The following is a 987,873-nucleotide window of genomic DNA, read 5'->3' as shown; positions in this document are numbered from 1 at the left end:
CGTGCGTAAATCAAGTACTTGTTTAGGTTAATTTATTTGTTGATCTTCAGTGGCCCCCCCGGAGGGGGGGGGGGGGCAGTATAAGTAGGTCCGTACGCAGTCTAAGAAGCGATAGAGCAGGCAACAAGCATTGCAAGCATCAGCAGCCTGGATGGAGCCTGCTCACCCATGGCTTTGATGGGAATAATCTCGATTGGTCAGCCTGGGTGGTGGTGTAAACAGAGATAAGCGGACAACGACTAGCCAGCTAAGCCTTTACCAGTCGCCCGTTATCGTTGTCTCGGCACCACCGCTACCAGAGTATTCAACCCCTAATATGTGCGAGAAGTAGGATAGTGCGGGTATATTGGAAAGAGCTCTTATACTGGTCGTAAAGAGCGAAAAATACAGGAACAGCATACTACTGAGTGAGTTAAAACAGGCACATCTTTTCCACACCGAGAAATTCGAGATTTCAGTCCCAACATCCCACCGTCTGGTTGCTATCTCAGAGCTCTCTGTCGCCCCCTTTTATAGTGTTAAATTCCTGCAATTGACCATGTCTTGAGAGCAAGAGATACCGATACCCAGACACCAAGTAACCAGAGGGCCATCAAATTCAATGCGAGTGACACGAAACGACTACCATAACATCAATGAAGTGCTATACTTCCACCTCAACGCCAACAGGTAGTTGAGTTCATGTGTTCAGACATGAAGGGTGGCATCCAAATTCCGATCGGAACAAGTAAAGTGATGCTGGACAGTGCAGCTCAGGTGAGCAAACACCAGTCAGTTGCGGTCTTCCACCGCAAGCCAATTCCATGTCAGTCTATCAAAGAAGCTTTAAGTTTAATTGAGATAGAAGAATTGGCATATTTTTATACTTAGGACGGCTGAGACCTCCACGGGAGTTCAGTTTATTCTACAACATTTACGTACCAATGTTACCCTGTACATCACAAAAGGGCAATATTAGGGATCTACTAATATCAGGGACCATTGATCTTCAAGTTCTTTCAAGTAGACTCTCCGAGCACGGATCTCAAACTGAGGGTTCGCCCCTCCATCAGCTAACTTTACCCCTTTCGTCATCCGCTCATCGCGATTTGCCTTTCGGTCCTGCAGGCTGCGTTCATCTTTACTCACCAACACAAACTCTACCACCGAAGTTCGCCCAATGCCGGAACACTCTGCAAAGTAAAATCCCCCAAGGGTCCATCTGGAAGAGCAGGAAGTCTTTCTCAACCGGAGTGGGCATAGTTTGGAATTTGGAGTTTGTCGATTGACGGGTTAAGTTCCCTGTGAGACAAGTTCCCTGTGAGACAGGTCCTTTCCACGCCATCGACATGGCGTTAGACTAGAGCGACTGGAAACATTCCAATATTGCATCGCCGTAGGCTCATTACCGAAGTACATCTTATATTATCAAAAAGAAGGAAAAGGCCATGTTGGTGATCTGGGGGCTTGGCTGCTTATATCTACTCATTGCTTCCATTTACCAACAGCCACGCCGATCACTCATTCCGTGGAGCAATGTACCGAGGCATACTTTGCCACTGATAAATGTGTAATAAGCCAGTTCCTTTCCAATCAGAAAGTATCGGAGAATAAGCTTATTCGATGAAGAGCGAATCGCATTCGAAATGTGTGTCGTGAGGTCAAAGCAGATGTCCTGTCACCTACCTATTTCTTCAGCCTTCTCCACAATGGAAGCCACAATGACAGTTTCATTCCACGAAAACCATCTGCCAACTACCCTAGAACTCCGCTCGTACCTCTGGAGAAGTGTTCGACTTCAAAGCGCGTGGACGTCTGATCTGGCCAGTGAAAAAACAAGCTCTAAATATCCATTCTGGGCAATACTCGGCCTAAGAAAAAAATAAAGAGGACAAGGTAATCAGCAGAACTTTCTTGATCAGGCAAGAAGATTGTGAAATGATGCAGCATGATGCAGCTCAAAAACTCCCCTGCGGAGTCAAACATTTTGGGCAAATAGGGTCCGGACTACCAAGGGTCCGGACCTTTGAGACCATGAGCTACACCGGACTGTTAGGATAGTGGTCTTTGAGACCGAGAAGGTTCTGGTGGAATCGGATGTGATGAATCCGCGGTCCAAGCCAGGCAGCCTCGGTGATTCGCCATTCTTAGCCCAGGCTCGTGAACCAGCCAACTTGGGGGCACAGCGCTCCGCTGTATCCTGTTTGAAAACATCGGACATCGAACGAGGGATGGACATCGAGTGAGAGGTACCAGCTGTCTCTCACGCGTCCCCTCCCGTTCCGGAGACCACTTGGTGGTCCACGATCACTTGGCCACTGGCATCCACAAATCCTGTTGCCATCCGACGAACTGACCTGGGGGAAGGACCAGTTGATGCCACCACCATGACAATGACAGATTCAGTCATTCATGTCCATGTCGGGATAACCCAACCTCAGCCACCCCCGTCCCAGAAACAAATTTGGTGACAGGGTTGCAGCTTCAGAGTCCTAGCCAGGCGCGGCTATGCGCCTGGCACGGACCTCTGCAGAGGAAACCTGCGGCGAAGTGACATATGGCAGACATTTGTCAACTGTGTCACTGTCTCGGATGGGGCACAGGATGCTGAGTCGAATCCGAATGCGCGGCTTTTGATTGCTTGGCACTGGCCGGGATCGTTGCCACAGTTATTGGGACATTGGGCGCTAAGACGTCGTGGAGGCTCTCATCGAGACGTGAACGCACGATGACACTCAGTGCTGCACTAGCGGCTGCCAAACAGGAGACAAAGTGTCTCTGTAAGATGCCTGTCTAGCGCTACTCCGCCTTGCTAGGCACTAGAGGCAATTGACACACATAACGCTAACATGTTATGTGCAGGCGGAACACCCCGAGGTGCTGCTGCGTGCTAGCCTTCCCGCACCAGTTACCTGAAGTTCTGCAGGAGTGAAGTCAACTCAGTCTGCGCCACTGATTAGTCTGCTGAATACTTGAACCATTAAGTAAGCTTATTGCGTTAGTTTGGAGAGAATATGCGGGCCGAGAGGTGCGACAGTGTGCAGTACGTTTGCCAAGACCGCCAGCCTGATATCGAAACCCAGGCTCTCAGTGTTACCTCGGAGCCATCATAGCTGTCGAGCAGAAACATTTGACACGACATCTTGACAAATTTAGGGGAAAGAAAGTAATGATTTGTGCCATCTGAAATGCTTCGGTAGGTATCGCAGCTTGCCGCGATCGCAGTGTGGTCTAGGCGGTGAGATTCATGAACGCACACACCATGGGAAATGAACAGCACCGCTGCCGGAGGATGAAAATAGAAGGGATCACCCTTTTCAGGTTCAGGGTCGCCATGCAGACTGAATGTAAAAGCCCACCACTTTCTGCCCGGGTCGAGAGACTGACGCTTCTAGTGGGGGTCCGTGAATCCACATTTCGTTTCGTCTGACCGTGAAAGCCGTGATCTTTGGTCGACGACCGAACCACGCTGCATGGCGTGCCGTCTGCGCGCGTTTCAAGGGTTCATCCTCGGCCGTGACTACACTCAGCCGGATGAGGCTCCCGCGGCGCCAATTGCAACAGCTTAGGCAAGTACTGGCAGATTCTGACGATGGTTACTGTGAGAGAAGTCGGTTTTGCGTACCGCAAGTCTAGGTACAGAGGATACAGGCTGATGAGCCGTATGGTATTCGATGCTTCTTGGGCTGAGACTGCAATGGCTCGGATGAAGTCTCTGTGACGGGAATGCAAAGACCAAGTTGACTCGTCGTCAATGTCCAGAAGCTGGTATATTAAGACGGTGGATTTCCAGGTCTAGGTCAGGTTTCCCTTCCATCTCATCAGCATCCAGAATTCTCAGCTTGCAACGATATTCTAACACTTTCCTAAATAACTTTCATCCTTCACGTCAATCAAATCAAGCATTCGCTTACCGAATACCAATCAAAATGCACTTCACCAACGTCTTCGTCCAGGCCCTGCTTGCCGGCTCCGCCGTTGCAGCTCCCGCTTCTCTCGCCAGCAAGCGTCAACTTCAGCCCATCCAGGCTGCCTTGACCAACGTTCAGGACTCTCTTACCGGGCTCGACACCGCTGTCAAGGTACGAGAAGATGACTAGAGCATTATTCAGTGACCGAAGCTAACCCGCTCTTGCGTAGGCTCTCAACGCCGCGGATCCCAACACCGCCGCCAACCTGCTTGATGCTTCCAACAAGGTCCAGACCTCGCTGAAGCAAGGTACCACGCAGATTCAGGGCGCCCAGGAGCTTTCCCTCACCGATGCCCTCACCCTCCAGCAGTCAGCCGGTGGCTTGACCACCGCTGTCCAGACCTCCGTTGATGACTTGGTCGCCAAGAAGCCGGAGCTTGACAAGCTTGGCGCCACCTCCATCGCCGTTGACCAGCTCAAGCAGCAGAAGGCGACTGCCGGTGACTTCAGCAGTGCCATCGTTTCCAAGGTCCCCGCGATCGGCCAGGGTATTGCTCAGCAGTCTGTTGACCAGGTTACTCAGTCTCTGGACGGTGGTATTCAGAAGCTCGGCGGTGATGCCGCCGGTGGTGCCGCCGGTGGTGCCGCGCCTGCTGCCCCCGCTGCCCCTGCCGCTCCCGCCGCCCCTGCTGGCGCACAAGAGCAATTCCACGCTGAGGTCATGGCCTAAGCAGCGGTTATTCTGAGGAGAAAGATGGTACAGGATCCAACCATGGAGATCTGATGATTATATGAAGATTTTTAGCGAGTTTCCTTTTGTGTAGTGTATTGATAGGTGAAGACAGAATGGTTAGCTGAGCTGCCGGAGCAGCTGCGCTGCATAGTCTGTTCTGTTGAAATGAACTTGAAATCTTACATTTATTTTGCCTTTGGAAATGTGATAGAGCTTGAACTCTAGCTAACAGTCATTGATAGGTTCCCTTACCTTTAATGTTGTGCCTATTCCTGCAACAAGGTGACAGTAAAGATCACCGAGACTCGCTCAAGTCCCTCAGCATTAGGCTGTGTTGCTACGATGAATTAGTGACAAAACCCATTCGTTCTCGAGAATCTCGACGCTGGGCCACGTCGAAGACAATTTCCACAAGTAACACGACTTTCATTGATGCCGTGAAGGCGGGTTTAACCGGTACCACAGTCCTCATTGAGGCCATCGTATTCCCAACCCAGCTTGCTTGACTGGGCGGAAAGCTTTCGTTGAACTGTGTACCTGCATTGAGACCATCACGGATATTCCAGTACGGTAATACGCGGCATGCTCGAGGCCAGTCTTGCAAAGCGCCTGTGTTGTCCAATGCCGCTTCGAGATAGACACCAATGTATCTGCCGGTTTCTCCAAGTCCGGAGCTCTTTTCCTTGAATACAAGAAGGCCGCGACCCTCTTCATCATATTTTCCTTGGCCAAGCATGACCATCATACTAGTATTTTCATCCAGTGTCTCAGGTGGGTCTGATGCGTAAAGACGATGGCCAAAAAGGCCACGGGGGAATGTGACGAAGCAAAAGACCCTTGCGCTCTCTCCCACCATTTGTTCGAAATGACCAAAGCCCCAGGTCGAGAGGTATTCCCGTTGCACCGGACGTAGCATGGAGATCATGATGTTCGTTGATTCTTCGGGTGTAAGATCCGAGCACCAATCACTGTGATGGGTCCCGTCTTCTTCATGCTTGGGAAGAAGGGAGTTTACCGAAGACAGACTCAGTGATATCCATGGAGCAGGAAGCGATACTCGAAGGTACTGGCGCCGGTAACGGCTGACGTGAGATGATAAAGGTAGGCAAATACAGTTGTCGATAGACCCCTGAAGCGTTCTGCAGTTCAAAACGCCCAGAACCAACATGGATGACAAGGTCTGGATTAATGGCAAGGATATCGAAAGACCAGCGTGAGTCATCGTATGCAATTGTGGCATCGTGTCCATCGGAGTTATCAGACGGGGCCTGCGGCCGACGTCCAGAGAATCAGCGAAGAGCGCAGGTGAATTGGCCAAGGGTGCCGTCATAGACAGGGTGGGTATGTCGTAGACGAAGATGCTCTGGTCATCAGAGACCCTGATTATCTCCTCTTGAAGCCTCAGGAAAGCCTTGCCGCCCTCTCCGTAGAGAAGCGGCATGTTGACACCGAAGAGACCGAGGAGACAGTACGCTTGATCTTCGAAGCGAGTTGTAACACGGCTAGCGGCCCAAGACATGATTGCGGCAACACTGAAGTCGGAAGGGGATGCATGGCCTAAGAGACATTCTTTATTAATTCCGGTTGCTCGATGTATTACGTCAAGCAAACTTCGTTTTGTTCCAAGAAGTGTCCAATCCTGAGTGTAAAAGTTGATGCGGCGGGGGGCAATAAGCTCCTGCAAAGTCCAGCCACGAGTAAACCATTTGCTGTTTAGAAACTGGATCTTCAGGTCGCGCTGATCAATGGTCTTGCTTGAGATTGATACGTCGGCCATATAAACGTAACAAAACGCTGCTTCTCGGTACCAGGCAAACATAGAGTTGATAGCTTCCGATAACTCGGCGGAGCTGCGCTTGTCGATGCAGTTGGTGTCTACCCAAGCATGGGTGTATCCGTTCTGCGAGGCTAGCTGGCAGAACGATTCGATCTTGAGAAAGCCCTTCTTTTCTTTCCTAGTCTCAAGGTGGTCCCATTCTTGGAACGATACTTCTCCGTCCTCCCAGGTGTGGGAAAGAATGGCATACGGTGGGGTGCGAGCACGGTCAAAAAAACTCCTCGAGCTCCAATGTCGCCGTGTTGATCAGATGCATGATGAGCTAGATTGGGAGCACTCATAAGAGCAGCTCACATCTAGATAACGAGAAGGCCACCATGAAATCCACGGTGAGAAGGTGAGGTGTCAGAAGTGAGGTGTGTTTGGGATGAGGGGTATCCCCGGCATCCATCAGTTGGGAGAGCCTGATCACTTGGAAGCTATGGTGAGATGACTAAGCGGCAAGACCATGTTTATCTTATCTTTTGGAAAGTCCTTAATACCTTCTGTTTGGGCAGTGCTTTCATCGCATTATGCCAATTGTACTCGAAGGAAGCATCAGCCAACGTCCCTTTCCGCGTGTTGACGGCCACCTCCGCTGCGAATCGGGCAAGGTCCCAAGATTGACCGTCCAGAGCCGGTACGACCGACCTGATCGTGTCTGAAATGCTCTCACGTGCCTAAGTTGGACGAACATGGAAGCTTCTCAGTTTTGCCACAGGATTCATTCTGACATCATCCCTGAATCCCCGGCGGAGCCTCTGCTCCTAGGCCCCCCGAATGTCACCACCCGACATCTCTCGTCCAGCAAATGAAGCCTTAGATCCTTCTATCTACCTTTGTCAGTTGTGGATCCTCGTCAGTTAGCCTGTACGATCAGTATGACTTTCCGTTGGAAGTCCCGGAAAGTCATGATCGTCTCCCTCTGAGGTCTTGGCGACGTGATGTCTTGCTACCTGTTTTGATTTACTGCTTGACTATCCTCATGGAATCTATGATGGCCAGCTTTTCTTCGCAAAATCTTTCTTCACAGGCGTTGTATCCTGTTTCCGTTCAGTAGATATCTACGATCTCCCTGGCTTCTGACAGTGATGGACGAGAAAGCAGCTCCTGGGGCCGACAGCCCCCCTGGTCCGAGGCATCCGCGCGCCCGTGATGCCAACGTTGAAAATCGCCATGCTCATCAGTATGACCCTACCGCATTTGGTCGTCATAGTCTACAGATCAGTCAGGCTTCACAGCCTGCTTCGGAGTTTCAGCCTGAAGGTCAACGACAGTATGGGATCGTTCCTAGCACAAGAGATGGAGACGTGCTCGATGAGAAGAGGTCACAACCACAGAGTCCGCCAGACATCGACACATCCCGCCGCCCGGCCTCAGCACCACACCACCAACCATCATCCCCACGATCTCCAAAGAAACACACCACCAGACCAAGCCATGACTTTGACCGTCGCTACGACGGCCCCTTCAGCCGGCCAAGTCTCGCCATGACCCGGCGAAGCTCGCTCTCACCCACGCGACCGTCAACGGACCCAAACACACCCCACACCAGCGAAGCCCGCGGCACGGCCGGTGACCCTCCCCGAACCCTCCCGGCCTTCCATCCAACTCCCCCACCACTAAACTACACCCTCCGCACCCGAAAGACAGCAATCGCTTTGTTCTGGACCCTCATACTCATCGACTCCATCGCCATGCCGATAGCCCTTTACTTTGGCCTCTGGTACGGCGTCGGCCCAGGGACGAACACCCCCGTGGAAAAGAAGGAGAAACTCTCCCCCAACGCCGTCTTTTCCATTGTCACCGCGGCCGTGGGTGGCGCCAGCATTGTAGAGTACTTTGTGCGTTTCTGGCGACTTTGGCGCAAGAGGAGCAAGTGTCGTGTCATCGGGGCGCATAGGTGGTACCTCGACTGGTTTCATTGGAACTTTTCGTTTGCGTGGATAATCATCATGATTGAACTCATCGTGTAAGTGTCCACCCCCCTCGCATCAATCTCATAGTTACCTCAAGTCACACATTATTGACACCATCCAAGAGGCACCGTCCCAAGAAACCCCCCAATCCGCCTCCTCTCCATGCCCGTCCCAACAATGCTCCTCGTCTTCGGCACCCAACTCCTCCTAATCGACGCCCTACGCGCCCTCCACATCCCCTCCCCTCTCCGCATCTCCTCTGTGCCCCGCAGAGCCCAGCTCCGACCAGGCATCTACTCCCTCATCGAAGACGTCTGCGCAGTCGACGGGTCCGGCGGCACGGACTTCCGCGTCGCGCTGGATAGGCGGTACGAGGCGAGCCACGTCTTTCGCGCGATGCTGAGGCGGTTGGGTGTGTTTTGGGCTGTTGGCGCTGAGGGCTGTGCTGTGCTTTGTACGGCGCTGATTTTCGGTTTGAGGAGCGGGGAGGCGGCGTATGTTGTTGGGTGGTCGGTGCCGTTCGTGTGGGCTGGTGTCTGGACGGTCGCGACGTTTTGGTATGTGAAGAGAGAGTTGAGGCGAGAGGCTGAGGCTTGGAGTGAGGAGGTCGCGAGGAAGGGGGTGGCAGCGTCCATGTCCATGGCGTCGGTTTGAAAGGACTGAGGTTCACGTAGACATGTAATGAGGTACCACAAATCACGTACACGAAGAGTGACAAATTACAGATGCTTGGAGATTTATCTTGATATTTTTGCTCTCGTCCATGTCTATGCTTCCATGGGGACCTTCCCTCATCAACCCAAAACGCCTCGTTCACGGCCAAAGTCCTCTGAGACGCCGTTTTCTTCCCCTCCCAGCAATACATACATGCAAAGGTCTATTCCTCGAGACCATCTCGAAAGAGAACCATATAATACAGAAAAGGAAAGCAATCGTCCAATTACACAAGGTGCCGCCCTTCTACACACAGCCTACCGCTTCCGCGTGTCGCGACCCTTCTTTTTACTCTTCTTCTTGTCCTTGGGCAGGTCTAGCGCCGTGCCCTTGAGCTGCTCCGCCATCGTCCGGAGCATGTACTCGTCCACATTATATATTCTCTCGCCCCACGCGTTATGTTCAATTTCTACCGCTTCATCCGGTGCGACGGACTCTGAGAACCGACCTAGCCCAGAGGGTCCCGGGCCGCCGCCTGACTGACCGGCGACATCCTCCCGCGGCGTGCCTTGGCGGGTGCTAGAGGCGCCAGAAGGTGCGCCGCTCTTTTCGTTGAACTCTGCGTCGTCGTCCTGAATCTCCTTCTCGGCGGCCTTGGCGGCTTCTACGTCTTCCTGGTCTTCGGCCTGCTTAAGGTCCTCGGCCACGGTTCTCGACGCTCCGCTGTCTCCTCCACCCAAAAGGCGGTCCATGGCGGCATTAGCGGCATCATCGACCAGGTCTGTTCCCTCAGTGCCGAGAACGTCCCGCACGGAAAGTTTGTTGAAGTAGTCCGTGGTGAAGCTACCCTCCTGAATGACCACGTCGTCCAGCATCTGCTTCTGCGACGCTTTACGAAGAATGTTGGCTTCAATTGTGTGCTCGCTGACGAGTCGGTAGATGTGAACATCTCGTGTCTGACCGATACGATGGCATCGATCCTGGCACTGCTTGTCCATGGCTGGGTTCCAGTCTTGGTCGTAAAAGATGACGGTATCGGCCCCAGTAAGGTTGATGCCCAATCCACCGGAACGTGTAGACAAGATGAAGCACAGGATGCGTGGGTCATGGTTGAACCTGTCCGTAAGGATTTGCCGCTGCTCAATCTTTGTTTGTCCATCAAGTCGAAGGTACTTGTGGCCGTGGATATTGAGGAACTGCTCGAGAATATCCAGAACCTTGGTCATCTGTGTGAAGATCAAGGCACGATGGCCGCCGGCTTGAAGCTTGCGAAGAAGTTTGTCCAAGGCTTGAAGCTTTCCACAGTCGTATTGAAGCAGACGCTTGTCTGGGAACTGGATGCTGTGACGCATGCGAGACTCGTGCCATGGGTCAATGGGTGGCTGCTTGGGCATGAAAGGAGCCCACCGGACAGGCGCTGAGAGCTTGAGATCCTCGTCCGTAAAGGCCTGAGCCGCCTTTCTTCCCAGTATCACCTCGTTCATGTCGCGAGTGATGACGGCGGGAGTGACGCATGTGAACTTTTGAATGATCGTCTGCATCGCATCGGCTCGTTCGTCAGCTGGATGGATGACGGCACGGAGGAAGTCAGAATCCTCCGCAAACCAATTCAAGATCTGGTTAGGAACTCTTGGCTTGGGTTTCCGGGGTCTGCCGTCTAACCCGAGCGTCAGGAAATCAATCAGGCGCTTGCCATAGATGGGCCGACGTTGGCCGCGGAGAGCGTTCAGGTACACGCTATGCTGCAATTCCTCGAAGCGGCGCCAGCGAGCCAGGCTGTCCAGATACATAATGTTCGACTCAACTGTTGAAGGGTCGAGGTTTGTACGAGCCAGATGAGCTCTGGTATTCTGTGCCTCTCTCAGTTCCATCAGTACCCTGTGGAGGCTGAGCTGCGAAATACGCTCCGCCGTTGTGTTGGACATATTCTCGTGTTGTGTAGGAATCATGTTGAGAACGCCCAGGCTAACAATGGACATAGGCTCTACTGCAAGTAAAGATCGGTGTAGGAACTGATCGGTAACCTGAAATTCTGCTGGAACGGATTTCTGCATCCTAAAGGACGTCATGATGGGGCGGTCCACGAAAAGGTCGGGATGGTTGCAGACTTTCCGCAACTGCATCAGACAATTGATGATGGAAAGGTAGTTGCCAGAGGACAGCGTCTCCCGGGTGTCTGTGCGAGCCAAGAAGCCATCATACAACTCGCGCTGACGTTTCGACAGGCGACAGAACTCTACGTGTTCGTACTTGGCCGGCATTTGCTTTTCGACGTCGGCCTTGAGTCTTCGTAGTAGATACGGTCGCAAGACCTTGTGTAATTTGGAAATGATCGCTCGCGCTTCCTCGTCCATCGTCTCGCGGCCGTTTTCCAGGATTTGAGACTCTGGCTTGTGGAACCAATCGTGAAACTCTTGCAAGTCTGCGAATCCACCCACGCCATTTTCGGCTGGCATGAGGAAGAACAGCAACGACCACAACTCGGTGAGATTGTTTTGGAGCGGGGTGCCTGTAAGTAGAAGCCTTGCCCGAGTATTGAAACCGAGGAGCGTCTGCCACCGCTGTGATTTGAAGTTCTTGATGTTGTGGGCCTCGTCGAGAATCATGTAGTGCCACCTCCGACGTTTGAAGACCTGCTGGTCCTGGATGACAAGCTGGTAAGATGTTATGCAGACGTTCCATACGTCATCATTGTTCCATCCCTGTCGCTTGCGTTTCCTCTCCTCTTGAGTGCCGTAGTAGGAAAGAATCTTGAAACCAGGACACCATTTCTTGAACTCCATCTCCCAGTTGAGCATGACACTTGTTGGTACGATCACCAGATGCGGTCCCCAAACCTCGTGATGGCAAGCAAGATGAGCGAGTAGCGAGATGGTCTGGATGGTTTTGCCAAGACCCATCTCATCTGCAAGAATGCCATTGGTGTTGTTGGCATACAGTCCCGCCAGCCAGTCCAGTCCATGATGCTGATATTCACGCAGAGTACCACGAAGCAAAAACGGGATTTGCGTCTGTTGTGAATTGGGGTTTGGTGAAGCTGACCGACTGACAACATCCTTTGCCCCTGGGGTCGCCAAAGACATTGTGTCCACATCTGAAGGCTTTGTGTCGGATGTAGGGGGCGAATGACTTTGTTCTCGACTTGGCGGGACGGTAATGATATCGGTATCAGGAGTGACATGTTTCGTTGCGACCGTAGCAGCGGTAGATGGCGCCGGGGGCATTGACGCCTCTGATGTTTTCGATGGCGCATCTTGCATTTCCGTATCAGCAGATTCCACTGCCTCTGGTATCCCGTTGGTGGCAGCTACTACCCTCGTGAATGTTGGTTCCTTATGTATGCCATTGACTAAGGCCTCATCTGACATGAGCGACTGTACGGGCAAGGTGAGCTCCTTCTCTGAGGCTGCAATTTCGACACCTTCATCCTGGTCGCCAGCGCTTGGTAGCACAGTAGCTTGCCGTTCTGTGTCAACCTCCATCTCGTCACCGTCCAAGAAGATACCGGGGTGTTGAATTAGAGACACTTCATCATCATCATCATCCTCAACAATGTCGTCCCTAAAGTTCGATGATGCCTCTGCTTGTGGGGATGCGCCATCAGCCACCAAGGCTGTAGTGTTTTCATGTGGCTCCTTGTCATCGGGCGGCGCCTCATCCTTAATTTTCTTCAACTCGGATTTCCCAAAGAGCATGCCCAACAATCCAGATGGCTCCTCGTCGCCGTCTTCCTCTTCCGACTCTTCATCTGCGGCAGAGCCGTCATCACTGTCGTCCATATCGGTGGACCCCATGTCGTCATCCATGTCAACGGACTCATCGCTGGTCTCTTCTCCGGGGCTCGTTGCCACAACTTTTGAGTCTGCCTCGGACTCGACGCCATTGGTGAGTTTCTTTTCGGCTTGTTCGTCGGGAGGAAGCTCAGGTAGATTGGCGTATTTGGCGCGAAGCTGTTCCATAGTGAGCTTCTCATCGCCAGCATCGCCGGTGTGATCTTCGCCTGCTTCCTCCTCTTCTGAAGATGACATGACATCGTCGTCATCGTTGCCGGAGTCATCATCATCCGCATCTACCGACATCGCTTGGCTGTTCTCTAGGTCGCTGTCGAGGTCATCCAGGCCGTCCTCATTGTCGTCGTCGTCATCGTCGTCGAGATCATCCTCATCGGATATGTCCGAATCTGCCTGTGTTCTTCTTGCCTGCAGCTTCTGCTCTGACAAATTGACGGCCTCCTGAAGCGCAGCCTTGACCCGGCGCTGCTCCTCTGCCTCCCATTCTTGAATCCTCCGCCGATTGATCTCGTACCGAACATTCTCCCAGGTTCCAAACATGCTTTTGACAACCACTCTGTATCGCCCGATCCACACAAAGCGCGCCTCGGCCTCGAGTTCTTCTGCTGACTTTGGTTGGCGCCGGAGCCAAGCGTCCTTGCATGCTTCGGCAATCTTCTTGGCCTGCGCTCGATGTCTCTGCTGCTCTGCTACCATCAGCTTGCGGAAGTTGGTAACAGCCTTGGCCATGTGGTCTGCATGAGCCCATTGGCGAGGTGGTTCCTCTTCCGCCTCGGGAACAAAAAGGGTGCAGCGCTCTTGTGAAAGAATACCGCCAGGCTCCACAGCCTCTTCAATGCGCAAGACAATTTGAGCATCCTTCTGGGCCATCTCATCAGTGTAGCTAGGCCCCTCCTCTGGGATGTACATGCCACCATCCTCAACGGGTATTGCCTGCGCCTTTTCCCAGTATTCTTCAAAGTTGGGTCCGATTCTTAGCCTCTTGCTGACTTGTCCCGGATGTACAACGGGTAGCTCGGTCGCGCGCACACGTAACTTAATCCGCGTACGGTTCGGGCTACCCGCCGATGTTGTCGCTACCTCATCGTCGATGGAGCTGCGACGGCCCCGCCTTGTCCGCGTTGACTGCCTAGTTGGTTGAGCAGATGGGGAAGGGCTTCGCTTGCGTGTGGATCGGGAGGTGGATTTGGTCTCGTTCGCAGCCGACTTTCGGTTGGAGGTCTTGGGCGGAGGCGGTGCGGGCTTTGCTGCTGATGGTTTTCGCGAGGGAGTCTTGGACTTGGAGGTTCCGTTTGGGGTGGGGGTCGCGGCATGGCCGTTGGTAGAAGCATACTTGTTCTTGGAGGGCGGACTGCTGTTAAGAGCTCCTCTCGTCATTCGCTTGCCGGATGGCGGATGGAACTCAAGGGGGATAGTGTTGATTCGACCAGACTTGCGTCTGCCATTGTCGATAAAAGACGTCGGGCCCTCGGCGGTGATCTTCTTCCATGGCGGAGAGATTTGCTTCTTTTTCTGACCAGATCCAGGCGCGGATGGCGTGGAGACGCGACGTCGTTTCGAAGGGCGTTCATCATCGATGTCGGAGGAGGGCACGGGAGGGGGAGGCGAGGGCGAGGGTGTTGACGGAGATAATGGTGATGTAGGTGATGGTGAGCGGAGGGGTAGTCCGATGAAGTCGTTACCGTTGGGGGTCAGTTGGCCTTCGAAATCGTCGGATCCAAGGGATTCGAGCGGTGATGAGGGCGGATCGGTATCATATTGAGGTACAGTCGCGGTTTGTTCGTCGCGTTGGGATTCGATGGCCTCGTTGGTGGGTTGCGCAGGGTCGGGCGACGCGGTCTTGTTCATAATAGCAACGGGGGGCGGACGCGAGATGGGGCCGTGATCTCGACGGGGCCGGCATCTGAAGCGTCAAATTTAACGTCTATAGAATGGTGTATGCTCAGAGAATTCTAGTTTCGAGTTTGAACATGATGACACGTCTTGGTGGCCGGCTGCGTTGGAAAAAGGATGCAAAACCAGCGTCGCCAGCAAAAAGTTTGATGATAGATTTTTTTGCAAAGATGCAGCTCCGGCCTTGCCTGGGCTAACCGAAAGGAGAACGTTGGTACTTGGCCTCAGACCTCAAGACTCGGGGGGCGCAGGGGCGTAGAGGCCGTTCGGGTGGTGACGGCGGACGATTGATGCTGCCCTGAGGTACAGGCAGGCAGCTACACACCACTGTGACTCGAACCACCAATGAATGACGACCGCTGTTTGGGGGACTTTGCTCCCTTGAATCAACGAAATGGGTGACAGGAGTCAGGGCAAGTCCATCCAACCAGACGTCCGGATTCGACCAAAGTGCCCCACATTTGTCTTTGGCTGGCGCGCACCTCAAAAAAGTGACCAGTTCTGAACGTTGCACGCCTCAGGCATTCACCCCATCCAGACTGGCCAACCACAATCGAGGGATTTGGCTAGCAATCATCAATCGACCGAAGCTTCGGCTCAGACCTGCGACGACATCACATCCAAAAATACCAAGCAATTGGGCCCGCATCGGAACCACAACTTCGGCCACGGTATGCCCATTCCACCCTCAATTGACTCGTAGACTATCGTGACAATCTAACTCGCCTCTTTCGCAGATGCTGTCCCAACGATTTGCGCGGGCCTCGACGGTCCGCGGCGCCGTCCAGGCCGCCCGACGAACCCCGATTGTCCAGCAACGTACCTTCTTCCCTCCTCAGTTCAACGACCGCAAAGTTCTCGAGGAGAAGTACCCCGAGTACCCGACTCTGTCTGACGCAGAGGACCCCAACATGGTCAGTGACACGGCAATTGGCGGCGAGAGAGGAAGGAAAGAGTGAGAGAGGCTCGATAGCCGTGGCTAACTCGAAGACGCGCAGAACGGCGGATACATCAACCCTCCCTTCATCAAGAGACAGTTCCGCGATCCCCACGGCGATTGGTGGGACAAGCAGGAGCGCCGCAACTTTGGCGAGCCTGTCCACGAAGACCACGACTTGCTCGGCATGTTCTCCCCTTTCGAGTACACCTGGACCACCACCGGCAAGGGCCTGGCCCAGATCGGTGCCTTTATCGTCGTCTTCCTCGGTGTCTGCGGTGTTGTCAAGGCCAGCTACCCCGACAAGGCTTCATACCCGAGAGAATTCCCCGACGGACTCGAGAGGGAGTTGGGAGGTGCTAGCGCTCTGCGGGTAGGTCATGCGGCAGATATATGAGATCAAGACTGCGAGACTAACATAATGACAGGCGAGAAAGGCTGGCGACGCTGACCCATGAAAAGTGTGACATGTCGGGGGTTACGAATGGAGACGCATGTGTGTATTTTAGAGCAGAAGAAGAAATCCTTTGGGAACCCCACCAGCAACAAGTTCATATGTCTTCAGTCAACGTTCCAGTCAGAATCATCCGCAGTGAAATCAACCATGCTAGCCTGACAACCAAGGTGGTCGCATCTGACAGGCGTAGTGGGACGCAGACGCGACAGCTTTGCCGCCAAGAATGGCAAGAACGCAAGGTACCTAGTTGGCTATTCCTCGGTCAGTTCTTCACGATAGAAGGGCAAGTGCCCGGCTGGCGTCGGCCTCTTGGTGTAGAATGGCGTAGAAATGTATGGCAGCTCCTTCTTTCCGCGAGGCAACTCAGTTTCATCCCTGCTTGCCCCTTGGACGAAAGGGGTACGGTACCTTGCCGTGCCAAAGTCGTCTTCTCTGTCTACCATCCGTCAGTAGACGGGCTCGACGTCAAACAACACAACTACAATATTCAGTGTTCCCAGCATACTAATCTCGATCATCGGACTCGACCTTTGTTGTACCCGTCATCGTCTGCTCGCGTTTCTGCTAACAACAAAGATTTCACCCATTGTCGCGCTCGACTAGATACTGTGGGGGGTTTCGACATGCGTTACGATAATTGGGACGTCCTACTGTTCCCCAGCAGTGGATCGGTGCCGCTGAAGGAGTTCAAGACAGACTGCTCCGTCATTCCGGACCTTGGTCAGTCTTGACGAGCTCAGTGGTCATGGACGTTTCTTTGCTGATCAATGGATGCCCTGACAGAATCGAAACTAGCATCATCTCCGGGGTCTTTTGGCTTACCGGTTGTTCATGGCTTCGTCCCCAGTCTTCCCCGCAACATGCCGCTCACGGTTTCCATCTTTTCTTGGACAATCCCTTCTATCAGCAACCCGAATCAAAACGCCAACCTTGTAGTCTTTGCGGCGAGGGTTTACATCGATGGAGAACTCGTTGCGTAAGAACTTTGCCGTCGACATCGGTGTCGCTTACAGCTTCTAACGGACTTTCAGCGAGGACGTATTCGACCAAGGTCGGCGGACGCCTCTTCCCATCTCTCAAAGTCTCAGTAAGTCGACACAGTTGCCGATGCATGAACTCGCCGAGGAATATGCCGCTGATCTGACTCTTTACAGAACCAAACAAACACGGTGACCGCGATCTGATCAGGTTCCCTGCATTCAACGAGAAATATTTACGAGAATACTCCTGGAATCCTGCCGCAACCCTTGGCCGCATCCAAGTTATCGTCACGGAAGCAGTCCAGCGTGACCCGACGACTCTTTCCTTGGACCACATCAAAAATATCGCCGCATTTTCTTTCTGCCACGCTCCACTCGGTCGGTAGCACCTAGTGACTCAGTTCGCTGTCTGGACTGCGGGCTAATCATTTCTAATGCAATAGAGACGCTCGAGGAAGCTGCCATTGCCTGGCCGAACCGACGCATGTGGGAGAGTGCCACGCCGGCACATGGCTTTCCCTCAGCAGTCTATCCAACAGGCCACGATCTATCTTCTCAGCAATGGCCTACAAGACCTGTGAGAGATCCGCCTCAACAGCCTTTGTCTTCAACTCCAGCGCCCACGACTCTGCCAGTCTTCCAAATAGAGGCGAGTCCGTCAGACCCGCTTCGTTCGACTGGAGATTCCGTTCAGCGTGCCATAGAAGGGTCCCATGGTTGCGCTATCCGTCGGAATCCGTCACGCACTGGTGTTCTGTCGGCCTCAGTCAGCGCAGCGCATCCATCCCTCATGCTTCAAGATACCACCAATCTAATCGGCCACAACCCAGGGCCATTAAATCCTGTTCATTGGGATTACCCGGTTGGCGAAGCCCTTTATGGCGACCTTAACCCAAGCAGTTTCTCCACCCAGAGCCAACAAATACGTGGTGCAGCACCATTGAGTTCATTGGAGGCTTCAGACTCTACAACCGACAAGTTTGTCTCTTGTACGCTATCTCGTTTCTCACTCTTGGTTGGAGATTGTGCTGACCTTCAGCAGCCGTCCACGATGCGAGGTCGCAGGCTGCCTCGGCCGCGAAGTGGAGCATGTCAGTGCTTGGTCTGCCAGTCTCTCATGGCAATGGTCCTCAACCTCGACGGGAGCTCTACGCTCCAATCCCCGCAACAGAGGTCAAGTCTCGCAAAGAGTGCCAGCCTCAGCACAACATCTCGAAGCCATTGGCATCAACATTTCCCAAATCAACATCAGACCCGGAGCTGTTGAAAAGGGTGAAAGGTCGGGCGCTCTCGACCCTGAACACGCCTCAGGCCAGGTTCATGTTGATTGATCCTGCCAACACCGCCAGGCGCGCTCCGTCGTTGGGCACGCTGGGCACGCCATCGAAGAAGCGGTCTTCGGCGGCGAAGAGTATCCGGCGATCCGTATCATTTGGTCCAGTCGTCAAGGACATTGAGATTGAGCGGCCGCAACCTGGCATAAAGCCGAGTCAGTGTAAACGCGACTTCACGCCTCTCGGTGTTGTAGAAGTTGTCGCCCAATCTGACCAAGGCCATTCCAGCCCCATCCTTTGATCATCTACTGCACTGTCAGGAAGTATTGGGTGCCGAGATATCAAGAGACACGCACGTTGAGCATGACTAAACTAATCAAGAGAAGTCGCTCGGCAGAAAGAGTTTCGGCTTTGGGTGGATGGTTATGTACCAACGTATGAGACTCTACCGGCGAAGATCATGTATTGTTTACGCTGTGAAGTCTTGGGCCATGGATTACTTTCCACGAAGCACGTGTAGTGTTTACCAAAATGGCAACGATTCCGACAAGTAGCATTCCTTGCCACTAGCAGTGAATAGAACTGTAATACGTTAATCGAAGCTTATCGTTGTTTTGAAGTACAGTCGGCCTCAAGCTTGATCCGTTGTCATGTTACGAGCATGTGCCTCTTTAGCCACACAGTATGATAAGGTTATTGAAACTTATTCAGAAGCTCACAAGTTACCACAGCTCGGCTGATGGTTCGGGGAGAAATTCTTGGATATTCCGGAGGTAGGGGAGCTTCGATCCACTTTAGGGCCGATTGAATACGCGGGTGATGTATGGATTCGCGGATGGATATCCATGGTGGCCATCCTCCTCGGCTCGGACTATGACAGGTCAGTGCATCATCTACCTGTTCATCCCATGAACCGCTCCGTTCCATGGGTAGATCTCGATTTTCTCTCTCGTGTTAGTTTTTCCGAATCTCTCATAGCTGGACATCCGCTTCTTGTAACTCTTCAATGAGTCGCTAATCTGTAGATTGTTGTTTCTGAAGTTCTGTTAGAAGGGGCATCATTGTCCATTCCTTACCCATCATGGCTCGAATTTCAATTCCATAGTAAGTCAATACGTCAGACTCGCACGGGGAGACTGACACCTTCGGGTTCCTGGCGCTGGAAGACGCCTCCCGAACCGAAAGCCGGGATGGAGTACTCGCCGGGATGGGTTGCAAAGGTACTCCAGACCCCAGATCTCGCACTCCGCAAGTGACCCATTGTGACCTGCAATTCGTTGGTTTACATGGCCTAATGCAGCTAATCATCGTTTGCATGTGCGGGGATTTGGGGAACTGATCAAAGTGTGGGGTGTAAAGGAAATTGGCATTGGAACGTCGGGATATCCGGTCGACAGCATGAATACGGTTGTTCCTGGCAGGCTTTGGGCAATAGTGCCTCAATTGATCTGGTATATAAGAGACTTCATGTCCAGATTTCCATATCACGTTCGCCCCGATGGCTGATGTCCTGCAAGCTCAATTGCGTTGCAAGTAGTCAGTCAAACAGAGATCTTGACAATGCTGCAAGCATATCTAGGTCTAGCAGCAGTCTCCCTGACTGGGGCGTATGCCGCTGCGCTCGAGACTTCCGGTGCTCCATCGACAACCGCCCGGCTAACTGCCGTAGCTTCGTGGTCCTACAGCACCTTTACGTATGAACAGCTGACGGTAAACCGGTACCCGACGCCGCTGCCATCTCCTCTGACCATCGCGACCCCATACGCACCACACTTTACCGAGGTTTCGACATTGTTGCCAGAGAATGTCACTTACACGACGTATTCCCTCAACCCGTCGGCTACAGCGTCCCCCGATGGCCAGTACGGCCAGAGCGCCTACGCCGCTCTCTGGGCAAACTACACTTACACGCATGAGCCTCCCTTCACGACAACCGCATCCCCGACACCCATCCCGCCCAGCGAGCTGGTATACCCCCCTCAACTGCCCGCCAGACCCCTAAATGACAACACCGACCTCAAGTTCCCTTCCGACTTTGTATGGGGCGTGGCTGCCAGCGCATGGCAGATCGAGGGAGGTCTCCAAATCGAGGGTCGCGGCCCTGCTGTGCTTGACGTTGTTGGCGTCAACGGCCAGGGATTGCTCGGTACCAATGACTCGAATGTGGCAGACATGCACTACTTCCTGTACAAGCAGGACATCGCGAGGCTCGCGGCTCTTGGCGTGCCGTACTTCTCCTTCTCCATCTCCTGGACTCGTGTCGTGCCGTTTGGCAGGGCAGGTTCGCCGGTCAACCAGCAGGCGTTGGACCACTACGACGACGTGATCAATACTTGTATAGAGTACGGCATCACTCCGGTCGCAACGTTGATGCACATAGATAACCCCGTTGGCATCTTTGACAATCTCGACGAGTTCCCAAATCACTACGCCTACTATGCCAAGCAAGTCATGGCGCGGTATGCGGATAGAGTGCCGTACTGGGTCACCTTTAACGAGCCAAACATTGCTGTGCAATTCACCCTGCCCAGCTACGATGGATTAACGGCGTTCCTCCTCGCCCACGCGGACGTCTACCGCTGGTACAGAGACGTCCTCGGCGGAACCGGCAAGATCACCATGAAGTTCGCGAACAACCTCGCCGTGCCTCTGGACCCGGGCAACCCAGACGATATTGCAGCCTCCTACCGCTACCAGGACTTCATCCTCGGCATCATGAGCAATCCGCTATTCCTGGGGAACCAGTTCCCCGAAGTCGTCCTCAACACGCCCAAGATGAATACCACGCTCACAAAGTCCCTGACCGACGAGCAACTCGCCCACATCAACGGCACCATGGACTACTGGGCTTTTGACCCCTACGGCGCCCAATACGCAACAAATCCACCAGGCGGCTACGAAGCCTGCGCGGCCAACTCCTCAGACCCCCTCTGGCCCTCATGCGTGACGCTCACCACAATTCAAGCCAACGGCTGGGCAATGGGCGCGATCTCCGAAGGCGGCGCCCTCATCGCCCCGTCCTACGTGAGAGAGCAATTCGGCTTTGTCTGGAACACGTACCGGCCGTCGGGCATCATGGTCACGGAGTTTGGGTTCCCGCAGCTGGCGGACGCGGAGACGTCGCACGATGCGCAGCGGTATGACTTCGAGAGGACAATGTATTATCAGAACTTCTTGACCGAGACGTTGAGGGCTATTCACGAGGACGGGGTGAATGTTATTGGGGCGCTGGCGTGGAGCTGGATTGATAATAATGAGTTTGGGAGCTTCGAGGCACAGTATGGAATGATGGGTGTGAATCGGTCGGATCCAGGGTTGGCAAGGTGGGTGAAGAGGAGCTTTTTTGACTATGTGGACTTTTTTCAGAGTCACATCTAGCTTGTGTAGATACTGTTGAGGAAAGTCGTAAATACTACTCAACGATGACTGGACAATTAATTTAGTACGATTTCGAGGTTTTGAGGTGTTAGTGCAACAGGTGACATCGGTTCTAGTAAGCGGCTATTGCGGCTCGTTTATGTCAGAGTCTCCGGCCAGTCCTGGCCTATCCACGTTTTCATCATGTCAGACTTGATGACGATCTTTCGGAGCCCCGTCCAATCTGGACGTTACCGGCCGCTAGACGAAGCTAAGCTTACGACCTTTGCATTGGTAGGCATTGGTAGGCTAACCCCAGAAATTGCCTTTGTCTTCCAAAATTCCCAAATGCCCCAAGTTTTGATTGATTAGTGGGCTAATGCACCACCTAGCTGACGTGAGAGGAATGTGGGCTAGGAGGATTGAAATCCGTGATGACAACTTCCTTCTCCACATAGTGTTCATGATGTATAAAGCAGATAGGTTACCTTGGCATCTGGATGTCCACTTGAGATCTTCTTGGCATGCTTCTTACAACCCATATTTTAGTGTGCTCAATTCATCCAAGTTGGCAGCAACACCGGCTTCATGACAATGGCAGACGAAAGTACCCACCGCCTCATTCCACATGTTGTGGCCGAGCAGGTTGCGCGGGACCCAGATCGCATTTGGGCTTCATACGCCATCAGTAAGGACATCGCCAAAGACGGGTTCCGCGATGTCACCATCCGTCAGCTATCAAGAGCAGTAGACAGAGTGGCGTGGCACATCGAGGCCAACATCGGAAAGAGCACAACATTCAACACGTTGCTCTACTTTGGCCTCCCCGACATCAGATACGCAATCAACGTCATCGCCGCCATGAAGACGGGCCACCAGATCCTGCTGTGTTCTCACTTCAACAGCCTCATTTACAACTTGAGTCTCTGCGAGAAGAAGGATTGTCACTATGTGATGCGGAGCGAGGGCGTAGACGCCATGGTCGATCCGCTGTTGGCGGCGAGACCGATGAAGACCTTTCCCGCACCATCTCTAGACAGCCTTCTCGATGACAATGGCGATGTAGACCCGTACCCTTACACGCGGACCTACGAGGAAGGCATCGACGATCCGGCGGCCGTGGGACACACCTCGGGCACGACGGGACTGCCTAAGCCTGTCACCTGGACACAGAGGTCCTTTGTCGTCGTCGATACCGTCTGGCGCTTCCTCCCAGATCTCGATGGCCGACCGTCCTATCACAAGGTTCTCTCAAAGGGGACGCGCTGCTACCAGACCATGCCCATCTTCCACCCCTTTGGCTTCTTCTCAGCCGTTACCGACCCCCTCTTCCGGAAAAAAGTCCTTGTCTTGGGCCCCAACACCCTCGGTCCCATCCCGCCATCGACACTTGAACTGATGTTTGAGCACGGCGACTTTGACTGCTTGGCTGGAGTACCGATTTACCTAGAAATGGTGGCAAAATCGCCCGTGTGCCTCGCCTCCGTCGAAAAGAAACTAAAGTTCATCTTTTACGCGGGTGGCGCGCTCAGCAAACCCGCCGGCGACGCGCTCTCAGCCCGTACAAAGCTTGACCAGCTCATCGGGTCCACCGAGGCCGGCGCCGCCCTAGGTCACGAGACGGACCGCGAGGACTGGGACTGGTTCTGCCTCAACGACGAAGAGAGCGGGATCGTCTGGGAAGCCTGCGAGGTCAAGGGGTCCGGGTCTGAAGGTGAGCCGCAAGAACAGGTTTACGAGATGACGTTTGTGAGAAACCCCAAGGTGGAGAAGCAGCAGCACGTCTTCTGGCACAGCAACGTCGTCGACGGTGTCTTTCGGAGCAACGACTTGTTTGTGAAGCATCCCACCAAGGCGCACCATTGGAAGTTTTACTCGAGGAGGGACGATATTGTGGTGACCAAGTTTGGTTGGAATGTCAATCCCATGTTATTGGAGAGGGAGATTGCGCAGCATCCGGCGGTGAAGCATGTTGTTGTCGGCGGAACGGGGAGGCGGCATATTTGTGCTGTCATTGATCTTGCCGATGACGGTCAAGGGATGTCGGAAGAGGAGATGTTGGATAGTATCTGGCCCTTCGTGCAAAAGGGTAACGAGATCTTGGATGCGGCTGGTCAGTTGGCCAAGCAGAGGATCTTGTTTAGTCGAAAGGCAAAGCCGTTCCCCATTGCCGGGAAGGGCAATGTACAGAGGGTGGCGGTTCTCAAGTTGTATCAGGACGATATTGATGACATGTATGCCAGAGTTGGGGATGGACCTGGATTGTAGGTGGGCAAAAGATTGATCCTAAGCAGTTTGAAGAGGCTCCCGGCTGATGTACTTAGCTTCCATGTCTTTCCAGCAATATTGAGGGCATATAACTAGTGAATTGGTTGATACTGCCATTCTTCCTGACGCCTGTCAGAGTCAGATAACCCCGTACCGCAAGATTGTATCTCTATGTTGCGGTTAAATAATAATGCCAGGAGACTTGTTGGAACGAACAAAAAGTCCGTACTAATTGATGTGGTTGTATATGATATGGCTTAAGCCAGAGTATTAACTTCGGTATCTACGATGTTGAAGTCCAATTGGCTTACAAACAGACTCAAGGTGAGTGTAGGAATACGCCAATTTTGAGTTGCTCTTATTGTTAGATAAAGGCACAATACTAACAATGACTTAGTACTAAGGCGCCGGGGCTCTAGGGCGTTGGATTGTTCCGGATTTCCAAAACTAGCATCAACTGATACAGGTAAAATTCTGTTAACTAACGATGCATTCACTAGAAAGCGAGACCGAGATTTGTCTCAACTATCCGACTTCATAACGATAGATGACTAAAGTAGCGGAGTTCGGGCAGCGGACTTTCGCACTCACCTAGTGGGTGCAACATTGCCGGACTTTGGATTTGTAATCCGTACAGAAGCCTATGCTCTGCCCCTCATCTCCTCATCTGAAGTGTTGGACTGTGGGTGCGATCACCACACACGGGGCGGGGACCCGGGCGGGGCCCTTTGGAAGCGGCTCGCCCGGACCTGTGTTTCCCTGCGCCGAAGCGAGGCCCCCGTGTTTGATTGGAAGAGTATTGAAGATGTTTAGGAGGGGGACCATGTGGTTGTAGCGGGTGTTCCCTTGTCCGAGGGAGAAATGGAACCTAATGCCTTGTACAGTGGTGTAAGGAATTGGGAGGTATCCTCTTTTCGGGAACGTATTCGGGATGGAGACTGGATGCATGGAATCTAGAAGTACAAAGAAGAGCTTCAGGTCCCGGAAGTCTTGACGTCACTGGCTTCGATATTAGAGCTTCAATTCTTATACATTACAGAACGATTCTTTACCTCGACAGTATTCCAAACTTTAGGGATCGTCAAGTCTCATCCGAACAAAACTTACGCCACTCTATCATAAGCAAAGCACATCATTACTCACCATGAAAGAAGCCATCGTCAACGCCGACCTCTCGGTCGACATCAAGGACTCCCCCATCCCCGAACCGGGCCCAGGCGAGCTCCTCGTCAAAGTCATCGTCTCCGGCACGAACCCAAAGGACTGGAAACTCCCCTTTTGGTTCCAAGCCGCCTCCAACTCGGGCGATGACGTAGCCGGCACAGTCGAGAAGGTCGGCGCCGAGGTCTACGAGTTCGCAAAGGGCGATCGCGTCGCCGGGTTCCACATCATGCGCACAGCCAACGGCAGCTTCGCAGAGTACGCCATTGTTCCCGCCTACACCACCTTCCACCTCCCCGCCAGCGTGTCCTACGAGGAGGCCGCGACGGTGCCGCTGGCGGCGTATACCGCTGCTGTCGCGTTGTTTCACTCGCTTGAGATCCCCTCGCCCTGGGATCGCAAGAGGGAGACCAAGGCGCCGGTGGTGATTTACGGCGCCAGCACGGCGATTGGGGCGTTTGGTATCAAGCTTGCCAAGAAGGCGGGCGTGCACCCCCTCATCGCCATCGGAAGCAAGAACAGCGCGTTCGTCACGCCTCTGCTAGAGGAAGCTAAGGGCGACGTGTTCTTGGATTACACGCAGTTCGATTCGCAGGACAAGTTGGCCGAGAAGCTAAGGGAGGTGATCAAGGCGACCGGACAGCGATCGTTCAGGGTCTTTGACACGGTCAGCGAGAAGGGATCGTTCCAGATGCTTAGCAAGGCCATCGCCGGCCCGCCCGAGGATGGCACGGGGTTCAAGCCGAGAGTCACGACGGTGTTGCCCGGTAACGACTTTAGCGACGTCGATCCTACCGTCGAGGTCGTTGTCACGAGCGTCGGATTCGTGCACGAGGAGGAGGGTCAGGGTAGGCTGTTTGGCCTGATTTGGGCGCGGGTGTTTGCCGAGGCGCTGAGGACGGGGTGGATGAAGGCGCACCCGTATGAGGTTGTTAAGGGCCTCGAGGGCGTCAAGACGGCTCTCGATGGGTTGAAGAATGGTACCGTCCGTGCCAAGAAGATGGTTATCCGTGTTGCGGATGGCAATTAGTTGGCGAGATGTGAGTGGTAGTGTAGTTGACAACATGAAGATCAAAAAATTGCTTGGCTTATTTAAGGTGCTTACGGCTTACAGGACAGCTTTCGCCACGTGGGATCGCAGATGATGACTGACATGTAATATATTTTTATTCTTCTTCCGCATTCAATCGGAGGATTCTCCAAAAGATGCGGCATGCTATCCCGAGTAGACGGATGTTCCCCGCCAATACCGCCATTCAGTTCCGATCAAATCAAGCAAATGCTCCTAACCCGTAACGCCTCCCAATTCATAGCTTACATTCTGAAATCACGCCAAGGAACATAGGGAAATGATGAGCTCTGGACGCGAAAGTCCCCGAGCTGAAGGAGTGAAATCGCCGAGAAGCTCGACTACATCTCCGAGCCTCGACTACGCCATGCCTACGTGGACATCCTTGCCCTTGACACTCTTCCACTCCACAAACACGGAGCCGATGATGGTCGCCGAGGCCGTCACAGCACTCACTAGGAACGCCTGTGCTAGGGCGTCGCTGTAGGCGTGCTCTACCGCGGGCAGGAGGGACGGATCGATGGTCTTGCGGATAGCTGTCACACCCGCGGCGATGACGGAGTGGGGGTCAATGGTCGGGATGTACTCGACTAGGCTCTCCACGAGCTTGTTGGTAAAGACTGTCTGGCCGATGGCGACAAAGATGGCACCGCCAACCGTTTGTGTGAAGATGATGATGGCGGTTCCCGTGGGCACGTCGGCCATGTCGAGGACCACCTGCACAGCCATTAAAGGCTGCTGCATAGCGGCGCCGACTCCGGCACCGGCGAGAATCTGGTAGCCGATCCACATCGCGGAGGATGTGTTGGGGTTGAAGGTGGAGATGAGGCCGTATCCGATTCCCATGAGAATCGAGCCAAGAATCATCCACGGGGTGTACAGGCCCCAGATAGTGACAGCGGCACCGGCAACGAGTGAAGCGATGATGTTGCTGACCAGCATGGGCAAGTTTCTGACTCCCGAGTTGACGGCGGAGACACCCTGAACGGACTGGAACCAGATGGGCAGGAAGTAGACAGACAAAAGAAAGGCGGCGCCGGTGTTGAAGGCGAAGAAGGAGGACGACCAGACTGAGCGCTGCTTGAAAATGCGCGGCGGGACTGTGGCGTTTTCCTGGCCAAGGTACTGCAAGTAGAGGAAGCCCGCCATGCCGAAGCCGAAAATCAGGAAGAGAACGATGACGCGGGCAGAGGCCCAGGGGTATGTGACGCCACCCCAGTGAAGAGCGAGAAGGAGGCAGATGATGGCCGGCATGAAGAGCATGTTTCCGAGAGGGTCCATCTGGATGAAGCGTGTTCGCCATGTCTCTTGGGGAATGGAGCGGACGGGATCAGGGAAGAAGAAGAGAATGACAAAGATGGTGACGGCTCCCTATCTACGGCGTTAGCACGGTGGCATCAAAGACGTGGAATCGAAATCAACTTACAATCGGCAGGTTAATGTAGAAACACCACCGCCACGTCAGACTATCTGTAAAGACACCACCCAGCAAAGGACCAGCAACGGATGAGATACCCCACATGCTACCAACGGCACCAGTGTAGATGGGACGCTTCTCGAGAGGCACGCTATAGGCGAGGATGATGAGTGCTCCGGCAAAAATGCCGGCTGAACCTACTCCCGCGATGGCGCGGCCAATGATCAGAGCGATACTGTTGGGTGCGACACCGCAGATCAAGCTGCCCAGCTCGAAGATGGCGATGGTGATCAAATACACCCACTTAATGCTGAAGAAGCTGTAAAACTTGCCAAAGAGCAGCTGGAGAGAGGCTGTTGTGAGGAGGTAGGCACTGCCGTACCAGCCGACGTCGTTCAAGCTCTTGAACTCATCCGTGATACGCGGGATGGCGGTGGCGATGATGGAGTTGTCTAGGTGGTGGTTATGGTCAGCTGTAGCTCTACCCTATTGAATGAGTGTGGAAATTGGGGAGACGGTTCCTTACCGAGAGCCATCAAAAACACACTGAAACACAATGCCATGACAATCAAAGCCAGCTTCATTCCCTTGGGATATTCGAGATCATCTTCGTTATTTACGATCTCGGCTTGTTCTGACTTGGCGGAAGGTATTCTCGATAGCTCGCTATACGGGACAGGAGGGAGTAGGATGGGATCGATTCGTATATCTTGAAACGATGCGGCAGAGCTCGCGATGTCCTTTTCCATCTCATCGTAGTTTGAGCTCGAGTCGCTTGGTGTCAGGGTTGACGCTCTTGACTGCAGGAATGTCGGAGGAGCCATGAAGGACGGCACTGCGGCCTTCTGAGCGTCGAACATGTTGGCGATGACGACGAGACGGTCGAATGCTGTAGAGAGGGTTGAGAGGTCTACAAGTGCCAGTGAAGTAGAGTCGGGTACTCGGGATGGAGCAGTGACACGATGCGGAAGGCAGCTGAGATGGCAGCGCTACTCTGTTGATCTTGTTTGTTTATCCTGATGAGGAGACTGGGAAACAAGGATACTGTAGGGGAGAAGATCACGGATTCTATATAGATCAAGTTACGTGTGTTGAACGTGTCAGTCCTTTGGGGGAACTTCCGACCAAGACCATGGCCTTGCCGAGGACGTGGATGCTGGGGTCGGAAGCAGACGGTGATGGTCGCGCTGGGAGAGTAGAGAGCGCAAGTCCCCGAAACACTTGTCTGGGCTCCCATGTTACACCGGCTTGCTTCCGGTAAGGGCAGGAGTACAGAAGATGAGGTCGCGCTGCCTCTGACTCTGCCTGGTGAACGAGAAGCGGACGCCAAGTATCGGTCCCTTGGTGTTGTACAAGAGACGGTACCCTGGGAGGGGGCCAGACGTTGTCTCAGCTGTCTTGGGGGCTCTTCCTCCATGCGTCGAACGGTGTGCTGTGTAAGCTGGAGCCATACCTGGTGGCGTAGTCGGGATGATGATGACGAACTAGTACAGGATGCAGTAAGTGGACGTTAGCCAACAAGGCAACTTAGCAAGCGCCGGCACTGGGCATGCACACGGTACTTGGACTGGGGTAGGAGAACATCATCCCTCCCCGTCGCACTTAAGACTAGGCAGTAAGGGCAGCGGAAGGACGCGACACCCACACGGAATGGCAAAAGACGGGAGGCTCCAAGACCAGAGACGGGTAGAGAGCGTCATTGGCGGGTCCCTCGTAAGCTCCGAGCCATTGGATGCTGGCGGATGAAGACTAGACCAGACGAGATAGAATCGATAAGGGGCTTCCAGGAGAGACGAGACGGGTCAGGGTTCAAGACAATTGCTCAGTGAGGTGATGCGATGGGCGAGGGCATCTCCAAGTCGCACAATGAGGGCCTCAAGTAGTGAGAAAGGGCGGCAGGCTGCTTCTTCTGCACGATGCTGCAATCAGTTCGAGGGTCTTAGATGCCGCTCATTTGATGCATCCAGCCTGACGTTGAACTGTTGAATGCAAGTGCCCGATAGATTGATCAAAGGCTGTTGACGTGCAGTTTGATGGACGTGAATGGCAACGCGCGACGTCCTCCGTTTGCTCTGCGTCCATTTCCGGGAGATAAGTACGTACCGCCGCTCCAACCAGTCTGGTCACGTGCTGATCCTTGGTGTTAGTCATCACTCGAATGATGACTAAGGTAAGGTGAGGGATGTTCCCTCCGCGCGCCTTGAACAACTCCGTCGATATTGCTTTGCACAAGCTCTACTTTCTCCTTGACTTCTCCATTCGGACCTCAAAATTGGACTGTCTCGAATCTTCTCAGTGTTTTCCTTCGGTATCTTCGAATGGCCCGCCAGGAAGCGAGAAACTGCGCCGCACGAGACCAACACGAACAGGTTCTAGCGAAGCCGTTAGATCCAAGCGGCCAGACGGAGCCCCCCCAGTTCTCGTTCGGCGGTGAGGCTTAGCATCACGGAGGGAGTCCTCCAAGTAATCAAGGACCACAGTTACGCTCGCCCATCTCTTGTCACTTGTCAGATTTAGTCGCACCACAGACTCAACACCCCAGATTGTCCAACTATTGGAACAGTTTCCAGAGTTTCGGTTGCGACCGGGGGAACCCTCGCTGCCTTCGCGGGACCAAAATGCATTCCTGCCGCTCTGTCAACCTGACTTGGGTCGTTTGGGTCTCCGACTTGGGTTCGATTGTTCCTCAATGTGCCACCCCGTTGTGCGACAACTGTCGCCATCTCCTCTTCAAGTTTCTCTGATAATCGTTGGTGTCTCCTTTGTTCCATCGATATTCTAGGTCTCCTTGACAAGGATCTACCCCTCGCCCTGCCTGCCATCAAGCTATCAATGGGAAAGGCAGCCAGGCTTGCGCTTCTCGCATCAATACTGTCAACTTGGCGCTCCAACCCCTCATCAAAGCACGTCTGTTATTTCTACGAAAAGACAAGGGAGCATGTCCATAAACACGGTGACGCACGTGGCTCGAGATCGATGGGAGGTTACGTTCACAACACCATGACACCACAACACGCGCTTCTGCTACTGAGATGGGATCGGCGCTACGTTTCCTTTTGACACAAACGCGATTGCTGACATGTTCATGCATTTAGTCCGCTCAGTGCTCATATTCAGACAATCTTGCCCCGTTCTGTCCTTATCTTCCCGCGTGGGGCATGGTACTCGACATTCACTCTATGCCGTCTCCCCCACAAGTCCGCGAGACACGACACCTCGATCGAGGCACATACCTCGAATGTTTGCGTCGTAATTTCAACATGTAACCGATTTCCCGGTCCTTACGCTCCGCCACGAGTCTCTACGCCGTCTCATTGCACCAACTCCACGCCATCAACGTCGACAAGCCCTCTGTCGTGGACCGACTCGGCCTCCGGGGTACCTACACCATCAAATCAACGTTGCCTTTACTCCAAGACGCTATCGTCGACGGCCGGCACTACCCCAGTACCAGAACTAGGAATGTCTCGGGAGTCAAAGACACCATTGGCGCCGCCACAAAGTTTTCAACAAATTCGAGGTCGTCTACATCTCTACCTTCGAAGCTGGCCTCTCGCTCTATCGCCCCTATTCAGCTCTAGCTCAACCCGTCCCCCTGTTCACAAAGCCGTTGACACCATGCGAGGGTTCAGCCAGAGGCGTTTCGAAACAAGTGGCTGCTGTCGCTGCGCTACTTCGCAGGCGCACCTGTCAAAACCACCGCCGTATTGATCCTTCGTCCAGTTATTGCGGCTGATCTGAGACATGATCGAGCAATGTATTCGGCGACGAGACTGTTCCAGAACTCGGCTCTTTGCGGGCATTTGACGAGAATCCACTGAGGGACATCAGCATCGACAGCGACATCAACCTCGGCTGCCGGCATGCCCGCCGTTGTCCTTGACTGACGAGCAAACAAATAATCCGATGAGGCAATGGTGGTCGCACTTGAATGTGCGTGTGGAACACTCGGTCGTCGGTTGTATCCGCTGGATGCAGTTTGCACGGCGAGGTTTGACAAGCATCACTTGCAGCGCATACGCGGACATCGGTGTTATCTCTCGTCGCTTGAAGCGTTTGCTTCATCTCAGTCAATGTTTTTGATTTGCGTATCCGGCCCGCTAATGTTTGTGCCAGCTACATACCGAGATCGAGGTTCTGGGCCACGGTCCCAGGACTGTTCAACCGCTTCGGAGCTTGAATATCGTTTAGGGTATTACCGACCTCGCTTGCCATCCATGCTGACTAGGAGACGGGCGTATCGTGGTCATTCGCCTGTCTTATCCTCGATAGTCGGCATATTTTCGTCGAAACCCGTCGGAACACACCTCGTCTATCGCGTGCGTTCTGGCAGAATTGTAATGAACAGCTTTGTCTTCTGTGTTTGTTTCTATATGCCCGGCGTGAGGGGCCTATGGCTTCTTCGTCAAATCTATGTGCAGACTGATAATGCTATGCCATGCTCCCGTTTCTATCTATTAGTCTATCTATTATAATAACACTCTACAGGAATTTTCTCATGCAACTATGGTCCTTATCCATGAATCGACTCTGGTTCGAGGTAGACCGATAGCAACTAAGTTCAAGCCGTTACTTCCCTCTTGATACACCCTGTACTCCATATCATTTCGATGCCCAGCGATTGGAATCGGGCATTCATAGTGTCTACGCAATGCACATCAAGGTCGCTTTTCTCTCTGAAGTCGTCATAGTTGACCTGAACAACCTTCAGATTGGGTAACGTGAACAAAGATTCTTCGGCAAGCCGCCTGAGCTTTTCCTTGCAGTTTTGGTCTGCATGCAAGATCTCAACCCGACGAATGGACGCTGGCAAGACTTCGGCCAACCTCCATTCGGTGTATAGATCCACTCCATATTCCAAGAGAACTGCTCTTGGGGTATTGTCGATTGCCGCTTGATCAAATACAAGCTCCTCTAGATGCTCAAAGGAGCGGAAAGACCAAGCTATCCCGCCAGACGCAACTTGCCGGGAGTCTGCCCTAGACGACCGACTACAATCGTGAGAAAGACGCAGTTTCCGTAGAGTATGGCGAACCGGGTCAAATGCCTGAAGCAATTTTGACATATCCCAATAGTCGAATCCCGAGTTGCGGTAGATTTCTTTGGCTGTGACTGCCAGCTCCTCCAAACTCGGGCAGCACTTCACCAATAGATTGAGATCTTCAAAGCCTATCTCGCTCAGCGACAATCTCCGAAGATTGCCCAACTTCAGCGTCCAAGGCTTCACGAGAGTCCAAGGACTTTGACCGTCGAAGAGACTGCAATGCATTGAATGCAAGTTTTCAAGATTTGGCGCCGCGGCGAAGAGCGCAGAGGCCTCATAAATGTGATGATTCTTCCTGACGCCCCTGAGAGCAATTGATCGGAGTGCAGGGAAGGAAGCCCGACTATCTCTGATATGCTCATAGTCCACAAAGCTATCACGGGCTATGAGAAGCATAGCGAGGTTCGGCGATAGCAGAATTGCCAACTCCCCGAGCCAGTGGTGAATCTTCCGTCGCTGGATTCGCAACAAAGCTTCTGGCTGACCGGAGAACCCACTCCATGTTTTCGTTTGGAGATAGCCCCTGCTCGGAGCGTGCCGTAGCGCGCCAGCATCTTCGGTCGCTTTGATGAGGAGTGGAGCTAGTTCTGGCGTGCACCCTCTGATCACGTCGTTCTCTACCAGCTGTAGCATTCTGATGTGAGATGCTAGATCCGGACGCTGTATGATGCTGCGCAGGAAGACGGGCAGCTTGTCTTCGTATTCGTCGTCTTGTGAGGGCTTGCTAGGTTGTGCTCCGATACCGCAACCATGCCTTTGAAGTAGCCCGCCCGTGGCGTAGTCGTGGAAAAGGAACGGCTGGGCAACAGCGCAAAATCCTCTGGAAACGCGACAAAGTCGTGATAGTGCCCTTTTGCTGAGTCGATAGTCGTCGCTTTCGGCGTCAGAAAAAGTCCCTGGGTGTTGACAGTGGAAGCAGAGTAATGAGCAGATTTGCTCCACGAGCTCGAGAGGCAGCGAAGCCATTTTCTGGAGTGTTTGTCGAGTCTGACTGTTTTACAGGCAAGGTGTTTGCTTCAACACTCTCCACCGCTCAGGGTTCGCCATGATGATAACAAGTGCGAAGTCGGCCATGGGCCGATTGAAGTGCGCAATTATATCTTGCGATTAGCATGCTCGACTTTTTTAATAACGCGTTCGGGCGGGCGTGGCGGACGTGTACTACAGGGATGCCGGCTTGACAAGGTTCACCTGTGTTGTCAAAAGTCTGCTGTTTATATATGGGTGATGGTAATTACCGGCCCATTTCGCGGCGAGCCTTGCCCTCTGTGAAGCTCTCGGGAAAGAGTCATGAGATTTAAGCTTTTACGATAGCAGACCGAACGCTTCGTACAGTGATATCATTCCGGGTCTTCCGGTACATTTTCATGCTCTGAGCGACGGCAAAATGGCACGCCAGCGCCGGCGCCGGCGCCGGCTTTCCACGGAGGCCGGCTTAACGCCCCGCAACGTACAATAAAATCGCGATGCGTCCATGATTCTCTGCGTAGACTTGATCTGGTGGAGAGGCTGTTGAGATCCTGATTTCTGCTTTGTTCTTGGAGGAAAGTATTTGGAGCTTTAACTTAACGACTCTTATTCTTTTGACCCAGCAACGTCGTTTCCATTGTGAAGGACGCAGTGACACTATTTATCCGTCACTATCAGTGTCAACTGCAATGCGTAAGCGCAGCTACGGCCCAGCATTTGAATATCAAGATGCACATGCATCAGACATTGACAACGAGCTTCACCAACTCGCTGACTACCCAGACACTGGACTACGCTTTACTCTATTGCCCGCACCAGACGGTTGCATTACTCATGTTCTCTGAGAGAAAAGTAAAGCCGAACTCCGTCAAGCCGCCCAGGAGACTTTGACAAGAACTTCCATGACGACTAAATTCGTGTATGTTGGTCATAATTTGCGTGGTGATTCTCAAATTGGTCATGCAACTTTAAGATCAAACCTACTCAGCTTCTGAAGTTGGCAGCCCGTCGTCAATGGCCGGAATTGTGCCCTTTTACCAGTAAGATGCATCATTCGAAGCAAAGGTTTCGTCACTCTCCAAGTGCAGATTTATACACAAGTAGGGCCGCCGTTGCGCCGGTGCAAAGCTCAATATCCTGGTATCAAACTGCCGATGTGCACGAAAGGAAGAAAGAGGCGAAGCCTATTGCTTGCACCGAAGTAGAAATAAATTGATAGAAGAGCTTTTTGTAGCGCCAATACCACCTACGAACCAAGAAGAATGTTCCTAGATTGAGAGATCCAGTCGGAAACTCGGGGGACAAGCCGCGAGCAAAGTCTACCTAGTAAGTTGAGTGCGAATTCCTCGGCGAATCAGTCTATTCAAGGATCTTCCCCAAAGACAGCTTTTACCACACAAGCGATCATCAATTCAAGCAGCAACACAGAGAGCGCCTTTGCCAGTTTCGTCGCGCCAACCATCAACCGCTATAAAGGCAACGTGTGCGGCGGTTTCGAAATCCATCTATACGAGCGAATGACTGGCAAACAGTCAAGAGCGCGCCAGCCCAAGCACGGCCCCGAGTCAAGATCTAAGATAAACGCGTACAAATGATGCCTTGCGGTCTCTACGCCGCAGCATACGTAGCGTCGAGAGACCCCTTAAACCCTTGGTCAGCAATCTGGAATCTACCTATGCGCCTTCTTAAAGCCTCGAGCCAAGCAATCGGGTCATGCATGCCACGCGGCAACTTTAATTATGGGCGTTACGGGTAATCGCGCTTTAGCTAGTCGGCTTTAATCTCACCTGTAATACTCGATGTAGCATCTGGGGTGTGGAGTTCCTCAGCCATTGTCTCGAGTTATTGTGGCGATGCAACTGGCGTTCGAACCTTATACGCGTATACGTCCTCACTAAACTCCGCGTATATGTCAAAAACCAGTTGCCGAGCCATAACGAATACATGTAAACAAAAGTCGAAGAATATACAAGATGAATTGTTCAGTTTCAAATCTTCTACAAATTTCCAACTTCACCACCTCATCAGACCTAGAACCGCACTCATCGATCATCTACAATCAGACCGAAATCCGATCCACCGCCCGTCAAAACCGCCGACTCAGCACGAAGATCTTACAGTAAACATAAGGAAAACGATTATCGTCACCATGGGCATCCGCGACTTCTTTGACGGTCGATTTTTCGATACCAGATACAAGACCAAAATCCACATCGCGCAAGTCGCCCTAATGGCACTGGCCATCATCCTCACCATCTGGCGCATGGCCATGCCGGTCCCCTTCACTCGCGGCAACATCATGGCCCTTACAATGGTGAGTTCTTCGTGGCGGGGGAAACTTTGCAACGTTCCTTTTCGCAATCATTGTTGTCGAGAATGAGACTAATACCAGACGATTACAGGGTTTCAAGTCTCTTATCATTATCGGCTACCAACTTCTGACGACTCATAAGGAGCGCTTCAAGAAGTGGGCTTCGCTCAAAGCCAACGCTATCCTCAATACAATGGAGATTTTGTTCTGGTTCGTCGCCTTTGGTCTGTTGTGCCAGGCGAATGGAAGGTTCTGCACTGGTGGAAGCTGTGCTCTCAGCTGGATTGTGACTCTCATCGTCATGGTGTTGATGTAGGTTTCTTTGCCTCTGCCCAAAGGCAGATCCGGCTCTGTTTAATATCAAAACGCTGACATATTCGCACCAGTGTCCTTGCCTTCCAGACATCGGTCGTGTCCATCAAGGACTACCGGTACTGGAAACACTTTGGCATCAACCGAGAGACGGAGACTAAAGCAGCTTACCCGAGACCTCAAGTCTGAGATCTCGGATTTACACTAGGTGCAGGTAGCACTACGATAAGGATCGCCTTGAAAAGGCCACAGTTGAAGGATTGCTGTACGGCGTGCTTCGCTTTGCCTTGAAGCGGACTAGTGTGGGAAGAAAGTACTCCGCTGGTTGTCACCACGGACAGGCTGATCGGAGGTGCAAAGTTCATGAGTGATGGAACGTGAATCACGGAATTACGGCTGCGCCTAACATTAGGGAAAATATGGGTTGACTCGGTGGTTGGTTTTATGGCCGGGGGTCTCGGCTGATCCGTATCTTCGGGTCTTCTTAACATTAGCGATCAGAATGCGGGGCCGAGCCCGGAGCAGGCGTTGTTTTCATATCCACAAAACAAGACCGCCCATCCGGAATTCGCCAATTCTTAACATTAGGGGAACGGAATCGAACTAAATAGGCGGGGTAAACCGCCAATGACTCAACAACAAAGGTCTCGTTTGATTTGGAGGGGATTTGATTCGTCTTGATCTGTCCTTATCTGCCCCGATTTTACCGTTCTTCCCCAGCCGACCTCGCGGCAAAGCTGTATTATTATTACGGGGTATTTATGTTCAGCATCATTCCCAACCCTTACAAATTGGCGTGATTGATACTTGACATTTCACAGCAAGGCAGTGCTACCAGCAACGACAACTTGCATCATGTTATTGAACCCGCTCTCTGTGGCGGCTATTCTTGGAGCCCTTTTGGTGTTCTACCTAGCACGCTGCTATTCATCCCCCTTGTGGAGAATCCCCGGGCCAGCACTGTCCAAAATCACCTCAATCGCCCTGAGATGGCACGAATTCGGCGCAAATCGAACGCTATACATCCACTCTTTGCACTTGAAGTATGGCCCGGTCGTGCGAATCGCGCCCAATGAAGTTTCATATACGTCTTATGAGGCTGTCAAGGAGATTTACGGATCACTCGGAAGTGGTTATGACAAGCATCGTTTCTACAACCTCTTCAAGGTTTTCGGGCGCAGGTAAGTGCCGATATTACATGGAAAATCTTGAGACGGCGCTGACCGTGAGTTTTGCGCTCGTGATTTAGAACCATGTTTTCAACCCTTGTGAAGGGCGATGTAAGTTACCTAGCTTTATGACTTGTCTGAGACAAAAAATCTAACTTTTACTCAGCACGCGAAGCGCAAGCGTATCATTGCCGACCGCTATGCCAATAGCAATGTGGTGAAGCCCATAGCGCTGAGCGGTATTGAGAAGCGTGCGGAAGAGTTTGTCAGGCAGTGTGCTGATGCAGCAAGTAGAAGTGTGAATGTCTATGTAAGTTCAAATCTTCAAGCACGAAGAAATGGCGGCGAGTCCTGTATCAGTAACACTGACACTGTTGTCCCTGATCACCAGGTCAAGCTTCACTCTTACGCTTGTGACTGCGTGACCCATCACTTGTTCCACCCCTACGGAACCAATAGTCTTCAGAAACAGGAAGACACGGACATGATGGAGCAAGTCACGACGGACGATAGTCTACGAAGTGAGGTTTCCCGAGTTGATATGCAGTGGGTGCTTGCTAACCCTCAACTTACCAATCAGACCGCCTTATCCAGCATCACTACCCCGTCTTTTACCAGTACTTCTCTAAGATTCTTGACCTGTTCTTCGATCCACGAACCACGCCCCTTGCTAAGGACTTCGTTGTTAATGCTACCTCCAAAATTGATCCCGCGCCGTTCACTCTGTTAAGCCGCCTTCAAGACAAGAGGGAAAGCGGCAGCAGCGTCAACCAGATGGACGCCATTGACATCGCCGCGGAATGTACGGATCACATGGTAGCTGGCATCGATACAACGGGTGATTCGCTGTGTTTCTTGTTGTGGGAACTGTCACAGCCGGCATCTCTTGAGATTCAACGGAAACTCCGGGAGGAAATTCGAGAGAATCCAGACGCCTCTTTTGACAAGCTTTCTTACCTTGACGCCGTGGTTCAAGAAGGCCTCCGATGCTATCCTGCGATTCCAATGTCCCTACCTCGCGTGGTCCCACCGGGAGGAAAGACCGTCGATGGCTACTTTGTTTCTGAGGGTACCATCGTGAGCAGCCAGGCATACTCGGTTCACCGCAACAACGATGCAGTCTTCCCCAACCCTGACACCTTCAGCCCTGAACGCTGGCTATCTCCCACCGGAGAAGCCGAGAGGAAGAGACACATGTTTGCCTTTGCTCATGGTGGAAGAGGTTGTGTCGGAAAACAGTAAGGGCTTACACTACCTTCCCACGGACTATGGGCGCGAGCTTATGCTAATCCCGAAACAGTCTTGCATTGGCAGAGATGAAAATCTTACTCCGTGGCATATACGGACGATATTCCACTGTACCAGATCCTTCCATCACTCCCGAGAGTATGCGATCTCACGACCAGATCATTTCTGCCCGGCCATACGGACAACGTTGTCTCTTGCGATTCGTTCCTATTGCGAATGAAGAGGCTGTATAAGCGACTGCTGGTCACTCCTCTTTGAACTGACATGACGGGAACATGTTTGAAATCGCGAGATGAGTGACTAATGCTCAAGTCGTGAAGAGGCGGACTGGAGATGATTGTAGTAGCGTTCTGAACAGTTGTTGGTCAACAGCGCTAGAGCTAGACCAAGCTGAGGTCGTCTCTGTACAAACGGACGCTACAAAAAACTTTTTCTAGTACGAGTTGATCACCTCCAGCACGAATCACTTCCAAGCTATCCGTGACCCGTCCACCATTACTTCTTGACTGAACTAGGATTTCTGATTATCTTGTCAAGTTCTTGGCGAGACAATCTCTCCTGAAAAGCGACCTTGGGTTTCATCCTTCTGAACGATGTATTTCGTTCAAGTTGTACTCAAGTCTCTTACCCCATTGCGTCGTCAAAACCCGAGGCGGGAGGCGGGGCGTGAACGCAACGGTTGTGAGTCAAATCATCCTTCAAGAGTGGAGTTGGGGTCTGAAAATCACGGTGGCCTTGGCCACCGGGTAATCCCACCGAGTCAGTGTCGGCTGTTCATTGGAACCTTATTCATTGCTGGCGCTGTTGCCATGGATGGTGCAAATTGCGTAGGATCTCTTTTCAGCGTCGGTGCCTTTTGCTTCATGGCTCACGGCCAAGCGTGACGAAATCCGACTTGATAGTGGATCACCAGTGTCAAATACAATTCATCGCCTTGCGAAAGAGTTTGAACCAGCGGTGAAGGCACAGCTTCGAAGGCAGCGTACAGAGGTTCAAAATCCAGCTGCTCAACGAAAAATATCGCGCATTCAATGCGAGAGCGAGCGCCTTTGATCAAAAGTTCGAAAATGACTTCTCGTGACTATTCACAATAATGAGTTGACGTGACGATGTGAAAGCTTGTCTCGGACGGAGAATTGCGCTCGCGAGGCCGGCGGAAATAGCGGGCGCATGCAAAGGTTTTTGTAATGAGTTCAGGCTCATTTTACTCAGCCCACCTTGGTCGCAAACTAGTAAATTGGCATTTCTTTCTCTAGCTGTCACTCAGCCCTGGTAAATCAAAGCGTTGAACTCTAAGAGAGAGCCTTGACCTAATCCTTGCTCAATAAGGTTGTGATCCACCGGACGGTCCGGGATGCAGTGCCTTTCGAAGCACACAATCATGGCCAACATGCTGCAACGGGACCATAATGTAGTCTGTATCTCGACCAGGGCAAACGGTATGAGAAAGACGATCAAATCAGTAGAGGCAGGATTGTACTCCGTAGTAACCAAATACCCGCAGAGTCCGGGCCCGACCTTGGACTCAGAAGATGTTCGTCTGTTGATGTGGAGCCGGTTATTCAGAGTTCGTGCCCTTTAATCAATTTGACTTCATTACCTCTTTGAGTCAAACTCTCCTTGGTGATTGGCCTTGGCTCCCAACTTTACCGGACCGCCGGGCTCAGTCGGCACCTTTTGCCTTGGAATACGGCATGTACGGATATATAGCTTCTATAGTCACCACGCCTTAATAATGCGGTCTTGGAAAGAAGCACATCTCCAGTCACTCCTTTGATTACCCAGTCATTCTTTTTCCACAACTCCTCTTTGCAATGCGTTCTCACCTTTTGTCGCTGTGCGCTTTCAGCGCCACATTGATTAGTGCTGCTCCCTCCGGCCTCGGCTGTTATGACGAGTCCGCCTTCAAACCCGAGGACATCATCCAACGCGACGTTCTCGTTGTCGGAGGTGGAGCTACCGGAACCTACGCCGCCGTCCGTCTTCGGGACCAGAACAAGACCGTCGCTGTCGTAGAGCGCGCCGACAAACTCGGAGGCCACGTTAACACCTTCCGCGACCCCGCGACCGGCGCACCTATCGATTACGGCGTGCAGGCATTCATTCAGAATGACCAGACAACACAGTTCTTCGAGCGCTTCAACGTCCAGCTGAACGCCTCCGCTCTGTCTCCTTTCCCGAGCAAGATTGTCGACTTCAAGACCGGTTTCGTCGTCCCCAACGCCACGGCCGTCGACCCCAATACCCTCGTCGGGCCCCTGGCGAACTACCTTTTCGCCACTCTCAACTTTGACTTCTTGGCTGAAGGCGCCTACGATATCCCCGAGAACGTTCCTGAGGATCTTCTTCTGCCCTTTGGTCAATTCGTCCAGAAGTACAACCTGACCGAGGTTGTCCAAGTCGTCTGGATCTTCGCTCACGGTGTTGGCAACCTTCTCGAGACCCCGACTCTGTATGTCTTGCAGAACTTTGGCCAACCCCATCTTCTCGGTCTCTCCAGCGGCTACCTGTACGCTCCTGGTGGCAACCAGCAGGTGTACGACAAGGCCGGCGCTTTCCTCGGAAACGACGTCCTGTACTCCAGCACTGTCGTTGCCTCCAAGCGCTCTGATGATGGCGTCAAGGCCGTCGTTGCCACCTCCACGGGCCGCAAGCTCATCAAGGCCAAGAAGCTCCTGATCACCATCCCTCCTACCATCCAGAACCTCGCGCCCTTCGACCTCGACGACTCTGAGACTTCCGTCTTCAACCAGTGGGAGAACGTCCCCTACTACGTTGGTGTCGTCTCTGACTCTGGTCTTCCTGACCTGACCAACTTCCTTAACGTCGATATTACGGCCCCTGATGCCCTCCCCTCCAAGCCCTTCGTCTGGCGCCTGGAGACCGTCGGCGTTCCTGGCTACCAGACCGTCAAGGTCATCGGTGAGGCTGACTCTACCAAGGCCCAGGGCTTGGTCACCGATGCCGTTCGTAAGGTCGGAGCCTCTTCCAACAGCACCTCTGCGACTGGCGGCGAGTTTGCCGCTTGGGAGGAGCACTCCAACCTCCAGCTTCACGTTTCTACGGAGGCTGTCAAGGCCGGTTTCTACCGCGACTTGTACGCTCTTCAGGGAAAGAGAAGCACATACTACACCGGCAACGCTTGGTGCTCTGACTACTCTCCCCTGCTTTGGCAGTTCACTGAGAAGAGAATTCTCCCCTCTCTGTAAAGGAGATTTTGTTCATAGAACAGCGTAATTAGTAATTTGACATACCACTGCTGCGAACACCTTTCTTGGTCTGGTCAAACCAATGAACCTCTATCATCCATCTTTAGTGCTATCACCCACTGAGCCTTGACACCTGAATAACTTACAGTTTGAGTGACTACTTAGTCTCCAAGAAGAATGTTTTTTGGCTCATGGCTCTTAATGTCACGCCGCGACATTATATACGTGAATGGATGCTAGTACGGACATGTGACTAAAAGTTGGCCCCCTGCCATGTTTCTCTGCACGAGTTTCGAATTGAGTAATTAGAGCAGCGCCCCTATAGTATACTCCATTGAGCTCACAGAGATACAAATAGGTCCCTGCCAAACCAGCCTTGAGGATAGGTGCAAGGTCTGAAATCTTCCCGTCAAAAGTTTAAAATAGCTTTTTTCGTCCTGCTTCTTCAATATTCAATGAGTTTTCAAGTCTAACAAGAATGCTCAGTGGAGTTGACCTGATACTCTACTCGTAAGAAAGAACTCAAGATTTGGTCTTATGGTATGCGAATATTGTTGTCCAGGTCCTCTGGCTTATATTGGCATTATAGAAGTGACCGAACGTTAGACATAGAATGGCCCTCAAAAAGGGGTGCCCCGTTTATGGATGAGCATCAGACATATGTACACATTAGGGCAAATGAATATATCGGCCAGCTAGTTGACTCTAATGTTTCTAACAAAATGTGCAGTCATAAGATCTTCTATCCTGCTCAACATCGGTTAGTCGCATTCTCCCATGTTTCTGGCCCCGGCGATGCTTCACCAACAGGGGATTTAGTTTAGTAATCCATTCACACACGAGTACCGGAGCTTTTAGTCAACGTGCTCCAGGAATTGCGATTTTGAGGTGGATTAGCTAGAGTGTAGCATTATCGATCTAAATCTAGGCTCTCGTCGCTGATTATCGTCTTCGTGAAATGGGAATTTGTGCACCTTGCCTAGGTAGGGCACTTATGTCGTAGTCACGGTGACCTGGTCGTTCTAGTACACCAGAATAGAAGCTATTACCGTGATACGTCATCGTCAAGCATGGAGGGGCTCTGCTTGAGGCTTCGTCGCCACTCGTTCAAGTGAGAGGCTTCAAGACCAAGTGTAGGTGCCAAGCTCTCATCTTCCCACCTCTGAGACATGTGTGGGGTGGTCGAGGCCCTTGCTGTATTTTGGGGCACCGTATTAATGCTGCAGTGATCACATTGTTATGCCTTAAGCACAAGCCTACTACGCCCCTCTAGAGATCTTTGAATTAGCACCAACCCCAACTTTACAGACTCTAACGGCGAGAGGGAGAACTCAATGCTCAAAGCAACGAATTGCTCACATTGCAGAACAGAGCACTCGGCATTCAAAAGAAACATCAATCCTGTTCCAAGAAATTGGACACCCAGTCCAAGAGGCCATAGGAGACGCCGAGTTTCATGATGGCACTCGACTAAGCCTGTTCCTGCAGCCTGGGAAAACCTTGAGGCTGAAGTGATCTTGGCAGTCGGCCTGTCTCCGAGAGGTCGGCCTCTGATTTTACGATTAGTTGGCGGCGCTGCGGACAGTCCCGTCCCCCGGACTCCGTGAACCGGCCGAAATGGTGTTGTGGGGAGCTTCAAAAGCCACGACCAATAGAAATACCGATGCCGGCCTTCGGGGAGTTTTCATTGGTTCTTTCCATCAACGCATGAAAGGCGCGCCTAATCCATGAAGCATCAAGTCGCAAATACACCGCTGCCAAGGCCCCCTGTCAGAAGGTTGGGGGCTGGGTCAAGCTTGGTCACCAATAATTCCACGATCCGCCGGCGGCCTAATATTCCCCGAATGAGCCTATTTGGGAGGTGGGCAGTGGTCTAGAATGGCTGCTCGAGTCAGTGAGCATACTTTCTTTAGCAACCTGTCAGCAGTTTTGGTTGTAAGCGAGGAAGCACGTGTTTCAGTCCAAGCCCGCAAACTCCGACAGAAACAACCAAAAAATTGTTTCGGGTGGCCTTTGATGGGAAACCTCAGAAGATGGACAGACTTTCTTCAGCGGCTATGATTTGATGATTTGACTGTAAGTAGCAAAGGCTTATCCAGTATGATAAAATATCGCAAGGCAATTATGTCAGAGTAACATGGTCATTCGCATATGCTATCCGAAGAATATGTCGATTTATTGAAGAAAACGAAAAGGCAGCCACCACTTTCTTCTCTTAGTTCCACATCGCTCGTGACCCAAAATAGCATGTTTTAAAACCACTTTACGGAATAGCATACCATCTCTCATATATGTCGTCCGTTAAGGTCACCCTGTCTGACATGGATACATAGTCTAAACATGGGGCTCTCGAGCCATTTAAAGTATTTAGTAGGGCTGGGTGCGTGCGGGGGACGTAACATACACAGAGGGGCAAAGTGCCAAGAAACAATGCATTGAGTGACTGGCCTTGACATGTTCAGCTCTTTACTGCAGGGCCAGGTAGTATGGTTCAGCTCTACAAAGCAGGATTAGGTAGGTAGTATTATCGGCCTTGTTCAGAATGACCGTCCGCCGAGCTGCACCAGCCCCAAATGGCCTTGAGATAGTCTTGGATCAATCAATATGAGGTTCATGGAGCCATCTAACCGAAGGGTGTTCGGACGTCACGAGCAATCGAAACCCGCGCCGAGAGTCCGGTAAGACTGACGACCTTGTCTTCATTGCCTTAGAGGGCCTTCAATAAGACCTTCATACTTTTCCCCTGAATATTCACTGCCCCCAATATGGAGTCTTGAACGTCAAGATCAGACAGGCCTCAATCTCGGAAGGCTTGGTTAAACATCGTGGTCTGGCGACTGGTTGGCCTTGATGCCACTCACGGCCCTCAACTTGGTCAGGCCAACTAAAGACGTCTAGAAGTTTGTTTAATTGCTATTTTCAACGTGAGACGAGGATTATAAATGCTCAGCTGCTTGGCAGATGCTTTGGTGATCTTCAAGATAGTAATCAAGACATCATACAAGCAAAGCATCATCATCATCAGATATTCGAGTATAAAGAGCAAGCCTTCGTCCTTTTCCAAAGCTATCATTCCTTCTTCATTCATCGCATCAGTTTCCTTCCTTTCACTCAGACTCAACTTTCATTCGCTTTACAGCACACCCACATTCACTTTTCATTCATTTGATTCCTAACTTTCACAATGGTTTCTTTCAAGGTCTCAAACATCCTGGCCCTCGCTGCCGCCGTTGCAGCCGCGCCTACTGAGCTCCTTCAATCCCGCGCCGTTGTGGCTCACGACTCCATCAGCCCCGTCGCCCAGAGAATCCAGACTGGCGGCCTCGGCAAGGTCATCGAGACCTTCAACCCCCTTCTCCACATCGCCCACGGTTGCCAGCCATATCCCGCCGTTGCCGATAACGGTGATACCAGCGGTGGTCTTCAGGATACCGGCAGCTCCACCGGCGGCTGCCGCGATCAGTCTAAGGGCCAAACGTATGCCCGCGCCGGCACAGTCGACGGCAAGACGGTCATCATGTACTCTTGGTACTTTCCCAAGGACCACCCCACCGGCGGTGACGTCGCCGGAGGCCACCGCCACGACTGGGAGAACATTGTCCTCCAGATCGACGACCCAGCCGCGGCTACTCCCAAGATCATCGGCGGAGCTGCCTCCAGCCACAGCGGCTACAGCAAGGCCAACGGCGCTCCGCCCATGGACGGTAACAGCGCCAAGGTTGAATACTTCACCACCTTCCCGACCAACCACGAGCTTCAGTTCACTCAAACCAAGGGCAAGACTTACCCCATCTCCGACTGGGATGCTCTCCCCGCCGCCGCCAAGACCGCTCTTCAAGACACCAACTTCGGAAAGGCCAACGTTCCCTTCAAGGATGGCAGCTTCGAGAGCAAGGTCCGCGAGGCTCTCAAATAGATGGGCATTATGTGCATGGCACAACAGCTTTATGGGTGCTCCATTACGATTTTTACGAATGTGTTCTCTGGCCAACCATTGTTGCGAATTTGGGTTCATTTTTCATTAGCTAGCTATTTCTGATTTATCTTTCCAATACTATGAGTCTGAGTTGTTCTTTCAAAAATTTGCAATGTAACGATTGGCGTTGATTTGTTGTGACATGCTGGACTCTCATACTCTATCAGGAGTACAATACATGCCAAGTATGGGCTTCGTTGAGTTCTTAAACTCAAATTTCTCTTATCTATAATGTTTTAGTTCCAAAAAAGCGCCTTCGGTTGACGCGTGTAGAGACGCTGTTCCGAGATCTTGAAATGCCAGTGTCGATTATCAGAGGCTGGCAAATTGTCAGCAGCGTTTTCTGCCCTCCATTGACTTCATGCGCTGTGCATGAGACACGAGATGGCCCGACCTCTCGGCCTGTATCCACATAGCATAGGGAACTTGAGCGCGAAGATCCGTTATCTTGCCGATCTCAGACGGGAGTCGATTGACTTTCCGAAGTGTTTGGTTGATCTAAATTCTGCTCACTTTCTCCGTGGATTTTATGCCCAACAGTTGAAACGAAGCCTTCAACTATCCGATGTTGAAGGATCGCAACCTATTTATCTACGTAACGCTCAAAGGAAACTAAATTCGATACTGCAACGACTAAGCTTCAGTATTTCATTTTCATCACTCTTCATAAAATCATGTTAATTTCTGACAATATGACTTTCGGTATTCTCTCTCGGCCTGGACGAATTGAGCTGGCCCCTATTCCTAGGTAACTCATCGTAATATCAAACAATCACGGCCAGAAATCTACAACTGTCGATTCAATCTCTGATCCTTCAGTAGCTTCATTAGCCTCACTCTTCGTTCATCACAAGATAGTTCTTCCGACATGCTGAGCCCAGCTCATACTTTCGGATAATCACAGTCAGCCTGACAATTGATTCAAGGAACTTTGACATTACACAGGCTATTTTTGACAATTTCGTACATCAGACATCTCGATACACAAACAATGCTGATTGGCCCAGACAATTGAAATTCCGTCGGCTCGGTCTTCATTAATGCCGAGAACATCAATTCCCCATGCCGGGTGGATCTACGTCTTCCGACGAGTCAGTCCCGCCCTTCATCCCATCTTCGGCGGAGGAGTTTACTTCCTCTTATTTCTCAACTTCATCACCCGTCTTGAAGCACGGATCGATTGCAATTCCTAATTCTATCTCATGATCTCACGGCTTTTTTGAGATGTCAATTAATGGTGTGGTGGCTTACAATGTGGCCGTCTTCGTCAGCACCCTCTTCCTTCTCGAGGCCGGCGCCGACAAGTTCGTGGACAACACGGCCATCGTCGCTCGGCGCACCGGCATCCCGGACACCCTCATCGCCCTAATCACCGCCGGCGCCGAGTGGGAAGAAGTAAGCCCCGCCGCATCCTGACTCTCTTTACATCTTGTCAACCACATCATCCTCTCGGAGAACAGCCTAGACTTACAATACATCTCCAGCTCGCCGTGGTCGTCAGCGCGCTGGCGCAAGGCCGCGCCTCACTCGCACTCGGCAACATTGTCGGCTCAGCCATCTCCAACATCCTCGGCGCCTTTTCGCTGGGTCTCATTTTCCGCAAGCAAGGGGACGCGGTGGAGTTTGATCGCAGCGCGCGCATCTATTCGCTGCTGTTGCTCGGTATTACGACTGCTGTCATTCCTATCACGTACTTGCCACGTACGTTCCTTTGGCAGGTCACCGGCATCGTCTTGATTGTTGTATTTGTGGTCTACCTACTATCGATAGGATGGGCAATTAGCCGAGGAACGCTGGTAGCACCAGAAGGTTCAGACAGCGATAGCTCCAGCGATGGAGATGACACTTCATCCAGTTCTTCAGACTTTTCAAATTCTTCTCGGAGAAATAGCCGCGCTCCAGCATCGCAACCTGTACCAGAAACTAACGACACCGACGGCGAGCGACAGCCCCTCCTCCGTCCCTCGGACCGATTCCTGCGCCGTCGCCGCGGGCTAACTTACCACATCGCCTACCTCTTCGCCGGCTTCCTCGCAATCTGCCTCTCAGGCTACATCCTCTCCCACGCAGCGACCAACATTGCCGACGCCCTCGGTGCCTCCGAAGTGCTCTTCGGTATCGTCGTCCTCGCCATTGGCACAACCCTGCCGGAGAAGTTCATCGCCGTGCTCGGCGGCCAGCGCGGGCACGGCGGCATCTTGGTTGCTAACACGGTAGGCAGCAACGTCTTCTTGCTGACTCTCTGCCTGGGTATCGTCATGGTTGGCACGGAGGGGGCTTTGGGGAGCGCGGGGAGCGTATCGGGCGCTGAGTTAGCTGTTCTATGGGGTAGTACTGCACTATTTACGGGGTCGATGTGGTTGAATAGGACTATTCAGCGGGTGGTGGGTGGTATTATGTTGATTGGATATGTTGGGTTTATTGTTGCGGAGTTTACTGTGTTGCGTAGATCGGGAGATTTGTAGGCTGATCATAGGTAGAGTCGTCTGTGAACATAGTTGTGTCGTGATGATACTTTAGGATGACTGTCCTTATTCTCTTCGTCTAAAGCACGTCAGAATGTGAGGATGAGTCTTCGGAAATTATCTTTCAAAAACAACTACGTCAACCATCTCACTCCAGCCGTGCCTTCATCCATAGATCAGGGGAGATAGAACCACCTTTCTCTGCACCAGCTGTAACTCAATCCTAGCAACGGTCTGCTTCGCTGTCCGGGTACCCAGAGTGGCAACCCATTTGACCGGTCAGTTTTCAACTTGAAGGTGGTGTTCATAATACACGCATTTCAGGCAAAACCTGTCTTGGCATGACCATCGTCACTTACCAAAGGAGCTTTTTCCGCTCCAAGGGGTCATCTGCTCTTTGACCTAGCACTCAGATCCGTTTCATTGGGTCATTCTACACCGCAATGCCATCAAACCTGTTGACATCCATGACAATAAGGTAGCCTCACCTGGACTCAGTCTGGCACTTTGCCGTTTCAAAGATCGAGTTCATCCGGCGCACACGTCTACTATGCCGCGCGAAACTGTCACAATCCGACGATTGCTGGTCTTCTACACTCATAGTTGCTATAACTATTCGCCTCTAGCTTAAATGCGGGATGGGTACACTTCAATGTAGCATCGGAACTTTCGATATATGAAGTCCCGGCAAATATCTGCAGGTGAACAACCGGTTGGCATATAGAGATCCTCGTCTTGGCGCCTCCCCATTTCAATTTGAGAACCCCCAACTTGTCCTGAACGTTTTGGCGAATTGCCGTTTGCGGTAGCTCATAAATGAACCATGATAGATGAACTGTCTCTGGGAATATGAAAGAGGCCATAGGCTAAATCCCCGCAAACTCGGTAGTTGAACGTTACCACCAGCTCAATCCCGCATACTCGCTTGGCCGGCGTGAGCCGTAATGCTAATTGCGTTTAAGGATCTGACAGCCATATCTTGAGTCTCCATAATTTTGAGTATAAATAGAGTGTTCAAGCGTCTTGAGACAGATGATAAAAAGCCTTCACCAAAACCACAAGCCATGAAGTCCATCATCATCGCAGCCACCATCTCAGGCGCCCTCGCCTCCCTCAACTGTACGGCCACAGCCGAAGTCAAAACCTACTGCTGCCCGGACACCAAGTCCGAGCTCGTCAAGACAGGGCCCGCTGGTACCCTCATCATGATGGGCTGCGCTGCCGACAACACCAATAAGTACATCATAGTCTTCCTGACCTTGGCTCAATAGCTCTGAGATTACTGATGAGAAAATAAGGAATTGGTATTGGAACTACAACGGCCTCTACACGGCCTACTCGACCCAGTTCAAAGATTGCTACCTTAACACCATCCCTTTCAACGACCTCAAGGGTAAGCCCAACCAGATTCCTACGAATTCAATGCCTACATCCTCATATGTCCTAAAATATGCTGTTTGCTAACGATACTCACAATGACACAGTTCTCCCCGATTGCAAGGACGATACATACGTTCTCGACCTCACCCGCGGCAAGTCTGGACCCCTCGACAAGTGTAACCCCAACTGCGTCAGCCAGAACAAGTTCCCGGCCAACACCTATTTTGGCGACCGGCAGAAGGAGACCAACATGGCGTCTGATTTTCCGCGTCCCAATCCGAGCCCGGGATGGCCTGGAGTTCGTAGAGGGCGCAGAGTCTAGACTTCGACCCCTTTCAGTAATGAGGCGGAAGACCTCGAGTTCGATGTTGCGAGATGTGAGGTCACGAAATGAAATTGCAACGAGATTTGTACTTTCTTTTAGTTAAGGTAGCAGCGATATTGTGAAATTCAATTATAGTCGATCTTGCAGACCATCCAGTCTCTGATCCAAGTTAAGCAATGTCCAAAGACGGGGAATATCCAAGTATAAATAGTCAACGCCGTACCGTTGCGGTCAATCCAAACTCAAAAGGTATCAAAGATATAACGTCAAAAAAACCCATAACCTAACCCCTACCATTAATGAGCCGTCGAACTCTCCCCTCCCCCATGATGCCCCGGCTTCAGCATCCTCTTCAGACTACTCGGGTCCTCCAACGCATCAAGTGCCTTCTGCGTCGTACTCTTGACCGGCTCGCCATCATATCCCGCCTGGTCCATGTGCTCCAGCGCGCTCTCGTTGGAGCTGAGCGAGCTCGAGCTGGGACTCCGCGCCACCATGTTGATCATCTTGCCCTCCTTCTTCTTGGCCTCGACCTGCTCCTTCTTGAGCTTCTGCAGCTTCTCGTCCTCGCAGTGCATCACCACGATGCCCAGCCCGGGGAAGTTTGCCTCGAGGAATTCTTTGAGTTTGGGGAGGATCGACTTGTCTGGCCGGTAGGTGCCCGAGTCGTTATCGATGTAGAGCTGGTAGTACGACGGATTATGCGGCGGGTGCTCGTTCGGCGGGCCGTTGGGCAGCTCCTCCGTCGGGTGCGTCCGCTCAGGCGGGTCCGCCTCCTCCGACGCATCGGGCTTCTCGAGCCGCCGAATGAAGAACTCGCCCGAGCAGGCGATGTACGTCTCGACGTCGCTGTGCATGGTATGCTTGCTAAGCATGTCGATGCTAAACTCCTTACCCGTCTCCGTAAACCGGAACATGCCGTCGAGGGTCAGCACGTAGGTGAAGATGCGGCCGCCCTGGTCAAAGTGGACGAGCTTGAGGAACTGCAGCGCGGCCTCCTCGGAGCGGGCCTTGAAGACGCCGTACTCTGTCGAGCTGTCAAAGTTGTAGACGCGGCTGTGCTGCTTGTGCAGGGCCTTGTTGAGGATGCGGCCGCGCAGGCCGCTCTTTGCGAACATGAGGCCGATCATGGGGCGGAACTCGACGTAGCGGTGGTAGAGTTCGGGAGGGACGGGGCCTGAGAGCTGCATCTCGTTCGATTGGAAGCTGTGACGGCGTGTTAACAACGTGTTTGGCAGGACGGTGTCGGGCGATGAAACCTACTCGTATTTCTGGGTCTTGTTGTCCTTTTCCTTGTTTTCGGCCTCGTCAAACAAATCGGACCGGGCGTCGTTCTCCTCGTCCCGGTTGACCTTGATACCAGTAAGACGGCCAATCATGGGACTAAAGTGCTTAAAGTAGGTGGTCGGCCCGAGTGTGCACATCTGCGCGTGCGGCGGGTCAGACTGTCCTAGGAGCTCCATACTAATCCACAGCCTAGGGGACATATCAACGCGCGGGTCAAAGTGGCTGGTGATGGCCTTGACAAAGTAAGCCCGCTTGCTTCCCATGCGCTTCTTGGCCGTGAACTCCTGGCCGGGGCGCGGATACCCCTTCCAGTCCGGACCGACGTGGGGCACCCTGACGGTGACGTTGCCGAGACGGTCGTCGTGGTCGGGCCAGTCCTCATCATAGAGGCGGCATTTGAGGATGAAGCCGTCGGCGGGGACGTTGGCCACCACCCACTCGGTATCCCAGACGGGCTCCGTCGTCTTCCGGATGGTTTGGGTGCGGAGGGTGAGGTCTGGGTCTTCCTTGTGGCGCTTCGGAACGGCGGCGCGGAGGGTGACGTGGATAAAGGGGTCGGAGGACTGGGTGCCAATGTCGGCGGCGGGGAGGTTGCTCGCCTTGTGGAAGATGAATCGCACGGTGTAGCCGGGAGGCGCGTTGGGTAAGGGTGTCGGGTCGAAGCCGCCAGAGGGCTTGGTCTTGTCCTTGACCTTTTCTTTGCCCTCGGAGTAGAGGCCCTTGAGATCGCTAGAGTGGTGATGGGGCTTCTCGTGGGGCGGCTTGTGACCGTTAGCATCCGGGTTCTGTACGCCCTCGATCTTGTTCTCGAGGGCTGCTCCCTCTCCGTGCTTGGGCTCATGTTCGTTGGTTGGCGGCCCACCGTTTGTTGTTGTTGCTGATGGGACTGTGCCATCATTGATCTGCTCGCTAGCGGCGGCCGGGGCGCCGTTGGGCGAGGATGAAGGTGACGAGTGCCCGTTCAGGTCCGGCGCATCGTGGGTGGTGGCATTGCCGTTAAGGGCCGCCGGGGAGTGAGTTGTGCCATTGGGTGCGTGGCTGTTTGTCGAGGGACCGTCGGCTGCGGTGCCATTCACCGTGTGACCGTTGAGGTTCTCAATCGGCTCAGAGGTTGTTGCTGTTGTTGTCGCAGGCTGGGCGGCGCCGAGATCTGTTGGTGGCGCCGAAGTTGTGGCCGTGGTGGTGGAAGTTTCGGCGGCGGCGGCAGAGGTGGACGGGTCGGCGGAATGTGGGCGTCCGTTGGGCCTTTGTTCGTCGGCGGCCGACATGGTGCGGATGGTGGTTATAGTGCGCAATTGAAATAAGAAATACTTTGATTGGAATTACGGGAGAATGTCTGCGATCGCGACACAGACAGCGACAGCAGCGACGGCGATGGTGGCTTGAAATGCGCCCGTCGGGGGGGGCCGGAGACAGGCGTTGGGAACCCCGGCAAGTGTTGGCTTGCGGAAGAGACAAGTCCCTGTGTCTCTCTCTCTCGTGTATCTCAATTTCTCAGGATCTGTAGGGCGCAGATGGAGCGAACAGAATAGCGCCAGATCCTGTCAGAAAAACCCTGCAGCGCCGTGGTGGCCGTTGCCAAGACCCGAGAGTGTCGATCCCCCCAAATCGTGGAGGGGCAGCGCGCTGCTGTGTCTTTCTTCAGTGCGAGTGCGAGCTCTAGGTCACTCTGTCTCTCTCTCAAAGCTGGGCTAAGCTTCACTTCACTTCTACGATGAGCTTGAGCTTGAACCGGGAACTGAGTTTGGGTTTGGAGAGCTGTGTCCAATGATGTCTTTGGGGGGGATCACCAAAAGCTTGGCATGGGGTCCGTGGTGTCCGCTTGCAAACGAAACGAAGCTTTGGCGGCGGGCGGGAGGAACGTTGGTTTGTTGAAGAAGATGCGCTGGCCGAGGTGACAAGGGGATTTGAGGTACTAGGTAGGTAAGGTAAGGTAGATGGCGCTTATTCGTCTGTTATGTTTGAAGGAGAAGTATCTATGCTGACGGCCAAGGGGGTATCCAAAAGAACAAGATATGACGATGGCAGGAGAAAGTTGTTTGGAGGAAGGAAAAAGAGAAAAGAAGCTTTGAAATGGCAGGTAACCGGATGGAGCGAGAAGAAAGAGAAAGACTCAGACGACCAGACCACCACCACTGACCAGACAGACAAGACGATGCGAGGGGCTGGGGGGGTAACAGAGACGGGGTCCGAGGGAAATCACAGGCCGCAGTCCAAACCATCAAAATTGCCCTCTTTCGGGTTAGACGTGATCCTTGACTCTTGCGCGAGCTAGCTAGCTACTCCGTTTGTGTAGGCATAGTTCGAATAGAGACTAGGACTCTTTGCGAAAAACAAGGGACCCTGCCCCCTGTTCATATCCTCAGCCTCTGTTCCCCTGTACAGACAGATCATCATTAGAGGCATGGCATGGGTACGGAGTAAAGGGAAAGAGAGAGAGAGAGAGAGAGAGAGAGAGAGAGAGAGAGAGAAACCGAGCCAACATCTCAGCATAGTGAGCACCTACACACCCACTCCGCATCACACAATACGAAAAGAATAAGATACGGAACCATAGAACGCAGCAAGATCAACAAAGCGTCGCAAGCAACATGCAACTCGCGCCTGCGCCTGACGTCATGGCCCCCTCCAAGATTTGGCGTCGAGGGTGCGGCTAGAAGATGCCGAAGCCGGGGTCATGCTGCCCAGCTTGAGCCAATTGCCATCCTAATCTCGAGCCCCCATTCCGGCCATCAGCAAGCATAAGTTCCTTGAGCCTTGAGCCTTGAGCCTTGAAGTACCGCTAAGGTAAAGTACAGTAAGCTCCCATGCGCCATAGCCGGCCATGTCCGGGATGCTGCCGCCAGCACTCGCAGCGTTTCACCATCACGAGCCTTTTCCAACTTTGCCTATTCTTATTACCCTACAGTAAACCTGCAAGACTTGGTCAACATTGTGCCGCTCCCCTTGCATGACAGGTACTGCAGTCGCCCACCGGGACCACCAGTACGTAAGAAGACCAGCATCTGCGCAAATCTTATGTGGAGAGATGATGGCAACAACCAAGATAAGGTGAACAAGCGTGACACAAGGTCTCACCAGCTTGCCGACCATCCGGCTTCCCGTCCAATTTTTTTCCTGTCTCTTTTCTTGAGCCCTGCCAAGATTTAAGGTAGGACCACTTGATTAGCTGATCTGCCGCCTGGGGCCCTGCGCTGCATTCCCGTCTCCGGCACAGTCCGTTCCGATTGTCTCGGCGCTGCTCCACTGAAACTCGGCCAGGCCACTCCGCTCCGCTCCGGGTTCTTGTTGACACCGACACTCCTACAGCATGCTGATTGAGACGTCTATACACGTTGAAGATTGCTTTGAGCATTTATTCTTGAGTTTCTTGATGTTGTCTCATCCATTCATGAGCTCAAATGGCGAGACGCCCCAACAAATCCATCTCATGTCAAATTAGCCAATTGCAGGATGGCGCATAGGTACCTTACTATAGTACTTGTATCCTCCACAGAATATCGCAACATCAGGATTACAGAGGCATCTCAAGTGTATTTTTGATAAGCTTCATGTCATCATATCAATAAAGGAGATATCATCATCATCTTTGACTCACTCCAAGACACCATTTCTTTCTAGCCCAGACTCGAACCTTCGAGGTCATGTCCACTTTTCTTCAACATGATGTGCCCTGATCTCTTTCAACTCACCTTCGTACCTGGAAAGGACTTGACCATTCGATTCCCTTTCAGGTGAATAGAATCTCTATCTTGCCCCCATCCAACTATTCCTCTCTACTAAGTTTCTTTGCAGGATCTTGCACTCATTTCCCTAGCCCTGTCCAGAGTTGTTCACCCTATTAATACAGCAATTCACAAACAAGCAAGTGATAATGGCAGTTCTCACCAATGCAAATAAGCTTACAACTATCTTTGAAAGCCGTTACCCAGATCAATCTCATTCCAAAGTTACAGCTCTTTCCCTAGTCCGGGCCCGACGGTGCCAATGATGAACTTCCGGGAGATAGAAATTTCCCTCTTTCTCCCCGGCCCGTCCCATCCATAAGGTATATCGCTGCCTGACAACCATCTCTGAAAGCTACCATTCTTTGAGACCATTCTTCTCAATTTGACCTTGCAGTGTCTCAATATCAAGCCTAACTATTACTTTCACTGCCTAGTAATAGTTTCCGGGAGCTCCCTCTCTCATCGGAATCCTTCTACCCGCCTCGCGCTCACTTTAGACCATACCCTAAGATAATTTTCATTACCTGATGATGTCTGGCAACAGCTCTCCAAGCTCCCACCATTCGAAGTGCCTTGCCCCCATGTGTTTTTCACTGCCTGCACACCCTCATCAAGACTGCTCTGCTTATACAAAGCCTCATGATGCACTTTATGGATTTGAGAGGAATCGAATTTTCTTGTCAGTCATGACCGCCTCGCTATAGCCTCGGAAAGCCTTCTTTCTCATCAATTATTGTCCTTTATGGCTGTCTAGCTCTCGATCTTGCTCATGATATGATTGGTAACCTGGCAGCCGCCTGCGAAATGATCTCTGCCTGTCATGGGAATAGGTCTTCCTGCACCGAACAAGTCCTCAAATCGGCTTCAGGTTAAGGCATGGCAGATCGGCCACTTGCTCTAGACCCACTGCATATCTAATGTGATTTCTCACGGCCTGGCAACAGTCCTGTCTGGCTCCCACTCTTGAGAATCACTCGACCCTCCCACTTCTCGCCCTGTAAGGCTATGCTACCTATGCTTAATGATGCTATTCACTGCCTTGGACCAGCCTTTGGAAGCTCTCGCCCTCTGCGTTCTCCTAAATCTTATCCTATTTCTCATGCTGTCTTTTTCTCCCCATTTGCCGTGCTGCCTTCTCGTGCCCCTTTTCCGTACTGCCTTTCCTGTACTGGAATCTTCTCGCGCTGTCTCTCTTGTCCTGCCTCTCTGATATTATCTCTCTCTTGTGCTATTTCTCTCACTTACGATGTTATCCTTATGATATCTCTCTTATGCTGTCTCTCTTGTGTTATCTCTCTTGTGCGGTCTCGCTTATACTATCTCATTTATACCACCTCTTCCTTCTAGTCCCTCTGTTGCTACCTTTCGTATACTACGTCATTGATATCGTCTCTCTCCTTAACTTCAATGCTCTCTCTTGCGTTGTCTCTCTAGTTTTATCTTAATCTCCCGTGCTGCCTCTCTCTATTATAGTGTCTCTTCCTCTAATCCCGTACTATCTCTCCTTTTTACGCTAAATCTCTCTCCCATAGTATCTCTTTCTCTTATAATACCTCTCTTTCTTTCACTATCTCTATCTCCCGTACTGCCTCTCTCTCTTATAGTATTTTTCTCTATTGTGTTACCTCTTTCTCTTGTAGTGTCTTTCTCTCTCGTGCTGTCTTGGTCTACTATGTTGCCTCTTTCTTTAATGCTATCTCTCTCTCCTGTGCTGCCTCTATTCCCCGTGCTGCCTCTGTCTCCCGTGCTGCCTTTCTCGTCCACCCCTCTTCCCTTCCTAGCTCCCGCCCCTTTCGATCTCGCCCTATCCCGTAGCCCATGATATTATCCACAACGAATACGGCGAGAGCTAGGCGGGGCGAGCGGTCATGAAGGGCTTTCTTTCCCTTTCAGCCTTGTCAACAAAACTTCTCCTCCACATCCACATCAAAAAGTCCATTCAAGATGGACCAGCAGTACCATGAGGGTAAGTCTGCCAACCTTTCTTTCATTCCAGTGTTTCTGGACCCCTCAAAATTCTGGTCGAGGGCATTGGGCCCCTAGTTCACTGCCTCTGAGGCTTCCACCTCGATCGCGGTATAAAAGGAACCCTCTTCTCCCTCCTCGCAGCTCGATCCTTGGCTACCAGATACCGGTCTCTCGGCCCCAGAGGCCATGGGAGATTGGCCCCCCGTCGCTTTGAGGTGCAAGAAGAGATGCTGATGATGTATGTTAGAGGAGCGCAAGCGCCTGGAGTACTACCAGGCGGACAGGGCCAGAATGGCTGGTGCTTACCAGTACGTCCCGTAAGTTCACCCCGAGTCTCGCTCAAGATATCCTCTTCTGATGCTAGAAATATAGGCCCGAGGAAGCGTACCCGGCCGAGGCTCTGGCGGACCACAACGAGATCGAGGATCCCCGTCTTCACGACAACTACCACGAGGCCGCTCAAGGCGCCCACGAGAATCCGTTCTATGTCGAGCACCTAGGCCAGAACGTCGTGCTTCCCCAGCAAGCCAACAACGCTGTCGAGGGACCGTTTTCTCAGCAGGGCCAGAATGACGCCATCCAAGCCGAGCATTATGCTCCCATCGACCCCGAGCTCCAGAACCAGGTCATTATTGCCGTTCAGCCGGCCGGAAACGCTCTCAGTGAGCCTCACGTTGCTCCCGCAGGCGATTTCGCGCACCCGAATTTCAACGATCTGCTTCCCGATTACATCTATGACTTTCAGACTGGCGCTGCGAACATCCAGCCAGGTCACGCCGGCCAGATCGACAACTTGCTCCAGGACGGCTTCAACATCCCGCACCCTGACTTGGGCCCGATCCCTGCACCCTTCCCCGACTTTGGCGATCCCGCGATGTTCCTTCAAGAGCACGAGCAATGGCAGCATTACAACAACCAGGGATTCGAGCAGTATGGGCAGCAAATGGTCGACATGCAGGCTCAGGAGATACCTTATCAGGACGTACAGCTCCAGTATCGTGAGGAACAGCACAATGAGGGCCAGGAGTATCAGCGGATGCCTTTCCAGCAGTACGCGCAAGACAATGGATATCATATTCATGGACAGGGCCATCACGACCAAGATCTTCACCAGCAGCATGATCACCATGTCCACCAGAACCACGCATTCGATCAGCCGCAGCAGGAGCAGCACCATCATGACCACAACGAGGATGCCCCTCTACAGCAAGACGACGCCCAGGACGCCGCCGCCGCTCCCGACCCGCTCGCACAGGACAATAGCCCTCAGCCAGCCGCCAACGTTCAAGCTCCTCGGGCCAGAAATGGAAGACGGTCCCATAACAGGAACATTGAGTATTGTCAGTTCAACGACGGAACGCCAGACCCTGAACCCGAGCACTATGGCCTGAGAAGGGTCTCTCCAAGACCCCCTTGCCAGGAGCTCCCGAGAATGGTGAATGGCGTCCAGAAGGTCGCGATCGAATGTAATCGATGCGACAAAGTTCTTTCGCGTAAGGACGAAATGCGTTGGCATCTTCGCCTTACTCACTACGGCAAAAGATACGGAAAGAAGGGGGTCCACATTGAGAAGGGCCGCCAACAGGCCCTTCTCGATTGTCCCCAGTGATTGTACTTAGGATGGAAGGACTTGGGGATGGTTCTGGAGTTTGTTTGGTAGCTAAATAAAGAAGTGCTAGCTGAGAACTCGATGAATTTAATATGGTTTCCCGTAGACACTCGTCAGTAGATTTAACGTGACGATTCGTCAGAGAATAAAGAAAGCGTGACTAAGCGATCATAGAGGAGAGCAATCAATGGAAAAAAGAGGTGCCACATTGAGAAGGGCCTGCTGGTGCCCCTTCTCGAATTGCCCCTAGCAATTGTCATTTGGGGGGGGGGGGGGGGAAGGACTTGGGAATGGCTCTGGAACTGGTTTGGTAGTCTGGTAGTTAAACAAAGGAGTGTCAAATTAGAACTTACTAAACTTCATAGAATTGTGGTCTGTATATTCTATGTGACGATTCGCCAGCGAATAAACTAAGCGTGAGCGAGCGATCACAGAAGGGGCCAAAGAGGGTTAAAGTGCGGGCTTAAAGAAAACATCTTATACAATCCATACCAAGATATCCTCTTTTGAATAAATGTCTTTCCCGTAAAGATGAGATGCGCTGGCATCTTCGCCGCGGCCACTATGGAGAACATTATCGCGCAGAGGGATTCCATATCGAGATGGACCGCCAGAAGACCCCTTTTCATTGCCCTCACGAACGCAGTATTCTGGTAGGATAGAGTCGGTAGTCAATCCAGACGTGCTGACTGGGCAGTCCAGGAGATAGTGACACATTGGCCAGGGTCAAGATCAGGTCTTGCCAGAAGGCTCCAGAGATGGTTATTGACCCCCTTTGGGCGAACTGGTGTCGAGGACTAGAACGGGCTTAATAGTTAATAAGTGGGCCTTGCTTAAGAACTCATCAACTTAACCACTTGATGTACGGACCGTACGGTAAACGGTGCGGGAGAGATGATGAGCTGAGTGAGAACAAAGCACCAAATACACGAAGCTATTCCGAAGGTTCTAAGTGAAAACAAGGAGCAAGTGATTGACGACTTGAGCTGTAAATGCTTGCCCTTGAGTCGGACTCCAGTCATCGACTAAGACCAACTCTACCTACTCAAGGGATTCCATAGAAAGCGGTTTTGTGAGCAGGACTTACTGGGATGTCTAGCCGATGAACGATCGTGCCACATGTAAGTAGAAGGTAATTGAAGAGACTAGAAAGATACGGGGGTTCCGTCAACTGTATCTGTAAAGAAACTTGTTTAAAAGAATCCAAGAAATACCATCGGACATATGAGTGTCCCTCAACCTTGGAAGCACGTTCTACGTGAGGATTCGATGGCGAATAAACAACGCGAGATTGAGCGTTCACAGAGGAGAAAACTGCTATGGTTGGATATATGTAGTCTAAGCGGTCGACAGACCTTCCAGTGAATGGCGCCCAGAAGGTCGTAATCGAGTGTAACCGATGCAACAAGATTCTTTCGCGCAAAGATGAGATGCGGTGTCTGTTACAGGCAGTAAGACGTTTAAGTAGCTGGTAGGAATTACCAGATAATGCCTTTGAGTAAGGGCAAGAGCAGGCCTTGCTGGCCTGCCCCAGGAGCGATTGATTGCAATCAGGTCGGCCGAGTCTGGTGCGTTGGAATCCTTGGAACTTGATAGGATCATCTCTAGTGTATGCAGAACCGGACGATAGCTTCCAGCTGAGCCTACGTTCTCTGCACATCTCATGTGCCTCGGTATCAACTGTTGAGAGAGACCAAAGGAGACATCAGAATACTGGAAGAGTTGCGCCAGATATTCAGGCAAACGTCAGATTCTTATTCTTGAAGGGAATCAGAGCTAGAATGACAGCGTGGTGATAGTAGGACGTCCGATCAATGACACCATCCGTCAACATGCCAACAGACCCCTTGCTCTGCTTGTTGTTCGTCTGGCCAAAGATTAAATCATCCGCATGCCCCAACTCCATGCCCTGGCGCAGTAGCGCAGCACTCTCCTCGGGGAGGTAATACGCGCCGGTCCTTGCCTTGCCCACGCGTCCGTCGCGGCTGATGACGACAATCCAGGCAAAGTTCATGATGGGGGCGCTCTGGTCGGCCGGCATGTCGATGCCGCCCTCGAGGCCGATCCAGTAGTCTGCGTCCTTTTCGACCTCCCGGGCGTTGCGGGCCCGGTTCAGGGCTCCGCGGAGGGTCTCTTCGTCGGTGAGGGGCTGGTCTGGGACGCCGGAGGGGACGCTGATGCCGCGGACGGTGTAGGTTGCGTCTGGGAGGGCTGATTCGAAGCCGAGTTTTGCGGCTTGAACTTTGACGGGGTTCTTAGAGGCTACAATGATTAAGATGGGGGATGCCATGTTTGCTGTGGTGGTTGGTGGTGTAATATGGAAGAAGGTACGCTGGCTGAAATGCTGAGATTTGTGTTCACAATGGAGACTCAAAAAGATTGTAGTATGCTGGTATGGAATCAACTGAGAATGAGGTTGCTATTGAGTTTCTTATGAGATATCTAGAGTTGAGGCTGAGAAAATGAGTCATCCGGGGAACATCTGGTGGAGCGAATTGCTTTGGTTAGTAGATAGCTGCATTTTCATGAGGCTAAAATGAGTGGATTTTGTACCTTTGAACGTGCAATTGGCAATTGCAGCTTACCTTAAGGTACCTTACTGGAGACGGCGGGCGGGAAGGTCGCCGGCACCCCTGGCCGCTGCCAGGCGTTAGGGGAGTGGAGTGGGCCCGAATATCAAAGTTAAGGGGTAGCACACTGCACGGGCCTGGGATCCCACAGGGCTGGGCCGATTCAATCAGCGACCGTCAGCGACCATGACCCCTACCGTCGGTGGCATTAGATAAGCAAATCTTGGAGCGAGCTGGAGGGGAACCTAACCCAACATGAGGAGACACCTCTGGGGCTCTGAGAGATGGGATTTTGGGGGGCCATTTGGAGCATCTGGAGCAATTTGGGGGGCATCCATGTGCTATGAAATCTCACCACTGCGGCGGACTGCGCCAGGGGCCATGCGACAGGTGGCACTACGCTCAAACTGCGGCGACGGGATTGGCGGCAGCAAAATAGCCTCGTCTGACAACCCCTGCGCCGTGGGCCGACCAAATGTCCCCTTAGCTTCCTGAAAGTCTGAAAGATGAACCACCCCCCTGGTCGAACCTGTCGTCCCTCGCCGAATCTCCCCTCCTCGTCGGTGATTATTTGGGGAGGGTTTCTTCCTGGCCCTGGTCAGCTCAGATAACCTAACCAAAAAGCTGCCAGAACGACGCGATTTCCGTCCGAGGTTTCGCATCCTCCTTTTTGCGGGAGATTCTTTCTTCTCTTCAGTCCTTTCCTCCACCCTTTTGTTACCTTCTACCGACCGTATCACTTACCTCTGCGCATACTTCGACTTTCGCAAACTCGTCCCCAAAGAGTTAAGCGACAGCCAATCGCCCACCATGGCGCGGAGACAACACCTCACGCTCATGGTCCTCCTGGCCGTCGTCGCCTTCTTCAGCATCTCCTACCTCTTCTCGAGCGGCACCAGCGAACCCTCATCCCCCGCGCCCCCGGCCGCCGCCGTACCCCTAAAGGGCGATTCCGTGTCGTCGAGCGGCGACACCCCCGATCTTGGCCACATCTCGAGCAGCATCCTGTCCGGCGAATCCATTGCGCCCAAGTTGGAGAATGCGACGGCAAAGTAAGCCTCCCGCCCTCTTGCATGAGAAGGATACCTACATCCCAGGACCGTTCCCTCGGGTCTTCCTGGTTCTCAAGGTTATGCTAACACAGTCTCCTCCCCGCAGAGCCGAGCTCGGCCGCGCTTCGTGGAAGCTCTTCCACACCATGATGGCCCGCTTCCCCGAGAAGCCCACTCCCGACGACAGCCTCGCTCTCAAGACGTACATCCAGCTCTTTGCCCGCCTCTACCCCTGCGGCGACTGCGCCTCCCACTTCCGCAAGCTGCTGGCAAAGTACCCGCCCCAGACGAGCAGCCGCAACGCTGCCGCGGGCTGGGCCTGCTTCGTACACAACGAGGTCAACACCCGGTTGAAGAAGGAGCTGTTTGACTGTAACAAGATTGGCGACTTTTACGACTGTGGGTGCGGCGATGAGGATAAGAAGAAGACGGAGGGCGGTGGTGATAAGCCCAGCGCTGAGCTGGCCAAGGACGGGTGAGTTATGTTGCTTGTGGCAATGACTTTGGGATTGCTCTACATGGAGCTTCTTTCGCTGACATTATGGCAGTCTGACCAAGGGCGGTTAAAGTGTTGATTGATCGATATGTTTTGGATATCCGAGGCGCGTGACTGTTGTACCATATCTACAAGAATACCTGTACAAAGATGCATTTCCTGGGCTGGCGTTGTGGATGACCACCGGATCCAGCGGAACAAATTGAGTTTGAAGGTTTGGACGCATTTGCTCTGATCTGTGTTGGAACGGAAATCGTCTATATTGGGGTTAAATTTCACATGCCAGTCTCTATGGTTCGTGGCAGAATCTCCATCCCAGAAGCTATCGTCCTCACGTGGGCCTCTCTGGAATAGCATTGAACAGCTATTGAAAGGGTGATACTGTGACCCTAACAGCCAAGCCATAAGATGAATTTTCCGTAAAAGGATATGAATTTTGTTAAACGATCACATTTTTCGTTGAATTGAAATCAGCTCAGTATCTTCCAATGCGCATGGCATCGTTGCGCGCGTCACCAATGACTGATTATGTCAGCAGTCACGTGGCCCATCCAATCGTCCCGGGCGGGCAAGGCCAACGCGTTCTGGAGCTGCCTGAGCTTCGTTAAGCTCCATTCAGCCTTCCACCGACGACACATCAAACCAATCCACCCCCCTTCGGTATCTACGCCGAATCCTCCCCCCTCCCTCCGACCTCCAATCCTCGACAAAACGAATTTTCACACGAAGTAACGAGATACACACCACACATAAGTCATCAAAATGGAGTTCACCACCACCGGACAGCTGAACGAAGGTACGGGCGGGCAGAAGCTTGGATGATGCTATTGCGGGACCACACACCCCAGAACGGAACACTGAAGCTGATGATTGCGGGCGGACAGACGGCATTCACATCGACATGGAGAGATTAAAGAAAGGAGAGGTCAAGTGAGTGAAGATACTACATTCTCGGTCTCCCACAGAACCACAGCTAACCTATGTCGTAGCCTCGGAACCTCAATGTAAGCTACCCCTCCGATCGCCCCTCCCCTCCCGCATACATCTGACACCTCGCGATAGTATGGCAGTCACCTTCAAGGACGGTGTTATTCTCGGTACGTCAGATTTACCCATACATGTCTTCCCAAACGCATACGCCCCCACGGCGGCCACAGTATACTTTGGTCACTTTTGGAGGGGCAAACAAACAGTGACCATACGAGGAACGTACAACTGACGACGAGTCACTCCATCTAGGTGCTGATTCCAGAACAACGACGGGCGCCTACATTGCCAACCGAGTCACCGACAAGCTCACACAAGTCCACGACACCATCTGGTGCTGCCGGTCAGGCTCCGCCGCCGACACCCAGGCCGTCGCCGACATTGTCCAGTACCAGCTCGGCCTGTACGCCATGCGCAACGGAAAGCCTCCCATGACCCAGACCGCCGCCGCCATCTTCCAGGAGGTCTGTTACGCCAACAAGGATCGCTTGACGTAAGTTCTCTTGCCTTCTGCTCTCGCGCAAGTGTCTCCGAGCGACCATGGGACACAGGGACGCTAGCATCTGGATGAAAACTAACTCGAAACGATTCACAGCGCCGGTCTCATCATTGCCGGCTGGGACGAGCGACACGGCGGCCAGGTCTATTCCATCCCCCTCGGCGGATCCCTACACAAGCAGTCATATGCCATTGGCGGCTCGGGTTCGACGTACATTTACGGATACTGTGACGAGCACTGGAAGGAGGGCATGGAGGAGAAGGAGGCCGTCGACTTTGTCAAAGGATCGCTCAAGGAGGCCATCAAGTGGGATGGCAGCTCTGGTGGTGTCATTCGCATGGTCGTCCTGACCGCCAAGGGCGCCGTGCGGCATCTGTACCTCCCCGACGAGGACTACAAAGTGCAGCACTAGGTGGGAGCAGTTGAATGTGGGAAAGCCAGAGGAAGAGGCAGACAAAGGGAGACGTTTATTGTGATGTGGCTTGAGGAAAGCCAACTGGTCGCCTGCATCGACACCGGCCGGGCATGATGAGCAGCAAGACGTCACACAGGCTAGTTTGCCCGCGGTCACGAAATTGCCCCCCGAGTCCCGAGGAGAGAAGACAGAGCGAAGAACTTCCATGCCGGGACGAGATCTCGGGCTTGGCGACAAACGATGAATGTACAATAAATAGATTACCCGCAAGACGAGATTTCTTCACGAGAGGCTTGGGGGTTACTCCATGGGCTGTGACACTGTGACACCCCAGAAGATTGCGATAACGTACGGTACTACACACAGCACGGAACGGGAGTAGGTACGGGTAGTTCGCGTGGTCGATATGATAAGATGCGATTGCGTGCGATGCGCTGCAACGCCACAACGGACGGGGGAGAGAACAAGAGTCTGGGGGTAAGGTAAAAATTTAAAAGTTTAAGTCCTGGCATTGGTAGGGAGTGACTGAAGGAGATGCCGGCACGCGAACGCTGCCACCCGTATGCACGATGCAGGGAGGACGGCACAGTCACTCTACGGACTACCTACATAATAGATTAAAAAGAAATAAGGGGTGTCAGAGTGTCACTGTCGCTATCACTGTCGAAGCCTCGGATTCGGAGGCGGTGAGGGATGGTATGGGGGAGGAAGGGGACTTAGCGCTGCTCGGTTCTGCGGGATGGTGAGTGATGAGCGGGAACAAATCAGCGGCGGGTGCGGGGGAGGACGGGGGCGGGAGGTGCCTTTAGCTTCTCGTTGGAGGATTTGCGATGTGATGGTGCTGTGTAGGTTAGCTTAACCTGTAGGTGAGGTTAAAGATGAGTTTGTCTACCCGAGGCACGCTTGATGGCATAGTGTGTTACTTAGGCAAAGGTATCCGGAAGTTGAGTACGCAGTATGGTTCTTAGGAATCTTGACGCTGAGAGAGAATATCGACTACACAGTACCCGGTCGACACGAAGCAAAGCCATCCAAGTTGTAACATACGGAGTACGAGCAAGTCAAGTGCATGACTAAGTTGGAGAATGATGACGGAAGGGTGATAGCAAGTCGTTGGCCGTCGGTAACGATTTAGGAAAGGTCATGGAAGGGCGGTGGATAGGAACGTGGGACGGGGCTGTCGGGCTGTGGGCTGCGGGTGTGCCACGATGGCTGCCATGGGCTGCAATATCTGGCGATTGCGCGATATGCCTTGCTCCGTCCAGATTGATCATTAGGGTATCCGTACCTGGGGGCCGGGGCGGTATTGCGGTGAAGGCCTCATTATGTGTGTTGTACCTATCCATAAGGTATGGAGTAGTGTTGATTAATAGATGGGGGAATTTCTTGGAAACAAACCCCAAGATCCCAAGACCTCGTGCCGGAGGGAACGCCGGGTATTGGCCGGGAGTCACCATCCGTGCAGGCCCCGGGGGGGCGTCAAGGTGTCTTGGAAGGGGGAAAGGGGGGGGGGCCCGGCCAGCCAACATCGTACAAGGCCCTTGGTGCCGTGGTGGTGCTACTGCTGGGGAGCAGCTGGGCGTGGGATGGATGATGATGAAAGCTTGTTTTTGTGTTGCCCCTTTTGGCCGTGTTGGTATTGGCAATGGGCATTGCCGTTGAATAAGGTATCTTACTCTTAGTGTAGTAGGTAGGTAATGGGTGTCAGGAGGTGGGGATAGCGCCAGCTGAGTGTTTGTAGATTGCTAGCGGTGTAAGCAGCAGACAACCCTTTGGCGCGAATGCAACAATCCGGCGGGCATTTGGTCGTCTCATGTGCCGTTAGTCAACATTCGGTCGGTGTTGACAGGTATCTCGCGTTGGACGGGCCCGGCGGGTACCTGGGATAGGTAGGCGACCAGGAACGACGGCCGGTCTGTTTCTATTTTCTGAGCCCCGAAATGACCGGTCGTCAAAGTCGCCGTGGCCTCCGTGTCCATTGTCAGAGCCCGAGACAGCTTTCTTTTTGAAAGGGTGCGATACTCTGTGGAAAGGGGGAAATAATGGGGAGAGCGTGGCTGGCTATGCGATTATGGAGTCAACAACGACGATGTTGCTTGATTTGGACGGGAGTGAGGTCCAGATTCGGCCGGGACTTGAGCGGGGGATACTGGAATAGAAATCCAGGATACCAGAGGGGCATGGAGTGCCACTGCGCGGTGTTTGCGAATTTGCAGTACGTAAAATGGGAGAAGCTTGTCGATGTTTCCTCCGAGATCCATTTTGTGCCATGGCCAAAGTTGCATGCTGCAGTTATTTTGGTGGAGCTGGAAGGCATCTCGGGTCCAGCGTGTCGTATTACGGCAGGCAATTGGCGATTGGAATTACGATGCGAATGCTCCGTACCCAGGTATCTATCTTACTGTGGTAGGTACCTTACTGCTACTCGATTGGTTCCATTGGGTGTTCAGGTCACCTCAGGCCAGAAAGGGAGGTGGCAGGGCTGGCGGGCGGAGAGGAGGGGAGAGGGGAGGAGAGGAAGATACGTACCTTATCTTATCCGATAAGACATCAGAACGGCAGAACGTGCCAGGGGGTGAAAGTGTCGAAAAGTCGAGGTTCCAGGTTCCCCTGCCGGGCTCAGGTGGCCCCCTGCTCGCCAAATCTCTTATCAGCGGTATCGCGTATCTGAGAGACCAATGGGAGAAGGGCATGGGCACACCCTCTCCTCCCGACGATGCGGATGGGTCGTCTGTCTTTCCGCCGCGTGTCAGTTCCAGTGGTCCGCCGTCTGTTGCAAGCGCTCTCTCTATTATTTCTTTTCATTTTGCGTTTTTCTATGCAGACGCTCCGACTCGAGGCTGTTGCCAACTTGCTTGAACGTGCTGCGAGTGCGACCTGTCAGGTCAGTCAGTCTCTGTTGAGGCGAAGTTGAAGCACGGCTGCGGGCTGGGGAAGCATCCAAGCCTTTCAAGGTCTGAGGCACAAGGCAGAGGTTAGAGTTGCTCTGTGGCGAGAATAGTATTCGTTGGGCAGCCATCCATCCCATCGGGAAATGTTGGAGACTTTGATACTCCCCAAGTTGGGATTGCTCGGGAATGCTTAAGCAAGGACCGGGGCTCGTGGGGTTGCGGCTGGAGAGGAGCGCAATTTAGGTCCATGTCGAGGTGAAGCTCCAGCCTCAGGACCTCGGCGCGAGGGACGAAAGAGTGAGAGAGAGAGAGAGCAAGAGAAGAGTGAGAGCTGGATCATGGATGGAAAATGGCGAGAGCAGGATCGCAATGAGGCTGTGCTTGATTCGGTTGGGCCCGCCGACTAGGAACTGGGAGTTTCCGACTTGCAACGATGGCACGAGCAGAAATCCAGATTCGGGGGGCAGCCTGGGAGGCACGGAGGACCCTTGGATTTCTTGGCCCACAGGTGACGGGTGTTGTTGCTGTTGCGGGAGCTGTGAGTGGCTGCTACCTCACCTTACCTTGCCTTCCATTGCTTGCTTGCTCGTGGGAGTGGCACAGTCGGGTGTTGGTGGCTAGCGCGGGCTTCTGTCATGTCATGTTTCGGGTGGCTCCTCATCTTTTTTTGCCATGCCGCCACACGAGATGCAGTGAGACAATCAGTCAAGATGAGATTCATGATGGTCACTAGCTGTACAGGTAGACCTTCTGCAGATTTCGAGCAAAGACGGAAGAGGTGATGAGTGGAGAGTTTTAAGACTTGGGTTTCCATTGCTGAGAATAACTCACTCACTGCTCACTGAATTCTCACCGAGTCTTAGAGTGAATCTCAGAGTGAAGCTCACATGCCTGTGAATGACAACTCATGCGCGGATCCAAGACACGCGGGGAACCACGGCCGTGGCATCGCAACTGAGCGTGCATGCTGCCAGCTGCGCTGCGCTGTAATGAAAATGGAACAGTTCGCTGCACGGCACTACTTACTTTTGAACCCGTCAGCCACCATGAGTGACGAGCGACAGACGGTTTGGAGTCCGGAAACAGTCTACAGTGTAACAGTCTGAGGGAGAGAGTCTGGAGTCTGGAGTCTGGAGTGATGCATCTGTGCAGTGTGCCGTCATTTGGGGAGCTGCTACACATCAACAGGTGGTAAGGTCCTCTCAATGCTCTCTCATCCACTCATCCATGAATCGACTTAACCCAGCTGAGCCTTCTGGCGGTCATCTTTTTGCCATCTACCTCATCCGTCTCCACCAGACCGCCAATCTCATCAAGGGTCCCCCTCTAACCATCTCACTCACCTCACTCTGAGTATCTATCCTCTCTCATCAGGTCACAAAAGTAAGAGAGCTGTTTCCCTTCTCATACATCTCGAGTAAAGACCAACCAAGCCACACAAGTAACTCACATTCATGACCTGATACCATCGTCTTTACTCGATATCTCATCCAGATAGGTGAAGCAAGGTGCCCATTCTCAACAACAACAGCATCCACTCCCCAAGTTCCAGGCCCAGTCCATCGGCCATTGCGTCTCCAGCGCTCTCTCCACCAGCCCGCTGCCCCCTCTACCGTCCCTCTAAGGTCCCGCTGCTCAGGTACCTAAGCATTGAGCGCTGTTTCCTGCCTTCACCAAGTTTCCCCCTCCATCGCTCCTGCGCAGTAAAGGGCCACCCACCTGCCTGCCGCCTGCCACCCACCGCCGCCGCCGTCGCGCCCAAATCCTCCCGCCGTTCTTCTTTTCCCATCCCCCCCCCCCCATCTCTATTACCCGTCGCCCATTTTGCCAACCCACGCCAGCTTCTCCCCCGATTCATCCTTCATCCACCATCCATCCATCCATCCACACACACCCGTCCAACCCGCTCTCCTCCGACCCTTTTTCTCTCTTCCTCCTTTCCTCCCCCCGTCTGCTGTTCTGTTCTTGCTTGTCTCGTCCTTCCTCTAGACTGGACGTCTTTTCAACAAGGGGGGCTTCTTTCGACGACTTCCTCTTCCTTTGATCTCGCCGACTCCCCCCTCCATCGGTACCTTGATTGTTTCTTGGTACTCGACATCGCAGACGCTCTGCGAAACAGAACAGAAACAGATTCTCGAGTCGCATAGTCGGACGAGCCCTCTTACCGCCTCAAGATTCCTGCTCCGCCAAAAGGTCGCCATCGCCGCCTCCTTCGACACCACCCAACCGTCTCTGTCAGGCCTAACGCGTCTCGTTGTGAGCCTACTGCCCTTCGACCCGATCCGACTAGACCTTGTCTACCTACGACCTTTTCGCACTCGACACCTCGTTGCTATCTCCGACGAATACTTCCTGCGACCGCGGCAAAGATACACCGTTGCCCCTTCATCGCGTCGACCTTCCCGCCTCTCTACCCAAAGACTCAGTATCTAGTAGATCCATCGCCTGTCGACAGGCCCTTCCGCCTCTTTGTTGGACGACTTAGGTGAGTTCGTTCCGTCTTGCCTTCCGCCTCGGCGATTCTCCATCTTCCCTGCCTTTTCCCTACAACCCATGTCGCACTTCACTTGATTCGTCCTGGCAATGAGAGGCGCCCCTGTGACGTCGCTCGAGCCTGCGCGCGATGCTCACGGCTGCCATCAGCTCTGCACCCAAGGCTGCTGCCATCACGATCAAGACGTTGGGCTGTGGTCTCAGCACGCTTGTCTGTGTCGTTGTTTCCCTGCTGGTGGATTCCGGCTGTTCATCTGCCATCGAGCTGCCCTTCTCATGCCTTGACCTGCATGTGCAAACACTCAGCCTTGCTTGCCCACCCTCCGCTGCCCATACGCACTCCCCTTCTCCTTCCCCACGATCACGGCTCTTGCCTCACGTCACCGCCCTCGCACAAGCTCTTGAGTCAGCCTGAGGTTCGAAAAAATCGGCCTTGTGCCGCGCTCGTTTTCTCGGTCGGGAGTCTTGGGCGCCAATGTCATCACACGGCAACCGTTGCTGCCCCAATACTACTTTGGCCTCGTATAAACGCAAACCACAAGATGCAATTTAGACATGATGCTAACTCGTCGTTCCTGCAGTTGCCTGTTCCAACCATCCTAATTGTAATTCAGTCTTGCTGGAATAATACGATGCTATGGCAGCTGTAATCGGTGACTACGTCTCTGATCCCTCCCGTTTCCATAACATGATTGCCAACCCGGGCATTCAACACCAACACTCGCACGATTCTCACTACCGATCCTCAAGTCGGTCAAGAGACGTCCCTGCACACCACGCATCTGCGAGCCCGAGATACCAACATTCTACGAGCGCCCCGTCCACGCGTCAAAAGCGCCCCGAACAAGACTCGGCCGAGAAGCCCGCGCCCCCTAGCGCAGGTGCATCTCGCTTCCCCTCGCCTCCATCATCTTCGTCGCCAACAGGTGCCAGGCCCCAGCATGCTGATAGCCCCGCATACATGGCAACCGACTCTCGCGATGCCGGCCATGCTGGTTCCGTAGTCGCCTCTGAACAGGCTCACCCCGCTCCTAGCCAAGACTCGCAACCCCAGCAACCTTCGCCCGCATCCGATGGAAATGGTGTTGCCGGCGCCACAAACTCATACCCTCTCTCCGATGCCTCATCTCCCGTACAGCAACCCCAAGGACAGACAATTCACATTCGCGACTTGGCCCATATCCAGAGTCTCGCTAAGGCCGACCTATTATCGGGTAATGGGCCGGGGATACTGAACGATCCGCCGCTGCAGGCGATGAAGTACGAGATCAGTGCGATGCCCATTGGCGACATCATTGAAATGGTCGCTGCCCTTCTCACCAAGATCACCACCACCAACGACCTGCAGCATGATGCCATGCAGCGCAACGTTGCGCATCAGCAGCAGGCGAGCCAGAACAGCGAGTCAGGCAATGGCTCGCAAATGAGCCCGTTGAGCACGTCTGTGCTTGCTTTCCATGGCAAAAACATCCCTGCTATCACAATTCTGAGCTACTTGTCCCGCATTCACAAATACTGCCCGACCACCTATGAGGTCTTTTTGAGTTTGCTAGTCTACTTTGACCGCATGACGGAGCGAGTCAATGAGATGGTGGTCAAGCACGAGGAGGCGCGGAGGTTGTCTACTTCGCAGTCAACTCCAAAGGCACAGTCGGCCGACGTCGAAATGCGTGACGAGGACGACGAAACCGATTCGGATCTTGCCGACGATGACGATGCGGACGAACAGAACACCAAGACGAGCGAGAGTACCGGTAGCATTGTACCTCAGCCGACACCTCCTGGCGCGCCCCCGGCGGCTACGTACTTTGTTGTCGACAGCTTCAATATCCATAGACTGGTCATTGCGGGCGTAACTTGCGCGAGCAAGTTCTTCTCAGACGTCTTTTACACCAATTCCAGATACGCCAAGGTATGTAAATGGTTGAACTTGACCGATTTGTCTCGCCCAGTGCTCATTCTCATGTCTTAGGTCGGTGGTCTTCCGTTAGCCGAACTCAACCATCTCGAGCTTCAGTTCCTCCTGTTGAACGATTTCCGCCTAGCGGTTCCCGTCGAAGATCTCGAGGCGTACGCGACCATGCTGGTCGAGTTTTACGCGCGGGAAGTGGTGGCACAGCGATCACGCCCTGCTGCTGTGACCGGCGGTGATTCCTAAGCAAATTTGCAATATTGCAATACTATGAGATTGATACCCTAAACTACGCTGATTTGGGGTCGAAGTGGTCTGCTATGGCTTGCTGGTACCTTTTACTAGCATCGCATCCTAGTAGAACCAACTTTTATACGTTTGGCTCGTTGGCACCTCAGAGCTTGGGAGGGATATTGGACATCTACTCATCCGACTAGGCACCAGAGGCTCGGAGCAGATTACAATTCTTAGGCGAACGGTGCGCACCGTTTCGTCAGGGCGTGTTTGGTATGACGTCGAGCGACCAATGGACCGATGACCAAGGAGAATGGATCAGTTTTTTTCCTTGAAATACCCGGATAGAACGGGTCTGTATGGAGTTTTCGTGGGCGGTATTATATTGCAAGTTCTGGTGGAGCGCATTTGAAGGCGACTTCATACGTTGATCTCATTACGAGTGGTGGATTTCGCGCGCGAGCTGTACATGGGCAACCAGACAGACGAAAGACGGAAGACGGGTTCTGTGATGAACGGGCAGGGGTTGGACTAGGCTACACTACACGCTACGCTACGTTCTAGACTTTGCGCGGGCATACTTGGGACAAGGCGTTTGGTGTTCCGAGACTGACATAGATGGCGAGCATAATGAAATGTCCTGAGTACGAGAAATTTAATTGGAAGCTGGGAACTGCTGTCGTTGACTGATTTGTGATGAGCATTTGAGAGTTTTTTCACCCAAATTCTACGATGAGATGGTAGGGAGGCCAAGGAAGTACCATCTGCGTCTTCTGGTTCCTACCAAGCCTAACGTTGAGCAAGGACAGAGCAAAGAAAAGGCCGAGGGTTGTTGAAGGGCTATGCATGACGGACGTGGGCTTATCCACACAGGTTGAGTTAGGAATGCAGTGAACGCGTGATAATGGCAAAGTTGCGCCACTGTTTGAACGGGGGCTGAATAGAGGTAGTGACTGACCTTCAGGTGACTTCCGTTGTCTTGATAGACTCCTCATCCCGTAGATTAATCTATACCCTGGGCCGCCGTATCATCCTGTTTGCGCCTGGGGATTTTGCGATGCCTGAATTGGATGGTGACTAGAAAGTCGAATCAAGACGAAGGGAAGTCACCGTAAGAGAGTACTGGGTTGATTCAGGACGTTATTAGGTAAAGTAATTCGGTACGCACCGTCATCAGAGATGGAACTTCGAAAACTTGGCGGAGGATGTTGTACATCCTTCGTAAGTGAGAACTCATGGGTGCTGAGATAAAGGTACGAGAAAGGCTAGCATATCGGGCGTTTATGGCTCATAGACAGCTTTCCTTAGCTAGGAAAACTGAAGAATTCGGATGTGTCAGCTGCTGCTCCCGATGCCTTCGACTCGACACGAGGCAGTGTAAGTATGGCCTATATCACCAAGGCGATCGTAAGAATGGTTAAAACAGATCGAATGGCACGTTTCATTAATGCTGAAGCAAATTGTAACCCAAGGCTGGCTTTTCTTGGTTGTGGTGTTATGCTTGGCTATGTAATGATAGCTGCGCAAGAGGATGTGTGGCTAGGCTTGTACCAGTGGGTGGAAGGGAAAATGGGCAGACGATGAAAGTTCGGGATGGGTTAAAAATGCAGTGTATCTGCAGGTCGTATCATGTGACAAAATCAAAAGATTCATGTTCTCTACAACTGCCGCACGCGTATGAGCAATGTTTTTTTTATGGCCCACCTCAAGCTCTTTTGGCCTCGTAACCCGCCAATTCTCATGGAAGCAAGAACGACTGTATTATCTCTCTCGAAGCGCATTGGTAGATCACATTAGGCTGAACGACAACTAGCTTCTTATCGCGAAAGATGTGTCCATGGACCATTCCAGCCCTGCTCGGAACGGAAGGCTCTCCCATGTTGATATCATAAAGCCATTACCTCGCGGTGGAATGAAACACCAAGCACCCCATCCTCGATCTTTTACTCTGTCGCTTCCGGCATGTGGCAGACAACCTCGACATTATTCCCCGAAGGATCAATCACAAATGCGCCGTAGTAGTCGGGATGATACTGCGGCCGCAACCCAGGCGCCCCATTATCTTTCCCCCCCGCCGCAAGAGCAGCCTTGTGAAACTCGTCAATCACTTTGCGGTCTATGTTGAGGGTATATGATCAGCCAAAACCTTCTATAGCGTTACGAACTCCCGGCCACCAAGTACATAGTGAAGAACTTACTATCCGCCTTGAAGCCAATGTGGAGCGGGATATTCGCCTTGTCGACCTGGTGACAGGCGATCCAGAAATCGGGCCGTTGTACGCCGAGGCCGCAAGCGTATTCGTTTGGTTCGACGAACTTTTTGAAGCCGAGGGGGGCCAGGGCGGCGAGGTACCAGTCTACTGTTTCCTTGTAGATTGAGGCGGGGACGTAGAGGCCGATGTGATCGATGGACATGTTGAGTGTAGTGGACGAGTACGCACTATGTGTATTAAGGGATGAGAGAGACAAGATTGTCGGATTTGTATGTTCGTATTGGGTTGAAGCTTTTGATAGTAGAGGAGGAGAAGAGAGGAGGGGAGGTTGGCGGGGTATTTTGTAGACAATGGCGGTTTCCCTCTCTACACGTTATCGCGTGGACTAGTTCGCGGGTATTGGAAAGTTCCGTCTTGGAATTGCGGCGCGAATGAGGCGCGAGTACACGTGCAAGAAGGGGGAATTGGGGGACCAGGTATCACCGCAAGCAGCCGCCGGGTCTAGGAGGAGCACAGGAGTTACACTAGAGTCGTGCCGGTCTGACTCAGATGGGAGCTACCGATGCCAAGCAATTAGGATAGTAGGTTTGCTGGGTAAGGCGCACGAGAATGTTTGCTATCTTTGCGCATTCAGATCATGTCTGTCAGCAACGTTGCCTGTTCAGGATGGACTTTGGGAAGCTGTTGTATCTTAACACGGGAGATCCCCGCCCGGGGCTATCGGCGGGCTGAAGGCGCCAAGTGGGGCCGCGTAGGCAGCAGCTGCGCCGGGGCCGATGATTCTCGCCTTGTCTGAGGTGGATCGTGCGGGGAAGATAAGTTTGGACGAATGGCGAGTGAAGAGATACCAGGAAGTTTTCACGGGTGCCTGCTGAGAGTCTGGTGTCTTTGCGTGAATCAAGGGTTCGATGAATACGAGACGGTAGAGGCTGATGTCACATTCACCGCCCCTTTGCATCACTCGCCGGCCGGCCGGTCTACGGTGTCTATGAGTACTGTTCATCCGGCCGGACTTTCGGCCAACGCCTGTCCTGGAAGGAGGTTACTGGTGATGAATCTGGAAACATGCTTTCCATCGTGTTACTACAATTTTGGTACAGGGTGCTATGCAACAGCGACGTTGCCATTCACGTCATTCTCAAATCTTTGCCAAGATCCTGCTGTTTATGCGGAACCTGACCATGGCGACTAGGCCAGCCGCCGCCAATGACAGAGAGCCAGCGTAGAACATGGCCGGACGGTACGCTTGAAGACCTCCCTCGGCGCCGCCATAGGCTTCAAGAAGATATCCGGCAATCGGCGAGCCCTACGTCGACCGCATCAGTGTACCATACTTTTGAAAGGTAGCCAACATTGAAATTGTGCAACTCACCATGAGATAGCCGCCTGCCCATCCAGTCACAATCATGCTCATAGCGACAGAGACCCTCGCAGATCCAAACGTGTTCCCGACCACCGTAGGCATAGTCGAGAAGAAACCACCGTTCGAGACGCCATTGATAATGACAAAGGCAACCATGGGACCGAGCGACGTCGAGACGGGCCAAATGGCCAGGATACTGACCGCAGACAGGAACAGGGAGACGAAGAGCACGTTGAGCGCGCCAAATGCGTCGCAAAAGGCACCGCAGCAGATGCGGCCGATGGCAGAAGAGAAGTTGAACCCCGCTACCAGGCCGGCGCCCGTCGAGGAGGAGAGGCCGATGGATTTGGAGTAGAGGGGGAGAAAGAAGGGAGGGACGAAGAGGGGGAAGGTCCCGACTGCGCCGGCTAGGAAGACAAGGACGAAAGTGAGGGATTTGAAGAGACGCCTGCATTTCTGTGTTAGTGGCTGATACATGTTCCATCTTGGAGATCATGGCGAGAACGGGAAAAGAGGGCTTCTTACCACTCGACGAAGCCAGTGTTACGGACGGGAACGCGCTCTTTGATGAGCCATGCTGCTGGGAGTCCAGTGGCCAGGGTGACAAGGGCAAGGACGCGGTAGGCCCATGCGGATCCGAGATGGTTGAGGAGGGCGTCGAGGGCGAAGCTGTTTACTGCGCCGCCGAGACCACCGCCGGCGAAGACGATGCCATTGGCAAGGCCGCGCTTGCGGCTGAAGTACTGTGCCGGGACCACAGAGACGATCTGTATAATCTCGTCAGCAAAAAAGCTCAAAGCATTGGGCTAGTTTGAGGAGCTCAGCTCACCGTGAAACATAAGCTTGACGATTTGTTAGCATATAAAATTCGCAATGAAGCTTCACGAAAGGACGACGTACCTCATTCCCAGGCCCATGATGACACCGCTCGTTGCAAACATGGCGCCCACATTCTTGACCGCGAAACTACTCAGCAACTCACTAACCCCCAACAGCGAAATCCCCAATAACCCCGTCTTCCTCGGCCCGATCCGCCTCATGATGCGCGAGTTGACAATAGCCAACGCCGAGATGAGCGCCGCGGCCAGCGACCCGACGAACGAGAGCACGGCGGGCGTGCCGAGACCATCTTCGATGAGGGCGCCCTGGATGACGCCCCACGAGTACGAGGTGCCGATGATCCACCAGGCGACGACGAAGCAGCCCCCCACGACGACCCAGCCGTAGCCGCCTTCGGGGACGGTGGAGTCTGCTTCGCGGGAGGCTTGGAGGATTGGATCTGTGGCGTCGTCGACGTTCTGGGATGTGGATGTGAAGGGGGAGGGCTTTTGGGATACGTTGGCGGGGAGGGGATGGAGTTCTATGCCTGAGGTGGAGGCTGAGGCTGATGCCGTTGCTGTTGTTGTGGTTGTTGACATGACGGCGAGTATTGGCTTGGATTGAGCTTTCCGGTGAATAATGCGAAGAATCGACAGCCTTGTCTCTCAGTGGGATTGTGCTCTTCTTGAATGAAGACTATGCGATGAGCCAAGAAATTGAATTGGTGTTAGAGGCGAAAAGCGAGGTCATCAATGGATGTCAAAAGTCAATGTGCCCCACCGACGCCCAGCGCGCCCTTCCGTTGACAGGCTCCGTTTCGATTAGCTTCCGGCTCGGCGGGGGAGTGCCGGACGCCGAGTGAATTTGACCGTGGGCCCGCCAAGGTCCGTTGAACTGTGTTTCCCATCTTCCGGGGTGCCGGGACTGGAGCACGGATTTAGTTGACGGAGCCAAGATGTCGTTAGTATTCAGCACCACACTAGTGTCGCGATGGATGCATGCAGCTTGGGACATGTGCTTGTGGGTACAGTTATCGATACCGAGCTCAGGGAGCCGGTGTAAGTGAGAGGCATCCATCTTTCCTGGGAAAATTACTCGAGCTCCTAAAGAAACGACTCTTATTCTACCACTGAATGTTTGAGTTGCAACGCTATTTAGAGAGAGAAAACCCCCCCACCATTATCTGTATTCGTACGGATATACGAAGTACATGATCCAGAAAGCTTGTCTATGAGATCGCCATCCTGCGGGGAAAGATGGCGAGGGCGGGGTTCTTCAGATTCGTCACCAATTAAAGTTAAATGACGTTGCATCAGCCCAAAGAGCAGCCCCATTCCGCTCGGAAATCGGCTAGGGAGGGCTCGGAGGACCCCTGCTAACCGCCAGGACAGGAGCGGGAGCTAGGAAACTGTAACTTGCGCCGGCCAGTCTCTGGGGTTGCAACTTGACATGGCGCTGTTGTGATGAACGCAGTGGAAAGTATCATTGAGCTTTCTTGGGTTTCTTGGGTCTTGTTGATAGAATCATGATCGATCAAGTGGGGATGGTCTTGGTCTCGTGCTGTTCCTCACTGACTACCTGTAAAAACCAGAATTAAGGGCAGGTGCAATTCATATGCAAGTTGACGTGGTATTACACACAGAAATCGTCAAAACATGACCTTGAATGTGAGAATTCACATGTCCATACAGATACTATGGAAAGTCTAATCCACAAAGGGGCGTTGGGAGACAGAATCTGCCGGTGGGATGAAGAGGTTTGGGCCGGGCAAGAACGAGTTAGACCGACAGCATCAATTACATGGAGTAAATCCTAGCGCATCTGAAGTAAGATCTTCCCCATGATCTGAGAGCGGATGAGATGGGATGACAGAACCTTGAGCCCGTGGCAGCATCCGTACTCCATACTACATAATGTATGAGCTTCACGGTTGGATATGATCTCATGCTGCGCGTCTCAACCTCTGAATGAATTAGGCGAGTGCTGATTGGATTGAATTGGAGGACGGCCGTTTTGCGGTGTCATCCGGTTTGTGACGGAATCTGGAAGCGAGATTGAGGTACCTGCCCTGGTTACCTCAGGTAAAGGTAGGAGGAATACGGAATACGGAATACGGAGTACGTATGAGATACGGGTATGCTAAACCCAGCAAGTCCCATCCCGTCTTGGCATTCGGCAGGCGCGCTTGCCAGTCACGATGCTTCCATTTCTTCCAGGTACCTTATCTTCTGTGACCAGTTTGCAGCAAGAGGGGTATTTCGTACCTTCTTCAAGTTGTGCGTGGCTTCCCTTTCTCGGGCCAGTGACGTACCACATCACGGGATGCTTGGGGCATTGGATGAAGCAAGGGAAGGTACGAGATTATTGAGGGAGGCACCAAAGGGAGAAAGAGCAGGAGAGGAAGGGGTGAGTAAAAATACACGGAAGTTGCTGCCGGTGGCTCTTGGCAGCTGGAATTAGGTGTGTTAGTCAGCCAGAAGTCGTCGTAATGCTTTCCCAAATTTTTCTCCAGGTGTGGATCCCCTCGGACCCTCCTCCTCCTCCATTGTCCCAGTCACCACCCGCGCCTTGCCCGCGTCTCCGCTGGCCTCGCCTTTCCTCTTCCCGCCCCAAAGGACCCCAAGACCAACGAGGACCCAAGACCCCAAGACTTTCTTGTTTCCCCCCCATTCCCGACTTACTCGGACACACACACACATACTCACCCCTCCAAGCGTCAAGACTTGCAACGTCCCGCCGCGCGTTCAACTCTTTCTTCCTCTTTCTCTTGTCCTCGTTCTCGTCTTGATCGCGCCGGCCCCGGATTCAGTCTCACCCTTAACCTAATCTCATCTTATTCTACCAGAGATCAGGTAGTCTCTCTATCTGTCTATCAGATCTCCCTTTCCGGTCCGAACCTTGTTTTGCGCACCTCGCCCTTCCTGGAACTACACCCACCAAGTACACGCTCTACACACTTCGCTTCACTTCACCTACACCAACTATGGCTGCCTCCTCTTCTTCCCAGCAATCCAAGGTCCTCATCCTCGATGGTGGCCTCGGCACTTCCTTGGAAGACAAGTACGGCATCAAGTTCGAGTCAGCCACCACGCCTCTCTGGTCTACCCATCTTCTCGTCGATGGCCAGGACACCCTGCTCGCCTGCCAGAAAGACTTTGGAGATGTACCCGTTGACATCATCCTCACTGCCACCTACCAGTTATCCATTCACGGCTTTGCCAACACCCGCACTGCCCAGTTCCCCAACGGCATCGACAAAGCCAACATTGGCAACTTCATCCAGGACGCCATTCGTATTGCCGATGAGGCGGGACGTTCCCAAGGGAGCAAGACAGCTCTCAGCATCGGTCCCTATGGAGCTTGCATGATCCCTGGCCAAGAGTACAGCGGCGCTTATGACGCCGACCACGATAGTCTCGAGAAGCTCCGTGACTGGCATGCCGAGCGGCTCCAGCTGTTCCAATCTGCCGCCGCCTTCTCTTCCCCCGTCAGCTATGTCGCCATTGAAACGATCCCACGCACAGATGAGATCAAGGCCGTGAGGCAGGCCCTGGATAAGACCCAAATCCTGGCTTCAGAGACCCCCATTCCTTTCTGGATCGCGACGCTTTTCCCGAGAGGAGACGGCCTTCTGCCCGATGGTTCTTCCATCAAGGAGGCTGTGACGGCTATGCTCAGCCCTGACGTTGCCACGAGCCATCCCTGGGGTATCGGCATCAACTGCACCAAGGTGTGGAAGTTGGAGTCTCTCATTCAGAGCTACGAATCCGCTGTCAAGGAACTCATCCAGGAGGGCGCCGTCGACGCCGCTCCGGCCCTTATTCTCTACCCGGATGGCACCAACGGTGAAGTCTACAACACGACGACCCAAAAGTGGGAGCTTCCCCAAGGATCACAACACCCAAACACTTCATGGGAAGCCCAACTCTCACAAGTGGTCTCTAACGCCGAATCTCGAGGATTGTGGAAACAGATTGTTGTGGGTGGATGCTGCAAGGCAAGCCACGCTGACATTGCTCGGCTCCGAACTGCAGTAGAAGGCCTATCTCGGTAGAAAAAAAGAGGACCAACATTTCTTGACCGGCTTCCACCTCCGACTCCGACTCCGTTCTCGGCGTTCGGTACCGTGCCGAACGCCTCTCTCCCGGCCCTCCGAGATCGACCGCCGCCGGCCTGGTTGTACCATGCACCATGCACCTTGCACCATGCTCCAAAGCAAAAAAAAGACGTATCCCAAAAGGAAGCCCTCTATCCGGTGGTATCGCTGCCCAATGCAAAAGAGGGAGTCTCCCCTCTAGTGGCCAGTACGGCCAAAGCAAAAGAAAAAAAAAGAAAAGGCATTTCATGTCATCATTCCAAGTTGTCTTTTTTCCCTCATTTCTTCCAACCTTGTCTCGTTGTTATCGCTTGGGCTTTCCAGTCGTCGAAGCGCTTCTGTCTCTTTTGCTGTTCCTTCTCGTTCCACGCCGCGATCGGCTGGATGGGTAGCCTGGCGAGCATCTCGTCCAGGTCGAAATGACGTCTGAGTTCGCCGTTGACGCGGATCTGAATGGTCCCGATGCCTTCGTACAGGGCGGCGCCGAAGTCGGCCCAATCACGATACATGGATAGGAGACCTCCGATCTGGCAGCACATGAAGAAAGCCAGCTTCTCGGCCGGGATGAGGTGCTCCTTGCCTTGTGGCGGACGGGGCCAAGTGATCCCTCGGCTCTCTCGCTTTTCCGCGTCCATGACCATGGTGGTGAACCTTTCAAACATGTCATGGGCGGGCGGCCGCGGTGCACCGCCGGAGACGAGCCGATCGTGCTTCTGGCCAGGGGGCGGTGGCAGAACGTCGAGCACGAGGTTCTTGATGGTGAATTTTGCCGGGTCGGCGACGATACTACTGAAGGCGGTCGGGCCATACTGCAAATACCCAGACAGCATGGCGTAGAAATTCCAGACGATGAAGGGCGGACCGCCGCTACCGCCTCGAAACTGTTCCTCGTTCTTCCAGTCAGGGTTGACATCGGAGGGGGGGTCGAAAATTCGAAATTGGACTCGGACGCTGTCGGCATGGCGGGTCGCTCTTGGCACCGCGAGCCAAGTCGGCCACAAGCCACATTCTTTGACATACATTACATCGAGACGGCAATGCGTCCCCCTTGTCGCAAGCAGCGCCTTGGCTTCGGCGTGTATCTGTCGATTGACGAGGAATATGTTGGTGTTGGGGGAGCCGGAGGGCGGGGAGCGAACCTTCTTCTCAACCCAAATGTCGTGGCCATCGAAAAAACCTTTGCCCTTGTACTCGCGCCTCTTGCGGTCCTGGCTGACTGAGGGATTGGGCGGCGGTTGGCGGTCGGGAAGGAAGATGCATTCGCCGAGGATCAAGTCGCGAATTTCCCGCGGGATGCTGAGCAAACCGACGACCATGTTTGTTGTTGTGATGTTGTGCGATTTTGATGTTTGCTGCAAAAAAGGGAATTTGCCTATACAAACGCAACCGCACAACTGGAGAGACGAACAGACACTTTGGGTGAGAGTGTCGCACAGAGAGGGGGTGAGCAGTGGGCAGTGGTGGTGGGCAGGGAACAGGACTAATCGACAGAAATTCGATGGGGTCGGGTGGCAACGGCGGGCAGCAAATGGAAACAGATGGGATGCAGGAAGAACAGCAGTCTGGAAGCCAACGACGACTGACTGGCTGGCTAGTACAAAGGTATAGTACAAAGGTACGGTGACCCTGACTGACCTACTGACTACCAGGTATCACCTGCAGCAGCAAGCAGCAGGGCAGCCAAAAAGAAGGTCGAGTCGTGGAGGGCGAAAATTTACTCGAAAAAGGCACCACAGAAAAGTCGGGGTTCGAGGTCGAGTGAGGCGCAGCACGCAGCTCGCAGCGGCAGCGGAGTCGGCCCTTTGACCAACGACGTCATTCGATGGTGCGAAGGCGGGCCAAGAGGAGGAGAAAAAAAAAAGAGGAAGTTGGGGAGAATTTCGAGGAGCCGACGAGAGACCAAAAAAGCCGGATACCAAATCAACAAAAAAGGCGCGATGAAAGTCAAAAAGTAATGGGGAATTTTCGGATACCTGGACACGACAGGAGACGGTAGACGGGAACGGGAGGATGGCTGACGGATGGGGTGGGCCGGGTAAGGTATTGTGTGTGTGCGTGTCGGTGTCGGTGTTGTGCACGAGGCCATCTACCAGTTCCCAGGAATTATCTGGGAGAGGGGATCGGATAAATGGGCTGCCATGCGATGCGTGTTGTAGTAAGTTGCAGCGCCACTGACTGACTAATTGTGAGATGCAGGGCAACTTCTTTCTTTCGTTCTGGATTTGAGTTTTTGGGTGCTGCTTCGTGCTGCTTCTTTCGCGCTGAAAAAGTTGATGGCGAAGAGGGCGAGGTTGCGTACGCGCGAGTGCGTGTGCGTGCTTGTGCTTTTGCTTGATTCAGCTTGGGTTCTTTTGCTCCAGGGAGTGCAGCTGTAAGTAAGTAAGGTAAGGTAAATGTAGGTCAACTCGGTCTGGAGCGCGCCGAGCTGACCATATGGGAGAAATGTCAATGGATGATGGATGATGCTACGCCTCACTCGAGCCCATGTCCATGCGACTGACTGACTGATGAACTGTCTACCTAATTCCAAGTAATTACCTACTACAAAGCAAAGCGGCAGCAAGAGAAGAGAGAGCATTGACCGACGGGCCAGACGTAAAGAGTTGTGGCCCGTGGCGCGGAACCAGAGTCATCGGTAGCCTCCCCGTTAGCTCCCCGAGACAGACACAGACAGAAACAGGAACAAAAGAAATTTTGGGAAATAAAAATAAATAAAAATCATACACCAGTGCCAGTACCAGTCCAGTTCAGTCCAGTCAGTCTCCAGTGAGTGAGTGAATAGTGGCCAGTCATCAAAGGAGAAACCGGGAGCGGAGCGAGTGCGTGCGGGCGTTTCTGCGGTGTGTGGTTGTCAAATGCAGTGCAGTGCCGTACCTTTTACCCCATATCTTCTCGTCTCTCCATCCGGAAGAGAGGGGGGAAAGCCCATGACTGGATGGGGGGATGGATCGGGGATCCATTACGCTGCTGCTGATGCAGAAACCAGCGGCCGGACTGACTAAGAGCAAGAAAGAAAGGAAAAGAGAGAGACGGCCAGGCCCAAGCCAGTTTCTCTACTGTGAAGCTGCTGCGCCTCGGTGGTTGTTATATAGCGCTGCCTGTGAGTACGTAAGTATACTTGATGTATGTCTGCTTCAGTACGGCGTTCTACATCTGTGCCCGAATTTCTGCGTATGTAGGCGCATGTCTTGACCGGTTTGGGGTTGCTGATGGCTCATACTCGTGGCTGGGTTTGCTGGGCATCGGCATCCAGGGTTCTTGGTCCTGCTCTGTTCTGTCGGGTCCGTTCCCCCTCTCACTCACGCGAGCTGCCGAGGGTTTGCTCAGGGTTCTCTTGCCAGGCCCTGCTGCTGTTTCCTCTGCGTTGCCCGGGCTCTACGTAGTATGCATTTCTGATGGGGGATCCTCTGGCACACAGAATGGAGGATGGAGCCCCCGGGATCGGTAGCTGGTTGCTGAAGGGGGTTTAGTAAGAGGGATTTTGTGTCCGGGGCATGTGCTTCGTGCCGCCGCTGCTGGTGCTCGTGAGACGTGGAGACCATCCCCATCAGCCAAACCAACGGGCGCGGGCGCGACGATGAAGAGAACTGGGATGAGCCATGGTTGAGAAGCTGGAGGCCGCCTACGGACTGGGTCTACCGGCCTTGAACTTTTTTCTAACTCTCGCAGGACGCACTATCTTTGCAGTGAAGACCAGTTTTGGAGGGGGCGCGCGTAATGGGATCGACACTACCTTAGTCCAGCGGGTTTATCACTCACTCTCACTCTTACACCTCACTGGGGGGGGGGGGGGGGTTCCCAGTCTGAGGGAAATGCCGTTGATTGTGGTCAACGTCAAACGAAGCCAAATTAACAGCGCGAAAAAAAATAAACCCCCCATCCAAATTAAGCGCGGCCGAGGAGGGAACAGCACGAGTGCTCTATACTCCGTACGCAGTAGCTAGATTCTTTCCCCTTCCTTCCAGGGTTTCGGCGCCGACCAGTACACACACACTCCTGGGCAGCAGAATGAGAGTGAGAGTGAGAGTGAGAGCGAGAGCAACGGGGCAAGCCTGACTTCGGCTTGACAGGTTTTTTCTGTCTGCCCAGTGCAGTTATTACAATGATGAACGGGCACAGCCCCAGGCCCTAAAGTCGGCACTCACTACTGGCACATACGCAGGACGGAGTAGGGCGCGGCGGTGATTTGTATTGATTGGAGACTCTTCGTGGTCGATCGCCGGTCAGAGACCAGATTTGGGTGTATCTTGAGCGGCCGTTTTGGATCTCTCTCGTTTTCGCCTTTCTTTGAATGACTGAGGTGCAAATGCGGCAAGCATCGCCTTACGGTAGATGAACAATAAAGGCTTGGATATCGCAGGCGAGTGGCAGTGTAAGTACGTACACACTGATTTGCCATCGAGACATGTAAATCAGTTACCCAGTACTCAGTACGTCTCTATTTCGCTCTTCAAGTCGCGCCCGGGGGCTTGCTTCTGGTAGAAAGAACAAGAATAGAAGCAGGCATTGAACTAAATAACAAAGGAGTCGGCACATGGGAATGTAGGTAGGTAGGCGGCAAGCCAGGCCGGTTTAACAAGCGGCAGACTAACAGACCGCCGAAGAAGCGGGATGAGCTTGTTTGACGATGCGATGCGGCATCACCGCCTCTTTACTGTGGGAGAGCGCAATAAACAAGCATCGACGGATCATGGAAAGACGGGCTGGAGGGCAATGCGTGGTGGCCGCCGCAGCCTCTAGAAGTTGGCTATCGCCTCAGACACCTCACTGAGTTAGGGTGGCTCTGCTTCTCCAAATAATCTCCCCAAAAGTCGGCACATGCCGACTTCAAAGTGCTTGAAAATGTAAGATTGATGGCCGGCATGGGCGCCGGCGAAAGGGCCGGGTTGGATTTGGAGTGTGGTCCCGGGGGCTGTGGAGTCACACAAAGATGAGTTCGTGAAGAGCAAATGAGTATCCGTAATCCCTCGGGTATCCGTATCCCAGAGTGAACAGAAAAAGGCGCACAGCGAAGATGACGAGAGAAAAACATGAGGATAGCTAGCTTGAGCTGCACTGGAGCTGGCTCCTGGATACTCTCCAATTGGACAAATGACGCGACGCGGGATGTTGAAGCTGAGCAGACAAAATTTGGGGGTGAGGGAGGAGGACTGGATTCGGCATGCGTCTCGTCTTAGCTCCCCCAGCTTTCTTGTGTAACGAATGTCGCATTGGAATGTTGCGATCATGACTGGCACTTTGAAAGCAGCGACCTGGGCGCGCATCTGCAAGCTCAGAGACGAAAGAGGATGCAGCCAGGCCAGCCAGCCCTGAGCCAGCAGCTCTCTGGATGTGGGCATCCCGGACGCGGGCACCGCTAACTGCTTGCAGCAAACCGAGACATGGCCACTGTTTTCTCCACACCTCACAACTCACATTGCAGCGGCGGTCAGCTCCTGCGCTGTGCCTGTTCGGCCGGTCCCCCGTGGTGGTGGGTGGGTGGGTGTTACTGGTGATGGGAATGCGTTGTTGTTGGAGAAACGGTGAAAGAAGAAGCATGTCGAGCACTTGCACCAGAAGGGGACTGATGGATTGTGGCAGTGCCAGCGTAGCAAGCTCTCGAGTCTCCCCTCCTGCATTTCGTTCCTCTCTGATCGCCTTTCGACTGCTTTGCAGCGGCACTGCAGCAGTGTCTCTTGCATGTTCCCATATAGAACCTATAAGCCAGCGGCGGCAGACCGACAATCATCGGGAATGGAAACTTGTAGCGGGACCAATCTTGTTGGTTCTCTGCCCTCAATCTATCAAAGGTACTCGAGTAGCGAAGCTGGTAGCAAAGCTGGATTCAAGCTACACGGTAAGCTAGCTGAGAGGATCTCGAATGGACGGATGGATCGATGGTTCGGCCAGTGAGATGAGTGCAAAAGCTAGATGCAGGGCTGTAGAGGAGGGCAGACGGTAACGGGTTCTGCGGGCAAGGGAAGGGAGGGGCGTGAACGTGGACTCTCGAAGGGGGTAGGGGGTAGGGGGGCATTTGGAGGGTAAGGGGACCTTTCCTGTGTGTCTCAGTGAGTCTTGTCATGGACTACTCATGGCTCTGGGACTCGGGAGAGATGATGGAGGCCGAGGGAGGTCAAGAGACAAGAACAGAAACAAGAACAAGATCAGAGGATGGATCATGGACCAGGACGCACATGGGCGCGGGAGCCCTCTTCCTCCTCCTCCACACATCCTCTCCACAACCCGCACCAAAGCCAAGCCGAGTAATAAGTGGTCAGCATCGCCAACCTGGTCAACCATCTCTGGTCAGTGGAAGGTATCCATACCTACTCCGTCTCCGTAGTGTAACTGTCTATAGTACGGATCCAGGAAGGGCTAGGTAGGTAAATAAACCAAAGGACCAAGGGACCAAGGACCCAAGGCAAGGTAGAGGACGGGTATCGAGCGTAGTGCCGCGAGCACGGGGCAGGATGCGCCAAAACCTTGATTGGTTGTCACTGGCAAAGTCCTTTGAGAGCCTCTCTTGCGCCAAGAGATACTTGGATATCCAACTCTCAAGACTTCACCAACGTGTAATTTCGCATCAACGCCTCCAACCCTTTCTATGAGCGATTTATCACCCTCAATACTTGCACCCTTTTCCCTCCTTTCATTAACTTTTTCAACCAGGCCCGCTGTTTACCTACCATAGCCGCTCTCTTTCAGTTCTGCGGCTCCCATTTTTATTTTATTTTTCCTTTTCCCGTTCTAAACGCCCTCCCCCCCCCCTAGCCAGACAACCAACCATCCCCCGTCCACCTCATCATCGTCTCCTCCAAAGCGCAACCGAGCTTCCTCCTGGCAGTGCCCTTCTCCCCCTTGGTCCTTGGTGCGGCCGCACGCAACGTTGTTTCTGTGACACGCCTCTCGCTCTTGATTTGGACACCTCTCGTCTGCTCGCTGGCCCTGCTCATTTCAAAACAGCCCGGCCTGGCTTAGCCGCGCCGGAGCAAAAAACAAAAAAATCTTGCGCATGAGGCATGAGATTCCCGTGTCCCCGTAGGCTGTCAGACTTGTCGGCCACAGTACGCTCGGCACGTTGGATTCTCAGTGCCATTTCACCGCCTCCTGGCGCCGTAGATACAACCGCCGTCCAACCTCCATCCTTCTTCGCACGTCGCCCGTCGGCTCTGCTTGTCGAGTCGTTCGTCTAGTGCTCCGTAAGAGTAGTTGCTGATGTTGCCTTTAACGGCCAGGTCTTGGCCCTTGGGGCCTTGTTCCTGTTTGTCATTGCTCACCACATTCGTGCTCGTCTCCTCGCCCATGCCTTGTCTTGTCTCTTGTATCGTCTGCCCTGAACTGGGGAACGCGACTTGTGAACTTGCACCCCCATTCCCTCCTCCTTCTCTTGACTATACGCCCTGCCCATCCCATCCCATCCCATCCAACCGACTCCTCGGGAGTTAGAAGAAAAAGCCGCTCGCTTGGTGTTTCCCGTGTCTCCCCCCCTCCCTTTCCTGCGACCAAAACAGGCTCTTATTGTGTTCCTCTTACTTGACACCATCCCAAGTCGATCCAAGTCAAGCAAAGCGTCGAGTCCCAGCCCATGCCATGTGATGGAATAAATGCGGATGCCGCAATCTCCGCAATGGCGGTGCGGCGTGTACGGTACCGTACCTTTTAGGAGAGGCTGATTGTCTCTCGTAAACATTTGCATACACAAATGCCAAGAGCTCATGATAGACATGAGGGTTAAGACGGATACCCTCTTCTGGACTTCCCGTCCCGTCTATTGTCTCGTGGCCCTGCCTTGTCCATTTCGTATATAAGACCCTGAATGTTTTGCAGGACGTTGCAGTGCAGATCTGCTCACAGACTCGCTCACTTTTCACTTCCCTTCCTTTTCTCCCTCTCCTCTGAGTGAGGCCTCCCTCCTATTGTTGTCGTTGTTACTCTGAGCTGTCCTGACAACCCGGAAAACCCTATTCTACCCTACCCTTATTCTTATCTTGAGATCACGTTGCACAAAACTTGCCCACCCGAAAGAAAAACACCGCATAGAAAAAATGGACGACGAATCTGAGCTCAAACACCAGAAGGAGGCGGCCGGAGACCGCATTCGCTGGGACGCCGACGAGGAGGCCGGCAGGAAGGCTCACCGCTCTAACGCTGATCCGGCTCTTCATCATGCCCGGTCAAACACGTCAATGTCTATACACTCCGTCCGGTCGAGACGCAACTCCATTGACGCTGCTGCTGAGCTTCCTATCCAGTACCGCACGGTGTAAGTGTGGAACAACATGCGACAAATCAATGACAAGAAATGCCTCATCAACATCTTTCTCTCGGCTAACAACCCTCTTCGAAAAGTTCCTTTGAAATTGAAGAGTACAAGACAAAGACTGAAGCCGTCAAGAAGGCCAAAAACGTCGCAACAGGTTCGTGAAGCAGTCTAAAAAAGCCCTCGTCTTGATCTATTGTGTTTCGAAATCGACGTGAACTACAGCGACTAATACCATCTGCATCTCTGCAGAACTCTCGGAACTCGAATGGCACACCCTCTCCGTCGACGAGCTTCTCAGACGCCAGTCGTCCTCCCTCGCCGACGGCCTATCCGCGGACCAAGTCCAGCGCCGCACAGCACACTATGGCAAGAACGCCCCCTCGCCGGCCCCGACAAACCACACAAAACGCATTCTCGGATACTTCTTCAAGGGCTTCGGTACAGTTCTCCTCGTGGCTTCCATCCTCGTCTTCATCGCATGGAAGCCCCTGGGAAGCCCGCCCGCCGTGGCTAACTTGGCGCTGGCCATCGTGCTGCTTGCCGTCTTCTTCATCCAGGCTGCCTTTAACATGTGGCAGGACTGGTCTTCTTCGCGCGTGATGAACTCCATCAAGACTATGTTGCCTGAGAACTGCATGGTTATTCGTGATGGCAACCAGGTTGAGCTCATGGCTGAGAACATTGTCCCTGGTGACATTCTCATTGTCAAGTCAGGCAACAAATTGCCTGCTGATGTGCGTTTCCTCAAGGTCTCTTCGGACGCAAAGTTTGACAGAGCCATCTTGACTGGTAAGTTATTTTCTTCTTGTGGCTTTCGTTAAATTAGGCACTGGTGGTCCAGAGGTTCCCTTTCATTCTGACGTTGGGAAACATCACTGACAAAGTACAAAACAACAGGAGAGTCTGTCCCTTTGCCCGCTTCGGTTGACTCGACCGATAACAACTACCTCGAGACTCGATGCATCGGTCTTCAGGGCACACATTGTGTCTCGGGCACTTGCACTGGTGTTGTCGTGGCCACCGGTGACAACACTATTTTCGGACGCATCGCCAAGCTGACCAACGAGCCCAAAAAGGGGTTGACAACTCTGGAACGCGAAGTTCTGCACTTTGTGTTGATCATCTGCTCCATCATGTTCCTCATGATTGTGCTTGTTTTGATTGTTTGGTATGCCATCAGGCCAGATACATGTTTTTTTTTGTACAAAAAGTAAACGCTAACTCCTAATTTCCATTGACAGGGGTGCATGGCTTAGGAAACAGTATCCTAACTGGATCAACGTTCCCAATTTGATCATCTCTTGCGTCTCTGTCGCTGTGGCATTCATTCCTGAGGGTTTGCCTGTTGCTTTGACGGCCAGCATGACCATCAGCGCCAACATGATGCGGAAGAACAAGATTCTGTGCAAGTCGCTCAAGACTGTCGAAACACTTGGTTCTGTCTCGATTATTTGTTCCGATAAGACGGGTACACTGACCCAGGTAAGTTGCATAATTATCCATACCTAGTTCGTTATAGTATGGGAACTAACCAATCACCTTGCAGAACAAGATGATTGTGACCGAGTGTGCCATCGGTACCATGAAGATGACGGCCGACGGTGCCCGGGACAAGATCGCAGTCGACAGACACAACCACCCCAATAACAACTCCTTGGAGCAGCTTCGTGCGCTCGCTGGTCTCTGCAACGCCGGCCAGTTCGATGCCGCGACCGTCCGCTTGCCGCTCCACGAGCGCGTCATCCACGGTGATGCCACGGACCAGGCCATCCTGCGCTTCTCTGAGAGCCTGGGGCAGACCGCTGAGCTGCGCCGTTGCTGGCAGACAAAGTACGAACTTGCCTTCAACAGCAAGAACAAGTACATGATTCGCGTTCTCGGCATGTCACACCCTGATGGACTGTCGCTTGCTTTGCCTTCCGATACTGCTTCAGTCTTCCAGCCGGGCGATGTGTAAGTTTCCACGTCGAACAGGATTTCAAACAAAGGGCATAATCTAACAGTGCAACCAGCTTGTTGACCATTAAGGGTGCTCCTGATGTGCTCATGCCGCGACTGAGCAACTACGTTAACCCTGCCGGATACACTACCGCTCTGGACCCTTCAACTCGTGCATCCATCGAGCAGATCAAGGACGAATGGTCAGCTCAGGGGCGTCGTGTGCTGTTGCTCGCTCGCAAGGCCATCTCAAGATCTGCTCTCAAGGGTCACCCGTCTGACAGCGCGTACGAGATGGAAATCAATAACCAGGCGAAATCCGGTCTTACGCTCGTCGGTCTTGTCGGAATTGTCGATCCTCCTCGTCCCGAGATCCCCGAGGTTATGAACACCCTCCGTGGCGCAGGCATCCGCATCTTCATGGTAAGCTTCTCCCGGTACTCTGCACTTCTAGGTTACGCAGAAGACTAACAACGTGTAGGTTACTGGTGACTTCGCTCTTACTGCCCAGGCCATCGCAGCCGAATGCAACATTATCAGTGTTCCTCGCTCGCAAGTCGACGACATCTCGGCTCTCCAACGCATCAACCACGTCGACCCCTCGATCAAACACATCGTGGACGACCTCGAGTCCTCCCCGCGTCAAGCCCTCGTCCTCTCCGGCCCCGAGTTGATGACCCTCAACGAAGAGCAGTGGGACCAGCTGGCTCGATACCAAGAAATCGTCTTCGCCCGTACGACGCCGGAGCAGAAACTCCGCATCGTCCGCGAACTCCAGTCCCGTCACGAGATCGTAGGCATGACCGGTGACGGCGTCAACGATGCACCCTCTCTTCGCGCCGCTGATGTCGGTATCGCCCTCGGTTCCGGAAGCGATATTGCCATCGAGGCCGCCGACATGGTTCTGCTTGACTCCTTCTCCAGCGTCGTCGAGGCCCTGCGGTATGGACGCATGATGTTTGACAACCTCAAGAAGACCGTCGCCTACCTCCTCCCGGCTGGTAGTTTCTCCGAGTTCTGGCCCGTCATGACCAACGTTCTCTTCGGCATTCCCCAGATCCTCAGCAGTTTCCTCATGATCATCATCTGTCTCTTCACCGACGCCGCCGCCGCCATCGCCATGGCCTACGAGGCGCCCGAGGCCGACGTGCTTCTTCGCAAGCCTCGTGTGCCCGGAAAGGACCGCCTCGTTGATTGGCAGCTCGTCGTACAGTCTTACGGCCTGGTGGGTGTCTTGGAGACCCTGTCTTCGTTTGCCATGTCCTACTGGTACCTGGAGCGGAACGGCATCAAGTTCAGCGATATCTGGTTCTCCTTTGGCAACTTGCCGTCATCGATCGACCCAGACTACTATCAGCAGAAGCTCAATGTCGCCAGTTCAATCTACTTTGTCAACCTTGTCGTCATGCAGTGGTTCAACCTCCTAGCCATCCGCACCCGTCGGTTGTCGCTGTTCCAGCACCCGCCCATCGGCAACAAGCGCACGCAGAATTTGTACCTCTTCCCCGCCATTATCTTTGCGCTCCTGATGGCCATCTTCTGGCTGTACGTTCCTGAGTTCCAGGCGACGCTCGCCACGGCCCCTGTCCCTGTCGAGTACTGGTTCCTGCCGATGACTTTTGGTCTGGGTATTCTTCTCATTGACGAGGCGAGAAAGTTTGCTGTGCGGAAGTGGCCTACGGGTATCATTGCAAAGTGTGCGTGGTAGATGTAGATATCGGCGTTGGATTCGGAGGCTTGGGTCGGGGATCGTCTACTGCAAAGGAAATACCCCTGGGCTGAAGGTTCTTCCTAGTGGGTGTCAAAGGGAAGGCATATTGATGTAATATTGTTTTTCCATACAGCAAGCGAGCCAGCGTTGACTCTGCAAGCGAATTTTGTATCTTTTTGTGTCAAAATTAATATGACGTTTTGCGCCTGTCTTAGATCCCGTCGCTCAATAACCAATGTTGAGAACCGTCTTCACACATATTTCAACACCTATAGCTTGAGGTGTGAGTAGTCAGGACACCATGCAAAATGATATTGGCAGCCAATACCATGGCGCTGCTGGAGATGCAGTAAATATCTCTAATATCACATCGTCACGTCGTCCACGAGACGATATTGGATAATTTACAATCGGCCCATATGGTCAGCCTTCCTCAAGGCCTTGATCATGTCACAAAAAGCGGGCTCACTCAATGTGGGCAGCATTAACCACATCCATATCTTGTGACAGATCAAGACCTAATCGTAATTCTTGCCGTTCACGCATAGCGGTCACCTTTTCACACCTCATCTCTTCTTTGGATATTTCAATTTCCATCCATGATCAGCGGAATTGGGCATTTATAGCTTAGCTCTGAAAGAGCACCTTTTGATGCATGAGTCTACAGGGGCCACAGGACGTGCCACTGTCGAAATCCAGGCATTGCAATCATCTTTCTTTTCCCAGTGGATGACGAGCTGTTCGGAATTCTACCATACGACCAGACTTTTGAGTAGGAAGATGTCATTCTAGCGCAGTTTGGGTCGCTCAAGGTTCAAGACGAGCTGTGGTGTCGTTTGCAATTGAGTTCTGTCCTGCCAATAATCCGGAACTTCTGAAGAAGGTTCGTCCTATCGGTGGTAGTCAATCAATAAGTGCCTCTGTAAGCTCCGGTACTTATTGCGTTTCAAGTGGGTTAGATCCGGCAATGATTCCTGAATTCCAACCTGTCGCTTGATAGTTGCGGCTATAAGATGTTGAGCGAGGTTTGACCTCAAGCCGAATTCTTCCGAATTGTTCTGGAAGATGATCAGATTGAGTGAGTTGCAGCCTCCGCGCGGCCGCTGATGACAGTGCGTCGCTAGCTGAAGCATTGCATCTTGGAGTTACGAGTTGTTGCCGCTTCTGGAAAGGCTGCCTTTCGAACCGAGCGACCCCGACCTTGGCATACGGCGCCGATCTATAGGCGATCTTGGCGACGCAGGCCTGGCACGCCTAGCGACTGGGATGAGGTAGATGGCGTAGACTTGACACGGACATTGCTGACGCGCTGTCGAACCAGCGTGAATCTTTCCCGTCTGCATTTACGAGCGACTTTGATGTACAGCGGTTTCGTGAAGCTCGTGCCAGATAACGTCAGCACTAAATCAATCCTTCGTGAGGGACAAATTGTACGTGTCACACGTTCTGAGCGTTCAAACTAAAGTGCCTCCTATGGCTATGGCCGTTGATCAAGTAGATTTAGCCAGTAGCAAGTAAATCCTTCAACCCCAGACAAAGCAAGGATGGGATGAAGGAAATATAAAGCCGCCGTCAATGCACTTTGGAATTTTCTAGTCTGCGAAAAGGTACCCAGAACTATTTGAAACCCCACGCCACCGCCCGGATGAAGTCTCCGAGTTTATTTCGTGCTGCCTTCAACCCGTTCGAGGCGCCCAACGACACGGCAGGAAACCTGCAGGGAACTGGATTTCGACCCACAATCATGGGTTCAAGTTGGGCACGCATCAACAACGGCTGGGACGCAGCAGAGCTGCTCTTTGAGAAGCACCACGTCTTTCTCGAAATCTTCTGGATTTCGAGCACGTACCTGCGTTTTCTAGTCCCAAGTTGGAGGAAGGTTTCGACGCCGACTCATGCAAAGTATACGGCGCTGCCATGGATTCCTCTCATGATCCATGTCATTCTCGGGACCATCGAGCTGGCCCGATACTACTACCCTCTCGTCATCACCGGTGAACCTCCAGTGCCAAACTTGATCGACCTCGTTCTAGGACTGGCTTTCTCGGCCGGAAGCTTCCATCTGGCTGGGTATGTCCGCGAGGGGAATATTCCCTTCATTAGAGCCACGTTCCAGGCAACGTCTTTCCAGCGCGCGCTCGCCTCCACGTTGGGGTACGTGCATGGTGACGCGCAGTGGCACCGAGCGTCCATCAAGCTGCTGAACAACTTCACTTGGGTCCGATGGCTCTCCACGTTCGGGAAGCATCTCCAGGGATTCAGAACGTACGGGGAAACCTTTACGGCCACCGTGGTCATGGCTCACCCGCTTTCTTTGTGGGAGGGAGACTACCCCGCGGGGATTCCTCTCTATGCCTCCATCGTGCTCGCGTTGCTGGCCGTCGACAAGTGGGCATCACGAAAACTAGACGGAAAGTGAGTTGCGCTAGAAGACCGGACGATCCAATACCGCCGTCCGAAAATGTGGTTTTTGGGCTGACCTGAACGTCACAGACCAGGGTTCGTCCCCCGCGTTCTCGCGCATTGCGGACTTGTCACCGTGAAGAAAGCGTATTTCGAAACATCGACGTCTGGGGAAAAGCTGGAGTAGCTTGGTTGCGCGAACATGAGTGTTGGAGGTTGGAAGAAGGAAGCTTTCTGGGCACGTCACGGATTCCGCGAAAGGTTTTGCTTTCGGCTGCACCCATTACAGATACGCACGCCTAGATTCATCACGGAACAGGGTGGAACCATGGCTCGCAATTGACACATTGTTTACAGTCACATCAGACTGATTACTTACTCACAGAATTCAACGTTTCAAGTTCTCAGACTCTTGGCTGCTCCTTGTTGAGTAACGTGGTCGTAAAGAGTTTGCAATGAGTATTGGCAAAACAGTCACAAGAGAGCCGCAACCGCAGGAACAATGTGGACTCGGTAAACCTCCGAAGCGCGGATGGATCACCGAATCTCGCATGCAGGTTACGGACCCAATCCCAAGTGCCGCAGCTAGTGGTCATACACCTGCATTGGGCAACGCTCGCCGTGAAAAGGGAGAGCGAAGCCGATCGGCTCGTCGCATTCGTAGCGAGTGCCGTCACCCGCCAGGGTCCGGCCGGCGAGGTAAGGAACACGAGGGCCGTCCTGAGACTTATATGCTTCCAAGATTCCACACCGCACCAATGGCCCCTTTCCATACATGAGATCTGATCGAAGGGGAAGGGAGAGGAAACGGGCGCGGGCCTTATGCCGTTATCTTATTGCGCGCCTTCTAGAAGGCATAGCGCGTCTTACTAAGTTACGCCGTGTATTACGCCGTCGTCACTATCCCCGTTCGCGCCGTGTTCTCAGAGGCCGCGAGTCAGCAAGCCGTTCGTGACGTGGGGGTCTTTTCGGTTCGCACATCCACTGATAGTGGTCCTTTTGGTCAACTCTTGGCCTACGTTGGGGCCTTGGCATCGCATGCTGCCGTCTTGGCTGCTGTTGCTTAATTTTCGCCGCATTGCATGGCATCGTTATCAGTGCTGGGCGGATCATCTTCAACGGTTCAATCGTTCAACGACACTTCAACAGAAGCGCCGTGTGTTTGTAGGTGGATCCCTTTTCCCACAATCCATACACCGAACCATCCATTGCATCCGTAGTATTCTAAGGCCTGCATCTAGGCTCGTACGACCAAGCTTCTTTGGCTTTTTCTGCCCCCCTTAGCCGCCATGTACCATAGGCCGGTTCCGCAGCTTGCTTGCTGGATGGTGGGAGGGATTTAAGCAGCAAGGCGGGACCTGGAAGGGTCGTCATGAGCGAAGGCGGCGAATAGGTGGAACGACAATTCGTCTGAGCGTCTCCACGGGGGAGGTGTGATGAAGCTATCGCCCTCAAGGAAACGGGACGGGTGTGCCTGGCTCGGTCGACTTCCGTCCTAGCCCTGGCCGAGTCAACCGGGCCACGCACAACGGAGCGTAGTCGGCATTGACGACACAGGAAGGCCCGCCGTCGCCCGTACGAATACTTCGTAGCTTTGGTTCACCTTACGCTGCGGCTGGGTTACTCCGTCCTACTCCATGGTACACTCGATACCTTGTCGAGCCCTCTCCAAGACTCCCCAGGCCCGCCAGGGCCATCTCCCCTCTCCTTCTTTTCTCCATCTTTTGCTCGCAGCCCCTCCACATTGCTGACCCTTACCTCAACGGAGAGGCAAGCTCGTTTGGAGTTTGGATTATGAATCTGCCTTTGCGGTCAGAATCCCGCGGGGTCTCCGCAGACCTTTCCCCACAAGGGACAGTCACATTGAGATGAACGCGGTCCGCTAGATGAAATTCCTTAAGAACAAGGTCGCCTCGCCTCTCTGTCGTGTGCCCTTAGTCTGGCTTCCCTATCCCATCCCTCGTCGACTGTCTGTTCTCATTCTTACCGTGCGGACATACTCTCAGGCTGAACCTTCACCCGTCACCTGAAGAATTCGGATCACAGCCGTGCGTGCGCCCACAAACATCAGTCCTGATAATGGGTGCAAACTACTTCGGCCAGACAGGCAATGCCCTGAGCGTTATCCAGATCGCTCTCGTCGTCTGCCCGGCCTTTATCCTCTTCGGATACAACCAGGCTGGCCTCGGTGGCCTCCTGACTACTGAGGACTGGGTCAAGACCTTCCCTCAGATCGATACCGTCAACACCACCGGCGAGACCAAGAACGCCAACTCAACCCTCCAGGGTTTCGTCGTTGCTACTTTTACTATTGGTGCCCTCTTTGGCTCTCTCTCATGCTCCTGGTCTGGTAACGCTTTCGGACGACGCAATGTCATCTTCTTCGCCGGTGTCTGCACTCTCATCGGAGAGATCCTCGAGTGTGCTTCCTTCCACCTGGCACAGCTTATCGTCGGTCGCCTCATCGTTGGTCTCGGAGTTGGCCAGCTCAGCTCTATTGTGCCCGTGTGGCAGAGTGAGACCTCCGGCGCCAAGAACCGTGGTCGCCAGGTCGTCCTGACTGGTCTCTTCACCTGCGTCGGTTACGTCTTGGAGAGCTGGATTAACCTTGGTTTCTGGGAGTTCAAGACTGGCCCCGTCACATGGCGTCCTCCTATCGCGATTGCCATTCTCTTCTCCTTGATGCTGATGGGTAGCATCTACTTCCTTCCCGAGTCGCCCAGATGGCTCGTCATGAAGGCTCGCTCTGCCGAGGCCCGTTCCATCATCGCTGCTTTCCGTGGCCTGCCTGAGGACTCCCTTGAAGTCCAGGCCGAGGTTGCTGGTATCGAGCACTCTCTCGAGGAGACTACGCAGAACGCCGCCAAGCTCTCCGACATGCTCAAGATGGGCGATGACAAGCTCGCCTACCGATTCGGACTCTGCATCCTGCTCCAGTTCTACCAGCAGATGTCGGGAAGCAACCTCGTTTCCGTCTACGCTCCCATCCTGTTCCAGCAGAACTTGGGTATGGAGCCCGAGCAGTCCAAGGCCCTCGCTGGTGGTGCTCTGACCTGGAAGTTCCTCTCGTCATTCCTGGCCTTCTTCGCCATTGATCGATTCGGTCGCCGTGCTGTCTTCATCTTCAGCGGTTTCGGAATGGCTGCCTGCATGACCTGCTTGGCCATCACCACATCCTTCCCCAAGGACAACACTGCTGCCCAGATCGCCGCTGGTTGCTTCATCTACCTGTTCAACACCTTCGTGCCTATCGGCTTCTTGGGTGCCAACTTCCTGTACTGCACCGAGATTGCGCCCATCCGTCTCCGCATGGCCATGTCTTCCATCTCTACTGCCAACCACTGGCTCTGGTAAGTCGCAACTATGTTTCTCGTTCTCCATCATCTCTTCTTACTAACGGTTGCCCAGGAACTTCATTGTTGTCATGGTCACCCCCGTTGCCCTCAACACGATCGGCTACCAATATTACATTGTCTACGCCGTCATCTCGGCCTGCATTCCCGTCAGCGTCTACTTCCTCTTCCCCGAGACTATGGGCCGCAACTTGGAGGAGATCGAAATGCTGTTCAAGGACTCTCCTTCCGTGTTTGCCACGGTCAAGTTTGCCAAGAACCGGCCTATCGCTATGCCCCAGGAGTTCGAGAGCGACAAGCCATCACAGAAGGCCGACTATGTTGAGAAGCAGACCGATGACTCTGCGTAATGTGGAATCGAAGGATATTACGGCCGGGAATTTGCAGGATGGACACTACAGGAACAGTTCAGCATTAGCAAGCGGAAGTCTTTTTTTAGCGAAATGAATCAATCGTCATGATCTTGGTATCTGCGAATACCACACCCAATTACTGTTACTCTTTCCCTGATTATACGTGAATATGCCCCAGCCTCAAAGGCGATCTTAATAATTCATTGAACCACCCACTACAGAATCAAATGAGGAATAATCGAGACTGCCGACAGAATGACGAAGCCAGTCGGCAGTGGTGCAAGAGTGGCGTTCGTGTTCCCTTGAACGTTGTTGTGTTGGTTGTTATTCCCGGGCCCACTCAAAGATTGCCCTTCCTCTCCAGCTTACCTTTCCTGGGACTTGAAAGCAAGGCAGATGCAGCTCACCTAGGTAGACACTGACATCACCCCATCGCGTGTCGTTCAGGTGACTCGTACCCAGTGCGAAGTCTTTAAGCCGGGAAAGATACTATCACTGGCGTTCGCTGTGACTGTGTTGTTGATGAGGGGGTGGGCCGGTGAGAGACAGTGCTGAGCGCTCATGATGCGTATGTGAGAATGGCGAATAAACCCCGAACGAAGGCCAGCCTTGGTCGAATGCTTTTTGAAATCAAAAGAGGGGCGGATGAAAAAACTCAATTGAGTTTTCCGTAAACCTCGTCGCGTCAAGCAAGACCAACCACATCAGCGTGTTCATGTGGGAGAGTCAATAGTGCTTATCTATGCATATTGGATGCCCTTGATCTTGTGAGATTGCAGAGGTCAGACGCGTACCTGTCCGGGCCGCATCTGATAGTGGTCACCAACATTTCCCTGGTCTTACTTGCAGGTACACTAAGCCCCAATCTGGCAGGAAACACAGGCTCGGACGTAACATCAACAGGGCTGATATGCTGGGGTAAGACCGCTGTGCCTACTGGAGTGCTATCCTCCAGTTGGCCATGGGACGATCGAGGCCTCTGCCGCCTGTTGGCCGCAGAATATTAATCACCGCGACATCATTTAAGCTTGCAACGGACGACCTGTCAGCGACGCAATGCAACAGCAATGCAGCATCTCGTATTCGTCTATGTCTTGGCAGCCTCTGCACCGTTGGGGTGCGATAAGTTTCAGGGCTTATTATATCGAGCCTCCGCGCTCTCCGGGTAGAGGGTAATTCGGGTCTTTGCAGGTAGACTTCACTTTTCAGACATTTGCTTGATTAAATCCAGCGACAAGATGCTTGGCTCAATTCTCAAGACTGTGCTATCGGCTGCGGCTGTCGTATCAGCGTGCACCCCTCCGACGGAACCTCCCTCGAACAACATCACCGAGGGTTTCGGAATCCAGGTTCAGAACGCTTCGGTGCCCATCATTCACAATCGCTACATCAACTTGTGGTCAGCAGGCGGTGGTGACCAGCATCTCTATTTGAGCCCAGCTGGAGACTCTGCTTTCAACTTGACCCTAGTCAACGGCGTGCTGTCGAGGGGCATCATCCATGCCGTCATTAACGGAGAAGTAAGTTGATCGATCGCAGTTTGGCGTTGGCGTTGGCGTTTTATTGACACTTCGTAGTACACCGCAGACGACAACACGACCAAGATGTTCATGACGGAACGTGGAGACCCCAAGGCCTTCTTCCAGCCGGTGTATGGATGCAACCCAGACACGGATGCTGTGCAGGTCGAGTTGGACTTTGTTTCCAGAGCCGCCGTGCCAGGTGGTTTTATCTGCTTCAGAAGTGCTTCCGGCGAGAGGCACGAGGCCAGATACTCTCCTCCCGGTAACACTGGTGAGTTTCTGGCTTCCTATCCTTCGATCTATGATTCTCCTCATACCAAGCCTTTTTCTATGATATCGAAGCTAACTAAATATCTTAACCCAGTCGTCAGAGCAGACCGTCCTTGCTACGAGGTAACCTTGGCTGTGGTTCCTGCCCCGACAGCTTGAGAGGAACTGAACGCGATTGTGACCACGTTAGGAAGAGAACCATGTAGTTCGTATAAGAATGTAGCACATCTTAGTCGATGACTGTTCAAGTAATTTCAGAACTTTTCAAATCGCAACGACCTGATATTCGAGTCTGTGATGTCTCCGAATAGAGAATTGCTCCTCCATGATTCAATGACTCCAGCTCAAAGTTGTTGACCAGAAGTGCGCAACGTATCCCATCGGGTGCTTGATAGCGTCAGCATATCTCTACTTGGAATAATAGCAAATTTGGAATTATTCCTTTCAATCCATACTGTTGCCGTTCTAATCCTTTTCGATACGCCTAATTGGAAAATTCGAAAAGAGATCAGCGTTAGGGAAAATAGAAGGTCAATGTACTGACGCTATCCAGCATGTTGAAATAAGTCCACAAATCAATCCTTGTGAACTATGACGGCAGGTACTAAAAACTTCGGATTGATATTCTTGAGTGTCAATCCAACTTTGGGTTAAGTACTAATTCATATGGCTTAGTGGTAACTGGCTGGCACCTATTATGAAGCTTGATGTACTGTTTACTCACGTGAAACATGCACGCTGAAAGCGCTGCGGAATCCTTGCCGAGGTCCAACTCGCTTGTTTGGTAGCGACCTTTGGACTTCTAGGTAGCAACTCATCGCCAATTTCGCGTTCAATACACAACAGCAACGCCTGTGCCTTTACTACTCTACAAAAGGAGCTTTGTTTCATCATGAGTCGAAACCAGATTGACGGAAACTTACCGGAGACGGTCGCTGAACTAGAGGCCCTCCCTTGGTGTCGCGCACTCCTCAAAAACCCGTCAGTCGTCACTTTCATTCCGCCATCCCGGGTACCAGAAAACGCCAACCCACACGACAGGTTCTTCGGTAAAACACTCAATAACTCGACCGGTATACCAGCTTGTATCAGCTTTCACACCGAGGCCCCGGGTCGATCTGTCATCACCGAACTATCGTCCCTATTCGCGCTTTCAAGAGGGGTTGATGGCTATCCCAACATCGCGCACGGTGGCATGACTGCAGTTTTGATCGACGAGGTCCTTGGCGTCTTGATTCAGAGGAACATGGACACGGAGAGGGACGACCCGATCTTCAAGATGAACACAGTCACTTCTTCGATGAACATCAAATACCTCAAACCCATCAAAACGCCTAGTGTTGTGCTAGGAACCGGGCAAATCAAGGAAATCCGTGGAAAAAAGATCCTACTCAAAGCTGTCCTCAAAGACGCGGATGGTATGGAGCTAGTGATCTGCGACTCAATATGGATCGGGATTCCCAGAGTCAAGATGTAATATTCTATCGAAAAGAATTGGAGACTCGGAGAGACATCTAAATACACTTGCGCCATTGAGGGATCGGTCTACACAACTTCAGGCCACATTCATTTCTTGGAAGTTATTCGAACCTTGACGGGGCTTTGTATCTGCAGACATGATAGTCCACATGACTGTGAGATAGTTTTAGTTTCTTTCAAAGAGAGGCACATGTTAAGCTTCTAGCTTTTGAACCTCCATAAGTATGCACAAATTCATTTGAATTTCGAACTTGTAGATCCCCGTTCCCTGACATCGCACCGCGACTCTTTGTAAGTTCAAGCCTTCCAAGCAGTTTCCAGGATTTCCTTCACAGTCCAAGCCTTAATGTCAGGGAAGATCTGGTTAAGTGTTCTCTTTCCAGCCGGGGGGATATCGAAGCTTCCATTCTCGAACCAGAGACCAAATACCGAGGCCATGCCCTGGTATGCTTCTTTGGGAAAGAATTGATATGCAGGCACTTGGCTGGGAAGTTCTGTCGTCTGGCCAGTCTTGAGTTTCTCAACGCTGTCATACGCAACGTTGAATTTGGTGCCTGTTTGTATCGTGAGTTAGCCTGGGACCGTGCCTCCTTGAGTTGTGCATCCAATATGAAAGTACCTTTGGCAGCTTCCGCAAGCTGAACAAACTGGTTAAAAGTAACCTTGTCGCCAACGATGAAAGTGTCAGGCTCCCACTTGTCCAAGTCCAGGGCAGCCGCTACAAACTTCCCCACATCTTTAGTGTGAGTGAAGGCTGAAGGCGTGTTTCCCGAGCCCGGGATAGCTGCGGCATTGCCTGGAATATCGATAAAGAGTGTAAAAGGGCTCATATACGAGGGGACAATAGGTGTCGCCCAGTAGTCAAGGAAGAAGCCGTTGTGGACGACGGTGTACTCGAGATCCTTGGTCTCTTTCAAGAGAGCGGCGGCGCGAAGTTTGTTGGGCACAGAACCCAGTTGGCTGCCTTGACTTCATTGATAGTTAGTATCAGGGTGCAATTCTGAAACTCTGGATATCATCCGCGTTCGATCTAAACTAACCTCTCGTTGTGAGGGACGCCCCATCCGCTAGAAATCATTCTCTTGGTCGATGCTGATGCGTCGGCGGCGCGAATTAGCTCAAACTCAAGGGGAGTCTCTCCTGGTGGCGGCATCATGTTGATAGCTGAAATGACCGTATGGACATTGTGCTCCTCCAAAATCTTGGTAGTCGCTCCTACATCGGCGTAGTCAACTACGACGATCGAAGCTCCGAGTTTCTTTTCCAACTCGGGGTTTGCCTAAAGAAATAAATTAGTACTAATTCTAGTAGAATGACGATTCCTTAGCATTGTGCCCTACCTTTCTTGCGAGAATTTTGACCTCATGCTTGCCAGTGGCCACGATTGCCTCGACCAAAGTTCGGCCCACGTTTCCGGTGCCTCCGGCAACTGCAATGACTGCCATTTTTGCGTGTGGTGCTTTCGGAACACAAGACTAGATGAAAGTTTTCAAAGTAATCATGCGAGTGAGTAAAGGTAGAGTTGCTGTCTGATTGATAGCTCTACGATAATAATCATGGCCGTGGTGGCACTGGCTCTTATAGAGGTCCATCATTTATTCTACGAGCACACAATTGCAGTCCCATCAATACCCCGCTAGTAGTTAGCGGAGTTTGTAGTGGTGTATCCCTATCCATATCCCCTCATTATCCTGGCGGCGGAAGCAAACAAGGTTTTCGGACTTTGTATTCGTAAAGGCGGATTCAATCGACACAGTTGTTAACTTATCGTGGACGTGGTGGAGTTAAATATTCGTACTTCGTACCCCGTACTGAATCCCATCCAGATATCTCGGTAACAATTTGCTTCCGTGAAGCCATTGAAGGATCCATAAGTCTAGTGTGCAGACTCCAGAGTGCCCAAAGCGGTTGTGTCCCCATACGGCATAGATTACTTGCGGAAAGTTCCCTTTGCGGCGGTTTAACTGAGTCGGACCTGAGCAGCCTCCTTACCTAACCCTTTAGCACGGATGCATTTTACTTCCGGAAATTACGTGACCGGGCCAATCATGAAACTACTTCCTCTTCCTCTCTCATCTACTGTGAAAGTTTTCCTGCATTTTGTCCGATTCGATCCTGGAGCCTTAGTCGGATTCTCAATCTACTTCTCTTTTGCGGACTGCCGGCTGCTATTCGGAGCCGAGGTGTCATTAGCATATCGTAACGCGCCGCCTGGCCGAGTGGGTCGCTCAGTCCGGACTCATTCCCGAAACAGCCGTCCGATTCTCAACTGAACCGTCCGGGGTGTTGGCGGTCCGGTATCCCCACACCCCCGCGCACCGGCGTGGCACACCAACATACATGCTTTGCCATGGACGCTATGGATACTGAGTCCGTCCAGAGCGGACGGACCCAAGACAAAGCTTCTCGCATTGCGAAGGTTTGTGAGACCCTGAGAAGTAAGGACGTTCAACGACAGAGACTTACACGTGGAAACAAAGGCCTGTCTCCGATGCCAATCGAAGAAGATCAAATGCGATGGAAGGACTCCATCATGTACACCTTGCGTCAATCGCAGTCAGGAGTGCGTGTACCAGCAAGTACAGAGGCGCCGTGGACCTGGTCGAAGGTACGATCATCTCGTAGCCTGCTCACTTACATGACTCTTGCCTTTCTCAATTGAATATTGAAATTGACTTGAATATCAAAGCAAAATGTACATCCAAGCTTTAGAAGAACGACTATCCAAAATGGAAGCCGTGCTCAATCAAGCTGGGCTTCCAAGACCAGGAGCACCGCCGACAAGAATATCGCCGTCAGAAACTGATGCCGCCTCCGTCTCCGTGTTTGCAGGCCCGGCCATACCAAACAGCACAGTCCCGATAACGAACCACCGACTTGATGCGCCGCAAGCTGCAGCCAGTCATGTTCCGTCAGATCATCCCATGGGTGATGAAGCGGTATTGTCGGCGCCTAATTCAAGAAGCAGTCAGACACCCGTCCCTCAGCCTCGAGAGATCCCCGAACCGCCGTCACAACTTTCGGGGAAGATGCCAGTTTTTGCCGTAATTGCAAGCCGTATGAGAGAGGTCAATTCCGCCTCTTACTGCTCTACATTCAACAGACAAGTCTTCACTCCTCGACTCGAAAGGGAGGAAGCCATCACTATTTTGATGCCTCTGTACGACGACGTCATCAGCAATTACCCGCTTTTGAACTTTCATTACTTCGTGCGTCATTTCGAAACATTACCGGAAGCGGATGACACTTTCAATAGTACGTCGGGATGGGCATACATGAACGCCGTCATCTCTGTAGGGACGCGGTGGAAAACCATCAACAGCGCGTTCCAAGAAGTTTGTCAACTTGCCTGGCCTTTCTTCAAAAATGCATTTTCTGTCCTGACAGAGCTGATGGTGAAGGGTGGCGACTTGCTCTCTGTACAGGCCATTGTCGCCATGGCGGTTTTCATGCAAGGAACTACATGCACCAGAACTGCGACTCTGCTATCTTCTGCGGCAGTGAGACTGTCTCAAAACATCGGGCTACATCGGCAGCCTTGTACAATGATGTCCATGTGTGCTCAGGATGTTGAAGCACGGAGTCGGGTGTTCTGGGCGGCCTACATACTGGATAAAGAAACGGGTCTCAACCATGGCCTGGATTCGATACAAGACGATGACGACATTGAGACTGAATTGCCCAGCGGTTGGGGAGAAGGTGTTGACATATTGAACCTCAGAGCGAAGCTTGCGATGGTAGAGTCTTCAATCCGAAGACGATTGTACACGGCGAAAGGACTCCGCCTTACCGACGCCGATCTGGTTAAGGCCATCATCGATTTAGATGCTCTCCTTGAAGAGTGGAGATCAAGTATGCCCGCAAACCTCCAGCCATCATATGAAGCCCCTGCATTGGGGTCAGACATTGCACCAGACATCCTCAACCTGCAGTTGGCATTCTATAGGTGCACAATGATGGTCCACTGGGCGGCTAGACGGCATGACCAATACTCGACTGTAGCTGTTCTCATGGGAACGCCCGCTGGTTTCGAAATGCCCTACATTCAGCTGTCCTTTTCGCAGAAGCGATGCCGCATGGCGGCGCACGCGACCTTGGGATTATTCAGGACCATTTCAACGCCCCAATATGCAGACCTATGGTAAGTCTCCGCGCACGAAGCTGTCACCCTTGGTCTGAGACACTCGACTCACATTTGCAGGCGAATCTTGTGCTACCCCCTTTGCGCAAGCATTACTCTTTTGACGGATGTGCTCGAGACTCCAGGCTCTGCTCGTGCTCGAGGGGACTTAGCAGCAACAAGGAATTTCGCCCATTTCCTTCAAAAGTTTGAAAAATCTGAAGGTTGCGACTTGAAGCGTGTCTTGACGGCGTGCGCCATGATGCAACGGACAGCGCAATATGCCGTCGATGATGCCCAGAATATAATGCGCGCCCAGAATTTGGTCGGCAACAACGGCGGTGGTGTGCCACTCATCCCGGGTTTTAGTCTCGGTGAAGATGCACAGGTGAGACATGATCTGAAGTGCGAGCTTTGAAGCCACGACCACAGACTAACGTTTCTTTTCTTTTGATACTCAGGTTTTGCAATCTTTGCTCGGCACGGCAACACATCCGATGTATCTCGTCCAAGGACTGATGGGGAACTTGCCCAACCGAGACCAGAATCTCACAATGAGGCTTGCGCAACTTCTTGGTACTCCCTTTGAGAGTGGCAAGCCTGGTAGCCCACTCGGATCTCAACCTTTACAACCGGAGACGTACGGTTTTGGGTTTGGTCAAGGCCAGGCTGGTAATGACCCGACGGCCAACTGGTCTTGAGATTGGTAAATTTCGCCCAGCAGACTGGAGCAGACCCATGCTGCACGAGTTTACCACATTGAACGATGGGAATTATCCGGAGCTATACGTGCTCGCTTCGGAAAATGAAAGGTGCCTGAGAGATGCCGAGACACTGTTGCACAACCATCAGGGACTTGAGCTGAGCTAGTCTACCGGCGTTCCATCAGGCAAGGGTCCGGAATCTTAGATGGGAATTGAGGCCAAGATGTGGCTGTTATTTTATATACGTCCCGCGCCGCAGACTTTCTTAAGTGTGTGCCCGGGTACGAGCCTGATGTTGAACCTCGGTTGACTTCTGATCAGTACATATTCGCATTTTGCCCTCGAGTTGCGCTTCTTGCGAAACTTGCGACGTAAAGCTCTCAGTAGCTTTCTATTAGACAATGCATTTTATGATCATGTATCACTGCATAATTTGCAACAATCATTAAGATAGCATGAAAAACAAGTTGACCAAGCCGTCTTAATCTCTTAGATAACCCAAAAGCCAAGTGTCTCTGCCAAGTTGCGGGCTGCCGTCAGCCGCCACAGCATCCCAACGTCGGGGTGTAAGGGCCTCTTCCGGTCACTGTGCGGCGTGCCTTATCGTCGACGGCCCATCATTTCTTCAATATCATACAAAAATTCTTTCCAAGGCGAGCCAGAGCCCCTTGGCACACGATTTTCTCCTATGAGGAGGCGGATCGGCCACACAATTTCGGCTTCTTGCCGCCTCGGCTTGACTTGTTTTAAGCCTAATCGCAGGGCAAACGCCACGTCACCTCATCTTCCTAGGGAGCAAGCAATTCAGCAAGGAATATCTGTGAATGAGATAAATTTCACTTTGCCTGATGTCTTGCATGCGTACTGTATCAATATCATATCAGACTGATCGCAACCCGGGTTGACTGGTTCGATAAAGAGGCCCCTCTTCTTCATTTCTCCCCATCAAGCGTTTAGTCCAGTTGCGTTCTTATTAGCTTGGACTCTTTACACACTCTCTTTACACTTGCCTGGACTTTCGATCATTCCTAACAATCTTTCTCAGCAAGTATCCCGGAATGTCGGTCCTCAAGGATGTAGCATTTGGCATCATGGCGTGGACGAGGACGCCGCGCAACCAGACCTACAGAAAGCTCAACGCCGAGATTGATGCTGAAGCATTACGATCCCCCAGGTCATATGATAAGCAAAGCTCCTCAAATAGACTCCATAGGACGTCCCCTAAGGCTTTGGTAAAGCTTATTGTTCCTGTCATCCTTTTCTCTGGACTACTATTTGCCGTTGTTAGTATCCCTCTGCCTCGCCAGGTGACAGCACAAGCCCTGACACATACAGAGTCACACAGATATCACACAATACATACCCGATTCGACCAGAGACGCACTATCATCGTTGCCGCCTGTGGAGAAAGGTGGTCAGCGACGTCTCAGAATCATCGTGCCGGCCGATGGTCCATCTCCAGGATTGTGCAAGATGCTCATGTCGGGTGTTGCATCCGGCTATCCCAGCTCGGTCATTGTGAACTGGGGCCGCGACTTTCAAAAGTCTCCTGGATGGTTCGGAGGCTCTCATCTTGGCAAGATCGATGGCACCCTCGAGTTTCTTGATTCAATCACTTCTGAAGAAGCCCCAGACGATGAACGCCTTGGACCAGATGACCTCATTCTCCTCGTCGACGCCTACGATGTCTGGTTTCAGCTGCCGCCATCCGTCCTTATTCGACGATATATGGCGCAGAATTACGCTGCAGACGAACGCATTCGAAAGGAGTGGATAGGAAGCCCTTCTCGGTTCTCGTCAAACTCAGGAAACAATCTCATACCGCGGCAGACTATCATCATCTCGACCCAGAAGAAATGCTGGCCCGATGCTAGTCTTGGCTCTGACCCCCACTGCGACGATCTTCCCGAGTCTAGTGCACGGGAGGACATGTACGGGCCCCATACGGACGAAGATCCTAAGCAAATGCACGACCTCCGCCCACGGTATGTCAACAGCGGCAGTCTTATGGGCCCCGTCGGAGATATGAAGCGTATGTTCCGTCGTGCCCAAGAGAAAGTCGATGAAAAACAGTCTGCCGGTGCAGGTATATTCAGCGACCAAGGTATTTTTGCGGAGATCTTCGGCGAGCAAGAGATTTGGCGGACTTCTAAGCGGCAAAACCACGATGAATGGGTGAAACTCCAAGCTGATCAGCCTGAAAAGTCTGCTCAGGAACTTCAGCAAAATGACTTCAGTGTCGGTCTAGACTATATCCAAGACCTTTTCACCCCTACCGTTTTCGAAGAAGATGATGGGCTATACATTGCGTCGTCAGATGGTCCTGGACTCCGACAAGCCGCGGCCGATAGAGGCATTGATCCACCAAGGGTAGCTGGCATCCCAGGAGACATGCTTGGTTTACGCAGTCCTATCCAAGAGACTGCCATTGACAAGAATATGGGATGGCAAGATCTTCCGCTTTACACCGATTTCTGGAGTACTTCAGTGCCAGTTGTGGTACACCATAATGCCCATCGTAATGGCTTAAAAGGCCAGAGACTGCGCAATTGGTGGAAGAACAACTGGTTCTTTCCTTATCTCCGAAGTTTATTAAAGCTGCACTCAAAACCACGAGAGGCCCTGGAGCCGCTGCTCAGAGTTCCGGGTCGCAATGGAGTGGAAGACTTGGTTTACACAGCACCGGCATCAGATGCTCGGAAGAGGAAGCCTCGCATCTTCAAGAAACAGGATCTCAAAGAACAAGGGTTGGCAGAAGCAGACTGGGACAGTCTGTGTAAGTCTGAGGGTCATGACGAGTGGTGGAACGATGTTTTGCAGGACGGTGACGGACCTCTCTAGGTCAAAGGGTCGATGTGCTGTACGATATTACTTTCATTCCAATTGCATTTTCCGATACAATTTCTTCAACGAATGTACATAGTTCCGAATCATTACACCTTGCTTTAGCATTCAATTGAGTTCGTGCTGTTATCAGCAATGAATTGATCTGAGGGGGAAGACACATGGACAAGCAGGGATACTCAATCATCTTGATTGCTATTCTCTTACCTCTTCATCTCGTCACAGATATTTCGCCACACTTTCACTCCAATGATCGATGATACCATGTTGACTGACAAGCTGTGGACAACGAGATACACATGACGCCCTGACAGATTCATGTTCTATATGAATTGAGCTGGACTCGGGGAGAGGTTCAGTTTACAAAAATGATATCACGTTTTTTTTTTTTTTTTCTTTTTTTTTGCTTCACAGTCTTCAACTTACTTCATTGGCTCCAGTTTGTAATTTCAGATCAATCTCCACGGCATCAGGAGCGTTCCACTCCCATGCACGATTGATACGAGGAAGAAATACGTCTTGGCAGCATGTGTATGGCTTTAGGCTAGACCCAAAACATAGCCTGCATCCTCGGGCCCGAGGCCACGAGCCATGGCAGACCGTTAGAGGCCGCGTCAGCTCTCCCCATCAACAAAGAAATGGATCGATAAAGTATAGAGCTAGGTCTGTCACTCTGACTTTGATTCTCATACCAGCGGCTAGCCTCTTTCAAGTTTGACAAGGCTACCTCCATCCACTGTCAGAAACTGTGTCTCGTCGAGCCCCTTTCATATAGCATTTAAAAACAATGTTCTTACCCCAAACACTACTTGTACGTCTCTGTACTTCCTTGAGTACGTCAGGGTCCACTTTGTTAGACAATGCCTAGTAATCATTGTCACGAGGCCTCATGGCCACGGACCACAGACCCTCAAAAGCATCTCCAACCAGGGTTTTTGAAGTGCGGAGAGCCATATCCCAGGAATTCTGAATCCTCATTGATATCCAAGCCGGTTCAATCCACTAAATCATAGTTCCTGTATGGCTGTGGAACTGAAGACGGATTCGGCGATCGGCAGGGAGGGAACACGAGCTCTGGGTGCTATTTTGAGACGGCCAGGCAGCAGCATTTAGAGCGCTACATTTCCCCGAAGGATTCGACTGCCAAAACGGGGAACGGGCTCATAGTAACGAATGAGGCAACCTTGTTGGCACAGGTCTATTTTGCTGGCCAACAGTGTCTCTGCCACGATGTAATTGGTTCCTATTGATAATGCCGGACAACATGGCTGGTAGAGCCTTAACAATGACTTACAGCGATGCATTCGGCGATATGCAGCTGACGTCTGGTAGACTACAGATGGCAGGTTCCGAGTTTCATCAAAGGAACTATCCCACAGCTGCCGTGATTATTGGTCAACGGGGTTGATATCCGTTGGTTAGGTTCCATGTTATTCGAGTGTGTGTTCCATGTCTATATGAATGCCTTTTTCCCGGGCCCTTGATGATAACTCCTCATCAGTTATCTCATCCAATCTCAACCGAATACAATACTCTTTTTAGTTGCAATCCCAGGCATGAGCAAAAGTGAATTTGGTAAGATATATCATCTCTAGGCAGTTTCCACGACTGAGGCTAATTGGGACCATTAGAAACGATGTCGAACGCTCCCGAAGATTTCAGTATCCGATCTCCAGTTCCTCAATACCAAGCAATGCATACTCCCGCGTCAACTGCCATCGGCAGCCATGATATCGCCGGACCTAATGTCAAATACTGTCACGTTGTCCACTGCAACCATGGCGAATCTCTTGGTGAAGGCTCCCGGGCAAACGTCGTGCCTGTTGCCCTCGTTGAGAGATGGCCTGCCTTGATCGAGTGCCCTGCTTGCAAGGGCGTCACTCCCACTACAACGGACCATACCATTGGCAAAGGAGCGCAGTACGTCGTTCCCATGTCGTGCATCTCATAATTACTTGAAACTTTTGACTGATACTTTTATTTCTGTAGCTGGATGGCCGTCATGCTGTTTTTCACCACTGGTGTTGGCGTATTCGCTCCGTATGCCATGAGGCCTTTTAAGGACGTCGTTCACAGCTGCCAGCGATGCGGACGAAAGGTAGCGACTCGGCGATTCGGCGGTGGCACTAAGGCGCACCTTATGTGAAGTGGAAATCATAAGCAGACGCAGGGACCATGATGCCATTATGTCATATCCTGCTACGATTCTTCTTTTTGTTTGGGCATACGGTGTAAATGAGACACGACTGGTTCGTCAAACACTATCTTCTACCTAAATAAATCTAAGCTTCATTCCATCCCGTTCCAAAGATGGACCTTTGTCATCGTCAAGTCTTAAGCGTCCCAATGAAAGTCCGCCTGGGGATTTGTCCCATGCAGCCTTCTTATCGCGAGATGCAGGGGAGTTGACAACTGCCGCACGGCAGAAGGCAGACGAGGTTCTGAATTTGGGTCAGGATACATTCACACGTTGCATCCTGGTATCAATGAACTGGCGGGGCAGATTCCGTTCGAACATCACTGATAAAGTAGGGTGACTTCAGATGGATGAAGATTAGCTGATCCTGGTCGAGATTTGTTCAACTTCCTGAAATGGATTATGGGGCACGACCGTTGCAACCGCCCATGGCACCATCCCGATTTTCTGTGAGACTGGTTGCAGAAGATGTCAGAATAAGTTCGTAATCTTTAGGCATAAAAGGCCTAGGCAAGTACAGCATCTGGGTACATCACTTCGTCTCGTCTCAGTGGGTAGAGGACATTGCGGCTTTCATCCTCGGCTTGAGAGATCTAACCCAACATCAATACACCGCCAAAATGCATCGCGCAATTTTCGCCCTCCCTCTACTCTTTCTGGCCAATCCAGTATCGGCGGTGACCTGGTATTTCCTCCGTTACTACCCCGCTTCAGGTCAGAAGTTCACCTCTCTCTCGGGCGAGATGGCGATCCCGTCACTACCGCGCGCCGGCGTTTACTACCTCTGGCCAGGCTTGCAACCGACCGATAACAGCGGCGTATACCAAAACGTACTCGACGGCCGTAGCGGAACATGGTGGCTCGGCTCCGGGTGGTGCTGCTCCAACCCGAGTCTCCCTTGGGCCGGAGGCTTCAACACGTACGGCGGGGAGACGATTTCGTTTCAGAACATCCTGAAATCGGACAATTCGGCGTGGACCAGCACTGTGACGAGGCAAACTGGTGGCCAGGTTGTTACCAATGACTTCGCTTTGGGTAAGCCACCATTGGATGATGGGGGAGGCCGTGTAGCAATACTGACTTGAGGTGCCTACTCCAGCCGATAAATCTTTCAATCAAGTGCTCTTTGCTATTGAATTGTGAGCTTCACCCGATGTCAAACAACGGATTGTCGACTCATGTTCTTTAGGTACGACGTCTCATGGGACTTTGGTCCACTAGCATTCGACAACGTTGTAATTGTATGTCCAACTATATCCCAGCGTCAATCAGGGAACCCAACTGACAACCTTCAGACCTCCACTGGCAGTTCAGATTCAAGTTGGTGCACCAGCTTGCCGCAGAATTACAACTCCGCGACCAACTATACCATCACCGGCACGAGTGCAAGTGTGAGCGGCGACACAGTCACTTGCAGTATTCAGTCAGTTGTGCTCAATGCACCGGTGTGAGAGACAAGCCTAGGTATTGCGACCATAATTGGTGATATTATGTTATTCTAGGAGGAACGATCCTCTGCGCTCAACATAAGGGGATATCAAGAAAACCCAGCTCAACGCTACATATCAGCCCGCAGGCTCATCCATCTCGCTCTCTCATATCTGTCTTAGTCATGATTAGACGTTATTCAACGAGTGTATGTGAATCAAAGGATTGATCTGACGGAAGACCCGCCGCGGCTCACATCATTGCGTGCCCAACAGAAGCAGTAAACGCCCAGTGGGACAAGCAGCGATGAAGCAGCTCAGGGGGCGGGAACCTGGGAGGGGTTCCACCAAGGGTAGAAGCGTTCGCCCTCGGCCAGGGACTTGAGAGTACATGCGGAACCCTCGCAGCCGGCGCCGATCTGAGAGGTGCCCCACCAGTTGACTTCCGCGCCGAGCCACTGCACAGTGAAGAGCATGAGAATGCCCGAAAGTGCAATGCCGGCGGAGAAAGAGGCCGACAGGACAAAGTTATACTTGGACCAGAAGGCCAAGTAACGGGTTCGGACGTAGATCCAGGACAGCCAGGCGATGGGGACGGCGGGCCAGGCGTAGGAGAAGCTGTACGGAGCCCAGTTGATGCCTCCGTAGAAGAGAGCAACAGGGTGGAACTGGCGGAGGTAGCGGTTCTTGGGGTAGAACTTGATGAGGTAGTAGAATAGGACCGGCAGAATGATGCCCAAGGGGAATCCGAGCAGAAGGTAGTTGTACTGTCCCTGGTGACCGAAGACTTTGATGGGCCCAATGGTACCCCAGAGCACGGCAGCGGTGAAGAAGGTGTTGGGACCGGGGCAGAAGAAGCGCATGGGCGCATCGGGAGTGCAGACGTTGGGGATGTTGATCTGGAAGTTCATCACACCGGTGCAGACGAACGTGGAGATGAGAGTAGCGACCATCTGGCAGGCAAAGGTCTGACGGGGGGGGATCTTAAGGTAGTGAGCCACCTTTAAGTCGTTGGCGAAGTGGACGGCATGGGCGCATGTCACGTAACTAATCAAACGCTATTAGAATCAGGCGTAATCAAAAGGATTGAGAGACTTTAGGACTTACCCGAAAGACTTGAAGAAGTTCATGGCCAGGGCATTGCCCTGTACCCACATACCACCGATGAACTCAGCCAGAACATTGAGGGTAACCTCAATACCTGTCATGGCCTTGATGATTCCGATGGGAATGACGAAGATAACAGCTAAGAAGATACCGTAGGGAACAACGCCTGGCGTGGTGTAGGTAGGCCACGCCGCAACACCCGCAAAACCGAAGCCCGCAGCGACGATGAGCGTGCCAAGGTACCACCACTCGGAAACTAGAGAAATAGTCAGTGTTTGCCGCATTGAGTTGCTGTCGGAAGCACTTGCCTTCGGGGTATGCAGCCATGAGACGGTTGTGGACATCCTTGTACTCGCCAGAGTCCTCGCCCTCGGCAACGGTCTTCTTCTGGCGGCGGATGCTCGCCCACATGTTCTTGAAGCCCATCACAATCTCGTAGCGGTGGAAAATCGCAACGTGGGTGACAGCAGCAGCGTATAGGGCAAAGAACGCGCCATAGACCAAGGTGTTGGCGGCTGCGAGGTAGGCAGCTGAGTAGTTCATGTACTTCTCGTGGTCATACATGCCGCGGTCATCGAGAGCGCGCGAGACGTTGTAGAGGTTTCCGAAATGGTCAAAGACACGGTTTGAGTTGATTGGGAGGTAAGCGGTGTTCCAGGCGTTCGTGTAGTAGAGACCCATAATCACGAATCCAAGCAGCCACATGCCGAGGGTACGGTTGAAAGTGGAAAAGGCAGGGACCATCTATTTAACATCAGCGAAGCCCGGAATAAGACGTCATGAGAGGACCAAATAGCACTTACCAAGGGATCGACACTATCGAAAAGCCTATACCGAGGTAATCAAGTCAGCGAGAAGTTCATTTGGATAAGAGTAGTGCATGGTGAGCCGAGAAGAGTCCACTCACATGACGTTCCAGTCAAAGGTAGGCCAGGGGTTGAACATTCCCAAGCCATTGCGGAAACCTGTCAAAATCTCCAAGTTGTGGTTGTCGGGCGAGATCCAAGTCATCCAGCTGAAGAAGGTGAGGACTTCAAAGATATAGTTGGGGAACCAGAAGTACACAAACATTGCGGCAAAGGACCACAGAAAGAACTTGTATCGAGTCATCGAGTACAGTCTCTTGAATGGTCCCGGGACCGCAATATTGTTTTCGTTGTGGAGCGCCGAGTTGAGGGCGATGGTGACGAGAGACGCCGGCCACACGCAGTACGAAGGGTACACGATGAACCGACGGGTGAGGCCTGCTCTGCTGTTAGCATAAAATGTCCCTTAAAAGTACGCCGCTGCATCACTCACCAGCGAGACCGTAGCCAATGAAGTTTGTAGAGAGCGCAATCAGGATCTGGTAGGCAAAGCTCTTGGCGTATGGCTGGTTGAAGTACTGGGGCAAAACTTGAGTCCACACGATGTACTGGGTGTACGGCAGACTCTTGGCAGTGTTGGCCATAATGGCAATAAGCATGTGCTCCTTCTTATTGAATCGGCCTGGGTTGAGGGGGATCTTGTAACCAAAGACGTTGAAGATAGTGTTCGGCATGAACTTCTCCCATGCCTTACCAAGGGGGAATGCGAGAAGTTGGGCAACGTTGGATTCGATGCTGATGAGGGGCTGACGGATACTGAATAACTGTTCCTGTCGTTAGCATTGTGGTGCGGACTGGCGGAGCGGCAACTTACCTGGTTGATGAAGGCCAGGAAGACCGAGAAGAAGACGCCAATGGTCCACGCTCGGATCGTTCCACACGGAAGGGAAGGGTCGTCCTTGTTGTCAACGACGGCTCGCACCTCGGCGTAGGGGCTGTTATTTGTGATCAAAGCAGCCTCGAGCTTCATCTCCCAAATCAGTTGCTCGTGCTTCTCGGGCCTCTCGAAGACGTCCTGGTTGTCTGCCGCTGTGTCAGTCTCACTGGCGCCGAAAGTCGCCATCGTTGCGCGTGCTTTACTCACCAAGGAACTCGTGGATTTTCATGAGAACACTGTGAGGAAAGTTCGGGTCTCGGTTATGGATTCTCAGGACAGTCTCCATCATCTGTGTCCTGTGTCAACGACTTCTTGGTGCTATTTAGGTCGTATCTAGACATACCTTGCGCACTCCCTCCAAGGAGAGGGTGGCAGCAACGGCCTTGGCCTCAATTAGATCGTCTTCTGTGACATTGAGGTGCCTTGAGAATTCGTCAGCTCTAGCTAGTTATGGGGATGATCAAGGCGTTTGTTAAGAAACTCACGATTCAAAGGCTTCTTCCTCGGAATTGAGACGGTGGAGCTCCTCGGTATGTGCGCCCTTCATAAGTTGGTTAACTTAATCCGCACTGTTTCTTGCTATTAGAACTTACAGCAGCAAGTTTCTCATCAGTCAAGACGCCCTGGTCCCTCCCAATGTCAATGGGAGAGACCGGCGAGTCGTTCTTCTCGTCGTTCGCCATCACGCTTTGGGCGGCTGTGAAGTTGGACCTGGGTGTAGAGCAAGAGGCCACGACACAAGACCCAAACCCGGCAGCGTGGGACGCAGCGATAAATAAACATTTTCGAGGAGACTGAAGACGGCCAGGTCGCTTATCAGCGGTACCACATGGTCGGCGCCCAGATGCCAACCGGGTACCTCACACATGATGGGCTGCCACATCTGGATGATGCGAACAGGTCGGCAGGTGGCAAGGTATCCAAGATGATTTTCGGAGGCAGTCCCAGTCTAGGCCGGCTGGGCAACATCTTGGCTGTCTGGTCGAAAGGATCGACCTTCTCGGTCAGGCAGAGAACCGATGAGATGGGGTGGACAGCAGATATGCAAGAGAACGAGGATTGGTCCGTAGCGCCAGACCACTGGTTTCCAGTCGCGAAGACGGCGACCACAAAGTCTCGGCGCGCGGTGCCACCAGACCAGGAGGCAGGGGAAGCATTCGGGTTGCCAGACGACAGCCCAACCGTTGGTTCCTTTGATGGAACAGAGGGACAGGGAAGGGTGGTCGCAGAAGAAGCAGGGTCTTGGACGAGATCCTTGCACAGTACTGTCGGATACGTGGGGGAGGGTCAAAATTGGTAGGTTAACGACAAGGCTGGTGGTACGCGCTTGTTGCTTGCCACGTTCTGTGCACACGGGGAAGATACGGGTCTAACCATGCTCTCGTACTTTGTAATCAGAGAGTGAAGGTGTGTTTAGTGTGACTTGGGCGAAATTTGTTGTTCGATTATAGATTCTTTTCAGAGACTTGCAGCGAGCAGGAGTACCAAAGACTACATTTGTCGTGATCAGCCTCCGGCATCAACATGAGAAATCGAGGGTCTCTGACGACAGGTCACGGTGATGTTGAGTAAGAACCTGCTATGCCGTCATCATAGCAAAGAATGAGTCCATTCTAATGGGCCCAGTCTGCCTGGCAGAGGCAGAGGAGTAGGTTGACTTAGACGCCCAATCGGTCGCGCTATCTTTCCTTGCCGCGCTCCAATTGCCCCTTACGTTGCACATTGTAAATAGGGAGGCCTTTGCAAGTCTGATGGTTCCCATAGAAGCGTGTCAAGGTTCGAAGTATGAGAGACGGGAAGGAGCCCAATGTTCAAATGGAGCAGCGATTCAGCCACAAGACGCAGAGAAGTGGTTAGCTCGAAAGGGTGCATGCTTGAAATGAGTTAAATGCAGTTCTGCCCAGCCTTACAAAAGGCCGACGGGTACTTTTGTCTTTCTTGGACAATCATATAAGCCGGAACGAAATCCGTAGGTTAGGAGGAAATGGAAGAGAGCACTCACAGCACAATAGAGAAAGAAGAGGGAAAAGGGACGAAAAGCAGCCCCCAAAATGGGCACTGAGCATTGTCACGTGTGGCTGTGTGGGGGAAATTAAGGTTAAATCGGCGCTAGCACGGATCACCTACGTACCGATCCGGCTCTTTTTCTGTGGCGGATTGTTCATATGTGGCTGGTGCAGTCTACGTACGGATTGGTGACAGCCGTCGCCTTTTCCCAGCTGCATCCATCTCTACCTATGTTCTCCGTCCAGATTCACTGCTTGCGATAACACGACCAACTTGTCGAGATTCCGTCTCGATACGAGACTTGTCCGCCGACGACGCTAATGATACGATCCTCCTCGCAATCCTCAATTAGGCGCCATGTCGGGAACTTTTGCCAGTCACTCACGAGCTTACTTTATCTAGGGAGGCCTTCCTCGCATCGCAATGACTGTGAAGAGCGGGGAATAAACATTGTATGACAGGCCAATGCCGTCTTCATGGAAGGCAAGCCGCAAAAGGGTCTCGTTCTCGGTGGTTTTTCTTCTAGCGGCCGTTGCTGGACCCCTGCTTCACACCCTGTCTCTCCCACTCCTCGAGACTCCTTGTCGGCAGTGCCCAGATCTCGCTCGGGGCCAGTCGAATCATCTCGTTGCGCGCAAGTTGTCCAGCCGTACCTTCAACGTCCCATTCAGGCAGGAGGATAACACCCGCTTTATATAAGAACGGCACCACCACTCTCTTGGCTTTCCTTGGTTTCTCTTGGAATTTGCTTGGAACAAAGCCACCGTCGGCGATTAATCCTCGTCCACTCTCGCTATCAGCCATTTTCTTCGTCCTTGGCTCCTTGGCACGTTCTGCTATCATTCTCCTCTTCGCCAGAAACTCTCCTCTGCGCGATACCCCTCACGACTCACGAGCGGTGCACACGATCCCTCTTCCCACCCACTTCAAAGTCAAACACCATCAGCACCAACCGGAACAGGCACCAACTTGCGCCTCGCAGTTACATCGATCAACATCTCGGATAGCTGACGTCTCCCGTCTTGCCCTGCTGCAAGTGGCGTTTCTTAGCTTCTTCGCAGAAAAAGGAAGGTTTTCTGGAAGAATTCAAGGAGAGAGGCGAGTTCAGCTGACGTCGACCGCGGTTGTTGTATTATTCGTCAATCACCCCGGGCTTATCGCAATCTCTCGCCAAGCAATCAAGACCCCTGATGCTCCAGACTGAGCGGGTTTCCCTTTGTTGGAGTCGTCGTATCCCGGTTCACAATTGCCATAGTACGACCCAACCTCCGATGGCAACGAATTTGCGGTACGGTTGCTGCAGCTGATCTCAGTGGCCCCCTCCTGCTGTTCCACGAGCTTCCTACCTCAGGTAGCTCCATGCAGTCCAATCCTGGCGTCGACTTTGTCAGATTGTGAGCGCCAACTTCGAGAGTGTCGCCCCACATCCCGCGTCCTTGCGTGCCGGTTGAGGACGAATGCTCTTGGGTTCTGAAGCAGATACCTTGCAGATTACGAAAGGACGTTTCTTGACCCGCGCCAGACGGAGCCAATTCTCACGATGTGGACTGTCGAATTAGCATTTGCCCACCATCATCACAAATTTCGTGTGGACCACCTCTTCTTCTGCAGGCAGGAACATCCGAATAGTCCATTCGAGATGCAAAAGGACAGAGCTGTATTAGCCGACATACTGTGGATGGTGGCGCCTTGATACCTTTTTCAATATTGCCACATCGATCTTCAATCAAAACGTTACGCGAGACGAAACGGCAATGATGGTGTTGGCTGCAGTTGCGTCTACACAGAAGGTCGTCGCTTGAGTAGTCTCGCCGATTTCCACCATCAAATCGTGTTGCGAACTGGCCAATCCGAACGACCTACCTACACGAGAGACGGAGCAGACTTCCTGTTCTAGCAGTCGTGGGATTCTAGTCCAGAGGCCACATCACGCAGACATTCAGCTGCGCCGCAGGTGCAGCGGTCTGCGTTCAATTTTCTCAACCAACGCTCTTCTCTTTGGACCTCGGTATCGTACAGCTGTACGGTGTCAATGCAGTCTGGTGGTGCCATAGTCAAAATTTACTAACATGTATAGATGATAACAGGATACCGTCGGCTCGAAACGCTCTGCAACACTCGGCCATTTGAATGGCGCCCCCAAGCTGATGCTTACACCAGCCAGCAAAGTCTCCACGGATGATAAACTCCTCATTGGTTGTAACAACAGATGAGACGAAGTCGTTGCCACCAGCTGTGTAGCCCCTTGCTCATGTATCACTGCAACGAGTTTGTGGTATACGAGAGCTCGATAAACGACACATGCTGCTTGGCTTTGATCAGGCGCCATGGCATCAGAGCTGCACGGCGAGTTATGCCAGCCCATCAAGAGACTGTCACTGTTTCCTCTGGAAATGTACCAGCAAAAGAAGGTGAATCCAGGAAAGTAGACCCGGCTGGTTGGTACCATTGTGGTATTGCAGAGACAGACGCACATGACATCCACGTCCCTCCGAACCCCCCAGTCTCTTGCCTTCCTCGACCCTGACATACTGTGCCACTCTTGGATCGGCTCGGGTTACCGATGATAAGAGTGTATTCAGACCCAGACAAGTAGGTGAAGGGGTGGAAAGTTAAGTACGGTAATTGGACCGGTTCTAGAGGAACTTAACCGAGAACGGGGGACAAAACTCAAGATTGTCAAAACCGAAGCAACCCGATGATTTTCGACGCAGTCCAACCGACTAACACGATGTTCTGTTTCATGCGCCGAGGCTGTGGCAAGTTTGTCTTCGCCGCCGCCTTTCACACAGATATGCATGCTGCAGCCCGCAGCTCAATCCTCTTCTAAGCCAAGAAGTAGTAGAATCGGTCGGTTACTCCAGCAGACGTGTGAATGCCACTGTCATTGCATGCGCGTCGTACGGTTGCTCTCGGAGATCCGCAATGTCGGAATATCGCTGGCGTTCGTCGTCAAGAATCAGAGACATCTCCCTTTTGTTCCTTATCATAGACGAGCTTGGCTTAGCAGCACACAGGGCGGGATATGATATCAGATGTGCCGAGTTGAGCATGATTTCTCATTCTCTCGCCTCATATCTACTCTCGTTCCAGTCACTTGAATTCTATGGCCGAATGGTAATGTCATCAATTCTAGCGCCACGTTGTCTTCTATCGTCTTACTTTGGTGCCAAAATCTTCCGATCATTGATGATTCTTTACAATATAAGGGTCCTACCAGCTGTACCGGTGGTTCACCTCTCCATGCCGTTCTCACTGACTTGGAAATCAGTCTTGTGTTACGTCTTATTGAACAGCATCTCACTCAATAGTCAGAGATTATTGTTCTAGTATTGTCATTCACTCCTCCAAATCTTCCTCTACTATCTGGCACTCTATTCTCAACTTATGTCAAGGACTATGAGGTCATCGTCTACGATTTCACTTTACGGATGATATTGCCTAGCCATATGGAAATGAGAGTTTGTTGAGCAGGTTCCCCAAAAAGTACCAAAAGGCCACACTTACCTTCAACTTGAAAGAACAATAACAATATGTGAAATCCTATCTGACGACATTTGATCGCGGTCTCAAGTTAACAACTCGCTGTTGCTGACCAGCTTTACGTGGGAATATGCGCAGAGGGCTCTTGGTGATCGCTACCTCTCATGTAATTGTCGTCATGCTTGCTTCCCATATCTAAATAGAAGGATGAAGACCCCATTGAGCCACGTCCTCCCTCTCGTCTCGTCTGATTCATTCTTCTCTTGCTAAGAAGTAGACAGAACGTGAGAACGGCTGTGAGGTAGTACCCTTCGAGAGCCATAGGAGTCATTCAGCCGAAACGTTGAAAGTTCTACCGGTCGACGATAACTATTGAAGTTCTTTCGAAAGCATTAGCAAGCACTACCGTTTCCAATTGAGACGCATCTCTGCAACTGTCCATCGGGAATCCCGTCAACAAAGAAAGATAAACCACCAGTCTTTCTCTCGACATCATGACGTTGACAGGTCCCCCCAGAGCCCTCTTTAGACCTGCACTGGCCGTCATTGACGAAGTAGTAAGAGAGCTACAGCAGCGCAGGACTTCGATTCCTCGGCTTGGGCCACGACAGTAACAACGTCACATTACGAATGCTGGCTCTCAGCTTCAGGCGACGAGATATATCTGAGTGGCTGATATACTCAACCTTTCAAGGTCTGCCGCATGATGGAGTCAAGATTGCGGCCGTGCCTCATGCCGATGGGCCGATGAGGAGGTCTCGCAGGAATAATATATACTTGATGGGTGAAAGGCTGACTGCTGTCTCCGGCTGGATTTCCGGCGAGAGACAAATCCTTGGAAGGCTGGAAGGCCCGAAGCCACGCTATATGTTCATGGCACAGATGGATCCCTTGGGGGGACATCACCATCACAGCGCTGTCGGCTTCCAAGAGAGAATTGGGATGGAAGGCTTCGAACCCGACGTGGGCTCGACCATGTGGCACGGAGCGGCAGACTTCGGGCTCATCTTACTCACTCTCTGCACGCAGGCCTGGCTGTGGTATGCCGAAATGCTTGTCTGAACAGAAGCTGAGGAGCACAATAGCGGAAGGTGTTCTTGCCGGTCCCGCCCACCTGGGCGGGTTTCCGTAATGAGATGTAGTCTCATCGTACCTTGAAGGCCCGGACTTTGTCCTATCATTCTCGTCTCTAGAAACCCGCTGTCTCAGTCTTTACCAGTAATAGACCTGACAGCCTGCCGCCCTCCTTGCTGCATTGTATATTCAGAGACTGAGCAATTTCCGATGGGTGTAGTATTAGCAGAGCACAGTAGACATGGGGAAGCAAACAGGTGCCCAGGATATTCATCATCCCCAATACTGCGAGATGAGTCTACATTGTGCGAACATCTTCATCTAGTGCTTTGCCATGAAGCTACACGGCCGGGAGGGGAACGATGGCGAATGCGGGGCACGGAGGCGGGAACGAATGATTTAGACGGAGGGAGAGGCCACTTGATGGAGGCTCGAAGAGAGCTCATACGAAGTTACGGCGCCTAGTCAGTTGGAGTGACGAAGATCTGGTCAACTACCAATTGATACATGCTCTGTCACATCTAGAGAGAAGAGGTCCGGATCCGCTGAAGAGGAGGATGGCCAGGATCTCGCCGAAGAGGCCGTTTCGTGTAACATTGACGAGGCACATGGTATTCGCACTCGCAAAGGATGTTGAGAAATGCTGATGGGCCCATAGTACTCGGGGGCAGATCAAAAGCGTACGACCGATGTAAGTGGTGTATGTGTCATGAGGGTTTACATCCTGTCATTGATTGACCAAACACTGCAATTCGGAAAGCTCGTCACGAACCTGAAGTACTTCTTCAGCCGGTACTCATCCAATGATGAGTGAAGTTACACACATAATATTCCGACAAGCTGAAGGCGCTTCTTGAATGCTGCGAGACCTAACTGCGATTAAGCTTGAAATCATTCCGTCCGTTGCACGCGCCGTGTGTTCCCAACTGCTGTGCTCCCACAGCTATGAGAAATGCCATTCATGTTAGTCTGTCTCAGCCCTTTCTTCATTCACGTTTCAGCGGTGGCTACGGTGTTGAGATCTTTGTCCTTGTAAAACCCTCATCTTTCACCAGCGCTGGGTGTTAGATGCCCCTGGAGATGTCGTCAAGTAGCCCATGTCGATAATTGAGGCTGCGCACGCCAGATCTCGTGACTGTCGCGAAGGGATGTGGCTGAGTTTCTTATGTCACAGAGAAGTGTTTGAATACACACACCCGCGAGACAGTAACCATAGATTTTCCGGTGTCACCGGGAACATGGACTTTGAGATTTGGGTGGATTGAATATAGGATCCCCTTTCCATTAGACTGCACACCTGGATCACGACCACGGATATGGTGGAGGGGCGCACACACACCACACACATCTGTCGCTCGGCCCAGTTCGTCCCGCAGATCGTCATCAAGGTCAGGGTCCCGGCCAACTAAGCTAGATCTCAAAAGTATTTTGTCGCACAGAATTCTTCAGTAGAAATAAATGATCTTTTGATTCAGATCTGCTGAATTCGTTCTCTGACTGGTGAGACACACGCATCAATTGGGAGAGTTGCCTTGTGAACCGGCTAGCTCGGGGCATGGGGAATGCAATATCTGGTTATTAATAGCATTGTATAAAAAAGAAGGAAGAATGAGAATGAGGCGCCTAAATTGATTGTTGTGCCATCCGCCAACCTAATCTTGCTCGACTTGCTTCCGCGACTTGGATGGAATGCTGGCCAGGCATGTCTCATATTCGATGTCATTATTGTCATTATCACCTGAGGAGAGCCGCACCTGAGAGGTTCTGGCAGTGCCGGTAGTACCATTCACTGTGGCCCTGGCGACGATGTCGCGACAGCTGACTGGTAGCCTGACAATGTGACCAACACTGCGAGCTAGGATTGATGCCTAGGTAACGTTAAACATCATTACTGGGTACGGCCATGAAGTAGGTCCTCGACCAAGGCCAATAGTTATCAATGCTGATGCTGCGGAATACTCTGAAACACTTCAAGCTGCTCTGGAATATGGCGAAGATGTAGGCTGATTCGTTGTTCACCAGAAACATGAGAGATGGATTGAATTCCTCAACGAAGGCGCCGCTTCCTGCCAATGCAAGTTTCGGTGGCCGACTCTGACAGCTCGTGGTGATGTGTCTAGCCCATTGCCCTGCATGCATCAGCAACGTCACGGAGGACAGCTGGCATATGCAGAGAACGTGTCCCGCTAGTCGTTAGAGACGCCTTGACATTCGCGTCTTGGGAGCTCGGCCGGTAGTGGTTTTCAGCCACCGCAATGCGAAAGACTTGAGAAACCAACACAATTTTTTTTTAAGCCTGATGGGGAAGCGCGATGCCGGCAGCTCTAGCGGCGATTTCCATAGAACCAAGTACGGATAAGCGCTGGCGGTCTGCAGTAACCCTTTCAACGGCGTTGCGCCTGGCTCGGGTTGGTGCAGCGCTTATCGACACCATTGGAAGGCACTTGCCGAGAAGCTTGGGTACTGTCAGCATAGGTAGCTTTCATTCAACTGTTTCTGAGGAGGCTGGGGCCAGAACCCAGGAACTTCAGGAGCTTCAGAAACGTTGGTGTTGATGATGACCCCGAGGTCGCCGACAGCCATGTTCGCGGGTCTTCTCAGCATGTGCTAGGCCGTGCTTCATAATGTTTTGACCCTACGTTACCAAGAAAAGATAAGGGCGGGTGAGGATGACTCGGGGCATGAAGATGGGATGAAGGTGCTGCGGCTGGCTGGACGTCATTGTGCCCGGGACAGATGGCAAGAATAATCATGTGCCATTGCTTCGGATGACCAGAGCCAAGTGCACTGACACTGCAAAGATATACTGGAAGAGGTTGAGGACGAGAAGTTACCTTAAAGAGAGTGAGCCGAGGAAATGATGCCGTCATGGCGATTGGTCGTGTTTGGTGCAGGCGCTTACTGAGGTCATCGCGGCGGTTACTTTATGCCCAAGGTCGTATCAGACGCGAATGAGTAGTCGATCCAGATGGACGATACCGATGGTGAGGGCAATCCACGTCTCGCGTTGCGGACTCACTGTTCGGATGAGATGAAATGCGGCAGCATTGAACAATTGTGAGAGGAAAAAGAAAAGAGGCGTGTTCGAGGAACCGTCGCATCACAGGATAAGGTTAGTTGGATGATGTGCAATGACGGCAGGCCTCCAAAGTCCTCAGCGCGAGAAACAATCAGAAACGGCCGGGGCGTTTCAATTGACGTGCCCTCCAGTTCGTGGTGAGTCTGACGGTGCTCGACCATCGTCTGAGGTTTTGTTAGGTAAGCACCCGAGAAGGGAGGAAGACGTGCATGAACTCAGTGTCATGTCACAGAGGTGTGGACTGTGAGTGACATGAGTGTGCGTGTGGCAGTGGCCAGTGAGTGAGAGTATGGATGGGAGCGGCACTTGCGAGGTGAGAGTAAGCAGTCACTCAGAGTCTCAGGTGCAGTGAAAGTGAGTGAGGGGACGGGAAATGACACTGGAGACGGGAGATGAGTGGATCGGACCTCCGATGGGTCCGAGTGAGGCAGTGAGCGGGCGGTCGATAGTAAACCCGGGCCTGGTTCGACGCCGGGCCGTTGATCTCAGCTGAAGTGTGGTGACAATCACAGCTGGACAGGCGGCGATGGGCAGGGCGAGCAGGCAGGAACCCGACAGCTTTTTTGACGGTTGAGAGACTTGTGGGTGCCGTAGATGCGTTGTTACTGGTGCAAATGGTGTGCGTCTTGTCGACTCTGGCGAGTGACTGAGTCGTGAGAGGTGGAGGTACACGGGGGGAGGTATCCTTGCGGACCCGAGCCAGATTGACGTGGGTGGAGTCCCCGGTGGGCGGTACTTGCGATCTTGTACCTAAGCGAGAATTACATCTGCAGCTGTGGGCGGATTTGGAGGTCTCGACTCATCTGGCCACTGTCTACAGCATTTCCTTTCCATTTCCTTTTGATTGTTGCCCTCTGCAGAGTGCAGACCGACAGTTGGATTGACAGCCTGCGCACAGCTGGCCAATTTTGGCAGTGCATATTCTCTCAATGTCAGAAGCTCGATCTCTCAGAGCTCACTCGAGTAAGGTAATCCTGGACGTCGGGCCAGACCACGGCTGCCGTCTGCATGCTGATATTTGACAATGTCCGGGTGGATCAAGGACATTGTCTCCCCGTTGCCATGGCGGCCTCTGAGTGGTTCAAGGTCCAGGATTAACCTCCCACCCTCCCATGCAACTTCACAGTGAGGTCGAGTGCTGGTGCGTGACTGTGACTGACTGTGTGTGCGTGTGTGTGTGTGTCCCCTGGCGGTGCCATGTTTCGCGCGAGGTTCTGCAGCCAGAGAGCCTGTTCTTTTCTTCGGTTTCCCAGCTGGATGGCTGCAGTGATGATCCAGGGCCAGCACACCCACTTTGACACAGCCTGCATTCGTCCAATCTGCCGCCTGCATAAACTGAGATCATGATTGCAACTCTTGTTTATCACGCTGGTGGGAGTCAGGATTTCTGGGATTCATGGAAGGAGTATTCTCTCATAGGACATGTTAGTGTTGTGTACATGCACCACGGACATTGCGCTCTGCAGTCGTTTTGATCACTAGCAGAGTACGTACCCGATGTGGAAATAGAACCTGTCGAGATACCTCACAGATAGTACCTCAAGGTAAGTACCTGCCGTACAGAATACCTGGAAGGAGAGACCTTTGCATTGCGGGAAGTGAGGAAGGAAGGGGGAGAAAAGGTACGTCCCCTCCAGGTACCGCCGACATCTCCGCCCCCAATCAGAAAGGGGAAGAAAATCTTCTCCACGTCCACCACCTCTCAGGCTCTCCCTCAACCGCGAGTCTCCGTGTCTCTTCAAACTCCTCCCATCCATGATCCCTATCCCGTCCCTCTCTCTCTCTCTCCTTGATTCTTCCCCATTGGCATCTGCATCGGATCCTGTTTTCCCTCCCCCCCTTTTGCCCCGTTTTGCCCTGGTTTTTTCTTCGACAACACCGCCGGAAGGTTGTTCGTCCTGTCTCGTCCGCTGTCTTCCCTGTCCCTGCTCACTTCACTCTTGTCTGCTGTATGCGTAGCTCAACTCATCGTTGATTTGCCGCTCATTTGCTTGCTCTCTCCAATCTGCCGTCATTTCGGCTCTACCCAATTGCCCATTGCGTCTTCACCCCTCCTCATCTCCCGTCATCTGTTTTTTTTTTTTCTCTCACTATCCTTTGCCATTTCGAAAGTCTTGGACTCGGCTCGTCATCTACCTACCTCGAGTCTCCTCTGGCATCCCATCCATCATCCCACGCTCGCTACTTTTACCTTGCCTTAGTATTCTTTGGATCCCTTTCGTTTCACTCACCCCTCCAGCCCTATCCCGTCCGTGCCTATCAATTGACACCTCTGCATTATTGTCCGGGTCTTCATACACTATTACATGCCGTCGCTCGCTACCTCACCTTGCCAACAACGCATCCATACCTTAGACCTCGACATACCGCACCAGTAACTGTTACCGCTCTTCTTACCGCTAGATTGTCGCCGTTCACGGACTTTACATCGCTGTTTCCTCTATCCGTACCCGTACATTCGTTCACTCGTCTGCACCGCACCAACAATCGCCAACACGTACATTCTTCCATCACGTATCATACTATACAACAAGTCCCGTATAATATCAATAACCGGACCCGAGGTCAACGCTTTCGACTGCCATCATCCCATTTTGTCCTGATTAACGACGCATACTCCCATCACTGCGTGCTGTCCATACAACACGTCCTGTGACCTTGACAACCGGCCACCCCGCCGTCACTATCCCAGCCATTTCGAGACACTTCACCTGGGCTTTCGTACACGCTGAGCATCAAGGGGTCCCTCCCCACAGACAGTCTGCCTTCGTCTCGTCTCATCATCCCTCGTCAGAAAGACAAGACGACCAAGCACCAGCCAAGCCCTGAGCCAGGGATTGCCCGCTACGCATAATTGCGCCTTGCGAACCACCCGCGCAACCCGCAACCACTCTCCCACCTCAAGGTTCCAACGCCCAGATCCCAGCAATCATTACAGCATAGCCTGGTCCATTTCCCTTGCTCCACCAACCCGCACCCAGACCCAGGTTCCGACTCCCAAGCAACCTGCCCAAGGGGCCCTCCACCATCCACCCTATTCTGGACTGTTGCCCCGTCCTTCCAAGGCCTGGCCACGACAATCTCGACCAGAGATACCGCCAAACAAGCTTTTTGTCTTGTTTTCTCTTCCTCCCTTTCGTTTCCTTCCTTTTCCTTCTCCTCGATACTCGGCGATGCAATGATGATATACGGGCATCAAGACGTTGATCTCGCGGGTCCCAGTCCAGGTTCACCGCCAGGTATGACGTCCTCAAAGTCGTCAAAGTCCTCTTCCTTCAAGTCCTTCCATTCCGACGACAACAGCGTCCTGGACGACGCTAGCCATTTTGAAGAAATCGGTCTAGATGACGATGCTTCTCATTACGACACACAACGCGTTCGCGAGCCCCATTCGAAGCCCTCTCAACCTTACTCGAGATCCTACGCCAACGACTTCCGCCCTCCGTCATGGAAACCACCCCATTCCCGCTCTCCGCCGGTAACACGAGACCTCGCGAAGCCTAGAAGCTCAGGTCCCACGGCAGACCTCGCTCCCCACTCTCGCGGTTCCTCTCGACCCCCTTTCTTGAGCTTGAAGACCGACAGCCACGTTCTCAACCGCCGCAGCCCAAGCGCTGGCCGCCTTCCCGATCCCCGTCGAAGCCCGGTGAACCCGGTAAACCCTCGAGGTTTCGCGAGCCACTCGACGACTTCCCTTCAATTCCCTCGCAAGAACCGCAGCCCGAGCCCGAACTTCTCACTATTGCCGAGAGACCCCAATGTACCCCTGAAACCGCGTCGGGGCAGCTGGCAGTCAAACCAAGACAGAAAATCCACATTTGAGTTGGAAAAAGAGTGCGACGAGGATGACACGGACGACATTCCCGACGGCCTTATTCTCGACAATGTTCCCATCTCTCCTCGACCCAAGCTTGAGCGGACGCCGAGCAGGCCAACTTCCTCTGGAGCATCTCCTAACCGGCCGCCAAAGGAACGTGTTCGCAGTGTTGGCAACGGGACATCTCCAATCCCAGTTGAGACGGGATGCCTGCGTTCACCGTCGTGGAAGTCCGACACTGCGCTGTCCTCGATTGGAGAACGTGGCCCTGAACCGCTCAAGACTCGGGCAAGAAGCTGGAATCTCGCACTGGCAGAACTCAATGCCGATGCCAAGGACTTGACGGAGAAGCTCGAGGAGCACTCGGATTATGTGCGTGAAAAGGCCGCTGAAAATGCCAACCCTACAGGACGTCACACGTGGAATGGCAAATCTCTCGAACAACACGCCCAGAAGCCCCGCGTCAAGTCCGCTCTTCCCGAACTTCCTTCACTCCGGAGTCAAACCAACATCATGATCGACCCACTCCCAGTTTCCAAGGAAAAGGAGGCTGTGCTCAGTCGCACCAGACCATCGTGGCTTCCTCCCAAGGATCCCGCGGAAGAGAAGCGTCATCTGCGTGAATATAAGAAGATGATGGCACGCAGCGCCGAGGCAGATCGCCGCCGTGAGGCTTCGCGTCTCGCGCGGAAATCTTCACGCGATCTGAAGGTCGACAGCTTGATGCATATTTGGGAGGACGACATCATTCCGAGATGGACCGACGCAATCCGCGAACGTCGCACCCGTGAGCTGTGGTGGAAGGGAATCGCTCCGCGCAGTAGAGGTCAGGTCTGGTCCAGGGCCATTGGCAACGAACTTGGCCTGTCGGGAAAGTCCTACAAGGCCGCCCTCGGCCGGTCCCAGGAGCTCGAGGAGCGAGTCAAGGCTGGCAAGGGCGATTCGGAGGATATCCAGAGAGCCGCATGGCTGTCAGCTATCCGCAAAGACGTGGCCGAACACACATGGCAGGATCTTCGAATTTTCCAAGTCGGCGGGCCACTTCACCAGAGCCTCGTTGACGTCCTGTTCGCCTATGCGCTGTACCGGAGCGATATCGGCTACGTCAAGGGCTGCAACGTAAGTCCATCTCAAGTCTCACAAACATCGTTTGGGGTGCTATCATGAACTAACTCCCTTCGCAGACCGTCGCCGCCCTTCTGTTACTGAACCTTCCCTCGCCGTCCGCGACATTTATCGCCCTGGCCAACGTCCTAAACCGCCCGTTGCCTCTGAGCTTTTACTCAGAAGATCCCGGTGCGAAGGCTTCAGCCTACAACCTCGTGATGCAGACTTTGAGCGTCAAGGCTCCACGTCTTCACGAGCACCTGACCAAAGATATTTCCGAGGGTGACGCAGATTTCTACCTCGGCAACTTCTTCATGGGACTCGGAACCACACATCTGGCTATGGACGAAGCCGCTCGCCTGTGGGACGTCTACGTCTTTGAGGGCGATGCGGTCTTGGTGCGAGCAGCTGTGGCCACGCTCATGCGTCACGAAATGGCACTCCTTGGCGCCAAGTCGGCTGGAGAAGCCAAGAAGCTGGTCGAAAGCAGCGCCAACAAGGATGGCCGTAAGGCTGTAGTTGGCGACGATGGTGCCGAAGACCAGTGGATGCGATCCGTTCGGGAAGCGGGCAAAGCCTAGTCTATTCCGAACGGTCTCGTATTGAAAAGTCCTTTTACGCTTGATGAATATTTCGGCTTTGGAAAAATACGACATGATCCTAACTGTTTATATCTAATCTCCTGGGCCGGTGTCGTACCGGCCCTTCCATCGGAGGCAATCGCACATACACCGAAAAACCAACAGCACTCAACTCAGCTCACATAAGGCAGTCGGCTGCAAGCTGTCTACTAGTGGGCGTGTATAAAGAGCAACCGGCGTCTGCGGCGCGATGGACATTACCTGTGGGAGCTGGTTTTTTGTAGCAACCCTTTTTGTTTTTTTTTCGTCTCTTTACCTGTACGGGATATATACTATTCTCATCTGTCGCCTGGAAGTTTCGCAGTGCGCGAGCATCCTCATGGGCAAAGACAGACATTCTTATTGTGGCATGTAGATATACAGACGCTGGGCGCCGAGGAACTTGACCATGCGGAACGTGGCAGGCCCGGCTTTCCCTGCGGATAAAACAATGTTCATGTTTCTCCTGGGACGAGAGACGATCCCGGATAGAGGATGTAACCTGTATTGGTTCTACACCGTCGTCGTGTAGGGGCGCGTCGTTTACCCCGTAAGACAGACGACCCAGGGGTTGGATTTTAGCATCAAACATTTTCTGGCGTCGCTAGCGATCCGCATCTTGCTTTATTTTCTTGAACCGGGCGGGGTTCATGGCTTTATTTTTTCCCCAGAGGTGTCGATCACCTCTTTGATATCCCATTCGTATCATAGTCGTATTGTAGAAGAACCCATGTGTGCTAGTATTACAACTTAAATCTGCGTCTATGGTCCATCAAGACAGTGAGACAATCGCGACAACTACTGTGACGTAGCTTTACAAGGACTATCAAGGTCTTTCACAAGGCGAATATGACTTGTCAAAGACTTTATCTGAGCTAAGATATACTTCGATGTTATGTGACGTTCGATTACCATTGGCTCTACAAGAGCATCGTCCATCTCGCATATCAAGCAGGATACCTTGGGCTGTATCGTCGTGCATGCCATCACCGAGATACCCCCAAACATTTAGTCACGATAGACATCATGAACAGCTTGACTTCAGCTGCACTCACGAGCGTCATGCAATACGTGTGTCTTCAAATCCGTGAATTAACCTTCCTGTGCAGATGCCTCAACCTCACCTAACCGCCCAAATGGGAAAACAACTGGGAAAGGCTTGTTGTGACGGGCCCCCTTTAGACTTTCCACTCCTCATCATGGCCCCCTTTTTGGCTACTTTTCCCAGGAACTGCGACGACAACTTGTGGGCGGACGATGGCTGGTTTGCTTCCGTCCTCATCTAAAAAACACAACGAAAAATATCACCCAACCTCTTCATGTGTCATCTCTTGCCTTAACTAACCCTTTTAGTTGACAATCTCCTCCGTCTCCTCGAGAACCTCCTCCACAATCTCCTCAATGATCTGCTCCTCGCCCTCGCTGGCCTGCGTCTTCTGGGAGAGGAGGTAGGCGACAATGTCCAAGGGCAGGCCGAGGTCCTTGCGCTCCTCGGCGACCTCCTCCTCGATGGACTCGCGCCAGGCGACCCACTCGGCGAGCTGGCGACGGCGGGCCTCGACGACCTCGCGGTCGGCAGAGGCACCACGGTCCATATCCTCCTGCTCGAAGACGCGACTGTACTCGCGCAGGTTCTTGCGGATCTGCTTCTGCTCCTCCTTGGTGAGCAGCGTCGGGGGGCGAGGGCGCCACGCGAGCTGCTTGAACTTCTCGACGGGCTCCTCGCGGAGAGCCTCACCCTTGAAGTCGTAGATGTGGTATCCGTTTTCCATCTATAGTCCGTTTCGTTAGTAATTGCGTTCATTTGGTCAGGGAAAAAGCATGACCACATACAGAGTGCTTCCAGGCGGAGGCCCAGGTGGCGACGAAACGTCCTGAGGGGTCCCACTCAATGTCGGTGACACCGTAGTGGTCGCCGGTGTTCATGAGCTGGAGGTTGGCGGTCAGGTCCTTGTCTGACTCGGGCTTCTCACCCTCAAAGTCGAGGTCGAAGAAGTCAAGGTCGGAGCTCTGCTGGTTGTGGACGGTGGCGATCACGACGAATCTACCGCGGGGGGACCAGTAGATGGCGTTGCTGTTCTTCTTCTCCAGGGTGCGGAGGTGCTTGAAGTTACCAACGACGTTGCCCTTGGCCTTCTCGGGGCAGAAGAAGGAGACGGAGGTCTTGGGGGCGACGGCGACAGCGCCGACGGGCTCCGTTGTCGTGATGATGACGAATCTGTCACCCTTGGGCTCCCAGGCAAAGTTAATGACTGTGTCCTTGATGGTGTCGACAACCTCGACGGGAACGCCCTTCTCCTTGATGCGGAAGATCTCGAGAGTGGTGGCCTGGGACTTCTTGGACTTGGAGTGACGATCGACCTTGACGCAGAGGTATGAGGCATCGGATTGCCAGTGGAGCTTGGCGTCAGAGACGCTGAAGAGGGGCAGTTGACGGACAACCTCCTTGCTGGGGATGCTCATAAGACCAACCTTGGCGGGGTTGCTGCCAATTTCGGGTGTCCAGTAGGTAAGAAGCTGCTCATATGTCTTGATACCATCTCTTTGGACGCTAGCCGGGGCCCAGTCGAACTCCATGATACCCTCGATCTTGATGGAAGTCTTGTCGAGGAGGTTCATGCGGGGGAGCTCGTAGACGGAGATACCGGTCTGGTAGTTGAGACGCGCGACGTACTTGTCATCGGCGGACCACTTGAAAGCGGGCCAGAGCAGCTTGCGCTGCTTCGCCTCGTCCATACCCTCCATATCCAGGTTGGCGAAGGAACGAATGGGCTTGCCAGACTCGACACTCCAGATAACGTAGTTCTTGCCATCATCATCGACAGACAAGGCTGGGTGGCCCTCGTCGGGGATGGAGATGGGGCGAGCAGACCATGTCACCAGGTACTTCTCGGAAGGAGACCAGTCGACAAAGGTGACAAAGGGGTGAGGGAAACGCTTCTGCCTTGACCATGACGGGCCACCCCAAGTCTGAACACCCTGGGCGTGGACCGAGGTGAGGTAGGTTCCCTGTGGTGACCAGCGGATGAAGCTGTCTGTCCAGTTTTGACGGTCAACAACGTTCTCGGGGACGTCCTTCTCGTTGTTCCAGAAGACGCCAACGGTGTCGCCGCGGTACATGGCGAACTGGTCTCTTCCACGTCCGCTAGGGTCCTTCATGAATGATCTCAGGTGCTCGGTCTCGGTGAACTCCTCAATGTGAGGCGGGGTGTACTCCTCGTGGACCTTGCCTTCGCGGCCGTAGCGGTCGACATCGGTGAGCTTGTTGACGCGGAGGGTGTGCTTCTTGTCGAGAGGGACCTGGTCGAGTCCACGAACGGCAGCGGCGGCTTCACTGGGGGAGGAGTACTCGACAAAGGCAAATCTGAGCGGTCATCGTCAGCATCGCTGTCTTGTCTCGAGCGCGATCTCCATCTCTCTGGGTCAATCCGAGACGGTGATCCACTAGGCCAAACGTACCTCAGCGACTTTCCATTGTCGCCCATGGGCATGTAAATCAGATCCTCTCTCGTCTTTCCAACAGAGTTCAGCTTCTTCAGCAAGAACTTGACCAGCTTGGGCTTCTGGTCCTCATTGACTTCGGGAAGGCCATCGATGACCACGAAGGTGTCGTATCCCTGCTCCAGCTGAACCTCGTACTTCTCGCGCAGGTCGGAGATGTCGATCTCCTCCTCATCGTACTCGTCGTCGTCGAGATCTGCCTCGCGCAGATGGTCGAAAGAAGGCGCCATGATTGCGACGACTGGATCAGTCAACAGTCGAGGTGTGGCGGTTGTGAATTCTTCGGATCGGAGGACGGAAGGGGAAGGGGGTGCGTGTCTCTCGGCGAGGAAGCGTTGCGATGGCCTTTCTGTGGTGGGAAGGAAAAAAAGAGGTGCCAAATAGAGTGGGGTTGGGGTGGCTTTCCAGTGGTTGAAAAGTGCCCCGCGATTTTCTCGGTTTTTTTGTGAGGGTTTGCGGCTTGCGGAGCGCTTCAATGTGGCTCTGGGTGCAGGGCAAATTCGGTGCAAACTCTACGAAACAGCTCTGGAGATTTGGATGCTAGCGGCTTATCGACTGAATGGATTTCACGTCTTGAAGGGGAGTTCTACAGGGGGTGGCAAAGGGGACCAAACAACTATCACGCACACAATTTGGACCTCGTTTTGGAAAGTTTTTGGTGATATGGCACATTCGTGTGGGCTGGATTATTTGGTTGTTCCGGTCCCGAGAAAGCCCCTCGCTACTGCCTGGGGCCTTGGGTAAGGTACTTCAATACCTCGTCGCAACGGCCACCTCTAGGAGAGTCACGTGTGAATTCTGCCGGCCGTCACCGTCAGGTACACTTTCCCAATCGGACTGCGTCAGGGTCACGTCTCTCACCGCCCAGAGAAGCTCCCGCCATAAGATGTACCCCGCCAGGTGCCCAATTGCTGCCATGAGCGCGCACTGACCACTAGTAATTGCTACAGTGGAGGATGGACGTCTGTAGAAACACCACAGCAGCTCTGCTTCGCTGACCACACTGCCTGGAAGCTCCTGTCCAGCACACCCCACTTCGCCAGGCTGAACCCCCCCAAATTTTCTACGACGATTTTCTCGGTGAAGCTCTCCCAAGGCTGAGGATTGTACAACCCAGATACCTTTGCTTTCCCCCCACCTACCCAGTCACCGATTCGACTTTCGATACAGAGTGTTTGCATAATACACATTCACCATGGTTCGTCTCAAACACCCATACCCCCTTGGATGTGGCCCAAGATGCTAACAAATGGGTGCCCCTCCAGTCGTCCTTCAGCCCGACACAAATCTTCGAGGACGGAACTACCGAGGAGAAGGGAGAGAATGCCCGTCTCTCCGCCTTCGTTGGCGCCATCGCCGTCGGTGACCTCGTCAAGAGCACTCTCGGCCCCAAGGGTATGGACAAGATTCTGCAGTCTGCGTATGTTGAACCCCGCCAAATTCAATAACCCCCCATCTACCGCCTTGATCCACTGACATGGCTGACAAACGTCCAGATCGACTGGCGAGATCATGGTCACGAACGACGGCGCTACCATTCTGAAGTCCATTGCTCTCGACAACGCGGCGGCCAAGGTGCTGGTCAACATCTCCAAGGTCCAGGACGATGAAGTCGGTGATGGTACCACCTCCGTTGCCGTCCTTGCGGCGGAGCTTCTGCGCGAAGCTGAGAAGCTCGTCGACAAGAAGATCCACCCCCAGACCATTATCGAGGGATACCGGATAGCAAGCCAGGCCGCCCTCAAGGCCCTGAAGGAGTCAGCCGTCGACCGCAGCAACACTCCCGAGGCATTCAGAAAAGACCTACAGGCCATTGCCCGCACAACCCTCAGCTCCAAGGTCCTGGCCCAGGACCGCGACCATTTCTCCAAGCTCGCCTGCGATGCCGTGCTGCGACTCAAGAACTCCTCCGACCTGAGCCATATCCAAATCATCAAGAAGGCCGGTGGCAAGTTGAGCGACTCGTACCTCGACGAGGGTTTCATTCTCGACAAGAAAATTGGTGTCAACCAGCCCAAGCGCCTCGAGAAGGCCAAGATCCTGGTCGCCAACACCTCTATGGACACAGACAAGATCAAGATCTTTGGCGCTCGCGTCAAGGTGTCAACGACGAGCAAGCTGGCCGACCTCGAGAAGGCCGAGAAGGAGAAGATGAAGGCAAAGGTGGAGAAGATTAAGTCGCACGGCATCAACTGCTTCATCAACAGACAACTCATCTACAACTGGCCCGAGCAGCTTTTCACGGACGCCGGCATCATGTCTATCGAGCACGCCGATTTTGATGGTATTGAGAGATTGGCGTTGGTGACGGGTGGTGAGATTGCCTCAACTTTTGACCACCCTGACCAGGTCAAGTTGGGACAATGCGAGCTTATTGAGGAGGTCATCATTGGCGAGGACACCTTGATCAAGTTCTCTGGTGTCGCTGCTGGCGAGGCATGCACCATTGTGCTGCGTGGTGCCACAGATCAGCTTCTGGACGAGGCAGAGCGCAGTCTGCACGACGCGCTTGCCGTCCTGTCACAGACGGTGAAGGAGCCATGGACCACTCTGGGTGGTGGATGTGCTGAGATGGTTATGGCCAAGGCTGTCGAGGGTGCCGCCACTCGCGTTGAGGGCAAGAAGCAGATGGCTGTCAGCAGCTTTGCGACTGCGCTGCGCCAGCTGCCCACCATTTTGGCCGACAACGCAGGTCTCGACTCTGGCGAGCTTGTGGCCCGTCTGAGAAAGGCGATTTACGACGGCATGACGAATTATGGTTTGGACCTGCTGTCGCCCGGCGGTGGTATCACCGACATGCGCGACTTGGGTGTCGTCGAGAGTTACAAGCTGAAGAGAGCGGTTGTTTCGTCTGCCAGTGAGGCAGCAGAGGTACGTGCCATACCCGCCTAGCAACGCCTTTGGTGTTGATTGAGAGATGATGTCTGGGATGAATGACTAACACACAGTAGCTTCTTCTCCGCGTAGACGACATCATTCGCGCTGCTCCTAGACAACGGCAGCGCGCTTAAACGACATGCCAGTGATGGCAGCACATGAGGGTTTTCTCGGCAGGAATGGGAGGTCAAGAGAGAGCAAGAAAAAAGTCATATTTGCATGTTGACGTTGGGTCAAAAGACAAAAAGTGAATACCATAGACCGGAGGGGATCAATCTTGGGCTGAATGAATCAATGGCAGTGTCATGAACGATTTGAGCGTCCATTGGTGGATTTCGATGATTGCAGCGTGACTTGACAGGATGTCGACACTGTTTGTGATGGCCGAATAAGGTGGTATTCACAGATTTGATGCTCCCGATGAGAGCAAGAGACCGGCATCGGACAAGACGAGGTCAGGAGCTGACATGTGGCTGAAATGTGAGGCTTCCTTCGTCTTACCGTATCGGACGGTAAGGTATGGTGTATATCTCACATGGGAAAGATGCGGCTTAGAATTGGACGACAATAAGCTTTGCGGTGCCGTTGGCTGGCGAGGAAGAGGAAGGTTTCCTTGAGCATGATCGACGCGGAAAGCCGATGACAGCTAGGGGTCCCACGGTAATTGAAATAGGCAGAAGGATTAATGACTTGATTTCTCCGCACGACATTGGTTGAGAAGTTGAGTTTCTGGGTGTCCGTGCAAGTTGCAAAAGTACCAGGAACTCGTGTTTGTATCAGCAAATGAATGGTGAGTTCTTGGAATTTCGTCCTTCCATCCTTTGCGCTCATGACATCCGAACTCTGGCCAACGTCGTTCATCTCAATCTTGCCAGCCGTACTAGCATTCCTTTCCGTCTCTTGTATTCTCCCAAAACCACGGCTCCGGATTTCTGGTCCAAAAAGATGAGAAAAAGATGGCAGCATCAAAGGTCAGGTCCACCGGGCCCGCAGATCGGAATGTCGAGGGATGGAGCCGGAGGGCAAGCATTGTCCATGAGTCGCATTGATTCCGTTCTTTTTTCTCCACACACAACCACAGCCGCTTTCACCAAGGACCAGTATGTGCGGTACGAGGTACACGTACGACTGTGGCCGTGCAGAAAGCATCCCTCCGGATCGAAGTCAGGAGTAAGGCGTACGAAGTAAGGATTCGACTCCTATTCATATTCTCTCTGCCGGTTCCAGTTACTTGGGCATGGCTTGATGAACCCGTCAGCTAAGGTAAGGTACGGACCTGAGTACTTACGCATCCCGTTCCTGGGAAAGCCACATCAACCGTTACAGAAAGCTGCGCCCATGACGCCATGCTTTCGTCTGTTTGTGTTTCCCGTTTTTTTCCCCTGGTACTCCATACTCCGTACGACTTCTTCGTGTTCTTCAACCCCAGTATACAAACGGCCCCGTTTGTACGCAGTCTCTGTAGCGAAGCGACAACACAGGTCCAGGCCCAGGCCCAGGCCAAGGCCCATAAGCATCCCAACCCGTCGCGTCCAACGCCACGTTCCTTGGACGACCATGGACCATGGACCAGTGTCCAACACGATACGGGCCAGAGAGTCGGAGAGACTACTACCTACTCCGTACCAGACGGGGATTTGCAGCTTCCAACCAAGGTTCTTGGTGCACCCTCGTGTGTGGACCGGCTGTACGGCACAATGACGGTAGAATGCTACGCCGTACTGGACGGGAGGCCCGCTAGAACATGATTGGCCCGTACCTTGGTCAGAGATAGAAAGAAGGCACAGCAAACGCTGGATGGACTCTCCCAGCCCCTCCAAGTTCCCCGAATTCTAACTAAAGGGTGAGAAAGAGGAAAGGTTTGGCACTTGGCAGTCGTCGTTGGTGCCATGGTGGTTGCTTGCTTCCCTTCCCGTCTGCTTGTTTGCCTCGTGTTACCTACCTACCTCTCTCTGTAATTACCTTATACAGCAATCACAACAATTAAGTGCCTCATTCGACACGTCTTGGGTGTGTGTAGCGACAGTAGCGACTGCAGCCAAGCAGGCCCCCCATTGCCCCAAGATACCAGATACCTTAGTATTACCTGATAGTCTCCGTATCGAAGTATCCCATCGGGTGGACGTCTCTGTTTGTCACTCGTGTGTGTGTCGGGCGTACGCTAGCCATTCTTCAGAAAGCACTATCCTCGAGCCGGCCTTGTCTTGCATGTTTCTTCTATTCCTTCTTCCCCCATTCCCCCCCGTCTTTGTCCTTGTTCCCTCTCTTCCATTTCTCTATTTCTGATCTTGGCTTGGTTCAGCTTTGACCTTGCTTTAGCCTTAAACCCCTCCGTCAGCTTACCTAGCTACAAGTACTTACCTCCCCTTGGGTTGTCTTGTCACCTTGCCTGCCGCTTCCATCCTTTTCATAGGCGCGCGCCGCGACACCACACTAAAGCAAAGTCCTGTTTGCCTCGGAGTGTAGGAATTAGACCAAGGAACGTCATGGTCGCATTGGACTTTGCTTACCTCACAGTAGCATGATCCTTTTGGCATTCTTCTTTGGTTCTTCTTCGCGCATCCCAGATCACTTCCCCGTCATCAATTTATCCCGTTACATCTGGAGTCGACGTCTCTCTGCTTGCCAAGCCGGCGCTGGGTAGGGCAAGTTGACAAAGGCCGATGGCGGCCCCGCTGAAGAGACATGGCATCTTGGCGGCTTGGTGAGTAAACGCCCTCATTCCTTGCTGCACTATGTGTACCTTCTACCTGCTATGCGGTCTCAGATGGCATCAGAAAAAGTCTCAAAACCTGCAGCTTTTTGACACAATTTCTCCCATGTCTCGCCTAATTGTATTTGGATTTGCGCCAGTGACATTGCTGACATTAAATCCGTTCCAAGTATTCTACTACTTGCATGCACAGCATGGATATCCTCACGGTTTAACAGCAGCGCTGCTTTTGGTCAGTAAACCCACGGACTCTCTCTACCTCGCCTTGCTTACAGATTGCGACATAACCATTGCATGGACGACAATTACTAACACCAAGCAGAGCGGCCAATACACTTCTCCATCTTGACGCTCCTCGAGTCCGGTCTACTCATTGCGATATGGTGCAGACAGATCTCGCCCTGGAAAAGTGCAAGCAGCAGCGGGTATCAACTGGCAACCTTTTCAACCTCGAAAAATGGCTGGCGAAAACGACTCCAAGCTGGCATCGATGTCGCGCGCAACCCTCGGTTCTTGTTGTCGCCCTATTTCTTCCTAGGATGCGCTATTGTACTGCGATCGCTGCTCTTTTGGCGCACTATCCGCACGATTCACTGCTCTTGGGAGAGCTTCGAGGTTCGTAGACCGAGAGCTATCGCAATGCTGAAGAATTCCCATGGCCGCGAAGAACTAACACGCCGCGCACAGGTATTCCTCCCAGCTCTTGTCGTCCTTTACACAACGTTTTCTCCCTCCACCATACGACTCCAACAACACAACGGTGACCAAGCTCGATCTCGACGCTGCTGTAATGTTGCTCACTTGCGCTACTTCGTCATCGCCATCGCTTGGGCCTGCGCCACGAGGGCCACTCTCGCCCTATCAACACAGTCGGCTGGCGCAATATGTCCAGCAGGCTTTCTTCGGTGGGAGAGACAGATCCCCATAGCCCAGGTCGTTACTGTCATTTTGGATGCGCTGCTGCTGTTTTACCTGTCGAAATGGCGGCAGGACACCGTGGATGATGCACCGCAGGCTTGGGGATTCGTGTCAAAACTCTTTCTAGGGTCCGCAGGTGTTCTGGCTTTGCTTGCCTGTTTCTCCCTCCATAACGCTCGAAACACCCGCTGGGCGTTTGGACTTCACTTTGTCGAGATCAGAGATCTACTGACGGACAGCACAGTGGCGTCGCTGGGGCTGATATTGGGATTTTATGTCATGAGTGACATGCATCCTAGCACGTTGGGCATGATTGTCACTGCTTCAGGCGTTTATGCCCATCAGCTCGTCCGCATGCTGCAAACCGCGCTACCCATGGACGGCTCTCTGCCCTACATGATAGCTAGTGGTCTTACGATAGTCGGCGTCGGCCTCCTTTTGCGATACGAGAAGGATATCGCCAGCGCTTCTGGATCTTCGCCGGGAGATCCACGGCTCATTAGGTTTCTCTTGATGTGGTACGTCGTCCTGGTTGGCGTCCTCTGCGGAACCTACCTTATCTTTTACCCGGACTTTAACTCCACCGATACTCTATCCTTCCCTGATCTTCTCTCTACGGCCAATACCAAATCCGACGCCTGGATCGCGAGAGCGAATCAGAGCTCCACCCTCGAGGTCGCGGCGAAAGAATATCAACAGCGTTATGGTGTGGCACCACCTCCCAACTTTGATAAGTGGTACGAGTACGCTGTCACCAACGGTTCGCCCATCATCGACGATTTCACCCAGATAAACGACGATTTACTCCCGTTTTGGGGCGTTGAGCCGAAGGTCCTGCGAGATCGTACCAAGCATTCCTTGGAGATACCGTGGCTTGGCATTGGAGGCATTCGGATTCGTGGGGGAAAGGTCAATGTGGCTCCCGGTACGCCTGGATCCCACATGTGGATGATGACATCTATGAAGAACATGATTGAGGACTTTGCCGAGCATCTCCCCGACATGGACCTTGCCATCAACCTGAACGACGAGCCTCGCGTGGCGATCCCTTTCGAAGACATGTCTGGACTTCACGGCGTTGGCTTGGAATCGAGGACGAGGCTCCTCAATTCGGAGGATCGAAAGACGTTTGACAGATCCAAGTCAGCAGTTTGGGGTGACGACGATGCTGTTAAGGGACCTGAGCAGCGGTCACCCTTCTTCGAAGACCGCATCCGAGATCAAAACTACTACGACTTTGTTGCTCCAACCTGTCCGCCTGACTCGGCCGCCCGGAACACGAGATGGTGGAGCCGCAAAGAGGCGTGCCGTGGGTGTCTCCTGCCACATGCTATCCGCGTCTTTGAGGCGCTCGAGAACCCCGTCGTCTCGAACTGGACCTCAGCTACAGACCTCTGCCACCAGCCGGACTTGGCATACCTTCACGGATTTCTATTGTCTCCGGCGCCGGCCCTTTTCACCAGAGATGCGTTTCCCGTGTTCAGTCAAAGCAGAACGTCGGGGTTTGCTGATATATTGGTGCCTTCGCCTTGGAATTACGACGACAAGGCCGCGTACGATGAGAACGAGGACGTGGAATGGAGCAAGAAGAAGAACACCATGTTCTGGAGGGGGTCATCGTCGGATGGGTATGCAGCCTGGGGCTCGTGGCAGGGTTTCCTCAGGGCTCGGTTCGTCCAAGCTGCAAATTCGATTATGAGGGTTACCAAACTCCAACAGGATGGTCGGACACTGGTCTTGGGACCGGATGATCTGCCAAATTTTGATGTTGGCTTCGTGAGCAGATGGACCAAGTGTCACCGAGAGGACTGCCAAAGCGAAAAGGATACCTTCTGGGGCATCGGCCAGGACTCACCCGACAAGTCCCAGGTCCCCTTCACCGACCATTGGAAGTACGCACACCTGATGGACCTCGACGGCGCGGGATTCAGCGGGCGCTTCATCCCCTTCCTCCGCAGCAAGAGTCTCGTATACCGCTCCGGCCTCTTCCGGACTTGGTTCAACGAGAGGGTCCACGCGTGGCGTCACTACGTCCCGGTCGATGTGCGACTCCACGAGCTGTGGGATCTCCTTTCGTACTTTGGAATTGACACGGAAGGCAAGAGGCGAGCAGAGGCCATTGCGGAAGAGGGCAGGGCGTGGAGCCGCAAAGCGCTCCGTAGAGAAGACATGCGTATCTACATGTTTCGGCTACTGCTGGAATGGGGACGACTTGTGGACGATGAGCGAGATCAACTTGGTTTTGCGGTTTGATGAAATACCCCTTTTTTCTTGATCTTCATTGCAACACCGGTTCGATAGCATTGGATGCATGGCGTAACTTGGATAAGAACTGGGCATCCGGCGTTGGGTTGATCAGAAGGCTGGCTCATGCTTGACATCCCGTTGATAGAGCATCTAGGGATAACGAGGAACGAACACGATTACAGGTAGCGGCTTTTGGCCACCTTAGGTACATAAATGAGGACATCGCTGTCATGTGGCACTTCAAGTTGGTTCTGTTCAGATTCATCATTTTGAACTGCTAATTTCTGCTCATCAGAGTTGTTACTGTCGGCTTTCGGTTCAACCTCAGTTGGTTGTGTATAACTACTTCAGTATCGACAACAATCACCTCGCCATCGATGCGCAACTGTGAGTATACCTCGAGATCGATATGGCTAAAGCTCATGGGCCTTGGACTCAGCCATCCTCCATGTACTCAGACCGAAATGACACCACCCACTCAATTCGTCGGTGTCAAGTATCAAAGCCTGTCTAATCGTCATTGTATGGAACGTTATGATTGGGTGGCTGGGCTTGCCGCCCATGCAGAAATGACAGGATAAGCGCCTGCCCAGCCTGCCTTAAACGTGCCTGGTTCCTCCTCCTCCTCCTCGCCATAATGTCACTCAACACTGAGGCAACCGCAGCAGGCAATACTCTCGGCAGGCTCTCAACGCCATGTAATAAAATTATGCGACAGGGGGTTTAGCTTCGCTCCTGCACCGTGTTGCCCTGGGCGGTGCAAAGACACCCCAAGCGGGCAGTTTGTTGGTTCCTTTTTTGTAGCCGAACTTCAGCCTGGTCACATTTTTTGATTCCTCTTCAGAGCGATGCTCTACCAGAGTCGCAAATAATCATACTTCTTGCTGAGTTTCTGATCATGGGCCTCAGATCGCGGGTATCGGCACTGTTCAAGTCTAACAAGTCCTCTCCCGAAAACAACGACACTCATCCAGATGCTGGCACCGATTTTCAGACGAGTAGTCCGTACCCCGAGGACACTGCAGGATCGACAGAGGACGATCTTCGGAGCAACTTGAACGCATCATCGAGGCGAGATATCGACTCTACACGAGATCCGGGTAGACGCATTGCACAAGCCGCTGCGAGGAAACAAGATGCATCTCGTTACGGCCTTAAGATCCTCGTCCCGCAGCCGTCGGACAGGACAGGATGCGTGGACATTGTAGCTATTCACGGGCTCAATGGTCACCACGAAGAGACATGGATGGATGCCGATACGAGACTGCAGTGGCTGAGCGACTCTTCATGCCTGCCAAAAGACATACCCACGGCACGAATTTTGACATTCGGCTACAACTCCAAGACCTATTTCAGTCGATCCGAATCAGATATACCAGACTTTGCCTCCGAATTGCTTTGGGCACTAAAAGCCCAGCGTACAAGCGAAGAAGAAAAACAGCGCCGTATTGTTTTCATTTGCCATAGTCTTGGGGGTCTGGTTTTCAAACAAGTATACGCAGTGTCTTTCTCTTACCCTATCCTCTCTCCTCATTTCCTATGTCACATTTCGCAGGATTTCGCGGCCCTCCCAAATCGCGTAAAACCTTTTGCTGACTGTTTCAGGCCGTAATCATGGCCCATGAGCAACGTCGCCACTACTCCTGTATATTGGACCATATCTGCGGTGTGGTTTTCTTCGGTACACCGCATCGTGGCTCCAGCCTGGCCGCATGGGACGAAATCGGCACTCTCATTGTCAAAGCTAGTACACTTGGATACACAACCAATAGCAAATTATCGAGCAGTTTGAAGGTCGATTCAAAGTTTCTGAGGCGCATATCCGAGTCATTCGCAGCTCGTGGGGATAACTTCGAAGTTAGAAGCTTCTATGAGAATTTGCGCATGAAGGGGTTAAATTGCAAGGTATGGTGGTCAGCCAGACATCAGAAGCCTCCCTACCATGCATTGTGGGTGGAAACTGACAAGAAGACTTCAGGTCGTCGAGAAGGAATCGGCCATATTGAACTGGCCTAAAGAATTACACATTGCCTCGAACGCCAACCACTCAGCCATCTGCAAGTTTCCGTCACCAGAAGACTCAAGATACAAGGCTGCTTCTCTAGCTATTCGCGAGGCGGTGGGAACATTGGGGTCAAGAAGTGATGTTCGTGAGTATAACTAACGACAAATGCCATTGACCATCGACACATCGACTAATGGAACCCGAGGGTTCGATCTGCCGGCAGCAATAGATTGTCTAAGGGAACTGAACTCAGAATACGAATACCATCTTGACCAGATCGACGATCCGATACCCAAGACTTGCGAGTGGGTTACTTCACATGAGATATGGACTCTATGGGACTCGGTACCAGGCTCAGCCCTTCTATGGATCTCAGCCGATGCTGGCTGTGGAAAGTCGGTAGTAGCGAAGTATCTCGTCGACTTTTTCCAAAAACGAACCTTCAGCGCACATCTCCACACCCATGTCTGCTACTTCTTCTTCAAGGAAGGACTAGAAAACCAGGACAATGCTTCGTCAGCTGTTTCGGCGGTCCTTCACCAGCTACTCTCCAAACAAAGTCGGATAATGCATCATGCCTTGGCCAAATACCTCAGCATGCCGAAGAGTAGTTTCAATCGCTTTCCCACACTTTGGTCTATTCTGCTAGCGACAATGGATGATGTAAACACAAAAAGGATGGTGTTTATACTAGATGGTCTAGATGAGTGCGAAGAGAAGTCCTTGGATGAGCTCGTCAAAGCTCTGGCGGACTTCTTCCAGTCTCGCAAAGAATTGACCGTCGAATCGAGGCCAGCCTGTAAAATCGTTCTCCTAAGCCGACCGCTCAACTCAGTCGAACGCAGGTTCGGACTCCGGTCGGGTAACGGTAATCTTAACATTGTCTCACAGTACAGCAAGAATGGTTGCAGTTTCAGGCTTAGTGCCGAGGAAGAGAGTGTCTCCGTTGCGAAGGATATCGCTCAATTCGTGATATCGAAAGTTTCAGATCTTGGTCAGCAGTCAGAATTGTCTACCGAAATTCTTGATCGACTGAAAAAGCGGCTTATCAGCAATGCCGATTACACTTTCCTCTGGGTGTCTTTGGTCTTGAACATCGTAAAAGAAGCTGAAGTGGACGGAATTTCAATGGATCAGATCGAAGCCATCTTGGCTACTACCAAGCTCGAAGACGTTTACGAAAAGCTTTTGTCCGGTCGAGCATCACCTTTGAAGACTAGAAAGGTTTTACTACTCATCCTTGCCGCCGTTCGCCCATTGACTTTAGATGAGTTATGCGGAGCTGTGGAAGTCAATCAAGACCACCACCAACAGCCAGATACAAAAGAGTCAAAACGAGCTTTGAACCACTCAGAATTGAGACTCTCTGCGGAACACCTCGGTCAGCAGAAGGTGTCAGAGCTCGAGGCCTTCCAAAAGCCTGGAACTGCCAGGGCCACGACGGTCTTATCATCAAACTCCTCATCTTCCGCAGTCAGACCAGTGAAGGAGAGTACGAAACGAAGAGTCATCACTAGAAACGGAAGCATAATGGGATCAACAAACCTTACGCCGAAGCTGACAAATATCGAAAGACGAGGTATGACGGCTGCTTCCCTCTGGCCTGAGGCGAATCACACTATCATCAACCGACAGCCAGCAACGCAGATGCGAACGGTTTCTAATTTGCAAGAGCTGCAAAGTCTTGTGCACAGGCCGTTCGTAAATCATCTACGGCAAATTTGCGGCCATTTTGTCAGAATTCGCAATCAGAAAATATATCTAGTCCACCAGACAGCCCGCCAATTCCTTCTGGATAGAGACAGCGAGCTCGATTTCAAGATGGTTTTCCGATGGAAAAGGCATTCTCTAGCCACAGACCAAGACAGGCAGAGGTCGGGAAGCTTGGAGTTTGTCTCGCAATGGCAACATTCAATCAGTCTGGCGGATGCAAATATGTACATGCTTCAACTTTGCGCTGACTACATCAATTTGATCCAGTTAGCGGAGCCATTCAATGAGACTATCTTGGATCATCACGAAGCGAGCGTTTATCTCAAAGAGTGTCGCAACAATCCTCATCGGGCATTCCTGAGATACGTTTCACGTCACTGGTTAGACCATTATCGACCTGTACGGGAAGATTTGGAGCGCTCCTACGACTACCTCCTCCAACCAAACACTTCTCACTTTAACGCATGGATTATTTCCCATGTTTCCTGGGTGCCGGAAGAGCAACGGAGAGGCCTAGAAGCATCGGGTCTCTCCTACCAGACGGGCCCTGGCAGAGTCGAACTACGCCAGGATGATGCCAACGCCGGCCCTTCGGAGAAGAAAGAACGGGAACTCCAAGCGGCTCTGCAACATTTCAATCTCATGGGCAACGAGAGTGATTTGTACGATGAAGAGTATATTCATGGGAAACGATACTGGAAAGCAAAGGATTACACGGATTCAGGCGATGCCAGCACCTCAGACGAAGATGAGGAACTTGACAAGCACTTGAAGGAATCGAAGGCAACCATTCCTGATCGTATGCAGTACTATCGCCAACAGCAGAGTCAGCGGGTGGTCGAAAGCATTGACGAGGGTCGACGCGCAACCTCAGCTTCCATGGCAAATCCGACATCGTCTCGTTCCTGGCTGACATGACGATCCCATCGAACTTGGATGCTCACCACCAGACCAGCCGTGGAATAGCTGTAGATATCCAAGCTACTAAACGATGAATGGAGAGGCATGGCTTCTTCAAGTCAAACCTGATCATTCTGACGGCCAAATTTAAGCTGCTGCTAGTTTACGAAACCTCATAGGGGAGTCGTCAGGTAAATGAAGGGATATGAGGAAGTGAACGAAGGCGGTTCAAACAATCGTGATGCCCGCTATTTCCACACATGAACCAAGTCGTGATAGGACCAATGGAATGATTCATTATAGAGCACATTCATCACTCGCGGCTGCGAATATGAATTTCACTTCATTCAGAGGTTGAGAGTACCTATACAATCCATCTTACGGTCAACTTTTGCCTACCAAATATCACGACCTACGTGCGATACGTACCATCTACCACACCAGCTCTGCTTCAATCGGGGTTGTACTCAACGGCTTTCCCCCTGGCTATTGCAGAGCAGCGCCTCCCGAGCTGCCCATCCATCTCCCAGCGCCGGCAGTCATACGGAAGCACTGGGAGCTACATATAAACAGCAACTCTGCCTGACCCAGCGCAAGAAGTGGAATACTTCAACACCCCAAGAGATCCAAGATACCTACACTTCAGTGACTTCCTGTCAAACTCTCCTCTGTGACTCGGGGATGGCGTCTCTGAGACGCGGGGTTGGATTGTTGGGTGTCTCAGCCGCGACGGATGGGGCTGGCGCTGTCTGGCAGGAGGCGCGACTCTGAGTGCTTCTGATAGGTAGGTATACCGGTGACGCCTTGCAGAGGGTGTCAGGTAAGGTGGTAAGCTACAGATCGCACTTCGGACCTGTGCTGAGGTCTCGTCTACAGAAAGTCATGCGAATCTACTTGCGGAGCAAGCCGGGAGATATCAAGCGTATTGCAGTACCTGACGATGAAGCTGTTGAGAACGGCGGCATGTCAGGGTGACACGAGTGACATCAGAGACATGATATTCGGGCATTTCCTTGGGGAGGGAAGTGTATTTTCACATGTCTTTAATATGATCTGCGTTTCTTTCGAGAGGTAAGGCAGCCCAACAGCAACGCAGGTTAGTCGGATACCGTGACATTGAGCCTGCGCTAGGTATTGTTCTGCAGGCTGTCACGAGGCCCTGGACGACAGGTATTCTTGATAAGGATATGAATGATAATAGGTGTCGAAGAGGGGCTTATTTGTTATGCAGCAGGCTGTCTGGGTGAGAAATGGTATTCGTGTATCGTGTGATTGGCGGTCAGGGAAGCGTTGTTCCACGTCTCGGGACTGAGGCGGTGAATAGGAGGCCAAATATGGACCTGACTGAGACTTGGGGGGATCCTCCGTAGTGGTAATCTGTGACAAGATTCGCTGCGATTTTGAACCGGTTTCAACAAGTTCGATTACCTACTTCAAGTGATCAAGTGAAGACAGCATGTGAGTAATTAGTGGTAGGCAAGACTGAGAGAAGTATGAGTAAGGTAGGTATGCTCGAGGCTGTGGCTCTCGCGGATGTCTCATCGAAGACTCGCAACTCGTAAACTCTCCTCGAGTGACATGCTGGAGCTAGAGCTGTCAGTCATCCGGACTAGTACTGGGGTAACCGAGACAAAAGTGTCGTCAGCTGAAAGCCCTACGAGACATGGTCATCTATAACCGCAACAAGCCAAATCTTTCACAAGCTACTATTGATTGGCGCTACTACGAATCTTCTCCTCTTCTTCCTCGAAGAGACGATGCGAAGCAGATACGGAGTAGGTACACAACCCTGAATTTCCTCCAAAAAAAGCTAGGGTGAGTAAACCTGCTTGAGCGTTAGCCCTCCGCGGCCAGACGGGATGAAGGGAATGTTCCGCCTCCAGCCAGTGGCACTGCTAGGCAAACGATCTCTCGCCCCCGAGTCGTGCTTGGTCCGTCAACTCGCAGGACACTTTGCCGAGATGGGGAGGTATCAGCAGAGTGCCAATACCATCGTTCCCTGATTCCTCTGCAAAGCTAACGGAACGGATAGAAGTGCTAGCAAGGGGTGAAAAGAAATGTCGTGACCTTTGGAGTAGGTTGTGGCGCCTGTCAGTGGTCACTGCCGCCTCTTCTCGCTATCCTATGGAGGGGAGCAAATCACATGTGAAGGAGGTCGGCCCTGTGGTTCGTGAAAAAGGGCCCGGCCTCGGGTTCGTTAGGAATGAGAAGCGGACGGCACCACACCACAAGTCCACGACAGTAGGCGACGGTGGGCCCGACTTGCACGAGTGCCACGATGAGCAGTGGATGAGCAGTGCAGATTGCAGAAGCGTCGTGCGAATAGCCGTTGTCTGTGAGCCGTGGCCTCTGAGTGATGGATTGAGGAGGCATACTTTTGCCCCTGGCGTGCTCTTCGTCTACTGCCAGAACGGATATCATTCCAGGCTGGGCGGGAGACGGAGCAGGATCAATATCGAACAATTACCATGTGATAATTGAAAATTGGCTGTAAGCAGCAGAGAGACCTTACCAACAAGCTACTTGCCAGCCTGTCCCAATCCTTGTCCCCCGTGTAATTGAGTATGTTGGGATTGGTCCTTGGGGATCTCGATGGTCTCAGCGTTAGGTGGAACTGAAACCTCGATAGAAGGTCTCCACGATAATCGGGATTCTGAAAAGGCGATGGAGCTTTGTTTCCCAGTCCACTGAATATCATAATGACCGGCATTGCTGTGTGCTTTCACCGCAAGGTATCCATCGGATGTGAAGATTCAAGGCTCAAGAAGGAATCAAGACTGGCGTGTGCTAAAGTTCCCGAGGTACGTATCCCTAGGAAGAGAGCAGGAACTCACGACTTGTGAGAGCAAAGACCGGGGATACATCCATCTGAGTGGGGTTCTGTCAGTACGTACCAATGAAGCTCTGCCATCGCGACAAGGCCCTGCCCTGGACTGCAACCATCTCAACAAATTTGAACCCCAACAGAAAATTTCAAGGGCAGCAAATGAAAAATGAAAATCAAAGAGTAATAGAGGGGGGGGAAAGGGAGTGACTGATCTTCACAGCGCTACCTACAGAAGCGAAGCAGGCAAAAACCGGACCCTGGAATGCCATGATGCTTCCAGAAAACGGCGTTCCCACCCTTGTTTCAGGGTCTTTACGTCCTGTTCAAGCTGTGAGCTGTGGAGGTCGTCGAGCGACTCGATCCTGGGTCGTTTCATCCTCTGTCTCGCGGGTTTGCCCGAGGCAAGTCGAGTAAAGTCCAGTCCAATTGCCGTATTCTCTATCATCGGTCTTCCCTTGTGCATTGCAAAATTCCGGTGTGGAAATTGAATGCCATGCGAAGCGATTCATAAATGTTGCCAGCTGGTGAGAGGCTCATCTTTGGCCACTTTCTTTCCTTGGACGTCGTCGACGAAAGCGAGGGCGTCAATTCAAGATTCAAATCCCTTCCCCAGCTGCGGGCCCTTGATTGGCTAGCCGCGTCAGCAACTTTCTCTACTCCCGATTGGCTGGAGCAGGCCTGGCCAATCGTGAGGCTCCAGTCTGTCGCGTCTTCCCAGTCCGCTCTGCTTTCCGCTGCTTCGTTCGTGGGGTTGAAAGAATGGGAACAGAAAACATGGAGGACCACTTCCTTGCGTGCAGAGGTACGTATACTTTGCTCATCCCTGTCATCCCACCAAGAAGCGTGGGGAACCCGGGTACGTACTGCCGTCCCTGAAGGCTGAACGACGGCGGGCACCTTTTATCGATCGTATCCCCAACTATGCCTGGATCCTGTCAACATTTCGAAATCCAGCATGTTGGCCCTGGCCTACTGCGACGCAAGAGGAGTCTCCGCCGTGTACTTATATCAAGTCTCGCCCCAGAGACATCCCACAATGAAGTAAAATCTCCTGATCGCGAATTAGTTGGAGGAAGTCGGCGGAAAGGACTTCTCAACGCACGGCAACCAATGTACAGAGTGACTGCTGCGGTGCGATTTTCGGGCATGTGGTGAGATCAAAACGGACCAGAATTGCGGTCGCTGGTCGAATGGTGCAGGGTTGGGGGCGGTTGTTGATCTGACTCGATATCGGCTAAGCTGCCACACCACCGCCGTCTACGACTGGAGGATTTTCCGATCTGAATCTTGCCCCGAACAAGCGCCATCTTCACATGCACGGACGAACGCCGGTTTGTGCCAAACGTAGGCGACATTTGCGTGAGTGACTGGTGGGCGCGCGGTGACTGCACCACCTTCAAGAACAAGGCCAATCGACAGTCTGCGTGTTGCATGTTTGCTACGAGACAAGACGTCAGAGAGCGCAAGTATGACCCGGGAGGAGGCATAACGGGAGCGGCAGGACGCCTGATGCATCTTGGGCGGCAAATCAGCTTCAACTTACATGGTTGTGTCTTGGATACTGCCAGCCCGTAGGTTGAAGGCCTGGGTACCACAGCAGTGACAGCATAGGCTGTCTTGCGCAAGATATGTCCAACTCGGGTCTCCAAAAGAGGCTGTCCTAGGATCTGCAGGCCTCCGATGGAAACGGTAGATACAGTAGGTATTGTGGTTGAGTCCGGCGTCAAACTATCGAGGCCATCCGGGATCGTTTGAGGGATCTGGCATTCTGCTGCTGCTGCTGCTGCTGCTGCTGGTGATGAACCAAATTGACTTTGCCACAGTCTGGCTCTGATCTGCCTCTCAAGCTCCAGAGTTCAGCCGGCTAGCTCGAAGGGCGGTGAAGTTGGAGCATGGCCAGGGTGGACCACAGGTAAGGGTGCATCAGCATGAGCCAGGCGGTAGTGAAGCACGAGGAGGCAAGCCGCAAAGTGCCAGAGTGCTTGAGAAACGGAGGGCTGAGGGGGAGGCATGGGGCGAAGAGATACGGTTCAAAGTATCGGTACTCCTAACCCCGTCGAGGCATGTCGGTGCCGAAAGGTACGGGTACCTGGTAAGAGCTTCAGAAGAGAGCTCCAAAGTCCAGACACCAGTGACCAAAGAGACAGCGGATATGGTGCCTGTCTCGCGTTGCAATGGAGCGGTCCATGTGTTGCCCTGCCAGGCATGAATTCGCCTCCCAATAGGGGTAGATTTGCTGCCGGGAGCTGGAACATGACCCAGATGCAAACAGTGGCAATGGCGGGGACGGCGAGAGGATCTAGACTGATGCAAATACCGTCGCGTGTCAATAGCGGCTCCAAGAGGAAGGGGAAGAGAAAGAGGGCGAAATTCAGCACGGTCAATGGAAGACTCAGAATGCCTTCCCTCGAGTCTGTGCGGTAAATGCAGCATTGCAGCGTGGGTGAGGAACGGTCAGTCAAAGGCACTTTTCCATTGCTTCAGGTCTCCAAGTACCTTACCGTACCTCACTGCAAGCTGCCTCTGATGCAGGTGGACTGCATAGGTTGGGTTAGAAGGTAGCGGCTACAATGTGTCTAGGCAAAGGAAAGTCAGAATCTGGGCGGGAAGAATCTTGATGGATGTAGATGTACATCAAAGCACGACTGATGCATTCCCAACTCCCATTCCTTCCTTCCTTTTCGCCTTACCTTATACTACCTTATGTAGAGCCGGGTACGTACCGAACCAAGACCCTTCAGACCGCCGACTTCGTCCCAAAAATTCTTTTTCAGCCGATCTTTTGCCTTCCCCTCTGGCGCGGAAAGAAAAAAAAAAAGGTGTGTCTTCTCCAAAAAGGTTTGGGAAAGCTGCAAGAATTTTGTTCATATTCGGCATCGCCAAGCTATTCATCCACAAAAAAAACGGTACGCCGGGTTTTGGCTTGTGAGTGTCGAGTTGTTGCTGCTGTGGGAAGGCGAGCAACTCCCGTTATCAAGAATAGCCGAGGAAGAGGAAGTATCTCACAAAGTATGCTGTGATCCATCGATATAATGAGTACTTGAATAAGGTAAGGTATTCAATGGCATTTGGCATAACCAAAGCCCGGTGTCTAAATGTTTGAACGCCGTCTAGATGCGCCCCTCCTGCCTTCCAGTGATATGAATTGCAATGCCTTCCTTACCTAATGATACTCCGTATGGGAAGGAATAGATCCAAATACTTGACCAGGCACAGCTTCCCGCTTCGGTATTTCCTTCCGTCCGGCCTCTCATGGGATTCGGAAAGGCTACCTGAGGTAAAGTAAGGTACTCGCATAGATGGAAGGTAGTGACGTTACGGAGTACCTTAGCCCATAGACGGAAGGAGGTGGAGAGGAAAGATACCTCCCAGCACATGATAATTGGTGCAACAATCTTGTACCTCGCCCAAACAGTGGATGTACGGGTTACTTGACTTAGGTTTCTTGCCTCCTCCTTCCTCCACATCGTCCTCCTTTGGTGGGTAACTCAATCAACATCAAGGCCCAGCAGAAAAATCCAACAGCAATTGGGATTGGAAAGGAAGGAAATCAACCGACCACCACACGGCACGACTTGACACGAACACATTTCATTGCTTTCACACCCCCCGGTGCCCCGGTGGCCCCCCATCCCTCGTTCCCTGCCACGCATTTCGTCCCTCCCGTCCCTGGTCCTGCTCTTTCTCCCCTTGCACCGTGCCCTGCAAATCCCCGCAGGCCACAAGCAACGGAGCTACCTCTCTTTCCCTCTCCAGTTTGTCCCCAACAAAAACGGAACCGAGGCCAGACAGACAGCACACAGCATACCTTACACGGTAAGGTAGAGCACAGAACACCACCACTACTCCGTACGGATACCAAGCAGACCTCACCTCAGTTTATTACAGATGGTCCAGTTTACCTGCACACCACTCACTCCTCCGAAAAAAAAAGTCACAGGGATCTCCTTTCGCTCCATCCGTTACGGTACCTGACCGGCCACTTGTTACTACTCGGTACTAGCGAGCCAAGGCCCTGGAGAGACACAGTTGACAACGGGCTCCGTCCCGACCCATCGTTTGCTAACTATTTTGTCTTTTCGCCTCCGCCACGACCCGATACCGACCTGAGGTTTTTCCCAGAGTGCCTTCATTTATTACTCCCCTCCCCTCCTCCTTTTTCCCGCTCGTGATTCTTGATTCCTGTTCCCTCCTCGCGACCCAATTGGTATCCCTCTCTCTTCTCCCAAGGGCCATTGGAACTTGTCAACCGTTCCTCTGAGTGTATTCATCCAATACCGAGGCAACATCACCAAGCTGCTCTCATAGTCCCTCTTCTCTTCCCTAGCAGCAGCAGCACAATAATACCAGCCGCTATGGCTTCTACCACTTCGTCTGCGCCGGCCGGCCAGAACCCCGTTCTCCGCCGCACTGTCACCAGCAACACCGCCGAGACCGATGCTTCGGTTCCTTCTACTGCGATGGCTTCGCCCGTGGATTCGCCCCGTCCTTCTGCTTCGTCGACGTCCTTGTCGTCTATGGCTTCTGACGATGCCGTCCTCGAAAAGAAGGCCAACTACACCAAGCTGTACGACACCTACGGCAACGAGTTCACCCCTCCCGATTTCACCATCAAGGACATCCACAACGCTATCCCCAAGCACTGCTTCGAGCGTTCTGCTCTCAAGGGATACGCCTACATCGCCCGCGATATCCTCTGCCTCACCACCACCTTCTTGATCTTCCACAACTTCGCTACCCCTGAGTACGTGCCTTCCAAGGCTGCTCGCGTCGTTCTCTGGGCCGTCTACACCATTCTCCAGGGTCTCTTCGGAACCGGTCTTTGGGTCATTGCCCACGAGTGCGGTCACCAGGCCTTTTCTCCCTCCAAGACCATCAACCACGCCACCGGCTGGGTTCTTCACTCGGCTCTGCTCGTTCCCTACTTCAGCTGGCAGATCTCCCACAGCAAGCACCACAAGGCCACTGGCCACATGGAGCGTGACATGGTTTTCGTGCCCCGCACTCGCGAGCAGCAGGCCACCCGTGCTGGCCGCTTGGCCCACGAAGTCGGCGAGCTGGCTGAGGAGACCCCCATCTACACCCTCCTCATGCTTATTGCCCAGCAGCTCGTTGGCTGGCCCAACTACCTTATGACCAACGTCACCGGCCACAACTTCCACGAGCGCCAGCGCGAGGGCCGCGGCAAGGGCAAGCACAACGGTGCCGGCGGTGGTGTCAACCACTTCGACCCCAGCAGTCCCATCTTCGAGGCCAAGGACGCCAAGCTCATCATCGCTTCTGACATTGGTGTTGGCATCACTATGACCGTCCTCGCTCTCCTCGGCAACAAGTTCGGCTGGTCCAACCTTCTGGTCTGGTACTTCATTCCCTACCTCTGGGTTAACCACTGGCTTGGTAAGTGTCAAAAGGCTCGTTTCGATCCTATGACTGTCAGCTAACTTTTCTTCCCAGTCGCCATCACCTTCCTTCAGCACACCGACCCTACTCTTCCTCACTACACCGCTGGTGAGTGGAACTTCGTCCGTGGCGCCGCTGCCACCATCGACCGCGAGATGGGCTTCATCGGACGCCACCTCCTCCATGGCATTATCGAGACCCACGTCCTTCATCACTACATCAGCACCATTCCCTTCTACAACGCCGACGAGGCCTCCGACGCCATCAAGCCCGTTATGGGCAAGCACTACCGTGCTGACGTCAAGGATGGCCCGGTTGGCTTCATCAAGGCCTTGTACAAGTCTGCGCGTATGTGCCAGTGGGTTGAGCCCAGTGCTGAGGCCCAGGGCGAGGGCAAGGGTGTCTTGTTCTTCCGCAACCACAATGGTCTCGGTACCGCGCCTATCAAGGGTGCGGTGAACTAAGTTACGGAGACGAGCGACTGAAAGAAAAACAGAAAGAAAGGTCGTGTCTTCTCATGAGCTGGTCCACGATGGCCCTCTCTGCATATGCTAGTGTAGGATTTTGGCGATTCGTATCGCCGAGTGCTTCGGGCTCTGGGCCTGGCCGTCGAGTCTCGTTTAATGTGCGATCTTCGAGGACGCCGTGGTAATGTTGAATCGAGCACGGGAGCCCAGGGTGGCCTGGAGACGGTACAGAAGATATAGTGCAAAAAAACTGGCAAGGCGTTAGCATTTTTATACCTGCACCGAATGAATAGATCCATAGACACAGAAGTCAAGGAGAGAGATCAAGCAATAGAATGATAGCTTCCGAGCATTCCGATCACACCGCCACCTCTTGACAAGCGTGTCCAACGTGGTGAGCATGGCAGCCACATTCAGCGCCATCAACCGGGAGAAGGTCTGATCCGCGATCACTTCGTCTGTCACGAATCCTTGTACCGGTGTTCTGCTGCTTTGGGGTTGCTTCTTCGAGGTGATGTGAATCTGGGAAATAGCCCAGGAGCTAAGAGAATACGCAAGGTTCGGCTCAATTCATCCTGATCGTGGAGAGAATGCGGGGTGCGCACGCGATCTTGCGGACGCCGGGACACCGGACACCCTCGAACCCGGACGGACCAATGAGTGACCATCCGATGGTAACAAAAGGCAGGCAGACAAGACCTGGGGTCCCAGGCGGGAGGCTTAGGGGGAGGGGAATAGGGACCGTGAGCGCGCGTCTACGCGGTACTCGGCGTTAGTGCGCATGCGTGTATCTCGTGGGTATTTGCTAACCGAGATGACATTGTACCTCTGCCGTACTGCCGTTCCGACCGCTCCGGGTCGCGCGGATCCGAAGGTGGAGAGAAAAGAGGGGGCCGGAGTGCCGTTTAAGGATCCGAGGCCGGTGGTATGGGGGTGTTGTTATCTTGACGTCTTGCTCGACTTTTTGACGTGCGCCGTATGTTTGCCGTTGTATTGGTACCGGCTTTGGGTAAAATCTGTTTCACGTATCGAATATGATGTATTGGTGTGATCAGTTTAGTTGTCGAGGCTCTTTGGGTGAATGTATGCACTACCCGTCACCTCGATGCTTGTATCTGCCTACCTTATTAGCCTAAAGTTGCTCCTTGAGATTTAGACACCCTGATTGTATGAAACCCTGCAGCAAAACTTAGAAACGCAGTCTATGTTGATCCACCTGAAGGAATGACATAAACTCGTTCTCAGAGTGGGAAGGTTTCCATCTCGACATTGTATTCAAGAAGACGGTGCTTTGCTCGCGAGGGCCGGCATGAAACATTTTCGTAATGACTTGTCTCTCGCTACTTCATGGATCGGTCAATGTGAAGTCAAGATATGAGGCACCTTGGGCTTCAATCGACTTTGTCGTGTCACGCGGTTTCAAGGTACAGGAGAACCTCCCCAATCCCGACTACCTTTTCCACGTAGGGAGCACACGATGCATATAATTACGGAGTGTGGCTTCTCTCTCTGCCTTAGTAATCTTCCTACCACTCATTCTCTCCCCGAGGCCTTTGAGCTCTGGTCTTACCACGCCGACCTCTGATTCCACTCTGAATACCTAATAACCTATCCCAAGGGCGATGTTTGCAAATTTCAACGCCGGTCTATTGATTATATCACTGGATTCAATGTGGATATGCGTCAGTAGTTCTCCAGTTGTCTTGCCTCACGCAGTGCATTCGTGACGGTACTGAACTGCCACAATGCGAGACAACTTCAGCTACCTTGATGAACAAGTCCTCTGCTGTGATAGACTAAATAAAGAACACCAATATATGGAAGAATGTTCCTGAATATCGGAAGAGTACTGTCATCCTACTTTACGTATAATACTGAGAAACAGGTCAGCCTTGAAGTCTGGATACGATATCTGAGTTGATCCCCTCGGTGGTACTTGTCGTGGTTTCAAGTTAGTATTTCGCAGCCGAGACTGAGATTGACTTATTTCTGATAGCTGAGGATACGTGTATACTTGTAAGGCTGTTGTGACTCTTCGTTTTGACAACATCAAGCAAGATTGGGAAGTTAAGAGAGGGGGTATAATCATTGTAGGTGGAGATATTGCTTCAGCAGAGAAAAGCTTTACGTTTATGAGCATTCGGCGCGAAACTTTAACAGGTAATTCGAAGATTTAGAGGTTTGAAGACCACTGGTCTGGTCTGGTCTGGTCGTGATGGTGTGTGATCTGAACCTAGGTCTTGCAGGGCATTGATACTGGTGGGTTCCGCGCTATCGTAACAGGTTTTACTAGATACGACCGTAATAGTAATTGAGTGCTCGACTAGAAAAGGATACTGCAAAGAGACAAGTTCGAAAGAGACTAGGGGCTAGTTGGGCGTATACCTGATAAATTTGAAATATACTGTAGTGCCAGTTACATTGAGTTGCTAACCGTCACACTTGACGAAAACAACCTGCAGCAAGACCTTGGACTCTCTGTCTAAACCCGCTACGCCATAAGCTAGTGAACCCCAACTTCAAGCACATATCAAATTTAAGCAAGAGACTTCGTCGTCAATGTTCTCGACTCTGGTCTGCGTGGTGTCTCAGTCACGGCAGTTGAAGCCGTGGACCGCGTGGACTTGTGCTGGAAGAAATTCTCCGTCTTCAACGATGCTCGTGGTCCTTTTGCGTAGGTCTAGCCTCGGAGCGCCGTGAACGTGGAAGACGCGTGAAGGTGTTTGATGGATGCGGAAAGAGAGTACGTCTTGGGACAACATATCGTTTTTTCTAAAGTAACGGCCCTACTCTAGGGAGGGGGCCAACGCCCGTCAAATCCACGGCACGTCGGAGTGGGTTCCGAATTCTCCAGGGTCCGGACCTACGTTCGACCTCTCTAGTCTGTGGAACCGTGATGGTCTTTTGATCAGTATTGAAGGGGGATGAAGGACACATTTGAACTGCATGCGGAAGTTGTAAAAGCCATGCTTACGACCCTCATGGCAGCAGAGAAAGAGGATGCCATTCGGAGAAAGCGTTTTCTCACGAGGGACTAACGTGGTCCACACGAGGCGGGACCGAGTCTCGACCGTCCCATTGCTGACAGCGATGTGGCGAGAAGAGCCAGGGCCCTTTGGTATTAGCAGTCTACCAACAGAAGAGAACGGCGGACGGGCAGTGTGGGCGGGGGCATGAACGACAGCACCGAGACATTGGGGCCGGCGGGCTTCCAGTCTCGAGGCCGTCGATTTGTTAGATTGGCCGCTTTGTCCGAAGAGGCAACGTCTCTCCGGGCTCTAAAGGTTCGGTAGTTGTTTGGCGCCTTGTTGATATTGCCTCTACAGGTGCTAAAGTCGACTACTGGAGTGTTGTCGTCCACGATCCACGGGAATCGGAGCGGGATACCTAGTTGTTGGCGGTGATCTGAGACTATCTTCCCGTCCACCCCGGGCATCGGCTGATGTGACTTAGATTGAAGCCGAAATCCTGCTCCCGAGAGTCGGCAAGGAGAGGAAGGACAAGATGAAGGGCACACGGGCGCGAGGACTTTAGCCCAGCCTCAAAGAAGAGAAATGGGGTAAGGTACCTCCCGATCCTAGAAGAGTTAGAGCTAGCTAGTCCGAACACGGCATATTCCTCTGAGACATCCTGACTTGGACGTTTCCTATGCTTACTTACACAGGCCCTTCCAGAACAATGTGATTTGCCTCGTCGTCACACTCAGCTGGTCGGCCAGGTTCCCCCGTAGACCATGCCCAGGCCACGTTTTCGAGACACGTTATTTTGACGTTTGCAAAGAAGCTCTCGCGTGACAGGGTGCCTGGATTTGACAAACGGACGTATGCTTAGGACTAGGTCACGATAGGAATATCATACTGAATCAGATAGGGAGGAAGGAGGAAGTGAATCCACAGTTTGCAATAGTTTGACAGGTGGTGTAACGAGGAAACGAGAAAATATCGATATCGTGTGACTTGACTAACTTGCCGAGACGTCCTAACCAATCGTGACATCGATCGTCTCACTTTCGAATTCACCCGTCAAGACCCCTTCGCCAAACTGCAACTTCTCGAGCGTTGCCTGGCTAAGCTTGTCCGCCGTCGTGGGCCAAACAACCTGCCACTTGCCCTTGACAGCCACCCGTGCCGTCTTGCCGAGCGAATCGAGCGCCACAATGGGCTCCTTGAGGACAATCTCCTGCTCCTGGCTCTCACCGGGCTGGAGGGTGACGAGGTCTTCTGGGCGCGGCGGCATGATCCGGCGGAGCTGAACAGTGTGTACCTCGATCGGTTCGCTCTTGCCCTCGGGCGTGATGGAGACGAGGCCTACCTGGATGGCGAGGGAGTCGAGGGGCGTGTTCCAGCGGAGGATGGTCAGCGGGGCGTCGTGCTTGTTTTCCACGGAGAAGGATAGGGTGGGAGGTTTTTCCGACGTCTGACGGATGCGGAGGGCGAGCTTGGATAGCGCGCCGGCGTGCTGGTCCTCTTCCGCCATGGTGTCTCGGGAGGAACCGCTGCGATTCCAGGTTGAGAGGACGAAGATAAGGGCTACGATGAGGACGATGGGCCGAAAGAGCGAGCGGGCTTGGAGGTTACTCATCGATCTTGGCGGCTGGCTGGTAAGATGGCGGTAGGTGAAGGCGTGAGCGAGTATCGGGGGTTTGTTGCAAGGACTTTTTCTTCTCTCTCAAAGGTGTGTTATGTGGGATTGAGAGAAATAAAGCTACCCTTCCCAAGGCAGGCGAAGTGGACGTGGTCAGCAGGATGCGCCTGAAGCGGAACAGCTTCCTAAGGCGGGCAAGTGGCATGGAAGATTCCGGCTGACGTCAATTGATCAAATGCGGCCGCCTACCGCTGCCGCTGGGAGGATGGCTTTTGTTGTTTGAATGTGTGGTAAAACTAAGAGGCAACGTGGGTGAATTGGAATGAGTTTTGTCGCGAGAACGCGCGCACTAAGCTTGAAATAGGAGAAGAAGCCGTCTGCCGAGGAATGCCCAGCGGCTTCAGCCACGCAAGTTTGGTTCCGTTCCTTTGGGACGGACGAAATACCACGCTTGCCACGATCCATGACTTGGAGCTACGAATTGCCATAGCCTTCTTGCGATGGTGTCAGCGGCGTAGTTGAAGTGTTCTACGGGAGAGTTCCGATGTAGGCGGCGATGCGATTCATGGTGGACCAAGCTCCCATCTAGAGAACCCGGCAGATCGGGTTTGCGCTTCTATCCGCGACGGAGGCTACCCTATCGCCAGCTAAACTCGCCTACTTGCGATGGACTACCTTAACTAGATGACAGATTCGGCCGGACGGCGGGAGACCCCGCACTCTGCAGGGTATCGAAGGAAGAGATGCGCCTTACTATCCCCTGCTCTTACACCCCTCTTAGAGACCACCTACCTAGACTCTAAATCGGTTGAGCTGGCGGCACAACTTCAGACGACGCTACATTGGCATGATGGAAACGCAATCCTTCGGCTCCAAGCTTGGTGCAGGAAAAACTTCGCGCTGGTCTACGGACGAAAGAGGAAGGTCGCCAAAATGCTGCAGGTAAGCAGTGATACGGGGACACGGCGCCGGTGACCCATAATTTCGGCAGACCCACTCCGAACGGCAGTTGCTTGCGCGACCACCGGTCTCAGGGTCGAGGCCCTTCGGTGATGTTTCCGTTCTGCTGCCGACGTCATCTCGAACGAGGAAAACGTGAAGACCGTTTCTAGACTCCAACCCATCACAGCTTGTCTCAGTTGATATGCCGGCATTTCGGGTCACACTTCAATCGATAAGAGTACTTTACTTGCTGCTAGATTGGTCCCCCCCCCCCTGGGGCACGGAGAATTCCTGTCTTACTCGTCAGCCAAACCGTGTCTCGCAGCGGCCTAGGGCCAACCTTTGGTGCCAGCCATGTCTCACTCTCGCTCCTTGTCTCTAGGAGACATACAGCAAGGCGCGGTGCGGTTAGCATCTACAGAAGAGGCTACGGCTCCCCGGGCTCCTTGCACCGGTCTTTATCCCCACGATCCCGGAGGCCGTTTGCGGATAGTGGACCTGCTGGCCTAGAGAGAGCCCCATGTAGCCCGCTCTGACCGTAGGATTGGGTCTGTCGGAAAACCTTTCACCCAAGGGGCACGGCAGTTGAAGACTCGTGGTCCTCGTGGCGACTTGCTGATCACTTGCTGATCGGCAAGAGCGCGTCTTTGCTCGGTCGTTAGGTGTCCTCGCCTCCTGGTCTCCTAGCACAATCACACGCGTGGTGCTTTCATCAACTTCCAAAGAAATTGGAAGACAACATGGGACACATGTCTAGTGGCGCCAGATGTCTCGTCCATCACCTCAATGAAGTTTCCGCATCTGCTCTTCGTGGCTTACACCAGCCAGGCTTACCCATCGAGTTGGAACCCATAGGTTTCCTCTGCTAGACCGCTTGAGTCCGACGCCTTTGCCGATTCTAGGCACTGCCCAACTCGTCGTGGAGGATGTAGGTCCGCAGCCGCGCTCCAGCCTGCTATGCTTTGGGATCATGATACACCCACCCTCCTTCTTAGGGGTCTCCTGTTGATCACAACCAAGGTGTGTCTGTCAATTCTTTAGCTCCGACAATGGGCAGAAGCGCCTCCCGCCCCATGGACTCTTCTTAGCCATCGGACCATCCTTTGGAGCCTCCAATTCCTTCCAGACAGCGATTCTCCGTGGCTTGAACCACGGCCGCTCTGCTCCCTAGACCGGATCGGGAAGAGAAGTCCAGGTTTCATGTCACCTCGGAGTGGCATCGTGGGCTGAACGGTGAGATCCGTTGAAGCCTTGATTTCCTGTATAAAGACGATGAGAATTCCATCGACTGAATGGCTTTCTGTTTTGGATCATCACTCTCAACTCCAAACAGCCCTCTCTCAACTTCTCAACTCCTCAGCTTCAACAACCGAGACACTCTCCGCTTTGCAAAAGTCAATATGAAGTTCTTCACCGGTCTCACTCTCCTGGCCTCCCTCGTGAGCGCCTCTCCCATCGAGCTCGCACAGAGGGACACTGCGACTCCGCTCCAAGCCAACATCACCAAGAACGGCAACACAGCAGTCAAGATCGCCTTGAAGAACATTGGCAAGACCGATCTCAAGCTCTTCACTCCGGGTACCGTTTTGGACACGGCTGCCGTTGAGAAAGTCGCCGTCTTCAATGGAGGTAAGTAGTAGTACTCTCCCACAATTCAATATCAAAGTGCTGACTCAACCTACAAGACGACCGCCTCCCCTTCGATGGCGTCCGCCTGCGCATGGCACCTCAAAACCTCCTCACCGACGCCTCCTTCCGAACAATCAAGGCCGGCGAGACAATCGAATCGGCAGTCGACTTTGCCGAGCTGCACGACCTGGGTGAGGCCGACGCCTTCAAAGTGAGAGTCAACGGCGGCATCCCCTACGCCCAGGCCGGCTCGACCACCATTGCCGGCGTCTTCAGCATCGCCAGCAACACGCTCAACATCAACAACGTCAACGTCACAAAGGCCGCCATCGTCCGCACCTCGTACAAGCAGATGATCAAGCGCACCATTGTCCAGTCCGACTGCAAGGGTACCCAGAACACCACCGTCACCAACGCCCTCGCCAGCTGCTCCAAGCTCGCCCGCGCCGCCGCCGACTACGTCTCCAAGGACGACAAGCGCTTGAACGAGTACTTCAAGTCGACGACCGCCGCCAGCAAGAAGATTGTCGTCGACACCTTCAACAAGGTCGCTTCCGAATGCGGTAGCCGCAACACGGGCGTCTCCAAGCAGTACTGCAGCGACGTCTACAAGTCTTGCTCGCCTGGTGTCTTGGCTTACACCGTCCCGGCTTACAAGTACATGGTCAACTGCCCCTTGTACTTCACCGCGCTTCCTCTGCTCACCACTGGTTGCCACAACCAGGACCAGTCGACCACCACTCTGGTAAGTACAGCACTTTACTGAAGATCATCGAGCTTGAGCTGACCAGTTTGACTTTTTCAGCACGAGATGACCCACTTGCTCGAGGTCAAGGGAACACTGGACTATGGCATCTACGGCTACACTGCCTTGAAGACTCTCACGAGCGCTCAGAACCTCAACCACGCTGACACCTATGCGGTCTATGCCAATGGTAAGTCGATTCAGCTCTCAAAACACAATAAAGAAAGCCATGGCTAACAATGAGATTTCCAGCTGTCAACCAGGGCAAGACTTGCTAGTCGCAATAAGGAGTTGAGAGTTTTCGTACATATCCACCACAAAGACTATCCAGTTCTTCTGTGCATATTCAACGGGACCGACTACGCTAGGAGTTTACACTGCTCCATGTATGGGCGCCGGTTCCTCTTAATGGTTAATTACTAGTATCAGGGTTTGGGATCGGGAATTAGAGGGCATTTAGATCTGCCATTTTCAATCTTTTCCATAGAAACGAAATCACGATTCATTCAGCTTTAACAAGTGCCCGATTAAATGATTAATGACTCCAATGTGATAGGGATTATTGAAAGACTATGTAACTATTCGCAGATGGCCTCAAATTGAAGCAGAAGAGCTAAGCAGGGCGTTTGTTTGCTCTAAAGCCTCCCAAGGCGACACAAGATAGTTTCGTTTTACGAAGCAATGCGGACCGAAAGGTCTGTGGCTCATTCTTTGCAGTACACACATAATAGACATTAGCTTATCAGGGACTCTATACTAACCATAAACGAGGTTGATGAATCGTTCAAACAAGGTCTTTGGAGAAGAGTAGTAAGAATAGAGCTACATACAAGACCACCGATTAGTGCCTGCCTGAACTTCTCCGTCAGTTACGTTCCATGTAAACCGTTCCGTTGGGGAAGGAAACGAGCAGAGACAAGTCTTTGCCAGAGACATGTAAGCCGGTATATTCTCAGGTGTTGCACCAAACATGACTGACCATGGTCTCACTTGGTAACTCGCTGTGTTGCATTCCAAAGTCCCAACGTTCAACCAACGACAAGTCTGACACACAGCCCTGGGCCCTCGTACCCGTTGGAACCGAGACCTTTAGCGACCCAGGGGGTGCCCATCCGATTTTGGGGGTTAGGGGCGGCACTTGGACACAGATAACACGTCCGACAGGGGAGAGACAGTGACGTGCAGAACGACCCGATCCTCGCCTGCTGGGAATGGAAGCTTTGGAAGCTCGTCCCTGTTTGTGAGCCGCAGTTTTTGCAAATTCCGACTGGGGGGCCGGCTCTACAGGATGCTCCGGGCGGCGGTCGGGTTGGGCATACGTATAGTCCCCGGGCGCTAACGGCAAGGCGCAGTAGCACAGTAGACGCAAGCTTGACATTTGTTGTAAGATGTCTTCTTCTACGGAAGTACGGATACCTTAGAATGAGATGAAGTCCCGTTCTTAGTTCCTCAATTTTGAATATCAAAGGCGGGCCCGGCCTTGGGGTCCGAGAGGGGCGAAGCTCAATAATTCACTCGACAATTTCACATGGAATTGAATAGTTGGAAACAAGTTCGGAGTCCGGGCTGGAAACTCGCAAAGACTCGAAATAACATCGTATCAATCCCGACCCGCTGGGACATTGGACCGGGGGTCGCCGGAGCCAGCCGTTGGCCTGAACCTGAGATCCAAATCACACAATATTGAGCCCCGCTGAGTGGGATCGTCGACCGTTTGTTCGCACTCGGGCCCATCAGCGGGTGCCGGCAATCGAACCTTCGAATGACTCCTCAATGCTCACAGTGTCGCACTTTGTACTCAGGAATCCGTAAGTGGATATTGCGAGATGCGTACGCATCGATCTATAGGCATTCGGGTGCCACTACTGTTTGCTCTGCTCGCCTTGGATGCGCAAAAGCCACAGACGCAAGATAGGTACGAGGTCTGCAGACTTAAGGCTGTCGTCGTGGGGGTCTTTTGATACGTGCTAGTCCTGCAGGACGAAAAGTATGCCGAGTCGTGGGCTGCATCTTGTCCGTGCATTATTACACGCGCGGGCGTCAGAGCCTCGAAAGGTGAAGGAGCAGAGGCAAGGTTTGCTGGAATGTTCCGTGAGCCTGTTTGGTCTTTTTGGTGCGTTTGGTACAATCTTTTTTTATTAGGTATCATTGCGGCGGACCGAGGAACGGCGCAGGGCACCCGCGTAGAGTTTTGGGCCGTTCGGACTGGGAAAAGTGTAAAGCTTGCGAAGAAAGCACCGAAGCAAGGGATATGGGATGAGCTTGCGTTGCAGGTCGGCACGTTGCGAAGGGAGACGGTCGCAGTGGGAGGAAGGGCCAAGACGAAAGGGATGGCGGGATGTCTGGGATGTCGCGTCTTGTCACTTGTCAAGTTCCAGATGGAGGAAAGATTCCGTACGAAGGCGAAGGCTGAGGGGTTGATCAAATTTGGGAAGATTTCGTCGGCTGAAAGTGAGAGAGCATGACAGTTCTTGTCGCGATTTGAGCCCAAATACCAGCAGAAAAGATGGTTGCAGATGTTCAAGCCATCAAGACTCGACAATCCATCCAGTCAGTCTCTGTATCCATACTGTATGCCGTGCAAAACACCTTGGGGGATAGCAACATGTTTGTTTGCGTGCGTTCTTGTCGTGATTTGGGAGGTGGGCTGTGGACAAGTATCAGGGGGTGGCGAGTTACGTAGTGGGGTGGTCTTCCATGTGCCGACAGGATATATCTTCTTGTGTGTCTTGCGAAAAAGGTACGAACGAATGCTGCAGCTCTGGGGCGATGCCGACACAGTGTGATAGGGCCGGTTCGGCTATTCTCCCGTGGCATGCCGCACCGAATTCTGGGTGTCCGTCGTCGTCGCTTGCTTCCCGCACCTCCATCCGCTCCTATTTTGCCAACCAGTGACGACAAAGCTGCAGGAACAGCCGGCGTCGAATGACGACGATCAGATAGCGGCGGTGCTAAAGAGAAGCATCCCTTGAGGACACTGTGTCTGACACACCTGATCCGCTGGATCAGCGATTCCGTCAATCAAGAATCCAAGATGGTCCTCCGCATCGACAGACTCGGCGAGTGATCCGTTGCTCGACGGGCTCGACGGGCTTGAGGGCGGCGTTGGATAGGTTCCGATTCGGCAGCCAACCATGGAAACGAATGGGGGAAACCCACCACTGACCTCAGACAGCCACGATCTCTCCAAGACACTGAAGACAGTGACGGGACCACCTGGCGCCGTGTACACTGTAGACCGAGCCTTTGAGTGTCTGTGCTGCGTGGTGCGTGTGTACTATGTATTCGTATGCAGCACAGTGGACAGCAGCAGGCCGGCCAGCAGCTAGCTCCCGGGAGCGGTGGAGAGTCGAGGTCGCAGTCCAGTCGGGTCTTGTGGATCGTCGTCTTCAAGAACGCAGGTCCAGCCACATTCGCAGGCTCGCAACCCGTCACAGAAGTTCCCCGGTGGTAAGGTACGGCGTAATGGTGGAGGACTCGATGGCGACGGGCATTTTTTGCTTGGTGAGGAAGTGTGGAATGCCGGTACTGAGTATCCGTACGGAGTCCAGCAGTGCACTGTGCTGAGCTGACCTCATCCCTTTGCAGCGAGCGGGCGAAACCTTGTAACAGAAAGCCTGGCAACTGCAGGATTGCGACACCGGCCACTAGGCAACTCGGGTCAAGACCGGAAAGCCATGTCGATTCGGACTGGGCGAGCGGCTAGGGGGGCTGGCACAAGGGTTCGGGACGCGGAGCCCTAACAAGGACCCTGAATTCTCTGTGTTGAATATCGGGAGGTTATGGTAGCATTGGTGGTATTGGTGATGGCTGAATCTAGGTAGGTAGTCGAAGGCTCGAAGCTACACTGCGTGTCTGGTTAGTAGATGGGGCGGTAGCACAGAGACTAAGGTAAGGTATGGAGGTTTGTTGGACGAACCTGATCACCAAGCTGGTGTTCCGCTTTTCCACCGGTTGTTATGGAGTGGCAGATCATGCTGTTTGGGTTAGAAAACTTGGGAAATCCCCGCGATTTCAGTTTGCCACGGTTTGAGGCTTCCAAGGGGTGGTTCTGGTGTCGCGAGAGTCTACCACGAAGTATTCGTAGCGGGAGGAGGAGAAGTTAGGTGGATGTACGTACTCCGTACTCCGTCGAGGAATAGAAGTGGTGGTGGTGGTGGTGGTGGCAGGTGAAGGCAGTGGTGCAGTGGTGCGCTCTTTCCCCTCCCTTTTGAAACTGGGGGAGAAGTTGCGAGCCCTGAGTGGCCGAGGTGAGGTGGTGGGTGGGGCTCGCCTGACGGGAATGGCGGGGCTGGACAGTGCAAAAGCCTCTCATCGTGTCTAGCACAGTATACATGGCCTCTCCAGTGGTTTGTCTGCCCAGTGCTGTGCGCGTAGCCCGTGGTGTTTCCTCTCTCTCATCTCCTGGCCTTGCACAAGCCTGCAAAGGCCCCAAGGCCTCCCCTTTCGGTCAAAGGTGATCCCAGTCAGCCGGGCGCTGCCCTGGTCGTACGACGGACGCCCACAAACTGTTTCTGTACAGCACTGTGTACTTGCAATACCCCCAAGAGCTTCCCTTGCCTTCCATCCAGAACCCGCCTGTCGCCAGTTCGACCGGGTCTTTCTGACTTCCCACTCATTGGCATGGGGCAAGGTACGGATTGCGGGCACTGGGCTGGCTGACAGAGACCCCAACTTCCTCCCTCCTTCCTCGAGGAACCGACCTTCGAGACTCAAAGTGACTTCCATACTTGGCTTACCCCCGGTGCGTGTGCGTGTACCTTTGCTTCACCCCCCCAAAAAACCCAAAGCTGACAGGGTCAAAAAAAGAAGAGAAAGTGAGCAAGAGCATTCAAACCATCTGCTCCTACTCCCTCTTCCCGAACGAACCACCACTTCTTCCCCCCATCTTCAACTCCATCTTCATCTTCATCTTCACTTCCGTCCAACGAATTCTCACATCCATCAACAAACCTTTGGTTGATACCCCAGACGCATCCACAGCTGCATCCATCCCACTTGTTGTGTGTGTACCTACTCTTCCTCGTTGTGGGCTCCGATTTACTTCGCTAGCCCAACCCACATTCACATGGTCCTCTGCCGCCGTCGGACCATCGACACCACCACCTCGAACACGACCTCGCCGACGCCCTCAGCTGCTCCTATGTCTCGCCTGCTCTGTAAACAACACTGGGAAGCGTTGATGTAAATCCCTTCCGCATAAAACACACACAGATCATGCTGCGACGGCCTCCAGGCGACGGGAGGCGCGTTGCTCGTCAGCGAACCTACCTCCTTGCTCTCGCTGTACTCGCCATCTCATGCCTCCCACTCGTCGATGCTCAACAACAGCAAAAACCCATCGAGCCGGTAGCTCAGATACATAGAATCCATCAACACCAAACCCCTGCTGGAAGCAGTCAACACGAAGCTGTTCGTGATGCCCTCCCCGACGCTGCCGCCCGCAACTGGGCCGCGACCAACATCAAGGCCGACAATGCTGTCGAGTCTTCGAGGCGCCGAAACTCCGTAACCTCGAAGCAACCCCAACCTCAACCCAATAATAAACAACCACACGACCGTCGGTCCAACCCCGACAACATACTTATTCCTCACGATGCGAGCGCCATCGCAACTTTGGCTCCGGCTCAGTCCGTCCGAGCACCTCCTTCTGGACATCGACCCATTGCCTCCCGCGTTGGCGGTGGTGGGATCTCTACGCAGCACCATGCGCGGAGTCTGAAGGATTGGGAAGTAGAAGACTTCGTTCTTATGGCGACCGTCGATGGACACCTCTATGCCACTGATCGCAACCACGCCACCGAACGCTGGCATCTCGAGGTTGACCAGTCCATGGTTGAGACCAAACATTACCGTCTCAACGCCTCCGACCTGGACGACGACTACAACCACATCGATCACTACATCTGGGCCATCGAGCCCAATCGCGATGGAGACATTTACTACTGGTCTCCAGCTGGCTCCACCGAGCCCAGACTACTATCCACGGGCTTGACCATGAAACAGATGGTCGACGAGGGCGCCTCAGCCCTCGACAATCCGCCAATCGTCTATACTGGTACCAAGAAGACTACCATGATTACACTCGATGCCGCTACAGGCCGTGTGCTCAAGTGGTTTGGCTCTGGCGGCTCACACGTCAACGAAGCAGAGAGCTGCCTACGCCCGAATGCACTGTACGACCAGAATAACGAAGAGTGTAGCTCGACTGGTACGATCACGCTTGGTCGTACCGAGTACGAGGTTGGCATTGCCCGCAGAGACGGTCGCCCGATCGCTACACTCAAGTTCTTTGACTGGACTCCCAACACAAACGACTACGACCTGCTTAACCAACACCACCAGTCCATCGACCAGCGCTACCATACCACCACCCACGATGGCAAGATTTATGGTGTTGACTACGCCAATGCCCACAAGGACAAACTGCCCATTTTTTGCAACGCGCAGTTTGCTTCGCCTGTAGTCAAGGTTTTCGACGTCTGCAGGCCCGTGGGATTGGAACCGTTGAGCAACCCCGACCTCATCGTCCTTCCTCAGCCTGTCCCACCAGCCAAGGATGACAGTAACGCTCGTATCCGAAGTCAGCGTATATTCGTCAACCAGACAGACATGGGCAACTGGTACGCCTTGTCTGGGCGCTCCTATCCTCTCATCTTGGATGCTCCCGTAGCCAAGACCTCGTCGCCAGACTGGCTGCAGCTTGCTCAGCCATGGGGCAAGTTAAACGAGACGCAGCGGGTCGGCGCAATGGTTGGAACCCACTACATGGATGGTGTCATCAGGGGCAAGATCTATCAGCCTCCCAGTCTACCCGGACGCGCAGAAGCGTCTGATGCAGTGGTGGACCCTGAAAGTCACCCAGTGCTGCCCACTACTGTGCCGCACGACGATCCTGTCGAGACGCCCACCATCGTCAACAAAGTCAAGTCGATTCCTCATCACGTTTCCAACAGTGTAATCGACTTTTTCTCCAACCCTGTCTTGATTGTGCTCATTGTTTCTGTTCTGTTTTACTATCAGAAGGATCTACGTCGGTGGTACAAAACTAAGACGACAAAATGGTATATGCGAGACGAGGCTGCTTCCGATACAGAGGATATGGGTGCCGATGCCACTCCTGAGCAAACGGTACATGACGAGATCCCACCATCCGCTCCTCAGCGGGCGGCCGCACCTTTAGTACCAGAAGAGCCTGTTGTCGACAAGAAGCCAGTATCCGAGGATGGGGTTCCCTCTGTTGAGCCTGCCCCTGAGAAAGAGAAGGATGATGACAAGATGCCTATCGCGGATCCATCGGCTCCCGGTGCCGAGACCCAGACTTCTGCCACCCCCCCTGAACCTGGCACCCCTGAGGTCAAGAAGAAGAAGCCCGCTCACCGTGGCCGTCGCGGAGGCACGAAGCACCGCAAGGGGAAGAAGAGAGAAGAAATGTCTCAATCTCGCGATGACGAGCCACGTGCTTCCGTTGAGGAAGCTGTCAATAAGGCAAAGAAGTTGGGTGTACAGGCTACTGGTCTGGAGCCCGATGTCATGACCATGACAAACGACATGCAAACTGTGGGAGAATCGATCATCAAGATGGGCGGCATCGAAGTTGACACCGAGAACCAACTCGGCACAGGCAGCAATGGTACCCTGGTCTTTGCCGGTCGATTCGATGGCCGCGAAGTAGCTGTCAAGCGGATGCTTATCCAGTTCTACGACATTGCCTCCCAGGAGACAAAGTTGCTGCGAGAGAGCGACGACCATCCCAATGGTAAGACAGAAACATGGCTGCTTTCAAGGAAGTATCTGACAATCAATTCTAGTCATTCGATACTACGCTCAACAGCAACGCGATGGGTTCCTGTACATTGCTCTCGAGCGCTGTGCAGCCTCTCTGGCTGATGTCATTGAGAAGCCTCATCACTTCACCCGACTGGCTCAAGCAGGCAAGATGGATTTGCCAGGTGTCTTGTACCAAATCACTAACGGCATCCACCATCTACACAATCTTCGCATTGTCCACCGCGATCTCAAGCCTCAGAACATTTTGGTCAACATGGGCAAGGATGGACGACCGCGCCTTCTTGTATCCGATTTTGGTCTCTGCAAAAAGCTGGAGGGTGGTCAGTCCTCCTTCGGTGCCACTACTGGCCGCGCTGCGGGAACGTCTGGCTGGCGAGCCCCTGAATTGCTACTCGACGACGACGCCAGGGACACTGCCACTATGGAGTCCAGTATCCAGAGTGGATCGGGCTCTATCCTGGTTGGTTCCGACATGATGTCCAACCGTCGTGCTACTCGCTCCATTGACATATTCAGCTTGGGCTTGGTGTTTTTCTATGTTCTGACGAATGGTTCCCATCCTTTCGACTGTGGCGATCGCTACATGAGGGAGGTGAACATCCGCAAGGGCAATTACAACTTGGCGCCACTGGATGCTCTTGGCGACTTTGCCTACGAGGCAAAGCATCTCATCGGCTCCATGTTGGATGCGAATCCGAAGGAGCGCCCTACAGCTCGCGATGTCATGGCTCATCCGTTCTTCTGGTCTGCCAAGAAGCGCCTTGCTTTCTTGTGCGACGTTTCGGATCACTTCGAGAAGGAACCTAGAGATCCCCCAAGCGATCATCTTGTTCATCTGGAGAAGCATGCTCCGGCGATCACCAAGGGAGATTTCCTTCGGCTTCTGCCACGAGACTTCGTGGACTCTTTGGGCAAGCAGCGCAAATACACCGGGTCCAAGCTGCTTGATCTGTTGAGAGCTCTGCGCAATAAGAAGAACCATTACGAGGATATGCCCGACGCGCTAAAGCGGGCAGTTGGTCCTTTGCCAGAAGGTTACTTGGCGTTCTGGACAGTCAAGTTTCCTAGACTTTTGCTGGATTGTTGGAACGTGGTGTGGACCGTGGAATGGGATAATACTGATCGGTTCCGGGAGTACTATGAGCCAGCCGGTCTTTGAGATGTCGATACGCATAAAAGTCAATGATTTTGCCATGCTTTCAAACTTATTCTACTTTTCCGTGACCTGATAAGCGCCCCGAGTAAAATTGCAAGAAATGTTGGAGAGCCTCCTGATACATACTCAGAATCTTTTATTCCAATGCTGTAGTAATAAGTATACTGCAAAAAGTAGTCTACTTTTCGTAACCCGAAGTTATATGTATCAGATCCACTACTTGCCCTTGCACAGACAGACGCGTAAGAAAATTACCTTTGGCAGGTCGCCAGGTCTATCCGGGCCCTCACTGCTCGAGACGATCTACAAGGTGCATGTCATGACCCAGAGCGGTAGGTAGCCACACATTTGCTCTATTCATTGAAGACCTGTTACTTTTCTCTGGTCTATTCTGTCTGTTACTCTTTCTTTTCTTTATACCTCCTGAAGATTGCAGGCCACCCACGTATGGCCAACTCCTTTGAGTGTTCAGCAATCTTTTACACGCTGCGAGGCTCGATGTACCGTCAAACAGTGTCGTTCATCACCCCCATCTCAGAACGCCTTGTGAGGCATCTCCCAGCTTCTCAACCCCACTGGACAAGCACCTTCTTGCCCTTCTTCTTCTTACCACCTGTGCTCTGACCAGCTTCCTCGTCTTCCCTCTCCGATACATTCTCGCTCGCGGCTCCGCTTCCTGGGGCCGATCCCCAGCTGAAGTTACTGGCAGCGCCGCCCAGATCGCGTCGCACACCTCGTCCCGATCCATAGCCAAAGATTGTTGTGAGGGGCTTCTGTGCCGGAGGCAACGCGGGGAAAGCAGATGATGGTGGCGGTCGACCGGCCGGCGTCGAGCGCACGGGTCCTGCGGAGCCCGAGGATCTTGAAGCGGAGGGGTTGTTCGGCCCAATCCAGGATGGCTGTGGTGCCGACGACTTGGAGGACGAGGCCGCGGGGAGGGCAGGGAAGGCCGATGGCGCTGGAGGGCGAGAGGAGCCCGACGTGGAAACCCAGTTCGCCGAAGCGGCCGGGGCCACCGGTTTAGGCCCCGAGGCGCCGGCTCGGGTGCTGTTCTTCAGCCTCAACACGCGGTTGGAGTGCTTCTGGTTCGAGCTCGGTGCGGCAGCTGGCGCAGTGGGGGACGGCGAGGCTGCACTAGCCCAGCCGCTTGAAGCCGTCGTCGCGCCGTGCATACCGCCCAAGCCAGGCAGAGACGGGTAGTCTTCGTTGATGGCTCTCCAGTCCTGCCACGCTTTGTGCAGAGCCGCGACCTTGCTCTTATCCTCGAATAGGTCAGCAACTTCACGGACCAATGTACCCAATGCGTTTGACGATGTATCAGCGAAGAGCGAGAAGAAGGCATCGACCAGTTGAGGGGCGGTCAAACTTCCTTTTCGGAAATTTGAAATGTAATCGCGGAACTCCTTCATCTTAGACTGGTCGTGGCCAAGCAGGTTTGAAGCGCGCTCAACGACGCCTTGGTGGCGCAGCATCACCGCTCTCTCCTGAGGAGGCAATGATGCAATGTCAGTCACATTGAGCTGCTCCATCTCGGCCGTAGGCAGCGCAGGCGCAGGTACGGCTGCAGCTGCAGGGGCTTGACGTGATGAACCTCCAGGCGCCGGCGCACCATTACCTCGGCGAGACGAAGAAGCGGGTGTCGTACTCGCTGGCTGGGAGAGCGAACCGCCAAAGGTACGGTTGGAAACTGACTGTGCCGAGTGGATTGCCATTTGTCTTTGGAAGGCAAGCTCATCCCGGCGGAGCGGTTGCGCAGAGCTATGAGGTATGGGTTCGGCATTGGGATCCCGGCCACGGCCACGGCCTTGGCGTCCGCTGGAGGGGCCATCACCACCGCCGCCGCCGCTTCTACCGCCGCCACCTCCTCCACGTCTCTCGGTCTCGTATGTCGATCTGTAGTCAAAGCCTGACATGTTGACTATCCTCGCATCTCTCCGAACATCCTTGGACAGAGAGTTGGCATGCTCTTCCAGTTGATGCGCCTTCAAGTCCATTTCCGACTCAAAGACGACGAATTTCTTCTCTAGGCATTCCTTGTCCAGACAGGGGAAATGGTCTTTTTCAAAGTGCTTCTCCAAAGCATTGTAGTTGACAAAGTAGTGGGGGTGTCTCGAGTCTCTCCGATCGCAGATGAAACATCTTTCGTGCTTTTCGCGGCAGTGATCAAAGAGCTTATCGTCGTCATAAAAGCGCGATCCGCAGAACCCGCATAGGGGATGTCCCTTGAAGCCCGTCTGGTCAATGGCACCTGGCCTGTCGTCTCCGTGCCTCATGTGCTTCTCGAGCTCCTTGTCCGCAAAGAGTTCATGCTCATGGGTAAAGACCTTCTTGTTTCTGGTACACAGGTCGCACATCTTCATGTGATGCGTTGACCGAACGTGTCTATGAAGATCTGGCCAGCCTAAACCGGCAAAGACACAGTCTTCCGCAGGGCAGTTGTATCGCAGGAGCACGACAGTGTCGCCGACAATTTCCTCATTGGTATATCGGATGCCAATGTTGCTGTCGAAGCTCGTGATGTCGGCGTCGGTATAGTCCTCGTATCGCTTGTTCGCATCGTCCGTGAAAACGACAAAGGGAGAGGCAGTCTTGCTTGAAGTTAGTCTCGGCGTATCAATGGCGCGTCAGTGGAAGTAAGACTTACTCGACAATGAGGACAGTCCTTGGTCTTGTACAGGGCTCTCATGCGTAGACCACAGATGTGGCAGGTCTTATGGTTGCATGGTGCAATCGAGTGGAACTTGATGGGCTCTGCGCAAATGAAGCACACCTCGCCGTCGCTGCTCGCGGTATCATCGTCCGCTGCAGCCGTACGTGTGAGCACCTTGTTATCGGCTTTGGTGACGGGGGCCTGTGATGCGCTCGAGGTTTCTGGCTGGGTTGACGCAGCAGCGTTATTACCGCCTCTGCCACGTCCTCCTCTTCCTCTTCCACGGGTTCCAGCGTTGGCTCCTCCACCTCCACCACCGCCGCCGCGACCTCTTCCACGGTTGCGATTACCCCTCGAGGGGTTCGAGTCGCCGCCGGCAGCGTGAGTATCGGCCATCGGGACAGTCGTCTTTCTCGTAGATAATGAGACTGTCGAGTCGGCTGGACAATACTGTCGAGACCAACGGTCTTACACTGGCAGTGCCTTTCTTGGATGCGCGGAAATTGGTCCTCCACTTGAGCTTGCTTGTGGGCCGGTGTAGCTGCAACTGAATAGCTCGTTCCAGATTGCGTGTAGTGACTTGAAGAGGTAGCGTGAATTGGTAAGAGAGTAGGAAAAGGCCGGGATACAGACGGGCAACCCGGTACTTTTAATCGGGCGCTGCGAGACGATGTACGTCGAAATTAATGATTATGTGTGGCTCCCAAGGGAACCGCGAGTGGGTTGGATTGGCTCTGGCATTGGTGGGTGGAGGGAACACATGGCGGGGTCCATTTGCGCAAAAAAGTCCCCTTCCATTGCTCGTTGAGGTGGCAGCTACTGCCACTGTGGGTGCTAACTTCCATTCTGGTCAGCGACCGCCGACCGGGGTTTCTCCGTGCTCTCGGTGTGCGTCATTCACCCCTGCAACCGCCATACCGCCATGCCGCCATCTGAAGAAGCTTCGAGGCTTACATAACACAGCAACAACCACAAGCTGACAGCTGAGCTTCGCGGAGTCACCAGCCGGTTCCAGGCCACATTTGTGGCTTTGCACTCGACTCATCGAGGCGGTGCAAGAGGCATTCGAAGCCTTTCTCAATGGATGTCAGATATCTCGATTTAGAATCGCCTCTGCCTTACCTCAGGTAGCCCAATATGAGTTGCATACAAAATGACTCATCTGTAATCATCGTTTCTCTGCTGTAGCTGAAGCATTGTTCTGCGGTGCCAGTTTCTCTCTCATTCGATGCCTATGGTCTTGCATCATTGACTTCCCAAAATATGTTGCGTCATTGGACCGGCAGAGGACTAAACCAGTATCTTAATAGAGTGTATTTCAAGGGAGACTAGTCTCGACCGATTCCAAAGGCCGAGCTAGCCTAGATTCTCTACCTCAGGTAGCGTAAAGCCTGCAGTTGCAGCCACAGCTGCAACATCCAGCATGGCCAAATACTAAGTATGTAAAGATGCCATGTCGACAACGAACCCACCCTCTACTGATATCCTCCTCCAACGACCACACTAGAAGGCACTTCGCGATTCGCCATCCATTTGCTGCCTGTACCCGGATGTCCAACCAAACCGCCCGGAAAGTTCTGATTGCCCATCCCAAACCAGAAAGACGCCATTGCTTTAAATCGCACCGCTTGTCCGTGTTATTTTCATCCTTGGACCATGTCCCTCCTTAAATATGCTCTCACTGCTCCTCAACCGGGTAAAGATGGGCCCCGATCATCTTGTTCATTTGGAACATATCCACCTTGGATTGTTTGAAAATCGCGTGCATCTTGTCGTCGCAAATGATTTGTCTCTTGTTTTCCGGATCCTGTAGGTCGTTGCCCTTGATGTGTTCCCAGAGCTTCTTGACAACCTGCGGGCGAGAGAGCTGGGGTAAAAAGTCAGCATGTTATTGTCAGACAGCATGTCATCCCGGAAAAATCATACCTGAGGTTCGCCAAGCAACTCTGACAACGGCTCGCTCAAGTTGAAGGGCTTTTGGAATCCACCACCAGCCTTGCGTTTCGGCGCTTCGCCGCTGTCCTCGACGTCGCTGTCGTCAATCTTCTTGTCGCTCTTCTTGCGGGGCGCCTTCTTCTTCTTCTTGGCCGCTTTGCTACCCTTACTGCTTGCGCCATTGCCGCCTCGAGTTGTCCTTCCTCTTGCCATTTGGTTTTCCTGAGCTTGTAGCTTCGCAGCGAGCTTGGCATCGGCGTCTTCAGACGAGTCCTCACGCTTCTGTCTCTTCCGGACAGGCGCGACGGACACCTCAATCTCGCCATCAATATCATCGTCGTGGCCGTTGGCTTCGCGCTTCGGGGCGGGACTTGCGGAGTACGAGTCGGGGGCTGCGTCGTTGGAACCCGAGATGGCGTCGAATCGCTCTTCTATCAGCGCCTTGATGGCATCCTGCAAGCATCTGTGTTAGCTTTGACCCAGGTTATTGGTAGGTGTATGTCTGCAGCTGGCAGTGGGATTACTGGGTATATAATTACCTTCTGAGCAGTCAGGTCCTTCCCGCCAAGAGCTTTCTCCAGACCCAAACGGATCTTCTTGCGAGTGATGGTCGTCAAGTCCGCGGTCGCAAGGATGCCATCTATGATGGCCGTGTAGTTATCCTCATCTTCAGAGCTCACTGCAGAAATCAGTTTAGCGACAGCGTTGCAGGCAACAAGACCTAAAGCGCAGGAACATACGGGGAAGAGACATATTGCTGCCAGAGTGTATGATGTTCCTGGAGTAGTGTTTTGTAGATGTGTCGATATTCGATCCGGAGCGACCGATAGTCGCAGGTGCACGGTCGGTTGGAGTTGTTGCGCAAGAGTATGGTGAAGCACTTGGAGACGCAGCTGGCCGGTCGATTGTGGAAGAAGCTGAGGGATCGGCAAGAAGAGAGTTGGTAGGTGGATTGTTTGGTTGGCCTCGAATCAGAGCATATCTTTGACGATCCGTACCTCAGCTTGGCATCAGTGGGAAGGCGCGAGGGGCATGAGAATTCGAATTCGAATGGAAGATGCAAAGTGGGACAGCACGATCCACGCCTCTGGCTTCTTTATATCGCGGCGGAGTGCATCAACGTGCCGGCACACACACACGCACAAGGCTGAAGAGAGGACGATCTCTTGGTGGGGCGTGGCTGCCAAGGCGGGAGTCGCGAAAGAGAGCTGATGCACCTGATGGGTATAACGTGTCGCTGGGAGACGTGGAAGTTGATCTGGGGGTGTGAGAATGGACCGGCGAGGTTTTGTCCCAAACGACCAGTTGCGACGGATGTGCGGTGTCGGTGCAGTGTGCAGTGTGCAGTGTGTGGTGCGATCTGTGGCCCGGGCAAGAAAAGGTGAGGCTCACACTTTCCGATGTTTGGTTCTTGTTCGGTCGGCACCTTAGCGTGTGGTCTGTTCTGAAGACCGGGTAGTCTGTTGGTAGTGTATCTGTACGTAGTACGGGAACTCCGTAAGGTGAGGTAAGGTAAGGTATCCGCAGCAGGGGAGAATGAGATACCTCAGCAACCAAAACAACGCCGACGAATAGAAAGCCCAAGTGCGGGTTATGTGTGGCTGAAAGGACGGAAAGACAGAAAAAAAAGTGGTCTTTGGGTTCTTTCTTGTCTTGCAGTTGTGCATTAGACGTTGGCTCGTGCTGCCATCAGTTCCAGACCTCGACGCCGTGCCAATCACATTGCCGAATTGACTCCCGGCTGATGTTCCTTCGGCAGCCCCACCCCACACCGGTCGCCTGACAAGCATCACGTGGCTCGGCTTGCATTATACGGCTGGGGAAGGCGCCTCTGGAGTTTTCACCCAGTCTTATCTTATTGTCATGGTATATCTATCTTAGTAAGCAAATCAGGTAGTCATATTCAGTCATATTCAAGTAAGATAATTACCATATATCAAGATGACTTCAAGTGCCTATAGAGAGTATTTTCAACCTACCTACCTTGCTAAGTATTGATTATGTCTTATGACGACTTCGATCGCATGTCAGCACCTTGTCTGGCCGGTGGGATTCTTTTTCGGTGTGTAAGCCAATCAGAAACTAGATTAAGTCTCGGTGAGGTCTAGAGCGGTTCCCAAATCGGCAAAGGCGCACTCCACTATTCCAAGTTAGCTTCGGGCCAATGAAGTCTCTGGCGGTCACTGCTTGACCATCTTCTGCAGACTATCAGTCTATCTACTGCGCTTGTGTCTAACCGTTGGATTGGTGACGTTGGTCTCTCTGATCGCACTTGAGTTATTCCATATTCTTATTATTCTCACTACTTCTGTCCTACATTATCTAGGTTACGCCGTTTCTTGCTTCGAGATTGCTATAAGGGAGGCAAGTCAGGATGCTCAACCCTTTCAGCATCTTCACCCAGGCCTTTCCGCCGCGGCCGCAATTCACAGAGAAGGATATTCCCGATCTCTCTGGCAGAGTCAGTATCTCACGTAATACCCTCATCATGACTCGCTTGATACTTACACGTCGCAGATCTGCATCGTTACAGGAGCAAACACCGGTGTTGGCAAGGAAGTCGCACAAATTCTGTACTCCAAGAACGCCACTGTCTACGCTACCTCTCGTTCGGAAGAAAAGGGCCGTTCAGCCATCAACGCTATCAAGGAGGCGGTACCTAATTCTACAGGAAAGCTGGATCTCCTCACTCTGGATCTGGCCGACCTCACCACCATCAAACCCGCAGCAGATGCCTTTCTCGCCAAGGAGACGCAACTGCATCTTCTCATCAACAATGCCGGTGTCATGATGCCGCCTCAGGGAAGCAAGACAGCCCAGGGGTACGAATTACAGCTCGGAACAAATTGTGTCGGCCCGTTCCTCTTCACCAAGTTGCTGACGCCGACTCTGGTGCAAACGGCCAGGACGGCACCCAAAGACAGTTGTCGTGTTGTCTGGGTCTCCAGCTCAGCCGCGGAGGTCTTGTCGCCCAACCCTGCCATCGAGATCGATAATCTCGACTACAGTAGAGATAGAATCAAGGAGTTCAAGTACGGCATCAGCAAGGCAGGCAACTACTTCCACTCTACTGAGTTCGCCAAGCGACACAAAGCCGACGGCGTCATCAGTCTAGTAAGTTTTGGCAAATATCTGGTCAAGAACATGTGAAATGGGTAACTAACTATCCAAAGGCCTTGAATCCGGGAAACCTTTCATCAGAGCTGGATCGCCACATCACGGCGCTGATCCCGACGCTGTTCAGAAAAGCCACCACATATCCTGCCATTAATGGCGCTTACACGGAATTATTTGCGGCGTTATCTCCCGATGTGACAATTGAGAAGACGGGCGATTGGGGTGCGTCCGACCTTGTCTGCTGAATTTTATGAGTTGCTAATCAGACGTCTTACAGTTGTTCCCTGGGGTCGTTTTTATGCCATTCGGGATGACCTTGTCCAGGGCTCCAAGTCCCGCGAAGATGGCGGTACGGGTCTCGCCGAAGACTTTTGGAAATGGACTGAAGAGCAGGTAGCAAAGTATCTCTAGTGTACGAGCTTGTTCAGTCACCTAAGAAGGTCCAAAAATCTGCCAAATTTCGTCGTTCACCACTTGTTACTAGAGGCAAATCCAGCAATACAACATAGCCAGGGAATCGTCAAGTGGTGAGTCACTAGTTCTTCATCGCAGTTCAGACATCAAAAGAGCGGGCAGCTTTGGTATCGTACACTGAAGAATATATTCAAAACTAAGTCCAATAGGCACAGTGACAAGTCTTATATGCAAAAATGATATGTACATCAGAAGTGGTCCTATCCTTGCCTCGGAGTCCAAAGGGACACCCAAGCAGCGTTCGTTCTCCTCAAGCTCCAATCAACAGCGGAAACGCTTAGTTGCGCTTGGCGTGGTTGCGGCGGCGGCGGCGACGGCACGCGGGCTTGGCGCTAGCAGAGGCAGCGGGAGCAGAGCTGGTGGTGGCAGCAGCCGGGGTAGTGGCAGCGGGAGCGGAGGGCTCCTCGGAGACAACGGGAGCGGCAGAGGAAACGGGGGTGGCGACGGGAGCAGAGGAGGAAGCGGGCTCAGACTCGACGGGAGCGGCGGAGGATACGGGGGCAGCGCTGGTGGTAGGGACGGCGGTGGTGGTAGGAGCCGCAGTGGTAGGGGCGGCAGCAGCGGGAGCAGAGGAGGAGGCGGCGGCGGCCGAGGTGGCGGCGGGGGCAGCAGAGGAGGCAGGGGCGGAGGAGCCGGTGTCGGAAGATCCGGAGCCGACGGCCTTGGTGATCTCGCCGTTCTCAATGTAGACGCCGGAGAAGTAGAAGTCCTCGGTCTCGTCGGCGTAGCCGTCACGGGGGAGCTCGAGGACACCGACGTGCCAGTCGGCACCGTTGCTGGAGGCGGAGGCAGTGACGGGGGCAACGACCTGAGTCAGGGCCTCGGCGCCGGTAGAGTGCCAGAAGCCGACGGAGCCGCCGTCAAAGTCGATCTCGTAGGCAACGTTGTGCCAGACGTCAGCGTCCCAGTTGACGCTCCACTCGGTCTTGCCGCCGACGACCCAACGGAGGAGGGGGTCCTCGGTGCCGGTGGCGCCGCTCTGCCAGCCAGACTTCATCTCGACGAAGTGGCTCTCGAAGAAGGCGATCTGGTGCTCCTTGTTGAGGGAAGGGGCGTTGGTGTCGCTGCGCTTCAGGGAGAAGTGGTAGAAGAGCTTGCCCTTGCCGATGGCGGCGGTGGTCTGGGGGATGAGCTCGGTACGGCGCATGGTCTGGCCGTTCCAGAAGGAGGTGCTGGTCAGGGAGATCTTGGCACCCTGCTTGGAGCCCGTGTCGGCCGGGTTCTTGAAGTCGGAAGAGAGGTTGACGTAGTCGGTGGTGGCGCCGGAACCGTGGATGTAGTACTGGTAGGGGCCGACCTGGCTGCTCCAGGACCACTTGTCGAGGTCAGTGGCAGAGGTCATGTCGTTGAAACGACCATCCCAAAGGATCTCGCACTGGGCGCGGGTGGCCAGCAGAGCCGCGCTGGCGATGCTCCATGTGAACTTCATTCTTGCGGGTTGGTTGTGTGGTTGGCTTGGGAGTTTGGGGTGTAAGTGAGCGTGTATATGCCTAAACCGACCGGGCGGCTTGGAGAAAGCTTGAATTCAAGGGTTTGAGCGAATGGAATGTTTCGAAAAGAAAGAGAGGACGCAGGTCGCAGCAATCGATGCCTTGGCCTTGCTTGAGGAAGTTCAATGTACGATAGAGAATGTAGCTAAGCTCAAACGAAACGAGGCATGCATTACGCGTTGGCAGACCAGCTCCTTTATGTAGGTCTCCTTCGGCTTCCTGGACTCTAACCCTTGGGATGAAGATTCAACTCCATCCTCGCTCCGTGGTTCCTGGAAAGGAGATGACCCCGCAGGTTTAGCTGCGAGGAATAGAGTAGAAGGCTCCTTTGGGGAGATGGGCCTTGCAGAAGCACTTTGTTTCACGGCAAGGTTTCCCGGTTCAGCGGATGCATCTTGCAAGCCTCTGTCAAGCGAATTAGGCCTGTACGCACTACTACGTACTCCGTCCGCAGTGAGTGGGATTAGATTGCGGAGTTGTCCCTGACTTCAGGTGAGGCCATGGTTGATGAGGCCACGCCTTTTCCGTACGTGTGCGGCCTGCAGGTCCCAGGTTGCGGCGGCAAGGCAAGGCAAGGCAAGGCAAGGCATGCCCCATACACAGTAGCAACTTTGGCTAGGAGCAAAGAAGCAGAAACTGCAGGATCCCGCAGCGAAAGGAGTCATGGAAAGACCAGGGCCTGGGCTCGGGTGGGAGAGGCGGACCAACACAGCCAGAGAGAAATGAACAGGGTGTTGAGTGGGCGCTTGATATTAATGAAGTCGAGCCCACATCTCGTTTGCATCTTGTATGGATGACGATGCAGGGGGTGCTACAAGACTGCGAGAACGCACGTTGAAGTCGAGAGAGAGCCGCCCAGGTGCGAAGCTTCTGCTGGTGGGAAATTTGCACACGGGGCTCGGGGTGGGCCCGCTAGGCCGGATCGGGGCCGTCTCCAAACGAGCAAGCCGCAAGCGCCCCTTTTCGGCACAACCGGGAATACCCTTCTTTGGGCCTTCGCCGTAGTGTACAATTGCCAATATTCAAGCACCCAAGTTCATCCCAAAAAAACTCAATTTGAGAAAGCCACCGCCCGCCTGTCAAACTGCAAGCCTTTTTGCCGCCTTCATCGGCTACCACCGTCGGGTTGTGGGCGACGGCGTGGCGGCGGGAAAGACTTCCAATGACGTGATGTGTTATACCCGAAATAACGTTCTTTTTTTCGGCTATCACTCACCTTAATTCACCTTAAGTATGTAATAGAACACAAGGGTACGGATACACTGCTTATTGGGATTGAATGTTAAGAAGTGCGAATAAGGCGGGAGATCTCCCGAGATAGGCATGCATACCCGGGCCCGAGACTGTGGACTGTCCGCAAGCCGCCCCGATTTTCTTCCTAGGGCTTCAGATCAGCCCTGATCAATAGACAAGCAACATATGCAAGACAACAATCATCATTATGGAGAGAGGACAGCTATGTCAGGTCGAGAAAGGGCAGCAACCGTTGAATTGGTTCATCATTCCTGCTCTCCAGATACTTTCATCAGTCCATCTTATATTCCTGGCTAACCGACCAAAAACCCGCTTCTTCATCTTCGATAGTCCTGGCTCCCATCACGACCTGAGGTACTCACAAACACTTTTGCCCCAACGCGACGCCCCCTTGTATACCCACATGCCAGGCGCATTACCCGTCTTCAACCCTTCTATGGCGTCCGCAAGTATGAGCCCGCACCCCTCCTTCTTCACCTCTTCTATGGGCGTGAGATACGTCTTGAATGAGAACATGATCGCTCCCGTCTTGGGAAGTCTGGTCAAGGTTTGTAGTTCTTGGCGCAAACAAGCCTGAGTGGGTGGTATGAGCTTCCTGGTAAATGGTACATTGAGTTTCAAGGAAGGCCATCTCACCTTTGAAATATCGACATCCTCATCCTCTTCTGTCTTGTCGCCTTCATAAATGTGCAAGTTGCTCGGGCTAAAGAGGTTCTCATGCGTCGAAACAGACCACTATATCAATTCATCAGCGGAACGCCTCCGTATCCAAGAATAAGCAAGCTCACGTTCATCCGCTTGACGCTCTTCCCAACCTGTAATCGAGAGAAGAAGCGCTCCATGCTTGCACCAATCTTCTCATATGACGGCACCGGGGTGTGAATGTCCTTCATCAGCTTTCCGAGCTTGTTGGACGGATCGAATCCAGCAGGATGGCAGCAAACGAACGCCACGCAACGATGGCCCTCTGGTGTCTCAACGAGCAAAAAGATGTCGTCTTCCACGGTCTCTCCAAGAGCTTTGAGGGCAGTCACGGGGTCCTCCGGCGGCGCGAGGGGCAGTGATGTCTTGGTAACATGGTTATGGAACTTAGTCTTGTCCTCGGACAAGGAGAACATGGTTGGATATCGCTTCGGCAGATACTCTGAGAGTATATAAGTCCAGGCCTCATGAAGGGCAGGTAGGCCTTCTGGCACAGCGCCCGCTACCGTTGACGTATGCTCATCCAGAAGCTGACGACGCTCGGTCACTCGATCAAGGTAGTTGTTGTCTATAATGATGAGGTCTTCTGGCGGACTTGCTTGGATGGCTAATATGATAATCCGTTAGAATGTAAGCAAGATTCATGTGCAAGGGTCGTGGTACCCATGGTGATGTGATAGACTGGTTTGAATGGCCGGTGCTTGGCAGGATCGATGTCCTGCCAGTCAAAATCTTTCAGAGGCATTATGTCGGTCTTTTCGTCTGATTTCTCCTGCAAGCTAGTCCCGACGAGCTTTTCCTTAACACAGTCAGACGTTTCCGTGGGATCTTTGAAAGATAAGGAGACACACCTTTGTGGCATATCGCCACTTCCACCTCCATGCGGAGAATAGCAGTACAGCTACAGCCAAAGCCGAGAGGAGGAACATATCGGCGTTTGGAAATAATGTGAGAGGCGAAGTCTAGAAGGCAAGATGTTTAATGTGGCTATAAGAAGATGGGATAAGTTGAATCGTTTCAGCGCAGTAACGAACTCTTGACCTGACTCAGGATAACAGCAAACTTATACGGCGAGGATCCCTGATACAAGTCGAGGAGCCGAGAGGAGACCGTTATCGGCCCAGACAGCCGGACACGTTAAGTCTCCGCTAGTACTGGGTAGACTTTCCGAATCGTGGGAACCCGCCCCAGAGCCACGATACCTCTTTTGGGCAATAGATTGAGACCACCGGCAATCATCTGGCCTCGATTGGCTGGGCCAATAAGATGCACCTCATTTGGGCAGTGGAAAGAGACCCTACCCTACAACGCATGCCGTGTTCTCCAACTTTGCATGCATACATCAGACCCAGCGTAAATAGCGTATCAAGCACATAGCGTGGCATTCTACCACGCAGTAGGTCTCCCGCCTGGAATGTTGACTTGACTCCGATGCTTCCCCGCAAACGCCTTGGCTTGCCACCCCACAAGACGACTCCAAAGTATCTGATGATGTCGGGCTGTAGTGTCGCGATGTCAGGTTTTTGATCAGATTATACGTAATAGAACCTGAGCATCGCAATGCTTCAACCATCGGCTCGACCTTCCTGCCCCAGCCACATGTAGTTCACCCAAAGGGGTCATTTCCCTGGCTGTAGCGCACGCAACGTCAATATCCATCCTCACATACCTTTAGTCAGTTCCCGAACTGACGGAAACAGGGCCTAAGAGGTCTCAAAGAGATACGAAGGTGAGTAAGTAATGCAGCTAGCTTCACATTCTCATGTCACTGAGTACTAGGATCGCTTATGGCATGTCTCCGCACAATCGAGTATTTGAGGAATCCTCACCAAGCAGAGCCAGGACATAGTTATCAGACAATACATCTCACTGCCAGTAGTGGTGGACTCGAAAGACTCTTGTAAACAATGAAGCTGATGATGGGGAGTGAATGCCTCCCTGCCTAAGGTAGTGGTGACTATGCATGACTCTAAAGATAACGTACATAAGGTACCCCGCAATCGGACCTGACATGCCGGCAATCGATAAGAGTATGAGAAGATAAGATAAAGAAACCAAGGATTCTGAGATTAGTCATCATTCTTCAAGGTCGTGAGTGCTTCAGAGAGCTCATAAGTCAGCAAGAGCTTATCTCTTCAGCTACGTAATCACGCAAGCTCTGGCAAGGGTGAGCTCCTCATTCGACTCCACGCTCTCACCATCATCCATGTCATTGACCACTCACGTTGCCGAAGTCGCGACCGAAGAGAAGCGATCACTTCCCCGTGTGCCCCTCCAGATACTCCCAAAGCTCATTGTCGTCGGCGATGTCTGCGCTCTGGGTTTGAAACGTCGGCCGATAATCCAGCCGAACCGTCAGTCACCTTCTTGATTGGGCCAAGGGCTCCCCCAAGGAACCCAATCCTCAGAGCTTTGGGGCCAGTATAACATATCCCTTGCTCCTAGAACTTTTCAACGTCTGCTATTTGATCTTTTTTGCTTCAAACAACACCAAAACGTTAGGTGTTGTCATGGATTCGGAAAAGAGCGGCATGTTGCCGCCGTACAGCGCCGCAGACCTCCCGCCGCCCTCGGCCCCCCGGCACTCTCATCATCACAAACGATGGCTACGACCCAGACGCAGCATGAAGCTCATCGTGGGATGTCTGGCGTTCATTGCTTTTGCTCAGTGGAAACAGATCTCGATACTGCCTTCCCGCGAGCCATCCTCCTCACTTTCTGCGGAGCGTTTGCAGCAGGACTTGGCGACCTGTGCAAAATTGCGACACAAGCCACAGGATCCAATTGGTCTCGGTCGAGAGAAGAATGCTCGTTTCGTCGACGGCCAGCGCCCGACGCTCATCCGTAACGCCACAATCTGGGTTGGCGAGGCCGCTGAGGGAACATCTCCAGAAGATGCGCGTGCCGGCAAAGGGTACTCGTGGATCACTGCCGACGTTCTCATCGATTACGGCCTGATCCAAAAGGTCGAAGCCGACATCTCCCTCGACTCCCTTCCTAAGGATACCCAGATTTGGGACGCCAAGGGCCGCCAACTGACCAGCGGTGTTATTGACATGCACTCCCACGCCGGTGTTGGTGCCCTACCCGAGCTCGTCGGCAACCAAGATGTAAATGAGATGTCCAACGACATTACTCCCTACGTCCGTTCAATCGATGGACTCAACCCCCTCGACCCACAGATCCAGGTCATCAAGTCTGGAGGTGTAACTACCTCGCTGGTTCTGCCGGGCTCTGGCAATAACATGGGAGGCGAGGCCTTTGTCATTAAACATGCCGTTGGCAAGCCCGACGGCCGCACCGAGCTTTCTGCCGAGGATATGCTGGCGGACCCGGATCGCAACTGGCGGTACATGAAGATGGCATGCGGAGAGAACGCGAAGCGCGTCTACGGAAAGGTTGGGCACAGCCCCTTTTCCCGTCTCGGCGAGAGCTGGGAGTTCCGCCATGCCTTTGAGCAGGCAGCAAAGCTTGTGCAAGAGCAGGACGACTGGTGTGCGGCCGCCGACAAGTTTGGAGTGGAGAGCCAGTCATCCTACTTACCCCAGGACCTCAAGTGGGAGAGTCTCAGTGCTGCCTTGCGAGGCCAAGTGCACATCAACACCCACTGCTACACGATTCCGGACCTTGAAGCATTCGTTGACCACACCAACGAGTTCAAGTTCCCGGTGCGGGCTTTCCACCACGCCCATCAGACCTTCTTGGTTCCCGAGGTGCGTCTTTCTACCCTCTTTGCGTGTGATCCTCCCATCACTAATAAGCTTATGTAGATCCTGAAGCGCGTCTGGGGTGGTCGCCCCCCTGCTTCTGCGCTGTTTGCCGACAACATGTATTACAAGTCCGAGTCGTACGTTGGCTCCGAGTACGCTGGCAAGATCCTTTGGGAGAACGGTCTTACTCCCGTATACGTCAGTGATAACCCTGTCTTGAACGCCCAGCATGTCCTCTTCGAGGCCGCCAAGGCTTACAGATATGGCCTTCCTTACCATGCAGCTCTGTCCGGTGTGACATCTGCCCCTGCCGAGTTGCTGGGTTTGGGCCAGCGCATTGGCAAGATCAAGCCCGGATTCGATGCCGACATTGCTGTGTGGGATAGCGATCCTCTGAGTGTTGGTGCCGCGCCTGTGCAAGTGTGGATTGATGGAGCTGCTCAATTCTCTGATCCTTTTGAGCTTAAGAAGCCTCTTGACGGCCCTATCATTCCCGACCCCAAGCTAGCCAATACTACCGAGGACATCACCGACCTTAAGGAGGTCGTTTTCACTGGCGTTTCCAACGTTTGGCTGTCGGGCGAGGAGGCCAACACAGCCAACAGCGAGACGGTGAACGTTGTGTTCTCAAACGGCGATATCAAGTGCATCGGCGCCTGCACCGAGGAGGTTGCAGCTGCCAAGTCCTCGTCTAAGAAGGTCATTGACCTGAAGAATGGCCACATCACCGAGACTTTCACTGCATTCGGTTCTCTCATTGGCCTCAACGAGATCGACAACGAGGCGGACACGGACAACGGCCGTAACCCCACCGGGTTCAGTCGTGGTCTTGACGGCCTTGTGCTCGACAACAAGAAGCTGCACATAGCTAAGAAATACGGCGTTACCAAGGCAATCTCGGCGCCCAAGTTCACAGGTGGATTGACGCACTCTGGAACCAGTGTTGGCTTTAACACTGATGCCAAGCACTCGCTCGAGAAGGGTGCTGTTTGGGCCGAGGACGTTGCCGTTCATCGTACATTGACTCTCGCCGCGAAGAGAGGTGACAACCCGTCCATCTCTGATGCCATTGGCAAGCTCCGACACACCCTCTTGGAGGCAGTTGCGACCAACGACACCGGATCGGATCCTTTCTCAGAGGCGGCCTACCTCAAGAAGGTGGTCAATGGAGAGCTGCCCTTGGTCCTGACAGTCCATAGTGCGGACACCATTGTCGCCGCTCTCAGAGTCAAGGCCACAGTCGAGGAGGCCTTGGCTGCAAAGAGTCAGTCCAAGGAGTCTCCCAAGCTCCGTGTCTCCATCATTGGAGGCGCTGAGTCTCATCTCGTCGCTTCAGAGCTAGCCGACGCCGGTGTTGGTGTGCTTCTTGCACCTTTTCAGTCGTACTCATACACCTGGGACCAAAGACGTTCTCTGACCGGCGCTCCTCTCACGAACGGTACCGCCATTGACACTCTCCTAGACGCTGGTGTCGTCACTGCCATTGGATTGGAGGAGGATTGGTTGATCCGTGACTTGGGACTACTCGCCGGTATTGCGCAGAAGAATGGCAATGGTCGGTTGAGCGAGAAGAAGGCGCTGGATCTGGTTTCCTCCAACGTCTACAAGATTCTTGGCATTGAAGAGTCGCAGTCGAGGAAGGCTCGCCACTTTGCTGTGTACGAGGGCAGCCCGCTTGAGATTGGAGGCAGAATTCGTGCTGTCGGCAGCGGCCGTGACACCGTGTCTGTTTTCGTGTAAACGAATCGTGGGAAGGTTCCAGGCCTACTTTTACAACGGGTAGTTCATATTCACCGAAACCTGAAAGACCCATTTAATGACTCGGAAACTATTCCGATCCCGGTTCCGAGCCGCGCGGGGAAGACAGTAATACAACGCATGATCAAACTGCACTGGCGGCTCACTTGACAACAGATAGTGATACTGAAAATGGTCCATTCTAAGCACATTAGATCCAGCTGAATCAGCTCTAGCCGTTATGATTTGCCGCAGGGTCGTGGCGTTGATTCCTTTGCCATTGTGGTCCCGCGCGGGTATTACCAATCTGATCCCGGACGGTGACAATCCCGGCGTATCATACTTTGACCAATGAGAAAGGATCAAATCGAAGCCAACTAAACGGATGCCGTTGCTATTTGAGCCTCCTGGTCCCCCCACCGTCCGTTGGTTTAGTAAGGGTCTTAATAGCACTTGAATAGCATCGGATGACAACAGAAACAAGAACTCTGTCCTATTTGACTAGAACTCTACGACTTTCAAAAATCAATTGGATCAACAGACGAAAACTCAGAACATCATCATCTACAATGACACGCGCTGCAGCAATTTGCGTCGCGCACGGCGGAGGTACGTTGAGCTCCATTGAAGACCGATGAAACCCGCAGTGCTGACTTACACGTCTTAGGTCCCATGCCTGTTCTTGGAGACCCTGGTCACGCTTCCATCACCGCATCACTCCAAAAGCGCGTGCCCAAGATTCTGAAGCTCAACACACCAGACGCACCCAGAGCTATCGTGGTTGTGACAGCACATTGGTCAGAGGGTGCACCGACCATCTCATCAGGGGATCATCATGACCTGTACTATGATTACGGCGGTTTCCCGCGGGAGGCATACGCACTCAAATATCCCGCTCCGGGATCGCCAAATATCGCAAATGAGTTGAAGCAGGCTCTCGAGAAAGAGGGTCTCTCACCGGTAATGAACTCACGTCGTGGTAAGTACAAGCAATGGCACGCAAGCTGTAGTAAACCTAGATTAACGTTCAACCCAGGTTGGGATCATGGCGTCTTCATTCCACTCCTCCTCATTCACCCAGCCGCCGACATTCCAGTCATTCAGCTTTCAGTACTGGCCTCTGAGGATCCCGAGGAGCACTTCCGCATGGGTCGGGCCCTCTCAGCTCTGCGCGACACCAACGTCGCCGTCGTCGGGTCGGGTTTTGCTTCGCTTCACAACATGGGGAAGTTGCGGTCACTCATGATGGGAGACCCGTCAACGGCAAAGAGGATCGGGACGCAGGTCAATGAGTGGAACAAGGAGTTGACGGGCGCCGCACTCCTAGAGAAGCGGGAAGACCGGATCAAGGCGCTATCCAACTGGCGAAAATTCTCTCACAGTTACGAAATGCACCCTCGTTATGGCGCGGAGCACTTCATGCCTCTGCTGGTATGCGCGGGTGCTGCTGACGACGAGGTTGGCCGGGAGTACAATGACGACTTCCTTGGGGCGGATATCAAGACATACTATTGGGGAGATGTACGTGTCTGAAATTATTCTAACTAGCACCTTGTTCCATCTATATGCCCATTCCGAAGCGCCAGTTCCAAATCCGCATCTATCCAAGCGGATTGTGGAGAGGGCGAGATACTTCTCAGCCCTTCTATCCCATAATACATTTAACTCGTTATATCATGATTCTTTCAATGTCCTCCTAGCCAAAGAACCCCGACACCCAATGCTAATGGAGAAATAAAACAGTCCCCTGAGTGGGAATACCCGCGAACACCCTCCAGCCCCGTCCCACTGAAACATCTTTTGTGAGCGATAAGAGTACAGAAAGTGGTGTAAAACATTACAAATTAGGGGGCCACGCTAGCGTAGACCAGGTCAGACAAGATTGTTAAAACTTGCCTCCAATGCCCATGGCATCGACGACGTGGGCCTCTTTTTCGACGACCCAGCCGGTTTGCACGTAGTTGGAGAGCCAACTGACCTCGCGTCCACGGTGGCCATCACAGTCACGGCATCCGCGTCTCGCCATCTCGAGTCCGGTGACACCGTCCATGACGCCGCTTCTGCCGCCGACAGTCGCTCCCAGGCCAGTCCAGCTGAGGCGGCGGCTGTCCTTCCGGGATCGGCGCGTCTGCGCGTAGTTTGCCATGGCAGCGAGCTCGCGCTTCTCAGCAATATCGCGGTCGATCATCATGACGTAGTCGAGGATACTGCTGGGTGCTTGCGGCGATGAAGGGTCGGGGAAGAGGGCCGAGAGGTAGTCTGTCAGAAGCATCACGGGTCGCTGGTCGGGAACCCAGTGGCCAGAGGGTTGGGGAACCTGGTTCTGGATCACGAAAACGCCGCCGCAGAATCGGCCGTCAAGCTTCTTTTGAACAGAACGGAGCACACCCATTTGCGCAAAGGGGTCATTCGCATAGGCGAAGTGCTCGATGTGAGGACCACGCTCTTCAACCACCGCGGTGGATCCATCCTCAAAGCGGGTGACCTTGCGGCTGGTTTCTCCGAGAGGCGCCACAAATTCCGAAGCCGCAGCACCAAAGGTGTAGATCTCCAGTTTGGAGAGCTTTTCCGCTTGGATGTCGGAGCAGAGGCGAGCGAGAACGTGCGCAACGGGCAGAGAGCCGTTGTTGTGGGCGAGTACGGCGACTCGGTGGACGGCGGCGTCGAGGAGGGCTGTGCGGAGCTCGGTGTAGAGGGCGCGCGAGGCTTGGGTGTCGAAAGGGAAGCACCGCTGGATGGCGAGGAGGAGCATGTCGAAGGGGAGTCCGTAGGTGGCCATCTGAATACCGCTGAAAGAGCGTCCGAAAAGGCGGGCGAGTCGAGGAATTGTGCATTGTTTGAGGTGTGTTGAGCTTCGTGAGTGTTAGTTTCCGTAGGATCGCTTCCAAAAGAGATGAAAGAGAAGGGGACTTACCTCGTGCCCATCCCGCCAATGAAGATCCATCTCTCCTCATCATCGTCAATGTCTGTTGTGCTGTTTCCAAACTCGTCGCAGTTGATCATAACTTCGTTTCCGTTCATCAACCAACTCAGACCCAGGACCATGCTCATTGAGATTCCTAGCCAAGCTCCGAACAAGATCCCCGGAAGAATAATGAACAAGGGAACGGCAAGCGTCACTATCCCAACTTCAACAATGGCCAGACTGAGTTGGATGACGATGTCCTTGAGGTGGCTCTTGGAAAGGTGCTGACGATGGTTGGCGACGTGTGTTCTTAGCGAAGCCATCAAACCCGGCATCATCTGCCACATTTCCCGTAGATCTTCATGAAGCAATGGCAAAGTCGGCTTCTGTGCTAGTGGTACGGTTCCACAAGCTCCATCTATAAGTGGTGGTATGTATGTTACTGAAGGTCCGCATGTCTTGATCGGTCCGCATGTGCTGTTCCTTGGTGATGTGCGTGGTGAGCCGGTGGGTGACTGATACGATGGTGATCTCGATAGCCACGGCATGACAGGCGAGGTCGTGGGAGATCTTTTTGCTGCTATGAACGGCATCGAAGCAACCTCTCTGGGAAAATCCAAAACGCAGAATGAAAGAAGGATATAGAGAAAGATGGCGGATTGAGGTAAGGATGTAGCTAGTGAGCTCGGAACGAAAGCAAGGGGGTTCGATCAAGAAGTTAAGGTTACACCCATGAAGATTCACATGCAATCCGGTGTTCTTTAATCTTCGTTTCGTTGTTGTTGTTGATGTCTCGTCGTTCACGCCGAGTTTTAGTGCTCCCTCTCCCTTATCATTCCTGTTGCCGCTCGGGCAATCTTGTTGCAGACACCGGCGCAAAACGCTTGTTCGGTGGCGCATTCCTCGGCCAAATTCGCCCCGTGCCTTGACCATCTCGAATTAAATCGTACCCTATTTGAGCCAGAGTGAAAAATTGGTTTAGGAAGTCTGTTTGGGTTCTCGTCGAAGCTGGTTTGTTTACTTTCGAGCTCATCCTACTTACAAGACTTGTTGCGATCTCACGAGGGGTTCGTTGGACATTGTCTTCAAGAAAGCTGATTGGTGATGTTTTACACGATAAGTTAATGGTAATAATAGGAGAACAAGATCCCCCAAAAGCTAGCCTCCCTCAACCTTACAGCCTTCAAAGACCTTGCAGCGGTCCGTCGATTCTCGTCCGAACTCTGAGCACAATTCAGATGGCATTGATCACCCCGGCTACTCGGGTTCCAGAGCCGGGTCGATCCCGTTGCGGCTGGAAGCCAGGGTCTTGCAGGAATTTCTTTGGAGTGAGTGGTGCACTGAGCAACAGACTTCCACCTTGCAGCCCTAAGAGAAAGAGGCGCACAGATGGGCCATTATTTCTGCCCGCTCTTCTTCCACTAAGCCGCTTGAGCTCAGGGTTCTGGTTAGCCTCAGGAGAACTAAAAGGCGAGAAGGCGACGGATTGTAAGCCCGGTATTTTCGTCTAGGCTTTAGTAGCGGACTTTAGCCGCATGCTCCCTTGCATGTGAAGTTCTGACGTAAGTTCGTCTAGTCTCCCGCGCCCCCGGCAGAGCACGTTTTCCTTTGTGCCCGGATGGTGAGCTTCGATCTCCGATGGGGCCGTGATTCCGGCGTAAGACTCCAGTCAAGCTTCAGCCCACCACCCAGCGATGGGGAAAATGCGGGAGGACGAGGACCTCTTACACACTAAGTAAAACCAATTGAGGGTTGATCCCCAATATGATGGAGCCATTCAACCGTTTCAAGATCCCGAGGTTCCCATTTGGCACGGTATCTGCGGGTTAGGAATGGAACACTAATAACCCTGTGCATATATGGGTCCCGAGACCCTCGACGACGCATTACAGAGCAGCGCTTCCAAGGCGACCACATGCATTCTTTAGTAAGCTGGCCCGACTACTATCTTTGCCCAGGCACAGAGATATCTTTATCCAGGTGAAAGTTTACCTGGAATAGGAGGATTGGATTGAGATCTTTCTTGCCCTGGAGGTCAACGCCCACTTTCAAACATGAGGCGTTCAGCTTCTGCCCATGAAGGATTGAAAGCACGGACTGAACGTGGCAGAGGATTGCTATAGGCTGACCGTTATCTGTTTATCATTGATGGACTTGAAACTGTTTCTTTGAGACTGTCTGGTGCGTTGCAAACAGATTGTGCATACGGAGTAGTCTTATGGGCGTCAGCCTGTGTTACTATGGCACTGAAGCTTGCGTGGTAGGGGTAGAAGCTTGGTGGCCACGCCGCCTCACACGAGGCGTCTCTGCGATGGTCTTGTCTAGCCTTCCTGCCTCCGTGAAGAATGGCATTGTAAGTGGCAAAGAGAATCAGCCACGCTAATCAGCCACTCGAAGCCACATTTTCATCATGTCCGACAAATCCAACGCCGTTTAATCAGATAGGGGTTGCAGCTCTAGCAACCCCGTTGTCAGAGACGACAATCTCGAATAAGGACAAAATCACGGGTGTCGAGATTTTTTCGCTATCACCATGACAAATATGTAGCGAAAGATACGCATGTCTGAATACACCCAACCTGCGAAATTCTTTACATAAATATGGAGAGACGATGAACCTTCCACTTCCCGAAGCCCATGAAGCTACAAGCACCATCCTTGTCTTAATGCCCCATCCGATCTTGAGATCGAGGTTCTGGATCAAGCATTGCATTCCTTTTTTCTTCGGCAGTCCTTTACTTTAAGATTGTTAGTTGCTTAAATCCGAGATTCTCGCGAGTCGTACGAAATCTATGTAAAACCCTGTCGGTGATTTATGCTCAGTGTCACAGCAATACTCGACAGGACAACGAACCACGATCTACAAGTGTCTATCGAGAGTTCCTTTCGTGTGAATGACAATTAATAGTTTGGCTCTACTCAGAACCCACAACTCGTTTGGATGATCTCTTTGTCCATGAAGATGATATCGATCACAAGGTCGAACGGAGTTACGGCAATACGCGTGTCAGCAAGTGGCATCTTACAAATTAAGTCAGAAACTAAGGCTATTGGCTGATAGTTACGGGGACAGTGTGACAATACCACAAAGTAAGGTAATTTGGGTGACCTGAAAGTTTATTGGACGATCAGCAACAGCCATATGAAATACACCATAAAAACATGGATCTTGAGTCAATATCCTTCCTTGTCTCCTTTCCTTGGCAGATCTAATTGCGACATTCTTTAGCTTCCCGATCTGGCCCTCGATAAGACCAGCACCAAACTGTAACGGCAATTGATGGTTTAATATGCGAAGCCAGTAGCTTGCCCCCGAGGCCCTCATCGCCTGTGGGATGCCCGCACAACTTTGTTGATGCCGGCTCCTTACCTTAGTGGGCTGACATGATCTTACTGGGGTGGTCGAAGCAAATTTTGCTATTAGGGGCATTCATGTGGATTTGCAGAGTCATGAACTACGAAAGAAAACGCGAATGTATCAAACAACCCGCTCCGTGTCCTCAACTGGGCCGTCGACTGCTCACGGTGGCCACTGGGAGAAACGTCGTCTAGAAAATTCACTTAGTATTAGAACGCTGAAATTTTGGTATATGCAGGCTTAATGCTATTCAAGGTACTATGTACAGGAATGCAGAAGTGAGGTCGAGTTCCAAAAGACGGAAACTCGTGCCTCTAGAACCGTGCACCGGGCATGACACAGTAAGCCTGGATTGCACATCTGGTGTCTATGATAAAAAGAACTCCAACTTGAGACTCGTGAGACCATCATGATTGAAAGGACCATCTATGACCGCTTAGTCTTACAACTCTATCTCTTCTCCATGGCTCGTTGCGCAACACCAATTTAGTGAGCAGAGCGGCGGGCCTTGCGGGAGCGGCGGCGCTTGCAGCCGGCACTGGGGGCCTTGGTAGGAGTAGCGACGGGAGCAGCAGCGGAGCTGGAGCTGGCAACGGGAGCAGCAGAGCTGACAGCGGTGGAGAGGGTGGTAGGCTTGGCAGCAGCGGCGGAGGTGGCGATGGGAGCAGCAGTGGTGGTGGCAGCAGCGGAGGTGGCGGCGGCGGCGGCGGTGGAAGAAGCAGCGGGAGCGGCAGAGGAGGCGGGGGAAGAGCCAGAGCCGGAGCCGCCGGTCCAGACCTCAGGGCCGGGAGCCTTGTAGGTGGAGGCATCGGCGTTGTAGAGGTTGAAGTGGATGCCGGCGTCGGTGTACTTGTAGCCGGTGGTGAAGTCGAAGTTCTGGGGAGGAACATCGGAGCCGGTACCAGTGATCTCGAACTGAGCGCAGGCGGGGTAGAACTGAGCACCGCGGGCAGGGTTGACATCGTAGGTGGTGTCGGACTCGTGGTGGGCAATGATCTCCTGGCGGACGAGGTACTTGCCAGCCTTCAGGGTAGAAGGAATGGTGACTGAGGGAGACATACCCTTGTTGGCAACAAGAGTCTCAACAGCCCACTTGCCGCCCTCGTAGGTAGACTCCTGGATCTTGGTCCAGATGGCCTCGGCACCGCTGCCCTCGGTGTAGGGGGCGATCCAGGTGCTGATGGGACCCTTGTGGGAAAGGTCGATGATGTCGTCACCACGGCTGTTGTGGTACCACTCGAACTTGAACTCGTCACCGGCAGCGGCCTTGACGAAGCCAGTCTGGGCCTTGGCACCGTTGACGTTGCAGACAATGGCGTCGCTGGTGATGTCCTTGACGGGGTTGTTGTTATCGGGGGAACGGATGTACTTGGTGGTACCGGTGCCGGTGGAACGGCCATCGCCCTGGTCGGCACCGTTGACCCAGACGTCAATGGTGAGGGTGTGGGCGGCAGAGTAGCCGACGAGGGTGGCAAGAGCCGCGGCGGTGAATGAGAACTGCATCTTGATGGTGATGGGGGGAGTTTTCGGTTGAAAAGTGGTTGGATTTGAAGTGAAAGTGTTACTGAGGTTGTGCTTAGTGAGCGTGGGCGAACGTCTAGTTCGTAAATGAGTGTATGGCACAGCCAACAAGAGAGAGACTTGAGTACAGGGAAAGAATGACACCGATGTGATGATGAAGAAGGAGGAGAGCAACAAGATGGTGTTCTGAAGCAGGACGAGGGACTTTTATAAGACGTGTCTATGCTGCTACGGTTGTATGTAATTAGAGCCCCATCCACAACATCTCCCGAGCCGTAGGGTAGGCCAGTAGCCCTTCTTTCCTGCTTCAATCTCGAATCATCTATGCCCATCTCCGACCCAGGCCCATCTAACCGCACTAAGTCGAGGTAGGCAGCCAATCTAGGATTGCATCTCGCCCCCCTCATCGCGCGGCTAGAGCTGGCGATTCCGTCAGTTGCCCAGCAAGACAGCCTGCTAGGGCCCCTGACCACTCCAAGTGGTCTTACACAGTAGTCCGCAATACAAAGTGTTGATGTGGACTCGTGGAGGGCAGGGATTTGCCCTGGCAGTGCGTATACTTCGATGGAGTCTTTCGTCTCATCCTCCTCTCCTGCCAAGAGCTGCAGGAACGCTGCAAGACGTAGAGAATGAGATGAGGCTAATGGGTCCGTGGGGTGTTCTGCCCGTGGATAACGTGTTGGATCCCGCCAGGCCCTGTCAAGCCCTGCTATTCGGCCGCAACCGAGGATGGATTCATTAATGAAGCCGTTGCGATTAAAGTGAGGATGGGGTCGTGAAACATGCAAACAGGGTGGTAGTGGATCGTGACGAGGCCCCTTGCAGCGGCGCGGCTAACCCAAACAACCTTCTTAGGCCTTGATTCCCGGGGTTGGAGCGACAGGAAGGCCCGGTCGAGTGGCCACACCCCCTCCAGGTCTCCGACAGGGGCACCCTCGAAGGACCATCATTCCCAAGCTGGTCAAGCACTCGCTTGAGAAACATGGTCGAAGAAATGGAGACTTTCTCGTTGGTGGCTGACTGCCCACTGGTGGACTTTGGAGCCACTTGACGGCTTGTCAACTCTGTAATCAGGCTTCTTGGGGAGCAGTGGGGAGGTGGCATTAATAAAGTAGAATGCAGAAGGAAGCAGATAATCGCCCAGTTTCAGGTCGTTGATGTACGACGCGGCGCTAGCATCGGCCATCACAAGTTGACCATAACCCTCAGAGCCTCAGAGTGCTACGTCGAATAGCATTGGACCAGTCTTGAGAGGCTAGATCTGGAATTTGACCTGCTTGCCAGATGCCTCCAGTATGGAATCTAAAGGGCTGATGAGAATTGGATACGGAATAATGGCAGAATCATTCGCAAGGGCAGCTCGCCCGCCACGGTAAGGGTACCCAAAGCGCGATCTCCATGAGATAGGTACTCCGTACATAAGAGTGTGATGGTTGAAGCAAAAATCAAGACCTGGGGAATGGGTGGGGAGAGTGGCACAGACAAGAGAAAGGGATCATTGGGAGATCGAGAGGATAGGAGAGAGCAAGAGAGAAAGCAGCGGAGATTATGGCGTGAAAATTGTGTCGGAGCCGGACCCGGACATGCACGTCAATCAATTTAGGGACCAGTTCTGGGAAGCTGGCTGGGACTCCGGGAGCCTTTGTTGAACCGAGCTGAGAAGCCAACCTGATCTGAGACGAACCGTGAGGCCGGTCTCTTGGTGAGTTGGTCCCACCACCAACTTCCGAGCCATAAAGCATGAGCTTTAGCCACTTGACTCGGGGATTGGACGAATTGTATTGTGTCTGTGGACGAGGGACGGGAAGTGGAGGTTGAAAAATACTGTGACGATGATGGCATGTATGGTTCAACAATCGTATGTTGCATGATCTTGCTGCTGACCACAGAACATCATTGCGACTCTGAGGTGTCTGCACTGTGCTGGGGGTCCAGTCAAGAGGGCTGGCCGTTGGATAGTCTAGCCGCTACGGCGAGCTAAGCGGCGAGAACCACACTCGCCTGTTTCCCTGTTCGGGTTCCTGGTGCCAGTGGCCGTCGAAGAATTAAACATACGGGCCAACATACTTCGTACAAGAAAGATTTGTCGAAGCGATAGAAGGAAACTGTGGGGGGTTTTTGCTACTCGACTGAAGAGCAAACTCGATAAAAAGGGGCCAATCCCTCCCAGGCTGGTATGTAGAGACCAGTGTCCATTTAGGCATGTGGCGGTGGAGATTGAGTACAAGTACGGAGTAGTGTAGAAGAAAACCATACTGGGTTCGGGAGACGGGCCAACTCGGGGGGCATGGCAAACTCATTTCGCAAGAACCTGGCAGATCCGCCCGATGTTGGTGGTGATGCCTGCTAGCAGGACTGCGGCGGTGCAGGTTTATTGAGTGACCTGCGGTAGGCATCGGAGTATTTGCGTCCCGTCTGCAATTTTCTCCCGTCCACCGCTCAATTCTTTGCGGTGTGCGTTAATAGGGGGCGGCCGAGGTGAGTAAGGTATGAGTTGTGATTGTGGGAACTTTGGAAGCTCGGAAAGATTCCAGGCCCCGGTTCTGCTGAATAAGGAAAACATCATCCGCGGGATCCGTAGACGGGGAGTCGCGGCAGTCCTTTACACGCGACGCACTCATACCCGTACCAAGACTTTAATATGCCTTCCAGGTTCGAAGTGAGGTGGACGTGTAAGGTATTAATAAGTTGCCAAAACTCTTCAGTCAGCCAAAAACGTAGTGTCACTGTGTCAGTCAAGCCTCGTGCCGGACTAAGACACGGGACCTGACAGCGCTTCTGAACCGAGCTTGTGTTAGATTGGCGATTGGTGTGGCTCTCAAAAGCAACGGTGTGTCTCTCTTACAGTTGCCCTCCACATGACGGTTCTTGGCAGCGACAAATAAACAACGTGTATCTCTCGTGCCGGTGGGTGCCGGTGGGAGGTGGAACTTGGGAGTGGACGTATGGGCAGCGCGGTGGTGTCCAACCAGGGAGAAAAAAAGACCAAAAAGGGGGGATATTGACAGCTCTGTCCCTATTCCGTGTGTCTGTGTACAAAATGGCGTAATAAGAGGGGGAAAGAGAGATAGGAGGATGAATGCAGGTGGATTATCAACAAAGAAGCATCGTGGACACGCACTATTGTCGACGTGGAAAAAGAGGGACGAATGTGGTCAAAATAAACACCATGCACAAGAGCACCACTTGTTATCCAGAAAAGCGGTTTACGGATACCTTAACGATAGAGTTATAGAAAACCTTGAACTCTATTGAGGAAAGACCTCTGTTTGTCGGCAAAATCGGCCAGGCACGGCAGGCGTTGCCGGATTCCCACCCTTTAACGCAGTATTTGTCGACGGCAAAAATGAGCCGGTGCGTGGACACTGGGCAGTCAATCATAGAAGCGGATCTTAAGGTTCTCTCGCTGCTGGGCATTGCCCTGTGCTCGCTTCAAATCGCATTCTGCTGCTCATTGCACTTAGGCTTTTTTTTCCATTTCTTCTTCTTGGCAGCCGGGGGGATATTCACTTATTCTTGCCTTAGTCAGCGAATGGGCGATTGAAGAGAGGTCATCATAGATGCCTTAAAATAGAACCCCAAGTCGCCAGGCACCAAACAGCTCTTATCTTATCGCAACCAGAACCTTCTCCAATCGTAACGTCACCGACGCAAATGTTCGTCGCGTACCGCCAACACCAATTCCCGGCGCATCGCACCTTCAATCGTTCTACGAATTGACCGAGAATAACCGAATATCAAGCCCCGAAAATCCTGCGGAATTCGAAAGAATACCTTTTATCGAAATGTCGGAACCTCAGAAGACTGCGACGGCCGCACCCGAAAAGGTCGACGAGACCTACACCGAGAGCAAGGCCAAGTTTGAAGGGTAGGCCGGCCTGCGTGTCACGTTCAACCTCGTGACAATCGCTCAAACATATTGCGTAGGAAGGCGAAGAGCGAGTACTTTGATCCTTGTCAAGAGCTTGCGCAGAAGAGCATCAAATGCCTGCACCGGAATGGGGGAGACAGGGCCATGTGCGGAGATTACTTTCAGTAAGTGGGAGTTGCTACCTTTTCTCTGTTGTTCAAGGCTCTTGGCCGCCTTCTGAGCTGCGCGAGAATACTGGACTGACTTGATATCCCAGAGCATACCGAGATTGCAAGAAGGCTTGGGTACGCTACCTTCCCTCCTCACTCCGTTGGCGCAGCTAGCCGTATTCTCAGACACTAATTCTATAGCAGTTCGACAAGCTCAAGGCAGACCGAAAGGCGCAGGGTGCTTGGTGGTGATGTGATGTGAATGGGTGTAAACGACGTTCGCCAATGCCGATATGATACCGAGACGATCCGAACCGAATCTAGTCGACAAACTTTTTGCGGGTGCAAGAAGATACGACATTGTACATTTTGTAAAACAACATGCATGCATGGAAAGGAGTATTCATGTGTATGAGTAATTCGGTCATGTTTCAAGATAGATACCAGCTCTTCTCTTTGTGTCTCGATGGCTGCCCTTAGACCAAATCTGCCATGTGTCTGCAGGCTAAGGTATCCAAGTCCAGGTAGTGCCCTGTAGAGACTTAGTCACTGCATGCTCGACAACGTGCGGAAGATGCGCCTCGTTTGATGATAGATTATGTGTCCCATCCAGTAGTCGACATGTCTCACTAGAAACCATAGCCAGCCCCGATCCGGGCTTGGAGGTTAATCGGCGACGTCGGCCGGATCGGCGTCGGGCTATCGGGAGGAGCGCGGCCGGCCAACGGCGCCGGAATCCCAAACGTGGGGGGTCGGCATTTCGGGAAGAGTATTTACCCGAGCAACCAATCAAGCAACACAATGCCCATCCCTAAACGTCTCACAAGCTCCTGCTGCACTCTTACAGCACAGTGCCCCTCCAAGCTAATTCTGCCCCGCCATCCGATCAGAAGCATCACCATGTCCTGGAACCGGCCTCAGCTGAGGAGCGGCACCGATCTGCAGCTGCAGTCGGCTTTCAATAACGGACAATGGGCCAACGCCATCCGTCTCGCGGAGCAGCGATTCCGGACCTTCAAGGATCCTTATTTTGAGGTTTGCTCTCACCTCACCGCCAAATGTGAACCCTAAAATAGAACTAACCGCATCATTCAGGCTGTCAAAATATGCGCAGAAAGTCAGTTGGACTCACCGTTGGAGAAGGCATCGCCCTTCATTGCTATCCGCAAGCTGGTTCAGGATCCGACTGCCGTGAGAGATCCTGACACTTTGGAGTTGCTTGAGTGGGCTTCAGAGGAGTTTATTGAGGACCGAGACTTTTCCGAGACCTTTGGCCCCCTGAAGCTGCGCTACGTAAAAGCCAAGCCCAAGGACAAAAATGGTGGAACGAGATGCTTGGAGTCATGTCTGCTACACTGGGATCTGGTTAGCGCACAGCAAGTGAGTTCATCTCTGTCCTGAGCCCATGAAGGATTGAAGATGCTGATGCAGGCAAACAGATTGCAGCAGTGCTCGACAAGTCATTCCCTCAAGAAAGGAGCTTCCTTTTCTGGAACATCGCCATTACGCATCTGCTAGCAGTGAGTTCTTGATACCCTCTCAACGCCAAGAAGCACGCTAATTCTGTGTGAGACCAATGAGCAATGTCCAGCTGGAAAGAAGCAGCTCTATGGTATGCTCGCTCTGAAGCAAATGCAGCGTGCCGCGCAATTTGCAGAACAGGTAAGATTGATGGCAGTAATCCATGATGGCGGCTAATCTAGCTGATAGAGCGGTGCCGAGAAGAACGGCGAAGTCTCCGACCGAGCCATCAAGACGGAAGAAGAGATCCTTCTCTTCTACCGCATTCTCGAGGCTCATGGTTCTACGGCTGAATGGGAGGCGGCTCTGAAGGGCCCAACCCTCAACCCTGTCTACCAATTCAGGAAAGGACGCAAAGACTTGTTTTTACAAGCGATAGAAGTTCTCGAGCGGAAGGGCCAGTGGAAAACTGTCTACGACCTGTGCAAGGACTGCCTGTCAACGACAGACGAAAACCAGAAATTGAGCCTCCTCGCCTGTGACTATGCGGTGTGGAAGAAATTCCTCAATGCCGCTGGCCAGATAGGACAGACCCAAGAGTAAGTTGGACACCTTTGATCGATGACAACTTTGGCTGATGGTAGCAGGGCTTCGATCGAGGTTTCCGAACTCATTAACCGCTTCCTGACTCAAGAGGGTGTACGATCCATCTATAAGCGCAACGTCCGTCTGGCCAAGGTTGAAGCAGCTTTCCTCTTCCCCAAGAGCACGCAGTCTAGCTCTGATGCCGCATCGAATGAATTCGAGGAATTGCGCCAATACATTGAGGTTGAGTGCGAATCGCCCGCCTGTTTCGACGACGTCAAGGGCTTTGTCGAGCGGTTGCCACCACAGGAGATCAAAGCACTGGCATACGAATTCCTCATTGGATTGTCAGAAGAGTCTCAGGACTCCGCGAGATCAGCATCTGTGAAGGCGCTTGCGTACAAGCTGCAGTACCTCGGACTATCTTCACCCAAGACCCTCGTTCGTGTCCCGAATGAGGATGTAAAGAAACCAAATGATTGGAAGTGTATAACTTGCAACACCACCAACAAGTCATCTACCTGCACCACCTGCGTCAAGAAACTCCTGGAGTCGACCTTGACTTTGTACTCCTCTCTCCTCAACTCTACTGAAATAGGCCACCTCGATTGTGTCCCGGAACTTGCTATCCTTGCAGCATCATGCTGTGTGAGGCTGAGCGGCGTGCACGAGCGTGGTATCGACAACCCTACTTCTCTTTCGAAGAACGGTAGACCTGACCGCTTGCTTCAAGCTGCCCTCATCATCGAAGACCAGCTCACCAGAACACCAAAGCACACCCGACTCACGTTGGTCCTTGTACGCATCTATCTTGTGCTTGGATGTGCTTCTCGTGCTCGCGAAGTGTGGGATACCGCAGACGTGAAGCGTACTATTATTGATTCGCTTGGCCCCTACTTCTTTGACCGTCTATCAACCATTGCGCCCACTTTAGTTCTACCACCAAATAGACCTGAGAGAGGGCTGATGCAGGGACTGAAATCCCACTACCGGGCGTCTCTCAAGCTGAGAATGCCTAGAAGGCTGGCTGATGCTTTCGAGGCCGAGAGCTACACTGCCATTCTCGATATCCCTAGCTACACCGAGCGGTTGAGGTCAAGCTGCACCCTGGTGATGGGATATGTGGAGGAGTCCCAAGCTGCTCGAGCGCTGGATATCCGCAGCGACTCGATCTTTGAAGAGCCGGCGATTGGTAAGTCATGACCAGGCTAACTTGGTTTCCCACGTCGTTCCACACGTCGTTCCCTCGTGCTGACTATTATTCGTAGAGGAAGTCACCGACAACTCTGTGCTGAACGAAGTCATCGACTACGGATCTGTGCCTAACCTCGAAGCTGCCTCGGGCCGCCCGATATACGACGTCCTGCGGCTAGGCCCTGATCCATCGGTATGTCCCCTTCCACTGTACTAGGTACCATTTCTAACGTCTCATCCAGAACCTGCGTTCCCACTTAGCCCTCGCCGCAGAAAAGTTCTTTGAGGTTATGACCTTCAAGCCCGCATCGTCTTACAAAGTGGCCAACGTTGCGCAGACGACCGCGGCAGAGCTGGCCTTCGTCCTGGAATCCCTTCAGAGGTTGGGCAACACCTTCAGCAGATTCCTCCACACTCGCGGAAAGAATCTCACTCAACAGGAGGAAACCTACTACGAAGTCGTTTCACTTCTGATCACCCTGATTCCCCTCTCCGTCTCCGCCAGTCGCAGCCCACCACCTCCCGAGCTTCTGGCAAGCATTGTGTCCGCGATCAAGTCTGGCCTGGAGGTCCTTCGCGCGCAAGCGCTATCGACGCCAGCTGATGCAGAAGGGTCCAAGACACTAATGATGCTGGGTTCACTCCACGGTCTGTCGATTCTTCGCGACGCTGCCGCCGCCGTGAAGCTAGCGACGTCTTACATAGTGACTTTCAATGACCGTGAGAAGGAGAGGGACCGTTCTGGGCAGAGTAACGTGCCCAAGGACGTGATGGCGCAAGTCAAGGCTCTCGAGAATGCGGCTAGCACTGCCTTCACGGAAGGCAAGGCACGGGTGGCTCTCCTGAAGCAGGAAAGCAACACACTGAATGCGAAACTGGGCTCTTGGACGTTTGAGACGGATTCTGGGGACGACTTGTCAAAACAGATACGCGAGGTGGCAGGTTCTCACGTTGGTGTTTGGTCACAGCGGGTGACCGACAGCTGGCGGACGAACGTGAAGGGTTGGGAATCGGTGCGATGGGAGTAAACGGCTCATTGCATTCATGATGTAGCCTATATCAACTCATTATTCTGTTTCAAGTTACCTAGAGTAGGAGGCTATCACTCATAAGCTCGGGAGCCCAAAAATAGAAAACCGTCATGTCGCACATCAAATGATTATTACGCCGAGTATGCCATTTTTGTAGCGCCTGCCATCCCAAAACTCCACGCAATGCTAAAGGGGCCACGCAAGCGGCCCGGGCCTTCCGGTAGCGCGGAAGCATATTCGTCTGATCGCTCCCGTGGTTGGGTGAACGCAACGCCTTCAATGCCTCCAGCGAACGGCTTAGTACACTCGATAAGCCTGTCGCTCAGTTGTACCCTGACTGACTTCCTCTCCTCTTGTGTTGGTTCTTACGCTGGAACTCTTCCTGCTCCTCGCGCAGGGTCATCCAGACCCAGAACCAGCATAACATCTCGAGGAAGGCAAAGGTCAAGAACACACGGTTCTTGAGGCCGTCACCGCCCCAAGTCGAAGGTGTATAGCGCGGATTATTCGACTGGACGGAGGGATGGGCGAAGCGACTGCCGCCTTTCGAGGTTCCGCCATAAAGGGGGGATGAAGGGCCGAAGAGGAAGGTGTAGAGGACAAAACCGAAGGACATGACCATACGAGTTGGTGCTATAATTGGGTTGTGAGAAACTGCTTCGAACTACCAGCATAAGAAGGAAAAGCACGTTGCTTACCCTGTGTTCCCCAGTGGTAGATCAACCAGACTTCTTCGGGCATGCTGAGGGTAACGAGGTCGCTGATGCCTAGTATCCCAAGCACGGCGGCGAGGAAAGCGAGGGCGGGAGACCTGTTTTCGAAGCTTCGCGCATGGGGCTTAAGAGGAGATGTTAGCGCTCGACCTTGTTACGAATGGACCATGAAGTGAAGCTTTGGAGACTTGCCATGCCCATCGACTCGCCCAGCACGTACACCATCGCCTGGTCTGCGATGGTCGCCGGGTTCGTCAGAAAGAAGTATGCGAGGGTGACATGGAAGAGGGAGAGGGAGGTAATGATTGTTTTCGCTGATATGATCGCCATGGTTACGGTTCCTTGCGATGCGCTGTATTCATCAAGGTGAGGGAACTAAAGCAAGCTCGTTGAGAAAGAGAGGGGGACAATTGACGTCGCAGTCGTAGGCGCAGTCGCGTCGGACAAGAAAAGAAATGGACCACCAGTCCAGCGCATGTCTTATCAGCAAGCAAACGAAGCGAAGTACCCAGGTAACCCTGTGGCTACGAGGCTTATCGATCTGGAGCTTCTCATTCGTCCCATCTACTGAGACGGGGCGAGGCTTCAGCGCCGTTCAGCGGTCTTCTAGTGGACCTCCTCCCTGCTAGCGCTGTCGTTCTTTCCAGCAGCTCGCTGAGCTAAACTTGCTTAAGCTGAAGGTGCAGCTTTGGTGGGGGGTGGGGTCCGTTCCTGATTGTGTCCTATGCCGGCCTGGGGGTTGAGGAGGGATGGAAGGTCCTGCAAACCATCGGGGGATTTTGTTCACTTGACCAAACGTCCCGGAGCTAGGTAACAAACCCCACCAACACTCTTCCCACCCGACTGCGATCCTCGAATCCATCACGGCCAAGATGGCAGCCGACACAGTCATGCCGCTCGAGAAAGCGAGGCACATCAAATACTGGCAACGCTGCCACAAGACCTTCCTCCCGCACCAGTATACGTCGTCCGACAGCACGCGCATAGCTCTCAGCTTCTTCATCCTCGCCGCCCTCGACATACTCTCCCCCTCCGAGCCGACCAAGGATGCCCCCCATCTCCTCACACCCGCCGACCGAGCTGCCGCGCGCAAGTTCGTTCTGGGTCTCTACCACCCCGGCGGCGGCTTCTGCGGCTCTCCGAACCATGCTCTGCCAAGCGACTTATACGCCGGCTGGGACTTTGAAAAGGCAACGCCTAGAACGAGGAATGCGAGCTCGGCGAATCTGGCCTCGACATACTTTGCATTGTTGATCTTGGCCATTGTCGCGGACGGGCCAGAGGAAGCCAAGAGCGCCTTTGCGGGCGTGGATCGCGTTGCGACGTTGCGGTGGTTGAGGCGGCTGCAGAGGACCGATGGCAGCTTTGGCGAGCTCGTGCTGGACGACGGGGCCATTGCTGGCGGGAGGGACATGCGGCTATGCTTTCTGGCCGCCACGATACGGTGGGCTCTACGGGGCGATGCCAAGGAGGGAGACGAGGACTGGGTGGAGGACATTGACGTTGATGGCCTCGTTCGGCACATCCGCCAAGGACAGACCTATGACGGTGGAGTCGCTGAGAGCTCCCATGCAAACGAGTCTCATGGTACGCTCCTGCTACAATGGTGATGATGCTGAATACGTGAAGCTGATATGAGGTTTGAAGCTGGCTACGCATGGTGCGCCGTCAGCGCGCTGGTCCTCCTCGATCGACCCCCAGACCAGAGTGGAACTCCACACGACAGCCAGATACTTCAGCAAGGCGTCCCTGATGCGTCCCTGTTGGTCAAGTTCCTGGTGTACCGCCAGTTCGAATACCTCGAGAAAGAAGACGACTCGGACGATCCCGACCATGCCAACTTTGCGCTGCCCGCGTCGTTGAGCGAGCTGACATTGGATCCAAACCTGCGCTTCGTTGGGTTCAATGGAAGGTGTAACAAGGTCGCGGACACATGCTATTGCTGGTGGGTAGGAGGGACACTACAGGTACAAGGAATATAGATTGTCGACTGCCAAGGGCCACGGTTTGCTGACGTTTTTAAGATGCTTGGTCACACCGATCTCATTGACGCCGAGCCGTCACGACGCTTCATCACCAAAAAAACACAACATCTCATCGGTGGGTTCTCTAAGTATCCTGGAGGCCCGCCAGACATTTTCCACGGATTCCTTGGACTAGCTGCACTCGCCATCATGGGAGACGCAGACCTAAAGCCATTCGATGCGTCCGTATGCGCGACAGACGCGACTATGCGTAATATCATATTTGCGAGAAACGGGCTCATCGAGACTACCAAGGCCATCAAGAAGACCTGAACTTGATAGACGCTATATCTCGGCGTAATGTGATCTACTTGCGCGCATTCGCTGACGGGAGGCTGGGAACTAACGCAAAGCACAATGACAGAATAACAGCGAGGTTTAGACATCGTTATAGAGAAATACATCAAGCGTTGACTCGAGGTTTTATCTTCACTGCAAAAGAAATATCAACACCCTTTGTTTGGTACAAGGTATCCTCTAAGTATAGTACAAGTCGCCAAAGGGGAATATACAGAAAAGAAGAAAAAAACACTATGAAAGCTTTTGCCTGGACTCGTTCCTTGGAGCGTGTTTGATCAAACTCGCAGTAAACATTGTATTTGAGGAGAAAAAAGTGGCCATCATCCTCCTTGATGGACGGCAGAAAGGGTAGTTGGGGTTGATCATGTCGGGACAGGGGCGGCTGATGCTTTTGGCGTTACCGGAGGAGCATCTTCCTCCTTCTCCTCCGCCTGCTCTGCCAGTGCCTCTGTCTCGCTGTCTTCAATAATTTGCTCCTCGATGCGCTCTCCTGGCCCCCCAACAACGGGGCTGAAAGCGTCAACCTCCTCGATTTCTTCTTCCGCTTCTTCGCCTTCTTCCTCTTCCTGGATGGGAGCTTCGCCCGACCGTCGTCCGAGTCCAGAAGCACTTGCACTGCGTGAATGGTTGGAACTTGTGCTTCGAGAGCTGCCGCCCCCTCCTCCGCCACCGCCTGCGCTGCCACCTCCGCCAAAGGCCAGCATCGGACCCTTGAAGATGTTCCGCTTTCGCTTGGCAAATTGGATGCCCCCTCCCAGGGCAAAGGGATTAGGCGAGCCTGGAGCCTGCATTCCTGACGTTACCGGTGGGGGAGGCATGCCCTCATTGAATAGAGCAAGGGGAGCCGGGGGACCTGGCCCTCGAACTAGACGGATATTCGACGGGAAGGCGGTCGCGGTGGGAGTCGCTGGAAGAACTTTGACAGAGTGATGAGGCGACTGCCCGCGCTGGAGAGTGTTCTTGGACATGGAAGTCGAGACCGATCCGTTTGAGCTTGTTGATGAAGCTTTGGAATGAGAGTGATGATGATGAGGCATCGAACGAATGGACGAGACCGATGAAGAAGTGGACTTTCGGCCTCTCAACCCTGCCGAAGAGCGCCGCATCGTAGTTCGTGGGGTCATGGGAGACGGCGACAGCGATTGTCGCTTGTAAGATGTTGTGATTCGGGACGGTACCCGCGAGGGGACGGAGCCTCCACCCGAGGCCGGACTGCTGAAGCCTCCAGACCCTCCGTGGCTTGGCAGTGCCTTGTTGGCATGGCCATTAGCCACTACGCCACGAGGCAATCCGGCCTTTCCTTGAGGTACGCCAGCATCCGTTGTTGGGTACTTGCTCGTCTGCGGCCGAGGACTCGTGTCCTTGGAGTGTTTACTGCTGCTGCCGGCAACACTGCCGTTTTTATCGACCAGGTTAGGCGTTGAGTGACTCCCTCTCTTATTCGCGTGCCGTCCCCTACGGGTGTTCTCGAAGAACCAGTGTGTCCAGTTCTTCCAATGCGCAATGATGGCCTGTGAGGGCTTCTTGCGAACCTTTTGTTGTTGTTCAGGTGGTCGCTCTGGCGTCCCATTAGCCGCCAAAGCTTCCGAAGTGGTCACTAGATGAAGGGTCGAACCCCGAGATCGTGCGCTGCGGATCACGCCCTCCTTAGGGGGCGGAACCGGGCGACGATGTCTAGACGTACTGGCAGACCGGATTGAGTCCTTATCGATTGGTGGAGGTGGTTCCTCTGTATCTGGACTTCCGTTTTCCTTGCTGTGCTCGGGCAGGCCGGGCAAGTCCCCCAAGTCGGCGTAATGCGCGCTTCTTCTCTCTGACCGGCCTCTTGTCCGTGGTGTGATAGGGCCGTCTTCAAGTCTGATGAAGCGGTTTGTCAGCCCGCCGTCCTCATCGACCTCTTGCAACACAGGCGCAATCCGCTCGAGTCTGCTGGATGCGGCGGACAGACGGCGCAAGCTCCTATTCTCGGCCTCTCTTTCCCGCCGTTTCCTCTCTCTTCTCTTGACTTTTCGCTGCTCCTTTTCAATAAGCAGCGTCCACCAGCCAGCCAAAGCGTCACAGCGCTGCGCAAGCACGCTTTCGATGACGGAGTCAATATCGACACCTGCTCCCCGCATGCGCTGAAGAGTCTCCTTCTCTAGATGCGTTGAAAAAGGCGGAGGCCTTTGCAGTTTTAGGATCGCTTGTTGTGCTGGGGAATGTTCGGCAAGGAAAGGATTGGTGAGGATGTCGGGGAGGGAGGGTCGGAGTAGGGGTCGCTTAGAGAGCAAAGACTTGAGTAACGGAATGGCGGCAGTTGGGAGATGGTCGGGGAACTTCGGTTCCTCGCTGAGGATCTTTGTACGTGTAACGTTGTCGTCGTCATCGTCGAACGGTAGCTCTCCGCATAGTAGGGCATATAGGATAACGCCAAGACTCCAGACATCGACCTTTTCTCCAGCGTACTTTTCGCCTTTCAGCATTTCGGGTGCCGAGTAGCATATTGTGCCGCAGAATGTCTGCAAATAGTTCGCTTTCCCCTCGTATTCTCTTGTGAAACCAAAATCTACAAGCTTGACGTTTTCGTGCTTGTCGAACAGGATGTTTTCCAGCTTGAGGTCGCGGTGGACACATGATTGTTGATGTACGTATGCCACAGCGCCAACGAGTTGGGCAAAAATCTTCTGGACTTTGTGGACGGGAAGGGGGCCATGTTCGAGGAGGTAGTTGTAAAGCTCGTCGCCTATCGAGTCTTTGTCAATCATCGTTTCTGTATTAGCAATAAAACGATAAAGCCTACCAGCACAGTATTCCAATACCAGCCACACCAGATTCTCCGTGACTATGACCTCGTACAACCTGGCAATATGTGGATGGACGAATTGTCGATGGTGATGTATTTCGCGTGCGAGATTCGAGTCGCCTTTATTTGCGGATTTGAGGACGACCTATACCCCAGTCAATGAGTATAACCAGCCCAGACTCGACAGTATTGCCCCAGCACGCATGTCGGCCGTTGCCTACCTTGGAGCCATTGGTGAGCTTGTGGGAGGCCAAGTAAACCTTGCCAAAGGAACCCTTTCCGATGAGACGACCGAGAGTGTAGTTGCCGACGGAGCTGAGGTCTTTGTTGGAGAACTCGCTGGAAGCAGCAGAGGTTAGCCTAGGATTCACACCGGAGCGGGCGGATAGTGGAACTCACTCGAGGAGCTCCTGGTACGAGCGAGCAAGCTGTCATAGTAGTATTAGCCAAATGGCCGACTTGGTGGAACACGACGCAGGGCGATTGGGAGGACTGCGAAACAAAAAGATGGGTGGCATGATGGATAGTGGTATTTTTTGGGCGACGCACCTTGGCCTTGCGACCCAGGGCCTCAGCGTTTCCTCTGTTGGCCTGCATCCCTCCGCAAGGCGATGACCAGGCACGTCAAAGCCGACCGAAGCGAAGCCGGGCAAAGTGGGCGGACGGGCTCAGGCGAGACTCGACAGACTTATGGAATCGGGGTTTGGGTCCGGGCAAGCGTGAGGAGGTTTAGGATCGACTTTCGGGAGCCCACGGTGGCGCGCAAAGAGTGCAAGCTGCATCTAGAAGGGACAAGATGGGCGGAACAGATCGAATGGGCCTGCGAGGAGTCGAGTGCGCGTGGGAAAGATCGGTGGAAGGGATCACGGGGTAGCAATTGAAGCTGTTGGTGAGCGCAAGTTGAGGTTGGTAGCTCCAGGATCGTGGAATGCAATGGCTGGGGAAGTTTGCTGGGTTCACGAACGACCCCTGTCTGCAAAGGTAGTGTACTACTACCTTAGGCGGTGCTCATCAATCGGTTGCTGGATTGCTGCTAAGGAGCGTTAGGTATGGCGAGGCAATGCGAGCAAGAAGTGAGGACGGGGAACGAAACAGACCAGGTACCTGGGGGAGGTACCCCCATTTCAGCGCTCCAATCCAACTGCGTCCCAGAGAGGCAAGGTGCAGCGGCCAAGTGGGTCGCCCAGCGGTGGACACACGACCAAAGGCACATCACCTCGAGCAGATATCTACTGCACAGTAGGTACCTTGATACATACTAAGGAATCCTTGGTAGGCACCTCAAGACGAGGAAAGAGTTGCAACATTTACATCAACGATAAGGTAAAATCCTGGTGGGGTGCAGACTGGAACTCGATGTCCACTGAGTTTGCCCAAGATTGGCAGATCCGGGGAAAGAGCGGGCGGACCTGTTCCCTCAGCGGCGTGGAATTCTGCAAAGGTAAGGAATATCTAGCACTGCCAACTGCCATTGAACTCCCCAGATTGGACACTCCCGTCTACGCATCCCCGTATCTCGTTCTTGACTGGGCTTTGGTAATTGGTTTTCAGTGTCTCGGACCGCCTGGATTAACCATTAAAGACAGCTGTGCTCAACGTCATTACCTAGGTATAAGAAGGATAGTATTTGGCCGTTTGCAAATAAGAGATGGTCACGTTGGCCACATCTTAAAACGTTTCGTTTCAGTCGCTTTGCACAGATTGCAACAAGAGCTTTGATACTACCGGTAGAGGCTGGTTAAGGTAGACTAAGTACCTAAGATGGGCGGCTCATAATTAGGTAGGTACCTAAAACCAGGCACATTGCTTGCTACCACTAATGATATTCTTCACCATTGGGAGCCTGACGCGGGAGAAACAGCACCTCAGCTAGACGGCAGCAGTGCAGTCAAGTGGATTGCGAGCACTTCAGTGTCCAAATGTGTGTAAGCATCACTATCCCCAAGTCTACCTCGTTTGTCTGAGACGCTCGCTGAGACTGCACTGATGAAGCTCTCTCCCCCCCACCGCCATCTCATTGGATCGAGGGACCAACCTGGAAAGCTTGGATCATCTCCCGCCCCTGCGGGAACATGGGGGTGGCTGACGGGGAACAGTCCGTGCTCGTGGCTGGAGCCAATGACGGGAGCTTGGGATGGAATGACCTCATTCTCAGACCTCGCACCTCAGCCTGCACTCTGCAGATATCTGACTCTTATCACTCATATCGCTCACTTTATCGCACTTCCCGTCACCGTGATTGAGGCTTGAGCTCCCAGGCTTACCTTACCAGGTCGATCTCCGCCCACTTCGTTCCGACACCGCTCCGTTTGCGGTTGCACCATAGCCAAGTCTCCGGGAAACTCTCGCGCCCGCCGCCGGCCATTGATGATTTGTAGCGGCGACCAATCTCTCCAATTGAGACCTACATCCTTTGATCAATGCTTGTGAGCCGTCAAAAGCAGCCAAATTTTCTATAGGCTTGAAGCTCCGCCACCACCATGCGTGTTTCTCAGCTCATGACCTTGAGCTCTGTGCTCTCCCTTGCCGCCGCCTCTCGCATCCAGCAGCCCATCGGCGTCGAATCTTCCCCGCCAACGCCTCACTCACCCTCATCCGCCGCTCCTTCCTGGCGCGACAACCTCATCTCTTTACATCGATCCCTCATTGAGATCCCCTCCATCTCAGGCAATGAGAGCGCCGCCGGGAAGTTCTTGGTCGATTATCTGACCGGCCGCGGCTATGTCTCCTCTCTGCAATTCCTGCCACCGCGCAACAACAACACGGAAGAGACCCCGAGGTTCAATGTCCTGGCCTGGAAGACGAACCGACGCCAGCCCACAACTCGCGTTGTAGTCACTTCGCACTACGATGTTGTGCCGCCTCATATTCCTTACGGCATATCCGATGACAAAATCACTCCCGACACTCGTATTAGTGGAAGAGGAAGCGTTGACGCCAAGGCTAGTGTTGCGGCTCAGATCATTGCTCTCGAGGACCTGTTCGAGGCCGGCAAAGTCAACCCCGAAGATGCCATGCTCTTATTTGTGATTGGTGAGGAGGACACTGGCGATGGAATGCGTTTCTTTTCCGATTCCCTCCAGGCAGCCGACCCGCCGGTGCAATTTGAATCCGTCATCTTCGGAGAGCCTACAGAGAATAAGCTCGCTTGCGGTCACAAGGGCGGTGTCTTTTGCGATATCTCGGCCAAGGGCGTCGCTGGACACTCTGGCTACCCATGGCTCGGCAAGTCGGCCAACGAAATCATGATCAAGGCCCTCGCCAAGATTATCACGACAGATCTCGGAAGCACTGACAAGTGGGGCAACACCACCGTCAATGTTGGCCAGTTCAACGGCGGCGTTGCTCAGAATGTCATTCCTGCCTCTGCTCTGGCAAGGATCGCGGTTCGGGTTGCCATTGGCCCCGAAAAGGACGGCGGCAACATTGTCAAACAGAGAATCCAGAAGATTCTCGACGAAACCGATGCCGAGTCCCTCGAGTTGACCTGCACCCACGGATATGGCGTGGTGGAGGCCAACTGTGACGTTGATGGTGAGACCCATGCACTTTAACCAAGCAACCTGTGCAGTCTGAATAATTACTGACGACTCATCATCCAGGATTTGACACCCTTGTGGCCAACTATGGAACTGACATTCCTAACCTCAAGGGCTCGCACACTCGCTACCTGTATGGACCAGGCACGATTTTGGTTGCACATGGCCGCAACGAAAATATCACCGTTGCCGAGCTTGAGGAATCCGTGGGAGGTTACCAAAAGTTGATCCTGCATGCTCTCAAGGACTCTGCTTAGTATCATGCGACAATCTTGAAGCAGTGTCCTGCTAATACGCTATATCCCCTATAGACAAAATTCAATTTTGAACATACATCGGGCTCCAGCTTCAGCTCCAGTCTCTAACGCAAAACAAATATCATCACCATCTACGCTTGAAAGGAGAGATTCCCATCACTGGGCGACCACCTGTGCCCATCTCTCAGGCATGATGTGACGGAAATCAAATTGACCCTCGTCGTTCTTGACAACAGCACCCTTCTCCGTAACAACAGCATCGATCAGGTCGTGCGGAGTAACATCAAAAGCAGGGTTCCAGACGTTAATGCGCTGGTCCGCCGTCGCCACACGCGCTGTACGAGCGATATCGACGTTGCCATCAGCCTGGACGATAGCACCGGAAATCTGCGTGAGCTCCTCCCCCTTGCGTTCCTCAATTTTGATGCCGGCGCCGGTCTGGGTCTCGAGGTCGATGCTGGTGGTGGGAGCCGCAACAATGAACTTGACGCCGTGATGCTTGGCCAAGACGGCGAGTTGGTAGGTTCCAATCTTGTTGGCAGTGTCACCGTTGCGAACGACACGATCGGCACCTACAATGACAGCAGCAATGTTCATCTTGTCCTTTTGCAAGTTGAACAGCGCGGCAGCCATGGAGTCTGTGATGAGAGTGCTGGGGATGGTCTCGTAAACAAGCTCAAAGGCGGTCAGCCTGCTACCCTGGTTGTAGGGTCTCGTCTCGGTGCAGTAGGCGTGCTTCAGAAGGTTGTTGGACCAAAGTGTTCTGATGATACCGAGGGCGGTTCCGTGACCAGATGTTGCCAGAGAGCCAGTGTTGCAGTGAGTGAGGACAGATACTTTGGCATCAGGTGAAGCACCAGCGACCTCTCTCAACCATTGCGCTCCATGGTCACCAATAGACAGGTTGGTCTGAAGGTCTTTTTGCAGAATCTTCTCGGCTTCCTCAATGTATGCAGCAATGACCGTCTTGGAATCATCCTGAGGCGCGCTCCTAACGCGGGCCTTTAGTTGGTTGATAGCATTGGTCAAGTCGACAGCAGTCGGTCTGCTTTCCTTGAGGTAATCCAAACGCGAGTCGATGTAAGTGACGGCATCTTGAGATGAAGAGGCGGTGCAGCTGCCGTTGTGTAGCTCGACAGCGTGGGCGAGGGCGGCGACGATAGCAATGGCGGGGGCACCACGAACTCTCATCGACTTGATGCAGTCAAAGGCCTCCTCGCTGGTGGACACCTCATCGTAGTGGAATTCATGAGGCAGTCTCAGTTGGTCCAGGACTTCGAGACGACCCCGAGTGTACTTGACGGCTTGGAGTCCAGACATGGCGAAAACAGAGAAATTACGATGATGCTGTTGGAGAAAGAAGTAAAGCTAAAGTCTTTTACTTCAAGAAATATAGGGCACTTTATCGCTTCCTGATCCAAGGCAGAGGAGGGGCATTTCTCCCCAAAGCAAAACCATAAAAGATTCTGCCGTGCCCCTCCATTGACGTTCAGCAAGCAGCGTCATCTTGGGCCAATCATTCCAGCACTGGGTAGCACACCGCTCTCGGGGAATCATCGGAGGCAGAGCTACCTTTGTACCTACCTTACATTATCGAGGTTCCTAGGTACCTCTAGGCCGGGGCCGACTAGAGGATCCCGCCGTTGGCTGGCGCATTTCGCCAGCTCCCATCCTCCCGCCCAGTGCTCCAAGGCTCCAATTCCGACAAACGGGACCGAACCCCTTTGATGTTCCAGCTCCAAGCTTGCTGAATTGCGCCCAGCGTCTCCACCGAAGCTAGAACCTCACCGAGGCGAGTTGTACACCTTGCATTCGACCGGCACCCACCCGCCGCGCAATTTAGTAAATGAAGCTGCGACGGACCATGTAATTTAAAAGTCCAAATTGGAGGAGCCGTTCAAGATGGAGCGGCCTTTTTCAACCTCCAAAGTCACAGGTAAGCTCTACCCGTCTCATGATCCCGTTGTTATCTCGTCGGCCTACTAGTCGTACCTTGACTGCGCTTCCCCCCAACTGACCAAGCATGCTATTCGCAGTCGAGTACTTCGATCCCCACGACGTTTACAAGCTCGTCACCCCGGGCCTCATTCCACGACTGCCCCTTCGAAATCTCCATTGGCAGTCGCATGCTGGACCTTTGCGCTCGATCGATACCCTCCACGTAGAGCTCACGCCCGCTGGCGGAGACCCAGCTGCCCCAATCTCGCCAACCATCTCCCCTTCGCTCCGCCGGTCAGTAAGCGCCGGCGCAAAGGACGATGGCTTCCAAACGCAGTCTATCGGAGGCAAAAGCACGTCTTCAGATATTTCCGATACCCCAACGATAGCGGCGCGACAGCCTGGCAAGGAACGGCGCCACCAAATACCCGGCCTGAGGCGGACCCCTTACCTCAAAGTCCTGCTCGTTCGATGCGACGACAGCGATACCTACAAGTCCCAAACAAGGGCAGAAATCAGAGAATGGATCAAGAAGAATACACCGCCTTCGCAGTCTACCCGGAAGCTGAACACACAAGAGAACCATGATGCATATGAGTTCCTGATTATTCATGTCGTAATACCCAACACTTTTGCGGCAAATCAACCTAGGGTCAGCGGAAAGGGCCTCGATGCTGCCGAGAAAGCAAGATCGTCAAGATGGGGCTCCGGATCCTCCACGTTATTGGAGAAGCTTCGGTCCGACTTCAACAGCTCTAGCAAGGGCGCGATCGATCGTGTGGCCCAGATCCGTATCGGCATCAACGACGTTCCATACGATGTACTGCCTCGAGTTGTTCCTGCCACGCCAACCGGTTATACCGAGTCGCGTCAGGATGCCGAAAACGCATGGGATGACCTCGTCGGCAAATTCAAGGAGCTGATTCTGTCATCCTTTGACATGAGGGTGTCCCAGTACGAGGAAGACATCAAGGAGAAGGATGCTCAGCGGGCTCTACCGGGTTGGAACTTCTGTACCTTCTTCATACTCAAGGAGGGTCTTGCGCGTGGGTTCGAGAGTGTCGGTCTTGTAGAGGATGCCTTAGTTGGCTACGACGAGCTCAGTGTCGGTCTCGACACAGTCATCCAAGAACAGGCCACCTCCGGAGATCCCCAGACCCATGGGGGCTCTCTATTGAGTCACACGCAAGACCTCGTGAAGCGAGCTGAAGCTGCCGTTGCCGCACTGGGTGCTGAGGACGGCTCTCTAGAGGATGACCAGCCTGTTGATCTACAGGCCACGGATGCCTCCAAAACCGACAAGTTCGACGATATCCCTATTAGCGCCACAAAGAAGCCGTACCGCGAAATGATAGTAGCCAATAATGTGTCAGTCTTTGACTTTCGCTGCTACATCTTTGCGAGACAGATATCGCTGCTGCTCCGCCTTGGCAACGCCTGGTCAACTAGGGAAGATCTCCTGGCAAAGCTTAGAGAGCAACAGGAGTCTGTCCTTCACGGCGTTGCACCGCAAGCGCCGCCCCCAAAGCAGACAGATGAAGCCGAAAACCTGTCCATGTTGGCTGAGATCTGCCGAAGGACCCTAGAATTCGTACCGGCTGTCTCGCAAGTTATGAGAGCCGACATCTTGGCTGCGCTGAAGAACAAGCTTACCGAGGAAGATTCCCCGATTCTCAACCCCGTCCTGGCGGAGGCTATTGATAATCTTGTTGCATCATTCGCATTCTCCGTCGCGCAGCAGATTCTTGCTCAAACGTCGAGCAAAGCACTGCCCATCCCCCCATCGAGTTTGACTCCCTCCGACGGCCATGAGCCAAAGTCATCAATTCCAGAGTTGAAAACCATGCTACACCCGGCTCGAAACTCGTCTTTGCGTGTAGGAACGGGTTCCAATACAAGTACCAGGCCACCGCCCAGTCCTGGAGTGTTTCCCGGGGGAACAGGCCCCAACCCTGATGACAATACAGCACCCAACGCCCAATTTCTCAAAGCTGGCCTAGAGGAACTCGCTGCGCGTCGGGCAGAGCTCTATGCTCTGTCTAGGAACGTCCTCCAAGGCAGCGGAAAAAAACGAGGCTGGGATATTGGATGGACATCTGCGCCGGTACTAGGGGAAATGGATGGCAACGACTTTGAAGACGTTGATCTCGACGGGGATGATCACAAGTCTCAGACAGATAACCCGGATCCGCTCTGTATAGGGCTGGCTGGTATCGAGAACGGTCTTCTCCACACTGCCCTCGACAATCGGGACGACTTCTATCGCCTGTACGAAACACTCACGGACAAGGCCTTGCGTCATTACACCGTGGCCAACCACACTCATGCAGTCAAGACAAGCATGGCCGACCTCGCCGTGCTCAAGTATCACCTTGGCGAGTACGGCCCGGCCGCTTCTTACTTCTACATGACCACTCCATTTTTCGGGGAGAACAGCTGGAGCCTATTGGAGCTTTCCATGCTTGTCATGTACTCTCGATGTCTGAAAGAGCTTCAGCGTAAGGATGAATTTGTTCGTGTGGGACTGAAGCTCTTGACGAAGGCAGCAGCCGCAGAAAATGAGAGGCTTCAACAGAAGAAGCCCTCGCTTGTAGCTCACTCGGAGGTTCAGTACCCCGAGAAAAGTGCCATCGCTGGCTTTCTCGATGAGGTATTGAGTGTAGCTAAGACCCTTTCCAACGAGGTCAGGGTGCCTCTGGGGCATCTCTTCACCCAAGTCGAAGTTGTCGGGCATCCAGCCTACCACACCGGCAAAGATTGCTTCTCTCTTACCATTAAACTAAGAAGCTTGCTCATAGATGACTTAAGCCTGGAGAAGGCCGCCATACGCTTGTCCAGGACGTCATCCGGGGGGACAAAGGAGGTTTGGTTACACACTTCCGAAGCGAACATTCTCAAGCCAGGGATCAACGAGTTGCGGCTTACCAGCACTGTAAGTAGTATGCTGACGATACGAGAAAAACTGAACTAACAGATGCTAGACCAATGTCGCCGGTCACTACAGGATTGACCGGGCAGATTTGATTTGCAACAAAGTTGACTTACACTGGGAGCGGGATGTTAACCAAACACCCAGCAAGACGGCGCAGATCTTCCGTCTTCCCGACCTGGAACTCTATCGCCCCACTGGCGGTTTGAGTTGTCGCTTAACGGCGGCAAGAGACATTCAATTGGACAAGAACAATTCACTTGATTTGGAACTCTTGACGGGATGGAACACTATCAAGTCCTGTGAGCTTTCGGTCAAGCCATCGACTGGCGGTCTTCGAATCATTTCAACCGAAGCAACGTTTCTTGGACCTGCACTAGAATACGAGAAGCCTTTGGAGGCCGGGCTTTTCCGCTTCGGAAGCATCTCCGCGTCGTCCGCCATCAAAATGCGTTTCCCGTACACCATCGAGCAAGATGTTCCGAGCATATCGGCTAGAGTCGAAATAACGTACACTACAGACGAGGGCACTTTCACATACTCCAATGTGTTCTCAGTCCCAGTGGCACTCGCCTTGGGCGTCAATGTACAGGACGTTTTCAAGCACAACGCCTTATTCTCCCGCTTCAGCGTCTCAACAGCCTCGTTGAGCCCACTCAGAGTGTTCAAAACACATCTGATCGACTCAGATGTCTTTGCTGCCCATTCTGCAGCTCCACCAAACAAGTCCATCATGGTGTTTCCGAAGCAGCCTGCCAGTTTGCTTTACAAGATCACACGCAAAGCTTCAGGCAACACCACACCCAAGACCCAGCGGACCCTGTATCTTAAGCTTCATTACAGCGTTGTCTTGGATGAGATCACTGCCCTTGTTGAAGATTCCCTGTCAAAGTACATCGAAGAATCTCCTCTTTCCTCGTTCTCAGGCCTTTTGATCAACCGCGTACTGGCAGAGGTGCGGTCTAGCCTTTCGGCTTATGACTTGGAGCGAGCTGCTCTCCTCGGCGAGGTTTCTACGGTCTTCGTATCGCCTTTGCTAACAGGGAATATCTTCAGAGGTCTGGGCACAGTCCCGGGCGGCAAAGAAGACGCCTCTAAAGCTCTTCAAGCATTCCTTGTTTCCTGGCAGTCAACGTATCCAACGTTGACCATCAAAGGAATCGAGTCGATCAGTCGATCAATCCTCATCCCTGTCGACGTCCCCTCCATTCCCGTTTTCCACTCGGTCGACATTCAGCTTCCGCCACCCGACGAACAAATAGCAGGTTCGACTCTGGCCGTCAACCAGTTGCTGTCTGCTAATCTACGTTTGCGCTGGACTCGCATCTGGGACACGGCTGTCAGTGATGGCAAAGGCATCAATAGGGACTACGAGTTCAGCTTTGATGTGACTGGTCCAGGTGACACATGGCTCATCGGCGGCCGGAAGCGCGGCAACTTCAAGAGTCTGGGAGTAGACAAGTCGGACGCCAAGTTTGGAGAATCCGAGTTGCATGTTCCCGTGCTCATCGTACCGCTGCGTGAAGGACGGCTGCCATACCCCAATGTGGAGATTCGCGAGGTCAAGAAGGAGGAGAATGACGAGACAGCTGGTCATCATGAGATCGATTACCAAAACATTGGCGAGACAGTACGGGTCGTTGCTGACTTGCAGCGGGTGACCCTAAGTCTAGATGCTAGCGGACCCAGTGGTGGTCCATTGGTTCTCGAGAGCGAGCGGCGCGAGTTCCATCATCGGATCTTACTGTGATGATGCGATAGATGTCTTTCTCCAGCCATTGACCTGGCTGTGTATGATAGATAATGAAGAATACAACGTGAATAAGTCGAAGCCAATCCGCATTGGATTCCATAAATAGTGAGCTGAGATAATGTTTATGGCCATGCCGGCAAGCGCGCTGCCGCTCTTCTCGGGGTTGCCGTTCTCCCCCTATCAGCTTGCGACAACTTCACGTTGCCCGACGAATCCATGTGACTGCCCGCTCGTTCCACTTTGAGGCTCCGCGATGGCTACCAAGCTAATACGTGTTTGCAAGCGACCAGCATATCCACTTCGAGCCCAGGACAGGAAGGTGCTTGAGCTGTGCCTCAGTCCTCGTGACCAGCTGGGCGTTGCTCCCCGCTGCGCCGTAAAGTAGTCAACTAACAAGGCCTCATTCGTCACCACGGAAGTGGCCGGCACTTTATTCACTGTGTCAATGCACCTTGGCGACTGGAAGATCCAGTTATAATTATCGGCTACGACAACGCCTCTAGAGAGAGGATACATGTATTCAACTTGAGTCTACAACAAATCAAAACAATAATTACTTGGCGCCAAGAAAAGACGATTTGTGCCAGCACATCACTCGAAGACTGTTAATCGATTGTCCTCTGCTCAGAACCAAATCATATTAAGACTGCCTTCCGCCTACACTTACTCTGAACGAAACTCCCGGTATCAGGATTGAGAGCTGTCTACAAACTATTTTCTCTGAAGCACACACGGTCAGATCAACATGTCTGATCAACTCAGCAAAACCGACAGTCAAACGCCGCTTATAAAGCACGAAACTTCCGAGTCTATGCCAATATCCACGCCGAAGAAAAGATCACTCTATCAACGCATGCAAGACCGAAACCGAGTTGAGATTTCAGAGGAGGAATTGCAAAAGTACACGGGAATGAGCAAGGCGGGTCTGCAGGATTGGGCCAAGGACCGCCCGGGGGTTGGAGCAAAGACACCGGCTAACACGGGGAAGAAATTTGAGTCTTGGGAATCTATGCATGTCACTACAGGGATTATGTGACGTTAGTGATTTGTATTGGTTGGGTTTGAGTATATAGTAACTGAGTTGCATTGGGTAGGTCTGAGGATATAGTAACTGAGTTGCATCTTTTGATGATAGTCAACCCAAAACACTAAGTGAATACGTAACAAACGGTATGAAATTCGTTGTAAAGTCAACGGCTGGAATACATGTTTTGAGATGGGCTTATGATGCTCCTGGTGCCGAGTATGTGGCAAAAGATTTTCAGACCACATAAACTTCCATATTGAAATTTGATTCATCTCCCCAACGACTAGGGTACGACAATGGCACAAAGACCTTCTGATCTCATGATCTACCTGGAGTCATTCTAGACCCACTACGTACTCAGGACCTTTCAACTCAACGACAGGCCATCGTCAGAATTGATTTAGCATATTGATGCTTTCGATATCTTCCTCGAAGGTCACAGAGTTGCTATTCTTGCATCATATTCAAGCACTGTGGGTGTGGTGTAATGCCTATCTGATTTCCAAAGAGAGAGGTTAAATGCGCATTAAATAGGCTTCGATGAGTTTGTATGTAAGAAGTGAGTATGTGCTTGACTAGGCCATCCCATATTGCTTCTTTGATATCCGCAGAAGCTGCTTAGTTTCTTAATTTTGTTCCCCCAGTAGCTTTAACTAATAACCCTCGAGCGAGTTGCAGTGTGGTCTCATCATTGACCCCGGGTCCGAGCAAATTTATCTCAGACCACCCCTTCAGACGATACCAGGTGAGGCACGTCGGAGGGACGACGCAACTATTCTGCCGTATTGCTTGAGGACCCGAACGGCGGAACGGCAAGTGGACTCCACGCCATCCCCCACTTTCCGTGCCGGGATTCGATACCACGTCGGCAGTGGGTTTGAGGGGCGGGAGCGGGGGATCGACACGAGCCGGGGCAAGCGACCATCGTGGTTCTGGGCTGAATAATACGAGGTTCATGTGTGTTACAACTTGAGAAGGTCCCAAATGATGCTGTCAAACATTTCAAAATTGAGTACTGCTAGTATTTACATAAAGTCCGCTTATCAGATTGCGAATCTGCCTGGAACCACACCCTTCCCCATTCAAGCTCAACCCTCATGGCCGCAAACCAGAGTCTCGCGGGCAAGATTGCCGTGGTTTCCGGTAGTTGCAGTGGTATTGGGCATGCAATAGCGAAGGAGCTCAGCGCTCGAGGAGCCTACGCCGTAATCAACTACCCAAACGCCTCCCTAGCAGATGAAGCGGCCGCAGCAGTGGCGGCACTTTCCACCCCAGGAATCGCGATCGAAGCCAACATTAGCACTGTGGACGGACCGAGGAAGTTGATAGAAGGTGCAGTTGAGGCTTATGGTCACATTGACATTCTTGTCAATAACGCCGCAATTGCCATCAATTTGCCATTTGAGGAACAAACGCTCGATCACTGGGATTCTTTGGTCAATCTCAACGGTCGTGGAACATTTCTCTTGACGCAGCAGGCTCTGCCATACCTTACTCGTGGAAGTGGACGCATCGTCAACATTTGTTCCATTAGCTCCCGCGCTGCCCCTCCTCTACAAACTATTTACGCCGGGACCAAGGGGATGGTGGATTCTTTCACCCGGGTTTGGGCAAAAGAGCTTCCCCCAAAATATGGATGCACCGTCAATGCTGTGTCCCCTGGCCCTACCGCGACACACGGGTTCTTGAGTGCCGGAGAGGAAGCCATGAAGGTCCTAGGGCCTACAATTGAAGCAACGCCGGCGGCAAAAAGGCTAGGCAAGCCAGAAGAAATAGCGGATGCTGTGGCGTTTCTTTGCGAAGAACGATCCCGATGGGTCAATGGAGAACACATGTTCGTCAATGGGGGGCTATACATGGACTGAAAGTGACGAGGTTGTCGGAAAAGCCATATAAAATTGTCACGTTAACCTAAGGCATATATGTTGAAACAAAGCGAACAACTCTCTAGTTCCCTCTTGCCTTCGTCCTTCCAAGTATCGCCCGAGTATCTACCTACAGCGACGAAGGATGTTGCGGGCACTGAATGAAGCGCTTACTACAGTAGCCTATTCGCCGACCTCCCGATCTGGGTGCCAGTGCAGGAACTGCCTGGAAAACTTCCACTTCCATGTTGCCTGTCGCATTCGATTTCCAAAAAAGTAAAAGGGTATGGTTGACAAGAACACAGCCGCCGATATACCCGCTAAGGTTCCAAATACGGAGAGATATCCTGACTCTTGGACCCAAACATTCACGTAAAAGCTGAGAAGAAATCCAAAAACGGCTACTGGAACATCAGCTACATGAACCCAAAGAAACGCCCCCTCAAGAGTCGTATCTCACACAAATATGCCATAGGCACATCTCAGGAATTGGCTCACCTTTGAAGAAAGACTGCGTTACTATAACCTCACCGGCTATGGGCCGATAAGAATCAAGAATATACACAAGAGCCACGTTGTTTGATTGAACAGTGGTGAAGTTTACTATCCAAGTTAGCTTGTGACGCCCCAATATCCCTTCCATAACATATGCGTATCTAAAGAGACCGAGAGGAAGGCGGATAAACGTACCAAGGCCGATACCAATAGTGGGACAAATCCAATGTAATTTCTTCTCGAAGCCTGCCCCGTATAAGATGCATGATAATGGACCCGTGATCAAGCTGATTATCATTGCAGGTAGCCGCATTTCGGGGATCCTGGTTCCGCCACTCCGAATCGTCAGTTTGTCTGCCATCCAATCTGTGAAGTGTCCCCCGCAGAAGATGGCTAAGAAGGAGCCAAATATCGTAGAGAGATACGTTAAACCGGATTGCCAGGTATGAAAACCGTAGACCGTCGAGAAAGCGTTCGAGAAGTTCGCGGATATCACAACGATCATGCCAGTGGTGATTGCGTTGATTAAGGTCGCCCAGAATACGGCTGGCAAAGTAATGGCGACAAGAGGACGGAACATCAGAGCCAGTAGAGGTTCGCTAGTGTAAGTCCCCGAGAAGACTCTCATAGTCGCCAAATAGGTCTTCCACGTCGATGGAGATGACGTGTGCGACGAAGAAGGAGGGTTCTCAAGACACTGAGAAGACGGCTTGGTGGATTCGTGTCTGGATGGTACCACCTCTAGCTCCGTTGCATATCGCCTTCGATAGTGTGTTTCGGGGAAGGTGAACAGTACTAGGACCGTACAAGTTCCGACGAAGGCAGAAAATACCCAGAATATCATCCTCCAGCTGTAAGTTTGTGTGATCAGGCCCGAAAACACCACGCCCACACCCACACCCGCAGATAAGGAACATGTGTAGATACTAATGCAGATTGTCAGAATCGGTTCATCCTAATTGAGGCGCTCCTGGGATGTAAGCAAAGAAGGATAGACTGACACCATGGCACGCCCGCGTTGGTGCAAGAAGAACAAGTCAGTGATTGTCAAGGGTGCGACGATTTCTGCAGCAGCACAAGCAAAGCCGAGAAAGAGCCTGCCAACAAGTGCACTGCCAAAAGAAGCCGCTGCGCCACTCCATATACAACTTGCCGTAAGTAAAAGGTAGGACGCGATGTAAACGGGCCTTCTGCCGTATTTGATTGCCAAAGGCACCCAAATAAGATTGCCCGCACCAATCATGAGTGAACACCCGGTTTGAAGGTATGATGCTTTGGCAATGTTGTTTGGCACAGTGTCAGGTCCAGGACCGAAGAATTCGATAGTGATCAACTCTAGGGCAACAGCAGGCCCGACAATGACGGCATGGGCGAAGAAAATTCCAAAGCATGTCAGCGAAAAAATGTAGTATTTGCGTGTTGGTGACCTGGTACGTTATGATTCAGCGCAAGTCTCCCCCAACTCGTGGTATTCGTAACAATTTGGAATGAATCAACACTCACCAGTTTAAAGGATCGTTGGGGTCATTTGAGGGCGTGGGTACCAGAATGATTTCATTAGTTTCATTGTGGCGAAGCTGAACTGTTCCCAGCGTTTGTTCTTTAAACTTAGTGTCCACATCTTCTTGCAGCCGAATCTCTTGAACGGGCAAGATCGACATCGTGTTACTTTTGCATAGAATACCACGATAGTCGAGAGCAGAAACGAAGTGAGATGGATGATGTGATCACGGGTGAGGGAAAGGGGTCTCAAAAACGTCCCAGGCTCGCCCAAATGGCTCATATTTAAAGACAGAAACCACCACGACCGAACCCTGAGAGGTATTTAGTTGCACATTTTCCAAAAAAAACGTTGTATAAAGGCCCCGGGACCACCATGAGGTTTCATTGAAAAAGCATGAGGAGTGTCGGGATGTCCTGCTGAAATGCGGGGGTGGGGCCTCGGGGCGGGATAGCTGAGGTACGTTCTGTGTTGGTGGCGACAGGATATGTGATTGGGAGTAGCCACCAAGGAGGAAGTACCTAGGAAAAATAACATTTCTTGTCACCAATCTGAGAAAAATGAGGTATAGTTGGCAGGTTACTACGGCAAAGTCACCGGCACGGCGACACCCACTTTACCGAGAGGCTCCAAGAAGCGCCGTATCCCAAACGCATGAGACATTGCGAGTCTCCTGGCATAGTGCCCTAGACAACGAGTGACTCTTCGCGAATATTGTCATTGCTCATCCGGGAAAAAAGGCTGCCTGTATCGAATTGCCATCATCAAGGACTGCGTGATACCAACGTTCGAGCTTGAGGTATGCTGAAGGAATGTGCCTACCATAGTTGACAACCTTTTAACTAGATTGAAACAAATCGATCTTCGGAGAAGCACTAGTGGGGGGACGATTCAATTACAAATGTAAGTGATTAAATGTGGATACGTCTCTATGCTCCCCATACGCAAGGAGTCAACGATAGAAGCTCTATCCATGTTCCATAGGAGGGCAAGATTCATTCTGTGAATCCACCCCAAAAGCGTAGGGGCCGAGATACCGTCCTATCATTCAGAGCCTCAAAACAAGGATCAATAAATGAATTATACGCCAAGTTCGAAATGCTTCAACTGTCAGCACGTCGCTATTATACTGAAACTGCGTAATTGGTGAATATCTGAAAACTTCTTCAATAGGTTGCGTCGTGTCAACTTGAAGCTTGAGTTGCTCGTTCATCTTAAGAGTTGAGTTGTAATTTGAACGTCAGTTGTGTTGATTATTTATGAAAGCTAATTTCGACTTTTGAATAAGCAAAGACTCATGAATCCAGGAGCACAAACTTCGAGTTTGCGACATTCTGATGCAATACAGAGGCCTCAGCGTCAACTTGATTTCAATATTGGCATCGACAGGTTCAGAATCTAACCAAATAGGCAAAAAATGGGCAAGTCACAGGGCTCGCAATAGCCAGATATAGCATTTGAAATAGCTTCTCAAAAATCGTTCCTCATCGGTCTTGAGGTTTGGACTCATCGAAAGAAAAATCTTTCATATTTAAGCAACCAACTCAAGCAATTTGACCAATCCGCCAAGGCATTTTGAACCATCATATGGACTTGTCATTGCATATTGATTCATGCGGTGCAATCGATTGCTACTAGTAGGTCTGAAAGAGTGTGAAAATTGCCTCAATCGCTCACCATTTACTCCTTGAGATCCTGAGGCGTACGGAAATACTCGAATCCAACATCTAGAGGGTATAACCCCGCGAGAAGTCAAGGTTTACCCAACGTGTGGAAATGCATTCCATGCTTTACTACCCCTGTTCGAGAAACGGTCCATTATTACCCTGTTCCACATCGCAGCGCGTATTTTCCACCTCCCCGGAACTAAGATGGGAAAAGCAGCGTGGCGAGGCTATCGTATTTTTTCGGCATACATCCTATTTCGTCTATGGGTTTCTCGCCTAGAAATCACTTTGCCGATCTTGCGAGCACAACCCTGATATTGATACAACCTGTCAATCAAGAAGAGAGGGGCAGTTGGGGGCTAGGGAAACAGCGGTGAACGATCGAGGGCCACGCGAGGGGCGCCGAGGAAGTGGATAGTTTCATTCGACTGTTGCAGGGTTATGCACGGCTTTCAACCCGGACTGAATGTCGGCCTCGATCGGAGGTCGGTGGAGCAAGCAGACAGTGGAGATGGTAGAACGTGGCTAGACCCGCTCCTTGATACGCCGAGACTCGTAGTCTCATCCACATACATGATATTCAGGGTCTTCCAGAAGGAAACTTGAGACGACGTTTTGTATATGAATAACTCAAACTTTGAGCACGGTTGGCTCGGTCCGGGGATTGCTCCCAAGACAGCAATCCCAACCGTCCAGCGAACTTTGAGCTCTGGCATTTATGCCTGACTACTGTCGAGCTTTGTGAGGGATGGGACACCGGACGAAGATGTTGATTTTGCCCGACTCCCTTTAGAAATTGAGTTTTGCTTTGTGATTAGTGACACGCCCCGTATTGTGTGGGAGCCGGGGTAGACACCGCGGGGAAGATAACTTAGGGGACTCATGTTTGGCAACCCGGACCTCGGTCTATCATGATAGCCGCTGTCATGGCGCCATCCCGTGATGTGGGATATTCGTGTTTTGAGCCTGGTCCGGACCACTGGGTCCCAGTGGACAAAGCGACTCGACAAGTGGTACGAGAATAATGCGAATCTGGGATTCTTCATCCTGAAATGACCGCGCGAAGGAAACTTTATTTAGAGTTCAACGCTAGGAATAAAGTTCATCACCTTCTATCTCAAGACATTCAGCGGAGACGCAGCTTAGACCAGAGTTACATCAATGGACAAGGCACCCTGCATTCCTCGGACTCCGCCTCACGACATGCAGATGGTGTCTATCGAGCTTTCAGATGGTTCAAATTGGAGATATTCTGCTCCAGAATGTGGTGATATCGTTCATCTAGTCCCAACTTACCGAAAACTTTCTGAGTTAAGACGCAGAACTCGACTCTCTCGACATGTTTGCGACGCTTCGAACCGAAGACCGAGATGGAGAGGTCGTATGCATTTCAAGTACACATCAACTACCGCAACCGGGTCAGAACACAAACCATTTTGCTTGTGACGGCTGCCGAGCAAAGAAGGTATAATCGATTGAACCTCATGAGAAACCGCGCTGACCTGCTCACTCAGTTGAAATGCACTGGACACAGATTTGGCTGTCAACGATGCCGAGACCGAAATCTAGCTTGCACATATTCGAATACTCTACCACAAAGGCGTCGCAAAGGTGGAAGGCCCCCAGCGCCGCACAAAAGCGCAACGCCTCGCGAGATCACGCCGTCTACGTCAGAAGAACCGCCGATGATGGCCCCTTCTGATTCACCCAAAGAGCGATTACAATCGGCGTATCCGGAGCAGTTGTCTGAACCCAAATGTGTGTCAAAGGGTGCTGCATCGGATCAAATCTTGTCACCGGAGCGAGCCGAGATTGACATGGACTCCCAGTCAACCAATTTGCTCATCCAAACCCCGACATTAGTTGGCTCGGGCCAATCACCAAGCACCCTGCTGGAGGAGGAGTCGTCTGGCACACCGCCTGACTTTGAGGATCTGGCCCTTCCAGATTACATGGAGTCAGACTTGCATGAGTTTGACATGGACGACTTACAATTACTCGATGCCGAGATAAACCTGTCTGAACAGGAAGCTGAAGGCCATGACTTAAGCAAAGCATTTGCATCCAGTACAACCCCATTCAACGTCCAAATCACACGGGAAACTAGCTTTGCTAGGAGCAGTTCGTCGTCAGGTGAGTTAAAGCTCTCCAGCTTTCAGCTACGCAACACTGCTCCTGAAAGCTTCAGCCATTGTCTAAATCAAATGATTGATGCTAAGCGGATGTAGATGATTCTCAATGGAATGCTATTCAGCGGTCCAAGAGCAATCACATAAGGGATGACACCTCTCATGATATCTCTCATGATTTCGTTGCCCCTAAACGGGCGCCGTCCAGTCTCTCATCGCACGGTATCAGCTCCACGGTGCCTTTCACCCCTCACCACCACCCAAACAGCTTTTCTTTAAATGCTCCAAGTCCGTTGCTTGTTAACCGTAGCCATGGCAGCCCAATCACTGGGCCGGGGTCACAGACGAGCGTCGCAGCCACAGCGCCTTGCCGCTGTGTTGGCGTAACGCTGAATTTGCTTGAAAAAATGCAGACGCAGAGCAAAGTAACAACCTTTTGTGTGGCGGAAACCTCCCTACATATGCTTAAAAAGTCGATATCCCAATGCCGATCTATAAGTCATTGCTCTTCGTGCCGGAATCGTTCTAGGGTAATGACATTCTCAATATTGCTAGCCGAGAAGATTATGGCTATATTAGAGGATATTGCATCTGTGTGGGAATGTGCTTCTCAAGCCTCAAATCTCGGAGATGACGGCAGAATTGAGGCATACGGACATGCACACCGTTGGATTCCTGTATTGCTGGGACAGTATCAGATTGATACTGTCCATGAACGTTGCGAGATTTTTGGTTTCTTGATTCTGCTGCAAGTACGGCAGCTTGGAGGCTTCTTGGAATCTTTGCGCAATTCAGTTGACAGACAGAGGTGGGCGCCACACCAGAATTCGCTACGGCCCATCTGTCTCCGTCTCGAGGAGCTACAAGAAGCTTTGAACGGGCATACATGAGACGTATCTACCTTCTATCTTGAGCAGCTTCTTCTACCTACATCTTCGAACAAGAAAGTGGAATCTTGAAATACACATCATGAGATGAATCGAATATTCTGAATCGAAAGCTAAACGAGTGCAAATTACACTTATGTGAACCAATCAACCTCTGCCCGCCTCGGGATTACAGACACCACTTTCTTTGGTTACCTCAGGGTTACGGACATATTTCGCCAAGCTTTTACAGAATCTCCCTTCTCCTGGCCTCGGTCTCAGCCGCTACCCGATGATCTATCCGAAGATGATCGGACCGTTTCTTCTTATAGAGACCTCTTCCCCGTAGATTAGCCGATAATCCTGGCAGCAGCCGAGAGAGCGAGTCATTCGACTTGAAGATCTGATTGGACTCCAAAACAATTGTGGATGTATTGGCTTCAAGACGGGTTCAAGGTTTCCGAGCCCGAAACCTTATTTCTGACTTCCCCGGTCCCAAATGCATTCGCAAAAGCTTAAACATACGAGCGTTACGCTTGATGAGCCACAACCGCCGGAGCACTGTAACAGGTCTAGCGTTCCATCAATGAGAAACACACCCTGAAATTGAATAGCTGTGTCAGCCTCAAGTTTGCTAAAATGGAACGTCGCCGAGAGGCCTAGATCTTGGCTATTCGCCAGAGTATCAGTACGCCCACGAGTCAACATTAATATGTATTGCGCACACGCTATAGAAGTTGTCCAGACGCTCGCTCTTCCTCCATCTTATGCACAGGCCGTAGCCACTTCTCACCTTATGACTAGGGCTGTTTCCAAGCGCTGCTGGGGTTCATGAGTGCGGCTTCCCCGGCTCAACTACCCTACAGCGCATCCACTTCAGTTACAACACATTCTGGGGTCAGCTACGCCGGAGCAACGGCTTATGCATGTCGCTTAAAGTAAAAGTTGGCTATGTGGCAGAAATTCTCCAGGGAACAGCCACGATAACTAAGAAGACATGGTTTGGTACACGTGGTCAAAAGGTTCCTCGCCATATCTGTCGCAGTACTGCGTACAGGAAGATAAATCGGACACACCCAACACGGAAAGGTTCCGATGGAGATTGTTCTGCCCCGTTGAAAATTTGGAATCCAGCCGTGACACAATGACTGCTGCCACTGTCTGATGTGGCGTGCATGCGACAGACTTGTTGTCGCAACGACTCGAGCACGGAGCTCCCTTACGCTGTCAAAAAACTCAGACCACTGGTCAGTGGGTGGACATCCAGATTCCAGGAAGTCACTCGAAGGCTAGTATATGATGAGAAATTGCTTGGGAACTTGGAGCTTGTTGTATCAGAAATATATCGGCTTTAGGTTGAGCCCTCCTTGAGTGAACTTGTAGTGGGCGACAGACTGGAAAAAAAGGAAAACGCGTTGAGAAGATTAGTCGGTTCCATCCAGTGCACATCCAAGCGGTTCATTGCCACGCTGGAACTATCTAAGTATTCGCTCTAGAGTCTCTTCTTGAACTCCACAGTCGCCCATGGGTCCGGTAGATATTGTGTTTCCGCTCGTACACTTTGCGGGCGTCCCTGTCCATGTGTAAATCGCATCTCGTAATTTTTCAACAGATGGGCCATTATGGCTTTGATCTCATGAGCCGCAAAGAAGCGTCCTGGACAAGCATGGCGCCCGTAGCCAAAACTCAAAGATGTCGGATTCGACGCGACATACTGGGCGCGACCGTCCATATCCGAGCGCTCTTCTCTCATCCTGGCGAAACGAAACGCATCAAAAGTTTCAGGGTCCGGATAAAGAGATTCATCCATTGTGATAGCTTGTGTTGGAATCCCAATGGTGGTATGAGCTGGAATTGTAAACCCGGAGGATAGTGTAAAAGGCCGGTGAACCACTCTCTCGAATGTGACTGCACACGTTGATGTATTAGGTGACCACTGTGAAAGGCCAAAACTCATCAGGGTGAACGTACTTAGAAGGAGAGGATTAAACCTTTGGCTCTCTTTCATGAAACTATCCATCTTCGCCATTTTCAAGAAGCCCGATTTTGTTATCAAATCATCGTTGCCAGTAAGGCTCTCGACTTCGTCCCGCAATGTTTCAATGATTTCAGGACGTTCGCATAGGTCGTAAATGAGCTGTGCAGGTGCAGCTGCACTCGTGTGTATCGCAGCAAAGCTTACCTTCAAGAGAATACTGGCCAGGAATGCCATGTCACGCTCTTCGCCTTTCGCCTGCTCGGCCATCCAATATAGAAGATCTTCAGCTTTATCTCCAGTGCGAAGGCGACTTTCGAGCAGTGGAATAGCTGCAGCTTCTGCAGCGGCGTAATGGCCGGCGATCTTGGTAATCTCCGGAATGAAACGAGCTGCAAATGGCTTTAGGACCTCGGGATATCTTTTCAGCTTCTGAGCGCCAATGAAGCCGTCAATGGCGAAGTCGATAGATGATTGTACCCATTCTCGATTGTGAGATAGAGTGGTGCCACCGAACATACAACTCGAGACTCTTGCCACAATCTGCGTCAATGTGTGGACGACAGGGACGGGCGTCCAATCTGTTCAGGTTAGCCGAGCAAAATCATTCGTCAAGGCCATGATTGCAAACCTTCACAAGCAGGAAATGTGTCATTGAATGCGTCAACTATTTCCTTCTGCACTGCCGGCATTACGTCGGCTACAAACGTGTTAGAAAAAACCATATCAACTCTAATGACTTGTGTAGAACCGCCTACCGAGATGATGATTCAATTGCGCCTTAACAACGCGAGGATGCAGGGTCGACCTACTCCCCATGGTGGTGTACTTACCCTCGAACATCTTTCCGGCATTAGTGAATGAATCAACTTGGTGGAAGGATGATTACCTCGATAAACGTAGCAACAAAGTCTACCTGGTCGATTGGGGCCGTCTTGAGCTCCTCTAAGTATTTCGAGGGAATCATCAGACGTTCTCCTAGTGGACTGGGGACGTAGAAGAAGTCGCCTTTCGCCTAAACACTGTGAGAATGACTCGGTAAAACTGTCTTTTAGGAGGTAACATACGCGCTTGTACCCTTCTTGAAGCATCTCCTTTGCATTTTGGCGAAACCGCTCTCGATTTGCCTTGATGCTGTGTTTAGCATTCCCACCAACGACTAGAACACCAGGAACGAGTTTTTGTTTGTCTGGCAAGAGTGCGCATAGCAAAACGATTAATCCTACGGTGAGGCCCAAAAAGGTCATTGCCAAGCCGTGGTTTCCATTGGTATAGTCGCGAGCATAATGCCAGAGTAGAAGACTATCGAGATCAAAGAACGATTTCATCGTGATGTGTTAACGGCTTCATGAAAATCTAAATCAAATCACCCGTATGGAGAACCGTAGCTGCTTGGGAATATCGGCTCATACGTCGCGGATACCGCCTGGCATAAAGCTCGGAGCCTGCGAGGTTTGAATCGTTGGGCTCGGGCTTTTCCCAAAGTATGCGAGTTCCGAGGTGCCGGCCGCCGCAACTCCCAACAGGGAAGGCAGCCGAAGCCCGAATGAGAGTGACTGAGATCTCAACAACACCATTAGCTAATACCGGGATAATTCTAGGCTTAAAGTATGGATATTTAACACTTGCGGCTCTAGTTGCCTGACATTCCTCCAAAACATCAATTTCTAAACCACCTTTTCACTATGGGAGAACCAATCCATGATATTCCGTTGGCGAGCTCAGCCCCAGTCTCTCTTAGCGTTTTACCTGAGGGGCACGATGCTTTCCAGCCCTACAAAGTCGAAAAGTTTGACGACGGTCTTCGATATGATACTCTCCAAGTTCACGGAGGACACCGACCGGACATAGAGACACATGCCCGAGCAGTCCCAATCTACAACAGCGTGGTGAGCTTCTATATCCGATTGTTTCCGATGATGGGCCGTGGTCAACTAACTCAAGTACTATCTCAGTCATTCATATTCACAGATAGTGAGCATGCCAAGAGGGTGTGTGCCACTCAAGAAGCAGGTTACTTCTACAGCAGAGTATCTAATGTAAGCCTTTCATGCCTGCTATCTTGGATATTGTCTCAATTTTACTGAAACTTATTCGCAGCCAACGGTTGCAGTTTTCGAAAAACGGGCCGCCGCTTTGGAAGGAGGCACTGCTGCTGTAGCCACAGCCTCAGGACAGGCAGCTATTTTCAACACCATCATCGGCCTAGCAGGAGCCGGTGATAATGTTGTGGCCTCAATCAACTTATATGGAGGCACCTACAGCCTTTTCAAGACACTGCTTCCGCGACTTGGTATCACTGTGAAGTGGGCCAAACAAGAGACCAGAGAAGAGTTTGCCAGACACATTGATGAAAATACCAAGCTCCTATTCGTCGAAAGTATTGGAAATCCTCGCTGCAGCATTCCCGATCTTCAGGGATTGGCAGATGTGGCACATGAAAACCACGTTCCATTTGTGGTAAGTAGCAAGAAATTTAGAACGAATGGCCAATCCCAAAATCTGACACAGTGAAAGGTCGACAACACATTCGGAGCCTGTGGCACATGGTGTCGCCCTATTGAATTTGGCGCCGACATCATCTTGCATTCCGCCACGAAATGGATGGGTGGTCATGGTACCACCGTCGGTGGAGTCATCATTGACTGTGGCACTTTCGACTGGGGAGCAGCGGGTCACCGGTTTCCTCGAATGATCAAGAAAGATGGTCCAATGAGCTTCTCATACTGGAAAGCCTTCGGCAATATCTCGTTTGCGATGGCGATGAGGATTGATATCTTGATGGAGGTTGGGTCAATACTGAGTCCAGCCTCAGCACAGCAGCTGCTCATCGGAATGGAGACACTGAGTCTACGCTGTGAGAGACACACCAAAAATACCATGGCTGTGGCTCAGTTCTTGGAATCACATCCAAGAATTGCGTGGGTTAACTACCCCGGTAAGTTAGCACGTTAAATTTGTCGGCACAAACTCATCATTTGCATGTCCTAACAAATCGGCTAGGCCTGGAAAAGAATCAGTATCACGGCAACGCCAAAAAGTACCTCAGAAATGGTTACGGAGGCGTCCTTTCATTTGGCCCCAAGGGAGGAGACGTCGCTAGCAAGATGCTTATGAATTTTGTCAAGGTTATATCCCATCAAACAAAGTGAGTAAAGATCGGCGTCTTTAAGGAACAGAAGATTTACTAAATTGTACGCATTAGTGTTGGAGACTCAAAGACTCTGGCCACCCACCCTTGGAATTCCACTCATGTCATCATGTCTGAGAAGGATAGAAGAGAGGCTGGAATCACCCCGGTGAGTATTACGCATTAAATCAACCGTTTATATTGCATTGACTGATCTGATCTCGCGCAGGCATTCATTCGATTCTCGGTTGGAACAGAGGATGTTCGAGATATTATCGAGGATCTTGACCAAGCCTTGGCACGGCTGCCGGATGACATTGTCCACGTCCATGATGAGCGATTGGAAGCTAAGCTGGCGGCTGCTAATAATGGTTCAACTTCCGCTGCATCCATGGACAGCGCCGATTTTATGGACGCAGATGTTTCCTTGTCCAAAGCCAACGTCCCGCTTGGACGTCAGACGGCAGTTGGAAACTGGTGAAAGAAAGTCATATTAGATAGGAAGGCATAAGGAGTTACCCGGCCTTACAAATTATACATATTTAGCCTGGAACTAGCATGATTAAGTTCATTTAGAGCCTTGTTCTTACTCTATCTCAGTGGCTCGTATGACAAAGGACCTATTACTTCTCCATTGTAGGTTCATCTAAACTTGGCCAAAAGTAGGGTCTATGCTATTGAAAAGGGAACATCGATATCGAAAAGAAAATACATGGCGTCTCTCAGTATGTCATATGCCTTATACCATTGTAATCTCACGGATGAAAATAGAAGCTGGCATGCACAACATCATATAAAGTTCGAATGTAGACTACAGCCTACAAAATTTTAGGTGAGGGAGGTGAAGTACGTAGATACTATAACAAATTAATCTGGAGTACCGAAACTGAAGTAGGACCCGACGTTGAATTGTAAAGAAAAACTTGATCGAACTCTTTTCTATTTTGAATTCATGTTCAATGTTGATCTAAACCGAATGGTATCTCGGTGTAATGCTGCTCCACGCCTCATTCCCACTCATTTGATACTCCAAGCCTTTTATAAACGCCTGCAAGTCTGAACCACAGCCCCCAGCACTGGAAATTCTACTAGTGGCCAGCTTACTATGAAGAAGCTCCCATTCGCGACACATTATCCACAAGATGCGCTTCGACGCCGAATAGTCCAGGCTAGTCTCCGAAGCCAAGACTGACACGGATGAACATAAGGCGGACCCTTCTTTATGGCCTATATGGGAAGCCTTCAACTCCTTTTCCCAGCTATAGATATCGTTGACAACAGAGATATGTTTTGAACAGTTAAGCTCAATATCTTCGACCGAACTCAGGTCTTCAGGGCTGAGATGTAGGCTCATGCTAAACCTCATGAGAGCAGATAGCAATCTAGACAATTGTGAATTCTTGAACAAAAGGGGAATAAAAGATATTCGAGTAGACTTACGCTTTACCAACGTCCTTTTCTCGATACTTCAAATAGTGCCCCAACTCCTTGATTTGTAGTCGCGTCTTGTCAGTTTGAGCGCGCATGAACGTAAATACTGGTTCAAGGATCTCATTGGCAAGGACTTCATCGCAAGTCCTCATATCATTCCACAGGTCATAAGTTATCCATTCGACTGGGACACTGCGATCTGGCAACGACTCTCCCTTGGAGAGTAGTATGAGTCTCTCGTTGTAAGAAGAGCCTGCTTCAAAAGACATGTCTTCCAGGAGGTCTATCATAGCACAGAGTTAGCAGATTTGGCCATGGAAGCATTTCAAGACATTCAATTGGTCTGTTGCTCAAGCTTGTGGAAGAACGTGACTCACCATCAATTAAGAACAAAAGCGTTAGAAGATAACAGGCGAAAGAAATCCTGTCGTTCAACGCGGTAGGATAGTAGAAGCAGGTGACTTGTGGGAAACCCGCAGCCACGAACTTCTTTCTGGATTTCGCATCTGCAAATGGCCAGTGATTGAGGAAAAACCCGTTCACTTCCGCCGAAACCTCTCGCTCTCGAGGGTGTATCTTGGCGGTAAAATGCGCCGCAGGTGGCGGCTCGCTAGGATTGTAAGACCTCTGACCAGATTTGGCTGGCTGGTCAAAAACTCTCAGCGACGTTGACTGAGCAGGTAGAATAAAAGACGCCAACGCATGCAGGGAAATCATTTTGACGCCGGTGGAAGGATCGCCAGTGGATGATGGATCTCGAACGAACTGAGAGGGGAGAATTGGTGACCGAAGACAAGTTAAATGCTACGTCTGAACCCTTTCCAGCGCGGTTGTCGTAGGTGCCGTACTTGAGATGAAAGTATTTGCCATTGATCTATGATCTTGTTCCCTTGCTTGGGCGTGTGGGTCATACACATTGACCACCAAAGGATAGATTGGGAAACTTTGCGAGGAGACCGCGACTCGGGCTCCATTCAAATCGGGCAATAAAGCGAGGCCGGCAACCGACAGAGAACCATTAACTCCACTATCCCGGGATGGAAGGGAATACTGCGCTCGGATTAAAGTTGTCTCAAGTCGTGCAAGTATGATGTTGATATCCAGTCAATTGTGAAAAATAAATTGGCCAATTAAGCAAGCAAAAGCACTATGAACAGTGACGAAGATGATGTCTCACGCGATGTTGTGTATCATGTTGCTGAGGCGGTTGGTTAGAGCCAAGGCACCATGATTCTTGCTGGACGCAGAAGTAGGAATGATTTTACGCATCATTACCTGTTCGTGGCTGACATCACGTCTCATGTCATGTTCACGGCAAAGGAACAATAGATTCATAGTTGCAATCAACTCACAGTAAATGTGAGATATGATGAATGACGGTTGATCCTCTCCACAGTTTGTTGGCCTTGAATTAGCCGAGTCCCCAATATGTTTTCAAATGTGGAATTTGAGAGCGTTTGGTGCCCCCAACTTGGAGATTTGAGAATTTCAGAGGCATGACTCAGAGCATCACATTGCTACTTTTCCAGGCCTGCCGCCAGAAACATGGAAGATTGACGAGTTGGGGAACTCGATCTAGACATACGTGCCCGGATAGGACTATGGAATATAGTTTTCTTTACAGACAATTTCTGAAATCTGTTGCAGCTTGCTGCAGCCTAGTCTCTTGCAAGTTTGCCGCACCAATCCATGTGTTACGACAATCTGCCAAAGGTTCCTCCAACTCGGTGTACCTCTCACCCAACGTAAGAATGACTCTGCCATTCCAGCGGCCACTCGTTTCTCTCCACTCGGCAGTATCTGATCCATATGCTTGAACCTTCTTGGCTTCCATGGCAACAGCGGAATACACCACTGCAAGCCCCACGAAATGTGCAGAGCTCACTGGCAAGCCAGCAGCCATTATCGGAGCAGCAAGCTTCGCCGGCAATAGTCCGGTGATAGTTGCGGCTGGCGCGACAGCATTGATCGTAATACCAGTGTCTCGCAAATTCGAGCGCATCGCACGCAGGTAATTAATCAGCTTATTCAATTAGTCTTGTATTCAGTCTCGGTCAGCTTCTACTTACTGCAGCCTTTGTCCCACTGTATACCGGGAGTGACTGTTCCGGGGAATAAGCAGTTGCGCTTGATGTCAGCACAATGCTTCCCTGTACGCCGTTTCTTTTCATGCTGTGCAGTGCAAGCTTTACGAAATTCAGAGTGCCTCGGAAGTTTACATCAACCACATCGTAATTTGGTTCGAGCAGATCGCCATTGTCGTTGTACGCATCGTTCAGATATGTTCCGTCTTCATCTACTCCCGCATTTGCAATGGCGATATGGACTCGTCCTATCTGAGAGAACGCATCGGAAAGCTCAAGCCAGCGTCTGATGTCGCATTTGCGAAATTGTACAGATAATGGCAGTGTCTCTGTGGGCTGGCAGACATCGAGAATCACTACGCCAGCTCCTCGAGATGCTAGGATCTTTGCAGTCGCCAATCCAATGCCAGACGAGCCACCTAAAGTGTTCATGGTAATTAGTAATGAGAACCAAGTGGAATGACTCAAAGTTATTTACCCGTGACAATTGCAGTCTGCCCTTGCAAACTTGGGATGTCCGTTTCTTTGATATTGAGTGTAGTCATTGCGAAGTTGTGGCGAAGGTGCTGCCAAATGTCGTCACAGCTGCAAGGTCGAGCGACAGAGTGGAGGTTTAACCTGAGCCTTCAATCAGGTCTTGGGCGTATGTGACTGAGAGGTGGAGTGTAGAGCTCTTACCTTATCGTAGGGAAGAGTGCATTCGCTCTGTCCCCGAGACGTGCCTTGAGGTTCGGTGCGGAGTATTGCCATTTTCGGCATTTCTAGTTTGTCTCGTAATCCTTCGTGTCACAAAAAGCGGGCCCACTCAATGTGGGCAGCATTAACCACATCCATATCTCGTGACACTTCGGTAGCGATTCAGCTCCTGTTCCATAGGTGACTCAAAAAATACTAGTAGAAACGCTTTTTTCCTTTCTTCGGTTGCTGTCGACAGCTCCCGTTGTTTTTGATGCCCCTGGCTTCTAACAATCTGATAATCTTGGTGTTCATATGATATTTCAGTATCTGTCCTTGCTCCAATTCACTGGTTTTTTTTTATTTTTTCCTAAGCAAGAGAAAATCAACTCCTGTTGATACTATTCAAAGCTAGAGGCACTCTCTATCTAGAAGCTAGAGGCAATCTCTATCTATGAGTACCTTAATTTAAACATACCTTACGTCAGGCAAGAATGAATGCAAGACATTGTGATATATATCTATCTCCATATGATGGTTCACTTGATAATTGTCAAAGCCCTCAAGCCATATTTATAAGCTACTTCATCTCATGATATGTATCAGGTATCGGATAATGGGGAATTCCCGTGTGCCTGCTTTCGTGATAAATCATTGTGCCTTGTTCAATCAGAAACACAGCTTTAAATGCTTGCGAAGTACCTTATTGCAAACTTTGTTTCCAGCATGAGCTAGAGAATAACTACGAACATGGCTTATATCATAGCATACAAGTAGTCACGACATGTTAACGAAACAACCACCAAATGGCAGGATGTCACCGCCAATTGAAGCAGGCGGCAACCTATGGCAAGAAACTCAAGCTGAGAGGGCTTCTGCTTCTGCAATTATTTGGCATACTGAAAAAAGACGGATCAAGCAAAATGGGAAGAAAAGGAAAGCAATAATCCCAAGGATTTTGGCCTTCCGCTGTCGCCTGCAACTTTGAATTGAAGTCCACGGATCGCGTTAATGAGGTAGGGTTGTCTGAGTACTCTTTCGATATACAATAATCACACCGGTTCTTGATGCCCTAAATCATGCCATTCTTGTCGATCGAACGCAGGACAGAGTAGTCACTCCATCTGATCCCCAACTATACCATGATAGTTTCACTCTCCTTATCCACCTCCGGATCCCAATAGCCAACATATCCTTCTCTTCCAGTCAAGTAAGTCCCCTTGGCTTGCTCCTCGGCTGTTGCACGAAACACGGCATGTTTCTTGTTCGTCCAGTCGAGGCCCTTCCAAGTAACACCTTCCGAGTCAACGAACTCTGCATCCATTTCAGGTCGCAAGAGGTAAACAATAGAATACTTGTGACGCGTGACTTCGTCCTTATGGGGAATTATGCGGTGCAAGCTCGACTCCAAAACTCCCCCAGAAATGAAGCGAAGCGCATCGCCAACGTTCACAACTGCATGCCCGGGCTTGGGCGCAATGTAGTACCACTGATCCTCATTTGGCTTTAGCACCTGGAGACCACCAACCTCGGTGAAGACGATTGAGAGACTTCCAGCATCAGTATGAGCAATCTGGCCCACTTTGTCAGGTTCAACGTCTGCGAGGGTGTACTTGAGAAGACCTAAGGCTGTTGGGCAAACGGCGTTTTTACGGTGATATTGCTGATAAGCAAGCTCTTCATTCAAACCCAAAGCGGCAGAAAGTCGAGACAGTAAGAGAATGCTGATTTCCCGGAAGTTTGCTGTAGCACCTTTCAACACGTCGAGCTGTGTTGCGATCACACTAGGTCCTGGAAAAGTCGAAGGATCGCTGACCTTCGAGATTGGATGTTCGAAAAGCTTCTCAAGTCAGGTTTTGCTTATATGAATTGGAGTACGAGACGTTGGAATTTGAACGGAGCCTCACCATAAGCCCTTCGAACCCGTCCTTCTTTCCTTCGACTGGCCCGTTGCCATGCCCTGCTGGTTTGTATCTATTGCAGCAGAAGGCAACCCATCGTCAGATTGAGAAATGCAGTGCACTAGTAGGAGATCGAACTGACCCCATGACTAAGTGCTCATCATGATCCCGGTCCACAAGCCACGCCATCTTTTCATCTTGAGGTAGATCATAGAAGCTTATGGCTAGGTCATACATGGATTGTACATTTCCCATGACCTGGCCAGAAGCAACCTCCCGACAGTCAAGATAGAAAAACCCGAGATCGGTACATGCTTTCAGCAAATGCTCACGGCACACCTCATCTCCATCGATGAGTTGCTGGAGGGAGATGACGCGCAAAGGAGCATTCTCCTCAGCAACCCTGTCAGGCAGCGACTCGGGATTCGGCATATTGAAATAAAGAGGTACTGTGAATCGCAAACTAACTGAACAGACTGAAAGCCAGACGAATGAGACAGAAGACGGACACAACGTCGGAAATGAATCACGAGGCTAAAGTAAAAAGCACAATGCTCATGGGTGGCTTTCGGCGGGTTACTACTTCGGGCGAATCCCGACTGTCGAATGCTCGGGCCACCATTTGTCAAGACCTCAGGCCCTTAGTAGTGTGGGTGAATTTTATGGGGCATCAATAAGTTATGAGACCAAAGGTGCAATATCTGGCAGAACATCGGTACAGGTATTGGGCTTTGCGAGAGCGGAATTAGGACAGCTGGTGTGATTTTTGATGCACCATCTGTGGCACCAACAAATTTGATATATTCACACACTTACTAAATAACTTTTGCTAGCATAAAATACAACGACTGACTCTCATTAGCGAGGAGAGCCTTGGCGGATAACTTACCTCTCCAATGTTTGGGGAATATTACTCGTTGTAATGTGACTCGATGCATCAGCCGCTCGAAAGTTCTAGCACACATGGATGGACGTTGGGATTTTGCGACTCATCTGTGCTGACCGACGAAGGCCCTCGTTGCTCTGATTGCCAGGTTGACGGAAGCGAAATAGGCCAAATGAGGCGGGAACTTCAAGAGCGATGGAACAGAACGGGAATTTACTTATTTAGACTTTACTCATGTCTTCCTCATGGAAAGTAAGCACCCTAACCTCGATACTCTGTCTTGGGTCTTTGTCAACCATTTCCGCATCCGTAAATGCGGCATGTGGGACCCTGCGAGCGCGCCCATCCGCCTTCCAGTCATAACACTTGATAAGCATCACCTCTTCTGGTGTTTGAAAGCTTTTATAGTACCAGCGATGCCTGCTGTTGGGAAGAATCGTACATGGTTCGCCTACCCAGTCCGGGTAAATGAGCTTGACCGGCAAGATGTCTGTGTCCAACACGGAATGAGAGTCACAAACCGCGAGAGGATCTTTGTAGATTGTCTTGATTGGTCGCCAAACATTGATAACCTGGAATCGTGATTGCAATAGTCGAGGCGCTTCTTCGCCCAAGTGACGTTTAACTTGGTTCATAGCCCCCCACTCTGACTGGTCGATGTGAGCTCTTTTCACTGGTCGGCGTTCATCATCAGAGTGCACGGCTGAGGGATTCGGTCTCCGAATGGTGTGGTCGAAAATGTGCAACCGTGAGGCGCCAGTGCTAGGTATGGATTAAGGATGTTCCCGATTACGACGGCCTAAAGGAATACTTACATTTGCGATAGAAGCTTTTCGATCTCGGGGTAATAAACGTCTTTTATTTCTTGATCACTCGCAAAATCCACTAACTGACTAGCGTGGCGACAGAACTGAAAGCCATGGCTGTCGAGAGTGAAGCTGCTTTCGTTCCCAGTGATATCGTGAATAACAGTGGCAAAGTCGACTGATGGCTGGGTGAATGTGCTTCGTTTTCCCGCAATGCTTGGTGCATGCTCACTTCCATCGCCGGGATCTCGATAGTAATTGATGGTGGTTTCCACATTGCGTGGACTGGCCAGTCTGGTCATGGCAGGAATGTTCAAGGTGTAGAGAAATTCTGAAATGTCGGGTGACCGTACTTGATTCTACCGGAACAGCCAAACTTTATCTGAATACTTAGGCATGGAGTTGGGGGTGGCACGAGAAAATAAAGTTCCTCGCAGAAAAAAAAAAGAAAAGAAAAAGGGGGGACAAGAAATACGCCCTCGTATCCAGCAAGTCCCAAAAGGGGAAAAGGCCGAACTCCGCGTGCGTAAAAGCCATTAAACATCTGAACAATACAATACGTAAGGCCCACCCATTTGCGAATATCAAGGCTCTTGGGATTCAACAATAAACAAAACAAAACTCAGCATCGAGGAATTTGGAGAACAGTGAACCATCTACAATAAAATTAACGTAATAGGATTCTAGCATCTCGATTGTGTATCGTTCTGCGTCTTGGGCTTATTCGGCGATCTGCAGACTTGATTTGGCTCGCCCAGTTAGCTACAATTGAAACTCCAGAGTTCATTTAAGTTATGAATGAACAGTTTCGTAAAGATCGTGGGTCAAGGACTTCTAGACATTCGTCCTTTGTATAGCCGATGCTGAATACATACTAATTCAAAGACTCTGAGACGTTGAGAACCTGGAACACAGTGTCCGAAGCGTTATGGCAACGAAAAAGAGTCAGTAGGAAACATAATATTCATTTGAGTGTCGCAATTAGGATGGCTTTGCAGACCGAAAGCGAATTATAGTCGTATCTATGTGCAGCCACGTGAAGGATTCGGGATCGGTGCATAATTGTGCTCTTCATGCTGCAACCCGAGGAAGTCACGAATCAGTCGGAACTAGGCTAGTAGAGATAATGGCTACAATCCTCCAGCAAGATGAGATCGCATCGGCCGCAGAGATTTTGGCTCACGCAGGAGCTGTCAAGCCCATCAATGCGCTCCAAGCTCTACAAAGTGACAGAAAGAAGTCCCACTCGGAACAGAATGTCGAGACAATAATCATGGCGGGCCAGGTATCCAGGCTCCGTTGGTTGATTGATCTTCGCTGAGATAATATTATAGGAATGCCATATGACTCCCTTGCTACAGCAGTGCTCGACTTCCATCTGCATACGCTGCGATTTCTCCTTGATCAAGGGCTGAACATCGAAGCAACCAGCCAATTCGGGACACCAATACGTGCTGCAAGTTCAAAGAGGCACGAAAAGATTGTCGAAACGTTGTTAAGCTATGGTGCAAACATTGTGAGTACAAGAGAGTTGAAGCAGCTGCAAGGAATGGCCATCTCTCAACATTGCAAGTTTTGGCGAAGGTAGCGGAAAAGGGGTCACATGTCGGGTATGATTCCGACGTCGATCTCGCGCTAAAAGCCGGGACTGCACATGGTCACTTGGCTATTGTCGAGCTTTTCTTTGGATCTTGTTCTGAGTCCAAGCGACAGTATTATCGATACGGCTTGCGAGGCCGGGCACGGGCATATTGTGGAAGGGTTTGATGATCCTAAGGTAATGATCACTTCTCAGACATTCCAACATACAAACGGTCATTAGACCTGAGTGAGAAGGAGGGCTCACATCTACTGAGATTGCTACTAGCCTCTGAAAAATAGACAATTTGCATCTTTCTCAGTTCCAATCTTTTTCCGTCAAGTGAAAATTAACCGCAAGTGAAAACAAGGTAGACAAAACTTGAGAAAGCTATCAACGTACCAAACCGAGGTAACTTACCAAGCCTGAGCTCATGTTAGGCTTGGAAATGGTTACTGTCTACGTTCCAGAGTGGCGCTATATTTCATCTCTTAACTTGGTCTCCTTTTGTTTGATCAACGGTCATCTGTACAACTGCACAGATGACTTTCAGGACATCAATATGACAACATGCTGGAGTCAAGCATCACAAGCTACTTCATCATTGACAAGTCACGTATGTTTGAATGACAGGAAGCTTTGAATCTGAAACTGAGCCAAACCATCAATCTTCCATCTAGTGAGGCGAACGGCAAGCTTTGCAAAATAGAGAATGTAGGCGCTTGCCCCTGAGAACAGTTGACCATAAGAAGAAACGCATCGTCCTAACATGGCCGACTTGACTGAGTCTGACGATCACTGTTCGCACGGATTTTGATTGAGGTAGAACAAGAAGATACTTAGATGAAATTGATTACACTCTTCTCTCATGCGTTGGCCAGCCTTCGCGTCAACATTCTGACCTAAGCTTTGGCATGAAGACCAAAGATCATTGTACCGTACGCCTAGGTCTGTGGGTATCGTTGCACTCAAGATATCAGCAGACCCATAGTTCTTAAAGTGCCCGTAATTACTTTGGATAGCTTGGAAAACGCGTGCACCGAAATAAGCGAATCCATTCTCTACTTCTTCTGAATACTTATGTCCGTGTATGGTCTACCATCTTGTGCCTTGCAATCAGACTGGAAGCATACTTTTGAGTATGACTCGGTTGAAGCCATGAACCCAGCATGCGTGCAAACGTTTGATTGATAATTGCTCAAAAAATAGTTGATGTAGGCTTCGCCTGACACGCCTACCAATTCGACTAATATCACAAGATTCCTTGGCCAAGCCAAGCCCCAAATCGTCTTGCCAGACGCCCGCAATGAAAGCTGATCTCGTAACGTGTTGAGATAAGGCTAGAATTCCCCCTATGGCCGGTAGTATGCTGAAACCATCGTCGAGGGCCGTAAGACAAAGCTCTCGACTATATTCGAAATCCACCTTAGTATCACATCATTGGACCCTGGCAGTGTTGTCGGGCGCAATGGCAAAGGGAATAACATCCCTGCTGGACACCGGGCACATGCAGATTATCGGGGCCCCACACCTCCATCCAGAACGAGTCCAATGTAGTTTAGCGTTCGGGTCAAAGCTCACTTCCCTGCAGACATCAGCCTTATGGGCCTAGAGGAAGTCTATGGTAAGTTCTTTGGACCCATGACTAAGGCACGGGCCTAAGCTTTGCGGAATGGACACAGGCCTGGCCACGAAAATTGTTTGACCTTATTCGCTTGACAGTTTTCCTCTGTATGGCGGCAATTGGACGTCGAAGCTGCTGATGCGGATTGCTCCTTGATCAAATGTACGTTGCGATAGATGAACGCTGTCAGTCAAGATTCTTGTGGCTTATTACGATGCGAATATGGTACTGAACGAAGGAGATAGTATGTAATGTTTAGAGACATTCCATGTGACGTGCGGCTATCATGTCTTGCAGAACTACATTACTTTTCGGCCAATGACCGGGATGAAACCGAGCCTATCTAGAAAATTATAGTTTGCCCGGGATCACATTACTTGGCATAGTTCCCGTTGCCAATCCTGCGACAGATTACGATGAACTTGTATGCTTCTGGCGCCTTGAATTAAGGTAGATGACCTCAAATCAATACAGGATCCGATACCGAACGGCAAGATACAAATCTACATAATAGCTACCTGTCAATACTGGTAGCTTATGGCCTCCCCCACATGTGACAAGATCCATTATAGAGGAAGTCTATTTATAGTGTTCCAGTTCACATGCCACTGCACGGACGATAGCATACTGTGCAGATTAGGAAACCCCTCTTCGATTAACCCACCCTTACCTTGTGCCAGGACCCTTGAGGGTCGGGGTATTTCGGCCTGATCGGCCCGTCTCGATCAAGTCTCGCGGCTCGCCCAATGGCCCTATCCACATCAGCGGGTCTAAAATGAATCGGAAACTGTCGTTCCTAGTCAACCTTACGACTATATATACTTTAACAAGTTAGCGCAAACACGGCCCGCAGGAGGGCTCATCCGCTGCACCGGTTATCGGGAGAATATCATCCCCATGTACCTAATCGCACGGCAACTGCATTCCAGACTCTTATGTCTAACTTTAATAGCCGCTCCTATCGCTGTATGATCTGCTGACAGTGCCGGGGACCCCGGAAACACAGATCTGACAGTTTGAGCATGCCTTGGCAGGACAATAATTCATCCAGATACATGAATTTCCTCGCCAAGACCCGGAACTAGGCCTGGTCGAGAATCTCATGTAGGAAGCTCTGGTCCTTCTGAATTCTGCCTCCTTTGAGAGTTCATCTTTCGTCGCAGCCAAGACTCATAGTCACGAGGCACTATACAGAGTAGTGCATAGGGCAGAAGAATCGGTCTTGCCGTGTTGTTACGTCTTGAGATGTTGAAGGGACAACATGCGAGTGATCTCGTACTGGCCATTGGACCATACGAAAGACACTAGAATGAGGTGGACTTGGAAAGTATAAAGGATCAAGTTATTCTCCCGTCCAAAGATGCATACTTCTCTCCTCATCACGATCATTTTACACTACAATACCATTCAGCTCATTCCTTCAAACATTCATTACCTACACTCATTCAAAACCAACCCTCATTTTACCAACACCAACAACACCACCAACACCACCAACACCAACACTATCAAGATGCACGCCTCTGCCATCCTCGTCACTCTCCTTGCCGCCACTAGCATGGCTGCCCCTAGCCCCGCCATTGCCAACCACGAGGGGGCGGGCGCCGGTCAGTTCATCGCCCGCCAGGACCCTAAGCTCAAGCAGGCTCAAGACAGACTCACGGGAGCTCGCAATGCTGCCATGGAGGCCATCGAGAATGGCGGTGGCAAAGGCCGCAAGCTCGGAGAGATGAACTGTGGCACTCTCTGCAGCCAATGCCAGACTGGCGCCGTCACGTCTGCTGTAGGAAAGATTGCAATCTGCGGTACCGCTGCGCTGGGTCTTGCTGTCGTTAGCGGCCCTATCGGGATCTTCCTCGACGTTGTCGGATTTGCCGGCTGCGAGGCCGAGGCTATCGGAGAGCTGAACAAGTCTGAGGCCGAGTGCCAGACCATCGTCGGCTAAGGGACATGGAGAGGTCGGTCACAGGAAGCTCGCTATCTTATGTAACAGTAGATTGTACACGGTTCGAATTTGTTTTGCTTTTTGTTTATAGAAATTGGGATCCCATTTGTGTTTTACTTTTCGGTGGTCTACCTATGTGAATGCGTGATTGTCTTCCTCCCATGAACGGCCGGGCTGTAGTTCCATCATTTGCGTCGTGTGCATTGCTTGAGATGGAGCGGTGTTAGAGAGTACGTGTAATGCCAAACTAATGTTTAAGCAACATCTCGGGTTGAGTAGAGAGAATACGGAAGGTAAGACGCTACCCAGCAATTTCTCGACGCGTGCATCAATATAACCTGAGTAACAACTAGTCTTGTGAAGGTTTGTGCATCTTTGCACTCACCTATAGTAACAGAGCCGCAATTCTATCAATAATATTCCCTTTTACCGTTCTACCTAGTTTATCTTCGAGCTATTTGGCCATATACTCCCCATCAGGCCTCTCATATTATTCTTTATCCAGTCTTCTACTTCATCCAGAATATTGAGCATCCATTTTCCTAGCTTCTCGCACTCGTCATCCAGTTTACTAGTATAAAAAGCCAAAGACTCAATATTATCCGTAGTCTCGACTTGACGATTTACAGCATGCGTAGTTGGTTTGAGAATAGAAAAAGCAGATCAGATATCCTATCCCGCAAATATTTTCGCTCTGTACACTGGTCATTCAGACTCGTCCCCCTGAGAAGTATGACCTGCACCAAAGAACAGGATTCAGCTTCATTGGGCGCAAGCGGGGTTTACTTTTCTGAAATGTGTTTAAGTTCCCAAGTTCTAGTTCTTTCTGTATTTTGGAAACTAAAGGATGCCGTCGACGGGATTGGGCTTTAGGCCTTTTGGGTGTCTATAACCTAGCTAGAGATATAGGTAGAGCTGGCCGTTTCAGAGGTGGCTCGGTTATTGGTCTACAGCATCTGACAACACTCCGAGGGCAGTCCATCTACGGTGATGATTTCACCTGTGTATAACGCTATGCAACAACCAAGGCAAAATAGTGACTCCAGTGTGTCGCCGCGACGGTGCAGTACGGGCGAAGTAGATAATGGTGTCTCATGTAATCTTTCATCCCAGCTACCTTAGAAGTAGACATTGCTTACACTATCAACGATTCCATCCCGCAGAGTCCTCCATCCCTCCTGACCTGCCCATTTCTTCAACAAGCTAAGGCCTTCACTCTGGTCAATCGACACAGCAAGATGGAAAGTCTCTAGATAGTCTTCTATGAAGGCGTGGTCTGGCCGCGTCTCTCTTAAAATAGCCAAAAACTCGTTCCAATGAGCGCTGTTGCCCCAAGCCTGCACACGGGCTTTCTGAACAGCCGGGTCAAGCATGGCTGCCACGTGGAGCAATGCAACGTCCTTGACATCTACATAATAGGCTGTTGCCTGTCAATAATTTCCTTGATCCGTGTCAATATGCTCCATGTTACTCACCGGCAGGGTAGGGATCCAGGAGGCTCCTTTTATTGTTCCAAATGTGGTTGAGCCAGTTGGACTTTGCCTCAGCATGCTTTCTGTGCAAAGGCTCCCCTAACACACCAGACGGATTGATCGAGTTGACGTTGTAATGAGGCTGTTTTTCGCTGACAAAATTCCAGACAGCTTTCTCAGCAGTGACCTTGCTTGCCGCGTATGTGGACATGCTGCGAGAAGCCTCGTAGGGAGGTGGCGCCCACGCAGCTTCGACGGCGGCTTCGTTCCAGGTATGTTGTGTAACATGCGTCGTATCCCGAGCCCGCGGCAAAATGAGGGCCACAAAAGAGCTGGTATACACAACCTCCTTGACGGATGGCTCTTCGGCGGCTGCCTTCAGCACCGATAATGCTCCATCAACAGTTCCAGGAATGACCTTCCTCGGGTCGGGGTCGAGACTGGTAATAGTTGCCAGGTGAATGATTCCAGAAACTCCTTTCACAGCTTCGTCGAAAGCACCTTTCGCGCCTAAGTCAGGGACTTCAACGAGTTCAAATTCGCCTCGATCAACATGTGACTTGAAGAGCTGATCAATAAGCCACGATGCCTGGACTAGGTTCCGAACCGAACCGCGGACTTTGTAATTGCGCTTCAAGAGTTGACGGGCTACATGGCAGGCGATAAAGCCTGTAGCGCCGGTAATGAGCACCCAGGAGCCGGCGGGGATGGTTGTGTCCTTGGTCGATTGATGCATATTGAGAGGTTGGATTGACTGTTCCGGCTGGACGCAGCGGATAGAAGGCAGTTAGATGCCACATAAAGACAGTCTGAAAAGAAAAAAAGTTCTTTAAATGGACATAACTACTCGCGCAAGAAAATAATGACACCATCGGGGAATTGAAACGGTACAATACCGAAGCTAACCTCCAAGAAAGCAAAGAACCCGACATTCGGCCCTACAGGTATATGAGCCCAAGTGCCTTCCTGAAGCGATTATTCTTCGCGCTGAAAGCTAGGGGGACAATTTATCCTAGTAGCCGTTTTTAGCAAATCCAGGATCTGATTTTTATGTATCGTTCGTCCTCGCATGCTTCCCTGAGGCCGAAGGCGGGCCTCACTTTTTCGCCCGAGCCCGTTATAAAATGTTCGCTGTTCAGTACGGAGTTTAGAGTCCTAGATCCGGTAGTGGATCTTTCCACTAATTTGGCACGCTATGTGCTATGAGGCTCGCACAAATTACGTAGTGGATCATTACGCAGACCGTACATTCTGTGACGGATGGCAGCCGTACTGCCAGAAGCTGGAACTGTACCGTTGAGCGATGTATTCAAAAGAGAGCCCCTAACTTGTGTGGGGCTATTCCGAGTAAGGTACATATGTAGTTCCGTCACGTAGCAACTTGTGTACCATAGCCGAAGCTATAGGAAAAGGTTGTGCTTGACGAAAGGTCGTGTTTGTTGTCACTGTCTTTGGCCTAATTCCTCCATAACCTTGGAGATAATGACAAATAGGTTCTTTGCTTGGTATGTATGGTGCTTTTTTGCTTAGATTTCAGACATTGAATTTGAGGTCTCTTGCTGTCCGAGTCCAGATTTATGGGCAACGTTAAACTACTCAGAGTGCTTGGCTGAAGTTGGGATATATTACCAGCAGTGTTGACAGGTCTACTGTTGACGGAATTTGGCTATCCAAAATGCCTTCCGAAAGCCGCTTCCACCCTTGACGGCATTTTGGCTGCTGCTGACGTGGCTAATGGTGTTTAAGACCGCAATGCATCGCCGCTAGTGAGGCCGATCTCATCTGGTTCCCTTTCGATCACCCACTCAAGTCTTCACCTGAGCCGTAGCTTCTTTCACAGCAGGAGTGTCGACTTTAAACCGTAACCAAAATGGTTATGGCATGCTTTCATGACTCTTCAAGCTTGGCCAACGATTATTGGTGTTGTGTCATTCTTGTACTTACTGCTGCGGACTGCTACCGGCTCAAGCTGGCAGTCTGCCTGACATAATTTCAAGCACGTTGAATTTTCATGGATACTTCTACATGATGAGTTTGCTCTTTGAATTTGTCTGAGATGTAGAAGCGTTAGCATATGTACAACGCCAAGTGGACGTATCAGGAACGCCCCTCGTATCATCTGAAGGCCTCTGCGCATCTAAAACAGCGTGTCGAGTTAGATAAACGCACCTCAGGCATTACGATGCTGGCTCATCACTTTCCGGCAGTTCCATAACGCCTTGTCATGCTTCAAACTCCTCTTGCTGATAGTTATGACACTTGCCAGTTGGCGAGCTTCTTCTGCCAAGCCCATGGCAAACTTTGCATCACAAAAGCCCAACATGCATCTAAAGACGCTCCAATTTTATCGTTTGACTCTGATTTGAGCATGAAGCGATTCGTTTCCCACATAGTCTCCGGTCATTCGGTCAGAAATTCGAACTCAGACGTGTCGTGACTCTATCTTAAACGAGCCTAAAACCCCCGCTTTCACTGCTCGACGACAAAATTGAGACGATGGCCGTGAGGAACGATCATTATTTGAACCAGGTTACACTTGTTTATGGTTTAATACCATCTTTCACTTCGATAATCAAATATATTGACCAGGGCGGACACGTAAAACAAGTAGCCGTCAGCGGTGACAAATGTGGCTGATGTGCGAAAGTGTGGTACACACGCGTTGGTCCCGTTGGCCCCGTTGGCGATGGGAACTCCATTATGATATTCTTGCCCGACTTCCTAATACTCGCACTTCAATCAAGCGTCCAAACGGTCTTTGCACACAACTGTCTTCTTGTCGCCAGATTGGCTATCTGCTCTGTCATTTGCTCTTGAGTAAAAGCAGATACTTGCAGACCATCAAGCTGACAGGCTTCGTTGGAGTACCCGTTCCGCGTGCTCCCACGCATTATGTTGATTGGCATAAGCAGTCCATCCTCGAAACTCATTGGCTGATTGGGTTAGTTGGGATCACAATTTCGGGCATACAGTACGTACGAGTGGGCTGGCCTCTTTGCGAGTCGCCTGCATCTTGTCCATTTCTACGAGCGTAATCTTGAATGCGGTCAGCTCTTTCTTTGCGACAGACCTGCAGCAACTTGAGCCGCTCTGGGACCTCTTCTGCCAGAGTGCCCCGCCGTAGCAGAATAGCGAGGGTGACAGCATCTTCAATTGCCATTGCAGCGCCCTGACCCATAACTTGTCTTGTCAGCCGATAGTCGTTCAACTTTTGATCGAGTACACTCACACGGTGTGAAGGGGTGGCAAGCATCGCCTATGAGGGCGAGGCGACCTTCAGACCATTTCTCAAGGGGTTCCATGTCCAACAAAGGCCACACCTTCAGATCTTCCTCGGGGGCCTGTTCCAGAACAGCTTTGGCTCCGTCACCGAAAGTCTCAAACGACTTCAGCATCCCCTTCTTCTTGTGCTGAGGAGATTCCGCTTCTGAGGCCCGTTAGTGAACACGCACCATACACTTGAGAAGATAACCAACCAATGGCAGCCGCCTCCACCTCTTCGCTCGGTACAATGGCGACCAGGTTCAACATCTCGCCATCGGCACAAGGATAGCAGATGATACGGCGATCATTTCCCATCCATTCCGTCAAGGAAATACCGAGTTTGGCATACTCCGATGTTCGGTTGTCATCGGCCATGGTGCTCCTCGGAGATAGCCAACGGTAGCAATGCTTTCGAAAAGGGAATACCTTCTTGTGAGCATCGATGTACTGCCGGGTGAATGACTGCCTTTCATTAGTCGCGACGCCACTTTTGGTACACAGAGTTCTTACGTGGACACCATCAGCGCCGATAATCGCGTCGCCATGATACTTCCGTCCGTCGGACAGCGTCAGCTGGCCGTTCTGGATATCTAGAGATGTAATGTCACAACTGAGGTGTAGCTGAACCAGCTCGCTGCCGGTATCTCCTTGTTGCAGGACTTGGTGCTTAAGGGCTGAGTGGAGATGCGCTCGGTGGATGAAGTAAAACCTCTATTCTCATCAGTTTTCGACTCTTCATGCGAGCAGGTGCGCGCAACTCACCTCCGATTGGAGTTTGGACGGAATTTCCTGCTTGACGAGGCACTTGCCAGCCGAATTGTACATAGTCCACTGTTTATACCCATTTAGCAACGTCTTCTGCAGGATATGACCAAAGTTGACCAAAGTACAAACCAGGTTGCAGATGCTGGACCCGTGTTCCTCCGGCTCGAAACCAATCTTTCGCAGGATAGAGGTACAGTTTGCTGCTAGCCCAATGGCTGCACCGATTTCCGCGGCGAACTTTGACTTCTCGAACACCTGAAAGCATCTGGTTAGATAATAGACCGCGCCGGAAGAGAGGTCGATGACAAACCAAGACTTCGTGGCCTTCGCGGCTCAATGCCAACGCGGCGGTGAGACCGCCTATACCGGCTCCAACGATGAGAACACGAAGCTTTTGGCCTTCCATGATGACACTGTGCTTACTGCGCAACTTGTTGGACGTCGCAATTGCCCTGCAGTCTGGTTTATTCACATCCTACTCCAGTTCTTATATCGATTTGTATGCCGCATTGCAATTCAGGGACATATCTGAAATGTACCTGGGGTGGATATCTCTCATGTCAAAAATTCGACTCGTTGGGAACAAGACTTTGTCGGACCGATTGCCACCGCTTCATATCGGTGTACACTTGTTTCCACCTTCCCGTAACACCTCCGCCTGATCCTGAATACCGGAAATTGCGTGCAATGGGAACCTAATCAATTCTTGACTTTGTGCCTTTCCAGAAGCTGTTGAAACGACCCTGATTGGAGGCCGGTTTGGGAGCATTTCAGGCCATGCCGTTACTATAGATGCAGGTGCATGAGAACCGCGCAACCTCAAGCTAGCAGCTCGGTTTCGCGAAATCCTAGTCATAAGAAGTGGAGTGGATAGATTTGCTCTCTCCTCTTGTAAGCTCGCCTTCTCGATAGAAAAGCATTGTAATATTAACTGCCTAATTAGGTAGTTATAACCCCGTTGGGAGCGCCTCTGAAACCTGAATAGGGAAATTTTTAAGAAAGAACAGCGAGGCTCATTCCTGTAAATACCTGGACGCCTGGTCGTCTCGTGTCTGTCTGGTGGCACTAGGGTTCCACAGGTGACTACAGGGGCTGAAATCATTGAACGTGCGTCACGTACCTTAACCCACCGTCGCGTAGCCTAGATCACCGCCTCGGTGCTAATCACAGTGAAGACCCACCATGGGCCATGATTAACCAATTGCCAGGATCAAAGTTGATCGACAAGATCCTGGCTAGCGCGGCGAAAGTCTAGAGCCATCTTGATGGAGTAGCGTGGCGGAGATAGCTTCATATATTCCCGCTTAGTCACGTATGTATGTGTTCCAAAGCCAATGACTGAGACCTGCGAGCGCGACGTTGCGAGCAAATGGAGATAACAACTATGTCCGGCTTTCAACGGCTAGACACGAAAATGGTCTCAAGTTGGCGATGTTGCATATATCACAAAGCACTCGCACGACTTTGCTATAGTCCAATGACCAATTACCCATACTATGACAGCCGATCACACTTGACGCCTTCGTCGTTGTTCACTTTCCTTCATCCTCACCTCCGCCCCTATCCACCATGATGAATGGTGAACGGGATGTCGAAAAGGCGGCCTCTGCGACCAACCACAAGGCGTTTCTTTCTTACCTATACGATGCTGCTGGCGTTACCCAAGAAGTGTCAGATTGGTCTTACCAGGGTCATGGCACCCAAAGCGACCCTTTTGTTGTCGAATTCCTGGTAGCGGATTCTGCCAACCCATTACAGTTGCCAAGCTGGAGGAAATGGTCTATCACATTCCTCCTAGCGTTTGCAGTTCTAGCTGTAAGCTTTGCATCTAGTTCATTTTCTAGCGGCATACCATACATCGTCGATGAGTTCAACGTTAGCCGCATGGTGGCTCTACTCGGAGTGTCCTTGTTCGTTATAGGCTTTGCTTTGGGGTGAAGTATTGCCAGCTGCATACCATTGAATTCAAATGACTAACCAGCCTCATATTGTTGCAGACCACTTGTATTCGCACCCCTCTCGGAAATGTTCGGCAGACAACTCATATTCGTTATTACCTTTGGTGCGCTGACGGCGTTCAATGCTGGCGCCGCTGGATCGAAGAACATTGAAACTCTGCTCATTTTGCGCTTTCTAGCTGGGACGATTGGGTCGGCACCTCTGACAAATGCCGGCGGAGTGATTGCTGATATGTTCTCGGCGGACGAACGAGGCTTGGCCAATGCTCTCTTCGCAACGGTGCGTCTAGATAATCCCTGTATGACCCGCTTGACTGGCCTGCTCGGTTATGTGCTTTGTTCATTGTGCTTGCCTTTATTTTCACCTGCTGACGCCAATGTGAGCCAGGCCCCTTTTCTTGGACCGGCTGTAGGCCCAATCGCAGGTGGCTTCCTGAGCCAGGCCAAGGGCTGGCGATGGCTTCAAGGCCTGATGGCCATCTTCACTGGTGTTCTTTGGATCCTCGGTTCACTTTGGGTTCCTGAGACTTACGCCGCCGTAATCCTGCGTCGCAGGGCAGAAGTTCTGTCCAAAATTACCGGCCATGTTTACGTCTCTAAATTCGATGTTGGTCACCCCAACAAAGCATTGCTCGCAGAGCTAAGAAAGGCTCTGCTACGACCATGGCAACTCTTGTTTTTGGAGCCTATCGTTCTGCTCTGTTCTATCTTCCAAGCTGTCGTTTTTGGGACCTTATACATGATGTTCGCCGCTTTTCCGATTGTTTTCCAGCAAACCCGTGGTTGGTCCAACGGCGTTGGTGGTCTTGCATTTCTGGGTGTCGCCATAGGCATGATGTTTGCTGTTGGGTATAGCGGCTACGACAATATTCGTTACATCAAAGTCAACAAAAGCTATGATGGCGGTGCACCTCCGGAAATGAGACTACCCCCTGCTCTGATTGGATCAGTTCTCCTACCTATCGGCCTGTTCTGGTTCGCCTGGACGAACGGACCAAACATTCACTGGATCGTTCCCATTGTCGGATCGGGCTTTTTCGCGGCTGGTCTTGTCCTGGTTTTTTTAAGCCTGATGAACTACCTGGTCGACTCTTGTGAGTATTCGGTCTTTTTGTACATTTTCCCACGAAATGGAGACGTCTAACGTTGTAGATGTCATATACGCTGCCTCCGTTCTCGCCGCGAGCTCCGTCTTGCGAAGTCTTTTTGCCGCAGCGTTCCCTCTTTTCACCACCAATATGTACCATAGCCTTGGCATCCATTGGGCAAGTTCTGTTCCGGCTTTTCTCTCCCTTGCCTGCGTTCTGTTTCCGTTTCTGTTTTTCAGGTACGGAAAGTCGATTCGGTTGCGATGCAAATATGCAGCTCAAGTTGCCTGATGTTGTGTCCCTTGAGGGTTGAGGCGAAAACAACTCGACTTCGAGGTCTAAGTTGAATTAATTGAGGGCAAAACCGCAAAGTTGACCAAGTTCATCGTAACTTGGGTATAAGGAAATAATCAAGCGTGGGGCGACCCCTTTTCACTCAAAAAGGGAGACTTCTCCGAATGGTATATGTAAATATTCTATAATCAGTCTAGACAACTTGTACAATTGAGCTTAGCCTAGAATTTGAGTTGGTCAAGAGCGGGTTTCTGCACGCTGACTGTATTGATGACGAAGTTGATTATTGAGGTTGTAGTGAGTGAAGTGTTGAGGAGGCTGATGAATGAGTCGATAAGCTTTGACTTTCGAGTTTGTCGTTTGCATTTTATCAACGCCCTTTAATTCATGAGGCATATCGCCGTTACTAAAACATGCCTAGGCTAGGACACAGCTGAGTTTTAGCCTACCGCCACATTCACCAGCTGAATAAGCTTGGGATTGGCTGCGCCATCATCAAGATTCCAACCGGACTGGCTTGGAAACAGAACATAATTACCGGCGCGGTAATGCCTTATTAGTATTAGCTTCTTCTCACATCGCAAAATGCGAATCTCATGAGAGTCAGATCAGTGATGTCGCGCAAACCTTGTCATGCACTTGAACGAATCACAGCCCCCCAGTCCGCTGGAAAAGAGTCGCAAGAGCACCACTAGCCAGCTATGCCATTCCACAAGCTCCGACGCCGTTGCTGCGAAAGATATAGATCAATTATAGTTCTCTATCGTCGAACATGTTACAAGGGCTGAGGTATGCTGCGCCATCTTCCGGTATAGCGAGATGTACCGACTAAACTAGGCAACCGCTGCAAAGCCAACCCTTAGACCTGTTCTTAGAACGATAGCTGCAATATACTGATGAAGGATATTAGACATTGACTTGAAGGCATTCGCAGGCGTATTTCTGACTTTGCCTGGCCAAGAGGATCAATCTGAGATGCTAGTAGCCATATTCAAGACTATTTATTTACTTAAACCCTCTCAACTTCCCTCTTCCACGTAGAGTTAGTACACTTTATAGAACAGAATTTAGGTCCAAGTCTTGAATCCCTGACTAGACCGTGATGTCTCAGATAATTCTACGCCTAGGCCCAGAACGACCAGTGTGGCAAAAAGCAAAATCGTTGGTAATGATGAATCAGTCATTCTCTATCCCTATTCTGCGCTATGCAATTACCCCTGAAACAGTCCAAACGGCCTGTGCATAGTATATAAGAGTTTTAAAGGTATGATTTGCTCTAAAGGCTTAACCCGCACTTTCTACTTTTGTGCCTTTTAGTAGGGAGATTGAGAGTTTTATGCGAATTTTTTAAGTTTTACTTCCCTTAGTCCGTATTAAAAGTAAGAACGAAGCTATATAACTAGCCGCTAACTAACTATAAACCGACCTTATTTAATATAAAGCTTACTTCGGTTTTTGTGCCTATTCTCGTTTCCGGGGCAACGTTATTGTTACTCCCGAGGGACGAGTCTTCTACAGCGAGTTATTGTGCTTTCAAGTCTTTGAGTACATGGCCTGTTTGGTCTTGTGCTACAATGAAAAATAGGTCGCAGGGTCCTAGTATGGGAAAGATACAGGAGGCGAATGATGAGCGACGGTGCCACGGGCGACTATGAGCTAATAATTTAAGATAGAATGCCTATATGAGTATCACCTATTATGGTTAATAACGATAGATTAGACAGCCAGCACTATTACTAATAGATTAATATGCTACTAATGTATATATCTTTCTACACCCGGCGGATAACAATATCGTCTAAGAGAGTATAAAGATTAATAAAGGAGGTTATAAATAGCATACAAGTGTTCCTAGACTATAGCTATTGAGGAGGTAGACATTATAAAAGGAAGTATAGAAACTAACGCGATTAGGTAAAACTAGCCCGTAAATATCGTTTATTTTTAGGAAAAATTATAAGTAATATAACTAATACGGGTATTAATATAGTTAAATAAAACTAAGGTATAAGTGTTACTTATTTTTACGAAACGTAATAGATAGCGGAGCCGCTGCGGATACTAATATAACGGGGTGAAACTAGCCTATGAGTATCGCCCATTTCTAAGTAGTAATTGATGTCTAAAAGTGTGAGAAAGTTAAACTAATAATATAACCCCAGTGTATAAGTATTGCTTATTCTTGTGAATATTATGAAGGATAAGGCCCGGAAGCTAAGATAATGATATAGACTGCGCTAGTAAGTAGCGCCGATACGATAATTAGAGCGCAGAAGCTAACTAGTTAGCATAGGTCCAGGACGTAAGTGTGCTCCCCTATGAGAAAATGATCGACACAGACGGTGTCGAAGCTAATATGATGGGTTAAAAGAAGCCGGTAAGTTTGGTGTTGTCCGCAGATAGTACGGACACTAACAGTGTTATTATAGCCTCGAGTAAGTATCGTGTCAAGTCTCGCTGCTGAAATGTCTTACTGTGTCTTGATCCGAGACTTCTCCTTTATTCCCTACGTAGTAGGTTGCTTTTGTAAATGTCTACGTACAGAGTTGTGCACCATTATTTCCCAGGGAAGGCGGGGCTTCCGGTGAAGGGAGGTATCCTCGCTGGGTTCTGAACCTTTCTGCCTCTTTCTCTAATTATTGTGTCTTTGTCGCTCTGTCGTTTTGGGAATGCGACTCCGCCGGTAAACGGCGGGACTTTGGCTGCGTTCTTGACGCGACTAACACTCTCAACCCCACTGGACATAGAATTAGCACAAATATACTCTACCTGGAGCTTTCGCCAGACTTACATTGACTCAACGGGAAGTGCGCTAGCCTCGAAAAGAGATACAGCGATCACAAGTGTAGAGAAAAACTTCATGATTACTATCGTTTAGCTGCGACGTAAGTAGTTTGTTTTGGGTAAAGACAACTCTTTCTCAGCCGTTAGCGAAGTTCGTGAGACTTTATAGTATTCTTAAACATTAGATCGGCCTCGGTGTTTTACATAAACCCCTTAAAGACCGTGTTGCTGGTGCACACAAGGTTCAAGGCGACGTTTCTGTGTGTTTGGGAAACACGACTCGCGCTCCAATGTCGTTTCTAGTCGCCCGGAACGGCCGTTTTTCGCCGAGTGATCTCGAAATAAAGACGCCGGATAAACTTTAAGGCCTGATTCAGAAAGCACGCCAAGCCCAAAAATAGGTCTTGCAAACCATCCGAACTTTTGGGTGACCTCTGGAGATCATTGTAGGCCCAATATATCATTCCGGGCTGGTACACGTGATACAAGTACGACGAATCTTGGGTTTTTGATCCATCATGTCTTGGATGTCACCTCGAATGTCCGTTCAACACAGGGTTTGAACCCGGTCCGATCCTGATCCTCTGGGAAACATCTATAGAAGACAGACGCGATGATCGATCAATACTATTACCTCCATTACTTGGCACACTTGAATTGTAAATCATTAGTTGATCCTCAAGAACACGCCTTTTCATCCATAGTTCAATCGGATTGCATCGATGCTGTATCTACCACTACTTTTTGCCTGACATGCCATTTAAGCAAGTGACCTTGCTCGTTCTAGAAGCTCAATATAAGACATCAACCGCCTAGGCAGCTTCAGCGGCGGCAACTCCAGCACCCGTGGACAAGTTGGCTTTCTTGCCAGTTTCTTTGCCGTTACCTCCGTTCTTCTTCTTGCCGTCGTCAACCGCTGTACCGTTGTTCTTGTTTCCAGCCTGGTTTCCCTTGCCGTTATCCTTGCCCTTATTCTTATCGGCATTCGCGTTTCCATTGTTCTTCTTGCCATCCTTATCGTTGTTATTTTTGTTGGTGCCGGCATTGGCGCCGGCGTTGGCAGTTCCATTCGCCTTGCCATTGTTGTCCTTCTTGCCGTCGTTATTGTTCTTGCCGTTGTTCTTCTTCCCATCGTTGTTCTTCCCCTTTCCGTTGTCTGCGGCCGTACCATTGTTTTTGTTTCCACCAGCACCATTATTCTTCTTGCCGTTGTTCTTGTCGGCATTGTTATTTTTCTTTCCGGTGTTCTTGCATCTGCATGCTTTGCCCTTTGCGTCTTTGCCCCTCTTCTTTCCCTTGGCGCATCCTTGGCAATTGTTGTTGTTCTTCTTCTTGCCGTCGTTGTTGTTCTTCCCGTCATTTTTCTTGCCGCCTCCTGCCATTTGGTTAGCCTGATGATAATAAATGGTGCACTGTCAATTTCCTACCAGCAGTATTGTTGGCCTGACGTGCTATGAGCTCGCCAAAAGTGGCAGCCTCCTCAATGTCACGGGTGGTGAGATCATTCTCATCCTCCTCCTCTGCTCTATCTTCAATCGCAAATGGATGTAAAGTTGAATCTTGTTCGTCTCTATCAACAAGAGTAGGGCTTCCCGTGATGGCCTCAAGGTCTCGGGCAACCTCGTCGCGGGTAGCGATGAGACTCGCGTCTGGAATAGCTGCGGCTGCGATGCCAGCCAGGAAGAGAACTGAGATAGGCTTCATTGTCGTTGGAGTGAATGTGAGAGCCTTGAAGACTGGGTGAAGTAGGAATATGAGATGTCAAATATTTAGAAAGACGAAAGCTCAAGTGAAAAGAAAGGAAAGCGTCCGGCGCAATGAAGCAATCTGGCTGCTGATGGTGTGATGATGGTTTCAAGGCCCAAACAATTCATGGGAATATCCTAAGCTTTATAGAATCTATCGGTATAGAGTCGATGGACAGATATGAGCATCGCAATCAGCCACATATCGAGGTGTGCTGGCCTGACGCCCCTCACACCCCCGGTCTGTCAACTCAATCACCTACACATCGTGCCGGCGGAACCGAAGGCTGTCAAAATAATCAAGATGATGTCTACGGGCCCGTGGGAAAATGGTGTGCATGCTACACAGCCATCGCGGATTTGTGTTCGTCTGGTGTCATGTAAGTGCTGCCATCCCTTCGCCTGGAAAGTCTGTACGGACAATCCAAGTTCGGATTCGGCTGTATGCGGAATTTTCTGCAACACTTTAGACGAAGCCCTTGCTTGGAGAACCAGTACGTATCGAGCAATATGGTTAGGTTGTATGATCAGCAAACCAAGCATCTGTTATTCTGCTTGGGCCGCCCGCGGGTTTGTGCCGGTTCATTTAGCACCGCCTCCGTTGCTTCAAATTGCCACGGAAAACTAGGAGTGATGCGAAGCTCGTGTCGCAGATCACTGTCGCTGTGGGGAAAGCATCTGCGGAGGCCGAGGCCAGCGATTGAAGTATTGAAGGTGAAGGGAATAGGCGGCCTGGGCTAACTGACTTGGTCAGTTGGCTCGTGCCGAACAGCTCTGACACCATACTACAGGAGCTAGTGAGTGAGGATATGCTGTCTCGTGTGGGCTTCCTCTTTGGGCTTTCTGAGACAGCGCTTATTCCAGGCCATCGACAAGCGATCCTTTCAGTCTCATTTTCGAGATGGATTAGAGTTAAACTGTTGAGCTGAACAGTTCACTGTTCATGAAAAATCCATCAACTGGTCGATACCAGGCTTTGACTTAGGTACTGAAAAATTCAGACTAAGATGTGTTGCGCGTCCCTGCTTGCTTGGACGCCCGATCCGGGCGTTCGGCCAGATCATCATCCCGGCTTCTTTTCACAGTTCTCTCTCACGACGTCTGGAGTAATTGGTCTCGATGTTGCAGGCTGTCCGATTATCCGTGTACTTTTTACCTGACGGGCTAGGAGCTTTTTTGCCGCGGAAACTAGTTGCCGTGTCTTTGTTAGCGACAAGCTAGGATTTAAGTTGTCTCAAGTAAAATGAGTATTGAGCAGGTTTTACCGGGTGGGTTGAGCCTCTTCTATGAGCCTTAGTCTTCCAGCCAGGTATATCCTTGCTCAAAATCTTTCCCACGATCATGGAACTAACATGATGCTCTGCCGTGATCCGAGCTGCCCGCAAGTTAAGGAAAGCATCAGAGAATGTACCCATTATGATGAGATGAGTTCTGTTAGATCGAATGGCAGGCTGCATCTTTCTCCGCATGTGCAGAAACAGTCAGAGGAGGTGGATGAGCTCAACCGTGCGGTATTAGTCAACACTTGAGTCAATCAGTAAGGATGAGATGATCGTTGACGCTTCAACTTCATTGAGGCTGGAAAGTCACCGGTCCGTGTTTAAAAGTTCTCACGTGGCAACGATCTTCTCAATCTTCCGCGGGGTTCCATGATCTGTCCCGACGGGATAGGGTCCTTAGTTCTTCATTGATGCTCGGAGCTCCGAGAGGAGTAGAGGGCGGCGTCCAGTCTCACCGACAAGAAAGTACCACTCGAGCATTCGAGGTTACTGCAAAAGTCAGGCATCCGCGGGCAAGTCCGTAGATGAATGGTGATGACTTTTGGGTCGGTAGAGAAAATGAAATATCAGCTCTGTAGGTGTCATCTGAAGACGCGAACCTTTTTGATATTAGAGGCGCTCAACACATGGCAAGAATTTCCCAAGGTCTTTTTCGTCTACCGACTACTGCGTGTAACATTGACTAACAGATGGCCATGTGCTTGCATCACAGAAGCTGGGCAGCAACTTATAAGTATGCGGCGGCGATACCGCTTCACCATTCCCAAGCTACTATCACTGGTTTAAGAAAGTTCTGTTCGGAAACAAGTCTGGGACCTATGGATCATGCAGAGTTTTACAGGACTTGTTCTTAAGGAAACTTCGCTCTCAATTATCTAGCGTTTTGCTTACTTAGGAGCTAGTTGTCCGCTTCTCCCTGGCTTACTCCTGCTGAAATCGGGGTAGCTAGCCAAGGATCCTGGAGTAAAGCTGCTGCTGAGGGGCGATGCGAAGGATCGTACTGGAAAATAGATCTCAGCATACAAATGATCTGCTTTTCCTCATCATCGTCCACATCCTCTGCCTTGTGGGCCTTTATAAGCTTCTCCAGAGTCTCATGAAGTTGGGGCGGTCCGCGCTCGCCTACGTCGAATTGAAATCCATCCATGTCATCACCACCTTCACCAAATTCGTCCGCTTCGCGATTTGATAGACTGTCATCGGAATCCCCGTCCTCGGAGAATTCTTCTTCGAAGTCCATTGGGCGCGCATCAAGTCGGTCTCCATTCGAGCCATAGTACTTCGTTGCATTCGGCCATTTTGCTAACAGACATTCTGGCAGCGATCCAATGATGTCAGTTAGCTGTATCAGGTGCTCATCCTTGATACCTTGATCGCTAAGACCGAAAGGTGGGAGCTCAAATAGCGCCGCGCCTGTGATGAGTTCATAGGCGAGGCAACCGAAACTCCAAATGTCGATCCCTGTGCCGAAGGCTTCGTTCAGGATTGCTTCAGGTGCTCGTAAAGACACTGGAGTCACGACTGAGCGCGGAGGATCGTCTATGGGGAAAGCTAGAGCCATGTGAGCCTCAAGAAATCAAAGCTGTCGAGATGTCCTACCTCCACCTAAGTCCGAAAGCTTCGTCACTTCATCTAGCCCTGTAAGCGCGAATTCCGACAATGGCTCAGACACAGCCAGGTATTTGGGAGCCCATTTGTCAGGCTTGCCATCAATGCGCCGCAAATGGTCGATATTCGTTGTGTCCTCGGCTTGCTTGAGCACCTGGCGCTCGAAATGAGTGAGGTCCTGCAGAGCGAAGAGAACGTTGCCAGACTGAAGATCGCCGTGAACTATTTCATTCTCATGGAGAAACTGTAGCCCTGAAAGCACCTGTCGTAAAATGCGTTTGGTTTTATCCTTTGCAAAGCGTCGTACAGGTGGGTTCCGGGGATCGTAAATTTCGGCGGGGGCGTTGAGGACGGAGGACAAGCTTGGACCCATGGGTTCGAGTACAAGACAAAGATGTCTTCCATTAGGGCCGTCATGGTAGAACGAATCTAGTAGGGCCACGACAAATCTTGAGCACGGGTCCTCTGGTACCCTTTCGGCGAGAAGGCGTTGGATCTTCACTTCATTTGGGTCATCTCGTTTGGCTACCTCGATCTTCAAAGCAACGTAACGATTATTTCTAAAGACATATGAGCTGAATGAAACTCGGTGGGCAACTGGAAGGGGAGGGAACAATGGCGACGCGACTTACGACATATCAAAAGCAAGCCAGACAGTTCCGAATGAGCCGTTCCCAAGCTTTCGTATAATTTCGTAGTGACCGTCGAAAACATCACCAAAATGAACTGGATGAAATCCTCCAGGATGATATGACTCTGACCATTCACATGGCGTGCCAGCTTGGTGAAATCTGAAGTTTTCCTCTGACGAAGGGTCGGTCGAAGGAGGTGTTGGCGGTGGTGACGACATGGTGAATGTGCGATCAACTCGGGGTTCCCGGAGGTTGCAATTTCAGCGACGCTTGGTGTTGATATCTCGGGGCATGCGCTGGCCTGAGAACAGCTTCCGAGCGTCGATGGAGGGATGAAGAAAAGCTGAAGAACTTGAGATGCAAACTAACGGGAATGAAGTTGGCGAAGATCAATCAGTGCCTTGGCTGATGCCGCGCGCTTGTGTACCTTAACCCGCCTTGCAGCCCCACCCACGCACCCACCTCACGGACCACACCAATCTCCTTGCCGCCCATTGGCATGGTGAAAACGGTGCCCCACTGTAGATCAATCTTGGCGCTTACATAAACTTCGCCCGGGACTTAGACTCAGTCTCAGACTCTCAGTACACCTCGGCGCACCATAGCTAACTGCACTTGTTGGTTCAACAGCCGCAGCCACAGTGGCACAGCTCGATGAGCCTACCGTCAGCCGGCCTAGTCGATTTCAGGAGAGTATGATAATGCGACGCTTAAGGTTTACATCAATGAATTCCTCCACTCAACAGCCAGCCATTCTCATGGTTTAAGCAGTAAATGATAATTAAGTTCAAGACAAGGTCACATCACAACCAATGGTCAATCCTGACGCCCAGCTTCATGCTTCTTCTCTTTGCCGCCGGCCATAGATTGGCCGAGGCCTGCTGTTTCCCGAGTTATCACAGAGCAGTGCACATATCGGTCTTCAATCCATAGATGTAGTGTACATTGTTAATACAACAAGACGAAGAGTCTACGCCCATGATGAAATCTTTAAATATCGGCGTCACCAACTGGTGACGTTGGGAGATTCGTGTCCCATATCCGTCCATTTCTCATTCAATTTACTCTATTCTCGGATTCAAAATCAACAATTAGTGCCTTGAACGGCATTCTTGGTCTCGATACTTTTGTCTTCCACTTTCATCACCGCTGTGCCGCCAAAAGTCCGTTGAAATGGATATCGAGTTCAATCCCACAAACATGTACGCCAACAACAGCGAACTTCGCTCTGCCTATCAACGTCTCGTACGCCAATGGTCAGACCAGAATGGCCTTCTCGAGATATGTGTCTTAGCTGTCATCGTGTATGGACCCACCCTCTCAGCATACTTTGACGGGCTGGCACATCTAATGCCTTTTCAGTAATGGTCCCCATACAAGTTATAGTGATGCTAGAAGTCACTTGACGGTGGACTTTTACACCCCAGGCGGCACTGCGGGAACATTCAGATACCATTCTAGGCGGCATGTTCCAGCAGCTTCGCCAGCTCGTAGGCAGAGACGTAGCCGACGCTGAAACTTCCACGACCACTTAGGGACCTCTGTGTATGAAGGCGGTAGCTGGCTTAGGAAAGCTTTCTCTCTCATACTATTGTAAAATAATGGACGGAGCCAATGCTTGTGAGGATTTAGACTTGTTGCACGATACAAGAAATCTGCCGTGAAAGAAAAGTCGACTTCAAGTGAAGGTATCTTAAATTGTATGACTTCCAGGGGAGTGCCGATAGCAAAGCGTCATACCCTAGGTGGCCCTAAGTCTTGCGACGAAATCAGACGATAGCGAATCCTCAACTATGTACCTTAAGGGAGGACTTGTAGTTCCAATGTCTATTTGTAAATACTTCCTTGCCATTATTTCCTTATTTCCCTTTGTTCCTCTCTATCAGTATAAGTTCAATTGAAAGATTCAGCTCCTTACGGTGGTGAGAACGTGCATAACGATAATACTGGTTATGGTAGGGCATGATCATGATTTTCTGATTCATTGAAGGGAATCTCTCAGAACCATGTAGTTAGAGAATCATACGGTCTTCTGCCCTCCCCGTTACCACAACTATATTCTGATACTTATTTCGTTTTGCATCTCATCTTACACCTTGATCTCTGCTGTGATTCGTCCCCGTAAGGTCAGAAAGCTTTCGCTAGCCAGAGAATCCGGTGAGGTGTGTTTAACGCTTCGGAGAGCAAGATGGATTGTACCATTTTATCTTAGATTCATTTGGCAAGCCTGTAACTTCATGATTTTCCATATCTTTTGGATCGCCGACTTGCTAAATTCATTTTGCAATCTCAAAATAGTTCAACATCTTTTGCATCGTTCCGGTAGTTGCTGGTAATAGCGATGAAAAGCCATGAAAGATCATAAGTCCCAAAGGAGCTCTCTGCTTGATCGCCGCTTGCCGCTTGCTCTTGAGCCAAGTGATTTACACCTGTGAAGGTTCTGCTAGGTTAAAGGCTCACATTCTGGGCAGACAGGTCTTGAAGCGTAAGGGTAGTTGAGGGGCGACGAGCGTCCAAACAAAGTTTTTAAACGTTCGACTTACTACGAACTCTTTCAGGAAGGTGTGTTGGAAGTTGTTATCCTTCGTCTCCAGGGATCAAAATGTGCGGACACATTCAGTCCCCGTTTCCGTTGCAATCAAGCGCACAAATTATCTTGGCCGCTCAACTTTGTTCCTGGCAGGGATTTACCCCTCATCACCTCACCTACCACGCCATGCAGGGTCTTTACCAAATATTGCATGCTTGGCACCGCTCGGGAATAACTCTATACGACAAGACAGGCATGTCAGAACGAATCAAGGCAGGGCTCTGTGCGTTGCCATATTTGAAGGCTCGGCGTTTCGCTAAGGAACTTCTAAAGTGAATGTTGTGTAAGACTTTAGTCAGTTCAGCGGCCTGCAAGCCAGATTTAACTTCCGATGAATGACGATCAGCCATCTGTTCCTGATTTTACCAGTAAACCATCCATCTCGTCACGGATCATGTAATAGGCGGCCGACTTCGGATCTTCGACAAGGATCCCAATTAGGCTTCGTTCCGAACCTTCCACCATGACTTCAGCAAAGAGGCCGGGACTTGCATGAGATGCCGGAGCAAAATCCTTATTGGAACGCACAGTGGTAATGTAATGCCTCTAATTTCAGATCATAATGGTCGTTACTCCTGCGTGATGGCCCGGGTAAGAAGTCATTACCGCCATTATTCTCGGCGCGATACCCGAGGTGGAAAAGTGTCGCCTTCTACTGCGCCTGTTCCGTGATCCTTTTCAAAGAATTCGATTGGCGAAGATATGCCAAGATCCGACCACGGATGTCACCTCGGTAGAAACAAGGTGACCACCGACTATCACCGAGCAGGAAGCTAGCATCTAATCTAATCATTCCCGCCTTGCTCGATCCACTCGAATGCAACTGAGTACAACCAAATCCCTGCATTCCACTTAATCCAGTTGACAAGATACTCCGCGCCAGGCGGGACGAGGAGCATTGGAAATTTTAGTAACATCCCCTACCTGAGTGTCTACGCCGTTGGCTTCCGTAGTACATAAGGTGACAAGAGCCTGCATCGTTGGTCATTCATGTTGCACTATCCCACCGGCTAAGGCTCAATGCTGCCTTGTCCCTCTCGTCAGTCAAGACTTGCCCTGAGTCCTGTCAGACGTTACACTTCATCATGGGAGTCAAGTCTCTCTTGGCTTTGGCCTCCTTCATCTTCTGTGGAGAAGTCCTAGGTCAGACGTCTCCAGATGACCCTGAAGCAATTCTTGGGCCCATTTCTCCAATCTCCATCGAAAGCGGTCGATACATCGTTAAGTTCTCATCCTCCGGCTCAGCGAAATTCAGAAAGCGTGACGGAGATCTTGTATGACTATCTCAGTCCCTGGATCTGTTTTACGAAAGAAATTAATTTCTGTGACACAACTACAGGACACTGCCGGCTTCTTTACCACCCTCCAGAATGCCGGCAAAGATGCTTCCCCAGCAGTGAGCTTCAACTCGCAGCTGTTTCACGGAGCTTCCTTTGACTTGGAGAATGATACCTCTGAAACTGTAGCCGATATCCAAGCTCTGCCGGAAGTTGAGAAGATATGGTCTGCTGCACTTTTCTCACTTCCCATCACGACTGAAGCGGTTGTAGAGACAGAGTTCCCCACTTGGAACCCTCACAATGACACGAACGTCGCTCTTGCGCATGCCAACGGCCATTTTGGCGAAGGGGTGACCGTCGCTATTGTTGACTCCGGCATCGATTACAATCATCCCGCTCTCGGTGGCGGGTTCGGCTCTGGGTTCAAGGTCGAGAGTGGCTACGATTTTGTTGGCGACAACTACGAACCTGGAGACGTCTACCTCCCAGACGAGGACCCAATTGACTGCAATGGCCATGGCACACACGTTGCTGGCATCATCGCTAGCAGCAACGAATTTGTGCCTGGCGTTGCACCCTCAGCTCGTCTTCGTGCCTACAAAGTATTTGGGTGCGGAGGTAGCACCTACGAGGATGTAATTGTTGCGGGCTTCCTCCGAGCTCACGAGGAGGGCGCAGACATAGTCAGCGCCTCGCTTGGTTCTAACAGAGGATTTGTTGACACCCCTCTTGCGGTGGTGGCAACCGCCATCCAAGCTGCCGGCACTTTTGTCTCTATCGCCGCCGGGAACGCTGGTGAAAGTAGTGAGTCCTCCTCAATCCAGGAAAAGTCATCTCTGACTGATCGACGTCGATAGATGGCCCCTGGTATACTAGCAGCGGCGGCAATGGCATTGGTAGCACTGCCGTTGGAAGTGTAGAGCATGATGAGCTCGTTGCGTGGACGGCAACCGCGCGCTCCAGTAGTGGCGAAACTCGTGAAATTGTTCGTATTTGATACCCTAGCAACTGCAGCTGTTGTATCATCTCGATTGGCTTGCAGCTCATACATGTCTCCAGATCTACCTTGCAGACAACGGGGTCCAGTGGTCTCTTAACGGAACGGCCCCAGCTTCATGGGCCCCCAATCCTCGGGACCACGCTGATCAGTGTGGTATCGACTTCACTATTCCTAACACCAATGTTTTGGTACTGCCGTAAGTTCAAATGACTGCCAGTTGCCCTGAACCTTCGTAACACAGGACTCCAGCCGGGCGGATTGTGGATGGCAAAGAACCGATAGTGGCTTGATGGAAAAGGTGGACTGGGTTCTGATTTACAACTATAACGGCTCCGATTGGGAGATCCCTGGTCGTGTTCGATACGATGCTGAGCGGCAAGCCAAAGGGTGTAAGTTCGATATCTCTCGCGTTATGCACAAGAATGAGTCTGACAACTACTACCAGACAGCTTGATCAACTACGAGGACGGAGACTGGCTCGTCAGCCAATATGAAAGGAACTACACCGTGACCTTCGAGTTTGTCAACGACAACAAACCTGCTGCGATTGATCGTCCTTCCTTCGCAGGAGGTAGGATCGACCAGTTCACATCTTGGGGGCCAACCCTAGATGCGCGCATGGTTCCCCAAATTTCTGCACCAGGTAGGTTTCCTTACCGATCTCAGAGATTATGCGATTGACACTTTAGAGGCGGCTCGATATTCTCGACTTTCCCGATAGGCTCAGGCAGTTGGGCAACGCTTTCAGGTACCAGCATGGCTACTCCTTACGTGAGTATTGTATCGAGAGTACCGATGCAAGCTGGATATTTGACTGATATTTATTAGATATCCGGTGTTGCTGCCTTGTTCTTCTCATCGCGGGGTGGACGCGCTGCCCTCGGTGATGGCGGTGCCAAGTTGGCTCATGAAGTCATCGTTTCCAGCGGCAAGCCCATTCGTCATTACGACGGCACTGACAGCCTCGCGTAAGTGGTTCCTTCTTGTCTCGTCTTTTTCTTGGGAGACAAACGCTGATACAAGTTCTATGCTCTTAGCTCCGTGATTCATCAGGGAGCAGGTTTGGTTGATGCCTTCAAAGTTGTGGGCTACTCGACCCTCGTGAGCCCAGCGGTGCTCAACCTCAACGACACAGAGCATTTCCAGGGTACTCAAAGTGTGCAGATCACCAACTCTGGGGACGAGTCTGTGACATACCAGTTCTCACATGAAGCCGGCATTACTGCCCTCACTAAGAGTGCCGGAACTGCCTGGGTATCCGTTTCACCTCCATACGTCTCCGGGGGCGGGAATACTGCCACGGTCGAGATTTCCCCCGCTGACCTGACCTTGGGTCCCGGTGAAAGCGGATCTGTCTCTATCACTTTCACTGAGCCGTCTTCACCTGATGCTGCCACTCTTCCAGTCTACGGAGGGTCAATTGTGGTCGCTGGGTCTCAGGGAGAAGCAGTACGAGTGTCCTACATGGGTGAGTCGGGTACATTTCAAAATCCACATCTGTTTCAGCTAACCAGGCTTCAGGAATCAAGGGCTCTCTGTATTCGAGTGATATTTGGGAGATGGAACGAGGCGTTCCTCTACTACTCAGTGGATATGGCGGACTCATGGAGGAGGGCCACAACTACACATTTGAGGAGGGTGGCGATGTCCCGCAGCCGTACTTCAATGTTCTTTGGTCAACTCAAGAAATCAGCTTCGATGTAAGACCGGTCACTTCACTTATTGGTACGAAGCTCTAACACTGCACCACTAGTATGTCGCTCGCGACTGGAACGAGACAGACTGGGCCTACCCAGCAATCCCTGGGCAGGCCAAATACTTAGGTTCCTTTATCACAGTTCCCCAAGGGCTTTCGGACTCTATCACCTCTTTTCCTCTAAGGAACTACCCGCGGAACGGTGGCGGTGTCTATGCCCCTCCACAGAATGTTTTCGCTCATGGGGGTGGTATCCCAGCTGGCGAGTACCGCATTCTCTGCCGCGCACTCCGTACCTTCGGTGATCCCAGCAACCTCAATGACTGGCAGTACAAAGTCTCACCCTGGTTCCGCATCACTAGGGAGAAGCCTCCGGTGACTGCAACCCCCACGACGGCGGAGGCTACCCCAGCCCCAACGACCTCTTCCGTTAGCTTGCCGGAGCCATGCGCCGCAACTTCGACACCAGTCAGCATCGAAGCAACCCTTGCTTCGGGCGAAGGTCCTTACAACCTATACCTCTACGCTGACTTTGCATCGATTGACCTGAGCGGATCTCAAACCCCGTTGAACTTCTCCATCACCAACGGCACTCAGGTTGAGACCTGGTTCAACTCCTCTTGGAGGTTCCTCTCTGTGCATACCAACACTAACAGCTTAATCTACGTGTACGCGTCGAGCCGTGTGACTGGCGCCTTTTCTTTCCTCGGATGCACAGTAACAGATGGTGTTTTGGGGTGCGAATCTAACGGCAAGTCTGCGCTTTACGTTTGCGATAGCACGACTGGACTTTTGCGTCACGGAACTCAGCCTCTGGATGGGTGCCAGACTGTCACGCTCAAAGTCGGGCCAAGAGAAAATCCGAACTGCGCAGCTACAACGACTTCTGTCACTGCTACGGAAATTACAGCGGCGCCTACTACTTTTTCGACTGCAATTGTCTCGGTCTCGTCGTCTTAGCTTGAATCTGCGGGAACTTTCGGATGTGATCCTGGGTAGTTGCTAGCCAGAGTGATACCGCAGCTCCAGTAAATACTGTCATTCAACTCTGTGTATAGTATTCCACCTTGTCTGGTGTAGCTACAAACGCTATCGGCACATTAAATCCGATGCACAAATTTCCCTCAGGACCTAGATGTTGCCTTGAATGCGTCAACGAGATACTCTTAGCTATTTGCGTATATATTTGCTTCTTAAACTATATACACGATGAGCTCATTGCACCGGAAAGTTTCCATATCTCGAATGGTAAAGATTTCATTCTCAACTCCAGTCATAAAACATTTGTGATTCATCCCTTAGTTGGGGTAGTCCTTCAGTAAAATTCCGTATCCCTCAAGCAGAGATGGGCCACCGGCAACAACCGTGATCTGGTCATTGGTTCCGACAACAACACCATAGAGGTACCGATCCCCGTTCTCATTGATCCAGAAAGGACCTCCAGACTGTCCACCTTGAGCATCGGCATCAGTCACAACAGGAGAACCTCTGTCACATAGAGTCGCGGAAGAAGCTGTAATAGCCTCTTGACGGTAAGGTTGTTGTCCGCCCTTGTCGCCAGGGTATCCGTAGTGGAAGAACATGGCGCGGTTGAGCTGAGTATCAGGGTTCACCGTCTTCAACCCAAGCCAGCCGTTGGTGGATCCAGCCTTCTCGCCGAGGACGAAGATGGCCCAGTCGTAGGCGTTGGCACACCAGCCTTCCTGACCGTAGTCGGGTCGAAAGACGCGGATCACATCGTAGCCGCCGAGGGCCTCGCCGTTGTCGTAGGCGGGCTGGAAGCGGGCGGTTGCGCCATTCTCTGGGATGCAGTGGCGCGCGGTGACAACGTGGCGGGAACCGATCAAGGCACCGCTGCAGATTGCACCGTTGGAGAGTGCGATTCTGCCCATGGCACGGTAAGGGTAGTCCTTGTTGGTCCAGAGGACGCGGTTGTCGACACCCCCGATGATACCGCGCTTCGAGGGTTGAGAAGATCCGGGATTTGAGGGGGGGAAGTCCGTGAAGTTCGCATCCTGGCCGGTAAGGCTAAGCGTGATGACCTCGGGGACAACTCCTGCGACCTTGCGCTCCTTTAGCGAGGAGACAATGGTAGGGTCGAAGCCGATGGGCTTGATCAAGGTTGATGGATCTGGCAGTTTGGCACCTTCCACCGTGGGAGCAGCGAAGGCGCACGATCCAAATGAGAGAGCCGCTGTGGCTGCAAAAGGAACAAAGCGAACCATTGTGATATGAGGTCTTGAGAGTAACCGGTTGATAGTGATCGGGGTGTGAGACTGGGATGAGCTGATTCTGGACTCAATGATGTCTGCGAGCAAGACAGACTTTATACTCCTGTATAGTAAGCTAAATGTCAACTTCTCATCACATCAATACTGCATGTGAGATAATCTCGACCCGGCCATGACCCCAAGCTGGGGATGTTCACTAGAATCATTGCTGCCTGGGAATGCATGCTACGTTGACTTGGACCCCATCAACCAAGCTCTATACGATGTTGCTACGCAGTCAGACTGAGCTGGGGAAGTTGGCCCCCATCGTGGGATTGGAAAGCGAGCATAAGCGCCTGGAACGTTCGTTCGGAAACTAAGGAACGGGTAAGATCCTAAGTCTACGCTATGAGCACGAGCGGCTATTCAGACTTCTGCCCTGTCGATCCAACTACAAGGTTCAGAACCATCAGCCGACGACCAGAGACCTTTGTAAAGGACCGCTTGGCGCATCCAAAGGAAGATGAGAAATGGCACGGTCTTCAGGGGATGTTTAGACAGTCTTGCAGCGCTGATAGGTGAGATCGCGTTGATCCCTGCCTGTTTTTTTAGGTTGCGAGATTGAGCTGAGGCGGATGCTACCCGCCGCGGAAGCAGTCAGACGAACTCCACAGAATCCTCCAGGGCCATGTTAAGTTGAAGCCTATTCGAGGATACGGGTTGTGGAAACAGCACAACCGGATGAACGGTAGGGTGCATTAACGGTTGTCGGTATCGTTTCCAGTATTACTAATTACCGCACTTTCGCATAATATCCACATTGAACAGTCCTCTCTTGATCTTCACTTTCTCACCAAAGGCTTCAAGTTGGTCGCTAACCGCAAAAGACCATGTATCTCCAGTCATCTCAACTCTCCAAGCACCCGAACTCCGTTGGACATCCAAGGCAACTTTCGCCGTTGACAATTCTAAGCACATGAGATGATGCGCATTTGAGCTTCTGGTTAGTGAGACGAGAATGCAGCTTGACGAACTTTACCTTTTCCGTGATTGTCAGCCCGACCTCTGGGTAGTGATCCCACGGGGTGGAGCTGTGCAAGTAAGCAGAGCGTAACATCGACTGAGAGGAATTGAGTGCCAAGCTTCACAAAACGCATTCACCAGTCACGGTAGAATCAATCGAATCACGCAACATTCTAGATTCCTCATTCTCACGCGGAGTATTTCTCTGTGCCTCAGTCGTCAAAAGTTAGTGTGGCTGTGTGCATGTTCGAAGCCCAAAAATACACTGGCAACCTTGAACAGTTTGTAAGTTACCTTCTGTGGGGCCGCCGATGCAGGTGAGCCTCCTTCATGGGCAGGGTAACTTCGCTCAAAGTGTCTACCACTCAACACCTCAAGATGTCCTAGCTCATGGTAAAGGCAAATAGCCGGCACGATTTTGGGACCGGCTTATTCATCGTTTATCTTTCAATTAGGAAAAGCCATGCGCAACTCTTCTGAAGCCCATCTTCTGTGAAGCACTGGAGCATAGAACATTAGGATTTTGGTCCACTTAGGGTAGGTAGACCGCAGAGCTAGTTTACAAATGGAAGCTCGCAATGACAAGCATAGGGCCTTCGGCCGCAAACTCCTGCCCAGAGCTTCGGCCCGAACGACATCAGAGTAACCACTACTGGTAAGGAAAGTGATAGATCGTGTAATACACTCTACTCTCAAGATCCGTACTCGGCGGAAACCAGCAAAGTAAACGTCATACAATCAACGGTCGACACAGATGATAGTGTACGGCGGACAGTGGATCCCGAAAACACGGCTGCAACACTCGCACAGGACTCGATCTCGGATCTGTCGTCCAGAGAAATCAGACGGAGCAGCTTCACAGACTCCTCAGTATCTTGTCGCCAACCTCCCTTCTACCTACCCAGGCACCGTTTGGAGGCAAAACAAGGTCCGTCGTGTAGCCGCGCAATCGAGCTCCATGGCACAATCCAGATTGAGAAGTTTGCGCGCGCGTGGAAAGAGCCATTCCAAGTGCCTACGTGACGTGTAGCAGCGTCACAGACCCAATGAATGTATTTTCCAACTTTTGAGACGGTCGAGCTATGGTGGTAGGAGGCACGACACGCCGCCGTATTGGAAGGTTTGTGGCGATGTGCTGTAATGTCTTAAATGTTGTCAGGTTCGGTGGTCCATCAACGGTCAACCGTCCCGACTGCAACATGGGTCCGGCGTCTTCAGAAATGTTACCAGGTGAAAGATTAGAAGATGGGGATCATAAAAATTGCTGTTTCGAGCAAAATGCAAAAGGTTTGGGCCCTAACCAGGATTCGAACCTGGGACCTCTCCCAGACGTGTCGCTAAGACCCTAAGGGAGAATCATACCGCTAGACCATCAGGGCGGTGGAACAGATCTGGGATCTGGTTCGTGACTTCTCGGCTCAGTTTGGGACTTATACATGGTCATAGCCTCTCAGAGGGATGAGTTTCCATTACATCTGGTACAAGAAGCCTTTGGCTTGAATGACAAGAGCTTGCGTGGCAATCATAGCAGACGGCAATTCTTAGTTGACTAAGAGGTGTGAGATTTCGCATCGATAGAGACACGTCGGCTATTACATCAGTGCATCTCTTTGGCCACAAGACATTTCCCCCAGTGCAAGTATCATCCATTCTCCTGAGAGGTTGTTCATGACATCAAGTCTAAGTAAATAGACAAGGTCTTGTTGAAATTTCAGTCCCGTGCATTACAAGGTGTACTGGAAGTCTGGCCTCTTGTCACCGAGCGCCTCAATCTCCTTCTCAGATTTATTCTCAACCCAGTGATCTCTCTTCCCCTGCCTCCTCTTCTTATTCTCGATCCTGAGCAAAGTGGTCATGAGAGCACTGCCGCCACACAAGAAAATGGACATGTACGCCAACACAACGCCATGACCCTCTGGGAACCGAGGGCCGTGGAAGTAAATGTTGGAGCTGACGATACCATTCAAGTTCCCCCATCCAATCACAAAGCCCAGTACCACGCCGCGCTTGTAGACGCCCTCATTGTTGTTGGCGACCCAGGTGATGGTGTTGGCGATGCATGGGTAGATGCCGAGAGCTCCGAGAAAGGTGCCTGCGTATTTGACTTGGGCGCTCTCGGTAGCGATGAGCATACAGAAGCCTACCATGCCGATGAGGCTGACTCCAATGTTGCATAGACCACGCTGTTTCGTCCTGTCCGCCACATATCCGATAAAGATGGTGAAAATCGCCGCCGCAGCATAAGGCGGGACCGTCATCAGCTGCGATCGTACGATACTCGTATTCCACCCAAGTTCGTTGACGATGGTGGGCAAGAACAGACTAAAAGCGTAAAGCGGCATGTCGCAGCCCATGTAGATGACCATGCCCAGCCACATCTTCCAGTCTTTGACGGCCTGCCAGAAGAACGTCATCTTGAACTCCTCGTGGTTGGCAGAGGCCTGCTGGTCCATCTTTAGACGTCGGATGACGCGGGCCCGATCGTCGTCGGAAAGGAACTTAGCCTCGTCGGGGAAGTCGTGGACCATCCAGAAGGAGGCGACGCCGAAGACCACGGTGAGGAGGCCTTCGAGGATAAAGATCCATGCCCAGCCCGGGCGGCCGCCGACGCCGGCCATTTGCTCGATGCCTGCTGCGAGGGCGCCACCGAATGAGCCCGAGATGGCTGCAGCTGAGAAGAAGATGGCCTGGACAGGTAAGCTTGGAGGGACGTCTAGTTGAGCTGAGAACTTACAGCGCGGATGCCAAATTCTGATCTCTTGTACCAACATGATAGGTAGTAGTTAACGCCCGGGAAAAGCCCAGCCTCGGTAAGGCCCAAGAACCAGCGCGCGGCCATCAACCCACTCCAGTTGTGTACGAATCCCATGCCCGTCATTGATGCCCCCCAGAGAATCCTGTACTGGGTCAGCACACCATGCCAGATAAAGACTGGAACTAGGCTGTCCTTTGCTCACATGATGATGGGAATGAAGATTGACGGTCGCAATTTCTTGAGCAGAATGTTCGTCAAGGGCTCGAACACCGCATACGAGACGAAGAAAATTGTGAGCGACGAGTTGTACATGGAACTCGTCAGGCCCAGGTCTTTGTTCAAACCGGCGATTTTCGCATTTCCAATGTTGGTTCTATCAAGGAAAGCTAAGAGGTAAAGGATGCATAGCTGCGCCGGCGTCAGTTAAATGCACTTATGCCCGCAGGACATGAGCATGCATGATACGTACCCATGGAATCAGGATCCAGTCGAGCCTCCTGACTAACTTTCGCTCCTGCAATGTGTAGGTCAGTTTACTGGGCGTTTGATTGGACACGAAGGGCATGACATACGACTTCAAGCCTCTCTTCTTCACTGAGGTGCGCGTCAGGGTCACGCGGAATATCCTGCGTGCCTTGGTCTGATGTATGGGAGGCCGCAGCCTTCTCCGTGTCGCTCATCGTGGTGGGGTGTATCTGGAGCCGATATCAAAGTTTGGTTTCGGCCGCGTTTGAGACGAAAAAAGAGAAAAGCCTCGCAATAGAAGGCTCAGATTTTGAGAACAGACGTAGTCAGATGTGGGGGGGAAGGCTGAGTAAATGCTGGCTCGGGTGGCGGACGAATGAGTTTGGGGTGGTAATTAAGATGCTTGACGGAAGCCAAACCAGATCGGCGGGAGACCTGGTCAAATATAAACTAAGGAGACCTGCCCGCGACGGCGGGAGGTGGGGAACGTAAGAGCAACCCTCCCCCATCACCGGCAGACGACCTTCGGGATACACTCGGCAATGGAACCTTCTCTGTGACTGGTAGCCAAACCGCTGCAGCGGAACAAGTGGCTTATCTCTAGTAGCCATTGGGGGCTCCACGTTTGACGTGGAACAGAGACCTCGGTCAAGAGATGTTGATGCGCCGCTTTCGAGCGGCGTGATGAATCTGACAGAATACAATGCTAGGGTCTCCAGTACCGATTAGACCGCGTGGTTATCCTGCAGGACTAAGACCAGGAACGCGGGCGGCGACGTCAATAATAAAGGGATGAACCTCAGCAGCAGTATCTGCTTCTCGAAGGATGCGAGGGAAGCCAAGGGGAAGACACCGGAGACACGCGCGCATCGGTTGATTTCTCTGACGTGTCTTAGCCTTGCGAACTCCAGTCCATGACCACGAACAGGTATTCACCATGGACCGGAATCCTGAGACCCATGGTGGCTTGCGAGGTAGTCTAGAATCGTTGGGTTCACAGCATATTCTGACTCCATGCTTGAGGAAGTCACAGGTAGATGGGAGAGAGGGCGCATCTCATCCGCATCGAATGCTTTTCCCGACAAGGTGAGAGCTTGCCAGTGGAGCTAGTTGACAACATTGTATGAGCCGGGGGCTCCATCCGAGACTCCATCTGCCCGTGGGGAGAGTCTGGGGAGGGGGGTTCTACCCGTCGAGACTAAGAAGAGAGGGGGAATCTAACGGTCATCGGTCCGCGTAGGCAAGCAAAGACTAGCTTATCTCCGGCGTGACCCCGCGGTTGCAAGCTCAGTCACTCGACCACAACAAGCATTGATCTGCGTCCTAGGCGCTCTAGCATTGGGGCCGGCTGATGCCGGGCAAGCTTGATTTGACGGCCGACACTTCGAACGGAAAAGAAGTACCGCTGGATCTGCAGTAAGCTCGGTCAATAGCAACTGGTTGACGGTTCCCCAGGATGATGCCAGCCACTGTGCCCTTCCTGCTAGTCTTAGTGGGACGGGGAACGGGCTGGGTCGTTGTGCACGTATTTGAAATACACCCACGTGAGGACAAGGGTGACGCCGTTGCTCAAGATCTGTGCAGTAGTCGCACGAACACCGCCGAGTGGCACAAGAAACACCGTATGGCGAGGTTGGATGGCCAATAATGCAGCCTGCTCGGTTGAGCTGGTCTTTCTGTGCGACTTAGATGTAATGCAGATGTCCGCCCCACAGATAAGTCTTTGATAATCAGAATAGGCAGGTCCATGACTACAATGGACTGACGTGCGACCACGGGCATGATTCAAGCATATCGCCGGTTCGAAGAACGACGTTACTTGGGGGTTCGTCAACAGATGGGCCCAAAGATGCTGGCCGCATTTGCGCCGTTGAACATCCCCGGGATGGTAGGTCTTGTCCCGGCTTGGCATGCTGCAGCACCATGGTCCCTGGCAGTCAATGCTAGTAATCATGATGGGTCATTGGGCGGATCGATGATCAGTCGGTGCTGAATATTCATCCGAAGATGAGTGGACAGAGGCTAGGTATTTGGTGCCATCCGAAGTTCTGAATAAACGTAGGTAGGCCCACTGACTGCACGAAGCCGAAGAGATATCCATGTCGGTGCGGCGTCTGGTCCCGAACCGGCCGTAACGGGTCCCGACGCCCTGGCTTGGCAATCCGCGCCCGGGGCCAGGCTGGCGGTAAGGAGGGCCCGTAGCTCGGGACATGGCAGAAAGCCGTCGATAATTCCCTGTCGCAAGCCGACTGGCCGTCGTTGGGCCGCTCCGACCATCAGGTGTCTCGAATAGTCCCTGCTTTCATGTTCCAAGCTTTCGGGGCGGGAGCTTGCCTCAGAGTCCATTGACTGAATGGTTCTCTTCAGACTTCGGGAGCTTGCGGATAGCTGGACTTCCAGGCTCGGCGTCCTGGACTTGTTCGACAATTGACATTGGTCGAACTCAACCTGCCCGGAACAAGACACGAAGGCTTCCAGCATGGCTGGCATTCTGGCGGTGCTGGAGCTGACGATGCATGCCCACACGGTATTGCTTGTCAACTGCGGACGTTTCGTGCATCAACTGCATTGCATAGATGGCGGACGTGTCGCAGCATTTTGTAACTAATGAGACAATGAAATTTTATGATGACATATTGGCGTGCGGGCGATGCTTAGACCGCGAGCTGCAGTGGATGCGATGATGGAGCATGGAGAAAGAGGGTTGGGAGATGGTGATGACAGAGGCCAGTGGAGTGGACGGGAGTTGCCAGCCGGCAAAACGTCATGCCGGCTGGCGCTAAACAAGACCAACCCAGCTGAGTCATCGCGGATAGCGCCGGCGTCGATCGGCGACAAGCCCCACCATTGCCGCTAATCCCCGACTGCGACGATGGCGCTTTCGGCGGTGGCTTCTGACGTGAGAACTTCATCTCTCAGGCGATGAGAGGTTGCAGTGCTCACCGTCACATGTTCCCGTCTTCAAGGGAGGCTATATACGATACCCTTCCCCCAATTCATCCCGAGTTCGACTTCCTAACCCACCCAACAGGGGTTTGATTCTGTCAGTGAGGGGCAATTCACTCACACACTCTCAAACACCCCACCATCCCCTGCGTTGAGACCCATCACCATGGCCAAACGTGTATGCATCGTCGGTAAGGACCACCTTCTCTCTCACGCCTGAGTCTTTGCTAACATCATAGTGTCAAGGCGCCGGCCCCTCCGGCCTCGTCGCCGCAAAGACTCTCCTCCACAACGCACCAAAGGACGCCTTTGACGTGACAATCTTTGACGCCCAACGGCGCATCGGCGGCTTATGGCCCACGCGCCGCGACGATGTCGACGGCCTCGTCCACCCTCTCATGCTCGCCAACCAGAGCAAGCACACCGTGCAGTTCAGCGACCTCGCCTGGGCCCCTGAGGACCCGGACTTCCCGCGTGCCTGGATGGTTGGCCGGTACCTGGAACGCTACATCGAGCGCTACCTCAAGGGCACTGATGCTGCCGCTGCAGCAACCTTGAAGCTCGGCCACCGTGTCGTCGAAACGAAGCTCTCTTCCAAAGACGGCTCATGGACCGTCACCGTCGAGAGCGAGGCTGGCGGAAGGGAGACGAGCGTGTTTGATCACCTGCTTGTGTCTTCCGGCTTCTTTGGCAAGCCCATTGTGCCAGACGTCGTCTCTGGCGGTGCCGGTACGGATATCCCCGTGGTGCACAGCAGCAAGTACCGGGATCTACAGACCCTGTTCCCGGACGGCGTCAAGAACGGCGGCAAGATTCTAGTCGTGGGAGGGCAGATGTCTGGCGTCGAGATCGCGGGGACCATCGCCACGCACATTTCCTGCGCCATCAACGCACCGGACCTGAACCCCGTGCCGAACTCGGAGAAGCTTACAGTCGAGCATCTCACCCAGCGTCCGACGTGGGTATTTCCACTCCACACCACGCCAAAGGTATGCCCCATCTTCCAGACACGGAGAGACTCGGCTTGCTGACACAAAGCTCAAGCCCGGCGCGAAAGCAGCCCCCTTCCTACCCCTAGACTTCCCATCCTACAACCTCAGCAACCGCCCACACCCCCTCGAGAACAGCCAAGGCCACATCACCCCAGACGCCGCACGCCTAACCCACGGCATCTACACAACCTCCCTAGGCCAAGACCAATCCGACTTCTCCCCCTCCGTCGCCGTGACGTCCAAACACCACTCGGACCCGGCCTACCTCGCCGTCTCGGAGAACTACATGGAATTCGTCCGCGCCGGCCTCATCAACATCACAACCGGCAAACTCGACTCCGTCACCGGCACAACCGCAAAAATCACGAATCCTTCCTCCTCCTCCTCCTCCTCCGCCGCCACTCCGGAAATCGAGAACGTCGCAGCCGTCATCCTCGCAACGGGCTTCGACCCCTCCCCCTGCCTCTCCTTCCTCCCCTCCTCCGTCCTCACAACCCTAAACCACTCCCACTCCCACCCCTCTCTCCCCCTCGCCCTCGCCTTCCACGGAACCCACGTCAAAGACCTCCCGACCCTTGGCTTCGTAGGCTTCTACCGGTCCCCCTACTGGGGCGTAATGGAAATGCAAGCCCGTTTCTTCTCCGCCCTCTGGACGTCCTCCCCTTCCACACGCCCGCCGGCCCTCACCGAAGCCCTCCTAGACGACGCCTCAGACTGGCGCACCGTCTCCCTCCGCAACGACCCCCGCGCCTCCCAGTTCCCAATGGGCGACTACGCCTACCTAATGCAACAATTCTCCCTCGCCCTCTCCATCCCCATCTCCCCGCCCGCGAGCCCCCTAACCCCGGCCCTCCCCCACAACAACAAACCAATGGACATACTCACCCCAGCACGCTACCTCTCCCCACTCGCCTCCGAATCCGCAAAATCCGAAGCCGAGAAGTCTCTAGCACAAACAAACGACACAGCAATCGCAGGCCTAACCACATCCCGCTTCGTGCCCCGCGCCGTCTTCCGCAGCTTACTGGGAACATGGAAGCTGGAACGCGATCTCACGAGCAGATTACCGAGCCACCCAAGCGGCCACTTCAGCGGGACAGCACAATTCCTCCTCCGCAACAAGACCGCCGACGGCCTGAAATGCGCCTCCGGACCCGCCTCCGCTGATGAAACCCCAGACGCCAACGACGACGGCGCCCTGGCGACAGAATACCTCTATATCGAAGACGGCGAATTCCGCGCCTCAAACGGCCTCGTCTTCCGCGCGACCCGCCGCTACGTCTGGCGCTACGACGAAAAGAAAGACACAATCAGCGTCTGGTTCGCAAAAGTCAACGAGCCGAAGCGGGCAGATTACCTCTTCCACGAGATCGAGTTCGAAGGACCGCCACAAGATGACCAGAAGAACCCCTGGCAGGCAAAGGCTGGGCACCTTTGCATTGATGATTATTATGACGTAAAGTACGACTTCGCCTTCAAGGCTGTCAACCTCGAGGAGTGGAATATCAAGTATACTGTCAACGGGCCACAAAAGGATTACACGATACATGGCATCTATAGACGCTAGAAAGATCAATGACTAGAAGACGGATGAAGCGAAATCTTACATCTCAGGCTTTGAGAATCTAATCATTTCTATAAGTAATGCTTTTCTATTTCCTGCAATCGTGCATCACTCGCTATAGGCCAGCATTGCTGAAACCAGCATAGCCCAGTGTGCAGTCTCGCTATTGCACAACTGCAAAGATAACATTTTCCATCCTCGCCACTGTAAATGCATCAGTATCGCTCACCAGGATGTCAGCGTTTCTCCTGTGCCGCCTAATAGTTCATCGTCAGTGACCAATCCTAGCCCGCCTACAACATCGTCAAATCCCCATCGCCGTCCACCTTTCGCATGCTTCCGTCACCCAAGATTGCATGCCTTCGCACGAGCTTGGTGTTTCCCGTGTTCAATGCCCAGCAACGAGCCAAGCCCTCTCTTCCAAATGCCCAGATCATCATATCAGGGCCTAATCCCATCGAAAGGTTGACGATGCCGGAGCAAACGGCAACGACTTGGCCGTAGACATCAATTGGAAACTTTGGCCTTGGGTTCTGGTTGTCCTTGCTGTTCAATCCGCCGTTCTTGGCTTTGAGAAATTGTTGAACTGTATGCTGCAATGTCGGCCACCAATGAGCCCATTGATGTTCCCCTTGGCTGTCGACCAAACTCAGGAGGCTGTTAGTGTTTGAGAGATCTCGGAACATATCTGGTGGGATGGTGTAGAAAGCGAGAATTTGCTCCCCTGGTTGGAACCTTTCTCCTTCCGTCCACCGTGTTGTTGAGAAAACGGCAGCAATTCTCACACCATGTACCAAGTCCCTCCCAACGGCATACATGAGCGGCGCACTTTCGCATGCTGCCGCTGGTGGACAAAATTTCACCTTGGTCACAATGCCAGCCCTCGACCATTTGGAATCATCACAAACCAGGCTCAGGTACCTAGTCTTGGGGTCTGTAAAAAGGATGTGAGACCCGTCGCTCAAGGGCACGGCTCGATAGTTGTCGGCAGTGGATAATCTAGGCCTTGGGAGGACTCTTCCCGTTCTTGTCCACTGGCTTCTTTGATTGGCAAAGGGACCGAGGGAGGCGGACAACTGCTGCTCCATGATGGTATAGACGTTCGAAGCGTCTTCCTCTAGTTCAGACGTCTCAAGTCGTGAGATGATAACCGGGACCTGGGGGGTAAAGTCGATTTCATTGAAGCCAAGACCACCCAATACGTCTTGCAGCGAGCCGGCGTGGCAGTCTGAGATTGACGCGGCGCTGATCAGGCGAAGTTTGCGTCTTGGGTCGTTTGCGTCACCCGGAGGAAGGAAATAGATGTAGTCGCTGGGTGTGGACAAAGCGAAGCGGCGGGCATTTTGCTTTGCACTTCTATCATTGTTATGTATCTCGAGAGCCGAAGAGCTGCCAAAGGCGACGTAAGAACGATGAGGGCAAATGGCGACGGAGCGAGGAGGACAGTCGGCCGTGCCCACGTTGTAGTGTGTGGATTGTAGCTTTGCCTGCAAAGGCAGGGAGTGCGATACTTGCCGGGTGTCACAGTTACACAGTTTGTTTTGGGTTGAGTACTTGATGGGCAATACGGGTAACCCTTGGATTTCGAAGACAAGGCCAAGACGGCCTTGGACGAGCACAGCAACATGGTTGCGTGCCCATGTCGTGTCCATGGCGCAGGCAAGTACAGGAGATCCGCAGGTAATGGCAGTGATAAGTCGAAGTTGGCCCTTGCGACTCTTGCGATAATTCGAGTGCTCCTTCCAAGAAGATATGGGCCATGGACGCGAGAAGCTCTCTTCACACTGGTGATGCAGCTCATAGACCAGGATGGTGCATCCGTGAGTGACCATCAAGTATCGACCGCACATACTTGCGGTGTAGACAATGTTTCGTTCGTCGCTGGTAGATATCGGAGAACCGCCGATGAAGTGCGTCTGGCCGATTTCGACGAAAGCGGGCTTGCTCCCGTTGTGACGCGGGCCGAGAGTGCATTCTCTCGTGAGCCATTTGGACATGACAGACGCTCGACTTGGCACCGGCTTGTCCGTGTTGCTGGAAGCTTGATGGCCAAGTATGCTATTGATGCTCGAGGTCCACCCGCCCCTCGACAACATGCGGCCAAGAATAGTCTCATTCATGCCGGCTAACAACCAGGAGCGGCAGGTGTGCCGTGAGGAATTGAAGTCGCATGGATCCAAGAGCGAGTAGATACCAAGCAATATCTCGATTGGGAGCCTTTGAGAAGCTGGCAGCTGTTGCATCGCGTGATAGCCATGGCCATGGCTGTACAACAGCGGACGCTGGCCGGGCTGGTTCGTCATGGCAGAGTCAAGCCACGGATCTGAGGTCTGAAATGTTGTCGAAGAAAGGATACCTAAAGAGAGTGATAGAGTAGAGACCGGGACAAAGGTTCAGGGCGTACTTCGGGCAATGATAGAAGTCCCTGGAGCTGCTGGTGATGCAAGTGGTGACGTGGGTGATGTTGATGCTGGTCGGGGCTTGATGATTGAAGACGATGTTGTGGTCAAGAAATGAGTTCTCACGAGAACGGGGACTCGCGATTCTGCAAACTCATAAGTAGGATACAAGCCTTATGCACGCCTCTTGCCAGCAGGTGACTAAAAGTTTCTGCAGCTTCCATCTTGTCAGTTGCAGTGAGAAGATGAAGAGATAACGGCAGGTGAGTGCTAGCCGTGTGGGTTGCAGGAAGGCAGAAAAGCAGTTGCCAACGACATCAAAGTGCCTGAAAGAGCAACATCTCCTGATTCAGATACCAGAGTGCTCCTACCAATCCAAAGCTGTCTTCATTAGAGAGAGTCTGGAGAACACAAAAAGCGACAGGATGCATGGCAAAACCGAGAGGGAGGAAAAATCGAGGAATCGAGCGAGCTGAGCCTTCAAGAATGAGCCAGCCCTTGGGGGATGTCAACAACCGGTCGGTTAGCTCAGTTGGTTAGAGCGTGGTACTAATATTTCACCTGAAATGTTGTGTAATGCCAAGGCCGGGAGTTCAAGCCTCCCACTGATCATTCTTTTGCTTTTTGATCGAGATAATTCGTACAAAACACCCTTTACGTGCCCATCTTATTATTGAAGAGATCCTTTTCGCGATTTTCGTGAGTTTCTTGTTCAAAAACGTTGTTGTGGTGGTAGCTTTGTGCGACTCTCGGATCTACACTCATTTGCTGACTCATTCAGTACCTCGAGCGTGTCTGTGGACCTGAGAGGGTGCGTTCATGCAGTTGAAGACCCAGCCCGGAAAAGCATTGAAGGTGAAGAGACCGATTGTTTTTATGGTTGGTTTTCCAACATGCATGAGTGAAGATGAATCTGAGTATTCTCAAATTCGTAGTGTCTCGAGTCCTCAACCGTGAAGCTTGTGATGTCGATGAAAACGCTCAAATGCGACTGAAGAATTACTGGGGCTCCCCTGAAGATCCAGGGCAGGGCGCCTGACAGTTCCTCTGACAGGACCGGACCCAGTGGGGTTGTAATTCTGCTTTCGGTTAGCGAGATGCCCAGAGCTCCCGACCTGGCAGAAAAGCATTCGTGGATGGCGGGGTAGCTCTGGGCGCAAGCGAATGGCATTCACCACGCAGTCAAGCTTAAAAAAAGAGTAGCAGCTGCAGTTGGGGGTTCATCCACGTCATCTGGCAGAGTTCAGCTGGAAACTGATTTTGAGCGCCGGATTGGGCAACCACAGAAAGATGCTGACGCAGATTTTGCCATTGACACTGACATGGAGGAGGAAAGAACATGGGCACTGCACTTGCTGCTCCCAATGCGGCATGAGACAAGATGTACCTTTGAATAGGTAGGTACCTTAAGGGAGCTAAGGGAAGAGAAGGTAGGAGGGAGAAATGAGGAAGGAGGAAGGAGGCAAGGCCCGTCTGCGGGCAGCCAAGAAGGAGAAGGAGGGAGCTGACGCGCGCCTTTGCTTGGCTTCGTTCCCGACCCTCCTCCTTCTTCTCCTCTGTCTCTGCTCTCCCTCATCTTCATACAAAATCCCCTCAATTCGTACCACCAATTCCGATTAACTTTTCCATCCTGCTCTGCACCCTCTTCTTAGACACCTTTACAGAAGACTCTCCCCAAATACCTACTCAGCCAGCTACTGTCTCTCCACGGCATCAGTCTCTACCCCTCAATTGCGTCCAACCGCCACAATGAAGCTCGCCGTCTTCAGCGCCAAAGCCTATGACAAGAAATACATCAATGCCGCCCACGACGTCAGGAAGGAAGAGTTCAAGAAGCATAACGAGAAGCTCGTCGACGACAACACTGACTTTGGCATCATCTACCACGACTTCTCCCTCTCCACCGAGACCGTCTCGCTCGTCAAAGATGTCGATGCCGTCTGCGTATTTGTAAACGACTCCCTCACCGCCGACGTCGTCGAGGAGCTCCACAAGGCCGGCTGCAGAGCCATCCTCCTTCGCTGCGCAGGCTTCAACAACGTCGACCTTAAGACTGCCGAAAAGTTGGGCATCTTCGTTGCCAATGTCCCTTCCTACTCCCCCGAGGCTGTAGCCGAGTTCGCCGTCGCCCTGCTTCAATCCCTCAACCGACGCACCCACCGAGCCTACAACCGAACCCGCGAGGGCAACTTTAACCTCGATGGCCTTCTCGGCAAGACTGTACATGGCAAGACGGTGGGCATCATTGGCACCGGCAGGATTGGCGTTTCCATGGCCCGCATCATGAAGGGCTTCGGCTGCACACTGTACGCCTTTGACCCCTACGAGTCAGACGCCTTCAAGGAGCTCGGCGAGTACCTGCCTCTGGAGGAGCTCCTTCCCAAGTGCGACTTCATCAGTTTGCACTGCCCTCTGATGGAAAAGACGAAGCATATCATCAACGAAAAGACGCTGAAGCAGATGAAGCCTGGCGCTATGCTCATCAACACATCTCGTGGCGGTCTCGTCGATACCAAATCTGTCGTTCACGCCCTCAAGACTAAGCATCTTGGCGGTCTGGCCCTGGACGTATACGAAGGCGAGGGGGATCTCTTCTACAATGACCACTCTGGTCATATTATCGACGACGACTTGCTGACCCGTTTGATGACCTTCCCCAACGTCCTCATCTGTGGCCACCAAGGTTTCTTCACCGAAGAAGCGCTGCAGGAGATCTCCGAGTGCACATTCCGCAACCTCGAAGACTTTATGCTGGGACGCAAGTGCGACAACTCTTTGGTCAAGGAAGAGTTTTTAATGTCTCGCAGAGAGTCTCTCCCGGTGCGTATTGTCTGAGGTTAGGAGAACCCTGCTGGCGGCTGGTGGGTATGAAACAAAGACCTGTAGATTGGTGAATACCCCTCTCTTCAACTCTTGAGCAAATAGATGGCTACAGATTACGACTTACGAATAGACGATTCCCTACATCCACTGTCGCATCGCTCCTCTCATGCAGATGAAAAGTTTGACGAAGAAAGGATTGATATTTCCAAATGGTTGCATTACCCACATGTGCATGCACTTGAACCCGACTGTTTTAATTTCAATTTTATTTAGGATTATGAACGGCGCCGGCCATTGGGCTTTACATGCGTCTATAGTCTAAATGCCTTTCGCTCCTGGATTCCACTATCCAACGCCAGCCTCCTCTTTACGCCGAATAAACAAAGATTACCATCGAATCCAGGGCCGATAGCCAAGGCGCCAGGAACAAGTCGCTGTGATACAGCAGCTCTCTGGGTGTTTTGCTATGTATCGAGATGTATACATAACGAATATCCGAATCGCTTACGCGGGCTCAAAGGTGCGGGTAGGAGCCAACGCGTTCTTCGGCGGCTTGGCCTTTTCCTCATCGGATCCCGACGTCTCCTCGTCATCACCAGAGTAGGCGTACTTGCTCCTGGCACGGATACGGGCTCCGTAGACCCAGAAGAGGAAGGGAATCGCACAGCACGCGAGACCGAGGAAGGCGAGGAGGGACGATGCCCACTGGTCGCCGAGGCGGTCGTACATTTGCTCGGTGAAGAGGACGACGGCGGCGCCCCAGAAGGAGCGGATGCAGGTCTTTGCGGCGAGGGCGGAGGCGGCTTGGTGCTGGTAGGAGTCGACGAGGTAGTTGTTTGCCGAGTTGTACAAGAAGATGAAGCCGAAGCCGACGGGGAAGCCGCCGAACGCGGGGCCGGCCCAGTGGAGATTTGCGTAGGAGGTCCAGGCGAAGATGAAGAGGCCGATAGGGATGAACCAGCAGCTGAGCATCATGGGGATGAGGCGGGCCTCGGCAGGCGGGTGGCCGTTGTGCTTCGCGACGAGGGTGAGGTAGTGCTTGTTCACCCAAGGGGAACAGGCGGCCGACAAGAGAACGCCGACGGCGAGGGGGATAAACATGAGACCCGTCGAGGAGGCGGAGTAGCCCTTGCGCTTCTGGTAGATGATGGGGAAGGCGACGAAGAACATGTAGAGCAGGCCGTAGAGGACGGACATGTAGATGGAGATGAGGAAGACGATGAGCTCGCCAAAGAGGAGCTGGAAGGGCCGGATGAGGAAGATTCCCAGGCGCTCGCTGAAGGGACGCATGTCGATGTCCTGCTCCGTGACGTGGGTCGCGTCGCCGGTCTCCTTGCGCATCTTCGCGGCGCGGCGGGCGAGGATCGTGGGCGCGTAGGTCTCGGGGACGGTGAAGGAGATGAGGACCCAGACGACGAAGGCCATGATGAGCTGGATCCAGTACAGCCAGCGCCAGCCTGCCGCGTCTGAGAGGAAGCCGCCGACCAAGGGACCGATGGCGGGGCCGATGAAGGGCGCAGCAGAGAAGGCTGCCATCGGGACGCCGCGCTCCTCGTTGCGCCAGAGGTCTGCGAGGGTGCCGCCCACGAGGGTCATGGGCGCGGAGAAGGCGATGCCGTCGATGGCGCGGCAGACAAGCAACGTGGCGAGGTTCTTGGCGACGGCGCAGGGGATGATGAAGATGACGGCGAGAAGGAGGGTGGATGCGTAAATTACCTGGCGGCCGTAGATTTCGGAAAGGGGCGCGAAGGCCATGGGACCGATGCCGAAGCCGATGACGAAGACGGTGATGGAGACGAGGGCGGCTTCCTCTGAGACGTGGAACTCTGCTGCGACACCCTCGATGTCGGCCGTAATTACCGAGGAGCAGAAGGCGACAACGAAGCAGGTCAGGGCGACGACCATTGTGCAGTACCACTTGTATGCCTTGCTCCAGTTCTTCGGGTTCTGGGGGTCGTTAGGGACGAAGGTGACGAGCTTGTAGTCTCCTCGCCCCGCGGGCGCTGCTGAGCCGTTGGCTGCTACGCCGGCTGGGATCTCGCCATTGTGGGTTTCTACGCGGTACTCGTCGAGGTTTGCGTTGGGGGAGAGGGTGCGGTAGGGGAGGTTTACGTCCAGCTCTGGGTCGATTTCCTCCTTTGTCTTTACGGGGTGGAGGACGTTTGAGGCGATGGAGGAGCGGCGGTTCGGGCGGGCGGTGCCGGAGGGAGTGCGGGTGTGGGAGGATACCGAGGCGTATTGGGGTGCTGGTGCGGCACCGTCTGAGTCTGAGGAGGAGCCTGGCGGTAGGGTGTGTGATGATGTTCGTGATGGCTGATCCATCCTTGCGGTTTGGGTGTGTTTGCTTTTGTTGATGTGGTTTGTCTTCAGGGGGTCCCTGGTGGGAAAGGGGGGTCTTGGGAGGGTAGTCTGAAGAGTTGAGGGCTAGGGGGTATGGCCCGGTTTGAACACACGATAATCAAGGAATAGTAAGAAAACCTCCTCGGATGAAAGGGGGGGCATCACCCTGACTTTATACTCGGCCTCATCTTGGGGAGAAGAACCACACACGAAGGGAACTGAGTCACTGTTGGTGTGAGATGAACAAGGTGCCTTGCATCAGGAAGAATACGCACGCCCCCCTCCCCTGCACTCCATTGAATGGGTAAACAACCTGAGAGTAAGGGAACCGGTCGCAATTCGGGCTATGGCTTGGGAATGGGATACTTCGGCGGCGGCATTCGGGGTGGTGCCCCACTTATCTGGATGGACGGAGACCCGCTTTTCCCGTCCGAATCGCCCAACCCGGTTTATCGTCGTGTTCCATTGTTCTCCCTCCTACCCCCTTGTTTTCTCTCAAAATTTGCAAGTAGAGTCGAGTCTGGACGCAGCGATAACAGCATGGTCCGTGAGTCGTTCATGTGAGATTTTCCCTCCTTTTCTTCTTCTTTCTGGTTTGGACGTGCTGAGTACACACGCGTAAAGTTTTCGTGGACCACTTTCTGTGATTATCTTTCCGCCATTCCATTCTTGATGGGGATGTTCCCCACTGCGGAAAGGCGAAGGGGGCGGGGCGTGTGTCAATCAGCAAAACCTGCGAGAACGGAGGGGTGACATTCCAAGCTGCCTAAAGAGAAGAAACATGTGAGAGGTACGAGATAACGTGCTGCCCGTTCGCGCCGCCCTAGCAGATGCAATGGCAAGCTCCCTGCAGCTTTGGGTTTGGCGGCTCTGGTCGAAGAAGGTAATGGACGGCCATCACGGGGAGGCGAGAGCCAAGAAGTCGGGTTTGGAGTGGGGGGCAGAGTAACAAAGTAACAGTTTGTGTGGCCAGCGGGAATAGAGCCTCACCAAAATGTCGGCGGCGCGTTTGACACGAGCGCCGACTGTTGCTTTTTTGGCTTTGCTCTACGGAGGGCGGTACTGGTTCTAGGCGCGCGTGCAGGGGGCTTCTCTGACCTTTCATACTGTAAAGACTGAAGAGACTAAATCAGATTCTGAGGCTATCCCAGGATTGGACTAGAGCGAGAATGTTGGTCTGGTCTGGTCGACGGGCCTTGTTTGGAAAAAGCTCTATTCGAAGTACTTACGGCTGGAAGAACATGCAGCGGGAACGGGTCCAGCAAATCGTCATCGCAATTTCACCCGTAATTCTCATGGGGAAATGTCCACGGCGACCCCGGACTCAACAGCTTTTGAGGGAAAAATAAATGCTATTCCAAGTTAGAGATCTCAGTCAGCCAAAACGAAACCCTCAATACGCTTCTCGTTCTCTTCAAAGGTACACACTTCCTCGCGGCTCTGTCCGGTGACGCAAAAAAGCTGAAGCGGGACGGGTCTGGGAATAAGAGGGAATGACATTTGGGCGGCACTAGAGCGTCTTGGCCTCTGGATGACAGGGGTAGTCCCGGTCCGCCGTCCGCGATTGTGTGGCCTTCCCAGGGCTGAGGAACAGGGGGGAGAAATCTCGGGACGAGCTCGGGGTGTCGTCATACTAAATCAAACTTGAGGCGATCCATACCAAATTTTTCATCTCTGGATTTTTTTCGAGCCATAGCCGAGGACTTGTCAACAATTGAGGCTGCGAATTGTTGATACTTCTATCTGCCAAGGGGTCATCTTCTCTACTTCCTTCCAGGAGACGCCTACTCACGATCTCTCTCCGTCTGAGCCTCGAATAGCTTCATTCATCCTTCCTTATCGGTATTCAGAAGTCAAGAACCACGGGCGTTCGAAGCCTGGGATACAGCTAATTGTATCGGTTGACAAGTTGGTGTTTACCGAAGCACCTTGCGAATTTACGATTCCAGAGCCGAGCTGGGCCCCTTTCGTCCGGGATGCACGGACCGCGTGGATACCCGGCGGGCTTGAAAGTGGGCCCTCCGGCCGGACACACAGTCAGTCACGCAGATGGCTTCCCGAGATTTCGTTGTCATGGAACTTGCCGTTGGGCTTGGCATCTTCTTGAACTCACGAGTTGATCAGCTTGCTACAAACTCCACATCTTTTTTTCTTTGATATTCTTTCGATACGCCTCTGAAGTCTTGATGATTGGGGTCTCGTCAAGGGTAATCAGGCAAGGTACATACTTCAGCTGGGGATGCACCTCTTCACCCTGGACCTTTTGCCAAAATGAACGAAGCCGGTGAGGCTTTGAAGCACGATACCTTCAACGTAGCAATCAAGCATGGACTTCAGCAAGTGGATACCGCTGCAAAAAGGTTTTCTCGAATTCCAAGGATCTCAAGACTCTTAGTGCATGCATTTGATTACGCTTGCAAGATTGTGCTTATTCCCGCCGGACCCAAGTGGGGGGCAGAACTCACTTCTCGACCATCAGGGAGACGAAGCGCAAGCTGCAGCGGACCCATCTACTCCGTACGGATACCTTACCTAAGGTAACCTAAGGTAAGGTAGGTATGCCACGGTATGCGTGCCTCACTCACCACAGTCTTGGCCCCGCGACCTTATCAGCGAGAACCTAAGTCACCTCGGTGTTTGGGCGTATCACCATTCCACCGATAGGCGACTAGGAAGTTCCGAGGTCATGTTGCTGCAGCTGGACTGTTACCACATGGCGGTACCACTAAGTCTTCTCTCCTTGACGAAAGGCCAATAAGAGGGCCCAGCGGGCGTATCTTGAGCAATTCGAAACCTTTTCAACTGGGTGGCAGTCTGACAGATGCCACCGATGTCGCAGAGATCAACAAGTGATGATACAAGAAGAGGCTCCAGAGGCTCCAACGGTTCCAGAACTGACTGCAGGTGGATAAGGGCGTACTGCAGTCTGCAGTGTACCTGTCAAGAGTGGGGTGTAGGAGCCCGCGATGACAGAGCATCTTACGATTCTCCAAGGGGTGCTTCTCCCTGAACGCAGACCTGCGAGATGAACCCGGAATGGTGGGAGTGGGAATAGGGGCAAGCTTAGGTTTCGTTCTAAAAGAGCCTCTTTCTCGTGGTACAGATGGACTACGGTGTGGATGGTACGGGATGCTAACATTTCTTTGAAGATCCTGTGATCTCAACCATTGACGTGGGCTGCACTTTGGCGATTGCTGCCCGATGGACTAGCACCCGGTATCGTGGATCTTATCCCATGATCACCTACCTTACTCATGTGTACGGCTACTAATCTTCAAAGTCAGGTAAACAAAGGTGTAAACAAACGGGTATTAACGAACCGTTGAACCATAACCAGCGCTATCGCGTACTTTGAGCTCACGAGGTAAAGGTCAAAAAAAGAGTGGATCCCATTTCCAAAAAGTCGGAGCTCGCGCCTACGGTTCCCGCGCCCCCATCCGCTCCGGCACACCTCGTGGTCGGCGTTTCCAACCCCTCTATCCCCCGTCCCTAAAGCCGCCAAGCCTTTAAGGAAAAGCTTCCCTCCTGTGATCGTCTCCAGACAGATAGACGGAGTGACGCATTTTGAGCCTTGGCTTTTCGATTATCTACCCTTTGGGCCGTTTGGGAAACAGCGCCGGTCGGTCGGCCACTCGGGTCTCGAGCTCAAGCAGTCAGATCTTGGCTGCCTACCCGTTACCGCTGCCGTTGCCGGTGTCAGAGACAACCAAAGATACGCACACAGACCTCGCGAGGCTTTTACTCTCCACGAGTAGACCGGCCGGTGTGATAGCTCATCTGACATGCAGCCAAGCAGAACCTGTCAATCTCTCTGCCCTCGCCTCCATCTCCGCCGACTGCTCACGACCTCCGACCGCGAACGTAGACCTCCTTGTCATTTTCACGATCCGGAACGGCCAAGCTCCGCTCATCGCGAGGTGGAGGATTGTCGATTTTAGTGGTCGATGATGGCGCTTTGGAAGTCTACGAATGGAGTGTAGCACCAGGGCAAGGATCCACTAAGCTTACCGGCTTCATCACGAGTTTTGCGATTCTGAAAGTATTCCCTGACTGACCATAGCATAAACCCTCGGTGTCTTGGCAAGACCTATAAACCGGGGGGGATTCGTCTTGTGACTTCGACAGTATCACCACATCGATCAGCCTGTCACTGAATCCGTCTGTCTGCATCGTTCATGAATTCTCATTATCTTGATGGAAACACTCAATCACTCCAAACTCCAGTGGTATAGTGCTGTTACCCCCGCTACCCACCCCGGCGTCTCCTAATCATTAATCAATGTTCCCTTATGCACACATGAGAATATCTACAAACGCAGCTGCGAACAGCTAGGCGAAGCTCCTACGCACTAGCGATTATTGCTGTCAGCCTGCTGTCGCCAGATGTGCGTGTCGCCCAGACTCATTGAGCTGTCTGAGGCGGCCGAGGCCGTGTTCTCGGGAGCATTTGGAGTCTCCGTATCCGGGCCGCTCTCTTCGTCGTCGTCCGTGTTATTGTGGACTGGCGGCGGATCCTGGTAGATCCACGGCTCTTCTAGACTGCGGAGAGTTAATGAACAGGAACGAATCGACATGGTTCAACATGGTTCAACATACCGAGAGGTCAAGCTGGGATTCGCAAAGGTCAAGCCCTTTTCTTTATCCTCGTCAATGGTGCTTCCGCGCCTGAGCAAACCTTGCGAGGGTCTCGGCCCCTCAAAGTCTTCGTCAAGTATAGCCGCATCCTCAGGGTCAATCTCAATGCGGATGCTGCGCAGAGATATGTATCGCGTAAGCGGCTCGAAACGACGCTTAAAGTAGAAGCTGTACCAGACCGTAAATGCAATCAGAGGTAAGACAGCAATAGACTGGACAAAGGCAAGCGACAGTGCCATGATACTGGAAAGTATCACCTGCGATACCAACAGACCGAGAATGACGCGGTAACTAATGATTCTCCAGGCGCCGCCGGTCGCATGTTGAGGCTGGTCCATTGCATAGAGAAGTTGGTACTTGTAGGTGAAGTAACCCAAGATGAAGTAGAAGAGGCCAACGGTCAGAATGAGCCAGCCGAATCCCAATGTGCTGTACAACAGGCACAGCATGAAGATGAGCATTGCCGTCGGGAGGTAGAATCCGTAGCTGAACACAGTTGGCTGCATGATTTCGGCAAAGTCCCTGGGGGTTTTGGCGCCCATTCGATAGATCGGGTAGAGGAAGACGCTGCCGACTTGGAGCAGCCGAAAGGGGAAGAGGCCAATACCTTGAAGCATGATGAAGTTGGTGTAGAATATTCCGAGGTCCTGGATCTGCCCGGCAACTTGTCGCGTCAGGGTAGCAGGACTTTTCCAGATATCCTGGATCTGACGAACCAAGTTGGCAACGGTGAAAGCTGCGTTGGAAGTGGCAAAGACAACAAAGATGTTGAAGAAGGTGAAGAAGAAGTTTTTGGAAATGATGGAGAGCTCCACGTCACCCTTGGAGATCATACCTTGCTCGTACGAGAGGTATTCGTAGAGATATGGCACGGCAACGTTCAGCAACGAAACGAGAAGCGTTGGCAAGCCGGTTTCGATCAAGGCACGTAGTGTTGGATATTGGTCGAAAAATCCAACAATGCCAGGGAACCACGTCTGGAAGTTGCGAACGCTTAGCAGACTAGCAATAGACGCAACGATTGTCAACCACAGCACGGAGAGGACGGCGACAAATATCGTAATGATCCATGAACGGAGACGACGAATCCCACGAGGTGCGTACGTGTTGGGCCACATTACATCAGAAGGAGCGGGTGCGGGCTTCGTAAGAAGCTGTCCCGGTCGAGGGTCGATGCGGGCCTGGATTGCCATCTGACAAGCGGCGATCGAGTCCATCGTGACGAAGGCCAGATCGGCCGGGGTGAAGTTCTTCTTTCTCGCCTCGCGGATTCTGTCGTCGAGGCGTCGCAGCTTCTCCTCGTAGTAGTCAAGGGCGTCTATCTTGCGACTCTGAAGTTTGAGCAAGCCATACCATAATCTCACTTTGGGGCGCGGTCTCTCGACGAGTTCGGGGTTGATGTTTTCGTGCCCTAGTAATCCACCATTCTCTCCAGCCTCCTCGTCGACTTCGTCTTCTCGAGGCTCCAAGACTGAGGGCTCGGCCTGGGGGTCGCGGAGGCGCTGGACTGACTTGGGGAGCGCTGCCTGTTTTCCGAGATACACGCTCCAAGTCTCTTCAAGCTGAGCCAAAGCCTGCGCTCTTTGAGCAATGAGCGAGTCGAGCTCCCGCCAGTCGCAGCACAGATTGACATGCTCGACTTCGCCAATTTCTAGCTTTTCGATGAGTTTCTTGATTTTCCCTTCGTCGCGTAGATTTCGAGGAATGCCAGTAAGGCGGAATGTTCTGTCGGTGATTGTTGACTGTGTGCCGAGGTACTCTTGACGAACATGAATGACTCTAAAGGTCGCCTTGTTTAGGACGTAGAGGGTCAAGCCCGTGAAGAAGTAGCCAAACGCCAGCCATGCCCAGATGTAGCTCTTTGCCATGTTGAAACTCTCGTCGTCGCCGTCCGGAGCATCCCAGACCGAGTTTTCGTCGTGTGAATAAACTCCCAGAGCGCGAGTCTCCATCGCGATAGAGGCCGTAGGAGTTTTACTAGGTTTTGGTTTCGTTGGAGGGAAAGTCTCAGGTCCGAGCGAAGCATTGATGGGTAGCATCACGGTATACGCGAAGAAGGCCAGTATAGCCAGAATGCGGATAGCCATTTTGAAGAAGGCAAGAAACTGTTCCCGTCAGATAAGTATGCCGAGTCACGAGTGGTATCTTCGGACTTACGACAAAGGCATCGAGACCGGCAGAGGCGAGGACTTGCTCCTCAGTAACGCGATAAAGTCCCGGAATCCACCCAAAGAAGGTATCCGGCAGTGCGGGCAAACCGATTTTGGGGTCCAGTCTGCGCTTGCGCGCGGCGTATAGGGTCGGCCATCGTGGGCGCAAGAAGCAGAAGGTGGTGAATGCTGTGAGGCCAAGAACCAGGGACAAACCGAGTTGGACCCAAACGTCACGATCGCTCGGTTTGATGGCCTCTGGCGGTTTGTCTTCAAACACCAAATATTCCATCTTGCGTGAAGCAGGTCTCCCCGATTCGGATGCGACTGATGGAGCTGTTGAGTCGCGAGTCGTTGGGTAGAAATTGGTGATGTGTTGGAGAGACTCCAAATCGTGAGGTACGGTAGTGGGTTGAAACAGGTGCTGGGAGCTCCAGGCACGAGGGAGGTCTCCACTTTCATCCGAACCTGTGACGTGATGATGCGTCGGGTGATTGTGGTTCTGGCGGTATTAGATAAGCAACGCCACAGTTTTAATGAGGTGGCTGGGATGAACCAGCGCTCCAGCCACACGAGGGATCGAAGGGCGCAAGTGCACACGCTGTGCCTGCATTCTTCTGCATCAAAATGCACAAAAAGGCCCCTCAAGAGTACGGGGTGTTCCGGCAGCCCTATAAGGCTTTCCTTTTGCTATCCGGCCATGGTCCCAATTGTTCAATGAGAAGAAGAGTACGCAAGGTTGCGGCCGGCACATTGCAGATGCCGAATGAGAGGCCCTACGGCACAGCTTACTTTTTCGGCAAGCCACTTGACCTTAGATTTCATACGCGGTGCTTCAAGATACTCACCCTTTACTGTTCCTTTATCTGCAAGACAATTAGTGACGGCCAAGACGGACGGCTGCTCGGCTGCTCCCTCAAAAGTTTTGGCGATCATCGGCCCCACTGCCGTGGGGTGGGACCTAGGTAGACCGACGCTCTCCCGGCTTATTTCGGCCCTTCCACTCTGTTCACCACCGCTGATCCGAGGGAGATACTTACCTCCGTTCTTGCAGGGGAAGAATTCAGAGCTCATGAAGTGAAGCTGCAGGGCTTACACAGCCACGCGGCGCTCTGTCTAGCTAGTTCTGATGCCCGGTGCTGCAGGCGAGCTGCATTTCGAACGAGCACGCCGAAAAGCTTCACCGTGAGACAGCACAGCCTCAACGAAGAAGCCGTTTGGCGGAGTTTTCCATGCTATCTCTGTTCCACGGGCAGAGTATTTGGCAGCAATTACCAAGTGCTCGGACGACCAAAAGTTGAGATGGATGGGAATTTCCGCCTCAAAATTCCACAGGTTTCAATGCGTTCCTGGTGAAAGTGCCATCTGGGCAAGCCGCGCACTGACAAGTAATGTTTGCAGTGTGCCCATCACAGACATCGGAACCATGTTCCAGCTTCGTGCATCGTACATCGTGCATTCATACCGATTATTGGGAAGGCGGTGCATCGCGGTGCTGTACCTCTTCCTCGATTCTTTGAATGACAGTGTGGTCATCTGCAGTCGGCGACAAAGAGCAAGATCATCGGGCGCCAGTGGCTGCAGAGACTTGGCGTCTGCAGCGCGCCTTGAGTAACACCGTTTGCAGTACAGAGTTCAGAGAGGCATGACGCCCATGGACGCAGACGATGACAACTGATGCGCCCGTCTACACATGGCCAGATATGGCTTCTGCAGAGAACAAGTCTGGATTTTGCGCATGTACCTACAAATGCTGTGGACATACTCCGTCAGAAGGGTGTTGAAGTTGAAAACAACGACATGAGAAACGGGAGCAAAGAGCAGGCAGCAAAGGGAATAAAACGTCTTGCTTCAGTTGAGACTCGGGCGAAACAGTCTGCAGGGCCACTCGAGTGCCAAGGTGCGGCCCGGCCGGGGGCGAGTGCAGCGCGGGTGGCTCTGATGCAAAGACGGTCGAAGAACCATCTCATTATATGATTGTTCTTGTTCTGGCTGGCCACCGTTCTTTTTTATAACCGAAACTTCAGCAAACTTCATCGAAGCAAGGGGAGCGGCGGCCATTGCCTTTGTCATCGACGGGTCTGGATTGGTTTTCCTAGTGTCACTTTTCTCTCTTGTCAAAGCCTCAGTCTCGAGGTTCCCTGTATTTAGGTCTGTAAGCGGGTATCCGTACCTAATTTGAAGTGACAAACTGCGTCCGGCGACATTTGGAGACGTTCCCAAGGCTCCTTAAGACGACCGGTCCCTGCCGCCGTGGTTATTAGCGCTCGTCTTCCCGCCCCTTCCCCTCCATTTACCCAGTTCCCGCCCTCTCTTTTCCCCAGTCCAGTCCCGTCCATTCCCGTCCAGACTCCAGACCTCCAGCCCACCGCTGCACCGCATCCCTTCCCGAGTCGCTCTTTCCCGACGCTGTGGAATTGGGATCAGCCCTTGCCTTCCCATCCAATTGGACTGCACCTTCCTCCAAACCGGTCTGCATTGGATGCACCTGCCTCCACGGCTTTTGTCGGCCCACAACTCGTACAAAGTACATCGAGAAAAAAAGGAAGGAAGGAGAGGAAAAAAAGAAAAGAGGGAAACCACTTCCCCGGTCGTTCCACTCCTCCCGGATTCGCCAATCGACCACGAAAATTTCGGCAATTTCCAATTTTTTCTGCCCCATTTCACGAACCCCTCCATGCCCCTCTCTCCTCCACAAACTGCCCGCCGACATCGACGACGATCTCTGAGAGCAATTGAGAAACAGGGACATGCTCGACACACTCAAGATGAGCGAGACCCAATTGACCTTTGGTCGGACCGACGACTACATCTTCATCTCCAAGCCCAAGAAGGGCATCGCTTATGTTGAGGCCCGTTTTAAGGATGGCAAAGGTGTACGTTCTGCCCCGCAATGCTCATTTTCACGAGCTTTTCCCCCCAAATTTTGTCGGACAGTTGCTGACAATGAGAACAGCTTGCGCACACAGACAAGGGATGCCAACTGGTATGTTCAGTTCTCTGATATGAACCTCATTGATCCCATTTTCCGTCATCTAACGTGCCTCAGCTTCTCTCCAAGCTTGAAAGAGAATGGAGCGCACCCAAACTCAAGGATGACACTGTCATCTCACTTGAGGCTGACCTCTTGAAGGAGCCAGTTTGTAAGTTTCTTCATTCTCTTTTGGGATCGCACTGCTTACCATCTACGTAGTCCACAAGGAGATCCCAAGTGACATGTTCCACTCTCTTCGTGTGGTTGAGTTCCAAGGCCTGGATCCATCTACTCGTGTCGTCTCTATCCGCGACGTTGCCATCAAAGTCAACCTTTACGGATGCACTCCAGAGTCACCCTCCGAGTCGGATGATGAGTTGGTGGACATTCTTCCAAGCGCCACTAAAGTCGATGGCATTTGGGAGCTGTAAGAATACCTCTCTCAACTTCAACGTACATACTGCTGACCTTCCGACCCTCCAGATGCTGAATCTGATCACTTACTAGCTTGGTCACTGATTGAGTTACTTCATCTGAAATCAGCGAAGGAGACGCAAATACTGTGGCCGTTTCCCGTTAACTGGGACCTGGCACTTTAGTCGATCTCTCCCGGCGACATCTCGTACCGCCGTGCTGCTCACTGGGGGACGTCGGAGATCCGGAAGAGCGCTGGGCCGAGAACGCCGAACACGCCATCATCAGCTACCATTTTGGGCGATGTTAAGAGCATCGGCTGATATCGCGAACCCGATGACGTCGAGCCACGAGTGTGCATGACCTAATTATCTGCATCACAGACGCTCATTCTGGCAGCCTTAACAATCTAAGGGCGCGACACACTGTCTCCGCCAGGGCCACACACAGCATGATCGACAGGCGCGACGACAATCTCTACGATCGACCATACAACGTATCGAGAAATTACGGCAGGGGGTGTCGGAACATGCGATGGAACTCCGATGCATGGAGTTGCAAAGGTTGATACATCGGCTCCTCGTCAGCTTGAATGCTATGCAGCTCTCGCCGATAATATCATTATCGAAGACAAATCGAGGACTGGGTGTCACGCTTGCCCTGTCATAATTGTTGCTACCGCGTCGAGAGAGATGGATGCTCCGGGCAAAGTTGACGCAGAGGTCTGTCAGCTTCGGCGCAGAACGAAACATACCGTCATCACCGACAATAAGGTTTGGTGATAACGTTGTACACTTTCAAGGCATGACGAGAAGGATAGACATTCGATTGAACCTCCTACGGCCTTTTGATACTTATTGGGTTTATGATGGACTCAGTGAACGTTGGCTGTAGTCATTAGAAGTAGATCAATGAAAAGAGGAATTCTCGATCCCAATAATTTTACACTCGCCCAGCCATCTTCTCAGCAAATCAACGAATCACGCAATCGCATTGTGGCAATCATCAACCAAGCAATCCTCTTGAGGGGAAAGCTTGAGACCTAGGGGTCTGTCTCGTTGCATTCATCCAGGGTTATTGCTCAGCCGAGACACAGGTCTCGGCCAAGCATCAAGATCATATCGCCTAGAATTGCCATGTTGAACTAGCGACTTCAGCCGCCGCGTGCCGTCCCCTTCACCGGCAAACGCAGTGTTGTTATTGCTGCCGGAACGATGGGTCTAGACCAAGCCAGGGATTCAGCTTCACCGAAGATGCCACAATCTTTTCTTTGGAGGAAAAGTGCTTGCGTCTCGTATGGTGAGTCGGTCAAGTTCTTTGGGAGTTCCCCGCACTTGATCTGGACGCCAAGCTGAAAGTTCTAGGAACTCTCGCTTCTGCTATGTCTTGGATGGGAACCCGAAAACGGCATCGATCGATAACGGGCGGGAATGGGCCCATGGCGGATCGCCCCCAATTTCGAAAGGATGATATTGCTGAAATTCCCAATGATGAAGCCAAAAAGCCATCAATTGAAGTTGATTGAAATGCATTGTGTACGTATGCCTTTTTTTGTAATTGATTACATGAATATCAGTCGTTGTAATAGGTATCTACCTGGCTGGCCAATGAGTAGTACTTTCAACTGACGAAAACCACGACTGAGTAGACAACATCGTACGACGAAACAAGCCATGATTTAGCAATCCTTAATCCAAGATATCTATCAAAGAGCTTGAGAGAAGAAGCTATTCGAGCTGCCTGCGGATCTCGACCAATCGCATGATCAGCTTGAGTCACTACTGGCGTCTCTCTCAACATGGAAATTTACGTTCCCAGTGTTTTCAGGGATGGCATTCAGCTGGCGCTAAGCAAGCCTCAAACAAACCCCCACCGCCGGAGCAACACAGTCCATGTATGCAGATACCGCTTTCGAGAAATGGAGGTTTCCGTGATACTCGCAAGTATGAGCCATGTTCTAGGAGATTGAACCTGAAGAGGAGGAGATGGTCCTGGCCAGCTCTGTCTCGGCCGCTTCAGCTTTCAGGCAGACAGCCACAGGACTTTCAGCTGCCGGTAACGAAAAGGTGTTGTTTTTCGTTCGTTTCTCACGCCATACACACGACTTCTAGGCAAAGATGCTTGACCGCACAGTATTCTGAACGCCAAAGAATCATATAAAAGCCTTCAAGAGAACGGCGACGAAGCATAATCCCAATCTTTCTTCAGACTATAAGATGCTCATCATCGACCTCGTTGCCCGACTCTTCTGGTTTCCCTTCAAGCCATTCAGAAGATATCTGCCTCCTTCTCCTCCGTCTTCTGCACCTACCTGCAAACCCATCACTCCTCACCACAAGCCCAATTCCCCTTCCATCAACAAACCTGACTCCTCTACGGTGACTATCAAACCTTCCAAGATGTATATCTACACCGGCAAGTTCACCGGGGACTATGGATCTGCCCAGGCTAAGGACGAAACCTTCATCATCATTTTGCCCAACGGTCACGTCAGCAAGGACGATGTTGCCTACGTCTTCTTCCAGTGGACCAAGAACGGGTACGGCCAGGAGAACGTCAACTGGTTCCAGACCTTTCCCATCGAAGACTTGAAAAAGACTGGAAGCAGCGATGAGTTCAAGCTCAACCACCACAAGTTCAATTGGGAGATCATCGCCCTGGATGGATACCAGACACTCAAGGTCGACATGAGAGGGCCAGGAGGCGTTAAGAAGCCTGTCAAAATCACCCTCGAGCGCGTCTGGGATTCCGAGTCCCACGGCGGAAAGGCTAACGATATCCCGCTGGTCTGGACCGGTAAGGTCAACTACCAGGACAGCGCCAAGGACGAGATGGCCATGTTTGTTGTCCCCGAGGGGTTTGGAGCCGGACGGTCCGTCGTTGCGCTTTGGCAATGGTACAGATACGACCTTCCCAAGAACGACCCGAGAATTGTCTGCTACGAGCCGACCGACAAGCCCCCGCCAAGAGTCTCGTTCGTTCAGTACGGAACGCAGAACATTGAGCACGAGAGTGATGAAGGCGTCAAATTCAGCTTCAAGCACGACTACGAAGTTTTCGCCTCCTGGACCCAGGGCAATGGCAAGCTTGCCCTCCGCTTGAAGGAACCCGATTCCAAGACCCCCCAGAATCTTGGAGAACTTAGCCTTTCTGGTCGCTTTGACCGCAACTCCTTGTAAGCTGTCCCGTTCTCCTCCTTCTATGATGGGCACATGTACTAATGTCTGACGAAACAGTGGCTTCCACCCCCCTGAGTCGAAGCCGGAGCACCTCAAGCTGGATGTCAGACTCCCCCAGCCGCAACCCTCGCTGCCTCGGATCACTGGCAAGATGCCTTTCCCTGAGACCCTTACGGAGACTTTGGCGCACACAGCTGCGTTCGTCGATCAAGCTGGCTACCTTGCCAAGTACGCTGAGGAGGTACGTTCTCACACATCTCCGTGGTCAATAGGATGTCTCAGGCTAATAATGTCCCTCAGCAATTCAACGCTCTCAACGCCAAATATGGCCTGCGCGGCCAGCAACTCGGTGCTCTCAAAAGCAAGAGCGAGGGTCTGGAGAAGAGTATCAAGCAGAAGGAAGCCGATCTCGCAGCTGAGAAGAAGAAGCTTGAGGAGCTCACCAACACTCTCAACGCCGCTCAAGCGGCCGCAACCAAGAGGGAGACAGAGCTCCAGAAGAAGATCGACGATGCCCTTGCGGCGCTTGCGAAAGCCAGCACTCACGACAAGGCGGATCACGCTGCCATCGAAGAGCTGAAGAAGAAGATCGAGGCTGAGCGAAAGACTCTCAATGCAAAGATCTCCACCCTGCAACAACAACTTAACGATGCCAAGACTGAACTGGCATCAAAGGAATCTTTGCTCGAGAGTGCGCGGAAGGAAGCCCGGACCCTGAACACCACAATTATCGTGTTGAAGGGCAAGTTGGAGGCTTCCAACAAAGAGAGAGATGACCTGAAGAAGAAGGTCAGGGACCTCGAGGCGTACAAGAGGAACGCGGAGAACGCCCTGGACGATGCTAAAAAGGCATTCGATGCTGCTCAAGCCGAACTGAAGACTGAGAAGAAGCGGTTTGACGCACTTGCGAAGGAGCTTACGGATGAGATTGCGCTCAAGGACAAGGCTATTTCGGACCTCAAGGCGTCTGAGACTGCAGTCAAGAATCTGGAAGAGAAGATTGCCCAAGATGAAGAATACCACAAGAAGGATAAGGAATGGCATGAGAAGGACAACAAGTTCCATGAGAAAGATAGAAAGCGGGCGTCGAAAATACAACCCTTTCACGCTCATTAGCCAACTTGTGGTATAAGAGAGGATGTTGAGTCTGGAATAGGACTTCGAAAGGGGTGATTGGAACTATTATTTCATTTGTTAACTTTGTTTAATCATTTCAATCTATTTGTTGTTTCATTCAGCTTTCCGTTAGTAATACAATCATTTAAACCGCCGCAATGGCTATACTCATCATGCCTGCATTCAAGACATCGTATTAGGCCGTAAAGGACTCCGAAAGCTCGATGTATGGAAATCTACTAATGGTTATGGTCTGACCCACATAAGTCATGAAATTAATCTAGATGTGCTGTCGGGCTGAGCTTATCATGTGCCGCTGTCGACCCGGCCTACACGTACCACCGACACCATGGTGCGTACTTATCAGAAATGTCGATGTAGCGTAGGGCTTTTGGTTCGAGCTTCTGTAGACTTGGCAATCGACACTTGGCTTCGTCCCCCCTTCCCCCCGGTCTCTCCGTCTTCATAGTTGTTGGCGAGTACCCCGGCACTCGATCCAAACAAGAATCTAGGAGTGCCAAGACTTCTGGACTTGGAAGTTATTACGAAAGATAATCCAATGACGTTTTCTCACTGCTACTTATTGAGCTCAGGTTGCGCACTTCGTTGCCGCGTAGCCTCTCGGAGAAGTCCCGACAGGCTAGGGAATCTGGCTTCTATGCCAACCCCACAGCCTCAAACTAGTCTTGTATTGATATCGAGGAGACATCATACACGTTACCAAGCGAACAGTCAACGGACGTAAGGAGATCTCCTCACGAAGCTGAAGTTTGCGGGATCTAGCCAATCCCATGGTCTCTAGGAGGTCTTGAATGGTTCATTCGCAACAGACTTACACATTCTCATCGTTTGCGGAGTATACAAGCCTTAAGCATCTTCTAGAAACGTGGAGTTCCGTTTGAAATTTGATTGCAGTTTTCAGAATACCTACTCATGTGGCATGAGATTCACATGTTCCTCTTGTAGCTACTCGGTCACTGTCCAATAGGAATAAAAATAAGTTTTTTATCACCTCTGTCTTGCCGGCCTCATCATTCATGAAGCAACAGAAACCATATTCGGCTAGCTGTTGTCAAAAGAAATCGCGCATAGCAAAGGCGCAATGATTAAGCTCGAAGAAACTCCAGCTGACGGCAAAGCCTCTCTCGTGTCGTGTTCCGGACACTGCTATAGCATAAATTGCCAGGAGAAGAACAGAAATTGTGGTCATCCCCCATCCCACATTCTATAAGGTGTTCATAGGTTTCATCTTTATAATTATTACGGTCTATATTTATTTATATTCTCTATTTTACAGCCAACGTCGTACTTATTCCTAATTTTAATAAAGAACCGTTCTTTGTATTTGATATTGATGCCTCTATTATAACTATACGACAAAGAGACTATAGCAGCAACATGTAGCGATATTATGTCCGCAGAATGAATTCCTATTTCAGGATACCTCGGCACGATCTAGTCCGCCTATTGCCTGCCGACTTACAGTCTAAGATGGTTGCCAAGGCAAGAAATGAGCACAAGGGCTGTCACATTTGTGGGAGTGATGTCTGGGGGGGAAAAGGTTCAGTTGGAATTAAAATACGAAACCAACATATTCCAGCACAGCACCGCCATCTAATCCCAACCACCTAAAACCCTTCTACATAACATCATTATGTGCTTTGTATGTATAACGCTCAAATCTCCTTGACAAATCCAACCTCCACAACCCTATCCATCGCCAGCCTCAGGTTCGCAATCTTGGCCCGGGTATTATCCCGAATCCACAAGAACGTACCCAAGGTGAAGCGCCGGAGAATGCTCGTCCCCGTCCGAATGTGCATCTGCCCCTTGCCGACAATATACAACACCTTGTGCGAATAAGCACGATCCAGCTTCGCCAGCTCCGCCGCGACTTTCTCGTCCCGAAGCTCCACGGGCCCCTCAGTGTCTTCCCATGAGCCGTCCGTCGTCGTCTCCCCGCACGCAGTGGCCGCCTTGCTCGCCGCCTGCTGCACGACGAACTTGCGCACCTGCTCGTAGATCAGCGCGCCGAGATCGGGACTGACGACTTCATCCATGAAACCGTGGCGGACGACGAGGCGATAGCAGCCCGCCAGATTTGCGAACCGCGAGATGTGGTAGCGCTCTGAATCGGGAACGGTGGGGACCTCGACGGGGTGGAGATGGAAGAACACCGCCACGTCGGGGAGCGCGCCGAGCTTGGAGGCAAAGTGCGTGAAAACGCTGGGCGTCTGCACGCCCGTCTTATCAAAGAAGATACCGAAACCGCTGACAGGGGAAAGCACATCGCCGCCCCAGCGCTGCGTGAGCGCCAGCATGCCCTCCTTGTTCTTGGTGACGAGCGTGCTTGGCTGGAACCGATCCTCGGCCTCGGCGCGCCACTGGTTTTCCTTGCCGAAGCGCCAGAGAAGGAACATGCCGGCCATGAGGGCGGAGATGAGAAGCGTGAACCACGCGCCGTCGGGAACCTTGTTGAGTGCCGAAGAAAGGTAGAGGCCGTCGAGGGTGGCGAACATCAGGGCTGGCAGGGCAATGAGCCAGACTGGCAGGCGCCAGACGAGGATGGCGACGAGGGTGACCATGAGAGTGTCGAAAAAGGTGACGAAGATGACGCAGACGCCGTAAGCGTGACCCAAACTGGTTGTGTTGTTGTAGACTGCCGTGACGAGGATGGTGCCGAGCATGAGGAGCCAGTTGAGCAGGGGCACGTAGACCTGGCCGTGGAAGGTGGAGGAGGTGTGGACGACCTTCATCTGGGGGCAGTAGGAGAGTTTCATGATCTGGCTGGAGAGCTGGAAGGTCGCCGTGATGATGGCTTGCGAGGCGACAATGGCGGCGAGCACGGCGAGGATCAAGCTCGGGTAGAGCATGCCGGGGGGCACGGTGTTGAAGAAGGGGTTGGTGTACTTCTCCGGCATGAGGGCGAGATGGGCGGCCTGTCCGCTGTAGGCGAGGATCAGGCAGGGGTATGTCCAGAGCAGCCAGCTCATCTGGACGGCGCGCATGCTGAAGGCACCGAGATCGGCGAAGAGGGCTTCGACACCGGTGAAACAGAGGAGAACGCCGCCGAGCATCCTCCAGCCCTCCGTCTTCTTCTCCATGAAGAAGTGGATCGCGTAGTAGGGGCTGAATGCCTTGAGGACGGTGTAGTCATACTTGACGAGGTTGTAGATGCCAAAGGCACCGTTGAAACCCAGCCAGATGATGACGATGGGCGCAAAAGTGGTGGCGAGCTTGGTGGTACCGAGGGGTTGGATCAGGAAGAGCAGAACGAGGATACCGCAAGTTGTGCCGACGATGGTGGAGGTGCTGATGTCGGGCTTGACGACGGAGAGACCCTGGATGGCACCCAGGACAGACTGCGCGGGGGTGAGGATACCGTCGGCGATGACCATGGAGACGGCGAGGACGCCGATGGTCTTGAGGAAGCCTCGTGTGAATTTGGACTTTTCAATGGCGGAGCGGATGCCGCGCGTGACGGGGCGGACGTCTTGGGTGTTGTGGCGTTCGATGCGTACTGTTGCTTCTTCGCGGGGATCGAAGTTTGTGATGTTGGCCTTGGTGGTGTTAGAGCACGTACGCGTAGAAAGGGGGAAGCATCAGTGTTTGAGGCTGATTCGACTTACAAATCGGGTCAAGAGGGAGTAGCACGAAAAGGTACCACCCTCGCCCTCGTTATCGGCGTGTAAGACGATGAGGACATATTTGGCCGTGACCATGAGAGTGAGGGACCAGATGATGAGAGAGAGAACCTGGGTGAGGTCGTTCTTGGTGGGAAGATCAGTGAAGGTGGACGAGTATACGTAGAGAGGACTAAGCGGTTGTCAGCAAAACAAGAAACCTCCGTACGCGTTTCTTGATCCAAACTTACCTGGTTCCAATATCGCCGTAGATGACACCAATAGACTGGTACGCAAGCCTTTCAAACCCATCAGCACATAAACCCCCTCAAACCCTTACAGAGGGAGCGCATCACGACCAAACAACATACCACATCAACGTCGTGCCAGTGAACACCTGCTTCTTCCTCCCATCATCGCGACGCCAATCATCGCCACCATCATCAGCCTCAGCATTCGATTCCCTGGTAATGGCGCGCGAGAGGCGGTTCGAAGCGACGCGGTTCAGATCGCGGCTAGAGTAAATTCCACCGGCGATGCCTGAGCTGGAGCCTCCATCGGGACCGGGGCGCGGAAAGGTAGACCACTCGTCGACGGTCGAACCGGACTTGTGCTTCTCGAGCTTGTCTTCGATTGTGATTCTGGGAGCGCTCGGGGTTGTTGGGGTGCCTTGGGCGTCCATGCCAGGCTGGAATTCTATTTCAGGGGGTGGAAAGGTTGAGAAATGGGAAAGGGGAGGGAAAGAAAATGCGCCGGCGTAAAGCACAGCGAGTGAGAGATGAGACCTAACAAAATAGCAGGATCCTGAGGGCAGAGAATATCTAGCAAAGTGGTAAAAAGGGGACTTCACAAGAACCAATACACGATAAGATCTTGCGGTTGAAGATCGAAAGGGCGGGATGCGACTTCTTTAAGCCCCGGGAATTTGGAATGACAGGGTCTTGATGTTTCTGGGTTGCCCTACCCTAATCTCAGGATTAAATCTTTGTCTCAAAAGACAAAAGACAAAGACGGCAAAGTTGGATGAAGGAAGGGGAGAGAGTGGGGGTGCCATGAGGGATCTTGGTTCATCTTGCCCATCTCGGGGACCCTCGAAGAGAGTTGCAGAGAGGCAGGCCAGCATGGCGGTCAAGGCTAGCCCGGCTAGTGTAACGGGAATTTCGATGCATCCTTGATGAAGCGGCCCTAGTACCGACGCGGCCTCTACTTTTTGTCAATTAGCCCCGGAGAGCAAAAGCCACCGGGCCCATATTAGCATCGAGGAACGACTGGGCGGTCGACAACGACGGCCATCCCCGGGGGTGGCATTCCAGGAATCCAGCCCACTTGTCCCCCTTCCCACCTTCTTGACGTTACCCACCTCGGGGCCTACTTGTGAGATCCCATGTGGCATGTGGCGTGCAGGTTTCCCATCTGCACATATGCACGGGCTTATCTGTGAACAGACGGGGATGCCCCTCCCCCTTTGGGTGCTTATGAGAAAGAGTTTGATGACAGAAACAAGACTGTCACAAGCTTTCTTCGATAATGGGGGTTGGCCCTTCGGAAGCGGAGCGGCCATGACTAGGTGCTCTTCCTTCGGCTCTGGGGTTGGATGGGCTCGTGTAGTGTACTTCAGGCGAAGTGCGGCAAGGTGTGCCGGGTGGGAGGAAGGCCGGATGATGCAGGTGAGGGAATGAGCGCCCGCTGCTATGTATGTGCCGACATTCTGTAAGTAGGCTGTATCCATCAAGTGGTGATGATGAATGTCTTTTCTGCGAGACTGCTTGCGAGTAGGTAGACTGAGTGGAGGGGCCGGTTGGCAGGGGTAGCTTGCGTAAAGGTAGGGGTAGAGGCGGCTCTCCTCCAGTCAGAGATAGTGGGAGAGCACGCAGTACCTAGAGTCTTTGACTCTTTTGAGGCTAAGAATGCGGTGTTCGCGGGACCCGTAACCATAGTTGAGTTGGTGGTGTCAATTTGCACACGGCCATTGAGGCAGCTCCGGCGGCTTTGGACAGCCAAAGGATGAGGCTCGAAACTTTTGGCTTTCCATGGCAGAAAACGGGCCACACTCGCAAGAATGATGACGGCGTCTCTGTCCCTCTCTCGCGCGAAGCTTGTTGAAGGTGGGATGCCGCTGGCCATGTTGTCTCTTGCTAAGAGTCTCTAGCGCATTTTCAGCTCTCGACTTCTACACCCTCTCGCGATGCTAGGTATGTCTGAGTTGTTGGTTTTCTCTGCCAGTCTGACCTGATGTTGCTGCACGTGCCAGTGATCCAATATGCTGCCAAGCCCTGACTACAGCGCGTCTGTGAGAGCAGTCACCAAGGTGGGATGGATCCTTGGCCCTTTACTTTTTTCCCTCCGAACAACTAGAGCCAACTTGCCAAGGCGGCGCCCAAAAGAGCCAAGCTGCGGGCGTAGGGGAAATTGATGTTGACGATGTGGTCCGTGGATGGATGGGGGGCATCCAGGGAAGTGAATACCCAAAGGAGGATGGGATCTGTCAGACTGTGGCCGGGCTCTGCTCTTCAACTTTGAAGCAGCAACATAATGCCTCACTATGTTCACAGTCCAACTCTGGCCACTTTACGCCGGATGCCGGTCTTTGCCGTACCTAGGTAAATGGTCCGGGCTGTGTAGACTGTAGGGCATGACTAGACGGTGATGGGCAGAATGACAGACCTCGGGAGGTTGGACTCTTAGCTTTAGAGTGAAAGAGAGAAGAGAGACGGGGCAAAACAGAATGGAGGGAAGATGGGCGTCGGGAGGCAGCCCGAGCTAAGATGCTGGGTTCTAACATAGTAGCATGTACTCCGTGTGTACCTATCCATAGTCAGAGTTGAATGCAGACAAAGAAGGGGCAGGTGGTGGGAGGTGGGAGGATGCAAGCGACACGCCCGTAGCTACCCCTGCCATCCCCGGAGGGTTTCTGCGGGGACATGCAAAACAAGTGGGTCCTCTCGAGAATAAAGTGGACCGAATGTTCGGAGGCAAGAACGGGTATCTGGACCCACCCGGCCGTGTTTGGTTTGTTTAGAGCTGCTAAGCTTCTGCTAGCGCCCGCCAAGCGTGCCGCATCCAAATCCTTAACAATTTCCAAGAGGTCGGCTATCCGCCCTAAGAAAAGGCGACTTTGGTCATGACAATCTCATCTAACCGAAAAAAAAGCCTCATATTTGAGTCTCTCCGTCAAACTTTTTGGCGTGAGGGAATTTTTGGGCAAACATGGTCCCATTGGACCGCCAAGACATTGCTCACTTTTGTTTGCCAAGACTTTTCGTCTCTCCTCCCACTCTTTGGAGTCTCTGGCCTGTTTACTGCGTATGTGTACGAAGCACACGGCTAGTTGTTTTGCATAGCCACGCGGGATACTCGATACAGCTCTCGTGCCCGTCACTTTTCCAGCTTTCTTTTGCCTTCCCATCCCATTAACAGACTGGTCAACAGACGATCAACAGAGCTGACTTGCCCATGTTTGATGACAACTGACAGATCCAATCCAGTTTACGCCCGCGTGTCGCGCCTGGCACGGACTCTGGCGATGCTGGTAAGATTGCATCGCATGCCTGACCGTCCCAGACTGTTGGAATCAAGCCAGGGTGAACATTGGTCTGTGACACCCGTGATGCCATGAACCGAGAGATGCTTACTGTCGGTTGATCTCTCTTCTCTCCGTGACCTAGCTAGGGCAATGTCCGATGTCACACGGGACTCGCGAACCACAGCCTGTCGCATCTGTCAACCCAAAACTCAATCTTTCTTCGGGACTGACTATCAGAGTAGTCCGTCAAGTCCCAAGTAGCCTGCATCGCACGGCGCCGACACCATGGTACACCGCCCAAGCCAAACAGGCGTGACAAGATGCGCGTCATTCCTACGCGAGGTCCGGTAGTCCGTACATCTGGGTCCAATCAATGCTCTATTTCATTTTGTCGCTTTTTGTGCTTTTAACTGATTTACTCCACTCCGATCAAGCCCTTCCCGGAACATATGTGCGCCACAGAAACTATGCCACTCTAGACAAGTCCTGGCGACGATAATGTCGGATCGCAGATATGACTGAGCCTTCCAACATCCTCTTCCTAAAAGAACACCCTAATCCATCTGATCAACAGTCTGCGCAGACCCATTCGTCTTGGCCTCCCCCACGACCGCCGTGCCGTCCGCCTCGCTGACGACAAAGTTCCATCCAAACTCGTCCTTGAGCTTGCCGAGCTGGATAGCCTGCAGCGTCGACAGAAGCTTCAGGCAGATATCGCCCGCCTCCTCCTGGCTCTCGGGGATGAACGTCACCGTCTCCTCGCCAGCCTTGGCGCTGCTGACGCGCTCCTGAGAGCTGCCGGCGAGGGACTGGGGGGAAGAGGCGTCGACGCGCCGCGTGATGGAGCGGATAGGCACCAGGGCTGCTGCCGTGCCGGCGGCCATGACCTCGGTGAAGGTGGGGAGTTCGCTGTACTTGATCTGTTGTGCATTTTGGATTAGCATAGTTCCTTGAACTTTCCAAGGTGGTATGATAGATGCTCGAAACTCACCACTCGCTTCTCAACCGTCCAGCCGAAGCTACGGCCAATATCCTGGATACTGGCGCTCGTCACGCTGTCAATAACGCACTTGGAATCCGGCACGACAAGCGTAATCTTGTCGCCCTCCTTCTTGGCACCAATGAAACCACTTGTGCTAAACTCGTCAATCTCCTCGTGCTTGACACTGTCGAGATGCAGCGTGATCCCGTATCCCTCGCTCCTCGCGCGGTCACTGAAGCGCAGCACGGGCGCGTAGTTTCCGCCCACCTTGGCGTGTCCGGTACCATTGGGCGCAGCACGGTCAAAGTCGTCGAGAATCAGCGCGTTTACAGGGTGGCTGCCGTGGTAGACGCCCGTGGGGATGACAAACACGGCGAAAATGTACTCCTCGGGCGGGCTGAGGCCCAGCTGGGCGGAGGAACCGTAAAGCTGGGGGCGAATGTACATGGCGGCGCCGGTCCTGTGGGGCGGGACGTAGCCGGCGTTGAGGGAGACGGCGGCCTTGACGGCGGCGATGAAGAGGTCTTCGGGGACGCGGGGCATGGAGGCGACGTCGGCGGAGTGTTGGAGGCGTTTTGCGTTCTTGTCGGCGCGGAAGATGTTGATTTGCTTGTCACCCGGGGCGCGGAAGGCCTTGAGGCCTTCGTAGGCTTGTTGGCCGTAGTTGAGGGCGGGCGCCATGCCGTGGATGCGCATGAAGGGGTCGGCGACGAACTTGAGGGGGGTCCATTTTCCGGTCGTGACGGAGTAGGTGGACTCGATGTGGCCGTTGACTGTAGTTGACGACGTTAGTTTGTGGTTGCTTAACGAAGACGAGCATTGCAAGAGAGGTGGGGTTTAAGGAGGGGCAGTGTTGGGAGGAAGCTCTTACCTTCGCGGATCTTGAAGCCGACGTTGGACCAGTCAATGGTGTTGACCGGAGGGGGCGGGAAGGCAGCCATTGTGAGTATCGTGTGTGATTGTATCGAGACTCGGGAATCGTGTGTTCGTTGATCGCAGGTTGAGTCTGTTGATGTTCGGGACTCGCGGAGGGGTGGATGGCGGGGTGAGTCTTAAGTCAATTGGATCTGACAATTCGATGTGGTTCGATGCTGACGAAAACTGATATCCACTATGGATCTCACGTAATAGCCTCCGTAAAGCTGGTTTCAATACAATACAATGGCAGATTGATCGTGGAGGGGAAATTGGGTCAGGAGTCATAATTTCGTGATTTGCTTGGGCAGAGTTCAAACTTTTGGAGGGGCGCCGATCTCGGGACTGCGGGGTGCCCGCCTCCGCCGTGCGTCTGCCCCTTTTGGTGTGCCGTGATTGGCTCATTGCTTACTGAGATGGCGGGGCGCCCCTGGCGTAGCCTCCGTCTGCCGGAGGGCCGCATCTGCCAGACGCGAGGGGCCGACGGGATGGTGGTAGCAAATATTTGACAGCTCGATGGTAGGTAGACTATTCGTGATTAAGTAGGATCCATTGACTTGATATGATGTCATTCCTGTAGTCTCGCACACGCGACAGCTGCAGGATGGACGGTCGAGGGCACGTGTAGATCAGATGAACTCTGCCGGCGTTGAGGGGAATGTCTTGGGGTTTCTGCCTTGGTGTCCAAGTATAATGCATGCATGTTGTATCAAGTCTATATAAGGCTGCTTGAACTGTACGCAAAGTACTGTCTATCCATTGAATAGACAATGGTTCAACATACAGGTCTTCACATGAGGCATACCAGGGAAGGCACATCGATCGGAGCGGCCCGGTTGATGGCTTCCACGTGGGCCTCTCACTATGGGTCTTGTAGGTTCCCAAGATGGATAGTCACGTTCTCATGGGGAGCAAAATCGAAGAGGCGGATATAACCAACCACATCTTCTTGTTTTTGAGGAGAAGTCTGTAGGTTCTCTAGGTTCTAGAAGGCAATGTTCATGTTAAGCAAGACCGAACGGAGTTTCCGTTTCAAAGTTGAGTATGTGCTGCTCAGGGTAACACAACACCATAGAAGAATGCAGAGTTGAAGAGATGAACCTTCAACCAGTTAGGATAGACCTCGTGATCGGCTCTATACGGCGAGGACCACGAACTTGGGTTGGAGAAGGAGGAGAAAATCAAAGAGGAGTCTTATCAGCGGTGGGTCTTCCCCACGACCGGGATGTGTCACCCGGGCCGCCTGTTTATCAATTACCCTGCAAAGCAAATGTGCGGGGACATTCCAGTCTCTGCCATCTCCCATCTGCCACCCATTCATCCATGGTTCAAACCCATGCGAGCCCATATCATGCCGATAAGACGGGGGGCTGAATCCTTAACCACTTATCGCCTCAGCATTAACGAGCTATCTTCGAGTCCGAGTCCAGCCCGAAGACCCCGGATTACAGACAGAACATAGACTAAGCTGGGTTCAACTACCATAGCGACTAAATTTCCCCTAATGGAACATGCCTCCCGATAGTAGCCTCATACATCTTGACGACTCATACATCTCTACGTACGGGAACAATACATCTCATTGACGCGTCTTGGATCATCATTTACTGCGGAGCCTGGACCCTCCACTCCAGAAACCCACCCTATCGCAGCAACGCCAGCCTCTACCCTCTGGGGCTTCTTGACGTCTCCCTTGTGGTGATGGACGATGCTCGATATGCCAAACGAGCACGCCAGGCCTGCGAGCCATGTCGGTACGGAGGATCCGTGGTTCTTGCTATTCATAAGACTCTAACAACAATGATAGTCGCAAAAAGTCAAAGTGCCCAGGCGAGCGTCCTACATGCTCATATTGTGAGCGACTGGGACAACAATGCGTTTACAATGCGCCTGGCGGCGAGGTGCCAGACTCGCAACTCACAAAGCACAACAGAGAGATGGTTCGTTTTCCAGTCTAGGTTTGACTTGAGTATGCGACGGTGCTAATTCGAGGTCCGCGTCGTTAGGAAACCCGACTCAATAGTCTAGAGGATAAGATGGACCGCTTGATCCAGCATCTGAGGTTCGCCAACATTGTTCAGGCAGCACAGTAGCAAAAGCAACTCACGTTTCTAACTTGAAGTAGTCCTGTGTCACATCATACCCAACCATCCGTCGCGTCTCGCCATGTGCTCTCACCAAGGCTCAGCGTATCTGCAGAGGAAGTAGGCCCAAAACCAGACTCAGCTCCGCCAGCATGGAGTCCTACGTATGTAAACGTCAATCATGCAATCGATTCCATTCTCATCCCAAACATCTGCTTATACTCGACAACCCAGAAGCCCATCAAGTGCCGCCGAGGCGCAGTTGATGGACACAGGGCGTCGCTACCTCTTATGGTTCCACGCCCAGCCCATCACCCTATTCGCTGAGGAGACCTTTCTGCATTCTCTCGCCTCGCGAGATCCAGAGCTGATCCTATCGCTCCAAGCCCTGGTCCTAAGATGTCCGCCAGGGTCCCTCACGAACCAGATCAAACAGCAGGTGGACGACCTCGCAAGATCGGCCCGCCGCATGGTCATGGAGCGAGTCACGGAAGGGCGCGTCGAGCTGTCGACGTTGCAGTCACTATGTCTCCTGAGCATGTTTGATTTCGCCAGTAAGTGTTCCGAAAAGGAGTCATTCCTTCATCATCATCATCATCATCATCATCACCTAGCTGACATGCCCTCGTAGCTGGTAACATTATGCAGTCCGGGCTTAGCATCACCACGGCGAGCCACCTCGCGCACAGCATCCCACCAACAAACAACCCCAACAACGCTCAAGAAAGGAACTACTGCCTCAGGACAATCATCGTCCTCCAGCATCTCCAGGGCTGCATAATGCCCGCCCCGCGACTCATGGGCGCCCTCCCGGGCCCCTCCTCCACCAACAGCGGCTCTCACGTCCTCGGTCTCACAGCATACTGCGGCATCCCAGAGTACAACCTCGACGACAACCCAGACAAGAACATCTCCACCGTCGCCTCCGACTTCTGCGTCGTCTGGAGAATGGTTCGTGTCTACGCATCCTCCAAAGTCAGCCCCGACGCACCACCGCCCTGGGACTCTCGCTCCGATTACTCCATGGTGCTGCAGAGCCACCACGACATTGACTGCCGAGCGCCGCAGAGGTTCCGCTTCGCAACGAACCGTATCGATCAGCAGAGTCCTGAGTCTCTACAGGCGCAGCGGCAATATTGGATTCCCTTCCTCTTCAGCCAGTTCGTCCACGAGACTATCCCGTGTCTCCTGAACCACCCTTTCCTGCTGTCCATGCGCCTGCGGCATTTCCGACACACCATACCCGTACATTTCATCCAGCAGTCTTTTGAGAGTATGAATCGGACTGCCGGCTGGATCATCTTCTTCTTGGACGTGATTGAGAAGAAGTCGCTGCCGGTCATGGACCCGGTCATGGCGCACTGCGTCGTCATCGTGGCGACAATTCATCTACAGCATAGTTTCGTCCATGATCAGGTACTCAGGAGCAGAGCAAAGTCAGGCTTCGAAAAGTGTATGAACTTTTTACGAAAAACAGGAGCCGTCTGGCCAAGCGTCGCCAACATGGTACGTCGCCCTTTGCCCTTGTCCAATTTACACTCTCAAACTCTTCATAGACGGAACTAACCATCTCTCAGGCAAGCAACCTCCGACGCCTCCAAGACAGCGTCGTAATGAAATCACCCCCTGATCGCGGCGACAACACCTCCCAAAACCGCTCATTCTCCATCAATACCCAACTCCTCTGGGACCTCCTCATCTACGACCGCGCCTGTCGCCCCGACGCAGGCTGGGACCAGTCCATGTTCGGCGCCACCCTCCGCTCCGACGCCCGCGAGCTCTCCACCGAGACGGGCGCCGCTGAATTTGACCTCGTCGGCTCAGCCGGCATCTCGGGCCACAAGGCTGTGCCCAATGACGTGGGCGTGTACGCTCCCAATGACGACATTGCGCCTGTGTCGATTGCGGAACAGGCCCCAACTTCGTCGCACCTGGTCGGGCAGGGGCTGGGTGATATGGGGCCGTCGTTTGAGGATATCTTTTTCGAGGGCGTAGGACCGTTTGGGGATCAGTCGAATCGTTTTATTGAGGCGAATGATTACGGGAGAGCGATTGATGATTGGTTGAATCTTGAGAATTAGCACATTATCATGACAAAAAGCTGTACAGCAATAACGACTCTATCTCCATTCACAGTCTATCACAATGTCTTCGTGCCCGTTAGATGATCTCTTAGTGTGATCCTTGGTTGCTCCCAGTTCCAGTCAAAACATCCATATCGGCCTCAACATCGTTCTTGTGGCGATTCCAGAATGTCTTCATCTCCAGATGATTGGCCCAAGCATTATCACCAAAGGCTTAGGAACGCTTAGGAACGAAACCGGTCTGAATGTAAGATCACCTTATAGGCAGCACAATTCGAAGTGATCATTCTGATCAACACGCCAGAGAAGTCGCTAATCAATTTGTCTCCTTGCGCACCCAAAATCAAGGCTTCAACCAAACTCGCGAAGCACTCAACAACAAACGAAATGCTAGTCTACAATATGACGTCCACTGCTCTCCGTCGATGCTCACCAAGCCAACCCCTCAATCTGCCCCTGCCCAGCCCCACAATCAAGACTCCGACAAAACGACACATCCTCCCCCGTCTTGTCAGAGACATCGTGCTTGGGCGTCGCTGGCCAAATCTCGCCGCCCTCCTTATCTTCTTGCTCCTTGTGCCGCATCACAAGGTTCCGCGTAATCTCTTGGAAGAAGAGCGGTCCCTTTTCTACGCGCGGGTGGAGCTCCCCGTTCATGAAAACGCCCGCGTTCAAATTCTTCTGCGCGCCGTTGCAGAGGTCTTTGTCTTCGCGGAGGACCTGCTTGAAGAAGTCCGAGATGTAGTTGAAGGCTTCGTCGGTGGCTTTGTTGTGGCGGTAGACTTCGTATTCCATCTTGGATTGGGTTGATGAGACCGGGACGCAGCGTTGGATGTACATGAAGTCTGGGCTATGTAGACAAAATTGTTAGCCAGCATTCTTATGTGCTTTGAAAGTTTGTGAGTCGAGGGGGAGGGATTCTTACGTGACCGTCATGGATGCGTTAGGGTAGAGGTAGCAGCTGTGAATGCCCAGACCAGGAACGGTCTCCTTGTCGACGTTCCAGTGCTGGATCCAGTTTCCTTGCGTTTCGACCCAGTACCTTGTCAGGTCAGTGGTAGCAGCCACTGCAGGGTGACCAGTCTGGCAATGATAGCACTACGTTTTGATATCACAGTCAGCCTCAATCTCCGGAGAACACCCAAGCTCTCACAACTCAAGGATAAAATTTGCAAACGTACCTCATTGTAGTTATCCGCAAGCGTCTTCCAGTTGTAATCACCCAGCATGTCCCACGTGTGATCAAAGTGGTAGTCATCCAAATTAAACCCCTCCAACCGCGGCTGCGTATCCACCTCGGCGAAGAACTCCTCCCACGGTACCGACGGCTTCTCCGCGCCATCCAGATTCACCCAGATGAAGCCGAGCTGATCTACATGAACATGGACCTTGAACAGACTGTTCTTGCTTTTATCGAACGAGGGCAGCTCTTGGTACTTGGGCGCCTTGGCCAGCTTGCCGTCGAACCCATACGACCATGCTAATATACTAGGGTAAGCATTGCACATTCTGACCGATAGAATCTTGTTGAATAAAGTAACTTACCGTGATAGTTGCAAGCAAGCACACTCATATGTCCGCTGTCCTTCTCCACCAGGGGGTACGCGCGGTGCCGGCAAATGTTGTGGTGACCCCTGATCTCGCCCTTGCGGTCCTTGACGAGAAAGAAGTTGAAGCCCGCCTGGGTAATCTGCACAAAGTCACCAGCCTCGACGAAGCGCGCCTTGTGAGAGACGAGCATCCATCGTTTAGAGAAGATGGCTCGCCTCTCTAGCTCGTACATGGCTGGAGAGCGGTACCATATCGCGGGCAGAGCACGGACGGCCTTTGGCTCGTCGGGTTCCGTTGCGGCGGAAGGTTTGCTGAGGCCGAACCAGCTCATGTTTGCAAAAATACGCTGGGATACAAGATAGAGAGATTTTGGTATAAATCTGGTTCAAAAGACTTTGTTGAACAAGCTCTAGAGTATGACAGGGAGTTGGACTGACAAAATGCGAAAAGAAATCTCGTCTTTAGCTCACGATTATACTAGCTTGCGGAAGATGTTGCAATATTCACTATTTGTAACAGTACACACAATCCCTGTTCATGATAACGACTCCGCAGTCCGGAGTCTACTCCATCGCTGTGAGGTATGCAATGGGGATCATCCCTTCGAACGTCGGAGTACGGAACCGAGAAAGTGGGGACGGACCGGGCCTCCGGATCCATCTAATCCGGTGGATTACCCCGATCCAGGAGATAAACGTCCTTGTCCGCCTCCGTGGCGTCCCTATCTTGAGCCATTGAGAAACTCTACGCCTATCGGTTTGTTATGATTGTCTCACATTCGATTTGCTCAGAGGATATGGAGGTTTGATGTTGCAATGGGAACGACGCCCGTACAGTTTGTTCTTATCTGCACTCCGCGCATCACACGGGCCGTCTCCGATCACCCTAATCACGCGGAGCCATCTCTGGCCCTGCTTGTCCGCATCATGCAATGACAGTCTCTGGACTTATCAAAATACCTTACCTGCATTAAACTTTGACTTGTGACACTACATCATTGGCATATCAAACTTATCTCTAAACTTTCTGATCTTGATTCTAAGACTATCACAATCTGGCACCTGCAATATCAATCCCCCTTGCAAACTTGATCAAAATCCATTGTGACACCTAGCAGAGGCTCATGACCTTACAATGACGGCGAATGGTAAAGTAGAATCGATGGCCAACGGCAGCACACATCACACCGTCAATGGTGTCAATGGCCGTCTGAATGGCAGTTATTCGGCGGCAGAGGCACCACACAGCACAAATGAGACCTCATCACATGTCCATATCAACGGCACCTCCAACCGTGTCAACAGTAGCTATGTTGATCAATTTGACAATGACACCCCCAAAAAGGATCGCCAGCGGCTTCGTGTAACCATCATAGGTGCTGGGTGAGTAGACAGACCCATGGAATATGAGAGAGAATCTTGGCTTATGGAACTGTGACAGAGTATCCGGTATCTCGATGGGTGAGTCTTGATGATTCTCACTGGCTACTGTCGATCCCGTGGCTGACTGCTCTAAACCACAGCCTACAAACTTCAAAAGCATCTCAAAGACTATGTCAAGATACATATCCTTGAAAAGTCACCTGAACTTGGCGGGACTTGGTTCGAGAACAGATACCCAGGTTGGTACCCCCTTGATATGACCTGCAAAGATGACTTCACTCACTTTCCATAGGCTGCGCATGCGATGTTCCAAGTCACTGCTATCAGTTCAGCTTCGCGCCAAATCCCGACTGGTCACGGTTGTAAGCATGGCATGTCTTCGAGCAAGTAGCATCCGGTAAACTGATTTTATCACGCAGCTATGCTTCATCTCAGGAGATTCAGGCTTATCTTGACGGTGTAGCACGCCATTTCGATCTGCGCAAGTTCATCAAATTCAACACAACAGTGACCAAAGTAGAGTGGTCGGAAGATTCCGGCACATGGTCTGTAAACACCGCGGATGGATCAACGCTCGTATCCGAGATTCTCGTCAACGCCAGCGGCATTCTCAACAACTTCCAAATGCCAAATATTGAGGGATTCGAGAATTTTGCCGGCCCTGTGCTTCACACAGCCAACTGGGATTCGTCCGTAAACCTGGGCGGTCAACGAGTCGGCGTTATCGGGGCGGGCGCGAGTTCCGTTCAACTGCTCCCCGAGATCCAAACAGAAGCTCGCAAAATCAGTGTCTTCATCCGAACACCGTCGTGGATATCTCCGCCGGTAGCCCTGCCAGAGGCCAATCGTCCCGGACACACATACGGCATAGACGAAAAGGAAGCGTTCAGAGAAGATGAGAAGGAGTATCTCGAAACCAGAAAAGGTCTAGAATCGCAGTTCAACGGAATGTTCCAGGCTTTTTTCAAGGCGAATCCAGAGCAGAGAACTATGCGCCAGCGGTTCGAGACGAGAATGAGGAGTCTCATCCAAGACAAGACTTTGCAAGACCAGCTCGTCCCAAAGTTCGAAGCGGGATGTCGACGGATCAACCCAGGGGAGAGGTATCTACTGACACTACAAGAGCCCAATGTCGAGCCGGTGTTTGACGGAATTGAGAGAATCACAGCCAGCGGTATCGTCGCGGGTGGTGTTGAGTACCCTGCCGATGTTTTGATCGCTGCGACAGGCTTCAACACCTCGTTCCGACCTCGTTTCCCGATTCTTGGCCGCAACGGCGTCAACTTGCAAGATCTGTGGGCTGATGAGCCAACATCATATTGCGGGACCGGGGTCTCTGGGTTCCCCAATTACATGGTCTTCCTGGGCCCCAACACACCAATTTCAAACGGAAGCCTCATGGGTACGTCGTCTTTTGAGTAGATGTCATTGTTGTTGAGCGACGACTAAGTAGGTCCTTCCAGGCCCCATCGAGGCGACGGGAGATTACTTTATCAGAATCCTCTCAAAGGTCATCAGACAGCGCGTCAAATCCTTTGACGTAAGACCAGAAGCGCAAAGCGACTTTGATAAGCATACTCAAGAGTTCATGAAGAACATGGTGTGGACGGGCACATGTCGCAGTTGGTGTAAGTAAACAACAACCTCCGAGCACCAACCGCGCTCTCAACTTGAGAAATCGCATTCACTGACAGTGTGTACAAATAGTCAAGAAGGGCGTCACAGGAAAAGTCAGCGCCCTCTGGCCAGGAAGTTCCCTTCACTACATGCAATGCTTGGCTGAGGACCGGTGGGAAGACTACGACTGGCGCTACGACGGTGAAAGGTACTCGTACTGGCGCGAGGGCTTCTCCTGGATCGAGCAGCCCGAGAAGGATCCACTCGGTATCGACCAGCGGGAGTATGCGACGTCCATGACTACCATCCCCCACAGGGCTTCTGATCTCAGCTTCTACCTGCAGAAGGCCGAGTCTCTCCCGCCAGGAGCGGTTGCGTTTGTCCCTCAGGCTCACGAACAGAAGCAGTATGTTGAAGAGGACGTGAAGATAGTGAACAATTTGGAGGGGTCTGGAAAGAAGGATGTCTCAGATGTCGTCAAAGACCAGACTTGTGCGTCTGCTCAGAGTATTCAGAACATCGAAGCTCTCAGACCGAGTGTTATGGTCCCGGTCTAAGAGGCAGGCGGTCATAGATGATTCCTTATATTTGCAGCTTCCTTGCAACCGCGATCGGACTCTGTTAGCATATAATTGTCGGAAATACTAGAAATTAGAGGAATGATTCTAAAGCATCTAGCAACAGCTATGGCGACCAAGTATTTTATGGATATGAAGTAATGCCCAACACTAGAGGAAATCTACAACAAGAAGATATCTAGGAGAAGAAGGATCACCGCCGAGGGGTAAGCTGTGAAGCGTCAAGGGAATTCGGGGCGAGTAGTTCCTGTGGACATGGCCAGTGTAGTCAAATCTTTGATTCACGGGTTCGATTTTGTTCCGTGTGTCTGTGAGTTTCACCGAAGGTAGAAAGGGTAAACGAAATTGGTCGTCGGATACTCGTCCATGTTAGCAAGAACATTTTCAAACTCCATAATTTGCTTACAGGAATTCCGTTGCCTAATCCGGCTCAAGAGAATCAAGACGATGTATCGCGGTATAAACAGCCACGCAGAAGTCTCAGGGCTTAATGAAGAATAAATCGAATTAAGCCCTCCAATTTTTGAACCCTAATTCAACTACGATTAGGTATGATTCTAACCAAGACGGCAATTATATACTATTCAACTCGTGGAATTGGTGTTTTCCACGTACCAGGAACCAAATCACGTCTTACACGCCCAAGAGCCCCCCCATAGGAGTTTATATCTCCACCCCCAGCAAATCATCCCAGTCTTACCCCAGACTTGCCAACCTCGCCAGCAATTCACCCACTTACAATTGATCATGTCCTAGCTTCACCAAAATCAAACCACATGAATTTCAACGTCGTACCTAGCTGAACAGAGTCTCACATTCAAATTCATACATCATTGTCTGGACCGGAACGCGGTCCGGACGTGTGTCATTGTGCAGGACGAAAGTCAAAGTGGGGACGGACCGGTATCTCCGTGGCCCACGGGGACGATGAACCGCATTTCAAGGTGTTCCCACTCCACCACCATCCATCCCCTCCAAACCCCTCCATTCCCCCGCCTTTTGTCTCGACAGACAAGACTAGTTATGGCCTGGCTTGCTCCCACCGATGGCGGGCAACGAAGTGGTAAGCAAAGAAATTTACCGAATTAAGTAATTCTTCCCTGCCCTTTCGCCCCAGAGTTGACATATCACTTAGAATAGCTACCTCGTCTTGCAATACGTACCTACATGCTCCGAAGTAGACAGACCCTGTAAAGAATAGAAGCTTGGTCCCTTCTTCTCCTCTCTTAGTCCACCTGAAATCATCCATCCAAGCGCCATCTCTCCCGTTTTGACTAACACCCATTCCGCACTTCACGAGGCTCTCAAAACAAGCCATGGCTTCATCAATGGAAGTAGAATGCTACCTCCTCTCATCCAACCCAGACGCCCCAAATAGCCCCCTCCCCGTAATCCACTACAGAAACGTCCTCCCGGAACCCCGGAATGAGGAGTCGGTGACGGAGTTCCTGACCCGGAACCGGTGGGAGAAGAGGGTGAGTCTGTCATGATCACATCACAATGTGCAACCTAGACCTCAACTTTCCTTTTCCGCTACCTTTCTCACTTCAAGATCTCTCATCACCGTCACGATAAGTGCCTCAGATATCTAGTGAGAGTAAAACATCCATTCTCAACTGACACTTCCGCGTCCCCGGCAAAAGGGTACCTGGGGCCACATCCCCATCCGCCACTTCCACCCTAACAGCCACGAGTGCTACGGTACGTCCAACTAGACTCATCGCCCCAACCAATATTCTTCCATTCCCTCCCATACCACATCGACTTGATCTCGAGCCGTGAAGGAGAAAGCTCTAGACAAGTATCTAACCAACTCAAAGGCATCTTCAGCGGCTACTCAACCCTCCTAATCGGCAAAATCAACGAAGGCACAGGCCAAGAAATCTGCGTATCGACGGGCGACGTCATTGTTCTCCCCGCGGGCACGGCACATTCTTGTCTCGAGAGCTCGGAAGATTATCGATATATCGGTGTCTACCCCGAGGTCAGTCTATTTACTCCTGTTCACGCTATACTCACCCTTTTCATAACACACCCTGCATCTGTTTCATGCCACCATGCTTCCCTCTTCTTCTCCAGATATACCAATTACCTTTCAGCTACTTTTATTCATCTTAGTAGCCACATCATATAAAACAATGGCATAAGGCAACTAGCTTACACTGTACACATAATCTAGGGTTGTCCAAGATGGGTGAATGAGATGGGCAAAAAGCCAGCCGGTACTTTCAGCCCCGTCATCAGAGATGTAGGCATGCCGGAACGGGATCCAGTATACGGAGTAGATGGGCCGTTGATGAGACTCTGGCATCGGAATGTGCTAGCAAAGTTGTAAAGAGCGGCGATGGAGATAGGAACATTTGTGACGATACACATGATATACATCACTCACGAGAAACGTCACGTAACTTGGTGGGAAGGCTAGTCATTCATCCATATGTGAGCATGCCGTGATAGTTGGTATGATGCTACCCACGCCTCAATCTAAACCTCTGCAATCCTTCTAATCTTCATGCGTCTTTCCTCATCCCATTTCGTACAAATACATGGACAGGTACCCTAATGATACCAAGGGGGCTCGTCTCTACCCTTAGCCCCCGATTACACACGATACGCAACAACAAGAATTTGATAATACAGCAGAGTAGGGGGTTGTGTACTCAGAAAAGTGGTAAAGCGTTTCAAGGTCAGTCATCTGCATCGTCACAAGCTTCACGTTAAAATCCGCAGGCAGCGAACATAACTAAGCGTTAACTCGTGAGGTGTGTGTGGTACTGAAGAAGAAACAAGAACTGGGAAAAAGAGTAAAAGAGAAAAAAAGACATTAGGAAATATTCCTTTGCGAGAGTCGCCCCTCGTATGCGTATGATGCATGCCAATGCAGTCGTCATCGTTTCCCAAATGCCATGTTCGTGATCCTTCCTTCGCCGGTAGGAAAGAGTCCAAAAGAAAAAAAAAAAAGGAAATCCTAGCTGCCTTGTTTTATACGCCTTTGCACTCCGTCTCTCCATGCTATCCCACTGTGGTATCATTCCCCTGGTGGCATGGCCAGGTCAATTACGATCAAATGTAGTGCGCCCAAACGTTGGCAGCACAGGATTCACAGCGTAGAGCCGTTTGCTCGACTTCACAGTAGCCCTACTGAGAGCTCGCTTTACTGAGTAGTGGCAAGCTTCTGGAGAGCTAGCAAGACACCTAGTCACAATTAATACTTGAGTACGAGATTGAGCAGAGAGACAATCAACTTACCGCTCACACCTTGTGTCAATGTCGCACCAGCCTCAGTATTGCGGCTGTGCAAGCTGACAGTTACAACATCCTCGACAACCTTGTCTTCTCCAAGGGCGTTGGCCCACTTGAACACCTTTTCATCCTCACGCCCGTCACCAACGACCATGAGGAAGTCAACAGGGCTCTTGTGTTCCGAGTCAGGGGCCATGTGGACGCGGAGATCATCAAAGATCTTTTCTGCCGCGGTGCTCTTGGTCCAGTCAATGGGCTCAACAACAATGGAGCCATCGAGAGGAATGGCGTGGACACGCTGTGCCTCGCATGCATCGTTGACATGACTGGCACAGTCTCCAGCCTGGCGGGCCGCGGACTCGTAATCCTCGGCGCTCTTGTAGTGGAAGATCAAGCTGCAGCGTCGCTCTTCGATTTCAGCACCGGGGGTACGCTCGAGGAAGTAAGTCATGATGGACTTGACGGACTCTTTCCAGCTGGAAATCTGCTCTCTGTCGGCCATCTCCTGCCAGGTGTTCTTGCCGCAGTCCTTGAGGAAGCAGCCGTTCTCCGCAATGAGACCAAGGTTGGGTACGCGGCGGAACAATCGGTCGAGCTCTTCCGGGCGACGGCCGGACATGATATAGACGGTGTTGCGCTCATCGAGCAGAAGCTCGTTCAAGACATCCAGGGTACGCTGCTCCAATTAGACTTGTTAATAAAGCAGAGGTTCTTGAAAGGATTCTTACCTGAGGGCTGACAGGGATGATCTGGTTCATTGGGCCCCAACTAACCAAAGTGCCTTCATAGTCGAGGATAAAGAGGCGTCGATTGCTGCGAGAGTATCGCTGAGCCAGAGTGTTGATGTTGAGACGCGGGACCGAAGTTTGGTCGTGCTTGTGTTGCTCGTCGTATACGCGATCGAGGCGGGATAAGAATTCGCTGAACCAGTGCGATCCAGTGTGGTGCATGACGGCCGAGTAAAGCGCAGTCCAGCGGCGTTCCTTTTCTTCCTCGCCCATCTCGAGTGCTGTCTTGATCGCGTCGGCGCATTGGCGGTAGTCCCAGGGGTTGACCGAAAGCTCGTTGCCGCCAAATAGCGACGATGTACCAGTGAATTCGGACAGAATTAGCGAGCCATGCTTCTTCTCGGAGAAGACCTCGCCATCTTGGCAGAAGAGATACTCGTGCGATGTCAAGTTCATGCCCTCGCGCTGGCTCGTGATCATCAGAGCATCGGCCATGGTCAACAGGGCAAGGTACTGGGGGTAGTCGATATCCTGCTTCAAGTAGACGACGGGTTGGTAGGCCAGGTTGGCCCAGGAAGAGTTGACTCGGGTGACAATGTCACTAACAGTCGCATCCAAATCAGACTTTTCGCTACCGGAGAGGGCGACTTGGATAAGGACAATCTTGTCGCGCCATTCAGGATTCTTGTTCAGGAACAGCTCGTAGGAAAGAAGCTTCTGACGAACGCCGCGAACGTGGTCGAGCTTGTCGCGAGCTACAATGAGCTTCTTGCCCTGGTAGCGCTCCTTCATGATCTCGACCCATCTCTTCACATCGTTGTCGCCGCGGTGTTCGCTAAGGTTGACAGGATCAATGCCGATGGGCAAATTAACCACGTCGACAAAACGATCCTCCAGCTGCAGGCCATCGGTGGTTGCTTCGACACTCAGCAACCTGCTGCAGGTCTGCAAGAAGTGACGAGTGTACTCGTGGATCTGGAACCCAATGAGGTTGGCACCCAACATGCCCTCGAGAAGCTGCTTGCGCACGGCCAAGCATCTGAAAACCTCGGAAGAGGGGAAGGCAACGTGGAGGAAGAAGCCAATCTTGGCGTCGGGCAGCTTCTTGCGCACCATGCCGGGGACGAGCAGCAGGTGGTAGTCGTGTACCCAGATAACGTCGCCGCGCTTCCAATTCTTAACAATCTTGTCGGCAAAGGCCTGGTTGACGTTGACGTAGTACTTCCATGAGTGATCCTCGAAGGCCTTGCTCTTGGGGTTGTCGGGGATCTGGTAGTGGAAGACGGGCCAGAGAATCTGCTTGCAAAAGTGCGAGTAGTGGCCGTCAAAGTCCTTGTCGGAGCAGAAGACGGTCAGCATGTCGTGCTCGGTGGCGAGCCTGTCCTCGATGTCCTGCTTCTGCTGGGTACCCTCGAGGGCGTCGGTGGGCATGCCGAGGGTGCCAACCCAAGTGTATTCTCCAAGCTTGCCATCGCGGGCAGCGGCCTCGGCGGCGTTGCGCAAACCACCGTTGCCCTGGTCGGCGTTCATAACGCGCCAATTGGCGTGGGAAAAGACCCGGTCATGGCTGTCGCTTCTAACGAGCGGCCTAGGCTGGGTGATGCCCTGACGACCAAGTTCTCTAGCCTTCTCGAGGGTGCGACTGTGCTCGGCGATGAAGGCAGGCGGGGGCGAGCTCGCGCGGGACTTGGGCTGGGTGGCTCTAGCACCCCACTTGGGAGAACCTTTGTCGATTGGCGCACCACGCTTGCGCTCTTCGTCGGGGAATATACGGAAACCGTCCTCGTTCGTGAAGGGATCTTTCGGGACAACGTCTTCGGTCGGGGTAATGGGAGGTGTAATGTCGCGGATCGGGTTGAAGAGACTGGGTTGGCTGTCGCCTTCGGTTCGCTGGGACTTGTCGGACTTTTTGGCGCGGCGCAAAGGATCGCCACGTTGAGGCGTTCCGGGGAGGGCGAAGTGGACGGTTTTAGGGAGAAATCTGGACGTTGGCAAATTAGTTCTTGATCTTGCATGACAAGGCGATCGAAATTGAAGCCCAGCAGCCGGTGGGAGTCTTGAATGGTTGCATGAGAAGCATCTGCGCAGAGGGGGGTATCCTGGCAGATACTTCGCTGGCGTCGATGTGACGGAAAGGCAAGTAAAGCAAGCATTTCATATTCTTGAGGCGGAGGAGAGCTTACAATGATGCGATAAATACCGTCATGTTGGGCAATCTGGCTAGTGGCTAGCCGTCTGTGTCGTGAGAAAGTGGGAAAAGGCCTCGGGGAGGTAGATGGTCCGGTTTGGAAGAGGCCGCCGAGTGATGGCAAGGGATGGAGGTTGAATAGAAGTTGACGAGGAGGTCGAGACAGAGGAGACGGGTAGCTTCTAGCAGCTTTTCGTAGGGCAGAACATGTGGGAAGAGTCAAAGTGGTGTGTGGTTGAAAAGATCAAGTGAATGTGTTCTGGTGAGAGGTTTCTCCGTTGTCAAGGCGAGGGAGAGGAACCGAAGGCGAGGTGACGTTGTTCGTTTGTAACAAGGTACCTCTTGCTGAGAAAAAGCCCCTACAAAAGGACGGGATGGTGGATGAACAGACGGAGGGGTGTGTGTTTGTGGCTGAGGTAAAATGTGGGAGAGCAGTGAGAGGTGATTGGATTGATGCTTGTCTCAGACACAGCCGTAGGTGAAATGTGAGTGAGGATTCCTTTAGGTGTCAGGTAAGAAAAGTGAGGATGTAAAGGACTGGAAGATGAGGCGAGGGAGAATTTGGAAATAAAGAGCTGCCGGGAGCTGTGCAATTGTAGTTGCTGCTGTGGCTGCTGCTGCTGCTGCTTGCTGTATTGCTGGGAGCTGCGCAAAATGTACCGTCAGCTTTGAGCTTTTTATTTTCTTGGTTAATCAAGTGCTGGTCCTTGTCCCCGGACCAGCCAGAGCCTGAGCCTTGCGTAATGTAAAATAGCACTGGCTGACACTGGGCTGGGCGGAGGCGCATGCGTCAGGGAAAACACAGGAAACGGTTGGGCCAGTGAGCGATGCAGCTGCGAGGAATCGATCGGGGTGGGTGGAGGGGGAAAAGGGAACAGTGGAAACAGAAGAAGTGAGGATAATATGACGGGTACGGAGAGTGTTGTTTGTGTGTCTACTCTGGTGTGTCTGTACAGAGTATCGTGAAGCGTTTGTCTTGTGTTCTTCTTCTTTCTTCTCCACGATGTTTCGGCATGCAACGTTTTCTCGAGAATATTCCAAAGTGGGGTGGGAATGCCGCTCTCTCGGTCTTTTTTCTCAAACTTTTTCCTTCTCTCACCCTCAACCCTGGGCGAAAAAAAGTCACGATGAGAGGGTGGGATTGGACGGGATGGGACAGGACAGGACAGGACGGGGATTGTACTTTAGTGCGAGTTTAAGGTGAGGGTGAAGTGGATGTGGTGTGGGCGTGGTGGATGTTGAAATTTGACTGGACTGTCACTGACCGGGAGAGCTGCAAGTGTGAAAATGTGGATGGAGCAGCGGGATTGGCCCGGAGGGAACTGGACGGACTCGACTGGGGTGAAGGCTGATGATGATGGGCTGGTGGATGGTCCAGGGGTGTGGAAGCTCTCGGGATGGATTGCAACTGCAAGAGCCTGGAGAGCACGGGAAGTGGAATTGTGAGGATGAAATGATGAAAACCGTCTCCTTGCTGTGTACTGAAGGCATGGGCTGGGGAATGACGGACTGCAATGAAGCAAGCGTAGTTTTTGAAGGTGACGCCATTCGCGGAACGGCCCAGCCCACTCACTTATTCTCTCATTCACTCACTCATCCGATTTTCTCTCTCTGTCTTTCTCTCTAGCCCTCTTACTCTTAGATAACCGGCTGTTTGAGGCCACGAGTGAGATGAGAGAGGTGGAAAGTGAGAATGAGATGAGGGTGAGGATGAGGTTGAGGATGAGAGTGAGAGATAAATCTGGCCGGGAAAGGAAAGAACAAAACAACAAGGTGGACGGACGGGAAGCAACTGCCAACGGACGAGGAACGTCACTGACGTAATGAGGAAACCGAGCTACGTACCCAGGACTCCTAAGCCTTGAGCTTTGAGGCGACGAATGCGAGTGGAAGCTAACGCAGTGCACGGAGACGTACCGTCGACAAGTCGAGACTGCGCAAAACGAGGCTAATGCACGCCGTCTACCAAGACGGAACCGGAGAGATACTCAGAGTCGATGTGTACCTCTTCGTATTGCGGGATAAGTGCTGGACAAGAGAGAGCCTGGAGAGGCAGCTGCAAGATGAGATGCAGCGGGCAAGGTAGACGGGACCTCGAGCCTAGAGATAGAAAAGAGGCTGCCGCTAGCCAGAGAAGCTACCTTGATTCGAACCGGCTATGCGCTCCCTGCGATTGGTAGGTATTCGTATGGTAGATTGTACTTTGGGTAGCTCGTCCGTAGCTTTGGTTGGATTTTGTTGGCCTTTGAGGCTTGCGTGGTGGTTGTGGCGGTGGTGCTATGTTGAGAATCCCGTTGAACCTGTCTTTTTTTGATTCTTGAGGAAATAGGATTGTAGATTATTTCCCCTGATTTTCTAATCTGAGTATGTTTCGCGTTTCGGGTCTGGTCATCAGCGTCCTTCGACTTTTTCTTCGCGGCGTCAAATGTCGTTTTAAGTTGGGCGCCCCGGGGTAGGGTGTTCCACGTCGCAACAGCGATGCACCCTCGACACTGGAGACCGGGTGAACGGCTAGGTAGACGGGGGGAGCTCGACCTCGAGCGAGGGAGGGGTGGGATTGGGAAGTGTGGATGGGTTGGGTTCAATGGGTTGGCCAGCTGCAGCCCTGGCAGTCGACAACTGAACGCACGTGTGGAATGCGACGGACCCGACGGGCCCACGACGGAGCAGACGTCCGGGAGAGTGGACGGCGATGTTCAGAGAAGGGCGACGAAGATGATGAAGTGGACGACGATGAGGCCGAAGACTGGAGAAGATGGAGGGACGCTGAAGGTGGGCGGTAATGCTGACGACGATGCTGAGTTGTAGTGGATAGCTTTAGGAGGTTTTGTTCCGCCAGAGGATCCAACTACACGGAGTATTTTGGTTTGCAGATGCTCGATGAATTCTGAGCTCCAGAAGGTGACGGAGATGGCCCAGGGTAAATCAAGGAAGAGCCGAGAAGATCAAAGAGCTAGTGTGGGGAACGAGAGGACGAGGGACGGGAAGGGAATCGAAGATCGGGATGGCAGGAGACTTTTAACTAGTCACACCCTCACGGCTCGGGGGTGATACTGCGTGGAAGATGGAAGAGCATGATTGAAGAATCCAAGGTAACTCAGTGATCTTGTCCCATTTTCCATGTCTGTCCTGTTCTGCCCGTCCCTCCTCCACATCGCTGAGTGTGAGATGCCGCTTTCATCCTACCCTAACCACCCCCCCCCCCTCGAGATAGCATGCAACACCATGCCACGCCATGCAACGGACATTTTCTACGGTTCCAGAGCGAGCGGACGATGGGGCCCAGGCCAGCCGCCGTCTCGTCTGGGAAAAGCTCAATGTGAGAAATGCAACGTCTCTCCTTCTCGGTGAGGCCTCTCCTTATCCGCGTCTACTAGGTAAAGAGGAGGAAGTACAACTGTGTACATTGAAGTTGGTGTTGCCCATCACTTGTTGCTGTTGTAGTCTGACAACTTGACAAGCATGTTTCCCACCAGAATAGAAAGGAAGCTTGTCGCCGTTGGTGTATCATCCCTGAGCAACACCACCGAAACAGAATCCTACCTCATGCGGGAAGAATTGGAAGAAGCCAGGTGCCGCGATGGCTACTACCGGAACGGATTCGCGGTACGAACATCACCACCCTAGCTAGACCTTTGCCATACTCCGTCCAGTACGTATCCGCAGAGACACCTCGGTTTCCGTGCCGCTGTGACTTTTCAGAATCTTGGGGCTGACAGGGATGGTGATGCTGCCCATCTTCCCTGGTCAGTGGTCCCAAGGCAACGTCAGGGATCCTTCGGGAATGACTGGACGGAAGCCACAGCGCCGCCAAAGGACTGGCCAGTTTCGACAGCCATGTTCCTCATTTTACAGGCACCTAGCGAACCACCAAAGGCTGCTCCGTAGCTGACCGGACGACCGAAAGGTTTTCTTATTACCCCAGGGTTCAAGACATTGAGACACGGTGGCGTGCCAATGATTGAAGAAAGCCAAAGCTGGGAAGCGCAAAAGACAAAAAGGCAAATATGACTGATGATGGACTAATGATGTGTCGTTCCTTCAAGGCCGACAGGAGCCGTGAGTATGACCTTTATCGTCCATCATCAGCCGGGACTCAAAGCATCACACTGCGAATGGTCGGATTCTCTCATTTGTGACTAAAAGAACTCCCTTTGGTCAAGCTTTCGGTCTGAAATTTCAACATGTCAGACCAGGACTGGCCGGCCTGGACTGTGCTCACTCAAACACTCGCTCGCTCATTCACTCCTATCATGAACAGCACGAGCCAGTAGGAAGATGATGCGCTTCGTGACCCTGGGTTGGGTCTGCTGATTTCATGTTGCCATCAAGATTGTCGAGACAAGCCCGCTTGCACCCCTTCTTACCTCGTTTAGTCCGCCTCGTTCAAGCTGAAGGGGCATGAACTGAGACTCATGTCATGGACGCTCTTTTCAACAGTGTTTCTTGCCTCTCTCTCACCCCTACTGTCACGTCAATCAACCAAGTGCAACGCGCCAACAAGCCACTGCTATTTGGTGAGGTACACTTGCTAGATTGGCACAAACGGGGAGCGGAAGGGGCCCCTTTCGCGGGAAATGGAGACGAAAATACAAGCTTCTGACGTCTCTCTCACATCTTCGTCCAGTCTCTATCATCGCAGCCCCCTCTTCTTCTTGACCTTCACCTTGACTCCTCTTTTCTCCTTTGGGTTCGAATGAGGGGGAAACAAAAGACAAACACTAACACTAAACAATACCACCACCACCATCATAACCATCACTACGACCACCTTGTTCATCTTTCTTCAGCAGCAGCTCCAACAAATCATCACTGCCAGCCAGCCACCACATCGCCGCTTAGTTTTGCCCGACGAGATTCGGCACGAGCATCGATCACCACCACCATGGCCATCACCAGGTCCTCCAATAGCTCGGCGATACTACCGAGCGAGGACGTTCCCTTCCCTGAGAGCGTTGCCGCCCACCACCCTGGCGCGCAGACAAGCGTTGTTCTACGGTACAGCACGCCTGCACATCAACATCGACGCCGCATATGCACCTCGTGCGACCCCAGCACAGCCCGATATTCAGAGATAACCTGGTGCTTCGCCTTACGACGAACAAAACCCTTTGGATTGACGATACGCCACCCTGGGTAACCCATCCACTCGCCGCCCATCGCGTGGCCACCCTTTGACCACACGTCTAAGCACGCCTCGCTGACGAAATCCTCAAAGCTGAGATGAATGATACTCCGGGCGGTTGTTTGTCGCCTGCAGCGCCTCCGATAGACAACTTTGAGATCTTGTCATCGTCGTGGAGCATTACGTTATTGATCCATCTGCCGTCAAGGAGGACTCCCTCGTAGCACCGCCAGAGAGCTTCAACAACCATTACTACGGGCCACGAACTAACATCGCATATTCCCTGGCAATGGTAATCCGAGAGGTTGTCCCCTGGCCTCCGTTGCCCACGTTAGACCTGGTGCAACGCGGAACCCCAAACTCAATACATCATGCAAGCTCTTAATTCCACCATTTTAGGCTCTCAAGCAATGCCTGGTTGGTGTCGCCCAGTGTTGGGAGAGCTCTACAACAAGCTGAACAAAAGACAGCTTGGGACCAGCATGGTCTTGATTGAAGCTTGTGCAGTTTGACCGAGCGGCCAAAGCAACCTTCCAAACATTTTTCTTCTTTTTTGGCTCCCATGTCATGCTTCTACACCTTGGGTGGAATCTCTGGCTCTAGCCGGGCCCCTGGTCCCTGTGGAGTTGGGCTCGCGTTCCACGTTTTTGTCTTCTTCTTTTCTCCTGCCTTTCTCCCTCTCTGTTTCTTCATCGCTCAATACTTTTTATGGACCATTCTGATATGGAGCAGCTTGTTCATGTGACAGGAGGCCCCCCTTGAAACTAAAAAGGGACTCGGGGAGAGCTCCAACTTTGTCTCCATCTTCAGAGATCTAGTCAATCACCCGGCCAGTTCGGCCCAGCTTCCCATCCACCTTCATCCACCGAAGCGGGTGTGGCTCAACAGTGCCCACTTCGATCTTGAGGTTCGGAGAGACCACGGCGCGGGGAAACTTCGCTCTGGGTTTTCGGGTTCCATTAGGATGCGTCTTATGAAGAAATTCCACAGGAACCCATGTCTACCCTCTACAGGCCCTATCATCGTTCAGGCTATCGCCCACTCTCACAGTCATCCTTAGAAGCATGTGCTTCCTGCAACAGTCCCAAAGGAGCGACTCGCCAGCAGATATCCAGGCAAGCCGTAACCTCGTCTGCCCCAACAAGGCGGAGACGGCGAGGGCCCGACAGCCTAGAGCACCGAGAGGTCCGAACCTGAACCAGGACGCGTGTTGCTAAAAGTTTGGGCTATCGTGCAGCGCACCTGGGGGGCTGTACTGGTGTGTCGACTTATCATTACCTCCACGAATTCTTTGGAGGCCTCGGGAAATGGCTGAGGAGCGACATTGGCCCCCTTGTTCCTGCTTACCATTCTTCACGATGCAGCCACAACCGAAGCGCGATATTACTGAGCCTTGGTCCCTGGAGTTGTCAGTCCACACACTCACAACAGTGCCATTCGCGTTGGGCAATATGCCATTGCCAAGGGTCGGCGCACTGGCAGGCCTTTCGCTGCAACGCCGATCGGCAACTAGTACGGCAATATAAGCTCGGCTGTGAGTCTCTCCTATCGCTAACCGCTTTGCTTGTCAACGTTTAGGTTGGGCACCAGAACCAAATATCACCAAGTAAGAAATGCCTCAACAGCGGCCGTTCAACCGAAGTGGCTGTGACTCTGAGAGTTGTAGCGGCCCAATCAACCTCGGGGCGAAAGAACTGGTTTCGAACATGAAGTCTTCCCTCCAGTCAAAGCTTTCATGTCAACCTCGTGGCATCCCACAACACAATCCACAGGAGAAATCCACAGCTTGATTCACTTCAACTCCAAATCGATGTCCCATCCTTCCCCACACAATGAGACCCCAGTCCAAACGACATGTTCCCCTCACATCAACCGCAGCCGCGCTGCACCCCATTTCTGTTCTATTCCTTCGATCTAAACTTCTCAAGTCTTCCTGGACACCCTCATTGATACTACATCGCCGACCACTTCGATAGCACGCGCCGGTATATCCCGATGGTGCAGTGGACACTCAGTCCTTCTTGGTTCTATAGGCTGAATGCAAGACGACAGAGAATCATCCCTTCGGCGCCCAGCGCGTCTCAGAATCAACTTGATCGAACAAGGCGCCGCTGAGGTGACTGAGAACAGCTAGTCGATTGCTCGACTGTCCGCCACATTATGCCTCTCCTCTCTAGGCGCCAACTGCAAACCAGCCGCTTGGCATATGCTCCCTTGTCTAGACACGGAAAAAGAAACATCATATATGATAGAATTTCCCCGCCCATCTCGTTCGAAGCCACCATCCCAGGCCCTGGGCTCGAAGTACAGCTCAGCCGGATCTTGGTCACTCCGTGTCAAGTCGGTCCAACAAGGAACATTTGAATCCCTCCCCGATGTTCCAGGACCACACGTTTGACACTCTGTCCGGATTTTGACAGTGTTCAGAGGTCAAGCTGAGGATTGAAGATTCAAGCACTAGTAATGCACCTCCATTAGCGCTCCGCCCGTCAGGCAAAGCACCAAACGCCCCGGTTCGACTCGGTGACGGCGCTGCCTGGCCTCACTCGATACTTTTACTAGGGGCGGCCCGGCCCTGTAGTTCCGCCATAGCACTGGGTAAGGTAGCCACGAAATAGTGTGCACTTCCATGCACCGCCGATGGGATGCCATCATGCTCATGCCAGAACGAACCGATGGGACAGCCCAGATGCACATCCCATCAGCACACCGGCGGCACGGGATTTCTAGCCCAATCTGGATTTCAGATGGTCACGTTTGCCCATGGTGCGGAGAAGGACGTAAGGCAGTACATATTCTTTCTTTAGGATACATGATAAGCTGTTGTTGGGGAAGAGGGACGGGCCAAAGATGGAACGATCGGGTTTGACGGACTAATGCCAAGGGCCCATCGCAGAGGTGCAATCGCATGCAGGCCGCGACGACGTGCAGCAGAGCATTCTCACTCTAGAAGGGATCTTCGGTACGCCTGTTCGTGCTGTCGCTTTCGTTCAGCCTCCTTCTGCCTACACAGATATTTAGGTGTTTGCTGATTGGTGCCATGGGATGCCATGCTTGGAGACTACAGTATGCAGGGCATCCAATCCCATGGCTCGCTCAACCACAGGTACACATGGCGAATAGCACGTCTATCTCCATTCCTGACTTAGAAATTGACGAGGTCTGAGGAATGTTGGGATGTAGCAACAAGTCATTGCTGTCCTTGCGGTTGAGTGATGGCGGTTTAATTCCCGCCAGCGCACATCCTACACGTGGATCAGTGTGGTGGGTATATGGTGATCATTGCTAGTGCCTGGGCTGCATGCAAAGGCAAAACTCGTGTTGCTCGACATTCGACGACAATGACACATCGGCAATACAGTAAGTCTGAACCTCACGACTCACATGAGCTGTCTTGATTGTGTCCTCGATCTTGCGAAGTCACCCTATTGTGGACTTGCCCTGTATTCATGATAAGACCTCGGCTAAGGGGAAACAACCTGATCTGATCTCCCGGCTTGTTCGGCTACGAATCATTGCCATGCCTTGTTTCTCCCCCCTCCCTTTGTCCCGACTCCCGACTAGAATCCGCGATTATGCTCCGATTCCAGGTTCCCGTTAGTCCGTAAGTGGGGCCGATGACATACAGTTCGGATGGATGGAGTGAGACTGGGTTCGGTGGGGGCTGAGGCTATTCGGGAGAGCGAGTGGGTTTGAAGGCTGGCTTGGATTTACAGCAAGTATGAACTCGCTAGACGCTATTTCATCAGCAGCCATGATCACTATGTTTGTCGTGGTCATCCTTCAGCTAAGCTATCTCTGGCCTACGCTTGTAGCACGAGATGATGATGCTAACATGGAGGTGCTTTAGGTGCTCTATCCTGAGGTACACAGTCCAAGCTGGAGACGAGAGAACGGCAACCATACAGGGACTGTTATATATAATATCAAGCTGCAATAGGTTTAATTCTGGGGGGAATACTATTCAGGCACAGAATTAAATCAGATGCTGTGCCTTCATGTCCTCAACAATAACTGGCAATCGCCCACAAGATACCACCGAGGTTCTGCCTCTCAATCATAGTACTACTACACCGAGAAACAGAACTCAGCACTCGACAATTGAAGAAATAGGAAAGAGCAAAAAATAGTTCACCACCGGTGCGGCTACATCTCTTGGTGCTCATGCTGGGATTCGAACTCGGGTACTCGTATGCGTTAAGCCTGTCGTCGGGTAGGCTGGTTGGCGATTTTAATTGTTGACCATGAACCACTCCACCACCCAGCCAGTTTGACCTGACCCGTCGACCTAGACGGGCGCCTGCTGGCTGGTGACGGGAATGGAGTTGAGGGGGGTAATATACCTTCAGGCGGGAATATGCTAGGCAAGAACGGAATACTCATACATTTAGGTTCGGAATACCCGCTACGTCTATGTCGAGACTTCAATGATGCTATGCACAGCAGACTTCAACCTCCAAATATTGACGACACGTAATCCAACCGAGGTGATGAGCTCCCTCCACTGATCCTCCGTCCGCTCTTGACCGGCGACCATGGCCATCATCTGGATATCGAAGGCGGTTGTCTGCGGATGTGCTAGAGCCGTTTCGACAATGTTATCGTGGATGAGTAACTTGCTGAATCCGGGCGTCATGGCGTCTCTCTGAATTTCTAGGATCTTGCGGGCTGGGGCGTCGGACCAATCGTGGAGTATGGAGTGCAGTAGGTATGCTTTCGCTCCTGTCGCATGTGTGAGTGGTGAGTTCTAGCCTACAGACCGGGGTAAATCAACTCACCTCTTATTGGCTGTGGTGTAAAGAAGTCGTATGAAACCCTGTGTACTCCCTCCGGCAAGACAGCTTTTTCTACCACGGACCCTAAATCCTCAAGATACAGTCGGGAGGCTGTCTCTGGGTAGATGGAGTGGAACTTGAGTACATCGTGCCCAGTACTCCCGCCAACATCCACAAGCAAAGGCGTCTGAGCATCATCTCCTTCCATCAGTCTCTCGACCGGGAAGATCTCTGTCCATGCAGGATGTAATCCGGAGATTGTCTGCTGAATAGTACTAAACTGCTCTTGCTGTTTGGGGTGGGCTTGGTAGTAGGACCATAGATCGCCGTCCCACCTGTGCGCGTACTGGAAGACGGTGTAGGAGGAGTCTTGCGGATTGGTGTAGTCCGTTTTTGAGAAGTATTCTGGCATTTTGGCGTACATTGGGAGGATTGTGTCATTACTTGAGAGTGTCAGTCCAGGGATGCTCTTCTAGAAGATGATGGAGGGAAGGTTCCCACAAGCTGTGGATTAGACTGTCGAACAATGGTGCTGTGACGGAAACTCCGAATGACGTCGGCTTGAAGACACCTACGGAGGTTTCTTCAAGAAGATGATTCGATGCCATTAGACGTAGGAACCGATCTATATCGTAAGACATTGTTAACTTTACGAAATGAAAGGAAGACTCACAGAGTAGCGCGGGATCACAAGTGCCTCCAAGAAGCTCAGCAAGCTGACAACTCGTCATTGGCTCGCCGTTCCGAGCTTGCCATTTCTCAAAAAGTTGCAAGTCCTTCAGAATCTTCAGACTTGCGCCAAGGGCCGGCTGTGTCTGTGTGAGAATTAATGCAGCGAGCTGAGGGAAGTTGATTGACTATGGAGTCTATCTCTTACCTGTGTCATACAGATCCTCACCAATGTCTCCCATGGAGATTCTAGGCGCGCCATTAGAGCGTATGTTCCGAGGAGTGCTTGCATGCGCTCATCTTCACTTGCGAAAGAGGTTGAGGTTACATCTTGGATGCCCTTGAGAAACGATGCTGTCGTGAGCCCCGTACTACTCCCATCCTCCGATGCCTTTTTCCCCTCATCCTTGCTGTTCATTGCGAATTTGGAGGTCTCAAGTATTTGGCTTAAGGTAGTTTTCTTTGGGGTCATTGGTTGAGGTTGGGAACCTATCTTCTCGTGACCGAGGCTTTTGGCTTAAAAGGGCCTATTCTAAGGTCGCCGGTAGACGGCGGTTATTTATTTCAACGCTGTGCAGATCAAACAAGTCTGCGGAGGAGATTCTTCCATTGAGTCTTGGCCATCCGGGGTGATGCTGGATGTAATGGCCCATGCTCTGGGCAAAGCAGAAAGGCAAACTTGTGTCACCATTCCAGGAACGTAGTTTGGCTTTTGACAAACGCTTACGAAATGAACAACTGGTCTAGGTGTAGAGTTTATCTGGTACAGTTCATGTCAGATTGAGGCGAATATGCAGTGCCCAACGACACAGTCCTGCGACGTCGAGCGAGGTGGTTCAAGATGTCTAGCAATGCAGGCCAAGGCAAAATTCGTGAGATAAAGCATGGACAGCTTGGGAACAAATGGGGTATATTCTCTTTTGTGTATCCGTATTCTAGTTGCCAAAAACCCATCCATCATATGCGCAAGACCACGCATTGCAACAGTTGCCCAACTTCGCGCAGCAGAGACGCGCAAAACCTTGCCCCCTTAATGACACCACAACCTCACAGCCTTATCCTTTCCACCACTGCCCACGCGCTGGCCATCTCTGGGACTCCAGTCAACGGCATACACCTCATCCTGGTGCCCCGGAAGGTCTACAGCCAGCTTGTGCGTCGCCATGGACCACACCTTGAGCGTGGTATCTTTTGATGCCGTCACAAGCAGACGCGAGTCGGCGGAGAAGGCGCACTGGTACACAGGCGCGACGTGTCCGCGCAGCGTGTTGATGAACTTGCCATCCCTCGCGCTCCAGAGCTTAGTATGGTTGTCCCAGCCCGCGCTGGCGATGAGAGTGCCATCCGGGGAGAAAGTGACGTGGTTAACCTGCTTCTGATGACCCAGCATACGCGCCACGGGCTTGGTGCCTTGTGACGGATCCCAGAGGTACATTGTGAAGTCGTCGCTAGCCGAGACGATGCGTTCGGCCACCTTGCCCTGGATCTTGGCGGCCTTCTCGAAGCGCTCCTTAGCCTTGGCGCGGCGAGCCTCCTCCGTCTCCGGCGTGGGAGTGTGGTCGAAGAAGCCCGTTCTTAGGGCAAAGTCGGAAGATAGGGCGAGGTGGTTGACCCAGTGGGCGTGTGAGGAGAGCGTGTGCACGAGAGTGCCCTTGACCGAATCCCAGACCTTGACCGTCTTGTCGTGGCTACCCGTGTAGACGAGCCCAGTACCGCCCCATTTCACGCAGCTGACGCTGCTCTTGTGGCCCGACAGGACGTGCTCTGTCCGACCCGTGTTGACGACCCAGATGCGCACCGTCGCGTCCTTGCTGGCGGATGCCAGGCGGGGAGTGCCGTCGCGCCAGAGGTGATAGGGTTCCCAGGCGATTCCAGTGACCCATTTTGCGTGGCCAGTTAGGGGTTGGCCGACAGCGACGCCTTTATCCGGATCCCAGAGGCGAACCGTCTTGTCCATGCTGCCCGTTGCGAGGCGGCGGCCGTCGGCGGACCACGCAACGCAGAGCACCCAGCCGGAGTGGCCCGAGAGTGTGAACTTCGGGGTGCCTGTCTCGGTATCCCATATACGAGCTGTCTTGTCGCCACCGCCCGTTGCTAACCTCTTGCTGGTCTCGGGGGAGAACTGGGCTGAGAGGATGGCTTCGCCGTGACCTGGGATGCGATGGGCCATGCGGGTGACGGCTTGCACCTTGAATACGGCCTGGGGCTCGGCACTAAGAGTGACTGTTGTTTCGAAGGGGTTTGCGACGCCATGGCTGCGAAGGAGCTCGAGGAGGTTGGTGGGGTATTGGTCGACGATGATATCTGTGTCGGGGATGTGGATTCGGAACTTGTACGGGAGGAAGTCTTCTCTATCCTGTGTTGGGGGTTAGACAATGGTCGTATACGGTACTGCCAACAGAAAGTATATGGCTGACCTTTCCTTGCAAGGTGTTGAGAAGGAGAGTCAAGTTCTTCTCAGAAGCGTCGGCGAGGGGCACCTCGATCACCTCAGCCAGCTGCTGTCCGTCGCCATCAACGAAGCGGGCCTTAAAAGAGCCCTCAAGGCCCGGAGCCATTGCTGTGACATCTTGCTGAGTCTGTGTCTTCTCAAGCGTCTCGCGCTTTTGACGCTTCGAGGGCGGGGGGAGTACCGTCGCCATGGTTGTTGCGTCGGTTGACCGCCTGCTCGAAAATAGTCCTTGTTTGGTCTTTAAAATTGTCAGAAATATTTCGACTACGGCGATGCGGGATGGTGGGGCAGAAATTTTGATGCGCAGGCGGGAAGGTGGACCAGGGACCATCGGTCAAAAATTGCCCGTGGTTGCGACGCCCCCACTACAACGGTCTAAAAAAATGTCATCGCTAGCATTTGCAAGTGGAGAAACAATATGTTGTCTGTTAGTGCGGGCATTGACAAGATAAAAATGACCCCCAGTTCAGACGATGAACAAACTCCGAGAGCCATCCTGGCAGCTCTCTCCCGGAACTGTGCCTTTTTCAGCGAGAAGAAAACTAAGTATGTCCGGGCCAGCTTGCTGCGCTGGTATCCTTATAAACGCCATGCCCCAGTTCCTCCATCCGGTAGGGTATCTGTAACCCTCTTACACATTACACACACTGAGCCCTCTCAAGCTCATCATACACAATCTCCCCTCCTCTTCTTCCAATGACCAACGGCATAAGCGGCGACTATCTTCCCATGTGAAGGCTGGGGTCGAGTGTCTGGTCCATAGCTGTCTTCTTCGGCCGGCCACGCCTCTTTGAGCCTGTGGCCGGCGAGGCACTTGACGCTCCCTTTGACATTGCATTATTCGTAGGAGTCGCAGTGTACTGATGGAACACTTGCGGCTGACCTTGCGCCGACTGCATGCCGAATTGGGGCACAGGAATAGGCGTCTGTTGGACAGCATTCTGCTGCTGGAAGGTGTTGTTAAGGTGCTGCCCGCGCATCTGCATCGTCCTCTGGTTGCGCTCCTCGATCTCAGCTTGCCGATCTCTATACTGCGCGTGCTCATCGTGGGTTGTCTGCTCAAACGGGTGCTTAGGCATACCAGCCATGCCATCCCGGGACATCTGGTTCATCTGCTGCTGAACCCGATTGTGGTTATGGCCATGATTGTGGCCAAGATTATGATTCTGTACTTGTTGCTGCTGGTGCTGCTGGGGATGTTGTTGATATTGTTGATGTTGCACTTGCTGATGCTGCTGCTGTTGTTGCGGTTGAGGGGGTTGCTGTTGTTGGTGCTGTTGCTGTTGCTGGGGCGGTGGTTGTGGTAGTTGTTGCTGTGGTACCTGCTGCTGCTGTTGCTGCTGCGGCTGTTGTGTGCTTTGCGATTTGCGTCGACTTTCTTCGATCTCTTGATGCTTCTTCTCCTGCCTAGCCTGCCTTTCTTGTCTCTGCATATCCTCGTTCTCGACGGCATATATGGCTGCGATGCGCAGTTGCATCTGGGCTAGTATACCCAGGCGTTCAGGTTTCGACATCTTGCGGTACTCGGACTTGAAGTTGTGAAAGGTCTCGCCGGTAAGTCGCATCGTATTGGGAGCGGCTCCCACCATGAGAAGGAGGGCAGCTGTTGTAGGATCTGGCGCCGGACCAGAGTTTTGCACTTCCGGAACTAGGAAGGTTAGCAAGGAACAACGGATTGCACCGGGGTAGGAGGCATACCAATTGATACGTCCTGAACGACGTCGGCATCTCCCTCCGCATCAGCATCTTCCTCATCGGTCGGCGGGTCGGGCGTACGCGCTTCATGGTTGTGTTCGCTGCATATGATGGTCAAGATCCATTTCCCCAGCGTCTTACGATTGACGGCTTTGGCCTTCCAAGGGCAATTGGTCTTCTTGGTGGATGTCTTCAGCTGCGTCGCTGTGCATTTGTAAGGCTGGCCACCACGATCGCAGACGAGATCACATCTGACGACCTCGCTTCCTTTCTCGTAGGTGCCGCCGACCTTGTTTCGATGGGTACGTGACTTGACGACCTTGTACCCATCTTTTTGCATGCGCGTCTTCAGCGCCGCGAAGAGCTCGTCGAACGAGGCATATTCCTCAGTGCCGTCGCTGCGGTCGCGGGCGCCCAGGATGCCGAACATGTTGACGGCGGGGCGGGGCGACTAAACACCAATGTCGCGATGGCTTCAAAAGCCTGGTCCCGGATCGGTGTCGGTCGAGATGGGCAGTTCGAGTCGTGGTGTCGCGGCGCGACGCGGTTTGGCTTCCTGTGCGGATTGGTTTTCCAAGCCTGTCGCAAACTCTTCCTGGCGTGTCGGGGCCGTGGGAATGACGACTTGACTCCACCGGCCGACATCTCATTACTTTAGTGGCTGTGCATCCGATGGTTATGTGGCTAGTGCTTGCGGCTCCACTCCTGACAAGACCGGGGCAACCCCGGCTTGGCCATGTAAGTCAGGCAGGAGCTGTTGCCCGTTGCTGCGATCTTGGTATGAGGTTCTTCGATTTCTTCTCAACGACGCCCCATCTATTTCTTTCGAGTAAGGATAACCCCGATCTGTTCTGCTAGTTGAAGCCTCACCTCCCACCACTGTAGTCTACCAAATATATCCTGAACTGCGAGACCGCCAGTATCTCGGCTGGTGTAGTCCACATCGCCACAAGATGGATGCTCGATACTTGCGGCCGCCGAGACCTTCGACGGGTTACATGACCACTCCTTCTCAGACACCAGCACCATACGGAAGGGCGTCTCCTTACTTCCCCCAAACAACCTCAAGAACGGGCACAAGCTCAGCAAATCCGAGAGAAGAAGGCTCCTACACGGCAACGCCGATACCATCTTCAGCGGAAGATCCTGTGTCTAGTTCTTACTACACCCCAAGCTACGACTACGATACTGATACTAGTGGTACTATATCGAGACCTCGTACGACCCGGCCGAGCACTTCCCACACTAGTCGCACGTCGCGAACCCCTTTTCTGCCCAACAGCGCCAAACACACCATTGTGTGTGCCCTGAGCGAGGCTCGCGGAATCACTCCTGCTGTTGGAATTGTATTCTTCAACGTTGAGACCGGAGAAGCCATTCTCAGCCAAATCTCCGACAACAGGTTCTTCGTTCGCACTCTCCACAAACTTCAGATCATGGAGCCAACCCATCTCCTAATCGTCAGCTCGTGCTGCCCCCCGAATCCCAAGTCGAGGCTTTACAGCCATATCGAGGAACATATGCCAGATACAAAGATCACATCTCTTGATAGAAAGTACTGGTCAGAGATGGATGGGCTCAATCGTATTCAAACCTTCGCATTCCGAGAAGACGCAGAAGCTGTAAAAGTTGCTATCGAAGGCAGCTTTTATGCGACTTGCTCATTTGCCGCGGTAGAAGTATCCTCGGAAATCAACGCTAGCATAATCACTGACTTTACGTAAAGGCTATGAGTTTCTTGGAGACCGAGTTCTCCGTGCGTGTTGTTCCACACTCTCTTCGCATTCGTTACCAGCCCTCGGAGGATACAATGATGATTGACGTATCTGCCATCATGTCTCTCGAGATCCTGCAAAATAGACGCCACGCGGCGTCTAGCGACAGCCTTTACGGTGTTCTCAAGCATACAATGACGCCCATGGGCGGCCGGGTACTTCGAAGTAATCTACTGCAGCCGTCTACACTAAAAGAGTCATACCTTGAGCCAAGATTTGCTGCATTGGAGGAACTTCTTGCAAATCAAGACATGTTTGCAGAGGTCCGAACAGGTTCGATTCTCCCATCTTTTTGTCATCGGCGACTGACTAAGATTGTGCAGCTTTGAAGGCTTTTCCTGATGTCGAGAGCATGCTGACCAAGGTACCGAACCACGATAACTGCTGATATCTTCCAGGCCCTGCTGACTGGGATAGCTTGTCATCATCCCCAACAAACCGTCCGTTGAGGCGTCAGAAAGAGCAATCAATCATGTTCTGATGGTCAAGACCTTCATAGATGCCGTTCCACCAGTGTTCCAGGCGCTAGGCCCTGCCACGTGCCCTCTTCTCACCAAAATCAGAGATCTCTGCCAGCCAGAGTTGACTGCAGCCGCCAGAGAGCTTGTGTACCAGAATATTCATGAGGATGTTCATTATGTCAAAAGCGCTCTAGACCTACGAAATCAAAGAACTTTTGCGGTCAAAGTAAGTGGCTTTGCGGTCAATGATGCTGAAAATTGGCTAACAATGCAGCAGCCTGGAATCAACGGGCTTCTCGATGTTGCCAGACAAGCCTATAAGGAAAACACCGATGACGTCCATAAACATGTTGAAGAGCTGAATCGTAATTGAGCTGGCCCTCCCCCACCGTCCGCTCCTCATTCTAACAAAGATTGCAGGCGAGCATAGTATCGAAGCTATCCTACGGTTTGATAACGGGCGCAAGTACAGCCTCCGAATGCGAGCAGTGGATTTCGAGGACCGGGCTATTCCTGCGGTGCTTGTCAACCGGACGATGAGGGGTCGTTACATCGAATGTCTCACAATGCATCTCAAGAAACTGAACCAGAGAATCACCGACTCCGTTGCGGAAGTGGTCATGCTGAGTGACAAGGTTATTCAGGACCTCATCGACAGCATCCGGACTCAACTGCAGCCCCTCTACCGCGTCTGCGATTCAATCGCACTGCTCGACATGATTGCGTCATTTGCACAGGCAAGTTCGTCCTTCGATTGGAGAAGACCGGAAATATCAGATACTCTAGCGCTGAAAGCTGCTAGGCATCCCATCATGGACAAGGTTTGGCCTACCCACTGGCTGCCTCAACACATGCTGATCGTAAGCAGACTCTGAAGGGTGGCTTTGTACCGAATGATTATTACGCTACCGAGGAGCACCGTTTCCAGATTGTAACCGGCTGCAATATGAGCGGGAAAAGCACTTACATCAAGAGTATCTCTCTGCTCCAGATCATGGCACAAATTGGCTGCTTCGTGCCTGCTGAATACGCCAGTTTTCCCATTGTACACAATATCTTCGCTCGGGTGACTACCAACGACAATATTGAGTCCAATATGTCAAGCTTCTCGCTTGAGATGAGAGAGATGGCTTTCATCCTTAGGTACGTAGCGTTGACGCAGGAGAGGTTCCAGTGCTGACGTGCCCAAGCAATGTCACCCACAAGAGCATCGTCATCATAGATGAACTAGGTCGAGCCACAAGCACTCGAGATGGACTTGCTATCGCGATCGCCATAGCCGAAGCCCTTGTACAGAGCCGTGCCATTGTGTGGTTTGCAACTCACTTCACAGAGCTTGGTAGGTCCCCTGGCGCAATACCTTGACTTCGCTACAGGTGGACCTGGTCGGGAGCTAACTCAGTATGCCTTAGCCGACGTCCTAGCCGATCGTCCCGGAGTGCTGAATCTTCGTCTCGTCACGCAGGTTTCGACGACGGACAATAACGTACCCAAGTTAACTATGATGTACAAAGTTGAGTCGGGAAAGACTGAGGAGTTGCTCTATGGCATCACACTTGCGAAGGCAATGGCATTTCCCAAACGGTTCCTGGAAGTTGCCGAGGAAGTTGCTATATCACTGCATCAACGAAGGGAACAGAATAAGCAGTCTTCTCAAGCGAGGAAGATGCTCAACCGACGCAAGCTGATACTTAATCTTCACGAACAGCTCAAACAGGTGAAAAACTCAGAAATGGATGATTCATCGATGAGAAGCTACCTGGTACGTCTCCGAGAGGAGTTCGTCTTGCGAATGGAGGCTATTGAGAACGGTGGCAATCAAAGCAGCAGCAACGCTAGTAAGGCTATCGGAGACGGGATGGACGGGGAGGATAAGGAGTTCGAGGACGAAGACGTCTTCGACACTGTTGATGTTGAGTCACTTTGGAGCAGCTGAGTGGAGTACTTGAGGAAAAGCGATCTGAAGATGACTTTCAAAACAACATGGTTCTTTCATTGCCAGGTTGTGTTATAGGCATGGGTCGGCCACCTACTTGGCTGTTGTTCATGAGATGGACGTGTATCTTAGTTCGCTTCTACTCATAGGAACACACAAGATAAGGCGAGAGGTGTGGTTCGCTTAGTGATTAGAAACGGTGTCTCCTAGCAGCTTGAGCTTCTGGCATGTTCTGTCCAAGACTGCGTACACAGAGTCATGAGGACAACTAGTCTTGTATTGGTCTTCAAATGGATGATAGGAGCTTCTTGTGCATAGAAGCAGCAAGGTGCATCATCCCAGTGCTCTTGGATTGATGCCATATGCAATTTGGTACGTGTTGAGTCTGGCTTGGAAAGGGCAAGAAGCACCCACCGCTCCTTCCCTCCAGGGGATAGGGAGTTTACCGATCGAACGGAAGGCACCAACCACCCTCGGGCCTTGCATCTTTCCCTCATCGCAACCTCCACGGTCGGTACCTCCCCATCCACCCACCTTGCCGCGTCTATCCTGTACAACGGTTTTCTTTCATCGATCGACTTCACACTCTGCCTTGAGGCCTTGTCTTTTACATCCAGTTCATTCCTCACCTCTGGTCTCGAATATCTTGTGCATTGTACCACGCCCCAGCGGCCTTTTGCGCGCTATGAAGAGCCCGCATTGTGAGTATGGCGAAGAAGCCATGGAGGAGTTCGACCTACCATCGTGAGTTCCCCCAAGGGTCTATTTATCTTCACCTTGCTGACGTCCCATAGCCTCTGGGAGACGAAGAACGACGCCGACATTCTTCTTACAATGGGTGCCAGCAAATGGGAACTTCATGACAAGGCGGTACGCGGAAAGAGTGGCTTGATCGACCATATCCTAGAGATGGTTCAGATGGTAAGCTCCTCATGCAGCGTATCGTCTCGCGAGGTCTCGCATGGCCTTCAAAGTGGCTTTGACTACTAACGGCCGTCTCCAGAAAGAAGGAATGAGAAAGATTCCACTGAAGGAGCGCATGTTCCCTCATTCAGCTCTGAACACAGTCTTGAAGTACTTCTACTTTGGAGGTGAGTGATTTCTTCGGCCTTACGAAGGCGGAGTGTGCTGACCATCAGCAGAAAGCCTGATCACGGAAAAGACTGAAGTGATAGACCTCCTCTCCTTGTACGAGGTGTCCGCGACACTCGGCATTCTCCCGTTGCAAGAGAGGATTGCTTTTCAGGCAGGCTACTTGCTTGGCGAGATCCTCTCCAATGGCACTGACAGAATGGGAGATTTCTACATCGTCATCGAGGTCATCATTGCCGAGCAGGACGACTTGTGGGTTTTCATGCACGAGGAGATGCAGCGAGCACTTAGCCCCTATCTCCTCAAGCTTCTTCAACAGGACACCTTCGTGGACCTCATCAAACAGAACCCGGCATTCTGTTTGGAGATTCTTTCCACCGCTGTTGATCGCATCGAGATACTCGAAGACGCTACAAAGGAGGCGACTAGTGTGAAGGGCGCGAGTGACGTCGGCACTCAAGCTGTGATCGAACATGGCAGTGGTATTCCGAGACGTTATGGTAGGTACTTGGTTGTCGAATATCGGCTCCGCCTTCACTGACACAAAGAAGTCGAAGCAGGAACACAAGCAGACATTCCGCTGCCGCACACCCCGAAAACCATCCCTTCGGCCACAGGTAACGATGACCAGCACCCATGCTCCGACGATGAGACGATTCCTCGGCCCAGAAAGCGCGTATCCATGGTAAATTTGGGCACGGAGTTCATCAGTCGACCAGATGATGCTAAACACTCTTCGCAGTCTATCCCTGGACCAGCGCACAAGTCTAGAACGGCGGAGAATCCCAATCCCACCTCCAAAGATGCCAGAGGTAAGTCTTTTTCCAGCCATTCGGCGAGTTCTGGATTCATTTTCGAAATACTTCGGGATCCTGTTCACACGTTTCACAGGCTGATTGTGCGATAGTGAGCCAAATTCCGCAAGACTTCAAGTTCGACTTTCAGGCAAAGAGCTCCGAGGTCAAGAGTATCTCAACAGGTATCAACCAGAGCCAGGTATGCAGTCTTTCGGCGACGCCGAAAGTGGTCACTGGAAACGGGGCTGTTCCGAATGTTCGCCCTCAATCATCATCATCATCACATGCATCTACTCACTGGGAGTCTTGCAGCGAGGGTGGTGAGAGAGCCGTCCCGGTCACCGAGATGAGCAAATCAATCGCTACGTCTGCCTCTGTCGAGCTTTCATCGCACATTGGTGTAGCGCCAGAGTCTCAATCCCAAGATGAGAAGGCACAAGTTGGCTCTGGAAACAAGAAAGACACGATTTTGGGGAATTCATCGTTGAATCTCTCTAGCCATATTCAAGAGGGATGCCTACCAATTTCGCTGCCCGAAGACTCCGGTGCCCGTCAGACCGAGCAGACTGCAGTTCCCGCCAGTTATGAGCGGTCAAGTCGCTCCTACGCTTTCAAACGCGACAGCCTCCCTCGAGGGTTCCAGTTCTTCCAGTTCTCTGGTGGACCGCAGCCAGGGCAATGCGATGTCTCTACTAGCAAGGCTGCTTCTAGTCACTCTCAGGGAAATAAGACAGCTGTCACGGGAGTCGTCGAAAGACAGCGAAGAGAATACGTGTTGCGCGGGTCTGAAGTCACACAGACCGAGGGGACATCTGCTCCCGCCATTCCGGAGCGGCCAAGTCGCCCGTACGGCTTCCACAGCGCAGACCTACCACGAAGCTTCCAATTCTCTGAGGGTGCCCAAGGAGAGCACTCCAAAGAGCCGAGTGTCAAAGCATCAGGCAGTAAGACACCCAACACCAAAGCCTCCACCAGCTGCGCTCAGCAGAGTACCTCTTCGTCTTTCCACACCAGAGTGAAGCCGAGCCCTTGGAAAGCCAGTAGAGCAACGGCGAAGCAAATAAGAAAAGGCCGGCTGATAGTCGAGCCTCCTGGTGAGTTGCCAAAGCCGTTCAACTTTTGGTGGTGCGGGGTTCTGCCTTGCCACTGGCTGCTCTGTTATCCAAAGGCCTTCTTCTCACCGTCACCATAGAAATCTCCCCCAGCTCACGAACAAACTTCAACCTCGAAGGGGACAACCTGGAGGAATGCTGCAAACCTTCTTGAAGTTGACAGATCTCCCGAAGTTCATCAGGGAACTCAGTGACGCAGCATCATGCGAGTTTTTGGCCGGGATTCAGTATCCGAAGATACTGTGTGAGTAATTACTGGATGAGCGAGAGGAATGTTAGGAGAGGATGCATTCGAGGACAGAGGCATCCAACACGTGTTTATTGGTACAAGGTATGGACATCCCTACAGAACGTCGCAGAGTATGACTGACATCACATCAGTGCTGAAGGTTTCCACCCAAGAAACAAACCCTTGTGGATCAAGTATCCCTGACCATGATGGTCTGAAGGTATTGAAGTCTCAGAAGGGATGATGATGGAGGCGGCAAGTGAAATGTAGTAGCGGCCATCACGAAAATCATGGCATGATACAGACTTCCCGATGTCAGGGTAGCCTTGTAGATAGATCAAGGCCAAGAAGACCGAATGCAATTTACTGCCTACAATTGGGCCTTCTCCGTCCGGTTGCCCTGCTCGTCAAACCAGATCTTGGTTCCCTTAATCATTGACTCCTGCAATGCCGCACCGATCTTGACAGCAGCCACTGCTGAAGTCAACTTGATCGGCACAGGCTTATCCTCCAACACACTCTCGGTAAACTCAATCGCCTCGGTCGTGAAAGCAGCCCTGAAACGATCCCAGTACGTTTGCGGCAGCTCTTGCCGGATGCCTCCCGGTGTGTAAATCTTTACATGGTTCTCCGCCGGCAACAGGTTGACGGACAACTTGCCCTTGGTACCAATAATCTCCGTTGAATCCTCCTGGCCCGCGGCCATCATGCGCGAAGCATACAGATACGCGATGCGCCCATCGTAAAACTCGACCGTGCCAACAGCGTTGTCGCGATCGTTGTGCTTCCGCAAGTCCGGCTCGACGGCTGTGATGCCCACGGCGTGGACGGACTTGACCTTGGTGGTCTCCTCGTCAAAGAACCAGAGCGCGAGGTCAATGTCGTGGATACTGCAGTCGACAAAGATGCCACCCGAGAACTGGGCGTAGGCGACGAAGAAGCCTGAGGGGTCGAGGACGTCGCAGGTCTGGCTGCGGAGGATGGCGGGGCGGCCGATGAGGCCTTGTTGCATCTTTGCGTGGGCGTCGCGGTAGGAGGCGTCGAAGCGGCGGGAGAAGCCGCACATTACTTTGAGATCTGGGCGTTTTACGGCTGCGTCGACGACGGTTTGTGACTGTGGCCATGTTGTTAGTTCCCTTCCAACCGCACATGTTCAGGTGGGAAGGACAAGACACTTACAACTTCAACAGTGGTGCCCAATGGCTTCTCGCACAAGACGTGCTTGCCCTTCTCAATGGCCTTGTTGGCCTGCTCTGCGTGGACAGAGGTCGCGGACGCCACACAGATGGCCTCCAATTCCTTGTGGGCGAGCATGTCATCGTAGGACTCGTAGACGGTGACGCCGTGGGGGGCAAGGTTCTCGGCGGCCCATTGGCGCTCGCCAGCGTCGGGGGAGCTGACGGCGACGAGGGTTGCGCGGGGCACGTTTTGGTGGAAGTTGAGAGCGTGGCGCTTGCCCATGCGGCCGAGGCCTGCGACGCCTACTTGGAGCTTCTTGGTTGACATTTTGCTTTCTTTGCGGTTCTGGTGACGTTTCGTGTGGTGATTACTGAGGTGGTCGTAGTGTAGTCCGGTGTCCAGGGTTTGACTTGTGATCGTGAGGAGGGTGGATTGCGGTCTATGTCTATGTCTATCTTCTCTGGTGCGCAAATCGAACGGGAGCTTGACGGTCGTAAGGGTACTAAAGATGAGGGAATGTACGAATAATGGCGGTGACGAGGACCGGTGGGATGCTTCTCCTCTCGAGTCGAAGACAACTGGCGCAAATGTACAACCTGGGAGGAGTCGAAAGGTACCGAGGACGGCTTAACATAGCTCTACAAACATTAGGGACCTCTGGCGTCTTATATCTCACAGCCTTTCATACGGAACCTCACCGTCCTCGGAGCTCTATCGGAAACCATTTCCCGACACGAGTAAAGAGCTCCATCGCGGGGCACCTCTGACGCCGTTGAGGGGACCATCTCATGCCGATTGACCAGTGGGAAAGTGGAAGCGCATGTCGGAATCCCACAAAAGCGCGCTCAGGAGTCAAGACGCGTCGAGGAGCCCACGTGAACTTGCAGCAATGCTGAGCTGTGAGAAAGCTTTGAGGCATCTCGAAACTTGGCTTGCAACCGGTGTAAGACAGCCCACTTTCCCCTTTTTGCGAATGAGGCAGGTGGGGGGTTGGAAATGAACAAAAAAGAGCTTCGCATTGGTTGCTCAGCTTATCGGGGCAAGTTTCCCCGATTCTGAACTTGGCTCCCACGGCAACTTTGTCCGGTCTTTATGTCTTACGGCCAGATTACGTGAACGAGACCGAGCTCCGCGTATAAGCTCGCCACCATGCGACTAAGTATTGTACATTACGGATATACCCCAATATCCCAAAGCTAAAGAATAAACTAAGAAAAAACTTGTTGAATACGATGGGAACCTGGGGTAGCCGACAAGTGTGCGTTCCAGAACTGGTCATGCCCTGCATGTGTCAAGATCGCGTAGGTAATACGTGATTACCCGCATTGCGGATACGGGGTAATGTCCGTGTAGATTGAGTCTTTCTGATCCTCCGCATTGCCTAGATTCGCTCTGTCGGGATCACCAGATTCCTTCCCCGTACTTCACCCCCCTCCCCTTTCCCTGTCCTTGGTGCCGGTTTCCTGGGGTACGGGGTAATGAGGGGGACCAGATGACTGGAAATGAAGTCGTTTAGTCCTGTCTGTACGTGCCCTTGTGTCCATGGTTGTTACGGAATAGTCGTCGTGATTATTGGCCATCCACAATAAGACATGTAGGCACACCCGCGAGCAATTACCGGAATCCTAATCCCGATCTTTTCATGTAATATGCTGTGACTAAAGACACAAAAAACATCAACGTGGTATTACTGCAAGGTACAGTAGGCAACTATGTTGAGTACTCAAAGACATATTCAGTCATGAATCGTCCTCCCACCCCCACGCCCTCTTCAAGTGTGACTGTGCCGAAGCAGTGGGCCACATGTGCTCAACATCCGTCTTGACCAAAATATCCAATAGTGCTTTTTGCTCGGTATACTCGACGAACCTGTCCCCGCACGCTGTAACACCCATACAGGCCGTGAACATGGCTGGTATCGTCTGCTTGTTTGATAGCGCGGCGCCACATAGTTCTCGGACTTGCATACGAATGTCGTTCTTAAGTTTCCCATGTTAGCTAGTTCTCAGGTCGAGATTGTTAGAATGATTGGAACCGCTTACATCTAGTTTTTTTCGAGCTCGGATTCGACTAGGTCCTATCTTGGGAATGCTCTCGTCGTGGCACATCAAGAGCGCTCGTGCTAACGCCCCATGCACATTTCCGATCACTAGGCTATGTTAGTGGGCTCGTTCACCATGTCGCCACGAGCAAAGACTGGAAAATAAGTCCTAGCTTCAGGGAAGGGAGAAGACTAACCGACTGCATGATTAATGTAAAAGATTTGCGGAAACACCAAGCCTGAAGCAAGGTCCGGCTCAGAGTACGCGATAGGCAGCCAAGAAAGCGGCCTCGCGCGTAGCCAGTTATAGTCATACTCAACCAGCCGCTGATACTCACTCTTGCGGTTCTCCACCTCGCCAAAACAAAACTGCACCACCTCGGCGCAGTGCACGACGATGCGATTCGCCCAGCAATCGTCATCAGCCGGCGAAAAGGACCGGTCAATGAAGAGGTGGTCGAGCTTGACCTTGATCGGCCGCTGCGTCGCAAACGCCATGGTAATTTCCTGCCGGAGGCCTACCCAGAACGAAGCCTGTCGGAGGGAGCTCGGCGGGTCGAGGGCGGATGCGTTTTGCGTGTTCATGAAGAGCTGGATGCCGAGAAGATGGCCCTCGTGGTCTGTCCCTATGAGCGGGACATCGAGCTCTTCAAGGGTGCGGAGGAGGATTGTCGCCGCGAGGAGGTCATCGTTCGTGAGGGCCGACGAGTCGTTTGAGATGGTAGTGAGGTGTTTGAGGCATTCTTGGTGGTAGCGGTCCGAGGCGTAGGGGTCATACTGTTCATGGAGGCTGAGGTGGCGGGAGGAGAGGGCGAAGATTGCGTTGAGGAGGGTTGGACATGTTGTTGCTCTTCGGGGAACGACGATTGCAAAGTGCCGTCTTGCGTCGCATAGATCGAACTGAAAAAGGGGGTTAGAACAGCCGAGGAGTTGCCAGATCATACTCCTGAGGTAAAAAAGCGTATGACCACTCACCCAGGTGCACATGTACTCTAGATAGTACTTCATCAACCTCACCTCATGAGGCTGCGTGAAAGGAAACACGACGTCGTCATGATGCTCAAAATTGGCTAGCCCGAGAGTTGACCCAGATGGAATAGCGCTGTAAACAGATGGCAAAGTTGTTGGTGTCTGCACCTGCACCTCTCTCCAACTCGCAGCCGGCGTAGAGGCGGGTTGGCTGTAAGGACTCGGGACTAGAAGCCGGGCATCACGATAATCTCGGCTATGCGAGTCGATGATGGGAGCCGGGGATGCGGATGCGGCGTCATCGGGTTGCCGTTGTTCTCGGCGTCGTTGTTGTTCTAGATCCACCAACAGCGCGGATGATGATAATGATGAGCCAGGATCAGGATGTGTCGCTGGCAGTGGTACCCGCTGACCCTCCGCTGGTGCAAGCTGCGGCTGTAGTGCTGCCGGTGGATGGAGTTGCGGTTGCGCTTGTGGTTGCGGCGGCGGGCTGCCGTGTTCAGACCAATAAAGAGCCTCAAGTTCCTGGGTTTCATCGACAAAGTGTACTATGTGACCGAGTTAGGCAATTTTGACAGAAAAGAAAACGATGTCGGGATAAGCTTCGTTCCAAGATGATTCCAAACAAGGCATTTCTCGCCGTTTTTGCTCGTAGATTTCCTCCTCATTTTCCCCAACTTCTCCAACTTGCAAGGTCTTGGAGGTGGGACTGGTAAACTTACATCGCCGCGGATAGGGCACCCACGTCTGCTCCGTAGCGCTCGGCGTCCTAAATCAGCGAGACAAAACCCATAGTAAGCGATCAGCGTTCCCGCAAAAAAAGCAGTACAATATGGCGCATTACGGAGTCTAGAGTTGCAGATTCGTTCCCGTGACGAAAACGAAATGGGGGTACAACGTATTGTAGTGGTAAACGGGCCGGGCGAGACCATTATCTCGGTTCCGCTTTGCGTAAATCTTGACTCTTGCTTCACCAATGTCGCAACTTGCACATTGTGTAGTGTAATTCGCAATTGAGCGGGGAGCGACTGGGGTGCCACAGAGCCAAGTACAAGTTTGCCAGAGTTGATGATAGGGAATGAGAGGAATTTGGCCGTCACTTACTCAGTGGCATGCTTGAATCGAATTGCGGGGGCCGGAATACAGTCCTTGCCAGTTGCTCTGCATCGAATACATGATTTCAAGTGGACGTCGGGCCGAGCAGAAGACGGAGACGCATCGTCATCTGTGCCCCACGCGCATTTGAGATGTTGCTTTTTGCAAGTCTATTGTTCATGTTCATTAGCTTTGGAGTTGAGTATGTCCGCCAACGTAGGTACGGTGGGAGTCGGAATGGGATGCAAAGTCCGACCGGCAGGCAGTCCAGTTTGGTCATCTCATCCCACAGATTCCACATCGCCAACCCCAGATATCTCAGTCAGCAGCAATTCCACAACTTCTGATTGCTTAGGCGAAATCCGGGGTAGAACACGGATCACGGAGGGTCGGGCGTGGGCGACAAACTCTGGGGAAATGGGGTGAATAGCCAAAGCGAATAGGGCCGACTTACCAGACATGTCGTCGACATGATTTGACTCCCACCTCTTTCAGTCTCTTTTCGTCCTGCCTTGTCGCAGTTTCGTAAAATTGGGACGATCACGACGATGTAGGGAAGTTGGGGGATAAAAGCATTGCCTCCTTCGTGAATTCAGGAAATCTGTGCGTCGGGGCAAACTGCTTGTTAGTGTAAAAGAGGAAGAAAGCTCCTAGCCTCTCACCCTAGGCCCTACAGCCGTCGGTGAGGCTCCTTCGGTTCAAATTTCCACGCCAACCATGTCCTGGCCTCCTCCTCCTAGCCTATGACGAAAGTGTTAATGCAGGTTGGAAATGGCCCCTGACTCGTGTTGGGGAGAGGCCACCCCCTGGCCGGCCAGCCCCCATCCAAATCCATGGAGGCTCGGCACTGCAAATCCACGGCCAGATTCCGGAGTATTCTGGTATTTCGAGACATAGCGCACAGAAACCCCACCTAACCCGTCAATTCCCCACGGGCAACTCATGTGCGAGAATCTTCTGACAGGCGGCCCCTGTACTGCGTGGAAACCGCGTTCTTATCAGCTTGGAATTGCCAGAAGCACGCAGAAGACTCTAATCATGTGCAGCCAGTATCTTGTCCTCTTCGACGTCCTTCTATAGTCCCACCCAGGCACTCCGTGGTCGATGGTCGAACGGTGCCTGGAAGGGCGCACATCGTCTGTTGAGTTTTGTCATCGAACTTGATCTCGAACGCGTCTTCAATTCTTCGCAAACACCCCCAAAACTCCAACTGCCAAGTTCTCCAAATACCGTGGGGCTGACGAGGGCGGGCATAACCCCGGCCGTATTCTGTCTCTCGCTGGTTCGTCGTCAGTGCCTGAATTCGTCCTCTCTGCCGGACGGATGGCCGAGGGGTGCCCCATGCTGTCCGTGTTTGTCTCTCTTCTTCCCACCCCCGTATTTGGTGTAGCGTGAGTCGTGATTGGAGTCTCCGCGCAAGGAACGCTGGAAGCCTGACACGGTTTCCCCAATATCCCCAGAAAACCCATCTTTGAAGCACACCCCGCGATTTAGCGGCTCCTCCACGTCCATTCTTGACCAACTAGCATCCGGCCATTGGTCGTGGTACTCGTGGCGGCTATTGTGCGCAAGCGTATCCGTAGCGTTCCTCTTCCCCATCCCGTCCTGTCCTCTTCCCCCCGGTGCCCACCCTCGTCACTCATCAAGGCTCGGCGTAAACAAGTATCTACGGCTTTCCAAAGGTGTGGATCCCCCCAACCGTGCCCCCTAGGCCGTCAATGAATCTACTTGACGGGCGTAGTCGGGATGGCTTGGCCATGGGCCAGGCGGTGGCCCCGAAAGTCTCAGAGTTCTATAAAGACGACGTTGCGTGCCATGCTTGACGTTGATCTCGACTCCCTCTCCTGCGACTCAGGCGGGTTCGACCAAAGCTTCTTCCTTCTTCTTCAGTGATACCCCTCCCGATTTCTTCTATTCCAGTTTCATCAGACTGAACCGGTCTGTCGGATTCGTGTAACCTAAACCTCGTCCCTGGCTCATCCAGTGCAACTCCAGAACCTCAACCTCACGGCTCAGTCCGAGTGAGTTCATCCCAAGGACCCCTATACACCAGCTTAGTCACAAACCTGTTTCACTACACCACATCCATACAGCGAATTATGAAAACTTTATCGAACTCCCCTCATACTGACGTTTCCACAACAACAGCTCAAAGATGGGTGCACGATCAACCTCCGCCTCCGAGGTGGAGAAGTCATCAACCAACTACCCAGGCGTCTCTACCGAGCAACAAGAGACCGTCCTCTCCGATGCCTCCCTCGAGCCATACGGACCCTCTGGCTTCAGGGGGATCTTCGCATCCCACTATGTAGCTCTCTGCGCTGCCTTCTCGGCAATCGGTGGTCTCCTCTTCGGTTACGATCAGGGTGTTATTTCAGTTACCCTGGTCATGGACCAGTTCCTCGAGCGTTTCCCAGAGGTATCTGACCACGCTGCTGGCTCTGGCTTCAAGAAGGGTCTCATGACTGCCATGATCACTTTGGGTGCCTTTATTGGTGCCATGAACCAGGGTTGGCTTGCCGACATGATCTCCCGAAAGCGATCCATTATGGTTGCTGTTGTCATCTTCACCATTGGCTCCTCTATCCAGACTGCGGCTGTCAACTACGACATGCTCGTTGGAGGTCGTTTCATCGGAGGTTTGGGCATTGGCATGTAAGTTTCGTCAATTTCCCCTTTTTAGTCATATCGAATACTGACAATTCTAGGCTTTCCATGGTCGTCCCCCTCTACATCTCCGAAATCTCACCTCCCGAAATCCGCGGTTCTCTCCTCGTGTTCGAGCAACTTTCCATCGTCTTCGGCATTGTCGTAGCCTTCTGGATCACCTACGGCACCAAGGACATTCCCAACCACTGGTCCTGGCAGCTTCCCTTCCTCATTCAGATTCTCCCCGGTCTCTTGCTCGGATTCGGCGCCATCTTCCTCCCCTACTCCCCTCGCTGGCTGGCATCCAAGGGCCGCGAAGAAGAGGCCCTCTTCAACCTGGCCAAGCTCCGCGTTCTTCCCGATACCGACCCGCGCGTTCGCCGTGAATGGATGGAAATCGTCTCCGAGGCTCGCTTCCAGTCCTCGATTCTCGCTGAACGCCACCCTACACTCGTCGGAGGCGGTAGCATTGCCAGCACTATCAAGCTCGAGTTTGTTGCTTGGGGAGATTGCTTCAAGAAGGGATGTCTGAGACGTACGCACGTTGGTGCTGGTCTCATGTTCTTCCAGCAGTAAGTTCATGTTACAGTGACAAATAGTCGATGTTTGAAGGTTTGACTAATATTTCGATAGATTTGTCGGAATCAACGCCTTGATTTACTACTCACCAACTCTGTTTGCGACGATGGGACTCGACCACAACATGCAGCTGATCATGTCCGGAGTTCTTAACTGTGTTCAGCTGGTCGGTGTTATCCCCAGTCTGTGGACCATGGATCGGTTCGGACGTAGATCGCTGCTGTTGACGGGTGCCGTGGGCATGACGATCTCGCAGGCCGTCATCGCTATTCTTGTCGGGCTGTACTCGAACGACTGGCCCAGCCATACTACTCAGGGATGGGTCAGTGTGGCTTTCTTGCTGATGTACATGTTTGTCTTTGGCGCAACATGGGGACCTGTGCCCTGGGCTTTGCCCTCCGAGGTGTTCCCTTCATCGCTCAGAGCCAAGGGCGTTGCCATTTCTACTTGCTCCAGTAAGTTGATAACGGCCTCTTGCCATTCAGCCCTATTTCATTTGCTGACACTTATCTTCCAGACTGGATCAACAACTTCATCATCGGTCTCGTTACTCCTCCCCTGGTCCAGGGCACCGGTTTCGGCGCATACGTCTTCTTCGCTGCTTTCTGCCTCCTGGCCTTCGTTTGGGTTTGGTTCTGTGTGCCGGAGACGAACGGAAAGACTCTTGAGCAGATGGACGAGGTGTTTGGTGACCGTACTGGACTTGACGACGTGGCGAAGAAGAACCAGATCTTCCGGGAGGTTGTGGATGAGCAGACCCATGCCACGGTTACTCTGTCAGCTTAGATACTTCTGAGTGATATAGAGAGGAAGCAAATGATACTGAGTGTAGCAATCAGTGGTACTACTTTTGGTACTCAAGAGACGACTCACAATACGATGATGTTTAGGTCTACCCATGGCTTCTTCGTGTGAAGTATGAAGTTTACGTCAGCGTAAAGGATGGGGAATATGGTTACTTATGTGTGATAGAGCAGGAATCCCTTTTTAGAATATTCGTTCCATTAGTAAGTGAGTATACCACGGTCTTCCGGCTTCTTGAAACATACGCAAGATGGTGCCCCGCTAACCTGGAAAATCAGGCAAGGTTGGCAAGTACTGAACTTCACCTGGGTGTCCTTACCATTCACCTTGGGATGAAAGGTGCCTCCTGGTTGTTTATGCCCCTCCGTGCGCCGCCAAACTCCCGCAATCCTTCCGAAGTCATACTAGCAATGGCCTAACGGTATAATTTCGGTTGTGAGGGCTACTGTTCGCGGCTTCATTCCTTCTGATCAAGGAACAATGCTTCCTTGCTTTCAATAACTTGATATCTTAGATGCCTAATCTGTAGTGTGACCAAACATTGAGATGGTCAGGCTAATTCTCAATGAATATCTCAAATGAAACAGATAGAACGATAGTTGGGTATGTTGGCTTGCTTTAAAACTATAATACAGAGAAGTTTTGATATTGTACAAATGTGCCTTCTGCCTGATATATCGGACCTGCCGTAGTGACAGCGCTGGGGACAATGTCATAAGTCAGTGGCTCATCTGCTTCTCTTCCTCCGAACCCTTCCACGCCACTCCAGTTGCTCCGCTCTACGGTAGAGGTTGCCCCTTGCTGGGATATTGGTGAAGTGAGCTTGGATGAAGTCGAGGGGCCAAGCATCGGTGTGCTATGGGTCATGATTTGCCTCGGTGTCCCGTCCTGAAACCCCGGCCAAGCTGGCAATGGCCTCTGAGAGACGGGTGCGTTTGTTGCGAATGAGTATGTTTGCGTCATGGGAGTACTATCTGAGTAGGACCGTGAATGACCTTGGGTCGATCCCATTCGCTGCCCCATACTGGTGCTTGTCGCCATGACAGGTATCTTGACGCCGGCGTGGCTCGGGTTCGGGCCCCACGGTCCCGGTGGTATTCCTCCTATCTTTCTGGGACCACTATCGGAGGTTTCTGGCGGATATGACTGTGAGAGTATGCTCGATGGCAGTGGACCGAAACGGAAACCTTGGATTCGCTGGCGTACTTCGACGGGGTATCTGTTGAAGAACTTATTCGTTTGCGAGGGGATGTAGCCAGCTGTACCCTTCCCTAACAACTTTGCATGCTCTTTCGTGAGCTCTTCGAGGTACGCTCTAGACGATCGAGAAGATTCGGCCTCGTTGCCGATTGCCGAGAGCTGGTACAGGCACTTGCTAACGAGTTCGGAAGAAGACGAAAAGGTCTCTGCTGCCATCGGTGAGCTGGCGAACGAAGGAAGTCCGATTTCAGCGCCTTGGTCTTGGCGGTCGTTGGTATAGTGCATCCCGTGGACGTGAATCGTTCCGGCCGTGAAGATGCAAAAGGAAATGAACGCCGGAAGTTCCAGCAACTTTGTCTGCATGGCGTGGTCGATCAGCTCAATGATTGCCGTGGCGTGTCGGAAGGCGACTTCCGTTGCCTCGATCACCCAGTGTTGTATCATCATGGCCCCGGCCGGCTCGCTAAGGTGCAAGGGGAGAAGCGGGCGGTAGATGAGGCAGTGCACCAGGTGGTAGATGATTTGGCACTCGAGCATGGTGTTTGCTTCTGCTCCTCTCGGGTCTTGGTAGAGGTAGTCCGGGTTGCGGCTGATTTCTACCGCCCATTGATCGAGATCATGCCGGATCTTGTGGCGATGTGCGAATGCTGCCTGTGTTGTTGGGTCTGTGACGAGCAGGTATCTGTTGGCATCAGAAAGGATGTGAGCGACCCATACCATCTTCTGTAACCCGTTGTCTGGGTTGTCTGCGCGTTCGCTTGGTGGCTCGCACTCGACCGTCAAAGAGCACTCGTTGTTTGGTGGCCAGCCAGCCGGTGAGGCTTGTCTGGACGACTGGATAGTCGTCTTGACGAGGGCATCGTCAATGAGTGAGGGTCTCTCGAGCCATGTTGATACGAAAACATTCATCACGTAGCAGGTGCAGAACAACCTTCTCCTCATCTTGCCCTGCGTATGGTTGTAGTCGTCGTGTTGTTCTGATCCTTGGTACAACTCGAGCGCCAGGACTACGCCCACAGCTTGAGCTTCGGTTTTCCCGTTAGTTCAGTGTAAAGGAAAACGATCACACTCTCTCAACACTCACAAAGTACGCTGTAGGCTTTACGGCCGTTCCCCATTGCCGCAAAAGCTGTCACTAGCAACAGCAAAGCCTGACAGTTTTCGATTGTAGTGTCTCCCAAGTCTATGTCCTTGAGAGCCCAAGAGGCGTACGTTTCTGCGGAAACATGGCTGCTTGGCCCTCTACCGGGCTGTTCTGAAAATCTACTTTCATGTCAGGTTCATATGGTTTTAGTATCCTGATGGTTGCAAATCTACCTAGTTGACACTGCACAAATAGCGTACAGTAACGACTTTGGCATCTTGTTGTTTCTCAGCTTCTGTCTAGTGACCTCCTCGTCAAGGATACGGTACGGATTGCGGTGGAAGTGCGTAAAATAGGTGTCCACTAAGCCTTCTGCGTTGATGATGAATGGGAACTCACTAGCTCTTTGTCAGTCGGGTAGGTCCTTGGAAAAGTCGATGGATGTGAGATCGTTCTACATACTTATTGGCCCCAAAGCTTCCCTCGTGAAAAGCACTGTAGGGAGAAACATCTGATGATGCAGAGCCACAAGGGTCGGCACTGTTGTTGCTGCTGTAGACATACAGTTCGTTGAAATCGGCTGGAATAGCATCGGAACCAGGCGGGGTTGGGGTCTTGTCGGATTTGAGGAGCTCTTCGAGGCCATCGATTCGTTTGATCAAAGCACTTAGCGACTCTTTCTTGGGACCTCTCTTTTTTGGAACACCCTCTGGATTATGGTTTAGTTGCTCTGATGCACAGCGACAGTGATGATGGATGCTATAGTTTACCATAGAAACATGACCTCTGATAGAGTTGACAGACTCCACACGCTGGTAACGCTCTGTCGCATTTGATCTGCATGAGTGCGGGACGCCGATCAGAAAACAATCTTATCGGCGGCAGTGGAAACAAAATACCTTGCGAACTTGACATGGCTTGCAATTCATCACACCCCGTGATGTCTTGGTAGCTGGGCTGTCCTGAGGACTCTGCGATTGTTTTGTGCCCGACATGTTTGCACAGGATAACGTCCGTTGTGCAATGAAGTGATCTCGACAGCCGAAAAAGTGCCAACCGTCATCCCAATCGGATTCAAAAGTGTGCCGACACGGTCGATAATAAGCGTGGCTGATGTTTGGCTTCCAGGCTGGTCCAAAACATCACACCCAGGCTGAATCGAGGGCGATGAAATCCATGGGTCGTGTTCCGGCACCAACATTCCCGGGTGGGACGCTTGTTTTATGAAGTCATGTATTGTCTTCGCGGTACTTTCTCCAAGTAGTTACTCAACCCCCTCGCTGTGATACCAATTGCACATGGGGAAACTTCAGATGAGCTTATCCTCTCCCTTGAGCTTTCCTCGTTGAAACTGTCTTCACACCGCGGCCTGGTGGGGGTGGGCTTGGGAAAACAAACATGTTCGCTAGGGCCAGGGACCGCCCAGCACCGCTGTTCAAAGGTTGGGCCAGATGAAGTAGCCCCCTAGAAGAGCTCCAGAATCAAACGTTACCTTGTATGCAGTAGTGTTGTGTTCAGAACTTCAGAGGGGCTTGCGTCGCTAACCGCTGGGATGGCACAGACATGTCTGCCATCTGTGACGACTGACGTCTTGTGACAAGTGGCTAAGTGTCAATACATCAACTTCAGATGAAGCAGACTGAGACGAGTGTAAGGTGCCTAGTCCATCCACGGAATGATGATGAGGTACTCTTTTTCACGATTTGCGTCTTTTGGGAACCAGCGATGCCCTGGTATCTATCATCCCGTTGATTGCCGCGTCACCGTGAACGCGGTTAGTGCACATCATTCCTCGGTTGTGCCCAGCAGTTCTTCTCCGCATGTGAGCAGATCATAACAATCCATCGCTAAAGAAGTCAAAGTTGACACCGCGCGGGTGGGCAACCTGCCATTCGATAGTTTCACGGTAGATAATGTTGCAATGCCTCGTCGTATGCGGGGCTCAAGCGAAGTCCATGTCGAACTGGTAACCATTCAGAGATAGTTGTTGGTAAGATGAGGTGCCGAAATTACCCACCTAGGTTAGTAGTTAATAAGGGCACTGCTGTTGCTTAGACAAAATGCATCACATCCGGACCGATTGCGAGTCGACTCTTTGGTCTTTGGCAATGACTTTGGTAAATTGCTGCCTGCGTGAAGTCTTCTCAACAATTCAACATGACCTGATCTTCAACCATGATTCCATTCCGACAAGCGAGCTTTGGGCATCTGTGGATCTCCTAAAAAGGTTATTTCACTTGTAGATCACGACCCAACCCTACGGACTGAGGCTTAGAGATCAACAAAAGGTCTTAACTGACAGTCTTATTGAATCCGAGCACAAACCACATCGGGGCAGAGGCACCCAGTTTCAGTTCCCGTGTTCTAACACCACCTTGGGCGCGTGCAACCTCATGCTACTCGCAACGAATCTTGGCCCGCCCAAGAGTCGAAAGCAGTCGGTTGTTTCCGCTTGTTACGAAGAGAAGGGTTTCCTGTCAGCTGTCATCCTAAACTCATGGCAGCTCCGGCGTATCGATTCACGAGACGCTTGGCAGAAAAAGAGTATTGGTCCCGAAGGATCAAATAAGCTTGTTGCAGGTTGGGAGCATGGAAGGTCCATGACCAGATTCATAAACCTGAGACAGGAACGCGGCGATCGGTCTGGGAGCTCCCGGCTATCGACCAGGGGCTCTGTGAGCTGTCTACTAATGTCTTCTCCGTCGGCGTTTTGGGGGGAGAAATTCCGATGTGATCCGGTTTTTGGTATATTGCCCATTCCACTTGTAGTGTCGCACACTCCATTGTCGTCTCGACGAGTAGCTAAAACATGCTCACTCGCGGACTTGGGATGGCGTTGAAAGGGGAGCGCGGTATTCGTTCGGGCACAGCGCCCGAATGCTGGTGTATTCAACCGATAGGCCGCCGGCCTTCGAGCTCCCCCGCCGCCGAATATGGGGTATCATTGAAGTAAGGACTCTGCCCCCGAGCTGCTGTCTCTTTCTGTGCCGGGTGATCCGCTTCGTAAGGAGGCCTCTCCGACCGCGCAACTACATGTGACTCGGTCTACAGCTACCGGATGGTTTAAGACGTGCACTCGGCCGAGCCACATTAGTGTTGACTTGATATGCACGACTTCTGATGTCGTGCCTTCGAGCCTGTATGTGGTATATGCTCATACTAATCACAAAATAGGCTTCCGGGTCTTTCAGACACCACAACATGGTAGGTGCATGTGTAATACCCCACGCAGTTAATCTCTGAGTTTGGGCTGACATTGAGGCGCTCGAGCAACCTCACCTTACTGATACACGCTCGGAGCTGAGACCCGACGCAGATGCCACATAGAATCAGCTTCTCCGCCTGTCTTCAAGGCTGTCATATCAGTCCGGTACACTAAGGTATGTCAAGACCATGTTGGGATGAGGACGTTTGACATGTCAGACGCCAGTGCGTCGGGCCAAAAGGTACCGGAGAACTTCACATCGTGACTCTGACTAGTTTCGTCTCTTTTCATAAGACATCCCACGGCTTGGCAAATTGATTCATTTCTTTCTTCCAGCGATTGGGACTTCACGACTTTGATCGCAAAGGCGTTGATGCTACACATGGTTCCTCAAGATTGCCGCCATCTAAGATTCTGCAAAGGAAGGTTACCATCGGCACTTTAGGCTGCTAAACTGAAGTCGCGACTAAAACGATTAAGGACTCTAGTGGGTTCTACTGGCGCTCTAGGGGCTTCGATTGCAGGGAAAGAAGAACAGACCTTAGCGTTGCGTCCAGCATTGTGATCCGCGTCAAAATTTGAGTAAACTGTTCAGGCCAGGGTTTAATCCTCGAGGGTTTTTCGGGCCTTCTCTTGCATCAATGATCATACGATCGTTAACACTTTTTTGACGCGGTTCCATCCTATGAAAAGTCTGTTCGCGGCCTCAATATTTGGATGATTGGTTACGACATCAAAGGGCTGATGTTAAGGTTTGCCGCTAATGTCAAGTACCGTGGTGATCGAATGTGGATGCAAGAGAGCCTCACTGAGTGGTTGGTATTGCATGAAACGGCATTGCCGATAGTCTGCAGCGAGTTGTTACCTGCAGTCCATAGGGGTAGTTACTGGGGTCGTCGGACTCGGACATCGCATAGCGAGATGCGCATAGCGCTGTCTTTCCAACGCTCAGCCTTTCCCAATGTAGTAATTACATGTAAGCGGTCTCTTCAAGCTAGTAAGGCAAGTCAACGCAAGCATTCAGCACATACTCATTGATCAAAATAACGCATTCGGGGCCTCGGGCCGAGGGAGTGGACATTCGCAGATCGAATACACGAGCTCGCAGCTTCACTTAGATGTGGAATAACGATCACCATCTGCTCTTCGGCCTTCAGGTTGCACTACGTGCTGCATTGACTTCTTACATGATGAGATTCATGCACTGGCAGATCCCCAGCTTATCCTGAAAGAGAGAAAAAGGAGACCCCAGAAGTATGAGGTATTTCTTGGGAAACTCGAGCGCCAATAGTAGCAGGGTACACCATGGAGTTCTAGGCCATGCTCGCATGCAGTGAAGCTCAAGATTGTAACCAGATAGTTTACTTGTCTGGTTCTCCGGGCTATGACTGAAAGTCAACTTCGTACGACTGCGGGCTGCGGGCTGCGGTGAAGCCGTAGATGGTTCTAGACTCGATTTTACAGGTCGATCGAAAGGATAATCAATTATCCCTACAATGGCAGAAGCGCCAGTAACTTTCACAAAGACAGGAGACTAAAGCTGGATCTTTCTGTGGCCCAAGTGAAGCGCCAGTACCAGCAAGAAACAATAATAGTTTTCATGACTCAAGCTGTTCACTCAATTGCTATCCTCAACTCCGCTATGCCAATGTCTTAATCCATTACATTACAGGCTGTCATTCTCGAGTATGGGTGGTCAGAATAGTGCGTTGATTCAGGTTCAAACTGGAGATCGTTTCGCTCTGTAGCCAGAGTAAAGGAGCCTAAGACTAGGGTTGAGAGTCTAACTGAAGGCCAAAGGACGAAATAGCCAGTGCTTTGGCAACGATCAATGTGTATACATGCAAGAGCACACTTACCGTAACACAAGGGATGAGTCAAGTGCGAGACTGACACACTGTGGTTTGGAGCTTGTTACGTACAAAGTTCTATCCGAAAGAACTCCTGGAAAGACAGCTATCCTAATTTCAATCAAACTTCAGATTGTTTTATCTCTACCTATACAGGGCCCACCCAGAACAATAATTGGGTAGAGAAATACAAGCGTAAACGACAGAACACATGCTTATGCGCTCTTGCTTGCAATGAAAGAAGTGACCATTGAATTATGCTTTACTGATTCAGGTCAATGTATGAGCAGTGAGCGACCTTTCTCGCTGAAACACCAGCCAGTCGCTCCCATCAACAATGAGGTCTAAGATGAAATGAGAAGAGAAGTACATGTACGCACTCATAACGATCTCCATGAAAATTCTTGATTGTTCGTCTGTTTGATTCGTGAAGGTGTACGAGGTTGTCAAGCTTACCTCGGATCTCATATTGGGTTATTTGCTGCTTCCGTAATACTCGGTAATACGTTATGCTAGGTAAGGTAGTCTACGAAGGTATCCTAAGCCAGGTAGTAGCTGCGCTTCACTCAACGCAATTAACGCGTTAATGACATCAAACTTGGACCGATTGAGCGTCGATTTCTAGGAGCTAGTGTTTTGATTGTTGAGTTGATTATTAATGTTGCGTTGAGAGGAGCGCCGAGAAATAGTAGGGAATTGAAGCAGAATGTCTCCAAATCTGCGAGACCTGTACCAAGCTTGCTGTGGGCATTTTTGAGAGAAGCAGCGTTTTCAGTCTTTAGATCTCACATTTATAGATAACACTCAAGTACTATTAGACAAAAATTTGATGAGTCGGTCGGATGGGATGGCATCCGGCTTCCCCACCGGCCTGAAGTCATGGACGGACCCACCTTCCCCGGAGGCATAATACGTACATACTTCGCCGGAAGCTTCGGCGTGGAGACCCCGCAGGAGCCTTATATAACGGGATCTTGGCCCGTACTTGCCCTCTATGGAGTTTGATTCAACGGCAGATTATGGATTGGGCAGGATCACAAGCAGTCTCGACCGAACTTTCGAGCATTTAAAAAGGGGCTATTGCAAATCATGCCGATCTGTTGTTAGTCTGAAGATTGCTTGAGGTATCTTGAGAGCATGGGAACCTATCTTCGTTAAGCTCATTGTGCGTGCAATTGCTGTCTCGAGTCATTCTTCAAGCAATCGGCCGACTTCTATAAGCACGTAGCCAAAGGATGTATGGAATGTGTTGCACTTTTTGAAAGTTAGATCTTGGAACCAGAAAATGCGTCTCTAAGCCCTATCCGATCTAAGGTTTTATTGAACGATCAAAGACTAGAAGGTCTTGAATCTCGCATCAAATCATCGTCATCACAGGCGGCACCCGATTATCCTGGTTGATGAGAACAAGAGTTAGATACATCTAGCAAGGGACTTCTTGATTACGAATGCATGGCCAAGCATTCGCGTCAAGGACGTATTGTAAAAGACTTTCCACCAGTAGCTCGGCAGCTTTCCGGTGTAGCGGCGCCACTATCGCGTTATTGGAAGAAGTTTCATATCACAGTCCATCTGCATCATCAGGCTAGGAGAACAACCGATAGAGTGGAACCCATCCCTCAGAAACGACGTCATTTTCAAGAACTGAAGCCAAAACCCTGACCAAACGACCAGGGCCCAAAAGCAAGAACCGTTCACCGTAGGTGAGGCGCTCGCGGCTCACGTTAAGCGACCCAGCTCAGCCCCCTATCGCGGAAACTACTGCAGCCAATCCCGCCTGACGTTTTGTAGCGACGAAGGGCCGATGTGCGCCCGCGCGGCTGACGTGAATTTTGAGGTCAATTTAGACACCTCACCGCAGGGTCACATAATGATTCTTGTGTGCTTTGAATTGCCAGTGGTCCAGATATTGCAGGAAAAAACGGGAAAGGCTCCATTGTCTCGGAGCAGAACCACAGAGCCACAGGTTCGCTCAACATGTCACACCGTTCTGTGACCCGAACTGACGCCCCTCCTCCATCTTTCTCCTCAGGTTCTCTATCATCCCCTCATCCCCAGTTTTTCTCTAGTGACAGCCAAAAGTCCACCGTAGGCTGCCTCTCTCACCTTCAAACCGGACTCTGACTCCGACCGTCACGAAGCATTTCTCTTGCACCTGACAGGCGGGTAGAGAGGCCCTGCGTTCTTTTGCAGTTGCTTCCAGGATCTCGATCCACTCCAAGTACAAGAAACTTGGTTTCTCGGTGTGGGGCCGAATTTGCAGAATTTTCCGGCCCGGTGAATCGGCGATGTTATCGGCTTGGCACTCCCGCCTCCCGTGCGCTGTCACAACAACACCAAAAAAAACTGAAAGATTGATGCTCGATTTAATCGATTGAATCGAGTACTACTTACTTGATGGCAAAAGAAGATCTCCTTGTTGTCCCGGGATATGGGCAGTCTCAAACAAATCCAATCTGTCCTGGGGTGGAGTTTCCATTATGAGTCTTAATCTCCCGTCCAAAACCCACGCGAGTCTACCCGATGTGTGAGACTTTAACTCCGGCGTTGGATTCCACCGATGGATTTCAGGTCAGCGAACCAATATGTCTACCATTCGAGATACATCGCAAACGCGCATACGAGGACCCGGTTTTCCCATGCGCCAGGCATCACTCGTCCGATGTGTGGAGACAAGCGGTACAGACAATCCTTCCAAGACGCCAAAGAGAATGCACAGTCAGGGTCCTGCCTTCTTCGGTTGACGATTCGATGTCCTAAAAGCATGTGCTGTTATGAAGATCTCTGCAAAATTGCAGTGATAGACGCTGCGTGTGCGTTGTACGTCAACAAAGGGGCCTGAAACATAACATGGAAACCACGTTCTGCCAGGGACCTCGACAGTTGACAGCTTTGTCAAACCGAGTAGTTGGTAATGAGATCGGCAGAACTTTGGCCCATCGTTGAGGCTATCACCAAGGTTAAAGGCCTCCAAATGACATTCGCGACTCATAGAGAGAGCCTGAAAAGTGATCATCCACTGCAATACGTCAGTGTACATACAGATGCCTGACACAAGATGCAGAAGATTGTTGCGCCAAGTAGGTCCAACATCGGCCTCATTGCCCTTTTTGCGCAAACGTCAACCAACAGACTGTATGTTTGTGGGCCCCCGAGTCAGTTCATTTTGGGTTTGGGGAAAATTTGACTGGACGTTCAAACCACACAGTCTTTGTCCACACAGGCCCATTTCTCCAGTTCAGTTCATGCGGGAATGCGGGTGAAAAACGGACTTGACACGAGGATACAAAGGCCCGTCAGTTTTTCCGTTCGTTCTCGCCGGGTCTTGGAAGCTTTTTGTCGCCTTTCATTGGTGTTGGTGCGAAACTTCAGTCGGCTTGCTGTGGGCTTGGCTCGTCTGCTGATGCGCCTGGCGCGCCTCTTCGGATTGCCCAAATGGGTAATGCCGAGAAGAGAGAAAACTCCTACAGTGTCGACGTCATCCCGAGATACTTGGATAGTGTAGATCGGAGTTGAGATTTCAACCTTTAGCTCCAACAGCCTCCACAGTTAGCCGCCATTGGTCTTGGAGACTGGAAGCCATAAGAAATGAGGATTCACAATACCAAGGGATAAACATTGAACAAGCAATGGACAAGAACATTGGCATAGCTGCCAATGCCCGCGGTTCGTCTTGTCAAGGCTTGTGCTTGTAGTGCTTATTCTTAGCATCTAGTCAAGCTTTTAGCATCCTAACGACATGTGCTCGGTTCAGCATCTGCTTAATTACTCCAAGGCGACATGGGAATCACGAGTCGGAGAAAAAGACAAAACAAAAACTAAAGTCTAACCTCCAGAAATCAATATAGCCTGAACCAGTACGTCATGTGGTCCACCAATCTCGACGCACCTTGCTACCAACAACTGCCGACATTGACAAATCGCGTGCGAGTATTTTCAACTTGAAACCTGGTTCTGTCGCCCGTCGTCCCCACGACCGCAGGTCCAACTTAATCTGCCAAAGCAGCCAAAGAGAGAGATGACAATGGCCGGGCGAGCAGATAATTGAGAGTCAGAATCCGCAGCTGCAAGCGCTCTCAGCGGTTACGATGCTACCCTGCCTTCTCAGTTCTTCCTCTGGCCAAGTCCCGTGTCCTCGGCGCTTCTCGAGAGGGAGGGCGGCGGTGGTCGGCTCAAGGTTGCCGCAGGGTTCGCACAGGGCCCCCTGACTCGCAGACGGCGCCGCTCGGACAGGAATAGTTCCAACCCAAGTCTGACTGAGCCAACGGTATTGGCCCAAGTTTAGATGTGAGATGCACAAAGGGCACTCTCGAGTCTCGAGGTACTTTTTCCCTTGCATTACTTATCAGTCTGCTATCAAAGTCTTCAAGGTATGACGTCGTAGTCTCCAGTACTTCTCCATCTAAACTCCACCGACAATGTACGATTATGGACACAATTGCGGCTCTTTTGGGTACTCTTTGCTCCGCTTTCGCACTGGTGCTGCCTTATCCTTTGGTCAAGCACGGGCGTGATGGCAAAGGTACCATTCTCGCGTCGGTGTCTCTCCGAATTCTGCCGCGCGATAGGATGGAAACTCCACGAGTGTTCGCGTCTCAGAGCGGTGAAGCCACCGTATTGCAACGTCTTGTAATGTACGAACCCGCAAAACTCTTACCCTTCCCGGCGCCGTATTGGCTACAAGCGGCCCCGCGCGTTCCATGACGGCGTCTTGGCCGGACCTGACGACATGTCACCAACCGTTCTTTGTGTCCTCGCCTCGGGCCCCATTGTCCACCCCCGTGGAACCGGATGTGGAGTCGTTACCCCCCTCCTCAAGGTCGGAGAATGTCCCCTCCCCTCCAGAGGGATCTTGGATCGTACGGGGATTGGGGGAAATCGGGGCAGCCTTTCGTGGGACGGCTGGGGATTGGCTACTTGGGGTTTTCTGGGTTCGGTGTAAACAGCACCAACGCCAGGGTCCGAGGCTGGCACGAGTAGCCATGTTACCATGTCAGTGCAGGTTCGGGCATGTACTTGCGTCTTGTGGTATGAGCGTGAGTGGTGAGGAGAAAGAAGTAATTCCTGGCGTCGCGCTGAAATTGCCGATCTTTACCCTGTCGCGGTAGGTTTGGGATTTTCATCTATAAGGTCGACACGTTCGCCATCTCAATTCGCATCTGATCTTCTTGTTGTTACCTCTCATCCCGACTCAACCTCATCCCCTTCACCAACCGATCTACGACCTACAGCCCTCGACATTGTTTGGAACCCGTCGATCCAATACTGTCCGCTGTGAAAGAGTCTCCAAGATGGGCAAGCTCAACTACTTCGGCCTCAGAGGCAAGAGCCTTAATTGGGCCATCAGTATTATCGCAGGATGTGATTTCTTGCTTTTCGGATATGGTAGGTTTCAATCTCACATCACGGACTTGACTCCGAAACGGCCAAACAACATGGACTAACTTGTCATTCTCATCCAGACCAGGGTGTCACTGGTGGTATTCTCACTCTGCCTGCCTTCCAGTCCCAATTCCCTTCCATCAACCCCGAAGAGGCCGGCCTTCTTCCTCACATCAAGAGCATGCGCTCTACCAACCAAGGTATTGCCGTCGCCTCCTACAACCTCGGCTGCTTCCTCGGCGCCATTATCACCATCTTCATCGGAAACCCCCTTGGTCGCAAGCGTATGATTATCCTCGGTACCTCCATCATGGTCATCGGAGCTGCTCTCCAGGCTTCTGCATTCTCCATCGAGCATCTCATCATCGGACGTATCATTACTGGTCTTGGAAACGGCGGCAACACATCAACAGTCCCTACCTGGCAATCTGAGACTTGCTCATCGCACAAGCGCGGCAAGCTCGTCATGATTGAGGGTGCTCTCATCAGCGGTGGTATCATGATCTCGTACTGGATCGACCTCGGCATGTCATTTGCCCCCGGCTCTGTCGCATGGCGTTTCCCCCTGGCTCTGCAGATTCTCTTCTGTCTCTTCATCCTCGCCTTTGTTTGGAACCTGCCCGAGTCTCCTCGCTGGTTGATTCTCAAGAACCGTGATCAGGAGGCCAAAGAGGTTATCGCCGCCATCGCCGATCTGCCAGAGGACGATCAATACTGTAAGAATGAGTACATTGTCATGAAGGAGACGGTCGAAGAGATGTCCAAGGGCAGCTTCCGCGACCTCTTCACCATGGACAAGAACCGCAACTTCCATCGCGCCGCTCTCGGCTACGTCAACCAGATGTTCCAGCAGATTTGCGGTATCAACCTGATCACCTACTACGCCGCCGTCATCTACTCCAACCTCGGCATGACCCGCTTCATGGCTCACTTGCTGGCTGCTCTCAACGGTACCGAGTACTTCATTGCTTCTTGGCCCGCCGTCTTCCTCGTCGAGCGCGTTGGTCGCCGCAAGCTCATGCTCTTCGGCGCTGTTGGTCAGGCTGCTACGATGGCTATCCTTGCTGGTGTGAACTCCCAGAAGACCTACGCCTGCCAGATCACTGGAATTGTCTTCCTCTTCGTCTTCAACACCTTCTTCGCCGTTGGCTGGCTCGGCATGACCTGGCTCTACCCCGCCGAGATCGTTCCCCTGCGTATTCGTGCTCCCGCCAACGCTCTCTCTACTTCCGCCAACTGGATCTTTAACTTTATGGTACGTTTCTTTCCGAGCCTACTTACTATCGAGTCAACACTAACGTTGGAACTACAGGTCGTCATGATTACTCCTGTCGCCTTCGACTCCATTAAGCACCACACTTACACCATCTTCGCCATCATCAACGCCATCATCGTTCCTGTCACCTACTTCTTCTTCCCCGAGACCGCCTACCGCTCTCTTGAAGAAATGGACTCCATCTTTGCTAAGGCCTCCCCCGGACTCAAGGGTGCCTTCGACGTCGTCGACGTCGCCCGCAAAGAGCCTCACCGCTACGGCAAGAACGGCGAGCTTCTCATCACCTACGACGACGCTAAGGAGACTGGTCACGCCACCACCCGCGAGAACCGTCGCGAGGGCAGCACCAGCAGTGGTGAGCCTAACGGGCTGTGGGCGCGCCAGGACGAGGAGACCCAGAACGTTGAGAAGGAGGAGAAGTCTTAATTTGCGGTTCATTCCCGCCCTCAAGATTGCGCACTTGAGTCCCCTGGTCGGGATGCGGAACTTGGCCAGGGTGGCTCAAAACCGATATACCCCATCTCTACGAATTATGTCCTTTGCCGGGCAGTTTCCGGCCTTCTCAAATTGGGCACGGATTGATATCCGATGTCATTAATTCCTATTCTCTTATGAAGTCTGTAGGACTTCGACTGTTGTTGAGATACCACTACCTAGTTTATCTAGATTCAAGCATAGATACCACAACAAATGATTCAATTATCCAAATACCATGAAGCTACGTCTCGTCTGCTTTGATCGTGACCAACGTTCGTAACGCCTCTTGATTGATACTGCCGTGTCTCGGGATTAGCTATTGCCGTCGACGTCAGTTAGTCCATTGCCACTCGAACAACATTGGTTCCAGTTTGCCCTCCGGACGTTGCCCGGAGTTGCCAGCAGGCTGAGGTAGCGCTTACAGCAACTCCCGGGTTTGACTCGGAGGCAAAACCAAACTTTACACTTTGGATTCAGTAGTCGCCAAGATCCAAATTCACCCGTTCAGCAGACTGGTATTGCCGACTGCAGGAATCCGACCATCAAATCAATCAGTCAGCCACCGGCGGAGTGCTGTCCGGCCTCGCGAGCCTCAGACACACTACTTCTTGATGGTTGCTCCGTAAACTTTACCCCGCATGTCCCCCAGGATTTTGCCGTCCCTGTCCCCGGAATGCAAAAAAGGCACTATTGCGACGCAACTAGACAACCTGGACCACCATAAACCACGCCATCTCATCTCTAACCGGGTCCTGACAAGAGTCTCTTTTGTTTCTTTGCACGGTCTCAGTCTCGGCTTGCCCCAAGAGGAAATCCCGGACAGGAATGTGCAACCGCTCATGCGCCGCTTCGGCCTCCCAACCTGTATCCGTAAGCGGCTGCGTTCCTGATGCACTACTTCTTTTGTTGGTTGCATCTTTGCGGCTACCAGGGGTCCAATTTCTAGCCGATTTTCCGCAACTCTTCACTTGACTCTCCGGCCCGGGTAACACGCCACCGGAAAACTCTATCTGGGCCTTTTCATCATGGATCGTGACGAACCCCATGGGGAACCACGTTGACTCGGGGCCATCCAGAAGCAGGGTTCGCGACGGTTGGCGAATCTAGGTACCGTACTTCTGGGCAAGTGAGTCAGGATCCGCACAGGGTGTTCGTTCTAGACTTATGCAAGAGAAGCCATTCCTGCTTTAGGTGCGTCTTCGCTAGTAATACCATCCCAGACTGTTGATTCGTGTTCTTTAAGTGAGATACACCAAATTGTTACGGATAATCAGGCTTGATATGTATGCTTGAGAAGTGTATAGAAAACGGGAGAAATCGATGGATCTGAACTATCAATCTCCTAACACCTGGAAGCCAACTTCTATCATACACTATGATCACGGCTTTCGAGTCTCTCGAGCACCCAGTGAGGTAAGCTCACATGTCCCCAAGATTCCGAGTCTGAATTCTAGCCTTCTCGGCTATTTCATGCGCAGTTTGCAGCTTCTCAATGACTCCGTCATAGTGCGAACGTCTCTCCATTGTCTCGTCATCCTCGCGAGCGAGCCTGTGAACTTCTTCATCAGTCAACGTGAAGACCCAGTCCGTGGACAATCCCAAAAGGGGCCCCTTGGAGAAAGATACGAAATCTTCGACAATATCGTTGGTGGTGTATCTGATGAAGGCCTCGAGAGAAAGCTGGAAGACGTGTTAGAAACTTCTTAAGATGTGGCTTTGCAAGGGGCTCGTCTTACTTCGTAGTAAACTTTAACAACGTCATGCACATCATTAACCATGTTGCCCTCGATTGAGTGGTGTAATTGATGGAAGAGAGTCCTGGAGCTGCTCAGGTCCAGAACTTCGAATGAAGCGAAGCTGGCGCCAATCGCTTTGAGAAGTCGAACAGTGCGTAGAGCCTGCAGCCTTTCGTGAAACCTTGCGTCTGTTGTCTGGAGGTGAGCTTCTCTCTCGCGTCGGCAGTGCTCTTTGAGCTCTCGCAGGGCTTTTTGCTTGGCTTCTTGCTGAAAGTGGGTAAGAGCTCGTGCCAGCTCCTCATACAGAGTTTTCGAGCAATTGTTGGGCGAACAAACTTCTTCGAGAATCGAATTTGAGGCCCTTTCTACATCATTGGCTATGTTCTCAATGTGATGTTCTGCAATCTGTTGCCACTTCTCTGATTGCGCTTTGTAGAGAATCTGGATGACCTCTGTATTCACCATCCCGGGGAGTTCTGTTGTCTGCCAAATATGAAGCTGCTTACGGATTTCGTCCACGAAGGACGCGGCGTGGACAGACTGTGTTTTGATAGGCTGTTGAGACGGCGGAGCATGTCGCTTCGTTGGCGGTGTTGCTGGTGGTGTAGTAACTTGCTCGTGCCCAGTTGGTGTCGGAACTGTGGTTGGTTGAGGATTTGACCATAAGGTGATCGTGTCGGAGAGCTGGGCTATGGGGTCAACTCCATGGTCTTCAAAGGTGTGCGTATGCCCGCGTGCAAGCATTTGAGCGGTGAAGCTTTCGTTTGCGCGACGAACGAGTCCTCTGACCCGTAGACTGTCTTTGGTCAATGATCCGGGACTCTTCAGAGTCTTTGTCGCAACAGTGTGGTACTTCTCGACCACATCCCTGATGTACTGCTGACGTAGACTATGACTTGGACGAGGTTCTCCTAGGCTCTTCCTGCTGTCTTTGGCATCCGAGAGCAACTTCCGGACTGACTCTTGAATCGCGGGAAAGTTTCCTCGAATTTGAGCGCAAAGAAGATTGCCGAGGTATTTCTGAAGCTGTACGGAGCCTCGTCGAGTTTCCGGGACCCTATCCCAAGGCGAGCGACTGAAGAGTTTGCGTTCAGCTTCTTTGAAATCAAGCTCTTCATCGTCGGCTTCGGATCGATTTCTCACTACAAACCAGCCGTCCTTCATAGATCTTGAAGAGTCTTTACCATATCCACTTGCGATGTCAATGACCTGATGAGGATTAGTAGACTTCCAGTAACACGAAGTCTCAGTCGCAGCTTACCTCGTTTGGATTCTCCAGCCTGTCACACTTAGTGAAGACTCCAACAAGACGACTTTTGTCGACAAAATTGGCGGCCATCTTGAAGATCTCTTGCGTAGACAAATCAGCCGTAGCGGCGGCCACGCAACTGCTACTCATCAGCCTTATGAATGGCCAAACCGCGAGTATCAACTGACATGACAATGTTCGCTGTTTGTCTCATGTACTCCTCGACCATCTGTCTCACACCATGCTCTTCATCCTCATTGACATCATGAGCATAAGAGAAGATGCCAGGTACGTCAAGAATGCTAAAATGTGATCGGGAAGGGCCTGAAAGTTCTATCCGAAGAACTTGAGAGGCAAAGTTTTTCGTCGCATGTCCTTTGCCTCTCTTGATGCCCATGTACTTGGTGGTGATCTACAGTGTTTGTAAGAGATGGCGCCGCGTAAGAAACATGAAGGATTGGACAGGGCTTACAGTTTCCATAAGCTGCGTAAACTCTTCGGCGCCAAGATGATCAGTTACATAAGGCGGGAATTCTTTGTACGTATCATCCGGTGGATAGCCAAACTTGTCGGTAACATCAGGCTCTACGATTGTCACCTTGACGGAGGTACGACTTCCAGGCGCGGTTCTCCGAGATACGATCCTTGTTGCGAAGCGAGTGCAGCAGCCTGAACCGACTGGAAAGGGAATATCGGTCAAGCTCTGGAGTAGTGACGACTTCCCGGTGGATTGACCACCGACAATGACCAGCTGAGATACAGATCAACTTGCAAGCTTTAATAAGGTGCTGGGGGATAGGCTGATCTTACCTGAGGAATGGCCAGCTCTTGGCTGACTCCACAGGATTGAAGCTTGTCAATGGCATCGAACAGGACCCTGCTGCTCTCACTATCGAATGGATTCTCGGGTATTAGATCAGCTTTGTCTTGATAGTGACTGTTGTCGTAGCATGGAGACACAGCTCCAGAGCCGGCGGCATAGTCGACCTGCGACTCGGCACCCTGCGACTCGGGGTAGGTCCCAACTGGAGATATGGGCAAACCTGACAACTTGCGTCCGAACTCGAACAAGCCAGGCGCGGTTGTGAGGGTTGTGAAGGTTGTTGGCCGAGCCATGCTCAATTGAATAGGGTTACTGTAAAAAAGGAGTGATAAGTTACCGGTTGATGAGAGTGAAAGATGAGACGAGATATGACGATTTTGGTGTGCTGTGAAGACTTGCTGTGCGTGTTCATCAACACAAAACACAGCGGGAATGAGACTAAGACAAGTTAAGATATCTTTATACTAAAAAAAAGGAGAAGAATCTCAACGCCCATTTTCCTGTGACTGCCAATGTTAGTAGGCCTAGGGGTAAGATTCTATCAATAACACTTGGCATTTTGGGCCAGTGAAGTTGACTCGACGAGGCAGATTCATTGCAGGTACGTGGCGTGAGGGCTATGATCTTGGCATTGTGAAGCAACGTTGAGCAATCGAAGTGGACGATGATTGAATCACCACCTCAATTGAGATGTAGCGGCCGATTCTGAATGCAGGGGTTGTTTGAAGTCGAATGGCACCATGTTGTTGGTAGCAGGTTGGATGAGGGGCCTTTAAGGAGGCCAGGAACGAACCAATCTAGTTCATCAACCAACGAATGCTTATCTACCCCAAGAGACCCAAGATAGTGGTCGCGAAACGAGCTGAGCGCGATCCTGGAATCGGCCACGCCGATGTAACCACATTTTGAATGCAGTCAATAGAAATGGGTTCTTACCGCCGTGTCGGGCCGCCTCGGGCTGGACCGCAACGGGCAGGTTACTCCGCGTTGACCGAACCAACAGGACTCTGGTGTGAACTCCCCTGTGAATCCTCGAGGATAGAATTCTCGAAACAATTCTCAAAAAGGTTAATGAGACCGCACTATGAAACAACCCAGCCTTTTTGTGGCCACAATCAACCAAATTCTGCTACCAAATTTGGATTCTGGCTAGAAGTATTTTTCGACTAGCAAGAGAAAAGAGCCCCTACATGGGGGCTGAGCCTCTCGTCGGTTGATGAAGGGGCCGGCACAGCACAGTTTTGAACAACATTGAGATCTGGCAACGTGGGATATGTATGCCCCTGAGTTTCGCTCTTGGTTCAGAAATTGAGATCATCGAGTGACCGCTGAATATAACACCACAGGCTTCCTTCCTCGTTACGCCTTCTCCGTGTGTCTTGCGGTCACAACAACCCCGGCCTTTTCGCCGTCTTCTGGCGTAGCCTGAAACATGTCCTCCGCCTTGTACTTGCCGAATTTGCGCAGCGGGACCCCTTCGTTGAACATCCGGTCGATCTGTTCGAGAGACTTGCCCTTGCATTCGGGGATGCAGAACCACGTAAAGACAAGCGCCAGCACCAGGATTCCCGCAAAGATGAAACCGACTTTCGAACCTAATCCTGCGCCGGGAGTATAGAGCAGGTATGGGATGCTGAAGTTGACGAGGAAGTTGGCCAAGACGTTGACCATTGACGCCGTTCGTTGAGAGGCGTCGCGCAGTCGGAGGGCCGGAATCTCGGTCGTAACGACGTAGTTCAGAGGCGCCCATGCAAAGACGTAGCCGGCGGCAAAGATCGTTAGCATGGCCACGATGCTCGTTTTGACGGCGAATGATGGTTCGGCCACTGTACCCAGGGAGCCCATGGTTACAATGGCGGCAAATTGCCAAACTGCACCGATCAGGAGGAGAGGTCTATGAGTTTATGAGATTAGTACACTTATGGCCCAGAAGGCACGACAGAGACGGTCTGTGGTAGAGATCTACATACCGACGTCCCACACGATCATTCAGGTAGAGTCCGACGAAGACCATGCAAAGGTTTACGACGGCGTTGATGATGGTCATGGTAAAGGGGTTAACGGTGCCAATGTCCTTGATGAAGATTGCACCGTAGGTAGAGGCGAAAGCCTGCCCGGTCGCTTGCTGGAAAAAGTTCATGGCCATCACGATACCAGTTCTCTTCAAGTTGACACCCTTGAAGAGTTCCATATAGTTTCCTTGTTCGACTTCCTGTTTCAAAGCGTACTGGAGGGCAGCGAACTGTTCATCGATCTCGGAGTCAGAGATAGTGCCGGCTCGGAGTTTCCTTAAGGAAATTTGGGCTTCTTCGACTCTGTCCTGGGTCAACAACCAGCGAGGTGACTTGAATGAAAGTCAGTAGGTGCAGTCTATCGCATGGGGGGTTGTGGTCGACATATGCTTACCTCGGGGATGAAGAAGATCAGGCCCATGACGATGACAGGAATGACATAGAATAAGCCCATCGGAATCCGCCAAGATGCATTGCCATCCAGGGTGCTGGTTCCTCTGCAGATAGAGTTGACAATCAGAGTGCCAAACTGGACAAAAAATTGTTAGTTGAGCAGGCCTGTTACCTTAACTACTTCACTGACTGGAGACAAAAAGCTTACCATCAGACTGAATTGGTAGGAGCCGACTGCAAAACCACGAATCTCCGAGGGGACAATCTCAGACTGATACACTGGGACCACAGCGAGTTCCATACCAACGTAGATGTCTGCATGCTCCAGTCAGCAACTCTGATGCAGGACGAGGGAGAAACCGCTTACAGTTCAGAATGCGTGCAGCCATGATCTGCTCTCGGGTACTTGAAGTAATCGCGATTGTTGCAGGGATGACGGCCCACGCACTCATTCCAAACATGCACCACCGGCGACCCCAGCGAGCACTGACGAGGCTACCGATGATGACCCCGGCCGCGAAGCCGATGTAGTTGAGACTGTTGAACAAGGCGAGCCAGCCGGTGGGAAGCTTCCACTTGCCAGTTGTGGGGTTCTGGTCGCCAAACTGGCGCTGGAACGCGTCCATCGCCTGTGTTGTTGAGTAGCCGGCGTTATCGAAGCCATAGTTGAAGGTCGAGACGGCAATTACGGTAAAGGCCGCAGCCAGGGTGCCGTTGAAATGTTTAAGGATTCGGTTGGGCGCCATCGCGAAAGTGAGACCTCGGAGATCTTTGTGCGACTGTTCGAATAACCTCAGCTCCTTGCCTCAAGTGACAGGGTGCTCGGGCTGAAATTGGCGATGCATTCTTTGCCCGGTCTTTATGTATTCAGACGCGTTGAAGGAATCAAACTCTACGCCTCGTGGTTATTACGTTACTACGTCGTTCCCTGTCAAGTGGAGCCAGGACTCCCCGTTGATCTGAGCTAATCACCCCTTTCACTGGCAATAGAGTCGTCCGATCAGACGCACGAGACGAACCAACACATGGCCGAGGAGGTTTCCCCAACTTGGGGAACCCACTGGGGAAGCAAGCCGTTCACGGCGCTAGGGACGAATTCCTGGAGGTGAGTGGAGGAATGGAGAAAGCCACGCTGCGACGGAGCGACCCAGCGTACCAGCAGAGAGTCCAGAACGAAAATCTTTTGCGGGTGAGGAACCCGGTGACCGCCCGCTTGGGATTTTGGCGTCCAACTAGGGTGGCCCCCGGGGCCCGGAACTCGGGCGGATGCGAGAAAGACGAAATCAACGCGGAACTCGGGCGGAAGACATGTCACCTCTTCTTCCCCCGACTTCCCACCCCGTCCCCCGACCTTATGCATCTTCACTCTTTTGATCAGAAAATACTGCGGGTAAGACTCGAACATGGAGACGCCTAATCCATATCGCGCTTCGGGTCGGCCCCGAAAAGGGTTGCAGATATGTTTCCAGTGCCGGAACCGCAAGGTAAGTCGCGGTCAACTTGCACCCGGAGTCTCCCTGCCGCGGTCCTTCGGGAAGAGGGTCCCCTAACCCGTAGCCGATAGGTCCGATGTGACGGCGCACCTGGAGGTTGCGAAAATTGTCGTCGGCTCAAGTTTCATTGCTCCTTTGCAGCACCTGATCAGTTGCCGGATGCTGCAAATTCTTCGACTCCTAGCAGCAGTGACCCAAGCCATCTGAGGCTGGAGAAGCGTCGCGTGCGTACTGCTTGCATACAATGTCGTGACAAGAAGACAAAGTGCTGTGGCACGCAGCCCTCATGTCGGCGATGCTCTCATCGCGGTGTGGACTGCCAGTACCCAGATGTGTCTAAGTCTTCATCAACCAGAAACCCAAATTCGGATCTCCGACACCAACCACCTGCTACAGTGCGTGGTGGTTCGGAAAACAGCATGGAAAATAGAACTTCATCTATGAATCGAGATTCCTCCGTTGCGCATTCCCCAGCCTCGTCACTTGGGTTGTAAGTTGAGTCCCTTGCAAGTCTACTTGGCAATTCCCTGTGTGCTGAAGTTTACTGAAATATGTCCTGTTATGTAGTGAGTTGAACTCGAACAAGACAATCATCAAGCAACACATCGATGCTTTCTTCGACTTTGTCTATCCAATACCCTGCTATGGCTTCATCCACAAAGCAACCTTCTGTCAAAGCTGGGCACAGGACACATACAACCCGCGCCTTCTGAAGGCAATGTGTGGTCTGACAACGCGCTATATTGCATCAGGGGACAGTAACCGTCTGCAACAAGCGACTAGCTGGATCCAAGAGTCGGAGATGCAGCTCTTTATGCGGCTCAGTGAGCCTTCCATGTCGGATATCGAGGCACTTATGCTCACTACACTGGACCACATCATCGCTCGTCGATTTAGTAAAATGCTAGTATCTGCTTGCCTTGCAGCAAGACTAGCATTCATGATGCGACTCAACTATGAAGATGGCCGCCTAAGCTTCCTTACTCAAGAGCGTCGCCGGCGTCTCATGTGGGGGATCTACACCATGGAGACGCTTTACTCCAGCGGAAGAACAGAATTCACCGGGTGTCCGAAGGAAACAATACACCTGCAACTTCCCTGCCACGAGCGATCTTTTACTCTGGATATTCCTGTAATGACAGAACCTCTGAAGCCCCCGGAAAATCAATGTTCTCTGGAGCTAGGTCTGATGGCGTATAATATCCGAGTCCTCGACATTCGAGATCGAATACAAAGGTACAGTATCAAGATTTTATTGCTGCCTTGACGGTCTGTCGGCCCCAAGCTAACCAGTCTATTTAGGTTATCGCACACAATCACACATCATCGGAAGCCCTTAGTTGAATGTGTTTCGCTCCTCAAAGGACTTGTGGACGAACTCGATGCGCTGCGCCGTTCGCTACCGCCGCAATTTGCATTCGACAAAAAGAACCTCTTTCTCCGAGCCTACACCCCACAACGCACCCCTTTCGTCATGTTCCATACATGGTGGCATCAGTGCCAATGCGATATGTACAGGTTTACGATACCGGGCTTTCGGGAAGGTCTCCCCGTGGAAGAGTTGCAAACTCTGCCTCAGGACTTGGTCTCTTTCTGCAGAGACAAGTGTCTCCAGCATGCGCTTGCTGTTGCGAATATCATGGCAACAGTGAATGAAATGGGGAGAGACATTTTTATCACAGATCCGGCCTTGGTGATGTGTACTTTCCACTCTGCCCGTGTCATATCACGGCTTGGATCAAGCCAGTTCGCCAACTTGCCCAAGGATGTCTTGATATCCAAACTGAAGGCGTGCTCAGATATTCTGGAGACGCCAGCTGAGATATACCCCACCACCAAGCTTTTGCGAGGTGGAATTGCAGATCTCATACACGATGTGGAGCGTGACTCTGGGGACTCCAGCCCGCTCAGATCTAATTGGGAGGCCGAACAGCCAGGATCCGACAACGAGGCGACCGGGGCTCAACAACCTGGTGTGGAGAGAGGTACGCAAGGGTCGGTGACGGAGGTCTATTCAAAATACAGCGTCACAGATGAGATTCGGAAACTGAAATTCCAACAAGACGGTGAAGAGGACAGGGATGAGTACCAGTCAAATGCGCCGGCAATAGGGGTGGGCGCAGATGGTGTCACACCTCAGCAGTTCCTGATGACCGATATGTCAAAGGAGCATGGCCCGCAGCCATACATGCCGATGCCTCAAGATTTGACAGCCAATGGCTTTGGCTTTTCAGAAGCTGGCTTCGGCACAAGTGCGGCACCATACGATGTATCAATGACTCTGGGTTTTGAGCCGAGTTACGGGGAATGTCAGCCAGACTTATTTCTAGATACCTTCATGCCACTCCAAAACGACTGGAATATGGCTGATTCTGGTTGCTTTTGATCGTTGGTAGCACCGATCTCGAGATCTGGAATCCCAAATTCACAACGCTCTTGGCACTATTGTCATCTTGCAACGGTTTTCAGTGACTTTGTAGCAGGCTTCATGGAGCTATCGATGAGATCCTCAAGCCCTAAGCTTCGAGGCATTACGCAAGGTCTTTGTCTGAAGTCTCTATATAGAACAAATACTTAGTGCGTAGGTATATGTACATGTACCATCTGGTCAAGCCCGACCACGCATATGGGGGCCTTTACTCAAAGGCCAGTCCAGAACACGTCCTTCTCAAGCTCAAAGGAGCCATCTAAGATCGCGCCTCCTGCAACGATTGAAGCAGTATATCGGCCTCTTTCACAACACCAACTGTTTCTCTTCTCATCCCAGACAGCGGTGCTATATCTATCGATAGGAATTGAGACTCTTCTTCTCTCCCCTGGCTGCAAGAAGACTTTCTCGAATCCCATAAGCGAGCGAACGGGACGCGAAAATTTTGACTTGTGAGATGTAGTCGAGTAGTTGATGTACAGGCGGACAACTTCTGCGCCTGCCATCCGCCCGGTATTTTCTATGCTGATGTGAACTCTGGAGGACGATACCTGCATCTCCGAGATTTGGAAGGTAGTGTAACTCAGACCATGGCTGGGAGAACGTCAGCTTGCAGGCTTCTGCAAAAGTACAAGCAAGTCAACTTACCCAAATGGGAATGCAACCTCCATCTTTCTCGCTTCGTACCAGCGGTACCCAACAAAGATGTCTTCAGAGTAGTAGACCTTGCCATTGTCGCTGCCGAATGCAAGGTACGCAGGATTGTCTTCTAGCCGAGCAGGGAAGGTCATAGGCAATTTGCCGCTGGGGTTGATGCGTCCAAATATAACGTCCGCTACGGCGTTGCCCGCCTCATTGCCGCCGTACCAGCTATGGACCATCGTCCTGGCGCTATGCCTCCAAGGTAGGCTGATTGGATTTCCGGCTTGAGTAATCACGATAGTGTTCGGTTGCGCATCTAGAACCGCTGCGATAAGGTTATCTACTTGTGGCGGCATGTTCATCGTGTCTCTATCTTTGCCCTCCTTTTCCAAGTCCGCCTAGAGTAACTATCGTCAGCTTTCTGGGATGCAACAGTCGTTGAGAGTTTCTTACGTTTAATCCGGCAACCACAAAAGTGTACTTGCATCTCTTCGCTAGCTCGACGGCTCTCTGGATGCCCTCTTCAGGATCAATTTTTCGGCAACCACCTAACCGGCACGCGCCACCTGGGATCGCTAACAGTGATCCACCCTTCACCTTTGATGTTGCAGCACTGCCGGCCTCAACGCGAAGGTGGTACCGCTTCCCAGCTGTCATCTCATACGTTGCTCGCCTTTCGGCTGAGCCCTTGCCGAAGAACATGCCTCCCGGTGTCTGTTCTGTCGAGTTGTCAATGACGAGCTCATCATTGATGAATAGGTCACCAATGCCGTAAGTCGCCAAACCGAATTCGTACGTGCCGGTGTGTTCTGGAACGAAATTCGCACGCATAGACATGAAGAAAGTTTCTCCCTTCTTGGGATGCTCGTAGTCCATCAGTTGATAGGTGGTGTCCGGTATCGTAACACGATCAAACGCCATTCGCTGTTTGATGATATGCGGCTCGTTGAATAATTCGATCGTCACACCTCGCTGACCTTCATCATTGCACACGTTGTCTTCTGTGAAAGGCGGTAACAAGATATATCCATACACACCCGGCTCATGGTGTACTTCAGCTGTAGGAGGTAGTGAGTCCCGTATGCCCTTGAGTACGGAACTGGTGTAGTATGGTCGAAGACTCGCGCTGCCGCCTCCACAAGCAGCTGCGAGCTCAGCATTTGGCCCGATGATGGCCACTTCACTGCAGTCTTCGGTTGATATTGGCAATAGATTGGCAGAATTCTTCAACAGTACGATACTCTCGCCTGCCAAACGGCGATTCAGGGCCCTGTCTTCAAGAACATCCCGCATATTCTCTTCCTTCTCGACGCGAGCTGAAGCCGCGTCATTGACAAACTGTAAAACTTTTCGCGCTCGCTCGTCTATGGTGTGTTGGTGTACTTTGCCGGAGAAGACTGCGGCAAGGGCTTCTTTCTCTCTGTAACGACTAGGGCCGGGCATCTCAATGTCAACGCCAGCGTTGAGCGCTCCCTCACAAGAGTAGGTGCCGTACCTGCACGTGTTAGCCGATACACTGTTGAACGAATGGAGCATGAGACCTGCCAGTCACTCATAATGAGACCATCAAACCCCCACTCTTTCCGCAGGATGTCTTGGAGAATCATGGGGTTCTCAGAAACATGTAGGCCGCCAATTTTGTTGTAAGAAGACATCACTACTCTGGGATTGCTATCTCTCAAAGCGATTTGGAAAGGTAAGAGATAGACTTCTCGAAGTGCCCTGTCAGACATGCGCACGTCGAGAGACATCTTTTCGGTCTCTTGATCATTAGCCACAAAGTGCTTCAGAGCTGCCAGAGTCCCTCGGGATTGAACCCCCCTGATGATAGCAGCTGCAAGCATTCCACTCAAGTGCGGGTCCTCAGAGAAAGACTCGAACCCACGACCATTCAGCGGGGAGCGAATGATATTGACCGTTGGGCCGAGCCAGACATGGGCACCTTTGGCGTCGCATTCTTTGGAAAGCAGCTGGCCAGCTTGCTCGATCAACTCAGGGTTCCATGTTGCTCCTAGGCCGCTCCCACAAGGAATGCAAAGCGCGGGCACTGGGTTGAAGAATCGTGAGCCTCTGACGCCATTGGGTCCATCGGTGCATTTGATGGCCGGGACGTTGTGCTGGGGAAGAGGGGTGGAGTGCCAAAAGTCGGAGCCTTTACCCATAAGCTGTCAGTACTAGGGACTCAGCTTGATGGTTTTCTTTTCTTGGGGGATTCTCACCGGCAAGCAGCGAGACCTTCTCTGCGAGTGTGGCATTTTCGATGATTTGATCAACGTTGACAAGCTTTCTTGGAGGCGGTTGCATGTTGGATGAAATCAACTCGTTGTCGTGAGACACCATGTTCAACACCAACAACCAGTATAATAAAGGATCTCAAAAAAGATGAATAGAGAAACTATCGAAATCGAAATATGGAGTGAGCTCCTCAAACGAGAGCTGAGAGGTATACGGAGAGCTACTCGGATACCCGGGCTGCCGTTTCGGATGTCGGGAGCCGGAGCTGCCCGGAAGTCGCCGTATTTGGTGCGATGCACGATGCGAATGTGGAGTGAGCTAAAATAAGCTAGGTACATTGCGGAGTGGAAATTGCGCTGAGGGGCATGTAGGTCAGCCTTCCAATTGCATGTGATTAACCACTGTGCCACTGTAATAGTGTGAGGACTCGTCTTTCTCATGAATACAGTACGCAGTATTCCGCAAGTCGGGCATGAAGACATGAGCTACGACTTGAACAGCCTTGTGGCTTCTTGTGATACTTCAATTTATGAATGGCTGTTGCCGTCAGATTGTCGGTCGCGACTATTCCTTCCATGATTGAACTGATGGCAGAATCATGATATCCGACTGACAGAGAACGATGGAATGTTATGAACGTGGCGAGTATGATGGGACATGGGAGGAGGTGTGGAAGTCAAGTGAGTATTATTCGTAAGTTACAGTGGTTGATTCATGTACTCTATCTGAAAATATCCATATAGGTGATCCAATATGTTGAGCCATAAAATCAGCCAAAATGAGCAAGGGTTTGACGATGTCCACCGTTTGCGCTGACAGCAGCTCCGTTGACCCAACGTCCCTCTTCACTCGCAAGAAATCCCACGATATAGGCGATATCATCAGTGTTCCCAAGACGTGGACCAACAGTCATGTACTCGATCTGCTTGTCGATGAACTCCGCATGCAGTTCCCTCGCCTTAGCGAGCGCATCGGTCTCCGTGGGTCCAACCGCCACGCTGTTGAAAGTCATTCCCTTCTCTGCGGCAAAGGTGTCTGCAAAAGACCTCGTGAAGCTATCGAGCGCGGCTTTCGTGGCTCCGTACGTCATGATCGGGCTCGGATTGCCCACTCTACCGGCAATACTGGAGATGTTGATGACACGACCACCGTACTTGGGCGCATGCTCCATGAAAGCCGTTGTCAGGCTGACCGGGGTGTAGACGTTTGCGACCATGATGTCGTTGAAGTCCTTGGCTTGCAGCGTCTTGACGTCCGAGGTGTTGGTAATATCAGCGAGAATCGCATTGTTGACCAGAATATCAATAGTCGTAACTTTCAGTCCGTTCAAGGCATCCTTGATGATCTTTGGGGCGATTGTGGGATCGGTTGAATCCGCTTTGATTGCAACAGCATTTCTGACACCCAATTCGCGACATTGTGCGAGAGTATTATCGGCAGCGGCCTTGTTTGCCACGTACGTGATGGCGAGGTTTTCCACGCCCTTGCGGGCAAAGTGTACGGCAATTCCGCTGCCGATTCCTCGGGAGCCTCCGGTGACGATGGCAGTCTTGCCCTTCAAGGACCACGGCTCAGCTGGGGAATTGGTGCTAGACATTTTAGACTTGTTGACGATGTGTTCTGATGGGATGAGTTCGATCGTTGGTGGATAGCTTATATGGGACGTGAATGATGTTGGGAGAGATCGTTGGGTTTACTACCTCCAGACTGTAGGGCCCGACAGTCTTCATAAATAGTACGTTCGAACAATGTTCGCGAGTACGAGCGGTTTTGAATTTCAGACGGTGATATCACCGAAGCATATGTAGGTTTGTCATCTTCGTTCGAGCATGGCGGACCGCAAAGTATGGATCCGGGGTATCTCAAACGTCCGAGCTATAGACCGACCGCCAAGTCCGCAAGCGCAATGTTGATCGCCAGGGTATTTCTCATTCACTGATATGACAATAAGCATTATTCCGATTCAAGAGTATAGATGCAATGACATGAATGAATAATTCATACGGAGCCAGCAAACATGCCGTCTAGGTACGGTGTAACGGCGCTGTACTTCGTACTTGGTGGGAAAGGATACTTTCGTCCGTTCTACTATTTCCCAAAAATTGGACGAGTTTTGCGCAACACTGATCTACACACATTCAGATCTCCCCACTTTCAATTCTTGCTATGCAGTAAGCCATGTCATCTGCGCCTCTGTTCGCTTGTGTGTCAAACAAGACTTTGAGCGCTGGCTGCTTCGTCACTGGAAAGATGTGTTCCTAGTGGAGTTACTTGCGGAATTCATGCGGACTTGGCTAGTCCTAGTTCTTCTGTTAAAAAATTGCAGTACAGCTTCTCGTATCCATGCTCACTGATGATTCGATGTGAACTGCACATCGGTTCGGCGGAGTGACAACGTTGCATAATAACCGGGCCGAATTCACTTGACATTAGAAATATGCGCCATAGGCCATGTCAGCTTGGATCCTGAAGACCCTTGGAAGAATTTTGAGAATTTTGTCTCGGCATGGACCACTAAGGTTGTGTTCAATCGCCACCTGGGCAATACTCGAGACATGTCACTCGGGCCGTGAGTTGGTTGGCCACTCGTTCAGCACTACGGTTCTCAGTCTCAACCATGGTGGATTATGTCAGGTGCTGAGCCGGCCGGTCCAACACTCGGACGAACTGGGTGGGATACGGAGTTTGCGGAGGTTAGCGCCGGCACACCTTAGCGGAGCGGGTAGTCAGCTCCCCCATGTCACTGACCCGGGTCACGATCACGATTCAACGTTATCCTTTAGGCACATCCTCCTCCGGGAGGCCTAAGGGCTCCGATCCGGGCGAAAAGCTGCTTTTGATTAGCATTCTAGTTTTCGGAGACTTTCGCGCCCCCGTAATAAATAAGATCTACCCGACTATCCAATTCGCCCACTGACTTGATAGGGCGTCCACGGAAACCAAAGTGCTTCCCTCTCGTCGGAGGTATGACTTTGGTTGATTTTGTGTTCTATGCCGGTTTCTATGATAATCTTCTAACCTGGTAGAAGCCGTTGTGTTTCCAGAAATCTTCCAAGCAAGTATTAACCCCTCGATCTAGTTTTTCTTCTGGTTGATGCCGAACGTTGTGAGATGCGGCCAATCTAGAAAGCCTCATTAGCAAAGGACTCGATAATTACCAGTGAAGTAAGGTTGAAAGCTTACCGAAAGTCGTTCTGTCCGAATTAACGCGGGAGATTCGCGCTTTCTGTCCCACGCTTAGTATCTCTCCAACAGCTGATCCAAAGCAGTACCCATAACGTCCAAAGACAGGACTATACTTGGCGCCCTTGTCAACTCGGCGATCTTTATTCAGCTTCTTCCACACCAATCCACGATCGTCACTCGCAGTCTTGCCAGTTTCATAGTCAACAGTAATGCTCTGGCAACGATAACAATTGGCCGTCAGAGGCATCTGGACACCGCCGTCGAACGTCAACTCGCCCCAAAAGTCCTCTGCAAAGGGACCGCTTGCGCCTTTGACGACGAGGTTCGGGCGGAACTTTCGAACGTCCATCGTCAAGTCGCCTTCTAGGCGAGAAGAAACCTCCGCGGTGGACTCTTCAGTGACGACGAGGTAGTGTGCAAGGTCGTTGAAGACAAGACGCTCCTCGGGAAACCGGGCAAATGGGACGAATGACCTGAGACGTCTAGCGAGTCTAGCCTTTTGCAGACCTGCTTTGCTGTTTGGTGCCAAAGACCCCAGGACAGGTCGCGAGCCGTCACCAATATAGGCGAGTCTCGCCTCAACACCGAGGCGCTCCGAGAACCACGTCGCAAGTTCGTCGCCCATGTCGTAGGCTTTGGCCTGGCTCACGTGAAGGCTTGTGTCGATCACTTCTAGCCCCTCTGTACTTGGCGATAGGGCGAATCGGATTTCGTCAGTGGTGGTGATGTTCGCTTCGTTGATAGATTTGCCATGCTCCGTTCCCCGGCCGTGCCATTTTACTATGACTTCTCCATCGGTCGCGTTTTCTTGCCTTCCATCATGCTCAATTGAAGCCCGGAATAGTGCCATATAGAGATAGTAGCCGATGAACATGGTCTCATACGTCTTCTTGGATGGGTCGGTCTTATCCCGAATGACCTTTTGCAGGGAAAACGTCCTATCTCCGACTAAGCCGTACTTGCCCAAATGTGCTCGTTGCACAGCGCATCCTCCTAGCCCTTTGATAGGATATATGTATAGCTATGAAATTTCAATCAGAATCATTCAAATTGGCTATCTTGCACACTGGGAGGCCAAGTCGTACTTGTGTGATTTCTAAGGGTTCACTCGCTGGTTGCGGTGACCGGGCTAGCCGGATGCCCAAAATGAGAGCTATGATCGAGCAAGCTACCAGTGCAACGGTAGTGCTCATAGTTGTCAATGGATTGGGCGTCATCTGGACTTCAGCCCATGTCTCATTCGTTGCAGGGTCCATTGTTGACTTGTCGTGAAAAGCTCACTCTTTATTGGGGTCGGTCGTTTGTCTACTCGAAATTTTGCAGCCATTGGGTTCAAGGTGGATTATGACCGCCCACCGGATGGGCTTCCGACGCGTTCTTTGATCTGCAAAACAAGGTTTGATCCCGGATAACAGTTACAGCTGTCACACAAAACAGTAGACCGGGTCATTTCGACTGCCGCTAAACCCCTTGGGGAAACTAGATGGGCCAAATCCCGCAGACTTTGGAGCTTCGTCGAGTCAATCCAGCCCGGATCCCATCCGTGCTCATCCCCCTTTTCCCCCGCACAGCTTCCCCATCTACCGAATCCTTCTCGAGCACTTGGGAGGAGGGGCGTTGATACCAGACGAGAATCCTTACCCTGCTGATAGCAAACCACAACATCAGGCTTGGATCTCCACTCACTCGTCACTATCTGCTATCGCGAACGTCGCCGAGAGCTTACTAGTACCCAATTCGACATTGACGCAGCCTTATAAAACATCCAGCTAGCCGTCTCTTGACCGTTGGAGCCCCAAAGATGCCCACAAACAGAGTCAGGGTAGTCGAGGGATCTTGTTGGCCCTGCAAGAAGCGCCGCATCAAGTGCGACCTGACAAAGCCGCGGTGCAATCGTTGCGCCAAGATTGGGGCGGATTGCGACTTCAACGCTCGCCGCCTGAAATGGAGCACCCGGCCCACGATCAAGGCTCCGGCCATCTACCAGATCGCCACCAGAGACGCGCAGCTCGCGTCCTGTCTGGCTTCAGACGAACGGCGCGCCCTGGACTACTTCCACCACCGCCTGTGGCCGCTTCTCACGACGGCCCCGGAACCTTGCGCGGCCCCAATCTTACAGGCTCTTGAGCATCGGGTCGTACTTCTCGCGGCGTGCGTCATTGCGGATGCGCACCGGGTTCTCCAGGACGGGAGGAACAGTCGCAGTCTTCTTCGTATGAAGCGACTCGAGTGTCTTGCGGCCGTACGTGGTGAGGTCGGCGGCGCTCACATGGTCGATAAGACTTCACTCATGACCCTGTTGCTTGCTGTGCTCTTACTCTATTTCCACGACGGATACCTTGAATGCGCTCAGGCGTCTGCGTCAACGTCCAGTCATCATGGGGGCGTGAAGGCAATCATCGACAGTCTCGGGGGCATTCTCCCGGTCCTGGAGACGAGTCATGAGTCGATCCACATGCTCCTCTCCGAATTTGCGTCAACGGATCTCACAACTATCATGCTCAAGGGAGGGAAACCCTCGTTCCCTCACGAAATATGGGATTCGATTGAGAAGAGATCCGTATGGTGGGGAAGAGACATTCTTGGACGCTCATCCCTGGCCTCAGTTTTCCAGCAAATATCTCGGCTAACAGAGTTCCGAGATGCTCTGAACAACGGCACCGAGCAACTCTCAATGGAAACTATCCGCAAGTTCGAGACGGCCTTGTCTCCGATGTATGCCAAGATCACGGACACATGTTCAGATACTGGAGATGTCGATCCGGACTCGGAGGCAAACAACGATTTCACTTTAATTCGCGCCTTTCAGCATACGGCTCTCATCTACATGTATCGAGCTATTTGCGGCCTACCAGTCTCTCATTCTCTCGTACAGCAGCACGTTCTGCCGTGTCTAGAGTGCATCATCGATATGAAACAGCCGTCAAAGGTGCTAAATTGTGTCATTTTCCCTTTGCTCGTTGCTGGTGCGCATGTTCAGTCCCCGAGACACAGAAAAGCAGTTCTGGGTATCCTTCATATTATTCGTGATGAGATGCGGTTTGCTAGCTTACATACTGTCTCTGAGGTTTTGTGCGGTGTATGGAAGGCCGCTCGAGAGGACGTAACGTGGTCGGAAATGTACTCCGACTTGGCGTCAGATGCCGTCGTGCTATAATTAATTCAAAAAGGAAGTTTGGGGCTGGCAATAGATCATGTGGCTTCGGGCTTTCAAGATTTCTCTACTTGACCAGTTCACAGTTTGAATCCCATGTTGACGTGCACTGCCTTTGTCTGTGAGTAAGCAGCCAGACCAGCTTCTCCCAATTCGCGACCAATGCCACTTTGCTTGACGCCACCGAATGGAACACGAATATCAGAGTCATTCGAACTGTTGATCCAGACCATTCCAGATTCGAGGCGGGCGGCTACGCGATGGCACCGCTCGATATCGCGTGAGAACAACGCAGCGCCGAGTCCGTATGAAGTGTTGTTAGCCAAAGAAACTGCCTCTTCCTCCGTCTTGAAGGGCGTGATGGCGACGAAAGGACCGAAAACCTCTTCTTGGAAGATCCTCATATCTTTCTTCACGTCGGAAAAGACTGTTGGCTCGATGAAGAATCCTTTGCCATCCCCGACGTTCTTGAATGGAACTCCACCAGTCACAAGCTTGGCACCTTCATCCTTACCGGCTTGGATGTATCCCAGAATCTTCTCATATTGGACCTTGGTGATCTGTGGTCCCTGGAATGTGTCGTCGTCGAAGGGGTTGCCCACCTTGTTCTCAAGACATATCGCTTTGAACCTTGCAACATAGTCCTGGTAGACATCTTCATGAACCAGGATTCTGGATGTGGATGTGCAGATCTGGCCCTGGTTGCTCATGATGCCAACATGGCCCCATTTTGCTGCTTGGTCGAGATCGGCATCGCTGAAGACCACGAGAGGTGACTTTCCGCCGGTCTCTAGCGTGATGTTCTTCAGGTTAACGCTCGCAGACTTCATAATTTGTCTTCCGGTTGCTGTGGAGCCAGTGAAAGCAATTTTATCAACATCGGTATGAGAAACTAGGGCGTTGCCGGCTTCCCTTCCAAGTCCATTGACAATGTTGATAACGCCTGGAGGAAAGCCTGCTTCCTTGATCAGAGTTGCAAAGTACAGGACAGAGAGTGGCGTTTGTTCGGCAGGTTTCAAAACCACTGTGTTGCCACACGCCAATGCCGGACCGAGCTTCCTGGAAGTTGAATTAGTTCGTGCCTTTTAACTGTGAAGAAAAAATTTCACTAACCATGCTGCCATCATGATTGGATAGTTCCACGGAATGATTTGTCCACAAACTCCAATCGGCTGCTTGATTGTATACGCAAACTTCTGAGGCGTTGTCGGAATGGTCTCGCCGTGAATCTTGTCTGCCCAGCCAGCATAGTAGCGTAGCGTTGAGATTGTTTCCGCCACATCTTCTCCGAGGGCCACGCCATACGGCTTACCGCCGTTCCACGTCTCAAGGGTAGCCAGAGTCTCTTGGTTTGCCTCGACGAGGTCGGCGAGCTTGAACATCAATCTGCCCCGATCCGTAGCAGAGATGTCACCCCAGCCTGGGGCATTTAGTGCTGCCCGTGCTGCTTTTACAGCCTTATCAACATCTTCAGGTGATGCGGCTTCAACTGCAGCGATCTCAGATTCGTCGCTATGATGTCGTCAGTCTCGTGGTATTCGACGAGTAACTTCAACTTCTTATCGTACCTTGGGTTGATGGCAGTGATCCTGGATCCTGAGCTAGCCTTCACGAACTCATTGTTGATGAAGAGCCCTGTAGGCAGGGAGATCTTCGTGCCATTCGGCGCTGTGAGGCTCAAGGTAGCAGCTGACATCTTGGTGCGAACTCCGGAGTGTGTGGGTAAGGGGAAAGAAACCAAGACACGACTGCCGTAGTTGAGCAAATCAGGGCAGGGTGTCTTGCTTCAAGTCGAAGACGTGAGGCAGCCCGCCCTCTTATTATCCACGCAAACTGTCAATGCATGTCGGACAGACTAGGCAATAAATGGGATCATTATGTCTCCGCCATCAAAGTGTCCCAGACAAGTGGGGAAGCGGATCTGTGAAATTCTGCAGATCGTCAGCGACTAGCTATCAGACGGGGCCACACTGGCGGCTCGGAGATCCTGAAGCAGACAAAAGATGGACAAGATCCCGTCTCCTAGTCGTAAGTGCCCACCAGGTTTACATGTGTCCGGATGCTTCTCCCCACCTTAGTTACTCCAAGCTGTGCAGCGTCAATTTCAACCATCCCAACGCCAATGAGAGGGGTGCGGGGTTTCCCGCAGGAGCTGTCCGAATTAGGCAACTTTTTTGACCATTGGCGCGGGGCTGTTGAGGTGCAGCAGCACAGGGTGGTCGGATAGCTTGAATTAGAGGGCCGGGAAGTGGAAGCTCAACTCGGTGATTGCTTGACATGATTCCAAGTTGCGGATACGAAGCATGAGACATTTTGCCCAGTCCCAAGTCGGAACTGGATATCCGAGACAGGCAACACACCACTACATGTAGTGACGCTTAAGTTGCAGGTTGGTCGCATAGGCCTCAACTTTGGCCACGGCGGTCCATCACTACCCTGAGAAGGTTTCTCAACTGGAGCAACCAAGCTCAAGTTACTTAAACTTACTTCGGTGCCGCCAATCAGAATTTTGCCAACAGTGAGCTTACTTGCGGGTTGCGCCACCGCTGCATTTGCAGCCGACTTTGTGTCAGGATGAACTTGCGTCTTGGCTTGGACCTTCTACCAAAAGTACGGAAACTAGCGGTATCATCGTAAGCTCGCAATGATACGTCGGAGTATTATTGGTGGTTAGTTAAGGTGAAATTGAAAACTAACCTTTTTACACTCTCGGTATTCTACAGCCTAGCCATGGTCCCTTGAAGTCCACAAGGTGGTCCAAGGGCTGTCTGCAGTCACATAGTTGCATGTACTTGAAAGTATCAGAGTTGAGTGATTTTACAAAATTTCGCTCAGTTTTTCAAAACAAATGATGCACGGCGGAAGGCTATACTATTTTGCACTTGGTGACTGATGATGCTCTGAAGACAGATAGCCGATATGGTACATAAAGTACCCAAGACACCGCGCCAATGTTGATCGTGTCTAACTCACAAGATTGGAAAAGTTTCTCTTGCATCCTACATCCATGTTCCTTAGACGGGGATCAACGCTTCAACTTCGATTTCAACCTGCATCCCTTCCAATCCAAGCTTGCCAATTTGGATGCACGTCCAGATAGGTCTATGATTCGGGAACAGTTTCTTGAACGTCGTCGTCATGACGTCGAAACTCGAGTCCATATCAAGATGATAGGAGCGAATCGCGTAAATGTCTTTGAAGTTGAGGCGTGGGTGAACAGCTTGAAGAGCTTTGAGAGCATTCTCGAACGCAATAGCGATCTGCTTTTCGAGGTCGGTTGTGATATTCCCTTTCTCGTCCCAGCCGCCCTGACCTGATGTGCGAACGACGTTTCCGATCTTCACAGCTTGGGAGTAGTGGTATTGCTCCGCGTTGGACTCAGTCCCTGGATAGTTGAAAAATTGGGCAGAAGCCATATTTGGGACTGTAGAGGATTGTGGTAGGCTCAACCTGGTGTGCTTGAAAGAATCTAGAAGCAGTATTGATGCATAAGATTCGTCAGACGGGCAACAGTACCATAGTTAAGCTAATTATCCACGCGAAAGGCAGTTGAGAAGGGCAGCCAAGAGGCTCAAGTAGTTTGCATGCAGCTAGTGCGGGGGGTCTGTATGGTGAAGTAATGCCAAGCTCGTACCGCTTTAGTATTGCAGGATATGCTCTCGGGTTGCCGCTTTCAGATGACCTGTCTTACTCCTTAATCGAGAAAGCAAGTGAATCAACGATGAGGGCTGGCTTGAGTGGTGTTCCACAACGTAAGTCTCAAGTTGGTCCATCTTGTTACCCCTTTGGGAAGGATGTTGCTCGTAAAATAGAGGGGACGGCTAGATTTCCATTTTAACGTGATAATGAATCAATTCCTCCTATCTACCTTAGAAGCCCTCACACAACTCGGCTGAACTACTGCCCGAAATGCGATGGCTTGCACTCGTATTCGTGTCTCGCCAAATCGGAGAACCAAGATTATGTCCTTGGCTTGCCTCATGAGTAGCACTAGAACGAAGGGATCCTCTATGAGACTTGGTCGCCGTGACTTTCAAAATGCTTGGGTGTAGGGTAGAAATGTCAAAGACAAAAATGTATGCGGGCAATCCAGGTGTACTGGGTGGCCTACAAGGATTCAGCTGCGCGGTATTTAGCGCTGACAAGTATCACATGTATAGAATAAGCTTAAGCCTAGGTGTAACTGCATGTAGGTTTTCATAACACAAACGCAGTGTGGTTAAAAGACCTCCTTTACACGTGTGGAAAGAGCGAGAATTATTGCATTAAACTCTCTGTAAGACGTAGCTAATTTTTATGTAAAGACTCAGTGTCCTGAAAGGCTATGCTTTTCTACCATGTCCCAGTAATGAGGCGCCGCCATGCGTCGCAACGGTTTCCCTAAGTACATCATGACCAGACACAGTGCCCAGAATGTCACTCCAAGAACAGCTGTGACTATGAAGGCATCGCGAAGACCAATGCTATTGATCATCGGCACTACAGCATAGCTGAAAGCGAAGCCTGGGTATGGTTAGCTTTGAATCTGACGCCAAGAGGAATGACGGCGTCAACTTACCCATCGTGTTGCGAATAAGGATAGCTGACACGAAGCCCTCGCCAGCGAGGTCCTTGAAGCTGTCGAGGATATATGTGAACGCCATGCTGGTTCCCAGAGGGAGAGTGACAGAGATCAAGGCCAGCCCGAAAGCAATACCGACCCAGTGGATTTGGTATGAAGCCCCCACGCCGTATAGGATGCAACCGACAGGGTGGGCGACAATAGCCAGGAAGCATAACCAAAGACGATGCTCTGGTTCCATTACTCCTCCATGTCGGCGGGCCATCCACACTGACAAAGTATCGCTCGCCAAGCTTGATATCAGACATCCGATCGATACTCCAATCACCGAAGCAAGGTAAAAGAGGCCGATAACGTTGGAGCCAAAGTTGTATGGTGGGTTGCCAAGGATGAGAGCCAGAGACCCGCCAACTACGTTATACCACGAGAGAATACCTCCAACCAGAATACCGGCGAAAATGACGGAAGGGAATCGAAGGAGGTAAAAAGGCAATAGAGACTGCTTCAGCTGTCTTGGTTTTCTGTCGTCTTGATATCCCCATAGCTTGAATTTCGACCAGAAAGCTTTTTCGGGTGCTACATTGACGCGGTTCGGTATAGTGCGTGTCTCAATTTCAGAATTGACACTGGCTGCACCTTCCGCAGGCTGAGGCTTCTGGTCTTCGGTCCGCTCGGTATCGATTGCGCTCTTGTCGCTATCAAAGAGCCCCCGCTGCTGATCGGTGATGCCACCAACATCGGCTTGTGAACTAGGCCTGCAGAACATGGTCTCTTCGAAGAAGAGAAATGTCAGAATGGTTATTACACCACCTGTAATGGATAGGATGTACTGGATCCAACGCCAACCCAGGTCTTCGGCGATGAATCCTGTAGCGACTGGGCAGAGGAAGGCACCACACCACAACATCCAGCTGTAGATACCCATGTAGAAGCCTCGTTGGTGGACGAAATACAGGTCGTCAATTACGACTTCGATGAGAGTCTCCATTGGCGAAGAGACAATGCCAATGATGATGCGATTAACAAAGAACTCGGCTCGAGACTTGACGTAGGCAGTCCAGAGACTGATAAAGGTCATCGCGACCATCGAATAAACGAGAGTCGGGCGCCTTCCGTAGTTGAGCGCGAAGTTCTGGGTGAGCAGAGTGCCCCAACCGAGAAAGAGGAACATGAGGCCATTGCCAGTGCTAAGGTCTGCTACAGAAATGCCGGTGTCTGCTTCGATTTGCAGGTAGGCGGGAGACAGGCCGGATATGATTGCAGCGCCGAAGAAGCACCATGCCATGACCCAGGAGATGTTGAACGTCTTGCGCTTTCGCGTCCATGATAGCGGATCGTTCGGGTCGCTGCTCGGTTGTGGAACAAGAACGATGTTGGTGTGCTCCGAGCCATGCTTCACGTCGAGGACGCCTTGTGTGTCGACTAGCTGCACCGTGCCCGGAATATCGAACGTGATAGTCGTGTTTGTCATGATGGTTGCTGGCACGGCCCATACGGGAGACCATTAAGAGCCCCAGCGGTGGCTCGACAATGATATACCAACCGGCCAAAATTCTGCTCTTCCTCAATCGACTGAAAATTCTACACTACCACCTCCTTTTCTGCCGATTCAAAGCCAACGAGGCGGACTGGTAGACCATTAAACTGATGCATGGACCATCGGGCCCTTTTCCAAACTCTTAGGCCTCATCCATGCCGGCGCTAAACCGTACGAGGGTAGGAGATGGTCCAGCACTGCTAAGCCAGCCCCTCGACGCATGTGTTAGGCGTAAATTAGTTGGCTGCGAATGCCACCTTTCTAGGCAGTCTTATCAATGCGGTATCTAAGTTCTGCAGATTTACTGCCCAACGAGGCCGTGCACGCGCGAGGATTTCTGCGTCCGATGCAACGTGAAGACACAAGCCGGCCCCGCGATGATTCACTTCCGGACGTTTGGTCGTGGGGGGAATGCATCCACTTGAACCCGGAGACGCGGTAAGACGTGCATCTTTCGATAATGCAGGTCCTTTGATGGACTCGACGAGCACTGAATGAGGTTGCAGATCTGGGTGCCAAAGAAGTGGTCCAACATGTTTCCGAATTTGGCCATGCCTATCTAGCAGAGTCGCCCGGTTTGATAAGACGAGATAACCCCATGGACAGGGAATCAATGTCTGCAATCTCTACGTTAGGTACGATGTAGTTGGACGGGACAACGTGCATCACGCGATTGTTATACGGGCATGGTGGCATGGATTATTGCGGCTTCGAAGTGCGCGTGACAGTTGATACGACCCAGGTGCGAGGCCATTGGTACGATGGAAATATTGAAATCAAACATTCATGCCGGTGATACGTATGAGTACAACATGAAGTTCCGATACATACTTACGTGGCAGTCAACATAGGTATCTATCACCAATGATTGATTTCTGCGAAGAACGAAGAGACAATCACTTTGATATGAGTCTCCAGTCTCCTTGATTGACAGTCACACTCATAAACGGTATCGGTGCGGATAGTAAACTTTGATATTTTGATATTTGACAGACTTGGCAACTTCAATCAGGTTATAACTCCAGCAGCGGTCTATTTGTGAGGAGAATCTTCTTCCCCATATTATTCCAAGTAATCATGTAAAACAGCCCCGTTCTTGTGAAATAACCGTTATCAACATTGAAACCTCCCTATCTTTTCTTAGGCTCTCAATCTATCAAAACGTAGGCTTATCCGCGGGATCAACGTTAAACGAAACGTGTGGTATCCGAAGTCTCAATCCACATCAATCACAACCTTCAAAGCACCATGTTTAGACGCTTCTCCGAAGGTATCATATGCCTTCTCCATGTCACCAAGCTTGAAGTCTGAAGCTCCTGTCAGTCATGTTCTCATGGAATGTTGCACGGTCTTAAATAGAAATTCTTACGGTGAGTAATAAGTTGTGAGGGTTGCAATTTGCCAGACTGTACAAGCTTCAAAAGCATTGGTGTCGTTGTTGTGTCCACAAGTCTAGTGGTGATTGCTGTATGATGAATTAGAATTGGCGTCGATGTTTTCGATCACCCAACAGCTCGACATTTTGAACTCACAGATATTCTTGTCCCAAAGATTTTGGAGGTGAAGGTCAACCTTGGTTCCATGAACTCCCACATTCGCTAGAACACCACCAGGTGCGAGCAGGCTCTGACAGAGATCAAAGGTGGCGGGAATTCCCACCGCTTCAATGACCGAGTCAGCGCCCTTGCCCTCCGTCAACTCTTTGACTTTGGCTGCAGCATCTGCCTTGGAGCTGTCAATAGTCTCGGTTGCGCCAAATTGCCTTGCAATATCAAGTCGCTTAGGATCCATATCGATGGCAATGATTTGAGACGGGGAGTACATCTGAGCCGTGATAATAGCCGCCAGACCGATCGGACCTGAGCCGACAATAGCGACGGTACCGCCCGGCTGTACCTTCCCATTCAGCACACCACATTCGAGTCCTGTCGGGAAGATGTCGCTTAACATCACCAGTGAGGAGTCATCGGCGCCGTCCGGGATCGGGTGGAGACTGGATTCGGCGTGGGGAATGCGGACATATTCGGCCTGGGTGCCGTCAATGGTATTCCCGAGGATCCACCCACCGGACGTGCAATGACTGTACATGCCCCGGCGGCAGTACTCACACGTAGCGCAGCTGGAGATGCATGAGATGAGGACTCGGTCTCCTTCCTTGAATCTTGTGACCGAAGCTCCCGCTGAGTGGATGATACCTACACCTTCGTGACCCAACGTGGTGCCTGGCTGGCATGTCGCTACGTCGCCCTTGCGAATGTGGAGATCAGTGCCGCAAATGGTTGTCTTTGTGACTTTGACTATGACATCGGTTGGCTTCGAGATGGTGGGGAGAGGTTTATCCTTCAATGACACTGAGTTTGAACCGTCGTAGACGAGGGCCTTCATCGTTGACAAATGCCTCATCAACAGCGAGCCGGCAGGGCTCAAGTTTGTGCGAGTGAAGGCTGGAGAAATGCAAGTCGCTCGGCTCGAAGCTGCCAGTGCAGGCAATATTGATCTTGAAGCTCGAAACAAAAAGGATCTGGCAGCTCGTGAAGTTGCAGCCATAATGCAAGGTATTCTTCAATTACTGGCGATTCAGAATGGTAGTAGTGAATTATATAACATTCCAGGACAAACAAGTATAAGGCAATCATACAATGACGGAGTTGGATGTCAGCTCGGTAAATATCATTGGCAAACAGTCCCGAGGCTCTGGACTGGGAATCGTCAGATCATATGAGTGACAAGCAGGCTGTGAGCTTATGGGCTGACGTTCCGTGACGTCTGGGGTTGATGTGGGGATATTGCCTGCAGAAGAGGGGAAGCACCTGATTCTAGGTCTGTGGTTCGTCTCGGCAAGCACGGGAATCAGGACCAACTTCACGGAAAGCCTGTTAAATGCAAGAGTATTCCCCCGCAATCGGCTAACTGGATTTTTTCGCTGATCATGGGGGACGATGTTCCCTTGTTGTTGCGTTGGGGGCAAGGTACAACATCAGGAGTTGCGGTTCCGCAGAGTCCATGCGGTTCCGCTCTAGACGAGTCATTGTCCTGTCATTTCCCAAAAGGCGTAGCTTCCAAATATTTTAACGTGATCAGCGCATCACAGTGTAGAATGTAGAACAAAGAGGCCCGAATCTCGGGCTTCTCATTAATGAAGGCAACCTGAAGAGAGATATCTGAGGCACGCGGCGTTGAGACACCTTCAATAGCTGTTTCATTGTTTAGAGGCCGTGATTCCGGCAGGTCCTGTGGCATCACGCAAGCAAGTCAATTACTAGCGCGGTCCATCATGGATAGTGTGGACGTCCGCTTAGCATGAGCCAGATAGTTTGGTCTGATACCGTCTTTCGTGTGTGGAGGTCTATATCTAATGCAGGTGGAATGATCGTTCTGCTATTCTAGTCCACAACAAGACCGATGAGTCTATCCAGCGTCCCAGGATTCTGGGTCTTCATCTTCACTTGCGGGGAGCTGCCTTTGTGAGCCATTCCCGAACCCTCTCTGATGCCAGACGAGGAACACCATCGTACTTCTTGTCTTCATATGTCGCGTCGATATCTTTCGCCAGGCGCTGCGCCTTGGCAATGGTAATCCTCTTCGCGTTGGTCCAGTGCGTCGTCGAAACAAAGTCATCCGCGTCGTTGACCAGCATTTGGCGCTTTTGGCGCAACTTGGCGTCGTCGGTCTTCTCACCAGCGCAAAGAGCGCAGTTGCACTCGAAGCCCCACGTCGTCATAAGAGCCTGTTGTCTCGCCTCGTAGTTGCTCGACTCATCGTAGCTGTGGAAGATTTCCTCGCCCTTGGCAATTGGTCGTAACGCGCGGAGGACCATTAGATCGCCGACGTAGTCCTTCTTGGCGTTGGCAATGCAGGAATGATTGATGTAAGCCGCCCAGACCCAGAGACCGGTGCTTGCGTTCCTCGCGCCCTCCTCTCCGTACTGGCCGCCGGGCCCAAAAGCGTTACGAGAGACGATATCGTGGATCCGGAAGACGTCGACCACCGGGCCCTCTGAGGTCTCTGACGTGGCCTTACCCTCACCCTGGTAATCTCCGTAAAGATCCAGCACCTTGGCGATTTGCGAAGGATTCCTAAGGAGCTTCTGAGAGATGGCCTTAGTTAGGCCGACGGGTGCCACCCTAATCTTGTCGTCGCGGACATCGTAGGTCATTGCGGTCAGAACCTCGCTCTCATGACCCCAGACCACACAGAAAGCCTTCTCAACCATGACTACCTCTCCAGCGGCAATATCGCAAGTTGCGAACAAGCCTCGGCCTCGCCCTTTGCTATCCTTGACCTCAGTCTTCGCAGTGAAGGTTGCCGCGTCGGCCCGTGGTGAGACTCTCGTGAGATTAGCCCTGATCTTCTGCAGGTCATACGACCCCTTTTCCTGTTCGCGAAGCCGCATCTCCACCTTGCGCAGATACACTGCCGCACCTCTTTCCGCGGGTGCGAGTTCGTGAGCCTTTTCGAAGTACTGCTTGGCCTCTTCAAATTGGCCCAGGTTGTAAGCGCCGCTGCCGGCGCGGAAGTAGGCTTTGCTGTCGAGTTCCTTAGACTTCTGATCGTCGGCGCCAATGAGAGAGGCCTTAGCGTCGGCGATGGCTTCGTCTTGTCGGTCCATAAGCAGATGCGCGTGAGATCGGTTCCGTGCAATGTCTCTTGCGATGTCCGGGTTCGTCTTTTGGACGGGCTCTTGCCTGGCAACCTTGAGTCCTTGGCTGTAACTTGTCCGAGTAAGAGGGAGGTCCTTCTTTTGCAGTGCCGCGTTACCCTTGTCCTTGCACTTCTTTGCAATCTCGTCCCCCTTGGTTCCATCCTCGACCTCGCTCAAGCTGCCTTTCACGATCTCCTCTCTAATGATGACGAGATCGGAGGGGTGGTCGATCCGCAGGGTAGCCTCACCCTCTTCCGTCAGCGTGAAGTACGGCTCCTTGATGATGAATCGCCGTGCCGACTCAAGGGTGTCTTCGCCATCTGTTGTCTTATGCAGGACCATCTCCAAACGTTCCGTCTCCTTCTCTTCCTCATCTTGGACAACAGTCCATGACCGGGCGGCAAGAGCCACCACCGGACAGCGCCTCGCACGCTGCACTGTCAAAGAACGCCCACGGTGATGAGTCTCTAGTGTGAGTTCCGAAAATTTCATAGGCTTGAGTTCATCCAGGGATACGGTGCTTGGTGGATATGCCTGACCAACACCAAGAGCTGGGATTGTGTCCTTCTGACCCTGTCCACTCATTTGACCCATGTCCATCATGAGTGATGTACCAGTCGCCTGGCTGATAGTAGCGTGAGCATCTCGAAACTCTCTGGCGTTGCCCTTTTGTGTTGAGCATTTCTTCTGTGTCTCTTGTACAGTGGTCCGAATCCGCTGGGCCTCTTCTTCGGTCAGTAAGACAGTGTTCTCGCCGTTCTGATGCGCCATTTTGGAGTACTGCTGGTGGTGCACGGTCTTCGCGTTAATGAGATTTTGACAACTGCTAGGCGACACCGTGAAAAAAGCTGCTAGATAGAGGCGGCTATGCTCTTGGTCGTACAGAGACGGAAAAACTAGAGGTGCCGGAGCCAACGAGGCCGTGAACTTAGATCAAGTTCTGTGTGCAGTTGTTCCGAGCAAGCTTTAGGGTTCGATCTGCATGACAAAATTTACGCATGCCACCTCCGCCGTTGTTCCCACCGAAAAAATCAGAAACTAGTCAATTCGCCCAATGGTTTGGCATTTCCACGAACCTTTCCTGCGTCATGCTTCCCGCTCATACCCCACCATCCTCAGCGACGTCAGTGTCACCGGGATATCCTAAATACTAGAGTTAACGTGATCAGAGGTTGACAGGATTCATTGTTTCCCCCCCCAATACTGATAATGTCACTCTCAAACACAACCACTTGATGGGCCATGGAGACAAGCCCAAGGTATCCTCCCGAGCAATGTTCCAAGAGGAGTACTCGTCCCTGGCATTGTGACTTATCGCGGCGCATCCTGTCAATGGTCCTTTCTGGGGTGCTAAGATGTTGAACCGCCAAGTCTTTGAGGTCCAACACTCGATAGCCACTACCGCATTACTCCCAAGGTAGAATAAACGTGAAGGGATCGAGTTTCTTCTTGAACCGGCTATCCAATTTAACCAAATTAGGTGCCCTTGTTAGGTAAATGCATCCATCATGGCAGTCGAACACGGACTACGCAGGCGCTTGGGAATCTACGCTTGTTCCTGCAACTTCTACCCTTGGAACAACTTATCAAATTCTCCCATCGTCATCCGCCTTTTCATAAACGACTGGGCCTGCAAAATGGCAATCTTACACTCGTCCGATATCTCTCTCGTTACAGAGGTGCTTTGTCGCAGCATGATTTTGAGGAGACTGTCGCTCAAAGTGCCCGAGGAATCCAGGTAGAAGTCGGTGGGATGAGGAGGTTACTACTCTAGAAGTCACCAGAGTCGTGCCTCGTTGTAACTCAATCCCGCGGAAAAATGCAATTTTCAACTTCAAGATTCCTTGCATTGACTTCACTGCGCGAAGGGGTACTGCGATTTTAACACTACCCACAATACTTCTGGTGACATGCAATTTCCACTCGATTTGAAAAAAAAAAAAAAAAAAAAAAAAAAAAAAAAAAAAGGCCGACACCCTCGGGAGCCGTCTTGTGGTAAAGAACCCTCTAGGCTTTCTGCTGACTTGCATGCGTTCACATGCAGAAGCATACTCGTGAGGATTCTCGGGGCACCTAGTCTGTACGATCGTTGAATTTGACCCATGCTGGGTTGAGTACCATTGGGGCTCGTGGGCTTTGCCAGGATGGCTCAGGTCGGCGTCCCACCATCGTCATACCCATCTACCTTATCTCAATCGAAGCCACCAGACATCAGCATCCGCCACATGGCCAATTGTTCCTTCAGGCCCAATTATTACCTAAAGATTGTGCCTGGCATTCGGCTTGATTGGTTCTGGGAAAAGTCCACCTACGCGCATGGGTGTTTACCAAAGTCCCTCATCTTTGGAAGTAGGTCAGAAAATGGCGGATTTGGCTTGAGGGCCTTGGTACCGTAGCTTATGCAGGTACGGACACAGCTCCGCTTCAAGTCCAATCCCTGGCAAGAATTGAGGCCAATCCTGACGGTCTCGGCCAAAATTAGCTGCCAATCCAATTCATGCCGTCTTCTTTCTCATTCTTCCTTGGTGTAACACAGCCTGTGGCACTCACCCACGCTTTAACTATGGCTTACGGGTGAACAACACGAGCGGCAAAGCATTCTCGTCAATGGCCGTCTGACAACTTACCGTCGCTCGAGATGATAGGGCTGTGCCACATGTATTCAGCCCCCAAAGTTCTCCTCGTGATCTGCCTCACCGCCCGAAGGCCGTGTAAACGCTTGCTTTGTTGGCTGGTAACCTAGGCTGACGGGACCAGGGTGTTCGGTCGAGAGCGGAAATTCATTACGGGGTCAGACAACGGCCAACAGCGCTCTTCGGCCCTATCAAGCGGCTCAGATTTCAACCCGCAATCAGCGCCAAGATACGCTTTGTAGGCAGCCGGGCGGCACAGTCAGAAGCTTGACCAGACTAATGTTGTCGGGTACCATTGAGTTAACCTGGAAGGGAAACTGGTTGACTTCGATTTCAGCTTGCCCTAGAAAATTCATTTCCTCGCTGGAGTCATCGGGCAAGGGTACCTTTGGTTGCTTGTAGGCATCAGCCCACGATGAATTGAAACTGTTGCTTGTCTCCCGATGATAAATACTTGCTCTGTTCCGGTTGCAAATGAATGTCCACGATCTGTAATTGCATCAATAACCATTTTGAAGACTCTGTCTCTTTCGAATAGCACCTATCAAGCTCAACCCACCTTGAAAAAACCCTCTACTTCGTCCTTGTTACTGAATCAACATGCGCGTTGCTACCGTCATCTTCGGCGCTTTCGCCGCAACTGTTGCTGCTGCCGCCGGCGACGTCCACCTCCAGCTCCATAAGAGAATCGAACCGACCAAGATCATCAAGGTCCTTGAAGCCCGCGGCACCCCCGAGTGTACAAACGCCGTCTACGCATTCGCGAGCGCCGTCACCGGCAGCGACCCCCTCCCCACCCCGAACTTCGCCCTTCAAGAGTGGGCCGCCACTGCGTCCCTTGCCAACGGCACGGTCGACCCTTGCAGCACCATCTCCGTCACGGACTCGATGAGCGCCCAGTACACCTCATGGTCGAGCGCCGTTGAGTCATGGCAGACTGCCCATATGTCGGAGATGCGAGCCGTGTGGCATGAGTGCACCGACATCCCCATCATCGCGGCCGAGGTCAAGAGCCTTCTGGCCTCTGGAGGCTACTGCAGCACCAAGCTGGCAGCGCTCACCAGCGAGGGTGGGGCGGGGGCGACTGCCACCAGCAAGGGCGCCGCACCGAGAGAGACTGGAATGGCTGTTGCTGCTGCCGCTGCTGCCGGCTTCGTCTATGCTGCTATGCAGTAACGAGAGCTCGATACTGTTGGTGGATGTTGTCATGGTCTGAATATCTGCGATGCCCTTGGTGTTTGGTGTTGGGAATTGCCGGGATACAACACTTGGAACTTCGCCTGCTAGAATACACACAGTGTATGGAAGGCCTGCGCTTCATGATGCGTCAATGATATTTGATACCAATAAGCTTTTTAATATAATGGTTGTTTCTCGTCATATTCTTCGTCTTGTCACTGTGTCCTATAATGATAGTGCGTAACCATCTAGAGTTCAACATTTATACAGTCCTTGATTTTCTGTGAGATCCACGGCGCTTCCGAAATTTCTACCAAGCTTCTAGAATATGGCCAGGGCATTTGGCGGCGATCCTACAAGACAGGAGACGTTCATAGGCGCAGAGGTCAAGAAGAACGAGTACCTTCCTGTCTTTTGGCAGTATGTCGACAGGCGGCTGAGATCCCATAGCTCGCCAATGGGCATGCCGAAAAGACTCAAGAAGTAGGGATGAAGAACTGCAGCAAGAGTTAGCCGGGCTCGTTCTGCCATTGTTTCCTTCCAGCTCATCACAATGACGTACCAAGATCAGTCATACCTGCCAAAGTTCCGTCTGGCTTGACAGGTGGAAATGCCTCAAAGGCATTGGAGTCGCCAGCAACAGCGGCAAAGTGCTTGTTCCAGAACCACTTGGCCGTCTCTTCTGTGCCATGCACGCCGGATAACTTATACTGCCCCAGCTTTGCAAAATCCTCCGGCGTAGGCTTATCTAGGATCTCAGTGATGCCTGTTCTAAGCAAGAAAATATCGCCCTGCTTGAACTCTACGCCTTGATGCTTGGCTACAGCCTCAATATCTTCGATAGTGATGCGGTAGCCCTCCATGGGATGGTAGTCTATCCCCTTCGCGTCGGCATATGCCTTGTAGTCGATCAAAACCCCGCGTCCCACCACGCCACCCCGCTCATGCCAGTGGTCGATGGTGGGCATCTTGTTTGTCGTTGTGGACGTCGCCGAAAGTTCTTCTTGAGATGGCTTGAAGCCATTGTAGGCGAGTCCCGTCGGCTGATGCTGCCAGTGAACAAGACTGTCCCACTGACTGCTGCCTTGTGTGTTGAACTCTAGCTCGTCGTCCCAGCCAATCCCTTGACTGAGGCCGGCAGTCTGCAGCGTGTGCACCTTATGAACCGATTGCTTGCGTCCAGGGATAGCCAGCTTGTTCATGCTGTCTAGAGGCCAGCTATATAGCGTTGTGTTAGCCATGGGGCGTTGGCTCTGAGTAACTTGGTGACATGGGCATCTCACTTCAACGAGATGGACACGCCATCTCGTATTTCAGCGCCTGCTGCCTTCACCACTGAAGGGGTGAGCAGGTTTAAGGTCCCGAAGAGGTCTTTCTTTCCATCCTTGTCGAAAAGTCCCCAAGCACAGCCCTTGGGCATGCCCTCGACAAGCGGAAGGTCATCGTAGTCAGGAAGATGCAAGTCATCCATTGTGACGGAAGCCATGATCCCAGGATGCTTGAACTTGAGGTCAGCTATGATAAATGGGTGTGTAGGGGATACCTTGAACTCACTTACAGATATTTTTTGGCTGAATACGTGGTTTGGTTCGATGCAATCATTCACTGGAGCAAGCACAAGAGTGAACTGGTCTGGCGATGATGCACCCGCCTGGATTGTCAAATACCTGGCTTCTCCATAAACCCTCCGTTTCGCTTGAGGGGTAAAGTCAGGGGGTTGAGGTGAACAGGGGGCCACTAGTAATGCGATGGGCATGTACGAAAGTGGGTAGAAATGCCAGTCGGTGGTTAGATCGCGAGCCGTCGATTTTCAGTTGCGTCCAATTTGGATGCACGTGGGATCCAAACTTCAATTATTGAACAACGAATACAAGCAGAACATTGCGCGAGACTGTTCACTCTGAGACTGGCACCTTAGTTAAGCGCTTCGCGTACATTCTTACTTACTTACTTAAGTACTTCGCCCAGATTTGTGATGGACTCTCGGATCACTCAATGAATTGACATCGAGAGGGGTAACGTTTATCTTCATTCTACCGCACTGGTTGGAGCACCTGGTCCATAGCCATGGCTACACTGATCCGCGCCATATGGTTGCAAGAATGGATGAAAACCTGGTCAATCGGTGCTTCAGGTACCGGACTCAAGCTCATGCACAGACTAACTTACATCTGTCGCCAGCATGTGGTCAACATAGGCTCGGCCATCCCATACCCCGCTGCATCAAATTTGAGTTGATGCAAGCTTATCCCTAGCTTTAATACCACATCACTATGAGACTTGAGTCTGAAGACGAGAAGCGCATAAACGTCAACGTCGCCCGTCAGTACTGACTTTATCTATGCTGTTGCAGGTCAATCATGACACCAGGCGAGCTGGTTGTGGCACACGGCGGTCGCTCCCGCGCAGTCTAGCGGGAAGTACCCGTTCATGGAGTCGTCTGATCGGTTTCGGTCTCGTAGCGGTGGGCCAGTCGCGTTGGAGTCTCGAAACCGAGCGTGCTGCACGGAGCAATGTGCATCGAGTCGTTAGACAATGACACCATGGATACATGATGCAGCAGATGCGCCACTCGCCAGGCCCTAAGCGAGACACGCATGTTCATCTCCAAACTTTTGAAGTGTCGACCTATAATAGGACTCTTAGCCACGATAACCCACCAAGACATGCAGGTGGTGTTTGAGGCTAGACCACGCGGAGTTTGTTGTATCTGGCTGTCTTTGGACGACAGCTTCTCCGCAACGATTACCCATGCAGCGGAGCAGGAGCTGGACCCTTAGAAGCCTGGCGGGTCTATGTAGATCCTGAGATCATTTTAGTCCGGCAGAGGACAAGATCCACCATCAACTACCGCATCATTCTTTAGGCGACGTTGCTATGTTGCACTAGAAATGCGACGAACGAATACGAATACGTTTGTGTCGATCTGGAGGCACTGGTCCCTCCATTGAAGCGAGTAATGGCTCGTAGGGCACATAGTACTCCCCAACTAGCCATAGAATGAAGCTCCAATACGACGACCCGCAAACACGCCCCGGCTCAGAAATATCGTGGTAGGCGGGGATGCTTGGCCCTCTTCTAGGGAACCCCAATGGGGACCAGATGACAAGTGCGAGCATGGAATATGTCACTGGAGCTGTTTGAGGACACCGCTTGGACTGTCCTAAACGGACATGTACCCGCATATTTTGGCGACTCAAAACTAGACGATTCGCCTCCTCGTAGATATGATAGAGAGGTCACCAAGCAGAATCACTTACCTCAACTACACCTCAATTCGACCTGCAAGTCAAACATCAACATGGCTGCATCTCCACAGATCACGACAGACACCGCGGCCGGGGCTGCCGCGGCCGACTTCATGGCTCTCAACAAGAAGTACACAGAGGAGAAAGAGAAGCGCCAGCGGTCTGACGGCAACGCGCAGTACATCGAGATGGAGACAGACGCGAAGTTCAGCAAGCTGGCCCAAGATTCATGGGTCGATCATGAGAAGCTCAACGCCCAGACGCCGAGCCTCAAGGATGGCGACGAGATGAAGTTCATCATCCTCGGCGCAGGCTACGGAGGGCTGCTGTTCGCAATTCGATTCATCCAAGCTGGTTTCAAGCCCGAGGATATTCGCCTGGTCGACGCCGCTGGTGGATTTGGCGGCACGTGGTATTGGAATCGTTACCCGGGTCTGATGTGTGACGTCGAATCCTACACCTACATGCCGCTCCTCGAGGAGACGGGCTATGTTCCCAAGCACCGATACTCGTATGGCCACGAGTTGCGGGCTCATGCGGACCGAATGGCAGAGACATGGGACTTGACAGACAAGGGTGTGTTCCGCTCGCAGATCAAGAGTTATGAGTGGGACGAGGACGCTAAGCGATGGATCGTGGCTATTGAGCAGGTTCGCGGCCCGAATGAGTCGCCCATCACGATGACGGTTCGATCACAGTTCGTCGTTCTGGCCAACGGTGTGCTGAACCATCCCAAAGCGGCCAAGAACCTCGAGGCATTTGAGGGCGACATGTTCCATACTGCGCGGTGGAACTACGAAGTCACTGGTGGGAACGCGGAGGACCTCGAGAATGTCCAGCTTACTGGCCTTGAGGGAAAACGTGTTGGCATCATTGGTACTGGCGCAACCGCCATTCAGCTCGTTCCACAGCTCGCCAAGTGGGCGAAGGAGCTCTACGTCTTCCAAAGAACGCCGTCATCTGTGGAAGAGAGAGGCCAGAGGCCTACTGATCCAGAAGAGTGGAAGAAGATCGCCGACGGCCCTGGCTGGCAGAGGCGTCGCCTTGACAACTTCAATTCACTTGTTTCTGGCGGCGAGGTAGAAGAGAACTTGGTAGATGATGGCTGGACGAAGATTCAGACTTACAAAGGCCTTGTCGGCGCACCACACGAGAAACCTCTTGGATTGGAGGATATCCCCAGCCATATCGGCAGTCTTCTCGCCCTGGATGCCCCGAGATCAGAGAGGATTCGACGTCGAGTTGAGGAAATTGTGAAGAATAAGTCAGTTGCTGAGGCTTTGAAGCCATGGTACCCATCATGGTGCAAGCGACCGACCTTCCATGACGACTACCTCCCGGCGTTCAACCTACCCAACGTACACCTTGTTGATACAAACGGCAAGGGAGTTGACCACGCCACCAAGAATTCACTAGTCGTCGACGGTACAGACTATCCCCTCGATGTCATTGTGCTGAGCACGGGATACAGGCCGCCTGCAGCAGACATGGCCGAGCCATCGGGCAGATCCAACATGACCATCAAGGGCCGGAACGGCGAGCTCCTATCGGATAAGTGGTCGGGAAAAGGCCCGTCTACCTTCCACGGCGTCCTCACCAACGGATTTCCAAACCTGTTCCTGACCGGCCCTTTGCAGATCGGCGCCGCGGCAAACTTTGCTTATGCCCAGGACGTCCTTTCTCAACATTGCGCATACATGGTAGTCGAAGCTATGAAGCGCGCGGGGAAAAGCACTAATAAGATGACTATAGAGAGCATATTGGCGGGGGAAGAAGCATATGTCGGTTTCATTATGCAGCATGCGGCTTGGTTCTCTAGTTTGTCTATATGCACACCAAGCTACATGAACAATGAGGGCGAAAAGGCCTCACTCGAGGCACAAATGAAGTTGGCCAGAGGAGCGCCGTTTCCACATGGTATCAATGCCTATGTAAAATTCCTGGAGGACTGGCGGGCAGGTGGCTCGATGAGCGGTGTTCAAGTCACAGCATAGCAACAAGCTATATTGAAGTGACATGGACGTTTAGACAGAAAGGCTGGAGGATTCAAGTAGATGACATTATGTCAATGCATGTGCAGCCTGTACATAGCCCTTCGTCTAGCTTAGCAGAGATGAGAAGCTGAGGGCGTTTACTACGCCTTACTTTATAGCAATTGGCCGCCATTATGCTTGTCGGCGTTCTGTTCGTCTTGGAAACCGTTTGTAGAGCAGCAACAGCAACAAAATCCTGTCGAGCGCGGGTAACAAATAGGCGGACAAACCACAATTACTTGAATGCCAGAATTCTAGTACAGCACAGCCAGGATACCGATGGCCACCGACAGCCAACTGCCAGGTTGTAGGGCTTGCGAGCCGGCTGTTGGAACGACCACGACTCCTGTGCCTGAAGCCGGACTTCTAGTCGTCGCGGTCTGGCCTGAGCCGCCGTTACCGCCGCCAGAGCCGCCAGAGCCACCACCAGTAGCAGCACCACCACCGCCATTTCCTCCGTTGCCGCCGCCAGAGGCACCGCCGCCGGTAGCACCACCCCCGGAGCCACCTCCGCTACCTCCTCCATTGCCACCACCGTCTCCTCCATTACCACCGCTTCCACCTCCGCTACCTCCCCCACTACCGCCGCTACCTCCACTGCCACCACTTCCACCGCCACCGACGGTTCCAGTGGACGCAGGGGGGTTGCCAGCTCCGCCAGGTACAGTCGCACCCGGCACCATGCCTGAAAGATTATGGTCAGTAATTGAACGCGAGCCTCGAGATTGAAATATGTCACTCACCACCAGTGGGATTGGCCCCGGGAACGCCCATAGGTACTGTTGGCAGGCCTGTAGGTATGGCAGCGCCCTTGATAATATTAGAGATTGCTATTAACACATCTTGGGAACAGGTCAAACTCACGGAGCAATCAACCGTCGACGTCAGGGACATGACCCTGATCTCAGTGGTGACTGCCGCCGTCGAACATGCGTATAGCGCAACGCCTAGCACCATGTTGGTCTTCATTTCGGCGGCAGCTCATTCAGAGGAACTTGAATGTGATTGTTCAGAGCCCAGTGAAAACGAATCGGACTAGAGGGCCGATGTGTGTTGAGTTTATATGCCGTGGGAAGGTAAGCAGTTGGAAGATTTACCACATCGGATCCATGTAGATGATGTCAGTCTTGTAGAAAGCCGCAAGGCAGCTAAGTTCTTGCTCATCATTCAAATATTCCGGAAGAAGATTGAAGAGTTAACTACCGGGGTAATCGGTGGCGTTGCTGTTGAGAGGACATCGCGTGGGAATAGATCCAGCGTCAGGTGGCTTCAGCCTTTGCAGAACTAGCCATTCTCAGTCTGCGCTCTAGATTCTTTATCGCGCCATTGAAGATCCGCGAGGCTATCCGGTTGCGTCTTTGACTGATTATGAAATCTCAAGGTGGATGGGCCGTCAAGGTTTAGTGATGGAGATGTACTTGGTAATGAAGTATCCTGTACCTGTTCTTGTAGACCACGCCACGAACTCTGTGAAAGTCCGTTCGTGGCCTAGAGAACGACGAGGGTGTAAGCTTAACTCAAGCGTCATCAATGGATACTTCGTATCCGGACAAGATGGCGTCCTGAGCCTGACAAGGAGGTACAGCCACAAGACTATGCAGGATCGAAGGGATGCCGGCCCTCGAGCTGAGCATGACTATTAGTCTGGAAATATTCGTTCGGGATACTACTAGCTGAGCACGAGCTGAATCAAAGACTTGTGATCCCCGCCCGGTATCCCACGCCGATCTGACTCCTCTATCATGCTAAGCTCATGCACCCCGGTCTTCTAGGAGCTGCTTGCAGATTATGAACGGACGTAGAGTTCCTGGCTCGAAGCTTGAGCATATTCTAGGTCGACCCCATAGAGGTAAAGCTGAACTGTCACTCTTGTAAGTCTCTTTAGGCTACAAGCCATAAGGTCGTTCGCTGCGAGGTATTCTTCTCGAAGCTTTCGCCCTCCTGTTGGGTCAAAACCCAGCACTAGACACCAAACCTCGTATTGGAGTGAGAGAAGCTTCTGCGAACTATGTTCTGCTAGCTGAGCTCGAGGATTTAGACAAAGTAGCTTATTCTTTGACCGCTATGCTACGTTGTTAGTTGCTTGGATTTGACCGCAAGCGTCAATAGGAGAGATTGAGATTTCCGAATAGATCCAAGGGTTAGGCCGGTGTAAGAAGATTTCGGGATCCTGGTTCCATGACCGACAAGTTAGTTAACGTATTTGAAAATGTAACATCTAGAAACAGCCTAAACAGGAATGCCAAGTCTAGTGTCTTTATTCCTTCACTTTAAAGATTCCGAAATATCCTCTGCTATTACTAAGATCCGAAGTTGTTCCCATAGGTAGCGGATGGTATATGCGGCGGCAAATTTGGTAAATTCCAGCAAATCCAGATAATTTTACTGAGTTAGCTGACACAAACTGAAATGTGGCGGCGAAACCTCACACTTACTCTGGCTACCAAGCGGCTAACGGCACAACGCTTCTGGCCGACGCAATGAAACTAAGAATCCCCGTGCCTGAGACTGGATCTGGGTGATCGCCCACACAGAACGCCCGCCGATTGTTGGCACTCAACGTCGCGGCACATTGTCTCAGTTGAGTCTCCGCACAGTGTTCACGCTACTGACGCTATTTCTGCTCTGGGTCGAGCTAACTTCTGGAGATGGCTTAATTGCCGAAGTTTATCTTCCAAGGAGGCCAGTCAGCTTTCCCCATTTGGACGACAGCGTTCTGTTTGCCGATAATGGGTATACCTGAAAATCTCGTCATGGTGCCCTTTCCGGGACTTCGGCAATACCTTTTTTCTCGGCTCTAGTGTCCCCAGCGGCACGGCTGCTACGTGTGCCGGGCAGTGCAACCACCAGTCGGATACTAAATGACCGGATTCTCGGACGTACTCCACTCAGCCTTGGGAGGATGCAGATATTGAGGAATGATGGAAAGCACAGGGCTTGGCGAGCGTCCTATCACTAAGTACTGACTGGGGCCGGAACCGCTTGATCAATCCACAACTTACACATAAGTCGGCCAGCAAGAGGCTGTGATTGTCAGCAATAAGGCCCAGTCAATCTTTAACAAAAGCTTCGCGAACTTTACTGCCCAAGTGGATCGCAGTCTCACAATACCCCTGATCGCATCAACATGACCAATTGCGTCGGCCAGATTATCGGTATCGTCTCATAGTCAGCATACATGGCTAACATCCGAAATCATAAAATCAGCATGTTCAACACAGGTCCAAGGACCGAATTCCTCATCTGCATGTAGCGAAGTTTTACACATAGTGGACCCTCACGAGACTAGTCTGTGTGCGAGCGGTGCGTCCCGTCCTCGCTGGAACCGCTAGACGATCCAGTCAATCCACCAGAGAGCGGGTATCAAGCCATCTTTACTCTCACCAGCCCTGGCTGGTTCATGCGTCAGCAGCGCTTGTCACGGACTTAGTCCGTATGCCGATTTCCCACAACAATTCAACCGCTTCAATTGTGCTAAGGGGGAGGTTTGGCATGCTCCGGATCTGGGAACTAACAAATAGGGCACGGCATTTGTTGTGGGCGATCAAAAACACCTAATCCGGGCACGAGATTGGCGACATTGACGGTCCCTTGGCTGCTACTTCGGAGCCTGCTCCCATTCCGAAGAGCGACGGCACCCCACACGCCCCCCGCATGACCACTCGATCACAAGAACATTGATCCAACTAGCAAGCCTTGTATCTCGTCTGTACATTGCAATCAAGTACATGGTGGTTCAGAAACTTTGCCTAGCACCGTCAGCCAGGCCCTTGGCACTCAACTCCAGAGTCATGTTGAACGGGCTCCCTTCAACCCTGGTTTCGGGCTCAAGATATTGACTGATTCCAAAGGATTCACGCCGCGCAAAAAGTTTCCGAGTTCGGTCTCGACTGAGCCGAGTTCCATGTACTTCTTTTGAGTGTATGTACAAATAACTCTAGATGTTAAGATATTAAATAAGGAACGAAATGTTCTTGGATTAAAGTATGACCAACAGAGTGTGAAGCGTGCTTGATTCATGCAGGTACAGCGCTCCAGCAATTGTCAAAGGCTGTTTTCTACATATCTAATTTGTGACAACCGGCTTTCTATAACTCTGCTAAATGGAGTTGCCATATCGGCATGCAGCATCAACACCAACTTGTTTTGGTCATTTAGTCATCTCGCCGGTGCTTCCGAGGCGTCAAAGGGTTTGCCTATTTTGACCTAGTCTTTCGAAGAAGAATGCTGACAGGCTAGCGAAACGCTAAGTTTTTCTATAGTCAAGCCTTCAAGCGTGCGAACTAGCGTCATTAGATCCCGGACACTGTACACTCCACTACTATTCAACCGTACACCCTCAATATCTCTCGTTGTCTTTTGCACCAGGTACTATGACAGTCTAGTCAATCGCAGTCACAGTCTATTCCAGTCTTGTTCCAGATAATAACGTTACTACGCTTATGGGAACTAACGTGCTTTTGGAGCAGGAAGTATTGGCTACCTAACAACCAAACCTGCATAGGGATACGAACTTTGCCTCTCAACCATGGACTTTTGCTTCGTCAGTGTGACTGAGTGACACCCAATCAGAGTCTTGGGACAGGCTGATCACCAATGTCAGACAGCATATAGTTCTATGACGCAAACAGACAACATCTATCGAAGCGACTGAAGGCCTCAGTTTTCCAAGAGATGTCTAGGAAGACCGGGTAGGACCTTCTCCGGTCGAGAAATACAGCATGTCTGCTGTTCTTGGTGGCAACGCCTAGCTGGGTTGGCTGATTTGTTTGTTCGCAAGGCAAAAGAACGATCATCATGTTGAACGTTTGCGGAATTCTGCGAGGATGGCGTATCGCATGGAAACATCTTCAATTTGTTCTACACAACGACGAGCAACAACTTTAGATTAAAAGACGACCGTAATCTCTCTCGTAGAAGCCTTTACTCAGCCAGAGCATCAACAACATCAAGCTTCCTCTACTGCATCATCAGAAGCTCAAGGTAAGTATCGCAACAGTCGGATTCGCCAGTTACACGACAAGATGAGGTGGAAAATCCCACTGTCTCTCGTCGTCCACTGGACGGGGATTGCCAACGCCGCCGCACTCTCCAGTAACCCACCATGTCCAACAGATGCCAAAGTTGTCATCGAACAGCAACCGTTCGAGATTCAATGTTCCGGGAGCATCTCCCTCTCGACCAGGACTAGGTATGTCATCTATCTCAGACTCTTGGGTCGAAGAGAACAACATTCCTTAACATCTTGCAGGACCTACACTGAGTGGGTGACCACCACCGATGTTGTCCAGGGTGGGACCACGTCAAAGGCAACGATAGTTTACACCACTTCTAATCCTCCTGGTCTTATTACCGTCACTTCAACCGGCACTCAGACGGGAGCTACAACCATTCCCCCAAATAATCCCGGCGATCCGACCACTATCGTCACCTATGTTCCACCTCTGCCCACCGTCACTTCCCTCGCCAGCACCGCCGGCTTGACTACTGTTCCGCCTGGTCCAAACGGTGGCCCATCGACCGTGGTCACCTTTGCGACAGGCCCTGTCACGGTGACCTCGTCGGCAAAGACTACCGGCCTTACCACAGTTCCTGGTTCAAATGGAGGTCCTCCTACCGTCATCACTTTTGCCACCACCCCGTTGGTTCCAGTGACCGTAACTTCGACCGCTTCAGTCACCGGGTTGACAACTATTCCTCCCGGACCGAACGGAGGCTCGCCCACTATAGTAACCTTCGTGACGCCCCCTGCTGGTCCAGTCACGATCACCTCTTATGCCTCCACGACCGGCTTAACAACTCTGCCTCCTGGCCCGAACGGTGGCCCCCCAACTGTCATTACCTTTGCAACTGGGCCTCCAGGCACAGTAACGATCACGTCTTTTGCGTCAACTACGGGCCTAAGCACCCTTCCGCCCGGTCCTAATGGCGGCCCGACGACTGTCATCACTTTTGCTACTACACCCCTAACCCCTGTAACTATCACCCAGACGGCATCCACGACCGGCTTGACAACAGTCCCTCCTGGTCCGAACGGCGGCCCCCCAACTATCATCACGTTCGCTACTATACCGCCTGGTACAGTAACGATCACTTCTACCGCATCGACTACTGGCTTAACGACCGTTCCTCCCGGCCCCAACGGTCCCTTTACTGTCATTACCTTTGCGACTGGGCCTCCGGGCACGGTAACGATCACATCTTTTGCGTCAACTACAGGCCTAAGCACCCTTCCGCCCGGTCCTAATGGCGGCCCAACGACTGTCATCACTTTTGCTACCACACCCCTTACCCCTGTGACTATCACCCAGACGGCCTCCACGACCGGCTTGACAACAGTCCCTCCTGGTCCGAACGGCGGCCCGCCGACGGTCATCACTTTTGCCACGGGACCTCTGCCTCCCGTGACGATCACATCGACAGGATCAACGACCGGCCTAACCACGGTCCCGCCTGGTCCAAATGGCGGTCCTACTACCGTCATTACATTCATTACCGGTCCCCCACCAGTCACCCTTACATCCACTGCGTCGATAACTGGCTTGACTACCCTCCCAGTTGGACCTAACGGCGGACCTCCCACCGTTGTCACATTCGTCACGCCTCCTCCTCAGACCCCCGTGACCATCACCCAGACGGCATCAACCACCGGCTTGACTACTCTTCCCCCGGGCCCTAACGGCGGCCCGCCGACAGTCATTACCTTTGCTACCGGCCCTCCGGGTGTCACTCCTCCCGTCACAGTGACTTCGACCGGAAGTACTACCGGCCTTATCACAATCCCGCCCGGGCCGAACGGTGGCCCCACTACGATCGTCACCTTGGTCACCGGTCCCCCGCCGGTTACGGTAACGTCCTTCGGAAGCACTACCGGATTGACCACTTTACCTCCGGGTCCTAACGGAGGCCCGCCTACTATTGTCACCTTCGCAACCACCACCCCGCCAGTGCCGGTCACAATTACTCAGACTGGCACTACTACTGGGCTCACAACCGTTCCTCCAGGGCCCAACGGTGGACCTCCCACAGTCATCACTTTTGCAACGGGGCCTCCTCCTGTGACTCTCACCCAGACTGCTAGCACAACCGGCCTGACAACGATTCCCCCTGGCCCCAACGGCGGTGTCCCCACAGTCATTACTTTCGTAACCCTTCCTCCATTGACCCCGGTCACCCTCACTCAGACTGCGACCACCACTGGTCTCACGACAATACCTCCTGGACCCAACGGAGGGCCACCAACAGTCATTACATTCGCAACGGGCCCTCCCCCCATTACTATTACTCGAACTGCCAGCACAACTGGTCTCACCACCATTCCCCCTGGCCCGAACGGCGGCGTTCCTACTGTCATCACTTTTGTAACCCTTCCGCCGCTGACTCCAGTGACTGTCACTTCAACTGGTACTACCACAGGTCTCACGACTGTGCCTCCTGGACCTAACGGTGGCCCCCCGACGGTCATCACTATCGTCCCAGGCCCGTCCCCAGTGACTCTCACTCAGACTGCAAGCACTACTGGTTTGACTACCGTTCCTGGCGGTCCCGGTGGTCCCAACACGGTTATCACCTTCGTAACGACCCCGCCCCCGGTAACTCTCACTCAGACTGCAAGCACTACTGGTTTGACTACCGTTCCTGGCGGTCCCGGTGGTCCCAACACCGTTATTACCTTCGTCACCGGCACTCCTCCAGTTACCGTCACTCAGACAGCCAGCACGACCGGCCTCACTACTTTACCTCCGGGGCCCAATGGCGGACCGACTACTGTAGTGACCTTCGTCACCGGCACTCCCCCAGTAACCGTCACTCAGACTGCCAGCACGACCGGCCTCACTACTTTGCCTCCGGGGCCCAATGGCGGACCGACTACTGTAGTGACCTTCGTCTCTAGCACTCCACCTGTCACTGTGACCCAGACTGCCAGCACTACTGGTCTCACCACGTTGCCTCCCGGCTCCAACGGAGGACCGACTACCGTGGTTACTTTCGTTACTGGCACTCCTCCCGTTACCGTGACTCAAACCGCCAGCACTACCGGCTTGACAACCGTTCCGCCCGGTCCCAATGGGGGTCCCACCACCGTGATCACCTTCGTGACGAGCCCTCCCCCAGTTACTTTGACCTCCACCGCTACTACAACTGGCCTCACAACTTTGCCCCCGGGACCTAATGGAGGACCTCCTACTGTGGTCACTTTCGTGACCACCACCCCCCCAGTCACAATCACATCAACCGGCACCAACACTGGCCTGACTACAATCCCTCCTGGAACCGCAGGCGGACCTCCCACTGTGGTGACGCTCGTGACCACTACCCCTCCAGTCACCCTCACATCCACTGGCACAACCACCGGTCTGGTCACGATTCCCCCCGGCCCAAGCGGTGGTCCTCCTACCGTGGTCACCATCGTACCTCGCATCGGTATCATTCGGACTTTTACTCAGACCGCCAGCCAGACCGGCGTCACGACTTTATCAAACTCCGATCCCTTCGGCACGACTACCGTCATCACCTTCGTCACGGTGCCTACTGGTGCTCTGACTACTGTCACTTCGACTGGTACCCGAACTGGAGCCACAACAATTATTCCCACGGATCCGGCCGGCACTACTAGTGTCATCACATTCGTCCCGCCAGCGACCGGATTCGTCACGACACTCGTGTCAACGGCAACCCAGACGGGCGTCACCACTTTGCCCCAAACGGACCCCACTGGCACAACAACCGTCATCACTTTTGTCCCTGTGACGGGAGCCATCACAACCCTCGTATCGACGGGTACTCGGACAGGCGTCACAACTTTACCTCAGACGGATCCCTCTGGAACAACAACTGTGATTACCTTCGTTCCCCCCGTGACAGGCGCGGTCACAACTCTCGTATCGACAGGCACGCAGACGGGTGTCACAACCTTACCCCAGACGGATCCATCGGGCACAACAACTGTGATTACCTTCGTTCCCCCCGTAACAGGTGCGGTCACAACTCTCGTATCGACAGGCACGCAGACGGGTATCACAACTTTACCTCAGACGAATCCCTCTGGAACAACAACTGTGATTACCTTCGTTCCCCCCGTGACAGGCGCGATCACGACTCTTGTGTCAACGGCGAGCCAGACGGGAGTAACGACTTTGCCCCAGACAGACCCTTCCGGCACTACGACCGTCATCACTTTTGTTCCTCCTGTTACGGGCGCAATTACGACTCTTGTCTCTACGGCTACCCAGACGGGCGTTACGACCCTGCCCCAAACGGATCCCGCTGGTACTACTACCGTTGTCACTTTTGTCCCCCCCCCAACGGGTGCTATCACGACGATCGTATCAACCGGGACGAGGACGGGCGTAACAACTCTACCTCAAACGAATCCCACTGGTACAACGACCGTTGTCACCTTCGTCCCCCCCGGCGCTTGTGCCACTCCGCCCGTGGATTGTGCCGCATCCGGCCTCACTCTCAAGCTCTACGCAAACTCGGTCCAAGTTGCCGATGGCTATGGAGTCTCAGACGGCCGATCTGGAGTCGGGCCCGATTACTACCTCACTCAGAATGCCCTGGCTCAAGGCAGCACGAACTCAATTTCCGTTCCCTACAAGGATGCGAGCGGCACGACCGTCACGCCCTACACTCCCCAGACATCAGGCTCTTCGACGGGCTTCCGGTACTACGAGGGTCTGACGCAGACGTACGGCGGCATCACGTACAACGCCAACAACTTCACCCTCGTCTTCACCGGATACTTCCGGCCTGATCAGAGCGGAACGTACAACTTCTGCTACGGGTACGCCGACAACCGCGACGCTTTTTACCTTGGAGACGCTGCCTTCGCTTGCGGCAGGCCCGCGAACGCGGATACCCCCAGGGGAGCTACTCCCCTGGCAAAGAGTTGGTTCGCTGCCGACGGAAACACCGGCTGCGCCAGCGTCAACCTCGTCGCGGGGGCCTTCTACCCGGTTCGACAGGTGTTTGGTAACTGGGGTACTCCCTCGTCTCTAAACTTCTTCTTCAACGGACCGGGCCATGCGACGAACTCGTCTGACATCTCGGGGCTTGCCTATCCTGAATCGTGCACCGCAGCCCAGCCCTCCAGCTCGTCAACAACTTCAGCCGCCATGGGCTTCGTCACTACGATCGTGTCGACGGCGACGCAGACCGGCGTGACCACATTGCCCCAAACGAATCCCGGCGGCACGACCACCGTCGTCAGCTTTGTGCCTCCGGCCACGGGTGCCGTGACCACCGTGGTCTCAACCGGAACCCAGACTGGCGTAACTACTCTGCCCCAAACTGACCCGACTGGCACGACTACCGTGGTCTCGTTCGTACCCCCAGTCACTGGCCTCGTAACTACCGTGGTCTCGACAGGTACCCAGACCGGCGTGACTACACTACCCCAAACTGACCCGGCTGGCACGACCACCGTAGTGTCATTCATACCTCCGGTCACTGGTGTCGTAACTACCGTGGTCTCAACCGGAACCCAGACTGGCGTAACTACTCTGCCCCAAACCGATCCTGCCGGCACGACCACCGTGGTCTCGTTCGTACCTCCGACGGGCGCCGTGACGACCGTAATCTCAACCGGAACCCAGACTGGCGTAACTACTCTGCCCCAAACCGACCCTGCTGGCACGACCACCGTGGTCTCGTTCGTACCTCCGACGGGCGCCGTGACGACCGTAATCTCAACCGGAACCCAGACTGGCGTGACGACCTTGCCCCAAACCGACCCGGCCGGCACAACTACCGTAGTCACTTTCACGACGCCCATCACCGGCGCCATAACGACTATCGTTTCAACGGGTACCACGACTGGCGTGACCACCCTCCCCCAGACCAACCCGGCCGGCACAACCACCGTCGTTACTATCACGACGCCCAGCTGCACCCCGGGACTCCGATGGGCCTACTACGGCTTCTCCCGCGCAGCCTCCGACACCGTTAGCACAGCCGGTCGCATCCCCTACCACAACACCGACGACACCTCCAAGGCGAACTGGAAGACCACCTACTTCAACATTCCAACTGTCCTCAATGGCCAGACCCCGAGCAACACGGGCTACACCACGACCATCGGCCTCGCCCAGCAGTGCGACACCACCACCCGAACGGTATACGGTACAACGACAAGCGGCCAGTCCAACTTCATGATCGTTCAGCACATCGGCTACTTCCACCCTCTCACCACCGGCACCTACACTTTCAGCTTCAGCGGCGTGGATGACGGCGTCTATCTCTGGCTCGGCCAGGGCAGTGCCGCGAAGACGGGCTTCACTAACGCGAACGCGCAGAAGAACGTCGATTACTACGACACGAGCAGCTCCGGCACGTACACGTTCGCAGCAACTGCGGGGCAATACTACCCCATCCGTCTCCTCTTCGTCAACGCTCAGCAGTGCGGTCTGTTCAATTTCTCGCTCACGAACCCCTCCGGTGGCGTCGTCGTCTCCAACACCCAGGCCGTCACGAACAACCAACTCGTGTTCAGCTGTCCCACCATCGCGGACGCTCAACCATTCAATTTCTAAGGTTTCTTTTGTCTTTTTTTCTTGATAATTTCATATTGGTCTACATTTTTTCCTCATCTTCCTCTTCGTCACCTGGCAACAATATCTTGTTTGGTTCCTGTCTTGTGGCGTCTTTGGCACCGGAAGATCATACCTCCTCTGTGTAGAAGGGGATATCATCTCAATAGATATAATCGGGAGTCGCTTCGGACACGGATAATTATGTGGTTGTAATTGGTCATAGGCTAGCATTATAAAGATTAGTTTTCTTATTTTCCTACAATAGGGTTTCACGCAACTTGTTCTCATCTGATGACTGTTTTGAACCACAGTTTTGATATCTCGTAGCACGTATAGAACACTGCAAGCGAGTATATCAGTCGTGGATATAATGTATTCCTTACATGAAGCATATATTTCCAAAGGTAACTCTCAGTTGGTTCCCTACATGGACACTAGACATGATCACACGCGTCTGAGGGCGTTGCCAATCAAATGATAGGCAAACCGGTTGTCGTGACAGTGACTTCTACTGCGTTCGATCTTTCGAGTAAATTTGATGTGATTAAAAAAGAAGCTCAACTAAAGTACTAATTTCGCTTTCTTCTTGTGGCTGAAAGTGAGAAGTACGTACACGTAAACTAGCTTCAGCCCCGGATCATTCGTTCTCTCACTTGCATGAGGCACAGTGATGAGTTTGACCAAGGTTCCATACATTGCAGTTTGATGAGACTTTATTCAGGCTGCAAAGTATGTTTCGCGGGAGCGAAGAAGCAACAAGTCGGATGAACTGAATAGCATCACCTTGGCACGCTCACAATCCGAGGTCCCACCCGTGTTGATTATTTTTCGGCGGACATATTGACGAAGTATTGTCGTAACACAGTGATATCTTTACACCAACAGAAACCGGACTTGTAATGCCCTTGATAATTATAATCACCATTTTCCGTTGCATTACTAATCTACTACGACGAGTTAGTCGCAGTAAGTTTAAGTAAGTCGGTACTTTGCCGTCTATTAGGATCTATTTTCATGACTTGCTCTTCAGGGGTAATACAGGCCAGTCATAATCCCGGACAAAAATCGTCTTAAAATTCCATTCCCCCACACCTACCACCTCCAGTTTCTCTCCCTCTTCGCTCAGTAGCACAACCTCGGCGGTGACACCATGAGGTATACTCAGTCTAACATGCAACATCTCTTTGCCTCCATTGACCACTTTCGTCTCCCAAGAGCACTCGATGAGCCCATGACGACTCATATGAGACGCCGAGGCGTGGGAGAACTCAGCTCCAATAGCTGGAGCAATGCGGCATCTCGTCCACCCTGGCTCAAGTCTCTGAAGACCTGCTATTCTTTCAAACAGGAACTTTGCAATAGCACCGAAGGCATAGTGATTGAAAGAGGTCATCTCGCCTGGATTGATGCTTCCGTCGGGGAGCATAGAATCCCACCTTTCCCAGACCGTTGTAGCCCCCATAGTGATGGGATACAGCCAAGACGGGCATTCTTTTTCCAAAAGCATGCGGTAGGCTACTTGAACATGCCCTGTGATGAACAGTGCCTCGCAGAGGTATGGTGTTCCAGCAAATCCTGTTGCAATTTTGAAGTCATTCTTCTTCACGAGTTCCGCTAGACGTTGGCCGGCCCGAACTTTCTGTGACTCGTCCAACACATCCAAGCAGATGGCTAAAGCGTATGCTGCCTGGGTGTCTGACACAATCCGCCCATTTTGAGTCACGTATTCTTGATGGAACTGTGCTTTGGCTGCCCTGAACTCTGATTCAAAGTCGACCTTCCTGGTCTCTTCACCAAGGATGCCAGATATGCGAGCCATCAGCCGCAGACTCTGGATGAGAAACATGTTGGCGACCATCTTCGCGTCTGTCGGGGATTTCCACGGCGCATCTGGGGGAGCGGTAGGATCGAGCCAATCCTGTCGAACATCAGTATGACCGCAAAACTTAAATCAGGAGAGCCACGCACGCCGAGCTGAAAGACTGAGTTGTCCCACAAGTGCTTTGCACCAGATTGGTTGCGCGGCAACTTGACCATCCAAGTCAGCATGCTGCCATACTGTTGGGATAGAATGCTGTCGTCTCCAGTCTCTTGATAGAGCGCCCAAGGAGCTAGAATAGTAACATCATGCCAGATAGCGCAAGGCACTTTTCTACACCATATCGGATCTGGAAGTGTGGCATTCGGACTAACCATCGGCGGCACACCACCCAGAACGTCTTGGTCGTATGCTACATCAATGAGCCAGTTCTTCAGCATTCCATAGCAGTCAAATAACAAAGTTGCCGTCGGTGCGAAAAGCGCTAGGTCACCCGACCAACCAAGCCTTTCATCTCGTTGAGGGCAGTCTGTCGGTACAGACAAAAAGTTTCCGCGCATGCCCCAAACAATGTTTTGGTATAGCTTATTCAGGAGGGGGTCGGAGCAGAAGAATGACCCAGCAGCCTTCATATCTGTATGGCAGACTATGGCTTCGACTGATGATATTAAGTCATGATCACTGGTCCACCCATCGATCTGTGCATATCTGAAGCCGTGAAATGTGAATCGAGGTTCATACCCTTCTCCCTCCGGCGTACCGCTCAAGATGTACTCATCTACAGCTTCACAGATACGCAGAGGGCGCGTTCCGAGCTCATTCGTCTCTAGCACCTCGGCGTGTGAGAAGGTAATTTTGTGATTTTTGGGTCCTTTGATGTTACGGAACTTGAGATAGCCGACGAGGTTTTGACCAAAGTCGATGATCGTCTTGCCGGAGGGAGTCGTTATTTGGTTGACAGGCCCGACGGCTTGAGTTCTCCGCACCGGCTCGCCGTATCCAGCGACCAAAGTGGTCGAAATCGGTAAGAATTCCAGAGTTATCACTTTCTCAAAGCGAAGTCCGTCCGACATGCTGGCGGCCACCCATTTCGACCAATTTGACAACTCAAGGGTGGCGTTATACTTCTCTCCGTCGTAGATCTCAGCAAGTCTGATGGGACCACGAGCGACCTGCCAGGATCCGTCTGTCGAGATTCTCTGGATAATCCCATCGGCAGATATGATTTCCAGCTGAGCAATAAGTGCTGTGTGAGGACCCCAGATATTTCGATGACCGCCCTCAAATCCTATACGCCCAGAAAACCACCCTTCTGCAACACGGACTCCAATGCAGTTCTCAGGCTGATTGCTAGAAAGCAACGAAGTGACATCATACGTCTGATACTGAAGTCTTCCTTCATAAGATGTCCATCCTGGAGCGAGGAAATAGTCGCCAACTCGCTGACCGTTAATTTCTGCCTCGTAAACGCCCTGTGCTGTGACGTACAATCTAGCCTGAAGGGCGGGGAAATTGGCTGAGAATTGCTTGCGAAAGAGCTGCTCTGGGTCGGGAGCGACTGTACCGGGGCCCCAGGGTGCAGCGATGCGCTCACTATTCCAATCTGTACGAGCAAGAAGACCGACCTCAAGGTGCGATGGTTTGCTCCAATCAGTCGCCTTCTCGTCCTGGTCCCAGATTCTGATTCTCACCGAAATCCGCTGACGTGAAGAAAGTGGCTTTCGAAATGGCCACGGCACCAAACTTGATGCAGATGATACACATTTCAGGGTCGATACGACCTTTGAGATAGTAAGAATCGTCTCAGAGAGCTCAATCTCATAGGAAGTTTGACGAAAGTCTGTGGAGACTCCCTCGATTTTCCAAGAGAGTCTTGGTGTGGTCTCATGAACTCCAATACAGCCAGAGGCATGATAGTGCTCGAACTGAACAGAGGTAACCGTAGCCATGATGTAAAACTCGCTGTTGTGAATGATGAACTGCGATGGCGTCTTTTCAGAAGTCGGTCTTGATGTGGCCAGCGAGAATGGGTCTCAATAATCCGCAAAGGTCGTGAGCTTGCCCATCGATATGGCTCATCACTCAGCATCTGTAGTAATTCCGACCTGAAATTCTTACAGCCGTAGGCAGCATCTTCTCGGGTTCCTGTTAAGCCCCGAAAGATTGCTGTGTCGGCGCAACATACAGCGACCTCAGCTAGGAACCATCTTTATTGTCTTGTTCTGGTAATTTTCGCCTGGAGCACAGCGGCGGAAAACCAGGCGCAGATCTTCTAGTGACCTAAGTCCAACAGTCTCCACCCGTATTCGTACGTATATCGTATTGATGCCAAGTTACGAGGGTACTTTCAAGCAGGAAGCTTGGTTTTTGACGTGTCAGTTGAGCCCAAGGTGCCTGTCTTGACTGGTCCTCGTTAACCATCCATGCTGAGTTATGAGCCCCTCCCCGCAGCGAGCTGACCAAGAACAGGAGGATCGCTGTATCATCAGAACAGGCTCGGTGAATGTTGATACGAGTATTTGCTGCAGTGTTCTGGTACTTAAATTGTCCCATTAGTCTGATCAAAGACTGCTTGACGCTTGCACCCAGCCCGGCTGGCATTGTCATCATCATTCCGATCTCAACCAGGCTTGTTTTCCAATCATGTCCAAAGAAGCGGCCATGTTCCAGGCTGGAGACCTGGTAGCATACAGTCAGTCAACCGGCCATGATCTCCCACTTGAGGATCTCCGACTTCCGTCAGATTTTGTCTGGGGCACCGCCACTGCCGCCGTCCAGATTGAGGGTGGCATTTCCCAAGATGGAAAAGGGAAGTCGATTTGGGATGTGTACACCCATCTCGAGCCGTCAAGAACAAATGGCGAGAATGCCGATGTAGCATGCGACCACTACAACAGGGTAGCCGAAGATGTAGGACTCATGTCCTCCCTCGGCGTTGACGTCTACCGATTTTCTCTGGCCTGGACACGCATAATTCCTCTCGGGGGACGCAATGACCCTATCAACGAAAAAGGTGTCGCTTTCTATGACGATCTCATCAACCGACTCTTGGCAAACAACATCGAGCCTGTGGTGACTCTTTACCATTGGGATCTCCCACAAGAGCTCTACGAAAGGTACAAAGGATTACTCGACACAGCTGAGTATAGAGCTGATTTCCAGAACTACGCCCGGATCTGCTTCTCTCGGTTTGGCGATCGAGTCAAGAAATGGGTGACCTTCAATGAGCCCTATATCATCTCGATCTTCGCGCATCACAGTGGCGTACTGGCGCCAGGCCGCTGTGCTGCCAGTGGTGCCAACACCAAGACAGAACCTTGGCGCGTCGGTCATACAATCATTTTGTCTCATGCCTCCGTGGTACAAGTTTATGCGGAAGAGTTTCAACCATCTCAGAAAGGAGAAATATCGATTGTTCTCAACGGACATTTTTACGAACCTTTTGAGGAAGGCAATCAGACCGACGTAGAAGCCGCTCAACGCAGAATGGAGTTTTACATTGGCTGGTTCGGAGACCCAGTGTTTCTGGGAACAGACTACCCATCCTCAATGAGAGCATACCTCGGCTCGCGCCTCCCTGAGTTTACGGCGGAAGAACGTGCTCTTCTTCGGAAGACTGCCCCAATCAACGCATTTTATGGTATGAACCATTACTCTACCAAGTACGCGCGTGCTCTGCCAGACCCCCCAGCAGATGATGACTGGACCGGCAATATCGAAGAGACGTCAGTTAATAAGCAAGGAGTGGAGATTGGACCCATGTCGGGCGTCCAGTGGCTACGACTTGCGCCAGAAGGATTCCGGAAGTTATTGAACTGGGTGTGGAATCGGTATCAGCTTCCCATCATAGTCACGGAAAATGGGTGTCCCTGTCCCGGTGAAATCGATGTTGATGTTGCGCGAAAGGATAACTTCCGTCAGAGATACTTTGGCCTCTACCTTGACGCTATATCTCGCTCCATTTATGAAGACGGGGTCAGAGTAGAGGGTTATTATGCTTGGAGCCTTATGGATAATTTTGGTAAGTTAACCCCCTCGAAGATCAGTATTCGCAAGTCGACCCGAATGGATCTAACATAGCCCAAATAGAATGGTCAGCTGGGTATGGTCCACGGTTCGGAATTTTTCATGTAGACTTTGAGACGCAGAAGAGGACGCCCAAAGGATCTGCCCTGTATTTGAGAGATACATTCCGGCGACGAAGAGGGTCACCCCACTAGCTCTGCTCTTCTTTTATGTTGCTAAGAACAATGCAAATGACACAGGAGTAGTGCAATTGACCATGAGACCGAAACCAGAATTAGACTAGTTTTTAGATGAATCATTGGTGGAACAACGGGATGTCGTTGTATAAAAAAGAATCGGAAAGCCGCTTGAGTTCAATAATGACTCTTAGAGGTATCCTGGAGCTCCAAAGTACGTATGAAATTCGCCCAGATCTTGCAGTCTGGCAAACACTTTCTCTCGTGATTGCAACATGCAGACATCTCTATTACGGTTTATTGGAAGATACCTTATTACGCCTTCAGGAGAATGGGTAGTCGGGGAAGATTTCCATTCCCACGACCGTAGGAGACTTTTGACCACATGGCATCCACTTGCGGAAGGTAGTATCGGGATAGACTCAGACGGAAACAGTTTTCAAAGAGGGGGTGCTATTGGCATCTAGCTTGTTGTTCATGAGTCCACAAGTCGAGTTAGCATCCTCGCATGCTGAGCCGTATTCCGTATTCATGGGCCCCAATTTTCATGAGCGACGCTGTCTCCAGAATAGCCCGAAAAGTTCGTATTAAGATCTTCACGCCAGATTTAGGTCCGAGAGTTTTCCATGATCATAAAGACGACTGCTGGTCGCTGAAATATGTGAGATTGAGAGCACGGCTATATAGATGTGTCACAACATTGTCGAGAAGCGAATTCCTCGATTTCACACAACTGTCTCAGCCATGTTATCTTCTATCCTCGCGGTTGCTCTCACAGCCAGCCTCGGAACGGCGGATACCGTACCTTCACCCCCACAACCGGAAGTATTCCATATTATTGAGCTACCTCTTCCCCCCGTAGCTCCATCTTCCGATGAAGGTTCTTGTACAACTTTGATCAACCCTCGTGGGACAGGATGCATCGCCAAAGCCGTCGGCGACTTTCAGGCGGGAGACTTCACACCGGATGGCAAAAATGTTATCGTCAACGTGGTCTTCACCGGCGCCCCTACAGCTCCCAACCCTGCAAGCATCTACGATGGGGAGCATGTTCTTCTCATCAAGGCAGATGGCACCAACTTCACCAACGGCGATCCATGGAAGTGTCTGAGCTGCGGTGTTCCCGCCGTCAACGCCATCTCCCTTGACCCCCAGAAGGACTATCCCCACGTCTTCCGCAGCGGCGACAAGGCGCTTTGGGGTCACAACATTCTGGACTGCGGCGGGGCGCCTCTGGAAAGCGATGCATGCACCCCGAACAAGACATACATCTACCCGATCCACTGGAACACTGCAGCCGATGGCTCGGGGAAGGGCGGCAGTCCTCGCGAAATGCGCCTGCACCCAGACGACGTTCATATGGGATGGAGCTCTTTCACCAGTACAGGCGGTCAATTCGCTTACACTGGCCGCCTCAATTTCAACGCTGAGCCAACTGTGGGCGAACCACTCGCCTCTCGCTATGATCTCGTCGACGTGAATTTGCTCTTCGACCCTACGCGCGCGAACCCCATCACAACCAATGGCTCCGAACTCATCATCCACAACAATGCTATCACCGTTGGCGAGCTGCGCGGTTTCAGCGGGAACGGCGAAGAGATCACCTATATCGGCAACCCCGTTGAGTCAACCAACATCGACGTCTTCGCCGTACATGTACAGACGGGCGCCGTCCGCCGCCTCACTAGCCACCCAGAATACGTGGATCCCATGGCCTTCTCCGCCGATAACGACTGGTTCGTTGCCATGGACACGCGAGGTACGAACCGCCAGATGTGGATGTCTGGCATGCGTGGGATCCCGCCCCTGATCGACCTCGTTGCTGTGACTGTGGCCGCCTCCACTCGCAACAACGGCCCCCGTCGCTTCTTCCAGCCAATCTTAATCGATCGCTACGGCGATCGCGGCGACTATTATGGTCAGCGGATCAACGCTGCGGGGGTCGAGAGCGGCGGCGCCATCAACGACCCGAACTGGAATGGCAGAGCGGACCCGGCCTTCTCCTTGGACGGAACAAAGATTACGTACTGGCAGGCTCTCGTGGTCTCCCCTTCATGTGGTGGTGCGAATCCCCTTCCTTGCCCCGAGTCTACGGCCCAAGGAGGCAGGGAGTATCGCGTGATGTTGGCTCAACGGATTGGTCGCGAGGCTACCTCGCCGGCGCCAATTTACAAGATTCCGGACGTGATCCCTTGGGCCACGCCATTTCCTCCGGGCACAGCTATCCCGGAGTCGCCGTTCACGGTCGAGCCAGGCAACTATACACTCCGTGGGAAGGTTTCTGGCATTGCTGGTGTAAGCATTGCTCCGGACTCTACTAATGTAAGCGGGCTGGGCAGCGTTGCAGTGAACTACACCAACTACTCGGATGATGGGGGGCACATCCTGAATGGCTTTGAGGACGTCACGGTGAAGATTCTTCTCCCCAACTTCTGGACGAATCAGGTTGACTGGGTTTCTGATATTGTTCAGACTGGGGTGGTCAATGGGACTAAGAAGACTAGCGAGGGGGGTTTTCACTTGATTATTGACGCGGAGCTGAACTTATTCAACGCGAGTGGGACTTTGGTCACCACCATCGACGGTGTTGAGTATAAGCAGCCTGCTAACGGTACTTGATCATGGAGTATGTTGTGCAAGAGGTGACATGTACTTTGGGATGGCGGGTTTATCAAGTAGATTACGTCTTCTCTTGCAAGTCGACTTCCAAATGACACCATTGTTCTGATTAATCAAATCAATTGCACCTTTCAGAAATCTGATCTTCCTTCTTCTTACCTGATATGCGAGTACTTGAGGGTACATGTAGACACTATCAACAAACTCTCAAAGTTTCAAGAGGAAATGTCTTCGCCATCCCCCTCTCGTAAACTTGACAACTTCAGTTCGACCTATGTCACCCAGTGTCTTAGTCCTTGTATCCTCATCAATGATCATGGTGCCATTCCCGGTTACTCGGGTAGCCTTTCCTCAAAGCACCCAACAGTCACCCAATTCCGGTCCATCTTTTGGAGAATTTTCGTACATTTTTTCGTACTCTCATCCAATGAGATATATGGACGTTTACTAGCCCCAACCACCACGTCGCATTGCATCGGAGGTCGCTACTGCATAGTAAAGCGTAACTGATGGCAGCCCAATGGGAAAGCCCCGTGTACGGCATACGGAAGATACGAACAGTCTCCAAGCTTGACATCAATCGTGTCAACGTCCCAATTAGTAAAGGATTATGCGTGCTTGTCCCAGGTACTAATTAGCGATAGCTTCGGTATCCTCCGTACTTGTTTATAGTCCGAAGCCTCGGAACGCCCGTCTTGGGTAAGTCCCCCCCCCCCCCAAAGTAACCTAGATCATCCCCGTGGGGTCCTCGCGGGGTCCCATACCCCGGATCATTCGTGATGAAAAGGCTTGGGAAAATAGACAACGAGCAGCGGACCCACAATACGAATGCGAGCAAATGTCCATGGCAGCGGACAGAATTGTCCATTCTTTGGGCAAGTCCATCACACTATCGTATACGAAGGTCTTTGGTGAGCTGGACACAAGACGTTGTTTGCAGACTGTTCCGATAGGTCTAGACCACCACCGTCGCGATGAAAATCGTTTCGTTTCGTGACAACACGTGCCGATGTGTCAAGATAAAAACCAAGCCAGATTCCGAAATAGAATAGCAATCATCATACCAAAAAGTTAGTAGCCATACTCTTTTCTGGTTTTGCCCTTTATCCTGCGCAGTAATGACATCTCCACGTGGAACTCCCAAGAAGCCGGTCGACAACGTGGCCTACGTTGAATACCCGGCGGATGATGGCCTGAAATTTAGCGACGCAGCTGTCGACGCGGCAACCCGCGGCCAAAACATTTCGGGATATGAGTCTCTATCCATATGGGAGACGGTCAAGCTCTTCAAGATCGCCTCAGCTGCGTGCTTCGCGGCGGCCTTCAGCGCCGCTACTGATGGCTATCAAATCGGGTACGTTTCACACTTTGCTCCTCCACGCGCATCCATTTTGCCCCAATCTCTAGTTTACATTGCTAACCCCGTCACTCCACCCACATCCAGCATGAATGCCAGCATCGTAGCAAATAAGGGCTTTGTCCGCCAATTCGCGACCCTTGCCGACGCCTCCGGAAAACCTTACCTTGACTCCCCCATCCTCTCGGGCTGGTCCTCCATCATGTCCGTCGGCCAGGTCCTTGGCATGACCACCATCCCCTTTCTCTCCTCTCGATTCGGCCGGAAGGTTGCCATGTACACCCTCTGGCTTGTCCTCGCCGTCAGCGTCGCCGTTGAGAGCGTCGCGCGCGCTTGGCCCGCCTGGCTCGTGGCAAAGCTCCTTGCCGGCGTCGGCGTCGGCTGCCTGCAGTCGACCCTCCCCGTCTACATCGCCGAGGTCGCACCCGTTCGGATCCGCGGCGGCCTGCTCATGTGCTACTCCTTCTGGTGGACCGTTGGCACCTTCTGCGCCCACGTCGCGCTACAAAACCTGAACAAGAACGAGCCATACAACTACTTGAACCCTATATACACGCAATGGGCGCAAATTGGCCTCATGATCCTCATATACGTCTTTCTGCCCGAATCCCCAGCTTGGTGCGTCAATCGTGGCGATGAGTCGCGCGCAAAGAAGTCTCTCGCCTGGTTATATCGCGGCGTTCCCGATTTCGACCTCGACCGACAGTACGCAACGTTGCTGATGACGGTGGAGCACGAGCGTTCCGTAGCGATGGAGCAGAAACGCGAGAAGTGGACGGCGATATTCCGGGGCACCGATGGACTGCGGACGCTGATCTCCCTCTGGACAAACTTGTCGCAACAGTTTATCGGCCTCACACTGTTTGCGACCTTTGGGACATATTTCTTTCAGCAGGCGGGGCTACAGGACCCGTTCCTTATCAAGGTCATCACATCGTCAATCAACATTGCCACAATTATCGTGACTATTTTCACGGCTGATTGGCTTGGTAGACGGTGGATCGCGTGCGGAGGCATCACGCTGTGCTGGGTCTCTTGCGCAGTCATCGGCATCATCGGCGTGAATAAGCAGGTCAGGGCGTCGACATACGTATTCGTGCTGTTCGCCTGCTTTTGGAGTAAGTTTTCGTCGTACAATTCATCAAAAAGGGGCGGACCTTTTGATCATTGTACACGTGCCTGCTAACAAGATTGTTTTTGAAGATATTGGCATGACGGCTAGCGGGGCGGCCGGTTGGGGATTCATCGGCGAGATCTCGTCGCAGCGGCTACGCCCCCACACAGCCGGCTTCGGTGCCGCCTGTACCTGTGTCATTGGTATCGTCATGAACGTTCTAGTGCCTTACAGTACGTTGATCAACTTCGAGACCAAGGGGTACTTGATAGAAGAAGTACTGACAAGATGATCTAGTGGTCAACGCCAATAAGTGGAACTGGGGTCTCAAAACAGGCTGGTTCTATGCTGGCGTTGGGCTGCCTTTCGTGATTGGCATCTGGTTCCTTATCCCCGATACCGCCGGGTAGACAATCCATCCTACACATTTTGCCAGCATAGTCACTTGCTAATACAAGCTCTTTTGCAGACGATCCGCAGCCGAGCTGGACGAGCTCTTTGAAAGAAAGATCAAACCGTGGCGGTTCCACAAGATTCAGACGGCCACACAGACTTTGGTCAAGCAACAGGAGTCGGAGCATCGCTGATTTAATCTGCTGCCGCAGGTCTCGCAACTACAGTGGGCAGCATGTGAGGGGTATTTCATCTTGGGAAAAAGCCAATTCGTGGAAGTAACGGCTATACAGTCAGCCATGTAGCAGTCAGTCTTGTTTCCCCACTATCTGCTGTTGGATCGGACTTCTGTGCTCCTGGTCTTCCCTACGGATCACTGTTCTTGAGCACTCTTGTCAGCACATATAAGCTTGTCAATGACCCTGTCATGGCGCAGCTACTCCGCTTATTATGAAGTATTTTCACTATTCATCATGCGAGGACGCTTTCCTTACTGGAAGTCTCCTATCCAGCGCTTTCTACGTTCCTTCGTATACTTGATATGTAATGAAAGTCTAGATCGTTCATCATCCTAATCGTATAATACCTCATCTGCTCGCATTCTCTCTAAAATCAGCCAAAGTAGAACGCTAACTCAAAATATACCCGTATAACTTATCCGAGGATATTATTTAGAACTAAGTGGTAGATACGCCAATGGAGTCAAAAGACGAGATTCAGAGGACACCCCTTCACTGGGCCTCTAAATCAGGAAATCTCGACTGTGTACGAAAGCTTCTCGACAAAGGCGCCGATGTGGAACCAAAAGATCGCGATGGTATGGCGGCGCTTCATTTTCCTGCCGAGTCGGACTACTTGGACGTCGTTGAGGTACTTCTCCAACAGGATTCGAACACCAACTCGGTGGCACACAAAAGACAGACACCATTGATGTTAGCGGCCAGAGCTGGTCAAAGAAAAGTTCTTGAGGTTCTTGTTCAACATGGCGCCAAGTGTGATTTACAAGGTGCAGAGGGCAGCACTGACTTGGAACATGCAATCAAAGGGTGTCGTTCCGAAGTTATCCCTCGCGTCATCAAGACTCTAGTCAGGTTGGGTGCTGAAGTAGACGCCCGCGGGAAAGCGGGGCGTACACCTCTATTGGCCGCTGTTAGTGATAAGCATATCGGACCTGCGCTCCCAGCTGTGAAGCAATTGCTTGATTGTGGCGCAGAACTTGAAGCCACAGACTTGTGAGACAGAATAACATGGGAATTGGCTTCTTGTTAGGGCCGTGACAATTTAGCCGAATTTCTGCTATGGATCCGAAGATCGCGTAGGCTGCATGTTCCTGAATAGTACACATGGCCTCTTGAAAGTCAATTTTTGCAGCTAGCCGGATACGGCCCGTCTCTGATATTCATCCTTCGTCGTAGTTGAGTAGTCAGTACCGGGGTATTTTCTAATCAAGTATACAGACCTATGGTGTTTTCTGACGGGAAATTCGTATGCCACAGGAATCGCCTTCGTTGCCGTGATCGTAACCCGTAGTTAAGCCGCCTGGCACGTTCGCAACACACCTTCACCCGCAGCTGGAACCGCGGACGTAAGCATGGTTCTGCTGACCACCTGCCGAGTTGCCATAAGCAGACCCTTGATAACTGCTCAGTAAACTACAGCTTGTGCTACTGCCCTGATAGAATGAAGCAGCGACACACGCTGAGTTTGCAGCACACTTCGAAATGCAATCACCCAAGCTTGTGGCATCGACGTAGCCAAGATAGTCTCCGGAGGCAAGCCTTCCGCAAATGATCTGGAACTTCTTCGAACTCAATGTCCAGCAGTAGCCGTTGTTTGCGGAGCAAGTTGGGTTGCTGGTCACCGTACCTGCGCATGCTGAGCCAGGGCAGGTTGAACACGTCCCTAGTGAAAAAGATGTCTGGCATCCAAAGCCACAGAAGTCGTCGCCGGTGTTGCAGTATCCATTCTTCGAGCTATAAGATGTCAGTGGTCTACTAATGCAGGAGTATAGGAAGAAGTATTGTCTATGACTTACCAACACAAGCCAGAAGGGCATGTATAGCCATTGGAGCCACCACAAGTGTTGTCTGGACTCATCTTGACGCCAGTGGATGCAGGCTGCGCTGCTGAAGAAGAGGCTGCAGCCCCTCCGCCTGAGGACGCAGAGCAGGTTCCAAAGGATGACTGGCAGCCGGTGCTGCAGTGATCGGTAGACGAGCCACAATATCCCCACTGACTGCAGCAGTCACCGAAGTTGCTACCTCGACACGTGTTTCCACCTGTTCCACCGCAGGTTCCATCCTGGCTGACCGTCTTGCCACCGTTGGTGACGGAGCTGCAGTCACCAAACTTTGACTGGCAAGAGTTGAGGCAATGGGCATCTGTGTTGCCGCAATATCCCCACTGGCTGCAACAGGTTCCGAAAGTGCTTCCCTTACAGGTGTATCCCGCGGTGCCGCCACAGGTGCCATCAGAGCTGACCTTGCCGTTAGTGCTGGTGCTGCCGCTCCCGCTGCTGCTAGAGCCAGTTATGCATTTGCCGAACTTGGATTGACATCCTGTTCCGCAGTGTGCGTCAGTTGTTCCACTAGTGTACCAGGTCAGCTTTTGTAATTCTTCGCAGTCTCGTCTATCATCATCGAGGTTAACCTTACCACCAGTTGTATTGACTACAGCATTGAGATCCTGGACAGGTGTAACTGTTGGAACCTCCACAGGTCTGATCTGGAGAGGTGGCCGCTGCAGCGATCCCCGCCAAGGACAGCAGTCCAACAATGGCGATTTTAACCATTCTTCACAAGACGACAAAGTATTGATGTTGATGGACCTTATAACAAAGAAAGCCGCGGTCTGCGTTAGGGGCTGATAGAATTGACGACAGTCTAGTCTGGATGACACGGTACTTAAACCTCCCAACTTTTGAGGCAGCCTCTAATTGGAGATTTTGGTGCTATTTGGGCGGTCATCGCTTGCGGATGCATGCGGCGGTCATGGGAACATTCCCAGGCTCTCTAGAGCGGATCTTCGATACGGAAATTTGGTTTCTAGCTTCACTCCAGTCTGCACCCCATATGATCCGTTTCCGGTCATCATGGTCCAGAGCTGGTCACTTCACCCGTCCAAAAAGAGTCGAGATGAATTCTTCGGCCGGATCTGTCCGATCTATGCGGCCGGCCCGAGGAGATGGCATGGCTATCGTCTCCAAGATCGGATCTACAAGATTAGTGCTGCCGCTCACGCCGCTCTAGATTTCCGAGAATTTGACTTGCCTTTAAGCGGAGCTACAGGGATGTGCAGGTGTAATCAGGTGTTGACTGAAAACGGAAACAGATATCGAAAGTAACAAAATGGCTTCAGTCTAGAATACGTGCCGCAGAAATGGAAAAGATTAGCGCACTTGTGGTGATCGAATGGATGTTGCCGTCTGCTGATGTATGCAGTCATCCAGCCGGCTGGGTGCCTCGTGCCTGCGCGCTTCGTCTGATGACAAGCAGATGTCTCAAACCTTCACTGTTGCTTTCTTCGGCTCAGCTTCAAGCCACCTCCACGCTTTGTCCAACTAAGGTTTGAGATTTCCATGTTGGTGTTCAACCTCATTTCCAACGTCAATGTTAAATTTTTTTTCTTTGATCCTCTGCTAGTTGAGGGACGTTCCTCCCCCAAACACTTCTTCTCAGGATCCGAATACAAACAAGTCACGCTGTAGTTCTCCGGGGACTATCGCGCCAAGTCTGGGGATTTCCAGGGCTCGACGGCGTGATCCAGGCCATGATAGGGCTGTGGTAAGCGGCTTAGTAGCGCTGGACCGTGCGACGGTGCTCTGGACAAGGCAAACATCTTCAGCGCTCAACTGAATCACGAATATTCTCAGTTTCCAACAAAAGCATTCCTCCTATCCCTGACATAAGGCTGGTACTTCAGCTGTGAGAGGACTTGTGCGTGGAATGGTAAAATGCATCGGAGTTTGCTTGTATGCAGGATATCAAGTCGCGGGTCGATCGCTGCAGACGCGTTCTTGTTCTACGATCCATGTCTCTGCCAGAGAGTGTGGTTACGCCGAACGTAAGTGATTGCTGAGTATGCGGCGAAATGTCTCCAGTGGATTGGAATACGAACTTGAAGAGTAACTCTAATATTATGAGGCACTCATCAGCGCAACGCATGGTAAGGACACAGGATGGGATCCCTAGCAAGCCGACTGGCAGCATATACACAAATTTCAATGCGGAGATCCAACAATCGGAAGGGTGGCCGAGTTGGTTATGGCGCCAGGTTAAGGTCAGCTTAACATCTGTTTCCTGGTGGGGCAACCCGCGCGAGTTCGAGTCTCGTCCCTTTCATTTTGAAGTTTTTGACGGGTCTGACGACTTTTCGGTCTTGTACCATCAAGGTCTTGCTGCTCCTGGTCGTTAGTCAAACCCTTTGTTACCAAGATAAGTGGAGGGCTCATATCTTATGCCATTGGAAAGTGTAAGGCCGATGTGAGTAGACCTTCTTTTGTTTCTTCCCACAAGGCGAAGTTGAGCGTTTGAAAAGGAAATTGGTCAGTCTCCAAATGGCGATTCCCATGTGCTAGTGGATGGGCTTTATCACTGGAGCTTGATGTATTTGAGATTGGGACTCAATCCACTTCGACAGACTTTTATTGCTGCCTAATAGGTCTTACCATGTCTGAATGAAGTTGGCTATCTCGATCTTTGGCCGTGCTTAGTCTCTATCAGGATCTCGGAAACATACTATGCCGCAGTCCTTGAGTATCAAACGCTACAAGATACCTTGAATTTCATCTCACATGATAATTCATCCCATGAGCCAAAAGCGCAGGATTTAAATCCCGTCAAGCAACACTATTCCCACGCAGTGAGGCATTAGACCTGCCAGACAGCGCCCAGCTACTGCATTCATCGGAATGCCTTATTTTTGGCCATGTATGAAATTAAGGAGGTGACTATTCCGATCTTTTCACATGGACAGCAGGAAATCCTGTTCCAAATGTCTTTGCCAAGATGAAACAACAAATTGACGCAATGAACTGTTTTGCCAAGCCTTAAGGCTCCGCGGGCAATGCATCGACTATCCTCAATGTCACGGCAATTTACAGCCCCGAAGGTGCACACTGACTCGAACGGTCGCCTGCAAACTTCACGAGCTAAGTGCCGGCATGTATGGTGGCCCGGGAGGAATAGTCACTGCTGATAAGCTTTCTGCTAGTGGCAAGAGTGTGCTTCTAATCGAAAGAGAACCTCCATCATCTTTCAGATGGGGCGGAAGTAAGTCAATAAAGATCGCTGTGCCAACTACGGTACCAAGCTCTGACAATTGTGTGTAGGGCGGGGAGGGGCCTGGCTTGAGAATTCCAATCTTACAAGGTTCGACGTTCCTAGGCTTTACGGGCACATATGGCAAGATAGCGCTGGCATCAAATGTCTGGATGTTGTTCCCATGGCAGGCTGTGTTCTCGGCGGTGGAACTGCTATCAACGTGGGCCTTTGATTCAAGGTTAGTGCATCTTTTCTGTTTCCTATTCAATCTTCTTTGGCCGTTACTAACATTCTGTAGCCTTCAAAGCTTGGACTGGGATACACAGTTTTCCGATGGCTGGAAGGCCAAGAACCTGTCTGCTGTCACAAACCGAGCCTTCAGGCGTGTTCCGTGGACTGACGTCCCTTGCAAAGATGGTGTCTTACACAACCGTCAGACCAGAGACCTAATGATGAAGGGGCTCGTCGAAAACGGATGGAACAGTGTTAAGGCAAACGATGAGCCAGATGCCAAGAGAAGAACCGTTTCCCAATCAGAGTACTTTTACCAGCATGGCGAGCGAGGTGGGCTCTTGGAAACCCATCTTGTGTCAGTAGCAGCTCGCGGTAACGTTAAGCTCTGGACGAACACACTCGTCACTAGAGTGGAGAGAAGGGGAGATAGTGTCAGTGGTGTGCAAGTAGAGTCTGCTGGCGAGGGCGGTTACGATGGTACCATTAAACTTGCTGTTGGTGACCGAGTCATTCTTTCTGCTGGAGTATTTGGCTCAGCTAAGATTCTGTTTCGGAGTGAGTGTTCCCCTCTCAATCCAATGGCGAGATGACTGCTAACACTCTCGAAAGGTGGGATTGGCCCGAAAGATCAGCTAGAGACTGCCCAGAAAACCGAAGGCGACGTATTCATCGACTCTACCCAGTGGATTGATCTTCCGGTCGGTCACAACCTCGACGACCATGTGAACGTAATACTTGCTTCAGCGTAGTATAATTAAGTTAATCCTCCTCAGACAAACATTCTCTTCGAGTACCCAGGCATAGCCAACTACGACTTCAATAGCACTTACGACAATCCCAGTCCGGATGACGCTGCAGCATACCTATGTGAGATAACAGACCTCTCCATGCGAGATGGTTTGACATTATTGACTGACAGTGATCTTGCGGCCAACCGATCAGGCATACTGACCCAAGCAGCCCCAGACAATAACCCCATCTTCTGGGATGCGGTCAAAGGAGAGGATGGCATCGAAAGAGGGTTTCAATGGATGAGCTATGTTAGCGGGCCGCATAAAGGCAAGACATACAGTGCATAGTCATTTTCTGTTCTCAGATGATCATTACTGATACCCACAGATACTTCTGGCATGGCAGCTGCCCTTGGACTCGGCAAGACTTCGAGGGGTCGCGCCACAATCAACTCGTCCCTCATTATGAACGTCAGTGTGTTTTCTTACTTCAATGACGAAGGGAATCTCGACTTTGTGACTGTTGTAACCACAGTCAGTAGAGTTATCAAGGCAATTCCATCCATTCCTGGCGCTACAATGATCAACCCCGCCCCTAGTCAAGACGTGCGAGACTACGTCCAAAAGGTGAGTCAATCTTACTTTTCGCTCGGAAGTCGATATGAAAGCAAGTACGCTGAACATATTGTGTGAGTAGTTGTTTGTGGATATTGGCCGTACTGCCAATCACTGGGTTGGAACCACCCGTCTTGGAACCGACTCTGCTCTGGAAGGTGGTAAACCCGTCGTTGATCTCAACGCGCAAGTCTATGGAACGAAAAGCCTGCACATTGTTGACGCAGGAATACTCAATGGGATTTTCACTGCGAATTCGCAAGCTGGATTTGTTATTGCTGCCGAGAAAGTAGCCAAAGAGATTATCAAATTGCATGGATAAACGAGCTCCCAGAGTTTCGGCAGCGTGTCTACATGTAGCGGTGGTGGAGATTTAAGAGGCTCGCTCGATTGTTTAAGGTTAAGTTATCCTGGCTTAGTATGTAAACCTCGGTAATTGTCGCCTGGCAGACAAGCTTTCTGACCCGACGGGCTACTCCGGACTGATTGCCTGCCTTCGTGGGTGACACTTTAATATCGTGCCGCGATTATGGCTGTCATCATCGTCTCCGTGATTCGTGAAGACTTTGAATTCGACGCAATCACGTCCAGGCAAGGATGGCCTCAGCACTTGAAGTTCATCGATCCCAGAAAACTCGTAGCCATACGCGCAGCTTGTACCCACGTCCGCGTTTCCACAGGCTTGTCTAGCAGCAGCTCAAGCCCCAGACTCAACCGGATCTCGGCACGAACGCCTGGAGCTCGAAAGTGACATCCTTAGCGCATTTGCAACTCATTTCCATGTTCAGATGACCTTCCTGTTTGGTGATCGTTCTTACATTTGTCCCCCAATCTCGGGGCTCGAATTCAGCCGCCCGAAAAAGCTTGAAATCTCTCGTACGGCTTACCAAGATGAATGATTCAACGTGTAATTCGTCACCAACCCGAGATTCGATGATCAGAGCTCATCCAGTTGCTAGTGGCACCGTGCTGTGGTAGCAAATCTTTGAAGTCCTGATGCCCTTCAAGCACTAGCAGCATCATTGTCGCTATTGTCGCGCCAGATTGCGAGTCATAGCCCGACTCGCAAGATTTCTCGCATCCTGAAGCAGAATGGACGCTGACTCCGTGTGAACTTACGATAGCACCCCAAACTTGCCGCCTAGGCGCATCAAGGGATCCTTGGCTGGATTGGCAGCACCGCATAGTAAAACACTAGGCGAGTTCGTCCAACAAGAGGTTCCTGAACCGTCGACTTGCAACTTCATCAATCGTCGCAGCCGCTATGGACAACTTCACGACCATCGCCGAATGCGAGGGGTCTTTTGGCCCCGCTGCAACCGTATGCAGCGATCGATTTGACTTCACCCTACTCTTCGAACAATCTATCATGAACATTGGTCCGTCTGCAGTATTGCTTCTGGCCCTCCCTTTCCGGCTACAGCAGCTTCTTCATCAACGCCGCAAAGTCCTACGACATCCCTTGAATGTCGCAAAGATCGCCACCTGCATCATCTTTGGCGGACTTCAGATCGCCTTGCTCGCGCTATGGACGCAAACACCGCTCTCCAACCGCGTCTCTATCGCTGCCGCAGTCCTCGGCGTTCTAGACGCCTTAGCCCTTACTCTCCTCAGCCATGCAGAACATCTCCGATCAATCCGACCGTCCACTACGATCTGTGTCTACCTGGCGTTCTCGCTCATCTTTGACGCCCTACAATGCCGCACACTATGGCTGCTTCCCGGATTGCACAACTTGGCCAGCGTCTCCTGCGCAGCGCTGGCAATGAAGTTGACGATGTTTCTTCTCGAAGTGCAAGGCAAACGCACATTCCTCCTCGCTGCTCTGCGCCACTTGAGCCCCGAGGCCACGAGCGGCATCATCGGCCGCGGTTTCTTTTGGTGGCTCAACAGCCTGCTAGGGAAAGGATTCAAGGCCACCTTATCTCCGTCGACACTCTACGACATAGATGATGATATGCGGTCCGAGCCCCTGCTCCAGAACGTCAACATCGCGTGGAATGAACGAAGAGCGCATGGGAAGCGGGCCCTATTACGCTCGATCTTCAGCACGACGAAGATGGCTTTTTTGGTAACAGCAGTACCCAGACTCTTCCTGATTGGATTTAAGTTCTCGCAACCGTTTCTCATCAACCGAATCATCAAATACGTCGATGGGGACCGCGGATCTGATTCCAAATCTGTTGGGTACGGTTTGATAGCTGCGACGGGCCTAGTCTACCTGGGCAATGCGGTGGGTTACAGTGAAGCTGCTCGGTTGTAGTTCTCTCCGCTGATACGGCTCGTCTTGTGTTAGTTGTCGACAGGTTTCTACCAGCACAAGCTCTTCCGTTATATCACGATAATCCGTGGATCTTTGGTTTCCCTCATCATGTCCAATAACCTCGAGTTAGACACAGCGAAGGCCAGCGATCCGTCTGCGCCATTGACTTTGGTCAGCACCGACGTGAGAACCATTTGCAGGTCGTTCGAAACGATTCATGAGGTGTGGGCAAATCCCATCGAGATAGGCATTGCCATATGGCTACTTCAAAGACAGCTTGGTCTTGGAAGCGTTGGACCGGCTGTAACCATTATCGGTAAGTACCTGTTTTGAACTGAAGTATGATGCTTTTGATCTAACATCGACTTGAGCTTGCACAATTGGTATGGCGAGGTTGTCGAAACTTATGCCTCGAGCCTCGAAGATTTGGAACGAAGAAATCCAAAAGCGCATTACAGTCACTTCGGAAGTTCTTGGTGCAATTAAGGAGACGAAGATGCTAGGAATGGTAGGCTTCCTTCAGCGTGCGATTCAAGACCTGAGAGTGGCAGAGCTGCGCAGAGCAAAGCAGTATCGCCGGTTCATCACTTATATGAACATGCTCGGTAAGCTTGAGGTTCTTAACCTTTTTATATCACAAGCTGACACCTCGATATCCAGGCAACGCCCCATCAATGATCGGTCCTGTTGTCACTTTTGGCCTTGCCATCCTTGCGCAGAAGATCAACGCCGGGTTATCACTCTCTATCGCCACTGTCTTCACTTCTCTGACCATCATCGACTTAATTGCTGGGCCTCTTGCGCAGCTCATCACCTCGGTACCGAGCTTAGTGGCATCTTTGGGAAGTTTTGAGAGGATTCAAGCCTTCCTTGAACAGGGTAGGCCATCAACGGTCACAGATCCTGATTATCTTGAAGCTGCAAGCCACTCTGACGACCTTGGGCATGCCGGAACTGATCATGGCATAGAGATGGGTACGATACAGCCGAAAACGTCGTCCGAGCCATCGTCCGAGCAGAGAGATATCGCGACAGTTCAAAACGGTTCGTTCAGGCTCAAGGCTGACGAGGAACCCATTCTGCGCGATATCAACCTCCACATTGCGCCTTCCACCATGACTATCGTGATTGGCAGAATTGGCTCGGGGAAGACCACCCTTCTTCGGGGACTCCTCGGCGAACTTTCGACTAGCGGGTCGGTCAAGACTCTTGAAGGTCCTGTAGCGTATTGTGCTCAGACAACCTGGCTGACGACAGCAACCGTCAAGGAAAATATTCTCGGTGAGACACCGACTGATGAGGACTGGTACGAAAGGGTGGTGCACGCTTGCGCTCTCGTACCCGACTTCTCTCAGCTAGCAAACGGAGATCACACAGTGGTTGGAAGCAAAGGCCAATCCCTGAGCGGAGGTCAAAAGCAACGGGTTGTAAGTTAATATTCCTCATCTTGCTGTCAATCGTGCATAATCGCTCACTGGCTTTGACAGGCTCTGGCGCGAGCAGTATTCTCTAGGAAGCCTGTCCTAGTTGTTGATGATGCGTTGAGCGGGCTGGACAACGCTACCCAGACTCACATCTGGGACTGTCTTTTCAGTCCACGAGGACTTGTCCGCCAATATGGGGCAACCGTGATCCTAACAACACACTCACGTAGGTGGAAACTCATATACCCCCGGCAAGATTTCACAAAATAGGCTTTGTACTCATACTGTCTGCAGTGAAATATCTCAAATTTGCGGATCAAATCCTCATCCTAGGCGATGACGGATATATTGCCAGCCAAGGCAATTTTGACACTATTCGGGAGAGCGCCTATCTTCAGAGCCTTTCTTTCGTGGATGCGCAGCCCAGTGATGCAAAGGACGCTGAGACTACTTCAGTCGCAGGATTTCGACAGCAAAGTCAACCACATACCAAAGGGGTAGAGGCTGAATCAGAGCAGGACCTCCTGAGAAAGGCGGGCGACACTACCCTCTACTGGTACTACCTGAAGTCCATCGGTTGGTGGTATGGCTCCGCCGGTGCGATATCCTTAATTCTTGACTGCTTCTTCCGAGTCTTCCCTCGTAAGTTCATGTTCCCTTCAAATAATTGTATCGACTTTTCTGACCTCTGATAGAAATTTGGCTCAAGATCTGGACAGAGGAGGACGCAAGGACCGGTTCATCAGACACAGGCTTCTACTTCGGAGTCTACTCTGCGATTTCTGTGGTGGGCTTGTTTGTTATTGGCGTCAATATCTGGTACATTGCCAAAGCATATTCCTGACGACTGACAATCCCGGCTCTGCTAACAGAGGCCTACAGGATCATGTTCGTTCTGATCGTGCCTAAGTCTTCTCAAAGCTTGCACTGGACACTTCTCCAGTCTGTCATGAGGCGGGTCACACTTTGCCAAACTGTGGTGCACGTCGTTGCTTACTACTTTACAGGGCCCCGTTGTCGTTCTTTGGATCAACAGACACCGGCGACTTGATCAACAGGTAATCATATCAGAATCATCTCTAAAGCTGTAGATGCCTAACATGTTTTACAGGTTCAGTCAGGACTTGTCTCACATTGACCGAGATCTTCCTACAGCGTTGTTCATGACCTCAATCGGTGAGTGGCTTGTCCCGGGTATCAGCGAGACTACGTAGCTAATCCCTCTCAGCTGTGCTTGATTGCTTGGCAGGAGCTGTCCTGATTGTCATTGGTGCCAAATATCTTGCAGCTGTCATCCCGTTCGCCTTGCTCGCTCTCTACTGCCTACAGGCTTTCTACCTCAGGACTTCTCGCCAGATGCGATTCCTCGATCTTCAGGCGCAGGCTCCTCTTCTGACCAAGTTGATCGAGACCATCGATGGCCTGTCAACCATCCGCGCCTTCGGCTGGCAAACTGCCTTCCGAGAAACTTCACTTGAACTCTTGGATGAGTCCCAGCGGCCGTACTATCTGATGTTTTGCATCCAGCGCTGGCTCACTCTGGTTCTCGACATTCTTGTCGGTGCTATTGCAGTATTGCTGGTCTCAATGGCCATGATGATACCGGACGCGACTAGCACCGGAGCCATTGCCATTGCGCTATACAATGTGCTCAACTTCAACCAATCTCTGGCAACTCTGATTACCTCTTGGACAGAGCTCGAAACATCCCTAGGAGCAATCTCGCGTTTGCGAACCTTCGTATCTCGAACACCAATCGAACCAACGGCTGAAGTGCTTGACAAAATCCCACGCCAATGGCCTGCACATGGCCAGGTCGAGATACAGAATATCACGGTGTCTTACTCCGCGGAAACGAGACCGGTACTCAAGGGAGTTTCGCTATCTATCCAGCCAGGAGAGAAGGTTGCCATCTGCGGGCGCACAGGCAGTGGCAAATCGACCCTCACTCTCTCTATCTTCAAGCTTCTTGGCCTCGACGCAGGGAAAATCCTGATCGATGGTGTTGACATTGGCAGTGTTCCAAACGATGTGCTCCGCCGATCACTCATCGCCATCCCGCAGGAGCCGCTCCTCTTGCCCGGAAGCCTGCGCACGAATCTGTTCCCCTTTAGCGACGACACAACCGCAGGCGAGGCGCCGTCCGATGCTGACCTCATAGATGCCCTGACCACGGTCTCACTATGGTCAGCCATCTCCTTGAGTGGTGGTCTCGACACGGATGTTTCCAACCTACCACTGTCCAAGGGCCAAAAGCAGCTGTTGTGTCTAGCCCGGGCTATAGTCAGGAAGAATTCTAGCAAGGTCCTGGTTCTTGATGAAGCTACCAGTGCCGTCGATCAAGAAACCGAAGACATGATGGCTAGGATCATCGAGAGCGAGTTCGTTAATCATACTATCATATCTGTGGTTCACCGTCCTCAGGCCCTCCGTGACATCGATAAGATTGTCACCTTGCAGGACGGCCGGGTAGTAAGCGTGGGGTCTGCAGAGAACTAGGAATAACGCGGGCTTTAGAATGCAGGAGCGGGAAAGATATATCTAGACAATATCAATGACAAATAGGATAAGTTTGGATCCCGGTTGTTCATTGTTTTTTTCTTGGCGGTCAGCTGTTGGTTCTCACCGTGGGCTCATAGGCCTAGTTCCCTGTGTATTATACGGTAATTTCCAGAGCGGAACTCCTTGGTATTGCGTCTTCGGCACGATCCGCCGGGTGGCTATCCGCCCTGCGATGCCACCAAGGCTTTACTTCGCATTGGCCATTATGATGAGAACCAGGATGTGCAAGGGGGTCTTCAACGTCGATCGCTTTTCTGTTGCCGCAGTTGAGGTTTGCTGGTTGCGTCAAAGTTGCCGAGGATCTTAATCTGACATGCGTGAAGATGACTTGAAGTCTAAGAAATGGCGTTACTTTTTCACATAACTAAACAATAACGCCTTCGGAATTTCTTTCATTCGACCCATGTACCTTGATAAGTGGCTAATATCATGCGTACTTGCACACTGATAGCCTATCATTTATATTGCGTTTCGTGTGATCCGAAGTCTCATTGTTTAGTGCTATACTCCACCGTGATTGTCTTCGTCTGGACAATATTGTTTCCTCGCATGATGGCTTTCTCTGATGAATCATCCTCTGTCGGATCACCCTCGGTATGACCAGTCGCGATAGTAGCTGGGTTGTTGGACCCCATGCTGGCCATCACAAATGCCTCGCCATTGTTGTCGCGATCAAATTGCGAATACTCGGCTCTATTCCGCGTCCCATTTGTACCACCGATAGTCATTCGTGATATGGGCTTGCTTCCAGTACCACCGACAGTCTTGGTTCCCTTGCCATATGTGCTTTCGCCGATGATCTTGGGTGCGACGTGTCGGAAAAACTTGCGTAAGGTCGGCAGAGAGGCGCAAATTACGACTAGGTTCGCTTCAACGATACTGAAAGATCGATTTGTCAGAAAATACAGCCACGGATATTGGGGATAGGATCAAAGGAGGCCGAGCTTCACTTACATCCATAAACTGGCCCATGAGATGACCCAGCTTTGGTCCATGCTTGTAAGCATGGCTGGAAGGAGAGAAACGCGGACGATCGAAGTGACGACTGTACTACACGTCTTGTTAGCTTCGCCAGAGTCTCGCTACGTGTACCATCATCTTGAAGAATAGTGGCGATGCCAACATACAGTGACCCAACTGCGAAAATGAAGAACAGCCCAACTTTCTGCCTACGCGGAATCTGTAACTTCACAACGATGGGAATAGGAAGCGCGAAAAGTATCAAGTCCGAGATGATGTTTGCCGCAGCAGTCGCAATGTATAGTGATGGTCGGTTGATGCATGTGCCTTCCGTGATGGTAACGTCCCAGCTCATTGCGATTGGATCACAGGCGAATACCAGAGCAAAGAAGATGCCGATACTGTAACCGGCAATGATCGCAAGAGAAATCCACACAGCTCGTTTGAACCATCTCTGAGGTGATAGTCGGAAGTAAAATATCAAGAGAGAGACTTTAGCGAAACTTCCACAGAGGGTATAGATGGCGGCGGCGAGGAAAACATCCTGCATGACGATTACGTTAGCACACCGGGCTCGCAAAAGAACATCCTAGTCTCCAAAGACGGAATGAACAGACGGTGAGATCCGGTCCCACTTACCATCATGTATATGTTGTACTTTTCGATAGAGATCTCCCATCCGTGGACACCTCCAGACCCATATGCAAACATATCTACCGAGGGCTTGTCAGCAACAACCTAGCCGACCATCTCAGCTTGGCATTTTCACTCACGAACACATAATCCAATGGTAGCGATAGAGGTGAACTATGATACAGTCAGCGAGACTGTTCTCAACAAGTTGACCAAGCTTGTCAGCGTTGTGTGGCTGGGCTTGAGGCTGCACGTTGCTGCAAGTCGCGACCCGGTGTCCGAGATACTGGGACTTACCCAAGCCAGAAGAAGAAAGACTGCCAAGACCAAGCGTTAGTCCACGCAGCTTGATAAGGCGCTGCTTAAGATATGATGAAAGTCAAGTAGTGATGATACAGGATAGTGTAGGAAAGGAATCTCATGGTGCTGTTTGTTGGGTATTCTTACCATCGTCCCACTGCAATCGACCGATCAAGAAGGCTTTCGTGTACAGCCTTTGCGCCATGAGCAAAACACTGAGAAGTGTACCAAATCCAGCGACATAGTAAGCTTCGGGTACAGCCTGCCGCTGTGGGTTGTCGAAATTGACCACATAGCCTTCAGGAGGCGGAAGAACAGTGACAACGCCCTTCACCACTGGCATGGCTTGGATATTACGAGTCGGATGGCCAAGCTGCTGATTCCGTGCTGATGCTTGCGGTGAAATGTGTCACTCAACAAAGTCGATCAAGTGGCAGGAACACAGTATCATAAGTATGGGGGCGCCCGGTGGCTTAAAGGAGATTACATCCTTCGGGCGAAAGGTATTTTCGGACGCCATGGTCGTTATGTACCAAACGATACGAGAGCAACCGTGGAAGTATTAGTTTTAGCATGTATTATTCTCGACTCCTTGACACCAACACTCTTTGCACATCGTATCTAGAATGTGATTCGCAAGCATGTTCACGTTTATGTTAAACCTGAGCTTTGAAGAGCGGAAGAAGGGAGTCCACATCCTCGGCCCCCCGTACTTCCTGATGCAAAAGGCCCTGTTCTTGTTCCACCGTCCTGCAGTCACAAATTTCTGTTGGAACCAACGCCGTAATATCCTTGACTAGCGGTTGGCCAAGATAATTCTGCGCGATATCACTTCATCCGGCATTCTGGCCCGAAGAACAGCACGAAATTGTCGATGTTTCCACTTTTACCTGTCGCTCAATAAACCCGGTCACAGGGATGAATTGTGTTGGAACTAGGGTCTTGTGAAGTTGAGACAAATCCTTCGTCCTCTCTTTCGGCGAAATGCACGAGAGAATTCAGGAACCGCGTGGCGGAACCGACGACCAGGTCGTTCGATTAAGTATCTCGAGGCTCAAATACACTCGCATAAATGCGCCTCGTGCCTGCAGTTCTTGGCTGCAAGAGGCTGCATCTCAATTTAAAATGTCTTGGGAGTTATTTGCAGCATTTCTTCTCACTTGCCACTTGTCGGGTCTTGATCTCCGGTCCGACCGCTTTCCGTGCCACTATGTGAAAGGAAGTTGTAGCAATGGCAAGTTCGATCGATGCCTCTTTTGCAAGGTCGCTTGGATGAAGAGGTATAAGATGCTGATAATTCCGGAGAAAGAGGTAGCTTCAGCCTTCCAAATGGACAACGCCGATCAGACTTTGTCCTAGCATACCTTCGTCACCTTGCATTGTGGCGCTGTATCTGATAGCACCCGTACCGTCGATGAGCTACCCCGGATGATGGCGGGGGCTAAATCGTTCGATGCGGCATGGCCCCCCGTGATCGGCTCAGTCCGTCGAAGCGTGGGTCAGTAAGCATTTTCATCTGGCCCTGGCCGAGGCGATGTTGGTTGCTCGTTGTTGTCGGCGTAATGCCTGTAAGTTGTCAGGGTTTCCAGAAGGATGGGCTTACGCGGAGGGCACGGAATCGAACCCCAGTGCCCGGTAGCAAGTCAATTTCTTCCCCGACAGCAAGGCCCAGGATCTTGGGTGGGACGACGGAGCTTCGGTGACTGGGATGGTATTCGGTTACTTCCAACAACATCGAGCAACGTTGTGAAAAGACATAGGATGGGAAGAGGGAAGAGAGCAACAGGGGTTGAAATCGCACCAACGATATTCTGTGCTGCCAGACGGGGGAAAGAAGCATGTTCGCCAAGTCTCCAACGCAAGGTTTGCAGCAAACTTAGCCACATGCAATGGATGCTACCCACCCTTGCCAGAACTGAAGACTGGACCGATAAACATCACATCGATGACAACTGGACGGTGCAAGCCGTGATGAGGGGCTGTCTTATTCTACACTACTGCATCACGGCAGTAATGTCCCACCTTCATCTCAGTCCTTCGTTTGTCCAGGCCCTTTCATGGACCAATATTCCATTTTGGGCTTCTTGCGGTCCACCGTGCTGGATTGCAGCTCCGAGGTTGCTTCAGGACAGGGTAATATAAGGACAAGCTGACGGCTTATCACAGAAAGTCTGCCTTCGTGTTCACCTCCGTCAGTGCAACCCACTCCCGTTGGTCTTTTTTCACAAGTCGCTCCTTGGCTCTGGTGTCGGCCTTGCCACCAGAATTCTCCCCGTCCGTCCCTTCAACTGACCGTCGCATTTCAATCCTTTCCAGCCTCCATGATGAAGTTTACCATCATGGCAATGAGCACTGCAGCAGCTTTGTTCGAAATCGCGTCTGCTGCGACTTGCTACTCACAGTCAACGGCATGCGTGAGTTCCCGTAGCTACAGACACACCTCCGTCGTAAAAATTCAAACATATTACTGACTTTGACCAGTGCTTGAAATTGAACAAGGCCCCAGGACTCGCTGGCAAGATCTACTTCCCCAACTCCACCGAGTATGTGGAACGTATGGACTCGTACTGGTCCATCACCGCTGCCCTGGACCCTTGGTGTGTCGCACAGCCCTCAACAGCCGAGGATGTCTCGACCATCATCACCACCCTCGCTGCGTCTAACTGCACATTCGGCGTTCGCGGCGGTGGCCATGGCTCCTTCGCTGGATCCAACAGTGTCAACGATGGTGTCACCATTGACTTTGGCTTCTTCAACAGCACCACCTACAACCCAGACACCAAGATCGCCTCCATTGGACCCGGCGGTCACTGGCAGACTGTCTACGACACTCTTGCCCCGTATGGAGTTGTCGTCACGGGTGGCCGTGCTGGCACCGTCGGAACTGGAGGCTTCATTCTCGGCGGCGGCAACTCTTTCCACTCGGCGTCTCATGGTTTCGCATGTGACCAAGTTGCCAACTTTGAGGTGGTCCTTGCTGATGGATCCATCGTTAATGCCAATGCCACTTCCAACCCTGATCTGTGGCAAGGCCTCAAAGGAACCGGCGCCAACCTTGGTCTTGTCACACGCTTCGATATGTACGCAATTGACTTTCCCGACTCAACAAAGCCGGTAGTCTGGGGAGGCAACCTCATCTACGACTTGGAGTCCGGGCCTAAAGTCATCGATGCCCTCGTTGAGTTCACGGAGAACGTCCACAAGGACGAGAACAGCTCTTCCATCGTCTACTGGGCGTACCTCCCCCAGCTCGGCGGTATGATCCTCAACGCCGCTATCGAGAACACCTTGGCCGAGGTCGCGCCCCCTGCCTTTGACGCTTACTATGCGGCTGGCAACATTACCCAGGACACTACCAAGGTCGACTTAATTTCCATCGTCGCAAACGAACTCGGTTCCGGTCAGCCCGCCGGCTTCCGCAACGCCTGGTTCACGCTCGCATTCGACAACGATGCTCGGATCATGAACTACGCCGTTGAGAAGTTCTACACCCTGAACGCGGATCTCGAGAAGGCTGTCGGTGCTGACTCAGGCTTCAACACCCTCTGCATGTTCCAGCCCATCACCAAGTCCATCGTCGACAAGGGCATCGCCATGGGTGGGAACAGCATGGGGCTGGACCACTACATCACCAGAGGCAACGGCATCATGTTCCTCATTACCTTCGCCGTCAACGGAGCTGAGAATGAAACCATTTCCTTCCCGTACATCCAGGCTTACACAGAGGACGTCGAGGCTTATGCTGCGTCTTTGGACTTGAACTGGGGTTGGATCTTCCTCAACTATGCCCACAAGGTACAAGATGTTATCTCGTCGTACGGTGAGGCTTCCATCGAGAGGCTGAGGGCCGCTTCTACCAAGTACGATCCTACTGGTGTTTTCCAGAACCTTCGTCACTCAGGCTTCAAGATTCCCTTCTAGATTTCCGGTGTAACAGTTGGCGAGAGAGAGAGAGAGCCCCCAGCATCAGAGATCGTCGATCTACTTGGCACCTTAATGAAGAAGGTCATTATCACATAGACTCATAATATTAGAAAACACAACCTCCCACTCTGGCGATTGTGTACACTCCGTGCTAAATCTACGTGCTTAAATTCCCAATCGTCCTGACACTTCATTGGGAATTTTGATAACACTCAGTATGGAAGAGTTAGAACAAGTGACTAGGTAGTTGGTATTAAATTCACAACCGCTAGAAGGAACGCTACGTTTGCTATGTACTCTATGCAGAAAGCGACCTCTATCGAACAAATCCGACTATCAACAGTTGCAGCCACCGCTCAAGGCCAAACACGGCAGCCAAGTGCAAGACTCCCAGAAAGATCCATCACCCGCCACGCAAGTACAGCAGTAGCAACCAGCGCAACAACAATCTGGACCCAGGCTGCCGCCCACATTAGCACCACTCCTCAAAGGATCCATCTGTTTTCCAGCCTCATACGCGCCATACACGATTCCGGCTCCGGCTCCCGTGGCAGCGACACCCCATAGCCCGTTCTGCATCGAATTCTGGAACCCCTTGACGGCCTTGTCCGGAGTAATCTCGGTGAGTCTATGAGTTGGCGTCTCAAGACTTTCCTTGAACCAGTCATAGTCTAGTGCACATCCTTCAGGCGTCTTGATGATGCTGCCGAACCTCTTGAGCAGCTCCCGGCAGTCGTCGTATCCCAGATCTTCAGCGGGAATGAATGAGCGCGCGGCAGCCCATTCGGTGTTGACTTCATCTTTCGTCAAAGTCGTCCAGCCGATCTGACAAACGGTGTAGTCACGGATGTGATAGCCCTTGGACGGTGTCGAAAGCTGAAGTGCTCTGAGCTTGTTCGTCTCTTCCCTTAAGGACCATGCAGCCACCCTCGCTTCATACACCCGAGCAGGCTCGAAAGAACTGGTCTTTTCGCTCTCTGGCACCTTGTCCTTCGGCTTCGGGACACTGCCATTTGGTAGGCGGAGCTCGTATTTCTGGCCGTGCGTGATGATGGCCCAATGTAAAAGACACCCGTCGTCGACGCGGCGAGAGTACCACACTTGTTCGCCCTTGGTTGTGTCCTGTCCCTGCTTGCCGCGAAGGTTCACTTCCTCTTTCAACCTCTTCCTATCTTCTTCTTGTTCCTCTCTGGCCCTTAGGATCTCCGAATTCTTGAACATTGTATAACGAATTCGAGTCTCGTGTAGAGTTATCGAGGCGTGTGGCGTAATGGTCTGTAAGAATTTGACGACGATAACCTCCCAAATTGAGTCGGAACGTATGGCAACTTTCGCTCAATAGACGTCGGCATGTTACACTCCATAAAATAAACGTGGGATCCTGGTTATCAATGCTTCAACGAAGCCGCTGACGGCATGAGCTGCAGCAGTGCGGCGTGTCCAGACATCGCTGCGTGGGCTGCGCGGACTGCGCCGCAGATAGCTGCCAAGTCTTCCCCATCTCATAGGGCAGTTCGCTCTCACGCATTCTCGGATTGACCAATGTCAGCCTACTATCAATGGGGTGTTTTTGGGGAGGGTCTTTTGTGTCTCTCTTCACTACATGCAGGGAGGCGCACCGCCTAAATGGACGACGAATATGACATCACCCCCTAGTCACGGGAAGATCTTCCCTGCATCGCCTCTGCTAAGCTTTCGGGCGGTTAATGTGGGGCGGTCTAATACCGGTCTCCTTCCTCCATCCGATCAGTGAAAGACTAAACGATACTTCATATGTGCACGGGAGACACGTCGAACTACATGTAAGTTTCGCGTGCCACTCGGCAGAGGTGATGAGCCATCCTTGGCGCGTGGTTATTTCGCCTTCTTGGTGGCTGGTGCCATCGGAAGACTTGCTCCCTCCAGTCCTGATGATATCTGTGCTCACTGCGCGCAGTCCTTTTGTCGTACCCTAGTTAGACCCAAGCATGCAAGCAAAGTACACAAATTTGACATGAAATACTGGCTGCAATTGTTACTGGATGATGAGCATGTAAGCTACCCAGATGTTTAAGCTGCTGTGCTCCCCACGACCTGCCGGAAGAGCTTCGTACTGCCCTTCCGCCTATGGTGTGCCTCTCGACGCCTACTATTTGGACCTCATGCTAGAAAGCATACTTGGTGGATGGTCGGTCTCAAGCCAGCAGCGACAATAATTAGCCGCAGGACATTCCGTCTCTTTATTCGTCATCTCCTTAGTCTTTTCAAGAGAAGTAATTATTAATTGGTCGACACTCAAATGGGTAATAAAATAGGATTCTAGTTAAGAAGATTAGAACGTCTACCTACCTACATACCATACCTAATATTCTTATACTTTTTACTATTTCTATCATTACTCTTACTCTCTTTCATATATTAATTAAAGAAAACTCTTTAGAAGACAAATAAGAATATAGATAATAAGAATAAGAATAACGGGGTCAGAAATAATAGTAATAAAAATGATATGGATAAAAAGAATAGGAATAGTAAAAAAGGAATAGAAATAATAAGAAAGAGCTAGGGAGGATACTAATAGAGCGGTAAGCGATTTTATTACCGGCTCAATACTTTACATCAACCTCCATCTTTAATCAACTCTTATTAATAGCGTGCAGCGATAGGTCGTAACCCGTTGATGAAGAAATAAGCCCATACAACACTGGTAAACTGACTAGCTAGCCATTGCTCAAAGGAAGCCAGCTGAGAAACAACTTGACTTTCCGAAGTCGTCAAGTACCCTCGCGCTTCAACGAAACATCGAAGCAAAGTGTCGCAACAAAAACCCATAGCACACTAATCTCGTTCTCGACTCATATAGGTCCAGTGCACTACTACAAAAACTTATTTATCCTCTTTCCCGCGTTAAAATCAAGCTCTGAGAATAGGAATTACGCAACTCACGAGCGCGGAGCTGCATCCTCATGCACCTGCTGCCGGAAAACGCGGCATGCAGCAACGAGCCGCGACTAAGATCGCTGTTACCCAACCGAGACTCCACATTCAACTAATGGCAACATGGCCGAGTGGTCCAAGGCGATAGACTTGAATTGTTCACGATTCAGACATCTATTATCTTCGGATGCGCAGGTTCGAACCCTGCTGTTGTCGCAAATGTTTTTGCTTGGCAGGCCTTCAGGATTTCTTTGCATCCTTGGCCAGTACAGTTGGGCGAGGATACATGCATGGATGGCCAGTTGTTGTGGTTATGGCTTGGCATATCTGAGAAGAAGTGTGGACCTGGGTATGGAGTTCATGTTGGACATCAATAGAGCAGCAATCTCATCAAGTACCTGTATCATTACAAAAGCCTCAAGTCGTTGCCAAATGTCAATAGATGTCCTGACTATGGCTTCGACAAAGTGTACGAAGCAATTGACGATGTATTGTAGTTAAGTGCGAAGCTAGCGTGAAAAAAATCTGACCTGACCTGGCACTCTTCCCAAAGCAGGAGTGCCTTTTGATATCAAACATTAGAACCACGATGCAGAAAACTCCCCGCTCCCAGATTCGTCACCTTGACAGACAACAGCAGAAGTAAGCCCACAGGGTTCTCAAAGCAAGTGGTCACGCGGTGAAGGAACCCATAAAACATGCCACGATCAGCAGCCATCCGGCCGTTCAGAAAGGCACTGGTCCATGCAGTGATTGCCAACAATAGCACCATACACCTTGCCAGAGACGTAGCTGCGCATGATGTCACGGCAGTTATCGTACACAATCTCCGCGGCGGGCACGAGCTCCGCGACGGGCGTCGGCTTGTCAATGAAGGCGGTCCAGCTGACGCAGCACCGCGCCGTCTCGATCTCGAGACAGTAGTCCTGAGGGGTACCGCGGATCATGTCGTTGGCCTTGTCCGTCTTGAGGACCTTGATGAGGCGATAGCAGATGCTGGCCATGGCCTGGTGGGCCTTGTCGCAGACGAGCTCATTCTCGCCGCACATGGCGGACGACGGCTCGCCAGCGTCGTCGTTCTTGGCGATGGTGTTGTCCTCGCCGTTGGCGGCGGGAGTCTGGGTGATGGTGATGTCGGTGTAGTTCTTGCGGCCCCAGACGGAGAAGGTGCCGATGTCGTTGGTGTAGAGGTCGAGGACGATGCGCGAGGGGAACTCGGCCTCCATGGCGAACACGGCGTCCGCCTTGGGGAGAAGGTGAGGCGGGAGAGCTCTCGCGACCTGCATGTTGGCACTCAGCGCCGTGGTGGCCTCGGGGATAATCATCTTTGGCGACGGTGCACTATCGATGATCAGTTGTCTGTATGTTGCACTCTTAACACTTGGTAAGACTCGATGTGACCTTACCTTGAAGGCAAGATTGCCTCGACTTGCTTGTGTGAAGGAAAGGCTGTGAAAGAGGGAAAGATAGAGCTGCGAAAGGCAGTCCGTACGCCGCAGGATTTATACACGCCGCAGGAGAGAAAACATGTAATATGTGTACGTGTGCGTGTGGCTGACGAAAAATCCCTACCTAGGAAGTAGACAGCGAAATGAGAGACCGTGAGTGTAGAGCCCTCGAACTAAAGGAGTGCAGGAGAATAGTATCTCAAGTGTGGGAAGGACAAAATGCCGTCAAGGTCACGATACTCGAAAAAGCGTATCAACTGGTAGACCACCCTGCTAGAAAGAGACTGGCCCTGCCGCAGACTGGGGCACGGGGGATTGAGTTCTTTTCTAGACAGGCTATGTAGTTGTGGACTCCGAGACCTGCTCAGCAAGGTCCAAGGCAACGAATGATCTATCATGGATAGTAATGCCGGTAATGAGCACTCAATCAAGTGACATTGAGTGAGCAATCAAATAGTCTCAGTGGCTGCATCCTCTGTAGCAAATACAGAACTTAATGCGTCCTCACCGCAAGGGTCCACACTCTTTTGCGTCCCTCTTCCCAACAGAGCCTGCCAGCTTCCCACAGCTCGACGGCAGGCGGCTGCATATGTACTTCTTCGTAAGCCCTTGCGTGAACGTCGGCGTCCCTCTGGGATGATGTTAGGTTGAGCTGAGCAGGCCCTCAGGTTCCAGACCGATAAGTTGAGCCTGGAGACTAGAAACTTAGAGGAGGGGTGTAAGTAAGGAAGCATGCCATAAGAGGTAGGTCACCAGGAAGCAGATAGACCGGAACACGCGGCCATTAGAGTCACAAAAGTGTGGGAAAGCAACAAGGTTTGAGGTCTTGACAAACTTGATTTCACCCAAAGGTCCCTCTCTGCCCGGAGCGGAAGTATCCCTACTCATCCACCAACGCCATTCGCCCAACGTGGGAAGCCACTAGAAAAACCACACCAAGCAATCTGCTTTTCGCCCAACGTACAGCGAGGCACACTCCCAAGTCCCAGACCGAATGATCATCAAGATTCCTACGCCAACCACCATCGAATAGCGCCAGCATGACCCTCTCGTTAAGAGAAACAGAAAACGGGTTAGAAGGACCATGATACAAGGCGAGGACGCACAGCCTATTTAGTACTACAAGCAGCAGCAAATTCGTGAATGACTGAGGGGTATCGCAACTGCAGACCAATGACCGACCAACTAGTAAAGCAAACAACAGGATTGGTTCACACGCAGAACGGTCACGAACAAGTCAACAACGTGGCGAAAAAGCAAACTAAAAGCTAGGAAATCTCTGTTGGGGGAGTCCCGTGTGGAAGTAAGACGAATAGAAGGGGCAACCAAGTCGCAAAACCATCCGAACCCGACGCCCAAGACAAGCCCAGATGTCCAGAGAGGTAACTAAGGCCGCAAAGCATGCAATCGTCGTTCTCGTGATGTCTCACAATCGTATCCGCTATCCGTATGCCTAACATCAAACAAGTCCAAAGAAATATGTGTCATTCGCCCAGGTATCCATCGTGCAGCGTTAAGAGTCCAAGGCGGCGGCAGCGAACGAAGAACGATGAGAGAAGCTCGAGAAAGGGTGAAACAATAAGACAGTTGAGAGCGCAACTCTCAATATTTCCTCAAGTGCTCAACTTGAGCCCAGAGGCAAGGGGGCCGTCCAGGAGACCCTTGAAACCTTCGATCTACTACAGAGGATGTTAGCCCAGGTGTGTTCTGACACATGACCCATGGATGCTTACCTGAGGAGGGGCACCAGGAGGGCCCTGAGGTCCCGGAGGGCCATGAGGACCCGGCGCACCGAAGTGAGCAGGTCCGTAGGCGCCAGGGCCGGGAGCCGGAGCGAAGTAGTGAGGCGGGGGAGGGGCAGGACGGTAGGGGGTACCAACACCAGAGTTGTTTTGGCTGCGGCCCCAGCTCAAACGGACACGGGAGTTTCCAATAGGGTATCCCTGCATCTGGTTGATGGCCATCTCGGCAGCGTGGCGATGGACGAACTGGACGAAACCACAGCCCTTTCCAGGCGGGATCTTGACGTAGGTGATCTCTCCAAATCCTTGGAAGAAGCTTCGGAGCTCATCCTCAGTGACGTAGCCAGACAGGCCACCGACGAAAACGGTCGTGTTGTTGGGGTCGGTGAACTGGTTCATCTGCTGACCAGGAGGGTTGTAGGGGGCTCCGTAAGCACCGCCGTACTGGGCAGGCGAGGGAACGCCGTAGAAGCCCTGCTGGTGAGGGGGGAGGCCAGGCGCCATCATCTGGTTACCATGGTGCTGCTGGTAAGGGCCGCCGTGGTTGCTTCTGCTTTCGTTAGTTTCTCTCATTCAAAATTTGGCAAGACGTGCAAACTCACCGGTTCTTGGGGGTAGCGGTGGAGATACGCATGGGGCGGTTGCCGCAGTAAACTCCCTGCATCTCCACAAGAGCACGCTGCTGGTCCTGCTCGTCGGTGAAGCGGACGAATCCGTAACCACGCGACTGTCCCGACATGGCATCGGTCATGATCTTAGCAGACTTGCAGGAGGGGAATCGCGCCTGGAAGAGAGACACGAGAACGTATTCGTTGACCTCAGGGCCAAGGTCGCCAACGAAGATCGAGTACTCGGGACCACGATCGTCGCGGCGGTCGTTGATGCCGCCACCGGAAGCCCAGTTGAGCTTGAAGGCGCGGTTGGAGTTGGGGACGGGGGATCCGTTCAGGGTGAGGGCCTTGCTGGCGGCCTCGGACGAGGTGAACTCGACGAAGCAGTAACCGGCATTGCCCGAAGTCTTGTCACGAATGACCTTGACGTTGACGGGCTCTCCGGTGGCGGTCAAGAAGACACCCTTGATGAAGTTCTCATCCATCCAGGGCTCGAGCTCGCCCATCCTGTCTTGTGTTAGTCCAAGCTAGAATGCAAATCTGGATGGTCACGTACCAGAGAGTGTTCTTATTCGCGTCCTGCTGGATGGGGGCCTGGCCGCCCGGGATCTCTCCGGAACCATTGTTGCCGGGGAAGGGCATGCCGCCGGAGACGGGAGTACCGAAGCCATCGCCGTTAGCGTTGGGAGGGGGGGCACCGTTGCCCTGAGCGGGGTTGTAGGGGTTGATTCCGTCCATTTTGGTGGTAGGATAGTAGTGACAAGTTCAGAACTGTAGCTGTCCGCTTTCAAAAATGGTTGATGGTTTCGAGAATCGAATCAGAACGGCCTGTTTTAAGACGCAAAACCTGTACTCCGAAGGGAACTTGGTAAAAAGTCGATTCTCTCTGACGCCTGCACGCCCCGTTGTGAAAACGAAAAATCGAGATGTCGCGGGATGTTCGTGCAAAAATGCTTTAGCCGCCGACTCAAAGAACCGAGCAATGCTTCAAATTCGACTTTTAGGTCTGTTTCGCCGTGGCCAACGTGAACTTTGAACGGTTCGAGAAAAGGTCAGAGGAAGAATCCGAAATGATTGGACCTGACTAGGGTTAGCGTTCAGATGTACACATGTCATCCTGTCAGCTCGTTGTGACAGTTGCATTCACAATCGCATTCGCAGTCACTCCGCAGTTGCTCGTCCAGCAGCTGTGCCCGCAGGAATCATCGTGGGTGGTGGTTGAGAGCGCAGCACATGCGGCATGTGTCCAATGCCGGTCAAATTGGTACCGTGGCAGGGACGTCCCAGACAATCCTTCGCAAACGGACACCTGAGGGCAGATATGGTATAGAGAGCTTGCAAGCCCTTCAGTCGCATACCTGCTTGCAGTTGAGGTGTAGCAAGCTTTGAGAGGGCGGTGGTCGGGCAGCTTGTGAGGCAATTGACGGAGGTCATCTGACCGTCTGCCTTTCGCGAGACACGTCATCTTCTCAGCAACGAGAGGCCTTGGTGACACAAGACCAGATATTGCCATCTAGCCTGGTGCTTTTTCCTGTCCTCGGTGTGTGATGCGCTGCGAATCCAATCTTCGCCTTCTCCAGTGTGTTGCGGCATTTCGGCTAGGCGTTGGGCTTCATGACGAGAGAACCGTGCCATACGTCAAACCGATATTGCAGAAGTTCGTGATGAGACCTTCCTTCCTTCCCCATGGCCAAAAGAAGCTGCGAACACGGCGCGGCGGGTGAGGTAAGACGGGACTTGCGGATATTTTGGGTGCGGGGGTGAGGAAGAGCCGGTTGCTGATGGTGCATATTTCGTTTTCCCGGGCGTCTGACGGTGACGACTCGTTGCACGACACGTCGAGGCTGAATGGCTTCGGCATTTGGTTGTCGATCTTCAAGCGCGATCCGGGATTATCCACGATGCATGGAGGGGTTCGATGATGCGCCCAGAACTGCAATTCCATCTTTTCTCCGACCAACATCCTCCAGAATCGCTCTTGGGGTCAATTCGAGGCGAGCAACGTCGAGGTACTCAGCAGAGGATTGCCGAGGATGCCGAAGGCCGGATGGTCGGACACGAGCGTTCGATTTGCGACTGCGGCTGCGGTTGCGGATGCGACTGCGAGAATGCGACGGCGGAGGGGAAGAGGAGTAAAGGCAGAGAGAGAGGTAGGAAGAAACAGTGAGGCAGAGATAGAGAGCATTGATTACTTACTTTTGGGCGCCAACAAAAAGACTCTTTTTCCGGATGACCAGGAAGAAACGTCGTGCGACTCGTAAGGAGGGTGGGTGAGAGTGGTGAGGAGGAAGAATTACAGAGTAATTTTCGTGTCGAGGGAGGAATTTGGGAATGGGGGGGTTAAACGACGTGGGAGGAACCGGACAAGGAAGTTGCGCGAAGAGATTTTTTTTTCGCAGCTGGTGAAGGCCGTGGATCTCGCTCTAGTCAGTGGTGACGTGAGGTGGACAAAAAACGCGGCAGCTGGAGCAGCACGGATTTCTTTTGCAACAACCAAGACAATCGCTGAAAAGGATGCTTCGATTTTTTAGCAAAACCCGCAGAGCAACGCAGAGGAGCAGAGCAGATCGCAGAGAGCAGACAGAGAGACGACAGAAGAGGCAGAGAGAGGTGCAACTCTAAAGAAAGAGGAAGAAGGAGAAATGGACGATGATGGGGGTAGAGGGGGGAGTGGGAAGAAGAAGGAACCAAGGGAAGGGAAAGTGGAAGGAAAAGGAAGAGACCACCAGCCAGAGACTCACGCCAGACGCCAAACGGGGTACCTAGGCAAGTACCTTCCTTACTCACTGGCAATGGAGGACGCAGGTGCAGGCGCAGGCGCAGGCTCGGGACGTAGAATGTGGATTTTTGGGCGAGGGGGAAAGGGAAAGCACGACCTGAACTCTAGGGGTGAGAGGGGGTGTGCGAGGCGGAAGGAAGACAGGCAGGTACCTTCCTGGGTATTGATTTAGTATGTGCGTGTGTGCGCAAGAACCCAAGGTTGTGTGTGTCCATATGTGTGTGTGTGTGGGTGTGGAAGGAACCTTGGGCCCTTAGGGTGAGGTGAGCTAAGGTACCTTACCACATACTTGGCTATTTTCTCTGTCTGTTTCTCCCGTTTCTTCCGTCTCTGTTTTGCGTGTCTCCGATGCTGTTGCTGGGGACGGCAAGTGCTTGTGTCCGGTACCTAAGGCGGCTAGAAGTATGGGATGTCTGTGTGCATGTGGTGCTGTGCGTGCCTCCTCCCCAGCTCTTCGGAGCAAGCAGGGCAAGGTATCTCTTACCTTAGCTTAGCTCTACTTTTTACAAGGTACCGGTGGGAGAAGGTAGGTACTTTTACCAAAGGTAGGTAGGGAAGGTATGGAGTCGAGGTTGAAGTGCCTTCCAGGTTGAAAGTTGAGCGCAGGTGGAGCATCAGCAGACGAGCCTGTTTCCTTACGTACCTACCTCAACTTAAGCCGCACTTTACTGTGTGTGTACTAGCCGGGTGCATCTCAGCAAGCAAGCGCACCGGGTCAATCCAGGTCAGCCGCAGCAAAATAGAACCTAAGAGGCTCAGACTCCAAATCGACGAAGCAGCAAAGTGGGCAAGTCTCCATTGGCCATAAGTCCATGGAGGGTTGGTGTGGGTCTGGTGTCGGTGCTGATGCCGTGCGCTGGAGTCGGGGGAGCCGTGGCTGCCACCAGCGAGCTTTAATAGAACGCCGGCAACAGGCGGACTGGCATCGCGTTTTTCAGGTCAGGTACGTGCATCTACGGAAACAGCACGAGGCGCCCGAATGTGTTTGTTTTTTCTCTCTTGGTTTGCCCTTGCCTCCATGTTGAAGTCGTCAGCGAGATTTTACTCCAGGACATTGGATATATCGATGACAGTTTGTGGTGAGGCAAGTACTCTCAGGGTTGGCCTGGGGCATCCACCTCGTGACTCCGAGGCCAGATTACCGAATGAGAAATAGGGTGTCGTGTGTGGGAAGGAATGAAAGGAAGGAAGCCGACAGGTACGGAATACAAGCAAAGGTGCAGGTGCAGCTGACAGCCCTCGCAGCAAGTGACAACCGACTTTCCTCGCGACACTTTGGTTCTGTCCTGGAAAGGAGTTTGCGCTTCCCGTGTTCTTTCCACCTGGCCGGATAATTTTCAATTCGATATACCTTTACGGAGCACCGATGCAATAGGTAATAAGCTCTTTCCGTCCGTCCGTTCATGCCCAATTGATAATGGATTGGCGCGTGCTCTGTCCCTTTCTACCCTGACCCGGGACAAGAACGAATGAAGAGCGCCCCAATCCAATCCGGCCCAGCTTGTCCAGGTTCTTTGCACCTTGCAAATGACAACTGTACGAAAAGGCAATGTCCGGGACTATGGGCAGCAGAGACTCAACCTCGGAGGCTCAGGTTGGCCCGGTCACTGGCGGCGTCAACGTGGACTTGCCCTGACAGGAAAGGCATCCCGGCTCCTGCCCTCGCGTCCCCCCATCTGCCTGAAAACCTTGTTGCTGCTCATGGGCTCCATCTTTTGCATCCTTTTTTGGCTCCGTGACTCCGTCCGGTTTCTTTCGTGGACCTATTCCGCTTCCCATGCGTCTTTGTATCTTTTCCTCCCAGCTGCATGCCGTACCGCATCCGCAAGATGTAGATCGCCCCAAAGCCAGACGACAGAGAAAAAAGACTTTCAGTCACTTCTGATGCATGCCGCCGGCCATAGCCAATCTACGATCTTGCACCAAAACGACGGTACCTTAGGCCTCATTAGGGCGAGGTAGGGCAATCCTCCGGGCAGATCATACGGGGGCGGGAGAGACACGCTAAGCGCAAAACGCAGTTGCCCTACGTTGACGCCTCGTCTCGCCTGCCTTACCTTGCCGTGCTTGCCTTAGCTGGAGGGGAGCTCACGGCGCGAATCCCAGTACGTACCGGATCAAGACGCGAAATGGCGTCACGCAAAAAGGGAGGAGCAGGGGGGTCCGCCGGATTGGGGAGGGGCTCTTTTCTTGACCCTGCAGCCAGGTGTCGCCTTATCCCCGATGCCTCACCTCAAAATCGGGAGGAAGGCACGAAGGTACCTATCTTACCACGGGAGGTACTTCGATATCACAGTTCGATACGGCAGTGAATTTTCGATCAACCTAGTATCTGCGCAACATGCAATACCCAGTCTGCCAGAAATCCATTCTCAACAGATAGATAATACCTCATCATCACATCAATCAACCTTTTCAAATGCAGCCACCTTGGTATATTGGCCTCAGTAGCCTTACTCAAGACAAGTCATCTCTCCACCTTCACGGTCGTCGGAAGCCCCAACCACACCAGCCACAGCAACAGGAATGCGAGCTGTTCTTACTTCACCTTCACTGCGAGCCTCGAGGACAATCATCCCAGGCTTTGTTTGCTTTTCCGGTTGAGGCCATGCGAATTCACTCGCTACTCGCACCGCATCCAGCCGGACTCGAGCAACGTCGGCCCGGCAATGGTTCGCTTGAAATGCGCCGGCTCAGTCCCTCATTCCAGATGCCGCTCACCGATCGGGCCCTTCCCGCTTGCATGTCTCTCCATAATCAGCCGCTGGCCGCTGGACGAGCACGAACGACGAGATGGCGGATGCGACAAACACCAAAGAGCGAGCCGCATACAAGACATGGGCCTCCTTTCATTTCTTTTTCCCCGTCGCTGACTTCCTCCACGGAAACCTCCTCGACAACTTCTACGTGCGCCAGCCGATGTTAGTCTTCGAGGCGTGTTGACTCGCCCCCCCCCCCCTTCCCTTCGAACATGTCCCAGAGTCAGCGGGACATGTCGTGATATTAACCTTTGCCGCAGCTGTCTTCGAGCCTTAACTCGCTAACCGATTGTGCGCGCACCATGTTTCGAAACAGTTCGACGGTGTCAGTTTCTGCTCCGATCCAAGGACAGTCCTCGCTCTTGGCCACCCGTTCGCTCCCCCAACAGTGCAGAACACTCGAGCTTCTTCTGTCTGTGCAGCTGCCGCACGACCGCCCTCATCTATATCGAGGAAGCCACTCTACAGTTTTGTACATAGTTCCGATTACCACTTCTAGCAACGAGATCAACAAGTAATGCGCCAGAGCATGCTGTTTGCACACGGTGGACTTGGCATTCGTGGCCTGCGACTATCTCCTCCCAACTCGTCACGACAGCCAGCTAGTATGACCGTCACCGAAGATGCCGGCCGAGTAGGAGTCCTGGCCGACCGGCCAACCTTGACTACGAAAAGACACGTCAAAAGGCTCTGATATCGGCAAGTCATGGCTGCCTTGCCTTCCTTGGTACCCCCGTCCGGGAGATGGTCGAATAGCAGCGTTGACGTTGCACGGTACTTGCACCGCACTTTACGCGATCCTCGTCCTCTGAACAGGTCACCCCTGGCTTACGGGTGACGTTGGCAGAGGCATTGATTAATTGTTCGTCTACGGATACCGCAGTCGTCAACCCCGAAAGCCCCAGCGGCCAGAACGGCCCCTCCTTACGAAATCTGGTTAAAGTGCTGTCTCCGCGCCTCATTGACACGCTGGCACTCCGGCAGCTAAGGCACGCGTCTCCTTGTCCGGGGCGGACGGCTGTGAGGTTCAACAAGGAGCCGAAGCCTCGGGATCTGGGCATCGTCCGCCGCTGTGCCGCATCCACCCTGTCGGCTAATTGCCCGAGCGATGCTCAGTGGTGATAATTTTACGACTTCGAATGGGCTGAGAGTACACCGCGCGTCCGCCATGGGTACTGTTCAGGATTGTCCATATTACGGATTCAATCTTATTCGGATCGCTCAAGTTCTCATGTATGTAAAGGGCCGAAGCTGTCGTCGGGCTTGCAGCTTTTGCACAGCACCCAGTAGCACCCAGCACGACTCGCATGACGGTGAATTTCGGGTCTCCGTCGCATGCCGACTGACGCTTATTGGGTACATCAATCATTGGCTTGACAGTATTTTTTTTTTTTTTTACCCTGAGAAATGAAATCATCGGTCGGACCAGGGTGGAAGGGGGTGGCCGCATGAAGGAGAGTTCCCACTGCTACCGTGGATCGAGGTGTGGGAAGAGTTAGATCTCTGGATTTTCTAGCCCTTCTCTCTCACTGGTCGCTGCCTCGACGCGCCATGTGGCCCGGCCTCACTCAGAGATGCTGTGGGCTTGGATTGGTGGTGAGTTCAAATGACTCCCTTTCCCTCCTTCATTCCTACTCGTGGGCAGTGGTATGCTATGCGGCAGCTGTCTATGTAAATTACCCTGTAGGTCTCGGCCGATAATAGGCATCAAGTATCGCCCGCCAATTGATACCTTAGTCTGCCGTTGCGTGCTCCCGCGGCTCAAGTTGGAGCATGATTCAGCTCGCACTAGCAATCTCCGGTGCAACTCTTGAGCACTCGTCTTCTCGAGCCGATTGATGGCACCGTCCCCTATCGTTGGCACAGGTCAGCCAGCTCACGGACGCAAACCTGGAACCTCTCGCTCAGTGTTCATTTCTCCACACTGGTCGTCAAAAGAGCCTTCCTCAGCAAATGCTCAGTGTACGCCCCGAAAAGAGCATTGGTATCACAGGGGCATCAACATATCCCTGCCCGCCGTCGTGACCATTTCTGCGACGCATCAACGATCATACGAAGACTCGTCTGGCACCAAGGAAAAAAAATTGTCGTTCCATGTACATCATGTCCGTGGAGGGCATTAGTCTCGATGCTAGCCCCAGTTGGTGTATTCCTTCTGGCAGCAGTGACTTGCGTCCTCATCAGCATGAAGACTAGCAGGGTTCGGCATGTCTCAACCGCATGTTGTCGCGACGAATCATCAAGGGGCTTTTGCAATTCCACCAGGTCGTGAATGCATCTTCTCCCTCATCAGGACACGTATCGCAGCATCGTGACCTGCGCACACATCCTCTGGCAGGTAGGACTGGCGCGGGTGGGTGAGACGTGCAGCTTGTTCCTCAGAGTACCCCCTCAGTGGCTCAGACCACATTAATTGACGAAAGGGCTTCTTCTCGAAGCCAAGCTGACAGGCACCTAGCTCCTCAACCGGACGTATAGGTATTACCGTATTTCGTCTGATGATCCAGGGTCACATAGCCTGCAGACCACAAAGTACAGACTGCGAAGAAGCAATTTCCCTCCCTTTCTCGCACCCTTCAGTTGCGTTCCCCAGCTTTTGGAGGGGTCTAGGTACAGACTTGAGACCTTCGATCAGCGACTTCGTGCATACCACAGATAGGCCGGCGCTCTCTGCCTCGTCTAATTCTTACGCTCCATGGCTCCCTCGGTACCGGGCTAATTAGTCCGCAAACACATGGCCCCGGCGCCCACGGATTCAGTTCCTCATACCTAAGCCCAGGAAGCTGAAGGGCCCAGGAATAACTCGTCGTGGGACTTACGCCCCGACGTTGAGGCACCAGGAGCCTGCCAACTCGCATTTATTTGCGCAGAACGAACTGGCTTCACTTTTTGAACTCATCTACCATTGCTTTCGTCTATGGTACCCGACAGGGTGTATGTCTAATAAGTTGGTGAGCGACAACCTTTCCCCTTGACTCGCGTACCCAATTCTTGGTCTCAGTCTTGGACGGAACCTGAGGTACTGGTCGTACTCTTGCTTCTTTCCATCCCTCTCCGGCTACCTGGCCATTGCGCTCAGGCAATGCAGCGGATACCACTGCTGACTGCCCAAGACGACATCGTAGCATCCAGTCGCGGCGCTTTGAATGGCAATATCGATGCCAGCCTTTTGCATCAGTCAGGAGAGCAGGCTTCTAGGTTCCTACATAGGCACAGGAGGAGTTGGGATGGACTCGTTTGATTTTTTTCCAACGAGTTTAGGAACTAGTCGCAACGTTGTGTGTCGTTTGCAACTCGCCAAAGTGGCTCGTCGCAACCTCGCCCGCCATGAACCATGGAATATGGAGCTCATCGACTCGGCAATCTGCCATGGATTGAATCTTCGTCCTCAGATGGTTTGGGGGCCTGATGACACAATGGTCACGCCGTCGCCCAACTTCTCTTCTCCCTAGTCAGCTTCAAAACAAAAGAAAATGGTAGGTTGGAGTGCGTACGGGATACCGATATGGGGTTGGCTTGCAAGCCTGGTAAAGCCTGGAAAATCCGTACCTTCCAAATCGCAAACTTTAAAAATGAGTTTCGGAACAGGAGCTAGTTGAGAAGTAGCGTCTTCGATTAAGTGTGGGTGTGTGGGAGTATCGATGTGATGTGATGAGGTACAGGAAGACTTTGTCATGTGAAGCTGACTCTTCCCATGTTGCGGGGATGGTTTGGCGAGAAGGGAAGGAAAGGGGGGAAGATGTAGTGTGATATCAGAAGGACAGATGTGAGTCCTTTTTGAGTTTCTTCTACAGCTACCAATGAGGCTTCTCCAATGGCACTCCACGTTGGTGAGGTGGTGAAGGCGTGCTGGGATCATCTCTGTAGAGTTGTAGGATTCTCGCGGTTTCGCTGTGTGCGTTTGCTGCATACCAAAGTGGTGAATCGATAGTCGATGTTCGTATTTAGGCCGATCTCGGATCGGTCTTGGTAGGATTGGAGAAGTGATGGGGTATGGCAGACAGGTAGGCAGGTAGACAACGTTGACGCGTCGATGTTGTACTCTGTGGTAGGTTGTAATCTTCCCCCGGGGCCCCGGAGCGGGCGCGCTTAGCGGGCGATGGTACCTTACGCCGGCCGCACGGCGCGCGTTCCATCAGCGAATGCTGTGTCCAAGTCGCATCTTTGCTCAAACTGCCGCCAGACTAAATTCTTACTAGGTTTGACAAGCGGTTATCGTTTAGCCGGCTGGAAAGGGGGGAAAGAAAGGCTTCCTTGATGGTTTGAATGTGCATCTGAGGCCCCTAGTGTCGAATTCTGAGTAGTTAGATGATCTGCCGGGCAAAAGTCAATCAGACTATTCTTCTGTGATGACTTTGGCTGAGTTACATCGTGGGCGGGGTTTATGTCGTAGATGCGCAAGCGTTACCGGTTGGCGATATGGTTCGTGGAGACGATGGTGGGAGTTTGAGGCTAATTGTCAATGGAAAGACCGCATTATATATTTTGTCACAGCCAGGGGACTGGGAGCATAATTAAGGCTGATTATTTAACCATCGGGTCAACAGCAATCTGATGAGTTCAACTTTTAGTTCAGCTAGAAGAAGACTATGAGATGAATGCTCACACTGATAAGGGTCCTTGGTGTTCTCAGAAGGGCAACCAGACACTTGTCCATCAGGGAGTGGTAGTTTCGTCTCATGTGGTGTTGCAAGAACTGTTAGTTACCTAGGTTCAAGGGACTAGCCTTTCACTTACTAGTTATCCCCCATGTTGGGGTTTCGTCTGGGATCGGCAGGCGGGAAGGAGTGACTAGGAAACTCAGCATCTGCGATTTGTTCCGGGTTGCTAAAGTAGATCCGAGTTTGGGCGAAGGGTTTGTTTGATCTTTAAGGTAGAACGGGATGCCCTCAAGGGCTTTTGATAGGTGTATCTGATTTCCCTCTTTCGGCGTCCGTTGATATCGATTAGGATCAGGTCATTGCAGAAGAGAATACGGACGGTAACTTTGACAAGATCTCTCAACACCTGCGTTGTGAACATTGCTCTCTGTAACTCCACCACTTCCTGCAGCATGAGTCCAACGATTCTCATGCTTTCAAGTCAATGTCTATGTCAAGGGATCTTGAACACCTCTATCCAGCTGGGTGGCTTATGAGAATTGGGGGTTAGGGGGGAGCGTGACAACTTTTGGCTGACATTGGCGATCTCATTTGGCACCTGAAATATACCGATGCTATGCTTTTGAGGATCATGCAGATTACATCCACGATCTAAGCGGTCTCTGGCAATTAAATGCGAGCTATGGGCTTTACGACCGTCAGGTAATCGTAAGATTTGGGTATGCTGTCAAATGCCTCCAGGCATCAATAATGCCCTGATGGCCCGTCCAACTCGGAAGACAATAATTCCTTCCGGTCATGTGCCTCTACTGCCATGAGTTCAATTGTCTCTGATCGCAACAGTACCACTGGATGCTTGATGGAGACACGCGCAATAAGCCTGATACTATGCAATAATTCAAATGGAGGGCATGGTTCATCTGACCTTGGCCTCAAATCTGGAAACACCTCGCAACTAATGGTGACAAGAGATATTCTGGAATATTATTCGAGACAGATAAAGAGTCTATGCAACTCAATTTGATGGAGGAAGTTGAAACTTGGACAAATGAAATGATCTCGCGTTTGCGCATGTGGCTCGACGACTTGAATCGGCAGATAGGGAAGCTTTCAGTGAACTCTGCCTTTGCTCGTCCTGTCATACAATTACATACCTAATTATATTAACCGGTGCACAATGATTGAAACAAACCTCACGTTGAAATAGAGCTCGATGAGTTCAGATTCTCACTTTTCTTCAACGTCACTCCAGAGCCTACCCATCCAGTATACTGACACTTCACCAAGAGTTCGAGATCACTTCTGTACATATGGCTCTTTATTCAGGTAGCCTTAGCCATAAGTTCACCATAGTTTTAATCTTGCAATCAAAGAAATTGAAAAAAGGCTTTCACTCCAATTTCCTTTGACTTCAGTTCATAACTCGACATGATCTAGCTTACTATCACCCACCTGCAGCAAAGTGCACATATCGAGGCCGCCACGGTTGCAAGCGATGTGACCTGACTCAACGGGTGTTCGACCATTTCTGTGGCAAAGAAGTAATAAGGGACCCTGAGGTAAGGTATAAAGCGCCCGGCTGAAGCTTCAATGCCGGATCTCACAGCACCTTTGCGTGGGAGAGGTGGGTTAGGGTTTTACTCCCGTCGAGTTTCAGTGATTCACCTGTGCCGTATCTGTAAGTGACTCCATCTATCTCACTACTTCGCCTTATTCTTTATATAAAGTTCTAGATCTCAAATCACCTCATCTCACTAGTAGCATATGTTTGGGAACTGCACCCCGATAATTAAAGACAGATGCGGCTGAATGTGAACTCCAAAATAACAAAGCCCTCGCATGTTCTATGTGATCAAGATAAAATCACCCGGTAGAGCGTGATTGCTTTTTGCTTGCCTTGTTGTTCCCTCACACATCCTGATAACAATATTCATAATTGAAATAGGACGGCACTGAACTGAGACGGCGAGTGCTCTCGCCTCTTATGATTAAGTGAAGGCTGCTTAGAAGAATTGTACCAACCCCCCCCCTCACCTTGCATTGTTCAACTCTCTAGGCAGATTAATCCTGCAGGGCCATATCCTTAGGGAGAAAATCACAAGAGGACGGTGCAGAGGTAAAATGGGGAGAGCTCTCGCCTTGTGTGGTTAAGACGACTATTGAGTAGACCCGCATTAATTACACGTCACCTTGTCTACCTCTCATGACACGCTGTACAGAAATACAACCAGAAACCAAAATAGGACGGTGCAGAAATAACCAGCGAGAGCTCTCGCCTTGTGTGACCATACACTTTGAAGCTGGGTAGCACCCGCCTTTCTAGTTTGTTTCTGTCTCGGAGTCTCTCGAAAACATCTCCGGCGTTTACTCGCTAAACCGATTTCGGAGCAAACATTGGCCACATTGTGGCGGAGGTAAGTTGCCGCCCCCAACTGTTTCTCCCCCTGTTCCGTTCCGTTTTCTGTGGAATTTCTGGAACCACTCGGACACCAAGCTTAATCAGCTCAGGCAACCGGAAGCAACGTCGACTCTTCCCACAGCACACGTCAGGTACATTTACATGTACCCCCACATCTCTCTCTCCATCATCACCTCTCATCATCAACCCAAATTCAACGCTGCGACAGCTTCTTCAAGATGTCTGGCGAATCTCCCGAGGCCAAGGAGAAGCGCCTCGTGGGGACTGTCCAGATTCGGCTTCTCGAGGCGTCAAACAACGAGACCAAGTTGAACGAGTTGTTGGGCAAGTACCTGTGCGCGCTGCTACTCAAGGCCAAGAGTGACTATCCTGCAGTCCGCACTGAGGCGAGAATCCACCACAAGCTTCACATAATTATTTCTGATACTGACGTTCGAGTTAGGTGATCACATTTGCCGGCAAACTCAAAGGCCTGATCATACACCCGAGGTACGAATTTCCTTGTCTTCCGCGTCTTCCAGGATTTGAGTGTGGGCACTAACGGTGTACACAGCATCATTCTTCCGGTGGAGAAGCTCATCGACCAATATCAAGAGGTCGACTCACCTATTCTTCGCGTCTTAGATATTTCCTTCATCCAGCATAGCATTCTGCGTCTGGATGATTACGAAAGACGTCATCTATTCCCCAAAGTGGCAAAGGGCATTTCATCGCCCAACCATGCCGCCACCCAATCATCCATGTTCAATGTTCTCTTGAAGATCATTCCCGATATCCAGGTACCATCACGCGGCAGCGAAGAAGACGCGGCCTTGAGAGAAGCTAGCGGTCTCTCCAAAGATGCAGACGCCCTCTTCGTCGCAAGATGGCTGGGTAAGGTGTTACTCCTCAGGATCCCGGGTGGCTCGAACCCAACTCGACAAGATTTTGAGAGGATGAACCCGGCCCTGCTTGCAGCGGACCTGGACTTCCTGAAGCCGGAGCAGCGCGATACCGCAGCTGCATTCCAGAATATGCAGCCCCTCCGGCGCAAGATTGCTCAGCTCTTGGCTAGCGGTGCTTTCAAAGATGAGGAAAGACTCTTGCCTGCGCTATCTGCTGCAGCGAGCCCCGACTATCAAGTCTCACAGGCCGGGGAAGACATCTTGAAAAGAATCACAATCGACTTCGAGAAGGCGTCGGTTATTGAGGAGTTGTATAATGCACACGCCCGACTTCCTGCGCCCCATAGAATCAAGATTCTCCCTCTGCTTTCGAAATCGAAGCTTGCCACGACAATGCAGGATAACATCATGAACGTCGTGACGCTCGACTTTGGTACAGAGACTTCATCCATTGCGCCAGCTCATTTACAAGCAGCAAGTGGCCTGGAGCGTACCAGACTTCACAAAGCTCTGTTTTATTTCCTCAACTGGTGCGCCAACATCGGACCTACTCAGGCCCCCTTCACCATCGGTCCCAAGTTGATCGACAAGATGCGGACTTACGTGGAAGACCAGGGCTGGCCTGTTTCACGGACACTGACGGCAGATGAAGAGAAGCTTCGGTCTATGGCCTACGACTTACTTGGTGTTCTTGGCGCGGGAAGTGCATCCAGCACACAGGACAAACTGCATCTCGTCGGTTGGCTCTTTAGATCCATGTCCGAGGACCCTACCGTGGAGGCGGTCTCTGCCATTGAGGGCTCACTTTCGGGACTGACCAGAAGCTTCGACCCAAAGACAGTCAGCGGCGACGGTCGCGGCAGTGGTATGATTAGCCTCATCTCTCTCCTCCTGCACTACATGAATCTCCCTGAGGAGAACCCTGCCGTGCGAAGTGCAAGATTCTCAGCGGTCAAGTGGGCGAACCAGACCATCGCATCATGGGATGTGCGAGGCAGATGGATCGATATCCTGGCCATAGCCGGCCGCAAGTCAGAGCGCACAGAGGTCGTCGAGGAAGGCAGAAAGGGCTTGGATCCCTGGACGTACAGGGACGCCGAGGCGCACAAGATGCCGGATTGGATCCAACTCATGACGTACTTCTTCTGCGACAAGATATCTGACGAAATCTCAAGTGACGAGTGGAGCAGTTCAGCGCCTCCCAAGCTTGACTTCGATGATGACCGTACGATGCAGAACTTTCAAGGCGAAAAGATGATGGCTTACTCTGTTGCCGTCGAGTATGTCAAGAGGGCCCTGTTCGTCGCCGCGCTTCCGGACTTTCCTTTGGTCCCTGATTGGAGTTCCCAGCTCGACACTCTTGTTCGGAACGACGTCAAGACCCGGGAAACCATCAGAGCCTACTTCCGTTCCGTTGAGCCGGAGTACATTGGCCTGTTCATCAAGATCTGCTTCGATGGTGTTCGTTACCTGAAGAACCTGGATGGAACCGATCGCGTCGTTGAGAGCTGCCTGAAGTCCATGGTTGATGTCGCATCACTCGCCCCCGCTGGCACTATCAACTACATTGCCCCCTCAGCATGGGTTCTGCAGAAGTGCATCGCATCAAACAACAGACACACTCGTGCTGCCGCCGCGCAAGCCGTCGGAATTCTCCTTCCTCACCCCCTTAATAAGGTGGACCTGGCGATTCCCGAGGCGGCTCCCCACCAGACGAGGAACGAGAACGTTCAGAAGTTCCTGAGAGATCTCAAGGCTATGATTTGGGGATGGGAAAAGCATGTTGGAGCAGTCGCCAATGGTGTCGAAGGAGCCCTGCAGGCATTCGGCCACATCTTTTCGAGGGCCGTGTACTATGGTCTTCCTATCCCGATCGACGTTCATCTTCCAGCAAGGATGCTCATGGACAAATCGCGCCATGGCCCGACGTTGGAGAATGCTATTCTCGAATGTTACGGAGAACTTTGGACCGCGGGACTTTCCCAGTATATTCCGGACAATGTTAACAACCTTACGGCGGATTATGTGATTGAGAGACTCACGGAGAATGCAAATGCAGGAAGCGACAAGTCCATCTTTGCACTCGGCCGCCTTGCCTTGGCGTTCAACGAGCCAAATGAAGAGGCCACCCCTGAAGACGGCCTGCTGTACCCGTCTAGCAAGGCTTCAGGCATCGATAGCGTCCTAAAGAGCCTTTTCGGACTTCACGCGAGAAAGGAGACTGAGATCCAGTTCACAGTCGGCGAGGCCATCACTGCCGCTATCGCCTGCTGGGACTCTGACTTTGTCAAGCTCTCCATGAATGTCGACTGCACCGACGGTCCCTGGAGAAAGGGCAAGCGCAGCCAGAGAATCACCGCCGTGCTCGACAAGCTGTTCCGCGACTGCAAGACGACAAAACCCAGCTTGCTTAAGGCCGCTGGCATCTGGCTCTTCTGCGTCGTTCAGTACTGCGGACATCTCGACGAGGTCCAGTCACGTCTTCGAGAGGCCCAGGCCGCATTCATGAGATTGCTCAGTGCGCGTGACGAGTTGGTGCAGGAGACGGCCTCCCGCGGTCTGTCACTGGTGTATGAGAAGGGCGACGAAGGATTGAAGCAGGATCTTGTCAAGGACTTGGTCTCGGCCTTTACTGGGAACACCACGCAGATCAAGGTTGAGGATGAGACGGAGTTGTTCGAGCCCGGCGCTTTGCCTACGGGCGAGGGCAAGTCGGTCACGTCGTACAAGGATATTGTCAGTTTGGCGAACGAAGTCGGTGACCAGAGTCTCGTCTATAAGTTCATGTCTCTTGCGACGAACGCCGCGACCTGGTCTACGAGATCTGCCTTTGGCCGCTTTGGTCTCAGCAATATCCTCTCCGAGTCAGAGGTCGACCCTAAGCTTTACCCTAAGCTGTTCCGTTACCGCTTCGACCCGAACTCCAACGTTCAACGATCCATGGACGACATCTGGAAGGCGTTGGTCAAGAACCCGAATGAAACGATTGGCGAGCACTTCGACGCCATCATGCAGGACCTTCTGAAGAACGTCCTCGGCAAGGAGTGGCGCGTCCGACAGGCCAGCTGTGGTGCCATCTCCGACCTGATTTCCGGACAGCCCTTCCACAAGTATGAGAAGTACTATGCCGAGATCTGGACTGCGGCACTGAAGGTGCTTGACGATGTCAAGGGATCTGTCAGAGAATCTGCTCTCAAGCTGTGCATGGGTCTGACCAACACTATTGTCCGTCAACTCGAAGAGGGTGGGTCTTCGTCGTCAGCGCAGGCTATGCTGAAGCAAGCTCTTCGTTTCCTCCTCTCGCCCAGCGGTCTCGAGAGCGGTGTCGACGAAGTCAAGATGTTTTCGCTCAAGACGATTATTGACATCACTAAGAAGGGCGGCCCTAATCTGAAGCCCTTCATTGTCGACTTCATCCCTCCTCTTCTGGGCCTTCATAGCACAATCGAGCCAGAGCAGATCAATTACGCTTACCAGAAGGTTAGCGAGGACTCCCGTGACCAGCTTGATAAGCTCAGAGCTAGATGGGTCAACCAATCGCCAATCTCGGAAGCCATCGACAACTGCCTTCGGCAGCTTGACGCCGAGGGGATGAAGCAGCTTGCGCCGAAGCTCGAGGAGATCATCAAGACCGCCATCGGCATGCCGACCAAGATTGCATGTGCTAGACTGATTGGCGATCTCGTCATGCGCCACGCCGTCGACTTCAAGCCGGTATCACCAAAGTTCATGCAGATTATGGAGAAGCAAGCACTCGACCGCAACGACGAAGTCAGCAAGGGCTATGCCAGAGCCGCGGGATACCTGATGCGTATCGTTCCCGACGCATCCAAGGAGCGCCTCGTCGATAAATTTACCGAATTCTACTTTGTCAGCGAAGACGAGGCCCGCCGCGCCAAGGTATCCGACGTTGTTCTCGGCGTTTCCAAGCTGGCCCCCGACCACTTCAACGCCCTGGCGGCCAAGTTCATCCCGTTTACCTACATGGGAATGCACGACACGGACGAGTATACCCGAAAGTGCTTCGACGAAGTCTGGAACCAGCACGGCGGCAGCTCCCGCACCGTCGCGCGCTACGTTCCCGAGATTGTAGGCTTCATCAAGAGAGGCCTCGAGGCGCCGCGATGGAACCTTCAGCATACCGCCGCCTTCAGCATCGCGAGCATGATCAAGGCCGTCGTTGCCTCCAGCGATGCCACTGGCGGACAAATGTCCGAGGCAAACCTGAAGCTCATCTGGCCCGTTCTTGACAAGGCGCTCGCGCTCAAGACCTTCCCCGGAAAGGAGAAGGTTCTCGAGTCCTTCCCCCAGTTCGTCGGCAAGGGCAAGGCTCTCTGGCAGAATGACTCGACCATCGCCGCACAGCAGCAAAAGATTGCGATCCGCGAGGCGAAGAGAAACAACGAGGACTACCGCCCGCACGCCTTCAAGGCTCTCTGGCAATTTGCAGAGCAGCGCGACGACTTGGACCTTCTCGAGACCATCTCCACCATTGTGAGCGGGCCTCTGGACGACTTCATTGACGAGGACCGGATGGATGTCGACAGCTCCGGCGACGCGACTCGCAAGGCGGCCGTCAACGGCATTGAGACTGTCGCGCGGGGCTACAACCGCAAGGAGATCAAGGAGAACCCCAGCGCCGTGCTCAAGAAGATCTTTGAGCTTCTCAAGACGTACCTCGACAACGCCAAGTTCGAGGGCATCAAGCGAGAGGTGTGGTACGAGTCCGTCAGAGACCTGATGGAGGCTGCGCCTGCCCCTGCCTCCAGCACCCCTGCCAGCAACGAGAAGGAGATCGCTCTGGCCTATCTCCGCAGCCTGGATCCCGAGTCCGTCGACAACGGCACCGAGGCCCAGCGTACGATGCGGGTCCTCGCTATTGGCGGAGTATTCAAGGCCATTCAGCGCGGTGTGTTTGGGGAGGGAGCGGCGGCGGCGGAGGAGAGGAAGGGCTTTGTGGAGATGGTGAAGAAGGCTTTGGGGGCTGAGAGGTCTCTTGAGGTGCAGAAGCACCTCAAGGAGATCCTCGCGGAGTTGGAGAAGTAGGAGGAAGAGGAGATGATACTTCTCCCTACTTCTCCAGCAAGGGAAGCTGATGTTTTTGGCCGCGAGGCGGCAGGATATGGCTCGCGGGGTGTTGATACCCCTATATTAGAACTTGCTCTTTACTTGAATGACTGTTACAATGACGCCAGCCTTCCTCTCAACGTGCTATTGATTTCGCAGAAACAATTCATCGATGTACACATGAAAGATAATGGAAAGAGGGCAGAGCCAATGGGACAATTTTGAAGCGCACTTTGTGTAGCTAAGGTTGGTTACGTATAGATTGATGGCACCGGCTCGGAGTCGCAAGCCAGGGGATACCTGTCCATTTCCGGTGCTGCTGCCTCGAAGCCTGAGCGAATCCTCTGATCTATGTCAGACTGCACCAGCTACTTACCTTTCAATAGTGCGGCAGACCACAGAAAGCCTAGATGATAGTTCTCCTTGACAGGGGCCTATTCGCAGGTAGTAAGATTCCTACATCTCGCAATTTGTGGGTGCGGGACATCGGGACGCTCAGCCAGATAGCCGTTTCTTGAGATGGCAAAACCGGAAGCAGAAGCTATATCTTCATATCTTGATGTAGATAGAAATGGCAGGCCAAGGCAGGATGAATCTAGAGACGGGCCTGTGCATATAGTCAGAGCAAGAAAGAAGCAGGCTGCAATGCTCTGCGTGGGGTGCTCTTCAAGACAAACATCTTCGTGTGTGGCTGAGTACAAGCCACAAGGTCAGCCACACGAGATTGAGCACCTTGGTGGCCATGGCGCAGTAAATCACCTCATCGCATCAACATTCCACCATTTCTCCGAGACAGCCCAGAGCAGGAAGGATGGCTCCGAGGCCCGACCGGCGGTTGCGTCACAGAGTTGGACGCCTTGAGGGTGGCACTGGCCTGATAGCAGCACCTGCCCTGTGCTTCCACCCGTGCCTGCACTCATTTGCCTTTACACGCGCCGGGACAAGCCCGCAACACCATCCCGTCCTCAGATCAGTGGCGGCGCAAACCAACCAAACCAGCCTTGCCTTCCCTTTCCCAACAAGAAGCTGAACCTGAAGCTATCGACTTTCTTTCAAGTTGCTCGTTTGGAAACCGCCGTGGGCTTCTTCACTTGACGGGGCCAGACAATTTAGACCCAAAGACCAACGCGCCCGACGGTGACCTGCAGCTACCCCTCCGCCCCGTGCCAGACTCCAGCACCTTCGGTTCAAGGTGGGGCAGAGGTGCCATCCGTCTCCCACCTTCAGCGACTCTTCTTCATTCACTCTTCTGACCGCCACCAGAAAAAAAAACAGAATATCTTTCGACTCATTGCTGGCCGGTAACAACTGCTGAAGGACATCTCACGAAGCCACGCACGAAGCCAAACTCTTTTCAGCGATCTTAACAGTCAAGCGCACACCTTCGCCATGGACGAGGATATCTCCAACTTCGTCGCCATCACGGCAGCTAGCCCGGAGGCCGCTCGCGGCTTCCTGGAGATGACCAACAACAATCTGGAGCAGGCTATTCAGCTTTTCTTCGAGAACCCCGACATTCAGAGTAGTTTCAACCAGCCGTCCGCCACCTCCTCGACAGCGCCGCCAGTGCCCTCGAGCACCCGACCGAATGTTGGACGGCAGGACGAGCGCGGGGTCATTCACATAGATAGTGATGACGATGGCGATACGGCCATGACGGTGGACGATATGGACGATAACTTTGGACACGACGACTCCGAGATTGCGGCAAACGAACAGGTGGCGGCCATTGCCCGAAGCGCCCAAGAGGAAGAGGATGCCGCCATGGCCAAGAGATTACAAGAGGAACTTTACGGCGGTGGGCCTGGAGGTGGTGGTGGCGGCGCTGGAATTGGCGGCGGTCAGGATGATGTCAGATCACCCATCGCCAGAACCACCGAGACGCTGGTTGGAGGCTACGACGGTGACGATGGTATGGACATGGACACCATCATCCGGGCACAAATGAGACAGAGAGAAGCCGCCAGGGCAGCTCGAGGTGCGTATTGGGCAATGTCTACGTCTTTGGGTTTGCCATGCTAATATTTTGGGCACCAGCTGGTGGTGGAAACCCCTTTGCTCATAACCTGTCCATCTGGGACGATGACAGCCCAGCTGCCGCCCAGCCCGCCCAACCTGCTGCAACGGAAGGCGGCACGCGAGCCCAGAGACTGGCAGAGCTGTTCCGGCCGCCCTACGACATTATGTCCAGACTAGAGTGGGACGAGGCGAGACAGGAGGGCAAGGACGAGAAGAAGTGGATTCTGGTCAACCTCCAGGATATGAGCGACTTTAACTGCCAAGCCTTGAATCGGGATATTTGGAAAGATGCGGCTATCAGGAGGCTATTGGATGATGCCTTCATCTTCCTGCAGTATGACAAGGACGCCATGGCGGCACAGCAGTACATCAACTTTTACTTCCACGGCACCGGCCACGAGAACCCAGACAACTACCCGCATGTCGCTATCATCGATCCGAGAACAGGAGAGCAGGTCAAGGTTTGGAGTGGAAGACCGTTCCCCAGCGCATCTGACTTCCACGCGCAGCTGGCCGAATTCCTGGACCGCTATAGCTTGGCGGCGAACAGCAAGAACCCCGTAGTGGATCAAGCAGCGCCCCGCCCCAAGACCGTCGATGTCGACCGAATGACGGAGGATGAGATGCTGGAGATGGCATTGCAAAACAGCCTTGCAGCGTCCAACGGCGGTAGCAGCAGCAGCTCCAAGCCTAGGACGAGCGTATTCGATCCTGATGCGCTGACCAAGTCGGACTCATCCAGTGGCCGAGGCCAGGGCATTTCTCCAGTCGAGGAGGCGGCAGGCGGCATTACTCCCCCTGCTGAGCCGGCAGCGGCGCAGAGCGCCTGGGCCCGGATTGCGGGTGACAGGCCGCACACGGAGCCAGAGAACAACCCGGCAACGACGACAAGGATACAATTCCGACACCCTACTGGACGTGTTATCCGTCGATTCAACCTGGAGGACCCGGTCAGACGCATCTATGAGTGGCTCAAGGCCGAGCCCCTCGAGGGCAAGGAAGGGATTGAGGTTGAATTGAAGCGTATGCCGCAGGGCCAGGACTTGAGTGACGGGTTGGACACAACTATCATGGAGGCTGGGCTCAAGAACGGCACCGTCATGATTGAGTTCATTGAGGACTAGAGCTGGCCTTGGTTCGACTCAGCGACTGATGATTCGGGCGGGAAACGTCGGATACGGGCAAGGTGCATTTATTCAGCAGGGCCAGGGCCAGGGCATGGCCGATAGAACCGGAACTGGACAGGCGGAAGGAAGCCTTCTTTTAACATTGTTCGTTTGGGTTCTTCTCATACATAGTACGATATCCGGCGAGGGCAGGCAGGCAGGCATGGAAGGACGTAGTTTATCGAGGACCACGGGTAGCCTAACAGAGTCAAACAGCGGGCCAGAAGATTCGGACGGCCATCCACCGTAAGTAGACGCTTGTTAACACAGAGACGGCATCAATAGACAGGGAAATGAAAGCAATGCTGGTCGCGTTGTGATACGATTTGAATCATTGAGACGCGCATACAGTGAATGACTTGACGCGCATGTGTCCCTAACGCGTGTAAAGGAACAGAGTATCAACGTCCAACGATCCGATGCCAATCGTCTTCAGCCTCTGCTGTCGTATTCAGTGTAGATGTATTAGTGGAAATCCACACCCAGGGCTGAACGGAATCGACGGCAGGGTCAACCAGAAGAAGAAGCCAAAGGAACAAAGATGGGTCAAAGGTGCTCCGTAGATGTCTTGGGCTGAGAAATGTGGGTGTTTCACTAGGCTAGAGCATGAACTATCTATCTTTGGGAAGTGTGCTTGGCTCACCTGGGCATCGGTGGTGGCGCCGGTTGGAGGGGAACCAATCAGAGGGGGATGACGGACGGGTTCCTGGACGGGACGTGTCACTGCATGCGAGATGGATGGAGGGGTGATTGGATGTGGTGGGTTGCTCGCGTCTGTTAGGTCTGGTGCTAAGGTAGTACCTATATTGATGTTGGTGTTGTTGAAGCTGAGATGGCGAGATGGTGAAATGAGAAGTGGGAGATGGATGTGTGGTTGGCAGCGTTTGGGTCGATTCTGTGAGGTGCAGTGCCAATTGATAAGCAGGATGTGATCTGTGCACGCTCGCTTACGTTGGCGATAATGCATTGCGCAGATACCTTGCGGCATTCCATTGTTTTGACTGCTAGAGGTCGCTGACGTTTTTACTGGACAGGGCCACCCCGAGGACCATACCGATGGCAGGGGGGATGGATACTTGAGGTGGGATGAGGGGAACCTGGGAACCCAATTGACATCAACAGCAGTGGTTGCTGGTGAACCGACCCCTCGGTTACCCTTTCAGATCATGGCATAAACAACGGGCGATGGGAGGTCCAATAGACACCTCCTGATTTTGTTTCCGCCTTACTTTGGCCATTCCAACCTGCTTTACGAATACCTTGGATTCAATACTTCCTAACGCTGGAACGTCGCATTTCCGTTTACATCTATTTGGGGAGTCGATCTTACCAAAACAGACCAAATCTCAAGGTGCCTACCTACCTACCTACCTACCTACCTACACAGGTACCTACGAAAGTCCAAGCCCCGGACTAGCACCAACACCAAGACCACACCCCAAACATTGACAACATCCCAAGACAACATTCAAGAAAGCGACGACGACGCAAAGACAGCCACGCCACCGCCCTCTTCTTTGTGGCCTCTTTCAACCGTCCAGAGGTCTGACTGCTTGGTCTCGGTCTGGCTTGGTGCCGTCTCTTGCTACCCCACACTCTGCCTCGTGTGCCCAAACATCAAATTCCCATCCGTCGTTCCCTTGGGACCAAAGCACAGGTACCAACCGCAACCCCACGACGCTTTCTTTTTTGCGCGGCTCTTCCTTGCCATACCGTGAGATCACCCATCTCTATCCGTACTCTGTAGGTCTCTTGAATATCCCCTGCTGTTTGTTGTGCCTACCTATGGACTGTCATCTAGTACCGTGGCCCGGGGCACTGACGTGTTTCCTTCCCTCTCCCTTTGCTTTGGCTCTACCAAATCCACCGACTCGCGAAGAACGCGAATTACAGCGGCCCGCTACAGTGTCTCACCACCACCTCTGGAACTTTTTTTTCCTCATCCTCACCTACCTCACCTACCTACCGTAGTGGTTTTCCCCTCTCCTTGTTTACCTCGTCATTCTGTCTCTGCATCTTGAAGAAAAAGGAGAGACGAGACATTCGACACGCGACAAGAGCCCACGTACGATTGACGCCGCCCCCTTGGGAACTAATCACCGTTAGGCTCCGGCCGACTTTGTCTCTAGCACATTTTTTGCTAACCGCTCGCCTTGAACCAGATCGCTTTCTTTCTCTCCTTAGTTTGGGCCTTCAAAACCAGCCTTCTCGGGGGCCACTTGTGACCACCTAGCCCGGCCTCAATCGCTTCTACCTCAGCTCGACGACAAGCCGTATCCGTCGTCCCCCACCGCCTCTGTCCCTCTCCAGGTCGCTCGCCCTCAACTCCAGGATCCCTTCTTCAACCAGCTGCCCGCTGCTCGCTGCCCGCTGCCCGAGCACCAAGGGAAAAAGAGACTTTCCAGTCCGAGAACTCAATTTCCCGCCAACCGAACATTTCTCTGCCTGACGACAAGAGGCATCGGACCAGAGACGAACCACCACCGCGCCGACGCCGAACTACCGCTAATCCCACTGCGCTGACGAACTTTCGGACCCCTTGCAACCCCGCGATCCTCTCCTTTGCGACGGACGACAGCTCTCGACGGATCAGCCTTCTGTTGTTGCGCGGCGTCAATTGAACGACGGCTCCTCTCTGCTGGGAACACACCACCATCCTTCGCAGCGCTAGACCGCAATCATGGGCGATCGCGATAGGGATATCGAGGAGGGCAACGAGGCGCTTGATCCCGAGCTGCTCTACACCAAGGAGTACTGCATCGGTATGCGCGCTGCTTCCGTGCTTGGTGCGGCATGTTGCTAATACACTGGATTTGTCTAGGTGGAGGAAGCTTTGGCAAGGTCTACAAGGGGTAAGTACCGCCGAGTTCCCCTCCCCTCTCCAGCGAGAAGCACCAGAGGACTGACCATAACTCGTACAAACAGAGTCGACAAGCGCACCGGTCACGCCGTAGCCATCAAGATTATTGATATCGAGAGTGCCGAGGACGAAGTCGAAGACATTATCCAGGAAATCGCCATCCTGTCCGAACTGCAGTCCCCCTATGTTACGAAATACTACGGCTCGTATGCCAAGGGGGCGGAACTATGGATTGTCATGGAGTTTTGTTCTGGCGGAAGCTGCGCAGACCTCATGAAGCCAGGTCTGATTGGCGAAGACTACATTGCCATCGTTATTCGCGAGCTGCTACTCGGTCTCGATTACTTGCACACGGATAAGAAGCTGCACCGCGATGTCAAAGGTACGTGGATCACTCTGCAATGCGCACCATTTGCTATTTTCCTAGAGCTGACATACGGATTCAGCTGCCAATGTACTACTCAGCTCCAACGGGCAGGTTAAACTCGCAGATTTTGGCGTTTCGGGGCAGCTCTCGGCTACCATGACGAAGAAGAATACTTTTGTCGGCACACCTTTCTGGATGGCCCCGGAGGTCATCAAGCAGTCAGGGTACGATCATAAAGCTGACGTCTGGTCGCTTGGTATCACGGCGCTGGAGCTTGCCAACGGCGAGCCACCGTATGCTGATATCCACCCCATGAAGGTGTTATTTCTAATCCCCAAGAACCCCCCACCACGGCTGGAAGGAAACTTTACAAAAGCATTCAAAGATTTCATCGAGGTGTGTTTGCAGAGGGACCCCAAGGACCGACCTACGGCCAAGGACCTGCTCAAGCATCCGTTTATACGCCGCGCAAAGAAGACGAGCTACCTGACCGAGCTTATCGAGCGCCACAGCCGGTGGGCTGCGACGCACAAGGGCGACGATGACGAGAGTGACCAAGGGGGTGAAGAATACTACGAGCGCCGGCAGGTCGACGAGGACATGTGGGATTTCGGCACAGTGAGGCTTGTAGGAGATCGTGGCGGCGTCGTTCCTCGTCCCGGACTTGGTGCTCTGGACGAGTCTGCCACCAACGCCAGAGCTGCGAGATCTACGGAAAGCATAGATGATTACGGAGAGCGTTCGAGAGACAGCAGTCCGACCAAGATTCGCGACTTTGGCCGAGACCTCGCCATCGCCTCTGATACCCTCAAGGCCGCCAGTGCCAACACGGGGACCTCTCGACAGGCATCGCCGCAAAGGAAACCAGTGCCGTCAGTTGCGCCTGCGCTCCAGTCGCCGGCCAAGGTGCCTCTTCCAATGTCACCTGAGAAGTTGCAAAGAGGAGGAGGAGGGGGTCCAGAGACACCGCGACCCGTCTCTCGATTGATTCCTCCTGCCGTCCCGGTCAGTCAATCTCCGGACTACGACCGAGAATTGCAGGTTCAGTTGCAGAAGGACATGGGCTTGATGAGTCTAGGCCCTGTGATTCAGCCAGCCGACTTGCAACAACTCGATGATGCTACACCCCCGCGACCCCCTCTCCATGGGCCTCGACCAAACAAGTTTGCACCGATTACTCTTCCAGAAATCCCACCATACCGCGGCAGCCCGCAGGCGCAACAAACGCCGGTCAGGATACCGAGCCAATCTCCGAATGGGCAACATCGTCAACCGTCTGGCCAGGCGGCGCCGCTTCCACCACCAAAGGCATACGCGCTGCCCTCAAAGACGCAGACACCTACTCCTGAACCCGCGGCTCCTTCATCCTTTCCCTCGCCAGCGCCGTCTAACCCCAACGGGGAGTTGGACGCCTTGAACGATGTCATTTTCCCTGCACTAGAGGAGGCGCTAAAGAGGAGACAAATTAGGCTGCAACAGGCATTCCGACCTCAACAGGGTTCGTCTAGCCTCGTGGCCATGAACCAGGTGACCCCAAAGCAACAACGAGCGGAGGCGGCTCACGAGAAGCTGCGAAAGCTCGTATATAAGCTCGCTCATGTGTGTAAAGAGATTGACCACTATGACAAGGCGGAGCCCGTGGGTATGGGCAGGGACGTCGGCACCTTCCTGGAGGGGCTGTTAGAGGAAATTCTCGTCAGGGTTGAACCCCTCGACGAGGAGGATGTTGCGGCGTGAACCGTCTGATGGTCCAGGCGGCTGTGTGTGAGGCGGAACGACAGACAGGGGTAATGCTTGGTGGGGCACCCGACGAGCACATGCTCGGATGCCCGCGAGTCGTCGCCGGCTGACCGGCGAGGTGGCATGGAAGATGGGAACGAGCTGCCCCGTTGATGACACGACAATACACGGGGTTCTGGAGGATATCTATCGCCCCAATGCGAAAACGAAGAGGCTTATTACGTACGATGCAAAGGGCCAAAGGAAGGAAAATCGGGGTTGATGGAATGCTGGAAACGACAAAGATGACAAGACGACGGATATGACATGACGGATAGGACACATACACATACACATACACACACTTGGCCCGTTCCCCTTCTCGTATTTTGACTCGGAACTGGGAAGTAAACACCGGGTGGCGGATCCAGGGTTTGAGGAATACAGGATGGGATGGGCAGGGAAGGGGACGCAGGAGTGGTTCACAAGACGCCTTTTTCCTTTCTGTTTTTCCCTTTTCTACAGTTCCTCATGTATTATACCCAGCATTTACCAAGAATAGAGTGCGTGCTCTTTCTCTGAGACTACCGGGCCACCACACCCCCGGAGAAACCGATGCAAGGCTGAAGAGGGAGGCTTTGGTGCACTAAGCCGTTTGGGGAGGAAGAGAGAGGAATGGCATCTTGTGTGGTTAGTGATCATGGATGCTAGGGAGAAGCGGACCCTTGAGTCGAGGGTGGGGAGGGGGTTATTCCTTTTCTGCCCAGTGGCAGTGGCTGTTCCCGTGTCTGGCTGGGTATGTCATGTATGGGTCTATCCATATGGGAATCGTTAGATGTTGCCGAAAGTCAATACTCTACTGTAAGCGAGCGAGACTTGGCTTTGCCGCTGCAGAGACAAGGCAAGGCCTTGGGAGAAAGTCTCGCTCTTTCTTGGGGCCTGCCCCGGCTCTCCTGAACATTCGTGGAGCGTTCGGCTGGGGGAGGGGGAGGGGAAAGGAAAGACCGGTGGATCGACCGTGGAGTTTATATGGTATACGGACGCCAAGGCGCCGTATGTGTGTGGTGGTGTTGAACCATGACTCTATCTACGACGGACCCATGTCCGGCGCGGCTGAAGAGGATGGACGGGCCTGGAGAAAGGGTTGGCAGGCCGTACGAATCGATCGAATGGGGACAAAAAAGTGCGTGAGGGGGGAACGAGGAATATGAGTCTTTTGAGGTTTCCGATGGCGGGATTCTGGGTGTGATGTTTGACGTTGTCTGTGTGTCTTTAAAGGCCCGTGGAATCCTTGTTGGAGGGATGAATCCGGACCAAGGCAGCACGAAGTTTACAACAGGATCCATCGAGGTATGATCTTTCTGTACTCCGTACGGATGGATATCCGTAGCTTATGGAAGAAAAGCAGGTTCCTGCAGCCAGCTTCGGCCGGCCTTGTGTTGGCAACCTTGGAGGGACTCTCGAGTCTTGAGTCTTGAGTTTCTTGGAGAGAAGGTCGCAGCGGCAGATAACCTGAAACCAGACGCGCGCGTGGGGCGGATGCTGCGGTGCTGGGCAGCCAGGAGACCCTGCGGCGAGTCATGGACCCTGAACAAAATGCCACAATCACAGATACACTCACTGATGCGAGAGAGCGAAGAAGGTGGGAAAGCTGCTGAAGGAGCTGGAACGGCATTGACGATGGCTGGCCTTGCTGGGCAGAAACTAGGCCATGGACCTGGGTTGTTAGTACCCACAGATGGCGCTACGGCGTTACCCGTTGCTGACACCATGATCCCTACACTCTTTTCCCTTTTCTTTCAAGTCTGACTGGTTCTGTTCCCAAGATGTACGGACAGACACAGGCAGACCATGTTCTTCCGGGTCTTCTTCAGGCCAAGTCTGGGAGGGCCTCTTCTTGGGACGAGTCAATCGAGTCAATCGTCTGCCCCTCCACCCCGGTCTCTCCCTCAAAGTTGGGACGCTGGGCGCTGCAGGACAAGCAGTACGGCTTGGCTCTTGGAGGATGGGATCCACCATCTCTTGTATGTGTTCTGTATGGTCTTGTCTGGGTGCGGCTGCGGCTGCGGCTGGGCTGGCTTACTTACACATTATATAGTATCCGTGAAGAGTTGTTAAGTGGCATGGTAGCATGACCCCCCCGGGTCGGCGTGCTGCCGGCGAGATGTTCGTGGAGAACGGGACCTTTCTCCCCCCCCCCCTACTTCCCTCCTCCTGGGCAGCCTTTCTTCACGAGACCGATCCAAGAGGCGAACTCTGGATATGGGGCAGATGTGGTGGAGAGAGAGGGGAAGCACGGATCCAGACTGCCGTGGAGAGGAGTTTGGGATATGTGACTTCTCTTAAGGTCTGGCAGCGCCGCCCTTTTCTCGTTCGTTTGGAAGGAAGGTTTTCGGACTTTCTTTGCAACTTCTTCTCGCTCCTTTTTTGTTTGCTTCCTGCTTCCTGCTTTTCTCCTCCCTCCTTTGAAGATGAGAACGTGTTGATTACGTTTTCTCTCCCTCTCCACCTCTACGAAACCCGAGCAGAAAGAACCAAACCCCCTTCCACTCATTTTTAGCTTGTTCTTCTTCTTGTTCAGCTACTACGCCTTCTCGTGGAGGTAATCTTAATCCTACGGGGGAGGATCAAGGAGCCTTCTACTTCTCTTTGCCCTTCTCTGCTACTGGTCTGGTCCGTCTGGTCTTTCTGTCTTCTCGAAGTTGGTTCCTGTTTCGAAATCCCTTGGAAGAGAAAGAGCGAAGGTTGTCGCCTTACCTCAAACACGTTGGCACACCACTACCCATAGCCCAGCTATTACCTGGCAGAACATCTTATTACTCCTCCTCTCACATCGCCCACCCCACCCCTCTTCTACACATACCACCACCTCCATCTCATAATCACTCCCTCTACCTATTCTTCTCGCCGTCGGGCTTTCTCTTCCCTTTCCGACCTCCTTTCCCCGAACAAACATTCCAGCCTTTTGGGGGCCGGAGCCTCAGACTCGTCGTTCCTTTCGTCATCGAGCATCCCCGCCTTGTACGATCGATACCTTTGCGGCTCTTTTGAACTACTGTTTACGACTGCTTGGCAACAATAGAGGCTGGTTCTCTCGACTACACATCTTCTTGTCTTCGGCATCGATCTTGGTCGGGTTACCCTCTTCGGAATTCGTATTCGCTGGGCCAAGTGTATTTGGGAAAAACAGAATCCCCTGGCCTAGTCAACTCTCCCGGCCTCTCTTACCGGGCTCAGATTCATTTAAACGACATCAAACATGAAGACGACGACGACAAAGGTGGTGCTGCTCACGCTGCTCAGCAGCAGCGGCTTCGTAACATGCGCCCGGGCCGCGGCGAACCTGTGCTTCTTCCCCGGCGGCGTGCAGAGTCTGGACGTCCCGTGCGATCCCAAGGCCGAGGTCAGCATGTGCTGCGGGAGCGTGAATGCGTGTTTGAGCAACGGGTTGTGCAAGCTCGAGGATACGTCGAATAACACGGGTATTGCGTATGCGAGAGGGACGTGTTCGGATCCGACGTGGCAGAGTCCAATTTGCCCGCAGCATTGCGTGTTGAGTAAGTCTTTGACGAATCCTTTCCGAGGACACAGGAGAATAGTTGGTCATGGAAGATCACGGACCGAGACTGGCGAACCTGAGATGGAGGGGTGTTTGGATTCAGGAAGGAACAGGAGTACTAACATGAGGACAACAGACCCCGACACAAGAAAGAACAACACGGCATACGACTTCAGATTCAACGGTGTCCAGGTATGGCAATGCGACAGCCAAGGCTTCGGCGTACCGGGCAAGTTCTGCTGCGAATCCGCCGCCGAGAAGACGAGATGCTGTTCCACGCCGCCCGCCATCTTCGGGCCCCTCATCGCCGCAACACCCGGCAATGCCGTCGCCGTGCAGACCCTTAACACGGGCGCCAAATCCACGCCCACGCCCTCAGGGTCGGGACGCGCCGGCGTCACGGGCGGAAGCAATTACCCCTCGCAGCAGACGCCTGAGATGACGGCCGTGCCGACGATGACGAGCAAGATCCCCGCCACGCCTGGCGGCGCGGAGGCCAGTCAGCCGACGGCGGATACGAATACCGGAAGCAGTGGAGATGGCGGGCAGAAGGGTATCGGGAACGTGGCTGTCGTGGGACTGGGTGTCGGCGCGAGTGTGGGTGGTGCGCTGCTCGTGGCGGTGGGCGTGATGTGGTACCTACGCAAGGAGAGGTCTCGCCAGGGACCCGTGGAGCTTGATGGGTCGAGTATCAATGGTGGGTACGGCGGCAGCAGCGGGGCGAGCGATCTTTCGAGGTCGAATACCGGACATACCGGGCGGATCGCGTATGGGGGGATGAATATTCACAATATGAACCAAAACGGGGGCACAGGGACGATTAGCTCCATGGGGACGGGAACGTATAACATGTCGGCGACGCCTGGGATGATGACCGTGAGGAAGGCGAGTAGTGAGTGGGATGGGAGTCCCGGCGGGTTGGGCGGGAATTATCAGATGGCGGAAATTGATGGCAAGGAAGCGATTGTGGTGGCGGAGCCGCAGGGGAGGAAGAAGAGTTTGTATGAGCTGCCGTAGCCCGGTGGTCTCTGGAGATGGCGACGATGTTGAAGATGGAGGTTTGGCACGAGGCAAACCATACTAAGATGGCATTTGTATAAAAAAAGATGAATAGGGACGGGATGGTGTATGGTGGTGTGTGATACCTTGACACTTTTTGATAGCGGGGTGGGTTCTTTTCTTACTCCCCCTTTTCTTTCAAGTTTATGGCTCATGAGAAACCAACTTTTATGAACTTTAGACGCCATTCCTTCTTGAATGTCTTCAGCCTTTGTGACAAACAGGTGACAATTTGAACTATCTACTCAGTCAAGACTTGATCTGACGTGACTTAAGCTTATCCCTCATCTATCTGTGATCTACAAGTCTGGCGGTAGGGTCGAGAAAACAAGAGCTCGGACGGGGAACAACGATGCTAGCGTGGGAAACAACGATGATGGGCACTAGGGCCTATTGGTTGACAGCAACCATCACGACACCTTCACCATCATGAAGCAGTACGAGATCAGCAGATACATAGAAGACGCCAACGAGGTATGGTGGTATGGAGAGGAAGGGAAGGGTGCTACCAGCACTCCGGAACCTGTCACGGTCGGAAGCGCATCCGAACGGATCAGCGACCACCCAAAAGGCATTGTGTTTTGTCGTGAAAGGCCCGCCAGAGACTGGAAGGGGGGAAGAGAGGAAAGAACGTGGTTTACCGGCCTTCTCGATTCGGCCACCAACACGTGCAGCGCCCTACGGCCTTGCTGGTGGGTGGTACTGTAAGTGGATGTCGACCCCCAAGGAGTGCAGGGGCACACTTGAGGGCTGAGGGGCTTGAGGGGATCGGGGACGTCTCCAGCCGTTGCTTCATGGTAGGGTAATGATCGGCAGGGGAGCGCTCTGCGGCTCTCTCGTTGTGCTTCGATGTGACGTTGGAGGGGGAAGAGCCGAAGAGGGAAGGATACAGTGCGGCGGGCCTTGGATCCCACGCGTAGTGTTGGTTAGGGTTTCTGCAAGGTCAGAGAATCGTTCAATCGTCTTTCCTTCGTCTTCATTGCCTTGGCCGCCACTCCGCGAGTTTGACGCGGGGAAGGCAAGGAAGGACTGCCTTGGTCTTGTCTTCTTACCAGACCCGGATACGTCGATCATTCGCCATCTTCCATGCTGGGAGCGGGTAAATGATCGAGAGGAAGTGCGGAGCAGCGAAAAGAGGGAGCATACAAGATTTTGATGTCATAGCAGTGGCGCGCATTATAGATCAGAGGCCTTGTTGCTCGTACAAGACAGAGTCTAGGATGGTATCCTGAAGGGTGTTTGTCGTGTGTGAGTGGGCGGAATAGACGCAGGGACCTCGATGAGACTCGAGAGAGTGATCGAGGAGGGGATTTCGTTGCCGACGGCCCTGTCTGCGCTATGTGAGGGACCGGCCATGGATACAGGGGGTTAGAGGGCATAGAGTTTGCCGCGACGTCTCATGAGGTATGATTGTCGATGGCATAAGAGCGATGGAGTCGGATTTGTACGGCACATTTGTTGCCTTTCTGATTGGTGTGTCTGTTGCAGGCTCAGTGTACACATTTTGATTTGGTGATGTTGGAATAATTGTATCTGGCCGGCTTATCGACCATGTTGATCTACTTTAAATCAGCAGCTTCACTGGGCTTGGAGGTCCAAAGAAAAGCCGTTGGAAGTTTGACTTGGCGCGTCTCTCTTGACATGTCTTGGAGTTCGGGTGGTGCCTTGCGGTGAAGGTGTGAAAGGGGACGAGGGACGAGACGAGTGGCAAAGTGTATATTAACCAGACACACGCTCGTCAATGTAACTTTTGGACAGAACCAGATATCCGAAGAATTCGGCACCAACGATGGTTGCATTCAGTATCCAGCCGCACATCACACGCATCACATAGTCCGAAGAAATCGGATTCGGAAAGAGAACGAAAAAGAATTTGCATTGATGATCGGATTCTTTCGGTTCGACACAAGACGCCATAGTAGACGGTTGAGTATAGGTTATATGGAACATTGTATGATACGGATCTGCGAGCCTATGAATAAAAGCCGCAAATGCGAGGACCTTGAGGGTGAAGTACACTGGAAAAGGCACTCAGTCAGCCAGGGGAAGCCGGGCGAGAACGGAGTGCGGGAGGACTGCGCCCCCTAGACAATGAACATCCCCGGCCCCACCGGTCCCGGGGTCAACCAACCGCCGCACCGGGGCCTTTGAGAAGAAAGCGGAGATGCGGTTCTGTCATCTGCTCGCGTAACTAGTAAGCAGAAGCGTGTGCTCACGACGGACCACTGACTGCCGGAACATCGCTTACTTGGGAACATAAATTACCGATGATTGCTGGTGTGTCTGTGCCGTGTTTCCACTGCAGCGGGCGCAAGATGGGAAGTTTGGGGGCTGATCTTAAGTTTCTTGCTTCAGATGTTATAGGGGCCGCCCACATACTATGACACTGATGTGCACGGCGGTAAACGGGGGCCCTTTTGGGGAATTACGTGCTGATGGAGATTTTCTGCAAGTTTGTCTCTTGCCTCTGCCTGTGCGAGTCTGTGTGGAGAGTGTGTCGCTTCTGGGGGCCGTTTCGAGGAAAGATGGGATGATGCGCTATTCTTGTCGATCAGTCGCTTCGAGAATGTTGAGGAATCTGGGACGGCATGATATTGGGCTTTGTGATCTGCTGCACCGAGTGCTTATCTTGCTGATCGGTCATTAGTGGGTGATCATGGTCCTTCTGCTCAGTATCGCTGCCGGTAAATCCTCCATTGCAGTTACATCTGCGCTTGATCGACGTGATGTTGGATGAGGTATTCCACCCTCTCGAGAGGTATAGTAACCTGGTGACACCGTACCATGGAAATCTGTGAGAACTCTCACCTGGATGGTCATATTGGTAAATGGCTTGATTGAGAGGAAATTTGGCCGAGATGAATAATTTAACTTCTTAACTTTCATTTAGGTGAGATGTCGAGATGCAGCTATGAAGGCTCTCTATATAAAGTATTAATAGCAGTGAGAGTCAAGATGAAGTGCGCAGCAGTTATAGCAGGTGTGGCAGTACCACCCCGTGGGTAACATGTGAATCAGACACTTCGAACGCGAGACTGCGTATCCTATACGCATAGTTGTGATCCGGGTCAAGGTTCTCGATAGAGATTATCTGCCCACAATACAGGTTGTTTGAAGTTCAACAGATCGCGAGGGGGAGCGTGGATGCCGCGGGGAGGCAAAGACCCCAGAAGACGAAGGAACCCCTCGATGAACCGCCCCCAACAATACGCATGAAGTTATTGATGAGTACCAGCGCGTTCCTGGAGTCTAAAGTTTCCTTACAAGGCCAGAAGTGTCGCCGATGAGCCTTAGTAAGTCATTCAGGGGTTTGCCTGGATACCTCTGGAAGGACCGTGATATTATGACACCAATTAATGTCCCGTATTCGGTTGGACACATTCTGCAGCATTTCTCTACAGCGAAGATTCAGCTTTGACACACAGAGCATTATGACTGACAGAAAAATACTAGATAATCACACAAAAATTTCAACTGTATACTAGCAACAGAAGGTTACTGCTGTAAAGACAAATAAAAACTTCCTCCAATCCATCACTTCGATCTCTCAAATCCGCACCCGGATGAACATGCTAGGCCTAAGATGACGAGCATACACAGACCGGGTCGTTAGAAGCCACGCTGCCAATGTAGACCACCTCCACAGCCGCAAAGGCAGCCGTTGCCGCGAAGATCTCAGCCTTCTTTGCCCCAGTAAGTAGTGCAAACAGGACTGAGAAAATCATGGTAAGGACAATGACAAGTCCTATTCTATGCAACATGTCCTGTACGAAGTACAAGGCCAGGATTGCAAGAGTTGGCAGTGCAGCGGACAGAGTTGCAAGAATGATGTCACTAAAGCGTGAGATCTTTTCCTCGTTGTAAGCACGCGTATCGTCCGGCCTAAGTTTTTCACTGGACTTCCCGGTATGGATGTTAGTTTGGATGCTTCGGAGACTACACGACGGGAAGGTTTGTGTAAAATGGATGCTAACCGTGCTGTGTTGTCCGATCACTCTGTGATACAGGTTGACAACTTTGCCGTTCATGAATTTAGTGAACCTGTCCGTCCCGACTGCTGGCCCCCCAATATTGAAGGTATCGTCTTGATTGGCCCGATTCCAAGTCATTGCTTCTATGCCTGTCATGTCAAGAAACCCATTTCCCCCTTTCGGCTTGCGCAGCCATGTTGCAAGAAACTCCCACTCGTCGTCAGATGGCCGAGGCAACTTTTGTAAAGAAGAAGCATGCTAAACTGCCTGATCTGGACTCGGGCTTAAGATGATATCATGCAAGGGAATGAAGAAGTCTTACGGTATTCGTCTAGCCTCTTCCCAATTTCGAGCAGAAGCTCGTACTGAATTGAGTCTGGATCTTCTGCGTATTGCTTCATCACCCGGAAACTGGATCCATATTCCCGCCGTATGGGATTTGTAGAGTTTCTGTCTTCATCTCTTGTATCTTCGAGCTGTTGTTCAAGATCTTGGAGTTCAGACTGAAGACGAAGGAGATTCATCATGGTGAGATGGTTGAATTTTCGAAATATTGCCACTTCGGGTGATCTGGCGAAGAGGCCGGCTAGATTGCTGTATCCTCTCTCAGGGAGACTTTCTGGCCTTTGAAAGGTGCTCCCGGCCGGAGAGGCCTCGATTTGGTTCGAATCCATTTGCAACGAACGTGCTACATGCGCGATGCAATCGATCTCAGGCTCGTGAGACTTGGCAATAAATTTGATGGAACGGTCGCTGATTTGACACGATCAAGGATATGATGAATAACTATCAATTCAGTTGAGCGAGCTTCTCAAAACCCCGCAGTTCAGCCGTGTCCAAGTGGAATCAGGCTGCTTCTGACTGCATATCACGAACTATTACGGGCGTAAGTGCTAATATCACTGTCACGTCATGCGGCATAGCCCCAACAAATGGATGGTCATGTGAGTTGTCAGCATGAGCGATCTTATGCGATGATTTTAAGCCGATTTAAATCCCAGCCTGATTCTGTTCCAAGCAAAGCCATTCTCATCGTGAGCGCAAATTGCAAGATCTCCTTGTGTCATTCTTTTACCTCTCAATATGGCAGAACCCTTGGGTATGGCCGCGTCGGTCTATGGCATTATATTGTCTCTTTCTAAAGCTCAGAATACTTTGCGAACAGCATTAAGCCGCTCTTCCGAGAACGTGAGCGCCCAGAAGAGTCTACGGCGATTGGCTGCCTCGATGACGATGCTCAGGGTCATGTATCTAGACCTTGATCCGGACGATCTCTCTTATCGCATAGGGGATGAGCCAGCCACTCATATATTCAGACTGATTAGCGACATTCGCCTGGCCGAACTAGACAAAAGTCTTACTTATCCAAGTGACAACAAACTATGGAAAAGGTATTCCAATCACGTGGAAGAATTGACTGAAACGCTCGAAACGGCAATGCAGCGACTCAGGGACATTGAACAAACGTTGGTTGAAACTCCGGCTGAGGAAATTTAAGAAGTGACTGACCGTTATAGCTCCATGTTGCGGCGTATTGAGAGAATTGTTGTCAGATCTGAACAACTCCATCTGGAACGGGATGCGGAGTGCAACAAAACACAACAAGCGGTGGCAGAGATCGGCCAAGCTCTATCGCTATTCAAGTTACATGTGGTAACGGATGGGAGACCATCGGAAAATTCTATACAGCAGGCGTTGGCCGAAATCGGCGAAAAATTGTCGAAAATCAGCAGCTCATTATTTGTGGACGGAGATACTTCAGATCGAACGATTGAAGAGCTTCGCACGGCACTACAATCAGCCATAGGCAGATTCCAAGGGTGTGACCGGAACCGAGTCGTTTTCCCATTCGTCATACCAAAGCAAGGGGCCGAGGATGTCATAGCCAGAGTCATACTCGACACCGGCGTCCAGGACAATTGGATCAATACGAGAATACTAGAAAGAGCGAACGTGACATATGATGAGGTTGAAGGGGCGGGAAATTACGTTGGGGCAGGAGGATCGCACTTCACACCTCTTGGCCAGGCCCAACTGACATGGTATTCTAAGAATCAAGCACTCAGCAAAGTCTCGTGCTTTCTGGTACACAGCGATCTTCCATGTGATGTTATCCTTGGCAGCAAGTACATTTTGGCAAGTATGGATGACGTTCTGGAGCCGGTCCTACCTATAAGGAACACCCACTTGACCAAAGGTGAGTCTTCTTCCGCACCATAATGGCCTAACTTATAACTGAAAACATCTGATAGAGGATTATGTTAATCTTCAGCGGGCTGGAAGGGAGAATGGTGTCAAGAATGAAAGAATCATTGCCCTCCAGAGAGAGCAAAACAAAGCTGAAAGGGAAAAGAGAAGAGCCCAAAAAGCTGAATATCAAATGTCAACAGCAAGGCCTTCGGCACCGTACACGGAGGCAGCAAGCACTCATTCTTGGACCCCCGATGCCTTGTCCAGACGCCAAAGCACGCTGTCTTCGAGGCAGTTTTCGCCCCTGAACGGTAGTCACTCGAGAAGGCCACAATCTGTTCCTTCCACGATGACGTTCCAATCATCTACAGCTCAGGAATATGCAGTGGATTCTTCATTGGACGGTCTTTCTCCGACGGTATCTTCAAACACCGCTATACCTGAAGTAGCAGGGGCACGTGAACAAAATGGGTGAATCGAGAGTCTGGGAATTTCGTTAAACCTATCTTCCACCTCAAGAAGGCGTAATGATACGTTTCATTTTTTTTTTCTGTGCAGTATTCTCGTGATCGAGACCTTTCCGAAGTGAGCGGCCTGCCTCGCACCTCTGTACAAGACAGATCAGTTGCTGAGCAAGACCGGACGGAAAAGGCGGAGGAAATGAGAGACCCCGTTGCCAGGTTGTATTCTCTACTCGCCCGTCTCCCGATTGTTTCGCTCAGAGCAATGTCTCTACATTTGAAGTTGGGCAAACATGAAGGCATGATGGCAATCGGGCCTTTCGAGGTCCAAACGTTGATAACTTTTACTCAACCACGGAACTAGGACTTGTCCAAGAGGTGCGAGAGTGATCTGCATTATCCGTATCAGGCCATAATACCAAGCATAGACTCTCAAAGTTATCTTTGCTATACGAAGAGATCGTGAGATCATAAATTCCCTGCTCATACAATTGCTGAGCGCGCCCTGCGTCGACCTGATATCGGCCCGTCGCATTGACTACAAGCAATGCCGGAATGGGAATTCTTGGAGAATTCCTTGGCGAAAGGTTGACGCTCAGAGTAGACATGTCAACTTCATGTTGCATTCTACTACAGAGAATGCCATGGGCAGCTGTAGAGAGAATGATTGTCGTCCGAGCTATGCGCTAGAGTGGCCGTGTACCGTGTTTACCTACAACCGTGTGCTTATCAGCAAAGTTTGGACCGACGGTTGCCAGGACGCCATCGGATGGTTTAGCGCCGTGTTGACGGCATACGAAGAATTGGCAAATATAGGTTCGGTATGCTGAGGTTGTTTCTCGTCAATATTTGCAAGGAGCTGAAGTTGAGGCAAGAATACGGTAGCATAGAATTAAGCTCAGAGGGTATGATGAGAGTATACTTTTAGACCAAAAGAACAGGCTAACAGCCATACCGAGGCAATCTGCAAGCGTCAGCGACTCTTCGAATCATTCTTTGTGCGGGGGGACGAGTAAGTTGGCAACCACAGTACGCTTGGCGCCATGTTGTGGCGCTTTGAAGAAGCTAAGGTGGCATCCGGCGGGCTTCCATTGAAGACCCTAAACAAAGCCAGCCTACATTATGGACTGGGATAGACTTCAACGGTGTCTTGGGTGGGATGTATGATGGCTAAGAACGTTCGGACAATTTCACTCGAGCGTTCGACTTTGGGACGGATTACACGGGAGGAACTTGGGTCTTGCGCTAGACACCCTGCGATTCCTATTGCAGTAATCCTAGCAGCACTACCGAACTCTAAGATCAGCAAGACATACAATAGCACCGAGAATTGGGCATTTCCATTCGTTCCCCCACCTGAGAGATCGACAAAGAATCCCCCAGAGCTAGCTGATCGTCAAGTTCTCCAGCTCCCCCCAGAGAGCTTGCTCACAACACCTTGCCTAAATCCGCTCAACACATCATTAGGTGCAGTGTCACGGATCCGCTCTAGGGCCTTCAATGCCGGTAGCTTCGGACACGTTGTGGCGCGCACACTTTTCACACTTTGTTCTAGTTCTTACCTCATTTGAGTCCGATGTAGCTTGAGATATAAGTAGCTCCGGATCCTGATCCGAAATTGAGATCTTGAACTCTCCAAGTCATCAGCTTCCAAAAACAACCCAATTCATTCTCTCCCAAATCTTCAGTCTTTTCTTTCCTACTTAATCATTAGCAGTACATTTCTAATTTCACAATCCTTCACATAATAACTACAACAATGCGCTCACAGATTCAGCAACTCGTCCTGGCCGCAGCTCTGCTGCAGTCCGCTGATGCCGCCCCGGCCGGCCTTCTCGACGGTCTCGGAGTCGTAACCCAGCTACTGGCACTTCCGACCGACTATGTGTCCAGCTTGACCGGGGTTCTTGGCACGAAGCCCGGGAGCAGCGTCGGCGCCGGAGCGCTCAACGTCGGAGATCTCCAAACGAAGCTCGGATCGATCTGGAACACGGGAAGCACTGGTGACTTTTACGGAAAGCTGCAAAAGCAAATCGGCCAAGGTCTCGTCCCGAACAACCTCCTCTCTAGCTTCCAGGGACTTCTCGGCACTGGCCTTCTGGGTAGCTTGGACCTGGCCAACAATGCCAACAAGCTGATTGCTCCTCTCAACGGAATCGATTCGACGAGCAACAACAACCCGGTCAACCCGGCCAAGTCTGTCTACCCCAAGAAAGATGCCTCGGATGCGCCATACACCCTCTCCGAGCAGCAGCTTCGCCAGGCCATCTACATCCCCCAGACTTTCACCTACGGCCAGAAGCCTCCTGTTATTTTCATTCCCGGCACTGGTGTCTACGGAGGAGAGACCTTTAGCCCCAACTTGTTGAAGCTTCTCACGAACGTCCCTTACGCAGATCCCGTCTGGCTCAATATTCCGGGCGCTCTTCTTGGCGACGCCCAGGTCAACTCTGAGTACGTCGCCTATGCCATTAACTACATCAATGGCATCAGCAACAAGAACTCGAGCATCATTTCTTGGTCTCAGGGTGGTCTAGACACCCAGTGGGCTTTCACCTTCTGGCCTTCTACCCGCAACGCTGTCGCCAACTTCTTCCCCGTATCTCCCGACTTCCACGGAACCGTTCTTGCCAACGTCCTCTGCCTTTCACCTGGCAACGGAGCCCTCAACGCTCCCTGCGATCCTTCTGTCATTCAACAACAATATACCTCCGTCTTCATTAACACCCTTCGTTCCCGTGGAGGAGCCGACGCCTACGTTCCCACGACAACTTTCTACAGTGCTATTCTCGACGAGGTTGTCGAGCCCCAGCAAGGCACCGCTGCTTCCGCCTACCTGACTGATGCCCGCCGTGTCGGTGTCACCAATATCGAGGTCCAGTCTGTCTGCCCTGGTCGCCCCGCTGGCAGCATCTACGGCCACGCGACGATGCTCTTTAATCCCTTGACAGCCGCACTGATCAAGGATGTTCTTCAGAGAGGCTCAGGACCCGCCAAGATTAGCAACATCAACCTCAACGACGTTTGCAAGGACTTCATCGCCCCTGGCCTGAACCTCGAGGATGGCATTGCTACTGCTGGTTCGATTGTTGCTGCTGGCATTCGCTTGTTGGCTTACCTCCCGAAGCTCATTGCCGAGCCCACCCTCATGGCTTACGCACGGTCTTGAGCACTCTCTTGTGTAAACAAGATGTATCTTCTAGAGAAGCTATACTTCTTATGAGAATGAGGACGAGGTTAATGTGGGTGCTTGGGACGAAGTAATGAAGATGAGGGTGAGAATAAAGTGAATGTAAATCTTCTCTGTAACACTGTAATTAGATGTACAATTGGGTATAAATAGACGTAATTAAAACAGTTGAACATCAACCGCGGTTTCAACGTTGGGGCGCTCATTCCACACGTGCATTAACGCCATTTAAATGAAGAAATTTGTGAAATCCATGGCTCGTTGAGTCTTGATTGGTTTGTGAAGGTATGAGTATGGTTTGCAAAAGATTGATTCTGGATACCAGAAAATTCCAGAAGGCAAAATCACATTTTCGCATCTCTCCCAATACCCGTCTGCCCCACAGCAAATTCCTTTCTCTCATCCACTGACAACCTCGTCTCGGCTAGTTCACCAGTTTGTGGCTGTTCCTCTACAGCTGCAAGTCTGTCGGTCTCTTCGACTGGGACGTGGTCTCTGACCACCAGCCACGTAGGATAAACGGCCAAACCTACATCGATTAGCATCATCTTCAACTTCATCATGGACTCTGCTTGGCTTACCCAGGAGTATAGTGTTGACAGCAAGTGGTACTCGACCTCCCTTCCACTTCTGTGTGTTCAAGCCAAACGAGACAGCCTGGGAAAAGCTCTCCTGGCCTCTAAGAATACCCGAGAAACGAGTGAGCTCCGAGATGTTGTCCGTCTTGGTAGCGAGAAGGTAGTAAAGCCAGCTCTGCAGTGCTTGACGGGCGAAATCCCACAACAAGAGCACAAAGAAACCCTCAGTGAATCCCTTATCTTCCCAATCGTACGCAGGCGGGTTGCGGGTGTACTTCTCTTGAATGACCCAGCCGTAAACCCACGCAATGACGTGCCATACAATGACGTAGTAGAAGCCAATAGTGATGCGCTTCTTTACACTGAATTTCTTGTAGTCGAGGAGAGTGCTAATCAGCTGCGATGAGAGAAGCGTGCCGAAGTTGCTGACGAAACCGATGAGTGCGCGAGCTCGGATGCCGAAATAGTAGGCTTGAAAGTTTCCGCTGTACTGGTTGAAGTAGGCAGCCCAAAAGATGGGGAGAAGCAGCAGGATGTCCTTGCGCTTCGACACGCGGAGCAGCTCTCTGAACTCGGCCTTGAACGACTTCTCGGCTTTGATAATAACTTTGCTACCGTCGGATCTTTGGACCTTCTCCGGGGGAGATAGAGCGAGTGCAAGGGGCACGCTGAGACATTGTAGAGCAATGAAAACCAGGTAGGTCTGATATCCAACCTTGCCCTTCTTCTTCGCAGCCGCATCGTTGTTGAGGGCCAGAACGATGGCTCCACCGACAAGAGGACCACCGGTTCTGAACCAGAGCCAGATGTTCATGTACTTGCCACGCTTAGACGGCTCTGGGTATCCAAGAGCAACAGCGCCCTCGGAGGCCCAGAACAAGCCGGCAGAAATACCGCAGGCGGCAGCTCCAACAAGAACGAGCCAGACGTTGCCGTAACGGTTGTTGGTGTACAGTCCAGCGGAGTAAAGTGGGTAGCCAACAGCTCCAAGCAACAGCGTTCTTGAGAGCCCAATGCGGTTCGCGATGGGCCCACCGAATAAGCACAGGAAGGCCATGAGTCCGAAGACAAGCGCATTGGCGGCATTGACGAGGAACGGTTCCTGGGCACCACCTGCGCCGAGGGCGTTCATCGCATTCCACAGGCCAGGGGCCATGAAGCCTGGGTGATGTTAGTAATTGCTACTCTGACAGTGCACATGGCTTCATACCAACTCCTCCGATCACGAAGGCATTGAACAAGGTGCTGTGGTACCACACCCGCTTCACCGGTGGGTCAGAGGCCGCATCGTGGACGTCCGACGACACGGACTTGGGTGATTCTTCGGCCATCTTCACGGGTTCTTGGACTCGAGGTTGACGAACTTCATTCACACACGTTGCTGAGAACCATCGTTGACTTATATGATAGCTCGTAGCCTCGGCTACCATCGCCACTTTGACGATATTCTAGCCATCTCATGTTCAAAAGTCCCTCCAATTTGTTTTTTCCATAGGATGAACTCCTCATTCTCTACATGAATGACGAATATGCTAGTGCAACGTTGAACCCACCGTTCAAATGACAATCGTGCAGCTCATTCGGCAGTTGATCATCGAGGTCCACTAAACTCCGCGTGGGTTCCTACCCCTCGGTCGAACTCCGTCGGAAAATTGACCGCAATAGGTAGGTCTATCGCGAATTGGGCTGGGAATAACACGCAAAATCGCCTACAGATCTCGCGTAGGAACTGGCGTCTTGGCAATGAGAAAAGATGGGAAAGCCTCTGGTTAGAAAGTTGCGCTTATGAACGGAACAAAGCTTGTCAATGCAAAGGAAATTCCCTCTGTTATTTTAGCACAAGAGTCTAATGATCCCAATCCACTCGAAGCCGGATCAACATGGTCCTGTATGCCCCTACGGGCAATGTGTACTGAGCTTACAACTTGGACTGGATTTTCTTTGCCTCCTCTTCCTTCCTCTTCAACTCCTTCCACCACTTTTGCTTCAGTGCCAAAACGCCGAAGCCTAGCAACGCCCATTCATCTTCCCACGCAGGCAACTCATAAGCATCCGTGCCCGGTGCAGGAGGTCCGGCAACACCTCGCAAAAACTCGAAATATTCTGAAAAGTCGGGCTTGATTTCGTGGAACTGGGACGTCGGCCCCTTGTACTGCAGTCGCTTCACTTCCCACTCGTCCTGCTCTCGTGGAGAAGGCAGACCGCCTCCCCGGTTCGCGAAATAGCGAGCCACGGCAACGGCCTGGTACTCGTAGACACGGAACGAGATGGCCGCCTTGACTTGTCCAACGACTGTGAGTGACGGATCCGCGATGTTAAAGACGTGTTGGTAAAATCCTGAGAGGCGCCCACTTGGCGTCACGGGATCGGGACGCAGGAAAGGGTAGGAAAGTCGATAGCCGGTGCCGAAGTGAACTTTCTCGATACCGTCGACTTCACTGCCGTCCGAGAATTTGACTTTGACGGTGTTTTCAGATCCAACGGACACTCGTGTGATTTGCGGCTTGAGAACGACGTTGGGTAGTTCCCATGCATCCTGAAGAATTTCATTAGAGCCTCGCTGCGAGACATAAAGGGGCCCAGACACGATGCTGTGAATCTCTGAGACTGTGTCAGATGCAGAAACGTTGCCGCCGACGACAACGACTTTCTAAACCCTCGCGTTAGTCATGTTCATTCATCTCATTGACGGATAAGGATAGAAGTAAGTAAGTACCTTGCCAACGTAGTCCTCAGGAGACCTGTAAGCCTTCGAGTGCTCAAACCTTTGAGGCAAAGCAGCAAAAGTCTCTTTAAGACCGTCAATATTCGGAACGAATGGTACACCGTAGTGCCCGGTGGCCACAACAACAGCATCGAATGTGTCTTGCCACCAGTAATCTCTCTTCTGGTTCTTCAGATAATGTTGAGTTTTTCTAAGAGTCAATTGCCATTTCTTGCCTAATTTCTCTACACGCTCCACATGCGTATTGAAAGTGAACAAGTGCGAAAACGGCTCTGCAATCTCCTCGAGGTAGCCAGCGACTTGCGCGTAGGGATGCGTCGGGTTCCTCTTGCCAAAGCGGTTGATGGAAGAGGCCGAGTTCACATCCGGAAACGGCTTGTAGGTGAACGCCATCACTTGGGAGCCGACATTGCTGTCCAAGGCGGGATAGAGACCTGTCCGAGCTGTGACATTTTCAGATGCTGGTGGCAGTGACTGTGGTAGCTTGGCTGGAATCTCTCGCACAGGTTGCGCCGAAGATGGCGAAAATGGTTCTGGCTGCTCATCGTAGATCCTGGAGGCATATGTCAAATCGAGTTCAAGTATTTTATGATGTAGATTGCATACCATGTGCCACCGATGCCTTCTCTTCTGTCGAACAATTGGATTCTTTCGAAGACATTCTCTTCACTTAAGGCTTTCACAGCGGAGATGCCAGAAGGCCCAGCACCGATTACTGCGATACTGGAATATCTGGGGGCCATGGTTTGAAGTCGAATACGAGGATGCCGTTTATTGAAAATCAAAAAAGAAAAAAGCTTGGTGAATCTGTTCCGACAGTTTACGCCAAGTGAAGAACATATAGCCTCGAAAGCTCTGACGAATTGGTGTTGCATATGACGTGCTTGCACAACACTAAGAACTAGATGGAGATAGTGAAAGTTCCACCGAGGGCTTATCGCCATTATTTGCTGTGGGCGCTCGACTTGCATATTTCGTTGGGGCACTGATTAATACGATATGCTCCTCATCCAGTTATAACTTTACGTTAAGATCTGGGCTGAGAGTCGAGAGACCTTGAAGGCGGTATGGAGGCTTTCAGCTTTCATGTCAATTGGTTAATTAACAGACAGGAAGAATCTCATAGAACAGGTATCGCAGCTGATATTCAATGTTATTTGTCCTTAGATTGTAATTTGTGTGACGTTATTGATGGATGCTTGCCAGAGCCACTTCGCGCAATCCTTCCCTGCTATGTCGCGACAAACGCAGCAGACAATAACAGCATTAGAGGGGCAAGTCCTATCTGTATCATGCATTCGGAAGCATTCATAGGCGACTTTCTATCAAGTACTACAGCCAAGCCTTTCTACTCGATTCCTCGGACATTTTCTCATCAGGATCGCATATCAAGTCTGCATTCATCAACCTCCGATCATATTAGACATACACTTGTTGATTCACCAAGCACATGGAGTTCCTCGAAACATATTCTCTTCGCTTTCCTCGGAATATGCGAAATGAGAGAACTGTTCAGTCAAACGTCTCACAAGTAACGTCTACGACTTGCAATTCATTGAGCGTTCAGAGTTGAGTGTAACCAGATGTTCAAGGAAGACCAGACGTGCGATTGGCAGGTGGGAGAGTCAATTGATTTCCGCATTTGTTCGCAAAGTAAGCGAGTTCAACTTCCGCTTCCAATTATACTCAGCTATCCTGTCATTAGGATCTGCGGGAAAACAAAGGCTATCAAAAACGCATCTCCACTTGCGTTTGTCAAACCGACGGAAAGTTGTCACTTATCGGCTCGTCCAGCTCAAGTCAGCTAAAGGTCTTAGAAAGCCAGAGCTACTAAAAAGTCTGAAAAAATCTGTATCATGCCAAATCACACGGAAGATTGCATCTCGGCAATTGGATGACATCCTGCGGAAGGCGCGCTGGACTTGGGCTTCCGAGATGTGTTTCCTGATCATTGCGCGATCACATGCTTTCGTCTTCTGATACATCAATATTGAACTAGAAAGCTCATGATACTATAATCATTACCGTGAATTCTGTGTTGTGAATCACTATTAACAGACACATACTGGCCTGTAGTAAACCCTTGAGACTAAAGTCCATACATGTATTGAGTCCCCAAGCAGAATCCTGAACCTAACTCCGGATGACACCTCAACTTCTATAGCGATGCTCGTCACATATCTGGAGTTCATGATAAATTTTAAGTCTATTTCGATAATTTCCCGCTCAGTCTCTATCGAGCGTTGACACCAGCGACCTTTGACAACTTGTTGGTGAAGTCAAGAATCCAAAGGGCTCTCAACATAAATTATCAAGGCATGGCGGATGGCAAGACTTAGGCTGTCGATACAAAGAGTCTGGTTTCTAATTCTTCATTCCCCAAACCAAAACCAGTCCATCAAGAGATATCACGAAGCGCTCGACTGTTCGAGAAGACATGCAGTGATCCAAATCGAAAGGGCGGCCGCGGTGGGCCCAGCATCGGCAGCTTTCGGAAAGGCAATGCTCCACCAACACGTGGCAGCCCGAACTGATGTGCCCCGCTCCAGCTCCCGCTACCGGCGTCGACCCGGGCCTGCGGTATGCGGGGCAAACAGCTGGTTCGATTCCTCAACGGCTCAAAGGTCGACGGACTCTGGGGATAGCGCTGGGTGATCTTCAGCCCGGCTTATTTACTGAGCCTTCCTTTGGTCCTTACTGCGTAACTGGAGTCTTTCCTGTGAAGCTGTGTCAGGTTGAGATGGCATTAGGGCTCCGCGACACCCTCCCGTCTGGGCAACTGAAAGATCTCAAGCAGCGGATCATTGATGGTTCTGTTGTGTAAGTGTGTTCCGATGTAAATGAATTGAATAGAGAAACATTACTCATCACCTGGCCAGATTATCAAAGTCAAACGCGACCAACGTGACTTATCGTAACCACTTTTTGTACTTATTAGTAGTGAGATTGCTTTCAGTGGCCTCTGCGGGCGAATTTTCGTCGCAGTTGGCTCGTTCACACCTAGGAAGACTTTCACATGCGTCATTCGTCCCCTGCAGACGCATGTTTCCTGCCCCGACGAACCCCATCGAATCCTCAAAGATGTTCCCGGCTAAACTAAACAAAGAAGCCAGAGGACTAGGGGTATAAGCTCGAGGTCACATTCTCACTCCATGTTTCTGTCTAGCGGATAGGGCCCATGGAGGCAAGCTGCAGGACTGCGTTGTGCGAGAGAAGGGCGTTGGACGCCGCAAGCCAGTCGGAGAGGCCCGTTGGTTTTGGGCCCTCGGTCTCCCGGCTCCACCCCGGGAAGTTCTCTAGTTTTCATTAGGCAGTTCTGACGGCAAAGACGGGCTCCATAAAAGTCAGGCCACCTCGACCCCATCCGCCTTGAATCATTCCCTCCTTTCTCGGGGCTTCCAGCCGTCACTTGACATGCTTTCGTTTGCGATTTTGCGGTACCTAGACATGGTTGCCGAGCATTCGGATACGCTTGATACGCCTGGCCAGCCATCGCTTTGCAGTTCTTCTTCCCCTCTTGGTGCTGGCTGTTGACGCTATCCGAGGTCATGTTTAAGGCTCAGGCCAGTGACGAGAACCAGCAAGAAAGTTACAGTTACAACTAACTTACATGAACGCCCCCACGTAAGGTACTCGGCAGGCGGATGTACCATAATATGTGTTGCTCGTGCTACTCGGCGTGATCCTTTCACAAGCCCTGTGCCTCCCTCCATGTCGTGGGAGCCAACCAACCCGTCCAAGTCCGAGCGTGCTCGTCGGAGGTCCCACCTTGCCGCCGGGCCGCTGTCGGTGAGGTAATCACCTGGGGAGGTTCCCATTGTCCCAAAAGGGTCTTTCGGGTATCATCCCCGGGTTGCCTCTTGAATAATAATTTCTGCCCGTTTTCTTACCGGCAATCGTCGAACTTCCTCTTCTACACCACACTTTTTCTTTTTGTCCTTAATCGTTTTTCTTCCTCAATAGACCAAGTCCCTCTCTCTTTGCCTTTTCTTTTTACGACAGATCGACCACGTATAGATCCAGGCCATTATATCTGCAGAATCATAAAACCAAGTAAGCCGTGATCATCCTACCTAATTCTCGCTCGGGCCAAGATACCCCGCGAGGTCGCAGTCGCATTCGCTGACCAGGCTCGCGTGACTCCAGATTCCGAGCAAACCGAACACTTCGCAACAAAGAAGTGTGAGTCAACAACACTCAATTCGCACGTAAACACCAACAAACAAACCGCAACAATGGTCCTCATCACGCGAGCCATCTCTCTCACCAACTTCCTCGTCGCTTCGTCGGCCCTCGGCTTCCAGGTCTTCGTCCTGTACCCATGGCACGAGCAACTGTCCCACGACTTCGAGGAGCTTAAGAAGGAACACATCCGCGTTCTTGACTACGTCAAGGGTGTCGACGCCGGTCTCAGAAAGGGACAAGGCGGCGCTCCCGCTGGTCAATCTATTCTGGAGAGACTGGGCTACAAATGAGCGGGGTCAACCGCCCTCGCCCTCTTTCGGTAGCCCTCGGACTTTCCCTTCTTTTTCTTTTTGGGGTTCAATAAGGGTCGGTCGGTCTGTCTATCTGTCCAAATTGTCTTTCATTTCCACGATTGCATGCGATACTCCCTGAGAGCGAATTTAAAAAGAACTTATTCCCCCAATTCGCAGCAGCCTTATTTTGTGATAATTCCACAACATTTCGAACCGTATAGTGAGTCGTCAATCTCTGAGATCTCACATTGGATCGGCAACAACCTCAACGAGATGTTTCGATTGGCGCGACATTCTCTCAGGAGTGAGTTGACGTGATTGAAATGATGCCCCAAAATCACAGTCAAGCGATCATAGAACTGGAGAAATCTTAGTACACCTCATTAAATGAGATCGCCTGCCGCAACAGAACTCACTCAAACCATCGATCGGACACCACGAAGCCTCACGAGGGGCGAGACCCGCTTCACCGCCGGCAGATACAGCAGCTCCGGAGCCCGCTCCGGAACCACGCCAGCGAATCGACGCGACGATAAGCGATTCAAGGACTTGATGCATCTCAGGTGCCTCACTCAAACACCTTGCGCGATGGTCTTGGATCAACTTCAGGCTTAAGTCGCCCGGATTTGGCTCATCCAGAGCGCATCCAGAGTGGTGAAGAGGGAGCACGCAGCACCTGGTTCTGTCTCACCCACCTCGAGGTCTGGTGAGCGTGGCTCTCATCTCATACATATGTCCAGGAAGCTCTAGCTTGATTCCATGAGGCGGGAGTCGCACTGACCAACAGTACAGCCATTCTCCATTGCGATGCGTTCACGAGGCTTATGAAAGCACTTGGTGTCTCATTTGATCTCATTCAGCCAGACGAAGCCATATTGCTCACGCAATTCAGTAAGTCTCAGCTACCTATGCTAGGGTATCGCGAATTCCAGAGTGAAGCATCAGTTTTCATGGGCCTTCCTCCCGTCCTTGCCCTTCCATATCAGTATTGTAACGCCCGAAGTTTCTGCTTCTTCGATCCAGCCCAATTTCATCACGCAACTTGTAACTCCTGAACTGGCGAATCATTTCGAACGTGTCACTCAAAGAAAACGCCATCGTGGCAATGCTATGCTGCTCGACTAGGCGTAGCTCTCGGCCTCGGCGGGCCAGGTAGCGACCCACGCGACGCCGAAGATGAGAAGCCACATGATGAGCCAGGTAGCGTAACGGCCGCCGTTGCCAAAGCCGATAATGCTGCCGACGAGGATGGCGGCGTGAATGAAGGCGGTGACGAGCAGGAAGACATCGAAGTGCCAGCGACCCTGGGAAAAAACAAAAGCTCATTAGCTGTGGTCCTCTCATCTCACCTGACCCCACCTCATCTCAGACAAGTACTTACAACCATGACGCCCAAAACCTTGCGGCGACCCTCGGCCTGACCGATGACGGCAAGGGCCCAGGCGATGAACAAGAATCCTAAGATTCCGAGAATAATGTCGAGAATCAGACTGACGATCTGAGCGTGGGTAACGTCGTGGACGATGCCGATGATGGTGATGGCGGTCCGAATACCGAGAATAATGATCATGCAGATACGTCGAAGGAGCACGGCCTTGTCAGAGGTTTTCAGGTTGTACGACTCCCAGGAGAATGCCCAACAAGTACGCATGTTGGGGCACATGCGATTCTGGATGCTGCTCTGGCCGGCGGTAGTACCACCACCAGCGGCAGCGCCCTGCTGATCGCCGTAGGCCATGATCCCGCTGTTGGTGAGGCCGAGAAGGGGCTCAAGCTCGTCGTCCGAGTCGGAGGTGAGGTCGCCGGGCTCGAGGGTTGTGCGGTAGGTGATCTCGGGCCAACCACCAAAGTAGAGAAGAGCAGGATCGGTGCCGGGAGGCGGGGGGAAGATGAGCTGCGAAGGGTGAGGCATGGTGGGCGCTTCTTATATTCCTCTCCCCCACACAGACGGGTAACGGCCACAAGCGAGATGGGGAGAAAAGAATAATTGTCTTGGTGTTTGCGGATGGGGATCCCTGTGCTACGTGGCGCAGCGGAGGTTGTGCGAGGGTGGATGGTTTGGGGGTGGTGATGGGTGGAAGAAGGGGATCGTTGGTTTCATTGCAGGGGAGGCTTGCTCCCTAGGTAGCTTCGCCCAGGAAATCCATGGTGGGTTTGTTTATGATTTATTTTTCTTAATTGGGCGAGAGCTATCGCGGTCCTCTTCTTGAATAGGCGGGTGCAATGGCTCGAGAGTCCAGTTACTCTCGCCCTCGGGGGTTGTTGACGATAGCATCACGACTAAGCGATGTTGTGCGTTTCAAGCAGGAGTCGAGGGGTTGTCCAAGATGACTTGTGACTGCTCGAAGTGGGACTCGGCCAAATGGCAAATACTTCCTTCATTCAGACAAAGAAGTGAAGTTTACCGTATAGTTGCAGAGTAAAACGTTTCATGCCGGTTCACAGCAACTACAATCTTTACCAAAATCATCACAGACAAAGACTTCTCAGGTTTGTTCATTATCTTCGGGGTTTGGGCTTGTGGTTGGCTTTCCCGGTGTAAGCCACCAAGCTGCGTCCATTGGGACCACCACCACTGACAGCAGGGGACCATGTCTCTCCAACAGATTTTAAGCTTAAACCATCTATCAATAGACAAGCCACCGTGGATCACTTGTTGGCTCTGGGAATAGACACCTGTCTGACAGCTCAAAGTCGTGGAACAGACGAACCATGACTGCAATAGACATGACGCCCCCTCCATCTCGACCTTCGATGTTGAGAATTAGGGCCATAGACGCTTTGATTTCAGGGGATGGGACCCTCAACCTAGCGACTTCAGTCCTGTCCACTGTGGAGGTAGTAATTAATTAGGCAACGGCTTTCGGAAGCTCTGGCGTCTTGGCACACAATCCTCACGGCCAGGTAAGCTTTGTAATTGCCTACACCAGCCACATCCTGAATCCTTTGGAGAAGGCTTCCTAGAAATTGGACCCAGGTCTTATAGGAGGAGTGTGCTGCCTACCTTAAGTTTTCATAAGTCCTACAGTGGAACCTAGAAAGAAAAGAGAAAGAGTCACCCAAAGTTCCAGTCTAGGATTCCATCCTAGGCGACAGGAATTTGCAGCGCATTCAAGAAAGGTTTCTCATGTCCCTGTCACGGAGATGGACTCCGATTACTAGTATGAATCTGGTCCGATTGGACCTCGTCGCGGCAAGATACACCGAGCCATAGGGCTACGCCGGCCGGCTTAGAATGCCCGGGCACGTTAGGCAGCCGGGCGATCCCGGTTCTCATCCGCCGCCCCGCTTCCCGGAGCTCGGAGAGAGCGATCGCTGAATACTGAGTCCAATGAATGATGGCTTTTCTCTTTTGCTGGTCGGAACTTCTTCGAGTTCAACCTTGCTATACAGCAGGTAAGCAGTCTGGTCCATTGAAAAATAGAAGTTGGGGGCATTCCACAAAGACTCATAACTTAGGTGACTATTGACATCGGTGAGTTATCTCATGTTGAATCCATCATCTGGAAATCTCCCAGTTAGCAAGTAATTACTAGTCGCGGGGAGCCATTCACCGTCTGGACACAATAAGACGAATGTAGAATGATTGAGTAACGAAATTTATGAGATTAATCTTTGACAAAAAATCTAAAGACGATATGTTTGCAAAATGCTTGCTGATGAAAATCCAAACCCTTCTCTGATCCAATGGTATACGTAGACTAATCCCGAAAGAATCCATCCTTCACCTTCAGTTTCTCAAAGACTTCTATGCTGAGGCAGTCTTCTCAATCTGGCTGACGGCCGCCATGGACTCCTTCTCGGAAATTCTGTCAGTGGACTGAGCTCCGTGAGTGAGACCAGCAATCTCGGTCTTCCTGAACTTGCGTGCCGGAATGCGCTGATCAAAGAGAATCTCGAGCTCGCCATAGGTGCGGCCTCTGGGCTCAGGCAAACGGAACCAGGTCCAGACGAAGCAGATGGCACAGCTGACGGCCCAGAAGAAACCGCTCTTGGCGCCCCAGTTCCACGCAGAAGGGTTGAGCATCAGCGGGGTCAGGATGTTGGTGGTGATTCCGGTGATGTTGTACAGGTTACGCGCGAGCACGACAGTCTTGGTTCTCAGGCGGGTCGAGCTCAGTTCAGAGACGAGAGAGTAGCAGACGGGGCCGACAGTGCAGTCGTACATGAAGGTATAGACGAGGAGCAAGCTGCCGATGGCCCACTGTGCGGCGACGTTGGACTTTCCAGCCAAGGAGGCGAAGCCAATGGCTGCGAGAATGGCGCACATGATGCCCTGGCCAGAGAGGTAGAGAGTGCGTCTGCCAAAGTGCTGCATCAGGAACCAGGAGAAGACTGTGCCGAGGGCGCCGAGAGCGTACTGGGCCAAGGACATGGTGAATGCGTTCTCCTTTGCCATGCCGGCTTGCTGGTAGAAGTATGTCGAGTATCCCATGAACGTCGAGCCGCAAAGAGTCTGAATGGCCCATGTGACGCAGACGATCTCGGTACGGCGAAGGTCGGTGCCCTTGAAGCAGTCAATGTAGCTTGTTCCACTCTGCGCGGCCTTCTCGAGCTCGTTGGTGTGGACCATCATGGAAATGGTCTCGTCGGCGTTGAAGTTTTGCTGTTGGTTGCGGCTGGTGAGGCGGATGAGAGACTTCTTGGCGTCGTCGAGGCGCTCCTTGCGGATGAGCCACCAGGGAGATTCGGGAGCGAAGAAAATGCCGATGATGAGGGGAACGGGCCACATCCACTGGAGGGCAAAGGGAATCTTGTATCCCCACTCGTCAGTACGGGTGATGACACCTCGAAGAACACCGCTGGCAATGAGTTGACCAATGACCCAGCAGAGATTGACATAGGTAGTCTGAATAGAGAGTTAGCGATTAGCCCAAAAAAGGATCTGGCGGGAATATTGTGGCTCACAAGGTAGGCTCGCAGATGTGTGGGGCAGACCTCGGAGGCGTAGGTGACAGTCAGGGTCTGGAAGATACCCCATGGAATACCAATGAGCATCTCTCCGATCAAGAGCTGGACAAGGGTCTCGGAGAAGAAGATGATGAAGATGAAAGCCGTGACGCCAACGAGGCCACCAATCATGGTCTTGCGGTATCCGTATCTCTCGGCAATGATACCGTTGAGGAACAGGCCGGTGATCTCGCCGACAAGCGCGCCGTTACTGAGACCAGCCTGCCACGCCGCAGTCAACTGATAGCTGCCGTCGGGCTGGATCTCACCAAACTTGCGCTGGAAGACGTCGTAGGCATAGAGGTTGCCGATGAGGGTCTTGTCGAAACCCTCCATGATGACGGCGGTGCTGAAGAAGAGCGACCACATCACGGCCCTGGGGTAGAGCTTGATCGATGCCATGAGGCCCATACTGAGCTCGGCCTCGGTCGCGTTGGCCGCCTCACGAGCGAGCCCGGCGGCGTCGGCGTCGGCGATGGACATGCGGCGGGTGGCCTCCGAGTCGATCTGGATGGTCTCGGTCGGCGCCCTGCCCGCGGATGATCCGATGTGCACCATGGTTGCGGTGTACTGGTGTAAAATATGGGGAATGAAGAAGGATTGATCAACCGGGGATGAATGTGGGTTCGGGCTCGATCTTTTAAGATCAGAGCGGGTGTTCTGAGACTCCTGTCAAGGGGAATCGAAGATGCTCGAGCTTGAATTGTTGTCAATCCCAATGAAGTTGCTGAAGCTGATGTTCTGAAGATGTGTCGAGACTGGGGATATCAGATCATCTTATATCTTGTCTAGACGTTTGCTCGATCAACCTGATGCTATGCGCCAAGGAGGTGGTGGTGATAGTTCTTCCCGGAGAAGCAAGGTAGTCGATTAAGCGGCGCGGCTTCTCACTGGCTCGCTCAAATTCAATTCCAAGGTGGCGGAAAGAAGGTATGTATGATGTTGACGTTATGGACCATCCGTGTCTTAAGTCGCCGCACTTCAATGCAAGAAGACAGAACCAAAGAACCCCAAGGCTTCCTTTTCGCCCGTCCCCCCTAGCAGTCTAGGACCCAAGGCTTGGAATCCAGGACTAAGGACCACGCTATGCTCCACTTTCTCCGCGACCCATTGGCTCGCGCGGGGAAAGTCGAGGGATGTTAGGTCTGGGGTTGGAGATGCAGTGTGGTTGGTACTTGTTTGCTGGTTGGGGATTGACAGCGAGATGTCTCGAACGGCTGGGTCGCATATGGATGTGGATGGGTCAAGTATTGGGAAAGGAAAGGGGTGGGAGGGTCACGGCAAAAAGAGAAGAAACCCACATCAGACAAAGTACGGGATAGCATTGCTTAGGCTCTAGCGGACACTTCTCGCCTCACCCAAAAGGAGAGAAAAACTGTCAGCCCAAAACTCAAAAAGACAAGACCACAGAGTGAGACGGTAGTGCCAGCTGGATGTCTAGACTTGCCGTACCGTACACTAGAAGTGTTCGCCGGCGACACCGCGTACATCCCTGCGCACATGTGGCGTACCTGATGCTGCTTCGGGTCAGCGAGCCTTTCCCACCAGGGAGTAGCTTGGTAGGGATCCTGTGCAAGAATCCATGTCTGGCGAATGGCGGCACAGAGAACATTCGGCGATTCCACCCACCGGCAATTGGGGCGAAGATTTCTGCGAGATTTCGTATGGCGGGACGGCCAATAGGTCTTCTTGCCTGACGTCGCTGAAACTAGGCATCCCTGCCACAGACACTTGCAGATGGGATGACTGTCGCTGTGGGTGTTCTGGGGTTGGCGTTGGTTGCTCCTGTTGGTTCAAATTCCCTTTCTTTACGATCCTGACAGTTGGGGGCTGCGAGTGAGAGGAGAGATCTAGCAGCGATCGACCCCCATCAAGTTATCCCACTATTGCCGTACACTACTGCGTGCGTGTGCCGTATCCGTACCAACTCCCAACAGACAAGCGCCTTTTTCTTAGCAAACCGCCTGATGATCGAACGGCGAACGGCAGCGTTCTTCCCCGCGTAGCCTCCCGCAGATACATCAAGAATATTGCGGGACGCTAGGCGGGGATTGGCGCCAGAGTTCCAGCGATTGGTCGGTACCGTCTTTACGCAACGTTGAAGGTTCGTTGGTCTGGTCTCTGGTCTCTTGTTTGAGTCTCTGGCGGGGGTACGGTGGAGTGAGGATACTTGGGATTTCGAGAAGAAGGTTGGGCGGGTGAGCGCCCCCAGACTGAACGAGTTCCAGGTCCGCGAAACTCAAAAAAGCACACTGGCGTATCACGCGCGAGCAGAATTTCGCTGAAATTAGGAGCTCCTCTCAACCATTCCCTAATCTTTCTGCCCAATTTCGTTCGGCGCGATGCCGGCCTCACCTGGATTCCTGGGTCAATCGTCGAGGCTCGACCAAGTCAACAGCATCTCTCCCCACGGGGACAATGTGGAACAAAGAGGTCGAGTCCGGGGATGGAACTTGTGGTGGACACAAGATCAAGCAAGCATCCGACAGAGCCAATAAGTCCCCTTTCCACCTGCCACGTTGTCGTCATTGCTCGCTTATGCGACATCCCCCCGCAGCCCATCGTGATCATCCCGAGTCTTGGCCCTCCAATCATCTCCAGATGTAGAAACCAAGCTCACCGGATAGATCTTACACGTGCCTCGGATATCGACGGGCAGTCAGCAAATGATCGAATCTTCTGCCCAAATCCATCGTATCTAAGTGACACGACAGGATATATGATATATCTCGATTTCTTCAGGGCAATGCATAGTGCGGCTCTGTCAGATCTACAGTCAGGTCCTTAGACAGACAACCGCAAATCTGGCCAACCCAGATTTGAAGGCGGCTTAGGGCGAACTCATTATCGTGTCAATGAGACGTGAACCTAGAAAATGACTAGCGATTGAGGCTGACGAAGGCTACCACACAAGACTGCCGACGGGAGTGACAAGGATGGCACGAGTATCCCGCTGTACGATCCGGATAGGATTATCGCGAGTCACGAGTCACGGCTCCGTTCGATATGCACCGTAAGTGGAGCCATAGGTAATCGGGTTCGGGCCTAAGCCCATCGTTACCGCAGCATCAAAACGGGGCAGCACCAAGTGGCCGGGTCCGTCTCATCTCCACGGCTCCGATTATCACATGCTAGGTCCGCCGGCTGTCTTCCGAGGTTTCCGGAACCCCTGAGCCCGGACCCGTCCCCGGGCACCAGGCTCCGCCCCGCACCAGCCACGGAAGCGGTAGAAATAGTACGGACAGAATACCCCGCCATCGGGAGAGCACAGCAGAACTTGGCCATTGTAGAGATAAGAATAGCCCATAGTCCTGTCTGTTCCTGTCGCAATCCATTGATCTCTTAACTACCCGCCTAATGAAAATCAGGTTATCGTTGCCTTATGCAATCAAAATTATGGCTCTATGATTCTGACACGACAACATTATCACGGGTTAGTAGATAATGCATTGGCTTCACGACTTGGGGCGGAATGATGATTATTAGGAGTTGAACGCCACGCTAAGCTCAAGGACAACGAGCGGGTCTGCTTTATCAAGTTCGCAGACAAACCCTGGGCATGGATGGAGCCTACTTCGAGACCGTGGCTGCCACAATCCATGATGCGCCATTGAGCTAAGCTTTTTTGAGGGATATTTATGATGGCAAGAAGCGTAAGAGTCACCCCGTGCAATGTTCATTCGCTTTGATGTTGAGAATACCTACGATATACCAGCATCCGGTGTCTCTCTGTGCCAACTATACAACCTCAATATCAAGGCAAGTATTGTTGTATCCGGCCATTCTTCGTATTCGTGTTCATGGCTCTGAGAGCGGCACGGACAGGTCAGACCGACGCTTTTCCACAATAGGCTCGAAATATGGGTCTCCCGAAGACTAGCAATTTCATCAGAAAGCATAGTAAAGCGGAATGATGCCTGCAGAAAAGACAGAACATCTCGAGAGACATCCACAAATTCCATCAAGATCCTTCATTGAATAGAGACACGGATCTACGGAAACGAACGGGTTGTTGCATAATCTTCGTGATCCACCGTCTTTCCCATTTGGGCAGGGTCGACATATTAGAAAGACTCCAGAGCTTTGCCCGAGTTGACGGTTCTAACATCCGCAGTGGGGGGCTGAGAGGCGCATTCGTATTCGGGTTTGGTTTTCATGGAAGAGCTTCTCACGTATTCGTGTCTGAGATCTCAGCCTTCCTTACGTTGTAAATGATGGAAACAATATGTGCAACTCTTTGGATTAATGGTTGAAGCTGATATCGAAGAAAAAACATTTAAAAGCACAAAAGACGCTCGTGTCGGAAAGATAGGATGACAACACCTCGAAAACTTTGAAAAACAAGTTCTGCCGGCTTCCTACCAGTTCTCAGCATCGCAAAATCAGTCTTTCCAACTCGGTTACAAGACACCATCATCTACAAATCATACCTGATCATTTATCATCATGGTTGGAACGATTCCCGAGGAAGGGCAGATGCTCTTGGCTAAAGATGCCACGTTTGAGAAGATCCTTCACAAGGGAACGTCCAAAGACGTCGGCATGTCAGCAATGTTGAAGAAGAACTACGAAGCCCAGAAGGCAGCCACGGACGAGTACTTCAGTCATTGGGACAATAAGAGCGCACAAAAAGAAACGAAAGAAGACCGGGATGTACGTCCAACATTACGAGCACACTTTTACCCAACTTTGCCTAACTATTGCTACCATACAGGCTCGTACAGCAGATTACGCTTCTCTTACTCGGCAGTAAGCTCGATCCTCACATTAAGAAGCAATCTTGTGGTCTAATTGTTGGCTTTCTAGATACTACAACTTGGCGACCGATTTCTACGAGTATGGCTTCGGCCAAAGCTTCCACTTTTCTCGCCCTTCTGCCGGTGAATCTTTCAAGCAGAGCATCGCAAGACACGAACACTACCTCGCCCACGTTATCGACATTAAAAAGGATATGAAGGTACTGGACGTTGGCTGCGGCGTGGGCGGACCTGCTCGGGAGATTGCCAAGTTCACAGGGGCGTACATCACCGGTCTCAACATCAACGAGTACCAGGTGGAACGGGCCACGAGGTATGCTGTGAAATCAAAGTTAGATAAGCAGGTCCAATTCGTCCAAGGCGACTTCATGGTATAAACCCTTACCTTCGATAAATCACACCTGCAAGCCTAACTGACAACAAATGCTCAACAGAACATTCCCTTCGAAGACAACACCTTTGACGCGGTCTACGCTATCGAAGCCACAGTCCACGCCCCGTCCCTACAAGACGTGTACTCCGAGATCTTCAGAGTCCTCAAGCCTGGTGGCGTCTTTGGCGTCTACGAATGGGTCATGACGGAAAAGTACGACAACGAAGACCTCCGTCTGCGCAAGATTCGCATCGACATCGAACAAGGAGACGGTATCGCCAACATGGTCAAAGCATCAGAAGCTGTACGCGCCTTCCAAGCAGCGGGCTTCGAGATGATCCAGAACGAGGACATGGCAGAGCGTCCGGATCCGAGCCCGTGGTACTGGCCGTTGGACGCGGGTAGCTGGAGACACGCGCAGACGGTGGGCGACTTGCTCTACACCTTCCGCATGACTGGGCTAGGACGGGCTTTTACGCATGGGTTCCTTGGACTTATGGAGACTTTGAGACTTGCCCCTCCTGGGATGATGAAGATGTCAGATAGCCTTTGTGTCGCTGCTGATGCGCTTGTTCTCGGTGGCAAGGAGAAGATTTTCACACCCATGTACCTGATGGTAGGACGCAAGCCTGCGAAACAGGAGTAGAGGCTTGCGCAGCCATTTCATCCTCCCACTTCGACATTGAAGCAAGACTAGAACTATAGACCTTTACAAGTTAATAATGCCTGGCAAGTTGCGTTTCACCTCTTCTTTGTGAAGGTCCCTGAAGGGGCCCGGGGGGGGGGGGGGAGCGTGATCCGACTAGAACTATAATAAGGAGCAGAGAATGAAGGGCAAGGAACATGCAAACAAAGGCAAAAAAAAGCAAACGCCAAAGCAACCAAGGCTCCAGGAAGCAAAAGAATGGACGATCTGGGAATCGAACCCAGGACCTACCGCATGCTAAGCGGTCATTATACCACTAAACCAATCGCCCATGATGATCTAGCCCGGACTTGAACCGGAGACCTTCAGTGTGCTCAGTTCGAGTTGCCTCGAATCTGTTAGACTGACGTGATAACCAACTACACCACCAGACCATTTGAATTGTTGAAGGCTGAAGTGGAAATTAGGCAATAGGAATCATTGCGGTGGGAGGGTGAGGAAGTGTGGGATTTGAGTCGTGAAGCGAGGGAGGAAAGCCCTGGTGGGGCCGTGTCTGCGGGGCGGAGTCTAGACCGGTGGTTGAGCCGGAGCTGAGGCCCCGAAGCAGACGGGCCTGGCCGAGAGGGCTGAGGTGAGACCGCCAGCGCCTCGAAAGCCCCTTACGTAAAGTTCTCCGCTGGCCTGGAATAACCCTCTTAAAACAACAGGTGAGCTGTCTCAGAAGCCTCCGAGACTCTCCTAGAAATCGTTGAGAAGTATCATGATGATAGGCTGATAGATGATCAACCGGATTCTTAAGCTCGACCAACATTGAGAAAAGTTTGACCCACTTCCTGGAGAAATGAGCACGTCAATTCATAGAAGTTGGTTGACTAGACGCAGTGTTACTCGACAACGTGGTTCATGGAAGAATCTGGACAAGGGCTCCGCGTGGCTTGGATTCCCGAACGCCTCCGAACCCAAAGAATGAAAGGACGATTGAGTCTGAGAGCATTTCCGGACGAGACCCAGCTCCGCATACATGAATTTCACAGGCTGATTTAGCCTGGGCGTCGCGGCATTGCATATGCGCCCTGCATCGTGTGCATTTCGTGAGGGGTAATGATTCTCTAGCCCCTGGAGTAATATTCAAATGCTTGGGCTTCAGACATAGGACAGCAAGAGGGGATTATTGCTCCCTCCCTGCGACGGACACTCGACACAAAGGACCTTGGATGATTGATGTTATTCCCGATCGGGGCCGCATAGAGTCTCTTTTTGACTTTCGGGAAGTCCATAAGCTTATTCCACGGGATGATGGACCCAACCAATGTGAAGTATTCTTGTTGCATTGGAGCAAGGTCTACCCCATTTTCCGTAGATTAGGCTTTACCACCAGCCAACTGCATTTCTTACCTGTCCCTGCAGCCTACCCTATTGCACCTGCAGATATCCTCTAATAACCCCCATCATACACCGTCACCTCAGGCAAAATGATCTCCATCTCGCTTGATTTTCAGCGGTTGGAGTCAACCTTGGCTGCGTCCAACATCTCGTCTTTCCCAACAGGCAAATGCTCTGCAACATCCCGTGCCATTTCTGCTGCATCCCATCATGGCCCGGAGTCTCCATTTTCCACCACTGGCAGTGGAGCGCCATCGCTAGCCGGATCTTGGCATGGCCTTTCCGTGGTTGCGTGGCTTGCCCAAGATGCTCGACCTGGTATCCTGGATGACTATCATTGGTGATGGCTTCTGCAGTTTCTGCAAGGCATGCAGGGTTCTCCGCATGCTCGTAGGAAAATGTTCATGACGTTCATAGAATCGCGGAATAGCTGCAGATCCAGTAGCTTGGAACCTGGCTCGAGGCTCGGTTCGGGGTTTGAGGGATGCTGATTGAATAGCAGACTATGAGCTCATGGATGCAGTAGATGGTATATAAGTAGGACCAGGCACTGGCCTTCCAGTCAATGGGCCGTTCTTGTAGATCACGCAATCTGTTGTCAGTAGTGGTCATACTCCCCTCTGTGTCTTCTTTTCCGGCCCCGGTTCCTTCTCAAGATAATTACCACTATGAGAGTCAGCGTCTCGGTAGTTTTCTGCGCCTTCCTAGGCTTAACCACTGCCAATCCCCTCGATTGGCTCGGACTTGCCTCTTGGGAAGTCGAAGGCTTCGCGAAAGACAACCCACTTGGCAAGACTACCGGAGGCAAAGGCGGCCCGACCGTGACAGTCTCAAGTGTTCCTGAGCTTCAGACCGCGGTGGCAGGCAGTGATCCCAAGATTGTGGTCCTGAAGGGCGAATTCGTCTTGCCTGCACGCCTCAACGTCGGATCCAACAAGAGCTTAGTTGGCTACAGGAACACAGCACATATTACCGGCAAGGGTCTCAATGTCTACAACGCAACGAACGTCATCTTGCAGAATCTCAAGATCAGCCACATCCTGGACAATGACTGCATCACGATCCGTAACTCTACTAGGGTCTGGGTGGATCACAACGAATTCACCTCAGATATTACCAAAGGCCCGGACTTCTATGTAAATGACGTTCTTCCGCATGAGCTTCCCAATCAGAAATGTTGCTAACTCCAATCAAACAGGACGGTCAGGTTGATATTATCCGTGCCTCGGACTGGATCACTGTTTCCTGGAACTACTTCCACGACCACTGGAAGTCATCCCTCGTTGGGAACGATGCCACATTCCGCGATCTCGACTTTGGCCATCTTCACGTTACATACCACCACAATTATTGGAAGAACGAGGGCACTCGCGGGCCTGCAGGTCGCTTCGGACACCAGCACATCTATAGCAACCTCTACGAAGATTTCCTCTATCAGGCTATTCACTCTCGCTCCGATAACCAGGTTCTCGTCGAAGGCAATGTCTTTCGCGGAAACACCCATGAGGCGCTCAGCACTTACGGCCTCGTAATCCCCGATGATTCTCCAAATACTTGTGTCTGTGGTGACGAGGAACTGGATGGCTTTGCTAATCTTGGTGCACGTATGTATTTGCTTATCCCGTCACTTGTTCGTGACTATCTTAGGATATGCTAACATGGTAATAGCCAATGACTGGGGAAAAGCCGGTGTCAACATCACCCAGAAGGGTACCTTCTATGAGGCGCCCTACCAGTTCAAGCTCACTCCTCTGCATTTGGTAGCACCCATTGTCAAACTTGGCGCAGGAGTTGGCCGAGTTTGAAGTATCTTACTAGAGCCGATAGAGTGAGAGAGCCATATAAGTAGACAGAGTACTATCCAAGAAACTCAGATAAAATTGCGGGGCTTCTGTTAAGCTGGCGCGAGATCCTACGTGACAGATCGCATCAAATCGCTTCTTCGAGCTTAGGCGGACGTTTGTGTCATCGCAAGTCGGTACCAGACGACAACCGCATTGGCCACACTGACACTGAGATGGTTATGGGGGTGGCCAGGGCGACTACATGTACCCTTCATGGAACAATAATCGGCATGTAGTCGTAGAGAATTGATTCAGTCGAGTATTAACTGATAAGAGCGGCGCCGCAGGTGCGCATAGCACAAACGCCAGTGATGTCGTTGCGAAAGGCCATGTCTTTCCAACCCCAAACTTCAGAAGACCATAGAGTCCAGCTCTAGTCCCCAGACGAACCGTAAAGTCTCCCACAAATTTAGAAGCGTAATTTCTCTACATTATTCAGCAAGAAGTTGAAGCTGTCCTGTCGGAAATCATCATCTATCAAATCCGCACTCTTGGCCATCATGTGTAGCATCTTATTCCCGTCTCTCCACTTAGGCCAATCGATCAACTTCACCTTTGCCTTCCCCGTGCCTCCAGAGGAGTCATTGGGGTCCAGATTGTAAGCAAAGTTAAAGTAGTACGCCCGTGTCGCCGAAGCAGCGTAGTTCGGCTTGATCCCGTAAAATACTTGGAGGAGATCCGATCCGTGGAATGTTCCGAGGACAGGAGTACCGTAGTCGTAACTGGCGAGGTAGCTCCAGGTGTTGACTTCTGGCTGGACTGTTTGAGAGATGTTGAACACAGCTCGACGGGTGAGGGTGAAAACCGTGTCACCTAAGATGGCAGCTAGTCTCTTGAACTGCGGCCGGACTTCGTTGAACCCTGCGGTTCTGAACGGCGATCCTTCAGAAGGGCGGGCAGCGTAAGTGCCTACTAGGTCCTTGATCTGCTGCGGGGAGGCATTGTTGAAGTAGAGTTCGCCGAGGTATTCTTCAACCTCTCGAGTCCTGGTGATGTTCGGTTGGAACAAAGCGAAAAGGGTGCCCTCGTCTTCTTGATCTCCTAAAATGAAGGGCACCTTGGGGAGCTTCCCAGAAGTAGCAAATACTTCTGGGCTTGACACTATGTTCTTCCCGTCAGGTCTCGGGAGGTAGGAAAGAGCTACTGAGCTGTAACTCAAAAGGCCTGGCACAGAGTTTGCAGCTTTGCGCATGTCCTAGCCGCATATGTCAGCCATAATAGTCAGAGATAGAGGTACACTAGATAGCCTTACATCGTAAGAGAGATCTCGCAGGCACTTTAATCGATCAGGCGCTCCATCACATCCGGCAGCAGACAGGACCTTGTCATAAACCTTTGTGGCTTTAGGAGAGTCCATTGGATCAGTCGGAACAGCAGATCCGGAGTTCATTATGGCGCCGCGGAAGAGGGCCTTGCCATTGCGTGTGATGTTGCCGTTGTAGAGAGAGAGTTGACTGAAGATTGATATAGCGCCAGCCGACTCTCCCCATAGAGTGACCTTGTCCGGGTCGCCACTAGAAGACAAGCAATCAGCATCTTTGACTTTTTCATTTTGGTTCAGAGGGACTATGAGACCTACCCAAAGCTAGCAATGTTGTCCTGGACCCATTCTAGTCCCATTCGTTGGTCCAGAAGACCGGCGTTAGAGCTGCCTTCCTGCATGAGGTCCTTGCCCGGCATGAATCCCCAAGCACCCACACGGTAGTTAACTGCCACGAAAACGAATGGCTTGCCGGTAGACATCCCTTCTGCGATAAGTCCAGCTCCATTGTACATGGAGGTGCTGCCTAGTTCAAACCCACCGCCAAAGATCCAATACATCACCGGTAGCTTATCTCCCTCTTTGGTTCCGGCGGGGCGTTGCACATTAATGGTGAGACAGTCTTCTTGCCCGACGGCTAGGTTCTTGAGAATGGGTAGATTGAGGACCTTATCGAGAAGGTCTGGAGGAATAAGAGGCGAGCCAAAGTCTGGTTGTAGGATGAACTGTGGGCATGACTCTGGTTGTTCCGTGGTGGCATCGACTTCGCCCATGGCTTCGGTAAGCCGTACAGGTGGCTTGAACCTCAAGTCTCCAATGGGAGGCTTGGCAAAGGGGATCCCATTAAATGATTCAACTTCACCAGCCTTGGCTCCAAGAAATCCTTTCGTTGTACCTTTCAGGTTTGCTTGAGGTGCCTTGATGGTGACTCGAGGGGTTCCACCGCCCCCTTGCTGTGGTGCAGCCCATGTCTGAGCACATAGAGAGACGAAGACCAAGTTCGAAATAATCATAATGAGGTACAAAAGTATGCAAGAGCGGAGAAAGGCTCATCTGGCTTGTTCTCATCCTTCCACTAAGGCGAATCCATCGATCCAAATGGGGTTGTGGCGGCGGATTGGGATCGATATATGGCGCGATGGTCATTACGCCTGGAGCTTGTCTTCGGAATGAATGGAAAGGCAATGACTTCATTACGATCGATGAACCAAGATTCCATCGCTGCCGTCTTGGTTTGTCCAATGAGCTTAATTCCAGATGAACCAGGTAGCGCCGCGCGGGAGGTAGCGATGTGGCGGATACTGTAGGTTATTCTTCGCATCGCATGGCCCGAAACGGAAGTGTTTCTAAAATTTGACAGCATTCCAAGATAGGAGGCTGCTCGTTGAACCTCTCAAGAACTTCAACAAGGGGCTCTCCCTGCAACTCGATCCCATGGGTAGAAGCACGTTTGTCTCCACCCTCGGCAGCGAGATCACATATGATGGGTCGGCAGGTGTCACGCGATTATGCTATCAGATGGCTGCGACTTGGGATACGACCTTGGATGAATGAGTAGTGTAATGTAGACGAGGGGGGGACCACAAGAGCTGAAATCGGCCTGAATTGGCTGCATCGGCTACATTGGAGATAGTGTTATTCAGGGCAACGGCGCCGAATCAGGCAAAAACTCATGTTCTGCGACGGTCTGTGTTGCGAGGATTTGAGGGAGATCAGACGAAGACCGCTTCAGCCAATCTACTGTGTAGGATCCAAATCATCATAGTTCCGAATTCGTGTTCGGCACCGTAATTCAAGCAGTACTGGGAGACAGATATCGGGGAGCGCTGATAGCTGAAGTGAAGCTTCGTCAACGTCTTGGAAGTGTCAATCATTGCCAGCTTCCAGGGAGATGCTGGCTAACTTGTGTACTCTTGATGCTACACAGAATCATTTGGAGGAGGCTACAAGAAAGATCTGATTGGCTCTACCTTCATAACTATTCAAAGGTTATCTAGATCCTTCCCTGCGCGGCCGACTTAGGCATGTCCCGAGATGGCCTTGGGTTGGTACAGTTCTTCAAGGTACTTCTCCTCCTCATCGGTTAGGACCTTGCCGTCAGCAGTGATTGCTTGGTCGATTCTCTCGACGCTACTGAAGCCGATAATGGGGCTCGTAATTCGTTTGTTGATCCATGCAAGAGCCACATGGGACATGGGCCAGTCCCGCTTCTCCGCGATTTCCTGAACTCGCTTGATGATGGTCAGGTCCGGCTCCACCGTTCCATGGCTTCCGGGCTGACCCTCCTTCTCGGTCTTGCTGCGAGAGGTGGAGCCAAAGTCCTTTGGTGGTCGGGCTAGGTGACCACGGCCTAGTTGATGTCACCAATTAGCGTGAGCCGAACCTGAATGTGAGGGCCATTGACTTACAGAGAGGAGCCCACGGAATGAGTCCGACTCCAGTGTTATTACAGAATCGGTTCATCTCCCTTTCTTCTTCGCGATACAACAGATTGTAGTGATTTTGCATGCTCACGAACTTCGTCCAACCATTCTTCTCAGCAGTGAACTGCATCTGGGCAAATTGAGTACCCCACATGCTGCTGGCACCGATGTACCGAACCTTTCCCGTCTGCACCAAGTCGTGCAGCGCCTTCATCGTCTCTTCTACAGGTGTTCTGGGGTCAAATCTATGAATCTGGAGAAGATCGATGTACGGAGTGTCCAGTCTCTTCAAGGACGCCTCCACCTGGTTGAAGATAGAAGCTCTAGACAAACCCCATTGGTTTTGGTAGTCCCTTGATTTGTTGATTTCCTCGCGGTAGTTGAAGTGACGAGTCTCTACAAAGTGAGAAGTTCGTCAGTGATGCGACCATGATTGTCACAGCATCAAGCACCGAGTCACATACCAGGCTCTTCACCGACGGCAAAGAAACACTTAGTCAAAATGACCACCTTCTCGCGGGGGATGTTGTATTTCTTCAGGGCCTTGGCAATCGTCCGCTCGGATGCGCCATTCGAGTATGCGTTGGCGGTATCCCAAGTATTCAATCCCCGATCGTACGCCGCCTTCAGAAGCGGAAGTGCCTACATGTTATGTTTCTTAGCCACGCTGGTCGATGATCATCGCGTAAGCGTTCAATATACCTCATCCTCATTCAGAACCCAGTCGATGGACTGAGAGTCTCCAAAACTCATGCAGCCAAAAATGGGAACTGAGACACGCAACCCGGATTTTCCGAGCTGGCGGTACTCGACCTTGGTGCTCTCGATACTTTCCCTCAGGCGTGCTGGGAGCTCCTTAGATGCCATTGCTGCGAGTTGTGCTAAACTTTTGATGAGTAAGTCGTTGTACGGGTGAATATGATCTGCTGAGACCGGCTGGCAGGAAATTGTTTAATTGAAAAGTTGTAGAAGGTTGTGAAGGGCAGAGAGATGGTCTAAATAGCTACGTTGGCAGCACAAACGTCATCAAGCCCGATCGCGACATACTTTGGAGCGGTCACAGCGCGGGTCGGTGATGGAACCGAGAAGCGAAGAGCTACCCCGCACTGCGCTGATCACTGGCCTACCTCTTTAAGCCCACCATCTGGTGCAGCTTGCTGACCATCAGAGCATTCGTGATTCGGAATTAGCTCTTAAACTAAGCTTGAGCTGTGGTCCATCATGCAAGGGGATTGAAATCGATGACTGGTCCTGAATAAGCTCCTCTGCCCCTGATTAGGAGCCGGACTTAGGATATATAAACTCCGCCGTCGACCAGGATGACTGGCAACACATTGTCACATCTGTCTCGCTTGGGGCTGTGGTTGTTGGCAAGGGCCATTATGTCAAACGATTGAAAGATGGCTTGTATTGAGGGAAGAAGTTAGCATCTCTAACTGAAGCACTCCTCAAAAGTTCCCACAAATGGTCCAGCACCACTGGGGTCGTTGTTAGGTTCGCAAGCACCGCGAGCGCTGCAGGTTCCTCTACCATTGTTACAAGCAGCGCCAGCATTGACTTCAGCATCCTGGTTACCACCTCCCAAGATGAAGTCGTCGACTTGAGATCGTCCGTTCCCAGTCTGACATTCCTTGAAGTTACCGACAAACGGGCCAGCGCCGCTCGGGTCGTTATTAGGCTCGCATCGTCCGCCTTTGCAAAAACCCCGGCCGTTGTTACAACTTTCTAGAAGTTTCATTAGTTTTGGCTTAGTTCAACCCCCATTTACACAGTTCAATCATATCTTATCGGGCACGGGAGTCAATTCGAGCAAGTCGGTTACCAAGTGATAGCCGATTCCTTTGTTCCAGCGAACGAGGACACCAAAATCGACCCTTACTACGGATAGGAGGCGAGATACTTACGGGCCAATACCGAGCTCGCTAGAAGCGTCAGGCAAGCTGTCAGAGTAATCAGCCGCATTTTGAGGCATGAGGAGACGTAGATGAGATGAGAGGTATTTAATAACAGATGATTGAATAGATGCTAACGAGATAGGTGGTACGAAATATGGCTCTGCGATTCTGTACCAGACAAATGAGAATTATATGAATGAAGTCCAATCGAGGGATGAATGAGATATTTTCTTTGGATAAGAGGGAAGTTGTAGCCAAATTTATCTCCAGTGGCCGATCCAGATTTGTCCTTTAGTGGGTTCTTGAAATTCTCTTACCATGCCAATGTTCCAGAATCTTGGCAAATCCGAGGTTGACTCAGGGATTGATTCAGGCGATCTTAGTCTGTCATCCCATTTGTTCTCAGTGTGATCGCTGTCAACAGGAAAAATAGCCCTATTTTACGTATTCGGTATCGTAAAAGGCTTCCTTTGACCTGTCTGACACGTTGTCCCGTCACATAGTCACCTTGTGGGGTTCGGGGGGATCTACGCAATGTTCTAGGTCAGTCTGATCGCCGTTAAGATGACATTCTATGATCCGCCTGACATGGAGTTTCCAGTAGTTTCATTGGACCGTCCATATGAAACTCAAAGAAGCTCGTGAAGCTCGAATTAGCTTTGTTACTAGGGTCGAGGATACCTCGTTTCAGTGATTAGGAGCTGTTGCACATCGAAACCGCAGCATTCGGACTGCACCGTCAATGATCTCGCCTGCAAATAACAGACTATAGGGATAGCGTGCACAATCCCTCCCACAGTGAATATTATCTCGTTAATGGCATGCGTCAAAATATGTCTGCTACGAGGCGTTGCACCAGCTGAAATGAATACCGAGCCAGGCCTCGGCTTTCACGACCAAGATTTGCATCAATGCCACCAACTGAAACTCCGTTCAATACGAAGCGCGTGTACAGGTCACTTGTGCAAAAAGACAGAGGTTCTGCAACCTAAGTGATGGTAGTTACACCTCACCTCACACCAGGGCAGCAGCGACTGTAAGATAATGAACTTGCCTTAGAGCCGGAAACGAAGAGTAATAGTAGGGAGCCCTCGTCTTCGGGCTCAACTTTGCCCATTTTCATCTGTACTCGCACGCCTTTTCGCAAAGTCATCTCATATTTAAAACACCATAGCTGGTCAGTGGACTTAGTAGGTCCTGACGGACGCGTTGCCAATGCCGGTTGCCAGTGTTCAGCATGTGTACAAAGCGAACGGAAACCACGTTGCTAACATTGCTGCTTCCCATCTCGAATCTGGCACTGTAGGGAAATGACGAGAGATCTGTTGTTAGACCCCCCTTACCCCCTGCTAAATCGGTAATAGTACGCTGGTAACTCTTCAGGGCCGTAGCGTTGTACTATTTCTGGCTCTGGTTACTAGCTACTAGCAACGAGCCATGTTGCAATCTCTGTCACCAGAACACAAAGGCAGAACGGATGTCATATCATTTCTATCTGCCGCATTCTTCTCAATGCAGAGCTGCAGCAATAACTGAACGTGGCATTTGTCAGATGCCCCTCAATCGCTGTCCTAGACTAGGTAGACGACAATGCTACTTCTTCTATCGTTGTTGTGCCAGCGAGCCAGCCTCCTCCACTTTTCGCGAACCTTAATAACTCGATGTCAATAGGTATACGACACAGGGAAGAAGCTCACAGAGGCCAACTGCTGTTAGGTCTAAAAGATGAATTACTAAATCTGCCCCTCCCTCGAATTGTACTCTCAGCGCTCTATATATACCTGAGCTGCTCCTTTGTTGCTTGGTCCTCCTCCTATTGCCCCTTATGCTATCCCCTATCCGGCGGAGCCTGACACTCGACCCTCCCTCCCCCCCTTCTTCTCTAACCTTTCCTGCTTTCCCATCCTCTTCCTCGCCGGGATGATCTCTTTGGCCCTCAATACTTACTGCTTGAGATGCCTCCAATTCGGACAGCAAAGTCTTCCGCAGCGAAGAAGTCTGGCTCTCTTGCAGCCTTCTTCGTAAAGGTAGACAGAAACAAAGCTCTAGCCCGCGCTATCAAAATCCAGCCAAAGGCACCAAAGACGCCAGAACGCCTCAACATGTAGAACCCCCGCCAATGTCACAATCGACCACAGCGCTAGCCTCTTCAATGACAACAACAACGACGGACTCTTCGAGTCCACCTGAGGAAGGAGACGACGTCATCGACTTGGTGACGACGGACAAAGTGGGCTTGCCTGACCCGGTGCCTCAGACAGTCACTGTTGCTTCTGAGCCCCAGCCGTCAAAATCAAGAGCATCATCAATCCAGCAATTGAAACACATCAGGCGCCCAGACACTCAGAAAGGCACTAAGGGTATCCTTTTCCAAGGCAATCGGAGTTGGGAAACGGAACATCTAAACAGACTGGGATCTTCGACAAGACAAATTATTCTCGGGACCGAAACGCAACTGACACGGTAAGTTGATATCTAATGACGCATATCCCATTCACCCTCGGCCAGTTCGATTGTAGAAGGAATAAGATTTGATTTTCTGCTCATGGCACCGCTTAACTCAGTAGCGTTGCATCTGCTTACCATTGTCCCCAGCGAAATCATCGACGACCTCATCTATTTTCCCAAAGTTTGCCGTAACCTGTGGCACATTGAATTCCTACACTTGGACGACAGCTATCATCCCGATAACCACGCCAGAGACTTGACGAACGACACTGTCGTGGGGCTGGCGGCGGCGTGCCCTAATCTTCGTTCTGTCAAATTGCGGGCTACCACCCAATTGGGACACAGATCTTTGATCGCATTCTGTCAACATTGTCCAGGACTGGAGCACTTGCAGATAACTGGCGAAGCTGCCAATAGAACTCTCTTCGTGCACGAAGAATTCTTTGATGAGCTAGCGAGACAGCCCAGCTAGGCTCCCGAGCTCAGGAAGGTTGTGCTCTACGCTTATAGTGGTCGGCTTTGCGGGCCTTACCTAGAGCACGTGCTTGCATTATCGAGGACGAGGCCAAGGATGTCCATAGAACTTCAAAATATTCAACTGAACAGGAAGCCGAGATGGCCGGATCCAAGGTCTTACTTTAACTCTTTCGACAGGACTGGATACGCAAATGGGAGAAAGAGATATGAGAAACATGGTGATTATCGTTCCGACGTGTGATTTCCTCAGCACGCCGTTGGTCGTATCATCTATTGCAGAAATTCTTCTCTCAACTTATTTCAAAACTAAAAGTGATTACATGTAGGCTCAATGCAGTCTTGAGATAATTGACTTGACAGCGGCGATGTACTCAACACCTTCGACCATTGGTCCGGCTTTGGCTTTGCTACATGTACTCACGTAGTCTAGTGTGGGAAGCCAGCAAATGTTCCAGCATTCTAATGGCGGTTCGCAAAAGATTGTGATATAAGCTAGCCAGTGAATGCGGCCAATTAGTCAAAGTAGTTAGCTAGGCAAAAACTCCTTTCTTTTGCTATCACGTTTGTCTAAACACCTCACTTCTTGATACCTGCTGTGAGTACACGGACGTTTGATTTTGTTAGAGACACTTGAGCCCTTGAACGGTAGTTGGATGTTCCTCTAGCAAAACGACTAACTAATCTCATCAATCAAGTAGTATCCATATGCTACCGCAATACCAACGCGATTCGAATCGTTGGGCCCGGACAGGTGGGGGTGGTGGCAAATCTCAACAGCTCACGAGCAGATTTCGAAGAGCGGCTTAGTAACTCAACGTCTTGTAGCAAACTTTACAGTGATATGACGTTTTACAATACGTCTGAGCTCAAAGCATCTGATTTAATTAAGAGTCCTATTGGAGGAGGACTTCTTCATCTTGGCTCAAATTACAAATGGCGAGCAAAGGTGAATAGACCCCTCTGTATGTTAACATTGCAAAGCCGCTTGTCACTCCAAGAATGATTCTCTGAGTCTCAATAGAAGCATTGAAAGACTCTTCGGCAGAAATGTGGCGGCCTTTCATGAGGACCAGTCTCTGAAATTTTACAGACGGCGGAACAATCAGAGCATTATGTTGACATGCGAAATAAGAATTAAGTGAGTCACTCGAGAATGGCAAAGAAGGATAAGCGTGTTTTTTTCGCAGCGAGTTATCCAAAGGCAAATGATGCATATTGAGGCAAGCGTTGTATCAAGGCATAACAGTCAAAAGAGCATGCTCTATTCCGTCAGGAGATGTGTTAGTCCGTGACCTAGGCACCTTGTCGTACCTTCGACATGCGAAATGAGTCCTCGATTTAAGACATGAGTCACCCGTTAGTTCTTGTATGAATATCTTGTTTGCATGTTCCTACAGCACCTGTATGAACAATCGCATGCAATCAATGTAGACTACCGTAGAAACTCGTCCAACTCGTACTTACGCTAGGCCGTGCTCCCGCTATCTCAGATAGCTTTCGACCAATACTTACCTCGATTCAGACTATAAATCTCAATCAGTGGCGGACATCAGCAAGATTTTGATACCAAGAGAGGCTTAAATCATCAAGTACACGGGCTAGCGCAAATACGTGTTGGACGAGTTTCCACGGTAGGTATCAAAGTAAAGTGGCGAACCGAAGTCGAGTACCGTCGATAGCCATGATTAGTTCTCCCAACCGATCTTTATGGCGATGAGCTGGGTTGACCTTGAGCTTGGACTCCAACAATTAGAAATGAGACAGGCCACGCCACTCCTGGTACGGACGACCGCCTGAAATGAAGAGGCCGCCGCCAAAGACCCTAGCAAGTCAACAAGTCTGCCTAAGCATCTGGCAACCAAACGTATGAGACGAGGTAAGCCCTGAGAAGAACAAGGCATACTTTGAATAAACCTATGGGCTAAGCAATATGCGGACCGGTCCAGGCCACATTTCGACTATGAGAGCAAGGCAGTGCCTGATACCAAGCTGAGGCTATTTGTAGTTCAAAAGACAAAAATGACGACGGTTGGATGACGAGTGTGGCAGAATATGACATGTTGTAGCTTAATCAATCTTGAATAGTCTGTACTCTCTGATCCATGGAGCAGTTTCACCCTATTGACAGCTCACACACTTATCACATCTCTCCGCTGGTGATGAGTCCACGACGTAACCACACTTGGGAGAAACAGCTGAGCCACACATGGCGAAACACAAGCGGATGCAATGACCTCTGGCGCCCTCGCCCTTTCACCGGCGCTTCATGTCCGCTTTAACCACACAGCTCCAGCCACATCAGCCCTATCGCGACGAACGCGGGATCCGCGTGCCATGCCGACCGTGCTTAATAAAGTGGTTTAAACTGGGACTGAGCAGGGAGGAATCGGGCTTTGATAATAATCCACCGGGAGTAAGCCGGTAAAAAGAACAACAAAATTTTGGAGGCCATGCAGAGAGCGCCACAATGACGTCGAAATGCAACAAACATACACACGCAACGAATGGAAAATAGCGGGACAGAGGAGCCAATGGACAAGGGCAAATAAGAGAGAGGCGCAGAATGCGATGCAACAGCGGACGTTGTTGCGATGCGGTAGAGTCTAGACACGGACAGGACCTTTACAGTCACACACGCCGCACCGCAGGACAAATTCTTTATCGAACTATCAGGTGGCCCCGGAGGTGACTCAGCGCGTAAGCCAGGAGTCAAGTCCGTCCGCTGTGTCCGCTGCCCGCGGGTTTTCCTTTGCCTCTCCCTCTATTTTGATGTGCTCGGAGCTTTCCAAGGCGCTGCTTTTTCCGGCCCCTTGTGTTATTAGCTGATGATGGGCTGGCTGCTAGCCCCAGCGCTGGAGCTCCCGTCCTCTTTAAGTGGTCTGGTGATGGTTGGACCCAGTCGGAATCTTCGGACATACCTCCGTCCATCCCGAGCAGCGTCACGAGAGATTAGAAAGCAATCCGGTTTGCGGCTCCGTCAGATCTTTCTCCGTTCTTTGACTGGTTGGTTTGCCATTCGGTCATTGATGATTGATCGAATGCCAAACAGACGAGTAAAGAAATGAGAGTACTATGTATAAAGGACTTTGGGCCGCCCATCACCTGTCCCTTTTTGCCTCTCCATCATTTCTTGGATGCACACTGTGATACCCAGCTTGCTTGCCTTCCTGCCTCTCTTGATTTTCTCTCTTCTCTTGTTCGTCTTACCTCTCACCTGCGGACAGAACCACAAGCCCCCTGAATTCCCTACAGCCGCACGTCATCTGCCATTCCACTAGCAGTCATGTCAGCAGCGGCAGCGATTGCGCAACCGCCATCGGCGACAACAATACCTCACATCGGTGATACGAGTCCCCGTCCCAGCGAGACCTCAGATGACGTCTCAACATTGAAGCCCGCCCGCCAGGCATCATGGAAAAAGAAGCACGGCCTGCATCTTGGCCGCAGCAATAGCGACCACAGCAACAACAGCGCAAAACATGAAATCAACCGCACAGCATCGCCTAAGCGGTCCAAGACGTTCTGGAAGTCATTCAAGTACCTCCTCGACTTGACGCCAAAACAAGTTGACGATTTTATGGCATCTTATGTCATTTACAGCCTTGACTGGGCAGATGAGGAGCAGATGGTTAAGACGCTCGGCCCGGATTACAAGACCAAAGTCGGCGACTGTTTGCAAGCTTACTATGGAGTCCTGAATCACCTCTGCGCGCTAGGTGACGTGGAGAAGATGTACATCCCTCCCTTGATGGACAAGAAGGCGTCCGTTCTCGATAATCAGATGCTGTACGAGGAGTCGATCGCCCAGGATATTGGTCTGAAACCGGGAGACAGGGTCCTGGACCTTGGATGCGGCCGCGGAAGAGTCGCGGCCCACATGGCGGCTGTCACCGGCGCCGTGGTCACCGGTCTAAACATTGACCCGAACCAGATCGCCCAGGCCAGGGACTTCACCGAGCAGATGGGTCTGGAAAACAGCTTCACGATTCAGGACATGAACGAACTGCCGCTGCCCTTCGAGGACAACTCTTTTGACGCATTCTACCAGATCCAGGCACTTAGCCTGTGCAAAGACCTCCCGAAATTATTCAGCGAGCTGCGCCGCGTCCTGAAGCCCGGCGCCAAGATTTCGTTGCTGGATTGGGTTAGTCTCCCGGCGTACGATGCGACGAACCCGGAGCACGCGGAGTTGATGCGGCGGACAAAGCCACTGATCGGAGCTGTGGGGACACCGACGCCCGAAACTTTCGAAAAGGCCTTGAAAGATGCTGGTTTCGCTATTTTGAAGTCGGACAATGCCAGCATAGATGGACTACAGGCGCCACTCATCGACAAAGCCGACGTGTACTTTCGCAGTTTGCGACAGGTTATTCTTGGTCTGGTCAAGGTGCACTTGCTGCCGCCCCACTTCAAGACGCTCATCAACCGGCTTTGTCTGGATGGGCAGGCCTTTGTCAAGATGGACACCATGCGGTTGGTGACGACGAGTTATAGAATCATTGCGCAGAAACAGTGATTCTTTCTGAGGCGCTTGGGGAGTGTGGATATTTGTTTAAATGGCATGGCATTGATTTTAAAGCTATTTGATGTTACTTTGACAGCGTGGCGAAGGGCTGGTCCACGCTCTCGATGGTCGTCTCGAGCACGTAGCATACGTGCTTTTGAAACTTAATTACTGGATTCATAATAGACCATAGATCATGAGGAATCATAACGATACTATGAAAATCCAATACATCTCTCCATGCATTGACTGAGACTCCAACATCTAACGATCATGAAGTATAAGTTGTATTGGAACGAGAACTTCATGCTTGCAGTATTCTTGAGTGACTATGCAACAACGCAATCATAGTAGACGATTTGGCAAAATGGAAAGTTTCGGCAAAATGTAAGCATGGCTGCGCCACCACTCAGTGCGGTGTGAAGGAACTTGAGAACAGCTAGCCCAAGGGGAAGGGAGTCACGACCATGACTCCTGGCCTGGCTGGCCACTACATCGCGTAACACAAGTCCCCAAAGGTGGAAGCCAGTCGAAGTCAACCCTGACCGTCATAGCTTTCAAGTTGATGATGTCTGACCACGTTTGACGCTGTCTGGGTACCACTGGACTCATAGGTCTCGGGTTCAACTTCATGATTGCCGTATTTCGACTCAGTATCGGAAGCTCCAGAACTAGCACTGTACTTATAATTCGATGATAGCCTGATGACGTTGCCTTCTATGTTGTCGATGGTGATGTTCATGTAGCAGGCTCTTTTACGGTACAGCCTGGAATCTATTCGACAAGCTATTGCCGAGCTAACTAGCATCTGCATGAAATTGCCCATATCGTTCATCAGTCAACCTGGCACCTGATCTAAATATTTTCACTCCACCTGCATTTGGTAGAACGCAAGCGTACTTCCAGGCTTTCCTTTGCAACTGTCGCTTGGGGGGTTGAATATCTAACTAATCTCTACAGCCTCACCTTTGAAGTTTGACATCAACGAGAGCTCAGAGATAATAAAGCCAAGTGGTACTATGTACACTCGCTTTGCCGGTAGAAAATGCTTGGTATTACCCAGCGGAGAAAAGCCCGGGGATTTCAATGTTCAGAGTGTGGCGGTGACGAGATAGGTTCCTGCGGGTATCCGGGACGAGGACAGTCGCCTCGGACACAACAGACCACACATCTTAGATCGGAACCATGGAGAGGTTTCCGCGGTGCCTTTTGCCGATACACAGATGCGGCTAAGTGCTTTGGTGCTCTTGATCGAGGTCACATGTCACCTAAGAAGTTGTGGTAAATGCCACGATAGTTGCTCAAAGTCTGCTGTTCCCTTTTACGGGCGCCTAAAAATAGTCATTCTTGAGCCAAAGAATTCAGCTAGAAAAGGCATTGGACCACTTCCGACTCGTCCTCTTGAGTTTCTCAGGATATCGTGGCGTGAGACAAACGTGAGATCGTGGGAAATGGTTGCCTGATATCACGATGACCATGCCGCTTTGGCATAATGTCCGCAACACTGCCATTACGATGTCGAACTACAACTTAGCGTGTCTCATTCTCGGTGGTTTCGGAGGCATTCATTGTACAATGTATGACGACTTCGTCGGAATGTTGCTCTTTCACGCTTCGGGCAATCTTTGGGCGATAGCATAACTTTGGTGGAATTTCATCCCAAGGTGTATGGCCTTAAGCTCATTTGATGTCATAGTAAACTACGTGCGAGCTGAAAATACCATGGATCTGGAACTAGAGAAAGAACCTTGGAGCTGGAACTATATCTGTATAGTCATTCAGTCGGGCTCCAGGCATGAGCTGTGACGGCCCGGCTCGAGAACCCCGAGCGGCCTTCAGTTCCGAACCTGGCACTGACTCGTTGATCTGAATAATTTAGGTCACGGGAGATGGCTTCCCAAATATTGGGTGGCAATCATGGGTTCATGGTATGCAGTGCCATGCCGTGCCTCCTGATGTGGCTGTGTGTTGGCCATCCTAGGCCAGATGAATACCATTTGTTTGCCTTGACGTAGCCTGAATGTCATCAAATTTCGTGCCATTGGAGTTGTGACTGCGATCTCAAGTTTGACCGGGAGATGAGATGTCTTGAGCTCTAGACGAGGGCCTTGTTTGCGGTCACACTGCAACGGCACGGAACGAAAGGCGTGCATCCCTATTGGATTCTCTTTCGATGGTGGGACGAGCTTTAGAGAGGCAAAAGATAACATCGTGTTTGAAAATTTTCGCTCTTACCACCTCGAGGAACTTCGTTATCGTGTCCAGCGTTCTTGTAGTGACACAGATCATCAGGGACTATATCTCCTGAGTAAGCAATGATTGACGATGATTGGCGATATTGAAGCGTTGCTGGTGGTTTCGAGACGATACGGCCGACGATAAAAGGGGCAATGACAAGACCAACTTTCTCATAACCTCTTCTCTTCAGCTATTCAATCATTCGAATTCATCGCAGTCGCCAGATAATCATCATCAAGTACTCGATCATCCAAAGGTTTCCGCTCTGGCTTTGAAGCATCGCACTTCTCATTACGCCCATCTCTCATTACACAGGATCTTGATCTCACCCATAATGCTGGCCATCTTGAGCCTACCCTGGGTGCTCGCCGCTGTGCTCGGCGTCGCCCAGGCTTCTCCAACGAACGTTGTCGATGTCGATCTCCCCGAAGCCGCAAAGCCCGCAGCCCCGACGAAGACTTTCATCCTCACTCAAGAGGACGTCGACGCCTACTACGAAGAGAACAGCATTACTAGCGTAGTGGGAATGAATGGAATGGACGATATCTCGCTTTCAGACTTGGATGACGCTCCCGTCTACAACATCACCTGCCCCGAAAAATGGCAAGTCTATTATTATAATTGGTGGCCGTAAGATACCCTGTCCCATGATCATAATGCTCATTGAGCATACTGAAGCAGACACGTCGCAGTTTACTCAACACGATGTGCCGCACAATAACCAAGATGGGAGGAGCTTGGACGGACGGGCCATGGACTGGCGTCTTCGGTGGCAATCAAGCCAAAATAGACAGAGCTAGAAAAGTCACCTTCGACTGGGTACAGACGGGTGAGGATTGTCAAGGAAGCTGCGTGCAAGTCTTCAGCACTTTGCGCAACGCGGGTTCGTGTAAGTGAATCTGGCCCCATCAGCTTACTTTACGTCCTACTACGGCCTCATGCCATCGCCTAGATGAGCAATACTGACGGTATGTCGATAGGCCGCGGCGATGAGTTCTGGATGCATGAAAAGATTAACATGAACTACGAGGGCTGCGGAATCGCAAAGTTCGAGTATCAATATCAGCAACAAGGGGTACTGGAAAATGGAAGAGGAGAATGCTGGAACACCAAGGATTACCGGCCGACATACCTGCCCGTGAAAGCAATTGTCAAGGATTTCTGTGAACAGTCCATCAAGACGATCCGACAGCGAGGAGCCGATCAGTTCGTCAAGGACGTTTCACGTGGAAAGGACGGACACTATTTCACGAGTTATAACCGCCAGGTCGACGATGCGTTGAACAATACCGAGCTGTACGATGTCGGCATGATTCACTTCTGGATCAAGCCGAGGAACAATACTATTGCTTGTCCTGCGGGCAAGACCGTTCAAGACATCATCGAGGATAAAGTAGACGGGCTCAACGAGGCGATGTGCCAGCAGCGAATCTTGTCTATCGAGAATATGGACTGTAAGTACCCTTTGCGTCCAGGATAGCGAAGACGGCACATTGGCTGATTCTGAGATGAATCATAGGTGGAGCTCCCCTGGGCAAAAGCGATGGCGGACGCTTGTTTGCAGACTGTTTCGAGTGGGGAGTCGAAGCATCTGGTTACAATGGCATCGACATTCTTGATTAAGCTGTCGGGACAGGGCCGTACTCGCTTCTCTCGTACGGACTCACCACATTCATTGGCAATGTAAAGGCTGGCTGGGCTAGCCGTTGTGATATTTTGGGGAGGATATCTCCGCGATTTCGCAGCCACAGCAATCTTTGACTGAGAATGCTGGCCAAACACTAGGTCTTTTTCCTGATTTTGACGAAATTGAATCATATTGTAAGCTGAAATTGATCTTGTCGAGATAACAACTGCGGGTTTCATTCTGCTGGTATCTGTGTTGTAATGAGTAAAGATCACGCTCGGCCGAATGAAGTCGCAACATCGCAGATACGGCCAGGGAGGCCTAAGACCGACTTGGCGGTCTCACAAAAGGAGTGGAGAGGTGGGCTGGCGGGGATTTCTCCGGAAAGGATGGGCAGGCGCGGCTCATTAAGATGTGAGATAGCCGACGTTGACCGAAAACGCCCGTATGAGAACTACGATTGCTGATGAGATGAAGCCTCAAATCAACACATGAGGCTACATATGAGCACTCATTGAGAGGTCAACGTGAGTTGATAAACCAAAGATGAGAATGAGCGAGTCACAATTGAATTGAGACACGTGACGTCGTGGGATACTGTAAATCCAGATCCGAGGCTCAACCGCGCAGAAGAGAGAATAGAGACGCTAAGACCGCAAAAGGCAAGGTGCCCCACGTTTGGTTCCTTCCCTTCCCGAGTGACAGAACTGCTGCACTGGCTGAACATTGAAGCAGGCGCGGGCACTGCGCAGTCTCTCTTTCCCGCGGATGTCGCCCTCCATTCTTCCGACCGCCCGGAAAAGAATAAAGCGGGTCTGATGATCAGTTCCAGCCATTCAGATAACTGGAAACGGCAGAGAATTGGAGACCAGCCACTTACGGAATCCCCATGGTGCCCCACCTGCGCAGGCGTTGGAGAGAAAGAACGGAAAGCACGACGGCCAGCCGAGAAAGAGCAGGAGCAGAAAAAAAAAGCCTGCCTCAGTCAGTATCTGCCACCTTCGGTCTGTACTTTGACCGTGTACCGTTCCCAGTTACCGTCCCCGTCTGTCGCCGTGGTACCTTGCTCTTGCGGCATTTGACAGCCAGCAACTCTGCCTTTCTCGAATTCCACTCTTTTTCTGAATTCTTCCACTCCCCAACTCCTCCGATCCCGAACAACATCTATTGCTCCGCGAATACCCTCACGAGGCACCAACGACCGTCACGATGCTTTCCCGAGGATCCGCCCGCACTGCGCAGGTACGTCGCCTCTTTGCCAACTCTCAATTGAGTCCCTTTTCTGCTGTGCAAGCCGCGACGTGGTTTTTTTCTCGGTGTGTGTCTGTGCATCGTGAGCGCAGAGGCAAGGCTGCGATGTAAGAGGGGAGAAACAACAACAACAACAACAACAAGCACCAAATTGCGACCTGGTAGATGACGCAGAAAATATGACGACGTCGGCCAGGATGAAAGGTTTTGAAAGGAATACACGAGAAGCAGACATATTCACAAGCACACAAAGCACACGACCACCAGAAAATGGCCACACATGCAGCCAGATATGTCACGATAACCCACGGACAAATGGCTAACAATCCTCCCCCACGCAGATTCTGCGCACCGCGCAGCCCGCGCGCGCCTACGCCACGGTCGGCTCTGACATCTTCAAGCCCACCAAGTTTGGCGGCAAGTACACGGTCACGTTGATCCCGGGTGACGGTATCGGTGCCGAGGTCGCCGAGAGCGTCAAGACCATCTTCAAGGCCGACAACGTCCCCATTGAGTGGGAGCAGGTCGAGGTCTCTGGTCTCAACACCACCACTCCCGAGAAGACTGAGGACCTCTTCCGCGAGTCCGTCGCCTCCCTTCGCCGCAACAAGCTCGGCCTCAAGGGTATCCTTCACACTCCCATTGAGCGCTCCGGCCACCAGTCCTTCAACGTCGCCATGCGCCAGGAGCTCGACATCTACGCCTCTATCTCCCTCATCAAGAACATTCCCGGCTACCAGACCCGCCATGAGGGTGTCGACCTCGCCATCATCCGTGAGAACACCGAGGGTGAGTACTCTGGCCTTGAGCACCAGTCCGTCCCCGGTGTCGTCGAGTCCCTCAAGATCATCACCCGCGCCAAGTCTGAGCGCATCGCCAAGTTCGCCTTCAACTTCGCTCTGGCCAACAACCGCAAGAAGGTCACCTGCATTCACAAGGCCAACATCATGAAGTTGGCTGACGGTCTCTTCCGCTCCACCTTCCACCGTGTCGCCAACGACTACCCCACCCTCGAGGTCAACGACATGATTGTCGACAACGCCTCCATGCAGGCTGTTAGCAAGCCCCAGCAGTTCGATGTCATGGTCATGCCTAACCTGTACGGTGGCATTCTGTCCAACATCGGCGCTGCCCTTGTCGGTGGTGCTGGTATCGTCCCCGGTTGCAACATGGGCCGTGATGTTGCTGTCTTCGAGCCCGGTTGCCGTCACGTAGGTCTCGACATCAAGGGTAAGGACCAGGCCAACCCCACTGCTCTGATTCTGTCCGGTGCCATGCTTCTCCGTCACCTTGGTCTCGATGACCACGCCAACCGCATCTCCCAGGCCATCTACGGCGTCATTGCCGAGGGGTAAGTTCTTTCGTCTCCTGGGATTGCAATGAGAATAGCTGCTAACAACCCAACAGCCAGGTCCGCACCCGTGACATGGGCGGTGAGGCCACCACCCACCAGTTCACCAAGGCCATCCTCGACAAGATGGATACCTTGTAAATACAGCTACAGACACACAAACCACCATCCCTGTAGCTATACGATAAACCAACCACAGCGGGCGGCTTCCCACCTTCCTCAAAACGACCCCCTATTTACCTACCTTTTCCCCCGACAACGCGATTAGACTCGAAATGAGGCGAGACTGGGACGGAGATAGATACCACCGACGCGGTCGAATTGCATAAACAAGCGGAGGAATAGATTTCTGTTTTGGACACTGGGAGGAAGGCTCGGTCTTGTTGGGAGATTGTAGTTGTACCAGTTGTACGTAGCATAGGAGTCACGCAAAGCATATGAGTTCCTTTTTCGTTGTTTGAACAAGATCTGACCAAGCTCCACTGGCCCCATGTGCTCTCTTTTATATGTTCAAGGTGACAATTGCCCCAGATTCTAAGCTTAGTCCATTATCTATTGATGACGAATGCCCGCGCTGCTATTCGACGACTCGTGTTCCCTCGAACCAGTTTCGCATTGTCATCAGGTATCTACTATCACCGACGTTGCTCGGAGTACATATAGCCTTGCGCCGAACGAAACGGCATCATTCTCATGAAGTTCTCAGCCTCGCCTCAAGCGTGGGGCATCTGCGGACTTGACAAACCAATTAGCGGTCGTGCTGGCTACATGGCCTCGGACGTGAGTTTGGCTTCGGCTCGGAGAGCTGGCGGCGTGCTGACTCGGATAACATCGGCAATCCGAGGTGGTGCTCGGGCGCCGATGTCTCGGCCGTTTGGTTGGTGGGCCTTTTGGTTTTGCCGAGGTTAAGCCTTTTGGGTGCGATATGCTTTCTTCAGTCTTGAAGATGAGTGAAGAATGTGGGTCGGTTGTAGGGAAGAGACAACTTCGTTGCTTTTAACGCAGCAGCAACGAGGAGTCTTTGGGAAGAGTTTGGTCGGTGTATTTTCCTGTCTGGCGTTGTAAACGTGACAGTTTTGTAGTGTCAGTTTGTGTTGAAGTTTAGGCGCAATCGCGTAGCTGGACTGTTTGCTATCAAAAACTGAGAGTCAGTGTCTAATTGAGTTAAGTGGTAATAATTGTTAACTCAAGAGATACTCTTGAGTTGTCTGAGTCCCGAATAACTGCAGCAACGCAGACACCAACGCCGACGGTAGCAACTAAAGTAAGTTTTCCGGTATCTGCAACCCGAAGATTGCTGTCTAGAAGTTTCTTTTGCTCTCGACAGATTTCGAGGTTCACGTTGCTTCATCCAGATTTTGAATATGTTTAACTGGCATCGCTGGTCCCCTAAGTCTCATCATGCAGTTATTACCTATGATCAGTGATGCCACCGCGCAGGCAAGCAATGCTAGCAACTTGTGCGACGAGGTAATGGATTAGCCTCAGAATTTGAGGAGTGATGCGGGAGAATGCTTTTCAACTCAGGGCAGAAAAACATCATACAATTGACAAGAAAGCCACACTTCACCATATGTTCTTGGTAAGCGAGCTGAAGATTGACAAACCTCCAGAGAAAAATACGGTCCTTGTCAATGCCTGAGCTAAGAGAGCTTCACAGATGCGTACTTGGCCAGTATTTCAGCTCCTCCCGACCACTCTCGCCAGACAGAATCTCTGTACACATTCAAAGCCTCCTAGTGCCAGTACGTATAACTTCCCTATTTGAGTCAACGAGGACAGGATCGATAGTCCGTTCATCTCATGTCTAACAAGCTTAATTAGCAAACCCAAAACTAACAGCTCACGTCTGACGATCAGCCATCTAGAGACAGTCACTCGCACACGACCGATCTAGCAGCCAGGCTCCTGGGTAGACCCAGATTACGCTCATAGTGTCTTGTGTCACATCTCACACCGAGGGGTTCAGTAATCTCTGATGACAATCTGCACCCACTCTGGGGCTACCTAGCTGGGGCGTAAAAGGGGGGTTGGAGGTGCACGCAAGCGCGTGACAAGATTGCTTGCCGCTCTATAGGTACACTCCCTGGCTCTTTTCCTGTTGTTTCTATTTTATTGTCAATGTTCTTTTTTTCTCTATTTCTATGAACCCGATTCCATTTCTGTCTTTGAAGAGCATTCTTCAATGGATATGTAGAAAGAAAAGTGATAGCAGAAAGAATCAAAAAAGGAAAGAACAAAATCAGGTAACAGGGTGTTAAAATCTTGTTGACTAGGATTCTATTCTGTCACCCGATTGGCAGGAAGAGAGACATCTGAGATCTTAAGAGTGGTTGAAGCTGAGACAGCCTGTAATCTCTGACAAGCTTCCCCCTTTTTTGTGCGACTTGCGATTTTCTCTATGGCTTGAGAGGGTAACTGACTACCTCTCACAACTCACTGAGATGGTCACACAGTCCTGTACGAGATTCTTGAGTCTTGACTCCTTTTCCATCATTGTATGTGGTTTACTGTGCTCCCATCACAAACCTACTATACCATATCACCGGACATCAGAGAATCCCCGACCCGACATCTTCAGAAAACCCAGTCGCCAAAGAAGCAATACAATCGCAAATCGACTCCATCTTGCCTCAATGTTACTCATGAGGAAACAGCAAAACAGCCCACACTGGCCTCGAAGCGCCGTGTCAGGGTGCTATCGTACAGGGCTCGCGGAAGTCAACTACATAATTCCCCATTGGCCGAGTTTCAGCCACCCAATTTGTGTAAGCGATTCTCGGGAATCGAAGACGGCCGGAATTCTGGGTCCTCTGGTAGATAGATCTCTGTACGATCGATCGCAGATGCTCCGCCGGATCAGAAACAGAAACAGGTTCATGGGAACCGTCACACAGTCACCCAGCATGAGCGAGCGAGATATCGGTATCCAGAACCCAGATCTGGCAGACTATCCTTGTCAGGCAGGGCAGTTTCGGCGGAAGCACTGTCTGCAACACCGAATCACACATGCCCCCCTTGAAATGTCTCCGCAACATGGAGGCATCTGTCCATGTCGGCTTTGTCACACAGGAAAGTCAGCGGAGAGCGCATATATATCCACCAATCGCGAGCCGAAATACTCAGTTCAGCCTTGGAACATCTCAAAGTATGCATGAGATTTACTTCATCTCGAGCAGAGCATGCACTGCGGGTGCATCTCAAAAATGACGATGCAGCAATAACCCGTCTTGCAGGGCAGGCCTTGAGGAACAAGAACCCGAGTTCGCGCTGGGAGGTGGGGGGGTGGAACGGGACAGGCGTCTACCCAACAGCCAGCCGCTCAAGAGGCCAAGAAAACAGCCAACTCGCAAGGACTTCCCAACTTGTTACGCCGACATCAATAGTTTCCCCTTTTTTTCTCTCTCACTGTCTCTACCCCAGAATGATTGGATGGTCGGGAACTTTCAAAAGTTGGCATACGGCGAATCGGCACGTCTTGATTCCAGGTGTCTCTGCAGGCAGACGCAATCTCTGTTGTCTTATTCGACCTGGAGAACGAGTTGCCGAGAGAAGGGGGTGCCTTGTTCCAAAGATCCGGGACCCGTGTAACATCGCGGCAGCATCCGCTGTGGCCGGCACACATTGTATGCCATATGGCCTTTACCCTGTTACAAAAGCCATGCTTTCCAGCGGGCGTTGGTAGCTCTTTTCACCTACCCCGCTTCAACGGCACAATCCTAATGAGTTCAATGGTCAGCAGGATAATCTCTGTCAAGGCAGTCGTGGAAGAAGAGTTTGTTTGCCCTCTTGGCGCATAAGCTTCCTTTTAACCCCCCTTGCACTAGACATTGCTTACATTCTCGTGGGAGTTTTGCGGATCGGCTCTCCTAGCGTGGGCGTCAGCTATGCGGGAGCAAGGATCAGTCTCACTCTTGAAAATCCTGAGATTCTCTCTTACACCCGCTCCCCCACCCCTCATTAACGTCAGGCCCTCGTCGACAGGGATGTAAACAGCGAAAGAAGCGCTCATGTCTTTCAGGACATGCAGATCCAGTGGCTTGATTTCTGTATTACGACAAGACTTGAATTATCGTTGTCTTGTGATTAAAGAAGTGCAGATGCCGGGCCAGGGTCATCCTGTCAAACATTGTTGGGAGTTGCAGTTGGTGGCGTTTTGACTTGGGTGGAAATTGTTTGCCTGTCTTGTCTTCGATACCGTTGGTCGGGACATGGCTTGGAACACCCCTGGCGAAGGATTGTGATGGCTTAATGGGGGGTAAGCATCGAAGTTGCAGATTCGGTCTAGGAAGAAATCCCTCTGGGTGACATGTTTGGCGGGTCAAAGGCCTGGTAGAAAATGGAATCAAAGGTGAAAGGTGGAATATCGACAATGGCTTGCTTTTTTCTCCTCTGGGTTTTGATATTCCTTCCTTAAAGATGGGCATTCGCTCCTTCTCAAGGAATGTCGTCCGATCTTTTGGGAACTCTAGACGTTTACAAAAGAGCTCAATTCGACTTCCAATCTACAGGCTTCACCTTTCCGCCTTTCCACCCACTTCGCCTTTTCACCCTCGCCTCCCTTTCTACCCAACCCATCCAGTTTTCGTTGAGAAACCTGGTATGAACTCTTCTTAACCTTGATCCTAGTTCATCATTAATCTCTTCACTATTATCTCTTCTTCCGACCTGGACGTTACGCCATCCTTGTTCTTGCCCCTTGCCCTCGAACCATGGCTTTGAAGCTCTGCACAGGCATATCACTTCTACTTGCAACTATTGGCATCAGATTCTTGTACCTGGATCTTTCTACTGCATTCAAGATCTTCTTGACTTCATTCACCTTGCAATGTACTGTTCTCTTAGGATATAATGCTTTCCTCTATCCTTTCTTCCTCTCACCGCTGCGGCACCTTCCAGGACCAAAGGTAAGGAGTGCCAACTTTGCTCACATACACAACGGAAGGATCGACACGACCACTTGAAAGATATGAGATATTGCAGAAGCGCTAACTCACGAAGCTTATAGGGCGGTCATTTCCTGATTGGTCAGATGCTCAATCAGATCAGAACCCCGGGGCCAGCCGATATCTTCATATCTTGGACAAAGCGATGGCCCGACGCGCCTTTTGTGCGCTACCTCTCTATGTTCAATGCTGAGACTCTCATGGTCAACAGTCTGGCGGCTTTTAAAGAGGTTCAACAGACGAAGGCATTCTCATTCCGAAAGTCACAGTTGGCAGCACGCATGTTCTCCCCCATCACCGGACATGGACTCATGTTCTCAGAGGGCGAGGAGAGAAAGAAGCAGCGAACCCAGTTGAACCGTGAGTTCCTTCATTTCAAGTTACCCCTTGCTTTATTCACGTTATTTTTACTGACATTGCTACATAGGGGCGTTCTCAAACCAAAATACGCGCACGATGCTGCCAGTCTTCCAGCTCAAAGCCAATCAGATGTGTGAAGCAATCTTCCGAAACATGGGCGGAGAGGACGTCAAGCTTGTTGATGGTATGCTAAAGTACTGTCTTTTCCTGACTATGAACTGATGCTGACTTCTGTCTCAAGTCGAACCCTACATCCGAAAAGCAACTCTCGACGTCTTCGTCATTGGCTCGATCGGCTGCGATCTCGACGGCATCTCCATCCCTGAAGCCCACTTCTACGACGTGTACGAGCGCATTATCCGTCAGCCTCCTTCCGGCCACGTTCTCACCTTCATCGATGGCCATATCCCTGTCCGCTCTTGGCTCCCTCTTCCTAGCAACAAGAGATGGCTGAAGGATGTTGCTCTGATTCGGACAATGCTCCTCACCTGCGTTGAGAACCGCCGTGCTGAGATGATTGCTGAGAAGAAGCTTGGTCTCAGTGAGAAGATAACTGAGCATCGCGATATCTTGACCTTCATCTTGGAAGATTGCCAGTTTGACAATACTCAGACCAATTGGACTGACCTGGAGCTTTTGGAATACGTACGGAGACCTGTGATCCCGATGCTTTGATGTGTGCTGACATTTCATGAACAGATGCTAAACTTCATCGCCGGAGGTATGACAAGACACAATGTGAACAGCCAAAGATGTACGCTAACCCTACGTTATAGGCCACGAAACTACTGGATCTATCACCATGTGGATTGCCCATATCCTTGCCACGGAGTCCAAGGTGCAGGAGCGCCTCAAGCAAGAAGTCCTCGGTCTCTGCGCCGGCAAGCCTCGAGACTGGAATCCGACCTATGAGGAAACCGAACATTTGGTCTACGTCAACAACTTTCTCAAGGAGATGCTGCGCTTTTACTCCCCTGGTAAGCCTTATCGAATCTACATACTTCGGGTTCGATTTGCTGACCAGATTCATGAATAGGAATCTTCCTCCCTCGTGAGGCAGCAGAAGACGTCACAGTCTGCGGGACCTTCGTTCCCAAGGGAACACAAGTGACTCTCTGCCCGGCTGTGGCACACTTCAACCCCCTTGTATGGGGTGAGACCGCCGACATCTTCGACCCCGATCGCTGGTCCGACGGCCGCGCATCCAAGGACTCGTACGCCATGGAGTCGTTCCTCCAGGGCCCGGCAGGCTGCATCGCTAAGAACATGGCTTTGCTGAACGTTAAGAGCGTAATCTTTGCCCTCGTACGGAACTTCAAGTTCTCGCCACGTCCCGGATATACTGGCGTAGTAGAGCTTGCCAATCCTAACTTTACCCTGCGGCCCAAGGGTAGTATGGCTGTTACGATGGAGAGAGGGACGAGATAGACGGCGCTTATAGAATGCTGCGCTAGAGTCTACAGGGTGCCGAAGCATGTGTATGCTGGCACCGCGTATGATGGGGTCCTTATGAAAGGACCGATTAACTATACATAACTTGGACAAGGGGCGAGGTAGACTAGAATTCGCTCGTAATTACATTGAATAATAATGAAACTGGCGCTTTCTTCTATTCTCCTCATGATGCGTGAGATGAGCTTTGTACTTCAGGAATAGTGAGCGAAGCCTCAGGAAGCACCGTAATGTCTTGATAATATTGTCTGTTGATAGAAGTCTGAGGATTTATCTGAGTCTCTCTTCATCTTGACCGCCGCCTTGTCCCTCGAAACTACCTTATTCCCCACACCTGGTTTCTCAGATTGATTTCTCAGCGAATTCCCAAAGGAGTCTTTGGCACATCCCAACTCAGGAAACTGACTCATTCCAATTGAGGATTCAGATGCCTAGGTAGATGAGGTAGCAGTTATACTTTTTCTTCTCGTTGAAAAAGAAGGAGGCTTAGACACATTGACCTGGTTGCTCCTGCCTTCCTGAATGATTTTGAAACCCCAATTACATCTGGAAGGCACGTCAAACAACTTCGCTCTCAAACGCCCCTTCCTGTACTCGCCTTGGACCTGCACCCACTTGAAAGCCCATATCGCCGCCTGCTTGGGCACCCTATCTTTTCCCTTTACCACACCTTTCCACCACTTGACGCACTCCCCTTCTCTGTGATACCCAACCCAAACACCAGAATATTCTTCAAAGGTACCTACTTAACACTACTGGCATCGCGTGAGAAGAGCTCTTTTGGCTTTCTTCTCACGTTGTCGTCATCACATGCAACATTACATCTTTTATCAATAATAGCATCGACCCAAAAGACAAGGCCCAGGTCTGATCAGCGATTCATATCATCGTCATCACAGTAAGACCTCCTTTCATTTCTTCATCTCCTGCGTCCCAAAGTAATCTGAAACGGTCAGCAAATCTCATTATTCACCCCCAAACCCTTGCCACAATGGCGGCTCCATCCAAGGTGATGCTCAAGTCTGGCTCCGACATGGATCACAGTGTCATCAAGCCTTCCAAGCCTTTTGACCCTCTGCAAGGCACACTTGATGAGAATCACGCTGCCTTCCAGACCATGCTCACACTCAAGCCTGATGATATACCAATCTACAAGGTCGACATGGGCAAGCCTGCTGAAGAGCGCTACATTGAGCTCGCCAAGGATCTTGCTCCCAAGATAAGAGAAGTGAGCCCTCTCTTTGACGAGGTGATTGAGGCGACCGTCCCTCGGGGCATGTCTGGATTAGCCAAGTTCACTTCCCGGTTCACCCTCCGTAAGGTCTTTGACCCTGAGCAGACCAAGGAGATCAAGTCCATCGCTGAGGTTGCTGGCATCCCCGTTCACCAGCTCATAGCCCTCAACACCTTTCTTGACCTGATGCTTGGATGTACATCCGGAGCTGCCTTGGTCAAAAATGACTCCAAGCGCAAGATTGGCGGCGGTAATCCTGACCATCTGATGCACTTTCGCACTCTTGAGGTATGGCTATATCCCTTTCTAAACAAAAAATATCTAGCACTAACGACTCATCGCAGTGGGGCATGGATATCCTGCGTGATATCCTTGTTATCATTGAGTATGTCAACACGAACAATGGCTCGAATGAGGTGATTGCCAGATCAGTCACCTATGCTGGCTTTGTCGGCATGCTGACTGGTGTCCGGTAAGCTGCACTTGGATTTCCATTGAGGACTGACATGGGCTAATAATTATCTTAGTAAAGGTCTATCCGTCTCTCTCAACTTCCGCCCAAACCATTAGTGTGGTTCGGGCAGCCTTCTTAGGCACCAAATTAAGGTCCTATTCGGCTTGCGCGAGTCCGTTCCCTCAATGCTCCGCCGCATCATCCTCAACGAGGATATTTCCTTCAAGAATACCAAGGCCTATGATACCAAGGACCCAAGTCCCCGTGAGGACAGCAGAAAGCTCACTCCCATCACGTCCATCGGCAAGAAGCTTGCCTCTTCCGACGCGTCGCCCTGCTACCTGATCCTCTGCGATGGAAGAGAGGTAGTGAACATCCTCAAGGACCTTCATGACGGCAAGATGAAGACAAGCAGTGTCTTCCAGATTCAGTGCAACCACGACCCTGACCATCGACGCTGCTGTGGCCGCATGACTGGACGCCACGGCGCCGACTCTGCCCAGGCAAAGCTCATGGAATCTGAGGACTGGATCGAGGTGTCTGCGGATCGTCAGAATGCCTTCCACGACAAGTGGATTGAACATGTCCGTGCTATCACCAATGGAAATGACATCACCTGGGCCAAGCAGAATAGGTGCTGCACGGATCTTGAGCTTGATGCTGAAGCCAGCAAATCTGGCGAGATGACTGGCGTTGACGAGGCCAAACTTCGCGAATGGATCGCTAGCTATCCTACCACCAATGAGTCGACTCACTTCATGTGCATCATGGATCCTCTGACTGGTGAGATTCGCTAGAGCTCTCGTGGTCCTGACCCTCTCGCAATGTTTGAGTTTGGCGACGAAGCTTAGTCGTTGCCCCTTATGCAATCAAGAGAGGAAGCAGCTGGACTTTGCACAGCGATGTTTCTCGTCTGACAGTGCTAGGAGGATACCAAGGAAAGGAGTTCTCGAGGCACTACATCGACACCAGGCTTTTGCATTTACACATGAGCACAACAAAAAGTCGGCAGTGCAAGAGAGTGGCATTGGATGGCCTCAGGGTATGGTGTACATGGGAATAACGTCATGTAACGATAACAAAAGTCGTGAGAATAGAGCATGCCGCCAAAAAGGCCACTCAAGGCTGTAACGATCAGGTGGTGATTGTGAGTGGTGCCTTTAGAGAGACCTTGGTGTAAGTGAAATGTGCTGGGGCTCAGCTTGCACGCTGTAGGGTGGGGAACACCTGCAGCGTAGCTTCTTCAGCGCCTTCCAAGAGCAACCCAGCACCATATCACCCTCAAAGAGAAGGCCAGAGGAAGGAAGTACTGTCCAACACCACAATCCAAATTTCATGATTGAAATTTTGAAACTTCCACACTGCAACGACCACAAACTACCTCGTCGCGACTTCTTTCCATCACAGCTCCTATCAAAGCCGAATCAAAAGACCGCCGAAATGCCAGCATCAGCACCAGCTCTTGCTCTGAACCAGGGTCCAATGACCAACGAAGTCCTGAGGGGCATCTTCGCGTCCGACCAAGACATGTACCCCGCGCCGCTGACCTGGGGCCGCCTCCGGAGCTGGACGACTGCAGCGCCCGAGCTGGCCACTTGCTTCTACCTCTCTGCCGGCGCCGTGGAGAACGACGACACCCAGACACTCGTCGGAGCCGTCATTGCACTCCCGATACTGGCACCTGCGTGGCGGGATTTGCTGGCGGGCGAGGTCAAGGAAGTGGATGTGGATGCCGGGACTATGTTTCCTCGCGATGGTGCTGAGCATCCAGAGGTCGGGCTGCACGTTTTTCACGTCGAGAGGTTCGATGTGCCTGAGGCGCGGGGTAAGGTGCGAGGATTCGCCGAGACCTCGATGCAGGCTGTCGTAGCTGCGGCAGAGAGGAAGGGATGGTCGATCATCGGCTATTCAGGTAAGTGATTCGTGGTGGCTGGCCATGCTGGCGTTGCAGGCTTTCGATTGACATCCATTGTGGGAGGGAAATATCGATGTGATCTGACATTTTGGCAGCACTCACAGCAACGCCAGAAGGACGAAGATGCTTTGAGAAAATGGGCTTCGAAGCGACGGGCTACGAGGAGTTCTGGGTTGACGATGGCCGCAAAGGTGTCCAACTGGTTACAATCACAGCGGATACCACGCCCGAGAAACGGGAAGTGCGAGAAGCGGCGACAGTCCGAGGCCAGGCGAGGATGCTAGTGAAGCACTTGCATCCAGTCACCGATGCTTAGCTGCGCTTGAGGGTCATCGGAGATTTCGAGACTTCGAGAACAATCAATGAATGATCGACGATGCGGAGGGAGGGGCCTCCCGTGTGAGTACGGAGTACAACGCAAGGAGCGGAATGCCAGCGGAAATTTGGCTTTGAAATCAGAAATCCCATCACGAAGTGAAAGCTGGGTCGAAGCTCCTTGACGCTGGGGCAATCATTCATCCGAACATAGCAACAAGCCAACAATTGCCCCGGACCCCGTTTTCCTCGCCAGAATCCCGTTGCTTTCCATCAACAAAGTGCGAAACGAACCTCGGCTCCTGTCACCCAGCAGACGTGGTCCAGACTCGTTGCGGATACCTATGATGCTACGAATTACCCAGTTGGCAGCTCCGTACGGTACACCAAACCTCGGCCTCCCGCCCCGCGGACCTGGCAACCGGCACGGCTCAGGCGACTACCGATGGTTTCTGCGCTGTTCTTATTTTATCGGGGCCCTCCTCCACCGAAAGGGGCAGCCAGCTCCGGGTGGTCGAGCGCCAGAACAATAACGGCATTGAGCTTGTGCTTTGTCATCATTGCTTCATTGGTACGGGGTAGAGATTTTCTTATGGCACGTTTTGGAGAACGGAGAGGCGACTTCGAGCAAGATTGGGTCAGGGCTAGTCAGTGATGGGCCTCACCCTGACTCGAGTTTCCTGAGGCCGAGGCCATCCCGTTGAATCATCAATTCCTCGAAGCAAGAAGAACGATACAGCAAGACGGGCCCACCAAACAACAATGGCTGGAGCTGTGCAAGTCAAAGTCTACATACGACCACGACGATTGACGAAGCGATCTTGACCGCAGATCAGAGAGTCTGGGAGGCCCTGGCCTCTAATGGCCTTTATGGTGACATCGATGAGCTTGATTGGGCCTCTCAGACACACCGCCTACCCAAGCGATATCTGGTATGTGTTTCCGCATCTCAAAGAGGGATGTGCCCCGCCATGAACCGCGGCATATTCCACCAAGAAAAGATGGAGGGGCAAATGGAAAGGAAGAAAAAATCTAGCGCCCATGTCTAAGTGCTGCTGCTGACAGATCAAAAGAAAGGGTCCGTGGGGACAACAGCGGCCAAGTCCCGTTTGACAATTCCGCTATCCTTTTTCCAGGAACCACCTCACAAAACACGGTCTATTGAGCATGGCCAATGCCGGCGACCCCCGGGCTGTCGAAGAAACTCCACCGGTCGAACAAGCAAAGTGGGTGCCCCTCCTGGCAGTTCTTCCATCATGACGTTGCCGTTTCCAATGCCTTCCGTCGCCCCGTGTTCACCAGGAAGCTTGAGGGGAGCTGAACATTGAACCGTTCCAAGCGGATCACAGGGTCGGACCCGGCGCGGGCCCGATGGACCCTTTGACGGGATTCGTCATGATATGGAGCAGATGGTTTCTACGATATATTTAACACCAAGATCATCCCATGGTTTCCGGTCGAAGTTTGAAAGAATCACTTACATCTCTTCACTATATATCCAATCCACTATATATTCCCTTTCTTGATACCCCGTCACTTAGACACTCATACTTGAAACACTCTTACAATGGCTCCTACTCCCAACAAGTCTTTCATCTTCAAGCAGGTCCCCAAGGGCCTACCTGTCGCCGGCCAGGACCTCGTCACCGAGGATCGCCCCATCGACCTCGAGCAGGACCTCAACGGCGGCATCCTCATCAAGGTCCTCTACTCTTCCTTCGACCCCTACATGCGCGGTCGCATGCGCCCCGCCGAGGCCGGCAAGTCCTACATTCCTCCCTTTGAGCAGGGCGCCGTCATCGTCTCCTCCATCGTCGCCCGCGTCGAGCGCTCCGATGCTCCCCAGTTCGCCGCCGGCGACCTCGTCACCTCCTTCATGGGCCCCAACGCCGAGTACGCCGCGATCCCCGCCAAGTTCCTCCCCGGCTTCTTCAAGGTCCCCAACACCCACAACGTCGACCTTCCCCTCTTCGTCGGCGCTCTCGGCATGCCCGGTATGACCGCCTACGAGGGTTTCTACGACATCGGTAAGCCTAAGAAGGGTGAGACCATCTTCGTCTCCTCCGCTGCCGGTGCCGTCGGCCAGATTGTCGGCCAGCTCGCCAAGGCTGAGGGCGTCAAGGTCATTGGCTCCGTCGGCAGCGACGAGAAGCTCGACTTCATCATCAACGAGCTCGGCTTCGACGCCGGCTTCAACTACAAGACCGAGTCCCCTCACGACGCCCTCAAGCGCCTCGCGCCCCAGGGTATCGACATGTACTTTGAGAACGTTGGCGGCGACCACCTCGAGGCCGCCCTCGAGTCCTTCAACCAGCAGGGCCGCATCATCGGCTGCGGCATGATCTCCGACTACAACACCCCGCGCGAGCAGCAGAAGGGCGTCCGCGGCCTCTTCCACCTCGTCGCCAAGAAGCTCTCCTTCCAGGGCTTCCTCGTTAACCTCTCGCCCGAGAAGTACAAGCCTTTCCAGGAGAAGGTGCAGCCCATGATTGCCAACGGTGAGCTCAAGGTCAAGATCCACCAGACGGATAGCATTGACCAGGCTGCTGAGGGCTTCATTGGCATGCTTACCGGCCAGAACTTTGGCAAGGCTGTCTTGAAGATTGCCCAGGAGTAAGAGTCTCGAGGCATGGACGGATGGAAATATTGCATTGAATAAAGGTTTGGGAAAAGCATGTTAGATGTATACTATAATGACAATTGATGACCAATGAACCAACGATAAAATTCCACTGTGATTGTACCTGTCATTGTCTGCTCGATATGACAGGGTGATGCGATTTTCGTCCTGTCTTGAGCTTACCGGAAAGGCTCCGAGTTTGCGTCATTCTCTCAAGTGATGTCGGACCAAAAATGTGCATGCTGGCTACGTGACATGGTTTTAATCGCAGTGTCGCAAGGCGTCAGGTCTTCCCTTTCACTCCAGATTGCTTTCTTAGGGCTCATAAATCACGTTTGCAAAGGTACATGTTCGATTGAAGTTGTGTATAATTCTATAGAAATGGTATCAAGTGCTATCCAAATCCAAGCCATTGCACCTGGCAAGTTTCCTTCCAATGTCCCTCTGTCTCAGAGACCACTATCTACCCAAAATGGGAAATCGGATCATTACCAAACGCCAACAGATCGTATCGCTAAATTTAGAATCCCATGCTCAAACTGAAGCCTGTCTCTCGGTCTACTCTTCCGTTTTAACCTCTACCAAACAGCTTCTTGGCAGTCACACGTCTCGTAGACGAGGGCGCGTGCTCATTGGCGTCATAGTACCCTCCGTAGCCATTGGCGTGCTGCTGCTCCGAAATCGAAGACTGCGAGCGGTGGCTATACGCATCCGACGCCGCATCCTCGGGCCTTAGCTTCTGGGGACGAGGAGGCGGGGGAGGTGCCTGGGCCGGCGCGGAAGCCTGTTGGGAGGAAGGGGCTCTATAGTACTCTTCATCTTCCCACTGAGATGTGCTGGTGTTTGTCCTAGCGGGCTCGGCGCGCTCCGATCTCGAGGTCGGGACGGGAGGAGCCTGGGCCGGCGTTTGGTGCCCGCCGTAGGAGTAGCCGTTCGTCACCGACTCAGCGGGTTGTGTTCTCGCTGAGGGACGCTCCTCGCGCTCGTCGCGGGAGCGTGTTGAGCGGTGAGTTGTTTCGCGGCTCGGGCTGGCATTATTGCTGACAGGCTTGCGCGTAGTTGTCTGCTTTGGCTTATCTTCGTCTGAATCGGAGCTGTTGTCCTCTAGATCGCGGTCTTCATCGGCATACTGTGAGTTAGTTGTTAGCATTATCGATTGTGATGAGGGAAAACAGATGTGGCTTACCATTCTCAGCTCCTTGCGCATGGCTAAGCTGGCGCAAATGTCGCGGGCCTCCTCGATCGCAGTCTTCTGCGTCTTGAGCGTCATTCTGCGGTCGCGCGTCTCCTTGTTCTCGGCGGCGATAGCTTCGACCGTCTCGGCAGGCATACCGAGAATCTCAACAGAGTTGAAGATGCTGTACATGCCCTGCAGCAAATGTCTCTCGACGACCTGCGTAATGGTGTTGCGGATGAAGGTCTTGGCCGCAAGCTCGTAGAAAATCAACATCTTCTCGCAGACTTCCTGCGCCTCGGTGTAGGTGGCACCATCCTTGGTGGTCTCGATCTGCCACTTGCGAAGACGCTCCTCGTATTCGGGGTCGTACGGCTGGATTTCGAGGTTCATGTCTTGCGTTAGGTGCTCAAGCTCGACCTGTGCGTCGGCCAGCAGCTTCTTCATCTGAACATCGAGGAATTGGTAGCGCAGGGGCTCGCGCATACGCTGAGGCCACGCGAAGTCAATGACCTCACTGAGAAACTCGTTGCACACGACGCCGAGATTGTCCTTATGCTCCTGAGCGAGCTTTGGCCAGTTCTCTGAGTAGCTCTGGAAGAGCATGTAGACAGCGCGAGGCTTGGGATCCATTGGAAATTCGGAACCACGAATCTGTCGCAGAAGCATCTCGACTTCTCTACCGACAAACTCTCTCTTGCTGCTATCGCTGATGGTAACACCATCTGCGGTACCGGGTGCAGTGGATGACGAGAAGCCAAACTTGCGACCGTTCTGGCGGATACGGTGCGAGAACTTCTCGTTCTCCTCAATGGCGCGGGCACGCAAGTTCTGAGCGGGAGTGCCGCGGGGGTCGGCTGTGGCGCGGAAGAAGTTCTTGCGAGGAGGATTCTTGTAGAAACCGTAGACGGCGGGGATAACCAGTTCCTTGGAACTGGAGAAGAGCTCAACGAGCTCGATGCGCATCTCCTCGACAGTGTCCTTTCCAGTGCCCATGGACTTGAGCTCTGAGTCGCAGTCGTCGAGCGCCTTCTGGATCTGCTTGCGAAGTGTCTTAACGTGACGACCAATGTGACGTTGCAGCTGAACACTCAGCTTTTGCTTGAGCGCATTGGCACCACACATGGAGCTGGGAAGAGCACGCCATTTTCCGCGGCCAAAGAATTCTTCCTCACGTTGACGACGTTCACGGGCTGAAGGCCATGGCTGGCCTTGGTCGCGGGGTCCAGGGTTCAGCAGAACGTACCAGCCGAGCTTGAAGTAGTTTTGCTTATCTCTGTTCTGGACGAGCTCGATGAACTTGTCTTCCAGACCGATCGACTCGCAAAGATCGGGTTTTGTCAGGACACCAATGGTACGGCTGCCAGAGGGGTCGAAGTGGCGTGCCTTTGTGAGAATGGGTGCCTGGACGTAATCGGTGTTGCCGCCAACGACAGCAAGGATAATGGTTCGGGAACTCTTCATATATCGGTCGCAAAGGGTCTCAATCGTCTTGATGTCGTCCATCGACTGGTCGTTGTTGGCGTTTTTGACGAGACCTGGAAGATCGACGAGGGTGAGCAGAGGCATGTCGGGACCTCTCTTCTCAACCACCAGAATGTCGCGGGCGGCGAATCTGCCCGGAATGTTCTTGGGGGCAATCATTTCCACCGCAGATCTCATGAGAGACTCAAAGGAAATGTCTGTGTCGACAGCTCCGCCAAATTGTTTCAATCGCTCCTGGTCTCTGAAAGGCTTGTTCTTGTCGGGGATGATGGAGACGTTGAGACTCGCTTCGGCCGACCTGCGCAGGCGGATCTCGGTTGCGAATCGTGTGCAGGCGCCGGCATCACGAGGGAACGGGGTGCCAGTGATGGCCTCGAGGACGGAACTCTTTCCCGCCGACTGGTCGCCGACGACGACGATCTGTGGCAGCTTGACATTGTCGAGCTGGGCAAACTGCAGCTTGTCGATGAGCTCGAGAAGGCCGCGCTGCTCATTCGCCATGTCCGCCGTCCCCAGCGCCGAGTCGATATTCGGAGCCATGTCGCGTTCGGGTCTGATAGAGACGTTAGTTGGGCGGTGACGACTGGTTTCTGGAACCTCGTACAATGATCCCATCACAGTCTGGTCTCGATGTATGTGTGATGTGGGTGATTGCGCAAGGAAAAGTCTTGGACCTCGAAAACAGGGTGCGAATACCACACGGGGAAGGGAGAGCCTTTTAAAGAGGAGACTACTGTTCGCCCAGCCCAAAGACCAAAGAACAAGCTTATGTGGGATTACGCAGTTACGCAGCGCAAGCCTGCATTACGGCGCGAGACGTGTCTCGACCGAACATCACATGCCCCCCAGGTGTGAGTGTGCCCAATAGCCTTGAAAGGGTGCCTGGATCTGGGCTCCAAGTCGTCGCAAAGCCGCGTCGTCAGCCCCCAGTGACGACCTTGGGGCGTGGGGAAAAGGGTAAAGCTTCGCCTACTTCTGCGTCGCCACCGGGGAATACGGCGGTACGGCGACATTAGAGTTGGCATTCCATGGATGTTGCTTGGCTTGAGGCAGCCCAGCAAAGAAGAGGCATCCGTTTGGGCCCTTTTTTGGCCCGCCTACGGCAATACGGATACTGCAATTTCGTCTGTCACTCGGCGTCGGATACCAAAGCCGAGACCAGTCAAGGAGACTGGCAGATTGGATACTGTGGGCTAGAGCCTTTAAGACCACTCAGTCTCCGTTATGCAGGGCGAAAAAGACTTTGAACAACAGCGAGAAAGGTGAAAGCAGTCCCATGTGCGCAAAGCCACCGAACCTTGGGACGGGGACCAACGCGTTTGTGTCGAGTTTGGACGAATGACGTCGGTAGCTCGGCAGTGGCACAGCCTCATTTTCCCTGTCTGGCACATCCAGGAAGCCCGCCGTAAGAGGTGGAGGGCCATGGAGGCACACTTTTTCCTGTCAAGCTTATTGAATCGGCCGCCGCAAAGTCGCACTTCGTCTCGCTTCTTCGCCTGGTTTCGCCCTACGCATGACGAGCGTACGCGTCGGGAGGCACTCGAAGCCCCAATTAGAGGCGGGTATGTCCGTCTAGGCCGGTGTGAGGAGGATTTTGAGCCAGCCAACGTGGTGCTAGAGACGACGACGCTCAACGCCAAGATGTTGCTGATGGTTGTTTTTTCGCCACTCGTTGGACTGCAAGGATCAGCCGGTGAAACAATTGGAGTCCAGTGGCTGTGTGGAGGAAACTGTGGCTAAGCAAGCACAAGTGAGGAAGTTTCGAATGATTAGGTAAGTGAGAATGCCCCTCTATGTGGCTATGCTACAGGCTTTCTCGAACTGTGGCGAGTGCTCCGGAGATGTGGCTGAAGCTACCCTCCCATCCTCCATCTCCAAGGTCCGCCGAGACCCTCGAACATCCCGTCCTCGATCGCTCTCAATCCTACTTACCTGTATAGCTAGCTACCTGACTCAGGTCCAGTAGTGAATCTATTCAAGCAACTTTACTCATATCTAATGCTCACTTCAGCAACCCCAAACCCCCCAAGGCATCAAGCATAACGGCGTTCGGATCTTTAAGGAATAACAGAGGTCAAGGAAGTATGAGCGAGCGAAGGCGGGGGACGAAGTCATGAGAAAAAAGTCAAAAGTTCAGGACTCAAACTTGTGAGGTTCGATTTCCTATGAATCTCGGTTGTTGTGCCACGTCGTGATTCTACCGGTTGTATGCCGCTCGGCTACTGAGGGTGATGGCTTTGAGATGAAAGTTGAATCATACACAGCTGTATGTAACCAGAGGGAGAACGGAATTAATATAGTCCATCTCAGTATCTAAACTCCTGCCCAACAAGCTTCTCGCTCAGAGCCCACAGCATCTCCGCATCGACTTTACTCCTAGCCCAAGGATATACCTCCTCCTTCCACGGGTCGGCAACACGACAATCAGTAAGAAACTCCCCATTCTTGTCCTTTAGCTCCGGATCAAATGCCGCAAACACGTGCGTCGCGGCACCCTGGTCCATATCCTTGGGCTCGATATCCCCCATTCCCCACATATACTTGCTCCCTACCACAACATCAGCCTTACGCAGGGCTTCGAGGAACCCGGGGAAATCATGCGCCTCGTGCGCGGCAAGGTTCGTGGGGACGTACCCCGGGCACAGACTAAACGCCGTCACACCCTTTGATGGGCCCAGCCTCTCGGCAAGGGCGATGGAGAAGAGGCTGTTGGCCGTCTTGGACTGCCCGTAGGCCATCCACTTGTCGTAGTGCTTTCCTTCGTTGAAGTTGTAGTCCGTCCAGCGCACGTGGCCGAGCCTGTGGGCGTTGCTGCTGACGTTGACGATGCGCGGGGGGGAAGGGGATGCGAGGATCTTGAACATGATGAGGTTTGTGAAGAGGAAGTGGCCTAGATGGTTTGTCTGGAACTGACTTTCGAAGCCGTCTTCTGTGAGGCTGTAGGCTGAGGCCATGATGCCGGCGTTGTTGACGAGGATGTCGATGTGGGGGACATCTGGCCATGAGGTCACTGTCTCTGCTGCTTTTCGGACGCTGGTAAGGGAGGTGAGGTCTAGAGTCAAGGGCTTGACCTTGATCTCGGGGTGTGTGATTCCGAGTTCGTCGATGAGGGGTTGGAACTTTGAGGGTGAGCGGCCGGTTAGGATGAATGTGGCTGGCCTAGCTACGGCGACTTGTTTGACGAAGCTGTCGCCGATGCTGCCTGGGGAGACGCCCGTGATGAGTATCGTCCTGCCGGCGATGTGGGGGGCGTAGAGGGGCACCAGCTCGCTCGCTTTGGTTTGGTTGTTGAAAGAAGGAGACATGGCTTTGGTGTTCTGTGTCGTACTGAACAGTTTAATAGTGCTTAGTTTGGGAAGAGAGAGTTAGGTATTGCTTGTAACTGCCCCTCAGACAAGATGAGGAGAACGCAGAAACGGCCTCTATATACCCACCAGCCTCAATCGATACCTAAAAAAACACTAATAAAGCATGTAAGACGCGAGGCAGCCCACACTCACTGGCAGCATGCTTGGAACGGACAGCCTTGAAATTGGTTCACCCGAAGATCACGACGCGTAAGATAAATGGGCTGCTCATGTTGCTTCGGGGCCATAGTTACCCGTTCTGCTACATGAACCCATCAGAGAACCCTTACAAAGGATTCGGTGCCGGAGATAGGTATACTTCATTGGGTGTTGGCAGTCTTGCTTTTCCTATATGGGAGACCTCAAGCACGGAGTTAACGGTCCTAAGAGATCATACCACCGTCAATAAATATCGTCAACGGGCTATGTTGGCACTGTCGGAGAAGTACCTGCGGCACAGGTCATCTATAGTCATCTTGGAACGCGCAGAGAAGACATGTGGTAATATTGCCTATCGTGAAAGATTGCAGTCACATCCCCTTTAAAGCCCAACCTGGAAGTACACCATTCCGTTTCGCTAGCCTTCACGCATGTACAATTGTGTCCCCATTTTATCCCAACGCCCATTTATCCATCCCAGATTCCGTCCCTTGAAACACCCGAAAAAAAACCATCGACTCTTGTTGTCGATGAACGCCTGCTGTTGTGCAGCGTTCGACGCGGCCTGACTCTGCGCTCAGTTCTGACGGCCGTGCCCGCTACCCCACGTCGCGCCGTTGCTACTCGGAGCGGGTGCGGGGCCCCGCATGTTCGCCCCGCCGGCGGAAGCCGAGGCCGACAATCGGTAGGCGGCAATGTTGTGGAACGGCGCCGCTGAAGCAGGAGCAGTCAGCCAGGTGTTGAGACTGTCGGATTCATTGGGTTGATTGTAGGTGAAGACGTTTGAGAATTGTGCTTGCCTGGGCCGGGGAATGGCGGTGTATTGAGAGGGGGAATGAGCTTGGTTGGAAGACATCTTGGCGGCTGTGAGAGCAAGACTTGGGTGCTTGTTCGTCTTGGCTGCGACTGAGATGATATGTGTTGTGTGAATTGCAATGAGAGATTGAGCGGGGGGAAAATCACTCGACGGACCTGTTTTTGTATTCATGATGAATACTCCTCATGATCCTCGTTCCTCACCATCATGAGGAGTGAAGCGGGAGGGTCCTCCTCCTCTTCCTCTTCTTCCTCCTCGCCCTCCTCCTCACCGACAAAAACATCAGGGGCTTTTCAGCGGGGTCTTTTTGCGGTTGACTCCAAGGTGTCGAAGAGAACAATAAAAGTCTAAAAGTCGTTGCCCATGATGATGATGAGGTCTGGGAGCCGGTGATGATTGCCTCCTATCACCGCCGCCAGACGAGAGACTGGGCCGCCGCCCAAAAGAACCCTGCAATTCAAACCAAGCAAAAGTACGCAGGTACTTTTGACTCCCGAAGACTAGTGCAAGGCACGGCCGCTCGTCCTTGGTCCCTGATTGTCCATTGGATAAGGAGGAGTGCGAACGGATGTGAGATAGCTGTGCAAAAAGACCATGACAGAATGCGAGCGGAATGGAAAGTTCGATGATCGACCGCTAAAGGTCTGGCACTTTGTCACCGAGCTTTTTGCTTAATCCTTCTGGCGTGGACTTTTGCCGCTTGGCCGCCGTACGGGTCAAGTTCCAGTCAACAAGAATATGGCTAGCATGGGTCATGCAGGGTACTTCTGCCTTGAGTTGGGCTTGATTGGCCGCCTCACCGAGGCCGCAGTCCGAGAACACTATATTTCAGAGATGGTCGCTTGCGTGGCAGGTCATGACTAGCAGGTTGGTACACGCATTAACATGTGAACCTGGTGGCTCTCTTCATGGTTATGTGTTGGGAAATCCATCCGCAACTCGTCTGTAAGTTCAGACAAAGTCGGCTGACCTTTAGTGCAAAAGAGCCGCACAAGCAGCACAACGCCAAGGGGAGCCTTTTGGCTGGAGAAAATTCCCAGGTATCTATTCTCTCGCTCCTTTTCAGGGTTGATAATACCGTAGTTACCGTAGACTACCGACATATTGTACACACCACATGCTCGGCATGTGACATCCGTCTATTTTTCGCTGACGCTATGAGAAGATCAACTCCGCTCCCATCCGACTGTTCTGAAGACTTCCGCGAGCGCACCAAGAACTGTATCTACGATAGACTTGACGAAACCTTGGCGCTTGCTCTTGCCAGAGGAGTCCCGCAAGGGGTCTTCGCTTCCCATCGTAGGCAGGACGTTGTCGCTAGCGGACAAGCTCACGAAGAGAGCAAAGGGAATGAGCCAAACGCAGAGCCCAAAGTATGAGGCGATCTCGGTGAAGCTCGGGACGTCGGGTTGATCGTAGTAAGAGTGCATGTTCGAGTACGATCTTTGCTGCGCGGCAGAGAAGTGGCGGAACCAAATGTAGTGGTTGACGAGGACCAGAACTAGACAAGCAAAGGTTAGTTCCGAACGTACATGTATAGCAGCACAGAAACATACCACAAGAGGCCAGGAACAGAGGGTCAGTCAGCCTAACGAAAGGGAATCGGCGCATGTTGCCGAGGTAGACGACATGGGAGACAACTCCCATGAGGGTCAACTTGAAAGGAAATCGGTCGACGATGCATAGCAAGAGCTGCAAAACAATAACCGAGTAAATCAACTTTGTAAGAAGGCGCTTCGCAAAAACGGTATGCTCCTCGACAAGCTCCGATAAGTAATACAGACCGGAAGCTGGACACAGGGGTGTTAGTAAGGAAGCATCCTCAACCTGAGTGCCAAGGGAGAATCCGGGGGATCAGGACGAACCGATGGCGAGGGTCAGAAAGCAGAAGCCCACGATGGAGCCAAGGTAGCCGACCAAAGGTAGAATCCACATGGTGACGGACGTTATGTTTAGAATGTCGTCGTAGTATGTCGCATGAAGTGAAGTGAGAAATGAAAAGAGAGAGTGTGTGAAGTTGTTGAATTATTGGTCTGCCGGGGGAGGAGGGTTGTGCACAGAAGCTCCCTACATTGTCTCTTGAAGCTATGACGGAGCTGGCCAGGGCGCGTCGTGAAATCCACTTTGCGAAAGCGTGGCCTCTGCGCGTCGGGTAGGTACCGTAGTGGACGGGCACTCGGGAGATTCCATGATCCGCGGTGAATGAGATAAGCGATCGTTTGATTGGACGCATCCTCCGGCCTTCGACCTCACTAACCTGAGTACCTAGTGTAACCCCCGGCTGTCGCTGGGGACCTTATCCTTATCGATAAAGATTGATGGTGGTTGCCGGGTTTCTTATCGATAACTATCCGTGACCCCCCAGTTGTGAATTTTTGAGGATTTCTCACGACACACAATTCACCGCCCAATTCTTCGATGCGCCGGCTTGACGACAGACTGCCTTGAAGCGAATATTGACGGGAGGCTCCATTCAAGATCGGCCGAGTTCAATCTTCCAACAGAAACTGCCCAATATGTCACGCCCTGAGGATACCCTGTAGGCTACAGGCCTCCCCTCCAACCCCGCCATGTGCCTCCAGCTGACCAAATCTCTCTGCTCTCAGTGCGGCCGACATCCACTATAATGACTCCGAAGCCCGCAAGTACACGACGAGTTCTCGTATCCAGAATATCCAGGCGTCCATGACCCGCCGTGCTCTTGAGCTCCTCGACCTCAAACAGCCTTCCTTCATTCTCGACGTTGGCTGCGGCAGCGGTCTCTCCGGCGAAATCCTTACCGCCGAGGGCCCTGAAGATGGTGGACCACACACCTGGGTCGGCATGGATGTCTCACCATCCATGCTCGATATTGCTCTCCAAAGAGACGTAGAGGGCGATCTCCTCCTCGCAGATATCGGACAGGGCGTACCATTCCGCGCCGGTTCCTTCGACGCTGCTATCAGCATTTCCGCAATTCAATGGCTTTGCAACGCCGAGAGCAGTGATACCTCGCCCGAGGGCCGCCTCACCAGATTCTTCAACGGCCTCTACGCGTCATTACGCAGAGGAGGTCGCGCCGTGTGCCAGTTCTACCCCAAGAACGACACCCAGCGCAACATGATTACTCAGGCCGCAGTCAAGGCCGGCTTCGGCGCCGGTCTGCTCGAGGATGACCCCGAGACAAAGAACGTCAAGCTCTATCTTGTGCTGACTGTCGGCGGTACCGCAGAGGGCGGTCGCGGAGGAGACATCACAAATGTCGTTGATGGTATGGACAACGTCGATGTCGAGGACGCGAGGAGGAAGGCCAGTCAGCAGAGTGGTAAGGGTGACATCAAGAAGGGAAGTAAGGCGTGGATCGTCAAGAAGAAGGAGCAGATGGAGAGGAAGGGAAAGGTCGTCAAGTCTACCTCCAAATACACTGGGCGTAAGCGCAGAACCGCTTTCTAGACGGACGGTGCTTGGGCGGGGTTTCGGGGATGTCGCATGGCATGGCGTTCAGGGGTACAACGGAAAACTTGTTTTAAGAGATCGAAAATTGAATCAGATACCCTCATTTACCTCTCAGAGTCTCTCTTCTCCATCCGAATCTGTCCTCGTCACGAATTCTGGACTTGGGGAGACCAATGATCCCGGGTTTGCAATACGGAGGGAAAAAGGCATCTGACGACACCATGAATTGAACAACGGATGCAGTAATACCTCGGGAGACTTCATCGAGGTAGACAACAACTCAAGCATCCAACTCATGATGTGACAGATGACAGATGAGGCAACTTTGCATCCTATGACCCCTTTCCCCTTCATCTAAAGACCGAATCCACCAAGGTATGTAGCCTGATACGGTATGATCCTTTACCACTTGCCTGTGCCATAGAGCGCTTTTAGAATGCCAGACGTCTTTAAAATTTCACCTTTCCAGCCAAGCCATGGATTTGATAAGATACGATTCTTTCCTCTTCATCAATAAGATGAGATAAACAGCATCTAGTAAGCGTAGATAACAGATCCACAGGAATATTTGTGCAGCTCATTTACGATACCACATTCTCGACGTTCTTCCCTGTCGCATCTTCCGTTGTAGTTGCATCATTCCATAAAGCAGGGCCTCGCTCGTGGGCGGGCATCCAGGAACATAGATATCCACCGGCACCAAGCGATCACAACCACGGACTACAGAATAACTGTAGTGGTAATACCCTCCGCCGTTGGCGCAGCTCCCCATACTAATGACCCAACGCGGTTCCGGCATCTGATCGTAGACTTGGCGGAAAGCGGGCGCCATCTTATTCGTGACAGTACCGGCGACAATCATGACGTCTGACTGTCGCGGGGATGCTCGGAACATGAAGCCGAATCGGTCTTGATCGTATCGTGGCCCGGCGATTTGCATCATCTCTACGGCGCAGCATGCGAGGCCGAATGTCATTGGGTACATCGATGACTGACGACCCCAGTTGGCGAGCTTGTCGAGGGTGGTTCTGGCGAAAGAGTCATTAGTAGCAACCCAAGGGTGGTGCGCCTGGGACTGGGTACATACACAGCATACTCCACAAGGGACTTAGGCTGTGATTTTGTAGGAAGAGCAATCTCGCGACGATTGGGGCGTGGAGAGACAGATTTCTGGTAGCTAGGGGAAGTTGCTATGCATCGAACGCTGGCCGGTGCTGGAATTGATCTCGTCGCGAGTCCCACGGCGCGGGGCGCCTGGCTTGCAAGAGACTTTGACATAATGTACAGGAGAAAGGACTTTTCCTTCCAGAAGTAGGAGCAATAAGGATTGGAATAGACGGAGGAACGGAAGGGGTAGTGGGCTTCTTAAAGCCCGGGAAGTGCGCATGGGTCCCAAGCTCTGATACTCAGGGCTAGTGGTAAGGCATGTAGGAAGACTAGAGCCAGGGGATAGGATCTCAAGGATTTACTAACTTGGTTTCGACTAGAAATTGAAGAGAGCAGCCAATTCGACTTACAGCGTCGTGAACACAAAGCTTTCATGAGGCTTCAGCTGATGCTTGTCATGGTCCAAGTCTATGCATCTTGCGAAGCCAGGCCTCAGATAAGTTTACCAGAACCAGAGCAAATAATCCAGAATAAAACGAGAGCTCAAATACAATGGTGTTCTCAAATACAATTATGAGATCCCTCATCAAGTTGTTCAAGATCGCGAGCTAGTAGGCCTTTCGCGCAATTCGTTGATCATAATTGGCCCTCCGTCTAAGTCGAAGCGCAGCCCCACTTCGTTCTCGTCGCGAGTCCGAAGTGGGGCCAAGTGATCCGAACCCGCCTGCGTGGGCCCCGTAAATCCGTCGTCAGTAACTCAACCGCAAAGGCAACCCGTCCGCTTCATTCCTTTGACGGAACAATAATCTGATCAAGACAACCCGTTATGCGTTCTACCAGCTCCCAGACTTGCCGGTGTCGATGCTGCTAGATCCCTCGAGCAGTAACCCCTGACCTCGGCTGCAACCCACTGACGCTTGCCGCTGGACCCCTAACTACTTGATACTTAGTGCCCGCCAAAGCTGTCAATGCCAGACATTGACATGGAAAACCTTCCTTCCATGAGAAATGGGCCCAAGAGAGCTCATAAGAAGGTTCGAACGGGATGTGTTGCGTGTAAGACGAGGCACGTAAAAGTAAGGCAGGCAGCCATCCAAGGCCAAGTTGAGCCCATATCTAACTTCTATTCGGGATAGTGCGATGAGAGAAGACCACAATGCAGCCAATGCACTAGGCAAGCTATTGCCTGCAGTTACCCTTCACCAAAACCATACCCTCCCACGGAGATTACGACATCAACTCTGTCTCATAGTCTCTCCTTCAGGGACGGAGCACTTGATCTCAATATGCTTGATCTCGAACTCATACATCACTGGACACTCTATACATACGATAGCTTGACAGTCAGCCCTGTGATTCGGACTTTCTGGTTGAGGAATGCGGCGCAAATCGGGTTCCGCTGTGACTTTGTCATGCGGAGCTTACTGGCCCTGTCCGCCGTTCACCTAGCAACTCTGAACCCAGCGCGAGAAGAAGCCCTCTTTCGACATGCACTGAAGCACCACAACACATCGACAGCGGCAACTATTGCATCAATACATCATATAGACCAAGTGGAAGATATCGCAATGCGAGAAAACCTTTTCCTATATTCAATGTTCATCATGTTTTATAGTACGCATAGTCCACTTCCCTACTCGACCAACATGTGGCGCTAACATCCCCGGTACTCTCGTAGTCATCTCACAGACGGAACACCCCCAAGATGCCTTGTTTGGCCGTCCGAGTCGAAAAGAAATATCATCACCGGACTGGATGGTGTTCTTCCACGGATCAAGATCAATCGCGCTGGCGTCAATGGCACTACACACCACGACCAGTCTAACTCACCCAGTCATTGGCTACACGATAGGAATGCTCGCAGACCGTGAGAAGACGTCAAAGAAGCAATACCTCAGCACCTTACTTGCTCGCATAAGACAAACCGAGCTGAACGAACATTACGAAACGTACCTGCACGCCGCGGAAGAGCTTGAAGCGACTTTTGCGGTCCTGGCCGAGTTTCCTGAGAGCAGAGACATCTTTCACGGGTTCCTCTGGATTAGCAACGTATCGGACCATAGGGGAGATTTGATAGCTTTGATTCAGGACCATAATGCCTCCCAGGAAGCACTGGTCGTGTACACGTACTTTTGCAAAATAATCCAAAGGCTTCCGACAAGATGGTGGTCTGAAAAATGGGTCCGAGGACTCAAGGATGGTGCGTTTGCCTCCCTTGATGAGGAACATCGAACCTGGGTCGTTGAACTGCCAAGTTGGACTTGATTCGTCCTCAAGCGCATGGCTTTGTTCAGTCGCCTCGGACATCAGGAGTCACCCGCAGACGTGCCAGTATGATCTCCATATTCCCCGACATTGACTCGTCTTTTACGAGCATCCATGTTCCCCCGAACGGTCCACGGACAGCTCTGACAGCTAACCGATGACAACCTCATCGTACCTTATGCACATGGCGTAAACTAGAAAGCAACGCTGATCCTAGTGCCGAGATGTCGGAAAGCAAACGTCAGACGCTAGAACCAATGCAATACCTTGGCTTTCATTGGCTGGACGCTAGGGTGGACATTGTGCGATAGGCGAGGAGCCGTTAAGACAAGGTCCGCCGTTCGGGAAACGGCCCCCGGCTTGGAAATTGAGACCCGAGCTCCTGGGAGATCGGCGGGCCGGGCGGCCTGCGTTGCGCAACCGAGCCGGAGCCAGGGGACGGACTGACAGGACAGAGTTGTACTTTTAGGCCGTTGCTCGGCGGACGACTCAAGTTGGTCTTGCGAGAGTACATGGAATAGAAATACCCTAAATGAACCCCTCGGCATCTGTTTACGTGGTTTTTTGAGCAAGAATCATCAAGCCAAGCTACAATCTCTGTTACAAGATCTCAGTTGATACTCGTCTTCTCACTATCTCTTAGCAGTCACTGCAGCTAAGTCTGTCATCACATTCGCGATGCCTTCAGCCGCGTTGTCGCTCCTTGTTCCAGCGGCCGCGGTATGTCAGCCGGAAACAAAAAAGCCTCACCCAAGCTAATCACTTTCTCAGCTAAGCATCTACGGAGTGGCAACGGTCATCTACAACCTCTTCTTCCACCCCTTACGCCGCTACCCGGGACCCAAGCTATGGGCAGCTACGCCTGTACCTGCAGCCGTCAACATCCTCCGAGGCACTCCCCACCTGACCATTCTGGAACTGCACAAGCGCTACGGCGACGTCGTGCGCGTTGGACCCAACGAGCTGGCACTTGCACACGCTGACGCATGGAAGGATGTCTGCGGACATCTCAAGCGCGGACAAGACGAGAACGGAAAAGATCCAAAGTACGGCAACGAAGAGATGGACAAGAGTCTTATTTCGGCATCACGCGAGAGGCACGGGCCCGCACGACGACTTCTGTCTCACGCGTTCTCTGCTCGAGCAATGGCGGAGCAACAGCCCCTGATGGACCGATTGATCAGCCTCTTTATTCAGAGAGTACATGAACACAGCAAACGTGGAACGGTGGCTATGGATGCTTCCAAGTGGTTTGAGTGGACGACGTTCGACATTATTGGGGATCTGGCCTTTGGCGAGCCCTTTGGATGTCTGCAGAACTCGGCCTCGCACCCTTGGGTGGACAGCTTCTTCGCGTCCATGAAGATCATCCCGTGGATTCAAGCCATTAGCGACTTCCCTCTCTTCTCTGTGTTAAAGCCTCTCTACTTCATTCTTTTTGTTCCCAAGGATGTGCTGAAACAGCGGCATCTAAGCCAGGTGATGGCCGAGGAGAATCTGAAGAAGCGGCTGGCTATTGGGGGTGATCGGCCAGACTTTGTTCAAGCCTTGTTGAAGAGCGGCGAGAAACACGTGAGTACCAACTATCGAACCCACAGCCCAAATCTCCTACGTTTTCATCTCACAGATATGGTGTGTAGGAAATGTCTCCGATGGAGATGAGGGATAACATGGTCCTTCTCACCACCGCCGGCTCTGAGACAACTGCTACGACTCTCGCGGCAACGACATACTTTCTGGGCAACCACCCCGAAGTCCTCGCAAAGCTGAACGCCGAAGTTCGCTCAGCATTCAAGAGCGAGCAGGAGATTGATTTCAACAGCGTCCAGAGTCTTCCTTACATGCTTGCTGTTCTCAGAGAGTCAATGCGAGTTTATCCTGCTGTTGCGATTGCCTTGTTGCGTCAGACGCCTCCGAGCGGTGCGCAGATCGCCGGGGACTGGGTCACTGGAGGAGTGAGTTTGCCTACCTACATGATGCCGCGGCTTGTTTGAGTTTCATGCTAACATCAAATACCATGCAGACGACTCTTGGTATCTGGCAGTATGCTGCGTATCACGATCCCACTAAGTTTCTTTATCCGGACGCATTTATCCCGGAGCGTTGGTTGGATGATGAGCGTTTCGATGGCGACCAGAAAAACTTGCATCAGCCGTTTTCCTATGGCCCTCGCAATTGCTTAGGCATGAAGTATGTTTTCTAGTACTTGAACGTGCTCTTCCTCGACCTTGAGGTCTTGATCGAGATGGTTGCTAACATCATGCGTGTCTAGCCTTGCTTTTGCTGAGATGAGGTTAATTCTTGCCCGCATGATTTGGAACTTCGACTTGGAGCTGGCGCCGGGGAGTAAATCTTGGGCAGCTGGCCAAAAAGTTTTCTTCTTCTGGGACAAGCCTCCCTTGTGGGTGTACTTCAAGTCCCGACAAGAGCGATGAAGCAGTTGGTACCCAGTATGTGCAGATAAGGTGATTTCAAGATAGGTACGTTAGTATCAAAGTCTGAATGGCAACATCTTGTTTTGCATACGGTACCTTAGTCTGCTCTCACTTGACGGCTCTATCTCAATGAGTGGAATGCGCCGCCTTAGCCTCGGATTGCTGCCTTCATGTTCAGTGAGAAGTTCTTACATGAAACTACCAAGTTAGTTGTCGCTCAATTGAAGGTATGCAAATCCGCTCTTGTAACCTTGACAACTGCAAAAAGAGTGATCGAGTATATATATGGTAGCATTATAGGCAGGGAGAGAATAATTATGCATGCAGGCTAGAGACCAGCCAGAAGGATCTTAATATTTGCAGTTCTTGTTTGCCGTCTTAGGCATGGAAAGCAATCGGAAAGAAAATTCTCGTGAAAGCTTGGAAATTTGGTTTCTTTTTTGTATGACCCTAAGAAGTAATCACGTAGGAGTATCAATATCATGATATCACGATTGCAATCACTTGAGTACTGGAGACACCAAGCGCGGACACATTTTTTTTTGCATCCTATACTTTGCTGAAGACAGATTTAGCCAAAAAGATACGAATAGGACGCTCTTGAAGCAACTTACTTGAATGCTACGCCCGCGTCACTTGAACTGATCCCAGTTTGGATAAAGGTATCAGACCACACCTTGTTATACCTGAGGTGCCAAATGTTAGGTTTTCGCTGATAGTTTGAAATCTGACGCTCGAACGGGAAGGGCGAACCTATTGCAGATATAATAAGGGTTGTAGGCACCGCGGTTGAATTGAAGAACCCTGTAAAGGAAGACAGAGGCGCATTGATCTTTGTGAAGAGAGTGTTAGACGTGAAAGACGGCTCGTGGATGGAGTAGACTGACCTGTGCACTTAGAGAGACACCACTGCTCTATTCCGCTCGTCACTCCCTCACTTGCGCTATCAGAAGTGGCATCGTAGTCGGCACTAGCTACTCCATCACGCTCCAAAACCTTAGTAAAGCCTTGGGGAGCATCACTCCATGTCGGTTTTGGTGGCGGGGAAGGCTGTGCGGATGCCGATGACGAAGGCGCAGCAGAGGTTGGAGCTGGAACAGAGGTCGAGGTCGGCGCCTCTGGAACAGAGGTGCTGGTGGGAGCTGCAGAGGCAACGGAAGTTGCCTGACAGGAACCAGCGCCTCCCGAAGGCGCTGCTTGGCGACGTCTACCCGCAGAAGATCCAGGGGCAGAACATGCCAAACCACGAGGGTCAATACCGTTCCAGATGACGGCGGGCTCGCCCTCGACTCTTGAGTATGCGAGAGATTTGACCATCTCCTTGACGTTTGTGGCGACTGAGCCCGGGACCTGAAGACGCGCCTTGTGCTCGTCTTGAGATAGCCAGACTGCAATCACGCCAGCGACTGCGGGAGCGGCTTAAGATTGAGTGTTAGTCATGTGTGCTTTTCAGACTGTAGTCTTTGTCAAAACATGTCAAATACTTACCGAACGAAGTCCCATAAAGCTCCTGCGAACCGGCAGATCTACCAGAGGCACAATCAACGAAACCGGGGGCAGAAACAGTTAGTTGATCTCCAGTGCCTTGGGAGAAAAATGCACGGTAGCCGTCATTCTCAGTCGCTCCAACGACGATGATATCCGTGGTAGGCCCGAAGAGAGCAGGGTACTCCGTCACATCATCCACGCCATATTGCTGAACAATGAAACGTGATTAGCAAGATGGAAGGCCAAAAGTAGAAGGCGCAATTTTGGAACACTCACAGCATCATTTCCAGACGCCGTGACGATGACGATATCTTCCGCCATAAGGGCTACAAGCAGTAGCTTGTACGCGGTGGTGGTAGACGACAATTTGTCGGGAATACCTGCCATAGGGGGATGGTTAACATGTTCTGAAAAGTGCAGCACAACCAGGCCGATAGAGAACGATGCTTGTCGTGAGACTTACGAGATCCTAGGGACATGTTGATGACAGCTTTGCCTTCAAGCTTCTTCTGGAAGACATCGTTGCTAATCTCAATCAAAGCTGTGAAGATAGCGGAGAGCGAGAGAGTGCCTGGAAGCTTCACGGCAATCAAATCAGCTCCCTTGGCGGTGCCGTATGCTGGTCCGGCTGCTTTCGAAGCTACACAGGAGCCATGGTTCAAGAAGTCAGTCTCGTCCTTCGTCGCGCCAGGGGCGTACATAAAGCCCTTCGTTCCCGTCATGCCCGTCCATTCCTGTGCCATGAGTTAGCAATTGGTCTTGGACGAGGGCATGCTTTTTGAGGATTTCATACGGAGTTCTCAGCATTAGCGCCCGTATCAATGACATAAATCGTGACTCCCTTTCCTGCTTCAGAAGCATATCCGAATCCAGGCAAGTCCGCAATGCTTGCTCCAGCTGGCTGCGAAATTGCCTTGAGTTCATCAACTGCATCCGATTGTAGCGCAATGTCAGACGGGTTAGGAACACTTGTCTTTGGCGAACCAGGAGGGCCAGTCGCTGTTGGCTGGCGCGATGCAGATGAAGGCGGTGCAGAAGATGACGGCGGTTGCTCTTCTTCCAGCCTCTCATCAGGAGTGACCCCGGCAACCTATGTGTTCTTTTAGTATTGTGAGCACTTACGTACTTAAAGAAACTTAGACTTACACCAGGGCGCTTGGACATAGCGTCTGCCTGCTCAGTAGTGATGTTCGCCTTGAACATGGCCACCAAGCCGGTGCGGTCACTAATGACCTCCTCCAGTGACCTTGGTGCAGCATCTCTTGAGAGTGTGCTGTTGAGGTCTTGAATCTCTTGTTTTGTGGAGTTTTGCGAAGTGAGAATGATGTAGGGCGTTGGTACAGCTGTGGATGACGGTGTGGAAGACGATGTTCCAGATGTTGAAGTAGGTGCTGCGGAGGTAGAGCTGGGAACAGACGGAGCAGAAGAAGGAGGCTTGGATTCTGCCGGATCCGAGGTTTGCGGATTTTGCGATGGGGCCGGATTCGAGATGTTTTCAATCTCAGGAGTATCACCGTTCGCTCCGGTACCGATGATTGACACAACAGCTCCGGGAGCTAGTGCGTGGGTGACACCGGCAACCACGAGAGATCCGCCGCCAGCACCAGCTACGTAGGTTGCTCCGATAACTGCTACGACGACCTCTCCACCAGAGATTGTCTGAGTTGTCGGTGCTGAGCTAGACGTCCCGATGGTTGTCCATGTGGATGATACGCGTGTGGATGTTCTAGGGTCGGGAGTGATTAGGGGTTGTGTGGAGGAGGCCCTGGTGCTAGCTGGTCTTGTCGTGTTTGAGACGGGAGCTTGCCTCGCCATCAGATGGCGTCTGCTGTGCATCAGATCGTTCCGGCTATCCTGGTGCGGGAGAGAGACGACCCCGCTGCTGAGTAACAGCAGGGCGATCCCGCGGAGTAGGCCGTTGAGATGCATATGAACGAAGGGGTAGGTAAAGAATGACTGTGCTCAAAGAGCGAAGGTAAAGATTGAATGAGTGTCAAAGGATTGTGAGCGATGGACAGATGCAATCGACGGGGAAAGAACCATATTTTGGTACTAGAATATATAGAATTCTTACCGTCTAAGACGGGTCACCAAGGCTTCTGCTAGCGGCCGATGCACTGAGGCCATAGCTGCCATCTCAACTTTCCCGTCTTGGCGTAAAGTTTAGTCGATCAATTTACTGTCAGGAGAACTTTGCGCCATGTTAACGAGCATGATCGCGAGAAAGCTCCCGTACGTGCCTGGGCTGACTGCGAGCTGCTGGTACGGTTATTCTTAGCGATGGTGCAAGTCGCTTACACGATGCCGATAATTTAAGCCATACGGAGATAAACTTTAATAATGTTTGGACTGACAGCTCTAGAGGCGTGGCAGCCCTACGAGTTCATGACTCGTGGACGAAGAGTCCAGGCTTCGTCGCCCCTCCTTCAGGAACCCGCGACTTTATGTGAAGCACGGATATTGGTTGCGTTGTAATAAGAGGCTGTGTACCGCGCGCATCTTGACCAATACATGCCGATTTAGCCGTTCAGGTCATGTTTCGGAATCCGCAGTGCCTTGGCTTGCGGATAAACTTGGAAATTCGTGGCCGAGCCCGAATCGACTGGGGGTTGACCTAATGAAAAGAAGCCAGATCATGACGCGGTCGATGAAGTTATGAACAAAGTGCAGGGCCCATCTGGCAACTCCTCGTTATCGCTATGGAGGAGAAGAATAGCCCTAGTAACAACCTAGTGGTAGCTGTTCTGGACATGAAGGTAAGTACTGACGCGCGTGTGGTGCGTCTGCGGCCTCGGAGGACTCGGAGTGAATCTGAGACGCTCTCCGTGCCTTATGATTGATTACAAATAAGGGGCCGATGATGAGACCTACTCGATATCTGCGTCAAGCTAGAACTGAATATTCCATCAACAGCCAGATGGCGTGAACGCATGTGGACGGGTTTTCCTATAAGGTAATAACGAATTATAGTTACAGTCGATCTTACTTCCATTGTTTTCGTCTCTGAAAGGTCCAGAAATAAGCGAAAGCTGGAGAAAGACTAGTGACGGATATACTGACGGCTTTTAGTAGTTGATGGGATAACACGGCATTTTCTTAGCAACTCCTTAACGTGTATCCGCCAACAGCGAGTACCTGAGTGAGTTCAGAAGATCACACAATGAGATCACCCGCTCTTGGCATGTTTTGATGGTTTCAAGGTGGTACTGCGTGTCCGTGAGTTTCTCATCATTACATTGTCGATCTCGATGCCACCTCGACCTATTACTACTGCTCCGTTACCGCGATTCCCATCTCGTGGTGCTCCTGTTCTTCTTTTTACCCGAGTCCACGGATTTCCATACACAACTACAGAAAACAAATAAGATCCCATCTGCAACGCACATATGTCTGCCTGGAGTAGATAGGAAAACAATATGCAGAACAAATGGCATTGCGAAGGTCTCTTGTTGACTTCCAACGGGTTTCGTCGAAGCATTTGGAGTCTTTACCATCTCCCAGGCTCTGGATGGGCGGCTAAGAGAGCACGATCCAGGGTTACGGAACACCACAGTCAGAACTCTTCGGACTTATGTCAATTATTTTCCGCGAAATCTTATCTAAGGACAGCAAGACAACAGGATCTTTGAATTATGCATGACGCAATGAGAAACTATTTCACTAGGAATGCCGACTTGGCTATGCGAGTATCAAATATGATTTGATGTCCAAACTAGGAGAAAAGAACCTGCGAGAAAGGGAGTCCGTCTGAGCGGAATATATGAATGCTTGTTGGAATGTCGAGACGTTCGACATCGTATTTAGGGGCCAAAGTCACATTCTGGAACTCAGGAGGTCCTGTCGTCAACTTAAGGCCATCCGAGTTCCTTCTCATATCCACGTCGCCAATAAAGGCTGTACTGCTCTGATTACAATTGATTTGTGAGCTGATCGTTTAGGTGGCACCAAGGACTAATGAGCCTAGCGACACTGATCATTCAACTCCAGCGAGCCAATTGGGAAGAGACGCTAAGTCCTGAGCAGTAACCGACACCGCTTTCCCCTCCCTTACTTTTCTCTCTTCAACATCGCACAGCAACCAAGTGAGACAGGTCTACAGCGCTTTATGCATCGGAAGTGACCGTCGCGTTGCTGTCATTTTGCATGTACTCGACGCCAAATTTTCTAGTTTAGTGTCCTCGTCTGCCGACAGCAGTGGCCTAGCGATGGCTCTCTTCTCGACGTTGAAGGATGCTGAACCTGAAAGGTCCGAACCACAAGAGTTCGCCTACGCTCTCCGATGCGTTCAATTGCTTGCAGGCTATGGATCCCAGCCGATCAGTTGCAAATTGAAGCCATCTGTATTGGGACAGATCCAGCACAAGTATGAGGCGTTGTCATACGCATGGGGCGACACAACGAAGGAAGTCGAGATTCTTCTGGAAGGACAACCATTCAAGATCACCAAAAACCTCGAAACGGCTTTACGTCGCCTGCGGTTGGCAAAAGAAGATCGCTTGTTGTGGATAGATGCAGTATGCATCAATCAACATGATCGCCCCGAAGTCAATCTGCAGGTCAAGAGGATGTGGTCAGTGTACAGATACGCTTCGAAGGTCATTGTTTTCTTAGGCGAGGGTACGACTGATACTCATCTCGCCGTCGACCTGATACAGGCTTTGGCGAGAGAGGGTGACCGGCTTGGCCATCGGCGCGTCACGTCTTTATTATTCACCAAAGATGCTCAGCCCACGAAAAAGGCTCTACAAAGGTTAATGAGCAGTCCATGGTGGAGCAGATCCTGGGTCATCCAAGAGTTCGCAGTTGCGACCGAGGTTGCTTTTGTCTGTGGTGACCTAGAGTGGTCCGGTGAATCCTTTTCCGAAGCACTGCGGACCCTGGTAGATGTCAGATTCAATGCAGCTCTACCGCGCGGACAGGAATACTTTATGAGGGAGATCGCATCGACACCGATAAGTCATCTGATGACGGCGCGCAAAGACTACCAAGATAGCCATTCGGAGGCGTCAAGGTCCAAAGGCGCCCCCAAACGAGACCCGCTCAGCCTTCTCTACAGGTTTCGGAGTTTCAAAGCTTCCGACCCTAGAGACAAGGTATACAGCTTGTTCCATCTAATCGGAGAGGTCTCGATGCTACAACCGGACTACAACCGCCCTGTCAAAGATCTCTTCATAGATGTAGTCAAAGCTTCCGTCGGCTCGTCGGGAACTCTCGAGGTTCTCTGCCATCACAACAGGACAAAAAGTTGCATGCCCGACTTGCCGACTTGGTGTCCTGATTGGACCGTGCAACGAGGCCAAAGGATTCTCCTATGGCAGAACGACTATGCAGCTGGGGGTAACGGAAGCAAGCCTTCAGCCAAATTCGAAGGAGATGAGCTACTGTTGCAAGGTAAGGTCCTGGATAATATTGAGTGGGCGGTGTCTTTTGAGCCAAAGATGTTCAGGAAACCGGGGTTGGTCTTTGATCAAATTATGACAATCCAAGCCCAGGTGCTAGAACGGGCGTCTTTACTTCCGAGTGGAAGTCAGGGGGCTACTTCGTTGGTCGACTCGTTTCGAAGAACTTTGGTGGGATCCCGCGTCAGGATAAGAGGGCCGCGTCACGAGGCGACGGTTCTCGGTCAAGGTGAAGCTGACAAGTTCTGGGACGCCTGGTATGTTTTGATGACTGACCAAGAGTCATCGGGAATGCATGGAGCTGCGAAAACCTATAATGACGCTTTATACAGCGCATTAGCTGGAAGAGTCTTCTTCATTTCTGAGAAGGGCCGCATGGGGCTGGCTGACAACCCGGCAAAGGCCGGCGATGTCGTTGGCATTTTTGCTGGTAGCCGTGTCCTCTTCTGCTTGCGGGAGAAGGCGGGAGGAAGGTCAAAGAGCGATGAAGATTTGAGACGCACTTATAGTCTGGTTGGTGAATGGCGAGTGCTCCCCTAATCTTTTATGAGAATCCCAACTGTCTGGCTACTTACTAACAGTGTTGAATGGTAGTTACTTGCAAGACTTCATGGAAGGCGAGGGCGCCTCTCCTGAAGACACAATGTCACCAATTTATCTGATTTGATCACGTATTATAAGTGATTCCTAAGTCCCCTCATTGTCCATGGTGGAGGGCTAGGTTTTGAACAAATCATAAGGTTCGGTTCACTAGCGGAACCCTCCAAAGCACACGTGGTTTACAGGAATGAAGAGAACGCAGTTGTTTCGGTGGCTACAGGAGGTCCAATGTGAGGTAGATAAGGGAGACCCCAATTTAGAAACAAAACAACAAAGAAGATGACAGCGAAGAAAAGCGCGCTTCGAAGAATTAGCGAGGTGTCCTAGTCCGCTACTGGCATACCAGAAATTATCAGATGGCCCCTTGCCTCTTCCGAAGAAGGCAATTCAATCGTCGGTGCAATGCCAAGCACCGAGGCCCCTTGTGATTGCGGCCCGGAGCTTAACCCCGCAAGAATGGATTCGACTACACTACGAATAGTCTAGTCTCAACAGTGAGTAGGTGGATGCAACATGCCACGACTATCCTAGGTAGGCCAGGGGCTGGGAGCATAAAGTGTTGCTGGGGCATTCTACTCCCCACAAATAGTCGAGGGCCGTTCATGCGCCGGCAAGCTTCTCGCCTTGACTCCAGTCTTTTCCAGATCTGACCTTTCTCTTCATAGACGTTCCCGACCACGCCAGATATTCTTTCCATTAAATCCAGTCTCTCCATTTCTCTCTACTCAAGCAGCAGTATCTCTGGGGAATTGTCATTGTTGGCTTACACATAGCCCCCGAAACACCGATAAGAAGGAGATCGTGTCGTCATGACGTTAAGCGAAATCACCCCTGTCCCTGCACCATGGAAGCTCAAGGGCGACGTCTACTTCTTCAGCTTCTGGGTGCCCAGAAAGCAGGCAGAGCATCCTCCAACGATCACATACTCTCCACTCGAAGCGAACTCTTCATTTATTTGCCCAGATGGTAGCCGTCCCCTTGGAGGGATCAGCATGATCCAGATCATTCGCTACACTGAAAGTCCAGTCGGTCCCTATGATGAACTGATCTTGAGTCCGGGATTTCACGAGTATACGATTGAGGAGAACGGCAAACGCATCAAAAAGAAGAATGCAAGAATCACCAGGATCTACGTTTCGCAGAAGTACACATGCTGGAATGGGCGAAAGAGTGAGTTTCCTTTGTCATTCACCACAACGCTACGCTAGTTGCTCACAAAGGAGGAAGATTGGAACATTCCTAAACATCTAGCAACCTTCGACTGGAAAACAAACTCCGACGGTAGCACTTCTGTGAGAGTCTTCCCTCACGACACATCCGGTGACATCGAAGAAACCGCGGCAAGCACCACACCTCTCTTCCAAGCCACGTTCAAGCCTATCCCATATGTGCCGTCGTTCCCCCTCTCTCTTGACATTCTGAAGTACGTTGGTGTGGATGCAACTCTTGTTCAGCCCCCATTGCCCCAGGGAAGTGGAAGTCAGGGGGAATTACCAGGGACCGATCGCTGGTGCAGCATTGCGCCAGGTCAAAGCTCAAAGAAGACGAGTCTAGGTTGGTTCGATATCCGACAAGCTGATGAAAAGGGTCACATTATCGGGGAACACGAGAACTTCTGGCCTATGCTTGGAAGGTGGCAAATTGGCATGAAGATGGAGGATTCAGTTGTTTCCTTTCCCGAACCTAAATATTGGGACGCACCCAAATCGGTCCTGTAACCAAGTATCGAGCCATTGAGACCAAAGGACCGGACTATTGTGCCAGCGCCTGTGTCGTAGTAGTAGACCTCAAGGTGAAGTGCCATGGGTATTGTACATGTATACATTATGTAGGACGCCAAGTAGCAAGGAGACCAATTCGGGATCTTTCGCGCTTGACGAAGCCTGTCGACCCAGTCTAGATTGTTCCACCCATACCTCTGCAAACCCACCAAGGGATGACAGCTCATCTACAGGGAAAAGACGTCTGGCGGTTGTCTCACTGATTGCGCGGGGCTTTTCAGCCAAATCGAGTTATCGTCTCTGACGCCCTAACTCAAGCTCGCCTCAGTGTGAGTCCCCCACTGCCTCAAGTATATATCCTGAGAAGCAGGTGACAACATAAGGTAGGATGCTGGCCAACAAAAGATTGTGTAATGCTCAAGTACCTGCTTATTATTCTTTTGTATCACTTTTTTATTCTTATTTTTATTATCTTTATCATTTCTATTACGAGTCTTATTTCTTTTTCCGTTCTCATTTATACTACTTTCATCTTATGTATATTCCTTCGTGAATGCTATGTAAAGAAGAATAGGAATAATAATGACGATAGGAGAGCTAGGTAGAGCACTTGTAGACTAGCAATCGAATGTTGTCACCCACTCGTCTCCTAGAAGACACATGTTGGCAGCGGTCTGGCCATCTGAAACGGCTAGGCAATAGCATCACAGGGATTTCCACTGTAGTACTCTCGTATCAAAGTAGGAAATTTCTCTGTCTTAAGCCGGCGGTTCCATTTAAGGTAGGCTTGTCAATAAATGTGTTCATCCAGGTATCGACCACTTAGTTTTGGGTTGTTTTGAACGGCCTAAAGAGCAAGAAGGGTCCTTGAGTTGATATTCGATTGTGAGACACTTCCATTAGTCGTGAAGACTTGATTGTGGAAGTGAAAAGATAGGCGGAGAAGATAAAAATGCGACGCTCGCTCACGAAGTACGTTATCTGTCCGTTGAATCTACCTAAAACGCATTCTATCCTTCATCAACAACCCGTAATCTACTGCGTTTACGGCCTCCCCCTTCATCAAACCCTGCACACACGACTCACCCACCAAAAGCCAGAAGTCTCCCTCCTTACGCACACAGTACGGCACATCGCCGCCTGCAAGCACGACAACAGCATCTCCCTGCCGAATATTTGATGGACCAATGCCCATTCTCCCGTCTGCCGTAACCAAGAAGGCCCTATCGAAACCATAGTTGTGAACCAGGCTCTTGTAGTAGTCTGCAGCTCCACCGGATGATAAGTCCTGGAGTACGGAAAGAGCATTCGGATCCCCGCTCTGCTCTACGCACAAGGACGAAAGTGATATGTCGTTTAGCAGAAGATGATGGACATAGGCTGCGCCGTCCGCGACAGACTGTTCCCAGTCCCGGCCGACAAAGGAATGCTGCTCGACTGTAGTTGCGCTAACAAACTGTCTCGTCCAGGCAGATATGGTCTCCCGTTTGAGTGTCTTCAGCGCCTCTGACAAGATGCGCGTCATCTGCTCTGTAAAAGGCTGCTCGGGTTCAACCTTGCGAGAAGGATTCACACCAAACGGCAAAGCTACCTCGACTGTGGTCACCCTGATACCCACGAGTGAGAGTACTCGCGGATCGCCTTCATGACGGATCTCAAGTTCAAGCCCAGACGCTGCAGAGAATTGTTCGAGAAAGCCGAGTCTGGCTGGCCTAGACTTGTCTCCGGCATGCACCCACGAGAGACTTGTAGCGATGCCCTCGTTGGGATTCTTGAAATCGCTCCAGTCCGGGCACCACGAGGGTATATCTAGACTCTTCTCCCGCTGTCTTCTGGTGATACTGCCATCAACACAACGTGCTCGGGTCAAGAACGCAAGCGAGCGGCTTTGTTGCAGCATGTATCGCCCAACCCTCAGGTATACATCCGTCACGTCAATCTGATAGTCTGGTCTCAGCTCGAGAGGCATAGTAGCCAGATCCTGGCATTCGCGAGCAAGACCCATGAGTCCATAGATCTTGTCCCTCTGGTCGGTGGCGTTGAACTTGACCTGCGTGATTGAGACGAGCGCATCAAGGGGCCACAGCGTCTGCGCTCGCTGGAGATTAGCCATGGTGTCGATATTGCGCAGCTGTTCGGGCACTTGAGACAGTCGCATGTAGCCATTTTTGCGCAGCCAAGCCGTCGCCCAGCCAAAGTAACTCCAGGGGAAATACTGATCCCCGTGGAGGAAGATGGGATCCTGCGTCGACAGGGCGACCTCCTGAACGACCCAGATCCTAGAAAACCACCGCCTCCTTACGAGGTTCTTAAGATGCGACCACCGAAAGTCTTCCCATGGCGGCAGGCCAGAGGCTTCGTGTGCAGAGGGTCGGTACATGCGGGTGGGTATGTCATTCGGCTCCGTGGCTCTGGGATTCTGTTGCCTGAAGATGTGGTGTATGCTGTCCAGCAGCTCCCACGCGCCGTAGCAGTCGCTGGAGTCGGGACCGAGCCAGATAAGTGTTCTGATGGCGCTGCGGTACAGCTGGCCCATGAGGGAGACTTGAGCCGCGCGCTCGTCGGGATTTGACTGATCGATGCAGATGCTGTCGATCCAGATGTGACGAACGGGAGGGTCGAGCTCGGAGTTGCTTCCTGCCAATTGCGAGAGCCTGTGAACGCAGGCGGCGAGATCAGCTCCGAGCGTGACGACTTGGCTTTTTATGAGGACGTCCCGGTAGCTGTGCTGGCTCGTCCAGCTGTGACTAAGGGCGTAATATGGAGGAGCCTCGCGCAGTTCGACTACTTCTAAATTTCCCACTTCATCTGAGTCGGGGTCTGGATTCAGCCGCAGAAGCCGAACTTGGTTGGCCTTGAGAGGATTGTAGAGGCCGGCCTCTTTCGGGCCCTGGTGAGTGCTCATATTCGATTGTCACTGGAAAGATTTGAAGAAAAGCAGCGGGGTGTGGCTCCCTTCCGTAATTTCTACGAATTCCTATGGAGAATGAAACTTGAGATGCAACCCTCGTCGCATTCAGCCTGGCCTGCCTATCCCCCGCCTTCTTGGAGAGGAATCCCACGTCATTCGTGGAACTGGATTAAGTGCACAGGCTTACAGGGTTTACATGTGGCGGCAACAGCCACAGACGGCTACTACGAAGGGGCTCAGCACACAATACTCTTCACTACGCATATGTCCTTTTACTCATGAGGCGGAATTCGTACAAGTTGAATAAATTGGGAACCATTCCTCTGCATCCATGCTTGTATAGCGTACTTAAGGCTGGCTCAGGAACTCCTCCGGATAGCGACCCGAAAAATAATAATAGGCAGAACCCATGAGACACATGGGGTTGTTACTAAGGCTCCTAGTCTGGCTCCTACACAGTGATCCCGCCGATTCTCGCGAGGTAAGGTACCATTGCAGCACGCTCGGACGCAGGAAACGTGGGTGTTCATCTAAGCTTCTCATGTCTTACATGACGATATGGGCAGAAGTGGGACCCTGCTGCTTGGGACGGCCCGAAGCGAGTGCCAGCGGTTTGACTGACGCCAAACTATAAACACCTGGTCACCAGAGCCCGACATGAGTCAAGACGGCCTCCCTGGCCTGCTGTATTCGCCGAGGAGTGTCCCTCATCCGCGTTCGAAGTTACATGCGATTTAACATGAAGATGGGGAACTCCAGTCTGGTTATCTGAGCTTGCATTAAGAGCCGTCCCGGGTCGAACGGTTCTACTATACAACAAGAACTACGAGAGACTCAACACTGAGATTGCGGCGCTAAGAGTTTTATGTGATCATTCTTTCGGCTCATACTTGACTTTCACACTGAGCCAGAGATCCTTCATGGTCATCAATGTCACCGGTAACAATGGAGGATGTGGTCATGAATCGTAAATTTTACAGGATATCTAATGCGCTGAGCTCTCTACATGAATGGGGAAATTTATTGAACTCTAAGCTCTAACCCTCTCCTGTCCAACCTTGGCAGCAAGCTCCAAGCCCTCAGCGACGTCGTTCGGCTGGGACAGGAAGGGGGAGTGGGAGGCCTTAGAAGAGTAGGTGATGGCCGTAGGGCCGAGAAGAGTGGCCATACCCTGCTGGACGGCGAGGGGGATTGCCTTGTCCTCGTCGCAGAAGAAGAACATGGAGTCAATCTCGTGCCATGGCTCGTAGGTCACAACATCGTCGAAGACCTGGGCAGACTGGTGCTGCAGCTGCTCGATAGCCTTGGCGCGAGTCTCAGGCTCAACATCGTGGTAGAAAATTTCCTCGGGAGTCTGGGCGTAGACGTAGTTGCCCTGTGAAAGTGTGAATATCGGGATGGCGAAATCGTTCAGCTTCATCTTACCTCAAACTTCATCCATGGGAGGAACTGGCCGCCAAGCATCTCTCTGATGCACTTGCCCTTGGGCACAACGAAGGCGGTAAGGTAGACGAAAGTAATGACACCACCCTTCTTACCCTCTTTGATGCGCTGCTTGTAGCCAAGACCCTCGACGGCATTGGCTCCGACAAGACCACCGTAGGAGTGCACAACGAGAACGATCTCCTTGCCCTCGTCGGCGAGTCTCTGGAGGACAGCTCTGACGGCATTGGCATCGTCTGTGAGACCCTTGGTGGGGGGCTCAGCGCCGACAGAGGGGTACTCAACGGCCTCAACGGGGTAACCGCGAGACTCGAGGAGTTGCTGAGCAGGCGAGTAGCAGGTCTCCTTGTGCCAGGCACCAGGTGCGAGGACGAAAGTGGGCTTGGTGGTAGACATGGTTGGTGGTGTGTGGGTTGTGTTGAAGAGTTAAGCGAGGATGGTGAGCTCGGCAGGGGAATTCCAGAAAAGTCAAAAGCTTGAATCATTGACTGGCAGAAGGAAGACGCTGCCATGCTATTAAATATGAGTGATATCTGATCATGGGAGCCGGCGCTCAACTCGCGTCTGCCCCTCGCCTCACCGCAATCCATCCTTTCCCCTCACCTTTGTAAAACGGCAGCTTTACGGCCCCGGTGATATCCCTGAAAGACGCGCCTTTAGCACGCCTCTAGCTCCCTGGAAACCCAATCCGGAACTCGGGAAACCCTGGAAAGAGCCCACTAACGTACGGCAACTGCCACATCTCTCGCGAGAGCTACGGAGTTGCGTGCGGGTCGGGCGACTCATGAGCTTCATTGCGTCGCACTCAATGCGGAGCATTCTTCAGCGGCACTCCCCAACGAGGTCGCATTGTCCAGTAATGGGCCGAATTCAGATTGATTGGGGTCTTGTCAAGAGGTGCGTGCGCACGTCAAGAGGGGACCTCAAGGATACTGTTCCCGGACGACTATGCCGGCGACTCTTCTCTTCAGGTGTCCTTGACTGGGGTCACTTCCGATGATTCCCTTGCCAAGTTGATTTCTGCACCGATTTCTGACAACAGCGTCGTAGTAGGCGACCCTTGTGTCATTTTGCATGCTTTGTTTGGAATGTTTGACCCTCAGCCCACGTGTAAAACGAGAGGGTCTTCGGAAGCAGGGTATTGGTGGAGGGGTTGCTCGACGATCAATGACCTGGGTCAGTCTCTGTTGGGGTGACGTTGGGCAAAAGCGCTGTTCAATCCACCACTCCCCGAAAGCTGACATCGCCGCTACCTGCTACCTAGGTCGCCTGTACATAATGTCTCTTCACGAACTTACCCAGCTAGCTCACGTTGCGCTACCCGCTCTCGCAAAATCTGGGACGTTGGGAGCATTATTTCTGATAGGGGCCGTATAACCGGCCCATCGGAACAAATTCATGAGGGGGAGAGTACTCGGCGAGCCAGCAAATGCCATCAGGCTGCTGATACGTCGGAAACAACCTGCGCGCATCATCGGTCGTCATCAAGACAAAGAAATAATTCGCCGCGGGTATTGTCACTGCTGGTTTACTTGTGAATAGTGAGGATTGTTTTTAAAGTCATGAGCAAGGTCCAGAAGTGGTCAGCATGGTCCGCCTCTCATGTTGAAGAGGGCTGGCTGGGTTTTGCCGCCTTCATGCGGTCTTGATCCCAAACGGTTCATGCGGCTGTAACAAGAACGCATAGCTGAGCAGGTCCATTGAAGGCTGACATCTTCGAAGCGTCCGCGTTCGGTCCGCCCTACTGCGATTAAGTGGTACTGGTGCTGACGAGGCCATTTGGGAAGAAATAGGGCTGAGTGTGATGCAGGCCATCCTCAAAATGGTTAGATATTACCCAACGAAGTGGTCATTCGGAAGAGGATTCTCGTAGACAATGACCAATAAACTTACTCCGCAAGGCGGAGTGAGACTGTTCCATTTCCTGCTTGGCAGAAAGGCGGGCGGGCGGAGACGTCAAGTCGCCGTAGATCTTGCTTTAGTTTTAGTCTGGCACACACACGGCCTTCATTGGCTTAACGTCTAAGCCGCGAAACCAAGTTTCCTGACCACATAGAAAAACCTTCACGGAGACCTCAAGCATCTGTACTACCTATTCAAGGGACCTACCAACACCTACTGAGCACCGTGAGTGCCAAGCTAATGCTCGAGGCTTATGGGACATGATGCAGATGACCTGAAGCACATCTGGACTCAAACATGGCTCACGAATGTAGAACAACAACGGAATTGTTCACAATGAGCGAAGAAGCACAGGCACTGACTCATTCATATGCCTCAGATTCAAGAGTGAGGCCGCAAGTCTGAAAGTCATGGGACGGTCAATGATATCCATGACTAAATCTAAAAGAGACGGCAATGTTTGACGAGGGACCACGTCAAAGTGAGTCGTCGCATCTTAACCAAGAAACAGCTAGAAGTCCTATTCGTGTGAGGGAGTAAGAAAGTGAAAGTTCGAAGTTATTACCGACTTTGTCAACTTGTCAAGAGGGCTTCGTTTCATAAGTCCTCTCAAAGACGAAATCAACTTAGCTCATTCACGTAAATTTATCGCCAATGTCACAACTTATTTGACGGTAAAAATCTGGTTTAATATTGTTCTCACCGATGAGAGTGCTTCATTTTACCAATCTGTTGGGAACGGTGTGTTTCGATATGAACACAACCATGAGTGCATATGCACGATCTTGTGAGGAAAGCCGCAGCAAAGCCTGACTGTCTCACTGTGTCACAGATTAAGGCGCTTCCATCCAACGATTGGCTCCAACAAGCGGCGTCAGCCTTCGATCTAGATTCAGCGAATTGGACTATGCCACATCCCGTCATGCGTCACGCTGATTCTTGGATCCATTGGGCTAGCGCCGCATACCGATTTCAGTTGAGTTCCAGGGTAAGCGGACATCGGTGAGACGATCCAGGCAGCCTCGTTTCTGCCTGAAGCTTCACGCGGCTTCATAAAGTACCTTGCCTCGCGAAACATCGCAAAAGACTCTTAAAGTCAAGGCTGGCCCCCAGTTTGTTTTCTTCACCAGACTTTTACAGCTCAATTACGTTGTGAAAGCGATCATGAGTGAACTCTTTAGGCTCACCAAAGCCTCACTTCTTACCAGCGCTACTGGCGCCACTGATGCAACGTCTCAAAAGTTATACCAAGGACTCAACGACTTCTTGGAACGTACTGCACCAGGATTCAAATTCTTTGCAACTTGGCTTAAACTCGACATCACCACAATCATCCTCCTAATAACCCTGGGAGGAGAATTGCCAAGGGCTTTGACGGGCATTCAAAAGCTGGGAACTCAGATCTACTGGTGGATTACCCGCTTCTTCACAGCTTCCATCTCGATAGGGAGTAACGACAAACTCAACAGAGAGGTTCTCAACTGGCTAGGAGCGCACGTTCTCACCCGGCAAGGCACTCGTGTCCTAACAGCCCGAACTGAGGTGATCCAGAATGAGGCGTGGTATTATCGGAAGCCTATCGAGCGAGACGACCTCCATCACGAAAAGAGGGTACCAGTGCAATATTTGCCAACTTTTGGTACAACCTGGTTTATCTTTGAGGGAGGGTTCTTCATGGTCCGAAGAGTGTCTAACGTACGCGTCGGCTCTGCGTACACCGGTGTTCCGGATGAATACTCTGCCGCCCCGGAGGGCGATGAGCCGCTCGTCGTGATGCGCTTGGGGCGCGCTGTCCAGCCCGTCAAAGACTTCCTCAACAACTGTCGGCTCTTTGCGGACAAGCAGCGTGAAGCTTTCATCACGGTGAGGGCAACAAAAAATCAGTATAATCAAGAGAGTTGGGACACCACTATCCTTCGACCGATACGGCCACTAGAAACCGTACACTTTGACGAGAAGACGAAGACAGAGCTTGTCAACGACATCGAAACGTATCTCAACCAAAAAACCAGGAAGTTCTACACGGAAAGAGGGATACCGTACCGGAGAGGCTATCTCTTCTACGGCCCACCCGGTACAGGCAAGACGTCTCTTTCCCTTGCGCTAGCAAGCTACTTCAACCTTGAGCTCTATCTGCTCCATATTCCTAGCATCAGAGATGATAACGACTTGGAGAACCTATTCACCGCGCTGCCGCCGAAATGCATCGTCTTGCTGGAGGACATTGACGCGATTGGAATTCAGCATCGCAAGAAGTTCGAGCCGGATGATTCCTCATCGGAAGACAGTGACAGCAGCGCTAGTAGCGCAAGGTCTTTCGGGCGATGTCGTTGTACTTTATCAGGTCTTTTGAACGTCTTGGATGGAGTTGCGTCCCAAGAAGGCCGCATCGTCTTGATGACGTCCAATGTGGCTCACAAACTTGATAGAGCGCTCGTAAGACCAGGTCGTATCGATAGAATGATATTTCTAGGGAACATTTCAAAGGGAAGCGCCAAGGGCATGTTTGAGCGCATGTATCGACCGCACCTGTCAACCGAGACTCTCCCAACGGACAAAGATGACGAGGCTCTGAAGAAGCAAACCTCGGAATTCGACAAATTGGCAGAAGGATTCAGTTCTCAAGTCCCAGACGACATATTCACCCCGGCACAATTGCAGGGATTCTTGCTCAACCATCGAAATGCACCGGAACAGGCCGTCAGGAGCATTACTGCATGGGTTGTAGAAGAGAAAGCCGCGATGGATGAAGCGCAGCGACGGAAGAAAGCGGCAAGCGAGCGGAAGGCGAGGAAGAAGAAAGCCCTCAAGATGAAGGCGCTTAAGGCACTGGCTTCGGAGTCCGACAGTGAAGGAGCCAATGAGAAAGCTGGCGCAAAGGAAATTAAGAAGGCCAAAGGGGCCGTGGGAACGAAGACCAAAGCCGCTAGCGACCAACCCCAGAGGCTTCCGGCTGACGGGATAGGGGAAGAGAAGGCATCTGAGGATGCAGAGTCGCGAGTTGAAGGCAAAGAGCCAACTGAATGATTGATGATAGAAGCAGACATGAGGTTAGCGAACGGCATCTAGCATAGCATCGGAGTTACGGCAACTTCAACTTCTGGTCAGAGACTGTATTTGAATCGGAGTTGCTATGGTCATCAGTAATCGCCAGAGTAAATACGAGCAAGGCAACAGCTTACTTCTTGACGTAATAGGCCTAGTGCTGGTGATGCCAAGAGGATTTCGATCGAAGGCGGCTAGCCGATACAGCACAAGGGGTAAACAACCCCCGACTCGAATGTAAGCGATGTATGGAATTCCGCAAGAATATTTCGAAATCCGCTTTCTCCCTTTCATGCACACAACTTCGATTCTTTTCGTCGAGAGATGTCCTCACTAACGTCGTTGTCTCTATAAGCCGGACTACGTCGTACGAGGCTGGGAAACGTCAACTACCCAACTAGCCCACAGGGAGTTTGATGTTGTTCTCTGTGACCTTGAACGCGCTTTTCTGACTCACTTATCGACACTCGTTAATCATTCACCTGGCCTCGATCACTGCGTGAAAGTGTCAATTTGAGCTCGCCAAATCAAGACTCTCTATTCACAATTGCATCATGGCATCTCCACTCGTTTCAACCCTCTTGGGGGCTCTCCTGCTACTGGGCAACCTCCCCAATGTCGTCGCGGAACTTGATATCAGCAGCGCAGACCGCATCAAAGAATCATCACGATCTCTTGCTAAGGACCTTATGACGTTCTATCAAGGCGACAAGCCTGGACAGACTCCGGGTATACTTCCGTGGTCGTCTGAGGATGTTAACAAATACTGGTGGTACTTGAGTGGCAGCTTCTTTGCCACCTATCTCGACTACTGGCATTTGACAGGAGACGACAGCTACGCGGCTACAGTCAGCAAGGCACTACAGTTCCAGGTTGGACCCGAAAGCGATTATATGCCCCCTAATCAGACAGCTAGTCTTGGAAATGAGGATCAATGTTTCTGGGGCACGGCTGCTCTTATGGCTGCCGAGTATGGGTTCCCCGAGGTGGATGGAAAAGCGAGATGGATCGACCTTGCGAAGAATGTGTGGACGACTCAAGCATCGCCTGATCGCTATGATGAGACCTGCAATGGTGGCCTTCGCTGGCAGATTCCATTGTCCAATAATGGATATGAATGGAAGCATAGTAAGTTACGGTGCTTCTTTTAATAAGACTAAGTGCAGTCAAAGCTAACCTTACATAGCGGCCTCCAACGCGTGTTTCTTCAACCTTGGAGCCCGGCTTGCTCGGTTCACTGGCAACACAACTTACTCTGACTACTCTGATCAGAGATGGGACTGGCTCACTGGAGTCGGTTTCGTTGACACTAGTAACTGGAAGGTCTACGACGGGGCACTTGCAGAGAACAACTGCACCCAAATCGGGAAAGCTCAATGGTCTTACACACCAGCCATGCTCATTCAGGGCGCAGCGTTCATGTATAACAACGTAGGTCTTCCTATCCGAGCATAAGTCTCGAGGCTCAGAGAACCATATGACTAATATCGGTGTAGACAAACGGCTCCGAAATCTGGCGTGACCGTGCCGCGGGACTCTCTGACACTCTGTTGAAAGACTTTTTCCCTGACGGCGTCATTTTCGAATCGGCTTGCGAACCAGCTGAGGGTCGCTGTCCCACTGACGCCCTTTTCTACAAAGGATTTGTGCACCGGTGGCTCTCCTCGGCCACTCAACTCGCCCCTTCCTTGGCAGACACATGGCTTCCGGTCTTGAAAACTTCCGCTGAAGCTGCGGCCAAGCAGTGTGAGCCCGGAAATTCGGAGATCAACAATCGCTGCGGCTTCTATTGGACCAGTGGCAGATTTGTCGACCCTATGACGGCTGACAACACTACGGGTATTGGTGAAGGGTTGAGCGTTCTGGCTGCAGTCTCGAATCTGCTCATCAAGGATGCCAAGGCACCGATCGTTGAGGCTGCTAATAGTGGCGGAAGCACTGGCAACTCTCCTAGCGGCACGACCGGGGGGTCTTCGCCGACTTCGACTACCTCGACGACGGCTAATCCAGGATCAGGAGCTGGGAAACTTGAACTGGATATGAAAATTCCTTTCCTCATCTCATCATTCATGCTTCTGGCTTGGCACCTCTGATTTCAGGTGACGGACTCAGGGCTCAAAACACATATATCTATCCTCAGATGAAGCTTAGACAAGCGTTAGAACAGTCACGTGGAAGACGAGCGAAGGCGTAGGATTCGAACAGGAGTTGAAGATTAAAGATGTAGAGATTGCTATAGCAAGATACTAGTTTGCCACTCATACAAAGTAAAATACGGCCCCATTTAGCCCTTGCGCCCAACCCAGTCAGTTCCGTGACATTATGCATCATTCCGTCGTAAGCGTCGTAAGTGTAGTCCAAACCCCGCCTATCTATGAGACCTCCTGGCTTGACCGGCAAACCCCAAATATTCTTGAGTATCTTGCAGTATAATACCAGATTCCTCCTCGTTATCCATGAGATACCTCGGCATCGTCGCCGATCCCATTCCGATCAAAGTGTTGTGTATATCCTTGGGATTGATTGTGTCTTTTGAGTAGTGACCTTGAGTAGGGTAGTCAAAGGGGAGGACCTGGTCAGTGTCCATGGTGTAAGAGTGGTAGTCGGATGGCACAGTTGATACGACGTCAAAAACGGGCTCAAAGACTTCAAAGCCTGAGGCGTCGAGGCTGTCAAAGTCGTCCACCGTGCCGGAGTGAGAGTAAGTTTGGTAGTCTGCTGGAAGTTGCATGCCCGCGTAGTTGGCCTCGACGGGTCGACTCTTCGATCGGGTCTTCCGAGAGTCGTGTGATGAGGAGGTGACGCCAGATGTGGTAACGTGTTGTGTAGAGTCTGTGGCAAGAGACATGTTGTCCATGCCCCAGTTCTGGTCTTGGTAGCCAGAGTTGTGATAAGTATGCGAGCTGTATCCGTGGCCATTTCCAATGGTCCGGCTGTATCCACCGGAGCTTGCAGAAGGGTATGCGCTCGAGGCATCTGTTGATGATGCACTCGGGCTGGATCCGGAAAGCCTCCGGTACTCGCGAGATCTCTCCGAGTCTGCATCGCTTCCGTCAGAGTCGTAGTGCGTGGCGTACCCCCTTTCCCATCTATCCACTGCCTTTTCCATCGCATCAAACATGAGCTGCGTAGGCAAAAGACAGGGAGAATAGGCGTCGTGGTCTGTGCCGTTCAGTTAGCTTGTCATGTCAACTACTTGTAAGTGCGCTTGAGTCAACTTACAAATCTCCACTTTCTTCGCCCAGTCTTCCTGGCCGGGGTAGAGCTTCATCAGAAGCTTGTGGCGATACTTGTAGTCGAGCGATTGCCCACTTGCCCGCACCGAAATGTTCTCCAGAACCCGTTGTTGGTCCTCGGAGAGCAATGGGGGCTCGTGAAGCGACCACACCTTGGTGCAGCTGCGCGAGTGTGATGACTTAGACTCCGCTGGCTTTGAGCCGAATCGGGCTCCACAGTGATGGCACTGCTTGTCACTTCTCAGATGAACTCGCTTGATGTGCTCGCTGGGTTGGGTAAGTCAGAACGCCATACCTGCATGACTTGGACAGGGGTCGTAAACTCACATCAATTTACCGATCCCACCCTTGATGTTTCCATCAGTACAGGAGTTTCGGACATGAGTGAATGCTGCCGGGTTTTTGATGAAAAGAGGGCAGGCCAAGTTGACGCTCTTCTCATCAACGTTGTCCTTGGATTGGTGACGGTGCAGGGGTAGACCCATCTCCCTCCTGAGCTCCGTCATGAGGAAGTCCTTCATGCTGGACCAACCCATTGGTGACTGGGGAGTAGGTTGTTGGATAACATCGACAGGGACATTGGTGCTAAGTTTGGGTCGCTTGACCTCCAAGACCTGGCTGGACTTGCCGTGAGTGACAGACTCACGGCTTCGCTGCCGGACTCGCTTGCTGTTCTCGCCCATGATTGCTAGACGGCCAAAAGTGTGGTTTTCTTGGCTCCTGAAACGCTGCGAGGTTCTCTGTGACCTCTTCTCCTATCTGGTAAATGCGCTGAACACGATGTTCAGTGACCTTGGCCTCGGTTTTGAATCCTTGCTCGGAGAGCTTGATGAGGTTTGCCGGAAATGTGGCTTGCTGTTCCCGAACCCACGCTTCTGTGAGTCTGTTGCTTGGTCCAATGTACTTTGGGTCGCTGCTGACAACCGAGCCGAGTGAATATGAAGGCTGTTGCTGCCGAGTAAAATGACCCTGCGATCTTGTAGATCTACCCTCGACCGGATCGCCAAAGTTAGTTTAACTCTCAATGATTATAGCGTAGTTCCATGGCCAAGGATATGGTTTGGCTTACACCCGATTGGGGATAACTCACCTCTTTGGCGTGTTGTTGAGCACCATTCGGTTCAAGTCAGATAGACATAGAGAGCAGCCATCAACCCGGAACTACACACGAACGCGCAAATACCGGATCCTAGATGATGGGAAAAGACAACAAAGAGTCTTGAACAGCTTGAGAACACTCTTGAAGGTGAATTCAGAATGAGAGAGGAAGAGGGAGTCGATCCATGGCTCAACGGGGCGGCTTACGACTAAGAAGCAATCTTCGATCGCAATTGCGATCAGGGCATCCCGGCCCCGTCCGCCACCGCCAACAAGTGCCGTTGGTCGCAATTGAGAATGTGGAAGGGGTCCAAAATGAAGCAAACATGTCTCTTGAATCCATGGATTGATTTCCAATCGTTTTGAGGCGATTTGGGTGGGTTGTGGTCGTTCGACATGGCTTCACGGGTGGTCTGGGACGGGATTTTGGCATCGGATCTCACTACGTGGGAAGATTGAACCCAGCAACGATGTTCAACTCAGCGTTTTTCATATGCAAAGACTGTTCAATATTGTTTCTGAATAGTCTCTTTGTGATTGGTCGTAAAAGAACGAGTATTGATTTGCTCTGGCAACTTGCGCACTCGCTTGGCGTCGAAGGGGAGGTCTGGGAGCCAACCGTCCGCGCTTGCATCAAAGAAACCCACGACTACATGTACCCGAACAACACGCAAAAGGATTTCGATCTTTTCTACCACGAATTTGGAAACTCTGAAACTAGTGCCATTACTTCAAATCGAGCCACAATGAGCCCTAGATCACCGTCCAGGGTCGTTTAAATGGTGATCCTATGGACGTGCCCTCGGAGAATTAGCTCAATAGCGCTAGACTCATCCAGGGACCAGGAGTCTGGAATGCTTCTATGGATATTCTAGTACGTGGAAAGGCCAGCGTTGCATCGGCAAGCTTCAAGAGAAGGATGATAGACTTCTTCACCGCCTGATTTAAGGTTTTTTACAGGAGTTCTCAATGGACGAACCCTCTCTATGTGGAACAGCCGATGGATTCCTGTTCCGAGCCTACGGTCTCGTGACAAGGGGTTCATGCGGGCGATCTTGGATCAGGGTTGACGACTTGGCCATCACGAAGGGGTGATCGCAAAGTCGCAAAGTCGCAAAGAAGCAGGAGCAGTTGCACTGATTCTGGAGATGTGAGAGAGTCCCCAAACCCGGGGTTTCGGCAGAGTAGCGGTCAGAAACTGTGTTCCCCTGGCGGAAACGGCCGTGTGAAGTGCGCTTCTGTGCAGGCCTACTACTAGTGGCCAAGCGGACTGGATCTCTGCTGTTCCGGCCGTCGCCATTCTGCCGCTCCGGATACTTCGACGTGGGGTGGTGTTCCCAACGACGGGTAAAAACATCTGCCCTGCCCTCCATCTCTCTACCACATAAATTACATAAACCAACCACTCGTTTCGATTGTTTCGACATGGATGCCCAGTAGGATGATTGCCACACCCTTGCTTGGATCCGATCCACCAAAGACCGATTTGCTCCGTGTCACTGGATCTGTGCTCCGCTGGTCCCATACCCATCGATTCCGAGTCGCTGGGTCGAGGTAGGACAAGACGCCTCGCCATTGGAAGAGGCGCAGCAACCTGCGACGCTGCCCCTGATTCCGATGGAGACTTTGAAGCGGTGTGAGCAGGCTTGAAGCAGTTTACCCATGACCGCGGTACCAACAACCAGGTTTGCCAACGACGAGATTGGCATCCCGGATCCTTCAAACCCTAGTCTTCAGTCCGCGGCGCAGTCTTGCTTGTAATTCGCGCTGGAGTCGTTACTTGTCAGTCACAAAAGCCTTTACGAAAAGTGGCCAACTTACCTTGACGAGACGAGCAATTACAGGATCGGATGCAGGCTGACGTAGGACGCGCAAGATCATGCAGACGTAATCTCTTGCACCAACAAACTGTGAATGGTTGCACGATTCCGGCGCGAATCTGTGTCGCCGAAAGAAGACGCCGCAATATGGACCAGAAGCGGTGCAGAGATCCCAACCTCCACCCTGTCCTCAACGCATTCGTCTGGTCACCTGCTCTTCCTTCGATGGAGTCGATGCTGATCGGCCCTGGCGCTCTCAAGTCCGTGGAGTGATGTTGTCGGAAGGTCGCCGAGAGGCTGATGATGATGGTTCGCTCGCTATGACCTATTAGGCCACCGCCCTTGGTCGGCAGCGAGCACCAATACGTTGAGAAGCGTTCTTGCGATACGTCAAGAAGGCGAAGCTTCAATCAATCATCTTTTGAACTGAAAGCACACCGTGGTCGACGGACCCCGGTTTCTTGACCTGTTCGGCTGGCCACTGAAGCCATTGGGCGTACTGAGATGGTAGAGTAACGAACAGCCCTTTCATGAGATGCTCCGACCAGCCTTGCATGAACCAGAAATGTTCGAGGGTTTGAACCAGGACATTGAAGTGCCCTAGCAATATCAGGGATAGCGCTTCCTTTTGCTGGATGCGAATTACAAAGTCGTCGCTCATGCTATACAGCCATCGCATAACGACTTCAAATCGGCCCTGGACGTGCGCCTCCGGCTCCGCTTCGGTGCCAAATGTTTGCTTGAAGCAGTCCTTGAGCAATTCAAGTGAGATCGTGTACATTTGGCGCTCGGGCTCAGGCGTGGTGGCCACCAGATCGGCGAGCTCTTCGAACCGTTGTTCCCATGAAACCATCTTGTGCACGGGGTCAGGCAGTGGCGGACAGTGAGTCCAGGTATGTTCGAAAGATATGTTTCCGTCATCCCAGCCCGCGATGATGGCTTGTATACCCATCTTCTGGACGACTATACGGACTCCTCGGAGTAAGCCCCACCAAGGAACCTCGCCGTCCGCTGCGAGGACTAGGAGATGCCCTGGGCTTGGCTTCTTCGCAAACGTGTAGAGGCAGACGAGCACTGTGGTATGGTATAGCGCTTGACAGTTGTCTATATTGATATTCGGCATAAGGTTCGTGATCGCCGGTAGGGCACTTGTGGAGTGCCGCTCTGCGAGGGTCTCGTACCGCAGGGCCTCTGCTGGCCGGAGTCTAGCGAGGTGCTGTGCTGAAATCGCCAGAACCATGTGGAAGACGTATTGATGTTGGAAGCCCAGCCGGGGCACATATTCTCGCCATACACGTGCTTCACCAAGGGTAATTGCTGTATGGCACATGTAGTGATGCAGGAGTTCGAGATCGTCCCGGTTTAACACCGCGGGGGCGATGGAGGAGAAGGAGGGCTCGGCAGACGTTGTAGGGGCCGGTGTACGCGGTGTCTTGGTAGCATCGGATTCGGAGGCAGTCGGTGTCGGTAACTTCCGGACGGCGTCCCAGTCCTTCCGAGGACGGCCCCGTTTTCGCGGTGCCGGTGGCGGCGCCGGTGGCGAGAGGTCGGTAGGAGATTGGGTGAGTAGGTTCGTGGGCGGAGGAGCGAAGTCGCAGTGCATCGAGAATCTCAGACAGTTGCCGCATTCAGGCTTGATCTCATCGCACTGTCAGGTCCATTACAGTCAGCATTGATTACTATGCAAAGTCCAATTGCGCGGTATGCGTGGGTAGACAGCGATCCAGCGTCACGAGAAGGTATGGGGACACGCGCCTTGACTTTCCTCCTTTTACAGTTGTGGCACCCATTGCGAGACTTCTTATGAGATCTTCTCTTATTCTTACGACACGTCCCGCAGCAGCAACCACTGCCGCTCGTGTGCTTGTCCGACGCCGTGCATACTGATGCTGTCGGGCCGGTCTCGTTCTGGCCCTCGTTCATGGTTCGCGATCGTGTGGCGGCGCTCGTCGAGCGTGGATTCGGTTAGGCTGGGTAGCGGTTAGGTAAGGTATGGGACGGTAGCTCGAGCGGGACGGCCTCGTCCATTCCTACGAGCGCATTCCGCATATGACGTCGCTTGGCATCAGTTTGGGGTAGCTGGGAGTCAGCATTGGATTAGTCGACACATAATCCAGCGCCTCAAAGAGCTTGAAGAATTGCAGAATGTCGACTTAGCCAGCTCCAAAGCTGTTCGGCAACCTCCCCGCACGTGGGTCCACGGCCTCGCTTTCGGGGTCTCGGATGATTTATCGTATTTGATCCGAGAATTGATCCGGTTTGATTGGCTGAGCGGCACTCACTCTCCCAATGAGTTGAATCCCTGTACATCAAGATCTCATCAATTGAACCTTTCTTTTTTCGACTCACTGCAGGCTGCTTCTGTGCTTGGCCTATGAGACTCGAATGAACGTATTCAATAATCTTGATTCGACCGGGCTCCGACTTCTCATATCAGACACAACAGCAAACATCGTCATCCAACTCAACACCTGAGCCATGATGCCCAAAATCAATCCTCCATTGACATCCTGAATTCCGCCGCAAAATGAACCTCATGGATAACTCTCCACCAAGTTGGCGCAACAGAGATGAAGTCCCTTTTCTATCTCAAATCTTTCACTGGCGTTCAATAACAAGTATGATCGTCATAGACCCCAGCTTCATGCAGCGTTTCAGTCTTACAGCTGTTAGCAATCAAGGCAATTAAGGTAGGTACGTCTAACAAAATTGATGTTCTATTGCATTCGAGTAACTTCTATATCAAATCTGGGGTATCAACCTCTAACCTTATGTATCAAATGGGTATCTCTAAGTCATGCACGCGTTCTACATCCAGGTCTTCGTATTAACGACCCCTCTCAAGTCTAACTCGTACTCTGCATTTGCCTCTCTTCGGAAACTCCTAATGCTCATCGGGGTCATCGGCGTTCTAGGAGCCTGCAATGTGGCGCTATCTCTCCACGGAGGCTGATAACTTAGCGGCTGTAATGGCGCTGGTGGCAGTGGCTTCATCCTCGGATCGAGATGCTCCGAAATGTGAACCTTGATCATGAATGAGTCCTCTGAAGGCGAGGGCTCGGGGGATGGTACCGTTCGGGGCCGTGATGTGATGACGGGAGCTGGAGCAACAGGCTTCTTGTCTCCGAATGAAAGCCGGCTGCTTGCCCTGTTCAAAGTTTCCTTGACTTCAACCGTCGGGCGTGTGCCTCGGATAGTCGTGAGAAGTCCCGGAATCTTCTTGAGAAGAGGTCGTAATGCAGGAAGACTACCGCACATCAAGGCGCACGAGATCTCGGCCATGCTCCATGTCACCACATCGACGTTATCCCCTGGCTATGTCAGTCCTCTGCTTGGGATGTGGTCTAGCGCCTAAACTTACATGTGGTGTCATAAGACTCAGCAAACAGTAAGAGCCAGCGCAATCGCACAATGGAAGTGATGCATGCGCTGAAAGAGATCTGAGTCAGCCGAAAGACTCGAAGTTCCAATGCAGCGCTAGGACTCACAATGATCCAAGACTCAACATGAAGCCAACCGCAATCTTCTTTTTGAAACCCAATTGGAGCCTGCTGAGCTGCTGGATGGGCATAGCAAAAATGACGATATCCTCAACGATGCTGAGAATTGCGCTGGCCATAGCAACGGCGTTGACATTGACGCATTTGCGCTCGATAGTTCGGTCCCAGATTCCAGCGATGGGGGCACATTCGAACATGATGACAAAGAGAAAGACCAGTCCATGGCCGACGAGGAATACAAATACCAGTTTGTTGATGATTTGGAACTTGCGATCGGGGAACACGCGGGCGAAAAGGGCAACGATGGACAGCTTTGCTAGGATGAGGACGACGACGTAAAGCATTTGAACAGCGTAGTAGAGCTATGATCAGTCCATTAGTGACATTGAGCTTCGTAGTCGCGCGGCATGTTCAACTTACTTGAAGAATCTTCTGGGCATTTTCCGGGTTCACGTTCCAGTAATGAAGCCCGAAGCCAAGATCGGCGGCTTTGAAAAGTCAGCAACTGAGTTGTACCAAAAGCAATATAGACGACGGCGTGGAATACTCACTCGCAACTACGCAACCAAGGGTGGTAGCTAGTATAGCCTATGATAGATATCAGTCGCTGAGGACTAGGTGAAGTATAGTTGAGACATCAATCAACTTACGGCAGTGACTATCGTCATCCAATCATCGAGCTCTAGGCGGCTTGCTATAATCCATCTCGAAACCAATCTCAATATCACAATCGGAAAGGTTATCACGGCCAACACCGCCACGACCAGCTTGATTTCGGTGTCTCGAGATGGATGAGGGTAAGGACGGCAGAGGTCATCCGTCATATAAGATAATGCTAAAATTCATCAGCAAAAGCCAGGATAGGTACGTCAAGCTGAGAACTCACACAGCTGATCTTGCCAAGTACACGATGTTTGCACGCATCCAGATAGTCCATCTAGGAGGGTGACGTTGGTGCAAACACATGAGGCGATGTTGTCTAATCCGCAGCCTGAACTGAAAAACGCTGTCGTAACACAAGAGACCTGCCATAGGGTGAGATGAAGTTAACTGGAGGCTGAAGGTATCGACACTTACGGCGCATTGAGGGATCTGAGACATGAGCTCTAACGGAGAAGTTGCTGCATTCGTGCTGTCTTGGCCGAGAACGGTACCTGCTACCCAAGGTAGCAGCGCAAGGAACCACCGCACGTGGTTCTTCATGGTTATATGAAACGTGGACGAACCAGAATACGGGGACCTATCGAGTTCTTGTTTATCTGAAGAGGGTTATCCAGCCCGAATATACGTCTCGGGAGACTCGGGGCATCGTTCCTAAATGCGGCTTTCGGCGTCTCCAGCAAGCACGCATGAGACGGGAGTCGAACCAGAGGAGAGCTTGGCCTTGAGATAAGTATGTTGATTTTCGTGCCTCGGACGGACTTGACAGCCCGAATCCAAGATTCGAATGCCCTTGGATATCCGTAAACCGTTGGTCAATGTCTATTTCCGACTAGGTCTTCATGTACGCGAGCCCTGCGAGTCTGTCATCTGCATCTTGGCAGAGAGCCCAGAAATACTACACATGCATGCAAAGCGTCTGATATTGATTCGACCCACGCGAGTATTCTTGAGTTGGGGTTACAATAGTCTCCGAACAAGGCAAAACGCTATGAGCCTCGCAGCTCAATTCGGCATGAGCGACCACGATGGTGGGCGGGGTGTATCTAAGTCTGAATCATGAACCCTGGTGCCGGCAACGAGGTCCATTGGTTCGTCCGATGTCCGCTGGGTCGGGGTTTCAAGTTGACATGCCATCTAGTGAGCCCGTGCAACCTTTCCGGCCATCTCTCTGGGTCACTGAGAAACGGGTGGGCAGATCATATTGCTTGATCAATATAAAGAAACTCAAATATCGTAGTGGTTTTTGACGGTTTGCTGCAAGCAGCACTCTATCGACCGATCCACTCTGGCGCAAGCGGCCCTGCTTTTGCTTCATGCACCCGCACGAGTTGACAAACACCCCGCCCGCTATCACATTTCGGCTCCATGTGGCTAACCACGTGTAGAGCGCGTGCGATTCAAGTCCGCGCGCGGTGATGCCCTCACAAGGGGGGATGGTTGTGGAGCAATTGAGTTGAATCACGTCAAAGTCCCCACGCGATAGTCGCAAACGCGGGCCCGGACTCTGAAGAAAAAGCGATAAAGAATCAGGATATTGACGTAACCTGGAGGCGGGATATTGATTGAGCTATCCGCAGCCACACCCGCAAATATGACAAGTCATATCTTCCTTCTCAAAGTTGAGCTTCTCAAAGGTCATGTGCGATGGTGCGACCTTGCGGAACCACGAGAACGAGGAGCTCGGGTCGGCGTGAATTGGCCCAGTTACGCTAACGCCACAGCCGCGCTTCTCTTACGAGGTGTTCCCTGAGTCAAGCGCCCGCCTCAAGCCACGCCAAGTGCTGCAGATTACCTGGAGTAATCAAGGGGTTTTGGAACCAAGCTTTAGCTCATCATCGTAAGGTGTGATGCAACAGACGGATACCGTTGGTCGGCCTTCCGCGTACTCCGGACTTTTTCGGCCGGGACCTCTACCATGGCGTGGCCACATGCTGCACACCGGTGTGACAACAGTTGCTTAGCGTGCTCCAAACCCATGGCAAAGACGTGCTGCCGCATGCCTATTTTGCACTTAAACTTTGAGGCAAGGGCTGCCCCAGCTGTAGAAGCCGTTATCTCTCGTGCACTGGCTTGGGTTTCCAAACCTGAGCAATTTAGCACTCAGCTTGCGCCTACCTCTAGGCTTGGCTTGCCTTACCTGGCGTTGCGATTGTGAGAGTTTACTAGCTCAGGCAAGTCATTAACCTTGGCCAATCCGGGGTTGCACAATGTTTGGTCTTGGGAAATGCTCGCTGTTTCTGGTAAAAAGAAAACTAGCCCAGACGGAATAATAATCAATTGACTTATGACGACAGGCTTCAGCCGAGGAATCAAGATACGCTTGCTACCGACAAGAAAGTAAACTTTCATCCAGCGCAATTGATTGATCAAATGAAAGACATAGCGTTGCATAATAATCGTGAAAGGAGAGCCAAGCGAAAGCAGTCTTGGCACTGTGCCGCCATGCCGCAGCCCTCCCACGCCGATAGCGTAGCAACGGCATTGAAAACTGTAGGAAATGAAGATTTGACACTTGCGTAACCCTATCGGTCATATCCGCAATCTGACAGATGATGTGACAAGAAGGCAGGATAGCATTATCTTCATACCCATGGCGTTCAAGTGCGTGCCTTTTCCGACATGACCTTGATTTGTTCAATCACCACTGCAATTGACCGGGCTTTTCCCCAGCGATGCACTCCCGTCATGCCGAATCCACTCTATGGACTTCTCCCGCCGGCGGGAAGCATCCAGGTCCTCAGTGTCAGATCAGGCGGTGAATCGAGCGTCCTGGAGGCGGGTTCGGAGGCGGGTTTCCAGGCGGGTTTCGAGTCATTAACTCCCGAGACTCCTCACGACTGCGTCTTTTCTGCACGTGGAACAGGTTCTCATTAACCTAGACAATGAAGATGATTCGTGCGAGCTTAGCAGTGGAATCGCGATGTTGAGGTGCCTTGAATCAGTAGTAATTCACCGATTGCGACATTTGCTCATAAATTCACAGATTCCTTGCGCCAATGTCGATAGATATGTTCTGTATCAGTCCGAATGTTGTTGACGATCTAATTCACTAGCTCCACCAACTAGTCACGAGACATTCGTAGATAAGTAAGTAGACGGCCCAGAGGTGATCAGATGACTATGTATATGAGAGAGTGTCATCTTTTCTTGAAACAAGTGAAGAAAAGAGGCATTAAGTGCATGGTGGTAAATCTCGAATGGACTCCGTTGGGACTGGAAGTGTCTCTTGGTCGTGTCAATCTCGATGAACACAATAAGACTTTTCCAGTCTCACCGGTTGTTCCGTGGGAGAGCTGTGTCTCAACATAGGTGCGTGTACTGTACTGACCGGTCCCCCATCGATGCTAAGCCGGAGTGAGGCTTCGCCTTGAGTCCTGAACCAGCCGAGTGAACAGATTATTTGCTACCGCCATATAAAAACGGTAGTAGTTCACAAGATGTTAGCCCCAAAAAGGCTGCTGCATTTCTTCACGACAGAGATTAATACAGTCAGATTCTGTCATTGGTGAAATACATTGAAGGCTAAAAGAACTTCATCTGGCGCTAGGCAGACAAAACTCAGCCACGTACAACTAGTATCAGGCCCGCTTCCAATCAGTACAACAGTTGAACCAGTGTAAAACACTAACCTTCCGTTCCCGAGTCGTTCTGAAAGAATATCAAAGATCGGTTTTCATGGAGCATTCATGTCTCGGAAATCGAAATCCAGACCTAGATACATTATATCACATCTTACACTTTGGATTAGGGCGGATCAGACTCTGGCGAGCTGCCCTTCCAAAGAATGTCAGACTGCTTCTACGCACTAAGCATGTATACAAATATCACGCCTCAAGCGGTGTGATGACGCACAAGGACCAAGCCTCGTCAGCGTGCTTGCCAGCGTCCATGAAGAAGTTCCAACTCCTAGTACGGCCATGCTCTGATGTGCAATAACCTCCCCACTTCTTTGGCTTGAAGACCTTATCAAAAGGCAAATGTCGTCGAGTCTTGAACCATAAGGAAGATGGAATTCGAACTTGCTCGATCAGCTCACCGAGATAGCAATGGACTGCTGCAACATGTTATGGTATGACATTGCAGATCGCTCTTAGTGTTCTTAATTCAAGGTATGTTGGCCAATGGCAAAAGAGCCAAGAAGAACTGGGTAAAGATCAAAGTCGCAAATTATTTATCATTCATCAAACATAACATTACCTGCGTGACTTGACCCATGTCCTGCGATTTCACCATCGTCGAAAGATGGGTACCGTGAACCAGGGTGCTATGGATGGTAGCTGCCTTAACTACGACCTGAGGGAGCATTTGCGGTGTTGTCACTAGTATCAAATATGTCTCATTATCTTAAAAAGACGCTGACACCGCCAATGTAGTTGAGTTCGGATGCCATGACATGAACGCGCCACAGGTGGTTATAGTCGCGAGATTGTATTGGAAAGAGTTCACGTCTTGTAGGATGAAAGGGCATTCGCATCTGCCATTGGATTTTGGCGCTGATGAGATTCTTCAGACTGCCCTCGGCGAATCACTTTCTGGAAGTGAACTGGAATCAGAGCAACGCCTGGGAACCTCGATATTGAGGAGGAAAGGAGCATGCATGTATGCCTTCCTCAATCTCCAGAAGTCCTAACAACCCGCGCGCGTACATTCGAATCATGTCGTAAATGAGCGACTGACAAAGACGAAACAAAGACTGGCATAATCTTATGAGAGCCAGAATGAATCTGATGTTAGCATCTTTCCGTAAGGTAGAATGATGCAGGTAGTCTCGTGTATCACAAGGTCAAAAACAATGTATTGCTGACAAGGATGCATCTTCCGGATTTGGGTGCCGATGAGCATCAGGGTGCCTTCCGTACCTTGATATGCGCGTCGACTAAAACACCTTGTTGCGGAATACGTGGTCTTACTGCTCATTTTCCCTCGTGTCCTATGAGAAGCCTAATAGGGTCCCTTGAATCTCTCCCTTCTGCGGCCAGCCGAGGCATCAAGACCCTGTCCCTCTGCCCGAAATATTTCTTATTCATCACCATGCATTCCGACGTGCATCCGCCCATCAGCAATTGGCCCTTTTGACAGAGTGATGAGCACGCCTATCTTGTCTCGGCGGTAAGCGACGATTTGTCCGTTGGGCGTTCTCTTGTGTCGCAGGACAGAAAAACCAGACCAACGGTAACCAGATATAGGAAACGAGAACCCCGATGTCACCCCAGTCTCATCGCTTTTTTGGGAAGGTTGCAACAGATCTCGCGGGTGTTGATTCATTGGGACTCGGCCCGTAGCGGTCACAGGTGAAATCCCTCTCCCATCGGCCTCTAACCTTTGCGAGATGCATGCAGGCTTGCTGGTCCAGACCAATTGGCCAGATACCCGAGTGCGTGTCCAACCTCCTGTCTTACCTGCATGTTCCATTTTTGAATCCTTCCAGGGCTAGATCCAGTCAGCCTGCGTGCTGCTTGCCCTGCTGGCGGTGGCAATATCACTAGGGCTTTGATAAGACGTGCTGACAGGGAGGTTTAAATCTTTGGTGAGGGTTCGAGATGGAGTTAAAAGCTTGAGTTCGGCAGTCGCATCCTCCCCCGCAAAGCCAAGTCGTCTGCCCCAGAAGTTCGTCTGATCTGGTTTCCTCGGTTTTCTGTCCTGCTCTCGAGCTACTCAATTGTCAAAATGGAGTCCGACAGCGCCCAAGTATCAGAAAAACACGCTCGCACCGAATCAATCGAAGTTGGCGAGTCGCAGCCCTTCGACCAACATGCGACTAAGAAGCTCTTGAGGAAGCTAGACTGGCACATCATTCCCTTCATGAGTCTGATCTACCTGTGAGTCGTCGCACAGACATAGCGCCAATGCCACCACAGCATCCGGCCATGCGACACTGGTACTAACCTGGATCAAGACTCTGCTTCCTTGACAGGACGAACATTGGAAATGCTAGGTTGGACCATTTGGAGCAGGACCTCAAATTGAAGGGCATTCAGTACAATGACTGCCTTGCCATTCTCTTCCCGTTCTACATCGCGGCCGAGATCCCGAGCAACATGATGATGAAGCGCCTTCGGCCGTCGATCTGGCTGACATTCATCATGGTCTGCTGGTCTGCGTCGATGATCGGGCAAGGATTCGTGAAGGACTACTCAGGGCTCATGGCGACTCGCGTATTTCTCGGGATCTTTGAGGGTGGTCTGTTTCCCGGCGTCAACTACTACATCACGCAATGGTGAGGCCTCTCATCTGATGCTCCGATGAACACGTCCTTGGTGTGGACGAAGCTCTAACAAATGGTTGCAAAGGTACTGCCGACACGAATGTGGCTTCAGAATGGCTCTCTTCTTCTCAGCAGCGACTCTCGCCGGTGCGTTCGGTGGTATCCTTGCGCGAGGAATTGCCGAGATGCACGGAGTAGGCGGCCTCTCGGCCTGGGCATGGATCTTCATCCTCGAGGGTCTTCTGAGTATCTTGGTGTCCTTCACTGCGTACTGGGCAATTTACGACTATCCTGCCACGTACGTTGAAAATTCAGACAACGATGGATGTGGAGTATGAGCTGACAGTCATCATTAATAGAGCACAATTCCTTTCGGAGAAGGAGCGATCAGAAGTCCAACGCCGACTGCAAGTAGACTCAGGCCACCTATCTAACGAGTTCAACATCAAGTATGTCTGGCAGGCCATCAAGGATTGGAAGATCTACATCCACATGCTCATCTGCATGGCGGGCTTCTGCCCCATCTACTCGATTGCCCTTTTCCTACCAACCATTATCAAGAACATGGGCTATACCTCCAACACCGCTCAACTGATGTCGGTGCCGCCGTATTGCTTCGCTTGTATCTTCACGATCGCCGCCAGTTGGTATGCGGATCGCGTGAGACAGCGTGGTATTTTCCTGATGGGCTTCCAGTTGGTGGGAATCCTGGGCTTCGGTCTCTTGGTCGGTACCAGCAAATCCTCTGCGCAATATGCCGGCACCATTTTTGCCGCCATCGGTAAGCTTCTACACCCGTCGTCCTGATGGGGCGCAAATCTACCTACATGCTAATCTATCATGACTAAGGCATCTATCCTCAAATCCCACTTGGTCTCGCCTGGAACAGTAGCAACATCGGCGGAAGTTTGAAGCGGGGAACCGGTATTGCGATGCAAGTCATGGGTGGTAACTGCGGCGGCATCATTGCGTCTTACGTCTACCTTAGCCGGGATGGACCTCGCTACACTACCGGCCACAGCATTCTCATTGGCTTTGTGAGGTAAGAGAGAACCATAATGATACGTTGGCCAGTGATGACGCGTGCTGACTTTGCCTAGCATGGCCTTCTTCTTGACGTTGTTGATGACCACATGGTGCAGAAGGGAGAACGCCCGCAGAGACCAAGTTGCTAGTGATGCCGGAGTGCAGGAGTTGACTGCAGAGCAAAAGGAGCTGGAAGCTGAGCTCGCAGATAATGTGCCGTGGTTCAGATACACGATCTGAGAAGTGTGGTCTGGATGATCGCCTCTCTCTCTCAAAGGGCTGAGGCTATAGGGATCAAATAGAGGGGCAAATCCATCCTCGCAGGTTGTTCGGCGCCTTGTCTGACGGTATTTTGCCCCGAAATCAGATCGTCCGGTGATTCCCTCGGACCCTTTGTATAGGCCAGGAACGGTGCTGTGTAGAGGGATTATGCACTCAGCGACTGGCAAATAGAGTAGGCTCCACTGAAGTCTCGGCCACGATCCGGGCTCTGGTCATTGGAACCTTTTTGTAACGAACTCAGTCGGATCGCAACCCTAAAGTCGGGAAGATCTAATCGCTACCGTCGCTATTATAGCTCTTCTTATTGACACAGGTTCTCGGCAATGACATCTGACACCTCCATTTTCGGTCCGAACAAGTGAGAGCCGCTACGTCCCATGTTTGTGTGAGATTCGATGCGGCAGTACATTGTAGACGCCAGCAGGCGACGTGGCCGACGAAGGGGCCTTTCAGAAACCTGGGCGCCGCGGTGGGTGGTGGGCGGGATCAAAGTAAGCTTTTGACGCTTCGTCGATCCCGGAGGAGTCCTTGCGCGGGACGAATCGTTCCATCGCGCTTAATCTGGGGCCTAAACGACGTTGAAGGAACATGGAAGCCAGGATGGCGGTTTCAGAACAAGGGACTGTTTCCGCGAGAATGTTGGTGGTTTGAACTGACTGACATTGTCATGAGAGACTCGGAAACTTCTAACCAGTCGAGAGCGAGCGAGCAGAAGAATTGAGAATGATCCAAACATGTTTGGTCGTTAGACAGCACGATATCGAACCTTTGCAATCATCAGATTGTATCCGTCATACCCGGTGTACGAGAATCTCCGGGCAGCTCAGCCACTTCATCGCCTAAGAATGACAGAACCGACCGGTCTCGAACGTCATACGACAACGAACACGACGAATGCGACGAACACGACATGACCAAAGACGTCAGTTTCCGAAGCCAAGCCACAAGACTACAAAGCCGGAAATATGCATGGACTTTAGAGTATGGCTAGGAGTAGAGATTTTTGATCTCTGTAAGATAAAAACCCGCGAGTCCGTGGGGCTATGTTGGTTGCGCGATCAAATGGATACAGGTGAAGAATGATAGGTACCAGGGCACAGAAGATCATTGTTCTTCTAGAAGACTTTTTCAGGGTTCGCTCGGTTTCGGTTTCATCGATAGTCTCCGGCTCCGTGGCTAGTGGGCTCGCGCCACGAAAAATGCTTAGCTAGCCTAGCGCCCCACGATGGTAGATGAGCTGATTTCCTTTGAGCGCACGTCCTTGCCGGTAGAATGGGACATTGGGCCGTTTTATGCCCTCGATGGACCTCGTTTGGGATATAACTCGGCGAGGTGGAATGCAGCCTTACAGATAGTAGTCTGTAACGCCCCCGGAAAGGTTGTGGCTATCCGTAGCAACAGGTAAGCTACGAGGGGGAAAGGGGAGGGATGGCAAGTGTGCCTTGCTGCCGGGCTGACAGCCGTCAAGAAAGATTTGGATTGATGGACACAGGGGACCGGGTAGTAGCGGGAGCTTAGGGTTCATGGAGGTAAAGGGGCATAGCAAGGCCCCGTCCTGCCCGTTAACCCCGGAAGCCTAACACAAATCTCGTCGCCGGGATCACGGCGTGATGGCGTGGGCACTGGCCAAGACGGGAGGATAATTTTGGGAGGAACCTTGGTAGGAACCTTGGTGACAGAATGCTATGCTGCCACACTGACTTATCTCATCTGCGTGGACGTTGAGTGGTTGAGCGGCGTAGAGGATCCTAGCCATACACGTATTGCCTGTGGTGCGTTGCCCACCCAATACATGTATTTGGGTATGCCACTCCACGCAACGCATGTCGACGTTTGATGGAGGCTTGGTGGAGGAATTGACGTCTTGATGCCGTGGCTCTTGGCCACATGAGTGATATTCAGGTGTGCATGTCTACAGATACCTTCTAGTTGGTGGTAGTCCCCTACTAGTGCTTCCAACGGGTAGGATCAGAAGCCCCCAACCCGACGTGGATCGTCATTTAGCGAACATGGATCTGGAGAGAGGTGTTGAATCTTTATTAGAGTGCTGCCCCTCTCGTGGCACCCCTGAGCCTAAGCCGGAGCCTGAGCCACCAGCACCATTGGCACCACATAGGAAGAGTCCTTCGGTCTGATGATAGCTTAGACGAAACGTAACCGTACACACCGACACACACCACTCTTGCTTCTTTACAATCCTGCCCATCCCCTCCCTTCAATCTCTACACTCAAGAGTCAACAACAGAGCTAGGCTCCAATAGGAACGGGCAGCATACGGCCTTGTTCGTTTCACTTTCTCCACGCACACGCCATTCCAGATCCGTACGAGCCGCTATGTTATTGTGTTTCTGACGCACGCACCCGTGCTTCGGCTTGACTCGTAAGCAAGGCGCAGTTTGGAGCCAGCTTTTCTTCAATACCCGCCCCGGCGCTGCCCAGTACGGGACGGGGCAGACTCACTCCCAGTCACTCCGAGAATCCCAAGAACCATCTTCCCCGTCTAGGTCACTGGTCACTGCTTCGCTCGCGTCTCCCTTCACGATATAACTCGAGTGGCTTGCTCCGCGCTTCGATCTTGGGCGAATGTCCAAGACCGGCCCCATTCGGATTTGAACTCAACCACGGCTTCGTCGCGCCAGCAAAAGCTTCCTCCCCGACGACAGACAGGACTGGACCATAGATACATCACATCACCACAACTCGCACTCACCTTAGTAACCTAACTTTACCTTACACTACATCCATCACTTATTCACGCTACCGTCGACACGCGAAGCCATTACCTCAGCCGTTCCGCTGCAGAAAATACCACAGACCATCTCCGGCCCCGGCGCTCATCTCCCCGACTTGCCTCTCCTCTTTCAGTCCCAACCTATTCACCATTTACCATCCACCAACCGACCATCCATCCATCCTCTCAACCCCACATATTCGCTTTCGGTCTCCTCGACCTGCTTGTCGAGACCTCCAACGACACGCCAAACGATCGTTGTCTACGGTACCTTTAGCGGACCGCGCCGCTCTTGAAGTGAAGAAGAGCCACATCTTGCTGACATCTCGTCACCGGTACTCAACCGATTCGTCAGATTGCCGCCTCCTTCCCCTGTTCATCGCTCTCATCGGGTTTCTGTAGCAAGGGGGTTTGAGGTCTAGGTGTCCCCCCAAATCGTGAGGGTTCTCTTCTGGCAGCCCAAAGGCACATCGCTCGCCTGTCTGGGGTCCAGCCTGCCCACTCTTCATCGGACGCGAGGTTGGGGAAGTTACGGCAGTGTTGTCCCTTTGCGCCAATCTAGGATAAGAGCCCAGGTCTTAGAAGGAATAGCGAAAGGGCTGCTTGTTCTGCTTGCTGCAAGATGCCGCGCCTAGGGTACAAAAAGTCTCGCGGTGGCTGTGCAAGGTGTAAACAGCGTCGCGTAAAAGTACTTACCACCTTTCATCCATTCGCATACACATGCACACTCGTCAACCTCTCTACCACTCACAAACCATCTTGTATATTGAACGCGGCCCGGCTGACACTTCTGAACCCAGTGCGATGAGAACAAGCCGTGTGGCGCCTGTATCAGGCACAACACCCAGTGCAGTCTTCTTGAGGGCTCAGTGGACGGAGGCTCCGGTGACAACATGAGCTGGGAGCCGACATCCAATTCTAACGCAGCGGGACTTTCAAGAGTGCCGAGTTTCCAGCGAAGGAGCTCATCGCGAAAGGGGTCCAGCGGCAGCCGCAAGACGCAAACGCCATCAATCAGTCCGATAGACCACTCATTGACGCCGCCTAGTCTGCTCGAGGCCACCCTCAACCTACCAGCAGACTTCGTCAGCGACCGGGGCTCATCCATCGGAAATAGGAGGTCATCTATCGCCGCCTCGAGCCCTGACCCCTTTCCTTATTTTGTCAAGTTCTCAACCGAGCCCGTGGAACCGGTTCATTTGAGCAAGTGGATTACAGATCTCGAGCTGATGCACCACTACTCCACGGCCACTAGTCTCACGATGCCCAGGTCATCAGACGTGAGCAGCATCTGGCAGTTTGAGGTACCAAAGCTTGGTCTGACGTACATGTTCCTGATGCACGAAATCCTCGCCATTGGTGCTTTACATCTGGGTTATCTGCACCCGGAGCAGCGCGAGTCTTATGCCTTGCATGCCTCACAACATCAAAGCGATGCGATAGCGGGCATGAGAGAGTCACTCATGAACATCACGACCGAAAACTGCCACGCTCTGTTCGCGGCGTCGTCATTACTGCTGCTCAACGCATACTCCACTTTCCCATATCAAAGGGGAGCGCCCCATTCACAAGAGGCACCGACAGTCGACGACGTCCTCGACGTGTTCTTACTAGTGAGAGGGATGAGTCACATCCTATCATCATTCCAGCCCTCTATCCAGAGTGGGCCATTTAGGAACTTCTTCACAGAGGTGGTCACTCCTGCGTCTACACCGTTGCTAGAGGCAGTCACACAGCACCTCGAGAACCTCCAAATAAGCTTAAAGACATCCAGCGCCGACGAACCGACCAAAGCCATCGTCAGCAAAGAGATTGACGTGTTTCTCGGGTGGATCATGCACGCCGTCGAGACAACGGCGTTTCCAGAGCTGCGGGTGGCCTTGACATGGCCGATTAACCTCACGGAGGAGTATCTGCAGCTGCTGCGGAACCGCGATCCGGCGGCTCTAACTCTGCTAGCTTACTATTCAGTCGTCGTTCGCTCGACCGAAGCTACCACGTGGTTCATGCAGGGATGGGGCATCAACTCGGCGCGAGCGATAGTAGCAGACTTGGATCCAGAGTGGAAAGAGTTGGTCAAATGGCCTTTGGCATTCATAAGCGATAGGAGTATACAACTTTAGTTGTTATCTAAATAAATCAAAGAACAAAACATTTAGACTACCATATTCCGCTCATGCCCTGATTTGCCTCGTCGGAGATCACACTAGCTCTGCAGATTTGAGAGCAGAGTCCAGACAGTCAGGGCTACCGCGGGTCCTACGAGCCGTGTATGATGATCTAGTGCTATTCTACGACTCGGCGGTGTCGTCAGATTCCGCCGCCAAGTAACAGCTGTTCCGTTGTTCGACGTCTACCCGATTACCCGTTCGTCTACATCTTTTAGGCTCGAAAGTCTAACGAGCCGATCACCAAAAGCCTAAAGGTTTCGGCCGAGCGGCAGCAGAGCGCATTGCGGGCTACAGTGGCCCGGAGATGTCTTGGCGACTAGAACTCGTTCGACCTACCTACTAAGGATAGAACTCTTTAGCATTGAAGGTAAGGCATATTCAACTACTTCGTACAGAAGCTACTAGGAATACAAATGAGCTGTAGAGTCAGAGTGTGAGCGATCTGAAACGATCGAATCAGGAACAAACGGGTTGTACCTCAAACCCCGAAACCGAAACCGAGGTAGGTGGGTGCGCCTGGTTTGGTGCTACGACTAGTGGGGGTGTTGCGAATGTGCGATCGTCCTGGAAGCTTAAGTGATCCGACCTAGGGATAATACCTAGCGGAAAGTGAGAATTGTAAGGCTGATTATGACTCTGCCGCCAGGTCTAAGCACTGCTTGACGCGCTGCATAAGGCTCGTCACTACCTTTGTAGCCCGTTGTCCCCCGGAGAATTTGTCGGCAGGCTGCAGCTAGGGGTCCCCGATGACATTGGATCCTAGGTTTTCGCTCGAAAAGAAGCCACATGAGGACCATGACGTCTGAAGGGATAAAAAGCTTAATGATGCTAACTGACGCCGCGGACGGCAATAGTCGGATGAGGATGAGGTCTAGACGCGTCTAACGCGTGGGATCACAACTATGGAAAGCGAGGTGCATCTTCTCTGACTGGCCAAGTTAACAAGTCTTAGCTTCTCCGGTTCTGCGGTCATGCCGATGAATCTTGACGATGGCAAACTTGCCAAGTTGTTCTCGGAACTTCCGTGCCTATTCATACATCTCCTTGGGCAGAAGAATTCTACGAGTCCTGCTGCTTACAGCGAGGGCGGCCATGTTGCTGATGAGCTGTTTGCTCTCGCATTCAATAACGTTTCCTGGCAAGGCTCTCGACGTATCTCCTTGGAGCGGATTCGAACTAGCCCTCTCTCAAGTAACCTCATTATCGCCGCTAACATATCAATTTTACCTCCTGGTACAGGTACAGACGATGAGACGAACGATTAACCTCATAGTACGATTCGCGAATATTCCAGACGAACAGACGAAAACGTATACACATCTCTCCATCCATACAACATTGACAAAGCCTTCGAAGCGCGGGTGACTGTTGGACTTCAATTGTTGAAAGCAATCAGTACAGTCGGGATCATATTTGGACGGCAAACTTTTCGGATATGTACAAGAATTATAGGCTCGATCAAGCCCAGGTGTCAAAGAAGCGAACAGCCTGGAAGAAAGCCTCCTCCTTGCCGAACTTCTGTCTGGGGTCCGAAATATTGGCGCGAACGCCGAATCCATGCGAGGTACCACCATACACAGCGAGGGAGAAGGGCTGGCCAGTCTCACTGAGGAGGGCCTCGACCTCGGCACGACGAGCGGGTGACATGAGGTTATCAGTTTCTACAGCGGCATTGTCAATAACAAGGAACAGTCCAGGTACCCTTCTGCAGGTGCCCTCCTGGGAGGAGAGGGGCCGGGATTATAACGTACCGGCGGCAGCGACACTCGCGGGACCAGTGATGGCCGTAATCTCCCCATCGGTAAGAAGACTCGGGTGCGCGGCGAAGCCGACATCAGCGCCCTTGCCCTCGGCGAGGACGCGGAAAGAGTAGCGGCCTCCGAAGCAGTATCCCGTGACGGCGACCTTGCTCACGCCGAGTTCCTCGCGCAGGTACTTGATGGAGTTGGCGATGATCGGGTCAGTGACGTTGGGTCCGTGCTGCGCAAGGAATGCCGTCGTGTTGAAGCCGGGGATGTTGATATCGTTCGGGGCGGGGCTGCCGTTGAACAGGTCCGGCGCGACGGAGATGTAACCGGCGCGAGCAAAGCTGTCGGACAGGCTGGCCGTTTGTGTTAACATCGGTATTGGCACGACGGTGCCATATGGCGAGCCGAGGTCTATGGCTGGTATAAGCTACTCACAGCTTGTTTTGCGCGAGCTGGATTCCGAAAACGTCGGTCAGGTAAAGGACTCCAACAGTCCTATTACCTCGCGTGCTTGGCTTGGTGACATATTGGGTCACTGCATACAAATCGCGTCAGCTTGTGCGCCAGATAGACGTCGCGACGAGATTGAAAAGACTCACGCCCATTGTACTTGACCTCCTCGCCAATTGGAGTGCCAGTGTGGGCAATGGCGGAAACGTCGGCAACGGGGCACTTCTTAGCAGCATTGGTCAGAGATACGAAGCCTAGAAGGGCTGCGACAATAGTTTTGCTGAGCATCTTGAAGGTTCTGGACTGGAGGTAAGTCAATCACAGAGCACGGCGGAGACCGGATGGAGAAAATGGGACGGGACGGGATAGCCCAACATCTTTTTAAGATTTAAGCTTCTCCCCGTTCCACGCGTCTAATGATTACAAATAAGCCAGATCGGAACCTATTTTCTTGGATGGTCATCCGCACGGAGATACGGGTGGTATCTTGGAGATATCCTTTGCCAAGGCGGTAGACATGGCGCAAGACCCTTGAAGACGTCATCCAATCCTCTAGCCGTGTGCTCCGCGTCTCCGCAAACACACCGTGAACGGTGAAGGATTGAGAGTTGCCGGGGCGGGGAGAAGGTTCCAGTCTGGGCCCAAGGAGGAAGCCGAGCTTTTTCTTCTCCGCTTCAGAATTGTGCGCCAATCATTGTGCTCGGTGCCCCTGTTTCGATGGTGGCTTTGTTTGCTTGTTCAATGTTTAAATGCAACATTGATGGACGTGATGATCCTTGGATTCTCCCAAGGCCAAGCCGTGCGGCAACGGGAAATGAGCATCGTTTAGGACGGACTGCCGTTATTTAGATGAGGGGTCCGCGTGGGGCAATTGCGACTTATCAATGGCCGGCTCGCTGCCGAATCGGCAAAAGCGTTGAATGTTGAGTCTTTATTACTAGTTCTTAGTAAGGTTTCGGTAAGGGTATTCATTCATCAGACTCGGTCAAAATGATCCAGCCTATCCAAGTCTCCATGACGTAGACCACCATGGCAGCAATTCTCTCTCAACAACCGTTATGCCGTATCTCAGCTCTTGAATACCAATGCTGGCTAGCTTTCATTCAAGCTTCTTCTCAGACAAATCCTAAAAGACCCTCAGTAGTGAACAGCTTTGCGCAAAGCGTCAAAACCGCCCCGACCATGCAAATGACGCCGCCAAACACGGAAATCTGGTCGTAACCGTGGTACCGATTGAGCAACGCGCCGCTGACCGGTGGCCCAATCAACACAGCAATTGATGCGAATGCGATGCCCATTCCCATATAGGTGCCGATATCCTTCGGCGTCTTTGGGCACAGGGTGAAGACCACGGACCCTCCTGAGATGATGGCGCCAGAAGTGAGACCATACGCTGCGGCAAAGCCAATGATTCCAGCCTCAGTCACTGCCTTGGGCCAGCAGAGAATCGAGATGGCGGTTAACAGTCCTGCAGTGAATAAGATGTTGATGCGACCAAACTTGTCGCCGAGGACGCCTGGAATGATGCGGCCGGGGATCGAGGCTCCGTTAATGACTGCCACCAAATATGACGCTAGTGACGGGCTCAAGCCGTGATCGATACCGAATGTCGGCAAGTAAAAGAAGGGGATGAACATGCCCACAAACATGAGGCACACGCCACCAGTGAGACACAGAAACAGCGGCTGTCGAAAAGCTTTCCAGATGAAGAACTGGCTCCTTCGAGGGGGGAGACGGGCCCTGACGGCGACGGACGAGTATAAGAGGAATGGCATCATGATGAAGCCGCATATGCGAACGGCCCAACCGAATCCCAGCGTGTCCAGAAGCTCTGAGAGAACGATGGGGAAGACGACTGCGCCCAACGAGGAGCCGGCAATGGCGAGACCCATGGCTGCTCCTCTCCTCCTCTTGAAGTATTGAGGCGTGGCGGCCATTGCTGGGAACATGATCAATCCGTTCGATAAGCCGCTGAGCACACCTTGAGCGAGCATGAACTGCCAATACTCGTTGCACAAGCTTGTCATCATCACTGAGAAGATGTATACTATCGCGGCGGGACGAATGACCTAGTCAAGGTTAGCATCTTCTCGATGGCGATACCAGCACGCCTGTGTCTTGTGTGCACTCACCCATGCGCCATAACGGTCAAAGATTGGCCCTCCTATAGCACCAGACGCAAACACCAAGAATGCCTGTATTGATCCGATCCACGATATGTCGTCTGGCGTATGGTTCGAAAGTTGATGGCGCGTGTAGTACGCTTGAAAAACGCCAAACGAGTTGGTGTACCCCAGAGAGCAGAACAGGATGGCTGCTGTGCCGGCCGCCACTGACCATGCTCGCGTGCCGCCTTCAGGGAAGTCATCTTCAGCCGATTGAATAACCTTTTCGTGTTTCTCCTGCTCGCCTGATCGTCCTTGGTCTGTCGATGGCGTTGACTTACTCTTCTCCGACTCGGCGCGCGACTGTTGAAGTACTTCCCCGCGACCCTCGCCCGAATTGGCTCTCGACGGACCGCCCTCGACGATATCCTTCATCTCATCCTTGGTCTCGGTTGGTTCGTTCATTGTTGCGTTGTTCTCAGAGAACTATGTGTCTTTGAGAGATTCGAGAAGCTTGGATCAGCTCCATCCTCAAACTGGGCACAAACACGGCGCGTCGCTGTCTATTGAATGCCACCAAGACCTCCCGCACCTCGGGACCGACTGCCCGCGGCCACCGTCACGAGATGCCCACCTGTGAGGCGTACATGAACTTTTGAAATCTTCACGCAACATGTGGGCTCTGTTTCTGCAGCTTGGCAGCTAGTCGGGAGGAACGTGCCAGTCTGAGCCCTTGGGACTTCACCGATCGACTTGCTTGACTGCGGCTACGGCACGGCCGAAAGCGCACGTGCGCCGGCGAGCTCCCGGAGGCTGATATGTTTACAGTCAGTTTGAGAAGACGCAGCCCAGCCCGACGGGAGCCCCGTTAGAGGCGGATCTCGCAAGGCCGTGGCATCTGCAAGCTCGTTGGAGACGTTTTAGGAGTGACAATGACTTCATGGTTGGCAAGTGGCATAAGCTCTGTATACTTTAGGTTCATGACGCTATCCACGGTTCACAATCAACGTCGTCTGATCACGAACTCGCAAGTACCGTGCAGCACTGCAACTTTCTCAAACAGCACGTAGCGTACTTGGATCGACGCCAAGGGAATGCGAATGCGGTCCTCGACACTGCAGCTCCTGTCGATCAATAGTCCCCGACGCAGGCTGTACGTCTGCCCTCGCATGTTTACCTGTGTCATCATGACCAACAACCTTAAATCGATGAAAGCACTCGTCTGTTGCGTCCGCACCCATAACATGACTTGTTGCCTATATGTAACTCATGCCCCGAATTACTCTATCGTTCTTTTGGTGTAGCAAATTCTCGTACACATTGCATCCTTCACGAGTTCACCAGAATTCAACAAGGTTTTACCCTCATGCCTCTGACCCAGGCTTGGGGGTCGACGAAACCTTCCAGGCTTATCCAAATCTCATGGAAAGATGATTGCGCTATGCCGATCAAAGCGTTTGAAGACATAGCGAGCTCTTCGACAACAGTGAGGTGGCTCATCACAGGTTCTGATCCCGTCAAGGTCCTACCTTATCAAATGGCGGGCGCAGTCCGTGTGGTTGACAGACTTCGGAGTATGGGTTGAAGTCATCCTGTCTCTTCGGAGATGTTGGGTCAGCTATGGTGCATGTTTCTTCGTATGCAACGAGTCTGCGCCTTGGTGGACTTGCAACAGCTGAGTTATGCTCATCTGCCCTTGAGCTCACTCTGTCCTTCCGAACTTCTCAGCCTAAACTGAGTCCAACGTTCATTCGTCTGAGGTCCTGTAAACGCCCTGCTTGCCAAGCCGGGTGAATCTCTTCATCCGACACAGCTATACATTTACATTAGATGCTGTGGATGCTCAGACTACACCGTTGACTCCCAGACGAGTCGTTCCGCGTTCAAAGTTGTCAGGTTGACGGTTGTCACACGAAGAAAAGAGCAGCTCCAGACAACACCACGAGCAGGCAGATACTATGAGGCCACCAATGCTAAAAGCCCCGTTCTCTCCTTCCAACCATGACGTAACTTAGTGAGCGCCATGAGAAGCTAGGGTTAAAACTTTAGGTGTATGTTATTTGAGACTCTCAATCCTCCGAAGGCTAGGCCAGGGAGTGAGGAAGGTCCGGTGACAGTAGACTCAACGTTGGACACTTTACTAACGCGCATCATGTAATCTATACACAGGTTACTTCGTCACATAGAGAAAGACTTGGAGAGCATGTTGCATTCAATGTCCTGGTTCCGGCCCTCGTTTCGACTACCTTACCTTGAAGGTCAGCCTCAGCTAGGCCATACGCAACTGCTCCAACCTACGTGTATGAACATAACCAATACGCAAGTTGGTCTTCAATGAGAGTTCTTCCCACTTTACTAGGTAACTAGGCGGAGTTTGCAAAACATGAGAGAAATGGCGTTACATCGCAGATTCCAAGAGGAAGACACATTATCACCGGCAAAGTCACACATGACGAACCCCTTAATATGGAAAAATGGCATCACGAACGGAGCTCCAACCTCCGCGAACCGCGATGTTTGCCCGTCTACCCCGCTACGGAACCAAGGGGTCACAACTATTTAGCCCCGGCTCCCCTGCGATCGCTGCACGCCGAGACTCACGCCGAGACTCACCCCGCAGATCCCCCAGACGCCCGTTCGGCACAGACTTCGAGCCAAGAGCAAGGTTTCGGACAACGCAACGTCTGCCGTCCATGGGCTGTCAAGCAACTGGTGGGTAGCCACCTATCTTTCGACGATGCTGAGTGAGGTTTTCTGTCTGGAGGTCCGGTTGGCTTGACACTCCTCAGCACCAGTCTCCTGAAATTCCCGCTTGTTCCGTCTGCGCATTTCACAACCAGCCTTCGTTGGTAGTCGCCAAGAAAGCTTACGATGTGAGTAATGGCATACTGTATTCGTGTCGCATATCCACTCCTGTCACCTTGACTGACTCTAGCTGCGTAGCAGAAGGTAGATTGCCTTGACGGAAGTACTTGAAGGGTGGTTCAAGCCTCGAAACATCCGCATATACTTGTCGTCGTGGCTCGGTAGGCCATGGAGCTGCTTAGCGCCAATGGACACCTGGTAATATGCTGTAGGGTTCAGGAAGATACCTTCGCCGAGCCTTATTATCCACACAAGTCTGCTTCGACGTTGATCAAGCTCCGACACGGGCAAGGGAGCCCTGCCGGACAAGTTCGGACGGTGGCCTAGCGAGAGCCGAAGACAGGCACGATCGGCAAGGTATCGCGGCCGTTCCTGGCGACCGTCGTTCACCTAATCCCGTACGTCCCGGAGCTATTTGCTCAGTCTTACCGCCGCCGAGATCTTGGCTCTTGGAACCTTGACTTGGCTCTCCATCACCTGGCTACCACATAACGTTGACTCTCACCAACAAGCCAATGGAGTAGACCTCCTCTCTGCTTACAAGACCTTGGCAGTCTGTTGATATGGGCATTGCTTCGGTGCGACAGTCCTCAGATCCGCAATCCAAGGGCTTCTTTCCCTGCATCAAACACTCAACTTTTGCCAACTCTGGAAGTGGGGCTTAGCTGCCGACGGGAATTTCGTCCCGGTCAACTCGTTCCAAGACTTGGACGACAAGGTGTATGCGATCTAATGTCACATGGCACGCGTTCGAGAAGAGAATTTGTCCTTGCGGGTAATGTCGATGTAACGATTCGACACTTTTCGTCAACTTTCGAGAAATGCTAGAGACTCGATCACGGAACTGAACGCGATGTTGCCGGAATCCGGGACGCTAGAAAGAATCTTCTCGGGGAGCCTCATTCCGCAATATCAAGAGGCCGAATACCTTTGGAAGAAGATAAGAGCATAAATATGGCGCGGAGATCCGCGTTCAACTGGAATGTAAAGTAGGCTTCTCACAACTTACGCTCAGCATTCACTTTCCAACCTCCAAGACGATACTTCAGTCTCTGCAGTTTCCTTCACGATGAAGTACACTCTTTCAGCACTTTCCATGCTAGCCATGGCTGTGGCTCAGCAGGTCGGCACCGAACAGCCTGAGACTCATCCCAAGCTGAGCTGGCAGAGGTGTACTTCTTCATCATGCTCGAACGTCAACGCTGAGGTCGTCATCGACGCCAACTGGCGCTGGGTTCATGGCGTTGGGTAAGTGGCGATGCTGATTGTTGTCTTTCTTCAGATGATGACCGACTCCACTGGCTGACACTGATCTAGCGGATACCAAAACTGTTACGATGGAAACTCGTGGACTGGATTATGCACGACCGGAGACAACTGCGCCCAGACTTGCGCTGTCGAAGGAGCCGAGTACGGCGGTACCTACGGCGTCTCGACCAGTGGCAATGCCATGACTCTAAAGTTCGTTCAGGAGCACCAATACGGTAAGAATATCGGCTCTCGTATGTACCTCATGAACGGAGACAGCAAGTACCAGACCTTCCAGCTCCTCAACAACGAATTCGCTTTCGACGTCGACCTGTCCAGTGTCGAGTGTGGCATGAACAGTGCTCTATACTTCGTTGCCATGAAGGAGGACGGCGGTCTGTCTTCGGAGCCTAATAACAAGGCGGGAGCCAAGTACGGGACTGGCTACTGCGACGCGCAATGTGCTCGCGATCTTAAGTTCATTGGCGGCAAGGTAGGCCTCAACCCTCCATGCTTGACAATACGGGGAAAAAGCTCCGACTAACAGTGACGACGGATAGGGCAATGTCGTAGGCTGGGAGCCTTCTGAGACCGATGACAGTGCCGGTGTCGGCAACATGGGCGCCTGCTGCGCCGAAATTGATGTCTGGTAAGACATTCGAACCATTTTTCACTCGAGAGTTGCTCAAGTCCTGACCAATACCCAGGGAATCCAACGCCTACGCGTACGCTCTGACTCCCCACCCTTGCGAGAACAACAACTACCACGTCTGCGAGGGTTCCAACTGCGGCGGCACCTACTCCGAGGATCGCTACGGCGGCGGCTGCGATGCCAACGGTTGCGACTACAACCCGTACCGCATGGGCAACCCTGACTTCTACGGCCCCGGAAAGACCATTGACACCACCAAGAAGTTCACCGTCATCACCCGCTTCTCTCCAGACCGCATGTATCAAGTCTTCATTCAGGACGGAACAACCATTGAAGTACCCGGCGCCAAGTGGGCAGGTGTGCCCGAGACCTCAGAGATCACGCCCGAGTACTGCGAGCGCCAGTTCGCTGTCTTCAACGAGCGAGACCGCTTCAACGAGGTCGGCGGATACCCCCAGCTCAACGCCGCGCTCAACATTCCCATGACTCTTGTGATGTCCATCTGGAGCGACGTAAGTATTTCCACCAATGTCTCCGTCAGCCTTTGACTATGCCAAGCTGATGTTCCGCTGTAGCACTACGCCAACATGCTCTGGCTCGACTCCACCTACCCGCCCGAGAGGGCTGGAGAGCCCGGCACCGAACGTGGACCTTGCGCCCCGACTTCTGGTGTCCCCGCCGAAGTTATCGAGCAGTTCCCCAATTCGCAGGTTGTCTGGTCCAACATCCGCTTTGGCCCCATTGGCAGCACCTACGCTGTCTAAAAGGACTGAAGGAAGACTCGAAGTTGCACACGACCCTGATCGCTTCGGGAGTGTCTCCAAGAGTAAACTGAGTGGAGGATATCTCTTCTTTTCCCTGTATACAACTTCTCTTCTTCCATCGCCGGCACCATTTCTTTCATCCGGCTTTGTCCCATAGACTCGGACCTGAATACACTTATCCATACAATCCAACGCAACGAAGTCTTTTGGTGTTTGTGTCTCGGAGTCAAAGAGGTCTGTCGTGAACGCAGCTCATCAACTTTAAGCCGTTGTTGATACGAGTAGCATTGGAATATCGGAGAACCGTACACGTATTGGCAACAGGCCGCAGTGTTCGATAAGCATCTTGGCCAAGAGCCTCCTGTAGCTTTCAGGAGCGGGAGGGAAATGTGCCTTTGGCTATTAAAAGTATCAACTCCACCCTCTTGCTGACTAATTTTGCCGGGAAGTACCGCGGTCAAGCCACGGGCGCGGCCGCGTTCAAGGGCATCGGGGAGTATCGGCTTTAGGATAATCGTGATCAGTTGAGTCGGTGAGTCGTTGGAGTCGTGGCATGTACGATGATCGATTCGCAGGCTCGGGCACTTTGACAGAGTTCGTCTCGATGTCGGCTTGGTTCGGCTCGGTGGTATTTTGCTACCGCATCGATTCTCGATCGGAAAAGCCAGATAGAAGATAGGTCCTGAAGAACGAGGGCTATCAATTTCTATCTGTCCGTACGGTAGATGAACAATACGACTACGCCCCTGACTCGTGGTGATCGTGGTAGACCCCGAAGTGGAAGCGAGCATCCGCTTAGGGACAGTAGAGAGTTGTGAGATAGAGAGTTCTGCATATGGATTCCTACGGGGTGGAGGACGTGCCGACTAGAGATATGGGATGATTAGCCAAGGCATTTATTCGCGACTGGGAAAGTCTAACAGTTGAATGTTGTGAGTGCACCGACGTGATGAACCAGCCTCAGGCTGTAGCTCCAAAGGAGAGCGAGAGCGAGTTACTCTAAACAGGGATAGCCCAGACGCACTCCGCGTCTTGATTCGTCAGTATGAAGAGACAAACGTCAGTTTGCGGACGCTAATGCAGACTGCTGACACGCTAAAATCTGGTTAGAGATCAAACAGGGGCTTTAAATCCGTCCGGATACACTCCCGTCTGGGAGAGTGCTTCGCCTCGCCGATGACAACGGCCAGAAAGTGCTTGGATTAGCAATCCATCTCGAAGACAGTAATTCACAAAAAGGAGAGACATAAGCACAACACTAATCCTCAGTCTTGCTTTCCCTCAAGTTTCCGCAAAAGGCCCTCAAGTGTTCGAAAATACAAGAGATAAGTCGTGGGCAACCTCGACTTTGCTGAGCCTATCCGCACAAACTAGGCCTGAGTCAGTAGGAGTCCCCACCATCGAAAAAAAGGCATCAACGCCGATTCGACCATCTAGGTTCCGGCCTTGTGGCACCATCCCTGGCACTTAGACGGTGGAAGGCTGTCAGCAGGCTGCATATAGTCTTCTGGAGGACCAGTCTCATCTCCTTCGAGCATTGTTGTCATCCGTTTGTCAAAGATTGACCAGATCTCGGAGCTGCTGACTGCTGACGCTCCCGGCCTTGTTTCTTCGGCTCTCTCATTTGCCCAACGCCTTTTTGACCAATGTCTTTCGAGGATATCTTTCCACGTATAGAAGCGACGGCAACAATGGAGATGTGTTTCAGTCCCGGCCCGGCGATTCCTGCCGGGACAGTCATCCCAGTGATTGCGAATCCTCGTTTGGCTGAACTACGGGATCCTTCAGAGGACTGGACCGGAGTTACGAGTACGGCGGAGAGGCGTAAATTACAGAACCGGCTGAACCAGAGAGCGCGAAGTGAGTCCACCTCGGTACCGATCTGCTGACATCTACTACCCGCACGGACAAGGCTAGTGGTATCATTCAGCTAACGGTTACACGCGTATTACAAGGGCGGAGAGCACAGAAGAAACTCGGCAAACATTCTCCATCAGATAAAAGTCCGTCAACCGAGGTGGAATCCGACCCATCGACAGCCTTGGTGAAGAAAGAGTCCGCCTCGCCAACTAACGAAAATACCCAGACAGCCCTGGCGGCCATCATCGCAGGGAAGATTGGAAAGGCCGCCGTTCCAGATGTCTGCCTCCTGGGCAAGACAGGCATGCCAGCCATGCTAGAAAAGTTCGCCGAGGGTGCCTACGAGGACTATATGCGCGGCCGGCCCTGTACAGACTACCTCACGACCCTCGTCCGCGTCAATGTCTTCCACGCCTTTGTTCGCAACGCCAAAGCCCTCAGCTTCAACAAGGAGTGGCTGACCTACGACGCTATCTCGCCCTTTAACAAAGCCGGTCCTGACCTGGGTCGCGCCACGATATCGGCATCGTGTCCGTCCAACATGCTGCCCACGGCGCTCCAGTTGTCCGTCGAACATCACCCCTGGATCGACTTCTTCCCGCACCCCCGAATGCGAGACAACTTTCTACGAATCGTGGCCGAGCACGGCGAGGACTACATTGACGAAGACGAAATGTGCCGGGACGTGGTCGATGTGGGCGCGGGGGCGGGAGTCGAAGACGCGGCGCTGATTGTTTGGGGAGAGCCGTGGGATCCGCGGGGCTGGGAGGCCACGGAACCGTTTCTCCGGAAATGGGGCTGGTTGCTTGACGGCTGCACCGAAATGCTCGAAGGCACAAATTACTGGAGGGAGAAAAGGGGCCTGCGGAAACTCAAATTTAACTAACCAGAATCCTTGCCCAAAGCAACACTCCCTCCGGCCATGTCGAACACAACGAAGCATGGGTTTACGTGGGTAGAAAGATACCAGGCCATGATGCAGGGTCGCTCTGATGTCTTTTGACTATCCACTAATCTTATCATCAAAAGCTCTTGCCCTTGGTCTTGTCTAGAATGCCCATCAACTCGACAAAGTATGGGAGAAACGCCTCGCATTCGACTCTGAAGCCCTCGTGAGCACCCGCGACGTCAAGCTTCGGACACCCCAGAATCTTGGCCTGCTCGTCGACCGCCTGAGCATACCACGCCTCTCTGCTCCGAATGCCCCTCATCAGCCCGATGCTCGTTCCGTTCTCCCTGATGCGATACAAACTCGGCAGATAGCCCAGCAAGACGGCAAACTCGTTGGCCCAGTGATTCGGGGGATTCATTGGATCCGATGGCCCCATGCGAGGAACACCTTCATCGAAATAGCCGATCAGCTTAGAGCTGAACTTTTCCTGCGCAGCATCGACGCCTGAAGCCTCATATATGTCGAGACAATTATACAAGAACTCAAAGACTTCGGTGGCATTGGGGAGAAGCATGAAGGTCGGAGCTTCGTGGGAGATGACGTGTTCGACCATGTCTGGAAAGTCGAGGGCGAACTGAAATGCAAGGATACCGCCCATACTGCTCCCGAAAAGAGTGGCTTTGTCGAAGCCGAGGGCCTCGATGATGGCGCGAATATCGCGGGCTTGCTGTGGAGGATTGAGCCTCTTGTTGACTTTGGCTTGACTTGCTGACATTTGACGACGGTCAAGGGTGGCGCATGTATATCTATCCGATAGAGAGGCCATGATCGTGTCATATTGCCGTCCATGGCCATTGCCTCCCGGGATGAAGACGATGAGCGGACCTTTGCCTTGGGACCAATAGTGGATATCGCAATCCTCGATGTGCAGGACTGCGCGGGTTGGAGCAAATTCTGGTGCCATTATCGTAGCTGCTACTTGCTCTCAATTGTATGGAGGATGATAGAGGATCAGACTTGGTCTAGCTGGAAATGGTACTGAAGTCGGTGGATTTCGTGGAAGTAGATGAGACACGGTGATGCAGACGCCGCCTCGCTATATAAAGCATGACTGAAAGATTGAAACTCGCATCTGATGACTTCAGTTAAGATACGTGATCAAAGACCTGCGGCTGTTTGATGACCCGGCTTACGGCGTTCTCGATTAGAAATACAGAGGACGCGTTGTCTATCTGCGGGGTGATGATCCTGTCAGCATGGGCAGCTTAACCCGGATCAATCACAACCAACAGCGGATGATACGGGCCGTATCTCCTAAGTAAGCTGATGAGAAGGCGTAAGTGATCAAAGATGATGACTTCTGGATCCGGATCTGAGCGCACCGGAAAATGAATGTCGGGGTCGGCGCCCGGCCCCACATTGCCGGGTCGGCCATCTTGGCACCGATGATGGCTCAGGTTCTTAGCTGCCTCATCTAGAGTCCAGGCAGCTCAATTTTTATATGTTTGAAGTATAACTTGCCAGAATAGATAGGCAGGTTTGATTTTATCGGTCACAGTACTTATCAAGCAAGGCTCTGAGCGCGACCAAGGTCCTTCGTACTTCCCCAAACCCTTCGGCGACTCTCGGGAACGATGGCTAACATGGCAACTGTCATACCTGTCACCACACATTAAAGAATTGGATGGTCGTAATTTGCAGCTCATCAGTTTTGGAGGACTTTCTGACGGCTACTCAGTCAAACTTTATGGCGTTGTCTTGTGTACTCCCCATAGGGTACCTATAGTGAAGGCCTAACCACCCCACCTTGTAGTGGTTTCCTCTCACAACCGATTCATCTGGTGGTAGAGTCTGGAGTGTATTTGCAAAAGAGTCAATGATCAAGATCGAGAGTAACTATTCTCATTCCCTGTAGCGAATTCAAGTCTTTCAATCTCTTCCCTCGGCCACTGCAGGAAATCCAAGTACGCAGCATCTAGATTCGACGCCACGCCTTGTAGAATTTGATCAGCCCAGCCGCGCATGTACCACAGCCACTCGAGCTTCTTGATCAGTACGGCAAAGTGGCCCAGCACAACCAGGGCGATGGTCTTTTTCATTTTGAGACATCGCACGAAGTCGTCGTCGGTGCGGTAGATGCAAGCCATAATCACCTCCATCTTGCCCTCGGACGTGGTGGTGGGCTCAGCGAATGTTCCAAAGGTTTCTTGGAAGGCGGAGGATACGTATTGAATCATCTTTCTGTAAGTTGCTTCGTCGGGATCCGCAGTGTCAGCAATGAGCTTTGCGATGCGCCCGAGGGCATGTTCCCATGTAACGGGTCTTGACGCTGTCGGGCTTGAACGCGACACTGAAGCCTGGCCTGACGGGTCCTTCCTCGGTGGCGGCTTTTCTTCTGAAGGCGTAGGAGCGAGGACGCCTGAGAAGATGGCCTCGAAGCCGGCCGTCTCAATGACGAGCCTGACGCCCCTGAGCAGCTCGAACCAGGCCACCTCAACGCCATCCGAGACTATGAGCAGATTTCCCGGCGCGGGACCGCGAGCGAAGCTACAGGAGCAGATGAGGGTGGTGGCGATGTAGAGGACGCCAGCGGAGTCGATGCTGAGGCGGGGCATGAGTTCCATAGTCTGACGCAGGCCGGTCTCGTAGTGTTTGTCTGCCAGCCCTCGATACCTCGTTCGCTCGTCTGGTTTTATGGTAGCTAGATGAAACGCGGACACGGCGAGGAGGAGGTGGAGGACGGAATGATTTTCGAAGGCGAGGAGAGGCACCTTTTGACGCCAGAGGATTGCGTCGCCGTGGTCCAGAGCTGGGCAGGTGAGGAAGTGGTGCAGTAGGGCAAGATCATCAACGGTCCATATCCATGGGATGAGTCCTTTTAGGGATGTTCCCAGAAGTAGAGACTCTGGACCGGCCGATGTGCTGCTGCCTGGCGAGGAGGTGTGGCTCAGGGTGCTGGAAGACGAGGAAGCCACTGGGACACCGAGCTGCTGGTTGTGTCTAGTAGAGTAGTCGCTTTGAGGCATATCATGCCGAGATCCGTTTGCCTTCGGGTTCTTGGAAGATTGGCCACGATTGAGGGCATCATGAGAGGCATTGGCTGGGGTGTCCAGGTCTGAGCTCAGTGTTGAGGACTCGAAGCTGCAGTTGTGTAGGGCTTTCGAGCACTGCCCGCACTTGGGCTTGACTTCGTCACACTGTGCTAGTCGGTAAGTTTCGTAGCCATGCAACGTATTATGGGAGACTTGCCTTGATCCTGCGCTTCTTGCACGTTTCGCAGCCTCCCCTCGACTTTTTATGCGGCCGCCGCTTCACGATGTGGCATGTTGTGCAGGTGCAGCCCGGATCAGCGTGCGCCGCATGCGGAGGACCAGCACCCAGCATTTGTAGGGTAATTAGGTTGTAAATAGCTAGGCAGGATCGAATCAGTCAGCGTCCAGAAGACGGTTTCAAGGTATTGGATGAAGTCATCAATTGTAACTTCGAACTGGGCGCATTGGGGATGGTCAAAGTGAAGAACGGGATACGAGACGAAACGAAAAAGATGAAAACCAAACAAGGACGCAGGCCAACGAAGTGGGGAGCAGTAGCCAATCACCAATGAGCAGTGACTGAATCATTTTGGCTCCGTCCAGCTCCTTTGGCTTAGTTCAACTGACTTCAGGAGATCTCGACCTCAAGGAAGATAGGAAGCAAACGCGCCCGCGTCCACAGGGTGACTCAATCCTCAATATCTAAGGCTATCTCATCGGCCCCAACGATCTCTATATACATCAGTGACGACCATTCTATGCCCAACACTCCCAATTAAGACCACCATGTAATAGCAGGTCACTGGTGTGACATATACAGCTGATAAAGTGTCGTCAAGACAGACTCACGAATCATGAAGCCTTTCATCCGTGGCTCTTATTTACGGAAGACGTCTGAAGGAATCCAAACTATTACATGTAGAATATAGCAACCCCCCACATTACCCACGTCACGAAGCCCATGCCGTGAGATGCATAAAAGAAAAAGAATCGTTCGAAGCAGCGTTTGTGAGTGATAACGAAACGGCCTAGTTATATGAAAAAATCGCCTAAAGCCTGAAATCTGACTAGAGCCAACAAACTGACCCCCGTTCTCCCAAACCCTACCTGATAGCCAAGGTGCCAAGTATCAAGTTTATTCAGAACAAGACCAGCAAGAGGTTGCATTCTTGCTCGCACACGCGTTATCAAACCTCGCCTTCTGCGGATACGGGCACAGCACCTGCTCTTGCGTCGATCCATCCGGCAGCGTCACGATCACTGGTGAAGACTCAGGCTCCGTCCCGTTCTCGACCCAGGCCCGAAGCTGCGCGAAGATGGCCTCGGGCTGTCCTCCTCTGCCACCCCAGCAGTGCTCGAGCCCGGGGACGCGATAGTATTTGTAAAAGGAGCTAATGTTGCCGCCGACAACGTCAGAGACGGTGTTGTAGTATCGGAGAGTGCCGCCAGGAGAGATGCTTTGATCGGCCTTTGGAATATTAGCTCAGTACAATGTACGGTAGTTAGGGACCAAGCAACGGAAGGGGCATTTACGAGTCCGTGGTAGGTAATGATCTTGCCCCCTGCGTTTTTGAAGTCGCTCAGGTCCGCCTCGTCGGTCTCCATGTTGGAGGCAAAGACCAATTTGGTGGCGCGGTGGATCGTGTCAAACGTTGTGTCTGTAAGAGTAGGCACCGTAGCATTGGGGTCTTTGGAGACGAAAGCCCGCCAGGCAAAGGCAACGTTTGCCTCAGCAGTGCTGCTCGTGCAGACCTTGCCGGTGCATTCTGTCGGTGCGATGACGGATAGATCGCTGCCCATCTCGTACCCATCGTATATGAACATCCCAGTGGAAGAACGGGGACCGGTCCAGGAGGCATTGGCTACGTTGGCGGCCGCTTGACTGATTTCGAGCGTCAAGTTAGTCTGCGCGCACGTGAAAGACTTGCCAACCTGCGCGGAAACGTTGAAGTTTGCCCTGCAGGCCTCGGGATCACTGACGAGGCCGTCCTTCACACCGTCTAGCTCGTCGCAGGCAGAGATGGCAATGGCGGTGAGCGCGTTGAGTTCGCACCCCAGCGGGAACTGCTGGGTGTTGAGCATATAGTAGCTAGGCCAGATCGAATTGAGGTAGAACTCGGCCCAGTTGACGGCGGGGGCGGCTGACATGATGCCGTCGTAGGCGTCTGGGTATTGCTGCGCCAGTTTGAGGCCCTGACGGCCGCCCTGGGAGCAGGCGTTCCAATAGGATCGCGCAGGAGGCTTGCCGTAGAAGCTTTCAATAAGCTGTTTCGTTATAATAGCCTGTTGCGAGAAGTTTTGGTTAGCATTGTGGCTTGGTACATGTATCATGTTATCGATCAAGAAAGGCAGCGTACCTCATCATTCAGGGAGACCTGACCAAAATTTTGCAGAGCGTTGGTGTCTAAGCTCCCCGGGCTTTTAAGCAGCCAGTCGATGGGGTTCGAGGTAGTAGGGATTCCGGCGTCGGTGGTGACAGTCGCGTAGCCGTTGGCAACGGCGTTGATCATGGCTGCGTAGCTGAGGATGAAGCGGCCGGGGTTCCAGCCACCACCGCCGACTGACTGCAAAATCCCGTTGTAGCGGTCTATGGGTGGTAGCCAGGCCTCGGCCGTGATAGTGTCGTTCTGTCCTGGGTGCGTGTAGGTAACGGTGACGTTGCAAAAGGTGGCGTTCTCAACGTTGAGGGCCGGCTGAGAGTAGGTCCATCCCTTTGGAACGTCGAAGCTGTAGTCTTCCACCAGGTTAGCTTGCACCGCGAGAATACTGGCCCCTAGCAGTATAGGGGTCCCGAATGTCGCGCTTGCGCAGCGGCTTCCATTGACGGCGAGGGCCATGTCGGCTGAATGAAGTATGATGACTTGAGCTTCGTAAGGAGGTTTCCAAAGCAGTGAATTTGTGCGAGGAAATAGGGGTGAACAGAAAACCACCTTTCTTTTATAGAGTAGTGTACCGGCAACAATAGCGAGAGCTCTCGGCATTTGTCTCCAGGATGAGGCTTTGCAATTGCGGAAATTAAGCATCCAGTTTCTGCAGCATTGTAGACCCATCGACCGGAAGAGTAGGGGATCAAATGAAAGGATGTCAATCCTCACCGTCGGCATGATAAGTGATGAATCAGGACTGGCATGTGTATATTGAATGGCGCAACCACGACTGGGACCACTATGCTTCTCCTTCATCCTGTCATGACGCCAACAAGTATTCCCGAGGCCTGGCAACAATCTTCAGAGCCATCACTCCGGGGTCGCCGCAGCTTGATGTGGAACTCTCCATTGTTTATTCCTGGGTCTCTGCATGTCAAATCCTTTCCCGAAGACGCAATGGAGAAGTCTGCGTCGGGATGATGCCAAAGTGACCTCGACACGTTGAGCTGGGGTCCACCGGCACAAGTACGTGACTAAAGTGACTGGGGTCGTATTTTATACGACCCCTGCAGACGATCTGTTCGTCGGCCGCTAATGGATCCTGCGACTCGCGAGGCAGTGCCCACATATGATACTAACGTTGCACTAACTACGCGGGGCCTAGGCTTGACGACAACATTTCTGGTGAGAACAGAACCGAGCGGACAACATTCGGCTGTCATACGCCGTTCTTCTAGTTGAGGTGACCCTTTCCGGCAGTTTGGGCAAGTCTCGACTTCCCAACTCGTTTATTGTACGGACCTAGCAAGCTGATAATATTTTTCAGGGCACACCTTTGCAAGGACACCCTTGGTGTCGTCGATATCTTCCTATTCGTGTGGACCCGGTGATGGCTTGCCAGGTATCGTACCTTCCGTGATGTGGATTTGGAGATATTATGCATTGAGCAATGTTGAGGTCGATAGCCTAGGCAGTTTGTGGTTCCAACCTGTTCGGCTATCATATAAAGCCGGGAAGCAGGAACCTGTTAGTAGAATGGTCAATGAGCTCAGCCAGACTTCCCAACCTGTAATATTCTCATCGCTCGTTACGGCAGTTAATGGTGTTTTCTCTATTATAAATCAGAAATACAACAGAGCGGCTCTCTTTTGTCAATACTTACGCTCCTTCAAGCATTCTTTTACTTTTGCTTTCGCTTGATTCTGCTTCCCAGAGTCGAATGCTCAGAGACCAAATCGAGTATATCGGCAGCTGTGTATTCGATCAAGCTGACCTCGGAAGGGCTTATCTACATTCATAAGCTGCTGGTTTATCCTCGCCCTGCTCTCACGATGCCGAGTCAAGAATGGCAAAGTGATCTCATGGACTGCAGCCCATGCGGCACCTGCATGATGGCCTCATTTCTTCCATGCATGGGTACGTCAACTAAACCTTTCCCCAAACCATCTTATCTCAGTACCTTATTACCGATAATCCATCCAAGTGCTGACTTACATACCCCCCGTCTCCTGCATCAGTCTTTGGCAAGACCTCCGAGCGCATGCGCGACCCCAGCCTCTCAGACTACTCACCCATCAACGGAGACTGCTTCATGATCTCGGCCCTTGGCTCCATTGGTCTCGGTTGGCTGTAAGTTAATAAGATGCTGAGCCGGCACCTCCTGCCATCTTTCCCCTCAAAGCACCTACGGCACTCTTTGGCAGCTCGCTGACTATGCCTTTCTGACCAGGTTTCTCATGAACAAGCGCGGCGATATCCGAAAGAAATTCCACATCGAGGGAAGTACATGCGGCGACTGCTGCGTGTCGTTTTGGTGTCCCTGCTGCGTGCTCATTCAGCATGAGAACGAGGTCGAGGGGCGAACCGATTATGGGCCTATCAATACTGGGTACCAGTCGCAAGCACAGAACATGGAAATGAAGTAATCACGCGGGTTCATGACCTTTTATTTGTCTAGATGTTAGATGGCTGATACTGCGCTCTACCTGCCCGCGAGGTAATTCAAGGGAAGGGAATCAAAACTGTTGGTGATTCTTGTTGTGGAATCACGTTTGATGTCGAACTCATCTTCAGACTGCACATGTAGTCTGTCAGAACACATAAATTTATGGATAGAACTGCTTGAAAATGACGACTGAGTGATTCAGATTATTTAGTATGACTCTGATTCAAGAGATCGAGCTTGTACTTTAGCCGATCCTGAAGCCGCATACGGCAGCTTGATTGCACGTCTCGCCCAGCGTAGCGCCGACATCCTACTTGCGAAGTAAGTTGCGAGTACCAAAACCACCGATATTGCCTTCATGTTGTCTTTAAGAAGGCTGGATCCAAGGTCTACACCTCGTCGCCGCGCAGAATCCGTTGCAACATGGCCCGACGTACTGCCCGTTGAGATCGTAGCACATCCCGTACGTCGGGACACAGATACCGAGACAGCTGACTCCCGTGACGGGCTGCGGTGGTCCGATGATGACCTGCTGGAGACCCTGGGGCGTGATGCCGCCGACCAGGGCCTTCTCGCCGTTTGTATAGAAGGTGCACTGGGAGAGGGCGTTGTAGTCCGGCGCGTCGATGATGTTGACGGAGATGTCGTTGTCTACGTGTGAACGGTTTAGTGTTCCTTCTTACACTCTCAACGATGCGAACAATTGTGTGGGGTTGGAACTGACTTGTAGGATACACCTGCCCATCGGCGGGAATTGTCATCTCGTAAGACGCTGGACCACCGTGGAAGGTAAGGTGAACTGTCTGAGGGGCGTCGCGATCTTCGAGCGGGTGAGAGAGGGATGGGAGGATGAATGAGATTGGAATAAGAAGCACTGCGAACTTCATATTGAGAATTCTTGACTTAGAAAACTTCCAAGGTAGGGCTGAAGTTTGAAATTGTGTTGGTGCTGGCGGGCCGGTAGATTGATGGATTAGGTAGGACGAACGTCTGTTCAACTTTATCGAACTTAGCCATCGAGACTTCACGAGCATCTTTATACTCACTTAGAAACACGATGCGACCTCAAACACATCCTCCTGACTTTGCGAGGAAGCAAGATGCCTCGGCTCTTCCTCACGTAGATTAGTCCAGCGCCTACGCTGCTGTACGATCAACACTCGTCCTCCCACAACCGTCAATGGCCCGTCTTCGGGAATGACACCCGTACGACGGATACGAACTCACATGGTCTACGCCTCGAAAATATTTTCGTACCTTGTCAGCCATCATGACGATGTCCTACTGGCAGAACATTGACAATACCATCTTCCTCCCAGGCTAATTCCTCACCACTGCCGATCGATCTCGTAAAAAAAGAAGGTTGTGGCAGAAAACCAGGGAAAACGTCCCGAGAGTGGCGTCAGTCGGACCAATGCCACGATCTCCCCGCAAGACACTAGAACAGATTGATCCTCGGGCTGACTTGGGTTCAGTCACTAGCGTGCGTGCGTGCGAATCCCTAGGTGCTTTACGTAGAAGCTGAAATGGCACCGGCATGGAGGGGAAGTGGAACACGTTTTGTGTAATGCCCTCTTTTACCGGCTTTTGTTGGGGACTGTTTGGCAACATGAGGGAGGGGAGGCACCGGTACCTAATCGCCTCTTCGTTGGATGCATGCAGGTTGATCGCCCCTCGGTCCCAAGCCCGGTCTGGGGAACCTTAGATCCCGGATCCCAAGGGCGGACTAACAAAAGACCTCGTATCAGGGCGGAAGGAGAGGGGTTGCCCTGCGCATCGTATCGAGCATGAGACTGACGTCCATCTGGGACCATGTCTCAGTTGGGCCTTCTATCAAGTGTAACCTAGAAGTCGGTGTGGATTTGAGAAGGATAAGACATGGCATTTTGTGATGGGGAGTCAAGTATGGTAGTCAACGATGGGACGAAACTGTTCTCCCATCACTTAGTCGGACTAGAGTAGAACTTCCTGCGGCATCTCTTGACATTTCGTGGCGACACAGTCAAACTCGGATGCCGGATGTGAGGTCGGCTTCAGCTCCGCTCAGCTAGACGTGCGTCTGACGTCTGCATACAGCGGTCAGCAGTGGTATCTCCAGAACAAGCACCCAGTTGTGATCAGATGCTTCTCGGAAGCATCTTTCATGCAAGGGTTCAAACGTTACAAGTAAGCTTCAACGTCTTATGTTTCATTGAGATCGTTGAGCAATGTCTGACTTTCCCAGTGTCTTGAATCTACGATTCTAACATGTAGCTATTTGCTGTTCTCGTATTCCCATGGTCACCCTGTGGAGGCGCATCTACGAATACCTCTATCCTTGCCATAGACATTTCTCGAATCTCTTGTTTTATCCCATCTTGCCTCAGTAGACATGGTGGTGAGATCTATCATGCGGCGGCGCAAGAGGCGCCACGTTGACACTTAAGCTATCCGACTTACAGGCGTCGCCATCCCAAGGGCCACAATCAGGCTGGCAAACGGTCCCGCTCTCCGGCACTGTCCCATGCTCAAGATACTCCCGAAGGATCTTGGTCGTACACTTGCTCCCCGTGGCAAAGGCAGCGTGGCCCACCGACTCTTGAATCACGACAACTGACCCGGGGTGTCCCTCACTCGCTTTGAAAGCGTTTCTCAATGGCGTCACGGGATCGAGCCGCGAAGACATGAAGAGCAGCGGCGCTGCGGGCCGGCCTTCTACAACCGCAGCATCGTGCGGCGGTGTCGTAAACGGGCCTGTGAAGCGCCACTTGGGGCGGACGAGCCAGCTCGTGCAGGCGGAGCGAATTTGTCCCCAGTAGCCGGCGAAGGTCGGCGACTGAGATTCGAGCACCGCGACGTAGGCCCTGTAGTCGGCGAGGGTCATATTCGTGTTATCTTCGCCGTCGCCGCAAAGGACCGCCTGGCCGCCGTCTCCCCAGGAGAGCCTCAGATCTGTGGCGTTGGGATGGGTACAGGCCTGGTCGATCTTGGGAATCTCGGCGGAGGCGGACTCCAGGATGGCGGTGTAGTTTCCCTCGATGGCAGCATTGATTTCGTTGGCGAGTTTGATGAAGCGAGTGTAGGGCGCGTAGAGCGGGTTCTTGAAGGAGAGGATGACATCGTAGCCTGTCAAAATGTTTGTCACCTTGCCGTTGAGTACCGCGACGGGGGCTTCGTCGAGACGTTTCACTAGCTGATCGACTCGATCACGAATGTCTTGCCACTGCTTGTCCGAAGGCCGGCTCAGCGCGCATTTCTCCTTAGCCTCAAAGCATGTCTCGTAAAAATAGTCAACAAGCTTCTCCGTGTCTTGAAGGTTGGTCTTCCAGCCCTAGTTACACGTGTATTAGCCGCATGCGAAGAGGTGAATGGGAATATAGGTACACTCTTACCCCTGCCACGTAGTCATTTGAATCCGCGATGCCATCAACAATGAGCCGGCCTACGCGCCCAGGATACATTGAGGCGAACGTATTGCCGAGGATGCTGCCGTATGAGAAGCCCCAGTACTGAATCCGCGGCACATCCTTAACCTTCCGGAGCTCTAGCGACTGCTCGGGTTGCGAAGCTGCAGCTTCTCTCTTGCGAAGCTCGTCAATCTTGTCCACCATCTCGACCATGTCACGGCAGACAGATGCCGTCGTAGCAAATGGGATAATGGAGCCGTTGCCCGACTTCTCGGTACAGAGCCTGCCGTACCCCTGAATCCTCGCCCACTGCCTCCTCAATGCATCCGGGCTGGCATCAAGCGGCCCGATGGCCAGACGTTGGATGTTGTCCGTGTCCCTTGCGAGTTCGTCCTCGTAGCAATCAGCCACAGGCGTCGTGAATTGCACGCCGCGCGGATCCCAGCTCAGCATCTCGTACTTTTTGCTGCCGCCACTTAGCGTGCGGCGCATATCGTGGCCATTGCGGAGTAGCATGCTCACGCCGGAGCCACCGGGCCCGCCTGGGTTGGTGAAGACGGTGCCGCCAAAAGATGGGTCGTCGTCGGGGACGGTGGCAGGGAGCTTGATGATTGCCAGAGCGACCGTGTGCTCGTTCGTCTCGTCGAGCCAGTCGAGAGGGACGCTGAGGCGGGCGCATTGGTAGTCTTTGTAGCATGGGTGGTATTCCAGCTTGGGGGCGGGCGTGATGGTATCCCAGTCAAAGTCGGTGATCTTAGGAGGGTCGGGCTTTTTGGCGGCAGTGAAGCCGGCGAGGCCCGTGACGGCGGCCAGGCCAATTGAGACCTTCATTGCGTTCGGGCTATGAAAGACTGTGATGAAGCGATTGTGTTGTGATGAAGTTGACGAATACTTATCCCGATGCAGAGAAGTTGACGAATGTCGGAAGGATGCCTTTGGCGAAGAGACGTCGCGGCTTCCACCGTGTTCGTCGCTGCTGCCAATCACCTGGCGGGCTTTAGTTTATCGCCGAACTGCAGCTAATGTTAGGGAAGGCGCCGGTCGACACGATTGAGATGAAGATGAACGGCGTGAGATGAGGGGAAGCTTGCTTTCATGGGCCTGAAAAATGAGTTGAGCAACCGAACAGCCTTTTGCTGCGTCAGCATGGCCTGCCTGTAAACCCGTAAGCGCGGCGCGCAATGATCCCGTCTTACGCCCTTTTATTCACCAGAACACCAAATGTTGGACGCCGCCAGGCGGAATGAGGAGGTAAAAAATACACCCCATGATAAAGGCGAGATTGGCCAGGTCATTTGAACAACTCATTTGAAGATTCATTCTACTATTATAAGTCCAAGCCTATTGGGATACATGAACAATTATGAAAACGCCGTGACGCCTGCTGCTCAAAATCTGACAGTTTTCCACCCACCAACTCACTCACTAACTCAACCACGCTCATTTACTCATTCGCTCACTCATTCGCTCACTCAGGCCTTCGCATCCGACAACCGAATGAGCGATGATCCAACCCCCATACTGCTTGCCCACTGGCGATGGGCATCCTGAATTTCTTCGAGCTCCCACACCTTCTTGATGGGAACGGTGATCTTGCCCTCGGCCACCAACTCAAGTAAAGCCTTCAGATTCGGCTCAAACGTCGCGTCGTCGCGCGTAATGTAGTAGAACTTGGTCCTCTTGCCGCAAAACGGCACCATGCCGCGCGCCATAAGTTTCATCGTCGGCAAGATCACAGAGCCATGCTCCGATTCGTCATTGAGTGAGCGCAGATTGCCGCCGTAGCCGACCAAGATGCCGGTAGGCGACAGAACCGAAAACGACTCATCCCAGCTCTCGAACCCGAGGGGATCGAACACGGCGTCCGCCCCGCCGAGCTCCTTCACGGCCTGCATCCACTTCTTGTCCGTATACACGAACGGGTGGGCCCCTTGCTCCCGAGCGGCCGCGTGGTTCCGCTCCGATGCCGTGCCGTAGACCTCGGCGCCTTGCAGCTGGCACAGCTTCATAAGGGCATAGCCGACGGCCCCGCTGACGCCGTGGATGAAGACGCGCTGACCTTTGCTGACTTTGGCGACGTCAAAGACCATGGCGTACGCTGTGTTCCAGTCTAGGATGAGGGCTGTGGCCTGCTGCAGGTCGGTCCCAGGGGGTACTCTGATGAGGTACTTTTCCGGCAGGTTGACCAGCTCGGCTTCGGCGTCGTAAATTGTGAGGCAGGCGACGAGATCACCCGGCGAGAGCTTGGATGTGCACCCTGGGCCGGTGGTCTTGACGGTGCCGACCAGGCAGTAGCCCGGAGTCAGCGGGGCCTTCTTCTGCATGGGGTAGACGCCTTTGCGCATGTTGATGTCGGCACCTGAGAAACCGGAGTAGATGGTTGAGACCTGGACGTGGTTTGCCGGAGGCGGCTCGATGGTGTCCTGAATGATTTGGACCTTGGAGACGTCGCCGAACTCCGTGATGACGGCCTTGCGGATAGTGGTTGCAGACATGCTGAAGTTAAGAGTCTGATATGAAGTTTGTGATTGTGGCAGTGCGTGGTGAGGGCGAACCTGAAGATATGAGATGTTGTCGGAATGTGATGAATGTCTTGATTGATGATCTTGTAGTCTCATTTCTAAAATCACAACATCTAGTCGTTCGATCATTCATTACTTATACCCATCCTTCTTTATCCCGAACTTGCATGGCAATATTATCATTCCTAGGTTATGCTATGCCTCCCGCGCTGCGACCCCGCGCCGTGAGACGGGAGGCTGGCGTCGCGGATGACGCCTCATGGAGTCCTGTTGTGCCGACATCTTCACCAAGTGGCCATTGCTCCAAGCACTAAGGACGCCACCGTGAGCTTGATTTCACCGCTCGACGGATGAACTCCAGCAATATGCCTGAGTATCCCATACTCCACTTGTGGCAGTACAGTTGGGGCCGGTGCGAAGGATGGGAGTGTAAGCGGGTGGCTTGCTGCAGGGAGGGGAATTCAGAGAGGAGTTGTGCCGACCAACGGCGCTAGCACCTCCATTGGCTTTCGAATGTTTCACTGGCGCATCCTTCGTGGGTGTCGCTCTCGCTCGGTCTGACATTGGACCGCCTCGCTTCATTCGCTCTTACGCGGCGCCATAGGAGACGGAGGGTCTCGCTCTTGCTGCATGCAGTGATATCTTACCATAGAATTGAACCCACAACGGATCGGAGCAATCAATTGTTGCTGATTGTCCAAACACCACGGCGCAGGAATGCCTCATGGGACTGTGCGGGGGAGCATATCTGACTCTGTACATGTGGCCTCTGGCGCCAGCATTTAATTTGGCCACAGCTCAATATCCATACATGTCAAGCCAAATGGCAATGAGCTGCTTTATTGTCCGATTCGGGATCTTCCCCCGTCAATGTCGCGTGGATGAAGCTCAAGATACCACGTACATTCGACTTGATGATCAACCCGGATAAGATCATCATGCACCACGAAGCCTACTGCCAATCTCGACTGGCAGTTGCTGCTGGACTTGTCGTCTGACTTAGTACCCAACCTGAGGCAAAGTGGTGGTAAGTTTGAAGCAGATGAACCTCGCTCATCTCTTAATCGCGGCATAGAAGCCGTGGCATTAATGATTTATACTGATGCTACAAAAAGTATTCAGGTAGGCTTCACCCAAAACTGTTTCCTGAGTGACAGAGCAGCCACAATAACAGAGCCGCATTGAGTATAAAGTTGCGAGGTTCTCGTAACCTTTTCCGAGGATCTGCGCGACACGATTACTTGCTGAGTCTTGCCCCGTAATATGACATCACTTTCCACGAAAGCTCGTCGAACTCAATTGTCTCTTGAACACATGATCATTCACAAAGCATACAGCGAGGGGCACAGGGTTACTTCATAAAAGTGTGATATTGAAAAAGATTATTTGTCGGGTCCCCTTTCTGAGGCCGGCCCATGCGATTAAGTACATTTATCGAGTCCAACCAAGGAAGATTGAAACACATTGGTTTTAGCAGGTCCTCGACATGCGGATAAGGGGTATGATGAGTCCACAATGCCTAGTCTCTGCCGGATGGCTAGAAACACATGATGAGAATTTTGGTCCATATGGACTTCGGGTTGTCCCAGGCTGATAAAAGGTAAAACAGATTCGTTTAGAAGACGTTGCCCTTGGTCTGGGTACCCTTCTCGCTCTCGACCTTCTTGATGTTGATGTGCTTCCACAGGAGGATGGAGGCCAAGCAAAGGGGAACCAAGCAAGAACCGGCAATGACCATCTTGTGCTGGACATCAGCGTAGGCGGCAACGATGGCGTCGCGAATGGGGTCGCCGTCCTCGAAGGACATCTGGATTGTGACGTCGCCGAAGATCTCAGCGGTTCTGTTCTTGGCGTAGTCGGGGAGGTTGTTGTACAGCTCCGTGGGCATGATGTTGTTCCACAGGCCACCAGCAATGGCGAAACCGATGGAAGAACCGATACCACCGAAGAGGGAGTAGATGGCCATGGCGGAGGCAATCTCCTGGTGGGTGACAACGGCCATGACCGCGATCTGACCGCAAGCGGCGAAGAGACCGGTGCCGATACCGTTGAGCATCTGCATGACGACCAGGGCACCGACGGGGGTGCTGGGCTTACGCAGGGGAATCAGGAGAGCAGTACCCAGAAGCATGAAGGGAACACCAGCAAGCGCGGTGTACTTGTAGTCACCAGTCCATCTAATGATCAATCCGAAGATGGGGCCGAAGAAGGAGGAGGTCAGGGAGAAGGCGTTCAGGATGTATCCGGCGTAGGTGATGCTCTGTCTGTGGACAACCAGGAGGTAAGACTGGTAGTAGGTATCCCAGGTGAAGATGGAGATGAACATGATTCCGTAGAGAAGGAAGGCGCCGATAAGGGTCGGCTCCTTGAGGTACTTGTAATCAATGAAGCTGACGGGGGCGAGGTACTTCTCCCAGACGTAGATGATCGGGATGAGGACGACTCCGACGACCTCCATGGCAATGATGTAGCCAGTCTTCCAGCCGTTGGGGGCGTAGGAGACGATGTTGAAGGGAAGCATGATCATGGAGAACATGCCAATGATGAGGACAATGCACATGACTGTTGGAAACATGGTTAGCGCCTGGTCCCGCGATTTATCCAATCAGCAGAAACGGAAAAACTTACTATCGAACTGAATCAAGTAGTAGATGAAGCCCTGGAGGTAAGAGCGGTCGTTGGACTTAGCCTTGGCCAAGAGACCAGCCTTCTCGGCCTTGCGCTGCATGAGCAGCATGATGGTCAGGGCGGGAATGCAGACACCAGCAAGAATGATGGCGAAGGCACCGAAAGCCCAGCGGAAGTTGAGGTTGGTGTAGAAGAGGTCGGCGATCTTGGGGCCGGCGAAGGTGACGGCAATGGTGGGGGTACCGTTGATTCCGAACATGATCATACGGTTCTGCAGCGAAGTCATATCGGCGATCATGATGTCAATAACGAACATCATGCCAAAGTGACCAACGTAGTAGATGGTGTGGGCGGCAACGTAGGTCTCCATGTTCTTGCAGGTAGCCTTCATGATCATACCGATGACAGAGCACAGGATCATGATGGCGAAACCCTCGGAACGTCCCCAAACGTCGATGATCTTTGCAATGACAAGCTGGCAGCATCCTGACAGGATAGTAGCGAAGATACTGACGATGGCCAGGAGACCGTGCTTTCCGAAGGATGATGTGACGAAGGCGTTCAGGGAGCCCTGAACGGACTGCAGAAGCAGATCGGCGAAGGAGACAAGGTAGAGCCTTTTCAAAACGAACACAAGTCAGTCATTTGCTTCAGGGATCACTTCGAGTTGCCCAGGTGGCGGAATGCGAGATACTCACAAGCAGAACATGATGATCATGGTCTTCTTGGACCACACGGAGGTGATGGCTCTGACACGCTGAACACCACCCTGGAAGTTCTCGCTCTCAGCGTCAGACTCCTGCTTGGTGTCATGGTTGACCTCCTGGGCGCCATTGTCGTAGGCAATGTTCTTCTCATAGTCGATGCCAGCCTCTGTGCGGTGGGCGGCCGTCTGCGGCTCGATGGTAGCCATTGTTGATTATCGGTCGCAAGAAAAAAGGCGACGAAGTGCCACAGTAGAAAAACCCAACGAACAGGGTTTTCAAGAGGGTGGAAACGGGGAAGCTGTTGGCAAGAAGGAATAGTATATTGAAGGCGAATGCCTGTTTGACCTTGCTTGAAGAACCAAGAGAAGGAGAAAACTCAGATCGAGGACACGAGGTTCTATGCGGGCCTTTCTATATTGGCAGATGGACCCCCCGTCCCAACATCCATAAAAATCTCCAGCCGATGTCGCCCAATCTTTGCCTTTATCAGATGATCAGATTAGATGGCAAGGGGCGAATCAAACCTTGGGGCCCATCGGAGGTATGGTTAGGTTCGTGCTAGCGTAGTGGGATCGACCAGGCCGGACAGCTCTAGGTCGGAGGCCGCGTAGCTGGCTAGACCCTCATTGCGACTCCGTCTTGTGGAATGCCCAGGTAAATGGATCGTTATGGATGGGCGGTTTATACCGGAAAGTGAAGGGATCAGCGAATCCGTTGGTTCAGCGGTCATCATTGGCAGCAAAACTTCGAGAAGAAAAGTGGCGTGAAAGGGTGTGAAGGCCCTTGAAGCAGGTGGAAGGGTCTGTCTCTGCAACTCTGGTATTCGGAGGGCTCCATCATCCATCGTGTCTGGTCGGGCCGCCAACGTGGTGGTGGGGGTGGAGCGACTGGTTTCTGGTTCCTGGTCACTCACATCTCACCAGAATATCTCCAACTCTCCAGTTGCTTCCTGCTGCATGTGGCCGCCGTGTTCCAAGGTCGACGTTGCAAGTGGGTGCGCGGGAGTAACCCTCCTCTCCAGATACCATCTCCAGCCTGCTTCACATGCCTCGGGAGCTTGTCATCGTACGCACCCTCCTTGAAGCTCTTCATGCTGTGAGTGTTGAAGCCGTCGAACGCCTCCCGAAAAGCTCACCAGGACAGTACCCGTCCCGTCCTACCGCTAGGTAAGCTTTTGCAACTACCGGTAATAGCGTTCTTGCCTTTCTTCAATTTTGCGGCACAGCCGTTGGTGGTAGAAAAGGTTTTTTTTTCCCTCAACACTTGGCAATGCAGGGAGCATCGCTGAAAACATGGGTGCAAAAACGAGACCAAACAAGGGACCATCTCCCACATATCCGCAAGCTAAGCCAAACCCCCACTTTCAAGCGGGCTTATTATCCATGAACGATCGAATGGTCATATCCCGTCGGTCAGTGCTGGAGTGACACCACAAGGATCCTTGCAGAAGTAGTCTGTCACCTCAATGTGGCCAATCAACAGCTGTTCCCGTGAAGAGAAATCCAAAAACTCGGCGCCATCCATGCAGACAAGGTGTGCCAGGACGCACATCGCGGCAAGTGGGATCGAGCAGTGAGCAGTGCGAGCCAAGGCGGTGATGGTGTCCTCGGTCTCACTCTGTTTTTTCGCCTCCTGCCCGTCACCCGTCTACCATCTGTCTAGGTAGTGATGAGCACCCATAGTGGACTAGATTCCAAAAAAGACAACCTATGGGACCATGCGATGATCTGCTGGTGTCTTGATCCGTAGGCTTGGCTTTTTCCCGGAGGGAAGGTTATCATGTACCTCGGGCCACATCAGGGCGATTCCGCCGATCACGGGCCACAGTCGGCGAGGAACGGGAACGGCTGCTGCGTCCGACTTATTGCCAGGACGCCGGCATGATGTGCCGTTAATTACTGTGCCGTTATCCATCTCGAGTGAACCCCCATATCGTCGAGTCATAGAGAAGGGCGTGATGGTGGGTTAAGCGCAGCTGACGTGGCGCGTTATGTGTTTGATTTCTCTGGTGTCACGGTGTGGCTGTTCAGTTGGTCTGAGTTATTTTGAACTACGCTTTCAATAAAATGCAATTTTCTATGTGTCAAAAATGCTTGTCGGCGCCAGAGCGACACGAAAAAGGCTCCACGATCGGTCCTCGTCGCGGAAGTCAAGCGATATTGAGTCTCTCAGCCGTCAATGCAAAACCTGAACGCCAACAGGGGCGCGCTGACCGACCAGGACAATTGCCCAAATTCTCACTGGCCGGTATCGATAGCGGCGGCAGTTCTCGACTGACACCTGAGCGATGTGGGTTTATGAAAGCATCCTTCGACAGGTCAGAAGTACGAACCAACCGAGCAAGTTACTGGAAAGGGAAAATACCCCGAATGGCCAGTCCCCGAGAAAGAAAAAAAAAGACTCATCAAGAGAAGCTGAGTTTCCAGGCAGTCTTGGCCGAATCCGATCCAGAAGGAAAAAATCATTTAGTATTGCCACAAGCGCCCCAGGCGGTTGTCTCGTAACTTCAATTCTGACTGGATCGGAGGTAATGTGCATCGCCGTCAAATGTCGGTTTTATCACGACGTGCTCCGAGGGAAAGTCCTCACGAGCCCACTGACTCAAGGAAACAAAGACAGCACAGCACCCCAACTTGACAGCCATCGAAATCATCTTTCAGTTTCACACGCCAGACCGTTACGACGATGGGCAAAAATAATTTTCGAGAAGCCGCAATAGACGAGTTGCAGACGACAGTGTCCGAGTTACCCAAGGATGATCCGATTACTCTCCTGGACTCACGGCCTCAGCCTACGATGAACTCGAAAACCTCTCGCTTAGAGTTTCCACGTCCACGGATGAACTAGGACGAGGTCCAACAACGAATAGGCGCGTCAACCCGAATCGAGCTCCGCCAAGAAACGTCCAGGCCTTTCTCAGCCGAAAACTTTTCAGCCAGCAATCTAACACAGCAGGCTGCATTTCTGCTGAGCTCATCATTGAGTTTGCCGACAAGTTTCTCTGAGCGTATGTCAACAAATTTGACATTGTCGAAACAAAGACCCAGCCAATGCCGCTTTCTTCGGAGTTTCCGAAGGTATGTCTCGGAGACAAAACACCCATTGACTCTGTGCGGCTTGAATCACCAGAAGTCGAATTAGCAACATTCTAGAAAGCCATGATTTCTGAGCTTTGGCTTATGTCGCTTTTTACAACACTTGGACAAAACTAATCCCCAGCTACAAAACGAAGTTGTTGTGAAGTCAAACATTGCCAGTAGAATTATCGGTAGTTCCTTGTCAAGCTACTTTCTCAAACATGGCCAGAGATCTGAGCTGCGAGCCCAGATCACCACTTATACGGCTCTACTAGGCGTGTCTTGGTCAGGCATTGAACACAAAGAAATAACCGAGTCCTCGCTGTTTCTCATCATGAGGTTACCAATGAGTTGGGTTTCACGACATAATTCGAATTCCGGGCCAACACTGAAGCGAAGAAGAGCGATTATCCGGGTTTTGGGATCATTTACAGTTTGAAAGACAAGTCTTTGGCACGATCAAGTAGACGAGCAAAGATGACGTTGCATTCAAAATGTTTAAGTTGAGATCTTGGTGCTCCTTGCTACGCGGAAGTAGAGACTTGAGTCAGAATTTCCACCACAATACTCTGAGTATTTGTTCGATAACATTTGATGAAACGAGTTTTGCTTCAAGCATAGAACATTGCAACTTTCTCATGGAGTTCAAGATCCACGTATCTTCAGTCTTTCTAGTGTTGAAAGCCTCAGAATGGTAACAGCTTTTCGAAAATGGCTAAATGATGCGAATGGATTATAGGTGGTAAAATTTGTGGTTCCTGTAGAGAGTAGACAAACTCATGGCAGAGTTCGATATATGCTGGGTAAGTCACAACTATGGGGCTGCGGGCTGAGTTGTAGTTTCAGAGTCTACATATATCATCGAAAGTCATTGGTTTCCTTCTGAAATTCTGTAAGAAGCCGCCTAAGGGAGAACTGCGAGCAAATGTACGCCGATGGTACAGCCTTGGAATAATCTTATCACAGAGTACGACAATTTCAACCAAAGTCCCGATGGGCTACCAAAGTACAGCTTAGATCGGAATTGCAATACGCAGGGACCTGCAAGGCTCGCAGCCTCGCAGCAGCAGGATCCCAACCCAGGCTAGGCCGCGATGGAGACGAGCAGCAGCTCCAGCCAGATCCGGGCCTTCTTCAATGTCTCGGACGAATGGTGAGACAAGTATTGGTGCCTCAGTGAACTCTGCGATCTTTAATGCTCTAGACTTTCCTCAATGCACTAGGACCAAATACACATCCTTCTCAGCACGGAGTATCTTAGAGAAGGAATCGGAAGTTGGCCGGTCTTCAAGGTCACTTGGCACTTGGAAGTTGGAAGTTGGAAGCAGAGTTCCCCGCCTCGAGATGCGAGCTGAATGCACAATGTCATGTCTGCGAACCAACAGTTGGAGATGAGAAGCAAGCTCCAGGCCTGTGCTGAGCCGCCTTGGCGCTCTGAGCTTATTATTGACAGGAGACCCAAGGATCTACGAGGCTCCTCAAAAAGAAGAGACGAAGGCACGCAAATCCACACTTTGCCCATGGGTTCACTTTTCACGACTGCAGTTGCAGAAAGTTCGTCCAAGTCATATCCAATAGCTCAGCTTACACTACAGATGGAGTCTTCAACCTGCAGGACTGGAGGTTTCGCAGTTACCGAATTCAGGGAAAGAATTGGAGAATCGCGAGAGGGAATGCATGGTCGTGCATACATGCGGAATGCGGAAAGGTAGTCTCGGTTGGAAAGGCCCCACGAGCGGCTAAATGTGTCAATGGTGAACGATGATTCGGCCTCTTCAAGGTCGACGGAGTTTGGCCGTGGGTTAACGGGTCAAACCGGTACAGAGCGGGTGGGGTTGGTCGGATTTCGTTCGGGAAGAAGGGGGTAGAGCGAGAAACTGGAGCTTTTTATCCCTCATTTTGGCCGCCGGCGTCAGCAATTTTCCCATTTCCACGGACCATCGATAGACCGGCTTGAAAAATGTTGTTAGATCATTGCGATTAGTGAAAACTTCTCGTCGAAGCGCTGAGCCTCGGTGGCTAGTGGTGTCAGGCTGCATCCGGCATAGTGTCAACTGTTTGTGTCGAGCTCGGCAAGTTGTCGTAGGTGTGATCTGTGAAGAAAGACCGAACGATTTTTTTGAGCAGTCTGTCACACGAGTCTTATAAGTCTAAAATAAGCTAGTGGTGACTGACTACCTAACAGATAAAGTATGTTCGGATACTGAATGATGCTTCGCATGTATCGATCTTCATATCGTTTGTCAATGCTTCGGAAATTCGGCGAGTCATCAAATACGACATCTCCTTTTTGGGTCGAAGAAGCTCGCAGTACCCATACCTCCAATGCGAAGACCTCGTGCCACAGACACTGTTGGTTTGTCAAGATGGCTGACCTCACGATAGCTGCACTTGACCTCGAACGGAATAAATATCCAGCAGCCGTCGGCGATTAAGAGAATTCTTGACTACACAATCGCCTCTGAATGGACAGAAAGATCTAAAGAGTGGAGAAACCATCTGATCTTGAGGCCGCATCCCCGTCTCGGCGTCCCCTCCACCACTTTCTCGGGCCGGACGGCGTCAAGTGCGTGATTAGCGCTATTCCAAATGGCCCTCGTTTAGCCCTACAAGGCCATGGGTTGAGCCTCCCGCGGTCGCCGTGATCAAGGATGATGCCAACGGAGCGAAATTCCGATACCTCTTCGTTGCACCTTAAGACATGGTTGGCCATATGCCTCCCATATTCGGAACCATTTCCGTAGAAAACACGAACAATTACCCTCGAAACATCCCACAGTATCAGTCACGGATTCATCAAGCTTACGCCAGCGGCCGGAGTCCGGCACGGGACATGTGGGACCCCTCCCACTCTGGCGCCGCCGAGTCCCGTCTTAGACGCGGAGGCTCCGAGGTCCAAGCTTTGAGCGGGAAGGATAAAAGTCTGATGGAACCTCTTCGCATCTAATCTGATCTAATCTTGATGATCTCGTCCCAACTGAGTACAATCTTCTTCGACAATCGAATATGGCCAACGTCGAGGCGAACCAAAAGTCCGCCATCGAGGGGGCGGACATCGCGGACGTCGAGCCAGAGGCTGTGACACCGACGACGTCCATTGAGGAAGCGAAGCGTTCTTCAGGTGCGACATACGATTCCATTCAGAAATTTCCTTCCTGACCAAGATTAGACGAATCCTCCGCCCCGAGTCGAGATGTTCTGTATGCTGCTGGAGTTGGTTTGAGACCCGATGATCCTTCCCTGCCATGCCTGACGCTCCGCATGTGGGTGATTGGCATTGGATTTTGCCTTTTGGGTAGCGGGGTCAACACTTTGTATACGTTCCGATTCCCATCCATCAGTCTCTCCCAGTCAGCGATCCAATTTCTGGCATACCCTGTTGGAAAAGCATGGGAGTTTGTCGTTCCCGACTGGGGCTTCAACATCAGGGGTAATCGCATCAGCCTGAACCCAGGCCCGTTCAACTACAAGGTTGGCATCATCCCTGAATGTCATAGCCCCTGTGACACCCGACGCTAACAACCCGTTATCTCGTAGGAAAACATCCTAGTCTATATCATGGCCAACCTCAGCTTCTTGACTCGGCTGAGTGCCGACGTCTTGACCGAACAGAGAGTCTTTTACGGGCTTGAGGCAGGATGGGGATTCGAGTTGACTGTTACACTGTCAACAATTCTCTACGGCTTCGCTCTGGCCGGACTATGCTATGCATTGGTTGTTGAGCCCCCAGGATTGCTATGGCCTGGTGTTCTTGGAAACACAGCCCTCAATGCTGCGCTGCACACTGGCAAGAGAGAGGACGAGACCGAGTAAGTGCCCTCACATTATTCAATGCTTAGTTCAATTCATTCTGACATATCGGCACCCTAGAGCAAAGTGGACGGCATCTCGCTACAAGTTCTTTATGCTCGCCTTTATTGCCTCGTTTTGCTGGTACTGGTTCCCAGACTTCATCTTCCCAGCACTGGGCTACTTCACCTGGGTCTGCTGGATTGCTCCGAACAATGCGGTTGTCAACCAGGTATTCGGCATGAAGAGTGGCATCGGTTTGTTTCCTTTCACGTTCGACTGTAAGTAAACCCTCATAGGCCCAACAAAGTCCTGGAAAGCTCGTTGATACTAATATTAAATAGGGAGTCAAATTGCCTATATTGGTTCTCCGCTTGTCGTTCCCACGTGGGCCATTCTCAACATCCTGGCCTCTCTGGTGTTCTGGATCTACATTATTTCCCCGGCGCTATACTACTCAAACACCTGGGACTCGGCTTACTTACCCATCCAGAGCAATTCCATCTACGATAACTTGGGAAAGACGTTCAATGTTTCCAGAGTGATTAACAAAAAGGACGACTTTACTTTCGATCCTGTCAAATACGCCAACTACTCAGACGTACGCAAATACCCCAAACTCCCCATTCTATATTATTTTCAGTAGCTCTTTAAACGAGAATGCTTACTTCTTTTACTTAGATCTACCTTCCCGTCACGTATGCGCTCAACACCTTTGGTCTCTCATTTGCCACCATCGCATCACTCTTTGTCTGGTTGTTCCTCGAGAAACGCCGACACATTGCAGCTGCGTTCAGGTCCACCCAGCTTTCTGCTCTCCTCGGGGGCAAGATCGTCCCTAGACACAACCCTCAGCCAGGCTACAAGGCCGTCCCGCTCTGGTGGTACTGGGTTGCTGCGCTGCTTGCTCTGGGATTCGGGATGTTTGCTTGCGAGTTCTACCCGGTTCAGCTTCGCTGGTACGGAGTTGTCCTCGCGTTCGCAGTGTCTGCCATCTTCTTCGTTCCCGTAAGTACCTTCTAAAACTGCTGCTAGTATGAAGAAATGCTAATTCGTCAAATTCAGCTCGCTTGGGTCTATGCGACGACAAATATGAAGATTCAAATTGATATTTTTTGCCGTATCATTGCAGGATACATCTGGGAAGGCAAAGTTCTGGCCAATATCTGGTTCTTCAACCTTGGCTACATTTCTGGCATCAAAGGCCTAGCATTTGCCCAGGACTTGAAGTTGGGCATCTACTGTAACGTGAGTCCTTCGCCTCGTTTCCCCTCCAAAGCCGCCCTTTACGTACTGACAAGGCATCGTTGTAGATTCCGCCCCGAAAACTGTTTCTCGTTCAGTCAGTGGGCCTCGTCATTGGCTCTCTGGGTCAAGTCTCCGTTCTCAACTGGGCTCTCAACCACATCCCAGAGATCTGCTCTACAAACGCCCCCAACGGCTTCACGTGCCCCTTCTCTCGGACGCACTTCAATACCAGCATGGTTTGGGGTGCTCTCGGGCCCCGTAGATTCTTTGCCGATGGCGCAATGTACCGCTCGCTGCTGTGGTTCTTCCTCGTCGGCGCCGTCCTGCCCGTGGTCGTCTACCTGGTGAGGAAGAGAGTCTTCCCCGAGGCCAAGTGGTTGAAGAAAGTCCATATTCCGCTCTTCCTTGGTGGACTCAACTATATTCCCCCGGCGTCCGGAACGAACTACGGCAGCTGGGCGATTGTCGGTCTCGTTTTTGGCTTGCTCATCAAGAGAAGGCAGAGGACTTGGTGGAGACGTTACAACTTTGTTCTCAGCTCAGCGCTGGACTGCTCAGTTGCTATTGCTGGAATCGTCATCTTCTTCGCCATATTCTACACCGGGGCTTCCAAGAAGCTTACTTGGTGGGGTACGGAAGTTCACAAAGTAGGTTCATGACACCTTATAATAGCATCTCGTGGGAATAGCATGCTAACCATGATCTTACGCAGGATACTTGTGACTGGAAAAGTTGCACTTACATGAGCCGAAGCGCTCATAAAAGTACCTGAAAATGGAACGCCAAATTTGGGGTTCGGGAAGCGATAGGCACGCGGGGTATTTGCGTGGGGGTTGTTTTTCCGTAGTGCAAGCGTCCCACCTAGTAGTTGAAGTTCGGAGGGGTCTTCGCACTTGAAAACTAAATTACGTAGTAGACTTATCTTAATTATTAGTACCTTTATTGGAGCGTGTTGTCATCTGAGCACTCGGTGTTAAGTGCCCGTTGAACCAGGTTTGTGCCTGAAGCTGTAGTCAAGTCATGGGTCTGCGCTGTCAATTGCTGTTCATGATCGCAGCTACTATGTCGGAGAAAGTCATGGATGAAAATCGGAAGAATTTCTTTATTTTTGATGCTTACAGTGGCGCCAGTGCTATTGGAAACAATGGCATTGGGACACGCCCGGGTTTAAGGCTTACTGTGACGGTCAGCGCTACCTCCGAAAGTCCGCGCATTGCGGCGGAGGAGTCATCGCCGGCTGAATAATGCAGCAATGATCTGCACTGCTCCGACCGTTCGGCCGTGTATGCAGCCCCCAGGCGGCACATGCATACGCCGGCCGGAAGCCTGCGTGGCCTTTACGCACCTCTTCGCGAGTTTGCATGTCTTCTGTCTCACATCATGTATAGTGTACACTCCGAAAGTCCGCTACAGTAGCTTAAGAACTCGGTGGATGAGTCAAGTTTCATGGGGTTTACAGTGTAACTGAGTAAACCGTGCTCCGCAAACATTTGTAAGCGGGGCCCGAACTCTGGGCACCCATACGGGGCCGATGGGATGAAGCCTGAAGGGCAGCAACCTTCGAACGAGGTCGAGAACTCTGTTTACTCCTCTCGGACTCTATAAATGTAGTTGAGACCAGCCGCATCGTTCCAGGTTTCGTCGCTATACCTCAAAGATCTTTCTGGTGAACAAATACAACATGACTACTTCAACAAGCCCTGTGATACCCACCGGTTCGACGATCCTCGTTACTGGGGCCAATGGATTTATCGCATCACATGTAGCCGATCAATTCATCAAGAATGGCTACAAGGTTCGCGGTACTGTTCGGGACATCGAGAAGAGCAGCTGGCTCAACGCCTACTTTGAAAAGACTTATGGCAAGGGCCACTTTGAACTGGTCTCAGTTCCAGATATGCTTGCAGGAAACGCTTATGACGAAGTCGTGAAAGGTAGTATTTGATGCCCCTACTGTTAGGTAAATGAGTGCTGTGTTATTATGCTGATACCTGCCAGGTGTCTCCGCTTTCATTCATACGGCATCCATAGTCAGCTTTGACCCTGACCCAAACAACGTCATTCCGACCGCGAAAGAGAGCGCCTTGGTTGCCCTCAAGGCTTCATACAAGGAGCCGAGCGTAAAGCGCTTCGTGCTAACTTCATCATCGTCAACGACATTAGCCGCGAATCCTGAAACTTTCATGGAGATGAAGGGGGCGGTTGTGACCGAAGACACTTGGAGCCCTGACGCGAAAGAACTGGCCTGGACGCCGGGCCCGTGGGGTCCTGAGCATGGCGCTTTCGTCTATGTTGCCAGTAAGGTTGAGCAGGAGCAAGCCGTTTGGAAATACCACGAAGAGAACAAGTCCAGACGCCCTGACCTCGTTGTCAATTCTGGTAAGAAAAGCTTGCATTGTGAGCTCCTATGCTTTTTGGTCTCGGATATTAACCGTCATATTAGTCCTGCCCAGCATGAACCTGGGAAAGAGTCTTGATGTTGTAAACCAGGGACACAGGTCTACTTCAGGTTTCATCCTGCCTTTCCTCGAGGGACAGAGAATGCCTCCTCACTTCAGCCACCCCCGTAAGTGCTGAAAGTGAAAGTTGGACAGTCCTATAGCTAACTTTGTGCTAGAATACTTCATCGATGTACAGGACGACGCTATTCTGCATGTGGCTGCCGCTATTTTACCTGATGTCAAAAGCGAACGCATCTTTGGTTTCGCTGAGTCGTTCTGCTGGGATGATGTTCTCAAAATCTTGCGCAAGCAGCACCCGGGCAAGAACATCCACGAAAACTTTGCCAGCGAACCTTTCCCAGTTATCATCAAGCCCGTCGACCGCGCGGAGGCACTATTGAAGAGGCTGGGACAGCCTGGTTGGACTTCCCTGGAGGACAGCTTGCGGATGAACACAGAGGACCTCAAAGCTGAAATTTCTGCCTGAGAACAGGGCTTTCATGGATTTCGATGTTTTGGTGTAGACGTCGGGGTTTGGTAACTTGAAATCGAAAAAGCCAACTTCAGCTAGACAATCTAGGGCTGAGACTTCACATCAATATCGACCAATAGTAACTAATCAGCCCGCAAGTCGCATTTCAGCTACACGTTCTAAAGCAACCGGCATCACAAATGTACCCCGCATAAGCGCCGGCTGCTGCCTGAAACCGGTTTCTTTTAGCCAAGATGCGAGTTCGATCAAATTGAACTTCTTCTGGTCAGCACGACCATCGGGATCTTTCTGATACCAACATGCCTCGTTTCAAGTTTTTTAATGGGCTCGAGAACAGCACGGAGAGTGATTGACTGAGTCAATACCCCAACACATCGGGGCCGACATGGACCCTTGCTAGAGTTGCCGGCATTTTATTGAGTATACCGCCCGCTTAAAGTCTCTTGTCAAGTTCCAAACACCATGGATCGTATGGGAGCAGGAAACCAAAGAACTCTTCGTTTCCAAGAAAGATTGCCCGTTGTGCGCGGCTCTTTGGGAGTTGCTGATTGAACACAGTCTGAACCAGGCTAGAGAGCGTTTCAAGCACGTAACAACAGAAAGCTCACATCCCGTTGCTCTGAAAGTACTGGAGGTAAACAACACTGGTAGGATTCTCTGGGCAAGCCTTGAAGTTTCATTGGAAATCACACGAGACAGTTTTGTGTATCTTTCAGAGGCATCAATAGGCATTTCGCCACAGGATCCAGATAAGGGTATGTCTCAACCCAATTCTTATTCCTAAATCAATACTGCAGAAAGCTTCACACTCATGTACTGACCACTTCCCGTAGCATGCCAGCATCCTTCTTTCTGGATGTCAGGTCGGACATATTCACTCCGGACTTTGGCAGAAGACAGGATACTATGCGCAAGGACTTGGTTGAATACTTGTGAGAGCACGCACGGTAGCTACTGCCAACCACGCAAGGGAGAATTGCCAAAACGTTTCATCGATACGAGACCGGATCAGCCTTTACGCCTGGTGTTTACCACGAGTGAAGTATTCCAGCAACTCTCCGCCGTCGTGCGATATGCAACATTGAGCTATTGCTGGGGAACATCGACTCCATTAAGAACTACAAAAGCTACGGAAGAAGACTTTGGTGTTTCTATACCTGAGAACCTTCTTCCTAAAACTTTCCGACACGCTATAAGATTAGTCCGCTCATTAGGCATCAGCTATCTTTGGATCGACTCCTTGTGTATAGTACAAGATGACCAGGCAGAGTGGGAATTGGAGGCATCTCGCATGGGGGATTTCTATGCTGGAAGCCTTATCACTATAGCAGCAAGCGACGCTTGGGATAGCGAAGGAGGCTGTTTCCCAGGAGACGATAATAGCATGGAAGCAGTTATAGATGGCAAAGACTCGAGTCCAGGAGACACTAATGATCCTGAGAGTGCGGCAAGAGCTAAGGCAGATCCTACAGTCCGGATGTTCACCTACAAGGGAGAGGACGGCTACTCCCAAACGTCTTGCACTAGAATGATCCGTTTTCAATACCTTGACCTTCGCGAAATTCCACGACAAGCACAGCTCAGCACACGAGGATGGGCGCTTCAAGAGCGAATCTTGTCTCCAAGGATTCTTCACTGTCTGAAGTCGGGCGTTCACTGGCAGTGTCAATACTTGTACGAAACTCAAGCTACTCAGACCTACCAGGTCCACCATTTTACAGCAAGTGATTCGACATACCCCATCACGCAAGTTTCCCAATGGTGGCCTGAATGGATCGAAGATTACTCCAAGCGAGACTTTACTATCGCCTCCGACCGGCTGCAAGCTTTCGCCGGGATTACCAAACACTACACAAACTTAACTTCAAAGAAACCGATTCTCGGAATTTACCCTGACAATCTTGCTCGAGACTTGGCTTGGATCAGAAATGGCCAAAAGAAGGGCCCCGGTATTCCTGGAGCACCCTCTTGGACCTGGTTTTCTTGTAACGCCCCAATCATGGTAGATGATTGGGGCTTCAAACTTCAACGCCGCTTCAAGGTCTCAAATGGCGTGGACTTGGTCGCCTTTGGCATCGAGTGGAAGGGAATCCCGATGACGTCCCAGATTGAGTCTTGTCATCTCATCATACGTGGAGTTGTCAAGAGTATTTCAGTCCGCATACCGCCAGAAGCCATGCTATACAATCCACCGTACATGCTGCTCAACGATGAAGAGACCGATTTCTCCAAAGGCCCAATACCTTGGACCTGCTCAGGACGATTCGACGATCCCGGTCATCCGGTAGATTCCGGACTCCCATACCCTTGCTCGCTTCTCAGGACGAGGATGATTGAGGAGGCCAAAGGTGGCACGATTTTCATGGATACGTTTCTGATTCTTTCTCGTGAGAATGACCCAGCTAAAGTAAAGTCGACTTAGCATGGGAGCTTTCGACGCATCGGAATCGCATCATTCAGAGGCAAGGACAGAATCTTCGTGGACAATTCCGACAGAAAAACAGTATTCCTCATCTAGAAAGATTATACCAGACCATCCCGTATACCTATATTGAAAGAAGCTTTTAAGGGTCAAATGTTTATTTTAGGAGATGTTCTCGGAAAGTACTGAATAGACCTCCACCACTCCTTCTTATTCCTACTTTAGCGAATGATGCCGCATTCTGTAGTCAATAGTATCAGTCGTTTCACGACATCCATACACGCAAACAGGATTTGCCACTGCTGGATAATGTGCAAGAGTCCAGTGCCAGCTACTACGCACATTACAAACGCTTGCATAGGGCTTGAGAGGGGAAGTTTGAATGATGACTTGAGTGGAAGGTGAGCTAACTGAATCAACTGGGCTGTACCTGTTGTATTCGACTCTGGATATGCGCAGTGTTTCACACAAGGTTCAAGGAGAACAATTTCGGTTATTTCAATCTAAATGAGCGCTCAAGGTAATAAGAAATGAGATGGATTATGGCAAGCTTTAATAGCTCGTGATCTTCAGCCTCAACTCAAAGAGCATGTTCAACACCTTATTATTCTCTACCCCCTCAGTCGTCCTTGGGGTTGCGGAAGAGTACAGGCGGAGGACTTCCTGGCCGTTGTCCATCAAATTGCCTTCGGGAAAGCGCATTCGGCTGCCAGACATAGGTCAAACCAGGCCTTTCCTGCCTTGCGGTGGCAGGAAGAAAGACCGTCATGCCTTCTGGTATCTGCTGGGATATGTGTAGAGGGCGAAGGGAGACTGTGCTTGGCAGGCCCGGAGTAAGTATTCCAGTGTGACCTGCAGTTCATCCTCGTTCGGATAACGTGAACATCCATCGATGGCGCAGAAGACCACCGCTCCTGGAATAGACAACAAAGTTATCTCGAATAGCTGCCGCAAGGCGTTAAAATCCCACTCAGATAATAGCGCATAATCGACACCCATGGCCAACGTTCGCTCAGCTGGTAATTTCTCAAGCAACTGAACGATCAAACTGCGCAAAAGATGGAATTGACCTTGCGCGCTATCCTCGCGGAGGATACCACAAAAGTAGTCAAGAGTGACGGCTGGCTACATATCTTGGAGACTGGCAACTAATGACAATCAAACGCTTGAAAGGGGTGTCGTCAGTCTTCCGGGCTCATGAATTTAGACAAATAGGATTTGTGACTGATTTGACTGCATCACATGCGAAATGTTTCGATTTGTGTCACTTTCTTGACGATATCGCTTCCGTTGATTCCCTCCACCCTGGCAACTGATCCGATGATGTCTAAAGCCATCTCTATTCGCTGCGAAGAAACTCCACGCATGCCTTGAAGAACCTGTCGACTAAGTCGCGACGTCTCTTGCGGTGCTTGCTGGAGCATCATGAACACTGCATGAGATGGTGACGATATTTGACTACTTTGATGCTGGCCAAGCAGCTTCATTTCTCCTGCGAAATCAATTAAAGCTTTTCCTATTTTATACAATATTTAACTCGGCAAAAACTTCCGCTGTTCTTCCAATATTCTGTTCTGGACTGATTCAAGTTCCTCAAATTTCTTCTTTAAGATCGCGTGTTCCCCTGTGTGTTTGGGGACGAGTTAGTGACTAAATCACACTCAAGCGGAGATTAAGAGTTCATGTCTATCAAGGAAGAAATAAATGTCACCTGCAGTTCGACTCCGTTGCTATGGAGCGAAGCGTCCGGGAATCATCGCTCAGAAGCGCCAAAGCACCTCGTTGAGCCATGGCAGCTGCTGTTGGTATCTCTATCACAGAGTTGTTGGTTCGGATCGCCTAGTTCTTTGGGTGATGGAATGTATTGGTCTATATCTTTATTTTGCACAAAGTGAAAAGGGCCGTTTTCAACGGTAGGTTGACTGGGCTGTTGCAAGTTGATATAGGGACTGTTGCCGGCCACTGCGTGCCCTAGCTTCGCTGGTCGGCTTGGACCTCCAATTCGACAGCTGCTTTCATACTCTGAACAGTGCCTTTGGCTTTTATCCCGTGCCTGCTCGTAATTAAGAACATTGTTCGCGAAAGGCTGGTGCAAAGGGCTCGGTCTTCTGTATTGTACAGAGAGTCTCCACTCTGACAAACACACATCTTCGCGATCAAATGAAGGTCGACCGACAACGCCCCAACGTTATCGTCTACCCCGGTAACGCTGTGACCATACTTGTCTTGTAATTACCGTCAGAGCTTTACTATTTCTTCTATCATGTGCTTCAGTCAACTCATTTCTTTTTTCAGTGTTCTCTCATCTGCTCACAAATTGAAGCCAGGACGTCGAAGTGTTAGGAGTGTAGTAACTATTTTGGGGTTGACACACGAGGTTTTCCCGTCTTCTTAATGGGACTTTACATCAACGTTGGCCATGCGACTGCCGAAGTACTGAAGTGGAGATTGAGGGGTAAAGCTGCTTCTCGGACAATAAGAAGAGGGGACAAATGCACCCCAGAAGCTAGTTAATTCTTCAGAGCTCCGACGAAGAGTCGGCCGCGCAGGGCGGCTTCGAAGGAGACAACCTTTCGGCCAATGCTACCAACTCTGGTTTCTCATCTATTTGGGTTTTCACACTGGCTGACGTGAGCTACTCTGACCCCTGGCGACTAGCTTTCAGCTCAACCTTGGCCATCAATCGGCAAACAATACATGTCTGAATGAATTGACCCCTCACTTTGCCCCGCCATGTAAATCCGTTTGCTATAAATCCGGTTGCCCCGCCTTCGACACTAGGTAGATCAGCCACCCACCGAGATATCGCGACCTTTAAAATTCTTGACGTGAGGGGTGTTTTGTAGAGTACAGAGACATACATCTTACTTCCCAGCATTCCATTGATACCAGTAGTCCTTCCAAAATGTCCACCAAGCTCCACAAAGCGCCCCCTTTCAGGGCAGAGCACATGGGCTCTCTCCTTCGCCCTCAGAAGCTCCTCGATATTCGCGAAGGCAAGATCCGTGATCAGGGTCTGTCCGAGGAGGAAGCCGGTCTTCCCGCCGTCGAGAAGGAGTCTGTCGCCGAGGTGGTCCAGCTGCAGCGCGATCTGGGCATCAAGGGCGTCACCTCGGGCGAATTCAACCGCACCCGTTTCTGGGGCCTCATGTGGGATGAGTTCGAAGGCTCTACCCGCTTGCAGGATGCCGAGGCCAGCATGTTCCGGCTGTACCACCCCGACGTGGTGAGCCTTATCGAGAAGGACCGCAAGGTCATGCCCGGCGACTCTGTCATCGCCGGCGGAAAGCTGTCTCACTCGCCCTCAAAGTCCAAGTCCAACTTGCATGAGCTGCGTTTGGTGCAGGCTGCCCTGCCGAAAGAAGAGTGGAAGGACATCAAGTTGACCATGATCACGCCAGCTTGGTTCCACATGCGCTACAAGCAGGGCAGAGCATACACCAAGGAGGCGTACGCCAACGATGCTGAGTACTTCAAGGATGTTGCCAAGGTTTACCAGGCCGAACTCCAGCAGCTTTACGACGCTGGCTTGCGCAACGTTCAATTCGACGACCCCGGCATGGCTTGTGAGTAAGCTGAGTCCGGCAACACTACAATTGCTAATCTCTCGCAGACTTCTGTTCGCAACAGTTCCGCAAGGGCTGGGAGGAGGACAAGGACAATGAAGGCACCGTCGAAGACCTCCTTGACGCCTACATTGCTCTGTACAACGACACAGTCAGCAAGCTTCCCGAAGACATGCACACCGGTATTCACCTGTGCCGCGGCAACTTCATCGGGGGCCGCCACTTCGCCGAGGGTTCTTACGACATCATCGCCAAGAAGCTCTTCCAGAACCTCAACGTCAACACATTCTATCTCGAGTACGACACCGAGCGCGCCGGCGGTTTCGAGCCCCTCCAATTCCTCCCTAAGAACAAGAACGTCGTTGTGGGTATCATTAGCACCAAGATCCCCAAGCTCGAGGATAAGGAGGAGATGAAGGCCCGCGTTCTCAAGGCTGCGGAGTACGTCGCCAAGGGAAGCGGTGAGACCAAGGAGGAGGCGCTCAAACGTATCTGCGTGTCTCCCCAGTGCGGCTTCAGCACGCATGAGAGCGGATACCCGTTGAGTTTGGAGGACGAGAAGAGCAAGCTTTCTTTGATTAGGAAGATTGCTGACGAGATTTGGGGCGAGGCGTAAGGGAATTTACCTAGGTGCACGTGAGAGGAATGAAGGCGAGAGTGGCGGTGTAACATTCAACATGACAGTCTCGAGGGAGAGCGGGTGTAGATTACTGATTGCAAGCGTGTCTAAAGATGTTTGGTCTGTTTTCTTTCAACCTAGTCTTAGGAAACCAATGTCTTTGATGACAAAGTACTTCAAAATGATGGCGTCGAGTTCAATCCTGCGAGTATGATTGCTTGGAGATCTTTAGAGTACTTGGACCCTCGCTGACCCTCGCTGACCCTAAGCACGAGGGTCAAAGGTCTAGCTTGCTCTAAGTAAATTCAAACAGCTTCAGCCGTCTTGCAAGCTTAAACTCGAGTTACCAACAGACAATTCTCCACATAATGGTAGACAAAGTTAAGGCCAAAATTGAGATGACGCAGTAGTGAATTGGTAGCTGACTGCCAACTATGGACTGGGTGAGAGACATGAAGAATGGTACTAGTACTATAGTATGTTGGTTGAATCTCTTCAACCGGGTATTGAGTTAAATATTGAAGCGAAAGAAAAGTGTTGGGCTACCGTCTGTGACGTAGTGTGAAAAGAAGATGGCCTCGAGAAGGCGTCATGTTACGTCGCCTTCACAGCCAAGAAGATTCGGGCAAGCCCAATCCTAAATAGCCTTGACAGATCTCAGAAGGCTCGAGACACTACTCGAGACTTTGGTCAGAAGAGAAGACTCGGATTTTGTTGTCTCGGCTGTCATAACACTCCGGCTGGTCTCGCTGGACCGTCGCCTGGAGTGCATCTCCCGGACAAACTTAGGCCAGGTGTTTGTCAACACAAGATACTTGATGTGGTCTTGTGCGCTATCAAACACCGTAGAGCTGAATCCCGCGGGGATATCACCGGTGTAGCGAGCTTGATGCCGGATATCACCGCTGCTTCCCGAGCTTGACCCTGTGCGTGATCTAAGGTAAGCGTCATCGAAGGGGACAGCAGTGTTGACAGAAGCATCTTCCCCAAACAAGATGCGGGCAGGCTTGTCAAATACCCGGAACAGCTGCTTCATATCCTGTGATGGAAGGTTCAGAGGGAAATCAGCATGCTCCAGAGAGATGAAGTCGGCGTAAATCTGGAGGGCGAGATTGTATGCATCAAGTTTCTCTTCTTGAGCGAGAGACTCGCGAGATTCCGAATCCGAAATGGCATTCGGCCAGGATCTCGACTTCCATTCGGAGACGCGAGCGAGGAAGGCAATGTTCTCGCCGGAGAAGTCGCTGAGGGCAGAAAACTCCTGCAACGCGCCCTGATTCTCCCTTAAAGCGTGATCGAGTGCGGTCATTGTCAATAGACGACTATCAATATCTGTACCAATGTCGGCGGAATCCGTTTGGCAGACAATCGGCTGCCCCTTTTCAGCTTGGCTGGAAGAGACTGGATGTTTCTTGCCATGGAACGACCTTACAGTCGACGCCCTGAGTGTTGTCTGTGATTCAGTCTCCCATTTTGCGTTGGCTTCCGTGACGTTCCTGAGGAGGATGCGGAGTCGAATGATTTGGAAGAGTGGGACAAAAATCGTGAAAATCTCAAACATCATGGTTGAGAGATGAATCCTAGGTCCTTGCATCAGCAACTACAAGGCTTTTGAGTAGTAGGGGTACCAACCATTGGCTTGGAGGGAAGTACATGTTGATGGTGTTGAAGGCTGGTACATATGATGCAATGAGAAACATCGGTGTTGCATGAAGACTTGGAAGTCAATGCTGTCAGCAAAGTTCGAACGAGAAGACGGCTAGGAATTGTAACGCACCCTGAAAGGCAGCAACCGATGGTCTGAGTTCGCCATCCCATTGTATCTCGAATACTCCATGCCCGCCAGATGAGTGTCGGCGCAACCTTTAGGCAGTCAGCTATCAGTGTATCACGCGGAGCTGAGGGATATGAATCAAAGTATGGAAGGAGAAAGTCATACAATCCAAGTCCAAATGAACTGCCAAAGGAGGGTTGGCCACCACTCCCATCCGCGGCCCAGGTCAATCAACTGCTCTACTATGTTGTCTCCGCGGATCTCTGTGCCGGGGATGCCGAAGGTAGGGTGATATTTCTTGCAGGCAACCCACATGCCGGTTGTGAGTAGGCACTTGAGAGTGTCAATATCGTTCAGTTGAATAGGGCTTTTGAGTTATATCATCCAACATACCTGAAAAATCGCACCGATACCGATGAAAATCAGGATTCTCCTCCCATAGTCCATATTTCTAAAGCGACAAAGCCACGACGTCTTCGAACCATTGCATCCTCTTCGGATACTACCAGCGCCAGTGCCAGTGAAGTGAAGCCTCTGCAACTTCGCAACGTGTAGAAACCTGCTGTTAGAGGCGTGGAAGCACGCAATACCGAGCGGAAACCAGATACCCATCACAAAGTACTGAACGTCGTACGCAATGACCACGGGCATCGTTCCGCCGATCGGGTATGTAATCTGAGCCATGCACCAATACAAGTGCAGAAAGATAATGGACCCAAAGGCCAGAGGCAGGCCGCGAAGTCTCAAGATGGGGTTTCTTCGGTTGGCCCAGAGGAAAGCCATACCCGCAAAAACGATTGCTGTCCATGTTGCGCAGAATGTGATATAAAATATGCCAATTCTATCCCATTTTGGCGGCATGGGTGGGAAGTTGTAGATCGTGAGGCCGGCCAATGCTGCTGGATCCATTGTTAAGGTGGTATGTCGTAGTGTCTGTACGTTGCATGAAGAAGGCAAGGGAGAGGGGGGTAGTCGTGATCTTCTTGAAGTTCAGATACGGACTTGGGCAGGGGGCAGCCGCACTTTTCAAGACAACAGCATTTTCGTGGATGTGGGTTGCAAGACAAAGCTTTTGCCGCAGTAAGACCTCGTCAACGCTTCACAAACGACAGCATTGGCACCTGAGAAGTATGGGGATCGCCCATCTTAGATCGCTAGATCCAGCCGTGGGATAGCGTGCTTGGCGATAATATCAATGTGATACAGATGCTCAGTCCCTCCGAGGCAGCGAATCCCATTGTTCCGTGCTGTCCCCCTCGCATTGTGGCGTCCCTCAGCTATGGCGAATACCTTGTTTGGTACATTGGCAGGCCCACAACCGATGAAAAGCAGGGTGTTCGCCTCAACTCGGGCTGCCTCTGTTCCTCCCCGTCTTCTTTGCTCCTCTTCTTCATCTTGTCGATCTTTCGATACCGTCTGTGCTCCAGTGCCCCCGGACCAGATCGAGTTCGCTAGACGTTGCGACTAGCCCGCGCTAGATGAGAGATGGCCCAATCAGAGGAGTACCGTTTTGTCTTGGATTTTGCGATCTTCACGACTCAATCTCACCCAGGAAAAGCAAGATGGAGTGCCTTGCATGCGTCAAGTTTTGGAATCTTAGTACTCAACAATGACTTAGTCTGAGAAGTCCGAGTCAAACAGCCTGCTCGAAGCCCCACGAGATCCCCTCATCCAAACGGCATGCATACTTGCTTACTTCATTGGGATGGCTACGTCCTCGACCTGCTGGATGTGCATTAGCGTTGGGATTCACGGCAATAGACGTCTGTTGATCTTTCCTTAAAGCTCCAACTTTTCTCAACGACCGGTTGGCACCGTCAGCCTCTTTGAGACACGGCATTTACGCAGGCGAATGAACAAATATGAAATGGAATCGCTATCCTCCTATGCAGCCCCGGCTGGCTTAGAGGCCCTCAAGCCCTTTCGCGCTCGTGTGTGGATGACGGAACCACGTGGTTGCACGTATAGAGAAAGCAGATGTAAGTCAAGAACTCCAAACTTACGCATAGATGAATGTATTCCTTGCACATGGGATCAAGTCTCTTATCATCAACTCATGCCGCACAGTCATGATTCAGAATACTCATCTCGTAGAAATCGGGCCCAGAGCGCTGGAGCAAGCCGATGCAACCAGATTCAAGTCCATCCCAAATCCAGAGACTTGGGACCCCAAAGCATTCAGGGGCCCTTGTAAGATGCACAGGCTTGGGCAGATCCCGGGCATGCGGCTGTCTCCCCCGGTCGATACAAAAGATGATTCCATAGAAGCCATCAAATTCAATCGTGCCAAGTCACTCAGTGTCACTAGTCTCGAGTGTCATGTCTTATTTCTTTGGTCCGGTAAACCATTCCTCACCTTGGAATCGGCATTTCAAGAGCCCGTGCATCTGGATAACGATTACGATCGTCGCTGTCAGCTCGGATCCCAGTCTAGACCACAGCAAGGAGCCCTGCATGATTTTGCGAAGACTTCAAGGTGGCTTCATGTGACCAAATCTCCTTCAACGCTTGGTGACTTCAATTGAGGCCCCAAGTACCTTCAATTTTGCCCAGAGACGACGAAATGGTGTCCTGTTTTGGTCCAGGACCCTTCTCTCGCAAGGTTTGACAGGAAGGGAAACTAACCTGCGCCACCATGTGTTCTACTGCCGACGCCTCTTCGAACAAAGACGGCACCCAAGCATCCGTCGACCGTTCCTAATGCCAAGAAACCGGCCAATCGTCTGTCATTGTAGCGGCCGGCTGCGCAGATAAACAAAACCAGTCGAAAGTTCGCGGCTCAAGCGCAATTCTAGTTCGCTGTTCGACTGACCACAAAGGGCCTCGGGCCGGTAATATTCGATGATGGCGCAAGGGTGGTATCAGTGGAAAGTACTACGTTGCGTATCTTTGCCTCGCTATTAGTCGCCGATCCTCATGGTGTTGTGATGTTCCGAACAATGATACGCCTGAAGTCATGCTGTAAGACCGGCAGCTATCACAGCGCCACATACGAAAGGCATCTAAGCATCGCCAATGCCTCTCCTGATTACAGATATCCAGGCCTAGTCTAAAGATGATTTGAGGGTCAGGTTCCAGTAAATGTCTTGATTGAGCGCCTGAAGAACATCCAAGTCTATCTGGCTTCAAGACGTGATACTACAGGTTCATATCCAGTACATTTTGTCGATCCTAGGTACCTACTCACAAAGGGGCCTGACGTGAAGTCGAAAGTATACATTCACCTTGACTCTATGGGGACAAATGTCATGGCTTCTTGGCTGCTCCCAACGTTGGCTCATTGCACCATGCTTCCTCCGTTGTTGGACCGATTGAGAATATTGAGGAGGATTGATTATTCTCGTGACAAGCATTCTCGTTTCAAAACAGAGTCATTCGAATGCCCCAGGATATCAACAGTAACTGTTCCTGGGCCTTGGTGATTTGATGCAGAATATGCCAACTTGCGCTTGCTGTAAGCTCCATGAGGGTCTGTTGGTGGATTCAAAGGTACTGTGAATCGTATCTAACCATAAAACAGTTACCCCTTGGGGGCACCATCAGGCCATTTGTTCCTGTGATAGTTTGAAACTCTTTGAGTTCTCCGTAAAGACACCTGGGATAATATTGCAGACAGCAAGTGACGTTTTTCATAGTCGTGGCCTTCATAGGCTCAGATTGCTAGGAACATCCACAAGTTTCGTATCTATATCCTTTCACATGTCGTTGTCGTGAGATTACAACTTTGGGTGTACAAGTCTCTCAGAGTCCGTAAGGGGATCAGATACCGGTGCATGACTGCAAGTTGTAAATGGTAGGTACTTTTGACAGCTCATTACTCTTCTGGAGCCCCGGACCATACTAGCCAGACTAGAAGAAGCAATCGTCAAAATAAAGTCGGCAGTCCGTGTCGAGGCAGTCGGCAATCATTGACAAAATCTTGAACCCGATCTTCCTTACATAGACCGTTCGATTTTCGCTAGAAGTTGCATTTCATCAAGCCCAAACTTCGGTTCATCGCAGGAGCTGAACCATCTCCGTCACGATAATCCCTTTCTCACCCAGACCAAAAGTTCCAATGGATCGAAGATTCCGGTAAAAGCTTCTCTAGCGAGACACAAGCAAACGTAGAAGGCTTACTCTCCAGCTCGCTTCCCGAATGTCTCTGAATCGACTGTTGTGGCTGTTAGCCTGTGCCGTCTTCGGGATGCCTCACTTACCATTCTCTCAGGCCGACGAGCGCCACATTTCGACTGCCACGGATTCTTCGTGTCTTCACAACCATGTGGCCGCAGTCGTACGAGCACGTGGCACTGACCCCTGAGGGGCTGAGCGGTTTCCTTCCAGAACTTCTTCCGTGGAGAGAAGGAGAAATTAGCAGAACGGGTACACGAGAACTCCTTCGGTTGCCCTTGGCGTTATCTTGCGAAAAAGAGGCTTGATCCCCTCCTTGCTTCTCTTTGCCGCGTTGTGTAGTTGTGGCTTGGTGGGCAGTGGTCTGACGGTCCGACGGATGATGCTTGGCTTGAAGCTTGGTCGCACCTGTATGTTGTGTACGACGCTGAAGGACCTCATGTCTCAGGGCAAGGTCTGGGGTTTCGGGCAGAGAAAGGGAAAGAGAATGGGCAATCGACGATGGTCTCTGTTGAGCCGTTTGTTTTTGTTTTTCCAATAAGGCTAATCATGTTTCTCCTACTGCTCAGACCATCTTCGGTCTCCCCGATTGGACAGACGGAGTGTCTACTGTCTCGACAGATGGAAGATTGAAGGTATCACGACATGGAAGGTGGGATACCGAAACTTTCCGTGCCGCTTCGTGGTGAATCACGATCTTCCGGCCGAGATGACGCTCGCGTTCCTGGAACGTCGCTCAGCTGGACGTTCGATGCCTTTCGCGCCTGAAGTTTATTGACTCGAGTGCTGTCGTCCTACGTCGCTCTGCCAAGGTGTCACTATCCTAGTGTATCGATGGGGGCCACGGTTGAACTTCCAGACACGTCAGAATGATCGTCAGGGGGAGGCAATAGAATTCTTCTGCCAAGCGTAACTGTTTCGAGATATGTAGACTTTGTATCTCGCAGCGTTTCCATGGTGTGTATACTGTTCACAGCCTTGGCTGTTCTACGAACAGCGTTGGATTTGCGTGAACACTACGCACACTATTCATGGCATCCCGCGGAATCGCAAGCCTATGAAGGTAACAACTGTAGAGGCACGACAGGTAATAGACCGGGCAGAATTGATAGATCATTATATCGATGCAATCGCCCTTCGTACCCGGACCCAAACCATGCAATCCATGTCGGACATAGAAATGTAGCTAGCCGCGGGACAGATTAGGTCGACCCCGGGCACCGGCTTCCGGACATAGCAACACAGCACCACGAGTCTACAACAGCCCTTATTCCATCGAATCGCGTATCCTTCCGAAAGTCAAACAACTGGTTCCAAGATGTTGGTCGAAATGCAGGTCTGCCCGAGCTTCCCAATTCCCCTTGCACCTCCCGGGTGCGCAAAGGTACATGTAGCTCAGAGCGTAGGTCTCGGACGGAGAACGAGACCAATATTTCCTTCTTCTCAATGTTCGACTGCGTCGATGCGCAGCTGCACTATGCCGCGCGTGCGTCTTCAGCGTGAGGAGGAGCGAGACCTGTACTTTGGACAGCTGTTCGGGCTCAAATGCTTCGTGCGCGCGAGGATCCTGTTTCTCGAAGAGCAGGGGCCCGACAGGTGGGTGCGTGCCGGGTTGTCTTTTCAGGTGATGCTGAGACATAACAACGTGGGAAGAGTCCCACGGGAGCCAGGTTTGAGGGGCAGGGCTTTGATGCTCCGAAGATGTTGACATTTTTGTAGACGGGTGGTGGCTTTCACCAAGATTTGGGAGCACTTTCCCACGGAGAAAGAGATCTTCTGCTCTAGAGGAGGAAACGATCTATCTTGCTCTCTAGACGAAACATACCCTATGAACATCACCTAAAGAGAAGGCTCAACTTCCAAGTCAACCTCTAAGTTCTTCGCTTTTCTAGTAGTCACATGTTGATATGTAGTCCTTACGCTAGAGTCTGTCGTACTGCGAGGGGAAGAGAAAAACTAGCATGGAAACCACTAGTGCAGTGCAACATCACAAGTCGTACTTGTGCTCGCACACTTGACACTTTCCATGGGGCCGCACAAGAAGCCATGCGGTGTTTCGATACTGAAGCGGTTCTCTGGATTCGTCGGGCAGCCTCCTCGAGAAAGTATGTGCCACTGGTGGCGTATCGAGGCCTTGGCTAGACGTGACTTTTTTTGAGTATCTTGTCGGTGAATTGTGTTGTCATGGATAGAAGTGAGCGGTGGATTGAGCTGACGATGGGAAGGAGATTCATGCAGGCGAGAAAGGAGTATAAAGAGAGGCTCGAATCTCACGAGTTGGTGATCGGAAGATGGAGAGACATCACAGACATCACTCGGATCATCATCTTCCCAAACAATAACTGCACATCGATATTCATACTCTCACCTTCAGACACTCAATAAGAATCAGCAATACCCAGTTCAAGGTATTCAGCTTTGATATTCTCAAACAAGGGTATCTTTCAGAGTACCTTACGAAAGACAAGATGGGCAAGCATACCTCCAAGCAGTCTTCCTCGAAGTCTAAGAGTATAAAATCTCCCCGATCCTCAAAACTAAGAGACCACAGCTAACTGAATTTACTACCGGCCAGGCCCCGGCACCAGGGCACCCAACGGGCAGAGCTCCTCCTCGTCCAGCACCGTCCCGGTTGACCGATCGCTCGGCAGGAGCCAGACAACAACAACAACGACCATGGGGGCTCACGACAGTCCGATGGGTATGTGGCTAACGCAGCCGTTCCATCAGGAGCCATACCACAATATCGCCGCGGTTTCGGCGGACGGATCGGCGGCGGGGCAGGCTGACGGACGTCAGGGGTCCGGGGCATCGGCGACGTACGCCTCATCCCGGCCGCAGCAGCAGCAGCAGCAGCCGCGCTGAAGTACCTACTGCATGGTCCTTCAAGAGATCTTAGTCTAGTTAAGGGACTGTTCTAGTTCGTTTTTGTTAGAAAAGTCTCGTCATTGGATTAACGTCGCCTATTTTCAGTTCTGTCACCACTATTCACTTCAAAGATAGACTTAGATGCACTTTGCAATAAACATCTTCTCCCGTGCCTAATCGGAAGAGCCTCTCGATTCTCTACCCCGCGCATCATCGTGGAGATGAAGGGGTCCAGAATCCGTGCGCACAATGTCAGAAGACGCAGAGGGCTATGACTGACTTGGTGTCATGGCTTGGCGATGAAGTTGGGATGTGGCTCGGGAAGAAGCCAGTGGATTCGGGCTAAAGTTTCATGAGGCTGATGAGGAACTCTGAGAGATTGGGGCCAAGGTGGCTGAGAATGGCGCGCTTTGATTAGTGCCATCAGCCCCGACTCGATGCAGCATAAAGTTGCTGTTGAGCAACAAGTCCTCATAATACCTACTACTCCGTCCGAACATGTAAATCTGACATCGCCCCCAACAACGAACATTGAAGACAGAGTTCCGAAGCCTTGGTACCTAATTCTCTTCTTCGGGACCCGCGAACGCAAAGTGCCAAAGGAATCTTCGTATTTGCTTTTTTCGGTTCTTCCCCTGCCTGGCCCATCTCTTGGCTGTTGGCCCTATTCGGCACTCATTCTCTCGGACGCATCCGGGCAAGCGTGCCGAGCCCAACGGCGCAGCTTGGCAAGGCCTCCCAAGGACCCAAAGCACAGATGGAGACGTCATGCAAGTTGCACAGTCACTTGCCGCTGTCCCCCGCGGGCTGCAAGCAGGCGGCCAAGAGACTTAGGAAGCACTTGAGAACTCTCTTGAAAGAGGCTGGAAAGAAGATACGGAATGTTGGGGAGGATTGTAGTTGAGTGAATACCCGGGCAACCCTGACGGTGTGCGTGATGTCCCGATGCGTGTGTATGTGTGTGTGACTTGTGAATTCGATAGTCTGGAGTTTGAGTATCAAGTTTGGATTTTGGCGAGATTGAAGAGTTGCAGCGGTGGTCGTAAGCTGACTGAGAGCCGAATTATTTTTGGGGATAGGCGTCCCTTTGTCCGGGGTTCAATTTCCCTATTCTCGCATGCTCGCTTGTTGACAGCTCGACTTATGTCAGCGGCACAAGTCGACGAGATGAAGTCAGCAAAATACGTACCCTCTCACCCTCTGTACAGAGTTGCTTAGGCTCATTCTCACTCTCACTCCCATTCTCAATCTAATTCACCTTACCTCTCACCTGACTCTCAAGAGTCTCAATCGTCTCAAACATCTGAATTGCTTTACTGGTCCAGGCTAGCCTATGTTCACCCTTCCCTGCCGGCTAGGGACAGCAAAAAGCATAAGCATAAAAGCAGAAATGAGACGGACAACCTACATGACGTCAAACACCCCAAATCAGAAGGCCGCCATCCTCAGTAAGCTTTGACCGAAATTAATTGGCAGCGGACGATGGGCACTGTTTTTGGTTTCACACACAAATGAGTTTTCTGTTTAGTGTTCGCGGTTGCTTGTGTTCCCCAGGTTCAAGCCCCCTCAAAGCGAGCCAAACCTAGCGCGACCATCGAGTCTACAGTGGAGGGAAGGGAAAATCCTTCGAGGTAACAGATCTCTCTATGATGTGCACTAACTGCCCATGTTTTGCGTTGAGATCGCTTCGCTTCGTCTTCCATCATCGGCCCCCTTCTCCACGTGGATGCTCCTTCGTTCTCTGTCGAGAGAGGGTCAAGAGCCCACCCCTTTTGCGCCTCAGTTTCAGTGTTCTTTTGAGTGTTCCGGCAGGGAGGACGGCGTGGACGGCACCAGGGGCAACACTGTATGAATAAATGTGTGCGGTAGTTGGAGGGTGGAGAAGGGGCTTCAAGGGGCGATGAATTTGTTTATTTGCAAGGGGGCAGCAAGGGAAAGGAGACGAAGAGCGGAAGACAACTGCAACACAGCGACGAGAATGTCACTGAATGATTGACTGAGAAGTGTTTGCAGCATGCGCTGATCGCTGGATGCAGGGCCGGTGAGACAGAGAAACGACTGTTTGGGTCCCAGGAAGACCCTCTCTCGAAGTCTTCTCTCAGTCCTCGCCCAGTCAATCAATCACTCTCTGGCTTCCCGCTCCCGCTTTCTGCAGAGTTCCCAATTCATTTGTTCTCGACCAGTCCACTTCGTCCCTGACGAGCTTTCCTCCACAAAATTCCTGCAGAAAGATTGGAAAACGAATGACTAGATGGGCATAGCGCGCCCCTCCTCACGCGTAACCCAGCCACCCCCTGCACCACTTGACTCTTTCCGTCCTTCCGTCTTGTCACTCTGGAGTCTGTTGTCTCGAGTAAGAGACGGAGAGAAGGAAACCAAAACGGAGAGCTAAACGCTATAACGGTTGACAGCGCTGAGAGCAGCTAGGTAGGAGCTGGAGGTTGGCGCACCTTTTCAGCTTTTGTTATTGACGCCTCGTGCAACACGCGCGACACCTTTGTTGACCGGGACCTTTGTTCCCTTCCTAGACACCTAGATTGTGTCGAGCAAGGTATTGTCCGCGTCTTTGCAACCACAAAGAAGGGTATGGTGGCAGGGAACGCAGTTGACAGGACAGCAAGCCATGAGAACGCCCTGTGCCGCAGAGGTGCCGTGATGGTGTCTTCGATAGCCAAGCCTCGTCCTTTTCTCAGATGGCTGGCTCTGCCGTAGAGATGTGCCCAGCTCGCTCGGCCGGCCCGGGTAGCTCGACTCTTTAGCTCGCTGGCGCTGCACCGCCCGGTTTGTGCTCTTCCATCATTGATATTGGGGGCCAATGGGGCCAATCAGTCAGAGACATACGCGGCAGGGCCAGTGAGTTGACGAGCATCACGGACTCCCGTGTTGCGTGCAGCAGGCTGCATAAGTGTCAGCAAAACGATGTTTGGATACGTGAGAGCGAGAATTGCGACCAGAGCAAGATAGAGTCCGAGGACCGCTGACAACAAGTTGAAGAGAAGAAAAAGACTGCAGTTGTGACCGAGCCTTCCGAGCTACGGCGGGACAATTCCCAATGCAGATTCCACCATTCGGGCTCCCATGAACACGGTACTCCGTACAGAATACGGAACCCGGTAGAGGAGGGGAGCCATAACCTAAACCTGAAGATGCAGCAATCCTTGTCCCGCCCTCGATCAGGGACCGGACTGCTTTTCGCAGCTCGCTAGAGGGGAAACGCTGGTCAAGCTGGAACCCCGGACCCAGTTTCTGACCCAGCCGGTGGCCACTGGTCCGTCGAGTTGATGAGGAGCCCGTCGTTCCCGCAGCGCTTCCCATGCTTTCAGCGTAGCAAGGCCCCGGTGATCGTTAGTGTTTCCCCTCTTGGGCCCGTCGACAGTGTGTGTTGTCACTGTGGCTAGTGCCAAGTTTGTGTTCGTTGTCGGGAGTGTCGTGCTGTGCTACATACATAGTGAATGCTGAGATGCAGAAATGGTGGTGCCGTGTACGATGGATGAATGGAGGATGGGGGGATGCAGGCGCTGTTTAGCCGTTTGCTGGGGCTGGCGCTTCTGCATCGGCAGGTCAGGACAGGCCGGGAAATGTACTTGCGCACACACCTTGAAAGTGGTGGCAACGAAGGTACCGCCCCTGGGTCGTACCATCCCATCGATCCATCGCCCGTCCTTGGTCGGGTGTCTTACCGCGCATTTCTTGCTTTTTCGCCCTGTCGATTTCTCCCAATTGCCCATGTTCCATCGGCTCTGCCATCCAAATTCAGTCCCGTCATCAATCATCCGTTTCCCTCATCTTGTCTCCTTCTCACCACCTTTCCTCCCTTCCACTTCCTTTTCCTGTTCGTCACCTTCACTTTCGCCAAATATCCGACACAATTAAACAAACCACAGCCAGCCCGGCTTCAGTCTCCTTCTCCTCTCCCGTCCTCTTCCCTTCTCTCCTCCATCTCCCCACACACTCGCTTCGTCACTACAACAAGGAGAAGCCTCGAATCCAGTATCAGCCGTGCCGACCGACATCGTCAAGCTTCACGCACTCGACGTTCGCTTCCCGATTATCGTCACTCGCTTGTACCACCTCGCCCCTGGCCGACCGACGTACAATCGACGAAGGATCCAGATCAAAGTCCACTGAAACGCCGCTTCCCAGGACCCGTCCTACGTATACGAGAATCTCGCTTCCTCCAAATACCTACGCTCCATCCTCCGAAGCCCGAGCCGACCGAACGCTGGTGACAAACACCCGCAATTGTCAGAATCCACGCTTCCTCGACGTCACAAACCGGAACACGAAAAATCATCAGAAGGACTTCCATCCGCACGGAATCTCTTCCGGAAATTTTCAGAACTTGGCTTTCGTGCATCGAAACGCACATTACGACGTTTTGAAGCAATCTGTGCGGCAGAACCTGGGACGGCAGCTGGACCTGGCTCAACCTCGACCGACTTGGGACGAAAACCACACGCTGACGTGCATATCCGCCAACGGCATTGTTCACAACTCGGGATTTTTTTTGCTGTGACCAAATTCAATCTGCGAATTCACCGCTGCCAACTGTGCATCGCATTCCTCTCCGGCCGCCAATTTTCTGGGCTTGACTCGCTGGATTGTGGCTCAATTTCGCACTCGTGCCACCCGACGTGTCTTGGACCACCGCAATAAGGAGGGAATACCTACCATCGATTGCTCTCAACGTCTCCGCATTCCAACGACTTGTTTTGGCCGCAACGGCTGACAAGTTGCCTACTTCTCTCCGAATTCCTTCTTTTTCCATTTCCAACGCTCCATCTGTTCCCTTACTCTCCAACAAATCGCCAATACCGTCAAGATGTGTAAGTGACAATTCCGCAATCTTGGACGATAAATCCCTAGCTAAACATGATGCAGCTGGCCTTTCAACAACGATTATGCCCTTTGCGCAGTTGCCCGCGTGCGCTGTGAACTGTGGCCCCCTATACGACGCCAACGGCGCCTGTGTTCCTCCTGCTGTCGCGGCGGCAGATGCCAATACCTACGACAGATGTTTCTGTAGTCAGGGTGTTCTGCAAGCCTTCTCAACAGCCGCCGGCGGTGTCTGCCCCGCTGCTGGATGCGACGACGCTGGCTTCAGCAGTATCCAAGGATGGTACACTTCATTCTGTAATTCCGTCACAGGCGGTGCTGCGACTGCATCCTCGTCCTCGGCAGGATCTTCCTCAACAAGCGGAGCTTCAAAAGGATCCTCCAACAGTGGAAATGGCGGCGATTGGTGAGAATATTCCCAGCCTTCCATGCCCCGCTATCGCTAACCTTCCAATATAGGCTCTCTAATCACTGGAGATGGGTCGTCATGCTTGTCATCCTCGTTGTCGCCATTGCTGGTATTTGGGTTGGCGCCTGCATCTGGCGCCGACGCTACCTCCGCCGTAAGGACCGCATGTACGAGCTCGGCAAGCACGCGCACAAGGGACCTAGCGGCATCATTGCCGGTTCTGGTGTCAATGTCAACCAAGCTGGTATCGTCAACTCTCCCGGCCAGTTCATGCCCGGCCCGCCGCCTGCCGTGTACGATGAGAAACCCCCCAAGGAGAAGAAGAAGTGGGTTGTCAACGAGCGGACATAAGAGTGCGACTTCATTAGACATGTTGTGCGGCATCACTCTTCATCACTATCTCTCAACGGCTTAACGAGACGGCGTTCACATATTTCACGGCATTGGTGTTTGGATATTCACACATACTTGTTCTCAGGCAATACTTGTTGCTCTTCCTTTTTTCCCTTTGGTCATTGATTAGGCGTACGGCTGGAAACAATGGAGGGTTCTGTCGTCGGACATAAACAGCATTGGTGGTCCTGGTTCTTGACAGTGAAACCACGCAATCAAAAAGGGCGAGTTTGAAGGGGTGGAAACAGGCCGATGGCAGGAGACCCCCAGTCTCACACAGCTGCGTAACAGAAGCGGCCTGTTTCCCTTGGGCCCCGGGGGAAATGTTCTTTGAAGAACAGGCCCCGGAAAGCGGGAGGGCTCGTGTGGTCAGCTTAGCATCATCTCGAATCAAATGATAATTTCTTATACCCGTTCACAACCACGGCCACTGACACGCTTTGCATTCAGAGCACCAGCAATGTTTTGTTTTGTTTTGCAACTGTAACTGACTCGATGCCGATATCCCGTGGTCGTATGCGTAAGCTTTTTCTTCTTTCAATCCCTTGCCAAAGAGTATTATCCACAATCATGAGGCTTGTCTGAGCGGGTCGATCAAACTGCCATGTGGGCGCAGAGGTCCTGGCACCTGCAGGATGTTTCGCAGGCATCGCGGTAGATTTTTCGATGGTTCCTGTTCATAATTGGTTCGAGCTTGTGTGCGGGACGAGTATCGTTTATGCTCCGCTACAGCTTCACTTCTTGGAAGAGAATTCGGCGTCCGCCATTATCGAGCTCTGCGATTCAATTGACGGGCATGATCACTGCTGGTATTTGTCGTTCGAGATGATGAGACTCTACAGGTAGGTTGGACGAGATATGTTGAAGGGTGGAGCTCCCTCCCTCTGCAACGAAGGACGGCAAGAAGAGGCGTGGACGCAGTTACAGTTTTTCGTTCCATATCTGGCCTGTATGACGAGCCCAACACTTCTGGTTGATATCTTGATTAGATCAAGATTGTGGAAGAGGACTTACGGTGTACATGGTGCTCCAGGGTATATCAACCTACATGTTCCTGCCAACCATTTTCTGAAGTGTAAGCATCGTGACTTTCGTCCGAAGAAACAGTGAACACGGATAGATAAATTTCTACATCTGTAAAAGGTTCCAGCCGGATACATGATCTGCGAATGAAGATCTTCGGCTATTAGGATGTCTTTCGTATACACAATAGGTCCTCAATTGGGACTTCTTCCTCACTCAATCACAGACGTAGACACCGATTCAACGGCTGCCGGCACGCGAGCTCAAACTAGAGAGGGCGCTCCTCATTCGTGCACCTATGAATGGTACTGAGGCTGGCATGAAGTCTATCACACGCCATACGTGAGTTCATCTGAGCACTAGACGTGCACCCAACATGAAGTCCAATCGGCTCCGATTACCAAATAATCCCCGACCGACGGGGCTTCCCCAAGCTCGCCGGCTCCCAGCTACCAGCACACAGACATTTACAACCATCCGCATGTCGATTCCCCTCGTTCTCCCATACATGACTTGGCAAATTGACTTAAGCTTCATCTTTCTAATAATCGTTCTACCACATCCCGTTTTCTACAGCCATGGCCGATGAAGCAACCCCCAACCTCCCAGCCCACCGCATCCCCACAGACCGAGACACAAATTCCCCATTCTGGACCGAGACCTTTCCCCCTCTCGAGGAACACACAAAAAGGCTCTTTATAGAATACGCAAAGATCCCAGAAGATAAGCTCCAAGACCATCTTGAAGAAGCAGTAGGTCGCTCACCGCCCGACCTCTCAAACTCACACTCACATTTCCTCCCCTGGACTTTCCCAAACCCGACTTCCTCAGCATCGTCAACGTAATACTGACCCACGGCCTCTCTCTCCTCAGCGCAGAAAGGCATGGAACGACTGTCCCTACCCATGCATAGGCCTCTGGCTCTTCCTCAAGCTACAGCTCCGAAGCAACAAGGAATTCGACGAGGCCGTGTGGCGTACGCAACGAGGCGAGAATCTCGTCGACTTTGGATGCGCCGTTGGCCAGGATCTACGTAGTCTGGTGCGTCTATCCTTTCCTCTCCTTTTGCCCTTCTTTTTTTCCTCTCCTGCCTGACTTCTTACACTCTACGCACCCTTACCATCAACTCCACAAGAACGCCATACAATATCATGAAACCATCTCGACCAGCAATCAACTAACAACTCCCCAGCTCCACGCAGGTTCACCCCCACAATCCCTCCACGGCATAGACCTAACCCCCTCCTTCTTCTCCGCCGGCAAATCACTCTTCAACGACCCTCACACCCCAATTACATTCCTCCAAGCAAACGCCCTCTCTCCGCCCTCAACCCTCCCCTCCTCCTGGCGTAACAACTTCACCATCATCACAGCAAACTACGTCCAGCACTGCTTCAGCCTACAAGACCAAGAAACCTACGCCGCCTTCCTGCTAGCTTTACTCTCGGGAAAACCAAACGACTTGATTTTCGGCCGCACGGCGGGCACGAAGGATGGCGAGGCGCGGAGGGAGGAGATGCACAAGGGTCAGAGGCTGTATCGGCACACGGAAGCGAGTTTTGTCAAGTTTTGGACGAGGGTGGCGGCGCAACATGGGAGGAGAGCGAGGATTGAGACGTGGGTTGACGAGGTTCCTGCTTTTGAGCTCAGGGGCGAGGGGATGGAGAGGTTTGAACCTGTCAAGAATCTCATGTATTCGATTCGGTTTGAGTGAGGTGTTTTGACATATTTTCAGCACGCGTGAAGAGTACGCAAAGCCAAAGGTTATTCACCCTCGTGTACTTGAACTATGCGACATCTACAAGTGTGACCAAGCGAAGAGGACGCAGTTCAGGTGTACCATGCTATTATTCATGCAGTCTATCTATATACCATTAAACGCGTGTCGTGTTCGGATCCAAAAATCAACAAAGTTCATACTGCTTTTGATCGGGCCCAGGGTGTCTTTTCTGCATCATCCGCGTGGAAACTCTCAAAGCGCCTAACTAATTTGAATACGGTTCCCAGTAGGAGTTATTAGTTTTCGCAACGTCGAATCATTTACTTGGTCCTTACAGGTAAGGCGATTTTGGCTTTGTCGCTTTGCTCTTCAGCCGCATCCATGTACAAGTCAATCAGACAACCGGCAGACCACGCCTGTGTAGGGCACTATTGTTTGTCAGCAAATGAGCCACTGTTTACAATCAGAAACAACTTACAGAATCGGGGCAATCTTCGCCATCCTTTTGCGTCAGCTCCGCGAGTCCGGCCCAGACGCTTTCCCGGATCATCTGCTTGCAGCCCATGAGTCTCCGCGTAACTTGCTGGAAGGCCTCGATGCGTCCAGCCTGGTCACCTCTTCTGGCGAGGTCAAACTTGAGCAGGGCACGGAGGAAGAAACCAGTTGGCCACAGCCATTCCGGGCCCTGGTGATAGTTTCGTCCCTTGCTAGTGGCGAAGTCCTCACTGTCTTCGCTGTTGCGGTAGTACGGCCTATAGTTGAGATCGGCGGGGTCGAGAGTCGCCATGCCTGTAGGTCCACGGATGGACTTGTCGGCTACCAAGAGGGCGTGCAGCGCATGCGCGGGATCGAAGAGCTCGGGTGCCGCGCACATGGCGATGGGGAAGTTGGCACGCAGCTGGTAGTCCTCGTACTCCTTGCCAGACTTGTACAAGTCCTTGTAAATTCCGCGACGATTGATGACCTGCGGGTTGACATCGTACTTGCCGTCTTCCTCAGAAGAAAGAGGAACCCAGTAGCATCGCTCAAAGTTGTCGCGAATCAGGTTGGCCCACTCTCTGTGAGAAATTGTCGACTCGTCTGCCTTCTTCACGGACGAATACTGGTACTTGCCTTGCTGGTTGAGCGACGCCACCCACTTCAGAGTGCTGTATAGGAGACCAGTGATCTCAATGGCAGCGCCGTCACGGGGTGTACCGGGAACACCCTTTGAGCCAGCTTTTTCGCTTTCGCCCATCTTGTCCATCCATGTACCGCAGTTATTCTGGTTACCACCAAAGATGATGCCAGTGTCCCAGTCAGTCTTGATGGAAATGTTGAAGCCATTGTCACTCATCTGCGAGTCGATCGAGGGACCAGCATTGGCCTCACGGAAGGACATGCCAGATGCGTGTCTCTGCAGCGCTTCCTGGATGATATCCTCGATGGTGCTCTCCTGGGAATAGGTGCGAGAGTCATCGACATCGAACCAGGTATCGTCGTAAGGCAGGAAGCGTCTCTTGACCTTTTCCTGGAGCAGGTCCAGTCCATTGGGTGCGAACTTGGTGTAGTCTTGGATGCACTGAAGGAAGAACCAGATGGAGTCGCGAGAGTTGTAACGCGGCAAAGCTCCGCTGCTGAGCAGGTTGGGAATCATACCGTGCTTCAGAACGCTGGCAAAGGCAAGGATGTGCTCCTTTGCTTCGTCGAAACGGCCGGTGCCAAGGTAGAGACCACGCAAGGAGATGAAAACATCACGTCCCCAGCATCTCGCCCACTCGACAGCAAAATGAGGCAGACCGGCAGCCAACGATGGGACCAGCTTCTTGGGCCACAAAGAGCCAGATTTGACCAGGCCAGTCTCTTGCACGCTGACCATGGCGAGACTTTGGAGGAACCATTGTCCTTCGCGAACGTTGTCGTTCATGAGTTCAAGTCCACGCTCCCAAGAGGCAGTGTACAAGGTGCGCAGAACGAGGCCAAAGTATCTTGGCAGCAAAAAGCTGGGGATCTTGCGAATCGCATCAAACCGCTCCTTGAGCCAGACGGCGGGCTTCTCAAGGTTCTCAAAGTCGGGAGTCTTACTGATGCGCTCCAGGCGTCCGACAATGTAATCCAGAGCCCATTGGCCGTCACGAAGATTCTGGCACAGAGGATGAGCAAGGTTGTTGTCCCGGATAATATCCTTCAGAAGACTCCACCATCCCTGGAGACCGGCATAAACGAGCTTGCCGTAGCCGGGAATCTCGTAGCAGCCATCGTTGCCACCGCTTCCATCACGTTCCTCGGCCTCACATCGGTAAAGCAGGAAGTTGAGATCCACCAGGTTCAGGTTCTCAACCGCGGACCTAGCACCCGAGGTGACGTAGTTGTCGAGACCAGATGAGTGCTCAGCTGCCGGGATCCATGTCTCGAAGAGAGCAATGCTGCCAGGAGGGAACTTGTCGCGCACAGTAATAATGGTATCGTCGCCCTTGACCTCCATGCGAACGCCGGGGACATCTACCACGCGACTAGGCAGGCCACGCAGAAGCTTCTTGTCGTCCAGAGCCTCCTTGCGAGCCTCGTCGCTTGCATCCACCTCAAGCATCCAGCTGCCAAGATGACGGGCTTTGGTGCCTCCAAGGTGTACCGCGTTGAAAGCGCCATTGCCGTTGCCGTAGCCAGGGAAAGCAGTGTGGGCAATCAGGAAGTATCCCTTTCTCGACTCAGGGTGTACTCTGTGTACGGTGATGTACTGATCCTCATGATGAATGTGGGTCTCATCGTATCCATCCTTGCCCATGAGGGTGTGGATCTGGTTCAAGAGCTTCTTGATGCCACCAATGCCGTTTCCGCCGCCACCAATCTTAACAGGCTTGGAGGATGACTCAGACGTGTACAGCCTAGTCTCGTTGACGAGGTCAACAAGTTTGGGGTAGATCTCATCATAACCCATGACACTGCCAGTTGCACTGGCGCACATGTTGACCAGAGCGGCGTTCGGGAGGGTATCGCGTGCATCACGCTTCTGAGCCGGGGTCTCGTTGTCATGGGTGCAGTCCATGAAGAGGGCCTGAACTGGTACAGGCTTGATCCTCCGGATGATCTCTCGCGAGGACGGGCTGCTCCCGTTGAGCAGGTCGCTGCCTTCGTTGGCCGGGCTCATGGGGCTCATTGGAGACTTGGGGTCTGCCTTTGAAATCTCGTCAACCTCGAAGCTTCCAATGGGACGACCGCCGTGCTTATGGACCAGGCGGCTGAGCTCTCCAGTGCTCCATGCTTGCATGGCTTCACGGATCAAAGCACTCAGACCCAGCCTCTTCACGAAGACATAGTCCATCTCCTCGGAGCCAGAGAACAACTCTGCCACGACATACAAATCCGGTCGGACTCGGCGTGCCTCGTCCAGAATGTGCTCGGCAACATGGATTGGCGTAGAGTGGCAGTTGTCAATGCGGAAACCGGCAAAGTACTTGGCGAGCATACGGGCATACTTGGTCATGAACTCCCACAGGAAAGGACTGTCTGAGGGACCCTTGCCGTAGCGGAGCTTGACGCAGTCGCCCCAGACAATGACCTCGCGTCTCAGGTATACGCGAGAATCCGGGCCGGCATTGTCGACCAGGGCGTTGCCGCCCCAAACCCAACCGTTGTTGACCAAGACATTCTCCTCGGGCTTATTCTTGGCCGTCGTGTCGTTCTTGGGCAGACGAGTGAAGTAGGTCTCGATGAGAGGGAACTCCTTGTTGATGGGGCCCATGCGCGGGCCATGCTCATCAAGTCGGCAGTACTTGATACGATTGAAGAGCTGCTGCAGGATCTCGCTGAGCTCGTTATCATACTCTTTGTAGAATGGCAGGTTGATCTCGTCGAGAATAGACACCAACTTTGACTTAGCAGCCGCCTTGGTCGGACCGCTACCCCCTTCACCCTCGTAGCGTCCGAAGATGGTGGACAGAAGTCCAGAAGCCACCTTAGGGTCGACCTTTCTCCTGAACCTCTCGCCCATGCGGTCACCGCCCTGAAGGCCGTTCTTGATGAGGAAATCGGCCTGGTCTTTGAGAGATGCGTCTTTCAGTCCCGTCACATTTGCGTCGCCAGTGGTGTCTTGCGGCAGGGTGGTGCTGCCGGCAACCCAAGCCTCCAAGCCCGCCTCAACGTCGCGCTCGACGTCAATGGCGTAGTATTCCCAGAGGCGAATCTCAGAGATCACTTGCTTCTTGATGGCGTCCATAATCTTGATGAGGTCATCGTCGCTCTTCACTTCGGTGGGAAGTCCAAGCTTCTCAAGGTTCTCGCTAAGCTCCAACAGCTTCGAGTCCAGCAGCCACGCGGACTCTAGCCAAGGTGCCGTGACCAAGTTGTATCCGGCATCCGGGTGATCTTGCAGCCATGCGGTATTGTGTGCCGTGTGATTAAGGACAATGTCGGTCAAACTAAGGAGGGAATACTGCTTTTCTAAGCTCTCCACCAAGCCCTGAATGTCTTTCTCGCCGGCAGGGAAACATTCGGGATCCCAGCCCAATTGATCGTACAAGCTGTATGGGGAATTGGAAGCACCGCGAACCTGCAGCGGGGTGAAGTGAATCATGTTGTAACCGCGATCGCTAATACCGCGAAGATGCTTTTCCCAGTCGCCTGGGTATTTGCCCATAAACTTGCTAATGACTGAGAAGATGGACAGAGCGGGCAATGGCAGCGGGCGGCCATCGAGACTGAGACGCGGGGCGACATCGATGTAGTAGAGGGGCGTCTTTTTGTTGGTGGCACCGGTCTGGGGAGTCGAGTCGAGCTCCTCTTCAAGCTCTGGCAGCTCGGCATAGGTGGTGTAGAAGGCGTAAGCGCCGGCCTGGAAGATGGGGATGGAGATTTCAATTGTCCGATTGAAGTCGGGCTTCAGTCTAGAAAACGCATGAGTCGCAAGCTCCATACACGAATACACGCCAGAAACTGGACAATGGCAATGAGGAGCAGTGGAAGCCGCAGAGAAAGCTTACTTGAACTCGCGAAACTGGTCTCTGTGAAACTCGGCGCCCTGCTCTGGAATGTTGACCCACAGACTGCCATGGCGACAGATGGATGAGGTACCCTCAATTGCAAAGCGAATTGTTACAGGATCGTTTGTCTTTGGGGCGAGATAGATGTATTCGCCGGCGACCTGAGGCGAGCCATCATCGTTGAGGGGGAGGAGGTATACTTCGTTGGATACCATGGTTTTCGGGACCATTTGCGTAGGTTGTAGGAGGCAGCTTTCGTGCCCCACGGACAGATCGGCGGCGTGGGTATCAATGAGGGCGAGGTCGAGGACGGGGCCTGGGGACGACGGGCAGCAAGCTGTGGCCGTGGACCGTGAACCTTGGGCGTGGATGGGGCCTGTAGATGACCTGGACGTGGAAGAGAGCGCACTGGCTTATGCGGAGACGATTCCGGCCAGAAAAAGAATGGGCCGGTTGCTGGGGTTTGAGCGAGGGTGAAGACGCAGCTAGATGGAGCGAGTGGCAATTGCAGGTGCAATTGATTGAGAGGCGACAGAGATGGAGGAGAAACGATTCGACGGTAGAATGAGCTGGCCGTGGGCCTCGAGGATAAACGGGCTGCTGTAAGAGGTGGGATAGGCAAAGGTGATAGGAAGAGAAGAAGTTTGGAGAGTGTGTGGGAGAGAAGGAGGAGGAAAAGAAAAACACGGCCGAGGACGGTGACGATATGACGGACTGGGCCAGAAAGAGAGACAGCACCATCAGCTTAGCTCAGGTACATGGCCTCACCTTCCCAACAGCTCCCAGCCCGACCGGTCTTCCCATGTACCTTCATTACTTCTCACCTTGTACCAAAGTACGGCAGGTAAGATCAGGAAGGGCAAGACATGGCGGGGTTTCGCTATGCTCCTTTACCCTGCCCTGCCTCATTTTCGTTCCTAGGCCAAGGTAGCAAAGCTCACACCTAAGAAATTCCAAGAGCTCAGCAAAGCAGCAGAAGATCCAACAGAAATCCAGGCCAATCCAAGGTACGGAAAGCAAAGCAAGGTGCCGGGGGCTGCGGAAGCTCTGGTCAAAATGCGATGAAGAACGCTGGGATTCCGTGTATCCCGTGTTAGTGTTGAGAGTTCTGCTAGGCCATCTCGCCTCGGTACTTCTCACCAACACAGCTACAAGGAAAGGAAAATTTGACGAGATACAAGCTGCCTCACCTCATCCTGAGGTACTTATCCAGCTATGGCTTTCCCCCCCCCCCCCCCTGGCACCTATGCCAATCTCGCCAAATGCAAGAGCTTCCAATGTCAGTCAGTTCGGGAAGCCAAAGGACGAAGAAAAAGTCTCCAATGCTCCAGTGAACAGAGACTCGAACGACAGGCGGGGGGCGGGGCAGCCATGTATCTCTCCACCAAAAGCATGCGGAGAAGGTACATCCATGGATGTCATCGCCCGCAGCAAACCCGCAATTGTCAAAGCTGCCAAAATTAAAATAAAATAAAAAATGACGGGCACGGCAAACATGGGAATGTTTGGCAGCGCCCAAACCGGATAGCTTGGGCGGGGACAACACAGAGGCTCGCACGCTCGGTGGGGTCTCCCATGCTGCTCTAGACGCCCTAGCGGAGTTTGGTCTTAGCGCTGCGCCGGTCGTGGGCCGTCATCGCGATCCTCGAGATTCCAGACCGCTGTCGACACTGAGAATTCCCACTCTTTGGGTGCTTCTTGGATCGCGATGCAGAGAGACTAGTGTGAGTTGGCCAGTGAAAAGCCAGCCAGTGTGCCTATGGCCCAGTGCGGCGAGTGTTCCATATCGTGTGTGCAACAAACTTGAGCGGTAACCGGGGGGTTTAATGTCGCATGCCGGGGATGGAGACTCGGACTGAGACGAGACTGGGGGAGCACGGCAGGCCGCAGCAGAGATGAAAGACCAGGACAGGCCAGACCGGGAACAAGTCATAGAGAGGAGTCCGACAGCTGTAATCCATGCCCAATCTTTCTTGGAGTATCATCGTCATATCCCAACGGTTTGTAATGTCAAAGTCTGTCTTATCAATATGCTGTCTCAGGTCATCGCAAAGATGGACACTGAAGATGTTTTCTGCATGGTCTGCCGGTGGTGGCCTCTACCTGATTTGGCTTGAAGCAGGCACTGGCAGTGAGGCTCGCTCGTATGAGGGGCCGGGAATCCTTTGGGCGACCATGATCTGACTCGGAAGCTGTGCGATTCTCGGCGCATGCTGCGGTCCACGTCGATGTGCACCAACTAAGGCAGGCTCTAGCATGATCTGATGCGTCTGGCATGCCATATCTCGTTGAAGACCTTCGTGTTTCATTTCATTGTCTTTCCTTTCCTCGAGTTCCATTACTAAGGTAGAGTAAAGGATAATAGACGTGGATGGAAATGAAGAAATCGGATGAAGAAAAAATGAACAAAAAGATGGAAGACTAGATTCAGAAAGAGCTCCATCCCAGCACTCAAAAGAAAGTGACGTCACCAGCTATCCCTCCGCATCAGCTCTAGCGGCTCGCCTTGCTGCACAGACGCGGTTTCATGCCCCGCCTTCCTTTCTCTCTCCCTAGCACCTTGCACCTTCCTTGCTCTTTCCGGAAAGATAGCTCCAGCTCAGCTTCCAACGCACGATCGGCAACCACCACCCTCCTGTGCTCCTTCTTGCCCTCGCTGGTGCTTTCCTCCTCCCTTCCTCCTGAGGTATCGGTAGCCTGTCACACCTTCCCGTTTCCTGGCTTTGCTCTCGTTGATCAGCAACCAGCGTTACTCGTAGCTACCTTCCATGTGCCACTCCAATTGACTTTCCGTACCTGAATATCACCCGTCGCAACGCGACATCGAATTCTTCATTTCCCATTCTTCATCCCCATTATCCGAACTCTCCAAAATGAGTAAATCTTCTCAACTCCTCCTTCTTCCGAGGTCCTCCTCCGACTGGTCCACGTCTTCACTCTTTTGCAGATGCTATGGAGTCGACACCGCTTTTGTGCTCCCATGTCTATTTCTCCCGCCATGACGTATCTAATGCAAGACGCACTTAGTGCTCATCTCTTATATGAGTCTAGCCTTTCCGCCCCCTGTAACCAGAGATAGCCTTACCGTGCCCATGTGGGAGATAGCTCAGGCTGCAAGGGTGGCTTGGCCAGGCTCGTTAGCAACATGACTGGATAACATCAACGGTGTTCTGTGCTTTCTCTCATCCTGCGGCACTGTCCAATAGCGGCGGTCCGCTAGACTTGGTGTAGGAGAAGGCTGTCTCAATGTCATGGTGGGCGGCTTTGACCAAGGACTTTTCCCATCGGCAGTCTGGACGCGATGTGTATCATTGTATCTCGAATGCAACAAAGCCATGAGGGTTTCGGATATATTCTACATGTAGGTGAAGAAGTCGAGAAATTTCCCAGCCGCAATGGAAAACTATCATTCCACTTGCTTGTCTACAAGGTGTTGCCTACAGCATCATGATGGACATGTGTCATGTCAGACCACCATAGCGTCTCTAGGCTGGTGAAGCAGTCACGACTGAGGCCACAATGCTAAGTGGCAATGCATTCATTTGTAACCATGAAATCTATCTCCGGGCGGAGAGAAATCACAGATGAAGCAAAGCACTCAACGAACTAATTTTCCAGGGGCGAATATCTACTTTCTCATAATGTGAGGTGACACTGGAGGAATATCACAAACTCTTACCCGCTGCATTGCCCAAATCTGATGACTCGCCGTCACTACTCAGACAACACACAAGGCATGCCACTAGAGTTTGAATCTCCCTACCTAGAACCTGGCAATTTTGAGGATACAACTGTTCCAACCCTACATAGTTAAGATCACTATGTAGAGATTAGTCTGTTCCATTAACGTTGCGAGTCTGCACACGTACGCCCATCCAAAGTCGCTAATTGCATTCGCACCAGAGGAATAAGTCAGTATGCGTTCATGGTTCCAACGGCAAGGCGGTCTGTTTACGCGTACTTGATACTCGCCGGAATGACTGAGCCTAGGGAGTTCGCATCGCGTTCGAAACCATTAAGGAGGTGGACCTCTTCAGGCATTCACCGCGGCGTGGACGCATACTCCTGTGGTAAGTGCGGGTGTCTGACAAGCGACATCTCTAGATACACCATACCCGTCTTGGCCCTCCTAATATCTTGCTTAGCTATCATTCAAGTCAGAAGCTGTCTCAACATATGTGCTGCTTCTTAGGCCATAGAACAACGCCTCGTAGCTACGTAAGCCTAAAGTACTGGCAATTACCATCATGCCGGGAAGGATTCAATTTTGCGAAGTAGATAGTTATCGGCGATTCAGCAAGAAGCTGGTGCGATGTATCCATAAATAGAGTCTCATGATGACTGAAGTGCGGTTGAGGATCTTCCGGAGCCAAGTCCGGGGTACCTCGAGGGCAGAGCATGTGGTCAAAAGCGACGAATGAGACCTTATCCCAGCGCCACATGCGGTTGAGCCTCATTATGCATGGTGAAGATACCCTGCCCGCGATCTCTCGGTCTTCTTTCTCCCGGCATTGACGCGAGTCTCAGAATCTTTCGGGCAGGACATGTGCTTTTTAACCATTCCACCTGGGTTAGTGCGAACTGTCCCTTTTACCTCTTGAATAGAAACGAATATTTCATTGTCAGTAGGATTGAGTCATCACAGACGAGAGGAAGCGTGATTTTGCCTCATCTCCCCTTTTCCTTAGGGTTCGCTGTCACTACTTCTGGTAATATTAGGGCCAGATCACCATGCAGAGTCAACGAGACTACAGCATAGACGAAGTTTCTCCAGAGCTGTTGTGTGGGCCACTAGTAGAAGTCACCGGGGCATCTTAATTGCTCTGAGCTTAATGGGGCGGCTTCAGGCAACTGACCGTGAGATTGGGCATACCTACTCATTCATGTAGCAACAGCTTCAAGTGCTCGGGAGACTGACTGACTAGCCTCAGTCTGGCTTACTCCATCAAGCTACGAGCAAAGGAGTTCCATGCTGCATGAACGGCTGCTCTCCGATAGTATATCTGCTTCGCGGAAGAATCAGGATGACGTACATTGATCGTACGCATGCTACTTCGAACCTTCTAGAATACATCTGTAACTGCACTCATTCGCTCATCTACGTTTCTGGGGTTGGACAGGTGTAGAACCATCAGGCAATTCAGCCAGGGAGACGTGTGGACCCCTACTCCAGGCTGCCAGATGTCATACAAGCCTCGAAGAGCGACTGTTGAACAATGACATTGTCAAAGGAATCTAGCACATGTCAGCCATCGTGGGGATCGTCACTCGGCCGCAAATGTTCCAGAGACAACGACGACAGGACCATGCCACATTGAGGAAAGGCGGCAAAATCAGATGTCACTCGGGAAGAAGGGGCAATTTAGTTTAGCGACGGCGGTGGCGAGCGGGATGTAATCGACGGGATGTCTGGCGTCTGCCGCGGCGCGGCTACAACCGCACGCCGCGTTGCCGCGATATCTCGTGGTTGTGCCAATGAGGAAACGGCAGAAACATTGGAGGAAACCCGAGCTCCGTTAACATGAATCCGCGTGGCCCTATGCGACGATCAGCATCGCGGGCTAACGATTTACCCCCGCGGTCGGGATTCAGGGACGCCGTCCGCCGCACGACGTCGGCAGGTGAAGAAGCGAAAGGGGAAAGACGAGCTGGCATTCTGGCATGTGATTTCCCATCTATGGATCCTGGCAGTGGGGGGCGAAGTGGGAGGATTGGAGTGCCAATGGTGCATTGCATCTAATCTTGGATCGGTTTTATTTGTTTGAGTTCCCACCCAAGAGTGAATCCACTTTTAGACACGAACATTGGAACTGTGGACATGGGGAGGCGGAGGCAGAGGGGACAATGGATAGGGACGGTGGGGTGAGGAGCAATTTGTTGACTTTTTATTTTTTGTTTCTTGTCTTGTGACAAGCCGAGCTTTGGGGTCAAGGAGGAGAACATGATGGAGACGATGGGGACTGATAGAGGGAAGTTGACTCGCTGTTTTCACGATACAAACAAACGTGCAAATGTCAGATTCACGGGCCCCTACTTGCCTCGGCCAGGGCCGGAGGAGGCGGAGTGTCCGGCCGAGGCTCTCCGGTGGTCAGGGACCTTCGCCCGCCCGGGCCAACTCAGCACTCAGCTCGGTCCTGCCTGCCCAAGTAGTTTGAACAGACAGCGAGTGCTAAAGATGGACCGACCAGAAAAATTAGGGAAGGGGCCCGCCGACTCGGCCTCAACCCCCTGGCATTTCGTTGAGCGACTATACCTGATTGGGAAAGCGGTCACGACTGCTGCCGCGACCCTGCTGGTCTGGATGTGCGTCATGCTGGTTCTCAACACTGCCGCTGGGCAGGAGCACCCCGGTACCTCAGGTACTAAAGTAGGTAGGTAGAGTTGAGCTGACTGCGGATTCTGGCTGCAATTGGTCGCAGCTTCCCTCACAGGACGGGGATCGTACTGGGGTTACTTGCGGCGGTACCTAGTTGTGGTGGCAGGAGCAAACCGACACCAAAATGCAACAGCATTTGAGTGCGGTGGGCGTTGGTGGATTCCCGGAAAGATTCAAAGACACTGGACAACCGGGATAGCTGGAGACAGACAGGGGGAGGAAAGATGGAGGGGCAAAACCACATGCTGAGCTGCACCCTTTTTTTTTTCTGCCATCTGCTGCTCACTGCTAATCAAGTGCTTTTTGCTGCTGGTGCTACTGCCGCGCTTCCATTCGATTCGTGACCGCCGAGTGACCCTCCCCAGGACCCGTGAACCAAGACACGACACGCACGACACACACCGAAAGAAGAGCCGGTGCCGATACCTGTCTGGACCCTCCCTTGCCGTAGCTGTCTTACCTGAACTTCCCGGCTTTACCCTTCCTCCACTTGACCTACCTTATCCTTGGGCCTTACCGTACCTCACCGTACGGATACTTCCTCCAGGTCCCGGCCAGTACACTACTTATTAAGATAACCTTCACCCCCTCCTTTTTGGCGCGTTTCCTACCTTACCCTCTTGCTCCACTGTACCTCATGCTTTTCAGACTGCGTCCTGTTGTTTCCATCGCCAGAAGCAGCTTTCCCCTACGACGATTCAACTCCACATCCGCAATGGCTTCCCTCGGCGTAGAGAAGAAGCACAAGGTGACCGTCGTGGGCTCCGGTAACTGGTGAGCTAGTTCCTTTCATACACCCCAATATCTCATATCGCGACCCCCATAGCTTCCTCCCCCATAGCTTCTACCGCCCCGACTAGATGAACAGACACTAACATAACCCAACTCAGGGGCTCAACCATTTCCAAGATCGTCGCCGAAAACACAAAGGCCTTCCCCGACCTCTTCGAAGAAGATGTGCACATGTGGGTGTACGAGGAGGACGTCACCCTCGACTCGACATCGCCTTACTACGATGCCTCCGTAGGCGAGAAGCCCCAAAAGTTGACCACCGTCATCAACAAATACCACGAAAACACAAAATACCTGCCCGGTATCAAGCTCCCCCACAACATCATCGCGAACCCCTCCCTGCAGGACGCCGTCAAGGACTCCACCATCCTCATCTTCAACCTCCCCCACCAGTTTATCGGCAATGTCTGCAAGCAGCTCAACGGCCACATTCTGCCCTTTGCTCGTGGCATTTCCTGCATCAAGGGTGTCAACGTCTCCGACGACGGCGTCTCCCTCTTCTCCGAATGGATCGGTGACGGCCTCGGCATCTACTGTGGCGCCCTCTCCGGTGCCAACATTGCCTCCGAAATCGCCGCCGAGAAGTGGTCCGAGACCACCGTCGCCTACGACCCCCCGCCCATGGATAACTCGCGCGCCCCGACCCCGCGTGCCACCTCCCCGAACCCTAACGCCAACGGCGGCAATGGCCTTGCGCCCCTGACACCCGTCGACATGCAGCACAAGGACGCCCGCGGCCGCACCTCCAAGACGAAGCTCACCGCCGTGCCCGCCGAGTACCCGCCCCTGGACCACCAGATCTTCAAGCACCTCTTCCACCGCCCCTACTTCCACGTCCGCATGGTCTCCGATGTCGCTGGTGTCTCTCTGGGCGGCGCCCTGAAGAACATTGTCGCCCTTGCTGCCGGCTTCGTTGACGGCCGGGGCTGGGGTGACAACGCCAAGGCCGCCATCATGCGCGTGGGCCTGCTGGAGATGGTCAACTTTGGAAAGGAGTTCTTTGGCCAGACGGTGCACACGGGGACGTTTACCGAGGAGTCGGCCGGCGTGGCGGATCTGATTACCTCGTGCAGCGGTGGCAGAAACTTCAAGTGCGCCAGGATGGCCGTTGCCGAGGGCTTGAGCGTGCAGGAGATTGAGAAGCGCGAGTTGAACGGTCAGCTGCTTCAGGGTACGAGCACGGCGCAGGAGGTCAACAGCTTCTTGAAGGCGAGGGGCCAGGAGAAGCACTACCCTCTCTTCACTGCCGTGCACGGCATTCTCGAGGGACGATACAGCGTCGACGATATCCCGACCTTGGTGTCTGCTTCGGAGAACTAAGGTCTACTTGGTGGGAGTTTGAATATCAAAAACAGGCATGTGGATAACACGGAACATTATTGATCGTGACGGACAGAGGTCCAACGGCACGCTGGTGTGTGCGAGTATGTGGTAGAGGCCCGGAGTATTGGGTTTGTTATCGGTTTTTGAAAGATGTATGTTGATATCCCTGGATCATTTACCGCAGTGGCATGGTGTGAAGGAACGGATTTAGACAGGTTAAGCAATGACACACATTGTTCTGGTCGATCTTGTGGTTGGTGATATATCCTACGCGCTACCAAGTGAATCATCCGTCCTTCATCCTTGATATACCCCTCCAATTTCATTCCCGTCACCAGCCAGCAGGCGCCCGTCTGGGTCGACGGGTCAGGTCAAACTGGCTGGGTGGTGGAGCGTTTCATGGTCGACAATTACATTTCCTACGCCAACTAGCCTACTCGACGATAGGCTTAGCCAGTACCCGAGTTCGAATCCCAGTATGAGCACCTTATTACCGACAAGAGATGCATCCACACCGATGGTGAACTCTTTTTGCTTTTCCAATCTAGTTACATTATCGTATAACGTCCTCGTTGTCTGATGGAGCGGTACAAGCAAGCTAAGCCTAGATCCTTCAAGACGTAATTCTCTGATATGTATCCCCCACATATATGTATATCTCCATACCCTTCAGTAATATCCCCAGACGACATTCTCAGTCCATATCCTCGAGCAATCCCATCTTCTCCTCATCACCACACCCAACACGTCCACTCCATGACCTGCCCCTCACCCACCCCTTCTTCTCGTCATCCTCCTCCTCCGGCGTCCTCTCCCCATCCCCAAAAACAGGCCTCAACGCAGCATCATACGCCATCCAAAGCAAATTAAACACAACCCCCAACGTAACCCCCAACCAAACGGGCACTTTCCCTTCCTTGTTGGCCACCCTTTTGTTCAGCGCGAAGAACACCAGCAACACGGGGAGGAAGAGCGCCTTTAACAGCCACTGCGCCAGTTTCTGTCGCGGCGAGGTCGGGGTGTACGGCACGAGGGAGTTGAGCCAGCGCTGGTAGTCGTCCGGGAGCTCGTGCTCTGCCGCGCCGGAGGTGATGAGGTTCAGGTACCGGGGGGAGGGTTGCGCGTAGGTGGGGTCGGGGCGGCGGGTCGGGCGGAGGAAGCGGTAGTACCATTTTTTGCGGGGGTCTGTTGGGGTTTTGTCGTCGTCGCCGCCGTCCTTGGCGTTGCTGTAGTTGTAGGAGGAGGAGGAGGAGGAGGTGGTGGTGTCAGGCTCCTCGGGCTCGGCGTCCGGAATGGACGGGGAAAAGAGCGTGTGCGCGAGGAACGGGCGGGGGATGTCGATGGGCGGCTTCTCGGGGACGGAGACGCGGGGCGGGAGCGGGATGCAGGGGGTCAGGATGTCCTTGTAGGAGGAGCCGCCTCCCTCTGTTGCTACGATTGTGGCGTAGTCTTGGGGCGTGACTTCGTAGACTACGCCGATGAGGCCCTTGTCCCAGCCCAGGTCTGGTGTCGTCGGTATGGTGTTGTTCTTCTCCCTCTTCGTCTGGTTCGACGCGGCGGACGGAGGCGGTAGCGGCGGCACGGGCGGGAATTTGGGAGGATCGCTCGGGTCCGGGAGGTTGGGGATCTTCCGGGGTGCCGAGTTGGCGAAGCATGGTTCCGTGTAGGGGAGGCCGGGGAGGTCGAAGACGAGGGAGAGACCTGGGGCGGAGACGTTTACTTGGGAGATTGGACGGATGCCGCGGGCGCCTAGGAAGGTTTCTGCGCTTAGGTTGGAGCCGTAGGCTAGGTAGAGGACTGATGTCTGTTCTGCGGCGACGGCGAGGGCGGTGGGGGTGGAAGATGCATCGTTGCTGGAGGAGTCTGGGGAAGCTGCCGCTGCTGCTGCGAGGCGGGAGGGGGATGTGCGCGGGATGCTCTTGATGGAAGGGAAAGATTTCTCGGACGGGGCGGAGGAGGTTGAGAGGGTGGCGAGGTCTTTTAGGCGGCGGAGGAGGCAGATTGGTTCTTGGGGGAGTGAGGTTGTCATTGTTCCCCGTGCTTTAACGTCGAATTGCGACGGACGAGGTTGAAGGTATTGTAGGAGGCGAAGCCAGGTCGGTCGTTTTTAGTTTCCGTGTTAAGAGGCACTGGCGTTCTTGTGGGGGAATGAGCTCGAGCTCAAGCTCAAGCTATAGATAAGAGGTAAGGTAGCGAGACCGAAAAAGCTGGGATGATGCCAGAAAAGCCCAAGGAGTGATGAAGATGGGATGTTGAAGCGGGAAGGGAAATGCTGAAACTGATGAGTTGCGCCAGGGTACTAGCTGGTTGTGGGTGGGCGCCAGAGACTTTTTGTGTCGCCCCGGGTGTCTCTGACGTTCGGACTTTGGGGGTTTGGATGACGACGCTCTGAGGGAGGTTCCCGGCCTACTAATAAGTGCCTTTATCTTTACGGAGTAGGTACGGATACCTTAGTGTCAAGTAGCATTCGCTGCGGGCGCGCCGGGGGAGCGGCGGACGGAGAATGCGCGCGCGTCGGAGTTGGAAGGTTGGCTTATGTAAACCCCGGGCGGTGGGATGCGGGATTGGCGGGGTTGAGCTGCGGAATCATTTTCAGACAATAACTCGCACCTGTCCACGTCGTGAGCTGATGGGATTTGAAGCTGGTCTAACAAGATGGCATAGGGTATTTTGAAGATACTGTGCAAATGCTCCAATTCCTTACCTGAGATTGGAAATGCCATTGCCCTTGAGTCTACACTACTCTGCAGAGAACGGACCACAATGCCTGTGCTGCGTCATCTGATCCTTTCTTCTTACTTGATAAGTCAACGATATCCCAGAGCTCGAAGAAATAAATGTATAATTTTAACTATCTGGCTATGCTCTCCATGTACCTCATTCGGATCGCACTAAGCATACGTAATTGACCGATGGTGAGTAAGTTGCGTTCTCCCTGACTTGAGCCTCAGCAACTCTTGGATCATCATGTTCGCGAACCTCAACTGCAAAAGTGAAAATCCAAGAGACCAGGAAAACATCACAAACCTCTAGAAAGGTATCATAAATGGGCTTCACCCATGTTTACATATTGTCTCCACGACACTGGAAGATTATCCCATACGTGATGTGGGGAGCTTGTGGGACGTCTATAGACAACCAATTGAAACAAGTTGGTGACATATCTCTTGTCCTCCAGGCTTGGATACAACTCGAGGACATCACTTCCAGTGGGCGACCCACAACGTTGCCTGCAAAAACGATATTCTGGTCTTGGTATCACTGTTTGATTCTTTTTTTATTTCTTTATTGTTTGATATGTGGCTACCCGCTGATCGCGAATCTAAACCACTATTTTTGATCCTACTCGATGCTCGCAGGGAATCGCTATCATAACTTGGTCATTGCTATTCAGAACCTTCGCTCGGGGTCAAGAAGGTTTCGAAAGTCGGTAACGAGCATCATATCGTTGCCTTCATCATCATTGCTTTCGACTTTAATCTGGTCCATAGCATTCTCATCTCCGTCCTCTGTCGCGGGTGCAGCCTTAGCCGCAGCCAGGACCCCATTACCATTGACGTTACTGTGATCGCCATGGCCCCTGACAAGTTCGTCCTCGCCCTCAACCGCCCGCGACACGGATGAGTACTTCTTCGGCACGAGGTACTTATCCATGGCGCCTGCCTGCACGTTCCTTTTTGGCGTGGTGCCCTTTTCAAAGTAGAACCTCTGAATCACGTGCTGCGGGATGTTGGACTCTGGCTCCCAGGTCGGGTTCATGGAGGAGGGCCAGTTGCCCTTCCACCGGACCTGGAAGAAGCGGCCTAGTTTCTTGCCGCTGCGGCGGGAGACGCGGTCTTCGAAGCCTTCGATGCGGAGGACTTCGTAGACTTGTTCGTCTTCGTCTTCTTCTTCGTCATCATCTTGAGTTGCTGTTGACGCTGCTGCCGTTCCGGTTTTCCGCGCGGTGTGAAGTTTGGTTGTGGTGGGTTTGGAGTTTGTAGCTGCGGTTTTGCTGCCTCCTGTTGTTGCGGGAGGTGCTGAGGCGGTTTGTGGTAGGGCTGCTTGTTGTGGTTCTCGTAAGGTTGGTGCGATGTGTGGTTTTGGGCCCGGTATCTTGGGTAGTGGTATAGGCGTCGTAGAGATGGGTTGTTCTATTGACTGAAGTGGCTGCGAGGGCGTCAGTTGGGAGTAGGAGGACGAGGACTTTGAGGCTGCGAGTGAGATTGTCCAAGGGGTGGTATTTGATATCAAAGGCGTGGAGCCGGGCTTGGGTATTGGTGTGTGATTCCAGCCTGCATTTGTGCCTGTCCCGTTCTGTGTCGGGTTCAGCGCGAAGGGCGCCGTGGCTGGCGGGGGAAGCATACTGCTCGCTTTTGGTGTAGGTGTTTGCACCTTTGGTGAGGACGATTGTTGAGGCGTGGAAGGGGGATCTCGTATTGAGAGGAGGGACCGCTTCGGCGGTTGCTGCGTCTTTGCTACCCGCGGAGCCGTGGGCGTGGATGTGTGGTTCGCAGAGGCCGGGGGTATCGGCGGGAAGATGGGCGTCTCCCGAGGCCGGCCACTACTACCCTGGAGACCCGGCGCTGGCGGTTGTGGTAGCGGCGGCAGGGCCGGTGAGCTGGTGGCGCCTCTGGACGAGTCGAAAGGCGTGCTCCGGCTGCTGGTGTCCGTCTCGATTCCCGGCATGAACCGCGAGAAGGCCGGTCTCGGTGACCGGATCCTCTGCTTCTTGCTTGGGGGTTCTAGGCCCGCGGGTAGACTGCTCTGTTCGCCAGAGTCGTATGAGTCCTCCGTCAGAATCAAAGGTGTTGTTGTCCCGGTCCCATTTAGCTGCCTGAAGATGGCCTCGTCGTCGGCCTCGTCATCGGCCACTTCTTCCATCTCGACGTCCGCGTCGCCTTCCGTGTCGAGCTCCCTGAAGTCGTCCACCAAGGCGCTCTTGGACGGCGTAGAAAGCGAAGGCGCATTCTTCCTCGGCCTGCCCCGTTTCTTCTTCTCTCCGTCCGCGGTCGTGGCGGGTGGTGGTGTCCTCAACTCCGCCGCCACATGCTTCCTCTTCCGGCCCCTCTTCGCCCCCTTTCCACCCTTCTCGCCTGGTATCGCGACGCCCCTCTCCCTCGCCACAGCCTCCTCAACAGCGCGCACATTCTCCGCCTCCTCCAGCCGGCGCTCCTCCTCATCCCGCTCCTCAGCTCTTGCAGCGCACCACTCCTCGTATGCCATGGGCGAGACGTAGTCGCATATCTGCTCGGCATCGATCACGACCCGCGCGGCCGGCAGATCGGTCCATCCTACCACGTACTGAAGACGCTTCTTACCGTCGTCAGAGAGCGCGGGCGGGACGAAAAACTCGTCGCGAATGTAGGCCGTCGAGTCGCGCGGCGGAGCGAGGGTTATCGGTCGCAGAGGGGGTCCGGAGCCGCGTTTATAGCGGCGGTAGGTCGGGAGGTCTTCGAGGACCACGGCGAGCCTGCGCGGCTCGGGTTCGGGGTTCTTTCGGGGCGGTTGGGGTTGCCGGGTCGGTAGTGAGGATGCGGAAGATGTGGTGGTAGTGTTGGTCGTGGCGGCGCCGTTGCTGGCGTTGGCCGGGGTGGGGGGTTGACCACCGAACCAGACGAGTTTCTTTGAAGGTCGCGACATGGTTTTCTTGCTCCTTTCGGAGAAGTCCACCATGCCACGCCTGACGCCTTTTTTGTGATTCCGTTGGACGAAACGGTGCAGCGGCAGGTCGGAGAAGGCTTCGGTAGGATCGTCCGTCGTCTAAAGCAGGTATCTGTGGTTTGGGAATCGGCGTTCGTGTTCGTCTCGTGTCGTGTCGCGGTTTCCGCCAGTAAAGACAACGCTTTTGTTCTCGACAACGCCGCTGGCTAGAGGCGTCAGAAAAAATACGACAGCAATTGAAGAATATCATTCGTATCACGAAATTTCGTACCTGATTTCTGCGCGTGGTTTGCCGATACCTGCGCTGTGTTTCGTGGCAGTGGCGCCGGTTGGGCGGGAGAGGTAGGAAACTTAGAAGTACTTTAATTAGCTTATTCTCCACCAGCATGGCCACTACAAATCCCAATACTCATCAGAATTTAAATAGTTAGCAGTAGTATATTAGAATATATTTGATTTCATTATAAACTTCTTTAAGTATTGAAAATCACGTAGTGTTTAATATTATTTTTCTGGTTTATTTTCTAGAAACAAAACAAAAAGATTACTTCTCAAATAGCTTGCTTAATTCTGTTAAACTAATATTTATCTTTAATATAACAAATCCTACTACCTTATACAACACCTTTAGGTAGTAATTAGCTGAGCGTGATGCTGTATTACCTAAGGCACCGAGTACCCTTGGAATTCAGGATCATGCGATCCGGGGAAGCAGGTGCTGCAAAAGGGTCCGTGCAGAAGCTGCGGCTGGGCGTCTACCGGCGCGCTGCGCAGGGCGTCAAATCTTTGGTGGGCCGAGCTTGACCTCATCGCGAGGAGCACAAAGCTCCATCCACCATATCCCAGCTTCGGTTTCCATTTCTTTCTTCGCAAACCAAAGCCAAACCACCAAAAGAAAATCTCCCCTCCACCCACGCGCACCGCAACGTCGATGCCCACGACAACCCGAAACTAATCAACACTCTTCGCCAAGGCCTCGCAAATATGCTGACGCCCACGAGCACCTTCGCCATCCGCCTCGCCGGCCAGGGCGCTGCCCGCGCATCGATTGCCTCTTCCATCGCCCGCACCACCGCATGCCCGTACTCGACCGCCTCCATGAAGCAGCACCAAGCCTCTGCCCGCCCAATTGGTCTCGCCTCGACAGCCGGCCCCATCGCCCGAACCAGCGCCGCCTTTGCCGCATCCCCCTCGTCCTCCATCGTCGCCCGCGTCGTCCGCCAGCCCTGCTCCCAACGCTGCAACGCTACCGCTACCGCCTCCGCTGCGGCGCAACAAAAGTCCGCCCCTTCGCCGGGGGACAGGTTGGACTGGGAGACCTTCTTCCAGCTGCGCAAGTCCCGTAGAAGGTGGCAGCTTGGCTTCAGCGTCATTTCTGGATTGGGATCCTTTGTTGGCGGTGCTGGCATCTTGGCTACTGGTATTGCGGACCCGTTGGTGACACAGATTCCGCTGGATCCTTTCATTACGATGGGCCTTATGACGATGGGCTTCGGTGCTCTTGGATGGCTTATTGGACCTAGCGTTGGTTCTCTGGTGTTCTACACGCTGAACAAGAGGTGGAAGACTCAGATGACGGTGGTAGGTTGCCCTCTTCTACGTTCCGGAGGACAAGGACTTTTTCTAATCTGGATTACTGCTGCAGAAGGAGAAGGAATTCTTCGCCCGCATCAAGAAGAACCGTGTTGACCCCTCTGTCTCCTCTGTTGGTAACCCTGGTAAGTACACTCCCCATCAATATGCCACGCTCTCACGTGCTGATCTCTACTAGTCCCCGATTTCTACGGCGAGAAAATCTCAAGCGTCAAGGGCTACCGTCAATGGCTCAAGGACCAGCGAGCCTTCAACAAGAAGCGTGTCAGCTTCGTGTAGAGTACCACCCAACGACCACCCAGCACGGCTCTCTGCCAAGAACAGTTTCTTTAGGATTAATCAGGATCATGGCTAGCGGGCGAAGGCAGCCCTCCTCTCTTTGTAGCAATAGGGGTATCGCGTAGGAAAAGTATGTATCATGACGACCCAGCCCCCCTCGTCAGAACAAATTCAACTTTTTTATATCCACATCTTTTCTCTCCAGTGGCCCCGTTTCGCTCCATCTCAGGTAAAAGGCAACGTGGGGTCCACGTCTCTCTTCCACGCCCGCATGCCACCGTCAATGTCTCCAATGAATCTTTTGCCATTGTTGTCCAGCGCTAGATCTTTCAAACGCTTTGCCGCAAGCTGTGAGTCGTTGCCGACCCTGCAAACAAGGTAAATGGGCAAATCCTCTGGGAAATCCGACGGCAGCCACTCAGGTTGAGGCTGAACTCCCTCGCTGGAAGGCTGCGTCTCCTTCATGAACTTTGCAATCGGTACGCTTACAGCGCCATCAATGCTACAAATGTCAAAGTTTTCGCGCTCTCGAACGTCTAGCAAAAGATGTCGGCCACCTTTCTCCTTGTATACCCGCTCGTATTCGGTCGCAGAGACACGCTCCTCGGGAGCGAGTATGCTGACCGGCGCAGACACACCACAAAACGACACATAGTCCAGCGATCCCGATCGCAGAGTCTCAAGAGAAAGCGTCGACGCCGCAGAGCAAGCGAAGCAGTCCTTCCTCCGGCCCCGCATACGAACAGACCTAAACTGTCCCGACGTCGCCGCGCCCGAGAAGATGAGAAGCGAAGGCGCCGCCGCAGTCGCGCTCTTGTCCGTCACATCGGGATCGACCGCGCCCAAGGCAACGAGCTTGATCGCCTCGAGAGCCTGCAGGACGCCCATGACGCCAACCACGGGCCCGAGGATGCCGCCTTCGCCGCAGCTGACGACGCTGTCGGGTGGCGGCGGCTTGGGGAACACGCAGCGGTAGCATGGTCCTGCGCCTTCCAGAGTCCCCTGCGGCGCGGCGGGGGAGTTGAGGATGATGAGCTGGCCGTCTGTGCGAAAGGCCGAGGCGGAGACGAGGGGTTTCTGGAGGAGGACGCAGATGTCGGAGATAAGGTAGCGGGAGGTTGGGTGGTCGGTACAGTCGAGGACGAGGTCGTATTGGGAGACGATTTCTTCGGCGTTGGTTGGGGTTAGGTGTGTTTTGTGTGGATGGTATGTTACTAGGGGGTTGAGGCTGGGAGGGGTGGGTGAGTGTGAGCTTTCGTGGAGAATGTGGTTAGAGGAAGTGGGAGGGGAGGGGGTCTGCGTACCCCTTTAGGTATGTGATTGCGCTTTCGACCTTTGAGATTCCGACTCTGTCAGTCGAATGTGCGACTTGGCGGTGGAGGTTGGAGACTTCGACGACGTCGCCGTCGACGAGGCCGATGGTGCCGGCCCCTGCTCCGGCAATATAGGCCGCTGCGGGGCATCCCAGACCCCCGGCACCGATGATGAGGATCTTGGACTTTTTCAGTCTTATTTGTCCTAGGAGTCTCGTTTCAGTGGAGTTATTTCGCAAATGATGTGCCATTAATAAAGCTCACCTTTGACACCTACTTGGGGTATGATGAGCTGTCGTCCATATCTCTCATAATCCTCGGGTTGCAGGGGCCATTTCCAGGGTTGAGATGATGATGATGCTGAAGCATCCTCCTGTGCCTCTTTCTCTGCGCTGGCCAGCTGTTCCTTGAGGTTCCTAAGGTCGAGTTCAGCCTCTGCGACTTTGCGTCGCAGCTCTTCGACTTTGCCCATAATTGCGTCGGTCTGCGCGGTCTGCGGTGTAAGTGAGAATCGATGACTCCCCAAGCGCGGAATTTGTGAGCGGCGGGGCGGACCTGTATAAAATATCGGAGGTTCCGTCCCCGATCTCCGACCCCGCGATTCTGGAAGACCCACATCTCTGTCTTTTCGGCCCCACCACGAATTTTTGAAGCTTTGGGTCAAGTTGAGTACGTCCTCAAACTTCAGTACTTTGCATCCCACTTTGACCCAGATCCGACTTTTGAACTCGAGCCGTCTCAACCATACAGCTCTCCAGAACCTTCAGTACACATATCACTCAAGATGGTAATGCGATCTGATTCCTCCTCGTCGCCGCTCCCCAAACTAACGCCTCCAAGGCGCCCACAGCACCAACAAAAGCCCTCTCAGCCCGCGAAAAGCGCATGGCCCGCATCCGCGGCGACATCCACCCCCTTGCGCCGCACAAGACCCTCCGCCCCGAAGCCCAAGTCGACGACGGCTTCCTCACCAACAAAAAAGACAAGCGAACGATGAAACACAGCGCCTTCCTCAGCAAAGTCGCCAAGACGGCCCCCGGCAGCGGCAAGACCCTGAAGCGCCGGAGACCGAACAAGAAGCTCGTCGCGACCATGGAGTCGCTCGCCGACGCGCTGCCGGAGCTGGAGGAGGGCGCGCAGACGCTAGATCAGCTGCGCGAGGGGAAGGTCAGGCATAAGAGTCTCAAGAGCAGGCCGGGCGCGCTGAAGAGGAAGGAGAAGGTTGTGAAGGCTGAGGTGGCGAGGTTTGGGGCTAGTATGGCAGCATTGGCTTCCGTGCCAACTGCTGTGAATGCCAGCGGTGCTGGTGCTGGTGCGATGGCGGTTGAGGAGGCGGGATCGCACGAGACGACGACGAGTGCGACTTCGAGCCGGTGGGCTGCGCTGCGGAAGCACATTTCGAGCACGATGGAGCAGAACCCTGCCTTCAGCACATAAGCCTTGATGGTGGTATATTTACTACTATCACTGGCAGAGAGGGATCTTCGATGGACTTGATCACGACAGCGGCTGAGAGCATGGCACACCGGAGCATGATTTTTGCGTCTACGAAAGGGGTCTGAGACTTTTTCATGGTTCCGCAGCACACTTGGGATATATCCATGAGCAGACGGTCCATCTTTCAGAGGATTTCTGATGCTAGAGAATCGTTGGCTCCGAGCGAGACTTGACGAGGGAAGCCTTCCTTGAGACGTAAGGGAACCCCTAGAGGGTCCCATTTATTGGACGAAAAGTCGAGTGCGGTAATCCTGGATTGGGGATACAACTGGAAGCTGGCAAACAGTCTCGATGGCGCTCACTATTTTATTGCCTGGCGACCGCGATCGTGTCTACGACGTTTATAGAGTTGCCAAGGCCGGGAAACCTCTACAAGACGCGAACCGTGTCAAGTCAACGTTGTGGCGGAGAGTGTACACGGAACCGATGTCGTAGTTGAGCTGCGGTTGGTCCACCACTACTTTCCGATGTTCAGGCTGCAGACTGGGTACAGACTGAGAGCGTCTTGGAGGCACTGGAACGACATCAAATAGGATGGGCAGTATGAGGAACCGAGGAGGTCCAATTAAGTAGCCAGGGAGGATAGACCCCTAATGCACCCTGTGGATGGAATTTGTGTCTACCAAACATAAATTCGACGTGCTTCTTGGGTTTGCCTGATGAATATCATGCGTTGAAGATTTCGTTTGTCACCATGTGCGTTGTTTACTCTGGCAGGGATATCAGCCTAGCGTTTCAAGGATAGCAAATCAGAAAATATCCCAATGACGATCTTGTGAGCCGACGTCATTTTACCCAACGTCAAGGGTGCGAACGCGTTGTAATAAGATATTCTGTGTGGTCAAGATTAAAGAAAAGTAAACAAACAGATCGTCAGACTAAGGTGCGCAGGGTATCTCCAACGGTCTGGAGTGGTCTATAGGGGCGTTTTGTGGACTTCTTGGCAGGTTTGACGGAGGGGTGATGTCAGTTCAAGTCCAGGCATGGCGGTTCTAGACAACTTCATCGCCAATCAGTTAGTCTCTGGCGACATGGTTTGCTCAATCTGCACAAGATTCCAGCAATTTAGGTAGTGCATTTGTGAAGTTCTTCATGGTGTTAATTTGGGGTAGAGCGTGCAGGTGTGGTCTTTCCTCGTCATATTATGTGGTCGGCAACAGCGATCTACAGGAGGGGAAGGCTCGTTTGCCTAGGATGAACGTCACAAGGAAGGAACTGTGCAGCCGAGCAGGCAACAGCTGCACCTATTTCTTATTGAGCAGCTCCTTCCCTACCTTACTTAAGTACAAAGGTACTCGTCTTTTGCAGTTGATATAAAGATCCACGAAGCTCTCCTCTTAGCCTCGAATCGTCATTTCTATATCACACCCACGAACAATCACTTCCCATCTCAAGTCGAAACCACTACCATTTACACGAATTCCGTACCTCAAATCATCATCATGGCCGACACCAACCCCGGAAACTTTGCCAACCGGTATGTTTCTCAGTACCCTCCCCCAGCGTCTACATATCTCTTAGTTCTTAAGTAAGTGCTAACAGAGTAAAGTCCCACTAAGGAGGTCCGCGAGATCGCAGCCAAAGGCGGCCATGCCAGCCACGGCGGTGGCATCCCACAGGAGGTACCCAGCGGCAACACAAACCCTGGCAACTTTGCGAACCGGTACGTTATTTCTGCCGTGAGATATGTTGTCTTTTACTATTATGTATCTGATAATCTTCAATAGCCCCACGGAGGAGGTTCGCGAGATTGCGGCCAAGGGAGGTCACGCCAGCCACGGCGGCGGAATCGAGGCCGAGACCCACTCGGCCACCGGCAATACCAACCCCGGCAACTTCGCCAACCGGTAAGCTGGCTTCGTATGATCCTCCGGCATCCGGCTCCTTCACAAATCAAGCTTAACTCAACATTATGCCTCGCATGCGCTTGTATTGTATGGAAAGATTACTAACGCGACCGCAGACCCAAGGAGGAGGTTCAAGAGATCGCGGCCAAGGGTGGGCACGCAAGCCACACGGGCGGTTTCGCCAGCATGGACGCCGACAAGCTACGTGAGGTTGCTTCCGAGGGCGGCAAGGCGTCGTCCGGTTCGTTCGAGCCCGGCTCAGAGAGAGCGCGCGAGGCGGGACGCAAGGGAGGTCTTGCGGGTGGATCGGACTGAGATGTTTGTTATCGCAAGGTAGCAGCACTCAGAGCTCTACTCCCATGTTTATTTGAGCGCAACGACACAGGACAACAGGACGAAGCAACGATTGTACGATATCCGGAACACAAAAGGATGGAACATGAGACATGATTGATGGGCGAGAAAGATAGGATTGCCTCCATAACAGGGTCTACCCTGAGGAAATACCACAATTGAGATTCCAGGATTCTAGATGCCTGACCAACGACATTGCTGACTTGCTATTGCATTGCCCTGTCAGGCGTTTCGTCCCACTTCCGGGCCGTGAGCGGATGGCTCCGAGGTTTTGCGTGCTTTCGGCGCCTCCCTTTCCTCTCTCACTCTCTCGGACCCCCACCATATCAATCCCGGACGGTCGAAGAAGGTGGCAGGGTGGTGCAAAAACGCACGATTTTCAAAGTCAATTGTTCAAGACCCCCTTCGGCATTTTCCAACCAGATTGATCCTACCTATCTTGCTCCAGGATGAGTGTGCTACGAGAGAGAGTGCAGCAGCTGAGATGCATTGAATCCATGAGTCCTTCCTCTCCCAGACCGAATCGACCCTTTGGCTAGGCCATTCTCCACCGGCACCCCATGTCCGTTCACCAGCCCTGCGGGTGGGTTGCTTAGGCTGGTTGATCAACTTGGCGCTCTGGGTCGGGGCCCTTGGGAGGAGCAAGCCACGTTCGGCAGACGCCGATGCAGGTGACGAGCGTTTTCCTTTCCTCCTCCCCCGCCTGCGCTTTTCCACCTCTTGATGGATCGACGTACCCGAGTACTGCGGATTGAGGGTCCACTGCACCAGTGATGGACTTGGCTTCGTCACTGAAGCCGCGAGCGTTTTCGTGCGACTCGATCTGTTGGCGGAAGTACGTTCTCTACGGTAAAGATTTTGGGCTAGGCAAAAAAGTAGCGAGCGGCTTGTTCTAGTCCCAGGCGGGAATGGCTAGACCCGGCTGATGACATTGGGTGCCTTTTTCCTTTCCGTGACTTTCGTCCCAAAAGGGTTTGCGGCGGGAAGTGCGCCAGGTGGGTGGTATCGCAGATTCAGCAGCATCATGATGCCGCAGCACGGTGACGTAGACGAGGTGAAACTTGGCTGCCCTTTTTCTTCTCCGTCGCTCACCCCTAGCGTCTTGCTTTGAATTGAGACCACGAGAAGATGGAGAGATGATCGAATTAGAGACTCAGTACCAAGCAATTATCTCACCTCCAGTTCAGTTTACCTTGTTCAATGAAGGATACCCAATAGTGAGGAGGAGGGGAAAGGGGGAGGGTCTGTAAGTGAGACTTGACTGTGAGAGAGAAAAGGTTTTCTCAGTTAGAGGCTCAGCCATGGCTCCCACTCCCTCTTCCTTCTCCAATGGTGACTCCTCCCTTCACCGTCTCAATTCATTCGTCACAAGCAGGCAGGCAGAGGGGATGTTTCTTTGGCGAGGATCCCATACAGAATCGGGATGCAGCGGCAATACGTAGAGTTTCTCCATACCTACTCCAGGTCTCGGGGCCCTTTCTTTTTTCTCCTCGCGTACCTTACCTTTACCTTGATTACCGCCCATCCCTGTCTTTTAGGTAGGTACTGAGGTAAGGTAGGGTAAGGTAGGTCTTGAAGATGATCGGCCATCGAGACTAGCACGTTTCGTTTTTTGTTCCCTTGGGACGCATGTTAAAGTCGTGTGTTCCCCCCTCGCCCACGCTGCCACGCAAGTGTTATGGTCTTTTTGAAGCAAACACTTTTTTGACTCCTTGCTATACCCCTTCCCACCGACTGTGCTGTGCAGCTTTTGCATCCTCACCAAAAACACCTTTTGCGAGGATCTCCCGATACCCCCAGTCCCTGGTACTCCCTCGGACTCGGCCGGTGCTTCACCTTTATACGATGGCCGCGGCAGTTGATGTTCAAACAGCAGCAGGTGTACCGCATACGGGTATCAGCCGGTTAAGCAATTCAAGGTACGATTAGGCCTTTCTTCCTCTCACTTCCAGTTTCTCAGTCCTATATCCTCTGCCTGCTTATTCAAACGAGAACATGGCGGGAACATCATCATCGTCATCCCTTGGGTTCTGGAGGGTGCGCCGGAGGCACCATGGGAGAGTGGAGACGCTCTTCCGAATCAGGTTAAGCTCGGAATAGTGGCCCTAGCTCCTCGGCTCCCCCACAAGTGTGGCTTGTCGGCACCTCGTCACCTCGTCACCTCGCATTTTTCGTCTCTTTTTCCTCCCATCATGGTGCTGCGCCACTCCTGGGCCACGTCTCCCCCCGTCGTCACTCGTCGTTCAAGCCTCATCTCTTCCCTCTCCACCCTCTGATTCTCAGAGAGTCAGCACCTCTTCGCCTCTCTCATCCGAGCTGCACTGCACACACTGCCCGCTGCATGCACGGAACCAGCCCAACTCTAGTGCACCTAAGGTACCCAGCCAGCCCAGTCAGCCCCGTTCATCGTCTTTTCTCCCCGTTCGCTTCCCCACCGTCGTCCATAGCGAACCTACGCTCCGCTCCGTCTGCAACCTGTGACCAGGAGGATCCTGAAGTTTCCCACCGCCCACGCAGAAACAACAGAGACCCTCGTCCCTCCTCCCCCCCCCCCCCGCTCATCAATCCCGAGCGAGAAAAAAAAAAGGAGCGGATGCGAAAAAGGGCCCTGAATTATTTTTTTGATTTCATTTCTTAGCCTTGGCTAATTAACCCCCCTCGTCCTCCATTCTCTCTTCCCACTCTACTCCCGATTGATCCTATTCTCGGAACCCTTCTCTCTCCGTCCTTGTTCACAATCTTCCTTCTATCCCTACGGAGTACTCTGTACCGGTTCCTCAAGTTCCCTACCACACACCTACCTTACCCCAAAGTCTTTCCTGGAAAAGATCGTCGCTCTTCTCGAACCGAACCAAAGCACCCCCCCTCTGACGCAACTCTCCGCGAAAAACAGCCGCTTCTTACCCTTCCGCTCCTCTCGCAACCGACAACCATCGCCGCCCCGAGCGATCAACTCCTCCCGCTCCGGCTCGACCTCGACGACGTCTTCGATATCCTCTACCGCATCGGCTTCAGAAGCATCACCACCAGCATCCCTCCAGCTTTCCCCCTCGACCTCCCCGACGAGCAGTACAAAGTCCGGCCACAGGTCCGAGTCGCGCCTGAGCATGCCTTTCAGGAAGATGGCCCGTCACTTTGGTGACACTGTAAGATCTTTCTTCTTGCAACCTCCTGCTCCTTCCCGTCTTTGTCCTTGGACCTGGCCAAGCTTGCTCTCACCTCGCCGTCGCCGCCGCCGCAGCAGCAGCACTGGGAAGTGCGACCTGATGAGGTCACAATCTTTCATCATCTCCTGCACTCCAGGTCGGACGACAGCCGCAGACGGGCAAGCACATGCCCATCTCGTCTCGTCGCTGCTGGTCCCAAGTGCCGTCGGTGGTGAGGCTGGCAACGGCGGGGTAGTATGAGAGGGGCGGCCGTCCTGTTTCAGCGCAAGCGCCAGTGAACTGACCCGAATCGCGTCCTAGCTCTCCCCGCAGCAACCTTACTTGTCGTGTAAGTCGCACTCCTCCTTGCTCCCAATGAAACGCCGCACCTCCCGCGGTGTTATCCTACCATCCCGTGATGATCATGGCCCCGGCTGACAGCTTCTTTTGGACGATGCAGATCACGATATTCTCCGTATGTTAAACCCTCTGATGGATGACGAGGTGCCGGGACTCTACCGAGTCCGCAGGTTCCGGCTACTTGAACCTCCGATTTAGCACACGGGAACCATTTGGGCTTACTCGTGTTGATTGCAGTCACCTACGAAGACATCAAGTCGCTCAAGAACGACTGGTTGACAGACAACGTACGGCACACCTCCTACCCTGCGCTTGCTCCTACCTGGCTAACAATTTCACAGAACATTGCTTTCTGGGAAGAGTGAGTCCCAACCACTTACAGTTTGACGATAACCACCTATTCTGAACCCTCCTAACAACTGCCAACTGCAGATGGCTGGAACGCGAAGTCCTCCCCAAGTACCCTCAAGCCCGCATCATCCTGCTTCGGCCCTCAATGACCTTCCTCCTCATGAAGGAGCCCGACATGCGCCAGATCCGCTCCGCCCTCCCCGACTTCTCCAAAGTAACACACATCTTCCTCCCCATCAATGACGCCCGCAACGTCGCCCAGGCCGAGGGCGGCTCCCACTGGTCCCTGCTGCTCGTCAGCGCCATCGACGGCGTCGCCTTCCACTACGACTCCCTCGGCGGCGCAAACTACGCAGAAGGCCGCCTCGCCACCCACAAGATGTCCGAGATCCTCGGCCGCCCACTCCGCTATCTCAACCTCGACGACTCTCCCCAGCAGGAGAACGGCAGCGACTGCGGCGTGTTTGTGTGTATCCTAATGCGCCACCTGCTCATCAAGCGCCTCCTCAGCGCCAACGCTCGCGAAAAGGTCAGCATGAGCATGGCCAACAAGCTGATTGACAGCCACGGCGGACGTAAAGAGATGCTCAAAATTATCGAGAGCTTGCGCAAGGAGGGCGAGCGGAGGAGATCGTAAGCGCTAATCCCTCAAATTACCCCCTCCACTGAATTTGGTCTTTGTCTTTTTTGGTCTCTGCGGCATGTGGATGATGGCAGTACTATCATCCTCCTTACTGTACCTGTACTCTCCAATCTTTGAAGCGTCAAAACCGTAAACTTGTCTTGAGGGTTCCCTGACACCCCTTCTTTCAAAAAGGAGAAGCGCATCACCGTACTCGTCAAAGACGCCGCCACGGATCGAGTAGTCAACCAAAGGCAACCTTCCGTACCTTACCCCTACAAAACTCGAACGAAAGAACGACAACGAGACCGTGATTCAGCACAGTCACATCCTTGTCGACGACTTTATTTAAATGTTTCGATATACGATATCCACGAACGCATGCACTAGTGTATTTTATTCAACCACATGAGAAAGGGGGCAGAGGAATGTAAGCATTTGGTAGTGGAAGACGGGAGTGACGAGCGGAAACCGACGCGTCCGAGGAATCTCATCGAGCCGACTCCATCCGCCGAGATACGAAACGACGATTCAGCGACGACCAGAGGTTGTGGGCAAGATGAGGCACTGTGAGATGATGGACGTAGAAGGCCGACGCTGCGGGCCATTCTGGCGGGGCCACGTTGGAGTAGAAAGTTCAAGACGGATTGCCGTAGTAGAGGAGCAAGAGAGGGGTCCAAATCAAGACAATGCAAAGGCGAGGCGTTTTTGGCGTCCCAAGGTCGGACGATTAGCTAGGAGAGATACATTTGATCTTATTCCCATTCATCCTCATCCGCGGCATTCTTTGTAAGGTATGTTGGATTGCTTTGATGCATCGTGCATGCATTGCCGCGAACTCTCGACGAGCATCACCTCATCATGCCTTCGTCAAAATTACGCGTTTCGCTTGGGACCTGAAACTCATGTAAACGGAATTAGCTGTATCACGCTAGTTAGGAATCCTTCTCCAAACCATCTGTGAACTGGACCATCAATCTATCGCTCTGCGCTCACCAACCAAAGCCCAATAGACCATCCACAAGATGGCAAAAAAGTCGTCATCCCGACGTGCAACCGCAAGATCCCTGGCCGCATTCTTCCCCATTCCTATCCACTCCCGTTACCAAAAGGGGCCATCATCCTTACGAGACTTCTTGATGCTCGCTTCGCGCTTGTCTTGCGCAACCCGGGCTGCCAGCTTGTTGAATCCTGCCTTTGTGATTCCGTGCAGGGCTACACCTCTGCTCATGACCGACGGAGCGACGGACGAAGGAGCATGGTTGATCTCCTGAAGGCGCTGACGGAATGCCAAAGACGTAGTCGGTACATTGGTGTTCGGGATCGACGGAGCGTCTAGAAGAGACGGGACTCCCAGTCCAGTGTTACCGCCGACGCGGTCGTACTCGGTGCCGGCAATTGGCAATACGGCAGTGACGGGAACTGATCGATCGTTGCCCCTCATACCAATGGACTCCGCGAAAAGCTTGGCCGAGAGGTTGGAGCGGCGAGCGGCCGATCCGTCATTCAGAGACTGCTCTGCGTCTCCGTCAACGCCGCCGTCGTCAACGATGATTTGCTGTTGCTGTTGACGCCTTGGTTAGCGTCATGGTCTTGCTCATGTTGCTTCTTGTTCTTGGTCCGAAGATAGGCATTCACCTTCCGTTGATCAATCGCGCCAGTGCTCTGGTATATCAAATCCGCAGTCTGCTGGGTATAAGGGTCAGTGCTGTCGATATTATAGTGCAGCCATTCCTTTTGCGACTGCTCCGTGGTGTAGGCCCAGCCAGCAGAATACCACATTTGAAAGGCACCTGATTTGGAATCTTTGCGGTGACGAACCTTTTTTCTCTGATCAGGATCATAAGCCATGTACTCAACGGCCTCGTCCCAGTTTGCGCCTTTCTCCCAAGCAATGGGCTTCTGTCTCTCTCGGAATGCATCGAGCTCTGCCTCTTCCTCCGGATCATTTGAGTGGGCATTCGCAAGCCATGCCTCTTGATAGCGCTGATCCTCGGCTTCAGCCTCTTCTTTGGTCTGAAAGCCGCGGGCGTTCTCTGCGGAGATGGCATCGGTATTGAACGAGCGGGATGTAGGGAGGTGGAGAATCTGGAGAAGATCATCGAGCGAGGCATCGCACGGGTCCGGGCAGAAGATGACATCGTGCTTCTCGGGTGATCCGCTATAAAGAGGGGATCCAATGATACACTTACGAACAAGCACAGCTGACTCAATGCTGGAGAATGAGATCTGAAAGCTTTTCTCGTCGGCGTACGCAAAGTGCGTGATGACTTCAGCGAAGGTGGACGACAGCCCAACTCTCTTGAGAACCATGTGCAGATCCTTGACGGGGAATCCCGTGACGGCCAGGCATCGAGTATTTCCCTCGCGAATCATGGTGAGAATTGAGTCCTTGAGGGGAAATGAGTCCGTGTTGGGCATGCTGATGCGGACTTGAACTGATTTACCATCAGCCGTGGTGAATCCGATTTCGCGACCGCGGTCCAGGCTGTATTGGAAAAACGCCTTAGCATCCTCCGGAGAGGTGAACTCAATGTACGCATGGTTGAAACGATTATCACTAGTTCCCATCGGCATCGCGTGGGCTTTGAGAATTCGACCGCCTCGGATGTGCTCAAGGATGCGCTGGACGTGAACCTCATCGGGAAGTCCAGTCATGATGATCGTCCTGGAAGACACATCTGATACGCCATTGTCGGCGGTTAGCTTCTGACCAGCCCCATCGCGTATATATCGAAGGCCGTATTTCAACATACCCGGCACCGCTGAAGGGTGACGACTTCCAACGGTACGCTGGTGCGTCTGCAGCGCGCGCTCCTTCTGAAATGGACTGTCCCAGATGTTATCGCTGCCATCACTCCAGTCGAGCCCAGTCACGATGTCGGCCGTGCGAGTTGCAGTCTCTGTATTCTGGTTGTCAAGGTGTTGATTGAGGGGATCAGGATGCAGCTTTTCAGCCAAAGCGTCGGGCGTGGCGAGGACTCCCTTGAAGGTGGAGGGGAACTCGGGCTTCGGAAAAGTTGCCTGGTTGGCTCGATCAACGTTCTGGGGCTTGGAAGGTATCTGGAGAGCTGGAAAATGGTCCTCAAATGATACCAAAGGCTCGTCATTGATGCCAAAAACCGTCGGGAGACCAGGCTTCGTGGTTGTGCCGTCATCAGGAGAGACTCCAATGACTGCGAAAGCTTCTGTAACCTCTGGGTGATCAGTGATAAAGGAGCGCATGAAGGCCTCGTACATTTTGGCCCGCTCAACAGCGTTGAGAAGGCAGTTCTGCATGGCCTGGAGCTGAGCAACGAGAGGTGCATTGTTTGCGACCGCTCCGGCATACTTCGCCTTGTATTCTGTGAGCTGCTCTTGACTATGGTCGAGATCGTCTTGGAGTCTGCTCAGTACTTCTTGATCCTTGCTGCTTCGCTCATTCTGTTCGACAGAGTAAGTCTGCGCTCTGCATCGGAGAAGATTGGCCTCCTTGATATCTTCCCTGAGCTTGGCGATTGTGTCCTGGTCCAAGTTCGCTTGATGCCTTAGCGATTCGTTGACGTATTCGAGGCTCTCATTTTCGCTTTTGAGGGCTTCGTGATCGGCCTCGAGCCGGCTGAGGCGAGACTTCATGGCGAAAAGGCCAACTCCCGCGTCCAAACTTTGGCGAGCATCTGAGTAGGACGAGAATGACTGCTTTGACGACAAATTGTCTCGGTTCGTGCTGCTGGGGGTAAACTCGGCTGAGGATGGGTTCAGTGGCTTGTGACCAGAAACGAATGGCTCGATCGGGGAAGGTTTGTTCTCACGAGGCGGAATCGCGGTCTCTTGGGAATCGCCCTGCTTAATGACAGCGACACTTGTAATCGTCTGGGCGTGATTGGTGTCAGAGACAGTAGCTTCCAGATCCTTGGGGTCATCGAAGTCGTCGCCAAAATCAATGAGCTTCTCCGAGTTTGACTGGGAAAGGATCGGACGAGCAGGGGCGGGTGGGCTTCCGGCGTCGCTTTTGTCATCATTAAAGCCATCGTCAGTCGACGCGTAGATGCTCTCATCACCGTCATTGTTGTTCTCTTGCTTGATGACACGGCCGGGGAAACGGGGGTCGTATTTGTCAACCATTTTGGCCGCCGTTGTGTTGTGCTGCTGGTGGAAGAAGTCCAGAGGGTCTATCGAGACGTAGGAGCTTTCGGCTGATTCTGTGGGAAAACTGTAAATGAATGGTGTTAACGAATGGACCGACGATGCTTCTCTTGAAGAGAGAGAAATGCGAGATATGAATGATGAAGATGATGCGGGAGTAAAGATAGGAATCACTGGCTGAAATCGATTCTTATAGCGATTGGATTGGAAATGACGATTTAAAGTACCGCTTACTCTGCCAACCTTTGACGGTTGGGTCCTCGAGAGTGGTGATGTAGAAGGGGAAAGACGAAGGGCGAAATCAGAATGTGGAGGGAGGAACTCTTGGAGCCCCCGTGTTTTTCATTCCGGGAAAGGCAAGAGCGGCTGTTGACGCGGGCGGAAAGCGCCATTCGTAAGATGCTGTAACCAAGGCAGGTGTGCAGGAGGGTCGGGAAGTAGGGGCAGGTTCTTGGGGCGGTGAGCAAGCAGTGCTGAAACATATCACGACTTACCTAGCTGAGTCTGAAGTTGCTTGAGCTATCTTGACTCAAAGAGACCAAGAGTTGCAGTAGGCCGAGAAATCACCGCGAGGGGATTCTTTGCATTCAGCGTTGCTGCTACCTGTTTTTGAGGTAGACGATATTGGTGAATGATCTAAATGATCTTGTTTCGTTGTCGATAACTGGCTTATAGAAGGCTTGTTCTATAAGAGCCAAGGCGCGCCGATGCTGACGTCAAGAACGCCGAAAAGCAAGGCGAAATCTCCGTCTCTATGTCTATGCTGCTGTGTTGTTGTCCGGTTGCTCTATAGAATCGAGGCCAAGACTCGGAAGCAGACTTGTTCGGGAGATGAAAAGATTGTTGCTTCAGGTGGAGGACTGTAGACGACCTGAGATATGTTAATGATGCTCAACGCTGATCTCAAAGGTGAGTGCGGCTCTTGCCTGGATGACATACCTGAGTACTCCGAAAGGGAGAGGCGAGGATATTAAGGTAAGTGAAAGTGTTGCCTCTGCGTGTTGATGTGGATGTAGGAGGAAGAAGACTCTGTTAAGAGGCGGGAGGAAGAGATTCTCTCTTATAGACTCTACCCAGAGATAGACTCAGCAGAGAAGGGACTACCGCGGAGCCAGTCGCGGAGCGAAGCGGAAAGTCGAGAAGGACGAGGCGGCGAGGAGTTTGGCGGTAGAGAAAATGCGAAGCTGGAAAAGAGAGTAAAGGAAGAAGCCCCCTTCTCATCTAGATCCTCTGGAGATGCCAGAGGGAAGAGGGAAGTTGCTGAGGAGGAGGGAGAGAGGGAGGTAAGGGAGAGGAGGTAGGTGAAGGCGAGAAGAAAAAGAAAGAGAAGAAGAGGACTAGTGAGCTGAGAAAAGAATCTGACTTTTACAACCCTAGGGCAGCCGGAGACGGGAACTGAGGCTATGCGGGGACCCCGGTAGACGGATGAGCTCAAAAGACCAACTTCAGGGGAGAATGAAGACGGCGCAAGTGGACCAGAGAAGTGCTAGACGAAGCAGGCCAGACAGGAACTTCACATGAGGGAAGTTAGAAAGGCATTGGTCAGAGACCACTGAGACTACGCTAGACATGTTAAAGCAGACAGTCAGAGACTGAAAGGGGCTCTTGAGAAGCGAGGGGATTGTTCTCATCATGAAGTATGGTAGGTTTGAGTGCAGTCAACCCCGAAAAAGATCCCAAAGAGTTGCGAAGACCACTAAATCCTGTTATTGAAATGTCACAGATGAGCCCAGGCAGTCCAGTCTTCATGGTAAGATAAGTCGCCGTGAAGACAAGTAGGATGTGAACAAGTATGAAGATGCACAATTGCTATTAAGGGACCCTGGTCCCAATTCATTGTAACTTCAAATATCTTTTGAAGACGATCCAGTGAAGGAGGTTAAGTGAAGGGAGTCAAGTGAAGTGGACCGAGTGCGTGTAGTCTGAAGTAAACTGGTTACACAGGCCTCGAGAACTTATAACAGCATTACTAGAATTGATGAGGTATATTAAGTTAAGGGTCCCAGGAGTTGCAGTAAACAATCACCAAGACTTCAGTGGGAGACAAATATGACCACATGGATGGGAAAGCATCGTCTGAAATCTGGTATCTTCAAATCTTGGAAAGGAAACTGATACTACGCAAGGAAAGGGGGTATACATGCTAGCCCAACGCCGTGCTTCGTTAACTCAATGGCCAATGGAAACCCTTCCACCTCCCCTCCTGATAATCGTTGAATACTTGTCTCATACTTCAACGACAAAATCTCGAACCATGTTGAGGAATCTCTCCCGATACTCCGTAGGGTTCGCAGTAATGCTCATGGGGCCGTGGCCAGCAAATACGTTGTACGACTTGACAAGCCCAGTCATGGCCTTCGCGCGAAACTTGTGCTTCGCCCAGAAGAAGTCGAGAACGATCATGCGGTAGGTCCAGTTGCCGTCGGCGTCCGTCAGACCGGTGCGCCAGGGAGGTGCGTCGGATTTGATCGTGGGTACGTCGCGAGCTTCATCGAGCACATTGGGGCCGGGGAAGCGCACCATGAAGAGGGAGTAGTCGACGGCGTTGTTCTCGGCCAGGAGTTGGGTGTCGGCTTCGAGAATGTCCAGCAGCTCCTTCTTCTGGGCGGGTGTGACGCGAACCTTGTCCTCGAACTCGTCAATCAAGCGTTCCTTGACGCTCTGTGGTGCAAGATTGCCGTTGGCGATATCACGTTCGGGGAAGAAGTAGTCGTTGGGCTTGAGGTCGTATGTCTCCCACTGGTTCCTGCGATGATCGGTCTCCTCCTCCTTCTTACCGAACATCAGGTTCTCCATGATGATGTGGTGCGTCGGCGCCATGCCGAGAATGCCACCAATCGTCGCTTTCGCGGTATAGGCCATGTCGGTGATGCGAACCAATAGGCTGTGCGGGTGCTTCTTCATGTGTGCAACGTAGGCGTCAAACAAGTCGTGCGTGAAGAACTCGTGCTCGAACCGGCGGGGCAGCGACTTGATAAGGAACTTCCCATCGGCCGTCGTGAAGAAGGTCGAGCCGCTGTACCCCAGATCGCCGACAGGCACGAGATCGGATTCGCGGCCCTTGCCCTTGGCTGCCTTCTTTGCTAGGTGGAAGGAGTTTGTATACTCGTCTTCATCAAATTGCCAGACATTGTGTCGGAGTTCGAGGAAGTCTGCGGCGCGGTATCGAGCAAGAGGGAGGTGGAAGACGGATAGGAAGGAGGTGAAGACGCGAAAGATGCGCTTTTTGAGGCTTGGTTTGTCGGGGTTGTTTGAGTCGCCTGAGATGGCTGCGAGAATCGAGGACGAGATGGAGGTGCTCCGGATCTGCATGGTGGCGGTTGGAGGCCAAAGGGCCCAGGCAGGTCTTTGATATACCGCTCGTGGTAGTGAACAGTGTCTGTAGGGGAAATGTCTTGAGAAGGAAGAACGTAGGCACCGTTGGAAAAAGAAGTTGAAAGACGTAGCTTGAGCTCGGTACCTTGCCTTAGGTGCGAAGGGATGGGAGCTTGACGGGAGCTTGTCTTAGACCGACAATGGTGGAGAGCTACTGACGTCACTTTACCGGGGAAGGCGCATGTGCCCGCCAAAAGCCACAACCAAGCGGAACAAACGTTCCTGCTCAGCAATGCGGCAACCATTTAATCCATGGTTGAATATACGCGCAGGATTATACATGAATCTCTTGGTCCAAAAATCTCCATGGTTGGAGAGTCAAAGGGAGACTAAGAGGACTGCCTTTATTGCCCTGGCTTTGAAACCCTTCTTCATACCCACCCTGTTGCGATCAAATGATAGGCATCTTACGCTATTAAGGTGTATTCTGAAAGGAAAATATAAGAAGTAAAGAGTAATAATAGAAGTAATAACAATAACAGCAGGGGGAGAAATAATTGCAGTTAGCAGAATCAGTGGAAATGAAAACAAGGTTCTGAGTTGTAAATTATCGCGTGACATATCGCTGAGACAGCTCTTGAATCAACACAGTCTGATGAAGATAGAAACATGAGTCTTCTTTCATTATAGCCGGACAATGATGCTGGTTCCCGGTGTTGTCATATCTGGAAGTTGTATTTCCCCCAAGCTCGGATCTTGACTAGAAGTCTACACTACGACGCATATTGAATTAAATTTACGGACTGTGTCGAGTGTTGTAGACTTCTAGAGTCTCGACCCTGTCCTCAAATCTAATATAAGTCTAGCTGAAGCTTAGAAGGTTGCAAAAGTCCCATTGTGAGAGGGGACTTACATGCTGTCAGTCCATATTACATGGGTCTGGAGAGCTTCACGATACGCCATTCGCTCACCCGTCTACCCACTCATCATTGGCCAATGATGTCCAAAGTCCCGCGACCCCGCAGCCTCTGGTGTATGATAAACTCTCTGACGGCTGCCTGGCTTTATTTTCCATTCGCTGACTTCAATGTGAGACAGTATCTGACAACTTGAAGACCCAACCATGAGCAGAGAATGCAACAAACATGTCCACACACTTAGACGGCAGGGACGGTAGCCGCCTGAGGGATTGCATTTCCTGTTCAGATAGCAAGAACCCCATCATCCCCAATCCCCTTCTTTGCAATGATTGCCAGCCATGGAATGACTTTTTCCATGTTGTCTATTGCTGCTACGCATCACAAAACGTGGACGTCTCAGCTTTCGATCCCGACTTTGATGAATCGGAACCTGCCTCCTACGGCTTCCAGTCTCTGATCTTTCGATCGTTGAGCAGCACCGCCAATAGCCCAAACTGTATGATATGCAGCTTCATCAGCTCGGAGATAAGCACCGTAGATGGCGCCGGCGACGACACTGAGATCGCAGTCTGCGGGCTCTTCCCGAGTCGTAGGACGGACCCAAGCTCTCGTACCCTCATATCTAACAGAGCACATGAAACTTCGTCCTTTGCCGAGAGCTGCGCCTTGGCTATCTGCGTTTCGGGGCTTACACCGCTAGCGGGCAGTAAATCAAATCATATTTATCAACCTGTGGTTCTGGGGATTAGACTTAAGTATGGGTCTAAAGACGGAACCCGACTTGAGTTGGCAGAACCCTGGGACCGGCGATACATCAACGTCAGCCTCCTTCGCAGCTGGCTGGCGAGCTGCCAGGAATACCACGGACCCAAATGCAACGAGCCCTTGACAGAATCAAAACTCCCTGCTGGGTTCCGCGTAATAGACACCAAATGTAGGCGGATTGTCCAGCCAAAGACCCAGATTGCCTTTGTGGCATTGAGTTATACGTGGCGGCTTGCAACTGCTTCAGCGGATCGGGGCCTTCATTTGACGACGTCAAACGCAGAAAAGTTGAACCGGACTGATTCTCTTGTGGCGGATCTGCTGCCAGAAGTAGTTGGGGACGCTATCCACTTGTGCCGGAACATGAGACAGCGATACCTCTGGGTTGATCGCTTGTGCATCCTGCAGGACGATGAAGATCTCAAGATGGTACAGATCAACGCTATGAACGACATTTACCAGCTCGCAGAATTCACCATTGTTGCAGCTGCGAATGGTGTTGGTGTTGGGCTACCCGGTCTCACTACGCGGCCCAACATTTCCACTCACAAGAACCATTGCTGGCAATTCATTAAGCACGTGCCTAAAGCAGTCGAGGGTACGACATCGGGCGGGAACTCTGCCATGGAACATGCCGTTGTCGGGATAGCCCCTCTCAGCGAGAACCAGGTCATCAGCTCCAGCGAGTGGAACTCGAGAGCATGGACATTTCAGGAGAAGCTGCTCTCCCGGCGGCACATCTTCTTCAGCTCCGGGCACGTCTACTTCAGCTGCTTCCACGAGGGCTCTGAGCTTCATAGATACCCAGACATCAGGCACTATCGACCACAGGAGGAACCAGAGACTGCCGGCGTCACAAGGACAGGTCAAGACCGGGGTGGAAGAGGTTTCGAAAAGGGCCTCCGATCCGATGAGTACAGCGATGACGGGGTACTCGGATTTTACCCGCTTCTAGTGGACCAGTATACTAAACGAACACTCGGCCGTCGGGAAGACGTGCTGAGCGCCTTTGCTGGCGTCGGGAATGTTGTCGCTGCTCGGGCCAGAACGCAGATGCTGCTGGGACTTCCGGAGAGATACCTGGCGCATAGCCTCCTGTGGTCGTTTTGCTCTCCTCTGGGAGTTACATATCGCACGACTGAAGGGCTGAGACTTCCATCTTGGACATGGGCTACCCGAAAAGGCTCCGTCGTTTATCAACGGTCTCTCGGGGGCCGAATTGACGGCGACTGGTTGGACCCGATGTATCAGATTCACTTTGGACATCTCGTCTCCTTTTTCTACTGTGACCCGATCTCTACTGGCCCCTCTAGGCTCAGAAACATTTGTGAAGGCAAGGTTTGGTTTCCAGAAGATCGAATCGATGGCTCTATGCGGCAGGAAGACTTCCAGCGAGATCTTGAAGCCTTCTTTCAACCCAGGGGAGAACTTTGCCAGGTGACTGAGTACAAGGATCCTCGACAAGAGGCACTGTGGATCTCCGTGGTTGACATGTGGAAACGGTCTCCGCAGAACCCTATGACAGCTCGCCACCACATCGAGCTTGATAATAAGACCAAAGCCAGGGCTGAAGAACACCCTCGCTGTCTCGTTTTCAACACCACAGTTGCCAGAGTCCGGATAGGGTCATACCTTCGCGGCGATGATGACGGAATTCAACTTACGATCTACAATAATGATGGCACAAAGATAGGAACCACTGCGCCTATGCATAGGCAGTGGGTTTTGAAATGTCTGAGCATGGGGTCGAGCCACTACATGATAGTTGTCGCCGCTGGCCTTAAGTTTCCTGGAACCTGGGAGCATAATGCTGTGTTTGCGGGAAGCCAAGGATTTGGGTTCTATGTGCTCATTACATCTCGCACGAGCGGGCTCTACTCGCGTCTTGGGATCGGCTTTATTTCCTTGGATGGATGGGCCTCTGTTGAACCCAACTGGGAGCCTGTTATTCTAGTCTAGTAGTATAGTAAAGCGAATCACTGTTACCAGGAAGACTTCTATGACTTTCTCCGTGGGCGAATAAGAGCAGACGCATTAAGGAGTAGAGTAGAGATTTGCACTGCTAGGTCTCGGTATCATTATCATGGAAGCATGGAGGTCTAGGTACCAAACGAAGTTAATGTCCTTACTATTGGGAGATAGTAGACTTTTAGTCATCATTGAGTCGATTCAACTAGAGAGGGAAAAATCAGCGGCGGAGTGGTTAGTTGAGCTGATGATCTGGAAAGCTGACGGGGTCGTTGCCGAGACCTGGCCCCTATCGGCCCATGTCAACTCAGGCTGAGGTGCCACTGCTACCGGCCTCGCCTCCAATTATGCGGGAAGGAAACTGAACCAAACGGCTTGCTATTGTATGGTGTATGGCTGCCACAACATGCGAGTCTCCGAGTCACTCGCACGACCTTCAGACAATGTATCGTAGACCTGATGCACTGACATTTCCAGATAATCAGAGTCACAATTAATCATGGTAGAAGAGGAAGGCCCACGGACGTTGCAGATAGTACTAAGTGAAGTAAGTCTCCTATTCTTTCAGATTCTATTCATCTGCGTTGCGCTGGTAATTCTACAATCAAAAAATTTAACCATCCCTTATACTGTCTATAGTCTCCCGTCTAGTGAGATCATTTACAACTTGCTTCTCAGGTCCTTTCTCTCATCCTTCTTGAACAGCACCTTGCTGTTGGGGTAGGGGTCAAACACGACGCTGTTGAGCGGGTTGTCCTCGCTGGCGCGCTTGAACATGTCCTCGTACACCTTGCCGTCATAGCGGCCCAAACTGCTGTCCAGGACCCAGTCGTCAAACTTCCAGGCATCGACCAGGCGGACTGCGTGAGGGCGGATCTCCTCCAGGAGGGTCATGACGGCCTTTGTTCTCGCCAGCGTGATCTGGCGGACAGTGACAGCCGCAGAGCTGTAGAACTCGCTGGCCTCCTGCTCGAGGGTATTCAGAGCATACAGTCTGAAGAGCTTGTGCAGCAGACCGACGGTGTCCTTGTCGAGCTGCTCGGTGGTAGCCTTATCGTTGAGAGCCTGGTGGAAGTTCTTGACGACCATATACTGAGCGTGCGCGGTGCTGAGGCGCCAGAAGTCGACGAGAAGGCTGTTCCAGGACTGCTTGTCCTCGTCTCTGTGGCGGAGGGCCTCAAAGGTGAGGAAGGACACGCGCCAGGCAAAGGCAGCGACGAGGTCCTCGTCTGAGCCGAGGACATCGAAGGCTGCGCCGATGTCGCGGCGGCGGAGGAACTCAGAGAGAATACGAGTGGTGTCGTTGTTGCCGGCCTTGCCCTTGAGGACGGAGCGAGCGGACTTCAACAGGTAGCGGGATACTTGCTGGGTGAGCATGTAGTTGTCGCCCTCCCAGGTCAGGGTTGGCAGGTAGTCGGCGTACCAGGAACCGATACCGCTGAAGGAGGAGTATCCGTGGCCTCCGCAGGCGCGGCGGCAGATCTCGAGACCCTCACCGGCGACGGTTGAGCCGTAAGCCTTGAGGGCGCAGGAGGTGGCGTGGAGATCGGCGAGGAGGTCGGTGCCGGGGTTCAACTCCTCGGGGCCGGGGTTTCTGGTTCCGTCGCTGAGCTTGCCGACGTCGCCCTTCATGCGCTTCTGGTTCTCGTTGTAGAGGTTAATCATACCGCGACCGGTAAAGTGAAGGGCAAAGGTGGCTGCCAGGAGGGGGAGCAGACGAATCTGCACCATGGTGTAGTTGAGAACTTGGTTTTCACCAGGCTCACCCGCCGGCGCATCGCGGTCCTGGAACTGTCGGCGGACAGCGCAGTAGCGGGTGGCGATGGTGACACCCTTGGCCAGGACGGAGCCTGACTGCAGGACAATGTTGGATCGCACCCATGTGAGGGTTCCGTAGATGAGAGAGGGGTTCGCGGGACGGATGTACTTGCTCGTGTTCGGGTCGATGGACGAGAATCGGGCGAGCATGTGGTTGTGCGGGATCTTGACGTTGTTCAACAGCAAGAAGCCGTTGTCCATGGTGTTGTAGCCGAACTTGGGGCCGATATCGCCGACGTGGACGTTCGGGAGAGGCTCGTGAGTCTTCTTGTCGCGGATCGGCACGACGAAGGGGTGGGGGCCAATCTTCTTGCCGTTGAGGATCAGCTGGGCCATGACGACGGCATGGGTGGCCGTCTTGCCCAAGGAACCGATCCACCACTTCGAGGCCGTTAAGTGAGGCGAGTGCAGAACGAAGCTCTTATCAGACGGGTCCCACGTTGCCGTGGTCTCGAGGCCACGAACATTGGAGCCGTGGCCAAGCTCGGTCTGGGCGTAACATCCGAGGATCTCGTAGTTCTCGGCGGGCTTGAGGAAGAGCTCGTGCTGCTCGGGAGTGCCTTGCTCGCGCAGCGTGACGAGGAACATACTGGCGTGGAGGCCATACGGTGTCGGCTCAGCAATCAGGTCGTTGGCAACGATGTAGTCTTGCTGAGACCATTTGTGCTCCTTAGTCAACTGGAACAGTCTCTTGCCTCTCGCCAGCGCAGCCTCGATACGGGCATTTCGGCCGCGGAAGTAGTTCTGGGTCTTGTCAAAGACAGGCTCCTTCTTTAGGATGTTTAGTATCCTCTCGCTGCGCTCGAGAGCCTCATTTGTGAACATGAACGACGCGAGCTGGTCGACGTTGAGGTTGGACTTTGCGCGCTCCTGAGCGAGGAGCTCAGTGCCCTGCGGGCCAGATGGCTGGAGGGCCTTGACCCAATCCGGGGTATTCGGCATCGTGACTTTTGTGTGTGGGGATGATAAGCTGGGGTAAGTGAAGAACTGGGGAAGTTTGTCTGGAGAAATGGAGGCTGCAGATGGGATTTTGTAGGATATGTTGTTCTTGAGTCGTGAGGTGTGCGCTGTCCAGATCTAATCTAATCGAGGTTTCGAGAGTTCCGACTCGGAGAGCAGCTATGATGCTTTGAAGGGCAGTGCCTCGGTAATTACTACATCTAGTTAGACTCTAGCTCTTGGTTCGCGTCGAAACTCCACAAAAAGGCTCTCTGGAAACCCCTTATTTCACCAGGTAGCCCACCAAAAGCCAAACATGTCTGCTCCCGATCATCGGACATGCTCGGCGCCGACTCCGACTCCCGAGGGAGAGGGCACCCCTAGCCGATTTCCCTCGGTTGGTTTTCTCTAGTACCGGGTGACCGCTTCTAGACCTCCGGGACACGCGGGGTTTAACTCATCTTACCATCCATCACTATTACGCGTGCCTTATGACACCAACCAGCTCATGGCCAAAAAGCATGGGAAGACAGTTGATGATTGAGGCAATTGTGAGATCGCACATGTTAGTTTTCAGTGGCTTTTCGTGATGAACTAAGCTACCTTTTTTCGGGGAAGAGTTTCGTCGACATTGCCAAGCGGGCGCAGTGAGCAACTCCATTCAACTACCAGAGCTCAATGCAACTTCGAGGCACACGTTCTACTTATCCTTCGACGGTCACAAACTTTATTTCTGATAGTTTATCCTTCACAAGCTAGAAGCTCAGGAGAAGCTCTGTCAACCACAGAGGTCCCTCGCCGCCGGTCGCCACCTGGGAAAAATTCATTCCAAGTTCCTCAATCCCCCATTGAACTCCAATTACATCTCTTTCAGAGAGGCATTCCCCTATACGAGAAAAGAGTCTTGACCCGCAGATACTCGACCATCCCAACCGGATTTCATCCATGTCCGGGGCGCTTGGATGATGGATCCAGATAGTCGGATCTTGATCCCTGCCACAACAAATGATGCGTCATCCAGCACCAACACCTGACAGATCCACCAGACGCTTGGCGGGACCCAGCAACAACAAACATGTGAAATCGTCTGCTTGAGTCGTGCCATTGGGGGTTTTCTTGGAATAGCTATTTTCCTTGTGTCGACGCGGTTTGATCATCCGGTTGAGCTCAACGAGTGCTATGGCTATGGTGCTTGTTGCATATTGGCAAGGCTATGCGGCTCATGGAAGAATGGTCTATGCAAGCGTAAGATGCGCACCATCTATCTTGGTTGACAGGAAACCGACCACCCTTTAGTGCCAATGTCGCCACTTCCCGATGGTGAGCCATGCAGAAGATTTCCATAATCCCGAAACTCCGAATGGATGGTTATTCGAGAGTCTGAGACCCTGAGAGTAAGTAAACCATGCGGAGCATTCGTGATTGGTCCATAGTATGGGCACCGTGTTTGCGCTTAAGCGGCACGTTCATGTTGGTGCACTGTACAATGAAGTTTGCTTGAGACAATGAGCAAACATTGGCAACCAACATGGAAATGATGGAGTCAAAGGGACGAATCAACAAGACTATCTCAAGCCAAGAACTCACGTAGGTATCTCCGGCCCCATCGTATTTCAGCTTCTGCGGTGTGCCTTTGGCGTCGCCCCAGTGCGCGCTATCAACGTGCGACACATCTCCCTCCCAGCCTAGATAAATCCATCTAATTCCGGAGGCGAAATGTGTGTTTGCTACCCCAACAACAAGTCAGTCCCTGTGGCGTCACGATCCTTGCCAAGATCAGTTGTTCGTTAGCTGAAGAAAGTAGCTAAGCTGTCAGATTCACCGGCAAGGGCCGCCATTGGGCGATGCGACGAACGGGGGGGGTTTCTAAGACCAACTACTATCGCAACAAACACGAAGGTTGCTTCGTCGGTGGCTCCTGTCCAAATTCAATAAGGCCCTTGCATGATGGAACATCGCCGAGACCTCGACACAGGATGTGAGATTGGAGGTGCATTTCCGGATCCTCGTCCCTCGAGTAGGCAGCCTGATGTGACCGGCTTTGTCCTGACCCTTCAGGACTTGAGCCTCAGAAGTCCGGAGGAGATGGTACGGCTAGATCTCCTGGGTCTCATTAAGAGACAGATTGATATGAGTCTCTATTCACATAAAAGGGCCAAGTTTTCCTGCGATACTTGGAGAAGATTTTATGTTGAGCCATCGCAAAAGCAATCACCGCGAACTATCTCCTCAAGCTTTTTTACCTTACAGCCCATCGTATAATGCCTTCCAGACTTGATATGGTCATCACAGAGGCCCCAATGGCTAGACGCAAGAACAATGACCCTCCACGTTCCCACATGGTGGGACGACTTCACCCATCTGGGTTGAGGATCACCATGGAGGTCAACAACTACTTCCTCAACAACTGGCCTTTCCCTGATGAGCGAACCAAGCTCCAGTTTGTTGCTGAAGGTCTACCAACTTGGCACTTGTGCCAGTACCCGACGGCCCGCGAGGACCGGGTCGGTGCAGCTTGTCGCTTCATGGTCATGCTCTTCCTTATTGATGGTAAGTGGGACTTGTTTGTACCCATGTCAAGAGTATGGTCTGACTCTTCTGGATCTTTAGACTTGCTAGAGCATCTTTCACTGAAGGAAGGCTCGTCCTACAACGAGCGGTTGATCTCTATCGTTAAGGGTGAGACGGTGCCTGCCCAAGATTCGCCGATTGAGAAGATGGTTTTGAATGTCTGGGAAGATATGAGATCCATCGACAAGAAGCTCTCGGATGACATTGAAGAGCCTACTTTCGCCTTTTGGCGGTCTCAAAATGACAAGGATCGTCTGGCGAAGAAGAGTGTGGCAGAATATCTCAAGTATCGAGAGCTCGACGTCGCTTCTGCGTAAGTCTCATGATGTTCAACTTCAAGCTTCGATCATCTGACCTTCTGCAGCGTGCTTCTAGCTACTCAGCGCTTCCAGGATGCAATTTACCTCAGCAAAGAAGAATTGGCCTCAGTTGCTGATCTGGAACTCAACTACACGCACCACATCTCCGTCATCAACGATGTCATGAGCTGGGACAAGGAGCTTCGAGCTTCCAAAGATATCGCGGCTGAGGGCTCCATCGTCAGCAACATTGTACAAACTCTGGCTGATGAGAGTGGCCTTGACTACGATGGCGCGAAGCGAACCTGCTGGGTCATGATTCGGGAGTGGGAGAGACAGCACGATGCCATCGTCCAGCAGAAGCTCCAGGAGGGCTGCTCTGATGCACTGAAGACCTACATGGAGGGGATCGAACTGCAGATGAGTGGTAATGAGTTGTGGAGTCGAACTACGCACCGCTACAACGCCCCTCATCTTAAGTAGATCCATTCAGAGATTGCTATTTGTTTAGTCAGGTAAGGTAGTTTGCACTTCGTAGGTATCAATACACGATGTCTTTGAAATGTGTTATCACTGGCTAGAATCTGTTCGGAAGCGGATGTTCAATACATATAAAGTCTCTCCACGAATCAAAGCCTTCGGAGGACTCTCAAGTCTGAAGTAGTGATTCTTAGTCTCCACAACTGCTAGCTTTTGCAGAAGGCCCAAGACTTTTGGAGAAGATTCAATGAAACCTTGACGTTGGAAAGCCTTATGTGTGTCATTTATTTCTAACTTCTGTAGATGTCGAAGCACCCTAGAGATTGTTCGCCAGCGGCAACAGTTCGCTTCATCATCCGGCTGTAACCTTTCGTGCCAAGCCCATCTTGGCGATGCCAAGATATGTCAGGTTCCGTTAAATTCGACGTCGTTCATGTCGCAGACTCCAACTACGCTAGCCGATAATTCAACAGCTAGATGGGGCTCTTCAAGTATTGTCGATCTTATTCCTTCTGGAATCTTAGTTCCAGACGGTTGGAAGCCGAGATATTTCGGCAATCTGTACCCGAATAAAACTACTGCTCGTGTTCGGATGTCCGGCATCATACCTGCGCGGAGGCGAAAGTACAAGGTCACCCGCATATGCCTACAAGAATGATGCGACCATCTTGTAAGGGAACGTCTGTCAGATTACGTACTAAGTACCCGTTGTGACTAGTGAGGACCGAACATGCCTTACGCTCTATTGTGCAACGGCTGTCACTTGGCAATGAATATTTCGTACTACTTTCAAGGGCAGGCTCATATTGAAGGCATAAAGTCGAAGAATGTAGAATCTTTGCACACAATCGAACAACGGCCCTTCGAATTTCGTGCTGTTCCTCGTTTCCATCCTATTCACTTGCAGACCTCTTCTCACCACGGGAAAAACTCCCACTTGTCAATTCCGTCCAAACAATGGCCTCAGCTGCATAGACGCGTCTTCAAACTGCCGCCCTTGCATGAACACCTGGAAATCGCCAATCATATTCTGTGCTCTGTTTCCTCTATGAGATGCCACGGCTTCGACGGTAAGTGTCTGGTTCCCGGATGCTGCCGGTACCTGCACGCTGGGCCAAGGCGAAATGCTGATTTGAGGAAATTTCCCAAATGTTTACCCCGGACACCCACCCCCCGTCCTGCAGTCAAGGGCTCAACTTTACATGACACAAGACGTTTCCCCACCGAATAAAGAAGTCATTAGCGGACGGAAAGCTTCAACTTAGTAAACAAGCTTGATTTGGACGGCGCCTCCTCTTTTGTGATTCGCCTGTGTTCGATGGCGTTAGCGTGGGCAATCTCACTACTTCTGGTTCGCAATTTGCCTACGGAACAGGGGTCTCTCTACGACAGCTGGAGAGCCAGCGGAAGACCAGCTCGAGGGGTCGATGAACTCCATACCAGGAGCACGCTGCCATTCGCGGAATGATCATGTTTTCTAATCCGTCCATCAATGTTACCTTCTCGTACCTTGAATCTCAGATTTCGAGGGCTTGCCTGAAGCTATGCCTGCATTTCGTGAGCGTAAACCGTAATCCGTGGAGACTCAGCACCATCTCGTGATCATAATATCCCTGTTGCGTTGACGGAAAAGCATCCGATCGAAAGCTTGAAGATGTTGTATAAAGAGATGGTAATGAAACATGGTTTCTGGGTTCTGGATTGCTCGGCATCCTCTACCCTCGACCTTGATATCTGTTGGCAGACCCTAAAATTCCCCTTGATACCCTTCTAATCATCATCGTTGCACACGGACTTGCAAGATGAAGATCACCTCCGCCTTGGTTACGCTTTTCGCCCTTGCGGCTGCGACTCCGACCCCTACCGTCGACTACACTGCGGAGAAGGCCCACCTCGTGAAGCGAGCCTCCATCTCAGACAAGGCGACTCTCGGTTATGCCACTCTGAACGGAGGGTAGGTTTGATAGCGAGGGATCTTGAAACGCAGCAGAGCTAATAGTGTTGTAGAACTTCAGGAGGATCCGGTGGCACGGTCACTACCGTCTCTACCCTGGCCGAGTTCACTGCCGCTGTCAACGAGAAAGATACCGCCGCAAGGATCGTGGTTGTCAAGGGCACCATCAGCGGCACTGCCAACGTTCGCATCGGTAGCAATAAGTCCGTCATTGGCGCATCTGCTGGTGCAGGTGAGAATCATTCAAACCTCATGTTGCCCGCACCCTAGCTTACCTTCTCGTCTTACAGGATTCAACGGCATTGGACTGTACGTCCGCCGCATGTCCAACGTAATTATCCGCAACATCAAGTCTACCAACGTGCTTGCCTCAACTGGTGATGGCGTGAAGATTGAGGTGAGCAGCCTTCTTAGATGAGCTATAATGCCGAGCATCAAACCTGACGGATCTTCTCTCCTTAGGAAAGCATCAATGTTTGGATCGACCACTGCGAGTTCTCTTCGGCCCTTGTATCTGACAAGGACTACTATGACGGTCTCGTGGATGCTTCCCACGCTGCCGACTACATGACCATTTCCTAGTAGGTCTTCTACTCAGCCGGAGTGAGGGATGCTTGCTGACATTCATCAGCACATACTTCCACGACCACTGGAAGACTTCTTTGGTCGGACACAGCGAGAACAACGGTGCAGAGGACAGCGGCCACCTGCGCATCACCTACGCCAACAACTACTGGGCTAACTTCGGCTCTCGCGGCCCGTCTCTGCGCTTCGGTACTGGCCACGTCTACAACTCCTACTACCTCAAGTATGTACCTCGTCAATGTTTAGAGTTTAAATTATTACTCCCAAGACAAAGATCAATATGACTAACGCCTCGTGTCTAGCGGTAATTCTGGAATCAATACACGCCAAAATGCCCAGGTCCTGATTCAGAGCAACGTCTTCAAGAACGTCACTGTTCCCATCACCTCTCAGGACTCCGACATCGTTGGATACGCTGTTGCCATTGACAACGATCTTGGTGGTGCTTCCAACCTGGCCCCCGTCGGTACCATGAACGCCAACTCTCCCCCTTACTCCTACAGCCTGCTCGGTTCCGCCAATGTCGTTGCTACCGTCCCTGGACAGGCTGGCCAGAAGCTTACCTTCTAAAGAGTTGAAGTAGCGGCTCAGAAGGGTAATCAAGGCATGAGGAGGCTTTGAAGTCATGGAAGCCCGAAATTTGTACATAAATTGTCCCGAATTTGGGTTCAAGTCCGGATCGAGGTGCGAGAGGGCTTGGAAGCACATAGCATTAACTTCATTATATATATCATGAAATCAGAATCTTCATTTTTTGAGAGACGCTTGTTCAGCTGTGACTAAACATCCAACTGAGAAGCGCTGTCGGCCCAAAGCAATAATACAAAGCAGAGCACTATACGGCTTGAGGGATTTTGAATTGATGGAGCATTGATTTGAACCAAGTCAGAACATATAGCATTGTGTAAAGATGCCGCCGGTAATGAAAATGCGCTACCAAGGTATGTACAGGAGTTGTGAAGGGTATCTTCGTTCCTAGTCTTGTGTATGTCGCTCTCAGCTATTTATGTGTCTAATCATGCGAGTGGCCATGATGTCCTGAGCCCTAGCATCCTGGTTTAGTCCAAATGCTCAACCTGTAGACATCAGAGGATCATCATGCAATTGCCACCCAATTCCACACGTCATGTACCATATCCCGCGCAGCTCTTCCGGCTGACTACCGGGGAAAATTCAAGTTCATAACCATATCTCGCACTCTTGACTCGTAATGCTTCGTGTTTGTCGCATTGCTTTTCGAGCGCGCGAATCGATCTTGCGCGTCATTATTCTTGCTAGTGACGCGGCGATCTTAACCGTCGAGGCGACGGCGCCGTGAGGATAGTTTGCAGACTTTCGGGTCTGTGAATTGGGCCCCTTCATACCATCTTCAGCTCCTCTTGTTGTGCAGGATCTACAGGAGGTATTTGAAGAGGCTGTTGAGGCGGCGGGAACATCAAAGGCTGCTCGGCAGCCTTTTGTTCAGCGGCCTTTTGTTGTTCCAGCTTTTGCTGGTTCTGTTGTGCCTGAAGTTTCTGAAGGTTCTCATGCTCCTCGACCTTTTGCTTTTGTTCCTCGGGGGAGAGAGAGTTGAAGGCGGCAATGTCCTGGTCCCACTTGATGACGCACTCAATGTTCCAGTTGCATCTCTCTACCTCGCCGAAGATAGGATGCCTGAAGCGGGGGTGACGACTCGGCCAGTTGGAGGCGTGGTAGTGGTGCTTGACAAGAGCGCCCCTGGAGTTATGGTTCCCAGAATCCGAGTGTCCCTGGCCGGCGGCAAAGGACTCGACATCGCGAACGAGGATGTTGCTGACAACTTTTGACTCGTCAATGTCGTGGAATGTGTCCCAAGTAACTGGCCCGGATCGAGAACGCGCACTCATAACTTCCAGGACGGCTTTGGTGAAGGCCGAGGGACCGGTACCGCTGATGACCTCGTCAAAGTCAAGCTTGATTGCTGAGATGGGCACACGTTGGTTCTTGGAGACCTCAGTAAGCCATGCCATGATGTTCTCAACAAGCTTGAGCATGACGGGGTGACCAGGTCGCGACATGAATGTCCATTGACAGAAGGACATGGACTTCTTGCCGAGAATGGGATGGTCCTTGAAGTTCGGTTGGTCAATCTCGACGCCAATGACGAGATCGAGGTCGGCCTCTTTGTATCTTTCCGGGATCCATCGGCTGACAGGTCGGAGATCCTCGACATCAATATCGGCGTACACTCCTCCCTCGGCGTACATGATCATGTAGCGGAGCAAATCCGCCTTGATGATGGTGGCATTAACGTTGCGATACATGTCGACGATATCCGGGCGATCGAATCCGTCAGGGCCGTAGTGCTCTTCGACATACTCCATGTCGTTGTTGTCGGTTAGGACTTCATACCGGTACCCAGGGTTCTTGTCCGTCCAAGTCCGTGCAGTGAGAATCTGTTCGGCTTCGAATGAGAAGGGCGCAACCTTCCAACTCTGCCATATTTTCTTAGGGAATCCACGAGTGCTTGCTGTTGCGTGGCGACCACCCCGCTTGGAGAGGTGGACAGGTTTGGGCATCGACCCGAACAAGTCGATGTTGAGAACGAGTAGAATTATGCATACACAAGCAATGTACAAAGGCAGACATCTCCTGAGTTGTGTCGGGACTCTGTTTCTGAACAAGTTTGCCTTGGTCGAGCCCGTAGGGCTCAATGGACTCAATGGACTCATGATGGGTGAAGACATGTTGTCCGAAGTCGTCCAGAGAGAAGTGGAGGTGTTCGACCGAAGAAGCTTTTGAACCAAGCTTTGACAAAGATGCGACGAGCATAAGAACAAGCAAGACGAGTGGGATGCATGTCGAAATTTGAGGAGCTTTCTCCATGCAGGCACACAACCCCAGAGTATACTCATCGCCGAGGCGGGGATTTCCCTACAGTTGTTCCGGCCAATTCCCCCACTCTCCTCGCCTATCAGTTGCGCATCATTGTCACGAGCCGGGTGCCAGGGTAAAGAAGGGAAAACGCCGAGGTCACCAAAAGTAAAGTCGCATCGTGTTCATCCCGTCTGTGCCTTACTGACGCCACTGCCTTGCCTCTGTTATCTAATTAAGTTTGGGACCTTCCGTGTGTGTGAGTGGCTGCTCTCACTGTCTTTCGATACGAGCAAGGCTGGAACATGAGCTCAACGGTTCCTATCCTCATTCGTGCGGCCGGATAGCAGTGAGCAAGCCACCATCTTACACTACCAAAGAGTCAGACAGCTGGAGGATCGAAGCCATTCAGGCCAGCGGGGATGTGACGAGGACCACTCATTGCAGCTGGTCGCATTTTGCGCCATAATAGCGCCGGGACGTTGAGCTTGTTCGAGCGTCCATTGGGCCGATCCTGGCCACCGGCACCAACGGCTCTGATAGTCAGGGGAGGCAAAGGCGGTGGAACCTTCCAAATCAGGTGGGCTTGCAGGTGGATAATGCAAATTTCACGAGGGGATTCTTGCCCTCTCGATTGCTCAACCGGCCGAGTGCTCGAGTCGGAGGAGCAGTTTGTGTGTCGGATGATAATCCCAAGCTAGGCCGACTGAATGCTACGCCGCTTGTGATAGCTGCCAGGGACGCCCGGTTTGATTGCAACCAACGAAGGAGGAGATGCGTCACGATGAGGGAGATGAGTGATATCGCTCCTACGCCGCTTAACTTTGATCATTTCGTCGTTGGACTTTGGAGTCTTAGCCTGGCTCTCCGCATTCTACCCCGGTCTATCCCCCGCATATCGAACCAGGAGCCCCCGGAAGGACTGTGGACCTCTGATCCTGGACTTACAGCGCCACCCCGCATGCTGTCTTGGCTCGACCGAGGAATCTTTGTCAGGTTCAGCTGGTTATTCCTCTTTTCCTGGCTTGTGAAACTCTGGATGAACGACTTGTTGACACGAACTAAGTCTATGGGCCTTTGACTTTGCGCGGAGAAGGCAACGCAAGGTTCAGTCGATCAACGCCAAGCCGGACTACACCCGCCCCAGGACTCAAGGAGCAACCTCCTGGCTGACGACTGCCGATGAGCCCGTGCAGGATTCGTTGATACTGAAAAGAACCCGTGCCTCTTTTACCAAATCATCAAAATTTCCGGAGAGGCAAGGGTCGAGAACACCTCTTCCTGCAGCATCACGCAAGCGAGGACACCCGGCGGCCGTCCTCGACCGTAAGCACGCATCAAGTGTCAGCTTGAGGCTGAAAAGACTCCTTCTTACACGATTCATTGTCTTCAGCAAAGTCTTCAACAGCCTGAAGATGCCTCCACGAAACGAAGGCATTCTCGACAGCCACGAGTGGGATGAAGTTAAGCCTACCTGGTGCGACAAGTCCAAATGGCTCGCAGATGAAAGCGACTGGAAGCCTGCTTCCCTCGTACGAATTAGGCGGCCATCTCGACTGAGTATCTCCAGTCTGAGCACCTTCTTCTGGCCCATCAAAGACACCAAAAATCCAGAGAAGCTGCGGCCCACAGCATACCTTGACGGCTTGCGAGGTTTCGCTGCCTTCTTGGTATACTGGCACCACAATCAACTATGGGCTCATGAACCTCACGTCCAAAACAGAATCTTTGAAAACGCCTTTGGATACGAAAACAAATATCACTTTATTGCCTTTCCTGGCATCCGCCACTTATTTACTGGAGGCCACTTCTCAGTATCAGTCTTCTTCGTCATATCCGGCTACGTCCTCTCCGCTAAACCTCTGAGCTTGATCCAGTCCGGAGACCACGGAAAATTCGCAGAGAATGTCGGATCAGCCTTATTCAGGCGATGGCTAAGACTTTATATCCCATTGGCGGCGACAACTTTCTTCTACATGACATTCCTCCACATGTTCAATATCTGGGTCGACAATATTGAGCGTGCGCCAACTTGGAGAGATGACGTCTGGCTCTACTATTGCGAGCTGAAGAACTTTAGCTTCGTCTTCACCACTGGAGGCGGTCCTTTCTTCAGTTGGAATCCACACCTTTGGTCCATCCCTGTTGAAATGAAGGGCTCAGTCATCGTCTACACGTCTCTGGTCGCATTTTCCAGGTGTACCAGAAACGCTCGACTCTGGTGTGAGGCTGGTCTGGCTTTTTACTTCATGTACATCGCCGACGGATGGTACGGAGCCATGTTTGTCATGGGCATGATGCTCTGCGACCTCGACCTCCTGGCGAAGAAGAACGATCTCCCCAGCTTCTTTAAACGACTGGAACCCGCCAAAATTTTCATTTACTACCACCTCTTCGCCGTCTCGATGTATCTCGGTGGTATCCCATCTTACACCGGAGACGTCATGAAGATGCGAGAGAACCGCGGGTGGTACTATTTGTCGTTTCTCAAGCCTCAAGCCGTCTTCGATTACAAGTGGTTTTACCTCTTCTGGGCAGCCACGATGCTGGTATCTGCGGTTCCACGAATCTGGTGGCTGAAGAGATTCTTCGAGACACGCTTCTGTCAGTATCTAGGACGAATCTCCTTTGCCCTCTACTTGGTCCACGGACCCGTTTTGGGGACTCTGGGCGATCGACTCTACACAGCCGTCGGGTACCACAAAGAGACGGAGCGACAACATCTCGCGCACCTAGTCGACAGGTTTCCGTTACCCAAGGTTGGGCCCCTCGGCTTGGAACCGGCTTTCCTCATTCCTCATGTGATACTTCTTCCGGTCACTCTTTGGATCGCTGAGATTGTCACGAGGTTCATTGATGAGCCTAGTGTGAAAATCGCTCAGTGGCTCTACCGGAAAACACTGCCAACAGCGCCAGCAAAGGCTTGAGATAGGCTGAGGGGGATTTGGCGTTTGGGCACATGTATTTCGGGACTGCCGAGACATTTACGGCATCTAGCACGAAGTAATGATTAGTGTAAACCACTTATATTTGATCAATTGACAACACTGTTCCACCACGCAAGACTAGACGAAGACGCTCAGACAAACGAGGTGCTCAATGTCACGGTGCAATCGGATTGGCTGCTATCCAGAACCATGGACCTGAGCCTATTCTAGTTGAACTCTAGAGCCCGTCTAGTATGCAGCGACGATAGACTTGCCACGCGGGCCGCCAGGCTGATCCAGCGGTGCTGGCGGGACTGAGTCCGCCACGCGCTGTCTAGTTAACTCAGCCTGCAGCAGGTAAAGTTGGGGGTTTGCTCTTCCCGTCCGAACCTCAATTTCTCCTGTGTCTGCTTTTCCTATCGACTTGCAGCTGTATCACACCCAATGACGCTGCAAGAGCGGATGCTTTCCCCAAAATGGAAGTGGTGTGGCAGCTCGTGAGGGGAATAGGATTGCAACTCAGGCCAGGGGTTCGCGCAGCTCACCGAGGTAACTCACATGCTCACATGCTCGAAATAGCGAGATTATGCTTTACCATTCACCGATCTGCTTGAGGAGCTAATCTTTGATCAAACTTGAGAGTTGATCTGAGGGACACTCCATCACTAAGCTTTGTGCATGCATCCCAGTTTACCTGACCCTTCGCACTAAAAATGCGGGTGGCTGGGGTTGACGAGCAATAGTCGGCCGTGCTTGTCAACTTGTAAGTGAGGGGAAGTTGAAAGCTCCAACTTCCATGGTAGTATTCACTTGCTCGTCTGTCGATCCCCATCACACGGCATACATCTCCCGAACACCTCCCCGTGTTTTTCATCTTAGCTTTACTTCGACAGCCTTGCATTCCAGGTCCCCCACATCCCTTGGAACTCTCATTTGTGATGCAATCGTGATCCATCGTCCTGGAGCTCGGCCAGCACATGTTGCGGGGAAATTTCGCGCAACCCCCAAAGTCCCAGACCTGCTCTTTCACGTAACCTCACTATCGGAATTGAGCACCCCAAGTGCCTACCTACACATTCACCGCAAGGTTATCTGTCAATAGGACTAGCTTGATCACTTGACTCTGCATGCTCCGACCCCACGTTCGACGTGCCGCCCGTTCCAGTCGCTTGTCCCTCGACACCTCGGCGCATGCAGACAATCCTCCCACCTCGCGATGATAGCTAGAGACTTCAAGCGCGTCATCCTCATCGTAGGCCCCTTCTTGTTTCTCGTTTATGTCGGTATACGGTGTCTCGACTTCAGAGACTCTGCTTCAGGGTTCAATTCCTGGTTCGATCACATCTTTGCACCGAATTGGAGACAAGGCGATGAACTCAAACCGCACTCGCGGCCGGCGTCTTCGGACGTACCGACGGAGGTACAACCTGTAGATGGCGCGCCTGAGCATCCGCCCGCATCAAAACAGACACATCATGAGATATTCTCGACGTCAACTTTCAACAAGAAGTTTTTCGCCATACGATTTGACGATGAAGGCGCGATCAATCCCAATATCATCCCGCATCCCACCATTGAGAATACCTATGTTATTGTTGCGCAAAGGCGGAAAATAAATCACGACGACTCTGAGCATGTGGAAATCACTTGTAATGCCACCTTCACGCTGGAAGGTCTCGTCTGCGTCGATGCGCCCACGGTTCTACCCATCGCAGCCACGAAGAGCGGTGATGACAAGTGCCCACCGAAACTGGCCTACATCGCCATGAACGTTGGGCCTCACGATGCGCGGGTCTTGTACGGACCCAAAGCCCCGTTCATTGTATACGGTTCCAACTCGATATTCGCCTGCTTCGGACAGTTCATGCAGGACTTCCGAACTCTCGGAGACTGGGGCTTCGAGATGTCGTTGGACCAAGGTTTCGCGCTGGGAACGGAGCTCCAGCGTCCTGCGCCTTGGGGCATGATGGAGAAGAATTGGTTTCCGTTCTGGGACGAAGAGGGCGCAGTCTACGTCCACCACGACGTGGCGCCGAAGCGAGTCTTTGCGAAGTTGAACGCGGACGGCTCCGTAGGCCCGAACCTCGGGCCGTTGGCTGCCGGGGATGAGGCTTGCATGAGCAAGTACATGCCGAAGCTCCCGCCGGATCTCGAATCGATACACCAGGCGACGAACTCGCTGAGCATTACGTTTTGCAAGCGCAGCGACCCAACGTGCAAAGCCACTAGTGACAATACCTTTGTCTTTACGGTGTTCCAGCACAAAACTTTCTATCAGTTCCACAGCGAGTACGAACCGTATGTGATGGTGTTCAGACAAAAGGCCCCGTTCGAGGTATTCGCCATGTCAAAGAGACCCATATGGATACACGGGCGGGAAGAGAAACTTGGTGGAGGGTCCGACATGTTTTACGTAACCTCCATGAGCTGGAAGAGGCAAGACCAGAGGTATCACGGATTCTTGGACGATGTTTTGTTCCTCTCGTTCGGCATTGAAGACGAAAGAACCGGCGCTATTGATGTCTTGGCTGAGGACTTATTGGCTGAGCTTGGGACTTGCTTGGAACCGTGATAAACCTAAGCTCTCCAACACAGCAAATGATTAATACCACATAATTCATACGGGCCTGGGCCCAAATATGTTTGAAGGAGAGTGTATTGGAAGTCCATGAGGAATGATAGCACATTTGACTTAAGGTCCTCCAACAATCATTTGCCAGTGTGCTCGACGAAGCTTTTCAACGTGAAGAATAGACAATCCTGGGCCCCAGCTGTGTCTCACTTGTATACCCGACTTTGTCTCACTTGTATACCCGACTTCAGCCAACGGTCGAGACCCTTCCACGCCTTCGTACTAGTATTGACTCGCTCAACAATGAATCCGGGGAATGCACACTGGCTGAGGCCCGTAGCTAGCCTCCCCCCCCCCCCCAACATTCCACGTCTTTGTTCGGAAAACGGCAGAATGAGTAGGAGAACTAAAGAAGAGGAAATACTCGGCCATCACCTGTGGTTCCCCGACAGTATCTCTCCATGGGAAGAACCTTTTCACGGACTTGAGATTGACCCAGAAGACCAGCCACACATCAAACCCCGTGATGGTGCGATTGCGTTGAAGACCCAGAATTACTGATCGGCCGAGATGATGTGAATGACTTGAGACTTCCGCATTCCGGCCCAGCGTAAGCCAGAGTCGACTCTGGACAGGCACGGCAACGAGCGCACTCGTTCCGCAAACGGAAGCATCCCAAACCAAAACTGGTAATAGTCGTTGCCACTTCCAGTCGTCCCATCATATCCATAAACCATTCCTAATTCATTCGACAACGACAATGCAGTGGCAAGTCACGAGAGCGTCACCGTAAGCCAGCCAAGTATCGTTCCTTACCGGAAGCAGCGCCTTGCCACGGGAATTTGTCAACCATTGGTAGCTACCAGATTTCCTGGCGTTTTTGGGGAAGCCATTTCTCACATGTCTTTGCCTTATGAATGGAATGTGCCCCCCCTGCCAGCGCCCATTTTCATCTTCATCCGGACTTCCACCACATTACTGAGTTTCTGCCACGCTTGGCGAGAAATCCCGACGACGCCGCGATCACTCCATCCTTGCACCCTTACGGATATTTATACTCAACACATAGCACCGAAGCGCGCGCCTTTTGCGCGGAAGCCCTAGGATGTACAACCCAAACGTCAGAATGATTAGTCCCGATCATTCCCTCACATTTAGCAACTTGGCGTCAAAGAGCTTCGAGCTCACGCAGCACAATGTACCGACATCCCCCGATGTCCGGATGATTCAGGACATCAGTCAGGCGACTCTGACGCCTAGAGATGGGGAATCAGTCATGTCGTGGACAAAGGGGTGCTACTTTGGGAAGAGCGGGTTCGACGACGTGATGCTCTGCTGGCAAGAGCTGGAAGCCTTGACGTCTTTTTGTATCAGCATTGAGTCTCCCGAGCGCGGCTTCTTCAAGCCTATTCGGTCCCATTGGAAAGTGAAGTACAACGACGGCACGACAATCAAGGACTGGTTCTTTCCTTCGGACGACCCGTCAGATCCGTACACGTTTCCGAGCTCAATGGATGTTGACATTTCGGTTACGAGCCATTCGGTGAAGGATCAGCTAGAGCTCAAGATTACCATCAAGGATAAGACACCAAATGCTGAGCTTAAGTCATAAAAATTGTAAGCAAAGGCACTACCTACTATGAACCAAAAGCTAGCGCTTACCATCACCAATCCAGTATGTCGACGAACCACAGCACGTCAATACTTTGTAGACATCCATACGGTTTTGCGGGACACAACAGTTCAGATAGCAGTTAAGATGAGATAGGATATCCAAGATGGAAAGAGATGGAATGATTCAATACCGGCGTTGTTTTCAAAAGCATTTTTGGGAGGCGACTTTATTTAGATTCAATACTTCCTCCTTAAGATTCAGTTATTCGATCAATGTCTTGAAATACTTTCGTAAACTTCGTGCTGTGGGAACATTTGTTATATCTCTCACGTCTTGAAGTTTCACCTTTTATTCCCAAACCTCCATGGCGTGTGAGTGCTTTCCACCCGAGTTTCGTTGGGCTAGCAATAACCTGCTGATGATCTTGACGTACAACAGACTCTTCTGTGAGGATTCACAGGAGATCTAAGCTGAGATTTGATGGTTGTAGTCTACGCAGTCTTGCGAGACTCGAGCCGCTTGAATGACGACTATCACTCCCAAAATGAACGATGACGTCCCGTTTCCCGGTTGTCAACGTATCTGCGAGATTGCTTCAATCGAATATAGAAGAATTAATAAGTTCCATGCAACGGTGTTCTATCGTACTGATACTCACCTCACTCATAAGCCTCACTCCCCTACACGGTTGCCTTCAAACCCAGGCTATTTTGAATCGTGGTTGGACTACAGCCAACACCTCTTGAACTGAGCGATCGATGACCAAAGCAGGTAAGATTTCTCTCTCAGACCCGTTGGGTACTGTTAAGTCTTTTGGAGAAGGTGAATGAGTCACAGTGCAGTAGCCATTGCCTACTTGAGCTCTTCTTATTCAATCGCCAACAGCGTTGAATCGCAGACACGACACAAGAGTCGTAATGTACTTCCCCGCAATTCCATTTTTGCGAAGATGGGATTCTGTGAGCTGACATCGCGCTAAAGATCAGGGTCTCAGCAGGCTCTGCTGGGCCTGCTGGGGTAAGATAGTACGGATATTGACTCGAATGTGTAAAGAGAAGTGGCATTTGCTGTCCTTATCCAGAAAATGACAATGGCGACAGAGTAGGTCATAAATGTGTTTAATACAAATATGTATTCTATTAGTGTTCTAAGAGCTTAGGATCAACCAACTTTATTTCATCGTTACCAAGGATCCGGCCAGTTGGAGCCATTGGAGTCATGATTGTTTGTGCATGTATTGACACAAAATGACAAAAAGAGGCTCATATTGCCCATCAGACATACAGAGTCATATTAGCAGAGTGCAAACGATACTTGATTACTCCCACGGGATCCGAGACAGCCCTATGAAGCCCAGCTTGCCCAGGCATCCAAATTACCGCCATTGACTACGTGGAAACGGGCGCGCTAAGAGGACCATCATCCCTGTTTGGCTTCCCTGTGAGGCCCACCCGCCTCCAACTCCACGGCTCAAAGCTCCAACCAGCGTGTTTTACTCTAGCTAGCCAGCAGATGGGATGGAATCTGTCAGCATTTAGGGACCCCTTTAAAGCTCGAATGTTTCGCCCAGATTTCCGGCAACATGTGGTGAACTACATCCCGCATCTCTCTCGCTCAATCACCACGACAGCGTAATTGTCTGTCTTTGCGAAACAAGATGGCGCCCATATCGCAGCTTCTCCCACCAGTTGCCAGCTTGTCCGGTGTCGGCTTGCTTGCGCTGGGGTCAGTGGCACTGCTGTATATCATCAGCCGACTATTTCTCAGCATCCCTTACCCCAAGGGCATCCCGCTCATTGGCGAGCCTGATGGTGCCACACGATTCAGCATCCGCACGTATTTGCGGTTCTATACCGATTGCCAGGGTCTGTTCCGTGAGGCCTACGATGAAGTACATCCTGTCTTGATCTTCGCATCCCCTCCCGTTCGCTAACCTTAGACCTAGTATACCAAGAAGGGAAAGCCGGTAATCATTCCAGGCATCGGTTTCCGCCATGAGGTCATTATGCCCACGAGCTCGATGCGATGGGTTCAGACACAGCCGGAAAGCCAGCTCGATCCCAGCACCGCTTTTGCAGAGGTTGATCAGGTTCATTGGGCTCTTGGCCACGACCGATATGTGGTGGATGCGTGGCAAGGCCACCTGGTCAAGACCGAGATGAATGCGATCCTGGAGAATATTTGCGCCGCCATGAACGAGGAACTCGGTACTGCCTTTGACAAGTGGTTCGGGACCAATCCGGAGTGGAAGGAAATCGACCTATTTGAGTCGTTGAAAATGGTCGTTGCGCAGGCTGCGAGCCGCTTCACCATCGGCCCAGGCCTGGGTCTTTGTAGGTACCCTCCAGATAGATGGCTGCACAGAGACATCAAGCTGACGGAAAGTAGGTCGTAATGAAGACTACCTCAATCTCAATTTCGATATTATCAACCAGCTCATTATGAACGCCGGCGCTTCCGGAGCCAGCCCTCGGGTTCTTCGACCTGTTGTAGGTAGGGCTGTCAACTTTACGATACATGGCAAGATCAACAGACTCAGGAAGATGTTCGAGCCGCTTTGGAAGGAGCGTCTCGAGACTTTGAAGTACGCTCGCGATGACCCAGACCACATTGAGCCTCAAGATCACCTGCAGATGATGGCCCGTTACGCCAAGGACCACCGCCAAGAAGAGTTCAACGATTTGGACATGATGACGCGCCGTCTGATCGCAGCCAACTTCGGATCCATGCATCAGACCAGTATCCAAGCCACCAATATGCTTCTCAACATTTTGGGATCAGACACGGAGTTCAACACCATCACGATCCTCAGGGACGAGGTTGATCGTGTACTGTACGCCGATGGAGACAGCAACTGGACAAAAGCCAAAGTGAGCAAGATGCTCAAAGCCGACAGCGTCGCCCGAGAGACCCTGCGCCTGAATTCCTTTGGCGGACGTGCCGTCTTCCGAAAAGTCTTGGTCGACGGCTTCAAGACCCCCGACGGGTATCACCTCCCCAAGGGGACCCTCATCTCCTTCCTCGGACAACCCGCTCAGACGGATGGCGAGGTGCTTGAAGACCCGCTGAAGTATGATCCCTTCCGCTTCTCCCGTATGCGTGAGGATGCAGCCGCAAAGGACGAGAAGGCGCCCCCGGTCACCTTTGTCACCACGAGCCCCGAATATCTGCCTTTTGGGCACGGGAAGCACGCATGCCCCGGTCGATTCCTGATTGACTTTGAGTTGAAGATGATCATCGCCTACGTTCTGGGTCACTATGACGTGGAGTTCCCTCGTGAATACAATGGCAAGCGTCCGGAGAACTACTGGCTCACAGAGGCATTGTTTCCACCAAATGGCGTGAAGCTTCGAATCAGGAGGAAAACGGAAACCAAGGGACATTGAAGCAGCCTGTTGCTCGAGACATAGAAGCCTAAGATGCGGGAATAAAATTATTTTGAGTTAAATGATGTGAAGCCGGTGGGATAGTTTGGGAAGTCGAAGAAGCACATGGGATTCATGGTCATACACAACAACCGACCGATCCGGGAGACTTCTTAATACTTGCAGCGAGTCTTAATTAGTTAATTCTTCCCGCGCCATTGCATTGGCACATAAGAACTTTAAAGTCGTCTTGTAGCAAGTCTGTGGGGCCTAAATAGGATCTGACCAGACGTGAAGGCCGAGTCTATGCCCTTTAGATCTTGCATCATACTCAGCCATTCTAAGAATCCGGGAGTTCTAAATGAGACCGGGTACAGTCCAGCATAGAGGGACTCTGTGCATTCGTGGACCCGGAAACATCGTTTCGCCAATGTCAACATGCAATTCACAAATCATTACCCCAGGCGGCTTATAGCGTAGTCTACTTCATTCAAATATCCACATGCCACAACGCTATGCTATTGAGCTACAAAACGAGGAAAGTTCCCATGATCACGCCTTCAAGCTATCGCAAGGGATGTTGGAAGGCACCCCGGTCGGGTTGACGAAGTAGTCATGGTACCAGTACACCTGGTGCTCGGGCTTTGTAGACAAATTCGGCGCCGCGTCAACGCCTTCTGTAGTCTTGAGCACAGTGTACTGCGTCTTGTAGCTAAAAGTCAAGTCCGGTCAGAAAAATACTTTCTCACTCATACTACTTCAAGTCGAGCCTCATGCTTGACTTACTAAATTTGCGAGCAGTTGCCCGCCTTGAAGTTATTCTCAATTCGTCCATGAGCCTCGTAGACAGTCGCTGTCGCATTGTTGTCTGCGATGAACGTCGTATTGGGGAAGTGCTGTCCCATGTTGTTAGCCAAACAGACAATTCAAACACATTGCATGCACGAAGGTTATATGCATGAAGAATGGGAGGTGTTCTCATACGGTAAGTGACATGCTGCCATCGGTGGGCAAGAATCGCTGCTTGCACTTGGTGATGGCATCTGCACCGACGCAGTGGATGCTCAGCGTCGTCTGCATGCCGTCCGCGGTGAAGAAGTCGGTGTACGCCGTCGTGGCGGTGGGATCTTCTGCGGGGGTGACGAGACTACACATCACAGACGTCAGTATCCATTCATCAAGAGAGGAGTCTTCCTTTTGGGAGATTGTTGAACAACTTACGCCTTGAGGAAGGCCTTGAACTCGGGTTGCACACCAGGCTGCGGGTCGTAGTCTGTGAAGTCAATCGCCGCGACGAAGCGCGCGGCGAGGAGGGCGGGGAGAGCAAAGGTGAGCTGCATCTTAGAATTTAGAAGTGCAAACAATCAGGGCACAAAAAAAGAGGGGCTTCTATGAACGCGCTTGAAACGAATGGGTAGTGCTTGAGGCTGCTTGAGAGAGAATGAGGCTCTCGTGAGATGGGGCCGGTGGGATTTTATAGAAACATGAAATGCGTCTCGATAGCCTGTGTACACCGACGGGTTGAGGTGGGTAACTTAGTCAACGCAGGGCTGTGTCTACTATCGGCGTTTCGTACAAAAGATACTAATGCGACAGAACGAACTGTATAATCATGATAGCATAAGCGCCCAGGCCCCTATGTACTTACTACGGCGAAAGCGAGAGGCTCTTTGAGTGGGCAATATGCTCAACACTGCACTTTTTGCGGCCGGGTCGCCCCTTATTTCGGCCCAAGTTGACCGGTCCGTCCTAAACCTTAATAGACGACCATCTGGCGATTAAGCGGGTACAAGAAGCAGAAATCGCCAAAAGTACCAACGGTACCAGCGGAAATCGTCCCCAGATATACGGGAAAAGGCTGGGCCCGAGCTGGGGTGCACCCTGCCGGACATGGGATGAAGGTTTCCCAGGGCCTCCCGTTCCCGCAGAACGCCGCGCCGCCCGCCCCTTTTCTTTTCCTCGGAGCACCCGGCTGGACCGGTGCTGCCGACGGGGGAGAGCTGACCGCCTGAGATACCCCCATTTCAGGAGGGGCTCTGGATCGGACTTGGTATGATGGAAGGCGAGGTCTTTAAAGAGCTGAGTGAATGTCCTGAGAGTGACGACAGGCTTCAGCATCCGTTGACTCCTCGAGAACCCCACAACTCTTGAACTTCGTGTTCTTTCAACAAGCCCAGTCTTTACCGCGAAAGCAAATAACGTATTACCAAACATGAAGCCCTCAACTCTCCTCCCGCTAGCCGCAACCCTCGTCGCCGCAGTCGACATGGCGCCCTACAAACCCTCCGCCGGCGTCGACGTCGCCTTCGCCGACTTCGTTTCTGAATACTACCGCACATCAGAAGACAAAGCCGCCACCACGACCTTCACCAACTTCTGGCCCGCCGACGGCAAGATGATCCTCGCGGGACGGACGTTTGAGGGCGCGACGGCCATGCTGGGCGTCAAACAGTCGCTGCTCCCGCCGAACGGGAACAAGTCGTGGTGGCATCTGATCCGCGGGGCGACGGTGGGCGGGGAGACGGAGACGGATAAGACGTTCGTGGCGGAGATTGTGGTGCAGACTACGTATGTTGGGGGGAACTGTTCTCAGGCTTAGTAAGTTCAATTGCCCAATCCTGCATGCTCAAATTTGGGATGATGGTACTGACGATGTCTTTGTTAGCGGGAGCGCGGCGTTTACGGTTCTGAAGGACGCCCAGGGTGCGCCAAGACTAGAGCCGCATTCGGAGAGTTTGAGTGTGTATAACCTCACAGTCTCGACGACGGATTCGCCCACAAATATTCCGTGCAGCAGTTCGTAGTGAGCGGGCAACCATGATACAAGTAGCATTAGCTAGAAAGGATTAGATTTACAATCAGTAGTCAAAAAGTACTGGAATATGATCATTGTGGAAAAAGCTCTGTTCAGTTCATCGTACTGGATACTGTCCCGTATCTCGAAGCAACGAACATATTCTATCGTATCATATCGTAACCAATAATGCAAGTATCGCTCTCTAATGCCGTAATGACAGGTTTTGCCCTCCGTCTCAGTGTGCCGAACCATTCCACACGTGAATTTTGGTGCCCCGAGCCCCAATAACGCCCCGTGAAACAAGACTAGATTGGTCTTTGGTGTGTGTTGTAATAACCACCGCCAGTGTTATAAATATGTGCGCAAAACATAATCCGGTCGTAGAATCGTGCCAAGGAAATAGAAACAAGAACAAAAGGCCGCACTAAATGGTATCGTAGCTAGTAACATGTAACAGAGGAATGGAAGTATATGCCAAAATAAAGAGTCTGTGAAGAAGCGGATCATCAAAGACAGTGGCTGATCACTGAGCCTTCTCAACATCTCTGGTGTTTGTGTTCTCCTCCTGGGTGGAGATGACAATCTCGGGCGCAGCGACCTTGGCGTCATCAGAGCCTGAAGAAACACCAGCGTCCTCGGATACGGCGTCAGCCTCGGTAGTCTTCTTGCGACGGAAAGCGGCACCGATTGTGGTGAAGAACCTGCCGAGGGCGCGATAGACGATAACAACGGGTCTGCCGACCGTCTTTGCAATCTTCTCGAACCAGGGATCGGGGAAGAGACGGATGAGGACGGCCATTGGGAGAGAGACGGATGCGAGAACGATGGAGACGGCCCAGTGCTCGCCGCTGATACCGCCTGGTGTGATGCGGAAGGCCTTGCCACCGACAAAGATGATAGCAACCTGGGCGCCAACCATGATGCAGTTGATGATGATGAAGAAGTAGTTGCGGTGCACGCCTTCAAAAATATTGAACTTGTTGTCCAGGCGACGGTTGTTGAACTCGTTGAAGATTTGCATCCACACAAAGGTGTTGAAGATCATGGAGTCGAGCTCCAGCTGCTGGTCTTCGTTGTTGGCGTCGTAGCCAAAGATGGCGTTACCAGCGAAGTGGAGAATTAGGGTAGCGGTCAACTGGAAGATTGCCTGACCGATGATCATCTTCCACATGTTGATGGTGATGAGGGGCGCCTTCTTGCCTTGCGGCAGGCGGTCGAGGATCTTCTCGGTCGGGGGGTCCGTGGCGAGCGCAAGGGCGGCGAAGGTGTCCATGATGAGGTTGACCCACAAAAGCTGGACGGCGGTGAGGACGGATTCCATGTCGGGATCGGAGACGGCGGTGATGAAGGCGAGGAGAACAGCAGTGATGTTGACCGTGATTTGGAACTGGGCACAATTATGTTAGCTTCAATCGGTAGGAAAAGGCTTGTGTATCTGCATACCTGAAGGAACTTCTGCACGGCGTCGTTCACTGCTCTTCCCCACTTCAGGGCCGTAACAATCGAGGTGAAGTTGTCATCCATCAAGACGATAGAAGACGCCTCCTTGGCGACCTCGGTACCGGAAATACCCATGGAGAAACCGACATCAGCTGCCTTGAGCGCAGGCGCATCATTAGTACCATCGCCAGTGACGGCAACGGTTTCACCAAGAGCCTTGAGTCGGGTGACCAAGACGCGCTTGTCTTCTGGCGAGGAGCGGGCAAGAACTTGCAGGCGGGGCAGCATCTCGTTCATCTGCTCGACAGAAAGCTTCCTGAAGACGGGACCCTCCATGATGAGACCACCTTCGGTGAAGATGCCGCACTCGGTGGCAATAGCCTGGGCAGTGACAGCATTGTCACCAGTAACCATGCGAACGACAACACCAGCATGCTTAGCCTTGCGAACAGCTTCGGGAACACCAGGACGGACGGGGTCCTGGATACCAACGACACCGGCAAAGATGAGGTCGTGGAGGACATCTCCGAGATCAACGTGTCCTTCGATGGTGGCGTTGACACCGTGAGGGGGCCATTGGGGAAAGTCTTGGTAGATGAGAGCGATGGTGCGGAGAGACTGCTTGGCGTAGGCGTCAATCGTCGCCTCGAGGTTGAGGCGGTCACACTGCTCCAGAGTCGAGATGGAGAGATCGTTGACGTTGACCTGTTGGCTGCAGTACCCGAGGAGAATCTCGGAAGCACCCTTGACTACAAGGCGGTACCCCTCGTTGTCGGATAGCTTGATGACGGCAGCCATGCACTTCTTGCTGGAGTCGAATGGCATCATTTGCGCAACTTCCTCGTTGGCACGAGTCTCGGCCAGTCCCTGCATGCCAAGGTGGTCCTTGGCGAACTGGAGAAGGGCGGTCTCGGTCTTGGAACCAATGAATGTAGCTTGGCCTTCCTCCTCACCCTCGAAAGCGGTTGAGTTGATGGCGACAGACTGGACGATGAGCTTCTTCGTAGCTGTAGGAAGTGATTGAGCAAATTCAACGGCGCCGATTGTCTTCTCGCCCTCAACCGACTTGGAGAAGCTGGCAGATCCGAAAGTGCCGGCAACAACAGTCATCTTGTTCGTGGTCAGAGTACCAGTCTTGTCGGAGCAAATCGTTGTGGCGTTGCCCATCGTCTCGCATGCCCTAAGGATACGGACCAGGTTGTTCTCCTTCAATAGACGGGTGGTAGCAAATGCCAAAGCCAAAGTTACAGCCAGAGGTAGTCCTTCTGGGACGGCAACGACGATGATAGTGATGGCGACGATCAAGATATCCATGAAAGTGGAAGCTTTCTCGGCGCCAGAGCTGTTGTTGGAGCCCAGGCCAGCCAGGAAGCGGATCAGGAGGACGACGAAAAGGAGAAGGGCAGCACTGCTACCAAGCTTGGCGATAGCCATGGCCAGGCCCTCGAGCTTCTTCTGCAAAGGCGTTGCCTCCATCTCGGTGCGTACCGACATCATAATCTTTCCAAAGCTAGAGTTGGTACCGACGGAGGTGCAGACAAACGTGCCAACACCCTCGAGAACCTTTGCGCCAGAGATGATAAAGGGGTCGAGGTCCTTGGTAGCGTTTCCAGATTGCAGGGCGTTGTAGACGGCATCACCGCCCGTCTTCTTGAGAGCGTCGGACTCGCCTGTCGCCGAGGACTCGTCGCACTTCAAATCATGGCCGCTGATGAAAATACCGTCCACAGGGACGAGATCACCGGGTTCGAGATGGATAACATCGCCAACCAAAATCTCCGCGACGTTCAACATGTACGATTTGCCGGATCGGATAACCTTGACCTCTCGGTCTTCCTTTTTGGCGTTGAGCTTGACAAAGGCTCGTTCCTTCTGCCAGTCATTCAAAGATCCAACCAAGGTGACGATAAGAATAGCAGCGATGATAGCTACTCCCTCAACCCAGTCAACCGGCTGACCTGCCTCAGGGTCGTGCTCAGCACCAAAAGTTTCGTAAAGGCCAAGCGCAAGCGAAATAGCGGCGGCGACTGTAAGCAAAATGATAACTTTGTCGTTGTATGCACCCCACATGAGTTTCCACAAGGGTGTCGCCTTCTTGGCGGGCAGGACATTCTTGCCGTAAACTCGGGTTCGGTCAGTGAAACCATTGGCATCAGCGTGGTGTGTTGTGGCTGGTGGCTGTGCACCGAATGTGGCGAAGGAGGGCTCCTGATGGCCGGTGGCCTCCTGGAAGCTTACTCTGCCCCCAACGCCCACCTCATCTTGGGATAAACCGGCTTTGACATCTGTCTGTAATCCTTTTTCGATACCGCGCAGGCCGCCGAGCGCGAAAAACGCGGCCAAAGATTTCGGGTTGAGAAGTTTGTTGAGGTGCCCAGGGCTAAAAGCAAAAGGATTGTTCTCAACGACAAACTCGCCTTCCGTGCCGGGATCGGGGTGAAGAGCTGTATCCGGATCTTCCGTTAAAGCGGTTGAATGCATACTTGTTGCAGCGCTGATTGCCGGGGTGAGAAACGGATTTGAGTGCGTCGATATAGGTGACGGTGTTATCGCGTCGTCGTTGTCATTCCCGCGAGAATTGCGGGTGTCGACGCGCAACTGGGGTGGTGCGAGAGACGCCATTAGCACCGATGCAGAGTAGTCTTGAGTTGATGCTATGACTTTCTCATGGACGAGGTGAAAATGAAGTTGAGGAAAGAGTTCTAGGGAGAGAGAAAAGAGAAATTGGTTGCAACAATAATGATGCTAGGTAGCAGGAGTTGGTGTAACCTCCGGCGAGTTGAAGAGTATTAAGAAGGCAGAAGGGCAACACACGAGCTGCACAACAAGGCTGTGTAGGAGGCAACTTGCGTACGGAGGTGTCTTCGCGTTCCTTCCAGGTAGTGAGAGCCTCAAAGGCGTACCAAGAATTCCAAAACGCTGAGCGTGAAGACTTCCGTGAGCCTTGGCGTAACTGCGCCCTTAGCCCCGTCGAAGAAAGTTTCCGTTTCTTAAGTGTACACCGACGCCGTCAAGTCAGCCTGCGTGCCTGCTGAATGGTGACAGCAGAAGAGGGCAGTGCAGAGAGGAGGGGTTCGATTCCGGGCGAGAGGCGATAGTCTACTTTCCGTCGGATGGCGTGTGGAGTTGAAGAGGATAGTGCGGGATAATCAACCTTGAGTAGCCGTCATGTTTGAGATGACCTTGAGAAGTCCTCACACAAGACGAGACTGATGATGAGGAAGAAGAGTTTTCAAGAGCGTTAGAGGTATAGGCTGATGTTGTCTGGAATCTTGGACCGGCGAGACTTGAGAGTGGCAGTGCAGAACGAGCGTTCACAACGACATGCCCTTCTTGGCAAGTCAAGAGGGTATGAAGTCAACCGAGACCCCACAGAGACAGGATGGATTGGCCAGAGAGAAGCCAAATGATACATGCATCAGAGGAGGGGAGAAAAAAAAGCGCGCTTGCTTCTGGACTATCACAGCAGGAAGCATATGTTGGTCTTGGCGGTCAAGTAACAGAACAAAAAGTCTTGCACGACGTGATCAAGAGGGGAAGGAGCCAAAAGAGAGGAGCCAGGAGAGGAGCTCCGATGGAGAGATAGAATGATGTGCCGGGGGGAGAGGCTCTCATCTTGGGTGAGATTAGCAAGACTAGCTGGTGCAAAGGTGAGCCAAAGGATGAGAAGGAGGTAACCGCCCAAGGTCTGGGCATTGAGGCTGTGCAAGAGGGAAAAGTGCAAAAGGACCCAATGAGGGAATTAAATTGGAGCATCAAGAAGCGAGCTCTATTCAGTGGAAGAACGGCTTGAGTCGGGGCCATCCTAGAACCGCTGTGCAACAACGAGATGGGAAACCAAGCCAGGGGGAAGAATGGAGACTGACAGCGTGTAAATGGGATCTTGGCAACATTGGCCATGCCAATGTTTGAACCTTGGCGTTTTGTTGATGCAAGTGCCGGGACCTTATCGCGTTTGATTCCGAATTCGTTTTCAATCTGACTGGACTTCTCCAGACGAAACCGAGGTTTGCAAGTACCGCCGTGAGCGTCTGTCGATATGGACATATACGGATATTGCGCCCGAGACTTGAGTGGCGTGCCCATCCTTCGGGTTGCAACAGGTGCGGTGCAGTATCGTGCCATGCGGCCGCCCGGCGGGGGGTGGCCACCATTAGATAGACGCCGTGGGCATCCGTGCTGTTCCCGTGTCCGATCGGTGGCCGGCCGTAATCCAGATGGCGTATCGCTCTCAACCTCTTGATACTGCCAAGGGAATGAGACGCACGCAAGAGTTTGTGGAACGAACGCAATCGAGTGCCCGTCCTTTGAAGCCCGGTAGATCCGCTTCTCTCCCGCGCTAGCGAAGAGAGCCACCAAACTGCTGTGGTAAAATGGCGATGGCTTCATCGACCAGCATTACTCGAGCAGTGACCGACCCATGCAGGGCCGAATATACACGGCGGCGGCGAATGACCACTCGGTGTCAGCGGGAAACAGTTTCCCATGGAGGATGGCCGGAGAGGTTTCGGACTGGCAAAGTTTGATGACGGAATGGGTGCATGGATCGGGACATTGTCCGTTCATGGTCTCAGTCATATCCGGCTTCTGTGCCACTGCCCCGTACGCTGTACTTGGGAATCGATACCTTGGGGGCTGCCAGTAGCCACAAGGAGATGTTGAGAACGAGATCCATCAATATCATCCCGCGGTGGAGTTGTTGGCTCAAGTCTGGGCGGCCGGGTCAGCATTTCGAGGTGGAGCTTGGAGGCATTGCGGGAGAATTGAGACGTGAAGCTCGAGACGAATCAGTCGACGGGCAGCAACAATGAGCTAGCGATGATAAGCTCTTGGCTGAATCCATGCGGAGTGGTGATGTAAAGAATGAACATGGGGAAGGTTTAGGAGAGGACCGGAGCAACAGTGTGGAGAAGAGGAACGGGAGGAAATTGATTGAGGAAAACAAAGTTTGTGAGATGAGAAAAAGGAGGAGTCACGGCACGGAGTGAACAAAAAAAATGTGTAGACAATGTCGAAAAGACAAAAAGAGGAGCCAAGAAATGAGAAAAAAAAAAACAAAAAAAGGGCGGTCGCGATGCACAGTCACAGTCGAATCAAGCTCGGAGTGGAGTCCCCGGGGGTCGTGGGGGACCGCGCTAGTCAGCGCCAAGAGTGGCTGTGGCAGGCACGCTCCAAGGGTTCCATTGGTTCGCTTAGCTCAAGCCGAAGGAGGTGGTCCACATTGGTCCATATCAGGTAAGCAGCTGCAGGCAAGGATGGCACGCACCTGCCTTCCCGTGCAGCTGGTGGCAACTGCTCTTGCTCGCTCTTTCCTTTATGGATTTTCAAAGTTCTGGAACATCTCCGGGAATCCGCTGGGCTGGTTGACCAATGAACTCACAACATGTTCGATACATCCCGCTATATGTCCATGGAAGTCTCCAGGTCTCCACCGTCTGATCCAACTTGTCATTCTGCAACCTGCATCGATGCACACCACATGGCTGGCACCACATCACAGCAGAGCAACCTGGAAGCTTCAATTTCCATCCTGGTCTCATACACAACCTCTCAAGTCCAAGAGCGTTTGGCCCAGTCCAAAACTCTTGGCCAGCATTACACCAATGGCCCCAGCGCTCAACGAACGCCTTGACTCGAGCATTTTCCCGAACTAAAATCATCTAGCGCCACCTCGAGCGCTTTCCCTTTCTGTCTAACGTATGGTGTGTCTCTCAGCATCCCGATATCTGCAATTTTTCAAGCATCAACTACCGTGGTTGCGGAAGAATGTCAAGTTCACCATCCCGGTCGCTGCATACCTAACGCGGGGAACGCGGGGAAGCTTGTCGTCTAGCCAGAGAATCTTGGCCATGATCCCCTGAACAATACGGTCTAGCTTCGACTCAATTGCATCCGACTTGTCCACCTGATCTCGAAAGGGTGTATCGCTTGAAGCATCCAGGTCAGGAAACCATCTATCATCAGCATGGGGTTTTCCGCCAGTCTACAGTGCTGTTCAGTGAGATGAACTAGCGTCGCGTTGATCTGTCAAGTCCTACAACGTAACGATGCCATGCAGGCAAACATGCTGCCATGTCGTATCTCATCCATAAAGGAGACATTATCGCCTTTGCGCATGTCAATCGACGAATCTGCCTGGCTATCCAGTTTTTTGGGTATCGTGGCTGGTGTCATTGCCCGTTCCATTTGCGAGTCCTCGCGTAGCTTACGTTCGATTGTCATCAAGCTTTCCTGTCACTGCGGTGCCAACAGAGACGGCGCTTCCCATCATTTCGTTTAACCTGCCAAGAAATTGGTAATCCAAGGCTGATCCTGAGGTCATACTCGTTCTCGCCACGAGGCTGAGCACTGAGCACTGAGCAAGATGGGGTTCAACCTCCACGCCGATGGGACGAACGATCCCAGTGAAGTCCGCAATTGGCGCATTCACATGATAGCGGTCATTGCCTCAATGAGTGCTATCGCCAGTAAGTTTCACTTCGCCCCCAAGCTCACCAGAGACGGCACCTAGACTAACACAGCCCAGTGGGTTACGACACCTCTGTCATAGGTGGCACCATGGCTCTGGACTCATTCCGCCGGGATTTCGACCTTGCAGATAGCTCGCCAACTGTCCGTGATACTCTCCAAGGCAACATCGTCTCCACGTTTCAGGCAGGATGCTTCTTCGGCGCCCTGCTCATGTTCCCCTTGGCAGAGTGGCTCGGCCGCAAGAGAGCAATCATGATCTCTGCTCTCGTCTTCCTGGTTGGCGGGACTCTCATGACAGCATCCCACGGAGAGATTGGGCTCCTGATTGCCGGAAGAGCCATCGCTGGCTTGGGCATCGGTGCTACATCCCTCATTGTCCCTGTGTACATTTCGGAAATCAGTCCGCCGTCCATTCGCGGCCGCCTCGTTGGGCTTTTTGAAATTGCATCACAGGGAGGAGGGATGTGCGGCTTCTGGGTAAACTACGCGGTGGACCGCACAATCTCAGACTCGACACAAACGCAGTGGATTGTACCCCTCGGCTTGCAGTTGCTTCCGGGTGTGCTTTTGTTCTTTGGCATTTTCGTGTGTCCTGAGTCGCCGAGGTGGCTGGCAAAGAACGATAGATGGGAAGATGCCACGAGAGTCTTGGTTCATATCCGCGAGCTGCCAGCAGACCATGACTATGTCAGCACCGAGATCAGTGATATCAAGCGCCAAGTAGAAGACGGCAGCGCGAATCGTATGTCAAAGTCTCAAATGTTCAAGCGCTTGTTTGAGAAGGGCTCTCGCAACCGTATTGGCATCGGTCTGCTTCTGATGGCCTGCCAGAATCTGACAGGGGTCAATATCATCACATACTGTGAGTAAAAGAAAACGTTCTTATGATCTAGGTTCTCTTCCAATAACATGAAAAAATAGACTCGCCTCGTATCTTTGAGACTCTTGGCATTACAGGCACGAGCACCAAGCTTTTCGCGACGGGCTTCTACGGTATAGCCAAGACCCTCGGCATGGTCATCTTCACCATCTGGCTCGCCGAAAAGGTCGGTCGGCGCAATGGTCTCATCTGGGGTGCCTTCGTCGGATCCCTTCCAATGTGGTACATTGGTGGCTTCACGTTTCTTGCGGACCCTGCGGGCCAGGCGGCTGCTGGTAATACCGACCGCAATGCATGGGGGTACATCGCCATGGTTTGCGTGTATCTCTATGGCTTGATCTACTGCGCCACCTGGTGAGGCTCCTTTTACTAGTCTCGGTAGTCTATGAGTGAGGCATAAAGTCTAATCAACCCTACAGGCAAGGCATCACCTGGCTGTACTGCAGCGAAGTATTCAGCTTAGACATCCGCATGCTCTGCGTCGCAATCACAACAGCAGATCAATGGCTGTGGAGCTTCATTGTCTCACGGACCACGCCTTACATGATTACGTCGCTCGGCTACGGAACTTACATGTTCTTCGGCGCTCTCATGATCCTGATGGGCGTGTGGGCTTTCTTCTTCGTACCGGAAACCAAAGGTAAGTTTTGTTACCCACTCTCACTGGTCTCTACTGCCGTCAGAGTGTATCATTCTCAGCCACTTTCTCCGTCGTCGTTGTCCTTGTGGCTGACGCAGGCGCCCCGTGTTAGGTCTTACGCTGGAAGATATGGATCTACTCTTCATGAGGAGCATGCACACCACGGTCTGGACCGCTTTGCGAGAACGCAAGAGCGTCAAGGATGTCTTGGCGAATACTTCGCCCGCCGCTGTGTACGCGACTGGTTCGGAGGAGAAGGAGATTCGGTTAGAGTACGTGGATACTGTGGAAGACAAGTCAGTGGCAAGATGAGATGGCGCAAGGAGACGCAACGAGCTGGAGGCGGATGGACTGGGTAGCTTCGAGGCGGCCTCTTTTGCAAACATTTGGTAGGGAATTTGGATGTTTCCTTCATTCGTTCGACTGATTGCTCGTTCAATCAAATGGTACTTACGACTCTGTGCGAGGTACTTTCGGGTTTGCCAAGCCCCGCTGTTTACTTTTTGCACTGCCCAGCGCAAAAATATGCACTGCCACCGGTAATTATGCGGTGTGACGTAGTTTTATAACTCTTGTCTTTGTAAAGAGCAATTAGATCTCACCGTTTCGTGGTAAAATTCTGGCTGGGATGTGGTGTGTGTCTCGACTCTCCAGAGGTTGGTCGGATGCGCCAAGTCTTATCTTGACGAGGCGCAGTTCACCGACTTGCAGTGCTTCGAGTGGTTGGGAGCCAAACTTGCACTGATAGCTGCCACACTAAAATTGAACAAACTGAGCTGTTTTCTGCAGGCCGATTTATGAAATGCACCGCCTTTTCTGAGAATTTTCCATCGGCGTATCGCGGAAAATATGTTGATCTGATAGACACTTGTTGTTTGATCCCAAGCCTCATACCGTGCAATGTAATTGGTCGCTCTAGGCCTACTTGGCGGCCCGATATCCAACCTTCCTAACTTTAATCAGGGTGGAATAGCCCCTGGTGAAGAGGGTGATCTTAGCATCACTTCCATAAAACGGGCCGACGCTCGCCGAAATAGGAACATGTTAATTGCATTGAGATTCGTCGATCAGGCAGACTCTGCGTTGAGGGCCTGATAGGCACTCTCGCTGGCAGTGTCATAATGCTAGCCTGCATGAATACATCGCAGCTTACATGAGCTTTTGAAATTGTACTAGGTTCGGACTTGGAGTCATCATTTATTGCATCGCCAGTTGTAAAAAAAAGTCGGCGTTCTCGGTGACGCCTATTCCCGGTGGGATTGATCTTCCTAGAGTCCGGCATCGGAGTCAAGGGGCCTTGTTCGATCCCCCGTCTGTCCGATCGAAACGGTCGGCTAACACAGCCTCCGCCCAGTTACGCGGGGCCGGAGATTACTGCTGACCTTACTTACGACTGCGGGAACGAGAACGAGGGTGTTACAGACTATGTCGTATCATGTCTCGTGGATGATGATGGTGGCACGAGATTTTAGAAGGAGATTGGCTTCTATAGATCAAATATAACCGAGTTTGCGTCGTTGCCCTCCGATTGTAGATGCTGCAACCACAATCGCCCTAACGAGTCCTTGATCCCGTCGAGTGGAAGCATTCAAAAGGAATCAACTTATTGATTGAACCGAAAATCGTGGTAGCCTGGGCGAAAATCGTGTCCATCCTCTTGAGATTCCTCTGACAATGAATCTACCATCGGAACTACCATTGGAACGTTGCCTTAGATGATCGTGATTCTCTCCCTGGCCAAGCTGCTGAACAGCGCTTAAGCTACACCGATATCATTCCTACCCCAGACATCAAAACGACCCAGCCTCTTGTACTTGCACTTCTCCTTCTTCGACTCCTTCAGGATCGAGAATGTCGTGAAGCGAGGGTATTCCGTGTCTTCCACAAAGGCTTCAACCAACTCGCTCTGTAGATCGCATGCCGGCGAGCTGGCCGCAACACCTGTATCTTCCTCACTCACCTCAGCAATTCCCCTCTCGCCCGAAATCTTCCACGACATCTTCACCAGATTGCTCAAGCCATCAACCGTCCCATAAGCCCCCTTTCTCCGGAACAAAATCCCCCGTCCCCAAAAGCAACACCAAGACCTCGGTAGGATCAGATCCCCATCTCTGTAGCAAACTAGGCAGGTCATCGGGCGCGAACTCGAGAAAGATATCATACGTCTTAGCAAGTCTCAGGAAACACATTTCCTTGACGTCGCCGCCCTCGTAGATGCCCTGCATGATGCTTAGCCGTAGGCCGCGAACAAGGTGTCCGTCGAGCGTGACGAAGCCGGACGAGACCTGGCCCGTCGACTCGTCGGCGTTTGATGTAGACCAGATCGTCACCTCCAGGGTCGTAGTATGTCTTGTGGTCCGGCGTAAAGAGAGTTTGGTTCAACTGAAAGAAACCCTCGGTAGCTGAGTTGCTCCCATCGGCCGCTAAGTATGAGTGTTGCGCCAGAGTACATCGCATACATGAGAGCCGCTTCGTGAGCTCAATCTTCTGCGAAATTTTCAATGATACAAAGCCGACCGACTCAGAGATAGTCCAGTCCCAATGTCTTTGCTGCATGAACTATATCTCCTGTCGTCTCTGGAGGTTCGCTGATTGAGATACCAAAGTTCTGATGAGCCTAGTAGCTATCTTTGGTAGTGATGAGGCCCGGTCGGCTTGGGCTCCAACAGTGGCTCAACGTAGCGTAACTACCTTCAATCCCCTTTGACTCTTTAGATAAACGCGTGAGAGATCCTGGCCTTGCAACACCAAGACACGAGACGGTAGGATATGCGGTGAGGTTCCTGCACACTTGGAATGTCTTTTGCAGCAGTTATAGAGCCATGATTTGGCGAGCTAGGTAGCATTTTGCAGATTCCAACCTGCCAAATTCTTCTTTCTTCTTCTGCTGGAAAGACTTTGTTGACGGGCATCTCGTGAGACGAAGTTGTGGGGAAGGGGTTAGCACTCTAAGCCTGATAAAGACTCTTGATGAAGAAACTCTTTGCGCAAGATATACTTGTTACAGATGAAAGGGCCCACGAGCATCTCCTTTTCCATATCCGCAGCATTTCGCCCCCTCCTGGCATATTGCTTTTCCCAGCGCATTTCAAATTCTTCTTCAGTTGCAAGATCAGAAACAATAGAGATCCTCAAACAATCCCGCCACTGTTTCCTGACCCTGATTGTAACTTTCTCATCATCATCAGGGGGCCACTTGAGGCCTTCTGGAGGAGACTGAGCAAACAGTCTCCACACAAAAGTACAGAACACACAGCTTCTACTCTCAGCGACTTCCTTGAGTGTACCGCCCTTTACTGAGAATTCCTCGTAAGGCCAACGGTGCATGTCGGCCGACTTGACCTCGAGTCGCTCGATATCTTCGCAGACGGGGCGAACAGTAGGCTGCGCTTGCACTAATCAATGGCCTGGGTCGTGATCAATGCCCTGACCGGGAACGACTACGCAAGTCGAACAAAGGTCTGCCTGCGTTCTTCCACAGTCTAGACACCAGTAACGGAGGCCGAGATCAACTCATAATCATCTAGATCATTGCATAGCTTCTCGTACCTGTCGCAAGTTGCGTCGCTATGATTCGGCGGGTCGAGAATGAGGCGATTGCGAAAAGCATCGTGGAACTCGTATAAAGAGTTGGCAGCTTCAGTCTCAAAATCCTGCCGTTTTTGGATGGCTCTCTCGCGGAGAGGTAAGACATGTCGGGATTTTATCCAGTGTAGGAGTGACATGATTTAGTTGTCTCGTCTTGGGGGCACTGAGAGTTTAGATCCAAGTTGTGCTCTGAGATAGCAATTTATAAATGACTTGCCCTTCGTCTAAGATATGCGACTTGTGTGTTGATTGCAGACAGTACGCATTCGGCGCCTCAACCTCACATGCGCTCCAGGCTCCCATATTGTAGTGCGTCACTCTGACCGGACAGCAACGTGGGCTAGGCAGAGGCTTGTGTGGAAAACATCACCATTGCGACGCTGGGCTAACTTTGGATCTTCTCTACCACATCAGGCGGATGCCGCTGTCAGGGAAATGGATTTAATCAACGTTCACCGTATTCACTCAAAATCTTGCGTAGGTGCTTGATGTGATGCGAGCTCCAATAGAAATAAACACTTACACAACTACCGACTTCTACCACATGCAATAGCTTCAGTAGTCAACAGGCGCCATCAAGATGTACGCTGAGGGCCCTGAGCGTTTGGTGTTAATCGATGGAATAGAAACATCGACACTGCTTAAAGTAGTCAGCGCTATCAGCTCCTTCAAACCTCATCTTGCTTTTGGGCTTTGAGGTGCGCCAAATCTGTCGCCTACTGGTTTCCAATACGTTGAACCGCCGGATTTGCTTCTTAATCTGGCAAGCACAGACCTGAAAGTAGGACGCAAGGCTGATTTTCAACGCTCAATATGGTCATTTTACGCGACACTTCCGGCTCACGTATGTCTATCTGTGTGATCCACTGCTACTCCCTTGATCAAGTTGTTTCCATCAGGGTATCATCTTTGAAATCCGATTTGGCATAGAGGGGTCGCCTATAGGGGCGTCGGGTGCTGTGCGGACGGATGGGGGTGCTTCCGTAACGTACCTAAGTATGAGAGTCAATCGTGTCCTTAGTCTGCTCTATCAAGCCATATTCCACGAGGGAAAGACCGAGCCATCGGCAGACTGTGGAGTGACAATGGACTAACTCGTGCGAGGTGAATAAGGCTCAAGACTAGACAGAGACAAGCTCGATCTTTTCATCCAAGCTACCTCGTCCAATATCATCCTGACCGAGGTATGCTTATTCAGAACTCATCACAGTAAAGTCCATCAATACCCAACTAGTACACGATTCGCTACCGCACCATTGGTAAGTTGACGCTTAATGACAGGGTCCGGGGAAATTTGGACGAGAGACATGTGCATTTCTCCCACCGAGCATTTCTTGCTGGGGAGAACGTAATGCAGGAGGAGAGAATGTCGCCCTGCTACTGGCTTCAGTCCTGTTGAAGATTGCCCAAGGTAGACTTTGCGAACGTTAGTCTAGATCCTGCGCTGTAGAAGTCACATTCGGATAGGCCGACCCTGCCAGTGGGATGGTATTATTGGGGCTTGTCGGATCACAACATGAAACGCCTAGGACGCCCTATATGCCAACGAAGCCGGGAATGACTGCAAGACTTCCCAGTTCCAATGGGCAAAGTGGCTGTGCCGCTACACTGCATATTTGAAAGTGAGCATGAAAGGACAGCCACAATAAACAGTAGCGAGCGACCTAAAATGAATACTCATCGGTAAAGACGGATGAACCCCTACGTCTGAAAAGAAGAGTCAAACGTGCAGAGCTGACGTTGGGTTTGGACTTCATCTGAACTTATTAATACTCGACTGTATCATTGGTTTGACGCTAAACTCTGTTCTAGACCAGGCCCAGTAGATCCTAAAGCTTGTTTTAAAAGTCCCCCGCAAAGCGCCCTGCGGAGGCGGGACCCGGACTCATAGAGACTTAGAGTGCCTACCAAAGGCCTGGTCCCCTTACATTAAAGTGTGACCACAGCGTCGGTCTCGGTTCTCCTGCTCGGAAATCGAGGTGGCCTCGGCAGCTCGGCCGAAAGGTTGCCTCGAATTATTGGTATTCACGAGATCATGGACGCGAGTAAAGCTTCATGAACTTGCATTTTCAGTCTAGCTCACGGGTTCGGCTGTGGTTTCGGGTGACTGACCCCTGAACAGGGGATGAAATGATTTGTTCATGAGTCTTCTTTCGACCATTGGTTGAGGAGGTATAATATCATGTTCGGCCGGCCATCAAATCTTAATTCTTTGTACCAATCAGTCTCTTGATATTACAGTTGATCCGTCTTTCGATATCAATCTTCCAGCAAGTCAATGTGTCGGGTTCCCTTCCACGCGAGGCTCTTCGGGCCGTGGCTCGCCATCGCTGCGATCCTGGTCCTCGGCCAGGACGCAGCAGACAAGGCAAAGTTTGGCGACCCTATCAACGTCCTCGGCAGTGTAAGTGCCCTTTCCATCATCCCAAAATTCGACTTCCATTTGCTAAAGACAACGTCCATCAGATGGAAAGAACCGACCAGGATTTCCAGGACGGCTTAGCTCTAGACCTCTTCTCACCCAAAAATCGCACGCTGGTCGTCCAACAGAACCTCACCCCGCTGCCGGGCAACTTCGTGACGGGCACCACTGGCGGTCCCTTCATGGCCCTCCAGAACTACTCGTACGTCATCAGCCTCAACGAGTCGGCAAACGACCTCATCGCCAAGATCGAGATCCCCTACGACCCGGCTGCTCTCGCCGCGATCGGCATACAAGAGAGCAACACCTACGTCGGTACGCTGGCCGGTGACAAACGAAGCTGGATCGTCAACGATGCGACGCGCAACGTGCATAGAGAGGAGAACAATACTCGGATCATCAAGATGACGTCGCTTCAGGGCGAGTATATCCTGCTTGGGCGCCAGACGGTGGATACGGCCAACGAGTTCGTGCAGTATGGTCAGGGAGCTACGAGAACGGTCAACGTCACGGCGGGGAATCGACAGGAAGCCGAGTTTATCGACGGCTTGAGGCTGAGCGTTGTGCCGAGTACCGACATGGGCATCAACATTGATATCGTGAATGGGATTTCGCCGCAGGCTGTTCCGCCCGGGTTGGTGCCGGTTAACAGTTTCGCGTGGGTTGTCAACTCGAGTTCACCTGGCGCTCCTATGCTCGCAGATATGAAGTTTCCGTGTAAGTGCTCTTGCAAATAACGCCATCAGCAATACATGATGTAACCCGTGAACTGACAGTCTGGTATCTAGTTAATCCTTCAATGCTTTCCGCCGTTCGGGGATTTGTTCAGCCTGCCCCTGTCAGGGTGGCAAAGAAAGCACTTGGGACTACTGCCGAAGTACCGTTTCAACTTATGGCCGGGGAGATCATTGGAATCTTGCCAGACAACTCGGTTACCATTCCCAATGTAACACAGGTAGACGGGCAGTATGTGTTGCTCATGGTATCATAGGTTCAATTCATAAATAGATAGTACATACCTTGCTACATATCAGTCACAATGACACAAGTGTTTCCCGCTAGCGTGACCAATGAGTGTATTTGAACGTTACCACCTGGCTTGAAGGTTGAGCTTGAAGATAGTCGATGCCGTATAAGCCGTAGCCACATGTATCCAAATCTTGGCAAAATATGATTAGAAAGGATGTTGGTAAAACATTAAACATTGAAACTATGCAGGCATGTAATCACACTCTCGTCGTCCTCAAGTTCAGCCTCTTCATCAACACCACATGCAACCTCCCCCTCCTCACCCTACCTCCGCCATCTCAACCAAACCCCCTAAGCACAAAGCGTCAAAACAACATCCTGATCCGCCGTACAAACCTTAACCTGACTACCCCCGGGACTAACACCGCCCTCCCACACAATAGCAGGACAACTCGCAAGCCGACTCGCCACAACAATCTTGCTCCCCTTGAACCCGTCCCCGAACACGGTGCTCAAATCGTACCATACTCCCGCGCCGTCCAGGTTATACGCGTACACGAGCTGCGGCGCGCCGGTGTACAGGCCGTCGCGCGCGCGGGTGACTTTGAGGGCCCGGCCGCCGGTGGTCGGGTCCCGGGTGAAGGTCTCGCTGTAGGAGCCGCCCTTTGCGGCCAGGGGTCCGGCGGCGCGGACGTCGCCGCCGACGGACCAGAGGGAGACTTCGGTTGCGCAGTTGTTTACGACTGTTGCTTTGCCGAGGGCTGCGGTCTGGGTTGCGGCGGCGAGGAGGGGGATGAGGAGGGAGGTGAGATGCATGTTGGAGGCTGGGGAATTGTGTGCTTGAGTGGAAATTTGGTAGATTCTGGAAGGCTGAGGATTGTCTCTGGCTTGAGACCTTCGTGGTTTTAATGAATTGTGGTTATGTTATCGCAATGAAGTTGAGGCTGATGCTGTTCAAGAGGTTTGATGCGAGAGTCTATCTGTGATATATATATCCAGTCGGTGACCGCCTTTTCGCAGAAGTTCCAAGTGAAGTCATGCTATGTTGTCATGAAAGTCTCAAGGGTCTCAGCTGCCGGGCGACGGCACAGAGACCAAGATTCTAGATACGAGCGTCGATCAGATTGAGAATGTCACGATATTTCCTAAATGAGCGCTCATGAGACCTCTAACCTCTGAGAAACTCTGCCCTGCCGCCTCTGTCATGAAGGAACTTCTGACTAAAGATCATCCTACCCTACGTAAAATAGACTTAACCTCCAAGACAAGCCCCAGACTACACGAACCGATGTGACAATGCCACGATGTCAACAGACGAACACGAACTTGTATCTCGGCAAAGTAGGTTGACTGAGGTCACTCCGCCCCTCAATCGGGAACTTTGGGGGATGATGGTCAGGAGGTTCAAGACAACATTTTAAGCATGGTGAATACGAGCTTTCCCCCTCCGAAAATGTTGCCTGGCATAGCTGCATGCAACATCGGTTACGGAGCCTATTCGACCAGTCATGTCGATGGTGGTTCTTTGGGGAAACAGGGAAAGTTGGGGGAAACCTGGCCGGTGGGCTGACGTGAAAGCGTTGTGTTTTGCGATGGTTTTTGGAAGAGTGACCTCGTGAGTGATCTGCCGTGTGGGTTCATTCACCTTCCCCGCATCCCTCCCCCTCGGCGCGGCTCACCGGAGACATTATGCTGTTAGCTGTGGAGCTGAGCAGTCGTCGCCGCCGCCGCCGCACAGCTGCCTTGTGCTTGCACAGCTTCACCCCGGCTCATCCGCGACCTGCCGCAGACTAGGCAGATTGAGGTACAGGACGAGAGGAGCGGGGGAGGGAGCTAGCTTCGGGCGGGAGGGGCATTTCTGCCTTTGTCTGTCAAAATAGCATCCACCAGCTGCGTCGCTGTGTGTCGAATGCGGATGAGCTAAAGTCAGACACTCGATGTCGATGGTCAGACACGGGTCAGCCCTTGCTTCCGCCTAGCTGTCAACGGGGGCAAGATCTGTTGAGAAGAAACGATACCGCCTGAGCCTCAACGAGACATGGAGATCGTCTGCTACTTTTCAGCCACTTTACCCACACTTTAGAGTAACGTTGCGATGCGTCGCGGTGTGGCATAATAGGTAGTAGTAGTGATAGAAGGCAAATTTGATTTGATTCTTTGGTCGGGTATATCTCATAATCCACCTGTCCGTTGCGCCAAACACCAGCCGAAGTAAGGTCTCCCAATAGGATAGAGAAAAAAAAAAAAAAAATCAAAAGAAAAGTAGTCCATATCCATCTCATCATGTTGGGTATCAATGCCTAAAAGCAGCTTCCAACGCCTTGCAGCCGTCTCGTCATTCCATTTTTCAGAACCGATCATAGATTGCTCTTTCTGCCCCATATATCCGTCGACGTAGCTTAGTGTAAATGGTGAGGAAAGAGATAAAGAAAAGAAGAAGAATAAGAAGAGAAATTATAAGGAAAAGATTTATGAGAAAGTTAGCGAGATCCAAAGGTGGGCATCGTCGATTCCTCTTTCTTGCGCTCGCGTTTGGCGTAAATCAGTCCGCAGACATTACACAGCGTACTGGGACCGTCGGGACCAGGCCGCCATTCCGGGGTATCGACGCGGTGACATTTGTGACACGAGAAATCAATCGTCTTGCGGCGATGCCTGCGTCCTGGGGGACTGCCGCTGTTCCCGGCGTGGCTCCTGGCCGCGGCGAGCTGTTGCTGTTCACTACTACCCTCGGCCCCCGACCTGCGCTTGTGGGCGTTGGGATCTTCCCTTTGCAGGGTCCTGATCTCGTGTATGTCGCGGGCGATGCTGTGGGATAATCTTGACATGGCACGCAAGTCGTGCTCGGTGGGTAAGGCGTGATCGTTGGAGGCATTATAGCCTCCTTCAGGGCTGGCAGCATTGTGGGCGGGGAATCTGCCGGTTAGGCGAAGTAATTGCTGGGCACCATGACGGATCTAAGGAATCGAGAGGTCAGAGAGAGGAATTACTGCATTGACATGACGAGGGTGAAGTTGCCCACGAGATAATGAAGTTAGGTATGTTCCAATAGAGACGACGGGTGGGCCCGATAAGGTCACCCGATAAGGGACGGATGTGGAAGGGGAAGGAGGGCAGAATGGAAGGTAAAATAGACTTACGCGCTGATGACTCTCGCCCTGACGAAGATGATTCCAAGAGACCCTATTGGGAGACCCGGGTTCGTCTTGGCCATCACTGCCGGTACTGATAGCAGTCGGGCCATGGGCGCCAGCGGGCGACGACCCTGATTTCGGGGTGGAAGCGGATCGTGGGTTGGAGGGGCCGGAAGGCATCAATCGGAGCGGTGGCCCAAGGGCCGGCCAAGCACGGAGAGAACGCACCCGGCAGAGAGGGGCCGTAATCCCCAGAGACGAGACGAAATAATAGATAAGGCCTGGAGTCGAGGCCGAACGAATTGAACAAGGCCGGGGGTCTAGACCCGGAGCGATCGGAGCAGGTCCGCAGACGCAAAGGTCATGGAGCTGGACGGTGCGGTGCGACAGGCAGCAGTAGCGGCTGCGGCAGCGTCGGGGACCACGGCGGGCTGGTCAGGTCGCAGCGACAGCGACAGAAGCACAGGCTGGCACTGCTGGCCGGCCGTGCAGGGCAAATGGTACGAGTGTTGGTTGTGTGTGGTGGTTTGTCCAGGATGTCGAGGAGGGCTGATAGATCGGTGGTGTTGAGGCTCGATCTTCGGACATGGAGCGAGGAATGGGGATCGAGAACGATCGAAAGGAGGGTGGTTTTAAGAGGGAAAGTTGGCGTCGGGCCCTTTGTGAGAGGTGGCGAATGTTTTTTGCGGCCTTTTGCGGCTTGCGCATGGGAATTTGCTAACAAGGGGAAAAAGCAGAGGCGGCAAAAGATGCTAAAGTCAGCAGAGAGGGGCCAAGGGGGTGGGCCAGTAGCACGGGAGAGGGGGGCGCCATGGGGGGACCACTGGCGGGGGATTGGACCCTGAAAAACTGGGAAATTCGGGTTTGGGGACGCCGATGGCCCAGTGGGACCACCTCGGTTCGCCGTGGTGGAGTCACGTTTTTCTGCGGGTGTCGGGGTTTTTCGAGAGATTCTTAAGTAAGCATTCTAAGCTGAGATAAGCGTCTTTCTCAGCGGGCCTTTTCCTCCGGAAGTATACTGGGCACACAGTACCTCCAAGGTGCCGATTTGCCATTGGCGGACCACACTCCGGGAGAACCCTCCGGAAGGCAACAAGACCACAGTTCTATCATGCATCCACGGCTTTCCATTCCACGAAATCATGATATTATTTTTCTCTACCGATAGGACGCTATTCAAATTACTACGCCGGACATGGAACACAATCCTCCACTACATGACTCCAACACTACAACTCGTCCCTGTTCCACTCTGGCTTCGGGCAACTTGCTGATCGCTTCTCGCAGATCCACGAGTCCTTCTTATCCGCATCGCCACCGACAAACTTGACAGTCGCGGGATATGCGCACAACGGTCTCGTCGGCGCCGCGCTATCGTTGCCTCCGCTTAGCTTAAACCCGTCCATCACAGCCGGCGTCTTCCCCTCCTCGACCCAAGCTCGCAGCGTCTCCAACCCCTTCAGCGGGTAAAACGTTCCATTCAGCCCATAGCAGTGGTACACTCCCGGCGCTTCAAAGTGGCGATAATACCCATCCGCGGCAGCGTCCACCGCCAGCACCCGGTCGTAATAGTCCCTCGACGTGCGCATCGTTACACACTCGTCGGCCAGCCCGTGCCAGCTAATCATCTTACGCCCAAGTCTCTTGAACTCGGACAAGTCTGGATTGTTTGCCCCGATAATGCTGTCAAACTCCCGCCTGCTAGTCTCATATGCCGCCTCAAGATCGGCAAACGTCATGCCGTTAACGTCGTAGCTCGGGTCCTTGTGCACGAGGTTGCGGATCCATGCCACCGACATCTGGAATGGCCGACCGACGCACGGCGCGTCCGGTACACTGCAGTTTGTGTTACCGAGCCCGAAGCGGCCTGTGAAGGGTGCGCCGACTGGATACCCCTTTGGCAGCCAGAGCGGTTTCCCGTCCGCGCCGTGTGGGCCCCGCCAGATCTCCCGCGCGACATCAGCTGCTGCGGCCGACATGACCATCTTCATGTTCCCACAATCGAGCTCCTTGCCGACAACGCTTGCCGGATCGAATGCACACTTATCTGGGTCCGCAATGATGTTGTCCTTTACGCCGTCAAGCTCGTCGCATGCGTCGATCGCGAACTGCGTCATGAGAATCAGTTCGCAGATATGCGGGTACACCCCCTTTTGGTTCATCACGAACTGAGGCCAGTACGTGCTGATGATGAGACTTGGCTGGTTCACGGCCGGTGCACCGGAGAGGATGCCGTCGTAGTCTCCCGGATATCGCTGCGCTTCGATGACGCCCTGCCGGCCACCCGTCGAGCAACCGCTCCAGTACGAGTACTCTGGCGTCCGAGAGTAGTATTGCGTTACAATCGACTTGGCGATGATGGTCATGTCGTGCACCGAGACGTGGGCGTAGTTCACGAGTAATCGCTCATTGACCGTGCCATCTTTCTTCAACGCCCAAGGCGCCTCTTCCCACGTCGTATGATCGTGCCCGGCGTCCGTTGAGCTTGCTATCGCCCCGTTAGTCTGCGCTCACCCGTCTGAAATTCCAGCAAGAGCACCCGCGAGCAGAGAGGAATCAATGACTGAAAACATACTCGCATATCCCTGCGCCAGCGTCGCAACGACCTTTTCGCTCCCAAACTGCCCGGCCGAGTACCCTCCTCCTCCGACGCCCACGAACCGTCCGTTCCACGCCTCGGCAGATGGAAGCCATATCTGCACCTGCGTGACGTCTTCGAAGCCCGTGTGGACGTACTTGACCGTCACGTTGCAGAAGCTGACACCCGTCGGCGGGATGGCTGCGCGACCCTCTGGTGTCAATGGGTTGAACGTCAGGTCTCTGACCTCGGCCGCTGTTATGCCCACGAGGTTTGCGCGCTCGAGCTCCGTGGGGAATACAAAGGTGTCGGGGGAGCACGGCTTCGCGGCCGTGTTGCTTGATGGTGTTGCCTCGCTTTGGGCTGGCGTTACCCATTCTGCCAGGCGCAGCAGCGAGAGGAAGGTTGAAAGGCTTCTCATGATCGCTTGTCAACTAAGGAGCTCCTACCTACACGACTGGCATCAAAATCAACCAGGTCAACTTGAAAGAGGCTGCCAATCGATTATCTAGGTTGGGTGTGGCGGTGGTTGGTAACTGAGGCGTTCCCGCTGGCTCGGTGCTCAGACCTCGAGCATGACACGCAACGAACACGTCGGGTTGATGCGTCACAGTTCTCCAACAGCTCAGACGGAATTTCGGACAGTATGAAGGCCCCGTCGCATGAAAGAAAAGAATCACACAAGTGGGTTCGTGGTATGGTATTAAAGACTGTCGAGAATAAGCGGCATCGCCACTCTTCAGCTAAGGCGCGCCTGTCGTGGGATTACATGTCATGGCAGATATGTGGGATGAGTTGGCAATGCGGCCAGGCGCGTAGGCGGGAGCATGTTTCCCGTCTTGCAGCTTCAATTACCCCACAAACGGGCGATCAAACCTGACCTTACTAGTCGTTACATGCGAACCGCCGCGTTGGCGCGTACATCCAAGACAGTAGTAGCCCTGCAGCGTGAGCCGGCGGGCTGCACAAACACGTCAGCCTTACTGACTTGGCAAGTGTCATTTAGATCATCGTAAGCCTTGCGCTTTCCCCCCCTCTCTTTTTTTTTTCGAAATCACACACAAAGTATGAGTGCAGCCAACTTAGTTCAAGTCGAACGTTACTCTACTTTCCTATCTAAGGTAGGTAAGGTGAGATGGAAAATCGGAAGCTTCCTCGGGTCCGGAAGCTTACCTGCCAAGTCTGCACGGTTCTGTACCTGGTTCGGGTTCGCACTGCAACAGATGCGATGAGTGGCCAAGCTTCAGGCGAAGCAAGATACGAATCTTGTATGGTTCACGCATGAAATCTTTAGACTATTGTGAGGAGGCGATCCTATCGGAAGCATTCCTATTTGTTCGCCACATCCCGACACCAGGTGTGAAGGACTATCAGACTCTACACCTTTTGAATTTACATGGTTGAAAGATATCCAACATAAAATATCCAACATAAAATATCCAACTTCTTGTTGTCAATATCTCCTCTCTTTGATTAACCTCGTGTGGCAGCACATGAGCTTCGCCGGAATGAAGAAGAGACTCTGGGTAGGGAAATCAACTCCAGACGTGGTTCGACACGTATCAAGCTTGAGCTCGCTACATTAGCTGCGATGCTTTACTCACATGCAACGCAATCAATCAACTGTGAGGTTTAAGTTGAGTTGATTGTGAGCGATATTCTGAAATTTGATTGTATGGTGTGTTAAGTTGGTTGTTGAAGTCGCTTTAAGTGCAGTGTTGACTACCTAAGTCCTGTCACTTGAAATTTACTCTGAAATGCATGCAGATTGTCTATTTCAGAAAAAGAATTGTGTTCAGTCTGCACCTTGAACAGCATTATTTCGTTCATTCACATTCTTTCACGCCTTGGCTTTGCTGAGTGTATATCCACGCTGTGCTGTCAATGAAAACGCCTTCCTCAACTTGCCTCGAACAGGAACACATAGCTGAGTGGAGTGCAATGGCATTATCTTCTGTAACTCAAAGACCTCAAAGACTTTGTGGGCATTATCGTAGGTTGACAAAGCCCAGGACTATTCTTCGTATTGTGTTTACGCAGACTTGTGAAGAATTGGTTGATGCTCTCCTTTGACATCGGCTCAATATCATTGTGCAACTAAGAGATCTTTCTCTTCATTGTCATATTTAGAACGAGCAGCCTCATGATGTTGCAGCTGTATATGAAGACACAAGATGAACCTCATCTCCTGTCTCAAACTTCATCAACATACATACAAACAGACCCAAGAACCAATTTGCCACCTCAAATCAATCCAGCTTCGTTTACAGAACAATCCATCCCCTTCACTCTCAAGACACCTCACCCCAGTACCTGAGAACCAACCAGACAAGATGCCCGCCGAAAGGAAGATATCCATCATCGGCAAGGTCCTTAGCGGCGTGAAGATCAAGATGGAAAGAGCCATCAACGGCAAATACCAGCGCCACTTTTGCGAATCCAACAAGGTCGAGCCCTCGCACTGCCGCCGACTCGTCATGATCGAATGCACCTTTGACTTCTGCGTCAAAGCGGACGAGTTTAACAACATCATCACGAACTGGTTCGACCCGCACCACGGCACACTGCCCACGAAACTCTACAGGAAGATGGCCAGCATTGGCGTCAGGAAGGAGCATGCTGACGGCGTGCGCACCTCCTTTCGGGTGTTTTTGCTGTTTGGCGAGGATATCCCGATCGACATGGTCATGAAGCGGGGTGATCCGGGTATCTTGCCCGATGTTTTGAAGATGTTGTTTCCGCTGAATAGGGCTTCTAGTGTGAAGCGGGAGATTATCACGTGTGATTGTTCTCGGGATGTTTTTGATTCTCATGTTACGCTGCATGAGACTCGTTGTTTTAATGGAGTCTGGTATGACAAGGATGGTGGATCGGTGAAGGCACAGGTGATTGGAACAACGGAGCCGGTGGATTGGAAGACTTTCCGGGAGAACTTGGACTGGCGGCAGAAGTATGGGCATGGGACTTATTAGACTGTTAGCTTCTGTTGATTTTATTAGCGGTAATATATAGATTGGGCATCAAGTTGTTTGGGGATAAGAAGATAAATGCCATCAAACTCTGTCGCGAATTGCTTGACTTCACTGGAAGACTCTGAAATGCTTTGACTAGGCCGGATGATGATTAATTCTTAGGGACTGCCTGTTCCGTTATGTGCGTGTTATCGTCAGTATACGAAGACGTTCTCAAGTGAGGCATAATAGCGTGACGTATCATACTCTGACCTTATTTCTAATATTTTTGCATGCATGTATAGAATGCTTTTCAAAACCGTCAAGTTGGAGAAAACCTGGAGGGACCTTTCTTGACGTCAACTCGTACTCGATTCGATGGGATAGACCGTCGTCGAGTACGCAAGCCATGACTAGCATAATTCAGACCGCGGTTGCATTGGGGAACAAGCTGCTACCCGCCCGGTGATCTACTTCGGCGGGAACCGCTTTGTTGCACACATGCTAGTCCCTGCATCCGCTTGAGGGCGCGAACGAAGGAGCACAGCGGGAATAGCCAACGCTCATAGGATCTTCCATCATCCCATGTATGTACGGCCGATCTAACCCACCGACGGTCCGTTGTAAGACTGAGCCAGAATGCTTGTGACGAACTCAGTGGTTTCTCAGAACATGACGCAGTACTCATTATGATTATGACTTGACCCCATTCTGTCAAGTCTTAAATGAAAGCTGATACAATCATCGAAATCCTGACAGGATATTCGTACTGCTGAGTTGACTACCCACAATAATAGGCGGCTGGACAAACACCAATTTTCCCCCGTTCTGAGGGACCATACTGTGACCTTGATACAAGCGGGTAGCTCCTTTATATATCTGATGAAAAACAACCGAGGGAGAGTATTCGACTGGGCATACAGCTGGTCATTCAATTTATGAGGTGATGTTGACATTGGTTCGTGTTTCTACTCCGTGCGCGCTTCATACTGCCGAGTGTGTGGAGACTTCAAGTTGTTTGTTGGTTCCAAAGTCTAAATAGCGTCAGGACTTGGCTCCCACTTCGAAACGCTAGGCGGTACCAGAGACGATGGGATGAAACCCCTAAAAGAGGTCTAGCCCCAACAAGAGACCAGCACAGGGCACGGCACATTGCCGCTTGGAGAAATATCGTGATCTCTCATGTTCTCAGAAACAGGTTCTCTGGCGATGATTTGGTATCATTTATTTTGTCGGCTGACCGATTGCTGAGGGATCTTAGAAGAATGACACTTAAGGCTGCAACGCAAGCCGAAGGCTCGCAAATGCCGTCTTACTGGGTGCTGGATGAAGCTATTGGAATAGACATTCAATCGCACTAAACAATTCTGTACTTTATTCGTCTCGGTTTTACACGTATCGTCACTAAATATGGTATCACTCCTCAAAATCAGTCTGATAACTGGAGCCGCCCAGGTTCGGTATCCCAACTCCCGCAATGTAACCTTATATGCGCCTCAAACCATTATGCTCAAAGTAGCCGACGCCATCTTGCCAACCCTGCCTGAATCTTACCACGTACAATTACACCCAAAATGTCGTTTCAGCCATCGTCATATCAAATTTCGTTCATTAAAAACCTGGCCTGACTGATACCAGATACGTCTGCAATGTAACGGAGGCGGCCCCTCAAATACCGTCTCTGTCTTGGCGTGGCGTAGTCGCTCTTCAAGGCCATAGCGAGCGGCCACATGACAATGAGACCGGCCTCCCCCTTGAGCGGATCGTCTGGCTTTGTCGTGCCGCAGGGGAACTGAGAAACAATGACGCCGTACCCGTTCCAACTGCAAAAATACGGGACTGCTGAAACAATGTTCGCTACCCGGGCGCTCGCGGACTGAACCAGATCGCCGTACTCGTCGTAGTCGCTCAAGCCTTCTCTACCAGCCGATGCTAACCATGAGCTGGCGCGGATCATCGTCGTAATGAGGTTGAGGTGAGAACACCATGTGACCAAATGTAACACAGCCATGGGTAAGTTGAAAAACTTGTACACTTGGCCGTCAAACGTGGGCTCGGTGTCGAGTTCTTCGTCGGTTCGGTCAAAGACCCATTCGGCGACCTCGACTTTCCACTGCGGATTCGGATTCTCGCTGAGCTTTCTGAACTCGTCTTCGAGTTTCCTGCATTTTTCGAGTAGCTCGAGCATCTTGTCCACAGTCTCATCTGTAGGGTTTCTCGCCAGGGCAATGATGCGATCCACGCCCTGCTGGAGTTGGTTGCAGAGGAGATTGATGTCGACGGTGGCGCGATTCGAACGCTGAACCGCCTCATTGTACAGTAGCCATGAGTAGCCGGACATTTCCGACTCTTTGAATAGGTTCTGGACGGATATGCATTGGTTGCGTGTCATGGCGAACATTTCCCGACCCTCATCCGTCTCTAGGCACTTCTGGCCACGTACTTGAACAATCTTGGCGGCACCTTTGAGATGGCTGACGTATTCCTTCATTGAGTCCTTTGACATTAATGTCTGTAATATATCAGCATAGAGTAGAGCCAAAACAATAATGATAGCTTACCTCGTAGAAAGCCAGCATCAGAACGGCCCCTAGGGTTTGATCGCTGTCGATCTCCTTGGGATCGGCAATCGCTTGGCCAACTGCTCGTAAAGCGGCCACATGGTGCTCTTGCGCACGAAGGAGGGCAGGGCCTCTTGCTCCTTTAGACTGTCGCATCGCCAGGGCGGCCATAGAGGTTGCCTTGAAGGCAGCTGAAAGGCAGACTGAGATCTGACCACGGCCGAGGAAACGCGGCAAAAAGGCATAATAGCCCCGAGCTGTTGGTGTCAAAGGTACGTTGACGAATTCGGAGAGAAAGAGACACGAGGCTTGCTCGTCGAGCGGATTTGTCAATCCTCCTGGAACGTTTTTGAAGCATTCGATGAGGTCACCCTCTTCATGTCCGATTTTGAATGGGGATGAGTTTCTTCTTGGCGGGCTTAATGACGATGTTTTGTCGCAACAGTATCCGGGCGACCCGATCTTAATTTTTGTCGATGAGTCGGCGGAAGACATATTGCTATCGGTGCTATTTGTTCTCATCTTCTTGAATTTGTCGGCGGACTTTGACGAATCGCGAACGACGGGGCCGTAGCCTGGGCAGTGTCTCTTCGACTTCGTGCATCTCATGCAGAAGGGCTTCGCCTCATCGCACTTGACCTTTCTTATCCTACACAACTTGCATCCGCCCGAGGGCTTCCCCGTGTAAACCATGTTGATGAGATTTCGTGTATTCCGGTAGTATGGATGAATGGAAAAGAAACCCAAGAACGATCCAATCTTAAAAAGGAAGGCGGGAGATGGGCTGAAGAAGGGGAAGGGAATCGGGGGGCAGACCCTGCGGCTGACTCGAGCAAGCTTTCGAGCTTGTCGCCTCCAGGGTTTTAAACCAGAGAGCCGGGAGATCAGTATCCTTGGCCCCCCCCCCCCTCCGACACGGACCAAGAGCAGAATGGAGTGTTCCTCAGGTCATGTGATGAGATCCAGCTGCTTGTGGTCATGGTTTCCGCTCGAATTGCTATCACAAACCCAGGCGAGGCCCCTTTGGTAACGGGTCGTGTCCTTCCCGCCCGCTTCAGCACGAGTGTCCGAGGACGGCATGCGCATGATATGATGTCGGTGCGCTCGGTTAGTCTGCAAGCCAAGATCACAGATCCCATCGTGTTTTGCATCTAGGCTATTTACAGCTTGACATATCCGCGGAACATTCGTTTAGATCTGATGCCCTAAATTTGGGAATCAAGCCCCTCGCTTATGGTTCACTCGACTGGGCGTGCAGGTGTGGAGGGCACCCAGGCACAGGAAGATTCTAAAAGATGATGCAGCTTAGGGCTTCGGATCATCACCAATTGCTGCAGGTAATGATGAAGCCGTGCACGCTGTCAACGTGTGACAGGAACCAAATGCGGCATCGTAACGCATGTGTTCTTTGACCTTTCCACGGTCTCGGTCTCGCACGGAGAAAGAGGACGTTTCAAAGACACTGAGGGTGAACCTCCTCAGCTCTCTTTTTCGGGGTTAACATATCGGCCGAGCGCCCCTGAAGTTGTTTCGTTTCACTAGGTCTCTGACGGATCCGAAAACCACTACGCTTCACACGATCTGAGCTTTAAGGCGATCTGCTCCAGCTCTTTGCTTCGTCCAGCTTCCTCGAAGAGACGAACGTTGAGTCACACGGGGCAGCTACGACACTTGATGGCTGCAGAATAAGGATGACGTTGGCCATGTTTGACTCGTTTAGAACAAGGGCTTTCCTATCTAGGTAGTGGAAGGGAGAAGCTTGTTTTGATCTGGCCCGGATGTACTCCACAACCCGGCCGATCATGCCGTCCGATCAGGAGTTGAAGAAACACTGGGAGAGAAAGCTTCGATATCAAAGGAGCTTAGTACAGTGATCATCACGTATGAATGGCAAACGCGATCAGACTTAGCCTGTGCAATATGCACAAGGAACCCCCACATTCCGGGTTTGAAAATGGTCGAGGGCCAGCTGTTGCAACATCGAGTTGTTGAATGGAGGGCGTTGGTACGCAGTTCAAGAACACCAATGTGGCAAAGGTAGTGGTGCAACTTTATGGTGAGCAAGCAGCAGTCAAACCGGCGTTCTGGTATGGTGTTTGTGGTTTTCCTCAAGATCAAATCGGTACGTTTCTGTCACAAAGTAGACTCGCTGCGGAAATCGATTTGTAAACAAGTGTTTAGCATTTTGACATTATCAAAAAGAGGGCTAGAACTGTGACCTGTTCAGTGATTACAGTTGGCAGACGGCCCATTCCGGCTGTCCTCTGTTGTTATGTAACGAACGTGAGTATTGAGTCGCAGAATGCTCAGCAATTAGCCCAGACAGCAAAAAGGGAAAGGGCATGTTATTGTCGATTTCCTTCCGTAAGATAGCAGGTCGCAATGATCGTACTCGGTCGCTCCGTTTCGATTCGCTGCCTTAATAGAGGATTCAATACTGAGTTTAAGAGAGTTGTCTAACGAGGGTCGGAAAGAGTTTCTCGGATCTGTCCTGTGTTTTAATTCCAATGCGTACAACCTGACACATTGTCAGTCAACGGCACATGATACCTCTGTAGGTTTGTGTTTGAAGAGTTGACAATTATACGTACGCACTTCTTGGACGGAACGGATAGAATTCATTAAATTTCCGCGACTTTCAGACAGAGAATTATCACTGGGCTCAGTTGATTTTCTTGCTTGGGCCGGATAGTGGGACTCTCTCCTTTCAACGTGCAACCCACTCCGGCATACTCGAGCCTTCCGACGAAGACTCCATGGAGTTCTTCATCTGGCCAACGGTGAGTCTATGAATTCGAACAGTTTGACTCAGCGACAGCCGTTACTTACTTCGAAGTCATGAAGAAGTCCGTCATTCTCAGTGACCATGGCACGAGGCACCGCCTGCACCACAACACCCGCGAGCAAAAACAAAGCAATCTTGACCCGCATTCAAAAGAGCTGTATTAGTAGGCAGGTTGATGCTTCTGGAACGTAATTGTCTTTCAGAGATAAGTACTAGGTCGCCAACCATTTTATCCTCCCACTGGGACGTTCACGGTAGTGCTGGAATATATGGATCATTGAGCAGTATTGCGATACGGTTGATCAAATGCTGCAAACTTTTGGTATTGAATATTGGGAATCCCAAGGGTTCATTTTCTGCGGGTCACATCAGATGTTTGAATTACTTGGAACTGATAAGCTCAAGGTCCCCGTGCAGAGAATCGTGCATGGTGTAAGAGATCCTCTGGCTGGTCCAATCATGAAGTGGTCATCCGCGGAGTAAGTCGACCCTGCCGTGAAACCAAAGTTTACAGGCTAGGAATGCTCAACATGCTCCTGAGATCTTGTATCGTTGACGGCGTCAGACTTCGTCAAGAATGGTCATCCTAGGTCATAGTTATAAGGATAGGTGATATAAAACCTAGTAAGACCCTGGTAATGTCTGTCGGTCTCTTGGATGGTACAGCGTCCGGCGAGGATGACTGATCAGAAGTCTGATATTATGGGCCGCTCATCAAATTTCACCGGCCGCCTAAGACAAATTTCAGTTCGTGTTTACAGCTATCTACGATCAGTCGCGTTTGGATATGTCGCATCGTTCGCAAACGAAGACATGTGCCTCGACCGTCGTATCGTCGTTCAATGATTGAAGCATGCTCATATGCCCAAGAGGAAGCATGTCGGATAACGTGAGCGGAGAATGAGATCTAAGTTGGGGCTTGCAGTATTTGCTGCCCAACAACCCATATACACCAAACGCGAGATTGGATTAGGATTTTCGGTTCGTCAGCCGCGTGAAACTTTGCATTGGAAAGTTGCGGTCCTCCGAAGGGGTCGTTGCTCATCAGCTTTGGTGGCAAGGTTTGAGACCCGGCAAGACCCCCCACAGCGTATCCGCGTTATGTGGTCAACTCAAGGTTCCATTGTGTCTGATCGTGTTTTGACCCCACCCAGTAGATCGGGCATTTCAACGCTTTTATTGGAGAAAATTTCCCGAATTATCCCAGCTATCATCTACATAGGAAGACTACGCGGGTCTTGGGCGGGTGTGATATCGGGTGGAGGAGTGGGGTTGTTCCAACTTTAATGAGATGGATGGCGCAGGGATCCAGTGACTGACCAGAAGCTCTGGGATTTCCCTTCTCCCGTCGGCTGAAATTTCACTGACTATTTCTTTAGCTGTAATTCTGCTATCTTATGGTGGTTTGTGAACAGCATACCCTTCATGGTGCCCTAGGCCGTACTGAAGCAAGCTTCCTAATATTATACTTCCACCTTTTTGGGGCTGGAAAAGGCAAGATCTTCATACAAGTGTAATCAAGTGAGGCAAAGCGCTTTGGACAAGAGTCTCAGCCAAGCCTAGATCAATTTAAAAGGCGTGATTGTTCGAATGTGACAGTTTCCTGCTGTCTTGTGCAGTGTTGCTGTCGGCACGGGCACAAAGCTATCAAAAGAACAGCCGACTAATACCAAGACAGCATCTTCAAGCGATCCTTTCACGAGTCTAATCATCTTTTGTATGTTCAGTCAGCCCTATACTTTAATCGACCGCATAATCTGCCCACTGATAGTTCAGGGACGATGAACCGATTTGTTGGCTCGTGCCATGACAGCTTCAAACCGAGAAGGATTTCATCTCATCGACATCAGACCAAAGCTCTCACAGAACCCACACGCCGTTGTCATCATTGCTACTGCGCCTAAACTCAGGGCTTGCTTCAGTGCTACTGTCGTACTAGAAACCGGATCCCAGTATAGCAATCATCCCCTTCACTCTTCAAAGGACTGGGGGACACCTTACGGATCTCAATTCTCAATCTAACATCAAAGATGGTTGGATCCGCTTGAGCAATGGGATTTTCCTGAATGCCCGATATGTAGCAATCTCAATATGCTGAGATACTTTTTTTTCCAGAAGAGTAGTTGTTTTGGGTACCCTGGTCCCTACTATCGTCATCCTTTGGCCGCGTTTGTCTTGGGTGTTACTCTTCCAACCGAAGGAGAAGACATACTCAATTCGAATCTTAAGCTATGACCCGCTGATTGTATATATTGTTGAGTTCCTGTCATGGGTGGAAAAAGCCTATTTACGACGTCTTGGGTAAGTTCATATCACCGTCAAGTCTCTGTGGCTAACAAGCTCCTTACAGGAAGCCGTTATTTGAGAGATTGACAGTGTACAACAATGGCGCTCAAGAGATAGATATGGGTCGAACAAGCAGCACCGCATATCTTCCTGACGAAGACCTCTACACACCGACTGACAACCATTTTCGCAATCGTCGAAGCCACATGCGATAGGTGCGGGACCCAGTTCCCAAGGATTCGCATCAACTGGACATTAGAAGATCCAAGCTGGTGCAAATTTGTGGAATGTGGCGACGTCGTGGCCCTCTCAGTCAAGGCTATCCCTGGTAATGCATTATTCTGAAAGAGCTGGACGAACTCAGGGAGACTCGACCCGAGAACACTCTACGCTGGGTTAGCTCCTGAAAATGGTATCAAGACTGGTCTTAACATATGGACTCATGGCTAGATTAAGGTAGTTGATTTATGTTACGTCACTTTCGTAATTGGTTTATCGACGAGGCATTCGAAAACTTTGCACTGAACACGACACGCATCAAGTGAAGGTCGACATGTTTGCAATTGTGATTATATGTACAGAATTACATGACATAATTACAAAGCACTTCGTATCCAAGAGCCCGTACCCTCTTGAGCTCCAACTGACTTAGGTGCATTGCGAGTAGTACTGGTTCAAGACTGTGCATGTCGAGCCAGAAGCACAAACAGTCCCACCTGTCCATCCTTGTCCTCCACACTGACCATATTTAGGAACGGTTCCACTACCACCACTCGCGGCTGTGGTCGTCGTCGTTCCAGCTCCGGTGCTGGTCACACCCGCCGCAGTGGTAGTCGTCCTTAAGGTAGTCGGACTGCTGCCACCACTTCCTCCGGCCGGTGTTGCGCTCGACGTCGCGGTGATGCGGGCAGTGCTCTGGGCAACGGTCGAGGCAAGTCCCGAGACCAGGGTAGGGCCGGGAACAGGGTAGACTAGAGGGCTCGTGTAGAGGTTGAAAAGAATGCCCGGGTCGTCAGATTTGTACAGCGCCGTGCCCTTGACGCCGGCCGGGGCAAGGGAACCTCCTCCAGTGACCTGCAGGTTGAAGCACTGCGGGTACGCCTGCGCGCCATTGACATTGCCGCCAGAGTGGAGAGCAATGATCTCGTGACGTAGCACATAGTTGCCTGGGGCCAGAGTCGAGGGGATCTGGACGGTCCATGTGAAGTTGTTGGCCATGAGGACATCATCGGCCCACTTGCCGTTGGTAAGAGACATGTCAATCAGACCACCAGCATCAATCTTAAAGAAGTTGAGGGTGGTCTTGTCGACAGACTCGCAGTCACCGGTACACTTGGCGAGGTAGTCAATCACCGGGCCCTTATGTGACTCTGGCCATGTGTTCCAGATGAGCTGGATGTTGGTGCCCGCGGCGACAGTGGCGTGTCCGCCGGCCGGGCTTCCGTTCTTGTGGCAGATAATGTCGCCAGTTCCAAAGTTGACTGGCTCAACGAAGCCATTATCAGGGACATCGATCTTCCAGCCCACGACAGGACTCGTTGGGGGCGAGTACGTGAACGCAGGAGAATCCCAGCCGCGGTAAGCCACGCCATTGGCAACAAGCCAGTCGACGTGGCCGTGGGCCGCGACGGTGGCCGCCAAGGCGAGTAGAATGGAAGAAGGGAGGAGATTGCCCATGGCTTCGACGGCTCTGTAATTTGCCTGCGTTTCCGAGAATCTGGTTGATGAGCGCTGCCTAGTTCAGGCAGAATGCATTCTAGACAGGCGAGGAGCGTGGCATATATAGTGCTGCATTGGTAGTACCAGACGGCGCGTCGACAGCGTCGGAATCATGGCATTCGATATTAATTAATTGGCACGTGGGCCAAGTTCGTTAGTCCACGGTGAAGCCCAGAATCAGGCGTCGTGCCATCGCGAGGTAGTCACACTGACACGTTGGCGTAGCGTACCAGGCACAATCTCCGGGTCAAGAACAAGACAAACCACCCCGGAGAAGTTGTGTGTTTTCCATGTCTCGTTGGTCTCCCGCATTCATCCTTGCTTGAATACGCGGTAGGCACCTGTCACGAGCACATCCAGAGGGGACGCCATGATGGAGTGCATTCATCCGTAATGCCTGAATCGGACGTTTGGTATAGTGCTACCTACCACAGGAAGACTTGATTGGGAGCTGACAAAGCAGTTAGGTGGACATTCCGGAGGGAGGCTTTGTGTGGCCCTGAAACGTCGGTAGCGAAGAGGCGCCATTGGAAAAGAAAACTGCAGAATTAGGAAATCTCGGTCGGCTGCCACCGAGGAAATGTGACGACGCGCAGAAGGCCGGGGTTGCATCGGAGCACCGGAGTTGATGCTATATGATGATTGGTGGTTAAGGAAGGGAGGACCAACTTCATTTGGAGAAAATTTGGTCGGGATGTCAATCCTGCACTCCCTTCCGTCAGTTTGATCCTTTTTTAGTAAAGTGGTAAAATCTCGAGGAAGAATTTCGGGGGCGGCTTGCATACGTGTGGACTTGGAAGATTTCAGAAACGCAGTCCATCCACTGACGCTCCAAGATGATAAAATGCGAGATCGATGTCGCTTCTAAATCATGGCCATCACAGACAGGGAGATGCAGTTGATACTGTAATGCTATCATCACGTCTATAGTGCTTTCGTTGCATTTCTTGTCATGCTTCGATTTCGATGGCCCTTGTTCTATCGAACGATAGAGACCAAGGTTTACAAGATTTGCTAGCGGTGTCAAGCTTCCCTGTTCATGAGCCTACAGAACTTGAAGTTCTTGGGATAGATATCAGTGTGGCTACATTTTTCAATCTTTCCAATGGCATACCTGCCGGGTAAGGCGGAATGGAAGCCACCGGCTGTGTGAGTTGGAACCTGACAGAGTTGGGGCAACCATCAAGGTTGGGTTCAATAGTACTAGCAGTAGGAAACGTTAAACGACACTGGTATACAGCATATGAGCATTCAACACAAAGATCTATATGGATTGCCTGCTCGATACTGAGGCATTCAGTCGCTACCTAGACTACAGGATGTGATTATCACTCTAAAAATGTGTTGGAGCCTAGCCTTTGCCTCACAGCCAAGCTGCCCTTATAGGTATGTGTCTATGTAAATTTATGAAGTGCCAGAAACGAACCAAACTATGTGCAAAGTCTCGAAGCTCGAACGTGTCGCCTACTCAAATAGTTGGTCTCGTAACGAGCATCGTCTCCCCGATCTAGCATATCTAGGATTTTCGGCGAGTGCTCATCTTTGAAATAAGAAGCTGCTTCAAGGTTTGAGCAGTCGTGATGAGAATCACTGATTTATTCTCACAAACACTTCCCAACGTCAGTCGTCGACCCTAATGGGCATGGAATTTCATTGAGACCCGTTCGTTTGGTCTAACGGATCTGATATTGGGCATGCTGGTAGGTTTCCTTGCCATAAACGAGGCGACCAAATGGTGTAAAAGTTCTATGATCATCAAGCGATATGGAGTGAGAGTTTTGTGTTATCGTGCTTCCAGTGCTCAATTCCATATTCCAGCGAGTGATATGTCGATGCAATTCTCATGGCACAAAGGGATTTTGGTTAATTTCGTAATTAGACACTGGATCGCATGTCAAGGTCTGAGGCAGATCGAAATGGACCACACCAACTATGCCAGAAGCGGCACGGTGTGAACTAAGGGTACCTAGGGATTTTAGTCTCAAGGCGTTGAACTGACTGGTCTTTCAGGACTGGGAGTGAACGCATGACAGATAGTTGGTTGAAGTGAAAATTGACCGCGGCAAAACTGAAGAAATGACTTCAATGAACGCATGGGCCGTGGCTACACATTTTGTAAAGTCGTGCAAATCACTTTTGGGACAAAACGTGACAAGGAACATGAAGCTCAGAAGTGTCCAAGATCTCAAGATATCTGCGATTTGAGGTTCGCCTTCTCATCCTGAAAAACGTGGAGTATACAACGGAGCTTTATCCAAGTGTGTCGATTTCATCGCGCTTACCATCGCTTTTGATGTTCTCCACTGGTCGAGGATCCAGAGTTGTGCTTCCAACCTCATGTGCAATCTCATATGAATGCCGTGAGTTGAGCATGAGATTTATGAATGAGTGAGGCGGTCACAAAACACCGCACATTTCCCTCCTGAAGTGCTCCTCAACGACGATTGGGATGACTCATGACGTGCACTAAGATACGGAGGACGGACAGAGGCAGAAAAATCCCCATTAAAGTCATTTCTAGATCATTTCTAGAAGCATCGTGACTAATTGGCAAATCCCCTTTTGATTGAAGATCCGGGAGAGGGCACCGAAATAGGCCTTGAAACTAACGACGTGTCTTCAGGTTGCAGTGCTAGACCCCAGTCAGGGGGCGGTTTGTCACCGTGAGACAAATTAGGGTGGCATGAGCGGCCCCTGCATCAATGCGATCTCCGGGCCAATTTTGTTTACTTCACGTGATCTCCAGTGGGGGAATTTCCTCCCCCCTTTGGCCTTGGGAATTTCGTCGATTCCGAAAGAATTGATCACGACAACCTTGACTTTATCCTCCCAAAAGGAAGGGGTCAAGCAGTGCGGTAACACACCATGTCGACGACTAAACATGAACGGAACAACGACGAGTGGAAGGGCCCGCGACGGCTTCCCTCCGTCAAGGAGAAGCTGTCGAGCTTCGTGCGCCGCGGCCGGGAAAAAGCAAAGAAGACAACACTGTCTGTCTTGGGCGAGTCACGACAGGAGCGGCCATCCCTGGACGAGAGCATGAAAGCTCTCCCGCGGGTCCAGGTGTCAGATTTCGGGACCTCGAGTCTTGAGATCGACCTGCAGTCTCTCGAGGCTTTCCGCATTGCGCCGTCGCAGCCCGCGAGGGGAGCAGAGCAAGCGAAGCAGGTCAAGAAGACTTCTTCGCGGACCTCGACAATGACGCCAATCGCCGACATGTTTGCCAGAAAGGCGACAACAGCTGCACTCTCCACGGTCGACATGAGGACCCTCAACAAATCCTCACCGTCATTACTCACCTCTGTCGCCAGCAGCAAGCCTGCCGAAGCACGTCGCCCTGGTCAAGCTCCCTCCATGTCTTCGAGGTCCACTGTTGTTGCTACTGCTGCTGTACCAAGCACTGCATCGAGCGTGATCATCATCAACAACAGCTCGACCGGCCAGCCACAATCACACACCTCGAAACCCTGGCCACCACCAGAGACTCCCCGCACAGCTGCAGCACCCATTCGCACTCAGTTTTCCACGGCATCGACTTCGACATCAAATCAAGCCAACAAACTGCCCCTCCACGAACCGCCACGACGCGCCGCCTTCGTACCGGCCTACGTCCCGTCACGGGCCGCCCCAATCGTCACGCCAGTTGGGCCTGTCATTGGGCCCCACCACCAGAATGCCGACACCGTTGCCAGACAGCAACGGCTGCAGCACAACACGGAAAAGCGCCACTCGAATCCCTCAGGAATGCCCTCGTCGTCAACGACGACCACGACCGCCCCAGCGCCGAACAAGCTTCTTCTCGCAGAAATCGCCAACGCAGACCGTAGACGGTCTTGGCAACCGGCGCCGACATCGGTCCCATCAGCTGCGGGAACGCCAACGTCGTCCGGTCCACCGTCCGCATCTGCCCCGTGGCGAGGTCGCGATCTTGATGGCAGCAGCAGCAAGAGAGCATCATCCCGCATCGCCTCGGACCGCCTCGCCTGGATCCGCGAGCTGGAGGAGGGCAAGAAGAAGAAGTCGACAATCAATGGCGATCTTCCCGTTCTCAGGAACATGCAAGGCAGCGTGGCAGACAAGCTAGCCAAGTTTGAGCAGCAGAAGCAGCAGCAACAAATGCAGCAGCAGATCCCCCTCACCCGGTCCAACTCGACCAGGAGCCGCATCTCGTCTGTCGCCGACACCACCTTCTCCTCGTACAACGGCCCGGCCACCGCCCGATCGTCTCTCGATACCTGCCGCACCTCCTCCGTTTTCTCGCACTACGATGACTCGTTCCGCGAGAAGATGGAGATCATCACGGGAGCTGCCAACAAGACTGCCGACGAGGAGAATGAGGAGAAGCCTGCCCTGAACAAGGTCACGGCTACTTTTGTGCCGATCGAAAAGAAGGAGCCCATTGTGGCACCTGTCACCCAGGCTGCGGAAGACGAGAGCGCCGCAAAGACCGCTCCCGAGGATGTTGCGCCTGTCTCACCAGCAGTGGAGAAGATTGAGCCCGCCACGACCGATGCACCCATCCCGGCAGATGTTCCTCTTCCGGAAGACGTTGAAGAGAAGGCCGGCCCGATCGAGGTCCCGACCATCTCTGTGTCATCAGAGACCGAGAAGATTGAGCCCACCGCGAGCGAGGCTCCTCTTGCGGCGGATGTTCCTCTTCCGGAGGATGTGGAGGTCGAGGAGAAGCCCGCCCCCGAGGAAGTCCCGTCTGTCTCTGTGTCAGTGGAGAAGGCGGAGCCCATCGCGATTGATGCTGATCGTGCGACGGATGAAGCAGCAGAGGAGAAGCCCACTGTGGCCGACGTCTCCACTGCCGTTGTGGCAGCCGGCGAGATGACCAAGCCTACCTGCGCCGATGGGCCTCAATCCGTTTGATTTTGGTCACTTATCTTAGTTGGACGACAGAGTGTGTCCGCATTTTTGATTTCTTGTTTTATTTTGCATCCGAAGAGATGTAGGCGCGCAGCGCACAGTTTGATACCAGTAGAGCTTTCTCTACTCTTTTGCATGATATTCCCCCCCCACACCCCAAAGACAATTCGCTGAGACTAGATTCTCCAGCGCTGGGTTTTGTTAGGAGCGTTTCTATTCACCAGGCTTGGGAGTTTGCATTGTTTCTTGTGTACTAGCTGTAAGATGATAATGATAAGATGTCTATAACGATGGAAATTCAAATTGCCATGCACTTCGGCGATATTACCGAATGAAGTTACTTGAAGTCACGATGTGAGCTGAAGTGAGGGAACATGACTGATGTTATGCGTGTACAGTCAGAATTTTGTATACGTGTGCATTGATCATGTACTCATGAAGCTATCCTGGAGACATGCATTCCTGCGCGTGTGCATGTAACCGTTAGTTGCGTCTAACCAATGTCAACGACTTTTTACCCACTTGTGTCTCAATCCGGTCGTGAACATTCTTTAATGTCACCATTGGCATTGATTATATGTTTTTACTTGCTGACTCGAAATTCCTGACAGATGAAGACAGCTGCGGGATCATCCGATCAATCACCTTACATATTGGCATACATCATTCACCATCCCTAAGATGATGCAACACGGGCTCCTAGAATGCGATCCCCCCATTGAAACATGAGAAAACATTCAGATAATCCCCTTGAGAGGAGCATATCCAGCCGACGGCTTAAGTATCACCTGCAACCTTGACATATTGTTCAACTGCCCTTCTACTGTCAAGATGGGGGCTGGCTTATCAGCAAGCTCCGGTGACATTTCGCGACAAATTTCCCTTAAGTGCCCAGATAAGAAGGTGGGGGCGTTGCCGCGCTGATCGCAGTCGGCGCGTTCCGATTTTGCTTCCCCTCAACAACTCGGACCGGTCTGGCGGTCTCCATTTCCCCCGATGACCGGTCATTGCCCGCTTCACGCACCAGAGGTCAAACGACGGCGGTCACCTTGTTCGTCTGATCGTGTCCGAGTTGTCTCACCCTATGGCTTTTGCTAGGTCTGCTACCTATCAGGAGTTATCTTTTGCAAGTAATACTCAGTCACAAGTTGTGTTCAACGCGAGCGTGCGAACATCAGTCGAGTACCATGGAGGAACGTCGCGACGACGAACAGGGACTGGGAACAGATAAACAAACTGGACTCAACTCAGTGATGCCTCATCGATCCTCGAACGATCACGGAAGCATCGCAGCTTTTTCCAGTGCCCCTCAGCACACACTTCAAACTCCAAAGACCGCATTGGACACAAGTAAGTTTGAGCCAACTCATGCTCTTCGGTCTCGAAAGCCCTTTGGACGAGCTCTAATGAGACCCAGTAGACGATGAGCTCCACGACGACGAAATCGAGTATCCCGACGGCGGACTCCAGGCCTGGATGGTGGTGGTCGGCGCGTGGTGCGCCATGATCCCGCCGATGGGCATCATCAACACCATTTCCGTGCTCCAAGGCTGGCTGCTGCAAAACGAGCTCAAGGGCGTACCTGAAAGCAAAGCGGGATGGATCTTCTCTTGCTATGCGTTTTTCATCACGGCTTGTGGGGCACAAATTGGTCGGTATTCTCTGGAGTGCCGGTAACCCAACTGAGACTGACGATGGAGTCAATCACAGGACCAGTGTTTGACGCATTCGACATCAGGGTGCTACTCATCCCAGGCTCCATTGGCATGATTGCCTCAATGATCTTCCTCAGCTTGTCGACAGGTAAACCCCCTCACACCAGCATCGCACCGACAGTACCATGATCCGCATCAGTGCTGACACAACGCCTACGTATCCAGAGTTCTACCAAATGCTCCTATCCTTCGGCGTCTGCGGCGGCATCAGCGCCGCCTTCCTCTTCAACCCGGCCCTCTCCGCCATAGGCCACTGGTTCAACGAGCGCCGCGCCTTCGCGACAGGCGTAGCCTGCACGGCCGGCGGCCTCGGCGGCATCGGCTTCTCCCTCATCATCCAGTACCTCGCGCCCCGCATCGGCTTCCCCTGGGCCATGCGCATCATCGCCTTCATCTCGACGGGCAGCCTGGTCGTCACGAACCTCTTCCTCCGGAAACGCCTCCCGCCCAAACGCAAAGCCAAGGCCCTGATCGACTTTCGCCTTCTGCGCGACTCCAAGTTTGGCGTTACCGTGGTGGCCGTCTTCTTTGTCGAGTTTGCCGTCTTTATACCCTATTCGTACATATCATCCTACGCTATTGAAAAGGGGCTCGGCCTGCAGAAGTCCTTCCTCCTCAACGTCCTGCTCAACGCTGGCGCGATACCGGGCCGGATGTTACCGGGTTACATTGCCGACCGCGTGGGCGCCTTCAACACAATGTGCGTCACATCCCTCTGCTGCGGCGTCTTGATTCTGGGTTTGTGGCTCGCCGCCGGCGACGTGGACGCCAAGATCATGTCCTTTACCACACTATTTGGATTCTGGTCCGGTGCGGCCATCAGCTTGTCGCCGGTGTGTATCTCACGCGTCTGCAAGATTGAGGACTATGGCAAGTCGACGGGCATGGCGTACTTCATTGCCAGCTTTGGTGCGCTGATAGGTATTCCCTTGGCCGGGTTCCTGTTGAAGACGGGGACCGAGCCGTATCGGAACTTGATCATCTTCGCGGGGGCGGCGTACATGTTTGCATTTGTAGCATTCTGTGGTGCTAGAGGCATCGCGGGCGGGTGGAAACCAGCGTTGTTCTAGAGGAGGAATCGTAACTTGTGGATGAGCCCTCATAACCGAAAGTTAAGCGACGAGAAGAAGCATTTGAGCAAGTGGGTGATAGGAAAGGATGCCGAGAAAAGGGACTAGCAGGATTGATCGTGGCATTGATGGTAGCATTGATGGTTGCGATAATATTATCAGTAGCAGCAGCGTTGTCAGTAGTGTTAAGAACATAAGTAAGGTAGCCAGCTCGGTTACTTCACCCACTTGCCAGGGTACCGCAGCGAGATGGTGTCAACTATCAAGACAGAATTCATGTTCATGTTTCTCATAATCTATTGTCAACTAATCATCATAATTATTGTGCCTAAATGGTCAAGCTGTTCAATCATTTCGGCTATGATGTAAACCACATCTTGTCATTCACAATTCTTCGTCGGCCGAAGTGCGGGAATGCCAGACTCCACTAGCCGGAGATGAGATTCCTTTCCGCCACATCGCGCACCAAGCCTGCAATCTTGCAAGTGGGCTTTAACATGACTGATTTGATGGTATCCAAGACTGGTTACGGCATTCCCCTTGGCGAATAAGTCATTTCACTAGATAGTTCAATTCACTTTGACAACTTCTGTACCTCAACGAGCGGACAAGAGCGATAGTGAAGGGGCGTTAGTCAGACTGTGCATGTGGGCCGACGCTGTACTTCGCACCCTCCGTTTCCGTAGAACTACTATCCTGCAATTTGACTCATTGGAACGTAACAATTGCCGTTTGGATTCCTACTTAGCCAGAAATGGCAATCACTGTCCGGTGGCTCTGAAATGCTGTAGCGGGAATAAACCCAACAAACTCGAGACTGACCTGGGATGGCATGCGTATAAGAGGTGTATGCATTAAATGGGCTCATGCTGTGTACTTCAAGCTTTCACCACCACTAACATCCATTCATGATCACTCAGCTAGCGCTAAGCCATACCTCACACACTAGCACGGCTTATCACAAGTTGGAAGAGGAGGCGATGGCTGCCTGATTATAATGGACAACTCTTAATATCCAATCAAACATCGCGTAGCCAACATCACCAAACGTCAACAACACAATGACCCTTCAGTGCCATTTTATATAAAAAGGAACCCGTCTGATAGATCGAATTCACACTTGATAAGTCTATTGGCCAACCTAAAGAACTTCTTAACCTCCAAGAACGAATTTCAGCTTCTCGAATCTTGTATCACGCCATGGCAGACAGCGCTCCTAAAGAAGCCGAGCCGGAGCGGCGCGAGGCTCTTGACATCCTCGACGTCAAAGCCTCTCAGTTGGTGGATCTAATCAAGAAGAGCAAGCACTTCATTGCCTTTACCGGTGCAGGTATCTCTACCTCTGCAGGTGAGCTTTATCCTCCATTGATATGAGATGCAAGTTGCGCGATTCGGCTGGGCCGCCCTAGTTGTTTGGTCTACATAATCAAAAAAAAACATTCAGGGCTAGACAATGGTATCTTAGGAATTCCCGACTTCCGCGGACCTGAAGGTGCCTGGACACTCAGAGCCCAGGGAAGACAGAGAACGGGCAAGACGACGGACACGCTCCAGGCCATCCCTACCAAGACGCACATGGCGCTCGTTGAGCTGCAGGACCGCGGGATTTTGAAGTATCTCGTCAGTCAGAACTGCGACGGCTTGCACCGGAAGAGTGGAATTTTACCAGTAAGTTTCTGGCTTATCACTGCTGGGGTTCGGAGAGTTGACCAGACAATGGCTTACGCTTGTTATTACCCTTCGTCCAGGAGAAGATTTCCGAGCTTCATGGAAACAGTAACCGCGAGTATTGCAAAGACTGCGGTAAAGAATACCTCCGAGGTATCGTACCCCCTTTTCATCACCAAACCCTTATCATCACTGCAGATACTAACGAAGAACAACCAGATTTCCGCGCCGTAGCAACCTACGAAAAATCAATCCGCGACCACCGCACCGGCCGCAAATGCCCCCTATGCAACGGCACCCTCCTCGACACAATCATAAACTTTGGGGAATACCTCCCCGCCCAACCCCTCGCCCTTGCCCGCTCCAACGCACGAAAAGCAGACCTCTGTCTCGCCCTCGGATCTTCCCTGACCGTGCCCCCCGCCTGCACGATCCCCGAGACCGTCGGCAAGAAGAAGCGCACAAAGACGTACCCGAACGGCGGGACGCTCGTGATTTGTAACTTGCAGAGTACCCCGCTGGATGACCTGAGCGAGGAGCTCCGCGTATGGGCTACGACGGATGATTTGATGGATCGGGTGATGGAGAAACTCGAAATCCCTATCCCGCGGTTTGTGCTGAGGCGGAGGTTGGTGGTTGAGGTTGAGGCGGTAGGGGAGGAGAGGTATCAGCTTACGGCGAGGGGGGTGGATATCGACGGCACGCCCGCGAGCTTTCTGCAGTCTGTGAGGATGCAAGGGAACAGGCGCGTTGCACGGAACGAGCCGTTTACGATTCCTTTCCGGAGCGAGTTGGCTGCTGAGGCGAAGATCATGGCGGAGCTAGAGTTTATGGGACACTATGGCGAGCCTGTCTTGGAGATTGGGATGGAGTATAACGGAGAGGAGAAGCTGGAGAGGATGTATCTGCTGGAATATGATCCTTCGACTGGGGCTTGGAAGGTTAGTACACAAGATGATGGGACTTTTGCTGGGCGGGGTGGCACGGCCGGGACAGACGAGGACATGGAGGATTCGCTGATGATTTCGGCCGAGGACGCGGGTGTGCCTAGCCATATCATCGCCTCGTCTGCGGCCAGTGAGGTCATCGACCTAACTTCACCTTGAGGTAGCGTGCCTGCTTCTGGAGGACTGAATAACGAACGGTTGATCTGGCATGAGAAGAAGCTCTCTGCTGTCGGGATTTCGAAAAGGATTAAGTATATCATCTATCTCTTGATGAACGAATCCATCAATCGTAATGAGTAGCAAATCAGAAATGACATCCGGGAACAACAAATATATCATCAACATAGCTGCATGAAAGCAGCATTACTCAATTTTTGTAAGGTACGACTATAGCTATGAACACGCATTACATATCCCATATCCACAAAGTGTCGTGTGAACGTTAATTTTCATGAATTACACATTAAACAAAAGCTCGCTTGAACGTCCATTAAGCATGCGCATGGCTCGTATCAGAGCAGAGCTGCAACCACGACACCAGCGGCTGCGGCCATGATGCCGGAGCCAAGACGCTCAGCAGCGTTGGTGACCTGGACTGGTCCGGTGGTGGTCTTGCTGGGCGAGGCGACGGGCGTCGTGGCAGCGGGAGGAGGGGTACCAGCAGGAGGAGTTCCGGCAGGAGGTGCAGAAGGTGTGCCAGCCGGAGGGGGAACGGGAGTACCGGCGGGAGGGGTGCCAGCGGGTGGGGCAGGGTGAGTGCTCGCTGGCGGCGCGGGAGGAGTGCCAGCCGGGGGAGTACCAGCAGGAGGCGCCGGGTGGGTGCTGGCGGGAGGAGCAGGAGGGGTTCCGGCAGGAGGGGTGCCAGCGGGCGGCGGAGGAGGCGGGCTGCTGGGCGCGGGGTGCACAGTGGTGAAAGTGTGAGGCACGCTCTCGGTGACAGGGCAGATGGTGGTGGAGACAGGAATAGTCTCGGTGGTGGTGTGAGGACCCTCGGGGCAGTTGGGAGTATCAGGAGGGCACTTGGTGATGGTGTGGACCCTGGTAGTGTAAACCGTGGAAGTCGTCCAGGTCGTTGGTGGAGGAGCTGGGTGGGTGGGAATAGGCTTTGTAGACTCCTCGGTAACGGGGCAGATGGTCGTCGAGACGGCGATTGTCTTGGTTGTGGTAACAGGCGTGTGAGGGCAGTTTGTGACGCTGGGAGGGCATCTCGTCACGGTCTCGACAGTCGTAGTGTAGACGGTGGAAGTCGTCAGCTTGCTGGTGCGAGTCTTGGTGTGAGGAGGCTTCTCGGTTGTCGTGTTGGCGTAGGGGGTGGTCGTGGGAGGAGGAGGGACCCAGGTGGAAGACTTGCTGGGGTGAGAGTGATGGCTCTTGGTCGTGCTCTCTCCCTTGGTGCTGCTAACGGCAGTCTCGGTGGTACAATCCTCAGTTGTAGTAGGAGGGGGAGGAGGAGGGGCATGAGTCGTGGGGGGCTTGCTTGAGTGTGAGTGTTGGCTCTTGGTGCTCACGGTCGTCTCGGTGGTGCAATCCTCCGTGGAAGTGGGAGGTGGGGGAGGGACGTGAGTCGTAGGGGGTTTACTAGAGTGTGAATGATGGCTCTTGGTGCTCACTGTCGTCTCAGTGGTGCAGTCTTCAGTCGTCGTGCTGTGGCCCTTGGTGCTGCTAACAGCAGTCGAGGAGGTAGTGCAGTCCTCACTTGACGTAGAGGTGCTGTGGACCTTGGTCGAGCTGATAACTGTAGACAAAGTAGTGCAGTCCTCCGATGAAGTGGTTGTGCTGTGGACTTTGGTGCTGCTGACGACGGTGGAAGAGGTAGTGCAATCCTCGGACGAGGTGGAGGTGCTGTGCTCCTTGGTCGAGCTTACAGCTGTTGACGATGTAGTGCAGTCCTCAGAGGAGGTGGAGGTGCTGTGAGCCTTGGTGCTGCTGACCCGGGTGGACGATGTGCTCGTCTCAGAAGTGACGGGAGTTGAGGATGAGTGCTCCTTGGAAGACCAAGTAGTCTTGGTTGCCTCAGTGGTACTGACGGTGGTCGGGGGGGAGGGAGTGCTGGTAGTCCACGGGGCCGAGGTGCTGGTGGTGGGAGGAGCCGTGGTGCTTAAGCTGTAGGTGATGCAGGAGCAGGCAGAGGAGACAGCCTTGACATCTCCACCACAGTTGTTGAAGTCGGTGGGAATAGCAGCGGCAGCAGTGGTAGTTCCGTGGAGGAACTCGACACAGAAACCTTTGGCCTCCTCGGCGAAGCGTTCGTCAATGAGGTTGCGGTAGCACCCATCGTGTTCCTGTAATGGGTTAATGGAGAGTTCTCATCAATTGTATAGTTCATCCCATGAAGCAGTGATAGGCAATATGATATGGTGTAGTCAAAGTAGACAGGGGTATGAGGAGACGTACACAATAGGGGTATTCCCAAGCATTGACGGACGCCAGGGCAATGGCGCCCAGTCCCATGTAAAGGCCGCGCATATTGAATCTTGTTCTTTTGGAAGCGAATGACAGTGACTTTGAAAGTCTACTAGTTGATTGGAGCGAGAGGACGATTTACTCGTAGCGACCGTGGGTAAGGAGAGAAAGAGGAGACACGAACCATAGTCTCGGCGCGGCGAAGGGGACTTTATCAGAACGTAGACGAGGGTGTGGATGGTTGCCGGTTGCTGGAGGCTACGTCGGGCCACGGCGGGGAGTGATGCATCCATCATCCATCACCCATCCATCCCACCAGGGCGGGCTGGCTAGCAGAATACGAGCTGGAGCCGCAGCACGGCTCGTGGATGATCTCTTGGTTGCCTTTCACCCATGTTCCCACCCAGCCATCGCACGAGATGAGGCACCATGTCGATATGCAAGGTAACAGTAGTGCCCTTGCTGTCAGGCCGGGCTACATCATGGCCATGGCATAGCTGCCAGTAAGCAGAAGGTTGCGCCGGTGGTCTACTAGCGAGCCCAAGGCCACTCACACCACGTAGGGCGAGTTCAAGGTTGACCAGTCACCGGTCAACCGTCGGTGATTCTGTCGAATTTGGGTACATGGCGTATAGGCGATGGTGGCGTCCGTCAGCTCGTACCGATGGCTAGTGTGATGTTCTATCATGACTTGGACGGACCAGGAATACAGCACTCGTAGAAGACGGGCGGAAGTTGACGGCGAGATATGGTCGCCGTGGTGAAGGAAACCACCCGGAGAAAGCCGGGTCTGTCAGAGACGGGAGTGACTCTGGATTGGAAGCAGTGCTCGAGAAGTGAAGGGCCCGGTGTTCCAGTGATGATCTCAGAGGGTGGAGATGGCACCAGGAACACGGTGGATAACTTGCTGGAAGAATCTGGAGGATCTTCAAGCATGAGGAGAAGCGGAGTTCGATGGAGCAAGGTTGTCGAGTTGATAACCCTTGCGTTGCTCCGGTCATTGGACGGTTGTTTCGACGTTTGTCGACGGCGCATCGGCCAGGTCCACAAGAGGCAGTTGAAAGTGGAGTTGATGGGTGAAGTTTCTTTGTAGGCTTGCAAAGTCTGTTTCTTTTCTTCCGCTGGCCGCCTCCAACGGTGCGGTTCGACGGCGTGGATGGCGTACAGTAGACGGGTGGACTCGAGGTTGGAATGACAACTCGCGTGGGAAGAAGACCGGCGGAAAATCCAAGAGGTCCCATCTTCCCCTTCCCAAGTTTCCCCCTGCCTCATGGCTTTCGCTTAGCGTGCTCTAGCCAGGGGTAGCCTAGCCTGTCGGATGACCGAGACGACCGATCAAAGCCAATCAGTGACAGCCTTAGCCAGATTGGGACGGACATGTGGGGCATCGCCAGCTCTATCCGGTGGGGCACTCGCTGCCTCGCTGGGCAACTGCCAACTCCAGGAAAGCATCGCGCCTTCCTTGTACAGGAGGGCACAGCTCGGCTAACACGGAAGTCGCCAACTGAGATGTTCTTGCCGTCAACCTTGGGCACCATGTTTCTTTTTTTTTCTACACAATTCTTCGAGACTTTGTGCGTCTGCCTACGTCCTGGGAAAGTTAGGTAAGATCGGTACGTATCTTGAATTTATGCAACCTGGAAGTGCGCTCTTGCATTCGCAGCCGCGTCTCCTTTCGCTTCCCCAAGGCTTCTTATTCTCCCGCCCGCATTCCTCGACGCTTAACTTTCCACTTCGCATGGGCTCGACCCAGGTAGCTTACCATGGATACTCAGCATGGTATTCAAGCTTATTGTTAGTCATTCTTATACGATGGGACAACAATCACCAGCTTCCAACCCCTACCCCTCCGTCAGGTGCTGGGCTGGCTCGCCGTTTCTTCCACCGCTAATCCCAATCAGGACACGACAACAGCGTGCTCTTAACTTTTCACTTTGGCCTCACGAACGCTCCCTTCTCGCTCAACTTACGAAAAGACCGAATTACGGCCATGGCCTAAGAAAAGAAACCAAGCTTGAGGCGTTTTGGCACCCTGGCCGCGCCTAATGCACAACGCTGCACTCCGTCGCCTTACTCGCCCGCCCTTTTCCGTCTTGTCTTCCTTGCAGCTCGCCGCTTGCTAGCTCGCTGTTCCCCTCACGCCGCCGCATCATGCGTTGCTAGGAGGGTTGCTACAACGCCTGCTGTCTTTTGCTCACTCGACGACCTCATTGGAAAAGATCTTTTATCATAGCGAGATGACGATGGACGCCCAGGAGGTAATTTCGCGCGGATTTCCACCTCTCCATCCCACCATCTCCTAATACTTACCCGCCTAGAGTATTGCTACTCACACTTGACTTTTCTCCGCAGACTGTCGGCACTTTACAGCATCATCCCACCATCTCTGGCACGTAGGCTGCCTGGCAAGGTCCGTCGTCGGCTGCCTTCGCCCGACCAACCACCTGGCTGAGTCACCTTATTGCGGCACAGCGCTGCGTCGTCACATCGTCGCTTGACCTAAATCTGACGATGGATACGAGAATCCCCTCACTTCCAGCGAGGGCCGCGGGGTTCCCGCCACTCTGCATCGCATCGCTTCGCCCCAGTTCTGACCGATCTTCGTCAACCAAAACAAGCTTTTGACCTTTACACCTGCAGTGAATCAAAGCGTTCTCACGACGATACTCACCGCAAGTCGACTGTGCCTTCGATGAAGTTCCACGGCCGGTCGATCCTTTATGTGGTCCCAGTTGTACGTACGTCGTCAGTTGCCAGACATGCTATCGCGCTAGTCTGGCTGAGATCTGGGGAAGTTGAGCGGCACAACATTCCATCCCATCACCAGTTCCACGACCAAGTCCACGACCAAGCCCAAAAACGTCGATCAACCCTCACCTAACCCTCGCACGTGATTCTCGTTCATGGAACTCCTATCGAAGAGACAATCGGCCGCTGATCCAGGTAGGTGTGTGGTGGCCGAGTACTGTAGTTTACTTCAGCTGGCAGCTTGGCAATCAAGCCACTCCCTTGCACCCGCAGGCAGGCGCAACGTTGCTTCACGTTGAGCCACCACGACGCCGCTTGGATGGACTGCGCCAGCCAGGTCTCTCAATGCAAGCATAGGTGAAGTCTTGGAACAGGGTCCTTGGTCGACATGCAACTCTTTTCAACTGCATAGGTTTGGATCACCGACTAAGACTTCTTCATGGACACGCCCAGCTTCCCTTCCTTCTAAGTTGGCTTCTGCGATCCCTCGGACCCGCCGGCAAACACGAAGTACAGCTAGGAAACGCTTCCTTCGCATTCATGTTGCAGCCTATTCTTCGGGTGCCTCGGCTTCTTCAACTCTACCCTCCAACTTGCTTTTTTTCGAATCAGACCGTTGTGCTGGACTCGTCTCGTGGCGTCAATTCCCCCCCCCCCCCTTGTTCCACCGGTCACGGTCCACTACGCTAAATCGCCTCGGCCCCGCGGGATTTCCTCCGTGAGTGCTAGGCGGGCCAAGATCAAGAGGCCCCGAAGACTTCGATTATTTAGCTTCTGTCGATTGGCCACTCACAACACGACATCCTAATGATACAAAACGCGCTGCCATTGATAGTGTCTCCCGAACGTTTGGCTCTACTTCGCTAGCTGGACGTCGATGTATGCATCTCGATCTGTTGATTGGACCTCGTCTAGGTCAACTAAGGCGTTATTCGCCTTTTTTTTTCTTCTTTTTAGTCATCGACATCAACGAACTCGTATCCACAGCCTTCAGCTATGATCTAGCAGATTTAACCAGAGGTGGCTGCTACTGAGAGGGAGAGACACAACGGGTGGTGCAGGAAAGCTAGGACTAGATTCAACGCTACAGTCCCCATTTGCGATCGATGACTCTAGCCCATTCGCGATCGTTGTCGGAGCAAGAGTTGGTTTTACTCCAGAAGCGTCAAAACTGGAAAAATGGCAACCACATTTGACATTCAAAAAGGAGTCAGTTATCGGTAAGTGATAAGATATCCAGTGGTCCTGATGTCGCGAATGACGAAGTGAAATGAATGCGTGTTGAATACAAAAAGTCTTTGAGGAACTTTTTCTATTATAAACCCGTATATACTTATAACGCGTCGTATAGAGATTGAACGCCCTTAGCTTACCTAGCTTGTTATTGAACAAGTAAAAGTGCGAAAGATACGTTTTCTCTAGGCTATTATTATGGAAGGCTTGCGTATTTATTTACCGGTTATACGCTAAATGTCGAAAGTAGTCCTCAGAGGCGGCGATACTTTTAAAGGCGTATACCTGCTGGAGGGAACTCGCGTTAGATACGGGGCGCAGGGGATTTTTTGCTAGGCCGAAGTCTGGGGATAGGATATAGACGAGTTTTGACTGGGCCGATGGCTTGAAGTAGATATGGAGAGATTGAAGTTGATGGAAGGAACGCTCGAAATCATGGTTGAGCATGGGAAGTGGAAATGTCTGGGGAGGAACGTGGCGATGATGGAACTGCAGAAGGTCTCCATCGAGGTATGTTCCTGTCACAATCTGGCGCGTGTGGCTCGTGCGAAGACAATGTGCTGACGCTCAAGGTAGTTGCTGCGAAGGTATGACCTGGCCCTGTGTGAACCGACGAAGCCGTGGAAGTCATTGAATTACGGCATCTTCCTGCAGTCTCAGTTCTGGATCAAGGCATATGCCATAAGAGAACACGTATAATGCGGAGACCGTGGGGAGAGTGTCGCACCCTTGGCTATCGTTGGTCTCTACAGACGAACATAGATGGCGGCAGGGAATGTTTGCAATGCGGCTCGTTTCCAATCTAGCAATGACATGATGTCTGCGTCAATGCCTGTCTCCTTTTTTCGACTTTAAATGGGCACCAGCTAGGCCAAACAGGACTGGGGATATGAGAATCGAGAACAGTGCTGTGTGACACTTTAGCATTGTCCATGCACGGTTGGCCAGACTTGTACAGATCGTAGGAGTCGTCCTGACATTCCCTGCCAAATGGCCTAGTATGTCGAGCGACGGAATAACTGCGCCGGTTGAGCTTCATCAATTGAGGGTCAGATAGTCGGAGAAGACGTGGCGTGCATGTCCAATTGCGTCCTTCTCGAGAAGTAATTAGTTAGTGAGCGGCGCATTGAGAATGGGCGCGAGAACGTCTGCAAGTGCCAAAGAAGACAAAATGGCGGTTGAGTAGGAGAAGGAGCGGTCAAATACCACAAGCATGAAAGAAGAAGAGAAGCTCGAGGAGGCAAACAGCCATTCCATGCATCCAGCCGGCAAAGCACGACACCGGCGGGAGGCTGCAGAAAGACTCCCAGACCATCCTGTCCGCTTTTGACCCTTGGCCAAACGAAGATGCAGACGAAAAGAAGGAGTCGGGATTCCATCCAGCCTCAGAAATAGCTGTCTTCCAATGCCCTGATCATTTGATTGTTCATGTAAAGCCAGTTTCCCAGCTGCGTTCCCTGTTGGTCGACCTCCATGCCAAGATCTCCGGGCATCGTGAACGACCCCCCGGACATCCAGCTACTTCCTATATTTTGCCCATCGAATGCGGCGTCCAGGCAAACCTGAGACTCTTCCGTGGAAGGAAACTCCGTTTGAGGTCCATCTTGCGTGCCCAATCCCTGACCTGTGAGTGCTGCATTTTGGTGGACGGAGGACGGCGTCATCAGTGATGTTGCAGCAGCAGTCGCCCAGACGTCGGCACTAGAGTCAAGTGTCTGAGGCGACTCGTTTGTCTTCATCTTGATATAGCTGCAGGCAACGTCGTACAAAACCTGAAAGAGGCGAATCTCCTTTTTGACACCTGTGGAGAAGTCGTCGGCTAATATCGACTGAAGAGAGTCAATGAGCCCGCCTAGACGTTGGAGATCTGCTTCGTTGCACGTCTCGATTACATGGCAGAAGAGAACTGTGAACGGCACGAATGGAGATTGCAAGATAGCCCTAGTTACAAACAGTGTCAGCCTTGTCCGGCAGGTAGTTGTGTTGGGGTGGTCAAAGAGTACCAATTCACGTAAGTCTCAAGAAAGTCTTCGTCCAGGTCATGTATGATTGCCATGCACTTTTGGTGTTCTTCGAGGGCTTGGCGGGCGGTCGCAATGCACTCCTTTCCGAAGACGGTGCCCTCACCTTGCTCTGCTGGGATGGCGCGGTATATAAGACAGAAGAGCGATAAGTGAGTCAATCTTTGAGTGCTAACGAAAGCTTCGTGAAACAACTCCCCGACGGCACCTCTCATTACTTGAATATACCGTTTCTGTAGCGTTGTAAGATCTACCCGTACCTTAAAGAGTCGGGAAGCTGGAGCATTTAATGCGAAATCACTTACATCTTCTGGAGAAACCTTGGTCGTATGCGCCTCTAACTCAGAAGCCAGACGTCTTGCTTTAGCCACCCTGACCGACTGAGGTTGAATCAAGGCAGCGGGGCTGTAGATCTGATCATATACCATGCCCTGTAGCCGGGCTAGCTCTGTCCACTTCTGTAACTGGCCAAAGATAGCCTGCTCGGACCTTGGATTAATGGCCATGGGCGGGACGGTGATGTCGTTGTCGCGTATGGTCGAGGATCGACCAAGCCGGAGAGAGAGCCCCTTCTCATGGACATATATCAACCAGAACAACTTGAGTTTCTCCCTCTTAACTTCAGGATCGTCATTGATCATAGTGACGATACTATGCATGCCGAGGGTCTGGCTCATGTGGCTGGCTGTGGCTATGAAATTCCATGCCGCAGATGGTTTACAGACATCGAGGCAGTACCTTGCCTGTAGAGCGTGTTAGCGGTGACAGGTGATGAATTGTGTAGTGCATGCACGTACAGCCAATGTCATCGCGTAGGTAGTGTCCATGGTCGAGGGTAGATGGAATGGCAGACTTGAAAGGACAGTCTCGAGATTGGCTCGACACATGGTGGCTTGCTCAGTGTAGTCTGCTTTCTTGTCTGGGTCTGTCGTTACATTCTTGCACTCCAGGAAGAGCCAATAAAGGCCTGCGTTGACAATTATAAGATCTGCATGGGCTGCATATCCAGGAGAATACACCTTGAGAAAGTAATCTGTGAAGGTAGACACTGAGTTCGCTTCATGGTTCCAGAAGAACTTTACACGACGATGCTCTGCATGAGTATTAGTGTACTGTAGTTACCGTGTTTATGGATATGTGTACCTTTGGCCAGTCTAAGACAAGCGAATGCGGATTGCACAGGGGGCATAGGAAGATCGCGGAGACCCTGGCCCGGCTCGAGGGTTCTGGCATGGGGATAGAGGTATTCGGGCTCTTGCTCCCTCTTTTGGTTTCCGATGGTGCGACTCATAGTGTCCAGGACCGAAGCCATCTCACCAGTGATATCAACCGACGGCTTGTTGCTGACGGCATCTCGGAGAAACCTGTCCGCGAAGGCAGCCTGGGCTGACAGTGATGATTCCCCCTCGTATTCAAGTTTTGGTGTCAAGATTTTGCCATTGTCGCCGCTAGCTGGTGAAGGTACAGTCAGATTTCCTGCCGTGCTGTTGTGAGCAGATGCAGGGCTCACAGATGACGATGAGCGATAGGATTTGGTGGATGAGTTTTGTGGCTGAGACCGGCTGTCTGCATCTCCCAGAGCATGGCCGAGTTCTTCGAGCTTCTTTGCTATGAAGTCAATCTTTCTTTCACTGTTTCCTTGGTTAATCAGACGTCATCTTGAAAGGTCGCTCATCACATACTAGACTTCCGAAATGAAGACTCTTTGTCGTCGTTCTTTAGGCCTTTGCCTCTCGGGATACGTACACGGTGCGTCTATGCGAAGACAATAGGCACACGGATGTCGGCGATCGCATCGCACTTTGCGACGGCGACATCGATCACACTTGATCAGGAAAGTCAGCACACCACGAGCATGACCTTGGAAGGCGTGAGGAGATTTTACGGATATTTTAGACAGTGGAATCTCATCATCTTCATTTTCTTCGTTGTCATCATGGGCCTGATCCATGGCTTCGTGCAAAGTGCTCGCGGTCCCGGGGTCTGCGTCCATCTTGTCATCCAGCGCAAGTGCAGACGTTTCCAGCGAATTGGGTCGATGTCAAGTGCGGGTGCAGCACGAAGGCGCCGTTGAGATGAACGCGAAAAGAGATGATGGTAGGAGGCGGAGCTGTTGTTGGTCAGGGAGGCGCAGCAAAGGTGCGGAGCGGAGCTCGCTTCCAGCAGCTTGCGATTGGTCGAGCGATGCGATTCGTAACTTGCGACGAATTGAGTTATGCAATACGCAAAGCGAGAGCAAGAACGGGAGAAATAAGGTACGCCTTTCTGCACCAGTGAATCTCTTGCCAGAGGCAGAGAGATAGGCGGACGGTTGGACGGGGCGTACGAGCTGCCCGCGGGACCCGGTTCTCGGGGTTTCTGGGTCTTTAGGCCCCGATATTTATCTCGAAATGATACCTGAAATGACGCGCAGGTCTTAAATTTTGGTTGAATTCGGGTTTTCTCCTAATCTACGTTGTCGAGGTAGCTGAAAACGTCGTGTTCTGTGGGTTTTCTGGGGCAGGGGGTGCGGTCGAGGACTCTTGGATTCCCGCACTCCGCGGTTGGCAAGCGCATGGCAGGCGCATGGCGGGTGCGCGGGCAAGGGGTCTTGGCGTCCCGCCCTACCGGCGCCCCAGTGCGGGACGGAAGGCGCTGGGCCACCGGCGCAATCGATCTGCGTGTGAACCTAGACCGGCCCGGGGCGGGGTCGGCCTCCTTTCTCTGCCTGCTGCCCATTTTGGCAGGCGAAGCCATGATTAGGTTTGTTTTGAGACGCGAGCTTCGTATTTTAGAAAGAGCCTCCAGCGCTGCTTTTTTTCCGAGCCGTGCGTGAAGGAAGCTTTCCCTGCCCTGTCTTCGTCTCAGTCTTTCCCTTTTCTGCATCTACTACGCGGCAGCGGGCAACAACACCATCCTTATACTTTGCTCGCCCCGTCTGAACCTCGCACCTTTCATCCATTTTTGACATCGTCTGCTCCTTCCCACACTTTCTAAGTACATAAACCTTGTGTCTCCTCCCCCCTCTCCCACCGGCCTGCTGCTCTTGCTCGATACTCGCATTTCTTCGCGAGACGCAGATCAAGCACGATGGAGAAGGCAGGTGTCTCCTCGAGCTCTGCATCCGCCGAATCAGAAAAGATCTCGAACAAAACCGACGGCAAGACGACGACAGGTTTCGGGGGATTTCTGGTGCGGCACTCTTTTTATGGGATGGGACTGGCAGGCAGACGGACTAACACCGTGGCAGAGAGTCTTCAAGTATGGAGAACCGATCGACTATGCCCTCGAGGCAGTCGGCATTCTTGCTGCCATCGCTTCTGGCGTGGCCCTGGCGATGATGAACCTGATTATTGGTGGTATGATGAACCTGATGAGCGACTTCTCATCCATCACGGCAGACCCTGATAAGTTCATGGCCAAAGTCAGCAAGAACGCGTACGGAACCTGTGCAACGCGTCCTGATTCTATAAGTTATCTGACTATTTCTCAGACTCTATTTCGTTTACATTGGCATCGCCCGATTCGCCACGACTTACGTCTACTCCGCACTCTTCACCTACGTCGCCTTCAAGCTTACCCGCAACGTTCGACGAACATACCTCCAGGCCGCCTTGAGCCAAGAAATCAGCTTCTTCGATCGCGGAACTGCTGGCTCTATTGCGATGCAAGCCACTACGAACGGCAAACTGATTCAATCCGGAATCGCTGAGAAGCTCGGCCTTTTCTTCTCCTCCATCTCTACATTCGTCGCCGCCTTCATCATAGCTTTCGTCAGCCAGTGGAAGCTGACTCTAATCATCAGCTGTATCGTGCCGGCAATTATTGTGGTCAGCGGAGGAATGGCAGCTCTCGACTCAGGGCTCGAGACTAAGATCCTCCAGATCAACGCAGAGGCAGGAACCTATGCCGAAAGCGCTCTTGGAAGCATTCGCGCTATCAAAGCTTTCAGCCTTGAATCCCGCATCATGCACAGGTACAGCTCCTACCTTGGCAACTCTCGTGCCATTGGGGCGAAGAAAAGTCCCATCTACGGTGTCATGTTCGGCTGGCAGTACTTCATTGTCTACGCAGGCATGGCCTTGGCGTTTTGGCAAGGAATCGCTATGGTAGCCCGCAAGGAGGTGGACGGTGTTGGCACAGTATTCACGTCAGTTTCCCGCGAATCGACAGTTTCCTTCTGCTAACCGTGATTTCTGCAGAGTTCTCTTCTCGGTCATTATCGCCTCAACATCCATCAACGGTATCGCTCCTCACATAATGGCGTTCAGTCGCGCGGCAACATCTGCTTCCGAACTTTTTGCCTTGATCGACAGGCACTCCGAGATCAACCCCTTCGACGACACCGGCAAGGTCCCTGACACCGTATCCGGCCACATCGACATTCGAGGGCTTACCTTCAGCTATCCTACACGACCCGACACTCGAGTTCTGCAAGATTACTCTCTCAACATTCCCGCTGGCAAGGTTACGGCTCTCGTGGTATGTTTTGCAGTCGCTCGAATGTCAGAATCTCACACTAAATACAACACAGGGAACCAGTGGCTCTGGTAAAAGCACCATTATCGGCCTCCTGGAGAGATGGTATGACCCCGCCTCTGGTTCTATTCACCTCGATGGAAACAATATCCGTGACTTGAGTCTCGGCTGGCTACGCACCACTATGAGACTAGTTCAACAGGTACGGCAAGGCCCACGATAGACATCAGTGTACCCGGGGGTGTCAAGTGCTGACCAGCCACAGGAACCTGTTCTCTTCAACGGCACGGTCTTTGAGAACATTATCAATGGTCTAGTTGGAACCCCTTGGGAGATGGCTTCGAAGGAAGACCAGATGGAGCGCGTGAGACAAGCTGCTAAGATTGCGTTCGCTGATGAGTTCATCACCAACCTCCCCGAAGGCTACGACACACGCATCGGCGAGCGAGGTGGGTTATTGTCTGGCGGCCAAAAGCAACGCATTGCTATCGCTCGAAGTGTCATCTCTGAGCCAAAGATTCTTCTGCTCGACGAAGCGACGAGTGCCCTGGACCCTCACGCCGAAGGCATTGTACAACAAGCCCTAGACAGCGCCTCGAAAGACCGGACGACAGTGGTCATTGCCCACAAGCTTGCCACAATTCGCAACGCAGACAACATCGTGGTCATGTCTAAAGGAAGGATTGTTGAGCAAGGAAAGCATGATGAGTTGGTAGCACTCAATGGAACCTACGCGAAGCTGGTCAAGGCTCAAGACCTGTCCATCAAGGAGAAGAGCAGCCATGATGACAGCTCTGAGGACGACTCGACCGAGGCGGCTGAGCCTGTTCAATCGCTCGCCAAGTACGACACCGAAGTCGCCCTGCGTCTCACTACGTTCAAGAACATAGAAGACTTCAAACTCTACAAGCAGACTGGATTGGTCCACACAATCGGTAAACTGATTCGTTCAACTCCGGAGCTTAGGATGTGGTACGGAACGGTTTTCATCGTGTGTATACTGGGAGGTGAGTTGAGCTTAGCGAAGAAGCATCGGCATGAGCTAATCCAGCATCAGCTGCTGTTTACCCTGGACAGACGCTTCTGTTGTCCAAGGTCATGGATGTCTTCTCGTCGCCGGATATGGTCAAGAGCGGTGAATTTGTTGCCTTGATGTACTTCGTCATGTCAATCGGCACCATCATTGTGTATTTCATCATGGGATGGGCGACGAACATTATTGCTCAGGTAAGCTTCTTTGGTTTGTTCTATTTCGCATCGAGTCACTAACTCCTTTAGACCCTCAGCCAGAAAGTCCGCAAAGGTCTCCTGGGCGGTATGCTCAAGCAAGATCTTCGCTTTTTCGACAGAGCAGAGAACACGGTCGGCGCGCTCAACAGTCGCATCGACTCGATGGCCCAAGCTGTGCTCGAACTGATGGGCTTCAATGTCGCCCTCGTCATTCTTTCCTTTTTCAACGTGGTCGCTAGCAGCATCCTTGCTATCGCAATCTCCTGGAAGCTCGGCCTTGTCGGTGTCTTCGCCGGTATGCCTCCGCTGCTTGGTGCAGGCTTTGCTCGTATCCGCATCGAGACAAAGCTAGACTCCAAGGTGGACGAGAAGTTTTCGAAGAGTGCCTCTCTAGCATCCGAAACTGTCAATGCAATCCGAACGGTCTCATCGCTAGCGATAGAGAAAAGTGTCATCAGGAGATACACCGGCGAGCTGGACCACGCCATCTCCAGCTCGACCATGCCTCTTTTCAACATGATGATCTGGTTCGCCCTTACTCAATCCATTGAGTTTTTTATTCTGGCGCTTGGCTTTTGGTAAGCACACTACTGTTCTCGCCCTCCCGTCTGCTTTTAGACTAACAAATCAGGTGGGGATCTAAACTCGTTTCTCAGGGAGAGGTCTCATTCTCTCAATTCATTGTTTCCTTCATGGGTGTCTTCTTTTCAGGACAAGCCGCAGGCATGATCTTCAGCTTTTCCAGCAGTAAGTACCAGTCCCCGATGGGGATCTTCGATTACTGACCGCATGGCACCATCAGGCTTCACCAAAGCAAACGCTGCTGCAAACTACTACTTCTGGCTCACGAGTCTCGAGCCAACGATCCAGGACACAGATGACAACCAGGAGAAGGGCCCATCGAATGGCTGTAGCTCCATTGACTTTGAAAACGTCCAGTTTTCATACCCCTTGGCCCCAGATAGCCGCGTTCTCAAGGGTGTTTCTCTCACAGTGAGTCTTTCCATCTGCTCGAGATGGTCCAGCTCAACTAACAACCGTCAGATCGATCGCGGCCAATTTGTGGCATTTGTGGGTGCTTCCGGTTGCGGCAAAAGTACAATGATCTCACTACTCGAACGCTTCTATGACCCAACCAGCGGGGCCATCACCATCGACAACTCCGCTCCCCTCACGGCCATCTCTCCTCGCCTCTATCGCAACAAACTCGCTTTAGTCCAACAAGAACCCACCCTCTTCCCCGGCAGCATTCGGGAGAACATCGCAGCCGGAATCGATATTGGTCCTGAAGAGCAAGTCGACGATGCCGTAATTGAAGAAGCATGTCGGGCTGCCAACGCATGGGACTTTGTGAGCTCTCTTCCCGAAGGTCTCAACACGCCGTGTGGTCAAGGAGGCAACCAGCTTTCAGGAGGACAGAGGCAACGCATCGCTATCGCTAGAGCGCTGGTCAGGAATCCCAGCGTCATTCTACTGGATGAAGCCACCAGTGCCTTGGACACGGAGTCGGAGAAGGTGGTTCAAAAGGCTTTGATGGAGGCAGCCGCAACGGGGGATCGCATCACCATCGCGGTGGCGCACCGCCTCTCGACGGTCCGTGATGCCAACCGGATTTGCGTCTTCTACGGCGGGCGCATTGTGGAATCGGGTACCCATAATGAACTGATTGAGCAGGGAGGCATGTACAAAAAGATGTGTGAGGCCCAGAGTCTGGATAGAGCGGCTTAGACGTGGATGTGAACGAACGTGAATCCGAGTTCGGCGCGGCGATTTTCGTCATCTGCATGGCATGGCGAGCGATAATTCGCTTTCACTTCTTGTAAGACTTAGATTTTTAGAATACCCAAGAGTGAGCTGTCTCCTCTGGATTGCCGTAATAGGAAAGTAGTTGTTAAATAGTACTTTCGCCGCGAAGGAACGACACCTAGAGAGACGGCCCAGCGCTATTCGACTCACCCGCGTCTGTCTGGCGCCTTCATTTCCGTGGCACTATAGTCATATTCATGCATCACCGTCCTCTCGCTTGTCAACCTCCCATCCGGTGTTGAGTTGTTCACGAACACAATTGCTAAATCTGTAGGGCTAGATCTGTAGAGCTAAATCTGTAGAAAATCAAAAGCAGCCGGTACTCCATGTATGAAGTGCCGGGCACGACGGTTGTCGTCTGGAATGACTGGCTGCCGCACGCTCTCACTATGCAGATGGACTTTGGCCAGCCATTCGCTGACGCATCAAATGTTAGACGTAGTTGACAACATTTTCAGGTTTGTATATCTTCAATCCAAGGCAGTCAAAAGAATAACGTCAAAAATGCTCTTTGCCACGCCGTAGAGATGGAAGCTTACGCCGGGGTCTCTCACGGCCATCTTGGCTGTGCAGTCAATCGAGGACCATCGAAAAAATTGAATATAGGGAAACATTCGAGACCACTGAAGTTTCCTGGGCACTTCTGATGTTGAGCTACCTTATCTTGGCGTAGGTAGAAGGACCATTGTGGACAGCTTCGCTGTTCACCACAAGTGAGACCTCTACAGCGTAAGGCAGCCTATGCATGTCAGCGCCTACCTATATGTAAATGATAGTCACCAGTGTACGGTTACAGGCTGCCGTAGCCGGCCTGGCGCCAGCCCTGAATGATCTCCCCACGCTCTCCCCAACACGTCCGAAAACGCCCCACCGCAGCACATGCTAAGCCTCGCAGTCCTGGGCGATCGGCTGGCGGTGTTTTGCAAGGCAGACAGAACCATCTGCACATCCATGCCTGTGAAGTGCCTGTAAATGGGCAAAAGGAATGCCAGAGAACCAAGCTATTGCAGCATCTGCCAGTTGCGGTTGAATAGGATCATTTTGAGATAAACGTCAAATTTTCAAGATACAGACAGATGCGTGAGGATCTCGTTCTTAGCTACTTGGTCACATAGAGCTCACGCATGTATTATCCAGGCGGGCCAGGAGACAGGCAGGTACCTAACGATGTCTCAATTCCTGCGCCGCATACCTCATTTTTGCAACAAATTCGGGGTTCCAGCGGTGACCAATCAGCGGCTGCCACTCGAACAAAAGTAGAGTGACATGAATTCTCTTCTTCAGGCTTAGTGCCTGATAGCGCTCACTGCCTCCAGCGTATTTTCCAAACTGAGAATAGCCTCCTTCTGTCAGTCACGACGTCACTGTCGCCCAAATATACTATATATCAGTTCCTGAGTGACGCCGAGACGTCAAATCTCCCAGCTTCATCACGACCTCGCGAAAAATAGTTGAACGAAGCCATCACCACTTATAACTTCCTCAACGCTATCGAAGCTATAGACACAGCCAACTTTCTCCCCCAAGAAATATTGTACAAGTTATTCCATTCCATCAAAGCACTATAATAGCAGCATACCGACCATTCCCAAACCATACCCATCATGAGTTCAGTCTCGTCTGGAAGCTCGGACTACGATGACGCGCCACCTGGTTACAAGGAAGCAATCGATTCGGGAAGCTTCGTGTCACCAAGCGACAGCGGCATAATCAGCCAGCTCGACATCCAAGCCATTGGCTATGACACAACCCAGGCCCTCACGGGCAACAAGCTGGAGGATATCCCGGTGTGTCGCGTTGGCTCAGGCGAGCTAGAGTACACATCCATCCGGCTAAAGAAGAGCTCCAACTCCTGCGCTCTCGTCCGCGGATCCGACTCTAGCCAGACACCTCTGTTATCGACAATCTACCGTTGGGGCCCCGGTCGGCGTCCCAGAATGAAGATCCTAGCACCGGGAACTACCGCCACGGTGGAAGAGGCGATCAACTCGGATCACCTCGTCTGCGAGGTAGTCGAAGTCAAAAGCCGCAACATGATGTCGCGCACGCAGGAATTCAAGACGTCTTTCGGCACCTTTGAGTGGCGCTACGGCGGGCGCGACGAGCGCAAGGAAGCCTCCGAGGCGTCCTCCCTCTTGGTCTTGGAACGCACTGACGACGCTGCCACGGCCTTGGCTGGTGATAGTGGCAAGGTGGGCAAGCACGGCGTCCCGGTCGCTCAGCTTGTGCGCAACAAGGAGCTCCGGACCCAAGGCACGAGTCGTTGGATGGGCGGCAACGGCGGGCGTTTGATTATGAACCTTGGAATGTGGGCGGATGATAAGAAAACGACTACCAAGGACGCCGAAGCTTTCATCGTCGCCAGCTGTATCCTCATGCTCAAACGGGAGGCTGATCGGTTCAAGGACAATACGATTGCCGCCGTTGTCTAAGACAGATAGGATTGGGTGGCCCGTAGATGATGAGATTATCTATGAGGAGGCCTGTGAGCGGCGAATAGTGTTTTTTTTTTTTACCTTTTTTATAACATGGCGTCAGGTGTGGAAGGAAGTGTTCAGGAAAACTGTGTTGATATCCTGTTGGTATTCGGGTTTTTTCTAGCACTTAGGAACACTAGACCGTTTTAAATCAAACTCAAATCAAACCTTGAATCAATACGCTTTTGTTCGCAAATCTGATAAATGCAGGGGGCCATACGATGGAAGACGATGCACGTTACTTGCAACGGCTACACGTGGTAGTTACTTGAATCACAGAAGGGCATGAGTATTCAATCAAAGACTTTCCATGGGATTTTGTTTAGAGAAATGAATCCAGGTCACTCAACTTTTGGTTCTAGTGGAAGGGTTAAGCGAAGCCAAGCGCGGGTTCAAGCATAGTTGCGACTCACCCGGAAGAGGCTCGGCATGGAATGAGCAATGGAGGCATCGCATTCTTCCAATGCTTCATAGGAAATGATAGACGCTCATTCAAGTGCACAAGCATGGTGGATTACTTAAAGTCTGATGGTTACTACCTTAGTATGATTTGTCTGCTTGAAAGGATGGCGTCAGTTCACAAGGGCTAAAGAAGACATTTAAGAAAGTGGTTAAATGTCAAGGCCCTGTTGAGGCACCCTCTACTATAGTCCGTGGCAGTAAATCGAAAATTGTAGAACTTTTCTTTCGTCGACCTTGGCAGACGGCCGGTTTCAATCCTGCAATTTCTGGCACCGTCGAGTTTGCAGGAATTGGCTTGGAAGAAAGGCAATAATGCCCTACATAGAAGTCGCCTTTGACTGGAGATGATGCAGTACTCGGCGTTAAGACATCTTCCCTTCCAAGGATGCGCAACAGAAGATTTGAGAACCCGTTTCTGGTTGTTTCCAAACCACAGACAGCAGCCTTTTCAAGTTGGAATGTTCTACTCTCAGACTACTTTACCTGCCCAATAGCCTGCATTTATCAACCATGAAGCATCCAAGCCTCATGGTACTATCACTTGTTAGTCTTCTAAATTCCGACGCATCACCATGGCTCCGCCAGGTATTACCGGTAATTCTTCGCGCAAAAGATCAGCTTCACCGTTACCTAGCGATGAAAATCATCGCTACGAGTTACGCAGCAAAGCAAAGGTAGTTTTCCTATTTTGTCATCGATCCCACACTTCTAAATGTCACACAACGGGACTTACTAATTTACTTCCACTTGTTAATTGATTTGTCCCTGGCCACCGAATGAAAAGCTAATGTCCTCAAGAAAGCGAAAGTTGGCCAGAAGCTAGGTTTCTTGTAAGTCTCTACGTCGAAGGTGTAAAGTGGGCTTATGCTGACAACAAAGTCCTAGATCACTACCAGCCGAGTTACGCAACATGGTCTATGATCTCACTCTCGTACAAAGACGAATCATCATCGACTGTGATCGCCGCAACATGCGTTTTCGACACAATCGAAACCATCCTGTCTCCGGTCCTCTCTTACGCACCTGCAAGACAGTTTACGCTGATGCCAGAGCTCTAATGTACTCAGCCACATTCGAGCTTGAGAACATGGATTACCTCGAGAAATGGCTGAGAACCCTCGGTTCAGGAGCTGTCGACATACGAGACATCAGATTGACACGGTCATTCCAAGCATACTTCGCTCAAAGTTACCGAGTTAATCTTCCGGTGCGGAACCAAAAAGATTACAGAGCTACCACGCGACAGGTTGCCAAACTCCTGAGTGGCTGCCGACATCTCGAAAATCTAGACTTGGGCTTCTTATACACTAAGAAGTTCCGGACGACGCCCCTCATCGAGAACAAAGATAACCCTGCGTACTGGCAAAAGGAGGCACGACTTCTTGCCGAGATGGTGTTCCGCGATTTGTTCGTCCTGCTAGTAGCGGCTAAGGCTTCCGGCAAGACAGTGGACCAAGTGGCGAGCTTACCCCAAATCTACCACAAGAACTTTGAGTGTATCAAACACCATCCCTCCAATGTGGGGAATTGCAATCCACAACGAGAAACAGCTTGTCACATGAAGTTATTGATTGCGAAGTACATCGGAAATCGATCACACCCCCGGAAGCCAGGTAGCCCAGCTTTTTTGGCATACCTTAGTCCATCTATGTCACAGCAACCGGGAACTAATTGAGCGCCAACGGCTAAAGATGTGTCGAAGTTACTGGAAAGCGAGCAGCGTTCCAGCAGTTGGATTGCCCTCAATGATATCCGGTTATACGCGACAAAACGAGCAGATAGCGGCGTCACAGGCATCACAAGCATCGCAGGCGAGATGAATCGTGCAGTTGAGCATTTGATAACACCGGGAAACACGGCATCTGCATGGGCAGCACATGAAGACTGGCAGCGGATTAGGAAGAAAGTTGAAGGTCAAAAGCATCATAGCTATTGATCCCTGTATTTACATTAGTTGTTAGCGGGAGGAAATGCAATTCGTAAATTGAACATGACTTGCAAGCAACGCTGAGATATGCGGCTTATCTTGTTTATCAGCCTCGCGCGTTCTCAAGGCAGAACATGATCCCTCAATGTATGCTAGTGACCAGTGATGTTTCAAGTAGGTTTTTGAAGGGGAAACCCAGCCGGAAAAGTAATCAAAGATTGTCATGTCTCTCATTGAAGGAGAGAACGATTTTTGTCATCATGGTGAGCGGCGTCGGCTTGTGGATAGGGAAGGCTGAGAATGGACTTATCGCATTGAAGGCGGTCCATATTCCAAATCTCAGGCTCGAGAAAGAAAAGATGGTCAACGGACTGTTCTGCGGACTTCGGGGGAATTTGGGTGAAAGAGATTAGCCTCTTTCAGAGCAAGATTGGCCATGCCTTTCACCTGGAAACAGTCAGTCGCTCATCAATATTTCCCAATTCAGATGTTGCACAACTTTTAGATGCAGGAGACCCATCGAGCCACAGATAATTACCTAAAGCATAGAAGGACTTATTATCACGGATCGAGCATGCCATCATAATCAAACACATCACTCCGAGGCGACGCTTGAAATCAAACACATCCGCCTTTATCATAGTTTGTTGAAACAATTCCGTGGCGAATGGCGTAGCCGTTTGGCGCATTGGCCAGTAATTCCGGCAGGAATCAAGGAATGGTCTTAATAGTATGTAATGACTAGCCAGAGGATTAGGATCTGGTGTCTAAAATTGGCATCGTGATGACAAGGAAGAACTTGGTTCGACTTCAAACAAAACATACCTCAACACTGGCCACTGATCCTAGCCCAAGTCTCCGAGCAATCTGTAACTGTTTGCGCTAACAAGCATTTATAATCCACGTCTCGGGCAAAAGTTCAGAATATGTAATTTGAATGCTTATACGAATTTATAGGGTATCAAAATGGAGCTTCTGCTTCTAAATTACAAAGATTGGTATGGCCAAATGACATCGCTTAGTAAAAGTTGTCGTTGCCTCTGAACGATGCCTGGTATCTCGTGATATTTGGCAGGTCGATTTCGGATTGCTAGCGGGACACGGAGATACAGGACATAGGCCGCCGTACAGCCTTGCTTGAGTCGATATTGATTATGGCGACCCTTTGTCTATGCCAATGTGACAAGTATCGCTGGTGTCCTGCACCGTGGTTTGGTGTGGGGTTCACTTAAGGAGCGTTGTACTTCATGTTTGCGCTGTCTCTATCTCGGTGTTCGCAGTCTTTCGTAATGTTTGTGGTGAGTGCGTGGTTACTGCAACCTAGAGTTGCGTACATTAGCTTCTGCTGTTGACTAACTGGTCCATCATATAGAAGATTTGGCTTACATTTTCGGCGTCGTTCAGTTGTTCACCGGTGGTTGATCCAGTAAATGAAGCCGCCCACACCAAATATACATGTACCAGCTGTGCACATAAGTCAGCTAAAGTTTCGGTTACAACCACGCAGCTCTGGTGTAAGTCCACATACCCACTGCCAGTGTCTCTAGTACAGTGTGGTCGACGCTCCTTTTCATAATCTCGTGACCAACTTCCATCATCCCCTCCTGGATGAGTCGCGTATCGAGAACAGGCATGTTGATTAAGTGGGTAGTAGATAAAGAAACGCGATTCCGAGGGACCAACGATAGAATGCAAATGAGTGCAACTAATCAGAAGGAGACGCGCAACGATCGCCGGGATCAAGAAACTGAACGAGCCTTTCTTTTGCAGACGAACTAAAACAAAGTTGTGGTGCTGGGTGCCCATATATCATCAAATTCTAGGTCTCTCCGATCGCGTCGTCCCACATCACAACCATGCCGGTGCGACGGGGGAGGGCCAGGGTTCGTGGGATAATCACCAGATAATGCCAAGAGATTCGAAGCGCCAACCTGGGTCTGTATGGTCATTCCCACACACGCGGGCTTGGGAATGGGCTCATGTCATCTCATTTCGGTTTCAAAAGGGGGTGCAGCAAATGCGAGAGGATTGCGTTATCACAGCCAGAGGAGATGGTCCCATTGACTAAAAGGTAGTTTCGGGGCCGCCCTTGAACTGGGCTGGTACCGGGCCTTGGGGTCGCATTCTCGTCGAAGAACCCCACCAACTCATCTGTCACCTGGGGTTTGTGGGTTTTTCCAACCTTGATTTACGGATCTACGAACCACTACCGATGACTACTAGACATTTGAACTAACTAGTCTACTTCAATGCGCTGTCGCCTGCACGTCTAAGAAGTGAAGCCGTTCAGCCAACCATTCTTTTGTCATTCATATTTTCCATTACAGCATCTCCTGTCCTTTCCCCCTTCAAGTTTTACCAACAGCACAGCCTCACACCATTGTCCTGCGACTTTATCGCGATGTGAAGCCCAAGTGAGTCCATTCTGAGGCGAGAACAATGTGGGCCCCCACCGTTTCAGCCTCCTGAAACAAGGAGGATCTACGGAGAGTTGCGTGAACCCCTGCCCAACTGAATGCCGCGTCGGCTCATCTACCCTCTCCGTCCGCCGGCCGGAGCATTGTATTACATTAGACGGCGAGGAGTTCCTCATCGTCCAATGTCAGGAACCAATCCAGCGATCACGTTCCTCGGTTGTGATCTTACGGGCAAGTGGAAACGAGCGCCGCTTCAGCCGCACCGGATTGCTAGACACCACTCGCTCAACTTCGTCCTATTGAAATTTCCGAGTCCGACTGGCTTAAATGCCCACAGCTCAACTGTCCATGAATGGCTCATTGCAATAAAGTTTTTACCTTTTGTAACGCTGCTAGCCAAGCTACAAACCTCACTTGGCAGCCGTGGCTCCCCCGATGTGACAAGCCGCGACGTCTTGGCCAAGCTCTTGGCCTCGTGTCTTCCAGCGCTGCCACGTCGGCACTTACGTGATTTGAGACGACCCAAGAATTTTCGGCCGCAGAAATAATCAACGGCATCTTCTCCAACTGGCAGTACCCACGGTTGTGGGAAGCACTAGTTCAACTTTCGAAGAACAATCGAACACGCTCGGTGGTGATCTTGTCGACCAAGGACTTTTATAAAGTCTTTTGCCTAGCCACCCAACGCAGTCTCCTTTCGCCCCTCTATCAGGCCCACACCAATGGAGAGCTCAGACATCAGCGCCACTGTGACGCGAAGGTAGATAAGAAGAATACCACCTGTGCATTGGTTCGGTAGCCGGATGATGCACATGATACCACACCAACTCTCATCGATGTGCTTCATCGTTCAGGGGCTCGCGTTGCAAAAGCCGTGTAAGGAATTCTAAGTGATGAACTTACCATCCGTCGTCGAAGCTTTGGTTATGCACAGCCTTCGTCGACATGTATTGGAGTCGGTTCACGGTATGATACCTCGGAGCCGGTCATCCAGCTCAATCTAATTCTCCAATAAATTCGGCAAGTGAATTGTTTCAGTAGAATCAATGATGAGGCTTTAGGTTCCTGACCATGTTCCATTGACAGCAAGTAGCAATGGAGCTATTATTTTCTAATTCTCTTAGGGTAAGCGATATCACCATGAGATTTCAAGGCTGAGGTTGCGAGATGGATTCTGCGGCTACTTAATATCCAGGACTGAAAGGAAAAACATCAACGCTTAGATTGCCGCTAACGCGACGTACTGTGGCACTAATCTCGAAGGTCGAATCTCGCCGCAGATCGCGAAACGTAAGGTAGGTATTGATCCAAATGGGTAAAGTAACTTCATCTTGAGGTTCTTAGGAAATCGCCACAATGCATAAGCTCATGCTGTCCTAGTATACCTCATGCGTTCATAATGTCTCGGCAATGGGAATATTGGATTAAATTTTCGTTCAGAACTTAGCCAAAGGACATTCTTCTCACTGAAGAGCTCATGCATACGGGCACACTCGTGAAGTGAATGACGAAGCAGAGCCCCCGCCCCCGAGCCAAATCATAGGACCTAGATACGTTGACTTAAGGTAGTTTAAAGCGCACTACTGACCTCTATCAAGTCAGAGCAACCATGAATAAGACTTGCCGATACCAATGCGGATCCAATTCTGAGTCGGACGAGCCGGAAGAAGATCTTAGAACGATCCTAATCGTTCCCTAGCAGAGGTTTTCCGAAGCTCAAGCGAGAAACACTGAGCATTAAACCAACGAATATATCGCCAGGTGGGATATGTCAGATCTAAGGTAGGCGATGTACCACATGCCCACGGGCAAGTAGGTCAACCAGGACAAGATGTCAACAATATGGAAGGAAACTGATAGAGGAGTTGTAATTGAATCCTTTTCAGTCAGGTCAGTGAACTCCCGAGAAGTCTGATGTTGCCTTTTGTTCTACCTCGTTACGGGAACTTCATCGCAAGCCCCCTTTCAAGAGACTATCAACGAATGCTTCTGCCGTACTTACTCAGAGTAGTAAATAGCTGGCATACGCATAAACGAATTACACTATAATTAAACAGACTGAGAGCAAAGCGCGTATTAAATGAAGAATGTAGAGGGAGGACTGTACTTCAGACAGACAGTTGAATTGCACTTGAAAACACACATTCAGACAGACTTTGCTCATTTTGCTCGTCTATATTGCTATTCGGCTTTTTCTATGTGCTGTGCTCCTTAATGTATCCCCTGACAACCTCCCGCAAGTCACTTTGGGGAAGTTCCAGAACCTTGTTTGACTTATCTTCCTCCTTGATAGTGTGGCCGGGTACGTCGCCAAACCAGTACTTTTGCAAAAACTCCTCAAAGGGGAAACGTCCCCCAGCTTTGAGCTTCTCCTTGCCCTCCTTCTCTGCCTCATCGGCAGTCTTATGCTCGACCGTGAACTTTGACCCCGTCTCCTCCTCAAAGAGCTTGTGGAGCTGGTTCTGTGTGACTTCGAATTCGACAATGTTGATGTACTTGTTGGCGGTTTCGGCGGGGTGTTGCAGCACCGCGACAATGCCCTCAGCGAGGAAAGCAAGCGACGTCGTCGAGACCTTTTGGTTTCCGGAGTCGAAGATTGTGATGCTCTTGTTTTCGAGTGAAATGCCGTAGATTCCTCGGGTGATGCTCTGTTAGGAAGCGGTTAGTTACACCCTCAGGAAGTCAGACAACTTGAAGTGTCGATGGCGAGGACTTACCCAGTCGAAGAAAAGACTTGTTCCAATACCAGTCCAGGTAAAGCTTGGGTTAGCCTCCGCCTTCTTGATCAAGTAGTCGACTGCGGCCGTCTTGGACTTGAGCCAGTCGCCAAGAATCTCACCCTCCAAGGTGCGTGTGTTGAGGCCATACTCGGACGGGATGAAGCGCTTCACGCCAGCAGCGATCGCCGCATCGATGAGCGGGTCTTGTGAACCGGGAACGATGACAGCGACAGTGGAGATAGCAGAGATGACGGCATCCTGACCGGCAAAGGCAGCCGTGAGGGATTCAACAGACGAAAGGTCTGCCTTGCGGACGGCGACGCCAGACGGGAATGTTGCGGTGGAAGCTTCACGGGAGATGGCGGTTACTTCAAATCCCTTTTCTAGGAGGGCTTTGACGACTCGCAGACCAACGAGGCCGGATGCCTGGATTCAGTTGTGAGCTTCGGTCTCATGTCGCAGTGTTGTCCAGTCACTACTTACACCAACGACGGCAACTGTTTTGATGGACATTTTGAATAGTATTTGATATTGATCGACGAATATAGCGCAACAAAAACCCGAGAGAGCGAAGACTTCGCATGCAAGGCACCAGATCTAGCTATTTATACGTGAAGATAGAGCTTACAAACAAGGGGATTTCTGCCCCTCCAACCCCTCCATCCCCGTCATGAACTCTAAGGTTTGCGCCATCTGGCATACCGGTTCTGGTTCCGCGGAGTGCAACCCTACGCGGGGGCTCTATATTCAAGCTTCCCCGAACACAAAAAATAGTGACACTTTCGCAGCGATACCCACGCAGTTGCCCTTGCATCATTTTAGATCGACGATATGCCGCTGGTGGCCCTGGCAGAGCCTGGCAAGGTGGCATGAGACCCCATATAGTCCTTGTTTATGGGTCGAAGCCCGGGTGTCCTTGCCGGGTAGCAATGGCGAGTCAGGGCACCCGGCTCCCACTTTGTGCAACCTGTTATCTAGACGGCTCCCACTCCTCACTTTCCACCGTCCATTAATACGGAGTAGGTTCTTGAATAACTTGGCACACACTTCCATAGCCCTCGGTTTCTCCAGGCGGTTCCTTCGCCATCGGGACTGGCCGTCTGCGGTACCTGACGGCAGCACCGTGACAGGGGGTTTCCGACATTCCGCACCTGGATATGCTTGAAGATAAACTGCCGCAGCTGCGAGCCGACCATGGGTCACGGCTGCGGCCCGGAAAGAGATTTAGCTCCGTGGAGTCCATTGCTACTGTGACGTAGCTGGCAGTCGCACTGCCGGCCCATCTCACGAGATCTTTCGTCTCTTCAACTTGACAGCTTTGAGAACAGGAGTCAATTGGGCTTGAGCCACCTATATCAAAAAGTGGCAATCTCGTCGTCTAAGAAACCCATGACCAAATCACATTACTCGTAGATCAGGTATCGGAAATGGGTGATGATATCTCTGTATAACTTTTTGCATGTAACTAATCATATGTACAACACAGCCAAGGAGGCATCTCAAACCGCCTTGTTCAGCTTCCAGCCACCAGCAAACCCGCGCGAAATGCAAATCGTGACACCGCTAGCCGCAAGGCAACATCCCGACCAGATCCAACCGCTCAAGTATCCATGCGACCTGGACAGCGCACCAGCAATGGGCGATCCGAACAGGAGTGCCACCGACATGACAGTAAATGCCATGCCAAATCTGGTACCCATGTAACTTTTGTCAGCTGTAAGCTTGACGAACGTAGTCGGCTGCAAGCCGAAGAATGTTCCGCTGAAGAAGCCGTACACCACAGTGACGGCAATGAGTGAAGCCTGGCTGTTCGTCGCCGCGAAGCAAAAGGCGGCAATCGACATGACGAAGACGGCGCTAGCAATCATGTTCATGATGCCAATGTAGGGTGCAAAGAAGTTGGGGATGATGCGCCCAACAATAGAGGCGCCGTTGAGCATCGAGAGGAGGTAAAGCGCGACATTCTCGCTGGCCATGTGGTTCTCGAGGGCGTAGCTCTGCACGTAGACATACGGCGTGTACATGCCCAGGAAGAGCAGACAGCAGGCGCCGAGGAAGAGAAGGAACGGGAGGTCGTAGAAGACGGACTTGTCGACGAGCGGTCGCCGCTTGAGAGGGATCTTGAGCTTCGATGTCTTGATGACGAGGTTGGCTACGCCGAGCGTCACAAGCGCGATGAGCGCGAAGACGAGGACTGTCCATCGGAAGCCGATCTTAGGTTGGATTGCTCGGAACATTGCTGGTAGGACGAGACTGCGCACAATGTTAGTCGACTCTAGGCTCTAGGCTCTCGCTCAATGCGACACTTACCCGCCAACACCGCTACCGTTGGCCGCGATGCCATTGGCAAGCGCGAGCCTAGTAGAGAACCATTGCGATGGGAGTGCGACGCCTAGCGTAGACAGACATCCGGTTCCCAGGCCGATGATGAGACCCTGGCAGAGTAGGAACTGCCACAGGTTCTGGCAGAAGGCTTGGAGGATAAGTCCGATCAGCACCAGGATGGATCCTACCACCAGCAGGTATCGTGAGTAGCCCAGGTCGTAAATTGGGCCGATGATGAAACCCAAGAAGACCATCAGGAAGTTCTGCAGGGAACCAATTGTCGAGATCTCAAAGGCAGTGTTGTTTTTCAGGAGATCAGACTGGTAGTAGGCCTGAAAGGCGCCGAAACTCGAGATGAGACCTGGAACGATACCCGGTCAGCGAACCACATTCCAAGAGGAGGTTGTCCCATGTTGGCGTTGCCGCTGCAACAACATCTCACGATGGTTGCATCGCGTAAAACGCGAGTCTAGAGATCGATCTCGCTTACCCCATGTGTTAAAGTAGATGAAGAAAGACCCAAGGATGTGGAGCCATGCTTGCAAACCACCGTCTGGAGGTCCAGCAGGGGTTGTTGTTGACTTCTCTGCAGTAGGTGATGCTTGAGACGATGATGTCGGAGGGCTGTCGTTACTGCTTGTGTTGTCTGTCGCAATAACGGAGGTGTCTATCGCGGCCTCGCGTGTGCTGGCGTCCTTCTCCTGGTCCCTTGGACTCTCATTCGAAGTTGAAGTCATTGTCGACTGATCAAATCATCCGAACCCAGATCCGTCCTATGTTAGCGGCTCAGGGCGGGATGCCAAAGTCTATCCCGGCTTCAAATGATCTGAAAGATTGCGATAACCGCCTTATCAGTGCGCCAATGCGACAAAGTAGAGAACGAAAGAAAGTTTAAGTGATTGAAAGGGGGTGTGTGAGTTAGCATCAATTGGACAATGCAGGGTCTCAGTCGAGAAACGCGGTTCGGCAGTAGGCAAAATACTCCCGAGCCACGTCTTCTTACGCTCATCTAAGCAAAAAATTGCGTTGTCAAAGGCCCCTTTTTTCATGGGTTGTGGGGAAGTTTTTTGCCTTGGAATTTTTCTTCTTGTTCAATCGACTGACAAGATGAGCCGATGGTCTTGTATTGATTCAACCCACTTCCCTGTTCTCAATGCAACCCTTTATTGTTGATGTGATCGGGTCCCCCGACAGTACCCGCTCCGCACCGCGGCACCTGCAGGAGATCGCATCTACAATATTAGATGTGGCGCCTCGGTATGGCATCGGAACAAAACCGTCTTGAATTCTTCCTTGGGAATGGATAATCTTCAAGTAACAACAGGTGCCCTAGGTGTCAGGTTCTACCAAACTTGCAATCCGTATTAATCAAAAGCATCGCTTGACACGGCATCTATGAGACTCAATTCACTCCTCCCATCTTCTCTCAGATGGATGGCCAAAAACATTGAGAACGTGCTGGCGAAAGCGAGACCTCGGCCGGTGCCCGGGAAGGATCATCAGAGGTGCGGAATTCAAACCGGCGACAGCGCCAGTTTAGGCAGGCTAGCTCACTGATCTGCCGCGCGCGTCGGGTCGCCACTGGGGCAGAGTCCAGGGTTATGCTGGCCAGAATGCAACGGGTTTGACAACCTGCCAAAATGGGCTGACAACCCATCCACAGATCCAGCGGGATAGTTTTGCCCATTTCGGGTCAGAAACTGGGGCCGGATCTGACCATGTTTCGGCCGTTCTCCATTGACCATTGGTCGTGCGTTTTCGGCACTGACCGTTGACTGCTCGGGATTGTCGTAACCAAATTGAGATGGTATTGAAGAAATGACGTACGGTCATCACTATCTGTCGTGTTCTTTAGGTTCAAAGTAACCATGGTTGCTGGGCCGAACAACACCTTTTCTGAAAGTGCTCTGCTCAGCCCTGCCTTACCGTCATTTCCATTGATCAAATTTGATTTAACAATAGGAAGACGACCAGAGCAAGTCAACCAAAGGCTTTCAGAAAAAATCAATAGGGGAGGAGGGACTGGTATTGGCTGTTCTTACTAGGGTGTCTATTGCACGGACGCGACGACCCGAGGGTTCATATTAAGAAGGGCGAGCACTTCACGCGCCCATTCCAAGAACTCAATCTTGCGCACTATAACAAGAACTGGCGGCAATATTTGACGATCGCAACGGCTATCCATCATCATCATATCTTGATATGTCACAATGCAAGCGCATCATCAGATTTGCCGGAAACTCTTGTTTAGTGGCGCTACGCATAGAATGCAGATTGACCGGGCACTTCGAGGGGACTCTTGATGGAATGAATTCGGTCTGAAATAATTAATCTCCAAAATTCCTCGCCATTGAGATAATGAGCGCAAAGCGACCTGTCATCGTTCATGGTCGAGAAGCTTCTAGAATTCTCAACCTCATTGTGCTTACGCCCTAAGCTTCATCTGGATCCTAGGGCAACTACACTCTCCTTGGCGACAAGGTTCCGCGACCTGAAATACCTCGTGTTGCTACTAGAAAGGAATGTTCCAGTAGAAAGAGAAAGGATCTACGCTGTATGGTTGGACGCCCTCAAGAGTTCATGCATAGAGAATTGCTAGGTTAGCAAATTTGTTCAAGTTGAGATGACAGTCAAAGGGCGTCGCTTAAGCAGGCAACAACGTCTTACAACTTCTGTAGGCTTCTCCAGCGGCTGGGTTCGCTCTAGGGGCGGGGAACTAAGACCACATCATTATGATTATCACTCAACAGATGTTTTGGAAGAACAGCTGGCAAGTGTAAATAACAGGCCCTCAGGATGATCCGCGGATACACATAAGTAAGTGAGCTTATCATGGATCCGAGAGTTCGGGAAACAAAAGAACAAGGAAGTATTATCATTTAGCAAAGACACAACCTTCCAATCTTCACGACTTTCAGAATCATTATACAATGTCTTCAACATCAGTTTTATCGAAGACGCTTCAGTCAATCACCAGTACTAAGATTCGCGAGTTGGAGAAGCAACGAACTCAGTACGAAAACCGCAAAGCCAAAATCCTCCAAGAGGCCGAAGAACACATCAACCAGGGCGACCGTATCAGCTGCTTGCTTCGAGGGGTCAAGGAACTTTACGTAAAAGGACGCGACGACAATCCTAGCATCGACAATATCGACAACTTGCTGGCTCAGTCCAAATATGACACGTCAGTGCCTCCGTCAATGTTGCAGTCATCTGAGGACCTGTTGAGGTCTAAGCTTGACGTACAAAGCCATAAGCTTAGCATGGCTCACTTGTACTCCCGACTTGTTACCGAGTGGATCAATCCTGGAAGTCCCATGGAGGATTCCGACGCCGCCAAATTGTCAAAGGAGGACTCCTCTTTCGAGGTCATCGACCAGGAACAAGAGCGTCTCCAGAACCTCCGTAACCAGTTCGAGAAGGTGGTGTTCACACCATTGGAGACTGACGAGTCGGAGATCAATGCATATCTGGCAAGTCTCTTCAAGACGAGGGGGAGTGAAAGGGCGCTTGAGGACGTACGGCAACGGACCGCGCGAGCGAGCGAGGACTTTCTCAAGAGACGGAACCCGTTCACCACGACCACGCTGAAGATGTGCATTGCCAGCCTCCTCCAGCAGGATCTCTTAAGCGATGAGAAACAGGCTATCTTACGCGAGTTCGAGTCCAACAATGTTGTTCTACGGGAGATCGCGGACGTCCTTAACACAAGGTTCGTCGATTTCGAGGACTGGGAGTGGGACGCCGGCGAGGAGGGAGTATCGTACGGTCCGCGCCAGCAAGCCAACGGCAAGTACCGCATCTGGATGGACGAAGATGTACTGCAGGCTATCTTCATTCACTGGGTCGGTATCAACAGCTGCGTGAGCTTGAAGCGGACCCTCACAGACCTTGTTTCTCTGGACGGGACCGACCAAGTCTGGAGGTGGCACGCTGAGCCATCCATGACTGAGAGGCAGATCCAGCGGCGAGCCTATTATCTCAGCGAACTTCCCACCCTGGTTCTTGATGAATCCTCGCATTCAGCAACAACGAGATGGCCTAGGGGAGGTACCAGGGGGCGCGGAAGAGGTGGAAGGGGAGCATCTTTCCGGACTACCCAACGTCGACCTGCAATCTCTGATGATACGGTTGCAGGTCTTCGCAGGAAGAATTTCATTGATCACTTTTGCCTTGCCGCCCTGCCGAGCCAGGTAAACACGCTCAACGAGGAGATGTACGACGATGGAAGAATGCCAGAAGAGGAGGACGACGATGATGTTTCCTCGTCTGAATGGGGAAAGGCTAAGAAACCGGTCCTGAACATCAAGCAATTTCTTTTGCGCACGCTTGCAACTGAGACGATGCTTCATCAAGCGCTTGATGGCACAGCTGCCGCGTTGCAGTCTGATCTCAAATGGTTCGGGGCCGGCCTGTCTCACACGTCAATCTTTGCCGTCCTCCGCTTCTTTGGGTTCCCGGAGAACATGCTTGCGTTCTACCGGAAGGTTCTTGAGATGCCGGTGAACCTAGGCTTCATTTCGTCTTCCGAGTCAGAGTCCACGTCAAACGCACCGCGCATCAGGCGCAGGGGTATGCCGATGAGTCGATCGCCAGCAAAACTCATCGGCGAGTTGGTCTTGTTCGTGATGGACTTTGCCGTCAACCAAGAGACAGGGCTACAACTATACCGCCTGCATGACGACCTTTGGGTTGCAGGTAGTCCTGCAGACACTGCTAGGGCATGGGCTACCATGCAGCACTTCGCCAAGGTTATGGGGTTGGAGTTCAACATGAAGAAGACTGGCTCAGTGTACTTGACCAATGAAGGAGTTCCTCGAGATGAAGCTCTTGATGAGCAGTTGCCTAAGGGTCCTGTCAGCATCGGCCACCTCGTGCTCGACCCTAAGGCTGGAAAGTGGACCATCGACCAGGCGAACGTCGCGGAGCACGTGAAGCAGCTTCAGAAACAACTGGCCGAGTGTCGAAACATCCTCGACTGGGTACGCACATGGAACAGCTGCATCGGCCGCTTTTTCGGTCAGGCGTTTGGAGAGCCGGCCTATTGCTTGGGCAGGGAGCACGTTGAGAGCGTCTTACGAACCTACCAGAAGATGCAGCACGACATTTTTGCGCCATATTTAGCTGGCACCGGCGACGAGTCGATTGCCGGCGCGGCGAACAGCCAACTCAGTGCAGTTCACTACATCAAGTCCAAGATCAAGCAGCGTTTTGGTGTCTCGGATGTGTCGGACGCCTTCATCTTCTTTCCCGACCAACTAGGTGGCTTGGGACTCCAAAACCAGTTCATACCATTTCTTAAGGTCCAGAAACACCTGTGTGGAATAGGGGTATCACCAGAAGAGATGATTCAGAGCTTTTTCGATCGAGAACGCAATGACTACGAGGACAAGAAGAGCACATTCATGTCGAACAAGGCCACTGAGGCGCGTGAGCTAGGGGATGAGCCCCTCAGCCGATTCGACGCGCAATTCCTCAGCCCAGAGGACTTGGAGACGTTCTTCACCTACGATGAATTCACCAAAAGCAGAAGTACCACGAGCAGTCACTTGAAAGAACTCTACGAGCGTGTTCAGGGGACCCCAGCCGTGCTCGGCCCCAAGGCTGACCGGCAAGTTTATGAGGCATTGGAGGACTTGCCCATCCAATCGGCCAATTTACGGTCTGAGCTGAGATGGGTGGTCCAGATGTATCATCAGGAGGCGAAAGAGCGATTCGATGGTCTCAGGCTCATTGAGGAGCGATTCTTGCCGCTGGGTGTCGTTGACATGATGAGGCAGAAGGCCGTGAGATGGGGTTTGGTTCTTTAACATACTGCGCACAGAAGTAGTCAATGAGGCATAGATGGCGTAAAATCAGTGTTACAGTATACTGTGATTTGCATCGCGTGCATCGGGCTTTTTGACTGCTAGTCTCACGAATATTTGAACTCGCCTAGCTGAGTATATTTACAAACGTCTTCAATGTTCGCCCTTGACCTCAATATCGACTATCAAATGGACCAATAACTTTGCGAGTCTCGCCTTCGGCTTTTATTAGTAGTGAATGTGGTATTGTGTTGCCCCAAACAACACTAAGCCCACATACGACTAAGATGACGAAATTGTATGAGTATGCAGTGATTCAGGAGCCTTAATGAACTTGTATATAAGTCACGAGCTATTCTTCAACGAGGAGTCGGACTCTTCATTTTACACCACTACTCAGGTTGAGCAAATCCCACTACATCGCCCAAGTAGGTACATGTCCTTCTCAAACGCGGAAAGACGCAATCATTACAAGCGAGAACGAGAATCGACTCCGGCCAAGTCAACGCATTTACGCATACTTGATTCAAGTAAACCGCAACACAACAGATCATGTGCAAGCCAAAGCACATCACAACTCCATACATGGACGGGCCATTGCTTCCGGCGGCAGAAGACCGACATCGGCGACAGCGCCTACGCGCCAGAGGGCCCAGCAATATTCGCCCGCCTAGATCAGTTTGATAGTTTCAACTGCCTTGGAACAAGAGTGCCGTTGAAGAGGGGAGTGGGTGAGAATGGGAGAAGCCCCTAGCAATGGACCTTTCATACTCCGGTATTGGCGATGTTGCGAAGTAAGAGTGATCAGTTCGCGGATTGAAATCTTTCAGGTCGCATCTCTCCAATATGGTAGCGACATCCCCCTTTCAATTAGACACATTCTGAAGTTCATAATAGAAGTCGAAATTGAGCGGCAACTCGCTGACACTGCTTACTTCATGCCAGTGACATTGCCATTCGCGGGGTGTATCATAGACGTATTTCATCAAGACCGGTGGATCACATGGGTTCCATCACTACAATCGTTCAGGCTAGTAAGTTTGATATATTATTATTGACTTCTGTGCAAGCTAGTAGTCATATTGTCGACCCATTGTTCTAATTACTTCCTTGGGTCCCAATTAGCATCAACATTATCAAGGAGGTTCATAGCCTTGATCACATCGGCCCCCAGAATCTTCTCCAGGCTTACTAGCTTAAAGCTAGCTTCGGTACTGGTACTACCGTCAGGCAGTTGATTGGCATCATCGTGAGTAACGAATAATCCGTGAGGGAAGTCCTTTCCAAGATGTGTCCCGACCGCGGTGATGCCATCGGTATTCGAAACCGCATCAATCTGTCCATCCGACGACTTGGGAATTGTGAAAGTTGTCACATAGTAGTGTGGATCGGCTCGAGTATACACGTTGTAAGAACTGACGCCCTGATTAGACACGAGGATGTATCCTTGATCAGGTTTTACGCCGTAGACGAGGGTAACGCCCTCCACGTCGGCGAAGGTCTGGCCGTCGCCTACAAAGGCAATTTGAATGGCATCATCGTCGGAAGAATCGGGCTCGGCACCATAACGCCACAGGGCAGAGGGCTCTTCGCCGAGGAAGATCCAGCCATTCTCCTCGTCCGTTACACATCCCTCAACCTGGCCGCCTGAACCCCCTGTAAAGTCACGAACGAGAGTGGTCTGGAGAGTACCATTCGAGTTGGACGTCAGCTCGTATTGTAGATAGCGAGCAGACTTTTCGTTGACAAAGAGATATTGCTTGCCGCTGGTGGGAGACTTGTACACGCAGGAACCATAGACTTTGTAGTCCTCCGGGACAGGCTGAATGCCGCCGGGGATGTCTTTCAGGGTTCCATTCGAGGTCATCTCGAAAAGACTGCAAATGTGTCAGTGTAAGGTGTTCCAGGCGACTTGAAACCCTCAACTCACCAAAGCGTATCGTCGCCACGGCAGGCAGCGAAAGCGAGATCGACAGTCCTGTTCCCAGCCTGGAAGCCATAGATCATATCGACGTTATTAGGCTCCGCCGCCGGCAGGGTTTGGAGCAGCTTGCCCTTGAGATCGAAAACACCCAAGCCGGCACCCTCAGTGGACTTGGTCGTAGTGATGATGCGGGACTTATCGGCTGATTCCGACGAGATCCAAATGGCGGGATCGTCTCCGTCGCCGCCATTTTGGTCAGTTTCGTAGGAAGCCTCGACTAAGACAGCCGAGCAGAACAGTCCTCCCCATCCATTCTCGCATTTGCACTGTTGCGGCCCGATACACTCGCCATGTCCAGAACAATCCTTCGTGCACTGGACCTGATCGCACTTGTCGCCGGTGAAGCCAGCGAAGCAGCCACATCCTAGGGCATTCTCTTGACGGTAGCCGTTGCTCGAGCAGGCGTCGCAAATCGGAGAACGGTCGCGGGATCCAGTTGCGTTCCGAGGATCATACGCGGTGTTGGCTTCTATCCCGAGATCATCGAGAGCACTATCCAGTGACACCACTCCAAATCCAGCGAGGTTGTCTGCTTCGACAGCAAAGCCAAGAGCGCCGCTAGGGTACTTTGAACTTGAGCCCTGATAGATACTGAGGCCCTGGACTTCGATATCCTCGAGGCCATTAAGCTTGATATTGCCGACAAGATCGAATGGGTACTTGTAGACAGCAATGCTACTTTCTTGAGCGACAAACAGGTAGTCAGTGCCGGTGGAATTTGATACATATGTTGCAATACCAGTCACATCTTCCGCAGCCTCGCCAAGCTTGGTGATTTCTGGGGCAACGGTCGATTCCTTGAGATCGAAGACGTAAACATCCTTGTCATCGTCGGCATTAACGACCATTTTAGCCTGTGATTGTACCACAGCACAGCCGGAGAACTCTGTTGGGACTGGGATGCTTTGAACCTGTTTGAAGTTTCAGTCAGTGAGAAATGAGTTGAGGAGCTGGAACCAGGCTTTCTCACCTCCACCAGTTCAATGGAGTCCTTGGTCGGGCGGACCACATACTGCACTACCACACTCTTGCCGAAGAGAAAGACGTAGTCGTTCAGACTGTTGGTTCGCCACGAGCACATGGCTGCCCAGTCTCCAAGCATGGTCACTTGGGCTGACTCAATTTCCTTGAATCCTGGCATCTCGTAGACGCGAATTATGGAGTCCGGCATCGCAATAGTAACCGCATAGTCTTTTCCCGTGACATTGTAGACTGTCGTGATGATCTTTGTTCGGCCAGTGATCATGGACTTGACCTCGGACAGTGGCGAATCGCTGTTCAGATCCCACGCGTGAAAGCCTCCCGTCGCAGCACCTCCATCGTTTCCTAGCAGTAGAGGCTTCTCTTTGGAGTAGAACATGTTTGTCCAATCGGCTTCGAGTTCGCCACCAGTCAGGGCTGTGATATTGGCCTCGACGTCGGCGGCCGTGGCTAGCCAGGGATGCATCGCGACCGCGGCTATTGCCGCGGCGCATGCGAGATATCTGAGGCCCATGGCGGTTATGTCAAGTCGATAGAGGTCTGCCTGACATGGCAAGACGTGCAAACTGAAGGCTCGCCTTGTGAGGAGGAACAGTCCATTTATCATGTCGTCTCATTGCCTGCCCCCTCCAAGCGGGCGGGCAGCGGAGGAGCGGGTAGCCCCACGCCTACAGGGCCGGGATGGCAATGCAAGTTCAGCCCCTCCAGGTCCCCTTCAGGGATGAGAGACTAGGCTGCGACCTGTTACCGAATCTGCTTTCAGTTTGGCAATTTGATGGACGATGTCTGCGTCAATACTGCGGGTGGTGGAACACTGATGGTTCCCTTCGGGTGAAACGCGTGCATGAAAGGGGGAAAACAATTGGTGGACGCGATGGGACGAAGAATATTGGAGCTTCCACTTTTGGAGTCGTCCGTCTTGGCATTGGAACACCATTAATCCAAGGTGAAGTCACAGGTCCGAACGAGGAGCTGGTTGAGAGAAACTCGACTTTTGATTCTGTCAGAAAAGTTAAATGCCATGCATCCCAATCCCCGCTATACTTTAATTGTACGGTGACATCGGGGGGAACTTCCGAGGCCGACATTCGGTTTCCGCTTTCTGTCCTTCGCAACTTCACAATTGGCTCGTGTTCAAGGCTGAGCCGATTTCACGCGCTCGGGTCTCGTCGCGGGCTTCAGACGCCAAGTTCCAACTTGTCATCATTTGTTTTGACTTCTCGATTTATGTGAAATGTCACTGGACGCAGCTTGGCCAAATCAACCATCGTCCCATGTCTCGAGCAAATGACGATGAACTTCAAGAGCGCATGCAAGTAGGATGGATTTGCCGCGGTTTCTTTCACCTTATCAGATGAGCACCGACAGCGTGCGTTTTCTTGCGGCTTGTGATTGGGAAGTACTAATAGTCCGTTTCTTGAACTTTTCTGACTTGCGCTCCCTTGTCCTTCCCACACACGAAAATCGACTGAAAAGTTGTCGACATTATATAATCGTTATCAACTTAAAATAGCATTAATGCGGGTAATTCAATGCTTCTAATAGTGGCCAAAATAAGACAGACAAGACGGTATCTTGACACAAATCGCAGAACAGTGAGATCGGATTAGAGTAAACATCATTCTATACACTAACGAGCTACTCGATGTTCGAAATGCAGTACATTCAAGAAAGTAAGCAAGAAGATATATCAAGGTAAAGCGGCCTGGCGTGAACCTTTGCCGCAAGCCTTGACAGCGGCGTCGCCGAAGAGCTATATCTTCCAAGGATATATCTCAAAGGCGCGAATCCCCATGTAAGAGCATCAGCCAACAGTAGCTCCAGTTACGATCAGAATAGTATGTCTTACCTAAAGTATGTACCCGACCAAATGCTACATCACGTCGTATCTCATAGCCCCCTTCGAGACATCTTTCTCCCCGGCATGATTCTAAGCACTAAATCATCTCCTAGATTTTGGAGGCCTTGGATAGATTGAATCAAGCAGACTAAATCAAAATTAGGCATCTGCCTCACCTGGCTTCTCTAGTAGGATGATCACCACGGCATGAGCCAGAAGTCTTCAGCAAAAGTATCTTCAGTACATATCAGCTGGACATGTTTGGAAGAAAAATTGAAGTATGAATGAAATGGTATTTGCGCGCTCAATCCCATTGAGATCGTATGTTCAATGCATCTAAAGGTATTTGAAGTTCTATCATACAAAGAAATTGTAACAGGTAGCTCTCGAAGTTCTGCGTCAGGCCCGTCGACTAAAGTGCCTTACGAAGGGGGAGCAGCAGTGCCGGAAGGAGGGCTGCCGCTCATGGTGCCGTTGCCACCGGGGCCGCCGGAGCCACCGCCGCCGCCAACAGTGGCACCAGTGGAGTGGCCACCATCCTCATCAAGGTAGCCGGCAATGTTGTAGTAGTCGTCATCGGTGTAATCAGCGGAAGCATTGACACCAATCTGGATCCAGGCGAAGAGACCGTCCTGGAGGTCATCGCTCAGGTAGACAAACTGAGGGAAGGGGTCGTAGGAGGCATCGGCCTGGAGGATGGACCACATGTCGTCGGCGTTGGAGGTGACGTCTTGCGTGTTGGTGTTGTAGGGGTAGAGCTCCTCGACGGCGGAGCGAATGGACTCGGGCCAGAAGACCTGGCCGATGTGGCTGACGGGAGCATTCCAGACGGAGATAGTGCCGTTGGGCATCAGAGTCGCATTGGTGTGCGAGAGCAAGTGGGTGTGGGTGGCGCGACCTTGGTAGTGGCCGGGGAAGATGGTCTCGAACTGGGCGACACCGTCGGCATCAGTGAGCTGAATGCCGCGGAGGAACGTGCTGTTCATGCCGTCGGCGGCGTAGTTGCCGTTGGTGGAGATGCCGGAGTAGATACCGGTGGCGTTGCAGTTCCAGATGTCGACGGCGACCTGGGGAATGGGGTCGCAGGTAGCGACGTCGACATACTGAACCTCGAGGAAGACGGGGACACCATCGCACCACTGTTGCTCAATGACGTTGGAGCGCATGTTCTCGCCGACGATGTAGTAGGGGCCGTCGGTAATCTCGGGAGCCAAGACGCAGGAGGTGTTGGCGCTGAATACATCCTCGAGGGGGGTGAAGATGCCGTTGTTGCTAGAGCCGGTCATGTTGTGATTGACTTCCTCCCAGGCGGTGAGCGCGTCCGCATCACGACGGTACTTGCGGGCAGCTATGGAAACGTCAGTGAATATTCGCAGAAGTCTCAGACAGATAGGTACTTACGGGTCTTGAGGCCCTTGGCGGCGCGGATGTCCTTGACCTTCTGGGCACGGCGCTCAACGGCGCGCTTCTTCATGGCCTGAGCACCAGCAGTGTTGGAGCAGGCGTTCAGGGAGCGCTGGCCGACGGCGGCGACGTTGTCACGGAGCTGGATGTTGCGCTTCATGTGCTCATGGCTGTGGTGCTCGCCAGGGTGAGCAGAGACGCAGCCGGCGAGGGCGAGGCCGGCGGCCGAAAGGGCGGAGATGCGAACCATTGTTGATGCTGTAGTAATGAGACCAAACTTATAGCGAATGTTGAAAACGATTGTAGATCTTTTGTTGTAGAAGCGACTGCTGTTGCTGCGATGGTTGCGGCTGATGGTTCTTTCGAAATCCCAGATGTCAGGCGCTGGGACCAGTCTTTATACAAATCGATCTGCGTTCTACATCTCCGCCATCTTCCATTATCAACGCGTTCATCTCTACGTGATGTGGACAGTCGATGGAGACTTCGCTCTCGTCCGATCCCCCTACATGGGGGAGCCCTCGTCACCTCCCGTCCCGCCCTGCTATTTTCGACTCTTCCATCGAGCGTCTGCGGTCCATCGTCTGAACATCCGTCCAACCAGGACCGCGCAAAAGGTCATACGCTACCCGTTGCCGTCGTGGCGCGCAGGGATTCCGTACTTCTGAGCCTCACATACACGACTTCGTTCCCCGCTGAGGGCGCATTCTCAACTTTTCGAGTCAATGCGTCTCCACGCCAGTGCCTGTCCTTAAGCGTCCCTGACGTCCTTAACTCAGCCTCAGAGCACACGCCAAGCGGTTAAGAAATGCTTGGAGAAGCTTGAGATGGAAAGAAGGTGGTTCTAGAGCGGAACCCGGGGTCGATCCGGAGTGGGGACTGGTCCCGGGGGCGACCTTCGGGCCTCCCACATTCCGTTTCGTCGTTCGGGATCCCGACGTTGGCGGGAAGACTGCCTGAGTTTGGTTCCTTGACATTTTGGGCCTTCTCAGGTAAAAGTTCCCAGGGGCACCGGATGACGAGGCCACTCTCCACTTGGCGGGTGGCGCCGCTGCGCGTTTGCGCAAGCTTCAATGAGATTGGACTAAATTCCGCTGACTTGAACAAAACATGCTTGACGGAGCTCGGGAGACAGTGGGCTTCAGCGGAGAGACCATGTCAAGCTTGTTTATTTCCCTGGGCCACATCGGTCTGTGGGAGAGCTTTGGAAAGGGGCGGAGAACGCTCTCGCGGGCCCCGAATTTTCATCCCTTTTCGTCTTCTATGCATCAGTCAACGCGGAACAGTTGCGGACTAGATGGGAGCTGTGAGAAAGAAATTGGACAGGCAACTCCTACTCAAGATATTGATCTCCAGCTCAATTGACTTTTGACTTTGAACTATCTTCGTCATTGAGCAGACGAGCTGAGCGTGCATGCGTGGTGTGGAGCAGAAAATCTCCCATACTGAAAGAGAGTGTCGGAACTTTTAGGCCTTGCGTAACTTTATTCAGGGGGGTTCATCTTGTCTCAACGTCCCGCGGCTCAGCCTATGTAAACCAAACAAACATGAATCGTCCAGCGAAGATGCCCTACTGCAGTCTATCTGCCTCCCTGTGCCCGGATTCACCGGCACAGCGATACTTTGCCCGGGGTCCCTAATTCTCTATTTCTAGGACGAGACGAAATGGACCTATCTGGGCGCAGCCAATCAATCTGAAATGCCGTCATTGGCTGTCGGGCTAGTTGTGACCCTCAACCGCAATGAAGGTCTGGAGGGGGGGAGGGGTGTTCGGAGTCGTCACTTGACGCGTGTCAGTCATGACTTGTCTAATTCCGGGTAAGGGCGCCCTCTATCATTTCGTAATGCGACGCCGCAACGGTTCTCAACAGCACATTGATCTGAAGTCGGTCTCCAGCTAAGCACATGCACCGTTGAGACTAAACCTTTTCAGTCACGTCTGGAAACATTCTCCGGACAAGTCAGAGAGGACTGGCCCTTGACCGAGGCTCTGTCCAGAGTCCAGACTCCAGCGAGGAAGATGGAACGAAACTTGCGCACAGCCAATTTGCATTTTCATTTGGATCGACACGTTGAATCACCAATATGGTTACTTTTGACAATTTCACCCTCAAAGTGACAAAACCTGAGTTTGTAAATTTCACCGGTCACAGCTCTCCATTCAACACCACCACTGCTTAAGATACATTCTCAAAGACAACATCGTTGGTCATTCCATATGTTCTCCAAGTGACCATTACAAGCACAGACGTATTTGGCCCCTTAATCCTTTAACCAAGAAGATTCCGTCTCCGTGTGCGGGCAGATTTGGCTGACCTATGGATATGCATCACCCGGAACGAAGAGTTGACCATCCCAAACAACCCCCATCCACATTGACATAATGTCAACCCTATTTGAACGATCTTTCACTGAGGGTTCATTCAAAGGCATCATTCCTACTTCCGAGCATCGACTCATAGGAAAGCAAGGCCGATACCTTGTGCAGCATCTGCGAAAGATCTCTCAGGTTCTACCTTGAAACGCCAGGGCTCCCAAAAAAGGATGATTGATGTATCCTACCCCTTTTTCCAACAATTCGACATCACACAATCTTGTAGGCAATAGCATCGGAATCAAGCGTCAATGTCAAGGCGACGTGGACCATCCGCACAAGACTTCAGCCAAGCGGCAGCAACCTATCTCGACACAGGCACATCGGCGCCAGACGCGTCGAGGAGAGTTGAGACGATGCCTCGTGCACATCTCTAGTTCATCCCATTGTCGAGGCAGGGCACGACGATGGCAGGCTGATTGGAGATACCGACATGGAACGAGGAGGTTGCTGAACCCTCCAATATGGCACCGAGTGCTATCCGTGTCCTCGGACAGGCCGAGAATACGTGTTCCTGGGCCAAAGGAATCCAAATAATGCTAGACAATGATTATCACTGGTTTATTATCATGTGCATGTTCACACGTAGTCCTAGATTTCATTCCAAATCTGCATATCATTATAGGTCGTTGATCATGAATATGTCGTCGGCCGATAGTAAGTACTCAGTTGGGCATGAGGCTGTCCGCAAACATTGAGCGTTTGGGGAGCTGTTTACATTACGCACGCATGTCCCTTCGCTTAGGGCGGCAGTCTCAGCATTGACCGAAGGGATGACGGCTTCGACAAATTCTCAATCACATGAAAGTTAAGAAACTCCAGCTACACAAAGTGCTCTTCAAGTTTTGTTTGAGATCTTCGGGAGGTGAATATATGCCATGAGCGTGATATCAAAGCATACATGTGTCAAAGTAGCCTGAACGTACTCCATCTCAATTGAATTTGGCTTTGCCGAGAATCAGGCATGTGCTACTAGTTTTCTAGGGTGCAATATCCTCTAAGCACCCGGTACTTAGCTAAGAGCCAAAGTGATTCAGGAGGTTCACTTGAAGATTTTACTCGACAACTCCACATGATGCTCCCCGAATTTGTCACGATGTTGCCAGGTACTTTCGATATCACCCATCTAGGCACGATTATAAGCAGTGTTTCTCGGGAATTATTTCAATACATAGCTTGAAAACGTTTCATGCAAAATTACATCCTTCTCGGCCACTTGAGATTGACGTATACGAAAGAATCCATTCCGGTAGAGTTTTCAGGCCTCGATTTGCATCATCTCGATACAAGTGTTCATTGACGCGGACCTAGACTTCCACTCTCTTGCCTGGTTGAGCGTAGATGTCATCAATCAAACAAAAACTATCCTCCAGATATAATTCACCTATATGGCAGTTCGCAATCCCTTCTATGTTGAGTACCTTAGCTCGAAGAGTCCGACGTCAATCTCTCAAGCATTACCCCGTGACTTATTTTCACAACTTTCCGGCAAACATCAAATTGCAAGACTTCCAGTTCCCTGGTGACTTTGCTCAAGGTTTATCAGTTCAACCTTGCATGTAGTTTCTCACTCATCAACACCATCATGTGCTGATTGCACTGGAGGGCCGAACATTCAAGATGGGACGTCCCTTCGAGATCTACATGATTGCATGGGTTCATGCTGGGGCAGCAAGGACGACACTGGCACCAAGATTTTAGTGTGGCTCAAGTGACGAGCACAATCCATGAGTAACGATATGCAATTGATCTCATTCCCAAACGCCTGCCTGTAAATACACGCAAGCGCATGACGCCGATTCGATCTCTCGAAAGAAACCACCCTAGAAGACTGCCAACTAGTGTCTATACAAACCTCGACACGCATGGCATTCAAGCCTTTTCTCTGGGGGTGAGATAAACATTGACAGGGCCCTTTTCCCAAAGAAGATAGACTTGGCTCTTGTCGTCCCAGCCTCTACTTTCCTCCGATAGCTTCATGTCGAAGTTCCAGATCATTCTCGCAAGAATGAGACGCATTTCCGCGTAAGCCAAGCTATGAGTAGACGCAGCATATTAGCATCCGACGATTCAACACGTTAGCATTGAAGGCGGAGGATGATGCAACTTACTTTCTGCCAATGCAGTTTCTAGGGCCGACCGAGAACGGTTGGAACGCTTCCTTCTTGTCGCCAGAGAAGCGAGCATCATCGAGCCAACGTTCGGGGATAAAGGAGTCAGGAAGGGTGAAGTTCTCCGGGCTGTGGAAGGCAGGCCAGTGCCAGACCTGGACCAGCGTCTGTGTATCACCACCTTGTCAGCATGATGTTCTTACCCCCTCTCAACGCTTAGAATAAATAGAAAGTAAACTTACCCCGCTTGGCACATATTGACCCAAGAATACGCCGCCATCGTCGGTAACTCTGCGGACGATTCCTGTAGGGACGGGAGGGTACATTCGAAGACCTTCGTTCATGACCGCCTGCATGTACTGGAGCTGCTGCGCGCTGACCATCTCGATCTCTTCCTCGGAGGAGAAGGTTGTTCGAACCTCGTGGGTGAGCTTGTCAAGAGCCTGGCGGTTTGTACAGAGGTAGTAGGTAATTGCCGACAGAGCTGTTGCGGTAGTTTCCGAGCCGGCGATGATCAGGACCGAGGAATTCGATTTGAGTTCTTCAAAGGTGAGTTTCTGATGTACCAATGTTAGAATGTGTAGGCAACTTTGCGGCTAGTAGGTTCGAATTACCTGTGGCCCCTTTGTGCGCAGCATAGAGTCCATAAAGTCTGGTCGGTCAGTCTCCATGGCAAGTCTCTTGGAAACCTTCTCCTTAGTGAGTGCAATGTGCTGATCTCGCTTATTGCGGAGGTCGGCCGGGATAAGATGTATCAAGAGCTTTTCGATCGGCGGGAATCGTCGCATGCAGTTCTTGAAAGAGTTGCCCTTGATCCCGTCAAAGATGAGCTTCACCCAGGGATGGTAACCAGAGTCATCCAAGCAGTGAAACGGCTCGCCAAAAGCCAAGTCCCCGATGACATCAAAAGTCGTCCAGTTGTACCACGCGACCATGTTCAGAGCCTCGGCACCGCCAGCGCACTTTTCATGAAGTCGCTGGAAGAGAAGATCCACGTACTTCTTGACAATGGGTTCCTGCTCCAGCATAGACTGCGCGGAGAAGCCATGCGACAGGGCCCGTCTGAACCGCGAGTGGTCTTCGCGGTTGGCGCCGATGATGCCATGCCTGCTATCCTGGGTCGCGACGGGATCTCGTCCGTGGTCGCCGGTGCCGTTCTTGAGGTGTCCGTGGAGATCCTTCCAGGCGTCGGGGGAGTTGTATGCGAGCTCGTTGGGAGCGACGCGGACGATGGGTCCGTATTCCTGGTGCAGCGCCAAGATCTTGCGGTGGACCTGGCCAGAGAGGGTGGCGCGAGTGAAGGGGATGCGCGAGGCTGCCCAGAGCTTTGGTCCGGGGTATACGCGAAGGGGGTGGAAGAAGACGTTGTAGATGATGGTCCCGAAAAGGTAAGCGACGCCCTAGATGAGTGGTCAGATGCGGTCAGCGTCGAGGGCTACAGTAAAATCTAATTGGTCACTAGATTTGAAGGATTGCAAGTCATCACGTACCAGAGTAACAACTAAAGCAAAGGCTGAACAGAGGGTACGGATATTGAGGATTTGGGCTGTGAAGCCAGTACTGTGGTCCGACATGTTGAGTAGCGTGGGTTCCCCGCGAAACTTGAAACTGTCAAGATGATTACAGACGGGATGAACTTGATAGGTGGCAGCTCATCAATCCTATCTTCAAGTCTGGCACCAAGGCACTTTTTATCAACTCATGGTTGATTTAGGCGACGGAATTCGGTCCAAACCTTGAAAGCCGAACGCCCTGTGAAACGACGATCTCTCGTAGGACTACTGCGGCATACCGTTACATACTTGTGGGGAATCTGGAGATAAACCTGAGCTTCCGCAGAGTGTAGCGGCGGGCGAGCGTCACCGTGGGTCGGATGGTCTCCGTGCTTTGCACATTTCATGCATAACTCGCCCGGCTTGGCCCGACTCCGGTGTACGTCGCCCCCCACCCGTGATCTAGATCCCGGCACTTGCTACCCGTCCAGGACTCGGCAGTTAACGGTTTGTTTGCTCTGGTGCTGTACGGAGTACTCCTTAGCGCTCGGGTCTGGTGCGGGAATGACAGAGCGAATGTGTAACCAACTCCACGAATGTCCGCCAATGTCCGCGATGTTATTCCTTGTGCACGATTTACGTCAAGCATCAACTGGCTTTTGCTGATTGGTGCTTGCACACCCAGTGTTGTGTGAGGGTGTGAACTGGCATCTGGGGAAGCTTTGTGATCGACGGCTATGCCGCCCTTAGACTCTGACTAGAGAACTCAGTTTCTCTACTCTGACCTCGAGCGGGCAATGGTAAACACCTGAGAAGTATAGGACAGCTACCAAAACCACTAGAAATTTAAGTCTACTCTCCGGGGCCCGTCGCAGTCCGTGGACATAAAAACCTTGGCGCTGTTTGTTAGTCCATTCGGCTCACAGAGTTCTTTTTGAGACCGCTCCCCTCTGTCTCGAGGATTTGTTCAATTTAGATGTTGTACGTATGAGCCTTGCGCAACAAACGCAGCCAGGCGTTCCAACTTCCTGTGTGGACCTCTCGATTTGGCCTGTTATGCATTTGCATCGCTTCATCCCTCGTAGGAGCATAGCGGGTCCGCATTCTATGCATCTGCAAGCTCCTTGACATTTCATCCCATGACGTTTTCTTGACAGATTTAGAGCTGCGACTGCTGGTATCCAGACGGTCATAATTCCGCGTCGGATTTCGAGATAGTCAACACCCGCATGGTCCCGCACCGGCTTTGGCGTTGCAGGTCAGAGCGCCATGAGGAGAATTGACACTGAACCCATACAGCCTGTTGTGCAGCATTAAACTGCAGTTTCTGTCCCACTAACTGACCGCTCATATCGGTTCCTTTTCGGCTTTCAGCCGCCGATTTGAATGCGGATCACGTGCAGGCTTTTCAAAACTCAATATTATAGCCACTTTGGTATACTATACAGCATGTGGTAATCCTCACAGAAGCTACATGAACCCTGATCCTCTGGCTTCTTTGAAGAATCTTGGGTCTTCATTGCACTGTCGAAGACTCTTCTATGTGTTGTGCCCTGGACTATAATTTAAAATATGATTGACGGAATAGTTTGGCAAACATTACTACTTGTTCGACAGTTGGTTTGCCAACACAACGAGATAATGATTCGCAGAGACAGAATTCCGAGTTGTGGTCGTCATACGGAGTAGTCCTCATTATTGTGCCACCTCAAAACTGAGTAGATTGAATAATGAAGCGGGGGGAAGTAGGTCTAGCCAAGGGTACCCCGGACCTAGACCGATCCGCCCCGGACACAGGGCGGCCCCACAGCGAGATTCAGCTTTGATGCCTCAGGCTGCAACTGGGCGATTGGCCGAACCCCTCGGCGGGGCAAGACCCTTGGACTGGCGGTGGTGCATTGCAACTTTCGAAGCTTTGGTCCGGAATCTCAGCCCACTGAACGCCACTCTACTCCTACTTCTTCGTCCGACGACCAATGCCTCATCACGACTGAAGTATCTCAACAATGGCGAAATCAAAGGCCGCGAAGAAGCGCAAGCAAAATGCGCAGGAGGAGCTTCCGCGAAAAGCTCCCAAGACCGCAGCGACAACAGTAACGCCACCTGACAGCGACGACAATACCGCCTCAAACCTCGAGCCCAAGAGCCTCCAGACGGTCATATCGGACGAGGAACTCGACATCGCCATTGACACGTTGAATACCCTCGCCAAATACCCGAATCTTATCAAATCGAAGCAATGCCGAGACCTTCGCGTTGCCGTCTATGACTTCCGTCAGAATTGCGCCAGTGGTGTTAACAATGCCCGTGTGTAGACCCCATATCATACGATGTCGCTATCTGCCAGGAACTGACAATTGATTGCTTCAGCCGGTACAAATCTTGGACTTACGGCACGAATCACCGGCGCGCTTACCGACGAGAAATACGATGATGCTAGAATACTGCTATCCGAAATGAGAATCCGTGGCCAGGAACCGAAGCTAGGAGCACTGTGTCGCTGGGTGCGAGACCTAGACGTCATTAGCGGCCTATCCACATTGCCTGAAGGGGAGGGAGACGGCGTCACCCTACAGAGAACTGAAAGGGACAAGCAGCGACTCTTGGTTCTTGATGCTGTCTTACGAGCTTGTGGGCACTCCGACAGCAATCCCAAGGCCATGCCTTTGCCGCTCTCTTCTACACCCGGAATCGCCCTGCAGGACACCTGGGATCTCCGTCCCACCACGCCATCCCTTCAGGTATACGCCTCTGTACTTGACAAGACAATCTTTGAATCAGCGCCGGCGAATTTGGCAGCGTCTCTTCGCGTCATCGAACGAACCCCCGGCCCGCTCCGGAAGCCGCCCAACCACCACGACGCACTCCTTTACACGACCGCCCCGAACACGATACCCCTCGTCGACGAACGGCCACCAGTAACAGCACACGCACACCCTGTCGTGCCAGGGCTCAGCCTCCTGAAAGACGTTCTCTCCGTAGACGAATGCAAAGCAATCATAACCGCCGGCGAAACTGTCAACTTCCTCCCCGATGCCCCTCTTCGTGAGGATGGGGACATTAGCATTCTTGCGCACAACTTCTACTGGGTCGTTGATACAGCCTTCCACGATGCGCTTTGGTCCAGAGTCTCGTCCTTTGTTCCCCAGTCAGTCGACAGACGAAAGGTGCGCGGCCTCAACCGGCGGTTCCGCGTGTACCGCTACGTCCCCGGAGCCGAGTACCGCGCGCACATTGACGGTGCCTGGCCGCCTTCTGGTATTCTTCCAGACAACACATATGTCTACGATGCATCGCCCGAAGACAAGAAGCAGAGCTCCCTGTTCACGTTCCTCATCTACTTAAACGACGAATTCGAGGGCGGCGAAACAACTTACTTCCTTCCAGCGGCGCGGGAAGGCACGCTGAATGCGTACCCAGTGCGACCAGTCATGGGCGGAGTCGCCGTCTTCCCGCATGGAGATGCAAAGGGTGCACCTCTTCACGAGGGTACTGGTGTGAGAAAGGGCGCCAAGTACGTGATTAGGACGGAAGTCGAGTACGATGTTAAGCCAACGGAGGAGGCATGATCAAGTACACATCCATCAGAATGACAGCTGTTTTCACATGGCATTTGGAGCTTCGGATGTGGGCTCTCGACCGACATATTTGGAGCAAGTCTGGGCCTTTGCTATCAAATCAATACCAAAAGATGGCCGTGGGCTTGAGCCTATGTCTCGTGGTGAATTGACTACGATTCTCTGCTAAGCCGCTGTGACACTGGTAACTTGAGGTGCCGTGAGTCCAACCAGGATTTTACTCCACTCCGTACTGGCTTAAGGGCGTCTGTAGGGCTAGGGTGCACCACACCAGCGGCATCGAAGTTGAGCTTCCACTTTCGCATCAACGAGCAGGGACCTGGAGATGCCTTCTGGCATTGTCGCCAAGTGCGTAGCTGGGAGCTCTCCGATGCCGCACAGCTGGCCCGTCTGCTAGACCCAGGACCAGGATGCAGGGCCACATTTACTGCCTGGGCTATTGTAGACAGCCTCTTCAATCTCAGCCTCTGAGCTAGCTGGGATATTGGCAAGGTCTCGACAATCAGCTAGACACGGCAGCAGCTTGTCGGAATCGTTCTTCTCCGCAAACAGTCCGATGGGCAGGCGTAGAAGGGTAGGCGAGGGTCAAAGGGCATAAAAACAGACACTAAGATCGGCCTGACTTCTACGCCTAGGCTCAGTCTGTTCGCGGTCTGGTATGGACGCGGCCGGATGCAGAGGACAGGCGCAAAGGGTGCACCTGGCCAGGTGACGGGATTTGAAATGCTGAGGCTCGTATATAGATACACTTCGATTAGATACTAAGTACTTAATCGAGCCCTTCAGGAGTCCATTCAATACATATCCCGCTTAAACATGTCTGGGGCGTTCAGGCTCTGACTCTCTGATAGAGTATGTATCTCTCGATCAGCTCGCAGTCTTCTGGGCCTTGAGGGTTTCCCATCACTTTGTTTGATCGAACCAAATTCAGCTGTAGCCGGCGCGAGGGTTCAGCAGGACAAACTTCCGCCGTTGTTGGTCAGGCAGGTATCTAGAAGACTGTTAGTTTTGAAGGCATCTAGCTGGTTGTGACACAATGCGTGTACATACCCAGGTTCAGCGAAGAAGGCTGCTTAGTTCCAGTAGAGTCGGTGCAACGGCAGTTCAAAATCTTCTTGTCACTGCCAAGACCGCAGTCACAAAACTTGAAGGATGGGCTGGGGAGAGACATATCAGTATTCAGGGGATTCCTTAATCATCCTGATCTTTTTGAAAAAGACTTTACCTCTTAGGACGGCACTATGCATGGTTGAGGAGTTAGTCAATCGAACTGCGAATCTTCTGATGACCTGGCATGAAAGGAGAAATAGACATACAACAACCTTGCCCCCGACGTTGGCAAGGCACTTTGACAAGTTGATGGGGGCGTCCTCGAAGTAGGGATCGACAAAGGTGTTCTTGCACTTCGCGGTGAATGTGGTGCCCGAGTAGGACATGTCGCTGCATGTTGACGCGAAACCACCCGCGGCGACGAGTTGAACAGCAGAGGCTGTGAGGAGGGCGAGGACAGTGGACGCATGCATGATGAATGTATGTTGAGGTAATGTAAGTGAGTGACGTCCAAAGAGTGAAAGACAATGAAGAAGAATCAGAATGTAAATGTCTTCTTCAGGGTCTTAATGGTGAGATTGGTGCATCAGATCTTACTTATATGACACGAAAACTGGCGGTGATCAGACCAACTGGATCACTGCGGAATACGAGTATTCGATGTCGAAGCTTTGTGAAACTAATGTCAAGGACCAAGTAATCGAGTCATGGTAGTCAATTGACGATAACTCTATTTCCTCAATCTTAACTTGAAACCATAGTCATTCATTTGTTCGCAAAATAGTCGCAAATTTGTGTTATAAGTAATGGTCATATAAACGCAATGCAAACACCGTTCTTTGGGACCCAGGGCCAGTCGCATCTGTGGATATCATCTCGCAATCCAGAGAGTGGTGATCCCTCGAAGCGTCATTGCATCAAGAAGTTCACATATTCCTTCATGTTATACTGAAGTTTTTACCAGAATGGCGTAGCAGATTATTCTTGTAGTATATTGAGCGTTGAATGCTGCCCTCGATTAACGGGCGTGGTTCTCGCGACAGTTTTGTAGACGATAGATACTAAGTTAGACCTGGCGGTGTATGCGTGCATCCACGTACAGAGCGGGCGTATATGAATGCGCCGGAGGGAACTACTCAGCTCGCCAAAAAGTTGCCATGATGAGATTGAACCGGATGGTTTTTCTGGAGCTTATTCAGACGACAAATCGTTAGGCCACGTAGTATTTGGCACTGATCGACAAATTTTGAGGCGACTGACTCTGTTAATCTAATTATCTTTTAGTGCTACAATGTACGGAGTACTCCGTACAAAGTTACTGTCTGGAACCGAATGCGAGCAGTACGGCTGGCATATTCAGCACAGACAAAGCTGCCATTCTGTTACGTGCTTCCTTACATGCTCTCACCGAGTTTATATATATTTCCTCGCTGCCCTTCGCTCTTCGACTTTCTAGGAAGTCATTTTCTGCTGTGCTCGTAAGTTTCCGGCGAATCGCCGGACGTGTGATACCTTCACCTTTTCAGCGACTAAAACGAAATCAGCGAACGAGTTAAATTGAGACCGGACACATCGTACAGATAATTGATGTCAATTCTGTCCATCGATGATGGTGTTGAACCCATTCGAATCATCAAGCAAACATCGAGACTTCTGCAAACTTACGGATCTAGAAGACTAAATACTGACCGATCTTGACCTTGGTAACGCCTCCACACCGGCAATGTCGGGTCCCGGGAGGGCAGAAGAGGGTCCTCGCGCCGCCATAGGACCGAAAGCCGGGGCGGGCCGGCAAAGGCGGCACATCGGCGCCGCAAGCACGTGGTGGGCAACACGGCACTGGATTGGCCGCAGAGAAAAAGGTCGCGCAACGGCAATACGCAGAAATTTTACCATGATACATCCCAGTGCTTGTGAATTGAGAAATGATGTTTGTATGTACGGAGCAACCCGACCACGTGCTCTCATGCAGATGCTTGAGCCGCGCAATTTGGTATTAAAGTTTTTCCCTCGAATGACGGCAGTTCGGCGACCGATCTACTGTCCAAGACTCAATAAATCTAGCCTGGAGTCTTTGTAATATCGGACTTACTGTCCACCTCTTCGGCTATCCTTCAACGATTTATGGATTCCATGTCGCATGTTTTGCGAAATAATCGGCCTAGTCTCGGTTGCTAATATTTTGAAGAAGCAGCACGTGTTGAAAGTTGTCAACGTATTCGCTCGTAGGTTTTCATGTGTCACAGGTCAGTCAGCATACAGTGCTCGAGGCAAACCACAACTACGCTAACAATTTCGCCCAACGTACCTTAGCTCAGCAACAACAAGGTCGCATGGGGAAAGCCTTGGCAGCAGGTGGGAGAGCGCCAAGTGAAGTGAGCCTCCTAGGGCTGCCGAGAAGCGCTAGACCGCTTGGAAAAAGCTTAGCGATGCATCCTTTTCTCATCAAATCACAATTGGCTGTTGTAGGAAATAAGACACGCGACCACCGATTCTCTCTGGCTTACGGTGCTTCTTCTCATCGCAGCGTCATCTGTGCCACCTGTTCATCAACCTGTGGAAAGCGGGAGACGAGTCGAGAAACACATGAACTACTGCAGCTCTGCACGAACCAACAGGTCGCCTAGCGGATGGGTAACATCGGGTTCCCACACTCCCTCCACGTCCCCCTCCACTCCTCTCTCCCCGTACTTTGGTTCTTCAGGATTCCTCCCCGTGTTCCCCAGGTGAGCGGCGTATGGTGTGTTGCCCGCGCCCAGGCCGAAAAGTCCCAATGGGTGTATGTACTCCGTAGGGAATCGCCAAACTCCTCCCCCTCTTGCCGCATAACCGTGCCTTATCAGCATACAACCCGGTATCTGCCCGCAAATGTTATCTGGTGTGGATTCGTGCTCCCTCGAAAGAAAACCAACAGACCACTCGTCTGTCTCTAAAGAATCGTTCTGGGAGCCGTGGGTGACTCGTGAGAGAGGGGAGAGGGACCCATAGAATCCTTTCGATTATGTTGCATCGGGGCTGGCTGCCCATTATTGGGTGAACCCGGGTCCCGTCCGCCGAGGAACAAGGTAGGGTGGGACGGGACACCCGAGGCATTCCCAAGGTTTATCACTCTCTTTTTTGTCTGTCACAAATACTTACTCACCATAGAACGAAAGCAACCAACAGCAGAGCTGCTTCCGAGGGCGTGTGGTAAGTGGGGGGAAGAAGAGACACCGCAAAGCAACATGAGAGAAGAGAGGCCCCTCTGGTTGGCAGATCGTGCTGTGGCTGGCCCGACGGGCTTGTGATCGTCTGAATAAATACCATGTTGATTTCCCCTTGCGCTTCTTGACTCGTCGCGCCTATTCTTTTTAACCTTTGCGCGCCGCTTCGCACAACCTCTCGCCTCTCCCCCCCCTCGCGCACGCGCACAATCCTGTCTGTGCCGTCATCTTCTCGATTGTTCGTTTCCTTCTGTCGCACTGTCGTAGGGCCTTTCTCCCTTCGACACACTGAGCGCGGCTTTGAGCACTTACACGAGAAAAAGAGCCGCAACAATGCTTAACTTCCGAAGAAAGAAGTCGGCAGAGTCCGAGGCAACGGCGCAAGAGGCCGTCGCCGTCGATGATGCGCCCCGCCAACCGTTCCGGAAGGCCATTGTGCCCGTCATTGCCTGCGGTGCCGGTCTCTTCTCCGACGGCTACATCAACAACGTGAGCGCAACCGCTTTTGGCATAATATCTCTCAGGAACTGTGATTGACGTGGGGCATAGGTCATCGGATCCGTCACCACGATCCTCGCACTGCAGTACGGCGACCTCTATAAGAACTCCAACGCGAAGAAGTACGTTGGCGACATCGCATTTGCTGGCACCGTCGTTGGACAGCTCGCGTTCGGCTGGCTCGCTGACCACTGGTCGCGAACCAACTCGCTGCTCGTGTCGACCGTTATCCTGCTCGTCTTCACTGCGCTCGCCGCCGGATCCTATTACAAGGGTGACGATATTGGCATGTTCAACATCCTGGCCGCATGGCGATTCTTTGTAAGTCTGAACCAGACTGGCCCTTCTTGCTTCGTCGTCAAATCTGGCTCGAAGTGCTCGGGATAAGCGCATAGGCTCAGAAGAAAGTGCAATTGTTAACGTCATCGCGATGACATTTAGGTCGGTATCGGCATTGGAGGAGAGTACCCCGCGGGTAGCGTCGGCGCAGCAGAGTCCACCGGCGAGCTAAAGTCGGGCTCGAGAAACTTATGGTTCATCATGTTCACAAACACCATGATTGATTGGGTTCGTACCTCGCCATCTTCTTACTGTCAATTGCGTGTTTGCTAACATTGTGAACTAGGGTTTCGTTATTGGCGGTTCGTTCTTCAGACTCTTGATCTTGATGTTGGCGATACTGATATTGGAGCATAGCATTCGTGCCATACGTTGTCGCAGCCGCTTGCCACAATGGTCACTACAGCACCATCTGGCGCACCAGCTTGGGCATCGGCGTCGTATTCCCCATGTTCCTCTTCGCCCTCCGTCTCTTCGTCAAGGAGCCCGAAGCATCGACCAAGAACTCAATGCGCTACGCGAAGACGCCCTACCTTCTCTCACTCAAGTTTTACGGATGGCGCCTCTTCGTCGTCAGCTTGATCTGGTTCATCTATGATGTAAGTCATGTTGAAGCTGTGGGCACTATGATGAATCACACACTAATTTCCGATATCAGTTCTCCGCTTACTCCTTCGGTATCTACTCCTCAACAATCTTGAGCAACCTGTATGGAGATACGGCTCCGCTCACCACCGTCTTCGGCTGGAACACGGTCATCAACCTGTTCTACATCCCCGGCACCATGCTTGGCGCCCCGGCCTCGGACTGGCTTGGTCCTCGCTACGCCCTCGCGCTCGGTGTCTTCCTGCAGGCCGTCGTCGGCTTCATCATGGCCGGCGACTACTTCAACTTATCGCAGCCCGGCATGGTCGGCGGCTTTGTCGTCGTCTACGGCATCTTTTTGGCGCTCGGCGAGTTCGGTCCCGGTAACAACATCGGTCTGCTTGCCGCAAAGACTTGCGCGACGGGCATCCGCGGCAAGTACTATGGTGTCGCTGCTGCCATTGGCAAGATTGGCGCTTTCGTCGGTACATGGGGTAAGTTACACATGCCTGGCGTAACAAAGGTTATAGAGATTATTTGGCTAACAATGTCAATCTAGTTTTCCCGTACATCCAAGCAGCCGCCGGTGACAACGCCGTCGCCTCTGCCCAATACCCCTTCTGGGTATCCTCCTCGCTTTGTGTCTTGTCCGCCGCCCTCGCGATTTTCTGCCTGCCGCACATCGGCCAAGACACTATTGCACTCGAGGACGCGCGCTACCGCGCTTACTTGGAAGCAAACGGCTACGACACCCGCCAGCTCGGCATGAAGAGGGGCGAGAGTTTCGAGAACACCGATGCTGAGATTCCCGCTGAGGGCCTGACTGAGACTACCAAGGGCGAGAAGGTTGCGGCTTAGAGGCACCTCAATCGGAACTCAAATGCTGTTAACCTGGAGATGTACGTATGGATATTGCTATTGTATGATAGCTTGCGAGTGAAGATATCATGGTGATGAGTGCATATGGATATATGTCGGATGGGGCAAGACCTGAAGAGCCGCGATGATACCACTTGCGAATTAAACCTGTCCATATATGTAATATCTATTGAATAATGTCAATCCTATCGCCTAAGCCGTTCTGCCGCCCATGAAGCCGCCTTCTCCAATGTACTGGGATACTTGCTTCCGTCATCCTCGAGCCTGTTGGTAACGAGGTCCATCGAGTGAAGCTCTACCCGCCGTGTCTTGGCATAGACTTTATAGCTGAAAATGTTGGCCAAATAGATGACAACGCCGATGTAGGAGGTCATGAAAGTGGATACTGTGAACTTAGGGATAAAGGCATTGTAACCTGTGATTAGTGTCAGAAAGATCGCGCAATTAATCTTTGTGTAATCAACTAAGAAGGCGTGGACTTACCATTAAACAGGACAACCAGTACGGTCACAAATAAGGCAAAGTATGAGCCGTACGGCTGCAACGGCCCACGATACGGCATCAGACTCCTCGGGATACCCTGCGCTTGCATACCTCTGGTGAAGCAGATGTAACTGGTCAAGACGCTCACCCAGTTGAGGGTGCCAAATACAGTGACCAAGCTGACCAGATACCCGAACACCTGGGATGAACTCTTGGCGGCATTCATGTAAGCCAGCGCCGCAAAGACGCTCGTAGCCGCGACCCCGTAAAGCGGAACGCCCTTTCCAGACGTCCTCATAAATAGCCCTGGCGCCTGGCCATCCCGCGCTAGACCAAAGAGCGTACGAGACCCAATGTAAATATCCGAGTTGGCAGCGCTCAGGACGAAGACAAGCAGACACCCGTTGACGACGTGTGGAAACACTGGGATGTTGGCAATCTGCACCGCAACAACAAACGGACTCGCGGCGGCCCCGGTACTCTTCTTCGTCCCGCCGATAAGCATGTCGTTGGTATACGGCACCGACATCCCCAGTACCAGCGCACCCAAGACGTAAAAGAACACGATGCGCCACAACGTCTGGCGCACGGCCTTGCGGATCGTCCGGCGCGGGTTGGGCGCTTCGCCAAAGGCCACGCCGACGACTTCGGTGCCGGTGTAAGCGAAGCAGGCCTGGACTGTTGCAGCCCAGAAGCCGAGGAACCGGCCTGTTGGCCCCTCGACGAGGTAGGAGCCGAAGGCGCCTGGGTTGTGCCAGTATTTGAAGCCGATTGTTTCGTGAGAGGGTTGTCCGCCCATGGAGATTATGAAACAGGTTAGGATGAGGGTTACGATTACGAGGAGTTTTACGGCGGACATCCAGAATTCTGCTTCGCCGAAGAAAGAGACGTGTAGGATCTGATGGTTCGTTAGTCTAAGGAGTAATAGTAGTTGTCCGGATACTCGACTTACATTGACAGCAATAATGGCTATGGTGAAGGTTGTCACAAAAATGGCGACATTGAGGTCAGGTCTCCAATATTGTATGATGATGCCTGCTGCAGTGAGGTTGTTGGGGAGGACGATAGCGTATTTCAAGAAATAGTTCCATCCCGTGGCATAACTGTTTCCACGTGTAAGTTAGCTTGTTCCGAACAGAAGTTCGTGTCGACAATGTGGTTCTAGTCTTACCCCAAAGCCGGATCAACAAAACGTGTAGCGTATCCAGCAAACCCCTTGTCCGAAGGAAGCATCGTCGCCATCTCTCCCACGGCCGTCATGATGAAGAAGACGACCGCTCCGATGAGGGTATACGCGATCAGCAGACTCGCGGGACCGCCCCTGACGAGACCCGTACCAGAGCCGATGATGAGTCCGGTTCCGATAGCGCCGGCGACAGCGATCATAGAGACGTGACGTTCTTTGAACTCCCGCTTGAGTTGTTGTTGTTCGCCTGTCGTCTCTGTGGAGGTCCCCTCGACGTTGGAGGTTGATTGCTCCATGCCAGAAGGCTTTACCACTGTGTCGACGACATCGTTGACGGTTTTGCCATGTTTGCTGTTGATATCATCGCTGCCCATTGTGAAGGCGGTTTTGTCCAAAGGATTCAGAGTATGCTACGGTGTGACTTCTTAATCATAAGCACTTGAAGCAATTGAAACAAATGAAAAAAAAACCCGTGAGTGATTATGATGTTCAATAGTCGGTTCTCGACGCCGGGCAGCAGTTTCTTATAACCTGCGTGCCAACAAGATAAGGGCCAAAGAAACTAGGCGTAGTTGCCTTCCGGACATATCTCGCAAAACATATTCTCGGCTTAGCGATTGTTAAAGTCATGAAGTGTATGGAAGTTATTCTCCGTGATCCAGAGTTATCTTGGAACCTGGGGAACCGATAAGGACTAATACATTGTCCAGGTAATCCACAGACTAAGGACGTTGGCGTGGAGCGAAATTGCACCAACATGCGGGGAAAGGGGCCTCTTATCAACGTGCGACCCGCAAATGGAGGTCGAAGTCCGCGCTGCCGGATTGACGATCGTGGATCCTTGGGGTGACCCTGCAACGACATCAGATGATTCGATATTGACCCAACGCATAGCTCACACAGATGACATACTCAGCACTGGCCATAGTCTATCACTCCATGAAAGACAAGTTTCGGAGGCTGAACGTACGGCTCGGCGGGTGATACTATCAGGATTGCCCCGCACACTTGGCGCTCCGAGATCCTAATCATCCGCCAGGTACTAAAGACGGACTTCAACCTCCATGAGCTAGCTTTGCCAATGATACGTCCATAAACTGATACGCGTCAAGTTCTATAGAGTCATATCGGGCCATCGACCAATCGCCGAAAAATAACTCTGGATGTTGGTGCCGATATAGGAACATGAGGATACGATAAAAGCTGGCAGGGTCAGGACGGAGAGCCGAGTCCATCGCTGTACCTCAATCTCATCAAACTTATCTCTTCTCCTATACAACCCATTTAGACTCATCATGTCGCCTAGTGCTGTTCAAGAACATGTGGACGATGTCCCAACCTCGACCAAATCATCCCCTCAACCTCCTTCGGAAGCCGACTTCTCCACCTTCCGGTCTCTAGTCCCTCTTCTGGCTGACAAGAGTCTCACTTACCTCAATGCCTCCTACCAACCCCCCTCAAACCTTATAATCCACGGTGCCATCGCCAAGTTCACTTCCGATGCCCTCTACAACCCTCATCCAAAGCCTCAATGGCAGAACGCTGTCGAAGAGACTCGTGCTTTAGTCGGCAGATACATCAACGCCGACCCAAGCTCCCTAGCCTTCACCCGTGACACGACAGAGGCACTGGGGTGTTTCATCCGAAGCCTCAAATTCGAGCCTGGCGACAACGTCGTCGTCCTGGACACAGAGCACCCGAACCACGTCTACGGGTGGATGGCTCTCCGCAGAGCCGGCCTCGAGGTTCGACAGGTGCCCACCATCTCGACAGCGGAAGAAACCGGGCACGTCACGGCCGCCAACGCCGCAACATTTGCGCCGTATGTCGACGAGCGTACCAGGGCCATCGGTCTCAGCTCCATCATGTTCCACAGCGGCCAGTGGAACGACGTGGCCAACATCTGCGCAACATACAGGCCACGCGGCATTCACGTTCTCGCAGACCTCACGCAGCAGGTCGGCTTCGCAGAAGTGGACGTTCGAGCTCTGGGGGTTTCTGCGGCGGCCTTCAGTCTGCACAAAGGCTTGAACTGCCCGACGGGCTTCGCGGTTCTCTACGTCAACCCGGAGTTCATCGCTGACACCAACCCCACTCCGCCTATCGTCGGTTATGGGGCCGTCAGCAACGTGCGCGCTGACTTGTTGGTCCCTTCCGAGGAGGTGATATATCACTCTTCCACTCGCCGATACGAGCATCTGAATTTGAGCTTGATCAGTGCCGCGGCTGCAAAGGCGTTTTTGACGTTTTATTTGGATTCCATGGGTCCCGGGCGTGTGCAGGAGCACCTTTACCGCCTGGGTGATGTGTTGAGAGAGGAGTGCCGAAGTCTCGGGGTGAAGATAGTCGGGCCCTCGGCCCGCAAGGATCATGCGCCTCATTTGTACATTTTGGATTTGCATGACCCGAGGTGGATGGATCTCTTGAAGGAGAGTGGTGTGCTTGCTACGCCCTATCGTCTGGGCATCAGAGTTTCTTTTGGTTTCTACAACAATACCTCAGATGTGAAGAAGCTTGCTGGTGTCCTAAAGGCAGGATTAGAGGCGGGCCTTCCCTTGCCCTGAGGGCTCTCGGAGATAGAGGATGTAGTTCATGACTTGCACTAGAATGACCACACTACATACCGTTGAAATATCCATTGTGTCTAGAAGCGCCAACCCCCCTTGCTAATAGTCTTGGAGCTTGACATATAATCAGTGCAGTATCTCGCCCCCTCTATTGAAATGCTCAAATTGGGGAGGGCTACCTCTTAAAGTCTGGCATGGTGCTGGACTGCTTTACTCTCTACGCAAATCAAATGGATGGTGGAAAGTTGCAACATCATCTCACACCTCGATTCGTGCCAACCTATCTTTCGCCTGGTGGGCCAATGTCCAGGCAGATGAACATTCGTCCAAAACATGCAACAAGTACTGAGCTTCTTCCGGCGTGCCGAATAACGACAGCGTTCTCACCGCTTGCATGACTCCGTAGATCATCATAAGAGGGCTGTGTCCAAGACCATACTGGCTGCGGTATTTCCGTACAATGTGTGCGATGTCTTCCGCAGATGATAAGGAGTCTTTGCGGGCGTTGTCCTTCAGGGCTGCAATGCCATGAGACACCGCTTGCTCGAAATTTAGCGCAATGCGGACGCTGTGAAAGAGCAAACTGATGGTGGAATCAGTTTTCAGCCCCATCTTGCACGATCAAAGCGATAGAAAAGGGGGGGGGGTGTGGTCAGTGGAATTGAACTAACTGAAGTGCTGCCACGCTTGGGATGAGCAGGGTGCTTGATGGTTCCCATCTGTTCCATTTCGCACAGTCCGGCAATGCTTCATACCAGCTACACAGCTCAAAGTTGAGGCTGTCGAGACACGACTGGCGACCGATGCCCTCCAGGCTGCTCTTGGTGGAGAACAACTTTGAAAGCATCTTCTCGATGATCTTGGAAAGCCGGATCTGCTCCTTGAAACACGGGATGAGGGGATTTACGACATCGAACTCCCCGTCATAATCCGAGAACCCAGCAGAGAGCCAGGGCTTCATCTCTGGAAAGTCTCTGATCGGCAGTCAATACATGGTAAGGTGGAAACTCGTAGATATACATCTTGGACCTACGGGAGCCTGTTGGTGGTTTCGACTTCTGCGTCATCGTAGAAAAGATAGACTGATCGTCCAAGGATCAGGCTAATCAACTTATCAGAAGTGTAGCATCCCCAAAAGATGCGTCTGCGAATCTCCAAATCTTCCTCGGTAGCTAGCGATGCATCGTGGGATACCCAATGTTTCGGGTCCCTCTGAAACCCCATGTCTTGTGCCATGCGGAACGCGATTCCTAGACCCGCCCATATTCAACATCACGTATCAACGAACTGGGCATCATAAGCAAGGACTTACCCGAAAAGCCCCATCCCTTTGAGAGATTTCCTCTTCCAATCTCGTAAAAAGCCAGGCAGAGGAAGCCCTGTACAGTAACGATTGAAGGTTTCGTGAAGCCGGAGACGATGAGTATGCTCTCGGCAGCGGAGAAGAACTGCTCGCTCGCATCTCTGTGGCGCTTGTCTGGTGACATGAGTGTACCCAGGGCACAGATAGACAGGAGTAAAGCCGATGACCAATACTTGCCGTGAACCCGGTCACCAAAGTGGTCCCTTAAGAAGGCTTCTCGGTAAATAAACATGAAGTGCGGGTACTGCCATTTGAAGAACTGCATCAATGCGTCATCTACCAGTTCGTCGTATAAGCTGATTCCGAAATGCTCCGCCACATGCTCAAAATTTGAGTCGGGACCAACAACATAGTTCTCAGAAAGCTCGCGTGAGGGTGAGGCGTTGCGCCGTGCTGGCACCCCGAGATGGGCGCGATAGATACTCGTCGCACCATGGTAGATGAGCGAACCCTCAAGGTCGACCTGAAGGTTCTCGCTGCTGCCTCGAGATGGCTCAGGATTTCTCTCTTCGCTCACGTTCACTACTGAAGCTGGTCCCGGGGCCGAGAGGTGATCCCCGAAGGAGACGGTCTTTAGCAGGCTGTCCCGCTCCGGGCTTGGCGCGGCTTGAAGTTTGCCGATGAACGACTCCAGCCATGCGACTCTGTTCTCTAAGCTGACGACATATTCGTGTGTCGCTGGCCGTCGTTTACGGTCGACCTCTCGATACTCGCAAGTCTGTTGAGCAGTTGCGCAATTCTGGCAGGGCTCCGTGCGTGAGCATTTTAGCTATGAGCGCAGAAGGCCGAGTCAGTGAAGTAACGACTACTCAGGTTGCGAGGGTTCAAGATGCCTTTCGGTATTGGCATCTCTTGCATCTACAGCTAGTGTCAGCAGTCATCTTCACATTGTCTCTCATATAGAGGCTCAGAAACTCACGAGATCTTCTTGGCGGGCTTTGTTGGCATGATGCCCTTATCACGGTCATTTCTTCTTCCGACGATGAGTCCTGGAACTTGGAAGTAAGGCACGGGCGGAGTACTCCGCAGCATAACCTAAACCCGAAGGCTAACGGCGGGAGTAGTGCTCTTGATAGCGCTTAGTCACTACCTTGGGTCGCCAATGGGAGCATGTGTTGCACTGAACCACTTCCCGAACTCCAAAGTAAGGTTCGTGGCATCCAGAACTAAACTAGGGGGCCCCAGCAAAATGGTAAGGGGGACTAGTTTCGGGGAGCAGTTGTCAACCTTCGTCGCAATACCCCCCCTTTCGCACTCAGCTACCTCTCATTTGCGTCTTCACGATGTCTCGGTATCGGTCTCGCTTTCCATACGATGAAGTCAATTGAAACCGAAGAGGAAATAGAATATAAGAGACCATGGGCGGGACACATGTTCCTCACAAGAGGATGGCCTTCTGCTCCAACTCTTCTCTAAAAGTAATTCTGTTTTCTAGCGACCATCTTTTTACATTCTCTTTGTTCAGTCCCAGCCTGAGCCCGTCATGAAGCGTGTTGAAATCACGGCGCCCGGTGTTGTGTCGTGGGTCGACCACCCGAAGCCCGAAGCTGGCCCTAAGGACGTTCTCCTCAAAATCAAAGCCTGCGGTATCTGCGGCTCAGACAGCCTGTACACCGATCACGGCGGCATCCCGCCCTACCAGGGCTGTACGCCCCTCGGCCACGAACCAGCAGGAGAAGTTGCAGAAATCGGAGCGGGCATTGAGTCACCAGACGTCGAAGTCGGCGACCATGTCGTGGTAGACACAATGGTTTTTCAAGACGGCCTCTTGGGCTCGGGTGGTGCGCAGGGTGCGCTGTGCGAATACGTCGTCATCTACAACTACGAGCCACGGAAGCACCTGAAGAAGATTCCGAAGAGCATACCCTGGCACATTGCGGCACTAAACGAGCCCATGGCGGTCGCCCTGCACGCGGTAAACAGGACGAGCCCGAAACCGGGCTGCAAGGTTGTGGTTTTTGGCGCGGGGCCCATCGGTCTGGGCGCGGTCTTGGGGTATCGCAGAAAGGGGGCGAGCCACATTGTCGTCGTGGACGTGGTCAACGCGAGGCTCGAAAAGGCTCTCAAAGTCGGCGCCGATGCTGTCGTCAACTCAGCTGAAGCTGAAGATCTGGCGGCAAAGTTGGTCGAGTTGCAAGGAGACGGAGCGACGGCACAAAACCGAGGCACTCGTCCTGGTACCGATATCTTTCTGGACGCGGCGGGCGCACCGCCGGTCCCTGCGCAGGTGTGCAAGATGGCGAAGCGAGGCGCCACATTTGGTGTGGTAGGAGTCCACAGAAAGCCAACGGAGTTAAACTTTGCACAGTTGATTTCGACGGAATTGACGATTGTTTTCAGCGTGGGATATCCGACAGAGATTTTCGAGGTCACAGATGATATCGTCGACAACTGGGACAAGTACGCGGAGATCGTCAGTGATCAAATCCCGTTTGACCAGGCGATAGATGCGTTGGAGTTGGCCAAATCAGGCAAAGCGAACAAAGTTGTCGTGGTTTTTGACTGAATTCAGAGAGAGATTCATGAGAAACAGACAATTCAGTTTTTTAATCTGAACAGTCAACACAGGTGCTCGGATGGGCTCTCTGGTAGCTCATCTACAATCCGGTCAACCTGAAGAGCCCATGTCGCCAACCTCCACCAACCCCAGACAGTCGAGCAGCCCGCAAGCTTCATGGTCGGGCTGAAATTTCTGAGCCAAGCAGTTGAGATAGGTGGGATCTCGACAGTACTGTAAAGTACATTTTACGACTTCAATTTTCTACAAACGAGAAGCGACATATTTGTTCATAGTTGCGATTTGAGAGAGTATTTAGCGTTCCGTCAAATGACATATAAAATCAATCTATCATTGATACCATCATCTTATAGATTTGAATCAGAATACAGGCCAAGAGATATTCACACAAAACTCAGTTGGTCGATGATATTGAGTGAATTTATGCAAATGACACTTAACAAACAAGTTGCTACCCCCATGATCTGCCACCGATCTTTGCGACTCAAATTCTGTTGAGCTTGACAATTCAAAGGCAAAGGCATCCATGGTGATGAGACGCGGCTTGAATAAGTTGACCATGAATGAGCTACGAGTCAAGAGCCTTAAAGTGCGTGTATATCCTCTGGGTACTATCCTATCGAGTGCTGGATAATGTTATACTGGTTTGCAGATACGTTTTAGTCATAAGGGGTAGTATAACTCGCGTATTAATCTAAGTTATCATGTATCAAAGCCGTGGTATTTCTAAGTGCTGTACCTAATAAAAGGTGCTAAATGGATCAGCACTGGAGAAAACTGGAGAGGTAAATTTTGACTTTATCTAGCACTCGATATGACAGTTCATCAGGTTCAGTTCTTGGCCCAATTACTAACTTCTAGTAATTATGGCGGAAGGTCCTGTGGCCTGCATACGTGGGCTTATCTACAGACTACGACAATGGCAGCTTGGCTTTTTGCAGTGATAGTGATTCGTTTTGAACGAACTGTAAGCTTAATCCCTATCAGACAACTATCATCTCATCGTTGTTGACCGAGTGTTGATAGTAGCTAAAGCAATAAAACTACTTGCGTGACGCATATCTCTCAACTCCCGTCTGAGCAAACGTCCTACTAAGGCAAAAGTTTTACCACTTCCAAGCGGCGAAAGAGAGAAGTCTCTCAAGAGTCACTTTGACTGATATGCCATGGGTTGTAAGATCACCATGAAGAAGCGCGGGTGTCAAGGTTTCCTCAGAAGTACCTGTAGTCATTTCCTCTGTAAAGCTTGTAGACATCAAGAAAGATCTCCTTCCTGACGGCATTCTGCTTATAGGATTACGATGGGCAAACGTCAGCAATCACTGCACACCGTCTTCTCCAGGAATGGAATCGTGTTCTAGCATTGCTGAAAAGCAGCGCGTACACGATTCCGCAACTTCCAGTCTATTAAAATTTTAATCCGCTTGTCTTCGATGGTAAAACTTGATGCTTCCCTCAAGTGATGTATCCATTCGACATTGATGAAACAGACTTTTTTATATCTCAGAAACTCAAATGATCCAGGTCGTACCGAGAAATCTCGTGACATGGTAACTCGGCTTTTGTGATGGCATGCTTGACTGGAGCGACAACAGGTAACTTCAATGTATCCTATCCAGCCCGCATTGAGTCAGGCGATGTTGCTGTTTCTGCTCTATCCGGTTTTCCCAGGTTACCTACTCGATCAACACAGTATCCGGGACATCATGAGGAAGCAGACACTGCTAGATTTAGCTTCCAATTTTCTCACTACTTAAACTTATGTCTTGCAAACTGTACTAAGCCTCTACCTCGTACGCGTATGATGATCACGAGATGACGACCAATCTTCTTAACCTTGATGAGCTGGGACTTCCCTGTATTGGTAGACGATGCGCAGATCTCGACGCAGACCTTTCAAGCAATCGGGCTCAATCAAGCCAGCTAAACGGTCAAGAGAACAACTCCATGACCAGCCCAACCAGACGAATATAGATCGTGAAGTTGCGGTCTGGCTTCCGGACAGGTACAAGTCGGATGTCCCCACTCTGAGTCTATTCCTGTCATACCAAATTGAGGCTTTTACGCAATTCTGATTGTTGTATCCAACTCGATTCGCTTTCTTCTCCTTCGCCCGTCTTTTCCAGCGAGGCGAAGCTTCAGTAATGTCTTGGCATATTGCGTGGACCCCATGGAGAGATCAGCAAACAGACGACAATTATTCGGACAAAGTAGCTCACGGTAGTTTCTTTCGCTGCGATTAAGCTTCTAGAAGCCCAAAAGTTCGTTCGATCATAATCAGAGTTTGAAGCTTTTTTGACCTCAAATTTCCATTGGACCTTGTGTCGAATTTTGTTTGTCGGTTGAAATTTCTTTTGACAGAGTGCCAAGATGCAAGCGCATCGTGAGGCCCTAAATTTAGCATCACAGTACCCGCACCTCCTCTCAGCTAGCCTAGACATGGAGACACCGCGAAGTTTTAGAGCCTTTTTGGGAAAACGTAGAGCTACCCCGCTTCGAAGCTGCTTCAACTGTCTCTCTGCGAATAGAATTACCCATGAAGCTGCAAGAAAAGCTGGGGATAGCGTCAAGAGTTGCGTGGATTTGACGAAGGCTGGCGGAGACTAACATCCAGTGAACAATCACCATCCCAAGATAAAAGCCTCCGTTAGTGGTCAAATTTCTGCGCCGATGCTGATCCCAGTGGCAGGACGCGGTGTCGATCATCCGCAGCCCAGCGTCATTTTGGGGCACTGAGTGGTAAGCTGATGTATCTGGCAGGGAACACCCCCTCCAAGCTCTGAGAACATGACTGGACGAACCGTAAACAACAAAGTACTGGACTGACTATGTACAAGGCTCTCCCTCTCCGGCACTATGCGCCAAGTAGAGATGTGAAACAGGACAGCTCATCTTCGGATCTTTTTCTTGGGATCCTTGGGCAGCGTTAGGTCGGTGATCCAGTCGGAAAGAAACCCTTACGGAACGCCTGTCGGAATGCATGTTTTCTATGGTTGCACGAGCCTGGGAGGCGGGCTGGTGCGTGTCGCCGTGGCTCTGCTGTGCTTGGCGGGGATGTGCCGACGGCGAACTTTTCTGATCTTGAACTTTTACGTACGGTTTGTAGCGATTACTTTACCTCTCTACGAGTAACTAAAGTACATTAAATTGGCAGATAATTAAAATAGCGAAGATTTAATCGACGGGGCATTGGGTCTTGGCAAGATCCACGGCTGCCAGCTTCTGGAAGAGGCGAGATGTCCAAGTTTAGTAATGGGTCTTGCTTCGCATGCCTCATATCGAGAAGGCTAAGCATACGCGTAGACAGTCATGTTTTTCACCTTGGCAAATGGTACTATATGTGCTAACGAGACGCACAAAAGTAACGCAACTGTCTTGCACCCGTGATACGCATTTACCTCTGGCATTTTGTTGGTTGGTTATTATAGCGCCACTTCAGGTGTTTGGGGGTGCTTGGCTGCTCGCCCGGCTGTCGGCCGGCATTGACCTTGCCTAAGCGGTCATGTCCGTAGTCATTATGCTGTCAGTTGTAGCACGCGACACTTATCCATCTTAGAGTCGGCAAATTGTGACTGTTCACCTGCTCACAAGGGGCCCTAGTCGTATCATATTAAGCTTTCCTGGGGATTCGGGGACGGCGGAGGTAGAACAAACATGATATAGGGCTCTAATGGAGCAATCTGACAACCAACAAGCACCGAAAGGCCCCCAAGCAACACTTGCCGAGAGCTCGACTTTAGGTAATTAGCGCGTGTTCAATTTAGACTTGTTCAGTGGGCTTTAGCAAATCGGTCACACAACGAGAAACTACCGTCGAATAATGCCCGGGATGTTGAGTCGTCAATTGAGGCTGGGGCAGCTAGGGGGCTTCTTGGCTTCCCTCATCGAAACCCACTTTCGAATAGCGGCAAACTGAGTGGAAGCTGCGGAGATGGAGAACTGCCAGCGCCAAGGGACCAACCAAGACCCAAGCCTCTGAGTGACGATGCGCGGTCGCTGCCCAAGACACGGTCATGCTTTTCGTGCGCGGTCTGTCTGTCTATTCTGCCGTTGATCGACTCTGAGTTGTTGATCCATGGATCCTCGCCCCTGGGAGGAGAGTCGTTCGCGGAAACATGAGTATATATCCGGCATCGTCCCGCTCTACATCCTGGATTCACATCGGCGTTCCGACACCATCAACAATCACAATATCAACTCATTGTGACATATTTCAACCAGTTTCAACCTAAAATCGACTTTAGTCACCCAGAAAACAATTACAGCAGCCATAATGCACTTCAACCGCGTCGCCTTGTCCCTTGCTGCCGTCGCCTTCGTCCAGGCCGACCTCCAGCTCGACAACGATGACATTCCCACCCAGTGCCAGGCCGTCTGCCGTCCCATCTACGACCTCGGCCAAGCCTGTGAGGTGAATGACGACCTGGTCAGAGATGACTTGACCGAGGACCGTCTTGAGGCCCAGTGCGTCTGCACAAACAACAGCATCAACGTCTCCCAGTATGCCGCACTCTGCGCAAGCTGCATGGACCAGAACGTCCGTGACCGAGATGACCTAGATGGTAAGCAGATGAACCACAACACATCATCATTCAATCTCGTTTTATACTGACACACATCGACCTAGACATCAACGACATCCTGAGAACCTGCGGCTTCGCCAGCACCTCCTACGCCTCCACCGCATCCTACGCGTCTACAACCCCGTCCGTCTCAGCGGCCCGCCCCACTGCCTCGGCCCAACTCACCACAACCATCACCCCCGGCGCTGTCGGCGGCGGATCCTCTTCCCCGACTCAGACCTCCGCATCCGGGTCCGGCAGCAACAGCGGCGGCAGCAGTACCACCCCGACCACGGCGGGCGGTCAGACTTCCCAGACCCCCAATGCTGCGGGTGTTGTGTCGCCTCAAGGTCTCGGCCTGGTTGGTGCCGTTGCCGTTGGCGCTCTCTTCTTGTAAATTTGGGGATGGGGGGTTCTTGACGAATAATCTGGCTTTTTACGAACATAACATCCAACAGGGTATGAAATCTGTGTTTATGGATTTGGATTGCATATTTTAGGCGCTATGGAACATATACCTTAGCATTTACTGTCGTTTCAATTACTTCCTTTCGAGGAGTCTGGTTCCTCTCAAGGGATATAACTAAGGCTTATCAGATAGCATTGTCGATCCCTACAATCTTTTGAGCACGCCAGCTGCATAATTAACTTTGTTTCGGATTGCATATGTGAAGACTCTCAGGCCTGCTGCCGTGATGTTCATCGGTTTTTGCTCGACTTGAGATCCGCTTTGACTCGGCATGGTGTAGAGATCGATTCACAAAAGGGCTGAATGCTAGCGAAGTGGACGCAGTAATCATTCCTGATTCCCTCATTCTTACATCTAAGAATATGATACCTCGAACAGATTGGGACATTCCCGGTGAATTAATATTCTTATCAGCTATTATCTGCAACCACCGTAGCATAATGCGGTGTATGTCGATCAGATTACGGGTTGAATTGAGCTGCCATGTCGGAAAGATTCGATGTTAGTAAGATCCGTCTGCATTTGCCCCTATCATGCATTATCCATTTGAATACGGTACCTCGAAATTCGTCTTGATGGTGCTGATGTTGCCAAGCGTCGGATTTCAGTGCAGAACTGATCGATAATCCTACGCCCAAAGAGCTTATATCTCCCCCTCATTCGTCTGAAATTATCAGTCACGGGTTAATCCTGATCGTCTACCGACTATCTGAACTTACATCTGGAGCATCTTCAATTTCGGGCAGCATCTTCTCGCTGCCAATACAGAGCCAAGAATCAAACGGGCCACGGTAATTAACAGCTAACGGTTCGTAAACCAGATTGTCCAACAAGCAAAGGTCTTTCGATCTAGGGCCTGCTTTGACGTAGACGGCATACTTGCACTCTTTGCCGTTCGAGAGAGGCTGCTGGCACCTATCCTGGCACTCGTAGACACCCTTGAGAATTTCGGCCTGATTGTTCAGCGTGCGCTTTTCGATCTCGATCCTGTCGACGTAGCTATCGTACCAGCATCGTGCCTGGCCTCGAGCCCTCGGGATGCGGTTGAATCGAGCAAATACTGTCGGTTCCGGGGCGTATGTTGTACATGAGAGGGTTACGTTGGGTTTTATACCAGGAATCTCGGTGGGCGTTACTGTTGCGCACCAGGTCGTGGTGGGAAACACCTTCTGGGTGGGATTGGGCCCGAGGGGTGTGTAAGGGAGCGGGTCAACGGGAATTTGGGCCACGCAGGCGAGAGGCAGGAGCCAGTAGATAATTGCCCACTTCATTTTTGCTGTTATGTCTCCGGTTATTTGTATCTGGGCTCTTTGTCGGGGTGGTGTTTTTGCGGAGGAGGTATCACGCGCGCGTAGGGGAACGAAGATGTCGAAGGTAAAGTGGGAAGGGTGCTTGGCATCAAGCAGCAGAGTGGGCTGCTTCTCAACTTACCTGTGCAATACCCCGATGGCCGAAATAAAGTCTGACTCGACGTCCTGCGGCCTGTAAGGCTGGACAAAATTGCGGGAGAAGAGCAGTTTATCAACATTGAGCGCGCCAAACTAAGAACGGTCGCTGAATGGCCTGCACTTTGTCTAAATTGCGAGTCTCTAGGGAAGACGATGGTGTCGTAACTTCCAGCCATAGCGATAGACCATAGGTGGATTTAAATCCTTCTGCTTAGAGAACAGGTGTGTGCTCTCACAAGACAGTATTCAAGGCTATGTGTTTGAGGTTTGACGTTTCGAGCGCTACTTGGTCCGGTGCGTGGGTATCTACTTGACATCATATGAACGTGGATTGAATACATCGACGTACCAGAGTATCTAATCGTGAACAGAAGTTCAAAACCACCAGCGCTGACAAATTACACGACGTTTATCCCAAATCGCACGTCATAGGCTTACATGGAATTAGCTGGAGCGGGGTCACTCATCTCACCTTAGATGGCCCCTCTTCCAAAGTCTCAAGTTGAGGCCACAACTCTCGCGCCTCAAACCAAAAGACCAGGAGTTTGGGATATTTCCGAACCATATCCTTTGAATGAAGCTAGAGATCAAGTAAACATGGTCAATCTTCCACATCCATTCAGCGAGATCCCTCGTCTCCAGTTGACCTATGACCGGCCGGTAGACATTGAACAGCTACACCGACTACCTGAGCAGGAGGGGACCAACGACGGGGCCATCTATATCGCCCGTGATGACTGTAACTCTGGTCTGGCGTTCGGAGGCAACAAGGTGCGAAAGTTAGAATACGTCTTGGCGGACGCTATCGATCAAGGTGCGGATACAATAGTCACGACTGGCGGGACCCAGTCGAACCACATGCGCCAGACCGCTGCGGCTGCGGCAAAGCTAGGTTTGAAAGTGAGTCTATGCCTCTCGCATAGAGGTCGTAATTACCCGTCTTCAGATGGCGCAGGTCTCCTCTGACAGATAGATAGGTCGCCCTCTTCCCCGTCACTGCCGTTTCATCAGAGGACCCGGAGTACAAGTACGCAGGAAACATCCAGCTCAACTTCATTCTCGGTGCCGAGACCTTCCCGCCAAACACGAGCAAAGAAGACGCCGTCACCGCCCTTGAGAGCCGCGGGCAGAAGCCATACGTGATCCCAGCGGGCGCAAGCACACACCCCCTCGGCGGCCTAGGCTACGCAAGATGGGCCTTTGAGCTTCTCGAGTGGGAAGACAAACATAGCACAAATATCAGGAACATAGGAGTCGCGGTCGGCTCCGGATCGACCCTGGGCGGCCTTGTCGCCGGCTTCAAGCTCGCGCAGCAGGTCGGCCGTGATGGTGCGCGGAAGCGACTAGTCGGATACTCGATCCTGAGGAAGGCCGAGGACGACGTCGCACAGATGGTGCTGGATATTGCGAGGACCACAGCGGAGAAGGTTGGGCTGGATCCCAAGTTGATCACGAGAAACGACTTTGAGATCGATTACGAGTACCTTGGAGGTTCGTACGGCCACCTTGATGAGCGAACGGCGGAGGGCATCAAGACATTGGCTCGGACGGAGGGGATCCTGACGGATCCGGTTTATACTGGCAAGGCATTTACTGGTCTGCTGCATACTGCCAAGGCGGGAGGGTTTAATGGAAAGGCGACGCTGTTTCTGCATACTGGCGGGCAGGCAGCTCTGAGTGCGTACCCGAAGCTGACGCAGTAATATCCCGTGCTCCTATGCTGGTGTTAGAACATCATAGAGTGCAAGTGAGGCTAGAGTTGATGGATTTTTTGGAAAGACTTTTCAATATTCTAAGTGGTATCTTTAGACAAAGGAAAAAACATGCATGTACATCCTCGCTCATTCAGTGCATCCAACTCACTCAACCTCTCTCCATCTCTTCTCCAACGTCCCAATAACATGCGTCCGCGATCCCGACCCATACTCCGCCATGATCAAGTTGGCCTGCTTGCTGTACGAGGCCCCCTGAGCCTCAAAGTGGTTCGAGAAACCGAATCCAACGCCGGGCACACTATACACTCCCTGATTCGGCATCACAACCTCCTTCGCCTGTCCCATAGCCCGGCTCGTCGAGCTTGCAACATTCAACACGCGCTGCTGCCCCAACGCCATCTGCGCCTCCATAATCATCTGCCGGATTGTAGGTACCGTCTCGACATAGACGGCCCGACGGGCCTTAGACACCCGGAGCAGTTCCGATGGGTCGTTACGGGCACAAGCCTGGGCGTAGAGGTTGCGCATGCGCGGGCTGTACATCTCGCACATGAGGCTCGCGGCCACGGTGACGCCCTTGAGCGGCATGGCGGCCGCCAGTGTAGTGCCGCGGATGGACTCGTGGTAACACGACGGGCAAATTGTGCAGTCTTGCCATCCGTACCACCGCCTGTCACGGAAATCCTCGTCGCGCGGGCAGAGGGGCAGGCTGGCGAACTCGAGGGCGTAGGACTCAAGCGGCTGGGTGTCGGCTGTGAAGTGGCCCTCGAGAAGCTTCATCATGTAAGGGGCGAAGCGCGGGTTCGCGGGGTTAAAGCAGCACAGAAGCGTCGTGCCGGATGACACGCCGCACTTTGGCACGAGAGAGGAGCTCAGGCCGAGGGGTTCGGCGACGTTCGCCACGCAGGCGGCGCAGATGCCGAACTCGGCCGGGTGGGATGGGAAAGTGTACCAAGTTCCGTCCGTGATGCCCTGCGGGCTGCAAAACTCCTCGTTGCAGGCGGCGTCGAGGGCCTTCCAGAAGATGGAGTACTGCTTGGCCTCGGTGGCGCAAGACATTGCAATGCCAATGTTGAAGTGGCCCAGTGCGCAGTAGACGAGACTGCCGTACCGCGAGGCGAGGTTCGTGCCGGCGTCAGACCATTTTCCTTCCTCGCCCGTGCCGGCTACGAAGTCGCAGTAGCACGCGGCGCAGACCAGGACGCCATCGTGGCCGGCGGCCGTGGGCGTGAACCACTTGCGAGAGGTGACGGTGACTTTTTGGCGCTTGGCGCAGGGGGGCAGGTTCATCCTGGCGAGGGCTTCCTTGGTGAAGCCGAGCCAGTCGTTTTTGTCGGCTGCTTCTTTGTAAATGTTTTGGATGTAGCGGGTGGAGAGATCGCAGGACCAGACATCGTTGGTGGCTTGTCCCGTGGCCTGCTCAAAGTTGGCCGCGAAGCGGTACGGCTGGATATGATCCTCGAAGCAGGCCTGGCAGACAACCATGTTTGGTACGGCATTGTTCTTTGGGCGATACCATTTGGCGCCCTCGCTTCCCTTGGCTCCATCGGCGCCCTTGCAGTCCGGAACGGCGCTCCTGTGGAGGAGAAAGCTGACGAGGTCCTCGATGCGTCCCGTAGCGAGGGTGTTGCGGAGAAGATGGTCCCTGACGCGGGGCTTGCTGAAGCGGCAGACCCGCGGCTTGTTATCATCGCAGATCTTGCCACGGAAGTCGTGCTCGAACCGGGTGCCAACGAGGTGGTCCTCGTAGCACTTTGAGCAGATGGAGAAGTCGGGCGCGGTAGGGTGCGTATACCACGTCGTGCAAAAGGCGACGGGGCTGTCGATGCAGGCGACGACGCCGCGTCCTCGCTTTCTGCTGGGCGGGCTGGCTCTTCGAGAGTTGGCGCGCGGTCTAGTGGGCGACATTGTGAGTTCCTTCTTTGGCTGCTGCTTTTGCGCTGGAGGTGGTCCTCGAGGGGTGAGATCCAACGGCGTCACGGGCTCAGGGGTCGGGTTCGTGGAGGGAGGCGTGAAGCACGATGTGGTGGTGCTGGCGGTGAAGTCTGGCGTGGCGAGCTCGTCGCGAGGGGTCGACGGGGCGGAGTAGATAGTAGACAGCATTGGCGAGGGCGCGAAGCGCAAGTTCTGGAGCGTCTCTTCGAGGTTGTCAAAATCGATCACGCCAGGCCGCGGTTCAGGTGCCCCAGTCCTCTTCGCATTTTCGGGTGGTGTCAGGACTCCATTGGCCGCACTAGGCGGGATACGAGCTGCGGCCGCCTTGATTTGTGCTGATGATAGTTGTTGCTGTTGTTGCTGACCTGCGCCCGCTGGGAAGTAACCAGTGGGCTCCCTCTGTGGCGGTGTCGGCGGAGGCGGAGGAAAGCTAGTGAGGGCGCCGGGTCCCGGGCTGCGGAGGTCGGCGACACGGCCGAGGCCGGATAAGGGAGCTTTCGGGGGAGCCGAAGGGCCGTTGGCGCCGGCTTTTGGTACTGGACTTGCGGGTGGCGGAACGTTGAAGCTGGTGTAAGAGGGAGGGCTTGGGTTTCCCGTCCACTGCTGCACCGGTGGCTGAAGCTTGTGAGAAGAAACAGGGCGAACGGGCTTCGGTGCAGCGATAGGAGTTGCCTGCCTCGCGGACTTGGAAGCCGGAGCTGGCGCCGGAGCCGGAGCCGGCGCTTTAGTTCCCTTGCTCTTGGAGGCCGAGCTGGATACCTTCTCGGTCTGGGGCCGCGAGCCCCGGGCCGGCTGCGGCGGGGCCTGTCGATGGGCCATACTGTAGTCCACGGGCCGAAATGATAATCAAAATGAAATCCCCACTGCAGCTGAAAGAAAGAAAAAAAAAACTTGACGATGGCTTCACGCTTCTTTTGGTCTGGTTCGGGAGCGGGATGGGACGGTAAGGACAGGCCTTTTGAGAAAATTTCCCAAAGAAAACAGCAAGAACGCAGCGAATATAAGAGCAGACAAGGAAAGGTCTTGCGGGAGTCATGCAACAGTGGCCACTCGCTCTGGGACGACGTGCATGTTTAAAGGAAGCTTCCAAAGGGAGGAAGACTTGATTGGCATCAACACTTCATCTCAAGAGAGCGGCGTTGAGTTGGTGCCCGATGAACGGAATGCCGGGATGTTCGTGGAGATGATCCACACCACCTCATGCCCGACTTGCAGCGATCGCCCTGGGACTGGGGGCTGGAGACCTCGGAGAGGACACCAAGAGACCAGAGGGCTTCCTTGACAGTTTCTCGTCATGTTCACTAGTAGACCCGTTCCGACCTCGTCTTCATTTCCCAATGGCAACGGGAACCTGTTTACTGTTAGTGTTACGGAGACTCGAACAGCCGAGGACAAACACAAGGCTTTCAGCTTTCAGGCGTCAGTGGCAGAGCGGTTCAGCCATAATTAGAGGAAGAAGAATTCTAGGCTGCATTCCAGGGCTTCCAAAGCTCGGAGATTTTTTTTCTTCTGGCAATGGCCTTCTTTCGCAAGGAAAAAGACGACAAGGGCTTGGACAGGGGCTTGGGCCATGGAATGCTGTGAAAGCAGGTTGCTTTGGGCCGTGGGAGTTTGATTATCGGGCGTCAAGAGTTGAGTGTTATTGTTATTCTCAAAGTTAGCGAGGCTGGAAAGCAGGCTTTTGTCGCTCGTTTCCCCCAGCTCGTTCGTTTCCCTTGCCCTTTCAGTATTCCCATGGAACATTTTCGAGGTTGGGCTCCTCGCAGGGACACCGTTGGGATAAAAAACTTGAGATGAACGGTCCCTTCATGAATCGCAAACTCTGCTAGTTTGAACACTTCCTCCGCACATACCACTGCCATGACTCTGTTCAAGTTCCCTTCTTCCAAATGCTTCCAACGGTTCCCTTTCCTCTCTGCCCTTTACCTCTGCTCCTTGCTCACCTTACCCTGCCGCAGCTTGGATCAAGTGACCACGGCAACGAATATGAGTGAAGCACTGAGGCTCTTTGCTCTTTCCAAAATGAGGGGTTCGAGATTTTGCGCCACTCAACACTTCAACTGTAGCACAGTCCGTTGCCGTCGCGGGAAAGCGGAAGCGATCGAGGCCAGGCAAAGCGCAACGAAAAGCACGCCAAAGCGAACAGATGTCCGGCGCGGGCTCATGCACGGCGGACCGTCATCTTGGGAAGCAGGGCTAGAACTCACATGAATCCGTACCGTCTGTTGGAAGAGTGGAGGGGGGCCAAAGGATCATTTTAAATCACTATGGGAGGGATGAGGGGTTGACTCGGGCGCAAAGGTACAAAACTCGCGGCGCCAGCGCGACAAAGTCAGACTCCCACACCTCCTTCGCGTCCACCACAAGGTGCTTTCTTTAGCACCCGGTGGCTGGCACGGCTGGCTCGCACTTTGGAGTCCGCACATGTTTTCGTCTTGTTATCTGTGTGCCTGTCTGGTCTGGATGCGCTAGGACCGTTTCTTTTCGATGAGGGTAGGGGGTAAGCCAATTGCTTGGGGGAGCTAACTTGTCGAGGAAAACAGCCCGCCGAGCGTTGTCTTGATCGGTGGTTTTGGGAATGGTGAGTCGGGTCGACCGTCACAGTTGCATTGCATTCCTCGGGTGAGGCAGGCGAACATCCCGAAAGTATGGGCAGCGCGCCGTTTGCTCGCATGGCAGTCGGACAGGTCGATCTCTGGATATCATCTCTCACTTGATCTTTTACTTCTTTCACTTCGGTGCTTCAACTTGTCCAACGCAACTGATTTCTCATACTGGTCAAGAACCACGAACCAACACCTTCATGATCCTTGCCCCTAAAACCACGGTTCCATGGTGTAGATTGCTTGGACGTGCCAAAGCGGCCTAGTCCGTCACATCATGCCCCAGGCCCGGGAAATTATCACAACAGGGGCACCACCACTTCCGGACTCTGTTATATAGGTCCTTTTATTGATGGAGAAAGCCCAGCAACAGGGGGCCAGGAGGAGAGTTTCCTGAACGGATCATGGATTCGCGGGTAACGGTTGACTCTGTTTGCCCACTTTTCGTTTCTGTCTTACCTTTCATTCTTCCTGTTTCCCCTTCCTTCACTCATTCTCATTCATTACGTTTCGCTTCAATTTCATTCATTCAATTGAAGGCGAAACGATCCTACAAAGCGGTTCACTCTTTTCCCGCTCGACATTGTGACGGGGCTGGGGTTTAGGAATACGGGCAGAGAGAGAAAATCGGACCCCCAAATTCAAATTCACGGCAGCGCGGCGCATTGCGCTTCCCAGGGCGCGCCCACTTTCGCTCGTTTGAAACAAGGTCGCATTTGTTCGAGATACATTCGTTTCTTTTATATCAAGGGTCCAGCCACGGCAAGGCTACGAAACTCTGTCCTCGTCCCGGGAAGGCCGAGATAATGGTGCGGGATCTCGCCGTATAACCCAACCTACACGCAACGCCAACAGCCTTGTCGCCGAAAGAAAGCAACTCTGGCAATTATTGTCTGCAAAGCCTGGCATCGGCAATTGCAATTGCCAACTTTTTGCTTCGGGATCGAATAGGGATTGGGCAATACTAGAGGGAAATTCAATTGGAGGAATCCAACTAGAGGAATCGGAAACGACCAGATCAACGTAAGGTGGCAAGAGGACAGGAATTATCGGTAACAAGATGATGAACGACCGCCCTCCCCCGCCGGACGAACCGGACCCGATCGTCCCCCGCGACCTCAAAGCAAAACGCACCGTGCCGTCACCCCGCAAAGCAGCCACCATCCGGAGCGCAAAGGGATCCATCTTTGGCAAAGCATCGATACCCAGCGTCTACTGGGCCGGCGACGATCCGACGCCCATGAACAATGAAGAATTCACGTTCTACCGCGAGGACACGCCGCCGCTACCTGATGGCACCGGCGGTGACAAGGCTGCTCGGACGCGGGGGTATCGGCAGAGCGTGTTCGATCACGACGAGGAGGATAGCGATCGCAAGAGGAAGCGCAAGTGCTGCGGTATGACGATGTGGGTGTTTTGGTTGCTCGTTGCTCTGATTGTTGCGGTTGTTCTCGGAGTTGGTATTGGTGTTGGTGTCGGCATTGGCGCGAATCAAAAGTCGGACCAGAACGCCGCGACGACGAGGTATGTGCTTCATCTTCTCTTGGACTTTGACATGCGCGTGGACCTGTCGATTAACAAAGCTTTCCTCAAGCTCAACTTCAACGCCCACGCCAACTACTGGTGCAAGCTCGACATCAACAACAATGATCGTGCCCACAATGTCCAGCTCCTCCATGCCACGGAGCGGCAGCGACGCAACTGCTACCGAGACAGCATCAACATCGATTCCAACCTCGGTGACCAGCACCTCCACATCAACGCCATCTCCAACAGCAACTTCGAGCGGCAATGCAATCTGCCCAGACGCGGACAATACGGTCTACAACGTCATCGGCTCCGACAAGCGCTTCCTCCGGGTCTGCGGGGTCGACTACAGCGGCGACGACGGCGCCATCGACATGTCCAACACGCAGGCGAGCACCATGGGCGACTGCATGGAGATCTGCGCAAAGTCGGCCCAGTGTACCGGCGTATCGTGGGGCAACGTGATGATCAACGGCGCCGCGGAGCTGCGGTGCTGGCTGAAGCGGGACTTGAAAAAGTCGCATGCAGCGGTAGAGAATTGGAATTTTGCCGTCCTGTTATGATGAGGGAGACTTCTTGTAGATATTTTGGAAACAAAACTAATGATAATGTCAAGTATGCGAAAAAGACATATGGGAGGAAACAATAAGATACCAGATGGAAGCGGGCGTATACGGAGTCATTGTGGACAGCTTCAACGAGGGGAATTAAAGTATCGAGTGTGTTTCTCCTTCATGTTTGATGCCATAATTCTCATTACATCCTCCTCAATCAAGGTATCAACTAGTGTCAGCAAAAGCTTTCGTTCCTCGTCTTCATGACCATTCCCCACGTTCCTTCTTCTTCAGGTGAAGGCACACGCATCAAGTCAACTCTCACTGAATAGCAGCAACGATGAATCCAGCCATGGCCGCCGCCGCAACAACAGCCCCGGTCTCCCTAGGCTTAGCAGCAGCGTTGTGCGACCCCCCGATACCCCCGGACCCGCCGCCGTTAACCGGCCCCGCGCTGGTAATCTGCGCCACAACGGAGCTACACTGATTCGTACCCGTAGGCAAAACGTCCACGATGCCAGGAACGTCGCTGCAAGCCTGCCACAGCGCACGGAAGTCGGTGATGTGCTTGTCTCTCCACGACGTGTACGATGACGCGTAGGTTGAGTACGCGGAGCCGATGGATCCCGTGATGGTCGGGTCGGAGCAGGCGTCCGTGATGGTTACCGAGAGTGCAAGGTAGGCGGCCACGTCGGCGGGCGGGGTGGGCACGTTGTCGGTGATTTTGGGGAGGAGGGAAGTTGCGACGGATGTGCAGGCGTTGAGGTCGCGGCGTTCCTTGATGGCTGCGTTGGCGGCTGCTATAGCTTCACTGGCGCGGTTTGGTACGTCTATGGCTTGAAGGGCGTTTGCAGTTGCGCAGAGGGCTGCGACAAGGTAGGTTGAGGGACGCATTGTGAGATTTTGTATGGGTGTATATGAGTGTGTGTGAAAGTGCGAATGAAGCCACGTCTTGCAAGTACTGGGTGATGGATGGGTTGATATGGCTGCGGGCAAGGTCTCTGGGCTGTGAGCACGGTCGAGGGAATTAATGGTGACTGGAGCGATGACGGTGATCTATAAGGTGAATGCACGTTCTGATGTCGTCCGGTCCTTAACCTCCTGCTTGGGAAAGGAGTGACGGTCGTCTTATATCAAATTCGCCGATACACTTGTGCCTCGAATGGTGTATGCGAGCTTGGCGGGAGGCTGACGGTCCCACCCTTTGCTTCACGAAGTGAGGTATGAGGTTCAATACACCTTGAGGGGGCCAACTGATCGTCGTGATCTCTGCTGCATGAGTTACAGGGAATGATGCATGCTCATCAGAACTCAGGACAAGCCGCAGCAAGAAACCCTTACTCTCGTGTACTTTGGTATGACGGAAGACTCAGTCGCACCTCTGCCTGGCATGACATCCTCGGCCCGCCTTCTCATCGTCTCGTGTCGGAAGAACCTGTAAAACGCGACCCTACGCTCAGCCACCGCTATGCCGAACGCGTTGAGAAGAGCTTGACGGAGGCGGGACATCAGCGTCAAAGCCAAAGTGTCAGGAATGGGTGGCACTCTCATTGGCATGCGTGTGAAGGCCGGGGAATGAGACATGTCGCGCTCTAGCGTTGTGGCGCTGAGCAAATGTCGGTGCCTGCACCCATGTGTTCCTCCCTTTCAGCCCTGATCCCATTTTTTGGTGATATTCCGACGCTTTCATAACCACCGGCGGCCTGTTGTGGCTTCTTTTGTCTCAAGGGACATCAGCCTTGCCGGCTGACGGTTTCTCCTCTTGCGCCTCTTGGTGGTTGAAAGTGCCAAACGCTTCGACGATCAGTGACATCGCCGGAAGGGGAAACGATGGGAACGTGCTGACCAACCCTGAGAGCGAACTCACGATGAACACCGCCACGTTGCTTTGACCTTGAAAAAGAAATGCTGGCATTTTCTCTAACTCAGAAGTAATCCGATCTTCGGAGTATTATGGCACTCCGCATGGCTTGGTGTTCTCCTACCTTGCCTCAACCAGAGTCATCAGACTCATCATGTTCGTCAGTCTGTCGTCTTGGTTCTGTCCTTTTCGTCCGGTTCTCCCTCAAGATTCACCACTCGCATGAAACAAATTTGCTTTCAAGATCCCTCTGATGTACAACTTCCCACCTCCTTGGCTTCGGACTCCTTGACCGTCTTCGAGTGCCTAGCATGTGACTCAAAGATGCCCATGAAGGGGATGATGAGTAAGAAAATGGGAACGAGCTGGCTGTATACAATCTCGCTCTCGCCATGGGCAGTATAATCGTCCCCCGTGAAGCCTAAACGTCTCTTATCGTCGAGAAGAGAATAGATGCCGAAACCAAAATAGAGAGTTAACCCCACTAAGTTCCCAACTTCAGACGCGAGGAAATACCAAAACGCTAGAAGCGACATTCTCAGCATCTTCAAGAATTTGTTCTCAGTCCATCGTTTGAAGATGATTTCGGGATTCAAGACATTGATCGATTGGCCTTGCTTGTCGATCAGTGACCCTCTGATATGGTCCATCCAAAAGATGCGACCGGTACGCCAACTGAGGAAGGTTTGTAGGGCATAAAAGTATGCCATCAAGGTCATGTTGGCTACCATCAGGTGTCTAGGCCATCCGCCCTTCTCCTTACCCAAGGTGCATCTCATCGGGCACCTCATTCGGTCCGGATTATAGACATCTTCATAGCCAGTGGCCCAAAATGAAATTTGAAGGAGTAGAAACGTGGCCGCCATTAGCACAATCCGTAGAGCGCGAGCCAGGCGTGCAGTCATTTCGGTGTTTTCGGGATTGCATCGCTGTGGGTGTGTCCTCTTGACGCTATCACTGAACCCGCGAGTGACCACCAGCGATAGCAGGTGAGCATTCGTACAGAACCACGCGAGGTCGGTGACGATCAAAAAGTGATAGATTGAGATCTTTTCATCTACCAGCTCCTTGATCCCGGCGACTAATACCGCGAGACCTGTCACGAGCTGGAGATCACTGAAAGTATTGACGAGGTCGTAGGCGACGAGGGAATACAAGTCGGGGTTCATGCCCCTTCGGAACATGAAGCGGCGAAGAGGTTCGGATATCCATTCGCAACCATATCGGTCGATCGGGTTGAAGGTCCGTCGAGTTTGATTGGTACGGCCTACGACGATACAGAAAATTGCTGAAAGGAGAGTGAAAAATGCCGTGAGGGCGAAAGCTACCAGCACCTAAACTCGCCGAACGGTTCCAGTAAGAAGTCATTCTTCTAATCTTAAGAGGTTGTGCTAAAAAGAAACATCAAATACTTACACCTGTGCCTGCTATATCTGGCTGCGGTATCATCATGGGACACTCGCAAGCGTCGTAGTCTTTACAGGTAAAATCCCCGATGTACATGAAGTACTCTGTGTTGTTGGCATCTCGACATTTCAGAAAAACCTCGTTCAAGATTTCTTTGAACACCCCCTCATACTCTTCCACAGGGTATGACGCCATGTTGTATTGATTTCAACCGTTCGGGTCTGGTGTTGCTGTAGAACTTGCATTTATAGTCGATGGAAGACGAGACAGGTAGGAGTGAAGATGGTTAATGAAGACCGGGTCAGGGACTTTTTGTAGCTTGGCAGCCTCATGATATCTACTGATGCAAGTTACAGTCACACCACAGCATGAAAAATAGCTCAAATAGACCAACAGTTACACAACGTGGCATAGGCGAAGTGCCGGTAAAGAGCCGCGCGCCAGCGCCGGCTCCGGAATGTTTCAACGCCATGGCTTTACTAAAAGAACTTACACTTCAGCTCTGGGCCGTAATAGCCCCCATCCAAATTGAAGGCTGAAGAAGGTTGCACTGCTTGCGACTCAGATAACATGCCAAGCTTTTCAAGCTGAAAATCAGAGGCTGCCATATTCTTTATATTTCCTTTCGCCAAGAGCCACTCGACGTGAGCGTCATACGACTGGTGTGATGATAGCCCGGAAGCATGAGCCCGATGATGTGGGGTACGCCGATCCCGGCCGGGACGTCCCGAGACGGAGGCTACGGCGCCAGTGTCCACATATCACCCGGCAAATCTCTACTTTTTGAGGCTAACCCTTTGGATCTGTGGTCTCCTCTCTTCAAGCTCGGGTAAAACCCGAGATTGATGGTGCATGCACTATGAGTATCTTGAGTCTTTATGTGGCTAACTATGAAAACGTCTCTCCTGGTTGCATCTTCCTTGACTCCTACCTCTCAGTCTGGACTCCCACTTCTCACCCAAGCATACCCAGATATTAAAGAAAAAGTACGACTCAAACACGCATACTTCTTTCAGCAAACCTATCTCCTAATACGTCTTGTTGCTCTACTTGTCACTCTGCAGCGTTCCGTGGCTGAATCAGTAGTAACTATTTATCCTTGAACTTGCGTCGATGCTGCAGGGTTTTGCTTCGATTCTAGTTTGGGTGGTATGTACATTTTTCCCCCAACCTTGATGACATTCGATACCCGCAAAAGTACAGGACCATAAAAGTGAGTTCAGCGGACATATTGGTACCAGCTGCACCTTGGTAGCCCGAACAACCGAGGAGTCTATGAATAGAGAAGGCTCGGAAATGTCTCCCTTGCTCTGGAGGATTTCTTTTTCCTCAGACCTATGATGCTGTTAGATGTTGCAACTTTGTTGCGAGCTAGATTGTACGAATCGAGAAGCGACCGAGACTCTCATCTGCTTCTGATGGCTTGGCGGGTTGCTATCAAGAAGGCTCGGTCCTTTCTCCGTCATTACGAGCCTACAACTGCAGGCTCGTAGGAGGGTTTAGACCGACAGGAACGGTGATGAACATATCGACCATAGAGCAGCTTGTCTCTTGATTGAGATATGTATCAGGCTCGCAGGATCGTATTCTGAGTTCTACTGCCTACCACTCCTTCTTGAAATCCGCCTCTGCCTGTGGGATTTCCTCCAGACACCAGCGACCCAATAAGAATGTCATGGAGTGGTCCTTCTGAGCTGAGTGACAATTACGGCGCACTAGAAAACCTGGCGTTGGAGATGCGTTCCCCACAGTGCAGCGCTATTGTTTCTCAATTCTGAGAACATCTGGAGAACGAAGAGTGTGCTCTATCACCAGTTGGGCAATGGTCCTGGCGCAGGGAATAAGTTATTTTCCTTCATCAGCACATCGTCACCGTTGGGACTTTTTTAGACTTTTCTACATGTGCCCAGGTCTTACAGTAACTAAGCCCGAGACTATGCACCGGAACCGAAATCGGCGATATCAAGGGCGTTAGGTTCAAAACGATATGTTAAGTCGCATCTTAGACGAACTACCTACGCAGAAATGACATACTAGTTGCCAATCGCGCTTGTGACAGCCAAGTGCCGAAAGCCTATGATAGAGATGTAGTTCAACGTTGATAGCAAATCCTCGAGCGATTGGTCAGAGCTTCTCATGCCTTCAACTCAATTACTGTGCTGCCTCGGCCGAAAGCTGCACGAGTTCCGAACCTCCGTGTGACCTTGAGCATAAAAGGCCGTCGAGTTTCCCTATATACGACACAGCAAGTTCCGCACCATCAGAATAACTCGCGACGGCACTTGTAACCTTATTACTGGACTCTTACAGAATGGCAATAGTATCCCATCCGCAGTCCCACGCTGACTTGGAACCATGGAACAAGGACCAGGATACTGTCTACGCCCTCAACCGCGGCGACCTTACCAAAGAACGTGAGCGACTCGAGTACAATCACAGGAGCATCTTCCTCCTCGTTGCGGCGGGCTCTGTCCCTAGCAAATCTCGACACATCTTAAGGATCAGCAGAACCCTCGCGTTGCAGAAATTGCCACCGGCACCGGCATCTGGCTGAGAGACATGGCAAAGTTGCTCCCTTCCAGCGCCGAGCTGCGAGGCATTGATATGGACACCACCAAGTTTCCGCCACCATCAGACTTGCCTCCAAACATTTTTCTTCTGCAGCATAATGCGTTGAAGACGTTTTCAGAGGAGATGCATGGATCATTCGACATGATACACATACGCTTGATTGGCCTGGAATGCGAAAGGAGGATTGGGGAACTGTGGCGGCGAATGCGTTCGCGCTCTTGCGCTCCGGGGGGTACATCCACTGGGAAGAAGCCGGCGATATGTCCTGGAAGTGCGTCCCGCCTAGCCACGCTTTCGACGAGTGGTCTCGAATCAGAATGTTGTGGTCCATGAACGTTGGCCGCAATCCATTGTAAGTTCTTCAAATTTCTCAGTGCTGTCTACAGTTCTTTTGGACAAGTTCCTCTCACTACAGTTATAGCGTTTTCATCTTACTCATCCTAAGGTAGTCATCCAATACAGCATGCACGCTTAACTTCCACTCGTTCTCCGAGGTTGCTCAGCCAGTATTGCATCTATACTTGAATCTGGAGGCGTCTACACTATCCAAACTACTGAAGACATGGACAGGCTTGAGTCAGAGTTGAAGAGAGACATACAGAACGGGGCATTGATCGGAATTTTTCTGACCTGGTTCTGGGGTAGGCGCCCGTGAGGTTGCACATGAGCTGATGCACGAGTAGCTAAAGGCCAGAGAAATGAAGACTCTCTACCCCATCGGAAAACAACGATGATTTAGGCGGCAATGTAGCATGTTAAGAGCATGGACGGGAGTAAGCCACCACTCAGAGGTAGCTGAATGAGAAGTATGATAGATCCCAGAAAGGACTGGGGTTACGTACACTTACTTGCTGGAGAGACAATTGGAACTCGCATTCAGCAATTTGGCAACTGATTTCTAAGTCAAAAGCCAGCACGAACTTGAGTTCACTTGACTAACATAATAATTCAGTCCTTCGATTGCCGTTTGGCAGCCACAGAAGTTCAACTGTATCAAACTTATGGTATTCAAAATGCAACTGCGCAGGAAAACAAAAGGTAGTCGACGTTGGCCTGATTCGAACAGACGCTCCCGAAGGAACAAGATTTCTAGTCTTGCGCATTAGACCACTCTGCCACAACGCCGGTGATCCATATTGCGGATGCAATGTGGTGTGGAGATGTTCTGGGAGGCCAATCGTGAGAACAAGACCCCACGCATAGCAGACCCAAGTGAAGTGAGGTGGGTGACGACAGTGTAGCTCAGGTATGCTTTGTGTTGCCAGAAACGAAGCTTAGGCACTGGAGCCATATAATTTGAGACCTGTACACGGGCATTTTTTAATGTATATTTGATTGACTGCTTTATACTTGGCCTTGCCCCTGATATCACAGGGTTATATCAAAGGCTATGGGGACATCGACGAGGTGGTAGGCAATATCCTTACGTGAGCTCTTCAGGCCGCTGTATTCAGTCAATTAATGCCTCGAGACTGATTAATTAGGTCCATATCATATATAAATAAAACTTTCTTAGAGCGATGGGTTGAAGTATTCTGGAACCTAGATGATGAAGTGATTTCACTACATGGACCCAGGGTGGTGTGCGTTCACCAGGAACATAAAGCAGCATGATGTACTGACTACACTGCAACGCAAGATCTGCGCATGACAGCCGTATCAAATGCAACCTGATCTCTTCTGTCTTCAAGTTTCAAGTAGTAACTTTCCTCAAGGCTTACCTGAAGGAACGCAGTGGTCAAATGCGTTCTTCGGAAAATGTCGCGGTGGCGCACCTTGTGATATGCCAATACCGAAAACCTACGTTGCCTATCTTATTGAAAGAACTCTCAACTTCAAATTCTCAACTGTCCAGTGGCGTATTCGAAAAAGGTAGGATATGTCGTTAGCAAAACAGCCACTCCAACGTAAACTCCTGTCCTCTCAAACCTTGAAATTGATCTCCACCCTCTCGCAAAGCCACATGTTCACTGAAATGGCTTTTGTCTTAAAAGGGGGCATATTGAACTTTGTTTGATGTGAATCCTGTTGACTTATCTCCTGGTCCTTAACATGGCGAAGGTCGCTCCGAGATATTTGAGCCGGGGTTCTCAACGAGAGTATAAAGTTTAAGCTGCCCTGTATGATTTGATGTGGCTCGAGATTCTGCGCTTGACTTGCTGTTATGTACAAGAACGACTTTTGTGAGTTATCAAGGACGATGTCGGATGACAGCGTGGCTTATAGTTCGCAGGTGGAAGCCTCGCGAGGGGCACCCAAGGCAAAGCATCTTCGTCTCCCCAATGGAGTATACGCTCCCACTCTCGCCTTCTTTAGTCATTCCGAGGATATCGACACAGTAACTCTCGAGCATCATGTCACCAGACTGATCAAAGCAGGGGTAGCAGGCATCGTGATTCACAGTTCCATCGGCGAAGCAGTGCACCTGACGAGGGAAGAACGCCGCACCATGATCAGGTGCGCAGCCGATACTATCTCCAGAGAGTATTGCGACAGATTCAAGAACACCCGCGCTTCGTTGATCGCCGCGTGCGGTGCTCAGTCGACGCGTGGAACACTTCAACTATGTCGAGACGCAGCCGAGAGCGGCGCGTCTCACGCTTTGATAACAGTTCCAAGCTACTACACATCTGTCGTCAAAAATGAAATGATCATACAGCACTTCTACGACGTCGCGGACAGATCGCCCATCTCGCTGGTCATCGACAACTTCCCCGTAGCGGTATCGGGAATGCAACTCACCTTGGACGACATCCTCCGTATCGCGAGGCACCCCAACGTCATGGGCGTCAACCTCAAGTACGACAACATGAAAAATCTCGCGAAGGAGGCGTATGCTTTGCTACCGGAGATTTTCTTTGTGGCCGGCGGCAACACCAACTCCATCCGCCAGTGTCAAGTCCACGGGGCGAACGGAACGATCGCAGGCCTCGCCAACTTCGCAACGTATGCGTGCGTGCGCGTCAGGGAGCTCTCTGATCGAGGTGAGCTCCGTGAGGCGGAGCAGCTGCAGGCAGTCATTGCGAGAGGGAATTCGGTTGTCACTGGCCTAGGGCTCGTGGGTATGAAGGCTGTGGTCAAATTTTGGAATGACTACGGAGGCGCGCCGCGGAAGCCCTGCTACCTGCCGCCACTTATTGAGGTCATCAAAGTTTCAGAGGAGCTGAGTGAGCTATTCCAGGCAGAGGAAGAGGCGGAAACGCCGGTTACGAGAGGTTGATGAATGATGTGGCCCCAGCCTGCTCTGGTAACACACGAAAGGCCGGATAGTTGTGGCTCAAGCTACCGAATGAGTTGAAATTGATCAGCCTTTGGATGGTTGTCATTTGCGAAGTATGAGCTTTACTCTCGGAATTATTAAGTGACTGATGTTGGATACTTTGTTTGCCACCTCAGGTTCAACATTGCTTCATATATGAGAATCACTCATTGACCGCCGCGTCGAGTCGAAAACGTTCACACAGCTGGTACCCGCCCGGCTATCACAACAAACACGTCCGAGACCAAGACGAGGCACCGACAACCGAGCCGATGAGGGAGGCCGCAGTGACGGCGAGGAAAATGGGCTTCCGGCCGGAACAGCGAGACTTGTCCAGTGGCGGCGTCGCAGCTGCAAGGGCCGTGTCAGATTGAGCGCCGGGCGCGAAAGACGGATGACGCGGCATCTTGAAGTGGAACTCCATAGCTGCGGATTGCGGCCGGGGAAGAAGTGCACTACCGATTCAAGCATACTCAACGTAAGACGGCCTAAAATTTGCAGGGATGGTGAGTATGGCAATCAAGATTCATGAAGACTATTCTTTGGATGCTCTGCGCAGAACAGCGGCAGTCAAAGAACAGCCATCTAATTCATGATGGTGCTAGCCATCACCGAGTTGAGTGCTGGAGTGCGACCAGCGAAACACTCATAACACAGATATGCCATGTAGTGTTGTAAGTTGTAGATAAGCGTCAGGAGTTGACTTGCCGATTATGAAGGACGACTTCTCCTTCGGATTGTCTACGTCTCATCTCACGCCACTCAGGAGGTCTCTATCTTGACGGCTGGCGTTTGAGTCACAGACTTCCACTGTATGCATGTCCGAGTCTCTTCCTTTGATTTCATACAGAAATAAGAAAGACTCGTCAATCTGATGTAGTATTGAGCACCCTTCTCTTTGATATTAGAAGAAAACCCCTTGAGTCCTCTGTGGTTCGTATTAGGTAGGTGGCCTATCTCGTCTGGTTGAACTCATGAAGGTGATGTAGGCGGCTTCTTGCGTGAGTTTCGTCGGCCCTTCTACGCATCTCATTTGGGACCCCAAATGGATAGCTCTTGTCAATCTGGAAGCCATCATCTGGCCAACCGCCCGGCTTCATGCCGAACAGCGGCTACTGACGACATCCTGCTGCATCCCGAAAGTCAAAGGGTCCACTGTCCGACCGCCGGACACCAAAAATGAAGAGAGATTGGAATTCAGGAGAGCTTCTGTATGTACGGAGTATGATTATGTCATCCCCTCTCGGCCGATAGAATCGGTCAGTAAGCGAATCAAGCAGAGGTCTTGGCCCATCTCGAGAGGCACAGCGGGAATGTGGAGGGGCCTCAGCTCCTGTTTCTCCATCTTTCATCCCAATGATCCCATAAATTTAAAAAGTGCATTTCATCTCCCACATTCTCCGTCGCATAAACAGCTGCAGCCATGTTCTTCGCTTGTATATCCGCGCCTGTCCCCTTTTCCCCTTCCTTGCTTCCTCTCCTCCTCACCTGTAGGTAAAATTCAAACGGCCCAATCCAACGGCTCAGTTCTGTTCAGGAGGAGTCTGGCTAGGAGGAGGGGCCGAGGGGGGCCCTGGAGCCTGTGCCTGGTCTGGCCCAGGTACCCGCTGATGGGACAAGGTTTAGCGCCCTTGACCCTGCTTCGGATCCACGATGTGGGCACGGGGGTGAGTTTCAATGTGTTCAGTTGATGATCGGACGAAGAAGGCGAGAAGAAGAAACCAGGACCGATGAGCGCCCTGCCTGGCAATACCTGGCCTGGCCTGGCCGCGGGCAGCCAGTCTGCACACCGACAATCAGCCAAGCCGGATACGAAAAGCAGACCAGAAGAGTGAACAGAACCACTTTGGAGAATTGGGAATGCGTTGGCGTTTTCGAATGACGCGTGCCGTTGAGTGGCCCACGACCTGGGAGCCAAGTCGGGTACGACGGAGTCCACATGGGCAAAAGCTCATGGTCTGAAGTTGATGAAAAGATGCGCTGAGCGTTGAGGCTATGAGACACGGCTGCACACCGAGTGATGCCATTAGCGCGATCGGGCTGGACAGCTGAAGTTGCACTAGAGAAGGATCTCATTCTATGTGAGATGGATCCAGATTGAACGGCAGTGCATTGCTGTCACCGTTCACCAGTCGGTAGCTAATTCCGGGCGACGATTACTGATACGGTCAAGTTTCGACTAATCGCCCTTGCTTGCATGTGAACTTGAGAAAGTGTCAGGCTCGACCAGCTCCAGTTCACATCAATAGATTGGCAACAGTCGAGATTGTATTCACGGAGGGAGCTTCTCGAAACAGGCCAGCTACCCGCACAGCAACTCAAAAATTTTCCCAAGAAGGAGACGAAGAAAACGTGGAGAGCGACAAACACGATCTGTCATGCCCCTTTAAAGACAGGCAGCTTCCCGACAAGCGCATCGACCTTTTATTTCTCGCTTGCAGGGACGTTCCAGGTCGTAATGATCCTCATATGATCTCCCGTTGAGGTCATCGAAGATGCGAGAGGCCGAGGAACCGAAGATGGGACGAGGAAAGGGACCGTGACTTCTCCCTCAATCACATAGCTTTTGCCTGACTACGACAACGTGAACGAGGTCAACCGTCCAGATTCCATCGAATCGAGTAAAGCAAAGTGGTGGGGGTCATATGGCGGAGCCGCCTGAAAGATGCGTGATGGCGCCGTTTCAGCCATCCCGGTTCAGGAGCGAGAAGGGTGAGGCAAGGATCATGCCAGACGGCTTCGTGCGGCGCGCGCTCCCCCCTCCCCATCTCACGGTCGAGTCGTCCAACTCGAACCCTCGTCACTTGTCGTGGCCGTCACGGCGTCTGCGCTGGAACGTCAGCCAAAGACGGGAAAGACTCGGTCGAAAGAGTGTCCACCTAGCCTCACTCAAATTAAACAACTGGGCGACTACTGCCCGTTGTGGGAGCCCTGCCCGTCATCCGCCCAATCGCTGCCATTCCCTCCACATGGAGCTGACTGGGGGTCGTTGGCTGGCATGTTCCAGGACCACGGATGGATCACATCTCTAGGCTCTTGGTGGCCGTCTTGGTGGCCGTATACAGTCTTGGAAGGCTGTTGGAGGGTTACTCGCTGATGTCTATCCGTACTCTAGAGTATACGCAACACGTCTCGTCTTGTCCATGGCAGGCTGACTGCCCACGGCTGGCCTGAGCTTTTTCTCGTCTTTTGCGTATGAGTCCATGACCATGCAAGGTACTATCAGTTCCCCTGAAAGCTTCGATCGCAACAAGCCGTCTTGCATAGATTGCTCCGGGTCCGTGGCTGGGTCCGGACTGGGTCGCCCATGACACCCACCACTTTGACGGCAAGTCGTAGAGACGGGTTTGCCAGTCGAACTGTATAAGACCATCCTCCATGGCCTTCAAACTCTTCTTGCTCGTTCTTCTGATCTGATCTCCTCGTCCCATTCCAAACTTGTCCGAATTTCCATTCACGTTCATTCTTTCAACACTCTCTTTACAGCTGTGCTAGACACAAGCCATTCTTTTGAAGCTTTTTTCAGAACATTGCAAGACAAATCCCAACCGTCAAAACCCTCTTTTTATACCAAAAAAAACCGACCCAAACTCTACCGTGTAGAAATCAGTCAAAATGCAGTCCAACATCCTCACCGTCCTCTCTTTCGTCGCCGCCGTCTCGGCCCACGGCAAGGTCACCTCGCCCACTCCCCGCCCCGCCGGTGATGCCTTCAAGGAGGCCTGCGGCACCACCATGTGGAACACCGAGCAGTCCGACCCGTACGGCAACATCCAGGGCCTCGCCCAGCAGGCCGGCAACAGCCTCGACTCCTCCAAGTGCGAGCTCGCTCTCTGCAAGGGCTACAAGTTCGCCGACAACTCTGCCAACATCCAGAGCTACACCCCCGGCCAGACCGTCGACTTCAAGGTCGAGATCCGCGCTCCCCACACCGGTGTCGCCAACGTTTCCGTCGTCGACACTACCAGCAACTCCATCATCGGATCTCCCCTGATCTCCTTCACCAACTACGCCTCCACCAAGACCGGTGTCGCTGCCAACAACACCGCCTTCAGCGTCACCCTCCCCGACTCCCTCCCCTCCAACTGCGGCACCGCCGGCAACTGCGTTCTCCAGTGGTGGTGGGACTCTGCTGAGGCCGGCCAGACTTACATGTCCTGCGTCGACTTCACCTCCGGTTCCGGCTCTGGCACTGGCTCTGGCTCTGGCTCTGCTACCCCCTCTGCCGCTCCGACCACCCTCGTGACCTCGGCCGTTGCCTCCGCTACTCCCTCCACCCCTGCCTCTGGCAGCTCCGACCAGGCCGCCGACCCCGTCTCCGCCACTCCCTCCGCTACCCCCTCTTCTTCCGTAAGTCTTGCCTACACCAACGTCCCATCTCTTTGAGGCTCTTTTGTCATCAGAGTAGAGTTCGGATTGAAACAGTTGCAAGTGGTTCATATTCAGCTAACCTTACCATTCTTTAGGCCCCTTGCAAGCGCAACGCCAAGCGGGCTCTTCGCAAGCGCTTCTAAAGTGGAATTTAGAGTTTTAGAGTAGACAGTCGGACTCGCATCTGATACCCGGTCAGCCTTTTGAGACGAGACGGAAGGGACGAGAGAAAGACGAGATGACTCGGAAACGGATCTCCCAAAGTTTCACACCAGGCGCTTGACCCCAACAAAATCCTGGGATTTGCATGTTCTTGTACAAAGTTTCACACACTTCAATGTTCAATACTTATTCTTCACCCATTATACCCTCCCTCTCGCAGCGACGTAATCGTGACAGTCTCCGTCGTGACATGAAACGTTATGTCTATGTCGGTTCCTGGCGACAATGTCCGAATCCGGGGAATACGAAGACAACTCGCTCTTCGATTCTGTTGTGTCCCCCCTCGTCTGATTTAATCCTTCTTGCGTAATTTGTCAGCTAAATTTTGTCGTAGGTTTACCGAGTCGGCTTTTCCAACGTCTCAACTTCCACCCCACCATCTACTAAACCACCACGTGTAACTTTCCTCTTTCAGACCAGATGCACAACACAATCAACGTCCGATCTGGCGACATTTTTGAAATGGTTTAGTGTGGTCTGATGTGAAGTCATCACAAGTCGTTCAAAAAACCCCACCAAAAAGATCACCGCTTACGACGATCGGCCAAGAGCCAGGGGTGCGTAAGGCAAGTAAACATCGCGGGAATCCACAGCTGCAAGTCATTTCGCGGGGGAGTCGAAACTTTAAAAAGAGAACAATCAAAACTGATAGAAAGAGCTCGCCCTTGCCAAAAAAACAAGTTCCCGCATTGCTGATCGCTGCTAGTAAACGCCCAGAGAGAGCTTTGTTGCATCCGGCCGGCTGGGCACTTTGCTGCGGATAGTATGTACGGGGCAGTCCGCGTGGGCAAAGCCCGGTGGGAGAAGTTTAAAAACTCTAGTGCCAAGCTCGAGAGAAATTTGGTAAACCCCCAACTTATCCATACACCCCTTCTCTGCGGCATCCGTCCGAAACGAAACATAAACTATCGGAGAGGGGCGGCAGTTGAAACTTTGATCAAGACGGGACGGGTAGCCATCCCATGACTCTCCGGTATATCGGACACTATCAACGGCCGACGTAGCCGCGTCGAAGTCGGGCAACAGGCAGGCCCACGCTGGGAAGTTATTCAGACGAGGGCGCGACGCGGGCGGAACGAATTCGAAATTGCAGTCACTCTGTTCCGCAGATCCCGTCCATCACATAGCCTGCACCTCCACCATCGGCGATTGACGTCGATTCCCATCTCTTCTTTCTGCCCGTCCGCAACCGTCGAGTCATCAGCTGTCGCAGCCCTACCGGCCTGGAGCTTCGGACTGGCTGGGGAGTCTTGGCAACCCGGACCAGCCAGAACCCGCCTGGGCAACGACAAGGAACCGACATCCTGCAAAGGCCGTGACGGCGGCGGGACCTAACCAAACGACCGGTTCGAAGATCTCACAGAGCGTAGACGACGGCCATCAGCCATACCCACCGGGGTGAGTAGTTCGGGTTCTCGAAAGAAACCTCCAATGCCTAGCGATGGCACGCCAGCCTGGGACTCTGTCTCAATGGACCTACAAAATAAAGGAAACTTTTACACGCCTCCTGCTGTCGATTCCTTTGGAAATGTTGAAGCGATGAGCTCGGCAAATGAGGTCTTGGACTCCGACTTACCATCCGGCGACAGAGTTCACCAGGGGAATAACCAGCTCCAACCACGGAGGACTCCAGCTTCTCTGACCTCCAACGACGGCAGCTGGGATGCTAGAATAGGAATTCCAAAACCCGGGGGGACGTACTACGCCGCTGACTTAGAGCGCCGTGTTTATTGAACCACGGCGTCAACTTTCACAAGATATCCTCGCTGTACCTAACGGGAGACTGCTCTTTCCGACACTAACAGGGCGAAGAGCGAGCCATTAGGCCCGACATCTGGTCGTCAGTTGGAGAGTTGGCGGTCCGAAGCCAGTGTCAGTTCCTGGGCCACGCCGTTATCATATGTCATCGATGAAAAGTCTAGTGGAATGGTCACAGTCCCAAATTACAGAAGTCGCCTCTGTAAATTATACCTTCCTGGGTACGCTTCCAACGCCTCCCGATACGGCAGATGAGCCGTACATCACTGCAGTAACTCATCACCCACTCGACTGCTTCAATGTTTTTCTGGTGGTTTCTCTAAAGGACCCGAATCCTTATGTTCTTTGCTTCGTAATTGACTGCCTCACTCAGATGTCACCTATTAGCTTGGAAAAGGCGTCCAGGATATCGAGAAGAGCACAATCCCCCAATCACACGATGGTATTTATAGGAAGGGCTGCGGGTGGCAACTCGTGCGATGTACTTGCCTCTGAGATTGAACCCTGTCGCGAAATGATGTTAAAAACGTAGACTTCTCTGCCGCTCATTGGCAAGTTGCGGAACAAAGCCACGGGCAACGGTGGCAGCCGCAACGGTGCTTGGCATGAATCCCGATGAGCCCCGCACATCGGCCGGGAACCCCGCGCCGAAACCGGCCGTCCGGGCGCCGGCGCCGTTGTAACTTGTCGAACCAACACGAAATCAAACACAGAGCCTCTGTAGCTTGCGGTTAGACAATATTTCTAAAAAATAAAAAATAAAAAGTGGTAGATCACATCTATCGAGCCTAATACCTATCATCCTTGTGTCACTCCCCAACAAATCGAGCATCATCAATCCCCCAAACACAACTTCCAACTCTTCGAAATAGCCGACCGGACGATACCCGACGCAACTAACATGCACCATCCATCAACCAACCAATCACCTCACCCTCTTAAACCTCCACGCTCCGATTAGGAAGGTCCCACAATCCCACAAAGTTGCCCGCGGCATCTCTCCGACGAGACGATTGCACGATAGCACATCATCGCCCAATGCTCCCCTTCTCTCTAAAACCTCTCCGTCCTATTGGAGCTCCCTCAGACATCTCCGTATCGGCACCGGCTGCAAACCTCCGTCCACCCACTCAGCCAAACGCGTTCACATCCAACCGATCAACCCCATCCCCGGGTCTCCCAAACCCGGCTTCGGCAAAGGCTGGGGTCCAATGCCGTTATCAACAAACCCCACCAAACTCCTATCTCGGCGGGGGAACGCTCTACCTCAGTATGCAGGATCGGCTAAGGAGGATGGAGAGCCCTCGAGCAGGAGCTTAGTTATGCCTATCACGCAATGAGCCCCGACACGGCAAACATGGATTCGGTGGGATTGCATACATAATGGTGTACACCCGTCTCTAGCCAACGCTTTGCTGTGTTTTCCTTCCCTTCTCTCAATTCTCGACGATTTGAGAAGTCAAGTGTGGCGGTGTTGCTAGTCCAGAGCTCGGTTGCTCAACCCGCAACCAAAGTTGACGGTTGTCTTGGTCCTTCATATCGCCAATTCCCAGCACACATCTCTCCCATCGCTTCCCCTCGGGACAGGACTCACGGCCCAAAATGCGCTCTCACCTCCTCCTGGCCCTCCTCTCCGCAAACCTCGCAACATCCTCCTCTCCCTTCTACACCGAACCTCAATACCCATTCATCGAAACTGAGGACATCCCCAATCCCTCTACCGGCTCCGGCTCCAGCGCCAACCATGCGACCTCCTCCTTCAAATGCGACCTCCCGCCCCCCGTAACCCCCTCCGACGTCCTCCCCTCCGCCCGCGACCTCTTCACCTCCAAAGCCGCCGTCCAGAAACAAGTCGAGCGGCACGCGGCCCTCGTCCGCGTCCCCTCAATCTGTTACGACGACCTCGGCGATTTCGATAAAGACGAGCGCTGGAACGTGTTTTACGAGCTTCATGATGTGTTGAAGAAGACGTATCCCGTCTTGTAAGACTCTGTCCCCCAGCCCTTCCACCAATTTCTCATCCTCCACTCCCTCCTCACCCTGCTCCTCCAACCTCTCCTTGTGACGCTATTCAGATATCAGAAATGAAGCACGCATAAACTTACACAACCAAAGCCACGCCCGCTCAACCCTCGAAAAAGTAAACACCTTCGGCCTAGTCTACACCCTCAAGGGAACAAACCAATCCCTCAAACCCCTCCTCCTTGCAGCCCACCAAGACGTCGTCCCTGTAGCCGACGCCGCGACCTGGACCTACCCGCCCTTCTCCGCCCACTACGACGGCGAATGGATGTGGGGCCGCGGCGTCTCGGACGACAAGAACTCCTTCACAGCCCTCCTCTCCGCTCTCGAGACGCTCCTATCGCTCCCCGGTGACGATGGTGCCGGCAGCTACGCCTGGACTCCGACCCGCACAATCATCCTCGCCTCCGGCTTCGACGAAGAGTGCTCCGGCGCCCGCGGGGCGGGCCACATCGCCACGCACCTCCAACAGACATGGGGCAACGACAGCATGGCCCTCGTCCTAGACGAAGGCGGCATGGGCTTGCAACAGCTCGACGACGGCACGCTCTACGCCCTCCCCGCCGTCATGGAAAAGGGCCACGTCGACATCTGGATCAACCTCCACGTCACAGGCGGCCATTCCTCCGTCCCCTTCCCCCACACGGGCATCGGCATCGTCTCAGAAATGGTCGTCGCCCTCGAATCGAACCCCTACTCCCCTCAGCTCACAACCTCGAGCCCCCTGTACGAACACATGGTCTGCCAGGCGCGCTACTCGCCCGACGCCCAGCCCAAAATCACCCAGCTCTTGGAGGAAGGTGACCTCGACGCCCTCGCGGCGGAGCTCATTTCCATCGATCGACCGACGCACTACCGCCTCCAGACCTCGCAGAGCGTAGACTACTTCCAGGCCGGCCAAAAGATCAACGCCATGCCCGAGAAGATCAAGGTCGGCGTGAACTACCGCGTTGCGCCGCAGAACAGCATCCCCGAGATCCAGCACAACGTCGTAAAGTACGTTAGCGGCATCGCTGAAAAGTACGGCATCAAGATCAAGGCGTTCGAGGGCGACGACGAGTACGAGAAGTACGCTGCGCTGCACAAGTCACACGATGTCGGGTTGATGAAGAAGCTCGAAGATGGCGTGAAGCCCCTGTACGATGTCGATTATAACGGCACGCTCTTTCTCAGCCGCACGCAGGCGACATTGCCCGCTCCCATCTCGCCTACCACAGGGCCTATCTGGGATCTCTTCTCGGGCACGCTGCAGTCCAGCTTCCAGTTCGACGGTGGAAAAGTTGTGCCCGTGGGCGAGCTGATGACCGGAAACACTGACACGAGGCACTACCTGGGTATGTTTATCATCAGTGACTGGCACAAATCCCAGAAAAATGAACGATGAGCTAAAAAAAAAAAAAAATGACAGGCCTTACTCGCAACGTCTATCGTTTTGTACCTATTCGCAACGGGTACACCATCAATGCCCACACCATCGATGAGAGGATCAGGTTTGACGCACACATGGAGATCCTTAGATTCTACTACGACCTCATTCGCAACTTCGATGCCTCAGACGCCTAGGCAAATCATGATCATGAGTGAGATCTGTTCAGAGATGTTTGATGAGCAGGGCTTGACCATGATCAATTCGATAAAGGCACGACTGTAGGACTCAGAGGCAAATTTCAATGAATCGATGATGTGATATGAACAAGATAGTATGAATTTGAAGCGAAGTCTAGATATGCAAGTGATTGTACGGCATCCAGTCTGAGGGTATGCCTGGGTATGTAAGAAATAACATGCTGAAAAAGTCCGAGGTCTTCTAAGATAGACCACTATTATGCAATAAAATTTAAAAACATTAGATGGTATCCATCCATCAGTTTACTGTCTGTGTGACCAGAGGCCCGCCAGTTGTAGGCCAGGCTACCGCAGTCGACAGGGCGTACAAGTCAAACATGCGCGGTCCGCCGCAATAGTTGTTCGTGGCAGTGGTAGTCGTAAGCACACCGTTCGTCGAGAATGTGCTGACGCTGCCGTAGCAGTAATCCTTGCAGGCGCCGCGTCCGACGAGTGACGTGACGGCAGCGCCGTTGAATTCGAAATTGCTACCGCCGTAGCACTCGTGGTGGTATTCCATGAAGACATACGGCAACTTCGTCGTCGAGGTCGGCGAGTTGCTGAAGAGCGAGTTGGCGTAGCCAATGCAAAGCTCAGGTGTGCCACTGTTGTTGGCAAACAGTCCGGGCAGTGCATGTCCATTACCGCTGTCCTGGAAACAGCCAATGTAGTAGTATCCGTTTGTGGGAGTGGCAGTCGGGCCGGCAGTAGTGCTTGCGAGGGAAGAGCTGCTTGCCGTGGTTGATGCGGGGACGGTGGGTACGGGAATGGTTGAGGAAGAGGATGTCGGCGGCGCTGCAGATGAGCTACTACTGACGGAGGTGGTTGTGAACGCCACGACAGAGCTAGACGAAGAGCTTGACGAGAGAACGGACGAGCTGGAAACCTGCGAAGAGCTGGTAACGATAGGCGACGAAGAGGATGAAGTGAATGCACTCGAGCTGGAAGAATCACTGGCAGTCTGGCCCGTGAATGCAGCCGATGACGAAGAAGATGCCGAGCTGCTTGATTGGACAACGGAGGAAGAGCTCGACGGAAGGTCGGTTGATTGGGATGACACCGGCGAGGCAGAAGAGCTCGAGCTCAAGATCGAGGAGGTTGTCTGAATAGACGACGTTGACGCCACACTAGATGATGAGCTAACGATTGTCGAGGAAGTCGATACTACAGTGCTTGAAGACGAGCTGGAGCTGGCTGGGGAGAACGTGTACAGGTCAAGACGCCCACCAGAACCACAGTATTGAAGCGCATTACCCTTGCAGACCATGTTGCAGTCTGTCAGGGCAGCCGGCAAGGATCCAGCGTTGGTGGTATTGCCGCAGAAGCATTCCCGAGCGTACTCGACACCCATGTACTGCCAGTTGCCGGCAGAGCAGAAGGTGGCGCAAGTCTCGACAGTCATGGTATCCGCAGCAGTGAAGGCACCAGTCAAGGCACGAGTGTTGCTACCTTCGGTCTGGCAACCCAAGAACTTGTAGTTGCCGGCTTGGGGGGCGTGCTGAGGAGCCGAGGGAACCTTGTTCGGGATAGTGTTGCTGTAGACTGACAACCTAGCTCCGCCTCCACACAACCCGGTCTTTGAGCCAGCGCATGGCATAGAACAGTCCGACTCCGAGGCAGAAGTTTGGGACGCCTTCACATCCCAGCCGCAGAAGCACTCGCGGCTGTATTCGACACCAAAGTAGTTGAAGGCTCCTCCGTTGTAAGCGCCGGCGCTGCAGAATGCGGCGCACTTATCCAAGGTCATGTCATCCGCAGCCAGGAAAGATTCAGCCAGCAGGCGAGTGCCGTTGATGAGATCCTTATAACAGCCAGAGTACTGCCACTGGCTACTGATAACAGCTGGCATGGCGGAGTTGATGGGCGACATGACCATTGTAGACGAAGGGCTGGAAGATGAACTGCTCGATGAAGAGGTCAGTGTGGATGAGGCCACCGTGCTTGTAGCCGGCGTGCTGCTAGAAAATCCTGTCGCGGAGGAACTGCTGGAGATCGCGCTACTGGATGAAGATCCGCTTGCAGAGCTAGTCGAAACAATGACGGCACTGCTAGAGGACACAATGCTTGAGCTGGAGCTCGTAGCAGCTGGTACCGATGAGCTGGAGCTAGAGCTTGGAGCGTTGAGAGAAGCGTAGAAACCAGCAATGTCGAACGAAGTGATGTCAGCGTACAAGCTCATGTGGCCACCATCGCCTCCGCATGCCTGGGTATCATCACCTGTGCAGTCAAAGGTGCAAAGGTTGAGAGACTCAGATCTGTACGTCGAAGGGGTCTTGATGCTTCCACCGCACCAGCACTCTTGATGGTACTGAACTCCGGAGAGGATGTAACCCTTGGCAAGGCAAAGAGTCTGACATTGCTGGAGGGTGTTGGTTTTCTGCTGATCAGCCGTGTTGACAGAAGTCTGCAAGTTACGGCCGGCACTGCTTGTATCTTGGAAGCATCCAACCCATTGATAACGCGCGGTGCCATTCGTGAGGAGGGGTCCGACCTGCTTCGAGACAACGGTGCCGGAGAAGGCGATGTTGTGCAGTCCAGACGCTTGGCCAGTGGTGGGATCGTTACCATCGGAGCTGATGGTCCACAGAGCCTTGAGCGCTTGAGACGGATGGTTGGGCTGGACAGGCGCAGCGTGAATGCCGACACTGCCAATGGCACATGTACCAGCAGCAACCTGTGTTCCCTCGGTAAGCTCGGCAGTAGGGTTCAAAGCAAACAACTGAGGCGTCGCAGGGGGCTTGGAGATGGTAATTGTCAAGGGCGCGCCACCCTTGTTGCACACTCGGATTTGCTTATCGACCGAAGTGCCAGCAAGAACATTGCCAAAGGCGACGCTGTAGTCTGTGAGTGCGTTCCAGTTGCCTGCGCCGTCGGAGAGTTCGAATGTTACAGCGGGAGCATCGTTGACGGAGGCGCTCAACGTGAGGACAGAGGAACCACCGTTAGACCAGATGACGACCTTTGAGGAGTAGGAGCCCGCAGTGGATTGGAAGAAACGGAGAGGGACCGAAAGACTCTTTCCGGAGTCCAAAGTGGAACCAACAGCGGGAAAGCCCGAAGAAGTGAATCCAGCACCCAGAGTGCCGTCGTTGGTGAAGTTGGTGTAAGTGCCAGCAGTGTCCTGCCAAGCAAATCCAGTAAAGGTAAGGGTGCCATTGCCGATGTTCTGGAGGAGAGCAGTGGCGGTGAGACCATCGGGTGAATCGCGCAGCACGAGTCTTCCGAATGTGATATCTGATGGAGTCGCCTTGAGGAAAGCTCCTTGCTTGACGACGGTGCCCTGGACTGTCACAAAAGTGCTCGCGGCGTAGTCTGCCGAGGCGTTGACAGCGAGTGTGATAGCACTGGTAAGGAAGCCGGGTACGACCTTTGCAGCAGTGTTTGAGATATCCCACGTCACATTCAGGCTGAAGGATGTGCCCGCAGCTACGGCGCCTTGGGGGAGAGTCGAGTTGGAGCACGACCAGGACGCGTCGGCGACGGAACATCCAACAACCCCAGCCAAGGCGACATTGGCCTTGCAGCTGACAGTGGCGCTCGCGGTAGATCCAAGTTCCAAGGAGCCAAAGTCAAGAGGAGAGGTGCAGTTGACGGCAGAGTTGACCGGCGCACCAAAACAGACGAGCTTGTTGGCGTTGACGTGGAAGAAGACTCGGCCGTCGCCGAAAACGGGACGCTGGTACTTGTTTGTGCCTTGAGACGAAGGAAGGGTGATGGGAACCATGACACCGTCCTGAGGAATAGCCTTGAAAGCCATGAGACCAGTGTTGACATCAGTAATCCAAACGATTCCGGAACCAGCCTTGCCATTGTCGGAGGTAACTGTCATTTGGCCAACACCAACACGGCCGGCCGAGATCCAGGAAGACTGGCCAGCAAGACTGAACTGCGGCACGCCCTTGGAGTCGAAGCCGAGCTTGTAAGCAACAAGGGCACCGCCCACAGTGGTTGCATAGATGTAGCCACCCTCAGCAGGGTAACTGCCGAAACCGCCATACAGAGAGCCACCAAGCTCGATAGTCTGCAAGACACCATCACCACCGTCTGCGGCCTGACGGAATCCACCAAGGTTGTCAGCGTTGACCACGTATGTTCTGCCCTTCTTACCCGCAGTCACGCCGATGCGGTTAACACCAGCGCCCTTGAAGACAGAACCGTCCAAAACGGCAAGACCAGAAGAGCCAACGTCGCGGTCACCAGCATCAAGCGCGACATAGTCGTAGGGTTGGAAGTAGTCGATGAGAGACCATTTACCAGTAGCCGACAGCTCCATCTTGACGATACACTCATCGAGGGTTGACATGGAAATTCTGCCGCTCGCCGGAACATTGCCGTTGGCGTGTCCCTGGCCGTTACCAGCCACGAAGTAGACGTTGTTGCCGATGGTGGGCAGACCCATACCACTCTGCCAGATGCCTGCCTTGCCGCTTCTTTCGTTGGCAAGGTCCAGAGCCTGGGGGCTAGGTGCACCGGGAGCTGCTTCCGTCGCCCACATGCTCACGGGACCGACGCCTGGAGTCTTGCTGACCGAGACGATGTAGCCGGTGTAGTTCCAGCGACCACAGTGTGATCCAAATGCAGCAACAATGTGGCCGTTAAGCTCCGTCAGGGCTGGGCGCTGCAGGGCCACACCACCAACAAGATACCGGCCACGGTCGTTGTCGGCATTGATACCGTCAATGAGAGTCGGGAAGCCAGAGACGTCTTCGAGGCTAGGAATCCGAAGGGCGTACATCTTGTAGACTCCATTGGCGGTACCGGAGGTAGTTCCGTCCCGGTAGCCTTTTGAGAAGAGGTACATGATATCGGTGTTGGGGTCGATGATGGGGGTTCCCGTAACGCCAATGAAGTCGGGGATATCGCCGCAGTTGCTGTCGGCGGCGAGGAAGGGTGCTTGAAGTGTTCTCTCCATCAAGCTCTTGCCAGTCTTTCCGTCAAAGACACGGATGATGTTCATCTCGGAGGCGGTGATGACAAGCTCGGATCCGCCATTGGGCGTGTAGACCAAGGGCTTGGCGAGCCAGTTCTCCTTGGCATTGGGAGATTGGAACGTCCATAAACTCTTGAACCCTGAAGAGCCTGCGATATTTGGGTTCAAGTTGTGATTGGGAAGGTAGCCGGATTGCGGTGCATCCTTTCGGGAGGGAAGAAGTCAGTATTGGATACTCGTTGAATTACACCCACATGGAGCTGGCATGCGGAGGTCTCGCCGGCTGCCGAGCCGCAAGCCAGTGTAAGCGGGAACAGAGGAACGGAACTTACAGCATCGCGGTATGAATCGGTAGAGGCAAGTGAAGCAACAAGCGCCGGCAACGAAGCCAGCAATCCTAATGAGAGTCTCATGCTGGGCTGTTGAAGAATGAAAGCAGTTAACAATCGAATGCCTGCTTCGAGTATAACAGTCCCAGAAGTGCCGCGAAAAGTGAATGGAGATGAGCACTTGGTGATGATGGCATACTTGGATTTGTCCGGGGCACAGGGCGGATAATAAACAAAAGTATGTGCCTGCCAAGTCTGCAGGCCAAGCTCAAGGTCTCAAGGTCTGAACTGTCTGATGGTCGGAGGGCGACACAACACAGGACGAGCAGGGCAGCTGTCGTCTGCTTCGAGACCGTTGTTAGTCGAACACATGGCGCGAGCTAGGGCCGGTCGAAGGCAGTTAGCCGGCGATGCAGAAGCCCCCTCCCATGGTGACTGCAAGCGCGAGAGTCTACCTTAGTGTAGGGTGTACGGAGTACTTGGACGATAACCGTATGAGTGAGGTAAATCGGCGCACCCATGCTTGGGATGGGCTGGGTTTGGGTTGTTTCGACTGGAGATGTTAGGTTCCGTAGGGATGGTGCGGATAGCCAAGCCTAGTTTGATTAGGGCGAGATATTGAAGGCGCCAGAGACATTTCAGGACAAGCGGAAAAAGCATAGCTGGGTAAGCAGGGAAGTCTTGTCTTGGGAGGGGGTCGATCCGGCAAGGACCGTCTAAAACACCACCAAGCGAACGCACGCTCATGTTCTGAGCGTAAAGACGCGTAGACAAGACTGGACTCGAAAAGGCCAAGACAGATGCATGGCCAGAGAGCTTGGGAACCAAGGGAGCGGAACGGGACCGGGCGCGACGGCGAAGGCGACGGATGACTGTACTCAACTGGCTGTGAAGGCATCAAGCACAAGTTGGTCGAAGCCATGCGCCGCCCATGGGGACCCGGAGAAGGGCCACCATGTGTCCAGACTGTCGGATGGATCCGTGGAGAAGGCCATGTGACGGTCCAGGATTATTCGGATGGCAGGCCTCTCGTCCAGAAGCGAGGCAAGGCCATTGATTCTCTCCATCTTTCGCGCGCTCTCTTTCTCTCTCTCTCTCCGTTTCCTAGGTTTAAATCCACTTGGTCTGGAGCTGTTATGGGTTTGAAGGCTGAAGCTGGTGACTCGTGAGGTTGGGATCAGTTCAGCACGTCAGCAGCCGCAGCCGCAGCCGCAACCTAATGGTAGGTATGCGCGCCTCTCCACTCTTACACCCAGCTGGTCGGACGAAGCTTTGTGGCTTTAGGTCTCGGGGTTGGCGTTTGCCTGGGTAACTGCACCATAAAATTCTTGCATTGTCATCGGGTTGGAGCTGAAGCGGCCGAGAGGCGTAAGGGAAACAATCGGCGTGGTTCAATTTGTGTCTAGACCTCGAAGGGGAAGAAAACGACCGACGCGGGGCGGCAGCTAATTACTTGCCACGAGTAGATTGGCTTGGTGTTGGTTTGCGTTTCCTTTTTTTGCATATCGGCAGAATGAGATCTTCGCAGGCGCATCCTAAAGTTGAAGACATGAAGAAGCAAGCAACAGACCAGTGACCACGAACGCTGACTTTGCTTGGTGCATCTGGTGCGTCTGGTGCATGGGAGAGCCAAGATTCTAGTCGGGTGAGACGTGAGAGAAGCAGCCAAAGAGCCCAAAAAAAGAATCAAACGGAGGAGAGCAGGGAATGTGGCCTGGGGAAGATTAAGTGGCTTTTCTGTCTAAGCCCGATATGGAGTTATAGAGTCTTGAAGCGAAGGGCACCGTAGGCGGGGACAACCCTCGAATCCCGCACCTGCCTCCTGCGACACTGGACACAATGGATGAGGAAAGGGCACTTGCCTCAAAAGCAGTGTAGGTACGAAGTAACGTACCTTTGGTAAGGCAAGAGTCTGGAAGGCACAGGGGTTGCCAAGTCGCGCACCTGCACCTGCACCTGCACCTGCACTTGCACTTCACCTGCACTTACACCAAACCTAAGTGACCGGCGCGGCTGCACCTAGCCACGTCGCACTTTTCAGGAAAACACCACGATGATTTTTCTCTGGCATACTACCTAAGGTACGGAGTGATGTGCTCGGAGAAATGCGCATTGGCTGCTTGGCTCCATCATCTTATTGTGCATAAGGTTACTGGCGCTAGCCATGCACGCTGCTGCACGCTGCACTCTGCAAGGGCGACAGCACGCGGTTGGGGTTCAGCCGGAGGGAAGCTACCGCGGAACACCTGAGAAATAGCGTCCACGCTTTCTCCCTTGCCCATGGAAATGCACGTTTTCTTCTGAGGTACTTCGTACGAAGTACACCATCGTGAGGGCAAGAGGTGATGACGTCCATTCGGGAAGTTGGAGGGAGGCAGGGTGGCCCCTCGCTGGCTTCCTCGCCAAACTCACTTGGACACGAAGCCGCGACTATTGAATCTTAATCCTCGAACTTATCGTACAATTCGGGAGGGGAAGAATGATGAACGATGAGGCAGGCACGCCTGAGGCAAGCCACCTCATAGTACACCTTCCAATGCCAGTGACGTCCTGCCATTATCCTCGTCCCTCTTTCCCGGGTTTTCAACCTTGGGCGGGAGACCACTGACAAAGGCGGAGGAAGAGGAAAGAACGACAATCCGTACCCTCCACTGCTACGAATACACGTGCTTGCCGGCCGGACGACGGTGCGCACCTTCCGCTGCCCTTCCATGAGTGGGGGTGGCAGGGTGGCGGCCCAAATCATCGGTTCCAACACGTTTTGGGGGCAGATGCGGTTGTTTGTTCGCGCCTTCCACCTGTACTGCCGGTCCTGCCTTCCAACTTCTTGCCTCCAGTGCACTTACCCAGCCATTGAACATCACCACGAGGCTTCGCTTCGGTCTTTGTGGCGGATAAGCAGCCTTGGGTTTTCAGCTTCTCACCGACTTGTGTCCCCGTGTCTCTTCTTTTTTCAATAATCATCATCACCGCCTGTTTGCCTCGAGTTTGTCGCCATGTGAGGTGCCGACTCATTACGGATGCGTCTCTCATAAATACCATGAGCAAGCAACAACAGCCACACCACGTCAGGCCCAGCTGAAATAACCCTTTCTTTCTTTTTTCACGCAGCTTGTTCCACCAGACCACGAAAACACAAATGGAGCATTGATAGATCTCAAACATTGGCTTCACATTGGCACTCGGCTGCATCGTGACAGACGCCCCCAAAGGCCCCCATCTCGTACGACGTGCTGGCTACCGTACGCCGACACCCTCATTGCATTTCTGCACTTGGTCGTTCTTGTCTTCATCCCACGGCACTGCAACTTCCGAGTCATCGCTTTCCTTGCAGGCTGCAGCCGTCGCGTCCCGGATGCAACTCTGCAAACCAACCTAGGGCGCATAAAGAGCAATTTTGCACACAAACTAGTCAGTCATCATTCGTCGGATGTTTTCTTCATCCCAAGGTCTGTTCGTCACAGTACGGATACTCCCTTCTGCGTCGTCCCATCTCACATGGCCATCCCTTTGCTTGGCTGCAGTCACTTCAGTAGTCTCCCGTAGTCTCATGTCGGGAACCACGGCCCATCACATTGATCACACACTTTCTCTACGTGCCCTCAGGTTTGGTTTCTTTTTTCCACCATGTGTGTTTGTACTTACTAATTCGCGCAAGCGTGACGCCAATGTAAGGTACCAACGGCACTCTTCCCCCCTTGACACAAACAAACTTCCCATCAACCTTTTATCTTTGTCTTTATTCTCACCATCAGCCGTTTCCCTCAGACTCGGAGAAGAACTGAGAGGCTATCTTAGTCGGAACATGATCGAGTGGCCCTGTTTAGGCAGTTCGCTCGGGTACACTGACAGATTGAAGATGCGGCTACCCAGCTTGGGCAGACTACGAATGAGGCCTGCCTCTTTTCGGCCAATATTCCGAAGCCACGCCGATTCAGCGTCCGGTGAAGCTTCCAAAGTGCCTACAGTCGCGCCATTTCCGCCATCTTTACCACCCTGGCGGAGAGGCTGATACAGCGACCACAGCGACCACTGTCGTGTCTTCCATAATCAATGAAGAACTCTTTTCGCGACTTCACGCAGGTCCAGCAAATTCATGGCAACGGCCATGTTGCAACTCCGATCAACATTTTGTCCGCCCCTTTTCTTCTCACCCTGGTCTCCGTTCATTTCGAGGGTCTCTTCTTGATGCTTCGTAGATCGGCAAGTCGCCGTCAGTTTGGAGGCACTCAATCTCATCAGCTTTATCTCAAGGGCCTTCAGAAGGCCAAGATGTCGCAAGGTGTTACGACTTCATTCGCGAACATGACGGCGCGTAACCTGGCAGTGCCTCGAGCGTTTCAGTTCGCTTGACATTGTCAACCATCTCTCAAGTGACAAGATGGATCATTTACCCTGGTCCCGAATTCTCGGGATTGGCTTTGATCTCATGGGGCCACATCGAGAACTGCCGCACGTCGCATCCCACATGGCAAGTTGCGGCTCACGAGGCTTCAGACCTTCACAAAATGTGTACGGAACGGCACCGGCGGTGAGGCGTTCTTCTACTCGAGCCATCTCAAAAGCCATTCCAGCTGGATGTGTTTCAGATCTACAGAGCGGTCTGCCAAGCCATCTCCTGGTCATAGCCACGCTTTGCAGGTGCCAAAAATCGTGGCCAAGGAGGATGCCGTCGCCGCCACCACATCCGTGTGTTTTCTCTTGTTGTCTTTTTTTATCTTCTGCGAACCGGTCCCCGAGCGCCTATTGTTTACCACGTCGATCAAAACGCCACACTCGGTGGCGTCGTAGCTCTCTTCTATCTCGGATCTCAGAAGCCTCGAACCAATCGTTCAGGGTCGACCGTCTCTCCCGTGCGGCTCTTGACGCCTCACTCCTTCATCTCAAGTTTGGACGAGAATTTGATGCTAGTTCATCTTGATTTTCCTGTACCACGTTGTTGCTCCACTCAACGCCCCTGACTTCTCAGCTCGTCACAGCAACGAGTCTACGACTCAACTCTGAACCGCTACGGAGACCCTTACTTGAAAGGGTTATTACGGAGTACTAGATACGCTATTCGATCAGCTCCATTACTTTGTTCTTATTCATCCTGCGATCAACCAGTCAAGCACGGTTCTCAGGTGGTGCCAAACCACTTAAGCATGAATTATATTCTGTTGCCCCCGCAGAAAGTGCCGCAGTGGATTCACGAGTCAGGGATGGTCTGCGACGGGGGCGAACCCTTCTTGCAGACAACAGCTAAGAATACGAGTAGCTGAACGTTAGCGGCCTCGGCAATGCGACGCCGTGACCAGTCCCCACCATGAAGATGAAAAAAGATTGAGGCGTCTGAAGTTTGCCGGTTGGTATTCACCACACTCAATTTCCTCTCCCGCATCTTCGACATCACTGTAATCAGACGACCAATCAACATCCGCCACCTCAACTTTAGGTCGTGATATTGGTGGACTGCGTACGATCTGTGTGTATTGAGACCACTCATCGCGACTGAGGCCGGGAATGCTCGCACGCCTTGGTCTGGTAGGGCTTGTGGCCACCTGTGCCTCAGGGGCCTATGTGCAATGGCAGGACTGTGGTGGTCATTCAAGCAAGACAGATGTCTTCGTTCCCCAGAGTCTGCGAGCCACTTTGGAGCCGTCAGACGATGGGCGCCAGAACCAGCTGACACTCCAGGTCGGGAGATGGATGGAAGAAGCGGAATGCCAGGATCTGGCTCGAAGGACGCCCTATGCAACACTGGAATTCGAAATGCTAGGCCGTTCTGCTGCGTATCAAACCACAACCAAGACAACATGTGAAAAGCTCAACTTTTCAAAGAATTGGCGCTCGTCACTGGTCAACCCCTTCAGCCTTCATTTGTCTATTTCGGAAGATATCGGCCGTCTGCCACCATTGTCAACATTCCATACGACTTTGCACCTCGAGGGAAATGACTCGGAGGAGATCAGCTGTCGTCAAGCAAATATCACTCCAGCACTAAGTTCAACCGTCACCGCAATCGTCACTTACTCGACATGGGCCATCTTTCTCTTTGTGCTCCTTGTCGGTATTCTACGCTCTACCTACAGCACACCGATTGCGCTGGACGATGAGGATGACGAAGAGCAACGCTCGATACGGACTGTCCTACCGAACGTGGGGGATTGTCTCCAGTACCTTCAGTTCATCTTCTTGACCGGCGGGCTCAGTTTGCGGTATCCTAGATTCTACCAGCCGGTAGTCAGTCACCTCAACTTGTTTTCCCTCTTTATGAACGGCCCAGTCACCCACGGCGTGGTGTATGATAGGGTTGAAGACGGCATCTACGTATTGAATGGCACATACGGCGGCACGTATGGTCTGGAACTCATGACCCAGATCGCGGGTGCACCAATGACCATGGACACTTGGTTGAACATGGTCGTTCTCATGTTCATCATCGCCTTTGGTGTCGCTATGGTCCTTGAGGTCGTCTGGTTCATGAAGCGAAGTCATGACCTTGACAGCGAGTTTTCACGGTCAGCCGGCGGCATGAGATACACGGCTAGTCGTGTCTTGCGTGGTATTTTGTCGTATTTCACGTTTCCACTTGCAGCCTTGTCTTTCTATCAGCTCGATAACGCCTCGATCCTTCCCGCATACCATACATCAATGGCAGTCGCACTAATCCTTGCCATGATGGCCGCTTTTATTTGGCTTATCCGGAAAATTCCTACGCGCAGCCTAGGCGTCCTAGTTTTCGACAGCACTAAGCGTTATCGACAACTCCGTGCCGTGGACGATGCCCGTCGCCGGGATGGAACTTTCATTTTTGTCTTGTTCGCCCTCACATTTGTCCGCGGCGCCGCCGTCGGTGGCCTGCAGATTTCCGGGCCGGCTCAGTTGGCCGTCCTCGGTGCCTGCGAGCTCGTGCTCTTAGCTAGCATTGCCGGGTTCCAAGCATACTCTACATTCTCCATTGGCAGCATTGCGGCGACCATTCGGCTTTGCAGCCTGATTTTCCTGGTTGCATTCCTACCCGGACTTGCGACACCGATCAGCGTCAAGAGTGCTATCGGATATCTTCTTCTAGCTGTTCATGGCGGCATGCTACTACTTGGCTTCTTCGTTCCTGCTCTCTGTGAGCTATCGAAACTTGTCAAGGGCTGGTGGACAGCACCGCGACCAGAGGTAAAACTTAGAATTCCATGTATTTAATAACTTTTCTAACACGTGTTCTATAGATTTATGGCCTCCGCCAGCTCCGTCGACGCGAGGTGTCAAGAACCAATCTCGCTTCCATGTATACGTCCAGCATGCCAGACACATCGTATCCTGAGCCGAATGTTGTTGAATCACCCAACGCGGGCTATCTCCGGCCGACGTATCGGTCGGATAGTCCCAGCACTATGCACCTAGCCTCTTCGACTACCTCTAGTCGATACTTCCGGCCACCGCGGTCCAGTGCGTCTATCTCGTCAGTCGAGAACCCACGCAGTCTCGGCTCCTCTTTGTACACTACCTCTACGCCTTCAAGAACGACATCGACTTCTACCACATTTATAGACAAGCACTCTGTTCAGCGATCCGAGTCAATCGTGTCCCCCAGCCGGTTATCAGAGTCAACCGAGGAGGAGTCCCGTTCGACATCCCAGAGATCACCCACAAGGCCCAGCGATGGGCCTCTCGGGCCACGTTGGAATGACTATTCCTTCCGTGAAGCAGATCTCTACTACAACGTACCTCGCCCGCCACCAGTAGAGCGGGCGTCGGAGGAGTTGCCCAGGCCACCGGCTCCGCGACCCTCCTTCCGGTCTTCGTCCGGGCTATGGGCAAGGGTAACTGGCCAATCTGGCACGGGGGAGCAGGGGTTTCAGGTTGTCCGACCTCGACCGGCCTCGGAACAGGGCTTCGTAGTTGTTCGACCCAACAGGCCAAGTAATCTCGGCAACGGTGCTCCAGGAGCTGCGCCCAGTGCGTTGAAGTGACTTGATTTGTTCTGTATCAACTCGATCACGAAGATTTTCCCGTCAATGTCAACGGTTGAATATTGCGACCTGTTTCGCATCATTGTAAATATAAAAGTTAATAGCATAATGCGGCGTTGGGGTGCATTGGTTTTCGGGCTGTCTGGCAATTTAATCGACTACATGGCTGAATCAATCTATTCAAAACAATTCAGAATTTTGACACACTTTTCCGCGGGATCGAAAGCACGAAGAAAGTCTAAACCCCCTTACACAAGCTTGACCACGGCATTCATTCCATCTGACCTTCCCTTTTTTCCCACCGACAGGCAATTGCCTAATCCGATCCAGTGGGCCCTGTGGAGCGTCATATGATTGGTCAGGACTAACTCATCCAAAACCACGACAACATGCCCTATATCGAGTCGATACTGAGCTACATATCAACAACATTTCGGGAGCTACCTTTGGTCAAATTCCTAACATGAGAATTATCACGTTAAATACATCATTCTGAGAAAAGTCAAGGAGGCCTGGTGCCTATGATGTCACGTGAGCTGACTCCAACGGCTGCCTGAAGACCACAGAAATGGGATCCCGACTTTTCTATACAAAAGCTCTCCTGCGTCCGTACTACTAAGAAGACGAAAACTTCAAAATACTTATTCTCTATTCTTCTCGACCTAAGGAGCGCCAAATACAAGAAAAGCTTGTACATTTGCTTCCCTGTGTACGCATCCCCAATATCCTTTGCCCCCCTCTTCGAGTCACCAACTTTAGTCGCCGCCACCAACACTTCAAGAACATACAACGGCAAACAGAAATGTCGTCCTCCACGCACCTCATCTCCGCCACCCCAAATACAGCATCCTTCCTAGCCGAGGCGCGCGCAGGCTTCACCGCAGACTTGGCCTCTCCACCGTCCACCGCCAAAGAACGACAGGAAATCTTGACCTCGATCCAGAGTTTTGCGTTCCAATTTCTCAAAGCCGCCGCTCACGCCTCTCACTCCCATCTCGAAGTCGCTCAGACGGACGACAGTCCAAGAGGGGAGCGAGGTGAGAGAGGTAGCCATGCGGTAGAAGCAAACATGGATCCAGAAACAGAGACAGACGATCTCGCCCAGCAAGGTCTCAATGTCCTCTGGGGAATGTTCACGTCCACGGCGCAGGTAATCGACGCAGCCGACGCGTTTCACGATCGTCTTGTAGGTTTGCTGGCGTGGACGAGGGAGTTTGACGGGGCTTATAGACGGCTTCATGGTATCGTCGGGGGTATTGCTGGTGGTGGTGGTTGGGGGTCATATGGATTCGGGCAGAGTCTACAGCTCGCGTGGGAGCAGCTCGTCGCAGCAGACTTGCCGAGCGGTACGGCGACGCGGAAAAGTCGGGATCTTGCGGCATTTTCTGCGAGGGTGTTGGCGAGGGGGTTGTGTGGAGAGTCTGTTGCTGGGACTGCGTTTTGGGTATTTGAGAGGGCTTTGGGGGGAGACGGGGATAGGCGTGAGATTGTGTCGAGGGACTTAGTACCTGCGGTTGAAGTATGGTTGGAGCACGCGTCACATGCCCTCCTCGCGCGTTGCTGTCCTTCTCCCGCGGCAGCTGGGCTTGATCCTACTACCACCGCGGCAATGGATCCGATCTCGCGGGCCGATGGTCCTTCAACGGACCAAATCACCGCAGAAACCCAACGCGACGAGTTCAGCATGTCCCACTGGCTGCGCTGGCGACGCCGTCTCCAGGAGCTGAGTCACGATGCCGATGCCGATGTGGCGAGGTTGGCGAAGAAAGTGTTCATGAGTATGATTTTCTGTGGGAGGGATTTGGGGGTTGAGGTGGATGGGGAGGCGAGGTTTGCGGAGAGGTTGCAGGGAGTTATGTATCGGGAGCTTGTGAGAAGTGGGAAGGGGGTCATGGAGGGGGAGGAAGTTGAGATTGAGGTGGATTTGGTTGATTGAGGTCTCTGGGTTTTTGGGTTTGAGGAGGGATGTTAGAGAGCGAATTGTGATGGTGGTCGGTTGCTGAACGAGTGTACTTTAGTGCTCTTGTGTGAATGTTGACTTATTATATGTGCCCTGGTACCTTAGCCTGATCATGACAAATGTCCTGTTTAGGAGATAAATCTTATTACTTGATCATTAAAATTCATAATGATCATATTGGGAACCAACCCGAACAATTACTTACAGTAGTTGTCAAATTTCCGGTTGTAGATGGTGTACCAATACAACAAGCTTGATAGATGCTGACGGTCCATTGAGTTTACTGCAAAAACAAGATGTTTTCTTGTCCAGATATCCCTGTAATCATATTCTTGGAAGATGATATTGCTTTGACAAAATCAAGGCCACCGATAGACAGGTACAACCCTGAAAATTGGTATTTAGACATTTTTGTAGTATGGTCGAATAAACATTTCGAGCGACAAAGCTCTTCCAGCATTCTAGGGAAGCAAATGGTTTATCAAGGTGTGTGAAACAGCAATTGTCCGATGCTTTACTCAAGGCCGCTGGTTAGCATAATATTCCATCGCGCCCGTCTATAAGAGGTCGCTGTTAAATTCACCAGGTGTTGTCGATGAAATTAGCTATGTTGATATCCAACAAAAAAATGAGAAATCATCGACGCGTAGACAAAGGTCATGTTCATAGCACATTACTATAAGTAGGTACACATTATACATTTAGAGTTTTAGTGGCGCTTGAGCGACCTTGATCTTGCGCGAGGCATTTTTCTTAGCAAGTTAGCTGCTCTTGCACATGCGTCCATTGTTATCCACAGTCCAAGCCTCGCTACCGACAGCGGCCACGTTATACAGCAGACCCTTGGGGTCGTACTTGTTCTTGATGCCCAGCAGATCCTCGTAGTTTACGCCGTAAAACGTCTCCTGCCAATCCTTCTGCTGGAAATCGGCCTCGTTAATGTACGCGCCCGCGCCCGGGGTAGCCGCCTCGATGACGGGCTGCACGACCTCGGTCATGCGCGTCTGCTCAGCCACCATGTCCTCAAAGGGCACCTCGAAGCTCCAGGGGAGGGTCAGGGAGACCTGGACGATGGAGTCGCGCCACTGGGGCAGGACGGCGTTGAACTTGGCGCTCTCATCGGCGCCGTCGTGGCCAAAGTGCGAGACGTTGAGGCCGACGCCGATGTAGGTGACGCCCAGCTCGACCAGCTGCCGCGCGGTGGGGCCGAAGTCGGGGAGGACGGCGCGGGGCAGGAGACGGCCGCCGAAGAGTTGGGTGCCGACTTGGATGTTGCCGGAGGGAAGGGGGCCCCAGTAGTTGTTGTAGTGGTCGCGGTAGCTGTCGAAGGAGGTGAGGTTCGGCTGGAGGGTAATGTTGAGCTGGGCAAGGGAGTCGGTGAAGGGCTGGAGGATCTGTTCAACCTCGGCCTGGGTCTTGTTGTAGGCCGTCATGGCCGGGGACTGGAGGAAGCCCGGGCCGAAGAAGTAGATGATCATGACGCCCGAGTCGACGATGGCCGGGAGAGCAGCGTGGAAGGCGTCAATGACTTGGTACAGCGTCTCGTTGTCGGCGACGGTGACGGCGAACTTGGCACCGCTGACGGGGGCGTCGGGGTGGGCGCGGGTGGTGATGGAGGTGACGACGCCGTAGTTGCCGCCGCCGCCTCCGCTCAGGGCCCAGTACAGGTCTTCATTCTCTGCTCTCGAGGCCGTGAGGAGCTCTCCCGTCGGGGTGACGACCTCGAAGGAGAGGGTGTTGTCGGCGGCCAGGCCGTAGATGGTGCTAAGAGCAGAGTGGCCGCCGGCTTGAACATAGCCTCCAGCAATGCCAACGGTAGGACACTCTCCCGTAACGACGGCAAGCCCAGCTTCGTTGGCGGCGGCGATGGCCTCGAAGCCTTGCACGCCCGCGCCAGCCTTGAGGGCCTTGCCGGCGTAATGCTCATCATCCCAGTCCACGATCTCGGTTCCCTTCAGGTAGTGGGTCCAGATGGCCAGGGCACCGGCACCGGTCGACCGGCCGTTGTAGTCGTGACCCGTGTTGCGGATGATGAAACGCACATTCTTTTCATCCGCGAACTTGAGCACGGCCTGGACGTCCGCGGGCCCAGAAGCGTTCACTGCGTAGCTGACATAGTTACCCAAGGTGCAAGGGACGTCTTGCGCCGTGAAAGGGTCGCAGCTGGCGTTGGCGAACAGGGGGGCCATAACCGAGGAGGAGGACTCCATGCTGCGAAGTTGGACGCGAGTCATTAGTCCTTGTCCATGATAGCTCTCACACGCGCAGGACGCGGGTTTGGGTCACGCAACTCCTCAAAGAGGGAGGTGTGACTGCAAGCTGAATTTGAGCCGGAAGGGGGGAAGAAAGCAAGCGAGAAAGGCTACGAGGTAGAAGAGACAGAGCGAGAATAGCAAACTCACTGGACTTCCGAATAGAGCCACGCCTCCTGAAGACGAGCGCACTCAGTCGCGTTGTAAGCATCGCCGTGACATGCGCTTCCCAGCGGGACGGTAGCGACCAGACGTCCCCCAACGGTCTCGTTGAGCTGCGCCCATGTGTTCGCAGAGGGCCATCCCGCGTCTCCGGGCAGATACTTGCACGAAGGCGCCGTCGTCGTCGAGTTTGTCGAGGAGCTGCCCAGGCCCGAGCACCTGGCGGCGACGGAAGCGCTTCCGCCGGCCAGGACCAAGGAAGCGAGGATCGAGACGCGCATCTTGGCAATGGGGGTAAGGTTATTTCGAGAGAGGAACGTGCTTTCTCTAGGCTAGGCTCTTAGCTTCCTCGCAGATCGCTGCACAGTCCGAGCAGTAAAAACTCAGAAAAGGAGGCGGAGGAAGGACGATGTCGCGAGAGCGAAAAGGCGGAGAGGGGGTGAGAGGGGGCCAAAAGAGACACAAACCACTTTGGAAAAGTTTCACACGAGGCAGATGCTCTGATATTGTATATGCGACGCTGCCCAAAGTGGACTCTTTCTTCCCTTTACTAAATTGCCTCAATCTGTATTGCCGTCTTGTCCACCGGGCAAAGATACAAGAGGGCGCAATATTCCCACTCAATGACCAGCACTTTCTGCGCGGTTTTGCACAATTCTGGACATGATCTCCGGGGGTTCGTCGGGGTAAACCGCTGCGCCCCCCCGCAAGCCGGTGCCGTCTGCCGTTGGTCGGCTCATTTTTGCTGACGATTCGTACCTTGCATCCTCAATATGCAGGCGGGCCAGTCGTTGGAACCAACAACAAACTGCGGGCATACGCAGTAAAGCCGGGCACCATGGATACCATATAGTACTCCGTAAGATGTGGGAAATCTCTGTCCCTCGGTCCGCCTAATCCTCGGTAAACTAGTCAAATGGAGAAATCCAAAAGCCGTGTTTCCGCTGCGAACCCTTGAACCAACGGTGTAAAACCGCACTTCCTCATCTTGGCGGTGGGAACCGCGCGCGGGGGGTGGTTTATGGTATTGAAGTGAACGGGCAAGGGTCGCGGCGCGGGGGACCCACATCCGGGGGTGGTCCGGCCTCCCGATTTGCCTCGCCGGGCTCGCCGCATCTCGGCACCCCTGCCCGCGCTTGACTCGTGAACGCCTGGGCGGGACGGACCTGGGTCATCCGCGAAACCTTAATCTCGAAGGACTGGGGTTTCTACAGGTTGAAAGCCCTCTATAAAGATCAGATATCACAAAAGGCGGCCCTGTCGTTCATTTCGTTTTTTATGCCCTGCCGGTGCTTGTGAACCCCAGCTTGCTAGGGTAATTATTTATTCTTCCCTCCCTCTCTGGTCGTATCGTCGTACGTGCAATGGATAGTAGGGCGGGAACACGGGCTTTCTTGGGGAACCGATTTGATCGATCATCGATCAGATGTTCCGTCCACTTGCCCAGGCCTTGAGCGGGCCAGGAAAAGCGAGGCGAAAGTTTGAAAATAGATGAGCGTGAGGGATACGAGCAGTGTCTTGGATGGTGTGTTTTGCATAGTCTCGCATCATTGCGAGGGTCTCACAGACACAAGATCTTGGGGGAGCCTGGACTTCTGGTGGCGGATGACAAACAGGGAGGAGAGATGGCCACCCCCAGGCCCCCTCGAGAGTCGAGACACAGATCCAGGCAAGGTGTGATTTGTGGTGTCTGGCTCTATGAGTGAGACACAACGCGCGCCGTTCGGTGAGCTCTTTGGAATTTGAAGCCGGATCTCCAGGAACAAAGCCATAGTCCAACAAGCCATCGCCGACGCTAAACTATGTCACACCCTGCCATAACGTCAGTACTCAGGACTTGTCGTCCCCGCATGGTGGCCACGAGCTTAAGCTTCTGCCTTCGCCGACTAGTGACTACGCATGCGGCAAATGCGCACACAAATTCCACCGTCGAAACGACGCTGCTGCATCCTTCCCGCCCGGCTGGGTGTTCCCTTTGATCTTCGTAGGCGCCGCGCCGGTGAGCCTAGCGTATCCTTACAAAGTAAGGTGCGAGATAGAGACAAGAGAAGGGGAACTGGGGGAAACTGGGTATTCGTCAATTACCGCCCCGGCACATGTGGAGAATTTGGAAAGCCCGAATCTCTTCAGCAAGCCACTCGCGCAATTTCGACGTCTCACACATGCAGTGCCGCAGCCGCAACGAAATGTGATGCAGCAAGGGTCTGCCACACTACTGGGTTCGGAGACGGGCTTTTATGAGTACGTGGAGAAAGAAGAAGGGCAAGCAGCAAAAAATGGACTTTACCTTCTCTTACTAGTGCGAGTATACCTGGTGTGGGCTGTCCTATACTTGTCTTTAAGGTCAGTGGTCCCAGATTTGATAATTCGCCGTCCCCCGTCCTCCTTTCTACTGGGCTGTTTCCTTGCCGTCGACAACCGAACCTCCTGGACCCAATCATGACTGGCTGGACGTACAATACGTCTGATGACGTACCGACCGATGGACCACGAATAACGGCAGTTTGCCTGACTTTTACCATCATTGCGCTCTTGTTGGTGTGTTTGCGGTGGTATGTTCGGACGACGTTGGTCAAGGCTGTTGGCTACGGTATGTGGGATCGGACTCGAATGATACCAGGCAGGGGTCTATCGCGCAGGGCAAAGACTAACAAAGCGAATCTCTAGATGACTGGGTGATCGTCGTCTCCTGGGTAAGTCAACATCAAAGTCTCGTTCCCTTTTTGACAGTTTCTTTGAATACTGACGAAAGCTTTGTAGCTCGGGGCTTGCGGCTACACAGTCTGCAGTGTAATACGTAGGAATCCCTCTTTTGTTGAGCTAGTGCCAGACTCAAATCTGACCGAAGTGTAGAGACAAAATGGGGCTTGGGGATCACCAGACTTGAGGACATGCCTCCGCAAAATGTGCTTCCCTTTGGCAAAGTAAGAAGACGTACAAGCCGTGGAATCTACTCAACATTTGCTAATTGTCATTCCAATAGCTTCAATTCATTGGCGGTCCATTGTAAGTATCTCGCAAACTACCCTTGCAGCGTACAACGTGAACTACAAATAAGTACGGACTCAGCTGACAATGCACCATCAGCTACGTCCTCGGCATCTGGGGCTTCAAGATGAGCCTGCTGTTCTCCTATCTGCGATTCTTCCCGGCCGGCGGCTACAAGATTGGCACCATCATCGTAGCGGTAGCTTGTACGATGGGACACATTGCCTTCATGTGTGTCTTCATCTTCCTGTGCACACCGGTACGTCTTTCTCAACATCCCCCCTTCTACCGAGGCCATGTGTCGACTAACACAGGGCAACACGCGACCAGATTGAGAAGCAATACGATCCATCGATCCCAGCAAACGAAGGCCACTGCGTAGACGCAATCACATTCTACCTAACTTTCTCATCCTTGACCATCGTATTTGACGTCATCATGTAAGTCCCAGATTCATCATCCACGCGTTGTATACATGTGCCTCCCGAGACATTGTTGCTGATGACAGACTGTGAAAACACAGAATGTTCCTCCCCTTCCCCGTAATCCTCAAATCCCAAATCCAAAACCGCAAAAAAATCGTCCTCCTCGCACTCTTCATCCTCGGCATCTTCGTCACAATAATCCAAGCCATCCGAATCCAAACCATAAAAAACCTCGTAAACTACCTCGACTCGGCAAAATCGATCCAGTGGTCCGTCGTCGAGACCTGCATCGGCATCATCATCTCCTGCGTCCCGACGCTGGCGCCCATGGTGAAGTACTTTGCCGAGCGGAGCCGCAACGCGGGCAGCACCACCGGCGGCGGCGGCGGCGCCTCGAGACCAAAGAGTTCAAAGTATGCGCTGCAGACTTGGGGGACGAGGAGGAGCGGGATGCAGCCGCTGGGCACGGGGATCGACAACCGGGACGCGGACGGGACGTCTGTGAGTGGCGGGAGTTTGACGACGAAGCCGGAGGATAGTACGGAGAATATACTCGATCCGGGCGGCGTTGTGTCCAAGGGGAGGACGCTGCATGCCGCGACGCCGAGTGAGCCCGAGTCGTGGACAGATCCGACGGATAAGGAGAGGAAGCAGGATGTTTGAGGAGAACATGTGAGGGAGGAGGATTGGAGGGAGATCACAGGGCATTTTTTCACATGATACCATTTTGAATTTCAAGGTGCTCAGAGCGAACTAGCAAGCGTACTTTCTTGCATTATTTTAGGGACTTTAAAGAAATCAGAGGGAACACTAACCTTGCAAGAAACCGTTATCTATGATCAAGACGTCCTTTGCAAGCTCTCAGGTTTCGACGTGTTGTGTTTGCCTGATTACTCGAGTTGAGTATGGCAGGCAACGCTAATCATATCATCTCATCAAAAAGAAAGAAGCATCCCGGTTCCATTTATGCCCCCGGTCATCCCTTGATCCGTATACGGGGAACAGGCCTTGATCTGTTCCGTTGCAACCATATCGCGATCCTCCACGATCGCAGGCGGAGACACGTATCGCAGGTGGCATATGCCATTGACCATCCGTACCTTGGTATACCCAAAGATTCAAGTCCTTGCTTTGTGAAATATTGCACCGAGAAAAGAAAGTCAATCTGATACACCTATAAGTTGGGGAGTCGTCAACTTCCCATCATTTAGGTAGATTAAAGCCTGCTGATGATAGACAGGTACTATTGCGAAAAGAATGTAGTTGGGATTAACCAACATGCTTAATAACAACTCCTCAAGAGCGACCACAGAGTACCAAAGCTTGAAACATTTTATTCTTCAAAGCTTACTAAGATAGACTCAAACTAGGTAACACGGTACAAATTCGCAGAAACTCAGAAAGTTGATTTATCAAGAGTCTTCTCTCCTTCTTCATTAGCCAAGTTTGATGCAGTAATGCGGACATATGGATATAAGTCTTAACTCATATATTGCTCATGTCACAGACCGTCCATGGTGGAAGTTTTGCAGCTCTGATGATGTGATTGATGGCAGTGACGGGACACAACGGACTGCAGGTTTTGCAAGAGCACCGAGTAGGCTTGTGGTGACAGACCATCATGGAGTAGGTGGAAAACAGATTATGCGATACTATAGTGAACTTTTCAAAGTGATGCTTTGGTAAGTCAGTTTTTATCTGAATGAGGCATAGAAGATAATACGGGTGAAGTCTTCCGGTACACAAATTTCAATATCCTACTGAGCAACATCTCGACATCAAGTATGAGGGCCTATGCGGTACTATTCTTGAAAGCCTAGTGTTTGATTACATGTCATGATGTAGAGTCTCTCTTAGTAAGGTAGACAGGTCGCAGCTTATACCATCTTACCTTGGTCTCTCACATGTCTTCTGCAGCCGAGCAGGACAAACACCGAATCCACTAACACGAGCTGAGTCTAGCTAGCTGCTACACTTATCGCAAAGCTATGACCTGCGCGGTTATTACTTAGAGTTTACTTTAGCGCGGATAATGCAACCGTGTACGTCAGAAATTCTGCCAATGTTGTTTGTCCAGATGACCATCTGATTTCCACAGCTGCCAGGGTTCGTTCCGTCGTCTGTTCTCCACAGGTCGTAGACACATGTTCGAGAGGATGAAGGATCGGGAGAGATGGAATAAAGTCAATTCGTATGCGTGGCTACCTCCCGCAAAGTAAACAATCATTCGTAAATGTTGTCCAACAAAATAAGCAGAGTCGTGTATATATAGAACGCCTGCATTCCATTCTGGAAAATAGTTTCATAAGACCATGAGCGCGTATATCAACACCAAAAACAACAAAGATCAAATGAACATCAAAACACCCCATGATAGACCGTTACCACAAGGCTCATTAAATGAGGAATGTTGTCGCACAGCTTCGCACATATGCCAATGCCATTGAACGCAACAAAGGTATGGTGAGAAAGATGGAAGGGTCAAAGAAGCCAAAATAATCAGGATGGTCGTTGGGAAACTCCCCCTCGCCCCGGTAGGTGCAGACATTTCGAAGCTTCGTCATAATCCACCTAAACAATACCATTCGGGCGGCGGCCACGGGTTGATTCGATGCTGTCTCTCCTCATGGACGTAACCGAGAAACGTCTCGAAATGGCATTGTCAATCTCCACGTGGTCCACGTCGATGTGCTTCTTGGGCACCCAGATGACCTGGATTAGTCCGATGACGGCGAAGAGGGCACAGCTAAACCAGGCGGCAGCAGAACCAGCGAAACTGTAAATGATTCCCACGAGAGGCGGGGAGACAGTTCTCGCCAGACAGGCACCGGACATGGCTACGCCATTGACCTTTCCGAGGGCTTGCGAAGTGGGCGTCGCGTTCTTGATCAGGATCAGGGTAACGGGGCCAATGATGATGCCGTAGAAACTCTGCATGATGAGGGAGAACCAGATACCAGCCTCGGTGAGGCTTTCAGGTAGAGCGGACAAGAAGGGCAGCAGCAAATACGCAGTTGGGTATACGATAATCATGGAAATGAAGGAGCCCCAAACACCGACGCGTTCTACAAAGATGGGGAAAATAAGACCCTGGATGAGCAGTCCAAGGACACCGTTGATGGCCAGATACACACCGACATCGTGGAGGGAGTATCCCAGACCGCCCCGGAAATCGAGTTGTCCGCGCGGATGCTTCAGGTCGGAAGGATCGTCGAGCAGATACGTGGGCAATAGAGTACCGGCGGCCATCTGGTGGTACGAGAAGATGATGAAGGCAATGATAAGCATGACGACGGTCTTGTTGAACGTCTTGACCTTCTTCTGCCCCGTCGCCTGGGCACGCGAGTTCAGGAGGTGTTGGCGCAGGTCTTCGGGGATGACCTTGATTGAGTGTACCGTTCCAAAGGACGATCTCCTGAGGTCAAAGTCGTGCTCGAATGGCAAAGGCAAGCTCGATTCGGCGAAGCGCGGTCGCGAATGGCTAGTGGAAATGGAACGTCGCGGGTTGAAGGTCCGGATGGGTGCGCGGCGCAGGGGCGTGGTCTCATCGACGGCGTCATCATCGTCCACGGCGACGCTATTGCGACCGTTGTGGAGGTCATCGTCCTCCTCGAATTCGAGAGTCTCCTCCAAAAAGAAAGCACCCTGCAAGACGGCCAGGGAGATTGCTGCCATGGACACGAGATTCGGAAGCAAGTAGGGATTCCGGCCGAAAATGCCATCCTCAGAGAAGACCGAAGGGTAGTAGACGGCGGGTTGGGCGAGGAAACCGCCCATGGCAGAGCCAATAATGCCGCCCAGTGTCCATACGAAGGGTTGGACGGCGTAGGCCTTGGCTGTTTCCCCAACAAAAAAAAAAATCAGTACGCTGTCGTTCGCCGCAATTTGCGCCGATAATTACACCGGCATAGAGAGAGAGAAAGAGGGAGACTCACGCTCATGGTCGGGATTTTTGACCATTTCTGCCACCATGGTCTGCATGACGGAAACGTTGCCGTTGAGAGCGCCACCAACAAAACGGGCGAGTAGGGCAACCCAATACGTCTTTGCGAAACCAAAAATCAGACTCGAGATGGCGACACCGACGAGACCAAATAGCACGACTGGTTTGCGACCAATGCGATCGGACAGGGTTCCCCATCCCATTGAGGTGATGGCCTCGGCGACGGCGTAGGCGGAGATCAAAAGACCTGCGTAGAAACCGGCGTCTTCCTCCATGCCGAGATCCTTGACCATCTTATAGGTGTAGGCCAAGATAGAATTGAAGGCGATGGGCTCGGAGAATCGACATATCGCTATATGTTTGTGACGCGCGCGTTAGCCCACAGTCGCAGTGTGTTCCATTGAATGGCACTGGACAGCGCTGATAAGAAGAATAGATTCCTTATCTGAGTTTGTCGAGAATGAGACGGAGGGGAAAGTTGGAAGAGAGAGGATGGGGATGGGCGTACCGAGAACGGCCAGTTGGCGCGTAGGAAATGCTTTGGGGTCTTTTCGTTTTGATGGAGCCATGGTGTGGTATCGTAGATATCGTGAGAGTCTCCTTTGTCTGGATAGCTTGGTGTTTCTCCTACTCTTCTCAGAGGTTGGAATGTTGGAGAGAGTAAGGTACGCAGAGTAAGGTATGGGAGGAAAAGAAGAAAGAGGGTCGGGATGACGATTTTGGCACCATGTTAATTACTGCGGGGTCGTGGAGAGAGGTTGGGGCCTTCCTTGAGGGGGGGGGGCCCTTGGCCTTTACAAGCTTGGGGGGCAGCTCAAGCCGCAAATCGCAGGGCAATGGGGAAGTAATGGCCTGGGGAGTGATAAATGGGGGGCAATGGAGGCAATGGGGGAGGCTTGGGAAAGGCAAGCAATTCCCGTCCTCTACATAATACGCAGTAACGCAGGCAGGTGGAGGGCAGTAGTGACTTGCCTTAGCAGCAGCAACTGCAGCAAGCACAGCGGGCAAGAAATAACGGCATTGGCGGCCCGCGACACCGCCCCACCAAAACGCATGCACCTCACCGCCTGACCGGTTCATGATCGGCGCTTGACCGTTGGCCACACACGTGCAAGCAGCAAGAAGCATCTCATCATCCTTACAGTAACAAGATCCTAACACACGCAGTACGAATACTTATCCCCTTCTTTGCCTCCCCACGTTCATCATCCCGATATCCATGCATGAGGTGTCGTCATGTTGGTGAAGCCTTGGAGATCCATCCGGCACGGCCACGTACAGTTAGTTGTCCTCAGTGGATAGGTATTTATTGTCCAAACCTCAGAACTTGGGGTAAGTAAACATTGAGATTCCTTTGAGACCCCCGAACCAGAGAGCAAGACATGGCGGATTCGGAACTTAATCTGGGGAACTTGACTCAGGTCAGTGCACTCCGTAGTCTTATCGTAGTGTAACCGTCGCACTTGGCGGTTATTGAAATACCTGCCGCTGCCGCCGCCCGCTTGAGGTGAGGTCATGCACCGTGATACCTACACCTACTTTGCTCCTGTACTTAGCGACACCACAGTTGATGATCTCATCCTGCAATTCGAATTCGCCCCCATTTCGAGCACCCATACATCATAACATAGCTCGCCTCAGTCGCCTCCACCACCCATTAGGTAGCAAAACCAATTGACCGACTTGATGTTAGCGCAAGCTCCTTGTCCCTTAGTTGACATGGACTAGCAATGAGGCTCGTCTCACGACAAAAGTAGTGCGACGCTCGGGACTGCCCTTTTTTTTGTCCTGCTCGAATCCGGCCTACCTTGGACAACGACAGGCCGGTCAACCACGGTAGGTAGTAAAGCAAAAAAGCCTCAAATTCGAGTCTGCAATTGTGCCACTTTTCTTTTGTGTAAATTTCCGGAGCCGAACCTCCTGCCGTCTGGGGTCTACCTTGCCTTCCAACATGCTTAGGTTGACTGCCCGCACCTTGGAGCCTCCTTCTTGGACCTGCCAATTTGGAGGAGTTGGAGATCTCAGAACTGGCGGTGTGCTCACAATCTCACTAACTCCCCATCCCACAGGCAATCTCAATCTACCTTGACTCCAAATTTAGCTTCCGAGCAATTGACCGCGCTAAATCTCAATCCAACTTACCTTAGACAGCTTAGGTCTGACATCGTCATGTTCTCGGACACCCTCCCCTGAAATCAACGCCATCATCTACCCAGTACTTAGTGCTCAGTATTCATTCAGCCAAGCGCGACGCGCCTTTTATCCCCTCCAGCCAAATATTTCCCATATCAAAAGTGCTTACACCCCCGAAGTCGATTTAAGACTGAGACACCACCGGGTCGTTTTCCCTGTTCACTGGCAAACTGCCACAAGTTCTTTTGAGCTCATCACGGCGCAGCCTTCACGAGTTGACGCGGTTTCCCAAATGACAATGCTTCATACTCGCCGGCGACGATGTGAAAGCCACAGGCTTTCAGGGCCTGGAAGCTCATGCCTCGCCTTCCATAGCGATTCAGATTACCCATCAACAAGCAAAACCAGTGGATTTATGCGCGCTCTCTTGAGAGACGCAAGAGTTACCTAAATAGTATCTGTGTTCATCACACATGGAGTCGTCTCCCAGCCTAGTGTTTCACCGCTCATCACGTTGCAGCATAGTATACAACATTCTGTCCTTCCAAGCGACCTAAATGAGAAGGCTAGCGTCATTGCTGGCTGTGAATGGGCCTTCAGGCTCATTCATATGTCCGCGACTTGAGTGGCTTTCAAGTTCCATCGTCTGTGTTCTTTGGAACTCGTAGACTGGGACACGACTCTGGGCTGGACGCGGACCCGAGAACAAGGAGTGTGGAATTCAATGAGCAAGCGATCAAGATATATGTTAAGGTCTCATTACTCTCCCAAGTCTGCCTTTATCGTCGTGGCTGTTTTCCCATTACCTGACATTAGATGAACACATCGAAGCACCGAAGCAGGTAAACAGGTAAGCAACCTCCCGCGTGCTCCCGCCCAAAGGCCATACATACTTGGGGCGCCATCAGGAAACAGACCCTAGGGCCCCCTTCTTGAGCCTCAAGAACAATATAGCCTCGCATCGCGTTAAGAAGGGTATGTACCAAGAGATACGAATGGAGCCCGGATCGTTCCAGGCATGATTCCCTTGAGTCAACACAACGAGTATCTGGTAACTATTGTTCAAACACTGATTCCTACATATCTTCTGCGGTTTTTGCCAAAGACTGGCCAAGGGTGCTGCCCCGATCTTGAACGGTTTAAAGGTTTGCGTCGATGGATGGATGTTCTGAGCCGTTATCTGGACCTAGCATAATTCGTCCCCAGTGAACCCCTTGACGGCGGACGCGCGCCGCTAGGCAGGGGCCCAGGGTGTTGGTGGGACAGATGGATAACGCGGGGAAGCAAGGGTTTCGGACGTTGACGGTGACTCTTCAAAACCCCAGGCAAATCTTCTCGAGAGCTTGGAAGAGTTCTCGTCTATATTGGAGTGTGCTATTCCTAGACTTCACCTTGAAGCTTGAGAAGATAAAGAGGATCTAGTTTTAGTGGAACAGATGTTGAAATGATTCTCGAATCCCTTCAGTTCCAAGCAATGAAGAGTCGCAATTTCATGGACTCGTCTCGATGATAAGCTTGGCTCTTCGTCGAACGTAGATGTGTAACATGAGAGTCCCATCGCCTACTCTACAGTCCCTGCTTTATTACCTGTCTCTATCCTTCGTCACCAAGTGATGGGTCCCCTTACTGCTTTGGTACATTTGACCTTACCAACGCCCAATCCCTACATCGACTGCGTCGTTACACTGTCTTTCGGAAAGCGTTTACCTGCCGATGTAATCAAGACGCAACTATTCTATTGAAGCAATGTCTAGATGCACACGTCTTACCCAAACCTTGCTCCCCGCTGTGCCCTTGTTGAGGAAGTTCATGAGCGCAACAGCCGGTATAACAATGGCCGACCTAGCACAAACCTTGTCGCTTCCAAACCACGACCTAACATCCTCCATGATCTATTACCTGTGACCAGAGCCTTCTACTGTCGCCAAAGAAAGACTTGAGGTTTCGCTGCATGGTTGGGATTTGAGTCACTCGACTCTCTGTCACCTCGGATTCCGAACTCTATCGTACTCGGTCCAATGTTATGCTGGATTTCCCAATGGTTATGTCCTCGAACTACTTTTCACTGCCGTCTGTATCCCCATGGAAAAGGGAGAAAAAGATTAGCAAGTCTCTTGTGTTCTGTTCGAGAGAACCAAGAAACCTCACTGGTATTTGTAAGGGCGTCTGCCGAGTTTAGCTTGCTGCCAAAGTCCAGAACAGAACTCATCAACACCAAAGATTGTGAACCCACGAAAGTATCTCTCGATGAAGACCTTTGATTATGGCGAAGACACCGGGATCCAAAGACTCTGACTATGAAGCCAAGTTGTGAATGCTCACCTCAAAGTACAATAATTAGATCTAGCTCTATTGCTTTCCTCCCATTCATTGCAGTTCACATCCAAGCGAGCACACAATCAACAGACATGGGAATCGCAACGAGTCTGAAACTCAACCGATTAGAGCCCGATGACCTCTCCATCGAACCACCTCTCTCAAACATCTGCCGACGCGCTCCCCACAAGGTCTCCGTGCTGTCCTTCATGGAGGACCTCTCACTCTTCGCCATGCTGACCATCACCGCCAACGCCCTCGCCCTCGCAAAGGACGACCTCGCTATCAACCTCACCATAGGCCCTCGCCTCCCACGCCCACTACGCCCTGGGGCGGCTCCGCGTTCCGGGCCGAGCGCGTGCTCAACGAGCTCGCCCACGTCGCAGCCGAGACCGTTTCGCGCCGTGCCACGGAGGCTGAGGGGGTTTAGCGCGATAGGAAGATCATCAGCAGCCGTGCTGGAAGGGCGATGTTGAGGCCGAGGCATTTTGCACCGGCCACAAGCAGGCCTGCTGAACGCGCTCGGCTGATCCAGCGCATTGAAGGCTTCTCGCGGTCTGAAGGCCACGAAGACTGCTACTCGCGACCTGCTCGTGGCCGTTGCCTAGAGGTATATATACTTGAGATTCGCTATCTCGTTGATACGAGACGTCTGACCGACCAGATTTCCACAGCAACTACTGCCGAATCTTCACATCAACTTTGATGAAGCCAATTTTCTTCCCTCGCATGCAAGTTTTTCAAATCTTTGCCATCGAGCCGGCATCCAAGGCGATGTCGACAAAGCAAGAGGTGGACAAAAACGACAATAACCTGAACACGAAAACGAATATAGACTCCCATTGTTTCCTCTTCTCGTAACAGGCTACTTGCCGCCGATGAGACTCAGGATATCGTCTTTTGTTTCAAAACTGTATAAGCGATGGAGGAAAGGACCTCTCGACGCCTTTTGCATATGTTTGGTAGTGGTCGGGCCTCAAGTTGTACGCTCCCCGTCTCCGCGAGATGACAAGGGGTAGACAGTCGGTACCTACATGATCGAGACGCTCGTCTCGGTGAAGGAACAATGGATTCCCGAGAATGGGCATCATATCTTGTCTGCTAGCAACGTAAAGTGCCGGCTGGCTAGTGCGGATTGTCCAGCATCTCCATGATGTTTTGCGAGCCCATACCGAGTATCATAGAGATGGGTTCGAGCAGCCTCTGCGACAAGATCAACACTCGAGTCAAGAAAGAGCGGATGCTATATCTTGCGTTGAGCACTCGGACGACAGCAGAGCCAGAGCTTGAGCTGTCCCAGCATTTAATGTGACAAGATTCCAGGATCTGAAAAACCTGATAAGCCGGTGCATTTCACATGGGCCATACAACAAGGCAGGCAATTCTACTCATCAAGGGTGACCATCGAGTATTTACGATGGGCGAATGTATGTACGCTCAATCATTGCGGTCCCCCTCACGTGCCCGTAGGCCGAGGGGCACCGCACCCAAGATTGTTCGCTTCCTTCTCCATTTCGATCTCCGTGTCCGATGGTCCTGGGTCCAGCAGAAGAGCGAACCTCTCAACAGACATTTGTTTTCACGAGAACATGAATGTTTTATTTTGCGTTGTTCAATAATGAAGAAGAAAGGAGGAAAACAGAGCAAAGATGCGCTGCGTAGGCCGCGTTTTGTAGTGCGCCGCGAGAATTTTTTGGCAGGGTCCGTGCCTCAGGCAGCCAATCAACTCAACCCGACTGGACGACCCAAATGGGCGGGCACGAGGAAGACTGGGAATGAAAGGAAAGAAGGGTCCTTCCTTTGCGGTGCCCCCCTGCCTTCCAAGTGTTTGACACCCGCGGCCGGTCTTCGGCAAGCTGCGCTCCCCAGTGGGTCAGCTGCAACGACATGCCGTCACTGGGTGCTAGTCATTCCCAATCTCCCGCCCGTGCTGCTAGCACCAAGATAATCTCCCCTGGGATTGGGAATTGGAGATTGCTTCTCCAAACACCAATACAACAAAATCACACATACACACAAGATGGCCAAACCGACAGCAATGGCCGTAGACGCCCTTCCGAGGTTCCTGCTTCCTAGACTCAGCTGGACTGGTCCTGCGACAGCATCCCAAGCCCTACGGCCTGTTTCGGCACTCCCTCCGAGCTCGCGCCGTCGGATGCACACCCGAACCAGTGCTTTCCACGATTCGAATTTACCATCCAGATGCCGCAGCAATGGCTTCAAGACCGAGCGCGCCTCGATACTGGCGAGCCCGGGCCTCACGAGGTCCTTCCATGCGACTCCTTCGAGGCAAAGAGACCACCACTTTGATACCTTGAAGTTCGTCCAGCGGATGAAGAGCGAGGGCTTCACGGAGGTGCAGGCCGAGGCCACGATGAAGGTCCTGAACGATGTAATACAAGAAAGGCATGCGACAGCGCCCTTATTTAGAATATTCATCCCTTCTAATAGCAGAGCAGCATACAGAACCTCACCCGAACCATGGTCCTCCGCGAAGACGCCGCCAAGGCAACCTACACCCAAAAGGTCGACTTTGCCAAGCTACGCTCCGAACTCCTGTCCGCCGATAGCACCGAGTCGAGCACGACGCGCGCGTCCCACGAGAAGCTCGGCAACGACATTGCGAAGCTGAGCTCCCGGCTGCGCGACGAGATCGGCAGGACGCAGGCCAGTGTCCGCCTGGACCTCAACCTGGAGAAGGGTCGCATCCGCGAGGAGGCTGTCGGCCAGGAGCTCAAGATCAAGGAGACGGAAACAAAGATTGAGCAGGAGGTGGCGGCGCTGCGCGAGAAGCTTGAGCAGGTCAAGTTCCAGACGCTGCAGTGGCTGATGGGAGTGTGTACCGGTTTCGCCGCTCTGCTTCTTGGTGCCTGGAGGTTGCTCATGTAAACGGACCCAACCCCTGGGCTCGGCATTGGCGCATTGTCGCACATCGCTGGCGGCGTTTCCAGAGTCAAGTGGAATATGCCAATGCACTTTGAGAATGCAACATGCAGCATCCACGTAAGAGGACGTTCATCCCATCTTACCTTTGTTCGCAGCTGCCCTGCGTTGAATACGCGCGACATTTATCCAAACGGGCCGCTGCCTTGTGGTACGCAGATCCCAGGTTTCATGACCAGGCAGCTTGTCTCGAATATTGTAAGAAAGTCCTTATATGCACTTGCCAGATAGAGGATTGGGTACGAAACCCTCCAGTAAAATGAGTTCACCATCATATAAGACATTTCTCCCGAATCACACTTTGCTTCCGCCGAAACCTCTCTTCTAGCTTCTTCCAAACCCCCGTTTTCTCTACCCCGTCTACCCATGCACATCTCCCGAGCTTTGAATATGTCAGCATCACCAAGATCCCAAGATGAATCCCACTATGGTTTTTCCATCTTTCCCTCGTGCCTTTCGATGATTCTGTAGACATCACATCAGTCATGCCTCAATCCTGTGAATTGAGCAACACCATCAACGATATGGATATAGAACCTGAAAACCCGACGACCTACGGCTGGGCCTTCGGCGCGTACGAGAGAGTTGGCCCGGATACAGGGGCTTTGAAGCTCAGCGGAGCTTCTTTTGACGTCAAGGTAAGTCTCTCCCGCTAGTTTCCATATCGAAATCGCGTCTGACTCGCTTCGTAGACGTCTCCCAGTCATATGGAGAACACATACGTTGATCACCTCTCATGGCTACTGCAAGTCGATCATATCTACGGAATACCTTAGTCGCGTGTCAACTGATGTTTCTTAAGATCTTGGTTTCCGCATAATGCCGAGCACCTCACAATCTACTTCACGTCAGCTACGGAGAGGATTCGCTTTTCTATTCCGGAACCCATCGTTGCACAGAATTTTCGTAACTTTCCCATTTTTAGCCTAGGACGAGACCCTTGGAAGAAGGAACAGCCGCTGCCTCGCGAGTACGAGTTTCTAAGTGAAGATGCTGATGCCTCTGGCCTCATCATGAGCTTACTCGTGACGGGAACCTTCCCTAAACATCCGCATGCCAGTGTTCGGTCGGCGTCCGACATGACTACCGAACTCATCTACGCCGGCGAATTGTCATTTAAGCTCGGTCTTCGCTGTATCAAGCGTTTCCGCTGCGCAGTATCTCTTCACTTGCGACAGTTGCTGCTAGAGGACCGAACAGCGCTGCTCGAAAGGCACATTACTAGCCTGTACAAACTCCTTGCCCGGCGTAAACTTTGCGCCCTTTGGGGGTTCAGACAGATGTTTGCGCAGGCAATGGTCAAGCTTGGTTGCGTCACTCGGACATCAGCCCAGTCGAGCCTGTGGACCTTTGCCCAGGCTCCGCCAAATTTGACACCATATGGGATGGTGATGACCCGGAGGAATGGTCGATTATCGTCAAACATTGCCTTGGCCTTACAGGCCAGAGCGTACGTTTCAAAGCCGATGTTAGGTGGTACATGATCCAGACGCTTGAGAATAAAACGAAGTTTAGCTCGGTTATCGCAGGTGAGTTGAGTTCGTTATTCTCAAAGATCTACCAGGCACTAATAGCACCATCGACTAGATGCATCCCGCCATCCTGTTACTCTACTAATCCCAGGCAGCCCACTCCCACCTGTCACTTGGAGCTTTGTCACCTACCGCTACAGTGATCCCCTCGTACCTGCTGGAGGCAAAGTGAAGGCTCAACGCTTTACTACGACGGAACTTTCGCGAAGTGGCTGACCCCGGTCTAGTGACGGTCCTGACCAACCTCGGTTTGCTCTATGTTTCGGGCACATGATTTTGCTGTGAAGTACCGTTCATTCATAAAGATGCCGACAAATTTGTAGTTGGCATGGCAATTTGAGATACGAGTCATCAATTGAGCCTGGAGTCGAGATGTTCCGCAAAGAAAGGGCGGATGGTGAATTGCGTTGAGTTTGCGAATGTGACAGAATTCTTGCAAGATGATTGAAATCTGGGCAAGTAATTTTCAGTGAAGTAGGTGACATGACTCTGAACACCACATCTACAGACTTCTCACACTCCCTTGCCTTGTGTGCCTAGTACATCAGTACTCATTACCTTGCCATACTGCGTATGTGTTCATGATCCGGGACCCAAAAAAGGCTCCCGGGCTAAGGTAGGCTGGTCGGTCGCCGGACACGGGAGGTGATTAGTCGCTTATGTCATCCCGCATCCGGTCAAACATGCCTCCGGTCAGGAACCTGGAAACGGACACCATAGCAAGATAGCCACGTGACAGGCCCATGGCCATCCAGCCAGTGAAGGTTGAAGAGACAAGTGCACGGTCCAGATGGGTGGATACTTGGCTGAAGACAGCAAAGACCGGCAGGAGCAAGCAAGCCTGGCACGCCTGGCCAGCAAGGCAAGCAGTGAGGGTGGAAAGCTGGCAGCAAACCACAGACTTTAGGCGTCGCGCACCTGGCTCAGTGCGCAACAACCTGGCACTGGACTGGCAGGAACGAACCGAACAGGCAACGTAAGGTACTGCACCTAAAATAATCTCCAACCTTCCACCTCACCACAAGCGAACTACGTATCCCGTACCCATCTTTCCCATTCCCATTCCTCCCACCACCACCACCACCGCCGCCCCAAACAAAACACCACCATCACCGTTTGCCCAGCAGATTGTCATCACTGCGAGGTGCATCGTTACCCCGTCTTTACGTCTCCTCTTTACCGCTCTTTGTTTCCCTGTATTAATTGCCTTGTACGCATTCAGTCGGGTCGCAAGGAAGCTATCCCCAGCTCCTACTCCTATCTCTCCCAAATACACGACATCCACGTCGCCGTATCCACGAAATCCCGCGACACCCGATCAGCTGCGCGATTCGAATCCGCGACCTGACACCACCCAGCTAAGGAGCGCAACTTGGTCTCTGGAAGCTTCTTGTCACACATAACGCCAGTCATGGCGCCACTACCGATCAAGTTCCAGGAGCTGATCCAGCTTCAGACTGCCGGTGTCGAGGACGCTTCCATCGGCTTCAACTCCTGCGTGAGCCATCACCGCCCGACCATCTCCCTGCTCAATGGCATCATCATGACTGACTTGTTCTCTTCCAGACACTCGAGTCAGACTCTTATGTCTGTATTCGGGAAAAGAAGAACGAAGCTGCCCAACCCGAAGTTGTCATCGTCGATCTCAAGAACGGCAACAATGTCACACGGCGCCCCATCAAGGCCGACAGTGCCATCATGCACTGGACTCGTCAAGTCATCGCCCTCAAGGCGCAATCGAGAACACTGCAGATCTTCGATCTTGAGAAGAAGGCGAAACTCAAGTCTACCACAATGAACGAGGACGTCCAGTACTGGAAGTGGATCAGCGAGACCACTTTGGGCCTGGTTACAGATTCAGCAGTCTACCATTGGGACGTCTACGACCCCAGTCAGGCCCAGCCTGTCGAGGTCTTCAAGCGCAATGCTAACCTCAACGTGAGTGCAATGCTTCCTGTATCCTCCGCATGTCACCGAACTGTCTACTAAATACTATCAACCAGGGTTGCCAAATCATCAACTACCGAACCAACGCCGAGGGCAAGTGGATGGTGGTTGTTGGTATCTCGCAACAGCAGGGCCGCGTCGTTGGCGCTATGCAGCTGTACTCCAAGGACCGTGGCATTAGCCAGGCCATTGAGGGTCACGCTGCGGCCTTCGGCTCGCTGCGCCTGGAGGGTGCTCCTGCTGACACCAAGCTCTTCACGTTTGCTGTGAGAACCGCTACTGGCGCGAAGCTTCACATCGTCGAGGTCGACCACGCCGAGTCAAACCCCGTATTCCAGAAGAAGGCCGTCGACATCTTCTTCCCTCCCGAAGCCGTCAGCGATTTCCCCGTGGCTATGCAGGTGTCGCAGAAGTACGGTGTCATTTTCATGGTCACCAAGTACGGATTCATCCACGTCTACGACCTCGAGACCGCCGCCTGCATCTTCATGAACCGAATTTCCAGCGATACCATTTTCACCACCTGCCCCGACAATGAGTCTCGCGGTATTGTGGGCATCAACCGCAAGGGTCAAGTGCTCTTCGTTTCGATCGACGACGCCAACGTTATCCCCTACCTCCTTCAGAACCCGGCCAACACCGATATGGCTATCAAGATGGCATCACGAGCTGGCCTCCCCGGTGCTGATAATCTGTATGCTCGTCAATTCGAGCAGCTCTTCAACAGCGGTCAGTTCATGGATGCTGCCAAGATCGCGGCCAACTCTCCCCGACAATTCCTTCGAACCGCCGAGACGATCGAGAGATTCAAGTCGCTCCCTCAGCAACCTGGTCAAATGTCCTTTGTCCTGCAATACTTTGGCCTCTTGCTCGACAAGGGAGCCCTGAACGAGCACGAGTCTATTGAGCTTGCACAGCCCGTTCTCGCTCAAAACCGTCTCAACCTGTTGGAGAAATGGCAAAAGGAGGGCAAGTTGACTGCGTCCGAGAGACTCGGTGACCTTGTCCGCCCTCACGACCTGAACATGGCCCTCACTCTTTATCTCAAGGCCAACATCCCTCACAAGGTTGTTGCTGGCTTTGCCGAGACGGGTCAATTCGAGAAGATCCTGCCCTATGCCACCCAGGCCAACTACCAACCCGACTACGTCCAACTCCTCCAGCACATCGTTCGTGTCAACCCGGAGAAGGGTGCAGAGTTCGCCACAGCCTTGGCTAACAACGAGGGCGGTTCCCTAGTCGATATCGAGAGAGTCGTCGACATCTTCCAGTCTCAGGGCATGATCCAGCAAGCTACGGCTTTCTTGCTGGATGCGCTCAAGGATAACAGACCTGACCAGGGTCACCTTCAGACTCGTCTCTTGGAGATGAACTTGATGAATGCTCCCCAGGTTGCCGATGCTATCCTTGGAAATGACATGTTCTCTCACTTTGATAAGACTCGCATCGCGACACTTTGTGAACAGGCCGGTTTGGCCCAAAAGGCATTGGAGCTCTACGAGGACCCCGCTGCCGTCAAGCGTGTCGTTATCAACATTGCCGCCACCCCCAACTTCAACATCGACTGGTTGACCGGCTTCTTTGGCAAGCTGTCCGTTGAGCAATCTCTGGACTGCTTGGATGCCATGATCAAGCACAACATCCGCCAGAACCTGCAAGCAGTGGTCCAGATCGCCACTAAGTACTCCGACTTGCTGGGTCCCGTGCGCCTGATTGATCTCTTCGAGAAGTACAAGACTGCTGAGGGTCTCTTCTACTACCTTGGCAGCATTGTCAACCTTTCAGAGGACCCCGATGTTCACTTCAAGTACATTGAGTCTGCTACCAAGATGGGCCAGTTCAACGAGGTTGAGCGTATCTGCAGAGACAGCAACTACTACAACGCCGAGAAGGTCAAGAACTTCCTCAAGGAAGCCAGACTTCAGGAGCAGCTGCCTCTTATCATCGTCTGCGACAGATTCAACTTCGTCCACGACTTGGTTCTCTACCTGTACCAGCAGCAGCAGTTCCAGTCCATCGAGACTTACGTCCAGCGTGTCAACCCCAGTCGGACTCCCGCCGTCATCGGTGGTCTGTTGGATGTTGACTGCGATGAGAGCATCATCAAGAACTTGCTGTCGACCGTCAACCCCGCCTCTATCCCCATCGATGAGCTCGTGTCCGAGGTTGAGTCTCGCAACCGTCTCAAGCTTCTTCTCCCCTTCCTCGAGGCTACTCTTGCTGCCGGCAACCAGCAGCAGGCCGTGTTCAATGCTCTTGCCAAGATCTATATTGACTCGAACAACAACCCTGAGAAGTTCCTCAAGGAGAACGACCAGTATGACACCCTCAGCGTCGGTAAATACTGTGAGAAGCGTGACCCCAACCTAGCCTTCATCGCCTACTCCAAGGGTCAGAACGACCTTGAGCTCGTCAACATTACCAACGAGAACGGCATGTACCGCAACCAAGCTCGATACCTGCTCGAGCGGGCTGACCGCGAGCTGTGGACCTTCGTCCTCAGCGAGAACAACATTCATCGCCGTTCCGTGATTGACCAAGTGACCGCCACCGCGGTTCCCGAGTCCACCGATCCCTCCAAGGTCTCCGAGGCTGTTGCCGCCTTCCTTGCCTGCGATCTTCCTCTTGAGCTCATTGAGCTGCTTGAGAAGATTGTTCTCGAGCCGTCACCTTTCAGTGACAACACCAACCTTCAGAACTTGCTTCTGTTCACCGCTGCCAAGGCCGACAAGGGTAAAGTTATGGACTACATCCACCGTATGGACAACTTCAGCGCGCCGGACATTGCATCAGCCTGTATCGACGTTGGTCTCCACGAGGAGGCCTTCGAGATCTTTAAGAAGACTGGTGACAAGACTTCCGCTGTTGATGTCTTGGTAGAGAACGTCGTTAGCATCGACCGTGCCCAAGCTTACGCCGAGGAGGTCGATTTGCCCGAGGTTTGGAGCAAGGTCGCCAAGGCTCAGCTTGATGGCCTGCGCGTCACTGACTCTATCGAGTCCTACATCAAGGCCGATGACCCCAAGAACTACGAGGAGGTTATCGAGACCGCTGCCCGCGCCGGCAAGGACCAGGATCTTATCAAGTACCTCCGCATGGCCAGAAAGACGCTGCGCGAGCCTGCCATCGACACTGCCCTCGCCTTCTGCTACGCTCGTCTGGATGAGCTCGGCGAGCTCGAGGACTTCCTTCGCGGTACCAACGTTGCCAACATCGAGGAGTCTGGTGACAAGGCGTATGAGCAAGGTCTGTACCAGGCCTCTAAGATCTTCTTCACCAGCATCTCCAACTGGGCCAAGCTGGCAACCACCCTCGTCCACCTTGAGGAGTACCAGGCTGCAGTTGAGTGCGCTCGCAAGGCCAACAACATCAAAGTCTGGAAGCAGGTTCACGAGGCCTGCGTTGAGAAGAAGGAGTTCCGTCTTGCCCAGATCTGCGGTCTCAACCTCATTGTTGACGCCGAGCAATTGCAGACCCTTGTCAAGCAGTACGAGCGCAACGGCTACTTCGATGAGCTCATTGGAGTCTTGGAGCAGGGACTTGGCCTTGAGCGTGCTCACATGGGTATGTTCACCGAGCTTGGCATTGCCTTGTCCAAGTACCACCCTGAGCGCTTGATGGAGCATCTCAAGCTCTTCTGGAGCAGAATGAATCTGCCCAAGATCATCCGTGCTTGCGAAGAGGCGGCCCTCTGGCCCGAGCTGGTCTTCTGCTACTACCACTACGATGAATTCGACAACGCTGCTATGGCGGTCATTGAGCGCCCTGAGAACTCATGGGAGCACCAGCAGTTCAAGGAGATCGTCGTCAAGGTGGCCAACTTGGAGATTTACTACCGCGCCATCAACTTCTACCTCGAGCAGCACCCATCCCTGCTCACCGACCTCCTCCAGTCTCTTACTGCCCGTATTGACGTCAACCGTGTTGTCAAGATGTTCGAGAAGAGCGATAACCTGCCGCTCATTAAGCCTTTCCTCGTCAACGTCCAAACTCAGAACAAGCGCACCGTCAACAACGCCATCAACGACTTGTTGATCGAGGAGGAGGACTACAAGACCCTCCGCGACTCTGTGGAGAACTACGACAACTACGACCCCGTCGACCTTGCCTCTCGTCTGGAGAAGCACGACTTGATCTTCTTCCGCCAGATCGCTGCCAGCATCTACCGTAAGAACAAGCGCTGGGAGAAGTCCATTGCTCTCTCCAAGCAGGACAAGCTCTTCAAGGATGCCATCGAGACGGCTGCCATCTCAGGCAAGACTGATGTTGTGGAGGACTTGCTCCGCTACGTAAGTTGTTCTCATCCTACTTGACTACGCATTGAATACTAACACGTCACAGTTCGTCGACATTGGTAGCCGTGAGTGCTACGTCGGCATGCTCTACGCTTGCTACGAGCTCATCCGCCCCGACTTGGTCCTGGAGATCTCTTGGCGCAGCGGCCTTACCGACTTCGCCATGCCTTACATGATCAACATGTTGTGCCAGCAGACCAAGGACTTGGCCGCTCTCAAGGCCGACAACGAGGCTCGCAAGAGCAAGGAGAAGGAGCAGGAGAAGGACGAGACCAACACTCCTATCCTTGGCGGCAACCGCCTCATGATCACTGCCGGTCCCGGCGGTATGGGCGCTCCTCCCGCGCCCTACGGTCAGACCAACGGCTTCGCTCCCCAGCCTACTGGCTTTGGATTCTAGATGAGGACACCAGAACGTGGTTGGATTTTTGTGCCTCTAGCGAGGCTACATGATAGGGCCACACAGTTTTATCCCCGGTCTATTATTTTCGGCGGCATGAGGTATCTGGCGGCTGGTGGGGTCTACTCACCTGCGCCTTTAAAATTCAACGAACGCGGACGATGGCGTTGAGATAACCAAAGGGCTTCCTGTAATCGTATCTTCTTTGCTCTCTGGATGGATGAGCATGTTAGGCAGGCGGATGGAGTGTGTTACGCGAAGGGAAACTATGGGGGTGGTGCCTTATTTTTCCTATGTGCACACACTACGCTAGACTCTTGCCATTACTGGACCGATTCAGGGATATCGCGAGCCTGTCGCCCGAGCCCAAAACTGTATGATAGTTCTTTTAACGTTGATTCTTTCTGATGACGAATGATGTGCCAAAGCTTTCATGTGAATCGCCTCGTCTGCGCTTCTCTTGATATAAGTATCTCGTGGACCAAAGACTCAAGGTCCCAACCCATTTTACCAACCCTAGTCCCTGAACGGGCAACAGGTAGTCCACAGCCCAAGAATGGCATCACATCAAGGAGGTATCAACCTGCCTCTGCATCATATTCAATACAATGTGTCTATCGGGTTTGAAATTGCGATTGAGCGTGCGCCCGAGTAGATTCTATCAATGCGATAGCTTCAAAAAATTGACATAGTTTGATTTCGCTCCAAAAACTCCATCTTTAAATAAACCAGATAATAAAATTAAGACTTTGGTACACCGTCAAGCTTGGCTATGCTCGACCTCTTCTCCTTCACCTTGGGCTCAATCATTGGTTTGGCATCGGCGACCTTGAGCCACTCTCCGTTGAAGGCGTTGATGAGCCAGTTGTTTAGTTCTAGGAGGCGGTGCGGTTAGTATGGGTTCTCCGAGTGTCCTGTTGGGGCCTCTGGGGTGACGGGGGGGTTGGACTCACTATCGTAGACAATCTTGTTCGCATTGTGAAAGTAAATACCGTGGTCGCTATCAGGGAAAACATGGACGTCGTAATTCTCGACGCCTTCGAGGTTGAGCTTGTCGAGGAGGGTGAGGGTGCTTTGGTAGTGCACGTTATCGTCCGAGACGCCGTGCATCATCAGCCAGCGCACGTTGCCGGCGAGGGCGGAGACGTTGGAGATGGCCGTCTGGTCGTAGCCGTCCGGGTTGAGCTGCGGCGTGCGCATGTATCGCTCCGTGTAAATGGAGTCGTAGAAGCGCCAGTCCGTGACGGGCGCGACGGCCATGCCGTAGCTGAAGGTCTGGCCGGCGTCCATCTCGAGCGTCTTGAGGGTCTGGAAACCTCCGTAGCTCCAGCCCCAGATGGCGATGCGGGCCGAGTCGACGTACTTGAGGGCGGACCAGTGCTTGGCGGCGGCGATCTGGTCAATGGCCTCCCAGTGGCCCAGCTTCTCGCGGATGAGGACGCGGTTCTTGCGGCCGATGTAGCCGGTGCCGCGGCCGTCTACCGTGACGACTACGTAGCCGAGGGAGGAGGCGATGTAGGACTGGAAGTCGACGGAGAACCTCTTGCTCACGGACTGGGATCCGGGGCCGGAGTACTGCTGGAAGAGAACCGGGTACTTCTTCTTCTCGCTGAAGTGGGGAGGGCGGCGCTCGACATAGTTGAGCTCGACATCGTCGACTTTGATGGTTCCGTATTTGAGGATGGGAAGCTCGTACTTCTTTGCATTTTCGGCAAGCTGTGTATTCTGTTCGACGACATGCTCGTAACTGGTGGGGTTGCTGGGAGTGCTGATGACCTTCTGCCAAGGGATCTTGGGGCCCAGGTACGAGAGAAGGCCGAAGCCTGCGCCACTGGAGAAAGAAATGTCGTAGTAGCTCTCAAAGTTGGTGTCCGTGAACGGCTTCAAGTCGGAGCCGTTGAGGTGGACGCTGTAAACGTGACGCTGGATAGAGGACTCTTTAGTTGACACGAAGTAGACCAAGTTGTTGGCCAGGTCGACGGCGGAGGGGCCGTTCACGACTTCCCAGTTGCCACCCGTGAGGTAGACAGGCTCGGGGTTGTCCATGGGCGAGAAATAGGCAATATGGTCGCCATCATCGTGGATCACAGTATCGACATATCCATCGTCCGGTCTTCCATTGGCAGGGTCCGCAGGGATGAACTGGGTTTCGTGAGAAATCTCAAACCAGCCGCCGTCGATTTTGCCAACGTCAATGGTGTTCACAGTCTTGCCCGTCCGAGCCACGACGTCAACGAGAACCACGCGCATGATGTCGCTCACGCGGTTGGTCTCCTTGATGAGGACCTTGTTGTTAGCCCAGAGGACCATGTTGATGAGTCTGTCGTCATCGGCAAAACCACCCTCAATGTCCACGGCGAAAACGTCGCCACGCTCGACATCGTAAAAGAGCAGGTCTACGACGGGGTTGTGGCTACCGGCACGAGGGTACTTGATGCGCTTCTCGTCCGGATATGTCTCTTCGCCGGCGGGTTTTTCCTTGCCCGAGGGTCTAGACATGAAGTACTGCAGTGGGTACTCGGGCACACCCGTTTCGTTGGTGCGCAAGAAGGCGACATACTTGCCATCCTGAGAGTACCATGTAGCGCTGTTACTGGCAAAGACCTCCTCCTCGTACACCCAGTCGGGAATACCGTAAAAGTACTCGGGGCCACCATCCTTTGTTATTTGCGTAACCTTCTTGTCACCGTCAAGATTTCTTAAGAACAAGTTGTTGTCCCGAGTGAAAACGATAGCATTGCTCTGAGGGCTCCACGTCGCAAGCTGTACACGCGCGTCAGAATGCTCGGGGTCAAGAGGCTCAGCAGTCTGGGTCTCGACGTCGAAGATCCAGTACAGCGCGGTAAAAGAGTGGCGCCAATTGTGCTTGCGATCGGTCGAAACGAGCACCTTCTTCATGTCCTTGCTCGGACGGCCGTCGTACGGCGTCATTTGGCGGCCGCCAACGTTGATCCAAGGATTCTTCATGAGCGTGCGACTCTGGACGACCTCGGCGGAGACCTGGCGGTCCAGCTTGCCCGCCCTGACGTCCTCGACCACGAGATAATCCTTGCCTCGCGCACCCTGCTCGAGCAGCAGGCCATCCTCTCCATTAGGCCCCTCGATCCAGCTTATTGAGTGAGAGTAGGGCGACCAGAAGCCGGTCATGATCTGGTCCAAGGTCACCGGCTTGCCGGATCCGCGCGATGTCGCAGAGGGGTCGTGGTCGACCTGACTGCCGTGCTGGTATGACTTGCGAGACAAGAAGACGAACAGAGCACCTCCCCATGCGAGGAGGAATGCGGCAGCGAGTATGCATATCCCCTTCTTCAGCCCGCGGTCCATGCCTACACGGCGCATCATGCCCGTCGTGGGCGCCAGAAAGGGCCCCGTCTCGAGGTCATTGGCGTCGGACTCTTTGTAATCGTTGTCATCGTCGTCGTCCGGGTGGTCGGCGTAAGCGGGGCGCGAGGCGGACGGGGCGCGCCGTCTCTGGGAAGATGAAGACGAGTATGACTTTTCATTTTGTTCATGCAGACGGTCGAAGACGAGGCTGGTGGTGGACACGCTCGAGAGGGATGATTCGTGGGACATCCTGGGGTCCTCGGCGGTGGGTGCAGCGGAAGCGCTTGGTGCTGGGTCCATGGTGTCGGAGAACGGAGACGGAGAGGTCTCGTCGGGTGGTTATCAGTTCGTCGGTCGGGAGGGTTTGACGGTAGGTTCGGTTCTTCCGTCCGGGGGGTAAGCTATGCCAAGGCGAGAGGGCAGCAGGGCAGCAGATGGCAAAGCTAAAGAAAGATGGGATCGAAACTAGGTGGATTGCGCGGTGACTTGAAACGGCATGCTGTCTCGAGGCAGCTTCAGCCCTCTTTTGGAAATCAAAGGACGCAACGACACCCCATGGACCGGAGGGTTCGTATCTGGTGGTATCGCAGGAGGGCCGTCGGAAGGGTAGCACGAGCACGCAAGAAGATACGAGAAGGACCCGTGGGTGAAGGAGGAGAAGGGGGAATGTCGGAGAGTTGTGTAGGTGCGAAGGATCGTGAAGTGGACGTGGACGAGGCCGAGGCCGTGGAGGCGAGTCAATGAACGAACAAAGAGCACTTGGTACACCTATCGGGGTGCTGGGCTGGGGAGCTTTGCGGGTGGTCCACAGGTGCATCCATTGGCTTGGGTTTAGTGGCGGGTCCCCTGGCGGAGGTGGCCTGGATGTCGAGTACCACTGCTGTGGGAGACGGATGCGGAGCGCGGTAGCAAGTGGGCTTGGCCCGTTTCAATGGTTCTTCGGAGCTAGCCGGGGGGAGTTAGCAGGGTGCTACGGGTGTCTCGTTTACTTGTTCGAATGTAGCAGGTCTTAGCTAAGCGGCCCTTATCTTGCCTTATCGCGGGATTCGGACCCTGCCATTTCAAGGTACCTGACTGTACCTCAAGACCAGCTGCATCTGCACCTTCGTTTCTTCCATCTGCAAGCCAAATATTCCATATGAGGCAGGTCTATCAGGTCCATGTTCTCATCTCAATTGAGTAAGAGAGAGGCATATTCTTCACTCAGACATTGGCTAATCATTGTTTCTCATCTCAACTTCATCTGCGATCCATCTGGTCCTCATCAATGCACGAACATCACGACATCAACTGCAGATCATCGACAACAGACCATCACTGTTCCATGATCTCCGTATAAGAGCAGTCTATACTTGACTGTCCAAACATGTTTGACTTGTCAAAGTACTCGATTCAGCTTCCTCTCAAAATAATATCAACTACAACGCAGTGGTATCAAACCTCCTCTGCCCAGCTACCTCAGGCCTCCATTTCAGAATACCTCACACAACCGCAATCCTCCGTGAAACAAAAATCTCACCCTGCCAAGCTCAAACCCCACGACAACCTCACCTCATCCTTCTTCTCCCCCTTTCCTTTCACTTCCCGCCCCGTCTCATTCTACAGTGCTACACACTCTCTCAACTCCCCCCAAGCTGCGGCGCAACCCCTTCTCCTCCCTCAACCTTCTCAACAACACACGCAGTCCCATACGCACACGTCTGCGCGAACCCGCCTAAATCCGACGCATCAAACCTTAAACAAATAATCGCGTTGCCCCCCCTCTGCTTACACTCGCTCACCACTCTCCCCAGCGCATCGTTCCGGCAGTTATACAGCATCGTCGTGAACCACCGCAGCTCCCCGCCCGCAAGCGACTTGATCACCATGCCCAGGCTCGCGGCGATGTTGCGCGAGCGCACCGAGAGGCCGTAGACTGCGCCTAGGGTGCGGGTAACGCGGTAGCCGGGGATGTCGAACATTGCTGCTCCTGTGTAAGCATCGCTGCTGTGTAAGGTATGTATATGGAGTGTACAAGGTAAGGTAAGGTAAGGTAAGTGATGGGGTAAAGATGCGGACGTACTGGTTGTGATGACGCCGCCCGTTTCTGTGAAGCAGTGCAGGTCTGATAGCTCCGGCGGGACGTTGGCCACGTCTTCTTGCTTGACGTCGCTTTTTCTGCCCATGAAGTTCATTATGACTGTTCGTGATTTTGGCTTGAAGTCAATTGTGGTGACGAAAATCTTGGGATTTCAATGTTCTCTTCCCACTGCTGCAATACCTTGAGAGTATGAGAAAAGGCTGTACGTCTCTGTAATCTAGTAGGGTGGTCGCCGAGAATGAAGACAGTAAGCCCATACTTTATACAAAATTCAAAAGCATCCAGTTGCCCTGCTCCCTTACTTCCCAAACTTTACGTCTTCTTCCCCAAAGACTACCAACTATGAGGCCAGCAACTCCAATCCCGTGCGAGGCCGATCACCGCCGGGCAATGGATCCAAGCAGCCAAGCGACCAAGCGGCCATTCACGGCCCCATCCGGCGCACCCCACCGAAGCTCGCCATTGGACGCAGCCGGGGCTGAGTCCCCCGGATCGTATTTCGTATCTGCACCGATGACATTAGGCAGAGACACACGTGACGGGAATTGGCAATGTCTCTTCCACTTTGCACTCGGACGAACTGCGGTTAAGTAGCTGATGCGATTGGAGACATTGATCGATATCTTTCATGAAGGTCTACTCAGCCCTGTTTGCTCAAACGATATTCTCTACACGGGGGCTATGTTGTGTAATCGACTTGAGGTTGACGATGAGCTCAGCGACGGGTTGATCTCTGGACTTTCAACTGTTGCTTTCTTTCCGGAAGTTATGAATGCCTTGCAGCTTGATAGCGTGTTGACTGCATGGTAACACAAGACTGGCCAGTCCTAGTTTTGGGCCAGCCATCTCACAAACGCCATCAGCGTTTCGCCTTCATTTTGATATCTTATGCAATCATCAATTGCACTGAAGTACCAGCTGTGGGCAGAGAACTTTTAGTATTGGCTATTCGGGACCATAGGAGCAAGCGGCACCTGTGAGGCTGTAGCCTCTCTAGGAACCTGGAACAACTCCTCCCTTGGCCTCAAACGTCTCGGAACGTAGCCGCCGTCGACTTATCAAGAACACCATCAACTTGAGAATTCGACCGAGCTTCTCGAAGAACACATGGAAAGCAGACAAACTGAGTTGCTTCATCCTCCTTTGACTAAGCTATATCACTTTACTTACTTACCCTAACATGTCCAACGCTACCTTGCTCCAGAGGTTTCCCTCCTATTAAGCCGGCCCTTTCACTTCGCAAAAGTCCAAACATACGATGCGTTCGCCTTTCCTCATCCCTATCCTCCTCGCTATCCCACTCGCTCTGGCATCACCTTCACCCTGTACCGCCGCAACGATCCAATGTCCACTCATTTTCGACGGCCGCGTCCCCGCCGAAGCGACACCTCAAGACTTTGACACGGCCCTCGGCGGTGGGTGGAATCCGTATAATCCAGACTACGTGAAGGGCGCGAACTTGTCCTGGTCGGATATCATCCTCCTGCCGGGCCCGGCTCCGGTCTCCACTCGGCCCGGGTCACGGTCCTCCCGCTTCGATGTCGCGGAGAGGAAGCGTCCTCTCGAGGTCACGATTTCCGATGCGAGTGTCTTCATGAACCAGCGAGGCTTCCGGCGCGCGGGGTTGTTGTTTGCGGAGGATACGAATGAGGGGAGTCCTGCGGGGGAGGGGGTGAAGACGTTGCATTTTAGTGCGAGGTTGGATTTGGAGAGGCCGTTGAATTTGACGCACGAGTATCTTGTAAGTCTTCTTCTTTCGGTGCCTCCATTGACGGAGGATGTGAAGGCCAAGTTGCGAATGCATACTTTGGTGGCATTCAAGCTGATAATATTTTGGTAAATGCAGAATGTCTGGCACGAGACGGCGGCGTATGATGCGAATCAGTTCAATTTCCAGACCGGCACCATCATCGGCCAGCTGGATTTACCAAAAGACACGTACAAGCTGTTGGATCGGGATAATAAGCTGCTCTGGTCGACGCCGATGGCGATGGACGGGTCGTGGCAGAACTTTGCGCTCACGTTGGACTTTTTGAACAAGTGAGCTAAGCCATTCTCACTCCTCCTAGCCCTCTGTTCATCCTCGAATGACTGATCAAACTACGTTTGGTGCTTTGCGAAAAAGAACCTCCGGCTGACGGTCTGCCTCCAAGTACAATCCAGATATGGCACTCGGCGGGCAACAACCCGCTCGCGAGGCAGGGTGGTGTCGTCCCGGTTGATCTCGCCGGCGACGGGCAGTACCAGATTGGCATCTTGAAGAAGCCCACGGGTACCGATGACGTGGTGAACTCGGGGTATCAATCCAGTAACCTGAACGAGGGTCTGATTTACGGTGGGATCTTTATTGAAGATAGCGCCAATGGTTGTGTGTCCATCTAAGAGTCTGCTCGTCTTTACTTCGTCACTTGGGTTATTGTGAGCCCGTCTCTAAACCTCCAAGTTCAAATCTGTTTCTCCAAGTCTATTTGTCCGAATCTAGAACCATCATCTTCATGTCGCATGTTCGTAAACGGACCTCTAGGGATGCCAGAACTCTAATTCTATCCTTTCTCACCGAGCAATTGAGGAGGGGGTGGGTGACCCCCCCCCTCCCCCAGAGAGGCTTATTCTTGCACATTCACGGCAGTAAAGCTCGCCTTCAACGGAGCGATGCTAATGACGCCATTAAGCGAAGCCCACAGGTCCTCACCCTCGGAACTCTCCTCAGCTTGCCGTTTGATATCACCAAGCTGCGGCGCCCACCGAAACTGATACGTACGCGACGACGATGCCGGCGCCGACATCGCCAACTTCTTCTCAGGGTCGGCGGCAGAGTCCTCGAGCACGGGAACGAACAAGCCCCCCGTGACCCATCTCCCCTCCGCGATCTTCGTCAACCTCACCGGCGCCTCACCGACGTCGGCGACCATGGGCACATTGACGCTATACACCTCCACTTGCGGGTGCCACTCGCTCGCAAGCTCCTCCACGAGCTTCACGGCCCGCACGCACGCCGCGCGGATGGTCGTCGGCGGTTGCGGGTCTTTACTCCCGAAGCTGAGGGCCACGGCGCGGCGCCCGCACTGCGCGGCTTCCAGGGCGCCGCCGACGGTGCCACTGCTGAGCGCGTAGACGGTGCTCGCGTTGCGGCCGTGGTTGGGGCCCGATACGACGAGGTCAAAGTCTTGCGGCGATAGGTTGGGCGTGTGGAAGAGGCCTAGTTGGGTGCAGCTTGCTGGGGGCCCGTTTACGATGAGCCAGCGATGGGTGCGGTCTTCAGTCTCGCCGCAGCCGGGGATGCTGCAAGTTTTGTTGGCGTCATCTGGACAGAATGACGCTGGACATCTGCTCTCTGCGGTCAGGGTCTTGCCGACGGCGTGGGCTTTTCCGATCCAGGAGAGCGGCTTGTCGGGTATGACCACGACGGTCGTGTGGCCCGCCTCGTTCAGGGCGGTGATGAGGGGTGCCAGGTAGGGCGAGACGGGGGACGGGGGACCGTCGTCGTTGACTACCTACGGACACGGAAGAGGGAGAGGCGTACTCATCAGCTTATTTGATGTTCCACCCCGTACGTTTGTAACCATGTCAGCCGGGTATAACCCACGCATTGTGCGTATGTGAGTAACCCGGCCAGGGGGGGGGGGGAGATAGTAGGCCAATTTATTTACCAAGAGCCGCATTGTCACACGTCGGCGATGTCCTAAGGACAGTGAGGTCCAAAGAAAACAAAGAGATAGGAAGAGATGTGCCGAGGTCGGGCAGCAATATATTGGCAAATCTGGCGCCGACGCGTTCGGCTTTTCTGATGCCTCTCTTCTCTGGTGGGGTTTGATGGGGTAGTGCCGTAGTCGTAGTGGTAGTACGCCGTAGATCCAAAGCAGGCTGCCGCCGAGCCGCAGCAGTGACGGACAGAAGAATGCAGAAACAGGGATCAGGAGAAAAGAAGGCAACCGAGGGCCAAGATCAGGCTGCCCGGCTGTGGTTCCGCGGACGAGGCAGACGAAAGGAAAAGATGGTGTAAAGGAGAGTTTCCGGGACAGACTGTAGCTGGGCGAAGTATGACGCGCGCGCTTCGGTCACTCAAAAGAGGGAAACATGAGAAAAGGGCTGGCTGGTTTGGCTGGATTATAAGAGACAACACCAAACCGGGGGGTACAAGAAAAGCTCCGATGTGAGGTATGACTCTTACCGTGGTCCATGGGAGAACCCACAGGGCTGATATTCTGTGTTTACCTTCACCCTCTAGTCGGAGCAAAGAAGGGTCTGTTTTGTGTCGCGTCCTGTCATGTGGCACGGTATTGACTTTGTCCGATGATTCTGAGAAGAAGTGAAAATTGATGTTCCCCTCCTCATCCATCCCGGCCCAGTTCTTGTCTTTCGGTTGACCCCGCCGACCACGGAGCACGGCAACGCCGCATCGGATGGATCTACGACCGGGACCAAGGTCGAGTGCACGAGAAGGGAAAGTCGAGGTAGATGAGGGTGGGATAATGCCTCCAATGTTCGGATCAAGGCCACAGTCCACAGTCCACACACACACACGCCATACATGCCACAAATGCGACTCAGAAGCAGCCAAAGAACTTGGCACGCTTGTGGGCTTGTGGGAAATACTTGAACTTTGGGACGAGGCGTCCCGAGTCGGTGGTGCGCCTTGCGGTTTGCCCAACGTGAGCTTCTGCAGGCTCTCTCTCTCTTCTTGGTCCACCACACACTCGCCCTGTCTCTATGGAGTATGGACTACGAGATGGTGTAGTGGAGAGGAAGTACTTAGCTTGCACCCTGCTCATGTACCCTCCTCATGTACCCTCCTCATGGACATCACAACCTTGCCATGTATGGAGGGAAACCAAACATTGGGACGAGGAAAGAAAGTGTCTAAATCATTGGACGAAAGGCGTGCGAGAGAACCAAGAACCGGTGTAAGCCGCCATCTGCCGCCCTCTGCCGCCCTAAATCGGAGCCCTGTAACTCCCTTCCCCGGCGCCAACTTCTGCTGTAACACACCGAAAGGCGTGCACGTTTCCCCTTGCCTAGGGGTCTGGTTGGTCCATTTAGTCCCCTGGGCTACACTAAGGAAAGCACCGCGCAGATGCCACAGCAGAGACACTCAGTGACGAAAGCTTTCCTCTCGTCCGCTTGTTCCCACACGCGCACACACACTTACACACACCCTTCGTCAACCACATGCCAACAAGACAGACAGACGGACAGACAGACGCCTCCAATCAATCTGATCAAGGTCCAGCCAAGCAACAGCAGAGCCTCGTCTTGCCAACCCAGGCAAACGATACCTTATGAAGGGCCTCCCATCCCCTCCCCAGCCTGTTTGGGGCACTCACTTCCTCTTCTTGCCACACTTCTGGGCAAACTCACTCCAACACAGCCTTCTTGGGATAGAGTAGGCATTCATCATCAAAGTCATCTTGACATTTCACACTGGTATGGCACACTGGGATAACATCAGGAACAATACCCCATTCACATGGGCCGGGCAATCGGCCGACGACCCCTTCAGCCAACAACAATGGCCAGCAGCAGCAGCAGCAGGCCATGATGGCTCTTCTGCTCAGCCCATCGGTCCCGCCGGCCTCCTCAGCACCGACGCTCCTAGAAACGATGAGTCCTTGATCAAGTGAGTTGCAGCCTTGTTGTCTCCTTTGCCCGAGACACCGTCATAGTCGTTGTCTAACATAGCTCAGGGACTTTTACGACGAGCTTCCAGATTATCTTCATCAAGCCGGCGTCTCCGCTCTATCGTCCACTTGGCCGCCTACCCACGCGGCAGTGGCAGACCAGAACGATCTCCCTTTCGACCTCGCCATTGACAATGGCATCGAGCTCGACGCCGCTAAACCTGTGTCGTCGGAGCTGGCCCGAACAAGCAGCCAGGCGAGCTCGTCTGGCGTCGATGAGGAGGAATCCGTCGTCTTCAGCCATGCTGGCGACTTTAGTAACGGTGTAGGCTTCGATGACAGCTTTGGACAAGGCTTGTTTGGCAGCATCAACAGCCCGAGCACCACCTTCTCCGACGTCATCCTGTCTGCGAACCACTCCCTTGAGAGTAGTCCCATCGTGAATACTAGATGCCCATATCTCAGCTTGCAGGCAGAGAGTCCCGTTTCTGGCGCTTCGTCGGCGACGGCGGCCAACACCCCGCAATCATCCGTACTCGGCGTCGATGATGCCTTTTCCGACATTGGCTTTGCTCCCGCCGATACGCCAAGAAGCGTCCCGGGCCCGCATGTCAGCGCCCTGTCGACGGGCTTGGCGAATCAGACTTCGTTGTCAACCAGCTTGAGTCTGAGTCCTACTTCGCCCTTCTATGATCGTTGGGATTCTGATGTCGGGGAGGGGAGGGTTGACGACTTTGACCGTCTGATGTGGGGCACTCCATCGCTCCCCGAAGGCTTCATCCCGTATAACGCGAACCAGTTGGGCCCGTCGTTGGTTATTGTTCCACCTGATATGCCCGACATTCACATGGGCGACTATTGCGATAGTGCGACTCCCGACCCGCCTTCACCCTCGCAGACGCATCCCATCGACTACTACCTTAATGAGATGTATGCACCTCCTAGACTAACACAACCTCGGAGCGTCCCAAATACATCGGCAGCACAGAACCCTGCCGTAACCGCGGCGAGTGGCCTTCTGGTCCCGGGTAGGAGACTCAGGAGACGATCAGACCCGGTCCGTATGGATGCAGTCGTCAGAGGACAGGTCCCCAGACTTCAATCGGCAATGAGCAGCACCACTCCTGCATCGCAACGCAGAAGCCCCGTTCAGCGTACCACGGCTCAGTTCCTGTCTGTATCTGGCGCTTCTCACTTCCAGAGATTGCGCCCATCCGAGCCACCGAGGAGGTCAGGAGTGACAGAGCCCATGCCCATCGTGGCCCGCCCAAGAAGGTTGAGCAACAGCAGCAGTAGCAGATCCTCTGATACACAAAGCCTCGTGGGCCGGCCCGGTCGGTCAGGCCCGGCTCGCGGGCGCCGCCACGGCCCGATGGACCCCGTCTCTCGTGGACAGGCCAAGGAGACGCGGAACAAGAAGATGGTGTGCATTCGCTGCAAGCACTCCAAGCAAAAGGTAAACACTTATAACCAAGGCAGTCCGTGGTACTTTTTACTAACCTGTGCCCAGTGCAATCGAAGTGATGATTCCTCCCAGGGCTCTTGTACCGGATGTGACAAACACGGCGGCTCTCAAAGGTGGCCCGGGCCCTGCGTCAGAGCCCATTTTGAGGACCTCATTCAAGCGGGAACGTGTAACTACATCTGTAAGTCAATCTTTGGAGCACCGATATCTTCCACGTGGAGACTAACCATCATGCAGCCCAACACGCCATCTATCATCCGACCCGTGACAATAAGACCCGCATCCGCAGAGAGCTCCCCAGGCAAATTCAAATCGACAATCTCATCCACAGGGTAAACCGCGCGCGAAGCCATTTCAATATCCGCGTCCACCAAGACGGCCGCCCCATCTATGTCCTAGACCTCGACGCGTGCCACGAGTACCTCCACGGTCTCCGACAGCAGATGGACGGCAGCGAGTGCAGCTTCCAGGCCTTCATCGACCGAGAAATCCTGCGAGTCGATCCCAAGACAGACGACTGGGAGCGCTGCATGACCCAGCTGACGACGTCGCGAGACGATCCACTCGCCTTACTCTGCCTCGTCAACAATATGCCCAGCCGCGCGGGCTTCTCCTACGTCTCCAAAAGGCAGTTCACGCCTATGGGCACACCCGTGGAGCAAGCCCTGAACCCTGAGAGTCCGCTCGAGGCCGAGAACCTCGTCCTCGCCGCGCAGCTCTCGAAGCTCATGTGTCGCAAGCTCGAGGTCAAGGCCTACGGGAACCTTCAGCGCCTCCTGCACGAGTCGGGGAACATGGACGACGATAAGGTCCTCCCGTTCTTACAGAGGCTCGGTCGAATTCTCCTGACGCTGCGCTGGCGGTTGTCGTGGTGGGCTGTGGTACCAGGTGACGCCGCCGCCGTGTACGACCAGGCGGACGATGATGCGAGGAAGCAGGCTGTTCACACAAGAGTACAGTCTCTGTGCCGGATTCTCTACTTTTACTACTGCTGCGTACGCAGGAGGTTGCCGGTGTGGACAAACGTCGATGCGCTGAGGGGCATTCACTCACGGTACCCGGACACCGAGGCCGAGATTTGGGATGATTTTCCGGGAAACGAGAGCCTGGAAGGGTTTGATGCGTGGATGGAGCGAGGCACGGGGCTTATTCGCGACGCTGGGGTCTTAAGTCGATTGCGCGCCATGGGGTTGACTGCGTGAGAGAGAGGGAGACAGAGCGTGTGTGCGGTATGCATTTCTTCCTTGTTCTTTTGAGACCAGTGTTCGTTCTCTGTTCTACGTGGTCTTGATTACGATCTTTTCAGCGATGTAGGCGTTTGGAGGTTATCTGCTACAAATTTGGGAAATGGGGAAACAGCACACTCGTTGGAAGATGTTACTTGAAATCCAGTTCGGCGCTCTGTTTTATGACTATATGAGATACCATAGAGGAAACGGGCGTAATTGGGAGGTATAGCAAGCGTCTGTATTTTCTAGACAAATCAAACGATCGCCTTTTTTTTCGATGCCATGTCTTGGAACGTCCTTGTGAACAGAGCAGTATGCCACCCTGATGGTGACATGATGCAGAACCGGACCGCGCAAAGCACCACTCATTCAAGGTGCTGCTGCTGGCCTGCTCAACTCTGCGAAATGTCTCGATAATAGTGTTGTAATCGTGTTTCGCATTCCAGATCTGGACATTTAAACTGCCTACCTTGGCTTTCAATTTCGTGGAGTGTGATTTACTACATATCTTTCAGTTTCACAGCTCTTCCCGCGTATGATGCTCTAATTCAATGACGTTACTATTACTGCTGATCCGGGATGGACAAAAGGGCTCCCCGAGAGTAAAGGAATCTAGACTATCCGGGTTTCTGTCTTCATAGAGGATACACTGATCACATTCGTACTTGCCATTCACCACCACATTACCCTTGACATTCAAAAAGGTAGAGGACTGCTGGTCATACGCAGACTTTCTCTCACTCCTACCATGCGTACGTTAGGAAAGCAGATGGGAGCTCCTGATAAGGTGGTCGTTGGTGGGACCTTCTGCGTGATCTGGGCAGCCTAGAGCACCCCTTCTCAGTCAAATAACTGAGCATTTTGAGGTAGGTACTTCGGGAAATGTCCAGCCGAACTCGCATAAATATCAGGGAAGGGCCAAGGGAAATCACCTCATTCAACGCAGTTGAGAGGAGAGACCAATCCTTCCTTCTGTGAGTGTCATGTTTTTTCCGGACGTACCTCAACTCACACGGCACTGCCTGCGGTTGAGATGTAGGTTTAGACCTGAGATAGGCACGACCCGTTGGAAGGCTAAGCAAGTACCACTTCCACGTCTCTGACATTTCGTCGGGACCTCTGAGGCAACATACCCGGGAGCTTCTTCTTGTCAATGTCCAACATCAAGAAATGAAATCACTTCGGCCCAAACACATGAGATTTACGACGCGGTGTCCAAACTCGAAGCCTCTGTCTCTGAGGAAGTCAACCCTTCTCGAAATTCGTTCCTAGAGAAGGGAGAAAGTTGAGAATCCCGTCCCATCCCATCCGCAATGCTCCCCACCAGACCGCAACTGATCATCCACAGATGCCATCCCCAAAGCCGTTTAGCGTTTGGACTACCCCGGTCACAATCGAGCACCAAAGCTCCTTTAGCTTCGGCCGTGGGAGAGACAGGATGGGGACCCTGCAAAACCCTGTCCAGACGGTTTTCTCGATTCCCAGCCATCCATTTTTTGGTCTATTACATACTTTCACATGGGATACGTACCAACAATATGTGAGACCAAATGCAATCAATTGGGATCATGTTGAAAATACGACAAGAGTCACATACATCTCAAAAAAAGGCGACACACAGGACGACAAACCAGCGGTGAATGAACAAAATCAAAAATCAAAACAACAGACAATTGATACGTTGCAATCAAGACGTCGGGACTTTGCATAGTCAGGCTCTGAAAGACTCATACAACTGGAGACCGTCCACTTCTCTTCAGCATCCAGACAACTAGAGTCACCCTCATTCGCCGAACCAAAGAAACCAACAGGTCCAACACTTGCTTCCTGTGCTCCCCTCCTGGCCAGACCTGTTCTCTACTACGTATATCCATCGGAAGCGGACACTCGCACGCAGGGCCACGCATTAAGTCGCAGAAGAGTCCAAAAATTTGGTTGCGAATTCCCACATTCCGCCGCTCCCCGTCCACTCACAACTTTTCAGCCCCCAGTCCGCACACTAAATCTTGCCATTTGCCGAACGAATTGCTTGCGTCGGAAATCGCTTGCATATCCAGTGAAGAAAAAAAACGAACCCTGGTTCTTGCGCACGCGAGAGAGTTGCGAGAGCCTACGAATTCACCTGGCCTGGGCCCTTGAAAGACTTCTGACTGTTGACAAGCTGGCAACAACACTTGAAAGATCCACGATCAGGTTCAAGGTGTCGAGGAGATATCCACGTTTGGGCTGAAGTTGTCCAGCAAAACGAACTCCATCCAGAGTTCAAAACCTAGGGTGTACCCTCGTCGTTCTCGTCTATCTATCCCCATTCTTCGCCTCCTGGTCTCTCTAGACTCTCGTCCACCAAAAAGCACGAACCAGTTTCCCCTCCCCCTCCCCCTCCGACCTTCCCACCAGTTCGCGAGCTTCAACATCGCTCCCCTGGCGAGTCCATCCAATTCAATTAGACCCCATGTCATAAGGCTACGAATACAGCATAGCCAGCTCTATCCGTACGAACGCCTCATCAAGGCTCAAGACAAGACAAGACAACCCCCCAGGCATAGTAAAACTCATCTCCGTGTGTAACGCGCCACATCCCATCCCGCAAACCGTACTCCCCGAACCAGACAGTGTCGCATTCTCCAGCCTCGCACAAGGGTTTTTTAATTCCCTCCCCGGACTGGTTTGGCGTCTGTGGGTTTCCACCGCACCGTCTCACCACCTCCACGTCTCGATAGCTCTCCGACTCTCACTCTCACTCTCACTCTTCACTCCCACTCTCTCACTCCTTACACAAACCTCTCTCCTCCTCCACCTCTCAACCTGAGCATCCACAAGAGCTCGCCTCTCTCACCACGATAATCACGGCTTGATCCCAGCTGTGTCCCTCCTCCTTCATCCACCCACCACCACGACCTCACATCCCGGACCTAGTCTCCGTACGGATAGTCTCAGCCACCCACACCCACCCAGCAAGAAGCTCTCCCACTACAGAGAGCTCTCCCACACCACCTGCAACACCTACACCGCAAGACAATCGCGAGACACGCAACACACACGCAACATCACAATGGGCTTCTTCGACTTGTCCACGGGCAGCGTCATCTCCGGCCGCTCCTCCCACTCCCGCCGGCACTCCTCCCACCACTCCAAAAAGCACAGCACCAAGCACCGCTCCCGCTCCCGCTCCTCCTCGCGCTCCCGCAGCAAGCGACACAGCGCGCCCAGCATCGCCGCCTCCATCTTTGGCGGCGACGACTACAAGAAGAACAATGCGTCGCGGGGCTCCTTTTTCGGTATTCCCAATGCCTCGCGCTCGTCATTCTTCGGCTTCGGCGGCGGTATGTCTGTCCATTGAATCCTCAACCCAGCCTCCCCCTCATCCAGCTATTCTACAATCCGGGAAACTCAATTGGCTTTCCCCAAGGCCCAATACCTTAGAACTAACACGATTTATCAAGGCCGCCCCTCGTACTACAAACGCTCCCCGCGAAACGGCTTCGTCCAAAAGACCCTCAAGCAGGTAAAACGCCTCTGGCGCGACCTAGTCTACTACGCCAAAAAGCACCCCTACAAGGTCGTCGCCCTCGTCATCATGCCCCTCATCACGGGTGGCTTCCTCACCGCCCTCCTCGCCCGCTTCGGCCTCCGCCTCCCGCCAGGCATCGAGCGCATGATTGGCATCGGCGCCAAGGCCGCCTCGGGCGACTCCATGGGCCTCGTCGGCGAGGCGGTCCGCATGGCGAGCGGCGGGTTCGGCGGTGGTGCTGCCACCCGCGCGCATGTCGAGAGAGGGTACGATGGGGATTATTCGTGGGAGAGGAGGAGTGTTGAGCGGGATGGTGGTGGTGGTGGTGGCGGTGGTTGGGCCGATGGGCTTATGAATGGTGTTGCCAAGATGTTTGTCTAAACCCCGACTCACAAGGCACCGGGAGCAAAAAGAACGAACGGGCAAGAATTATGATTGGTATGGGTGGACATTCTTGTTCAGCATTTTTATGACTGAAGAGCGTTTTCTTTTCTGGTTTACGGGCTTTTTTTTTTTGACTATTTATTCTGGTTCGTCCCATGCATTTTCCTGGGAACCGGCCTTTGGAAAAATTGTATGCCACGTTACGACCGTGCATGGCGCATTTACATATATACCTCTAGATATATCAAGATACGATTGATGACCTTTAAACAAACTTGTCAAGGGGATTATGCATGGAGACTAGAAGCACAGAGATGCAGGCAATGGGAGAGCAAGGAAATCATTAAGAAATACGGAGTATTGTTTCTATTATCGGTACTAGACACGGCAGACAACTTTTGACCCAGCCCTTGACAGCGAAAAGATTACTTCTTCTTGCGCCGACCACCGGTAGGCTTCCTCTTGGACGGCGACGGGTTGGCAGACTTCTTACCCCGCGAAACCTCACGTGCCGGTTCACGGGCGGCAGCCTCCTCCACGGCAACGGCCTCCTTGCGACCTCTCCGCGTAGTCGGACCGGATGAAGGCGGACGCTGCGGCGGCTCGACGATCTGAGCACCGTTTCCGATGCCGTCGCTGGTGCTTTCCTCGCTGCTCGCCTCACTGCTTTCTTCGCTGCTACTCTCCTCGGGTGGCGGCCCGCGCGGAGCCCGGCCGCCTCGACCCGTCGGAGGCGCAACGGATGTTCGGCGCCCGTCGGTGGAGCCCGATACGTTGCGTCGAGCGGCACTGGCGGGACCTTCAGTCTGGAACTGGAATGGGTCAACGCCATTTCGAGATTTTGGCAGAGACGAGGTCGAAGAAGCAGGCGACATGTTATCCGATGGCAAACGCTGGCCTGGAGGCCCCTGGACGTAGGCATAATTGAAGGGCGACGAGCCCCTCTCGCCCATGATTCGAGACGTCGGTCGCTGCGAAGCGGAAGTTGCCGATCTAGGACGGGTGCGTGAAGCGTTGGGCGGCGGAAAGTATCCCATGGGCGGCATCGCACCACCGTCTTGGACATTGGCGAATGTTCCAGGCGACGGATGGCGGGGCAGATCGTCCTCCAGAGCCAACGTAGGCGACCTTCTGCGAGAGGAGGTTGGCTGGAATTGCGACAGCGGAATGGCGAACCGCTGCTCCTTTTCGCGCCGCTGCTTACGCTCCTGCTTGCGTGCTTCCTTTTCAATGCGCTTCCTCCGTCGTTCTAGGGCGGCCATCTCTTCTTTGCTAAGGTTGACCTCGAGCTTGCCCCGTTCTTGTGCACGTCGGATACGGGCCAGAGCTCTTTGCGCGAGCGCCTCATCCCGCTCTCTCGGAGAAAGCTGATCCCAATCAATCTCTTCTTCCTCTTCTTCGTCGTCTTCCGAAGAGGACTCTTCCGAGTCCTCGCTGTCGTCTTCGCTGTCGTCCTCGTCATCGTCCGAATGCTGGTAGTCGTATCCTCTACGCAATGCCGTCGTCCGGTCACCCACGTCTGTACCCGTGAAGCGGAGCGGGTCGCTTGCGAACCGCTTTCCTCGCGAAACCAAACCAACGCCTTGTGTATCTGAATTGTCCAATTCCGTCTCCTCTAACTCCTCGACAACTCTCGTCCCGTCCTCCCAGGACCCCTGTTGCGCAGCTCCCTGTTTCCTCCGCCCGCGCCTTGATGGTCTTCCCCACTGGGGCGCAAATTTGGGAGCTCGCGGCCGACCATCTAGACCGCCTCCCCGGAAAAAGCCTCATCGATAGGCTTGTCCATAAAAGCAGCGTGGCCGAGGATGACCACGCCAGAAGCACCAACGAGCCAGAGCAGCGTCGCGAAAGGCGAGGCGTACAGGCCCAAGGGCACAGAGATGACGAGAAGACCGGTCCACAGTTGGGATGTGGTGGCCTTGAAAGAGCCGATCTCGAGATCACGACCGTCGAGCTTGCCAATGAGGAACATGCCCGCAATGACAAAGATGATGTCGAAAAGCAACAGCCAGTTGGTCAGCAGAGCGTAGATGCTGAGCATCAAGAAGACGACGCTGTAGTTGCTGGAGAAGTAGGAGAGGTTGTAGTTCCATCGCGACTGGACCTCACCAAAGTTGGCGGGCTTGGAGAGGCGCTTCATGTCGAAGAACTCGCCGACAGGACGCAGGTTGGCGAAGCGGCCGCTCAAACCGCCGGAACGCATGCTGTTGAAGCGCTCCTGCAGGCCGAGACGGTTCGTCAGGGCGTCGATAGGGATCTGGATGCGAGCCATGGTGTCGGTGTTGGATGTGGAAAATGCGATTGATGCGCGTCGGTAAGGTGGAAGGCGTCGGTAGAGGAGGGTAGATGAAGATGCAGAATGTCAGGGGGAGACTTTTGTACGGTTTGTTGATCGTCACACAGGAAAAGACCGTGTTCTATATGAGCGGGTGCAGGTTAGCGGGATGCATGCACAGGGTGGATGGTATCGGTATTGTAGGAAGAATGGTGGATTTGAAACATTTTGGGAGGTTCAGGCCATGTGTCTTTTCAGCTCCATTCCTCGTGGAATTAGCTTTCCTGACGCGCGGAACGGAACACGTACGCACCTTGGGGCGATGAGAGGTACCTAAGGGGCGGTAAAGGCTAAAGAAAGCTGCCTTGGGGGATGTTGGCAAGCGTGATGCTGCAGGCAGAATTTGGGTACCCAATGCGGTAGAAAGTTGGTGCTGACTAGGCAGAGGCTGAGCAAAGTCGATGAAGGCGTTTGGTGATGATGGTATTGTTGACGTTGGTCTCGTCGTGGTCGCGGTGGCTCGGTGCTGAGGAACCGAAGGCGATCTTTTTTTCTCCCGTCAGCTTTTCTTTTTCCGCACTCGGTACCCAGGCAGGGAAAATCTCGGTAGGTGCTGAGCAAGGCAGTATGGGCTGGATCCGTAATCTCGTCAATTCAGTTCAGGGGTGGGAATTGGTGATTGGCACTAGAAAACCGTAAAACGGCACGGTTTCCCACACGTTTGGTTGGCGTGGGAGAGGAGAAAGGGGGCCCCTGTCCGGTCGTCCGTGTTCCCCGTCTTGGATCTTGAATTTTCGGGTTCGTCTCGTAGGAGTTGGGTAATGAGAAGGGATGAATGGATATATTGTTGTAGAGGCTGAGGCTGAGGGAGATGCATGCTCGAGCAAACGCTTGAGGAATTCGCTACCTTGGGCCGAATGCCAGACGAACCATGATGCGGGAAGGGAAGGTACCGGTAGGTATGTGAATCATGTGATCAAGGCAGGGGAACGAAAGGGAAGGAAAGGCCAAAGGGCAGCTGTAAGAGATGGAAGGAGGCCTAACTCCCCAAGAGCTGGAAGAGGAAGGCGACAAGGGAAACATGGGATGAAAGTGAGAAAGAACGTCGCTTACCTCTTGCCAACTTTGTTGTGAATTGACCACTTCCTTCCCTCGAAACTCCCAGTGTTTTCACAAGGAAACAACCCTTTCTCTGCTTCTTTCTCTTTCTTCCTGTTTGTCTTTCTTTCCTATCGTGACAATTCCCGTCGTTCGGTCGCGCGGGGGGCGAGCTGCGGGGCTCGCCCTCTCGTTGGTCGTTGGTTGACCTTTGTATTCCTTCCACGCTCGGAAAGAAACAAAAACACTCAAAGGCCGTAGTGATGCATCTCCCGCTGGTCCTCCATCCGACTTTGTCAGTCAGAAGAAGAGGAAACACAACAGGTAAATGACAAGACGATAGGGAAGAGAAAGGGAAGAACCCGACAAAGATCCGACCACCGAAGGGGATATGGGCAAGCTTAATGAAGGAAGCGGAGAGAGAGAGAGAGACAGCCAACTCAGCTACCAAAGAGCTCTGACCGCCCCTCCATTAACCAAGGAAGACTTTTCTTTCTCGTCATGGTGTATCTGACTTTTGGGCTGCAACTAACACTACTCCGTACACCGCACTCCGTACCCAAACCACCGCCTTGCTTTATGACACAACCGCCGGCTACTACTACCCATTACTTCCCTGGTTTCTATTTCCCGTCGTTGACCCCCCCCCCCCCCAGAGTACGGACGCATCCGGATGGGGGAGCAAGACAGACGAGAAAGCTTGAGAACCACATCCGAGGATAGCTCAGAGCCCATAGGTAGCTTCAAGCTGGGGCGACACACAATCCTCAATTGGGCTCCATGGGATAGGACAGCGCGGCAGCTGGATCATGGAGGGGGACCCCTCTTGCATGCCTCTGGCAAGTCAGAGCCGGCCAAGTCGCATTCAAGGCTGTCAAGCCGGAGTGTGTTTCCACACCGCATGGTCCTCTGTCTCCAGACTCCGGTTTCTAGCAGCATCTTGTCTCTCTCCCAAGCACCCACGCATCTAGGTATGGACCCGTCTCCCTGAGAGCAAGACGGGAGTTTCTACTGAAAAGAATCTGGAGGCGGTGGGAGAAAGCAAAGGCTGGAAGCTCTGTTAGACTCCCCCTCCAAAACTAAAAGACAACCACCACTCGGTCGACGATCGCCCCAAGGACCAATGACGGACTAGCGGTACCTAACGATGGCGACCCAAGCGGCAGACCCCCAAGGAAACCCCCAGATGGCAAGAATGACACTAATGTGAAGAAGAAGCAGCCATCGCCCGCTAAATCGTGACGTGAGGCCAATGGGCTGGAATGAAAGAAGGGATGACGGCCGAGCCAAAGCAGACTTTTTTTTTTTTTCTCTTTCTTGCTCGTGGCTCTCTCTCTTCACCTTTCCTTACCTTCCATCAATTCCAGCCCGACCGCGCCACGCCCTTCGATGCCTGCGGCTTTTGTTGGTGTCTCAAGGCAAGCTCAGATATTGCCAGGCCCACGGTTCGCTCGCCAATGCGCCATCACCCTCACGTCCATCCATACCTACCTTGCGACGATCAACCTCCCGAGGCAGTTAGGAACATATTCCTGCGTAGGGTAGCGTGGGAAGCCGATAGATAGGCAAATGGCGTGCGCCAACGCAGTAATGCATTCATGCGGCAGCTCGAGGAAGAAGATCCGGGTTGGAGCTTCAAGCCTTGCAGCCCTCAGGTTGTATTCCGTGGCGCTGACTCTGGGAGTCCAAGGTAGAGTCACAGTTACCTATCCAAACGGCACAGCTTGTGTGGGTAACCTCCTGCTCGCTTAATGAGCTTGTGGCCTCTGGATTGAGAGCCTCGGGATGGAATACAAGTAGTCGCAATGCTCAAACGCTTTGTGGCATCGTGTATCCGTACGCTGCCGCGGTATCTGTTTTCGCCTGTTAGCTACCTTCCTTACCTACCTTATGCTCAACTGCTTGCTTCATCTTGTTCTGCCTAAGGTCCCGTCATTTCCTCCGATATTATTTTGGGTACGTACTCTGAGCAGCTTGCTAGGGTAATCACCACAAGCGCTTCACCAACTTGGAAGCTACGAACTACCTCGCCTTAGGTAATCCTGGAATGGAAGGGGAATGAGACACCTCTGGAAGAATCTGGAGCCCGAGACAATACGTATCGTCTAACAGCACCTCAATCTTTCCTTCTTAGAATGCAAAAGAGTCCAATCGCAACATCTCTTCGTCACAAAAAACCCCGCGGCAAAGCATCAAATATTCCCATCTCTAGCTGAGGTATCCGTACAGAGTACACTACCTTACCTACTAGGTAGTAGGTACACAGTCAGACAGTACTTGCTTCTTCCCATACCGTCTCTCCCGCCCGCCGTCAGACTGTCTTGTCTTGCCGTGCCGCCGCCGGAGTCTCAATGACAGTTACAAACTTGGAACCCCAACTCTTTCGGCATCCACATCATGATCAAAACATGAACAAATCGTTTGCTTCGAAGGGTCAGGTTCCTCGCTCGCCCGCTCGCTCAACCGTCATCACATTCGCTCGTCACCAACAACATGAGCTGGGGGGTATATAATTAATCCCGAGATGCAACTGGACCGTCGAACCGTGAGGCGGTCTCCACCCCATCCCCACAAACTGTTGGAGCCCGCACTTCCTAGGCTCCCATGCTCGGTGATCATCACGAAATCTTGTCGAGCCCACTCGGGCCTGAGGCCAGGTCCTTGACTCAGGGTCTCGCATCATCTACCATCCATGATTCAACTTCAACGCGGCGCAAGGTGAAGAAGCTCAGAAATGTAAGCAAATTGTGGCAGGTTAAGAGCTGATGATAGCTGTCAGCAGGAAACCCCGTTGAGATATTTATTCGGCTTGAGCTCATCGTATCGTCCGCAGGATCCGTCAATCACTCGCAGCATCGGGGCCCATCCCATTCGGACGGATACACTTCTCCCCTGCAGACACCTACCTCACCTCTTCCTTCGTACGAAAATATACGTGGACCTCTGAGGTGGAGGTGGTTGCTGCTGCCACCTACACAGTACTGCGTAAAGCCGTGTACTGCTGACAATACCTTACCTTCTTCACCTTCCCCTGACCTTGCACTTTGTTCGCACCAACGATCCTTTTCATGAAAGTTCCTTTCCAGCATCCGAACCAGAGCGCTACCAACGTCATCTCCCGCTGCCGCTCATCAAGTCGTTGCACCAATGCAGCCCTCTCGAACTCAGATTCCCAGACTCCTCCTATCCGCGGACGGTGAATGCTCGAGGCTCAATGGAAGGCTCAAGCACTCGTCAATCTCGCCTCGTCTCATATGCTTCAAACAGACCCGTCTGTCGTCGTTGTTCATGTCGTCTATCGGAATGATGGACACGCACGTCCTTGATCCTGGTCGCCTCTTACACCCTCTAGGCTCTGCCCCTCCGATCCCAATCCTTTTTTTGAATTCGGATAATAAGTGACGGGGCAACTATTATTTATTACCATTTATCAAATCTATTCTCATCCCGGAGCAGCACACACACTCACACTCTCTCATACTCACATGTACACACACTCCTAGCGCCTCTATCATACTCCTTACCCTGCCTTAGCATAGGGACGCATACCTCACCTTTACGGCTATAGTCCAGCAGCGAGACGAGACAGATGCAGGCTCGCCCGCTCATCCAACGCACGCTACATGCCGTGATTGCTCTTGCTACTGCTGCTGCTGCTGCTGCAGCCGCCGCCGCAGTTCCATCACATCTCATCCCTCACTCCCGCCAAGTCACTTGGTGTGGGAGGCTAGGAGCCACACCCAGACATCCTGACACCCCCCTTTACCACCCCCTCCCTCTCTCCCAAGGCGCCCCGAAGGAATCCAAGAATTCAAGGACAAGTCTCAAGAGACACTCCCCCCCTTCTGCTCGAGAACGAAATGGGCGAACCGTTCTTCCCGGGGATTGGGCAAACAGCGTTTTAAACCCCGCCACTCTCACCAGATGCGTTGCTACGAACAGGATACGTACCATGACCTTTTGTAGCAGTTGTGTCGCTGTCGCATGAGCTGCTGTTGCTGTCCTGGTTGCTGTTAGCCGTTGTAACTTGTTCAAGTTGTTCCTACGGGTACTGCTGTTGATGTTGCTGCTACATGATGCCCCCTACCTTACCTTGCGGATACCTTGGCTTGACTACCCGTATTACCTTGCTCTTACGGATCACCCAGAGCAGATATGGTACCTTTTCCCAACGCACCTTTAAAGCAATCTTGCAGTAGCAGTCGCAGTAGCATTTGCATTCACAGTCACCCCCCAATAAGCGAAAGTACTTTTAGCTGTGCCGTACGAACGGCTGCCGTACCTGAACCAACCTGGGACCTTGCTCAACCTACCTAGTCTCTTTGGTCCCTTGGAATTGGCCCGATTGATCCTCATGCTCCTGCTGCTACAGCTGTTGTTGCTGTTGCTGTTGCTGCTGCCACTCCTGCTTTGCTTTGCCTCTCTTGCTCATTTTTTTTCTCTCATTTTCCTTTTGACCATTGTAGGTAGGTACTAAGTTGGTTCGTTCTTCCCCTTGGTTTGGTTGGTCCGCCCGGGTTTCGAGCTGGTTGGTTTGCTGTGGTGTGTTGTGTTGCGGCTTGCCCTGGGAGGGAGGTAGGATGGGGAGGAGAGGAGAGGAGAGGAGAGGAGAAAAGCAATATTCATCTCCTGGTCCCCAAAGGAAGGAACGAACAAACAACCGAGCATTAAAGACCTTCCGTCCTGTTCGCAAACTCACTATTTTCATCCTTTCCCGTCGGGGGTTTGGAGGCCCAGTATGAAATGATCCCTACGTCCAACTTCTTCCCTCCTTCACCATCATCACCAACTACAACGGCACGTCAAAACCCAAACCAACCCATCCCAGCCTTCCCGTCCGTTCGTCTGTCTGCCTTTCCCATGACGGCTCCGTGATCCGTCTGAGTCTCACCTGACACGGACGACGATTGCTCTTTCTCTCTATCGCCGTACCGAATTACCCGTATCTCATCTTTCTTTCGCCGCGCACCCGCGGCCTATTATGTCTCTAGCCAAGCCCGAAGGTTTGTTCTCACTCCCTTTTTCTGCGTTTCCTGGGTTCAATTGATTGCTCTTGATTTTTCCTTCTTTTTGTTTGCATTATCTCGATTGCCGACGTCTGGATCGACTGTAGGCCTGCTACGAAACACGGGAAATTGGCCATACGAGGCGCGGCAGGATGAGAGAGGAGAGGACAGATTCGCCATGCCAGGATTACGGAGAGAGCAAGAGACACAACGCTGATTTATATCCCCGGGCAAAGAAACCACGTTCATGATGGCCCCTCCAACAGCCGCAAAAAGACCGCACGCCGCCGTGAGCAAAGGTAGCGCAAACATGTCTACCATCGAACCATGGTAAGTCTCAATTTGATGACAACAGCACAGCACCTCTGCCGCTCTTTTTTTCTCCCCGTTTACATCCATTGAGAGAGCATCCAAGAGAGCTCCCTCCATCTTCTCACCCGACAATTGAAGACATGCCGCGAGTTTTCTTTTACAGCTCTTTTCTCAATGCTGACCCTTTCTCGCGACTCAACCATAAAGGGCCGAGCTACCGTATCCCAACTTTGACTGCTCAAAGTACAATTACATATTGACCGACGACGGCGGGTTCTGGCAATTGCAACAACAGCATTCGCCCTCAGAAGAGCTCCCCAACGTTGTACCGCGCATCGCAACGAGCAAATCGCCCATACAAAAAGTCCAAGATATCGAATGGACCTGTCTATCGGCAGCATGTCCTTCGAAGCCATTCAAACGGAAAGTCGACCTCGACAAGCATTACAAACAGGCTCATGTCGATAGCCAAACCACGGCGCCTTCGCCCGCGCTCTCCCTAAAAGATATCACGCCCGCGACAAGCACCAGTAATCCAAGTCCCAAAATCACAACCAAGAAACCGCCAGCTGGCACCAGCAAGGCTAAGGGCAAAGCTGCGGGCGCAGGAGCGGCGGGGGCGACAGGGACGGCGACGGCGACGGCGACAGCGGCGCAAGGGAACAGGAATAACAGCGTAAACGGCGCGGGCAACAACAGCATCAGCAACAAGGACGGCACCGCCGGGGTCTTCCTCTGCGACTATCCGGCATGCAACCGCAAGAACGAACCGTTCAACCGCAAGGACCGGTTGCGCATCCACCTTACCGACGTCCACAAGGAGGACGTGAGCGCAAAGACGTTTGAGATGACGGTCGCGTGGTTGCAGGAGCGCAAGATCTATCCCAAGTGGTGGCGGTGTTCCAAATGCCTCGACAGAGTCAAGATCGAGGAGAGCGGGTGGTCATGTCCGCGGGACGGGTCCAAGGTGGAAGACATACGGCGCGAATTTCGTGAGAAGCAACATAACATGTGAAAGACGCATCGCGGCGTCAGCATCGTCCTTTGTGTCTCACCGGATCGTTCATCGCATCCCACCCCCATCATCGGCATTTGCATCGCGTCGCCACACCAAGGGGGATCACAGGTTACTAAAATCGGAGTTCTTTTTTTCATCGCATTAAAAAGTTATCTTCCGGGGATGGAGGAACTGGCGTTTCTTTTTACATGTTCTAAGGCCCGGTTTGGGCCTGGTCCTATTCTATTCGATTAAGAGTGGACGGGAAGTACTAAGATTGGGTTACGGTATTCTGGGAATCGCGGGAGTCTGTTCAGTTCTTCGAGTTCGTTTTCAGCCCTCCTGGCATTATTGCCTCTACTGGGCTTGTTGTCAGTAACTTGATTCCCCATCCATCTTCTAGGACAGATTTTGCTCCGTCTGGGTAGATAATTCTGGTGGCCTTTCTCCCTTTTCTTCATGCCATCCATGCTGGCACTCTATTAGGAATGATGACACGATTGGGGTTTTTTCCTTCTTTCTGCCCGCCTTCTTCCTGGGATAGGTACTGAACCCAATGATGAGAAAACCTAGATGTTGTCAGATGGGAAGGGACCACCATTGCCGATCATTGACCCGGGCAGAATTCCACTTTGTTCGTAAGGTAGGCGAAAGGCAGTAAACCGGATGATTTTTCCAACATTTTTTTTTTCTTTCCCTCTTTCGAAAAAAGTTTCCGACGAGACGGGACCCCGCTGTTCATCTCGTCTCGTCTCATCATTCCATCCATCCCTTCGGCATCGCCTCGTTTTCGCAGAGTTACTCGTTTACCTCTACGGAATATCCAGCGGGAGCCCACCTGGCACCAAGCTGCACTTGAGTTCTTGGACACCCCCCCGTTCGGCGCCGATCGCAAGCTGGTCAACGCTCCCGATCAAACCCCCCGGGATCCCGTGCATCATATCCGTAGGAAACTCCACCCTTGAACCTACGGAGTAGAAAGCTTTTTTTGTCAAGAGATATGCGCGCTGAAAGTTTCCCGGAGAAGACCGCTCGTCTTTATCCCACGCGTGTGACGAAAACTCTACTTGTTCTCTCTCTCTCTCCCGAGCGAGCTGTCATTGCCAAATAGATTGCAGTAGAATGATGAAGCCGACCGGAAGGAAGGGAGGGCATGAAAACGGCCTGCAGGATTGGGGGCCGAGGGGTGGTGTGTGGTGGCCTGATGTTTGAAAGGTACCTTACTGCGTGTATGAAGTAGGGGCGCCCCGGTTATGTGTGAGTGTGCGAGTGGTGCTCAGCTACATACAGCCTCCGAAATCTGGGTTGAATCCAAGCTGTGGTCCTGCGTCTCTCGGATTTTCTTTGGGTCTCCATCTTGATGCGTATGCTTGCTTGGCTTCTCCATGATTGGAGAGGAAATACAGGAGAGTGTGAGATATGATGCAGCTTTTTTTTTTTTTTTTTTTTTAAGTTTGGAAAAAGAGAAAGATGGGGGGGGGGGGGAGTGCGCCCTGCTTCTGCGGCCTTTTGAAGTGCATCCCTTTACATTGTATCCCATCACCCTACTACGAATATGTGAGGTTTTTTCCCCAGTGCGCCTATTCTCCCACCCGTGATCAGGATTCCGAATTTTCCCATCGTCCTGCGGTTTGCTCTCCTTTCAACTTTCCCAGTTGGTTTCAACTTGGAAAGCGTTTGGAACTCGATTATGTGAGTGCAAGGGAGGGGGGTTGCCTTTGTGGACTCCTCCTCTTTTCCGTGTGTTCCTGCTTCTCTGCTGTTGGTGGTTGGTGCCCCGGTGCCGGTGCTGCTGGCACGAAAATCTCATTGTTGGTCGTCCGCGAGATTCAACTTACTCCGTGCTCCGTACACCGCGCATTTCGAGGTGTCCGCCCCCCGGGTTAAGTGGACTCGAACCCTTCCCCGGGACGCCGATCGAGTCGGATCCCCCTCTTACTAATCGAAAGGGCCCCTTTCAAGTCATTCGTGTGTGACGATCCCGTAGCGCAACTTACACTACGGAGTAGAAGAAATAACAGGACTTGAAAGTTTTGAGATTGGACATGCAGAAGGGGAGGAAAATTTGGGGATAATTCCGTATACACGTAGGCAACTGAGACAATGAGATCTGCTCTGCAGGATCGACAGGTTTGTGGGGGGCCAGATACGGGTGTTCGTGTTCAGAAAGGCTGTATAACATACAACCCGGGGACGATCCTGTTGATCTCATCCGTCTTTGAACACGGAAGACGGACGCAGAAGGAAATAAAACATGGCATTTGGCAAAGTGTACAACTATGGAACTAAGACGCAGTCAGCTTAGAGAAGGACAGTTAGTTATGAGCTGCTCATATAGTGATTCCCTGCAGAGCCCACAGAATAATCAGGTGTGTAGAGTCCATTGGCATACGTCCGGCGAGGACTACATTTTGTGACCATTCATGTTAAGTAGGCCTAGAATTCTATACATGCAAAAGAAGCAAAGTATGTACATTCGATTCCAGATCAAAGTCCCTTGGAGTAGACGTCGGGGAGTCAAGTGACCTGAAAACTCAATTGCCTTCAATGAAGAGCAGCGTCAACGAAACCGAGTTCGTCTGACAACCAAAAGGCCGAAATCCTCGGTATCCCAGAACCACCACGTAGGGGATACCTCTCTCCCGTCCCTGTGTCCGTGTTCCAGACGAATAGTGTGCATTTTTCTCAAGCAACCCTCCTGAAAAACGCCATGCCTGATTTTTAAGAAATCCCTTGAACCCTCCCTATGCAGCCATAAATGCCCTTCTAACATCCTTGTATCATGAGAATCGTGTCCATCGTTTTGTCCCGCACCAAAGGCGGCCGGTGGAGGGCTTTCTTCTTCTTAAGCGAGGTAGCGATACGTCGGCGTCGAGGCATCCTCTACGCGCTCGAGATACTCTCGCACAATCAAATCCTCGATTCGCTTTTTGATGAGACTAATCTCGGGTTTGAAGCGACCGCTAAGTTGATCAATGACCTCTGTAATGAGCTGCGAATGACCAAGTTCCTTGCGTTGCCTATGATGGTGTTAGTTTAGCCAAGAGACAGAACATCAAGTGGTGGGTAACGTACTTCATGATGCGGACAAGAGCGGCATCGATAACGTGGGCTCGAGTCTGATTGTTCTTCTCTTCGGTTGCCTTCCGTTCGTCGTCGCCCTCAACCTTGCTGGTAGCGTTGATGATGGGTGCCTTGATACGGACAGTCTTGCTGACGAAAGAGGCGTTGAACTTGAACTTGTCGCCGGCCTTGATGCCCTTGGTTGCGGGTTCCTTGGTGAGCACTCTGGCCTTGGGAACGATGGACAAAGAAGTCAGAGTTCTCGCAAGATCTGACATCGGGATGTTGGTCTTGGCTTGAATTTCCTCAAGAGAAAGCTCTTCGCCCTCCTCGAGTTCGTTGAATAGCAACAGCACCACCATGCCATAGGTCGGCACGTTGATCTCGTACTTTCGCTCTCGCGCCAGGGGTCCCTTGCCTCCTGGAATCGCGGGGAAGGTACACCGAACGTCCGCGCTGCCGGTGGACCCGAGCCAAGTGAGCTTGCGGCCGCTGCGGTTGGTGAGGTAGTACTTGAGTAAGCTTTCCTGGAGACGCTTGATATCGTCAGGGAAGATGCAGCCACCACTTTCAGAAAACTGTGAGGTGCGACCCATGATCTCGGGAGGCCATGAGTTGGTAGTCAAAATGTTGACAGCCAGCTCGATCTGCTTCCGAGACACGTCGCCCAGTCCCCTAATATGGTCGCGATAGCCTGAAGTCAGCTCGGCAGATGATTCCATGTCTCTGAACATGCCCTCGAACTTGGCCGTGAATTGGTTGCCCAACTCCTGCTTCATTCGAGAGATCATTGACTTTTCAACATCATGACTCTCCGATTTGTTGTTGAGAAGACGCTTGGCCAGGTGCTTCTGGTAGTAACGCTCGAACAGATCCTTATCTGAGAGATACCGGATCACAGTAATGGCCTTCTCCAACACCGCCTCGGTTTCGGTCTCAGTCTTGCCGCGAATGCCGCGTCGAAGATTATCGTCAATGAAGAGCGATACGTATTCAGAGCTCTTGGTAAACATGTTGATGAAATCGGAAAAGCTCTTTGTGAGCGAGGTTTGGATAATCAAATCCTCTTGGAAGCACTTTTTCCACAGATTATCGAACTTATCCTTGAGCTTGAGCACGTCGTCAACCCACTTGATCGCCGCGGCCGTCTGCTGAGCCGATGAGCTCAGCGCCTTGGCCTTCTCCCCGCCCTCATTATCTTCTCCGTCGGCCGGCGCAGACGCTGCAGAGAAATTCGTCTCCTTGAGCATCTGCTCAATCTCGAGTCCCAGTTCGACCGCCCGTGTGGACAGAATCTTTTTGAGAGATGCCTTTTTGGCATCAACCCTTGATACCAGTTGGTAAAGAATTGTGAGCTCTTCCTCACGATCATAATTGACCATGGACTTGAGCCCACTTCCTTCAAGGTTCAAAAAATCGTCCAGATGCGCCGAAATCAACTCTTCCTCAACGACCTTGATGGATCTCTCTCTCGTCTCATAATGGATAGTAGTGTCGCATCGGTCGTTTTCTTCTTGTAGTCGGCGCTGAGTGTGCCGCAGCCAGGCGCCGGCGTCAGCCTCCCGGAGCAAGCGTTCACACTCACGCTTGTAGTACGTTCGCTCGGAGTCAAGGTAAGCGGGCTCGAATACCGTCAAGTACAGCTTCTCTGCCTCTTGCTCCTCGTCCGACTCGTAGAGAGAATCGAGCATCCTTATGATGTTGCGCAACAAATGCCGATCGATGGTGTCACCATCGCGCTCCATGTTGACGTGATCGAGGATGACCGAGTTGAGGATATCGAATACAGTATATTGACCTCCTGAGTTCAGTGACGCTCGCAGAATATGGTCGCGGAACAGGCCAATCGTGGCGGTGTAGATCGACGGCCGACGAGCATCCTGTGTGTAGCCGCGGTCGAGGTACATCAATATATCAGCCGTCATGTTCATTGACGTGTTGTGATGCTCCCATGATTTTCTGACGCCGCTCAGAAAGTGCTCGCCCATCTTGCGTCGTTCGTTGACTGAAGTAGCCGCACCACCCATTGCAGCGCTAACGAGGTTGGCCGTGACCAGCTTTTCGATATCGGGAATGACGTGTTCGGAGAAGTACTGCTCTTCGAATTGCTTGACGCGGTCGTAGAGCATCTCACCCTTTTTCTTCAGGACTATCTTGTAAGATGCTCGGTAAAGCTGCTCGAATGAGAGTGTGCTGCAGTTTTGGTTGTGAATGTCGGTCAGGGCTTGCTTCAGTGTATCCCAGCACTGCTCGAAATCGCTCGTGTCGATGCCGGATGTCAACTTTTAACGGGTTAGTTTATGTTCTGAAAGTCTTGCTAGTGGTCATCCAAAGCATCTCAGCGGCCGCCTTCAGCTCGACGGTTCCTGAACAGTATATACATGACGTGTGCGTGATGAACGGAGACAAGCATGCAAGGATCACAGTTGTAATAGACACAACACTCTGGTCGGCGCTGAAGCCATCACCACATAAGGCACAAGAGGCAAAAGACACACATTGTAGCTACAACAGGGGTTGACTGCTGGAGTTGGGAAGACTTACTCGTCCGGGGCGGCGCGGGGGCCGAATGCGACCGGCCCGCATGGCTGTACCCCCTCCACCTCTACCAGAAATCATCGTGTATGTATCTGTGTATGTCCTCGAGTCGTATCCGTACTATCGCTGCGGAATTCGGTCGTGGTTGGCTGATCGTTTCAAGTCGAGAAAGCTATCGTGGGAAACCTGAGTCGGTGGCGGCGGGGTAGCTCTCGTCAGAAAGTGTGGCGGGCAACTGAGGGATGCTGAATAAAAAGAGGAGCCAGGCTGCAACGCTTCGTGAGACATAGAAGTGAAAAGCCGTGAAAGCCAGAAAAAAAGAAGACAGCCTGGCTATTGCAGAAGAAGCTGACCGCGTCAAGAACTGCGGTTTCTGCGGCAGAAGTCGGGGTATTTAATACAAAGCATCTCGGGGAAGGAAACAATCTCGGGATGTAAGTCGCAAGTTCAGCGAAAGCCACAGCAGGGCAAGGCTGCGGAGCCCCGAGGCCGGAATGGTCCGCGCTTCCCACACGCGAGGCGGAAGGAGCGACCGGGCAGTTGGATCCAATCGATTAAGTCCTCTATCCTTGCGCCTCACAGCGCTCTAATTGGTTCATTTGGATTGACGCTCGGGACAGCGCGTCTGCGCCACAAGTGGCGGTCGTTTCCATCGTTTTCTTTGCAGGGGAAAAAAAATTAAAGAGCAGCAGTGACACTCCAGAAAAAAATGACGGCATTCCCAGTCCACTTTGAGAACAGCTCAGTCAAGCTCTATCTAGCTCTCCTCCCACAAACTTCTACATCAAAGGCTTCCACCACACACCAGCGCAAAGCCATCACTACCACCACTATCCTTCCCTTCGAAAACGCAGACGACACATCACCATGGCCTCGCGCTCAGCATTCACAAAATTCGCGCCTGCGCTGCGACAAGCTCGCCCAGGCGCCTCGCCCTTCAAACGCAACAGCACCATCCTCTCAGCCCTCCAAAATCAACAAAGGCCACCAACTCCCCTGCAACCCACAATCGCCGCGCGCTTCGCCCACACAGTCCCGAAGCCCAGAGCAGCGCGCGAAGCCGAGGCAAAGACGCCCGCACAGATGCGCATGGAGACTTCGCCGCACTACCAGCTCGACTTCACCTGCGTGCCGTGCGACACTCGCTCCCGGCACAAGGTCTCCAAGCAGGGATATCATCACGGCTCCGTCCTCATCACCTGCCCCTCATGCCGCAACCGCCACATCATCAGCGACCACCTGGGCATCTTTGGCGATCGCAAGGTCACCGTCGAGGACCTGATGCGCGAGAAGGGCAGGCTCGTCAAGAGGGGCACACTGGGCGAGGATGGCGATATCGAGTTTTATCCCGACGAGAGCGCTGCTGCTGCTGATGGTGCCGATGCTGATGCTCAAGCTGCGGAGTCGAAGAAGGATGGGTCTGCTTGAAGGCTTTGGAAAACGACTGTAAAATCTGTACAATATGTATGGCAGACTCGATGAGGGCAGTCGAGGCCTCGTTCTGCCAATGGATTGGATGATTGCATATAAAGGCGTTTCGGATACCCATCGACACGCATGGGAACACTAAAATGGCGGGACACAATGTAACAACAGAATAGATCTCACATATGAACGGGCAATGGTCAGCCCCTGTACTATATAAATACAACCCTTTTAAACCCTCTTGAGCACCCTTTCTTTTTAACCCCCTTCCAGAAACGCCAGCCCATGCAAATTTTTTTGACGATGATTACCACCCCTTGTACGCCTGCCTCTGCTGCTTGTGCTCCTGGCCCCTGACCTTCTTTCTCTCCTTCTTCTTCTCCGTCTTCTTCCTCTTGTCCCGGCCGTACTTCTCCGGCTGCGCAATCGCCTCAATCTTGCGCTTGCTCGACCTCTGCTGTCTCCTGTTCCGCACCTCCTCCCTGATGGACAACAGCTGTTTGGTGTACTCGGCCGTGCCAAACTTCTTCTGGAGCGAGTCCATGAGGATCTGCGCCCTCGTCTTGAGCGCCTCGAGCCTGGTCTTGAAAAGCTCGTCCGTCGAGTAGGGCACAGGGATGTTGGGGTCCGTGAGGTTCTGCAGAGGGTAGAGAATCGTCTTGAATGAGGGCTCGAGGTGGTCCTGGGGAACGCGGCGGCAGATGGTCTCCAACACCTCCATGGCGACCGTCTTGGGCGTGATGGCGGTCGACTTGGGCCGGACGTCCTTACGCAAGATGGACGAGAGCTTCCAGAACAAGTACTGCAGATCCTTGCGGTGCTCCTCAATTCTATCCTCTTCCGCCTCGGCTTCGTCGCGGTCGCCGAGAGTGTCTGCTTCGGGCACGGTCTGCACCTTGACGGGCAGACGGGGGCCAAGGAAGATCAAGATCTGCTTGATCTCCTCGGCAAGCGCGTCGTCGATCTCTGGTGTTCTCAGGGCGTACAGCGTCAACCTCACGAGCTCCTCCAAGTCCTCGAGCTCGAGGTTCAGACCATGAGATCCTTGGAGTACTTCGCCTGCTTGGCTTGGCTTGCCAGCATAGTCCGCCAGGAACGTGCTCAGTACCTTGGTGGCGCTAAGCTTGACTGAGTTCTCGGGGTGTACGAGGCAGCCGCGGACATCGCTCCAGAGTTCCTTGGACTCGGTAGATAGAAGTCTTGCTGGGTACTTCTCCGTCAGCACCTGAAGGTCGCGAAGAACCGTGTTGAGAAGGTCTTCATCGGCAACGCGGATATCGCCTGTACCAACAATCTCTCCAATTTTGGCGAGAACCAACTCCAGCTCCTTCTTGTGCTTAGTCGAGGGCTCCTTGGCTTCGAAGAAGAACCCGAAAGCTTGCAGCGAAAGCTTTGTCACCGCTTGGTTATCCTCCTGCTCAACCCATGATCGGAGCAGCGTCATGAAATTTTGTGTTCTCTCCTTATCAGCCTTGCGGAACATCTCCTTCACCAGTTCCCCGGCAGCCAGACAGCACTTCTCGCTGTCGTCGTTGGCAAGCACCATGACGAGGGGCAAGAAGCAAGTAGAAATGACCTCCTGCACGAAGTCGTCCGCAGACTTCATGAGAAGCAGGTGAACCACCTCCATGACGGACAAGCGGCCGCCTTCGCGGTCGTACGTCAGGTTGGCGACAACGAAGTTGAGCTGCTTCACCCATCGGGCCTTTCTCTGCGGGTAGTCCTTGAGGAACTGGAAGAAAGCACCTCTCGCCAGATCACGCGTATCCTTGTCATCATTCGTGATCATGACGGTGCCGACGTAGTCGAGGGTATCGTAGACAACTGCGGTCTCGATCTTGCGCTCGAGAACAGAGCGCACAAAGTTGAAGGTGACGTGACGGTAGAGAGTCTCTGTGAGGTCGTCCTTGAGCTTGCCGAGGAGCATGTCGATGGCTGCGTCCTTGACGGGGATGTCCTTACGCTCGCGGAGGACAACCGAGAGCAGCTTCAGAGCCGCCTGCGACAGGTCGGTTGTAGTTGAGGTTGACATGGAAATGCTCTTCGTCGCCTCCTTGACTGCGACTTTGAAGAGTTGGATGTCCTCGTTGTTGTTGAAAGGCACCTTGACAAGCACAGTGAGAAGCTTGAAGGCTGCGACCTTGACGTCATCCTCCTCGCCGACGATGGCGTCTCCGAGGATGGGCACAAAGCCACCAATGTTCGCGCCAGTACGCAGGCTTTCGTACTTCTTCCATACCGACCGGAGGATGTCAAAGGTGAACTTGACAAGCTTGAAGGTGTATTTCCCAGCGGTGCCAGAGTTGTCCTTCTTCACGCCCTTCTGGTAGAGGTACTTCTTCAGGCGGAAGTCGATCTTGGGCTGCACCTCTGGCTTCTTGCTCTTGTAAACTTCTTGAATAACCTCGTAGCAGAAGACGAGAGTGTCACGGCTCTCTGCGGCCGGGTTCTGCATGAGACCGGCGGTGATTCTTGCCAGCAGAGTGTCAATCTTGCGGACCAACTTGAGATCCACCTTCTCCATGAGGAGAGATTGCAGAGGGTGGACGAGCACGACAAGCTGGCTGATGGAGGCCGACTTGGCAATCAACTCCATGGAATCCTGACTCTTGCTTGCCTTGACTTCCTTCATCTCACTGATGTAACCTTCGGCATCCTTTTCTTGACCGGTAGCGCCAAAGATGTCGTCAATGATGATCGCAACAATGGCCCGGAGAGTATAGTCGAGATCACCCTGCTGGAACTGAGGAATAACCTTGAGGAGCATCGAGTGTAGGGTATAAGACATGACGTGAAGTTGGTAACCTCGCTTGAGAGCGCCGCGCAATTCCTTCAGGATGAAGCCAAAGTAGGTCGGGCCGAGGACCGATGCGATTTGCACAAGAGTGTCTCTGGCCATCTCACGAGCATCCCAGGATTTACTGCGCAGGATGTGACAGATATCGGTCAGAACACCAGCAAGCTTCTGGCCCATTTCTTCGGACGGCAAAAGCTTGAGAAGCTTGACGATGATGACACCGACGGGTACACGGTAACTGACCTCGGACTCATCCTTCTCGTGGATATGCTTGACCAGAGGAGGGAGGAAGAGGTTATTGACGTCCTTGCTGAGCTTTTCTTGTGTGGGAGTCGTGAGTACAAGTCTCTTGCTGGTAGGCGTGGAGGTTTCTGAATCATCAATCTGCATCGCCTCGACGCCCTTCTCTTCGACTGCGAGAACGAGAGCATCGCAGAACTTGGCAAGCAGTCGAATCACCTGCTTCTGGTTGTTGGGCTTGGACTCGACGTAGCTGATGTACCTCTGCAGAATAACACGGTAATGCTTCCAGTCCAAAGACTGAGCCAAGTTGCCGATCGTGTTGGTCGCCTCGGCACCCAAGCCCTGGTCGTCGCTACCTTCAGCACGGCCAAAGATAAAGTGCTCGAGAAGAGGGATGAAGAACTGGCTCAGATTCTGGCTGCCAAACTCCGAGGTGTCGTTGACAGAGTTCAGCATCTTGATGGCTTCCAGCTGGCGCGCCGTCGCAGGACTGAGAATGTTGAAAAAGAAGGGCAACTCAGACGTCTCCTCTTCCATATCACTGACCAAGAGCCCCTTCATATCCGCAACAGGCTCCCAGGTTGGCATCTGCGAAAGAATGTAGCCAAAGACTCTCAAGTACTCTCTCCTGACGATGGCAGACTCCTCACGAGCTCCAGTGTAGATAGAAGGCAACAGAATAGTCTTCAGATGGGCTTCGAAGCCGCTCTTGGATGTCTCGTCTGAGCAGGCCGCCACCTCTCTGATAAACTTGCGCAGGGAGTCTGCAGAGTTCGATGCCAGGATACCGTATTCCTCGTCGGAGCGGATATAGTAAATCAAGTTGTGCAATAGAGGAAGCCACTGCTTAACATTAAAAGGTGTTTCCGTGTTGGTGATTCGGTTGAAGGCGGCGAGCCGCTTGTCGTAATCTGGCTCGTCGATGCGGTTCGGTGCGAAGGCATTGAGGTCACGGCAGATTTCGGCAATCTCCTGAAGGGTCGTGTCCTTGTCAGCCAACACCGTGAGGACGCGGGCCAAAGACTGCCTGTTGTCCCTGTCTTTGAAGTAACTGAAGAGCGAAGACAGGGTCTCAAAGATGGCAATATCAGCAGTCTTCTCTTCCGCTTCCTCGGAGCTAAGGATGGTAATGAATCGCTCCAGAATGAGGAGAATCTTGCCCTTGGCTCTGGGGTTGACTCTTCTCGGAGGCTGATTGAGGAGGAAAGTTGCGATCTTGAGTGTCTCACGCACGTTCGCCGAGGTCTCAACAAGCGGAGAAAGCTCGACAATGGTCTCAATACAAGACTCGAGCAGTTCATTGCTCATGGTTTGCGTCTCCAGCGTGGTAGTGACGGTCTTCAACATCAGCTCCATGTTTGCATCCAGAAGCTCAGTACGAATGAGCTCATTGAACTCGGATTCCACAGCTGGTGCCGCTGCTAGCTTGATGAGGTTGCGGATGATGCTGAGGGCGAAAATCTTGACGTTTTCCTTCGCCTTGGGCATCGACACGCACTCGACAACCTTGGGCAGGATCTGGTCGTTGATCGAGATGAAGAGTGCTGCCTTTGGCAGCTGAGACCAAGTCGAGACAAGCTGCATGATGCTAGAAATTGACTGGGCCGTCTCAACGGGGAGCTTCTCGATCCTGGGAGCAACGACCTCGTTGACAATGGGTTCAGAATATGGTGTCCAGTTGAAGTCTTGGGCATTGCGGAACAGTGCAATGAGACACTTGACACCGACAGTCCGAATGGTCTTGAGCAGAGACTCCTGAGATTCCTCGTTCGTTTCCTCCACCTCTTCATCTGACTCGACGGTAGTTGACTCCTTGAGCCGTCGGCATGCAAAAATGAGACAGTACAGAACAGGATTGAGCAGTTTTTCAACGTACGGACCCACGTGCTGCCCCAGCTCATTGATAAGGGGCAGCATCATGTTCATGAAACCAGTCTGCTTGCGAACGGGAAGAATTTCTCGGTCAAACAAATTGGTGCGGAAGCCGGAGTCGTCAACGACACGAGCTCCTTTCAGACACCCAATAGCGATGTCCAAGAAGCTGCCTGTATCTTCAACGCTGAGGGTTCTTAAGACGGCCAAACGAGTGGCCTGAAGACCATGTCGACCACTGGAAACACCCTTTTTGGAAATGGTCCGTCCGTACAACAGCCGCAGAAGAACAGGCATAAGCTCTCCGCGGTGTTCAGGTTGGATCGTTGATTCGCCTTGGAGGAAGACTGTGAGTTCGTTCTTGAATCTGGCTTCATCGAGTAGGTACTCCAAGTTCTCCTGGTAAGGCCGAACTCCCGCTTGCTTCCAGGAGAGGATAGCTTTCAGCGCCAGCTTTTGCACCTCCACATCACCATTTTCCATGAGGTGAAGCAGTGCAGTGTAGACCCTTTCGTGCTGGTAGAGCGCTTTCGGGTTGATGAAGAGAGCGAAAACACCAACCAACGCCTTGCGATCGTAAAGAGACCAGTCTTCGCTCTTGACTTCAGCATCCTCATCATCCTGGCTTTCTGACGAGTTGTCTTCATCAACAGCAGCCCAAGACAGGAAAAAGGGTACGAGTTTGCGAGAGCGCTTCTCGGCAAAGTGAGGCATGGCAGTAAGCACCTTCAATGCCTGTGCTCGAGCATTGCCAGCGTGAGCTTCGACAGTCTCCTGCTGCTTGTCAAATGACTGCAGCATGAGATCGATGGCGTTGTTGACAACCTGCTCCACCTCCTCCGCCGTGCTCCAGAGCTCTTGCATGTGCTGGCAGTCAAAATCGGTGATGGCTTGGCGACCCTGTAGTGTGGGCTGACTGAGTGGTCCAGACCATCTTGGAGAAGGTGTCTTTAACCAACTGAACGCGGTCGTCGCAATAGCCTCTTCGCCAGTCTTGGTAGCGCCAACCAACTTCAAAGCTGTGATGGTATCGTCCCATAATGGGGAGAGCTTGACCGTCAGCATGCCGAACATGAAGGAGGGAATTGCCCTCAAGAGCCACGAGTTCTCGCTCAATTGTGAGTAATTTTGTCCAAGTTTGCGAAGATGCATCGCAATATTCCTCAAGCTGGAGGGCTCCAGAGGGGTGTTTCCGATGTCCAGCATAAGAGTGAGACAATGGTATTCATCGGGAAGTGACTCGAATTGCTGGAGGATCTTGAGAGACGCAAGACGGAGTTCATGCGAAGGTGCCGAGAGGTTTTCGATAAGGGCCTCAACAACCGGATCCTCTTCTGAGCCCTCACTGCTATCACTGCTCTGACGGTCGACGGGAGGCGGTTGGTTTCGTGTGAGCTCGGTGTAGGTGAGATAAGCTTCCAAGAAGCCCACCGAACGGCTGAACCTGGGAAGAGCAGCACGAAGGAGCGGGTCCAAGGCTGGATCGACTGGGCCCGCCGCTTTGCTCATTCGCAGGTACGCGTGGAAACCCTGGCTGATGCTGAAGTGAACCTCGTCAGACGCCAATGTAGTTGAAGGCTTGAGCGCCAGCCTCAGTTTCCGAAGTAAAAGTTCCGCAATCTTCGCATTGGCTGAGGGGTGAACAGTCGTCGAAAACAGGAGATCCAACAAGGCAGAGTACTTTGGCAAGCATCTGTCTCTCCATGTTTGAGGGTCCTTATCATACGCGCCGCGCTCGGGGAAGGGCGTGCTTTCGAGTCGCTCAAACTTCGACACGATCTGGTCCTGCCAGCTGCGCGGGAGGTTGCACGTCTCCTTTGCTCCCGGCGAAGGTAGACTTCCGTTTTGCACCATGCGAGGAAGGAAAACACACAGCATATCTTCGTTTTGACCATCGGACCAGTGACTGACGATGAATCTATGTCTGGTTAGCTTCAAGGAGCCCAACGGCAGAGTGAAGGCATATATACCTTTGGAAATATGTCTGGAATAGACTTCGGAATCGTGTCGAGTCTAGCTGGGAGAAGTAGGCACAGAAGGGAATGTACCACCTCATGAGCCTCTCCCTCTGGAGTGCATTCATGAAATCCTTCATGCAGGGAATAAGTGCTTCCACCGGCGCTTGATGCCAGACAATCGCAGCATTGACGATGACATGTTTCCATACAAGATCCAGCTTATCTTCTGTCACCTCAGGGGCATGTTGTGTCGTAGAGACCAACATGGCAGTCAAGTTTTCAACGAGAACGGGCCAGTTGCTGATGCGGTTTCCGTGACGAACACCCGCTGCTGTGCCAAGAACCCTGATCAGTGGGACAAACTTCCAAGTCTTGCTTGGCTTGGAGTCGTTCAAAGCCGCCTTAACTTGCTCCTGAATTGCCTCGAGAACGTCGGCGAGATCCTTATCGTTCGAGTGGTGGATAATGCTGGTCAAAACACCGCATACCAAGTCGGTCCACGTCGTAGTCTGTGTGAGATCCGCTTCCGTCTCGGGTATCGCCTTGAGGAGAGACACAAATAGGGCCGGTCCGGTCGAGTGAATGGTCTGGCCGGGACCCTTCATGGACTCTGCAAACATGGTCATGAGGCCATCCTGGTACAGCTGGAATGAGCGTTCGCCGACACTGCTCCGGAGATCGTCTCTTGCGTGGCTGACAATCGCGGTGAGGGCGGTCTCTCGGTGACCGGGCGCTGCAGCCTTCTTGATCAAGAAACTCAAAGCTTCGGCGGAGAAACGGGCAATGTGAGGAGGATGACGAGCCTTTCCCAAGAGAGGTGCTACAACATCATATGTTGGTCGCAGATTAGGCACAATTAGCCTAGACAGGTATTTGAACAGGAAAGCCAGCGCTGCGAAGGTCCATTCGATAACGTCAGCGTCTTGCGGCTTGGCGGCAATGGCAACAATAAGATCGAGAGACTTTGCGTAGTACTTTTCGAACCTCGTTCCAATATCATGCGCAAATGCTGTGAGCAGTTCCAGGAGCGGCTCTAACATCTCCTTATCCTGCTTCGCCAGCGCCTCGGCTAACAAGTTGAAGATCTTCTCTTCATGGTGCAGAATCTGGGCCAGCGTCTCGCTCATGTACCATGCTTTCGTCTTGACGTCGTAGAATCCCTTATAGATATTAAGTTCTGACCATTTTTGCAGGCCAGTTCGGAAGTAGGAGGTTGTGGATTCGAGGTCTTCGGCTTCGAGGTCGTGTCGGCGGACTTTTCGCAGAGGATCGAGTGCGTTGAGTTTCGCGATTTTGGCTGCGAATGACTCCCACCGGTGGTTCTTTGAATGGGGAGTCAAGTTCTTGCCCTTTCGGGACTTTGTGATCCGCCCTGATGAAGTGGAAGGCATGTTGGGCGGTTTGACAGGTGTGATGTGCAAAAACCCGTCGTGATCGCCTCCCAGCTTCACTGCTTGATCGCGAAAAAAAAGTTCCCCGCCAACTCTTCAGAGCTCAGCCAGAAAATTGAACTTTTTTTCTGTCGGCAGAAGGTCGGCCGATTACGATAACTGATAAGACGTATCTTTAATGGATCTCGTCCAATGATTGAGCTTGGATATAAAGGGGCCCACATTAGGTACTTTCGTCGCACGCATCTTCCGGTCGCATCTTCAACTCCAAGCTTCCTCCACCAACAACCTGACCTCCAGCCACACAGCTTCAACCTCTGCACCCAAAGTCTAGAGGCGCAATGGCTGCACCCAAGGTGTACGTATCACACGAGTTGCAAGTGTATATGCGCAACGTTTGAGACTAATCAAAGCTTTCAGAATCGTTTTGGGAAGCCTCAATGGCTCGCTGACACCTGCCTTCACGAAGCTCGCGACCCTCCACGCCAAGAACAGCTTCAACTTTGCCATTGTCACAGACAATCTGTTCAGTAGCGAAGACGATACCACTGTCGATTCACTTCTCAACGGTGAACTGAAGGTCCCCCTTCCTGTCTACTTCACTGTCGGCACAGCACCCCTTCCCCCAAAGATCGTTGCTAAGATCGAAGCCGACGAGGAAATCTGCGAGAACCTCCACTTCCTCGGAAAACGAAGTATCACGAAGACGTCAGAGGGGGTCAGAATTGTCGCACTCGGTGGAAGGCTCGACAAAGATGTGGTCGGAGGGCAATCCAAGGAGCAGCACCTCCCGTTGCACACAGCGGACGATGCGAAGTCGCTGAAGGGTGCAAATAAGGCCGACATCCTACTTACGACCATCTGGCCATCTAGTGTCTGGACAGGGTCCAAGGTCGCTCTTACCCCAGAGAACCAGGCAGTGATTGAAAGCACGGCTGAGGTTGCTGAGCTGTGTGCGACCCTGAAGCCGCGATACCACTTCTCGTCTTCACCCACCGAGTTCTTCTACGAGCGAGAGCCTTTCGTGCACCCTCTCGAGGAAGGCGCAGAGGATGCGGCTGTCACTCGCTTCATATCGATGGCCCCCTATGGAAACGCAGCCAAAGCGAAGGCGCTATATGCATTCACAATCAGCCTTAACGAGACCAACGTCGAGAAACCCGCCAACTCTACTTTCACGCCCTTCAGCCAGAGAAAGCCAAAGAGGCGGGCGCAGGATGAGGGCTCCTACAGCCGCTTCGCCAACGGAGACGACGATGGCCGCCATCACCGCCGCGGAAATAAGCGCCGACGTCAGTCGCCTCCTCCCGGGCCGGACCGGTGCTTCTTCTGCTTGAGCAACCCCAACCTCGATACCCACATGGTCTGCACCATTGGCGAAGACAGCTATCTTGCTACTGCCAAGGGCCCCCTAGCCACATCCCAGACCTTTGAGGAGCACGGTATCAACTTCCCTGGCCACGTCATCATCACGCCTCTCGCGCATACACCAACCGTTCACTCCTCTGGCGTCGAGAGCTATACCCCTGAGGAGGCGGAGAAGACCCACAAGGAGATGACCCGTTTCCGCGAGGCCCTCCAGGCCATGGTATCGGCCAAGTCGAACCGCAAGCTGGGTGCCATCACCTGGGAAATCAGCCGCGGTCGCAATATTCACGCTCACTGGCAGTTTCACCCTATTCCCGCGGACTTTGTCTACAAGGGTCTTGCCGAGGCCGGCTTCCGGGTTGAGGCCGAGAACCTCAAGTACCCCGAGTTTGAGAGCCGCGAGATTTCGTACGAGGACCAGGCCGACTTTGGCGACTACTTCCGCATCTGGATCTGGGCAGACGACGGCGAAGACAGAATTAAGGGCTCTAGTCTCGTGATGAAGCTCGATCCCAACATGCGCTTCGATCTGCAGTATCCGCGTAAGGTTGTCGCGAAGCTCCTCGGTCTCGAGAAGCGTTTTGTCTGGCAGGACTGCACGCAGACTAAGGAGGAAGAGGAGAAGGACGTGGCAGCTCTCCGCGAGGCTTTCAAGGAGTGGGATTTTGCGCTTCAGTGAGGCGCGCGGCACATCTAGCGGCGATATCGAGGGCGTTTGACAAGTTTGAGCATGATTACATCATTTTCCTGGCATGGCATTTGGCGTGGGTGGCGTTTGGGGGATACCCAGGTAAACTGCATATCTTTGCTATATAAGCAGGCCAGCAGTGGGAAGAGATTATCATTTGGCTTTTCAAAGTTACTTTTTTTTACGAGCGGAGGCATATCACAAGGAGCAGATCTATCCATGGCTTCATTCGAACCGGGGATACTGGGGAAAGCTACGTTGCTTCATCGCGTAGGGGCTACGTTGGACCTTCATAGACGGGCGAGTTAGGCCTCAAAAAGTTTTTCTGAATCGTTTCCATCATTCTTGATCTCTGGTCAAATTTCATCTCTGCTCATTTCGCCAAGGCATGTGGTTCGAGTCGTGGATCCCATCACGGGTCCCATCACGGATCCCAATTCCATTCAAATCAACTTTCGAATCTGAGATGAAGCCAACGATGCAACATAGCAACATAGCAACATAGCAACCGTAATGCCTCGTTAGAAACCCCCACAAAAACAGCTTTTCTCATCATGAAAAAGAACAAAACATGCGTAAGCACGGCAAAGGCGCTCTCGACGCCCGAATAAGCTTCTCCCTTGCTTGCCGCCACAAATGGACCCCTGATTTGTCTACATACTATCCATCTTAGGCAAAACTATCCACACGTGCAGGTGTCAGAGCCTCTTCGGGACATACCCGCAAGGGAGATTGAGACCAAGACCTTTTGACTTGGGCCCATTTCCTCTCACCGTTTGCCACTTTTCCCCATTCTCGAGATTCAACCTCGGACGGGAAAAGATTCAAGACAATAGTGACATCCAACTGAGATGGCCAAGGCCATTTTGCTTTCCCGAAACACAAAGAATGGCCTTCTCAGCGGTAAATCACCTTTATACGCGGAACTACATCACGAAGTTCACACACTAGACTTTCCAGAATCCACAGCAAAAGTAGTGCAAACAGCACCTAGTCTCCAAGCTATACGGCTCAAGAGATTCACACAAAAAAAAAGGACTCAGCTGAGATGTGACTACCCATAATTTGAGAGATGACAACAGAAAGCCGAATCACAACTATTGACATTCTCTCGCCGTATCCCCCAACGACGCTCACCTACCTACCTACTTCAACTGCCCACCTCAAGATTGGTGATTACGGCATCTCCCACCTCTGAGACAAAGTCTCGCCCAGGGAAGAATGTAGACCACAACGGAAGTGGCTGGACTCTCTCTGACGAAATTTGGCTCACTTGACTCGCTTGCATCGTTTATCCTAAAAGAGAGAGAGAGAGAGAAAAAGCCACTGACGAACCACCACGCAAGGGAGAGAGAGCGCGGCTCAAAAACAAGCCACAAAAGAGCCCGAACCCGAGCCCAACAACCAAAACAAACAGCCCCAGCGTGTCCGGACCGAAACGTCTTTCTTCTTTCCGTCCTTCTTGAACCCTTCGGTGAGCTTTCCTATTCGGGAAGCACAAGTCAAAACCTTGGTGCTCTGGCGGCTCTCAGGTTCAGTCGGTGGTGTGAGATGATCTGGCCTGTCTTTTTGGGGCTACTTCTCACCTACCTTAGCACGTGTCTTTAGTAAGGTAAAGTAGATATTCTCTCCCCCGACGCCGAGTCCTCAGAACAAACGAAAAGGGACAAAGAGAATAACGCTGGAACCACACCAAAAAGCTGTTGAGCGGCTGGCTTGTAAAGTTCTCTAGAGCCTACCTAGTTACCTTGCCCCATATGGCTTCAAACAATAGTACCCGCACAAATGCACAATACAGCCGCTCATCTAGCCCGGCACCAGAAACGTGTCTGCCCGCCTCTGACTCTAGGATACTCTACTGCTGCCGTCTCCCATAGTTGGACGGGACGCTACTCTTCTTTGAAAGATGATCCGTTACCATCCGTTCTTCTCTTTGTCTATCGAGAACGAAGAAGCCGGTGAGGGATTTGTGATGAACAAGGGGGAAGAACTTGTCCCTCTGTCCCTCTGCAACTCTGAGTCGTGCGCGCCAACTCTTGACCATGACACGACACGTTCACAAAAACCTGGGCCGGAAACGGCAACACGCCGCGTGGTCATTTGAGTTGGATACTTCACCTGGCAAGGACACCTTCGCACGCACCATACTCATTATCTTGTATGGAGTTTATTCATCTCTTTGAATTCCCATGTAGCGAGCATCACAATAGAGAAGGGGAACAAAAGGCCCATAACCTTGAGCTCCGGACTCGGTCAAGCGACTAGTCCCTCTCCTCTCCTGGAATTGAAATCTGCCCAAGAATGCTCCAAGAAGACCCTTCCTCTCCATCCCTCAATGGGGAAAAAAACAAATTGTATCAATGAATGGATTTAGCATACCTCCTCAGCAGTCAAAGAAAGGACCGTTAGGCCTGTATCACCGCTCGCTCGCGTGCTCGCGTGCTTACGCCCACCCTTCCTTACTACCCCCAAAGAAAAGCCACATCTTGACATTCTTATCCAAAAATAAGCAACAGACGTTAGGCTGATGGGACATTGAGGCTGGCGGGAGAGTACGAAGTAGGGGGGGAGGAAGAGAACAAAGCCACCCCTCCCATCCTTCCACGCTAGAACATTCGGCAGAACAACCCAAACATCTTGACCTTCAGCCCCCCCCCCCCCTTACCTATCCCACCTAAACCTCACGACACGCAAAGAAAGGCAAAGCCCGAAACAACCCCAAAGCCCAAAGACTCTAACAATAGACCCTCAGATCCCAAACGCCAAAACGGGGAGAATAACATATACACACAGAAGAAAGAGAGAGAGAGAGAGATCCTAGCGCGGAGGCTACGTATGAACTAAGGAGTAAACTCCGACCCTAGCTTCGGGAGATGAAGAGGGACCGAGCAACAAACAGATCAAGGCGTGCGAGGCTCTCACTTGCATCATAACCCATCCGACAAACCCCAATCACTCACAACTCATCATTCCATCGGGCCTTGCTTAGGGAAGAATGGAAGGGGGTGATAGGACCGAGTTTGATACCACCGTCATCTGCCACCTGCCAAATCTCACCGTCCATCTACAGTCTAGACAAGGGTTGAAGCCTAAAGGGGGGGGGGGGGGGAAACACCACGATGTCACAGAAGACCTCGCTTCGGTTCGAAGAAAAGAACACCAGTCAAAGCTGACGTTGAATCGTGAAACTCAAGTAGTCCATACGGGTCTCGCGGTCACGGGAGCTTCCCTGCACAGTAGACTAAAGGGAACGGATAGAGCCTCAATACGAAGTCTAAAAAGACACATTCGTGGGGGACGGGCCCCCAAGTTTCGAAACACCCATAATCCACAGTTCGGGACGAACCAGAACAACCACAAAACCTCGGACCTCAAAAGTTTCGCACAGACGATCCAGCCATCAGCCGGTGCGATCTCAACGGCTTGAGGTGTTCATCGGGAATGGCTCAGACAAACGCGCTCGCGCACAACATGTAGACAAGCACGCGCTCGCGCGCGCGCATACCATCACAGCCGCGCCTTGAGCACGTGTCTCACGAGTCCAAGCAATGATGAGCGTGTTCTTTTGTTTGTGTGTATTTTCATTCAATTGTTATGAGCTAGCCCACAATGATCCGACCATGGACCATTGGTGTTTGGTTGGCAATTTTTTGGTCTTTGCATCGCCAGTACTGTACAGAAAGAGGCAATGGATTCACCCATGCCGGTATTGCACCAATCCAGCTTCCAAGCTTGCAGTGCTATCTCCCCCATTGGCCAATGTTACAAGGCATTCCCAAGCAACTGCTTTTCATCCACTGTACTAGCTTCTCCGCTCTTTGCATGCGTTCTTTCGCAGCTACTCCTACAATATACACAAGGAGGTGGAGTCCTCCCTAAAGCTCAACCATCGGAAGAAAAAGAGGTCCGTGGGGCTTCTGTTTTGAAAAAATGTAAAGGGAATGGGGTGTCGAGAGGTCTGTGAGTGCCATCCGATGACAAGGATGTCGGGTATCCGGCGTTTGGATAGAAAGGTGTGTGGTATCAGGTGAAGATGGTCAATGGACCGAGTTGAGCACAAAGGAAAAAGGGTCCGCCGATGGAGGGATGGTCCGAGAAATAATACTCCGAAAATATGTGGAGATTCCGACAGAAGAGCAGACAGACCGAGACGTCATACTGAAATGCTCCCGCGTCTGAAATCTGTGGAGACAGACAAGCGGTGATGGTGATGTTGTTGTCGTTTGTTTGTTGGTATATGTGTGTTTGGTTGAGGACCATCCTCCTCGGCGGGATGCAGAAGTCTTTGACAAAGGAAAAAGAAACAAAAAAAACCAAGGACAATGCTGTAAAATGCCGACAGGGAGCCATCCCAAGATGCCAGATCCAAAGTGGACTCCGTACAACCATATCGAGGCGATGCGGGGACAAATATGCCAAATGCGTCTAATGCCGGGTTGCTGGTTTTGTTGTATGTTCAAGTTGCAGAACGAGGCTCGTAACGAAGTTCTATTAGCGTAACAATTGAGGTCATCGCGGCCGTGAGCGTTGCGTTAGCTGCTGTGTAGTCCGGATTGGTAAGGGTGGAAATATAGGCAGTCGAATCGAATAGGGGTTCGTTGAACATGTGCAGGAAGAGACGCGAAAAACATCGACAATCAGGCTGCTGTGGTTCGCCCTATTAGGGATGTCGAGCAAACAGTCGACAAAACAATGGACAGCTTCGAAGTCTGCGGAGACCTCGAATTCCCCCTCTTGCCAAGCAAGGAGATCTCACCCCTCCACTATGTGCAGCAGACAGTGGGTGTGAGAGGGGCGCAAAAAGATGTATGTGCTAGTAAGACGCCATGCGTCGTGCATGGCATCGCTCGCCGAGGATTGGAGAGTTGCCAATCATGGCGATGGGATCTTGCCGGAAGCTGATGCTGGGTCTGAGGCCACTGGGGCGCGCTGGAGCTGTGGGTGATTGGTCGACGCAAGAGTCGCGCGAGCCAAAGGCGAACGTTTGCGCTCTGCCGAAGCCCTTGCGAGGGTTCTTGAGGCGGCCAAGTTCGCGTTCGCAGGTGCGCTGGTGAGCCTCATCCGACATTTCCACGTAGTTTTGGGGATAGCAACGGCAAGGGTGCTCGGCGTAGAAGCCGCTGTATCCTCCTTCAAGAATATACACGTCAGGGTATGTGAGTCGCGGGTAGTGCTCGGCGTTGACAGTCCTGTCCTCGGAGCGGATATGGCGAGCCATCATGGGGGCGCGGTGCGCCGAGTATTCGCAGTGGAAGATGAGGATTGTTCTTCCTTGCATGGGGTGTTGGATCAGCTGGGAGGCGAGGAGGTCCTTGCTGTTGTAGTTGACAGCTCCGTCAATGTGTCCTCCGTCGTACTCGTACTCGAAACGGCAGTCAATGATCATCTTCTGGTCGAACTTGTCACTGTACTTTCCGTCCAAGAGATCAATCATGGTGGCCTTTGTTATCCGGGGAATGGTGTCCGTGGGGTCATCGGCGAGGAAGTGAGGTAGGATGGGCTCCTGGACATCATCGGCATCCATGCTGGTAACAGACTCTGGGGTGGTGGGCGAGGAGTCGCCGCCTTCTGACTTTGCCTTGGCAACATCGCCAGGGTGCTCAAACATGCTCAAAGAGCGACGGAACTGCTTGCGGGGACGCATAAAGGGATTTGAAGGGCGACGGCTGTGACCGTTGCCAAAAGGGCTGTTGCGGTTACCAGAGAGGCTGGAGAATTGAGGACGAGGACGAACGGCACCAGGCACGGCAGGAGTAGGGCTATTCGCAGTCTGAGGTCGTCGTTCTTGAGGAGGTGATGTAGCATCGAAGCATTCTCCCAGGGACATTGCGCTGTTCATATGCGTCAAGCGATTCTCACCAAATCGGAAAGTGGGGAGTTGGGTGTCTGTGTTGGAACGGCCGGGAACGCCACTAGTTGAGTAGCCTTTCATCCGAGTCAAGGAGGGCCGGCGCAAAGCTGGCTTTCTCCGTCTGCCCCCTGAGTTAGACGCGACCCCTTGAGCTAGGAGGAATGTGGCAATCAAACTTACTCGGCTACCAGTGGCTTGGGTGGCTCCAACGATGCCTGCCGAGGAATGGGGGCTGGCGAATCCAACATCATCTCGTCGTCCTCGCCGGTTGGGGTTGATCCCGGGGTCGGTGACGTTATCGCGATCTGGGTCATGAACGGGAGCTTGTGCGGCAACGGCGAGACATCCATCAAATCGTGGGCAGGTGACGATTCGGGCAGAGGAGGCGTAGTCACGTATTCTGGTCTCACATCAGCTTCCTAGTCCCATTTCCTCTCTTTTGTGCTTGCAATCCATAGAAGAACGTACCGTAGGAATCCGCGTCACCCATCATGTTTGACGTGAACAAGGCACGACGAGGTGTGGGGAACTTGGGACTAGACAGAACGTTGTTAGTTGACGGTTTTCCAGACTGAATTTATTGGATGCACGTCATCGTACCTCGCCTCGGTATCCAGACGGAAGTTTTGTGAGAGATCGGCGGCCAAACTAGCAGCGGGCGAGGAACCGTGAACGTCCTTGACATTGAAGTAGTTGTCGGGCCTGTGAAGGTGTTCGCGCAGACTGATGGGTACGGCACCAGCGAAGGTGTTGGGGCGAGGGCGGAAAAGATCCTTATTTCCCCAAGAAGGAACTGCCATGGGACGGTGCATAGCCGCCAATGGTGATGAAGCCTCCATGATTGTGGTGTGTGGTTGTCGGGACCCGATCGTGGGAAGCGAAAGTATTTATTGCGGGTGGTGATGGGTGTTAGTGGTGTCTCTTTTTGTTTCTTTGGTGTGAGTGCTGCGTCCAAGACGATACTCGATATGTCGTGACGAAAAAAAGAGGGACGATCGTTAAGAAGAGGCCGCAATAAGCGAATGTTGCAGCAAATCCCAAGATGAATATCTGTTTTAGCCGTTTCCACTCAATGGAGAGGGAACAAGACGTCGCGACGAGTATGAATCGGAGGGCGGCGGTGATGCAAGCTGTAGAGAGAGGCTTCTTCGATCTCGAATCGAGCGTCGATGTTGGCTTGATGGGATTTCGTGGCGGCGGGGGTTTTTCGAGAGGGCGCGTGCAGCAATGCAGCTGAGATGGAGAAAAAAGACTGGCCGTTCGTTATTGCGTCGGTGCAAGCAACATTTGAATACCCGAGGAATGAAATAAAATGCGTCCTATTTCTCCTTGATTCATGAAACGTATTTTTCTTCCTCCCAGAGAATATCGGTCGAGGTCGAAGTCGATATCGAAGTCGAGATCGAGGTCGTTGGCGGCGTCTCTAGCTGGGGGGGAGAGAGAGGCGAGAGAGGCCGGCGGTCCACGATGGGGCCTTGGGTGGTTGCAAGGGGAACAAAGGTGGGCGGATAATCGTAGGTGGGAGGGAGGCGCCTTTTGCATGCAACTTCTTTCTCGAACAAAAGAGAAGAGAAAGAGCGCACCGAAAAGACTGACCGAATCCTTAGTGCCGGAGCAGGAGCAAAGGCAAATGCGGATGCGGTGCGGGAGCTGCAGTGCGGCGTCGGTGTTGAAGGTGCGTTTCGGAGGCTACGACCCTTTTTAGTTCTTTGCTCGAGCTACGCTTTTTCGGTGGCCGAGCAGGAAGGGATGCTGCAGTGATGCAAGGACGCAGGTTGCAGTGAGTGAGTGAGAGAGAGAGACTGGCTTTGCTGGTTGGTACTGAGTAGCGACACAGAGAGAGAAAAGATCCGAGTGTACAGCAGTAGCACCGGACAAGCAATGACAAGAGAAACGAGTGCAATGCCTTTGGGTTATCTAGTGCTGGCGCAGGGACGGGGAAGAAAAAACGTCAAGTAGTTTCTTCCAAGCGTCTAGCCTTCTTTTTCTTGGATTCCTCTTTTGCTTGTGCTTCTCTTGTTTCCTGTTTCGGCTTCGTTCTCGTCCGTCTGGTTCTTCTTCTTCTTGTTCTTCCTGATTACCCACGATGCCCAACGGGGGGAAAGCAGTAACAGACGCAGAAAAGAGCAATCAAACGAGAAAGACGGAAAATTAGAAATAAGAGTCGTGAGTTGAGTTTTTGCTGGTTGAGTGTGTGGACTGGCCAACAGAAAGGGCGGCGTCGAGTTACGATATTGGTCGTCGACGACAGTTATGCGATACGATGGGAGGACGATTATAGGGTGGTAGTCCGTGGGCGTGAGATGTTGGTGGTGGTGGTGGTGGTGTGTAGTAGGATTTTGGGTGCACGTTGAGTACGATAAGTTGTAGAGAATGGCTGGACCTGGAGACCTGGGCACCTAGGGATGATTCCTGAACTGAACCTCTCTGATGGACCTAAGAATAAAGGTATCCGTAACTCTCTAAACCTACCGTACCGTCGGACCGTTGGTGGTTATGGTCGGGGATGAAGGGGGGAAAGAAGAGAGAGAGGGAGGGAAGAGGTCGGAAGAAAGAGGAGACTAGAGGTTTTTGAATGAAGGTGTGGTGTGTGTGTGGTTGACTGGTCGTGGTGAGCAAAGTATGGATATGGATATGGATTTGGGATGGGATGGGAACTGGGTGTGTGTCTTGTCTCTCTCTCTCTCTGTCACTCTCTGGAACCATGGACCATGGATCAAGGTGTGTAGTGTATGGATGGTGTGTGGTGTGTGTGGTGTGCGTGAGAGGTGTGGTGTGCAGCAACCATGAGGTGTGTGTGACGGGATTGGGACAGGATGGGATGGGATACCTGGGATGGGGATGGGGATGGGGATGGGGGATGGGACAAGGACAGGATGGGACAAGAAGCAGCAACCAAGCGACCAGAAGCAGGAACCAGGCCTCTCTGGGAGTCAGGATGGGATGGGATGGGATGGGATGGGATGGGATGGAACCAAGGCATACGCCGCACACAGCAACGGTGCTATGTACCACCACTACCACCAGTCTACCACTGCTACTTTGCGTAGCCGACTAGGTAGGAAGAGTGTATTAGCGACCAGACAGACAGCCGCCAGACAACGACGACGACGACAACGGGAGCGAGCGAAGAGAGAGGGTGTGTGGATGGAAACCTGAACCAGGTCCAGGAAGGCAGCTCGACGGGGTGGATTGAGACTTGACCGGGATGGGGGATGTCACTGTCAGTTGTTGCTAGCCCAGGATGGTCAAGATGGATGGGAACTTGGGAAGACTGGAGCTGGACGAGCTGGAACAGGAACCACCAGCAACGAGACAGGAACGGGTACAAGATGACATGCCGGGACTAAGCATTCAGACCAGCAACGACAATGTACAATATCAAGTTAGGTACACCAAGAGAGAGAGACACAGAGAGAGGGCGAGACATCTTACATACGCACAGCATAGCAGTCACGCACAACACACTGCAGCCGCCGACGATATCCCTCCACTCTTTCTGCTCCTCCTACGCAACCTCAATCTCAGTACAATGTACTTTTATACAGACAACAATTCTATACTATGGATTGTCTCCATGGCTCGCCTCGTCTCGCTTCTTGCCTTGCCTTCCTTTCCCTGCTCTAGGTACGGAGCATCTGGCCTTACGACATTGGATGCCATGTCTGATGCTGGACTTTCTCTCTGA

General features: G+C 52.3%; 341 protein-coding genes across 341 annotated transcripts, besides 1 other annotated feature; 177 read left to right on the top strand and 164 right to left on the bottom strand.

The window, feature by feature from the left end:
- Positions 1-3,908: 3,908 nt before the first annotated feature.
- On the top strand, positions 3,909-4,620 carry CPAR01_05962 (uncharacterized protein; the record flags this gene model as incomplete). The annotated part of the gene is made up of 2 exons (XM_060490237.1): positions 3,909-4,061; positions 4,120-4,620. The coding sequence occupies 2 exons, from the start codon at positions 3,909-3,911 to the stop codon at positions 4,618-4,620; spliced, it is 654 nt and encodes a 217-aa protein (XP_060351703.1).
- A 340-nt stretch (positions 4,621-4,960) lies between these two features.
- CPAR01_05961 (HET domain-containing protein) lies at positions 4,961-6,716 on the bottom strand (the record flags this gene model as incomplete). Its single annotated transcript, XM_060490236.1, has 2 exons — positions 4,961-6,578; positions 6,679-6,716. The coding sequence occupies 2 exons, from the start codon at positions 6,714-6,716 to the stop codon at positions 4,961-4,963; spliced, it is 1,656 nt and encodes a 551-aa protein (XP_060351702.1).
- Positions 6,717-7,530: 814 nt separating this feature from the next.
- CPAR01_05960 (uncharacterized protein) lies at positions 7,531-9,012 on the top strand (the record flags this gene model as incomplete). Its single annotated transcript, XM_060490235.1, has 2 exons — positions 7,531-8,411; positions 8,481-9,012. The coding sequence occupies 2 exons, from the start codon at positions 7,531-7,533 to the stop codon at positions 9,010-9,012; spliced, it is 1,413 nt and encodes a 470-aa protein (XP_060351701.1).
- Positions 9,013-9,329: 317 nt separating this feature from the next.
- Positions 9,330-14,651, bottom strand: CPAR01_05959 (SNF2 family domain-containing protein; the record flags this gene model as incomplete). The annotated part of the gene is made up of 1 exon (XM_060490234.1): positions 9,330-14,651. One exon carries the CDS (start codon positions 14,649-14,651, stop codon positions 9,330-9,332), a length of 5,322 nt encoding a protein of 1,773 aa, XP_060351700.1.
- A 782-nt stretch (positions 14,652-15,433) lies between these two features.
- On the top strand, positions 15,434-16,091 carry CPAR01_05958 (NADH:ubiquinone oxidoreductase 20.1kD subunit; the record flags this gene model as incomplete). The annotated part of the gene is made up of 3 exons (XM_060490233.1): positions 15,434-15,610; positions 15,695-16,006; positions 16,062-16,091. The coding sequence occupies 3 exons, from the start codon at positions 15,434-15,436 to the stop codon at positions 16,089-16,091; spliced, it is 519 nt and encodes a 172-aa protein (XP_060351699.1).
- Positions 16,092-16,713: 622 nt separating this feature from the next.
- Positions 16,714-18,645, top strand: CPAR01_05957 (uncharacterized protein; the record flags this gene model as incomplete). The annotated part of the gene is made up of 6 exons (XM_060490232.1): positions 16,714-16,810; positions 16,874-17,066; positions 17,122-17,177; positions 17,245-17,448; positions 17,514-18,059; positions 18,113-18,645. The coding sequence occupies 6 exons, from the start codon at positions 16,714-16,716 to the stop codon at positions 18,643-18,645; spliced, it is 1,629 nt and encodes a 542-aa protein (XP_060351698.1).
- Positions 18,646-19,904: 1,259 nt separating this feature from the next.
- Positions 19,905-21,722, top strand: CPAR01_05956 (beta-glucosidase A; the record flags this gene model as incomplete). Its single annotated transcript, XM_060490231.1, has 1 exon — positions 19,905-21,722. The coding sequence occupies one exon, from the start codon at positions 19,905-19,907 to the stop codon at positions 21,720-21,722; it is 1,818 nt and encodes a 605-aa protein (XP_060351697.1).
- A 573-nt stretch (positions 21,723-22,295) lies between these two features.
- Positions 22,296-23,969, top strand: CPAR01_05955 (ochratoxin A non-ribosomal peptide synthetase; the record flags this gene model as incomplete). The annotated part of the gene is made up of 1 exon (XM_060490230.1): positions 22,296-23,969. The coding sequence occupies one exon, from the start codon at positions 22,296-22,298 to the stop codon at positions 23,967-23,969; it is 1,674 nt and encodes a 557-aa protein (XP_060351696.1).
- A 1,144-nt stretch (positions 23,970-25,113) lies between these two features.
- Positions 25,114-26,160, top strand: CPAR01_05954 (alcohol dehydrogenase GroES-like domain-containing protein; the record flags this gene model as incomplete). The annotated part of the gene is made up of 1 exon (XM_060490229.1): positions 25,114-26,160. One exon carries the CDS (start codon positions 25,114-25,116, stop codon positions 26,158-26,160), a length of 1,047 nt encoding a protein of 348 aa, XP_060351695.1.
- Positions 26,161-26,559: 399 nt separating this feature from the next.
- On the bottom strand, positions 26,560-28,476 carry CPAR01_05953 (major facilitator superfamily transporter; the record flags this gene model as incomplete). Its single annotated transcript, XM_060490228.1, has 3 exons — positions 26,560-27,570; positions 27,626-28,068; positions 28,143-28,476. The coding sequence occupies 3 exons, from the start codon at positions 28,474-28,476 to the stop codon at positions 26,560-26,562; spliced, it is 1,788 nt and encodes a 595-aa protein (XP_060351694.1).
- Positions 28,477-31,339: 2,863 nt separating this feature from the next.
- On the bottom strand, positions 31,340-31,681 carry CPAR01_05952 (uncharacterized protein; the record flags this gene model as incomplete). Its single annotated transcript, XM_060490227.1, has 1 exon — positions 31,340-31,681. One exon carries the CDS (start codon positions 31,679-31,681, stop codon positions 31,340-31,342), a length of 342 nt encoding a protein of 113 aa, XP_060351693.1.
- A 496-nt stretch (positions 31,682-32,177) lies between these two features.
- CPAR01_05951 (uncharacterized protein) lies at positions 32,178-33,626 on the bottom strand (the record flags this gene model as incomplete). Its single annotated transcript, XM_060490226.1, has 1 exon — positions 32,178-33,626. One exon carries the CDS (start codon positions 33,624-33,626, stop codon positions 32,178-32,180), a length of 1,449 nt encoding a protein of 482 aa, XP_060351692.1.
- Positions 33,627-34,982: 1,356 nt separating this feature from the next.
- Positions 34,983-35,150, top strand: CPAR01_05950 (uncharacterized protein; the record flags this gene model as incomplete). Its single annotated transcript, XM_060490225.1, has 1 exon — positions 34,983-35,150. A coding segment is annotated over one exon (168 nt), but the record flags the coding sequence as incomplete, so codon positions are not given.
- A 628-nt stretch (positions 35,151-35,778) lies between these two features.
- CPAR01_05949 (uncharacterized protein) lies at positions 35,779-36,441 on the top strand (the record flags this gene model as incomplete). Its single annotated transcript, XM_060490224.1, has 3 exons — positions 35,779-35,943; positions 36,032-36,252; positions 36,327-36,441. The coding sequence occupies 3 exons, from the start codon at positions 35,779-35,781 to the stop codon at positions 36,439-36,441; spliced, it is 501 nt and encodes a 166-aa protein (XP_060351690.1).
- Positions 36,442-37,107: 666 nt separating this feature from the next.
- On the top strand, positions 37,108-38,902 carry CPAR01_05948 (cytochrome P450; the record flags this gene model as incomplete). The annotated part of the gene is made up of 5 exons (XM_060490223.1): positions 37,108-37,433; positions 37,502-37,532; positions 37,588-37,942; positions 38,002-38,659; positions 38,722-38,902. 5 exons carry the CDS (start codon positions 37,108-37,110, stop codon positions 38,900-38,902), a joined length of 1,551 nt encoding a protein of 516 aa, XP_060351689.1.
- Positions 38,903-40,483: 1,581 nt separating this feature from the next.
- CPAR01_05947 (FAD dependent oxidoreductase) lies at positions 40,484-41,878 on the top strand (the record flags this gene model as incomplete). Its single annotated transcript, XM_060490222.1, has 1 exon — positions 40,484-41,878. One exon carries the CDS (start codon positions 40,484-40,486, stop codon positions 41,876-41,878), a length of 1,395 nt encoding a protein of 464 aa, XP_060351688.1.
- Positions 41,879-45,062: 3,184 nt separating this feature from the next.
- Positions 45,063-45,794, top strand: CPAR01_05946 (necrosis- and ethylene-inducing protein; the record flags this gene model as incomplete). Its single annotated transcript, XM_060490221.1, has 1 exon — positions 45,063-45,794. The coding sequence occupies one exon, from the start codon at positions 45,063-45,065 to the stop codon at positions 45,792-45,794; it is 732 nt and encodes a 243-aa protein (XP_060351687.1).
- Positions 45,795-47,078: 1,284 nt separating this feature from the next.
- CPAR01_05945 (uncharacterized protein) lies at positions 47,079-48,319 on the top strand (the record flags this gene model as incomplete). Its single annotated transcript, XM_060490220.1, has 2 exons — positions 47,079-47,249; positions 47,339-48,319. The coding sequence occupies 2 exons, from the start codon at positions 47,079-47,081 to the stop codon at positions 48,317-48,319; spliced, it is 1,152 nt and encodes a 383-aa protein (XP_060351686.1).
- A 1,064-nt stretch (positions 48,320-49,383) lies between these two features.
- Positions 49,384-50,021, top strand: CPAR01_05944 (uncharacterized protein; the record flags this gene model as incomplete). Its single annotated transcript, XM_060490219.1, has 3 exons — positions 49,384-49,556; positions 49,618-49,712; positions 49,804-50,021. 3 exons carry the CDS (start codon positions 49,384-49,386, stop codon positions 50,019-50,021), a joined length of 486 nt encoding a protein of 161 aa, XP_060351685.1.
- A 299-nt stretch (positions 50,022-50,320) lies between these two features.
- Positions 50,321-52,579, bottom strand: CPAR01_05943 (C2 domain-containing protein; the record flags this gene model as incomplete). The annotated part of the gene is made up of 2 exons (XM_060490218.1): positions 50,321-51,230; positions 51,288-52,579. 2 exons carry the CDS (start codon positions 52,577-52,579, stop codon positions 50,321-50,323), a joined length of 2,202 nt encoding a protein of 733 aa, XP_060351684.1.
- A 708-nt stretch (positions 52,580-53,287) lies between these two features.
- Positions 53,288-53,533, bottom strand: CPAR01_05942 (uncharacterized protein; the record flags this gene model as incomplete). Its single annotated transcript, XM_060490217.1, has 2 exons — positions 53,288-53,415; positions 53,452-53,533. The coding sequence occupies 2 exons, from the start codon at positions 53,531-53,533 to the stop codon at positions 53,288-53,290; spliced, it is 210 nt and encodes a 69-aa protein (XP_060351683.1).
- Positions 53,534-56,983: 3,450 nt separating this feature from the next.
- CPAR01_05941 (uncharacterized protein) lies at positions 56,984-58,616 on the top strand (the record flags this gene model as incomplete). Its single annotated transcript, XM_060490216.1, has 3 exons — positions 56,984-57,005; positions 57,255-57,324; positions 57,380-58,616. 3 exons carry the CDS (start codon positions 56,984-56,986, stop codon positions 58,614-58,616), a joined length of 1,329 nt encoding a protein of 442 aa, XP_060351682.1.
- Positions 58,617-60,351: 1,735 nt separating this feature from the next.
- Positions 60,352-60,906, bottom strand: CPAR01_05940 (uncharacterized protein; the record flags this gene model as incomplete). Its single annotated transcript, XM_060490215.1, has 1 exon — positions 60,352-60,906. One exon carries the CDS (start codon positions 60,904-60,906, stop codon positions 60,352-60,354), a length of 555 nt encoding a protein of 184 aa, XP_060351681.1.
- Positions 60,907-61,996: 1,090 nt separating this feature from the next.
- On the top strand, positions 61,997-62,717 carry CPAR01_05939 (Erv1/Alr family protein; the record flags this gene model as incomplete). The annotated part of the gene is made up of 2 exons (XM_060490214.1): positions 61,997-62,238; positions 62,345-62,717. 2 exons carry the CDS (start codon positions 61,997-61,999, stop codon positions 62,715-62,717), a joined length of 615 nt encoding a protein of 204 aa, XP_060351680.1.
- A 779-nt stretch (positions 62,718-63,496) lies between these two features.
- CPAR01_05938 (proteasome component PRE3) lies at positions 63,497-64,632 on the top strand (the record flags this gene model as incomplete). Its single annotated transcript, XM_060490213.1, has 6 exons — positions 63,497-63,530; positions 63,583-63,664; positions 63,724-63,738; positions 63,797-63,831; positions 63,974-64,214; positions 64,317-64,632. 6 exons carry the CDS (start codon positions 63,497-63,499, stop codon positions 64,630-64,632), a joined length of 723 nt encoding a protein of 240 aa, XP_060351679.1.
- Positions 64,633-65,708: 1,076 nt separating this feature from the next.
- Positions 65,709-66,092, bottom strand: CPAR01_05937 (uncharacterized protein; the record flags this gene model as incomplete). Its single annotated transcript, XM_060490212.1, has 1 exon — positions 65,709-66,092. The coding sequence occupies one exon, from the start codon at positions 66,090-66,092 to the stop codon at positions 65,709-65,711; it is 384 nt and encodes a 127-aa protein (XP_060351678.1).
- Positions 66,093-66,456: 364 nt separating this feature from the next.
- On the bottom strand, positions 66,457-66,896 carry CPAR01_05936 (uncharacterized protein; the record flags this gene model as incomplete). The annotated part of the gene is made up of 2 exons (XM_060490211.1): positions 66,457-66,696; positions 66,807-66,896. 2 exons carry the CDS (start codon positions 66,894-66,896, stop codon positions 66,457-66,459), a joined length of 330 nt encoding a protein of 109 aa, XP_060351677.1.
- Positions 66,897-67,426: 530 nt separating this feature from the next.
- Positions 67,427-67,663, bottom strand: CPAR01_05935 (uncharacterized protein; the record flags this gene model as incomplete). The annotated part of the gene is made up of 1 exon (XM_060490210.1): positions 67,427-67,663. One exon carries the CDS (start codon positions 67,661-67,663, stop codon positions 67,427-67,429), a length of 237 nt encoding a protein of 78 aa, XP_060351676.1.
- A 2,993-nt stretch (positions 67,664-70,656) lies between these two features.
- CPAR01_05934 (cyclin) lies at positions 70,657-72,177 on the top strand (the record flags this gene model as incomplete). Its single annotated transcript, XM_060490209.1, has 2 exons — positions 70,657-71,931; positions 71,992-72,177. The coding sequence occupies 2 exons, from the start codon at positions 70,657-70,659 to the stop codon at positions 72,175-72,177; spliced, it is 1,461 nt and encodes a 486-aa protein (XP_060351675.1).
- Positions 72,178-74,108: 1,931 nt separating this feature from the next.
- CPAR01_05933 (glyoxalase/bleomycin resistance protein/dioxygenase) lies at positions 74,109-74,580 on the bottom strand (the record flags this gene model as incomplete). The annotated part of the gene is made up of 2 exons (XM_060490208.1): positions 74,109-74,281; positions 74,364-74,580. 2 exons carry the CDS (start codon positions 74,578-74,580, stop codon positions 74,109-74,111), a joined length of 390 nt encoding a protein of 129 aa, XP_060351674.1.
- A 936-nt stretch (positions 74,581-75,516) lies between these two features.
- Positions 75,517-77,159, bottom strand: CPAR01_05932 (major facilitator superfamily transporter; the record flags this gene model as incomplete). Its single annotated transcript, XM_060490207.1, has 5 exons — positions 75,517-75,684; positions 75,751-76,189; positions 76,267-76,508; positions 76,571-76,583; positions 76,642-77,159. The coding sequence occupies 5 exons, from the start codon at positions 77,157-77,159 to the stop codon at positions 75,517-75,519; spliced, it is 1,380 nt and encodes a 459-aa protein (XP_060351673.1).
- A 2,384-nt stretch (positions 77,160-79,543) lies between these two features.
- CPAR01_05931 (homocysteine S-methyltransferase) lies at positions 79,544-80,614 on the top strand (the record flags this gene model as incomplete). Its single annotated transcript, XM_060490206.1, has 1 exon — positions 79,544-80,614. The coding sequence occupies one exon, from the start codon at positions 79,544-79,546 to the stop codon at positions 80,612-80,614; it is 1,071 nt and encodes a 356-aa protein (XP_060351672.1).
- Positions 80,615-80,934: 320 nt separating this feature from the next.
- Positions 80,935-81,972, bottom strand: CPAR01_05930 (uncharacterized protein; the record flags this gene model as incomplete). Its single annotated transcript, XM_060490205.1, has 1 exon — positions 80,935-81,972. The coding sequence occupies one exon, from the start codon at positions 81,970-81,972 to the stop codon at positions 80,935-80,937; it is 1,038 nt and encodes a 345-aa protein (XP_060351671.1).
- Positions 81,973-84,800: 2,828 nt separating this feature from the next.
- On the bottom strand, positions 84,801-85,055 carry CPAR01_05929 (uncharacterized protein; the record flags this gene model as incomplete). The annotated part of the gene is made up of 1 exon (XM_060490204.1): positions 84,801-85,055. The coding sequence occupies one exon, from the start codon at positions 85,053-85,055 to the stop codon at positions 84,801-84,803; it is 255 nt and encodes an 84-aa protein (XP_060351670.1).
- A 373-nt stretch (positions 85,056-85,428) lies between these two features.
- Positions 85,429-85,995, bottom strand: CPAR01_05928 (uncharacterized protein; the record flags this gene model as incomplete). The annotated part of the gene is made up of 1 exon (XM_060490203.1): positions 85,429-85,995. The coding sequence occupies one exon, from the start codon at positions 85,993-85,995 to the stop codon at positions 85,429-85,431; it is 567 nt and encodes a 188-aa protein (XP_060351669.1).
- A 1,110-nt stretch (positions 85,996-87,105) lies between these two features.
- Positions 87,106-87,851, top strand: CPAR01_05927 (uncharacterized protein; the record flags this gene model as incomplete). Its single annotated transcript, XM_060490202.1, has 2 exons — positions 87,106-87,207; positions 87,678-87,851. 2 exons carry the CDS (start codon positions 87,106-87,108, stop codon positions 87,849-87,851), a joined length of 276 nt encoding a protein of 91 aa, XP_060351668.1.
- Positions 87,852-88,680: 829 nt separating this feature from the next.
- On the top strand, positions 88,681-92,544 carry CPAR01_05926 (Na+/H+/K+ antiporter P-type ATPase; the record flags this gene model as incomplete). Its single annotated transcript, XM_060490201.1, has 8 exons — positions 88,681-88,898; positions 88,985-89,052; positions 89,148-89,687; positions 89,796-90,066; positions 90,140-90,380; positions 90,445-90,851; positions 90,911-91,259; positions 91,318-92,544. The coding sequence occupies 8 exons, from the start codon at positions 88,681-88,683 to the stop codon at positions 92,542-92,544; spliced, it is 3,321 nt and encodes a 1,106-aa protein (XP_060351667.1).
- A 1,648-nt stretch (positions 92,545-94,192) lies between these two features.
- CPAR01_05925 (uncharacterized protein) lies at positions 94,193-95,137 on the top strand (the record flags this gene model as incomplete). The annotated part of the gene is made up of 2 exons (XM_060490200.1): positions 94,193-94,962; positions 95,041-95,137. The coding sequence occupies 2 exons, from the start codon at positions 94,193-94,195 to the stop codon at positions 95,135-95,137; spliced, it is 867 nt and encodes a 288-aa protein (XP_060351666.1).
- Positions 95,138-95,405: 268 nt separating this feature from the next.
- Positions 95,406-96,017, top strand: CPAR01_05924 (uncharacterized protein; the record flags this gene model as incomplete). The annotated part of the gene is made up of 3 exons (XM_060490199.1): positions 95,406-95,649; positions 95,802-95,886; positions 95,942-96,017. The coding sequence occupies 3 exons, from the start codon at positions 95,406-95,408 to the stop codon at positions 96,015-96,017; spliced, it is 405 nt and encodes a 134-aa protein (XP_060351665.1).
- Positions 96,018-97,029: 1,012 nt separating this feature from the next.
- On the top strand, positions 97,030-98,653 carry CPAR01_05923 (uncharacterized protein; the record flags this gene model as incomplete). Its single annotated transcript, XM_060490198.1, has 2 exons — positions 97,030-98,300; positions 98,359-98,653. The coding sequence occupies 2 exons, from the start codon at positions 97,030-97,032 to the stop codon at positions 98,651-98,653; spliced, it is 1,566 nt and encodes a 521-aa protein (XP_060351664.1).
- Positions 98,654-99,894: 1,241 nt separating this feature from the next.
- CPAR01_05922 (uncharacterized protein) lies at positions 99,895-100,608 on the top strand (the record flags this gene model as incomplete). Its single annotated transcript, XM_060490197.1, has 3 exons — positions 99,895-100,176; positions 100,234-100,450; positions 100,544-100,608. The coding sequence occupies 3 exons, from the start codon at positions 99,895-99,897 to the stop codon at positions 100,606-100,608; spliced, it is 564 nt and encodes a 187-aa protein (XP_060351663.1).
- A 733-nt stretch (positions 100,609-101,341) lies between these two features.
- Positions 101,342-101,926, top strand: CPAR01_05921 (thioesterase superfamily protein; the record flags this gene model as incomplete). Its single annotated transcript, XM_060490196.1, has 1 exon — positions 101,342-101,926. The coding sequence occupies one exon, from the start codon at positions 101,342-101,344 to the stop codon at positions 101,924-101,926; it is 585 nt and encodes a 194-aa protein (XP_060351662.1).
- Positions 101,927-102,225: 299 nt separating this feature from the next.
- Positions 102,226-103,373, bottom strand: CPAR01_05920 (uncharacterized protein; the record flags this gene model as incomplete). The annotated part of the gene is made up of 4 exons (XM_060490195.1): positions 102,226-102,482; positions 102,548-102,897; positions 102,969-103,207; positions 103,269-103,373. The coding sequence occupies 4 exons, from the start codon at positions 103,371-103,373 to the stop codon at positions 102,226-102,228; spliced, it is 951 nt and encodes a 316-aa protein (XP_060351661.1).
- Positions 103,374-104,657: 1,284 nt separating this feature from the next.
- Positions 104,658-106,749, top strand: CPAR01_05919 (uncharacterized protein; the record flags this gene model as incomplete). The annotated part of the gene is made up of 3 exons (XM_060490194.1): positions 104,658-106,069; positions 106,130-106,436; positions 106,510-106,749. The coding sequence occupies 3 exons, from the start codon at positions 104,658-104,660 to the stop codon at positions 106,747-106,749; spliced, it is 1,959 nt and encodes a 652-aa protein (XP_060351660.1).
- A 1,061-nt stretch (positions 106,750-107,810) lies between these two features.
- CPAR01_05918 (uncharacterized protein) lies at positions 107,811-109,593 on the top strand (the record flags this gene model as incomplete). The annotated part of the gene is made up of 2 exons (XM_060490193.1): positions 107,811-108,035; positions 108,088-109,593. 2 exons carry the CDS (start codon positions 107,811-107,813, stop codon positions 109,591-109,593), a joined length of 1,731 nt encoding a protein of 576 aa, XP_060351659.1.
- A 1,639-nt stretch (positions 109,594-111,232) lies between these two features.
- CPAR01_05917 (uncharacterized protein) lies at positions 111,233-111,742 on the top strand (the record flags this gene model as incomplete). The annotated part of the gene is made up of 2 exons (XM_060490192.1): positions 111,233-111,516; positions 111,586-111,742. 2 exons carry the CDS (start codon positions 111,233-111,235, stop codon positions 111,740-111,742), a joined length of 441 nt encoding a protein of 146 aa, XP_060351658.1.
- A 671-nt stretch (positions 111,743-112,413) lies between these two features.
- CPAR01_05916 (uncharacterized protein) lies at positions 112,414-113,244 on the top strand (the record flags this gene model as incomplete). The annotated part of the gene is made up of 4 exons (XM_060490191.1): positions 112,414-112,828; positions 112,893-112,932; positions 112,983-113,034; positions 113,089-113,244. 4 exons carry the CDS (start codon positions 112,414-112,416, stop codon positions 113,242-113,244), a joined length of 663 nt encoding a protein of 220 aa, XP_060351657.1.
- Positions 113,245-113,537: 293 nt separating this feature from the next.
- On the bottom strand, positions 113,538-116,753 carry CPAR01_05915 (OPT oligopeptide transporter; the record flags this gene model as incomplete). The annotated part of the gene is made up of 11 exons (XM_060490190.1): positions 113,538-114,267; positions 114,328-114,583; positions 114,660-115,071; positions 115,131-115,155; positions 115,235-115,571; positions 115,627-115,957; positions 116,008-116,216; positions 116,278-116,359; positions 116,414-116,492; positions 116,556-116,611; positions 116,664-116,753. 11 exons carry the CDS (start codon positions 116,751-116,753, stop codon positions 113,538-113,540), a joined length of 2,607 nt encoding a protein of 868 aa, XP_060351656.1.
- Positions 116,754-128,693: 11,940 nt separating this feature from the next.
- CPAR01_05914 (TBC domain-containing protein) lies at positions 128,694-131,218 on the top strand (the record flags this gene model as incomplete). Its single annotated transcript, XM_060490189.1, has 2 exons — positions 128,694-130,649; positions 130,715-131,218. Coding segments are annotated over 2 exons (2,460 nt in total), but the record flags the coding sequence as incomplete, so codon positions are not given.
- A 1,388-nt stretch (positions 131,219-132,606) lies between these two features.
- Positions 132,607-134,988, bottom strand: CPAR01_05913 (eukaryotic translation initiation factor eIF2A; the record flags this gene model as incomplete). The annotated part of the gene is made up of 3 exons (XM_060490188.1): positions 132,607-133,029; positions 133,091-134,621; positions 134,717-134,988. 3 exons carry the CDS (start codon positions 134,986-134,988, stop codon positions 132,607-132,609), a joined length of 2,226 nt encoding a protein of 741 aa, XP_060351654.1.
- A 786-nt stretch (positions 134,989-135,774) lies between these two features.
- CPAR01_05912 (T-complex protein 1) lies at positions 135,775-137,769 on the top strand (the record flags this gene model as incomplete). The annotated part of the gene is made up of 3 exons (XM_060490187.1): positions 135,775-136,178; positions 136,255-137,629; positions 137,710-137,769. Coding segments are annotated over 3 exons (1,839 nt in total), but the record flags the coding sequence as incomplete, so codon positions are not given.
- A 1,212-nt stretch (positions 137,770-138,981) lies between these two features.
- On the top strand, positions 138,982-139,383 carry CPAR01_05911 (uncharacterized protein; the record flags this gene model as incomplete). Its single annotated transcript, XM_060490186.1, has 1 exon — positions 138,982-139,383. The coding sequence occupies one exon, from the start codon at positions 138,982-138,984 to the stop codon at positions 139,381-139,383; it is 402 nt and encodes a 133-aa protein (XP_060351652.1).
- Positions 139,384-140,298: 915 nt separating this feature from the next.
- CPAR01_05910 (uncharacterized protein) lies at positions 140,299-143,519 on the top strand (the record flags this gene model as incomplete). The annotated part of the gene is made up of 4 exons (XM_060490185.1): positions 140,299-140,339; positions 140,519-140,580; positions 140,671-140,963; positions 141,036-143,519. The coding sequence occupies 4 exons, from the start codon at positions 140,299-140,301 to the stop codon at positions 143,517-143,519; spliced, it is 2,880 nt and encodes a 959-aa protein (XP_060351651.1).
- An 892-nt stretch (positions 143,520-144,411) lies between these two features.
- CPAR01_05909 (ankyrin repeat protein) lies at positions 144,412-148,149 on the top strand (the record flags this gene model as incomplete). The annotated part of the gene is made up of 4 exons (XM_060490184.1): positions 144,412-145,014; positions 145,119-145,418; positions 145,492-145,663; positions 145,724-148,149. The coding sequence occupies 4 exons, from the start codon at positions 144,412-144,414 to the stop codon at positions 148,147-148,149; spliced, it is 3,501 nt and encodes a 1,166-aa protein (XP_060351650.1).
- Positions 148,150-152,115: 3,966 nt separating this feature from the next.
- Positions 152,116-152,706, bottom strand: CPAR01_05908 (uncharacterized protein; the record flags this gene model as incomplete). The annotated part of the gene is made up of 2 exons (XM_060490183.1): positions 152,116-152,396; positions 152,502-152,706. Coding segments are annotated over 2 exons (486 nt in total), but the record flags the coding sequence as incomplete, so codon positions are not given.
- Positions 152,707-152,881: 175 nt separating this feature from the next.
- CPAR01_05907 (uncharacterized protein) lies at positions 152,882-153,391 on the bottom strand (the record flags this gene model as incomplete). Its single annotated transcript, XM_060490182.1, has 1 exon — positions 152,882-153,391. The coding sequence occupies one exon, from the start codon at positions 153,389-153,391 to the stop codon at positions 152,882-152,884; it is 510 nt and encodes a 169-aa protein (XP_060351648.1).
- A 1,301-nt stretch (positions 153,392-154,692) lies between these two features.
- Positions 154,693-154,764: a sequence feature (Short protein (CPAR01_05906, KAK1542519.1) was converted to a misc_feature.).
- Positions 154,765-155,313: 549 nt separating this feature from the next.
- Positions 155,314-156,822, top strand: CPAR01_05905 (fatty acid desaturase; the record flags this gene model as incomplete). Its single annotated transcript, XM_060490181.1, has 2 exons — positions 155,314-156,355; positions 156,413-156,822. The coding sequence occupies 2 exons, from the start codon at positions 155,314-155,316 to the stop codon at positions 156,820-156,822; spliced, it is 1,452 nt and encodes a 483-aa protein (XP_060351647.1).
- Positions 156,823-159,638: 2,816 nt separating this feature from the next.
- CPAR01_05904 (uncharacterized protein) lies at positions 159,639-160,261 on the bottom strand (the record flags this gene model as incomplete). The annotated part of the gene is made up of 2 exons (XM_060490180.1): positions 159,639-160,103; positions 160,169-160,261. The coding sequence occupies 2 exons, from the start codon at positions 160,259-160,261 to the stop codon at positions 159,639-159,641; spliced, it is 558 nt and encodes a 185-aa protein (XP_060351646.1).
- Positions 160,262-160,803: 542 nt separating this feature from the next.
- CPAR01_05903 (uncharacterized protein) lies at positions 160,804-161,301 on the bottom strand (the record flags this gene model as incomplete). Its single annotated transcript, XM_060490179.1, has 1 exon — positions 160,804-161,301. One exon carries the CDS (start codon positions 161,299-161,301, stop codon positions 160,804-160,806), a length of 498 nt encoding a protein of 165 aa, XP_060351645.1.
- A 2,342-nt stretch (positions 161,302-163,643) lies between these two features.
- Positions 163,644-165,003, top strand: CPAR01_05902 (deuterolysin metalloprotease; the record flags this gene model as incomplete). The annotated part of the gene is made up of 4 exons (XM_060490178.1): positions 163,644-163,980; positions 164,037-164,725; positions 164,786-164,915; positions 164,978-165,003. 4 exons carry the CDS (start codon positions 163,644-163,646, stop codon positions 165,001-165,003), a joined length of 1,182 nt encoding a protein of 393 aa, XP_060351644.1.
- Positions 165,004-167,660: 2,657 nt separating this feature from the next.
- Positions 167,661-168,219, bottom strand: CPAR01_05901 (uncharacterized protein; the record flags this gene model as incomplete). Its single annotated transcript, XM_060490177.1, has 2 exons — positions 167,661-167,979; positions 168,185-168,219. 2 exons carry the CDS (start codon positions 168,217-168,219, stop codon positions 167,661-167,663), a joined length of 354 nt encoding a protein of 117 aa, XP_060351643.1.
- Positions 168,220-169,942: 1,723 nt separating this feature from the next.
- CPAR01_05900 (uncharacterized protein) lies at positions 169,943-173,675 on the top strand (the record flags this gene model as incomplete). The annotated part of the gene is made up of 2 exons (XM_060490176.1): positions 169,943-172,484; positions 172,537-173,675. The coding sequence occupies 2 exons, from the start codon at positions 169,943-169,945 to the stop codon at positions 173,673-173,675; spliced, it is 3,681 nt and encodes a 1,226-aa protein (XP_060351642.1).
- A 563-nt stretch (positions 173,676-174,238) lies between these two features.
- Positions 174,239-176,718, bottom strand: CPAR01_05899 (zinc finger protein; the record flags this gene model as incomplete). Its single annotated transcript, XM_060490175.1, has 2 exons — positions 174,239-176,260; positions 176,317-176,718. 2 exons carry the CDS (start codon positions 176,716-176,718, stop codon positions 174,239-174,241), a joined length of 2,424 nt encoding a protein of 807 aa, XP_060351641.1.
- Positions 176,719-178,000: 1,282 nt separating this feature from the next.
- CPAR01_05898 (DEK C terminal domain-containing protein) lies at positions 178,001-179,010 on the bottom strand (the record flags this gene model as incomplete). Its single annotated transcript, XM_060490174.1, has 4 exons — positions 178,001-178,189; positions 178,249-178,710; positions 178,797-178,936; positions 178,998-179,010. The coding sequence occupies 4 exons, from the start codon at positions 179,008-179,010 to the stop codon at positions 178,001-178,003; spliced, it is 804 nt and encodes a 267-aa protein (XP_060351640.1).
- A 1,621-nt stretch (positions 179,011-180,631) lies between these two features.
- On the top strand, positions 180,632-181,785 carry CPAR01_05897 (short-chain dehydrogenase; the record flags this gene model as incomplete). The annotated part of the gene is made up of 4 exons (XM_060490173.1): positions 180,632-180,718; positions 180,775-181,371; positions 181,431-181,596; positions 181,652-181,785. The coding sequence occupies 4 exons, from the start codon at positions 180,632-180,634 to the stop codon at positions 181,783-181,785; spliced, it is 984 nt and encodes a 327-aa protein (XP_060351639.1).
- Positions 181,786-182,125: 340 nt separating this feature from the next.
- On the bottom strand, positions 182,126-183,277 carry CPAR01_05896 (uncharacterized protein; the record flags this gene model as incomplete). Its single annotated transcript, XM_060490172.1, has 1 exon — positions 182,126-183,277. One exon carries the CDS (start codon positions 183,275-183,277, stop codon positions 182,126-182,128), a length of 1,152 nt encoding a protein of 383 aa, XP_060351638.1.
- A 397-nt stretch (positions 183,278-183,674) lies between these two features.
- Positions 183,675-183,824, top strand: CPAR01_05895 (uncharacterized protein; the record flags this gene model as incomplete). The annotated part of the gene is made up of 1 exon (XM_060490171.1): positions 183,675-183,824. The coding sequence occupies one exon, from the start codon at positions 183,675-183,677 to the stop codon at positions 183,822-183,824; it is 150 nt and encodes a 49-aa protein (XP_060351637.1).
- A 1,110-nt stretch (positions 183,825-184,934) lies between these two features.
- CPAR01_05894 (uncharacterized protein) lies at positions 184,935-186,223 on the bottom strand (the record flags this gene model as incomplete). The annotated part of the gene is made up of 5 exons (XM_060490170.1): positions 184,935-185,165; positions 185,229-185,327; positions 185,381-185,901; positions 185,958-186,093; positions 186,146-186,223. 5 exons carry the CDS (start codon positions 186,221-186,223, stop codon positions 184,935-184,937), a joined length of 1,065 nt encoding a protein of 354 aa, XP_060351636.1.
- A 1,277-nt stretch (positions 186,224-187,500) lies between these two features.
- Positions 187,501-190,744, top strand: CPAR01_05893 (amidohydrolase; the record flags this gene model as incomplete). The annotated part of the gene is made up of 3 exons (XM_060490169.1): positions 187,501-187,648; positions 187,797-189,007; positions 189,065-190,744. 3 exons carry the CDS (start codon positions 187,501-187,503, stop codon positions 190,742-190,744), a joined length of 3,039 nt encoding a protein of 1,012 aa, XP_060351635.1.
- Positions 190,745-191,208: 464 nt separating this feature from the next.
- CPAR01_05892 (uncharacterized protein) lies at positions 191,209-192,274 on the top strand (the record flags this gene model as incomplete). The annotated part of the gene is made up of 3 exons (XM_060490168.1): positions 191,209-191,350; positions 191,409-191,720; positions 191,778-192,274. The coding sequence occupies 3 exons, from the start codon at positions 191,209-191,211 to the stop codon at positions 192,272-192,274; spliced, it is 951 nt and encodes a 316-aa protein (XP_060351634.1).
- Positions 192,275-192,626: 352 nt separating this feature from the next.
- On the bottom strand, positions 192,627-194,239 carry CPAR01_05891 (uncharacterized protein; the record flags this gene model as incomplete). The annotated part of the gene is made up of 2 exons (XM_060490167.1): positions 192,627-193,593; positions 193,656-194,239. The coding sequence occupies 2 exons, from the start codon at positions 194,237-194,239 to the stop codon at positions 192,627-192,629; spliced, it is 1,551 nt and encodes a 516-aa protein (XP_060351633.1).
- A 3,251-nt stretch (positions 194,240-197,490) lies between these two features.
- CPAR01_05890 (glycosyl hydrolase family 61) lies at positions 197,491-198,507 on the bottom strand (the record flags this gene model as incomplete). The annotated part of the gene is made up of 1 exon (XM_060490166.1): positions 197,491-198,507. One exon carries the CDS (start codon positions 198,505-198,507, stop codon positions 197,491-197,493), a length of 1,017 nt encoding a protein of 338 aa, XP_060351632.1.
- Positions 198,508-199,970: 1,463 nt separating this feature from the next.
- On the bottom strand, positions 199,971-200,465 carry CPAR01_05889 (uncharacterized protein; the record flags this gene model as incomplete). Its single annotated transcript, XM_060490165.1, has 1 exon — positions 199,971-200,465. A coding segment is annotated over one exon (495 nt), but the record flags the coding sequence as incomplete, so codon positions are not given.
- Positions 200,466-202,310: 1,845 nt separating this feature from the next.
- CPAR01_05888 (cytochrome c oxidase-assembly factor cox-23) lies at positions 202,311-202,797 on the top strand (the record flags this gene model as incomplete). Its single annotated transcript, XM_060490164.1, has 4 exons — positions 202,311-202,393; positions 202,453-202,560; positions 202,653-202,680; positions 202,750-202,797. The coding sequence occupies 4 exons, from the start codon at positions 202,311-202,313 to the stop codon at positions 202,795-202,797; spliced, it is 267 nt and encodes an 88-aa protein (XP_060351630.1).
- A 549-nt stretch (positions 202,798-203,346) lies between these two features.
- Positions 203,347-206,813, top strand: CPAR01_05887 (N-acetyltransferase B complex non catalytic subunit; the record flags this gene model as incomplete). Its single annotated transcript, XM_060490163.1, has 8 exons — positions 203,347-203,580; positions 203,641-203,925; positions 203,985-204,065; positions 204,118-204,207; positions 204,256-204,605; positions 204,654-205,783; positions 205,860-205,978; positions 206,028-206,813. 8 exons carry the CDS (start codon positions 203,347-203,349, stop codon positions 206,811-206,813), a joined length of 3,075 nt encoding a protein of 1,024 aa, XP_060351629.1.
- A 325-nt stretch (positions 206,814-207,138) lies between these two features.
- Positions 207,139-207,859, bottom strand: CPAR01_05886 (uncharacterized protein; the record flags this gene model as incomplete). Its single annotated transcript, XM_060490162.1, has 3 exons — positions 207,139-207,449; positions 207,515-207,639; positions 207,750-207,859. 3 exons carry the CDS (start codon positions 207,857-207,859, stop codon positions 207,139-207,141), a joined length of 546 nt encoding a protein of 181 aa, XP_060351628.1.
- Positions 207,860-208,401: 542 nt separating this feature from the next.
- Positions 208,402-209,826, top strand: CPAR01_05885 (prenyltransferase and squalene oxidase; the record flags this gene model as incomplete). Its single annotated transcript, XM_060490161.1, has 3 exons — positions 208,402-209,116; positions 209,159-209,496; positions 209,554-209,826. 3 exons carry the CDS (start codon positions 208,402-208,404, stop codon positions 209,824-209,826), a joined length of 1,326 nt encoding a protein of 441 aa, XP_060351627.1.
- A 389-nt stretch (positions 209,827-210,215) lies between these two features.
- On the bottom strand, positions 210,216-213,232 carry CPAR01_05884 (uncharacterized protein; the record flags this gene model as incomplete). The annotated part of the gene is made up of 4 exons (XM_060490160.1): positions 210,216-212,780; positions 212,857-212,974; positions 213,035-213,063; positions 213,185-213,232. 4 exons carry the CDS (start codon positions 213,230-213,232, stop codon positions 210,216-210,218), a joined length of 2,760 nt encoding a protein of 919 aa, XP_060351626.1.
- Positions 213,233-215,115: 1,883 nt separating this feature from the next.
- Positions 215,116-216,431, top strand: CPAR01_05883 (uncharacterized protein; the record flags this gene model as incomplete). Its single annotated transcript, XM_060490159.1, has 2 exons — positions 215,116-216,169; positions 216,238-216,431. 2 exons carry the CDS (start codon positions 215,116-215,118, stop codon positions 216,429-216,431), a joined length of 1,248 nt encoding a protein of 415 aa, XP_060351625.1.
- A 156-nt stretch (positions 216,432-216,587) lies between these two features.
- CPAR01_05882 (S-methyl-5-thioribose-1-phosphate isomerase) lies at positions 216,588-217,751 on the bottom strand (the record flags this gene model as incomplete). Its single annotated transcript, XM_060490158.1, has 1 exon — positions 216,588-217,751. One exon carries the CDS (start codon positions 217,749-217,751, stop codon positions 216,588-216,590), a length of 1,164 nt encoding a protein of 387 aa, XP_060351624.1.
- Positions 217,752-218,333: 582 nt separating this feature from the next.
- Positions 218,334-223,048, top strand: CPAR01_05881 (uncharacterized protein; the record flags this gene model as incomplete). Its single annotated transcript, XM_060490157.1, has 3 exons — positions 218,334-218,367; positions 218,468-221,301; positions 221,351-223,048. The coding sequence occupies 3 exons, from the start codon at positions 218,334-218,336 to the stop codon at positions 223,046-223,048; spliced, it is 4,566 nt and encodes a 1,521-aa protein (XP_060351623.1).
- A 748-nt stretch (positions 223,049-223,796) lies between these two features.
- CPAR01_05880 (uncharacterized protein) lies at positions 223,797-224,087 on the top strand (the record flags this gene model as incomplete). The annotated part of the gene is made up of 1 exon (XM_060490156.1): positions 223,797-224,087. One exon carries the CDS (start codon positions 223,797-223,799, stop codon positions 224,085-224,087), a length of 291 nt encoding a protein of 96 aa, XP_060351622.1.
- Positions 224,088-225,175: 1,088 nt separating this feature from the next.
- Positions 225,176-225,943, top strand: CPAR01_05879 (3-oxoacyl-(acyl-carrier protein) reductase; the record flags this gene model as incomplete). Its single annotated transcript, XM_060490155.1, has 1 exon — positions 225,176-225,943. One exon carries the CDS (start codon positions 225,176-225,178, stop codon positions 225,941-225,943), a length of 768 nt encoding a protein of 255 aa, XP_060351621.1.
- A 183-nt stretch (positions 225,944-226,126) lies between these two features.
- On the bottom strand, positions 226,127-228,099 carry CPAR01_05878 (uncharacterized protein; the record flags this gene model as incomplete). The annotated part of the gene is made up of 5 exons (XM_060490154.1): positions 226,127-226,344; positions 226,442-226,546; positions 226,634-227,364; positions 227,440-227,865; positions 227,942-228,099. The coding sequence occupies 5 exons, from the start codon at positions 228,097-228,099 to the stop codon at positions 226,127-226,129; spliced, it is 1,638 nt and encodes a 545-aa protein (XP_060351620.1).
- Positions 228,100-230,945: 2,846 nt separating this feature from the next.
- CPAR01_05877 (uncharacterized protein) lies at positions 230,946-232,648 on the top strand (the record flags this gene model as incomplete). The annotated part of the gene is made up of 4 exons (XM_060490153.1): positions 230,946-231,071; positions 231,121-231,739; positions 231,835-232,487; positions 232,544-232,648. The coding sequence occupies 4 exons, from the start codon at positions 230,946-230,948 to the stop codon at positions 232,646-232,648; spliced, it is 1,503 nt and encodes a 500-aa protein (XP_060351619.1).
- Positions 232,649-234,093: 1,445 nt separating this feature from the next.
- CPAR01_05876 (cytochrome P450) lies at positions 234,094-235,904 on the bottom strand (the record flags this gene model as incomplete). Its single annotated transcript, XM_060490152.1, has 7 exons — positions 234,094-234,509; positions 234,573-234,738; positions 234,784-235,157; positions 235,208-235,276; positions 235,389-235,419; positions 235,466-235,591; positions 235,644-235,904. 7 exons carry the CDS (start codon positions 235,902-235,904, stop codon positions 234,094-234,096), a joined length of 1,443 nt encoding a protein of 480 aa, XP_060351618.1.
- A 357-nt stretch (positions 235,905-236,261) lies between these two features.
- CPAR01_05875 (O-acetylhomoserine (thiol)-lyase) lies at positions 236,262-238,187 on the top strand (the record flags this gene model as incomplete). Its single annotated transcript, XM_060490151.1, has 6 exons — positions 236,262-236,615; positions 236,677-237,036; positions 237,094-237,514; positions 237,580-237,724; positions 237,782-237,875; positions 237,936-238,187. 6 exons carry the CDS (start codon positions 236,262-236,264, stop codon positions 238,185-238,187), a joined length of 1,626 nt encoding a protein of 541 aa, XP_060351617.1.
- Positions 238,188-238,673: 486 nt separating this feature from the next.
- On the bottom strand, positions 238,674-239,072 carry CPAR01_05874 (aristolochene synthase; the record flags this gene model as incomplete). Its single annotated transcript, XM_060490150.1, has 1 exon — positions 238,674-239,072. The coding sequence occupies one exon, from the start codon at positions 239,070-239,072 to the stop codon at positions 238,674-238,676; it is 399 nt and encodes a 132-aa protein (XP_060351616.1).
- Positions 239,073-239,142: 70 nt separating this feature from the next.
- Positions 239,143-239,854, bottom strand: CPAR01_05873 (aristolochene synthase; the record flags this gene model as incomplete). The annotated part of the gene is made up of 2 exons (XM_060490149.1): positions 239,143-239,420; positions 239,515-239,854. 2 exons carry the CDS (start codon positions 239,852-239,854, stop codon positions 239,143-239,145), a joined length of 618 nt encoding a protein of 205 aa, XP_060351615.1.
- A 901-nt stretch (positions 239,855-240,755) lies between these two features.
- CPAR01_05872 (uncharacterized protein) lies at positions 240,756-241,971 on the bottom strand (the record flags this gene model as incomplete). The annotated part of the gene is made up of 4 exons (XM_060490148.1): positions 240,756-241,160; positions 241,207-241,640; positions 241,700-241,787; positions 241,900-241,971. 4 exons carry the CDS (start codon positions 241,969-241,971, stop codon positions 240,756-240,758), a joined length of 999 nt encoding a protein of 332 aa, XP_060351614.1.
- Positions 241,972-243,031: 1,060 nt separating this feature from the next.
- CPAR01_05871 (gibberellin 20-oxidase) lies at positions 243,032-244,229 on the bottom strand (the record flags this gene model as incomplete). The annotated part of the gene is made up of 3 exons (XM_060490147.1): positions 243,032-243,736; positions 243,804-243,870; positions 243,940-244,229. 3 exons carry the CDS (start codon positions 244,227-244,229, stop codon positions 243,032-243,034), a joined length of 1,062 nt encoding a protein of 353 aa, XP_060351613.1.
- Positions 244,230-244,904: 675 nt separating this feature from the next.
- Positions 244,905-245,791, bottom strand: CPAR01_05870 (uncharacterized protein; the record flags this gene model as incomplete). The annotated part of the gene is made up of 2 exons (XM_060490146.1): positions 244,905-245,445; positions 245,499-245,791. The coding sequence occupies 2 exons, from the start codon at positions 245,789-245,791 to the stop codon at positions 244,905-244,907; spliced, it is 834 nt and encodes a 277-aa protein (XP_060351612.1).
- Positions 245,792-250,052: 4,261 nt separating this feature from the next.
- On the top strand, positions 250,053-250,637 carry CPAR01_05869 (uncharacterized protein; the record flags this gene model as incomplete). Its single annotated transcript, XM_060490145.1, has 1 exon — positions 250,053-250,637. The coding sequence occupies one exon, from the start codon at positions 250,053-250,055 to the stop codon at positions 250,635-250,637; it is 585 nt and encodes a 194-aa protein (XP_060351611.1).
- A 1,118-nt stretch (positions 250,638-251,755) lies between these two features.
- Positions 251,756-252,845, bottom strand: CPAR01_05868 (uncharacterized protein; the record flags this gene model as incomplete). Its single annotated transcript, XM_060490144.1, has 2 exons — positions 251,756-252,057; positions 252,113-252,845. 2 exons carry the CDS (start codon positions 252,843-252,845, stop codon positions 251,756-251,758), a joined length of 1,035 nt encoding a protein of 344 aa, XP_060351610.1.
- A 2,105-nt stretch (positions 252,846-254,950) lies between these two features.
- CPAR01_05867 (FAD binding domain-containing protein) lies at positions 254,951-256,544 on the bottom strand (the record flags this gene model as incomplete). Its single annotated transcript, XM_060490143.1, has 6 exons — positions 254,951-255,042; positions 255,089-255,289; positions 255,339-255,536; positions 255,586-256,084; positions 256,136-256,393; positions 256,449-256,544. The coding sequence occupies 6 exons, from the start codon at positions 256,542-256,544 to the stop codon at positions 254,951-254,953; spliced, it is 1,344 nt and encodes a 447-aa protein (XP_060351609.1).
- Positions 256,545-257,707: 1,163 nt separating this feature from the next.
- On the top strand, positions 257,708-259,240 carry CPAR01_05866 (MFS multidrug transporter; the record flags this gene model as incomplete). Its single annotated transcript, XM_060490142.1, has 3 exons — positions 257,708-258,048; positions 258,136-258,376; positions 258,485-259,240. 3 exons carry the CDS (start codon positions 257,708-257,710, stop codon positions 259,238-259,240), a joined length of 1,338 nt encoding a protein of 445 aa, XP_060351608.1.
- Positions 259,241-262,034: 2,794 nt separating this feature from the next.
- CPAR01_05865 (uncharacterized protein) lies at positions 262,035-262,340 on the bottom strand (the record flags this gene model as incomplete). The annotated part of the gene is made up of 2 exons (XM_060490141.1): positions 262,035-262,215; positions 262,270-262,340. 2 exons carry the CDS (start codon positions 262,338-262,340, stop codon positions 262,035-262,037), a joined length of 252 nt encoding a protein of 83 aa, XP_060351607.1.
- A 734-nt stretch (positions 262,341-263,074) lies between these two features.
- CPAR01_05864 (uncharacterized protein) lies at positions 263,075-263,966 on the bottom strand (the record flags this gene model as incomplete). The annotated part of the gene is made up of 2 exons (XM_060490140.1): positions 263,075-263,637; positions 263,690-263,966. 2 exons carry the CDS (start codon positions 263,964-263,966, stop codon positions 263,075-263,077), a joined length of 840 nt encoding a protein of 279 aa, XP_060351606.1.
- A 2,219-nt stretch (positions 263,967-266,185) lies between these two features.
- CPAR01_05863 (serine/threonine-protein kinase SRPK3) lies at positions 266,186-267,745 on the bottom strand (the record flags this gene model as incomplete). Its single annotated transcript, XM_060490139.1, has 3 exons — positions 266,186-266,838; positions 266,887-267,455; positions 267,528-267,745. The coding sequence occupies 3 exons, from the start codon at positions 267,743-267,745 to the stop codon at positions 266,186-266,188; spliced, it is 1,440 nt and encodes a 479-aa protein (XP_060351605.1).
- Positions 267,746-271,202: 3,457 nt separating this feature from the next.
- CPAR01_05862 (subtilase) lies at positions 271,203-275,053 on the top strand (the record flags this gene model as incomplete). Its single annotated transcript, XM_060490138.1, has 11 exons — positions 271,203-271,391; positions 271,457-272,201; positions 272,255-272,382; positions 272,457-272,593; positions 272,647-272,786; positions 272,843-273,040; positions 273,089-273,168; positions 273,226-273,365; positions 273,435-273,865; positions 273,919-274,097; positions 274,151-275,053. The coding sequence occupies 11 exons, from the start codon at positions 271,203-271,205 to the stop codon at positions 275,051-275,053; spliced, it is 3,270 nt and encodes a 1,089-aa protein (XP_060351604.1).
- A 338-nt stretch (positions 275,054-275,391) lies between these two features.
- Positions 275,392-276,318, bottom strand: CPAR01_05861 (uncharacterized protein; the record flags this gene model as incomplete). The annotated part of the gene is made up of 1 exon (XM_060490137.1): positions 275,392-276,318. One exon carries the CDS (start codon positions 276,316-276,318, stop codon positions 275,392-275,394), a length of 927 nt encoding a protein of 308 aa, XP_060351603.1.
- A 2,732-nt stretch (positions 276,319-279,050) lies between these two features.
- CPAR01_05860 (major facilitator superfamily transporter) lies at positions 279,051-280,761 on the bottom strand (the record flags this gene model as incomplete). Its single annotated transcript, XM_060490136.1, has 5 exons — positions 279,051-280,013; positions 280,061-280,223; positions 280,284-280,489; positions 280,551-280,595; positions 280,654-280,761. 5 exons carry the CDS (start codon positions 280,759-280,761, stop codon positions 279,051-279,053), a joined length of 1,485 nt encoding a protein of 494 aa, XP_060351602.1.
- Positions 280,762-282,568: 1,807 nt separating this feature from the next.
- On the bottom strand, positions 282,569-283,027 carry CPAR01_05859 (uncharacterized protein; the record flags this gene model as incomplete). The annotated part of the gene is made up of 1 exon (XM_060490135.1): positions 282,569-283,027. One exon carries the CDS (start codon positions 283,025-283,027, stop codon positions 282,569-282,571), a length of 459 nt encoding a protein of 152 aa, XP_060351601.1.
- Positions 283,028-283,658: 631 nt separating this feature from the next.
- On the top strand, positions 283,659-286,051 carry CPAR01_05858 (uncharacterized protein; the record flags this gene model as incomplete). Its single annotated transcript, XM_060490134.1, has 3 exons — positions 283,659-283,683; positions 283,739-284,481; positions 284,537-286,051. 3 exons carry the CDS (start codon positions 283,659-283,661, stop codon positions 286,049-286,051), a joined length of 2,283 nt encoding a protein of 760 aa, XP_060351600.1.
- Positions 286,052-286,341: 290 nt separating this feature from the next.
- CPAR01_05857 (F-box domain-containing protein) lies at positions 286,342-288,168 on the bottom strand (the record flags this gene model as incomplete). The annotated part of the gene is made up of 1 exon (XM_060490133.1): positions 286,342-288,168. The coding sequence occupies one exon, from the start codon at positions 288,166-288,168 to the stop codon at positions 286,342-286,344; it is 1,827 nt and encodes a 608-aa protein (XP_060351599.1).
- Positions 288,169-290,196: 2,028 nt separating this feature from the next.
- CPAR01_05856 (D-isomer specific 2-hydroxyacid dehydrogenase) lies at positions 290,197-291,282 on the top strand (the record flags this gene model as incomplete). Its single annotated transcript, XM_060490132.1, has 1 exon — positions 290,197-291,282. One exon carries the CDS (start codon positions 290,197-290,199, stop codon positions 291,280-291,282), a length of 1,086 nt encoding a protein of 361 aa, XP_060351598.1.
- Positions 291,283-291,774: 492 nt separating this feature from the next.
- CPAR01_05855 (major facilitator superfamily transporter) lies at positions 291,775-293,592 on the bottom strand (the record flags this gene model as incomplete). The annotated part of the gene is made up of 1 exon (XM_060490131.1): positions 291,775-293,592. The coding sequence occupies one exon, from the start codon at positions 293,590-293,592 to the stop codon at positions 291,775-291,777; it is 1,818 nt and encodes a 605-aa protein (XP_060351597.1).
- Positions 293,593-297,959: 4,367 nt separating this feature from the next.
- Positions 297,960-300,687, bottom strand: CPAR01_05854 (uncharacterized protein; the record flags this gene model as incomplete). The annotated part of the gene is made up of 3 exons (XM_060490130.1): positions 297,960-298,149; positions 298,207-300,350; positions 300,403-300,687. The coding sequence occupies 3 exons, from the start codon at positions 300,685-300,687 to the stop codon at positions 297,960-297,962; spliced, it is 2,619 nt and encodes an 872-aa protein (XP_060351596.1).
- Positions 300,688-303,163: 2,476 nt separating this feature from the next.
- On the top strand, positions 303,164-303,800 carry CPAR01_05853 (thyroid receptor-interacting protein 13; the record flags this gene model as incomplete). The annotated part of the gene is made up of 4 exons (XM_060490129.1): positions 303,164-303,271; positions 303,352-303,381; positions 303,445-303,538; positions 303,589-303,800. 4 exons carry the CDS (start codon positions 303,164-303,166, stop codon positions 303,798-303,800), a joined length of 444 nt encoding a protein of 147 aa, XP_060351595.1.
- A 2,199-nt stretch (positions 303,801-305,999) lies between these two features.
- On the top strand, positions 306,000-308,078 carry CPAR01_05852 (uncharacterized protein; the record flags this gene model as incomplete). The annotated part of the gene is made up of 3 exons (XM_060490128.1): positions 306,000-306,958; positions 307,020-307,203; positions 307,263-308,078. The coding sequence occupies 3 exons, from the start codon at positions 306,000-306,002 to the stop codon at positions 308,076-308,078; spliced, it is 1,959 nt and encodes a 652-aa protein (XP_060351594.1).
- Positions 308,079-309,754: 1,676 nt separating this feature from the next.
- Positions 309,755-312,572, bottom strand: CPAR01_05851 (potassium uptake protein; the record flags this gene model as incomplete). The annotated part of the gene is made up of 4 exons (XM_060490127.1): positions 309,755-311,638; positions 311,708-311,894; positions 311,953-312,000; positions 312,073-312,572. Coding segments are annotated over 4 exons (2,619 nt in total), but the record flags the coding sequence as incomplete, so codon positions are not given.
- Positions 312,573-313,429: 857 nt separating this feature from the next.
- On the bottom strand, positions 313,430-313,825 carry CPAR01_05850 (uncharacterized protein; the record flags this gene model as incomplete). The annotated part of the gene is made up of 1 exon (XM_060490126.1): positions 313,430-313,825. One exon carries the CDS (start codon positions 313,823-313,825, stop codon positions 313,430-313,432), a length of 396 nt encoding a protein of 131 aa, XP_060351592.1.
- Positions 313,826-315,778: 1,953 nt separating this feature from the next.
- On the bottom strand, positions 315,779-317,147 carry CPAR01_05849 (branched-chain amino acid aminotransferase; the record flags this gene model as incomplete). The annotated part of the gene is made up of 3 exons (XM_060490125.1): positions 315,779-316,144; positions 316,216-316,979; positions 317,078-317,147. 3 exons carry the CDS (start codon positions 317,145-317,147, stop codon positions 315,779-315,781), a joined length of 1,200 nt encoding a protein of 399 aa, XP_060351591.1.
- Positions 317,148-318,632: 1,485 nt separating this feature from the next.
- On the top strand, positions 318,633-321,286 carry CPAR01_05848 (uncharacterized protein; the record flags this gene model as incomplete). Its single annotated transcript, XM_060490124.1, has 8 exons — positions 318,633-318,682; positions 318,756-318,875; positions 318,929-319,061; positions 319,128-319,183; positions 319,247-319,369; positions 319,440-319,759; positions 319,837-320,711; positions 320,762-321,286. 8 exons carry the CDS (start codon positions 318,633-318,635, stop codon positions 321,284-321,286), a joined length of 2,202 nt encoding a protein of 733 aa, XP_060351590.1.
- Positions 321,287-321,718: 432 nt separating this feature from the next.
- CPAR01_05847 (cytochrome P450 oxidoreductase) lies at positions 321,719-323,171 on the bottom strand (the record flags this gene model as incomplete). Its single annotated transcript, XM_060490123.1, has 4 exons — positions 321,719-322,139; positions 322,215-322,387; positions 322,471-322,769; positions 322,835-323,171. 4 exons carry the CDS (start codon positions 323,169-323,171, stop codon positions 321,719-321,721), a joined length of 1,230 nt encoding a protein of 409 aa, XP_060351589.1.
- Positions 323,172-323,974: 803 nt separating this feature from the next.
- On the top strand, positions 323,975-326,396 carry CPAR01_05846 (uncharacterized protein; the record flags this gene model as incomplete). Its single annotated transcript, XM_060490122.1, has 7 exons — positions 323,975-324,222; positions 324,281-324,300; positions 324,363-324,461; positions 324,515-324,584; positions 324,642-325,624; positions 325,686-325,850; positions 325,930-326,396. The coding sequence occupies 7 exons, from the start codon at positions 323,975-323,977 to the stop codon at positions 326,394-326,396; spliced, it is 2,052 nt and encodes a 683-aa protein (XP_060351588.1).
- Positions 326,397-327,733: 1,337 nt separating this feature from the next.
- On the top strand, positions 327,734-328,752 carry CPAR01_05845 (uncharacterized protein; the record flags this gene model as incomplete). The annotated part of the gene is made up of 4 exons (XM_060490121.1): positions 327,734-327,892; positions 328,061-328,118; positions 328,238-328,401; positions 328,597-328,752. The coding sequence occupies 4 exons, from the start codon at positions 327,734-327,736 to the stop codon at positions 328,750-328,752; spliced, it is 537 nt and encodes a 178-aa protein (XP_060351587.1).
- An 819-nt stretch (positions 328,753-329,571) lies between these two features.
- On the bottom strand, positions 329,572-332,594 carry CPAR01_05844 (glycosyltransferase family 20; the record flags this gene model as incomplete). The annotated part of the gene is made up of 4 exons (XM_060490120.1): positions 329,572-329,612; positions 329,667-330,336; positions 330,389-332,369; positions 332,572-332,594. 4 exons carry the CDS (start codon positions 332,592-332,594, stop codon positions 329,572-329,574), a joined length of 2,715 nt encoding a protein of 904 aa, XP_060351586.1.
- Positions 332,595-334,573: 1,979 nt separating this feature from the next.
- Positions 334,574-334,756, top strand: CPAR01_05843 (uncharacterized protein; the record flags this gene model as incomplete). Its single annotated transcript, XM_060490119.1, has 1 exon — positions 334,574-334,756. The coding sequence occupies one exon, from the start codon at positions 334,574-334,576 to the stop codon at positions 334,754-334,756; it is 183 nt and encodes a 60-aa protein (XP_060351585.1).
- A 1,055-nt stretch (positions 334,757-335,811) lies between these two features.
- CPAR01_05842 (uncharacterized protein) lies at positions 335,812-336,464 on the top strand (the record flags this gene model as incomplete). Its single annotated transcript, XM_060490118.1, has 3 exons — positions 335,812-335,953; positions 336,058-336,182; positions 336,243-336,464. 3 exons carry the CDS (start codon positions 335,812-335,814, stop codon positions 336,462-336,464), a joined length of 489 nt encoding a protein of 162 aa, XP_060351584.1.
- A 5,648-nt stretch (positions 336,465-342,112) lies between these two features.
- Positions 342,113-343,563, bottom strand: CPAR01_05841 (uncharacterized protein; the record flags this gene model as incomplete). Its single annotated transcript, XM_060490117.1, has 5 exons — positions 342,113-342,423; positions 342,480-342,919; positions 342,978-343,101; positions 343,150-343,291; positions 343,354-343,563. The coding sequence occupies 5 exons, from the start codon at positions 343,561-343,563 to the stop codon at positions 342,113-342,115; spliced, it is 1,227 nt and encodes a 408-aa protein (XP_060351583.1).
- A 612-nt stretch (positions 343,564-344,175) lies between these two features.
- CPAR01_05840 (WD domain-containing protein) lies at positions 344,176-345,787 on the bottom strand (the record flags this gene model as incomplete). Its single annotated transcript, XM_060490116.1, has 2 exons — positions 344,176-345,501; positions 345,563-345,787. 2 exons carry the CDS (start codon positions 345,785-345,787, stop codon positions 344,176-344,178), a joined length of 1,551 nt encoding a protein of 516 aa, XP_060351582.1.
- A 529-nt stretch (positions 345,788-346,316) lies between these two features.
- Positions 346,317-347,722, bottom strand: CPAR01_05839 (uncharacterized protein; the record flags this gene model as incomplete). Its single annotated transcript, XM_060490115.1, has 2 exons — positions 346,317-347,245; positions 347,296-347,722. 2 exons carry the CDS (start codon positions 347,720-347,722, stop codon positions 346,317-346,319), a joined length of 1,356 nt encoding a protein of 451 aa, XP_060351581.1.
- Positions 347,723-348,245: 523 nt separating this feature from the next.
- Positions 348,246-351,464, top strand: CPAR01_05838 (MutS domain V; the record flags this gene model as incomplete). Its single annotated transcript, XM_060490114.1, has 9 exons — positions 348,246-348,971; positions 349,019-349,340; positions 349,391-349,431; positions 349,485-349,754; positions 349,803-349,893; positions 349,949-350,349; positions 350,397-350,671; positions 350,719-350,867; positions 350,905-351,464. The coding sequence occupies 9 exons, from the start codon at positions 348,246-348,248 to the stop codon at positions 351,462-351,464; spliced, it is 2,835 nt and encodes a 944-aa protein (XP_060351580.1).
- Positions 351,465-352,149: 685 nt separating this feature from the next.
- CPAR01_05837 (uncharacterized protein) lies at positions 352,150-354,619 on the top strand (the record flags this gene model as incomplete). The annotated part of the gene is made up of 7 exons (XM_060490113.1): positions 352,150-352,208; positions 352,259-352,385; positions 352,468-352,555; positions 352,607-353,056; positions 353,108-353,368; positions 353,464-354,447; positions 354,522-354,619. The coding sequence occupies 7 exons, from the start codon at positions 352,150-352,152 to the stop codon at positions 354,617-354,619; spliced, it is 2,067 nt and encodes a 688-aa protein (XP_060351579.1).
- A 445-nt stretch (positions 354,620-355,064) lies between these two features.
- On the bottom strand, positions 355,065-356,200 carry CPAR01_05836 (myo-inositol 2-dehydrogenase; the record flags this gene model as incomplete). The annotated part of the gene is made up of 2 exons (XM_060490112.1): positions 355,065-355,808; positions 355,874-356,200. The coding sequence occupies 2 exons, from the start codon at positions 356,198-356,200 to the stop codon at positions 355,065-355,067; spliced, it is 1,071 nt and encodes a 356-aa protein (XP_060351578.1).
- Positions 356,201-357,612: 1,412 nt separating this feature from the next.
- Positions 357,613-359,997, bottom strand: CPAR01_05835 (uncharacterized protein; the record flags this gene model as incomplete). Its single annotated transcript, XM_060490111.1, has 5 exons — positions 357,613-357,852; positions 357,916-358,022; positions 358,112-358,814; positions 358,890-359,431; positions 359,988-359,997. 5 exons carry the CDS (start codon positions 359,995-359,997, stop codon positions 357,613-357,615), a joined length of 1,602 nt encoding a protein of 533 aa, XP_060351577.1.
- A 2,136-nt stretch (positions 359,998-362,133) lies between these two features.
- Positions 362,134-363,992, top strand: CPAR01_05834 (uncharacterized protein; the record flags this gene model as incomplete). Its single annotated transcript, XM_060490110.1, has 4 exons — positions 362,134-362,633; positions 362,687-363,199; positions 363,261-363,661; positions 363,724-363,992. The coding sequence occupies 4 exons, from the start codon at positions 362,134-362,136 to the stop codon at positions 363,990-363,992; spliced, it is 1,683 nt and encodes a 560-aa protein (XP_060351576.1).
- A 642-nt stretch (positions 363,993-364,634) lies between these two features.
- Positions 364,635-367,289, bottom strand: CPAR01_05833 (fungal specific transcription factor domain-containing protein; the record flags this gene model as incomplete). Its single annotated transcript, XM_060490109.1, has 5 exons — positions 364,635-366,235; positions 366,295-366,473; positions 366,528-366,698; positions 366,757-367,003; positions 367,229-367,289. 5 exons carry the CDS (start codon positions 367,287-367,289, stop codon positions 364,635-364,637), a joined length of 2,259 nt encoding a protein of 752 aa, XP_060351575.1.
- A 9,351-nt stretch (positions 367,290-376,640) lies between these two features.
- Positions 376,641-378,433, top strand: CPAR01_05832 (uncharacterized protein; the record flags this gene model as incomplete). Its single annotated transcript, XM_060490108.1, has 3 exons — positions 376,641-376,734; positions 376,812-377,986; positions 378,044-378,433. 3 exons carry the CDS (start codon positions 376,641-376,643, stop codon positions 378,431-378,433), a joined length of 1,659 nt encoding a protein of 552 aa, XP_060351574.1.
- Positions 378,434-379,903: 1,470 nt separating this feature from the next.
- On the bottom strand, positions 379,904-382,585 carry CPAR01_05831 (vacuolar sorting protein VPS1; the record flags this gene model as incomplete). Its single annotated transcript, XM_060490107.1, has 6 exons — positions 379,904-380,164; positions 380,221-381,429; positions 381,482-381,608; positions 381,658-381,881; positions 381,942-382,220; positions 382,280-382,585. 6 exons carry the CDS (start codon positions 382,583-382,585, stop codon positions 379,904-379,906), a joined length of 2,406 nt encoding a protein of 801 aa, XP_060351573.1.
- Positions 382,586-383,651: 1,066 nt separating this feature from the next.
- Positions 383,652-385,443, bottom strand: CPAR01_05830 (sugar transporter; the record flags this gene model as incomplete). Its single annotated transcript, XM_060490106.1, has 5 exons — positions 383,652-384,186; positions 384,263-384,636; positions 384,699-384,833; positions 384,906-385,012; positions 385,065-385,443. The coding sequence occupies 5 exons, from the start codon at positions 385,441-385,443 to the stop codon at positions 383,652-383,654; spliced, it is 1,530 nt and encodes a 509-aa protein (XP_060351572.1).
- A 657-nt stretch (positions 385,444-386,100) lies between these two features.
- On the top strand, positions 386,101-388,576 carry CPAR01_05829 (uncharacterized protein; the record flags this gene model as incomplete). Its single annotated transcript, XM_060490105.1, has 4 exons — positions 386,101-386,181; positions 386,262-386,680; positions 386,758-387,426; positions 387,493-388,576. The coding sequence occupies 4 exons, from the start codon at positions 386,101-386,103 to the stop codon at positions 388,574-388,576; spliced, it is 2,253 nt and encodes a 750-aa protein (XP_060351571.1).
- A 254-nt stretch (positions 388,577-388,830) lies between these two features.
- Positions 388,831-391,600, bottom strand: CPAR01_05828 (Cel3c; the record flags this gene model as incomplete). The annotated part of the gene is made up of 5 exons (XM_060490104.1): positions 388,831-389,212; positions 389,267-389,658; positions 389,714-390,755; positions 390,833-391,412; positions 391,480-391,600. The coding sequence occupies 5 exons, from the start codon at positions 391,598-391,600 to the stop codon at positions 388,831-388,833; spliced, it is 2,517 nt and encodes an 838-aa protein (XP_060351570.1).
- A 664-nt stretch (positions 391,601-392,264) lies between these two features.
- Positions 392,265-393,092, bottom strand: CPAR01_05827 (3-oxoacyl-(acyl-carrier-protein) reductase; the record flags this gene model as incomplete). Its single annotated transcript, XM_060490103.1, has 1 exon — positions 392,265-393,092. One exon carries the CDS (start codon positions 393,090-393,092, stop codon positions 392,265-392,267), a length of 828 nt encoding a protein of 275 aa, XP_060351569.1.
- Positions 393,093-394,570: 1,478 nt separating this feature from the next.
- CPAR01_05826 (uncharacterized protein) lies at positions 394,571-395,937 on the bottom strand (the record flags this gene model as incomplete). The annotated part of the gene is made up of 3 exons (XM_060490102.1): positions 394,571-394,617; positions 394,679-395,702; positions 395,767-395,937. The coding sequence occupies 3 exons, from the start codon at positions 395,935-395,937 to the stop codon at positions 394,571-394,573; spliced, it is 1,242 nt and encodes a 413-aa protein (XP_060351568.1).
- Positions 395,938-396,482: 545 nt separating this feature from the next.
- Positions 396,483-397,838, top strand: CPAR01_05825 (uncharacterized protein; the record flags this gene model as incomplete). The annotated part of the gene is made up of 1 exon (XM_060490101.1): positions 396,483-397,838. The coding sequence occupies one exon, from the start codon at positions 396,483-396,485 to the stop codon at positions 397,836-397,838; it is 1,356 nt and encodes a 451-aa protein (XP_060351567.1).
- Positions 397,839-397,915: 77 nt separating this feature from the next.
- CPAR01_05824 (aldehyde dehydrogenase) lies at positions 397,916-399,531 on the bottom strand (the record flags this gene model as incomplete). Its single annotated transcript, XM_060490100.1, has 3 exons — positions 397,916-398,894; positions 398,949-399,347; positions 399,404-399,531. 3 exons carry the CDS (start codon positions 399,529-399,531, stop codon positions 397,916-397,918), a joined length of 1,506 nt encoding a protein of 501 aa, XP_060351566.1.
- A 1,318-nt stretch (positions 399,532-400,849) lies between these two features.
- On the bottom strand, positions 400,850-401,251 carry CPAR01_05823 (endoribonuclease L-PSP; the record flags this gene model as incomplete). Its single annotated transcript, XM_060490099.1, has 1 exon — positions 400,850-401,251. One exon carries the CDS (start codon positions 401,249-401,251, stop codon positions 400,850-400,852), a length of 402 nt encoding a protein of 133 aa, XP_060351565.1.
- Positions 401,252-402,141: 890 nt separating this feature from the next.
- On the bottom strand, positions 402,142-403,867 carry CPAR01_05822 (uncharacterized protein; the record flags this gene model as incomplete). The annotated part of the gene is made up of 2 exons (XM_060490098.1): positions 402,142-402,338; positions 402,394-403,867. 2 exons carry the CDS (start codon positions 403,865-403,867, stop codon positions 402,142-402,144), a joined length of 1,671 nt encoding a protein of 556 aa, XP_060351564.1.
- Positions 403,868-405,148: 1,281 nt separating this feature from the next.
- CPAR01_05821 (alcohol dehydrogenase GroES domain-containing protein) lies at positions 405,149-406,318 on the bottom strand (the record flags this gene model as incomplete). The annotated part of the gene is made up of 3 exons (XM_060490097.1): positions 405,149-405,249; positions 405,303-405,398; positions 405,466-406,318. The coding sequence occupies 3 exons, from the start codon at positions 406,316-406,318 to the stop codon at positions 405,149-405,151; spliced, it is 1,050 nt and encodes a 349-aa protein (XP_060351563.1).
- A 1,057-nt stretch (positions 406,319-407,375) lies between these two features.
- CPAR01_05820 (tetratricopeptide) lies at positions 407,376-409,346 on the bottom strand (the record flags this gene model as incomplete). The annotated part of the gene is made up of 1 exon (XM_060490096.1): positions 407,376-409,346. One exon carries the CDS (start codon positions 409,344-409,346, stop codon positions 407,376-407,378), a length of 1,971 nt encoding a protein of 656 aa, XP_060351562.1.
- Positions 409,347-411,808: 2,462 nt separating this feature from the next.
- Positions 411,809-412,384, top strand: CPAR01_05819 (uncharacterized protein; the record flags this gene model as incomplete). The annotated part of the gene is made up of 1 exon (XM_060490095.1): positions 411,809-412,384. The coding sequence occupies one exon, from the start codon at positions 411,809-411,811 to the stop codon at positions 412,382-412,384; it is 576 nt and encodes a 191-aa protein (XP_060351561.1).
- A 324-nt stretch (positions 412,385-412,708) lies between these two features.
- On the bottom strand, positions 412,709-413,858 carry CPAR01_05818 (uncharacterized protein; the record flags this gene model as incomplete). The annotated part of the gene is made up of 3 exons (XM_060490094.1): positions 412,709-412,884; positions 412,950-413,605; positions 413,671-413,858. The coding sequence occupies 3 exons, from the start codon at positions 413,856-413,858 to the stop codon at positions 412,709-412,711; spliced, it is 1,020 nt and encodes a 339-aa protein (XP_060351560.1).
- Positions 413,859-415,688: 1,830 nt separating this feature from the next.
- CPAR01_05817 (cyclohexanone monooxygenase) lies at positions 415,689-417,629 on the top strand (the record flags this gene model as incomplete). Its single annotated transcript, XM_060490093.1, has 1 exon — positions 415,689-417,629. The coding sequence occupies one exon, from the start codon at positions 415,689-415,691 to the stop codon at positions 417,627-417,629; it is 1,941 nt and encodes a 646-aa protein (XP_060351559.1).
- Positions 417,630-417,922: 293 nt separating this feature from the next.
- Positions 417,923-418,637, bottom strand: CPAR01_05816 (uncharacterized protein; the record flags this gene model as incomplete). The annotated part of the gene is made up of 3 exons (XM_060490092.1): positions 417,923-418,353; positions 418,412-418,478; positions 418,533-418,637. The coding sequence occupies 3 exons, from the start codon at positions 418,635-418,637 to the stop codon at positions 417,923-417,925; spliced, it is 603 nt and encodes a 200-aa protein (XP_060351558.1).
- A 4,055-nt stretch (positions 418,638-422,692) lies between these two features.
- Positions 422,693-429,202, top strand: CPAR01_05815 (uncharacterized protein; the record flags this gene model as incomplete). Its single annotated transcript, XM_060490091.1, has 2 exons — positions 422,693-422,859; positions 422,920-429,202. The coding sequence occupies 2 exons, from the start codon at positions 422,693-422,695 to the stop codon at positions 429,200-429,202; spliced, it is 6,450 nt and encodes a 2,149-aa protein (XP_060351557.1).
- Positions 429,203-430,174: 972 nt separating this feature from the next.
- CPAR01_05814 (uncharacterized protein) lies at positions 430,175-432,970 on the bottom strand (the record flags this gene model as incomplete). Its single annotated transcript, XM_060490090.1, has 3 exons — positions 430,175-430,198; positions 430,299-431,120; positions 431,171-432,970. The coding sequence occupies 3 exons, from the start codon at positions 432,968-432,970 to the stop codon at positions 430,175-430,177; spliced, it is 2,646 nt and encodes an 881-aa protein (XP_060351556.1).
- A 694-nt stretch (positions 432,971-433,664) lies between these two features.
- On the top strand, positions 433,665-437,842 carry CPAR01_05813 (uncharacterized protein; the record flags this gene model as incomplete). Its single annotated transcript, XM_060490089.1, has 2 exons — positions 433,665-435,042; positions 436,086-437,842. The coding sequence occupies 2 exons, from the start codon at positions 433,665-433,667 to the stop codon at positions 437,840-437,842; spliced, it is 3,135 nt and encodes a 1,044-aa protein (XP_060351555.1).
- Positions 437,843-438,476: 634 nt separating this feature from the next.
- CPAR01_05812 (uncharacterized protein) lies at positions 438,477-438,710 on the bottom strand (the record flags this gene model as incomplete). Its single annotated transcript, XM_060490088.1, has 1 exon — positions 438,477-438,710. One exon carries the CDS (start codon positions 438,708-438,710, stop codon positions 438,477-438,479), a length of 234 nt encoding a protein of 77 aa, XP_060351554.1.
- A 250-nt stretch (positions 438,711-438,960) lies between these two features.
- CPAR01_05811 (sugar transporter) lies at positions 438,961-440,900 on the top strand (the record flags this gene model as incomplete). The annotated part of the gene is made up of 5 exons (XM_060490087.1): positions 438,961-439,196; positions 439,287-440,317; positions 440,403-440,546; positions 440,611-440,719; positions 440,783-440,900. The coding sequence occupies 5 exons, from the start codon at positions 438,961-438,963 to the stop codon at positions 440,898-440,900; spliced, it is 1,638 nt and encodes a 545-aa protein (XP_060351553.1).
- Positions 440,901-441,402: 502 nt separating this feature from the next.
- Positions 441,403-441,942, top strand: CPAR01_05810 (uncharacterized protein; the record flags this gene model as incomplete). Its single annotated transcript, XM_060490086.1, has 1 exon — positions 441,403-441,942. The coding sequence occupies one exon, from the start codon at positions 441,403-441,405 to the stop codon at positions 441,940-441,942; it is 540 nt and encodes a 179-aa protein (XP_060351552.1).
- A 325-nt stretch (positions 441,943-442,267) lies between these two features.
- CPAR01_05809 (lectin) lies at positions 442,268-443,497 on the bottom strand (the record flags this gene model as incomplete). Its single annotated transcript, XM_060490085.1, has 3 exons — positions 442,268-442,679; positions 442,742-443,293; positions 443,361-443,497. 3 exons carry the CDS (start codon positions 443,495-443,497, stop codon positions 442,268-442,270), a joined length of 1,101 nt encoding a protein of 366 aa, XP_060351551.1.
- A 2,370-nt stretch (positions 443,498-445,867) lies between these two features.
- On the top strand, positions 445,868-447,869 carry CPAR01_05808 (cellobiose dehydrogenase; the record flags this gene model as incomplete). The annotated part of the gene is made up of 7 exons (XM_060490084.1): positions 445,868-445,976; positions 446,091-446,205; positions 446,266-446,756; positions 446,811-446,929; positions 446,975-447,272; positions 447,321-447,559; positions 447,630-447,869. 7 exons carry the CDS (start codon positions 445,868-445,870, stop codon positions 447,867-447,869), a joined length of 1,611 nt encoding a protein of 536 aa, XP_060351550.1.
- Positions 447,870-448,811: 942 nt separating this feature from the next.
- Positions 448,812-453,733, top strand: CPAR01_05807 (ABC transporter; the record flags this gene model as incomplete). Its single annotated transcript, XM_060490083.1, has 11 exons — positions 448,812-449,780; positions 449,844-450,126; positions 450,182-450,415; positions 450,471-451,237; positions 451,298-451,460; positions 451,529-451,876; positions 451,930-452,053; positions 452,117-452,176; positions 452,242-452,292; positions 452,346-452,410; positions 452,463-453,733. 11 exons carry the CDS (start codon positions 448,812-448,814, stop codon positions 453,731-453,733), a joined length of 4,335 nt encoding a protein of 1,444 aa, XP_060351549.1.
- A 551-nt stretch (positions 453,734-454,284) lies between these two features.
- CPAR01_05806 (uncharacterized protein) lies at positions 454,285-456,032 on the bottom strand (the record flags this gene model as incomplete). Its single annotated transcript, XM_060490082.1, has 7 exons — positions 454,285-454,675; positions 454,751-454,841; positions 454,889-455,300; positions 455,396-455,469; positions 455,530-455,563; positions 455,687-455,706; positions 455,837-456,032. 7 exons carry the CDS (start codon positions 456,030-456,032, stop codon positions 454,285-454,287), a joined length of 1,218 nt encoding a protein of 405 aa, XP_060351548.1.
- A 1,996-nt stretch (positions 456,033-458,028) lies between these two features.
- Positions 458,029-459,610, top strand: CPAR01_05805 (FAD binding domain-containing protein; the record flags this gene model as incomplete). The annotated part of the gene is made up of 2 exons (XM_060490081.1): positions 458,029-458,103; positions 458,171-459,610. The coding sequence occupies 2 exons, from the start codon at positions 458,029-458,031 to the stop codon at positions 459,608-459,610; spliced, it is 1,515 nt and encodes a 504-aa protein (XP_060351547.1).
- Positions 459,611-459,949: 339 nt separating this feature from the next.
- On the bottom strand, positions 459,950-460,834 carry CPAR01_05804 (uncharacterized protein; the record flags this gene model as incomplete). Its single annotated transcript, XM_060490080.1, has 1 exon — positions 459,950-460,834. The coding sequence occupies one exon, from the start codon at positions 460,832-460,834 to the stop codon at positions 459,950-459,952; it is 885 nt and encodes a 294-aa protein (XP_060351546.1).
- A 2,402-nt stretch (positions 460,835-463,236) lies between these two features.
- Positions 463,237-463,854, bottom strand: CPAR01_05803 (uncharacterized protein; the record flags this gene model as incomplete). Its single annotated transcript, XM_060490079.1, has 1 exon — positions 463,237-463,854. One exon carries the CDS (start codon positions 463,852-463,854, stop codon positions 463,237-463,239), a length of 618 nt encoding a protein of 205 aa, XP_060351545.1.
- A 1,736-nt stretch (positions 463,855-465,590) lies between these two features.
- Positions 465,591-467,068, bottom strand: CPAR01_05802 (RNA recognition domain-containing protein; the record flags this gene model as incomplete). The annotated part of the gene is made up of 4 exons (XM_060490078.1): positions 465,591-465,653; positions 465,711-466,269; positions 466,322-466,837; positions 466,887-467,068. The coding sequence occupies 4 exons, from the start codon at positions 467,066-467,068 to the stop codon at positions 465,591-465,593; spliced, it is 1,320 nt and encodes a 439-aa protein (XP_060351544.1).
- A 948-nt stretch (positions 467,069-468,016) lies between these two features.
- CPAR01_05801 (uncharacterized protein) lies at positions 468,017-468,497 on the top strand (the record flags this gene model as incomplete). The annotated part of the gene is made up of 2 exons (XM_060490077.1): positions 468,017-468,055; positions 468,174-468,497. The coding sequence occupies 2 exons, from the start codon at positions 468,017-468,019 to the stop codon at positions 468,495-468,497; spliced, it is 363 nt and encodes a 120-aa protein (XP_060351543.1).
- Positions 468,498-479,106: 10,609 nt separating this feature from the next.
- CPAR01_05800 (proteasome component ECM29) lies at positions 479,107-484,818 on the top strand (the record flags this gene model as incomplete). The annotated part of the gene is made up of 2 exons (XM_060490076.1): positions 479,107-479,330; positions 479,442-484,818. 2 exons carry the CDS (start codon positions 479,107-479,109, stop codon positions 484,816-484,818), a joined length of 5,601 nt encoding a protein of 1,866 aa, XP_060351542.1.
- A 1,410-nt stretch (positions 484,819-486,228) lies between these two features.
- CPAR01_05799 (UBX domain-containing protein) lies at positions 486,229-487,982 on the top strand (the record flags this gene model as incomplete). Its single annotated transcript, XM_060490075.1, has 2 exons — positions 486,229-486,817; positions 486,877-487,982. The coding sequence occupies 2 exons, from the start codon at positions 486,229-486,231 to the stop codon at positions 487,980-487,982; spliced, it is 1,695 nt and encodes a 564-aa protein (XP_060351541.1).
- A 1,827-nt stretch (positions 487,983-489,809) lies between these two features.
- CPAR01_05798 (uncharacterized protein) lies at positions 489,810-489,995 on the top strand (the record flags this gene model as incomplete). The annotated part of the gene is made up of 1 exon (XM_060490074.1): positions 489,810-489,995. The coding sequence occupies one exon, from the start codon at positions 489,810-489,812 to the stop codon at positions 489,993-489,995; it is 186 nt and encodes a 61-aa protein (XP_060351540.1).
- Positions 489,996-490,704: 709 nt separating this feature from the next.
- CPAR01_05797 (uncharacterized protein) lies at positions 490,705-492,988 on the top strand (the record flags this gene model as incomplete). The annotated part of the gene is made up of 4 exons (XM_060490073.1): positions 490,705-490,786; positions 490,846-490,876; positions 490,950-491,266; positions 491,331-492,988. The coding sequence occupies 4 exons, from the start codon at positions 490,705-490,707 to the stop codon at positions 492,986-492,988; spliced, it is 2,088 nt and encodes a 695-aa protein (XP_060351539.1).
- A 1,578-nt stretch (positions 492,989-494,566) lies between these two features.
- Positions 494,567-495,077, top strand: CPAR01_05796 (uncharacterized protein; the record flags this gene model as incomplete). Its single annotated transcript, XM_060490072.1, has 3 exons — positions 494,567-494,694; positions 494,775-494,994; positions 495,069-495,077. 3 exons carry the CDS (start codon positions 494,567-494,569, stop codon positions 495,075-495,077), a joined length of 357 nt encoding a protein of 118 aa, XP_060351538.1.
- Positions 495,078-496,223: 1,146 nt separating this feature from the next.
- CPAR01_05795 (uncharacterized protein) lies at positions 496,224-496,517 on the bottom strand (the record flags this gene model as incomplete). Its single annotated transcript, XM_060490071.1, has 1 exon — positions 496,224-496,517. The coding sequence occupies one exon, from the start codon at positions 496,515-496,517 to the stop codon at positions 496,224-496,226; it is 294 nt and encodes a 97-aa protein (XP_060351537.1).
- CPAR01_05794 (uncharacterized protein) lies at positions 496,230-497,546 on the top strand (the record flags this gene model as incomplete). Its single annotated transcript, XM_060490070.1, has 2 exons — positions 496,230-496,527; positions 496,666-497,546. The coding sequence occupies 2 exons, from the start codon at positions 496,230-496,232 to the stop codon at positions 497,544-497,546; spliced, it is 1,179 nt and encodes a 392-aa protein (XP_060351536.1).
- A 4,297-nt stretch (positions 497,547-501,843) lies between these two features.
- CPAR01_05793 (uncharacterized protein) lies at positions 501,844-502,086 on the bottom strand (the record flags this gene model as incomplete). The annotated part of the gene is made up of 1 exon (XM_060490069.1): positions 501,844-502,086. The coding sequence occupies one exon, from the start codon at positions 502,084-502,086 to the stop codon at positions 501,844-501,846; it is 243 nt and encodes an 80-aa protein (XP_060351535.1).
- A 574-nt stretch (positions 502,087-502,660) lies between these two features.
- CPAR01_05792 (uncharacterized protein) lies at positions 502,661-503,779 on the top strand (the record flags this gene model as incomplete). Its single annotated transcript, XM_060490068.1, has 2 exons — positions 502,661-503,025; positions 503,077-503,779. The coding sequence occupies 2 exons, from the start codon at positions 502,661-502,663 to the stop codon at positions 503,777-503,779; spliced, it is 1,068 nt and encodes a 355-aa protein (XP_060351534.1).
- A 901-nt stretch (positions 503,780-504,680) lies between these two features.
- On the top strand, positions 504,681-505,040 carry CPAR01_05791 (uncharacterized protein; the record flags this gene model as incomplete). The annotated part of the gene is made up of 1 exon (XM_060490067.1): positions 504,681-505,040. A coding segment is annotated over one exon (360 nt), but the record flags the coding sequence as incomplete, so codon positions are not given.
- Positions 505,041-505,969: 929 nt separating this feature from the next.
- Positions 505,970-507,379, top strand: CPAR01_05790 (uncharacterized protein; the record flags this gene model as incomplete). The annotated part of the gene is made up of 1 exon (XM_060490066.1): positions 505,970-507,379. The coding sequence occupies one exon, from the start codon at positions 505,970-505,972 to the stop codon at positions 507,377-507,379; it is 1,410 nt and encodes a 469-aa protein (XP_060351532.1).
- A 365-nt stretch (positions 507,380-507,744) lies between these two features.
- Positions 507,745-509,309, bottom strand: CPAR01_05789 (uncharacterized protein; the record flags this gene model as incomplete). Its single annotated transcript, XM_060490065.1, has 3 exons — positions 507,745-507,929; positions 507,982-509,139; positions 509,189-509,309. The coding sequence occupies 3 exons, from the start codon at positions 509,307-509,309 to the stop codon at positions 507,745-507,747; spliced, it is 1,464 nt and encodes a 487-aa protein (XP_060351531.1).
- A 587-nt stretch (positions 509,310-509,896) lies between these two features.
- CPAR01_05788 (dimethylaniline monooxygenase) lies at positions 509,897-511,446 on the bottom strand (the record flags this gene model as incomplete). The annotated part of the gene is made up of 3 exons (XM_060490064.1): positions 509,897-510,628; positions 510,695-511,256; positions 511,310-511,446. The coding sequence occupies 3 exons, from the start codon at positions 511,444-511,446 to the stop codon at positions 509,897-509,899; spliced, it is 1,431 nt and encodes a 476-aa protein (XP_060351530.1).
- Positions 511,447-513,236: 1,790 nt separating this feature from the next.
- Positions 513,237-513,832, top strand: CPAR01_05787 (uncharacterized protein; the record flags this gene model as incomplete). The annotated part of the gene is made up of 2 exons (XM_060490063.1): positions 513,237-513,523; positions 513,583-513,832. The coding sequence occupies 2 exons, from the start codon at positions 513,237-513,239 to the stop codon at positions 513,830-513,832; spliced, it is 537 nt and encodes a 178-aa protein (XP_060351529.1).
- A 1,106-nt stretch (positions 513,833-514,938) lies between these two features.
- CPAR01_05786 (uncharacterized protein) lies at positions 514,939-515,178 on the top strand (the record flags this gene model as incomplete). The annotated part of the gene is made up of 1 exon (XM_060490062.1): positions 514,939-515,178. One exon carries the CDS (start codon positions 514,939-514,941, stop codon positions 515,176-515,178), a length of 240 nt encoding a protein of 79 aa, XP_060351528.1.
- A 1,124-nt stretch (positions 515,179-516,302) lies between these two features.
- On the bottom strand, positions 516,303-517,093 carry CPAR01_05785 (uncharacterized protein; the record flags this gene model as incomplete). The annotated part of the gene is made up of 2 exons (XM_060490061.1): positions 516,303-516,485; positions 516,563-517,093. The coding sequence occupies 2 exons, from the start codon at positions 517,091-517,093 to the stop codon at positions 516,303-516,305; spliced, it is 714 nt and encodes a 237-aa protein (XP_060351527.1).
- A 1,836-nt stretch (positions 517,094-518,929) lies between these two features.
- On the bottom strand, positions 518,930-520,689 carry CPAR01_05784 (sugar porter family MFS transporter; the record flags this gene model as incomplete). The annotated part of the gene is made up of 2 exons (XM_060490060.1): positions 518,930-520,030; positions 520,090-520,689. 2 exons carry the CDS (start codon positions 520,687-520,689, stop codon positions 518,930-518,932), a joined length of 1,701 nt encoding a protein of 566 aa, XP_060351526.1.
- Positions 520,690-524,577: 3,888 nt separating this feature from the next.
- On the top strand, positions 524,578-525,907 carry CPAR01_05783 (uncharacterized protein; the record flags this gene model as incomplete). Its single annotated transcript, XM_060490059.1, has 4 exons — positions 524,578-524,784; positions 524,846-524,880; positions 524,938-525,259; positions 525,323-525,907. 4 exons carry the CDS (start codon positions 524,578-524,580, stop codon positions 525,905-525,907), a joined length of 1,149 nt encoding a protein of 382 aa, XP_060351525.1.
- Positions 525,908-527,958: 2,051 nt separating this feature from the next.
- On the top strand, positions 527,959-529,095 carry CPAR01_05782 (pectate lyase; the record flags this gene model as incomplete). Its single annotated transcript, XM_060490058.1, has 3 exons — positions 527,959-528,426; positions 528,489-528,894; positions 528,959-529,095. 3 exons carry the CDS (start codon positions 527,959-527,961, stop codon positions 529,093-529,095), a joined length of 1,011 nt encoding a protein of 336 aa, XP_060351524.1.
- A 448-nt stretch (positions 529,096-529,543) lies between these two features.
- CPAR01_05781 (carboxylesterase) lies at positions 529,544-531,408 on the bottom strand (the record flags this gene model as incomplete). Its single annotated transcript, XM_060490057.1, has 3 exons — positions 529,544-530,329; positions 530,387-530,648; positions 530,714-531,408. 3 exons carry the CDS (start codon positions 531,406-531,408, stop codon positions 529,544-529,546), a joined length of 1,743 nt encoding a protein of 580 aa, XP_060351523.1.
- Positions 531,409-532,413: 1,005 nt separating this feature from the next.
- Positions 532,414-533,685, bottom strand: CPAR01_05780 (aldo/keto reductase; the record flags this gene model as incomplete). Its single annotated transcript, XM_060490056.1, has 4 exons — positions 532,414-532,745; positions 532,804-533,214; positions 533,283-533,460; positions 533,521-533,685. 4 exons carry the CDS (start codon positions 533,683-533,685, stop codon positions 532,414-532,416), a joined length of 1,086 nt encoding a protein of 361 aa, XP_060351522.1.
- A 565-nt stretch (positions 533,686-534,250) lies between these two features.
- CPAR01_05779 (uncharacterized protein) lies at positions 534,251-534,790 on the bottom strand (the record flags this gene model as incomplete). The annotated part of the gene is made up of 2 exons (XM_060490055.1): positions 534,251-534,539; positions 534,723-534,790. 2 exons carry the CDS (start codon positions 534,788-534,790, stop codon positions 534,251-534,253), a joined length of 357 nt encoding a protein of 118 aa, XP_060351521.1.
- A 1,880-nt stretch (positions 534,791-536,670) lies between these two features.
- On the top strand, positions 536,671-537,633 carry CPAR01_05778 (uncharacterized protein; the record flags this gene model as incomplete). The annotated part of the gene is made up of 2 exons (XM_060490054.1): positions 536,671-537,176; positions 537,309-537,633. Coding segments are annotated over 2 exons (831 nt in total), but the record flags the coding sequence as incomplete, so codon positions are not given.
- Positions 537,634-539,942: 2,309 nt separating this feature from the next.
- Positions 539,943-540,239, bottom strand: CPAR01_05777 (uncharacterized protein; the record flags this gene model as incomplete). Its single annotated transcript, XM_060490053.1, has 1 exon — positions 539,943-540,239. A coding segment is annotated over one exon (297 nt), but the record flags the coding sequence as incomplete, so codon positions are not given.
- Positions 540,240-540,921: 682 nt separating this feature from the next.
- CPAR01_05776 (methyltransferase domain-containing protein) lies at positions 540,922-542,154 on the top strand (the record flags this gene model as incomplete). Its single annotated transcript, XM_060490052.1, has 1 exon — positions 540,922-542,154. The coding sequence occupies one exon, from the start codon at positions 540,922-540,924 to the stop codon at positions 542,152-542,154; it is 1,233 nt and encodes a 410-aa protein (XP_060351518.1).
- A 2,560-nt stretch (positions 542,155-544,714) lies between these two features.
- CPAR01_05775 (uncharacterized protein) lies at positions 544,715-546,003 on the top strand (the record flags this gene model as incomplete). The annotated part of the gene is made up of 4 exons (XM_060490051.1): positions 544,715-545,010; positions 545,073-545,269; positions 545,361-545,834; positions 545,900-546,003. The coding sequence occupies 4 exons, from the start codon at positions 544,715-544,717 to the stop codon at positions 546,001-546,003; spliced, it is 1,071 nt and encodes a 356-aa protein (XP_060351517.1).
- A 1,213-nt stretch (positions 546,004-547,216) lies between these two features.
- On the top strand, positions 547,217-548,750 carry CPAR01_05774 (isocitrate dehydrogenase subunit 1; the record flags this gene model as incomplete). The annotated part of the gene is made up of 3 exons (XM_060490050.1): positions 547,217-547,249; positions 547,600-548,609; positions 548,666-548,750. 3 exons carry the CDS (start codon positions 547,217-547,219, stop codon positions 548,748-548,750), a joined length of 1,128 nt encoding a protein of 375 aa, XP_060351516.1.
- A 4,571-nt stretch (positions 548,751-553,321) lies between these two features.
- On the top strand, positions 553,322-555,343 carry CPAR01_05773 (cytochrome P450; the record flags this gene model as incomplete). Its single annotated transcript, XM_060490049.1, has 7 exons — positions 553,322-553,516; positions 553,618-553,915; positions 553,983-554,099; positions 554,157-554,560; positions 554,615-554,636; positions 554,692-554,892; positions 554,952-555,343. 7 exons carry the CDS (start codon positions 553,322-553,324, stop codon positions 555,341-555,343), a joined length of 1,629 nt encoding a protein of 542 aa, XP_060351515.1.
- A 1,015-nt stretch (positions 555,344-556,358) lies between these two features.
- CPAR01_05772 (uncharacterized protein) lies at positions 556,359-559,286 on the top strand (the record flags this gene model as incomplete). The annotated part of the gene is made up of 7 exons (XM_060490048.1): positions 556,359-556,889; positions 556,946-557,073; positions 557,186-557,838; positions 558,068-558,097; positions 558,153-558,202; positions 558,271-558,967; positions 559,066-559,286. The coding sequence occupies 7 exons, from the start codon at positions 556,359-556,361 to the stop codon at positions 559,284-559,286; spliced, it is 2,310 nt and encodes a 769-aa protein (XP_060351514.1).
- A 1,566-nt stretch (positions 559,287-560,852) lies between these two features.
- On the top strand, positions 560,853-561,902 carry CPAR01_05771 (zinc-binding dehydrogenase; the record flags this gene model as incomplete). The annotated part of the gene is made up of 1 exon (XM_060490047.1): positions 560,853-561,902. The coding sequence occupies one exon, from the start codon at positions 560,853-560,855 to the stop codon at positions 561,900-561,902; it is 1,050 nt and encodes a 349-aa protein (XP_060351513.1).
- Positions 561,903-562,476: 574 nt separating this feature from the next.
- CPAR01_05770 (dynamin family protein) lies at positions 562,477-565,104 on the bottom strand (the record flags this gene model as incomplete). Its single annotated transcript, XM_060490046.1, has 2 exons — positions 562,477-563,034; positions 563,092-565,104. 2 exons carry the CDS (start codon positions 565,102-565,104, stop codon positions 562,477-562,479), a joined length of 2,571 nt encoding a protein of 856 aa, XP_060351512.1.
- A 1,766-nt stretch (positions 565,105-566,870) lies between these two features.
- CPAR01_05769 (short-chain dehydrogenase) lies at positions 566,871-567,869 on the bottom strand (the record flags this gene model as incomplete). The annotated part of the gene is made up of 1 exon (XM_060490045.1): positions 566,871-567,869. The coding sequence occupies one exon, from the start codon at positions 567,867-567,869 to the stop codon at positions 566,871-566,873; it is 999 nt and encodes a 332-aa protein (XP_060351511.1).
- Positions 567,870-568,647: 778 nt separating this feature from the next.
- On the bottom strand, positions 568,648-570,822 carry CPAR01_05768 (transmembrane adaptor Erv26; the record flags this gene model as incomplete). Its single annotated transcript, XM_060490044.1, has 5 exons — positions 568,648-569,042; positions 569,858-569,980; positions 570,059-570,388; positions 570,444-570,677; positions 570,753-570,822. 5 exons carry the CDS (start codon positions 570,820-570,822, stop codon positions 568,648-568,650), a joined length of 1,152 nt encoding a protein of 383 aa, XP_060351510.1.
- A 581-nt stretch (positions 570,823-571,403) lies between these two features.
- Positions 571,404-572,319, top strand: CPAR01_05767 (methyltransferase; the record flags this gene model as incomplete). Its single annotated transcript, XM_060490043.1, has 2 exons — positions 571,404-571,426; positions 571,494-572,319. The coding sequence occupies 2 exons, from the start codon at positions 571,404-571,406 to the stop codon at positions 572,317-572,319; spliced, it is 849 nt and encodes a 282-aa protein (XP_060351509.1).
- A 580-nt stretch (positions 572,320-572,899) lies between these two features.
- On the bottom strand, positions 572,900-573,600 carry CPAR01_05766 (NADH-ubiquinone oxidoreductase 19.3 kDa subunit; the record flags this gene model as incomplete). The annotated part of the gene is made up of 2 exons (XM_060490042.1): positions 572,900-573,350; positions 573,410-573,600. 2 exons carry the CDS (start codon positions 573,598-573,600, stop codon positions 572,900-572,902), a joined length of 642 nt encoding a protein of 213 aa, XP_060351508.1.
- An 812-nt stretch (positions 573,601-574,412) lies between these two features.
- CPAR01_05765 (C6 zinc finger protein) lies at positions 574,413-575,694 on the top strand (the record flags this gene model as incomplete). The annotated part of the gene is made up of 2 exons (XM_060490041.1): positions 574,413-574,485; positions 575,054-575,694. The coding sequence occupies 2 exons, from the start codon at positions 574,413-574,415 to the stop codon at positions 575,692-575,694; spliced, it is 714 nt and encodes a 237-aa protein (XP_060351507.1).
- Positions 575,695-576,372: 678 nt separating this feature from the next.
- CPAR01_05764 (cytochrome P450 monooxygenase) lies at positions 576,373-578,129 on the top strand (the record flags this gene model as incomplete). The annotated part of the gene is made up of 5 exons (XM_060490040.1): positions 576,373-576,414; positions 576,466-577,266; positions 577,335-577,649; positions 577,718-577,884; positions 577,967-578,129. 5 exons carry the CDS (start codon positions 576,373-576,375, stop codon positions 578,127-578,129), a joined length of 1,488 nt encoding a protein of 495 aa, XP_060351506.1.
- Positions 578,130-578,739: 610 nt separating this feature from the next.
- CPAR01_05763 (uncharacterized protein) lies at positions 578,740-581,546 on the bottom strand (the record flags this gene model as incomplete). The annotated part of the gene is made up of 8 exons (XM_060490039.1): positions 578,740-578,815; positions 578,883-578,961; positions 579,017-579,547; positions 579,618-579,825; positions 579,894-579,997; positions 580,081-580,351; positions 580,411-580,707; positions 580,764-581,546. The coding sequence occupies 8 exons, from the start codon at positions 581,544-581,546 to the stop codon at positions 578,740-578,742; spliced, it is 2,349 nt and encodes a 782-aa protein (XP_060351505.1).
- Positions 581,547-583,822: 2,276 nt separating this feature from the next.
- Positions 583,823-585,556, top strand: CPAR01_05762 (uncharacterized protein; the record flags this gene model as incomplete). The annotated part of the gene is made up of 1 exon (XM_060490038.1): positions 583,823-585,556. The coding sequence occupies one exon, from the start codon at positions 583,823-583,825 to the stop codon at positions 585,554-585,556; it is 1,734 nt and encodes a 577-aa protein (XP_060351504.1).
- Positions 585,557-586,425: 869 nt separating this feature from the next.
- On the top strand, positions 586,426-587,334 carry CPAR01_05761 (uncharacterized protein; the record flags this gene model as incomplete). Its single annotated transcript, XM_060490037.1, has 2 exons — positions 586,426-586,786; positions 586,844-587,334. 2 exons carry the CDS (start codon positions 586,426-586,428, stop codon positions 587,332-587,334), a joined length of 852 nt encoding a protein of 283 aa, XP_060351503.1.
- A 997-nt stretch (positions 587,335-588,331) lies between these two features.
- Positions 588,332-590,242, bottom strand: CPAR01_05760 (uncharacterized protein; the record flags this gene model as incomplete). The annotated part of the gene is made up of 1 exon (XM_060490036.1): positions 588,332-590,242. The coding sequence occupies one exon, from the start codon at positions 590,240-590,242 to the stop codon at positions 588,332-588,334; it is 1,911 nt and encodes a 636-aa protein (XP_060351502.1).
- Positions 590,243-591,278: 1,036 nt separating this feature from the next.
- CPAR01_05759 (uncharacterized protein) lies at positions 591,279-592,087 on the bottom strand (the record flags this gene model as incomplete). The annotated part of the gene is made up of 2 exons (XM_060490035.1): positions 591,279-591,623; positions 591,674-592,087. The coding sequence occupies 2 exons, from the start codon at positions 592,085-592,087 to the stop codon at positions 591,279-591,281; spliced, it is 759 nt and encodes a 252-aa protein (XP_060351501.1).
- Positions 592,088-594,757: 2,670 nt separating this feature from the next.
- On the top strand, positions 594,758-596,620 carry CPAR01_05758 (uncharacterized protein; the record flags this gene model as incomplete). Its single annotated transcript, XM_060490034.1, has 1 exon — positions 594,758-596,620. One exon carries the CDS (start codon positions 594,758-594,760, stop codon positions 596,618-596,620), a length of 1,863 nt encoding a protein of 620 aa, XP_060351500.1.
- Positions 596,621-597,192: 572 nt separating this feature from the next.
- On the top strand, positions 597,193-598,731 carry CPAR01_05757 (glycoside hydrolase family 76; the record flags this gene model as incomplete). The annotated part of the gene is made up of 3 exons (XM_060490033.1): positions 597,193-597,766; positions 597,825-598,069; positions 598,135-598,731. The coding sequence occupies 3 exons, from the start codon at positions 597,193-597,195 to the stop codon at positions 598,729-598,731; spliced, it is 1,416 nt and encodes a 471-aa protein (XP_060351499.1).
- Positions 598,732-599,006: 275 nt separating this feature from the next.
- CPAR01_05756 (uncharacterized protein) lies at positions 599,007-600,557 on the bottom strand (the record flags this gene model as incomplete). The annotated part of the gene is made up of 3 exons (XM_060490032.1): positions 599,007-599,800; positions 599,861-600,141; positions 600,202-600,557. The coding sequence occupies 3 exons, from the start codon at positions 600,555-600,557 to the stop codon at positions 599,007-599,009; spliced, it is 1,431 nt and encodes a 476-aa protein (XP_060351498.1).
- A 1,496-nt stretch (positions 600,558-602,053) lies between these two features.
- CPAR01_05755 (uncharacterized protein) lies at positions 602,054-602,548 on the bottom strand (the record flags this gene model as incomplete). The annotated part of the gene is made up of 1 exon (XM_060490031.1): positions 602,054-602,548. The coding sequence occupies one exon, from the start codon at positions 602,546-602,548 to the stop codon at positions 602,054-602,056; it is 495 nt and encodes a 164-aa protein (XP_060351497.1).
- A 207-nt stretch (positions 602,549-602,755) lies between these two features.
- On the bottom strand, positions 602,756-602,974 carry CPAR01_05754 (uncharacterized protein; the record flags this gene model as incomplete). The annotated part of the gene is made up of 1 exon (XM_060490030.1): positions 602,756-602,974. A coding segment is annotated over one exon (219 nt), but the record flags the coding sequence as incomplete, so codon positions are not given.
- A 224-nt stretch (positions 602,975-603,198) lies between these two features.
- CPAR01_05753 (C6 zinc finger protein) lies at positions 603,199-604,715 on the bottom strand (the record flags this gene model as incomplete). Its single annotated transcript, XM_060490029.1, has 2 exons — positions 603,199-604,440; positions 604,677-604,715. The coding sequence occupies 2 exons, from the start codon at positions 604,713-604,715 to the stop codon at positions 603,199-603,201; spliced, it is 1,281 nt and encodes a 426-aa protein (XP_060351495.1).
- Positions 604,716-605,600: 885 nt separating this feature from the next.
- On the bottom strand, positions 605,601-607,495 carry CPAR01_05752 (uncharacterized protein; the record flags this gene model as incomplete). Its single annotated transcript, XM_060490028.1, has 8 exons — positions 605,601-606,103; positions 606,154-606,221; positions 606,281-606,654; positions 606,713-606,780; positions 606,844-606,880; positions 606,943-607,127; positions 607,179-607,317; positions 607,370-607,495. The coding sequence occupies 8 exons, from the start codon at positions 607,493-607,495 to the stop codon at positions 605,601-605,603; spliced, it is 1,500 nt and encodes a 499-aa protein (XP_060351494.1).
- Positions 607,496-612,622: 5,127 nt separating this feature from the next.
- On the top strand, positions 612,623-614,426 carry CPAR01_05751 (high-affinity nicotinic acid transporter; the record flags this gene model as incomplete). The annotated part of the gene is made up of 6 exons (XM_060490027.1): positions 612,623-612,774; positions 612,852-613,172; positions 613,246-613,458; positions 613,520-613,941; positions 614,010-614,202; positions 614,261-614,426. The coding sequence occupies 6 exons, from the start codon at positions 612,623-612,625 to the stop codon at positions 614,424-614,426; spliced, it is 1,467 nt and encodes a 488-aa protein (XP_060351493.1).
- A 3,395-nt stretch (positions 614,427-617,821) lies between these two features.
- On the top strand, positions 617,822-619,322 carry CPAR01_05750 (uncharacterized protein; the record flags this gene model as incomplete). Its single annotated transcript, XM_060490026.1, has 2 exons — positions 617,822-617,887; positions 618,000-619,322. The coding sequence occupies 2 exons, from the start codon at positions 617,822-617,824 to the stop codon at positions 619,320-619,322; spliced, it is 1,389 nt and encodes a 462-aa protein (XP_060351492.1).
- Positions 619,323-620,360: 1,038 nt separating this feature from the next.
- Positions 620,361-620,735, top strand: CPAR01_05749 (uncharacterized protein; the record flags this gene model as incomplete). The annotated part of the gene is made up of 1 exon (XM_060490025.1): positions 620,361-620,735. The coding sequence occupies one exon, from the start codon at positions 620,361-620,363 to the stop codon at positions 620,733-620,735; it is 375 nt and encodes a 124-aa protein (XP_060351491.1).
- A 93-nt stretch (positions 620,736-620,828) lies between these two features.
- On the bottom strand, positions 620,829-621,856 carry CPAR01_05748 (dienelactone hydrolase; the record flags this gene model as incomplete). The annotated part of the gene is made up of 4 exons (XM_060490024.1): positions 620,829-621,031; positions 621,122-621,471; positions 621,554-621,653; positions 621,718-621,856. 4 exons carry the CDS (start codon positions 621,854-621,856, stop codon positions 620,829-620,831), a joined length of 792 nt encoding a protein of 263 aa, XP_060351490.1.
- Positions 621,857-622,683: 827 nt separating this feature from the next.
- Positions 622,684-624,138, bottom strand: CPAR01_05747 (riboflavin transporter MCH5; the record flags this gene model as incomplete). The annotated part of the gene is made up of 2 exons (XM_060490023.1): positions 622,684-623,637; positions 623,701-624,138. 2 exons carry the CDS (start codon positions 624,136-624,138, stop codon positions 622,684-622,686), a joined length of 1,392 nt encoding a protein of 463 aa, XP_060351489.1.
- A 3,469-nt stretch (positions 624,139-627,607) lies between these two features.
- On the top strand, positions 627,608-629,202 carry CPAR01_05746 (glycosyl hydrolase family 7; the record flags this gene model as incomplete). The annotated part of the gene is made up of 5 exons (XM_060490022.1): positions 627,608-627,786; positions 627,856-628,279; positions 628,347-628,435; positions 628,494-628,950; positions 629,014-629,202. 5 exons carry the CDS (start codon positions 627,608-627,610, stop codon positions 629,200-629,202), a joined length of 1,338 nt encoding a protein of 445 aa, XP_060351488.1.
- A 1,646-nt stretch (positions 629,203-630,848) lies between these two features.
- CPAR01_05745 (uncharacterized protein) lies at positions 630,849-631,948 on the top strand (the record flags this gene model as incomplete). Its single annotated transcript, XM_060490021.1, has 2 exons — positions 630,849-631,062; positions 631,158-631,948. 2 exons carry the CDS (start codon positions 630,849-630,851, stop codon positions 631,946-631,948), a joined length of 1,005 nt encoding a protein of 334 aa, XP_060351487.1.
- A 136-nt stretch (positions 631,949-632,084) lies between these two features.
- CPAR01_05744 (acetyltransferase/esterase) lies at positions 632,085-632,918 on the bottom strand (the record flags this gene model as incomplete). The annotated part of the gene is made up of 1 exon (XM_060490020.1): positions 632,085-632,918. The coding sequence occupies one exon, from the start codon at positions 632,916-632,918 to the stop codon at positions 632,085-632,087; it is 834 nt and encodes a 277-aa protein (XP_060351486.1).
- Positions 632,919-633,834: 916 nt separating this feature from the next.
- On the bottom strand, positions 633,835-635,338 carry CPAR01_05743 (uncharacterized protein; the record flags this gene model as incomplete). Its single annotated transcript, XM_060490019.1, has 2 exons — positions 633,835-635,151; positions 635,204-635,338. 2 exons carry the CDS (start codon positions 635,336-635,338, stop codon positions 633,835-633,837), a joined length of 1,452 nt encoding a protein of 483 aa, XP_060351485.1.
- Positions 635,339-636,121: 783 nt separating this feature from the next.
- Positions 636,122-637,967, bottom strand: CPAR01_05742 (uncharacterized protein; the record flags this gene model as incomplete). The annotated part of the gene is made up of 3 exons (XM_060490018.1): positions 636,122-636,454; positions 636,520-637,269; positions 637,344-637,967. 3 exons carry the CDS (start codon positions 637,965-637,967, stop codon positions 636,122-636,124), a joined length of 1,707 nt encoding a protein of 568 aa, XP_060351484.1.
- Positions 637,968-639,033: 1,066 nt separating this feature from the next.
- Positions 639,034-640,685, bottom strand: CPAR01_05740 (uncharacterized protein; the record flags this gene model as incomplete). Its single annotated transcript, XM_060490016.1, has 5 exons — positions 639,034-639,136; positions 639,425-639,480; positions 639,542-639,737; positions 640,236-640,449; positions 640,523-640,685. The coding sequence occupies 5 exons, from the start codon at positions 640,683-640,685 to the stop codon at positions 639,034-639,036; spliced, it is 732 nt and encodes a 243-aa protein (XP_060351482.1).
- Positions 639,185-639,778, top strand: CPAR01_05741 (PLAC8 family protein; the record flags this gene model as incomplete). Its single annotated transcript, XM_060490017.1, has 3 exons — positions 639,185-639,269; positions 639,371-639,482; positions 639,583-639,778. The coding sequence occupies 3 exons, from the start codon at positions 639,185-639,187 to the stop codon at positions 639,776-639,778; spliced, it is 393 nt and encodes a 130-aa protein (XP_060351483.1).
- Positions 640,686-642,160: 1,475 nt separating the features above from the next.
- On the bottom strand, positions 642,161-644,015 carry CPAR01_05739 (uncharacterized protein; the record flags this gene model as incomplete). Its single annotated transcript, XM_060490015.1, has 2 exons — positions 642,161-643,108; positions 643,170-644,015. The coding sequence occupies 2 exons, from the start codon at positions 644,013-644,015 to the stop codon at positions 642,161-642,163; spliced, it is 1,794 nt and encodes a 597-aa protein (XP_060351481.1).
- Positions 644,016-644,656: 641 nt separating this feature from the next.
- Positions 644,657-645,679, bottom strand: CPAR01_05738 (zinc-binding dehydrogenase; the record flags this gene model as incomplete). Its single annotated transcript, XM_060490014.1, has 1 exon — positions 644,657-645,679. The coding sequence occupies one exon, from the start codon at positions 645,677-645,679 to the stop codon at positions 644,657-644,659; it is 1,023 nt and encodes a 340-aa protein (XP_060351480.1).
- A 1,642-nt stretch (positions 645,680-647,321) lies between these two features.
- Positions 647,322-649,247, bottom strand: CPAR01_05737 (siderophore iron transporter mirB; the record flags this gene model as incomplete). Its single annotated transcript, XM_060490013.1, has 3 exons — positions 647,322-648,268; positions 648,335-648,951; positions 649,033-649,247. 3 exons carry the CDS (start codon positions 649,245-649,247, stop codon positions 647,322-647,324), a joined length of 1,779 nt encoding a protein of 592 aa, XP_060351479.1.
- A 2,659-nt stretch (positions 649,248-651,906) lies between these two features.
- CPAR01_05736 (uncharacterized protein) lies at positions 651,907-652,182 on the top strand (the record flags this gene model as incomplete). Its single annotated transcript, XM_060490012.1, has 1 exon — positions 651,907-652,182. A coding segment is annotated over one exon (276 nt), but the record flags the coding sequence as incomplete, so codon positions are not given.
- Positions 652,183-655,124: 2,942 nt separating this feature from the next.
- Positions 655,125-657,814, top strand: CPAR01_05735 (OPT family small oligopeptide transporter; the record flags this gene model as incomplete). The annotated part of the gene is made up of 8 exons (XM_060490011.1): positions 655,125-655,239; positions 655,288-655,608; positions 655,669-655,927; positions 655,989-656,188; positions 656,252-656,508; positions 656,589-656,915; positions 656,973-657,155; positions 657,221-657,814. The coding sequence occupies 8 exons, from the start codon at positions 655,125-655,127 to the stop codon at positions 657,812-657,814; spliced, it is 2,256 nt and encodes a 751-aa protein (XP_060351477.1).
- A 1,022-nt stretch (positions 657,815-658,836) lies between these two features.
- Positions 658,837-660,083, top strand: CPAR01_05734 (aldehyde reductase II; the record flags this gene model as incomplete). The annotated part of the gene is made up of 4 exons (XM_060490010.1): positions 658,837-659,089; positions 659,154-659,534; positions 659,599-659,721; positions 659,773-660,083. The coding sequence occupies 4 exons, from the start codon at positions 658,837-658,839 to the stop codon at positions 660,081-660,083; spliced, it is 1,068 nt and encodes a 355-aa protein (XP_060351476.1).
- An 862-nt stretch (positions 660,084-660,945) lies between these two features.
- On the top strand, positions 660,946-662,511 carry CPAR01_05733 (uncharacterized protein; the record flags this gene model as incomplete). Its single annotated transcript, XM_060490009.1, has 1 exon — positions 660,946-662,511. The coding sequence occupies one exon, from the start codon at positions 660,946-660,948 to the stop codon at positions 662,509-662,511; it is 1,566 nt and encodes a 521-aa protein (XP_060351475.1).
- Positions 662,512-663,130: 619 nt separating this feature from the next.
- CPAR01_05732 (uncharacterized protein) lies at positions 663,131-663,935 on the bottom strand (the record flags this gene model as incomplete). The annotated part of the gene is made up of 3 exons (XM_060490008.1): positions 663,131-663,363; positions 663,582-663,636; positions 663,780-663,935. 3 exons carry the CDS (start codon positions 663,933-663,935, stop codon positions 663,131-663,133), a joined length of 444 nt encoding a protein of 147 aa, XP_060351474.1.
- Positions 663,936-665,416: 1,481 nt separating this feature from the next.
- On the top strand, positions 665,417-666,693 carry CPAR01_05731 (5-methyltetrahydropteroyltriglutamate-homocysteine methyltransferase; the record flags this gene model as incomplete). Its single annotated transcript, XM_060490007.1, has 2 exons — positions 665,417-666,077; positions 666,125-666,693. The coding sequence occupies 2 exons, from the start codon at positions 665,417-665,419 to the stop codon at positions 666,691-666,693; spliced, it is 1,230 nt and encodes a 409-aa protein (XP_060351473.1).
- Positions 666,694-667,333: 640 nt separating this feature from the next.
- Positions 667,334-669,379, bottom strand: CPAR01_05730 (uncharacterized protein; the record flags this gene model as incomplete). The annotated part of the gene is made up of 5 exons (XM_060490006.1): positions 667,334-668,276; positions 668,329-668,412; positions 668,474-668,559; positions 668,636-668,803; positions 668,864-669,379. 5 exons carry the CDS (start codon positions 669,377-669,379, stop codon positions 667,334-667,336), a joined length of 1,797 nt encoding a protein of 598 aa, XP_060351472.1.
- Positions 669,380-672,823: 3,444 nt separating this feature from the next.
- CPAR01_05729 (uncharacterized protein) lies at positions 672,824-673,024 on the bottom strand (the record flags this gene model as incomplete). The annotated part of the gene is made up of 1 exon (XM_060490005.1): positions 672,824-673,024. The coding sequence occupies one exon, from the start codon at positions 673,022-673,024 to the stop codon at positions 672,824-672,826; it is 201 nt and encodes a 66-aa protein (XP_060351471.1).
- An 877-nt stretch (positions 673,025-673,901) lies between these two features.
- CPAR01_05728 (DNA polymerase phi) lies at positions 673,902-674,741 on the top strand (the record flags this gene model as incomplete). Its single annotated transcript, XM_060490004.1, has 2 exons — positions 673,902-674,179; positions 674,564-674,741. 2 exons carry the CDS (start codon positions 673,902-673,904, stop codon positions 674,739-674,741), a joined length of 456 nt encoding a protein of 151 aa, XP_060351470.1.
- A 310-nt stretch (positions 674,742-675,051) lies between these two features.
- On the top strand, positions 675,052-675,448 carry CPAR01_05727 (uncharacterized protein; the record flags this gene model as incomplete). Its single annotated transcript, XM_060490003.1, has 2 exons — positions 675,052-675,094; positions 675,159-675,448. The coding sequence occupies 2 exons, from the start codon at positions 675,052-675,054 to the stop codon at positions 675,446-675,448; spliced, it is 333 nt and encodes a 110-aa protein (XP_060351469.1).
- A 2,426-nt stretch (positions 675,449-677,874) lies between these two features.
- Positions 677,875-678,249, bottom strand: CPAR01_05726 (uncharacterized protein; the record flags this gene model as incomplete). Its single annotated transcript, XM_060490002.1, has 1 exon — positions 677,875-678,249. A coding segment is annotated over one exon (375 nt), but the record flags the coding sequence as incomplete, so codon positions are not given.
- A 711-nt stretch (positions 678,250-678,960) lies between these two features.
- On the top strand, positions 678,961-679,680 carry CPAR01_05725 (uncharacterized protein; the record flags this gene model as incomplete). The annotated part of the gene is made up of 1 exon (XM_060490001.1): positions 678,961-679,680. One exon carries the CDS (start codon positions 678,961-678,963, stop codon positions 679,678-679,680), a length of 720 nt encoding a protein of 239 aa, XP_060351467.1.
- Positions 679,681-680,273: 593 nt separating this feature from the next.
- On the top strand, positions 680,274-681,047 carry CPAR01_05724 (uncharacterized protein; the record flags this gene model as incomplete). The annotated part of the gene is made up of 3 exons (XM_060490000.1): positions 680,274-680,277; positions 680,333-680,693; positions 680,747-681,047. 3 exons carry the CDS (start codon positions 680,274-680,276, stop codon positions 681,045-681,047), a joined length of 666 nt encoding a protein of 221 aa, XP_060351466.1.
- Positions 681,048-682,690: 1,643 nt separating this feature from the next.
- CPAR01_05723 (uncharacterized protein) lies at positions 682,691-683,826 on the top strand (the record flags this gene model as incomplete). Its single annotated transcript, XM_060489999.1, has 3 exons — positions 682,691-682,864; positions 682,944-683,153; positions 683,305-683,826. The coding sequence occupies 3 exons, from the start codon at positions 682,691-682,693 to the stop codon at positions 683,824-683,826; spliced, it is 906 nt and encodes a 301-aa protein (XP_060351465.1).
- Positions 683,827-684,152: 326 nt separating this feature from the next.
- Positions 684,153-689,005, bottom strand: CPAR01_05722 (glycogen debranching enzyme; the record flags this gene model as incomplete). The annotated part of the gene is made up of 3 exons (XM_060489998.1): positions 684,153-684,260; positions 684,311-688,694; positions 688,791-689,005. 3 exons carry the CDS (start codon positions 689,003-689,005, stop codon positions 684,153-684,155), a joined length of 4,707 nt encoding a protein of 1,568 aa, XP_060351464.1.
- A 1,377-nt stretch (positions 689,006-690,382) lies between these two features.
- CPAR01_05721 (uncharacterized protein) lies at positions 690,383-690,707 on the bottom strand (the record flags this gene model as incomplete). Its single annotated transcript, XM_060489997.1, has 2 exons — positions 690,383-690,547; positions 690,594-690,707. Coding segments are annotated over 2 exons (279 nt in total), but the record flags the coding sequence as incomplete, so codon positions are not given.
- A 5,174-nt stretch (positions 690,708-695,881) lies between these two features.
- Positions 695,882-697,278, top strand: CPAR01_05720 (glycerol-3-phosphate dehydrogenase; the record flags this gene model as incomplete). The annotated part of the gene is made up of 2 exons (XM_060489996.1): positions 695,882-695,940; positions 696,057-697,278. The coding sequence occupies 2 exons, from the start codon at positions 695,882-695,884 to the stop codon at positions 697,276-697,278; spliced, it is 1,281 nt and encodes a 426-aa protein (XP_060351462.1).
- Positions 697,279-697,975: 697 nt separating this feature from the next.
- On the bottom strand, positions 697,976-699,310 carry CPAR01_05719 (gliotoxin biosynthesis protein GliK; the record flags this gene model as incomplete). The annotated part of the gene is made up of 1 exon (XM_060489995.1): positions 697,976-699,310. The coding sequence occupies one exon, from the start codon at positions 699,308-699,310 to the stop codon at positions 697,976-697,978; it is 1,335 nt and encodes a 444-aa protein (XP_060351461.1).
- A 1,361-nt stretch (positions 699,311-700,671) lies between these two features.
- CPAR01_05718 (chromo domain-containing protein) lies at positions 700,672-702,903 on the bottom strand (the record flags this gene model as incomplete). Its single annotated transcript, XM_060489994.1, has 1 exon — positions 700,672-702,903. One exon carries the CDS (start codon positions 702,901-702,903, stop codon positions 700,672-700,674), a length of 2,232 nt encoding a protein of 743 aa, XP_060351460.1.
- Positions 702,904-703,908: 1,005 nt separating this feature from the next.
- CPAR01_05717 (uncharacterized protein) lies at positions 703,909-704,796 on the top strand (the record flags this gene model as incomplete). Its single annotated transcript, XM_060489993.1, has 3 exons — positions 703,909-704,505; positions 704,570-704,642; positions 704,696-704,796. The coding sequence occupies 3 exons, from the start codon at positions 703,909-703,911 to the stop codon at positions 704,794-704,796; spliced, it is 771 nt and encodes a 256-aa protein (XP_060351459.1).
- Positions 704,797-705,021: 225 nt separating this feature from the next.
- On the bottom strand, positions 705,022-706,581 carry CPAR01_05716 (ThiF family protein; the record flags this gene model as incomplete). The annotated part of the gene is made up of 3 exons (XM_060489992.1): positions 705,022-706,024; positions 706,101-706,314; positions 706,374-706,581. The coding sequence occupies 3 exons, from the start codon at positions 706,579-706,581 to the stop codon at positions 705,022-705,024; spliced, it is 1,425 nt and encodes a 474-aa protein (XP_060351458.1).
- A 312-nt stretch (positions 706,582-706,893) lies between these two features.
- On the top strand, positions 706,894-707,546 carry CPAR01_05715 (uncharacterized protein; the record flags this gene model as incomplete). The annotated part of the gene is made up of 2 exons (XM_060489991.1): positions 706,894-706,896; positions 706,950-707,546. The coding sequence occupies 2 exons, from the start codon at positions 706,894-706,896 to the stop codon at positions 707,544-707,546; spliced, it is 600 nt and encodes a 199-aa protein (XP_060351457.1).
- Positions 707,547-709,048: 1,502 nt separating this feature from the next.
- On the top strand, positions 709,049-709,768 carry CPAR01_05714 (stress-induced bacterial acidophilic repeat domain-containing protein; the record flags this gene model as incomplete). Its single annotated transcript, XM_060489990.1, has 4 exons — positions 709,049-709,083; positions 709,156-709,269; positions 709,334-709,453; positions 709,570-709,768. The coding sequence occupies 4 exons, from the start codon at positions 709,049-709,051 to the stop codon at positions 709,766-709,768; spliced, it is 468 nt and encodes a 155-aa protein (XP_060351456.1).
- Positions 709,769-710,399: 631 nt separating this feature from the next.
- On the bottom strand, positions 710,400-710,833 carry CPAR01_05713 (uncharacterized protein; the record flags this gene model as incomplete). Its single annotated transcript, XM_060489989.1, has 2 exons — positions 710,400-710,630; positions 710,726-710,833. 2 exons carry the CDS (start codon positions 710,831-710,833, stop codon positions 710,400-710,402), a joined length of 339 nt encoding a protein of 112 aa, XP_060351455.1.
- Positions 710,834-711,999: 1,166 nt separating this feature from the next.
- Positions 712,000-714,301, top strand: CPAR01_05712 (Ulp1 protease family protein; the record flags this gene model as incomplete). Its single annotated transcript, XM_060489988.1, has 8 exons — positions 712,000-712,035; positions 712,446-712,895; positions 712,959-713,185; positions 713,275-713,302; positions 713,395-713,428; positions 713,512-713,600; positions 713,655-713,674; positions 713,746-714,301. The coding sequence occupies 8 exons, from the start codon at positions 712,000-712,002 to the stop codon at positions 714,299-714,301; spliced, it is 1,440 nt and encodes a 479-aa protein (XP_060351454.1).
- A 1,087-nt stretch (positions 714,302-715,388) lies between these two features.
- Positions 715,389-718,390, bottom strand: CPAR01_05711 (uncharacterized protein; the record flags this gene model as incomplete). The annotated part of the gene is made up of 2 exons (XM_060489987.1): positions 715,389-715,850; positions 715,925-718,390. The coding sequence occupies 2 exons, from the start codon at positions 718,388-718,390 to the stop codon at positions 715,389-715,391; spliced, it is 2,928 nt and encodes a 975-aa protein (XP_060351453.1).
- A 2,247-nt stretch (positions 718,391-720,637) lies between these two features.
- Positions 720,638-721,723, bottom strand: CPAR01_05710 (uncharacterized protein; the record flags this gene model as incomplete). Its single annotated transcript, XM_060489986.1, has 1 exon — positions 720,638-721,723. One exon carries the CDS (start codon positions 721,721-721,723, stop codon positions 720,638-720,640), a length of 1,086 nt encoding a protein of 361 aa, XP_060351452.1.
- Positions 721,724-722,871: 1,148 nt separating this feature from the next.
- CPAR01_05709 (uncharacterized protein) lies at positions 722,872-725,370 on the top strand (the record flags this gene model as incomplete). The annotated part of the gene is made up of 1 exon (XM_060489985.1): positions 722,872-725,370. One exon carries the CDS (start codon positions 722,872-722,874, stop codon positions 725,368-725,370), a length of 2,499 nt encoding a protein of 832 aa, XP_060351451.1.
- A 669-nt stretch (positions 725,371-726,039) lies between these two features.
- On the bottom strand, positions 726,040-728,139 carry CPAR01_05708 (acyl-CoA oxidase; the record flags this gene model as incomplete). The annotated part of the gene is made up of 1 exon (XM_060489984.1): positions 726,040-728,139. One exon carries the CDS (start codon positions 728,137-728,139, stop codon positions 726,040-726,042), a length of 2,100 nt encoding a protein of 699 aa, XP_060351450.1.
- A 2,375-nt stretch (positions 728,140-730,514) lies between these two features.
- CPAR01_05707 (aristolochene synthase) lies at positions 730,515-731,489 on the top strand (the record flags this gene model as incomplete). Its single annotated transcript, XM_060489983.1, has 3 exons — positions 730,515-730,686; positions 730,747-731,020; positions 731,072-731,489. 3 exons carry the CDS (start codon positions 730,515-730,517, stop codon positions 731,487-731,489), a joined length of 864 nt encoding a protein of 287 aa, XP_060351449.1.
- A 1,799-nt stretch (positions 731,490-733,288) lies between these two features.
- On the top strand, positions 733,289-734,595 carry CPAR01_05706 (pectate lyase; the record flags this gene model as incomplete). The annotated part of the gene is made up of 6 exons (XM_060489982.1): positions 733,289-733,440; positions 733,494-733,672; positions 733,731-733,837; positions 733,903-734,021; positions 734,072-734,248; positions 734,328-734,595. 6 exons carry the CDS (start codon positions 733,289-733,291, stop codon positions 734,593-734,595), a joined length of 1,002 nt encoding a protein of 333 aa, XP_060351448.1.
- A 788-nt stretch (positions 734,596-735,383) lies between these two features.
- Positions 735,384-736,730, bottom strand: CPAR01_05705 (glycosyltransferase sugar-binding region containing DXD domain-containing protein; the record flags this gene model as incomplete). Its single annotated transcript, XM_060489981.1, has 1 exon — positions 735,384-736,730. The coding sequence occupies one exon, from the start codon at positions 736,728-736,730 to the stop codon at positions 735,384-735,386; it is 1,347 nt and encodes a 448-aa protein (XP_060351447.1).
- Positions 736,731-737,641: 911 nt separating this feature from the next.
- On the top strand, positions 737,642-739,784 carry CPAR01_05704 (acyltransferase; the record flags this gene model as incomplete). Its single annotated transcript, XM_060489980.1, has 2 exons — positions 737,642-737,853; positions 737,924-739,784. The coding sequence occupies 2 exons, from the start codon at positions 737,642-737,644 to the stop codon at positions 739,782-739,784; spliced, it is 2,073 nt and encodes a 690-aa protein (XP_060351446.1).
- A 1,216-nt stretch (positions 739,785-741,000) lies between these two features.
- CPAR01_05703 (uncharacterized protein) lies at positions 741,001-742,356 on the top strand (the record flags this gene model as incomplete). The annotated part of the gene is made up of 1 exon (XM_060489979.1): positions 741,001-742,356. The coding sequence occupies one exon, from the start codon at positions 741,001-741,003 to the stop codon at positions 742,354-742,356; it is 1,356 nt and encodes a 451-aa protein (XP_060351445.1).
- A 1,126-nt stretch (positions 742,357-743,482) lies between these two features.
- On the top strand, positions 743,483-743,968 carry CPAR01_05702 (uncharacterized protein; the record flags this gene model as incomplete). Its single annotated transcript, XM_060489978.1, has 1 exon — positions 743,483-743,968. The coding sequence occupies one exon, from the start codon at positions 743,483-743,485 to the stop codon at positions 743,966-743,968; it is 486 nt and encodes a 161-aa protein (XP_060351444.1).
- Positions 743,969-745,628: 1,660 nt separating this feature from the next.
- CPAR01_05701 (cytochrome P450) lies at positions 745,629-747,357 on the top strand (the record flags this gene model as incomplete). The annotated part of the gene is made up of 3 exons (XM_060489977.1): positions 745,629-745,862; positions 745,917-746,304; positions 746,360-747,357. 3 exons carry the CDS (start codon positions 745,629-745,631, stop codon positions 747,355-747,357), a joined length of 1,620 nt encoding a protein of 539 aa, XP_060351443.1.
- A 531-nt stretch (positions 747,358-747,888) lies between these two features.
- Positions 747,889-748,676, bottom strand: CPAR01_05700 (uncharacterized protein; the record flags this gene model as incomplete). The annotated part of the gene is made up of 4 exons (XM_060489976.1): positions 747,889-748,048; positions 748,123-748,232; positions 748,321-748,483; positions 748,558-748,676. 4 exons carry the CDS (start codon positions 748,674-748,676, stop codon positions 747,889-747,891), a joined length of 552 nt encoding a protein of 183 aa, XP_060351442.1.
- An 872-nt stretch (positions 748,677-749,548) lies between these two features.
- On the top strand, positions 749,549-750,320 carry CPAR01_05699 (uncharacterized protein; the record flags this gene model as incomplete). The annotated part of the gene is made up of 3 exons (XM_060489975.1): positions 749,549-749,904; positions 750,002-750,132; positions 750,202-750,320. 3 exons carry the CDS (start codon positions 749,549-749,551, stop codon positions 750,318-750,320), a joined length of 606 nt encoding a protein of 201 aa, XP_060351441.1.
- A 336-nt stretch (positions 750,321-750,656) lies between these two features.
- Positions 750,657-754,195, bottom strand: CPAR01_05698 (calcium-translocating P-type ATPase; the record flags this gene model as incomplete). Its single annotated transcript, XM_060489974.1, has 2 exons — positions 750,657-751,520; positions 751,577-754,195. The coding sequence occupies 2 exons, from the start codon at positions 754,193-754,195 to the stop codon at positions 750,657-750,659; spliced, it is 3,483 nt and encodes a 1,160-aa protein (XP_060351440.1).
- A 3,742-nt stretch (positions 754,196-757,937) lies between these two features.
- CPAR01_05697 (quinate permease) lies at positions 757,938-759,876 on the top strand (the record flags this gene model as incomplete). Its single annotated transcript, XM_060489973.1, has 5 exons — positions 757,938-758,040; positions 758,100-758,906; positions 758,966-759,278; positions 759,344-759,564; positions 759,677-759,876. The coding sequence occupies 5 exons, from the start codon at positions 757,938-757,940 to the stop codon at positions 759,874-759,876; spliced, it is 1,644 nt and encodes a 547-aa protein (XP_060351439.1).
- Positions 759,877-761,320: 1,444 nt separating this feature from the next.
- Positions 761,321-763,174, bottom strand: CPAR01_05696 (uncharacterized protein; the record flags this gene model as incomplete). The annotated part of the gene is made up of 4 exons (XM_060489972.1): positions 761,321-761,675; positions 761,728-761,913; positions 762,563-762,959; positions 763,114-763,174. The coding sequence occupies 4 exons, from the start codon at positions 763,172-763,174 to the stop codon at positions 761,321-761,323; spliced, it is 999 nt and encodes a 332-aa protein (XP_060351438.1).
- Positions 763,175-765,430: 2,256 nt separating this feature from the next.
- CPAR01_05694 (uncharacterized protein) lies at positions 765,431-767,452 on the top strand (the record flags this gene model as incomplete). Its single annotated transcript, XM_060489970.1, has 4 exons — positions 765,431-765,556; positions 765,619-766,291; positions 766,363-766,520; positions 766,718-767,452. The coding sequence occupies 4 exons, from the start codon at positions 765,431-765,433 to the stop codon at positions 767,450-767,452; spliced, it is 1,692 nt and encodes a 563-aa protein (XP_060351436.1).
- On the bottom strand, positions 766,895-767,359 carry CPAR01_05695 (Bys1 family protein; the record flags this gene model as incomplete). The annotated part of the gene is made up of 1 exon (XM_060489971.1): positions 766,895-767,359. One exon carries the CDS (start codon positions 767,357-767,359, stop codon positions 766,895-766,897), a length of 465 nt encoding a protein of 154 aa, XP_060351437.1.
- A 1,571-nt stretch (positions 767,453-769,023) lies between the features above and the next one.
- CPAR01_05693 (uncharacterized protein) lies at positions 769,024-769,857 on the bottom strand (the record flags this gene model as incomplete). Its single annotated transcript, XM_060489969.1, has 2 exons — positions 769,024-769,500; positions 769,684-769,857. The coding sequence occupies 2 exons, from the start codon at positions 769,855-769,857 to the stop codon at positions 769,024-769,026; spliced, it is 651 nt and encodes a 216-aa protein (XP_060351435.1).
- A 1,049-nt stretch (positions 769,858-770,906) lies between these two features.
- CPAR01_05692 (tannase and feruloyl esterase) lies at positions 770,907-772,676 on the bottom strand (the record flags this gene model as incomplete). The annotated part of the gene is made up of 2 exons (XM_060489968.1): positions 770,907-772,165; positions 772,253-772,676. 2 exons carry the CDS (start codon positions 772,674-772,676, stop codon positions 770,907-770,909), a joined length of 1,683 nt encoding a protein of 560 aa, XP_060351434.1.
- A 1,912-nt stretch (positions 772,677-774,588) lies between these two features.
- CPAR01_05691 (uncharacterized protein) lies at positions 774,589-775,227 on the top strand (the record flags this gene model as incomplete). Its single annotated transcript, XM_060489967.1, has 1 exon — positions 774,589-775,227. One exon carries the CDS (start codon positions 774,589-774,591, stop codon positions 775,225-775,227), a length of 639 nt encoding a protein of 212 aa, XP_060351433.1.
- A 1,576-nt stretch (positions 775,228-776,803) lies between these two features.
- CPAR01_05690 (uncharacterized protein) lies at positions 776,804-778,460 on the bottom strand (the record flags this gene model as incomplete). The annotated part of the gene is made up of 2 exons (XM_060489966.1): positions 776,804-777,718; positions 777,768-778,460. The coding sequence occupies 2 exons, from the start codon at positions 778,458-778,460 to the stop codon at positions 776,804-776,806; spliced, it is 1,608 nt and encodes a 535-aa protein (XP_060351432.1).
- A 5,026-nt stretch (positions 778,461-783,486) lies between these two features.
- CPAR01_05689 (glycosyl hydrolase family 61) lies at positions 783,487-784,515 on the bottom strand (the record flags this gene model as incomplete). The annotated part of the gene is made up of 1 exon (XM_060489965.1): positions 783,487-784,515. The coding sequence occupies one exon, from the start codon at positions 784,513-784,515 to the stop codon at positions 783,487-783,489; it is 1,029 nt and encodes a 342-aa protein (XP_060351431.1).
- Positions 784,516-787,422: 2,907 nt separating this feature from the next.
- CPAR01_05688 (uncharacterized protein) lies at positions 787,423-789,432 on the top strand (the record flags this gene model as incomplete). Its single annotated transcript, XM_060489964.1, has 1 exon — positions 787,423-789,432. The coding sequence occupies one exon, from the start codon at positions 787,423-787,425 to the stop codon at positions 789,430-789,432; it is 2,010 nt and encodes a 669-aa protein (XP_060351430.1).
- Positions 789,433-790,616: 1,184 nt separating this feature from the next.
- CPAR01_05687 (riboflavin transporter MCH5) lies at positions 790,617-792,214 on the top strand (the record flags this gene model as incomplete). Its single annotated transcript, XM_060489963.1, has 4 exons — positions 790,617-790,779; positions 790,850-791,080; positions 791,140-791,232; positions 791,310-792,214. The coding sequence occupies 4 exons, from the start codon at positions 790,617-790,619 to the stop codon at positions 792,212-792,214; spliced, it is 1,392 nt and encodes a 463-aa protein (XP_060351429.1).
- Positions 792,215-793,414: 1,200 nt separating this feature from the next.
- CPAR01_05686 (NAD-dependent deacetylase sirtuin-7) lies at positions 793,415-794,988 on the top strand (the record flags this gene model as incomplete). Its single annotated transcript, XM_060489962.1, has 3 exons — positions 793,415-793,562; positions 793,680-793,882; positions 793,963-794,988. The coding sequence occupies 3 exons, from the start codon at positions 793,415-793,417 to the stop codon at positions 794,986-794,988; spliced, it is 1,377 nt and encodes a 458-aa protein (XP_060351428.1).
- A 353-nt stretch (positions 794,989-795,341) lies between these two features.
- On the bottom strand, positions 795,342-797,295 carry CPAR01_05685 (uncharacterized protein; the record flags this gene model as incomplete). Its single annotated transcript, XM_060489961.1, has 2 exons — positions 795,342-797,111; positions 797,224-797,295. The coding sequence occupies 2 exons, from the start codon at positions 797,293-797,295 to the stop codon at positions 795,342-795,344; spliced, it is 1,842 nt and encodes a 613-aa protein (XP_060351427.1).
- Positions 797,296-797,916: 621 nt separating this feature from the next.
- On the bottom strand, positions 797,917-798,168 carry CPAR01_05684 (uncharacterized protein; the record flags this gene model as incomplete). The annotated part of the gene is made up of 1 exon (XM_060489960.1): positions 797,917-798,168. The coding sequence occupies one exon, from the start codon at positions 798,166-798,168 to the stop codon at positions 797,917-797,919; it is 252 nt and encodes an 83-aa protein (XP_060351426.1).
- Positions 798,169-801,648: 3,480 nt separating this feature from the next.
- On the top strand, positions 801,649-801,912 carry CPAR01_05683 (pisatin demethylase; the record flags this gene model as incomplete). Its single annotated transcript, XM_060489959.1, has 2 exons — positions 801,649-801,723; positions 801,790-801,912. 2 exons carry the CDS (start codon positions 801,649-801,651, stop codon positions 801,910-801,912), a joined length of 198 nt encoding a protein of 65 aa, XP_060351425.1.
- Positions 801,913-802,598: 686 nt separating this feature from the next.
- Positions 802,599-805,227, bottom strand: CPAR01_05682 (fungal specific transcription factor; the record flags this gene model as incomplete). Its single annotated transcript, XM_060489958.1, has 6 exons — positions 802,599-803,154; positions 803,217-803,467; positions 803,540-803,977; positions 804,032-804,327; positions 804,378-804,865; positions 804,917-805,227. The coding sequence occupies 6 exons, from the start codon at positions 805,225-805,227 to the stop codon at positions 802,599-802,601; spliced, it is 2,340 nt and encodes a 779-aa protein (XP_060351424.1).
- A 1,076-nt stretch (positions 805,228-806,303) lies between these two features.
- Positions 806,304-810,650, top strand: CPAR01_05681 (ATP-binding cassette sub-family B member 5; the record flags this gene model as incomplete). The annotated part of the gene is made up of 11 exons (XM_060489957.1): positions 806,304-806,405; positions 806,464-806,651; positions 806,707-807,363; positions 807,416-807,695; positions 807,748-807,894; positions 807,958-808,699; positions 808,750-808,919; positions 808,971-809,500; positions 809,554-809,669; positions 809,725-809,915; positions 809,967-810,650. 11 exons carry the CDS (start codon positions 806,304-806,306, stop codon positions 810,648-810,650), a joined length of 3,807 nt encoding a protein of 1,268 aa, XP_060351423.1.
- A 1,682-nt stretch (positions 810,651-812,332) lies between these two features.
- On the top strand, positions 812,333-813,160 carry CPAR01_05680 (uncharacterized protein; the record flags this gene model as incomplete). Its single annotated transcript, XM_060489956.1, has 1 exon — positions 812,333-813,160. One exon carries the CDS (start codon positions 812,333-812,335, stop codon positions 813,158-813,160), a length of 828 nt encoding a protein of 275 aa, XP_060351422.1.
- A 1,079-nt stretch (positions 813,161-814,239) lies between these two features.
- On the top strand, positions 814,240-815,342 carry CPAR01_05679 (uncharacterized protein; the record flags this gene model as incomplete). Its single annotated transcript, XM_060489955.1, has 3 exons — positions 814,240-814,357; positions 814,452-814,497; positions 814,553-815,342. 3 exons carry the CDS (start codon positions 814,240-814,242, stop codon positions 815,340-815,342), a joined length of 954 nt encoding a protein of 317 aa, XP_060351421.1.
- Positions 815,343-817,002: 1,660 nt separating this feature from the next.
- CPAR01_05678 (uncharacterized protein) lies at positions 817,003-817,228 on the bottom strand (the record flags this gene model as incomplete). The annotated part of the gene is made up of 2 exons (XM_060489954.1): positions 817,003-817,058; positions 817,123-817,228. The coding sequence occupies 2 exons, from the start codon at positions 817,226-817,228 to the stop codon at positions 817,003-817,005; spliced, it is 162 nt and encodes a 53-aa protein (XP_060351420.1).
- A 2,978-nt stretch (positions 817,229-820,206) lies between these two features.
- CPAR01_05677 (isoflavone reductase) lies at positions 820,207-821,244 on the bottom strand (the record flags this gene model as incomplete). Its single annotated transcript, XM_060489953.1, has 3 exons — positions 820,207-820,659; positions 820,729-821,157; positions 821,215-821,244. The coding sequence occupies 3 exons, from the start codon at positions 821,242-821,244 to the stop codon at positions 820,207-820,209; spliced, it is 912 nt and encodes a 303-aa protein (XP_060351419.1).
- Positions 821,245-822,230: 986 nt separating this feature from the next.
- On the bottom strand, positions 822,231-823,793 carry CPAR01_05676 (major facilitator superfamily transporter; the record flags this gene model as incomplete). The annotated part of the gene is made up of 3 exons (XM_060489952.1): positions 822,231-822,984; positions 823,042-823,417; positions 823,547-823,793. 3 exons carry the CDS (start codon positions 823,791-823,793, stop codon positions 822,231-822,233), a joined length of 1,377 nt encoding a protein of 458 aa, XP_060351418.1.
- A 2,193-nt stretch (positions 823,794-825,986) lies between these two features.
- Positions 825,987-828,866, top strand: CPAR01_05675 (uncharacterized protein; the record flags this gene model as incomplete). The annotated part of the gene is made up of 1 exon (XM_060489951.1): positions 825,987-828,866. The coding sequence occupies one exon, from the start codon at positions 825,987-825,989 to the stop codon at positions 828,864-828,866; it is 2,880 nt and encodes a 959-aa protein (XP_060351417.1).
- A 1,099-nt stretch (positions 828,867-829,965) lies between these two features.
- On the bottom strand, positions 829,966-832,342 carry CPAR01_05674 (phytase; the record flags this gene model as incomplete). Its single annotated transcript, XM_060489950.1, has 3 exons — positions 829,966-830,740; positions 830,794-831,758; positions 831,818-832,342. 3 exons carry the CDS (start codon positions 832,340-832,342, stop codon positions 829,966-829,968), a joined length of 2,265 nt encoding a protein of 754 aa, XP_060351416.1.
- A 1,748-nt stretch (positions 832,343-834,090) lies between these two features.
- CPAR01_05673 (uncharacterized protein) lies at positions 834,091-835,322 on the bottom strand (the record flags this gene model as incomplete). The annotated part of the gene is made up of 2 exons (XM_060489949.1): positions 834,091-835,016; positions 835,070-835,322. The coding sequence occupies 2 exons, from the start codon at positions 835,320-835,322 to the stop codon at positions 834,091-834,093; spliced, it is 1,179 nt and encodes a 392-aa protein (XP_060351415.1).
- Positions 835,323-836,087: 765 nt separating this feature from the next.
- Positions 836,088-836,369, top strand: CPAR01_05672 (uncharacterized protein; the record flags this gene model as incomplete). The annotated part of the gene is made up of 1 exon (XM_060489948.1): positions 836,088-836,369. The coding sequence occupies one exon, from the start codon at positions 836,088-836,090 to the stop codon at positions 836,367-836,369; it is 282 nt and encodes a 93-aa protein (XP_060351414.1).
- Positions 836,370-839,318: 2,949 nt separating this feature from the next.
- Positions 839,319-841,131, bottom strand: CPAR01_05671 (cytochrome P450; the record flags this gene model as incomplete). The annotated part of the gene is made up of 5 exons (XM_060489947.1): positions 839,319-839,481; positions 839,558-839,724; positions 839,800-840,114; positions 840,172-840,957; positions 841,048-841,131. 5 exons carry the CDS (start codon positions 841,129-841,131, stop codon positions 839,319-839,321), a joined length of 1,515 nt encoding a protein of 504 aa, XP_060351413.1.
- A 1,925-nt stretch (positions 841,132-843,056) lies between these two features.
- Positions 843,057-844,619, top strand: CPAR01_05670 (prolyl 4-hydroxylase; the record flags this gene model as incomplete). Its single annotated transcript, XM_060489946.1, has 2 exons — positions 843,057-843,357; positions 843,421-844,619. 2 exons carry the CDS (start codon positions 843,057-843,059, stop codon positions 844,617-844,619), a joined length of 1,500 nt encoding a protein of 499 aa, XP_060351412.1.
- A 959-nt stretch (positions 844,620-845,578) lies between these two features.
- CPAR01_05669 (uncharacterized protein) lies at positions 845,579-846,151 on the bottom strand (the record flags this gene model as incomplete). The annotated part of the gene is made up of 4 exons (XM_060489945.1): positions 845,579-845,619; positions 845,679-845,785; positions 845,854-845,867; positions 845,945-846,151. 4 exons carry the CDS (start codon positions 846,149-846,151, stop codon positions 845,579-845,581), a joined length of 369 nt encoding a protein of 122 aa, XP_060351411.1.
- Positions 846,152-849,214: 3,063 nt separating this feature from the next.
- On the top strand, positions 849,215-851,161 carry CPAR01_05668 (major facilitator superfamily transporter; the record flags this gene model as incomplete). Its single annotated transcript, XM_060489944.1, has 7 exons — positions 849,215-849,370; positions 849,431-849,700; positions 849,821-849,950; positions 850,005-850,020; positions 850,071-850,317; positions 850,377-850,797; positions 850,863-851,161. The coding sequence occupies 7 exons, from the start codon at positions 849,215-849,217 to the stop codon at positions 851,159-851,161; spliced, it is 1,539 nt and encodes a 512-aa protein (XP_060351410.1).
- Positions 851,162-851,367: 206 nt separating this feature from the next.
- On the bottom strand, positions 851,368-853,225 carry CPAR01_05667 (dicarboxylic amino acid permease; the record flags this gene model as incomplete). Its single annotated transcript, XM_060489943.1, has 4 exons — positions 851,368-851,597; positions 851,666-852,563; positions 852,618-852,768; positions 852,837-853,225. The coding sequence occupies 4 exons, from the start codon at positions 853,223-853,225 to the stop codon at positions 851,368-851,370; spliced, it is 1,668 nt and encodes a 555-aa protein (XP_060351409.1).
- A 921-nt stretch (positions 853,226-854,146) lies between these two features.
- CPAR01_05666 (cysteine desulfurase) lies at positions 854,147-855,415 on the top strand (the record flags this gene model as incomplete). The annotated part of the gene is made up of 1 exon (XM_060489942.1): positions 854,147-855,415. One exon carries the CDS (start codon positions 854,147-854,149, stop codon positions 855,413-855,415), a length of 1,269 nt encoding a protein of 422 aa, XP_060351408.1.
- A 261-nt stretch (positions 855,416-855,676) lies between these two features.
- On the bottom strand, positions 855,677-857,729 carry CPAR01_05665 (uncharacterized protein; the record flags this gene model as incomplete). The annotated part of the gene is made up of 5 exons (XM_060489941.1): positions 855,677-856,001; positions 856,090-856,392; positions 856,452-856,668; positions 856,731-857,425; positions 857,701-857,729. The coding sequence occupies 5 exons, from the start codon at positions 857,727-857,729 to the stop codon at positions 855,677-855,679; spliced, it is 1,569 nt and encodes a 522-aa protein (XP_060351407.1).
- A 535-nt stretch (positions 857,730-858,264) lies between these two features.
- Positions 858,265-859,287, top strand: CPAR01_05664 (alcohol dehydrogenase; the record flags this gene model as incomplete). Its single annotated transcript, XM_060489940.1, has 1 exon — positions 858,265-859,287. The coding sequence occupies one exon, from the start codon at positions 858,265-858,267 to the stop codon at positions 859,285-859,287; it is 1,023 nt and encodes a 340-aa protein (XP_060351406.1).
- Positions 859,288-863,572: 4,285 nt separating this feature from the next.
- On the top strand, positions 863,573-864,258 carry CPAR01_05663 (uncharacterized protein; the record flags this gene model as incomplete). The annotated part of the gene is made up of 2 exons (XM_060489939.1): positions 863,573-863,861; positions 863,927-864,258. The coding sequence occupies 2 exons, from the start codon at positions 863,573-863,575 to the stop codon at positions 864,256-864,258; spliced, it is 621 nt and encodes a 206-aa protein (XP_060351405.1).
- A 715-nt stretch (positions 864,259-864,973) lies between these two features.
- On the bottom strand, positions 864,974-865,754 carry CPAR01_05662 (uncharacterized protein; the record flags this gene model as incomplete). Its single annotated transcript, XM_060489938.1, has 2 exons — positions 864,974-864,994; positions 865,050-865,754. Coding segments are annotated over 2 exons (726 nt in total), but the record flags the coding sequence as incomplete, so codon positions are not given.
- A 621-nt stretch (positions 865,755-866,375) lies between these two features.
- On the top strand, positions 866,376-867,481 carry CPAR01_05661 (1-aminocyclopropane-1-carboxylate deaminase; the record flags this gene model as incomplete). Its single annotated transcript, XM_060489937.1, has 2 exons — positions 866,376-866,678; positions 866,756-867,481. The coding sequence occupies 2 exons, from the start codon at positions 866,376-866,378 to the stop codon at positions 867,479-867,481; spliced, it is 1,029 nt and encodes a 342-aa protein (XP_060351403.1).
- A 156-nt stretch (positions 867,482-867,637) lies between these two features.
- CPAR01_05660 (uncharacterized protein) lies at positions 867,638-870,247 on the bottom strand (the record flags this gene model as incomplete). The annotated part of the gene is made up of 1 exon (XM_060489936.1): positions 867,638-870,247. The coding sequence occupies one exon, from the start codon at positions 870,245-870,247 to the stop codon at positions 867,638-867,640; it is 2,610 nt and encodes an 869-aa protein (XP_060351402.1).
- A 1,041-nt stretch (positions 870,248-871,288) lies between these two features.
- On the top strand, positions 871,289-871,639 carry CPAR01_05659 (uncharacterized protein; the record flags this gene model as incomplete). The annotated part of the gene is made up of 1 exon (XM_060489935.1): positions 871,289-871,639. The coding sequence occupies one exon, from the start codon at positions 871,289-871,291 to the stop codon at positions 871,637-871,639; it is 351 nt and encodes a 116-aa protein (XP_060351401.1).
- A 1,452-nt stretch (positions 871,640-873,091) lies between these two features.
- On the top strand, positions 873,092-874,121 carry CPAR01_05658 (uncharacterized protein; the record flags this gene model as incomplete). Its single annotated transcript, XM_060489934.1, has 2 exons — positions 873,092-873,654; positions 873,701-874,121. 2 exons carry the CDS (start codon positions 873,092-873,094, stop codon positions 874,119-874,121), a joined length of 984 nt encoding a protein of 327 aa, XP_060351400.1.
- A 312-nt stretch (positions 874,122-874,433) lies between these two features.
- Positions 874,434-875,006, bottom strand: CPAR01_05657 (uncharacterized protein; the record flags this gene model as incomplete). The annotated part of the gene is made up of 1 exon (XM_060489933.1): positions 874,434-875,006. One exon carries the CDS (start codon positions 875,004-875,006, stop codon positions 874,434-874,436), a length of 573 nt encoding a protein of 190 aa, XP_060351399.1.
- A 1,206-nt stretch (positions 875,007-876,212) lies between these two features.
- CPAR01_05656 (uncharacterized protein) lies at positions 876,213-877,575 on the bottom strand (the record flags this gene model as incomplete). Its single annotated transcript, XM_060489932.1, has 2 exons — positions 876,213-877,307; positions 877,390-877,575. The coding sequence occupies 2 exons, from the start codon at positions 877,573-877,575 to the stop codon at positions 876,213-876,215; spliced, it is 1,281 nt and encodes a 426-aa protein (XP_060351398.1).
- A 2,116-nt stretch (positions 877,576-879,691) lies between these two features.
- CPAR01_05655 (uncharacterized protein) lies at positions 879,692-879,934 on the top strand (the record flags this gene model as incomplete). Its single annotated transcript, XM_060489931.1, has 1 exon — positions 879,692-879,934. One exon carries the CDS (start codon positions 879,692-879,694, stop codon positions 879,932-879,934), a length of 243 nt encoding a protein of 80 aa, XP_060351397.1.
- A 5-nt stretch (positions 879,935-879,939) lies between these two features.
- CPAR01_05654 (uncharacterized protein) lies at positions 879,940-880,284 on the top strand (the record flags this gene model as incomplete). The annotated part of the gene is made up of 1 exon (XM_060489930.1): positions 879,940-880,284. One exon carries the CDS (start codon positions 879,940-879,942, stop codon positions 880,282-880,284), a length of 345 nt encoding a protein of 114 aa, XP_060351396.1.
- Positions 880,285-882,151: 1,867 nt separating this feature from the next.
- Positions 882,152-883,171, top strand: CPAR01_05653 (dihydrodipicolinate synthase; the record flags this gene model as incomplete). The annotated part of the gene is made up of 1 exon (XM_060489929.1): positions 882,152-883,171. The coding sequence occupies one exon, from the start codon at positions 882,152-882,154 to the stop codon at positions 883,169-883,171; it is 1,020 nt and encodes a 339-aa protein (XP_060351395.1).
- A 1,540-nt stretch (positions 883,172-884,711) lies between these two features.
- Positions 884,712-885,098, bottom strand: CPAR01_05652 (uncharacterized protein; the record flags this gene model as incomplete). Its single annotated transcript, XM_060489928.1, has 1 exon — positions 884,712-885,098. A coding segment is annotated over one exon (387 nt), but the record flags the coding sequence as incomplete, so codon positions are not given.
- Positions 885,099-885,855: 757 nt separating this feature from the next.
- On the top strand, positions 885,856-886,242 carry CPAR01_05651 (uncharacterized protein; the record flags this gene model as incomplete). Its single annotated transcript, XM_060489927.1, has 1 exon — positions 885,856-886,242. The coding sequence occupies one exon, from the start codon at positions 885,856-885,858 to the stop codon at positions 886,240-886,242; it is 387 nt and encodes a 128-aa protein (XP_060351393.1).
- Positions 886,243-886,825: 583 nt separating this feature from the next.
- On the top strand, positions 886,826-887,724 carry CPAR01_05650 (uncharacterized protein; the record flags this gene model as incomplete). Its single annotated transcript, XM_060489926.1, has 2 exons — positions 886,826-887,560; positions 887,677-887,724. The coding sequence occupies 2 exons, from the start codon at positions 886,826-886,828 to the stop codon at positions 887,722-887,724; spliced, it is 783 nt and encodes a 260-aa protein (XP_060351392.1).
- Positions 887,725-891,163: 3,439 nt separating this feature from the next.
- Positions 891,164-893,146, top strand: CPAR01_05649 (peptidase family M20/M25/M40; the record flags this gene model as incomplete). The annotated part of the gene is made up of 3 exons (XM_060489925.1): positions 891,164-891,543; positions 891,677-892,917; positions 892,992-893,146. 3 exons carry the CDS (start codon positions 891,164-891,166, stop codon positions 893,144-893,146), a joined length of 1,776 nt encoding a protein of 591 aa, XP_060351391.1.
- A 301-nt stretch (positions 893,147-893,447) lies between these two features.
- Positions 893,448-898,531, bottom strand: CPAR01_05648 (WSC domain-containing protein; the record flags this gene model as incomplete). Its single annotated transcript, XM_060489924.1, has 2 exons — positions 893,448-898,322; positions 898,451-898,531. 2 exons carry the CDS (start codon positions 898,529-898,531, stop codon positions 893,448-893,450), a joined length of 4,956 nt encoding a protein of 1,651 aa, XP_060351390.1.
- Positions 898,532-898,723: 192 nt separating this feature from the next.
- On the bottom strand, positions 898,724-899,514 carry CPAR01_05647 (uncharacterized protein; the record flags this gene model as incomplete). Its single annotated transcript, XM_060489923.1, has 3 exons — positions 898,724-898,898; positions 898,965-899,333; positions 899,402-899,514. The coding sequence occupies 3 exons, from the start codon at positions 899,512-899,514 to the stop codon at positions 898,724-898,726; spliced, it is 657 nt and encodes a 218-aa protein (XP_060351389.1).
- Positions 899,515-903,949: 4,435 nt separating this feature from the next.
- On the top strand, positions 903,950-906,396 carry CPAR01_05646 (uncharacterized protein; the record flags this gene model as incomplete). The annotated part of the gene is made up of 2 exons (XM_060489922.1): positions 903,950-905,599; positions 905,653-906,396. The coding sequence occupies 2 exons, from the start codon at positions 903,950-903,952 to the stop codon at positions 906,394-906,396; spliced, it is 2,394 nt and encodes a 797-aa protein (XP_060351388.1).
- Positions 906,397-907,198: 802 nt separating this feature from the next.
- On the top strand, positions 907,199-908,332 carry CPAR01_05645 (uncharacterized protein; the record flags this gene model as incomplete). Its single annotated transcript, XM_060489921.1, has 1 exon — positions 907,199-908,332. One exon carries the CDS (start codon positions 907,199-907,201, stop codon positions 908,330-908,332), a length of 1,134 nt encoding a protein of 377 aa, XP_060351387.1.
- Positions 908,333-909,117: 785 nt separating this feature from the next.
- CPAR01_05644 (FAD binding domain-containing protein) lies at positions 909,118-911,051 on the bottom strand (the record flags this gene model as incomplete). The annotated part of the gene is made up of 2 exons (XM_060489920.1): positions 909,118-910,567; positions 910,759-911,051. 2 exons carry the CDS (start codon positions 911,049-911,051, stop codon positions 909,118-909,120), a joined length of 1,743 nt encoding a protein of 580 aa, XP_060351386.1.
- A 2,158-nt stretch (positions 911,052-913,209) lies between these two features.
- On the top strand, positions 913,210-914,846 carry CPAR01_05643 (uncharacterized protein; the record flags this gene model as incomplete). The annotated part of the gene is made up of 8 exons (XM_060489919.1): positions 913,210-913,360; positions 913,438-913,463; positions 913,531-913,567; positions 913,624-913,694; positions 913,754-913,776; positions 913,858-914,017; positions 914,089-914,198; positions 914,282-914,846. The coding sequence occupies 8 exons, from the start codon at positions 913,210-913,212 to the stop codon at positions 914,844-914,846; spliced, it is 1,143 nt and encodes a 380-aa protein (XP_060351385.1).
- A 1,908-nt stretch (positions 914,847-916,754) lies between these two features.
- Positions 916,755-918,695, bottom strand: CPAR01_05642 (major facilitator superfamily transporter; the record flags this gene model as incomplete). The annotated part of the gene is made up of 3 exons (XM_060489918.1): positions 916,755-918,019; positions 918,119-918,478; positions 918,635-918,695. 3 exons carry the CDS (start codon positions 918,693-918,695, stop codon positions 916,755-916,757), a joined length of 1,686 nt encoding a protein of 561 aa, XP_060351384.1.
- Positions 918,696-922,667: 3,972 nt separating this feature from the next.
- Positions 922,668-923,051, top strand: CPAR01_05641 (uncharacterized protein; the record flags this gene model as incomplete). The annotated part of the gene is made up of 1 exon (XM_060489917.1): positions 922,668-923,051. One exon carries the CDS (start codon positions 922,668-922,670, stop codon positions 923,049-923,051), a length of 384 nt encoding a protein of 127 aa, XP_060351383.1.
- A 941-nt stretch (positions 923,052-923,992) lies between these two features.
- Positions 923,993-924,523, top strand: CPAR01_05640 (uncharacterized protein; the record flags this gene model as incomplete). The annotated part of the gene is made up of 1 exon (XM_060489916.1): positions 923,993-924,523. The coding sequence occupies one exon, from the start codon at positions 923,993-923,995 to the stop codon at positions 924,521-924,523; it is 531 nt and encodes a 176-aa protein (XP_060351382.1).
- Positions 924,524-924,595: 72 nt separating this feature from the next.
- On the top strand, positions 924,596-925,464 carry CPAR01_05639 (uncharacterized protein; the record flags this gene model as incomplete). Its single annotated transcript, XM_060489915.1, has 2 exons — positions 924,596-924,967; positions 925,027-925,464. 2 exons carry the CDS (start codon positions 924,596-924,598, stop codon positions 925,462-925,464), a joined length of 810 nt encoding a protein of 269 aa, XP_060351381.1.
- Positions 925,465-926,003: 539 nt separating this feature from the next.
- On the top strand, positions 926,004-927,266 carry CPAR01_05638 (uncharacterized protein; the record flags this gene model as incomplete). Its single annotated transcript, XM_060489914.1, has 5 exons — positions 926,004-926,156; positions 926,211-926,293; positions 926,444-926,968; positions 927,034-927,047; positions 927,106-927,266. 5 exons carry the CDS (start codon positions 926,004-926,006, stop codon positions 927,264-927,266), a joined length of 936 nt encoding a protein of 311 aa, XP_060351380.1.
- Positions 927,267-928,090: 824 nt separating this feature from the next.
- On the top strand, positions 928,091-928,453 carry CPAR01_05637 (uncharacterized protein; the record flags this gene model as incomplete). The annotated part of the gene is made up of 2 exons (XM_060489913.1): positions 928,091-928,209; positions 928,273-928,453. Coding segments are annotated over 2 exons (300 nt in total), but the record flags the coding sequence as incomplete, so codon positions are not given.
- An 8-nt stretch (positions 928,454-928,461) lies between these two features.
- Positions 928,462-933,692, top strand: CPAR01_05636 (uncharacterized protein; the record flags this gene model as incomplete). Its single annotated transcript, XM_060489912.1, has 4 exons — positions 928,462-928,548; positions 928,617-928,988; positions 929,054-933,286; positions 933,339-933,692. The coding sequence occupies 4 exons, from the start codon at positions 928,462-928,464 to the stop codon at positions 933,690-933,692; spliced, it is 5,046 nt and encodes a 1,681-aa protein (XP_060351378.1).
- Positions 933,693-934,433: 741 nt separating this feature from the next.
- On the bottom strand, positions 934,434-937,316 carry CPAR01_05635 (uncharacterized protein; the record flags this gene model as incomplete). The annotated part of the gene is made up of 2 exons (XM_060489911.1): positions 934,434-934,567; positions 934,646-937,316. 2 exons carry the CDS (start codon positions 937,314-937,316, stop codon positions 934,434-934,436), a joined length of 2,805 nt encoding a protein of 934 aa, XP_060351377.1.
- A 1,319-nt stretch (positions 937,317-938,635) lies between these two features.
- Positions 938,636-939,190, bottom strand: CPAR01_05634 (YjfJ protein; the record flags this gene model as incomplete). The annotated part of the gene is made up of 3 exons (XM_060489910.1): positions 938,636-938,730; positions 938,788-938,979; positions 939,079-939,190. The coding sequence occupies 3 exons, from the start codon at positions 939,188-939,190 to the stop codon at positions 938,636-938,638; spliced, it is 399 nt and encodes a 132-aa protein (XP_060351376.1).
- Positions 939,191-940,354: 1,164 nt separating this feature from the next.
- On the top strand, positions 940,355-941,478 carry CPAR01_05633 (uncharacterized protein; the record flags this gene model as incomplete). Its single annotated transcript, XM_060489909.1, has 3 exons — positions 940,355-940,837; positions 940,943-941,136; positions 941,250-941,478. 3 exons carry the CDS (start codon positions 940,355-940,357, stop codon positions 941,476-941,478), a joined length of 906 nt encoding a protein of 301 aa, XP_060351375.1.
- A 224-nt stretch (positions 941,479-941,702) lies between these two features.
- Positions 941,703-942,686, bottom strand: CPAR01_05632 (TTL domain-containing protein; the record flags this gene model as incomplete). Its single annotated transcript, XM_060489908.1, has 2 exons — positions 941,703-942,590; positions 942,651-942,686. 2 exons carry the CDS (start codon positions 942,684-942,686, stop codon positions 941,703-941,705), a joined length of 924 nt encoding a protein of 307 aa, XP_060351374.1.
- Positions 942,687-944,375: 1,689 nt separating this feature from the next.
- CPAR01_05631 (uncharacterized protein) lies at positions 944,376-947,381 on the top strand (the record flags this gene model as incomplete). The annotated part of the gene is made up of 5 exons (XM_060489907.1): positions 944,376-944,479; positions 944,546-944,713; positions 944,781-946,170; positions 946,225-946,360; positions 946,417-947,381. The coding sequence occupies 5 exons, from the start codon at positions 944,376-944,378 to the stop codon at positions 947,379-947,381; spliced, it is 2,763 nt and encodes a 920-aa protein (XP_060351373.1).
- Positions 947,382-950,460: 3,079 nt separating this feature from the next.
- CPAR01_05630 (uncharacterized protein) lies at positions 950,461-951,300 on the top strand (the record flags this gene model as incomplete). Its single annotated transcript, XM_060489906.1, has 2 exons — positions 950,461-950,731; positions 950,852-951,300. The coding sequence occupies 2 exons, from the start codon at positions 950,461-950,463 to the stop codon at positions 951,298-951,300; spliced, it is 720 nt and encodes a 239-aa protein (XP_060351372.1).
- Positions 951,301-951,728: 428 nt separating this feature from the next.
- Positions 951,729-953,575, bottom strand: CPAR01_05629 (prenylated Rab acceptor 1; the record flags this gene model as incomplete). Its single annotated transcript, XM_060489905.1, has 2 exons — positions 951,729-953,009; positions 953,051-953,575. The coding sequence occupies 2 exons, from the start codon at positions 953,573-953,575 to the stop codon at positions 951,729-951,731; spliced, it is 1,806 nt and encodes a 601-aa protein (XP_060351371.1).
- Positions 953,576-959,929: 6,354 nt separating this feature from the next.
- On the top strand, positions 959,930-961,009 carry CPAR01_05628 (uncharacterized protein; the record flags this gene model as incomplete). The annotated part of the gene is made up of 2 exons (XM_060489904.1): positions 959,930-960,012; positions 960,202-961,009. The coding sequence occupies 2 exons, from the start codon at positions 959,930-959,932 to the stop codon at positions 961,007-961,009; spliced, it is 891 nt and encodes a 296-aa protein (XP_060351370.1).
- Positions 961,010-963,836: 2,827 nt separating this feature from the next.
- CPAR01_05627 (Cullin family protein) lies at positions 963,837-966,640 on the bottom strand (the record flags this gene model as incomplete). The annotated part of the gene is made up of 3 exons (XM_060489903.1): positions 963,837-964,011; positions 964,067-966,336; positions 966,599-966,640. The coding sequence occupies 3 exons, from the start codon at positions 966,638-966,640 to the stop codon at positions 963,837-963,839; spliced, it is 2,487 nt and encodes an 828-aa protein (XP_060351369.1).
- Positions 966,641-967,459: 819 nt separating this feature from the next.
- On the top strand, positions 967,460-968,020 carry CPAR01_05626 (DNL zinc finger; the record flags this gene model as incomplete). The annotated part of the gene is made up of 1 exon (XM_060489902.1): positions 967,460-968,020. The coding sequence occupies one exon, from the start codon at positions 967,460-967,462 to the stop codon at positions 968,018-968,020; it is 561 nt and encodes a 186-aa protein (XP_060351368.1).
- A 304-nt stretch (positions 968,021-968,324) lies between these two features.
- CPAR01_05625 (down-regulated in metastasis) lies at positions 968,325-976,278 on the bottom strand (the record flags this gene model as incomplete). The annotated part of the gene is made up of 2 exons (XM_060489901.1): positions 968,325-974,847; positions 974,900-976,278. 2 exons carry the CDS (start codon positions 976,276-976,278, stop codon positions 968,325-968,327), a joined length of 7,902 nt encoding a protein of 2,633 aa, XP_060351367.1.
- A 341-nt stretch (positions 976,279-976,619) lies between these two features.
- On the top strand, positions 976,620-978,325 carry CPAR01_05624 (uncharacterized protein; the record flags this gene model as incomplete). The annotated part of the gene is made up of 2 exons (XM_060489900.1): positions 976,620-976,636; positions 976,699-978,325. The coding sequence occupies 2 exons, from the start codon at positions 976,620-976,622 to the stop codon at positions 978,323-978,325; spliced, it is 1,644 nt and encodes a 547-aa protein (XP_060351366.1).
- A 3,697-nt stretch (positions 978,326-982,022) lies between these two features.
- Positions 982,023-982,298, top strand: CPAR01_05623 (uncharacterized protein; the record flags this gene model as incomplete). Its single annotated transcript, XM_060489899.1, has 1 exon — positions 982,023-982,298. The coding sequence occupies one exon, from the start codon at positions 982,023-982,025 to the stop codon at positions 982,296-982,298; it is 276 nt and encodes a 91-aa protein (XP_060351365.1).
- Positions 982,299-982,357: 59 nt separating this feature from the next.
- Positions 982,358-982,723, bottom strand: CPAR01_05622 (uncharacterized protein; the record flags this gene model as incomplete). Its single annotated transcript, XM_060489898.1, has 1 exon — positions 982,358-982,723. The coding sequence occupies one exon, from the start codon at positions 982,721-982,723 to the stop codon at positions 982,358-982,360; it is 366 nt and encodes a 121-aa protein (XP_060351364.1).
- A 424-nt stretch (positions 982,724-983,147) lies between these two features.
- CPAR01_05621 (rhodanese-like domain-containing protein) lies at positions 983,148-985,024 on the bottom strand (the record flags this gene model as incomplete). The annotated part of the gene is made up of 4 exons (XM_060489897.1): positions 983,148-984,306; positions 984,366-984,585; positions 984,654-984,721; positions 984,786-985,024. The coding sequence occupies 4 exons, from the start codon at positions 985,022-985,024 to the stop codon at positions 983,148-983,150; spliced, it is 1,686 nt and encodes a 561-aa protein (XP_060351363.1).
- Between the last annotated feature and the right edge of the window lie 2,849 nt (positions 985,025-987,873).

This window comes from Colletotrichum paranaense (genome assembly GCF_030867605.1).
Source record: "Colletotrichum paranaense strain IMI 384185 chromosome Unknown Scaffold_4.1, whole genome shotgun sequence".
Lineage (NCBI taxonomy): Eukaryota > Fungi > Ascomycota > Sordariomycetes > Glomerellales > Glomerellaceae > Colletotrichum > Colletotrichum paranaense.
The sequence above is the reverse complement of the archived record's forward strand: the minus strand, read 5'-3'. Positions and strand labels throughout refer to the sequence as shown.